The sequence below is a fragment of the Malaya genurostris genome, chromosome 3 (genome assembly GCF_030247185.1).
Source record: "Malaya genurostris strain Urasoe2022 chromosome 3, Malgen_1.1, whole genome shotgun sequence".
Taxonomy (NCBI): domain Eukaryota; kingdom Metazoa; phylum Arthropoda; class Insecta; order Diptera; family Culicidae; genus Malaya; species Malaya genurostris.
In genome coordinates this window covers 296,209,695-297,195,752 of record NC_080572.1, presented here as the reverse complement: position 1 = coordinate 297,195,752, position 986,058 = coordinate 296,209,695, and the positions used below count along the sequence as shown (strand labels likewise).

The 986,058-nt window shown below is 37.5% G+C and overlaps 13 protein-coding genes across 19 annotated transcripts; 7 read left to right on the top strand and 6 right to left on the bottom strand.

Moving 5' to 3' along the window:
- Positions 1-67,052: 67,052 nt before the first annotated feature.
- LOC131436495 (dehydrogenase/reductase SDR family member 4) lies at positions 67,053-68,199 on the top strand. The gene is made up of 3 exons (XM_058605224.1): positions 67,053-67,325; positions 67,386-67,923; positions 67,988-68,199. The coding sequence occupies exons 1-3, from the start codon at positions 67,222-67,224 to the stop codon at positions 68,156-68,158; spliced, it is 813 nt and encodes a 270-aa protein (XP_058461207.1). The 5' UTR covers positions 67,053-67,221; the 3' UTR covers positions 68,159-68,199.
- On the bottom strand, positions 68,182-72,201 carry LOC131436496 (EKC/KEOPS complex subunit bud32). Its single transcript, XM_058605225.1, has 2 exons — positions 72,043-72,201; positions 68,182-68,999 (listed from the first exon to the last, which is right to left on the bottom strand). Exon 2 carries the CDS (start codon positions 68,991-68,993, stop codon positions 68,274-68,276), a length of 720 nt encoding a protein of 239 aa, XP_058461208.1. The 5' UTR covers positions 68,994-68,999; positions 72,043-72,201; the 3' UTR covers positions 68,182-68,273.
- Positions 69,363-71,630, top strand: LOC131436494 (pentatricopeptide repeat-containing protein 1, mitochondrial). Its single transcript, XM_058605223.1, has 2 exons — positions 69,363-70,994; positions 71,056-71,630. The coding sequence occupies exons 1-2, from the start codon at positions 69,475-69,477 to the stop codon at positions 71,525-71,527; spliced, it is 1,992 nt and encodes a 663-aa protein (XP_058461206.1). The 5' UTR covers positions 69,363-69,474; the 3' UTR covers positions 71,528-71,630.
- Positions 72,202-80,234: 8,033 nt separating the features above from the next.
- Positions 80,235-81,229, top strand: LOC131434391 (uncharacterized). Its single transcript, XM_058601058.1, has 2 exons — positions 80,235-81,184; positions 81,226-81,229. The coding sequence occupies exons 1-2, from the start codon at positions 80,235-80,237 to the stop codon at positions 81,227-81,229; spliced, it is 954 nt and encodes a 317-aa protein (XP_058457041.1).
- A 3,141-nt stretch (positions 81,230-84,370) lies between these two features.
- On the bottom strand, positions 84,371-86,811 carry LOC131434390 (uncharacterized). Its single transcript, XM_058601057.1, has 4 exons — positions 86,619-86,811; positions 84,963-85,506; positions 84,804-84,863; positions 84,371-84,731 (listed from the first exon to the last, which is right to left on the bottom strand). The coding sequence occupies exons 1-4, from the start codon at positions 86,809-86,811 to the stop codon at positions 84,371-84,373; spliced, it is 1,158 nt and encodes a 385-aa protein (XP_058457040.1).
- Positions 86,812-87,291: 480 nt separating this feature from the next.
- On the top strand, positions 87,292-90,420 carry LOC131434388 (uncharacterized). Its single transcript, XM_058601056.1, has one exon. The coding sequence runs from the start codon at positions 87,292-87,294 to the stop codon at positions 90,418-90,420; it is 3,129 nt and encodes a 1,042-aa protein (XP_058457039.1).
- Positions 90,421-93,982: 3,562 nt separating this feature from the next.
- Positions 93,983-98,754, top strand: LOC131437491 (tonsoku-like protein). Its single transcript, XM_058606875.1, has 4 exons — positions 93,983-94,153; positions 94,209-97,317; positions 97,399-97,580; positions 97,640-98,754. Exons 1-4 carry the CDS (start codon positions 94,123-94,125, stop codon positions 98,719-98,721), a joined length of 4,404 nt encoding a protein of 1,467 aa, XP_058462858.1. The 5' UTR covers positions 93,983-94,122; the 3' UTR covers positions 98,722-98,754.
- Positions 98,755-104,644: 5,890 nt separating this feature from the next.
- Positions 104,645-152,283, bottom strand: LOC131434723 (glycogen-binding subunit 76A). Of its 5 annotated transcripts, none has more exons than XM_058601772.1 (4): positions 152,060-152,283; positions 150,753-151,005; positions 108,383-108,551; positions 104,645-107,775 (listed from the first exon to the last, which is right to left on the bottom strand). In XM_058601772.1, exons 1-4 carry the CDS (start codon positions 152,115-152,117, stop codon positions 105,967-105,969), a joined length of 2,289 nt encoding a protein of 762 aa, XP_058457755.1. In that variant the 5' UTR covers positions 152,118-152,283; the 3' UTR covers positions 104,645-105,966. The 5 variants fall into 5 exon arrangements, with proteins under 5 accessions (XP_058457755.1, XP_058457756.1, XP_058457758.1 ...); XM_058601773.1 differs by lacking the exon at positions 152,060-152,283 and adding an exon at positions 151,359-152,042; XM_058601775.1 differs by lacking the exon at positions 152,060-152,283 and adding an exon at positions 107,855-107,882 and having other exon boundaries at positions 150,753-150,893.
- A 9,118-nt stretch (positions 152,284-161,401) lies between these two features.
- On the top strand, positions 161,402-167,099 carry LOC131437575 (divergent protein kinase domain 1C). 2 transcript variants are annotated; one of them, XR_009230790.1, is made up of 5 exons: positions 161,402-161,959; positions 162,196-162,342; positions 162,414-163,103; positions 166,322-166,878; positions 166,937-167,099. XR_009230790.1 is itself a non-coding variant. In XM_058607030.1 (4 exons), the coding sequence occupies exons 1-4, from the start codon at positions 161,777-161,779 to the stop codon at positions 166,532-166,534; spliced, it is 1,233 nt and encodes a 410-aa protein (XP_058463013.1). In that variant the 5' UTR covers positions 161,402-161,776; the 3' UTR covers positions 166,535-167,099. The 2 variants fall into 2 exon arrangements, 1 of the variants encoding a protein (XP_058463013.1); XM_058607030.1 differs by having other exon boundaries at positions 166,322-167,099.
- Positions 167,100-167,152: 53 nt separating this feature from the next.
- LOC131436042 (replication factor C subunit 2) lies at positions 167,153-168,466 on the bottom strand. The gene is made up of 3 exons (XM_058604474.1): positions 168,255-168,466; positions 168,048-168,159; positions 167,153-167,986 (listed from the first exon to the last, which is right to left on the bottom strand). Exons 1-3 carry the CDS (start codon positions 168,338-168,340, stop codon positions 167,153-167,155), a joined length of 1,032 nt encoding a protein of 343 aa, XP_058460457.1. The 5' UTR covers positions 168,341-168,466.
- Positions 168,467-172,018: 3,552 nt separating this feature from the next.
- On the top strand, positions 172,019-175,210 carry LOC131438330 (deoxynucleoside triphosphate triphosphohydrolase SAMHD1). Its single transcript, XM_058608250.1, has 9 exons — positions 172,019-172,383; positions 173,140-173,365; positions 173,432-173,519; positions 173,576-173,665; positions 173,724-174,163; positions 174,223-174,273; positions 174,327-174,504; positions 174,574-174,725; positions 174,795-175,210. The coding sequence occupies exons 2-9, from the start codon at positions 173,160-173,162 to the stop codon at positions 174,931-174,933; spliced, it is 1,344 nt and encodes a 447-aa protein (XP_058464233.1). The 5' UTR covers positions 172,019-172,383; positions 173,140-173,159; the 3' UTR covers positions 174,934-175,210.
- Positions 175,211-183,614: 8,404 nt separating this feature from the next.
- On the bottom strand, positions 183,615-570,364 carry LOC131435235 (heparan sulfate 2-O-sulfotransferase pipe). Its single transcript, XM_058602904.1, has 6 exons — positions 569,808-570,364; positions 560,741-560,972; positions 361,553-361,710; positions 218,949-219,040; positions 184,557-185,116; positions 183,615-184,485 (listed from the first exon to the last, which is right to left on the bottom strand). The coding sequence occupies exons 2-6, from the start codon at positions 560,782-560,784 to the stop codon at positions 184,161-184,163; spliced, it is 1,179 nt and encodes a 392-aa protein (XP_058458887.1). The 5' UTR covers positions 560,785-560,972; positions 569,808-570,364; the 3' UTR covers positions 183,615-184,160.
- A 13,237-nt stretch (positions 570,365-583,601) lies between these two features.
- On the bottom strand, positions 583,602-984,623 carry LOC131435237 (uncharacterized). Of its 2 annotated transcripts, none has more exons than XM_058602906.1 (16): positions 983,502-984,623; positions 928,591-928,994; positions 823,629-823,815; positions 816,345-816,481; positions 790,290-790,415; positions 788,287-788,391; positions 730,852-730,937; positions 720,721-720,957; positions 655,313-655,471; positions 618,034-618,206; positions 607,114-607,310; positions 597,681-598,352; positions 597,353-597,610; positions 596,611-597,290; positions 596,282-596,514; positions 583,602-596,201 (listed from the first exon to the last, which is right to left on the bottom strand). In XM_058602906.1, the coding sequence occupies exons 3-16, from the start codon at positions 823,813-823,815 to the stop codon at positions 595,939-595,941; spliced, it is 3,513 nt and encodes a 1,170-aa protein (XP_058458889.1). In that variant the 5' UTR covers positions 928,591-928,994; positions 983,502-984,623; the 3' UTR covers positions 583,602-595,938. The 2 variants fall into 2 exon arrangements, with proteins under 2 accessions (XP_058458889.1, XP_058458890.1); XM_058602907.1 differs by having other exon boundaries at positions 596,282-596,511.
- Positions 984,624-986,058: the final 1,435 nt, after the last annotated feature.

The following is a 986,058-nucleotide window of genomic DNA, read 5'->3' as shown; positions in this document are numbered from 1 at the left end:
TATTAAAATACACCGGCATATTTAGATTTTTTTTTCCGCATTTCGGCTTAACTTTACAGAGATTTCAACAGCTCGGCAATCTTTAAAACAATTGAAATTCTTGGTATTTGCTATCTAACAAGTAATTTGCGTTACCGAGATTTTCGGTTTCGGAAAGACTAGAAATTGTCGAGATGTTTGTCGCTTTTGGAAAAAATAACCTAAATTATTGGTGTTCATGCATTTACACTGTAGAATCATTCATTTTATTCTCATTCGTTCCATTATTTTTACAAATTGTTTCTGTGTTTAAACTTCAAAGTATAAGTTTAAGTATTCGAATTAACGAATACTTCAAGTAACAGCAGTTCAAGTTCACCGCGAAAAATCCAGCATTTCTTCTACATAATTCACATAATAAAGTATACCGTAGTAAGGGTGAAGTCAGAGAGAAAGCGACGCGATGCGAAACTTGACAGATCGCACGGAGTCGCGCGGCAGAGCTCCGTTCACTCAAGTTCAGCAGAAAAATGACAAGTATGTCTGAGTGAACTCGATGGGTTGGGAAACGACTACTGATCGATCGCATCGCCCTCAATCTGACATACTTGTCATTTTTCTGCTGAACTTAAATGGACGGAGCTCTGCCGCGTGACTCCGTGCGATCTGTCAAGTTTCGCATCGCGTCGCGTGTCGCTTTCTCTCTGGCTTCACCCTAAGGGTCTGAAACAGACCTCTTAAGGAACAGCGACTTCAAAAGTGTTTTATTTCAACACTTGTACAAGATACCTACATTTTAAGCCGCTATGACTTGCCATTCAGATAGTAATTGTTGAAGAAAACGTGGCTATAACGAAAGGTAGCAAATCGGTCGTTTTGAAAAAGCATGGTCCCATCCCGACCATTTTTTATTCTGAAGAAGAACAAGAAAATTACCAATTTAAATAAATTCTTCATATTTGAATTGATACACTGTAATTGTATAATAATAAATAAATGGGATGATTTCCGAAGCTTAATGTCTCCATTTTAACGTGAATATGCCTTACTTTACCATGGGGCTTCTTTTCTAGATTCGCCCTCAACTAACTCAAGAACTCATTATTTTGTTTTGTAACTCAATTCAGAATCTGGATTCTAATCCACCTGAATTCTGAACTTAATTATAAACTTAGAGTTTAGTTTCAGAATTAACTTTCAGATTCTAGTTCCAGAATACAGGTTCAAAAGTTACAACTAAGACACTGGAACTGAATCTTAATTTAAGTTCGGAACACTTATTTAGAATTTCAATTTAGCAACAATTCTGGAAAGAAATGCAAGTCATATCAATATTTAAGTTCTAAGTTATGGAACAATGTTTTCGATCTGAACTCCAAACCAGAATTTTTTGCGATCGAGAATGATACCCACGTCTATAATTGACGGAACTCGCTTAGTTGGAACCGACGAGTGAAATCGGTGACTGTGCTCGTGAGAAAGTTATTGCATTACAATTCTTGACGTTCATTGTCATGCCGTTTCTATCACACCAATTTAAAACGTTCTTAATGTAGACTTGTGATGGTGCGATAGAGTTTAAGATCATCATTACTTTAAATGACGACAATTCACTACAAAGATCGTTAACGAACAGAAAGAAGAGGAGTGGGCCGAGATGGCTCTCTTGTGGAACACCCGATGTAACGTTGAAGGACTCAGAGAGAGTTCAGTTCCGACTCGAACGGTATCACTTCGATAAGTGAGATACTACATAAACCAATTAGTTATCCAATCAGGGAATACGCTTCGTCTCAATTTTTCCACTGCGAGCTGATGAGGAACACGATCGAAAGCTTTTGAATGCTAAAAGTAAACCGCATTGATTTGTTGCCGGTTTTTCAAGTTTGTCTAGCAATTTTGAAACATAGCTCATTAAGTTCGGGGCAAATAATCGCTTTCTGACAAACCCGTGCTGATTAGAAGACATTATATGTTTTAATGAGGGGTAAAAAAGATCCAACAGCGTGCGCTCGAATACTTTTGGTAAGCATTTCAGAGTTGATTTTCCAAATTCCGTACGAGTAATTTATCGCATTCATTTTTCGTCGGAAATCGATTATTATATTTTTATTTTATTATTACTAGATTTTCGATTTATAAAGATCGATTCGATTAGTGTCAAAAAAAGTTCCCGGGCCCTGTGGTGGAGGAGGAGCACTATGAGGGAAGCTGAGCTGCAAGCAACCGGGCGGGTCATAGGTGGTGGATAATGCTTAGTCGCGATAGCAACTCGTTGTGACTCGCGACCCGAACCATGTAGCGGGGGCTGACTGCAGGTGTGGGTAGGACGAGGTAGTTGGCCCTACACGTTCTAGGCCTAAAAACCACAAGACCTAAAGCAGTTGGCCCTGACAAGGCGAGTTGGAGCCGCCTTTCAATATGCACCTGGCCCAAATCTCTCTCTTCTCGCGGTCCTTCAGCGTTACTGCAAGGTTGGCGCAGGCCTAGCTAGCCGCCCATAAAAAGAGCTTGCTCAGGAAGTTCAACAAGAAAATTCGGATGGATCTAATCGGCTCAGACCTTTGCGACGAAAACGGACAAGAGATTGGAAACTCGGTACGTGGAACTGTAAGTCTCTCAACTTCATCGGAAGCACGCGTATACTATCCGATATAGTGAAAGACCGCAAGTTCGACATCGTAGCGCTGCAGGAGGTGTGTTGGAAGGGGTCTACGGTGCGGGTCTTTCGCGGGAACCACACCATATACCAGAGCTGCGGCAACACACACGAGCTGGGAACAGCTTTTATGGTGGTGGGGGAGATGCAAAAGCGTGTGATCGGATGGTGGCCGGTCAGCGACAGAATGTGCAGGTTGAGGATCAAGGGCCGGTTCTTCAATATCAGCATAATTAACGTGCATAGTCCCCACCTCGGAAGTAGCGATGACGACAAAGACGAATTCTACGCGCAGCTGGAACGTGAATACGATCGCTGCCCAAGACATGACATCAAGATCGTCATCGGCGATTTCAATGCTCAGGTTGGCCAGGAGGTGGAGTTCAGACCGGTGGTTGGAAGGTTCAGCGCCCACCAGCAAACGAACGAGAACGGCCTAAGACTCATCGACTTTGCCACCTCCAAGAACATGGCCATAAAAAGCACGTTTTTCCAGCATCGCCTCCTGCACCGATATACCTGGAGATCACCCATGCAAACGGAGACACAAATCGATCACGTCCTGATTGATGGACGGCATTTCTCGGACATTATCGACGTACGAACCTATCGGGGCGCTAACATCGACTCGGACCACTACCTTGTGATGGTTAAGCTGCGTCCAAAACTGTCCGTTGTGAATAACGTACGGTACCGGCGCCCGCCGCGGTATAATCTGGACCGACTGAGGGACACCGAGGTCGCGACTGCCTACGCGCGGCATCTCGAAGCAGCGTTACTAGCGGAGGAGGAGCTCAATGATGCTCCCCTGGAGGACTGCTGGACCAGAACTAAAGCAGCCATCAGCAATGCTGCGGAGAGCGTCCTGGGATACGTGCCAAGGAGTCGACGGAACGAATGGTTCGACGGTGAATGCCAGGAGATATTGGACGAGAAGAATACAGCACGCGCAGCGATGTTGCGTCAAGCCACCCGTCAGAACGTGGAATCGTATCGACAGAGACGAAAGCAGCAAACTCGCCTTTTCCGGGACAAAAAGCGCCACCTGGAAGAGTCGGAGAGAGAGGAGATGGAGATGCTGTATCGTTCTCAGGATACACGGGCGTTCTACAGGAAGCTGAATGACTCTCGCAACGGCTTCATGCCGCGAGCCGAAATGTGTAGAGACAAGGAAGGTGGCATCCTGACGGACGAACGTGAGGTGATCGAAAGGTGGAGGCAGCACTACGATGAACATCTGAATAGTGCACAGGCGGACAATCAGGCGTTGGAGGAGGAAGATTATGTCAGTGTTACAGCCGACGGAGATGTACCAGTGCCCACTATGAACGAGGTCAAGGAGGCTATCCAACAGCTCAAGAACAACAAAGCAACTGGTAAGGATGGTCTAGGAGCAGAACTCTTCAAAAGGGGACCGGAGAAACTGACGGAATGCATGCACCGAATAATCGAAGAGATCTGGGACAGAGAACAGCTACCGGAGGAGTGGAAGGAAGGGGTCATCACCCCGATATACAAGAAAGGTGACAAATTGGACTGTGCAAACTACAGGGCAATCACAGTGTCAAATGCCGCCTACAAAGTGTTATCCCAGATCCTGTTCCGGCGCCTATCACCACTGGTAAATGGATTTGTCGGGAGTTATCAGGCCGGGTTCATCAACGGCAGATCAACAAACGACCAAATCTTCACTATACGGCAAATCCTCCAAAAATGCCGTGAGTACCGGGTCCCGACGCATCATCTGTTCATCGACTTCAAAGCCGCATACGACACGGTAGACCGTGTAGAGCTATGGAGAATTATGGACGAGAACGGCTTCCCTAGGAAGCTGACAAGACTGATTAAGGCTACGATGGATGGTGTACAGTGTTGTGTCAAGATTGCGGGCGGTTTCTCGGAACCGTTCGAATCATGTAGGGGATTAAGACAAGGTGATGGGTTGTCCTGCCTGCTGTTCAACATCGCACTTGAAGAAGTTATGCGAAGAGCGCGGTTCAACATGCGGGCACGATTTTCACGAAGTCCGGACAATTCGTGTGCTTCGCTGATGACGTGGATATAATCGGTAGAAACAAGGAGACGGTAGCAGATCTGTATACCCGACTAAAGCGCGAAGCGGCACGAGTAGGACTGAGGATAAATGTGTCTAAGACAAAGTACATGCTGGCTGGCGGAACTGAACGCGATAGGCAACGTCTGGGCAGCAGTATTACGATCGACGGCGACGAGTTCGAGGTGGTTGACGAGTTCATCTATCTTGGCTCACTGGTGACTGCGGACAACGACACCAGCCGGGAGATCAGGAGGCGCATTATATCCGGAAGTCGTGCCTACTATGGACTCCACAAAACATTGAGATCCAGGAAACTTCACCCCCGCACGAAGTGCACCATGTACAAATCACTGATAAGACCGGTGGTTCTCTACGGGCACGAAACGTGGACAATGCTCGAGGGGGACCTGCAAGCACTCGAAGTCTTCGAAAGGAGGGTGCTGAGAACGATCTTCGGTGGTGTGCAGGAGAATGGAGTGTGGAGGAGAAGAATGAACCACGAACTAGCGCAACTCTACGGTGAGCCAAGTATCCGGAAAGTAGCCCAGGCTGGAAGGGTACGGTGGGCGGGGCATGTCGTGAGAATGCCGGACAACAGTCCCACCAAGTTGGTGTTCACCTCTAATCCGGCAGGTACGAGACAAAGAGGAGCGCAGCGTTCACGGTGGCTGGACCAAGTGGAGCGAAACCTGGATAGTATCGGGCGCCGACGTGGTTGGAGGCAAGCAGCCATGGATCGAGTTACATGGAGGAGAATTGTTGATCAGATAAAATCTTGAAGGATGTATTATCAGAAATATATATATCGATTAGTGTAATCGATTACTATTTAGTACTAATCGATTAATTTAACTAACTGATCAAATGATTCTACCCAGAATCATCTGTGTTGCTTAAAGCAAGCAAAAATCTGAGAAAATGTTGTTAAAATATCTTAAAAATCTATCAGTTTCTCAGAATATTCAATAAAATATATGATCAGTGATATAGAATCTGTGCAATCAAACGGATGGAAAAACCTGTGAACATTGGAATAATGGGCAGAATAGACCATAAATCATTATTTGAATTGAAATTCGTTTTTCCTAGAATTATGACAGATAAAATTGCAATTATCATCATAGCACACGAGCGCGATAACTAAACGATAAGCTAAACCTAGGATAGGACCAGGGCTGTTTTATTTCCAAGATAAAATGCATTTTCTCATTTTTGTGGATCCCTGATGTGTATTTGAAAAGTCTGTCGAATGATGATAAATGTTCAATCTAATATCAATTGCACATCATATGAAAGTTATAATCTGTAGAACTTAGGTTCTGAATTTTTCGAAGTGTTTAGCTTCCAAAACAATGCTTTGAGCTTCATATTCACTTCATTAGGAGATTATAACTACTAAAAACATTTAGCTTCTCTCACATGAAAAACAAAACAAACCAACGCCGGAGAGTGAGCGTGAAAAGCTGAGCGGAAGATTTTTTACAGCAAATAAAAGGAACCCTGACAGAATAAACGCAGAGAGAAATTCTCGCTTGTACTCTGACATAGTACTATTGATTTGTTCTAAACATGTTTCTCACTTTTGGTCTGCTAATGTCTGTCGCCTGCTCGGTTCTGCTTCTCGCGTTCACTCTGATGGATGAAATCTACACTCAATACCAGAGCTTAAAATTGTCATGCATTCTCAATGAAAGAAACCATTCCAGCAGTCTTATTTTCAATGTTTTACTGTCTCATTCGTAAATGACCGACACTAGAACAAACGAAGAGAGACGAAGCATTTTCGTTTCTCATCGAAAAAATGAGAGAGTATAAATGTCAACGTCACTTTTTCCTCTGTGGCAAGACGAAACCAAACTAATGTCTTCAGGTAGCAACAGCAGAATTTCAATTCTCATTCTTTCATCGATGTATTGAAAATATGTGACGCTTGGCTATAAAAAGTGACTAAAATATGGCAAATCGAAGTAATTACATCCCATAACTTCTTTGGAAACCAAAACTACTACAAATTCGAGCACCAACAGTTAAAACTTATTGTGAAACCTTTTTCTGTCGTTTTCAATTCTCACAGCTTTGGTTGAATATCGACACTGCATACTATAGTATTTTTACTGAAAGCTGCAAATGACTGAAAGGGCAAATGAAGGAAAAAACACAATTTTGAAACTACTGTCCCGCTTATGTCATTGACTGAACATGGATTTCATTCTCATAGTTTGCAAGCGAAGCTGAGAGTGACAGTGATTTCTCTTTATTTTCGTCTATTTTGAGTCAATGAAAATGAAAATTTTATTAGCTCTGCTCCATATACTTTTAGTAATTACAATGAAAATTGTGGTTTGCTCAGTCAAATGTGAAAAATATACCTGTCCCTTCCGAAATTAGAAACAGATTAGAGACCTGTCAACAGCTGAGTAAAGATACAATGGATTTTTTTTATTCCGATTATAGAAGTATTAACCTTAAGGTCATTCGCCTCTTCGGGCCTATGTGCGGTGTTGGGAATCGAACCCAGGCGGGTTGCGTGAAAGGCATCGACTTACCCATCACACTAAACCCGCCCCCATTATGAAAAAATGTTCCATTCGACGAAGCGTTTAACTCGATATTATCGTGAGGTGGGAAGCGTTACGTTAAGTTAATGATGCTACCAACGCAGCAAGCGAGTATGTTTTGTTAGTCGTTGAGCGTTAGTTGAATGACATACTGCACGAAATAATCGTTCAGTTTGCTGGAATGGTTTATTGTTGTTTTCTTGCCTATAAATACAGTGTGAAAACTAAGTGTTTTCTTCATATAACAAGTTGTAATTCTACGCAAAGTAAAAGTATTGTACAGGGATATAGTGTTTGTTTCAAAAGAATAGGTAGTTCAAAACTTTCCAAATTCTCCAGTAAAACTAGTCCAACGGGGCTCCAACTCCTCATATTGAAAATTGCTCAACAATCGACCTCTGTCTGCCTCGTTTATTGAACGAAAAAAATAGCGCCCAGTTGAAGGCCCTATTCTAAAATCGGCAAATCATATGAGTTATATTGTGGAAATTATTAAATGTTAAAACCGTTATATTTTTAGATTCTTGCGGTAAAAGAGTTACGATGCGTTACTTTTAAGAAGGTTATAAGTGTTATATACGTCGCTCTCTTGTAACAGGTGTAACAAAGTGTTACATGTGTTACTCTTTTTGTAAGTTATAGGCGTTACATGCGTTACTTTAGGCGTTACGAATCGTTACTTTTTAGTCCGTTATAGGCGTTACGAAGTGTTATATGCGTTACTGTTTTGTAAGTTGTAGGCGTTACATGTGTTACTTTTTGCCTTTCTCATATAAAAAGGTTATGCAATCACTGTGAAACCCGACTTTTGAACCGAGGTTCGGAGGGGTGAGTGTCATATACCATTCGACTCAGTTCGTCGAGTACGCAAAATGTCTATGTGTGTATGTGTGTGTAACGTTTTTTTGCACTAACTTTTCTCCAAAATGGCTGAACCGATTTTCACAAACTTAGATTCAAATGAAAGGTCTTATGGTCCCATAAAAAATTCCTGAATATTATTTGGATCCGACTTCCGGTTCGGGATTTATAGGGTGAAATGTGCAAAAAATATGAAAATATGTGTTCTAACTTTTCTCATAGATGGCGCGACCGATTTTCACAAACTTAGTTTCAAATTAAAGGTCCTATGGTCCCATACGTGATTTTTAAATTTCATGCGGATCCGACTTCCGGATCTGGAAATATAGGGTAAAGTGGGTTAAAAATTGTATCACAGAAAATGGGGAAAAACCTTAAAAAAATTTCTAAATCGACCTTGTGAAGAATACCACAGTATTATATATTACAGTATGATTGATATGAGAAAGGCATCATTACACCACTAGGTGGATTAAAACAGGTTTTTTGTAAGTTATCGGTGTTGCAAAGTGTTACATGCGTTACTTTTTTGTAAGTTAAAGGTGTTACAAGTTATAGACGTTACGAAGCGTTACATGCGTTTTTTGTGAGTTGTAGGCGTTACGCGTGTTACTCTTTTGTGAATTACAGGTGTTACGAAATGTTACATGCGTTACATTTTTGCAAGTTAAAGGCGTTACAAATCATTACACGGGTTACTTTTTTGTATGTTTTAGATGTTACAAAACGTTACGTGTGTTACATTTTCAATTGATACAAACGTTACGAGGCGTTACATTCGTTACTCTTTTGTAAGCTTTGTGTGTTAGGAAGCGTTATATGTGTTAATTTTTGTAAGTTATAGGCGTTAGAAAGTGTTACAAGAGTTTGGCATCCAAATTTTAATATATTGAAGAGTCTTTTATTCGCAAAATCTGCTGGAAATGTTAAAATTATGAAATTATTAGAAATGATCCTACAATGACATGAAAAACACAGATCTAAATTAGCACGATGACATATCTTATCGAAACGAAAACTCATATCTTATTTTGAAGGAAAATGAGCATAAATATTACTTAAGTAAATTGATTGTTCTTTTCTATCCATGAAGTAGTTCTTTTCTTGATATGAGAGTATTCAGTAAATTGAAATGTTATTTCACATGATTCAACGATTTCAATATTTTAAATGTTAACCGAGGTTCAGAGGGCCGAGTGTTATATACCATTCGACTCAGTTCTTTGAGTACGCGAAATGTCTGTGTGTTTACGAAACGTTTTTTTTTTTTTGCACTAACTTTTCTCGGAGATAGCAGAGCCGATTTTCACAGACTTATATTCAAATAAAAGGTATTGTGGACCCATACAACATTCCTGAGCATTGTTTGAAGCCGACTTCCGTTCCAGATTTAAGTAGTGAAATGTGCACGAAATTGTAAAAATAAGTTCACCAGCTACTCTCTAAAATTACTGAACCGATCTTCACAACCTTAAATTTAAGTGAAAGGTTTTGCGGTTCCATACAAAATTCCTGAATTAAGCTCATATTTGACTTCCGGCTCCGAAAATATGAGATAAAATATGCAAAAAAATTAAATATGGGTACTAACTTTTCGCTGAGATGACTTAGCTGGTTTTTACAAATTTGGATTCAAATGAAAGGTCTTATAGTCTCGATCCAGCTTAAGGTTTCGGAATTACATGGTGATTTTTTCCAATTTTCCAATTTCCAATTCCAATTTATAATTTGTTTCTTAGTTTTCTCAAAGATGGCGAACCGATTTTTACAAACTTAAGTTTAAATGAAAGGACTTTTGAAACCATAGTGCTGTAAATCTAAGATATCAAAAATAAATTGCTTCAGAAACGTTAAGAAAAGTAAACACGTCATCGGTAATATCGTATCTGTGATCATCGTTTGTACCCGAGATTTAGGAAATTTTGGACTATTTTATTGGTACGCACTCGAAAATATTGTTGAGTTTCTTGAAATCAGCAAGTTTTTTTTTGCAAAAAACTACAATTAATTTACGGCTCACACCGAGTCTAGAGTTAATTTTTGCCTCACCAAAAACAGTAAACAACATTATTTGAGAAAATCGGAAATAAATTCAACTGTTATTATTTGACAGACATTGAAAAAAAGACTTTTGAATTCTTAAAGCATAAACATATTCGAACACGGAATGGTGGTAAAGATGTGCAAATTTTACTTCCTATGATCTGGCTAAAAACGATCGTGAAAGTTGTCGGAAGATGTACCCTTTAAAATTATAATTATAAATTTGCTTTTTCAGTCATTGTGTCAAACGAATAGATGAACAAAGAAAATCAGAAGTAAGAAATGGCTCTGAAATGAATTCCTAGAATTTCAACTCGGCAGGAATAGTAGGCCTTGATATTCGAGTGATCCAACGAGAAGTCACAGAAGGGCAAACGCGTTACCATAACAAGCAGCCTGGAAGAAAACCTTCGAACCCGCCGGCCAGAGAAGCTACCATTCGATAGTTACAACAGTTTTGGGAAACATTAATAATTTTTGGAATGTCTTGAAAATGTTTAGTATTCGGAAAAAATGACAAGACAATAAAAATAGAAAATGTATTTGAATACAAATTTTCGATTAATTTACGACTATCATGTTGAATTTTGGGTACACGAGAATACCCAAAAGAATGTAGTAAGCAAAATATTTCTGATTTAAATAAGGAAATATCGCAAAATTTTGACAACTATTATACAAACTAGATAGTATTTTTTAACCGCCTACCTTTCGTTTAAATCTTTCATATCACGTACAACCAGGAGCCTAAACAATTGGTGCCTTCCCCTGGATCGGTTCTCGTAACAGAAGCACAACACTCGCGAAAAAGGTAAAATGGTCGCGAGTTATGGTGACTCACACCACACGTACAAGCAGAAGATTTTCACAAACAACCAGTAGCAGACAAGCAAAGGGAAATGCGGCATGCGATTCTCGACACAGAACGCGGATTCTCCCCTGTCAAGAACAGAAAGCTGCGCACAAACAGCCTACCAACGAAGCAGAATCCACGGAAGATCTCCTCCCTCTGTGCAATTGGGCGGATTTGGCTCTACATAAGCATTATGAACGAACACGATTTCGGGAAACATTCTCAAACCTTCTTCACCGATTTCAGTAGTACATAAAGTTCCCAAAAGAACCATAAATTCTCTTTATACGGGCACAAATTTTCCAGCTTCCTTCCGAGAACTCTTTCTTTATTGAATAATATTAGTGTATTTTTCTGGGGGGAAAAACTTTACTGACTTCTTCCATTTTATCCCAAATGCCATTATAGTTTCCTTACGGCAATAAAAGATAAATAATGGATGTCCGAATGTCTGGCTTCCAGATGAATACGTTTCCAGCAGTGAAATTCACATTAAATATAGCATTTTTTTTATTAGCGTAGGATGTCCGTCTGGAGGCGTTGTTATCTGTGCATGTTTTTTTTATTCTGTCACTCTCAGCAGCTTTGACGCATGCTCACCTGACAGCGACCTCTCGGAAGGTCACAATGCAGCATCAGACCAGTAGCCATCGTGGCGCCGGAATTATTTTTTGAACTGGCAATTTATTCTTAACCATTGTAACCAAGGAGAAAATGGGTTTGACTGCGATGAAACGGCGACCAAGTGCTGAGTTCAACGGGAACGCGTGGTAGTTTATTAGTGTTGGTATGAAAATATTACATTTTAATTTTCATTCATTGTTATGCTTTAATGTTACTTAGCACTAATAACAGTGCATGTAAAACTAGAATAGTTCACTCATACGAGTCTGTTTTTGAATAAATCTCGAATCGTTCAATCGAAGTATGTTTTGATTGTTAGAGTTTCACAGATCACCGATACAGAAGATTTACAAAGGAGTTTGGTGTTTTTCAAATCCAGTAGTCGATTTTCGGTGATGTATTTTCATTCCTAGGTTATGAAAACAAGGCGGAAGCAGACTGAAAATCTGTTAACACTCTTACCAGCTGCTACTTAATTTTGGATCAAAACCTACCCACGATCAACTAAAGTGCATCTCCCCAATTTTAGGTAACGAGTGATGACTTAAAAATTTAGGTAAATGTAAGTTCACCCAAAATGTTATGCCCTAACAAAGCACGCTCCTTATTTTTTACGATCGAGTCAAAGTTTGAGTATATAACGACCTAATTTTGGTTAACTTATACAGGGTGATTTTTTAAGAGCTTGAGAACTTTTTTAAACAATAAAACGCATAAAATTTGCAAAATCTCATCGGTTCTTTATTTTAAACGTTAGATTGGTACATGACATTTACTTTTTGAAGATAATTTCATTTAAATGTTGACCGCGGCTGCGTCTTAGGTGGTCCATTCGGAAAATCCGCTTTTTTATCGACAAATTTTGTTCAGCGATGAGGCTCATTTCTGGTTGAATGGCTACGTAAATAAGCAAAATTGCCGCATTTGGAGTGAAGAGCAACCAGAAGCCGTTCAAGAACTGCCCATGCATCCCGAAAAATGCACTGTTTGGTGTGGTTTGTACGCTGGTGGAATCATTGGACCGTATTTTTTCAAAGATGCTGTTGGACGCAACGTTACAGTGAATGGCGATCGCTATCGTTCGATGCTAACAAACTTTTTGTTGCCAAAAATGGAAGAACTGAACTTGGTTGACATGTGGTTTCAACAAGATGGCGCTACATGCCACACAGCTCGCGATTCTATGGCCATTTTGAGGGAAAACTTCGGAGAACAATTCATCTCAAGAAATGGACCGGTAAGTTGGCCACCAAGATCATGCGATTTGACGCCTTTAGACTATTTTTTGTGGGGCTACGTCAAGTCTAAAGTCTACAGAAATAAGCCAGTAACTATTCCAGCTTTGGAAGACAACATTTCCGAAGAAATTCGGGCTATTCCGGCCGAAATGCTCGAAAAAGTTGCCCAAAATTGGACTTTCCGAATGGACCACCTAAGACGCAGCCGCGGTCAACATTTAAATGAAATTATCTTCAAAAAGTAAATGTCATGTACCAATCTAACGTTTAAAATAAAGAACCGATGAGATTTTGCAAATTTTATGCGTTTTATTGTTTAAAAAAGTTCTCAAGCTCTTAAAAAATCACCCTATAGAAGAGCTCGACAATAAGTGATTTCTCCTCCAATTTTTTTTTACTATTTCGGGGTAATTCCGGACCCAAGAATTTAAGCTCACTTGCCACTTGAGCCAATTAGTTCTGTTTCCTGATTCCTTTCGTACGGTCATGTAGAGAATTACGCTCTTGATATTGGAAAAAAAATCTACTTATCACTCTGTAATTCCGAAACCGTAAGTCGGATCCGGAGTCTGTATCGTTCTATGGAATCATAAGACCTTAAATATCTATCTACGTTTGTGCAGTCATCTCCGAGGAAATTCTTGGATCAAAAATTTAATTTTCACATTTATTGCATAGCCATTCTAGGGTTACGGCTCCCTATTTCATCTGAGCTTCTATTTTCATCTTATCCCTTGATCTCATAACTTTGAACACGAATCATATCTTTCAACGTACCTAAATTAAACTGTGAAATGCTTTAAAATTTTGTCACATTTTTCCGTTTAAAAACCTGTTAATTCACCTAATGGAGTAATTATGCTTTTCTCATATTAATCATACTATCATAAATTATACTGTGGTAATCTTCAAAATAATTTTCTTCGGTTCTTAAATGAATAACTGGAATCGGTTTGTTTGGCTGTCTTCTGACAATGATTACGATTCGAGTAGTTTTGATGTCGATTTAGATTTTTTTACGTTTTTTGTTTCGCCCCTATAATTGATGGTATAAGCCGGATCCAAATAATATTCAGGAGTTTTGTATGGAACCATTCTGTTTGGAACCTTTCATTGGAATCTAAATTTGTGAGAATCGATCCAGCCATCTCCGAAAAAAACAAAAAAAAACGCAACATGAGCATAACCTTTTTATATGAGAAAGGCAAAAATGAATTCAAATCCTCCAGTGATCGGTTTTTCATTTATAACAAATTCATTTTCCGATTTTGGAAACATTTTCGTCTGCAGTTTTGCAGTTCGTCATGTTTCTATTTACTAGTTGATTGGTTTTGAAAACATGATCATTATTTCACATAATCACACCACTATTCAATGTTGGATGACTTCATAATTAGTAATGTTGACTTTTCACTTGTTTGGTAAACGATTGAAAACTTCTAAAATCAGCCATTAAACAATAAAAATGTTTAAAATTTGATATGAATTTACACTTACATTGCGTCTTGTTTTCATTTGATTTCGTATCGCAAGGCTGCCAACTTTTCTCATAATGTTATGAAAACAAAATTTTTTTCTCTAAATTATCATCAACAAGTTATTTTTTCTTGTATCCGTGACAATAAGTTTTTTATATTATTGATGTTCATAACTCAATAAAACTGTTCCAACTTCAAATATTACTAAAAAGTACGTGTTAAAGTATGTCTAGTAGCACTGGTTTCATTTCAATATATGTCAACATAACGCTGTAAAGGATGTGTGTATTTCATCGGCTGAGCATCTGATGTATTCATGTTTAAAAAAAGGGCCAGTCCAGATTAACAATAGAATTTTAAATGTAAATCGAAAGGAAACGAAAACGACCCAATAATTTTTATAAGTCAAATTGATTCAAAACTGGTCTTTAAAATATCGTGTATTGTCTCACAGTTGGCATTAGGTCCTTTCAAGAAGAGTTTTGACATTTTGAACCAGAGAGTGTAATAGTGCGATACTTTGTTTCGATTTCTATCGCAATTGCTAATCAATAGAATGAATATAGGACCAACGATAGGATGAATTAAAATCCAATGAGATGAAATTAGGAACAGAAGTGTTTAGCTGTTTTGCCTTTCTCTATAGAAAGCTGTTTTGCCTTTCTCTATAGAATTGCTGGAAAACCGACTTTCGAACAGAGCATCGGAGACCCATAATGTTATATACCATTCGTATCAGTTCGACGAGATCGGAAAATGTCTGTGTGTGTGCACTTTTCGAAGCTATTTTAACGCGCTCAATTTTCTCAGAGATGGCTGAACCGATTTTAACAAACTTGGGCTCGTTTGAAAGCTACTATCGGGCCATTGATCAAGTTCGAAGATCAAATGGTTGTGACTTTTGGTTCCAGATATATGATGGCATAAGTGACGTAACCGACAAAACACGTTGATTTTTACCGCTCTTATATATATAAGGGTGCCAAAATTTTGGGATCACCTCTATTTTCGTTAAGCTCTAGTGCTCAAAAGTTCAAGCACCTCTAAAAAAGCCTTCATGCAAAATTTGAGCTAAATCGGACATGCGTAAGGGGTGCTGCCCGGTGGTAAAGGTTTGACAATTTTCGATCTTGAAAAAGCACCATAGGGGGGAGTACATGAAATTTTAAAAATCGAAAATTTTTTTTTCTTAAAACTGCATGAAACATCGAAATTTAGTTTCATCTCGAAAAAAAAATTTTTTTTTGAAAAAATCAGCTTTCTGGGACTTAGAAAAATTTTGATATTTTTTCTAAGTCCCAAAAAGTCGATTTTCTCAAAAAATTTTTTTTTCGAGATGACACTAAATCTCGACGTTTCATGCAATTCTAAGCCTTTTGGCATCAAAATTATGGTGATTTTTCAAGATATATGAAAATTCCACTAAGTGGACTGAGAAGGGTTTTTTTAGATTACTGTTCTCATACAAATAGGCAACGCAAATGTCAAGCACTAATTTGGAAAAATAATGCGGACTGTGTGACATAAACACTGAAGCATGCTTTTGTGAACTACTCGAATCAATCTGAATCAATTGGTGTCAAAATTAGTATCCGAAATTATTTAATAAAAGTATGAAATATATTTTCATGAGAATGTTATGAAAGAAGAGAAAGGCATCATCACACCACTAGGTGGATTAAGAAGGGTTTTTTAAGCTTTTCTTCACTATTATCGATGCGTTCGGAAGCAGAAACTGTGACCTAGTAGTCCCAAAGTTGATTTATATATCCACCAACTAACAAGGTCTGTCAGCTAGATGAATTTACCAGTAAATTTTAGAAAAATGTGCACCTCGTTTCGCCATCGTTTGTGAAAAAATACTCGTGAAATTTAAATTTTTTACTAATCGCACTGTAATACCGGAACCGGAAGTCGAATCGAGATAAAATTAAATAGCGATCTATTGGACCGTAAGACCTTTCATTTGAGATTATAAAAATCGATTCAGACATCTCTGAGAAAATCGAGTGATATTATTTGTCACATACACACAGACATTTGCTCAGTTCGTCGAGCTGAGTCGAATGGTATATGATATTCTATATGAGAAAGGTAAAAAGTTGTTTTCGGAATTCTCAAGTTCCACAATCGACAATCGAATAAGTTTCTTGATATTTTAGATCTCAAAGTTTCAGGCACATTTAGTATCACAATTTAGTATCTAAGACATTTAGTATCACAAAAAATTTTTTCGATATCGGAAATTTCATGCACCCCCTCCTATAGTTTCATAACAGCTATAATCACTACATCTTTTTACAAGTAATGTAATAGTTCGTTTTTGAAGCTTTCACAAAACCTTTTGCATGGTCTAACAACTTAGCAAGAATAACTCACCAGAAATAAAATAACTTCAGCGAGAAACATAAACATTGCTAATTCAATTCTCTCACAAAACTACTTTCGTGCCAATGTGTGTTTCAAAGTATAGCTATGACACGTGTGTTGTGAGCTATAGGTTTTATTACTTTTTAAGTTGAGTGTAATTTGCATGAAGGAAAATTTCTTGTCCGCCATTTAGATGTCCTACCGTTGCATTTATTGACATCAAATGAATTTCAAAATACAAAAAAAACTGAAAATACGATTGACTTTTAAGTTTCACTTTCAAAACGCTTGCACCAGTTTTGACGCAACGTAGCTGATTTATATCAAAATGACGATAAATTCTTAGTTTTATCTATGCATTCACGATAAAAATGAAAGTGCATATTTTTAATTCTGGAAAAAACCGCAAAGTCGTTAATAAAATCTTATATATTCTTACTATGAAATTCAGCCGATCAATTTTAATGTTAATCGTAAAGCAGGTTTCAAAACGTTCTAAAATTCTGAATCATTCCGAAACAGATTGATGGTGGGGGTATACTATTTGAGTGTTATGTGTCATTTACGTGAAGCTATTCGTAAAAAGAGGCCGGAATTATGGGCCGACAACTCTTGGTATTTGCACCACGATAATTCACCGTCGCATATTGCATTGATTCTTTGTGATTTTTTCGCCAAAAATTCAACTTCTGGCTATTCAGAAAACTAAAACGGCCGCTCCCAGGAAACCGTTTTGAGTCAATTGAAGCCATCAAACGTGAATCGCTACTCGAATTGAAGGCTATTTCGGAAATTGACTTTAACAACTCTTTCGAAGATTGGAAAAAAAATGTTGGCACAAGTGTATTGGGGCCGAGGGTGATTACTTTGAGGGGGACGAAACTATGCACAAAGTCTTGCTATTTTTAGCCCACAGCAGTATGATTCGAAATGCCGGGAAACACCAAATGTAGTATCTTTTTCAAAACAAATACGAGGTGATTACCATAAGTACATCTTAAGCCCAGGTGTAATTGTTGAGCACAGAAAAAATGGTGCCTAATTATATATTTCAGTTCGAAAGACCTATGCATATGGATACTATCAGATCAATAATGAAGTAGACAAAAACATTCGCACTGTGGATGGAAAATTCATATAATGTCGACATAAACAGCATCATTATTGTTCTGGTTTTATGACAATTCTGTCTTGAACGTTGTCATTTAGCGTGCAGAAATATTCGCCATGGAAATGATCATTGATGAGAAATGATGTTCGGTTCACAATTCACCATATTCCGGTATGGAACAATAAAATGCAATCCTCCAAGTCATCGGAATGGCAACGAATCCATTCGGACCCAATCTACTCAATTGACATCTAAATTACCTTCTATCCAATCCATTTACGACAAAACACCATCAAAAGTTATGATTGCGATCAGCATAACTTGAAGCCAAGTAAGAATGTTTGCTAAGGAGATCCGCATCGGTCCCGCAGTCTTCTTGGGCGAAATAAAAACGGAACGATACGACGAACACTCTTCTAGAGAGGCAGACAGAATCGGAAGCGGACCATGCGACTGTGTTCCGTGGGTTGTCAGGGGGGGGGGGGGCGAAAAAACGTGGAAAAATCACACAAATAAACGCCAAGAATAAAACTGCTCGCAATAAATGTGGCGCCCGCTTGGCGGGGAAGTTTTTCACGCTGTCGCTTCTTTTTCTCGGAACAGTCAACTCACTTGAAAGGATGCGCTACTCCGTCGGTTTGTCGGCATGAAAGAAAATAACTAGCGCCAGGCAGCCAGGGAATTGCACCACCAATTTTGCCAATTGCGGTCGAGGCTTTGTTATCCCACACGAAATGGGCACTGCCAGTGCCTTCATGCCTTCATGCACTGTGGATCCGTTTGGCTGGCTAGGCTGGTGGGGAAGTAAGTTTTTGGGATCGCAGCTTCTGCGGTGAACCGAGTCGCACGGGACGCCACCATGAATATATCACTCAGCTAACAGCTAACTGTGCATTGCGGGATTATGTTTGGGATAATTTTTCTTCCTGCCATTGGCAACTTTTCTTAGGCTTATTATATCATTCGCGTTGAAGAATACCAAAAGTTGAACTGAATAAGGCAAAACACTCCTAATACCAATCTTAAAAAAAGTTACGCAAAATTGTTGGAACGGAAACTATTTCGTGGCTTTAAAACTTGTTCATACGTTCTGAAAATGAATCATGAAAGTCCATCACATTTCCTCGTTTTTGCACTTCGCAGTTTATTTGATGTCAATAGATACTACGTTATAGGACATCATAATGGCGGTCATGAAATTTTCTTTTACACTCCTAATACCAAGCCTCAAAAAAAGTTGGAACGGTAACTTTGAGCTGTCATAGCTCAGTTGTTACTTAACCAATTTCGATAAATTTTACACCCTCGAATTTTGTGAAGTTTGTAGATTACGAAAAACTAATGAAAATCTGATTTTTCCCGTTCCAAGTTTTGTTTCAAGCTAAAAATATGCCCTATCTGCATTCATGCGGCACCTGCATCGCGAATAGGATATTGAGAACTTCAACTTTACCGAGTCATAACTTTGTTGTTAGTCAACCGATTTTCGAAATTTGCTCACCAGTAGAAAGGTACTACTTCCAGAAATAAAATGTACTGTAGAAAACGAAAAATAGGGTTGTCTACCCAAAGTTATAATGAAAACTGTAGATAGATGACCTCAGAAAAGGTGAGACTTTTCACAATGATCGAAAATATCTCGAAGTTCAAAGCGATGACCTATATATTCTTACACCTCATTGTATTGCTAGTGATACCAGTTACCATTTTCGTCCAACTACCATTTCTATACTATCAAAAAAAACCTTAAAAAATCGATGAATTAAAAAAACCCTTAAAAATCGATGAATGAACAAAATTATATATCAGTTTAAAGAATCTCAAGAAATTTTGATTTTTATTATTGGGAAATATTTGACAAACAAAACTTTTAAATTATATTAGATATAATTTAAAATTCTGGTAAATATATCTAAACTCTAAAAATAATTATATTTTTGTATTGCACAAACGATCTAAATAATTTTTATGCACAACCCAAACGCAATTGATAACTACTAAAATTCTGATTTCTGAACTTTTTTTTCTAAATACGCACACACACAAAACTAGATTTATGTAAGAATTTAACTGACAATAATGCCTTTAAAGAAAATGTTTGAAAGCAATTTTAAGAGCGTTTGCATGGTTTTATTCTAGTACAAATTGTTTCATTTTTAGTCCAGTTGTTAGTCTTGGTAAAGGGTTTTATAGAAGCTTTAAAAACTATGATATTACTTGTCAAAAAAGGCACTTATTATAGTTGTCATAAACCAGGTAGTGATTGAAAAATCAATTACAAAATTCCTATAGATTATAATCAAAACCATAAGGCATTCAAATTGTTACTTGGGATTTGAGCTGTCATAGCTCAGATGATACTTGACCAATTTCGATCAATTTTACACCCTCGAATTTTGCGAAGTATGTTTTTTTTACTATTATTGACAATCGTTTAGGAAAAACCAATGAAAATATGGTTTTCCCGTTCCAAGTTTTTTTTTCAAATCAAAATACAGTTACTCACAAAATTGATCGTACACACGAAAAAATATCACATTTTCACATTTTGCTGTTCAATTAGTAAGTTTAAAGTAACAAAATATATGTGATTTCAATGTTATACATTTCATGAATTGGATTAATATACATTTTATTTAAATATTAAGATTTTTTTCCATTTGGTGGTTCGATTGCAACAAAAACCGCCTTAGTTCTATCTCACAAAATTGATCGTACACTCATTATGAAAATCTGCATTATTAAGTGTAGCTGGTGAATGCGGATTTAGATATCAAATTTAGTACTTAGTGTGGCCTCCCTTAGCGTCGATTACGGCTTACAAACGACGGGGCATTGGGTCCACTAGTTCTTTGCGCAAGATGCTCGGATGTTTTCCCATATTTATTTTATTTTCTGTTTCAGCGTGTTTTTGTTTGATGTGTTAGTATCCTTGAACCGCCGAATAATTTCATCCCATGGGTTTTCGATGGGATTCATGTCTGGTGACTGTGGTGGTGTTTTCAATTGCTTAGGAACGTTATATAACAGCCATTCCCGAACAACCTGTGAGGTGTGTTCTGGATCATCGTCCTGTTGGAAACAATGTCCTGATGATAGTCCTATTTTTTCTGCACTTGGTTTTCGGTTACGTTTTAGGATATCCATATATAGCATTTTGTCCATATTCCGGTCGATAAACTCCGGTGTTCCTGTGCCTGGAAGCTGCCATACAACCCCACAACATAACACAGCCACCACCATGTTTCACTGTTGGTCTCAATTTTTTATGTTTGAGCTCTGTATTCGGCTCTCTCCAAACAATTTTGTCTGCCATCATATCCAAAGCAACTTATTTTTGTGTCATCAGTGAATATTACCTGATTTCAAAACTCCAGCGGTTTGTTTACGTGGGTTTCGGCGAACTCAAGCCGCTACTTCTGATTTACTGCTGATATGAAGGGCTTTTTACGGGCAACATGACCATGCAGATTAGATCTCCGGAGAACGCGACGCACAGCTTCAGTTGAAATAGGTCGGTTGATATCTTGAGACACTTCCGCCGTCAATTTCGGTTCACTTATTTTCGGGTTATTTCGTATTTTGCGAACTATAAACCGTTCGTCAACTTCCGATAGGATCCGTTTTCTTCCCCTTTCTGCCTTCTTCTTCAGAAATCCCTCGTATTTCCAGTTGTCAATGATATTCTGTACGGTGGAATGTGATCGTCCAACGATTTCTCCTATTTCGCGTGAGGATTTTCCTTTACAGCGTAAGGAAATGATCAATTTTCTTATAGAAATGTTTTTTGCTTTCTTTTGCCTTCCATTACAAAAAAATAACGGTTTTCTCTGTATTTCAATTTATAACTCTCAAACCAAAGCTAAAACGAACTATTAATGTTGTTTACATTAACACTGACAGCTTACACATAAAACGAGTTCATAGTAAATTGTGTCGATATTGGTGTACGATCAATTTTGCGAGATTAAAAAAGGCATACATTTCCTTATAAATCGATTATTTCTAACAACAAAATAATTTAAATCCAAGTTTTCGTTCAATTATGTTTCAAAACAATTTTCATTGCAAAATCACTTCAAAATAAATTAAAAACTAGCTAGCAACAGTAAGAAACTGCAATAAAATGTAGCATCATACGTGTGTACGATCAATTTTGTGAGTAACTGTATGCCCTATCTGCATTTATGCGGCACCAGTAGAGCAATTCCAGTAATGACTAGACGAAAAAGTGACAAAATCAGAATCGACCATCTCCGATTTGGATGAAACTTTGCACACGGCTTCAGTATGGCAGACCATGAGTTTTTAACCGATTGAGAGGTCAATTCGACACACGACTGATTTTTAAAAAGGGCGTATGTAATTTTGCATTTCACAAAAATTGCCTTTTTCAAATCGTTGTAACTCGGAAACCGTTAATTGTACAAAAATGGCGTTCAGGAAGAAGTTGTAGGGAATCAATAGGACACTCTAAAAAAAATATACACTAAAAAAAATCGATTTTTTCTCAATAATTTCAAAATGAACCAAAAAATTAAATTAAAAAAAATCAGGGCTTCGATTTTTTTGATAATTTTTATTTTAAAGCTCTTATTAAAACCTACAGATTGATGGCTATCCCATCCGTGTCTTTTGAAAAATGAAGGAGTTACAGCTAAGAAAATTTACAGATACATTCGAAATTTCAAGTTCTCATTGAAAGATAAGAAGATTATTCTACAAGTTAAAGTCAATAAATTTGTTCATGATATCCTTTCTTCTTTAAAAAGTAGCTGTTCTTGAGATACTTGGGTATTGATTTATAAAACCATTTTTTATATTTCCATGAATTGTTTATTTGCTTGCTATATCTACAATTATTACATGTACATGAATAATTCTTAATTACATTTAATCAATTTAAAATTGATGCATTCGGGGGTAATTTAAAGCGAATGGCACGACGTGAAAGCTTGACTAAACTACATGAACACCCAATCACAACTTCAAAACAATTATATGAATGAGCAGAGCAGAGACGGCAAATAACGTAGAGTTGAGAATGCGTCTCAAATATGGAACATCATGCAATCGGTGAAAAATATACATTACAACGCTTTGTAGAATTTTTTGAAATGTGTGTCCCACATTTGGAACTTAATGCAATTAAGGGTTAAAATTTCGGGATCTAAAATTCAAAAAAAAATTTTTCCTTAAATCGAGATCAAAAATTGCCAACTTTTTTTTACTCGATCCTACAACTTAAAAAAAATTGAGATTTCCGAAATCGAAAAAAATATGTTTATGCCAAATGTAATAGAATTTCTATCTCGAAAATAATTAAGGAAAATCGACAATGGAGCTTTGAAATTTTGATATTTCCAAAATGGAAAGTTCTCTTTTTTGGTGCCAATTGTCTTTAGAATTGCCTGAAACGTCGAGAGTGCCATCTCAAATTTTTTTTTCAATCGACTCTGGAACTTTGAAATTAAATTTTTGTATGCCATATGTCTTAGAATTGTAAAAAAAGTTATCTCGATGTTAAAAAGATTTGGCATTTAAAATAAATTTTCGATCTCGGAACTCTCGGAATTCCCAGAGTCGATTTTTTGAAAAATAAATTTTTCGGTATGACACTAGATCTCGAATTGGCATAAAAAAACTCTCCCACCCCTTATGGTGATATTTCAAGTTCGAAAGTTTTCAAACTTTATCCGATTTAGCTCAAATTTTGCACAGGAATTTTCAATGTGGAACACATTTTTGTTTTCTATATAGGGGTGCAAACTAGAAACTCTAGAAAAATACACGTGGAAATGTGGTCAGGTTTTGAACAATTACAGCTCAGTCAATTTTGTATCAATTATTAATATCATGTCACCATTTGATTGGAAATATTTCTACGTATTGATTTGAATGTTCATAGCCATGTATTTTCAATTGTATATCATTTAAATGTTGATTAATAGCTAGCAGTGTCTTATTTTGTCTGCAAAAAATCGCCGGCATTCCGGATTTCCCTGCCATAGTCGACGATTTTGAAGGAGTAAGCGATATATCAAAGGGAAAGCAGCGCTCTGATTGGTCAATCGATGCAAAAGCGAAGCTGTTAGAAGCACGCGAAGCTATAAATATAAGCAAAATTATAGCAAACGTTTCATTTTCGTCATCTAACACTCGATGTGGATGTGGATAGGATCCAAAGGATGCTAAGCGTCTGAAGCCAAGTGATGTACAGGTAAACGACCGTTTGCTGAGTAAAAACCAATATGCTGATTTGCCAGTTGATGTCGAAGAGGAACTGCAGAAGAAGGAAAAAATGCCGCCTTTCTACCTGAAGGGCTTCCCACCAACTCTACGCTCGGATTTCAACACACTGATCAGCAAAGGACTACAGGCAACAATCCGTTTATGTACTGAAGGCTACAAAATAACTGTTCCGGCTTTGAACCAGGAGGAGTGGAATGTTATCTGAAGCAGACAAAAGCGGAATACTTCACACACGATATTGCCGCCAACAAACCTATGAAGGTTGTACTTCGAGGACTACCCGACATGATGGAAGCCGAACTAAAGCAGGCACTGTCGGAGGCTGGACTAAAGCCTATGATGGTATTTAAAATGAAACGACATAATACGGACAAAAAGTTTAGAGATCAACTGTACCTGATTCATCTGGAGAAGGGCTCCATCACCATGAGTCAACTGAAAACGATTAAATCGTTATTTCACATAATCATCGAATGGCAAAAGTATAAACCGGTACATCGGGATGTCACACAGTGCACGAACTGTTTGAACTACGGCCATGGAGCGAGGAATTGCCACATGAAAAGTCGGTGCGGGAAATGTGCCGAACCACACAATACCAACGATTGCCTTCTAGATGACATCGCTGTAAAATGTGTGAACTGTGATGGCGACCATCCATCTACTAGCAAATCGTGTCCCAAACGTGCTGAGTTCACAAAAATTCGACAACAGGCGTCCCGCAAACAATCGACGCGCAAGAATGTTCCACAGAAGGATGAAGTTAATTTCCCACGGCTCCCACCGAAGAGGGATATTCCGAATTTGCCGCCACTTCCTCGCAGCAATCCAAAAGATTCAGCCGCTGGATCACAAAAAGAATCTTCCTCAAAAATCCCTCCTGGATGGGGCAATAATCAACCACAAGCAAAGGATGACTCTGGTGATATATTCTCTGCTGAACAACTGATCGTCATTTTTGAAACAATGACAACAAAACTTCGAAACTGCAGAACGCGGTTAGATCAAATCAACGCCTTAGGCAAATTCATCATCGAATATGCAATATAATGAGTTGGTTGTAGTAAATTGGAATGCTTGCTCACTCAGGAGCAAAACTGCTGAATTGTCCGACTTTCTTCAAGAGAAGAATGCCGATATTGCTATTTTAACTGAAACTCATCTTAAACCTGAAATTTCTATTTTTATTTCCAATTACAGGATTCACAGGCTCGACAGGACAACTACCAGAGGAGGGGGAGTTGCCATTGCCATTAAACGATCCATTCAGCACAGGCTTCTGTCCGCCTTTAAATTGCAACTTATAGAAGCCATCGGAATTGAGATTACAACGACGATGGGACCCATCATCATCATTGCAGCGTACTGCCCCAAACAAACCAATCTTCGAGATGGTACGTGTGCATCATTGAAGCGAGATCTAGCTCAGCTCACTCGACGACAGAACAAATTCATCATTGCTGGGGACCTGAACGCACGGCATGAGCTGTGGGGAAACAGAAGACAGAATCGAAACGGATTCGTACTTGCCGAAGATTACGAAGCTGGACAAAACAACATCCTCGCTCCGGATCAACCAACGCAACTTTCCAGATCGGGAGTTTATTCCATTTTGGATATATTCATCAGCAACATCGCCATAGACAGCTCTCCGGTTGTCTTAAACGAGCTCTCTTCCGACTACTTTCCAGTAATATTGACGTTGGGATCTTCACCAGAAACAGTGCCTATTCAACCTCGGAGGAACTATTATCGCACCGATTGGGTCCAATTTCAACAAATCGCCGACCAACATATTAATATCGATCTGCCACTTGATTCCCCGATGGAAATCGATGCGGCCCTATCTTCCTTCCAGCATTCAATCACAGTCGCTCGTGATAGGACGGTTCCAGTACAACATATGCCGAGTTCCTCTCTTCAAATCGACAGTGTCACCAAGAAACTCATCCGACTTCGAAATATTTACCGGAGGCAGTATCAACGAACTGGCATCCTAGATAGGAAGACTTCTTATAACAACTTAACTAGGATAATCCAAGAAAGGATATCTGAGCTTCGCAACAGGAACTTCCAGGAAAAGTTTCGAGAAATTCTCCCACATTCAAAGCCCTTCTGGTCCTTAACGAAGGTGCTTAAGAAAAAACCGAAGCCTATTCCTCCTCTGCTGCCACCCCAGGACACAGCTGAAGGAATACCTTTAATCACACCAGTAGAGAAGGCAAATGCGCTAGGCCAGCAGTTTGTGTGTTCTCACAATTTAGGACTCAACATTGTTAGTCCACATGAAAGAGCCGTTGCTGATAGCGTAGCTGAGGTTGACCAATCAGACAGCTTGGTTCCTGAGGAAAGTAGAGTCACTGCGAATGAGCTGATGGCTATTGTGAAAAAATCCAAAAATATGAAGGCCCCCGGTTTCGACAACACATTCAACATTGAGCTGAAACATTTGAGTATTCGCTCATTTGTCTTCTTAGCTAAACTTTTTAACAGGTGCTGGGAGCTTGGTTACTTCCCTTCAATGTGGAAGTTAGCTAAAGTTATCCCAGTTTTGAAACCGGGGAAAGATCCTTCCTTTTCCAAGAGCTATCGGCCCATCAGCTTACTCTCTGCCCTATCCAAGCTGTTTGAAAAGTCAATACAAAGGCGAATTCTTGCTTTCGCAGATGAACAGGAAATATTTCTGGAAGAACAGTTTGGGTTCCGGAAAGGAAGATCCACCATCCACCAACTCACAAGGGTTAACAACGCCATCCAGCAAAACAAATCAGTGTCCAAAACGACTGCCATGGCAATATTGGATATTTAAAAGGTATTCGATAATGTGTGGCACGATGGCCTGGTATATAAACTGCATCGGTATAATTTTCCCATGTATCTTATTAAAATTATCAAAAATTATCTTGCAAATAGAGCATTCCAGGTTTCTCTGAATAATGCACTTTCAGAAAGATTTACTATTCCTGCTGGTGTACCCCAAGGAAGTATCCTAGGTCCCATCCTATACAACATTTTTACATCAGACATCCCACCTCTTCCAGGTGGTGGTGTTCTGTCACAATTTGCTAATGATACTGCCATTCTTTACAAAGGTCGTGTCATTAATGCTCTGAAGAAAAAACTACAGACAGGTCTGGACGCTTTAACGGAATATTTTACAAGCTGGAAAATTGTGATCAATGCAGCAAAAACTCAGGTCATCTTGTTTCCACATTCAAGATCTCCAAAACTTGTTCCATCAGACGAATGCCGAATACGATTCGGTGATGAGGTCATTCAATGGTCCGATGAAGTTATCTATCTAGGACTCACCTTTGACAGACATCTGATATTCAGGTCACATGTTGACAAAATCGTTCAAAAATGCAGCATACTCATTAGGTCTCTGTATCCGCTGATTTGTAGAATATCTAAACTGTGCCTGAAGAATCAGATGGCTGTCTATAAACAAATCATCTACCCCGCAATTGAATACGCAGTCCCTATTTGGCGGGGCTATCTTAAAGATGATTCTAAATCTACCCCCTTGGACAAGGACTAGTGAAGTACATGAGATGGCCTCCCTGGATATACTAGAACAAAAATTCGAACAATACTGCACGAAATTTGAAGAGAGGTGCTCAATCTCTGAAATACAAATAATTCAAAATTTGTACGTATTAGGTTAGGTATAGGTATAAGTAGGTAGATATTTTATTAATAATTAAAATAAATATTATGATTAAACATTAGTATGTAAAACAAGAGTAACTAAAACACCTATTATTAATAACGAATCGTATGAACAACAAAGATGAAAGGCCAAAGGGTCAAAACACTTGTACTGTAAAATGTTGATGTAATACACAAAAATAAGATTAATAAACAGATATTTATGCAAAAAAAAATAAAAAAGCTAACGTTTCAGTCCTACACGTAGCTTGCTAGAGGTAGGTTGTTGCTAGACAACAAGACAAAAAGTGCCATAAAACGATTTGAAGCTTTAACTGGTATGCTTTGATCTTGTGTCATGCAAGATCGGATGAAATTCCATGTTATGTCGTTTCGCCTGAGAAAATGACAACTACCCCAGGGTAAATTTTGAGTGCATAAGATTAATTTCTTATTTATATAAGATGAACTCGATTGATGATGAGATAAAGTTTATCGCTTCAACCAAAATCGCAGAAGGATAGTAATGGTAGAGAAACGCTATAAAAATAACAACTTGCATATAAAACTTGAACACAAGCTTGGCGAAGAGAAGCTTAAATATCGATATCCGTATCGCAAGCATGTACAAACATATAATTGCATACATTTGGGCTATTGATGTAATTTCGTCGGCTACAAAACAATTACAAATCACGACTATTAGAGTCTATATTCTGGGTTCGCGTGTTCGGTGTTGGTTCATAATAAAGACTAAGCAGACTCTCGTGCATTTGCGGATTCAAAAGTGTGACGATTAATTGAAAATGTCGATCATTAGAAATTTTGGTTGCCATGTTCCACATCAATGGCTCGAACAACCCCATGGGGCTGATCCTTGTAGTTTTTAGGTGCTTTTTACAGAAAATATTGGCACCTTAACGTACAACGCATGAAACACTACAATAAATAGTCCTGTAGGTTTCTCGAATTGTTGACGTAGGACTACACGTACAACACGTACAACACAAATGGATAGTTTATTTTCGATACACTCCTTATTTTGCTGATATTGCAAATTAATGTGGCAAAATAGATTGAAAACACCTAGATATTTGAGATCGTCCTGCGTTTGATTCGTTCAATGAAATTTCCAGTTTTCAGTCGGCAAATAAAACCTTTGAAATATATATATTCAATATTTTGGTTTTGCGTTTCTGATTTAATATCGTGACTTTGACTGCATCCTTGCCATTTCATGCAATTGACATCTGCCAGTGCTGAAACAAACATTTAACTAATGGATGAATTGATGAAGATTTTTTTCTCTAAATCAAACCGAAGATAGATCCAAAATATCATGCAAACAAATCTAATCGCGAGGTTCTATTCCGCAAATTGCACAACTTCCCTCGCCCATTTCTCATTAGCTCTAGTTTCGTTAACTGCCCTCTGGGGAGTAGTTTCCATTCTGGTTTTCTTTTTGGGCTTTGGACAGTTTAGCAGCTCGTTTCGGAGAGCCACAATCAGTAATTAATATGAAACGACTTAAAATCAAATTACACCACATTAATCTTTATTTTACTATCGCCACTTGAGTGAGTGTCTGCTTCTTTCCCCTTTCTGTGTTTCACATCCGTTGTGTAAAAACCGTAGTTTTCATTCTCTAATACGCCATTCATCCCGTTTGGCGACAGGCAACTTTTGTCATCCTCCAAGAAGGGATGAATTCGGCCCTCCCCGTAAATGTTTCGTGATCCTTGCCTTTGTGTAGCAACCACACTTACGCATCATCAAATAATTGATGAAGTCAACAGCTTCTGTGACGTCGAGTCATCCGAGCCGAAGAGTTTGATCTTGATCCCCCTTCGGCACATCGTTCGAAACTCATCCTTCGTTTGAACCCAGCAATTACTCCTAGTGTATGGTAGTCTACTGTTGCTGTCGACCCCATGTTCGTCGATTAAAGAATTGTTTTGTTTCGTAAAGATATTTCGAGCTGATAACATGCAATATAAATTCATTTTATTACTTGATCTTTTATCTCATCGACAAGATCTTCTTCGATTCGATGCGCTTCTACGTACGGTCCAATTTCTGGCGATTTTAATTTGACTGCCTACACATCTCAATGAAACCTAATGAAGTGGGACGGTTGTCGGGTTGTTGGGGAGGGTGAATAAATTACGATCCTTTTTATTCGAGAGCGCGCTGGCATGGTGACTGAAGATGAATACATCTCTATCTCTTCTCGGATGATGCACTTTATGTATATCTGCTTTAGGAACGGACGCGTTGTTAGGCTCGACTTTGTTTAGCAAGCAGCATCATCCTGCTGATGGGATGATTGTTGTATACATGACGAGCAATATTGACGCGGTTCACTGCCAATGAACAAAGTGATACTGATTGGAGTTGCGCTTGTTTTGACAAACCAAGGATATTTCTCGAGATAGTGGAAAATGTTTGTTTGGAACTTTTAAAAATGGGGTTTATCATCATTACTTTTGAGTACTGATATAATCTGAAAGATTTAGTGGCAGCAAATATCCTTCCTTTCTAAACATGACCACGTCTAGGATGAGTAATGATGTTGAAATATGTCAGCATTAGAGGTTGAACAAACCAGTAGTTTTGTTGGAAAAACTCTGTTAGCACCCTCGCAAAACTGAAAAAAAAACATCCACCCAATACGCTATCTCAAATCGAAATTTATCACCAGCCAAAGATAATTCTCAACGCTCGACTGGCTCTTCGCTTCCAATCCACTCAATCGAGCAAAAACGAATTGCTCCCACCCGAAACGAATTGCTCTCGTACGATACACATATAAAATCTGCAATAAATAAAAACAAATCAATTGCCAACATCTTCCGGAAGTTGGTCTCCCTTTCATCGAAATCTGCCAAATCTCCGATTCGGGCAAAGATATTGTGATTTGCGATGTGCATCGCAGTTGGCCTTTGAAAAAAAAGTGTAATGTAGACAAATGTGTCACGTTTCGGGTCTTCGGGCTCCCTTCGAATGATATGTCAAATCAAGAGTAGTGCTTAGATGGAGAAATAGTGGCTGAAAACATTTGAAATGAGTTGCAAATCTGATGTGGATAAGACAGCGTGCGTCAAACGCCGGACGATGAATCACAGTTAGTGCGAGAAAACCAACCAAATCAATCGGGGAGCGTGATTGCATGTTTAAAATATTTTAATTATATTGAAGTTTTATGTCTGGAAAAGTCAGTTGTATAACTCGTTAATGGTTTTCATGGTTTGCGACCAATTGGCACTATGTTATTTTATATTTTTTTCTGAAAGCTGAGAGACTTTTTGACTTTTTCGAACACAAAACTACAACTTTACAATATTCGCATATTTATTCCTAAAAACTTTATTGACAACATATCCAAAAATTTGCAGATCCGGCCAGTTATATTTTTTAAATGTAGTTTTTGAGGAAAATCGGAAATAATTGATTTTTTTGGTCAACCCTAGCAAGGAAATGGGAACAAAATAAAAAAATACGGATCTAATATTCAAAAATTCTTCCAAATATTACGAAATTCTGAGAGATCGTATATCAGTTTCTCATGGAATTGCTGTATACTGATAAGTCTAACATTTGATTTTCAATACAACTGCTCGAAACGAACAACGAACTGCATTTTTATAGCACAACATATATTTGCCTGAAATTTTCGAACGGCGTTCGAATAGATGTGTTTTGACGACTGTGCTCCAATTCCCGCATAGCGTTTTGGCTACCTGAGCAGCCATGGCCACCAGACGGCTACCAAAATTGATTCAGAGACAGTTGTCAAATCCAATTTGACAAAACAAAGTCGCCTGTATCTAAGTTAGCCGAGCGTTTTCATCCTCTCACCTTCGCTGAAAATGTCAAAGATTTGAATGTGGAAAAATCCTGGTGGATACGGTTGTATCGTTTGAGTTGTATATCTGGCAGCGGTGAGGCAGTCGGTCACCAGAATGTCTGCCAGGCATATTTTTCCAGCTGGCAGCGTTTAGTCAGCCATCTGGCAGCCATGCGTATGCGGGTTTCTATAAAAATAAGTCTACTATTTTTAATGAGAATCATTGGAATGGTGTTTAAAATATGCATGTTGTTAAGGGAGTAGTACCAATTTCGACTAGAAATATTATTTTTCTCTATCTCGTTTTGAAGAAAAAGAAACATTTGAAGAATTTTTGCTGAAGATATAAATAACGTAAAAAAATATTTTTTGAAATATATTCACTTTATTTTGAAAGCAGTTTTTTTGGATATATCTACGTAGAATCTACCTCTATTGACCAATTATCTACTACAAAATTTTAGATAGCATTTTAATTTCCAATACTTTTCACCTGATAAATCATTACAATATGTCACTTAGTCGCTTCTTGCTCTGTATTTTCTTGTTCTGTTGTAAGTTCTAGCATATCAATTGCTTCCAGTGACAATTTCTTTCTAGCATTCAAATTAATTTAGTGTATAACAAGATAATAATGTATATATGAAAGATATTTCTATCCGATTTCCGAGGAGGAGTGAAACCAGCGACTGCCAGTCTTGACGCGCGTAAACACGCATAAACAAGCTCATGTTTGCAAGCGCAACTTAAGCAAAATGGTGCAATTTTTATTTTGTTTACTTTTTAACCTTTTCAAAGTTAGTTTTAATTATTGAAAATCCGAAAAATTAACAAAAGTTAAACACATATTTCAAAAATGGAAAACTGTTTTCTAAGCAAAATATGATTATAAAAGTACAATCCTTTACGAAGAGATTCCATGTTTAAACGAGTAAATAAATTGAGTTATCGCGAAGCAACCAAATTTTTAAGACGAGATTTTGATCGTGCGACGCACACTGCAAAAGTGAGTTACAGAAATAGCAGACGCGTGACGCCCTCCGATTCTTAACCATTCGTGGTTTCAGCGTGGCAATAGTGAAAATGAGTCACACGAATAGTACTCAAGATACTTCACTGGAAAATAAATTGGATTAGGAATATATTTTGCTTATAAGTATTGTAAAAGTTTGCAGCATTGTTGTACTAGGTTTCCTAGGTGAAGAAGGTAAAATAATGTATAACTTTTCTAGAAAATAATTAACCTATGCATTACCTTCTACAAAATTATGGGATTTCATATTTTCTACAATTATTCCAAACAAAGTATGCATCAAAAACAAGTTATGGTTACAAAACTAATTTTAAGGGGGTTGCAAAATTCAATAACTAAAACTAACTTTGAAAAGGCCTAAAAAAGGTTCCATCGAGTTCCACTTAGATTTTGTTTTTCCGCTGCATTAAGCTACACATTTCGCTTCGGTGCAAGGTTTTATCTTAGGTAAAAAAAGGTAAAATGTTGTATAACTTTGTCAGGAAAGAACAAACCTATGAACTAATTTGAACAAAAATATGGGATTTTTTATTTTCTACAATTATTACAAACAAAGTATGCATAACAAAATAACTCTGAACAATTTATGAATAAACAAACTTATTTTAAGGGGGTTGCCATAAAACGATTTGTATATCCGAAACGGTGCGACCTAGACTTTTGGTATATTTGACAAAGGATTTTTTTTCAATAGTTCTAAAACTTTGTAGAAGAAAAAATTGTTCTATCTCTTCAGAAAAAAAATGAATGGTTATGCACAATTAGGGATAGAATCTTATGCGGTATATATTTGTAAATAATTTCTTAACAGCAACTATATGCATTAAAGAAACGGTTTGGCAGCTACTGATTTATGTCCACGTTTTCATTGATTCGAACCACTGTGTGTCGTTGCGGAATTTGGAATAGTATTTGGAATAGTTTATAACATTGGTCAAATGGTCAAATGTTACTTTTACATGCGTAATTTGGACCTTTGTTCAAAAGTCGGTTTCCGTAGTGATCACACAGTTTTTTTTTCAGAAGGACAAAAGTAATCGAAAATAACTAAAAAAGGAATTTCTATACTAATTTAAACAGTAAATGCTGAAGTTTTAATCATTTTTAAATTCCGTTCGGAATATAATTTGAAAACAAATTTATAAAGGGTGATTTTTTAAGAGATATGTTTATAGGATTTGATTTTCAAAAAAAAAACCCAAAAATTGAGAAAATGTACAAAATCTATATTGGAATCGATAGAACGATTAATATAATTTAATTTTTGAAGATAATCCTATGTAAATGTTGGCCTCGGCTCCGCTTTAGATGGCCAATGCTTAAGGTCAAATTTTGGCACACTCTCTCCAACATATCGGCCGGGTTTTCACTAATGATTGCTTCAATATTGGTTTCCAGTGCGTCAATCGTTGCTGGTTTAACTTTGTAGACATAAGCCTTAACAAGGCTCTACAAGAAATAGTCCAAAGGTGTTGAATCACACGATTTACACGGCCAATTGATGGAACCGAAACTTGAGATAAACTGTTCACCGAATGCGGCTCTCAATTTGGTCATTGTTTCGTGTGCCGTGTGGGATGTGGCACCGTCTTGTTGAAACCACATGTTAGGCATATCCAGTTCTTCCATTTTGGACTAAAAAATCTTCGATCATCACACGGTAGCGCTCGCCATTCACAGTAACGTTCCACCCATCGTCGCCTCTGAAGAAGTACGGCCCGATGATGCCACCGGACCATAATCCACACCAAACAGTGACTTTTTGAGATGTATTGGTAGCACTTGCAATGCTTCCGGCTGGTCTTAATTCCAGATGCAGCAATTTGGCTAGTTGACGTATCCATTCAATCAGAAATGAGATTCGTCGCTGAGCACAATTGGATCTTCCTCCTACTTTGCCAGCGCCCATTCACCAAGCGCTGTTCGTTCGTAAGTCGATTTATGATTAAATTATATACCAAACTGAACAAGTTTGGCAATGAAACAAGACACGATTCACGCGTGATCTGTCAAAAACAGTGGCAAAAGATACCAGCAAAAAAATCCCCCGTTATTACATTGAATTGAAACTTATGTCTAAAAATAATAACGCACTAAAATTGCAACTAGAAGGAACAAAACAAGATATTCTATATCCTCAGCTGAATACGAAAAGAGTTATGTTGAGCTCAACGAAAGAAAAGAAAAACAAAACTCATATTGCCTAGTAAATGTGAGTCCCGCTGATTAGCAGCGAACCCAATTGATAGTCACGCACTCTCCATTTCATAGTATCAAAGAAATATAAAATTCAACTTCAATCGCGAATGGACCATTTACATCTGGCAGCTCATAAAACTCCTTCCGCCGTTGTTTGCCACTTTCGAAATAATTACACAACCTCAAAAATCGCCAACTGCACAAATCTGTCCGACCCCCGCGCGGAAACCGTAGATCCGTGTTCACATCCGAGCGAGGCATAATTCGAGTTGATTTTCCAGGCGTCATTAACTCGTAATTTAATGTTTTTATTATTCCCATCCGTATTTCATTACTATACTATTCGGCGTCGTTCCCTGTTTTTATCCGAGGTGCAATAAGTGTTAAATCGCCAAAGCGATAAATGAATACGATAGGGAGGAATTAAATGGCCGATGACAAGATATAGTCTTCGAAAATGAGGATGAGGCCAGATGAAACTCGAAGGCACAATCTTCCCCAAGGGTAGAATCAAGTGGTTTTTTTTTTCATTCCTTGGTATACAGAAAAAAAAGTAGACGGAAAAAGTTGCTAGAACAAAATTCAAAAAGTTTACTTTTGACATAAAGTGCTCTTCCGCCACTATTTTTGCAAGCACTATTATTCCTTTGGAATGATTTTGAAGTGCTTTGTTAAAGGAACGATTTTTTTTTCGCCATCCTCGCCCGAAAGGATATAAATTGTCCCGCTGTCATATTTCATCGAAGCAGTAAAAACATTTATTTACGAAGGAATCGTTTTGCTAAAAGCGAGTCTTTACGCACGATAAATCACTCGGCACTGTTCCTCAACGATTTTATGCAGTGCACCCAACTACATGTCTGTATGTAAGTAAAGAGGCTCGATGAGTTTTTCCCTTGTAGCAGGCCTTGTCACAACTATACGCACCCCTATCGTGTCAGTCGACATGGTTTGAAACATTGTTCTGCCGCGCGCTTCCACTTCGCTTCTACGTTTGCAAAAAGGGTGCTCCGCTCCGAGAAGAAAGTTATGATTTTATTAACGTAATGTATGGCTGAACCGATTTGTTTACATGGTGTGGAAATTCAGTGTTTATTTATCGACTTAAAGAGCTGCAGCCGCCGATGGGTTCATCGGAGTAGTTAAGTGGATTGAACGTTTGCTTATGGTTCGTTATGAGATGCTGAAAATGTTGGCACATGTTAAGGCATCTCTCATTGTCAGGGCCTACTGCTAGGAATTTCAGAATTGTGTTTGTCATTTCCGAATGAGATTCGATGGCCATCTATCGTTTTATCCTTATTTTCGTTGGGTACCTTCCAAACTTCCGGAACTGAAAGCAGTAAGTAATTACGAATCTATCCAGTCTTCTTCAGTGAACTTTGCACTGACTGTTGATGGTATAAACTAGTAAATATGTGCACTGTACCGGAGATATACCGTATACATTGAGATGGTCTCTGGAGCATCTGAATCCTTCGATAGATTGGAAGCTTAATTGGCTTATTATTCTGGTTTGAAAGATGATTTCTTCAGTGATCTCAAAAGCAACATGCTTTCTTTATAGCCTTTATAATGAAATTTACGCCACATGTAATTCAATGATACATTGAAATAGACATCAATTGAATCAAAAATTTGATTGAAAACCATCATCGATGTAAAAGTGTATTGAAAAGTAAATATCTGAGGAGTATTTTTATTTTCAATTTCCTGCTCCAAATATCTGCATAGAAATAAATGTAAATATTTTAATCTGTGTACGTACGTACGTTCCAAGATTCATAGTTCGTGTGCTATGGTATGGTAAAATCTACGTACGAGTACGAGTGTCATATACCATTCGACTCAGCTCAACGAGCTGAGCAAATGTCTGTGTGTGTGTGTGTGTGTGTGTGTGTGTGTGTGTGTGTGTGTGTGTGTGTGTGTGTGTGTGTGTGTGTGTGTGTGTGTGTGTGTGTGTGTGTGTGTGTGACAAATATTGTCACTCACTTTTCTCGGAGATGGCTAAACCGATTTCCTCAAACTTTGATTCAAATGAAAGGTCTTACGGTTCCATACAAAGTTCTTGAATTGCATTTAGATCCTAATACTGGTTCCGGAATTACAGGATAATATGCACCAAAAATGTGAAATTAATATCACTTAATTCCCTCGAAGATGGTTGAACCGAGTTTCACAAACTTTGATTCAAATTAAAGGTCTCATGGTTCCAAACAATGTTCCGGAATTTCATATGCATCCAACTTCCGGTTCCAGAAATGTGAAAACAATGCACCAAAAATGTGAAAATAATGTCACTCACTTTTCTCGGAGATGGAAATTCTTAAGATGCCATAATTTTCATTCGGATCAAACCCCTGGTTCCGAAGATAGGTTGCTCAATATGAAAACGTCAATTTCAGGAATACTTTGTTCATGAGCTACCTCATTATATTGGCTAGTGATTTGCTCTAGTTTGCAGACCATGAGAGTCCGTAACCAAATAAACCATTGATAGTTCCATAAATGATTTGCTGAATTTTATCCAAGTCCGACTACCTTTTTATTTATTTCCAAAATTCAAATCGTCGTAGAAAATCGTATAACAATGTGTAGGTTATATTAAAAACTGGTTGAATGAACCGAATGCCACTTTGCCGAATCCAGCTTTCGGTTCCGGAAGTACCGAGAATAATAATCAAATGGGATAAAATTGAGCTCACTTCACTTTAACACATATGGTTGAATAAATTTTCATTAACTTAAATTCAAATGTAGTGTATCAATGTAGTAGTATTATGCAACAGAAATCTTCGAAATTATTTTCTGAATTTTCTTAAATTGTAGTATTTCTTGGAATTTCTGTTGTAATATACGGGAGAAAATGAAAATGAGAAAGGCATCATTACACTACTAGGTGGATTAAAACAGGTTTTTATTTTTTTTGGAGGCTGCTCAACATGAAAACTACGATTTTTCACAAAAATTCCGCCATTTTGTAGCTGTTGAACCCTTCTTGGGAGGGTTTAACAGCTATAAAATGGCGAATTTTGTTGTAACAAACAACAAAAAGGAAAACGTCGGGGTCTGTTTTTTATATTTCTACAAATTTGTGTGCAAAATTTGAAAAAAATGGTGCAGTAGTTTTTGAATGACGATGGACACGGACTTTCAAAACATGCTTTCCAGAAAAACGCGTTTAAAGTTTTTGTCCGTAAAATCAATGGAAGCAATTTCATCACTCAAGGGTCCAAGATTTTCAAAAAAAAAACATATTTTTTTCTTTTATAATTTATTACAATGAAACATTTCAAGAATGTTTTGTCAAGTTTTGAAGTTAATCGAAGTAGAAATGTTGGGCCTTTGCGCCGATCTCTTGTTTCTTTGCAGAATTAGATAGCCATCGATAAAAGTCCATAACTTCCAGAGTCTCTTTCCAATAGGCTTGAAAATTTCATAGAATATTCTGAAAATGTTAGGCTATAAGAAAATATTACGAAAATATTAAATGAGTGTTAGATCCTACCAGCCCCTTAAACCTCCTTTCATTCAGATATCTTCCATATAGGAAAACGATGAGCAGACATTCACCGCAAAAGTAAAGTCTACGATTAACTTGGGGAACGTGCCATTTGAGCTATTAAATGCTGATTCCTAATTCTTCAGTGTAATCATAACTTTATTCATCAACGTTTCACCAATCATCTCATCTATTAAGAGGGGAGTAAGGGATAATTTGGATCAAAACACACTTTTTTGTAATTTTTACGGAGAAACAGCTTAAGCAAATTTATTGAAACTATTTTAACATAGTAAAGTATCATTTATAGAATATTTATCTAAAATTCCGTACATTAATTTTGGAAAATAAGGTAACAGAGCATTCCCTAAAATCTCTTTTGAGAATCACATTACGCGGTGAACACTATCGCTCGACGTGGAATTATCTGAAATCAAAAATGTTTACTTTAAGTTATTATTTTGATTTTTTGACAGTTCGTGGCTTATTTAAACAAAAAACGCAATCTTACGCTAAATTTTCCGGGGCGGCATTTTATACCAGGAAAGTGTGTTCCAAGTTTAAAAAGAATCGGTTCAGTAGATTTAGCAGGATCGTGTTCACGGATTGGATTCAGAAAAATTGGTTTTCAGAGAAATGCGTATAATTTTTTTTTCTTAAAATTTGATCTAATATATTTAAAACTGTCATCCATCCTGTCATACTGCCTAATGTTTCGTATTGATTATTATTCATGCAAAAAAATGGAATAAAGGGTTCAAAATGAAACCAAGCAATCTTTTTGGTAATAAATTAATAAATTGTTAAACGAAAAATCTATTTTCTGGTGAAGTATCTTTGATAATCATTTTGCAGAGCATGTTGCTACGTTTTGGCGTTCAAGAGTTATTCGAATTTTTCGATTTTTTGAAAGGGAATTTGAATGAGTTAAAAAAATAACACTCTCCTAGATTTCTTTATTGTATGATCTATCAAAAAGCGTATAGGGTTCATTTTTATCGATCTGGAATCTGTTGAATATTTATATTAGAAGGTTGACTGCTTTTTGGTGAAAATCAAAACGTTTCAATCGTAGCTTATATTAAAAAGTTTAGTTACGCAAAATTGTGCGCAATAATTAGCTTGACAACTCTTTAGAAGTCAATTTTGTCGTGAAAACGGCTCACAAAAAGTATGAACAATAAAAAGTGATTTTTTAAGAGGCTCCGAAAAATTGATAAAATAAATGTAACTCCGAACTAGGAATGTGGCTTTTTCTGCAAAAGTTCCTCAAAAGAAAATTTTCTACAACTTTACTTCAGAATGCAATAATTTTGAAATTCAATTAAAAAGGTTAGATTCCAGATTTCAGTCCATACTTGGACTACCCTAATGATCTCTTACAACTTACAACTTTTGTGAAGACATCAGCTACAAAAAAACTTTAATTTAATAGTGAAAATATTTTAGTCACGATAATTTCACGTTTCGAACCGCTGTGCAATGGTCTTCATCAACTAACAGATTGTAAGCATTTTCCGACATAACAGTTCGGCTGAAAAGTTCGTATCGTTTAATAGAAACACACATTTTTTGCCAAAATTCGTTTTTATTATTCAACATAATTGCCATCAGAGGCGATACAGCGATTATAGCGATCTTCCAACGTTTCGATACCATTTTTGTAGTACGATTTGTCCTTTGCCTCAAAATAGGCCTCAGTTTCAGCGATTACCTCTTCATTGCTTTTAAATTTTTTACCAGCGAGCATTCTCTTGAAGTCTGAGAACAGGAAAAAGTCACTGGGGGCCAAATCTGGAGAATACGGTGGATGAGGGAGCAATTCGAAGCCCAATTCGTTCAATTTCAGCAAGGTTTTCATCGACTTGTGACACGGTGCATTGTCTTGATGAAACAAAACTTTTTTCTTCTTCAAATGAGGCCGTTTTTTTTTAAATTTCGTCCTTCAAACGCTCTAATAACGCTATATAATAGTCACTGTTGATGGTTTTTCCCTTTTCAAGGTAGTCGATGAAAATTATACCATGCGAATCCCAAAATACAGACGCCATAACCTTACCGGCCGATTGTTGAGTCTTTCCACGCTTTGGATTCGGTTCATCGCGTGCAGTCCACTCAGCTGACTGTCGATTGGACTCCGGAGTGAAGTGATGGAGCCATGTTTCGTCCATTGTTATATATCGACGAAAAAATCGGTTTTATTTCGATATAACAGCTCCAAACACTGCTCAGAATCATCAATTCGTTGTTGTTTTTGATCGATAGTGAGCTCACGCGGCACCCATTTTGCACAAAGCTTTCTCATATCCAAATATTCGTGAATAATATGTCCAACACGTTCCTTTGATATCTTTAGGGTGTCAGCTATCTCGATCAACTTCACTTTACGGTCATTGAAAATCATTTTGTGGATTTTTTTCACGTTTTCATCGGTAACAGCCTCTTTTGGACGTCCACTGCGTTCATCGTCTTCGGTGCTCATATGACCAGTACGAAATTTTGCAAACCACTTACGAATTGTTCCTTCGCCCGGTGCAGAGTCTGGATAACACTCATCAAGCCATTTTTTGGTATCGGCGGCACTTTTTTTCATCAAAAAGTAGTGTTTCATCAACTCACGAAATTCCTTTTTTTCCATTTTTTTCACAATAACAAAAGTAGCTTCACTCAAAAAGCAATATCTCACAAACTAATAATCAGACAGCTGTCAAATTAATACACGTATCTTTTGAAGGTTGGTACTAACTGAAAATGGTATGGATTTAATTCTAGTGGTGCCCTCTCATAGAAACGATACGAACTTTTCAGCCGATCTGTTATGTTCCAAGTTTAAAAAGGAATCGATTCAGTAGATTTAGCAGGATCGTGTTCACGGATTGGATTCAGAAAAATTGGTTTTCAGAGAGAAGCGTCTATTTTTTTTTCTCATAATGTGATCTAATATATTTAAAACTGTCATCCACTACTGCCTAATGTTTCGCATTGATTATTATTCATGCAAAAAATGGAATGAAGGGTTCAAAATGAATCCAAGCAATCTTTTTGGTAATAAATTAATAAATTGTTAAACGAAAAATCTATTTTCTGGTGAAGTATCTTTGATAATCATTTTGCACAAGGTGGCATGTTGTTACGTTTTGGCGTTTAAGAGTTATTCGAATTTTTCGATTTTTTGAAAGGGAATTTGAATGAGTTAAAAAAATAACACTCTCCTAGATTTCTTTATTGTATGATCTATCAAAAAGCGTATAGGGTTCATTTTTATCGATCTGGAATCTGTTGAATATTGATATTAGAAGGTTGACTGCTTTCTGGTGAAAATCAAAACTTTTCGATCGTAGCTTATATTAAAAAGTTTAGTTACGCAAAATTGTGCGCAATAATTAGCTTGACAACTCTTTAGAAGACAATTTTGTTTTTTAAGAGCCTCCAAAAAATTGATAAAATAAATGTAACTCCGAACTAGGAAAGTGGCTTCTTCAGCAAAAGTTGTTCAAAAGAAAATTTTCTACAACTTTACTTCAGAATGCAATAATTTTTAAATTCAATTAAAAAGGTTAGATTTAAGATTTCAATCCACATTTGAACCACCCTAATGATCTCTCACATCAAAAGATGCGCCAGTTTATGAAAAACAACTTTTGTTTTTCTCACGCGGATTTCACGTTTCGGATCACTGTGCAATGGTCTTCACCAGCTAAAAGATTGGTAGCATCGTCCGACATATTCTTCTTGAACTGTTTTGGCCATCCACGAATATTTTCTGAAAACCAATTTTTTCGATGTCCGTGAACACGTCCGGCAAAATCTACTAAACCAATTCTTTTCAAGCTTGGAACATACTTTCTTGGTATAAAATGCCAAATCCCAACGTTTTTAAAAATTTTCCATTTTCATGTTATGGCAGTTTTTCACCTCAAAATTGACTGAAATGTTCGCGTTTTTCGCTTAAATATGCCACGAACTGTTGAAGAGTCAAAATAATAACTTGAGAACGACGGAGGGTGGAGAAATAACTCGTACTTTAAGTAAATTTAAGAACATTTTTGATAATAAAAATTTCCGAACGATGGCGCTTATCATTCTGAGCAACTTTGCTGAAGATAACACATGGATCAATAAGTCCCGAGACTAACAATGGAAACAAATTTTTTTTTATTCATCAACATAATCTTTAACCTTTTAGGGTGATACAATGGTTCCAACGTTTTTCCAATTTTTCAATACCATGTTTATAAAAAAAATATCTTTCGCTTCAAAATAAGCTTCAGTTTCAGCGATGACCTCCTCATTTGAGTCAAATCTTTGTCCCTGGAGCATTTTTTTAAGATCAGCAAAGAGCCAGTAGTCACTTTGGGCTAAATCTGGCGAGTATGAGGAATGTGGAAGCAGATCAAAGCCCAATTCGTTCAATTTCGCCATTGTTTTCATCGACTTGTGGCAGGGTGCATTTTGTTCCATCGAAAGCAATCACGGCACCCACTTGGAAAAAACCTTTTTCATGCTCAATTTTTCATAAAGGATAGTAAATACACTTCCATATGATATCTGTGCCATCTCAACAATCTCACGGAGCTTCACTTTACGATCTTTCATTACATTTTTTGTCACTTCACTCACATTTTCGGCGTCATTTGTGTCGGTACGACCACGTTTAAACTCGGCCCATTTTACCCATTAAAAAACAATGTTTTATCAAAACACGAAACTCGTTTTTTTCCATTTTTTAAACAAACTACAAAACGAATTTACTCCAACCTCGATAACTCAGCTGTTTCTGGTCGGATCGACTTAAAATTTTGACCCATTTCAAGCAAAGGTTAGTACTCTAGAAAGACGTGGTTACTAGTTTACTACGAGCGCCATCTCTGCTTTAGTCTCGGGACTTATTGATCCATGTGTTACTGTACCTCGAAACCAAGTGTTTAACATGTTATCAAATAGGAGCGTAAAATTGAGCTTTTGAACCACTGTGCAATGAGGAATTATGTCGTTTACAAAATTGTGGAAGAAAAAACCCTGTTTCACCAAGATACAACCTCGATTCACACAGAGCACCATCGTTTTTGTGAGCAAAACAAAAATAAGATTCCTCAACTCCATCCTTGGATCGCCCCCTCCCCTTTATACGTCACTGGATTCACAAGTCGATGGCAACGATGATTAAATTGCACGAGTCGCACTGCGAATTGCTTCCTCGTCCACCGCATATTCCAGACATGGCCCCCAGTGACTATTGGCTATTCGCTAATGTAAAAAAAATATTCGCCGGTAAGGAACTCAACTCAAATGAAGAAGCCTTTTTAGAGACAAATTACAAATCCTTCTACAAGCACGGCATCGAGAAGTTAGAAAAAAGGTAGAATAATTTTTTGCTCATGAAGGAGATTACATTGATGAATAAAATCGATGATGAAAATAGATGCAATCGCTTTGCTATTTTTTCTGCGGTATTGCTTCTTAGAGCCGAAGCAACGATGTTGTATCCGACTTTATCCCAATTCGTTGATCAAAGGTCGAGTAATCGGCAAAATGACATTACGAGTCTACGAATGAATGGTACAATAGCCCTATGATGCTATGATTTCGAATGTTTGCGGCGTAATAACAGAAGTTTCTTTTGACGTTTTTCATTGAAAAACACTGGTGGCGTGGATTGCTCTGATTTTGCACTTTCGGGCAGAAATGGTAATGAAACATCGTCAGAATATTGCATTTCTGCTCGAAAATACAAAATCAGAGCAATCCACGCCACCAGTGTTTTTCAATGAAAAATGACATTACAATCAAGGCAACTTCGATTACATCTGAATCCGTTGATTGTGAACAGAGAAATCAGCAGAATAATGTTGCGACTCGATGACTATAGGCACAATTGTCTTAGATTCAAATTTGAAATTTTTTCTACATAAATTAACTTTGTAATTCGTAAGTAAAGTAAAGACCTTGTTATACACAATTTTCCCACAACGACTCGCCCCATTGTTCAATCCGTACTCCCAAGTTTATGGATTATTGGCACGTGCCGTACCATGTTAAAACGCAGATTTATGGCTTTTCAATTCATGCTCTTGAAAGAATATCCCTTTCGCATAAATAATACGCACAACGATGCACAATTGACTGAGTTGTCAATAAAAATGTTTACCAGCACAGTATCGCACTTTGCCGTTGGGTTCCTTGCTTAGTTTGTGCAAAAAGTCTCGCTCTTTCAACATACCATAAATAATGACAGCATCCGCAATCCAGTCATTGTCATTATTATCCCTTCGGGCCTGAAGGACGTTCGACCGATTCAATCCTGCCCAGCCGGTCGAACGTACTTTTTGCCGGATGTGCGTAAGTGTATTTTTATTTGATAAATTTATTTTTCCATATCGACGGTAATGACACTGCCAGTGGATACATAAAAGAAATCGAGAGCAAATTGGTTCATAAATTTTCATTACAATCACACTAATTGAATAACACTCCTTTTCGGTCGAGCCGGGATTTATGGTTCGGATCTCGTACGCAATGTTTTGGATAATGGATAATCCGTGGCACGCTTTGCAATCCCCGCTGCCTAAATGCCCACTCCTGACTGTAGAATAGTTCATCGTTCATACTTTAAGGATTATGATGGGTTTCTGCAGAAATTTACCAACAAATGCGAAATTATTAATTAAATCAAGGAAATTACGAGTGCAGTTTAGCGATTTTTTTTTCTCTCGGAAGAACGCACATTCAAAAGCAGACTTTTATAGTTTATAGCGCAATTCAATTATTTTGATTAAATTTTTCCACCCGAAAAATCGTACCCCGGGACAGCCACGATAAGTTATTCAATCATGGTTTCGGATCGCAGTGCAGCAACTTGAGTGATCCCTCGCATGGGGAGGGTTCGAAATCTCTCTCTCCTTTCGTTTCAAACGAATGTAGTTTTATTACTAATATGCAGAACAATTTCCATAAAAGAGACACAGTTCGTTGTTCGTTGCTGAGACGATACTCGTCTCACTCCAGGAACGTTTGTGCAATTACATATATATATTTATCCCATTTTTATGGGAGTTTCGTTAATTCGCATAAACAGGTCGTTAAGACGACGGTCTCGGGGATGTTTTGCACAGTGCATTAGCTTGTTGTAACGAACGAACATTTAAATGATGTTGATCAGAATGGGGTTTGAAATTATTCAACGATTTCGAGTTTGACGTTTTCCAAAGTATCTACTGGATTTTCTATCATTTGATTTCCTTCTGGTGTATTGCAAATGGTGACCGATTTATACGCTGTTCCACAAGAAAGGAGTCATGATTACATTATTTTTTTACATGCAACCTGAATTCACCTGAAAAATTGCAGCCGATTTTTAGTAAAAAGTGAATTTCTCCATACTAAATCCCATACAAACTTTGAACCTCGGGCGCAAAACTATAGTTTCTCAGATCGAGCTAAAATTTTGCATGGTGCTTATGGGACTCAAACGGGACGAGAAAATAAGCCTCTTCATCTTTTTCCCATACAACCTTGTCCCACCCTACTACATATGCAGCATCAATCATAGTAACCCATGAGCCAGCAGACAAAATTTGACAGCTCTATCAGTCGAACTCTAATCGTGATAGCAAAAACTGTACAGTAATTCCGTTCAAACGCTCGTTCCGGCATCGGCAACATCTTAGCACTATTAGACAACAATTAGAGCATGGAAGCAAAACCCAGTTCTGGACGGCCTACGACTCTGAGCGATAAGAAGCTCCAAAGGAAACTGAAGAGGAAGACCTAGTTTCCCAAGAAGGTGCTGCAGTGGCTGACAATCAGCGAGAAGGGGATGTCAAACCGCTCTTCTTTCGCTCCGGACTGGCCATGATCGGGAAAATTTATAGTACAAAATGCCTGCCAGAAGTTGCGGCGTTCATCAAGAAATACCATAAGGGCGAAGACGCGATGATGTTCTGGCCGGATCTGGCGTCGGTTCACTACTCGAAGCGATCGTTGGAGGAGATGGAGCAGCTGAATATCGATGTGGTACCCAAGACGGCGAACCCTCCCCCCGCTGCGTCCCATCGAGAATTTCTGGGCCAGCCTGAAGCGTAAGATCTACTCCAAAAATTTTGTCGTTGAAACCGAGGAACAGTTGATAAAAAAATGAGAAAAGAACCCGCAAAATTTATATTACACACATACTTTCTTCCGCCATGGCGAATGTTCCTGTTACCTACCGAAAAGTCGCTCGCAAGAGCGTAGATTTTTTTGTTCAAGTAAGCTTAAATAATTAGCTTCCATGGAAAATTTGTCAAAAGCAATTATCTGACTTAGCGTTTTTTTATAACCATCCGAAAAAAGTCCACTTTTGCCTTTTTCATGCAATCGCTGTGAAAACCGACTTTACAACCAAGACCGAGTGTCATATACCATTCGACTCAGTTCGTCTAGTCACAAAATGTCTATGTATGTATGTTTGTGTATGTATGTATATATGTGTGTATGTGACAAAAAATATCACTCAATTTACTCAGAGATTAATGAACCGATTTTCACAAACATAAATTCAAATGAAACGTCTCATGATCCCATAGATTGATATTGAATTTATCCCGATCCGACTTCCGGTTCTAGAATTACAGGGTGATATGCACAAAAAAAGGATAAAAAATAGTTACACACGTTTCTTCAGAGATCGTTGAACTGATTTTCACAAACTCATTTTCATTCAAATGAAAGGTCTTATGGACTCATCAAATCTTTTTGAATTTCATTTAGAACTGTCTTCCAGTTCCGGAATTACAAGGAAATTTGTGCAAATTTATGGAAAAATGTGCATTCATCTTTCCCGTAAATATCCTAACCGATTTTCACAAACTAGAAAGCAAATGAAAGGTCTTGAAATTCTTTAAAAGGTCATTAAAAACTGATCCAAATCCGACTTCCGGTTCCGGTATTACAGTGCGATTAGTGAAAATTTTCAATTTCATGAGTATTTTTTCACAAGTGATGGTGAAACGTGGTGCATATTTTTTTTAAACTTACTGCTAAATTTATCTAGTTGGCAGATCTTGTTAGTTAGTGACTATATAAAACTACTTTGGGAATACTAGTCCCTGGTTTCCGTTTCCGAAAGCACCGAAAATAGTGAAGAAAATCTCCAAAAACAGAACTCACCTCGAATTTTTAGCAACGGTTAAACCGATTTTCACGAATCAATATTCAAATTGAAGCTCTCGTTGTCTTTAAAAATACTGTTCAATTTCATCCAGATCCGACTGTGGGTTCCGAAGTTATAGGGCGATGAGTGTCAAGACATTTAAATCATCATTCAAAATGACGATGCAAAACTGGTATGCGTCAGTACGTGCGGCTTTACTCCGTTCAATTTCGTATTGCGTTAAATCTATACTTCTTCTCATAAAAAAAATGTAAATTTGTATACCTTTTATTCAATTTGTACCTATTTGTTAGTGTTATTACAAAATCATGATAACGATGCTTTTCTATAAAAGTACACTTATTGCCTTTCTCATATAGAAAGTTTATGCAATCACTTGAAAAATTGACTGGTGAATATTTGCCCAGAGGGCTAAGTGTTTTATATCATTCGACACAGTTCAACGAGCTGAGCAATGTAGATAGCAATGTCTGTGTGTGTCGAATAATGTCACTCATAAAATAAGAAATCTTATAGTCCCATGCTATTGAAATTTATCATGCTTTCTTAGGGTAAAGTGTGTTTAAAATTGCATACCGTCGTTTTGAGCGACAATGCAAAAGAGGATTAAATACTTCTAGATTTGGCTCAAAACTGACTCAATTTGTAGACTTTATTAGTTACTTACTAAAGAAGCCGACTTCGGCTATACTGGTTCCAAGTTCCCGGTTCCAGAAGTACCGGAAATAGTGGTCAAAAAGTTTAAAATAAAACTCACTCAATTTTATTAGAGACGATTTGATCGATTTCTACAAACATGCTAAAATGAAAGTACCTATAGTCTCATAGGTTGCTGTTTAGTTTCATCCTGGTCCGATTTCCGGTTCCGGAACTATAGGGTAAAGTGTGTTTAATCACTTAGTGCGACGATGAAAAATAAAGAAAAATTCTTATTAACTTGACAATACTGTTTACAAATAGAAAATGTTATGTTAGTTCACACCCAAAGAAAGTTTTTTATTTTATTGAAGATTGAAAAAAAATTTCTTTCCAGAATCTTCTAGTGGTTTTTGGGGATATAAGTAATATGAGGGTTCCTTTAATACCTAAATGTGATGTGATGTGATGTGAAGTGAAGCCACCATCAGTTCAAGGACTTGCCAGTGGATGCGGGTAGACTTAAAGTAGCTCCGATATGACTCATCCATTCACCTTCTTACTATAGCTGTTACCGAAAAGCGAACAAAAAGGGTTGGGCGGATAAGTAAGTAGAGTCACTTACTCGTATTCCGCAGGAATAAAAGATGTTCTTCCAACCATAATATCCAGTGCATGAATGAAGCATATCGCTATAAATGCTTGAACCCGCCTGATGGTTTGTTTGAGAAGGGCGCGTCAGACTCATTTCAAACCTTCAAAAGGAAACAAGTTTCCTTCAAGTGACTTGGGCTGGCTATCCACAATCCCTCGTCCAGTCATCAATTCGTCCGATGCCCTGATGCTCCCTCCCCTTTACGTCCCCGTGATAAATGATTTATATTGATAAATACAATGAAACATAGTGTAGTGAAATTAATATAACATAAAATGATATAATAGATTACAAAATAATATAATATAACATAATATAACATAATGTATTATGAAACAATATATAAAACAACAGTTAATGTAGAGTGTCAGTTATGCTCTTCTATCTTCGCAATACTGCAGGAAGTAGAATATTTCTATTCTAATAACAATAATAATATCCACATCTATAAAAATAATATATGTTATTATTATTATTAATGACAAATTAATACTAATAACAATAAATATAATAATGAAAATAATAATAAAAAACAATATAATATAGTACAATGAATTATATAATAAATAATAGAACGAATAAAATGATATGTTGTGATATGCTATGATATTATATTACTTGAATTTATCACCCTCATTCTTGTTTACGTGCGTATCCGCAATACGACGAACGGGTACTTTCGAACGAATACGAATAAGCCATTCTCGTTTTCACTCGAATGAATTCGAACGCGACTCGTTTGCCACAAAATATTCAAATATCAGTAAACTTCTTAAAATAAATGCTAAGCCTTGATGTAATCAGTCCAATTCATGTGATTAACCATATGCGAAACGCTAGAATGTATGCCATTTTAGTTTCAAACGAAGCGTGTGTTCGAACATCATTCGTACGAACGAAATGTCCCATTCCCGTTTACGGACGAATAGACGAAATGCCGTGGTTTCGATTCGTCAGTTTAATGTTGCGAATCAACGATTCGAACACATTGAAAAAAGTTTAACCGATCTCTAACAAAATTATTTTCGAATCTAAAGTTATTTGTAATCAAATTATAAATTTGTGTTTTGCATAAATCATTTAGAAAGCATAGCAGTACAGTGAAATGCTGTTTTTTTTGTGGGGAGCCTTTGAATATATGCGAGGTTCAAAGTTTTTACGCATCATTTTTGCATCTCTTAAGTACTTTATGGAAAATACGCCATGGGTAAACATGCTTTATTTTATATTAAATGCATGATTTTACCAATGAAATGAATATGTAAGCTATCGAAAACATGACATAATTGCAAGAAAAATGCAACATATTTTTCGCAGATACTACTGATCGGACTGCTATTTCAAATGCTTTTTTTACTTTGCACGAAGTTTAATTCGAAAATTTCATTTACCGACTTGAATAAAATTGGTCCTGTGTACGATATTTATTTATTATGTAGCATTCGTCACTTCCTTGATGCTTGGAATCTTCCTTAAAAAACTACCTGCGCTACCGATCCTTCTTTTGCACAGGAATCGCGTACGTACACGTTCGAGTGAAAACAAGAATGGCTTGTTCGCATTCGTTCGAAAGCATGTGTTCGTCGTATGGTCGATACGGACGTAAGCAAACATGATGATACAAAATCAGTGAAAAAACAAGTCAAATAACAAATGATATCAAAGATTTTTATTTACAACTCAAATCTGACCAGAACTGATAGTTTAAAGTTGGATGGGCGTTGTTTTTATGCATGTACGATGTTTAAAAGTGTGATTGATTCGAACGTAAACGGGAATACGAATTTGCTATACTTTCGAACGTATCGCATACGGCCGTAAACAAGAATGAGGGTGTATATGTCATTTCTCATTCTCTCATTCTGCCATCAACGCATTCTATCGACCAATTGTCACCACAGACACACGTGTAGGCATGAAACAGGAACCAGTGAGGACCAAGCTCACCTTGTGACGACCTTGATATTTAGTTAAAAGATTACTTTAAAAATGATAACTTATAAGGAAAACAAATTTATATTTTGCGCAGAGGTACGTAGTACTTACTACTAATAATAAACACTATAATATAATATAATCTATGTATATAAAAATGGATGTAAGTTTGTATGTTTGTAACGCGATAACTTCGGAACTACTGAACGGATTGCCACCAAACTTGGCACAGGTACTTCTTGTATTTCAGAGATGGTTTAGGGAGTATATTTATAGGGGAGGGAGCGTAGCAAGTGTCATTACCAAGGAGGGGTCATGGAAAAATTCATATTACTTGACATGAATCGATACGTTTTGAAGACCATTTTACATACCTTAGATATGACTATATGGGGGGTGGATGTAGCAAGTGCTTTTTAATAGGGGGGTGTAATGTTTAAAACGGCATAATTCCGAAACTACTGAACGGATTGCCACCAAACTTGGCACAGATACTTCTTGATCTTCTGAGATGGTTATAAGCGTATTTCCATGGGGGGGGAGGGAGCGTAGTAAGTGTTCTTAACAGGGGGAGCTCATGAAAAAATTTGTCTAATTTGACAAGAATCGATACTTTTTTAAGACCATAGGAACATTTTGCATATATTAGATAAGATTATATGGGGGGTGGATGTAGCAAGTGCCTTTAAAAAGGGGGTTGTAATGTTTGTAATGGCATTACTCCGGAATTACTGAACGGATTGCTATCAAATTTGGCACATGTACTTCTTGCTCTTCAGAGATGGACATAAGCGTATTTTTATGGGGGGAGGGAGCGTAGCAAGTGTCATAACCAAGGAGGGGTCATGAAAAAATTCATATAACTTGATGAAAACCGATATTTCTTGAAAATCTTAGAAACATTTTGCATACCATAGATATAATTTAATGGGGGATGGATGCAGCAAGTGCCTTTAAAAAGGGGAGTGAAATGTTTGTAATGGCATAACTTCAAAACTAATTAACGGATTGTTATTGAATCTAGTACATGTACTTCTTGCTCTTCAGATATGGTTATAAGAATATTTCCATGGGTGGAGGGAGCGTAGCAAGTGTCCTTAACAAAGGTGGTCATTAAAAATATTATCTAATTTTACGAGAATCGGTACTTTTTGAGTACACTTTTTGAACAACTGAAATATGATTATGAGGATATTCTGTGTGGAGAGGGTGTGCCTCTAAAAAAGGAGTGTAATGTTTGTAACGGCATAACTCTGGAACTATTGCACGGATTGCTATAAAATTGTGTACAGTTATTTCTTGCTCTTCAGAAATAGTCATAAATGTATTTTTATAGGGGAGGAAGCGCAGCAAGTATCATTAACAGGAGGGGCCAAGAAAAAAAATCATAAAATTTTCCATACCTTAGATATGATAGATATGGGGAGTGAATGTAGCAAGTGCATTAAAGAAGGGAGATGTAATGGCATAACTCCGACACTACTGAACGGATTGCTATCACACTTGGCATAGCGGCTTTTTGCTCTTCAGAGATAGTTGTAAGGGTATTTTTATGGGGGAGAGAGCGTCGCAACTATCCTTAACAGGGGTCATGAAAAAAATTTATTTAATTTGACGAGAATCGATACTTTTTGGAGACCATAGATACTTTTTGTGCAACTTAGGGTATTCGTGTGGGTGGATGTAGTACGTCCCTCTAAAAAGGGGATGTAATGTTTGTAACGGCGCAACTCCGGAACTACTGAACGGATTGCTATCAAATTTGGCACAGATATTTCTTGCTCTTCAGAAATGATCATTAGGACATTTTCAGGGGGGAAAGTGTGTAGGAAGTGTCCTTAACATGGGGAGAGAAGGTCAATGACGAAATTTGAATAGAATCGACATTTAGACTAGAAGGAGGGGGTTTTGAAAATAAATTTTAATCTCCCATTTTTTATAAAACAAGAGAGTGGCAAAAATTTCAAGGTCGTATTTTTCTTTGAATAATCTCAAAGGATCTGTTTCCATTTGCCGGGGAATTCAAAGAGCTAAGGGAAAATAATCTTTATCTGTCTATGAACGCGAGTGTATTTAAGTTTCAGCATAACTACGAAACAACTAAACGAATCGCCACCAAGTTTGGCACATATACCAAAGGTGGGAATCGATATTTTTTGAAAAGCACAGATACAACAACATTTGCATTAACTGAATCATTATTCTATAGGTTTTCCTCTCCGATGAACGACCAAAATGGTTAAAACCTTGGTAAAATAATTTATATGAAAACGTCATTCTATAGTACGAATGTAGTTATGATGTTAAACAACCTTTCGTTATAAAATAATCATTATCAGATGAAAAATTTTGAACCATTCATGATGTCATGTGTGTCATGTGTGTAAAATTTTTATAAAGAGGAGGGAGTAGCAAGTGATTATATCCATGGAAGCCAAAGGTATTGTAGATCGATTGTGACGAGGAAGTACGGAAGTACGTTACAAGCACATATAGATACGAAACTCGGAGGTTACTAAGAAGGTATTTATAGAGAGAAAGGTGTTTTAAATGTTCTTAACAAAAGGGTTCAAATATAAAACTGACCCAATTTGTCGAGAATACCATAAAAATTATGATTATTGTGAGATCTGAGACTGGACACTGATCATTCGCAGTCAGAACATGAAGGGAGTATTGTTCGATCGGGTTTCCGTCTAAGTTATGTTTCACTACAGTCGGAGTATTTCACTAAGCAGGACAACTTCGAGAATTTTTTTCGGTCCTGCCTTCACGAAACATTTCCGAGCAACGCCGGGTAATTCAGCTAGTCTATATATATATAAAAATGGATGTAAGTTTGTATGTTTGTAACGCCATAACTTCGGAACTGCTGAACGGATTGCCACCAAACTTGGCACACGTATTATTCACATTTCAGAGATGGTTTAGGGAGCATTTTTATAGAGGATGGAGCGTAGCAAGTGTTTTTAACAGGAGGGGGTCATGAAAAAATTCATATAACTTGACGAGAATCGATACGTTTTGAAGACCATAGAAACATTTTGCATACATTAGATATGACTTTACGGGGGTGGATGTAGCAAGTGGCTTTAAAAAGGGTGGTGTAATGTTTGAAACGGTACAATTCCGAAACTATTGAACGGATTGCCACCAAACTTGGCACAGATACTTCTTGCTCTTCTGAAAAGGTCATAAGGGTATTTTAATGGGGGAGGGATCGTAGTAAGTGTCCTTAACAGGGGGGGTGATGTAAAAATTTGTCTAATTTGACGAGAATCGATACTTTTTTTAGATCATAGAAACAGTTTGCATATATTAGATATGATTATATGGGTGGTGGATGTAGCAAGTACCTTTAAAAAGAAGGGGGTGTAATGTTTGTAATGTAATAACTCTGGAACTAATTAACGGATTGCTATTAAACTTGGTACAGATACTTATTGCTCTTAAGAGATGGTAAAAAGGGTATTTTGTGGGAGAGGGAGCGTAGCAAGTGTCCAAGTTGGGGGGAGGGGGTCATGAAAAATTCAGACTCAGGGCGGATGCAGACTAGGAGAAGGGGATCTTGAAAATCAATTTTCATCTTGAAATTTCTATAAATTAAGTGAGGGGCAAGAATGTCAAGATTGTGCTAGATAGTATTGCTATCGTTAATTTGAATTAAGTAGTACTGCTATTGTTATTTTAATGAATTAATCGATACTTTTTGAAGAGCACAGATACTTCGTACACTACTAAGAGGTGGTCATAAGGGTGGAGGAGAGCTGTAGTAAGTTCACTAATAAAAAGGGAAGTTCAATATAAAATTTATTCTACGAGAAACGATGCATCTTGACAAATACAGATACTACTTTTATGTCAATGTAGATTGAAAGATTATTTTAAGGGAGAGGGAGTGCAGCAAGTGCCCCAAACATGGGAAGTGTAAGGTAAAATTTATTGAGTAGCAACATAAAACTGCTCAGAGTATTACACTAAGTAGAACAACTTCGGGAATTTTGGTCGGCCTTTTCTTCCCGAAACATTTCCGAGCAACGCCGGGTCATTCAGCTAGTACAATATAATATGATATAATGCAATGCAGTATAATACCATACAACATATTATATAATAACATAAAAGAATGTAAGACGATAATATATGAAATAATATGCTATGATACAATATAACAGTTAATGTCGCAGTGTGAGTTACGCTCTTCTAATAGTAATAATAATAAAAATAATAATAATAATACATGATGTAATAAACAACAGAATTATATGTTGTAATACACTATGATAAAACATTGCATTTTAGGATGGGCTTCAACTTATGAGTCAATTCGCACCCTCTCATTCTGCTACTAACGCAGAAGGCGATAGCACCCAGTCGACGCCGTTCCATTGACCAAATGTCATCATAGACGCTCGGGGAGGCATGAGATAGGGACTTGTGAGGACTTGGTTATCTCACCATTTGACGACCAGGGTTCCTTTAATACCTAAATACATCCAAACCTCCGTTTACATAGACTTTTTTTACTTTAGTGTTACGAGGGTCTTTATCCTCTGTGCCTTAGGATGCTCTGGGAAATTTCTTGACAAGAACAATCGTCAAACATTGAATAAATTTGTTTTCAATATCACGAAACATATCCAGGCTCGGCAGAGTGTATGGGTAGCTGGGTAGTTGTACCCACTTGCAATTTTACCCACTCGGAATTCAAAAAAAGGTTTCCAATTTACCGCGAAAAATGTGAGCTGTCGAGCCGCATCGTGCTAATTGTTGAAGGCATATAAGTAAGAAGTGTATCGAAAACTAGTTAGCAACATGGATTATTGAATAAAAGCGAAAAAAAACATATTTTGACATCAGTTTTCGACATATTATAGAAAAATTACATGTTTATGCATTTCACTGATTATATTGAAGAAAATCCTAGTTTCTGTGAAACGCTCGCACTTTGGACTTGACATTCTTAATTAAATTCTGCATAGTTACATTTGTGACTTTCCTGGTGGCAGTTGTCCAGTTTTTTTTTAACTCCTGCATGTTTTGGGACACTGTACCTTCCTTCCGAAAGTGCCGCTTGACAATTGCCCAATGCCTTTCAATTGGCCGAAGATACGGGCAGTTCGGTGGGTTGATGTCCTTTTCTACGAATTGTACATTATTTTTTGACAACCACTGTAGAACGGAGTTGGCGTAGTGGGCTGAAGCCAAATCCGGCCAGAAGAGAGGAGGAGCCTTATGCTTTCTGTACAGTGGCAGCATTCTCTTCTTCAAACATTCTTCCTCGTATACCTTGGCGTTAATTGTGCCCTTCGTGAAGAAAATCGACGACCGCAAACCACAGGTACAAATTGCTTGCCAGAACAACACCCTCTGCCCAAACTTTTCCATCGCCACCGTGGTGTCAGCGTCGTCCAGGTCCTGGTACACCGATTTCGTATAATATTGCGGTCCGGGCAGCGCTCGAGAGTCTTCCTTGGCGTAGGTTTCGTCGTCGATCAGGATGCATCCGTCTTTATTCTGTAGAATCAGGTTATACAGTTTTCGCGCTCTTGTTTTGGCCTGAACTTGCTGTAACAGGGACTTTTTCGGCACCTTCTGTTTTTTGTACGTTTTCAGGGAGTTCCGAACTTTGATCCGTTGAATCATCCCGATGCTGGTGTTGAACTGCTTGGCAAAATCCCGCGTCGACGCCGATGGGTTTTTCCTGAATGTACTAAAACCACTTTTAAGTCCCGGCCGGGCTGGCTGGGACCCGTTTTCCTACTGGATCGGGGCAAATCCTTCATGGGAAGGGTCTTACCGAATTTCTCGATAATATTTTTGTAACTGGTGTGGTGCACTTTCACCCGTTTTGCAATTTCGTTGTACGTGACACCACTTTCTGAGCACCAAGTGTACAGAATTTTCTTTCGCGTTTCCGGATTAACTCGACTCATCATTGAAACGATAAACCGTACCGAATCCAATCGATTGCGCAGCTGTTATTGACATGTAAACAAACATGTCATCGCAAAACACGCTGCAAAAAATTAAGCCATTTTAGAGTAATAACTGTTTGAATGTTGCTAACTACTTATCGATGCACTCCTTAAATCGAGTGTTTTGGAAAAAAGTTATCTTTGTCGTAAAATATCGCTTCGCCGTTCGCATTCGGCATCTTTTTCCAAAATTAATTATTGTTTTGTATTTATTTAGTAGTGATGTCGCTTGCGTCCATTACCAGGTGACTGCTTGTAGAGCATTTTTGTGTTGAAATTGAAAAATTTAGCTATGCATGAGGAAATTAGTACAATCAGGCAAAAAATTCAATTATATCGGTTTTTATATTGGTTTTTAGCCATGAGAATATCGTATGCGAATTATAAGACCGCCTTATGAAGTTACGAAAATTGGAATTTCAATAAAAAGCCTAATGAAATTCATACGAAATTTACAGGAACATTGTGCGAACACCCGCCGGGTCTTAGTGGGCCGAGGGTGTTTCCCGCGGACTCACATCAAAAGAACAATGCGGCCACCATTAAAAAGTTATTACAACTATAATAGTGCGTCCTGTAAGCAACTCTTCTCTAACCACTTGTGCAGTTGTTTATTCGTTTTCATTAGTTTGTTTCGAAGTGCGTGGACTTTCAGCAGAACAACGTCTTGAATTTTCGAACCTATAAGAAGCAGAAACCACCAAAACGTAGTCCGAAACAAGAAGCATCGATCAGGCCGAGGGTTCGAAAGCTGTACAATACGATTCTTGCTGAAAATTTGAACTGCATAATCATCGACGACGAAACCAACGTGAAACTAGATTACAATTCTTTGCTGGGACCACAATATTATACGGTGCGAGAAGGGCAAGTGTTAAACCAGTCCGAGACATCGATTGAAGTCGAAAAATTTGGTGAGAAAGCTATAGTCTGGCAAGCAATTTGTAGCTGCGGTAAGATTTCGAAACCCTTCATCACTGCTTCAATTAACAGCGAAATATAGGAATGTTTACAAAAACGACTTCTACCCATGATTCGAAGCCACAAAGATCCTATTGTCTTCTGGCCAAATCTTGCTTCTTGCCACTACTCGAAATCAACGGTAGAATGGTATACTACCAAAAATGTCACTATCGTCCCAAAAGACATGAATTCACCAAATTGCCCACAAATTCGACCAATTGAGGAATTTTGGGCATTAACGAAGGCACATCTTAGGAAACATGTCTCGGCAGCCGAAACCATTCAACAGTTCGAAAAATATTGAAAAAAAGTGTCAAAACTTGTCGCCAAGAAGTCTGTACGGAATTTAATGAGGAACGTTCGCAAGAAGGTGCGCCAGCTAGTCTACAATGGCTAAGTAGCAAATGTTGAGAATAATATTCTGTTGTTGTAGTCTAATATTATCAGTATATCGAATAAAATTTGAATATCTAACACTTGTGAATTATTTACAGCGAAATTAAAGTGCGTCCATACTTTCTGGGACAGTCTTTAAGTGTATGCAATCCGCCGGAATTATTGTATTAACGAAACGCAATGGTTAAAATTCTTCTACCCTTTCAAAATTTCGTAAAACCGTTCTAGAATTTTGTGCGGTCATACGTAAAAATCATTAAAGATGGGTTTCGTTCAGAACAACTTATTCTTGTCTTCGTAAGATGATGAAGAAATTCTTATACTGCTTACAAAGAAGAAAATTGTTCAAATCTAATCCAATCACAATCTGAAACAAAAGCCGCGTACAAACACTTGTTTATTTTAATCACTTTTATTGTCCGTAAAATTTGAATAGAACTCAAAACTCAATTTGCGCGTTTTTGTTCATTAACCGGAGACTGTTAATCACTGTCCCTTTTGCGGACAGAAATCCATTTCATCACCCGAATAGTGCTCGGGGTGAAAAGTCATTTACATCTGCCACTTTCCAAAGCTCGGATGATCAGCGATATGAATTCATAACCTCACGAGAAGCGAATGTTTCGATCCGTCGCCCTCGTTGCAAAATACTGCAAACAGTTTCGATGACACAACAAGATAAAGGTTCCATAAAAACATTTAAGAATTCGGCATCATTACTCCTTTCCCCCCTCTTCCATCCCCCGGTGGCCGTTCCGCTAGGATTCAAAAGGCGGAAATCAGCCGCAGAAAAACACCACTCGTATCTGTAAATATTTTTATCGTTTTTTGTTTCTCTGAAAACACGATGCCTAACCCGAAAGAGGAACAACCCTCGAAAGAAACAGAAAAAAAACAGCAGCAATTTTCCTATCGCTGTGAAAAATCTTTTCGCCTAATATTTCAGATGTCAGAAGTTCCGGATATGTTCCTCCCATCCATGGTAATGCAATAGTGCCGCCATACAGAAGTCAGCAACAACAACAAAAAAAACAGAATGATGATGCGCGTCACGCCGGGAGATGAATTGATTTGCGGAAATCGGAAGTTTCCTTTTCCCCCGACTGACTTCATGACAGCATCTTCAGGCAGGCGACCACCATCCCATCGGAGTGATGTTTGGGCTCGCTGTGTTTACAGACGGAAGAATGGATTTCTTGAGTTTAGCCTAAATCGGTTGCTGTTTGCAGATATCGGATGTGCCTAAATCATCAATGTTTGCGCGGGGACGTTTATCGTTGGAACACGATTCTTTTCAATTGACCGGGGCCCGTACGATGACGACCGATGTCAAGATTAATGATGGGTTCCGGTAGTGCATTACGTCGGCTTTCAGCGGAACAACTTTTGTCGATTCGTTCTCACAGCAAGTTTGGGATTGAACGGGAACGCCGAGGGCTGGCATCAATCAGTCATAACTGTTCTCAAAAGTTCAAATACCTTACATACTTAAGTATACATATATTCGTCCATGAAATCGATGGATAGAAAATTTTTCTTTAAGGTCTTGATGATAATTGCAAGCAGTTCTAAATAAAACCCGTTTGATCTGTTACTTTTTGAAATCTTCTGAGCGAATTGAGTACGAAATTAAAAATATTCACAACTTTTTAAAACTTCAACACCTTGAAAAAAAAATCATTTCTCTGGCATGAATGCGGAATAAAAAATGTTTTGTTTCATTGAAATTGATGTTTAGAGCCCTTTTCAGTGAAACTACCGCATAATCAAAGAACGATTACATCAAGCGCTTCCAAAAGACAAACGTAGTGAACTTATGGCCCTTATTACCGGTATCACTACACGGTGAAAATTGAGTGAAGTGAATTTAGGTCCTTACTAAGGAAGTCGCTTCAGAGACAAAAGTAATTATTTGGATGAACTTGATGTCATTATGAACATCACGCCACCAAAAAAAAAAAGATGAAAGATGAATTTTTTCCACTACAATGATCATTTCACTATGCGTGATTACCAATAGGTAAAATCAAGTGAAGTGATACGTGAGTGAAGTGAAAGTGGAAGTGGAAGTGAGAACGGTAATAAGGGCCTATATCGCTAAATTAAAACGAAGTTTGTTTGACAGTTTGATCAACATGTGAAAAAGTCACCTGAATCGTAATTTTTTTTAGTACAATTTTACATTTCAAATTAGGTTTTCCAAGCATTGCCACATTATTCAGACCATTGACGTCTTCAAAATTGGTTGATTCGATACGGTTTATCTATCTATCTATCTATCTATCTATATATACAAAAATGCAGAGATCATTCTTTGCAATCGCATCACGTAAGAACGGATGGACGGATTTAGGGTAACGGCTCCCTATTTCATCTGAGCTCCTATTTCCATCTCATCCCTTCACCTCATTACTTTGAACATGAATAATATTTTAAAACCTACCTGAACCAAACTGTGAAATGTTTTAAAATGATTATAAAAGCTATTGTCACACTTTCCTATTGAAAGAAATGGTTTTAAGTTCTTCGGTTATCGTTTTTTTCATTTAAAATAAACTCACTTTTCAATTTAGGACACATTTTCGCCTCAAGATTTACAGTTCGTCATGTTTCTGATTATCTACTAATCGATTCGTCTCAAATCATGATCACTTTTTCGCACAATTACACTACCATTGAATGCAGTATGACTTCATAATTAGTGATGTTCACTTGCTACTTGTTTAATTAACGATTTAATACTTCAAAAACTACCCGACAAACAATAAAAGTCTTTAAAAATATGAGATGAAAGTTTTTCACTTAGTTCACTTGATTGCGCTTCGTTTTCATCTCATTTGGTTTCGCAAAGTTGCCAAGTTATCTCATTATGTTACAAAACAAAAATTGTTTTTCTTCTTCAAAATCTCATCAAAAAGTATGTTTTTTGGTATCCGTGACATTAGTTTAATTATATTATTGATATTAATATTTCAATAAAACTGTTTTGCCTTCGAATATTACCAGGAAGAGCATGTTAAATACTAATGAAATAACCATTGTGGCAAATCTAGTAGCACTGGTTTCATTCCGCTATACGTCAACATAACTCTGTGAAGTGTGTGTGTTTCATCGGCTGTGCTCAGAGATGCCAGATATTTTCATAGAAAATATGTATTACGTTGCATAGAAACTCTATATATGGTCTATCTGTTTTCACTAATAAAATGATGTTAAATCTGTTTTCACTAATAAAATCTGTTAACATCATTTTATTAGTGAAAACAGATAGACCTGATATAGACTTTCTATGGAACGTAATACATATTCTATGAAAATATCTGGCTTCAAATAGTTCAAATTGGTTCCAAATTTTAATATAAATGTTTGTCAGTGTTCATAATCAATTATCTACATAAAAAATTTCCACTTTAACATGTGATTTGTCCGTTGATTAATAAACTTTTAAAGAATCACCGCAATCAAATACTAATAGATACTCAGAGAGAAAAGTCTAATTTTTTTCTTTCTATGAACCTGTACAAATCTGTATTAAATTTAGGAAATCTTTACAAAATCGGTACTTTGATTTAAACCAGTATGCGAACGCAAAAATCTATACAATACATATAAATCTGTATAAATGGAATCTCTGGCTCTACACTTTGTTTTAAGAAGGGCTAATGAATAAATAGTAACAATCACAGTTTTGTTTTTATTTAAAGTTCACCAATTTAACTTTTCAGTAAAATTTTAAATTTAAAGCGAAAGGTAACGGAAACGACTGAAAAATATTCAAACGTTGAAATGATTTCAAGCTGGTTGTAAAAATATCGTATATTGTCTCATAGTTGGCATTAGGCCGTTTTTAAGAAGAATTCTGACATTTTGAACCTGAGAGTGTAATAGTGGAATATTTCGTTTTGATTGCTGTCGCCATTGCTAATTTATAGGATGAATAAAGGATCAACGATAGGATGGATAAAAATCCATTGAGATGAAATTAGGAGCAGAGTAGTGAACATTTCATAAGTGTTTTTTGCTGTTTTATGAACATTATTTTAATTTCCAAGGAATGTGAATCAAATCTCAATGTGGAGCAAGGCGAATGAAGCAGTAATATGAAATAGTTATAGTGATTTTAGTGGCGACGTCCTTACAAATGAGATGAAATAGGGAGCCCTTACCCTACATGATTCTTTTTTTGTTTGAACAGTTTTTACCCCCACCGGGTGTTTGGCGCATAACGAGTTGCATAAGTATTTCGTTAAAAGAATCTTTTGGCGCGCGACGAGTTGTTTTGTGTGAAGTTTTCACATGCATACTTGATTCATGTTATTTGTCTTTTCGAGCCACGTGCTTAATTGGATATCAAAAATATTGCTCGCAAATAACTCAATAACGGAATGCATATGACTGTTCTAGAAAACCGCTGTAGGCAGGAGACAAAGTTCTGATATCGTATACCAGTTGATGGATTGTGTCTAATGGAGTTAGATAAAAAAAATTAGTCATTGTGAGCGCGAGTTTAACAAATTAGAAAATTTTTAAATGAATCAATGAAAAGATTGTTCTGTAGAAGCGCTAATGTCAAACTAATAGATTTTCCTTGCATTCTGCTTTTTAGCGCACACAATAAGTGACAATGAGATATCAATGTTCAATATGATTACCATAATGGATTTATACTGCCATTTTATATTTCATATTCTAATGAAATGTTCTAATTGGTAAGATCAATACCTGAACAATATCCACTTTATTAGAGCCCGCGTGGCACTTTTTGGCAACATGAATATACAGAACAAGATCTGAGAAAACTTTCTCGCTGCTTAAAAACTGTACAAGGAACTGTTTCAAAGTTTATTCTGTTGCGTCGGGCGAACATTCAAGTATGAGTAATCCCTAAAAATGGACTTTCAAAATGCTTTGTATGCTTTGTATGCTTTGTATGTATGTGTTAAGTTTATCAATACAAAATTCTGGTTAGTTATCTATTATCGAAAGCAAGAATCACAGAAGAAGAGAAAGCGTGACACCTTATATCCATTATGTCGAAGCCAATAGAGAAATTCTTTATTTTCAAAGGATGGGATGACAATCTGTGCATTTGTTTAATTTTTTGCTCAACAGAAGTATTCCACATTTTCACATTAATTTTTGGTGAATGTATGTCGAATTCCGTTGGTTGTAGGTTAAGTAATCAGAAGAATAATGGAGATAAACGTTAACAACTTAGTCGTTTACCAATTCTGCTGTCCGAAAACATAAATTCGAACAAATAATTTTTGGGAGAGACGAAGTTCGACGGGTCAGCTAGTTGTAGATAAATTTCCAAGTAACAAACTTGGCGTTTGGGCTGCCAATACAAATATTGGCACTTTTCATCCGTACATAGTGTATCTTCAATTTTTGTTCCAGATTTAAACAATATTCGTTTCACTCGATAAAGTGATTAGCAGTTATTTGAAGTTATTACAAGCTATTTTGACGTCTACAACTTTGATCATTTTTAGTTTTACTCTACAATGCAATAAGAATTCAGAGTGACGAAGAAACCTTCAACTGGAAATTTCAACGCAGAACGCGAATCGTTACATGCGTTACTTTTTAGTAAGTTACAGGTGTTACGGGCGTTATGAAGCGTTACTTTTTTGTAAGTTATAGTTGTTACGAAGCGTTACTTGCGTTACTTTTTCCAACTGATTCGTCGTACTTATGGGTTCAATCGACAATCTTCCAGAACAAAATGATGCTTTACATCTATGTGTTTTACCCGTTTGCACTCCAAATTCTTTACCGTTCCTATAGCCCCATTGTTGTCTTCGTAGATTGTGACTGGTTCGACATTCTTCACATCAAGATCGTTCAATATTCCAGCCAGCCAGATTGCTTCAGCTGCGGCAGCACTCAGAGCCACATACTCTGCTTCGCTTGATGATGTAGTCTGCTTCTTACTGCACCATGATACAGTGCAACCGAATACCTGGTACAAGTAGCCTCTCACCGACTTCCTGTCAACAGTATCCGCAGCCCAATCTGCGTCAACGTACCCGACAAGTGGGCTTGCTTTATTGCTTTTTACAAATTTTTACACCAAGTTCGGGGTACCTTTAAGATAACGGACAATCCGCTTAAAAGCGGTCCAACGGGGTTGGCCAGGTTTCTGCTGAAATCACCCCAATTCCCAACCTGGTAGCAGATATCGGATCGAGTCGACATCATAATGTACATGAGACTTCCCAGAAGCTCACGGTGAGGCACCATACTGTGCTTGCCCTACCTTGATTCCAGTTTCAAGTTTTTCTCCATAGGGGTCCTCGACGAGTTACAGTCTACCAAGCCAAACTTCAACAGGAGCCTCTCAATGTGTGATGCCTGTATAAGCTTTATAATCCCAGCACCTTGATCTTAGCTATTCTTGATGCCCTGAAAATGCTTCATTTCACCGCAATACGTCATCGCAAAAACGTCAGACAACTTTTTTTTTTCAAAACCAGAACTGTTCTACATACAGCACAAGACAAATCGCATCACTTCCATCTTTACTGCACAAAGTGTACAGACAGTAGTGGTGTTTCGATCGCACGAATCACAGTTTCAAAATAACATTGTTGAACTTATCGTTCCAGCAGCGAGGAGACTGCTTTAGCCCGTACAACGATTTCTGTAAGCGACATACCATTCCAGAAGGAGCCTTCACGCTTTCAGGAACATCCATGTAAATTTCCACCCGCAGCTCGCCATGCAGAAACGCCATCTTAACATCCATTTGGTGGAATATACATCGTTGTTGAACTCCAACTGCTAGCACGGTCCAAATGGTAAACAGTCTCGGAACCGGCGCATACGTCTTTTCATAGTAAATATTAGGCTTCTGAAGGTATCATTTCACGACCAGTCTCACTTTGCGCTTGATTTCCAAGCTCATTTTCCTTGATACTGAAAACCCATTTATATTTCAACGGCTTCACTGCTTCAGAGCATAGTACGAATTTCCACACGTTGTTAGCGTTAGCGTTCCTCAACCGCTTTCAACCACGATTAACGATCATTGCGGCTTGCAATATCGTTGAATGTACACGGAGCATCTGTTGAAGTAGAAATGAAACCAGCAGAGGTTGCTCTGAAACCGGTGAAGAAATCTAGGTACTTACCTGGGAGCTTGCGCTCCCGTTCGCTGTGCCTCGTGATTGACTCCGCACAGTCGTCACTTCTGTGATGCGAAGGGAGCGCCCCAGGGTTAGATACACCGACTGGCATTTTACTTTCATTCGAATCATCGATAGATTCATCGTCGGATTCACACTCCGGCAAGCTGTCAGCATCACATTCCGCTTCTGGCAGGCTAGCAGCAACATTCTTTATTTCTTCCCCCTCTTACTGATAACGTAGGGATATGACCAACGGTTTATTTTTCTTAGTATCGCAGTCTTCACGAAAAGGGAAGCACATTTCGTTGAATTTTACATCATGAACACCTTCCTTGATGTCTGATCCCAAAGAGGATATCCGTTCGGTGCGTACTCGATAATTACCCACCTCACGACTCTTGCTGTCCAGTTTGCTTCGCTTTTGATTCGAAATCCATGCAAATGCTTTGCAACCGAATATGCGCAGTTTTCCAAAGTTCGGCTTTACTTTTAACCAGCACTCAGCAGCAGTCACATGTCCTTTCAGCGCACTCGTTGGACTTCGATTCAGCAGGTACGCCCCCATGAGAGCCGCCTCGGACAACATTTGCTACGGCATATGAAAGTCAAGTAGCATCGTTCTTACTTTCTCGATCAACATTCTGTTGAAACGTTCCGCTGCGCCGTTTTGTTGCGGCGAGTAAGCAACCATAGGCTGTTACTGGATTCCTCTACACATGTAGTACATATGTTGCTCGTTCGAACAGTATTCTCGACCCAGATCCACCGTCAGCTTACTGATCTTGCATCCCCAATGGGTCGTCGTCATCGCTTCATACTCCTTAAAGCGTTCGAATACCTAACCTTGCCTGTTGCTTGCGTAATAGGGTCTGATTTGTTACAGATTTTTTCACAAAAGTGTCTTCCAACGCCTTCCACATTGATTGAGCACTTTCTTTGTCCCGGACGATTCCCAGGCACTCGTCGCGAAACAAATCCTACCATCAACGATTTCGCTTTTCGGTCCATCTTCAAGAACTCGTAAGCGCTTCCGAAACTTCAGCAGCTTCCAGAAAGAGCTTGACTCGGAACCGCGTTTTCATAGTTGCTTCCGTTCAGCTGTGGGATTCCAGCACCGTCTTTCGCTGAAGAGCCCATAACCTGATGAAATGACCGGTCGGAATAAAAGATAAGAACTGGTAAGAACAATTGATTTCTAGTGACCGTTTGCTTCGAGCGTCCTAATTGGACTAAGTAAAAATTATCATGTCAGCGATCGCTTTCAAGGGTTGCTTCGCTTACAAAATATTTAAAAGGTCTTGAACATGTGTGACAGAAATGGCATAATCGTTAAAAAATGTAATACAATAACCTTCTCTTGGGCACAGTCAGTTTTATTTGAATACTCCATAATGACAGTTCCAGCCCCTCCCGAAACGAAATCCTGTGCACGGGCCTGCTAGCAATATATGACACGAGTCTACATTATTCATGTGCTACTCGACGATTTTCAATATGAAATGAAACCTTTCTAATATGACATATTTCGCAAAAAAAGCTTTACACGAAATATTTCATCAGAAATTGAAATAATTCCACTGTAAAGCTTTAAAAGTATGTACCACCATAAATCAAATAAACATAGATTTCTCACAGTACGGTGACACTAACAGCACCTCTAGTGACAAACGGGTGTACTTTTTTCCATTAGCTACTGTGGTTGTGTTAAATGCGCAGGCAACTTTTTGCATGCATTTTAGGAGCATTTACGTACCCATTCTCCACCAGACGGTGCTTTTGGTGTCACGGGTTTCTCAACTACATTACTATTACACTGGGAAATCTATGTTTATTTGATTTATGGTACCACCTTATAGCATCAGGCGTTATATCAACGAAATATTCCCCTCATTATTGCGAGCAACAATGTTTAGCTTGTATCAACCGAACTGACTTCATACGCGAAATGTTATTTTTATTTTGCAAATCATCATTCCAAATCTTTCGTATCAGGCTAGTGTTATCAGACGGTAACAAAAAAGCATTATCGCTACTATTTAACTCGAGTTGAAGAATTTATAATGCTAAAAGTGTTCGGAATGATGAGTGGTGCAAGAAACTTATGCAGTAAAGCCGGTTCTCGTCTACAGGGGAAAGTTGCCGTTGTGACAGCTTCCACGGATGGGTAAGTTTCTGCCGTGCAGAGAAAAAATATAAAACCAAAACACTTAATTGTTACCCGCAGTATCGGATATGCTATAGCGGAACGACTGGGCCAGGAAGGAGCGAAGGTTGTTGTTAGCAGCCGTAAGGATGCAAACGTCGCTAAGGCTGTGGATCAGCTGACCAAGGCGGGACTAGATGTGACCGGAATTAAGTGTCATGTCGCAAACAGTACCGATCGGAAGGCACTGTTTGAAAAGGCAATCGAAAAATATGGTGGAATCGATATTCTTGTTTCCAACGCTGCGGTCAATCCAGAGGTTGGCAATGTTTTAGATACTAGCGAGACGGCTTGGGACAAGATTTTCGAAGTGAATGTTAAATGTTCGTATTTGCTGGCGAAAGAAGTTCTTCCCTTTATAAGACAACGCAAAGGCGGAAGCATAATATTTGTGTCGTCTATAGCCGGATTTCAACCGTTCTCTCTGTTGGGAGCCTATTCGGTAAGCAAAACCGCCTTATTTGGGCTGACTAAAGCTGCTAGTCAGGATTTAGCTAGCGAAAATATTCGAGTGAACTGTATTGCACCAGGAATCGTTAAGACGAAGTTTGCTGCTGCTGTGAGTATGATTCGATACTTTTAGCGATTGGCCAATTTAAAACAAGTCCGTTAACAAATTTCAGTTACACGAGTCTGATGCGGCCAAAGAAACAGCATTGGCTCAAATTCCGATGGGACGATTTGGTGACCCCAAAGACATATCTGGAGTTTGTGCTTTTCTGGTATCAGACGATGCCAGTTTCATCACGGGGGAAACGATCGTGGCTTCCGGCGGAATGCCCTCAAGGCTGTAATACCAAAATAAATATATAAAGGGTTGGTTTGATAACATAAACGGTGTCTTGTTTATTGCACAATTAAACATTTAATGTTACGTGTTGAAGTTTATTATACCTTCAAATGTTTACATTAACCGATCATCGTTCTTTTACGGCCTCTCGCACGAACCTCATCAAACTTCGAAATAATTTCCGTTAACTTGTGCGTGTTGTGTTCCTTGTAACTCTGGAGCACTAATTCAAACAGCTCCGGTACTTGGCTATGGGCACTCAAAAGAGCTCTCTCCAGTACATACAAATCCACTCCCATGTCTTCAACGTTGAATGAATGGAACGTCAAACCAAAATCGATCATAACCAGCCGGTAAGGAAGACCAGATTCGCTGGCATCGGAGACCGGATCAAGCAACATATTGGATGTTGTCAGATCTCCATGAATGATGTTATGGCTATGAAGGTTACCTACCGATCGTCCGATCTCTTCAGCCAACTGACATATTTTTGGGTTATTTTTAGTTCCTTCCAAAGCTGCTTCATCGATATATCGTTTCGCGACGGTCGCACGATCCAGATATTCCATATAGATTTTTCGTTCGGACAAATCTACACCTAACAGTTTAGGGGTAATAACATTAGCAGCCTTGCACCTTTCGAATGCTCTCTGTTCCGCTTTGATCCGTTGTCGGGTCAATTGTTTATCCAAGTCCGGGTGACGATATTTTTTCATGAATCGTTCCTTTACCAGACACCGAGTTCCGTTGTAATCAGCAACGTACAGTTTACCTTCTGCTCCCTGTTGCAGTAAGCCTTCTGTAGTAACCGTTCCGGTTTTACTGCCATTTCCTGCCATATTGATCTAAAATAGGATATAAACGTGAAATTATTCGAGTGAAAAATTATCCGAATTCCTTTGCCGGCTTTATGATGATAAATGAAAACACGGAAAAAAATGTGTCAACCATGCGCAGTTAAATGAGAAAACATTTTAAAAATCGGTTCGTTCTCTTGAAGATTCTGATTTAGTTGGTTTAAAACTATAAGCTTCAGCAGATTGTTACCTTCTGAAAGTCAACAAGAGCGAACACAAAGTAAATTTTTGAATGATTCAATTAAATGTCTTAATAATCGCAAGAATACTTTTTACTGTGTAGAGAGAATTATTCTGCTCACATCTCTTCCTAACTTGACATTACCTTTTGTCAAAGATAAAACGTGTGAATGTTTTGAAATAGTGATTTTGTTTACTTATGTTCCTTCTTTTCAGTTACAGCTGAAACTAAAAGAATCGAACCACATTTTGTGAAATTTGTTAAAATCACAGCAAAGCACAAATGAATTCTGCTATAACACACATATTTCGTCGGCAATTATTACTGAGGGCTAAAATCTCTCGTGACCTGACTAGTCTACCGTTCAATCGACAGATTCGTAATGTTTGTCCAACGCAACGATCCCTACATCTACAAGCTGGTCCTGTTTTCAATAAAGCTACTATTCGAGATGAGTTTTCGCAGCTGGAAATCAAACATGACCCCGACACGTTCGGAACATTATCACCATTGGTGCCTGAGCCGGAAAAGTTAGACGAAGGTGATATAAAAGAGGAAAATTTTATCCAAAACTACCCTCCGCGATCGCAGAAGTTGAGTACAAAACAGTACGCGGATTTAATCAAAAATCACTTGAAAAATCAACGAATTAAAGAAGCAATAGATATACTAGAAGTACGAATGAAAGAAGATCGTGTGGCGCCGGTTAACTACCTGTTCAATTTAGTGATTGGCGGATGCGCTCGGGTTGGATACAGCAAGAAAGCATTTCAGTTGTACAACAAAATGAAACAACGTGGATTGAAAGTTACTGGTGGGACCTATACCGCTCTTTTCAATGCCTGCGCCAACAGTCCTTTTCTGGAAGATAGCTTACAAAAAGCTAACAGACTTCGAGAAATTATGATAGAAAAAGGTTATGAACCAAATGAATCAAATTACAATGCAATGATCAAAGCTTACGGTAGGTGTGGCGAGTTGAAAACGGCTTTTCAATTGGTAGATGATATGATTGTGAAAAATTTGAACACCAGTACCGACACTTTCAATTTTCTGCTACAAGCCTGCATAAGCGATGTTGAGTATGGATTCCGACATGCTTTACTAGTGTGGCACAAAATGTATCGCATGAAAGCCTTACCGGATATCTACTCGTTCAATCTACTACTGCGATGTGTACGAGATTGCAATATTGGCGACTTGGAGACAACCGAACAGGTTATAGAACAAATTATCTCTCACAGTGGGATGCCATTGTTACATCAGGATAGTTCGAATCCTACTCTTCTCGGAGATGGAACCGTGCCAAGTTCAATCGAAACTCAGATAGTAAATGTTGTAAAAGAACCAGCTGCCCCAGAAGGAGCACCAAATCTTCTGTCTCGTACACCTCATTTGGGAAGCCTTATCGGCCTTGGTGAAATTAAAAAACCTGAAGATCGCCTCCTAATACTGGGCGGAGCAACGAGTTTTCTAGAAGAAATGGAACAAGCAAAAATACAACCTGACATCAAAACTATGACCGAACTGATGGATGTGATTCCTCCTACGATTGTAGCCGAAAAACAGATTTTATCCACCATTCGAAGGTATGGCATAAAATGTGACATAGACTTTTTCAACATTCTCATTAAAAAACGTTCGATGCGCTTCGATTATGAGTCGGCTCGGGAGGTCTTAACGATGATCAAAACTGCTCGACTAGAACCGGATATCGTCACATATGGAGTGTTGGCCCTCGGTTGCCGGACGCAAGAAGAAGCACGTTCTCTACTAAAAGAAATGGACGACGCCGGTATAAGGTAATCATTTCTCACATCGGTATGCAACACTGTTGAATATTAATGTTCAAACGTTTTTCAGAGTAAACATTCAAATCTTGGGTGCCATGCTACGGCAAGGAACGGCAACACAAAACTTCCGCTACGTGACAGATATTCTCGAAATTGTGAAACAACAACGCATCAAACCGAACGGCAAAATCCTACAGCATTTGGATGATTTCAACCGGAAATGTGAAAAGCAAAACAAACTCTACGATCGGAATCCCCGGAAGGTAGGGCGCCAGGAGTTTAAACTGGAATACAACCGTTACAAAGTGAAGTTGGAGTACTGGATGGATCACATGGGACTGAAGGGGCTAAAGTTGGATGAAGCTCGAGGAATAGTCAGGGAGCACCCGTGGGAACAATTCAAACAGCCACAAGCCGACGGTTATGAGGCGACCAAGAACCCTAAACAAAGGCATAAAAAGAAAAAACAACATTCTATACGAAAGATAAAGGTGGAAGAGTTAGATGAAGGAAGGCAGCCAGAGATAATAAGGATAGAGTAAGAACAAGGACTGATTTTATGAGATCATAGTAACCATAGTTCCAATAAAATATTGCACTTATTTTCTTATTCGTAATAAGTCCTGTTGGTCCGATACATTTTAAAGATGAAAGTCTTTTTTATTTTTATATGTATAATTCGTTTCATCCTGACTCAAAAACATTTACTAGATCAATTCATTTAGATTATTGTTTATCATTCTCATAATTTAGATCTTCGCAATGAGATGTGTCTTTTCACATCGCACCTCGTGTTTCTAGAGATAACCGGTTACTACCAAGAAACCCTCACGGCCGTCCTATGAATCATAGGCTATGAGATAGCTAATGAAGTGCTAGAACTCATGATCAATGTTGAAAAGATGCGATCACGGTGTTGTCACAGATAACAGATATACACACTTGAACAAAAAATTTCAAAATCCTTAGTAAATTTCAGATTAGTTGGTCATTTTTTTGGTTGTCAAATTTATAAAGACGTATTTGGTGCTTCTCAGTTAACGTAAATTATACTAACCGGTTTCTGGCAGGATCGCCAATGTGTAATTTTCAAGTTACTAGTTTTGATCCTTTCCAACACAATCTTGCTGACACGAAACGTTCCTACCTTTATTATGTCCAATGAAATAATAAGGGTTGAACGTCGCAAACGATTCCTGTGATGGAGATGTACTGGTTGCTAATGATCGCGAATTGAAGACACGTGATAACTAACAGTGCTGTCAACTGTTTTTTCGAAAAATCTGTATTTGGCGGAAAAATCTATCTGTACAAAATCTTTCTCGAAAAATCAAACATCGATTTAGGACGGAAACTGATTTTGCGACCAAAAAAAAAAAAAAGGTCGCTCGACCTGGTTTACCCCTATGGAATCCAACACAAAAACTGAAAATCGGTATTGTCGTGTATCGAGTCCAAAAATCGGTATAAAGAAATCGGTATAGTTGGCAGCGCTGATAACTAAGTTGTGGTCTGGAACTACACACACCTCTCACACGATTTCCCTAGGTGTAGAAGCAACGTTGCCAGGTATACCGATTTATCGGTATTTATACACTGAGAAAAGAACCATAGTAACCGCAAACTGTTTTTCATTGTCATTTCTACTATTAGGCTTTCTAACAGCTCACTTACAACCACAAATGCAAACGAGATTAGTTTATTTTCATCAGGAAACGCATGCCTTAAATACGATTCAGTCGATCATTCAACTTCGGTCGACGTAAAGATTAATTTATTAATTTTTTTTAGCCGAATATTGCACACGTACCCGACGTTAATATGTTCCGTGAACTTGACGTAGTGTCCCTCCATATGAATTGCTTACAATTAATGTTGTTGTTCCGTGACCGTTCCATGCCGGTAATAGTCGCCTGATGCTACGTGTGAATCGCTTTTACATATTGTTTTGTTTTCATCAGGAAACGTGTTGGCCACCCATTTTTCAGTAGGGCCGCCGTTCATTTTTCACCGGGCATAGAAACCTAAATACGCTAAAATAGTAGCAAAGAGCATGATATATGACTATTCACCATCTGTATTGTATAAATTACTAGACAACAAAGACTACGACTTGACTAAACTATTTGTATTTATGACTTTTCTGGCATGGTCATACTGACAATGGTAGTCATCTCAAATATAAGAACAAATAGTTAAACTCACAATTTCTAGTAAGGTGAAATTGCTCTTGAGCCTTGATATATGAGAAGCGAAATAGTTATTGCTACCATGTGAATATGTTCACAGTATAATAATGTTACCATAAATAGATACATGGTTTGATAGACGATTATGAAGTTTGAAAACACTATTCATGTAGTCCATATCAACAGAATTTATGTAGTAATCACATTATCGTGTATTTTTTGTTTTTTAACCGACTATGTATTTCATTTGTGCTGACTATACAAATTGTCAATAAGCGAATGTTCTATGTTATTGTCACATAAAGTTACAATATAACAGCAAATTTCGTACGTGGGTAACACATCAGTGATTGATATGAAAAAAATATTTTATATGATGACTTTGTGTAATTTGGTAGGTCTTGCAGGTGAGTAAAGTTTGTAGCCTTAATAGTTTCCGTCATTGAAATTCAATTTTTCAACCATTTTCCCGGCAACGGCTGCGTTTTCCAGTGAAATCAACGTCTCGTATACGATTTATTATTCATTATCGGTCGCTGTAGCAATAACATCCAACATATCGCAGGTGGGTAACGAGGTTTACATCTGGACTTGGCTATTAATTTCTTTCATGCTGCTCATTCCTGCTTCAGGAAAAAATCCACCGGACATCAGAGCCTTTGATCAACTGCTGCTACCAAACAATGCTCCTCAGTGTCCACGTTGCTATTCAACATTTCACTAGGCATGTCATCATTTAATATGATGTGAAAATAAAATAAAATTCCATGAAACTATTTTGTTGTTCTTGTTCTAGAATTCAAATTCATAAAACTTTTTAACATTAGCTCATGTTCTGCTGATCTTCAGCATTGTTGAATCAACCACTGCCTTTAGTTTCGAAATAACTAGAAGTGAAATGTTAAAAATACCATGGCTCTGGTTATAGCGAAAACTACAATGTAAATAAAGATTCGGTCATGGTTAGCCTAACCATCTCAATCGTATTAGTTATTCATACAATATACTGTTCAATATTGCTATTCTAGAGCCGATAACATTTATAGTAAACATGAACTTGACTATTGTTGAAATCATCTGATTTAATAGTCGGCTGAAAACCACTATACTGGCATGGTCAGGTTGACCCTCTATATAGTAACTGTTACCATAATATTTTTCTGAGTGTACAGATATTTGACCTCTATACGCTGCCAAAAAAACCCAACGGTTGACTTAAATTCACCTAACATGAAATAATCGAGCATGTTTTTTATTGTTGGGTTTTCACTCAACAGTGTAGTTTACCTCAATAAGTAGCTGTTGGGTGAAAAAATTTTGTGTGTTGCATCACAGAAACTATCGTTCAGATTTGAAGTGAGTGAAATTATTTTGTAAAATTGCAGGTTTTGAAAGAATAATTAAATAATTGTCATCAATCGTAGTGTGAGTAGCTTTGTATAATATCTTTTTAAAACAATAATTACACCGCAATATCATTTCAGGCGATGGAAAATATTGAGATGCGTTCGATCGCTCAACAGTGCAGTTCCAGCAGCTCAATAGAGCAGCCTTGGCAGTTCAATGATATAGTCTGTAGATTTAATACTGTTGCAGCTCTAATTACAAAGTACAATGAATATGAATTCCCATAAGTGTGCGAACAGATTTAAATTTATTACTCATTCTGAATTTTGTAAATGTAACGGTAACAAACCATCTGAACATAATTACAATGTTGAAATATGTAAAAAGATAAATATTAAATAAATAAAGTAATCATAGTTGACTTCATTTTTTGCGTTTTATTTTTCAAACCACCGAACGAAAACTGAAATCAAATTACCCAAGTTGATTTCTATATCGCTTGCGTAGTTTCTACCTAATCAGTACTATTGATGCTTTCACTCAAAAATAAGTAAAACTTGTTTTACCCAAAATTGGCTACCGATGGAATACCGATAATTCACGGATCGTACAGATAAATACCGATTTTCGTTGATAGCATAGATAGACAGGAGAAAAGGTTGTTACGAGACCTTTTTTTTTGCTCACCAAAATGAGCTTTGGTGACATTTCCGTGAACTTATGTTGACGAAATTCTGATACCGATATGGCACAGATAGATTTTTGCGCCGATTACAGATTCTTGGGAAAATGACCTGGCAACGCTGTGTAGAAGACAACTATATTTCGATCCCATTTGAATAACACGTGAATTCAAACAGAATAGAACAAAAATAAACTAGTCACTTTGACCAACAGCAAAACAAAAACTGTGCGTGAAGTGAATTCAGCACCCAAAAACATGTCGTGATGTGAATGCTGCTCCCAAAATAGTGTGGATCGTGGTGACATCTGTAAATATTCGCCATGCTGCTTGAGCAAATTTTACACACAGTTCATATGCGAGCCTGTATATCTGTTTTCTGTGGTGATATCAATTTGCCGAAATCTGGGCTTACAGCTTTTAGACAATCAAATTTTAGTGATTCATCAAAACAGCCTGTTGCGTCGCACTAGTTTTACTGGCGACACTTTTTACCAACACTGCCTTCTGCAGATAGTTGGTGCTACCGTTCATAGAATTATGTCAGTTTCTCAGGCCCTTCTGGCAACTCAGTTTTTCATTTTATCTTCTCGCTCTGTTCACAATCATCAGACCAGTCAGTCTCAAATAAACCTGCATTAGAATCGGACCGTTTTTTGATCTGTCATAAAGTCCGAAGTGTATCGAACAGCAGAAGTGAAATACACTAGCAATAGTCCGTGAATAAAGTGACTCAAACGTTAAAATAGTGTAGTTTTTATTGGCAAGAGTCCGCCAAGGTTCATCCAGTTGTGAGTTTTATCAGTGCAGCTGTTTGTTTGTGGCTGTTCGTCTTCTGCTCCTTTGGCTGCTTTGGTGACCGCTGTGGCTGTTTGCAGAACCCGTTAGTTGCATTGCTGTTCGCTACCGGTTTACTGCAGTGCGAATGCAAGTAAGGTCGACCGACAAATTGCTGCCGTCGCTTCGCTGAAATATCCTGGTGAGGATTTAATTAAACACAACGTAGGGTCCCGGCTAGCGCCAACATATTTTGGTGCCGACACCGCGGCACCACAATATGTTGGCGCTAGCCGGGACCCTACGTTGTGTTTAATTAAATCCTCACCAGGATATTTCCGCGAAGCGACGGCAGTATTTTGTCGGTCGATCTTACTTGCATTCGCACTGCAGTAAACCGATAGCGAACAGCAATGCAACTAACGGGTTGTTGTGTTTAAATTGTACGGAAATATGAAGTCTGGGACGGCTTCCAACTTAAGCCTGGGACGGCTTCCAACTTAAGCCTGGGACGGCTTTCGTGCAGATTGGGACACTGCGGACACTTCGAATACATTAAGCCATGGTACGGCTTTCGCACGGGTGGGGACACCGCGGAACACTTCGGATGTGATGTAATAAACTGGTACGCGTTTATTCCTGATTAACTGACTAGTATATTAAAATGACTATGACAAACAATTACTATGACTACGACAATCACGACAAATATAAAAACTTAATATACTATCGAAGTACCGTAGTACTGTAGTACCGTAATACCGTAATACCGTAATAGGTATCGTAATACCGTAATAGAACAGTATCGTGCCTGATCTGATCTGCACTGCCCTTATATAGTTTGCGTACATTATTATATGAACAAAGTTTGTCTCTACCGGAAAGCATATTACGTGGAATATGCCGGAAAGCCTATAACGCAGACGAATGTAATCGCAAACTCTCTCAACTACTAATAAAACTGATCGAATAATAACGTTGATCGATTTCTACTTCATGTACAGTGAAGCTCACTTAACTTGTCTTCTGACATATGCAATTGTGCATCAACATACCGCCCGCCTTGAAAGACTGAGCTTTCAACAAACTTTATCTGATGTCAATGAACTGACCTATCTTAGCTTAATACAATTGAGATTCATTACTGCTGTGTAATACTGTATGCGATTTCTGAAATGCCTACTGTTATCACATATCCAAAATTACTGTACGCGTTCTATTTCCCTGACTAGCCTATTTATTACAAATTCTCTGTATTTGCTATTCACAATAATTTTAGTATGCTGCTTGCTGGTACTCTATGATCCTTTGGCGAACCATGGGCGTCGAGGACGGGAGACTTGAATTCGACTCCGTCAACTGCTATGCAGCCGGCGTCGATAAGACAAGACCCGAGCGACTCCGCTGGTTCCACCACTGCGATGAGCCGCAATGATTGCTAAGACCGTAGCAATGTTATTGACTGGGATAAACTTCCTCGAACAGCGTGTTGTTGCATGGAAACGGACTGTTGCTGCAGGACAAGTGAGCTGATGATCTAGTAGACTACAACTGATACAGTGATCCACTTTCTTTGATGAAAATCTGATAGTTGAATTCCTTCTGTTAACCGTCTCCGTAGTTCTGCTTCACCCTTGGTGGTGATGAATTATGATCTGCGGTGATGTTGACTATTACAACGTTGCCTGTATGGGAGGACGGATCAGTTTCTGCTGCTTTCAATTTAGATTGTATACTTAACTTGGAATAGTGCTGGGATGGTAGTTCTGATCACCTCGATCAAAAACTGAACCATCCCTGCTTGCTTTGTTGCTGGAACCTCGAAACCACTTCTGGCATGTGGTTGTCAACGGCTGATTTTGTTTACATTGTACAGCATACTGGTGGAAGAGTGCATCGGAGGCATCAATGACGAAGATTGAGGCTAAACTGCTTCTCTGACGTGATGGTGATTATATGTAGCTGTAATGATCCTCTAACTGGCGGAACTGTTTGGTGCATGAAGTTGATGCTGACGATCGGGAAAGTTGACTATGGATTTCCAATAAAACATTGCTGATGCTTTGACGAGAATAGTGCTTCGACTTTTGCTGAACTGTTTCCTAACATACGATAATTTTTTGTGTACTTTTGTTCCGATGATACGAAAGAAGATGAATTGCTGGTAATGGTTGAGGCCTGGAACAGCTTTCACTCTTAAGCTTGGAACGGCTTGCAAAGCCTGGGACGGCTTGTTAGCGGATAGGAACACCGCCGGAAACTGTTTCTCCGAATTCTAAAGAATGCTTCAACACAATGTCAAACTTTGTTGACTGGCGACTCATCTCCTACTCGAGCTTTTGGAGTTCGTACTTGATCGGATGAGTACACTGATGGTTCAATATAGAACTTGGTTGAATTGTGCTGAATTCAACCCGAAGTGAATGGATGCCGCTGCTTGTTGTAGAAACAAGCCCGAATGACTTACTGGCACGCACCGCAGTTGAGTCGTTTCCATTTCGCAAAATGGATTATAGATTCCAGATGATTGGAACACTTCAGCAGGTCTGAATGAAACAAAGCACGAACGATCCGAAACCGCAGAACCTTTCGACCGACATTTTGCAAAATTATCAGCTTGACAGTTTGTTTTTGCTCTTTACGTGAGGGTATGACGTATGACAAAGACGGCGGAGATGGATTCTGCTCGTATTTCATGATGGGTGAATGAAGGTGCGCACATTTTGATATTCAATAGGTATCACAGTTAGAGTGACATTATTCAACGGAAATCTGTGGGGATTTAACTGTTACAAGTGCATGCAATTTTATTATCCGATGATGAGTTTCAAGACAAAATGGGAACGTTGTCATTACGGGCATTTTGGGCACATGTCACACACATTTTCTAAACAGCATTTTCGTTTTGCGGAATAGTTTTACACTGAAATGAGTACTTTCTGGTTATCGTTTCTATCGACAGGGTTTTCGCCGCACATCAAATAGTGAGCATAATCGAAACAAAGACAACTGCGCGCTGTCACGAATACTTCCAGTTCATTGTGAACAGAATGTAAACGACAATGAAGGTCGTTTTGAAACTTTAACAATGGCGGTTTCGGGCAGGCAATCGTACCCTTCCACGTGGTGATCATAGATTATCGTTTTCTTCTTAGGAATTGCACTTATTTCTTCTCATTATGAACGGTAATGAAAAACCGTATGGCAAATTAAACTTCATTTTCACATTTCCACCGTCGCGTCCGATACATTACATTACACTGGTAACTGATTGTTCGTCTCGCAATGAGAATGCTGGTAACTCTTCGTTCGTCTCGCAAGGAGAATCCTGGTCACGGCACCAAATTTATGATGGCGCTCACCACACGATTATGATGAGGCTCATCTGAACCCTACGTTGTGTTTAAATTGTACGGAAATATGAAGTCTGGGACGGCTTCCAACTTAAGCCTGGGACGGCTTTCGTGCAGATTGGGACACTGCGGACACTTCGAATACATTAAGCCATGGCCAGGCTTTCGCACGGATGGGGACACCGCGGAACACTTCGGATTTTTTGGTGCCGTGACCAGGATTGATTCGGACCGCGTCATTCTGCTGCAGCCATTTTGCAATTCGGAGCCAGGCGTTGGATGGAATTTCGGATCTTTGCTGCTTTATATGTACAAGGCCTAAATGATTGGGCATAAGGTAACGACCTGTCCAGTACATTTCGTGGGTATCGCAGGTGCCTTTTAGATATTTTTTCCTTTGTTGCATGTACGTTACACGTTCCTGTAATTGTTCGTATGAACAATTGTTGCCATTATTCGCGGAGTTTGCATTGTGTTGGCCACCAAGCGCCATTATTCCTTTGTAATTAGGTTACAATCGCTCCATTGTTCACTGTGGCGTCCCTAGCCGTGGTGAATACCATTAGCCGCGCGCCATTTTGTACGCTACTGCTGCTGTGGTTCCGGCCGATTACTGGAAATCTGTTCTGCGGTTCATCGGTTCACTGCACATAACCGGATTTTGTTGCTGAAATTTTTACTGGATTTCGGAAGCCGTCCCGGGCTTTGAAATCTCAAGTTTGTACGGACTGTACTAATTCAAGTTCCTGTTGGCTGAAATATTATACAAGGCACATTTTGCCTTGAAAAAGGTGAGCCTCTTTCCAAGTTTTTACCACCCTCCTGTGGGTCTACTGTGGTCTTTTGTTCTGCAGGTAACTTTGTATAAATTGGACCACGTTTCGCGTTACCAGCATACAAAATGGCAGACGACCAACAAAGGAACCAGTTACTTTCGCGAAGAGATACGCTGCTCACTTCTCTGGGTCGGGCAGAGGTTTTTGCCGAAGAGTACGTTGCTGCGAGGGACGAATCGCAGGTACCTTTGAGGCTGGAGTACATCACCAGCGTTTGGAACAATTTGGAGTCAGTTCAAGCGCAACTGGAGGACAACGAAACAGATCAAGAGGGTAAGGCGGAGCATGCTGCTGTGCGCGCTAATTTTGAGCCACGGCTTTTTCAAATAAAGGCATCTTTACTTTCTATGCTGACTCCTCTTCCTAACGATCGTAGCCCTCAACCCTCGCGTGTTTCCTCCACTCTCTCCGGCATCAAACTGCCAACAATTTCGTTGCCTGAATTCGATGGCGACTACATGCAATGGCTTCCGTTTCACGATACCTTTTTGGCGTTGATTCATTCCAACTCTGATGTTCCGGATATTCAGAAGTTTCACTATTTAAAGGCAGCTGTCAAGGGGGAAGCTGCTCAGTTGATAGAATCGATTGGCATTAGCTCCGCAAATTATTTATTGGCTTGGCAAACGTTGGAAAGCAGGTATTCCAACGATTATTTACTGAAAAAGCGTCACCTACAGGCACTATTCGATGTTCCGAAGATGAAGAACGAGTCCGCTGCGGCACTTCACGGGTTGGTGGACGAATTTGAACGCCATACCAAAACTCTTCGACAACTGGGAGAACCAACCGAGCACTGGAGCACGATTTTGGAGCATCTTCTTTGTACCCGCTTGCACGACGATACAGTGAAGGCATGGGAGGATCATGCGTCGACCGTCAGCAATCCGGATTACAATTGTCTCATCGATTTTCTTCAGCGCAGAACACGAGTTTTGGAATCCATCTCAGTGAATCATCGAACACCCGATACGCAGTCTACTGCCGCTTTATCAGCTCAGCCGTCGAAGAGATCGTTTCATTCCCAGATCCGTCTTTCGTCTTGTGCCTCTACAGCTAATTCAGCAGTGACGGATTCTCTTGAGAAGTGCATCCTATGCAACCAGTATCATTTTTTTTATTTTTATTTTATTTTATTTTTTAGGAGCAAGGGAAAAGCCCGCTGGAGCTGAGATCTTTGTTCTCCTTCTCCAGCAGGCATAAAACCTTCTCATCTTTGTATCAACAGATAACATTTGTCCAACTGATACATAACGAAATCTTAAATTACCCTTATTTAAACTACAAAGCTAGCTAACAACTATTGATATCGTCTAATTATCTAAATAAAACTAGCGGGGAAAAAATCGGAGATAACGGGTTTTAATGGTGTTACGAGATAGATTTAAATCAAATTCATTAGAGCAAGTATTGAATACGCGACACATACTCGAAAACGGTTCATTAAAGCCATAGTTAGTTCTAGCACGAGGAATTCTGAGAAAGGGATTAAACCGCAAATTACGCCGATGAATGTCAAAATTTAGCTGTTGTAGGAGATCTGCACAATCAATTCGAGATTGGATGAGGTCCGCGACGAAAACAGCTTTCAATGTATCACGGCGGACAGATAGCAAATCGAGGTGTATGAGCCTACAACGATCTTCGTAGCTTGGGAGATTCAAGGGATCTCTCCAGGGCAGGCGACGCAAAGCAAAACGAATGAACTTGCGCTGAACAGTTTCAATGCGCAGCTTATCAGTTTGGTAATATGGTGCCCAAACAACAACAGCATACTCCAGTGTAGAACGAACTAGAGCGCAATATAACGATTTCAGGCAGTATATGTTATTGAAATTCTTTGAGATGCGAAAGATGAAACCTAGCATCTTGAATGCCTTAGAGAGGGTATATTCTATGTGACATTTGAAACTAAGTTTTGAATCCAATAACACACCTAGATCCTTAATTGATGTCTCCCGTTTTAGTACAGCTTGCGAAATAGTGTAATCATACGTGATCGTGGTTCGTTTACGAGAGAAAGAGATAACGGAACATTTAGAGGCGTTCAGGACCATTCTGTTGACGTTGCACCAGTTGGAAAATACATCCAGCTGTGACTGCAAGAAATTTGAGTCTTTCAGATCTTTGATGAGATGAAACAGCTTGAAATCGTCGGCGAATGATAGCTTCATACAATGCAATGCGAAATTCAGATCATTTAGATATAGCAGAAATATGAATGGTCCTAGATGGCTTCCCTGAGGAACGCCAGAGCTCACGATGAATGATGTAGTAATGCAGTCACCAATTTTCACGGTCATACTACGACCAGTCAGATATGATGCCATCAAATTGAGAAAAGGGCCGCTAAATCCAAGCCTGTCGAGCTTTGCAATTGCTATTTCATGGTTAATCTTGTCGAATGCAGCAGTGAAATCTGTATAGATGGCATCAACTTGATGTTGCGCTTGCATAGATCGAATGATATATGATGTATATAGAACAAGATTTGTAGACGTAGACCGTTTAGGCATGAAACCGTGTTGAGTATCAGATATGTAACTGGAGCAGTTGTGAGTTATGAAGTCCAGGATTATTATTTCAAATAGTTTTGAAACTGAACATAATGCAGCAATTCCTCGATAGTTTGAAATAAGGGATTTATCCCCTTTCTTATAAACGGGAAAAACGTAAGAGTTTTTCCAAGATTCGGGAAAAGATCCAAGCTGGAGAGATAGGTTGAACAGTTTTGTCAAAGGTACAAGAAGACTTCTGCAGCATTTTTTCAACACTAATGACGGAATACCATCAGGGCCGGAACTTAATGATGATTTCAGTTTCAAAAATGCATTGTTAACGTCAGCAGTCGTAATCGTAGGATGAGGACCAAACGATGAACGGAGTGGAACATTGCTGGTGGCCAAGAGAATATCCTGCGTAGACAAAGTTTCTTTGGAGAAAACACTGCTAAAGTAGCTGCGGAATAGGTCACAAATACCAGAAGGGGTCGAAGCATCCAGTTCACCAAAAACCATATGAGTTGGTAATCCCGATTCATTCCTCTGATCGTTGACATAGTTCCAAAAAAGTTTGGGATTATCTTTAAGATTATTTTGGATGTTGCGTTGGTAGTTATAGTAAAGCGCCTTATTCAGTCGTTTATAACGGTTGTTAACAAACACATAATGTGATCTTAGTTGAAGAGAAGGATGCTTTGTAAGTTTTTTTAAGGTAGACCTTTTTTCACGTTTATAGCGTTTTAGAAGTGAGTTTGACCAGGGAGGATAAATTTGTTGACGACACGTTTTCTTTGGAACGAACTGGTCAATTGCATAAAGCACAATATTCGTCCAAACTGTGGCAGCGATGTTGCAGTCGTTGTCCGATAATAGCGAACACCAATCAAGTGATAACAGAAACCTATTCATCGCCTCGAAGTTACCTTTCTTGTAGTTGTAATAGGTAGATTCTGATGTAGTGTTAAATATTAGTGGCGAAGATTCCATTAAAGAAATATGGAGTGGTGGGTGATGACGACAGAGTTTAACCAGCGGTTCGGGGGCTGCATCAACTAAACAGAAATTCAAAAGCTCCTGACTGGCAAAACATAGATCCAGAAGGCGATGATTGCTGTTGTAATGATCATTCAATTGAACTAGACCAGCAGTGTTATAGTCGTCCAGTAGTCTATGATAAACATTGCTATTCAAGGAGTCAGCATTTGGATACAAATAATTGGAAACGGAGCGAATCCAATTAACACCAGATAAATTGAAGTCGCCTAGAATCATTAACTTATCGTTCAATTCCATTTGGTTAGTAACTAGCAAGAGCGAATTCAAATGTTGCTGAATCAATTCCATATCGTTGATGCGATCAGGCGGTATGTAAATTACACAGATAAAAAGTGTGCAATTTTTTAGTGTAAGAGCAACCCATAACTGTTCAACACTAGTACAGTTCGGAACATGTAGCGAACGAGAATGAAAATTTGAGCGACAGGCCAACAGAACTCCGCCGCCGCTTTTTTTAAAGCTATTTAGTTCGTTCCGATCTTGCCTGTATACCGAATACGCATTTCCAAAAATTTGCTTTGATAGTGTGCTACTGTTCAGCCAGGTTTCGATGAATATGTATATGTCATAGGCACGATCAGCGCAAGCTAAACGGTAATGATCGATACAGCTATTCATTCCTCCGATATTTTGATAGTAGATTCCTAAACAAGTGTTTGGCTTTGTCGAGTTGGATACTGATAAGGCATTGGAGGGTACTGTACCGGTGAGCGAGGGTAGGGACGACGGATCGATTGAGAAATGATTGGGAATGATCGAGGAGATTGTACTTGGGTGTAGTTGTATACATTTTGTTGTCGTGGTGGAGGTCGTGATGCATTCGGTCTGCGTAGGGGTGCTTGCTCTAAAAAAGGAGCAATAGACACACCGGATGGCCAGAAGTCCGGAGAAGTTATTAAATTTTCGAAATCGCTAGGGACCCGCAGCTTAAACGATATGAATGAGAGCGGTCGATCGATACTCTGGCGGACGAGTTTTAAGCATTCGATTAGACTACTGTCACACCTAAGTCTGGTTTGAACATAGTGTATAATATTTTGTACTGTTTCGTTAGGTAAAAATCTTGTTATATAGTACCAGTTGCTGCTATCTTGTACTTGCTGTGCTGGAGGTGCAACTAATAGAGGAGCTTCCTGACTGTTTGTATCGTTGTTTGTAGAATGAGTAGTTAAAATACTATGATAACTAGGCCCTACATAAGGCACATTTGACAGAACTGAAATGCTATTAACTTGCCTGTTTTTGTTAATTCGTTTAGGTAACGGTTGCAGAATGTTGGTTGTTCTAGACTCTGATTGCGGAATGTTTAAAGTATGAGGTGAATTCGATGATGTAGAATGCGAAACTGATACGGCAAGGTCAGTTGCTGTAGGCGGCACAGTGGCTGGTAGTGTGAAATTGGTAGTCGATAATCCATTGCTCAGTACGGGTGTGCAGCTTGCATGAGCGTTGGTAGAGATCACAGTAGCGGTGGTGGCGGTTGGTGGTGGATGTGGAACAGTGCGGTTATGATAACCGGTCGGGAATGTCGGTGGTTGAAAACATGTGTTGATAGAGGTGACGGTTGACGGCGGATGCGTAGTAGTAATGTTGTGGTGGTTTGTGGAGCATATCGGCGGTGGAATGCTTACGTTGTTGGTACAGATAGCAGAAAGTGCCAGTGTTGAAGCTGTAGCATTTTGCAGTAGCGGTGGAGCGGTATCGGCATTGCAAGTATTGGCGGTGGTTATGGGCGACGGTGATTGAGCAGAGGTAGTATTTGTCGGATTTTCGGTTTCGTCTGGAATGAGCGGAACTATAGGATTCGAAGAAGATTGAATACGTACTGGAACGTCAACTCTCGGAATTTTATCAGGTTGCGCTAACGATGGTCTACTAGTGCTGCTGGTCCGCGGCCGTTTGTTGTTGTCCTCGAGTATTGATTCGAAGAGGTTTGTGAGATCGAGATGAAGGTCGTCAAGTTTCTCAAAGAAACGTGTACCATCGTTGACAGAACGTTCGGCTAGATCCCGTGATCCAGAACGGTGGATGCAGCTGGTCCTAGTACAAGTTGTAGAATACATGCGACAGAAAAGTTGCATAGTATCCGTTAAAGAGCCAATCAACTTAAGAGCTGAGGTGGTTCGCTGGAGAATCAATTGCATAGTTGCATCGGTGGACTCGTTGCGATTTGATAATTCGCGGCACTGGAAGCACAGCCAGTATACTCCCGGACACTCGCGAAAAGATTTTACTTGCGAGTTATTCAAATTAGCGCACTTAACGTGGAAATTTTTGGAACAACACCGACAAACTATTTTGGTGCCTCGCGAGCCAGAAGAACCAAAACAAACATCGGCATCGCATTTGCTTCTTGTCATTATGGAGCTACCGGTAATGAAATGACAGATGCGTGAGAGATGGTGAGTACTTTGAGTGCTGGCGTCTAGCAACTGAGTAGCACAAAAGGCAGCTTATTGTCTTCACCAAAAAATATTTTCTACGAATAACGGCGCACTATACGTAAAGTATGACGAAAGCGATATGTCACCGACTTTGGATGCACGTAGAGCACTTAGCGAAATAAATGTCAGAAGGATTGATATGGATTTACACTATTTATAGGCGATTATTTATAGAGCGAAAAATGTATCTTCTATGGACTCGGTGTACACTGAACCAAAAAAAAAATTTGTTGATGCGATGTCCGCGCTTCAACCGACTTTCATTGAGCGAACGCCAGCAGTTAGTTAATTCCAAACGTTTGTGTCGCAATTGTATGAAGTGTGATCATATTGTCCGTCATTGCCAGTCGAGCTTTAATTGTCGAAAGTGTAATCGTCGTCATCACACACTTCTGCACCCTGAGCATCCCAACGGATCAAGCCAAGTCAGTCATGAAAGTGAGCCTACCGTTCCAGCTAGTCCAGTTTTCAATTTTTCGCAGTCTAATGGATCTTCTACAGCTGAATCTTTTAAGCAATCCACTGTTACCGCCACCGAGAGTCCCAGAGTTGAAGTCAGTAGTGCAGTTCATCAACCACGTGAAAGCGTTTTTCTTCTCACAGTGATCGTGAAGGTTATCGACGTCTTTGGTGTAGAGCATCTTGCACGGGCACTTCTTGATAGTGCATCTCAACCGAACCTTATAACCGATCGTATGGCACGAATTTTACGTCTTCAAAGGCAAAAGGTGAATGTAACTGTTCAGGGTGCCGGCAAACTTTCCAAGCCTGTGTGTGAATCCGTCTTCGCTCAAGTTCAGTCTAGAAAAGGAGATTTCTCATGCAATGTAAACTTTCTGGTAATGGATAAAGTTACGGCGAACCTTCCATCACAAAATATTTCGATTGCAGAGTGGTGTATTCCGAAGGATTTGTTTCTCGCAGATCCATCCTTCAATGAAAGTCAACCAATTGACATGGTTTTAGGTGCAAAGCATTTTTATTCGTTCTTCCCGAGTGCTGCTCGTCTGCAGCTAGACAAAAATCTCCCTCTGCTCATTGATAGCGTTTTCGGTTGGATAATAGTCGGATCAGCAAGCCAAGTTTCTCCTACACAAACCCCCGTGTCAACAGCAAACGGCATGGTCATTTCGATGTTATCGTTAGAAGACAGTTTGGAGCGTTTCTGGAAAACTGAAGAGCTGACAACGAAAGACAACTACTCTAGCGAGGAAAGACACTGTGAATCCTGTTACCAGTCAACTGTTTCTCGAAATTCCGAAGGACGCTATATCGTTCGATATCCCAGAAAGCCAGACTTCAACGTGATGCTGGGTGAGTCGAAGAGCTCCGCGCTACGACGGTTCGAATTACTTGAAAGACGTTTGAAACGAAATTCAAATCTCAAAGATGAATACCACCAGTTTATGCGAGAATATCTCTCCCTCGGCCATATGCGATTGGTTGAAGCGGACGACGAAAACAATTCCCAAACTTACTACCTGCCGCACCACCCCGTTTTCAAGGAAGCAAGTACCACAACCAAAATTCGAGTCGTGTTTGACGGATCAGCGAAAACTTCTTCCGGCTTCTCTTTGAACGAAGCTCTCTGTGTCGGTCCCGTGGTGCAGGACGATCTATTGACCATCATTTTGCGCTTCCGAACCTATCCGATTGCGCTCGTCGGTGATATCGCTAAAATGTACCGGCAAGTACTTATTCACCCAGACGATTCTGCTCTTCAACGTATCCTTTGGCGTTTTTCTGATCAAACACCAGTCCAGACATATGAACTACTCACTGTTACGTATGGTCTCGGTCCGTCTTCATACCTAGCAACTCGTACACTTCAGCAACTGACCGAAGACGAAGGGATTTCTTACGCGTTGGCAGGAGCTGCTATTAAAAAATGTTTTTACGTAGACGACTTCATAGGTGGAGCTCAAACCATCGAAGAAACAATCCGTCTACGCACCGAACTGAGCGACTTGTTGCACAAAGGAGGATTTACACTACGAAAATGGACTTCTAATCAGCTCGAAGTTTTGCAAGGTCTTCCCAATGATGAGATTGGTACTCAATCTGCTTTACATTTCAGCCCTAACGAGACAATTAAAGCCCTTGGTATTAGCTGGGAGCCTGAAGCCGATCACCTTCGTTTCGACTCTCAAATTCGATGTAGTAATGAACCGCCAACCAAGCGCACTATTCTTTCGGATATAGCAAAACTATTTGACCCTTTAGGACTAATTGCCCCCGTTGTAGTTCGAGCAAAGATACTGATGCAAGAGTTGTGGCTGCTATCGTGCGGATGGGACGATCCTGTTCCAGAACCTATTAAAACCAAATGGGAGAAGTATTACCACGAATTGGCGAATATCTCCGAGCATCGAGTAGACAGATACGCGTTTCTACCTGACTCTGTTGTACAACTGCACACATTCGCAGATGCATCCATATCTGCATACGGTGCCTGCACATACGTCCGCTGTGAAAGTAAAGGGAAAGTAAAAATACGACTACTGGCTTCGAAGACACGCGTCGCTCCGCTGAAACGAATAAGCATTCCTCGTTTGGAGTTGTGTGCGGCAGTACTAGCAGCCCATCTACATGCTCACATAAAGAAAGCTATCGATGTAAACGTTTCAGAATCATATTTTTGGTCTGACTCATCTGTCACTCTGCACTGGCTACGATCACCACCGAATGTTTGGCCTACCTATGTGGCTAACAGAGTATCTGAAATTCAGCAGTTTACACATGGTTGTCAATGGAAGCATGTTCCCGGATGTGAAAATCCTGCTGACCTGGCTTCACGTGGCATGTCGGTTGACGAGTTTTTGAAAAACGATATTTGGATCAGCGGTCCCAGTTGGTTATCACGTCCACTCCAAGATTGGCCAGAATCAATCCCACCAAGTGTTTCACACGAGGAATTGGAAATCAAAACTACCGTCGCAGTTACTCAAATAACGCCAACAGTACATCCCTGGTTTCTCCGTTGGTCGTCATACGGCCGTCTTCTTCATGTCATTGGGTACTGCATGAGATTCGTTAACAATACCCGAGCTAAAATACGCACGCAGCCGCCCACCTCGCCCGAAGTTATTGTAGGCCGTACACTTACCGTAAATGAGCTTGCCAAGTCCAAAACGTTCCTCATTCGGTTGGCGCAGAATGATGAATTTGTCGCAGAAATCAACCAGTTGGATAAAAATAAATCGGTATCGAAATGTTCCCATATTCGCCAAATGACGCCGTTCTTAGATGCAGAGAGAGTGTTGAGAGTAGGAGGTCGTTTAAACTTCGCACAGCTACCCTATCAAGCAAAGCACCCGGCTTTGATTCCAACAAACCATCCGTTCACACGACTGATAGTTGAGGATTTCCATCGCAAATTACTACACGGCGGCGGACGTCTGCTATTAACAGCAATCCGAGAAGAATTCTGGCCACTCAACGGTCGAAGACTAGTCCGCAACGTAGTCAGAAATTGTTTCCGTTGTACTCGCCTCAATCCGGTACCTGCGCAGCAACAAATAGGCCAACTGCCTGTATCGAGAGTCATTCCCAGTCGTCCCTTCAGTGTTACAGGTGTTGATTATGCCGGTCCACTCTATCTTCGTCCTATTCACAAACGTGCCGCTCCCGCCAAGGCCTACCTGTGCGTATTCGTGTGTTTTTCGACCAAAGCAGTTCACTTAGAGCTAGTGAGCGATTTGTCTACTCAGGCCTTTTTATGTTCATTGCGAAGATTTATCGCGCGACGCGGTCGACCCGCACACATTCATTCCGATAATGGGAAAAATTTTGAAGGGGCTAAAAACGATCTTACCGAACTGTTTACGATGCTTAAAGAAGGTTTTCAGCAGGACGAAATCGCAGCCTTTTGCACAGAAAAGGGCATAACCTGGCATTTAACACCGCCGAAAGCACCGCACTTTGGTGGCCTTTGGGAAGCAGCCGTTAAAGTTGCCAAAAAACATTTGTTCCGTCAACTAGGTTCGAGTCGTTTATCTTTTGAGGAAATGTGCACCATTCTTACTCAAATCGAAGCAATAATGAATTCTCGACCGTTGCTTCCAATGACAGAAGACCCCAATGACTTAGCTGCCCTAACACCTGCGCACTTCCTGATTGGATCATCGATGTATGCCCTGCCCGACCCAGACCTTCAGAACGCTCCTGTCAATAGACTCGACCACTACCAGAAACTGCAACTGCATGTGCAGAAATTTTGGACCCACTGGCGGAAGGAATATCTCCAATAACTGCAGAAAGATACACGAGGATGGATACGAAACAACGAAATTGTTCCCGGTAAAATGGTCATCATCGTAGACGAACTACATCCACCAATCCGTTGGCCACTTGCTCGAATCGAAGCGGTATTACCTGGAAAGGATAAGCTAACACGAGTTGTTTCGCTTCGCACTGTACGAGGTATCATCAATCGGCCCATCAGTAAAATATGCTTGCTGCCCAGTGCATCCGTGGCTCCCGAAGTAGAATCTACTAGCAACAATCTCCAGCCAGTTCAAAGGATTTCGGATACCTCATTAGATTAAGCTGAAAATTTTAATGTGTTAGCCTGTAAGAACTGAAAGTGTATTGTATCATATCTGTAAGTTCAATGTTTGTGAATTATGTGTATATTTAATGTTGAACATAGTCGTTCAAGGCGGCGAGTATGTTGCGTCGCACTAGTTTTACTGGCGACACTTTTTACCAACACTGCCTTCTGCAGATAGTTGGTGCTACCGTTCATAGAATTATGTCAGTTTCTCAGGCCCTTCTGGCAACTCAGTTTTTCATTTTATCTTCTCGCTCTGTTCACAATCATCAGACCAGTCAGTCTCAAATAAACCTGCATTAGAATCGGACCGTTTTTTGATCTGTCATAAAGTCCGAAGTGTATCGAACAGCAGAAGTGAAATACACTAGCAATAGTCCGTGAATAAAGTGACTCAAACGTTAAAATAGTGTAGTTTTTATTGGCAAGAGTCCGCCAAGGTTCATCCAGTTGTGAGTTTTATCAGTGCAGCTGTTTGTTTGTGGCTGTTCGTCTTCTGCTCCTTTGGCTGCTTTGGTGACCGCTGTGGCTGTTTGCAGAACCCGTTAGTTGCATTGCTGTTCGCTACCGGTTTACTGCAGTGCGAATGCAAGTAAGGTCGACCGACAAATTGCTGCCGTCGCTTCGCTGAAATATCCTGGTGAGGATTTAATTAAACACAACGTAGGGTCCCGGCTAGCGCCAACACAGCCCTCTTACTCAATTTCAGAACAGAGCTATGTGAATAAGTGAAGTTTTTGAAAGGAAATTACACACACCTTTGACTTGTTCTCATTAGTGGAATCAGTTGGAGCAAAAAAAAAATAATAAATATTAAATTTGGGGACGAGTATAGCGTCGATGCCTTCCCCGCAGTCTCCACAACTCCGCACATAGGGTCAGAAAGCATTTTCTGACCCGAAGAGGTGAATGACCTTAAGGTTAAAACCTCTATAATTCAAACAAAAAACGTATTAAAACCCAATTTTTCATTGTTTGGCGATTATTCGTGACAAGAAACTCCAAATGAGGGGCGACTATTGGTAACAAGTATGATATATTTCCCTAAATATTCATTGTTTTATTGAACCATTACCATCGTTAACCGTTGTAACCGGAATCTGATTTTCTGAAGTGTAAATAGAGTGCAAATGTTTAAAATAGGACATGAGTTAGAGAAAGGTTATCCTTACATTGCGGGAAATCAAATTGTGTTACTGGTAATGACATCGAAGCGTATCCGTTCTATTGTGTAAATGCTTTACTGTATCTGAATCATAGTCTTCTTCATCTGATATATTGATATTTTTACATTTCCCACTCGTTTCCCAGCCTATCTGTTCAATTACTAAAATAATGTTGAAATCCATTAATCTATAATAACGAGTTTTGAATTGAATTTTCATTTCATATTTCGAACTTGATTTTTATTAATTGCACTCGGCATTAATTTGCATGCATGAACACCGATAAAGCACAGAGAACAGACATCCAAGTAGAGATTTCAATTTGAGTAAGAAATTTTACGGCTGTTTTTTTGGCAATCACCAAGTAGCAATTCTTCTGTGTAAGCGCTTCGAACAGCCCAATAATCCTTTATAGGTTCTTATGTTCCAGCTTTCATACAATGTTTATTCATGCATATAAAATTGTGTACAACGGTGATGTTTAATTTCCTTCCCGAAATAACGAAGATCTCGGTAATTTATAGTCAAACGAAAATACTGTGATTTTTAGTTATTTTAAAATTTGCAGGGGTGATTGCTGAGCACTCGGCTGTTCGAATCGCGGCAAATGTTTGCCGAGGTTAGGAGAAAAACTCTTTAATTATTTTTTATATCCTTCATTTTTTTTGCCTTTCTCATTGTTCAACGTGAATTTAAAAAAATATTTTTCTGATTTGAGGTCTCGAAGGGGTTGAATCGATGCGAATGACAAGACTCGCTATCTTTGCGGCATTTTGTCGCTATCTTGTCGCAACGCAATTTTTGTTGACCGCTAGCACAGATAACAGATATACAGGCTCACATATGAACTGTGTGTAAAATTTGCTCAATCAGCGTGGCGAACACTTGCAGATGTCACCACGATCAACACGAAGTGCCACCACTATTTTGGTGCCGCTTTCACATGAGCCACAATTTTGGGTGTAACATTCACTTCTCGCTAGATTTTTGTTTTGCTGTTGGTTAAAATGAAAAGTTCATTTTTGTTTTATTCCGATCGAATTCTCGTGTGATTCATGCGACATGGAAATAAAATTGTCTTCAACACTTAGGGAAATCGTGTGATAAGTGTTAAAATTGTTATAGTTGGAATTTTTCTACAACATGCAGGAGGATTTTGTTATCGTTCCGGAACGCAGTGAAACGTTTTGATAGATCGCGGCGAACAGTCGAGTAGGTGGCAGTAGTGTTTCCAACGTACAGCAAATTTGAAATTTACACAGGATTTTGAAAAATTTTGTTCGAGCCTGTATATCTGTTATCTGTGTCGCTAGTGAAAATAACAATAGAAAGGTTATGTAATCACTTGAAAAATCTACTAGTGAAAATGTCATATACCATTCGACTCAGTTCGTCGAGCTGAGCAATGTCTCTGTGTTTGTATGTGGCAAACAATCTCACTAGGTTTTCTCGGAGATGTCTGAGCCGATTTTGACAAATTAGGACTCAAATGAAAGGTCTCGTGGTCCCATACGAAATTCCTGAATTTTATCCGGATCCGACTTCCGGTTTTTTTCTTTACCCCAAAATTTACGCTAGGTGTACATACCCACTTTGATTAATTTTACGTTTCGTCTTTGACTCATCAGTGGGTAGCAGTTTATGTTGAACTGCTATCGCGACCTGACGGCTCAACACAAATCGCTAGGCAGGTCACTGTAGCAATTCAACACATATTGCTTCGCACTGTAGTAACTGTAACCATAATATGTTTCTGAGTGTATGCGCTTTCAAGGTCATGATGTGAGATATATGTTTAGGAAATAAGAATATCCAAAACCCTTGTATTCTTGTTACATCGGGTGAAAATCAACTACATCTTAATGGAATATAAAATCACCATCTCATTTTTTGCAGCGTATTCGAAGCAGCTCAAAGAAAAAATGAGCTGATAATTCTTTTCAGTGTGAGGAAGTTTTATAAATCGATGCAACTTTTGAGAGATGCTAGCAGCTATGTTATGTTTTGAAGTTTCATTCCTGCTTCTGTATTTCTAAGGGGCTAATTTCACTTCATTTTCAGAAAGGCGGCATTTCTTGTCATGGTAGAAATTGGTATGCGTGCATGCGTATTTCAGTTTGTTTCGATCATAAACTCTACGGTTTTAGTTTTTATTTCATAATGATTTAACTGCTAAAAATGTCGCAGTTTTCTCGTTAGATTTACATACTGAAGCAAACGACACCTACTAAAACATGAGTTCGGAGCTGGACATGGAAGAGCAGAGTAAATATTTTGAATTTATGTGCACAGTACAGGTTTATTTATGAACTTCTTACAGAGCTCTTGCGTCGGAAGAAAAAATCTTCCGAATGTGGTAATTTGCAGCAGTTGGCGGACTCGTGTCGCAAATTAGGTGAGTTGTATATCGACCGAGGCGAGTATCGAAGAGCATTGAATGAGTTTAAACTTGTGGCTAAGGCATACCACAAACTCAAAATGCCTATGGAAGTGGGCCGCGCGAATCGGCTTATTGGAGAAATGTTCATGCTACTGGACGAATTTGAGAAAGCTTTACAGTACGAAAAGGTGTATCTTGATATTGCTCGTCGGGAAGAGGACAACACCGAACTGCAACGAGCGTATGTTACGATCGGACGAGCCTATCTGTTGAAGGGACAGAGTTGCGAGGATGCCGAAGCGGCCCAGGAACCGTTGGATGAAGCCGAGAAGGCTTTCCAGAGAAGCTTGAAATTGAGTCGAGATTTAAAAGGTGTTGGAAAGCTAGAGCAGTTAGATATGGAAGCTAGATCGTTGCTAAATCTGGGAGTCACTAAAGAACATCAGGGACACTTGGAACAAGCTGTCGAATACATGCAAAAAGCAATCAAAATTGCGAAAAATAACGATCTCCACGAGCTGCTTCACCAGTGCTACATTTCCGCAGGACTTTTGTTCAATGCGAAACAGAAAAACCATTCGAAAGCGTTGAAAGTTCTCAATGAGGCACTGGAAGTAGCCTCCAGGCTACACAACAAAGCATCTAAAATGTGCGAAACATTATTGATTAAAGCACATGTTCTAATTCGGATGGGAGATTTTCAAAGTGCCAAGCAAGCTCTGAAGAAAGCATACAAACTGAAAACACCCGTCGTATCGGATGCAGAGAATATTGAACGGCAATTGAAGGTTCTCGTTGCTATTTGTCGAATCGAAGATCAGTTGATTTCTACCGGGAGCAGTGAGTATGCCAAGAAGAAACGCCTCTACGAGCAGATGGGAGATGGTGCTTGCAAATTGGAGAACTACTCCAAAGCAATAGATTATTATTTAAAAATGTTGGAATGTGCTCAATTAAACGGAGAGGTGGATCGCGAATTGATTCCTATTTACGTCAGTTTGTATCAAACGTATAAGGATAACAATCAATATGAGGATTCATTGATTTATCTGTGGAAGGAGTACAACTTGATATCGAATATTCCGAAAGAAGCTTTCAATACGTTGCTGAATATTGCCGAAGTTTACGAGGCGCAGAACAAGTCTTGTTTTGACATTGAAGCTATTTACCGTCGAGCCAGACAGGAAGCGAAAAAAATGAAATCATTAAAACTGGAAAGCGTTTCGATGAAACGGTGCATTGCACTTCTGAAAAAGCACGGAATGGATTTGATGGCAGAAAATCTCGAGAAAGAAGCCAAAGAAGCTGGCATTGATTTGGCCTTGGAAGAAACTGTGCTGAGTGATGACTCCGATGACGAGGATCAAGATGAGACAGAAACCTCGATTGAGTTCGCAATCAACACACCGGATATTGGAGAGGATGTCAATCTTTCCGAGCTATCAAATTCGGATGGGGAAACTGCAAATAAATCTATAACGCAGTCGGATTCTACAAGGAACACCAGGAAACGTGGCACATCGTTTCAGGTCCGAAGAAACAACAAAGGAGAAACGCAGTTACATCAGGCTTGCATCAGTGGTAACAAAGTACTAGCACAAAAGCTCCTAGATCAAGGTCATCCGGTGAACATTCGAGATCACGCCGGATGGCTGCCGCTTCACGAGGCTTGCATTCACGGTCACAAGGAAATCGTAGAAATGTTGCTCGATCGAGGTGCTCACATTAATGACAAAGGCGGAACCAGCTGCGATGGCATTACTCCGCTTTACGATGCCTGCTCCAATGGAAACTTGGAAGTTGTTCAGCTTCTTCTGGATAGAGGTGCTAATTGCACTCTACGGACCGATTCTGGAGATACCACGGCAAACGTGCTGGAAGTTTGGTTTCAAAGTGTACAGAAGAAACTACAGAATGAGCATATTTTATTTTACAACACAATTAGAGATCGTATACTAATGTGTCTGGAAAACGCCGGTATCAAACCGGATGAACTGGCGAAAGTTCCGGAAGCAATTGAAACACTAGCTGGAGGAACTCGCTCAACTCGCAGGCGAACCAATCGCGTTTGTCGCTCGGATTCCGAATCAGGTAATGAAAAAACACGAACCGTTCGTACTGCTGCTAGTAATCGTAGCTCTGGCTATGGAAGCACCAAAGAAACAGGTCCGACTTCGTCTCGAAAACGTCCAACAAGTCTTCGCTCAGATACGTCCGATCTATCGTCGGATTCGGACGAAGCTAGAAAAGAAGGATCACGAGCTTTATTTCGAGAGAAAAGTTCCACCGGTTCATCGGGAGTTGACGATTATCGCACCGCAATGAAGGTACTTCGAAAGGGCAATACCGTTAGGGCCCAAATAGTATCCCCCCTGAAAGATCCCAATCCTGGTCCGTCAAAAAGATCTGCTTATATGCGCGAGGAGGAAGTCGGTGATGATTGGTTGGAGGACGATCTTTGTCAAAATACCAAGCGACAAAAATTTCTATCCTCTAAAGGCTATCCTGAATCGAATCGAGCAGTAACACGAAACGCGGAGCCAGAGAATATTCTTCCAATTTCCGACCGAACCATTACTTCAACCGGTTTAGAGTATGATTCGGATAGTCCACAACGAACGGATAGGGCATCGTCAGAAGAAAACTCTGCCCCGGATGCGGTCCAAGTGCTAATGAATGCTTCTGGCAAAAGTTTTCAACGAAAGCCGTCGGCACAGCAAACCACGCGCCGACGGCCTTCCAGCACCAGTCAGCGAAATCAAACATCCCTGTTGGAAGTGGGCATCAGTGTATCATCGCGATCGAACAGTCCCACGGCTAGTTTAACCGAGAAGGATCTACTGCCGGTACCGGTCGATCACAAAACACCCACAAAGAATGGAACCGCAACGATCCAGTTCAGCAACAGAACACCAGTCAAAATTTTACCACCCAACATGGTACGTGTCATGGTGGAAGGAGTTTCCATTGATATTAGCTACGACGAAGGAAGAATCATGGAACTGAACGTCGGTTGGTTAATCAACGAAGTTATCAAGCGATACGGAATGTGAGTAAAAGAGCGGATGCTGTAACAAACAAAAGATAAAACTATGTAAATAATATCTTTGTTTATTTTTTTCGCCTACAGCAAACATGGAAAACGACCACTGTTGAAACTTTTACGTTCCGATGGTGGTCTTTGCGTGGATTCCGATCCGCTGACCACGCTGCTTTGCAATACCGAATCTATCATTAATACCTATGTCATCGAGTACGACCAACTGCGGTCAGATCAATTCTATGAAGACTACTGTAAACACCGCGATGTTGGTAAGTATTTCAATTTCAACATGCTTTCCATATTAATCATTCTAGCATTATCATTTTAGAATTTCTTCCCGAATTGATGCAAGTCCTAAGTGGATTGGAAAATACTGGAAACCTTGCCTTACGTCGGGATTTTTTCCGCGGCAAACCTCGCCAATGGGATGTTCTGTTCCGGGCTCTCTCTTGCCATGGTCGCATACGCGAGCTCAATCTTTCCTTCAATCAACTAACGGACGCTGACTTTCAGCCGTTGACCGAGAAGCTATCCTCGCTCAAGTATCTGGAAAAACTGAATCTTTCGATGAACGTGATTAGCCATAAAGGAATCTACAATTTGTCCTCCCTCATAAGTCCGAGTCTTCCGGATGAAGGAATAGCGGCTCTTATGCACCTGACCGAGCTGGATCTCAGTCGGAATCCACTGCTGGACCAAAGTCTGCTGGTACTGACTACGGTCTGCCAGCAGCTGAAACAGCTCATTTTACTCCGTTTGACCTCAACGGCAATCACGAATCTAACGTTCGCCTCGCCCCCGTTGGACATTAGTCGGTTGCAAGTTTTTGATGTTTCAGAGAATAATCTGAACAAAAAATCGATAGACTACATGTTCAGCAAACTGAATACAAGAATTTTAACTGAACTCAATCTTCGATCGCTTGGGAAACTGAGAGACTTCATACCTATTTTTACAAATGCTGTTCAAGCAAACGATTTCGATATGCTGCGTTCGTTGAATTTAAGTAACTGCGGCTTAGTCGATGCTGATCTCGCTGCGATTCTCTTCGCTTTACGAACCAGTGCGGAAAAGCTGAAGCACCTGGATGTTTCGTTTAATGCTAAACTAACGCAAAAAAGTTTGATAGAAATTTTCGAAAATTTTACTTGCTATTCACTAGAATCGGTTCGCTTTCTTCAAAATCCTTTGGTGCTGAAAAATTGGGGAGAACATATGGTTGACGTTATTCATTTCGACCGGGATAAATGCTATCCGAATCGGGTTGAATTGATGGTACCGTTAAAATTGGACGATACGTTAAAGGAAGAACTTCATCGTAGGTTAAGCAGCTTCTGGGAATGTATTTGGCCCGATCGCGCCATGGTGGAGATTGATAAGCACACGGTGACACTGTTGGTGCGACATTAAATGATGATGAAAAAGTTTTCTAATAAAACGTGATAATGCATATTGTATACGTTGTTTTTATTTATTTTTGTTGAGCGAAATCTTTACCCTTTGATTCAGGAATGGTATCGGGTTGGTTGTCATTTTATTACTTTGGAGTTTTAAGTCATGACTTTTCGCTCTCATCCAACTTGAAACGGTTTTTACAAATAGTTTCACAACCATGTAGATTTATAGATGCCGCATCGCGATGCAACGATCAGTTGCGCATATTGTAAGTGCTGATCAAACAATGCAGCGAATATCATCGTAGATCTATGGAGTTAGATAAATTTTTAAAATGTACTGATGAGATATGTAGAAATGACTTTTCCACACCTATTTTACATTTCAACCGAATTTGTATTTCGATCGTGTTCAAGTTTTTATTACAGGAACGTTACTCGATCGAAATGTAGGATGGAAATTTCTACATTCGATCGAAATGTAGACCAAGAATGATAATGATGTTAGTGACGTAACCGACAAACATACTTTTTTTTCTATTCGCTGAATTTTCTCGGAGATGACTAAACCGATTTCAACATTCTCAGACTCGGTTCAACGCTAATGTTATGTCATTGATCATGTTCAAAGATACCACTACCGGTTTCGGAGATATTACCGTAGAATTGACGTAACGTCGCACTTTTTAATTTCCATTTCCATCCGCTTCCATTCGGATATAACTCAACAGATTACAACAACCCTAGACTCGTTTGAAAGCACTGATCTATCGTTGAGCAAATTCATAAAACCAAATAGCGGATATTTTCGGTGCCGGCGATATAATCACCCCTATTCTGTACGTCGATCGATTCGAAATATTCCGATCGAATGTGCAATTTCCATTCTGCATTCCGTTCGAGTTGGGTATGAACTCGAATGTCATTCGTTCGAGTTGTTAAATTTTCGAACATTACTCGATCGACTTGCGTACGTATTAATTCTGTTCGGTTTAGAATCGTTCTAATTTGTTTATACAAGTGTGATGGTTTCGTTTATGGATCAGGGTCATTTCGCCGAAAGCCATTTCGCCGAAAGCCGTTTCGCCGAAAGTCATTTCGCCGAATGTCATTTCGCCGAAAGGGTCATTTCGCCGATTCCTGCAATTGACTTGATATTAGAATTGGAATTGATTTAAAATAAGCACAAATGAATGATAATACATTAACGCCCGTTTTGTTAACCTACAATTGTACTTCATGAAAAAAGATTGATTCTTGTACTCTTGAAAGAAGATTAATTCATGAACCTAAAAACAGAGTTCCCAAGGAAACTTTTTGATTATTAGCCACTAATCATCAACGCAATTGCATAGGTGTACCAAGCAAATGTGGTATTTTTCCGTTTACTAAGTGAAAAAATATCTAATGCGGCTTCGCCACATCGATTTGAGTCGTGTGCTGTCCGATCTCGCTACCGCTCGTTCGGACCTAACTAAAGCAAAGAAACCTAGCTTTGAGTAGACCGGGCAAACGAGGCGGTTACAGGTTTGTATGCAAGAGGCCGCCGCTTCCGACGGCGGGTCGGCGGCCACCTCACCCGGCGTCGCCTCGGCGGCTTTATGCCGCCGAGCCATCTTGGCTTCGGTTATGTGGCTGCGCCACATCGTAATGTATTCGAAATTACCATTTCGGTGAAATCACTCATTCGGCGAAACGACTTTCGGCGAAATGACCTATTCGGCGAAACGACTTTCGGCGAAATGGCATTCGGCGAATCGACTTTCGGCGAAATGGCTTTCGGCGATATGACCCGCTCCCTTCGTTTATTAAGAAATAAATAACTAGCTGACCCGTCGAACTTCATCTCGCCCGAATTTTTTTTGGAATTTATGTTTTTGGACAGTAGAATTGTCAAACGTCTAATGCTGTTATTGTATCTTTCCATTGTTTACTGATTACTTGGCTGCGATGAATTCACAAAAAAATTGTGAATATGTTAAAAGCTTTTGTTACACAAAAATTAAGCGAATGCACCGATCTCCATATCATCTTTTGAGTCAGTGCATCGAATAGCGATTGTTGATCTCTCTCAAACTAATGGTTTCTACATATGGGTTAAAAAGTGAAGCAAAAATAAATAAGATTACTACTTTAAATTGATTCCGCAAATTTACAAAAGCTGCCCTTGCGACTTGTAGTTTGTCATTTCTCGCTAGTCTGATGATATTATTTTGTCGTGTTTGATGAATGTTCGTAGCGTGACAATCACAGGAACAATTTCCGATTAACAATTTAGCGATAAAACTATTTTTTTTACTTTTAATTTATGACTTCTGGTCAGTCAGTAATTATTTAGTGAGGTTCTGACAAATCAGAGACTCGGATGATTCGCATCGCTAAGTTCGACTCCTCTGGTAGAAAGTAAAAGTTTAGATGCGAGTAACCTTCTTCTTACTTAAATGAACCTTGTTACGTCGAATTTTTCCGCACTTTATCTTCAAATCCTCACTCCTCCTTGAGTACTATGGCTCCACATTTTTCATATTTTTTCTTCTCTCACTATCTCTAGTTAGTTTGATATTGTTAAAAAACCGAATGATAAAATGAGTAATACTTGGACATTCGAAAGCTTAAGTTACTATTCTTTTAAATATTGTGTCCATTAACTTTTACATGAACACTGCATTCGTTTAATAGTTTTATCAATAGTCGTCTCATTAGTCAACACCACATAATTTTGTTTAGTACCCCACCTACGATTAACGAATGGTGGTGTTCGGTACTGAAAATTATATCAGAAAGTTTTATATGAAAATAAAGTGCAATTGTTCTGTTATAGAGGAGTGAAGATGAGGAGTGATTGTACCAGTATGCAGCTTATCGTTCGAGTCAATGCATAAAATCTCACGACTAATGGTTTTCAATCCACCAGAATTTACCCGACGCGAACGAACTTCAGCATGCTAAATGCAAGGCAAACCTCTTTGTTTGATCTCATTATTTAAACAGCAGCATCTTATCATTGATTCGTACAAAAATCGTTCTATTTATAAGGTGATTTGTTCAACTCACGCCTACAATGGCCAAAATAAACATCTAATTGATTACATTGCACACAATGCATCTTCTTTTAAACAATATCAGAACTTTTGATCCTGTTTACGGTATAGCTAGAATACTCATATGCGTTCCATCATTAAATCATTTGGCAAGTAATAATGTTGATACCCAATTAAGCACGTGGCTCGGAGTGACGAACCACATGAATTCACACAAAACAACTCGTTGCGCGCCAAAAGATTCAGGATTTTTCCCACTTTTCCGGCAAATTTTTTTGATGTACGAACCCGGCGGGGGTAGAAACTAATCAAACAAAAAAGATTCATGTAAATCCGACCATCCGTTCTTACGTGATGCGATTACAAAGAATGATCTCTGCATTTATATATATATATATATATATATATATATATATATATATATATATATATATATATATATATATATATATATATATATATATATATATATATATATATATATATATATATATATATATATATATATATATATATATATATATATATATATAGATAGATAACAGATCGGCTGAAAAGTTCGTATCGTTTCTATGAGAGGGCGCCACTAGAATTAAATCCATACCATTTTCAGTTAGTACCAACCTTTCAAAGCTGTCTGATTATTAGTTTGTGAGATATTGCATTTTGAGTGAAGCTACTTTTGTTATTGTGAAAAAAAATGGAAAAAAAGGAATTTCGTGTGTTGATGAAACACTACTTTTTGATGAAAAAAGAACCGCCGATACCAAAAAATGGCTTGATGAGTGTTATCCAGACTCTGCACCGGGCGAAGCAACAATTCGTAAGTGGTTTGCAAAATTTCGTACTGGTCATATGAGCACCGAAGACGATGAACGCAGTGGACGTCCAAAAGAGGCTGTTACCGATGAAAACGTGAAAAAATCCACAAAATGATTTTCAATGACCGTAAAGTGAAGTTGATCGAGATAGCTGACACCCTAAAGATATCAAAGGAACGTTTTGGACATATTATTCACGAATATTTGGATATGAGAAAGCTTTGTGCAAAATGGGTGCCGCGTGAGCTCACAATCGATCAAATACAACAACGAATTGATGATTCTGAGCAGTGTTTGGAGCTGTTATATCGAAATAAAACCGATTTTTTTCGTCGATATATAACAATGGACGAAACATGGCTTCACTCCGGAGTCCAATCGACAGTCAGCTGAGTGGACTGCACGCGATGAACCGAACCCAAAGCGTTGAAAGACTCAACAATCGGCCGGTAAGGTTATGGCGTCTGTATTTTGGGATTCGCATGGTATAATTTTCATCGACTACCTTAAAAAGGGAAAAAACATCAACAGTGACTATTATATAGCGTTATTAGAGCGTTTGAAGGACGAAATTTCAAAAAACGGCCTCATTTGAAGTAGAAAAAAGTTTTGTTTCATCAAGACTATGCACCGTGTCACAAGTCGATGAAAACCATGCTGAAATTGAACGAATTGGGCTTCGAATTGCTCCCTCATCCACCGTATTCTCCAGATTTGGCCCTCAGTGACTTTTTCCTGTTCTCAGACCTCAAGAGAATGCTCGCTGGTAAAAAATTTAGAAGCAATGAAGAGGTAATCGCTGAAACTGAGGCCTATTTTGAGGCAAAGGACAAATCGTAATACAAAAATGGTATCGAAAAGTTTGAAGATCGCTATAATCGCTGTATCGCCTCTGATGGCAATTATGTTGAATAATAAAAACGAATTTTTGCAAAAAAATGTGTGTTTCTATTAAACGATACCAACTTTTCAGCCGAACTGTTAATGTTGCAGATTTTTGAACTGCAGCCACGGTACCTCTGAGAAAAATCGTTGTATCTGCATGAGATTGAATTGTTTAACACAAGTGTTCGGATAACACGGGGAATGTATATAAGAAATGTATTATTATGCGCAGTGCTTTTCGGTCCACGATCATTCTATCAAATACAATAAGTTTTCCTTTTTATTGATAAGAGGAAAATTCATGGCTTTGTTGCACTTTTTAAAGTTGGAGTTATTTAATCATGATTGCAAACGGCCGATAAACAGTAGAGACAACGATCGAAAGTAGACGACAAAATTAGGGATGTCGTAATATTGAGTAATCAATTAATTATCCAAATAATCAAGTAACATGTAATCGATTAGTTTGAAACTAATGTTCGATTATTAAATCAATTGAATCATTTGAAAAATTCAATAACAACAATCAATTTATCAAGTAATCGATTTTTAACCCATATAATCGATTAAAACTTAATCGATGAATTTGAAAATTATACTTCATTATTGAATAAATCGAAAAATCCGACATTTCTAGAACAAATAACAAAAACAGAACAGAGCTGCCAATGCTCAATATTTATCTGAATATATGCACGATTTTTCTGATTTCGATAGACACTAACAAACCGGATCTTTTGCCAGATTTTTTATTCCGAGAGGACCATATTTTATTTTCTTAGCACATGGCACCCAGAAAAAAATTAATCCACAATGTAGAATGTACGTATGAATTTTAAGTGTACACGTTCGAGTGAAAACAAGAATGACTTGTCCGCATTCGTTCGAAAGCATGTGTTCGAAGAATAGTCGATACAGACGTAAGCAAGCATGATGATTCAAAATCAGTGAAAAAACAAGTCAAATAACAAATGATATCAAAGATTTTTAATTACAACTCAAATCTGTACCAGAACTGATAGTTTAAAGTTGGATGGGCGATGTTTTTATGCATGCACGATGTTTAAAAGTGTGATTGATTCGAACGTAAACGGGAATACGAATTTGATATACTTTCGAACGTATCGCATACGGCCGTAAACAAGAATGAGGGTGATAGTATCACTTCTAGGAAATGTTGTTGGTTGCCTGCTTTCAACTACATGTTAAACAGTACTTTATTATTTAATCTTTGGATAAACTTTTCATTATACAAGGGTTGATAATCTTAACTAGAATAGTTTCTCTTCGTTTTCATAAGACACCAATTCGGGTTTTGAATGTTTTTGCTTACTTCTGCTAACCCTCTCCTGAATCTTTATCGTTATTTCTGCTTTGCATTTTTTCTCGTTCACTTGTGGATACATTATTCCATCGGTTTCTATTATAGGAATTTCTTCACCAGGAGTGTTCAGCTCAAAACATTCTGTTCCATCACATCCTGCTTGCTCATGTTCCCATTCCTTTGAAATTGCTCTGTGATGTAGCAGGAAACAACGATTACCGACAGCAACGCATATCAATTAGGTAAATATTGATATGGCAACAATGGTCATGAGAATTACTAGGAAGTGTTCGACAACTCTCGGAAAACATCAGATCTCAGCTTTGAAACTATAAATAAATCATCCTAGCTTGCTCATTCTATTCCATGTTATCTAATCAATTCATACATTCTTTGTTGCTTCTCCTTTCCTTGCAATTGGAGTGCGTTTCGGCAAACATTGAGAATCCTATTCAATATAAAAAATATGCTTGCAACAACCATTGCTCATATACCAGTAACATTAGTAGATGTGATTTGCCCACACCCGTAAAACTTCTTGATAGGAGTGAGTTCATTTTACTTTTACTGATACTCGCTTGAACGTTGACATTTTATATATGCGAAAGTGTATGGTTTATTAGAAAACATGCTCGTTTTAGGTTGCAACTTGGTTGACTACTACACTAATTTCGATACATACTCAGTCCTTGACGCAGTCGTTAATTAGAAAAAAAAAAAACCTATTCAGCGTTCATAGACTGCGACTGTAAAGTTCTTCAAAAGGAGAAACGAAAAAAAATACTATTTTTGATTCAAAATAGTTTAAAAAAAAATAATGCTTAATTTTTATTAGTAAAATTACTGTCGTTCACTATAACAATGTTTTAAAACAAAAATAAAAACGAATTTTGGACTAAGAACGAAACGGATTCGGAACATAAAAGAAATAAATATATGATTATTCAACATACAAACATATACTACAAGCTAAATCTTCGTATGACACACTTGTAAACCGCGTCCAGAGTAGTAACATTATGCTGCTCTACACACAGCCTTTTGGCTGCGAATTCTGCTCTCGCAAACGCAACTCTATTCATCAATATAGATCACATAAACTAGCTTTGATCTACTGCTGTTTGCTACAGTTATTGTGTATAAAAAAAATTGTGGGCGGGTAGGGATTTCACCACTAGATTTCACCTAGTTTAGTAGAAATTTTTGCACCAAGTATCTTCCGGGCTGAGTAGCGACTCCAAGTTGGCTGGTTTTACCGCCGCATGGCCGATGTGGTTCGGTTGCGAAATTGGCAAACATTGGAAAACATAGTTTGTGTTGTAATTATTGTCCCAGAACTGCTGGCCTCGACAGTGAAAGCGTAATGCCATTTCGATACGCTGGCCGATCTGAACCGAATGGCCGTAGATGGTGAATGCGAATTTGTCGGAGAATCCGTCGCAAGAGTTCGGAACATAGGATGCCTGCAGATCTGCGAAACTTCGCCAGTTATCGATACTGTAACGTACGTACACTGATTTGTGAAAGTCCAGATTCCGTACACGCACCGTTCCGGTGATAGTCAGTGTGATCGGATCCGTCACGGCAGCATTTTCCAAGTTGACCTGCTTCTCCCGAACCAGATCCATGAAGCAGGGTAGTGCACCTGGTTGCTGGAACAGTGGTACTAATACTCGATCTGCGCGCGGTCCTAGACTGATCTGTTGTTGCGGAGGATCTAGTGTAAACTCGAGGTCTTCGTAGGCGGATTTGGGCACTTTGGGAACTTCATCGACGAACGTTTTAACATCGGCTAAATCCAGCCCTAAGACGTCCGCGAATCGAACAATCTTCTTCCGACCAGGTGTTCCGGGTGGAGTTTTTCCTGTCTTCAAGGAAGAGCACCTTCGAACACGCTGCGGACGACTGAAATCTTCGTCATCGTCATCTCCGGAAGACGCCCCTTCTCTTCTGCTTCCCTTTTCTTCCACTACTTCAGCGACACTACACTCCTTAAGCATCTTTTCAACCTCTTCCATTTCCACTCGAGGGCTCTGCTGCTGCTGCTCCTCCTCCCTTTCCTCCTCTTCAGGTTCAGGTTCTCTTGCATCTCCGTTGACGAGTTTCATCATATCGATGTGGCAAGACTGACTGAGGTCGAATGTGGCAATCTGCGTATCTTTCAGCATTATGGCATTTCCGTTGGCTAATACTTTTCCGTTGTCTTCTGCAGTCTGCAGTTGTGAAGTGTCTTCACCATTTGATAATTCGACTTTCGTGCCAGTACTGCTACTCACAATTGTGACAACCTCGTCACCATCCATGGTCACATCTTGCAATGTGCTGTTTGAATTATTCGAACTTAGCCCGGTGAAGGTAGAATCGTGCGTATCAGTGGATTGTGATGGTGGTAACGATTCCGAGCAGCTATCGCTGTCAGCCGTTACCGGCAGATCTCCACTGAGTAGGTGACCATTTTGAACTTTGCATTTTGCTTTCGATGGATCCGCTGTTTCTGGCACGACTGCGGTTTTTGATGAGGTAGATTTTTTGTTCGGCAAACGAGAAACGGCGGCAATCCTCGGCGAAGACGACGACGTTGTGCATTGGTCAGAGTTAGTACAGTCGTAATATGTAGTACAGCCACTGGACGATTTTGGATCGGAATCGTACAAATCTGGATCGTAGAACTGGCAATCGGTTGACCCTTGACTTGACGAACTATTTTCGAGGCTTGTGGCATGCGTCGTCGTTGAACAGGGCGAAGAGCACACGTAACCAGACTCGGGTGCTATTTCCGCCGGTGTTACCGATGTTGTTTCAATTAGGCGGGTGTATTCACATTCGTCGACCGGTGAGCCGGGACTTTCGATCTCCACTCCAAAATCAAAGAACGAATCGGCCTCGTTCGAAGCCATGCGCAACGGTTGTAGCATAGTTATCGCAGCATCCTCCTGTGACAACCAGGTGTTTCCGCTTTGCTCGGTAGCTGGCAGAACGTCTTCGTCTTCGGCATTTCCCTGTAAAGAATATTTAACCCTAATTAATTGCGATTAAAGGCTGGTGTTGTTCTAATCTACATCGATAGTGTGGGTATACTTTTTGGAACCGTTGGTTAGTGGTACTTCTACCGATGAATGTTTTGATAGCCGATGGTGAGGATGTAGATGATGTGGCACACGGTCAAGTCGTTGTGAGCATTGTGATGGCAATCGTTGGTCGTCGGCGGGGTCATTTGGAACGCCAAGTAGTATTGTGGAGACATGGTGGCAGAACATAGAAAGCAGTGAGAGCATGCGCGCAAAGTTTCGTGTGACAATTTAGTTCGCTCAAAGAGCCAAGGTAATACGGGTTTGTCCAATTCTCACGGATTTTTTTTTTGGTATGGGAGGAGAAACAAAAAATAACAGAACGGGACATCAATTCGCTACGATTAATTTGTGTACAATTTTCTGGCTCGGTTTGAGCTGATTTTCTGTCTGATTTGTCAGATTTGCGACAGGAGGATGTGAGGTTTCAATTTTACATGAGGATGCAGGAAGAAAAAGAAACAACAATTGCGCCAGATTAGTGAATGTGGGATGATGTGATGCGAACAAGCGAGCGCTTCCAGCTGGCAGATCTCACCTGTGCACCGAGTGTTCGTAGGCGGGATTGGAGATTACGGGCAAACTCTTCGGCACGACCACGGCACGACATGCCGATCGGTAGCAGTGATGTGATTCCGCACGGTCTGTCAGGTCCTCCCCCGGATGCTGACGCATCGCCTGGAGTGCTCATGGAAATTAGGCAGTTTCTGAGGAAAATGAGAGAAAAAGCGGGCGATTAGATTCACTCTATTCTGAAAATAAACTAATATATGTGTAGATAACGGTAACTGTTACGGTATAATGAACAAATAAAACAAATCTTTTGCCTGCTTCGTTTAATTCGAAACCTGATTCAACAATAACCATGAGCATTTATTTCAAAAAGTTAACAGTTTAAAAACAGTTGATCGTTGTAATTCAGAAACCATTATTAAGTCTATAACTCATGACTGCATATGCTGCGAATAGATGCATAAAAAAAGACCAAATTCTTGCGATTTGTGACTATTCAAAACGCTGCTCAAGGATATCATAGGAATAATTCGCCAGCAACAATCAATAAGAAAGACAATAAACTTGCAAATGTTAGACAGGAATAGAATATGATAAAACTAAGCACTTGAATTTTAATAGTTCGGTCTACAACTAAATGTAAAATGAACCACATCTTACTAACGGTGAAAACCAAAAAATAAGAAATCAGGTATGGAACCTCGGCCTCAGCAAGGCCAATAGCACCTACCTCTCTCTCTCTACTCGTGAATTAGGACCCAGCAGATTGTACCCTAATGCCATCGGAGTAGCTGTATGTCCGAGAAGTACCCCTAGCATGGCAGCGCTGGCAAATGGACATTAATGCCGACAGTCAAACTAGAAACGTACCATTATCTGTTGCGGGTGCTGCCTCCTGGTGGTCAATCGTTGACTCAAATTCTCGTATGAACGGTCGGTCAAGTAAACCCTATCGTTTTGAGAGTTTACGAATTGCTCAATTGGAAAAATTTTCTCGTCACAAAATACAATGTTCGGAAATTGACCGCTTTCGGCCAAACGAAGCAACTCCTTCGCTCTCTCAAGTCATCAAGTCAAGGCAAAAGGTGGTCATATCGAGCAAAAGTGAATTAATTCTGAATTTTGTATTATTTTTACACATTTTGTACTTTGAGTTAAGTAAAAGTAATTTTCCAAACTGAATTTATGGCCTTTTTAATTGGTTACACTTCGAGTGCCGGACCCTGTATATAAATAAATAAATAAATAAATATTTGTATAAAATTCAATACATAATGTGGTGGTGGTTGTTCCTTTCCTCAGAACTAAACAAGAAAATATAAAAGTAATAATGCAATATTTGTTTGAATACATTAACTCTTTTAAATGGAATTCTTGATTAATAAAAATATGCTTAGTTGATATACTAGCAGGGTGGCAAGTGAATCCCGGTTTTTAGAATAGCCTCAAATCGCGTCTTTTTAGTTTTTTTTTTTTAAATATTCCTTTAATTCAAGCCTTAAACAGATATCCCATGTACAATGAAGAACATTATAATAGACCAGCTAATTGAGGATTGAAGCACTTTGCGGATATCTCGATGCATAAATAGAAAATATTCATTATCACTAGTGCGTATAAGAAAAGCATACAGCCTTTTTCTAGTCATCTAGGGGCTTTGGTTACACGTAACCGATTCCTTCCGAGCGCATAAAGACTGTCCCAGAAAGTATGTACGCAACCAAAAAACCGCTGCCATTTCGCAATGGTTTAGAATCTGTCAATTTTTATGGCTGCGTCCTGTTGTTTACACTCCTCTCTAACCACTTGTGCAGTTGTTTATTCGTTTTCATTAGTTTGTTTCGAAATACGTGGACTTTCAGCAGAACAACGTCGAAAAATTGTGTACAAATGGTGCACAGAACGCGGACTGCTGAGAAAGATAGCAAAAATGGAAGGAGTAAGTGAAAAAGCCGTGCGAAATGGAATCGGGAAGATCGGTGAGGATAACACCTTTGAGGATAAACCGAAAACGGGTCGAAAAAAAGGTCCTGCTAACCCTCAGTTGGATAAACGTATACTGAAGGCGTTCGAGCAAAAGAAGGAAGTTTCAGTTCGGGATGTGACTAAAAAAGTGGGCACCATGGAAAAATTCATATAACTTGACGAGAATCGATACATTTTGAAGACAGGCTACAGAAACATTGTGCATACCATAGATATGACTATATGGGTGGTGGATGTAGCAAGTGCCTTTAAAAAGGAGGGGTGTAATGTTTGTACTGGCGTAACTCCGGAACTACTGAGCGGATTGCTATCAAACATGGCCAGTGCGGTAAAACTTCATTTCAATCGAATATAATTAGATGAAAATGAAATTTTTGGTCGTTGACTGTCAGCATACCCATTCTCATTCATTTTACTTTTGTTGCCGAAGTTCCCAAAATTCATCGTCAATTGAATAACCGCGCTTAATCACTTGAAGTTCTGCTTCCTCAGTTTATAGTGCCAAATAGTCTATCTGTTTCATTGACTTCCTTGTCTTCACTGTGAATAGTGAACAAGTGCGAATGAATAGGCCTAAACATCAACTCGATGAAACAAAATTCTCTCCAACCATAATGATAAATAGAGGGTGGCGGTTCTCATTTGAGTTTTCAATTATCACCAGCAAGTTAAAATTGATAAATTTGACTGTTTGAAATGCATTGAGATGTGTTTCGAAATATTAAAAATAAAAACTGAAAGAGGGAACAATTAATTCACGTTTATTTTGTAATTGATATTTCAGTTATATTGACTGGCTTACCTTTCATCCACTATCTTGAACCAATTCGAATGTTTACATGAACCTCACTTGAAGGTCGCTCTCTCGTTGAATTGTAAGAGATATTTTGTTACTTCAAGAGATCAACTGACGGTGGTTAAACTGAGCATCGTTAAAAAGAGAAACGAATGATGAACGGGATGATACCCCTTCGCTGCGACAGCGAAGATAGTGTGTTAGAATATGAAGTTTACTGTAGCAGAGTGATCGTCAGTGTGTGCACACATTCACAGTTTTACAGCACTGAACATGGCACATGTACTTCTTGCTCATCAGAAAAGGTCATAAGCGTATTTTCATAGGTAAGGGGCGTAGCAAGTGTCAATAACATGGGGGGTCATGAAAAAATTAATATAATGTGATGAGAATCGATACATTTTGAAGACCATAGAAACATTATGCATACCTTAGATATTACTATATGGGGGTGGAAGTAGCAAATATGGGGGAGTTGTAGTGTTTGTAATGGCAAAACTCCGAAGATACTGAACGGATTGCTATCAATCTTGGCACTGATACTTCTTGCTCTTCATAGATTATCATAAGAGTATTTTAATAAATACTTTTTTCACAAGTTAGATATGATTATAAGGGTATTCGTGTGCGGTGGATGTAGCAAGTGCCTCTAAAAAAGGGAGTGTAGTGTTTGTAACGGCATAATTGCGGAACTATTGCTGTCAAAGTTGGTACAGAGACTTCTTGCTCTTCAGAGATGATCACTATGACTTCATTTCACTTCACTTCTTTTCACATGTGGGAGGGGGTGGGCAATGACAAAATTTATCTTATTTAAACAGAAGCGATACTTTTTGAAGACTATACATACTTTTTTGAAAACTTGAATATGGTCTTTAGGGTGAATATAATGAGTGCCTATTAAAAAGGAAGTTTAATGTGAAATTGTTAGAATTTTTCCAAAATACGATACTTCTTGTTAAGTACAAATATTATTATCACTTCCCAAGAGCATTTCTAAGGGGAGAGGGAGGGGATTGTGGATAAAGTAAGTCTAAAGGGGGATGTAGTAAGTGTTTGCTAACAGGGGGAATTCGAGGCGAAATGTTACGAATTTGTGAAAATACACATGTTCCGACAGGCATAAATATTTATTACAACTAATAGATGGTCGTAAGGATATTCATAAGCGTGAAGTAAGTAAGTAAGGGTAACAAGTATCTCTAATAAAGAATCAGGACGGCAAATTGTTTGTATATATCTGCATTGTTCCATAAAACTCAGAAAATTATCACAAACTTGGTTTTGTGATTTAAAGGTGGTACACACTAAGATTCAATTCCGTTGTTCGATAATTTTTCTGATAAAAACTTTCGGTAATCAATAGAAATTACCGATATTTCGGTACATGAACGTCATTTTACAAAAATTATGCAAATTTTTACCGGACGATCAGTTTTACGTAAATTTTCATTTCAGAATTTTTTAACTAGATATGCAATTCATACGGTAAATCTGGATAGTCGCCGAGTACGGTATAAACCATACTATCCGTATGGTAAAATTATCTTCCAATAACCGAACTTCTGTGAAAACTGAATATCGTGAAACTAACTGTCAAACAGTTATTAAAATTTTCATTAAGTGTTTTTTAAATAACCATCAATCTTGAAGAGTTCATCGTATGGATTGAGGTACAGGTGCTAAAGTTTTTAAAACAATAGAACCACTAAGAGCTTTTTGTTTATCTATAGACAGAAAATAATTTTGTATCACTTGTCCACTTGCTGCCTACACAATTCGTTCGAGGGTGATTTCTGGTGGACTCGACGGGTTGTGCAGTGTTTTGGAAGGCGCTCATAATTCCGGTCAGCCGGAACATTTGACTCTTTTTTCGTGGAATAAAACCATAGCTACAACAGATTGGAATTTTCTTCATTCGTTTTTGTGAATGTGTGTTGTTTTTTGAAATCCGGAAATACATAATATAAACCAAAGGGAAACAAACAAACAAAAAATTACCATTTGGTTTACAGTTTACGGTAGATGTTTGACAGTTCAGCAATTACCGAACGATCGGTAATCAATTTAATTACTGAACTGATTACCGAGCGTTCAGCTGTTGAAAATTCGGTAAACAATTACCGAATTCTGCGAAAGCAGTTAGGGTGGAGACTTAGGTTTGGAATCGAGCGAAAACGACATAAGACATTTGGCATAAAAAAAATTCAATTTCGGAAATCTCAAAATTGTTCAAAGTCCCAAGGTCGGTTTTATTTTTTTTAATTACATCAGATCTGGACCTTTCCATCTAAGACATTTGGCATAAAATTTTTTTTTTTCAGTTTTGCGGTTTGCCGAAGTTAAGCGGTTTTCAATGTTGAACATTGATTTTGTTTTATACCTAGTTGGTAGATTTTGGATTAAAACCAATTAAACGCTATTTAGCATGAATTTGATTTGTAGAAGTAAAAAGAGCGCAGCATTTTGTTTGTTGACCACTTCATTATAACAACTTTTTTTTCAATAATCCTTAAAAAGTGACTGAAAGTAGTTTTAGTTCATATAAATCCAATCTAATATTGTTGCACCACGAAGTGTGCAGGTGTCCGGTGGTTAATTGTTAATTAGTATTAGTTATTGATCAAGAACACAAATTAATAAGTAAAATGGTTCAGATTTCATTTGAGTCCACAATACTGTATAACAATGAATGAAAGCTTCTATTTGTAAACGAGTAGCTGTTCGGGGTTTAATACTAATTTTAGCATTAGTCAACACCAACCGCCATGAGCACTGATTATTATAAATATCTTTCCATTAAAACAGATGCATGTGTTCCCATCATAAATATTGACATTTGCTGTTACTCATCTGCTTAATTTCTTTCATTTTTTTGCTACTCATTCGTCTTAAAATACATACATCACTCCCCAACCCAGTGCGAAGTGATCAACAATTGAAACATTAAATGAAATGCAAAACGGCACTTATTTTGTTGCAATAATTGCTTCTCAGAAGTGTGCATTCGGGTGTGTCTTATATTCAAACATTACAATCTTCAGGATTGTTGTTGATGAAGAATATGAAAGGATTTTTACCAATGGAGCACGATGAAATTTCGACATTTGTGTTTTTTGTGCGAATCTATTTAATAGAAGCTCACTGTTTGAATTTACTTTGAAAAAATTATGTAAAATGTTTAGTAATTTTACTGTTTTGCTGGATTTTGCAAAATAGGACTAGACCCATTCTAGTGTCTACCACCTGAAAGCAAGTATGTCTCCAAGTTCACCCACTCATTTCAAAATCCAACAGCATTCAGGAAAAGGTAAGTGACAAAAACATCCCAAAAAACGCACTGTGCAGCAATGTCTGGTAGAATTGAAACTGACAAGAGGTGACTTTCAAAGGTTCAGGATATAAATAAAAAGGTTAACCGACCAGTTTAAATCAGTTTGCATGTGAGTGTGAGTGAGTGAGAAATAATTTATGTCGCGATGAATTATCCACCGTAACTCTTCGGTCTGATTGTGACAATTCCGAATGTGTAAGTAAAAGAATAATATTGTCACAAAATATATGTGAACAAGCTAACAACCGAGAGATAAAAACCGGGTTTCAATAGATATTAGAACAAAAAAAAACCTGTTTTAATCCACCTAGTGGTGTATGGATGCCTTTCTTATATCACTCATAACATCATAATTATTGCTAAGGAATTAGCAAAAACAACTGTTCATAGAATAGAAATAGGAAGGTTTGGTCGGACTCTAAAATCTAAAAAGCTCTACAAATCCTGTTTACCCTGTAGTTCCGGAACCGGAAGTAGTATCCACAACAAATTTAGGAATTCCGTATGAAACTGTAAGACTTTTCCTTTGAACCTATAAGTTTGTGAAAATTGATTTGGTCATCTTGAAGAAAAGTGAGTGAGATCCTTTTTGCAGTTTTTAATCACTATTTCCAATACTTCCGAAACCGGATTCAGACGGCCGGAAGTTGGGTTCGTTTGCCAGTAACAAATATGACCTACAAGTTGGAACATTTATGAACCAAGTTGAACTTAGACTTACTATCTCATACTCTATTTCGATTAAACCAATTAAACAAACCTTAACAAACGAAACGAACTTGCGTTTCTGTTACTTCTGCATATGTAAGTCAAGCTAAACATCATGAATCAGCAGCATAAAACATGTAGTAGGATTATTATTATTATTATTATTATTATTATTATTATTATTATTATTATTATTATTATTATTATTATTATTATTATTATTATTATTATTATATTTATTATTATTATCAGTATCGTGTGCATCTCGTGCACTGCACAACCGGTTGTATTGAAGAAATGAACTGCGTCCCCAACCTTATCCAAATTCAACTATTTTATTGAAATCTTTATTTATTCGATGACAGCAGGTTGGAACGCACCGAAATTGCGCGTATTTACACGCATCTCATATACATTAGACATAAATCTTCCAGTATCTGTTGTCGCTGTGATAGTGTCTTTTCCGTGCACATAAGCTACTGCACAGATTCAAGAAGAGAAAGAATTACTCAGCTCTGCTCTACAATTTGTTTGTTTAATAAAAAAATCCCATCCGAAAGTATATCGCTATCTCATTGTATTGAAAAACACAAGCGAATCTCCATTCCTCAATCTTTATCACTTACAACGAACTGTAACATCTGCTATCATATCACATAATCAGTGAACAACTAGTCAATTTTGACACGAGACGCCACTGATTATTATTATTATTATTGACATCACTACACCACCGGCACGGTATTTCTGCACTACCGGCTGTGCAAATTGCATATTTTTTCAAATAAACTTCAATTCATTGACATTCTTTTTTTTATATCATTTATTTTACCCCGGCTTTACATTCTGTTATTCTTTCGGTCGCACTTATCATAAAATAGCTAAAATTTTTATCAACAGCAGCACCGTCTTTTACTGCACAAATACGGTTTCCCGTATAAACTAACGCTGTATCTGGGACGCTCTCGAGTCTCTTCGAATCTCGGAGAGGGCTCCGGCAAGGTGATGGACTCTCTTGTATCTTGTTCAATATTGCTTTGGAAGGTGTGATTCGAAGAGCGAGGATCGACACGAGTGGCACGATCTTCCGAAAGTCCGTACAACTTTTTGGCTTCGCTGACGATATTGATATTGTGACACGTAACCTTGAGAAGACGACGGAAACCTACATCGGACTGAAAGCTGAAGCTAGGCGTATCGCACTGGCCATAAATGCGTCAAAAACAAAATACATGAGAGAAAGAGGCTCTAGAGAAGAAACACAACGCCTCCCACCACGAATATTGATAGACGGTGACGATATCGAGGGGGTTGACGAGTTCGTGTATTTGGGCTCACTGGTGACCGTCGACAATGACACCAGCAGAGAAATACAGAGACGTATTTTGGCAGGGAATCGTGCATACATTGGGCTCAGGAAAACCCTTCGATCGCCACCGCACGAAATTGACCATCTACAAAACGCTCATTAGACCGGTTGTTCTCTATGGCCCTCAGTGTTTTCGAAAGAAAGGTACTGAGGACCATCTATGGCGGAGTGCAGATGTTAGACGGAACGTGGAGACGGCGTATCACGAATCACGAATTGCAACAGCAGCTAGGAGAACCACCCATCGTACGGCCAGCTAAAATCGGACGTCTACGTTGGGCTGGGCATGTCATAAGAATATCGGACGACAGCCCAGTGAAAATGGTTCTTGAATCTAATCCGACTGGTACAAGAAGAAGAGGAGCGCAGCGAGCAAGGTGGATCGATCAAGTGTAGGGTGATCTCAGAAGCATCCGTGCCTTGAGTGGCTGGCGACGAGCAGCCTTGGACCGAGTTATGTGGAGACGTATGCTTGTCCTGGGGTGTCAGGTCTATAGCTGTAGTAACCGTCTAAGGTAAGGTAAGTAACCGTCTTTTACTGATGTTACACACTAGTAACAGATATTCGTAACCGTTTCGTTTTCTTTATAGCACGAACTAAGCACGCATCGTTCGTTTTGTGTTTTCTTTTTCCATCGTTTCACCACGTACCGGTGTTGTACTGTTGACACTGTAACTGCGGAACCGGAGGTCGGATCCGGATAAAACTTCACAGCAGCTTTAAAGATAATATGAGCTTTAAGAGGAATCGAAGTGAATTCTATTTCCGGAGGTTTTCTTCACCACTTTTGGTGCTTCCGGAATAGGAAAAGGGGGAAATAGCAGTGCCGAATTAAGTTTTTATACCCACAAACTCTGCAAACTAGAAGAATTTATCAGACAGTTTTATGGTATTTGTACCTGTTTTTGAGTATCGTTCGTGAAAAAGTACTTATGAAATTGGGAGTTTTCCACTTATCATACTTTAGTTCCGGAACCGGAGGTCGGATCCGGATAAAATGTTCTAGAAATTTTTAGGAAACTATAAGACCTTTCATTTGAATTTTAGTTTGCGAAAATCGATTTAGCCGTTTCAGAGAAAATTGAGTGCACACTTTTTATCTAATTTTCACATATTACCATGTAACTCCGGAATCGGAAGTGATTGCATAGTCTTTCTATATGGGAATTTCTATATGAGAAAGACAAAAACCTGTTTTAATCATCCTAGTAGTGAGATGGTGCCTTTCGAATGTTATTCTTCCACTCATAAATATTACTATAGCATTTTTCAAAAAAATTTCAAATTAATCTTGAATAAAAATAAAGTTTTGAATAATCATATTTAAAAGAATTTCTCCGATTTGTCCATCGTTCCTCTAAATGATGGTTTAAAATTTTGAACACACTTCACCCTGTACTTCCGGAACCGGGCGTAGCATCCGAATGAAATTCAACGGTAGCATATAGAGCCATGAGACCTTTCATTTGAAACAAAGATTTTAAAATTCAATTCAATTTTCTTGATATTTTTCACCTGCTACCGGGATCTAAGCCTGTTGGTCCAGCAACTGTCATAATTTCAATTTGAGAATAATTTAGAAGAAATTTTCACCTTTCTACTTCGTCGCTCTGAATGACGGAGGTTTTTCACTATTTTTTCCGGTTCTTCCAGAATCGGAAACTTATAACCGATATCTCCTAAATCAATCTTTTTGGTCAATAACTAACAAGACTTACACAACATAAGTTTGATATGGTATACGAGTATGTGAGATCTTTCATTTGAATCTAAGTTTGAGGGGCTGGGGTCCACTAGGAGATTGATAGTACCTATTAGCTCTCTCCGGACAGTACCAGCCTAGATGCCGTGTGGAATCCGGCGGAAAAAAACTGAACCAAGAATAGATCCACTGGGTTCCTGCTTCCATGTCGTAAAAGGCGACAATTGCAGGAGTTTCTTTTTCCTTTCAGTTATCAGATATTTTCAATGTTTTACTTCTGATTACTCTATTTTAATAAATTATCTCTTCATTCAACCTATCAATTTCCGTCTTAATTCGAAAAAAAGTTTGGAGTTTGGAATGTTTTCTTCTTCCATGTTATTGATTGTCTGTCAGGATTATAAATTGAATGATAAATAAATAAATAATCTATAACTATTGCGCAAATCCGTTGATATTACAAAGTTAATAACAGAGATAACATATATCGATATATTGAACACGTAGTAAAAAACACTTGATATTAATATTTCAAAAAATAAATTAATATTTTTCTCGGTAGTCGGCTGCCCAGATCAACCAATATAACGAATTAATAGTTTTAATAAGTAATTAAAATAAAAAAGCGGAAATAATAAATAATAATAAATAATAAATAAAGACGCGCGTGAAATCTGTTGACCTTTATTTGGTGATTTAAAATGATTTTATAACAACTGTTTAGAATATGTCAATGCAATGAATCAACTATTTTGTCTAAATCCTATTCACTCGTTTATTCTGTATCGCGTAGTTTCATTTATAAAATATAGGGAAGTTTTCATTCTTTACGCGATAGTATTGCAAATTTTTCTTCAGTTTCCTCGAATAAGAGCTGTGAATCAAGACATGCCGGGACTTCAATATAGGATATTGTTGAAACGTTCACTCGGGAAGTCAATGAATTTAGTGGTACATCCGGGCATCTTGAACCCGGAACATACTAAGTCGCCCGCGAATAATACCAATACTGAAATTTTTACTAACAAATATCCTTCTCCCGTGATACTTGTGGAGTGCGCAGTAGTATATACGGCCTCTAGTAACAACAAGTGCTGGACTAACATCCCTTCCCATTCCTTAGACGATCTACGTTCGGGCCTGGCCGGCGCCGGTACTGATCAATGAATTCTGGGATTACCAGAAAATGTACATTGAAGGATGATTTACCAGTCCCAGGTCGGATCATCTAAAAACTCCTTGTACAATTTCTGTTAATTCCGATCAGTAACGGAGTAGCAACCAGGGGTGGTCGCTCAAGCTCAAGCTCAAGCTCTTTCATTTGAATCTAAGTTTGTGAAAATTGATTCAGCCATATCCGAGAAAATCAAGTGCTCGTCGGATGTCGGATCCGAATATAAATTGAAAATGTTCCTTGGGACCATAAGAGTTTTCATATGAATCTAAGTTGGTGAAAATTGGTTCAGCCATCTCCGAGAAAATCAAGTGCATATTATTTGCACTTACACACATTTTGCGATTTCGATGAGAGGAGTCAAATGGTACACAAGGACACTCGGCTCTCCGGGTCTTGGTTCGAAAGTAGTTTATCATAGTGATAGCATGAGAAAGGCAAAAAAATATAAGAAAACGTATTAGAACTATAGTTGATTATTATAACAGAATAAATAGTACCACTAGTTGAATAATAGAATTGAGAATTCGTAATTATTAACTGGTATTTTCAGTTGACCGACTGAATGAAAAAAATAAGATAAGTGTTATTTGGTCTAGAAAATCCGTTTGAGTATTTTAGAATGTCAGAACTAGAACAACATCGAGTACACAAACCGGGCAGGCATTTTGCAGTGCAAAAGTCGTACGAAAGCATATTTAGGCTGAGAACCGATATTTTAATGCGAAAATTTAACTTTTAGTTTAGTTAGTTGGCAGTCAAGCAGTTATTTCTTCTTCTTCACTTCTGGGAGGCGTCACCTCACTTGAGATGACACCGATTGATGGCACAGCAACTTAGGCTATATTGCTAGTTAATTTTCGTTTATAGTCCAATGGACTATAACAGAAAACCGGATAATACGGATGAAAATCCCTCCTTTCTTGCAGAATACTCAAATTTTCACCGCACTAACACGATACAACTTGCTTACTCGTTGAGGGTTTCACCGGAAGTCCTTCATCGTTGTAAAAAAAAACTCTGCTTGAAAGCATGGTTATTTATGACAGTTCGAAAGTTATTTTCCGACACTGAAAAATGGCAGGCTAAAAATACTCTGTCATATCTTTAATAAAAATTTCTTCTGTGTAATTCTTTTTACCTTCAGTCAAAGAAAATGCCCCCATAGGAAGTTTCAATACATTGTCAAACGATGTAAGTTTTTCTCGAAGTTCTTCTTACGTTCTCTGTATTGCCATAATAATTCAAGTACTCGACAAAAAATAACCGCTCGACTGTCAAATTTTAGCTAAAAAAACTTAAATAATACGAAAGATGGTTCACGAACTTAGGGCATATTCAGGAGTGTTCTAGTTCTAGATGCATAATTTATGTCAGTTTTAATATTTAAATCTAGAAATTATAACAAAATAAACTGGCAGCCCCAGCAGCGTTTTATCTGTGTTTCAAATATAGAAAAAATAGAACAGCAATGTATACAAGTTTTAAATTTGACAGTAGAACTGGTCGAATAAATAAAACTAAAACGGATTGCTGGGGATACGTTTGTTTCAGTTTCATTTACATTATAGACCACCCATATGAATCTTGCAGCTGCTGAATTTGCTCTTAGAGCACAAACAGGATAGAAATAAATTGGAAGCATGGCTTGCTTGTTTGTTGCGGAAGGTCTATTCCAAGCTGCAACAGTCGACATGACACTTGTTCAGTAAGCACCGGCTAAATTTTTCTTCGGTTTTTGCATTTAAAATCTTGCACAAATAAAATATTTCAGATTATGGTAGTCATGATTTTGATAGACGAGAATAGTCAAATACAATTACTTGGACTGCTTTTTATTCCTTAAACTTAATTAGGTTACTTTTGAAATGCTTCGCTCAACAAGTTGATTTTCGATTGTTATTTTTCAATGTTTTGGGCAATGCATTTGCTCATCCGTGGGTATATTCTACCCACACTAACAGGAGAAATCGCACCACTGTGACCGATTCAATCAATTATGGCCTATTATGAAATGTGTTTTCGGCGCCATCTCCAAAACGTATCTCAATCGAGCCAATCAAATCAATCGCAATGGAGGGCCCGCGGTAAATTGATTCGAGACCAATCACCACCAACATCACTAGCCGCTTCCACTAGCTTAACAGAAGCGGCAATAACTGTTGACTAAATGGAAAGAGTTTCAAAATACGAACAGCCATGCTTCTCCACCAATTTCTACCAACTGCCCGGCTGCACGGGTTTGGTTCTTACCACCCACAAAATAAATTGGGCGGGGTGTGTACGTGCGGCTCGGCGTTCTTAACTGTCAAGGTCAAGTTCAGTAGCCGGACCTACTGCGTCAATTCGGCAGTAGAAAAAAATTGAGCTGGTATGCGTTCGGTGATTCTTTCCGAACATATTATTTAATCAAATCAGTCGGAGTGACGCAGCCGGTTCTGTTAATATACGACCGGCCGGAATTGATTGTTGTTTCAATTTCACGAATCAAATTGCAAAACATTCGATTTTGCAATAATCTGACTCGTTGTCACCTTCATATGACATTCGTTGACTGGAGCCACGCGCTGAAAATGACTTTTTCGTGGTTTGTTTTGCTCGTGTTGAATTGAAATTTCTAGACCGGCGTCGGATGGGTGTTGGTAGACAGCTCGGTAATAAACAAACACAAAAGCAAGGGTCGAATAAAAATGTGTATATTTATCTTGATGCACACATACGTAGAAACTATCGATACCACTCTCAGTTAGATTATTGTTTGATGCTATATCACGCAACGCCAGATGCACATCAATTTATGTTAACTCAGTTACTCTATAAAGAACAACTTTACTTATTTCTTTCGTCCCTTTAGTTAAGACATAGCATGACATGGCGGATTATATTGCACCGTAGTGGTGCGTTAACAGTTCAATATGAACTGCTAATGCAATGATGAATTTCAATTTCACAAAAATATTTCAGACTACAAACAGGATTTTGACCAGAAAACTGAAATTAAAAAAATGTTTCTAAACACCATATTTCGGCATTTACGAACCAGTGTTTTGTATGGAATTGAATGCTGGAATCTATTTCGAAATGATAAAAAATTTAAGAAAGTTTTAAAACTGGATTTACGATCAACATTAAATTTATTCGGATGAATTCTATATTCTATATAACATTTACTTCTTTGAGGCTTTCTCTATTTTGATAACATTTTTGATGTGGAACACATCTTTATTTTCTATATAGGGGTGCAATTTAGAAACTCAAGGAAAAATACAGGTAGAAATGTGGTCCGGTTTTAAACACTTACAGCTCAGTATATTTTGTATCAATTATCAATATTATTTCATTATTTGATTGGAAATATTTCTAAGATTCGATTTGAATGTATCAAGCCACGTACTTTCAATTATATATGATTGAAATTTCGATTAGTAGCGAGCAGTGTCATATTTTGTCTGCCAGAAATCTCCGGCATACCGGATTTCCCTGCCATAGACGACGATTTTGAAAGAGTAAGAGGGATGGGAAAGCATCGCTCTGAATAATCAATCGATGCGAAAGCGAAGCTGTTAAAAGCTCGCGAATCTATAAATAGTAGTAGCAGAAACTTTACGTCTGCTTAGCGGTTCAAATTGAACTTCCGAGTTTAGCACTAAGCAGTTCAATTTGAACTGCTCTGCACTGATGAGTCAAAGACGAAACGTAAAAATAATGAAAACGGTTATGTGCATTAGCACAAAATTTGGCTAACCCCTAAATGACCATACCTGCATCGGCCAGAAATAGTCGAAAACACGTTTTCGTTCGGCACGTCAGAGAAGACATTGCACTTCGTTGCAAAACAAAAAAGTGTTCTGTAAGTAGCAGAAACTTTACGTCTGCTTAGCGGTTCAAATTGAACTTCCGAGTTTAGCACTAAGCAGTTCAATTTGAACTGCTCTGCACTGATGAGTCAAAGACGAAACGTAAAAATAATGAAAACGGTTATGTGCCCTAGCACAAAATTTGGCTAACCCCTAAATGACCATACCTGCATCGGTCAGAAATAGTCGAAAACACGTTTTCGTTCGGCACGTCAGAGAAGACATTGCACTTCGTTGCAAAACAAAAAAGTGTTCTGTAAGTAGCAGAAACTTTACGTCTGCTTAGCGGTTCAAATTGAACTGCCGAGTTTAGCACTAAGCAGTTCAATTTGAACTGCTCTGCGCTGATGAGTCAAAGACGAAACGTAAAAATAATATAAATAGAAGCAAAATTATAGCTAACGTTTCAGTCCTACGCGTAGCTTGCTAGAGGTAGGTTGTTGCTAGACAGCAAGATAGAAAGTGCCATAAAACGATTTGAAGCTTTAATTTGGCTATGCTCTGATCTTGTGTCATGCAAGCTCGGATGAAATTCCATGTTATGTCGTTTCGCCTGAGAAATTGACAACTACCCCAGGGTAAATTTTGAGTGCGTAAGATTAGTATCTAATTTATATAAGATGAACTCGATTGATAATGAGAAAAAGTTTATCGCTTCAACCAAAATCGCAGAATGGTAGAGAAACTTAACGCTATAAAAATCACTGCTTGCATACAAAACTTGAACACAAGCTTGATGAAGAGAAGCGTTAATATCAAAATCCGTATCGCAAGTATATACGATGATATAATTGCATACATTTGGGATATTGGTGTAATTTCGTCGGCTTTAAAACAAACAATGTTCGGTGTGGGTTCCTAATCAAGATAATTTTAGGCAGACTCTCGTGCAATAGCGGATTCAAAAAGGGTTTGATTGATTGAACTGTTTGATTATAGATCATTAGAAATTTTGGTTGCCTTGTTCCACATCAATCGCTCGAACAACCACATGGAGCTGATCCTTGTAGTTTTGAATCCACCTTTCTCATATTACTTATATGAGAACTTTTGTTCTTCAAAGTTGAATAAAATTTGAAAGAACAGAATTTTTTATTTCCGAAAAAAATGAGTGACATTATTCAACACATACACACAGACATTGCGCAACTCGATTAACTGTGTCGAATGGTATAGGAAACTTAACCCTCCGAGCTAATTTTTACTAGTCAATTTTTCAATTGATTGCATAAACTTTTTATATAAGAAAGGCAATAAGTATGCTTTTATAGGATAGAATCGTTATCATGATTTTGTGACAATACTAACAAGTAGGTACGAATTTAATTGACCCTTTTGAGGGTTAGTTCTGACTCCTACTGCGTCCATTAGTTCACCCAATAGCAAAATTTTAATAAAAATGATGTGTTGATAAAAACAAACTCAAAATAGGTTACGAAATGAACAACAAAGTGGATAAAAATTTCAGCTTATTTTATAATTTATAGCAGTTAATCGTTTGGTTCAAATAATGTTTTTAAGTAGATTTAATAATAGATAATGAAATACCTAATATGATATTTAAAAAAAATAAGAGGAATATGTTTTATCAAACTCAAATCGTTGTGACTATATTAGTATTATATTAGGATAAGAATTCTTCATGTTTTCATGATAAGATGGAAAGATGGTGGAAATGGTTGCCAATTACACTACAGTAAAGGCTATCTCTAAACAAAAAATAGCTGTCTTTTTCAGATTCGATTCAATGACTTTTAGAGCGCAACGATTTAATTTCTTATCATTTTCATATACAGATTTTTAATACAAAATTCTTATCTCCCGATACAGATTTTGAGCTTTTTCCATTATTTACATGTAGATTTAAATGTGGCAACTCTGTACGCTATTCGATATTGAACAAAGCACGCTGTGTGCTAGGCGGTGGTGTTATCTTATTCCGTACCAGCACATCAGGAATCAGAACAAATTGGCTCAAATGGCACGTTCCCCTTGATATTTGGAGATTTGTGCCTTGCCATCAATTTGTTTTTAGCATCATTTTCCCGATATATAAGAGGAAAGGATTGAAAGGAAATGGTAAGGGTTGGACTAGGAGGATGGGAAAAATTGACGACACAAAAACACATAAAAGGAGAAGTAAATTCTGAACCTCTACGAGGTCCCGAACAGTCTGCTGTTAATAAAATCTCCAACCCCCGAGAGGATTTAGAGATCTTACAAAAGCGACACCATTCTGCACTCCCGGAAGAATGCAGAACGATTCGCACGAGCAGAAGTAAATTCGGTACCCCCCAAAGGATGCCAAACAATCTGCTAAACCCTATTTAAGGTGAATACAGAAGGGATTCATTCACTTCAGGAAGAACGATGAACCCTTCTGACTATAGCTCCTTACCACATTGGGTGAGAAACGAGAGAATATCCTTCAATTTTAGCTCCGCATACACAGACTCAACCATGTATGGAGAACCAAAAACCCGGATACGTAGCTGCGTCAATGCGGGACAGTTACATATCAGATGATATGAAGTACCATAATCGCATTCACACAAATCACACGAATAGTACTCAGCACGTTGAATAGTAGCCATGTGATAATTGAGTTTGCAATGTCCAGTCAGAGCTCTGACCAGAATACTGCAATGATGCTTGGAGAAATGCAGTAGACACTTTGACATTTTCAGATTTAAATCTGGTAGAAATGCTTTTGTCTGAGCGCAAGTTTGCAAGCTGCGCCAGTAGCTGGCATGTTTGGATGCAGCCCAAGAACGAATCTTGTGCTTTATCCAACTAGTTGAAAGTGGTAAAGCTGGTTCAGGACCAACGAAATCATTCGTTGCACCAGCTCTTGCCAACTCATCAGCCCATTCATTTCCAGTAATACCAGAATGGCCGGGTACCCATAAGAAGTAAACAGCATTTGAAATGCTGAGGTCTTCAATTTGAGTTCGACATGCGATCACTAGATTCGACCGTGAGTCATTCGAACTGAGTGCTTTTAAGGCTGCCTGACTGTCGGAACAAAAATAAATTCGCTTACCACAGATCCTCTGCTGAAGTGCCGATTGTACTCCACACAGAATCGCGTAGATTTCTGCTTGGAACACAGTACAGTATCTACCAAGTGAATGAGACTGCTCCAGCCTCATTTCACGACAGTAGACACCAGCACCAGCACGACCATTCAAAAGAGAACCGTCCGTATAACAAACTATGTGTTCATCAAGTTGTCGTTCCAGACAACCAGACAACCATTCCTCACGAAGAGGATAGCTCACTGCATGTGAGCGTTAGGTCACTAGGAGCGAGTAAATACTCATCCCACATAACCATTTGAGACCACAAGCGAGTGTGGCTGGTAGCATAATCTAATGGGTTACTGTTCCAAAGCCCTGTAACCCTAAGACGGTATGCACAAGATAATGCTTCTTGTTTTAGGAACACATGTAGTGGTTTAATACACAGTAGCGCCTCTAGAGCAGCAGTAGAAGTTGTCGTGAATGCTCCTGTCATCGCCATTAGGACCATCCTTTGGAGATGATTTAGCTTTGACTGAACTGTCGCGACTTCTCCTTTCTGCCACCATACAAGACATCCATATGCTAAAATTGGTCTAACAATAGTTGTGTAGATCCAATGAATATATCTGGGTTTGAGTCCCCATGATTTTCCAAAAGCTCGTCTGCATTGGCCGAAAGCCATGCAAGCTCTTTTAATTCTGAAGTCAATGTGAGCAGACCAATTCAGTTTTGAGTCAAGAATAACCCCGACGTATTTAACTTGTTCGACCACAGTCACCTCTGAACCAAAGAACTGCAACGGACGAGCTCCTGTGATTATCCTACGATGAGTGAAAAGCACCATTGATGTTTTGCCCGGATTTACAGATAATCCAACCTGACAACACCATTGTTCAACAGATCGCAGGGCTTGCTGCATTAAATCAAAGAGAGTGCTAATGCTTATACCGGTCATCAATATATGATAATCGTCGGCAAAATCATAAGTCGGAAATCCAAGGTTATTAAGTTTCCTTAACAAACCATCAGCGACTAGGTTCCATAAAAGTGCGGATAGTACACCACCTTGAGGACACCCACGGACACTCAGCTTTCTAATCTCTGCTTGCCGAAGCGATGAACAAAGAAGTCGATTGCTAAGCATTGCGTGTATCCAATTTGTGATACTTGAAGGTATGCCATGACCACGGGCTGCTTCCAGAATTGAATTGAAAGACACGTTATCAAAGGCACCTTCAATATCTAGGAAAACTCCCAAGCAAGATTGCTTTTGTGAGAAAGCTTTTTCAATGTTGTACACAACATCATGTAACAGGGTTGTAGTGGACTTTCCACGCTGGTAAGCATGTTGCATTCCATGTAGCGGATACACGCCCAAACTAACATTCCTGATATAGTGATCTACTATGCGTTCCACTGTTTTAAGAAGAAATGAGCTTAGACTGATAGGCCTGAAACTCTTCGCTTCCTCATAAGTGTCGCGACCGCCTTTGGGAATAAATTTGACAATTATTTCCTGCCAGGCTCTTGGAATATATCCTGTCGCAAGACTAAAAGTAAGTATTTTCTTCAAAACATGTTTGAAATGTTCATACCCTTTCTGCAGTAACACTGGGAAAACTCCATCCTTTCCAGGAGACTTGTACGGAGCAAAACTCTCAACTGCTCATTTGACCGATTCAATCGTCACAACGCTTCGAGCAAGGGCCCAAGAATCGTAACTACCTGAAAAAGTCTCGGGAAGAGCTGTCGGTGATGGATCCATACATCCTGGAAAGTGAGTGTTAAAAAGATAGTGAAGTACATCACCTTCATCAGACAAGTGTTCACCATCTGAAGTTCTTAAGAAACTGACATTAAAGTCCTTAGACTTCGAAAGTAACTTATTTAATCTGCTAGCCTCGTTGAGACTAGAGACATTTGTGCAGAGGCTTTTCCAACCACTTCGCTCAGACGATCGAAGAGCATTTTTGTAAGCCCTTCGAGCCGACACGAATGCCTCCGACCCATCTCTGCGTCGGTGGTTCCAAGTTCTTTTGCATAGTTTCCTTAGTCTAGCAAGTTCAGCATTCCACCAAGGAGTTCCTCTAGTAGCTCGCACAATCCGAAGTGGACAAGCCTCTTCATATGCTGCAACTATGAGTGAGTTTGTCTCGTCGACAACATTTTCCAAATCAATTGGGGTTTCAATTGTTGGTTGGTACCCGTAAAATCTAGTCGCCAAGCCCTCTTCATCGAGGTCCCAGTTTGTGGATTTGGGATTACGATATGTGATAACGTTTGATCAAATTTAACGTTTGAATGATCAAAGAAGATGTACTTATGATCAGACAACGAAGGTTCGAGCTCATCGGAGACGAGCCAATTCACCAACTCATGCGCAATTCTATCAGAGCAGAGAGTTACGTCCAAAACCTCCTCTCTTCCAGATCTCGCAAAAGTTGGACGGTTTCCTGCATTGACTATGTGCAGGTTTGTACTGCTTACAAATTCCATCATATCAGAGCCTCTCGAATTTATATCTGTGCTGCCCCAAATGATATGGTGAGCATTTATGTCACTGCCGATTACAAGTGGTAAATCACTTTTGCAGCAGTATGATACAACCTTTTTGAAGTCATCGCTTGGCGAAGGTTGGTTATGCGGCAAATATGCCGAACAATAGACATATTTCCTGTCTATGCCATCAACAGTCATACCAACTGTGACAGCACAAATATCCCGAGTTGTGAGCTCCGATATGAGAGAAACATCGAGAGCTCTATTTGCAAGTATGCATGCTCGAGGCATTTTAAGTGGATTAGTCATACCGGTCTTGTTGAAGGCAAGAAAGACTGGGTTTAACAATTTTCCAACGTAGAAGTTTCCCTTTTGGAAATACGGTTCTTGAACCAAAGCTATAGAAGCTTTACCTTCTTGCAGAAGTCTGGATAGATTCATAGTTGCTGTACGTTTATGCTGAAGATTGATTTGTGCCACTCTAACCATTATCAATTAGAGTAACGAACATTCCACCTCCAGCACTTATCGTACAACAACTAGAAGAAACCAAATATATTGGCTTATAATCGCCTATAGCGAACCATGTAAGGATTTTTTTAAATGTTTTAATCATTTAAATCCCACGAGTTGCGAAGAAAGAAGTCGTCCACTGTGCCAGAGCTTCGCTTAACACAGTAAGGGAAAATCCCAAGATATTCCGTTCACGACTGCATTGTTTAACCTCCTGCAGCCATTCAGCCATCGGCACGGAAATACACCTTGACTTAGGAGTTCCTATTTTTGTGGCCTTTTACGACATTGAACAGGAAACCAGTGGATCAATTCTTGGTAAAAAAAAATTCCGCCGGATGCCACACGGCTTACCTGTTTGGTGGATTTATACCACCGGTACAGGTGGACCGTAGCGTTATTCTTAGCCAGTTGGGAAACCGCTACCGTTACTACACGGCTATCTAGGCTGCTCAGAGAGGGAAGTTGACATTGATGGTCAACTTCCATGGATGGCCGAGCAGCCGGCTTACCAGCACATACCGATGCGTACCGGTTTTGCATTGTCATTTTGTATGACGGTTTGAAACTTTTGCCTCTCGTCTATATATAATTGACAAACCGGATGTCGGATCTGGATAAAATTGCACAGCATCTTTGAAGACAGTAAGAGCTTTAATTTGAATCTAGATTTTTGAAAATCGGTTTAACCGTTGTTGAGAAATCGAAGCGAGTTCCGTTTGTGGAGCTGCTTCAGAAAGCGGAAATTGGAGACTAGTTGTCCCAAAGTAGGTTTATATATTCACTAACTAACAGGATCTGCCAAATAGATGAACTTACCAGTAAGTTTTATAAAAATTTGAACCTCGTTTCGCTATCAATTGTGAAAAAATACTCATGAAATTGTATCTGGATCAACTTTTCGGGGACTTTTTAAATAATTTCAAGACCTTTTATTTGCATCTTAGTTTGTGGAGATCGGTTAAGAAATTTCCGATAAAATTGAGTGCACATTTTCTCATGAATTCTAATTCCGGAATCGAAGGTCGGATAAAGATGAAATTTAATAGCAAGCCATGGGACCATACGCTTTTGATCGTTACAACCTCCCATTGTACTTAGCATAACAACATTATTCTTGCTCCATGAAATGGGTAATACGTTTAGTATATTTTTGATCAAATTTCCAGTAGAATGTGATGTTTCATAATACTAAAAATAACTCAAAGTATAAATTATCAGAACATGTTTGTTTCAATGAACATTGAAAGGGAAAATTTCTGCTTCGTGTTTGTCTTTCTCGTACTCGAAGCCTGTACCCGAAAGACTGTACACGGAAAACTGGTACAGCAAGTTCAGGCTAAAACAAGAGCGCGAAAACTGTATAACCGGATTCTACAGAATAAAGACGTCGAGCATCCTGATCGACGACGAAACCTACGCCAAGGAAGACTCTCGAGCGCTGCCCGAACCGCAATATTATACGAAATCGGTGTACCAGGACCTGGACGACGCTGGCACCACGGTGGCGATGGAAAAGTTTGGGCAGAAGGTGTTGGTCTGGCAAGCAATTTGTACCTGTGGTTTGCGGTCGTCGATTTTCTTCACGAAGGTCTCAATAAACGCCAAGGTGTACGAGGAAGAATGTTTGAAGAAGAGAATGCTGCCACTGTACAGAAAGTATAAGGCTCCTCCTCTCTTCTGGCCGGATTTGGCTTTAGCCCACTACGCCAACTCTGTTCTACAGTAGTTGTCAAAAAATAATGTACAATTCGTGGAAAAGGACATCAACTCACCGAACTGCCCGGATCTTCGGCCAATTGAAAGGTATTGGGCAATTGTCAAGCGGCACTTTCGAAAGGAAGATACAGTGTCCCAAAACATGCAGGAGTTCAAAAAAAAAACTTGACAGCTGCATCCAGGAAAGTCACAAAAGTAACTGTGCAGAATTTAATGAAGAATGTCAAGTCCAAAGTGCCAGCGTTTCACAGAAACTAGAATTTTCTTCAATAAAATCAGTGAAATGCATAAAAATGTAATTTTTCTACAATATATTGAAAACTAATAACTACTTTCCGATACACTTCTTAAGTAGTTCTGCTACAAAAATTTTGTTGTTCGCAGATGATGAAAATACAGGCCAGTCCCACATGTGGATCGTAAAACAGTTTGGAAATTAAAATTTATCCATGTCCCGTATGGTAAAATCATTCTAGGAATTCAGACCGCGGCGAACTGACAGTGAATCAAAGGTGTTAAATATTCAACTCAGTGAACGCAAGGAAGATGAGGGAATACTTTAAGCGCAATCCAAAACCTTTGATTCGGAACGAGGTCAAAGATGTCAATTCGTCCGTATGGTCCGGATCTCTGAGAACTGATTACGATTATGATTAATTTCTTCTATTTAAATAGATAAGAAAATGGGCGATGAATAAGAAACTAACTACGTTTTACTCGTATTCACGTTAATCCGGCTATTCTTCTGACATTACTCACTCCCCGGAATACCGCACTATACTTGGAACCGCTATGCAGCTGCAATTGTTTCAGTGTTTAAATGTTTAAGCCGAAATTTAAATTATTCAATACTTTATATTATACAGCAACACAGCGTGATCCTTTTTGAATAATCTAAGAAGCTGATACTAGCGGTTATAATTATTGAATGTTCCCCAATCAAATTGCAAATAGGCCGTTCGAATGAATTTTCGAACTGTTAATAGTTATGGGAAAGGAACCGGCCTAATCAGACTGGCGAAAAGTACTCAAAACCATCGATATCGTATATGACTTCGATACTAATGACATAGTTGTTCGTTTTTGTGTAACAATTTCACTAACCAAAAAGAGCACTCAAAATCATTGAAGCTTGAATCGATACTCGGACCTTTTGTGGTGTCGCAGAAAGTCTCACCGTTTATTCGTGTTTGTTTGGTAATTTTCCCTGGGGAGGACAAAGGAATCCATCCTAGTGTTGATTCTCACGACATGATCAACCCAAACACGCATGATTGGGATGAAACACAAAACGGAACAAATTTATGGCGGTCATTAGAGACAAAGTGCTTATTTAAATATTTTCATGAGGTGATGACGTGATGATGTCGTACATGACGAATCTTGATACACATTCATGAGAACTATTACCTTCAGCTGTTTCAATTTGTTTGAAGTGTCTATTGGTTGGTTTAACACGGAAGACAAATTTCATATTTATAATAATGAAAGTAGTTATGTAATTTTTAATAAGGTTTCTATAACAGCAAATCGATACTCGTAACATTTATTTTGACAGAATAACTTTTGAAGCAGATGTGATAAAAATTACCAGACAGACTTTCGAGCCGATATTTAGATCAATCACCAATCGTGAGATAGAGGAATGAATCTCAGTGAATCTCAGAAAAACAAATCGAAAAAAAAATGTTTGTAATATATGTCGTTGGCGACGCTTTGCGATTTGGGAATCGTACGTTATTCTCTATTCAAATTTTATTCTCAACATTAACGAAACGTTGGCATGTGAATATTGAGTAATTAAATGAATTCCTGTCGTCGGGAAAATGTCTACCGTAAAGAATGCTCTTAAAAAGAGAATCAAAACAAAAATACTCAAAACCATAGCAATAATACTGTTTGGCATCAAACATTCAGTTCAATAAACTGAACTATAATTAAGTTAATCTTGAAACCAGAAAAGTTGTTACCACTCAATTTCTCTTGGTTTCAAAAATAGATCATTCTCTTGGTTTCAAACATAGATGGAGTGATCGTCAGCCCGTGAAATTTTTCGCTGAAAAAAAACACGCCTACTGTGTGCGTCGTAAACCTTTTGCTATAATTGTCCGATGCTAATAATGAATTGATGTTAAGGTAAACAGAACTGATAGGAATTTTAGCGCAATTTAGCGAACCCTTATCACTTCAATAGATAATCTAGTCATAATAACACTGGCTAAACGGCGCCTCGCAATCCACCAAGAATGGGACTGAGATTCTGTGGAATAGTTTCACAAGTTTTGCACTATCAGTGAGGAACGATCATCGAGACCATAGATTTGCCAGTTGGACTGTTTACAAACATACCTTGAGTGTAGTGATTGTTGGCTGTTTATGAAACAAATGTCGGTAGCATTGCACGTTGTAAACAGATGAAAGCAATACGACATTTTTCTAGGAAGTGCATTCCGAGGTAAGAGTTTTGTTTGAGCTTTGAGTTTTCTGAGGAAATTTTAGTTAACTTTGGAAAAAATTAGCAAATTTTTGAACATTTCTATCGGATTTTTCGACAAATTTTCGGACAGGTGAATAATAAAATAATATTATACTGATTAATAAGCTGCGAGCTAGTTCTGAATGCGTATGTAATTTTCAATAAGACGTTTTGTAAATTCCTTGTCTCGACGTTTTGTAAGTCTTGGATGAAGTTCAGCTTATTTGACAAATTTAAAAAAAAATTAAAAAACCTGCTTTAAGGGCTGAGGACAGTACCGTAAAGTGGTAGGTTTTTTGCTATTTTCCCGTTTTAAATAAAATTTTCTTGGAAACGGTGCAGAATATAGAAAAACCCACCTGACAATGTCTTTGAAATTTAGTTGAGAATATTCTGTGAAATTTTCAGAATGATTCATTGAGTTTAGCGGTCGTGTTGTATTTGTTTCTGACTGAAGAACTGCTGAAAACTGGAACGCTCGGAAATGCATACCTCTACTTGTTCATCGAATATCTCGGCTTCGAAGGCTTGTATCATAAATCTACCGTGACAAAGTCTAATTAATTTAGTTTAGATGCGATTAGTACATAAAAACATATATGTTATCGCGATAAAAATAAAGTCTTGTATTTTTCTGTGAAACAAAGTCAGTTTCAATGTATCCGCCATGTTTTTTCGCTTTGGTATCCTGATAGCATTCTGAAAAAGGAGAGAGAAAGAAAATTGTCTCGACAAGGCTGCCAAACACACAGACATTCAATCTTTGTGAAAGTTGAATATTTTTTCATTGTTCATTGGAATCCATGTAATGTCCAACCCATACGATAGATTACTGTGATAAAACTTCTCATCAAAATAATAAAATGTATGCTGGCAACCCGGTACAGTTTGCTCATATACGAGAGAGTACAAGAGAAATACGATGCGCAAAGGGAATTGAGCGAGCTACGTGGTCGATTCAAAACTCAACACGTGACCCTCTGTCCTCAGACCTTAATCCACCTAGTAGTTTTTTCTCTTGTCACTGACACAGTCTTATTAAAACATTATTTGCCTTTTTTATTAAGATAACTTCTAACACTAATTTCGGCTCATTTTTGATACCAATTCATTCAAATTGATTTGGTTAGTTCGGAGAACCATGCTTCAGCGTTTAGTTATGTCACATATTCGGTAACATTTCTCAGACCAAACGTATTAGCAATAATACATTTGAACTTGACGATAGGCCACTGTTTGAAATAAAAACACGGTTGAAAAAATAAGAAATATTTTGTCGATTACGTCACTTGTACGATTATATTTTCGAAACATCGCCAATTTTTTGTTGTGAACGACCCTAAAATTATCGGTATCGGTTAATCTATATACAAGAAAATTGAGAAGTAATGGGTTTTGACGTTTACGTCACTTATGCCATTTTAAAACCGGTAGCATAAGTGACAGTCATTTGAACTTCAAACCTGTTTAATGAGCTAATAGTTAACTCCAAACAAGCCTAACTTTGTTAAAATTGGTTCAGCCGTCGCGAGAACATTGAGCAGAGAGAAAAAGCGCGTTTGATTGGTTACGTCATTTATACCATTATATCGCCAAAGCCAGAAATCACAGCCACCTGATCTTCGAACTTTATTAATGATCCAATAGTAACTTTCAAACGATCCTGGGTTTGTTAAAATCGGTTCAGCCATGCCTGAGAAAATTGAGCGATAATAAAACAACGCATTTTGTCGGTTCTGTTACAGAAGTCACAGCCATTTGAACGTCGAACTCGATCAATGGCCCAAACGAGACTATGTTTATTGAAATCGGTTCAACCATCTTTGAGCAAATTGGTATATAACACTATGGGTATCCGAAGCTCCGTTCGAAACTCGGTTGTTTCGGCAATTCGATTACCTTTCTATAGAGAAAACAAAAAAAAATTAAAACAATTAAAAATACTGTGAAATTAAAAAAAATCATGACCAAGCTTACACGTCAACTTCAACTAATTTTAAAAAAAATCTGGATATACAATTTGATAACATTTTGAAAATGTCTAATGGATTTCTAGGAACGTATAGAATTAAATAACCATATATTACATAAATTTAAAAACAATTTATAACTGATGTTTGGAAAACATTTTGAATAGATTTCTTTTTATGAAATTCGGAGCAAAATTTGAAATGAATTTTTTCACAAATTTCTCTAATCACACGGTCCATCTAGTGACCGTTACCGGCAAGGCATAGAAATACTACATGGATTGAGAAGTCCCGAGCTTAAAAAAGAAAAAAGTCGATTTTTACTTCAATATAGTCTCCATCTAGAGCGATACATTTGACCCATCGGTCCTCCAACGTTTTGATACCCTTTGAAAAAAAAAGATTTGTCAAGATTTGTTCAAAATAGATTTCCGTTTCTGTAATGACCTCAGCATTCGAAGAAAATTTTCTTTCCTTGGAGAAACCTTTTCGGGTTTGGTAATAGATAATAGTCGCTGGGGGCCAGGTTTGGAGAATACGGGGGATGGTGGACCAATCCGTACCGCAATTCATTGAATAAAATGGTGAAAATCGGTTCATCCATCTTTGAGAAAATGAAGTGAGTTTCGTTTTCTGAGTTTTTGACCGCTATTTTCGGTACTTCCGGAACCGTGAACTTGGAGCTGATATAGCGCAAATCAGTTCGTTTGGAGAGGAGCCAATATAACCTGCAAATTAAAACTGTTCGGAGCCAAATTTATATGAGTTTATCACGCTTCACCGTATCCTGGGTTAGCAATTCAATGCATAGGGTACTGGTCTTACAAGCAAGCTGTCGTATGTTCGAGTTCCGACCTGGAAGGATTCTTAGTGTCAGTAGTATCGTAGCACCAGCCAGCACCAGGTTCTGTACGCTATGAATCGGCTGCGAAGTCTGTTGGAACAGAAGGTTGAATTCCACAGAAGAAATGTAATACTAATGCTTTGACATTTTCAGTCTGTATTTCCGGAACCGGAAGTCAGATTCGGAAAAAAATAAATAACAACTTCTGGGATAATGAGATCATTTTTGTTATGCAGAAATTGTTTGGTCTCGACGAACTGAGGCAATTGGTGTAAGACACTCGGCCTTCCGTGCCTTGGTTCAAAAGTCAGTTGTCACAGTGATTGCACCGCTTTTCCTGTATGAGAAAGGCAAAAAACTATAGTAACAGTTAATTTCAAACAAATTTTCGATTTTCAATTTTGCATGCAAAGCTCATTATTTCTCTGTAGTGATGTGATGATAATGCTAAAAATCACACATTTACTTTATTCCATCGAATTTGAGTTTTCAATATCTTTTTTGAAAAATTATCAGAATTGAAAACATGTAAAAAAAACTATGAATATATGCAAAATTTATTGCTTGTTCTAAATAAATTATTATGAACACAAACCTTTTCCAAATAAAATTTGAATAGATTTTTAACGTGTTTCGAAATTTGTTCAAGATGGAATTTGAACAAACGTCGAGTTTTACTATTTTTTTTACAATATCAATTTATCAGCATACTTTGGAAAAAAAAACAAACTTGAGTGAATTTTTGAGTACTTTTTTCTTTCCGGATTTATTTGGATTATAGTGGTTTCAATCTTATGGTGATTCGCCACTCTTGTGAGAGAAATAACTTTCTAGTTTCTATGTGCAGAGAAGGGAATTTCGGAAGGTCTGTCCTGTCCCGTCCCCTATTATTAGAATTTCATCAAGTTTTGCTTTTGAATAATTTTACAAAAAGATACTTAACACAGTATGTATATCGCAGAGTTATGGTAAAAGTTAGGTGCTCATTTATTTTCATTCAATTCACATCATTCAAACAAATTTACTCGATGTGTCTTCCATTGTACTTCAATAACATTCTCTAGACGATGCCAGTTGTTGCACGTTTTTCGAACGGCAACTGGAAAAAATCCGTGTTATCATCTCGATCGGCTATTCCCAGCTTGATTGGAATACATAATTCGAAAAATTCTTGTGATTTTACGCCTTATAAGATGCACATAAATGTAGTGTCATATTCCACACATATTTATATTCAAGAATATGTAAAATTGTGTGATTTGAAAAATGCATGGCTTGTAATCGAATGAAATTAAAAAACAAAAGATTGATGGAAACAGAGCGACTTGAACCGAGAAACATTAGAACACAAAGCAGTCCGGTTAATCGACTGAGCCACAGAAGCACATATCTTCTTAATGAATAATTGATGCATATAAATCCAAACAGCGGCACTTGGTAGCCGAGTGCAAATTACAAAAAAAAATTGGAATATTGCGTCGTTTAACAAATTAAGTAGCTATGAATTATATCGTTTGCCCACTCGCTAATACGTGTTCGAGTTTTTGCGTTTGAACTAGAGCACATGTTCGTTTTTTTTTCTTTTGTTCGAGGAAGCCAACGTCAAAACAGAACAAGATAAAATTTATATTTTGTTGAGTGTTTGCTTATCGTTCCACCAGTTCACCAAGATTAATAAAATCTTATTGGCGTCTTCGTCTCTTTTTTGTCGGACTCGGGTAATTAAAAGATGGTCTATCTATTTTTACTCTAGTCATATGATCATGATCAGCGTCAGTGCGGGTGCATGCGAGCATTTTCAATGCGTCGGTTAACGTTCTGAACCTATTTTAACACGTTTCGATGTTTGTTCCATTGCCGTGGTTATAGATCAAAAATATTATTAAGATACAATTTCAAGTTACCTTATGTTATTCACAGATTTCGTGAGGTGATAATTGGAAAAAAATTAGGAATAGTACAAGTACAATTCCTTTCCATTGAAATGCATAGTCTAGTTCGATTACAATACGCTATAAAAACTCATTCTATTCACAACTAGCTATAGAAAGTGAAAGTTAAATTATTACAAAGAAGAAAGATGGAACAAATATACATTACATTAATACACCATGCATCAAATCTGTCACTGTGGCTGATTGTGGTTCAACCACTACCTAAGTGCAGCGGCGAATTTACATCTATTTTACATACCCAAGATCATTGTCGCGAGGGCGGTTCAACGACTATGACGACGATGGGCGGGTGATCATTCCAATAGAATGGCGATGATACTATTTTTTGCTCTTACCGTAGAAGATTCGCCTTGATGACCGTCGACTAAACGTCAGTTATAAAATTAGAACTTTGAATATCACAAATTGGAAACTACCAAAGGATGAGATAGGTAAACTGGGAAAAGTAGTAGAGTATCCTAAACAGAAACAGTTTCGTCTTGTCTTAGTAGGCGGCGAACAGGTAAAAAGAAAAACCAAAACATACGTTTGCGGTTCGCGCATGTGATCGGTAGCGAAAAAAAAAATAAAGAAAGGGACTCTTCCGTTTAACGACGTCGTTTTAGTTCACTCTGTAACCAAATTATATAAACGACTGACTGCCTTGGGGCTGAACGTGAAGCAGACAACAAATAAATCATCAGATCAGCTTATTTTAGAAGCGACGCGTTGATTGTCCTACAGGTCAAGCGACAATTTGGCACCAGTCCCATTTCAGAGCATACGAAAGGTTCAATTGGCTTCCGCGGGTGTGTGTAGTCAACGAAAGTGAATCGCTTAATTGAGGCTGTGGGCAGCTTGAACAAGGCGCACGCAGAAAACAGAACATACGCGTAATTGAGTTGACTGGACGATATGAAAAGTGCCTTAGCCCTAGAACTCTCTCGGAGGGTAAATTTCTACCCCAGCGCTACATCAAACCACCGTTATTTGGTTACGGTTTACTATAACCATAATCAGCCTTTTCGATAATTCAATCTGATGTTTTGTCATTCATTTACATTGGGGTATTATTTTTATTTCATTTAACCGGCTATGACTATGACCTTCTAAAGTTGGCCTGCGGTAGAAATGTACCACCCACGAGAGCGCTTATGTTAGTGTTTTGTTGCGTAAATTATGGAAACTGGATTATAACTTTTTCTGGAAACAAAATATCTAAACATAGTGAGCGAGAAAAATGTAAAGGATATTGTTAGCAGCATTGCTGAACAATAGCAAAGTCTATCTTGCATAAAGAAGTAACCATTTGATAAAAAATATTATAAAGTAGTGGCATATACGATGAAGAGATGTCAATATTTTGGCTTCACGAATAAAAGAGTCAAAACACATTCGTTACACTGGAATATGTTATAATTTTTATACCATGTGGCAGCCCACCCTCCTGTCTTATGCATAAGTAATATACAATAGCTCAACCTACATATGCCGTTAAAAAATACTTACATTTTTTGCTCAAAACATCAAAACATCGCCGTGTTTGGGGCTCAAAGCGCGAGGGGCTCAACGTAATCGATTTACTTTCAAATGGCTGCACGGAACGACCGAAATTAGCTCTGCGCCTAATTCGCATTACTGTTTTTGAATTAGTTGATTTTAACAACAAAATTTCCAAAATAACTATAAAATTAGTTAAAATTTACAATTTACTGTGCTAAAATAAACTCTTATTTTTAGAGAAAGAGTATAGTTGGCGAATATTCTGGACACAAACCAGTAATATTTCAATCCAACACGAAATTCTCATTGACAACTAATTTCGTTATTAAATCAGAAAATTTGATTCTATTTATCTATCGCCGTCATTACTGAAGGACAGCACAACGAAAACAAAAATGAAATTGGTTTTATTAACAAGTTTATTAGCCAAAAACTGAGAAGTGTCAAAGCAAAACAATCCATTAAAAAGCTAAAAAGGACAGTCTTGTGAAACTGCTTGCAAATTGTTTAGATATTTTTCGCATGTGTTACGATATATCCATATATAAATTCCTAAACCGATATGTAAAAATGACATAAACTGTCAGTGGAAAGTGTATTTATTAAGGATTTGTGCGCATTTGAAGCAATTGTGGGTAATAATGTTTTTACGCGAAACAGTGAAGTGAGTTTCGAATGTTGCACTCTAATTGTACACGTCAAATGATGTTATCTGTATCTTCTAACATTCCGGGCTACACCGTCTGGTGTACTACTTGTATTCGGTTTTTGTTTTCCGAGTGCTCAAAGTTTTCAGTGAGAGAGTCGATTTCGTGAAGTCGAATGAAGAAAACAGCGATTTAGAAGTAAAATTTTCAAAAAGAAGTTTATGTTTCGCTTATGTCTTTTTCTCCAATACAACATCGTATTTATACCTGCCAATATAGAAAAGATTACCGCGACTGAAATTTTTTTCGGTTGTAGTGTGCCATCTAGTGGCTAGTAGTCATTACGGTGTTAACGTTTTTCGGTGACAGAGCGCCATATAGCTGCAAATTGCAGAAACCAATTCAACCATTTATGTTGGTTGAAAACAACGTTTTATTTCTCTAATTCAACTAAAAAATTAGTTGAATGGATATGAAGTGTGCCTTAGCACGTTTAATTGGTGAATTCAACTAAAAAAAATTCCGTGTGGTGGTCACATACCGGTGTCAGATGGCTGGCGGAACGTTACAGTGAATGTCGTCAAACCGGAATTCGTCATTTTTGCTTCCTTAACGACATCAAGTGTGATTTCGTACTACCAATCTAATCTTCCTTCTGTTCTCTGGCTGAAATTTAAACCGCACTGGTCGTTCAAAGTTTAAACATACGAGGAGTTATGTTTAATCGGAATGGCTTCTAGTGATTCCAGTCCAGAGTAGTTCATTTGATAAAACGATTTTTTCCGAATTGGAGAATGTTGCGGGATTAAATATTGTCTCTTGTGATTTTTTTCACAAGTTCTATTGTTCACTTTTTTCCATACTACCAGTCATTTTGAAGTCAGTGTTTTCGTTGAGTACAACGATGCAAAGCTATTCATATTCAATGTACGAATTCAAAATGCGTATTTTGAACAAACAAAATAAAATTGAATAAATTGCAATAAACGACATTGATCTAAAGATGAACAAATGGAGAATAAATTTCCTTTTTCTATTTCATAACCCATAGAATCTGGTATGTTCTGTGAACATAAAATTTAGACAAACCATCCGAGGTTACCTTACTTTAGTTACTCACTTGCATTTCACCAGTAAACTGCACAGGAGAGAGTAGTGAATGTGCATGAATCTCACGATGAACGTGACCTATAAAAAGTACCATTTTACCTCAAACAATACATAGCTATAGTAAGCGGATTTTTCGGTTCTCGAGCTACTTCGTTTCAATTTGATGCCAATACAAAGTGAAGGGCATTTCCAATCCTTATTATTTCAGAATAATAAACAATGTTCTACGATAATTGTGACATGACATGAAAATTGATTAAACCAAAAGTCAGTTTTGATCTTGAGATTGGCATGAATTGCTGACAACAAAGAAGCTGACCATGGAAATCAGTTGAATGTCCTGCAAATAGGTCAAAAGAGTATGCGGAACAAGCGGTGAGAAAGTTCATCTCGCGCTCTTGCAAGTTGCATACTGCAGTGCAACAACATCATGCAAAGGTTATCGTGCTGCTGGTTATCAGATTATATGATTTCAGTTTTTCAATTACTTAGTAAAAAAAAGAAACGTTCAACTGCAGTGTAACATTTCTGGCGTTTCTCATCACAGAAATGCCGCCACACGGCTTAGTGAATGAATAAAAACATTCAAGCAATTTTTAGGACTTTTTATTTGTCTGCAGGTGTGCCAAAATTATGTAATCATGATTGCGTTCCCCGTTCAGTAGTGCAGTGCAAGTTAGAATCCACGGTATCACCAGAGATGCCAGGTAAAAATTTCAAATGTCTGCAGACAGGGTCTGTAAATCTGAAAAAAAATCTGCAGTCAGCAAGTATGGCTTGCTGGCAGCAATTTCTCTATAAAGTATGACATGCAAAACTGACTTGGCGAGCAAAAAAAAAAAAAAAGGTCGCGGAAATTTCAAATTTTTCTGTAAATATAGATGAAAGTCAGCGAGAATTTCAAAAGTCTGTAAAAATCTGCGAGAATTTCAAAAGTCTGCAAAAGTCTGCACAACAAAAAATGTCTGCAGCACTATACCCCAAATCTGCAGATTTACAGACAAATCTGCAGACCTGGCATCTCTGGGTATCACTGACCGTTGAAATCACGATTTTTCTTCCCATCACAAGCAGTCTGTCATGTCACGCTTGGCGACACTTGCCCATCATGTGCTGAGACGCAATTAAAAATAACCTGTTTCTGGGGGAAACGAACTCATACGCTACTGAGATTAACAGGTTGGTCGCAGAGATATTTGTTTTCGAATTTAGGAACAGCCGATTGTCTGATGACATTGTTGTGCATCTACAAATTTTGTTTGCTAAAAATAAGTTGGAAACTAAATTAGCATAGTTAATGTTAATGTTCTAAGGTCATGTTTTCTTGAAAAAGGTTTGTTTTATTTTTTACCTTTTTTAGCAGACGATTCGCTCTGTACACTAACAGCTGATTTGCTGCATCAGAAACCAATATGCAACAATATCTTCAATTTTTCGACTACAATAAGTTTTGGCTTTCCGGAGCGCTCAAAGTCTTCAGCGTCAAATCAATCACTTTAGAAGCATTTGAACCACTCACAATCGATCGAGCAATTCCACAATATATTCCATCGTCCGAATTTTCAAGAGCATATGTTAAGCCGCTGATGCATTTTTCTGCATATCAAAGAATAGTAATTGTCATTCTTGCAAAATATGTCTAGCTATTTTACCTCAATGGAACCTCAATTTACGAGCAGAGTCGGGCGTAAATTGAATAAAACTTCGCGTTATTTCAAATTTTTCGCCCCAAAAAAAATTCCATTGGATTTTAGTGTAAAGAACATAAGACATTTGACTACGTCCATACACAAAAGCATCTAGAACCACCTGAGTATATTCTGAGACTGTGGAAATCCGTAAGAGATATTCCAAGATCCAAGAATTACTCGGAATATTGTCTTTAGGGACTAAACTGTGCCACAGAAAGAACTACAACTAATGACTGTATTTTTTGTTTGCTGTTTATATTTTTAGTACCACACATTGCTTACTTTCTATTTATAGATGATTCAGGTATGTTCTCAGTAGTTCAACAAATTCAGTGAAAACTGGTCTTAAGATCTACACGAGCACTAAGCAGCTCATGAATAAATTTTCAATGCTGTTCGTGGATCTACATATTACTTACTTATCTAATTTGATCTGATCAAGGCATGTTCTCAGTTGTTCAAGAGCTTTAGTGAAAACAGATCTTGAAATCTACTTTTACTTTTCTATTATTATTTGTTTCAGGAATGTTAAGTGTATTAAATGCATGTGGTATCACAAGTACAGACTGTGAACAATAAGTTCGATAATGCACTTTGCTTTGCTGGTAGATTTTAAGGTCTGAACTTCAGGTAGTTTTAGGATGAACAAGCACTTCCAAAGATATTATAACAGTATGTCAATTTCCTGAATATAGTATTACGAGAACATACTGCATTCAAAAGTCATACAATAGTCACCAGTCACGCGTTTACGCACTGATTTCCTTTTTCTAGAGAATTCTTGGATACCCACGACCTTAACCAGGTTCTATTAAACCAAACAATTCCGTAATGTACATTTGATAATATCTATTACACTGAAGCATGGTTTTGTGTAAGTATAAATAAAAATTTCAAGTATTATGCAAAAACTTATCAGGTGTACAACTTTGCCTCCGCCGTTTTTTTTTCCAAAATTAAAAGCTTTATTGCGAAAAAGTGCTTACAGATGTATTATTCAAAGTATTGTACGTCGCTAGCGACAACTTTCTCCCATCTTTCCGGCAATATTCGGATTCCGGCTCGAAAAAAAGGAGTCCTCTTTTGACGCTATCCATGAAGCAATCCATTTTTCCAACTCTTCGAAGGATTGAAAATGTTGATCTGCCAGGTCGTGTGCCAACGAACGAAATAGGTGGAAGGGGCGACATCTGGGGAATATGGCGGGTGGGGCAAGACTTCCCATTTCAGCGTTTCCAGGTACTTTTTGACCACTTTTGCGACGTGAGGCCGAGCATTGTCGTGTTGGAGGATGACTTTGTCATGTCGCTCTTAATATTGTGGCCGCTTTACTTTTAGCGCGCGACTAAGGCGCATCAGTTGCATTCGGTAGCGATCTCCTGTGATGGTTTCACCCGGTTTCAAGAGCTTGTAGTAAATCACACCTAGCTGATCCCACCAAATACAAATCATAACTTTGGCGCCGTGAATATTCGGTTTTGTCTTCGACGAAGTAGCATGCCCGGGCTTTCCCCATGGATTTCTGCGTTTAGGATTATCGTATCGAACCCACTTTTCATCACCGGTTACTATTCGATGTAAAAACCCCTCACGATTTTGTCTTTGAAGCAGTTGCTCACATACAAATAGACGGCGCTCGATGTCCCTCGGTTTCAACTCCTACGGCACCCAGTTTCCTTCTTTCTGAATCATGCCTAGGGCCTTGAGACGTTTTGAAATGGCTTGCTGACTCATTCTCAACGATTTGGCAAGCTCTTCTTGGGTTTGCCACGAATCTTCATCAAGCAATGCTTCTAGTTGTTCATCTTTGAACGTTTTTTCTCTTCCACCACCATGTTTGTCTTCGACATCGAAATCACCATTTTTAAAACGTTGAAACCACTCCCGACACGTTCTTTTACTCAGAGCAGCATTACCGTATGTTTCTGAGAGCATTCCATGCGCTTCGAATTTTTTCGAATTGTAACAGAAATTTTTTTCGAATTGTAACAGAAAAGTAAAACTTCCTCCAAATGGCGAGAATGGGGCACATAAACAGACATTTTCGAGCGTGAATAATACGAAAACAAGAACAACTGTCACTGAAACTGCGTTCACACTCACTTTAAAGGCATTATCAATTATGTATTTTGACCAGCCTCAGCCGGCACAGCCACCTATCGGAAAACGGCGGAAGCAAAGTTGTACACCTGATATTTCAAATAAAACGCGTAAAAGCTCGTGTAAATTAAGGTTTTAGTGTATAACGAAACCTGTCTGGGTTACAATCGTGATTTTTCACCCATGAGAGATTAAGGGTTATGTTAAAAAAATCTTCTGGCATGCTAGCTCTAAGTCGTCAAATGCAGGTAAGTAGTTGCTGAGATAACCGGAAACAATATTTGTCAGAACTCGCTTAGAAATTTCCTGTCAGGCAAGCGATTTATGAATGAAGTAAAAAAAGTCAATTCGATAGCACATCTGGGATCGTCAACATTTAGAAAGTTGAATGCTTTCAGAAGTTTCTGCTACTCTTCGTGAAGCCCTTCGGTGATTGGACACTGTATGGATAGGATATTTGGTATCCGACTTAGTTTGTTTATTTTTTGTATCCAAAAATACCATTTGTACCGAAAAAGATGTAGGAGTTTTGTCTAATCGAGAAATATTGTGCCACAATGAATCTATTTTACTGAAATTCTATTTAGTAGAGTCAAGGCAAAGTTGCGGTCATTATGATTCTTTGATGAAAAGTCTTTATCAGCAGCTATAAATGTCGTCAATGACGGTTCTAGGTAGCGAAAGTTCTTTTATTAGTCTTCAAAAGCAATTAAAAAATTACGACATATTTGTGTAGAATTTTCTTTACGATCTAAGAGCAAAAGGCAGATTTCTCTTTCAATTATTACGGAATAGTTCTGCAGTTTTCGATAATTTTTTCGGTAATAGTTTTAGTTATTAATCTCTTCAAAGAGAGAGAAGAATTTCTAAGATTTCCGCAATAATCGAAAGAGAAATTAAACAAAAAGAATGTGTCTTTTGCACTTAGGTCGTAATGAAATTTTTATACAAATATAAATTCTAAATAAAAGGCTTCAATCTATCTAGCCCAGCAAATCTGTCCCAAAAATGCACATTTACTTGCTTCAAGAGTGGAGGAACTGTTTTAAAACTTTACGAATAAGTTCATCCAATTAGCTGATTGAATATATTTGTAAAATAGTGTCTAATTTTTTAGCTAGGGTTTTTTATTTAATAATCTAATTTTGAAGGCACAGTGCTTAAGCTCTAAGATGCCGATGGCAAGCTACCTAAGGTTAACATACTCATCTCCATCATACATTTTCCACTATAATTTGAATCCATCAGAGTGTGATTCGATATCTCTAGGACACTGAAACAAATAAGATGGAAATATGAACAACACCACTCTTGTATTGCAGGTACGGCAATCCAACAAGTCATCCCAAATGAGTGAAAATATTGCATCAGAGCGTGGCCAGTGTCTCGCCTACTAAGCATCATGCACGCAGTTTCCTTCTTCGCAACTGCTATTTTAATTTTTATTTTTGGCATTTTTGCGAGCGTGATCTGTCAAAATTTTCGATCGCTCGATGGGGCGGGTTTCACAATGAAACGCAAACTATGTCGGTTGAAAATTCCGCTCGAGCTTGTAATAATTAGAGTGCCTATAACCAGAGTGACGACATATCATCCGTAATTTTGGCAACAATTCAAAACATTCCATTAGCTTTAAATTGAATTGACAGGTCGTTTGCTCGTTTGGAACTGGGAGCTGTCATTCCAAACGAACAGCTGTCGCCACTCTGATTATAGTCACTCTAGTAATAATATTGCTGGTTGGATCGCATGCTCGATTTCAGTGGGCGCCATTAATTTTTTTTTGCTAACTTTTTTATACATTGCGCGTGACAATCTGCGACACGCGGTGAACTCAAAGGTCGCTGAATCTATTTGCGTTGATATATTTTTTGTGTTCCTAAGTATTTGAGTAGCCAAATCCGGTTTGCTGTTTTCTAGTTGATTTGATGAAGTTACTTTTTCATTCACTAATTTATTCAAGTCTGATCTCTATGAGTTCTACGCATTCTCGTGCATTATTTGAGTGAGCTAAATTAATGTGCGTTACGATGTATTTAGTTTTTTTTATCATTATCTTTTTGATTGATGGTTTTGGAAGTGATGTACTGGTCACCAAATGATGCATGTTTGAACCCTACCCTGGATTTATTCTTAGAAGTAGACTTGTTAATTTTGTACGATGGAATGCGGGTTCCAGTTTTCTTCAACTTTATTAACGTTCTTCTAAAATAAATATACCTTCGATTCAGGTTTGATAGACTTAAAAGATTAGGCATGCTTTAAAACTTGCTTCATTTAGAATTGGAACAAACTTTTGCTCATATTGTTTCGCCCCTGGTGGACGGATTTGGGAGTTCTTGGCGCCCACGAGTCGGAAATTTTGTCAGCTTCACGTATGATTTTTGACATTCCGCAAATGGACTGTACTTTGTAAACAATCAACATGGAAGCCGATAGAAGGGGTAAAATTGTGCACAGTTATTTGGAAAATCCATTTTGGTCTGCATTTAGGCTAGCTAAACAGCTGAAATTGCCCAGAAATACCGCATGGCGCGTTATCAAACGGTATAAGGAAACATTGACGACGATTCGAAAGCCTTAAGCCAATCGTCGGCGTGGAACTGTCGACCGGAAACTGCGTGGTAAGATTTTAAAGACGATTAAAAGGAATCCTAATCTGTCGGACCGTGATTTGGCCAGAAAATTCGGTGCTGCCCATAGTACCGTGAGGAGAACTCGACTCCGGGAAGGAATCAAGTCGTATCGAGCTAGCAAACAGCCAAATCGGACCATAAAACAGAATAGTTCGACGGGTGTCTTCTGATGGACGATAAAACCTATGTCTAGGCTGACTTCCGGCAAATTTGCCAGAAAATTTATGATTTGGCAGGGCAATTGGAGCTGTGGCAAAAACAACGAAAGTTTTCATTACAAATAAGACAATGACATCGGAACTATACCAAAAAGAGTGTCTCCAAAAATGAATTTTGCCGTTTATTGGATCCCACAACCATCCCGTAATGTTTTTTTTTCCAGATTTGGCAAGCTGTCATTACAGCAAAGTCGTTCAAGAATGGTATGCAGAGAAAGGGGTCCAGTTTGTTCTGAAAAACCTTAACCCACCCAACTGTCCCCAGTTCCGCCATATTGAGAAATACTGTGCAATCATGAAGAGGAAACTCAAGGCAAAGGGAAAGGTTGTCAAAGACATCAATCGGATGACGACCTGGTGTGCGCCGCCTAATGGGCCGTGTTACAGGAAAAATTCGAGAATTCCTTCAAAACCGTGACGAATAATTTAATTCGTATTTTTTCTTAAAAGTAAGAAGAAAACGCTTCATTTGTATAAAAAAAATTTTGAGTTTAATAATAAATAACTGAAATACTTTCAATTCTATCTGAAGCAAGCTTTAAGTGAATAACAAATTTCTCTTCCGCATGTAATTTTCGGAAGAAGCATATTACTAAAACTTTAGCAACAGAGCAATTGAATTTAAAACTTCTGTTAGATGTTTAACTTATAATAGGTATTTAACGGCTGTATGTAAAAGATTAGACCTACGATATATTTCTTAAATTCCCCGACGTTTAAGCCTGAGCAGAAAATGATTAAAATGGTAAAAAAGGAATTCTTGAAAAAAAACCTGCTCATTCTGACAAACTACACTGTTGTTGAGTTCAGAAAATAAGAAAGGCCTCATCTTACAAGGGATCCGATAAAGTTAAGAACCAGTACACCGTTTGTTTCTTGCGAGGGTTCGATTGAGAAGAAAATAGGCTAGAGTGAAATTGCACTTGCTAGTTTATTGCAAAACAACAAAATTCTTTTGTAGTTTCTCACGTTGGACAGACTCACATGTAAAAGTAAGTTGTTGTAAGTTTATGGCATTCAGTTATGCGGGGATATTTTTCAAATGAGACATTTCAATTGAATAACGCAAATTCAAATCCATTCTCACTTCTGTGGCATATCAATACACGATCTTTCCTTCGATATGGTAAGATGCCAAATCCTCCTAAAACAGAACAGAACAATTGAGTTTCTCAAGAAAAGTTAACAACCATTTGACCTGGCACTCCTGCACGTACATTTCTCCCAGTTGGTGATCTTGATTATTTAGATTCTTTAGTAGTTTTCTGAGACTTATTAGGAGACTTAACTCGATACTCGGGGTTGTCCCAATCAAAATACAATGCATCAATAATAAAAAATACAATAAACTATTGACGCTATTGACACTAGGTGCCACACTACGTTTAGCTACACGGATAAAAATTTATTGCTGGTACCATAGTTGAAAATCATGAAATCATGAATAATAAGCATGAAATTATGAAATTATTATTTCTTTTTTTCCCTTTATGGGCTACTCTGGCCGAGGGGGCAATTATGAAATTATGATTTCATAAGCAAAATGATTGATATCATGAACACTAACATATCTTTCATGAAAATTTTCATGATATCAATAATTTTGCTCATGAACTTTCCATAAAAAGTAATGATTAAAAAATCATGGTACCGGCAATAGATTTTTATCCGTGTATACATCCAAGTCTACCTAGTGTCAGATGTGATGGGTCGGAAAGCTAAACGAGAAACTTCCTTCTGTTTACCAATCATTTTTCCCGAATAGTAAACAGCATTATCTCACAAAAATGTCGATTCAATTTTTTTTATCTCTATTGCTCGCTAAGTAATAATTTTTTTTAGTTTATTCTACTGCTGAAAGTCGAATTTTTAATCGCAATTGTGTGATCGTTCTAAAATAAAAAAATCGCTCACGCAATCGCAAGATGTACGTTGTTGCATTTTCGAATAATAATTTATCGATAAAGCTGTATTGCACGGAATATTCTCGATGTCGGCCAGCCAGCTGACTTTGGGTGCTAAATTGCGGTTGTCGACCTTATCAGAAAGTAAACTCAAACAAACAAAAATTGACCAAATCTCGTTGCAATTTCGTGAACTCCTGATACGACTTATTACGCCGCAGGCACAGCAGGTTAGCGGTGCTGATAAGGAAATTTGCTGCACCGAATCGGTAGTGCACATTTTGGTGGAGAAGCAGAGTGAAAATAATTAGCCTGATTGGGTTGTGTATTAAAATAACATTGACGTTCCGGAGGATACAACGTATTATTTGGCGAATATATTAAAACAGATGTAACAAAAATCCTGCGGTTCCAAATTTGAAAATATATATAAATTGGTAACTATTGTCTACAGAATCAAATGCTTCCATATTGAAGCAAATATTTAGTTATATTTAGTTTAGTTCCTTCGTCATATTGACTGTTGCCTGAGTCATCGAAGTTTAAAAACTATCTAGTATCAACGTCCATACTATAAACAATTTACACTACCCGACGACACATTTACTACTCGCACTGAGTTGCGTAGTGAGTCGTGGGAGACAGACAAAGGATCCCTCCCGTAGGCGAGTTCTTACTTACCGTAGCTCAATAAATAGTCCGATAAGAATTGCAGTCACGGTGACGATAATTTTAAACACACAGTCACCGAACAGCTGACCGACGGCGGTAACGACAGACTCGACCGCGTTTTGACCGTGACGGTAGTCCGCAAGTTTGGCGGGGTTTCTTCGATGTTTCGCTTGCTGCTGCTGCTGCAGCAACGGTGCTTTCGCTGGGTTAAATGAATCTTCCGGGAATTCGACGTCTTCGTTGTTGAAGTTAAGTCTTCGCACTTTAATCGAGCGGACGAAATAGCACACCAAGCATCCACATTGTTAGCGGTGACGACAATTTCACACAACGAACATTGAAAGCAGTAATAACAAATGACAAGAGTTTGAAATTAGATAACAGATTCTTTAAATTAGCATCCGTCAGAACTCTTTGGGGATGACTTTCAGCTGGAGACTACCAATGGGAAGATGCATGGCCTCTGGCACGGTGCGAAAGCTACGAAGATCTCATACCTTAGCAAGAAGCAATCAATTTTTAATTTTCTTTACTTGAGCCAATTCGGGTTAAATGCGTTTAAAATTTTGAATTGTGGCGCTGCTTGGTTCTATTTATATTAATGAAATATCTCACTTTTGGCTTGCATATATCTTTGAATGGACTTGCGTCTTCGATTTTTCCGTTTTATATTCGATCGATTTGACTGTGTGTAATTTGTTTGTTGGTTGTTCTTTCCTCACATAGCCGAGAACACAACTTCACTTTATTTGGCTATTCGTTCTCTTACTAGAAAGGTTCCATTCGTTTTATTTTGATGCTTTTTGCTTTATATCAAGTCGTTTTGGTGTGAGACCGAGAGAAACTCTTTCAGTTCATAACTTGTTTTCTGGTTTTAAAAGAACAAATGCAAAAGTCGACCACTTTTGATCAGATTCAGGTTTTTCCATTGCAGCTGTCGGACTGTTTCTTCTGTTTGGTCACAATCAGTAAAACCGTAAAACCGACATTGATAACACCTCTGCACTCGATATACCACTTTCTGTACCGTTCAATTCCTCAAATGGTAAGAAAATTCACTGAACATTCGCAGCAGAAACAAAAACACACACCATCGACCTAAAACCACTCCAGAGTATCACTCGTACGGCCCATTCAAGCGAAAATAGGGCAAGTGATCCTCCAGAACCCGCAGAGAACTACAACTCGGACGCTACCGATCCAGACGTCGTTCAGCAAAGAAATTGACTCTTCTTCTGTAGCAACGCCACTGTCCAAGTGTCAAGAGAAGGACGTAACAAGGTCGTTCCTACGCCTGACGGTGGCTCACTACTCACCAGCATCGTCGCTCTCGCCGGTAAATGACCACCACACTGCACTCACTCGCGCTCTCATTCTCTTGCTGGTGCATTCACCCAATATTCGTTCACAGACCGGCTGGCTGCATAATGCGCATGCGTTTCGGTCATCGCGCTCTATCTCACTCTCTTTCTCGTTGGTCGAAGGATTTGAAAATGCAGTTCATTCTCAGGTGTAACTTGTCGCCGATTTGACCATTTCATTAAACAGTGGTTGAAAACATGCATCAACATTCTCGTGATAGCCCAATATATACAAAATCTCACGCTCTCACTTATTCACGAGTTCATGATGAAGTTGACAGAGTGTTACGAGAAAATGCGAGAATATTCCCCACAGTTCACTGTGCTTTGCTCATACGAACCAAAACATTAAGGATTGAGTATAGTGAGAGAGGTTGAAAGTGACTGACCAATCCAAGGGACAGTGTTGAGAGTAAATAATTGAACAGAGATGTCAAACAATCATTCGACCAAGCTTCCCAATATTTCGCTATAGGGTTTTAAACTTACAAAAGTCTTACCATTTCCTGCTTTCCAACTTACAAAATTTTCTCTACTTTTCGAACCGTTTCGTATTTGTTATCGTTTATTAAATTATTGCAAAATCTAAAGATTTCATTATTTATCAAAAGTTAAGGAAACTTTCATAACATTTTGTTTTGTTCCTAGGTGTCGCTGATGTAATAATTTGGATCGATATGAGGACTGGGTTCGAATGAAATAAGCGATAAGGAATACTACTATTCAAGTACATGGTTACTTGAAGAAAAACATGAAAGTTTTTCCGTGTATTAAGGGACAGGTAGGGTCAAACATTTTTGAAAAATCATTTAATTTTTTTTGTAGTTTTCTTATAACAAAACATTTCAAGAATATTCTGTTAAATTTCTCTGGAAGTTTTGGACCTTTAACTTTGCCTGTCTCATACTGAGAAGAAGTAAGAGCTCGGCGCACAGGCCCAAGATTTCAGCTTCGATTGACTTAAAAATTCGACAAAATATTTTTGAAATGTTTTATTATGATAAAATGCAAAGAAAAAATAAGATTTTTCGAATGGGTAACATCCTACGTGCTCCCCAGAAAAATAAATTGTTTCCTTCGATTTTATCGCCAATAAACATTAAGGGCTGAGGTCAGTGTGTTTTAGGGCGTTTTAGAGGGCTATTTTCACGCTTCAAATCTGATTCTTTCAGAAACGGTGACGAATATAAAAAAAAACCAACTGACAATCTCTTTAAAAAAATTAGTTTAGATTATTCTGTGAAAATTTCAGAATGATTCATTGACATTAGCGGTCGGGAAAGTCTTTTTTCTGAAGGAAAAATTGCATAGCTGAAAACGCCGTCTTTTAACTCGTTCATTGAATATCTTGCCTTCAAAAGTATGGATCAAAAATCTATCTTGACAATGTCTAGATAATTTAATTTAGATGCGATTAGTGCATAAAAACATATATGTTGTGGCGATAAAAATGAAGTGAATGTTATTTTTGTGAAGGTAAGTCGATTTCTATAGACGCAGCATTTTTTCTGCTCTTGTTTCTTAGTAACGTAACGAAACATGGGAGAGAAATAAAATAGGTTCAGAAAGGCTGCCAAACAAGCGGTAGCTTTATTGGATTTTATGTGATGTAGTCAAACTTGTAACCGAAAATATCCAAACTTTCTTGGTCACCCGGCCGCATCAAGAGTCATTTTGCACATTTACGAGAGAGCTTGGAGGGAAATGTAATACGCAAAGCGAGCCACGTGGTTATACGCGACCTACTGGTCTCAGCCCTTAATCGCGTTTCTGTCGTAAGCAGCTTTTGAAAGCTCATATTAAACGTCATTCAAAAACTGCTTCACTTTTTTTTTTTCTAATTTTGGACACACACTTTCTAAATGTAAAATACCAGACCCCAACGTTTTTTTTTGGTCGCTAATCATGAGATCTAAGAAGCGTCCTCCAAAGTACTCCCTCACCTTGACTTCTTTCTCAACATTATTCCACGAAAAAAATACGGAATGTTGTTCGAATGATGCTTTATAAATTGAACAAAAATATGAATATATATTGCTGAACGATAACTCAAAAACAAAATTCGCAAAAAAAGTGTTTTTTTAAAGAATGTAATATTTTTTACGAATCAAATCGATGTGGCGATGCCGGATTAGATATTTTTTCAATTAGTAAACGGAAAATACCACATACATTTGCGGTACACCTAATTGCGTTGATGGTTAGTGGCTAATAGTCAACAAGTTTCCTTGGGAATTCTGTTCTTAGGTTCATGAATCAATCTTTATTCAAGAGTACAAGAATCAATCTTTTTTCAAGAAGTACAATTGTAGGTCAACGAAACGGGCGTTAATGTATTATCATTCATTTGTGCTTATTTTAAATCAATTCCAATTATAATTTTAAGACAATTGCAGGAATAGGCGAAATGACCCTTTCGGTGAAATGGTTCTCGGCGAAATGACATTCGGCGAAGTGACCCTGATCCGTTTTAATGGACTGGCATTTAGAAATTGTTTAATGCATAATCCAGTCAGAGTAACGTGTTTCATACATAAAATGTAGTGTAGTGCTCATATCGCATTTAGGTACCAGAGAATTGTTATTTTAAATATTGATTGAAGTCACATGGCAATTTTCTCTGATTTTCATATAAATCAACAGTATTCTTACCACGAAAAAATGAACATTTATTTCAGGAAAATTGAATAGAAGTTCAATTACCGAAAAACCCACCAGAATTCGATAACATCGTGGGAGGCGGTTTGTAAGGCTGACAACACCAACACAGTTGAAATATTATTTTAAATCAAAATCTTAATTCTTTTTGCTTTGCAGTAAAAAAATTTAATTAAAAAATTTTTTTCCTAGTTTCAAACTACTCACACTTCAAGGACTTTCAGAAACTGTTCACCATTTTCAAAACATAATTTTTCACACCGGAAATTTACGAAGATTGTTTGACGTTTGGTCAGTTCACGTAGACCTTATGTGATGATTCTATTCATTTTAGAGAATGTGCGCATTAAATTTATTTATTTTCGTCTCGTAAAATATTCAATTTGACATTTGAAACCATTCTACATGATTTTTCAAGTAGAAGGAACGTGAATTTTTATTTCAGTGTGGAAATCTACTAAACAAATTTAAAACATGAATAGTATCTATATACATCTTTTGTATCAACAGATTATTTGTATCAACAGATTACTTAAGAGGCTTACAAAATTCGCGCGACACAACCAAACGAACTTCTAAGCAGCTTCTAGAACACATTGTTCAGCTACTATGCACGAGAAGTTGCCAAAAATTCCACGCATACTCTTAAACAGCGAGAAAGTTCACATGGAACTTGTTTTATACTTTCAACTGTAAAAAATCACCTCGTGTTTTCTTAAGCAGCTAGGAAGTTCACGTAGAACTTGCTCTTTACTTTCAAGTTCTCAAAAATGAAGTTAGTACTTTTAAGTATCAGGAAAGTGGTTGTTTATGAAACTTTTTGTTGATTGGGTATGTCATTTAAATTTTTCTTCATTTAAATCAACATTTGACGTTAAATTCATGAAGAGTTTCGACGTTTTAAAAATGAACAAGCTACTAAAACGATTCGATGGTGTTTGCTAAACCTCAAGTTCTTGATAAAAAAAACGTCATTCAAACAGTGAACAGACAGATAAAAGACAATAATTTTTCTCATACTTCATCATTATCCACCAAGAGCAATCCTACTGGAGCTGAAACTTTCAAATTAAAAAGGAAACTGAAAAGAAAAAACCCAAGCTGTTCTTCTCATCAGAGATAAATGTGCTCCACTCGATTCGACTTCGAATATTGATAATTGACTAATTGATATTCAGTAGCAGAACCTTTGTATTCAAGAAAAAGGTATTCCACGTAGTTTAATATCGAGACATTTGGTTGTTCTTAGGACCAACGATTCAATACAAAAAAATTCTATCGTCCCACGGCAAAAGGGCCTAACTGCAAATGAGAGCATCTCTTTGTTTACTTTCTCTTTCGATTATTACAAAGCCTTGAAAATTTTGCGAAAAGTTGAGCATCAAATATAAAATCGATCCGATAATTCGTGAAAGAGAAAGTAAACAAAGAGAAACCGTCTCTTGCAGCTAGGCCCTGTTGTCGTGGGACGATAGAACTAAACGTCTACGATATAACTCTTTAGGGCATATTCAGGAGTGTTCTAATTCTAGATGCATAATTTATGTCAGTATTAAAATTTAAATCTAGAAATTATAACAAAATAAACTGGCAGCCCCAGCAGCGTTTTATCTGTGTTTCAAATATAGAAAAAATAGAACGGCAGTGTATACTAGTTTTGAATTTGACAGTAGAACTGGTCGAATAGATAAAACTAAAACTGATTGCTGGGGATACGTTTGTTTCAGTTTCATTTACATTATAAAACATCCATATGAAGCTTGCAGCTGCTGAATTTGCTCTTAGAATATTTTCTGCCATAGAAATAAGTAAAAATACAATGCGAAAGGAAGCGTATAGCGGCCCTTACACGATCATTAAAAGTGTCATTACTTTTTACTAATGACACTTTTAATGATCGTGTAGGGGCCGCTTATCAGTGTTTTTCTTATTTTCGTCAATCCGGTTTACATACTCTCACTATTTTCATTCTGTTACTCGCTCAAAAACGTAGTATTAAAAATTGAACTAAGTTTATGAACGAAAGTTTTTAACAAAATAATAATTTTTTTTAGATTTGTTCGGTTCAATATACAAATAAAAAAATGTTTTTAATCCAAATTGTTTTAACACTACAGAGATTTAACGTATTTTAATCATTGACGTCAAGAAAAATGTCTTTTTTGTGGTCTTAAAATACGTTTTGATTTTAAAGTGTATTGTTTCAGTGTAGTTTTGTTTCTAATATTCTGCATGGCTTCAATTGAAATTGAATCGCCTTTAATATATTGAATATGTGGAATGAACACTGCTTTCGGCGACTGACGTAGAATTTGTCTAGTATTTCACCTGCTGGCGTAATTCGAGATATGACATAATTTCAATGCATAATTGCGTATCTGTGGTAAGCTCCAGGCGGTTTTTTTCGTTCGGTGCAAATGCACGTGCTTTTCAATTTGCGTTTAGAAGGGACATGCGCGTGCTGAGTATAGGAAATATTTCAAAAACGGAAAGTAGGACATTTTTGGGATACCAAATGACGTCATGAAGCAAAACATCTTACCCTCTATCAACGGATGTGTTGAGTGCCGTTCACTTGTCAGGATTTCGTCATATTGCAAATGGTTGCTTCAGAGCGAACACCAATCAAACTTGTTGCAAGGTTAAAGCCGAGTATAAATAAACGATATAAAAAAACTGGTTGCCGTAATCCTCATTTTCACCATTCTACATATCCTTCTACAGTATATGTTAATAGAATTTGAAATTATTATCGAAAATGTGTTAGTGTCTTCGAAATCAATCGAGACTTTTCGATATCATGGACCTGTTGAAGATTTTAAAGTGATTTATTATTCAATCAAACGCTAGTTCAAACACTCTCGAATTTTTTTATTCTATCAATAATGTTTGTTGTCGCTGCAATTGAAATCTAGAAAATTTAATCAGCGCTGAATTTTTTAAAATTAATATTTAGATTTAGACTGCATAAAAAATTATCTTTTTAATGCGTTTTCATCTAAATTGGATTCCGAAAAGAGAAATGGGATCTAAATGAAAATAATGAATTTTCTAAGGGCAAATAGAGCTATTCATTGGAATCTAATATTGTTTTCGCTTGAGAAAACTAAAACTGACTCAGGGCAGTTTCATCAAACAAACAAACAAATTACACGAAACTGTGTTGGTTTCGAATTTAGCAACGGGGGTTTGAGCAAACCTGAAAAATTAGGTTCGAAACTGACTCGATTTTCAGTTCAACAACGTTAAAACTAGGTTCAAAACTAGCTTCAAACATACGGTTTGACAGCAGTTAGAGTGGAAACTGGGTTAGGTTTGGCATCAAGCGAAAACGACATAAGATGATTAAAATCGGCCCAGCCATCTTCGAGAAAATTGAGTGCAAAAAAATGCTATAAATATGCGCTCAATTTTATGTTTTTCACAAACTTAGATTCACGTTGAACATATTTTTTAGGTTTCATCTGGATTTTACTCCCGGTTCCGGAAATACAGGTAGATATGTGCAAAACATGAGAAAAGCTTTTCGTAGAAATGTTACCACCGATTTTACTCATGCTTTGGATCCCAATTACAATTACGAATAATGCAAAAAATCCAATTTGAAGAGTTTTTTTGTCATACGGTGCCAGGTAAAGTCAAGTGAATTACTTAAAATTGACAAATAGTATAACTGATTAGTTAATGATCAAACAAACTCAATTCAGTTATACCGATTCCCGATTTCCCAATCCGGAAGTACCATAGATATAGATAGATCTAAAGTTCATCCCGATTTGGCAGACATGGTTATCGCTTTAGTCGTCATAAATTAGTTAAAAAAAGATTCAAATAAAAGATCTTGTATTCCCACAGATGGGTATTAATTTAAATCCGGATCAAACACCGGCCCCGATACAATAAGGTTATAAGTGTTAAAATTACAAACCGTCGTTTAAAATGAAGTTACAAAGCATGCAAAAACTCATTGAAACTGCGCTTAAAATTGGGAAAGTTGACGGTCATCGTGTACTTTTAAGTACTAAGAAAGTAAGTTATTTTCAGATACTGTGGAACATTCGGTTGCTTGGGTCGCTAATCAAAACAGTATGTTTCGTTCACTAAAAAGCCTCATCCTCCTTGGAAAGAGCCTTATCCGCCTTTCGAAGAAAGATAAGACTTTCTAGACTTATATGATTTCCAAGAAAGATAAGGAATTCTAGAAACTCTGCTTTCTTTTTATTAACACAAGTCACCAAATGTTGCACAGTATCTAAAAAAAACTTGAAGTAGGTAATGGTAGAGACATAGCCGCGAGATTGACGTAGGACTGCATTCGAGATGTGCTAACCAATTTGATACCGTTTAACCGTTTAAAATTTGGTGGTCTTGAAAAGGATCATTCGGTTTCGGAAGATTGCGTTTGTATTCTAGGATCAAAGCGGCTGCTTAAGACAGTTTTCTAAATAAGTTCTTTACGTTACTATTGGAGTCCTGAAAAGGACCGTTGGTGGCTTCGGAGTCCTGGAAAGGATTATTTTGTTACGTTTGTATTCTAGGAAGAAGAGCACCAGTCAAAATCATTTGTAAGTTTAAACCTTGGCCTAGAAAAATCATTACATAAATATAATCGTAATACAAGTTGTACCATCGCTCATATAGTTCAATATTGCATACATTTCAATATTTGAGTGGAAGAAACTATCAAAGTGCTGTACGGAATTCATTTCCCGCATTCAGTAGAGCCAAATTGTGGAATTCTCTACAATATTAAATCCTGTTCGGAATATTTTACTCTAACGCGATGCAGTCCAAAGCTAGCTTTATTTGCGCTCGTTTAGTGCTAATTTCGACCAGCAAAAAGTGCACCAAGCTAATCAAAATATTCTAGATTTGCACTAAACTGATGATTTTTACTTTTGATTTGCAGAAAAAGTATTCTTAATAGTTCTTTAAATAACATTTAGAGCCATTAGAGCGGCTGATTTGGTAAATTGTTCCCCATCGTTGTCCACTTTTCGTTATATTTTTCTCCAATGCAAACGACCAGCAGCTGGATGACGCAATCGCTCTTGTTTGAAGCGAAACTCGCACTGCGAGCGCCCAACAGCAGATATGCTCACAGAAGAACAAGTTACGGTTTTTCTGCGATTAGCCTTAAGGAAAGAAACCTCATATTAGGCATTAGCTGTCGGTCTTCGTTTCGTTTTCCTTGTTGTTCGTAGTCTTGAGCTCGTTGCTAGTTACTTTAGATGCGCCTTGTTGTACATTGGTTGCAGTTGCTGGTTGGTTGGATGGTAAGTTGTTAACTGCAGCTAATGTACTTTGTTCTATAGGGGATACGTTGGATGGTTTCGTTGAAGGGGATGCTTCACTGTTGTTGGTGACTGTCATAGGTGTTGCTTGGGGTTGGTGTAAAGGAAGCACAGTTGTCCTTTGGTGTAGTTGCCTCCTTGTCCAGTTTATCATATGGCTTACCGTAGTGAACAGCTTTTTGGCAATATCTGATTGTCATATGTAACAAGTGATTTGCACGGGATTCTTGTATCCTGTCCGAATGTCCCATAAGAAGGTATAGGCCTCCTCAAGCGCATGCGTAACAAACGTTTGCCATTTAGAATACCGGGGAAAAAGTTCTTCCACTTTTCTTCTTCGATAGAGAGAATCTCTCCATATTGGGACATAGTTTTGCGAATATAAGAATCGGTGACGCTTGAGGGAAGATCATGCACACGCACTTCTATAGCACTATCATCCATATGTACTGGAATATTGTACTTGATATTTTCATGCTCCACATAGTGCACATTATTATTGTCTTTAGCGAATTGAATTGCATCCAACTCTTTATAAAACTGGATGTAAATAACATTATTTGTCTTATTGCATTGAAGTAAATGCACACGTTTAATGTCAAGATGCATTTGCTCCTTAAGCAAACCTTCAAGTTCTCGTATCGAAGGTCGAATTTTGCACTGCCTGTAGTCAACAATAATTGTATTCTTTCGTGTCGGCGGTAGCTTTTGTTCGTTTGGTTCACTCATTTTTGAGGTCGTTCTATTGTTCACTATACAATACTGTACTTGGTTTCTTCTGTCCCGAACGTAAGCGGTTTTGTTTTATCGACTGACTTGGATGAGATGTTGAACCGAACTGTGAATAGTTAGCTTAGTTAACCGTTCTTACACGAGAATTATTAATGTCATTTTTAATGATCACTAAGTAATAATATTCCAAATTTGTATGGAGCACTTTTATTGATCGTGTAAGTGCCGCTATTAGCTCATTATATTAGAATTTCGTTTCAAATCAAACAGAGATCATTGTTGTTGTTGAAGGAAGAAATTGGTTCAAAACAATAATATTCCAGCTTGAAATTAACATTAATCAAATTTAATAATTTACTGACTGTTTTGTTATTTGAAACACACTCCACAGGTGTTGCATCCATGAAAAAAGTCTTTAAAAAGATATAGTGTTGAGATTCAAATTGAAACGTATAAAGAATTTCAAGAAGTGGGTTCAATAATATTGTCAATTATATAGAAGTTACCTTAAGCGAGAGAGCGATTCTCCCGTTTGCGAACGGTGTGCCCGGAACAGCAGATTCATTCTCTCAGTATATAAAATCCCAACCGAAAGAGCGTGAGAGCCCACCAGTGAGCCCTGTTTTTCAACCCTCGCGAGTGTGTAGTAATCGTTGCGTGAATTTAATGTGTTTATTTACAACATAAAATGATGCCAATGTCGAGAGAAAGAGAGAAGGCGTATATCCTTTTACACAATTATCCACCCACCTGCTTTGGGCTAGACGACTGACTATTTACGGTGTGTGTTTTCTTCACTGTCATTGCGGAAAGGAACAAGTATAAAGGAGTACTGTTTGCTTGAGCTAGAACCGTTTTCCGAAGGCTGCAAAAAGTAATCGAATTCGAATTTCAAACCATACATATGCGGGTTTAAGGTTGAACAACAGGGAACCAATGGTAGTTGAGTGTAGAAAGTGTTAAAAGTGATTTTTCCAATACAAAAGCCATGATTCTGTTGACAAAGAAGGAGTGGAAAAATCTCACTCGAAGGTTACGATTTTCACCGCGAAAGCGCCACTACGTCATTTCTGGGATTGTCGTCCTTGTGGTGATGACACTGGTCTATTGTACCATTACCTCATCTTACTACTGTTTTGATACTGGAATCGAGTGGAAAGTCAATAAATTTGTAAGTATACAAGGCCACCGTCAACACCTAGTTTTTCCAAGGGGCATTGCAAGGAAGTGCAACGCTGCCCTCAACTCCTGCTCCAATGAGCGTTGCCTTCATAATGAACTTATATAGCATCGTATTCATTAGCCGGTATGTTTTGTGAGTGGCTTATGAATAATGAGGGGAATGGGAGAATCAACAATTTGTTGTAACGTTCGTGAACTGTTCTGATTATGACTTATTATTTATAGTGCAAGCGATACAGAACCACCGGTGCTTCTGGCTTTATGTGCCAGGAATTTTGCAGCTGGGATTTTTTCTGCCCGGAACCAAGTCTCGAAATACATCATCCAAATCGTTTTCAAGTTAAGAAACTTGGTGATCCCCTTAACATAATCGTAAGTCTGCTTTGGAAACAAATATTCAGTTGAGTTCGTGATCAATCGACATCTGCTTTTTTATGTTGCAGCAAGCAGTTCCCAACGAAAACTACGAAAAGTTATTCTGGGTTGACAGTCTCTACCAGAAGGAACACTATCCCTCAGAAACCGAGTATGAAAATATCGTGAAGCGTTATGTAACTAACAAGTACAACATGGACATTCCTTTTGACAAGATGCGATCCTTGTTGAGACTCTCGAACAAGCAACATGTATCAATGTTCCATAGCAGCATGCGTGACAGTTGGAATCTGATACAGAACCACGAGTATGCGATGATGAGTATGTTCAACGAGAAAGATCTTTTCCCGTATGTGACGGGAAACTGTGGGGAGATGTTTGCCTTCGAGCATCTAGATCCGGTCGATTTCGACGAGGATCGCTACTATTTGATGAAAAGTATCGACGTGGATCGCTGGCGGTATCATATTAAGGTGGCAGTGCTAATTTTGGACTATATCGAAGAACTGGACCAACAGGAGATTCAAATGTGTCACGTTGATTTAACCAGATTCGGCATCAACAACAATCGCTTAAAGTATGATGATTTACGGTTTCTGTTTACGGATTATACCATCAATCGGAAGGTTTCTAGCGGGAGCTACTGCACGCGGGACGAGCATTGCAATTTTATGGACTGCCGATCGGTTTGCAACGTTGAAAAAAATTGGTGTGAGTCGGGAGTTTTGAATAACAATGTTCAAATTGTTTGTGAAAAGGTATGTATTTTCTTTCTGATGGATCTTATAAGTTTTACTTGATCTTTTGACTGCAACAACCCTTCTTATAGGGGCAGTTGGTCGGAAATTCATCGTCGGCATACAGTTTTTTCGTGGTCCCGACGATCTCGGTTATTCATTTTAGACCGTTTATCGGTTGCACCCGGGAAACGTGATGGTCTTTGCCATAAAGTATGCTGCACATTCTATTGTGTCTTTGGGGCACAACCGGCCTAGACTGAAACTTCCGCATAGCGATATCGATTTTGTTCTGGTACCGTTGAAGCGGTTCCTCAGATCTGGAACTGTTCACTCGTTGAGGGTTTTACCGGAAGTCGACGAATACAAACACATGCAAACAACAATCGGCTAGTTGGTCATGACAAAAAGTCGATTGGAAATGTCAAATAGATTTGTTTCGTTCACTCCTTCTTATCATGCGCTTTTTATTTTCCATTTTTGATTAGAGCGCGTAACAACAATTTTACTAACATTTTTTGATTTGAAACAAAAGAAAAATCACAAATATCCGTTTCTCGAAAAAAAAAGAATGTAAAGTTTTGTGCCAAACATGTTTTTGTAATTTTTTCAAGTGCATGTGGTAATAATGTCGATTGATGTTAATCGTTTATTTGTTTAGTTTTTATTGAGCTATAAATATTCCATAACGAAATAAAAAAAAACTAATAAGATGCTGAAAATAAAAAAATAAATCATCTGATAACTATTTTGATTTATTTTTCACTATTTTAAAATGAAATGCGTACTGCAGAATGTACTGTTTTTTTATGTCGATGTGCTGTATTTTCTCAATTTTTGTACAACATATACTGTTTTTCGTCGAAAAAAATATACGAGCATTAGGTATGGTAATCGCATGAAGAATTGCCAAAATTGATTATTTTTTTACATTCATATGTTAGTATCACCACCAGAGCATAAAATTGTGACGCATTCTCAATGAAAGAACTTAATCCAACATCATTAAACATAACTCATTAAATTGAGTGACACACCACTCAAATTCATAAAAAGTGCACGTGAGCTACCACCTATCTACTCATTATTGAGTTAAGTGAAGAAGGTGTCAAAATATGAGTGAATGTAACTCAAAATTTGAGTTTGTTACACCCAAAATAAAGAAATCTTTCTTCGTAATGTTTATTTTTATGGATGTCTAGTTAAAGTCATTCTTCTTTCTTTTAAAAGGGAAGCGCAAAAAAGTGAATCGTCGGTCAGTTACACCCTAGAACCTTGTTGAAAACCAAAACTATCTTAGATACGAGCACCAACAAATAAAAATCATTGTGAATTGTTCTCTTTCATCATCGATTCTCGAAGCTTCGGTTCAATATCAGATTTCACCAAAAACCGAAAATGTCTGTAAATGAAAGAAAGAACACAATTTTGAAACTACTGCTCTGCTCTAGTCGTTGATTGGACATTGATCCCGTTCTCATAATTTGCAAGCGGAACTGAGAGTGACAATTATTTCTCATCATCTGCGTTTTTTTGAAAATGATGGTTATTAGCTCCTATCACCACTATCTTTTAACTGTCAAATTTATAACTTGCCGTAATTCGTAGCAAAATAACTCATGTTTAAATAAAAAATACCATAAAAACAGCGGTCGGACTTTAAGTAATAAGCTAGTCGATGCCTTTCGCAAATGCTCTTCGCATACGGGTTCGATTCTCAACTCGACACATAGGATTAGCAAAGCGAATAACCACAGAATTCAAACCGCATTTAGGGCTCCTATTTCCATCTCATCCCTTCATCGCATAACTTTGAACAAGAATCATATCGTTTAACCAAACTGTGAAATGTTTCAAAATGTTTGTTTAAGCTATTGTCATACTTTCCCATTGAAAAAAAATGGTTTTAAATTCTTCAGTAATCGTTTTTTTTTTTTATTAAAAATGACCTCTCTTTTCAATTTAGGAAATATTTCCGTCTCAAGTTTTACAGTGCGTCACGTTTCTGAATATTTACTAATCGATTCGTCTCAAATCATGATCACTATTTCACATAATTACACCACTATTGAATGTGGGATGACTTCATGAATAGTAATGTTCACTTGCTCAATTTGAATTAAAGATCGTATTAGTATATTGTGTGAATTTTGCACCTTTTATTGATTCGCTTCCAGAATTGTAAAGGTGCATCTATACTAAAATACGATTCATTGACGACAAACAAATTACCTACAATTAAATAACACGGAACAAATACAGTTTTTCTTGTAGATGTAAATACTCAGTAGAGGTAAATTTTGCAACAGTTTTGTGGAATTTATCCAATGTTTACAACTGTTGAGTATATTTTGCCATCATAGTTTTTATTCGCACCAGAACCTTAATTCTGGGCCAGGACAGAATTCTAGAACTGGATTCAAGAACTACATTCGAAATCTATAGCAGGCTCAGAATTCAGTTGCGAGACTCAGGTTCGGAATCCAGATCAAGAAAGCAGATCATATTTTTTTGTTTTCGATTATAGAGGTTTCAACCTTAAGGTCATTCGCCTCTTCGGGCCAGAAAAATTTTCTCACCCTATGTGCGAGGTTGAGAATCGAACCCAAGCAGGCTGCGTGAAAGGCATCGACTTACCCATCACGCTATACCCGTTCCCGTCATAAATTTAGTTCTAGAATTTTCAGAATCCAGGTTCCGAATTTAGTTCCAGAACTGAATTCTTAACTTGAATTCCGAACCTTAATAAAGGAACTGAATTCGGTTTCAACATCTAGCTCCAGAATCTCTGTGTCGAATTTAGTTCCAGCTTGCTGGCTCTGAATTCTGGTTCAGGAGCCAGTTCTATTAATGAATTCTGAAGTTGAAATCCTATATCAGGGGAACTGAATTCAATTTCAATATCTAATCGAGCATCAGTTCCCTGATGCTGCTGGTTGAAAGCGACAGCTCGTCACGACGTCCAAGAGGTAGGGATGTCGTTATATCGATTGATTAAGCGAGTAATCGATTAATAACCCAGAACAATAACAACAGCAGACAATTCGAAGTTCAAATTTAGTCATTTTTCAGCAATTCCTGCAGAATTTTCCAGTTGTAAAAAGGGCTTTGTTCAATTTAGAGTTAATCAAAAAAACAAAATTTTTCCTAGGATTAGCAATATAATTTTATAAAGAATAACTGTTCTTAATCAATATAATCGCTTCATTTAACACACATTTTCTTTCCTCTCCTCTCAGATTTTCCTTGGTACTCCTCGCTACCCGGGAATCCTGATCACACAGAAAACCCCCGACCGGTTGGAGGCGTTGCTGAAACGGTGCGCCGCACCAACCCACGAACATGATGTTTCCCGCTCGAGACCGTTCGGTGCCTCCGACGAACTGAAGAAACAGTTGTACAATGAGCTGACCAGTATTTACGAGAAGCTTGCCTCGATCAATGTTCCCTAGAAAGCTTTAGCGATAAGGTGCATGGTCGTCAATCGTGTGGATGTCACCGCCTAAGTGTTTATGGTTCATTTTTTCGAACCGGTGTACCCGTCGTCGTCAGTGTAGATGTAATATGTTGAAGGAAGCAAAATTAGTGCTCAACAGTGGTTTCAAAGCTAATAGAAATCCGGCATTTTATTTGGACCATTTTCGAGACTCTAATAGCGTAAATCAGGGACCCTATTCTCTGTCACTTCACCTAGTGAAGTGACTCAGCAGTTCAACCGTTTCACAGTCATTCGTGTGTCCGAATTACTTCGGAAAATAAATTGAGGCGACAGTGAAAATAGGGTTCCATCATTCAGGTTTGTAGAATTTACCAATGCAATCTCTTGAAATGATAAAAGTTCAACATTCTTTTAGACTAGAAACTATTTGAGTGATATTGAATCTAAGTACTACTTGAAGTACGTTAAACAATCATATATTCCTAGTACTAAGTTAGTAACTGCGCACCTGTAACAAGTTTTTGTTTTTTTAAAATAAAATGAATACGCAGCACAAATATTTTCGGATGGATGTAAAATTTGACAAATATAGATAGAGAAATGTTTTTATTTATATAAATGAAAGAAAGGCTCACGCATAATCATACGACACTTCACAGAGTTTTGCCAGCAGTCCGGACATCTGCAGCAGTGAGTTCAATCCATCCACTATTTTCATGTGAGTTTCTCCGATCTCACGAATGAAGCAAAGCTTCAGTTTCTCGTTCATGTTCATCCTTTTGCAAACCCGGAAAACGTTCCCGATAATGTCCTCGGCAGCATAACCCAGACGCCACAGCTTGGCCATGATTTTGTAAGCCTTGTGAATATCTCCTTTGATGCAATGTTCGAGCATATCCTGCACCAGCATCGGATGAGGCTCATCGCAAACTTTGAAAACATTTGATCCGCTAATGTGACCAAACCCGTTTGCAGTGGACTGTAGATTATTCAGGGCCTGTCTCATGTCTCCTTGTGCCGTGAATACTATCGCTTCCAGGCCGTCTTCGTCGTAGCTTAATTCTTCCTTCTGGCAAACCTCGATCAATTTCGCTAGAATCTGAGAATCGGATAGTTTCGAAAAGCGCAACATTGCGCAACGGGACTGAATGGGTTCGATAATTTTCTCGCTCGTATTACAAGCCAGCGCAAAACGTGTAGTGTTGCTGTAGATTTCCATAGTCCTTCGTAGAGCTTGCTGAGCTCCTTCCGTCATACTGTCTGCTTCGTCTAGGATAACAATCTTGTGACGGCCTCGTGGAAGAGTCACCTTCTGCTGGGCGAACATTTTGATTTTGTTACGAACGACATCGATACCTCGCTCGTTTGAGGCATTCAGTTCCAGCACTGCTTCTCGGAAATTTTCCCCCAAAAGTATACGTGCCAAACAAAGGATTGTAGTAGTTTTACCAACACCTGGCGGGCCCTAAAAAACGATCGATTTGTTTTAGCAGACTGTTAAATTTACTGAGACGGAAAATACTCACGGCTATTATAATATTAGGTGCATTTCCTTGAGTAGCGAACACACCCAATCGGCTAACAGTGTCCTCGTTGCCAACAATTTCCTCAAACCGTTGTGGACGATATTTTTCGATCCTAAAAGCGAGTGATTATTTTTATTATGAGAAAACATAGTTGAAAGAAAGATTTGTTGTAAAGCTGAATAATAAAGATGAATTGCAAGTGCATACCATGGTAAGCTTTTCTTTTTATTTGAGCTGCTTTCCTTAGTAGTTCCAGAACCGGAAGCACCTTCGTTCACTTGTGATTCTGGCATTTTCAAAAGTGTTTGACAACAGTATTATAAATTATCACTCCTAACAAAATGCAATCATGTAGCTAGATTATCATCAACAGATTATTGGCTTTTCGCGCCGGTATCGCATAATGTGTCAAAAAACAGTATTCCTCCATACTGGCCTCATCGACCAAAATAATTGGCTGTCACAATCAGCTGACCTGAAATGCACTGAAAAAATTGATGTAGTCTAGCTCAATTGAATTCGAGCGTGCAATGATTAAAGGACCTAAACGCATATAAGAGCCTCATATACTCTCTTTAATAATATTATTTAAGTTACTGCGACAAAACTTTAAGATGCTTATGCTGGGCAAGAACCCAAAGAACAAAGCGAACGATCTGAAGATTTGAACAGGAGAAAAATAAACGAACAAAAAGAACATTCGATATATAGGGGACGGGTATAGCGTGATGAGTAAGCCGATGTCTTTCACGCAGCCCGCCTGGGTTTGATTCCCAACCCCGCACATAGGGTCAGAAAGTTTTTCTGGCCCGAAGAGGCGAATGACATTAATGTTAAAACCTCTATAATTGAAACAAAAAAAAAAAAAAAAACATTCGATATAAACGAAATGTGTTTCCGTGCTATTCAAACTGTCTGAAATATTCCAATAATATTGCGATCTCGAACCAGCGGTCATACACTGTGGGCAAAATGTAGTAAGATTTTTGAATTATATTTCGCGTGTAAACTTCATTCGTCGAAATATTTTTTTTATAGGTTGGTATGACATCCGTGTAAAGTGTCATCTCAAAATATTCATTAATGTTTGGTATACGTCTGTCTTTCTGGAGTATTGAAAGTGCAATCCGATGATTTTTACATTGAGTGAAATTATTCAATACAGAGGTTCCACTAAATTTTGTGAGCGAAATTAAATTTCAGTTATCAAAACATTCAGAGTGTTGCAAAAGGCCTTCGGTGATAATTGTATGTCACGAGCAAGTGTTTTTGATCGGTACAAGTTGTGCAAAGAGGGTCGAGAACGTGTTGATGACGAGCTACGTCCAGGACGGCCGTCAATATCAACTGATGAATAACCTGTCGATAAAATCAAGGAATTGGTGCTCGAGAATTGACGTTAACAGTTAGAGACCTTATTGGGATCATTGCAATATCGAAAGGATAAGTTGGGGCCACAACCAAGAATTTTTGGGCCGACAATTCTTGGTTGTGGCACCACGATAATGCACCGTCACATGCAGCATTGATTCTTCGTGATTTTTTCGACAAATATTCAACCAATATCGTTCCACAACCACCGTATTTGCCTGATTTAGCTCCGTGTGACTTCTGGCGATACTGCAAACTCAAAAAAAAGCTCCGGGGAAACCGTTTTGTGTCAATTGAGAACATCAAACGTGAATCGCTACTCTCTTTGAATGCTGTTCCGGAAATTGACTAACAACTGTTTGGAGGGCCGGGAGGATTTCTTTGAGGAGGACGAAATAGATTTGAAAGAAAAATAAAGATAAAGAATTTTGGAATTACGACTAAAATCTTACTATTTTTTGCCCACAGTAGTTTTCATATTCAATTTAATAATTGGTCAGACCCTAAGGTTTTTGTATTGTGCCTTAAATACAATTACGTGTCATTTTCGGCTGAAAATATATAGTACTACGAAGAGGTGGAAGGTTCTAGTAAATATTAGTGTCAACAATATTGGAATATCGAAAAATTCGAGATTATAATGATTGTTTATTATCACTCTCAAAGTGACGTTCATAAATAATTGTGTTCAATGCCATTATCCGTGTTGCTAGTTGCGATTTTTGACAACTCGACATGATATCGTACATGATATCCCGGATATCATGCCAAAATGTTGATACGCGTTGACATAAAATTGTATGGGATATCAAGTGATATCGCACATGATATCATCGGATATCAAGTAAATCCGTATATCACTTGATATCAACGCTAATGTGAACATACTATTAAAGAGCCAAACGAACATTCAAATTCATATTTTAGAGTATGGGAATAAGAGACTGGCGAATATTTCTTAGGAAGTCTAACGAACCGACTTCCTAAGAAATATTCGCCAGTCTCTTAGTTTGAGAGTCTGTATGTAAGACTATGAAATAGTGCATCTCGATCTCCCATTTTGACAAAAAAATTTATATAGTGACACACAGGGCCGGCTGAAGGTTAAATCTCGGTGCAGGTAAATTTTTTAGTGAATAATCCGCAATCTATACCTAATAGATCGCCGCAAAGTGTCATACATCATATAAAGGACTTAGTATGGTTTGAATCATTAACGTCTACCTTTCACGCGTTACGAGAAATGGAAAAAACGTTTTTCGTTTGCCTTAAGCGATCGACTACTTCGTCTATGGTTTTATGCGGCCCAATTAGTATTGTGATTGAAACAAATTTGGTTTGCATGGTTCTGAATCGCCGACTTCGAAGAATTTTATTTATCATTTATTCTCGTAGAATCAATCGTATTCAATCTAAATTCAACCAGATAGTACATTACTAGGCTAGATTTATACTAATCTGTAGAAATTCTATAGAAAATATGAGATCACATGAGATTGTTTTGAGAATGCCATATCGACGACACGACCAGACACTCCGAAGAAGAATTGGAATAAATAGTGTACTTGAGTGAATCACCCCCAGTTACCATAATGTTGAATAACCCCTTGGTAATAAATAACTAAATGAATAAATAAATAAATAAATAAATAAATAAGTAAATAAATTAATAAATAAACCCCTTGATGATATGATAAAATAATTTCTCGTGCCAAACTGTCCTGGTCCTCAACCGACAAACCTAAATCAAATAATACTTCAAATTTTAATATATATCTAGAAGAATCGAAAAATATTAGTTATTTCAGCAAAAGGCCAGTTGTATCAACTCAGCCGAAATGAACGAAAGCTAAGTAACTTGACAAAAAACATTAATAAGGTGGTCATTGTGGCCGATTCCCGGGTCCCGGGTTGGCGGTTCAATGCATAGGGCGCTGGTCTTACAAAGCAGTTGTCGAATGTTCGAACCCCGACCTGGAAGGATGTGTAGTGTCAGTAGAATCGTAGCACTAGCCATGCAATGGTTCTGTACACTCTGAATCGGCTGCGAAGTCTGTTGAAACAGAAGGTAAAAATCCACTACAGGAATGTAATACCAAAGCAAACATTGTGGCCGATTTCAAAACTTCGCTATCGTTCATCATCTCCCAAATTGATTGATTATCCTGAGTTTTTTTTATAACTTGAACACTAGACATTTTCATAAGATTTCAGTTTTGACATTACAAGTTACTGAGAGGTAGTTAAATTTATGATACAGTTTCAATAGACGAGTGGCAGGTCGTGTCGTCGGCCATATCTTATTCGTATCTTGATTTAAGAGTGATTCTGTCTTGAATTTGTCTAGCTGCTGAATACCGTTGTTGAAAATTTTTCACATTTTCTCTAGGTAGGACTTCATTTATATTATTATTTCGCAATTATTGAAACTCCAGTTAAAAAGTAAACTCCTCCTAAAAGAAAAATGATTGAGTTAAAACGTAGTTTGAGGAAGGAATGCAGATATGTCATTTTGAAAAACAGCTAGTTTTTCTTCGTTATGTTCGACTGTTTGGTCGATGAGGCTTGCACGCACGCACTTCTACCGAATTTAACTCGATTTATGTTGAAGCTTTCGTCTCAGAAAACGTCAGGCAATTTTTCCAATAAGAAAGCAGTAAAGATCGTACATAAAATAATTGGAAGCAGCTATTGGGGCTCATTGTTCGCCCGCGCTGCTCATTATTAAGTTGCAATCGATTGTGTGCGGAAGCGGGCTTCGAGTGATCATGTGCATTTAGTTCCGTTAGTTGTGTGTCATTATTCTTCGATCGCGAGATTGTTTTGATAAAGTACTCTGAGATCGTGTCATAAGATGTTACTTTGTTAGACCGACGTATACAGACGTGCTATCGAGTCAGTTCACGCTCGGCTTAGTCATCAATAGTATCGAATCAACTATTTGATAGTAATAGGAAAGTTTTCAGTAAGTCCCTAGCTTAATGGTTTGTATATTATAGAAATGTTTGAGTGGCGAGCTTGTCTCACTACAATCTAGAGATTACGTTGAGAAATGCGAAGGTCAGCATGTCTGAAGACGCTGGTGACTAGTTTCTGATCCAAATACACATATCTGTGTGGGGGTGGTACTACATCTATTCAATTACATTATAATTTTATTTTGTATAGTTATTCATCCGTTAATACTGTTATTTCTCCTAATCTTATCGTTCATAAGCGATGTTTATTGCTGGTTGTTATGGTGATAAATGTTTCCCAAAAAAAGCTTCGAAGCGTCGCAGGCTCATATGTTGCCACGACAACGTGGTAAATTCATGTGTAGAATGCATCGTCGAAGATAGCACAAAGAAGACAGCGACGCTGATCGAAAGCAGCATAAATTCATGTTGTTACACGATTGAAAATGCATGTTTTGTGAATGCATTCATTGTTGACCGTGCTTCCATAAGTTATGGCTAGATCAGTGTTAGTATGTGTATTGCCTTGTTTTAGCTTAGGCAATAATACATCAATACAAGACAACAAAAAAGAAATTTGATTCTAAGAAAGAATTCTATCTGAGCAACTTTTCCGTTATCCGGACGGAAGAATAATTATGTCTTACACGGTTTGCTTTGATGCGTGTGCTGCCCAAAATTTTGCTTCCACTGATTTGTAACTTATGTAAATGTGCCTTACGAAATCAGAACGACTACTCATTATTGCTCTATTGCCTTTCCAGCGTACTTATCAACAATCATCATGGAAAAAGCTAATCACGTCGCTTGTCAACCTACGGACAGCTGGATCGTATACGATGCAATCCACGGTCGAGTCAGTTATCCTTCGTATGTGCGGCAGGTTGTCGATACCGCTGAGTTCCAGCGACTGCGTGGCCTAAAACAGGTGGGGCCGAGTTCGAGAGTGTTTCCTTGCGCGACCCATACCCGTTTCGAGCACTGTCTTGGGTAAGTCGGCAAGCTGCGTCGTGATTAATTGTCTTTACTAACGTTCGGTAATTTGTTTATGGATAGGGTTTGCTTCCTAGCTAGGAGATTGCTGGAAACGTTAGAAAAAAACTCAGGTGTACTAATTAGTGATATTCATCGGAAGTGTGTTACTGTAAGTTTTCAATTATCTTGCCGTCGGTGGAGCTAAAATAAAAAGTATAATTTTAGTTGGCAGCTTTACTGCACGATGTTGGACATGGGCCTTTTTCGCACATGTGGGAGGATTTCGTACATCTCGGCGAGGATAAAGACTGGACAGTAAGTTGATTGAAATGAAAAAAAAGTAAGAATTCTTAACGAAGCTGTTTACTTTTAGCATGAACAAACATCCTGTGATATGGCCCGCCATTTATTTGCCGCCAATGATATTCAGTTGTCCCAGGAATCTTATGAGCATTTCTATGCAGAACAGTTAATATGTGCGCTTATAACCGGTAATCAGAAAGCACTGAAAACGTTGCTTACTCCGGATACTATGTTTCTATCGGAAATCGTTCATAACAAACAGTACAAAATCGATGTTGATAAGTGGGACTATTTGCTGCGCGATTTGTACTATTTCAACGGCGTCGTTCAGATCGACAAAGCTTTCGTCCAACTGTTTGATTATGCTCGGGTGGTCCATGATAAGACGAATGTGTCGCACATTGCCTATCGGGCTACCGATTACCGATGGATAGTGGAACTGTTTGAGGCTCGAACTAAACTACACATAGAGTGCTATCAGAATTTAACCGTTCTTGGAATAGAGAAGCTGTGAGTAATCGCAATGTAAATTGTTTTCAAAATATTCTATTGTCTCATCTTTTCCGCAGATTGATTGACGCATTTCGACTGGCTGAGGAAAGCGGATTCCGGCTGAAAGGGTAGAGTCCAAGTTGAATTTAATTTAATCACATGCTCAATGTTTTATTTTCAGCGACAAAATTTCTCAAGTTCATCGTTCTCCAGAAATCTTTTTGTATTTGGACGACAGTATTATCAGTCTGATTGAAAACAGTGACAATCCGAAACTCAAAGAAGCTCAGCATCTGTTGGTTCGTTTACGACGACGGCAAGTGTACACTCGCATTCACGTTTCAAATGAAACATGTGATGTATGTACTCTGTAACTTTTCTCTTCTACTCCATGTAATCACCATTCTTGTTTATTTTTCGTTTCGAAGATCGAACATCTCAATGAGCGGTTTGGAGAAGATTTGTTCTTCCAGGTGCACAAACGAATACCGTATGCGAGTGAAATGGCACCACGCGATGTACCGCTCTACGACGAACGTGGCCAATTGATCGATAACCAACCAGTGGTTGCTAGTATTATGTTAGTATCCTGTGGCGTTCCTATTTAGTTGTACTTCTAACGAATCACTCACATTTTATTAAATAACAGGAATAGTCTCAGCAATCACGGTTTCTATGAGCAATACATCGTGTATTGCAAGACAACCTCGAAAGATATTATCAACAGCGCACGGCAGTACCTCCAAAGATTACCGACAGTGTCGATTATTGAACGCGATTGTTCGTGAATGTTTTTAAATGTATTTCTAGGTGTTGTTTTACATTGTGAGCTCAAGTTGTTTTGTTATTTTTTGGAATAAGCTTTGATTAAATATCCAGAATATTTTACTTTATCGTGTTAAAGAGCGGTTCCGTGTGTTCTTCTTTTGTTCTTTGATATTACTTTTGTCGAACAACCAAAGCTAGTTTACATCAGTTTTAAAACGTTTTATTTCGGTTTCATAGTATAAAAGGAGGCAATGAGATAGTAATTAACGCACAGCAATAAATGGATAGTATTGTGTATTTATTTTTCTCCGACATATTCCCGAAACGACCCTTATGAAATAGCTGTTTAGAGCGCAACTTTAGGCATTTCGAGCAAATAGAATAGTTCTATTCTGTATTTTATTCGATTGATGTTTGTTTATGCCAGAACCGGAATGAACGAGCTTGAGTACGACCTACCTAAAATGGTTTAGATAAGACTTACGAAGGCTCAAACTACGGCATGAAACATTTCTACGATTGTGGATGCTAATACTCAGCTATAAAGGGCAGTTCGTCCAAGTTTCGATTCAACCATCAACACCTAAATTGCGAGCTCTGCCTTTGATCTTGATTTAATTGACGCGTTACACTTGCCCACGGTTATGGATGGCGGGACCCAAGGGATTTGGTCTAAGGTTTTCCGAATAATTCATCGATTGCTGTCAAATAAATTACCCTCATTTTTGTTTACGGTATGTATGCGATACGTTCGAAAATAAGTCTTTTCGATTCTTGAAAGAATAACCGGAACCGGTTTGCTTGGCTGTCTAACGAAACTGATTAGGAAAATTTTGTACGTTTTTTTTCATCCCTTCAAGTGATGGTATGGAATTTTTAACACACTTCACCCCATAACTCCGGAACCGGATGAAATTCAGGAATTTCGTATGGTACCAAAAGACTTTTCATTTGAACCTAAGTTTGTAAAAATCGGTCAAACCATCACTGCGAAAAGTGAGTGATAGTTTAGATTTTTTTTATCTTCTTACATCTTTTTCTAAAAAACATCTTTTCTGTGAGTTTCTCATTTATTTCTCTCTTTCAATAAGATGTTTTCACTCAGTCATTGCAAAACAGAGCTTAGTTATGGCGACTTTACGTCAAACCACATTTGCTATTTGATTTTCCGTAACAATCTCCGAGTAAAGTCTAACTTCAAAATTAGAACAAATTGAAATCTGATAATGAAAGTAACATCAGATTGAAATACTAATATGATATCGACTAATCAAATTTTCAATTGATATCACATTATGTTAACATTTTGCCGTTCGCTTAAAAAAAACTTTCAAGGTAGAAGTTTTGTGGAACTCAATAAATTAAAATATTAAATTCGAAAACTTAATGAATCCATTGATATTGGGAAAATTTCAAATGACAACACAAAAATACAAAGTGAGGTTTCAATTAGTGATGGGCAATACGGCTCATTTCAATGAGCGGCTCTGAACCGAACGCTCTTTCGTAAGAGCCGGTTCAATTGAACGGCTCATTGGCTCTTTTTCAATAAACGTCAATGTGGAGAAGCGGTTCGAGAGAGTGAGTGTGAGAGCCACGGAAATGCCTGAGCGGTATGGGCGATCTAAAATTGTGTTTCACAATCAGAGGTGGCCGTGTGCGAGGAAGCGGGATATTGAAATAAATAAGTTGAAATTCCATTTGGAAAAAATCTATTTTTCTTCTCCTATTTCGACAGAATTCTTTGAAAATTCACTACTGAATAAATGTTCCTATGTATTTTTGACAGCTTCATTAGAAAACATAATCGTTTAACCAACAACGCAATCAAATTTGGACGTACACAGGCACACAGATTTTCCAAGCTGAAACACAAATTTTAAAATGGCAACTCTGCTTGAGAGCCGCGGTACAATTTTGAAGAGTCGTGGTTCGTTAACTCATTGCTACGAGTCGGTTCAAATGAACGGCTCGAGAGCACTCGCCAATCACTAGCTTATTTAAGAATTTGACATGAAAAATATATTTGACATCATCGATTTTCTTCTAGATACGTTAAGTATCCGGTCCTGTAACCATTTTTGTATTCAGTTAAAAAAAAATGTTTCGATCTTTGTAACGTCGTGAAGTTCATTCCAAAGTTTTTAGACCATTACTTTCAGTGCATCCAGAAATCGGCGACCTGGATGGCGAAAATAATCTACTCGCCAAACCCGTTCTGAAAATACCCATAACTTTATATCCAACAGTATGGAAAAAATCATTGTTTACGAAGCTCGAACATCGAACATTGAATGTCTCAGATTTAAGAACCTGAAGCCAATTCTCAATAATACTTTAAAGGCTTAGAGGAACCACCAAGAAAATATATGTTTAATTTGTCTATTCCCAAGTAGTCCACAAGCTGTGTCGAAGATACTCTTCAAAACAATTCCCATTCCTAGTTATAAATGCTTACAACTTCATATACTCTAAGGTCTTTTTTTATGCGGTCTTTTTTATGCGATTTTTTTATGCGACTTTTTTATGCGAGTTTTCAAAGTTATGCGTTTTTATGCATTTTGCCTTTCTCATCGACTCAGTTCAACAAGCTGAGCAATCTCTCTCTCTCTCTCTCTCTCTCTCTCTCTCTCTCTCTCTCTCTCTCTCTCTCTCTCTCTCTCTCTCTCTCTCTCTCTCTCTCTCTCTCTCTCTCTCTCTCTCTCTCTCTCTCTCTCTCTCTCTCTCTCTCTCTCTCTCTCTCTCTCTCTCTCTCTCTCTCTCTGTGTGTGTGTGTGTGTGTGTGTATGTGTCAAATAATCTCACTAGGTTTTCTCGGAGATGGCTGAACTGATTTTGACAAACTTAGATTCAAATGAAAGGTCTTACGGTCCCATACGGAATTGTTGAATTTTATAAGGATCCGACTTCCGGATCCGGAGTTATAGGGTTAAGTGTGTTCAATATTGTACACCTTCACTTAAACTGGGGGAACAAAAACCGTAAAAAAATTAAAAACTGGACTCCAAACCAATCTTAGGGTCAATTGAAAGGTCTTATGGTCCTACCAAAAATTACTGCATATTTTCGGATGCAACAAACATTTAAATCGTAATTTAGAGTGCATACTAGTAGAGTTTGTATGTCATGTTAGTTGGTGACCGTAAGTCGGTTCTTTGATTATACCGGTTCTTGGGTTCCGGTGCCGGAAGTGCATATAATAGTGAACCCACTTCGTTTTCTTAGCACTGTTTTGTTCTGTATGTTATACACAAACAATCTCTTGGTTTCTTTCAAAAATCGAAGAGAAAAATTTTGAATAGAATACCACAATATTATATGTACATGAGAAAGGCATCATTACACTACTAGGTGGATTAAAACAGGTTTTTTATGCGGTACGTAAACTCGCATAAAAAAAGACTTCAGTGTACTCACTAATGCTAGATACTATGAGAAGTATTTTATCAATCATCTAATAGATCTTGGAATTTTAATACACTCTTCCAAAGAAATCGTCTAACCAAATCTGCATAATTTTGAGCCACAGGACTAATTCTGCATCAAATGATTGTAAATTATAAGTCTACACAAGAACTAAAAAATTACTGAAGATGTTATGGTTCTATCTGTGGTCAGAAGTGAGATAATCGTTCATAGTTCCAAATAGTCGAAAAAAACAAATGATCTTGGATACCTTTTTGCAGGATTCCTAATTCACGTTCCCTGTATTGTAGGAGACTTCACTGTAAAACGTTCTGTCTTCAGAGCCTCTAAATTCATATTTCAAAGTGATTACATGTGCGATAACTCAATTTAATGTTATAATGTTCGAATGCTACAGTTATGGATATGAGAAGGACAAAGAGAACATTTTCATACTGTGCTCAAATAGCCACATTGCTATTCACGGTGAATGCGGGATGGAAGCGACGCAACGAGTGTGCATTGACAGAAACTACCTGTATACAACTTTGTGAAACAACACTGCTTGTCATATAATCGCACATTCTCCATCAAACATTTTCCATCTCCCACTAGCTAGCTTACAGTCCATACCAATCGCAAAAAGTTCGCATTCCAAATCACCTGAGTTCGAATCCGGATTCTCTCCGCGGTAGTGTGGAGATTGCATAAAATCTTTTTTCTTGCTTGCGAGTAAAATCGCCTAAATATATAGACTGTCCCAGAAACTATGGACCAAAAACCGCTGCCATTTCGCAATGGTTCAGAATCTGTCAATTTTTATGGCTGCGTCATGTTGTTTACACTCTTCTCTAACCACTTGTGCAGTTGTTTATTCGTTTTCATTAGTTTGTTTCGAAATGCCTGGACTTTCAGCAGAACAACGTCGAAAAATTGTGTACAAATGGTGCACAGAACGCAAACTGTCAATGAGAAAGATAGAAAAAATGGAAGGAGTAAGTGAAATAGCCGTGCGAAATGCAATCAGGAAGTTCGGTGAGGATAACACCTTTGAGGATAAACCGAAAACGGGTCGAAAAAAAGGTCCTGCTAACCCTCAGTTGGATAAACGTATACTGAAGGCGTTCGAGCAAAAGAAGGAAGTTTCAGTTCGAGATGTGGCCAAAAAAGTGGGCACTTCGAAGTCAAGTGTTCTTCGTGCTAAAGAACGTTTGAATCTTCGAACCTATAAGAAGCAGAAACAACCAAAACGTAGTCCGAAACAAGCAGCATCGATCAGACCGAGGGTTCGAAAGTTGTACAATACGATTGTTGCTGGAAATTTGAACTGCATAATCATGGACGACGAAACCTACGTGAAACTCGATTACAAATCCTTGCCGGGACCACAATATTATACGGTGCGAGAAGGGCAAGTGTTAAACCAGTCCGAGACATCGATTGAAGTCGAAAATTTTTTTAAGAAAGCTATGGTCTGGCAAGCAATTTGTAGTTGCGGTAAGATTTCGAAACCCTTCATCACCACTTCTTCAATGAACAGCGAAATATACATGAAGGAATGTTTACAAAAACGACTTCTACCCATGATTCGAAGCCACAAGGATCCTGTTGTCTTCTGGCCAGATCTTGCTTCTTACCACCACTCGAAATCAACGGTAGAATGGTATACTACCAAAAATGGCATTTTCGTCCCAATAGACATGAATCCACTAAATTGCCCACAACTTCGATCAATTGAGGAATTTTGGGCATTAACGAAGGCACATCTTAGGAAACATGTCTCGGCAGCCGAAAACATTCAACAGTTTGAAAAAGATTGGAAAAAAGTGTCAAAAATTGTCGCCAAGAAGTCTGTACGGAATTTAATGAAGAACGTTCGCAAGAAGGTGCGCCAGCTAGTCTACAATGGCTATGTAGCAAATGTTGAGAATAATATTCTGTTGTTGTAGTCTAATATTATCAGTATATCGAATAAAATTGTAATATCTAACACTTGTGAATTATTTACAGCGAAATCAAAGTGCGTCCATACTTTCTGGGACAGTCTTTCTGCTATCCCGAACCTGTTTTGGCTGTTCTATTTTTCGCTTATGCTCGTGACGTGTTATTTCGAGAAAATCTATGTACATCATACTAAGTTTTCAATGTGCTTTCACTGAGAGCAAAACTAGTTTTCAGTTTGATGTCACATAGCATTTTTTTGCTTTCGATTTTGATCTTTTAACCGTTAAAATGACCAAAATTTAGTAATCGATATATACGAACAGCACAACATCAAATAAAGTTTTCTTTTTGATCTCACACTCTACTCGAGTAGAGTACTCTTCTGGTAGTGAAAGAGGAGCAAATCCACCGTAAATGACAGATTTTTTTTAAATGTTAATTTTGGTATTTTTTTATTTGGCTCAAATTTTGCATAAGCGTTATTCATGGCAAAACGAAACATCATTAATTTTTTTTGCAGCAGTGCTAATTTTTTTTACAAAGTCTTTATAAATACCTAAAACATTGCAGAAGACACCAAATCAATCGGACCCACCGTTTCTGTAACATGTATTATTGAAAATGTTCAGGGGACTTTTGTTTAGGCCCCTCTCAAAACTAAGGCTAGAGTAAAAATTTGCCAACTTTTTGCAAATTGTTTCTTTTGATCATCAAGAATGCACATGCAAGAAAAAATCGATCTTCGATTTCTTACACACTATGAACATTTCGCAGAATTCGGTAATTTTCTATCGAGTTTTCAACAGCTGAAGTTTCGGTAATCAGATCGGTAATTCAATTGATTACTGACCGTTCAGTAATAAAATTTTTGTTGAATTTTCAAACAACTACTGAACAGTTCCGTAAACCAATTGGTGTCATTCAACAAATGGTTCGGTAGTTATTTTATTTTTGTTTTTATTTTTTTATGAAATTCTATATTCAAAAGGATTTTAGGGTTAAAAAAATCAACACAAATTTAGAACTTACGATTGTGTTTTACGAATTTGAATATTTTTCACAGAAACGAGTAGAGCAAATTAGAACCAGTGGCTATGGTTTTGTTGCCCTACATATCGACGAAAAACAGAAAAAAAAAGTTCATCAGTAGCAGTAGTAGTCCCGGTTGATCGGAATAATGAGCGTCATCCAGAATATCGCACAATCCGTCGAGGCCACCAGATGTTACCCTCGAATGATATGTGTTGGCGGCAAGTGGACATAGCTTTTAAGAGTTCTAATGTATTGAAAATATGTGCACCAGTACTTCAATCCATAAAACGAATCCCTTGATATTTTTTTTATTTGAATAATAAAAATACACCTACTGGATGTCGAGAATCGATGTTGTAGGGGCCGTTTGCTGATTGGCAGGCACACCATCACGCTGCTCGGCTGGAACAGTAGTCGCTGTGATAATCTCACTGCCGTCATCCGTAAGTGGCCGCACTCGATGAGGTTGCTAGCTCGCAACCCTCCGGAGATTATCCTTAGTCAGTCTCACGCGCCATTCTTGGCTAGCCGCATCCGTTGAGGCTGCTTGCTTGCAGTGTCCTCGGCTTGGTCCGATCCGTCCATCTCGAAAGTAGTCGCAAGAATGAGCTGCCGGCGAATCACGCACGAATTTATATGCTCGTGATGCATGTCTGCTTTTTCTTCTTAGAATACGAAACACAGCTTACACTCGAAATTTGAACTAACAAGAATGACGGATGATATCATAATCACAAAGTATACATTTAAAACATTTTTTTTGTATTAATTATTAAAACTCATATATTCTACACTGGAGATTTTAATAACTGTTTGACAGGTAATTTTCACGACAATCAGTATTTACAGAATTTCGGTTACTGGAAGACATTTTTACCATACGAACAGAATGATTTTTACCGTACTCGGCGACTATTCTGATTTACTGTATGAATTGTAATATTAATTACAGAATTCTGAAATGAAAATGCGTGAAAATTTGCATAGATTTTGTAAAATAAAATTCATTTACCAAAATATCGGAAATTTCTAATTTTTACCGTAAGTTTTCGTTAAAAAAATTACCGTTAAACGGAATCAAAATTTAGTGTGTATGGAATCGTATACCTTTTTCCAAAGAATCATCTTTGCTGTGTGTTTCGCATTCATTTGGCTTTTCTAATATATGCAATGACTGCAAACCTGAACTTATTTATTGCGACTTTACGTAAAACCAACTACAAATTAATAATTGGTAATTTGTTTTTTTTTCGTTTTTTTTGTTTCGCTCCTTCAAGTGATGGTGTAAAATTTTTAACACACTTTACCCTATAATTCTGGAACCGGACGTCGGATCTAAATGAAATGCAGGAATTTATTATGCGACCATAAACCTTTCATCCGAAAGTGATTTTTTGAAAATCGGTTCGGTCATCTGCACTCTCATGTTTTTCTTTTTTGCATATTTTACTCCATAATTCCAGAAGTCAGATCTAAACGAAATTCTGGCATGTTGTATGGTACTACGAGACCTTTCATTTGAATCAGGTTTTGTGAAAATCGGTTCAGTCATCTCCGAGAAAAATTAATGCAATATATGAAACCCGGCCCGCTGGTACTCACAGTGATTCCATAAACTTTCTATATGAGACATAAGAGATAGGCCAAACAGGAGTGAAATAAGCGAACCGAGATGGCTATCTTCTGAAATTTCAGGAAAAACGAAGGTCTCCTGCGATAGACTGTCATTGATTTTAACCGTCAGCCGTCGAGATAGAAATTCGTTTGAATTCAACGAAGAAGAAACGTTAGAAATGATTCGGATTAGGAAACATCCAAATGTATTTATTGAATGCTTCCGATTAATTTCCTAAGTTGACAACAGGAACTCGTTCTAAAATGAGATAATTTTCTATTTCTGGTAACGAAGATCGAATACGAGTGACCTTGGTAACGGAATCATCACTGTTTGCTTAGGTTTGTTAATTTCGAAACGTCTTATCGTTCACCATACTAGATTGCGCATTGTTTCTATCGTTCCTGCAGTAAGTGGTATACTGTGTCGACTATCTCGGATGAGGTACGAAAGCGAACTGATTATATTCCATTATACCATTAGCGAGATCTGCTGTGCATGGCTCTGTTCTATTTTTCCTGTGGTATTTCTTCTTAGAATCAAGGCAAAGATACAATTCGTGGATTGAAAGTCGAGTAATCGGCTAAATAATATGGTGACTCTACTAATGAAATGACTATTGGTACCTTATGTATGTACGGTTTGATAGGACGTAAATTTCTCTATTTGAATGAAGAATTAAGTTGCAGACACTTGAACAATTGATTAAAGAACGTCATAATTTAAGCTTTATTTAATACTTTCTACAGTAACTCTACAGGCTAGTAATCTACTAGGATTCTTCTACACTTTGCTTGGCTAATCAACCCAACCTTTTCGTGGGAGTGGTGATCGATCGATTCGGCGGTCATAAAACCATTTTGCCTATGGAAGTATCCGAGATATGAAATGTACACTTTTAATTTCGACATCACCCTTATCACATTCAAAGTTAAACTTTTCCGTTTTGCTTATTTGTTCGTTTGTTTGTTTGTTTGTTTGTATGGTTGCATTTAAAATAAAAAAAAACCCTTTCTACATCTACAATGGTTTTGATAACTTACTTACACTCGAGTATGAACTGAATGCGATATGCGTGCGTGATTTTTTTTATATAAATAAGGATGTGGGTACGCGTTTTTTTTTACTCACGATTCTTAATAAAATCAATGAAGACAGGGAACTGTTAAGGTTGGCCTCCTGTTTGCTCTGTCCCCCACTCGACTGTGGGTGAGTATCTCTTTACAAGGAAGTAGTGTGAGAGATTGTTATTCATTTGTGCGGTAGCTGTGTTGCTAGATATTGTTTATACAGTCGCTGCTTGCAGAACTCGTAAAATTCGATTTCTCGGCTAAAATTCCGTCTGACCAGGTCCTTGATTTCTTCGCTGACCGGAGGTTTAAAATTGTTTTTGTTGATTTTCTGCAGCAAGTTAACCTCGTTGAAGTACAACGAAGTCGCTCCGGCAAAGAATCTGGGAATGTATCGTTCGAGAACGGCCAGCGTAGTGTTCAAATCTTCCAGCACACCAACCACCGAGTATTGGCTCTCGACGGCATGTTTGGCTCGTTCCAATGCGCCGGGGCTGTTGAAGGGTCTGTGGAAAAATGCATAGCGGTTAGAAAAAAAAAAGATGTAACGAGTGTTTAACTGTGATTGTTCCCTTACAGGCATTGTTCATCGTGGCCACAGAAGAATAGTGATTGTCGACGATGATCTCCGATTCCTTCGTGGATGGCACCCTGAGCGTAGGTACATTCGGGATCACCCTGCAGCACGCAGGTTTCGAAATCCTTCTTCAGCCAGCGAGGATCTGGCAGAGGAAGATCGGGAAAGGCTTGTTTTCGTTCGACAAAGTACCAGGGAGCGCGCACGTAGTAATACCAACTGATGATACGCTCGACCGGGTCTCGAACCATGTTCACGTAGATCGGCATCGGAAGACCGTACCGGGTGAAGTTAGTGTAGCACACGTGCTTCACGTAAACCGACGGCATCGGTAGATCGGTAACCATTTCGGCGAGTTCCTGCTGGCGATCGGGGGACAGCCGAATCACTTCCAACCGTTGCACGACGTCCCGATGGAAGGTGAAATCGTTCCGTATCGACAATCGACGCAGCAGCTCCATAAACGTCTGGCTGCCTACCTTCGGGACACGGTTGAAGAAAATGATGGGCACCTGAGATCGGCGGGTGTTGTTCAGGTCGTGGGCACTCAGGGTTTGCATCTGAAGAGAAGAAGTAGAAGAAAAATAAACTTGTAATTCATATCATCCTAAACAATAGATACGTTCAAAGAATATACAAATGAAACAGACGGCGTGTGTTAATAAGATAGATTGCCATTGTTGTAAATCAGCTCGCTTTTGCTTGTCGTCATCTCCGTTATCACAATTGTAATTACCAGAACTGAATTAGCTTGCTGAATGAATGTGTTCACATTACAATGGCATATCTGCTATACTGATTATGTTTAGCAGCGTTGATGAACTATCTATCTCTCGTGCGCGTACAACACGAGTCCCGCGTGACAAAGCATTTAGTGCTGCAAGTGCATAATGATTGCCCTTTTGCGCGGGAAAATGCCTGGTCTTCGTGGATCGGACGTTGCCTTTAATGCTACTCATGAATGTTGAAGTTATGGGGATTGGCAGAGCCGACACGTTGGAATAGTTTTGATATTGTTCCATTTCTGGGTAGTCAGTTTTAATGATGATTTGAAATTTTCAGCGCTCGAAAATCGTAAGTCGAAACCAGATCCAAATTCATTTGTAAGCGATGAAACTGTGATTGTAAGTGAAGTTCCATTTAGGAGTTGGTTTACTTCCATTTACTTACTAAATATTGCGGAAGACTGGCTTTTTTGGTAATGAATCCTGCTAGAGGAGGAATTTATCGACCAGTTTGAATGAATTCCTTACAGCTCATATTGTTATTATAAGCATACACCCATGAATACCAATTAAAAAAAGAGACGGGTGGGTAATGTCAGAGACATAACTGGATGTCGTGAATACGAAAAAACTGGCACGCTCCCATCACTTTTCCGAATATCAGTTAGTTGATTGATTGTATGAATTGTGCAAGCTTTCCCCTTTTTCACTAATAGAGTTTGAAGCGATGCACCTACATTAATGTACAGATTAGTTACATTAAACAGCTACTATTCTACAACTATATATTCCAAACTTGAAACAATTCCTTTTTAATTTGCTAATATAGGAGGCTAGGTACGACAAATTTGTAGTTTATTTTTATTGAAGCTATGATGTTCGAAGATATCTGATTCTTCTCGAAATTTCAGTACGAGACAATTGCAATGGCCTGGTCTGAAATGTATCGGTATGCAAGAGCCATTTTAATAATAATAATGATAGTAATATAATGATAATAATAGTAATAATAATAATAATAATACAGATTAATCTGTACATATATGTATGTCTAAATAAAATACAGATTAACCTGTATATATGGCAACCCCATATCGGCATATTTTCACACGACCCGATACTAGTATAAAGATGTATTCAACATCATCACTTCCGCTTTCGCATTGCCGTTCGTAATTGAATGTGTTAGTGATGGTACAAATCTGCCATTCTACCGGTTTTCGGTGCCATCTACCTGACGGTGTCTCGTACGTTCAGAGTAGCTGCTTTAACTTAAATGACGCTATTTCTCACATCACTTTTCATGTTATACCTGCTACTGGCAGCGGTGTATGGACAGCCTCTTTGCTAGAATTCATTTCCTGTACGCAGAACGGGAAACAGTGAGACGACAGGTCCTCGATGTTGCTCTCGTGTGTCTTGTTTCGGGAACAGATACTCTGCAAATGGTAGGAAAAATGGACCACTCAACTTTTATATGGATGCTCTTGTATATCTTGTATGCAGACATCTCGCGTTCTGATTGGTTTGTGCTGTCAAAGGTTAAATCAAACAGGTTTTCCAATAGTATACTGTTGAAAAACTTCAATGTTGTTGAAATACACGTTCAAGTTGAAAATTTTCGATTCTATTGGTAGTTAGATTATATAAATCCTTCCATAGATCACTGAGCTATGAACTTTCAAAATACGAGAAAGGTAAACGCGCCTTATGAAATATCCTCTTTGATACTCGTTTATACCAAACATTTCAAAAAAGTTTAATTTTGAACTATTTGAGGTTATGTCACACAACTGAAAATTTTATCATAAAATTGTGATCATATTTCCGATGGCATGTAGCAAGAATTATGTTGAAAACTTATCACTCTCTCAGAGGGTAAATTTTGAGAAGGCACCCCATAGTAAAGTAAGTCGTATTCACGACAAAAAAAGACTATGGACATTCAAATCAATATGTGGCAATATTTCTAATTAAATGATGAAATACATGAAATTTCCAAAATTGAATTTTTTTTTATGCCGAAACTTTTAAAACTGCATGAAAAGTCGAGATTTAGTGTCATCTCAAAAAACAATTTTTTTGAAAAAATCAACTTTCTGGAATTTAGAAAAAGTCCCAAAAAGTCGATTTAAAAAAAATTTTTTTTTTCGAGATGACACTAAATCTCGACGTTTCATGCAATTCTAAGCCTTTTGGCATTAAAAATTTTTTTTCGATTTCGAAAATTTCATGTACTGGTGATTTTTCAAGATATATGAAAATTCCACTAAGTGGACTAAGAAGGCTTTCTGCCTTTCTCTTTAGAAAGGTATTAGAATTGCTGGAAAACCCGACTTTCGAACGGAACCTCGGAGACCCATAGTGTTATATACCATTTTTGCCTTTCTCATATAGAAAGGTTATGCAATCACTTGAAAAACCGACTAGTGAAAATGTCATATACCATTCGACTCAGTTCATCGAGCTGAGCAATGTCTGTGTGTGTGTGTGTGTGTGTGTGTGTGTGTGTGTGTGTGTGTGTGTGTGTGTGTGTGTGTGTGTGTGTGTGTGTGTGTGTGTGTGTGTGTGTGTGTGTGTGTGTGTGTGTGTGTGTGTGTGTGTGTGTGTGTGTGTGTGTGTGTGTGTGTGTGTGTGTGTGTGTGTGTGTGTGTATGTGTCAAATAATCTCACTAGGTTTTCTCGGAGATGGCTGAACCGATTTTTGACAAACTAGGATTCAAATGAAAGGTCTCGTGGTCCCATACGGAATTCCTGAATTTCATCAAGATCCGACTTCCGGTTCCGGAATTATAGGGTAACGTGTGTTCAATATTGTACACCGTCACTTAAACCGGCGAAACAAAAAACGTGAAAATTTTTCTAAACTGGTCTCAAAACTACACAAACCGATAGTCATTATCAGTAGGCAACTAAACAAACCGATTCCGGCTATCCTGGTTCCCGGTATCCGGTTCCGGAAGTACCAGAAATAGTGGTCATAAGTACCAAAATGAATCTCACTCACTTTTCTCAGCGATGGTTTGACCGATTTCCACAAACTTAGATTCAAATGAAAGGTCTCCGGGTCCCATACGAAATTCCTGAATTTCATCCGGATCCGACTTCCGAATCCGGAGTTATAGGGTGCGTATTAGAAGAGTTTGTGTGTCATGTTAGTTGGTGGCCGTACGAACCGACTTCGATTATACCGGTTCTCGGGTTCCGGTGCCGGAAGTGCATATAATAGTGAACCCATTTCGTTCTCTTAAGGATGGCTTACTCAATCAAAGCACTGTTTTATTCTGTATGTTATGCATAAACAATCACTTTGTTTCTTTCAAAAATCGAAGAGAAAATTTTTGAATAGAATATCACAATATTATATGTACATGAGAAAGGCATCATTACACCACTAGGTGGATTAAAACAGGTTTTTAGATTAGCATCACTGTTCTCATACAAATAGGCAACGCAAATGTAAGCCCTTGTTTGGAAAAATGAAGCTGACTGTGTGACATAAACACTGAAGCATGCTTTTGTGAACTACTCGAATCAATCTGAATCAATTGGTGTCAAAATTAGTATCCAAATTTATTTAATAAAAGTATGAAACATATTTTCATGAGACTGTTATGAAAGAAGAGAAAGGCATTATCACACCACTAGGTGGATTAAGAAGGGGTTTTCCACTTAATCTTAATATTTGCCTAATACGAAGGCGCTTGGATGAAAGTACCGAATCAATCGAACCAATCGTTTTTGGGAAGGCATTAAAAAGTCCATCTGAATCTAAGTCAGACGACCGCAAGGCATCTCTACCCGCTGTATACATCCACACATGTTTCAGTTTATTCATTGCATCCGATTGACTCAGTGGCATCAGGCAAATAAAAATTTCACACCATCAAAGGCATGAATTACGTGCATAATATTTGTTTTGTTTTGAGCTGGCAGTTGCTGTGACCTTTGGTTTAATGAGTTTGTACCAAATTTAATCCAATACAGAAAAAAACAAATAATATCAAAAGGGAAAGACATAGATAACATTTTGACAAATGAACTCATTTTATTATCCATTCCGTATTGAAAGCGGTACCTTCACTAGTTCGTATTCAATGACATTGTATTGAACAAAAGAATATCGCTATCATTTTCAACCGTATCGCCGTCTTCCGAAACAAGCTGAAGAACTTCTTAGAATGCATTGTTGCAAGCATTGCTCTTTGGGCAAGCGAAATTTTACTAGCGGCTGCCTTCACACGACTGTCAAAAAAAACTGATGCGCTCAATTTTAAATTTTATGTGCTCTTTTCTGCCGACTAGTAGTTGTCTGGTGCACCCGATCCAAAAGGGACAAACAAGAAAGGGGTACGCTCGAACTAGCTGGCGACCTGTCACTGTAAAATGTACAGGAAAATGAATGCAGGACCGCATAAAAATGAAGCAATATTTTTACTATACAAAGAACTTACTGTCGCTCCGTCCATCCAGGTTGGCTTGGAATAGAGAAATAAACCGAGTTCGTACGTCTCGGGCGACGAGTCGTAAACCGCTCGACGAAGGGACTTGAATGTTGCATGTTTGGATTCCGACAGTAATTACACACTTTCAAAGAAATGCTTACGTTCACCGAATGGTAATTGAATATTGTACTCAACGATGAGACGGTGATGCCGGCAGCAATTTTCACGAAAGTGTTTTCTGATTTATTCATTGTGCGTTCTGCTAGATGAAAATCATGCAAAACTGCGTCGTGATCATCAAAAATAGCACGAATAATAATCATTTCTCATTTGAGGTTTTTGAAGAAACCATAGTTCCATAGAATCAACAAATCGGGCGACCTTTTTGGCCTTCAATTGTGCAGTAATAGTCGCTGTTGATGGTTTTCCTTTTTTCGAGAGCTAGTCCACCACAAGTATGGCATGGCTATTCCAAAAATCGTGCATTAAAATATTTCCGTTCCAATGACCCTACTTTAGGCCGACTTCAGTTCATTGCCGGGCATTCATTATGTTCTCTAGTATGTTGAATAGCTACCAATCGACTCCAAACGTACACTGGCCTTCGCATTAGCATAGCCAAACACGTTCACGAAGTGTGCTCGCGTTCGCGGCACCCAGCGGCAGGATAATGTTGTCATCATCTGTCATTGTCCAATCAGCCAATACCATTTCATGTAGTTTTTTGACATTGTCCTGTGCTACGACGTCTTGTCGATGCATACTTCTTAGGTCCATTGTTAGTATAGGCAAACATTTATCCATCTCTTCTTAGTTTTCTTTCGTCATTCCACATCTCAAATAATAGTGTTTTATAAAAGAACGAAAATCGTTTCTTTTCATACCAAACTAAGCAAGTTGTCGTATGTTTGTAGTTACAGAACAACAAAAGAACCACTGTACGCCAAAGCGGTACGATTACAGCAAGAAGTGACGGACGGAATGCAGCAATCAAACGGCACACGGTGCGGATGCAGTTCCGTGAGGAATTTTCATTGTGAATAGCAAGGAATGTTTATTATTTTTCCTTGCCATTCTAACAAGCGACATTGCTAGCAAAAAGCATTAAGTACTCATGCTCGTTATGCAAGTTTTCGTGTGTGAGACGCTACATTGCTGCATTACCCTCTGCAAACTAACTATTGGCTCGCAGAGAAACCGTGATGAAATGCGGGGTGGGGGGGCAAAGTTATAACCGTCAGCAGCGAGAGCATTTGGGTTGGCATTGAACATGAATTTCAAATATAACTAAATTAAAATATAATATGAAGTTAGAACGTGCTTTAATGCTATCTTTCGAAGACATTTTTTATGGGCATGTTAAAGCTCTGTAGCTCTTGTGTTATTGCTACAAGTCTTGTCTTTTAATTTGACAAATTTAATAACAAATTAGCTGAAAAGTCCCGGGCCTAACAAAGAGAGCACGAATTTTTTTGGTTCAAAATTTACTTTATTCATCAACGTAATCTCCATCAAAAGCAACGCAATCATTTCAGCACCGCTCTAACATTTCAATACCACTTTTGTAGAACTATTTATCTTTTGCCTCAAAAGAGGCCCTCAGGTTCAGCGATAACGTGCGAAATTTCTTACCGACGAGCATTTTTGCAAGGTCTGCGAACAGCCAGTAGTCAGTGGGAGCTAAATCTGCCGAATACGGTGAATGTAAAAGCAATTCGAAGTTCAATTCCTGTAGTTTTGCCTTTGTTTTGATTGACTTGTGTCAAGGTGCATTGTCTTGATGAAAGAATTTTTTTCTTTGTCATATGCAGTCGTTTCTTTGAAATTTCAGCCTTCAAACGCTCCGAATACGCTATATAATATTCACTGTTAATGGAATTTCCTTTCTCAAGAGAGTCGATAAATATTTCACCACGCTCATCCCAAAATACCGAGGCCATAACCTTTCCAGCCGTTTGTTGTGCTTTCGGGCGCTTTGAGCGAGGTTTACCAGTTGCTGTTCACTCCGATGACGATCGTTTTGATTCCGGAGTGAAGGGATGGATCCATGTTTCATCCATTGTCACATATCGACGCATAAATTCTGGTCTGTTACGTTTAAACATCGCCGAACGCTGCTCAGAATCATCAACTCGTTCTCGTTTTTGGTCAACAGTGAGCAAACGCGGCACCGGTCGTCAAATGGTGAGATAACTAAGTCCTCACAAGTCCCTATCTCATGCTTCCCCGAGCGTCTATGACAAAGACGATGAACGCAGTGGACGCCCAAAAGAGGCTGTTACCGATGAAAACGTGAAAAAAATCCACAAAATGATTTTAAATGACCGTAAAGTGAAGTTGATCGAGATAGTTGACACCCTAAAGATATCAAAGGAACGTGTTGGACATATTATTCACGAATATTTGGATATGAGAAAGCTTTGTGCAAAATGGGTGCCGCGTGAGCTCACAATCGATCAAAAACAACAACGAATTGATGATTCTGAGCAGTGTTTGGAGCTGTTGAAATGCTCCCTCATCCACCGTATTCTCCAGATTTGGGCCCCAGTGACTTTTTCCTGTTCTCAGACCTCAAGAGAATGCTCGTTGGTAAAAAATTTAGAAGCAATGAAGAGGTAATCGCTGAAACTGAGGCCTATTTTGAGGCAAAGGACAAATCGTACTACAAAAATGGTATCGAAAAGTTGGAAGATCGCTATAATCGCTGTATCGCCTTTGATGGCAATTATGTTGAATAATAAAAACTAATTTTGGCAAAAAAATGTGTGTCTCTATTAAACGATACGATCTTTTCAGCCGAACTGTTAAATAGAGTCAACTTAGCTTAGTCTGCTTAGCTGCTACCGTGCCGATGAGTCGAAGACGAAACACGAAAGAAAATGCAATTGGGAAAATTTTGAGCTCAAGATAGGTTCCCTAATTTTTCAATTTGTGTAACTATAGAAAAATCCACTGTGTACTCCTAAAGACTGTCACAGAAAATATGGACGCAACCAAAAACCGCTGCCATTTCACAATGGTTCAGAATCTGTCAATTTTTATGGCTTCGTCCTGTTGTTTACACTCTTCTCTAACCACTTGTGCAGTTGTTTATTCGTTGTCATTAGTTTGTTCCGAAATGCGTGGACTTTCAGCTGGATGAGCAGGATTTTTGAGGATAAACCGAAAACGGGTCGGAAAAAGGGTCCTGCTAACCCTCAGTTGGATAAACGTATACTGAAGGCGTTCGAACAAAAGAAGGAGGTTTCAGTTCGGGATGTGGCCAAAAAAGTGAGCACTTCGAAGTCAAATGTTCTTCGTGCTAAAGAACGTTTAAATCTTCGAACCTATAAGAAGCAGAAACAATCAAAACGTAGTCCGAAACAAGCAGCATCGATCAGACCGAGGGTTCGAAAGTTGTACAATACGATTCTTGCTGGAAATTTGAACTGCATAATCATGGACGACGAAACCTACGTGAAACTCGTTTACAAATCCTTGCCGGGACCACAATATTATACGGTGCGAGAAGGGCAAGTGTTAAACCAGTCCGAGACATCGATCGAAGTCGAAAAATTTGGTAAGAAAGCTATGGTCTGGCAAGCAATTTGTAACTGCGGTAAGATTTCGAAACCCTTCATCACCACTGCTTCAATGAACAGCGAAATTTACATCAAGGAATGTTTACAAAAACGACTTCTACCCATGATTCGAAGCCACAAGGATCCTGTTGTCTTCTGGCCAGATCTTGCTTCTTGCCACTACTCGAAATCAACGGTAGGATGGTATACTACCATAAATGTCACTTTCGCATCAAAAGACACGAATCCATCAAATTGCTCACGGCTTCGACCAATTGAGGAATTTTGGGCATTAACGAAGCCACATCTTAGGAAACATGTTTCGGCAGCCGAAACCATTCAACAGTTTGAAAAAGATCGGAAAAAGTGTCAAAACTTGTCGCCAAGAAGTCTGTACGGAGTTTAATGAGGAACGCTCACAAGAAGGTGCGCCAGCTGTTCTGTGGTTGTAGTCTAATATTATCAGTATATCAAATAAAATTTGAATATCTAACACTTGTGAATTATTTACAGCGAAATCAAAGTCTGTCCATACTTTATGGTACAGTCTTTACAAAGCTGAGTTTTTTAGATTTACAGATTTTCTGAATTAAAAAAAAAACGGTTAAACTCGGCCACAATTTGATATTTGATGAAACACTGAACAAGGCAATTACCGGTGTTCAAGTGAGTAACATGGTCTAGAACGGGGTTTCCGGTTTGAAAAGATTTTGGATTAATTTTTGACAACTTGCAATGGTCAAATTTTAAATTTTTGTTTTCATATATTACAGATTGTTTGTAATAAGATTTCGTAACAAGATACTTCAGTCTATTAAGCAAATTAACTCTAAGAAATTTATCAAATCCAGTTCCTATGGACGGTGGGTGGCTTTTCCGGTATCCGCCAAACCTCACTCGTTTACGGAACTATTGTAAACGATTGCAAAACATGGAAACGTCCGTCGAGCTCGACTGGCTTCTGGTCCCGTAGCAACCATTATTTACTTGTTTTCAATAGCAGTTTGATTGCAACCCGGAGGCGCATTACGACCGATCCTAAAACTCCACATTCATCCGCCCCGGTTTATTAGCCGGGGTCGGTCGGTCGGTTGGTCGGTGGTTCTGCGAAAAACTGAGCCTCCAGCAAGCAGTAAATTCTCGCTGATGGTCTCCTAATGAAGAAAGTGGAAAACGTGAATCACATCTCGGCACCGGTAGTGTGGCACTGAATCGACGATGATGTACTGCTTGGTTCCGTGACGGTGCTTCCCCCGGTTAGAAGGCTCAAACAAAGTAAAAACTGAAACGAAAAACGGGGAGCCTTGAATATACCTAGGTCTTTGGCGTTTGTAAGTGATTTATGGGTAGGAAACCCAGTCCCTCGTAGACTGAACAGAGTTCGTTATTAAGATTCTATTAATTAAAAACAAGGTTTCTCATAATTTGAATAATCAAAACGAATCAACACACCGCCGTTCACTCTACTGGTGAACAATAGCAGAGATCATGCTCAGTGTTCCAAGGACCAAAGTGCTTTTTTGCTTTTCTACCATCCAGCGACTAGAAAAGAGAGAAAGAGCATCCTGGGTAGTATCGATTTTTCAAATTTGAAAGCAGCATCATTCCCACCACGAGCCAACTACAAATAATTGCTATATGTAATGTATAGCTCAAAACTTCTGAGATTGTTTATCGCGCGATTCCCGTTCCGTTTGCACCGGAAAACCCAAATGGGATTGTTTGTTGTCACAATTGTCGTGCGAGTAGAGAATATAAAAGATTGCAAAGAGCAGTTAGTCTCCTCCTCAGTCCTCATGCCGTCGACAGCCGTCACCGCACCGCACCGCAGCCGCAGCCGCAGCCGCAGCCGACGAAGAGACAACGTTCGCACAACTAAATCATCCTACACAAATGGAACAAAACAAGGACATATGAAAAAGTGCAAAATTTTATGGAACCATTCCCTTCAGTAGCCCCTTTGGGAGTTTTATGGGTGTTGGGTGGTATTTCTTTCTTTTTTTTCTCGAGTTGCACCGAGTCTGGGGTATTTTGCGAGTGTTCCGGTACTTCAACATCCGAATCCGCACCATTGTCCTTTTTGTCGTTTGTTCCGATGGTGGTCGTCTAGAAAGTCGTCAGCCAGGAAGGGTATGGAAGGGGGGTAGGTTTGATACAAACTTGCAAGATGTTCTCTAATTTGCATACGTCTTAGCCCATATCAACATGCGGTGGTAGCTTGGGTGGCACCGGTGCCAGCGGTTTATGCAGTAGAAGCACATCTTCTCAGGACCGGTGACACCACATGAAACTCATAATTTAGCTTCAGGGGACGACCGTATCAAAACGGCTTGCTCCGCAGCGGACAAATTGTTGTTGTTTTTTTTTTCGTTTGTTCATCGCCTGCGTTTGCGTGAGCAAGGCATGCTATGGTAGGATACACTGTGAACGTAGTCCGTAGGAACTTTCAGACGGTGCGTCTTTGATAGAGCACAGGTGGAGCCGAGAGGTGGTTTGCGCGACGGGTAGACGAATTTGTAGTGGATTACTGCGACGTGATAATCGTTAGCGAAATTTTACGTGCTCGTGTTTTTCAGCCCCAGGGACAACAAAAAAGTGAAATCAATTAACGTATTTTCCTGTTGCTAGGACGACGAGGGTTTTGCATACAAGTGAATTCCGTGCGCGGTGATGAGCTACGTACGACTATAAATTAGCTTGGCTGTTGGAGGCGGGAACAGTTTTCGTGACATTTTCTGTACCACTCCAGGTGCGCAACAAATCATTAGTCGGCTAGCACGATTCAAATTTCAATTACATATTTTCATTTATCGAATATAGCAATGAAAATGTCTGGCTGATTTCACTCCAGCTAAAATTCATTGTGAAATTAATCAGCGTTTCAATTACACGATCAACAATGATTTTGAAGCCACGTCCTTTTTGATACCTTTTCATTGTATTTTGACACTCGTTAATAAAATATCGTAGTGGCCAAAATCGATAAACAGAAAATCAAATGTAAAAATGAATTATTACAACAACCGGAATTAGTTTTTTTCCAGACACCATCCAAACGCAAATTCAATTATCATTATTGACATAATACATGCTATTGTCCTGTAGGGGAGAGTCGGCAGCTTTGGGCCAGTGAGGATTGTGAGCAAAAATCTATAACACATGGATCAATAAGTCCCGAGACTAAAGCAGAGATGGCGCTCGTAGTAAACCAGTAACCACGTCTTTCTAGAGTACTAACCTTTGCTTGAAACGGGTCAAAATTTTAAGTCGATCCGACCAGAAACAGCTGAGTTATCAAGGTTGGAGTAAAGTCGTTTTGTAGTTTGTTTAAAAAATGGAAAAAATCGAGTTTCGTATTTTGATAAAAGATGGTTAAAAACACCGTGCAAGCAACGATTTGACGGTGGTTCGCCGAGTTTAAACGTGGTCGTACCGACACAAATGACGCGGAACGCTCGGATAGACCTGTGGAAGCCGTTACACTGGAAAATGTGAGTGAAGTGACAAAAATTATAATCAAAGATCGTAAAGTGAAGCTCCGTGAGATTGCTGAGATGACACAGATATCATATGGAAGTGTATTTACTATCCTTCATGAAAAATTGAGCATGAAAAAGGTTTTTTTTCCAAGTGGGTGCCGCGATTGTTTTCGTTTTGGCCGGATTTGGCGTCGGCTCACTATGCTAAAACCACTCTCAATTGGCTTGCAGTAAAGGGTATAAATTTCGTTGAGAAAAATATCAATCCACCAAACTACCCTCAGCTTCGACCCATCGAACATTACTGGGCAATCGTGAATCGTCTTCAAGTAGATTGGTAAGGCATCTGGGCTCAAGCGTCCAATACTTGTCCGGAACCTGATGAAGAGCGTTCGATCAAAAGTTCGAAAATTCGTGGAGGAATAACTTAAATTTCATCCGGTTTTCATTATGCTCAAGTTTAACATCGTACAATAAAGCATAAATTTTTAGTTTGAATAAAATATCGTTTTGTATCAGAATTTGAAAGAAAAAATTATGGATAGCTTATTTTCGAACAATCCTGGATAGCGATCTTTTTCAGTGTATCTGTTTTCCCTCCCCATTCACCTTATTCGTTAAATTTTGCTCCGTAGTACTATTATTAACTCCCAAACAGTAGAAGATTGCTCATCAATGAAACAATTTAAGTACATTTCGGACGGGAAACATTTATTAAAATTTTAATTTTTTTATGTTCGCTTTGATTGCTATGAAATTAATGAGTTAAGTTGTGTTTTAAAATTGTTGAAATTTTAATTCTGACGACAATCGTTGCTATTTATCGATATGATTTAGAATTCAAAAAGACTCATACTAACGACATTGTGAACTGAGACGTGGTATGACTGTAAGTCCTAATTCATGGATCGTGGAGCGCAAGTAGCATAAAACGCGAGATTTACTGCCCAGAAATGTTAGTTTAATGATCCATTTAGGTGCCGGCATTGAGTTATGAGAGAGCGTTTTTGTGCTGGTTTTTATTTTTGGCTCCCCCCATCTTGTGAGGAAATGAAATCCCTCAGGAATATTATCAACTTATTGTTCAAAGATTTTACTTCAAATCGAACAAATCATCAGAACAGCAGCATTTCGTCGCATTAGTAGTGACTTTATCTGTGAGCCAACGGTGGCGTTGTTCGTCCGAGTTTAATTCATGCATTGTCTAATCTGCTAGGATTACAGCTTGTTCGGCCGATAATAAAATACATGAGTTGTTGCAATTGATTTTCCGGACAGTTGGGTGCCACAAAGTGCAGAAGTATTTTATGGCCCCCGGAGCCTCGGGGGTCGACCGGCCGGACTACTAGTGGCTAGGAAACAGGGCACGTGCCGACCACGAAGCCGTGTTGGAGGTGGCGCACCATAAAGCACTGACCGGACTGGAGGGCAATCTATTTGCGGATATTCTTCGTGTGCTTTGCTTTGGCTATCCAGTAGACTAGCAAACGTTGAACGAAAAGAGAGACAGAGAGACAATCTGGGCAGCAGCTGACTGTGGCGCCTGGAACCTGCTGCCTGATATCGAAATTCGTTTCTGGTGAACAAACAGAGCCTTTCCGTCGATCAATCTATATTATATTTTGTAGTCTTACCACTGATTGATTGGGGTGAAATCGATGAAAGGGTTCAAACCAATCTGGTTAGCAAAGTTTAATGTAAGCAAACTGAGTTCTGATTGTATGGAAAAAAAAAGAAACAGCCTTACTCACAGCAGAAACAATCGACTTTAAATCGTACCGAAGAGTTTTCGCCACCGCAACTAAATCAAAGCGGAAAAGCGCCATTCACTCATAAATCAAAATGTGCTTTTAATATAACGCTCTCTGGTGCAAAAGTTATATCTTTTCTGAGGCACCGCAACATTGGACGGTTTGGTGCGGTTGCAATTCTCTATCCCCAAATGCTATAACTTGCTGTGTGTATCACAATAACCTACCCAGTCGTCATCCTCTGGCCCAACGGCGCTAACCCGCGCCATCCGAAGAAGAAAAAAAAAAATGGGGGAAGCAGATTTCGTTCGGCTCGGATTGGGTTTTGGCTTCGCTTTCCTAAGGATTGCCTTTTTATAGCCATCACATTTTTAATGTTATTTATCTTGTTACGGTTTTGGTCTGACGTAGGATCGGCGTGTGTGCAGATGGGTGACGATTGGTAGCGGAAAACGTGGGCGCCAACCAACCAGCGGCGGTTTGTTTTGGTTTGGTAACTTAGTTATCTTTTTTTTATTGTTTCGATGGGATGTGAATTTTGTCGTGAATACGACTTACTTTACTATGGGGCGCCTTTTCAAAATTAGCCATATGGAAGAATGGGCAGAACTTAATCGTGAATATCTCGACTTGTATTAATGGTAGCAACATAATTCTTTCACCATTTCATCAAAAATATGATCAGGAATTCAGGATAATATTTTGAACAGTGTGCGATAACCACAAACAACTCAAAAATTAAGTTTTCTTAAAATTTGAAAACAACGCGGAAAACACCTTACTTTCGCTTGGGTTTTTCGCGCAAGGACGACGATTTTGAGGTAGTCAGGCACATATCTTCAACTGAATGCGTATAAAAGGGGAACCGTGGTCGAAAATCGATCATTTCTTTTCGTGCGTTCGATGGAAGCAGACGTCGTGGGAGTGGAATCATCAACCAGCAGCGACGGACCAAATTGAGTTCCTCAATTTGGTCCTTGTGAATGCTAGAACCGAATCCCTACAGCATATTGATAATTTCTTTCAATAAATTATGCAAATCCGAAATGAAATAATCGACAATAAAATTCTGTATGCGGCTATTTTTATAGCCGTTAGGACCGCCCATTAGTGAAAAAGCTACAAACGAAATCACATAAAAGGACATCTCTTAACAAAAATTCAATCAGTTTGGATTCAATCGCCACTGCGAGCAGATGTGTTTTGTGTCGTCTGCACGCTTTCGACAAGAGCGATTACGTCACAGCTGCCAGTCATTAGCAGTGGGAAAAAAACAACGGTGGAGAGCATTGCACAATATCAGCCGTTCTAATGGCTCTAAAAGTTTTCTAAAGAACTATTAGGATTTGTTGTTTGCAAATCGTAGGGAAATATCCTCAGTTTACTGCAAATCAAGAATAGTTTGCTTAGATTTGTGCACTTTTCGCTGTGTGAAATTCACAGTAATCGAGATCAAGTGAAGCTTTCTTTGTTTTTGCGAAAAATGTGAAAAAGGGGAATGCGTGCATAATTTATACAATTGATATTCGGAAGTGTTAAGGAACATGTCAGTTGTTTTCGTATTCACGACATCCAGTTATGTCTCTGACATTACCCACCCGCCTTTTTTTTGTTCTCGTTCGAAATTGTTTACGAGCTTATCGTCGGCTGCACTTATGAAAATTGCTCGATTTATTTTGTGTTGAATTACCAAAAAATTTAACCATTCGCAGCACTATCAGCAGTTAATAAACTGGACAATTTGAGAATCTGATAGAATAATCGAAAAATTAACAGTGGAAGCCATGTTGAAGTGCTTTTTTAAAGAATAATACACTTTACCGGCTGTTTGATATCGCAAATAAAACCATATCGTAAAATTATTATTACGTTGATGATGTCGCGATTACCGGAAGAAGAATATCTCGAACAATTGTAGCATTTTTCATGTTTCATTTCTCAAAGCTGGATCAGATGCTAGATTGTAAGAGACTTTCATCCTCACTTTCTGACATACAAAAGAGTCGAACGATTTCCATTGATGCGATTTTTAATCTCGACTCCTCCGGTAAAAGCCAAATGTAAAGTTACAGAGAGTATTCCGTTTTCCTTCGTGGTCTTTGTCACCTTTCACCTTTTCGCCTTTCTCTTATAGATGCACGGAACGACCGAAATTAGCTCGGCGACTAATTCGTATTACTGTTTTTGAATTAGTTGATTTTAACAACAAAATTTCCTAAATAACTATTATATTAGTTAAAACTAAGAACTTGTTTTGCTGATAAAAACTCTTATTTTTAGAGTATGTGTTTAGTTGACGAATATTCTGGACACAAACCAGCAATAATTCAACCCAACACAAAATTCTCATTGACAACTAATTTTGTTATTAAAATCAGAAAATTTGTTTCTATTTATCTATCACCATCATCACTGAAGGACTGCACAAAGAAAAAAGAAATGAAATTGGTTTTATTAACAAATTTTTCAGCCAAAAACTCATGAGAAGTGTCAAAGCAAAACAATCCATTAAAAAGCTAAAAAGGACTTGTTGAAACTGTTTGCAAATTGTTTTGATGTTTTCTGCATGTGTTACTAATTATATAAATAATATATAAATTTCTAAGTCTATAGGTAAAAATGACGTAAACTCTTAGTGGAATAGGCATTTATTCAAAATTTGTGCGCATTTGAAGCAATTGTGCATAATAATGTTTTTACGTGGAACAGTCGAATGACGAAAACAGTGATTTAGAAGAAAAATTTTCAAAAAGAAGTTTACCTGCCAATATAGAAAAGACAACCGGTAGTTTTTACCGTGTTAACGTTTTTTTCCGGTGACAGTGCGCCACATAGCTGCAAATTGCAGAAACCAATTCAACCATTTATGTTGGTTGAAAACAACGTTTTGTTTCTCACAATTCAACCAAAATATTAGTTGAATGGAAATGAAGTGTGCCTTAGCTAAGAAATGACAGCACGTTTAATTGGTGAATTCAACCAAAAAAAATAGCCATTACAACAAATTATTAAGGGAATGAGAATTAAAAAATCTAAATTTGCAAAAGTAAGATATTTTTAGTTGTCTCAAAAAATAACTAACTAAAATCAGGAAATCAACTAATTTTTTCGCCAAAATGCTGATTTCGGTTTTTCCGTGTGGGTTATGCAATCACTCTGAAAATCGATTTTTGAACAGAGGACCGAGAATCATTCGAGTCAGTTTGTCGAGATCATCATGACTTCCGGATCCGGAATCATGGGATGATTAGTGTTAAACTTTTGAACTTAAGAGTTTTTTCCTAAATGACCCAGTAAAGAGCTGCCAATCCCTTAAAAATTGTTTGGAAAATTTCTAAAGTCTAAAGATCTTGTTAGCAGAAAAATCTCCCTTCAGTTATACCAGTTTCCGATTCCGAAAGTGCCGGGTGTAGTGGCCACATATTCCAATTTCGTGAAATGACTGATTTGATTTTTATAAACTTATATCCAATTCGGTGATATACAAAACTAGTGAACTTTATTCGGATCCTACCCCGGTTCTGGAATTACAAGGTGATGAGGACTTAAACTCAAGCGCGGCGATGTGAAAAACGAAAAAAAATCTAACTGTGGTTCAACACTGTTTGTAAATTGAAAAGGTGATGCTACTTTATGTCAAAATGAAATTTCTTATTTTGATTTAATGAGAAGCTTTTTAAAGAATCCGTTAGTAGGGGAGATCGGGGTTAGTTCGGATACGGGGTTAACCCGGACAGCTGAAATATCTTTTATACCAGCAATTATTTTGATTCATGGATTGACTTTGTAAATACTCTTCCATGTGACAGACAGGCGTCAGTATTCATGCCAAAACGTGGATTAGAAGAGTTGGCATCGCTGGAAGTACGATGCGGTGCCTTGAAGCGACGGTTACTGCGATGATACTGGTGTGATCGTTCCTTAGAGATATTCCACTTTTTTATATTTACAGTGTCTTATTATAATCCTCCTTACTAAAAATCGGGCTAGACTAAACTCCGTCGATTATTTGGGGAACGTTCGATCAATGGATCTATTTTTCTTCGGTTGTGCGCAGTTTACACAATGTGAAACTACGTGCTATTCCCAAGCACGTTGTTTCAGAAAAACTATTTTGCAAGCTTAATTTGCTCTGATCAATAACGGAGTAGCAACACACGGTCGGTCTCTTTTACTAAAGCTAAACGTGCTCACGTCAAAACGTGCGCAATTTAAAATGTAAGTTTTTTTTAAATTTTCTGATTTTTGGGTATATTTAAATTCTGTGCATCGTAAGTACTGTCTGATTAGTGGTTTTAGAATTTTATGTTGAATCCAGTGATTATTGAGTGCTTTCAATTACTTGGAAAAAAACTATTATTGCGTCTCGAGAATGAAATGTATGTGCGGGGTGAAATCGGACAAAAAAAGGGTAGGTAATGTCAGAGACAAAACAGGATGACGTGAATAGGTATAAAACTGACATGCTTTTTCCACACTTTCGTGTATCAATAATCGCTCGTACTGGTTGATTGATTATGTGAGTTATGCAAACTTTCAATGCGTCACTTGCATAATTATAACAGTACAATTATAAGGGGGAACACACGAAAGTAAAAAAAAAATAGGGGTTCGTGTAGGGGACAACTGATTAAATCAAAAATGTAATGTTCAAATTCATTCATAAATAGAAAATTCCACAATAAATTTGAGTTTTGAATATGTCATTCATTTCAATAACTTACTTGTCAAATCTGCCTCGAAATACAATTTTTTCCACAAATCGAATTTAGGAATTCTAAAATAAATAATCTATTGATATCCACTCGCTAAGCGTGGACAAAAAGTGTCTATAATTCATTCAAAAATTCGTTAGAAATGGTGAAATATTATTTCCTTATATACTGATATGATATGCACTTCAAAAACTAGATATTTTTAGTAAACGTCTCACAAGCCAGTTGTAATTCCATATAAAAAATATCTTGTTTGAAAATCATTCAGTTCTTTCATGCCATGATTTTGACTCGTAACAAAGTACGAACAATTTTGCAATAAGCGAGAAAACCAATTAAAAGAGCATTGTAATTCTAAATTGAATGCTTAAATTAACTGTCTTAAACAATATGCTCACCTCATATTAGTCAATTAAAAATATTGGTTTATAAGCATACATAGTTAGTACCTGTTTTACTAGTGAACAAAACATGTCGTAAACATAATTAAGCTCCGAAATCCAGTTCCAGAATTCAGTTTCATCATGCAGGAACTAAATTCAGAAACAAAATTCTGAAACTAAATTCTAAAACTGAAAAGAAGTTCAGAATTCAGGTGAACCAGAGTAGATTCGGAGTTCAGATTTAGAATTCATTTACAGAAATCAATCCAATCTTCAATTCTTGAATCCAGATCCAGTATTCAGCTGCTTAATGCGATTTGCGTCCAAACGAAAGCACAAACTGAGCGTTCGAGGTTTTATACCACGCAAAAGGTCTGTTGTCATTTCTGGCGACTGTTCCTCCCGACGTCCGAAGTCCAAATGAGAGTTTTTCACGCTTTATACCTACTTTACTGATGCTGGTGAGAGAGCTTCACCTCGACTTCCAGTTCCGTCTAAAGCGTTAGAAAAAATGAACGATTTTCGATCAAAGTTTACCTTCAATACTCGTCCAGTAGAACTACGGAGCTGATACACCCAAACCTCCTTTTACGAACACTTTTTATACGTTACCTCTTTTTATGCAACTCTTTTTACGAACCAAATCCCAAATAAAGTGAACTTTTTTTACACACCTACTTCGTAAAAGGAGGTTTTGGCATACATCGAAATCGATTTCCGGCTCATTTATATTCCATGGAAACTACTACAATATGGGTATTTTTGGAACGGGTTTGAAGAGTAGATTCCGGAATATGATGTATGAAGTAGAAATGGGCAAAACAGTTCATTTCAAAGAACCGTTCAGTGATGCAGAGTTCTGTTGAAAGAACTAGTTCTCCAGAGCCATTCGTTCGTTCTATTCATAGTTGGTTTGTTTGTTCAAATGTCCCGGGTTGGCGGTTCAATGCATAGGACGCTGGTCTTACAAGCCAGTTGTCGTATGTTCGAACCCCGACCTGGAAGGATTTTTAGTGTCAGTAGGATCCATGCAATGATTCTGCATTGTTTGTTCAAAGACTATACGAGAACTTACTTTTGTAAGCTTAAGCGAGGAAAAAAGGTCCCTCGAAGTAGAACTGAGGTTTCGTAACGAAACTTTCTTAATAGTACCGTTCTTGAAAAAAGGTTGAGCGAGCTCAAAAAACATAAAAAAGATCCCTCGACCTTGAATTGAGGAGCTACCGTTCGCGAACGAATTGCCCATTTCTAGTATGAGGTGATTCTGAAATCCAAGATGGCGACTTCCGGTTTTCTGATTTTCTTTGAAAACTCTAACTGAGATACTTTTGGAGCGGATTTAATGATAATATGCTAGAAAACAATGTTTGAGGTGGTTCCGAAATCGAAGCTGGCGACATCCGGTTTATCGATATGCCTTGAAAACCCTTAAAATAAAGGAATTTCCGGAACATATTGGATACCAATAAACGATGTTTCAGCTTGTTTCAAAATTTCATTTTCTTGCACTTACTATTCACATCCGTTCCGAAAATAGCCATATGATGGACGGTTTCAACATTCATTACACAAAACTTTTTTTACGAAATAAATTCCAAATAATGTTAATTTTTAAGAATCAAATCCCAAATAACGTAAACTTTTTTTTTACGAGCTATCTTCATTTATGAACCTCCGTTTAGATTGTAAATTGAGGTTTCGGTGTATGTGTCTAACTACCTCAAAACCGTCGTCTGGGTGCGAAAAAAGCAAGTAAAAGTGGTGAGTTTTCCTCATTATTTTCAAAAATTTTTTACTTTTGAGTTATTTATGGTTATCTTAAACTGTTGAAAGTTTAATAAAAAATTCCTGATAATACGAGGGTTGTTACCTATGTTTTTAGCCTAATAATGAAAACAGTACTATATTTGATCGAAAATGTTCTTCAGGAGGATTGAATCGATCTTCACGCAGTTTATTCTTCACGGTAGGGAACAAGTAGAAATCGTTAGGTGCCAAGTCAGGCCTATATGGCGGGTGGCCCATGAATTCGACGTTTTGGGTGCTCAAATATTCGGTTGATTGATCGATGTATGAGAGCTTGCATTAAGGCGATGATAAATGATTTTGCGTCTTGCGTTTGTTTTCCTTATCTTACGAAAAAAAAATTAATTTTACAGGTGACAAAATTGTAGAAACGATACAGATCACAACTACTTAATTTTTCAAATGATGCAATATTCCACTCACACAGAATTTTACATACTCCGAGCGTAATTTGCACTCGGCTACCAAGTGCCGCTGTATGGATTTATGTTTATCAATTATTCAATGAACATATATGAGCTCTGTGGTTCAGTCGAGTAATCGATGTGCTTGTGATCTAATGTTTCTCGGTTCAAGTTGCGCTGATGCTTATCGATCGTTTGTTTTTTATATCATTCGAATTCAAGACATGTAATTTTCTAATCACACAATTTTACATGTTCTTGAATATAAATTTGTGTGAAATACGACGCTCCATTTATGTGCATGTTATAAGATGTAAAATCACAAGATTTTTTCAAACTGTGCATACCACTCAGAATTGACGGTCTTACGATCCTCTAAAGCAACGGTATAGATATATACCGTAAAAACAAGCCACCGTTTTCTTTATAGTATTTCGAGCGCGAACAACTTTGAAGCACGACGATAGAATTTTTTCAGCCTTTCTTTGCATCAATCGACCCGTGCCTTTTTGTTTGAGCGATTGTCAAATTATGTGGAATCCAACGTGAACAAATTTTTGACCTGAATACGTCTTACTTTACTTTGGGGCGTCATTTCAAAACTTATGATATGGGTGAGTGATAAGTTTTTGTTTTATTTAACGTTTCGAATCTATTTCATCTCCACGTCATCGCAGATATGATCAGCACTTTGTGATAGAATTTTCAGTAGTATGCGATAACCACAAATAACTCGAAATTAATTTTTTCTAGAATGTTTGATAGGTGAAAAAGCTAGACAAGTTAAGCTGCGTAGTTGACTTTTTCAGTGCAGAATCCAGGTTCCAAGACCAGATTTTCTATTTCTTTTCCAGAAGATAGATTCAAATTTTAGTTCTTCGTCCAGAATCCAAGGCATAAAAATAGAGTTCCAGTTTACCGGAACTAAAACCGAATTTTAGAACTTGAGTCTAGATTTCAAATGCGAAATTCAAAACTGCGATCAAGATCTCGACTTTAGACCTGGACTCTAATGGACTAAATTTCAGAAATCAATTCTGGGCATGGATCTGAATTTTGAAACTGAATTTTGGAACTAAAGTTGAGGTTCAGACCAGGATTCAGTTTAAGAATTTCTGTTCGGAATTAAGAATTCAGCATCAGAATTGCTGATGTTCCACAATTCCAGGTCCAGAATTCAGATTCTTTAACACCAAAGAAACTGAACCACCCATTCTATTCGTATTCACGTGATCCAGTTATGTTGCTGACATTACCCATCCGCCTTTTTTTTCACGAGTCAATGTTCATGCAAAATAACATATTAGCTTTACACCAGGGGTGGAAATAAGCAAATTTTTTGATTCACAGTAAATAAAAATATTCAGTATTATCTTTTCATATCACATATTTGATGTAGATATTATAATGATATTTGAAATAAATCATTTTTGAGAAGATAAACTTTGGTTTCACTTAGAATTTGAAAAGGTCTTCAATTTCATTTCCCACAATTTGTAACATAATCGCAATTTTAGTTTTGTTACTCAATTTTTTAATTCGCGGTATTCGATTTTTTAATTCACAATCGGAAATCTTGATTCACACTTTCATGCGCAAAATGGGCTTATTTCCACCTCTGCTTTACACACTAATGCCCAAGACTGTCTCAATTTCACGGTATGCACATGGCGATCTTCCATTATCAGATTTTTCACAGCATCGATGTTTTCTGACAAAACAACTGATTTTGGACGAACTTCTTTGAATTCATCGGCAAGCGAACTACGACCACGATTGAATTCGTTATATCAACTTTTTACAGTCGCATAGGATGGTGCTATACTGCCAAAAGTCGAACGAAGTTGATTGAAACACTCTTGTCTTTATAATCCACGACGAAAATCTTAATAAACAATTGCACAAAAATGTTCAATGTTGTTGAATTCCATTTTTTTGCTAAGATAATGTTTTCATCCCACTGTAAACAAAACAAATAACGCTCAAGTAACAGAACGTACTGAAGATGATAATGGTTAAAAGGTCAAACTTTATGATGAAAACGTCAAATCCATCGGGCAAAACTTAGTGTTGCTAAGTTTAAATATGTACATAAATCTTTTCGTTGTTGAACTGAAGCGTAATGGAAATTCAACATCGGAATATCATCGGAGACTCTATTCGCTCTTTCGATTACCCTCTTAGCGATATTTCTCGTCATCAAGTTTCGTTGACACAACAAATCACTTGTGAACTTCAAGGTTCAGAGTTTTGTGTATGTTTGGTTCATGAATGGAAATCTCGGAAGTGTTTTTTTTCAGTCACTCCAAACATCTTTTTAACCCGCTTTTTTTCGCTTAAACATTTCAAGCATTTTCACTGCATTTTGTTTCAGCATATATTCTCTAAGCCATCCAATCCACGCTCTGAGAAGCACACCGAACTCTCATTTCTATTGCGTCGAACTGAATCGGTTCTAAGAAGTGTATCGATAAGTAGTTAGCAACATTCAAACAGTTATTACTCTGAAATGGCTTAATTTTTAGTAGTGTTTTTTGTGGTGATATGTTTGTTTACATGTCAATAACAGCTGTGCAATCGATTGGTTTCGGTACGGTTTATCGTTTCAATGATGAGTCGAATTGATCCGGAAACTCGAAAGAAAATTCTGCACTCTTGGTGCTCAGAAAGTGGTGTCACGTACAACGAAATTGCAAAACGGGTGAAAGTGCATCACACCAGTGTCAAAAATATTATCGAGAAGTTCGGTAAGACCCTTTCCATAAAAGATTTGCCCCGATCCGGTAGGAAAACGGGTCCCAGCCAGCCCGGTCGGGACATTAAAGTGGTTGAGTACATCAGGGTAAACTCATCGGCGTCGACGCGGGATTTGGCCAAGCAGTTCAATACCAGCATCGGGATGATTCAACGGATCAAAGCTCGGAACTCCCTGAAAACGTATAAGAAACAGAAGGTGCCGAAAAAGTCCCTGGTACAGCAAGTTCAGGCCAAAACAAGAACGCGAAAACTGTATAACCGGATTCTACAGAATAAAGACGGGTGCATCCTGATCAACGACGAAACCTACGCCAAGGAAAACTCTCGAGCGCTGCCCGGACCGCAATATTATACGAAATCGGTGCGCCAGAATCTGGACGACGCTGACACCACGGTGGCGATGGAAAAGTTTGGGCAGAAGGTGTTGGTCTGGCAAGCAATTTGTACCTGTGGTTTGCGGTCGTCGATTTTCTTCACGAAGGGCATAATTAACGCCAAGATATACGAAGAAGAGAATGCTGCCACTGTACAGAAAGCATAAAGCTCCTCCTCTTTTCTGGTTGGATTTGGCTTCAGCCCACTACGCCAACTCCGCTCTACAGTGGTTGTCAAAAAATAATGTACAATTCGTGGAAAATGACATCAACCCACCGAACTGCCCGGATCTTCGGCCAATTGAAAGGTATTGGGCAATTGTCAAGCGGCACTTTCGGAAGGAAGGTAAGGTGTCCCAAAACATACAGGAGCTCAAAAAAAAACCGGACAGCTGCCACCAGGAAAGTCACAAAAGTAACTGTGCAGAATTTAATGAAGCTATGATTTTCTTCAATATATTCTTTCTTCAATATATTCAGTGAAATGCATAAAAATGTAATTTTTCTACAATATATCGAAAACTGATGTCAAAACATGTTTGTTTTTCGCTTTTTTATTCAATAATCAATGTTGCTAACTACTTTTCGATACACTCCTTATTTCCCAACCAGGAACGTTTCATTCGAACCCTCGCCCAAAAAGGCTCTCTATCCAAGAAAACTTAGTCGAGTTTAGGAAAGTCATACACTTGTTTGTCTTTTTGTACGTTTTCTCCAACATCGCAACGAACCTCTTCGACTCAATAAGAAATTGGCAGAATACGATAAATTCGGTATTGAGCATAAGTTCTTCGCGCACGTGAAACTTATTTCGATAAACAACTGCTCTCTTCAAAGTTTCAAGCACTGAGATTAATGAGCAGCTGCATCTTATTAGCTTTGTATTATACTATCCGCAATGAAAAGTAAATTTGGTTATTTTGAATGCTACTACTAGATTTATTTTGTGGAATTTTGAACAGAGCGATAATGTTTTCTCGCTTGATAATTGAGAAATTAAGCTGGTGTAAATTATTATTGGCAGCACACCGAGAAACCATTGACTCATTTCTTTCAACGTTCATGGTTCTAAAGTATCAGAGGCCGCTCATAAGTTATTCATCGATGCATTTGGTTATATTTAGCATCAATGATTCACAGATAAACAAACAAAATATACAAACTTGAAGACAAATTAAACTTACCCTCCCGCTCATGTTTACTCTAGTTTGTTTCATTGAATAATGAAAACCCTTAGTTAAAAAAAAACAATCCGACCAGGGCCTCCTTTCTTCGAGCAATCCAAAAGCAAATCAAAAAAGGAAAACAGAACGAAGGGACACTTGGCTCAAAAAGATTAAAAACTGCCACATACATACATCATACACTACATGTGTCTTCTGTCAGTGTTGTCCCTTTGCCAGAACCTCAACTCATGTCACCAGTTTGCAGTCTTACTTCGCTGGTAACGCATTTGTCCCATACTTTCAGAGAAAAGTAACCACAAAAACCTCATCTGATAACAACATTGTACAGATGCTCCTCGGCCCTCGGTGCAGCTGCCTGCCAGCTGTGGTCCCCATCGTTTCCATCAGCTGGCAAACAAATCTAGCCAGAGCTTCACAACAACGGCATAGCAAACCGACAGACTGGCCCAACTGGACCACAACGATTGAAGGAACGACCGTCCCCGAAAGTCTCCAGTCGGTGGACGACACGCTTCCAGCTTGAAGGGCTGTACAAACATATTCATTTTGCTTGCATGCTGTGAAAACTCGGGACTGCTCTTTCATGATATTGATTGAACAATCATACGATAAAAACGAGTACAGTGTCCCTCTTAGTAGCTGTCTATACCGAGAGGTGCGGCAGACATTTGTGTTTCAATTTTACACAATTAATGTAAATGATTCTTGGACTAGGCACCGGTACTTCTAAGGGTTAGAATATTCAAGAATAAAAACTAGAATACTGTAACATCTCACACCATTTCTTTGACATGAATGAAAATATGTAGTGACTTTAGTTTAAGCACCTTCAGTCAAATTTGATTTAATAGATAAAGTTTAGAAGGCTTCAGGGAATTGTGATTTGATTATTTGATTTCACTCGTAAGCTCCGTCCCATCGAACTTAACCAGCATTTAGAGGATTTCGTTGTTTTTTGAACTTGCTTTTGTACGGAACTTGAAAGTCAAACTCCGTAGCACCACCCCATCGCGGGTTGGCTTCCGAATTTACAACCTACCCCAGTAAAACAAAAACTTCTGTAAAATCAAATTTAGCAGCAGTGTCATTTCATTTTTCGGAAAATGTACGTGTGATCTCATCCCAAGAAGCTATCGTACTTTCAGCAAACAATAGCAAAACATGGAAATGAAATCAAATGAATATTCAATCCCGTTGTTACTGCTGGCTGGGTTCTGTTCGTTTATCCTTGTCTTCGTCCTACTTGTACTCACTCACTCGTATATGGCTTCGGGGGAGGGTGACAGAGTGTATGCAAGCGTTGAAAGGATTTCTTGATGAGTTCATGAATTTACTGGTTCCGCCGGTTGGCGGCCGCCGGAGTCGTGTTTTGCTTGCGTGAACACACAACAAGAAGAAACTTTTGTCTCCCTCCTCGGTTCGAGCGGAAGTACGAGCGGGAAGAGAAATCTTCTAAACTTCGCTGGATTTCAATCACAATTGCTGATGTTTATTAATTCCAGAGCCTGGCGAAGCTCGAGGCACAGATGAGATATAACCGACGCTTTGTCCCACGGGTTCTGGTTTGGTGTGAGTTTTGGCAAATATTTCCGAAAACGGTACCAGCCAGACCAGATCCGTACCTCCTCTAGTCATCAATCCGCGATTGTGAATTTTGCTCTGCAATTAAACTTTCTCCTCTTGATTAGAACAAGCAGCATCGAAACCGTATCGTAAATCGTGTTGATTAATCTGACAATCAAATATTGTGACATCAGCCACATTATAGTGCCGATTTTTTCTATGTTTGGATTGAATTCAGAGAGAGAGAGAGAGATCTCATAGAAGATCATAAATTTTTATTGTTACTCTATTCAGGGATTTCTTTACATTTTGATCGCTACTCAGAACCTACTGATGTGCGATTCAAACTATTTTCACGCGGAAGTAGAAGAGATGTACTACCAACTATAGTAAAAAATATTGTACAGGTTACTGAGAAGATTCGTTTTGAGGTCGCTCAGACAATAAACTTGCTTAAACTTAATGCAAAAACAGCATTCTCCTAAAATTGCAATTGTCAACGGTTTTATACATACTACAATCTTACATATAAATTATTATAAAAGGTTTTTTGTCACTTCAGGCATCAATACTTCTTAAATTTTTTAGTTCACTTCTTTTACAGCTTAACCTTATTTTATTATAAGGGCACATAACCGATGTCAGTGTTCTTTTCGTTTCGTCTTCGTTCACTTGTTTTTGAATTTTTGCTTTCTCATACAACCCATGGATCAATAAGTCCCGTGACTAACAATGGAAACATCATTTTTTTTGCAATTTTTTTTTATTCATCAACATAATCACCTTTTAGGGTGATACAATGGTTCCAACGTTTTTCCAATTTTTCAATACCATGTTTATAAAAAAATTTATCTTTCGCTTCAAAATAAGCTTCAGTTTCAGCGGTGACCTCCTCATCTTTTTCCCTGGAGCATTTTTCTTTTTCTCTGGAGCATTTTTTTAAGATCGGCAAAGAGCCAGTAGTCACTGGGGGCTAAATCTGGCGAGTATGGGGAGTGGGGAAGCAGATCAAAGCCCAATTCGTTCAATTTCGCCATTGTTTTCATCGACTTGTGGCAGGGTGCATTGTCTTGATGAAAAAGGATTTTTTTTCTCTGCATGTGCGGTCGTTTTTTTGCGATTTACTCCTTCAAACGCACCAGTAAGTCAATATAATAATCACTGTTGATCGATTTACCTTTCTCGAGGTAGTCAATGAAAATCACGCCATGCGTATCAACTGACGCCATGACTTTGCCAGCTGACTGCTGCGTTTTCGGACGCTTCGGACGGCTTTCGCCAGCTGTGCGCCACTCAGATGACTGCCGCTTCGACTCTGGAGTGTAGTGATGTATCCATGTTTCGTCCATGGTCATGTAACAACGCAAGAAATCTTTTTTGTAGCGAGTAAATAGCGATAAACTGCTTTCTGAATCATCGAATCGTTGCTGTTTTTGTTCCATCGAAAGCAATCGCGGCACCCACTTGGAAAAAACCTTTTTCATGCTCAAGTTTTCATGAAGGATAGTAAATACACTTCCATATGACATCTGTGTCATCTCAGCAATCTCACGGAGCTTCACTTTACGATCTTTCATTATAATTTTTGTCTCTTCACTCACATTTTCCGGTGTAACGGCTTCCACAGGTCTACCCGAGCGTTCCGCGTCATTTGTGTCGGTACGACCACGTTTAAACTCGGCGAACCACCGACAAATCGTTGCTTTTGATGGACAAGAGTCCGGATAACATTTTTCAATCCATTGTTTCGCTTGCACGGTGTTTTTACCCATTTAAAAACAATGTTTTATCAAAACACGAATCTCGGGTTTTCCATTTTTAAACAAACTACAAAACGACTTTACTCCAACCTCGATAACTCAGCTGTTTCTGGTCGGATCGACTTAAAATTTTGACCCGTTTTAAGCAAAGGCTAGTACTCTAGAAAGACGTGGTTACTGGTTTACTACGAGCGCCATCTCTGCTTTAGTCTCGGGACTTATTGATCCATGTGTTAGAAAGGCTATACAATCTATGCAAAAACCGACTTTTGAACCGAGGCCCGGAGGGCCGAATGTCATATACCATTCGACTCAGCTCGACGAACTGAGCAAATATCTGTGTGTGTATGTGTGTGTGACAAATATTGTCACTCACTTTTCTCGGAGATGGCAGAACCGATTTTCACAAACTTAGATTCAAATGAAAGGTCTCATGGTCCCATACAAAGCTCCTCAATTTCATTAGCATCCGACTTCCGGCTCCCGAAATACAGGGTCATATGCACCAAAAAGGGGTGATATGCAGCCATCTCGGAGAAAAGTGAGTGACATTTTTTTCACATTTTTAATGCATTATTTCCCTCTTTTTGGTGCATATCACCCTGTATTTCCGGAACCGGAAGTCGGATGCTAATGAAATTCAGGAACTTTAGATTAGCATCACTGTTCTCATACAAATAGGCAACGCAAATGTAAAGCACTAGTTTGGAATAATGATGCTGACTGTGTGACATAAACACTGAAGCATGCTTTTGTGAGCTATTCTAATCAATCTGAATCAATTGATGTCAAAATTAGTGTCCGAAATTATTTAATAAAAGTATGAAATATATTTTCACGAGACTGTTATGAAAGTAGAGAAAGGCATTATCACTAGGTGGATTAAGAAGGGTTTTTTTTGTTGAACTAGGAACGATGATCCGGTATATCCAAAGTAAACGTTTTTGGACATCAACTAACTATACCTGCCTAATCGAAGAATTATACGGTTATTTGAATGTATTTGGATGAAAAATTGCAATTTTTATAGTTATCTGCCTGTAATTCCAGAACCGAAAATCTTATCCGGATGAAATTCGGTAAAGCTGTAAGGCTTTTCATTTGAGTCTAAGCTTGTGAACATTGGATGAGTTGTCTTCGAATAAATCAAGTTGCACTTTTATAATTCATTTTTTCATTTTTTTTCATTCACATTTTGCACATTTGTTTAAAATAATTATATATTTAATCATGTTTATACACGAATTATTTATTTCATAATTTTTATACAGTGAATTTAAGTTTGACTAGGATATGGGAAAGATTCATTCTAATATGTTCGTTTGTTAAGGAATGGTAGGGTTTGGTTGAAAAAAAGGGAAAAATCATTTTACAATAACTTTTAGAAAAACAGCTTCTCTCGGAAAGCCATTTCAATAATCAAATTGAACATAATTATCAATATTTGAACAAAAATATTATAATAGTAATTTTTTCACGGCGATCTTCACATTTTCATACATATTAGGAGAGACCGGGGCTAAGTGGACATTTGAATAGAATGAAAGATTATTTATAGTTGGTTGGTACCGTTGTGTAGCTTCAATTTTTAATGTGTAGTATAGGAAAAATATGCATTAGTTACCGTTAAAATTCGAGATGAAGTGACCAGCGGGGCGAAACCGGACACTTCTTGGAAATTGAAAAACACCCGTTAGACCTAGATTTTTACTCTATTTTTCGTATATACCTACAAAAATCTGCTGATTTCTTGGTAGAGGCGTTGAGGAGCAGTAGAAATAATTGTCTTCAATGGGTTTGTTTTTCTTTCTGGATGCTGAATCAAAAAGAACATTAATAAAGTAATAATGATATTTACTTCATACAATAATAAAGAAAAATCCTCTCTACGTTCGATAACTAATGACTCGGCAATTCATGATTCAATCATAATCGCTTTTGTCGAGCTAACAGCAAAATTGCTACCGACAAGTTCGGCAATAATTGCCAGTTAATAAATTGAGGTTTCAGTTTTTGCAATGACTGAGCGGAAACATATATTGGAGAAGCAAAATGAAAGAAAAACTAACAGAAAAGATGAATTTTTGGAAAAAGACCCAGAGACAGGACTCGAACCCGCGTTCTTATGCATTCCGTGCATACGCGCTACCATTTCGCCACTCTGAATCTTGTTTTAGTCACTCTAAAACGCCTTTGCAAAAACTGAACTTAGTTATGGCGGCTTTACGTCAAACTAAAATTAAAAAATCGTTAAATTGAGGTTTGCCGAGATTCTCAGAAATTATTATTTTGCCGAGACGATAATCGAGCTCTCGGCTGTGCAATTTCTTTTGCCGAGATTCAGAAATTAAATTTAAATGTGTAGTTTCAACCTCTAGCTACCATTTTTACCATTTTGCCAAGCTCGAGAATCTGTTTTAAGTGTGTACACAACGGTATAGATAAATTGAGTAAAAATCTAGGTAGAAGTTTCCGGTTTCGGCTCGTAGTTTCTGAAATTTTTGATTTTTGGTTGGTCACTTCATCGCGAATTTTAAGGCCATCATCCAAGTACCATGCGCGCGGGTGGTTTTAGGAAATTTTCGATGGAAATTTTGAAAAATTTGCCAAAACCAAAAACATACAGACCTTTGAAATACTTTTATCTATCTACAGGGTGAAAATGGCTGGAAAATTCAAAGGATTTTCCGAGTCTTATCAAAAATAGTGTTTTTGTGATCTTTCACAATTATTTGGAAAAATAATGCGATGACATTTTTTTTTTTTCGGATGAACCTTATGAAGGATACAAAGATTACATTCGGACACATTTTTGGAAAACCTTTTCACGCTTTTCATAGAAAATCCACGAATTTCAAAAATTTACACGAAATCGATTATATGAAATTCGTTGATTTTCCATGAAAAGCGTGAAAAGGTTTTCCAAAAATGTGATCCTTGTTGCCAGCATAAGGTTTTTTTGAAAAAAAAAAAAAAATTTCATTCCATCGAATTATTTTTTCAAATAATTTTGAAAAATTACTAAAAAAAGCTCATTTTTCAGTGCTATTTTTGATAAGACTCGGAAAATCTTCCAAATTTTCCAGCCATTTTCACCCTGTAGAGAGATAAAAGTATTTCAATGGTCTTAATGTTTTTGGTTTTGTCAAATTTTTCAAAATTTCCATCGAAAATTTCCTAAAACCACCCGCGCGCATGGTACTTGGACGATGGCCTTAACGGCAACTAATGCACATTTTTCTAAATTGTACATTGAAAATTCAATACGATTCAATACTTCAATAAGGTATACTTCAGATACCTCAAGAGAGTTAAAAAATTGTTATGAAAATTGGTTCAAGTGTATGTAAAAGTGTATTGATCATCTAGGTGAATATTTTGAAAAACAATAAAACAATTTTCGATCAAATACTGTTTTCATTTTTAGGCTCTATACATTAGGCTTCATGTAAACATCATATATTCGTTTTGGTACCGTTGTTGAACGATTGTTCTTGTCTTTGGTTGAAGTTGTCCTTTTAGCAGTGTCAGAGCAGGGTTTAACGTAGTGAACAGGTTGTTTACAAAACTGGAATGTTATTAGATGATTTTCGTAGGTAACCAGCAATTTCCATGGATGCCTTCCGTCCCTGATCACAAATTACGTAAGATGGAGTTGCCTTATGTAGTCGCATACGTAACACACGCTCGTCATTCCGAATACACCCAAACCTCCATTTACGTAATAATCGGGACTTTGGAATTTTCAAAGTGAAAAAAGTTTACGTTATTTGGAATTTTCAACGTAAACAAAGTTTTCATTTTGTATGTATATTATTGGATATGTATAATATAATGGATAAATTTCCAAGATGGCGACTTCCGGTTCATCGATATTCGTGACAAACCATCAGAATATGGGTATTTTCGGAACGGGTTTGATGAGTAGATGTAGGACGACGATGTTTGAAGTCGTTTTGAAATCCAAAATGGCGGATTCCGGTTATTCCTTGAAAAGCCTTACAATTTGTGTCGATATTTCTCTAATTGCTTGAATACTTTCACAAAATGCATATTTTCGGTACGGTAATTCATCAGTAATAGCTTACATTTTTGTAGCAGTAGCCTAATATCGGCCGGAGATCTAAATTATAGCCGGATTAAGTAGAAGAAAGATAAAAATACCAGACAAACCAGTTTCAAATTATCAAGACTGTTGAAACTGCTGAACAAGTACCACAATAAAGTGGAATTCTGGATATAAAAACTGGAAATGATGGCTATGTCATCTTGGAATTCAGAACCACCTTAAACATCGTTTTCCAACATCTACTCATCAAACCCGTTCTGAAAATATCCATATTGTAGTAATTTCCCTCATTTCGAATAGACTATTTTTCACTACATTGTATTGTCTTTGATTTTTCTCGTCTCCACCGTCAGCAATTTTTGACTCTGTAGGATGAGATGCGAACACTTGATGCTTATTGGTGTTTCCCAAATAATTCCAAAACCATTGGAATTAATCTGGTGAATTACCAGTAGATCATGTTGAAAAATGACAACAACCACTACCACTCCAATAACATTTTGTCGTTCGTTGGCGCTCGTCCCTTTAGTTTTCAAAATGCAAATGTTATGTAATAGCTTTTCATTTCTTCATATTGTGAAATACAGGCAGCACTTGCCGCAAATGACTCTTATTTGGCTCAAAACTTAAATTTCTTTCAAAACATATGCGACATCGACGGAAACAGGTGGCGTTATCTTTTGTAAAATGTAGGTGGTCACGTTTACCCTTAGATCCAATATTTCAAACATTCATACCATTTTGTGGAGTAATATTTGAAAAGTTAGTTCTGTATTTTCTCGGAAACTTGTGCGACATGCCCTCTGAATCGATTCAGTCGTTTTAGGATTCTCGGAGCAAGTGTCCAAGAATCATCACCACTATCGGAAGACATTTTACAAGTTGCTGATGGAGGGATATGTTATTCATGAATAAGATTAACAAAAGAGGTCCTATTAGGAAGCCATGTGGAATTGTAGAATTAATTTCCTTCCATTTGAATGTTCGTGTTTAATGTTCATTTGAATGATAGATGCAACCCAAGCCAATCTAGTTACTTGAAAAAAGGGATAATCTGAATTTAATTAGAGGCGCAATACTGAGTACCAAATCTCATCTGTAATGATGCTAAGAAACGAGATCTAACTGCAAGATATACATTCGAAAGCCATTTCGTCCGACTGATTCCGTATCATAAAAAGCAAAACCATCAGCGAGAGGCCACTTCCCACGACTGTGCCAACCTGTTGACAGACAGAACAGATCAAGTGGCAAATAAACACCACGTTGGTGTGCAATAAAGGTGAATAAATTGCACTGCATTTTCCGTTGACGTCTGCATGCGGATCGTTTCGCGGGTTCCCTTCGGTTGGTAGCCGGCACGGGCCGGTACAGTCTCCGGAACATCATCGGTTGATTAGTGCTATCCACTCACCTGTCCGGTACTTTTCAGATAGTTGTACGTGTGATGAAGATTACTTTCACCCGGTCGATGCTGAAGATGATGGTTGGCGCTTCCCGAGGCGGCTGCAACGAAAGAAGACAGCAGAAAAGTCACGTTTTAGTGCAAATGTGCAATCAATTCCGTACTGATTAAATGCTATATGCACCGGGTCGTTAGGACAAATGGGTAATGATTTCGTTACTCTCAATAAAACTGTTAGATTCAATGATGATGGTGCCGGGTGAGATGTTTGCTCAAGTGATATATTATGTTTGACTGCGAAGAACTTTCCGTCCTGCGGGTTGGAGCGATGACTTGCACTTGCTAATCCGATCCGATCCCGCAGATGTAAATGCAAATTGAGTAAACAGATACATTCTAATTCGACGAATAACTTATTCAACTTGAATCCAATCTGTTCGGTAACCCTTCATCGCTTAATAGGTCAACATTTAAACGATTCAGCGAGCGATCGAATCGTTCGAGCGAATCTGCCATACATTCTTTTTCGTGATCAGAAATATTAGATTGGCCAACAGAAAACTAACTAGCGAGAGGATAACCCCTACGGTTAAAAGGCGCCATATTTTCTATGCTCTTAAAATTACTGCCTGGACGGATTCAAATCACCATCGGTTTGGTAATTCATAACAACAAAAAAAAACCCTTCACTGTTACTTACTTTGTAGACTGCAACGATTGCCAACTGCCGTTGTTTCCCTTGGCTTGGCCAGATGCTGCTCTGCCGAAAGTGGTTATAAATTCTAGCTAACTTCAATCTGACCCATGGCAAAATTTGGTTTTTCCTGCGAGTGCTCGATAACGAGCGAAAGTTTCACGTCGATAAGTACGCAAGCAATCAGGAAAATGGAGATTCATTATCTCTCTAATGGTCGTTATGTAAAGCGACAATTTGATAGTGGACTAATGGCAACGATTTGATATTATGAAAATACCGATTTGGTGTCGTTTTGTGGGGCAGTTAGTGATTTTTTGGCTTCTATATGTAAGCAATCTATTCAAAACAACGATTTGAAAAATGACTGAACAAAAAATTAGCTCAAAATCCAGGAAAAATGAACCAACGAGCAGAAATTTATATCTTCACTCATTCAATTTTGAACATAGTAAAAAATAAAACATTATCTTAAGTTCGTCTTGTCTATCAGTTGGCATACGAATAGAAACAACCATTCCGTGCACCTATGAGTCCGAACGCCATACTACCTTTAAAACTTTCGCTCTTGGCAATGACCGTAGCTAAAGATATATTTGCCTGGTATCGGTGATTTTCAAACTCACGGTCTCAAGGAAGAGAGCAGGGCTTGTAACATATTGTGAATCCTCAAACGAACGAAGCAACAAAAAACATCTGCTGTAAACACTTTGCTTGACGCAGCTGAATGAGAGACCTATATTAGAGAGAAACTGGATGCGTGAGAGTATATGCTACTGAGCAGACCAATTCCCCTTGCCAAGTAAATTGTCTGTGCTCTCAGTTTCAGTTAACACATGAACTAAGCAATCCATGACAATGTAATGAAATTAAGGGTTCGTTCTCGTTAGTATTGTACGAGAAAGAAGACCTTGCCTCACGGCGTGCTACAAGACGCGAAGCAAAGTCATATAGGCAATGTTTACAGTTTATTTTTAAAGTGTAGGTTTACAGAAATCATTTTTAACATAATGTTCGCATTTACTTTAAACATTTTATAGCAGAAATTTTGCATTTGAGCCCATTTTCAAAACGATCAATTTGTTTCTTGGCAGTTTACACTGTGTATATATCCTAGAAACACTAAAAGCAATGTTCTTTAAATTAATATTCATCGGAACTAAAAGTTATGAATCTAGTTTCCTCATAGGCATCTTCATCAAATGCTAACCTCATGAAGCATAGGTCTCAGCAAGCGGGCATATTCATGAACTAATGAACGAACGAAGCAGCTCTCCTTGCTTGGGTTGCGCTGTGAATCCTACCTGACATACGAATGTGTGTGAATAGCACAGATGGTGAAACCCTTTTGTTCATATTCGTTGCTTCAATTTGCAAGCCCTGGAAGAGAGGGAAATTGTTGCTCGAAAAACTGATGATCTGGTAAGGAATTTGCAGAAAGTACCTTTTTTCGAGAGTAAACTTTTTTATTATCCTAGACTAATAAATCTGGATCTTCCCGATCTTTCGGTTATTGCAGTGATGTTGAAAGTTCAATTCTCTGAAGCTCTTTCAGTGTTGTTGTACGATAGAAATCGGACTAACCGCTCTAACCGCTGAACTAAAACTGTATGTATTGCGATTTATTATATTATTTATAACAAAACAATGCGATTTTTTTCATACTGTACAGATTTTTCAATATCATTCGACTTATATGTCGCTTAGGAGCGTCATGTTGTCCGATTTTAGAAACCGTTATTTTCACCGGTTCATAGAAATCCGAGAAATTGCATTTTTCGATAGTTGGGAATCTATGTGAACTTGTTCATGATCCAAAAAAAAGACAACAAAGGGCATTCTGGATGTCCAACTTTCGACAACTTTTCAAACATTTGAGGGCGCATTTCAGCAATGACACGTTGAATATTGGTTTTCGAATCTTTGCTGGTTTATCCAGACAAACCAATGATTTTAATGATTGATGTCTCGAAATAATGTTGTCGTAGAAATGATTTTTTCGCAATTAATCGATTGTTTCGTCCGCATTATGACAAGTTGCACCATCCTGTTGAAACCACATTTTATCCACATCCATATCCAAGTGCGTAACTTAGTACTTACGTCGCTTACCCGACAACATTTTCGATACCAAATGCATCAGCAATGACACATTTGAACGTAATCATTGGTAACTTTCTGGAAAAATGTACGAAAAGAAGAAAGACGCGATCTGTCGGTTACGCCACTTATTCGATTATATCACCAGAAGCGATAGCAAATTCATCTTCGAGCTTGCTTCACAATCCATAAGTAACGAATCTAAGCTTGTAGGAATCGGTTGAGCCATTTTCGAGAAAATTAAGCGGAGAGATAATATGTGCGCTTTGTCGTTTACGTCACTAATACGATTATATCTTCGGAACCGGAAGTAATAACGAGCTCATCATCGAACATTGCCTTCAAACGAGCCTAAGGTTGTTAAAACCTGTTAAGCCGACTTCGAGCAAATCGACTGGAGAGGAAAAACGTTTGTTTTGTCTATAACGTCACTTACATCATTACATCTCCGGAACCAGTAGTGGCCAGTTCCTTCGGGACGCCAGAAAAGACATTGCGCTTTGACGCAATATAAAAAAGTGTTTCGTAAATAGCGTTAGCTTTACGTCTATTTAGCGGTTCAGCGGAACTGTCGTAAGATTTTGCACTAAGCAGTTCAATTTGAACTGCTCTGCACTGACGAGTCGAAGACGAAACGTAAAGTATAGTAGTAATAGTAGCCTTCAAACCAGTCTGAGCTCCTAGTCTAACAACGTCGTTGAGAGTGAGTCAGCAAGTTATTTCAATGCGTCTTAAGGCCCTGGGCTAAAAGAAAAACGGCCACAATATCAAGAGCGACATGATAAAGTCAGCCTGCAACACGACAATGCTCGACCTCACATCGCAAAAGTGGTCAAAAAGTACCTGGAAACGCTGAAATGGGAAGTCTTGCCCCACCCGCCGTATTCCCCAGATGTCGCCTCTTCCTACTTCCATCTATTCCGTTCGATGGCAAACGGCCTGGCAGATCAACATTTTCAATCCTTCGAAAGGTTGGAAAAATGGATTGTTTCATGGATAGCGTCAAAAGAGGACTCGTTTTTCCGAGCTGGGATCCGAAAATTTCCGGAAAGATGGGAGAAAGTTGACGGACAATACTTTAAATAATACATCTATAAGCACTTTTTCGCAATAAAGGTTATAATTTTGGAAATATATATATATATATATATATATATATATATATATATATATATATATATATATATATATATATATATATATATATATATATGTATATATATATATATATATATATATATATATATATATATATATATATATATATATATATATATATATATATATATATATATATATATATAAATTATTCTATTTGATAAAAGTTACTTAAATAAGATTTATGTATTTTCCCCCATGTCTTTTTTTACTTCCAAAATGCGTTTCAAGCTTGTAATCGAATTCCGTTCCAATTTTAAATATTTTTTGATTATGGAAGACAGCAATGGGAGATTCAGTTGACAAAATATAACAATCATCATCAGTTTTGCATGAGGCAGTTCAATTTGAACTGCTATGCACTGATGAGTCTAAGACAACAACAACAACACGGTTATGTGCACAAAGTTAAGCAAACCCTTAAATGAATCGTCATCATTTTCTGCTGAAATCTGTGTAGCAGTTGATGCATTTATTGTTGGCGTTTAGATCCGATTTTTTTCTGATTCATTGTGAATTTTCATCCTGGCTAAGGAATCAGCGACTACATTTGCTTTTCCTACTTTATAACATATTTCATAATCATGTTCATCTATATAGGATTTACATATTTTCTATTTTGAATAAAACATTTTTCAAAACAAACAAAACAAACACACATATAGACATTTCCTGGTCTCGTCGAGCTGAGGCGAATGGTTTAAAACCCGAGAAACCCTTTCACCAACTTCGCGTGTAAATGCTATTGGCGTGATATATGAAAAAAAATTATGATCTGACACTTTCAGTACTAGATAGTATCAATAATAATTCATTTGATCTCAACCCCTCTGTTTTGCCACGTGCCGGTTAAAACTTATTCGATTATAATAAGAGTAAAACAATATTGTCTTTCAAACATTGTTTAAATTGATTCGGTCATGTATGAGAAAGTTAGGCGGGTGGAATAAAACGTACAAAAGTGTACTCTCATACACATTTTGCGATCTCATTGAAGCCGAGTCGAATAGTATACAACCCTCGGGCTGAAGGTGGTATTTTGTACCATATTGAACGCTGTCCGGAGTAATATCAATAGTTCATTAGAGAACATTTAAAGATATTAGAACGGCTGATTTTGTATAATGTTACCCATCGTTGTCCACTTTTCGTTTTCTTTTTCTCCAATGCAAACGACCAACAGTTGGATGACGCAATCGCTCGAACTGCCAACAGTGCCGGTTGATTCCAAACTGAATCAATTTCGGTTAAGAGCTTTCTTTTTGCGTGATTTGTACACACTTAAAAAAAATCCCTTTGATTTTACATCTTATTAGATGCACATAAATGGAGCGTCGCAATTCACGCAAATTCACGTGGAAGAACATTTAATATTGTGTCTTAAGCTCCATGACATGAAATTCGTTGAAATAAAAAAAGAATACTGATAGCAACCGCCGCGACTTGAACCGAGAATCATTGGATCGCATGTACGTCTGTTAATCGACTGAGCCACAGAAGCATACATCTGCATGGTTGGTAAAAGGTGCATTTAAATTCATACAGTCGCACCTGCTGGCATAATGCAAGTTACAGTCGAAACCAGTAAAATTCAAGATAATCTAACATTAAGTTAATAGAAATGAAATGTTCCGTCATTTGACGAATTAGGTCTTTGTGAATTACATCGTATGAGGAATTAAGTCACCTGTATTATTCAAATTTTTTTGGCGTGTAGCTATTTTGATTGTTTCATTTCGAATTTGCATAATTCATTTCTGTCTTTCAGAAGGACCAAATTGTGAAATTCTCTACGATATTAGAAACTGTTCGGAACATTTTTTTCGAACGCGGTGCAGTCGTGCGTTCGTTTGGTGTAAATTTCGCACAGCGAAAAGTGCACAAAGCTAATCAAATAATTCTAGATTTGTGCATTAGAAGGTGATATTTATGAAAGACCAATTTGCTCATGTCAAACCATTACACATTTAACGCACATCTCCAGCGTATTGAACTCGCGAAGAGTAGTCTCTGCGCTTGTGGCGACGGTTATCAGGACGTGTGCGGGGTATTGTGACGCCCGGTCTTTATTGAAGGACTCCCTAAGGGTCCGATGAAGACCACCTAAAGTTCCGGTTCGAGATGTGTTGGCTAGTCGGGATATTTCTTGTATACTTCTTATATACCAGTATCTTAATCACATTAATATACAAGTGTAATCTGTTGTGTTTTCCTCAAAAGTTTTTCCTGCTAGGTACTTGAAAAACATCAACTTACAAGTCTAATCTGTTGTTGTGCATTCCCAAGAAAGTTTCCCTTTTCAGGTTCGATTCTAACATCCGCTCGATCCTCCCCGTCCCATGACTGTCCTCCATCTTCATTGGAATTAACTTGATCTTTATGACGTCACTAACCTATTCGCTCCCTTCCTCCCGCCTTTCCACCATCTCTCCATTTACTGCATCATTTACTTCTTTCTGTTTATTTTTCTTTCGTCTACAAAATTACCAATCGTCACTCATCGACGTCGCTCTTGACGATGACCAGGGGTGATTCGGGGATGTTTCCCGCTCAATGGTACAAATTTGTAGACTATTGATTCTACTAATCCACCACAGAACTACAAATAGAACTGTAACTTTATTCGGACATAGAAGAATAAATTCACTGCAAGGAGGAGTCGACTGTACTTTTTATGAAGGTCAACAACTGTTGTAAAAAAAATTACAGCAGATAAATTAGTTTAAAAAACACTTACATTGTTTGGTTTCCCAGACATCACGGGATTTTTGATTCGGATATTTGATTAACAGCCTCAGAATTTTTTTCCTTACAGGAAACATCTTCCGATTTTTTTTTATAGCTGACGAAGCTTATGTCGATGGTTGCCTTAGAGGAGCATCTTCCACAATGTTTTGAAGATCTAGAAAAAGTTGGTTTACTTTTATTATGGCCACATTTTAAGAGAACCCTTCAAATCAGTTTCATAGGGTATCACAAAATGTATTATCTTACGGGTTGATACCACGAGAAGGGACTAAGAAGTGATCAGCGTAGCAGCCGTACATAGTGAAACATGTTCGGAGGACCAGTTCATTTGGGTTGCCTGCTGAATTGTGTTCCTCAAAAGAGAGTGGTCTGGTTGATAAAATGATTTCCTCACATAGGAAGGGCTGCAAGTTAGAGTTCAGCCATTTTTTTTTTTCCAATTTTACCTTTTCTGCTATTTCATTCATCCCTCTTTTCCAGCCTGTGTTCACGTTTGGTACAGAGAAAGCTTATCCCAGCAGGACATTTTCTGAAGTGTAAGGAAGACTGCCAGCTATTGCATCACTGCTTATTACCAAGCTGTTTTTTTAACAGTGAAACATTTACTTCATCCTAGTTAAAACTATTGTTTTTAAAGAGAGCGTACTTCGAAATAATAGAAAAGCTTTCTTAGCAACTTTAGTCTTATTAAATCTACATCCACAATGTTGGAAATCCTACAACAAATCATTTTTCCTTTGAAGGATGTTAGCAAACGGATTCACAAGAAATTATGCTACGTAATCTATCCAAAATGCACAGTAAAACCGATTTGGACTGACTAAAAACGAAAAATATCTAGATGTCATCCCCAGGAATCCAAGGCTAAAAATAGAAAAAAATCACTTCAGTCGAGCGGAAGTCATTTTCCTTCACACTATTCTCTATGCTCTGCGTTTCCGGAATAGGCTAAAACGTCAGCCGCAGGTTGATAAAAGCAGAACACAACGTACTCCAACTGCTGAATACGGCAAGCCAACCTCGGGCGAATGGCATCCGAATGAATTGGCAATTCCTGAGACCGAGAAAATTAGAAACATATTGGCACTGAAAAGGAAAACGAGCTGAAACCAGAAGTGAAAGAGACAGAAATAATTCGCCACACTGAGGAAATCCGGAAGCGGACGGACCAATCTTTCGGAAAAGTCAATCAAACCGAGGAGAAAACTGGATTCGCTCGATTGTGCGAATGTTTGCACTGTGAATATCTCTGATTGGTCGCGTGGTCGAGTGGATAAACTGAAAACTGAGCGAATTTGTCCGGTGTTTTCGTCGGGACTGCGCGAACCTCATCAGACCAAACAAAAGCCGTCGGCGGGCACGAGACGATTGAGTGATTCGATTGAACTACCGCCCGCCAGGTAAGCAGATAAAAAAAAGTCTTTCGTTCGTTCGTCTTTCATCGCCGTGCTCAGACCGTTGCGAACTTGTGACTTCATTAAGGCCCCGCAATGGCAATGAGAAGCAATTAAGGTCGGAAGGACATTTTCCACCGCGTAGAATAATCATCTCTTTTGTGTGAGGGAAGAGATCTTTCGCGAATGTACTACCGAAGAATGGAAAAGCCGTGGTACAATCAGTCGATTAAGATGATACAAAACGATAGCCGCGGAAATTCAAACCGATGATGCTGAATCGGGAAAATAGAAGACAGAGCAGAATCCGGTTTTCTTAGATTTTACGTCATAAAATTTGAATTGAATCGGCTGTTTTAATATTTACGCTACGTTAATTGGATTCATTCCAAATAACTAAACAAAATCCATTCATCCGACAAAACCATTTGCTCGAAGCCTAAAAGGCAGTGACTGCACATAGCATAAAGAGACCATCATAAAATACCATCATCATGGTCATCATCACCTGGACGGGCAAGAAATAAAAAAGCAAACATTACCGCAAAGCTGGGCGTGAGAAATTTCCTCTGACTGTAACCGGTAATCGCATTTTAGTCACTAACGACAACTGTACCGACCGGTCCGTAAACCACAATGTGGTTCTCTTGCGGTACTTTATCCATCAATTATCCGAAAGACATTTGTCTCGAACGTAAGTAGAACGAGTAGAACCTCCTCGCTCCCAGTTGACTTCCACTGCCTTGCCCGCACCGATTATCAACTAACTGTCACTTCAGCAGCACCGTACTGGACTGGAGGACTAGAACAAAAACATATCAAAGTGGGCTGTGGGGAAAAGACTTTGTTAATTACATAAGTTTATGTTAATGTTTCATGTTTTGCCGTCTCGCTGTGAGTCAGTTTGTTTCGCACCGCGGTAGCATTTTAAGTGATGCAAACCGCGGCTTGCGTCACAATTGCTGGCCGTACTCTTTTATACGAGCTTCTCGGGTTCCATTGGTTCGAGCTAGTTCTACGAGTCTCTCCATGCTATCTTGACACTATTTACACCGTTTTGTGTTGACCAAGACCTAGCCTCAGTGGTCTATTTTCAACAGTCGGTTTGATTTATATTGGTTCCAAAAAAAAAAAAAAACAAAAAGTAGTGCTTGCTTGTATGTACTGATGGTCTAACCGCGTTTGCTCCGGGCTCTTGACAGTGTCATTACGAATGCGCCGGACATAACGGAGTACAGTGTTTTTACGACGAACAAAAACCACTGCTTCGCAAATAACTGTTCGAGTCGTTCGGTCTCCAGTTACTATTTTTATCGAATATATTTAAAATGGACGAAAACAATCGTGACTGAAACTATGGTAATAGATTGAGCTAACCCACAGAATTTATTGCCACAAACTTTACAGTTGTAGAAAAGTTTAAATTTTACAATCAGTTTATATTATTCAGAATAGAAACACAATATTATATGCAGTAAAAAACAGATAAATGACAACAACAACAACAACAACAACAACAACAACAACAACAACAACAACAACAACAACAACAACAACAACAACAACAACAACAACAACAACAACAACAACAACAACAACAACAACAACAACAACAACAACAACAACAACAACAACAACAACAACAACAACAACAACAACAACAACAACAACAACAACAACAACAACAACAACAACAACAACAACAACAACAACAACAACAACAACAACAACAACAACAACAACAACAACAACAACAACAACAACAACAACAACAACAACAACAACAACAACAACAACAACAACAACAACAACAACAACAACAACAACAACAACAACAACAACAACAACAACAACAACAACAACAACAACAACAACAACAACAACAACAACAACAACAACAACAACAACAACAACAACAACAACAACAACAACAACAACAACAACAACAACAACAACAACAACAACAACAACAACAACAACAACAACAACAACAACAACAACAACAACAACAACAACAACAACAACAACAACAACAACAACAACAACAACAACAACAACAACAACAACAACAACAACAACAACAACAACAACAACAACAACAACAACAACAACAACAACAACAACAACAACAACAACAACAACAACAACAACAACAACAACAACAACAACAACAACAACAACAACAACAACAACAACAACAACAACAACAACAACAACAACAACAACAACAACAACAACAACAACAACAACAACAACAACAACAACAACAACAACAACAACAACAACAACAACAACAACAACAACAACAACAACAACAACAACAACAACAACAACAACAACAACAACAACAACAACAACAACAACAACAACAACAACAACAACAACAACAACAACAACAACAACAACAACAACAACAACAACAACAACAACAACAACAACAACAACAACAACAACAACAACAACAACAACAACAACAACAACAACAACAACAACAACAACAACAACAACAACAACAACAACAACAACAACAACAACAACAACAACAACAACAACAACAACAACAACAACAACAACAACAACAACAACAACAACAACAACAACAACAACAACAACAACAACAACAACAACAACAACAACAACAACAACAACAACAAAATATAAAATCAAAAAAAAATAAAAACACAAAATATAAAATGTACAAAAAATTTTGAAAAAATGCACTCGATTTTCTAGTCGATGAGGGCTTCTAGTCTCTTAACCTGCTGTTCAATTTCCCCCGGATTCCGCTTCCAATTCCGAAGTTAGGGGGTAAAATATGCAAAATGAATTAGAAAATGCACTCGATTTTCTCAGAGACTGTTCATCCAATTTTCACTAGTTTAGGTTCAAATGAAGGGTCATACAATCCCATATTACCTTTACGGACTTCCGGTTCCGGAATTACGGGTTGATTATTATATTATAATTTTTTCCGTGTTTTTTTACATGACTCGGAAAAATCTACTACAAATTCGAGCACCAACAGGTAAAAGTCATTGTGAAGCCTTTTTCTGTCTTTTTCGATTCTCGAAGCTTCGGTTGAATACCGACACTGTATACTATGGGATTTTCACCTTAAACAGAAAATGACTAAAATTCATCATGCCAGTGTTAAAACCATCTTCAATAAGTTCGGGAACACTATTTTTTTGATGAGCTACCTGGACCAGAAAGTGGTATCTCTAATCATGAAGAACAAATCAATGTCAATACGTGATTTGGCCAAAACAACAGGAATGAGTGTCGGAATGATCCAGTGTATCAAGAGGCGAAATCACCCGAAGACCTACAAGAAGTAGAAAATCTCGAAATAAGGTGTAGAACAGAAGAAGCGAGCAGCCACAAGGGCCCGGAAATTGTATCCGTATCTTTTACAGTGTCCAAATGCATGGGTTTTGATGGACGATGAGACTTATATAAAGGAGGACTCAAAAAACCTTACAGATCCACAATACTTTACTGTCGTCGTTGGGGCGGATGTGAGCGATGCGGACTGGTCGATTCAAGTGGAGAAATTCGGTCGAAAGGTACTGGTATGGCAAGCAATATGTTCCTGTGGTTTGAAGTCAACCATTTTTTTACACTACTGCAACTGTAAATGCAGAAATCTATCGATCTGAGTGTCTCCAGTAGAGATTGCTGCCTTTATATAAGAAGCATAGTACACCTCCACTATTTTGGCAGGATTTAGCGTCGGCTCACTATGCCAAAACCACTCTCAAACGACTTGCGGAAAAGGGTATAAATTTCGTTGAGAAAAATATCAATCCACCAAATTGCCCTCAGCTTCGACCCATCGAACGTTACTGGGCAATCGTGAAGAGAATCTTCAAGAAGACTGGTAAGGCAGCTGGGAACATGCAGGAACTCAAAAAAATTTGGGCTCAAGCGTCCAAAAAATGCGATGCAACACTTGTCCGGAACTTGATGAAGAGCGTTGGATCAAAAGTTCGAAAATTCGTGAAGGAATAACTTAAATTTCATCTGGTTTTCATTATGCTCAAGTTTAACCTCGTACAATAAAGGATCAATTTTTAGTTTGAATAAAGTATCGTTTTTTATCATAATTGGAAATAAACATTTGTGGATAGCTTATTTACGATACACTCCTTACTGTCTAATTGGTGACCAAAGTTCGAATAATATTGTAAAACTATTCGAACCTATAGGTCTGGCTATTTTATGGCCTTAAAAACTGCGACTTCGACAGTCTTCAGATTCCGGAAACAGTTATCCAAAATGAAACTTGCATCGATTTCTCGTGAAATGTTAATGAGAAAGGCACCATTACACTACCAGGTGGATAAAAACAGGTTTGAATGAAGAAATGTCTAAAATATTGAAAACACAGGTATGTTAAACATAACATTGTTATACTCAACGCAGAAGGCTTTATTATTTTCCGCCTCCACTTCGTTTTTGAGAATGAACATGATGTATAATGCGTTATTGAACTTATTCAACTGCAGCTCTTGTACCTTCTTTCGACGCAGGGCATTTTCATTCTTCTGCAAGGCTTTAATTTTACTTACTGACGGTCGAGTACAAACTTTTTCTGAAGTCAATGTCGAAACGATTCTCCTTTCCGATTGAAGTTACTGGTAACAGATTTGTTTTCTGCGTTGAGTTGATTGTTTTGCGGGAAAATTGTTCAGTTGAGATTGGTTTCAGGCACCAGAATGTTTTCTATCAATTTCCATAAAATAACCAACAGATACTCACAAAATCTTTTCACTCAGAACAGAAATACATAAACATTTATTGATTACTGACACTCGCCCTTCCAATTGAAAGAGCTCGTCTGATCACCGCGGACTTTCGTACAGCCGTAAATGAAATTGTTAATTTGGAAACATACACCATCGCCAGATTTTAGCAGCTGATAAACTCGAACCGGTAGCGCCACTGACCCGCGTTGCTCGGTTCCGACAAATTATCGCAATGATTTATGTTTATAAAACATTAACGTCCCTTCCTCTGGCGCGTTCTGTTTGTGTTTTTTATGATACTGACCATCCGACCGACCGACCGTCGGAAAGCATAATCAGATGATTACGATACGAGTTCGTACATGTTGAAAGGCCTATCTGCTGATGGAGCGCCATGAGTGTGAGATGGCTCACTCCAAGCTGTTTCGGTCATTCAAATATGATGGGATTGTTTATACACCAGAAGGAACAGAGAGAGAGAGAGAAGAAAATTCGTCACCGATGCCGTTATCGAGGGTCTCCGGTCAAAGTTGGTGTCGGTCGGAGCACGGGGTGACATTTCTGTCACGCTGCAGCTGTCCATGTCAATAAAAACACCGCAATAATCTACATTTTCCTGTCCCGATAGGTTCGATAACGTGTTATTCTGCTGCTGATCGACCGAAGTGCCGCTTTTGAGCCGACGCTTTCCATGCTGCATCCCAGCTGTCGTGTGCGGTTTGATTTATTTTTTTAGCATGCAGTGGTTTAGCAACGTGATATCCGTTATTGTTCGGTATTAAACTGTCCAGGAGGTTTGTTTATCCAACAGGAGGCTATTTATCGATGCGATGTTAAACCTTGAATCGAACCCTTTTGGAAACCGTGCCAATTCGGGGCTAATTTTTATTTGTTTACACAATTACGTTGCAAAACGTTAGTCAAATCTCATCTATCCGGAAGCGTTGTTATGAACCGCCGTGTTAATCGTGTGAAATTCCATTTCGATAGTTTTGTACAATAAACCAGCGGAACGACGAAGTGGTTCACCAGACCAGCCCAGCTCAGCCCCATGACGATTAGTTCAGCAACACATTCTTCCACGGCATTCGTTGTGTGCATTGATGTGCCTCTAGCGTAGCGATACCCAACCCATCATCCGGTTCCGTCCGGATTCAGGCTACGGCCAGGTACGACCGAACGCAATCCGAAACAAACATCATACGCCGAGTTGATGTACATCAATTTTGATTAAGTGGCCACTTTTTGCAAGCCGCGAGCCTCTTGTTGCGCTCTATTGCGTGTGTTCAAAACGGAGCGCTTTTCTGTCTGAGCATCGGTGTTTGTTTTTATTCACTTTTCGCACCCGTTCCTCTTTCTTTCCTTCTCGTAAAAAACCGCGATGATGCAACTGCTGAAATCAACTGAAGCATTTAAATCCCGATTCGAGCATTCGAGCCAATTAGCTCGTATTTCTCCTGTACGGCATGGATTGATTTAATTATCCATGTTTTTCACAGCACATTCTCGAACGATAATATTTGAACTAAGAATTATACCCAGGCGATGGACCGTTCGTCTTTGCAAAACACTTTGATTTCCCATGCAAATTGAATGTTGGATCCTTTGCAACCCGACCCCAACATTTGTTTGACCCACTCAATTTCACCTGGCGGACATTTTTGTACTCGAAAAGATGGACGATAGTTTCGGTACCGACATGCCGATGAAATCTCGAGATTGATGCAGAAAACCAAACAGCTGCTGATGCTGCTGCTGCTGTTTCTCTGGAGATGAAATGCATCATGAATAAATTAACCCATGTGAGAATAGGGAAAATTTGAGCCAAGAGCTGTGATGCTATGATTGGCAGGCCATCATAGCCAAGCAACTTCAGTTCGGTTCCTAGCCCGGAGATTCCACGCTGATAGGGATCGTGACGTATGTGTGTGTGTGTATGCTAGGTACTCGGGGCAAGTTCACCGGATGATGTTATGTACTGTGGCGAGTGAACTGGAATTAGATTAGCTCCGGATCGTACGACTTGTGCAGCGCTTGATTCTGTCCTCTTTGGATTCGGAACGCTTCCAAAGTATGAATCTTTCAGACACGGACACGACCAGGTATCGGGTATTGTCGTTGTCAGGGAGAACACGTTCTATTGAAATTGGCTGAGGTGTGCAGTTGTTTTGTCGGAAGCATGTGCTTAATGCCGTTCTACTGATGCGGTGTGAGGTTATAGAAGCTTACTTAACGAGGTCATTGCAGAATTTGTCACACTTTCGAGTCTAAATTTTTTTCGAATTTTGATGTCACTTTTTATGTTGCATTTAATAACTACTTTGTCTGTTGAACTTTGTTAATTATTGTGCCTTTGAAATTCCCACATATAGAAGCTTTTTCACTGTCACATTTGCATCCAGATAAAACTTTTCTTTGAAGCCAATATATGAAAATAGATAAGAAATCATTTTGTGGTAAAATTGTGAGAAAAGAAATAATTAAGTAAACTAGAACAACCAGATGTAAAACGTTGACAAAATTTGATAACTAAGGGAAAACCACGGGTGGCTAATTTCAGAGACATGATTGGATGACTTGAATATGAATTAAACTGACATATTTTTCCACACTTCGGAAACATTTAGCGAATTCTATACCGTTTTATTTACAAAAACGCGATTAATCCACCTAGCAGTGAGATGATACCTTTTTTTTATCAATACGCATGTGTTTTTGCATGGATATTCTTAGGTGTTTTAGTTCTCATGACATTATTTTAATTATCGTCGTTTTAAACGGCAAATTGAGATTTTAATCACTCATTACCCTGTGATGCCGAAACTGCAAAACATATCGAATTTCAATCTTAGCGTGCGACAATCGATTGAACATTCCATGAGATGTCGAAGTAAGTTCCACTTTAGAGTTTTTCGTCATTATTTATGGTACTTCCAGAGCCGGTATTCAGGAATTAGCATAGCCCAAAATGATTCGAATGGCCATAAATTATTACGCCAAACAATTTACATGAAATTTATAAACTCATCATCTGTAATTTCAGAATCGGATAAAATTCACCAATTTTGTATGGGACCTTAAGTCCTGTAATATTTGTTTTTGAAGTTCGATTTGAGCTTTGAGAATCGATTCGATACTGGAACCGGAATTCTAAAATCGGTGTAGCCGAAATCAGTTAAATTCACCTGAGCAGTGTGTAGACATCTTTGAGAAATTGTAGTGCGAATTAAAATTTGGGGGTACATTCCGAATCCAAAAACGAATACCGCTCAAACTGAAATAAATTTATTTGGTAATCGACTATCCAAATCTGCAAACCCGTTAAACCTGATTAATTTATGTGAAATGGACATTTTTATACTAATCACCCTGCATTTTCTAAACCAGAAGTCGGATCTGACTAAAAAGTAAGAGGTTTTATAGGATTTTAAGACCTCTCATGTGAATCATAGATGATTCTTAGATTTAATTTGAATCTTAGATTGGTTCGGCCATCTACGAGAAAAATGAATTATTTTAATTATTTTAATTTCGTTTCACATAACCGTGGTTCCGCAATCAGAAGTCGGATCCAAACGTAATTCAGGAATCTTATTTGGGAGTATACTACTTTTCATATGAATCTGAGTTTGTAGGAAACGGTTTAGCCATCTCCGAGAAAATTGAGTGAAATTTTTTGTCACACACGCATTTGCTGATCTCGACGAATGGAGTCGTATGGTATATGGAAGTCATGTTCTTCCAGCATTTATTGCTGTAAGTAGTTTAAATCAATATAATTATGGAATTACTTTCAACTCGAAAATGCTGATATCATCTGGTTTACAAATGCCATATTCGAACGATTATGTTGCCAAAAACGAACCGTGCTAAAATCGGTCCGAGGCAAAATGTCATAAAAAAGGATACTGTACACAGTCTTTTTGGTACTTAGAAACAATTGTATGTAACAGTATAAAAAATCGCGTTTCACGTTGCTCCCAAGCATTGCTTTGTAATATAGCGCTCAAAACTCCTACTGCTGGAATAGGGGGAAAAGTCGCTTACACAAAAATATCGATATCTCCGTTAAAAATGGACGGATTTTAACAATCTATGGCTTGTTGGATAGGTATTACCGAGCGAAATCTAAGTCTGGAAACATATCCTGTTTTCAAGGTCAATTGTGACAGATACTGTCAAAAAACATAAAACTCCGTATAACTCAAAAAGTAAACATCCGATCTCAAAACCATTCAATAGCGTTCTGGGTGACGGGGAGACCTTTCATTTGCGACTAGTTTGATCAAAATCGGTCCAGCCATCTCTGAGATCTCGACCTCTTAGTTGACAACACACACACACACACACACACACACACACACACACACACACACACACACAGAGACATTTGCTCAGTTCGTCGAGCTGAATCGATTGGTATATGACATTCGGCCCTCCGGGTCTCGGAAATTTTTTCGAAAGTTTGAGCGAATTCTATACCTATTTTTTATATATATAAAAAAGGTAAAAAAACCTTTTTTATTCCACCTGGTGGTGTAATGATTGATGCCTTTCTCATATTACTTATATCCTCAAAAACATCACTAGAAACTTGAATAAAATCATAAACTTTCTTCGGTATAAACTACCCTCATCTTTTTAATTTGTAAACAGTTATGTCAAGTTATCAGGTGTACAACTTTGCTTTCGCCGTTTTCCGATAGGTGGCTGTACCGGCTGAGGCTGGTCAAAATACATAGATAATAATGCCTTTAAAGTGAGTGTGTACAGTGCCTAACGAATTGTCATCGCCGTTTCAGTGATAGTTGTTTTTGTTTTCGTATTATTCACGCTCGAAAATGTCTGTTTATGTGCCCAATTCTCGCCATTTGCGGGAAGTTTTACTTTTTTGTTACAATTCGAAAAAAAAAATGCAGCTGAAGCGAATCGAATGCTCTCAGAAACTTTCGGTGATGCTGCTCTGAGTAAAAGAACGTGTCGGGAGTGGTTTCAATATTTTAAAAATGGTGATTTCGATGTCGAAGACAAACATGGTGGTGGAAGAGAAAAAACCTTCAAAGATGAACAACTAGAAGCATTGTTTAATGAAGATTCGTGCCAAACCCAAGAAAAGCTTGCCGAATCGTTGGGAGTGAGTCAGCAAGCCATTTCAAAACGTATCAAGGCCCTGGGTATGATTCAGAAAGAAGGAAACTGGGTGCCGTACGAGTTGAAACCGAGGGACATCAAGCGCCGTCTGTTTGTATGTGAGCAACTACTTCAAAGACAAAATCGTAAGGGGTTTTAACATCGAATCGTAACCGGTGGTTCCATACGATAATCCTAGATGCAAAAAATCATGGGAATAGCCCGGACATGCTACTTTGTCGGAGGCAAAACCGAATATTCACGGCGCTAAGGTGTTGATTTGTATTTTGTCGCGAGCTGAAAAAAAAGCGACATGCCAAAGTCAACCTTCAACACGACAATGCTCGGCCTCACGTCGCAAATATGGTCAAAAAGTACCTGGAAACGCTGATTGGGAAGTCTTGCCCCACCCGCCGTATTCCCCAGATGTCGCCCCTTCTGACTTCCACCTATTCCGTTCGATGGCACACGGCCTGGCAGATCAACATTTTCAATCCTTCGAAGAGTTGGAAAAATGGATTGCTTCAAGGATAGTGTCAAAAGAGGACTCCTTTCTTTGAACCGGGATCCGAAAATTGCCGGAAAGATGGGAGAAAGTTGTCGCTAGCGACTGACAATACTTTGAATAAAACATCTGTAAGCACTTTTCGCAATGAAGCTTTTAACTTTGTAAAAAAAAAACGGCGGAAGCAAAGTTGTACACCTCATAATATAGATTAAAATATGGTAACACTTTACGCTAAAAAATTGAACAATGTACGCTGTGTGTTAGGTGGTGTCTTTTTCTTCTTCCGTACCAGCACGTACCGATGCGTACCGGTTTTGCACCATTTTGTATGACAGTTTTAAGGTTTTGATATTCATTGCCCTATTACTTACGGAACCGGAAGTCGGTTATGGATGAAATTGCACAGTATCTTTAAAGACACTGAGAGCTTTAATTTGAATCATGATTTTTTAAAATCAGTTACAGTTGCTGAGAAATCGAAGTGTGTTCCGTTTTTGGAGTTTTTCTTTACTATTACCGGTACGTTCGGAAGTGGAAACCGGGGACTAGTAGTTCCAAAGTAGATTTATATATCCGCTAAATTAACAAGGTTTGCCAACTACATGATTTTACAAGTAAATTTTATAAAAATCTGCTCCTAGTTTCGCTAACACTTTTGAAAAAATCCTCATGAAATTTAATAATTTTTACTTATCGCGCAGTAATACCGGAACCAAAAGTCGGATCTGGGTCAACTTTTCGGGAGCTTTAAAAAAAATTATGTGCATCTTAGTATGAAAAAATCGGTTAAGAAATTTTCGAGAAATGTGAGTGCGCATTTTCTCATAGATATGCATATATTGCCTTGTAATTCTGGAACCGAAAGTCGGATAATGATAAAATTCGATAGCGAGCTATGGGACCATGAGACCGTTCATTTGAATCTGAGTTTGTGAAAATCGATTCATTTCATCTAGAGGTGTATTGATGCTTTTCTCATATCAATTATACTAATATAATTATATATATATATATATATATATATATATATATATATATATATATATATATATATATATATATATATATATATATATATATATATATATATATATATATATATATATATATATATATACATATATATATATGTATATATATATATATATATATATATATATATATATATATATATATATATATATATATATATATATATATATATATATATATATATATATATATATATATATATATATATATATATATATATATATATATATATATATATAACACGTGGGTAAAAATCTATTGCCGGTACCATGATTTTTGAATCATGATATCATGAACCATGTCTTCTTACGAAATTTCATGTTCAAAATGATTGATATGAAAATTTTCATGAAAAATGTGTTATTGTTCATGATACCAATCGGTTTGATCATGAAATCATGACTTATTTTTCATGATAGACATGATTCATGATTTCATGATTTTTAATTATGGTTCCGGCAATAAATTTTTATCCGAGCAATGTTTTCTTAGATTCTTGAATAATTTTCTTCGTTTCTTGAAAGTATAACCAACATCGGTTTGCTTGGCCGTCTACCGGTAATGACTACCGATTGGAACAGTTTTGAGGCCGATTTAGACATTTTTTAAGTTTTTTCGCCTTTCTAAGTGATGGTATAAAATTCGTAACACACTTTACCCTATTATTACGGAATCGGAAGTCGGATCCAGATGAAATTCAGAAGTTTTGTAAAGGACCGCAAGACCATTCATTGGAATTTAAGTTTGTAAAAATCGCTCACGCTCTGAGAAAACTTAGTAGACATTTTTTCGTTTTTTTGTGCATTTTACCCCATAACTTCGGAAGTGGAAGTCGGATCGAATCTCTGAGAAAAGTTGGTGCAAAAAAAAACGTACATACAGACACAGACATTTTGTGTACTTGACGAACTGAGTCAAGTGGTAGATCGTAAAATCGCCCAAAAAAATTAATATTTTTAAATCGTTTTTGAAAAAAAATTAAGTTCCACTATGAAGAAAATACTATTTCGTTACAATACTAACATAACAGTGACAGACAGATGCTAGTATTTCGAATACTACTTGTACCCATCATCAGTATATCAGTTTAGAAGTCTGTTTACAATAAACTCAAACTTATTGTATAAAAGTCACAAAAAAATATATTTATTTTCCAACGGATTTGGATTCTACTATGTTCTATTGTATTAAGATATATTTTTACTATTTTTGAAAGGTCCAGAATATTGAAACAAAAATCAATTATTTTCACAAATTGTATGGAAAAATATAAAAAATGTTTGTAATTTCTATACAATAAGTTTAAGTTTATTGTATTGTCAACCTATCTGTGAAAGTATCATTCAAATATGTTTATTTTTTAAAGAATTGCATGATTTTATAAAAAAATTGACGATTTCATCTTACTATAATTAGCAGGAAAATTTTGTTTTTATTTTTTTTCAGAAAGTTTTTTTAATGATCAAATAGAACAAATATAAACAGTTTTAGGCGATTCTTTGAATTCTGATCACCCTTTGAGTGATAAGAAGTTTTGTATAAAACCAAGTTTTGTTTGAACAGGAAATTTTGTATGAGACCATTCATTTGAATCTAATTTTGTAAGAATTGATCACACCGTCTCTGAGAAATGTGAGTAAGTAATTTGAAATTGAAATTCGGGATTTTTTTTGGGACCGTAAGACCTTTCATTTGAATTTGATTTCGTTAAAATCGGTTCAGTCATCTTCAGACTTTAATCATGCCCCACCCTCCTTATTCACCAGATATCGCTCCGTGTGATTTTTTCCTGTTCCCGAAGTTGAAGAGACCCATGAAAGGACAGCGTTTTTCATCGATTGAAGAGATAAAGGCAGAATCGCTGAGAGTGCTACAGAGCATTACAAAAAGTGATTATCAGGGGTGTTTCGAAGACTGGAAAAAACGCTGGCATAAGTATATTATATCTAGGGGGGATTACTTTGAATGGGACCATATAGATGTAGACGAATAAATAAATATTTTTTTTAGAAAAATGAGAATTCCGGGTACTTTTTGAACAGACCTCGTATAGGTGATCAGTCGACCACAGCAAGTTTCACACTTAGCATTCACATCTCTCGTAAATGAACCGAATGAACAGTACACAGTTCATGTCGAAGGTTTTTATCTGTTACAAAGAATGACCAATTTTACTAAAGCGGAGAAAATTAATTACAAGAGCATTTTGGTTATAAATTCAATAACTTAATTTACGGACATATACAACATGCACAAATGTGTTTCCCTCATATTAGTCAATTAAAAATACTCATGGTTTATAACCATGCATTGTTGGTGTCTGTTTTACTAGTGAAAAAAAAAAACGCGTCGAACACGGTAAACCAATTGACGTAGAACTAAATGCTTCTGTGGTACTCAGGAAGTTAATAGAAAAAAGTATCTAGAATTGGGTAAAGTTAACAGAAAATAAGAGCAAATCATTTCTTATTAATCACTTCCACAAATATCTGGTTAAAAAGTATCTCAATGATTTACCTAAACTCTGAGTTTGTGCGCTTTTGTTGGTTTCTTAATAGAATGCACCCAAGATCAACTAAAAGTGCATAAACTCAGAATCTAGGTAAATTTTAACTAAGAATCTAGACAATTTTTATCCAGTTATAAATTAAAAAAATAAAAATAAGGCGTAGGCACGGTTGAAGTAGACGGTCGCCGAAAATATGAAATTAAGAATATGGTTTTATCTTTTTCTTGAAGTTTTAACGCGGAAGTTACGCGGTCTCAAATTCTCCACGTTCCAAAGTCGAATATTTGGCATCAAAAAATTTTAGTTTTAAAGTTTTTTATGCGGATTTCCGAAGTTACGCGTCTATTTTTGCGCGGTTTTGTTACGCGGTACGTATCCCCTGCGTAAAAAGAGACCTCAGTGTATAATCGCGATCCGTGAATCGATTTTCATAGTGAATACATAGTTTTTCGACAAGGGATAGGTAAAAAGAGTTCAAAATATAAAGCAAAAAAATGCCAAAAAATAGTCAGAAGGGAGGTATAGTGAAAACAGAGGAGAGAAAAGTTGAAGCAAAATAACGACGAATGAATTCAAAGACTAATGAAATAAAGTGAAGACTAATAAAATAAAGTGAAGACAAAAGAAAATTAAAACTAAGAGTATAAAGACGGTGACTGTGAGTAAAGAGAGTAACCACAGTGAACAGAGTGAACAGAGTGAACAGAGTGAACAGAGTGAACAGAGTGAACAGAGTGAACAGAGTGAACAGAGTGAACAGAGTGAACAGAGTGAACAGAGTGAACAGAGTGAACAGAGTGAACAGAGTGAACAGAGTGAACAGAGTGAACAGAGTGAACAGAGTGAACAGAGTGAACAGAGTGAACAGAGTGAACAGAGTGAACAGAGTGAACAGAGTGAACAGAGTGAACAGAGTGAACAGAGTGAACAGAGTGAACAGAGTGAACAGAGTGAACAGAGTGAACAGAGTGAACAGAGTGAACAGAGTGAACAGAGTGAACAGAGTGAACAGAGTGAACAGAGTGAACAGAGTGAACAGAGTGAACAGAGTGAACAGAGTGAACAGAGTGAACAGAGTGAACAGAGTGAACAGAGTGAACAGAGTGAACAGAGTGAACAGAGTGAACAGAGTGAACAGAGTGAACAGAGTGAACAGAGTGAACAGAGTGAACAGAGTGAACAGAGTGAACAGAGTGAACAGAGTGAACAGAGTGAACAGAGTGAACAGAGTGAACAAAGTGAACAGAGTGAACAGAGTGAACAGAGTGAACAGAGTAAAACGAGTGAACAGAGTAAAACGAGTGAACAGAGTGAACAGAGTAAAACGAGTAAAGAGAGTACATAGTAAATAGAATAACGGAAGCAAATTGCTTTCCAGTAGTTAGGAATTGAAGGATAAGACAACTGTAAACTGAAAAGAAAATTAGGCTTTGACAAAGGAAAGTGTGTGCCTAAAGCATTTTCACGACAACGACAAACCTGAGCGTACTATAAAGTCACGAACGTAGTTCAACAAATATCCATCGTCTGAACAACAAAACCGGCTCGGAAAAGTTCCTCGCATGTTGTTATCCGAGAGCAAACGGCCCCGGTAGCCGTCCTCCCCACGTCGACTGATAAACTCCCGTTTCAGTTTAATTGCATTGGATCGGCTGTCGCATAAAATCAGTATGCGCTGCTTTTACCGCTTCTCATATGTAATTCTATGTAATTCCGGGAAGCTGCTGATGTTGCGGCACCGTAATGTGACGGTACCGGTTCGAAGCAATGTCGTCGTCGTCGTCGTTATAATCGATTGCGTTGAGGTTGTAAATGTGACAGAAACTAGAACTCGGCTGCAACTGTGATATGGCTGTGGTTGCCGCAGTCATGCAACGATCTGCTTGTGCATCCAGTCGAACTGATCCGTCGTTTCCCACCCGGCATCCTCGGAGGAAGAATTTGCTGTGCACAAACAAAAATTATAATGAACTTGACTGATGGAAAGCTGTTGAACTGGTAAACAGAATTAACGAAGCGTGCATAACCGAAAGCAAATGTTGCCAGTATTTGGCGTAAAGGTGAGTGAATGACACGCGGTGGGGACTTGGGGGCCGCACCAAGGGCTGAAAGGTCGTGTCGTGTCGTGTGTATGTTATGCACTATGCGTATGGGATGGTAGCAGAGGTCTTCCACTCGCTATTGAATGAGTGGCAAACGATGAATTGTACTGTTGGTTAGCAGTACACTGACCAGCAGCGGAATTACCTTCCGGAAAGGCTTCATCCGTTCCGCCCGTCGTCCTCTTGGTTGGCTTATTTTGGGGCTGATTGACCGTAGGCCAACTGTTGGAAAGTCGATTGAAATATGCGATCTGGATTGATTGCATTCGGTAGGCATTCAATCAAAGTGTGAATCTTGCGCTTCGTGTTTGGTTGGTCGTCCTTTTTATCGTTTGGTAAAATAATGTGACAGTCTTTAAACTTTTATGCACTGGGTCAAATAATGCAATGGGGATATTTGTATGGCTTCCGATAGTAACAAAAGAAACAGATGATAAAAGTAACACAAAAGCTCAATAACTAGTAAACCGGGTAAAACTGAATGTACATGCCAAAGTATTCCGCTTGTTCAAATATACTGTCATGCATTGTAAGCGTACATCATTGTTCCATGGGAAAATATTGCAACGACAACCCTCCGAAGCATCAAAATCCGTTGACACCAATAACTGCCGCTATTTTGTAGTTCTTCCATTCGATCCCTTTTCCGCCGCCATTGATGCTCGGTTCTCGTTTTCCCCGTGCAGTCAACCGTTTGCTTTCATTGCTGGCTCTTCCAGAACGAAGGTTGCGCTTGGAAATTTTATGAATAATAAAAAAAACAGTCAAATTGCTTCTTTCACTATCGTTTTGAAATGTCTCAACGCTTGTGGAGCCAAGTGCTGGACAAAAATTGGATGCTGTGAGGGTCCATTTTTGAAACAAGTTCTTCCTTCTCGGTTAGCAAGGCGTTTCCCGTTCCACTACTTCTCGGGTCGGGTCCGTATCCGTATCCGTTTTTTTTTCTGAAAAGAATGGCAGAGCAGCAGTAGTCGCAGTCCCGTTTTCGCCGGCGACGACGTTGTACAAACTGTTTTAACAATATGCAATAACGATTTCCTTACGTAAGTTTTCTCCCGACTCCCGACGAGTAGCAGAGTCTTTTCGTTCACATTTTTAAACACGCGCCAGGCAATCGGGGTATCGGCAAATCGGCGAGATGGTGCTGATGGCAAAGCTTTCCACGAGTTCGGTGACGGTGACAGTGTGTTTTTCCCCCGCCAGTACTGACAGTAGGTAGCTGCGAGGGTCAATCAATGTTTCACAAGTTTTCAATTTCAAACTAGATTTATTTTCAATTTCGTTAGCCACACTAATGCTGCCAGCGTGAAGCCCTGCAATAAAACTCTAGTACACACCACGGTGTGCTACGGTTTCTGGTTCAGGAGTTTCCCCATCGTATCGCCGGAAGCCCAGTCGAAGGAGGGGGAGCGCTCGGTGCGAAAATTTGCTACCTCGCTATTTTAAAGTTAGCCAACGGTCGTCGTGTTGACCATCGACTGTTTGCCTGCCACCCACGAACTGCGCGTGATTCGTGGTATCAAAAATTGAAATTCAATCAAGGAGTTGAAAAACATTCGGAGCGTGCTGGAAATGGATTCTTTTGTTTTATTTTTTGGCTCTGTGCTGAACATTGAAGCTATCTCCGTATTTAAGAGAGAACATCAATGAACCAGTCTTGTGGATACTTCATCGGTGGTGTTGCCATCTGTGTTAGCCATGCCCTGCAGTTTTGTAGTACGACCTACGACTCCTGAAGATTTATTCGATTCAATTCGTTATGATGTTAAATATTTTACAATCATACGATTGTCTAGGACAATAACAGATCGGCTGAAAAGTTCGTATCGTTTCTATGAGAGGGCGCCACTAGAATTAAATCCTTACCATTTTCAGTTAGTACCAACCTTCAAAAGATACGTGTATAAATTTGACAGCTGTCTGATTATTAGTTTGTGAGATATGCCATTTTGAGTGAAGCTACTTTTGTTATTGTGAAAAAAATGGAAAAAAGGAATTTCGGGTGTTGATGAAACACTACTTTTTGATGAAAAAAAGTGCCGCCGATACCAAAAAATGGCTTGATGAGTGTTATCCAGACTCTGCACCGGGCGAAGCAACAATTCGTAAGTGGTTTGCAAAATTTCGTACTGGTCATAGGAGCACCGAAGACGATGAACGCAGTGGACGTCCAAAAGAGGCTGTTACCGATGAAAACGTGAAAAAAATCCACAAAATGATTTTCAATGACCGTAAAGTGAAGTTGATCGAGATAGCTGACACCCTAAAGATATCAAAGGAACGTGTTGGACATATTATTCACGAATATTGGGATATGAGAAAGCTTTGTGCAAAATGGGTGCCGCGTGAGCTCACAATCGATCAAAAACAACAACGAATTGATGATTCTGAGCAGTGTTTGGAGCTGTTATATCGAAATAAAACCGATTTTTTCGTCGATATATAACAATGGACGAAACATGGCTCCATCACTTCACTCCGGAGTCCAATCGACAGTCAGCTGAGTGGACTGCACGCGATGAACCGAACCCAAAGCGTGGAAAGACTCAACAATCGGCCGGTGAGGTTATGGCGTCTGTATTTTGGGATTCGCATGGTATAATTTTCATCGACTACCTTGAAAAGGGAAAAACCATAAACAGTGACTATTATATAGCATTATTAGAGCGTTTAAAGGACGAAATTTAAAAAAACGGCCTCGTTTGAAGAAGAAAAAAGTTGCCATTCGGCGAAACGATTTTCGGCGAAATGGCTTTCGGCGAAATGGCTTTCGGCGATATGACCCGCTCCCTAATGGTATAAGTAACGTAAACGTCAAAACTCATTACCACTCAATTTTCTCGGATATGGATTAACCGATTTCAATAATTTTAGGCTCGTTAGGTTAGTCTATTTTGTCGGTCGCATCGATATTCTATGCTTCATGATGTATTTGAAATTTATTCAGCATTACCGTAGTGGTGGAGTAATTGCATCAATGAAAAAACAACTAATAATATTGGCACACAGTCTGTTACATAAGAGCGCGGTCACGATAACTCGCGATCGGTAAAGTTGAATGGTGTCATATTTTTGTTTAACACAGAGGGCAGTAGTGTCCTTGACGAAATGCGAGAATAAATCAGCTGACTATTGTTTACAATTCGATTGCAGCATTTTTCCGAAATGAGTACCGCGTTCACTACGCGCTTCGAAGCAGTTTTTTTGTGCTCGCACCCGAAAGGTCCCAAAATACATGCAAAAGTCCGCGGCGAAATACATGCAAAAGTCGAAATAGTTTGTGAGTACGAGGGTGAATCGTTTTAAAGAGGTGAAAAATGTCGACGACTTTCCAAATCGTGGCTCTGTCGGTGTATTGTCAAAAAAAGATGAAAAAGTGATTTGTGATATGTTTTTTAAGAATCCGACATTAACTTTTCTCTAAGGTGCTTCAAAATTGACCAAAAAAGGTTTAAATATATCATACGGAACTGTTCGCAGACATTTGATCGCAAATAATTTGAAATTTCGAAGTACTTTGCAAAAACCGATGTTGAGTGAAAAATATGTGCGAAAAAGTTTTGAATGGGCAAAGGAGCAAAATGGTGTCGTAACCTTGGATTGGCTCTCTCAGTCGCCCCATGCCAATCCAATTGAGAACGTTTGGGCTCAAATGAAGATGAAGCTTGGGAAAAATAGACCACACAATTTGAAACAGTTTGTTCGCCGAATTCACAAATTTAGAGGTCATTTTCAGAAGAATACGCGCAAAATATCGCACAAAGTGTGCCTCGAAGGTGTCAAGCCATTATTAATGCTGAAGGGGATTGGACTTGCTATCATCGTATTTGCATGCAAGTTTTTGGTCTAATAAAACAATATTCAAAAGTATTTTCATGTTGAGTCTTTTCATTTTCTCACAACACTGATCACGCTCTTATGTAACAGACTGTACATGCTGCGATGAGTAATAATTATAATGACAAGAAAAACATGTTTAATCACAAAGCGTATGCAACTGATTAATATTACCCTATTTAGCTTGAACATCATGCACAGAAGTAACAGGAGCGCAGGATTTTGCTAAGCCAAATCAAACGCACCACTCAAACGCTACGCCAAATGCTCCTGTTATTTCTATACATCCAATTCATGTCAAATAGCGTTTTATTGGGTTTTATCTAAATAGTACATGAACATCATCATCAGCATCAGTTCGCTTTCACATCTCATCCAAGTCAGTCAGTGGTTTCTTCCGTCTCGAACCGCTTACGTTCGAGACGAAAGAAACCAAGTACAGTATTGTGTAGTGAACAATAGAACGACCTCGAAATGAGTGAACCAAACGAACAAAAGCTACCGCCGACACGAAAGAACACAATTGTTGTTGACTTCAGGCAGTGCAAAATTCGACCTTCGATACGAGAACTTGAAGGTTTGCTTAAGGAGCAAATGCATCTTGACATTAAACGTGTGCATTTACTTCAATGCAACAAGACAAATAATGTTGTTTACATCCAGTTTTATAAAGAGTTGGATGCAATTCAATTCACAAAAGACAATAACAATGTGCACTATGTGGAGCACGAGAACATTAAGTACAACATTCCAGTATATATGGAAGATAGTGCTATAGAAGTGCGTGTGCACGATCTTCCCTCAAGCGTCACCGTTTCATATATGCGCAAAACTATGTCCCAATACGGAGAGATTCTCTCTATTGAAAAAGGAAAGTGGAAGAATTTTTTCCCCGGTATTCTAAATGGCGTACGTTTGTTACGCATACACTTGAAGAGGCCTGTACCTTCTTATGTGATTTTCGGTTACAAGAATTCCGTGCAAATCACTTGTTACCTATGACAATCAGATGGCCACATGTCAATATTGCCAAAAAGCTATTCATTACGGTAAGCCAGGTGATAAACTGGTCAAGGAGACAACCACACCAAAAAACAACAGTGCTTCCTTCACACCAACCCCAAGCAACTCCAGTACACCTGTGACAGTCACCAACAACAGTGAAGTGTCAGTGAAGTTCAACGAAACCATCTAACGTAACCCCTATGGAACAAAGTACACCAGCTGCAGTTAACAGCTTACCATCCAACCAACCAGCAACTGCAACCAATGTACAACAAGGCGCATATACAGCAACTAGTAACGAAATCAACAACAATACCACGACAATGGATGACGAGACGAACCACGAACAAACTGCCCCTTAATCCTCGCAGGAGGGAAATGGAAGCTCCTCTCCTCCTAGAAAAAGGGTGACAACGAGATTCAACTCAAAAAAAAATATTTAAAAAATCGGCTCAATCGGCAATTACCCAATTTTTTATTTCACGGTGTTCGGTTTTTTGATGCACATTTCGTGCGCAAAATGGGCTTATTTCCACCTCTGGTTTGAGTAAGAAGGAAATGTGGTTTACGTACAAGATAAAAAGAAGAAGACCCAAATGTGAACCTTGAGGAACACCTGAAGTGACATTTATTGATTTTAAAACGAATTCGACTACCGGTTCCGGAACTAAAGCGCGATAAGTGGAAAGTTTCCAATTTCATCAATATTTTTTCATAAACGATGGTCAAAAACTGGTTCAGATCCCACAAAACTGAATGATAAATTTCAAAACTTGTTAGTTTGTAGGTATATAAATTTAATTCGGCACTACTGGTCTCCCGTTTCCTGTTCCGGAAGCACCGAAAGTAGTGAAAAAAAAATCCTCCAAATGTAGAACTAGCTTCGATTTCTCAGCGATACTTGTACCGATTTTCACTAGTCTTGATTTGAATTAAAGCTCACATTGTCTTAAAAGCTACTGTAAAATTCCATCCGGATCCGACACCCGGTTCCGCAATTACAGGGCGATGAGTGTCAAAACATTCAAACCGTCGTCTGAAAACACGATACAAGACCAGTACGTGCTGGCACGGAAAAAGAAAACACAACACGCCCTTACAAACGATGGACTTTGTTCAATTTCATGCACGCTATAAAGATAACGAAAACCAACACAGAAGCTTGGGTATGAAAATACAACCGAGTCCGCTCGCGATGAATGAACCAGAATCACGGTGCGGCAACGAATGTCTGCTACTTATTTTGGTAAAACTCGGTGCCGTGATTGAGAAAGATCTTAACTATTTTACGATAAATGCGGTCGAAAGAATAAAAGAATATCAAATCGTAATATACCATTCGAATCAGTTCATTGAGTACGCAAAATGTCAAAATGCAACATTTTTGTACACTCACTTTTCTCGGAAAATGGGTTAACCGATTTTCTCATTTTTAGAGTCAAGTAAAAACAAACTTCAGAATTTCAAATTCAACCGACTTCCGATTCTGGAATAACAGGGTGACTAGTGTCCCAAACAAAACTCTATAATTTCATCCGGATACGATCTTTGGTACTAGAATTACAGGGTGAAGAGTGCTAAAAATTTTATATCGTCACTTAAAATTTTTTAAAGGGACTCGAAACTGTTCCAATCGTTTGTCATTGTCAGTAGATGGCCTTTCAAATCAACTCCGGCTATCCTGGCACCGCAAATAGTGTTCAAATTCGCCAAAATGGAACTCAGTCTATTTGCTCAGCGATGGTTTGACCGATTCTCACAAACCTAGGTTCAAATTAAAGGTCTTGTGGGTTTATATAAAATTCCTGAATTTCATCTGCATCCGACTTCCGGCTCCAGAACAACTAGGTTAAGCGTTTAAAATTTTATACCTCCAGCGACAAAGCAAATAGGTTTAAACCTGTTTCTGTTTCACAAAAAATAATTAACAACGTTTTTTTTTGGAATTATCGGTGCTAAATAACGTTTAGGAAACTCTTGCCTACGATTCTAGACCGTTCAGAGCGGTCAATTTTTTACACTTGATTTCAAGAAAATGGTACGTTGAATTGGTTTAGAGAGGGAATATACGCATAGGTTTTATTTTTTAATGAAGAACAATGTGTAGAATGATAATTTTATGGTAATATAAAACTTTATTAATTTTACTACTGTAAAAAGAATTAAGTATTGAAAAAGAATTTAAAACTGAGGGCAATTACGCATTGTCATCTTCAGAGATGGGATTCGAAGCGTACTGAAAAATACTTCGTGGAAGACTGTTTTAGAATTGTTTTTTCGTGGACTTCTTAGTTTTTTTATGTGCTGCGTTGGACATGCTGTTCTTCTTCAATGGCGAATTTGGCATTTCAAGATGAAACTGTTGTTTCTTCTGTTTATTTTTGCATTTGCCTTATGATTAAATGTTCTACGATTTTCATCTTGACGAAGGTTCTTCGCATTTCTTAAGTGACATCTTGGCAGCAGTACATTCCTTTTGTAGAATTTGGCCTTTCTGTTTCAACAGACTTCGCAGCTGATTCTTAGTGTACAGAATCATTGCATGGCTAGTACTATGGATCCTACTGATACTAAGAATCCTTCCAGGTCGGGGCTCGAACATACGACAATTGGCGTGTAAGACCAGCGTCCTATGCATGTCTTAAGTGACATGCAAACACGAATTATCCGTTCAGTCCACACTTGTTGTATGTTTGGGAGAGATCCGGACATGATTCGTTCCGGTGCGCAAAAAGACGACATCTTGAATACCGAGCAATTGAAAAAAATGACAAAACACACAAAATTCGAAATATTTACATACCTACAGTTACTTCAACAAAGTCGAAGAAAATGAAATCTCTGATGCAAAAATAATTTCAACTATACTGACGCTGTCAAACGTCAAACCCTTATAATAATGTTTAGGTTAGGTTACGTTTATGATTACCAACCTGCCCTCCTACAAAATTGTAGAGCTAACATCCAAGCCATCTGTGAGAAACGCAGAAGTGACGACTACATGGATTATAAGAAATGATCCGGAATACACCTCTAATTTAGGTACGCGAAGGTACAAAAATGTCTGTCAGACAGAGGTTTAATATAAGTTTTTTTTTAGATTTACGCGTCTAGTTCTGTAACACTCATACACACACGCAGACGTTTGTTTAATTCAAGACTGTGATTTGAAATCTGTTATTATGTGGTTTGGTTCACACGATTTTTCACGCAGTTCGATTTAGCAAATTCTCAAATACAAAATCAAATTCAAAGTAATGAATTCAAAACTGGGACCCATTAGGGTCCCGTGAAAGTTTGGCAAGATTTGACGAGTTGCCACTACAGTCGGCAAGTCATCCAGTGGTACCGCGATAATAACGTATTGTTGATTTGTATACTAAATTTGGCCGCACTGCGTGTGATAATTATTTCTCACATGAGATTGGTGCTAACGGGCGACGGTGAGATAACAATTATGGCCCTTCTGGCAACTAGGTTTTGTGATCACGATCGATAATATAGCGCTCCCGCTCGCTCCGATCAGTCAGTAGAAATTTAACTAGTGAAGCGAGCAGATCGCACTGTGAACAGTCCCGCAGAAAAGTAATAAAGTGAAGTTTAATTTGTTTCAATGAAGTGTAATTCGTATGTTCTGAAATATATTACTTACCTGTTAAACTTGGAAGAGATTTACTTACCTGTGCTGTAGTGATCCGAAGTACTTACCTGTGTAGAACTGTTGACCTGAAAGGTAAAATTACTTGCCTGTTTGTGCGTGAATCCACTGCTGGTACATAGCGATTTTCTGCTGCTGGCTGCTGCGACACAAGCGATTTTCTGCTGCTGGCTGCTGCTTTTCGGTGCACCTTGAGCATACCTGTGGAACGGCGAATAGGGTAATGTACCTATTGCTGCTTGCGCCGTTCGGAAAAATTCTGGTGGCAAAAGAAGATAATCACAACGTAGGGTAAGCGACATCACGTATATTTCATCTATAAAAAACATAAACTCACCCAACTGCCCGCAATTCCGGTCCATTGAGAGATTTTTTGGGTAATAATTAAGCGAAAGCTTAAGAAAAGTAGAAAAACGGCTCGGGACGCTACCAAAAGATAACTAAAATGTGGAACAAATGTGCCAGGAATCAGGAATCAGAACAAATTGGCTCAAATGGCACGTTCCCCTTTTTCCCAATTTTAATCGCTAAGCAGACGTAAAGGTCATGCTATTTACAAAACATTTTGCCATTACACACGAAGTGTAATGTTCAAACTGACGTCTCCAAGTTTGTGTACAGATTGTGGCAATTTGAAGGGGTAAAAGTTTACGTTTTGTCTTTGAACAAAATGGTTTTTCCCCTTCAAATTACCATGAGTAAGGGTTTTCTAGGAATCTCGATAAACCGGTTGTCGTCATCTTGCATTTCGGAGCATTCGGAGCGTTCTCTTGCATCTAATCATCAAAATAGTTCCAAGAGTATTCAAAATATAAGAGTTTTCAATGAATATCTATAAGCCGGAAGTCGTGATCTTGGATTTCAAAAATACCTCAAACATCGTTTCCCGAAATCTATTCTTCAATCCCGTTTTAAAACAACCCATACTGTAGTGTTTTTCATGTAGAAAATGTAGAAAAACCATACGTAAACGAAGGTTTAGGTATATAGAATTGAAGTGCATATTTCACAAAAGGACAAACCACTCTGCTTGAAAACCTGAAATGTTGTTCACTTCCGTTTATACAACAAAGCATAGAAGATTGAAAACTTACAAAGCGTAATCTGTTCCAAATCGCAACGACAAGCAAAATCATGAGCGCTTAAAATATACCGCAGATAGTAAAACCGTAGAAGATTTTAAGCAACTGCTAGATGTTTTTATACTGCATACGACGAAATTGGATGACCGAATACTTCTGTATGATGAAGAAATTGTAGTTGAAAGTATACTAAAAAATACTTAGTATGGCAAGGCATTTGTATCTGTAGTAGAAAAAATCATACCTGTAAGCAACAAAATATACCTCAAAGAGTGTTCAAAAAAGTGATTATTCTGCTCTTATAACAGCATGGCATCAGCATCTAATGATGGTATTATCTTGGTATGAATACTACATGGAGTGAAAAGTCCCGGACCTCTCACAGAAAAGACGCGAATAGTTTCGAACCGTGTTACAATCCTCTAGATGGGCCAATACCAAATTTTATGACTGCTAGAATAATAGCTGATCGTGTCAGACGAGTTCTAGTTTTTGTCTAGCTATGGAAAAAGACGCACCAGCGCATTTATGCATAAAAGCAATGGTGAAATTGAATCATTTCCGGTACGGATTCGTCCACCATCCCCCGTATTCTCCTGACCTGGCCCTCAGCGACTATTATATATTTGTAAAGGTTTCTCCAGTGAAAGAAATTTTCGTCGAGTTCTGAGGCCATTGCAGAAACGGAAGCCTATTTTGAAATCGGTTTCGTTTTGATGATTGCTTCGAGGAGCTGCACTATAAATGGAACAGAAGGGAAAATTTAACAATAGTATGAAGTACAAAAACACCGTATAAATTAGACACGAGGCAAAACTGATTAATGCCAATACTGATATTCTGTTGAATATCGATACTAACCAATTCAAGATTTTTACTCACAACTGAAAACGAATAAATAAAATTAATAGAAGAACACGATTTTCAAGCTATAATTCCCCTTGTATTGTGGACTAAAGCATGAATCTCGTACTCAAGATTTTAATTCCGAAATGAGCGTAGCATTTTTTCTTCGTCATTTTTACTTGTTTTGAATAGAAGTATGACACCTATTTTTTCCGGTGAAATTTTAAATGTTCAGTTTCTTTTATTCTCAGTGTTATTCATATGCTAAGCCTGAGCATATACCAAATCGGAGACAAGTACTGTTGCTTTCAATTTTAATTTCTTAATTTTTTAATTTCAATACACACAGAACTGTACTCAATACGAAACATACAACGCCGTGTCAAAAAATAATGGTTAGCAAACAATTGCGCATGAGATTGGAATTCCACGTCGCACCGCAAGCGTTGCTGAAATTCTGATTCGGTTTTGACGCGGTGGTTTCAAGCCAAGCACAAAAACACAGCAAAATCCTGGCGAATCATCGACCACAACGAGAATCTATTCATCGGGACCGCCGCACTTTCTCGCTGTTCTTGATAGTGACACTGGATATGTGAGCTGTATATGTTCGCCTGACGGTCACTAGCCGGATCCGGGCTATGGATTCGAATGCATGGATTCGAATCGGAATCATAAAATTTAATTTCAGTTCAGTCGGTCTCCTGCGAGCTTGTGTGTAGTACCAACACGATCCACTTCACATCCCGACGTTCCGGATTTCCATTCGACACACGGACAGAACTTCGAAGACTTGGTCGCGAATCTGCGCTCCTGTGGACTCTAGAATGGCTTTTAATGGCTGCACAATCCTTTTATTGCCAACCCTTCCTGGCGTGCAGGAACACACACATATCACATTGTTTCAAATCGTTCTCTCTAACTCTCCGTTTTGAAAATGGACTTCTGATGTCACAGGGCAGGTAGTAAGAACAAATGTAAATCGTAAATTTTTATTATACTTTACTGGTTTAGTTAAAGAGGATGCAGCTGGATCTAGGGTTGGACAACATTGGTATTTACAGAATAATTTGTTCAAAAACAATCCAAATTCAAACTTGTTGTCAGAAACCACCGAAAGACAATTTGGTGAGTGACAGATAAAAAAAGTTGTGCACTAAAAAATTTTACGCTTAGGTTAAGATGACGGAAACGAAAACCTAATCGGAATCGGAAAAAGTAACATTGATCGAACAATATTGTTCTACGTGACCTTACTCAATGGCAAAACAAAAGTTTAGAACCGAATTCCCGACAGGACCGGTCTACTTGAGAGCCGTATCACACTTTGGGTGTCACAACCGAAGCCGGATCGGTTCGCATGTGGGTTGAAAATAGCATCGGTAAATCTTGACCGGAAACTGGAAACCAATACGGGTCGAATCGGTGCTAAAACTTTTTTTTGTATGTGCGGTGAATTGTGATTGTATTGAAATAGCAGCTTCCAACCGCTTCCTGGTTGAGATAACATGGTAAACCTTTTCCCTTTTCAGATACTGCTTGAAAATGGGAAGATTGGTGGGAAAGTCGTAGCGTTGGAGTGGGACAAATCTTTGAAGTCAATATTCAGGAATTTTATATAAACCCGAAAATGATCCTGTATAGAATCGAAGTCAGTTCTCGACCGTTGAAAATTTAACCATTCCTAAACTTGAATGACAAAGGAATAAAAAGACAGGAAGACAGAAGGACAGAAAGACAGAAAGACAGAAAGACAGAAAGACAGAAAGACAGAAAGACAGAAAGACAGAAAGACAGAAAGACAGAAAGACAGAAAGACAGAAAGACAGAAAGACAGAAAGACAGAAAGACAGAAAGACAGAAAGACAGAAAGACAGAAAGACAGAAAGACAGAAAGACAGAAAGACAGAAAGACAGAAAGACAGAAAGACAGAAAGACAGAAAGACAGAAAGACAGAAAGACAGAAAGACAGAAAGACAGAAAGACAGAAAGACAGAAAGACAGAAAGACAGAAAGACAGAAAGACAGAAAGACAGAAAGACAGAAAGACAGAAAGACAGAAAGACAGAAAGACAGAAAGACAGAAAGACAGAAAGACAGAAAGACAGAAAGACAGAAAGACAGAAAGACAGAAAGACAGAAAGACAGAAAGACAGAAAGACAGAAAGACAGAAAGACAGAAAGACAGAAAGACAGAAAGACAGAAAGACAGAAAGACAGAAAGACAGAAAGACAGAAAGACAGAAAGACAGAAAGACAGAAAGACAGAAAGACAGAAAGACAGAAAGACAGAAAGACAGAAAGACAGAAAGACAGAAAGACAGAAAGACAGAAAGACAGAAAGACAGAAAGACAGAAAGACAGAAAGACAGAAAGACAGAAAGACAGAAAGACAGAAAGACAGAAAGACAGAAAGACAGAAAGACAGAAAGACAGAAAGACAGAAAGACAGAAAGACAGAAAGACAGAAAGACAGAAAGACAGAAAGACAGAAAGACAGAAAGACAGAAAGACAGAAAGACAGAAAGACAGAAAGACAGAAAGACAGAAAGACAGAAAGACAGAAAGACAGAAAGACAGAAAGACAGAAAGACAGAAAGACAGAAAGACAGAAAGACAGAAAGACAGAAAGACAGAAAGACAGAAAGACAGAAAGACAGAAAGACAGAAAGACAGAAAGACAGAAAGACAGAAAGACAGAAAGACAGAAAGACAGAAAGACAGAAAGACAGAAAGACAGAAAGACAGAAAGACAGAAAGACAGAAAGACAGAAAGACAGAAAGACAGAAAGACAGAAAGACAGAAAGACAGAAAGACAGAAAGACAGAAAGACAGAAAGACAGAAAGACAGAAAGACAGAAAGACAGAAAGACAGAAAGACAGAAAGACAGAAAGACAGAAAGACAGAAAGACAGAAAGACAGAAAGACAGAAAGACAGAAAGACAGAAAGACAGAAAGACAGAAAGACAGAAAGACAGAAAGACAGAAAGACAGAAAGACAGAAAGACAGAAAGACAGAAAGACAGAAAGACAGAAAGACAGAAAGACAGAAAGACAGAAAGACAGAAAGACAGAAAGACAGAAAGACAGAAAGACAGAAAGACAGAAAGACAGAAAGACAGAAAAACAGAAAGACAGAAAGACAGAAAGACAGAAAGACAGAAAGACAGAAAGACAGAAAGACAGAAAGACAGAAAGACAGAAAGACAGAAAGGCAGAAAGACAGAAAGACAGAAAGACTTTTCCAGAGCACATAGAAATTTACAGCCGACGAAAACCATTTCCATTATCAATTTGAAAGCTGCAGCAGGAGCAACCGAGTCTACAAAGCTCACATAACTGTAATCACATAAGATTCTACGGATGCCGGATAAACCTCAGACAATCCAAGCTCACGCGGACGAAGGGCCCCGTTCCGCTTTCCGTACGCCTTCAAGCAAGCGGAAGGGCGATGGAAGAATGTGGTGGAAACACTTTCGACCGATTAGGGAATGCTAAATGTGCCCTGATTAGAGGCATTTTCGTACACGATAAATATGCAACCCGAAGCGAAGGGCAAATGCGGCGACTGGAAATGGAAATGGAAATCCGAAAGATTGTGACTTCCGTGAAGCTTTTCTAACTGGTCCGGCAAATCGGATCGACGAACTACTCTTCTCGACTGTGAATAGCAACCGTATAGGATTGAAGGTTCGCATGCTGCAGGTTTACTGCACGAATGCACATTCAACCGGATCGCCCCTTGTCCGTCCAAGTTCAACATGCAGCAATAAATTCGGTACGGTTGCGATAACAAGTTTCGAGACCCCAGAGCTTATTAAACTTTCGATGGCTGCAGTACTGATTGGGCGTGTTTGTTAAAGAGTTAGATTCCGGTTGTGGTCGCTGTATTTGGCATTCAACACAGAGTTTTGGTCGAAAGTTTCCAATCGGGCCCGCCACTTTTGGGCTGGTACCACTTCTAACCGAGCTGTCAGTTGGTGGCGTAGTCACGTGTGTGGACGTGCGGTTGGCCATTCACTGTCTCTGCGGTTTTTTGTCCGATTGCGTGCTTCACGTGCGTTGAATTTGGTGTAAAGTACGGACTTTGAATATAGAGGCTGGTGGCTGAACTGAGTCAAGTGATGAATGACTGCGAGTTGTTATTTTGATTCGTGGAATTTTTGCTCGCATCGAATTAAGGGTTAAATTTTTGTATTCTGATTTTTTCCGATACCTAATCGGTATTGGTATTGAAATTTTCTTAATCTTCTCTACTGAAATACATTTCATGGAAGCCCTCAAATAGTGGATAAAACATTCAAACAGCATCAATCAAGGATAGAGTGAATCTTAACTGTGAACTTCCAAATGTTCAATAAAGCTTTTGCTTGTGGAAGACTTGTTTTTCGTTCCCCAGAAAGAATCCATCTTTGAATGCATTCAAAAATTTTATTCGTTCTATTCAAATATTCGTTTTAGTTTCACGAAAAAGTAACTTTAAAAACCTAAATTTGTTTACAAGAGGGAATATCATTTTTTTCCCTGATAACTTTAGGAACAGCGAAAAACTGCCGGGAAAAAGATAGATGAATGAAATAGTAGCGATAGAACTTTGCGAAAAAATTATACCGAAGAGCGAAACTTCAACCCATACTTATCCTATTTTAGAAAAAAAAATTGTCAAGAGGCAAATTGGTACAATAAAAGTGTCACTCGTGAGTAGTTTCACCTGTTTTAATCCACCTAGTGGTGTAATGATGCCTTTCTCATATCAATCATACTGTCATATATAATACTGTGGTATTCTTAAAAATAATTTTCTTCGATTCTTAAAAGAATAACCGAAATCGTTTATCGGTTTGTTTTACCATCTACTGATAAAAACTCTCAATTGGAGATCATTTGAGGTCGATTTACAAAACTTTTCACGGGTTTTCGCCCTTTTTCAGTGATGGTATAAAATTTTTCACACACTTTACTCTATATTTCCGGATTTGGAACTCGGATCCCGATGAAATTAAGGAATTACGTATGGGACCACAGGACCTTTCATTTGAACCTAAGTTTGTGAAAATCGGTTGCGCCATCTATGAGAAAAGTTAGAACACTTATTTTTTTTTTCTGCACATTTTACCCCATAACTCCCGAACCGGAAGTCGAATTCAAGTAATATTCAGGAATTTTGTATGAGACCTTAAGACCTTTCATTTGAAGTTTGTGAAAATCGGTTCAGCCATCTCTGAGAAAAGTTAGTGCACTTATTTTCATAATTTTTTGCACATTTTACCCCATAATTCCGGAACCGGAAGTCGGATCCAAATAATATCCAGGAATTTTGTAAGACCTTTCATTTGAATTTAAGTTTGTGAAAATCGGTTAAGCCATCTCCGAGAAAAGTTAGTGCAAAAAAACGTTACATACACACATACACATACAGACATTTTGAGTACTCGACGAGCTGAGTCGAATGGTATATGACACTCTGCCCTCCGGGCCTCGGTTCAAAAGTCGGTTTTCACAGTGATTGCATAACCTTTCTATATGAAAAAGGTAAAAAAACAATCACAAAGCATGTTTTGCAACAAATTAAAAAATATTTTTCAATACAGCTTGAATATCACATACTAAAGTAACAGAAGTGCAGGTTATCGCTATGCCAATTGAAACGCGGCGCTGCGCCTGCTGTGTGTTTGAGACATGCAAAATGCTGCGCTCCTGTTACTTTTATAAATCAAATTCATGCTAAATAGCGTTTTATTGGGTTTAATCTCAATAGTGCTGTGAAGCTGGAATTAAAACAGTTTTTCGTCACTATTTGGAATGTGGAATAAAATATAGTTGTTCATATTGATCACCCTAAGTACATTGAAAATATCGCAGTCACTTTTTCTCAGTTGCGATTCAGTAGTGAATTTATTTAGTAGAAATTGTATTTCATTTTTATTGATGAAAATATAATAACTAAATCTTGTCGGCGTCGAACTGAAGCGTAGTGGAAATCAAAATATCATCGGAAACTCTTCTCCCTTTCAATTATTTCTTTGACGATACTGTGGGTGGAAATTCGTCATCAAGTTTCGCTGACACAAAAAAATCACTCGTGAACTTCGAAGCTCAGAGTTTTGTAGATCCTTGTATCGTTATCTTGTACTGCTTTTTTCACAAGTGATAATAAAATAAACTTTTTCTGATCATGATTTTCCCAACACTGATTGTTAGAATTATCATTTAAAGAAACACCAGGTGTCGTTTTAATTAATTGTAGATTTTCCCCAATAGGTGGCATTCTGTGTTTTGTGTTGCTATTAGTTGTCATTTTATTTCGTTGTATTGGAAGTTAAAACCGAGGTGACGTCTTTCGAAAAAAGTTTTGCAATGAGTTGTTATCGTGCGTCAAAGGTATCGGCGCACGAAACAAATTTTGAGCATATATTTTTAAACGATGATAAATGTATTCGTACGTTGTTGAAGCTTGTAACGATCGTGCTCTATCACTTCAAACATGTGAAACGCGGTTTCGAATAGTCGAACAAGAAGATTCCGATTTTCCGATTTCCGAACGGCAGCTTACAGAGATGTTGATCATTCAAAAGTGAAAAAATTCTAATCATCTATAAGCCACGGGAAAGATTCAGGAGTGTGGGTGCCGTATGAATTGACCATGAAACAAATTGAAAACTGAATAGCGGCTTCAACGACACAGAAGAAAATCCTGTTTCCTGTTTTTTTAAATCCTTAACGTCAATAAATCGTAAGTGAATCAAGGTGAAGCATCGACTTCGACAGTACGTACAAATCGACACATTCGTTAGGTCGTGCTGTGTGTGGGATGTACTTTGGTGATTAGAAAAAGGTGATTTTGATCCACGACAATGCAGCATCGCACAAGTTGAAAGGCGATATCCCACCCCAGTGGAAAATGTTGGACCATCCGGCTTACTCACTAAATTTGGTCCCATCCGATTGCCACGTCTTTGCATCGTTGGGCATCTAATTTTCTGGGCAGCGCTTTGGTTCTATAGGAAATTTGCGGAAAATGGCTTATTCAGTGGTTTAACATCAAAGAGAGTCAATTTATCTGACAGAATGGGTACAATGTGTAGAAAGCGATGAGAAACATTTCAAGTAAAATAACTTCAATGATTCCTTGATTTTAAATTTATTATAACATTATTCGCAATTTCCTATTTCATTTGAATGTTTCAACGATTCGAATTCGTTTGTATGACTGTTTGAAATATGTTCTAGTCCCAACCTAGCCATGCAATGGTTCTGTACACTCTGAATCGGCTGCGAAGTCTGTTGGAACAGAAGGTCAAATTCCACTACAGGAATGTAATACCAAGGCTTTTCTTTAGTTGTGAATCAAATGTGTTGAGTTTGCAATGCCGTTATGGTGCTTGTAATTTTCCTACCGAACTTGTACGTGGAACAACTTTTTAGACCCCCCCCCCCAAACCTTTATAAGTGTTAATTTAGAAGCGGTAACACCACGTAATTCCATGAATGCATTGGATACACCATCTGTAGTCCTGCAAAGACAATTATTGTATGATCACAATTTCGTATTGTATGTGTAACAAGTTCGAACAAATCTCTGTCGCAGCACCGATAAAAGTGTCAACTGCTTCGTAGTTAGCAGTGTGAAAAAAGTCTCGTGAATGCAATTTGTCAGACAGATCGAAACACCCGGGAATGGAAAGTTATCCTTCTCGTAACACTTCGCCTGATCCTGTTCGTTCGTTGAATCACATGCTGCGCCTGTCTGTTCGCCATTTTTCGTCGCCCACATCCATCCCAGTATGATACTGGACTGAGGCAGCAATCGATGTATCGGAGCACGAGCCACCACCCCCCTCCAGTCGTGTCGGACAATGGCGGCCCACTTGATTATCCGGTGACAATCGATCAGTAGCAGTCTAACGAAACGCCCAATGACAGACTTCCTATCAATTTTCAATCCCATTTTACCTCATTATTGTCGTTATTGTAAGTAGCACTACGGGATCTCACACAGGTCGTAAATATTCATAGACACGTTCGAGGCGCCCCGGGCTCATCCATGACTGTCGCGGTACATGTTTTTGTTAAACCTGCTTGTAAATATGTTTACCAATCCCGCACAAAGACTGATTATTCCGATGGGTGGTGGGTGTGTTTCCCGTATTCGAAAATAGTGCGAACATTAATTCTTCGAAATCCGGACGATTGTAACTGCTGCTGCTAATCCCTGGAGATGAGCCCTTAACCAGTCAGAGGGCGAAATGTAATCGAAACAAGGTTAAGCCATTCATTTTGGCACCAACGTTACACAACACCAAATGTACTGGCAGATTATTGGTGAATAATTTACGATGAGTTGAATGACATCTGCTTTTAGGACGACAATAAATTTCTAATGTGTGACTTTGCCACGAGCTACCACCGGTCGATATAATTCAATCATCGTCACAGCGTCTCAGATGCTTGTAAATGGGGCACTCGAGGATACAGATGCACTCAAAACGATCAATGGAAACATTAAAAACCACTTGTCATATGAAATTAAAATGTTTTTTCAATAATGGTCACAAAAGTGCCCGAAAGTGTATATTAATATTTGATTACAAGTATTTCGACTGTACCATTTGGAGGGATGGAAAAATTCAATTGAAAGTTAACATCTATGCTTTTTGATTAGCCTATATATGGTATTGTTCGTTTCCAGTGAAATCAGGACTTTGAAACTAAAATCAGTGAAAAGTTATTTTCGTTGTTAAAATTTGTTCAGGACGAAAATCGTTTTCATTTTTATACAGTGTAGGTTCATTAGTTTTCGAAAGAAGATCATATGTACGCACTTCTTAAGCACAATCTTCGACATAATCCATCAATTTCTAACTTGCCAATTCTTCAAAACTAGTAAGCATATGCGTTCAATAGGGAAGTAATATCGGACCCTTACTGTTCTTTCTATCTATCAACGATCATATGCAAGATGAAACTCTCTGGTAGTCCAAGTTTACGGCTTCGCTTACCTGAATGTCAGTTCAAATTCTTTTATAATTTACTGATTCTACAATAATATTTCTCTAAAAACCTGCTCACTTTAGGTCTACAAAATATTAAATCTTTCGATTAATCAGAAAATTTCTTCCAACGCTTCCCAATTAAATATTGACGGCAATGTTATAGAAAGTGTGGCAGTTTTTAAATATTTGGGAATCTTTCTGGATTCTACGTTGTCCTCGGAATACCATGTAATGGGAATATCATGTAAAGAAAATCTCATTACTGCGTGGAGTTTTAAAACGTTAAGATCTTCAAAGTTGAAGAAATCGCAAATGTTACAAATTCGATGCATCAGAATTACATTCAATCTACCCTTTCCATTTCCTTTAGTGCAGCTTTATACAGATCTCTCTCATTAAATTTTGACCATTCAAGGTACTAATCACTAATCTTAATCCAGAGACTGTTCTCGCATTACAAAAACCTAAACTATAAATTGTAAATATTTCTTGCTCAATATATGTGCTTCTTTGAAAGAGTAAATATACAGTAGAAGCAAATGTTTCGTTTTATTCATATTGAAAGAGGTACGTTATTTCATAATGTTGCTTTAAGAATTTAAATATTTTTGCAGCCGTTTTTGAATTTGTTTTGTTGTCTATGACTGAAAATAGCCCCATTACCAGGGGGCTCTAAAACTAGCTTTTTGGTATGGGAGAGAGTGGAGGGTTAGTGAAAAAAAAAAACACTAAATCTTAATTGTACAGTGCATCGTACAGGTGCACTATATACGGTTGATAAGGGTCATTTTTTTTAAATCATATATTGTGATTTTGTATGAAAATTCCGTGTGTTTGTTTTTTTTTAAACCATATTCAAAGCAGATCAAAGCCCAATTCGTTCAATTTCGCCATTGTTTTCATCGACTTGTTTTTGTTCCATCGAAAGCAATCGCGGCACCCACTTGGAAAAAACCTTTTTCAAGTTTTCATGAAGGATAGTAAATACACTTCCATATGATATCTGTGTCATCTCAGCAATCTCACGGAGCTTCACTTTACGATCTTTCATTATAATTTTTGTCACTTCACTCACATTTTCCGGTGTAACGGCTTCCACAGGTCTACCCGAGCGTTCCGCGTCATTTGTGTCGGTACGACCTCGTTTAAACTCGGCGAACCACCGACAAATCGTTGCTTTTGATGGACAAGAGTCCGGATAACATTTTTCAATCCATTGTTTCGCTTGCACGGTGTTCTTATCCATTAAAAAACAATGTTTTATCAAAACACGAAACTCGTTTTTTTCCATTTTTTAAACAAACTACAAAATGACTTTACTTCAACCTCGATAACTCAGCTGTTTCTGGTCGGATCGACTTAAAATTTTGACCCGTTTCAAGCAAAGGTTAGTACTCTAGAAAGACGTAATTACTGGTTTACTACGAGTGCCATCTCTGCTTTAGTCTCGGGACTTATTGATCCATGTGTTAATTAAAAAAAATAAAACATTAAAACATAAGTTACTAAAGCTGAACACTCTTCTCCATCAAAGATGTTTTTTTTGCAAAAATGTCTCTAGGACGTATTCTGATTAAAAAAAAATTCAATATCCAATATGGTCGACAAGCCAAAATTATTTATTAATTTGAATGTTACACTCAACTTAAGATAAAGTAGCGCACTGCGACAGAGGCACTACGGATCACTCTGGGAGCCATTGACATAAAGGATCTCTTCATAGAAATTAATAGAATAAAGCTGAATGACTTTAATGCGTAGAATATCATTCGGTAGCAACAATATAGCCTGAACAACAGCCGTGAACGATAATTTCATATATTTTAGCAAAACATTCAAGTCATTCAGATAGAGATAAAATATACACGATCCGAGATTACATCCCTGTGGAGCTTCAGAGCTGATAGTAAATGGGGATGTTATGCAGTCGCCGATCTCCACCGACATTTAGCAATCTGTTAGGTGAAAGTGAAAAAGTTAGGTAAAAGTAAATGGATAAAATATGTTAAATGTTTAGTCTTTCTCTCTAGAAAGGTAATAAAATTGCTGTAAAACCCAACTTTTGATCGGAGCTCTGAGGACCCCTCGTCTTGTATGCCATTCTATTCAGCTCGACAAGATTGTAAAATGTTTTAGTGGGAGGGAGGGAGGTAGGCTGGTTCAAAACATGTTTATTAATTTCGTATTACAAACTCTTGGCTACAAACTGAGTTTTTAGCCAAGTTATCTCTACCGTTGTGTATACTCAACCTTCAACTACAATTTTTCTTTTGTCTGAAAATGGATAAACTGATTGAATACTACTCTTCGCTTGTGAATATGATGGTATAAGTGGTGTAGTCTTGTACACAACCCTCTATAGTGGATAGAAACTTTTGCTTAGCAGTGTATACCCAGTTCAGGAAAAGAACCATTGAGACCAAGTCTTTTTAGCGTAGTTAAATTTTCAAATTTTTCATTCGACTAGTTCCACATTCCTTTCCTTTGTTACTAGTGGTGGTGCAGACACCGATGATGCAAACGCAGTGGACGTCCAAACGAGGCGGTAATACCCGAAAACAAAAATCCACAAAATCGTTTTGAATTATCAAAAAGTGAAGTTGCGTGAGTTAGCTGACATCGTAAAGATATCAAAAGAACGTGTTGGCTGAGAAAACTTAGTTCAAAATGGATGCCATGTTTGCTCACTGTTGACTAAAAACGAGAACGTGGTGATGATTCTGAGCAGTGCTTGTTTAAACGTAACAAACCGGATTTTTTGGCAACGATATGTGAAAATGGATGAAACTTGGATTCATCACAACAACGATCGTCTGGAATGGTTATGGCCTCGGTATTTGAGATGTACGTGTAATATTAGCGACTATCTTGAGAAAGGAAATACCATTAACAGTGAATATCAATGAAATTGCAAAGAAACGACCGCGTATGGCAAAAAATCGGTTTCATCAAGACAAGGCACCGTGTCACAAGTCAATCAAAACAATGGCAAAACTACATGAATTGAACTTCGAGTGGCTTTCGCACGAATGAAGAGGTTATCGCTGAAACTGAGGCCTATCTTGAGGCAAAATATAAATCGTTTCACAAAAGTGGTATTGAAATGCTAGAGCTGCGCTGGACTGATTGCGTTGCTCTTGATGGAGATTACGTTGATGAATAAAGTTCATTTTGAACCAAAAATTCAATTTACGCGACTTGGTCTCGTTTGGTGCAAAGTTTGCACTGCGAACGGAGCACTAAAATGTTTATTCTCACCTCCGATTTGTATATTTTACCAGAAAAGTAAGTCTAATAGTTCTTTTGTAAACATTTATATCCCTTAGAAGGGTAGATTTGCAGAATTTTCACGATTTTTGTTTACCCTTGTTTGGAACGAAACTCACACTGCGAACGGTACACAAATCAAATCCGTTCCGCAGCAGAACTGCTGATGCTTGATTCTGTATCTGGAGCTGAATTCTGAACCTAAAAATATATTCAGAAAATCAATTCTTGATACTGGAACTGAGATCTGGGTCTGAACCAACTGAAATGATTCACTTGCACTACTTCCTGCTCAATCAAGTGGACAGTCTAGAATGAATGAAATAAATCGAGTTTTAATCTTTTATTCCTACCCAGGTAAGAGAAAAGCGTCATAAGTTTTCTTCCTAGACATTCGTTCATATCAAACATTTTAGAAAATTTCAATTTTGAATCATGTGTGATTATGCCATACGACAGAAAATAAATTGATGATCATATTTCCGATGACATGTAGCAAAAATGATGTTGATACACTAGGTATAGCAAGAGATATTCACGATCAAAAACTCATCACTTTCTCATACGGTAAATTTTGAAAAGACGCCCCACAGTAAGGTAAGTCGTACTCATGACAAAAAAGGCGGGTGGGTTATGTCAGAGACATAACTGGAGGACGTGAATACGAACAAAACAAACATGCCTCTTTCACACCTCCGAATATCAATAATCGTTTACACTAGTCGATCGATTGTGTGAATTATACAACTTTTACTGCTTCGCTTCTAGAATTGTAACGGAGCTTCTACATTGAAGTATGACTGGAACTGAACTTGGAACAAGGGACCAGCTCCGATTTCAGTTGAAAAAATTAAGGTTTAGAATCCAGGTCAAGAATTCAGTTCATTAATTTAGATTTAGAATTTGTCACAATTCAGGAGCTAAATTTAATTCTCGAACTGAATACTGAATTTGGATTCTGAACCTGACTTGAAACACTGAATCCAGTTTCAAAACCTTGTTCCAGAACCCAAGTTCCTAAATTCAATTCCGGCATGCTTAGTTTGAATAAGGGTAATGAACTCAGAAACCGGGATAAGGAATTAAATTCAAGTCATTTCAAAATTCTGGTTCAGATCTAAATTTTTGTTCCAAAATCTAGATATAGAATTCATATCATGAATTCTGTTTCGGAATTCTGAATTTTTGTTCCAGAATGAGAATTCGGGATACGAATTCTGAACGAATTCAGGAATTAGGAACTAGGAACCGAACCTAAGGCCAAGAACTATTTTCAGAGCCTAGGACAGACACAGGATTTAGTGGTTATTATAGTTCTAGAACTACAACTTCGAAACTGAATACAATTCCGGCATCTAGTTCCAGAATACATTTCCAGCATGCAGGCTCTGAATTCTAAACCTGTATTCTGGAACTACGTTATGAAACTGAATTTTGAAAATAAATTCTAAACTTGAAATTAAGTCCCGAATTTAATAGAAAATTCAAGTTCCCGAAATCAGATCCAGTAATGAGAATCCGAATGCAATTATTGACAATCCTCAGAACTGCATCCAGTTCCGTCCAACGCACTAGAAGAAATGAACGATTTAAATCAAAATTTACCTTCTGCACTCGTCCAGTAAAACATCGGGACTTGTATGTACCTTGTTAAGTCGACACCGTCGTCCGAGTGCGAAAAAGGCAAGTAAGCGTGATGAGTTTTCTTAATTGTTTCCAAAGTTTAGTAAAGCTTTGCATTTGAGTTATTTCTGGTTATTGCACACTATTGGAAATTTAATCACCAATTCGGGATCATATTGCCAAAAGCTTGTAGGAAAAATTATGTTGTCGGGTAAAGTACAACAAAAGATATTCACGATTAAGTTCTATTAATTTTTGTACGGAATAAATTTTGAAAAACTAAAGTAAGTCGTATTCGTGACAAAAAAGCAGTGAAATTTTACAAATTTTCTTCCTACGGCATTCAACTGCGACACTCATCGAAAGAAACGAAGGACTAATTTTACTTGATCAATTGAGCAGTTATTCATTACAATTTACTGTTTGTTGATTTTTGTCACTTTCATGGTTGAGAATTTTTGGAAACCGAGACCGAAATTCTTGACTTTAGAAACCAAGTACAAGAGCATACTTCGGGCCAAGAAATGTAGCTATTGGAGACATTTTGTCGAACGTTTGTCAAGAGAAACCTCAATGAGCACTCTTTGGAATACTGCCAGACAAATAAGGAATCGTAACGTAGGAAATGAGAGTGAGGAATACTCGAATCGATGTAAATTTGATTTTGCGAGGAAAGTTTGTCCAGATTCTGTTCCTACGCATAGCATAATTTAGGAGGAATTTTTCATAACACTCATGTCTTGTAACATTAACGCTCCTGGGTTGGACAGAATTAAATTCAACTTGGTGAAGAATCTGCCCGACCTTGCAAAAAGACGTTTGTTGGAAATGTTCAACAAGTTTCTTGAGCAAAATATTGTTCCACCTGACTGGAGGCAAGTGAAAGTTATTGCAATATTGTCCTGCATCAGAAAATTATTCGAAAAAATTATTCTGCGACGTTTCGACACTTGGGTCGAGACGAACGGTCTGTGGTCAGATACTCAGTTTGGCTTCCGTATAAATAAAAGGGCGAATGATTGCCTTGCATTACTTTCGTCTGACATCCAAATTGCCTTCGCTCAAAAACAACGAATGGCATATGTATTTTTAGACATTAAAGGAGCATTTGATTTAGTTTCCATTGATGTTCTTTCAGACCACCTCCACCAACATGGACTTCCAGCGGTTATAAATGATTATTTGCACAACCTTTTGTCAGAAAAGTGCATGTATTTTTCACATGGCGATTTGGCAACAATCAGAATTAGCTACATGGGTCTCCCGCAAGGCTCATGCCCCAGTCCGCTCCTGTATAATTTCTATGTAAACGACATTGACAGCTGTCAAGTAACCCCATGTACACTAAGACAATTGGCAGATGATGGCGTGGTTTCAGTTACTGGCCCCGAAGCTATTGATCTGCAAAAACCATTGCAAGATACCTAAGATAACTTGTCCGTTTGGGCTGTTCATCTGGGTATCGAATTCTCGGCGGAAAAAACAGAGCTGGTCGTCTTTTCAAGAAAGCATGATCCTGCGCATGATGGGAAGAATGATCCAATAGATTTTGACTTTCAAATACCTTGGGTGTGGTTCGATTCCAAATGCACGTGAGGAGGACACAGTAGATATCTGATAAAAAAAATTCCAACAAAGAGTAAATTTTCTTCGAACAATAACAGGATCTTGGTGGGGTGCTCATTCGGAAGATCTAATAAAATTCTATCAGATAACGATACTTTCAGTGATGGAATATGGATGCGTTTGCTTTCGTTCCGGTGCAAACTCTCATATTATCAAATTAGAGCGAATTCAATATCGTTGTTTGCGAATTGCTTTAGGCTGCATGCATTCGACACATACAGTGAGTCTTGAAGTTCGGGCGGGAGTTCTTCCATTGAAATATCGCTTTTGGAAGCTTTCATCGCGACTGCTAATAAGATGTGAGGTACTGAATCCCCTGGTTATCAATAACTTCGAAAGGCTAGTTGAGCTTCAATCTCAAACAAGATTCATGATAGTATATTTTAACCATATGTCACAGGAAATCAACCCTTCAAGATATATTCCTATCCGTGACACCATCCTAAATGTCCCTGACTCAACTCTATTTTTCAACACATCCATGCAGTTTGAATTGCGTGGAATCCCGGAACACCTACGCTCGATGGAAATCCCAAAAATATTTACATGTAAGTTCAGGCATATTGACTCTGAGAAAATATTTTACACGGACGGATCACGAATTGAAGAGGCTACTGGGTTTGGTATATTCAACAATAATGTTTCGGCTTCATTTAAGCTTCAAGAACCTGCATCTGTTTATATAGCAGAGTTAGCAGCAGTTCATTATAGTTTGAGTGTAATCGAAACATTATCTCCAAACCACTATTTTTTCTTCACAGATAGTCTGAGTGCAATCGAAGCCATTCGCTCAAACGCTGCTGGCAAAAATTAATTCAGTTTTTGCAATGACTGAGCGGAAATATATATTGGAGAAGCCAAGTTAAAGAAATACTAACAGAAAAGATGAATTTTTGGAAAAAGATACGCTCAGAGACAGGACTCGAACCTGCGTTCTTATGCATTCCGTGCATTCGCGCTACCATTTCGCCACTCTGATCTTGCTTTAGTCACTCTAAAACTTGAAACAGACATAGTAGCAACGTACATCGAACATGGTCTACATCCCGGCCGTCACCCGACCAATACCTTCCATCCAAACATCTTCTCTGTCCATCAAACACTAGTCCTCTCGCTTTATACCTATTTCTCCGATCAAGCATTGAGTAGGAGAGTGTATTATGCACGGAATGCATAAGAACGCAGGTTCGAGTCCTGTCTCTGAGCGTATCTTTTTCCAAAAATTCATCTTTTCTGTTAGTTTTTCTTTAACTTGGCTTCTCCAGTATATATTTCCGCTCAGTCATTGCAAAAACTGAACTTAGTCATGGCGGCTTTACGTCAAACTAAAATTAATAAATCGTTAAAAATTAATTGTTTTTCTTGGGCAAAATAAACGTCATATTGAATAATAATTATCAAATCACAATAGTTTGGGTCCCGGCTCATTGCTCCATTCCAGGCAATGAAAGAGCCGATATTTTAGCCAAACGTGGTGCTATTGAGGGTGAAATTTATGAGAGACCGATTGCTTTCAACGAATTCTATAGCGAGTCTCGCCAAAGAACACTTGCCAGCTGGCAAGCTTCTTGGGATAAAGATGATCTGGGTCGGTGGATGCACTCAATTATACCTTAAATATCGACAAAGGCATGGTTCAGGGGACTGGATGTGAGTAGGGACTTCATTCGTGTGATGTCCAGACTCATGTCCAATCACTACACGTTAGATGCACATCTTCTTCGAATTGGACTTTCCGAGACTAATCATTGTGCTTGTGGCGAAGGTTGCCGCGATATTGACCATATTGTTTGGACATGCGTGGAGTATCGTGATGTCAGATCTCAACTAATAAATTCCTTGCGTACCCAAGGTAGACTATCCAATGTCCCAGTTCGCGACAGTCTTGTTTGTCGTGACCTTACCATTTCATTAAGTCCATTGGAGTTCCAATTTAAATTTTATTTTATGTTAAATTGTTTTCTCTTCCATGAGTTCAACCAATAACCAGCTATCTTATATTAAATAAAAGTGATGAACTGATACAAACAAACTTGAAATAGTTATAAGATCATGTATAAAATGAATGTATTTTATGTAATGTAATTTATAATAGCAAATCGCTTGATAAAAACAGTGTTTAGATTAACTAATGAATACTAACATACTAATATAATATTCGAAATGTATTAGGTTTAAAGTACTGTGTATTGTGGATGCCACGGCGAAGGAAAACTTATGTATATTATGAAAGAAACGTATTTATGGAAAAAAATAACCGATGTTCAATGCATTTTCAGCTATTTTCATGTGCTGAAATATGTAAATTAGATCATTTTTTTAATGAATTACGTTCTTATAAATTTTGTCAAATGTGGATTTGCTTTCAACGGAACGGAACGAATTCAACGGAATGAGGTCTAATTAGAACCATGGAAATTCTACCCCTAGTGTTTAAATACCACCGTGAAACATAACAAAGCCTCACCAGTGCCAGTGTGAGTTATTAAGCGGATTAAAAAATTGTTCTACAAATTTAGCATCTAAATAATTAAATGTAATCATAATTAAGCTGCAAACGACACGCTATTAAAACAGTTTCCATGGCAGATACCTCGAGCGGAACGGAAGCACTAGAAAAAAGTCATAATCTCGCGATCAGCTCTACAACTTCCTCAGGCGTCGCAGGAAACCGCACTTACTTCGAATTTTACCGGGTCCAAGCTGTTTTATCTACACATTGGTGTCTGTGTGTGTGTGAATGTGTGGCTGACTGCGAGTGATGCATCGAGGTGCGTTTAATCCATTTCACCGGATCCGAGGTGAACCGTAAGTCGAGGCCTACAAAGCACCAGGCGTGTCGAGGTGTTTCCTCAAACTGGCCGACCAACCGTGATTGGAGGCGGCAGGAGAGTGCACCGAAGTGCACCAGTATTTACAAATTAGATGCAACGGTGCAGCGAAACAAAACTGCTATCAGCATCAGGAGCAATATAACTATAACTACGTGCCGGGACTCTAGTAGTCTGTGTGTGTGTACAATTACCCAGGCGGCCTGAAGGCTTGCGGTGGTTCGGCTCGGTTCGGTTGGAATCCAGAGCCAACTCTTGCAAAGTAGGGTAATTGGAAGAAGCGAGCAATCTGCGATCTATGTTTATATGTTTATGATAATGAACAAACGAGCATGCTGGCAAAGCTAATGGCGAGTGGGTGGGATGGTGATCATTTGATACGAATGTGATTTTTGCTCCGCAAATTATGTAACAGCTTAAACGGATTTAAAATCCATTATACTAGAAAGTGCACATGCAGTCACTGTTCCTGTTCGTAAGATTCGTGCTCTGGCAGGCAAACAGTGACCGAACCCCAATCAAACCGCAGACCTACCCTGCTCAAGAAGTTCGGTGAAGCTAAAACGGTGTAATCCTTTTATCTTACTGTCCCTTGAATCGCCGCCTTCCATTCGCTGCTGTTCCGTCGGAGCGGAAAAACGATGCCGGAGATGCTCTATTCATCAGAGAGAACTTCATCGTATTTTTCTGTTTGGGTTCGCTGCAGATTGCAGGTCATCATAAGCAACAACAACATAAACTGTGACAATGGGTCCCCGGCGAAATAGTGAAACAAGAGATCAAGACCACTTTGCCTCCACCGAGCGATCCGAACCGTGAAAGATTGTTTCTACCATTTTACGAGCGCTTTTCTTGTTTTCTACTCATTTCCAGCCAACCAAGCGTGTGACATTCAAACGAGGAGGTGGAAGGGAAGCCTGCTGAACTGAAAGTTCTCCTTCAACCAGACTGTTTACGATGCAGTTGACCTGCTGAACAAAATTAACAATTTTCTACGGATTTGGTGCCTTTGTTTGTCCGCAGCTGCCAGTCGTTTGCTTGCGCTCTCGATTCGCCTGCTTCGGATTTGTCGTTATTGCAGCGAAAGTACTCCGTCGTTTCGGTATAGCGAATGATATCTGCAGCTAATTGAAATCACTTCAGCACGGGTTTATGGTGTCCTTTCGAATGGACTCATTCAGCTGGATCGATAAACCATTAAACTTCTGTTGTGGACTTTTCGTACGTTAAAACTATGTCGTGACGTGATAACGCAGCGCTCGATTCTAGGTTTGGCTTCGTTATGAAAGAAAATTATGCAATAGGCAATTAGAAACAACATCTGAAAATTTGAACTGAATCGATTCATTAGTTTTTGTGATATCGTGCTCCCGCAAAAGATAAACGCGGCCGTATCTTCCACATATAATCTTTACTATTTTGACACTAATGTCACGGGATAGTAACTCTGTCTATTGTTACGATATTGAAGGATTCGGTGAAATGGATCCACATTCACGGCTATATACATTCAATGCTAACCTCTGATCATCATTGGCCGACTGCACTGTCCCGCATTGATGCAACTACGTATGCGGGTTTTTGGTTCTCTATACATAGTTGAGTATGTTTATGAGGAATTAAAATTAAAGGATATTCTCACCCAATGTGGTAAGGAGCTATAGTCAGAGGTTTTCATCGTTCTTCCTGGAGTGAATGAATCCCTTCTGTTTCTATCCTAAAAGATTTTAGAAGATTAGTTGGCATCCCTTATGGGGTACCGAATTTACTTCTGCTAATACAAACTGCGAATCGTTCTGCATTCTTCCGGGAATGCAGAATGGTGTCGCTTTTGTAAAAACTTTAAATCCTCTCGGGGGTTGGAGGTTTTAATAAATATGCATCTTGGCCTCTGAAGATCGTTCAGCATCCTTTCGGAAATGCAGAAGGATTTATTTATTTATCCCATCAGGAAAAAGATGAGAAGCCATGGCAAGGCACAAATATCCAAATAGGGGAACGTGCTACATGATCCAATAAGTTCTGATTCCTGATTGATCATCATTGGCCGTGTAGAAGCAATTTAGATTTATTGTGTACGGTGGTAAAGATTACATTGGAAAGAGAAATTCAGTGATCATACTAGTGTCTCAGTTCCTCATGATAATTCGATGTATTGAAAAAAGGACGTTTAGTACTCCAAGTTTTTCCAAGCTCGAACTTTTCGTTGCTTATTTGTACTGCTTCAGAAAAGATTTGCAGTATACTTCGACTGTACTTTGCATATGGGAAAAAGCAAGAACTGAACATTGGAGTGATTTTCGCCTTTTCCTGTACTTTCGGAAACGAGAACGAAGATCCCCAATACAATGCATTTGATCATCTAATAACCAGACTTGTCCATTTGAAGAATTATACGGCTAGTTGAAAGTATTTGGATCGACTTTTCCGTGTCATGCATGGAAACACGATCTCGAAAAATATTTTTTTTTACTTATCAGTCTGTAATTCCTTAGCCGGGAGTCGTACCCGAATGTTCTAGGCTAAGCTTGTGAAAATTGGTTGAGCGGTGTCTGAATTTTTTTTGGCACATTTTACTCCGTTACTTCTGAAACGGAAGTTCGAAACTAAATTAAATTCACTTGTATAGTTATTGTGCGATTGCAAAGCCTTTCCATATGAGAAAGACAAAAAACGCAATTTCCATATTTTTTATACGTCTTCCTTGAAAAAAGGGGATATTTCGTTGCATTTTCGTTAAGAAGCAATGATAAAATATGATTAAACACATTTTTCCAAAGACAGAGAAATTCTACGGAATGATACAGTTTATGTTTAGAAAATTTGTTTATTGTTCAAACAGAAAAGAAGAAGTACCACTAAGATGAGGCGCTTCATACTACTTTCACCTATTCCATGTGAAATACTTAAATGGAAGATGGAATTCATTGAATCCGATTGCGTTCGAGTTTGATTCCTGCATATGTACGGATGAACAAGAAATCCCATTCCTGTAGAAAAGATTGCTTACTTATGAAAATCATGTGGTTAGAAATTGTGTGTGTACCTTTTGTGTTCGTTTTATGTACTTTTTGTGTCCTTTTTGAGTACTTTTTGGGTACTATTTTATGCTTTTTGTGTCCTTTTTGAGTACTTTTTGTGTGCTTTTTGTGTACTTTTTTTGTACTTTTTTGTACTTTTTGTGTACTTTTTAAGTATTTTTTTGTGCTTTTTGTTTGCTTTTCGTGTGCCTTTTGTGTACTTTTTTTGCGCTTTTTGTGTTATTTTTTGGGTGCATTTTGTGAACTTTTTCGTGCTCTTTTTCTGTACATTTTGTGTACTTCTTGGGTATTTTGTGTACTTTTTTAAGTTTTTTTGTATCTTTTTTGTGTACTTTTTGAGTGCTTTTTGGGTACTTTTTGTGTACTTTTTGTATACTTTTTGTGCACTTTTTGTGCACTTTTTATTTATTTTTTGTGTAAATTTTGTTTACATTTTGTGAACTTTTTGTGTACATTTTGTATACTTTTGTGTAAATTTTGTGTACTTGTTGTTTACATTTTGTGTAGTTTTCGTGCACTTTTTGTGTACTTCTTGGGTATTTTTGTGTAAATTTTGTGTACTTTTTGGATAATTTTTGTGTACTTTTCCAGTTTTTTTCAATATTGTTTTGAACTTTTCGTACCCTTTTTTAGTTTTTTGTACTCTTTTGTACTCCTTTGTACTCCTTTTTTTTTACTTTTTTGCAATTATTTGTAATTTTTTGTACTTCATTTTGTACTTTTTTGCACTTCTTTTTGTACTCGGTTTTGTGCTTTTTTTTTGTACTTGGTTTTGTACTTATTTTTCGTGCTTCTCTTTGTACTTTGTACTTCTATTTGCACTTCTATTTGTACTCCTTTTTGTACTTCTTTTTGGGTTACTTTTTATACTTTTTTGTATTTTATTTTGTGCTCTTCTTTGTACTTATTTTTGTACTTATTTTTGCATTTGCATTTCTTTTGTACTTGGTTTTGTACTTCTTTGGTACTTTTTTTTCGTACTTCTCTTTGTATTTTGTGTTGTACATTTTTGTGTACTTCTTTTTGTGCTTCTTTTTGTACTTCTTTTGATATCTCTTATTGTACTTCTTCCTGTACTTCGTTTTGTATTTCTTAAGGTTTTAAATATGAATTTTATTCTTCACGAGTTCATTTGTGATGTCATCATTCGTTCTCCATTAATGATGTAAAATAATTGCTTATCGAAATCTCTGAAGTACACTGTTCTCGGACAACAAATGTTTTCACTACTGCCATTGAAACTAATCGTAATAAAAATAAATTTCAATAACCATTTTAGTAAATTTGAAACTCAATTGATCAGTTCCAGATTTCCGCTAAACTACTTACGCTTGTTTGTTTTAAACCGATGGATACGATATTCAACTGGAGGTGTCAATTTGCAGATATTAGTTCACCCAAACACTCCGCTGTTCATGTTCCAGATTATCAATTAAACAATAAATTTCTGAATCCAATTTTTGCATCAGCACACGAAGCTCATGCGGCTAATCAATTCTCTTCCAACAACATCTAAACCATTATGTTTTATCGTTCATAAGACTGTGTATCATTGGATCAATATTTACTGTTAATCTGGCGACAGAATTCCAATCGGGTTTATTGGCCAAAACTACCGTCGTCGTTCCGATTACGGGCTTCGAACAGTTTGTGGAAATCATGTTGCCGGCATTGAGAAGCCTTACGGTATATCTAATAATAATCAGCGCCAATAGGCGTCTATATTGAGCACAGTCGAATGCACAAATATAATTTTAGCACAAGCTACGATCGCCGCTCTGGGATTCTGATTATCTGTTGTTACATTATAATTATTTGATCAATCCATTATTTTAGCCGCACACACACCTACACACTCTCGTTCGCCAGAACAGAAACCAGCACCGTATGCCGTACCACCATCACCAATAATGACCTGCACACTTCCGAGTTCCATTCCGAACACTCGGATGGGACCTATTAGCATTAATTCCCTATAAAAATAACAAATTGGTAATGAATAAATCGGAACGGATGAAATTTCTGCCCTCGCCCATAAAACACTTTCCGCTTGGTTAGTGTGTGTGCGTGTGTGCATGTTTTGGGACTCTGGTATGGTTCGATTAGATTCCGAATCCGAATCAAGTCGATCCCATTCCCACCCCCTCCCAGCAGAACTGTTTGTTTTATGTAGAGTACAGTAGCATTGTTTCGGGCAGTAATCCTTAGCCCATTCCATTAAAGTGACGTTGTTTCTTCGTGTTTAGCCATTAGCCGGATCCAGCCGCAAGAATCTCGAAGAAGATAATAAAATTGAATAATTTATTCAACGTGTCGTTCGGGTTTTTGGAGCAATAATTTCGAGCTTACCGGCACATGGATTTACGATTGTTATGTTCGAGACGCTGCATCATGCATATAGCCAAAAGAGCCATTAGCTGAATAATCATAAGTATCAACAATTGTCATCAATAGGATGACTGAATTAAGTTTCCAGTAAATACTCAAACATTGTAGTGCTTTAATACATTAAAACTTTTTAATTCCGAACAAAGCACTTCATTATCATTTTACCTGAAGAGTTTTCTGTTTTAGCACAAAGTATTTCAACGAACTTAAACAGATTCAGCCGGTATGATATATTAAATCATGAATCATGTTTCAGTTCTTGAAAAATGGATTTAAGCCCGCCTTATCCAAACTTCCTCCAGAAGCAGCTCTCTTGAACATTGTACAGACCAGTCAAGGGCCGCTTCTCACGATTTGCATAGATAAATCACACAACATATTTTCGGAAGTTGTACTACTAAAATGTGGTCGGTCTGGAGGGGAAAACAAGAAAATCCCTCCCATTTACTAGCATTATCGACACCCAGTAGGCGACGGTTGTCGGGTAGCAACGACGACAAGCAGAGCAGTGGGAGCGAAAATGAAAATCCCACCATGACAAAAGATTCCAATCGGAGGAGCTTTTCTCGTTTTGCAACACTCCGGATTCCGTTGTTCGGTTGTTTTGGTTGTTTCGGATGGATGCCGGAATGACACAACGAAATGAGTATGTAAACAAGGGAATCTGCGCTGGTGTCCGATAAATGAAAGCTTCGTCGGTTCCACTGACAGTGGATTTGAGCTGACTGATCGTTCTGTCGGTTCACCGGGAAGCAGCAGCAGTGGGAAAATTTCATTTACATTTGACGATAAGACAATGACATCGCGGAAAACAATCTCTTCAATTAAGATCATCGGTTGTGTTTTTGAACCGATTCCGAGAATTCATTTTGAAGCTCAGAAGAGCAAAACAGTTGGGTTGCTAAGCAACGAACTTTTCGGCGATGGGCGTTAATACAAGCAAGTTACCAGAATAGTTCTAGCTAGTATTGCGAATTTCTACAAAAATAGACCGGATGTTTTTGTTAGAAAAAGAATCGAGTGTCGAGTCGATAACAGCCAAGTTATTATTTGAGATATGCGTGCCCGGTGCACGATCTTAAAATATTTTCAATATGCTGGATAATTTAGAATAACATATTCATAGTTTCAAAATATTTTTCGAGCACCAACAGGTAAAAGTCATTGTAAAAACTTGTTCTCTCATTATCGATTCTCAAAGTTTCGGTTGAATACCGACACTGCATACTATGGGATTTTCACTGAAACTCGCAAATGACTGAAAGGGTAAATGAAAAAGAGAACAAAGTTTTGAAACTACTGTTCTGCTTATGTCATTTTTTTCGATGAGCTAATTTTTAAAACATAATATTAGTGAATCGAGCAATAAACAAATTTTAACTTTGTTATTGACTCCTTTGCACTTTCAATCGAGCCCAAGTATGTCGAAATCGGTTGAAATATGTCCGAGAAAGCGGATAATTTTGTCGGTTACATCACTCATGAGCAGGGATGCCAGGTTTACAGATTAATTTGTGTTTCAGAGATTTTCAACTTTCTGCACAGATTTTAAAAATGGCCCAGATTTTAACAGATTTCTGAAAATGATCACAGATTCTGCAATAGATCACAGATTTTGACAGATTTTTGAAAATTGATCACAGTTTCGTAGTAAAAAGTACAGAGCGGTTGGACCCTTTTTGTTTTTTTTTGCTCACCAAAATGATTCTGCTAAACTTTTTTGGTACGGGAAACGTGCACAGATTTTGCACGGCAAGGTTTTTGGCTTGAGCACAGATTTTTGCATAAATGACCTGGCATCCCTGTTCATGAGATTATACAGGGTTGCACAAAAGAATCTGACATATTTTGTTCTCCAGTTGCATTTGAAACAAACAAGGGAGAAAGAAACCGATAGCGGGATCGGAAAGTTGAAGAATGGACGTTTTTTTTCGTTCAGTAGTTTTCTATCACGGAGCACTGGAGTGTCGCTCATCGCGTTTTTTATTCATAACTCGTTTTTGAAGAATCAGTCAGTCGTACGTTACAACTATTCATGAGTATAAAAAACATTTCAAAATTAAAGCCGAAAATACCTGGGCCTTCATGTAATACTCTGAAGCTGTGAGTGAAATTTTTTTGAAAAACAACCAAAATAATACCTCCGGGCCACGTCCGGACTGTCCGAACACCAGAGAATGTTGAAAGAGTTCGATCCTTTTCTGTGAAGAGTCTTGCACATTCGGATAAAAAACATGCGATTGCTCTTCAAATTTCTCGTCGTTCTTTCCATCGAACGTTCGAGGAAGATTCGTCGTTTCATCCACATGCAATACCTCGCGAGAAATGTTGACAGTGTTGGAAATAAACTTCCACAAACGAATCGTGTCCACAAGCACTGATTTTCCTTGGCCGCTTGGCTTATCGAGCTGTGACTCCTATTTATGAAGCTATTTAAAAAAAGTTTTTTTTTAACAAGCCCTTGGGTCTTGGGTGATCGGCGGGACAACATCCACCGTGAAATTGCCGAAATCGCTATGAAAAGAAGTGACCAATAATTTCTTAAAATGGCTCGAAAATTGTATATCAAGTAATGGATATCATTTTTAAAATTTCGTCAAAAAAAAACGGTTCTATGCCTTCATCCTTCTACATTTTATTGCTGATCAGTTTTTTCGTCTAGCACTTTGGAGCTTTTGTCAATTTACATAATAAATGTGCCAGACTCGTTTGCGGAACCCTGTATATCCAGAACTCGAAATGCTCGTCATAATCTATATGAACGAGATTATGCACTACATTGTAGTTCTAAATGAGCCCAAATTCGATCAAATCGGATATCATAACAAATTGGCTCAAATGGCACGGATTTCGCAAGTTACCCGTTTCTCCTGTTTTGTCTTAGAAATGCATGAAACTTCGAGATCGGGTGTTATCCCGAAAAATTTTTTTGATCTCAACTCTTTGACATTTAGAAAGTTTTCGATTTTGTTAAAAAATGTACAGATTGCACCAGATCAGGACGTTTTATGCATTTCTAATATATTTGGCATCAAAAGATTTTTTTTCCTTCAGTTTTAAGGTTTTTTTCGCAGATTTACGAAGTTACGCGGTTTTTTTGCGCGTTTTTTTTACGTGGTACGTATCTCCCGCGTAAAAAATGACCTCGGTGTATTGCTAGGAAATGCGCGCCAAATTTATCCGCTTGAATTGAACGAATCGTCGCACAAAGCATAACAGACAAAACCGACACGTAGAAACCAGGAATATTTTCAGTGATTGAGCGCAGTGGGCTTACCACACGTTTTGTTGGCTTGTGAAAAGAGACTCTTATTGATTTGTAATAGATTTGTGAATATTTCACAGTTCGAATATATCCTTTTTCTATCTTTATTGTTTAGAAAACGAAAATGTTATGTTCTAAATTAACTGTAATACTTGGCTTGTATTCATTTCATTCAGTTGCTGGTCTACGTTGAATTTTTAGTTTTGGTACAATCTGAAGTAATATTTATTCTATGATCTTGCACAACCAAGCATTATTCCTTCTGCAACATAAATGCATTGAGCTAAACAGAGTTGGGCAGTACTAGCATTATAAATTTCAGTCACATTAGAAAATTTCATATAATACCCATTTTATTGTTTTCAACTGGTTATTTCAACAAAGAAACTCAATGACTAAATTCGTGTCACTTTTTATATGTATTTTTTGCTCATGATATACGCTACTGAACCCACTGTGCATTTTTCACTCCACCACCTTACGGAATAGCAGAGCGCAAGCAATATATAAAATAATGAAAAGGTTTTGAAATTCATTTGAACTTTTACAAATTTCGGTTATTTCGGATCAAAATTTACAATTTTGAGTTACCTTTTCAGATTCTGATTCAGATGATTTGCTTCAAACATAATTTTTCAGTTCTGAATCATCTCCGTGGAACGGAACAGTAACCGTTTATACATTCAAAAAACCAATTACGACTCGGCAAAAAAAATTGTAGAATTCTAAAAATACTTAGTTGTTATAAATTTAATTGCGAAAATTTAAGTGTTTTTGGAATTCTTTCTAGTTTTTAAATAATTGATCAAACAAAGACCAAACCATCATATCCAGACTTGTTGCTTCTAGGCTTTCATTGCAATACTTGATATTTTCTGATAATTTATGAAAGGAATGAAGAAATAACAACTATTTAACATCAATATTATATCTCAGTTTGTTATTGATGAAATTTTTCAATTATTATTTCAAGTAGTAAAGTAGTAAAGTAGTAAAGTAGTAAAGTAGTAAAGTAGTAAAGTAGTAAAGTAGTAAAGTAGTAAAGTAGTAAAGTAGTAAAGTAGTAAAGTAGTAAAGTAGTAAAGTAGTAAAGTAGTAAAGTAGTAAAGTAGTAAAGTAGTAAAGTAGTAAAGTAGTAAAGTAGTAAAGTAGTAAAGTAGTAAAGTAGTAAAGTAGTAAAGTAGTAAAGTAGTAAAGTAGTAAAGTAGTAAAGTAGTAAAGTAGTAAAGTAGTAAAGTAGTAAAGTAGTAAAGTAGTAAAGTAGTAAAGTAGTAAAGTAGTAAAGTAGTAAAGTAGTAAAGTAGTAAAGTAGTAAAGTAGTAAAGTAGTAAAGTAGTAAAGTAGTAAAGTAGTAAAGTAGTAAAGTAGTAAAGTAGTAAAGTAGTAAAGTAGTAAAGTAGTAAAGTAGTAAAGTAGTAAAGTAGTAAAGTAGTAAAGTAGTAAAGTAGTAAAGTAGTAAAGTAGTAAAGTAGTAAAGTAGTAAAGTAGTAAAGTAGTAAAGTAGTAAAGTAGTAAAGTAGTAAAGTAGTAAAGTAGTAAAGTAGTAAAGTAGTAAAGTAGTAAAGTAGTAAAGTAGTAAAGTAGTAAAGTAGTAAAGTAGTAAAGTAGTAAAGTAGTAAAGTAGTAAAGTAGTAAAGTAGTAAAGTAGTAAAGTAGTAAAGTAGTAAAGTAGTAAAGTAGTAAAGTAGTATAATAATAAGATTTAAGTGACTGTGACAATAACATTTAAAGTTCATTATTTACTATTCGAAATTGGTACTCACCTATAACAAAAGGAATAAAAGAGAACGAAAAATGATGTTAGTAATTTTATTATACACTGATTGATTATTTATATATACAAAGTAGAGTTTCAAAATGTATGTACGGATATCAATCACGAATGGCTAGAATATAGAATATAAATAATAAGAAAAATCTAGCGGGAAAGTAAAGAAAAAAGATTCTTGAAAATTGTTATGTATGAAATCGAAAATTTTTCACTCAATGCATGCAAGATCTTTCATGATTGTTCGACGCGTTTGAAGAGTAAAATATGAACACTAGATTATTAATAAAATCGTTTGGTGCGCAATGAGCTGCGTAGTATGGAAATTTTACTGAGCCTACTTGATCCATGTGCTCTACTATTCCGAACCACATGCTTAATTGAGTATGGATACCACATGAACAGGATGCATGTTTCCTAAGTCAAGTCAAATTATAGAAAAGTCCGGTACGGACACCGCTAGTAATCTGTACTTTGTTTTAGTTTATTGAATACAACTCAAGCAGTATCTTATTTTAGTTTACTCACATATAGCCAAAAAATTGAATAACCGATGGATTCGTAGACGCAAGATTGCAACTTTGGAGTGCGAAGTGAACCGTATTGACTTCAAGTCAGCTGCATTCGAAATGGAATCACAAACTAATAACCCATCATGCAGCAAACCAGTTGCCTGCTTCTTGCCGTCACCTCAACTACACACTACACTAGTAAATATACTTCCTTCTGAATAATCCTCTATCCGTTCGAATTACAAACAACCAACCACCGCCAGTTAGTTGATGTTTGAGCGAAAACAGCTGCATCGACTATCTCTCCACCGCCGCCGCAGAGGGCGACCAACGGCGTTGAAATGAAAAGCATGCAATTTGTACCATCATTGTTCTTGCTGCGGTTGGCGCAACGACTTGCACTTCGCAGTGAGATGTTTACTAAACTCACCGAACGCATTTCGCATTCTACGAATACTCCGCTGTAACCGAAGGTTTATTATGCAAATCTAACAACTGTTTTCTTGATCCTGCCTCGGCCACATTGCATTCGCCTAATTTACAAGTAGGTAGACACACCGGTGAACGCTCACGTTCTGCACCATGGAACCTGACACGTCGTGTCCCCAAACCAACTCCAGCCCAAACCAACAACGATTTGCTACAACAAGATAACATTTGTGCTAATGGGGTGACCAATCGTTGCTGCCCTTCCGGGATGTCCCGGTCCACGCTAGCCAACGGGATGCAACACGAGGAATTCGCCTGTCGGTTTATTGCGGTTGGATTTTAATTTGTTCCGGATCAGCACGGTCTGGACGTACTACAGACTACGTTAGGAATGTCCTAGTTTGTCGTTTTTGTTGCCTTTTCTAGTCTTTAAATCTACAAAGCGCTTCATGCTATTAACACTTATTCTAGTTGTTCGTTTTTTGATCAGTGCTATTCAGTGGAAAATATGAAGGGTAATATTTTCTCGGAAATCTCTTTAGCCGTTTTTTACAAACTAAGATGCAAATAAAAGTTCTTGAAATTCTTTAAAAAGTTCCCGAAAAATATGGAAAATATGGATGACTTCAAACCACAGGAACATATTGCTTGTCATACCAGTACCTTTCGACCGAATTTCTCCTCTTGAATCGACCTGTACGCATCGCTCACATCCTCCCCAACGACGACAGTAAAGTATTGTGGACCTGGAAGGGTTTTTGAGTCCTCCATTACATAAGTCTCATCGTCCATCAAAACCAATGCATCCGGACCCTGCAAAAGACGCGAATACAATTTCCAGGCCCTTTGTTGCTGCTCGCTTCTTCTGTTCTACACTTTGTTTCGAGATCTTCTGCTTCTTGTAGGTTTTCAGGTGATTTCGCCTCTTGATACGCTGTATCATTCCGACACTCGTTCCTGCTTTTTTGGCCAAATCACATATTGACATTGATTTGTTCTTCATGATTAAAGATACCACTTTCTGGCCCAGTTTCGGGTTGGAAGAACCGGGGTTTCAGCCTCTTCCTGGTAGCTCATCCAAAAAATAGTGTTCCCCAAACTTATTAATGATGGTTTTAACACTGGCATGGTGAATTTCAAACCGCTTTGCAAATGTTCGCATAGTAATACCCTTCTCACTTAGCCATGTGTTCAGAACCTTAATTTTCACTTTCTTTTCAATACGCGACATTTTGAAAACGCAGAATTTCAACCGCACAAACAAGTAAACAAACGAAAGCTGACAGCCAAACGCACAGCATGCTGTGATCTGAGCATAAAGAACCATCACAAATACAACGTACAACACAAATGTATTTGGATAGCTTATTTTCGATACACTCCTTATGTCTAATATACACTAAAAATATATTCCGATTTTTCGCGAATTCGAAAATTAAATTTATTTTAAATTTTATATAAAAAAAAACTTCAAGTTACAAGAAAACTAATGAATGTTTTAGAAATTTGAAAGTTATTTTCCATGCTACGTTCAATGAAAAAGCTCATATGAAGCTACTTTTTAAATACAGTCATTTTAGAGATATATGAAGAACTAAATCGAGAAAATGGATATGAGAATACGTCCTTATAATTAATTATTTTGGGGTCTCCATCGCCAAATTTATTATTTTTGTAATCCTCATGAAATTTTGAATAAATTATTCTTTTGACATAAAATCGAGATATTTGAAAGCAAAATCAAAGGAAAATCGGTTGGTTATATAAATAAACATTTTTCCATAAGCAAAACCAAGGCGGACTGTATTCAAGTTGCAAAGTACAATAATGAAGTTCTCACTTTTCTCAGATATGACAGGACTGATTTTCACAAACTAAGATTCAAATAAAAGATTTTATGGTCCCATAGCCTGCTATTGAATGTCATTTGAATACGACTTCCGGTTCCGGAGTTACATGGTAATATGTAAAAAGTGGAGAAAAAGTTTGCACTCAATTTTCACTGAAATAGCTTGACCAATTTTCTCAAACTAAGATTTAAATGAGAGGTCTTCTAGTCTCCTAAAAGTTTGTATAACATTTTATCTAGATCCGACTTCTGGTTCCGAAACTAAAGCGTGATAAGTGAAAAATTACAAATTTTATTAGTATTTTTTCACAAACGATGGTCAAAAACAGGCACAAATCCCATAAAATTGACTTATCAATTCTTCTAGTTTGCAGTGCTTGTTACATTGTGGGCATAAAAACCTATTTAAGAACTACTTGTCCCCCCTTTTCCTGTCCCGGAAGCACCGAATTTGGTGAAGAAAAACTCCAAAAATAGAACTCACTTCGATTTCTCTGCGATGCTTGAATCGTATTTCACAAATCTTGATTTTAGCTCATATTATTTTGAAAGCTGCTGTGAAATTTTATCCGGATCTTACCTCCGGTTCCGCAGTTACAGGCGATTAGTGCGTTTCAAATCACCATGTAGAATGACAATACGTACAACACCGGTGCGTACTTTGTTCTATTTCATACACGCTATAAAGAAAACGGATGTCTGCTACTAGTGTGTAATATTGGTAAAAGAGGATACAAATTTTATTGATTTTAAGATAAGTGCGACCGAAACAATAAAAGATTGTTAAGTCGGGGTAGAATAAATAAAAGAATGTCAATGTCGTTTCATATTGGTTGCTGGTAAACGAACCAACTTCGGCTATTCCGGTCATTTAAATCCGGTTTCGAAAGAATTTGAAGATTTCTTCAAGATGGCCGAATCGATTTTCACAAACTTATTGGTTAGAAGGAAAAGTCTTACAGTTTCATACGGAATTCCTAAACTTGTTGTGGATACTATTTTCGGTTCCGGAACTACAGGGTAAACAGAATTTGTAGAGTTTGTTAGACTAAGTCCGAACAAATTTTCCTACTTCTATTCAATGAACAGTTACACCACAAGGTGGATAAAACAGGTTTTCTATTCTACAGCACCGTTGTTATATTCCTCTTGTGGCATATAACAAAATGAGATTGCTGTGCAATTATCTTGATCTTGATGGCGATGGCTAACCTAGACTAACTAAAAAAAGGGGTGTATTCTCATGAAATATCCATTTTCTCGATTTAGTTCCTTATATATCTCGAAAATGACTGCATTTAGGAAGCAGCTTCCTATGAGCTTTTGCATTAAACGTAGTTTGGAAAATAATATTTCATTGCTCAGATACATTTATTCCTATGAAAAAATCGTTTATTGAAAATTGGTAAAAAAAAGTTTCCTTGGGAAACTTTTTTATTTATCGGCCCTTCAACTTTCTAAAACATTCATTAGTTTCCTTTTAACTAGACAATTTATGTAATATAAAACTTAAAAAAATCGTGCAGTAAAATAACTAAGAATTTAAAAAAATAAATTTTATTTTTGATTTCACGAAAAATCGAAGGATTTTTTTTCAGTGTATATTTAATTAATTACCTACAACTTCTTCTCAGACATATTTTTTGTAGAAGCTGTAAATTTGTAGTTATAATTGTTTGAAAATAATGTGGGTAGAAACACATACGCCCTTTTCAAAATCTAGTCTTGAGTGAAAAAAAATTCTAGACCAGAGCAATTCCAGAAATGTTTAGCAGATCATCAGACTCGACCATCTCCGATTTGGATGAAACTTTGCACATGGCTTCAGTATGCAAACCATAAGTTTTAAACCGATGGAGAGGTCAATCCGACTAACGACTGATTTTTAAAAAGGGCGTATGTATTTTTGCATATCACGAAAATTATCTTTTTCAAATCGTTGTAACTCGGAAACCGTTCATCGTACAAAAATGGCGTTCAGGAAGAAGTTGTAGGGAATCGATTGGGCACTCTAAAAAAATAATCCGAAAAAGTTAAATAAAAAAAGAGCATGGTTTTATTTTTTTTTTGTTAATATTTATTTTAAAGCTGTTATTGAAACCTACAGATTGATGGCTATCCCATCCGTGCCTTTTGAAAAAATGAAGAAGTTACAGTTAAAACAATTTACAGCTATATTCGAAATTTCAAGTTCTCGTTGAAAGATAATCATTTAAACAGTAGAATATTATTCTAAAGTCAATAGATTTGTTCATAATATCCTTTCTTTCTTCTAAAAGTAGCTGTTCTTGAGATATTTGGATATTTAATTATAACACCATTTTTTATATTTCCATGAATTGTTTATTTGCTTTGTTTATGAATTGTTTATTTGCTTTGCTATGTTTACAATTATTACATGTACATGAATAATTCTGGAAAATATGAAGGGTAATATCTTCTCGGAAATCTCTTTAGCCGTTTTTACAAACTAAGATGCAAATAAAAGTTCTTGAAATTCTTTAAAAAGTTCCCGAAAAGTTGACTCAGATTCGACTTGCGGTTCCGGTATTGAAGCGGTATTTTTTCACAAGTGATGGCGGAATAAGGTGCAAATTTTTATAAAACCTGCTGGTAAATTCATCTTCTTCCTGGAAATTTGAACTGCATAATAATGGACGACGAAACCTACCTGAAACTCGAGTACTAATCCTTGTCGGGACTACAATATTATACGATGCGAGAAGGGCAAGTGTTAAACCAGTCTGAGACATCGATTGAAGTCGAAAAATTTGGTAAGCAAGTTATGGTCTGACAAGCAATTTGTAGCTGCGGTAAGATTTCGAAACCCTTCATCATCACTGCTTCAATGAACAACGAAATATACGTCAAGGAATGTTTACAAAAACGACTTCTATCCATGATTCGAAGCCACAGGGATCCTGTTGTCTTCTGGCCAGATCTTGCTTCTTGCCACTACTCGAAATCAACGGTAGAATGGTATACTACCAAAAATGTCACTTTCGTCCCAAAAGACATGAATCCACCAAATTGCCCACAACTTCGACCAATTGAGGAATTTTTTGAATTAACGAAGGCAGATCTTAGGAAACATGTCTCGGCAGCCGAAACCATTAAACAGTTCGAAAAATAAATGAAAAAAAGTGTCAAAACTTGTCGCCAAGAAGTCTGTACGGAATTTAATGAGGAACGTTCGCAAGAAGGTGCGCCAGCTAGTCTACAATGGCTAAGTAGCAAATGTTGAGAATAATATTCTTTTGTTGTAGTCTAATATTATCAGTATATCGAATAAAATTTGAATATCTTACACTTGTGAATTATTTACAGCGAAATCAAAGTGCGTCCATACTTTCTGGGACAGTCTTTATTACACCTAGTGAAATATCCTTAAGGGGTCACATAAATTGTGTGAACTTTGCGTCTGCTTAGCGGTTCAAATTGAACTGATTAGCAGAAGTCGAAGCGCGTACAATTTAGTTTTGTGTGCGTGTTCATCGGATGAATGTTAAAACATTTTACTAATATATGAATTGCAACAAATTTAGTTCCTTTATAAGCACGCAGAAACATGTAGCATTTATTTTGCTCTAAATGAGATGTTTCCGAAAGAAATGAGCAAACCAGAAAAGAATATGTTTTCCGTTGTCCTACCTCACCATGCAAAAGAATCCCATTTTTCATTCCTGTTATCATCAACCAAAAATCTTGGGCAAAAGAAATTCCCATGTCTTTCCCGTCGACCATTTTTCACTTGGAAGTCCACTATTTTCTGAGCCCAAACCGATTACCCTAAACCAAAAGTCCCATCCCCATCGTCCGGACAACATCTGGTAGCAGGATGGGGTCGATTTGATAAACTCGCTGATCGAGTGTGTTGTTCTATTTTCGTAAATCCAGTTCAACTGGATTAAACAATTTTCAAGAGTGAATGTGAATGAGACTGAACCTTCCTTGGGGAGACCTGGAAGAGCAACGGACGTCGGAAAGCACCCGTCTGAAGGTGAAGCATACTGGTAGTGTGGAACAGCAGCAGTCCTACAAATCTTATTAATTTGCATAAATTTGTCTCTCTGCTGCTGTATTACATATTCATTGCAGTTCCATTTCCGAGCAGTTCATGCTGGCAGGATCTGTTGTTGAGACAAAACACGACTCCCATGCATAATAACCGAGTAGCAGCAGCAGCCGTTGGCCGGCCAAATATTGTTATTTTTTTCAGTAGATTTTATGTTGAACTGTTTTGGCTGTGCCTGTCGGTTGAAGCGCAGAGTTGGTAGGCGCAAATGCTTTGTCAGTACATTTCCGGATTTGCGTTTTCCAAGGGTCGAATATAATGATGATGCGAGGACGGTCGCTGGTACCGGAAGGAAGAGTAGCACATGTGGGGATCAGCTCGACCAATGCAGAACAGCTGTCGGTCGGATAAAGGTGTACCGGGACAAAATGAAAATAAATGATTGCAGTTTTCATTCGGTTTGTAAAGCCATCGTCATTGCCATTTTCCTCTTGCTGCTTCTGTTCCTGGCTGTTGTGTGCCGTGATGGGAGGAGGCTGGTTTGCATTACTTCCGACTCGCATGCTCGAATCTGAGACCTGACCTGCACCAAATAGCGAGCGTTTTATTGATGGAGCGGGATTGTATCGTATTTTCGAACGGATGCAGCTCCCGTTTGGAACTAAATTTCTCTTGCCGTGCAACACACAGGAGGCCAAAGGTCCATTTGGTTGTTAATTGCTGTGGAATAATTGCTCACGAATTACATTGAACTTTACATGATAAATGCCAATAAAGTGCAATCTGCTCTAGAACTGCACTCTAGCCGTCTGAGTCGAACGCAAGATAGGTCAGAGAACCTGTGTTAGGAAACACCGATCAACCTCAGACCGGGACGGACGAGAATCATGCAATTGTTTCTCTACGCATGTTACCTCCGCAAACCGCACTTTGCAAACCGGCCGGCTGAAAGCTTCTCACGGGGAGCTGGCGGTCGCAGAGTAACGTTTACTCTCAGACACCGACAAAAACTTCATGAATAATAGCTTTTTTCCGATCAGACGGTAGAAAAAAGTAGCGTAAATTAATTACAGTTTTTTGGCCTCGTTGTAGATTTCGTAGGTCCACGTGCGGGCAGAGTCGGTTTTTTTATGAGCTCCCGGTGAAATATAGTCTACTCGGGTGGGCCTTTCCGGTTGATCATGGGCTTAATATTTTCTTGTAGTTTTTGCGGCTCGCGCAAATCCACTTTCGGAAGAGATGCCTGTTATGCAAACGGGGAAAATTTCGACATCAAAAATGGTTATGCTATCCTATACGAGAAAAAAAACATCACTATGTAAAGTGAATTGTGATAAGCGCTTGTTGCGCCGCAAGAAGCTGTTCACCGAAGGCGGCTCGCAATTTGGTCTTTGTTTTGCGTGCCGTGTAGGACGTGGCACCGTCTTTTTTGAAACAACATGACAGGCATATCCAATTGTTCCATTGTGGGCAAAAAAAACTCGTTAATCACCACACGGTGGCGCTCGGAAATCACAGTACCGTTCCGCCCATCGTCGCCTTTGAGGAAGTACGGCCCGATGATGCCACCGGCTTATAATCCACAACAAACAGTGAATTTTTTGGGATGCATTGGTAGCTCTTGCAATGCTTCTGGCTGGTCTGGTCTTCACTTCACATGCGGCTATTTAGCTAGTTGACGTATCCATTCAACCAGACATAAGCTTCTTCGGTGAACACAATTTTTCCAATACAAAAATCTAACTTTGACAGTGCTCATTTACGAAATGTTATACGTTGTAAGTCGATTCATAATTAAATTATAGACCAAAATGAACAAGTTTGACAATGACACAAGACACGATTCACGCGTGATCTGTCAAAAACAGTGCTTTAGTTGCAGTCGTTGAATTCTTGCAATCGCAAACGCATTCGATTCGTCTCTACTTCTTTCAGATTTGTAAGAAAAATATAAATATTCTTCATGATTCGTCTTAGGTTTATCAGTGCTTAAAGCAGTTCTAATTGAACTGCCTTCACCGCCTATCAGTTCAATGTAAACCGCTAAGCAGACACAAAGTTTACACTATTTATGTGACAACTATTAGAATATTGCACCGAGGCGAGATACAAGGGAACAGAGAACAGAGAACAGAGAACAGAGAACAGAGAACAGAGAACAGAGAACAGAGAACAGAGAACAGAGAACAGAGAACAGAGAACAGAGAACAGAGAACAGAGAACAGAGAACAGAGAACAGAGAACAGAGAACAGAGAACAGAGAACAGAGAACAGAGAACAGAGAACAGAGAACAGAGAACAGAGAACAGAGAACAGAGAACAGAGAACAGAGAACAGAGAACAGAGAACAGAGAACAGAGAACAGAGAACAGAGAACAGAGAACAGAGAACAGAGAACAGAGAACAGAGAACAGAGAACAGAGAACAGAGAACAGAGAACAGAGAACAGAGAACAGAGAACAGAGAACAGAGAACAGAGAACAGAGAACAGAGAACAGAGAACAGAGAACAGAGAACAGAGAACAGAGAACAGAGAACAGAGAACAGAGAACAGATAACAGAGAACAGAGAACAGAGAACAGAGAACAGAGAACAGAGAACAGAGAACAGAGAACAGAGAACAGAGAACAGAGAACAGAGAACAGAGAACAGAGAACAGAGAACAGAGAACAGAGAACAGAGAACAGAGAACAGAGAACAGAGAACAGAGAACAGAGAACAGAGAACAGAGAACAGAGAACAGAGAACAGAGAACAGAGAACAGAGAACAGAGAACAGAGAACAGAGAACAGAGAACGGAGAACAAAGAACAGAGAACAGAGAACAGAAAACAGAAAAAAACAGGAAAAAACAGGAAAAAATGAAATCATGGCTCGAGTAACGCGTTCCATTGTTCAGCACATGAAAATAGGGAATAAGAAATAGAGAACAGGAAGCAAGATATAGGAAACTTGGATTACGAATAAGTGAAGAATTGTGAATCTTCAATTGAAGAGACCAACAAGTGTTGAACTTTGGAGTTCACTTCTCTTGGTTCGTGGTGCGTAGGAACCGTTTTCTAATATGACGAATTTATTTTGGTCAGTCCCAACCCCGGAGTTTTGCCGGATAGCCATCGTGAAGGTACGTAATTACGTAACTTATACTCGCGACAGGTTTAGTTCAGCCTACGGTAGGGTTATCGTGTGGAAGGTGCTACGAACCATCTAAAGCCTAACTGAGCAGATTTTAGCCACTTTTGATTTGTCCTGTTTTTGTTGTACGCATATTTGTTTATTTCTTCATTTAATTATTTAGGAGCAGGAAAAAGCCCACTGAAGTTTCTGTCAAATTTGCTCTCCAACAGGCATAAAACCTCCTCATCTTTTGCATCAACAGATTACAATCATCTAAATGAATCATTTTTCTTACACTTAATTTAATATTTTTAATACTAATTAGACTAAAATCATGTCAATATTGATTGGACTAAAACTAACTGAATCTAATTAGACAGTTCTAACACGAGGAATTCAAATAAAAAAATAGGTGCGAAGATTACGACGATCAATATCTAATTGTTACAGCTGCTAGAGCTTAGAGAAATCTAACGCAATATTTTGCGTTCTAAATTAAAAATATTTGTTTTCATTTAATTTTTTTACATGTCGGTTGTCGCTATCATTTTACTTACATTGTCATGAAAAATGCAATTATCCAAATTTTTGTAAGATTCGACAATAATGGATTTCTATTATGATAGTTTAACTTTTTTTTTGAATAAATAGGAGTAGAATTTGCTCACACTAAAGAACAATTTTCCAAAGTATTCACGTCATCCAGTTATGTCTATGACATAACCCACCCGTCTTCTTGTATTTCATTCAATTCATGTAGTACCCATTTCCAAGACTTTTTTGTTTTTCCCATAGCTTTGCTGTCATTCGCTTTTGATAAGAAGTATTATTATCTTCATTTAATATTGCTTGCAAACTGGCGTCTTAGAACATTTTTGATGGTTCTCAATGTTCTTCGTTTATCTTATCATGTGGCTTATGATAAAGCATGATCCATATTCCTCAACATTTGTTCAGTGAGACTATGCAGCACTTTTTCGTTAAATTAAAACAAACAAACAAAAAATGCTTTCCGCAAATTGTCACTTTCTGGTAAAAAAATTACATTTTTAATCTGATTAAAGAATATGAAGTTGTTTGTTCAAAATGTAATAAGCTACGGCTTATATTAATTTCAATGAGCGGCTCTGAACTGAACACTCTTTCGTAAGAACCAATGTAGAGAAGCGATTCGAGAGAGTGAGTATGAGAGAAAATGAGAAATACACGAGCGATATGGGGGACCTAACGTTGTGTTTCACATCTAGAGGTGTACGTGTGCGAGAATGATGATTGCAAGTTTGTCTTTCAAAACACTAGGGAAAACAAATATACATTTGTGAAATTATTTTTATACTATTTAAAACATTATTTACTTAAGCGAAAAGCTATTTTTCATGTTAGATAAATCATTTTCTAATTCTGTTATTTTTGCAGCACTCAAGGCTCTGTTTCTAACACCGAAAATTTTCAATTCAGATTTCAACTTGTTAGGAAATGGTATGGTGATCATTTTCAAATAATTAATTCAAATAAAAAATTATGCTGTTGAAAAATTGCTTCCTTTGACATTCAAATTAAGCTCAACTAAACCGAAACAAAATCCAGATCTTGACTTGGTCAACATATCTAATAAAATTTAACATTCCGAATGTAAAAATAAATAGATTTATTTTCAAGCGGTACATTGAAATAAATTAGTTGAAATTCTAATTGGAAGAAATCAATGTTTTCCCCAATTTCAACAGAATATTCTTCGATTTTTCGAATTTCAACAACAAATAAATAAAAATTCACTGGAGCATTAATATTCCCATGTATTTTGACAACAACGCAGTCTACATGTCGAACTGTCGTTAGAAGGCCAATTTTTCAATGCTGAGTGACATTCGAGAGCCTCGGTTCTTTCGAACGGCTCGTGAGAGTTTTCCTTTGACTAGCTCCTTTTACTGGGAACCACGGTTGTCAAATTTGAGCGACTGCACGGTTGAACCACGGTTCGTAGCTTGGCTATCTTTTAATGTTGAGAGTCAAGGCTCTTCTAGAGAGCCGCGTTTCAATTTTGAAGAGCCGTGGTTCATTCGCTCATTGCTTCGAGTCGGTTTAAATGAACAATTTGAATGAAATTTTATGCTTAGAGTGCCGCACGTTGGATTTCAACCTTGAATTATAGAAGAAAAATATCAATCCAGCATTTTGCAGGCAGATGAAACCTTCTTTACCTTTATTTATAAAAACAACTCAATATTCACCGGAATCACGTGTAATGCCTGGTGCGTGCGTGTTTGAAAATAGTACTTGTTTTCGATATTTTCACCTGTGTCCATTGCCATCGAGTAGCAAAACAAATTTTTAATCCTGGGTTGGTCTTACAAGCCAGTTGTCGTATGTTCGAGCCCTGACCTGGAAGGGTTCTTAATGTTAGTAGGATCGTATTACTAGCCATGCACTACGCTATGAATCGGCTGCGAAGTCTGTTGAAACAGACTGTTTTACCGTTTTATTGGTCGGATTATATTGTCAAAACATTTAAAGTGTGGCGTGGATTTCATTCGCTGAATAATCATCTTACACTAGCAAAAGGGTGCGTTTTTCCTCGGAGGGTGCAAATTTCTCACTACACTGAAAATCGAGCTTACCTTTTCTTTGAGAAGGAATCGTTTATTGTCGAGCTCTTCTATGAGCTACCCAAAATTAGGTCGTTATCTACTCCAATAGGTAGCGCACATTGCCTTGACAATCCTACACTTTAATTGATTATTGGGTAGGTTTCGGTAGCGGCTAGTAAGTGTGTAAATCGATTTTTTATTGGATTTACTCAGGTTTCTGTGGCAGTAAATGTAACAGTTCTTGTACTGCTTGACTTTCTGTTAAAACTGTCTTCGTAGACGATTCTAAACTGTACAGGATTATTGCAGGGCTCGGAAATACGATTCTATTGACACTAAGGAATGTATCGGAAATAAGCTATTCACAAATTTTTCTTGCTAATTATGATAAAAAACGATATTTTATTCAAACTAAAAATTGATCCTTTATTGTACGAGGTTAAACTTGAGCATAATGAAAACCAGATGAAATTTAAGTTATTCCTTCACGAATTTTCGAACTTTTGATCGAACGCTCTTCATCAAGTTCCGGACAAGTTTTGCATAGTATTTTTTGGATGCTTGAGCCCAAATTTTTTTGAACTCCTGCATGTTCCCAGCTGCCTTACCAGTCTTCTTGAAGACCCTCTTCACGATTGCCCAGTAACGTTCGATGGGTCGAAGCTGACGGCAATTTGGTGGATTGATATTTTTCCCAACGAAATTTATACCCTTTTCCGCAAGTCAATTGAGAGTGGTTTGGGCATAGTGAGCCGACGCTAAATCCGGCCAAAACAGTGGAGGTGTACTATGCTTCTTATATAAAGGCAGCAATCTCTTCTGGAGACACTCAGATCGATAGCTTTCTGCATTTATAGTTCCGGTAGTGTATAAAATGGTTGACTTAAAACCACAGGAACATATTGCTTACCATACCAGTACCTTTCGACCGAATTTCTCCACTTGAATCGACCTGTCCGAATCGCTCACATCCTCTCCAACGACGACAGTAAAGTATTGTGGACCTGGAAGGGGTTTTGAGTCCTCCTTTTCATAAGTCTCATCGTCCATCAAAACGCATGCATCCGGATACTGCAAAAGACGCGAATACAATTTCCGGGCCCTTGTTGCTGCTCGCTTCTTCTGTTCTACACTTTGTTCCGAGATTTTCTGCTTCTTGTAGGTCTTCAGGTGATTTCGCCTCTTGATACGCTGGATCATTCTGACACTCGTTCTTGCTTTTTTGGCCAAATCACGTATTGACATTGATTAGTTCTTCATGATTAGAGATACCGCTTTCTGATCGAATTCCAGATTGGAAGAACAGGGTTTTCTGCCTCTTCCTGGTAGCTCATCCGAAAAATAGTGTTCCCCAAACTTATTAATGATGGTTTTAACACTTGCATGATTAATTCCAAACCGCTTCGCTAATTTTCGCATAGTAATACTCTTCTCACTTAGCGATGTGTCCAGAACCTTAATTTTCACTTCCTTTTCAATACGCGACATTTTGAAAACGCAGAATTTCAACCGCACAAACAAGTAAACAAACGAAAACTGACAGCCACACGCACAGCATGCTGTGATCTGAGCATAAGAAAACCATCACAAATACATGCGTACAACACAAATGTATGTGGATAGCTTATTTTTGATACACTCCTTAAGAATCTTTTCAAGTCGAGATTTGAACATACGACAACTTTTGCGAGACTCTTGTACTCTGAGCCGCAGACCCTATTGACATAGCCAAGTCTTGGCATTACATTCCTTTTGTGGAATTTGGCCTTTCTATTTGGTATTTAAAGATTTTGCTTAAGAAGTAGGTTCGGATATTGGTTTGTCCGGAGAAAATAAATAATATAAAACATTCGAACATTCTCAGTAGGTGGTTACCAAGATAAAATGACCTCAATGTTTGATATCTGGATGCCAATAAATACCGACGTTGGCCAACTCTGAATGAATTCTCTATTAAAATAACGGAAGGTTTGTTTGTTCGCAATGTCAAACAATGTGTCAATTCCAAGCGTTTTACTTAAAAAAAAACATTATGCAACCTCAATTTATTCTGATCAATAACGAGTAGCAACACAATGGGTGGTCTTTAATGCTAATGCTAATTACCTTCAGGTCGAAATTGTAGGTAGCCCAGTTCACTGTAAACATACAATCACAAGACCAATGAACCAATTCCCAGATGCATTTGCCCTGACAAGTGGGTTACAAATGTAAAATCTTCGCTGCATCGCTTTCACAAATTCCACACTCACTTAAGTTTATACATTCGTACGTTATAATGGTAACTTCATTTACCCAAATTGACCATCGATGATGATGGTGATGAGGATGATGATGAAGCCAATAAAGCCAATGGTTGTATGGAACGCACAAAAGTAGATCTAGCAAACCAAAGAGAAGGGCCAAAGTGCAGAGCTGGAAAATGGAATTATATAAATGAGTAGCGATTTTAGATTGGAATGCACAACGAGAGATGAGCCGTAATAGCAAATAAAAAGCTAAATTGAAATGTTAATGGAATCATTGACTTATATGCCCTTTTCAGTTGCTGCGTGTTATACAACATATGCGAATTTCAGAAACCAAAGACAACTAGATGATTTTGTTTTCAGAGTAGAAGCACCATTAAAATTTTACAGCTGAAGACATTAAAGTAGGCGAATATTCAGCTCTCTGTTTTTCTAGTGGGGCTTGTTGTTCGAAATTAGGTTTTTACCGGCAAAGATCACGTTCCACTCCAACCTTTTTCGTTGATTGTTTATAACACTTTAAGCCCCTTCAATGTGTACCTTTTTGAGCGTCCCTTTTTTCCCGCTACAAGTAATGTAATTGTGATTCTTTCCTCGTAAACAGAACAAAACAGAAGAGCGGAAATGAAAGCAGAAAATTACTGAAATATGACATCGTTGAAAACTTGTCTCTTGGCGGGAGGGTTGGGTTGCAAAACTCAGCAGTCTGTCCGACAGTCGATGACAGTATTCGTAGGGCATGTAGGATTATTAGGTCGGGTGGTGCAGAATAAGTTTTTTATATTTGAGAGTTTGATTTTTTCTCGACAAAAATAAGACATCTCCTTTGATCACACAACAAAATATCTTTTAATTCATTAATTATATCACTCCAATCAGACAAATTTAGTGACGAACCGCACCCAAAGCTTAACGAAAATAATTTGTATATGATTAAATCTACCCACATTCGACATCCTTCTGTGCCATCCTGCACATTTCTCGTCGAAGAGATTCGCAATAAACGATCCCGCAAACCGAAGGATTCCGTTATGGTCGGTGGCAAAGATGAGCCGATTGATGTCCTTTTCGTAAGGTCACCCATCTGTGGCGTACTGATTCGGTAGTAAACGGCAATCGGCTATGGCACGGACGGAAGTCAGCTTTATCGAAATTCTGTGTCAAGTCTAAATAGACTGGACTTGGACTCGCTGGCACACCTGGTCAATCTCCTCAACTGGGAACAGGGAAGCGAGCGTGTGCGGGTTCTGCTATGACCGCAAAAACTCTGATAAAATGTTGCCCTCTGCCGTACCCGGATGGAGGCTGCACATCTGCAAGAGAGTGTTCGGTATTCTGTATTCGGATGGCGTTTTCTCGGATTGAACTTTTACCGTGTGTGTTTGTGTGTGTGTGTGTGGTGTTGTACTGACGGGGGCAAAAAGTGTTAATCGCACAAAAAGCCCACCACGTGGCGTACGTTTGCTGACGCCGGTAGCCGGATCGGGTAGTCTGCCGGTTCCAGTCTCGGAAACACATTCAAACGTTCATTCCTAATCCCTGAGGCAGAAGTTCATAATATGCTCCGACCGCAGATGGGGACCACAACAATCGTAGGTGTATCAACGTTGAGCTACGGCAGAATCCAGCAAATATCTCACATTTATTTAGTTCCTGCTCCGATTCGCATCCGGAGAGTGTGGTTGCGGCCGAGATGGCTCGTGCAGCAATCGGTTTGAGTTGAATTTTGTGAGCTGAATAGTAATAAGATGAGGTTTGGTATGCATGTGGTAAGAATGTAGCCGGGGTACGTCGAGGTGCGGTGCGATGTGCTTTCGGTAGAAAATGGCGTGAAACTCAAACACAAGTGTTCAGCCTAAAATGTTCGAACGATTACCAGTAATCCTGGGCATTGTATTAAAATCGGTGCGCTAGACATATTGCAAATGACAACATAATCGTTAGTTTGTTTTCATGACCAGTTTATAAAAATCAGTTCATTTTTGCGGTTTGCTGGCTCGTTCAGCAGAAACGATGCCAATTTAATTGATTTGTGCTATTAGGACACTCTAGCGATAATTATCATATTAAAACTAACGATAGTTTTTCAACACACCAACCTACTAATTGCGCTGTAGGATTTAGTATATGGCCTTGAATTTTCAAAACGGTTTAAAACCGCTTCTGCTCGAAAAACTCCAGAATGATTCCTATGATACTGTCGAGAGCGTAAAATGTCAGTCTATAGTCGCTTGTCTTCGGCAAGGCTGAACCGATTTTCACAAACGTACGTTAAAATGAAATTATTTGAATTTCTGACGATTCTGGCCTCCGCTTCCGGTATTAGAGAATAATGATAAGAGCTGCAAATCCATGCTTCAATAGAAAAAGATGGCGGGTAAACTAATTTCTAAAAAAATGTTCACTTTTTTCTATAGGTTTTGTAAATTCACATCGGACGGACCGCTTTTCGGAACCGAACATACCGGAAGAAGTGGTCTTTCTTGAAAATATCCCAACCGGCCAACACCGGTAAATTTAAATTCAAATTAAAGGTCCCATAATTCCGCGCAAAATTCATGGATTCAATCTGGACCCGACTTCTGGTTCCGAAATAACAGGATGATGGGAGTTTTTCCATGGAGTTCCTTCTGAAATTTGTATCAACCGCAGCACCGTCTTTTACCAATATCGCACACCAGTAGTAGACATCCATAATCGTTTCGTTTTCTTTATAGCGTGTACGAAATAGAACAAAGCGTTTGTTTTGTATTTTCTTCTTCCACCGTACCACCACATACCGGTGTAGTACATATTGTCATTCTATATAGCGATTTGAAAACTTTGACACTCATCGCCCTGTAACTGCGGAAAAGAAAATCGGATCCGGATGAAATCTCACAGTAGTTCTAAAGATAATATGAGCTTTAATTCGAATCAAGATTTGTTAAAATCGGGTCAAGCATCGCAGAGAAATCGAAGTGAATTATTTTTTTGAGTTTTTCTTCACCACTTTTGGTGCTTCCGGAACAGGAATTTTTTTCGAACTCACGACCCTTAATTTGTACCACTCAAATACTTGCGTTCTCGATAGAGTAGACAAAACACTTCGGCAACAACAAAATTTCAAATAAAGACTGTCCCAGAAAGTATGGACGCAACCAAAAACCGCTGCCATTTCGCCAATTCAGAATCTGTCAAAACGAAAGCCAATTCAGAATCTGTCAAACGAAACCCGAAAACGGGTCGAAAAAAAGGTCCTGCTAACCCTCAGTTGGATAAACGTATACTGAAGGCGTTCGAGCAAAAAAGGAGGTTTCAGTTCGGGATGTGGCCAAAAAAGTGGGCACTTCGAAGTCAAATGTTCTTCGTGCTAAAGAACGTATGAGTCTTCGAACCTATAAGAAGCAGAAACCTATAAGAACCAAAACGTAGTCCGAAACAAGAAGCATCGATCAGGCCGAGGGTTCTAAAGCTGTACAATACGATTATTGCTGGAAATTTGAACTGCATAATCATGGACGACAAAACCTACGTGAAACTCGATTACAAATCCTTGCCGGGACCACAATATTGTACGGTGCGAGAAGGACAAGTGTTAAACCAGTCCGAGAAATCGATTGAAGTCGAAAAATTTGTTAAGAAAACTATGGTCTGGCAAGCAATTTGTAGCTGCGAAGGCACATCTTAGGAAACATGTCTCGGCAGCCGAAACCATTCAACAGTTCGAAAAAGAATGAAAAAAACTTGTAAGAACTTGTCGCCAAGAAGTCTGTACGGAATTTAATGAGGAACGTTCGCAAGAAGGAGCGCCAGCTAGTCTACAATGGCTTAGTAGCAAATGTTGAGAAGAATATTATGTTGTTGTAGTCTAATATTATCAGTATATCGAAAAAAAATTGAATATCTAACACTTGTGAATTATTTATAGCGAAATCGAAGTGCGTCCATACTTTCTGGGACAGTCTTAAACTCGCTATTCAATTTTTTCCAAAGTAAAAAAGTTAGAACATTTTTTCGCGCATTAAACAAAACAGCTACCAAGCACTTATTTCGCTCAAACGTAACAGGAATGTCTATGAAGGGTGAACCAATTTATTAACAAAAATTACTGATTGGATCCACGCACGCGATTTATGGACGAGCCCGAGTTAAATTTTGATCAGAAACTGACCGTGACCGTTAATACTTTTCTTGCAAACCTGAATTTTACAACTCAATCTCCATAAACTATCTGTCAGAACATGACATTTCAGCAGTATTGATAAACTTAGGCTCCTCAAACGGGCCTGGACCTGTGTCGTGTACAAGTAGTTCGCTTCCTTCCGCTACTGTCTAAAACAATTAATGTAACATCTGGCGTACCTCAAGGCTCTCACCTAGGGCCTATTCTTTTCATTTTGCATATGAACGACATTTTCTTCATACTCAACTATATAAAAACGCTTATATATGCTGACGACATAAAACACTTCATGGAATTCAGATATATCAACGACGCAGCAATATTCCAGAACGAAATCAATCAATTCCACATTTGGTTCAGCAAAAGTCTACTAAGCTCAATGTAAAAAAATGTAACTCAATAACTTTAGTAGGAAAAATGAAACTACATAACATAACTTGTAGAAAAATGTAAAATTGTGCGAGATTTAGGCTTAGTCTTAGACTTCAAGCTCACTTTTGTGGAACACTGCAATACCATAGTCAATGAAGCAAATAGTATGCTGGGCTGCATTGAACACTTCAGTCATAACTTCCAGGAGCCATGAACTGTCAAATTATTATACAGTACATCTGTCAGATCTATTTTGGAATATTGCTGCCTAGTATGGAATCCATATAATATAATTCACGAGGAATGCATTGAATCTATCCAAAAACAATTTCTTTTATATGCACTTTGTAAATTAAGCTGAACTGCATTTCCTCTCCCATCATATGAAGCACGCTGCATGCTCATCAATATACAAACACTTAAAGAACGCCGCAACCTGCTTTGTTTTAAACATGAACCTCAAAATTTTATAACTTGAAAATGAATACAATTTCCAATGCGTGAGTTAAGGAGTGGCAGCGAATAGTATCGGAAACGATCATGTTCGTTCGTAAAAATGAGTCAACACCGCAAGGTGAGAATATATTTAGAGTGCAACAATATAAGTAGAGATGGGCAAAACAGTTCATTTCAAAGAACCGTTCAGTGATGCAGAGTTCTATTAAAAGAACTAGTTCTCGAGAGCCGTTCGTTCGTTCTTTTCATAGTTAATTTGCCTGTTGAATGACTAACCGAGATCTCAATTAAAACTGAGGTTTCGTAGATTCAAAAAGGATTGCGCTAGCAAAAAAAAGGTCCTCGGCTTTGACCTGAAGAACTACCGTTCTCAAAAACAGAACTATTGATCATTCACTCTTTCAAAAGAACCAGTTCTTTTGAACCGTTTGCGAACGAATTGCCCATCTCTAAATACAGGGTGATTTTTTAAGAGCTTGAGAACTTTTTTAAACAATAAAACGCATAAAATTTGCAAAATCTCATCGGTTCTTTATTTTAAACGTTAGATTGGTACATGACATTTACTTTTTGAAGATAATTTCATTTAAATGTTGACCGCGGCTGCGTCTTAGGTGGTCCATTCGGAAAGTCCAATTTTGGGCAACTTTTTCGAGCATTTCGGCCGGAATAGCCCGAATTTCTTCGGAAATGTTGTCTTCCAAAGCTGGAATAGTTACTGGCTTATTTCTGTAGACTTTAGACTTGACGTAGCCCCACAAAAATAGTCTAAAGGCGTCAAATCGCATGATCTTGGTGGCCAACTTACCGGTCCATTTCTTGAGATGAATTGTTCTCCGAGTTTTCCCTCAAAATGGCCATAGAATCGCGAGCTGTGTGGCATGTAGCGCCATCTTGTTGAAACCACATGTCAACCAAGTTCAGTTCTTCCATTTTTGGCAACAAAAAGTTTGTTAGCATCGAACGATAGCGATCGCCATGCACTGTAACGTTGCGTCCAACAGCATCTTTGAAAAAATACGGTCCAATGATTCCACCAGCGTACAAACCACACCAAACAGTGCATTTTTCGGGATGCATGGGCAGTTCTTGAACGGCTTCTGGTTGCTCTTCACTCCAAATGCGGCAATTTTGCTTATTTACGTAGCCATTCAACCAGAAATGAGCCTCATCGCTGAACAAAATTTGTCGATAAAAAAGCGGATTTTCTGCCAACTTTTCTAGGGCCCATTCACTGATTTGCAAGCGTTGCTCGTTAGTAAGTCTATTAATGATGAAATGTCAGAGCATACTGAGCAAATAATAATGCATGAAAATCATAACCTCAAAAAATCTGAGCAAATACTAATGCATGAAAATCCTAACCTCAAAAAAATCACCTTTTATAAGAACAGTTTGGATACCACGTGAGGTTGTAAGTTGACGAAGGGAGAAATCAATTATCATTATCAGCCATGCAGAGATTATTGTTTTTGTCTATTCTGCTACCTATCGGGGTCAATACTAGCATCATGTTCTCAGCCAATATGCGATAGTAGCAGTGATATTTGTGATCTCGAACATCTCGAATCAGTGTCGGTGCAAAGTATAGGAAGAGGAAAATAGATTTGTGTTCAGTGTGTATGCTCTGTTGAATTTGTTTCTGTAGATATAGGACTGCAAAGCGAATGCCGTGGTGACTAGGTACAGCGAAGCATGCTTGGTTTCGTCTAGTCATATGGGTTTTTCACCTACAGGGTAGTTTAATTGGTAAAACAATTTCCCCGGTTAGGAGTAAGCTACGGGTTCGAGTCCCGTCTATGCGGTAATGTTTTCGCGGTTTTCCTTATATAATTGCATTCGCATGTCAATTTTAAATCTGTTTTCCCCTTTAGATACTGATCATGTTTAAAACTAGCTCAAGGCGGCTCTACGTCTTACGCTCGTAACAAAGTCTAAAACAGTAATCGTTGAATGAATTTTATATTATATTGTTTTGAGGCATTTATATTGAAATTATGGGCGTATTTGATATAATTGATAGTCGGTTTAGCTTTGTTCTCAGTTCCGTCATTTAGGGTGAATCACTGCCCTTCGAGTGACAAAATTTGAAGATGTTCTTTTGGTTAGTTAAATTTTGTTGTCATCCGTGACAATCCAACATACATTAGTTGTGGTTCCAAAGATTTATCGTAATCAAGTACAATTTCTGAAAATGTTCCTCCTTGCAATTTACGGATCGTGAGTGCACATGCACTGACAATCGGAAATTGAATTTTTGCAATGGATTGGAATACACTGAAAGTCTAGAATTGTGTTTTGCTCCAATGCAAACGACCAGCAGCAGGATGACGCAATCGCTCTTGTTTGAAGCAAAACTGGTTCTACGGCAGGACTGCTCACAGTGCCAATTGGATCCATACTGAACCAATTTTGGCTAAGAACTTTCTTTTTACGTGATTTCGTTTGTAGCTTTTTCACAAATGGGTTGTCCCAAAGCCACAAAAAAAGCGAATTTTGATGTCGATTGTTTCAGTGCGGATTTGCATATTTCAGTGAAAGAAACTATCAAAATGCTGTACGAGATTCATTTCTGGCATTTCAAAGTGCCAAATTGGAATTAGAGCATATGGAAAAGTTTTGGTCATGGTTCGTGAATCAGTGACGGTTGAAATAGCAGATTAAGGAAAAAAAAGAAGTAAATATATCAACGCTGACACAATTGCAGATTTGAGATCCAATACCAGTGGATAGGCATTTCCACAGCTTGTCTTCGATCACTGGCAAATCCTATCCGGATAGCTCACTGAACCAAACCGTACACCGTTGTACAAGATAATTGTTGGCGTAAGAGTCTGAAAGAGTGTCTGTCGGATTTATCACAGCATGTAGAGACATTGTGAATTCATCTTACTCTTAACAACCACGTGAATCAAACTTGAGGATTGCAGCAAATTCAGTACAATTATTATCAAAAAATAATGTATACATGTTTACAACAACAATTTCATAATTAAATTATTTTCATAATGTATAAATAAAATGAACTATCAAAAAATCAGTGATCATTAATCATTGCAGCAACTGAAATGGTTCCAAAATGTATTATTGGGATTTTGCGAGTTTTCAATAAACACTGTTCGGAGCATTTTCCTCGAACGCGAAACAGTAAAATGCTGGCTTTATTCGCACTCCTTTGGTCCAACTTTGCGCACCTCGAAAAGTGCACAAAGCTAATCAAATTATTTCAGATTTGCACTAAACTGATGATTTTTTATAGTTCTTTAAATAACATTTGGATTTAGCATAATGTTCTCCATCATTGTCCACTTTTCGTTGTATTTTGTTGCATTGTAAACGACCTGCAGAAGGATGACGCAATCAATCTGCTGTGAAGAGAAACTGACTCTGCTAACGTCCCGCAATTGATTCAATACTGAACTGAATTATAGATTCTGGAACTGGAACTGAACTCTGGACCTGAACCAACCGGAATGGAGAATTTGATTTACTTCCTGCTCCTGGCTAGAATGAACGAAATATAACATCAACAAGTGTTAACAGTTTATACCTACCCAGTAGGTAACTCTAAAATGGAATGTCGCTTACTACATCAAACTCGTCGGCTCGGGTACGAGAAAAGCAAACACGCATCATGAGTTTTCTGCTTTGATACTCGTTGATACCAAACATTAAGGAAAACTTTATTTCTGAAGTATTTGTGATTATGTTCATATTTCCAATGCTATGTAGCAAAAGTTATGTTGATACGTTAGATAGAACAGAGAGTAAATTTTGAAAAGTCGCCCCATAATAAAGTAAGTCGTATTCACGACAAAATGGAACAGCTTCAGATTGTCGATATCAAATGCAACTTCACGAACGGTCACAGAATTTCCAGTGGAACTGACGTTTGTACAATAACCAGAAATAGTCCCGCATGAAGTTGATTTCTTCAATCATAGAACACATTTCAGAAAGCGTCACCTGATTTATAATGCATTGCTTGTTTGCTGATAACCGATAATGGCAACCAATGTCGATGAATATTTAAAATCCTGTTCCGGTTTCCGTCAAACAAGACGAAACGAAACGAAGGCAAACAATAAATCGATCAAAACATGCTCCAATTGATCCCCCAATAAACGTGACATTCATGCGCCCCTCGCCCCTTGGTTCCATCCATCCATCCATCCAAACCCAGCATCCACACGAGCTCTCCAGCAAACAAACAAGATTAATTGATTTATCCGGTTGATTTGATAGAGGCGCGAAGGAAATTTCGCTTCAAAGCGAGCTGCCGTTTTCCGCCTGTTTGTGTTTGTGCCTTTTCGGTTCGACTAGTGGCGCTTAAAAACCGGTGCTGGAAATTCGGCGATGACGGCGAGAGTGAGGTGACTGCATCGCTTAATGGAAGAAAAGCAACTCGTTTCGATTTGGTGCTGATGTGGCGTACGATTGAAGAGATGGGTCTTTGCCTGTTGTCACCGAACGTGAGGAGGTAAAGCGGCTTGATCCAGATGAGCGAGAGCGCACGTGATTGGTCGTGACTGAGTGAGGTGAGAACATGATAATGAAAGTTGGCAGAGCAGTAGGCGATGAAAGCGAACATAAACAATATTCACCGTGCTCGAATCGGCGGGCCGTCTCTCTGCGTGCCGGTAGCTATCGTAAGTTTCATCGGAATGAAGTGAGTGCGGATTGGCCATACAAGAAGGTGGGCAGTTCGTTTGAGTGTTTTTCTTTTTCGCGCTGGGCTTTTTTCAAAGAAGGTGTATAACGAAAGTGAAAATTAACCATTAGTTTCCGCCGATCGAATAAAACAAGCAGACTGGTTTGAAAATGTGCCATTCGAAGAAGTTTAGCTAAGTCGTAATGAAAAATGACTTTAAATTATATCAATCTCGAAATAAGTTATACGCTTTAAATGAACCAAAAGTAATTTTTTATCATAAAAATATTGATATTTGTACCGTACTAGCTATCAATCCCGACATGAAACAGTTTCCCAGTACTTGTTGGAACCTGTCGAAACCACAAAAGTGCATAACAACGTCAATTTGTGTGGTTTGCCATTTGCAAAAGTACTTCCCAAGCCACAACATTTTAATGGGTTTTTGAAAATGATACGCTTTTTGTCGGACCGGATCCGGAACACTTCCCATTAGTGAGCCTAGTTTAACAACGTACCGTACGTACATTTATCAAAGCAATGATGCGGATGATTATTCTGCCTTTCAAACGGAAGCTCTATTAGGGATTCGGGAACTCGTTTCAAACAGGTGCTGCTGTGTTTTTTTTTATTCGTTTGAACTCTTGCCAACTTCTATGTTCATGGCAGGAATATGGGAAAAGCAGTGGAATGTTATCGAACTAGATTTTTTTTGAGCATCAGACTATGTTGCTGGTACAGATTGGACGAGGTAACACCGCAATATGAAGTTTTCGAAAAAAGATCGATTATTGGAAAAAAAAGGTTTTTTTTTTTCGCTAATGTTCAATTCCGCTATTGCATTCGTCAGTATTTTTCCAATTGGTTTTCCGTGTAGTATAGATGAAAAAAAAACCGTTTTTAATCCTCCTAGCAGTAATGATGTAATGATGCCTTTCTCATATTACTTGTATTTTCAAAAACATCACTAGAAGAATCTATCAAACTTGAATAAAATCAACCTTTTCAATTTATAAACAATTATGCCAAATTAATATAGATTTTTACATGTCGCAACCTTGCACGCTATACAATATTCAACAAAGCACACTGTGTGCTAGGTGGTAGTGTTTTCTTCTTCCTTACCAGCACGTACCGATGTGTACCGATTTTGCATAATTTTGTATGACAGTTTTAAAGTTTTTATACTCATTGCCCTATAATTTCAGAATCAAAAGTCGGATCTGGATGAAAATGCACAGTATCGTTGAAGACACTGAGAGCTTTAATTTGAATCATGATCGGTTTAACCGTTGCTGAGAAATCGAGGTGAGTACCGGTTTTGGAGCTTTCCTTCACTATTACCGGTGCGTTTGGAAGTAGAAACCGGGCACTAGTAGTCCCAAAGTAGATTTATATATCAACCAACTAACAAGGTCTGCCAACTAGATGAATTTACCAGTACATTTTATAAAAATGTGCACCTCGTTTTGCTACCACTAGTGAAAAAAATACACATGAAATTGAACATTTTTACTAATCGCACTGTAACTCTTAGTTTGTAAAAATCGGTTAAGAAATTTCCGAGAAAATTGAATGCGAATTTTCTCATAGATTTGCACACATTGCCTTGTAATTCCGGAACCGGAAGTCGGATCAGAATAAAATTCAATAGCCATCTATGGGACCATAAGACCTTTTGTTTAAATCTAAGTTTCTGAAAATCGGTCACTCTATCTCTGAGAAAAGTAAGTGACAATTTTTTTTTCATTTATTTGGGGCATATCACCCTATAATTTCGGAACCGGAAGTTGGATTGGGATAAAATTCACTAGCGATCTATGGCACCGTAAGATCTTTCATTTGAATCTAAAATCGAGAGCTTAATTGTCTCGAGAACACTATCGTCACTATCATCGGCACCCTGTACACAAACGAACATGTACAGAGATTCTGCTCAATAAGGTTTTTTTTGTAGTGCAGGGTAGTTTAATTGGTAAAACGATTCCCGAAATATAAAAAGTTACGGTTTTGAGTTCCGTCGTTGTGGGATTTTCTCGCAAATTTTCATTTCTGCTATTGCTTTCGTCAGCCTTTTTCAATTGGTTTTCCGTGTAGTAATGTGAGAGGCATAACTGAACGACGAGAATACGAATGAAACGCACATACTTTTTCCACACTTCCGAATGTCGGCAATCGCACTAGTACTGGTTGATTTATTGTGTGAATTTTTTAAACTTTCAATGCTTCTCTTGCACATTTGTAACGGTGCAAATATGTAGCGAAATACACGAGCATAAAAAATTACAGGATTTCGAAGAGGAATTACTTCAAAAATAATATATTCAAATTCTTTCATGTATTTTAAAATCGACAACCAAACGTTGATGGGCATCTAGGATTTCAAAATTCAAGTTATGAATTATTGTGCCGTTAATTTCAATAACTTATTTGTCAAACCTGTCTCAAAAATAAATACTATACAACGATTTAAAAGAATAACCTCAAACCGAAAACCACCATCTTCGATTTTAATAACTTCAAAACTATAAATTATCGATATCCACTGGGCAAGCGTGGACAAAGGTATCTTAAATTCTTAAAATTTCTTAAAAAAATTCATGAAAAATGGTAAAATAATATGCACTTAAAAAACTACATATTTTTTTAGCGAATATCTTACAAGCCAGTTGTAATACCATATAAAAAATATCTTGTTAGAATAATATTCAGTATTTTTCTTCAATAAAATGATGCATAGTTGGAAGCAGCTAAGTGAAGTTTTGTCATCATACAAAGATATTGTTACAGAAGAATAAAAAATTTCGCAATATAAATCAATTATAAAAGGGTTTTTGGTTATAAATCGAATGACTAAATTAACCATCTTAAACAACAGGCAAAAAAGTGTAAAAGTATTCATGGTTTATACACAGAAAAAATTTTTGATTTTTCAGGTGATACAATTCTACAATCAATAAAAAAACGAAACCAAAAGTATTGTGTTGTAAGAATAAAGCAAAACTAGTAAAGGGTGATTTTTTGCTAGTATCTTTTTGGCAACACTGTTCTTGACATTCAATCGTGCAGAATTTCACAGGCTGCGAGTAAAAATTGCATTCGGCTACCAAGTACCGCTGTATGTAATATTCACCCAAATATGTGCTGCTGTGGCTCAGACGACAAACTCCATTTATAAGCATCTTATATGATGTAAAATCACAAGATTTGCACATAGTTAGCGTCAATTTTCCTAACGAACAAAACGTGTCCTAAGCCCACTGCTAATCCAAATAACTACGGGAACGTGCCACTTGAGCCAATGAGTTCTGATTTTTGAGCCCACTGTACTCAATCACTGGAAATATTCCGCATATTTCTATGCGTCGGTTTTACACGGTACGCTTTGTGAGAGGATTCGTTCAATTAATGCGGTTCAAAATTTGAGCGTCTTATTTTGGCACTGAATTTCTCCTTAATGCTTGTTCATACCAAACATTTTCGGAAATTTAGAGTTATTTGTGGTAATTTCATACTATTAAAAATAGTATCATAAATTGCTGACCATATTTTCGATGAAATGGAAAAAAAAATTATGTTGCCGAGTTAAATACACCAAGAGATATTTACGATTAAGGTCTGCCCATTCTTGTTCAGAGTGAATTTTGAAATGGCGCTTCATAGTAAAGTAAAACGTCAAAAATTCACGTCAAAAAATTATTAGTAGTTCTGCTTATTTTTCCGCCTCTTTTTAGGAGCAACACATTTTGAAAATTTTGCTCAGAGATTGAATTTATCAAGATTAATAACACTATTGTTATCGCTGCTACCTGTACTTTTTTTTCCTTGGCCTCTTTATGTATTACTAATTGCGTTGATGTCTATTTTCCGTGAGTGAATTAGTTTTCTTAGCTTTTTGGCTTCCACTACAACTAGTTCTAGTTCTATATGTTATAAACTGTAGTATTCAGAAAAAAGTTATTTGAAATTGGATCAATTTGAAACGAAACCGAAAGTATTGAGTTGTAAGAATAAAGCAAAACTAGTAAAGGGTGATTTATTTTTAGTATCTTTTTTTGGCAACACTATTCTTGATAGGTCACGCGTGAAAAACTTTCTGACCCTATGTGCGGGGTTGGGAATCGAACCCAGGCGGCTATTACCTATCACGCTACACGCTATTGAAAATTGTGTTCAGCGACGAAGCTCATTTCTGGTTGAATGGATACGTGAGAGAGCAAAATTGACGCATCTAGAATGTAGACTAGTTGGTCATGCCTGACATGTGAATTCAACAAGACGGTACCACATTCCACACGGCACGCGAAACAATGACCTAATTGAGATCCGCTTTCGGTGAACAGTTAACTCACGTTTTTGGCCCGTCAATTGGGCGTCCAAATCATGTGATTTAACGCCTTTGGACTATTTCTTGTGGGGCCATGGTAAGTATCATGTCTTCAAGTATAAACCAAAAACGATTGATCCCTTGGAAGCCATGGTTTAATCATTTATTCGTGCAATACCAGCCAATATGTTGGAGAAGGTGTGCCATTGGTCATCTTCAAACATTAAATTATATTGAGCGTTCTATTGAGTCCAATAAAGATGTCATCAATTTTCTCAATTTTTGGGTGTTTTTTTTTTAAATCAAATCCTATGCCTCTTAAAAATCACCGCCTAATTGCAAAGTTTGCGTGAAGAATACAAGCGTGTAATTAAAATCGCCGATGATTGACCTTCATAACATCTGCAGTCTTATACATGTAGTAGAATTGCTACGACATTGTTAGTCAAAGAATAGTTCACAAATTTTTAGTGGTTATGGGAAATGAGGCTTGTTAGCTCCAAAATCTGGATTCCTCTAAATACGTATATCTCTAAAAATACCTTTTTTATTTTTTTACTTTTTTATTTATGACTTCTGGTCAGTCAGTAATTTTTACTTTTTTCGGTTTTTTAACGATATCAAACTAACTGGAGATTATAAGATATTATAAGTTAGTTTGATATCGTTAAAAAACCGAAAAAATCTAAAAATACCTAATCAACGCATACAAAATTTCGAAGTAACCACCAGAAGGACGCGAAGCACCGGTTGTAATTTATGTGCTGGAAGACTTAAGGCAGTTTCCCGGAATGTCTTTCTATACTGCCATGCAACGGAATGATGTAGAGGAGCATTTCAGGATGAATAAAAAGGCCAAGCTTTAAAAAAATATTTAATTTGGCAGGCAATATGCAGCTGTGGTTGAGCAAACCAAAGCAAAGGTAAACAACAGGGTTTGGAATATGCAGTCACCGGTGAATGAATATATAGTTTCCATTGCATTATGAGCAAACAATTCCACCACTCACAAAGAGGATTCCATTTCCAGCCAAAAAGAATCACACAAACAAAACGCTAGTGGAAGCAATTTTATTCTACACGTACACAGACGATGCAGTGTGCTGATATTAGAGTATTCATGAGGCACAAAAGCCGTGAATATAATTTTCTCTCTTTTTTCTTTGTTTCGATTATAGAGGTTTTAACCTTAAGGTCATTCGTCTCTTCGGGTCAGAAAAAATTTTTAACCCTATGTGCGGGGTTGGGAATCGAACCCAGGTGGGCTCAGTGAAAGGCATCGACTTACCCATCACGCTATACCCGTCCTCAATTTTCTCTCTCGTCGTTTGAGCGTCGTTTCTCTCACAAAATAATTCATAGCAAGCAAACTATCTTCACGTGACAGGGGAATTGTGAAGATTACATATCCAATTTTCGCTAGCAGACTGATCACTGGTTCTTAACTGTCGAATGTTTTTGCGAGCTTCGAATTTTATGCCACGAAAACTATCGCATATCACTTATTTAATTCATGTCAAGCTTATAGAGGGTATCAATGTTTAGTTATAGTTTAATATTATAAACAGAAGTAGCAGGAGCGCAGGATTAGCGATACTGCAAACAAACAAGAGCTTCGTTTCCTGGCTGCTCGAGAGAAATTAACTCATGCACTCTTGTTACTTCTGTAAATCGAAGTCCTGCTAAATAGCGTTTAATTTGGTTCAATCGAAATAATGCATAACAGTAAATCAACCAGTAGGATTAAAAATAAGTGTTTTAATCAGTATTCCGCAATGTCGATAAACTTATTTGAAAGCTTACAATATCAATCAAATTTGGAAGAGTTATGGCGAATATTTCCGGTTCGAGAGATGTAATGTTATATGTGACGTTAACGACAAATTCTAGTGTTTTTCATTGCAACAAAATTTCTCGGAGATGAAAGTGTCAATTTCTAAAGACTTAGACTCATTTGAAACCTATTATTACGTTATTTGATTAGCTCACAATACTAATGACCGAGGCTAGAATTTTACAAATGTTTTAATGAGACCACTGAAATGGCAGTAGAAAGGCATTATCGCACTACTAGGTGGATTAGGAAGAGTTTTTCTTTTATAGGAGCCCACTTTTCAATGTATGAATGGCTAGTAGGGAACATAATTTCCTTACTTTGGGACAAAATGTTATCAATATCGAAAATGTTTTAATTTCGAAAATCGATTTTAAATTTTTAAAGTCAATTTTTTTCAGTATAGTACTGGATAAGGATTTGTCAGTATATTTATTGAAATTTCAACTGATTTTGTGAAATTCATTTGTGCAACACCATTTTGACACTTAAAAAAAATAGTTCAAAAAGTTTGGTCTCTTTCAAGCAGCTATATAAATTTTGGAAAACCGAAGTATGCCAAGTGGCTTCTTGTGAGAAAGTCTACATATCCAGACAGTTTTATTTAAATTTTAAATTTTAGCACTCAGGTATCGAAGTCGATGTACGTGGGACGTGCTTGTTGTAGAGTAGCCGTTTTTCAACTACTTATTTTAAATGTTACACCATACTTGACGAAAACAAATTGTAGTCGGTTTTACCCTGAAGATGAAGGTATAACATTCGAAACGTTGGACATTAACGAAAAATAAATGTTTTGATGAGAAACCAATTGACCAAAAAGCCATCTTTTGCTTTGAAACAATATTAATTGGTCGCACCAGCATCAAATAGTTTCGTTTAAATCTGAGAGGGTGCTGCCAACATTTGTTCGAGTTGGTGCGAAATTCGTCTATTTTGAAGATTCATTCCAGACGCGGGAGGAACCTGCTGAAGATGGTAACTACAAACTGTTTCCAAGTAATCTAACCTCCTAATCACTGCTTTTACTAACAAATTCGATTGACGCGGATATTGAAGGAAAGGTGGCCTAAATATGAGACCACGGCAAGAGTTCGTCATTTTTCATCACGACAACACTCGTCCGCATGTTGCGCCTTCAATAGAAAACCATTCGAATCAGAATAAATTGTTTCGAATGACTCTTTTCTCGTGATTTTTCTCAGGATTTGTGCCTTGGCACAAATCTCCAAATATCAAGGCGAACGTGCCATTTGAGCCAATTTGTTCTGATTCCTTGCCGTGAGTTCTTACCATTTTCGTGACCGGGAAAAAGGGAAGAGAGATGCGGTAGAATGGGTGGGGTAGGGTGACAAGATGACACAAAAATTGTACAGTAAACAGTTTAAAATTATCAATAAGTATAAACGACTTGCGAGAGAGCTCAGAGTTAAAAATTCATGTCTTTAATCTTATGTACAACTGTTCATCTATGCAATAGTATTCGAAAACACAACACCTAATTGTGATACTGCAAGATAATAACACATCAGATCATAAGGGAGGGGTCAGAATTCGAAAAATCGCACAGAAAAAATGACATTTTTTTTATTTTAGGTAATTGCAGTATTTGCGATCTGTTCATTCAAATATGTTTAATTGTTAAAGAATGGCATGGCTTTGTTGAAAATGTGACGAAAAATTTCTTTTTGCCTTTCTCATATAGAAAGGCTATGCAATCACTGTGAAAATCGAGGGAGGGCCGAATGTCATATACCATTCGACTCAGCTCAACGAACTGAGCAAATGTCTGTGTTTGTGTATGTGTCCGCGCGCGTGTGTGTGTATGTATGTGTATTCAAATAAAAGGTTTGTTCCCATAGCTTGCTATTTAATTTCATTTGAATGTGACTTCCGGTTCCGGAGTTGTATGCTAATATGTAAAAATTTGAGAAAAAGTTTACACTCAATTATCTCTGGAACAACTCAACCGATTTTTGCAAACTATGATTCAAATGAAAGGTCCTATAATATCCTAAAAATTTGTGGAACATTTTATCAGGATCCGACTTTCGGTTTCAGAACTAAAGAATGATAAGTGGAAAATTACCTTTTTTATTAGTATTTTTCCACGAACAATGGTTAAAAACAGGTACAAATCCCATAAAACTGTCTGATAAATTCTTCTAGTTTGCAGAGCTTGTTAGTTTGTGGGCATGGAAACTTTATTCGGCACTACTGGTCCCCTCTTTTCCTGTTCCGAGAGCTCCGAAAGTGGAGAAGAAAAACTTATAAAACTAAATTCACTTCGATTTCTCTGCGATGCTTGAACCGATTTTCACAAATCTTGATTTGAATTAAAGTTCATACTGTCTTTAAACCTACTGTGGAATTTCATCCGGATCCGACTTCCGGTTCCGCAGTTGCAGGGCGATGAGTGTCAAGTTTTCAAATTGCCATATAGAGTGACAATATGTGCAACACCGAAAGAAGAAGAAAACACAAAACGAACAAGTTGTACACGTTGTGCAGTGATGTCAATAATAATAATATAAATATGGATAATAATAATAATTATAATAATAATAATTTTTTTTTTTTTTTTTTTCCCTTTATGGGCTGCTCTGGCCGAGGGGGGTGGTTACAACGATCCACACTTTCCATACCAGACGAACTAGGCTATGGTGCCCAAATGAACACTAGTAACGAAGGAGGAAATCCTCCAGCATGTAACCCAAGCGACAGATTCCTTTGCGGCTATCAATTTGCAACGAAAGATACGAGTATCTTCTATTGCAAGTTCGCCAGAGAATTTGTCACTTGAGCAGGAAGTGTGTGCTTCACCCTGTAACCAGTCAATCATTGAGTCGTGCGTCTCTGTCGTATTCGTATTTTGTCATCCTACCAGCTGCTTCTGTGTCTTAAATGTCCTCGTCGATGAAACTTTGCAAATTTCGCATTGTATCCGCTTCGGTCTTGTCCCTGCTTTCCTAAATAGTCTTATATGTCTGAAGCGGTACAAACGATTATTACTTTAAAGTTCCTAAACAGATGTAGATATGTTTGATCTACTAACACTATCCATTCTAATCTGCTCTGATTAATTCTATCTTTGTCGAAGTTACGTTACATTTCCTTTTCCCCATTGCATCGCTTTTTTATTATGCCGGAGAAACCTGTTAATATCTCAATGTGATAATTTATCAAGAATAAAGAAATAAATATTTATAATATTACAATAACAACAACAATAATAATAATGATAATAATAAAAGTAATAATAAAAATAGAAATATTGTGACTTACCAAAAGTTAATATGTCATCAAAAGATTTATTACAATAACATACCAATGTTTCGTCGTTTCACTGGGGCTCTTGATTTGTTTTCAATTTCCTTTTGGTATTCCTGTAGCATCCTAGTATATCCATATCGTTTTTGTCTATAATCTTTTATTTTGATATTTTCTCGTGATAAGAATAAAAGAAAATTAGGTGTTAGTAAGCTTGTTAAATTATATAATGTAAGGATGCGCATTTAACACTAGATTGCCCAGGAAAGTCACAATATGTAAACAATGGAAGGACCGCGTGAAATTCTGTGAACTTTTTTAATTCTTTATTTACCGATATATGCACTTAGGAATACTGCACTAGCTTTTATTTATTCTGTCACAGTTTATATTATTGACTTTCTCTCTTTCCATCATTCTGACTGCCTTTGAGCAGTCTAGGTCTAAACTAAGTGTTGGGCCTTCTAGTGTTGAGCACGCATCCAGGAAACAAGAACTACTACATGTATTTCGTGAAGAAATACTAGGTGTGACTGTATGAAATGGTCCACGTGAACCGTTCTCTTCCAGAAACACACATCTCACACTCTTAGTTAGAAGGTGACATCTGTGTCCAAGTTTGAGAAATCTAAGTACATTCAAACCTTTCCCGATATGAGAGTGTATTCACACTTGATTAATCAGTTTCGTCATCATTGCAATTTGTAAACATTACCGATACCGAGCCGGATCGGAAAGGTTTGAAAGTTCTTAAACGGTTCATAGGATATCAATTTACTCCTATTCCTGATAACAATAGTCCTCCTTTTAGAATTAAATTCACCAAGCTCAGGACGAATATGATATATTAATATTCATCCCAACTGGATCAAAATAATTCAAATTGGTGACCAATTCCAGGCATAAGAATGCTCGAAACCACCTAATGACCTATTGTCAATTTCAAGCATTATTAGTCCTGTCCACTCCGTGATCGATTCAGACAACACAATAATTTTCATCTTTTAAATTTATAAGCTAACGATCGATCTCGGTATGGTCAGACTTTGTAAATACGCGAAGTGTAAATTGACTCCCACCCCCATCCACCAAGCGGGGGTACGCACCCTGTAGCTCATCATCCAAAGCCTAGGGATAATAATAATAATAATAATAAAAATAATAATAATAATAATAATAATAATAATAATAATAATAATAATAATAATAATAATAATAATAATAATAATAATAATAATAATAATAATAATAATAATAATAATAATAATAATAATAATAATAATAATAATAATAATAATAATAATAATAATAATAATAATAATAATAATAATAATAATAATAATAATAATAATAATAATAATAATAATAATAATAATAATAATAATAATAATAATAATAATAATAATAATAATAATAATAATAATAATAATAATAATAATAATCATAATAATAATAATAATAATAATAATCCTATTACATGTTCTATGCTGCTGATTCATGCTGTTTAGCTTGACTTACATATGCAGAAGTAACAAAAACGCAGGTTCGTTTCGTTTGTTAGATTTCGTTTAATTGGTTTATTCGAAATAGAGCATGAGATAGTAAGTATAGTTTTAACTACGTTCAAAACTGTTCCAATTTGTAGGTCATATTTGTTGGTAGTAAACGAACTAACTTCGGCTATTCCGTTTATCTGAATCCGGTTTCAGAAGAATTGGAAATAGTGATCAAAAACTGCAAAAAGGATCTCACTTACTTTTCTTGGAGATGGCCAAATCGATTTTCACATACTTATAGGTTCAAAAGAAAAGTCTTACAGTTTCATACGGAATTCCTTAATTTGTTGTGGATACTACTTTCGGTTCCGGAACTACAGGGTAAACAGGTTTTATAGAGTTTGTGAGATTAAATCCGAACAAATTATCCAATTTCTATTCATTATTCTAACAGAAACTTTACGTCTGCTTAGCGGTTCAAATTGAACTGCCGAGTTTAGCACTAAGCAGTTCAATTCGAACTGCTCTGCACTGATGAGTCAAAGACGAAACGTAAAAATAATGAAAACGGTTATGTGCCCTTGCACAAAATTTGGCTAACCCCTAAATGAAATAATAATCGTTTTTCATCACGACAATGATCGTCCACAAGTTGCGACTTCAATCGAAAACTTCTTAGATAATACAGGATAGTTTACCATCTACTGTTATTCGAGTAGTTTTTGACTGAAGCCGCAACTGGTGGACGAGAGTTGTCGTGATGAAAAACGATGATTTTTCACCTCAGCCGCTGTATGTAGAGGCCAGAATTAGGAGCATTTTGCGGTCTAGAATTGTTTCGAAGAATTTAGTTTGATCAATAATTTACCGTTTTACGAACACATTTCAAATTAGAAAATGTTTTCACAACACAATTGTGGAAAACCTTCTCACCTTTCGAACTCTTCCCCCTAAAGTTTACGCAATAGACTTTTTTTCTGTCGCTCAAGCAACGTAATCACGTAATCCGCACCTACTCATAACGATGAGTAAAAATGTCATATAAACAAACAAACAAATATTAACTCACAACACCTGTTAATTGGATCCATTAGCGTACCGCTTAAGTTTCACTTGCTCAACAATTTGTTACCGTGAAGTATAATTTTTTTTTGTTCGAATGCATAAATGCACATCAAGCTGACCACCGGCCGACCGCTGGGAACATAAACACCGCCTCTCCGCTATGAAGAGCAGGCAGGCAGGCAGGCAGGCTGACAGACTACGGGGCGTGGGCACTCACTCAATTTCAGGCTATTAACACGTTCGCCTAATTTTTTGCTGTTGTTGCTTCCACCTTCCACCGGCCGTCGCGGAATTGTTTAATATGTAAAATACCTTTCCGCATCGGTCATTAGAGTGTTTGGCAGCCGTTGCGTTCGAGCGAAGAAAGAATTTGCAAACGGGGCACAGCACCTACAGTCACCTACAGTGATTTATCGTTGAACGGAAATGAAACTGGACGAACATAATCGACTATACCGAGCGTGGCTTGGCTCTCAAGAGTGGCAAAGAAACCGTCAGTAAGGTAGTGAAATCTATGTGGAGTTGACACCGAAATAACACCGAAAATAATGAAACAAATAGTTTTCAATTCATTTTTTTAAATAGCTTACATAGAAGGTTGCTTCTTCGAATATTGATCGATAATTTTCATCTTGACACAGAATAAAATAATAAACCATCCAGAAGACTCTTACCATTTGGCTACACTTTCCCTTGGCACAGCGTTTCCCTCCGAAGCCAAATAGTTGAGCAAAGTTCTATCTCATTTGTCGCTCATTTGAACTTTTAGTCCTTGAAGGTTACATCCACAGCAAACCAACTGCGAGAGCGCTTCCTGGCGACATGCAAAATCTGAACCTTCTTAAAAGATATAAACACACATTCGCACTTAACTCATGGCAAAGCCTCCGGCTGGTTTTTGGTTGGAGCATTTAAATCCAAGCATCCTCCGTCTGCCGTCTGCCGTCGTTCCGGAACCCCGATAGAACCGCGGCCGCGACTTATAGCGGAATATCTGTTACCAGGCATCCGTTTCGTGAAAAATCACGAGAACTAATTCTCATTAGCATTGTAAATTGGGTTAAAACTTGGATCAGGATGTCATCATTTGGTGGAGTCAAGTCGAGTCTGCGATTCCATCGTCACAAGGGTCGAAAGGGTGAAGAGAGTTTTTAACCCGGGTTAGTCTGTTTGCCACGCTGTCGCCGTTGGATGCGAGTTAATCACAGCAACTAAAAATGTATGCCGATTTTTTTAATAGACGTTTTGAAAATATAGTGCACTAAATAAGATTAAATGATAAGATTTGGAAGAAAGCACGTTGCTTCTGTTTAGCTTTATGCATTCAGCACAATCTTTGGACTGAACTAAAACAGTAGTTTGGAACAATTTAATTTATCAACACTGGCGACAGTCGGAAGGCAACCCGACTTGGACGCTATGCTGAATGTAAGCAAATTAAATGTAAAAACACTTAATTTCCTTTCGAAATGAAATTATCTTTTTGCCGGCTATGCATTCGTATTCTAGAACCGTTTTCACCCCCAACGCAGAAGGAGAAGAAGCAAAACAAGACCGTTCTAAATCGAGGAACGTAGGGCGATATGGACATCCAATGAGTAGGAATCAGAATTTACTTTCTACTTTGATTGATTTCTGGTTAGTACTTTTTTCGTTCTGCCAAACGAAAAAAGACGGTTGGGTAATATCAGTGACATAATTCGATGATGTGTTTTTGCTTTTCAACAATTCCAAACATTCGATAATCGCACGTGCTGGTTGATTGATTGTGTTAATGGTGAAAAACTTTCAATACGTCACTTGCAGAATTGTAACGGTACAAATGTAAAGCGAAACCTACAAGAGAGAGAAAAAAAATACTAGGTTGTGTGAGGGACAAGACCTTAAAATGGCATGTTGAAATTCATTCATAAATTTGTTTAAGTTTGAAAAATTTACCACAAATCGTTTGTGGCCATTTAAGACTTCTGACAAGCCTAGGGTTACCATCTCGGATGCATCCCACATCCGGCATCATGATTTGGTTGAAGTGACTATATTTAAATATAAAAAAATCAACATTGCGAGGGAGATGCGCATTGTTTCACCTAATTGAGCATCTCCTCATTGAGGTGAAATCTGCTTATTTGTGAAGATTAATGGCTCTCGAATTGTAAAATCTGATTCCCCATTGAAACGGAAGCTTCACATAATATACCGAGTGTGAGATCTAGTTCAAACATTGACCGTTTACTTCAATTCAGATGCAAAGAGAGGAATAGCAATGATGTGAACAATCTAAGTCATACTTTATTTCAAAAGAACAACTCGAATGCAATGACTCTGTTTCAGTTTGTTTTCTAAAATCAAAATTCCTTGATAACAATTCAATCTTGTTCTAGGGAAAAAACTTACAATATTCAGAATTTGTCCTATTTTAAAGTTTTCCTACATGACAGTTCACAACACAAAATTTGAACAGAGTGCAAAAAAGCTTGGAAAAGTACGGGCCTGTAATGTCAGAGACATAACTGAATGTCGTGAATACGAATAAAACTGTCAATTTTTATTTTTACTTCCGAATATTAGTTGATCGATTGTGTGAATTATGCAAGGTTTTTCCTTTTTCACTACTAGAACTTAAAACGATACACCTAAACTAAAGTACAGATTAGTTACATTAAACATTCTGAAATACAATTAAATATTACGAAATAACCAGTATAGGTTTTTTTATTTAAAAAGATATTTTATTCAAGCCTATTTGCGTACAAGCTTTACGTGGCCGATTGAGCTGAGTTTTTAGATAATTTGTTTTTGTATTGGATCTCAATGTCACCCTTTTTCTAGGGGGAGAAGAGCTTCCATTTCTCTCCTGTGAGGATTGAGGGGCAGTTTGTTCGCGGTTCGTCTCGTCATCCATTGCCGCATCGGTGGTATTGTTGTTGATTTCGTTGCTAGTTGCTGTAGATCCGTCTTGTTGTACATTGTTTGCAGTTGCTGGTTGGTTGGATGGTAAGTTGTTAGTTGCAGCTGGTGTACTTTGTTCTATAGGGGATACGTTGGATGGTTTCGTTGAAGGGGATGCTTCACTGTTGTTGGTGATTGTTACAGGTGTACTGGGGTCGCTTAGGGTTGATGTGACGGAAGCACTGTTGTCCTTTAGTGTAGTTGTCTCCTTGTCCAGTTTATCACATGGCTTACCGTAGTGAACAGCTTTTTGGCAATATTGACATGTGGCCATCTGATTGTCATAGGTAACAAGTGATTTGCACGGTATTCTTGTATCCTGACCGAATGTTACATAAGAAGGTATAGGCCTCCTCAAGCGCATGCGTAACAAACGTACGCCATTTAGAATACCGGGGAAAAAAATCTTCCACTTTTCTTTACCGATAGAGAGAATCTCTCCGTATTGGGACATAGTTGCGCGAATATAAGGATCGGGGACGCATGAGGGTAGATCATACACACGCACTTCTATAGCACTATCTTCCATATATACTGGAATGTTGTACTTGATATTTTCATGCTCCATATAGTGCACATTATTATTGTCTTTAGCGAATTGAATTGCATCCAACTCTTTATAGAACTGGATATAAACAACATTATTGGTCTTATTGCATTGAAGTAAATGCACACGTTTAATGTCAAGATGCATTTGCTACTTATGCAAACCTTCAAGTTCTCGTATCGAAGGTCGAATTTTGCACTGCCTGAAGTCAACAATAATTGTATTCTTTCGTACCGGCGGTAGTTTTTGTTCGTTTGGTTCACTCATTTCGAGGTCGTTCTATTTTTCACTACACAATACTGTACTTGGTTTCTTCTGTCCCGAACGTAAGCGGTTTTGTTTTATCGACTGACTTGGATGAGATGAGAAAGCGAACTGGACCAGTATAGTTCTCTATGATAAAATAATGGTGGTTCCGAAAAAAACCTTTTATGTCGGCGTTCGTGATTGAGAGTGACGAGTTGAATTCGAATCTATTCTGAGTCGGTGCGGTGCTTTTTATATAGCAAATCAACAGAAAGTTCCAGTATAAACTACAACTGGTTGAAAAAGCCGAATACAGTATAGTAAAGGAAAATTTCGCATAATTCTTTGGATATACAATTATGGTTCTAAACAGAAACATGCAGAATTTTGATGTCGATTATGTCATTTCGGATTTGAATATTTTAGGGAAAGAAACTAGGAAGTACGGGATTAGTTTCTGGCAGTCAGAAGGGCCAAAATATGTAATCCTCTAATACTAAACTAATTACTATTACTATTATCATCATTAAACACTTTTTGGATATAAACAGTATTCCGAATTTTGTATTGCGAATTTTGCACCGCGAAAATTCCACAAAGCTAATCAAATTATCCTAGATTTGCCCTACAATGATAGTTTTAATTTCCGATTTTTTTTCTTTCTTTTTGCATACCTCAAAATAATTGAAATAATTTGCAAATAAGCAATTTTTATAGTTCCTTAGATAACATTTGGAGCCATTGGAAGGGCTGATTTTGCTTAATGTTCCCCATTGTTGTCCATTTTTCGTTGTATTTTGCTCCAATGCAAACGACCAGCAGCAGGATGGTGCAGTCGATCTTTTTGGAGAGAAACATGCTCTGCGATCTTTATACCACGCAAAAAGCCTACTTTCATTGCCGACTACTCCTCCTGACGACCGAAGTCCAAATGAGAGCACGACCTGGGCGTTTGAGATTTTGTACCACGCAAAAGTTCTGCTTTCATTACTGGCGACTGCTGATCCCGACGACCGAAGTCCAAATGAAAGTACGACCTGATTTGTTCTTACTGATGTTGGTGGGAGAACCTCACCTCGACATCCAATTCCGTCTGAAGCGCTAGAAGAAATTAACCGATTTTCAATCAAAGTTTACCTTTTATACTCGTCCAGTAGATAATCGGAACTGATAAGTGCTTGACTACCTCATAACCGTCGTGCGGGTCCTCATTATTTCCAAAAGTTTTAGAAAAATTTGGTTTTCAGTTATTTATGGTAATCTCACGCTGTTGAAAATTTAAACACAAATTCCTGATCATATTTCCGATAGCTTGTAGAATATTTTTATTCGCGATAAAGCTTTGCTCATTCTTGTACAGGGTAAATTTTGAAAAGGCGCCCCATAGTAACACATGGATCAATAAGTCCCGAGACTAAAGCAGAAATGGCGCTCGTAGTAAACCAGTAACCAGTCTTTCTAGAGTACTAACCTTTGCTTGAAACGGGTCAAAATTTTAAGTCGATCCGACCAGAAACAGCTGAGTTATCGAGGTTGAAGTAAAGTCGTTTTGTAGTTTGTTTAAAAAATGGAAAAAACCGAGTTTCGTGTTTTGATAAAACATTGTTTTTAAATGGATAAAAACACCGTGCAAGCGAAACAATGGATTGAAAAATGTTATCCGGACTCTTGTCCATCAAAAGCAACGATTTGTCGGTGGTTCGCCGAGTTTAAACGTGGTCGTACCGAAACAAATGACGGGGAACGCTCGGGTAGACCTGTGGAAGCCGTTACACCGGAAAATGTGAGTGAAGTGACAAAAATTATAACGAAAGATCGTAAAGTGAAGCTCCGTGAGATTGCTGAGATGACACAGATATCATATGGAAGTGTATTTACTATCCTTCATGAAAACTTGAGCATGAAAAAGGTTTTTTCCCAGTGGGTGCCGCGATTGCTTTCGATGGAACAAAAACAAGTCGATGAAAACAATGGTGAAATTGAACGAATTGGGCTTTGATCTGCTTTTTCACCCCCCATACTCGTCAGATTTAGCCCCCAGTGACTACTGGCTCTTTGCTGATCTTGAAAAAATGCTCCAGGGAAAAAGATTTGGCTCAAATGAGAAGGTCATCGCTTAAACTGAAGCTTATTTTGAAGCGAAAGATAAATTTTTTTTATAAACATGGTATTGAAAAATTTGAAAAACTTTGGAACCATTGTATCACCCTAAAAGGTGATTATGTTGATGAATAAAAAAAAATTTGTAAAAAAAATGTTGTTTCCATTGTTAGTCTCGGGACTTATTGGTCCATGTGTTAAAGTAAGTCGTATTCACGACAAAAAATTTGCCATGGCTTAAGCTTAAAAATTCAAATGATGGATAGAAAACATTCGACATTATTTATTACTGACTTATGATAATGTAAAAAGAGCTCCGGCGTAACAAAATTTGTGCAATCAATATCTGAGTGTAAAAAATGATGAAGGCTATTCATAAAACAATTCTTAGCTCAAATTATCGTACTGTGAACTAGTTTTTGAAAAAGGTTTGCAAATATGAGTATAAGCTTAGATGCAATTAATGTAGAGGTTCATGATCACTATTCTGAATACCGTATTTGAGTCCAATCGTAGTAAAATTCGAGGTACAGTTCCAGAAAATTTAGAATAAGGAGTCCTGTCTCTGAAATCAATCTGGCGATAGAATCAATTATAAGAGAATTTGGGTTGTAAATTGAATGACTAAATTGACCATCTTAAACAACACGCACAAATGTGTCTTCCTCAAAGCCTTGGTATTACATTCCTGTAGTGGAATTGGACCTTCTATTTCAACAGACTTCGCAGCCGATTCAGAGTGTACAAAACCCTTTGCATGGCTGGTGCTACGATTCTACTGACACTACGAATCCTTCCAGGTCGGGTCGGTCAATTAAAAATACTCACGTGATTGTCTGATCACTGAAAATACTCCGTATTTTTAAGTGTCGATTCTGCACGATGCGCTTTGTGCTATAATTCATTAAATTCATGCGGGTGAAATTTTGTTCGCCTAATTCTGGTACTGAATTCCACCATAATGCTCGTTCATACCAAACATTCTAGAAAACATCAATTTTGAGTTATATGGACTGTATGGAGAAAAATGATATTTCTACGTTAAATACAACAAAAGATATTCTTCGAGTAAGTTATGCCAATTCTTGTAACGAGTGAATTTTAAAAAGGCGCCCAATAGTAAAGTAAGGCGTATTCACGTCAAAAAATCACTATCCTATCTTTATCTCAGTTAGTTGAATCATCATACATACCATCTTCGGAACATGGCAGAGATAATTGTGGATTTGCCGGATACTCGATTTTAGGCCTCAGCAAGTGCGAAGTCTGCCTCGCAGTTGAAGGTTTTTAACTGGGCCTCACGAAGGGCAATCTATATATCGGCATTCTTGTTTCATGTCCAGCCGTCTTGAGTTATTTTTAAATATGATCAGTATCTAATGGGGAAAATTGACATGCGATTGTAATTATGTGATGAAAACCGCTAAAATGTTACCACAGAGACGGGACTCGAACCCGTAGCTAACTTCTAACCGGAGAAATTGTTTCACTAATTAAACTAACCTGCATATTTTTACGTTAGAATAATTTCTGACACGGATTTGGGCTGATTTTTAACGCAAACTCATTCAAATTGTTTCGGTGACGGTGCATATTCGACAATATTCTTGAAATCGAAAGTATCAGCAATAATTCATTTGAACTTGATCATTGGTGACTTAATGAAAAAAGTGCGGATAGAAAAATGCGTTTTGTCGGTCGCGTCACTTATACCATTATGTCTCCGGAACCGGAAGTGACTGCCAATTGATATTCGAAATCAAATCTCAATAATATCTTTAAAACGAGCCTAAGCTTTTTAAAATCGGTTATGCCATATCCGGGAAAATCATGCAGAGAGAAAATCTTCAAAAAGATGTTGTTGTTTCCTCAAAAGAAATTTGAAACATTCGCTTAAAAAGAAATTATGTTCTGAGAGCATACTTTAAAATCATCTTCGAACTGTTCGTTGATCACTAGCGAACAGCCGCCTGCCCAAACTCACATCACCCGATTGGCGATGCCCCACATTTCCCTAGATTTTTCGGCTTGGTTTGGTCTCCAGACCGGAAAAGCAAAAAAAAGGCGATTAATTTTCCTGGCAGCTGATGCACCAGGCAGCTTTTTCTTCGGTAGGTTGGTCGCCTAACTGCAGTTCGGATTCGTCTTTTTTTCCATTTCCTGCTGTTGCTACGGCTGTGACAAGAAAAAAAAACCCCTGAACCAAATGGCTGGTGGTGGTGGTGGTTCTGCTTTTTTCCTTACGTTCACTGCCTGCCATTCGTCTCGGCGTCGAGGTCAGCAGACGGACAGACTCCACGCTCCGGCAAATCCGCCGATTGGGCGTTCGTTTCGTCCCTCGGTTCCCGAAACCATCAGCTTGCGCGCGGTAATGAAGATGGTATTAGCTGTCAGAAAGTAAATAATGATAATGTCAATTCAAGGAGTGCGGTTCTCTTCGGATTTTCTTCGGACAGTCGTGTGGCTTCGATTTGAGACTAATGGCAGGCAAAACTACGCGAAACGCGTCATCAATCATTCATTCGCTGATGGGTCTTTTCGGAGGAATATCGCGCGTAATGGAGGAACTTTTCTGCCGGAAAATTGGTTCAGCAAGAGTCAGTTGTTTTCGAAAGTAACTTGAAACGGAACTTACTTTAAGCGATTTTTTATGGTCGATCGATCATTGCGTTTATCTGGTAAGATGCATGGATTGGCGCGTTGAAATTCTCCAGTGACAACTTGGCAACTGATTTTTTGTTGTTCAAAGTCCCAGATTCGGATGTCACTTTCACTCGAAAGCCTAGGAACGAATTCAGGTTAGTTGTTTCAAACAAAACTGTGTGAAAAAAAATTACATAGTTTTACACTGAGATGTTAAATAAAAGGAAAAATCCCAATGTTTAGATTAACAGTGTAAGCTCCTTACATAAGGAGGTTTTTCGTTCCTCAATTTCGAGCATGGTTAAAAAAAAATTTGGATTGTCTAATTTTGAAGCTTAGTAAAGCTACTCTGTTAATTTCCTGTAAGAATATCGAGTCACTCTAAGGAGTATCGTTTATTGAATAATATTTTTTTTGGATTTGTGTTAAAACATAAAACATTCTTGAACTCAGCTTTCATCACATCACTACCAACGAGCATCAGAAGGAGAGAAAAGATAAATATGCATGAAGCAGCGAAAAATGAAAATTCTGAAGAAAAAGTATCGTCCACAGCAAGGACTCAAACCTTAATTCTTGTCCTTTCTGGGGAGACGCTCCACTAACTACGCTACTCTGGAACATGTGTAGAACACGTTCCAGAACGCAACAGATGAAATAGTGCTGAACTTGTGCGTGATATTGCACACAAGCTGAGTAAGATTGAACTATTGCTCTAGCTGCTGGCTGTACTCTTTTTGAAAATTAACACTCGGGTAACTGTCACTTCGAATCCACTCGTAAGCGTGAGAAGCGGGGCTCAAGATTGATTTATTAGACGTCACTTTTTACATAGCCTCAATTTGTACGCGTCACGACATCGAAAACTGCCCAACTAGAATATGAAATGGATTACCAAAGGGTGATTTTATTGCTGGTACACCCAAACCTCCGTTCACGTAAACTTTTTTTTACGTTACCTCTTTTTACGTTAAAATCGTAATCTTTTTTTACGTTGAAAATTCCAAATAACGATGTTTGAGGTGGTTCTGAATTCCAAGATGGTGACTTCCGGTTTATTGATATTCTTTGAAAACCCTTACAATATGGGTATTTTCGGAGCTGGTTTAGTGCATATTGCGTAGAAAATAATGTCAATTTTACGATTGACCTGGAAAACTCACTACAAATCTAGATATACCGGAAGTTAAGGTCAATATACACCGAAATGGTGTTAAAATCGATTTTTCACAGATGACGAATCTGTCCTAATCTGACCAACTTAGATTAAAATCAAAGATCTTCCTTTATGCACATTTACGTTACAGTTTCTTATTTTTCAAAACACCTCAATAGCAATACGAAGCGGTAATGTAAAATTAAAATCTTATTTATTGAAATATCAATGCATTCCAGTTAAGATTTGCATTAATGATGGTTTTCAATCAAAATTTCGAGTGTCGGTTTTCGTTTTCTTCACCACGTGTATGACATCATCGAACGCAGCATGCTGTGTGCTACGTTCGTAGAGGCGGTGTTGTGTTTTCTTTTTCAGTACCAGCGCATTTACACAGCGATGCAATTTATATGAACGTGTAAAATTTTTGACACTCATAACTATGTAATTTCAAACCCGGAAGTCGGATCAGGATGAAATTCAGGAATTACGTAATGAATCATAAAACCTTTGATTGGAAATTAATTTTGGTTAAGTCATCGCAGAGAAAAATGAGTTCGATTTTTAAGTTTGTGAACAATATTCCCGGTGCTTCCGCCGGGGACAATTACTTCTTTCATTTGAATCTAAGTTTGTTTAAATCGGTTCAGCCTTCTGTTAGAAAAGTTAGTGCACTTATTTTAATATTTTCGTACATTAAAACATCTCCAGATAGTCGCTGGGGGTCAGGTCTGGAGAATACGGACGATGGTGGACGAATCCGTAGCGCAAATCATTCAATTTGTTTTTATGTAGTAATGCGCTGGTGCGTCTTTTTCCATAGCTAAATGGAAACTAGAGCGCATCGTTCTTTTTTGTGATTTGTATACGACGGAGGAAAACTATGTGAATAAAAGGAAACTTTTTTGATCATTATGAAGATTTTACGACGTATTTGCAGAAATTCAACCCATTTGACTTTCTTACTCATTGGAAACTAAATACTATGTCAACTCGCCGCAGAATTTTAGCATTTTTCAACAAGCAATTCCGAAGCTACCGACAACTCGGTACTCGTTTTTCCGGTGCTTCTCGAAAACAACTGACGTTGATTGATGATAGCTATCAAATGGTTTTTGACTGAGAACACTTGAAGCCCATCGAGTTTATGGAAAGTTTTGAAAGCCAAAAATCTCACGCCGGGTCGAGAAAATAATCTTGCATTCTTCTCTTAATGCCACGGATTACTTCCATTATGCATGAGAAACCAGCAAAACGCCAGTATCTCACCGGTAGCCACTTCCCGAGGCAAGAAGCAACGAAAACAAACTTTTCCTGAGCTTTGCCGTTCCGCTGCCCCCGCCTATCCTACGTGTTTTCTGCTAGCTTTTAGTCTATAACAATATCAAAACAAAACGATTCCCGCTGCTGTTTTGTTCCCGATGTTATTGCCAACCTCCCGTCGAGTAATGGAAATTTAATTAAGTATGCAAATTGTTGCCCCGCCAGTTTATTAAATTTGCTAAATAAGCTGCTCGTCTGTCCGCTCCATTACGGTACCGTACACAGGTCACATACAGTAATATCGTAAAGACCACTTCATCGCCAGTGCCGTCCGTCGTACCTGGCTGGGAAACCTGGCAAACAATGCCACTCTGTCGGCAATACCTTGTCGGTTGGTAACACCAAATTACAAGCAGGCAGCTCGAGCCAAAGCCGTAAACCGTTTATCGAGTTGACACTTTCTTGGTGGTGGGGTTCTTTCTTCCCGTATGCCTTGCTGAAGTCAATCTGGATCAAAGAACTGTTCAGTGAACCAACCCGGCAGTGCTGGGTGATATGTTTTATATCTCGTTGTTCTGCGAAGTCGGAGAAAGCCCCCCCCCCCCCCTGGTACGCGCAACCGGCACTCGTCAAGTATAGCGGTGGGGAGGGCGATTTCCACTCCACGTTCTTTTCGCGTTGGACCCCGGCATAAGCGGCTGAGAACCACCTTGCATCGTTTTCCCTGGGATCGGTGCGGTCCTGTCGCATTAACCGGAGTCATTTTTCACCGTGTCAAACGAGCAATTTGCCAAACTCTAAAGCGATTTTATGCTCGTAAGTCACGAGAAAGGCCAGGTGTTGTGAAGTGGCAGATTCACGAGACCGGGTTTTTTCTTCTGTGCAAACAAAAGCCGGCTAAGTTAATCAACGAAAAGCACTTGATAAATTGAAGGGTGCACGCTGGTGCCCAGGCAAGGTCATAATTTATTTTTCGAAACAAGAAAAAAACCAAAGTCATTACTGTTTTGGAGTAATTAGTCATGGGAACTGCAACCTTGGCACTACCTAGATTGCAGTGTCGGTTTGATTTTCAAGGTAGTACTTGAATGCTGTGGATAAATGAGATGATCATTTACTTATTTTTGTTTTAGATTTGAATTTGTTTTTTCCGTCTTTCTGTGAGTGAAGCCTAATTCATTTAATATCTGAGCACACTGCTTTTGTAAACCGTGCTCCTAGCGGTTATTTTTTTTTGTTTCGTAGTTATGCTGAAACTTGCATACACTCGCGTTCGTAGGCAGATAAAGATTATTTTCTCTCAGTTCTTTGAATTCCCCGGCTGAATATAATAAGCTCTTGAAATTATTTAAAAAATTTTACGTTGCATTCAAATTAACAATAGCAACATTATCTAGCATGCCATTAGAATCCTTCCCGAATAAAAAATATTGTAGAAAAACATTACGATTTGCTGTTACAAAACCTGCCACAATTTTTATTTGATCATTGTAAAATATTTTAATGTATTGTTACACACTATTCAATTAATTGTGAATATGCTTTTTACAATAGAATGTATAGGTTGTTAAGTATCGTAACAATTCGAATCATCAAATTTTCTCATACATGTTTTCTTGAAAAACCATCAAATGTACAGTTTGCATATTGTTTTAAAAACACCACGTGTACAATAAGTTCAATTGTAGAACCGTAGAAACCATATATTGAATCGTTGGAAATGAAAAAAAATCTTGTCAAGATACAATAAAATGTATTGTAACCCATATATCGAATTGTGAATCAATTGTTTATGCTGTAAAATCAATGGTTTATTTTTTTACGGGTTGCCCCCGCTTGTTTAACAAAAAAAAAATAGGAGATGAAAATTGATTTTCAAACCCCTCTCCTTCTAGTCTAAATCCTCCGGTTTCCCTCGTTTGTAGACAAATAAGATAAATTTTACAATAAACACCCTTAGTTAGAGGCACTTGCTGCAAACTCATTCTTCTTGATCTGTTCTGCAATATATATCTAAGCTCGTCGAGATATATAAAAAAATACCGTTATGAGCTCTAAATTTCAAAATGTACCTGTTGATTTTCCGAATCAATAATACACTAGCTATTCGTTCGAAGTTTGTGAAATATTTTAAATTTCTGGTTATAAACGAATAATAGGACAATTATAACAGTGCATGTGCCAAATTTGGGGATAATTTATTGACTTGTTATGGAACTTTGCCGAAATATACAAATAATTTGACTTCCAGCTTCTTTATTAGTGACACTTGCTATGTTTTCCCCTTCTTCTCAAAAATGCTCTAAAGATCATCTGAAATTTTTAGGAAAATTCTATCAACTTCACAAAAAACTACCTCATAGCCACCCCCTACTCCACACAAATACCGTTAAGACCGTATTTGAGTTTTTCAAAAAGTAAGTATGCTCTTCAAAAAGTTTCGATTCTCTTCAGATGAAATTCGTAATTGCGCCCCTCCCTCCGTGTACAAGACACTTGCTACACAATCTCCCCTGAAAATGTCTTAATGATCATCTTTGAAGAGCAAGAAGTATCTGTGCCAAGCTTGATAGCAATTCGTTCAATAGTTATAGCGGAGTTATAGTGTTACAAACAGAGATGACAGGTAAAAATTTCAAATATCTTTAGACAGGGTTGCATAAGTCTGTATATCCGAAAAAAAATCTGCAATTAGCAAGTATGTCTTTATTTCTCTATAAAGTATGATACGCTAAACTGACTTAGCGAGCAAAAAAAAGGTCGCGACAATTTCAAAAGTCTGTAAATTTTGACGAAAGTCTGCAAAAGTCTGCACAACAAAAAATGTCTGCAGCACTATGTACGAAATCTGCAGATTACAGACAAATCTGCAGATCTGGCATCTCTGGTTACAAACATACAAACTTACATCCATCTATTTAACACAAGGGCTAAATAGTCCCGGGCCTAACACGTAGATGGCGCTAGTTTCATTGCAGTCACATTTTTGCCTTTTTCATATAGAAAGGTTATGCAACCACTGTGAAAACCGACTTTTGAACCGAGGCCCGGAGGGCCGAGTGTCATATACCATTCGACTCAGTCCGTCGAATACGCAAAATATATGTATGTGTGTATGTGTGTGTATGTATGTATGTAACATTTTTTTGCACTCACTTTTCTCGGAGATGGCTGAACCGATTTTCATGAACTTAGATTGAAATGAAAGATCTTGTAACCCCACATAAAGTTCTTGAATTTTATTCGAATCCGACTTCCGGTTCCTGAATTACAGGGTGATATGCGCAAAAAAAATGAAAATAAGTGCATTTACTTTTCTCAGAGACGGCTGAACCGATTCTTACAAACTTAGATTCAGATGAAAGGTACAATGGTCCTATACAGTTCCTGATTTTTATTTTGATCCGACTTCCGATTCCGAAGTTAGAGGGTGATCAATGGAAAAATTTTTATTTTAACTTACTTTTAACTTCTCTCAGAGTTGGCTTGACCGAATTCAAAAACTTAGATTTAAATAAAAGGTCTCATAGTCTTCTACATAACTGCTAAATTTCAGCAGGATCCGACTTCCGGTTCCGGAACTATATGGTGAAGTGTGTTGAAAATTGTATACCGGCTGTTTGCAGACCTGAAAGAAACGCTCGCTGGTAAGAAATTTCGCACGAATGAAGAGGTTATCGCTAAAAATTAGGCCTATTTTAAGGCAAATGATAAATCGTTCAACAAAAGTGGTATTGAAATGTAAGAGCGGCGCTGGAATAAGAGCGGCACTGGAATCGACCCTTTCGTCGAAATGACTTTTTCGGCGAAATAACCATTTCGGCAAAACGACTTTCGGCGAAATGGCTTTCGACGAAATGACTCGCTCCCGCTTTGGACATTCTTCTCAAACAATACGATGCGTACTTCTCACATAAAGTGAATATACCAAGGTGTAAGGAGCAGTTCAACTTCATCGGGATATTAACACTGCTAATATCCCGATGAATCGGAAAAAGGTGAAAAAAAGGAACAAGTGGATTACCACTGAATAACTACGGTATGTTGACAGCCATGATGATCTGTTCACTCTCGTCTGAGCGTGTTTCGCGAATTATGTTGAATTGTGTTAGGTGGCACTAGTAGTTCAAGTACTAAACAACAAACGGCTAATGCACTGATGATTCAAAGACGAAACGTGGGAAAAGGGTATGTTACAAGTCGCAAAAGCACTGAACTGTGACTTCTAACCGGGTATCATCTTAACTTTCAGATTTCATAGCTCTAATGTGTAATTAATTGTTCGATCTGGTTTCATGCCAATTTCTCGAAAATTCACGGAATAAAATTTTCAACTGCACACGAGCTCCGGTTGTCTGATGAAGCAAAACCATTATCAAATAGAATCTACTCTCAGTTTCTGCTCAGCACAGTTTCGCTTCTATTTCGTGACAGCACTGTCCCGAGGATAACACAAATAACAATGCCCGCTGGTAAAACACGAAACGGTTCTTGCGAAATCAGTCAGCGGCAGCTCATATTCACCACAACCCACCAAATGGGTCACAATCCTTGTATTTATAAATGTAAACCACCAACCACCGTTAGCTGAAACCGCCTCGACCGCTGTTTCCGTTGATCCGTCGGAAAGCCGGAGCGTCGACTTTGACCATCAATCATGCCATCAACGAGCGTGGGGAACCATGTGGAACTCATCCCCGCACAGATGCAGCAAACCGGTGACCCGACGAAACAAAACTGCGCTGCGCTCGGGGGCGGTTGCTGATTGAATCAGGAGAAATCCAATTCCTAGCTGTGTTGCGGTTTTGGGTACATTCTGATTTTTCCTTTTGCCGCACTCTGACTCACTCGCTGATTCGTTCTGTCGCATCTACCTCGGAGCAGCTTCAGCTGGTCGAGGATGGCTTCGTGAGACACAAATATTTCCGTTGCGGCATCAGTTTCGCATGTTGCTCTGGTTCTCAGCCTTGAAAGTACGTGCATTTATGGTCGTGGGATTGTGATGCATAATGCATTTGGTAGGGTGAAGGAACATATTTTTATTAACTTACAATTTTTAAGCGATTTTATTGGGCCGTTCTATCGGTTGCGATGAACACGAATGAAGTACTCACAATTTTTCTAACGGTTGCGAAACAACTCAGTGGAGCGAACATACCTGAAAAAACAAAACGAAAAGAAAAACACTTGTTTAAAGCTGTTAAATTTTATCGGGTTTATGGTTTACAATAAAAGAAATGCGTAAAAAAATTGTATTGTTGATTGTTGGCAATTTTCTGTTGAAATTGGCATCATTCGGGAGCAGTTATCCAAATATTCAGTTTCATCGGAATCAACCGCAGTAGGCAAAGGCAAGAAGATTAAAGACCCGCACATTTCCCAATAATTGCTCGTTTATGATCCCATCAACCATTTGGCAACAGTGGTTGTGGTGGTGGCGATGGTGGTGGCCGTGGCAGTGATGTCAGAAGTGACTTGCCCAATGTTCAGTCTTGTGTAACGTGAATCGGAAAGGAAAAGAAAAATCCAGCACGTAAAAAACGTTCCGACTGTTCATAATGTTCTTAATCCAATTAAAGCGTAAATGACCATTAAGAATGGGTTTTGCGGTGGTTTCCGGGGATGCTGTCGGTTACTTGAAGAAATAGGCAACCAGCTGAGAATGAAAAAGTACGTTTTGTAGCGAAAAGAAAGGAGCTTAATGATGCTTGGCTATGATTTATTAACTCTACAGCAATGTGCCACTGTGGGATACAAAAAAAATCTCGGTGTTCTCGTTCCTGAAAGATCACGAAGGAGATTATCTTGTACCTGGCAATATGTAACGTTGAGGCATTCTTCCGTCCCCGGTTCGGCTTTGGCTCCTGTTACAAAGGTGGACGTACTTCAATTGAAACTACGCAACCCCACTAGCAACGAGGATGCAGGCAGACTATTGAAATTTTATCCGCACCGTCCTCAACAGATTATCCTCTGTTGCGTATTCCGGTGCGGTGGCGGTGTTGACAACGGCCAGCTGCTGAAGGTTCATCAACATGTGGTAATGAATAATGGACAATCTTTGGCGCTTCTGTTCTCATTTTTTATGCTACATCGGAAAAATGAAGCGGTTTGCGAAGTGAAATTCATGAATAATGAACATTTTATCGGTTATGCGATGAAAATAATTCTACTTTGTTCGAGTAGGTAAATTACTTCATTGGGTAAAAGAGGAGGCAAAAGGCAAAAGGCAAAAGGCAAAAGGCAAAAGGCAAAAGGCAAAAGGCAAAAGGCAAAAGGCAAAAGGCAAAAGGCAAAAGGCTAGAAGGCTAGAAGGCTAGAAGGCTAGAAGGCTAGAAGGCTAGAAGGCTAGAAGGCTAGAAGGCTAGAAGGCTAGAAGGCTAGAAGGCTAGAAGGCTAGAAGGCTAGAAGGCTAGAAGGCTAGAAGGCTAGAAGGCTAGAAGGCTAGAAGGCTAGAAGGCTAGAAGGCTAGAAGGCTAGAAGGCTAGAAGGCTAGAAGGCTAGAAGGCTAGAAGGCTAGAAGGCTAGAATCATTGCAGATGTCATTGCAGAAGCTTCCGTTTCTGCAATGACATCAGCATTCGACGAAAATTTCTTTCACAGGAGAAACATTTTTAGATAATAGTCACTGTGGGCCAAGTTTGGAGAATACGGGGGATGGTGGATCAATCCGTACCGCAAATCATTCAATTTTCGGTTTGCTTTTATGCATGAATGCGGTGGTGCGTCCTTTTCATAGCTTGATGAAAACTAGAATTTGTCTGACACGATCAGCTTTTATTTAAACATTGGTTATGAAATTTTGTAATGGGTCTTTGGGCGGCTATACACGGTTCGAAACTGTTCAAGTCTGTTCTATGAGAGGCCTGGGACTTTGCATCCTATGTAGTATGATTCATCATGTGTTTTTTTTGCGTACTCTGTGTTTATTTCGATTTATTGTATAAATTGTTATCGGTTTTATTGACAGAATTCTGTTAAACAACTTGTGTACAACATATCATTTGATAAAATCGTAAATAATTTCTGTTAAATAAATTGATTTTCCCGAATAAATGTTTTTTTGTAATGTTTGACGAATATTTTCATAAGAAAAATTACCAACAAAATCAAATGTGCAATGATTGCATCTGGAATTCTTACAGATACAATAACGACAGGTTTAAATTCTTCTACGAGAACTTTTATCCTCATATGACAATATCTAACATTTTCGTTGAGCAGGTAGTGTTTTCATTTGATAGATTATTTCTCAGTTTTTTTATTCTTACACACCTTAATTTGATTATTTCGTTCGGTTATTTTTTTGACGTACATTTCCGTTTACAATATGAATACGAATTATCACCGTCAAATCATCGTTTTTCGATATGACTCGTCCGGAACAAATCCGTCGTAACAAATCGCTTCTTATTCAAGCTGTATAACATGTTGCGCCGTCCTGTTGAAACCAGTAGCCATTCGAACCATTTTAACGAACAGTGAGCATCACAAAATCATTCAGCTTGGCTTGGTAACGATCGCCATTACCAGTTTTCGTTGCTCCATCATCGTCTTGAAAAAATAGGGATTAATCAGCATATCCGCACAAACACCACACCAAACTATCTTTTTGGTCGTATAGATGCTGTTTTTCTATTCTCAGAAGTTATTTGGTTGCCCGATACTTTCACTTCAAATGGTCCGCCATGTATAACTGGTGATGTTGAAAAACGACAGGCGTTTTGATAAATAATTTTTGAGACAAATCTTCTGATCAATTTAATGTATCACTTGCATGTCTCAGAGTTCAAATTCGGACGACTATTTGAGTATTTATATTTATAAAAACTTCCTTCTCTTTTCCTCAATCGTATATCTATTGATACTCAAAAATTTTTCTGTTTCTGCTCAATAAAATATAGAAAATGAACCATGAACAGTTTCATAGAGAGCCCTCTTTAGACAACTTACAGTATCTTGCTTTTCGGCACCAACGATTTCGAACCGATTCTGAGCCGAACAATTATCTCTGCCTCTGCTCATGGATTCGGGCTTCGGTTGATTATCTTCCTTCATATATAGAATTGAGACACGGCACCTGGTCGGCAAACGTGTTTGACGGTAGTGATGAAAATGTTAATCAAATTGTTAACATAGCCTTCGCTGCTGGGAACGAACGAGAAACAGAGCCGTAGCAATTCAGTTTTTCGTGGGGGGGCAAATTTTTTAGATTAAATTTAACGTATATTAAAAAAAAGCTGCATTACATGCGTATCAAACAATCTAGATAGCAATTTGAGGCACCATATGCCTGCATATTGTACGCGACGAACGTCACTCACTGACAGCGTTTTCAAGTAAACCCTCTAAGATCACTCTGAGAGTGGTTTCGGATTCATTTCTGAGCAGGTTTCAGCAGCCATGAAAATGACAGATCGTTTCATAAAAAACGATGCCATTCTCACAGCTATCGATACAGCAAATGAAATGGATTTGGAAAAGCTGCAGCCTTTGACCGAGTTAGGCATCAAATTGCCAAATGAAATTGAGCTAAAAATTGCCAAAGAATACATTGATAAAATTCGTGCAAAAAATGAGAAATTGAACAATTTGAAGAGGCCGATAGATAAAAAAATTAAGACTGTAATACTGACAGAGCTGTATAAGGTGTGCCAAGGAATGGAAAACGTATACAACCTTTTTGCAACCATTGAAACTTTTCCGTCCGGAACGGCAGTATGCGAATCATCATTTTCGGCATTGACACGGATCATGCGGCCTCAACGTATTAGCATGTCCACTGATAGATTAAACAATTTATCGTTTCTGGCATTCGAGCACAAGCGACTGGATTTTTTAGACGTGGACACAGAAAAATACGTGGTGAGGCGGAAACCGCGTGGTGGGGCAAAGCCCCCCCTTGCCCCCTAGGTTGCTACGGCTCTGACGAGAAAATGACCGAAAAACAAAACCTTGAACCTATGCAGACTCCATACCGACGCGTGTGGGCACTGAAGGATGACGATTACTATCTGGCGCCAGCAGGAGATTCGAGTGAATTTTCAATTTTGCTCTTGGAATATTTACAACAGAAATTTCCATCAGCCCGCGCATAAGAAATGACGTTGACTTCTTCTAATAGTTCGATTGCACCGATCAACCCGTCAGTGGTTTGGGATCACCCTAGACGTAGTGCTGATGAGGTGTCACGATTCGTACGTAGATTTCGTGTGCTCGAATCGTGCTGACAAAATGGAAATGAAACAATTCAATTAGCTAATCGGAGTGATCATATTATTACATTCTACTGCAGCTCTTCAAACAGTCACGACTGCTGCTGCTGCTGCTGAGACAATTGAAGACCTAGCAGAGAAGGCAAGATCAATGAAACGTTTGCCGGCAAAACATGGTGCCTTTTCTTTGAACTATCATTCAAAGAAAGATTTGACTTTCATATTATTCTTGGCTGGAAGATAAGAGTTGGTTGTCGAGAAAATGTCAACTGAGATTGTTGATCTGTGTAAAGACTTTTTTTCCATTGGGAGGTTGTAATCTGGGATAAATTTTACTTTCTAAACAGTAGCAGTACACGTTGTCCGTAACTTATGCATCTGCAATTTTGCATTTTATTGTGAGAATTGAGAGAGTTCGTTTTATGTACTTGTAATCAAAAGTGCGTGTAACAATCGTTTCACCAGTCATACTTGCAGCTTCCATATGTCAGGATGATAATATATGACGATGTCGAGTGCTGTCGACTTGGAGGATTGAGAGGAACGCATTTATGTTTTACAGATAGAAGTGATACGATTTTGTGTTTCGATTTTTTTATATTCATCTAACAACTCAGTAGCACTGCAGGCACGTACCTAGAGGGAATTCCAAGGGGCTCTTACCCCTCCCGAAATCGAACACTTTTACAGATTGTAAAAAAACATACTGTTTACTCATTACATTATATGAAGATTCTGCTGTTGAAAAAGATTTTCGCTGGATGCCGCGGATGGATACTCAGGACTAAAAAGATGAACGCAAGCGCACTTCGGAAGCATATTTGGCTATGATGATGCAAATAGGTTGGTAGGTTGGTAATTGTTGACGAAACCTGGATCTCAATCGGACAGGTTGGACGTCAATTTTCTTGGATTGTCATGGCAAACTTTTCATGTTCTGCCTTGAAAAACGAAAATTAAACTAGTTTAAGTGTGCATTATTAGAGCGATTGAATACCGAATATTTAGAGTTCCAATTACTTCCCTATCCACCTTATTCACTAAATTTAGTATCCTCGAGCTATCACGATCTCTGATTATCCGCTTATTTGTTCCAAAATAATAAGAAATCGAAGTGAGTTCATTTTGATGCTTTCGACCACTACTTCCGGAACCTGAAATCGGGAACCGCCGAAGTAAGTTTGTATAGCTATCAACTAATATGACATATCAGTTCGGGTTTACATCTCATCCAAGTCAGTCGATAAAACAAAACCGCTTACGTTGGGGACAGAAGAAACCAAGTACAGTATTGTGTAGTGAATAATAGACCTCGAAAATGAAACGAACAAAAGTTACCGTCGGTACGAAAGAATACAATTATTGTTGACTTCAGACAGTGCAAAATTCGACCTTCGTTACGAGAACTTGAAGTTTAGCATAAGAAGTAAATGCATCTTGACATTAAACGTTTGCATTTACTTCAATGCAACAAGATCAATAATGTTGTTTATATCCAGTTCTATAAAGAGTTGGATGCAATTCAATTCGCTAAAGACAATAATAATGTGCATTATGTGGAGCATGAAAATATAAAGTACAACATTCCAGTATATATGGAAGATAGTGCTATAGAAGTGCGTGTGCATGATCTTCCCTCAAGCGTCATCGATCCTTATATTCGCAAAACTATGTACCAATACGGAGAGATTCTCTCTATCGAAAAAGAAAAGTGGAAGAATTTTTTCCCCGGTATTCTAAATGGCGTACGTTTGTTACGCATGCGCTTGAGGAGGCCTATACTTTCTTATGTGACATTCGATCAGGATACAAGAATACCGTGCAAATCACTTGTTACCTATGACAATCAGATGGCCACATGTCAATATTGCCAAAAAGCTGTTCACTACGGTAAGCCATGTGATAAACCGGACAAGGAGACAACCACACCAAAGGACAACGGTGCTTCCTTCACATCAATCCCAAGCAACCCCAGTACACCTGTGACAGTCACCAACAACAGGGAAGTGTCCCCTTCAACGAAACCATTCAACGTAACCCCTATAGAACAAAGTACACCAGCTGCAGTTAACAGTTTACCATCCAACCAACCAGCAACTGCAAACAATGTACAACAAGGCGCATCTACAGCAACTAGCAACGAAACCAACAACAATAACACGGCAATGGATGACGAGACGAACTACGAACAAACTGCCCCTCAATCCTTGCAGGAGGAAAATGGAAGCTCCTCTCCCCCTAGAAAAAGGGTGACGAGATCCAATACAAAAAAAATTTATCTAAAAACTCAGCTAAATCGGCCACGTAAAGCTTGTACGCAAATAGGCCTGAATAAAATATCTTTTAAATAAAAAAAAATACTAATATGACATATAAATTAAAGTAAGAAGTTCAGAAGACTTTCTGTTCCTCACGAGTCCAAATAAGGAAGCCACCTTGGACCACTCATTTTCATGCTATTCACGAATGATATTTGTAGTGAATTCTAAAAATATATGGCAAATCCTTGTGGATTGTGGTGGTCTTCAAATGGAGAGGGTTTCAAACTACATTGAAACCGTCGTCTCGGGTACGAGAAAGGCAAACACGCGTTAAGTTTTTCTTCTTTGATACTCGTTGATACCAAACATTTCAGAAAATTTTAGTTTTGAATAGTTTGTGATAATGTAATACTAATGAAAATGTTATCATAAATTGATGATCATATTTCAGATGGCATGTAGCAAAAATGATGTTGATACGTGAGATACAACATGAGATATTCACGATCAAAAACTTATCACTCTCTCAGAGGGTAAATTTTGAAAAGGTAAAGAAAGTCGTATTCACGTTAAAAAATTTACTAGCGTAAATATTCGTGGCTCGCTAATTTCCCGTTTTGAACCACTGTGCATTGTATTTAAATATTCGCGTCCGAGTGGTTTCAAGCAATAACTTCGTGTCCATGTGCAGCAATAATTCGATGTTCGTTAGTAAAGATGGCGTCTCATTCACATCATTCGTTTGTTATTTCCACAAAACATTCAATTCATTCGCAGCTGTCAAGATAAGAACGGCTTTTTTGGATAATTCTATGGTTCATTGGTTTGCATAGCTTCTTTATATATTTTGAGTCTGTAAGGCGGAGCCAATGAGAGCAAAAATTCAACAAGTGGAGTTTTTTTTATTGATTGTTTTGTTGTAAATGCGTTTATTTCGATGTAAGAGAGTATCAAAAGTAGAACCAAAGTGTTGAATTTTTCCAATGTAAAAGACGATCGAGTATTCTTGTTTAATACGAAGCTAATGCTGCCGAATATTGTAGAACATTATGGTAATTTTTTCGGTATTTTTTTATGAAATATATTTGTTTTGTTTACTAACATTGCAAAGTCCGTCTTGAAGTTTCCAAGCAGCGGAACAGGTAATGCACAGTCACAATCTGTTTCTGCCAAAGCTCATTCGAAATTATAACTAATGTTTATCTACAAATGTTCAATCAAAACATAGCATTTCAAATATCACGCTAATGGAAGTCCTCTACCCACAGTCGTTTCACGATTATTGTGAAAACTTAGAGCTTGTGATTATCGGATAAAGCAAACACAGCAAACGATATATCCTGTGTCACCGGTTTCGATTCCGTCGTACGTCATCTGTTTGGAAGCTGGCGACTCCGAACTCCGAACCAACAGTTGATGCAGTGGCACGGTCTGTTTGTTTCCGAGTTCGATTTACTTCCGGTGGAAATCCTTCGAAGGCAGAGGAAAACACATTCCCGTTTCCTGTCGCCAACCGTTCTGCCGGTTCTTCACGGTGCTACAAAGCGCAGATAGAAATTGGAAAAGCGACCTCAGAGAGCGAGGCGACAACCACCACTTCCGTCTGCACTTATGCATGTACCTTTCGATGCTTTTCGGGTTCACTTTGTCCCTGTCTCCGTCCCCGTCCCCGTCCCGGCCGGATTGGACGGAAAATTTCCTGTTCGTTGAAGTTCTCATCGTCATCATCGTTGTCATCGTCGTCGTCGGCGACCCCGCGTTCAATCAATTTGTGCTCATCCCGATTCCAAATCTTTGCCGTCATCATTGAGTGAGCTTCTCTCTCTCTCTCTCCCACGGATATAGCCTAATTTTCGATTCCCATCGGCAGCTTTGGCACCAGAAGCCGCACTCGAGAACACCGCAGAAAGAAATATAAAACCTAATGAAGCAGAATATTACACAATTCCGGCTAGCAGAAAATATGTTCCATAAATATTATTACAAGAGTTCAGGATCTGAGGCGGGTTTGCGGTGGAAAAACGTGCCGCGGCGAAAGGGTGCAATCTTACCGAAAATGGAGGTTTTGTGAGGATGAAGGAAGGATTGATGACCCGGAAGGTTAATAGAAGTGTGAAGAATGTGTGACTTTCTTCCCCAGAAGTGGGGATAAAATAAGAAAACACCATCGTTCCCGAAGTGCCTGACTTATCTTCCGATGCAAGTCAGGTGAGGAAGGCGGCTGCCACGCAACCCTTGTTGAGTGGATCGAACCCGAGAAGCATATTTATTCGGTTCCAGCTCGTTTCTGTTCACACTTTCTTGGACGGATGAAGGGAACCAGCCGACGATGGGTTCGGTGATTTGATGTTAAAAAAGACGGTGAAGTGTCCTCCACGAATCGATTTATTTGCCAACACGCCCATCGAGAGGCTGCTGCCGGAAAATTATGGCGTCTGCAGTGAACGGGAAATTTGAGTTCTGCTGAAGATTGTCTTTTTTTGCACTCGTTCGATAGGCCATTTCGAGTGGATTGGAAATTGAACTAATTTTGCAATATCCAACTGGATTTCGTATTGCTTATTTAGTTGTTTGCTATTTATTTAGTTGCAGAGTTGCATTGGTGTTTCATTCATCTTGAAATGGCATTCGGAACGAAATCCAGGAAATTTTTCTAGTAATGGATGCTTACGAAATTCACTTTATTCTCTTTCAGTAAGTTTTTGAGAAGAATGCAATTAGACAAAATGTCAAAAAAACTTTCAAACCATTCTGTTTTAACGTAGAACTTAGTAAGGGAACTACAGGGTCCGGCACTCGAAGTGTAACCAACTTCAGACCTTCGAGCCTGGCGTCAAGGTAAATGCGACATATTATCGGGAAAGTATTCTGGAGGTTGCTTTGAAGCCGTGGGCAGACAAACATTTCGGTGGCAGACCATGGACGTTTCAGCAGGACTCGGCACCGTCTCACAAAACTCGAGTGAACCAAGAATGGCTGAAAAACAACGTTCCGAACTTCATCACGTCCACAAAATGGCTCTCGAATTCACCAGATGCGAATCCAATGGATTATTCTCTTTGGGCCATTTTGGAGAGCAAAGTCCGAACTGAAAGATACACCAGTCTCGAGGCGCTGAAAAAAGTTATTGTCCGCGAGTGGGCCTAAATACCTGCAAGTCACATTCGGCAACTTGCGATTCGTTTTTTGACCGTCTCAAGGCCATAGTCAAGGCAAAAGGTGGTCATATCGAGCAAAAGTGAATTGATTCTGAATTTTGTATTATTTTTACACATTTTGTACTTTGAATTAAGTAAAAGTAATTTTCCAAACTGAATTTATGGCCTTTTTTAATTGGTTACACTTCGAGTGCCGGACCCTGTAACATCTGTAGCAGAACAGCGTCTGACTCGTTTTGACGCACCCACAGATAGCCTGCCAATCCATGAATTTTATATTGAATTTCTTTACCTACTATTTACTAACCTACTTGGAAATGACTAACCTTGATGTGGCAACGAAAAACTCTCGGTAAAGTTTCCTGGGACACGCTTTGGCCGTCGTGTTTTGTTTGTCGTTTCGACTCGGTACCTTACAAAAAGTAGAGACTGCAACGTTTAATCGTTTTTATATGCTCATTGCTGATCGAATGGTTCGGTCGACGCTTGAACAGATACAACAAATCCATTCCTTTCACTGGGTTAGCAGTCTTTGGTTCTCTACCGTAGCCTCGAAAGATGAATCCCGAAGTGTCTTTCTTCTCTAACACAGACATAGATTTCACAAGTTGACTGAAGATGAGATGAAAAGTGAAATAATAAATTTGATAATAATTAATAAATTTGAATGATTACGAGGGTACGCCAAAAATATATTTTCTTTCATGGATTTTTAAAAATTCAGAAATTCAATAATCCGATTTCGAATTGGCATTGTACCTGAATTTGACTAAGGTCTAGATCTGGTATAATCTTAATTTTTTTTAAAATAGATTGAAAACTTTCTAGGTGCCAAAGAGATGACTTGAAAAAAAAAACGGGATAACACCTGATCTCGACCTTTCATGCTGATCCAAGACAACACAAGAAAAAACCGCGTAACTTGATAAATCCGCGTGGAAAAAACCGCGTAATTTAGGAAATTTGCGTAAAAAATACCTCAGTGTATACATCTCCTTTTTTTTTCCATCGAACAATTCATAAATCGGCAGATCGGTATTAAAGTTTTATTTACGGAGTGAAAAATGGAATACCTTATTTTTACATCATTCAGTTCCAATATTTACCTGAAACATTCTTGAAGATTACAAATCAATTGGAATAACAGTTTTGAGCATTTTAAAGAAATCTATCTATGAATCTATGTGTGTTCAATTAGTCAAATTCAGGTACAATACCAATTCGAAATCGGATTATTGAATTTCTGAATTTTTAAAAATCCATGAAAGAAAATATATTTTTGGCGTACCCTCGTAATCATTCAAATTTATTAATTATTATCAAATTTATTATTTCACTTTTCATCTCATCTTCAGTCAACTTGTGAAATCTATGTCTGTGTTAGAGAAGAAAGACACTTCGGGATTCATCTTTCGAGGCTACGGTAGAAAACCAAAGACTGCTAACCCAGTGAAAGGAATGGATTTGTTGTATCTGTTCAAGCGTCGACCGAACCATTCGATCAGCAATGAGCATATAAAAACGATTAAACGTTGCAGTCTCTACTTTTTGTAAGGTACCGAGTCGAAACGACAAACAAAACACGACGGCCAAAGCGTGTCCCAGGAAACTTTACCGAGAGTTTTTCGTTGCCACATCAAGGTTAGTCATTTCCAAGTAGGTTAGTAAATAGTAGGTAAAGAAATTCAATATAAAATTCATGGATTGGCAGGCTATCTGTGGGTGCGTCAAAACGAGTCAGACGCTGTTTTGCTACAGATGTTACAGGGTCCGGCACTCGAAGTGTAACCAATTAAAAAGGCCATAAATTCAGTTTGGAAAATTACTTTTACTTAATTCAAAGTACAAAATGTGTAAAAATAATACAAAATTCAGAATCAATTCACTTTTGCTCGATATGACCACCTTTTGCCTTGACTATGGCCTTGAGACGGTCAAAAAACGAATCGCAAGTTGCCGAATGTGACTTGCAGGTATTTAGGCCCACTCGCGGACAATAACTTTTTTCAGCGCCTCGAGACTGGTGTATCTTTCAGTTCGGACTTTGCTCTCCAAAATGGCCCAAAGAGAATAATCCATTGGATTCGCATCTGGTGAATTCGAGAGCCATTGTGTGGACGTGATGAAGTTCGGAACGTTGTTTTTCAGCCATTCTTGGTTCACTCGAGCTTTGTGAGACGGTGCCGAGTCCTGCTGAAACGTCCATGGTCTGCCACCGAGATGTTTGTCTGCCCACGGCTTCAAAGCAACCTCCAGAATACTTTCCCGATAATATGTCGCATTTACCTTGACGCCAGGCTCGATGAAAACGATTGGAGAGCGCCCATCTGCGGTTACAGCGGCCCAAACCATTATCTGTTGCGGGTGCTGCCTTCTGGTGGCCAATCGATGACTCAAATTCTCGTATGAACGGTCGGTCAAGTAAACCCTATCGTTTTGAGAGTTTACGAATTGCTCAATTGGAAAAATTTTCTCGTCAGAAAATACAATGTTCGGAAATTGACCGCTTTCGGCCAAACGAAGCAACTCCTTCGCTCTCTCAAGTCAAGATTTTTTTTTCGCGTTCACGTTTGGCAAAATGCTTTCTTGCGCTTGTAAACAATACAACTCCGAACTGTCATTTAGCAAATTTCTAGAGAGTTGATGCCCGTGCGTCAGCTGCGCGAGCGGTCTGAAGTTGGTTACACTTCGAGTGCCGGACCCTGTAAATTGATACATAATAGTTATGAGGTGTGGTGCAAGGGCAAGGTGAGCGAAGTAATAGAGTAAAATGCTCACTGACCAGTTGTAGTTCATTCCCTGAAGATTTCACGAAAACCTTTCACTATTTATTCGGCTATTTTAATCCAAATCGCCTTTGAATAACCGCTCTATGATTGTATCTAGTTAAGCTAAGTAATAATTTGCTGAATTGACAATAGTCTTTCGCGGGCTTCAAATGGTCGCCTTCCGCATTCCGTAGCCTGCAGTCAACCCAATTTAGTTGGCATTCGGCTTCAAAAGAGCAAGATAGTATCAACGAACTGTGGAATGATTGAGCCATCGTTTACCGTGTGCCTTGGAGTAAGTTTGAAACAAACCGCCCAACACACAGAGCTTTTCGCTGGCTTGTTGTCGGAAATTTGCATAAAATAAAATTTAGATACATATCTCCTCTAATCACGTCACGATTTTTTTTCGAGGCAAGAAAAACCACCGTTTGTTTAATGGGCGGAAATTTTTTCGGTTTTATGTTTTTCGTTTCCCAAACTGACAAAGTTGTAAAAAAACAACGCCATTGAGGCGCGGCCACGCAAAACAATCCTTCGCAGAGTCCTGGGGTTTTACGGTACCGTGACGCGTGTGACCGCCCAGTGGGAAATTTGTTTACGGCCTGCGGGTCCGGCTGGGAAATGTCCAGTCCGGTGAGTGCGAATTTCGGTACCCACCGAGAGCGGAAAACTTTTCCGGAACCGAGGGAGGTAATTAATTTTAAGTTGACTTTTTATTTCGCCGGCATGTTCTCGGTTCGACCCGTGGGTGGCTAGCTGTCGAATTTTTAGGAAATGTTTTCTTTTCCTACCCCCATGGCCCGGTCCGAACCACCGACGTCATTCGCGAATAACTCAATCAGTTTTGTACATTTCCATGCCTGCCAGACCTGACGATCGAAATCTGAAACTTTTGAGCAAATAACGAAACTTTTACACGTTTTACTACGCTGCTGGTGTTGGGCTTCTTATGAAAAAAATGGCGAAACTTCCTTCCGATTGGTAACTTTCGAGTTTTATGGACCGGAAATTTCTGCTGGTTTTCGTTGGCTGAAGAAATTCCGAGAAGTCGACCGGGAACTGGCTGACCGAATGCAAGACGAAACACAATGGATGTCGTGCCGATGTGCAGGCATGTACAGATATTTGCCTTAACACGTGCTCGCTACGCTACTGGAAGTATTGCGGACTTCGAGGGTACTTTTGTTTATGGCCGAAACGGTTGAAGCATGCTAAAACAGCGAACGCGACCGAACGTCGGTGTCATAAATTATACCGTTCCGCTGTTTCGTTTGGGGGAATCACCGGCAACCAGCGCCCATCTCGTTGGAGGTTTTTGTTTTTGATCCGGGAACGCGGACAGGTGAAAATATTATCACGCCCAGTTAAAGCAGCCGAAAGACACGGAAACCGACGGGGGTGATGAATATTTGCTTTCGTTCTGCCATGGGGACTGGGAAGGGATGCGATCAAATTTCCATCTCAGGTGGCGTCGCCTACTCGGTTGGTTAATGGTTTTTCTTTCTGTTCGTTTCGGTTGAGGTAGATATTACGTTTTGTACATTAAATTTTTATTGCTTACTTATTGTCGATTGGTAATAATTTAGGTGATAATCGATAATTTGGTTGAGTATGGGAGACATTGCATAAATTTATTGTTTGGTTTATGTAAAATGTTAGTGTTATTACTGAAGATGTGATGAAAAATTAAATTTTCATTTCGAAAGAAATTTCGGAATTCTTGATGAGCAACAGTTTTTAAATTCGGGTTAATCAAAATTTTTAATTTAACGATGACACGATCTGAAGAGAATTAAAATTAAAATTCGAAATTAAAATTACCCTTTTAAGATTCATTGCCTGTTACCATAAATATAGTGACTCTTAGATAACGGTAAAAATAGTCCTTTTGAGCAATTTTCCTGTATACGGATTTGCTACGAACGAAATCATTATTCTTAACAGTTTGAAGGAGGTAGGGAGAAATTTCTAATATGCCGACATATGATATTGACCAACATTGAAATTGTTTCAGTTTCGGACATTCTTCGTCAGGCGAAGATCGATGTATGTATTAAAGAAGATTCTTCAAAAATCTAGAAATCAAATGTGACGGACTAAGGCAGAAAATGTGGAAAAGCTCAATACTAACTAGATAAAATCTGAGAAATACATTCTTGTTTGCAAAAACCGAAATCAGTCTTTAAATAAATTATCTCATTGCATTGCTTATTGCACTGTATCTGGACCACAGCTTAAAAAATTGACACATTTTCGTTGAAGGGATCCAATTCAACAGCCACATACTTTTCGATCCCCGTCCTTGTCCATCATCTTCATTGGAACTAACAAGATATATTTTTTTTGTCACTAACTTTTCCGTTCCCCCTTCCCTGTCTCTTCACCATCTCGATGGCAACTAATTAGATCTCTGTCGTTTTCACACATTTCGTTCCCACCTCACCCGCCGGGCCTTCGTAGCCTGGGGGTGTTTCCCGCGAACCCACACGGACCGAAGGATGCGGCCAGCATAGATATTTACCAACGCCATCTGGAAGACTCATGCAATATTAAATTCATCGACCACTGCCGATCGCTAGCTGAAAGCTGGATTTTCGAGAATCCGAGATGACATAGTCTAATGATACTATTCTAGTTTTAAGTTAGTCGTTAATTAAGATTAGAAAATACCCTTGGCATCTTAGAGCTTAAGCAGTGTGCCTAAAATATATTATATTATTGAATAAAAAAAAGCCACATACTCCTTTTTTTACTGTCTCAATCGTAAATGATCGCATCCATAACTAACGAAGGGAGCCGAAGCATTTTCGTGTCTCACTGCAACAAAAGAGAGTATCAATATCAACGTAACTCGTTCTCCTACGACAAGACGAAGCCAAAATATCGTCTGAAGGGAGAATCAGTCGATTTTCAATTCTCATTTTTTCATCGACATAATGAAAATCCGATAAGTTTGGATATACAATGAGGTCTCTTTTTACGCGGGGGTAACGCGTAAACAACAACCGCGCAAAAAAACTGCGTAACTTCGGAAATCCGTGTAAAAAAACGCGTAACTTCGAAAATTAGCGTTAAAAAAAATCCTGTAACTGCAGAAATCCGCGTGAAAAAAACCGCAAAACTAAAAAAAGAAATTTTTCGATGCCAAATGTCTTAGAAATGCATGAAATGTCCAGATCTAGTGAAATCTCAAAAAATGAAAATTGTATGAAAAATCGACTGCGGGACTTATAGAATTTTGAACCGCGTAACCGCGTAGAAAAAAACCACAAACAAGTTTTTTTTAGATGATGATGATGTCTTAGAAACGCATGAAATGCCCAGATCTAGTGAAATCTCTAAAAAATCGACTTCGGGAGAATTTGAACCCGCGTAACTTCGGGAATTCGAAAAAGAAGAAAAAAATCGCAAAACGGAAAAATAAAATTTCGATGCCAAATGTCTTAGAAGATTACACCAGATCTCGAGGTTTCACGCATTTCTAAGACAAAATATGAAAACCGCGTAACTCTGGAAATTCGCGTAAAAAAAGCCGCGTAAAAAGAAACCGCATTAAAAAATATGCGTAAAAAAGATCCCAGTGTAGTACCTAAAATACGATAAATTGAAGAAAGTACGTCGCAGAACCTCTTTGGAAAAAATAACTACTATAGGTTCTCGAAGATTCGGTTGAATGTCGACTCTGCCCATCCAAAAGTATATCTATATTTAATTCAAAACACAAGCGAATATTAATTCCTCAATATTTAGTTTTCACTTACAACGAACTGTTACATGTGATATAATCAGTGCACAACCCGTAAATTTTGCCACGAGACGCCACTGTCTATGAAGTAAATATTGTTTTAATTAACGTAGTGGTGTAATGCTGCCTTTCTAATACTACTCATATTATCACAAATATTACTATGAGATTCTTCAAAATACCTTTCCTTGATTCTAGAGACAAAAAAATATGTTCGGCAAGCAGCATACAGAACGGATCAGAGTCATTTCGCCGAAAGCCGTTTCACCGAAATATTCCTTTCGGCGAAATGACCCTTTCGGCGAAACGACCTATTCGGCGAAACGACCTATTCGGCGAAATGTCATTCGGCGAAACGACTTTCGGCTTTCGGCGAAATGACCCGCTCCCTAGAAACCTAGAAATTTAAATAATTTAGATATCAGCTACAAAGAGTTTATAGATTATGATTTTAGTCTTCATTGACATTCATTTATCACTCCGTTAATTTCAACATTCCGGTTTGATGTTAATTTTTACCGTTATTTTCGGCACTTTTGGAATCGGAATCCAGCTACTTATACAACGGAAGTGGGATCGTAAGGCCAACCACTATTATAACATACCAATTAGAACGGCTTTGAGCCCAATTTAATTTTTTGGCGTTTCTTACATCGTCACACTTAACGACAATGTGAAATTTAGAAGACTGATCACCCAGTGATTCCAGAACTAAAAGTCGGATCCGGATAAAAGTCAGCAATTTTGTGTCCGACCAGAAGACCACTGAATCTAAATTTGTGGAAATCGGTCAAGCCTTGATATCGAGCCAAACAAGGCCTAGGCTAGGTTCATTTTTGCTGTAGGTAATTTTATTGAGAATCATCCGCAATCTATACTTATTTGGTCGTCCCGCAAAAGGTCATAAATCGTATAAATGATCTTTTATGGTTTCAATGCCTAACGTCTATCTTCCAGGCGAACGTTTACCAAATTTCTTAATTTCAACGCACCTTCGGTCTTCAGGTCGGATTGGTGGTTCAATGCAATTCTTCTAGTTGCTTCTGACGAAAACTGGGATTCGAATATCAACCCATTTTATGATCAAAAGGGTTCAAAGCATGAACAACAAATCTCCCATTGGTCCCTTGAAAGTATTACTCGAGAAATGTTTCTTCTAGGATAATTCAGTATATGTGAGAATATGAGTGTGTGAGAATATGACCGACTTTGCTGAGAAGCGTCAAGTCCAAAAGTGCTCAAGGGAAGATGTAAATACTTAGCCAAAGCATATCAATTTATGATAAAATTTTCAGTAGTAGGAGATAACCACAAATAACTCAAAATTGAAGTTTTCTACAATGTTTGATATGAACAAGCATTGAGGTGAAATTCAATGCCAAAATAATGCCTGAATTGAACGAATCATCGCACAAAGCATATCGTGCAAAACCGACACGTAGAAATCCGGAATATTTTCAGTTACCCTTTCCATGAAGGATTTGCCCCGATCCGGTAGGAAAACGGGTCCCAGCCAGCCCGGCCGGGACATTAAAGTGGTTGAGTACATCAGGAAAAACTCATCGGCGTCGACGCGGGATTTGGCCAAGCAGTTCAACACCAGCATCGGGGTGATTCAACGGATCAAAGTTCGGAACGCCCTGAAAACGTACAAGAAACAGAAGGTGCCGAAAAAGTCCCTGTTACAGCAAGTTCAGGCCAAAACAAGAGCGCAAAAACTGTATAACCGGATTCTACAGAATAAAGACGGATGCATCCTGATCGACGACGAAACCTACGCCAAGGAAGACTCACGAGCGCTGCCCGGACCGCAATATTATACGAAATCGGTGTACCAGGACCTGGACGACGCTGACACCACCGTGGCGATGGAAAAGTTTGGACAGAAGGTGTTGGTCTGGCAAGCAATTTGTAGCTGTGGTTTGCGGTCGTCGATTTTCTTCACGAAGGGCACAATTAACGCCAAGGTGTACGAGGAAGAATGTTTGAAGAAGAGAATGCTGCAACTGTACAGAAAGCATAAGGCTCCTCCTCTCTTCTGGCCGGATTTGGCTTCAGCCCACTACGCCAACTCCGTGCTACAGTGGTTGTCAAAAAATAATGTACAATTCGTGGAAAAGGACATCAACCCACCGAACTGCCCGGATCTTCGGCCAATTGAAAGGTATTGGGCAATTGTCAAGCGTCACTTTCGGAAGGAAGGTACAGAGTACCAAAACATGCAGGAGTTAAAAAAAACTTGACAGCTGCCACCAGGAAAGTCACAAAAGTAACTGTGCAGAATTTAACGAATAATGTCAAGTCCAAAGTGCGAACGTTTCATAGAAACTAGGATTTTCTTCAATATAATCAGCGAAATGCATAAAAATGTAATTTTTCTACAATATATCGAAAACTGATGTCAAAATATGTTTTTTTGCTTTTTTATTCATTAATAAATGTTGCTTACTACTTTTCGATACACTCCTTAGAACTAAACTAAAGCTTAGAATTCACTTCTAGAACCAAACTTGAAACCTTGATATTGAAAATGAGTTCAGTTCAATAATTCTAGAACTAAATTTATGACCAGATTTATTGATCTGAATTCCGAGCCTAAATTTTGCAACTGAATTCTGAGCCTGTCCCCGATTTCGAATGTAGTTCTTGAACTCAATTTCCGAATTCAGTCCAGGCCCAAAATTTTAATTCTGATCTAGATAAATAAATCTCAGTTTTATCCGTATTCACGTCCTCCAGTTTTGTCTGTGACATTACCCACTCGCCTCTTTCTTCAGTCAAAGTATTGAAACAACTTATTGTCCCATACAGGTTCTATATTGAACAATCCATTGGAAATTGGGTCAACATCCCATGTCTCGTCTAACGATTTTAAAGCTTTAGAAAGTATCAGCATTTACTTAGCTGTTATCATGAATTCGTTCCTTGAGAGCTGAAACTTGTTTCTGAGGACCAGTATAGAATCTTAGAATATGGTTTGATTTGTTCAGTGAGTTTATGCTTTATTTTCTTTCAAAGGTCCTCAACTATTCCATAGTAGGATCACAAGAACGTTGATTTAGATATAGATGAAGGAGAATTGAATTTAATTTGAGATTTTGGTACTGATACACTCCTAACTTTAATAATGTAATGATTTAAATAATGTACGGTTGTATCGATATTTCCCAAAGCAATTTCTTGTTTCACATTACTTCTGATATGAGATCTATAACTAGTTGAATTAATCATTGCTTAGTTTGCAATCCTGAAGTCAGTTTGAGTAATGAAATGTGACATTGATCTCCTAGAACTAGATCAATTGTAGAAGGATTTCTCATAGAAGATAAATTAGTTGGGCTGTTTGGAAATAAAACTGGCTAAAACCAGCGGAGAGTTCATCATGAAGATCATCTGATTACTTCACGAGAGATACTTAGCATTTAGAATCCTATTAGGAAAAAATAGATCGATATCTAGTGCCACCCTGATCGTAACAACCAGACTGCTTCCTGAACTGAACACCATCGGATGACCCACCGCAGTACTTGTTTTCGCCAAACAACCAATAAATCGCATGAAAATCATTCAATTTCCTCAACACCTTCAATACAGTAAGCCATCGTTGAATTGAGTCCACCCCCGCTGTAGGTCACTGCCGATGATGTGACCCGGGAAAATTAATTTCATGATATTCTGTCATAAATTTCACCTCCGGTGCTTTTGTAACGTCCTCACACACAGACGGGCAATGCTCTCAACCGAAAATTCACCCGGCCCTGGTCGCCGTCGCCATCGATTCCGGGATTCAGGGGGAAATTTTTCGTCTACACTTCATGCAGCAGATCGGTTTTAACCATCGCGCCGGATCCACAATTGCAAATTTTACGGTCATACGCACCTCTGCCGGTTGACAGACAGACAGAGACCGGGTCGGGTCGCAGTACGGGAATTTAATTATCGATGAAGCTAATGGATTTCGAAAGAGCGGTTATAGTCACTCCCGGGCTCTTTCTCTCTCTCTATCGACGGTCTAAGGCGTATCACCATCATTGCCCTGGCAGTCTATAATAGGCAGAAATTGTATCCTGCTGACTAATGAATAGATTTATCGAGCCCACTGGAAGTCATGCAAGCATTTTTTGATAAATTGGTCGGATAAATCTGCTTACATGGTTTGCAACGCCGAGCACCAGAGCACGGAACGGCATCCGATTTATCACCTTCCCCATTCATACTGTTTTTGTATGAAACTAAGCTAGACTTAAGTCACTTTCGGAGCCGACCATCGCCAATCATCGAAGAACGCTGTCAAAACTGTTTGAACAACGGCAGTGGGGCCTCATCCTTTGCAGCAAAGTGAATCAATAACAAAAATAAATTAAATTACGGTTCAACGGATAGAAGCTCTTCCCATTCACTGGTCTGATCGGTACTCGTTGTTTCCTTCCGCCTTCTAAGCCGGCAAAATAACCGATAAATTTATTGTTGATATCGACTTATAAATTATTGCGTGTACTTATATCAGTCCCGTTAGGCGGCGACTGACTTTACAAAGACCATTGTTCCGCTAGGATGCTGTCGGATCTGTCTCGTTGCCCTCCGTAAAAGTTTCACGTCGTCAGCCTCCGTCCAGGCCGCGCTCACCCTCGCCATCACTCAAGCCCAGCAGTTGGACGAAGAAGCAGGTCAGAACTGAAAGGACTGCTTTCCGATTGCATCTTGTATTGTTTGAGACGGAGTTGCACGATAAGAATTTTCAAACAATTTTCCACTTCCTGATTCAATGTTTTTATAGAAAAAAAATCCTCTGATCGCCGCACCGAGCCGCAATTCATGTTTCCGAAGGATGTCTTTTCCTTACTGCAAGCTTCTCTTCACACACCGATCCGAACGTCGTTTATGATGTCATTTTCCATCTTTTCTGAAGCGTTTCGTCCAATTTTAGTGCAGGTACTATGTTTAGTTACACACACTTACATTGAATGTGCACGTAACTGAACCGAACGGAAGGCCGGCACTCTACCGGACAGAACGTATGGAGCCTACGTCAGGTCAGGTCCAGTTCTCAAGACCCAAACAGAATAAGTGAGAAGCTTTCAAGTTGATAAATTGGAAGTCTTTTCCAGGGCTGGGGTAAGTTTGCTGGCTCATGATGGTGATGAGTGGGTGGCGGAAGTATCCTGCCGGTCGCTCCAGTAAATGCCATGCCATTTTCTTAAGACGATGCCAGCTAGCAGGAATATCATGACGGCCGGAGAAATTGATGTTGCCTCCGAACAACAATACAATTGCCGCATTTGTTAGGACATTGCGATTGTGATAAGCACCGAATGCAGCTGTGTTGACGTCAGTAGGACGATGTGCTGGGAAATATGCTTTCTTTGCCACTCTGCCACGTTATGGTTTCACCGTTCGGAAGCACGACTGTCTTGCATCGTCCCGAGCAATGTTTGATATTCATTTCGAATGTGTTTGCAGACACTTAATGAGTTTCAGTTCATTGCTTAACTTCAAGAATGGCATTTCCATTGTGTCCAAGTGTTTGTTAGTAAGTGACAAAGAACAATACATCACCGGGACTAGCGGCAGAAGGACGTTTCGTTCGCCGCCTTCGAAGTGCTGCTAGTTAGCAGTTAAATTGCTAAATTGTTGCATACAAAATTTCTGCAGAATTTTTTCAGGATTTCAAGATTGTCGACTCAGATTAGTAGACTCAGTGTTTAGCTATAATTCCAGATAGCTTCAATTCATATTCGACATGATTTCCTCTTGATATGTATGTTTTTGTTCAAAAATTGACTAAAAATATCTAGTTGGGTATGCAATTTGCAGCTACGAACAAAAAAAAAACTCAAATTTTCGTTACAAACGAGTCCATGAGCTCGGTTTTCTATGGCTCAAAAATTCACTCTACTATTCATTAAAGGGCACAAAAGTTCTTTGATGTTTCGGTAACTTTTTTCTAGCTGCGAATGCCGTTGGGAGACTCTGCAGAGGTACCACGACAGTAAAATGATTCTCATACAGAATTATCACAACTCACTCTTATTGCGCTCAATTTGTCTCGATTGGATAAAAATTGTTGAGTAGAAGCTGAATTGCGATACTTGGAAGATAGAGAGATAATAGAATAAAATCGCTGAAGTTAGCAAACATAATTTCCAAAAGGTATGATGCGAGATATTTCAAGAAAATTTCAGGGGGATTGGTAAGTAAGCAACCTGGGTTGGATTTTCCTCAACCCTGTACATAGGAACAGAAAGTTTTCTGGTCCAAGAGGTAAATGTCCACATCAGTTCGCTTTCACATCTCATCCAAGTCAGTCGATAAAACAAAACCGCTTACGTTCGGGACAGAAGAAACCAAGTACAGTATTGTGTAGTGAACAATAGAACGACCTCGAAATGAGTGAACCAAACGAACAAAAGCTACCGCCGACACGAAAGAATACAATTGTTGTTGACTTCAGGCAGCGCAAAATTCGACCTTCGATACGAGAACTTGAAGGTTTGCTTAAGGAGCAAATGCATCTTGACATTAAACATGTGCATTTACTTCAATGCAATAAGACAAATAATGTTGTTTACATCTAGTTTTATAAAGAGTTGGATGTAATTCAATTCGCAAAAGACAATAACAATGTGCACTATGTGGAGCACGAGAACATTACGTACAACATTCCAGTTTATATGGAAGATAGTGCTATAGAAGTGCGTGTGCATGATCTTTCCTCAAGAGTCACCGATTCTTATATTCGCAAAACTATGTCCCAATACGGAGAGATTCTCTCTATCAAAAAAGAAAAGTAGAAGAATTTTTCCCCGGTATTCTAAACGGCGTACGTTTGTTACGCATGCGCTTGAAGAGGCCTATACATTCTTATGTGACTTTCGGTCAGGATACAAGATTTCCGTGTAAATCACTTATTACCTATGACAATCAGATGGCCACATGTCAATATTGCCAAAAAGCTGATCACTACGGTAAGCCATGTGATAAACTGGACAAGGAGCAACTCCAGTACACCTGTGACAGCCACCAACAACAATGGGGGATGCTTCATTCAACGAAACCATCATAATCCCCTATAGAGCAAAGAACACCAACTGCAGTTAACAACTTATCCTCCAACCAACCAGCAACTGCAACCAATGTACAACAAGGCGCATCTACAGCAACTCTTAACCAGTCCAAGACTATGATCAACAAGGACAGCGAAAAAAAAACGCAAATCACACACAACACCGACGATGAAGCAATGGATGATGAGATAAGCCGCGGACGAATTGACCCCCGATCCTCGTTGGATGGAAATGGAAACTCATCTCCCCCTAGAAAAAGGGTGACAACGAGATCCAATAGCAAAAAAAAATTTCATGTAACAAAAATGTAAGCCAATCGGCCACGTAAAGCTTTTACGCAAAAAAGCCAGAATATAAATTTTATTACAAAAAAAATAAAATGTCCAAATGATTAAAATCTCAATAATTGAAACAAAAACCGAGGGAAAAAAGGAATATGCGTTGCCTGATAGATTTAAATGGTAGCGAGCACATGTAGATCGAGAAATCTATTTCTACTGATGCACATTTGTCGGACATTAAATAAGAATTTTAATAAATGTTGTTCAGCTTTGTGATTGGTTAAAGGTTACGTAATACACTAAAAATTTTTTTTTTCATGCTGGGGTACCGCACAATGAATCGCACGAAAAGCCGCTTAGCTTCGGAAATCTGCGTAATAAAAACTTACTTACTTTCACTTCAACACTCTCAGCACAGAACAACGATCAATGAAATACTCAATATATTTTTCAAAGGACTAAAAAAACTAAGGACATAAAATTTAATCGAAAAAGCAAATTTAAGAGCACTTGCATAAAAAATAGACCTGTGTGTGTCAATATAATAAATTTACCAGACTCTTTACAGTGCATGACATTACCCCAAAGGTCATTTATTCGGTTAACATCTATAACTCCGTGGAAAAGAATTCCATTTTCAAAAAACGGAACATTATTTTTCTTTTGCTGGAAATTTTACTTAGGCAATACTTAACTGGTATTTTTTCCTGTGAGAAAATTATGTTTTTGATACTATGAAAAAAGTGTCAGTGATTGTGTATCGAACGAAATATTGTGTTCCATCAACAAACACACAGGGAAGCCAACTAGAACCACTGACATTTTTGCTGTACTCCAACTGCATTGATTTTACTCCAAAAGGTAAACAACGTTCACTTACTGATGATTTGAAAATTTACACCGCAATCCGAAAAATAGATTTTATCGTTAAAGACTGTCCCAGAAAGTATGAACGTTACCAAAAACCGCTGCCATTTCGCAATGGTTCAGAATCTATCAATTTTCCTGGCTGCGTCCTGTTGTTTACACTCTTCTCCAACCACTTGTGCAGTTGTTTATTCGTTTTCATTAGTTTGTTTCGAAATACGTGGACTTTCAGCAGAACAACGTCGAAAAATTGTGTACAAATGGTGCAAAGAACGCGGACTGTCACTGATAAAGATAGCAAAAATGGAAGGAGTAAGTGAAAAAGCCGTGCGAAATGCAATCAGAAAGTTCGATGAGGATAACACCTTTGAAGATAAACCGAAAACGTATACTGAAGGCGTTCGAGCAAAAGAAGGAGGTTTCAGTTCGGGATGTGGCCAAAAATGTGGGCACTTCGAAATCAAATGTCCTTCGTGCTAAAGAACGTTTGAATCTTCGAACATATAAGAAGCAGAAACGACTAAAACATAGTCCGAAACAAGAAGCATCGATCAGGCCGAGGGTTCGAAAGCTGTACAGTACGATTCTTGCTGGAAATTTGAACTGCATAATCATGGATGACGAAATCTACGTGAAACTCGATTACAAATCTTTGCCGGGACCACAATATTATACGATGACAGAAAGGCAAGTGTTAAACCAGTCTGAGACATCGTTTGAAGTTGAAAAATTTGGTACGAAAGCTATGGTCTGGAAAGCAATTTGTAGCTGCGGTAAGATTTCGAAACCCTTTATAACCACTGCTTCAATGAACAGCGAAATACACATCAAGGAATGTTTACAAAAACGACTTCTACCCATGATTCGAAGCCACAATGATATTGTTGTCTTCTGGCCAGATCTTGCTTCTTGCCACTACTCGAAATCAGCGGTAGAATTGCATACTACCAAAAATGTCACTTTCGCATCAAAAGACATGAATCCACCAAATTGCCCACAACTTCAACCAATTGAGGAATTTTGGGCATTAACGAAGGCACATCTTGGGAAACATGTCTCGGCAGCCGAAACCTTTCAACAGTTCGAAAAAGATTGGAAAAAGGTGTCAAAACTTGTCGCCAAGAAGTCTGTACGGAATTTAATGAAGAACGTTCGCAGGAATGCTTCCGACAAGAGCGATTACGTCACAGTTGTCAGTCATTTGCATTGGTGAAAAAGCAACGGAGGAGAGCATTACACGAAATCAGCCGTTCTAATGGCTCTAGAAGTTTTCTAAAGAACTATTAGGATTTCTTGCTCGCAAATCTAAGGAAAATATGCTTAATTTAGTGCAAATCTAGAACTGTTTGATTTGATTTTTGCACTTTTCGCTGTGTGAAATTCCCAGTAATCGAGATCAAGTGAAGCCTTCTTTGTTTTTGCGAAAAATGTGAAAAAGGGGAATGCTTGCATAATTCATACAATTGATCAACTAATTGATATTCGGAAGTATTGAGGAACATGTCAGTTGTTTTCGTATTCACGACATCCAGTTATGTCTCTGACATTACCCACCCGCTTTTTTTTATTTATTGTTCTACCTAATGCTAAATCATGATATTATTACTAATTTTCAAATGCTATTCCAAAATTCCAACAAATGAAATTACTGAAATTTGTACTGAATGGGATTGACATACAAAAAGGAACGCGGACGAATTGATTTCACCACCCTTACATTTTTGTTATAAATTTGGGTACTGAACTCAAAGCTCTACATGGAAGAGTGTCTGAAGTAACGTAATCTTCAATTCATCGAAACATACAAATCAACCCACCTTGCTTCGATTTGATAAGCGGAAGCTGAAATTGTCTGTAAAAGCGATTTAGTTGGACAAGATGGAGGAAAATTGCGACGGGTTTAGTAGACTAATAGCCATATTTTTCAGTCAACCTTTCTATATTGGCTGTAGCGATTACCTCATTTAGCTCGACAACGGTGTCCATCTTTTAACGCCCATCGTCTCAGCTTGTGCAAATTAGATAAATGATTATGAATTTGATCGGAGGTGAAAATCGATAATCACCTCATATAAGAGTAGCAAATTTTACAACTTCCTGTAACGGAACCAAACTCCTGTCTGTAGGGAGTCTAGGAAGCACCGTTCGCTCTGGCATATGGATTGAAATGGGGCCATATTTTACCGGGAACGGTCGGAACGGCTAATGCAAGACAGGAAAGGCATATTAATAACTGGTATCATGGCACTTGTGGTCGTTTTAGAGCTTCCAGAACTTTAACGATGAAGGTATGAAACGGATGATAATGATTAAGTTGACAATAATGTCATCCCCGCCAGCGCCCCAAGATGGCTATCACCGAATGACGTGGAACCGGGGGGGGGGGGGGGGGTCGCTGAAACCCAGACAGCGTGACGTTTCACCGCCCCTTGCTCCACGAACTAGGCATCTTGCCGTAGTGACACGATGATACACCCATCAGGGATAGAGATATACACACTATCTCTCTCTCTCTCGCTCTCTTTCTCACTCACTTATTTAGCTATCAAGTTGAAAGCTTCACTGAATTAAAATGTTCGTACGATGCCAGAACTTACCTTGACTAATTGAATTACCACTTAAACCGCTGCCTGACATTAACGACGATGGCTGCAATTTATCTTCCATCTCACGAAGCCGGGACGTCAGGCTCTGGGTGTGCAGAAACAGGAACAGAGTGCACGAGATTGCAATCAGTGCGACGAATTCTGCATATCTGGGGAAAGAGACAGAACGAAGGGGTGGCAGGATTAATAATATTTCCGAGGCAAACTAATTATGACGGGATGGTTCTTGGGAAAAAGAACAGCCGTCGCTTCTTCATCGAAGGAAGTAAAAATTGAATAATATTTTCCCTTAACCGTTCCGGTGCCGATTCGGTGATTCGACGGCTTAAGAAACTAAGGCTATTTGAGGTCAGACCGAAGAGTGTGCAATTGCACGGTAATTAACTCGGTGGGTTGAAAGTCCTGTCCTTTGGTCGTCGTTGCATGACTTTATAATTTGAACTTTCTTTTTCGTTCACCTGATTTCAAAGCTAAAGCCCGAGCAACATTCGAGAATCGATCGCTTATCAAACCGTCCTAATTGGAAGAAAGCAACGCCTTCGCTACCGCATCGCAGTGGCCATTCCGCAACGGCACGGATTAGTCTTTAGATTTTTCACGTTCCACTCCCGATCGGCTTGCGCCCTCGTCATCTCGCTAAGTCGAAAGTCTTGCTTTCAACGAATTAGTTGTGCTACGGTTCGGGCGGTAAAATAAATACTAGCTTTAAGCAGCATGCCTAAACCCAGGTCGCCCAGGGCTCCAATGCGTTTGTCGGTTGGTCGGTCGCACGTTGCATTCTTGTGGCTTCAAGCTCTGACCCAAATTCATCAGAGCTCTGTCGTTAGTCCGGCCGGCTGGAAACAGTGCCTCGGCATGATTTGTGCCTATCCTAAATGAACCAAGCCTCACTGGGCGGTGGCTGCAGTCTCCGTGGAGTGGAGCAACTGCAGTGAAAGTAAGCTTGCAAGCAATGACCGGACGGGAGGGCGTTCGGAACAGTATCAATTACGGTGTTTGGGATCGATTTTCTCGCAGGGCAGAGCGGAGGGTTTCTATTTTTTTGTATTATCTCTGGTTGTTGATTGCCGCAATGCTCGCAGAATGGAAAATGTTTTATTGTATTCTTCATCAGTTGGGTCATCAGAAATGCTTATCTTAATCGTAAAGATTAAGCCTCTTTTCTTCGGTGGACTTCGAGGCACGAAGAGTAGGCATTATTTCAACTCTAATCAAGCAACTTTGTGGTGCATGAATAGAAAGGTAGCAGAATGCGCTTAAATTGCTATAGGTAAGAGCGGTGAAGATTGGTTATCACTAATCTTTTATCTTCTATTATCTATCAAGACTTGGTCGTAGAAGGAGCCGAGGAAATACCTACTCGAAAAGATAGATTAGGATTTCCCTACGTCCACCCATCATCAGTCAGCAAGCTCCGGTTTCACTTTCAATGATTGAAATCTTGTTTTTTTTTTCTTCCCGGCCAGGTCGTTGCGTCCAGTAGTTGGCCAGACAAACCTCTTCAAGTGTGGCTCCGTAAATGATCCGGACCAGTATCGGACTTCGGCAAACGGTATGTGCGAAGTTGTGGCAGCATCGTACTAATTCAATCCGGTTTTGATTGCACTTTGATAGTACTTTCTCTGAAGTGTTCCGAGATGTATCTCCAAGACAAGACTTGCTCTTTGGTTGATGTGATCAGCGAAACGACCAAACGAGAACGCTTCGGTACAGTTGCTCAGCTGAATAGTTGATGTTACATCAGTTGGAGCTGTTTGCACCTCCGATCACTCCGTTGTGGCAGTGGTTTGGCATCAGGTTTCGTTGATCGAAGCAAATGACAGTACAATCTTTACGATAATAGGCATTTACTCTAATGGGTATCGGTTTGGACAGTCATTTACAGAAGTGAATAGTTGCTGACGATGACGGTAATGAACGAATATTTATTTATTCATGCCGCAATTTGCTCTGCAGGTCTATTTATACTTGTATAAATCAGTTTGAATGCCACTTTCAAAGATTTATTGTTTTCTAATAACATAATATTCGAATGTAAACGTGAAATAAAAAATTGAATGGTAAATCTCTTAAGCTAGATTGTTCAATAAACATCACAGAAATATATAATGAAATTTACACGAGATGTAAATCAATAGTAGTATGGAATAGACATGGGTTGAATCGAAATTTTGATTGAAAACCTTCATCGGTGCAAAACTAAATTGGATTGCATTGAATTTTCAATTAATATAACTGTATCTTTCAATTAACGCTTATTTTGCGATTAAGTTATATTAAAACTTACAGAATTGTAAAGTAATTTTATGTTTAATTACCTGCTCCAAATATGTGCATGAAAATATATGTAAATTCACAAAATATTTTTATCTGTGATGTTCAGTTGGTTTTTTATTGATCACTGGTAGTTAGACAGAACGAACTTCACTTCACTAGTTGAATATTATTGTAATACCGTTTTTCATTGAAAAACACTGGTGGCGTGGATTGCTCTGTATTGCACTTTCGAGCTGAAATGCGAAACATTCTGACGGTGTTTCATTGCGATTTCTGCTCGAAAGTGCAAAGCCAGAGCAATCCACGCCACCAGTGTTTTTCAATGAAAAACGCCATAAGTTATCACCATATATTTTCAGGCTTGTACCGATTGTCCGTAGTATGATATATTCGTTAACGTTGATAGGTAAAAGATAAACTCAATTAAGGGGGTAAATCTTCTGGTGCGAGAAAAGATGGCCTTTTCTTTTGAACATGATTTTTTTCAAAGAATTGAAAAGTTTGGAATAGTTTTGCGATCAATTGCAAACATTGTGATAAAGCCAAAATCAAGGAATCGATTATTTCCAAATATTAATTTGATGTTCACAATTACTGAAGCTAATTAATGAAAGAAGGATTTCGCGAAACAAAAAATTCTTTAATTTTTATTAATTCTTTCGTCTAGCAAATTTCGACTACACATGGATAGATTACAATATTGACTTACTACATGGAATGTAAAGTCCCGGGACTCGCACAGAAAAGATGTGAATAGTTTCGAACCGTGTATATTTTTATTGAGAACAAGCCTTTAGAATACCAATTTTCATGACAATCTATCCGCTACTATTTGAATAACAGCTGATCGTATCTGACGAGTTCTAGTTTTCATCAAGCTATGGAAAAAGACAAGTTTCGTGTCCTAATGAATGATTTGCGGATCGGTCCACCATCCCCCGTATTCTCCAGAACTGGTCCCCAGTGACTATTTCCAAACCTGAAAAGTTTCCAGGGAAAGAAATTTTCGTTGAATGCTGAGGTCATTGCGAAACGGAAGCCTATTTTGAGGGCCTTGTTGAATCTTTTTTTTTCTCAAAGGGCATCGAAATGTTGGAGGACCGATAGGTCAAGTGTATTGCTCTAGATGGAGATTATACTAACAAAAAAAAAAGTTTTCATGGTAAAAAATCGACTTTACCTCTGCTAGGTCTGGGATTTCTCATTCCTTGTAGTACATAAAGACTGTCCCAGAAAGTATGGACGCAACCAAAAACCATTTCGCAATTGTTCAGAATCTGTCAATTTTATGGCTGCGTCCTGTTGTTTACACTCTTCTCCAACCACTTGTGCAGTTGTTTATTCGTTTACATTAGTTTGTTTCGAAATGCGTGGACTTTCAGCAGAAAAACGTCGAAAAATTGTGTACAAATGGGCCACAGAACGCGGACTGTCAGTGAGAAAGATAGCAAAAATAGAAGAAGTAAGTAAAAAAGCCGTGCGAAATGCAATCAGTAGGTTCGGTGAGGATAACACATTTGAGGATAAACCGAAAACGGGTCGAAAAAAAGGTCCTGCTAACCCTCAGTTGGATAAACGTATACTGAAGGCGTTCGAGCAAAAGAAAGTGGTTTCAGTTCGGGATGTGGCCAAAAAAGTGGGCACTTCGAAGTCAAATGTTCTTAGTGCTAAAGAACTTTGAATCTTCGAACCTATAAGAAGCAGAAACAACCAAAACATAGTCCGAAACAAGAAGCATCGATCAGGCCGAGGGTTCGAAAGCTGTATAATACGATTCTTGCTGGAAATTTGAACTGCATCATCATGCACGACGAAATCTACGTGAAACTCGATTACAAATCCTTGCTGGGACCACAATATTATACGGTGCGAGAAGGGCAAGTGTTAAACCAGTTCAGTGGTCTGGCAAGCAATTTGTAGCTGCGGTAAAATTTCGAAACCCTTCATCACCACTGCTTCAATGAACAGCGAAATATACATCAAGAAATGTTTACAAAAACGACTTCTACCCATGATTCGAAGCCACAAGGATCCTGTTGTCTTCCGGCTAGATCTTGCTTCTTGCCACTACTCGAAATCAACGGTAGAATGGTATACTACCAAAAATGTCACTTTCGTCCCAAAAATAATGAAGGCACATCTTAGGAAACATGTCTCGGCAGCCGAAACCATTCAATAGTTCGAAAAAGATTGGAAAAAAGTGTCAAAACTTGTCGCCAAGAAGTCTGTACGGAATTTAAATAGGAACGTTCGCAAGAAGGTACGCCAGCTAGTCTACAATGGCTAAGTAGCAAATGTTGAGAATAATATTCTGTTGTTGTAGTCTTATATTATCAGTATATCGAATAAAACTTGAATGTCTAACACTTGTGAATTATTTACAGCGAAATCAAAGTGTGTCCATACTTTCTGGGACAGTCTTTACTATATGGAATGAAAAGTACCGGGCCTATTACAGGAAAGACGTGAATAGTTTCGAACCGTGTATTTTTTTGTTGAGAACAAGCCTCTAGAATACCATTTTTCATGACAATCTATTCATTAGTATTTGAATAACAGCTGACGAGTTAGTTCTAGTTCTCATCGAACTTTGGAAAAAGACAAGTGTCGTGTCCTGATGAATGATTTGCGGATTGGTCCACCATCGCCCGTGCTCTCCAGAACTGGCCCCCAGCGACTATTATCTAGTTCCAAACCTGAAAAGTGTTCTGAAAAAAATTTTCGTCGAATGCTGAGGTCATTGCAGGAACGGACGCCTAGTATTTTTTATTTTACAAAAGGGCATCAAAATGATAGGTCGAGTGTATCGCTCTAAATGGAGATTATACTGAAGAATAAAAAACTTTTCACGATAAAAAATCGACTTTTCCTTTGTTTGGCCCGTGACTTCTCATTCCTTGTAGTACATACTACGCATTATTTCTATGACAGAATGGGGATTTCATTTGATTTTTTGGACCTTGGAAGGTATGTACGATTCTTTGTATAATTTGTTCGATTGTGTCTTTTTAACAAACATATTTTGAAAATCTAATTGCAATAATAATGAATGCGTTGAGAAATATAATATAAATAATTGACACATGAGCTGAAAAGTCCCGTGTCTAACACATAGATGGAACTAGTTTTGTTGTAGTCACCTTTTTTCTAGGTCATACTAACCTTTTAAAGACAGCTGTTAAAATTCGATGATGATATTCTATTCATTAGTTTGTGAGTTAATGTGCTAAGAGTGACGCTACTTTGTTTTTTTTTTTTTTCAGAACAATGGATGAACAACAATTTCGTGTTTTAATTTTACACAGCTTCTTAATGGGAAAAATACCGTTCAAGCAAAGCAATAGCTTGAAAAGTGTTTTGGAGACTCCATTTCACCAGAAACAACAATAAAACGTTGGTTTGCTGACTCCAAACGTGGTCGTAGAAACACCGATGACGCAGAACGCAGTGGACGTCCAAATGACGGTAACACCAGAAAATATAAAAGAAATCTACAAAATCGTTTTGAATGATCGAAAAGTGAAGTTACGTGAGTTAGCTGACATCGTAAAGACATTAAAAGAACGTGTTGACTACACATTGCAAAAGCTTTTGACTATAAGAAATTGACAAAAAACGAGAACGTGTTGATGATTCTGAGCAGTGCTTGGCTATGTTTAAACGTAACAACCCGAAATTTCTGCGTCGATATGTGACAATGGATGAAACATGGATTCATCACTTCACCCGGGAAACAAAACGATCGTCATCTGAGTGGACAGCAAATGGTGAACCTCTAGAGGAAATACCATTAACAGTGAATATTATACAGCATTATTGGAGCGTTTGAAGGCTGAAAATGCAAAGAAACGACCGCATATGGCAAAGAAAAAAGTTTTGTTTCATCAAGACAACGCATCGTGTTACAAATCTATCAAAACAATGGCAAAACTACATGAATTGAACTTCGAATTGCTCCCACATCCACCGTATTCGCCAGATTTGGTTCCCAACAACTACTGGCTGTTCGTAGACTTGAAAAAATGCTAGTCGGTAAGAAATTTCGCATATATGTACTTCATACGATGAAAGAAAAAACACAATTTTGAAACTATTGTCCCGCTTATGTCATTGACTGGACATGGATTTCGTTCTCAGCGTTTGCAAGCGAAGCTGAGAGTGACAGTAATTTCTTGTCATTTTCGTCTATTTTTCAGTCAATGAAAATGACTTTTTTTTAGCTCTGCTCTTTACTCTGTAATGTCGAAACTGCAAAGCTGATCGAATTTGAATCTAAAAGTGGGAACATCGATTAAACATTCCATGATATGTCGAAGTAAGTTCCACTTTAGAGTTTACGGTAATTTAATTTACTTCCAGAGCCGGAATTCAGAAACCAGCATAACCCAAACCGATTCGTATGGCCGTGAATTGACTAGACGAATAAATTGCAACAGTTTTGAGTCCAACTTTGAAGCTTTTCGGGATTGTCATCTTCCATATCGGTTTGAATTTTAAAAATTCATCATCTTGTAATTCCAGAATCGGAAGTCAGAATTGGATAAAATTCATTAATTTTGTATGGGACTATAAGTTTTAATATTCAATTCATGTTTCTAAAATTCGATTTGGCTTTTTTTGTGAAAACGATTGAACTTTGAGATGCTGAAACCGGAATTCGAAAATCGGTGTAGCCGAAGTCAGATAAATTCACATGAGTAGCTGTAAACATCTTTGAGAAATCGTAGTACGAATTAAATTTTTGGGTGTCTTCCGGATCGAAAACTGAATATCACTAAAACTGAAATAAGTTTATTTGATTATCGACTATCCAAATCTGCTAACCCGATAACTCTGATTAATTTATGTGAAATAGACATTTTTATACTAATCACCCTGTATATCCGAAACCGGAAGTTGGATCTGACTGAAGAGCAAGATGTTTCATAGAATATTAAAGCTTTTCATTTAAATCTTAGATGATTCTTAGGTTTCATTTGAATCTTGGATCGGTTCAGCCATCTACGAGAAAAATGAGTTACACAATTTTAATTTCGTTTCTCATATTATCTTGTAGTTCCGGAATCAGAGGTTGGAACCAAACATAATTCAGGAACCTTGTTTGGAAGCATACGACTTTTCATATGGATCTGAGTTTGTAGAAAACGGTTGAGTCATCTCCGAAAAAAATTGAGTGAAATTATTTATTTTGAAATTATTATCACACACGCATTAGCTGATCTCGACGAACTGAGTCGAATGGTATATGGGTGTTATGTTCTTCCAGCATTTATTGCTCTAAGTAGTTTAAAACAATATAATTATGGAATTGCTTTCAACTGGAAAATACTGCCATCATTTTGTTTACCTATGACATATTCGAACGATTATGTTGCCAAAAACGAACCGTGCTAAAATCGGTCCGAGGTAAAATGTCATGAAAAAGGATGCTGCACACAGTCTTTTTGGTACTTAGAAGCAATTGTAGGTAGCAGTATAAAAATCGTGTTTCACGTTGCTCCCTAGCATTTATTTGCCATACAGCGCTCAAAACTTCTACTGCTGGAATAGGAGGAAAAGTCGCTTACACAAAAATATCGATATCTCCGTTAAAAATGGACGGATTTTAACAATCTATGGCTTGTTGGATAGCTATTACCGTGCGGAATCTAAGTCTCAAAACATATTCTGTTTTCAAGGTCAAATGTGACAGATACTGTCAAAATTTTGACATAAAACTTTGAATAACTCAAAAAGTAAATATCCAATCTCAAAACCATTTAATAGCGTTCTGGGTGACGGGAAAACCTTTCATTTGCGACTAGTTTGATCAAAATCGGTCCAGCCATCTCTGAGATCTCGACCTATTTGTTGACAACACACACACACACACACACACACACACACACACACGGACATTTGCTTAGTTCGGCGAGCTGAATCGATTGGCATATGACATTCGGCCCTTCGGGCCTCGGAAAATGTTTGTAAAGTTTGAGCGAATTCTATACCTATTTTTTATATTTATGAAAAAAGGTAAAAAAGGATAGATTGATACGTAAGAAGCAATTAGAAAACTTAATTAAATAATACGCTGATATTGAATTAAAACCAGAGTGAGTATTTTCATTAAATATGAATTTAATGTACACAAAACGATTTTCAAGACTTGAATAGGTTTGCTTTAAAAACATCCACCGTATTCCGTATTGACTTGATAAATCACGTGCCGCCAGCGGAAACGGCTTGTAAAAACGCGCCCACAAAGCTGCACTTCTCTTGTAGAAACACGTACAACCCGAACAATCAAGATGATCTCTGCATAATCTCTCGGTACAGTAAATTATCCCGGCCACATGTACTTGATCTTCAGTACGGTTAAATGTTTGTACTAGTAAGCCGAACGGTGATCGAGATAGATAGATCGTCCGTGGCTAACCACTAGCGACGGTGTTTAACACTCTGCCGCATCCGAAGCACCTGTGCCCAGGTGATCCGCAAACGTTTCAGTGAACTTGTCGGTAAACAATTGCCTGCCACCGGCCACCACCGTCGCGGTCACATTTGATCCGAAGTCACCGTTGCTCGCACCAGACAATGAATGAATGCACTTTTAACAGTAGATTAACACGAGCTGATAATGTTTCACTTGGTTTTGCATTACATGCAAACCCCCGTAGAGGGCCATGGAGCAAATCCCCAAAGGGCCAGGAGGGCCAAAAGGTGCTTAATTGTTTCGACATGCAGCCAACAGTGAATATGAGCATGAACTGTCGGTCGTCTGCAAACCGAAAAGTTCAACTCAGGTGGCATCTGTTTACCAGCATTGTGTTGCTTAGCAGAGAGAGAGAGAGAGAGAAAAAAAAACCTGTCGGTATTTACAACTTAATAAACTGGACCGGCGGATCACACACACAGAAGGTGCAGATGTCGACGTCGATGTTGGCGGTGGGAAAATTGCACATTCAATGGCGATGTTTTTCACGTGGTGCGGTGTTTTAATCAGTGTCAAGCTCGCAACCTGCACGGTTTGGGCCATTGTGTCGCTTTTTTTATGCGATTGTTTAACGAGAAGGTTACCTACACTAGCTAGCTTATCAAGGTTTAGAGTAATGAAATTTAGTCTCCCTCGCTGTCGTAAACATTGACGGTGGCATCTTGACTTGTGCACTGTTTTGCAGCCTCTTGATAGCAGCTTGTTTACGCGAGTCATATTTTTTCTTTTTCCAGTTGAAGACACCTTTGGTGTATGAGGTTAAACTTAACACACACACATAGTTACGGATTAAACCATCCTGAAATTTCGAATTAGTTTCACTTCAGCCGACAAGCGACTGAAGTGTGTTTTGACATCACATCGGAGAGAAAGCATGCGGAACTCGATTCGCGCCAATCCAAAAATAATTTGAAAAATCCCTCACCTCGCATGACGACGGGATATTTTATTTTTTATCCTAAACAAAATCCCCTCGAGCTTATACACGGGATACACGAACGCCTCCGTATCGTTTAATAGCCGCGGAGACATTAGCCGCCATCACGAGTTAGTAACCGGCATCAGCATCCGGGGGTGACAGTTTCTGAATCAGTGAACACACACCGGCGGTGGCTCCACACTCTCGGTAACGTTACTTTCCACTCCGGTTGACAATTATTCACGACTGGTTAAATTTTAAATTTAATTTTCACCTGCATTAGAAGATGAAAACAGCTTCTTGGTGCCAGCCAGCCAGCAGTCATTCGGATGACTCGAAAAACCGCGTGTCGTCCGGATTTCCCCAAGGTGTAGCAGGAATCCGGTGTATGAAACTGCAAAAAAAACATATTTACTCACACATTCACATCACGCGTGGAGAATTATCCTTTTCGCTCTAGGGTTATCAACTGACTGTGCCAAACTGTGGACGGAGACGAATGGGTGGCCCAGCTGTTTCCTGGATCATAACCGTCGGAAAAAGTATTTTTTGATATGTGCAGGGTGGAGTTTTCGGATGACGTTTCCGGGTGTGTGAAATTCCCTCGAGGCGAGGGCTGACTGATGTGCGGTACTTCAGAGGAATACTTCCACACTAACAAGTTGTGTCCTTCCTGATGTCACCTGGTTTCGACCTGAACATAATCTTCTCCCTCAGCGGACTTCCGCCTGTATGTGTGTGTGGGTTTGGTTAGCAGTGGTTTGATCAGCGTCGGACAGAGGACAAAGAACCGTGGATAAAGTTCATTAAAATTATGGCCACTCGTTGCAGGAAGTGTATCACATTTCTCGGACGTGTCGGACAGCTTCGCAAAGGTTCACTTCCTGTGCAACTGATTGCAGTTGTTGATACTCCTGGACTTCGACATCGACGCGCCAGCTCTTGAGTTCGTGAAGTTATGGGTGCTCTTGTCGAAAAGAAGAGAGAGAGTTTGCACGTTCAAGTTGATGGCGGTTTTAGCCAGAAAGGGCAAATGTTTTCGCTCGAGTATTATTACGTTATTTTGTTTTCGTGATTCACGATATGGGCTGGCGTTGCCGGCCAACGCAGAACAGAAAGCTATTGTTTAGTACTCTTTTCAGTGTACTTAGCCTTCTTATTTCGAGATAATACTTATTATTATTATTATGAGTCTAAATATAATTACTTTCACCTACTCCGTGCACAGGAATGTGAATGGGGAAATAATTTTGAAGTGAATGTTTTAATTGTGTTATAGTTTTTATGTTTTTATTTTATGCTACAAGTTTTGAGCTAAATACGCGTCGGGAAATGTTGATTCTTTTATATACTTCAATTGAAATTTATCGTTTGGTTTTGAGACTTTAGAAGCACATTTTTTTCTGATGAACCGCAGATATGCGGAATCAGGAACCGCTTCCAAATGGTGAAGAGATCGTTTAAGACTGAACTATTTAAAAAAATAAACATTGAAGAATAAACGACCTGAATAGGCTTGAGAATAGGCTCAAGTACGTGATTTTTCATCACGACCATGTCTGGACACAGGTCGCGATTACTGTAAAAAATATTCTTCTCTTCTCTATTTAAAGCAGAGGTAATCTAAATAATCCCACTTTGCGCACGAGAATGTGAATCAAGATTTCTGATTATGAATCAAAAAATCGAACACCGTGAATTAAAAAATCGGGGTAACAATCCTGAAATTGAGATTATTTTTTTAAATTGTAGGAATTGTAAATTTCACAGAGTAGCAGACCTTATGCCCTTTTTTTTATAGTGCCGAGACAAATTTGCTCTCATTCTCAGAAGACAACCATGCGCGAACTTTAGCTGCTCTCACAAAAACTCGTTCGCGCATTGTACCGCGGCAGAAATAAGTGTACAATACTTCGTTCGCTCTCGGCGCAGGTACGAGTGCTCCAGTTTAATAACATTTATACAACTTCGTAAGACTATCGAACCCTACATTTTTTGACAGTGTTTTCTGAGACTTGTTTGATTACTTTCCATGGCGTACGGCACAATTATTAATAATTTTGTTTTCAAAAGCGGGAAAAAGTATCTGTAGCTATTCAATCATTCTAAAGCTTTTTAATCTAATTTTCGAAAATCCTTGCTCAACATCACCTTAAGATTTATTTAAAATTGCGTGATCATACATAAAAACTATTCAAATATGATCTAGAATTGAATATAGTAATCTCGTTAGTATTTTCAATTATATAAACTACTTTTCGATATTGTTTGTGCGTAACATTTTTTACTTCATTCTTTTTGAAAACTGCCTGATTTTTTTTTGACAACCGATCATTAGTTGGACAATTTTTATATTGCCCAGAAACGTATTTTTCACTAGGGTTTTCACATAATGTAGCAAAATATCTTCGTAGTGGGAGACGCGATAATCGTTGCTGATCATTAATTTGATCAGTTGACTGCCTGAAAACAACGGGAATAAGTAGTGTATCGAGAATAAGCTATCCACAAATTTTTCTTTCAAATTATGATAAAAAACTATATTTTAACTAAACTTAAAATTGATCCTTTATTGTACGAGGTTAAACTTGAGCATAGTGAAAACCGGATGAACCGGATCAAGTTCCGGACAAGTGTTGCATCGCATTTTTTGGACGCTTGAGCCCAAATTTTTTTGAGCTCCTGCATGTTTTCAGCTGCCTTACCAGTCCTCTTGAAGACCATCATCACGATTGCCCAGTAACGTTCGATGGGTCGAAACTGAGGACAATTTGGTGGATTGATATTTTCCTCAACGAAATTTATACCCTTTTCCGCAAGCCAATTGAGAGTGGTTTTGGCATAGTGAGCCGACGCTCAATCCGACCAAAACAGTGGAGGTGTATTATGCTTCTTATATAAAGGCAGTAGGCTCTTCTGGAGACACTCAGATCGATAGATTTCTGCATTTATATTTCCGCTAGTGTAAAAAATGGTTGACTGCAAACCACAGGAACATATTGCTTGCCATACCAGTACCTTTCGACCGAATTTCTCCACTTGAATCGACCTGTCCGCATCGCTCACATTCTCCCCAACGACGACAGTAAAGTATTGTGGACCTGGAAGGGGTTTTGAGTTCTCCCCTACATAAGTTTCATCGTCCATTGAAACGCATGCATCCGGACACTGCAAAAGACGGGAATACAATTTCCGGGCCCTTGTTGCTGCTCGCTTCTTCTGTTTTACACTTTGTTTCAAGATTTTCTGCTTCTTGTAGGTCTTCAGGTAATTTCGCCTTTTGATATGCTGGATCATTCCGACACGAAAATTGACAGCCAAACGCACAGCATGCTGTGATCTGAGCATAAAAAAACATCACAAATACATGCGTTTAACACAAATGTATGTGGATAGCTTATTTTCGATACACTCCTTAGTAACGTTACAGGAAACAAGCTGAGATTTTTTTTTTTTTCATAAATACGTTTATTTCATAGGCAATATACATAAGTTTTTCTTCGCCGTGGCATCCACAATACATAGTAGTTTAAACCTAATACATTTCGAATATCATATTAGTATGTTGGTACTCATTAGTTAATCTAAACACTGTTTTTATCAAGCGAGTTGCTATTTTAAATTACATTAAATAAAATACATTTATTTTGTACATGATCTTATAACTATTTCAGGATTGTTTGTATCAGTTCACCACTTATATTCAATATCCTATAGTTGGCTATTGGTTGAACTCATGGAAGAGAAAACAGTTTAACATAAAATAAAATTTAAATTGGAACTCCAATGGATTTAATGAAATGATAAAGAAGTTTCATGTATGGAAGGTCACGACAAGCAAGAATGTCGCGAACTGGGACATTGGATAGTCTACCTTGGGTACGCAAGGAATTTATTAGTTGAGATCTGACATCACGAAACTCCACGCATGTCCAAACAACATGGTCAATATCGCGGTAACCTTCGCCGCAAGCACAATGATTAGTCTCGGAAAGTCCAATTCGAAGGAGATGTGCATCTAACGTGTAGTGATTGGACATGAGTCTGGACATCACACGAATGAAATCTCTACTCACATCCAGTCCCCTGAACCATGCCTTTGTCGATATTTTAGGAATAATTGAGTGCATCCACCGACCCAGATCATCTTTATCCCAAGAAGCTTGCCAGCTGGCAAGTGTTCTTTGGCGAGACGCGCTATAGAATTCGTTGAAAGCAATCGGTCTCTCATAAATTTCACCCTCAATAGCACCACGTTTGGCTAAAATATCGGCTCTTTCATTGCCTGGAATGGAGCAATGAGCCGGAACCCAAACTATTGTGATTAGATAATTATTATTCAATATGTCGTTCAGACACTGTTTTATTTTACCCAAGAAAAACGGTTCATTTTTGCCAGCAGCGTTTGAGCGAATGGCTTCAATTGCACTCAGACTATCTGTGAAGAGGAAATAATGGTTTGGAGATAATGTGACGATTACATTCAAGCTATAATGAACTGCTGCTAACTCTGCTATATAAACAGATGCAGGTTCTTGAAGCTTGAATGAGGCCGAAACATTATTGTTGAACATACCAAACCCTGTCGCTTCTTCCATTCGCGATCCGTCCGTGTAAAACATTTTCTCAGAGTTAATATGCCTGAACTTACTTGAAAATATTTTTGGGATTTCCATAGAGCGTAGGTGGTCCGGGATTCCACGCACTTCGCGCTGCATGGATGTGTCGAAAAATAAAGTTGAGTCAGGTACATTTAGGAGGCTGACACGGATAGGAATATATCTTGAAGGGTTGATTTCCTGTGACATATGGTTAAAATATACTGTCATGAATTTTGTTTGAGATCGAAGCTCGACTAGTCGTTCGAAATTATTAATTACCATGGGATTCAGCACATCACATCTTATTAGCAGGCGTGATGAAAGCTCCCAAAATCGATCTTTTAATGGAAGAACTCCCGCCAGAACTTCAAGACTCATTGTATGTGTCGAATGCATGCAGCCTAAAGCAATTCGCAAACAACGGTACTGAATTCGCTCAAGTTTGATAATATGAGAATTTGCAGCGGAACGAAAACAAACGCATCCATATTCCATCACTGAAAGTATCGTTGTCTGATACAATTTTATTAGATCTTGCGGATGAGCACCCCACCAAGACCCTGTTATTGTTCGAAGAAAATTTACTCTTTGTTGGCATTTCGTTATCAGATACCTAATGTGTCCTCCCCACGTGCATTTGGAATCAAACCACACCCCGAGGTATTTGAAAGTCAAAACCTGTTCGATTATTCTTCCCATCATATGAAGCTGAAGTTGCGCGGGATCATGCTTTTTTGAAAAGACGACCAGCTCTGTTTTCTCCGCAGAGAATTCGATACCAAGATGAACAGCCCAAACGGACAATTTATCTAAGGTATCTTGCAATGGTTTTTGCAGATCAATAGCTTTGGATCCAGTAACTGAAACCACGCCATCATCTGCCAATTGTCTTAGTGTACATGGGGTTACTAGACAGCTGTCAATGTCATTCACGTAAAAATTATAGAGGAGCGGACTGAGGCATGAGCCTTGCGGGAGACCCATGTAGCTAATTCTGATTGTTGCCAAATCGCCATGTGAAAAATGCATGCGTTTCTCTGACAAAAGGTTGTGCAAATAATTATTTATAACCGCTGGGAGTCCATGTTGGTGGAGCTTGTCTGAAAGAACATCAATGGAAACTGAATCAAATGCTCCTTTAATGTCTAAAAATACAGATGCCATTTGTTGCTTTTGAGCGAAGGCAATTTGGATGTCAGACGAAAGTAATGCAAGGCAATCATTCGTCCCTTTATTTCTACGGAAGCCAAACTGAGTATCTGACAACAAACCGTTCGTCTCGACCCAAGTGTCGAGACGTCGTAGAATAATTTTTTCGAACAATTTTCTGATGCAGGACAACATCGCAATGGGTCTATATGAGTTGTGATTGGAAGCTGGTTTCCCCGGCTTTTGAATGGCGATAACTTTCACTTGTCTCCAGTCAGGTGGAACAATATTTTGCTCAAGAAACTTGTTGAACAATTCCAACAAACGTCTTTTTGCGAGGTCGGGCAGATTCTTCACCAAGTTGAATTTAATTCTGTCCAATCCAGGAGCGTTATTGTTACAAGACATGAGTGCTATGGAAAATTCCATCATTGAAAAGGGGCTATCAATGGAATCATCATTTGAAGAAGACTCCCTAACAATGCTATGCGTAGGAACGGAATCTGGACAAACTTTCCTCGCAAAATCAAATATCCATCGATTCGAGTACTCCTCACTCTCATTTCCTACGTTACGATTCCTCATTCGTCTGGCCGTATTCCAAAGAGTGCTCATTGAGGTTTCTCTTGACAAACCTTCCACAAAATGTCTCCAATAGCTGCATTTCTTAACCCGAAGTATGTTCTTGTACTTGGTTTCTAAAACCAAGAATTTTTCAAAATTCTGAGGAGTTCCTCCTCCTCGTTTTAAAAACGTCTTGAAAGCATTTTGTTTCGCGTGTTTAGCATCTGAGCACTCTTTGTCCCACCAAGGATTTGGAGGTCTTCTGTTAGACGATGGACCAAGAAATCGTTTGGTTTGGGCTTGTTCTGCGGCCTCCAGAATCGAACAAACGAGGAAGTCATATTCTTCAAGTGGGGGAAGCTCTTCCATTGAAGTTAAGACACTTGAAATATTACTTTGGTATTTAATCCAGTCAATATTTTTTGTCAAATCATATGGAATATTAACTGAATTAGCAATGCCTTTGTTACTGCTAATTGAGATGATGATTGGTAAATGATCGCTACCATGTAAATCAGGAAATACTTTCCAGGTGCAATCTAGTCGAATTGAAGTCGAACAAAGAGATAAATCTAATGCACTTGGACGTGCAGGAGGTCTTGGGATCCGTGTCATGCTACCCATATTTAGTACCGTCATGCTAAAATTGTCGCAAATATTATATATTAGAGATGATCTGCTATCATTGTAAACGGAACCCCACATCATTCCGTGCGAATTGAAATCTCCTAAAATCAAACGTGGAGCAGGAAGGGCTTCGACAATTTCATTAAGCTGTCGTTGTCCAACTTGAGCTCTTGGAGGAATATATACCGAAGCAATGCAAATGTCCTTTCCTTTAATGTTTATTTGACAAGCAACAACTTCTATACTAGAAGTCGAAGGAATGTTTAATCTATAAAAGGAATAACATTTCTTAATTCCTAAAAGCACTCCACCATACGGGGAGTCTCTGTCGAGACGTATAATGTTAAAGTCATTAAAATTTAAGGCTATGTTTGATGTAAGCCATGTTTCGCACAAAGCAAATACATCACATTTTTGACTATGCAACAAAACTTTAAATGAATCAAGTTTTGGCATGATGCTTCGACAATTCCACTGCAGGACAGTGATTGAATCATTTGCGGCGGATGATAAATTATCCATCAAATGATACAAAACCTGTAAGAGCTGGCCATTGAGCTGATAACTGTTTCAAAAAAGTTCTAGCTATTGGAAGGAATGCTGTTATGATGGTCTTTAGAGGTTCAGAAATATTGAATGCAGCGAAAATCCATTCTACAATTTCCGAAAATTTCAGTAATCCTGTTGGTGAATGTGAAATGGAGCCCACTGGATTATTGTCTTTTCTTGAGCTAGTTCCTGGATTGGTTTGTGAATTTGACAAACCAGGAGGCACAGTTTTTGGTTTTAAATTTGGCTTTTTAGCTTTAACACGGGGATCTTTTTTTGAAGGTATAATTTTAGGTGTCTTTTTTGGTATTTTGTGGTTTGTTAATCTCCTCTTAACAGACCCTTGAGGAGTGACAAACGAGGTATCTTCACTATTTCCGTCAGAGTCAGATTCCTCTGGCTCCGCAAGATTTGAAAAACCGTTTTCGGTTTCCAAAGGGGAGACATGTATGACCGTTTTGAGCATTTCTGCATATGTGCGCTTAGACCGTGCTTTTAAAGAAAGCTTCATTTTGTCTTTACGCAGCTTAAATGCAGCGCACACTGAAAGATCATCATGAGGGCTTTCCCCACAATAAACACATTTTTCAACATCTTTATCGCAAAGATTATCCTTATGAGGCCCTTGACATTTGATACATTTGGACTTATTACTACAGTAAGTAGCTGTATGTCCGAATTTTTTACAGTTCGTGCAATTCATAACATGCGGTACGAAAAGCCGAACAGGAAGACGAATTTTATCGATATAGACATGGCTAGGCAATGCAGATCCGGCAAATGTTACGCGAAACGAATCTGAGGGACGATAAGACTTTTTTCCATCGACAATAGATGCTGAGTACAATTGTTTGCACTCGAGTATCTTAACTCCCTCAAGCATGGAGTTTTTAAAACGGCCAACTCCATTTTTAAGTAAATCATCTGCTGTCAGACTTGCTTCAGTCACAACACCGTCAATTTCTACCTCCTTCGATGGAATGTAAACTCGATATTCAATAGCAAATAATTTACAGGTTACAATATCGTTTGCCTGTTTCAAGTCGTTAACTACAACTCGAATTTTATCTCTATTAACCTTACAGATTTCTTTAACTTCAGAGAAATGTGATGTCAAATCCTTTGTAATTTGCATCAAGTTTAAAATCTTTTCTTTTTTTCGAAGATAGACTATCCATGGCCCAGTGGTACCCTGTGGATAATGTTTAGCCCTCGGAGTATTTAAACTTTTACTAGTATCCGGAATCGGATTCGGATGATCTTCCATGAGATCATCCATTACATTAAATTTTTTTTGTAAATTAATAATACCAAAATAAAAACTTATGTTTAGTAAAATTTCAGATATAAGAAATAAAAAATAAATTAAATTAAATCTACCTTGTAGCTGATGTCTCTGTTCCTTTATCGTGAAGAACGACGTGAAGCTCTTCCAACGATTTCCAATTGGCAGTCTTTTGCTGTTTCCAATTGGCAGTCTTCTGTCGTTTACTGCTATCTCAGTTGCTCTGCCGTCGTTGTGAACACCACTGCACTTGCTGTACCTGACCCCAGGTACAGTGCTTTTGCTCTTGGTGGCGATCAAATGCGATGCTTGCAGTGTAGCACCTCGCGATATATGCCGTCTCTTTTGATCCTACGCAGCGTACAAATTCTGGTACCTGGTAGATCAGCACTGGGTTGCTTTAGCACCTCTGTGCCTTTGCACCCCTTCGTCTTCGCACCTTTATGCGATGGCACCTCTGTGACTCGTCACTTCTATGCTCTCGCACCTCTGTGTCTCTACACCTCTGTGCGTATGAACGGGATGGCCTTCGTTGCTAGCTTTCCAGTCGGGAAACGCCCCGAATATTGCGTTTGCTATGGGCAGTTTAACTACCTGAAGCTTAGAATTGTCTCGGTAGCAGCCGTTAACTCACGAGCCAGTACAATCGAAACACAACCTCTTCGCTTGAATGGTTTTTACTGAATGGAAACAAACTGAGATGTTTCCGTTTATTACCTGAAGTCATCAGTCTCATGTTTTCGTGACCGGAACACAGACAAACATTGTGCGTCCCACCAGTACTAGAATTTTTAAAAGCTTATTTTGATCCCTTTATTTTCACCTATGAATCGTAGATAAACGTCTTTAAGATTCCCAAAAATTTCAGATTTCGTATCCTTTTGACCTGGCATCATAACACTTACATCGTAAGGTTCGTAAAATTGTTTGACTTTAATTACTATTTCAGGGAAAAATTGTTTTTCGGTAAAATATAAATATCAATGTTTTTAAATATGAAGACATCAAGAGTTTGATTAAAAAATAAGTTATTACTTTTTATTCCCGGAATCGCAAAAATCCTTTTTTCCCACGAGATTCTCTACTTTCGTAACAAAATATCTTGATTTTGCGTGGAATGCCCCATATACAATGTCATCTGATTCCAGGAAACCAGGAGTCGTCGCTCAACCCTCTCCAAAATTTGTCGTCACTTTCACATGTGTTTTAGAATTGTTTTTTTTTTAACTTTTCTACCGTCTCCTGAATTTCTGTTGACCTTCAGGCGTTTTTAAAATAGAATTACCACGTACATGATGTGAACAAATGAAACTATTCCGATGACAACTGGCTGTTGTGATTGACGACACACTTTGTCATGAGCATTCAAATATATCTCACTTGCTCATTTTGAAGTATCAACTGTTTGTATTTGCAGCTGAAGATGAATATACAAATTAACGTGCACTAGCAAAATATGATGAATAATAATCGTTGTGCTGCATGCAGCCAGGAGCAAGTTTTTAATTCTCAGTTTTTAATTTCAAATCAACTCAGCGACTGTCACTCATTTCAAGTACTATACGAATAACACAGCCTGGCGGTAAATTTCCTCCGTAGCAGTGTCACAAGCCAAGCGTTAGTATGCATTTCAGGAAATACATTGTATAGAAGTTTGCAGTACAAACAGCGGGACATGCAATGCTTCCGGAAAATCCATCCTGCCTTCGGCAAAGGAACGGGGCAAATGCTTATTCAAGAAGTACACACACTCACACTCGGTCTTTCCGGCAAAAGCCAACAACTAAGCAACAAGATAGTTTCGAAACTATCTATCTCGCACTCTGTTTGACTGAAGATGAAAGTTTTACGGGGTTCCGCTATTCACATCCCGGCGGTTTGACATACGTTGACTCCAGAGAGAAGCCTCCCGGTTTTTTTGGTCGGTCTATCCTTCCCGGTGTGTGAGAAATTATCTGCAGGCAGGAGTTAAGGCAACTGTACGAGGTACCACAACGCGTGCTTCGTCATCACCGCATCGCGTCAGCATAAGTGCTGAGCATAATAAGTGGAACAACAACTTCGACCAGAAAACCGGTGGGGGTAGGTCAGTGATACAGACTTACTTGCCGCTGCAGTCAGCAATGCGTCGTCGTGTTGTTTTCGCTGAGTTCCCTGTCACCCAGACAGCGTGTTCGGCCGTGTAATGTTGCTACGAACTCTGGTGAAGTTACCTGCACATTTTATCTGATAGACGAATGATGTCTGGAACTGTTGCAGAGCATTAGCTTTACCACCCACATACTGTTTCGGAAAATCATACGCTCACTAAGAAGTCCTGGTGGTGGAATGAAATGCTCATTTCTTGTAACGGGAAAAATACGAGACACATCAACGGTTACTGCCTTTTAATTTTGCTTCGGGGGTGGAAAAGTGAGAGAAAAAAAACACCCGAGAAAATGAAAACAAGTTGAATGCACCAAACAACAAATCCAACGATCGCTATTCGGGTATTCAGAGCATGTTTCCTCATTACAGTGCCGAAATGGATGCTGAAGAGGAGGAAAAAGCGTAGTCGTGGTTCGGTTTAAGTGGAGAAGCTGTGTAAGATTGCAGCTAATTGACTCGCTCCGGGAGAACGATTGTCAGTTAATTAATTCGCTGAGTGCAGATTTTCATCTGGAGCTGAGCGGGTGTAGCGAAAATTCTAACGGAATGATAAATAGTGCTGCAGCTTTGTAACCAATGCAATTCAGCATCGCGGTTTTCCGGTGTCGATGGCAGCCAAAGAGCAATCGTACAAGGTTTTTTTTTGTTGTAACGAAAAAATTGTTCAAGCATCGGGCATAAGCAAAAGAAGTGTTTCAATTTTCACATGAAAAATCGTTCTCATTTTTCCGGGGGGTAAATTCACATGGCTGATTTAATATTGTCTCATTAGAGGGGTATGAAAAAAAATGTTAACAGTGAAACTGGCTTTTGTAGTTATTTCTACGTGTTTCTTATTTGAGCATTGCATATGCACAATCAAATTTCCAGAAATTGTCGAGTCTTTGTAGAAGAGAAAAAAGCGGATGGGTAATGTCAGAGACATAACTCTATGCCATGAATACGAATAAAATTGGCCGCTTCCTGCACACTTCCGATATTACCAGAAGTGGTACATTGAAGAAAGCTTTAACTACACCATGTCGGATAGTCTTGAAATTATCCATACAATGTCATCTAATTCCTATCATCTAAAGAGTTGTAACCAGGAGTGGTTGCTCAAGATCATCTTCTCCAAAATTTGTGATTACTTTCACATGTATTCTAGAATTGTTTTGCTGTCAATATTACGAAATAATTTGCGTTAAAAAACTTCTTTATACAATATGCTCTAATTCAATGCAAATGTAATGAACAATAAAATATCTGACACCACTTGCACACTATGAAAGTTTCTAATTAGAATCACTGAACTAACACTTAACATCACTTCCGATTTTCATATTTCATTAGACAAGTAATTCAAATTTTCTCCAATACAAACGACCAGCAGTAGGATGACGCAATCGATTTTCTCTGAAGCGATACTGGCTCTGCGAACGTCCCGCAGCAGAACTGCTTCCTGTGCGAATTGATTTAATACCAAAGTTATTTTGGTAAAGAGTTTTTTTTCTTTTTACGTGATTTCGTATGTAGCTTTTTCACAAATGGGCGGTCCCAACGGTTTCGAAAATAGCAACATACAGAATTGGTCGAATATTTCCTTTCGGATTTGAATATTTCAGTGATGGAATCTATCAATATGCTGTACGGGGTTCATTTGGCTTTCAGAAGGGTCAAATTGTAGAATTTTTCTCGATATTAAACACTGTTCGGAGCATTTTTCTCGAACTCGAAGCAGTCAAATGTTGCCTCTATTCAAACTCGTTTAGGGAAAATTTCACACTGCGAAAAGTGCACAGAGCTAATCAATTTATTCTTGATTTTTTTTTCGATCTCTTGATTTGCAAAGAAGCAATGTTTTATAGTTTTTTAGAGAAGTAATTCTAATAGTTATTTGAATAATAATATTCGGAGCCATTAGAATTAGTCTGATTTTGCACAATGTTCCCCATCGTTGTCCACATTTTTGTATCCATGTCTTAGAAAAAAAAATAATTAAAAAAAACCATTTCGGGACTAAGAGAATTTGAGACCGCGTAACTTCGGAATTTCACGGCACCAAAACACCAAATCGAAGAAATTTTGTTGTTGACAAATGTCTTAGTAATGTCTTAGTCAGAGAGTTGACTTAAAAAAAATTCGTTATAACACCAGATCTCGACGTTTCGTGTATTTCTAAGATAAAACAAGAAAACCTGATAACAACCTGAATTTGTGTAAAAAAAAGCCGCGTAACTTCGGAAATCCGGGTAAGAAAACCGCATAGTAAAAAAACCACGCGAATTTCACCACTTTATTTTTTATTAGCTCTTTTGACTGATCTTGCCAGATTGATTTCTGATGGTAATTTCCTGGAGAATTAGTTGACTGCAATAGCAAAACCTGAAAACATTTGCTTCGTTGTACCAAACGGACTAGTTTTCGACTTTCTTTTTCATAAACTGAACGCAATTAAAAAACTGACTAATGCGGCTTCATCGGTTCGTTTATACTCGTGTGCAGTCCGGCATTGCTGTAAATCGTTCATACCTAACTATAGCATAGAAATTTAGTTTTGAGCTGCTCTGACAAACTTGGCGATTACAGGTTTGTAAGCCACAGGTCACGTATTAGCCGTCGGAATAGGTGACCTCTGATGGCTTTCATTAGTAACCCTTTACTACATGGAGTGAAAAGTCCCGGGCCTCTCTCAGAATAGTTGCGAACTGTATATATTTTTGTTGAGAACAGGCATCTAGATGACCCAATAGCAAATTTCATCACAATTTATACACTTGTGTTTGAATAACAGCTGATCGTGTCAGACGAGTTCTAGTTTTCATCAAGCTATGGAAATGACGCACCAGCAACGGTGAAAATTAATGATTGGTCCAGCATCCCCCGTATTCTCCAGACGTGGCCCCCAGCGACTATTATCTATCCTCAGGTTGGGAAATAGAAACGGAAGCCTATTTTAAAGGCTTTTTTTCAAAGGATATCTTTTTTCAAAGGGTATCAAAATTTAGGAAGACCGATGGGTCAAGTGTATCGCTGCAGACGTAGATTAAATTGAAGAGAAAAAAAGCGGGTGGGTAATGTCAGAGACATAACTGGATGTCGTGAATACGAAAACAACTGACATGTTCCTTAACACTTCCGAATATCAATTGTATGAATTATGCTAGCATTCCCCTTTTTCACATTTTTCGCAAAACAAAGAAAGCTTCACTTGATCTCGATTACTGTGAATTTCACACATCGAAAAGTGCAAAAATCTAACCAAACTGTTCTAGATTTGCACCAAACTGAGGATATTTCCTTTCGATTTGCGAACAACAAATCCTAATAGTTCTTTAGAAAACTTTTAGAGCCATTAGAACGGCTGATTTTGTGTAATGCTTTCCACCGTTGTTTTTTTCCCAATGCTAATGACTGGCAGCTGTGACGTAATCGCTCTTGTCGAAAGCGAAACTAGCTGTGCAGACGACACAAAACACATCTGCCTGCAGTGGCGATAGAATCCAAACTGATCCAATTTTTGTTAAGAGCTTTCTTTTTACGTGATTTCGTTTGTAGCTTTTTCACTGATGGGCGGTCCTAACGGCTATAAAAAAAGCCGCATACAGAATTTCAATGTCGATTATTTCATTTCGGATTTGCATTTCATTGAAAGAAACTATCAGGGTGCTGTACGGGATTCATTCCTGCCTTTCAGAAGGACCAAATTGTGGAACTCACTACGATATTAAACACTGTTCGGAACATTTTCCTCCAACGATTTGTTGTACAGCAGCAGATATTTTGATCTCTTCCTCAGAACGCGTTCTGATTGGCTGGTGTTGACATGGGTCAAATGAGACAGGTTTTTCAATAGTGTACTATTGAAATACTTCAATGCTTTTTCTATACACGTTTAAATTGAAAAATGTCGATTCTATTGGTAGTTAGATTATATAAATACTTTCACAGATCACTGAGCTTTGAGCTTTAAAAATACGAGAAAGGCAAACGCGCCTTATGAATTAACCTCAGAATTTTCAGAAAAGTTTTATTTTGAATTATTTGAGACTATGTCACAAAACTGAAAATTTTATCATAAAATTGTGATCATATTTCCGATATCATGTCGCAAGAATTATGTTGATTCATTAGATACAACAATAGATATTCATGATCAAAAACTTATCACTCTCTCAGAGGGTAAATTTTGAAAAGGCACCCCATAGTAAAGTAAGTCGTATTCACGACAAAAAATTTAGTAGAAAGACGAAATTTTTTAACGGTGATTTTTTTGCAAAGTGATTCATACCGGACGCAACAAAAACTTACTTCATCGTTGGGTGTAAACTTTGAGACCTTCTTTCTTTTTCTACTAACGTAATTATGGAATCAAATGATTTGATCATACTGCAAACTGCTTTCGAGGGTCATAGCCATTGAATTAAGCCTAATTAACTCTTTTTTAAGGTGGTGCTTCTTTGTACTTCAACAAACAAATTAGAATCAAATTTGTTATTTTTCGTCACGACAACGCTTGGTCACCTGTTTCGGCTCTGAAAAATTTAAACAGCAATAAATGATAAATAATCAAATAATGTCTTTGATCACATGATTATTTCAATCGATGCATAGCCATTTCATCGGTCAATAACAATCAATTTTTAATTAAGTGGTATGTAAGTATGTTACAGATGGATAATTATATCAAAAACCAATAGTTTCGACTGATGATGAACTTTTTTTTTGCTCGTCAATGTTGGATTGGCTCAGCTACAAATGATTAAAATTAGATCAATTTGCTATGTGCTTATATTTTTAAAGTAATTATAATCAATCATGTGTCTCGCAACAAAACCGTTATGAGCTGCGTTCTGTCAGTAAACGTGAAATTCCACCGAAAAGTTGGTGCTTTCAAATAACTGGCGTACAGCTCCATTCAAAGCTTTTTGCCGTCGGAGGCGTTGTTTATCCAATCCAAGGCAGTTACCGCCAGTTCGCTGTAGTTGGACTACGGTAGGCTGCATTCCAATTAAAGTTTCAAATTGTGTTTCTTAATTTCATTATCTTCAGTTTAGAATAGGAAGCGAAACTTATTTTCCCGCAACCTTTCACTGCCGTTCGGTTCGGGAAGGTGTTTCTGAAGGTGCCATCGGCGCCGGTTGGTTGGTAGGCAACAAGCTAGTAAATTTCCGACACCTCCATCTTTCGGTTCTGGACGGGAAACATCTTGGCACCTTGGTTCGGAGTGTATGTTGGGAGTTAGTGTAGGGAGCAGTCAGCATCAGCAGAAGCCGTGTGATGTCGTGACAGGTGCTGTACGATGCGGTACGAAACGAAGCTTGAAACTGCGATTCAGCTGTTGCCTAACGAAGTGAAATGACAGATTTTAATGAGTTTGGTTTCTGTTTTCCCCTAACCTTCACATGTACAAACAGCGAGTCTCCTGTCTCCTGGAAGGGGTTGCAACTGGTGCACAGACCACCGACAGGTCCGAGCTCCGGCCAGATTGGGAGGTTGCATCGAGAAGCCTGTTTAAGATCCGTTCTCTGCAAGGCATGAAAATGAAACAAACTGACGAACGATGAAATATTGAAACAGATTTTGCAACAAAGTTTCTACTGATTTATGTTTCCATAAAATCGATTAGACGAATGACATCGATAGTGAGAAAAACTTAAGTTTGCCTTTGCATAAAAACAAACGAGTAAAACAATTCCATCTCGAAGCACTCCAGCAGACATAATCCGATTTAAAATTGTTCGCAAATTGTCTGAAAAAGCAATTAAAGTCAATTGGAATGGTGATCGAGATGCAAATAGAGTTGCTTTCGGAATGGAAAAAAAAATCAAAAAAAAACTGCAATTCACCCTTTCTTTCTTTCATTCATTCATCTATCCATTCATGCACAACCACTGCCAAAAGTTTCGCAACTTTGCATCACACCAGGCGCAGGCAGCCAGAGATAATGCAAAAAAAAAACGAAATGGAAAATTCTAAATCCCATCGGTGGCAAAACTTTCCAGTGGTTTTCCACTAGCAAGCAGCAATTACCAGTCGAAGCCGAGAGGAAGCCAAACAGCTGTTTCAGGATGCAATTAGCGTCTAGTTTCCGTGCATCCGAAATCGCAGTCTTGTGGGATCAGTTCTTAATTTTTTCCCACCCCCAGAAACTCGTTTTTATTTGTGTTTACCGGAGGAATTCGCGGAGGCACTTTGCAGAATCGAATTGATATTAATTTTCGCTCTGCTATTTGCCTTAATGCTTCTCCGCAAACTGCCGGTGGCATGGCAAGGGTTTATTGAGATGGCGACTCGTGAAAAGGGGATTTTACTTTTTTTTTCTTTCTCTGTCGTAACAGGATTGTTACGATAGGTGAGTGAGCGGGACAGAAAGTTTCCCTCCTTGTTCCTGGACCTTTCTTGTGTATCACTGTGAAGAAAGGTTTCTGCACTGCGTGACTGACAGTGTTCAATTCTCGACATGCTTCTCCGTGAACCACATTAGATAATGTTACGTGTTTGATTTGTTTCAATATTAGAGTATCTTGTGATTATTCAAGTATGGCACTAAAATTCAATTCTAAATCATTAGATGTACAAATACCTAAGATTTAGCAAAACCGGTCGACTACCACCATTTGTCCTGCTAAAACACCAATCTATCAGTTCCGAAAGTCTCTCGTAACAAGGCATAGTTGAGGACGATTCTTTCTTCGAAGTGCGAATCGGACGAATCACTTCTGCACCTTTTCGAACTGATCGCTGTCAGAATACTGCTTACTAGTGCGATGTAAACTGTCTTGAGGCTATACATGTCGTTGAAGTTTTGAGTGTTTCGTTTGATTAGTCCCAAAATTGCATAAGCCTTCGCAGTAACGAATGAAAACTGCTCGATGAAACGAAGCTTGCAATTGAGAATCATGTTCAAGACTAAGTCGGTGTCGTTCGCACCGCACGCGTATAGCTCTTGGCTCCTGGAATTTTTTTCTGGCTACCTAGAGTTTCATTAATTCAAGGCTTCAGTCCTTGTCAAGGCTACCTGAATCACTAACAGTCTTTTTAAAGACTAACAATTAGTCAGCCTTTCTCAAGGCTATACAAAGAGTGATATTCTAATATAATCAGTCTTTTTCAAGACTAAGAAATTATTCAGTCTTTTTCAAGGCTAGCTATTCAAAGAACTATTCTTCGAACTAATCAGTCTTAATAAAGACTTTTCCAAACTAGGAGTCTAATCGAAGACTAATTTAGCCTAGTTAAATTAATTTCAAATTTCATTCATTTCAAAAATGTCTGCGTCCAACCGGAAAGGCAACAAGCCTAAGGCTAAAATTAATTTAATACGGAATAAATCACAATCCGTTATTCCACATTTTTATAATAACATTCACGATCTTATACAATCTGAATGTAAAAATAAAAGACAACGGACGGATTTCCCTTCCGTTGATTCTATGCCGTCTAACAATATTTACGAGATTCTTCCTGAATACGATTGTAGCGACATAGAAGAAAATTCTTCAAAAATTGCCAAAATGGACGCTTGTCGTTCTGGGAAGAAACATCAATCTATGCCACCAGTGGCGGTGATGATTTCCGACTTCAAAGCATTCCGTAGTGAGCTTTCTACTTTTCTCTCGGAAGTAAAAGTCTCATTTCAAATCGGACGAAGAGGAGAATGTCGAGTCTTGGTTGATGGCAGAGATGTCTATCTCCTCTGTGTGACGAAGAGCAAGCAAAATTTTTCCCCTCGCACTGACAACCAGAGATGGCATTTCACCAGAGTGATAAACGCTAGAGTCAGATTTCTGCCACACCGAGGATGAAAAAAACGAAACACCGCACAAAGAGGAAAGCGCACTTCTTCTCAGTGTCGAATAGACAGCATTTGAGTGTGTGCTTGTGGTTAAAGCAGCTGGCGCGAGTGAAACACATTCTCTTCGCATGAATCGCTCACACGCGCTCTCGTCTAAATACACCCAAATGACCACTGGCGCGTGATTGTGAGCGAACACTTCTGTGAACTTCAATTAATAGAGAGTAGATCTGGCCTTGCTATGAAAAATTTGCAAGGAAAACCGAAAATTTTACGATAAATTGTTTTATTTTGCTGATTTTGCGTGTCCACGCTTCATCTACGAAAACCATACAGCAGAGTGCTCACCGGCGTGTACACCTCTGTGAAAGTATCTGCATCCACCTCAGAGAATTTATTAGCTAATGCTCTAGCACTTTGGTGCGATTCAGTGGAAGAGGTAAAAGGAAATAAACAAACGCACGCATGATGCGTGCACACTTTACACAACAGTGGTGTATAAATGTGAAAGAGAAGAGCTCTCGTTGAAGTTGTCAGTGCGAGGGGAGAAATTTTGCTTGCTCTTCGTCACACAGAGGAGATAGACATCTCTGCTGACAACTTCAACGAGAGCTCTTCCCTTTCACATTTATACACCACTGTTGTGTAAAGTGTGCACGCATCATGCGTGCGTTTGTTTATTTCCTTTTACCTCTTCCACTGAATCGCACCAGAGTGCTAGAGCATTAGCTAATAAATTCTCTGAGGTGGATGCAGATACTTTCACAGAGGTGTACACGCCGGTGAGCACTCTGCTGTATGGTTTTCGTAGATGAAGCGTGGACACGCAAAATCAGCAAAATAAAACAATTTATCGTAAAATTTTCGGTTTTCCTTGCAAATTTTTCATAGCAAGGCCAGATCTACTCTCTATTAATTGAAGTTCACAGAAGTGTTCGCTCACCATCACGCGCCACTGGTCACTTGGGTGTATTTAGACAAGAGCGCGTGAGAGCGATTCATGCGAAGAGAATGTGTTTCACTCGCGCCAGCTGCTTTAACCACAAGCACACACTCAAATGCTGTCTATTCGACACTGAGAAGAAGTGCGCTTTCCTCTTTGTGCGGTGCTTCGTTGTTTGCATCCTCGGTGTGGCAAAAATCTGACTCTAGCGTGTATCACTCTAGTGAAATGCCATCTCTGGTTGATGGATTGCAAGATTACGAACGTCTTATTCGATATTTGTCCGAGAAACTTCATAAATTTTATTCATCTATATATATAAAAATGCAGAGATCATTCTTTGTAATCGCATCACGTAAGAACGGATGGACGGATTTACATGATTCTTTTTTTGTTTGATCAGTTTTTACCCCCACCGGGTTCGTACATAAAAAAATTAGGAAAATTTGCCCGAAAAGTTGGAAAAATCCATAAAATTGTTTTGTATGGACAATGGAATTTTCCGTTGAAAAAGTCGTCAATGATTGCTAGATCTACGATTGATGTTTGGCGCGCAACGAGTTGCATAAGTGTTTGGTCGTCGAAGAAAAGAATACTAGATCGTTAGAAAATCTTTCGGCGCGCAACGCGTTGTTTTCTGTGGAGATTTCAACGGGTATTTGATCGATGTGATTAATCATTTCGAACCACGTGCTTGAAGGTGTATCAACATAATTGAACAAATGACATAATTGCGTAATACTAACCAAATAAATGTTGTATTAAACCCATTGTCGGTAGGAGGAAAAAAAATCTAATATCGTATACCAGTCAACAAATCAGCAAATTGTGAAACGAATTGACGAATGGACTGTACTGTGCAAGGTTTAACGTAAAAATAAAGAATTTATCTTTCACGTGAATTAATTTATTAAGGCGCGTATTATGAGTGCTAATTAGATACTACTGTCAAATACGATTTCTGTAAAAGAATAAGATTTTTTGGTGTTTGTGAAGAACATCAAAACTTGACAGATCAGGAGGAAACTAAAATGCAGAGTCTCATAACCATAAGTGCATATCGTAAATATATTCCTCTTAAACATTGTCTTAATTTTTCCAATGAGAAACTCGGGCTTATATTTTCAATAGCCGGAGGAGCAGGTAGTGAATATCAGTAACAATTTATATTACCCACAAGCTACCAGGTCAATTCGGTCACATGCAATGTGTAAAAAAAAGTTGGATGTTTTAGCGCAATTACTGAACATTCAAAAGAGGACTGTCAGAATTGTTTTTGAGTTTAACTTAAGATTCGTTCTATGACTTAAACTTTTTTTCCATTGCTACGAATCTATCGAGAAGAGTCTGTATACTGATACCTTAAAACCATTATTTATGAGATCTGCTGTTCCTGTTCAATACCACGACGTAAAATACACTGGTGGCGTAATAAGACAGTTTTGGTTGTGTTGGTAATTTTCTCACGAAATTAAGTATGGCGCGCCGGGATTCAAGCATGTAAACATAAACAAACGACCAGTTCAGTTCGGGATTTCACTTCTAAGTTACTCCAGTTGTCGCGCAGCCTGGCGAATCTTTGGCACTAATTGAAAATCTGAACATATTTTCTTCAAGGGCTTGCAAGGTAAAGTCGAAATATAGAAAATTTTACACACATCCGATTCTGTTCATTTCGTTGGAGGAAGGATTTGGCGGATCGCACTGCAGTATCTATTACAGTTATTATGGATAATGGAGTGATTGTGCTGTGGGTGGCATTTCAAATGCAGGTGATGAAAACGATTGAAACATCCCGGAACAAAACACCGATTTCACTGTCAATATTTTCGCAAACAGAACCAACTCTAAATATTTTCATAAAGGCAATTCCCGGAACGTCATTTGTTTATGTTTTTTCTTCTTCACGTCTCTCTGTTATTCCAAAATAAAATGACAACCGCACTAACACATAGAAAAACGTGATCACCAGGGTATTTTACATCGTGGTTCAATACATTGGCACAAATAATAATACGAGTACTGGTACACTGACTGCTTATTTTCGCTTCAATGTAACAGAAGTATTGCACTCTTTGCACATTGATTCCCTGATTTCTCATCGCGATTCGTTGATTGTAGGGTGAGTATTCGGCAAAATGATGTTGTTGCTTGACTAATTGATGCGAATGTCTTACACACTTCGAAAAAACCTTGTGATTTTACATCTTATAAGATGTTCATAAATGGAGCGTCGCATTTCACGTAAATATACGTTCAAGACAGTCACGTACCCAGAGGGGGGCCCGAGGGGCCCTGGCCCCTCCCGAAATCAAAGACATATAATTATTTAGAATGTCCCAGACATGTGCTACAGAAATAACAAGACAGTAAACGTAATGAAATGTAATACAATATCAGTTCCAGTGGAAAAATTTAAAGTGTATGTTAAAAACAGCCGTAAAAGGCACACCGAGAATTAGGTACATAAGCCTTCTTCAGTAATGGGCCCCTCCCGAAATAAAATCTTGGGTACAGGCCTGGTTCAAGAACATGTATATGGAATTCAATGAAATAAAAGAAAAATTACTAACAGTGAGAGCGGCGACTTGATCCGAGAATCATTGGATCGCAAAGTACGTCCATTAATCGACTGAGCCATGGAAGCACGCATCAGCTCTTCTTACACATAAATTCAAGCAGTTGCACTTGCTAGCCGAATAGAAATAACAGTCATTACTAATGGAATTTTCCGTCATTTGACAAATTAAGTCTTAATGAATTACATCATATGTGGGATTGTTCATTGTCAAGTTAATGAACAGTATATTGTATGCCACTGTGATTTGAACCTTTTAACGTCCAGCAGTTTATCATTCTATTGCTATATTTTTAATATAACATTGATCTGACATGCTGCGTAACATCGATTCACTACGACTTTGTTATGGTATTAGACTAGCGGTGAGAGAGAAGAGAAGTAAAAAAAAATTTCCTCCTGGTGATCTAAAATGATTTAACATTCGGGTTGAAAAGTCTCATTGCGTCTGCAAATGCAATGACGACCCAGTCACGAGGGCAGCCATTGAAAATTTGCGAAATCAATTTGAATAAGAGAAACCATTATTCCGATCCTGTAAACTTATGAATGGCTTCGTATTCAACAGAAGAGAAGATAAACAAAGTTACGACCATTTGAAAAGTTCACAGAGAATTCAAGAAAACTATTTTGGTCAAGACGAAGTTCGACGGGTCAGCTAGTATGATATAAAATCAGACAGACCCTTCAAGGCTGTCTTGAAAGGCTTATCAAATGATCAAAGTACTGATGAAACTAAAAATGAACTAAAAGAATTGCTTGGTTTTGCCCCTTCCCAAGTAATACTTATGAAAAAAAGAGCGAATTGTACTCTGGAATTTCCCATAAACTTTACCTAATACACTTCAATTGAAGTGATGTAAACAATTTGAAAACTTTAGAAAAAGTAAAAGGTTTCATTCCCACATTAAAATTTATTGGGAACATTATAAACGGCATAATCGTATTGCAAACTTAACGCAATGTCGTCGTTGCCAAGGCTTCGGCCATGGAACCAAAAATTGTCATATACGATATACGGTGTTTGAATTGTGGTTGCGATTGAAAGACGTTTGTCCAATGCATGAAACCACTGATAAATTTTCATGTTCAAATTGCGATGGAAATCATAAATCCAATTATTTGAAATGTCCTGTCATAGAAAAAATTTTAAACGATCGTTCACTTAGACAAGAAGTCAAATCAACGACCATAAATTTTTTATTTTATTTTTATTTTATTTCTGGAGCAGGGAGAAACCCACTGGAGATAAGTTATTATCAATCTAACAGTAAGTCTCCATCTGGCATAAAACCTCCTCATCCTTTGTACCAACAGATTACAGAATACCCAAATGATACATTTCATATTAAAAACTATTATAACATATCATTAACTATTGTAATTACATAGCTAAGTACTTAGAACAAACGATAAACTTCTAAAGAGATAGTGTTCGGCTAAACAATTTCCTGATAGTATCACGAGTTAGATGAAAGTCGAACTGACTTGAACAGCTATTGAACACTCGGCACATACTGACAAATGACTCGTTGTGGCCATAGTTGGTTCTGGCGGCAGGAATGCGTAGGAAAGGATGAGTTCGAAGACAACGACGACGAATATCAAAATCTAGCAAACGTAACAGCTCCGAGCAATCAATTCGTGACTGGAGAAGATCAGCTATGAAAACTGCCTTGAACACATTTCTGCGAACGGACAGTAGATCGAGATCTATGAGCTTGCAGCGATCTTGGTAACTCGGAAGATTTAGGGGGTCTCTCCATGGTAGTTGGCGAAGCGCAAAACGAATGGAAAGCCCGTTTCTTTACGTTGTTCGTTGACGTAACTCCAGAAGCTTTTCGGGTTCGTTCTAAGACTTCTCTGGATCCGCTGTTGGTAGTTATGGTAGAGAGTCTTATTTAGACGTTTATAACGGTAGTTTAAACGCGAATAGTGCAATCTGATATGTAGCGAAGGATATTTGGACAACTTCTTCAAGGCAGATCGCTTAGCACTTTTATAGTTTTTCAAGGTGGAATTAGACCATGGTGGGTGGATTGCTTTACGAGGTGTCTAAATTTACACAACATACCGGAAAATCAAAAAACCGTTACAAATGCCACGCCTAATTCTTCTAAGGCACTTATTTCTTCGAATTTAAAACAAAAAACAGGTACGCCTTCCAATTCGTCTTCTAAAGAAAACAATTTATTGACAGGTAGATTGACCTCGTCATCATCTTGTTCTAATGGCAGCTACGCTTTGGTGGCAGGTAGACAAATACCTCTTAATTCTTGTAATGTAAATAATTTGTTTTTTTTTTTACTTTTTTTTTACTTTTTTATTTATGACTTCTGGTCAGTCAGTATTTTTTACTTTTTTCGGTTTTTTAACGATATCAAACTAACTAGAGATTATAAGAGGAGAAAGAATATGAAATCATAGAGCCATAGTACTCAAGGAAGAGCAAGGATGTGAAGAATAAAGTGCGGAAAAGTGAGACGTGACAAGGGTCATTTAAGTAAGCAGAAGGCTTCTCGTATCTAAACTTTTACCTTCTACCAGAGGAGTCGAACTTAGGCATCTTAGCGATACGAGTTATCCGAGTCTCTGATATGTCAGAAAGTAAAGGCAAAGGTCGTTTGCCATTTACTGTCCGAACCGGCAAAAGTAAAGTTACGAGAAGTTGTCACATTCTGCCCGCGACGGTTTCTCACACAATGTGTTTCATTGTGTTGATATTTTCTCATACAGTTAGTTATAACACCGGAATGGAAGATTTATCCGAAACTATTGCTTGGGTGCCTGGAGTTGTAGCGTATGGCTATGCGTCCCAGGGTGCAAGCGGCGCACGGACAGCGCTCCATTCATCGCTGCGTGTGATGGAATCCCATCAAATTTTTACTTTTTACTTTTTTATTTATGACTTCTGGTCAGTCAGTATTTTTTACTTTTTTCGGTTTTTTTAACGATATCAAACTAACTAACTGTATGAGAAAATATCAACACAATGAAACACATTGTGTGAGAAACCGTCGCGGGCAGAATGTGACAACTTCTCGTAACTTTACTTTTGCCGGTTCGGACAGTAAATGGCAAACGACCTTTGCCTTTACTTTCTGACATATCAGAGACTCGGATAACTCGTATCGCTAAGATGCCTAAGTTCGACTCCTCTGGTAGAAGGTAAAAGTTTAGATACGAGAAGCCTTCTGCTTACTTAAATGACCCTTGTCACGTCTCACTTTTCCGCACTTTATTCTTCACATCCTTGCTCTTCCTTGAGTACTATGGCTCTATGATTTCATATTCTTTCTCCTCTTATAATCTCTAGTTAGTTTGATATCGTTAAAAAAACAGAAAAAATGTAAATAATCAAAACACAGGAACGCCTTCCAGTTCATCTTCTAACGAACACAGTTTATTGATAGGTAGATCGGGCAAATCATCTTCTTCTAATGGCAGTTACACTAGTGTAACAGGTAAAAATCTACCTACCAATATTCCTACAATGCCATTCGCTTCTTCAAACGAAGTCGCTTTAGGCGATATAACGGAAAGTAAAATGATCTACCTACAAGATCAACTTTTTCAAATGATTATCCGAATGCATTTGACTTCATCACTTTTTGAAGCATTTCAAATCGGATGGCAATTTGCAAATAATATTATAATGAATATAAAATTTAACCGTGCTGTTAAATAATTATTTGAATATTTTAAATTGGAATGCTCGATCTCTAAAATTGAGTGAAGATGAGTTTTATTATTTTTTCAAAGGTCATAAAATTCATATTGCCATTGTGACAGAAACATTTCTTAAACCAAATGTTAAATTGAAAAGCAATCCACATTATGTGGTTTATCGATTTGACCGGTTTACTGGAATGAGTGGTGGGGTTGCCATTTTTGACCAACGGCAAATTAAACATCGAATTTTACTTTCTTTCAATACTAAAGTTATTGAAAGCTTGGGAATCGAAGTTGAAACCATTCATGGAATTTATTTCATCGCTGGAGCGTATTCGCCATTCCAATGCACCGGCGAACAATTAAATTTCTTTAAAGGCGATTTGCAAAAACTCACAAGATATCGATCGAAATTTTTTGTAATAGGGGACTTAAATGCTAAGCATGTCCAGTGGAATTGTAGGCAAAATAACAGTAAAGGTAAAATACTTCATAATCAACTCTCAGCTGGTTACTTCACAATTCTTCATCCCAGTAATCCTACTTGTTTCTCTTCCGTGAAAAACCCGTCTACAATTGATCTGGTTCTAACGGATCAAAGTCACATTTGTAGTGAACCGATTACACATGCTGACTTTGACTCAGATCATCTTCCTGTAACATTCAGACTTTCCAACGAAGCTTTAATTAATCCAATTAGTTCTATATTCAACTATCATAGAGCTAATTGGTTGGATTACAGATCTCACATTGAAAATCATGTGGATCATGAAACTATTTTAGAAAAATCTGCGGATATCGACACAGCAATTGATAATTTGAATCATTACATTATCGAAGCAAGAAATCTTTCAGTTCCCAAAGCTTAAACTAAATTAAATTCTCCTATCATCGATGACAATCTTCAACTGCTCATTCGGTTGAAGAATGTTCGTCGACGACAATATCAACGTTCTCGTGATCCTGCTATGAAAAACATAGTTAAGGATTTACAAAAAGAAATTAAACATAGATTTACTCTTTTGCGAAATGAAAATTTCGCTATCGAAGTTGAACAAATCAAACCATATTCTAAACCTTTCTGGAAACTTTCTAAGGTTCTGAAGAAACCTCAGAAACCAATTCCTGCTCTCAAGGAAGGAAATCAAATACTTCTTACAAATGGCGAAAAAGCTCAGTAACTTGCTCAACAGTGCGAGAGTGTCCACAATTTCAATTTGAACGTTGTGAGTCCTATTGAAAATGAAGTCTCACTGAAATATGAGCATATTTCATCCCAAGTGTTATCACAAGATGACATTATTGAGACGAATTTTGATGAAATTAAGTCAATTATTAGGAAACTTAAAATCATGAAGGCTCCTGGTAATGATGGAATCTTTAATATTCTTATTAAAAATCTTCCCGATGTTGACATTAGCTTTCTTCCTAAAAAAATGGAAAAACGCTAGAGTAATTCCTATCCTCAAACCTGATAAAAACCCAGCAGAAACATCAAGTTATCGACCATTTAGCTTACTTCGAATAATAAGAAGTTTCATGTATTTTTCAATGCGTTCAGCGAGTATTTGCTTGAAATTATGAGAAATAATGGTGACGGAAGGTAGTTATGCATGTAACTCTCACGTGTTATTTTCTTTAGTTAAGCTATAGGAACATTTCCTTCCTTACCCCATTAAAATATAAAATTATCGTATGATTTGCCTAACTCAATAGCCTATAAGGAATGCCTTTGTCATTAGGATGCAATAGGGAAGAAATGTATTTCGTGCAGAATTCAAACTTGCACAACTTCTTTTAACCGTGCAATCGCTCTGCCATTGAGCTACGCGGAACGTGGGGTGACACAACAACTCGGACTGTTGAAAGTTCACTTTATCATAGTCAGACCAATACATAACTAGGTGAATGCAGAACTCTCCAGATACAGAACTAGGAGAATTTGAATTATAGTAATTACAATTGATTTTGAAAATCAGTGGTTTTATTCGAATTTGCTATGTAGTCCTTGTTAAAGATCTCGAATGTGGTGATACATTAAGAAAAGGGATTTTATTATTTATTTAGCACAATCTCCAAATAAACATCGTCAAACAAAACAAAGTCTTCGTTTATTGTGGAATTTGGCCTTTCCCATTCAGCAGACTTCGCAGCCGATTCAGAGCATAACTACGATTACATAGGTAGTGACACAAAGAAAAATAATAATATAACCACTTTCTACTTATTCGAAGATGACAATACATGTCAATTAGAATGGAATATATTGGTAGTAATTCCAGTCCAGTAATTTATTTAACCAGTGTTTTATTCGATAAGAATATTCGACCGCGCTCTATCATGCGTGTCAAGTGAATACTTTTACATAAATTTCATCTCAACGGTGTGAAGAGTATGGTGAACTACTCTCAAGGATACCGAAAATACTTGAATGTTTTCTTGTCTTCAATCGTTCTTCTGAAGGCTACTAAACTCAATCACTGAAAATATTCCTAGTTCCTATGTGTCGGTTTTTCTTGTTATGCTTTGTGCGACGGTTCGGTCAACTCAAGCGGTAACAATTTTACGCGCCTTTTTTGAGACTACACCCAAGCAGATGTGTGTTTCTGTGGTTCAGTCGATTAACAGACGTACTTTGTGATCCTATGATTCTTGGTTCAAGTCGCGAGGTGGTCGCAACCGGTATTCATTTTTTTTTTATTTCATTGAATGTCATGTCATGGAATTCAAGACATAACATAATATGTGATTTTAATAAGATGTGAAATCACAGGGTTTTTTTCGAAATGTGTTGGTTCATCAAATTTAGTAATTATTCGGCAGAACTGGTTGAGTTGAAGGTGTCCAAAATAAGCCAGTTTCTTGCATGGCTTCATTTTTGTTTCATCATTGAGAATACAAAAAAACCTGATCAGATTATTCTTGTTTCGTGAGTGTGTATTTTGTGTATTCATCCTCTGTGTATGTGCAAAACCAGGTGGCAATATTTCGCAGTCAAACACTTGACCCGAACTCTAAGAAGCAACTAGTGTTAAGAGCGTTATTTTTGTTTTGCATACTTCCGAGGCATACACCCAGCGCATCGGTAGTAAATTTCAGCAACGTATACAAATTCAAAACGGCAGCAATTACTCACCCCGCGCCTGTTTTTTTTCGCAATAGTTAAGCCACGTGCGTTGCAAAAAAAAAAACGCGCCGTACAACCTGACTAGCACCGCAGAGATTGTAATCAAAACCTCGGTTGTTGTTTATGGTACAATAATCATAAACTACATTGTTACGAGAACCGACAACCGTACGTTCGGGGATATCAAATTTTCTATCGGCTTGTCACCAAAGCACCGTGTGCGATTTTTCCGTCACATTCCAGCGTTGCCTCATATTAACAGTAACAGCAATAGGGCATAGAAAAAAAAATGATGAAACAATCGAACGAAATGACGGCCAACACAATTTCGATTTTGTTTACAAATTAGCTGGAACATTATTAAATTAAGTTTTACACCGGTTACATTAAAATGATAAAAACAAATGTATGTTTATGCCCGGAAGGGTTGACAACAACGGCGCGAATGAACCGTAATCCGTACACAATGCCCCCTCGGCCAGCCACGGAATCACCTACTCTCCAATCTCCTCTACCTCCGTACGCAATCGTGCATCGACTATTGAGAGTGAAATGCAGTGGGGAAACTGTCAACAAAATCCAAAAATAATTATATCGCACATTGCAATCCTCTGGCTTAATGCCCCCGCACACTACCCCCCTCCCCGACCAACTGTTACGACATGGTGGTCTTCAGTTCCAGCAAACATACAACAAAAAAAAACAACAACAAAACAACGTCGTCCTGGTGCGGGTGCGAACAGTACCGGGCTTGTGTTGGACTGACAAAAATGCAAATATAGCTCAACAACAAACAGTTCCGCGATTACTAATTGTTTTAAGCAGTACAGTTTTGTTTGCTGTCGAAAGGTATCGAAAGGGGACCAACATAAAACCGAAGGCAAAATAAAAACGAAATACACACAAAAAAACTCTTGATACCTACTAAAAAGGGATTTGTCAGTCTGTGTCTATGTCGTGTATGTATGAATATGGGCACCGTTGTGAAGTCGTTTCGTAATGCCACATGCAGTGCGGGACAGGAGCATTCGCCATACATGGTTAATCTAAATGCATAAGCCACGTGGTGTGGGACGCAGAAGCAGCAAAAAAAATCAAACAAACAAGCAAACAGAAACAACAACAAAATGCGCTATCAGGAAAGTGAAATTAAATTTATCGCGTACGACATCGGACGCAAATAAATCTCGTTTGATTTACATAAATGTTGCGCGTTGGGACAAAACGGTGAAAATGGAATGCACGTCAGCATGTTTTTACCGATGGACTTATTCTTGGACTCGGTGGGCACCCATGGGGAACTGTGAGATAATGTGGTGGCGTTTCACAGCGCTGAGAAGCGTGACATTCAAAAACATGTACAGTTTTTAAATAAACGGTTTGATTGAATAGTGTAGGTCATTTAATCGTAAGCCGTTTAGCCGAATCGGTCAAATGAACAATAACTCCGAATATATATCGTATCAAAGTTTATAGGAAGTTTTTACGAGTTTATCTACAATTAGGTTCGAATGATTAAGACACTACTGCTAATCAACGGGAATTTTTTGTTTTAATCAAAATAAGATTTTCGACAAACAAAAATGGGTTTGTTACTCGGAACTTGAATCAATTTTACTGAAATTGTATGATTCAGTAAAATCATAAACTGGTCAGGTCCGGTGAAACATGTAAAGCTCAGGTGGATAATACCGGACGAGAACGGCCGACTATTTCTCAATTCCAATGCAAATTATAAAAACGCAAGGATGATTTTTTTTAAAATATTTTATTTCGATATAACTTTGCGTGAAACGCGTAAATTTGAAGTTTGAAGCGTTTTCGGTATTTTGTTTTAAAACAAAATTGCACATTTTAGGGTTGGGAATATTATATAAAACTACTGTGGCGTTGTTCGACCTGTTGACGTAGGACTACCCAACTAGTTTCAAAACCACTGCCAATATTTGTTTTGATGCTAGCAGTTTTTTGTATTCCGTACAAACTTATCCGTGTCTGCCAATTTTCAAAACTAATAGTACTCCAAGATTGCGTTCATCCCGAGTTTATTCGGAAATATATGCTAATATGCTAATTCAGTCATTATTGTTAGTGATTACTCTTACACTAGAGCTATAAATCATGAGTAATTATGAATGATTAGGATGAGGTTATATGTATATGTATTGACTAACTTGCTAACCATGTATATGCCTGAGTTTGGTAGCGAGCATAGATTCTCTTTCAAAAGAACGATTGTCTTCAAAAGGTTTCAAGTATTTTCGATATCTTTGCCAGTCGTTCACCAGGCCCTTCCCGCCGATGAGATAGAATTTACGTAAAAGTATTCACCATTAACTTTTTTTCGGAAGCGACTTTCGGAATTATATAGCATGATGAGTCTAGAAATGTCTCTTTCAACGATAACGAACCGAAGACCAAACAGGCTCTGGCCTCCGGTCCCAGAAATCATCAATAGTTTAATAATATCTTAGATTACATTATTGGAATACATTCCAATTATAACTAATAGTTCATCATACCATGCAGTTAAAATTATTTAGTGAATCTTTTCTCAAGCACATATTTGGGGCACGAAATTGAATATTGAATATGAAGTTATTTATTATTCAATCGATTTTTAAAGCAAAATCAAGCGTTGATTCATTGTATTCATAATAATTGAAAAACCAATGAATTCCAATAAGTTTTCCATGCTGACTGGCTCAAAGCTGACCCTCAATGTTTATCACATTGTTTGTATCACAGGTTAATGAACGATAATACTTGGTTTGTATTCATTTCATTTAGTAGCTTGTCAATGTTGAAGTTTTAGTTTTGCTATAAAAATTGCTACAATCTAAAATAATACCTGTTATACGATATTACACAGCCAAGCTTTATTGCTTCAGCACCATCAATGCGTTGAGCTCAACAGGGTTGGTCATTTTTAGCATTTTAAATGACAGTTACTTAGAAAGTAAACGATTTCTTACAATACCCATTTTATTGTATTCAACTCGTTTATATTTCAACACAAAACCCAATGCTGCATAAATTCGCGTCATTATTTTATATGTAATTTTTGCTCACGATATAATGCCACCGTGCCCACCGTGCATTTCTCACACCACCTCAATACGAAACAGCAGCGCGCAAGCAATAAAAAAATGCGGAAAAGTTTATGTAAACTTTTTCAATTTTCGGTTGTTTTAGCTTAAATTTTATAATTGCATTTTCAGATTCTTTGTGAAATTCTGCTACAAACACCTCTTTTCAGTTCTAAAATTATCCTCGTGGGACGGAACAGTGACCGTTTATACATTTCAAAAAACAAATAACAGCTCGGCAAAGCAAAATTTCAAAATTCTAAGAATAATTAGTTATGATAAATTTGATTTCGAAAACTTAAGCGTTTTTGGTTTTTCGAAAATTTTTGAATAATTGATCAAAAACGCGATTTTCGCATTCCGCTATATTTCACCTTAAGAGAAAAAGTATGGACATGAAAAAGGTCTTTTCCAAATGGGTGCCGCGTTTGCTCAGAAACGAACAAAAGCTGCAACGCATTAACGATCAACAGAGCTGATAGGCACTGTTTAATCGCATTAAAAAAGATTTCTTGCGTTGGTATGAAACAATGGACGAAACATGGATCCACCATTTTGCTCCGGAGTCATATCAGCATTCAGGCGGAAAAGCAGTCCGAAAGCACAACAAGTAACTGGTAAAAACATGGCGTCAGTGTTTAGATGCTCGAGTTTGAGTTATTGATGCGTTTGAAGTAAACTCAGTATCATATGAAAACGAAAAATATCATCTTAACCAAGACAATGAGACTTGTTCTTGCACCTCAACTTACGTGAACTGCGACTGTGCATCTAATAAGATGTAAAATCTCTGGATTATTTCGAAGAGTGAACGATTGAAAACATGCATCTTTTTTAAAAAATCAGATCTGAGCCGCATCTGTCCTATCGGTCTCTATCTGCAAAACTGATTACAAAAACAAAGGGTTTGCCATACTTAAGAGGTGCTCATAGTTCCTCCTATATTGGAGCAAGTCGAATTTGATTTTGCCACATTTTCTGCTGTTAATTTTAGAGAACATTCTAATTGATACTAATTTTTTTTAATTCGACTGTCTTTTCATAAACAATTTACCAGTATTATATGAATCTTATTGAATCTTTGCTATGGTTGAAGCCGAGGTTTGTTAATTAAACATAATAGTTCTGATTAACGCCGTCACATCACCATTTGTTTTTGTGATGACAAAATACGGACTCGTGTCTTGTATTATTCTATCTAAAGTGTTTTTACCTTTCTCATATAGAGAGGCTATGCTATCACTGCGAATACTGACTTTTGAACCGAGGCCCGAAGAGATGAATGTCGTATACCATTCAAATCAGTTCGTCGAGTACGCAAAATAACGGCGCGTGTGTGTGTCACTTTCTCAGAATTGGCTGCGCTCACAATTTCCTTTTCCAAATGAGAGCGTGCGAATTAGTTTGTAATTATTAACTCCAATGAAATTCAAAAATTAATTTAAATTCTTTTAATGCGGTTTTAAATTGATCTTAACTTACTCACGTTTTTTTTAACTTGAACCGTTTGTAAAATTCCTCACATTATGCATAAATAAGCATTTTTATTTCATCTTTAAATTATTCGACGTACAAAGTAAAATGCGTCTTATGAGTAACAGTAACAGTTAAATAATTTTCTATTCTTATTTTAGCGTTTATGTAGGAGCGTCCCAAGAGTGTAACTGGCTGGTTCCGAAGACTGAATATTTGGATACGATTGGTCATTGAATGCAAACTGGAGTATTTTTCAAGATCTGAAAATGGTAATTATTTATGCAAAACTGATGAAAATTAACTAAATACGCATCGATTGCTTGCCATTTGCAAGGGATCGAAAATCTTTCTGTCAATTTTGAATCCATTTGATGCAAACATTCCATTGAGGCGGGGCTGGTCGATGAAACGGTGACGTCGGAACACGATTTGCGCTCTATACGAAAACGTTGACCGTTGACTAAAGTTATTTGCATGTTTAAGCAAAACACATGGAAACATCTTTTTTTCTGTAAACCGCTGCCAGACAGTGGAGCTTGGAATATGTCAAACACACACACACACACACACACAGATGGCTGAACCGATTTTCTCAAACCGAAATTCTAAAGAAAAATGGGGGCACTCGCCCCGGGCGGAACATTTTTAGGGTGGCGACAAACTAATCCTTGGGACCTTTTTGCTCGCCCAAGTCATCGTTCCGGAGATGGGGCTTGTTTTTGCTCACTACACCAACGATGGGGGCGGCAAATTGCTTATTTTGCCCCGGGTGCCAAATTTCTACGGTACGCCACTGCAATGTCTCATACCATCCATCCGTACATTTTGATGTCTGAATATACACCCACTGCTTTCGAAGTAGTTGCGAATTCTTCTTACTACTATTTCAAAAATGGGAATTTTAATGCTATGAACCGGTCCTTACTGTCGTTGAACTAGGGGAGTTTATTTTCTAGAAGTTATTGTAATTCCGTTGCCATGCTGTGGTCTCATATTTTATCTTATTATATTACGGTACTACGCGCACCGGTCCATGCTTTATGGTCAAACAAATCATTAAAATGCTATAAACGTGCCAGGTGATCGATATTAAAAAAGTTTACGAAACGTCCCAATTTTATATCTGCACCTCAATAACCGTTACAAACAACCAAACAAAATATTATATCATGAATGCCTCACGTTGAAAACAGTTGTAGAAACAACCCTAAAAATTTCTGGAATCACGTAAATGAACAGAGGAAAAAGTCAGGAATGCCAACCCACATGTTTTTTGAATTTAACTGCGATTTATGAATTTTAGTTTGTTCGACGTAAGGCCGCCATAACTAAGTTCAGTTTTTGCAATGACTGAGCGGATACATATATTGGAGAAGCCAAATGAATGAAAAACTTACAGAAAAGATGATTTAGTGAAAAAAGATACACTCAGAGACAGGACTCGAACCTGCGTTCTTATGCATTCCGTGCAAACGCGCTACCATTTAGCCACTCTGAATCTTGTTATAGTCATATGTCATCCATTATATGTTTTCGCTCAGTCATTGCAAAAACTGATGTTTAACTGGTCATAAAATGTTTGTAGAATTTAAAGACTGCTCGACGATACCCTTCGCCGTTAGCTCGGGAGTACCTCAGGGCAGTTTTTTGCGACCATTTATATTTTCTATAACTTAACGATCTCAATTTTTTGCTGAAACAATGTATACTGTCATTTGCTGATGATTTTAAGCTTTAATTTTTACAATCACAGCTTCATTCATTCGCCAATTGGTGTCAAATCAACAGGATGACATTGAACGCCTCAAAATGTTCTGTTATTTTTTTTCTCTCGCAAACACTTATTCATAAGATACGAGTGCAACATTACGGAAAAAGTGCTGAAACGCGAGTCGTTCGTAAAGGACTTAGGTATTATACTTCATGTCAAGTTAAACCTAAAAAACAACATCGATTATGAAATTTTCAATTCTTTCAAGCTTTTAGGATTTATTTTTCGCGTAAAAAAAAACTTTGTCAATGTACACTGCTTTAAGACATTATATTGTGCTATGTCTCAAAAGCAGTTTCCATAGTCGTTTTATTAAATCACATATTGATTGTCCCGAACTATTACAATTAACTTATTTCGACATTCATCGTCATAGTCTACGTTATCATCCCTTTCTGCCTTTCTCATATAGAAAGGCTATGCAATCACTGTGAAAATCGACTTTACAACCGAGGCCCGGAGAGCCGAGTGTCATCTACCATTCGACTCAGTTCGTCGAGATCACAAACCCTTAAATTGATGTAAAATTTTATACCGATACTACTTCCGGTTCCGGAATTGACCAAAAAAGGAACAAAATAGTCATACACGTTTCTCAGAGATGGCCTGACCGATTTTCACAAACTTAGATTAAAATGAAAGGTCTTATGGTCTCATAAAATTTTCCTGAATTGCATTTGGACTCGGTTCCGGAATTGTAAAGAAATATGTGGAAATTTAGTGAAAAGCGCACTCAATTTTCTCGGAAATTTCTAAACCTATTAGTGAAAATTTTCAAATTCTAGAGTATTTTTTTCTCAAGCGAAACGTGGTGCACATTTTCATAAAACTTACTGCTAAATTCATCTAGTTGGCAGATCTTGTTGGTTAGAGAATATATAAAACTACTTTACAATTACTAGTCCTCGGTTTCCATTTTTGAAAGCACCGATAACAGTGAAAAAAAGTTCTAAAAACGGAACTCGCTTCGATTTCTCAGCAACGGTTAAACTGATTTTCACAAATCTTGATTAAAATCAAACTTTATTTGTCCTAAAATATGCTGTGCAATTTCATCCAGATCCGACTTCCGGTTCCGAAATTATAGGGCGATGAGTGTCAAAACATTCAAATCGTCATTCAAAATGACGATGCAAAACTAGTACACGTCGGCACATGCGACTTTGCTCCGTTCGCAGCGTGCTTTGTTCAATTTCGTATAGCGTGCAGGGTTGCACATTTAAATCTATATTTTCAGGGGAAAAATATGTATATTTGTAAAACTTTATATTCAATTTGATAACGATGCTTTCCTATAAAAGTACACTCATTGCCTTTCTCATATAGAAGGTTTATGCAATCACTTGAAAAATTGACTAGTGAAAATTGGCCCGGAGGGCTAAGTGTTTGTTCGACACAGTTTATCGAGCTGAGCAATGGCTGTGTGTGAGTATGTGTCAACTCATAAACTAAAAAATCAATAGTGGTCAAAAACTCTAAAACGAGACTCATTCAATTTTCTCAGAGATGATTTGATCGATTTCCACAAATTTAGGCTTAAATAAAAGTTTCTATGGTCTCATAGGCTGCTGTTTAATTTCATCCGGGACCGACTTCCGGTTCCAGATCTATAGGATAAAGTGTTTTTAATCATTTTGTACGACGACGCAAAATGAAGAAAAATTCTTATTAACTTGACATAACTGTTTACAGATTGAAAAGGTGAGGTTAGTTTATACCCAAAGAAACTTTCTTATTGTATTAAAGATTGAAAAAAAATTCTTGACGGAATCTTCTAGTGATATTTTTGGGAATATAAGTAATATAAGAAACACCACTAGGCGGATTGAAAAAGGGTTTGAGATTACCTTCCGCCAGGAACAAACTAAAGATTTGATGAACCATTTACTAGTATGTGCCGTTTATTCGGTAACTTGTCTAATGTCTTCGATTTCATTTATCTCTGAATGTAATCAAACGGTTGTTCCTTAGTCACTTATCTTGTTAGTTTCAGAATCAATGGTAGTTTGTTTGTTATTTCGTTGTCTTTGTGATGTTTACTTTAGTATTAATTATTTGTGTATCATTTGGATATAAACTACCTGTTGGTACAAAAGATGAGGAGGTTTTATGCCTGCTGGAGGCAGAGACCTAATTAATTCTCAACTCCAGTGGGCAAATAAAAAAAAATAATTAGATCCATTGAAAAATGTTGAATCAGTAATCACGAACCAGTAGGCTCAGATATGGTGTAATTTTATTGACCCTACTTTAACAAGCACCGACAAGTTTGGGTAAAATGCCACGGAAACATTACAACTTCGGAAGAAATCAAACATATGTATACATTCAGCACAAAATGATTTGTTCTTTTTACTGACATTAATACTTCATATGTTGAAAAAACAAAAACAAACAAAATCAATTCTAAGCAATAACTCCAAGTAATTTTTACTTTTTTAGGATGCAAAATTGTTCAATATCGTTCCTACTGTAACACATTTTTTCAAACATAAATAACCATTGTCATAGTTACGACGCATACGCTTGTTGTTACGCTTCAAATGACGATTGAACTGAAACTGACAGTGAACCGAAATCGCAGACCACTCTATCTTGAAATTTCAAATTGTAACAGAATATGCATGCTACCGTATGAACATCAAGCAAATCACACAAACCTTGTAGCAAGTCGTAATTATTTAGACTCGTTTCAAAATTAATCCATGCATAGGATTTACGTTATATGTCGGTGTCAAAGCCAGCGGACGGACGGACGTTTATTCTTATTCGGTCAGCATGACTTCCTTGGAGCGTGGTGAATACACCATACCGATAATTAACACCAATTAAGTGCTGGCTGATGCATTAAAGTGCGTGATGTATCGCCACATCATACCGTCCGCTACCGCCACTGGTCTGTGAATGGGTGTGGCAGTCAGTGGCATGCGAGATAATCATCTCAATTGGCCCGTGTGTTCGTGTGTCAGACCGAGTCCGTCTGGAACTGTCTGATATTGGCCGTGGGGTCGTACAACCGTAAGCAGACATCGACTTGATAAACAGTCGTCATTTTGTTTGGACGATAAGGCGTGAAATGTGAGTGTCAAGTGTCGAGGGGAGTCAGTCCACCGGTTTTTCCGCCAACGTTCGCTATTGTGTCGGGTCCGGGTAGTCAATTATGTTATATGGGTGGGAAAAAGAGCCAGCCAGTCAGCCCGAGATACGCTCGGGCGCTCGGACAAGCGCCACTAAAAACATTTAGTGGTAATGGAGATGATAGGCTGAATAGTGTTGTAACCGTTAATTTTCATTTGATTAGTAATCTGATGCTATTTTTTTTGTAAGGGGTTAAACAGTGTTGCAGTAATTCATTGTACAATTTAATTTGCAGTGATTTTTTTAACGTTTTGTTTTCGACTCGTACGGGCATAGCAGTTCAAAATGATCTAATAGTGTGTCGTTACCAAGTTCCTGAATTAGACGTTCCTGATTTATTGTACGGCAGATATAGAACTAGGATTTTCCAGAGAAATGTCCGTATCTAGTTTGGCATACTGCATATTTTACTTCTTTATATTCATCGAATTCACTAACTGCTTCTCCTAACCTACTACATAAAGATCATAACAGGTCTAGCGGAATGTCAAAAAAAAAAAAAATAATAATAAGCTGAACCATTCCTGGCTCGTTGAACATACAACATGAAAAGACACATCCACCCATAACCCAGAACATGCGTACTTCATTTGCCGCATCGATTAACCAGTTCACAGGGAGAGTAATCCGCTTTCCACATACACAGCGTAATACACTGCAACGGAACTATTCCCGGGATTTTCCGTCACCCAGCCGACGGTCGCCCCACCCTCCCTTGGTCGCGCACTTTCAACCGTGCTCACTTTGTACTCGACTTGACTCACTTTGTAGCCGTTTGTTTTTTTTTTTATTTTTGCTGCACTTCGCACTGTTGTTTCTGGCCTTCATTTCGCTCTCTATCCGCTTATTTATTTTCCACTTTTATTATTTTTTATTTTAGCACCCCCACCGTTTTCCACCTCGTTCCTCGTTCCCATCGTTCGCTCGTAGGCGGCATAACCTCCCGAACCCAGTTAAACCAGCTGTGTGAACATGTGTTTATGAAGCTGTTGCTGGATGCCCGGCTACTGGCAGTGAAGTTGCATGTCGACACCGGATATTCATCGGCACTCGTGTAGTACGCTGCAACAGGACCTTCAAGCAGTTATGTGCGAGTTTGGGAGTGGTGGCCACGTTTCACGCTGCAGACTCAAATTTTCCCACTCACAGTCCAATGAACAATGTCAGCGGTGCAAGCGGTCAAAAGGTGGTATTCCATTCCGAAGGTTTGGATACTGGAATGTCCGGAGAATGGCTTCAGCAGAACTCGCATCGGATGCGATGTAGCACCGAAAGTGCGGTGACACAATGCTCTTTCTCTCTTTGTAAAGGTGGCAAACATGTGGTTATGCTGGAACGCAGAATTTTAATTAGTTTTTTTTTTGCCGTCAGTGCAGAAGAAAAGTGCGAAGTGTGATGTCGTAGTTTCACCCTAGCTGTGGAACTTCATTTTGAAACTATTTCCTTATGAAAGCTGTCTCTCAGTCAACGCAAACCAAAAATGGATTGTGTCAGTCTAGAATATAATACATTTCATCCAGAATATGGTTGTTTATTCTACTCAGCTCGACGAAATCGTAAAAAGTGAACCGGTTTCAACGAGCTTAGTTTCGCTTGAAAGCTGCTACTAACAGTTCGGCTGAAAAGTTCGTATCGTTTAATAGAAATACACATTTTTTGCCAAAATTCGTTTTTATTATTCAACATAATTGCCATCAGAGGCGATACAGCGTTTATAGCGATCTTCCAACTTTTCGATACCATTTTTGTAGTACGATTTGTCCTTTGCCTCAAAATAGGCCTCAGTTTCAGCGATTACCTCTTCATTGCTTCTACATTTTTTACCAGCGAGCATTTTTTTGAGGTCTGAGAACAGGAAAAAGTCACTGGGGGCCAAATCTGGAGAATACGGTGAATAAGGGAGCATTTTGAAGCCCAATTCGTTCAGTTTCAGCATGGTTTTCATCGACTTATGACATTATGATTGTGAGCTCACGCGGCACGCATTTTGCACAAAGCTTTCTCATATCCAAATATTCGTGAATAATATGTCCAACACGTTCCTTTGATATCTTTAGGGTGTCAGCTATCTCGATCAACTTCACTTTACGGTCATTGAAAATCATTTTGTGGATTTTTTTCACGTTTTCATCGGTAACAGCCTCTTTTGGACGTCCACTGCGTTCATCGTCTTCGGTGTTCATATGACCAGTACGAAATTTTGTAAACCACTTACGAATTGTTGCTTCGCCCGGTGCAGAGTCTGGATAACACTCATCAAGCCATTTTTTGGTATCGGCGGCACTTTTTTTCATCAAAAAGTAGTGTTTCATCAACACACGAAATTCCTTTTTTTCCATTTTTTTCACAATTACAAAAGTAGCTTCACTCAAAATGCAATATCTCACAAACTAATAATCAGACAGCTGTCAAATTTATACACGTATCTTTTGAAGGTTGGTACTAACTGAAAATGGTATGGATTTAATTCTAGTGGCGCCCTCTCATAGAAATGATACGAACTTTTCAGCCGATCTGTTATGTTATTGATCAATTTTGAAGATGAATTCGTTATCACTTCCAGTTCCGAAGATGTAATGGTATAAGTAACGTAACCCCTTCTTCTTCCCGCTCAATCTTCTTGGAGAGGGCTAAACCGATTTCTACAAGCTCACATTCGTTTGAAAGTTTGTCTTGTGGCTATGAATCGAGCTCGAAGATGGATTTGCTATCACTTGTTGTTTAACCCTCCGTCAGACTGATGGGTCCAGACAGACCTTTTACGTTTTGCCTTTCTCATATAGAAAAGCTATACAATCACTGCAAAAACCGACTTTTGAACCGAAGCCCGGAGGGTCTTATAGCCCCATACAAAGTTCCTGAATTTCATTTCGATTCGACTTCCGGTTCCGGAGCTACAGGGTGATATGTACAAAAATTGTGAAAAAAATGTCACTCACTTTTCTCCGAGATGGCTGACCCAATTTTCACATACTTAGATTCAAATGAAAAGTCTCATGGTCCCATACAAAGTTCCTGAATTTCATTAGCATCCGACTTCCGGTTCCGGAATTGCAGGGTGATATGCACCAAAAATGGGAAAATAATGCATTAAAAATGTGGAAATAACGTCACTCTCTTTTCTCGGAGATGGCTGAACCGATTTTCTCAAATTCAGATTTAAATGAAAGATCTCACGGTCCTATACGAAGTTCCTGAATATCATTAAGATCCAAATTCTGATTCCGGAAATACAGAGTGATATGCATAAAAAATGTGAAAGTAATACATAAAAAATGTGATAATAATGTCACTCACATTACTCTGGGATGGTTAAACCGATTTTAACAAACTTAGATTCAAATGAAAGGCCTCACGGTCCCATACAAAATTCCGAAATATCATGCGGATCCGACTTCCGGTTCAGTAATTACAGGGTGATATATACCAGAAATGTGAAAATAATGTCATTCGTTTTTCTCGGAGATGGCTTAACCGATTTTCACAATTTTAGATTCATATGAAAGGTCTTATAGTCTCATACTATGTTCCGGTATTTCATTTGTATCCAACTTTCGGTTCCGGAATTACAGGGTGACATGCATAAAAAATGTGAAAATAAAACACCAAAAATGTAAAAATAATGTCACTCGCATTACTCTGAGATGGTTGAACCGATTTTACAAGGTTAGATTCAAATGAAAGGTCTCGTGGTCTCATACCAAGTTCCAGAATTTCATTTTGATCCTACTTCTGGTTCCGGAATTACAGGATGTGCCAAAACTGTGAAAATAATTTCATTCAAATTTCTTAGAGATAGCTTACCCGATTTTCACAAACTGAGGTTGAAGGGCCCTAAGGTCCTATACAAAATTCATGAATTTTTTAGCCTTTTCATAAAGAAAAGCTATATGCAGTTACCATGAAAACCGACCTATGACCCTAGGCCTGTAGGGACAAATGGCATATACCAATCGAATAAATTTGTTGTATGTGTGGGTTACATATATTGTCATTTTTGTTGCTTTAAGATTGCCAACCTAATTTTCATAAACTCAGATTCAAATAAAAGATGTTATGGCCCCATACAAAGTTCAAATTCCTGAATTCGTATGGATTCATATGATTTGCTTATGATGCTGATCAAGACGAATAGTTGACAAGGTCTTATCAATCATAAAAATTTTCTCTTTGTCTTATGAACTTATTCCCGATCAAGCTTTCAATTTCGGAATTATAGCGGATATATGTAAAAGTGATAATATAAAGAGCGTGTTTCTATACAAGACGATGTAAAAATTAACGAAATCTCATGAATGAACCATGTAATTCTTCTTTTGTTCAGGCATTGTATATTGATAGCCGAAATATTTTATTTTGGGAATATGAATAATATGAGAAAGGCATCATTACACCACTAGGTGGATTAAAACAGGTTTTACCATCAATTTTACGTATTTATAATTTATCTATCGACTTGAGGTTTCAGGTAGCTTACTAAAATGTTGTTGGCTATCGATCCATGCAATTTGAGATATGGGCATATGGTCTTCGAAAAGGACGAAAAACGGCTGGTTTGAAACATTACCCTCGGTCTGACTAATGGTATCTGGCTGGACCCCATACATTTTGTATAGAAAGACCTATGATATAATATATGTTTATGATTTCTAACATTTGTTGTGTTTCTCCATTCTAACCTCCATTTAAGTTCACATCGTACATATACAAGTGTTCATTCATAAACATACAAGCGCACGTTTGTCTTTATTCTTGCTTTTGCGTTCTTTCTATTCTATTTTTCGTATTCTTTTCCCATTCACTGCTGAACATAGTGTGTAAACGAACACTAGACCTGAGGAAATGGTACGGAAACACACATAGGGGAAAGTGTTATAAAGCGCCCCTGCTAGCCAACATGCCCCCTTCCTTTCTTAATCATTCAAGACTTTTCTGAACCAAAGTTTTATCACTAACACTATTTTTTCGTAGGATCTTTCTGCTATGAAAGTTTAGTAGTTGTCGTTTGCTGGAAAGTTAGAAAAAAATAAAATTTCATTTGGCAGCTTTTCGATGTAATATTTTGCTTCGACTAAATAAGTGTTTTATCCGCCATTTCTTTGACATACTGATTATCTCAAAACAATCACTTTAGGGACATTTCAAGAAGCATAATGCATCATTGTTGTGAGGTAAAATGTCTTTTGTTGTGTGTCATGCCACTGATTTGTTGTGAGACATATTTTACGGTTGCTGGGGCATTATGTCTGAGGCAAGCGAAAAAACTAAGAATGTGGTCGTTTTGGAAAATGTGTTTATATCAATCAATTCTCATCTTTTCTATTCGAGTAATTGAAAATTATCTTTCTTAGCCGTATTGCAATGAAATATTCACATTCTCGAGGAAAATATATTAATACACTTGGAAATATCTTTATAATTTTTTAAGGGGAGCATATTATAACACCTTACCCTACGTCTGAGTATTTATTTTGCGAGTGCTCTGTAGGTATTGGCTGCTAGATTCATCATATCTGCGTCTCATTTTACGAAAGAAAGTAGAACGCATAGGACACGGGTGCCAGTAAACATATAATTTACCTACTTTTTCATATAAATTAAGGCCATGAGCAATTATTCAACGTTACTTAATAACAGACATCAAACATAGCACCGGTGGTGCTTGTCGTGAACAGCTATCTCTATTTACTAACGGAAGCGGAAGTTTACAAAAAAAACCTTTGCTATAAATATTATTATAAACACTTCTTGAACGCATTTGATATATTAGTAGCCGAAGGGTCTTACTTTCAAAAATTACTAGAATAAAATTTTTAACAGCATTTAATTCTAAAACAAAAAATATTCTAGAGAAATTATTCTGCTAAACGCTGATAAATTAATAAATTAATTCCTAAAATTAGTTTTAGAATCGTAATTATTTGCCTATTTTTCAAATTTAAATCTGTTGATAAGGGAGCTCTAAAATTGCACTTTTTATTGCTTCAAATTGTTCATCTCCAGTTTCCCAATAGCATTCAAAAGTTAAATAGATGTATTTTGTTTGCATAAATACTACAACGTCAAACTCTCAAAAATATTCAGATTATATTTCATGAAAAATCTTATTTTGTAATTTCAATATACGTTTCTATAAAATAATACTTAAAAAACGCTCAAAAACATTATTGGTTTTATTATTCCCATTTTTCCGTATAATAACTTTACTTTTACAAGATTTCAGAAAATCGTATGTCATGACAAGTAAGAAATGTAAGAAACGAAATACACCTGGTTTGTATAGAAATGAACCTGAATACACTTTTAATTTACACCGAAATCCGTAAAAATACATGTGAGTAAATAGGGATCTGGTCAGACCCTTTAGTCAGACCGAAGGTATAAAAGTATCTGTCAGACGGAGGGTTAATAATCGTATAAGTAACTTAACCGACAAATCGCGTTTCTTTCTATCCGCACATTTTTTTCAGAAAGTTAAAATATATTATTGCTGATACTTTTGGTTTCGAATTTGTTTTTGGATATGCGACGGAAGCGCTAAAGTCCACTTTTGTGAACTAACCTAATCAATCTGATTGATTTTTCATCAGCAATTATCAGCCCTAATTTGTGTTTTATTGAAAAAAGTTTTGTTTCTTATTCAAAAAAAGCATGTTATAATGAGAATTTTTGAGTGACAAAAGAAAGACATTATCACTGCCAACGAGAAATAGACCAAGGGAAAAGATATACGATCAAAAAAATGAAAAAAATTAAATTTATATAAAAGAATCATCCAGAACGAGGAATCGAACCCTTCACTTTCCTTTCTTACTCTGATATTTGTTCGAACACATCTAAGAAATTAAACCGTATAAATAGTGCTAAACACGTATATAATACTTTGTATGCCCCGGTTGAAGCTCATCATTTCATCACTGCCTGCTGACTGACATCATTTCACAATTCTTGCTTAGGCTGTTACACCCATTACCAAATTTTTCAATCGCACTAGTTCGGTCGTTCGTCGGGCAGAATGGTTTGCGAGTTTTAATTTGTCTTGTGTCTCGAAGACATCAATTTTGCCTATCTACTCTACGGGTGACTTAATCCCTCATACGATGTAATTCATGAAGACCTAATTTGTCAATTGACGGGATATTACATTTGTAATGACCTTATGTTAGATTAGCATGAATTTTACTGGTTTTGACTGTAACTTGCATTTTGCTAGCAGGTGCGACTGCACCTTTTATCACCCAAGCAGACGTGTGCTTCTGTGGCTTAGTCGGTTAACAGACGTATTTTGTGATCCAATGATTCTCGGTTCAAGTCGCGGCGGTCGTTATCTAATTTTTTTTAATTTCAGTGAATTTCATTACATGGAATTTAAGACACAATATTGAATGTTCTTACACGTGAATGTGCGTCATCTGCGATGCTTCATTTATGTGCATTAAACAAGATTGTAAAATCATAGGGTTTGTTCAAAGTGTGTTCCTTTGACAGATATTCATTCGCAAATTTTCATTTTTTCGCTGTTTCATTCATTTATCTTGTCCTTCGGAATTTTGGAACCGAATTCTGGATCTGAGATCAGGAACTTGATTCTAGACCTGAACTTTGGATCTGAATTTTGAAACTGAACTCTGGAACTTAAATCGAGGTTCGGGCCAGAACTCAGTTCCAAAATTCCTGTCCGGAGCTCTGAATCTGAGGTTCTGGACCTTCAGACCGAGATCCAGAAACAGAAATCAATTCCAAAATTAAGTTGTATTTCCATAATTCAGTTCTAAGCTGTATTCCAGAGTCCAGGTTCAGAATTTTAGACCAGAATGCGAACCTAGAATTTGGGTCGGGAATTCGGTTTTACAATTCTGGAAGTGTAACTGAATTTTGGAACTAGATTCGTAAGATTTTTGAACAAAGTTTCTGAGCTTCGAATTTGAAAACGGAATCCTGGATCGGAATTCTGTAATTAAAAATCAGTTGGGGATCATATTCCACCTGCGGAGCTATGTCAGGATTCATATACAAAATTCAGCGCCAAACGAGAATCATGATTTCGAATACAGCTCCAAAACACAGGTTCAGTGATTAAATTGACAATTCAATCATTCAATTCCGGAATTCAGTAACCGAGCTCAGGTTCAGAATTCAATTTCCAAATCTAGCATCAAAAATGAATTTCAGAAGTCAGCTCTAGCATTCGGCTCAAAAATTCGGTTCCTGAATTCCAGTTCAGAATTCAGATTCTTTAATATTAAAGAAACTGAGCGGTCCATCTGTTTATGTCTCTGACATTACCCACTCGTCTTTTTAATTCGGTTCTGTCGATATCGTAAATCAGTTCAGTACCAGTGCTAGTTGCGTGGAGAATTTCTGTTTAAATATTAACGTCGCCACACCTTCTCACCAATAAGGACGGAACAAACGCCAGTGAAAATAGGAACAAAATGAATTTCTTTACTAAATATTTTGTTATAAAACCACTTACTTCAGAGGATGAAAAATTCGGAAACAATTTTTTTGATCGGCTTTTTGGACCGAAAGGAAAAACAAATTGTAAAATCTATCCGACGCTGAAGAATTTCAAATCCTGTTTAATAAATCATGTTTTGATATATTTGTGTAATTTTAGTGAAAAAATATTCATTCAATTGTGTGTAAAAATGTATTTACACGGTGCTTATATCAAATAGTTTTTTTTGTTGTCATTTGTGGTTTTTGTTCAGATCGGGATAGATCACCTTCAATGTTACAGGTGTTATACCTTAATACGTGACAAAAAAAGAGCAGAAGCTGTCCCGTCGTGCTTTAAAGAGAAAAAATGCTGCAAATTTATAACTCAACCGTCTCAAGACAGTTGGTTGGCGAAACATACGTCAATGCTGACCACCAACAAAAGCCTGTCCAATGGTTTCATCTCGTAAAAGATAAATTCATAGAGAAGAATCGTTTGAAAAATGCATCAAAAGATGAAATTTGCATATAGCTGACATAAGGCAGGCTACCTGCGCTTGTGGTAAATTGTTGTTACAACAATCAATTGTGAAATTTACAAATTAAACTACGTTCGAGACTACATTTAGGCGTTTTTGGTACGCTGCAACGATAACACTTCTTTCGGTAGGATTTAGCTTCATACCACTATAACAAGGGCTTTTTGTAGTGTTGTTAGTTAGGGTGCATTTTGTCTCCCAAAGGTCTAAATCCACCGAATTGGCTTTAACAGTCGATGCCTATCACGCAGCCCGCCTGGGTTCGATTCCCAACCCCGCACATAGGGTCATAGGGTTTTTCTGGCCCGAAGAAGTGAATGACATTAATGTTAAAGCCTCTATAATTGAAACAAAAAAAAATTGGCTTTAACTTTGACAAAGTTAAAGTTTTTTGAACTAGAATGACACGGGAACTTTGCAAGACCACGAAGGAAGTTCTGGTAGAATGCGAAGAAATGTTTATAAAAATGAGAAAATACTATTGAACGCGGAAGCTCTTATGGAGGGCGTGAAGCGAAAATGTCGAGACTTCTACCAAACAAATTTGAACTATTGATCTAATGCATGTATATTGAGGTTATTACATTGTTTTAAGCGTGATTTTATTTTTCGTTCTCATATTAGAGTTCAGAAGATATTATGGTTTTGTTTTATTTCGATTAAAAAGGTTGCAACCTTGAGGTCATTCGACTCTTTGGGTCAGAAAATTTTCCTACCTTATGTGCGGGGCTGGGAATCGAACCCAGGCAGGCTGCGTGAAAGGCATCAACTTACCCATCACGCTATACTCGTCCCCTTCGTTTGAATTTAATTTTTGACAATGACTGTTTTCTACTTTGATGAACTCGATGAAAAACAAGCAGTTAATTTTTTGTTTGTTTGAAGAAAAGCTATTGTTTCCTTACCACATGCTAGAGCAGTCTTTTAATTCGATATCAAGTTTTGCACATAATTCAAATCGATCTGTTTTTAATGTGGATCCTTTTATGGTATATAATCTTCAGAAATTTAGTTCAAATTTTCTCTCAGTATCCAAAGAGTAACAGACTGAAAAAGATAACCCACGAATAAAATGATAAATGAAAAGATTTGAAAAAATCTGACTTACAGGCGGAACTCGAACCCAGGCTGTACGGAAATTGATCAGTTCAACTATGCAGACCGTGATAAAACACTATTGTGTGCTATTCATTCGCAATCGCCAGTTTAATTTGTTGGAGATTTTTAATTGTTTCCCTTAGTGATACTTTAATCACTGCATTTTGTGGTTAATACAATCGCATTTAATTTATCGGAAAACAACTACAAAAAAATATACTAACTAACGATATGGAATTGATAGCCAATGGACAATTAGAAAAGTTCAAACAAACATGGTGCAGTTAATCCGGCAAACAAAAAAATACAATCAATTCTCCATCGAGGGTTCAATTTCCCGGCAAACTCGTAACTCGTTGAGCGTTTGCTAAGCTCTCATGCTGCGCGGTGTCAAATAAATAAATTAGAAATTCAAACCAATCAGTCCCGAACAAAAAAGTCACTCATGTTCATTCGCAATTTTCACGTCAACCCGTAGCCGTAGAAAGCCGCCCACCGCAGATCGAAATAATTACCTTTTACGATTCGATTAACCTGCATCATCATTTTCCAATTCGGGTTCGACACAAATCTCGTTTGCCACTTTGTGTAGCAATCAGCACCGGTCGGTTGGTCTACTCATTTGCAATCACTCGATGCAATTAGGACTTACATTTCGGGCAAAGTATTATCTGGTTCACGGAGCAGTGCACTTTGAGTGTTGGTTTGATACCAAAAAAAAAATTGGAAACATTCCGAGCCGCTAACCGTCAGCTGCTGTGCCAGAGAACACACACAGTCGCACACAAATTTGAATCTATGACCGATAAATTTGACATGTCGAAAACCGAGCACGAATGAATTTCGGAACTGGAGTGCAATTGAAATCGATACACACAGCGTAAAGTTAGTCTTGGTGTGTGGTTTGACCAATTTTGGGTGGTCGCAGTTGCCGTTCTCCGGTACACGAATCGCTGTTTATTGTTAGCTTATATCAACATCGTCTGCCATGTTTAGATAGAATTTGATTGCGAATTGCAGTCATAACTCACTCCATTCTGGGTTTATTGTACTTTGCTGGAATGACAATTTTTATGAGCCCGCAATGTCGTTTGGTTATCAGCAAAAATGAAATATATTATTGAAAAAAACTGTATCTAATATCGAAAAGTGTTTTTACACAAATATTCTACGAAAAATGAAAGAACCTTCTCTGAAGTGGAAAATCAGTTGGCATAGATGATGATGGGTTACGACTGAACAATGTCCAAAAATCCTACAACTCTTTTGATCGGAAAAAACAAAGGTTGAAGTGGTATGACCATTTTTTTGTTATTTATTGAACGGTAGATTTTCAGTCAAATATTACTTCACAAAATATAAATTTTGTATTACACGCCGACGTTTCGATGGAATGTTCCCTACTCTTCAGGGTAAAACGACCATATTTATTTTTACGTCAATGATATTTACAAATACTAGTTGATTCTTGGCGAAAAATAATAATAATAATAGCCGAATTCTTCAATAGTCTTCATATCGTGATTAGTATTGCTTTGAAATAAAGATAAATAAGAAATGATAATGTTTACTTCCGTTCTGTTGAATCGTACTTCTGAAATAATCCAGAAAGACTAGAATGTTTTTTTTTATTTTCTTTTTTATTTTATTTTTATTTCATAATCTTCAGAACAGAGTTCCCAAGAATGCTGGTTGACAGGCAATTGTTTGCAGTATTTCCCGATAACTGAGTGCAAATGAAAATATTCTCGAATGGAGAAATAACCCTTTCGGCGAAATAACCATTTCGACGAAATAATCTCTTCGACGAACCGATTTTCGGCGAAATGGCCTTCGACGAAACGTCTTTCGGCGAAATGACCCGTTCCGGGAACGATATAGAATCAGTTTTGCTTCGAATTGCTCCTAGCGATGAAAAATTGATTTATTTTAAAAAACCTAAGCGCAATAATATCATGGGCTAATCCGGGATAATCACCCACATCGACTTGGGAAGCTGACAATGCTTTGTATTTGGTTGGAGTATAAAGGAGTATCATGAGATTTTAAAACCTGGTGAAACTGTTAATACTAATCTTTACAGGCAACAAATGATAAATTTGAGCTATGAACTAATCGATGAACGACTGGAATAAACCGGAAGACGCGGCAAAGTAATTATGTTAAACGACAATGCACCTTTGTACCAAGCAAATCCGTTCAGAATACAATAAAAGCATATGGTTGGGACACACCGGGACTTAGCCCCTTCCGACTACCATTTATTTCAACCACGAAAAAGTCGTAAAATCGCTCAAAAAACTTATTTTTCTTTCATTAGCTTTACGTTTCGTCTTAGACTCTCTTGTTATACTGTCAGTGTATAACAGTTTATGTTGAACTGTTATGCTATCTGCAGTAAACATAAACCACATAAATCTAAAAAACTAAATAAACTAAATAAACTAAATAAACTAAATAAACTAAATAAACTAAAAAAACTAAAAAAACTAAGAAAAACTAAATAAACTCAATAAAATAAATAAACTAAATAAACCAAATGAATCAAATAAACCAAATAAAACATTAACTTTTCGTTTGAGTGTTTGAACAGAATGATTTTACAAGGATAAATTTTTAAATATTGCCATTTAATTCTGTTATAAGTATATCACGTCACTATACAAATTCACTATGTATCTCACGACACTATAAATCTTGTATAAAAAACGTCACATTACATATGCACATTTCGAATATAATTTATATTCATCTTCAGTGTGATAGTTTTGTTTAGTTATAACAATAACTAAACAAAACTATCACACTGAAGATGAAAATAAATTATATTCGAAATGTGCATATGTGATGTGACGTTTTTTATACAAGATTTATAGTGTCGTGAGATACATAGTGAATTTGTATAGTGACGTGATATACTTATAACAGAATTAAATGGTAATATTTAAAAATTTATCCTTGCAAATAAAACAAATAAAACAAATAAACCAAATAAACCAAATAAACCAAATAAACCAAATAAACCAAATAAACCAAATAAACCAAATAAACCAAATAAACCAAATAAACCAAATAAACCAAATAAACCAAATGAACCAAATAAACCAAATAAACCAAATAAACTAACGGCGAATGACCTAAAATAGATTAAAACCGAAATAAATAAATAAATAAACCAAATAAACCAAATAAACCAAATAAACCAAATAAACCAAATAAACCAAATAAACCAAATAAACCAAATAAACCACATAAACCAAATAAACCAAATAAACCAAATAAACCAAATAAACCAAATAAACCAAATAAACCAAATAAACCAAATAAACCAAATAAACCAAATAAACCAAATAAACCAAATAAACCAAATAAACCAAATAAACCAAATAAACCAAATAAACCAAATAAACCAAATAAACCAAATAAACCAAATAAACCAAATAAACCAAATAAACCAAATAAACCAAATAAACCAAATAAACCAAATAAACCAAATAAACCAAATAAACCAAATAAACCAAATAAACCAAATAAACCAAATAAACCAAATAAACCAAATAAACCAAATAAACCAAATAAACCAAATAAACCAAATAAAACCAAATAAAACCAAATGAAACCAAATAAAAAGAAATAAAACCAAATGAAAAATAACAGGACCAAATAAAATCAAATAAAATCTAATAAAATCAAATAAAATAAAATCAAATAAAATCAAATAAAATCAAATAAAATCAAATAAAATCAAATAAAATCAAATAAAATCAAATAAAATCAAATAAAATCAAATAAAATCAAATAAAATCAAATAAAATCAAATAAAATCGAATAAAACCAAATAAAACCAAATAAAACAAAAAAGAAATAAAGCCAAATAAAACCAACTAAAACCAAATAAAACCATATAAACCAAATAAACTGTCCACTGTTTTACGGTTTATGTTGAACTGCAGGTGCCTTAACAGTTCAACGTAAACTGTTATGCACCTCGAGTCTAAGACGAAACGTAAACGTAATGAAATTGCTTCGGAGCCCTAACACAAAACAAGATTGATCTCTAGATGAGTAGTTTTATGTTATGTTCAAGTATGTATAAGCCATTTCAATTTGGTTATTAAAATGACTTTACAAGAAAAAGCTGTTTTAATCCACCTAGTGGTGTAATGATGCCTTTCTCATGTATAATATTGTGGTATTGTATTCAAAAATGTTTTCTCCGATCACCTGAAAAATATAAATTTAAATGTGGCAACCCTGCACGCTATACGAAATTGAACAAAGCACGCTGCGAACGGAGCAAAGCCGCACGTACCGATGCATACCAGTTTTACATCGTCATTTTCAATTACGATTTGAATGTTTTGACACTTATCACCCTTTAATTTGTACAGTATCTTTTAAGACAATGAGAGCTCTAATTTTTGTAAATCCGGAACCGGAAATCGGATTCAAATGAAATTCAGGAAAATTTTATGAGGCCATAACACCTTTCATTTGAATCTTTGAAGTTTGTGAAAATCGTTCACACCATCTCAGGAAAACGTTTGTGACTATTTTTTCCCCGTTTTTTGGTGCATATCACCCTGTAATTCCGGAACCGGGAGTTGGATCGGGATAAAATTTAATAGGACTATAAGACATTTCATTTAAATCTGAGTTTGTAAACATCAGTTCAGCCATCTCTAAGATAATTGAGTGACATTTTTTGTCACATACATACATAAATACACACACACACACAGACATTTTGTGATTTCGATGAACTGAGTCTAATGGTATATGACACTCGGCTCTCCGGACCTCGGTTGTAAAGTCGGTTTTCACAGCGGTTGCATAGCCTTTCTATATGAGAAAGGAAAAAAGGTATTGCCAAATCTGGATCCCGTAACGGTTACAATCGAAGCATTGACATTAACTAACAAAGCCTATATATTGGAATAGTTTTAAAGAGTTTTTACGTTTTGTGCATCGTCATTTGAAACGAAGTTTTTAATGCTCATCACGCTTAAATACTGAAACCAATAGTCCATACAGAAGAGAATTCACCAGTCAACCATGAAATTATCAAACTTTTTATGTGAATTCAAGTTAACAAAAATCGATTCAGCCCTCTCTGACAAATTGTAATGAGTTCCATTCTAGAGATTTCGGCAATTATTTCCGGTACTTCCGGAACCAGTAACCAGAGAACAAAATATTTTAATTTTAGTTCGAAAATATTTGGATTTTCAAAATATTAAAAATTCTTTAGATATTTCAATCGATAAAACTTTGAATAATATTGTTCCTTTTAGATTAGGAATTTAAATTTAGGCCGATTTAGAATTTTTTCACGCTTCGCGCCTTTAAGTGATGGTACAATTTTTTTAACACACTTTACCTTATAGTTCCGGAACCAGAAGTCAGATTCGGATTCAAATTCGGATTCAAAAATTCCGTACAAGACTACAGGACCTTCTAATAAAACCTATGTTTGTGAAAATCGGTCAAACCGTCGCTGAGAAAAGAAGGTGAGATCCATTTGAGCAAATATTACTACTATTTCCTGTGCCTCCGAAATCGGAAACTGGGAACGAGGATAGCCGAAATTAGTTTGTTTGGCAGTCTACTGATAATGACTATCGAATGGAGGAGTTTTGAGGTCAGTTTAGAACTTTTTTTCGTGTTTTATTTCACCCGTCTAAGTTATGGTATAAAAGTTTTGTACACACTTCACCATATAATTCCGGAACCGGAAGTCGGAGCCAAATGAAATGCAGAGGTTTTGTATGGGACCATAAAACCATTCACTTGAATCTAAGTAAGTTGAAATCAGTCACACCATCTCTGTGAAAAGCAATAAAATAAAATCAAAAGTTTACATTGCGGTCGCAAATTGAGGTTATTTTTTTTCTTTTGAAATAATCAAACACGAGTGGCCTGAGGCAGCAGACTCTCCCTTACTCATTGTTTTTTTTCTATACTTGATCTTTGTATTAATTGAATAACTGAATTTTATTAACACTACTAATTTTTTCAATGCTTTCCCTACAACAAACAGTCTTTTTGTAATTGCAGCGTATTCTGTGATGTAACTTTGAGGATTTATTTATTAATTTACTGTGCATTTTGGATTTTGGTTATGCTTGATGTACATTATGCCTTTTTTCATTACTCTTATTTTCTCATTTCTTAACTATTCATTTGCGAAGTAAAATTTTGGTGCTACATTCTCTTCATTCAAATTTTATTATTTCACTTCAACACACCTCGTAGCCAATTCTTAGCGTACGTTTTCAGTCCGAAAATTTTGAGGACTCGAAAGGTGAATAACAACAAAGTTTCGAACTCTAAAATCGAGACAACAAACAATGGCCTATATATTCTTACCTGTTTCCTGCATCTAATAAGTTCTTTCTATAACATGGAATGAGAAGTCCCGGACCTAATAAAGAAAAAGTCGATTTTTTGTCGTGAAAAAATTGTATACTGCAGTATAATCTACATCTATTTGATGCTCTTTGAAAAAAAAAAAAGATTTGTCAAAACCTCCAGAAGAGGCTTCCGTTTCTGAAATGACCTCAGCACTTGTCGAAAATTTCTTTCCCTGGAGAAACCTTTTCAGGTTTGCAAATAGATAATAGTCGCTGAGGGCCAGGTCTGGAGAATACGGGGGATGGTAAATCAGTCCGTACCGAAAATCATTCAATTTGGTGCGTCTTTTTCCATAGCTTGATGAAAATTAAAATTCATCTAACACGATCAGCTGATATTCAAACACTAGTGGATAGATTCAAAAGTATTCACGTCTTTTCTGTGAAAGGCCCGGGACTTTTCATTCCATGTAGTATGTTCCATTTATGTTTGTATCAAATTTCCTATATATTAAATTTAACCCAGTTTTTTCTTGATAGTATGTAGTTCTTGATCGTGAAAAGTGTCATAACATCTTTATGCCAAATCGAATTCAAGTTGACTCGAAAATATTGTTTGCAATTTTCTTCACCAAACTCGGGTTGATTTACCACAAAGTTCAATCTTTTCTACTATTCAACGAAATGTGCAACGGATGCGAGATTCCGTTCCCCCTTCGAAAACAACTTCAAAGATAGAGCACATCATGTTTGATTTGTAGCATTTTCCGTTCGTTTGGGGGAAGGTCAAACCGTACTCCGAAGTAACATCGCCGGCACTCTGCTCGTTGGTCAAAGTTGGTAGACATAAGGTTGTTATTTGAATGTGTTTCCATTTGCGATGATAGTTGGTGAAGGAAACTTACCGAGATAACATCCAGACGACCGTGGGCGGCTCTAGTCTGCTGTTGTGAGGGGGCGCCAAATGTTAAAATAATAGAGCAGTGTTTTTTTTCATTGTGATTTAAAGTCAGTTTCATAAATTCTCGATGTTTGTTTATTAGTCAACATTTCTACTATAAACTTGCCCCTTAGGCACTCACCTGGAGTCTTCAGTGTAGACGAGAGTCGTTCACGTTGCATGACTTTTCCAGATCAATTTGTGTACTTTCAAACTTTACACTGTGATATGCTGAAAGTCGTTGCCTAAGTGTATATTTGTTAGTTTATCTTTCAAGATGATTACTACACTCGCAGATACCGATCCTTTCGCTGCTCATTTTATTTCATGCTGAAATTTCGAATCGGTGTTCATCTAATATTCTTTTAACAACGATAGAACTTTAGCTTTTACTGTTTAATTGCAAATTTGCTGTGGTTTAAACCCAATTAAACTTTGCCTTTAAAGCATAATAATCTAACACCCTTCTCTGTTTCTAGAATCGAACTACCGCGTCAGCTACTAGGTGGTGTTGTTGTGCAGCTGTTTCATTATCCCTGATTTATGGAGCACGATTTAAACCAACGGCTGTGAAATTTGATGATCTCAATCTAGTTTCAAACAAACTGATTCATTGTTGTTCATGTTTTGGCTGATAGAAACAACGAAAAAAAAGCTTTTGTATCCTAGCATAATCCGCCTTCCTGTGTACTGCTTGCCGAAAAGTGCAGCAGTCCGACTCAGTTTATATGCTAATCAGTTCGGCATGCACCGAAAAATATCTACACAATGTTGGACTGGATCTTTCTCCTTCGTTTTTCGGCATTCGGTACATTGTCTGCGAATACATTGTTGCAATCCATCAGTTGTGGTTCGGTTGGGTTTTATCGATCAAAGCGATGTGGATCAGTGTTTTACAGAATTGGGAAAATGGGAATAAAAAACAAAACCAATGCAAATGCGGTGACTGCAGTAGCGGTTCTTTTCTTTTTTTTTTGCTTGCTGTTTCAACAGATTTTGATCAACTTTATACCATATAGTAATCGCAGTAACTAGTGGAGCGTCTTGATTTTGTAAATTTGAATGTTTTCTACAATTGATGACTAATCTCAATTTTTGTCTACATATTCTTTGTTATCCTGAATCGTTCACCGTTTGTGAACAAAAACGTAAGGATTCATCATACGAAAAAGACAATTACATTCGTCACATCTACAGAAAACGCATAGTTGCACTGCAGCTTACAGTGTCAAATTGCTTGGCTTATGCTATGATCCTGTTGACACAAGCAATCCTAACAGATCGGAAATCAAACGTAGAGCGGATCCACCGAAAATCACGATTTATTTTTTATGATTCGAGAATTGAGAAAAAAATTTTTATACACCTCATCAGTTAACAATTCGAGAATGACCGTGTGGAGAGATCCTTACAAATTCTCAAAAACAATTGATCCAATGAATTTGGTGTCTCCGGCAATGTTTTAGACAACTACTCTCTGTAATAAAAACTGTTGCATTTTTAATTTATCAAAAAAAAAATTAAAATTAAAAATTGTGATTCTCAACATAAGAATGCATCATATTTTTTTACTTTTTCATACAAAAAAGTTATGAAATCATTGTGAAAACAGACTGTAGGAATAAATGTAAAATAATCACACTAACTTTTCTGAGTTGACAATTTTTCACAAACTCAAACAAATAAAATATCATGAAATCCCTGAATTTCCTCAGGATATAACATCTGGTTCCAAAATACAAGTGAAGTGATAAAAATAGTATACTGTCACTTAAAGCGGCGAGCTAAAAAATTGTAAACTGGGCCCATTCGATAGTCATAGTCATTATCACATGGATCAATAAGTTCCGAGACTAACAATGGAAACAACATTTTTTTTGCAAATTTTTTTTTTATTCATCAATATAATCACCTTTTAGGATGATACAATGGTTCCAACGTTTTTCCAATTTTTCAATACCATGTTTATAAAAAAAATTATTTTTCGCTTCAAAATAAGCTTCAGTTTCAGCGATGACCTCCTCATTTAAGCCAAATATTTTTCCCTGGAGCATTTTTTTAAGATCAGCAAAGAGCCAGTAGTCACTTGGGGCTAAATTATTTCATAGGCAATATACATAAGTTTTTCTTCGCCGTGGCATCCACAATACATAGTACTTTAAATCTAATACATTTCGAATATCATATTAGTATGATAGTATTTACTAGTTAACCTAAACACTGTTTTTATCAAGCGATTTTCTATTATAAATTACATTGAATAAAATACATTTATTGTGTACATGATCTTATAACTATTTAGGTTTGTTTGTATCAGTTCAACACTTGTATTCATACAATAAAGCTGGCTATTGGTTGAACTCATAAAAGAGAGAGGGGTCTGACATAAAATAAAATTTAAATTGGAACTCCAATGGACTTAATGAAATGATAAAGAAGTTTCATGAAAGGAAGGTCACGACCTTGGGTACGCAAGGAATTTATTAGTTGAGATCTGACATCACGATACTCCACGCCAGTCCAAACGACATGATCAATATCGCGATAACCTTCGCACCAGCACAATGATTAGTTTCGGAAAGTCCAATTCGAAGGAGATGTGCATCTAACGTGTAGTGATTGGACATGAGTCTGGACATAACACGAATGAAATCCCTGCTCACATCCAGTCCCTTGAACCATGCCTTTGTCGATATTTTAGGAATAATTGAGTGCATCCATCGACCTAAATCATCTTTATCCTGAGAAGCTTGCCAGCTGGCAAGTGTTCTTTGGCGAGAAGCGCTATAGAATTCGTTGAATGCAATCGGTTGCTTATAAATTTCACCCTCAATAGCACCACGCTTGGTTAAAATATCGGCTCTTTCATTGCCTGGAATGAAACAATGAGCCGGGACCCAAGCTATTGTGATTTGTTAATTATTATTCAATATGTCGTTCAAATACTGTTTTATTTTGCCCAAGAATAACGGTTCATTTTCGCCAGCAGCGTTTGAGCTACTGAATTTTACTTATGCCAATGTAATTTCCATTCGTCTAACAAATGCGACTGCATGAATTTATATGCACTACTTACCAACCAAACAGATGTGTGGTTCTGTGGCTCAGTCGATTAACGGACGTACTTTGTGATGCAATGATTCTCGATTCAAGCCGCTACTCTCGCTATCAGTATTTATTTTATTACAATGAATTTCATGTACATTTATGTGTATCTTATAAATGTAAAATTACAAAGTTTTTTCGTATACCGGGGGGTGTTTTAGGGTTTCAAACCCCCTTCGAAACTCAAGAAATCATCATATAAAAATCCTTCTCCTTAAACATTGAATGTTTAAACAATTTTCAACAAACGACTTAATAATCAAAATTTTTCAACTAATTTTATAAACATTTCCATTCGCATGGAAATTGATCAACATGTTCTGAAACACCCCATTTAGGTCTTCTAAAAAATTAGGTTGTTGTCAAAATTGAGAACGCAAATTGTCCGTTTTGGTTGCGAAGAGTGCTTATTTGAATCAAATAAAAAAGTACAATAAAAATCAAATTTTGTTTACGTTTCGTCTTAGACTAATCAGTGCACAGAAGTTCAACTTGACCTGCTTAATGCAGAACTCGGCGATTCTATTTGAACCGCTAAGCAGACGTAAACTTTTCGCTGAATGATCAAAGCTAAATCGGCCAATTAAAGTCGAAAATCCGTTTTCGTTCGGCACGTCAGTAAAGACATTGCACGACGTTGCAGAATAAAAAGTGTTCTGCAAATAGCAGAAACTTTACATCTACTTAGTGGCTCGAATTGAACTACCGAGTTTTGGATTGGGCAGTTCAATTTGAACTGTTCTGCACTGATGAGTTAGTTATGGTTAAGCAGTCGTAGTTCTTTAATTTGCGTACTATGGCTGCTATTGCGTACTATAGCTTCACCTTTTTGTCCAATGTATGTTTCCGTCGTCTTCTCAAGGTTACGTGTCACAATATCAATATCGCCAGCGAAGCCAAAAAGTTGTACGAACTTTTGGAAGATCGTGCCACTCGCGTCGATCCTCGCTCTTCGAATCACACTTTCCAAGGCAATATTGAACAAGATACAAAAGAGTCAAAAAGGGATTGGGCGAACTTGAAAAGCAGAAACACTTATACGCTTTCCGCGAGCAGTTAGTAGGTAAGTAATTATGTTCGATTCGTCTCAAGTTTGGCCAAAACAATGATTTAATAAAATTTAATAATAGGTAATTACAAAATACTGCTTTTCGAAGTTCTCTTGCCAATGAGGTTCTTTTGATGTTACTGCTTTCGATTGTTGCGAAATCTTTTAAATGAAATGAGTTAAGAATTCCTTTATCGTACAACTTATTACCTTATCACGAATATAGCAGTAAATTTCAATAAGACTCAGAATACAGTTAAAACATGAAATTTTGTTTCTGCAGCCAAAATCAACTGACATTGCCTTGTAAAAATCTTTAAGAAAGATACAACCAGTGCCGAAAATTCGTTGAGAGATAAACTACCCAGAAATGCTTTGTGATCAATTTTGTTAACTGCTCAGGTCGATGACATTTATTTGTACTCAAATTTGATTAATGGAGATCCGCTTAATCTTAAGTGGAATGTTTAAACACAATAGAAAAACTAGCTGTGAACTGCCCGACCATCATCATGATTCGAAGAATGTTTCACCGAAGAACGATGAGTTCGACGACAACTAAAACAACTTAAACTTCAAAAGGTTAAATTGCAAAACTCAACTTATTGAGTTAGGAAACCTTCTCTGTCTCTCCCCATCCTGATGACCCCCGAAGGTTCTGATGCAATATTCCTTTCACGATCTGTAAACCATTCAAAGTTCGAGCAAAAACAGTCTCCTTCCACCGAAGGCTGACTCCCCCACATGCACAAACAATAAAGTCACAAAACGATGCTGCTGTCTAGCAAATCAGCAGAAACGGAAAGATTTTCCGCACGGCACCGTCTGATGATGTGTGACTGAATTTCGAATGTACTCCGTGTGCTCCACATTTGAGTAACTGTCGACTTATGTGCGGCAAATTGTAGCGGAAAATGTGGGCCAACGACGAACGACCTCCAAGCGAACCATCACTCTCTGTCTCTCTCTCTATCGCAACCCGGATCCGCGTAGGAATTCCGTGAACGGTAGCATATTCTAATGCACAACCAACCGACCGACAGACCGACCGACCGACCGACAGTCGAAGTGAGCCCCAATTTAGGACAGACTGAAAGCGAAAGGAAAAGGCACAAAACCTTATGCGCGCGATGGCTCAAGACTTCTTCGTTCTTCGCTTAGAATTCCGCTTTGATTTCGCTGTGTCGTGTGTGTTTGAAACGTTTGCATGATTTATATGGTGAATGTTGATTTGGCAAATGCAATGGAATGTTTTTTTTTCAGTTTCCAGCTTTCAGATAATTTGATCAAAGTGAACGTGATGAGCCGCTTCGCTGATGACACAACTCATGAGTAAATAATATTCAGTTCGACATTCCAGAGTAATTGTAGAATTTGATCAGACCGGAATCCATGCCACGCATTCAACGTTGCACTAAGTACAAATTACTTCGGCAAGTTGGTTCACTTCAATCTTCTGATTTCACTTCGCCTAAGCCCATCACATTTTGACACGGCTTTCATCACACACTAATGTACAGGCATCTTACGAACAATGGACGTGGGGAAAATCTTTCCAAGACCTCAGCTTTGCCGAGCTTGATTTCCACGGACGACGACTGCGATGACGATGATGGCGACCATGATTGAGCGCACCGTTTGCGAGCCGGGCAGAGCATTTGTGTACTTATCCAGTTATAAATTACCATCCAATTTGTCAATCGGACTTATTCGCTTAGGCTGTCTTGTGTTCTTCTCTAGGCTTGGTAGGCTCAGTTTGCTCAGTTCTTTCTAAAGAGAATCATGTGAATACTTAAGAAGGTCGTTTGGTTTTGTTTTCCACAGGAAAACATCTCCATTGATGTAGTATTCTATTGTTGATTTTTCCGTTCCGCTGTTCTGTTGACTTGCACAATGAAACAAAAACCGAAATATGCCAGCAATGATACCACTTTCCGAGCCCAGGGCAGGGCTGTAGTTGCACTGCTAGTCACTAGACTAACCAGTTGATGATGCTGAAACTAGCAAATGATTAATTAATTAATTTCGAAAATATGATAAATAATCTATTCCAGAAATTACAAGGATTTATTGATAAGTTCTCTTGAATGTTTAAATCCATTTGATGCAAACATTGCATTGAGGCGGGGTTTCTCGATAATATCGGAAAACGGTTTGTTCTCTTTTAGGAATCGCTTCTTCGGAATTAGATTCAGCTAATACCTACTAAAATACCATCCGGAGGTCCAGTTGATATCCAAAACATTTCCTTTCGAGAATATTAGATATATGAGTAAGGTTTCATTACACCACTAGGTGGATTAAAACAGGTTTTTTTTCTGTGACAACAAGTGAGTGTCATTTTGAACCGATTTCCGTAAGATATCGTTTATTTGAACCCGGTTTTAACTCAATTATGGTCGTTTGCCTGGTGGGGTACGATTATGTAACGTCCCAATAGATAATTTTTAATTTCATCTGTCTGACTTCCGATTTCGGAACTAGAAAGGAAACTGAATAACAAAATCAAAATTTGTGGTTAAATCTATTTTTACAAATTCCAATGAAAAGGTCTCATTGTTTTATAAAAAACTAGTGGTGTAATGATGCTTTTCTTATATCAATCATACTGTCATATGAAATACTGTTGTATTCTTCAAAATTATTTTTCTTCGATTCTTAAGAGAATAACCGAAATAGATTTGTTTGACCGTCTACTGATAAAAACTATCAATTGAAAAAGATTTTAGGTAGATTTAGAAAACTTTACACTTTACCCTATATCTCTGGATCCGGAAGTCGGATCCTGATGAAATTCAGGAATTACGTATGGGACCACAGGAGATGGCTGAACCGATTTTAACAAACTTAGGTTCAAATGAAAGGTCCTGTGGTCCCATACGTTATTCCTGAATTTCATGCGGATCCGACTTCCGGATCCAGAGATATAGGGTAAAGTGGGTTAAAAATTGTATACTATCACGAAAAATGGGGAAGAACCTTAAAAATTTTTCTAAATCGACCTCAAATGCTTTCCAATTGATAGTTTTTATCAGTAGACGGTCAAACAAACTGATTACGGCTATTTTTTTAAGAATCGAAGAAAATTATTTTGAAGAATACCGCAGTATTATATATGATAGTATGATTGATATGAGAAAAGCATCATTGCACCACTAGGTGGATTAAAACAGGTTTTTTTTTAATTTTTTCAAAGAGCATGTGTAAAACACTCGTCTTGGTTGTTTATTTTTTCCACTATATTACTACTGTTTATCACGAAAATGATCAAACAAACAAGTATTTTCCTACTATTTATTATATATACCGATCTATGTTATCTCTGTTATTAACATTCCAATAATAATGGACTCGCGCCAATTGATTTCTATCAGAGCCTAAAATTGTCACGCCTTTTCTATTGAATATTTTCAATATTTTTCTTTCTCATTTGTAAAAGACCGATACCAGAACAAACGAAGAGCTACGAACCTTTTTCGTTTCTCATCGAAAAAATGAGAGAGTATAATTGCCAACGTCACACTTTGCTCTATGACAAGACGAAACCAAACTAACGTCTGCAGGGAGCATTAGCAGAATTTCAATTCTCATTCTTTCATCGATCTATTGAAAATCTGTGAATCTTGGCTATAAAGAGTGACTAAAATATGACAAATCGAAGTAATTACATCTCAGAACCTCTAACTACTACAAATACGAGCAGTAACAGGTAAAAGTCATTATGAAACCATTTTCTGTCATTTTCGATTCTCATAGCTTCGGTTGAATACCGACACTGCATACTATAGGATTTTCACTGAAAACAAATAATGACTAAAAGGCCAAAGGAAATAAAGAACACAATTTTTAAACTACTGTTCCGCTTATGTCATTGACTGGACATGGATTTCGTTCTCATAGTTTGCAAGCGAAACTAAGAGTGACACTAATTTCTCGTCATTTTCGTCAATTTTGAGTCAATGAAAATAACTTTTATTAGCTCTGATTTCTAAAACTCAATTTATAATCTTGAAAGACAAGCAATAACATGGAAGAAGAAAAACATTCCAAAGAAGATTTTCCTGAGAAGCTAGATCGAAATAAATTAGAAACAGTTTTGTCTTAAATTGAGCTAACATTTTTAAATAAAACTTGCTGAACGAAGAGATAATTGAGTAAAAAAGTGTAATCAGATGTGAAACGGTGGAAAAATCTGATAACTGCAGGAAATAGAAGCTCTTGATATTGTCGGATTTTGTGACATGAAAGCATGTTAATCTATTCTTAGTTAAGTTACTTTTTCCCACCGGATTCCACTCGGAATTAGGAATGGTACTCGGAAGGTAAAGTATCGATACCTAGGGTATCGGGATACCGAAATTTTGGGAATCGATACAAGGTATCAAAAGGCAGTAAAGTATCGATACCTGTAAGTATCAATTGATATTTGCGCAGCAATCATTTAAAAATAAAATAAATGAATGAATTCGCTTCTTTTAGTCCACGTCAAAGAATTTCCGCATGCCACTTTGTGTTGGAGCAATGATGATTTCACATTTCACATATTTTCTCAAAAAATGTCATTTTTTTTAACCTTTATGTCGATACACGAATACTACACTAAAAGCCGTACCGTACCGAGGACTGACACCAGGCTCGCGCATGTATTGGTATGACGTGGACTAGCCGTCATTGAAATTCGTTCTCGACAACCTCGCGTCGTCTCACAGGCGCACTGAAAGAGAGTGAAACGATTGAATCCTCAGTGAGTATGGCCTTCTTATGCGTGTTTTCTCTCATTGCACTCTCTTTCAGTGCACCATCTTGGGACGAAGCGAGAATGTCGAGAACGAATTTCAAATGCGGCTAATCCACGACATACCAATACATGCGCGAGCCTGGCGCTTCGTCGAAGTCGAAGAAAAGAAAGGGAGGTGGGTAATGTCAGAAACATAACCAGAAAACATGAATACGAATAAAAAGAATGGTTCAATTTCTTTGATGTTACTGAATCTGATTTCTAGACCCGGAATTCTGGACGTAAATTTTGAAACTCAATTTTGATGCTAGACTCTGGAACTGAATTCTAAAATTGAGTCTAAGAATTGAATTCTGAGTTTAATGAATTTGTTGAAAATTGTTGAACTGATCACAGAAACTGAGATCTGGAACTGAATTCGAAACCAGGATTCTGGTTCGAAACTGAATTCTGAACTGTAGTCCGATCCAGGATTCAATTTTCAAAATCGGATCCAAAATTCAGCTTCGAAAGTGAGTTGTTTAACATAGATCAGGAATATAGTTCAGAAATGTTCAGAATCTAGTCTCTGAATTCAATTACACATCCAGAATTGTGAAAGTGAGTTTTGGATCCTAATTCTAGACCAGCATTCTCCAACTGAAACCTGGTTCTGGAAAGCATTTAGAAAAGAATTCGGGAAATAAAACTGAATTTTAGATCCGAACTTTGATTCTGATTTTCGAGTTGCAGTTCCAGAACTTGAGGTTCAGAACTCAATTTCCGAATTCTGAATTTGAATTATAAGTCTGAGTTCTGGATAGGAGTTTTGCAACTTTATTCTGGTCTGAACCTCAATTTCAAATAAAAAATTCATATTCAAGTCCAAAAATTTCTTTTCCAAATTTTAGCTCCAGAGTCTAGGTCTAGAATCAAGGTCCTGATCTAAGTTCCACATTTCGACTCCAAAACCCAGACTTAGAATTCGCTCTAAGTTCCAGAGTTCTGGATTTCGATTCTGGCCCTGAATTCCGGACGAGGAACTGAATATTAGATCTGGATTCAGAACTGAACTCTATAATTGAAAATGTGGCTTAAAACACATACACAAATTTTATTTGCCATTTCTGGACGATTTGGTATAGAATTGCTCTTTAGGAAGAAAATGCGTGGGCTCGATTGGCGTCACTCAGTTGATACGTGTTCCCCTCCCATGCCATCTCTTTCGCGTACAGACGGTATAAACCATGCAGTTGGTAATAAAATTTACAACACAATTTAAGTCTGCATTGATACATGAGTTCTTGAAAAACGATTGTTGACGAATCGCTTAAAAAAAATGTTGGCAAGGGACGCGGACAAAGTGAGCTCACCACCACCTACACTAACCGAGTTACACCGATGTGAAGAAAATTTCATACAATAATACATTCGCACTATTCATAAACATCCGAATAAATAGCAATAGACTAATAACTAATAACTTGTGTTGTTATTATTTCGAAATTTAGAGATAACGTATTTGATGAATTGAAAGAAAATTTTAATAATTTTTGTCTTTCTCATATAGAAAGGTTATGAAATCACTGTGAAAACCGAATTTCGAACCGAGGTCCGTAGGGCCGAGTTTCATATACCATTCGACTCAGTTCGACGAGTACAGTTCTGATCGGGTAGTATTAAGTCGAGTTGATCTCTTAATCCGTAAAAAAACGAATGGTTTGCCTTTAACCCGGTAACGACCATAATTAGGTTGAAACCAGATATAAATAAACGAATCAAAAAAATTGTTTGCCATACCGAAGACGTATGCAAAGATTCATCAAAACTAAACTAAACTAAACTCACAGCTAGAAAATCCACTTAGGCTATACCAGCTTCAGATGTAGAAGAAACGGTGGTGGAAAGCAACTGGTTGGAACTAATTTCAATTTCTCAGTGGTGGTTAAACGGAGCTTTACACACTTAGATGCAAACGAAAGGCCATAAAATCCCATAGCATGTTATTGATTTATATCTACAGGATGTCCCACGAAAAATATCGAATTTAACAATGCAATAATAAAAAACGAATTGATGGATTTCAATGATTATACATTTATTTAAAAGATGCATTCATGAAATTTAATTATGAAAAATGGTTTCAACAAGACGGCGCTACGTGCCACACAGCCAACGATGCAATAGATGTTCTGCGAATAATCTTTGCAAAACGAATAATCAGCAGAAATGGTGATGTGAATTGACCTCCGAGAAACTGCGATTTGACGCCGCTGGAATATTTTCTTCGGGGAGCGGTTAAAAATAAATGTTACGCCAATCATTCAGAAATAATTGAAGATCTCAAGCAGGAAATTCAAGTTGCTATTGATGACATAAGTCCAGCGACAATTGAAATTGTACTCAAAAAATGGGTTAGTTGCCTACTGCCAAGCCAGCCGTAGGGGTTTGAACGAAAATATTTTTCATAAAAATTTCATGAACCAACCGAAATTACAAGATGAAGAGCAATTAAAATTTCAAACCGCCATTATTATTGACGTGGCAAAAACACGTAACAAATCCTCAATCAAATATTTGGCAGAAATTTCCAAATAGTAGAAACTTAATGTGCACTTAGCGATTCAAATGGAAATTGAAGACGAACTGAATAGAATGGTATACGAAACTCAGTCATTCGAGGTTCTGTTCGAAAGTCGTTTTTCATAGTGATTACATACCGTTTCTTTATGGGAAAGGTAAAATATGGACTACGACAGGATCTGTAAACCAATTGGCCCTCAACCCTTACTTAGTGGTAAATAAAATCTGTCATCCTCAAGTAAAGGTAATGTAGGGATAAAATATTACATTGTGGCTTCTATTTGAATCACTTGTGTCACAATAAGCTGCATTAGCAAGAAGAAAATAGCGAACATTGATTTATAGATTTCCGTTTCGGGTTTTATGAACCGAAAAATTTAATGTAAAGTATTGTTGTGCATGTCGCATGTATTGAAAAATCGTGTGTTTGTAGCCTTTAAGGTTTGTTAGCTACAAAATCTGGACACCTGTAAAAACTTATATCTCTGGAAATACTTCATCAACGCGTTTATATTTTACAGGCTGGTGAACGTATGTCTGTTCATTGTGTAAAATCAATTTTTGGTAATACTACAAGCTTTTAGAGCGACGTTGGCGTCGATGAAAGAGCAAGGACAGAAACTATTGAGTGCGATCACAATGATGAAGCGGCCAGATCTTTCGGTACGACTGTGACTATAAAAAATAAAATTGAGCATGGAAACATCAGAGATTTTTAAATACGTTATTTTAATAAAATAACTTGCAAGACATTTGTTTCGATTTTTTTTATTTTGTTTTGTAATGAAGAATTGTTTATTTTTGAATCTTTCAATTTCCGGGCCCCCTGATAATGTCCGGTTCCGGAGGGACTCATTCCTTTCCCTTCAGTGGCCCTGCTCACCAGTTGTATCGCGAATATTCGACGAAACTTACGTGCTGGAAGGGTTTAAGAAGCTTTCCGAAATGTTTTTTTATATTCTGCCAAGCAACGGAATGGCATAGAGAAGCATTTCAGGACTGAGAAAAAAAAGCCAACTTTACCAAAAAATATTTGGTTTAGCAGGCAATATGCAACTGTAGTCATGCAAGCCAAAGCTTCATTCCAAATTTAATCTGTCCCGCTTTTGTTTATTTGTTTGCTTGCTTTACCTGATAATAATGAATATAAGGTCAGGTTATAAAATCGAGAATTGAGACACTTTCGGAACAAACTTATGTGATGATACACCAAAATAAAATAAATTTTCTAGTAGGGAGAAAGTTCGAACACACTCGGCAATAGCTTCGTTGGTTCCAAACGATGTCCGATGGAATCTTCGTTGAAGCAAACCTGTTGATCGTAGAGTTCGTTGTGAATCGTGGAAGTCGATGAGGGACAGCATCTTTGGAAAGTCTATTTCGCCATTGATAACTTTCGCCACAAAGCGAAGCTTGTTTTGTCGCTTTGCCCTTGGAATCAGTTCGTCGAGATCGCTAACATTTTTGTGCACAAACTTTTTTTGAAAATGACCGAATCGGTTATTACAAATTTAAATCAAATTGAAAGGTAACGAGTTTCCATAAAATGTTATGAATTTATATGTGCAAAAAAATGAAAAAAATGCATTCATGTCAATTTTCATTTACGCCATTCTATCCGTTAGTTTTTTTCCAATCTTTTTTCCGTGAAGTGCTGATAAAAAGTGGCTTTGCTGATTATTCCACCTTATTTTGGTATAAATTTTTGTTGTAATTTTTGCTTAGAGATGGAATCCATTAGGATTAATAACAATATTGGTCTTACTGCTACCTAGAATTTTTTTCTTTATAGATTACTAATTGCATTCATGTCTATTTTTCGTTAGTTATTTAGTTAAGCAGCCTCCCGGAATGTTTTTTTTATACTGCCATGCAGCATAACGGTATATTTCAGGACGAAGAAAAAGGCCAAGTTCTGGTCGATTAAACCAAAGCTTCATCACTACCGGAACGGCAAACAAGATAATATACCGTGAAGAATATCCTAAGAAGCGATTGTAACCATCCCTACGCAGCCATGACGCTCCTTCGTTATTTTATCTGATTTGGCATCTTGTCACTACACCAAAGATGTTTTGGAATGGTATAAAGCGATTGGAGTCCATGTTGTACCGAGTGAGGCGAATTCACCTAACTGCCCGGAGTTGCCAGCTATCGAGCGGTATTGGGCTAAAAACAGCTAAATCAACTGTAGGGAAGTCTGCACAGATCCTAATAACTGGAGTAAACTTTAACTTTATGATGGCTAATAATGCACAGCTAGATGCATAGAAAATGCATCTTATATTAAACTAACAGTAAATTTGCTTTATTCCAAGTTTAATTTGTCTAGATTTTGTCGCGAACAAGCCTTAGGGTGAAGCCAGAGTGGGCGCGACACGCGACGCGATGCGTAACGCGAAAGATTTCCAATGAGAATTAGAACCTAGAGTCAAAGTGTTTTGTACAATAGTAACAAAACAATATACTTCATTTATGTTCATATTTGTTGAAAAGAAAATTCTGATCAAAGTCAAATCATCTTGATTGGATCCACTCTTGTTTAATCCATCTACATGCTGTAGTGTCAACTGCTGAAGCTTTATCCGAAATTGTAGCTTTTTTTTGCAGAATGCAAATCTTTCTCACGGTGCTATGTTTTTTCCAGTAGTGCTAACTTTCAAAACTCTATTTTTAGAAATAGTGCCGATTGGTTATTTTTTTCGGAATTATCGCGTAGATGTTTCTATCTTTTTAGCATTTTCATCTAAAAATATATGAAAAGAAGCATAATTTCCAGTAATTTCTACCTCTTTTCAACACTTGTTTACAAGAATCCAGATCCATAGTTGCGAGATTGTTGATCCCAAAGCGCATTCCGATGAAAATCTGATTCGATTAAAGCTTCGATATCAATCAAATTATCTTCTTCCACCATTACGAAAAACTAAGGAAACCTTTGTTCGCTCGTTAGTCGCATAAAAAACTGAGCACGCACTGCTTTGTTGTTTGTCGCACCGAAAATCGCTTGTCACTACGCAACGCCTCGTGTTTACTCTAGAATACATGCTAATTAACTTTGTTCATCAACGTAATATCCATTTCAATATTATTTTTGTAAAACGGTTTATATTTTGCCTCAAAATTGGCCTCAGTTTCAGCGATAACCTCTTCAGTCGTGCGAAATTTCTTACCGGCGAACATTTTATTCAGGTCTGCGAACAGCCAGGGAGCAAAATCGAAGAAATACAGTGGATGTGGAAGCAATTCGAAGCTCAATTCATGTAGTTTTGCAATTGTTTTGATTGACCTGTTGTGACGGTGCATTGTCTTGATGAAAGAATTTTTTTCTTTGTCATATGCGGTCGTTTCTTTGCAATTTCAGCCTTCAAAAGCTCCGAACACGCTATATAATATTCACTGTTAATGGAATTTCCTTTCTCAAGAGAGTCGATGTATATTACGCCACGCTCATCCCAAAATACCGAGGCCATAACCTTTCCAGCCGTTTGTTGTGCTTTCGGGCGCTTTGGGCGTGGTTTACCAGTTGCTGTCCACTCCGATGACGATCGTTTTGATTCCGGAGTAAAGTGATGGATACATGTTTCATCCATTGTCACATATAGACGCAAAAATTCTGGTCTGTTACGTTTAAACATCACCGAACGCTGCTCAGAATCATCAACTCGTTCTCGTTTTTGGTCAACAGTGAGCAAACGCGGCTCTACGCCCTACGGCCCTACCCACTTTGAACAGAGCCTTCTCATAGTCGAATGCTCTTACAATATAAAGCCAACACGTTCTTTTGATATCTTCACGATGTCTCTTTTTGATCATTCAAAGCGATTTTGTAGATTTTTTTAAAATGTTTTCGGGTGTTTCCGTCTCATTTGGGCGTTCTGCATCATCTGTGGCTCTACGACCACGTTTGAAGTCAACAAACCAACGTTTTATTGTTGTTTCTGATGGAGCGGAGTCACTTTTCAAACCAACACTTCACTTAAACGGTATTTTTTCCCATCAAGAAGCAGTGTAAAATTAAAACACGAAATTGTTTATAATCCATTGTTCTGAATATAACAAAAGTAGCGCATAAAAATAACAATAACTCACGAACAATTGAATAGAATATTATGAAATTTTAACAGCTGTCTTTTAAAGGTTAGTATTAACTGAAAAAGGTGCCTGCAATAAAACTAGCGCCATCTATGTGTTATGCCCGGGACTTTTCAGCCCATGTGTTATTTTATTAATGATTCATTGAAAGATGGTTTTTTGGTTAAGTGTTGCTTTACAAAATATTTATTTTGCGTTATAGGCCGACGTTTTGAAGGAATATTCCTTCATCTTCAGGGCAAAAATGATGTCGTTTTTGCCCTGAAGATGAAGGGACATTCCTTCGAAACGTCGGCTTTTAACGCAAAATAAATATTTTGTAAAGCAAAACTTGATCAAAATGCCATCTTTCAATAAATTACAACAGAGTGGTCGTATCGCCTTCACAATTTTATAACAAAACCCAATAAATCGAAAAGTTTGAAGTCGTTGGACCTAGTTGCATTAGCTAGTGTGTGAACGAAGAATTTTGCAACAGAAAATGTTGCGTGTTGGCCCATGTTTTTTTTTGCAAAAATCCATACTCGAAAATTGGGAATTTTTCGATTTGTTGGCTTCAGCGATATCCTGGTCACCGTAAATGGCAATAAAATCTATAATTTGTCATATATTCTGGTGAAAGAAGGTGGGTGGGTAATGTCAGAGACGTAACTGGATCACGTAAAAACGAATAAAACTGGTAGAGGTTTCAAATGTCAGTTAGTAAATCGATTGTGTGAATTGTGCAAGCATTCCCCTTTTATACTACAAGAATTTGAAACGATGCACTTACGCTAAAGTACAGATTAGTTACATCAAACAGTCTGACACACAATTAAATAGTACGAAGCAATTGGTTTAGTTCTTTATCGTAAAATAATGGTGGTTCTGAAAAAAAGAAACCTTTTACCACATGGACTGAAAAGTCCCGGGCCTAACACATAGATGGTGCTAGTATCGTTGTAGTCATCCTATTCACTCTATTACTCTATTAATTAGTTTGTGAGTTATTGTGTTAAGAGCGACGTTACTTTTGTTATTTTCAGATAAGGCGTCCAAATAAGGCGATAACACAAAAATATCCACAAAATCGTTTTGAATGATCGAAAAGTGAAGTTTCGTGAGTTAGCTGATATCGTAAAAATATCAAAAGAACGTTTTGGCTTCATATTGCATGAGCATTTGACAATGAGAAAATTCTGTTCAAAGTGGGAACCGCGTTTGCTCACTGTTGACCAAAACCGAGAACCTGTTAATTATTCTGAGCAGTGTTTGTTTAAACGTAACAAATCGAAATTTTTACGTCGATATGTGACAATGGATGAATCATGGACTCATCACTTCACTCCGGAATCAGAACGATCGTCATCTGAGTGAACAGCAACTGATGAGCCTCGTACAAAGCACAGCAATCGGCTGAAAAGGTTATGACCTCGGTATTTTGAGGTATGTGTGGTGTAATATTTATTAACTATCTTGAGAAAGGAAATACCATGTACAATGAATACAAGCGATATTGGAGCGTTTGAAGGCCGAAATTGCAAAAAAATGACCGCAAGTGGCACAGAAAAAAATTTGGTTTCATCAAGACAACGCACCATGTCACAAGTCAATCAGAACAATGCAAAATTACATGAATTGAACTTCGAATTGTGGGTATTCGCTCCACTCCGAATTGTGGATATTCGCTCCACCGTATTCGCCAGATTTGGCTCCCAGCGACTACTGGCTGTTCGTAGACCTGTAGAAAGGATCGCCGGTAAGAAATTTCGCACGAATGAAGAGGCATAATAGAAATCGTTCTACAAAAGTTGCACTGCAATGTTAGAGCGGCTTAGGGAAATTTTCGAAATCGAAAATAAATTGTTGATGCCAAAAGTCTTAGAATTGCATGAAACGTCGAGATTTAGTGTCATCTCGAATTTTTTTTTTCAATCGATTTTCTGAGACTTAATATCGAAATTTTTCCAAGTCCTAGAAAGTCGATTTTTTCAAAAAAAAATTTTTTGAGATAACACTAAATCTCGACGTTTCATGCAATTTTAAGATTTTTGGTATCAAAAAAATTTTCGATTTCGGAAATTTCATGTCTCTGTCCTCTGGTGCTTTTTCAATATCGAAAATTTTCAAACTTTAACCGCCGGACAGCACCCCTTACCCATGTCCGATTTAGCTCAAATCTTGCATAAGGACTTTCTTCGAGGTGCTTAAACTTTTGAACAATGGCGCTTTACGAAATTAGAGGTGATCCCAAAATAAGAGTGGTAAAAATCAACGTGTTTTGTCGGTTACGTCATTTATACCATTATATCTCCGGAATCAAAAGTCACAGCCATTTGATCTTTGAACTTGATCAATGGCCCGACAGTAACTTTCAAACGAGCAGTTTGTTAAAATCGGTTCAGCCATTTCTGAGAAAAATGAGCGCGAAAAGTGCACACACACAAACATTTTCCGATCTTGTCGAACTGAGTCGAATGGTATATAACACTATGGGTCTCCGAGGCTCCGTTCAAAAGTCGGTTTTTCCTGCAATTCTAATACCTTTCTATAGTGCGTTATCTTGAGGAAACAAAACTTTTTTTTGACATATGTGGTCGTTTCTTTGCAATTTCAGCAACCAAATGCTATATAATATCTACTGTTAATAATATTTACTTTTTCAAAATAGTCGATAAACATAACACCACATTCCAAAATACCGAGGCCATAACCTTTCCAGCCGATTGCTGTGCTTTCGAGCGCTTTTGACGTGGTTAAGAAGTTGTGAACCAGCAACTTCCGGAGTGAAGTGATGAATCCATGTTTCATCCATTGTCATATATCAACGCAAGAATTCCCGCCTCATTTGGAGGTCAACTGCGTTCTGCATCATCGGTGTCTCTACGACCACATTTGAAGTCAGCATACCAATGTTTTACTGTTTTTTTTGTTTCGATTATAGAGGTTTTAACCTTAAGGTCATTCGCCTCTTTGGGCCAGAAACATTTTCTGACCCTATGTGCGGTGATGGGAATCGAACCCAAGTGGGCTGCGTGAAAGGGCATCGACTTACCCATCACGCTATACCCGTCCCCTGTGTTTTATTGTTGTTTCTGAAAGGATGGAGTATCCATAATACTTTTCAGGCCATTTCTTCACTTGAACGGTAGTTTTTCCTATCAAGAAGCAGTGTAAAATCGAAATTGGTTTTGCTCCATTGTTCTGAAAATAACAAAAGTAGCGTCACTCTTAGCACAATAACTCATAAACTAATAAATAGAATATCATGAAATTTTGAAATGTGTCTTTGAAAGGTTAGTATTAACTGAAAAAAGGAGATGCAATTAAACTAGCGCCATCTATGTGTTAGACCCGGAACTTTTCAGTCCATGGGTTATACGACTACGAATATCATACCAAACGTAAAAACCCCTCTTTTAATAGTAAAAGTAATCTGCGAATTTAGTTTGGCATGAATTTATATATAACATTTGCTCTACGGGAGTATCACAAGGTACATGAACCGACTAACTACAACACTGGTTCCAAGTGCGGTTGAGCGGGATCGTTAAATGAGCTTCCCACCATTTTTGCTAGAGAGTAGTTTTCTAGCTTTCCATCGCCGACAGTAGCCTTGAATAGGAAGAAGAAGTGAGGCAGAAATCACCAACCAAAACCGACATCCTTCTTCACTCCCGAGTGTGTTTGTTCATCCGTTTTTGCACTTGAAGGATAACAAATCATTGTCAGTGCTGGTAAAAAAAATACCTTCCCGGCGCAGTGAACACGAACTTAATTAATTTAATATTAGAACACGGCCGCCTGCTTGAAGCAGCCTAAAATTTAAATGGTTTTTCGAAGTGAGTAAAAAAGCCTTCGAGGCTGAGCAACCAACTTTCTCGGGTTACTTTTTTTTGCTTTTCGAAGATAACAAACAAACCACGTTAGAAGGTTGATGTTTGTCGCTAGCGGGTGTCTGTTTTGGTTGAATCAAAACAGTGTACAGTTTCGATGAAAGCGATGAAATTAAGCTCTCGCAAAGGCACAGGAACGTTTTCCGTAAGCCCACCAGTGATGGGGCCAGCAGGCTCTCAACCACACACGCGAGGTTATAGTCAATAAACAGTCAGACCGCCGGAATCCATTAAACGCATCCACACCGCTGCTCCGTTCATCGATTTTAAACCAACCACGCGGTCGCTGCACGACTGGATAACCCAATTTGCCACCCGGACTGGCCGATAGAGCTGTCCACGTCCACGACCCCACATGAACCATTTAACGCAACAATTTATTTTAGAAGAACGGCAGCAGTTTTTCCCTCGGTCGATCCTCTCTTTACGGCGGCCATTAAATACCGATAGGATTGGCACTTAGGGCCATCTGCTGTCGCTCCAGTCGGTGGTGCTCTATTTAAGGGTAGTGTGTATTATTGTGTTATGTGTATTGAATATGGGCACACACTTGCTAAGGAAGAGGCTTCATCCTCGGAACCGCAGCACGCGGCTTAAAGGGTTGTGAGAAACCGAACTTATATTTTCAAATTTACTACCGAGTGCTTGAAAGAATGACTCAAGATTAATGGATTGCTATTAAAATTGGAATTGCCTCGCGAAGCAATTACACTGGCAAGATGTTCCAGAAACCGAAGCGTTACGATCAGCAATGAATAATGACGCTTTTATATGATATTTATGGTGCTGTTCCGGTTTCACAATATCTAGGTACCGTCGGTCGGTAAGCTGTCATTAAAGCATATCTTGATCAAACTTCATGCGGATTAGTTTACAAGTTCGCTAAATTATGTCGGTTTTCTCCATCAAATGGCAAAACGACGACAAGCAAATTATTACCACTTCACTACTCTTGTGGTATTCATAAACAAGCAAACTTCAAAATGTAGCAAAATCCGGCAAATTTGAAAAAATATTTGTTGAAAGTGCGAAAAATTGTACACAACATATTTTCAAACAGTTGATTCCAATTGAAATTGATAAAGACCAGCATTGTTTGGTTTTTTGATAAGGTATATGAATTTTCAGGAGTCAGCTTGTAAATTGCATTTAAATATTTTTACTAGTCGATTTTTTAGGTGATTTCATAACATTTCTATATGAAAAAGGCGAAACTGTAACGAAAAGAAACGTGAAAGAAAATTCACATTTCGGAGAAATTTGCCATTGAAAAGAATTCGTCGGAAAATAATGAAACTTCCCAAAAAAAGTTTCTCGTTTTGCTTGAAATCTGTAGTTGTGGACGCTTTCATAACTTTAAGCGTCTAGAAACTAAGTGCCAACAGAATTGGTTGCTGTCGTTTCTGAGAAAGTATTATCAGGTGTACAACTTTGCTTCCACCGTTTTCCGATAGGTGGCTGTACCGGCTGAGGCTGGTTAAAATACATAGATGATAATGCCTTTAAAGTGAGTGTGTACAGTGCCTAACGAATTGTCATCGCCGTTTCAGTGACAGTTGTTCTTGTTTTCGTATCATTCACGCTCGAAAATGTCTGTTTATGTGCCCAATGCTCGTCATTTGCGGGATGTTTTACTTTTCTGTTACAATTCGAAAAAAATGCAACTGAAGCGCATCGAATGCTTTCAGAAACCTTCGGTGATGCTGCTCTGAGTGGAAGAGAAAAAACCTTCAAAGATGAATAACAATTTACTACGAGCTCTTAAAACCGGATGAAACCATCACAGGAGATCGCTACCGAATGCAACTGATGCGCCTTAGTCGCGCGCTAAAAGAAAAGCGGCCACAGTATCAAGAGAGACATGGCAAAGTCATCCTCCAACACGACAATGCTCGGCCTCACATCTCAAAAGTGGTCAAAAAGTACCTGGAAACGCTGAAATGGGAAGTCTTGCCCCACCCGCCGTATTCCCCAGATGCCGCCCCTTCTGACTTCCACCTATTCCGTTCGATGGCACACGGCCTGGCAGATCAACATTTTCAATCCTTCGAAGAGTTGGAAAAATGGATTGTTTCATGGATAGCGTCAAAAAAGGACTCGTTTTTCCGAGCTGGGATCCGAAAATTTCCGGAAAGATGGGAGAAAGTTGTCGCTAGCGACGGACAGTACTTTGAATAATACATCTGTAAGCACTTTTTCGCAATAAAGCTTTAATTTTTGGAAAAAAACGGCGAAAGCAAAGTTGTACACCTAATATGTTGAATATGTCTACCGTCTCATTATACCAAAGAGTCCCGTTGAGAAAAAAGGCGGGTGGATAATGTCAGAGACATAACTGGATGTCGTGAATACGAAAACAACTGACATGTTCCTTATCACTTCCGAATATCAATTAGTTGATCAATTTTATGAATTATGCAAGCATTCTGCTTTTTCACATTTTTGGCAAAAACAAAAAAGGCTTCACTTGATCTCGATTACTGTGGATTTCACACAGCGAAAAGTGCACAAATCTAACAGCTCTAGATTTGCACTAAACTGAGGTTTTTTACCTTCGATTTGCGAACAAGAAATCCTAATAGTTCTTTAGAAAACTTGTGTGATGCTCTCCACCGTTGTCCCCTTTTCGTTGTTTTTTAACCAATGTAAACGACTGGCAGCTCCAAGTCGTTCTTGTCGGAAGCGAAACTAGCTTTGCAAACGACACACAATACATCTGATCGCAGTGGCGATAGAATCCAAACTGATCCAATTTTTGTTAAGAGGTTTCTTTTTACGTGATTTCGTTTGTAGCTTTTTCACTGATGGGCGGTCCTACCGGCTATAAAAATAGCTGCATACAGAATTTTAATGTCGATTATTTCATTTCGGATTTGCATTTCATTGAAAGAAACTATCCGTATGCTGTACGGGATTCATTCCTGCCTTTCAGAAGGACCAAATTGTGGAAATCACTACGATATTAAACACTGTTCGGAACATTTTCCTCGAACGATTTGTTGTACAGCAGCAGATATTTTGTTCTCTTCCTCAGAATGCGTTCTGATTGGCTGGTGTTGACATGGGTCAAATGAGACAGGGTTTTCAATAGTGTACTTATGAATTATCCTCTTTGATACTCGTTTATACCCCTATACATTTAAGAAAAGTTTATTTTGAATTAATTGAGATTTTATCATTAAATTGTGATCATATTTCCGATGACATGTAGCAAACATTATGTGATTCGTTAGATACAACAAGAGATATTCACGATCAAAAACTTATCACTCTCTCAGAGGGTAAATTTTGAAAAGGCACCCCATAGTAAAGTAAGTCGTATTCACGACAAAAAAAAACTTGAATAGAACCGAAGGTTACCATTCCTTCGACTTTCAACACAGTCGATAATTATTTCCCCGAGCGAAATTCCGAACAAATCGATTGTCTCTCGTGTGGCGAACGGCGCACAATGTAAATCTGCCACGTACTTGTGTGCCCTTCCCTACAGCGCTGATGTTCTGCACCGAGTGCGGATCGCGGCACCCATACTGAAGTTGTATGTGTTAGTGACGACACATATTCTTATTAAAATTCAATTTTTTTAAATCAAAGTAAAGAATATTAGGAAATCGAATAAACTCTTTGCTTGATTCGACGTGAAGACACTGAAAATGACCAGAAGTTAAATAAATTGACCATAATAGCGGGTTATAACACTCTCATTTATAAAAAAAAATGTCGATAAGTACATTCCTTTCGTTGTGTTGAAACTCCGATGTATTTTCCGCACAATTTTCCGAGATCCGGAGGGCCAAATGTCATATACCAATCGATTCAGCTCGACGAACTGAGCAAATGTCCGTATGTGTGTATGTGTGTGTATGTGTGTTGTCAACTAAGAGGTCGAGATCTCAGAGATGGCTGGACCGATTTTGATCAAACTAGTCGCAAATGAAAGGTCTCCCCGTCACCCAGAACGCTATTGAATGGTTTTGAGATCGGATGTTTACTTTTTGAGTTATACGAAGTTTTATGTCAAAATTTTCAGTTTTTTGACAGTATCTGTCACATTTGACCTTGAAAACAGAATATGTTTTCAGACTTAGATTCCGCACGGTAATAGCTATCCAACAAACCATAGATTGTTAAAATCCGTCCATTTTTAACGGAGATATCGAAACTTTTGTGTAAGCGACTTTTTCCCTATTCCAGCAGTAGAAGTTTTGAGCGCTGTCTGGCAAAGAAATGCTTGGGAGCAACATAAAACACGATTTTTTACTCTGTTACATACATTTGTTTCTAAGTACCCAAAAGACTGTGTACAGCATGAGATTTTGCCTCGGACCGATTTGAGCACGGTTCGTTTTTGGCAACATAATCGTTCGAATATGCCATATGTAAACCAGATGATGGCAGAATATTCGAGTTGAAAGCAATTCCATAATTATATTGATTTAAACTACTAATAGCAAAAAATGCTGGAAGAACATCACAGCCATATACCATTCGAATCAGTTCGTCGAGATCAGCAAATGCGTTTGTGACAAATAATTTCACTCAATTTTTTTCGGAGATGACTCAACCGTTTTCTACAAACTCAGATTCATATGAAAAGTTTCAAGATTCTATAAAACATCTTGTTTTTCAGTCAGATCCAACTTCCGGTTTCGGAGATACAGGGTGATTAGTATTAAAATGTCAATTTCACATAAATTAATCAGGTTTATCGGGTTAGCAGATTTGGATAGTCGATGACCAAACAAACTTGTTTCATTTTTGGTTGTATTCAGTTTTCGTTTCGAAAGGCACCCAAACATTTAATTCGCACTACGATTCCTCAAAGATGTCTACATTGATTTTCAAACATTTTGAAACAAATGTAAACTATACAGCTAACATACTCAAATGAATTTGTCTGACTTCGGCTACACCGAATTTCGAATTCCGGTTCCAGTATCGAATCGTTCCTCAAAGCTCAATCGTTTTCTAAAAAAAAAAACAAATCGAATTTCAGAAACAAAACTTCAAATGAAAATAAATCCAATTTTATCCAATTTTATCCAATTCTGACTTCCGATTCTGGAATTGTAGGATAATGAATTTTTAAAATTCAAAGCGATATAGAAGATGACAATCCCGAAAAGCTTTAAAGTTGGACTCAAAAATATAGCAATTTATGCGTCATATGGCCATACGATTCGGTTTGGGTTATGCTGGTTCCTGAATACCGGCTCTGGAAGTAACTTGAATTACCCTAAACTCTAAAGTGGAAATTACTTCGACATATCATGGAATGTTTAATCGATTGTTACACTTTTAGATTCAAATTCGATCCGATTTGCAGTTTCGACAGTACAGATTAATGAGTGATTAAAATCTCTAAATCGCTTAAAATGACGGCCATTTAAATAATGTCATGAAAACTGAAACACCGAAGAATATTTATGCAAAAAACACATGCTAGGTGGATTAAGCACGTTTTTGAAGCAAAAGCCGCACTGCGAATAGTACACTTAACAAAAGGTTAAAATCGTTTTTTTGCCAAATTTGTGGTCCTAACAGCCAAATGCTAGCTTTATGTGCACTCGTTTGGAGCGAATTTCGCATATTCTCCATAGACTGAAAAAGCAAAGTCTTGGCATTACATTCCTTGCGTGGAATTTGGCCTTTCTGTTTCAACCGACTTCGCAGCCGATTCTTAGTGTACAGAATCATTGCATGGCTAGTACTATGGATCTTACTGACACTAAGAATCCTTCCAGGTCGGGTCTCGAACATACGACAACTGGCTTGTAAGACCAGCGTCCTATGCATTGAACCGCCAACCCGGGTTGACATAGACTGAAGGAACAGTTGAATAATGTCGGGTGTAGTTCCACTGACTTTACGTAGATGGTGGTCTGCTTACTCGATGTATCTCCGTTCATGGATTATCATAGACTAAAGCAGGCAAACGTGCAATAGGGTCTATTTATAGATTCGGTTGATATTTATGTTTTTTAGTTTAGATCTGTTTTTTTTCACTATTTAAACAACGTTTACGTAATAAACGTGATATTAACAGCAATCTTGAACCTTCTTCCATTAATTTCGTGAAAGATTTATAGAAAATACTCACGCGAGGAAACAGTAATTTCGTTACACTTTTGGGTTGTGAAATATTGAAAAGGCACCCAGTACAGGAAAGAAAGACGTAGTCCTACATCAAAACGGTCGATCACAAAAATTGATTGCATCGAACAAAGTCTAAATCCTAGCCAAACCAACTAAAATTAATAAATCGTTGAAAACAATTATGGTTTGATTTTACCGTACCAATCTGCTTCTGGTAAGAAAGAGCAGACTATCAAAACAGCCTTCATTGAAATCTGTCGTTGACGATAACTATCCAGCGACTGGCACAGTAGAAAAGGCAGCAAGTGATCATAAATATACTCTCCTACCCAGTGCTTGAGCGAGAAGACTAGTGTTTGTTGTCTGATGAAGAGGAGAGATGTTTGGATATATGATACCGGTCGTGAGGTGGCTAGGATTTAGATCATTTCTCGATGTACGGCTGGCGGAAACGGTAAACGCGTATTCATTGTTTGCATAAGAACGCGGGTTCGAGTCCTGCCTCTAAGCGTATATTTTCCCAATAAATCATATTTTCTGTGAGTTTATCATTCATTTGGCTTATTGAATATATGTTTCCACCTAATCATTGCAAAACTGAACTTAGGTATGGCGACTTAACGTCAAACCAACTAAAAATTAATAAATCGTTAATAAATTTATATTGAGCACATGAAGCGACCAGCTTCATGGTTTTCCTACGGTTAGGGCGATTCATCGACTGCAAAGCCTAATTCTCTGGGTTTGGTGCGACCACTGTGGTGTGGTGTGGTGTACAACGAGTTCTTACGATCTGGTCAGATGGTAAATAGGGATGACTAACACTTGCAGATTATCAATTTGAATAACGCGTTGCCCAAACACGAATGGAATGTCACAATGACAAGAGAAAATAGTATTAACAGATCGGCTGAAAAGTTCGTATCGTTTCTATGAGAGGGCGCCACTAGAATTAAATCCATACCATTTTCAGTTAGTACCAACCTTCAAAAGATACGTGTATAAATTTGACAGCTGTCTGATTATTAGTTTGTGAGATATGCCATTTTGAGTGAAGCTACTTTTGTTATTGTGAAAAAAATGGAAAAAATGGAATTTCGTGTGTTAATGAAACACTACTTTTTGATGAAAAAAAGTGCCGCCGATACCAAAAAATGGCTTGATGAGTGTTATACAGACTCTGCACCGGGCGAAGCAACAATTCGTAAGTGGTTTGCAAAATTTCGTACTGGTCATATGAGCACCGAAGACGATGAACGCAGTGGACGTCCAAAAGAGGCTGTTACCGATGAAAACGTGAAAAAAATCCACAAAATGATTTTCAATGACCGTAAAGTGAAGTTGATCGAGATAGCTGACACCCTAAAGATATCAAAGGAACGTGTTGGACATATTATTCACGAATATTTGGATATGAGAAAGCTTTGTGCAAAATGGGTGCCGCGTGAGCTCACAATCGATCAAAAACAACAACGAATTGATGATTCTGAGCAGTGTTTGGAGCTGTTATATCGAAATAAAACCGATTTTTTCGGCGATATATAACAATGGACGAAACATGGCTCCATCACTTCACTCCGGAGTCCAATCGACAGTCAGCTGAGTGGACTGCACGCGATGAACCGAACCCAAAGCGTGGAAAGACTCAACAATCGGCCGGTAAGGTTATGGCGTCTGTATTTTGGGATTCGCATGGTATAATTTTCATCGACTACCTTGAAAAGGGAAAAACCATCAACAGTGACTATTATATAGCGTTATTAGAGCGTTTGAAGGACGAAATTTAAAAAAAACGTCCTCATTTGAAGAAGAAAAAAGTTTTGTTTCATCAAGACAATGCACCGTGTCACAAGCCGATGAAAACCATGCTGAAATTGAACGAATTGGGCTTCGAATTGCTCTCTCATCCACCGTATTCTCCAGATTTGGCCCCCAGTGACTTTTTCCTGTTCTCAGACCTCAAGAGAAAGCTAGCTGGTAAAAAATTTAGAAGCAATGAAGAAGTAATTGCTGAAACTGAGGCCTATTTTGAGACAAAGGACAAATCGTACTACAAAAATGGTATCGGAAAGTTGGAAGATCACTATAAACGCTGTATCGCCTTTGATGGCAATTATGTTGAATAATAAAAACGAATTTTGGCAAAAAAATGTGTGTTTCTATTGAACGATACGAACTTTTCAGCCGAACTGTTAAAATACGAAAACGAACAATCATACCACTTTTAAGAGCACATTAAAAGAATTATAATTTTTAATAGTCGCGTCATACTTTCCAGACCTTGTCCCATCCGACTGCTTTTATCCATGCCAAAGATACATTCACTTCGAGGCAAAGCTTCACCAAATTTGAAGAAGTCGAAAAATGGGATGCTACCACGTTTGGCATAAAGTCGTATGGCATAAGTCCGTTTGGCGAACGCCATACGCCATAATGGTTATTCGGCATAATGATCATTTGGTATTATAGTCATTTGGCATAACGGATCACCATGCTGCTTAATCGAATTTGTTCTAATTTTCTTAACTGCGACTTTAAAGGTCAATGCGGCTACGCCTCATCGTTATTAATGACCTGCTGTACGACCTCGCTGCCGCTCGTTCAGACCTAACTGAGGGAAAGCCCATAGCTTTGGGTAATCCGGGTAAACGGCTTCGGCTGAATCGACGAACAGAATATTTTGCTAGCACTAATATCATCGAAATGTTTGGACCGAATATAAAATTCGCACATTTCGTTCCAGTTTGCCTTGCAAAACATCACTCGAACGAAACACAAACCAAATAGCTATTATGCCAAATGATTTTATGCAAAACGGCCCGCCCCGGAAAATGAATAGTATGCCTTAAAAACAAGTTTTTTGAAATAGTATCCATAATTAATCTGAAATAAGGGTGAAATTTGTATAATTCATGAATTTATGAAGCGAAAAATTGATTTTTTCGTCAAAAGATGCAAGCCGCTTGTCAAAGGTCAGGGGTTCACTGAGAGATTGATAGCACCTATTATTTTTCTCCGGACAGGAGCAGCCCGAAGGCCGTGTGTAATTTTGTGGAAAAGATTAGATCCACTGGATTCCTGCTTACATGTCGTAAAAAGCGACAATTGAAGGTGTTTCTTGTTTCCTACTTTTGATTACCATATTCTTTCAATATTTCAAATCTGAAGTCTCTTTCTAATAAACTATCCAAGAGTTTTTAACGATTTGTTTTAGTCTTGTTAAGACGTAGAGCCGTCTTGAGCTAGTTTTCAATTTTTCAACAGTATCTAACGGGAAAAAACAAATTGGAAAAATGACATGCGCATGCAATGGTACCCACGAAAATGTTACCGCAGAGACGGGACTCGAACCCGTAGCTAACTCCTAACAACGGCAAAGCAGAATAGTGAGGATAATGACCTATGATGCGATGTGTGTTTGTTTCCTATCGAGTTTATTTCCATAGAGATATGATTACATGCTGAATGCTGTGGTGGCCAAGTAAAGCAAAGCATGCTTGGTTCTTCTAGTCAATTCGGCTTTCTCTGTATGTGTTTTCATATGCAGCATAGTTTAATTGGCAAAACAATTTCCACAGTTAGGAGCTAGCTACGGGTTCGAGTCCCGTCTCTGCGGTCACATTTCCGTGGTTTTCATTACATATTGGCTTTCGCATGTCCAATCTGTTTTCCCCGTTAGATAATTTTCAAAAAAATTTTATATTTTCACTTTCTTCTCTTGTTATTTCTCGTCTTTTAAGACATTAAATGCATAAATCATATTCACTCGTTTCAGCAGTAGAGTCCGTTTTCAAGGACAGAAGAAACTTTGCTTCTTGTAGTCCTCCCTTGTTCTGCGATAGCACGTTTGTGTAATTTAGGTCCACCATCAAACACATAAACAATCTTCATCTTAATGATTCAAATCAATGCCAATTTCTACCAACCAAGTTTTGATTTGATCGCGTAACTTTTTTGTTTTTTTTTTAGAGAAAGGCACAAATATGTACAGGCGAAGATTACAAATCGGCATCGGATCGAAAGCAGTTCATTGACTATTAGGTTGAGTAATCGGTGAATTTGTTAATACTCACTCCGTTTGTTTTATCTATTCGGAGGCATCCGTAAAAAATTAACATACAAATTATTGGTTTGGCTTGTGCTGCGCGATTACGTTTGTTCAAATTACTGCTTTATATAGAGAGCGTCAACCGCAGTACCGAAAACTTCAACGCTTTGCTATCAAATAAATACCTGGCACTTCCACAATTCAGTTTCACAATAAAATTCAACAAATCATCGCAGATCCATCAGCAGTGAAGCACAAATTCACGGTAGCTTCCCTGATGTCAATTGCAGCCGCTGTGCTTCCTCTATCTGCGGTGTAAATGTAACTCGGCATTCAAATGCACAAATGCAACGAAAACCGAAAATTCCAAAGAAATTCCTAAGGTAAATTATGGCTATAGTGAACAGCAAAATCAGAAGCCGTAAAGCAAAAGGAAAAGTTCTCCGCATTGAAGCGTTCGAGTTGTGGCCTCTTCGCTGCCAGCCTCCTCCACCCCACAATGTCAGATGGAAAAAAAAGAAAAGAACCGAAAATGCGCTAGATTTTCCCAACCCACAAGTCAACCACTCATCCGCAGTGCAAAATGGCGGTGCATTTTCGGGGCTGGTGAAATTACTACGCCATTAGCTGCACCGTCGTTCATTCTGGTTGCATTTCAACAGCAGGTCATTAAAGAGATGAACTTTTCGTTGCATTGGCAATGGCTGCTGGTCCAGCAGTGCTCCACAATAGGCTGTGTGACTGTATCTATGTTTACGATGGTGTAAGTGTGTGTATGTGTGCCTTTTGAATGGGATTGTGTTTGTGTGTAAGTACGCCTGTCCATCAGACCAAGTTGGCCACATTTTCTAGCCACAATTTGGCCGCCGCTGCCGCCGCCGCTGCTACTTCGTTATCGTGTGAATGGGAGGGAACTCATTTTCAACTTTGTAGCCCAAAAAGCCGGTCAGCCAAATTACGGGCAAAGCCGAAAAGTGATGCTGCAAATAGAATTTATTATCGTCCCTTCCATTACGGGATGCTGGAAACTAGAACCAAACTCTAGCGTTTCGGATTTAAATTTGCTGAGCCTGACTGCGATACTCTTGACGATGGGTGACACATGGACCATGTTTCCTAAACAACGAATGTGTGTTGGATTTGTTCCGACATACCGGATGAAGTTTTCTTTCTGCCAATTTCATAGTTACAGTTTTTTTTGGTTGTTGTTGAATTTTATTCCCAAGAAGCTTACTCTAATGTATTATTATTACTCTTTCTCTCTTTACAGGTAAAACAATAACCACAAAGTCTTCCATCGAATACTGAGGCCTTGTGAATATTTATATGAGGTACCTTTGATACTATGGTTCTTTATTTCAAAAAGCTCGATGATCTTCGAGAATGCATTCTCAGAATGTTCAGTAACACGAGACTGGTTTTCTCTACCTTGCTATATGAAATATCCCGAAAAATTAAGGTACTTCGATTTTTCAGCAACGGTTAAATCGATTTTCACAAATCAAAATTCTCATTTTCTTAAAAGATACTGTGCAATTTCATCCAGATCTGACTTCCGCTACCGAAATTATAGGGCGATAAGTGTCAAAATTTTCAAACTGTCATACAAAATTATGCAGAACCGGTACACATCGGCACGCGCTGGTACGGAAGAAAAAAACACCACCACCTAGCATACAACAAATTTGCATAGCATGCAGAAATTAAGAAAAAATACTATATTACAATAAAACATCGTACAATCTAAATCCTTTGAAAAGTGCAACAATTATCTTAAAATTTATGACGAAAAGTATGACTCGTGCCATGGTTTTTTCAAATGCGCTTCAACACAGGAACACAGGAATAGAAAGGTTATGCAATCACTTGAAAAACCGACTAGTGAAAAAGTGATGGAATTCCTGAATTTCATCCGGATCCGACTTCCGGTTCCGGAGTTATAGGGCAAAGTGTGTTCAATATTGTACACCGTCACTTAAACCGGCGAAACAAAAAACGTGAAAAATTTCCTAAACTGGTCTCAAAACTACACAAATCGATAGTCATTATCAGTAGGCAACTAATCAAACTGATTCCGACTATCCTGGTTCTCGGTATCCGATTCCGGAAGTACCGGAAATAGTAGTCATATATACCAAAACGGATCTCACTCACTTTTCTCAGCGATGGTTTGACTGATTTCCACAAACTTAGATTCAAATGAAAGGACTTCCGGTCCCATACCGAATACCTGAATTTTATCCGGATCTGACTTCCGGTTCCGGAATTATAGGGTAAAGTGTATTCAATATTGTACACCATCACTTAAACCGGCAAAACAAAACACGTAAAAAAAATCTAAACTGGTCTCAAAACTACACAAATCGATAGTCATTATCAGTAGGCAACTAATCAAACTGATTCCGACTATCCTGGTTCTCGGTATCCGATTCCGGAAGTACCGGAAATAGTAGTCATATATACCTAAACAGATCTCACTCACTTTTCTCAGCGATGGTTTGACCGATTTGCACAAACTTAGATTCAAATGAAAGGTCTTCCGGTCCCATACGGAATTCCTGAATTTAATCCGGATCAAACTTCCGGTTCCGGAGTTATAGGGTAAAGTTTGTTCAATATTGTACACCGTCACTTAAACCGGCGGAACAAAAAACGTAAAAAATGTTATAAACTGGATTCTAAACCGTTATTCGCAATCTTAGGGTCAATTGAAAGATCTTATGGTCCTTCCAAAAATTACTGCATATTTTCGGATGCAACAAACATTTAAATCGTAATTTAGAGTGCGTTCTAGCAGAGTTTGTATGTCATGTTAGTTGGTGGCCGTACGAACCGACTTTGATTATACCGGTTCTCGGGTTCCTGTGCCGGAAGTGCATATAATAGTGAACCCACTTCGTTTTCTTAAGGATGACCTACGCAATCAAAGCACTGTTTTATTCTGTATGTTATGCACAAACAATCTCTTGGTTTCTTTCAAAAATCGAAGGAAAATTTTTTGAATAGAATACCACAATATCATATACATGAGAAAGGCATCATTACACCACTAGGTGGACTAAAACAGGTTTTTTTTAATTGTGGTACATGAAATAACCGATATCTACTTTTTCTTTCGAAACAAAAGGTCTAGAAATCGAATTATCTGCTAGCAATTTTTCAAATCACTTTAAATGAAAATAAGTTCCACTTAATCTCAGTATATTGATAAAAAACCTTTACTATTTCACTTCGGTACCAAATAAAAAGTGTTCTGCAGAAAGCAGAAACTTTACGTCTGCTTTTTGGTTCAAATTGAACTGCCGAGTTTGAACTGATCTGTACTGATGAGTCAAAAACGAAACGTAAAGAAACGGTTATGTGCCCTAGCACAAACAGGAAAACCCCTAAATGACTGTACTATTTCGCCACTAATGTCACGAGACAGTGACAGACACAGACAACTTTCATTAGTGTATCAGTTCTAAGTCTGCTGGACAGAGTAAAGATTTTTGAATATTGTGGAATCAAATGGAATTTATTTTCTTTCAAAGCGATTTAGTTCATTCAACTAACCCCTCAGATAAAACAAAATATGTTTGCCCCTCTTCCTGTCGTTACTGGTCAAGACTGGAAATCTTTAAACTTTGATTCTTAGCGTACAGAATCACTACCACTAGTTGCAAATGCTTATGGTCCGAAGGTACATTTCCAGTTATCAGGTATTTCTGAATATGTTCACCAGAAATGGCTACGAGTTATTAAGGTGTTACTAGACAATGCAAACGGCAGCTTAGAAAGAATTTTTTGATTGAAAGATAGGCAAGAATCTCTTACGGGAAAATAATGGTCCAAACCCAAATATCTTACATTGCGAACAATCTGGAAAACATACCGCACAAAAGTCATAATTTATTTCACTCACGATTTGCGGTATTTTTAATTTTATCGCTGGTCACGTTTTGTTGTCTTAGGAATGTTAAGGCTTTGCAGTTTTGTGATATGCGTTTCGTTACCTTCAACTTCTCTTGAGCAAATCAAATGTTTAAGTCAGTAGTTACCTGAAACAAAAATAAAACAGAATATTTGACATTAGAACCGAATTTGAAGCAATATAAAAGAATCTAATAGGCATTAATTCTTACATCACCACAGGAAATAAATGGAAGAACCACATTCCGAAATGTGTAACTATTCAAACAATTGTCTGTTCAATAGATTCAAATTGTTTGAAGATTTACTACATATAACCATCGGTTCAAAACATTCCTACCGCTGAGCTCGAGCTGAGTTCAATAGCAAAAAAAAATCCACAACAAAAATCAATTAGAATATATAGCAATTTAATACCTGTCAGAGTGCTGCAATGCAATAAATTTGTTGTGGTGGAGGCCGAAAAAAAAAAGAAATGACTTCCAACCCGGGCTGATAACAAAAAATCCAACCACCAACCATAAATTTTCATTTTCCAGTCCGATAAATTTTGCAGTGCGATACTTGAGCGCTAAAATTTATACCCGTGGCGAAAGGTACAACGAGTTTCAGCGTAGCGACAATCAATAAAATGTGTAACCAATTATCAGTGGCCCAAATGCCGCCGCCGCTGGCATTTTCCACTCGCATCAGTTTTGCTGAGGGGACAGACATATTGTGGCAGGCAAAAAGAGCCGGATCGGTTCCAGCCGCCCCCAAGTGGCCAATAAAGAATTCATAATATTTTGAATCTGCGCACCGATTGAGTAAATACAGCGCGGAGTAGGTCTAAGCCGTACAAGAGTCAAACAGAGTCAAATCAGGCTTCTCGCTGTGCCGATGGAATTTGCTATCAAGCTGCGAATCTACGCCGGCAGAATGGCGGAATGCGTCGGCCACCGTAGTGCTATTAAGTTTCCAATGATTTCTATATGATTTCCCATTTGAAATTGGTATCGATGAAACAACAACCAGAGCACGTCACCTCCTTCTGCGTAACAAAACACGGAGCACTCGGAACCATCAACCAAACTTTGCGCTTACACTTCAGTCGGACGGGGGAGGGCCGGGACATTTCCCGCTTCCACCGGTCGGCATTCACGAGAAGCCACGTTCTAATCACCTTCGGGAATGTGAAACGACTATTTGGATTGGGTTCTGGAAATGCTGCAATTTACGTGACTAAACAAAATATTCCCGTCATGGCTTGCTTTGGTCGTGACAACGGTTACCCGGATGCAGTTTCGTTCCTGTCATAACTCATTGATTGGTTGAGCGAAGCACCTGAAGCTGGAGGGGATATTTCATGAAGCGCGCACATAGTTTAATATATGAAGGTAGGCAACGCAGAGAAAAAAAAATGGCTACCAGGAATAGCTGAACGAGAGGGAGTGCGGCTTTTCATCCTGGTGAACTTTTATCAAACACGAAGTCCACCGTTGATCCTCTCTCTTGTGCCGGGGATCGTGGCTTGTGCTGACGAGAAAAGCTCTGCACGAATGGTGCTTGCAGGTTGTTTTTTTTATTCCTATGCATTTAAAATAAATCACCTGCCTTGCCATGTACATGCAAGCTGGTACATGGGTGATGCACGTTTCACAAGAACTTTCCTTTTTCTTTCTTTTTTGTGGCCTGCATTTTTACCCGATAGTGAATCTATTGGGTGTTCCATCACGTTGTGACATATTCCAAAGTGAGTGGTCAGAATTTCAATAGCCGTGCTAAAATTTGAGAATCAATTTATACAATGACTCATTCGTTGCATTCGGAGAGAGGGATCGAAATTCGTTGTGGTTCCGAGCCGATACCATTGTCTGAACGGCACATTGTGCGAGCTGTGAGACCGGGGGCCCTCGATACGCCACTACCGACCAGCTACTGCTGAAAAGTGGGGTGTTTATCGAGGATTTATTTGTGTTTTATTTATTCCAATAAACACAATTTATCCTATCAATTCAGCATCCCGAGGCGACTGCTGCGCTGATGCACCTGATGGACGGATGCGGTGCGGTTTGCACTGTGTAAGCAGGGAATGTAGCTTCCGGTAGCTATGTTACTACTACTGCTACTGTGCCGGGTTATATCGCTCGTGCCGGTACTTATCCCATAACGTTGTGTCGCTTGTCTGGCAGGATCCTACGGAGCAGCTACGTGAGTATGCATGTATACAAACGACAGTGACAGTGAGGTTTGGAGTACCTGGCACTGGATGGCAAGCGAATGTTCACATTCATGAGAGGAATTTTTCATTTTATATTTATTGCAAATAAATATTAATGAATTACAACTCGGTACTTCGTTTGCAATGCAATGCGTAGTTTTTATTCCCAAACTACTGCGGCAAACTGCTGACCTCGCAGTGGCAGCCAAAGCCATTCGACTGTGTGTTCCGATAGAACAAGCAGAGTGATCGATGGTCTCCGGTATTCCAATTAGCTTATCAAAACATGGGTCCCTTCCGTAGCCGGTTCGTCGTGCTGTGCTACTTTTTGGAAACTTTTTTGAACTATCGTATCGAATACATTTTAGTCTTAGAAACTCCCAAATCAATTCAAAATTTTGTCGGTCAGCGAATGTTCCAAGATGACGTGCATTTACGTTATTTTTTTTTTTTTATTCAATATTATAGTATAATTTTAAGGCACACTGCTTAAGCTCTAAGATGCCAAGGGTATTTACTAATCTTAATTACGACTAACTTAAAACTAGAAAAGTATCATTATGTAATGTAGCGGTAGCGGATTCTCGAGAAGCTATCGGTAGTGGCCGGTGAATTGAATATCGCATGAGGGTCTTCCATATGCCGTTGGCGAAGATCCATGTTGGCCGCATCCTTCGGTCCGCGTGGGTCCGCGGGAAACACCCCCAGGCTACGAAGGCCCGGCGGGTGGCCCGCATGCTGGTTTTCGACTGGGGCGGCCTTCCGTGGACGATGATGGTGATGTTACGGAAGAGAATGAAAAAAAAAGTAAATATTGTGGAAACGGGGTAAAAAGGGGATGTGGGAACAAAATGTTTGAAAACGATAAAGATCTAATTAGTTGCCATCGAGATGGTGAAGAGATAGGGAAGGGGTAACGAAAAAGTTAGTGACAAAAAAAGATCTTGTTAGTTCCAATGAAGATGGTGGACAGGGACGGGGATCGAGAGAATCGGGCGGATGTTAGTGTCGAACCTGTAGGTGGAGTTTATACTTTCTGAGCGAGGGATAACACATTACACTTGTATATCAATGTGTTTAAGGTACTGGTATATGAGAAGCATATATAAACTATCCCGACTCGCCAACACATCCCGAACCGGAACCTCAGGCGGTCTACCTCGGGCCCTAAGGGATTCCAGTAGCTTCGACCTGGCGTCACGATACTCTACGCACGACCACACGACATGCTCGATGTCCTGATAACCGTCGCCACAGGTGCAGAGACCGCTCTCCGCAAGCCCAACACGCCGGAGATGTGCGTTGAAGGTGTAGTGATTTGACATGAGCCGCGACATAACACGAATGAAATCGCGACTCACGTTCATCCCCCTGAACCAAGGTTTCGTCGATACCCTAGGGATAATGGAATGTAGCCATCGTCCCAGTTCGCCATTGCTCCATGAAGTTTGCCAACTTTCGAGAGTTTTCTGACGAGAGATACTGAAAAATTCATTGAAGCAGATTGGTCTTTCATAAATATCACCTTCTAATGCGCCCACCTTAGCCAATGAGTCTGCCTTTTCATTGCCTGGAATGGAACAATGCGAAGGGACCCAGACTAACGATATTAAATAAGACCGTTCAGATAAAGTTCGCAAGTGTTCCCGTATTTTCCCCAGGAAATATGGGGGATACTTTCCTGGCTTCATTTCCCGGAGAGCTTCTATTGAGCTTAGACTGTCCGTGACAATGAAGTAATGGTCTTTGGGCAAGGTTTCAATGATCTCAAGGGTGTACTGAATAGCAGCTAATTCTGCGACGTAAATTGAAGCCGGATCATTGAGTTTGTGAGAAGCGGTGATGTTTTGATTGAAGATGCCGAAGCCTGTGGACCTGTTGATGTTTGAACCGTCAGTGTAAAACACCTTTTCACAGTTGACTGTTCTAAATTTATTATAAAAAATATTTGGGGCCACTTGAGGGCGCACATGATCCGGGATTCCACGAATTTCTTCTCTCATGGATGTGTCGAAAAACACAGTAGAATCAGAAGTATCCAAGAAATGAGCACGATTGGAAACAAACGAAGAAGGATTAATATTCTGAGCCATGTAATCAAAATACAAGGACATAAAACGGGTTTGAGAATTGAGCTCGACAAGCCTTTCGAAATTTTCAACCACCATCGGATTCAGGATGTCGCATCGAATTAGCAATCGATATGAGAGATCCCAGAATCGATTTTTCAACGGTAAGACGCCCGCCAGTACTTCAAGACTCATCGTATGAGTCGACTGCATGCAACCTAAGGCAATACGCAAACAACGATACTGAATTCTTTCCAGCTTGATGAAATGAGTGTTCGCCGCGGATCGGAAGCAAAAGCATCCGTATTCCATCACGGACAATATCGTTGTTTGGTATAACCTGATCAGGTCTCCTGGGTGGGCACCCCACCATGATCCGGTTATTGTACGAAGAAAATTGATTCTCTGTTGGCATTTTTGTTTCAGATACCTAATGTGACATCCCCAGGTGCCTTTGGAGTCGAACCAGACCCCGAGATATTTAAATGTGAAGACCTGAGCTATGGTTTCACCCCCTAGTTGAAGCTGTAATTGTGCTGGTTCTCGCTTCCTTGAAAATACAACCAGCTCAGTTTTCTCCGTAGAGAACTCGATACCCATTTGAAGAGCCCATGTCGACAAGTTGTCGAGGGTATCTTGCAATGGTCCTTGGAGATCGGCAGCTTTGGGTCCTATAATAGACACAACGCTGTCGTCGGCAAGTTGTCTTAGCGTGCAAGATGTGTTGATACATTCATCAATGTTGTTCACGTAAAAGTTGTATAAAAGGGGGCTTAAGCATGAGCCCTGAGGAAGACCCATGTAACTGAATCGTATTGTCGACAAATCACCATGCGCGAAATACATGTATTTCTCGGACAACAGATTATACAAAAAGTTATTCAAAATTGGTGAAAGACCATGCTGATGCAACTTCTCAGATAGGATGTTTATGGAAACTGAATCAAAAGCCCCCTTGATGTCTAGGAAAACTGACGCCATTTGTTCTTTACGAGCAAATGCCATTTGAATTTCGGTTGAGAGCAACGCAAGACAATCGTTCGTTCCTTTACCCCTGCGGAAACCAAATTGTGTATCTGAAAGTAAGCCATTAGTCTCGACCCAATTGTCTAGACGAAACAGAATCATTTTTTCGAACAATTTCCGGATACAGGAAAGCATAGCAATCGGCCGATACGAATTGTGATCGGAGGCAGGTTTCCCTGGTTTTTGAATGGCGATAACTCTTACTTGTCTCCAGTCATGTGGGACAATATTATCCTCAAGAAGCCTATTGAATAAATTCAATAAGCGCCTTTTGGCAGAGTCAGGCAAATTTTTCAACAAGTTGAATTTGATTTTGTCTAACCCCGGAGATTTATTGTTACACGATAAAAGCGCAAGTGAGAACTCGACCATCGAAAAAGGTGTTTCGTTTCTGTTTGATGAAGCGACGCGCATGATTGTCTGTTCCGGAACAGAGTCAGGACATACTTTTTTAGCGAAATCGAATATCCAGCGGTTAGAATATTCCTCGCTTTCGTTTGTGGTGTTTTTGTTGCGCATTCGTCGGGCTGTGTTCCAAAGAGTGCTCATTGATGTTTCTCTCGATAATCCGTCTACGAATCGACGCCAATAACCGCTTTTCTTCGCTTTAATCAAGCTTTTCATTTTAGCGTCTAATGCCGCGTAGTTTCTGAAATTATCAGGTGTTCCGTTTTTCCTAAACTCGACAAATGATGCAGTTCTCTCCGCGTTTAATTCTGAGCACTCTTTGTCCCACCACGGGTTGGGGGGACGGATGTTAGTTTTCGCGCCGGGTACACGTTTCGTCTGAGCTTGAGTCGCGGTGTCGAGAATCAAGCCAGCCAAAAACGTGTACTCTTCCTCCGGAGGAAGTTCTTGTGTTGTTACTAGTTTCTCAGATATCGAGGTCGCATAGCTATTCCAATCAATATTTCTTGTGAGGTCATACGAAACATTGATTGTTTCCGATGGTCTTAATCCGGTGGCGACTGAAATTACGATAGGCAGATGATCGCTACCGTGGGGATCAGGGATTACCTTCCACGTGCAACCCAACCGTAGCGATGTCGAGCAAAGGGATAAGTCTAGCGCACTTGGTCTTGCTGGTGGTGCAGGAATTCGTGTCATTTCTCCCGTATTCAAGATTGTCATATTGAAGTTGTCGCAGATATCATGGATCATAGTTGATCTGTTATCGTCGTGAAGACAGCCCCATCCCGTACCGTGTGAGTTAAAGTCTCCTAAAACCAACGTCGGTGCGGGAAGAAGCTCTATGATATCATTGAGCCGCCGATGCCCAACCGAGGCTCTTGGAGGAATGTAGATGGAAGCAATCCAAAGGTCCTTGCCTTTGATTGTAACATGACATGCGACAACTTCAATACCTGGTATCGAGGGGAGGTTAATGCGATAGAAAGAATAGCACTTTTTGATCCCCAAAAGTACTCCTCCATAGGAATCATCTCGATCCAGACGAATAATGTTAAAATCGTGGAAGTTTAAGGGTATTTCAGAAGTTAGCCAAGTTTCGCACAATGCAAATGCGTCACATTTCAGATTATTTACTAGAAATTTGAAAGGATCTATTTTTGGGATGATACTTCTACAATTCCACTGTATAACAGTGATTGTATCCGTGACCTCGGTGGGTGTCTTAGCCATCGAAGGATACGATCGCTGAAAGAAGGGGCCATTTTGCAGTCAACTGCTTCAAGAATGTTTTAACTGTAGGAATAAAAGCCATTATCAGGCTTTTAAGATGTTCAGAAATATTGAAAGTAGACATGATCCAGTCCACAATATCAGAGAATTTAACAAACCCAGTATTTGGTAAATTTTCTGACTGATCTTTAGGGACTTTCGGGGGTTTTGAAGTCCCAGGAAGTGATGGAAATTCTTGCTCGGAATTTAATTTTCCAAGGCCTGGAGCTTTTTTCTCTGGTTTTTTGCCATCACTACCAGTTGTTGTAATTTTTCGGAACCCATCAGAGGACATCTTCGAACCCTTACTAGGGAGCTTTTGAGAAGATTTATTTCTTCTCTTTCTAATTGATGAGCTATGAGGGACAGCCGAAGATGTACCTTCGAGGGGGTCATCATATTCGCTCTCGTCAGTTGACAAGTAAGCGTAAGGATTTTCGGTAGGTGGCGTAGCACATTTCAACATTTCTGCAAAAGAGCGTTTGGAATGTTGCTTAAGTGAACGCTTCATTTTATCCTTACGCAATTTGTACACGGGACAAGCATTTACGTTATGTTGAACTTATCAGAAATGGGAAGGAATATTGAAACTACGAAGTTGATACGAGTTCATTTGAAGAAATGAAAGATGATTGGTACGACCGTACAAATATTTTGCATTAATTATGGTTTCGGCTTTAGCGGTCTGTTGAATAAGAACGGCTGTTATATACTGCCCGACGTTTCGACCACTGGTTATGGTCTTTTTCAAGGGAAATATCTTATCGTTCGTCGTCTAAAAATCGTATGGGCATACGATAACAGCCGTTCTTATTTAACAGACCGCTATAGCCGAAACCATAATTAATACAAAAGATTTGAAGAAATTGTGGAAGCTGGATCCCGAAAGAAGGAATACAATTTTGCATACAGGCATTGGAAATCTATTGTTCTGGTCTGATTCACAGTTTGTAGAATGGTCAAATATGGCAAAATCCATCGTCCGTCCTTAAATAACTATTGCTCGAAAAATTTACATTAAGCTAACAAAGGTGTTCGTAACCGGCATCTGCACTGTGAGCGAACATTTTTGATCTGGGAAGCGATTTGCAGCTGCTAACAAAAAAAAAACCTCCAGCAAAACATACTCTATCTCATGTTATAGGACTCAATGGTTCTGACAACATTCAGTTTAGTTTTGCTAGCTGCCACTGCAGGTCAGTGGAACCGTCAAAAAAGATAGTTTTTTTTTTGAAAATTTTGTGAACCTACTGAAGTTCTTAAGTAAGCTGAACAAGACTTTTGAACAAGGATCTTGGAAAATTCATTAGATCTTTGCTGCAAAATTTCAGACTTCACAACGATTTTAGCTTTGACATGGAGCTTCTCAGATAACTACAGCAAGAACCAAAAATAATTAAGATTTTAAAGTATGGAAATGCGCCCTACAAATTAAAAATCTTTTTTTAATCTACCTTGTGGTGTGATGATTTCTTTATCATAGTACTTATATTTTCAGAAACATCGCTAGAGAGATTCTGTGAAATTTTTTTTAACTCGAATAAAATCAAAAAGTTTCTCTGGGTATAAACTACCATAACCTTTTCAATTTGTAAGCGGTTATGTCAAGTTAATATAAATTTAAGTCACCATAAACATACAGATCTTAGACATTTTTTTATCTACCTGTATGGCGAAAATGGCTGTAAAATTCGGAGGATTTTTCGAGTGTTCACAAATATTACACACATTCAAACTAAAGCGGATTTTCTTCAGTTCATTGCAAAATTGATTTTATTCAGTGGAAAACTTAGAAAACTTTACAAAACTGACATTATTCCGTTTATGAACTGAATTAGCATCGTTGCGAAATAATTTGTATTTTCTTTAGTACTTCCAAATCGTCAAAATACAACGAAATCGATTATATGAAATTCGTTGATTTTCCAAGAAAATCATGGAAAGCTTTTCCAAAAATGTGTTTGAATGTAATCCTTGCAGCCAGAAAAAGGTTTATTTGAAACAAAGTACGGGTGTGTAATGTCATAGACATAACTGGAAGTCGTGAATACGAATAAAACTGACACGATTTCTTTACACTTTCGAATTCGAACTGAAAAACTTTCCTCCTTTTCACTACTAAAATTTTCAACGATTTTTGACGTCGATTATCTCATTCCGGATTTGCATATTTCATTGAAAGAAACTATCAAGATGCTGTAAAGGATTCATTTCTGCCTTTTAGAAGGACCAAATTATGGAATTCTTTACGATATTTAGCACAGTTCGGAACATTTTTCTCGAACGATTTTCGCACAGCGAAAATTGCACGAAGCAAATGAAATTATTTTGGATTTTCACTAAACTGATGATTTCTACCTACGATTTGCTAAAAAGTAATCTTAATAGTTCTTGAGATAACATTTAGAGTCATTAGAACGGCTGATTTTATATAATGTTGTCCACTTTTCGTTTCCTGTTTTCTTTCTCTCCAATGCAAAGCACCAGCAGCTGATGCAATCGTTTTTGCTTGAATTAAAACTAGCTTTGCGTACAAACCGATACATCAGCTCGCAGTACCAAATGATGCGAAACTGGTTTAATGCGTCTTCTCGCCTTGGCGACCGGAAGGCAAATGAGAACTACGACCTGAGCGTTTGAAGTTTTGAACCACGCAGAAGGTGCGCTCTCCGATGCCGCTGTTTAAATGCGTCTTCTCGCCCCGACGTCTGCTTTCATCCAACGCACAAGAAGAAATGATCGATTTTCGACCACGGTTCCCCTTTCATACGCAGTCAGTTGAAGATATGTGCCTGACTACCTCAAAATCATCGTCCTTGCGCGAAAACCCCAAGCAAAAGTAAAGAGTTTTCCGCGTTGTTTTCAAAGTTTAAGAAAACTTAATTTTTGAGTTGTTTGTGGTTATCTCACACTGTTCAAAATGTTATCCTAAATTCCTGATCATATTTCTGATGAAATAGTGAAAGAATTATGTTGCTGCCATTAATGCAAGTCGAGATATTCACGATTAAGTTCTGCCCATTCTTCCATTTGGCCAATTTCGAAAAGGCGTCCCATAGTAAAGTAAGTCGTATTCACGACAAAAAATTATCATATCATTTCAAAGGTCTGTATGTTTTTGGTTTTGGCAAATTTTTCAAATTTTCCATTGAAAATTTCCTAAAACCACCTGCGCGAATGGAACGATGGCCTTAAATGTGGCAACCCTACACGCGATACTAAATTGAACAAAGCACGCTGTGTGCTAGGCGGTGGGGTTTTCTTCTTCCGTACCAGCACGTAGCGGTTTTGCATCATCATTTTTTATGACGGCTTAAGAGTTTTGATACTCATTGCCCTATTAGTTCGGAGCCGGAAGTTGGATCTGTATGAAAATACAAAAACTTAAGACACTAGAGATTTAATTTGAATCATGATTTGTGAAAACCGGTTTAACCGTTGCTGAGAAATCGAAGTGTGTTCCGTTTTTTTAGAGCTATTCGTCACTATTACCGGTGCGTTCGGAAGCGAAAACCGGGGACTAGTAGTCCCAAAGTAAATTTTTTCGCCCACTAACTAACAAGGTCTACCAACTAGATGAATTCACCAGTAATTTTTATAAAAATTTGCACCACGTATCGCCATCACTTTTGAAAAAATACTCATGAAAATAAAAAATAAAATACGCTGTAATACTGTAACCGAAAGCCGGATCTTGATCAACTTTCCGGGGACCTTTTAAAGAATTTTAAGACCTTTTATTTGCATCTTAGTTTGAAAAATTTTTCGGAGAAAATAGAGTGTGCATTTTCTCATAGATTTGCACATATTGGCTTGTAATCCCGGAGCCGGAAATTTCAATAGTGAGCTTTGAGACCACTAGATTTGAATCCGAGTTTGTGAAAATCGGTTCACATACTCACATACATACATACTTACACACACGTCACACACAGACATTTTGTGATCTCGACGAACTGAGTCGAACTGTATATGACACTCCGTTCAAAAGTCAATTTTCACAGTGATTGTAAGCCTTTCTACATTTTTTTTTTATCGTCATGATCGATGTTTTATTCAAAAACCTATTCTAGATTCGGTTTCGGCTAGATAACAAAGTTATTCTTCGGAGTCTACATCACATATTCGGTAACGTTCCTCAAACTCAATTGATAATAATACATTTGAACTTCCGGTTCCGGAGATACCAATGGTTAAATCTGGTAAAATTGTGTGGATAGAAAATAGTGTTATTTGTCGGTTGAGTTATAAGTGACTACAGAACCGGAAGAATAAGTCATAAGGAGTGTATCGAAAATAAGCTATTCACAATTTTTTCTTTCAAATTATGATAAAAAAAGATATTTTATTTAAACTAAAAATTAATCCTTTATTGTACAAGGTTAAACTTGAGCATAATGAACACCGGATGAAATTTAAGTTATTCCTTCCCGAATTTTCGAACTTCGAACGAACTCCTTTACATAAGTCGTCCATCAAAACGCATGCATCCGGACACTGCAAAAGACGCGAATACAATTTTCGGGCCCTCGTTGCTGCTGAACAATTCCAGAAATGCTTAGCAGATCATCAGACTCGACCATCTCCGATTTGGATGAAACTTTGCACATGGCTTCAGTATGGCAAACCATAAGTTTGGAACTGATGGAGAGGTCAATCCGGCTCACGACTGATTTTTGAAAAGGGCGTATGTATTTCTACATATCACGAAAATTGCCTTTTTCAAATCGTTGTAACTTGGAAATCGTTAATTGTACAAAAATGGCGTTCAGGAAGAAGTTGTAGGGAATCAATAGGGCACTCTAAAAAAATATACACTGAAAAAAATTGATTGATTGGAAATGGTTTCAAATCACTTCAATTCGGAAACTATTCTTGAAAATGGAATAAAAAAATAAATAAACACCAAAGAATGAGTCAACCATGTTTTCAAGAAATAAAAAAATCACCAAAAAATCAAATTAAAGACAAAAGTGTCTTCAGAAAAAAATTCAAATATTGTTTTTAAAATTTGTTATTGAAAGTTATACTTTGACGTTAACGATTCATGTCTTTTGAAAAATTAAATAGATATCTATTTAATTTGAAACAATCTTTAGTTATTTTCAAGAATTGGAAAAAAAGAAGATCCAGAAGTTCTTGATATTTGGTACAATCGTTCTCCGTAAAAAATATAAAAAAGCAAAGTATTGGCATTACATTCCGTCTGTGGAATTTGACCTTTTATTTTAACAGACTTCGCAGTCAATCCATAAAGTAGAGAACCATTGCATGGCATGGCATGGATACTTTTGACACTCAGAATACTTTCAGGCTCAAACATATGACCAACACCAACCCGGGTCATTAAAAAATTATTAGACCCGTATTTTTTTCATTTGACCATTAGGGTGATCATTTTCGTGTTCATGTTGGTTAGAAAAACCGATCCTATTCGATTTTTCGGAAAAGTGGCTTATTCTCAAATTCGTAACTTGGTGACCGATTCGTTCAATTTGTAAACATGTTGTCTAAAAATGCGAATAGTTTCTATATAAAATGCGTAGATCTGATATGGTAGAAGTTTTGTGGTTGCTAATGCTAATGCTAATTTTATAAGTTTTTCGAAAGTCAATCTTGAGTCCGACTGGTCTCTTCATTCGTGAAAAATAAATGGTTTGTCATAATGAAAACGTGAGCAGAGTTTCATTTTAATTGGAATTTGTTAGGTCCAATGACCTGCAACACATTTCTGCATCACATTTCTCTCTCGCCTTTCAAGGAAGAACACTATCGTAGCCATGTAATGCTTGGTGTCATCAACTAGTTATTGGGTTATAGGCTTGAAAGGTTTAGTTTTAATGATTAGTGTTGAGCCTAATTGTATCTGTTGGATAATTTCATTCTGTTGATACAAAAAATGAGGAGGTTTTATGCCTGCTGGAAAGAGATTGCCATATTTAATATCCAACTGGCTTTTCCTTGCTTTCCAAATAAAACGCCGTCGAACTGAAATTCGAGTCAGTTTCAAATTTGATTCTTTTATCAGATTTGCTTGAAGCGTTTACGTGTTCAATATCTAAGAGAAAATTCAGACCTTAAGGAAAAAAAAACAACTTAAGACTGCACATTTTGTCACATACGTATCATACATTACACAATCTTAACCGGAGAGCCTTACGTAACTAAGTTATGAACTTTCTCGAATAGAAAGTAGAAAGAAATAGTGTTATTTCCGTACATCGAAAGCGAATTGAAATTGTGTCAAACTGTCAAATATCAGACTACTAACTCACGGAAACAGAGCATATATGGGATTCATTCGAGATTGTGGAGGCGAATCAAGTATTAAATGAGTGCAAAAGCATTTTAAAGTTTCAAAAAGTCACGAAAGGTGATATTGTTTTTTTTTCTTCAATAGTAGTGAATTCGCATAAATTATGTTCCTACTGAAGATCGAAAGTGTTTTTTAACCTTCTACAAAACTATTTGCGGAAGTGAGATTTTTGTTAGTTTATGTAAGCTTGTCTTCTATTGATCTAAGAATCAAAGAGTCTTCGAGTCCAAGAGTCCAAGAGTCCAAGAGTCCAAGAGCCCAAGAGTCCAAGAGTCCAAGAGTCCAAGAGTCCAAGAGTCCAAGAGTCCAAGAGTCCAAGAGTCCAAGAGTCCAAGAGTCCAAGAGTCCAAGAGTCCAAGAGTCCAAGAGTCCAAGAGTCCAAGAGTCCAAGAGTCCAAGAGTCCAAGAGTCCAAGAGTCCAAGAGTCCAAGAGTCCAAGAGTCCAAGAGTCCAAGAGTCCAAGAGTCCAAGAGTCCAAGAGTCCAAGAGTCCAAGAGTCCAAGAGTCCAAGAGTCCAAGAGTCCAAGAGTCCAAGAGTCCAAGAGTCCAAGAGTCCAAGAGTCCAAGAGTCCAAGAGTCCAAGAGTTCAAGAGTCCAAGAGTCCAAGAGTCCAAGAGTCCAAGAGTCCAAGAGTCCAAGAGTCCAAGAGTCCAAGAGTCCAAGAGTCCAAGAGTCCAAGAGTCCAAGAGTCCAAGAGTCCAAGAGTCCAAGAGTCCAAGAGTCCAAGAGTCCAAGAGTCCAAGAGTCCAAGAGTCCAAGAGTCCAAGAGTCCAAGAGTCCAAGAGTCCAAGAGTCCAAGAGTCCAAGAGTCCAAGAGTCCAAGAGTCCAAGAGTCCAAGAGTCCAAGAGTCCAAGAGTCCAAGAGTCCAAGAGTCCAAGAGTCCAAGAGTCCAAGAGTCCAAGAGTCCAAGAGTCCAAGAGTCCAAGAGTCCAAGAGTCCAAGAGTCCAAGAGTCCAAGAGTCCAAGAGTCCAAGAGTCCAAGAGTCCAAGAGTCCAAGAGTCCAAGAGTCCAAGAGTCCAAGAGTCCAAGAGTCCAAGAGTCCAAGAGTCCAAGAGTCCAAGAGTCCAAGAGTCCAAGAGTCCAAGAGTCCAAGAGTCCAAGAGTCCAAGAGTCCAAGAGTCCAAGAGTCCAAGAGTCCAAGAGTCCAAGAGTCCAAGAGTCCAAGAGTCCAAGAGTCCAAGAGTCCAAGAGTCCAAGAGTCCAAGAGTCCAAGAGTCCAAGAGTCCAAGAGTCCAAGAGTCCAAGAGTCCAAGAGTCCAAGAGTCCAAGAGTCCAAGAGTCCAAGAGTCCAAGAGTCCAAGAGTCCAAGAGTCCAAGAGTCCAAGATTCCAAGAGTCCAAGAGTCCAAGAGTCCAAGAGTCCAAGAGTCCAAGAGTCCAAGAGTCCAAGAGTCCAAGAGTCCAAGAGTCCAAGAGTCCAAGAGTCCAAGAGTCCAAGAGTCCAAGAGTCCAAGAGTCCAAGAGTCCAAGAGTCCAAGAGTCCAAGAGTCCAAGAGTCCAAGAGTCCAAGAGTCCAAGAGTCCAAGAGTCCAAGAGTCCAAGAGTCCAAGAGTCCAAGAGTCCAAGAGTCCAAGAGTCCAAGAGTCCAAGAGTCCAAGAGTCCAAGAGTCCAAGAGTCCAAGAGTCCAAGAGTCCAAGAGTCCAAGAGTCCAAGAGTCCAAGAGTCCAAGAGTCCAAGAGTCCAAGAGTCCAAGAGTCCAAGAGTCCAAGAGTCCAAGAGTCCAAGAGTCCAAGAGTCCAAGAGTCCAAGAGTCCAAGAGTCCAAGAGTCCAAGAGTCCAAGAGTCCAAGAGTCCAAGAGTCCAAGAGTCCAAGAGTCCAAGAGTCCAAGAGTCCAAGAGTCCAAGAGTCCAAGAGTCCAAGAGTCCAAGAGTCCAAGAGTCCAAGAGTCCAAGAGTCCAAGAGTCCAAGAGTCCAAGAGTCCAAGAGTCCAAGAGTCCAAGAGTCCAAGAGTACAACAGTACAAGAATCCAAGAGTCCAAAAGTCCAAGAGTCCAAGAGTCCAAGAGTCCAAGAGTCCAAGAGTCCAAGAGTCCAAGAGTCCAAGAGTCCAAGAGTCCAAGAGTCCAAGAGTCCAAGAGTCCAAGAGTCCAAGAGTCCAAGAGTCCAAGAGTCCAAGAGTCCAAGAGTCCAAGAGTCCAAGAGTCCAAGAGTCCAAGAGTCCAAGAGTCCAAGAGTCCAAGAGTCCAAGAGTCCAAGAGTCCAAGAGTCCAAGAGTCCAAGAGTCCAAGAGTCCAAGAGTCCAAGAGTCCAAGAGTCCAAGAGTCCAAGAGTCCAAGAGTCCAAGAGTCCAAGAGTCCAAGAGTCCAAGAGTTCAAGAGTCCAAGAGTCCAAGAGTCCAAGAGTCCAAGAGTCCAAGAGTCCAAGAGTCCAAGAGTCCAAGAGTCCAAGAGTCCAAGAGTCCAAGAGTCCAAGAGTCCAAGAGTCCAAGAGTCCAAGAGTCCAAGAGTCCAAGAGTCCAAGAGTCCAAGAGTCCAAGAGTCCAAGAGTCCAAGAGTCCAAGAGTCCAAGAGTCCAAGAGTCCAAGAGTCCAAGAGTCCAAGATTCCAAGAGTCCAAGAGTCCAAGAGTACAACAGTACAAGAATCCAAGAGTCCAAAAGTCCAAGAGTCCAAGAGTCCAAGAGTCCAAGAGTCCAAGAGTCCAAGAGTCCAAGAGTCCAAGAGTCCAAGAGTCCAAGAGTCCAAGAGTCCAAGAGTCCAAGAGTCCAAGAGTCCAAGAGTCCAAGAGTCCAAGAGTCCAAGAGTCCAAGAGTCCAAGAGTTCAAGAGTCCAAGAGTCCAAGAGTCCAAGAGTCCAAGATTCCAAGAGTCCAAGAGTCCAAGAGTACAACAGTACAAGAATCCAAGAGTCCAAAAGTCCAAGAGTCCAAGAGTCCAAGAGTCCAAGAGTCCAAGAGTCCAAGTGTCCAAGAGTCCAAGAGTCCAAGAGTCCAAGAGTCCAAGAGTCCAAGAGTCCAAGAGTCCAAGAGTCCAAGAGTCCAAGAGTCCAAGAGTCCAAGAGTCCAAGAGTCCAAGAGTCCAAGAGTCCAAGAGTCCAAGAGTCCAAGAGTCCAAGAGTCCAAGAGTCCAAGAGTCCAAAAGTCCAAGAGTCCAAGAGTCCAAGAGTTCAAGAGACGAAGAATTCAAGAGTCGACTAATCGAAGAGTTCAAGAATCGAAGAGTTCAAAAGTTCTCAGTTCCAACCCCAAATATTATCCAAATTTGAAATCAATGTGTGCAGCAACAAATCCCAATCGGATGTGACGGAATCACGTTCAATCAAATAGCGAGCAGCATTCGACGATAATATTAGAAAATTGCTAGATTCAAGAAAGCAGCGCTGTAGGGAGGGTCATGTGCAGACACGTGTCGGTCTGCCCCCAGTCATGTTCGACAAACAGAAACAACGCCGCGAGTTCAAACAGCTTCCCATCGGCTGCTGCTGGCCGGATCAGAGCAGGTCAATCCAAGAGCAACAATCAGCAATTAATCACCTCGCTAACTATCTCAACACGTCCTGCATTCTAATTTGTCAATTTTGTCTGGTTCAGCACCTTCAGTTGGATTTCGCTTTGTGAGGCTCCGGTCGGGCGTGTTTTACCGTGCGTGTTTCATTGGTCATTGGTCAACGAAGGAATGAATGGAATTGAAATTCCGATTCCGATGCGGGATTCATCACGTGTCACTTCATTTCGTGCAATTATCAGCTCTGGTCAACAACGTTGCATGCTTGGTTGTATGGTAACAGTTGTGGCTACAACGACCAGATTTTGGGAAAAATGTTATCCAGTTATGTTACAATGAAACCGTTTCGTCTACTACTCGTTAATGCACAGCAGTTCAAATTGGGCTGCTGTCGCCACTTGATAGTTCAACTTGAGGCAAAGTTTATTCTAATCTACTGCTAAGTGACAATAGCAGCAGTGAAGTCGATGAACACAATAGAAGCGAACACTGTTGACACAGGCCCGGAACGAGAGATACGCATGAATTAATATGTTCAGCTGCCATAACGATCCAATTTAGCACACAGTCCAACGGCAAACAAATGCCATTTCCGTTGGGTGGCCATCCGTTGGGGGCCATCCTTGACGGATGAGTGAGACATCGAATCAATTTACTAATGAGTGCCAATTAGATTGATCCGCCCGCGGTCGCAAGGTCAGACAACACGACACCTACTCACTTGATTGAATCATCAGCGCCCCCTGCCGAATCGCCACCCAATTAGTACGCTATCGAACAAATCACGCCGCGAAGTTGACAAACATAGGAACATGCTATAAACTACTTTTACGAAAAGGGGAAGAAGTTTTCCGTTCGTTAACACCTTTGCTATCGCCGTTCGGGCCGAGCATATTTCACACGGTGCCGATGGTAAAATTTTCTTTCGTCCTCCCCGGTGACTACGAAGAGAGGAAAACTTTTCCGACCATCTCGACAGCTATCAAGCCTCGCTAGTCCAACTAGGTAATGCCGTAGGATGCCTCAGACGACGTGTGAATTGAGTTTTCAGGTCAAATAAAGGAACCAATATAGAACGAGCAAAAAAAACGAGCTTTGAAAACTTGAAAGTTTCGGATGTTTTTTTTTTGTGTGACAACGACGACCCTGACGGAGCGATGCCTTTTCTGAATCGAATAAATCAACTGCTGAGAGAGAAAAAAAGCAAAGGAAATAAATTGGGAATGCATGTCATTTGATGGATTTTTGATTGCACTTTAAAGTCGTTCGTCATAAAGCTTTGTAACCTGGCCCAGTGTTGAACCGCGTAATTGGATAACATAGCACACTACTAATGAAACTATACAATAAATAATTAGCACTTTTTTGTGATGAGGTTTTTATTGTAATTTGAAACTAAAAGTTACAAAACTGCTGGGGTGTGATTTTATTGAAATAAAAATATCTATAGAATCCAGAATTATGTAGAACGAATACCATCAGTATAAAATATGTATTGTTTTCACTTACATATTAAATTATGTTTAGTTTTTGATAATATTGAACTGGAAAGTTTCAATTTTCGTAATATTTTGAAATTCTAGTTTTACCTATCCATGCTCCGGAACCGGAGGCCGAATCCGGAAAGAAAAATTCAATAGCAGTCACTAACCATAAGATCATCTATAAGCCAACTCCAAGATAATTCAGGGCACTTTTTCACATGCGCTCACACAGAGACACACAGACATTGTATGGCCTTTCTTTTCGAGAACGGTGGAAACTTGTAGTAAGATCGATTTCATGGTAAAGACTGTTCCAGAAAGTATGGACGCAACCAAAAACCGCTGCCATTTCGCAATGGTTCAGAATCTGTCAATTTTTATGGCTACGTCTTATTGTTCACACTCTTCTCTAACCACTTGTGCAGTTGTTTATTCGTTTTCATTAATTTGTTCCGGAATGCGTGGACTTTCAGCAGAACAACGTCGGAAAATAGTGCACAGAACGCAGATTGTCACTGAGAAAGATAGCAAAAATGGAAAGAGTAAGTGAAAAAGCCGTGCGAAATGCAATCAGGAAGTTCGGTGAGGATAAACCGAAAACGGGTCGAAAAAAAGGTCCTACTAACCCTCATCGATATCGATTGAAGTCGAAAAATTTGGTAAGAAAGCTATTGATTGGCAAGCAATTTGTAGCTGCGGTAAGATTTCAAAATCCTTCATCACCACTGCTTCAATGAACAGCGAAATAGACATCAAGAAATGTTTACAAAAACGACTTCTACCCATGATTCGAAGCCACAAGGATCCTGTTGTCTTCTGGCCAGATCTTGCTTCTTGCCACTACTCGAAATCAACGGTAGAATGGTATACTACCAAAATATCACTTTCGTCCCAGAAGACATGAATACACCAAATTGCCCACAACTTCGACCAATTGAGGAATTTTGGGCATTAACGAAGGCACATCTTAGTAAACATGTCTCGGCAGCCGAAACCATTCAACAGTTCGAAAAAAAATACAGAAAGTGTCAAAGCTTGTCGCCAAGAAGTATGTACGGAATTTAATGAGGAACGTTCGCAAGAAGGTGCGCCAGCTAGTCTACAATGGCTAAGTAGCAAATGTTGAGAATAATATTCTGTTGTTGTAGTCTAATATTATCAGTATATCGAATAAAATTTGAATACCTAACACATGTGAATTATTTACAGCGAAATCAAAATGCGCCTATAACTTCTGGGACAGCCTTTATTATTCTACCTCGTCATGAAGCCAGTAACTCACAAGAGTGTGTTATATTAGACACAAACGCTCCCAGTGTTAGTGAGATAATCCAAATTGCTTACCACTGAATTTCGTTATAAATAACGAAGCACATAATCATTCAAGCTTGGAACTAGAAGACGAAATCTAAAAATTTTTGAAAAAAAAACGTTTACATATATTTGGAACGATCCACAGAAGGTGTACTCTCCGACGCTGCTGGTTGAATGCGTTTTCTCACCCCGATGTCTGCTTCCATCCAACGCACAAGAATAAATGATCGATTTTCGACCACGGTTCTCCTTTTACATGCGCTCAGTTGAAGATATGTCCCTGACTACCTCAAAATCATCGTCCTTGCGCGAAAAAGCCAAGCAAAAGCAAAGAGTTTTCCGTGTTGTTTTCAAAGTTTGAGAAAACTTAATTTTTGAGTTGTTTGTAATTATCTAACACTGTTCAAAATATTACCCTAAATTCCTGATCATATTTTTGATGAAATGGCGAAAGAATTATATTGCTGCCGTTAATAGAAGTCGAGATATTCACGATTAAGTTCTGCCCGTATGGCTAATTTTGAAAAGACGCCCCATTATAAAGTAAGTCGTATTCACGACAAAACGAGTTGTTCCCCAGATATGGTTGCTCAAAGCAGGACATGTTTTTCGAACTAGTGTGCACCGACAAACTCCGAGAAGAAGGATAATCGGGAGCGGGTCATTTCGCCGGAAGCCATTCTGCCGAAAGCCATTCCGCCGAAAGTCGTTTCGCCGAAAAGGTTATTTTGCGAATGGGTCATTTTTACGAAAGGGTAATTTTGAATACATAACATAATTTGTTAGAAAACTGTAAATTCTGGCTATTCATAGTGAATATCTATTTGTTTTCATATCTCCTGATTAATTGATTTGTCGCAGCCACATAACCGAAACCAAGATGGCTTGGCGGGACAAAGTCGCCGAGGCGATGTCAGCTGAGTTGGCCGCCGACCCGCCGGAAAGGTACACTAATAAAGTTACCAATTTTTCAAGTCTCTAGAGTAAACATAATCATTTTTATTACTCTTTTTTATCAATTCCAATCACGATATTAAGACTAATAAAGAATTTGGCGAAATGACCCTTACCCGTTCCTGAGATATGGTTGCTCAAACAGGAACATGCTTTTTGAACTGGTGTGCACCGACGAACCCCGAGAAAAAGGAGAAGCTACCTTCGAAGATTTTAGTTGAGCAATTGCGATAACCTGACCGAAATATAAAGAATGACAGAAAAAAAAAACGATTTTCCTTCTCGACAATACATCATCGCACAAACCGAAAAATGTTCGTGACACGCTGAGAGGTTTTCAGTAGGAAGTGCTTGACCATGCGGGTTACTCACCAGACCTGTCTCCACCCGATTACCATCTCTTTGGCTCGTTGGGTCACGTGCTTTTCTGAGCAGCGCTTCGATTCTTAAGGAGTAAGGCCACCATGGAACAGAAATTTTTTGGTGAGTCTACAATTTTCCTAAAACCCTCTAGAATGAGAAATAAATGTCTTGTGGTAGAAACGAATCTCGAATTTTATGCATCTTGAGACAACTTTAAAAGCTTTCTTCTCAAAACACGATCTTAAAAATCGGGCGAACCCATAGCAGCATTAAATCTTGTTAACTTTGTTATAAAAAATACAGTATGAAATTTTCATGTAAAAATTAGTATTTTCAAAATACCCTACGTGGTATACTTGTTTATGATAAATGTTAAAGAAAGCTATGGTTTTTGTTCCAGACTTAAATTTGAAGACACAGCCGGTTCACCCGTTTTGGACTATCCGGAAAACTAGCCGTAGCAACTTGGTCATGAAGAGACTATTTTTTATCGGAATTATGCAACAATAATTTTTTTTGTACGTTGAAGTACACTTGATTAAAAACTGAAAAATAAATTTCGATAGCTTTCACTATATTTTCGGAAAACGTTTCTGAAATTGTCCTATTTTTTGACGCGCATTGTGGCCTTAGTCCTTGAGCAAATTTGATAAGCTCACTCTGCTCAATACCAAAGCTGTCAGTTCTACTGACTAGATATCCACATGTTACCAGAATGATGGGAATAATTTTTCGAAAGCGATAGTATCGGTATTTTTTTCAATATGCTTGAATTCATTGCTTCAAGTTCGAGTACAGAGCAAATTTGTTTTGCATCATGTGCGATCGGACGATATACCATAATCAATTGTTGATACCGAAATAGTCTCTCGGCAGTCGGTTGCTTAGAGTTTAATATAATGAAAAGCTGGAACTACTTCATATCGAGACCAAACTTGCTTATCTGTTTCAACAAACAGACTCCGTAGCCAATTGATCAGTGTACAGGATCATTGCATGGCCAATAAGTATTGTTCAAAGTTGCGATTGGAACATACGACAACTGGTTGGCACGATCAGGTCGATGGTCTTATATTCTGATCGACCCTGACGTTTAATACGCAACTATTTAATTTGTAATATTTTAATTTGCTCTTGATACTGAGAGAGAGACCTCCTTTTCAGTCTTCATCTACAAAAAACCAATGGAATAGTCTGATGAGTCATCGTTCTTCCGTTAAGTAAGTACCTCAACATTGTCTTTTTTCTACGTTGTTCTACCTTTTCTGTCAACTATAACAATGGTGATTACCATGCTGTTAAAATGTACGATTTGAGTTGGAATGATAAACAAAATTTGCATAAAGAAATAACGTTTTTCGATATTAGTTATTATATTATAAACTATTAACGAAAATATTCACCTCACAGTATCCACATCTTCAAAGCATCTCTGATCACCTAAAGTTCAATTTACCATTTTAATTCGACCGTTTTCGTGAATGAAGCTCAAACACCGGAACCAACGCATGAAAATTGGTAGATTTAGATGCATTTTTGCACCGCCGTTTCTCACCACAATCTCGCGTAGCATAGCAAGAAAAAAAATTACCGCGCTCATCGCCATGCCACCCACCACCATCCGCTGCGATTATGAATCGATCGACCCCGAATTTGCCGCTCGATAATTGACGTCGGCGTCAAAAAAGACGTCGTAAATTAAATTAGCCCCGTTCAGCCGCCCTCGCTGCAGCAGGCATAATTTATCATTTTGGAAGCATTGTAACGCATTTATTCTGTTGCCATTTTTTGATTGTTTTTGCTTGCTTCCCGCCGATGGCATTGACGATTCAATTTGATTTCGCTAAAGAGAAGCAGAGAAAAATGAAAACGCCACCAGCAACGGACCAAGGAGACGTTGGCTGTTCGCGTCGGAAAAGAATTTTCGAGCTAAATTATACGATAATTTTTTTTGTCTTATCTACATTGATTTTTATTAAAGTGTTTTATTAGGCTCGCACCAATCCGGATGTTTGCCTAGTCTTAACCATCAGTAAAGGATACTTGGTCCTATAATTGAATTTGTTTTGGGGATCGACCAAGCAGAATGAGGATTAAAAATCGATAGCCTACTTTGCATAAAATAGTCAGTGATTGCTTTGTTATATCATTGAAATTGTTTGGTTTGACAGTTAGCGTCGACTTCGGGTTATGTTGAAATATGTTTTTCGAATTTTTTCCAAAAAAAACAACAAAAATCTTCAGTGCACAGCAAATATTTTTCTTTCTTAGCATTCGGAAGAGCTGAAAACCGGAACCCCGCTCAAGCCAAACAATGAACAATGACTACGTTCGCTTCAGAGCCGAGCCGAGCACAGCACAGAACATGAAGAACACCGGACGGAACAACCCCACAGATCGCATTTTTTTTCATCCGTTGAAAGAAGGGGCTTAGATAGTTTTATGTTTCCGGCATTCGTTGAAACCGAATGTTTCATCAAAGCCCCCGCCTTGACTTTTACTTTTTACGTGCACTCCGGTGCTCTGTACATCACCGAACTGGGGGCCCCCATGGGCACCGAAACGCAATGACTGGAACCGAGTGAGGGGTTCGAGAGTTTTGTCTAGGTACCATAAGTCTCTCGTCCCTCAAAAAGCCCATTTTAAGTAGGCTTTTGTTCTGCTCGGTCAGTTTTCGGTACTCATCTGGTGATTGCACTCCAATCCGACCGGACCATCAGAGATGCGGTAAGAACCGAGGAGCACACTTGGAAAATTTGAATTGACCCTTCGCCACCGTTTGCCGTGTCCTACAGTTACAGGCTCGTCAGGATGACTGCAACAACAATAACAAGAAAGTCGCAATAAGCGATTGATGCAAAAAAATATCAACTCGATTGTTTTGATGCGAAACAGACTTAACCAAATGGCACCCAACGTAGAGCAGAGCATACAAACGGGAAAGGATGGATGATCGCAGATTGCTTGAATGAAGAGCAAGTCAAAATGAACAATATCAAGAGGTCACGAAAGTGCGGAGAAAAAATATTGACTCGATTGTTTATTAGCTGCCGTCGATTTTCGTCTTCGATCAAGTGTTTTTCGATAACCACTTCACCGGTGAAGATTTATTCTTCGTGTATTGTTCGCGAAAATTGAATTGATTATTGTGATGCAACTTGGTAATTACCACTCAAAACTAATAATCGATGGCAGCAGAAACCAAGAGATTTTACCTTTTGTGAATTTCAATAAGTTTAAATTCAAGTTTAAATTGCAAATTCGCGAAAAAATGAATATACTATACTTTTCTGGTGTTTTGTCATACATTGAATCTTCACTTCGAAAACCGACTTATAATGTGCACTAGTACGTACATGCGGTGGTACGAAAAAACGAGTCCGAGTTTTCAACCGTTTTGAAGAAAATAGAATCACGTCACAGGCACGAATGTCTGTTACCGGTGTGTGATTTTCGTTGAATACGGTTCTGAGGTAAAGACAGGATAATGAAAGGTAAAAGTGTCTAACTCCCGTATAGTTGACGAAGGATATTTTCAAAACTGATTGTAAAACTGTTTTAACCTGTAGGGCTGCCTATTTGATGACTCTAAAATGTTCAAGGCAAGTTCGACAGTCTCGCGATTTCGGTTCCGGAAACAGTTATTCACCTTGGATCGATTTCTCGTAAAATGTTAATGAGAGAGACACCATTACACCAGTAGATGGATTTCAAACGGTTTTTTTTCAATATGAGCTACCAGTTATGATTCAACCTTTTAATATATTCAATATTCAACAGATGCCAAATCGATTAAAATGAATCTAATACGGTTTCTGAAAGGTCATAAAATAAGGAAAGTTTGAATAGAAATATTAAAGGGTGTTATTTTTGGACTCATTTAAATTTGTGTTCAAATTGCCTTACAAAAAATCGAAAAACTCCTAAACGTGAAAACGTAGCAACATGCCACTTTTAACAAAATGATGGTTTAAAATAAGCTTTATAAATGATAAACAAGAAAATTACTGGCGAAAATAGGTTCTTCGTTTAGCAGTTTAAATTTATTTATTTCCATAAAGACGGCAAGTCGCTTCTTCGGCGAAATCGCACAAAAAAAATTTTCTACAATTCTGCTGTGAAGTGTAATAAATTTTAAATCCAATTAGGATAGTTAGATTACAGATTTCAATCGAAAAGATGCATCGATTGATTGCAAACATCTTTTATGAAGACACCAACTACAAAATAAAATAAATTTATCATCAGTGCATTGGCAGATTATGTTGGACTGTATTTAGACGGTTTAGGATTCGAATTATTGTAGTTGTTTTGTTTCTGTAACTGTTTTAAAAGATGGTGGTTTGTATGCCGGTATGAGAACGACAAACAAGACTTATTTCAAATGGGCATTTTCCCACCCTATCCGTCCATTTAGATTCGTTTATTCGATAGATTTAAACGGAAATAAATAAATAAATAAATCAATAAATAAATTATTAAATAAACAAATAAATGAATGAAGAAATAAATAAATAAATAAATAAATAAATAAATAAATAAATAAACACATTCCAATCTCCACAAAAAAAGAAAAATAAACGGCCCTTTCCAGGGCATTGAAAATAATGGTTTTCGAAAAACATATTCCACCTAGATTTAAAAATGTTTGAATGGGGCACAAAAACACTGTTGAAATATAGTTTGACAGTGATTTTGAGAATATTAAGTGATTTTTTGCAATAGTTTGTAGTTCTACGTCAACAGTTCGAACAACCCCGTAGCGCTGCTCCGTGTAGTGTTCAAATTTTCTTTCCAATAAATTTATTTTCACTTCATACGTAAAACCAACCCAAAATATGAACTTTTTGTTTTTTGTGTTTTTGTTGTTGTTTTTGTTGTGTTTTTTTTGTGGTTTTTGTGTTTCTTGTGTTTTTTTGTGTTTGTTTTATGTTTTTTGTGTATTATGTGTTTTTGTGTTTTCTGTGTTTTTGTGTTTTTTTGTGTTTCTATTTCTGTTTTTTTGTGTTTTTTGTGTATTTTATGTTTTTATGTGTTTTCTGTGTTTATTTTGTTGTTTTTTTTTGTGTTTTTTTGTTTATTGTGTTTGTTTTGTTTTATGTGTTTTTTAAATGTTTATTGTGTTTTTTGTGTTTTTGTGTGTTTTTGTGTTTTTGTGTTTTTGTGTTTTTGTGTTTTTGTGTTTTTGTGTTTTTGTGTTTTTGTGTTTTTGTGTTTTTGTGTTTTTGTGTTTTTGTGTTTTTGTGTTTTTGTGTTTTTGTGTTTTTGTGTTTTTGTGTTTTTGTGTTTTTGTGTTTTTGTGTTTTTGTGTTTTTGTGTTTTTGTGTTTTTGTGTTTTTGTGTTTTTGTGTTTTTGTGTTTTTGTGTTTTTGTGTTTTTGTGTTTTTGTGTTTTTGTGTTTTTGTGTTTTTGTGTTTTTGTGTTTTTGTGTTTTTGTGTTTTTGTGTTTTTGTGTTTTTGTGTTTTTGTGTTTTAGTGTTTTTGTGTTTTTGTGTTTTTGTGTTTTTGTGTTTTTGTGTTTTTGTGTTTTTGTGTTTTTGTGTTTTTATGTTTTTGTGTTTTTGTGTTTTTGTGTTTTTGTGTTTTTGTGTTTTTGTGTTTTTGTGTTTTTGTGTTTTTGTGTTTTTGTGTTTTTGTGTTTTTGTGTTTTTGTGTTTTTGTGTTTTTGTGTTTTTGTGTTTTTGTGTTTTTGTGTTTTTGTGTTTTTGTGTTTTTGTGTTTTTGTGTTTTTGTGTTTTTGTGTTTTTGTGTTTTTGTGTTTTTGTGTTTTTGTGTTTTTGTGTTTTTGTGTTTTTGTGTTTTTGTGTTTTTGTGTTTTTGTGTTTTTGTGTTTTTGTGTTTTTGTGTTTTTGTGTTTTTGTGTTTTTGTGTTTTTGTGTTTTTGTGTTTTTGTGTTTTTGTGTTTTTGTGTTTTTGTGTTTTTGTGTTTTTGTGTTTTTGTGTTTTTGTGTTTTTGTGTTTTTGTGTTTTTGTGTTTGTGTGTTTTTGTGTTTTTGTGTTTTCGTGTTTTCGTGTTTTAATGGCCCTTATTACCGTTCTCACTTCCACTTCCACTTTCACATTCACTTCACTTACATGTCACTTCACTTGATTTTCCCTATTACCAGTATCACGCAAAGTGAAGTGATCACTGTAGTAGAAAAAAACTTATTTTTTCAACAAAATGTTGGTGACGTGTTGTTCATAATGACATCTAGTGCACCCAAGTAATTACTTTTGTCTCTGAAACGACTTCCGTAATAAAGATTTACATTCACTTCACTCGATTTTCACCGTGTAGTGATACCGGTAATAAGGGCCAGTGTTTTAGTGTTTTAGTGCACATAAAAAAATTATTTTGAAAAAATTGTTCGAAATAATTTTGAAAATTGAGGACGAGTACAACGTGATGGGATAGTCAATGCCTTTCACGCAGCCCGTTTTTTCGGAAATCAATTTTTTTCGTGAATTTTATGCAGTAAGTTTATGTTTATTGTATTATCTGCGATCCGTGACAGTGTCATTCAAATATTATTTTTTAATTCTAATGAAAAAGTGACGAAAAAAATTATTTTACAACAACTTTTTTAAAGAATAATTGTTTTTCAATCTCTTGGAAAGATATTTAAATTTTTTTATTTAACAAAATTTTCTATACGGCGCATTGCCTTAGCTCTGAAATGCTGAGAATTAAAACAGCCATTTTTTGCTGGGTGATTTTACGAATTCTGACACACAGAATTTTTAAACTTAGTGCATCATCCAGTTTGAAGAAGATATATTTATTTGAGAACCCCTAGCTTTGTTCGCCTGTCATCAGGCGCGGCAACTATGGGGGTCAAAGCACTTTTTGCCCCCCAAAAAATTTATTGGAGGGGCCATGCCCCCCTCCCCCCAATATTTTGGCAACTGGAATAAATATTAGAAAATTTGCTAGAAATATCTTATGATATAACCCTTTTTTCTGTTATCTCCGTAGTTCGTTTCCGTAATCTTTCATATTTCTTAACTAAGTTACTAAAATTTTTGAACTAATTTTCTACAATGTGAAATGTGCTATACTTTCCCGCTTTCGAATATTGGTAAAATATTTGTGATTTTTACTTGGTTGCATTGTTCTAACCTCTCCTTTTCCTTTATAAAAATGCTTTATATATAGCAAAGTTCAATGATCTGCAGTAATAATTTTTTGTGCCCCCCCCCCTAATATTTCATGTAACTTGCCGCTCATGCCTGTCATGAACATATCAGAAGTTGTTTTTGGAGAACGTAGTGTGGAAACTTTAAAGCGAGTTATTTCAGAAAATGAAGCTCGTTATTTCGCACTTGGTGTTTATTCTCTTCTTGAGCCTGACAGGCACTATTGAATCAAGCTATGGAAAACTGTGTAAAATGTGATCATCTAAGCTATGAACAACCTACATCACTTCAAAATATGTCGAATATCATCAATGAAGATTTGAAGGCTTCAGCTCTTAAGAAAAATATCCGTTCTATATGAGAGTGGCAATTACTTTGAATAATAAAATGCCGCGTTCCGTTCACAACTTTGCCTACTGAACTAGAGGCATATCTAGTTATCAACACTTTGAATGTAGAGTAAAAAGCATTTACTATACCGAGGATTATAGGGTGATAGAGCTAGTTAAGGAATAACTTTACCTGATCGAATAAAATTTCAAATAGTATACTCTAAATATTTATCTAGCAGATCTCAGATATTTATCTGAGAGTTGGGAATTTGAATAGTTTTAGCTAATCCTACTTCAACTAATCGATTCCCAAGGAAGGGTTTCAAAATAGAAGCAGACTATCAGCACGGTTACCCTCTGATTGTGGTTCACCAGCCCCGTTTCTTGAGGCTAGACCTCATAACAGCAAATGAAACAGAGAGCAGTTGCGAAGAACCGACCGATAACAATTTCCATTGTCTGTGTCGTCTCGTTCCTCAAACATTCGGCAATTGTTTGCCTCGGTTTACTTCAAGTTTTTGCTCAGTAGCTAATATTGCGGCGTTAATTCCTGCCGACGCAGCAGCAGCAGCAACATCAGCAGCCCAGGAGGAGCTGTCCGAAGCAAGTTGATTTAAATTCGCACGGGTCAGTGGGTCCTGTCAGCGTTCGGCAAGGTGCGGTTGGGGTTGAAGTTGGTGAAAGGGTTGGCTTGACTCGAAAGGGAAATGAGCTGACTGGTTGTAACAAAGCTGAGAATTATAAACTCTTATCCCTCTTTCCGTTTGCTGGATGGATAGATGGATGTGGTGGCAATGGCTGTCGGTTGGAGGTATCCAAGTATTCGAACGATGGACACAGAGCAGCTAAGAGTAAGAGCGGCCGGAAGACCAGAAGATGCTGTGGGTTGCACCGTGGTGAGAAACTTTTGCAACATTGAAATGAAGATGAAAGGACGGGCTCTGGAGTCTGACAAGAGTTGCTGCCTTATTGAGGATTAAGAGCAGAAGGAAGCAACATTTTATTGTGAGATAAGTAGAGCCGGCCATCATCAGGTACCGCCAGTCCGGCACGCAGGAAGTTGCATCACTTTTGTTTGCCGTTGTGGTGGCGCGTCTGCCAAACCTGATAAGAGCAAAAGGTGGAAAGTTTTCGACCGGCACTCGGATCCTCTTCCGATTATTAGAGAACGGAAATCTGAAGTGAATAATTAATTTCACCTCATGTGGTTTACGATTCTTCACAGTTGAATGGTATGCTACCAGCCCGGGCAAGCACCGGGTAATTGATACAGATGGGGTTGGTTCGGGAGAAGGAAGAGCTTTTGGGTATAATTTTTCTTGGCTAGATAGCTTATACTGAGAAACAAGATCCATTGGAGATACTGCGTGTTCCATGTATTGATCAGAATAAATTACTTGCTTTTTTTTAATGTGTTTGTGACATAATTAGGTTTAATACTATAAAATTGTATGAATTTGTCTTGAATTTTTGGAGGTTAGGGATCAATTTTTTTTTAATGCTAACTAGAGTCAATTTGAACGGAGATTTTACGGAGAAACAGAACTTTCATTGATATTATTGGTGTTGATTGCAGAGCTGTGGAAGAGGCTTCTACACATTTTAAAATTGAGACGAGCATTTTTCATGTAGAAGAGTGACAGATTTTTTATCCAAAATATCTTGAGTTTTAAAAGGCCAGAGACAGCCCTAAGGGATGCAAAATTTCGGCCAAAAAAAACTACCTTCCATGCCAAGTGATTGAAAGCTGTATCCAGCATTATTCAATTGGTCCTTTTCATCAAAGAAAATTTCGCTCAAATCTATTCAACAGGATAATGGAAGAAATCAAATAATTAGGTTTTTTAAGAACCAAAAATCGATGTTTGATGTAAGTCATACTTTAGTTACGATACTGGAAACGAAAAATGAGAAATCTTGCACAATTCATACAATAAATGAACTAATTGGAATAATTATTGATATTCGGAAGTGTGAGGTAAGCGTGTCATCGCGTCATCCATTTATGCATTGTTTAGTGTCTTTAAATATTTTTTTTTAACTTTTGAAACGTTGGCCGTTAACGTGAAATAAACATTTTAAAAGCAAACTGCCGCAACTAGGTTAAATCCGTGTATAAATAAACGATATAAAAAGAATTCACTATTGATCAAAGCAAGCGAGAAAATAGTAGCAGCTGAAAATTTGAGACTATATAAGAAGAGTTTACCAAAGATAGACGAAGTTATCAATGTTTTCTTCATTTAAATATTGCTAATCTGTTGAATGGTTTGTATTTCAATTTCTGTTGGGAGGAACGAGACAACAACAGAGACTAGAACTCATTTTATAGACGACTTTCACAGGTAGGCAGAATTGTCGTTTTGCTAATAGTAATAATAATAACAATAATAATAATAATAATAATAATAATAATAATAATAATAATAATAATAATAATAATAATAATAATAATAATAATAATAATAATAATAATAATAATAATAATAATAATAATAATAATAATAATAATAATAATAATAATAATAATAATAATAATAATAATAATAATAATAATAATAATAATAATAATAATAATAATAATAATAATAATAATAATGAAAAAACGTGTTATTGTTTTATGTTATTGACAAAGAAAAGTATCGGTTCAGTAGATTTTGCAGAATCGTGTTCACGGACCTCGAAAAATTGGTTTTCAGAAAAAATCGTACTACAAGAAAATGTAAAAAAAAACGATTTTCCCATACATCAAATTGGTCAATGAGTTTGCAGATCAAGGTAGTGTAGGACCAGACGCGTATACGCGTGTCTCGACACTTGAAAAAATAATTATGTTATGAAAACTCTTCTCTAAAAATATAACGAATTTCGTGAAAACTCGAAATCACTCTTTCTGATTTGAATCAAACTTTTTGGTCATTCAGACTTTGTGTCAAAAAGTCACTTTTGATACTTTTTTTTTAAATTGATCCAGACAGTCTTTTGAAAAGGGCTAAACATTTTTAACTATTTTTTTTCAAAGAGCTATTGTCAAAAATGATAAATCCTACAAAAATTGTTACATTAGTGATTTTCACAAAATCAGTCAAATTAAAAAAAAAGAAAAATACTGGAAAAAATTCTTATCGAGCCCTACACTGAAAAAATTGGGATTAAAAATTTATAATCGATCCACAAAACAAAACCATTAAAAACATTATTTTGATAAATTTTTGTCCCAAGATAGGTGATTGAGCTGTTCCAATTATAGATTGCCAGATGGGCACATTCAAGGAAAAAAAAAAGGTTTTCCAACAAAATTTCTTGTCCAAAGTGAATTTTTTAACCAGTGTGTTTTCATTAAAAAATAGCTAAACTGAAAGTCATAACCATCCAAGATTCCAATGAATCTAAATTTTCACCAAATACCCTGTTGCTAGTTGCCCTATATTTGCAAGAAAAAGCTTTGTTAATTACGCTAGTGACGTTAGGGGCCAATTCGGGACTATACGGCGGGTGGCCCATCAATTCGACGTTTTGGGTGCTCAAATATTGGCGGTATACCAATGGTGGTGACGGTCTTACTATTCTCTAAAGCAACGGTAGCGATATTTCCGTTTATACCGAAAAGACAAGCCACCATTTTCTTTGAAGTGCTTCAAACGTGAACAATTTTTGTTGGATTTAGTTTTCCTTGGAACATCCATACAGTAAGTACACGTTTCGTCACCTGTGTAGATGTTGTACACCAAATTTGAAGCACAACGATTGATTTTTTTCAGTATTTTTTCAACCAATCGACACGAGGCTTCTCTTTTTTTCAGCGATTGCCAAATTATGTGGGATTCAACGCGAACAATTTTTTTTTCACGCAAAATAACAATGCCCAAAGCTGCCTCTATTTCACGGTACGTCACATGTTCCATTATCATATTTTGCACAGCATCAATGTTTTCTGCAAAACAACTGATTTTTTGATGACCTTCTTTGAGTTTATCGGTAAGCGGACTACGATCACGATTGAACTCATTATAGCAGTTTTTACAGTCGCATAAGATGGTGCTACACTTCCAAAAGTCGAACTAAGTTGATTGAAGCACTTTTGTCCTAATAATCCACGACGAAAATCGTAATAAATCATAGTAAAACACCCAGCTTACAATATCTGAAAAGTTGGCAGGGAACATAACTTTTAATGTTAGGACTAAATTTCATTCAAAAAAAGAATGACGTTTTTTTCAGTAATTTAACTTCAAATTTTTGAGATCGATTTTTTTTAGTATAAAATTCGATTAGTAATGTTTTCGGTATTTTCATTCAAAAATTAGACTTATTTTGACCACCAGCACCAGCAGGAATTTGTCATTTTTCATTTAAATCCATGCACAAACTGGTAAAAATGCCTAGTCCTTTTCAAAAGATAGTCTAGATCCATTTTGGAAAAATAAAGTGAGCGAAGTGGCTTTTTGTGATAAAATCGATATGCTGCCAACTCCGAATACGATTTTGCGTGAATTTAAAGTCAATTAAAAAGGCGGGTGGGTAATGTCAGAGACATAACTGGATGTCGTGAATACAAAAACAACTGACATGTTCCTTAACACTTCCGAATAGCAATTAGTTGATCAATTGTATGAATTATGCATCCGTTTTTCACATTTTTTCGCAAAAACAAAGAAGGATTCACTTGATCTCGATTACTGTGAATTTCACACAGCAAAAAGTGCACAAATCTTATCAAACTGATCTAGATTTGCACTAAACTGAGGTTTTTTACTCTCGATTTGCGAAGAAGAAATCCTAATAGTTCTTTAGAAAACATTTAGAGCCATTAGAACGGCTGATTTTGTGTAATGCTCTCCACCGTTGCTTTTTCACCAATGCAAATGACGCAGCTGTGACGTAATCGCTCTTGTCGGAAGCGAAACTAGCTTTGCAAACGACACAAAATACATCTGCTCGCAGTGGCGATAGAATCCAAACTTTTCGATTTCGTTTGTAGCTTTTTCACTAATGGGCAGTCCTAACGGCTATAAAAATAGCCGCACACAAAATTTTAATGTCGATTATTTCATTGTGGATTTGCATTTCATTGAAAGAAACTATCAGGATGCTGTACGAGGTTTATTCCTGCCTTTCAGAAGGATCAAATTGTGGAACTCACTACGTTGTTAAACACTGTTTGGAACATTTTTCTCGAACGATTTGTTGTACAGCAGCAGATATTTTGTTCTCATCCTCAGAACGCGTTTTGATTGGCTGGTGTTGACATGGGTCAAATGAGACAGGTTTTTCAATAGTGTACTATTGAAATACTTCAATGCTTTTCATATATACACGTTTAAGTTGAAAAATTTCGACTCTATTGGTAGTTAAATTATATAAATCCTTTCACAGATCACAGCTTTAAATATACGAGAAAGGCAAACGCGCCTTATGAATTATCCTCTTTGATACTCGTTTATACCAAACATTTAAGTAAAGTTTAATTTTGAATTGTTTGAGATTATGTCACACAACTGAAAATTTTATCATAAAATTGTGATCATATTTCCGATGGCATGTAGCAGAAATTATGTTGATTCGTGAGATACAACAAGAGATATTCACGATCAAAAACTTATCACTCTCAGAGGGTAAATTTTGAAAAGGCGCCCCATAGTAAAGTAAGTCTTATTCACAACAAAAAACAGAACTCCACTTTCATTTTTAATGAAACTTTGTCCCTTAGTAGGTTATTATGTTCCCTTCCAATCGCTCATATTTTTTAAGGCGGACGATTTTAGGAAAAAAGTGCTTTTAACTAAAACTTTCTTAATGATACTTTTTGCAAATATCGGGTAACTAGTATTTGGTGAAATCTCTTCACAAGTTCATTAAATTCTTAGATGATAATGACATTCAGTTTAGTTTAGTTTTCGATAAAAAGACACTGTGAAATTATTTTTTATTAAAAAAAAGTTTTTTTGTAGATTGATTTGAAATTTTTTTCTCAATTTTTTCAGTGTAGCATTCGAAATGGAAGTTTTTTAGTATTTCTATTGGAAAATTTTACTTATTTTATGAAAATTATTAGTATAATACTTTTTTTGTAGGCTTTGTAACTTTTCGTCAACTATTTGAATAAAAATGGTTTAAAAAGTTTAGCTTTTTTTTAAATACAGTCCAGATCAATTTTTGAAAAACAAAGTATTCAATGTGACATTGGAAGACAAAGGCTACATGTACAGAAAGTTTCATTCAAATCTGAGAAAGTTTGGCCAACTGCGAATATGATTTAGCGTCAAATTCGTCATATATAAATCAATTATAAAATGAAAAAAAATTGACAAACGGCTTTATAAAAAAAATAAATAAATAAATGAAAAAAAATATGTAATTATATACACATTTGCATGCGTATGAAAATCAATCATAATGTTCTGAAACCCCCTCCGAAAAACATTTTCTGGGCACGCGCCTATCTATCTATTTTCATAAAATCAAACCCAAATTAAAAGGTTCAATAGTCCCATAGAAATATCCAAGTTTGAGTTCCGGCTCTATCAGTACAAGGTGATAAGTTCCAATTTGTAGGTCATGTTCGATTATGGCCGTACGAGCTGTTTTTGGTTATACTGAACCCATTTCATTTCATTAATACCAAACCGCTATTTTAATCGGAGGTGCAGAAAATTGTGAAAAATTCTTTTAGATTGGGCTTAAATTTGGTTCAGTTTTTATTATCTGATGGACTAATGATCCGAATTTCACCACTTTATGATCAAAATTGACCCGGACTGAAATAAAAAAAAACATTTTCAACTCCACCTAGACGTGTAAAGATGCCTTTCTCATATTACTTATATTTTCAAAAACATCACTAGAAGATTCTATCAAGCTTCTATTTTTGAAACTTGCATAAAAGCAAAAACTTTCTTCGGTATAAACTACCATCACCTTTTCAATTTGTAAACAGTTGTGTCAACGATTTGTTTCAGTCTTTGTTAAGACGTAGAGCCGTCTTGAGCTAGTTTTAATATGATCAGTATCTAACGGGGAAACAGATTGGAAAACACAATGATGTAATGAAAACCGCGAAAATGTTACCGAGACGGGACTCGAACCAGTAGCTAACTCCTAACCGGGGAAATTGTTTTACCAATTAAACTACCCTGCATATGAAAACACATGAAGAGCAAGTCCAAATGATTGGACGAAACTAAGCATGCTTCGCTCTACTTAGCCACCACGGTATTCACTTACAGTTGTGTTGTGTCAAGTTAATAAAGATTTAAATGTGGCAACCCTGCACGCTATACAAATTTGAACAAAGCACGCTGTGTGCTAGGCGAGTGCGTTTTCTTCTTCTTCCGCACCAGCACGTACCGATTCGAACCGATTTTGAATGCCAGTTTGAAAGTTTTGATACTCATTTCCCTATAATTTTGGAGCCGTAAGTCGGATCTGGATGAAATTACATTGTATATTTAAAGACAATGAGAGCTTTAATTCGAATCATGATTAGTGAAAATTGGTTTAACCGTTGCTGAGAAATCGAAGTGAGTTCCGTTTTCGGATCTTTTCTTCACTATTACCGGTACGTTCGGAAGCGGAAGCCAGGCACTAGTAGTCTGTCAACTAGATGAATTTACCAGTAAATTTTATAAAAAATGTGCACTTCGCTTCGCCATCGCTTGTGAAAAAATCCTAATGAAATTGAAAATTTAAAAAATATATCTCACTGTACTACCGGAAGACGGATCTTGATCAACTTTTTCATGACTTTTAAAAAAAATTCAAGACCTTTCATTTGCATCTTAGTTTGTAAAAATCAGCTGAGAAATTTCCGAGAGGTCGTCTAATGGTGAGATAACTAAATCCTCACAAGTCCCTATCTTATGCCTCCCCGAGCGTCTATGATGACATTTGGTCAATAGAACGGCGTCGACTGGGTGCTATCGCCTTCTGCGTTAGTATCAGAATGAGAGGGTGCGAAATGGCTTGTAGGTTGAAGCCCATCCTAAAGTGCAATGTTTATCATAGTATATTACAACATATAATTCTGTTGTTTATTACATCATCTATTATTATTATTATTAGAAGAGCGTAACTTACACTGCGACATTAACTGTTATATTGTATCATAGCATATTGTTTCATATATTATCGTCTTACACTATTTCATGTTATGATATACTATGTTGGTATTATACTGCATTGCATTATATCGTATTATATTATATTATAATGTATTATATTATATTATATTTTATTATATTATATTATATTATATAACATTGTATTATATTATATTAAATTAAAATATATTACATTATATTATGTTATATTATATTATTTTGTAATCTATTATATCATTTTATGTTATATTAATTTCGTTACACTATGTTTCATTGTATTTATCAATATAAAACATTTTGCACAGGGCGTAAAAAGGAGGGAGCATCAGGGCATCGGACGAATTGATGACTGGACGAGGCATTGTGGATAGCCAGCCCAAGTCACTTGAAGGAAACTTGTTTCCTTCTGAAGGTTTGAAATGAGTCTGACGCGCCCTTCTCAAACAAACCATCAGACGGATTCAAGCATGTATAGCGATATGCTTCATCCATGCACTGGATATTATGGTTGGAAGAGCATCCTATATTCCCGCGGAATACGAGTAAGTGACTCTACTTACATATCCGCCCAACCCTTTTTGTTCGCTTTTCGCTAACAGCTATAGTAAGAAGGTGAATGGATGAGTCATATCGGGGCTACTGTAAGTCTACCCGCATCCACTGGCAAGTCCTTGAGCTTCACTTCACATCACATCACATCACATCACATCAGCTGAGAAATTTCCGAGAAAATTGAATGCGCATTTTCTCTTAGATTTGCACATATTGCCTTATAATTCCGGAACCGGCAGTCGGACAGGCATTCCAACGGTCAATACAATTTACCATACACTTACCATAGGCCTCGGCCGGGATGGCTTGCATTTCCTTCATCGAATTACTTGGGAATGGATATTTAAGTTTTGGAAATATAAAGAAAAAGTAACATGGGGTCAAATCTGGTGAATACGGTGGCTTAGCGAAGACTTTCGTTACATGTTTGTCCAAAAATTCAGTCACAATCACGCAAAATATTCAATTCTTTCGATACGAGCTTAGTATCGTCGCGTTTCATACCAATAACATAAACAATAATGTGCTAAGTCGAACCATAAGAGATGCCAAGATCCTCTTGGTGATCACAATTTTAAAAATGGTGCTCACTTCGTTTTCTGAAACATGGTTGAATAGATTTTCATTAACTTGAATTCAAGTGTAGTGTTAAAATGTAGTAGTATTATGCAAGAGAAGTCTTCAAAACTTAATTCTAAGCTTTTTAAAATACCACAATATTTAATTAATCTTCCTTCGTAGACTTAGGTCGGTACTGCCTTTCTAAGAAACCACTCCGTTTCCTCCCATTGACTTCTCAACTGACTTTTCAAGTAACATATACCGTTAACCATCATTCCAATTTCTTTTAATTCCCATCAAAGAAAACCTGGTTCCAAACCACGTGGTATCAACTTACGGAATAAAATTTTACCTGAATTGCACATTCCGCAAACCCTTGCCAGATCCGGTGACGACCTCATTAGTAGTGCGAAACCACATTTCCCATAAGGAGATACCACGAGCTAGAGAGAGAGGGAGAGATAGAGAGAGAAACACTGGGAGTAAGTCAATCGTCACGGATAATCGCCTCCAATATGACCCACATTATGCATCAGCACCACACGCCATTACCGCTCTCGATTGCACTATTAAAATCGATACCTAATCATGAACCGGAGCCGGAGCAGCGATCGTAACATTGCATCCACCGAACACACGATAACCATCAACCGCAGAAAAACGGGGACGTGCAGCAAAAACCCGCTTCCCACGTATTGCGATGAGGGCGGAACGCGTGCTGCTCTTCTAATTCACAATCAATAGCACCATCGCATCGCAAACAGGCAGCTCCAGCTTCACTGGAAAACCGAACGGTGTTTGTGGGACTTGAGCACGCAGGTAGACGGAATGTCATTTTCACTCATCTCTAGCCAACCGACAGCAAGAGCAGCAGCAGCAGCATCAGCAACGGTGCCGGCGTAGGGAAAACGATGTCGCAGTTCAAGTTTTTCTACGTGATGTGGCTTCTCCAGCCACAACCATCTAATTTTCGAACCATATGATAACGATATGCTGGGACCATGTCGGGAGAGAAAAAAAAGTGCTGCTTTTGCATTTTATGTATATCCACCAGGTGTCGGCGAAGGTTCAGCCACCGAGTCGACGAGAAATGCGAGGTATTTTATGTAATGTTGACAAAGCAGGATGTGCATGTATCGGGCCCTGGCCGTCTCCCGTCTAGGTGTCATAGGGACTCCATCGTCCCACTGCGGCTCTTTCCTGGCGTGATAAGTCATAGCTCGAATTCATGAATCGAAGGGAACTGTGACAGGACGAAGGTCGTTCAAATGGTGGCTCGTTGGAATACACACATCATCTTGCTAACGTGACCAAAATTCGAACATTCGACCGTTGATAAAAGCGAGTGCAACGGTATCATCTTCGTCAATATTACGGCTGATGAATAAATGCTTTCAGCGGGCATCTCGTCAAGCGGTTCACGGATTCGTGAAACTCGTCCATCAATCACAATAATAAAAAAAAAATATTATGAATCAATGGACAAATATTCCCTTAGAAAAAATTCCTGCATTGCAAAAGTTTTTCACTGCCTTAACACCGTTGAAAATGTGATTAAACAATATCCGTCTTCTCAAAACTCAACATCATCACCATCGGCATCATCCTTTTTGTCGTCGTCAGCAGTCAATCAGTCAGCGTCAGCCGCATTATCCTTTCAAAGTGGTCGCTCGAAACTACAAAACCGCTGCTACTGCTACTGCTGGAACGGCTCCTCTGATCCCGACAATAGTTGTTAGCTGACACGTAAACATGACCGACACCAGCAGGATCCGCCCGATAGCCAATTTCGATTCGGTGCCAAAATCACGTTAGAAGAAGCTCACACAGTTAGCTAGCTAGCGACGCACGGTGAGATGGAGGCGCGTCAAGCTTCGAAGCACATATGGGAAAAGTGGTGGGGCGTCCCGAAAAATTGTCGAAAGCGTAGGATGGGATTTTCTACGCCTCCCATGGCGCTGGTTGACATTTCGGAAGGCGGAAAACTTTCCGCGAACGGAAATCGACTCTATTCGAGCACGGTGAAAAACAACATATGCTAGAATTTGAGTAACTTAGTGATAAACGTGCTGGTGCGGCAAAAAAAAAAAACAATAAAATATTTCGCAAATTTTCTTCGGTGATTCGGCTCACTAGGTTTCTTGTTTAAATTGTATGAGTCAGTATCGACTCTGCTGCGGTGAAGAATGACGACATCGTGACGTTGCGCTACCCTGGATATGGCAGTTATAAAATTTATATTACTTTGCTCTGTTCTATAAACGAAGCGGTACGCAAAATGACAGCTAGTCTCTAGTTATGCTCGTCTGGAAGCAGGAATGCCGTTTGCAAATCATGCTTGCAGGAATTGACTCGATGAAAAATGTTTTCATGCGCTGTAAAAGTTGATGTAGACTTCTCTTAGAAAATACTCACTTATGTTTATTATCTGGTTTGCCATATTATGCTCGACCGAGTATCACTTGAAGTCGAGTCATTTGTAATTTTTTACGTGAATATGTCTTGTTTCGGTTAAAGAATTTTATCTGAACGTACAACAGCATGTTCATTTGTTGGTTCATGGAAGGTATCGATCGATATATTAGTCAACAATACGCCGTATTCTCCAGACTTGGCCCCCAGCGTTTATTATCTATTTCCAAACCTGAAAAGGTTTTCTCTAGGGAAAGAAATTGAAGGCCTTGCAAGGTCTTTTTTGTATTCAAACGGCATCAAAATGTTGGAGGACCGATGGGTAAAGTGTATCGCTCTAGATGGACATTAAACTAGTTTTCATGGTAAAAATGGCGGGTGGGTAATGTCAGAGACATAACTGGATGTCGTGAATACGAAAACAACTGACATGTTCCTTAACACTTCCGAATATCAATTAATTGATCAATTGTATGAATTATGCAAGCATTCCTCTTTTTCACTTTTTTCACAAAAACAAAGAAGGCTTCACTTGATCTCGAATACTGTGTATTTCACACAGCGAAAAGTGCACAAATCTAACCAAACTGTTCTTGATTTGCACTAAACTGAGGATAATTACCTTCGATTTGCAAACAACAAATCCTAATAGTTGTTTAGAAAATTTTTAGAGCCATTAGAACGGCTGATTTTGTGTAATGCTCTCCACCGTTGTTTTTTCACCAATGCTAATGACTGGCAGCTGTGACGTAATCGCTCTTGTTGAAAGCGAAAATAGCTGTGCAGACGACCCAAAACACATCTGCTCGCAGTGGCGATAGAATCCAAACTGATTCAATTTTTGTTAAGAGGTTTCTTTTTATGTGATTTCGTTTGTAGCTTTTTCACCAATGGGCGGTCCTAACGGCTATAAAAATAGCCGCATACAGGATTTTAATGTCGATTATTTCATTTCGGATATGCATTTCATTGAAAGAAACTATCAGGGTGCTGTACGGGATTCATTCCTGCCTTTCAGAAGGACCAAATTGTGGAACTCACTACGATATTAAACACTGTTCGGAACATTTTCCTCGAACGATTTGTTGTACAGCAGCAGATATTTTGTTCTCTTGCTCAGAACGCGTTCTGATTGGCTGGTGTTGACATGGGTCAAATGAGACAGGTTTTTCAATAGTGTACTATTGAAATACTTCAACGCTGTTGCTATACACGTTTAAGTTGAAAAATTTCGATTCTATTGGTAGTTAGATTATATAAATGCTTTCCCAGATCACTGAGCTATGAGCTTTAAAAATACGGGAAAGGCACACGCGCCTTATGAATTATCCTCTTTGATACTCGTTTATACCAAACATTTCAGAAAAGTTTAATTTTAAATTATTTGAGATTATGTGACACAACTGAAAATTTTATCATAAAATTGTTATTTCCGATGGCATGTAGCAAAAATTATGTTGATTCGTTAGATACAACAGTAGATATTCACGATCAAAAACTTATCACTCTCTCAGAGGGTAAATTTTGAAAAGGCACCCCATAGTAAAATAAGTCGTATTCATGACAAAATCGACTTTTCCTTTGTTAGGCCCGGGACTTCTCATTCCATATAGAATATGGCAGCTCACTAGATATACAGAGCACAGGAGTCGGTTTAGATGCATAGTGTTAAATTTTTCAAACGAGCGAGAATTCACAAGCACGATACGATCTCCTGAAAGCATATTCAGCTTGGAGGCTTTGCTGATGACATTAAGATGAGAAACTTTGTAATGATGATGGAAACGGGAGTGGGTCATATCGCCGAAAACCATTTCGCCGAAAGTCGTTTCGCCGAATGCCATTTCGCCGAAAGTCGTTTCGCCGAATAGGTAATTTCGCCGAAAGTCGTTTCGCCGAAAGGGTCATTTCGCCGAAAGGGTCATCTCGCCGTAAGGGTAATTTAGCCGTAAGGGTCATATCTCCTGCATGTTATGTCTCCTGTATAACTGATGTGGCGCAGCCACATAACCGAAGCCAAGATGGCTCGGCTGCACAAAGCCGCCGAGCCGACGCCAGCTGAGTCAGCCGCCGACCCGCCGTCGGAACCGGCGGCCTCTTGCATACAAACCTGTAACCGCCTCGTTTGCCCGGTCTACTCAAAGCTAGGTTTCTTTGCTTTAGTTAGGTCCGAACGAGCGGTAGCGAGCTCGGACAGCACATGAACTAAAACGATGTGGCGTAGCCGCATTAGTATTTTATCATTTTCACTTAACAAACGTAAAATACCACCTACATTTGCCTGGTAGATACACCTATGCAATTGCTTTGATGCTTACTAGCTAATAGTCAACAAGTTTTCTTGGAAACTACTTTCTGAGGTTCATGAATCAATCTTTATTCAAGAGTACAATGGTAAGTTAACAAAACGGGCGTTAATGCTATCATCTTTCGTTTGTCTTTAATTTAAATCAATTTTAATTACGATTTCAAGACGATTTCAGGATTCGGCGAAATGACCCTTTCGGCGAAATGGCTTTCGGTGAAATGGCATTCGGCGAAGTGACCCATTCGGCGAAATAACCCTTTCGGCGAAATGACTTTCGGCGAAACGATTTTCGGCGAAATGGCTTTCGGCGAAATGACCCTGATCCGATGGAAACATACATCGGACTGAAAGTCTCAGATAGGTGGCTTGGTTTGGCCATAAATGCGTCGAAGTCAAAATACGTAAATGTATGAACTCAGCTTATTTGAACGTTCGTGAAACTCCGGGGATTGATGGAAAACAATAGCATGATACTTGGGAATAGTACTCCATGAGCTGCTAGCAATTCAATCTAATTTGGATATGAAACGATAAATATCGTAAAATCCATGTTCATGTAGGTTACTATAGGAAGGCAAGGAATGTTAGTTCAGCTCTTTGGTGAAACTAGTCATCAAGAAAATATCTGCATCGCCACCAGTGTCACAGAAAAGAATTGGTTTTTGGAGGAAATCGATCAAGATTTTCAAATCTGCTTATCTGTCACGTATTTTTTACGTTCCAATCTCTCGGCAGTCTGCTTCCGATAATTTTGAATATCCTTATAACCTCACTGGAATTAGTAGACGACAATTAAGAATATTTGAATTTAATATTTGGTTAAATTATAAACTACTTTTAAGGCTAAATTCTTGTTTCTCGTTGCTAATTAGATCACGATACCCAGCTTGCTAATATATTTGAGCAATATTGCCATTTTAAAATTGAAACTACGATTTTTTTAATTTATTGTATTAATTATTGCTGTTAATCATCTATAGTGACATTATTGTATTTGTTCTACTATACAAACTCAGAGTGAAAAAATATGAAATTTACAAGTGACACAATTTTACATATGACTCAAATCAAAAGAATGCAATTCGTAGAATGACTGAATTTCACGAGAGTGCCAGTTTAAGAACCTCAAAAAAAGTACATATGTAGAATTTAAACTAAATCGGATATGTTTCAGTACTGGCGCCTGGCGGTTAAAGTTTGATCTTAAACAATCCCCGTACATGAAATTTCCGAAATCGAAAAATTTTTGCCTCGGAATTGCATGAAATGTGACTGGACTGGGATTTTGAAAATCTGAGTCCGATTGAGCTCTAAATATTGCATACAGACTTTTTTTGAGGTGCTCGATATGTTGACCACTTCCGCTTTACGAGATTAGAGATGACCCCAAATATTGGTTTCAGCTCTTTAAAAATATGTCAGAATGCATTGAAATTGTACTAGATCAACTGTAAAAATGAGCCATTTTCGACGCTCGAACATATTGGTTTCAGAAAACGTAAATTTACGCGAACTTTCCTAGGAATGTAGTTCAACTATGTTTTCTTTCTAAGGTAGGAAACATAATTATTCTACAATATATCTTGATTTCATAACGTAATTGTCACTATGAAAATATTTTCCTTGTAAGAATCAGATTTTTAACTGGCATTGACTGATCGAGTTGATGCGCGTTCAAAACAAGGCACCCCGCTGCGGCACTTTGTTTCCCTTATCAGCCTTAACATAAAATACAGACTTTTCCCGCAATTGTTTCACTAGTTCTTTATCACCCATATTTTGTTGATTTTTCAGTGAAGTATTTTTAATGATATCAGCTACAATAGTTCTGGCATCATTAATTTGAGAAAAAGAAAGATTACAGTTATTTAGGCCTGTTTCTACTTCTATAATAACTTGTTCGAGGTTTACTTTAGAAGGAATTGCATAATTTAACCCAAGATTGAGAAGTTTTGTTTGTTCGTTGGTAATATTCTGAGATGAACGATTTATTAGGAAATCTTCTGAAAACTGTATTGGAGGTTTTGGGGGGCGGCGTGTGGAATTTTTGAAACGTAAATTTTCGAATTTCTTGTGAAGAAGAATTCGTTCACGCTCAGATGCGCAATGTTCTGCAAATTTAATTTTGTTTAGGAAAATTTCGAAACCTTCCAGATATTAATAAAAAAGTAGATAAAACTCTGAATGCAACCCAAACTTCGATATCAATCTCAGTAGTCTCAAAGTTTCTAACCCCTCTTTATCCAAAATAAAAGGACTACCAAAGGTTCATAAACCTGGTAACGAAATAAGGGAAATCATTTCTCCAGTAGGGGCCCCAACTAAATAAATATCCAAATGGCTAGTAAAAGAATTCCAATCTATGCCAAAAAAATTTTTCAGTAAATCAGTTCCTAACACACAGGTATTCGTTACTCAACTTCAGAATTCAGGCGAAATCGAAGATGACGAAATGATGGTATCTTTCGATGTCACCGCCTTATTCCCAAGTGTCCCAGTAAAGGACTCAATCAATCTGTTGGAAGATTGGTTACTTAAACAAAATAGTAGTAGTTTATGGAAATGCAAAGTACGGTCTTATCTTACTCTAACCCGGCTTTGCATGAATGTAAATTATTTCGAATTCAGAGGGGAATTTTATAAACAATTACAAGGGGCACCAATGGGAAATCCACTCTCCCCGTTTTTATGTGAATTATTTATGGCAAACCTTGAAGAACTTTTAAATAAGCAGAGATTATTACCTAATCGCTGGTGGTGATACGTAGATGATATATTTTGCATCATCAAACGCAACGATTTATCAAACTTCTTAGAAATAATTAATAATTTACATAAAATTAAACCATAAATTCACCTATGAGAAAGAGAAAGACCTTACCTTTCTTGGATATTCTTATTATCCGGGAGGCAAAATTCTTAATTTTCGAAATATATAGGGAGCCAACCAATACGGACCGTGTCATACTAAATACTTCTAATCATTCCCATCAACACAAAATGGCAGCATTCCACCATATGATTCACAGAATGCTATCTTTGCCCCTTAGAAAAGATGCTGCGATAAAAGAGAAAAACTTTATTTTCGAAATTGGAAAGTTCAATGGATATCCAGAGCATACAATTCAAACCATCTTCGATAAAAAATTAAGACTGTTGAAAAAACAATCACTTACAACTTTGACCCCCCCCCTTCTGAAAATTTTAAAAGAATATCGGTGGACTTCAATCGAAATCTTTCACACCCATTAAAATCAAAACTAAAAAAATTTGATTCGTGTTAAGTGTTCAGCAGTATGAACTACCAATTGAAAATTTTACTAGGTTCTTCAAAAGATCATACAGAGAATTTGGAAAAGTTTGGGGTATACAAAATCTCGTGTCCTCATTGCGATAAAATATACATTGGACAAACAAAGCGAACACTAGACATTCGTTTCAAGGAACATATCTCAGAAATAGCGAAAGCATCCAAAGAATTGGAAAAAGGACTACCACATCACTTCAAGTCAAAAGTAGCAGAACATGCCTTTTTTGAAGATCATGAACTCACTACTAATGACATAAAAATCTTAATACAAATTTCCAATCCATGGAAATTAGATTCAGCAGAAAGTTTAGAAATATTCAAAAACAACTCCATCTCTTTATTAAACCGAGACCAAGGGAATAGATCTTCTTGGCTTTTCCAGTTACTATCCAAGATAAAAACAAACATAGAAAATACTTAACTCTTCCAGTTTTCTGTTACCTGTTTTTACCTTTTCAATTTTTTTGGTTCGTTTTGTGGTTTACCTACTTACGTTTCTACCTACTTACGTTTGTATAAAAGGAACTTCACTGCAGCATTCTTTCAATAAACTTATAAAACCGATACACTGAAGAAGGATGCAAATAGCATTCCGAAATACGTATCTGTATTATAACGTTTGATACACTTTCGGAAAAATAGTGACTGTGAAAATAGTGACTTTGTGAGAGTGTAATGACGTGATATAGTGGAATTCAACGGTATAACAACAGTACTATTAGTAAGAATATTCTACTAACAGCTCAAACAGAAATTTAGTGAGGGAAAGTGAATTTCTAGGCCAACCTGGAGCGTAAGATCTACTCCAAGAATTTTGTTGTCAAAACTGAGGAGACATTGATAAATGAAACGAAGAAAGAACTCAAAAACATGCCTCCTTCGCATGTTTTCGTCCGCCATAGGAAATGTGCTGGTTAACTGCCGGAAGGCTGCTTGCAAGGGCGTAGGATTAATTGGAAATAAAGCTTAAATAATTACCTTGCATGGAAATTTATCAAAAGCTGCCTTTGCTTTTTTTATCGCCATCCGAATAAATTCATTGCATGCATTTTAATGCAAACGTTACTCAAAAAAATTCCCTTGAATCAGAAAACTAAGGCTCCTCATCTTTAGTGCTTATTTAGTGGTCGCCAGAGGCATTGGTGCTTCGCAGTTGGAAGAATATCATGACAATCCTAAAAAACCGACGACAAGAATTTCGTGGCCCATTGAATCACCCTAGTCCGCTCCGGAACACTCATGCCGACCAACCAACGCTAAAAGTCCTCGCGAGTTTCGCATCAACATAACCATACAGGCTACTGAAGTGCGCTCGCGTTCGAGTTTTCAGTCCAGAGTTAGCATGCACAACACTCAAAAACAGGATAGCTTATACATCTTGCTTGTTCACCAAATTATTCATTCGCGCTATTGAGCTTGAGTTGGAGCGACCACCCCGTTACTGATCGCGATTAACTGACATTCTACAGGGAATTTCTAGATGATCCGACCTGGGACTGGCAAATTATTCTTCAATGTACATCTTCTGGTAACACCAGAATTCATTGATCAGCCGTCGGGCACCGGCCAGGCCCGAATGTACATCCCCTAAGGATTGGGAAGGGAGGCCGTATATACTACGGAAGAAGGATATTTGTTAGTATAAATTTCATGTAGGAAAGTATTCGCGCGCGATTTAGTATGTTCCGGTTTCAAAATGCTCGGATGTACCACTAAACTCACACTAAATTCCCGAGTGAACGTTTCAACAATATCCAATATTGAAGTCCCGGAAAGTCTTGATTCACAGTTCTTATTCGTGGAAACTGAAGGAATATTTGAAATACTATTGCGTAACGAATAAAAACTTCCTGATTTTTTCTAAACGGAATTATCTGCTACAAAATTAACGAGTGAATAGGATTTATACAAACCAGTTGATTAATTGTAGTGACATATGAATTATATCAAATCATTTTAAATCACTAAACAAAGGTCAACAGATTTCACGCGCGTCTGGATTGTTTATTATTTCCACTTTAATATTTCATTTGTTTTGTGGTAATCTGGGCAGCCGGCTACTGAGAAAAAATATTAATTTATCAAACAAACAAGTATCTATGTTATCTCTGTTATTAACGTTGTAATATTAACGGATTTTCGCAATAGTTGATTTTTATTATTATTCAATTTATAATCGTAGAAGACCAGCAATAACATGGAAGAAAAAAATACCAAAGAAAACATTTCCTAGAATCTAGCCGGAAATTGGTAAGCTGAATGAAGTTGAATGAAGATATAATTTAGTATAATAGAGTGATCAGATGTGAAACGTTGAAAAAATCTGATTTTTGAAGAGCAAAAGGCACTCCTGCTATTGTCGCCTTTTACGACATGGAAGCAGGAACTCAGTGGATTTATTCTTGGTTAATTTTTTTTCCACCGGATTCCACACGGCATCTAGGCTGGTACTGTTCGGAGAAAGATAATAGGTACTACTAGTGGACCCCAGACCCTACTAACCTCAACTCAACATTTGGAATCAATCAGTTTATAATGCAAATGAAAGGTCTTGAAAAAAGTCCCCGGAAAGTTGATTCAGATCCGACTTCCGAACGGTGCAAATTTACGTCTCTATAGATGCAAATCACTTAAATTTAAGCAAGAACAAATAATTCATATAATTAACTTCACCGGCAATTTAGCTGAAGTTGATATCGAAACAGACACAATATTTATTTTTCACATGTTAAACGATGTAATACTATCATCAGAAATTACGGCATGCTTGAATTTACGGCAAGTTTAAATTGTATTTTTTCTAAGAGTGTACAATTTCATCCAGATCCTACTTCCGGTTCCGAAATTATATGGCGATGAGTGTCAAAACTTTCAAACCGTCCTATAAAATGAAGATGCAAAATCGAAACTTGCAGGAACGGAAGAAGAAAACATCACCGCCTTTCGAACGAAGCACGCAACGTGGTTTGTTCAATTTTGTACAGCGTACAGGGTTACCATATTTAAGCGTATATTTTTCAGGAGAAAAATCTGTAAATCTGCATCAGAAGATAAAAATTCTAAATTTAAAATTTATGCATGTAAATGATAAGAAATTAAAGCGCAACGAAAGTAAAAAGTCATTTAATCGAATCTAAAAATGACAGCTACTTTTTGTTTAGTGACTGCGTTTATTGTAATGTAATTGGCTATCATTTCTTTTTACTATCTTAGACGACCAATCTTTCCATCATATAAAGAATTATGCTAAAATAATTGCAAGAAATATAGATAGATCGGATTCAAAACCTTTGTTTTTGCTTTTCTCATGTAGACAACTGTGAAAACAGATTTTCAAACGGAGGCCCAGAGGGCGTATGTGACAAATAATGGCTGAACCGATTTTCACAAACTTAGATTCAAACGAAAGGTCTTATAGTGCCATAGCGTACTACTGAATTTCATCTGTATCCGACTTCTGGTTCCGGAATTACAAGGCAATATGTATAAATCTATGAGAAAATGCGTATTCAATTTTCTCGGAAAATTCTTAACCGATTTTAACAAAACGATATGAAAATAAATGGTCTTGAAATTCTTTTAGATCCGACTTCCAACTTCGAACATTATTCATTAAGAAGAGGTTTTTTTGTATGATGAGAATGGAAATCAAACCGAGGCAGGGTAAATCGATTGTTGTTATTAAAATAGTTTGTTTCGAATAACAGTTTTGTGCTAAGTTTAATTGATTATTTCTCTTCACGTTTCGTTTTCAAATCATCAGTGGATTACAGGCCAAATTTAGCTACCAGTGCAGTATTGCAACTACCTACGAGTCTCTTATCAGGCGTAAAGTTGTAAACAAAAAAAAATATGCTTGATTAATCAATTTTGAGGCCTTCGCCGTGGTACATTATTCTGAAGTTACGGTCGCTTAGCGGGTCAAATTGATCTGTAATACATCACTGGCGGTGCAATTTGAAATTTTTCACACCAATTAGACGAAAAGTAAGAACAGAAAAATCGTGCTGAAAGAATATGCAATCAGTCTGAAAACCGGCTTTTGAACCGCGACCAAAACCTCCAAAATGGAATTTAATTTGCTCAAAGTTGACTGATTTTCATAAACCTAGGATCAAATGAAAGGTCTGATGTTGAGTTTCCTCCGGATTCGGCCTCCGGTTCTGGAACTACAACCGTAAGTGTGTTTAAAATTTCGAACAGTCATTTTTTAATTTTTCTTCTGAATTTGGTTCAAAACTGCTTTAGTTTGTAGGTTAAACTACTCTATGGCCAAACAAACTTTCTTGCAATTTTACAAGATTCTGTGAAAAGTGTTTTGGAGAATACCACAAAAATATTTATGAGAATGTGAGAAATATGAGAACAAAGTATTTTTCTTTAGATGTGCTAAAACAGGTTTTTTTTTATCCATGGCTGTATTTCTCTTTAGTTCGTGACATTACTTGAATCCGTGAATAATGTTCGAAACATCCGGACATTTCGATAGTTAATTGAGAGCTGAAAATTAGCAATTATGTGAGAAAATTACCCTCCATAGAAACAATTATACATCCTAATTATTTATGGAATGCCCCTCGCAACCAGCCCGGAGAATTCCTCTAACTTTGGCAAATTCTAATTACACGCAGTTTTGAACCATTTCGAAAATTGTTTCACATTTTTACGCCATTATAGAGCGCAACTGAATTTTCGTTAAATCGTTCTGGTTTGTAACACAAAATTAAATACCACGCAGTTTCCCAACCCGAGAAGAATGGAATCGTCATTCGAAAAAAAAAAAAGTTTCACATAATTGAGTTGCATTAGGCGAAGCACAAACGCCCCGAGCGATCTAATTTGCCCGACAAATCGTTTCGACATTCGGCATAATGATTAGCCTTTGTCTCGCTGGACAGTGAATTAAATTCTCCCCCGTCATTGGCTGGAAGCTTGAAGATCACCTAAATGCCAATACAAAGTCATAACCTTGACAACCGCGCGACTACCGCTTCTTGCTAATGGAACCTTCGCCGGAGGGGGCAAACATTTTCCGTGTCACCCACAACCCCTCCCTACCAGCCAACGATGGCTAACGAAGAAGGCAGCTCTTCCCCCCTTCCAAAGGGCCATTCCGGAGCACTGTTGGCACTTTCGCAGCCGGGTATCCGCATCATAATTCATTCTACTCTAATAGATCCCATCGCATTCGGTGCACCGCACCGGAACCTCACCGCGGAGAAGAATTCCATTGATGCGCTCGTTTGTGGTTTATCGTGACAGCAAAGATGTTCCATTCACTTCTGGCAGACAGTGAGCTGCTTCGTAGTAAAATTGAAAAATTAGTGCCCTCGAGGGCTGCTTTAGCGGGAGACGGTTTTGATTTTCCGCACCCGTCGCACCCGTTGCGGAAGGGTCGCTTGGCAGGAACCGACAGCAACGATGAAAAGTTTGTTTGGCAGTGATTTAATGAACTGTTTGATTTCGGTAAAATTTGTTGCTTTGTTAAAAAAAAACACAGTTGGGCGAACAATGCGCTGGTTTCGATAGTAGATGATAGATCATGGCAGAGGGAAATGTTTTTACCGTTTGCGTGAAGTTGAACTGCCGAGGGCGTTGGGTGTTTCGTTGAGGTTGGCAGGGTTTTGTTTGAGCCAATCAAGAAAGGAGCCATCAAATCCCTGCCAATCAAGCCAGTTCTATAGAAGAAGGTATTAATTATTTATTCGTTCTTCAATGGAGTGAAATGCGTCAAACTGTCAACTGAGACGCACGTACAAAAATGGAAAACAATCAAAGAGAAGATTTTTTTCTTCGCTTCAACTACGGTTGTTTAGCTTTGTTTAGCGTTGGTCAAAAAAGAAACGAAGTTTTGCATTTGTCTAAAATTTTTGAAATGTTTTGCTACTAACTAAGTTAACAACAACTTTGAATAACGCCATCAAATCAATTACAAATTGCTAAACCTCAGAGTGTTTGTCAAACATGATTTTACGGGAAATTCTGTTGAGTATTTGCTTCAGTGAAGAATTTTTTGTCGTGAACGTGTCGTGAATACGACTTGATTTACTACGGGGCGCCTTTTCAAAATTTACCCTCTAAGAGAGTGATAAGTTTTTGATCGTAAATATCTCTTATTGTATCTAACGTATCAGCACAATTTTTGCAAAATGCCATTGGAAATATGATCATCAATTTATGATAACACTTTTAGTTGTATAAAATAATCACAAATAATTAAAATCTGAAGCTTTCAGAAATGTTCGGTATCAACGCGTATCAAAGAAGAAAACTTATGACGCGTTTCTCGTACCCGAACCGACGGTTTTAATGGAGTTGATGTGAGTTTCGTTTCAAACAAGAGCAATTCCATCGGCATTCAGCTGTTGATTCTTCGCATTGTAACAAAACACACCGAGAAATAAACAACGACCGTGAAAATATTACAAGTCAGCCCTTCTAAGGACGATAAATGTTTACAAAAGAACTATTAAAATTGCTTATCTGTTGGAATATGCAAATTGGAAATGAAAATAACCATTTTAGTGCACCGTCAGAAATGAATTCCGTGTTGCAATCAGTATTGAATCAATCCGCACAGGAAGCAGTTTTGCTGCGGGTCGTTTACTGTGCGAGTTTCGCTTCAAACATGAGCGATTGCGTCATCTAGCTGCTTGGAGCAAAATGTCCTGAAAAGTATAAAATGGCCGAGAAAATTCCACCAATCAGCCCGTTTAAGGGCAATTAATGTTCACTAAAGTATTATTAAAATTACCTATCTGTTGAAATATGTAAATTGGAAGTGAGAATAATATGTTTAGTAAAGGTTTACAATATGATAAACTTAAATTAGAAATTTGTTCGCATACTCTCCTCGCTTTTTGAATTGGGTTTTTTGTGTAATGGTTTGAATGCGTTTGTTAACTTCAGGGTCTGGAATTAAGTTTCAAAACTCAAGACCAGATTTCCAAAACCCAGATCTAAAATTCAATTCCTTATCCAAGCCCAGATTCCTGTTGTAGAGTTCTGGAACTGAAACCAAATTCCAAAACTTGACTCTGAGCCTGGGTTTTGGAACTGAAATTGACATAAGAATCTTTGGAACTTTGGAACTAAATTTCGGATATGAGTTCTGGACTAGAATCTGAAAGTTGAAACCGAATCCTGGTACTGAAATTGTGGTCAGAGTTCAATCCAAAATTGCTATCCGGAATTCGGTTTCAGTTCTGGAACTTAAGACCGAAATACAGGACAAGAGTTTAGATCCGAAATTCAGTAGTATTTCGTGTTCGATTGTAAAATACATAGTAGAATCCAGGAATTTCGAATTTGGTCCCAATACTCAGTTCTGTTCCGCGTTCTAAATTCTAGAACTGAATTCTGAATCCGAATTTGAAAACTGAATCCTGGGCCGTAATTCTGAAGCTAAAATTCAGCTGCATGCCAGAATCCATGTCCATAGTTCACGGCTAGAATTCATGTTACGAATTCAATGTCGAACCAGAATTGCATACGCGGACTAAGTTCCAGAACACTGGTTCAGTAATCGTTTCAACAATCAGTTTTAAAATTCAGTTCTCGAGTTCGGGTTCAAAATTCAGCTCCCGGATCTAGTATCAAAATTAGGTTTCAGAATTCAGTTCTAGCATTCGGCTCCAAAATTCGGTTCCTGAATTCCAGACGCGGAATTCGGGTTCTTTAACATCAAAGAAACTGATTCATCCATTTTATTCGTATTCACGTCATCCGGTTATGTTTGATGACATTACCCATCCACCTTTTTTTGTTTCAAGCTTTTTAGGCAAACTTTTTCTTCTCGGGTAGAAGAATTTTAAGGTAAACCATATCATGATGATCTGATTTAATCTTTATAATTTCATTTTCAATCACTTATCACCTCCTGTTTAGCTTTTGTTTTCTGAGACAGCGCCCTCTCTTGTTGTCGGATTTTACTCTGAATGTCTTTCTTTTCCTCTTCATCTTTTATTCTTTTATTTGGAGCAGGGAAAAGCCCACTGGAGTTAGTTTCTGTCCAACTTGCTCTCCAGTAGGCACAAAACCTCCTCATCTTTTGCATCAACAGATTACAATCATCCGAATTATACGTTTCTTTAAATCTAGTGCCTCTATAGTTCCTATATCTAATGAGACAATAACATGAGGAACGATTTCTTGATAACATTACGTGATAAATAGAATCCGAAAGAATTGAAACATTTGTTAAATATGCGGACTCGTTATTTCCATAGTTCTAGCAATTGCAATATTCGCGACTGAAGTAGGTCTGCCACAAAACTACCGCCTTACAAACAACGCGAAGGACAGATAATACATCGAGACCAATCAGTTTGCAGCGGTCATGATAACTCAGTAAGTTTAAAGGTTATCTTAATGGAAGCCATCGGAAGGCACAAATTCGCGTTAAATCGCTTCAATGCGTTGGATATCGTTTTGGTAAAAAAGTTGACCAGATAACAGTATTCGAGAGTTGAGCGAACTAAAGCGCAATACAGAGCCATAAAGCAATGTACATCAACGAATTCTTTAGTAACGCGGAAAATAAATCCTAACAGTTTCGAGGCTTTGGAGATAGTAAATTTTATGTGTTTTTTTAAAATTTAACTTGGAATCCAGGAGAACATCCAGGTCCCTAACAGACGATGCGCGTTCGAGAACAGTTTGTGAAATATTATAGTCGAAATTGAATACAGACTTTTTGCGACTGAAAGAGATGACGGAGCATTTAGAGGCATTTGAAACCAATTTGTTGATGTTACACCAAATAATTAAATTACACAATTGTTTTTATAGGAATTTGAATATATGAAATATTTTAAAGTCATTGGCGAACGATAGTTTCATGCACTTGATCGAAAATCGAAAAATTTGGATCGTTAAGAGACAATAAAATTACACGGAAAGACCGAAATCAGCATTTTGGCGAAAAAATTAGTTGATTTTCTGATTTTAGTTAGTTATTTTTTGAGACAACTAAAAAAATCTTACTTTTGCTAATTTAGATTTTTTAAATCTAATTCCCTAATTAATAAAAAAATATTTGTTGAAATGGCTATTTTTTTAGTTGAATTCACCAATTCAACGTGCTGTCATTTCTTAGCTAAGGCACGCTTCATATCCATTCAACTAACTTTTTAGTTGAATTAGAGAAATAAAACGTTGTTTTCAACCAACATAAATGGTTGAATTGGTTTGTGCCATTTGCAGCTATATGGCGCTCTGTCACCGAAAAAACGTTAACACCGTAATGACTACTAGCCACTAGATGGCACACGACTACCGAAAAAAATGTCAGTCACGATTATCTTTTCTATATTGACAGGTATAAATACGATGTTGTATTGGAGAAAAAGACATAAACGAAACATTAATTTCTTTTTGAAAATTTTTCTCCTAAATCGCTCTCTCACTGAAAACTTTGAGCACTCGGAAAACAAAAACCGAATACAAGTAGCACACCGGATACAAAAAACATCATTTGACATATACAATTAGAGTGCAATATTCGAAACTCACTTCACTGTTCCCCGTAAAACCATTATTACGCACAATCGCTTTAAATGCGCACAAATTCTGAATAAATACACTTTCCACTGACTGTTCACATCATTTTTACATATCGGTTTAGAAATTTATATATGGATATATCGTAACACATGCGAAAAACATCTAAACAATTTGCAAAGCAGTTTCAACAAGACTGTTCCCTTCAGCTTTTTAATGGATTGTTTTGCTTTGACACTTCTCATGAGTTTTTGGCTAATAAACTTGTTAATAAAACCAATTTCATTTTTGTTTTCTTTGTGCTGTCCTTCAGTAATGGCGGTGATAGATAAATAAAAACAAATTTTCTGATTTTAATAACAAAATTTGCTGTCAATGAGAATTTCGTACTGGATTGAAATATTGCTGGTTTGTGTCCAGAATATTCGCCAACTAATCACATTCTCTAGAAATAAGAGATTTTTTCAGCAAAGTAAATTCTCAATTTTAACTAATTTCATAGTTATTTTGGAAATTTTGTTATTAAAATCAACTAATTCAAAAACAGTAATACGAATTAGGCGCAGAGCTAATTTCGGTCGTTCCGTGTATAAGCGGTCCAAGGTGACTTCCTCGAGGAGAACCCAGAAGTAACAGCAAATGGTGAGGTTGTACGGTCTCCTATTTTCAGTATCATTTCACGACTAGTTAGATATGATCGAAGCCAATTAAAAAAAATTATCCGTTAAATCCCCGTCTACTTAACTTGGAGATCGTTATGTGATGATTGATTTTGTTGAACGCAGCAGAGAGGTCGTTTTTTACACGGTTTTTTTATCCGGTCGGTTTTGTCTTAGAAATGCATGAAACGTCAAGATCTTGTGTTATCTTGAAACTCTGTAAATCTGTGAAAAACTTAGAAAATTTTCGATTCAACTTTTCATGCATTTCTAAGACATTAGGCATAAAAAATTTGATTTCGGAAATCTCCAAATTTTTCGAAGTTCCTAAGTCGGTTTTTACTAAAATAATTTTTTAAAAAGATTACACTAGATCTGGACGTTCCATGCATTTCTAAGACATATGGTATCATAAAAATTCTTCCATTATGAAGTTTTTTTACACGGATTTCCGAAATTACGCTTTGGCATGAATCCATGCTAAGTCTCAGATATGTAGTCAGAGCAACTATGTGTTATAAAATCCAGAACTATAATTTCAAACAACTTCGATACAGCGCACAATGCAGCAATTCTACGGTAGTTGGATACTTCTGTAAACTGGAAACACAGAATTTAGCAGAAACTTTACGTCTGCTTAGCGGTTCAAATTGAACTGCCGAGTTTAGCACTAAGCAGTTCAATTTGAACTGCTCTGCACTGATGAGTCAAAGACGAAATATAATCATAATAACAGAATTTCTTCCATATTTCACGAAAAATTCCAGAACGCAAAGAGGAATTGATAATGTTGGATAGTGGAACCAACAAACTATTAGAACAATTTATTACCACCACGGATGAAATCCCGTCGGGTCCAGCACTAGATAAACGTTTTAACTTTTTCTTCTTTGTTTCTTTTCTTGCCCAACCGGAGATCGGAGAGCTGAAAATCGAATCGTAAATCGTAAATTTTAGTTTTATCAAGATGAAAATTCATCAATTCGGCCAACTCGACCAACCGCTGAAACGTTCGCCCATCTTTAATTTTTTGGGGTTAAAACTGAAGAGAGTGATGAGTTACAGTTTTTTTTAGTTATGCTTAGTTCACCAATTAAAAATATTTACGAATATAACGAAACAGAAATTGATGAAATTAAAACAAATCATTTTCTAAATTCTACAGATTTTAAAAATTTTCTGAAAATGAAAAAAATCATAGGGAACAAAAGAGACAAAAACAAAATTCGAAATCAGCGTCTGACGGCAAAGCAGAAAATGAAAATAATATTGTGGGTAAAAAGTAGTAAGAGTTTCATATTATGTTTCGCGCGGAGGCCTTGTTCGTGGAATTATTATTATTCTACGTTGGTATGACTGTCAGTGACATCTGTGCCAAGTGTCACGTCAAATATTCATTAGTGTTTACAATACGTCTGTCTTTCAGAAGTATTAAAAATTCAATCGACGATTTTTACAATGAGTGAAATTATTCAACAAGGAAGTTCCATTAAATTTATGGTGCCGAAACGTTCAGAATATTGCAAAAGACCTTTGGTGATAATTGTATGTCGCAAACAAGTGCTTTTGATAGGTACAAGTTGTTCAAAGAAGGTCGAGAAAGCGTTGGCAACGAATTACGTCCAGGACGGCCATCAACATCCACTGGTGATGAACACGTCAATAAAAATCCTTCCGTCAATAAAAAGACCTTACTGGGATCGTTGGTAGGGTAAGTAAAAATCATTTTGAAAGATCATTTGGGACTAAGAAAAGTGAAAGCACGATTGGTTCCAAGATCACTCATTGATTTTTCGTGATTTTCAACTAAAAAATTCATTCCGCAACCACCGTATTAGCCTAATTTAGCTCCATGTGACTTCTGACTATTCAGAAAACTCAAACGACAGTTCCGGGGAAACCGTTTTGAGTCAGTTGAAGATCATCAAACGTGAATCGCTACGCTCATTTGAGACCATTGCGAAAATTGATTTTAACAACTGTTTCGAGGATTGGAAAAAAAACATTGGCACAATTACTTTTACAGAGGGACGAAGTAGATTTGAAAGAATAAATGAAGAATTTTGAAATTATGAACAAAGTCTCACTATTGCTTGCCTACAGTAGTAGACTTGCGATACGGTGTGTGTTGTTTTCTGTTGGATGGGTTTCTATAGAGATAGGACTATAATTGAATGCTGTTACGTTCAAGTAAAGCGAAGCATGCTTGGTTCTTCTAGTCAATTAGTCTATCTCTCCATGTGTTTTCATATGCGGGGTAGTTTAATTGGCAAAACAATTTACCCGGTTAGGAGCTATCTACAGGTTCGAGTTCCGTCTCTGTGGTAACATTTTTGCGGTTTTCGTTATATAGTTACATTCGCATGTCACTTTTCAAAACTGTTTTCCTCGTTTGATACTGATACTACGTCTTAAGAAGACTAAAAAACAAATCATAACTGGAATTTTTTTAGAAACGTTCGAAACAATTATGAAAATGGTTCAGTTCACTATCAGATGAATTAAGTAAGTTTTGGTATTTGGTTATTATTAGGAAAAACGGTACATATGAGATATCAAACCTCTAAATGACTACAATCTGTTGGCGGCCAGTATGCAGTCAATTTGATTTGCTCTTTTGGCACGGCACAGGATAGACATGACACTTCGATGCCAATAAGTGATTTCTAAATAGCAAATATTTTACGTCTGCTCAGCGGTTTATATTGAATCGTTAGGTGGCGTTAGCAGTTCAACATAAACTGCTGACGCACTGACGAGCTGAATACGAAACGTAAAAAAATAGTACAAATTAGTTCGATCCGTTTTTAAAAGATGGCACTGGCTGTTATGAATATTGAAACAGTAAAATCTGATGTTGATAGTCTCAAGAGGTTAGTCATCTGTCATTAGTATTCTGTTCATATTGCTTTGAGTTTTTTGAAAAAAAAAACTTATTTTTCATTGTGTTAGTTTTCTGTTTTAATTGGAAGAAAAAGATTTATGACAGAAAAAGACGGGTGGGTAATGTCAGTGACATAACTGGATGTCGTGAATACGAAAACAACTGACATGTTCCTTAACACTTCCGAATATTAATTAGTTGATCAATTGTATGATTTATGCAAGCATTTCCCTTTTTCACATTTTTCGCAAAAAAAAGTAGGCTTCCTTTGATCTCGATTACTGTGAATTTCACACAGCGAAAAGTGCACAAATCTAACCAAACTGTTCTTGATTTGCACTAAACTGAGGATAATTACCTTCGATTTGCGAACAACAGTGTACACGATACACTGAAGAAAGATGTAAATAACATTCCGAAATACGCGTATCTGTATTGTAACGTTTGTTATGCTTCATTAAAGTATAGTGACTTTGTGATAGTGTAATAACGTGACAGTGAAATACTGGAATTAAATGGTACATAAATAGTGCAACTATTGAATATATTCCGCTAACAGCTCCAGGTAAAAATAGTAAAAATAGAAATCCTAATAGTTCTTTAGAAAACTTTTAGAGCCATTAGAACGGCTGATTTTATGTAATGCTCTCCACCGTTGTTTTTTTCACCAATGCTAATGACTGGCAGCTGTGACGTAATCGTTCTTGTCGAAAGCGAAACTAGTTGTGCAGACGACACAAAACACATCTGCTCGCAGTGGCGATAGAATCCAAACTGATTAAATTTTTGTTGAGAGGTTTGTTTTTACCTGATTTCGTTTATAGCTTTTTCACTAATGGGCGGTCCTAACGGCTATAAAAATACCCGCATACAGAATTTTATTGTTGATTATTTCATTTCGGATTTGTATAATTTATTGAAATCAACTATCAATATGCTGTACGGATTCGTTTCTAGCATTCAGAAGGACCAAATTGAGGAACTCGCTACGACATTCACCACTTTTCGGAACATTTTTTTCGAACGATTCGTTGTACAGCAGCAAATATTTTGTTCTCTTCCTCAGAACGCGTTCTGATTGGCTGGTGTTGACATGGGTCAAATGAGACAGGTTTTTCAATAGTGTACCATGAAATACTTCAATGTTTTTTCTATACACGCTTAAGTTGAAAAGTTTCGATTCTATTGGTAGTTAGATTATATAAATTCCTTAACAGATCACTGAGCTATGAGCTTTAAAAATAAGAGAAAGGCAAACGCACCTTATGAATTATCCTCTTTGATACTCGTTTATACCAAAATTTTATCATAAAATTGTGATCATATTCCCGATGGCATGTAGCAAAAATTATCTTGATTCGTGAGATACAACAAGAGATATTCACGATCAAAAACTTATCACTCTCTCAGAGGGTAAATTTTGAAAAGGCACCCCCCGTTACTGAGGATAAAAGATGGATATTCTATGATAACCCCTAGAAGAAAAAATACTACGCTTGTTGCCACCGACCTCAACATCAACACCAAAGCCGAATATTCATGGTTCGAAGGTCACGTTGTGTATCTGGTGGGACCAAAAGGGCAATTGATGCATTTGAGCATTACGTGAAGAACGGTCGGAATACAATCAAAGACATGATAAAGTTTTTTTCCTTCATGACAACGCTTGGCCTCATGTCGCAAAAGTCGTGAAAAAAATTGGAAACACTCAGGTCGGACATTTTGCCGCACCCGCCGTATTCTCCTGACATTGTTCATTCTGATTACTGGTTGATCCGATGAATGTAGCACGATCTGGCAGGTCATCGGTTTACTTCTTTCGCAGAAATCGAAAATTGGTTTCAAACATGGATCACCTCAAAAGACGAGACATATTTTTAAGATGGAATTCGAAAATTGCTTGAGAGGTGGAAAAAAGTAGTAACTAACGATGGACGATACTTGGTTAATTTTTATTTTATAATAAATGGAATCCCAATATTAAATTTTTCAGTCTGTATATGTTTGCCTAGCCCTACGTAGAAAAAAAAAACAATGTGAAGAATATGCAAATTTTGCTAGTTTCACCTACTCGGGGTATTTGTTTAGTCGATGAAACTACTCTGAAAGTGACGAAACGCAGCTCAGAAAGCAATTATAGTTGCTCAAATTGTTTGTTTTGCTAGATAAAACGTTAAGTCGAAAATCGTTTGCCAAACAGTTTCAAACAATGCTGAATCCAAAACGCATAAATCAGTGGTCAAAGTTTCCCTACGCAACATCAACTAAGAAGCCTGTGTGACTTGAATTCAATGCTTCGCACTGTTTGCTGATACATGGATCCCATGCTTGACCAAAAGCTAAGCGTTGTCGGTCCATAAATGAGGATTACAATCAAATCACGCGCATTGTTCTGTGGTCGCATAATTCTGGGTATTATCTTCTGAATTGGTCAAGCTCTTCGTTGTGACCTTGGTGCTTCAGTCGACGGATGCGACGGATCAAAGAGTCATCTTACGAAAATGGAGAGTTGAACACAGCAAACATGTAATAATTTTGTCTGGGATCGATCAGAACGGGACCGCCCCCCTAGCATCAATGCGTTCGAATTGCGATCGTCGTCAGAGCGCGTCACCGTTTTTGGCATCGACTGGCATCAGCCGGAATCTATTAGTACCGTAGTGGGAATCGAAAGTGCCGTTAAGCAGCCTTCATTTTTTCGGCATTTGAGCGTCGGTGGCAAACGCAACAGCATCCGTGGCAGCATCTCGGTCTTACGGTGAACGTTACTTTCTATAGACTTCTGCTTCTCAACGAACGTATAAATTTGCATGTTGAATAACAGCTCATCATCATCATCATCAGCATCATCATCATCGTCGGAGCGGCGGGTTAAAGTGGTGAATGTGGCCGACCGACGATAGAAATGGAAACTGACGTACTTCCATTGGCGGTTGACCTTGGTCTCTTGTGAATTCTCATGCGGTTAACGGCGGATCACTTGAACTGGATCACGATTTGTTCGGCTTAGTGAAGGAACGGGATTGTTTGTAAATGGCTATTGGTCCGGCTCGGTACGCACGTTGTCAATATGGAGGACGTGAAAGTTTCCACTGCGTCGGGGGTTGCCATGCATGAAGTATTTCAATATTTTGCCTTTAGTGAACTGGTATTAGAATGTTTGATCGACGAAAAAAAAGTTTTGTCGAACAAATCATGTTTTGTTAAATCCTTTTTTTACAAAGCATGCCAGCTTTATTCGTATTCGTCTTTTTTTGAAAATAAACTGTAAATTTCCATACTCGATTTTTTTTCAGTGTGGGATTTGATATGACTAATTATCTCAGTTTTCTATTAAGCTTGTAGAATTTGTCACGAAAAACCACTTTGTATATTTTGGATTTTCCAAATTTATCTAGACATTTGAAGACTTATTAATATTTTTTTCGAAAATCACGAATATTACAACAATGTATTGCACTCGTGATGTTCACGAAATAGATAAAAGTTTTAAATAAAAAATTAGAAATAAAATTGGTAACAAAAGTTTGGCCTTCTCAAAAGACAGTCTTGATCTATTCTGGAATCCCTGTCCACCATCTCATTGGAACTAACAAGATCTTTTTTTTGTTACTGTCTTTTTAGTTCCTCTTCCCCCCGTCTCTTCTACATCTCGATGTCAACTAATTAGATCTCTGTCGTTTTTAGTCATTTCGTTCCCATACCACCCCTTTTACGTCACCTTACCACCCCTTGTCCCATACCACCCCCCAACGTCACCTGGAAGACTCACGGGTTATAATCAATCCACCGGCCACTGCCGATCGCCAGTTGAAGGCTGGATCTGTCAAAATCGACCATTGTGACCCCAATACGACATCACCTAATGATACTATTATATTAGTTTTAAATTAGTCGTGAAATAAAACTAGAAACTGCCCTTGGCATCCTATAGCTTGAGTAGTGTGCCTAAAATATTATGTTATTGAATAAACAAAAGTATTCAAAGTAGGTTTCCGTGACAAAGTCTCCATCTTCGGAAAATTTCATTAAAATGTGATTAGTGCCTTTTTGAAAATAAATCAGTTGAAGCTAATTTTGGAGTTTGGCTAAAATCCGTTTATGTGCTATGGGCACATGACCGTTCTCACTATTCTTTGTGTTTCGTCTTCGACTCGTTAGTGCAGAGCAGTTCAAATTGAACAGCCTAGTGCAAACTTGAACAGTTCAATTTGACCCGCTAGAGTTAATGCTATTAACGAAATGCTTTTATAACGCCGAAGCGCAATGTTTTTCCTGATGTCCCAATGAAAATGAATTGGCGACTGAGCTGGATTGATTTTTGTTAAAAGTGTTTCGCAAATAGCGTTAGCTTTACGTCTGCTTAACGGTTCAAATTGAACTGTTTGAGCTTGCACTAAACAATTCAATTTGAAATGCTCTGCACTGACGAGTCGAAGACGAAACGTAAAGAATAGTGAAGTTGAAGTTAATGCAATGTTAGTAATTGCACAATTTCTAGTACTTTTTGAGAAATGTGTCATTTAAAAGCTGGAATTCGATTGAACGGATAAAAAACAGTTTATTTTATCATACTGATTCTTCTTCTAAAAGTCGAATTCTGGAGATATATGGACGTGAATTTCAAAGAACTAAGACTTTCTTCGTTTTAACAAGTCAAACAACTCTATGCAGCATTTTTGTAAGCGTAGTTTTGACATCTCTTGAAATTTTAAGGGTATGCGGAATCAAATTGCTCCACAAGAAATCATTTCCAAACTCTTTTAAATCAAATCGAAGATATTATTTATCTTTTTCCATGTTCGAATTATTCAATTTCAATACCATATCCATATCACAAATTTTCCTCTTAAAACGACTCATACATTTTTATGAAAGAAATCCATTTTTTTCATATCCTCATTCTACTTCCTTAGAATGCTAGTTCATGATTGCCAAGGGCTAAAGTCTTCCGTCACGAAGGTACCACTCTAACACATCTCTCGAGTAATGGCACGAGGCTAAATCAGCTCATTTTAACACATGGGTTGAAAAGTCCCGGGACTAACACACAGATGGCGCTAGTTTTATAGCAGTCACCTTTTTTAAGTTCACTAACCGTAAAAGACAGTTGTTTAAATATTATGATATTCTATTCATTAGTTTGTGAGTTATTATGCTTGGAGTAACGCTACTTTTGTGATTTTCAAAACAATGAATCAAAAACATTATCGTGTTTCAGTTTTACACTGCTTTTTGATGGAAAAAATACCGTTCAAGCAAAGCAATGGATTGAAAAGTGTTAAAGAGAATCCGCTCCTTCAGAAGCAACAATAAAACGTTGGTTTGCTGACTTCAAACGTGGTCGTAGAGACCCCGATGAAGCAGAACGCAGTGGACGTTCAAATGAGGCGGTAACACCAGTGAAGTTGCGTGAGTTGGCTGACATCGTAAAGATATTAAAAGAACGTGTAGGCTTTATATTTCATGAGCATTTGACTATAAGAAAGCTCTGTTTAAAGTGGGTGCCACTTTTGTTCATTGTTGACCAAAAACGAGAACGTTACAAACCGGAATTTTGGCGTCGATATGTGACAATGGATGAAACATGGATGCAACACTTCACTCCAAAACGATTGTTGTCTGAATGAGCAGCAACTGGTGAGCCTCGTTCAAAGTGTCCAAAAGCACAACAATCTGCACGGAACACCTCGCGATCGTGAAACAACGAAAATATTAGTTGTTTTTCTGAATTTGATAGGTTAAAATTTTGTATAACTAATCGATCGTTGTTTTTTTCTAAACTGTCATTTTTGTTTTTCGATCAACAGAAACGATGGTTGAAATAACAAAATTTTTGGTTGAAAAAAAGATGCTGTTAGTTAGTCAAGACACATACCTTTCAATTTCAATAAAGATTTTAGTTACAATAACCGACCTTGTTTTTGATTTAACAGTTATGTGAGTTGAAAAACAAATCGGTTTTAGTTGTTTTAGATATTACGATTAGTTATTTAAACTTAAGCAAAATGATTGATTTTGAATGACAATAAAATATTCCTTATTGATATACGTTTTAATTTTTAAATGAAAATTCGGTATGTTAAGATATATAAAAAATATGTAATATTTAATATAAATAATATATTATATTATGACGGTATAAATAAAAGTTAATGTTGTTATTGCTTTATATTAAATGAATTATTCATTAAACCATTTTTTGTTTTGTTTTTAATATACTGTCTTTTAGTAGTGCTGGTGTCAACGAAACTTTCTAATTGTGACCACTATATTACTTACGAACAAAAAGTCGAACCGAATGCACTGATTTTTATTTTTTGAGCCATGGAAACTTACAGTTTCAACAGATTATATGAATGAATATTAAACATTTTCAATTTAATCACTTTGTTCATATAATTTTTGTACATGACTTGAAGATAACATGATGCTCATTCATTTACATGCATTTCACGATGGAGAATCAAGTTGATTTTAAGACCAAAATTCAAACGCATACAATTCACTGGGTTCTAGTTTTGGTTAAACACGTTTTGTTAATTGCAATATCTCCAACGGCACTACTTTATATCAATCGTTTCTTCTTGTAACACCAGAGCAGATAAGATGTAGATAATTTATCAACACATTAATATTCTGACAACTAGTGTTATGATAAACGTTAATTTACTATCATTCAAAAGTTACTCTTCACAAGTTTTACAAACGTATAAACGAATTTCGTTTGCATGAAAATGTTTAAGAAACGCGTTTGAATTTCAACAAAAGTAATGGTTGATTTTTTAATGCGATTTTTGTTTTGCTTTGTGCTGTTTTTAACATTAGAAAGCATTAAAAACAACATAATTTATAACTACTTGAATATGTGCAAATCCAATAGCAAATTGGTTGAATCAACTAATCGTAATTTTTTGATTGGAGGGGTTTTCGTATGCTGGAAAGATTATGGCCTCGGTATTTTGGGACTTGCGTGGTGTAATATTTATCGACAATCTAGAGAAAGCAAATACCATTAACAGTGAATATTATTTAGCGATATTGGAGCGTTTGAAAGCTGAAATTGCAAAAAAAATGTTTCATTAAGACAACGCACCGTGTCACAAGTCAATCAACACAATGGCAAAACTACATGAATTGAACCTCGAATTGCTCCCAAATCCACCGTATTCGTCAGATTTGGCTCCCAGCGACTACTGACTGTTCGCAGACCTGAAAAAAATGCTCGCCGGTGAGAAATTTCGCACGAATGAAGCTCCATATTCGAAACGATTGCAAAACTACTACCGTCACTCATTTAATGCAAACATTACTCATTGGACCAGTTCCGCCTAAAATTCAAATTGAAACCCTCTAGTCAGGTTTCTACAGTTTTTGTATTTTTTTTTCAAGTAGGTTACTGTTATTCTACGCAATCCAATCGTAGTTCAGCTTGTAGTTTGATAAGGTTAGGAAAATTCAAATCCATGGGATCATAAGTGCCAAGCAGACGATTCTTCGTTCATCTTCAGAGAATTTTCCAATATTTTCCCTCCCCGCGCACTGCATCCGGCTGATTATTAACCTAAACCATGTAATTCCGCACACGCAATTACACAGTCAATAATTCCTGTTGCCATCGCAGCAGCCTTTTGTCCGGCCTCACAGCAATGTGGCGGTGTCCGTATAACCCCGATGGTCTGTCGCGCTATCTTCTGTTGGGATAGTCATGTGACAATTACCGCTCAAACTGCCCGTCGAAAAAGCAATTAGTCTATATCGTGCCATCCAACTGCAAGCACTGCAATAACGGGCGAATAATTTCCCATTTGCTTCAGGGGCCGGCACGGCGTAGGGCTAACCTCGTCCCGGTGATGTTTGCTGCCGAGGTGATCCAGCCCGACGCGAAAGGTGGGCTGCACTATGTAAATTTCCGACCGCTCAAGTGTGAACAATGCAAACATTATGCTAATGGAGATTATGCGCCACAATAGATATTGGTCCGATGAGGCGGGGCGGAAGGGAATCCTGATCGTTAAAGAAAGACCAGGTATATAGTCTGTCTGTTGGGTGCCTTCTAGTTGGTGCTGGTGACGACAAAGACATCCATTCACACACACATACAAACTCGAACACCAAGAGCTAGTAGATTGAATGGTTTTGAAAGGAAAAACCAACTTTGTGTTATTGCGCTTTCTAAAATTATTACTATCAGTTAATCGCTGTCACAGCGACGGGCGAACTGAGACAGGAGACTACAGGGGATGGGGTTGATGTTTTCGTTGAAGAGTAATCGTAATATTAAAATTAAAGACTGATCCGTCTAGATTGCGAAAATAAACCATGACGGATCGTTTAGTGAGCGTTTTATGGCCTGTCGTTTCCAGCTTGATTTTGCCGTGATAGCTCCTTTCTTCGCTGTGTCGGGCTCTCGGGGTAGATTTTCACATTTGCACAAAACTAGATCGTCACCAAGTCCGATAATGTTTGGAGCTGTAATAGCGTATCTTCTGCTTGGCGTACGATTTGGTTTCTTTTAGCAAACGAAAACGAAAGTGATATCTTGGCTTTTGTGATATCGTAACTGGTGTGCAAGTTTTGAAGTATAAGAAAATGTGACCAGAGAAGTCGAGGATGAGGTGGTAGAGCGCATCGACCTAGAAAATATTTGTACCATTCTGTAACTATTTTGACGTTATGTTTCATGTTACGTTATGCAACGTACACTTGTTGAAAAAACAATAAAAATGTCGAAAATCAGTCAAGTGATTTTCAGACAAAAAAATCATCGATCAGAAAACTCACTGGAGAGAAGTTCAGTACTGATTTTTTTTGCGTACGTGATTCTCACTGAAATTGATCTCGCATGACAAAAAATTAGGTGTGAAAAGTTCGCTAGCGGACTTTCTCCTCGATGATATTTAAGACAAAAGTACACACATTGAATATATCTGATGTTGATTTTCGAACAGAAAATTTTTGAGAAATGAATTTTCATAGCTGTTATATCTCAGTCCAAACGAAACAAAGCAAAATAAAACAGCATAATATGCAGCTGATTAAAAAATATTAGCCAATTTAGTTTGAATATTATATGCAGAAGTAACATGAGCGCAGGCTTTCGCTATGCCAATTCAAACGCAGCGCCTGTAGTGTGTTAGAGACATGTACATTCCTGCACTCCTGTTACTTCTACAAATCAAATTCATGTTGAATAGCGTTTTATTGGGTTCGATCTAAATAGTGCAGTGTAATCAACCAGCTGGAAATAAAACAGTATTTCGTTGGTACAATCACTATTTGGAACGATCACCCTACGTGCATCGAAAATATCGCAGTCATTATTTCTCAGTTTTGAATTTATTCAGCAGAGATATTTTTTATTGATGAAAATTTATCAATTAAATCTCACACTAATCACTTCGGTGTCGAACTGAAACGTAGTGGATATTCAGCATCGAAATATCAGTTGATCGACTGTTTAAGGCCGATTTCATTTGAATGAATTTTAATGAAATTTTACGGAACTGGACTGAGCGTTCAACAGAACAGAAGTTGAACTGTCTAGGATTCCTTCGAAATTTACTCAAAAGTAATAGCAATTTTAGATCAAGTCAGAGCCATTTGGGATTTTTGATTTCTTTACCATTTCGATTCGTCTGAAAACGTCCTTTAAACACTCAGTAATGTCATGCTTGTGACAGTCGATCACATGTTAACTCCGCTTTTCAGCATATGTGCCATTTGATGGATAATTCATTGAATTAGATTTTAATTCAGCGATTCCGTTTGAAATCGAGTGTCGATTTAGTTTTATGTTTTTCAATTTGGCTCAAATTTTGAATAAGTATTCTTCATGACCAGAAAGGACAATTTGCATCATCAGTTTGTAATTTTAATTCTAGAGTTACTTTTGAGAAGGGTCTAAGCAAAAATTCCTTGAACATTTATGAAATGCAAAATTTTTAAAACGGTTTGTAAGATTGATTTGGAGTTTTTGTTCATGTTTTAGGTAATTGTACCATTCGACTCAGTTCGTTGAGTACGCAAAATGTCTGTATGTGTGTGTATGTATGTAAGTAACTTCTTTTTGCACTCACTTTTCTCAAAGATGACAAAACCAATTTTTAAATGAAAGGTCTTGTAATCTCATACAAAGTTCCTGAATTTTATCATAATCCTTCCGGTTCAAAAAATGAAATGATTTTTTAAATGACCTAATTTTTGAAAATTATCAAAATATTATTTTTACGTTTCCGACGAGATTTTGAGAGAGAACGCAAATATGTCGTCCGAAATGGTGTTGAACAGCATCGTTCTCGAGATACAGTGAATTTAGATTAAAGATTACTAAAAATCTATAGGTTTTGTTCGTTCTCGAATATTCTTCGAGCCCCGTTAACTTTTAGGAACAACTTTTTTCCTGAAAGAGTAGATAATTTTTTACTTCTATTCTTGTAGAATTCAGTAATATAGTGATTTAATACTGTTTAGGTTGTGTAAAGTTCACATGAAAACACATGAAGAAACAGCCCAATTGACTTGAAGAACCAAGCATGCTTCGCTTTACTTGGCCACCACAGCATTCAATTATAGTCCTTTTTCTATGGAAACACAGTTAACGGGAAACAAACGCACACCGCGTCATAAGTCTATTCTTGCTATTCTGCTTAGCCGCCAGCCACTGATTCATGATTTTGTATTTGTCTATTTTGCTGCCTATGGAGTACATCAGTGTAATCATCTATTTGAATGGTAGACAAGGTGTTTTCTAATGCGATTTGATACCGAAAATCACAAAAAGTTCCTGTTTATTATTCTTCTTATGACTACTCTGCCCTACCGTTTACCTCTGAAAAAATTGCTTATCCCACTTTGAGTCTTTGAGTGACCATATCTCAGGAACTACTCGTCATTTTTATGAGTTATGCGGTTTTCTTTTATACGGTTTTTTATGCGAAGTTTTAGAGTTATGCGGTTTTTTATGTGAATTTTCAGAGTTATGCGGTTTTTTCATACGAAGTTTTAGAGTTATGCGGGTTTTTATGCGCATTTTCAGAGTTATGCGGATTTCTTTTATACGGTTTTTTATGCGAAATTTTAGAGTTATGCAGTTTTTTATGCGAATTTTCAGAGTTATGCGTTTTTTTATGCGAATTTTCAGAGTTATGACGTTTTCTTATGCGAATTTTCAGAGTTATGCGGTTTTATATGCGAATTTTCAGAGTTATGCGGTTTTCTTTTATGTGGTTTTTTTATACGAAGTTTCAGAGTGATGCGGTTTTTACCTTTTTTTATATATATAAAAAATAGGTATAGAATTCGCTCAAACTTTCGAAAAAATTTCCGAGGCCCGGAGGGCCGAATGTCATATACCAATCGATTCAGCTCGACGAACTGAGCAAATGTCTGTGTGTGTGTGTGTATGTGTGTGTGTCTGTATGTGTGTTGTCAACTAAGAGGTCGAGATCTCAGAGATGGCTGGACCGATTTTGATCAAACTAGTCGCAAATGAAAGGTCTCCCCGTCACCCAGAACGCTATTGAATGGTTTTGAGATCGGATGTTTACTTTTTGAGTTATACAAAGTTTTATGTCAAAATTTTCAGTTTTTTGACAGTATCTGTCACATTTGACCTTGGAAACAGAATATGTTTCCAGATTTAGATTTCGCTCGGTAATACCTATCCAACAAGCCATAGATTGTTAAAATCCGTCCATTTTTAACGGAGATATCGATATTTTTGTGTAAGCCTTATTCCAGCAGAAGGAATTTTGAGCGCTGTATGAAAAAGCAATGCTTGGGAGCAACATGAAACACGATTTTTTATACTGTTACATATAATTGTTTCTAAGTACCAAAAAGACTGTGTACAGCATCCTTTTTTATGACAATTTGCCTCGGACCAATTTTAGCACGGTTCATTTTTGGCAACATAATCTTTCGAATATGGCATATGTAAACCAGATGATACCAGCATTATCGACTTGGAAGTAATTCCATAATTATATTGATTTAAACTATTTACAGCAATAAATGCTGGAAGAACATGACTTCCATATACCATACGACTCAATTCGTCGAGATCAGCAAATGCGTGTGTGACAAATAATTTCACTCAATTTTCTCGGAGATGGTTAAACCGTTTTCTACAAACTCAGATTCATATGAAAAGTCGTATACTCCCAAATAAGGTTCCTGAATTACGTTTGGATCCGACTTCTGATTGCGGAACCACAGGATGATATGTGAAACGAAATTAAAATAATGCAATTAATTTTTCTCGTAAATGGCTGAACCGATCTAAGATTCAAATGAAATCTAAGAATCATCTATGATTCAAATGAGAGGTCTTAAAATCCTATAAAACCTCTTACTTTTTAGTCAGATCCGACTTCTGGTTTAGAAAATGCAGGGTGATTAGTATAAAAATGTCCATTTCACATAAATTAATCAGGTTAATCGGGTTTGCAGATTTGGATAGTCGATTACCAAATAAATTTATTTCAGTTTGAGCGGTATTCGTTTTTGGATTCGGCATGTACCCCCAAATTTTAATTCGCACTACAATTTCTCAAAGATGTCTACACACTGCTCAGGTGAATTTAACTGATTTCGGCTACACCGATTTTGGAATTCCGGTTCCAGTATCGAATCGATTCTCAAAGCTCTATCATTTTCTCAAAAAAGACCAAATCGAACTTCAAAAACAAATATTACATGACTTAAGGTTCCATACAAAATTGGTGAATTTTATCCGATTCTGGAATTACAGATGATGAGTTTATAAATTTCATGTAAATTGTTTGGCGTAATAATTTATGGCCATTCGAATCATTTTGGGCTATGCTAATTCCTGAATACCGGCTCTGGAAGTACCATAAATAATGACGAAAAACTCTAAAGTGGAACTTACTTCGACATCTCATGGAATGTTCAATCGATTGTCGCACGCTAAGATTGAAATTCGATATGTTTTGCAGTTTCGGCGTTACAGGGTAATGAGTGATTAAAATCTCAATTTGCCGTTTAAAACGACGATAATTAAAATAATGTCATGGAACAAAAACATCCAAGAATATCCATGCAAAAACACATGCGTATTGATAAAAAAAAGGTATCATCTCACTGCTAGGTGGATTAATCACGTTTTTATGCGAATTTTCAGAGTTATGAGGTTTTCTTTTATACGGTTTTTTATGCGAAGTTTTAGAGTTATGCGGTACGTAAACTCACATAAAAAAGACTTCAGTATATTGGAATATTGTAGTGTAGTATGAAATTCGTACAACGTCATGCATGAAGAGCGCATATAATCAGTCCAGAAACACGCTCTGCTTTGTACGCTCTTCATAGAACTAATTGGACCGCATTTCCACTTCCGCCATATGAAACTCATTGCATGATAAATATAGAAACACTCGATAAACGCTGAGAATTAGCAATGCTTTACTTCATTACCGACATTATTTCGCATATTTTTGGAAAAGTCGTATAGAACAAATTATGCAAAAATGGTCCAATTAACCGAATGATGCGTTGTTACAATGAAAATTGTGATATAATTGAATTCAGTATGCCAAAAAATCATTTAAAAATACAGTTAAACCAAAGAAATAATGTCTTGTTATATAAGTAAACATTGTGAATTATTTTGTGTAGTCTACATATGTTTGACGAATAGATAAATGAATGAATACAATTTGAAGCTCGAAAGAGTTTTTTTTTGTTTCAATTATAGAGGTTTTAACACCTTAAGGTCATTCACCTCTTCGGACCAGAAAATCTTTCTGATCCTATGTGCGGGGTTGGGAATCGAACCCAGGTGGGCTGCGTGATAGGCATCGACTATCCCATCACGCTATACCCGTCCCCCCGTCTCGAAAGAGTTATCAGAAGTTAGTTTCTTATGAGTGAAAAAAAAACAGTCAATTGTAATACTTTTTAACCACGTCCACCACAATATTTACGTTTATGAGCAGGTATCATTACTCCGAGAGGAGGATTAAAAATTTATGTATTTTTTTCAATTGGAAACCGCTGTGTTCCATTGGAGGTATGGAAAACCGTACGCATCGCGTAACCAGAAGTGAATTACAACTCATTTCTCTTTGGCATTTGTCAAAATGTTGCCGCCGGTTAGAGCCGCAGTGAGAGGATACATCACCGAAAGTGGTTTTTGAGTGAGCTGGCAATCTAACACCGGACTGCTGTGGTTTAGCTTTATATCTGCTCGGTGCAGGCTGTAATGGAACTAATCTTCGTTTTCAACTCGCACCACCATCAGCGTCCTTAATGACAGTACCCGCGGCGATGAAATGGATGGAATCTGTGTGGAGTGATGACCAACGACGAGATCCAGATATGTTGTTACGTTAATCTGCTTAGGGTTGGTCGTTTCGTAAGTGTTGGGACAACCGACGGGCATCGCACCGAAAGCTAGCGATTTAACAAAGGATGAGTATTTAGTTTTCTGTTCACTCAAGCAGATAATCGCGAAAGATCTTAGGCGAAAGACTCCGGCCCAGGTGGAAAGGGAACAATGACGGTGCCGGTTGGTTTGTTCAGTGAGTAACTACCAGTAAGAGGCAAAAGTGATGACAATTCACGTATTTGTACAAATAATCACATATTCGGCCGTCACTTCAATTATCGTACAGAGATAATCGAGAAAAACAAGTTGTCGAGCTAATTAGGTCCATTTGTCATGTGGCGTTGCTTTCTCTTTTTTAAATAACAGAAGACTTCCGATGTGAATCATTTATTTATGAGTATTGCACAGGAACAATATTCCCCCCCCTATTTCATTTTACAGTCAAATTAAAAACTTCATTCCGCTCTCGAAATTACCATTCCAAACAATTTTCTTGCATTCACCGAGCTATGATTAATTGACGACCGTTTACCCAGTGCGTTGTGCCAGACGAAGCCACTCGCTCTCCAGAGATCGACCACAAATTGAATCGTTGGTTCCGTCAAAACCGGTGACCGAGAGAAACCCAATTCGAATTCCGACCCAAACTGCGTAGCAATGCAATGATAGCCAATTACGATTATGACTGACTGTGGCTCTTTGCAAAAGTGCTAACTCTTGCCGTTCTGGGCTATCCCGGAGTGCACTTTCCGAAAAGTGCTGAACTTTGTTGCCATTTCTCGTAGCACTGGAACGGATGCTCAGAACCGAACGAAGTGAATGTGGTCGCTGGGTAATGCTGCTACGATTTAGACAAACGAGATTTCGTTTCATGCTACACCGGGCTTCGTAGCCCAATGACGCTCAATTCGGACAATTATTCCTGAGCAGCACCGTGGACTGAGGGAGAATTAATAAGCCTCTTTCCGTTCTTCGGCTGCGGCTGATTCCCCCTCCGGTCTGCGGTTACCATGTTCCGACGTAACGTGCGAAGAAATGCGTGGAATCTCGTGGAAGCCAACCCCGGTCGGTCAAACCGTCGAAAAGTGTCTCGAAGTACGACTGGGTGCTGCGCAGAACGACATCGAAACCCGTTCAAAAATTAATAATTTATGACGATGAATGAAGGTTTCCATTTTCCATTTCCCGTTTCGGAGACAGTTGCGTAGTCCGTGGTGGGTGAAGTTCGAGGGAAGCGGGTGTCGGCAGTCGGGGCTTTTCCGGAGAGTGAATTACACCGGGAATGTGGGCGAAGTTTACTGTTTGGAAGTGAAGCGTTTATTTTCTTCCTCTCCGGTTAGTGCAGTTTGAAGGGAACGAACATTTTCGCAAGCTATGAGTTAGGAATTATGTAATATTGCTTCTAACTTAATTTTATTCGACTTTCGGTGGTGGTGTTCATATTAGTTCTACTATTTAGTAAATCTAGCTAATCTATATAATGATAGCAGTATGTTTGTAGCTGTGTATGCTCCAATGATGCATTACCCAATGATGATAGAAAAAATCGGGGGGAGGTGTTCTCAGGTTTTAACAGAATTTGACGCCGAAATTATTATCACCATCAAATTTAAAGTATTTGAACATGTATGGGTAAAAATTCCTTTAGCAAGTGGAACGCATATTTTTACTTCAGTATATCTTCCCCCTAACAATACCCAAAAAGAAACATATGAAAAGTCTCTGCATGCTCTGCATTGAAGACTTTAATCAATTATAGCATTTTACTTCCTCTCGTTAGGGAGAATGAAACACTTCATTACTTGTTTGATAAAATATCTGGTTTTGGTCTTAATCACATAGTTCATGTGAGAAAATAAGCAAAACTGTTATTTAGATTTTTTGTCGTGAATACGACTTTCATCAAAAATATGATCAGGAATTTAGGATAATATTTTGAACAGTGTGAGATAACCACACACAACTCAAAAATTCGGTTTCTCAAAATTTGAAAACAACGCGGAAAACTCTTTACTTTCGCTTGGGGTTTTCGCGCAAGGACGATGATTTTGAGGTAGTCAGGCACATATCTTCAACTGAACGTTATAAAATGGGAACCCTGGTCGAAAAACGATCATTTCTTCTTGTGCGTTGGATGAAAGCAGACGTCGGGGCGAGAATATCTATTCAAACAGCGGCATCGGAGAGCGCACCTTCTGCGTGGTTAAAAACCTCAAACGCTCAGTTCGTAGTTCTCATTTGCCTTCCGGTCGTCAAGACGACAAGACGTAGTTTCTGGTCGTTTGCATTGGAGAGAAAAAAAACGAAAAACGAAAAGTGGACAACATTATATAAAATCAACATTAGAACGGCTCTAAATGTTATCTAAAGAACTATTAAGATTACTTCTTTGCAAATCGAAGGTAAAAATCATCAGTTCAGTGAAAATCAAAAATAATTTGATTTGATTCATGCATTTTTCGCTGTGCAAAGATCGTTCAAAAAAAAAATGTTGCGAATTGTGCTAAATATCGTAGAGAATTCCACAATTTGGTCCTTCTGAAAGACAGAAATGAATCCTGTACAGCATCTTGATAGTTTCTTTCAATGAAATATGCAAATCCGAAATGAGATAATCGACGTTAAAAATTTCACAATTCACACGTTCGATCAGCTATCAATTCGAATTCGTAAGTGTAAAGAAATCGTGTCAGTTTTATTCGTATTCACGACATCCTGTTATGTCTCTGATATTACACACCCGTACTTTTAATATGATTGATATTCATGACAATTTCTGTGTAATTACCAACTGCATTGTGGAGAAATAAGGCTTCTTATACAGCAATTGAATTCTCAATATTTGTATGGGAAGATTTTCGATTGTCACTCCGAAATTGTGATGTCTCCTCCGAAATTGTGATGCCCTTAAAAAACAGATTTGTCAAGGCCTTCAAATTAGGTTTCCATTTCTCCAATGACCTCAGCATTCGACGAAAATTCCTTCCCCTGGAGAATTCTTTACAGGTTTGGAAATAGACAATAGTCGCTGGGGGCCAGGTCTGGAGAGTACGGGGGACCGCAAATCATTCAACTTGACCGTTGCTTTTATGAATAAATGTGCTGATGCGCATTTTTTATAGCTTGATGACAACTTGAACTCGTCTGACACGATCAGCTTTTAATCAAACAATAGTGGATAGATTGTGTGTTGTTGTATGATACTACATGAAATGAGTAGTCCCGGGCCTAACAAAGAAAAAGTCGATTTTTTTCCGTGAAAACTTTTTTATTCTTCAGTAAATTCTCCATCTAAACCAACATTTTGATGCCCTTTGAAAACAAAAAAGATTTGTCAAGGCCTTCAAAATAGGCTTCCATTTCTGCAATGACCTCAGCATTCGACGAAAATTCTTCTCTCTGGAGAAATCTTCTCAGGTTTGGAAATAGATAATAGTCGCTGGGGGCCAGGTGTAGAGAATACGGGGGATGGTGGACGAATCCGTACCGTAAATCATTCAATTTCACCATCGCTTTTATGCATAAATGCGCTGGTGCGTCTTTTTCCATAGCTTCATGAAAACTAGAACTCGTCTGACACGATCAGCTGTTAATCAAACAATAGTGAATAGATTGTCATGAAATTAGTATTGGGTCATCATCAGAACTATTCACGTCTTTTCTGTGAGAGGCCCGGGACGTTTCATTTCATGTAGTATAATAATTGACGATTTTCCATTGAAAGAAATTAGACGACTTACAAAAAATAAGGTATATACCGCTTTGTAATGTCTTTAACCTACAAAAGAGTAAAGGATTAAAAAAAATAACTCATGCAACGCTTCGTAACGCCTATAACGCACAAAAAAAAACACATGTAATGCTTCATAACTCCTTCAAACTAATAAAAGTAACGTTTCGTAACGCCTATGGTTTACAAAAAGTAAAACATATAACGCTTCGTAACGCCTATAACGTAAAAAAAGTAACGAATGTAACGCTTTGTAACACCGTTAACTTACTAAAAAGTAACGAATGTAATGCTTCGTAACGCCTATAACTTACAAAAAAGTAACACATGGAACGCTTCGTAACGCTTATGACTAACAAAAAAGTAATGCATATAACGCTTTATAACGCCTTTAACTTTCAAAATGTAACGCATGTCACACTTCGTAACGTTTTGACCTTACAAAAATATAACGCATGTAACGCTTCGTAACGCCTATAATGCACAAAAAATTAACACATGTAATGCTTCATAACGCCTTCAAATTAATAAAAGTAACGTTTCGTAACGCCTATGGTTTACAAAAAGTAAAACATGTAACGCTTCGTAACGCCTATAACGTAAAAAAAGTAACGAATGTAATGCTTTGTAACGCCTATAACTTTCTAAAAAGTAACTCATGGAACAATTCGTAACGTTACAAAACAGTAACACATGTAACGCTTCGTAACGCTTATGACTAACAAAAAGTAACGCATGTAACTCTTCGTAACGCCTAGAACTTACAAAAAAGTAACGCATGTAACGCTTTGTAACGCCTTTAACTTACAAAAAGTAACGCTTCGTAACTCCCACAACCCATAATGCCTACAACGTACGCGTACAGCGTAACGCTTCGTAGTGCCTATGACTCACAAAAAATAACGCTTCGCAACGCTTATAATTAAAAATAACTAACTTACAAAAAAATCACGCGTGTAACGCTTCGTAGCGCTTTTAACTGAAAAAAGTAACGCATGTGACACTTCGTAACGCGTTTACAGTAAGAATCTAACCCTTAACTAAACGTAACACTTCCCATCTCTCACGATAATATCGAGTGAAACGCGTCGTCAAATGATACATTTTTCCATATTGGGGACGGGTACAGATAGCGCGATGGGTAAGTCGATGTCTTCCACGCAACCCGCCTGAGTTTGATTCCCAACCCCGCACATTGGGTCAGAAAGTTTTTTTAGCTCGAAGAGGCTAAGGGGCTGTCCATAAAAGACGTCATGGTTTTTTTGACGATTTTTGACTCCCTATCCCCCCTTTGTCACAAATTGTCACAGAAGCAAAGACCCCCCACCACCCCTATGTCACATGTCACGAATTCAAAATAAATAAAATTCATCTCAATACATTTTCAATATGTATGACAAACCATACAAATATGATGGAAAAATCGATTTTTTACATGCTGTCATTAGATTAAAAAATATCCCTGAAACTACAAAATCATCTGAATTATTTTATTAATATCAATTATATAAATTAACAAAAATATTTGGTTGGAGTTGATGAAACATTTAAATCATCTGTTTTATTCCTCCTAGGGGTACACAGATATATTATTGTTTTAGGTAAAAAATAATATTTCCTTAGTGTAGCATATAGGGCTGATAAAATAAAGACCAAAACCTCATCAAAACGAGATCACTGCCGGAGATTCTTTTCATGATCAGTTGATCAGTGAATTTTAAATCACATCGATTAATATCGGTACTGATCTTCCGTCACACAATGGGTAGTGATTTTGAGCTAAAATGATTCTTGATTGATGTAAGTTCAATCATTGGATGATTCGATAAGCTTTGATGTTGGTGGAGGAAAATCACATATGATCAAGATAAGACATGACATGATCTACGTCTGAAATCGTTGATCTCCCGTCCTTTTTCAAATGGAGTACAATTGAATAAACTGCTTCCGAAACAGATAAGAGAAATTCTTATGATATACTATTATCAATGCTAGAAAATCAATTAAAGAAAAAATTGTCAGTGCATAACTTAAGTTAAACCGTTTGAAGGCTTCTTTTTCTTTTTTACTCATATTAAGCAAAATTTATTAATTTCGCTAATTTACTCGCTTCTCCGTGCACTTTTGCTGATCACAACAGAAATGATTTCCTGCATCATTCATTTCCGAATTTACAAGAAGACGCTTTTACATAAACAAATACACGTTTTTCTATAGAATGTAAACGTTTCTTGTGGAGATTTTTTCAGGAAATAGGGCAAAGCAGTAATATAATTTGGTGTTTTAAAAATGCGCTCATTGAAAATATTGGACGTCACATTCCAAAAGGCTCCCCCCTCCCCCCTGTCACAAAAGGTCACGTTTTTTGAAACACCCCCCTTCCCCTTGCGACGTGACGTCTTTTATGGACAGCCCCTAATTACCTTAAGGCCATCGTCCAAGTACCATGCGCGCGGGTGGTTTCTGGAATTTTTGAAAAATTTGTCAAAACCAACAACATACAGACCTTTGTAAAGCTTTTTTTCTATCTATAGGGCACAAATGGCTGAAAAATTCGGAGGATTTTTCGAGTCTTATCAAAAATAGCTCTGAAAACTTAATGTTTTTGTTATCTTTCACAATTATCTGGATAAATAATGCGATTACATAATTCTTTTTCTGATAAACCTTATTATGTCTACAAAGATTACATTCGGACACATTTTTGGAAAACCTTTTCACGCTTTTCATAGAAAATCAACGAATTTCAAAAATTTCAACGAAATCGGTTATATGGAATTCATTGATTTTCCATGATAAGTGTGAAAAGGTTTTTCAAAAATGTGTCTGAATGTGATCCTTGTAGCCAGCATAAGGTTTATTTGAAAAAAAAATTCATTCCATCGAATTATTTTTTCAAATAATTGTGAAAAATCACTAAAGAGCTGTTTTTTTTTCAGAGCTATTTTTGATAAGACTCGGAGAATCCTCTGAATTTTTCAGTCGTTTTTTTCCCTGCTGATAGATAAAAGCTTTTCAATGCTTTGGTTTTGGCAAATTTTTCAAAATTTCCATAGAAAATTTCCTAAAACCACCCGCGCGCATGGTACTTGAACGATGGCCTTAAGGCGAAAACTTCTATATTTGGAACAAAAAAATTCCATAGTACCGTTACTCAGGCGTTGCCCCAGATATTTTATGTATTTTATGTATTTTATGTATTTTATGTATTTTATGTATTTTATGTATTTTATGTATTTTATGTATTTTATGTATTTTATGTATTTTATGTATTTTATGTATTTTATGTATTTTATGTATTTTATGTATTTTATGTATTTTATGTATTTTATGTATTTTATGTATTTTATGTATTTTATGTATTTTATGTATTTTATGTATTTTATGTATTTTATGTATTTTATGTATTTTATGTATTTTATGTATTTTATGTATTTTATGTATTTTATGTATTTTATGTATTTTATGTATTTTATGTATTTTATGTATTTTATGTATTTTATGTATTTTATGTATTTTATGTATTTTGTGTATTTTATGTATTTTATGTATTTTATGTATTTTATGTATTTTATGTATTTTATGTATTTTATGTATTTTATGTATTTTATGTATTTTATGTATTTTATGTATTTTATGTATTTTATGTATTTTATGTATTTTATGTATTTTATGTATTTTATGTATTTTATTATTTTATTATTTTATGTATTTTATGTATTTTATGTATTTTATGTATTTTATGTATTGTATGTATTTTATGTATTTTATGTATTTTATGTATTTTATGTATTTTATGTATTTTATGTATTTTATGTATTTTATGTATTTTATGTATTTTATGTATTTTATGTATTTTATGTATTTTATGTATTTTATGTATTTTATGTATTTTATGTATTTTATGTATTTTATGTATTTTATGTATTTTATGTATTTTATGTATTTTATGTATTTTATGTATTTTATGTATTTTATGTATTTTATGTATTTTATGTATTTTATGTATTTTATGTATTTTATGTATTTTATGTATTTTATGTATTTCATGTATTTTATGTATTTTATGTATTGTATGTATTTTATGTATTTTATGTATTTTATGTATTTTATGTATTTTATGTATTTTATGTATTTTATGTATTTTATGTATTTTATGTATTTTATGTATTTTATGTATTTTATGTATTTTATGTATTTTATGTATTTTATGTATTTTATGTATTTTATGTATTTTATGTATTTTATGTATTTTATGTATTTTATGTATTTTGTGTATTTTATGTATTTTATGTATTTTGTGTATTTTATGTATTTTATGTATTTTATGTATTTTATGTATTTTATGTATTTTATGTATTTTATGTATTTTATGTATTTTATGTATTTTATGTATTTTATGTATTTTATGTATTTTATGTATTTTATGTATTTTATGTATTTTATGTATTTTATGTATTTTATGTATTTTATGTATTTTATGTATTTTATGTATTTTATGTATTTTATGTATTTTATGTATTTCATGTATTTTATGTATTTCATGTATTTCATGTATTTTATGTATTTTATGTATTTTATGTATTTAATGTATTTTATGTATTTTATGTATTTTATGTATTTTATGTATTTTATGTATTTTATGTATTTTATGTATTTTATGTATTTTATGTATTTTATGTATTTTATGTATTCTATGTATTTTATGTATTTTATGTATTTTATGTATTTTATGTATTTTATGTATTTTATGTATTTTATGTATTTCATGTATTGTATGTATTTTATGTATTTTATGTATTTTATGTATTTTATGTATTTTATGTATTTTATGTATTTTATGTATTTTATGTATTTTATGTATTTTATGTATTTTATGTATTTTATGTATTTTATGTATTTTATGTATTTTATGTATTTTATGTATTTTATGTATTTTATGTATTTTATGTATTTTATGTATTTTATGTATTTTATGTATTTTATGTATTTTATGTATTTTATGTATTTTATGTATTTTATGTATTTTATGTATTTTATGTATTTTATGTATTTTATGTATTTTATGTATTTTATGTATTTTATGTATTTTATGTATTTTATGTATTTTATGTATTTTATGTATTTTATGTATTTTATGTATTTTATGTATTTTATGCATTTTATGTATTTTATGTATTTTATGTATTTTATGTATTTTATGTATTTCATGTATTTTATGTATTTTATGTATTTTATGTATTTTATGTATTTTATGTATTTTATGTATTTTATGTATTTTATGTATTTTATGTATTTTATGTATTTTATGTATTTTATGTATTTTATGTATTTTATGTATTTTATGTATTTTATGTATTTTATGTATTTTATGTATTTCATGTATTTTATGTATTTCATGTATTTTATGTATTTTATGTATTTTATGTATTTCATGTATTTTATGTATTTTATGTATTTTATGTATTTTATGTATTTTATGTGTAATTATTATTGTCATTTATTTTTCTCCGTTTTTTTTCCATTTATCATTTATCATTTATGCGGGTTTGACTCTGTTCTGTTTCGGAGGGCCTACCGCTGCGTGCTTTGTCGGTAGTGGAGCTTTGACCATCGCGTAATTCTCCAAACCTCACTCTATCTCAAAGGGGAATCTATAGGATCAACAGCCCCATAATATTGTGTTTCGAACTAGGTTAGAAATGAGAATGCACTGTTTTAATTTTAAGGAGCGCTGTTTTTGTAAGAAAACTACTATATAAATAAATATTATTCTTGTTCAAATTTTAGATGCCCAACAATGATTAGAGTCAATATTCTGTTAATACCTGTACCTGTACGAAACATGAAAATGAGTAACCGTTTTGTAAGTTTTATAAAGAAATATAAAAGATTTTCAAACACGAATTGGCCCTTGAGCTACCTTAAAATTCTATCCAAATTCGATTGCTCATCCCACAGACAACTTTTCTTCCTTTAGATTTGCCTATCCTTCCACAAAACCCCACACAACAACAAGAAACATACACACACTCACGGCCCGTCTGATGGAGAAAGGTTCCGCCTAGCCGGGAAATCCTACCAACAGCGGAAGGTAAACAAAAAAAATCGTTTGAAATCCTTCTGATGTTGCATAACATCAGCGACCTCCATCAACAGCTGATTGCAAAACAACACTTTCATTTACAAGCAGATTCGTTTTTCCAACCGACTTGGCGAATCGGAATCGGATTCGTGTGTGGAAAACAAAAAAACAGCTAAACGGAGCCGGTACCACCCGGGTGCGAAGTCGATCATTAACCCTTTTCGCGTGGGCTTCCAGCCGTCAGTTTTCAGAGCCAGAGTAGCGTGAATGCGGCGGCTATCAGCAAGCCTACGATGAGTGTGTTTGTGCGCGCGCGAAGTGAGGCCGACTTGCGATCCGCGACGGTTCAACCAACTGCAGCCGAATGCGGCGCGCGCTCAGGAAAGTCAAACCAGGAGAAAGAAACGCCGTTGCATTCTGTTTTGTTTGTTGGTAAAGTGCTGTGGTGGCCCATTCCAAACCATCGTACACATCATCGGCAGGCTGACGGGGCTGACGACGGAAGAAAAAACGGGGGAAAAAATACAACCAGCGAACAGCTTTACAACCGTAACAAAGCCAAAATTGAAAACATGAAAAATTATGCTTTCAGGGCAAATATTGGTACGGGTGATTTTTATTTTTCGCTCACCGTACGCATTCTGTTAAGTGATATCCACTGCAATTTCGTGTTGGCTTGGGTGGTGTGAACTGGTTTTACAACCAGTCCGACAATCGATTCCAGTTCACAGCGGCGACGTCGGTCGAGGTCAATCCAATCACTTTCGTTCGGTTGGACAGAAGAAAAGCGTTCTACAGTTGAGAAGGGGTTTGTCATCGGTCGACGTAGTTTCTTTGATTTATCGTCAAGCATGGCCGGTGACAATCGGGTTTCCCTGGTCGACAATTAATCTTTCCAAGGATTGATCACAAAGCACAATTTGAATCTTGAGTTGGCTATAATTGCAAGGCAATGTGTTCAATTGAACTCAAACTCTCGGGAGCAGTCATCAGTTATTTCTTGAATCTTATCAAGAAAGTCCAAATGCATCTGTGCCAGTTTTGTTTAACTTCTGATGCTCTTTCAATCAAAGCAAGGAAACTTTCACATTGAAACGAAGTCAGGTTTGTTGCATGACGCTTACTTCAAAAGGTTGAAGAAGGTTCGAGCGTTACCCGGTTTGATGATGTTCTAAAGCTACCGAATCGAAAATAAATGCATCAGCTTGAATTTTAATTATTATATGTGGTTCATTGTTATAAAGCGCCGAACACTCGAGCGATCTCTTCATGGTTGTTTTTTGTGTTCGAGGAAAAGTGGTTTCAAAAACACACAAAACGTGATCGGCTTGAATAATTCAAGAATTTGGGGCTCCAATATACTTCCCTTTAGAATAAATTGTGTGATAATTAATGCATTTGAAACGGTTAATACTAAGACCGTGTTCACAATGAGGCTCTGTAAAAGCGGCCCTGATGTGAGCTATGGTCACAGCTCTGATAAAACAATATTCCGAATCACTACCAAAAACTCACAGAAACGAAATGGAAATAACACGACGGACCAATAATCGATAATGTTTAATGGAAATTGACTGGAATCTCGGAACTTGGAATGTCAGGATCAAGTTGAAGTTCGTGTCAGTTACTGCATGGAATGAAAAGTTTCATGCTTTCTGTTTCCAACTTTTTGTTAAGAACAAGCCTATAGAATATGGTCCAATACCAATTTTCATGACAATCTATAAACTAGAGTTTGAACAACAGATGATCGTGTCAGACGAGTTCTAGATTTTATCAAGCTTTGGAAAAAGATGCACCAGCGGATTCATGCATAAAAGCAAAAGGAGATATTGAATGATTTACGGTACGGATGGGTCCACCATCCCCCGTATTCTTCAGATCTGGCCCCCAGCGACTATTATCTATTTCCAAACCTGAAAAGGTTTCTCCAAGGAAAGAAACTTTCGTCGAATGTTGAGGCCATTGCAGAATTTGAAGCCTACAAAGGCATTGACAAATCTTTTTTTTTTCAAAGGGCATCCAAATGTTTGAGAATCGATGAATCAAATGTATCGCTCTAGAAAAAATTATACTGAAAAATGAAAAAGTTTCCACGGTAAAAAAATCGACTTTTCCTTTGTTAGGTCCGGGGCTCCCAAATAACCATTATGATTTGGAAAAGTGAAAAATGGCTTCGTACTATCTACAAAATGGTTCCACCGTTTGTTTGTTGATTTCAAAACAGCGTACTATTCAATGAAACGAAACGAAATTAGGTGGAGAATGCTATCACATGGCTTTCTGATAAAACCTAATAGACTGACCGAATTTACATATGTAAAGAACACTTAGTACCTTGTGCGCATGATAACGGTAAATTTCTTTATAGATTGGTTAGGAAAATGTTCGAATTGTATGCTCAGACACTCTCCCCACTCATCTATTTATTGTCCTTCTATCGTTTATATGAATCCTTCAATATGAAAATGCGGACGAATACGCGATGAAACGAGATTATAAATTCGAATGTACCGGATAGTAGACGTGCGGGAAAGGTTGATCAAAAACGGTTTTCAGGAGAGAGTTTAAGATATTTTAATGAAAGTTTAGACGCCTTCAAAAATGAGTGACACGCCACCAAGTTTCATAAAAATGCTCGTAGTCAACATTAAAATTTTCTGCAGTCAATGTCTTTTCATGCAGCCCACCTGGGTTTGATTCGCAACCCCGCACATAGGGTCAGAAAGTTTTTCCAACCCGAAGAGGCGAATGACCTTAAGGTTAAAACTTCTCTAATCGGAACAAAATTAAACCAGTCAAACTAACATGTGAAAAATCACTCAGAAATTAGCCCGATTAAGCATAACCCCTGAACATGTTTATCTGTAAAGAGGTCACGTCATAGAGATCGTGCCAGGATGGACATTACTGCTAAATTCGTTAACAACGTTTTCTTATATGACAAGCAATTTGCAGTTGTGGACAAAAAATGTGAGTGTTCTTTAAAAATGAAACAAAGGTAAGTGTTTGTCTGGTTAGTTATTACTAAAGGGATGTGTTCAAGTGATACCCTGACAACGAGGTAAATTTTATCACACTTTAATGCCCCCAATTAGCATGAACTTGGCATTACGAAGCGTTACATGTGTTATAGGTGTTACATGCGTTACTTTTAAGTAAGATACAGGCGTTATGGTGCGTTACAAAGCGTAACTTTTTTGTAAGTTGAAGGCGTTACGAAGAGTTACTTTTTTGTAAGTTATAAGCGTTACGAAGCGTTACATGCGTTACTTTTTTGTAAGTTATTGGCGTTAAGTTGCGTTACTAAGCGATACTTTTTTGTATGTTAAAGATGTTACGTTGCGTTACATGCGATACTTTTTCTGTAAATCATAGACGTTACGAATCGCTACTTTTTAGCAAGTTATAAGCGTTGCGGAGCATTACAAAGCGCTACTTTTTTGTACTTTTTACGGACGTTATAGGTGTTACGAAGCGTTACATGTGTTACTTTTTTGTGAGCTATAGGCGTTACGAAGCGTTACAAAAACTATAAAAAATTTTCTGCTGTTTGAGACCAGCACGATCAAATTTTGACCGAAGTTCAAACAAATCCCAATTCTAACCTAATTCGAAAATACGAACTCTTCTCAGTTTGGTCGAAATTTGGCAAAAAAATAGCTGTTTTTCATATTATTAAAATGTGTTGTTAAATGTCTACCGTTATCTTAGAAATACTACGGCAGAATGAGAGGAACAAAATGATTTAGAACACCAACTCAACTTAGAATTCGGGAATTCCGTACAAGACCACAGGACCTTTCATCACAACCTAACCAACGCTGAGAAAAGTCAAATCAAAAAATTACGATCACGCGATTTTTGATTTTTGAAGTTGTTGTTTTAACTCATAATTAGTTGATTCAACCAATTTGCTATTTGATTTGAATTTGCTATTCGAAGTAGTTGAAAAATATATTGTTTTTAGTGCTGTCTAATGTCAAAAACAGCACAAAGCAAAACAAAAATCTCAATGGAAAATCAACCATTGCACAGTGGGGAAAAACGATCAAAAACGCGACTTTGCTTAATAATTTCATAAAAACATAAGCAAATATTTTCAAAATGAGTACTTCTTATGCAAATTTTTCTGTAGAATCGATTTATGAGAGTTAGAAGATCCGCAAAATTCACTATCATGCCCGTTTTGCTCCAATTCCTCTTTTTTCTGACTTTACTTTGAAAACTAACTGTGAAACTCAGGAAAAAATTCAATTCAACCAATCGTAAGGTATTCCTGACATGCTCATAAGTTAGATAAATGGATTGTTTTTAATAAGATTGACCGTAAACAACTGTATTCTGTTTTACCCCCAGTCATCTTCTTCCATGAATTTACAGAAAAAAATGTTCTACTGATCGGTGTTTGGACCAATTTTGGTTAAACAAGACAGTTCTATGTTTCGCAAATAACCTCAAATAATAATTCACAGATAGTGTTCATGATCGCATGCTACGTGCTACATCGTTTTACCCCAATTTTCCCACTAATATAATTTTATGTTGAATTCAGATTTAAAATCCCGAAGCAAATCCAATATGACCTACCAATATTGGTTCATATTACGTGCAAAACATTAAACCAAATAAACACAATGGGAATGACAGTACTAGCCTGTTTAACCCGTTTTACCCCAATTTATTTCATAAGTCGTATTTCTGGTTAAACTTTCTTTCGCATACCGAAAGCAGGCTGATTGCGGTTGATGAAAATCAATTGATATTACGAAGAAAGACCTGAAAATAGGATTACAAATTAATTCAGTGACCGCACGAATCTTGGTATACCGTTTTACCCCAATTTTTCATCAACTGCAATCAGCCTGCTTTCGGTATGCGAAAGAAAGTTTAACCAGAAATACGACTTATGAAATAAATTGGGGTAAAACGGTATAGCAAGATTCGTGCGGTCATTGAATTCATTTGTAATCCTATTTTCAGGTCTTTCTTCGTAATATCAATCGATTTTCTTCAACCGCAATCAGCCTGCTTTCGGTATGCAAAAGAAAAGTTTAACCAGAAATACGACTTATGAAATAAATTGGGGTAAAACGGTATAGCAAGATTCGTGCGGTCATTGAATTAATTTGTAATCCTATTTTTAGGGTTTTCTTTGTAAAATCTATCAACTTTCATCAACCGCAATCAGCCTGCTTTCGGTATGCGAGAGAAAGTTTAACCAGAAATACGACTTTTGATATAAATTGGGGTAAAACGGGTTAAACGGACTAGTACTGTTATTCCCATTGTGTTTTATTGGATCATAGATGTTTTGCACGTATTATGAACCAATATTGATAGATCGCATTGGATCTGCTTTTGGATTGTAGATCATAATTCAACTGAATAGTATAACTAGAAAAGAAATGAAGTAAAACGGTGCAACGAGTTTTCTGCTGTCAATAAAACTATATGCAATCGATTTGTTAGACTTTTTTACATCGGAAACTCTCTATTCGCTCTTCTGCAAGTTCTTCGGTTTCATGTTATATAGTTAAGCTTGAATACAATGCAGTATCAAAAGGGAACTTGGGGTAAAATGAACATGATAGCGTTTCGTGCGGTCCTTCTAAATACATGGAATCGATTTTACTGACCATTTTACACCAAAAAAGTGCTTTGTGGTCAGCTGTATCATGCCTCCAAAAAAATCGTCGCGTTTTTGGTCTATTTTTCCCCACTGTGCATTGCTTTAGTGGAAATTCAAACGCGTTTCTTAAACATTTTCATACAAACGAAATTCGCTTATTATACGTTTGTAAAACTCGTGAAGAGTAACTTTTGAATGATAGTAAATTAATGTTTATCATAACACTAGTTGTCAGAATATTAGTGTGATGATAAATTATCTACATCTTTACTGCTCTGGTGTTAGAGATATTGCAATTAACAAAACGTGTTTAGCCAAAACTAGAACCCAGTGAATTGTATGCGTTTGAATTTTGGTCTTAAAATCAACTTGATTCTCCATCGTGAAATGCATGTTAATGAATGAGCATCATGTTATTTTCAAGTCATGTACAAACATTGTATGAACAAAGTGATTAAATTGAAAATGTTTAATATTCATTCATATAATTTGTTGAAACTGTAAGTTGCAATGGCTCAAAAAATAAAAATCAGTGCATTCGGTTCGACTTTTCGTTCGTAAGTAATATAGTGGTCACAATTACAAAGTTTCGTTGATACCAGCACTACTAAAAGACAGTACATTAAAAACAAAAAAAAATGGTTTCATGAATAATTCAATTAATATAAAGCAACAACATCATTAACTTTTATTTATACCGTCATAAAATAATATATTATTTATATTAAATATTACATATTTTTTATATATCTTAACATATCGAATTTTCATTTAAAAAATCAAAACATATATCAATAAGGAATGTTTTATTGGCATTCAAAATCAATAATTTTACTTAAGTTGAAATAATTAATCGCAATATCTAAAACAACTAAAACCGATCTGTTTTTCAACTCACATAACTGTTAAATAAAAAACAAAGTCGGTTGTTGTAACTAAAATCTTTATCGAAATTGAAAAGTTTGTGTCTTGACTAACTGTCAGCATCTTTTTTTTTTCAAACAAAAATTTTGTTATTTCAACCATGGTTTCAGTTGATCGAAAAACAAAAATGACAGTTTAGAAAAAAAAACAACAATCGTTTAGGTGTACCAAATTTCAAACAATCAAATTCAGAAAAACAACTAATATTCTGGTTGTTTCACGATCGCAAGGGGTTCCGTGTAAGTTTGCAAAATTAGTGAACGAATTTTGATTTTTTTTGCATATTTCACCCTGTAACTCCGGAACCGGAAGTCAGGTTCAAACAAAATACAGAAACCTTATCAATTTGTAAACAGTTATATCAGGTTAATATAGATTTTAATGTAGCAACCATGCACGCTATACAAAATTGAACAATGCACGCTGTGTGCTAAGCGATGGCGTTTTCTTATTCTGTACCAGCACGTACCGATGCGTACCGATTTAGAATTTTTTTTTATGACAGTTTGAAAGTTTTGATGCTCGTTGCCCCATAATTTCGGAAGCGAAAGTCGGATCTTGTTGAAATTGCACAGTATCTTTTAAGACACTGAGAGCTTAAATTTGAATCATGATTTATGAATATCGGTTAAACTGTCGCTGAGAAATCGAAGTGAGTTCCGGTTTTAGGGCTTTTCTACACTATTACCCATGTGTTCGGAAACGGAAACCAGGGACTAGTAGTCTCAAAGTAGATTTATGTATCCACTAACTAACCAGGTTTGCCAACTAGATGAATTTACCAATAAATTTTATAACAATTTGCACCTCGTTTCGCCATCACTTTTGAAAAAATTCGCATTAAATTGAAAATATTTCACTTATCACACTGTAATACCGGAGCCAAAAGTAGGATCTGGATTTACTTCTTGGGGACTTTTTAAAGAATTCCAAGATTTTTCAATTACATCTTAGTTTGTAAGAATCGGTTAAGAAATTTCCGAGAAAATTTAGTGCGCATTTTCTCATGGATTTGTACATATTGCCTGGTAATTCCGGAACCGGAAGTCAGATAAAGTAAACATTTAATAGCGAGCTATGAGGCTATAAGGCATTTCGTTTGAATCTAAGTTTGTGAAAATCAGTCACGCCTTCTTTGAGAAAGGTTAGAGATCATTTTTGATTTTTTTGTTCATATTACTCTTTAATTCCGGAACCAGAAGTCGGATCGGGAAAAAATTCAATAGCGATGTATGGGACCGTAAGACCATTTGAATCTGAATTTGTGAAAACACACACACACACACACACATTTGCTCCCCTTTCAAATGTCGGTTTTCAACGTGTTTGTATAGCCTTTCTATATGAGAAAAATTGGAATAAAATAATTGATTTTGATAAAGAAACTTAAGGGGTTACTTCACTGTAGAAAAAAAGAGAGAAGAACGTTTTTGGGGAATTATTTTGGGATCCAAAAAATGGAGTAATCAGAATTTTGTATAAAGAACTTTTTAAAAAACAAAATGGCAGCTAGGCGGCATTTCAGCGAAAGTGCTGAATTTTGACGGTAGGAAACATAAGTCAAGTAAATGACCAAACGATTCAAAAATTTTACTTTTAACGGTTTTATTTTCAATGGGCTGCCATTTTGGTTTTCAATTTTTGAAACTGATCATTTTTTGTACATATGTACATATTTTGTACATATTAAAAAGTGCTTTATACAAAATTCGGATTGCTCCATTTTTTGGATCCCAAAATAATTCCCCAAAAAAGTCCTTCTCTTTTTTTACTACAGTGTTGTAACTCCTTAACGGAAGGAAAACGACTCATAGGATTTAGGAGATTGTTTGTTGAGATAGAATTTTAATTTGAATCAGCTTAAGTTTCGTCCGAAAACCAGCCGGTTTTGACGATGTCAGAATCAGATCTAATAAACGTCATTTTCATTGATTAAAAATAGACGAAATGACAGGAAATTACTGTCACTCTCAGCTTTGTTTGCAATCTATGAGAACGAAATCCATGTCCAGTCAATGACATAAGCGGGACAGTAGTTTCAAAATTGTGTTTTTTCTTTCATTTGCCCTTTCAGTCATTTGCATTTTTCAGTGAAAATCCCATAGTATGCAGTGTCGGTATTCAACCGAAACTTTGAGAATCGAAAATGACAGAAAAAGGTTCCACAATGACTTTTACCTGTTGGTGCTCGAATTTGTAGTAGTTTTGGTTTCTAAAGAGGTTCTGGGATGTAATTACTTCGATTTACCATATTTTAGACACTTTTTATAGCCAAGCGTCACAGATTTTCAATACATCGATGAAAGAATGAGAATTGAAATTCTGCTGATGCTCCCTGAAGACGTTAGTTAGGTTTCGTCTTGTCGTAGAGGAAAGAGTAACTTTGGCAATTATTGTCTCTCAGTTTTTCGATGAGAAACGTAAACAATTCGTCTCTTTTCGTTTGTTCTGGTGTCGGTCATTTACGAATGAGGCAGTAAAACATTGAAAATGAGACTGTGGGAATGGTTTCTTTCATTGAGAATGCGCAATTTTAAGCTCTGGTCAGAATTGATTTCAGGCATGCTTCGGGCTTACTCTAAAACTCAGATGATTTGACAAGAAATTTTTGATTGTTTATTCCAAAGAAAGCATTTTTTTATAAACAAAACAATGGAGTCGAAATAGTATACCTTTGCGGTTACCTCCGTTCCCTGAAATTAGAGGCTTATGCCGAGAACTCATGGCCTCTTTTATTTTCCAAATCTCAGCGAATTAAAAATGCAAGAGATATTTCGTTTTGATATTCAATGATGGTAATTGCCATCTTGCTGATGGTAACGAAGGCCTTATCTGGGTGCGATGGAAGACGATTCATTTTTCCCTTCAAATTTCAGATCATCGTAGTTCTCATGTCGACAAGAATACAAAACGATCGAATTGGGAAAAGCCAACGGAAAAAGTGATGCGAAAAAATGATTGTTTTAGTAAAAATTCAACTTCATAAATTACTACCTAATAAAGCTGATACCCAATATCCGAAATAGCTCATTAGTCAAAAAACATCACAAGCTGCACTTTCTACAAACACGCCGCTCAAAAGTCACCCAACGACTTCGAAATAAAAAAAATTACCGCTGCATAGCTCTGAAATCTCTTCCTTTATGTTTGTTTGAGCCGATATTTCAAACTCTGTTTTTTTTCTTTTGTTTACTGCAGCACGACAGCCAAAAATCGAGAAGGAGAAAGACAAAGTGCTCTGTTCGAAAAAAACAAAAACGGTCAAACTTCGGCTTAGACGGCTCACGATTTTAGGCATTTCACATCCTGCATTGCTATCTTGCTAAACTGACAATACCTTGGTGGGATGAAGTTATGTTTGCCTGGAGCTAATGAATATGTAAGACCAAGTTCAAACAGACTCTGGATGCGAGACTCTGGATGCGAGACGATGCTGCTTCCCCGTAAATAAGTGTGAATGTACGGTGTCTAAATCCGAAAATGAAAACGAAAAACTTACGTTACAGGTCGGACAAAAAGCGTGCTCATCAAGTCGGAACGATTTCTGCTCTGGAAATTACACATTATCAGGAAAGAAAAAAAAACGGTGGAAAAAGTTGTTCAAACATGATCATCGTTGTTCACGACGTAGAACGCGGTTAATATGAGTAAGCATACGAAAATGAGACGCGCTGCGTTGAGCAGAACGCGCTGCAAACTCGATCCCTAATTACCTTCTCTCGTGTTTATCCGTTTATAAATTCTCGATACTTCGAACTCACCTCGCCGTCAGTCGTAGAAGTGGAAACTACGAATCAATCAAGCATTCAATTTTCCCCAATTTATGCAATCAGAACAGACACGACAACCTGCCTCGACTGACTTCGGAGGCATTTGTGTCTTGTGTCCGCAGATCATTCACCCTTCAACTGCTGTTTGCTGTTTAGTTTCGTCGAGCCATTGTCTAACGAACAGGAGGGTGGGGTGGGGTGGTGAGGAACAGCAAAAAGGCGGAAAATCAATGCCAAACTGCGACAGCACAAACCATTCCGAGTAGAATGCCAACCAAGCCTTTTCCAAAACTATTTTCCGGTATCTGGCTTCTCGCTATCATTCTGAATGTCATTCATTTGACAGACGGTTGGATCGCTTCTTCTTCGCACAATGGGGCAGCAGGCCATGAATCGGTTGCCAACAGAGCTTTAATTGATCGATTTGAGCGGCTATTCAGGCGTGGATCAGGCTTTTATAACTGCGGAATGTCCACCCATTCGAGGGGCTAGACATGGCTATTTTGGTTTTTCGATCGAATGGCTTCTTTGCGATTCTGAATCTGCACCCATTTTTCAGCTATACTTTTAAACCATAGATCACGACATCCACTTTCACTGCCCGTCAACGATCGTCAGCGCAGAGCAGGAGACCCCTTGCATTTGGCTGGTTTTCTACCGACCTTAACAGGCGAGAAATGGAAAAAAAAATCACGGTGCTCAATTTATTTACATTCAATTTAAATTTAACAATCTGCTCCATTCCGAGCCCCGTGTTTTTCAGACCTGTCCTCACCTGGCAAATGGTTGTGAAGGCTGTCTGGCTGGAATGAAATTTAAATCAGAGTTTTTCGGTTCCTATCCCCGCCCCAGTTCAGGTTGTAGTTCCCGAAAGTAACCGACCGCCGTTCGCCGCCTGCCGCCGGCGTCGAATTCGATTACAATCTCCTGTTCTAGGCGGAGAAAAACTGAGCGATTGATTGTACCGCGGGAGCTGACCGGAATCGGCTGTGTTACGAATAGCAAAAAAAAAAAAATAAAAATCGAAATTTACTTTTCACTGTCAACAAGCGAACGGGCTTTGTTTAGCTTGATTGAAGTTCGTCGGCTGTTCAGGGTAATGATGGAAAATTTGATTAGTTAATTATTGCTGTTTCTAATAATTTCGAACAAAAAAAAAACATTTTTTACTGCCTGTTGTGAGACTCATCTCGAAAGGTTTTCAAACTGCTCTGGATGAAATGCGAACAATTACTACATAAATTACGGTATCGATAAATAAGCTCATCGAAAATAATGGAAAACAGATACAGAAAGAAACTCTGTATTTAAAAAATATTAGACATGAGCTGATTCATACGTTTCGTTCAATTCGGAACAAATTATAGAAATTAAATTTTAATCTTATTTCTAATGATCATATCCCAAAGGGCCATGGTCATTTCGCCGAGTGCCGATTATTAGAAAAAATCACCTGGCATAAAACCATTTTTTCAAAAGCAATTTCTCAGAAAACGTAATTTTGCCAAAAATCATTTTGTCGAAAACGTTACACAGTTTGGAAAAAAACTATCACGAACGCGACTTTGCTCAGTAATTTTAAAAAAAAACCTAAGCGAATAGTTAGTATGATAGTTAGAAGATCCGCAAAATTCACTGGCATGCCCGTTTGGGCCCAACATCTCTATTTTCTCATTTTAGTTCGAAGACTAACTGTGAATCTCTGAAAAAAAATAATTCGACTTATCGGAAGGTACTTCAAGAGTTCGATAAATGGATTGTTTTCAATAAAAACGACCGCAAATAACTGCATTCTGTTTTTCCCCAAATCATCTTCTTCCACGAATTCACAGAAAAAAAGTTCTACTGATCGGTGTTTGGACCAATCACGGTTAAACAAGACAGTTCCATGTTTTACAGATAACCTCATAAATTGTAAACAAATAGTTTCCATGATCGCATGAATCGGGCTACATCGTTTTACCCCAATTTTCCCACATTCAGATTTACAATCCCAAAGCAGATCCAATATTACCTATCAATAGTGGTCCATATTACGCTTCAGTGATCCAAATACACATAATGGGAATTACAGTACTAGCCCGTTTAACCCTCTTCACCCTTATTTATATTTTATTTCCGGGTGAGCCTTCTTTCGTACTCCAATAAGAGGCTGAGAGCGGTTGATGAAAATTGATTGATATTACGAGGAAACCCCCAAGCAGTAGATAACAAACTGCACGGATCACGTTGTACCGTTTTACCCCAATTTATCCTTTAACTCAGTCTTAAGATTTCGCTCCAGATTTGGAAAGAGGTTCGAATGTAACCAAAAATAAAACAAAACTTAACCGCACTGTCCTTCCCTTTGTATTTAATTTGATCACAGAAGTTTTGTAGGTAATATGAATCAATATTGATAGATTGTATTGGATCTGCTTTTGAATTGTAGATCACATTTCAGCTGAATATTAAATATAACTAGAACAGAAATGGGGTAAAACGGTACAATGAGTTTGCTGCTATCATGAAAACTATATTCGATCGATTTGTTAGACAATTTTACATCAGAAACACTCTATTCGCTCTTCTACAGGTACTTCGGTTTTATGTTATACAGTTAAGCTTTAATATAATACAGTACAATAAGGGAACTTGCGGTGAAATGAACATGGTAGCGTTTCGTGCGTCCCTCTGAATACGTGGAATCGATTTTCCGACCATTTTACACCACAAAATTGCTTTGTGTTCAGCTGTATCATGCCTAAAAAACGTCCCGTTTTCGGTACTTTCTTCCCCACTGCGCGTTATTTCACTAAATGACATTCCTCCGTGATCAGTTTCGTAAATTAGCTCATGTAGTCAAACGTTCTTTCGTCAGAATCCGTTCAGAAGGAAAATTCACCTAGAAGCATTCCATCGAAAAATACATTAAACCGAAGGTGTCAAACAGGCCAAGTTCACTAAGAGCCATTTTATCGAATACGTTATTTCACTAAAAGGTCATTTCATCGAAAACCATTTCGAAAAGCTCATTTTGGCGAAAGTTTTCTCGTCTAAGTAAAGAAGGTTGTTTCACTGGAGGTCATTTTGTCGAAGTTGTTTTGTTGAAAGTGTTGTTTCACTAATGGCCAATTCACCGAAAACTTTTACACCGAAATTTTCATTTAGTTGAAGAGGTCATTTCGCGGGATACCGTTTCGTCAAAAGGGTTTATGAATCGAATGTCATTTCATCGAGATTTCGTAGTTCTTTAAGCGAAGTCGAAGTTCATTATACTGGAAGTCATTTTGTCGAAAAGATGATTCTGCCAAATTAGTAATATGAAGGAAACAGAAATCAATCACAATCTTATAACGAGTTTGATTTCGAGCTATAAGTAACAAGAATTATAGACTTTCAAACTCATTCTTTCCTTCTTATATAAAAAGACTATGCAATCACTGTGAAAACCGACTTTTCATCTAAGACCCGAACGACCGTATGTCATATACCGATTCAACTCGATGAACTGAGCAAATGTTTATGTGTGTGTGACAAATATTGTCACTCAATTTTCTCTGAGATGGACTAAAAAAAGTCTAAGTGATAAAAAAAATTCGAACTGCTTTTGGTTACATTCGATCCGTCATTTATTTAAAGCCGCCAGTTAAATCGTAGGTGCAAATTCTTTAAAATTGTTTCCGTTTGTAGTTCATATTAGCTGACATTTTTCTAACATTATGAGCTATGGCATTGATCGCTTTGTGCCTAAGCAATCCAGTCGGAAATCAACCAAACAGTCAGTGAAACAGGCATTAAAGTATGGTGGATTTTTCCTACGGGGAAAAATACCTCCAGATAAACAAATCATACAAGAGGACAGTGAAGCGCTAATAATTTATGGAATGGACAACGTACACTAAATTCGGATGCTAAAAAAAATCTGGAGCAAAGGAAAACATCTGAGCTACCTTTATCAATGCGTTAAGGAGAACTTACAGGTTCGTGTCCGCAGTAAATTGGTAATTTCTTCTAGCAGAATTCTTGATTTACTATGGGACGCCTTTTCAATATTTAATTTTCTCAAGAATGGGTAGAACTTAATCGTGAATATCTTTTGTTCTACTCAACGCAGCAACATAGTTTTTTCTCCATATCAACGGAAATATGTTCAGCAATTTATGTTAAAATTTCCAGTAGTACTAGATAATTACATATAACTTAGTTAGATAAAGTAAGTTTTCTGAAAAAGTTAGATAAGAACAAAACTCAAACAGAAAAACTCATGACATGTGATTGCTTTTCTCGTCATAATTTTGAGCGTCTGTAAATCTGTGATTTATTGATAGATTTATATAATTCAACAACCAATCTATTGAGAAACATTTAACTCAACGTAAAAAATATTATGCAACTTAACACATGAGTTGAAAAGTCCCGGGTCTAACACAAAGATGGCGTTTTAATTTTACTCTGCTTCTTGATGGGAAAATATACCGTTCAAGCAAAGCAATGACTTGAAAACTGTTATGGAGACTCCGCTCCATCAGAAACAACAATAAAACGTTGGTTTGCTGACTTCAAACGTGGTCGTAGAGACACCGATGATGCAGAACACAGTGGACGGTAACAGAAAACAAACAAAAAATCCACAAAATAAAATAAAAACAAAATTTTTTAGCTGTCATCGTAAAGATATCAAAAGATCGTGTTGGCTTTATATTGCATGAAAATTCGACTATGAGAAAGCTCTGTTCAAAGTGGGTGCCGCATTTGTACACTGCTGACCAAAAACGAGAACGTGTTGATGATTTTGAGCACTGTTAGGCCATATTTAAACGTAACAAACCGGAATTTTTGGGTCGGTATGTGACAATGGATGAAACATGGATTAATCACTTCACTCCGCAATCAAAACGATTGTCATCTAAGTGGACAGTAACATGCCCAAACGTTTTACTGCTTTTGTCCTCTATCGGTTATCAAACAGCCATCACAGCGTACACAGATCTATCAGCAGCTTTCGATAAAATAAGTCACGCTATCGCTATTGCTAAACTATACAACTGTTTTGGATCGAACGTACTTCGCTCGATTAGATCAAACCTAAGCGATCGACGTCTGGGCGTCAGAATCGGTGATTGTGTATCTGATGAATTTTGAGTTTCATCAGAAATCCTAAAAGGCAGTCATCTAAGACCACTGATATTTTTTCTGTACTCTAACGATCCGGAAAACAGACGATACCGTATTCCTGAAACGCCAATCAATCGAATGATTCTCAATCCTCAGAAATGTTGGATCATTGTGTGAATATGAGAAAAATCCTGTTCGGTTAGACTACTGCATTGACGATACTTCGATTGCAAGGATGGCATATGATAAAGATCTTGATGTTTTCCTCGAGGGGAAACAGATATTTAAGCAACTTGTTAGCAACATCTAATTTTTTTTAATATGCTTAGAAATAATCATTTGGACTAAATTATGTTTGTTGATTCATATGTACTAAAATCCAACAGACATGAAAATTCAATCTCGGGAGAGGCTTGAATATACATTGATCGGCCATTTCGAGGCTTTGATGCTCCGTAAATCACCTATCGTCAAAGAGGCCGGCAATAATCACAGAATAGTGTACTTCTTTAGTTCGGTAATTTTCTGACACGATATTTGAAATAGAAAAATTTCGGTGAAACAACTTTTGAACAAAAAGTTTTCAAATTTTCGTACTCGAAAAAAGCAAATTGTTGTTCAAAGTAAACGTTTTCATTGTTATTCTAACGATGATTGTAATGATAATCACATATTTGTTATTTTAGTGAATATGAATTCAAAAAGCTGTAACGGAACCGTATTGGGTAGTGAGAGTGAAAATGCCACATTCTTACTACACTAATAATTCAATCTAACAGATCATCTTTCAACCTCTTGCAACTAATCTTCATTACAGCGGTTTTGCAATATTCTAGGAGCATCTAGATTGTAGCTGACTATGTTTCAACCATGACTATTGCATTGAAATTAATGGTTTGATAGATTTGCATCAAACGAGCGGTATTAAATTATCGTTCAAGTTCAGCTCAATTCATTGATGCAATTTAAAGCTCTCGTGAATTTTCATATCTAGATTCCAATTCAACGCTACTGATACGATCAAACTGCCACAAATTTATTTACTGAATAATCCTCGGTGTTAAATAATTTGATTGATTGATTGAATAATCATACAGAATGAGTATAAATTCCCTCCGTGCTCGGAATAATTATCTAAATCCCTAGAGCAAAATATTTCCACATGATTGATTTTTTTTATAATCATATAATCGCCACCAAAAAAAATCCGTTATTATTTATATCAATCCAACTTGCTGCCTACGCAAACTGACAGCTGCGAATTGCTCTTATAATTTCCAAACCATTGTTCACTTCGCGTTACACTGAGAAGGGATTTGTTTGATATTATTTGATAGTGAAACAATTGAATGGACGTCCAAATTGGCCACGCTTGCATTTAAATAGGTTGTCGCCCTTCCCCTTCCCCGGGCACTGGCACTAGCAGGGTCTCTCAGGGCTCAGGAAAGTAAAAGTTTTCTATTCAAATTTCTTCCTCCCTTTCGGTGTCCGGGTGTTTAAACTATTCAATGCAAAAGTGCTTGTCTGTGAGGGGCAAAACTCCACCAACGGCTGGCCTGTACCGAACCGAAATCGTGAACAGACGCCGGGGCACGCAAATCGACGCAACAAATAAATACTATCTGCCGAAAAGCGTGCAGAAGAAATGGAAATTGAACTGGAAAAGAGCAACACTTCCAACGAACTGCCGACGAAGAAAAACACAAACATGGATGAATGTGGTCCTCTCACCCGCACAGCGCGAACCGTTAATCAACTCCGGGGACGACTCCGCATTTCGAAGTTTGTTTTCGTGTGTACCTTCTCTATAGCTGAAAAAGTTGTCCATGGGGTGTTTTGTTTCCGAAAATTTAATTATATCAGTTTCAGTTTCAACAGCTCAAATGGCACTTTCACCTGCAGACATTGTGATAACAAAACCACACCAAACTCAATTTTCCGGAACAAGAAAGCAAGAAAGAAAAAAAAGCTGCTAGCGACCTTACCTTTTCGGGAACGCCATTCTGCGATATCTGAGCAGGACATCCATCGTCGGTATGGCTGACGGAACGGAACGGGACGGGACGGGACGGGACTTCACACTTCACAAACTTTGCACTAATTTTGCTCGTACACACTGAACTCGATTACCGCACGCATTTGTGGCTTGCAGAAGCTCGTTGAACTGCCACGATGGGTGGCTTCGGTTAGTTAACTCAGTTGGATTAACGTTGATTCCTGGGAAAGATAGGAAAATAAAATTTAGGAATAATTATTTCGATCCAGAAGTTTCTCGTGTTTTTTATGTCATCATGGTTTTTTCAATAATTTTGTTCAAATTGTAAGTGATTTTAAATAACCGGATTTTAATGGAACGGAAATGCTTAGCGTGATGGGTGAGACCATCGCCATTATGCAGCCTATCTGGGTTCAATTCTCAGTTCCTTAGGTAGATTTCGAAAGTTTTTCTAGTCCAAAAGGCGAATGATCGTAAAGCGAAAACCTCCATAATCTAACAGATCGGCTGCAAAGTTCGTATCGTTTCTATGAGAGGGCGCCACTAGAATTAAATCCATACCATTTTCAGTTAGTACCAACCTTCAAAAGATACGTGTATAAATTTGACAGCTGTCTGATTATTAGTTTGTGAGATATTGCATTTTGAGTGAAGCTACTTTTGTTATTGTGAAAAAAAATGCAAAAAAAAAGGAATTTCGTGTGTTGATGAAACACTACTTTTTGATGAAAAAAAGTGCCGCCGATACCAAAAAATGGCTTGATGAGTGTTATCCAGACTCTGCACCGGGCGAAGCAACAATTCGTAAGTGGTTTGCAAAATTTCGTACTGGTCATATGAGCACCGAAGACGATGAACGCAGTGGACGTCCAAAAGAGGATGTTACCGATGAAAACGTGAAAAAAATCCACAGAATGATTTTCAATGACCGTAAAGTGAAGTTGATCGAGATAGCTGACACCGTAAAGATATCAAAGGAACGTGTTGGACATATTATTCACGAATATTTGGATATGAGAAAGCTTTGTGCAAAATGGGTGCCGCGTGAGCTCACAATCGATCAAAAACAACAACGAAAAACCTTGCTGAAATTGAACGAATTGGGCTTCGAATTGCTCCCTCATCCACCGTATTCTCCAGATTTGGCTCCCAGTGACTTTTTCCTGTTCTCAGACCTCAAGAGAATGCTCGCTGGTAAAAAATTTAGAAGCAATGAACTGAGGCCTATTTCGAGGCAAAGGACAAATCGTACTACAAAAATGGTATCGAAAAGTTGGAAGATCGCTATAATCGCCGTATCGCCTCTGATGGCAATTATGTTGAATAATAAAAACGAATTTTGGCAAAAAAATGTGTGTTTCTATTAAACGATACGAACTTTTCAGCCGAACTGTTAATTGAATAAAATTAAATCAAATAGTTCGACAACTACAATACTAATTCATTTTGAACTATGAAACCGAACTTTATTGGATTTTATTGAACATTTTTTGAGTATCAGCTTCAGAGTATCATGTTTTTGAGTCCCGATTTAGAAATATTTTTATTAGCTGTTGAACTGTATCATTAACTATCCATTTGCCCAGTGTACCGATAGAAGACTATTTTGTTCCAAGCAAAAAGTCATACTCTATATCGGAATTTTACGTAATGATTTTCTTTACTTTTGAGATTTTACAGATTTTCATGAATTTTCTACTCAAATTTAAATGAATGAATGAAAATTTTGTAGCTAATAAATTTTTGGTGCGAATTTGTTATACAACAAATCTTGAAAAAAAAGTTGAGCCAATTTCAATGCAAATTTTCAAGATATCCGTATTTATCCGTATTCTCCTTAAAGTTTGCACAATGCTAATTTCCATTAAGAATTTTTCTCTCATGAATTGGGCAGAAAATGAAGCAAATAAAAATATCGTTTAACCAGTGTTTATGTCAATAGGAAAACGGAGGGCTCGATTACTGTCTATAGTTGTAAATGAAATTAATTTCACGGTACCCGGTAAAACTTTTGCTAATGTTCGAAGAGCCGAAGATTACTGAATCTCGGTGAATATCTTTTTCAATTATCGAATGATTATTTATACCCGGCTGGAATGATCGGTTTAGTTTTAGTGCGAATTACCTGTTATAGTTTACCGATACGTTTCCAACGCAATACTGAAATTTTATTCCGACGGACGTTGTAAGTTATCAAATACTACTGGTTATAAAATAAAAAAAAGTACAGGTGTGTAATGTCAGAGACATAACTGGATGTCGTGAATACGAATAAAACTGACTACTCTTACTTTATGCTTCCGAATATAAATTAGTTGATCGATAGTGTGAATTGTGCAAGTTTTGCCCTTTTACACTACTAGAGTTTGAAACGATACACCAAAACTACAGTACAGATTAGTTACATTAAACATTTTGACACACAAATATTAGAAATAACCAGTATAGTTCCTTATGATAAAATAATGGTGGGTCTGAAAAGAACCTTTTATGAAGGCGTTCGTGATGGAGAGTGACGAGTTGAGTTCTAATTCCGATGGATACCACTGACTTCCGTCTTCTATTTCCAGAATGACCTGTTGTCCGTGAATGCGAATGCGGAGTCTCCTGCTTCTTCCGCTTTGTATTTCGCTTGGAGATTCGTCGATCGCACCATAATCAACACGATGACAACGACAGCCAAATTCGAAATGAATGTCTTTTGAGTCGGGGCTATGCATTTTATATAGTAAATCAGCCGAAAGTTCTACTACAAACTACAACTGATTGAAAAATGGGGCGTATACAGTATAGTAAAATTTCGCATAATTCTTTGGGTATAAACTTATGCTTCTAAATGGCACCTTAGAGAATCAACATTATTTCACTTCGGATTTCAATATTTTAGTAAAAGGTACTATCAAAATGCTGTACGGGAATAATTTTTGGCATCCCAGAAAAGAAAAGCCAAATTGTATAATTTTCTAAGATATTAAACACTGATTGGATATAAACGATTTTAGACACTGTTGCAAATAAAGAAATGTGAAAATTGCAAAAAACTGATCAAATTATCTTAGATTTGCACTACACTGATAATTTTAATTTTCGATTTACAAAGAAGCAATCTTTATAGTTGTTTAGGTAACATTTAGAGCCATTAGAAGGGCTGATTTTGCAGAATGTTCCAAATTGTTGTCCATTTTCCGTTGTATTTTGCTCCAATGCAAACGACCACCAACAGGATGATGTAATTGATCTTTTTCGAAGGGAAACTCTGAAGGGAAGGGGCTCTGCGACCTGAGCGTTTGCTCCACCTGACGACCGAAGCCCAAATGAAAGCATTGACGACTGCTGCTCCCAACGATTGAAGTCCAAATAAAAGCACGACCCAAGCGTTTGAGGCTTTATACCACGCAAATAGTCTGCTTTCATTGCCAACTGCTCCATCTGACGATTGAAATCCAAATGAGAGTTGCGACCTGAGCGTTTGAGGTTTTCAACCACGCAGAATGCGCACTCTCCGAAGCTGCTGGTTGATTAAATCATTCATACGACGTCTGCTTCCATCCAACGCACAAGAAGAAATGATCGGTTCCTGTTTTTAACGCACTCAGTGGAATGTATGTGCCTGACTACCTCAAAATCGTCGTCCTTGCGCGAAAAACCCAAGCGAAAGTAAAGAGTTGTTTTCAAATTTTGAGAAAACCTAATTTTTGATTTGTTTGTGGTTGTCTCACACTGTACAAAATATTATCCTAAATTCCTGATCATATTTTTGATGAAATAGTGAAAGAATTATGTTGCTGCCATCAATACAAGTCGAGATATTCACGATCAAGTTCTGCCCATTCTTCCGTATAACTAATTTTGAAAAGGCACCCAATAGTAAAGTAGTCGACAGAAAGTGTAAACCTTGCTACTACATGGAATGAAAAGTCGATTTTTTACTGTGAAAACTTTTTATTCTTCAGTATAATCACCATCTAGAGCGATACACTTGACCCATCGGTCCTCTAATATTTTGATACTTCTTGAAAAACAAGATTTATGAAGGCCTGCAAAATAGGCTTCCCTTGCTGTAGCGACCTCAGCATTCGACGAAAATTTATTTCACTGAAGAAACCTTTTCATGTTTGGGAATAGATAATAGTCACTGGGGGCCAAGTCTGGAGAACACGGTGGATGATGGATCAATCCGTAACCGCAAATCATTCGGTTGCTTTTTTATCAGGACACGTAACTCGTCTTTTTACATAGCTTCAATGAAAACTAGAGCTCGTCTGACACTATCAGCTGTTATTCAAACACTAGTGGATAGATTGTCATGCAATTAGGTATTGAGCCATCTAGTGGCTTGTTCTCAACAAAAATATATACGGTTTGGACTTTTAATTCCATGTAGTTCATGCAAAGAACAGTTTCTGTCGTCCCTCACAATTTAAACAATTATGCGAACAAAGAAATCGAAGATATTCAATTAATCGGTTCTATTTCTGGGCCAATCAGTTAATCCCAAAGAACTTTTTTTTAATTTCAATTATGGAGACTTTAACCTTTCTGGTCATTTGGTGCTCGGGTCAGAAAAATTTTATGGGCGTGGTCAGGAATCGGACCTTCGTACTAATTTCATACGGTTCACCGAAGTCTGGTAGATCTTTGACTTATGATAATTGCTTTTGATTTGTAAAACCACATTACAAGGTTCAGATAATATATAATGTGATGGTTTACAAATGCCCAAAGGTTCTTTATATTATTTTCGGAAACTAATTCTAAATGTTTCTTATTGGGTAAAGTCTTTTAACTTATTTCGAGCAGTATTTATCTAATTATTAATAAAACTGCATAACAAAGCGAGGCTGAACCCTTCGTTTCAACAGACTGCATAGTCAAATTATCAGTAAACAGAACAATCGCAAACAATTTTCACGAAACTGAGTTGGGTTTGCACTTAGCAAAGCAGGTGTGAACGAACACGATTTAAGAATGGGGCTCGAAGCCGACTCGAATTTCAGCTCGGGTTGAAATTAGTATCAAAAATGACATCAAACAAATGGTTTGACAACTATTAGGGTGGGAACTGGGTAAGGTATGACAGCAAGCAAAATTTAAATTAATTTGCAAAATCAGCGCAGATCTATGGCATCAATTTTATAACAAGAAATAATTTAAAAAAGTTCCTTTTTCTTCACATTTCTGCTCAGCAGTGCTTAATGCAGCTCAAATTTAGCTGCTATCTCCACCTAGTAGTTCATTCTAAACATTTTAATTTATGTAACCCTTTAAAAAAATTGCACCAAGATGTAATATCCTTTTTGACGTCTCGGGCGTAAAATACAAATTGTTATATTTTTATACTGAAGCAATTACTGTACAATACAATAATACAATATAATTTGACTGAGCCATTAAACTGAATTATTGAATAGAATTCAAGGATAATTTTTTGAGAATTTAGGACAACTTTGAAGCGTAAAGTTAATCGAACTTCATTTGACAGAGTTTTGGACAAATTTCGACCAGGAAAACAGAATCATGATCGGGACATCATTATTGGCATGTCGCATTAATTTTTTTTTCAATTTCATTTATCGAAATTTAAACCTTGCGGTTATTTGCCTCCAGTAGTAGTAAAAGTACTCGACTTGATATGCGGGATTGGGATTCGAACCAGGTAGGCTGCGTGAAAGGTATAGCTCTTACCTTTCGCGTTATGCTCGTTCCTGCAGGTGCTGCCCATATGGGGTGAATTTTTGATCGACCTAGCAGTTCAAGTAGAATTGCCTTGATGGATTTACAGATTAATTTGTGTAAGTACGAGTCGAAGACAAGAAACTAGAGGAATAGAATCTATAGTTACTAACAATTTTCAAAACAATACGTCTGCTTAGCGGTTCAAATTGAACTGCCGAGTTTTGCATTAAGCAGTTCCATTTGAACTGCTATGCACTGATGAGTCAAAGACGAAACGTAAACATATCAATAATAATCAATTAAATATCGAAGTCTGGACAAACGTTTATTCAGTTTCAAGTATCTTTGGCAACTGTTCTGAGTTTCAGAAAATTAGTACATTACATTACACAAATGCTTAAATTCGAATCCAAATTCCCATCAAACAAAAATTTGAGTTTAATGAATTGAGTTATCATTTTCTCAATTCTTACACAATCTGATCACTAAAGACGTATCTTGCTCCAACTCTAACAAATATTGACAGCACCCTCACAGATTTCAACTAACTTTTCTGTACATGTAGATTTTATCACAAAAAGCCACTTTTTTTAAATTTTATGCTGCGCAAAACTTTTTGTTTAAGTTGGTTGTAGTCTGAATATAACAAATCATACAAAAAATGTGTTACTAATGAGTTTCGAAAAATCAGTCAAATTTTTGAATACTGAAAAAAAATTACAGTCGAGTCCTACCGACAACCGATTTTAAAATTTTTAGGTGGATTTACAAAAAACGCCATTTTTTATTTTGATGAAATTTTGTCCCAAGATAGGTGATCAAAACAAACCCTTCTTAATCCACCTAGTGGTGTGCCTTTCTCTTCTTTCATAACAGTCTCATGAAAATATATTTCATCTTTTTATTACATAATTTCGGATACTAATTTTGACACCAATTGATTCAGATTGATTAGAATAGTTTACAAAAGCATGCGTCAGTGTTTATGTCACACAGTCAGCATCATTTTTTCAAACTAGTGCTTGACATTTGCGTTGCCTATTTGTATGAGAACAGTGATGCTAATCTAAAAAACGAGTGACATTATATTCACATTTCTGGTATATATCACCCTGTAATTACTGAACCGGAAGTCGGATCCGCATGATATTTCGGAACTTTGTATGGGACCATAAGACCTTTCATTTGAATCTAAGTTTGTGAATCGGTTCTGCCATCTCCGAGAAAAGTGAGTGACAATATTTGTCGCACACACACACACACACACACACACACACACACACACACACACACACACACACACACACACACACACACACACACACACACACACAGACATTTGCTCAGTTCGTCGAGCTGAGTCGAATGATATATGACATTCGGCCCTCCGGGCCTCGTTTCAAAAGTCGGTTTTTGCAGTGATTGTATAGCCTTTCTATATGAGAAAGGAAAAACAATTTCTCTAACAAACCCTTTTTCTTGTCCAAACTGAATTTTTTCCAGTGTGTCTTCGTCGAAAACTAAACTAAACTGAAAATCAGAAATTAACTTTTCACTCATTATTCGGTAGTGTTAGTAAAAGGGTTCAAATAATCAGTTTTTTCATTCTAATTGTTTTTACTTTAATTCTAGAAAAGTGGTTTGCTTAACAAAGATTTAGATTTTGTAAAAATACATGAAATTGTGGAGAACTTCAAAGCTCTTCAACAATTTTTGAAAATTTTATGGAAAATTGTCATATTTCGTACTCAATTATTACAGAATGTTGCCAAAAGATTTTTAATTTCAATCAAAACCTCGAAGTATATTAGGATTCTATAAGTGAATATGTATTTGATGTACGTCAGATTTATGAACCTTACGTATTTAAATATTTACTTGCAAACTCTATTTCATCTTCTGAATCATTGAAACACAAGTATGCTTACATTAAACAATCTTCTCGCATCCGATGAAACGAGTTGCGTGGCGTTTTCGATAGTTTCCGTAATTTTGTTACTACGTAGTCAGAAAACTAAAGAAGTCGCATGAATGCATCTTTGTTAGTTGACATTTCCCATGAAATTATTTTATATGATTTCTACAACAAAGTGCAGAGTCCTTGTTACGAGATTTGTGTCCTTCCTCAGTTATTCCACGTGCCTTTGAATACCGTCATTTCTAATCGATATGTAGTCTATAAGAATTTAATAAATTAAAAGATTTTGATACCCTTATGTTGGACTTCTCTTTCAGCATAATTGGAACCACAGAATATCTATCGAAAACATTTCTGATTAATAATGCATCTAGAAACGGCAATGAAAGCCGTTGTATTCTTGCATTCTTAAATTCGATAAGAAATTTGAAAGCTCAACGTTTTACTCTAATAAGATTTTTTTTTAAATATATAAAGTCCACAAATCTCACATACATCAAATATACATTCGCTCATAGAATCCTAGGACACTTCCGGATACAAACCATTTCTTCGGGGATTTAATGTAATATAAAAGTATTTAAAAAAAAGTGGTTTGATCTGCTTCTATTATATATATTTTATATCTATTTATATAAAACTATTTATAACTTTTTCAAAACTTGTTGTAGAGCTTTGCAGTTCTCCAAAATTTTACGCAACACTACCTCTAATTAGCGAAAGTATTTCTTCAGCAAAGTTACCAGAAATATAGAATGAATAAACTTTAAAATGAACAAAAACTCTCTATTTACTTTCAGTAAAAAGTTAATTTTTTATCTATCTTTACAAACGTGCTGAACTATGGTCGGTTATTTCCATAAAATCGCATAAGTCCATACTCTCTACAGCTTTGTCGAAGAAGCCAACAAGGGAAAGTTTACGATAAAGCCGTATAATAATTAAAAGCATGAAATTTCAGTCTTGAATCACTGTGCGTTGGCACAGAAAAAATATCTATCTTGGGACAAAATGTCAAATAAAAAATAGTATTGTTTTGTAAATCGATTCAAAATGTTGAAATCGATTTTTGTTCAGTGAAGTACTGGGCTAAGAATTTTCCAGTATTTAGGGATGTCGGAAATTTCGATTAACGGTATCATTTAAAAATCGAGTATAATTTTGAAATTAATTGATTGAAATTTATTCGATTATCTGGGCTTTTAATCGATTACTCAATTAATCGATCGATATTACGACATCCCTACCAGTATTTATATTCGGGAACTTGACTGTTTTTGTGATAATTCCAAGTTTAACACTTTTGGATTTGAAGTGGCTCAAAATGTCTTAAAAGTTTAACTAAAATCTGAGAGGGTGCTACCAACTAACATACAATAATAATAACACTTAACGCCGAAAAATGTTATCGAATTATTTTAAACTGCGAATCTTTCTACCAGTTATTTTATAAAAAAATTACCTGATTCTGTTCTAAAGTGGCGCTAGATTTACTTTCTAACCGCTCTCCCATTCACTACTGTAACACCAAAGAAAGATCCACGGTCTGAGCAATCACTTCGATTCAATTATCTGCTGTAGCTTTTGAACTTTTTTTTACGAAAATACATCGACCATGTCACTTTTCACAACACAACCACCGTCGATAGGAACCTCACGGTCACGGTCAATACATTTTTTGTTGGCTGCCAGTTTGATGCTCCAGAACTTTCTCGCTTCGAACGAATTTATTTTTTGCTTCACTTAATTCAATCAACTGTGATACTTTTACAGGGATCTTACTCCGAAACGTTTTTTGAATTGCACTTAACACCGAAAACTCGCAACCAGTGGGAGCTTCGTTCGGATCTGGAACCCCGCACCGGTTCTGTTGGTGTAACTGATTTCCGAAAAGGAAAACAACACGAGAATAAACAAACAAACTACGGTCTCTATGACTACGCGAAATCAACCACCGACGCGACCCGGTCCCAAAGAAACGTGAGAGCTCGTATGTCCGCGCGACAAGCTTTCCGAACGCACCGCGGCCAACTAATGCAATTAGCGCTCGCGACTTACCTAAAACTGTTTACGGTAATTTTGTGCTTTTTTTTTTCTTCTTTCTCGATGGTAGCTCGACCAAGCTCAGCTGAACTCAGTCTCAGCTGGTGTGTACTGCTGCTATACTACGGAGAAGTTCGTTTTCGATAGCACAGTGGGTGAGGTTCTGTTGGTTCAGTATTTCAAAAAACCGTTTTCAATCTGCTGACTGTAAATAATGGTGGAATTTTCCGAATGCTATAACAGTTTAAAATTATGACCAAACTAATGCGAGCAGTATTCACAGTTCTGGAATTGTCGATTTATGCATTTTTCTTTGAGCAAATCTTAAGCGGAGTACCGCATATGGCATAAAAAACGGCTTGCGCACGTGAGAGCATAAAAGAGAGGGAGTCGGTGCCGCAGTGCGAGAGTATGCGACTATCGACAATTCACCGAACGCATGGCTTGTTGCGATGGGGGAAACGAGCGGTACTTACCTGTTCTGTGATAACCAAACCAGTCGGTCCCGGTTGGGCTGGCCATGTGCGTCGTACGCGCAGCGGAAAATCGGATGCGCGGTACTCGTTCGGGACACTCGTTCCGATGCCGCGTACCGAGTCTACCGGTCTACCTGGAAGCAATGTGCTACATTCTATCGTGCTCGCAACATCTGAGCTCATTCATCCACCCGCAAGAAGTCTTCGTCGTCGCCGTCTCGCCGTCGCCTCTTGGCTGCTGCTGTTGGCGTGGTGCGCCGCTTCGTTCACGCCTTTCACCAACAGCTGATTCAGAGACCGGTCGAGAGTGAACGTGAAGATGATTTACGACGAGAATCGGAGAACTGGGTCAATAGTTATTTCGGTGATAATGGCACTTAGCCCAGTAACGAATTATTTTATGTGGTTTGTTTTTAGTATACTAATTGCACTACTGCACAGATGTAACAAAAAAATAATCGTTGAGGTCGTGCACGAATAGTTTTTGAAAACTAGATATTTTGCTGACAACTACGAATTCATAAATTTCTTTTTTTGAGTGGTTAGTTAAATGAACTAAATCGTTTTGAAAGTTGAATAGTACACTCAGAACAGAATTTTCAGAACTTTTTTTTAAAGTTGAACAGAACATTCGGATGCAGAAGTAGTTTCCATATAAACAATAATCGATTCAGCCTCATTTGAAACTTTTTATTCAAAAAGTAGAATTCAACCTAATCAGTTATCTTAGACAATCTTACATTGAATCTTATAGTAATAGTAAATTTAAAATCATCAAAGTAAACTTTACGCCTTTTGATAATACTTGGTGCTTTCCAAAAATGTCCATTTTCAAGATTGAGAAAATTCTTTTTCCAAAATTCACTCGGATTTTAACGACCGAAAAGAACCTTCCTAAACTAAGTCTCAAAAATGAAAGTTAACTGTTCTGTCTCCATGACAGTCATCACAGTGATGATCTTCGATTTAAAAGCATTTCGCACTTAGCTTTCTACGTTTTTTTCGGAGGTGAAAGTTTCATGCCAGATCGACCAAATAGGAGAATGTAATGTCTTGGAGAGTAGACTTCTAGATCTGATCCGTTGTATACAGTATGCATCGGGGAAAGTTCTTAAATGTTAATGATGCTAGGCTCAGGATCATAAACTCTACACAGAACTACCAACGAAATATCGTGCTGTGCTTGCTAATGATACCTATTTAGAAAAGGACTCAAGATCGTTACCGGGACAGGACCTGCTCACGTATTGTTTAATGAGATATTTACAGTGGAGCTGATATACAACAAAAAAAAAGATTGATACTCGCTTCAAAGTATCTATCGAAGTGAATCATTCGTGATCAGAAGCACCACAAACGAAGGGATTTACGAAACTTAGTGTTTCCAAAAATGACTTTTGCCGATTAACGAGGAGTAGATATCATTTTTATCTCCTAGCATGGCAGGCCCGTACCCAGGATTTCGTTTCGGGAGGGGTCCTGATAAAAAATAAAACGTTCAAATTATGATTCTTTATGTACCTAATTCTTGGTACGTCTTTTGTACCTCTTGTTTCTTGGAAGCGTGATATACATTAAAAAGAAAATCCAAACTCACATAGAAAATACTTAGCAATTTATGTAAATCCGAAATATTTGACAATGAGGGATTAATGCAAAAAAATCTGTATCAAAACGGAAGAGGTCAATATTTAACATTCTCTTATCATACAGTATCATAGTCCAGATTCGACTTCCGGTTCCGGAGTTACTCAGTAATGAGTATTAAGCCCTTCAATTTCAAGAGGGGGTTTTATAAGTGATGATGACCAAATACCTGGAAACTACTCAGTAAGCTGTTCTAGTTAGAAAACTCCAAAACGAAGCTCACATAGTGTAACGGCTCCCTATTTCATCTGAGCTCCTACTTCCTTCTCATCCCTTCACCTCATTACTTTGAACATGAATAATATCTTACAACGTACCTGAACAAAACTGTAGAATGTTTCAAAATGATTATTCAAGCAATTTTCATACTTTCTCATTAGAAGAAATGGTTTAAATTTTTTCGGTGATCGTTTTTTTTCATTTATAACAAACTCATTTTTCAATTTAAGACACATTCTCGTCAAAAGATTTACAGTTCGTCATGCTTCCGAATATCTACTAATCGATTCGTCTCAAAACATGATCACTATTTCGCACAATTACACTACCATTGAATGCTGGATGACTTCATAATTAGTAATGTTCACTTGCCACTTGTTTAATTAACGATTAAAAACTTCAAAAATTACCCAACAAGGAATAAAAGTCTTCAAGAATATGAGATGAAAGTTTTTCACTTAGTTCACTTGATTGCGCTTTGTTTTCATCTCATTTGGTTTAGCAAAATTGCCAAGTTTTCTCATAATGTTACAAAAAAAATTGTTTTCCTTCTTCAAATTATCATCAACAAGTATTTTTTTGGTATCCATGACATTAGTTTAATTATATTGTTGATATTTATATTTCAATAAAACTGTTCCGACTTCGAATATTACCAGAAAGAGTGTGTTAAATACTAATAACCATTGTGGCAAATCTAGTAGCACTGGTTTCTTTCCGCTATACGTCACCATAACACAGTTAAGTTTGTGTGTGTTTCATCGGCTGTGCACAAAGATGCCAGATATTTTCATAGAAAATATGTATCTGCTCTATCTGTTTTCACTAATAAAATGAATTAGTTCAAATTGGTTTAAAATTTCAATATATATATATGTTTATCAGTGTTAATCATCAAATGTTTGCACAAAAAAATTCCATTTTAACATGTGATTTGTCCATCCATTAATAAACTTTTAATAAGTACTGCAATCAAATAGTAACAGATACTCAGAGAGAAAAGTCTAACATTTTACTTCTCACTTTTTTGAAGCTTTATAAATCTGTATTAAATTTAGAAAATCTGTACAAAATCTACAATCTGATTTAAATCAGTATGCGAACGCCAAAATCTATAAAATACAGATAAATCTGTGTACATCTGTATAAATGGCATCTCTGGTTCTGCGGTTTGTTTTTAGAAGGCTAATGCCTGACTAGTAATAATTCTTTTTTTATTTGTTTTTTTATGTTCTCCAAATTAACTGCACAGTAAAATTTTAACTTTAAAACGAAAGGTAACGAAAACGATCCAACAAATTTTAAACGTCGAAATGATTTCATACTGTTTCTCAAAATATCGTGTGTTGTCTCATAGTTGGCATTAGGCTCTTTTTACGACAAATTCTGACATTATTTTGGTTTTGATTGCTGTCGCCATAGCTAATTTGTGGAATGAATAAAGGACTAACGATAGGATGAATATAAAACCTTTGAGATGAAATTAGGAGTACAGTAGTGAACATATCAGAAGTGTTTTTAGCTGATTTTTTAAATATTATTTTAATTTCCGAGGAATGTGAAGCAATTCATAATGTGGAGCAAGACGAATTAAGCAGAAATATGAAAAAATCATAGTGATTTTAGTGGCTAAATCAGGTTTTAAGGTAACGTCCTTACAAATGAGATGAAATAGGGAGCGCTTCCCCTAAATTTCTCAGAGATGAGTAGGGTGATTTTTGATTGTTGATGCTTCATAAATTTCTATTCGGTTTCATCCGAATTCGTAGAACTGTTAAGCCACTTAACACTCCAACAAAAAACCATTAAGCAGACATAAAGCTTCTGCTAGTTTCAACACATTTTTTTTTAATTCGCACCGAAATGCTATTTCATCAGATTTTCCAGAGAACTTCGAAATTTCAAATTATTTGCGTTTGAGTGGCTATGAACATGTCCATACAATACAATCAATATAATTGCTTGGGTTGTCCAGCCAGCGACTGGCACCAGTAAAGAAGGTGACAAGCAATTGTAAATACACTGTCCTACTCAGTGCTTGAGCGGAAGAAGACTAATGTTTCATGGACAGAGAAGATGTTTGGATGTATGGTATCGGTCGGGTGACGGCCAGAATGCAGACCATGTTATACCGCTGACAGACATGATTTCTGTACAACGTTTTACGCGTACAACGATGAGATGACAGACATGTTTTGCGCACAGAATGAATGTACTGTGAAACGTAACAACTCAAAATTTAGCTTAATTTCCCAGCTCCGATGACCGATAATATAGAAAACAAAAACTTTTGCGGTTTGAAGTATATTACTAGCAACTAATTTATGACAGATATAATCAATGTCTCTCTTAGTTATTAAACTATTTGTGTGTGAGTGTTCATTTGATGACAGTATCACTCATATCAAATTTTATTGTTTTAAGGTACATTTTTGACACGTTTGTTCTGGGATACAGGATTTTTTCCTTCATTGTTTAAATATAATTAGCATTAAGGAAAATTAGATGTTCATAATTTTGATGTTCTACCGTAACATTCACTGATAAAAAAATATATATAAATATAAACTAATTTTTTTTCGTAGATGGCAGAGCCGATCTAAAATTCAAATGAAATTTAAGAACCGATCAAGATTTAAAGGAAAGGTCGTGAAATCCTATAAAACATCTTGCTTTTCAGTCCGATCCAACTTCCGGTTTAGGGGATACAGGGTGATTAGTATAAAAATGTTTATTTCACATAAATTAAACAGGTTTATCAGTTTTGCTGAATTGGATAGTCGATAACTAAATATACTTATGTCAGTTTTAGTGGTATTCAGTTTTCTATTCGGATTTAATTCGCACTACGATTTCTCAACAATCTGCACTGATTTTCAAACATTTTGAAACAAATGTAAACTATACTGCTACTCAGGTAAATTTATCTGACTTCGGCTACACCGATTTTCGAATTCCGGTTATAGTATCGAATCGTTTCTCAAACCTCAATCGTTTTCACAAAAAATCCAAATCGACAAAGACAAAATTTATTAATTTTATCCAATTCCGACATCCGATTCTGTAATTATGGGATGATCAGTTTTTAAAATTCAAACCGATATAGAAGATGACAATCCCGAAAAGCTTTAAAATTGGACTCAAAACTATTGCAATTTATTCGTCATATTAATTTATGGCTATACGAATCCGTTTAGGTTATGCTGGTTCCTGAATACCGGCTCTAGATGTACCGTGAAAAACCATAAACTCTAAAGTGGAAATTACTTCGAAATAGCATGGACTATTTAATCGATTGTCACACTTTTAGATTCAAATTCGATCCAATTTGCAGTTCCGACATTACAGAGTAATGGGTGATTAAAATCTCAAATTGCCGCTTGAAACGACGGTCATTAAAATAATGTCATGAAAACTGAAACACCGAAGAATATTCATGCAAAAAACACATGCGGATTGATAAAAAAGGTATCATCTCACTGCTAGGTGGATTAAGCACGTTTTTTTTTCTTGCCTTTGGAACCGCCCATTCGTGAAAAAGCTTCAAACGAAATCACGTAGAAAGAAAGTCTAAATTGGTTTGGTATGTATTCAATCGATGCTGCGAGCTGTTCGGCTGTGGGACGTTCGCAGAACCAGTTTTCTTTCAAAGAAGATCGATTGTGTGATCCTGCTGTTGGTCGTTTGCATTGGAACAAAATACAACAAAAAGTGAACAACGATGGGGAACATTATGCAAGATCAGCCCTTCTAAAGGCTCCAAATGTTATCTAAAAGGCTATAAAGATTGCTTCTTTGCAAATCGGAGATGAAAATCATCAATTTAGTACATATCTAGAATAATTTGATAAGCTTTGTGCACTTTTCGAAGTGAGAAATTCGCATCGAACGAGTAAAGCTAGCATTCGATTGCTTCGCGTTCGATAAAAATGTTCCGAACAGTTTTTAATATCGTAGAGAAGGAGCTAATATCTGTCAGTACTGATCTAAAGATTTGATAGCTTATGTTACTGAACAGCTGCCAACCAGGCTCTACAAATTACCATGTATTGAGAGTCTAAGAGCCGGTGTGTCAAACCTCAAATTCTCTCGATATTTCATTCGTCAGGACGCTTATTGATTGCAGAAGTAATTGACATTATTGTGTGGGTACAAACGAATTCATAATAATCAATGCATAGCATGCCATGACCAATTGGGTTGGGTATGACTGCAACAGGTCAATCGTATTATAAAAGAACAGCTTCTGACATTTCATCACGAACAACCATACAGGTAAGAAGTGCACCGTTCTGGGTGATTCCGTTTTCGATTAATAGTTATAAAATACACAATGGCGATCCTGCCAGGAGGCGCAATTGAAATAGCAAAGTTATTCAGAACCATCTCGCATGGAAACGGAATCACCCAAAACGAAACAGAATCTATTCAGATATTGGTACTATTTGGCTCGCAGTTTTTCATTTTACATTGATTACGCAATGTTGAAAATGACGGAAATAAGCGGATCACTATGGTCGCGCATCATAAGCGGACCAGGAAGGTCGCGCAATAAAATACATGGATAAAATGATAACAATTTTCATTGAAAAAGGCGGATTCATGAAATCGCGCATCACAGAGCGGATCAGGAAGGTCGCGCAAATACTTAAATGTAAATGAGCGGACCGGAAACGTCGCGCATAAAGAGAGCAGGCAACGTGGCCGTGCAAATAAAAAAAATGAGCGGATTTCAATAATCGCGCATCATAAAGCGGATCATTAGATCGCGCACATTTGCGTTATAAGTAATTTTTAACGATAGAACAATACGGTGATTCTCAAAAATGAATGAAACTTTTTCGTGTTATAACGCCGCGAGATTCTATCGGTAGTCAAAAACAATAAAGTCCATGTGACTATAAACGAAATCGATGGATGTATGGGCATTGTAATCTTTCCAACCAAACAAAGAAAGAAGGAGAGATGATTTTAGTAATACAAGAAGTATGTTAACGTATGTAGTGTCCGTATTTCTTGGAAGATTCGATTTGCGCTCAAAATCTTGTTAATAATGACTATGGAAGTACTAGATGATTTAACGGAACAAGACGAATATTCAACACTAAAATATACTATCTCTCTTGAAAAAAAACGTGTTTCGAATCAATAAGTAGAAAAGACCAGAAGCATATAGTTGCAGCATTTTTCTGCATCGACGATCGACAACGGAGTATTTTGGATTAGATACAGGAGACGGCTATGAGGTAGTAACAGTTAAGGTTTTCCTAGCTACTACAAACGGTATTCATTTCGCATCAAATACTGGATGCTTTTCTGTGATACTTGAAAACGCACTGCTGATTGTTTACTGCATATCTGAAGATCCAGAAAATTTATTGATACAGGAACACAAAAATATACCTTGGACAATTTGTTGAGTGCTATCACTTCATCAAGATCTAGGAGTCTTAACTTATTCGAATGGGTTTCATATACGTTACTTTCATTCCGAAATCATAAAAAAAATCTATCCAATGTGAATCTAAAGTGTTTTATTTGATTGAAGTGATTGGAATTTCATATTTGCATTTTGCAAAAGTCGCAATTTGTATTAGCGATAATTGTCTGATATACGCAGTATCGATTCAGTGTTTGGACAAGGTAAATCAAGAATTGACGAATAGGGCTTTGAGCCAGGCCAAACAGATGACTTGTCATTTAACAAATGAGGTGAATGCAAGAACGAATCAGTATGTAATAATACAGCAAAACAAAAATCCTTATTACATTATCTATTAATCACCACAAATCAAATATCCGATTTATATCGTTTATGATATCTGATTTCATTCAGATGCATCTGAAAATATGTCTCCTCTTTTGAACGATAGGAAAATGAAACCTAAATTTTTGCACTTTTCTTTGAAATAATTAATAACAATAGTAATGGTTCAATATATTTGTTATAAAAGATTAGTTACCTATCATTATAATGTAAATTTCAATCAGTTTCACTCCTCTAATATAAAAAAATCATTTCATAAATCATCAAAAGAACAAAGAGCGAGTTTTGAACATTTTCCCTTGCATTTTGCGATACACAATTTCAGAATCCAAGCCAGAGCTGCCATCTTTATTTGAAAAATCTGTATTTGGCGAAAAAACCAATCTGTACAATGTCTCTCTCGAAAAATCTGTTTAGTGAGGCCTGGTTTCGCTCCACCTGGTTTAACCCTATGGAACCAAAAACACAAAAACAGAAAATCTATATTTATCTGTCAGAAAACTTAATTATCTGTCAGAAAACTTAATTATCTGTATTTGACGGCCCCCTGTCATAACGCCATCTTGATAAGATCTGAATCAGAACTTCAAAATCAGCTTATTGCAAAGTTTTATGGTTCACCTTGTTTATTGCATGAAAATTAGAGATTTTTTGGATCGATTCTCACACAATTGTTTGTCAATTTACCTAAAATATAGCAGATCATCAAGTGGAGGTAATTTTCACAATTTGAAAGTCACGATGAGTATCAAAACATCGCAGTGTTTGGGGCCCGAAACACGAAGGTCTCAACGTAATCGGTGTACTTTCAAATGGCTGGTGCTTACATACCGGTGTCAGATGGCTGGCATTTTAAGATATCATGTCTGTTTTTCTGTGTCGAGTACAAAAATCGGAATAGTTGGCAGCGCTGATCCAAGCAGTTAGCATATATGATATACACGCTCTTTGAACATAAATCATGGTTTGAGTTGCGATTACTCAAATTCATAAATAGGAACAATATGTCAAAATTTGAGTATGGATTTGAATAAAGTAAACTTGTTGCCATGAATTCTCTCGCATTTATTCATACATTAGAGTAAGCGTTGAGTTTTTAAACATTTGAGTGAAAAAAATACTTCTTGCAGTTCAGAGCGTTTTCATTCTCGGAATATTCTGATCGAAATAAAGGATGCGAGAATTTCCATTGCCGTTTCTAGATCCGGTTTTGAAAATCATCGATGAACGAAGAAAAGTTTCTTCATTTTGAGAGTAAGGATCTCAAATTTTGAGTTGAACTTGCTCAAATTTTGAACAAAATATTTTTTTTCTTATTTTGAGTAGAAATTACTCAAGTTTTGACAATTTCGTCCCTTAACTCAAAAATGAGTAGATAGGTGGTAACTCAAGTTTAGAGTACGTGCACTTTTAATGAATTTAAGTGATGTGTCACTCAATTTTTAGTTATGTTCAATGAGGGTGTATGACAGATAGGACCGAGCAATAGTCAACCATGGTATACACAACTCACAACCACGATGGTAAATTAACAGGTGGAAAAACTCTATGTGCGATTACACGATTATTTAATTGTGAAGATATTATTTTTCTAGGCACCCTGATATTTTTTTTCAGAGGAGAAGGTGGATGTGTGGGTACAAACGAATTCATAATAATCAATGCATAGCATGCCATGACCAATTGGGTTGGGTATGACTGCAACAGGTCAATCGTATTATAAAAGAACAGCTTCTGACATTTCATCACGAACAACCATACAGGTAAGAAGTGCACCGTTCTGGGTGATTCCGTTTTCGATTAATAGTTATAAAATACACAATTATCTTCATTTCTCATGTCACTGCTTGATTACAATATGACTAAATAGTAATCGGAAAGCATAAAAATTGAAAAAAACATTCATATTTATTCCAATAAAGTTCAAATCCGATGATTTTTCGCCAAGAATAATGATACTACATCAATTAATGTTTATGTTAGTGCTCTCTTTTACTTTTTCTACTTCAAATTAGGACACATTTTAGTCTCAAGATTAACAGTTCGTCATGTTTCTGAATGTTTACTAATCGATTCGTCTCAAAACATGGTCATTATTTCTCGCAATTAAACTACTATTGAATGCTGGATGACTTCAGTATTAGTAATGTTCACTTGCCAGTTGTTTAATTAACGATTAAAACCTTCAAAAATTACCCGACAAGCAATAAAAGTCTTCAAGAATATGAGATGAAAGTTTTTCACTTAGTTCACTTGATTGCGCTTTGTTTTCATCTCATTTGGTTTCGAAAAATTGCCAAGTTTTCTCATAATGTTCCAAAATAAAAATTCCCTTCCTCAAATTATCATCAACAATTATATTATTGGTATCCGTGACATTAGTTTAATTATATTTCAATAAAACTGTTTCGGCGTCGAATATTACCAGAAAGAGCGTGTTAAATACTAATGAAATAACCATTGTGGATAATCTAGTAGCACTGGTTTGTTTCCGCTATACGTCATCATAACACTGTTAAGTATGTGTGTGTTTCATCGACTGTGCACAGAGATGCCAGATATTTTCATAGAAAATATGTATTTGCTCTATCTGTTTTCACTAATAAAATGATTCAGTTCAAATTGGTTTTAAATTTTAATATAAATGTTTATCAGTGTTCATAATCAAATATTTGCACAAAAGATTTCCATTTTAACATGTGATTTGTCCGTTGATTAATAAACTTTTGAAGAAGTACTGCAATCAAATACTAAACTTTTTACTTCTCACTTGTTATGAACCTTTACAAATCTGTATTAAATTTAGAAAATCTGTAATCTGATTTAAACCAGTATTCGAACGCAAAAATCTAGTTACGCAATACAAGTAGGTTTAGAATTATCCCTACACAAAAATCTCAGAATTGCGGAAGCAAATAATTTCCTCATGGTAATAACCAAATCATATATATAATAGGGCTGAAAAGTCACCACTTGTGGCTGAACACCCAATTTAAATCTTAATAATTTATATTTAACTCATATTCCAATAAATAGTTATTTAAAAAAAAAAAACGCAAAAATCTATACAATACAGTATAAATGGCATCTCTGGTTCTGCATTTTGTTTTTAGAAGGGCTAATGCCTAAATAGTAACAATTCTTCTTTTTTTTTTGTTTTTTTAAGTTCTCCAGTTAGCACCGTAAAATTTTTAATTTAAAACGAAAGGTAACGAAAACTATTCAAAAATTTTAAACCTCGAAATGATGCCAAACTGTTTCTAAAAATGTCGTGTGTTGTCTTATAGTTGGCATTAGGCCCTTTTAAAGGAAAATTCGGACATTTTGAACCTGAGAGTGTTATAGTGCAATATTTTGGTTTTGATTGCTGTCGCCATTGCTAATTTATGGGATGAATAAAGGACCAACGATTGGCATATTGTCGCAAAACTGAAATGTAGAGGCGCTGCTTGTTTAGAGATGATACTTTCAGCAAGAGCTGTCAAATCGGTAGGAAAATTTCTAAATACTCCACCTTTTCAACGATTTCTTATGAAAACGGGCAAATTCATTTGAAAAATCATAGTAGAAGTTGAAGAACAAGTTTTTACTCTGAGGTGGTAATGTTGATCTTAGTTCATTATGCGAAATCTACCGTTTATTCAGAATAGAGCATTAAACTTGGTTTGATACCTTTTTTCAAATGCCTGGAAATTACAAATAAAGTATCCAAAATAAATAGTACTCGATCGCTATACATTCTATTACTCGAGAAATCAACATTACACTGGTTTCTGTTTAAAAAAATGTTGATCTGAGAAATCCTAACCTTACCCAATTTCACACATTTCTGAAGATTTTCCATGTTTAATCGTAGTTTACACTAAAAAAACAAGTAGTAATCACTTCGAAATCGATTTTCGTCTACTCCGAGTGTACTTTTATTGCTGATATCTATTTGTACTATTGAATAAACGATAAAAATGTTGCAAATCACTACTGCCGATATTAAAATTTTCGAAAGAACCCTCCTTTTCTTGGTTCCATTTTTCATTGACAGGTGTCTCTACCGGTAAATCAGCTTTGTGACAATGTGCCAATAGGATCCATATAAAACCTTGGAGATGAAATTAGCATCACAGTAGTGAACCTATCAGAAGTGTTTTAGTTGATTTTTTAATATTATTTTAATTTTCAATGAATGTGCATAAATTCTCAATGTGGAGCAAGGCGAATTAAACAGAAATATGAACAAATCGAAGTGAAATAGAGAGCCCTTACCCTAATTGGTTCGAAGCGAGCATTCAACGGTCTGAATAAAAAATTAAATATAAGATTACCAATAACCAAGGAATATTTGTAGTTTTCAATGAACAATATTTTTAATGAAAAAAATAAACAAGTCATTTTTTCACAATAAAGTCACACTTACTTCTAGATTCGAACAATATTTGAAACATCGTGGCTTCAATCTAGTAATATTGACCAATCATTTATTTCGAATAAGCTGAAAAAAATTATATTTTCAAACATTTCAGTAATGATGAATTAATATCTGAGCAGCCATTCCGGTTATGACAACTTCACACTGGTGCCGAAGTTTTACCGGACTTCAAATTCCAAACAGACCGGCACAGATGCCGTAAAACAACTGATTTTACTCACTTTCCAAACTAGCTGTTCGCTAATCAAACCTGCTTTGAACCAAGCTGACTTAAACTCATTGCTCCGCGATATATTTGAATGAGAAACGCAGAGAACGAAAGAGAGCCACAAAAGCAGAATTAACTCTCTCGGACTTACTGTTTTTTTTTTACAAATTTTGTTTTTATTCCCCATTCGCAGGTGAGTGTCGGAGTTTAGCACGAAAACCCACGTGTTTTAGTCCGACAAGCACACTCTCATGTGGTCGAAAAAATTTGCATCTTCGCCTACTGTTTCGCTCTTCGCTTCTCAGTGACCGAAATGAGTGTAATGTTTGTACTTACCTTCCACGCATGACGATCATCAGACAACCCGTTTCGATTTGAGGTAGGTAACGAAGAAAACTGACCGCCTACTATGATTAGCAGATAATTTTCGCCAGGAAATGTCATCAACTTCAAATGAAATCGCAACGAAACAATTGGTTAGTATTTTATACGAAATCACCTTTTATTTACTCTCGGCACCTGTCAATCTATTACAGTGTGTCAGTGTATGTTTTGTGTAAGTGTTCGTGTGCATGTACGCTAAATTAAATACAGAAAATATAAAATTCAATTTGGTAAACCTATGGAACGAATCAACAGCAGACGGTAGAGTAACTAACTGAACGGTAACTTTTCGAAAGAGTTTCCCGTTTTTTTTCTTTCTTCTTCTTTCCACCCTTGTTTATAGCGTTTCAGTTCGAATAGATGGCAGCAGTTTGTTTTGTGTGTAGTTTCTAGAATTGTAGCACCACCCTCCTGGCGGCAGTGGTTTTCGCTTGTTGCGATGCCTATTTAATAGACTATAATCTTTTGTAGCAGAATCAATGGTTAAACCTTACTCTTTCAGATATAATCAATAGAATAAATTTGTTTTTAGTAACTATTCTTTGAATTGTAGATAACTAATGATTGAGTTTTGTCCTCTAACCACCCGACAACGGAAATCATACGGAGCTCGCGAATATCCTATCATCTTCGGTAATCGGTGTTTACACACTGTATTCAGTTTGTTCGCCTAGTTTGCTATGGTTTGATCATTAATGCTTTGTTTTGTTTTTTTTGTTGTCTTTTCATAATCCTAGTAGTAATTATTTCATTTGTTTCACTTTTTACTTACCATTTCTCTGTATTTGTGCCTGGAAAGTTTCTGTGCAGTATTTTTTATATTTTATTTTCAAGTATTTATTAGTTCAATCATTGCGTTTTATTTTTATTTTATTTTTTTTTCTGGAAAGTAACTCCCATCTATAAAGAGAGAATCCGACGCTTGTTTTGCTGCTTAGTTACCACTTGAGCTCCGAATTCTGCTACTCTGCCCTAATCGTATAATCAAGTCTTCAGTAGTTTTTTTCCGTCACTGTTCTACCACACTCTGCCTGAACCGAATGAAATCCGGCATTTCACTAACATTCCCGGGCAAGGCTCTTTTGGGCCACATTCCACACACTTTAAGTTTGCTACAGAAGTTTGTTTGCAATGTAGGGTATTTGCCTTTTTGGGTAAATGTGCTAATAGAAAAATATTCCTTTTTTTATTCGTACTATGAATTTTTATCGCTATTTTCTTTTTTTTTCATCTCCATTTCGCTACAGCATAGCTGCCGCCCTAGTTTTGGTTTCTATTTCTTTTTTGTTTTATTTTCTGTGTCGTTCGGATAGAACTTTTGTTACAACATTGATCGCCTAGTGCCGGTGTGTGTGTTTGTGTGAATTTTTGTTTGTTCTTCTTTTATAATTTTTTTCTGCTGACGACGTGAAGGCTAGAGAACTGAAGTACGCAAAAGACTTTTCCTTTTTTCTATTTTCACCGTGGACGATATCAGCAGTCCCATTTCATTTGCTAGCTTGCTAAAGTATGTACAATTGTTTTACAACGGACTATTTACACAGTGAGGATTATACGGTGCGGCAAGGGGGCGGTTGGGGGGTTTGCGCAGTGAGGGGATCACCTTTAGGAAATTCTATAAATTAACCTATAGTTTGGATTAATCAGTAACAATTTTGTTTTGGGAAAACAGGTGCAAAACAAAGATTTGATAATTGTTTAGCTAGTTATTTTTCACCAGAAGAGGAATTTAAAAACTCTAATATAGAACTCACTTCGATTTCTCACAGATGACTACAACGATTTTCACAACCCTTGATTGAAATCATAGGTCTTAGAGTCCCATAGCACAGTGGTTTGAATCGACAAAAACGTGAACTAAATTATCTAGCTCCTAAACCGTTGATCCGATATACATAGTACCTTTGGAGATCTCATTCACAAAAATATACCTCGTGATTTGATCACATAAAAAAATGTGCAAAGCCTACTACGAAAAAAGTTCATTTCAACAACCCTTAAGGTCTGAGGACAGAGGGCCACGTGTCGAGTTTAAAATTGACCACGTGGCTTGCTCAATTCCCTTTGCGCATCGTATTTCTCTTGTACTCTCTCGTATATGAGCAAACTGTACCGGGTTGCCAGCATACATTTTATTATTTTGATGAGAAGTTTTATCACAGTAATCTATCGTATGGGTTGGACATTACATGGATTCCAATGAACAATGAAAAAATATTCAACTTTCACAAAGATTGAATGTCTGTGTGTTTGGCAGCCTTGTCGAGACAATTTTATTTCTCTCTCCTTTTTCAGAATGCTATCAGGAAATCAAAGCGAAAAAAAATGGAGGATGAATCGAAACTGACTTCACAGAAAAATACAAGACTTTATTTTTATCACGATAACATATATGTTTTTATGCACTAATCACATCTAAACTAAATTATCTAGACTTTGTCACGGTAGATTTATGATACAAGCCTTCAAAGCCGATATATTCGATGAACAAGTAGAGGTATGCATTTCCGATTGTTCCAATTTTCAGCAGTTCTTCAGTCAGAAAAAAATACAACACGACCGCTAAAATCAATGAATCATTCTGAAAATTTCACAGAATATTCTCAGCTAAATTTCGAAGACATTGTCAGGTGGGTTTTTCTATATTCTGCACCGTTTCCAAGAAAATTTTATTTGAAACGGGAAAATAGCAAAAAAACCTACCACTTTACGGTACTGTCCTCAGCCCTTAAGAGATAGAAAAACGATGTCTTCTACAAAATTTTAGAACTTCTAACGAGAAAAAAATTTGCCGAAGAGGCTATAGGTCTAACGCCAAAAGTTTCGGATATATGAAGCATTTTCGTTTGAAACCACTTAAAATCAATTTTTTGTACATAATTTTTTCACAATTATTTTCAGTATCTACTATGTTCGAGACAATTATAAAAAACGTAAAATTACACATTTTTGTTAAAGACTGTGCACGGTTCGTCAATGGCCTATCTAGGGAAACATCGATTACCACTCTGTGGAATACAGCCCGTCGTATGAGAAATGCAACCAGCCATAACGAATCCGTAGAATATTCAAATGGCTGGATATTCGACTTCGTCAAAAAAGTTTGACCGGATTTGGTTCGGGAATCAAAAACCTATCGCGTCGTGTCCTCTCGATACACTGAACACGATACCCGCTTTACGATGACGGAGTTTTATCTTGCCCTTTTATCGTGCAACAACAATGCTCCAGGGCGTGATAAAATTAAATTCAACTTGCTTAAAAATCGCGATGTCGCGAAAAACGTCTGTTGAACTAGTGCAACAAGTTCGTCGAACAGTTTTACATCTCATCCAAGTCAGTCGATAAAACAAAACCGCTTACGTTGAGGACAGAAGAAACTAAGTACAGTATTGTGTAGTGAACAATAGAACGACCTCGAAATGACTGAACCAAACGAACAATAGCTACCGCCGACACGAAAGAATACAATTGTTGTTGACTTCAGGCAGTGCAAAATTCGACTTTCGATACGAGAACTTGAAGGTTTGCTTAAAGAGCAAATGCAACTTGACATTAAACGTGTGCATTTACTTCAATGCAATAAGACAAATAATGTTATTTACATCCAGTTTTATAAAGAGTTGGATGCAATTCAATCCGCAAAAGACAATAACAATGTGCACTATGTGGAGCACGAGAACATTAAGTACAACATTCCAGTATATATAGAAGATAGTGCTATAGAAGTGCGTGTGCATGATCTTCCCTCAAGCGTCACGGTTTCATATATTAGCAAAACTATGTCCCAATACGGAGAGATTCTCTCTATCGAAAAAGAAAAGTGGAAGAATTTTTTCCTCGGTATTCTAAATGGCGTACGTTTATTACGCATACACTTGAAGAGGCCTATACCTTCTCATGTAATTTTTGGTCAAGATACAAGAATTCCGTGCAAATCACTTGTTACCTATGACAATCAGATGGCCACATGTCAATATTGCCAAAAAGCTGTTCACTACGGTAAGCCATGCGATAAACCGGACAAGAAGACAACTATACCAAAGGACAACGGTGCTTTCTTTACACCAACCTCAAGCAACCCCAGTACACCTGTGACAGTCACCAACAACAGTGAAGCATCCCTTTCAACGAAACCATCCAACGTATCCCCTATAGAACAAAGTACACCAGCTGCACTTAACAACTTACCATCCAACCAACAAGCAATTGCAACCAATGTACAACAAGGCGCATCTACAGAAACTTGCAACGAAAAGAAGACGGAAATCGACAACAATACCATCGATGCGGCAATGGATGACGAGACGAACCACGAACGAAGTGCACCTCAATCCTCGCAGGAGGGAAATGGAAGCTCCTTTCCCCCTAGAAAAAGGGTGACAACGAGATCCAACTCAAAAAAAAATTATTTAAAGAATCAGTCACGTAAAGCTTGTACGCAAAAAAGGCCTGAATAAAAAATATCTTTTAAATAAAAAAAAACAAGTTCGTCGAACAGAACAGACTGGAGACAAGTGAGGGTTATTGAAACCGGGCAAACCAGCCTCCGACCACAACTCGTATCGACCGATTGCAAAACTTTCCTGTATTCGGAAACTGCTGGAAAAAATGATTCTGTTTCGTCTCGATAAATGGATGGAAACAAGTGGCTTGCTTTCAGATACACAATTTGGCTTCCGTAAAGGCAACGGAACGAACGATTGCCTTGCGCTGCTTTCTACAGAAATTCAGATGGCATTCGCTCACAAGATGGCAAACGGCATCAGTATTCTTGGACATAAAGGGGGCTTTTAATTCAGTTTCCAGTTTCAGTCAGTTTCCAGTCGTTCCCCATTTTTAAACAATTTTTTGCACAACTTATTATCGGAAAAGCACATGCTTTTTTACACATGAAGACTTGATTACCTTACCAATTAGTTATATAGGCCTTCCCCAGGGCTCATTCCTCAGCCCCTTTCTTTATAACTTTTACGTCAATGACATAGATATATGTCTTGAAAATTCTTGCACGTTAAGGCAACTTGCAGATGATGGCGTAGTGTTTATTACAGGATCCAAGTCTACCGACCTGCAAGGACCATTACAAACTACCTTAGACACTTTGTCTACATGGGCTCTACAGCTGGGTATCATTCAAATACCTCGGGGTCTGGTTCGATTCCAAAGGTATCTGGGGATGTCCCATCAGGTATTTGAAACGAAAATGCAAAAAAAGAATCAACTTTCTCCGTACAGTGACCGGGACTTGGTGGGGAGCTCACCCAACAGATCTTATATGGCTGTACCAAACAACGGTATTGTCAGTGATAGAGTATGGATATTCAGCCGCGAAAATACACTTTATCAAGTTGGAAAGAGTCCAGTATCGTTATTTGCGTATAGGCTCGGGTTCTATGCAGTCGACTCATACGGGGAGTCTCGAGGTACTGGCGGGAATTCTCCCGTTGAAAACCCGTTTTTGGGATCTCTCATATCGACAACTCATCCGATGTAGCGTCTTAAACCCGTTGGTTATCGATAACTTTGAACGGGTAGTCGAGCTTAATTCCAAGACCCGATTTATGACATTTTACTTTGATTTCATGTCACGTCACATTAATTCTTCTTCCTACAATCCCCACAGTGTTCGTTTCTATGATACTTCTTATTCTATGGTGTTTTCCGACACATCCATGAAAGAAGATACTGATGGAATCCCGGATCCCGTATACCCTCAAGTGATCCCGAATATTGTTAATGACAAATTTAGAGAAGTCGACTGTAATAAAATGTTTTACACTGACGGATCACATCTCGACGGGTTCACTGGCTTCGGTATTTTTAATGAAAATTTCACCGCCTCCTACAAACTCAGTGATCCGGCTTCGGTTTACGTCGCAGAACAAGCTGCAATTCATACCGTTCTCGTTTTTGAACTTAGACGCGGGCTACTCTGACTTCGAGTAAAACGAACACGTGGTAAGCGCCCTAAACAACAACTCATGAAAAAAAGAAAAAATAAACAAACTCGGCTGGATGCGTGGTGCGACCCGAGAAAATTTTCAGAGCGAAACTACGCGATTGGAGTCCGATCTAGAGCGGCCTCAGGTTGCTAAAACAAATATATCAAACGTTATTTGGACGACTCTGGGTCAGCTTTCGGGCTGTTCTGATCAATAAACGAAAACAGTATCAGTATACCCTTGAGATCATTGAAACTTTGCCCACAGACCATTACTTCATTGTATCGGACAGTCTCAGCTCTATTGAGACTCTTCTCTCAGTGAAGCCTGGAAAGTACTCGCTGTATTTCCTGAGGAAAATACGAGAACAACTGAGTGCTTTATCTGAAAAATCATACCGGATTACCTTGGTTTGGGTCCCATCACATTGTTCCGTAAGGGGTAATGAGATGGCGGACTCACTGGCAAAGGTGGGCGCATTACAAGGTGAAACCTACACAGTTCGAAAAAATCTTGTAATTTTACATCTTATAAGTTGCACATAAATGGAGCGCCGTATATCATACAAATTTATATTCAAGAACATGTAAAATTGTGTGATTTGAAAATTATATGTCGATTACTCGACTGAACCACAGGGCTCATATCTGTTCATTGTATAATTGATAAATATAAATTCATACAGCGGCACTTGGTAGTCGAGTGCAAATTACACTCGGAGCATGTAAAATTCTGTGTGAGTGGAATATTGCGTCATTTGAAAAATTAAGCAGTTGTGAATTGTATCGTTTGTAGAATTCTGTCACCTTTAAAATTCATAATTTTTTTCTGTGTATGAAAGACCAATCTGCTTCAATGAATTTTTCAGTCGTTCTCGTCAAGCTGGCAAACCTCCTGGAATGATGGATGTCTAGGACGGTGGTTACATTCCATTATACCGCAGGTATCAACGAAAGCTTGGTTCCGAGCTTCTTTGCTCAAAGCGCATCGCATAGTGCCCTCTCTTTCTCTTTCTTTCTTCTACAGTGGTCCTACCCCAAACGAACTAAACACTGGTCAAGCTGAATTGCTGGAAACCATCCATAAATGACACACCAACATCAAAGTACACCAACAAAGCATCCGAGTCTAGTATAGTCTCTTCCTCGTTACAATCTGGAGAACGTCGTGAACCCGGTAATGCAAAGTGTGTTTGAAAGATGCAAGCTATTAATGAATGATTTGTAATATCAAAATTCGTATAAAATCAATACAGTATAGGTCCCACCCTCCTGACACTCCTTTACTAACTCTAGGCCGCCCCTTAATACGGTCTCCACTCTTTTCCACCTAACAACAAGACAATCGGCCACGATAAGCCAACGCAAATGAGCCCAATAAAAATTTTACTTATAAAAAAATGTGACAACCCTGCACGCTATACAAAATTGAACAAAGCACGCTGTGTGCTAGACGGTAGTGTTTTGACACTCATCGCCCTATAATTTCGGAACCGGAAGTCGGATCTGGATGAAATTGCACAGTATCTTTTAAGACAATGAGAGCTTTAATTTGAATTATGAATTGTAAAATCGGTTTAACCGTTGTTAAGAAATTCACGGTTTTTGGGGCTTTTCTTCACTATTATCGGTTCTTTCGCAAGCGGAAACTGGGGACTAGCAATTCTAAAGTAGATTTATATATCCACTAACTTACAAGGTCTGCCAACTAGATGAAGTTAGTTTTTCCAAAAATTTGCGTCGTTTGTGAAAGAATACTCATGAAAATTTTTACATATCGCGCTGTAATACCTGAACCGGAAGTCGGATCTGGATCAACTTCTACGGGACTTTTTAAATAATTTTAAGACCTTTAATTTGCATCTTAATTTGTGAAAATCGGTTAAGAAATTTCCAAGAAAAGTGAGTGCGCATTTTCTCGTAGATTTGCATATATTATCTTATTATTCCGGAACCGGAAGTCGGATAATGATAAAATTCATTGCAAGTTATGAGACCATAAGACCATTCGATTGAAGCTATGCGGCATTAGATGCTAAAATGAAAAGTTAGATTAAAGCGAAGAAAAGCGGTTATTGGCGTCGATTCGTAGACGGATTATCCAGAGAAACATCAATGAGCACTCCTTGGAACACGGTCCGACGAATCCCAAGTAACAATTCGAATGCCTAATGGTTTTGATTATAATTTATTGGAGTTTTGTAATTGATTTATCAATCACTACCTGTTTTATGACAACTATAATAAGTGTCTCTTTTAACCAGTAATATCATAGTTTTCAAAGCTTCTACAGGGTGATTTTTTAAGAGTTTGAGAACTTTTTTAAACAATAAAACGCATAAAATTTGCAAAATCTCATCTCATCGGCGTTTTATTGTTTAAAAAAGTTCTCAAGCTCTTAAAAAATCACCCTGTATAAAACCCTTTACCTACACTAAAAATAAAATAAAAATAAAACAATTTGCACTAGAATAAAACCATGCAAACACTTTTAATATTGCTTAGGTTAAGTGTAATTTGCATTAAAAGAAATTTCATGGCCGCCATTATGATGCTCTATACCGTAGCATTTATTGACATCAAATAAACTTCGAAATGCAAAAACGAGGAAATATGTTTGACACTCATGATTCATTTACAGATCGTATGCACAAGTTTTATCGCCACAGAGTAGTTTTATACAAATATGACGATGAATCACAAAAAAACAATTTTCATAAATCATGGAAACTTTCGCAAAAACCGCATTTGTTTCAAGGCGATTAGTTATAATTCTTATTTTTATCCTTACATTCACGATAAAAATAAAAGCGCATGAAGTTTTTACGTTCGGAAAAGGTCTCAAACTCGTAATTAAAATATATATACTTACTGATTGCATTCAAAGTAGACATGACACACATAGTCAAGAAAAATATCATCAAAACGACAGTTTATTCATAGCGGAATTCATTCCATCCAAAGAAATTTATTGTTGATCGTAAAGCTGGTTTCAAAATTTTCTTGAATTTGGAGTTTTAAAGCAGGTTTATGCTGATTCTTCATTTTGATTTATAAACCTTATGAAGAATGGTCCACTTTGCAGGAACATGCTCTTATAGAGGTTTTCAGTAGGCTTTCGTGGAGTTTAAAGTTTTATTGCAAGATTTATTATGTAGCATTGAAGACAGCTACAAGTATTTAATAATATTAAAAATGTTACTTGGGATGCGTAACCATAACACCACGAACGAAAATGATGAATATTCCAACCGCTGGATATTCGATTTCGCTAAAAAAGTATGTCCTGACTCTGTTCCGGAACAGACGATCATGCGCGTCGCCTCATCAAACAGAAACGAAACACCTGTTTCGATGGTAGAATTCTCACTTGCGCTCTTGTCGTGTAACAATAAAGCTCCGGGGTTAGACAAAATCAAATGCAACTTGTTGAGAAATTTGCCCGACTCTGCCAAAAGGCGCGTATTGAATTTATTCAATAAGCTTCTTTAGGATAATATTGTCCCACATGACTGGAGACCAGTAAGAGTTATCGCCATTCAAAAACCAGGGAAACCAGCCTCCGATCACAATTCGTATCGGCCGATTGCTATGCTTCCCTGTATCCGAAAATTGTTCGAAAAAATGATTCTGTTTCGTCTGGACAATTGGGTCGAGACTAATGGCTTACTTTCAGATACACAATTTGGCTTCCGCAGAGGCAAAGGAACGAACGATTGTCTTGCGTTGTTCTCAACCGAAATTCAAATGGCATTTACTCGTAAAGAACAAATGGCGTCCGTTTTTCTAGACATCAAGGGGGCTTTTGATTCAGTTTCCATAAACATCCTATCCGAGAAGTTGCATCAGCATGGTCCTTCACCCATTTTGAATAACTTTTTGTATAATCTGTTGTCCGAGAAATACATGTATTTCGCGCATGGTGATTTGTCGACAATACGATTCAGTTACATGGGTCTTCCTCAGGGCTCATGCTTTAGCCGCCTTTTATACCTGAATTATGAATATGTACCGTTACAATTCTGGAAGCGAAGCAGTAAAAGTAACAACACAACTAATACAATTCGGAAGTTCGAATGAAGCGTGTCAGTATTGTTCCTGTTCACGTCTTCCAGTTATGTCTCTAACATTACCCACTCGCTTTTTTCTTGTTTATAAATGCTAGTAGAAATTTTTGAAAATTACAGCAGACATGGACACAATTCATGAGAACGTTATTCGCAAAATGACTAGTTTTCACAAGAATCGTTTGAAAATTTGCTAAACATTCCCAGCATTTCATGTGTAAATTTGTTTAAATATGGCTTAGATCTACAGTGAAAATGAGTCATTTTTGACGCTCGTCTCAAGGCAAAGTCTTGGAATTACATTCCTTCAGTGAAATTTGACTTTTGTTGTCAACATACTTTGCAGCCGATTCAGAGCGGTTCAGAACCATTGCATGGCTGGTGCTACGATTCTACTGCCAGACACTAAGAATTCTTCCTGGTCGGGACTCGAACATACGACAACTGGCTTGTTAGACATGTGCCACAGTGTTGGTGATTGCCGAAAATTTGACAGAAGCTGCTATATTGCTATCTATATTGTATGCAACATTTTCAACCCGGTAGAAGATGCTACAAGAAATCGTGTCTCTCAATGCATGAACCGTGAGAGAATTTTGCTACACTTTTTCGCTCCACTTCATACTCCTAGTATTTCACGCCCTTAAAAAAATGTACAGTTTGATAATGATCGTTGCTGTGTGGAATTTCCCGAGAGAGTATCGTAAGTTGGCAATTATCGCAGAAAATCGAATCGATGATTCGACTTGATGATTCTCATACTAGGTGGCAATATTTCAAAACCCTTGCGAGGAGCAGTCACAGACATTTTCATAGACACAACTTATACAAAGGTTATATGCACATAGTTAGAATAAGCGGCAATAGTAAAATGATTCTATCAACTGCCTGTATACAATCGGATCGCGAAACGAGAAAGAGCGACCGTTTGTTGCTTCAGAGAGGATTCCCACAGCAGCGAGCTAACCTTTGATTCTCAGACAGGTCATCGAGAGAAATTCGCTCTCGCACTGGTGTCGATTCTATGTTAAATGAGCCATGCCGGGTTTTTGTTGTTGCGATGATATCCGTCTCTCTTTGATGGCACTGATTCAATCGTGTGATGAGTTGCAAGTGAGCGTTCTTTGATACGATAAAAGCCATCCTTGATGCGCCCTATGCATTGAACCGGCAATAATGTCGGACTGAAAAGATGTTTTAAATTTATTCTGTGACGCTTTTTTTAAAATAAATGATTCAAAAATAAGTTCATAATGCATTATTCCTATAACGAAAAGAATGAAACAAAAAAAAAAGTAATATTCCCATTAAACACAAAAATTGATAAAACCAGAGAAACGCTAAAAACATGATGATAGCTATTTCTATCCTAAAACCGAACAAAATATTGCTTGTGACTACCGACAGCCGCTCACCAAACCGCCAACCCGCCAATTACATCTACAGGTAACACGAACACAAGAGCTTGGTAACATTCGGAAAACGGAAAACCGAAACAAGTGCTCTTCACTGTTATTTACTAGAATAATCTTACCGTTTATGCATTCCATTCTCTTTTTTTTTTTTGCTTCTTCTTCCTACTCTCCCGGTACGTGTATCAGTAACAGCTTACGATAGAAGTTTAGTGTTTTATCCACTAGTTTAGTTTTGTGTGTCATTGAGTAACGACTTATACTTTTTTTTGTTAAATTTAATTTTTGTTTGAAAAATATTTGGCTAGTTTTCCTCTTCCGTATTTGCGTTAGGATGCGGTTTTTGCTTACCCTCTTAGTTTAGTGACGTTTTGCTACTGCTCAAATTAACTACGGTTTGACTCCAATTCGGCACCATTTCCCGTGCCCACGTTTTTTCTGGTGTTTTTTTTTGTATGGACAAAGCAGGTCCCACCGTGGGCCTTGGGACGATTCGAATCAATTCGTTTGGCCGCTCGGACCAATCAGAAAAAGAGTTATAATAGAAAACTAAGGTCGAATCACAAGATTTTTGTAGAATAAAAATCTTACAAATGTTTTTTTTTAAAAAGATCTCTATAATACTTTTTTTTTGGTTTATCAAGTTCCACTTGTTGAAAGATATCAGATCGCTCTACCGGTGTCATCCAAATGCAGATTACTATGGGCAGTTTGGGATCTGTCTATGACCGCCATTTTATGTTTGTATCTATCAATAACGTTATGCTACTACTCATTTTCATAAATGTCTCTATCGGAGTTACCCACCTGTATCAGGGTGTGTGTGTGTGAGTGTTTATTTTTTTTCTCTTTTGGCGAATAATCGGGTGGGAATCATCAGAATATGAGGATTCCGATTGTGGTGCGTTCAGCAGTACGCCAGGTCGTCCATGTCGACGTAAACAACATGTCACACGGTCGTCTCCCGGTCGACGTGGATGTATTCGACCGGTTGCAGCCCGTGTCAGGAGTCCGGATCGAAGAATAGCGGTTCCTTTTTGTAGTCCTTCTTGGAAAGGGTACCGTTTAGCGAGGTGGACGCCGTTTTCAGTTTCTCGTTGGACTTCTGACGTTTTCTCACCATCGCCAGTACGCAAAAGATGAGACAGGCGGACAGGGCCGCAGCAAGACAGCCGAACGCGGCAAACATTCCACCGGGAAGTTCCATCAATCGGCTGCCACACTCCTGCTCACTCTCGTCGAACCCGGACGGGCAGTTGGGGCGACCTGGACGGGCGAAAGTAACGAAATTCCATTGCTAGTGTGGCAGTTTCATACGAAAAGAAAAACAATGGTTTAAAGCTTACCGTCACACCACAAAACGCTTCCAATGCAGGCATCCAGCTCCGGGCAACGATGCTCGCACTCAGTTTCCCGCGGGTAGAGCCCAAACTCGACCAGGGTGTCATTGGCAGTGAAGTTGGTTTGCAGATCCAGCTGCTGAATTAGTGAGGCCTTGGTGCGTTGAATTTCCAACCAGGAAAACGCAATACTTCCCGGTTCTTTGTGGATCGGTTCCAGCACCATACTGACCGGTCTACTTGGATTGCCGAAAAAAAAATGAAAAAGAAAGAAATACAAAATTTCGCGAATGCCTTTTGTCGATCGTAGTAACCTTCAAAAACAGCACGCTTACCTATCGGAGTTCAAAAACGGTTGGCTACTCATCCAGTCCTCGGAGAATATATGCAACGCAGCCGAACGGCTGGACGGAGGCGACGGGCAAATTACTCGCATAACCTTCAACGGCTTTCCACTGTAGACCATGAGACGATTTCGGGTGTTACACTTGGAGAAGTCATCCTGCGCAGCCGGTTCCAACGAAAGGAAACTACCCCAAGTACGGACGAACAGGCTACGATCCTGTTGCTGGGCTTCGATAAACCAAGGCAACCCATCGCAGCTAGCTTCGTGAGATCGTAACGGATAACTAACTTCATCCTCTCCGCCGGAACCACGCAATTTTAGACGCTTCCGACACTCCGGCACCCGTATGAAGTCGTACGATGCGTGAAAGTACACATCGGCAAAGTCCTCGGAGATGTTCAATCTGGTCACTACAAAGGTCAATTCCAACGTGCGGGAGTTCGACACGAACGTTAAAGGAGAATTGTACGAGCTGGTGGTGTTATCACAGAAACAACCTAGGGGTATTTTAACGTCATGATACGGTACATCGAACAGCCGTAGCTCGCCAGCCCGACCGTCCGGATCGGCTTCCGACGGGACACATTTTGCCCGTCCCGTGTGACCATCGGATTCGGTTACACAGGCGGCCGATTCTCCGAAAGAAACATTAAAGAGCTCGATACGAACCTACAAAACGTCACTTATGAAATACGAACCTAGAAATTACGTCACGTCAAACTTCAACTTACCCTTTCTCCAACGGGAGCTTCGAATCGATACAAACATGAGATGTTTTTTGCTCCACCTCGGCCATGCAAGAACACGTTCCGGGGAGACTGAAAGTCTCCCTTTCTTTTGCGAAAAACTCTGGAGCATAACAGTGGCACCTCCTCACCTTTCTGCCCAAGATAAGGTTCCCCACCCAACTCTGTATCGACAAATTCGTACTTGATGCCAAAGTTCGATGGAAACAGCGAAGTTCCCGTCATCGTATGGAATTCAAGTTTCTATACAAAAAAAAGAAAACACACACACAATCAGGAAAAATGGTCGCACACGTTTTCACTACAAACTCACCAAATCACTTCCCGTGCTTACGTAACTCTCCAGAGGAGTACATGGCCGCATCCGTTCGTTCTTGGTCTCCAGTGAGACATGATCACACAGCTTCGGCGATTCGTTATCGTAGAACTCCGCCACCATCCGTCGATTGCTGCGGGGAGATTTGTCCTTTCGGCTTCCGTGTTCTTTCAGCACATCATTTCGAGACCCTTCCCTGGAACCTTTCCCACTACCCGAAGAATACTTTGAAAACTTGTCCTGAAGTCCCACTCCAAAGACCAGTCCCTTTTCCGCTCCTAGTCCGCTCTGCTGATGCGGTTGCTGCTGCGGTTGGTTGAATATACTGTTAACGGTGGGACCGTAGATGTACTGATCGACCGGATTCCACACGTTGTCGATGTTGATCTTCAAGCTCTTTCCATGCTGACCGACCGTTCCGTAGTAGGTACCGACGGTGCGGTTCATCATCTGCTGATACAACGCCGTAGTGCTTGTCCCGGCAAATACCGATGGCGTAACTCCTCCGGAACTGTACGACGAACCAGCGGATGATGAAGACGAGGCCATCTGCGTGGTCACCGACGAGGTCCCGATGATGGACGACGGTGAAGTCGTTCGCAGTGGCACATACGTACCGATACTGTCCCAGAGCCGGAGTCGGGTTAGCCACGGTAGAGTTGATTCGCCCTGTGTAAGAAAGCGGATGAGGATATGAATTCGTCTATAGAAAGGACAAAGAATTGCTGGAAAGCAGACTTTTGATCAAAATCTCTAAGATTTTTTATGGTACTTAGAATAATTGTTTCAGCCCGTAAACAATCTTAAAATCCTTAAGTTTTAGGCTTGTTTGAAAGTTTTTTTTTGGGTTATTGATTTAGTTCGAAGAACAAATGGCAGACACTTTCCCTTCCGGAGAAGTGTCCTATCCGACATACCGCTCAAGGAGACGACAGAATTGATTTAGACAGTTTTAGGCTTTTTGGATGGATTTTCTACCAAATCGCATTCGGAGTTGGCAGCACGTTCTCATATTTCAACGAAAATTTTTGGACCTGTAAGCTTTGTCACAAATAATTATTTTGCATAAGGAGTGTAACGAAAATTAGCTATCCCCGTACATTTGTGTTGTACGCATGGATTTGTGATGGTTTTTTATGCTCAGATCACAGCATGCTGTGCGTTTGGCTGTCAGCTTTCATTTGTTTACTTGTTTGTGCGGTTGAAATTCTGCGTTTTCAAAATGTCGCGCATTGAAAACGAAGTGAAAATTAAGGTTCTGAATACGGGAGCGGGTCATATCGCCGAAAGCCATTTCGCCGAAAGTCGTTTCGCCGAATGCCATTTCGCAGAAAGTCGTTTCGCCGAAAGGGTCATCTCGCCGAAAGAGTCATTTTACCGAAAGGGTAATTTCGCCGTAAGTGTCATATCTCCTGCATGGTATGTCTCCTGTATAACTGATGTGGCGCAGCCACATAACCGAAGCCAAGATGGCTCGGCGGCACAAAGCCGCCGAGCCGACTCCAGCTGAGTCGGCCGCCGACCCGCCGTCGGAAGCGGCGGCCTCTTGCATACAAACCTGTAACCGCCTTGTTTGCCCGGGCTACTCAAAGCTAGGTTTCTTTGCTTTAGTTAGGTCCGAACGAGTGGTAGCGAGGTCGGACAATACATGAACCAAAACGATGTGGCGTAGCCGCATTAGTATTTTTTCATTTTCACTTAATAAACGGAAAGTACCACCTACATTTGCCTGGTAGATACACCTATGCAATTGCTTTGATGCTTACTAGCTAATAGTCAATAAGTTTTCTTGGGAACTACTTTCTGAGGTTCATGAATCAATCTTTATTCAAGTAGAACAATGGTAGGGCAACAAAACGGGCGTTAACGCTATCATATTTCGTTTGTCTTTAATTTAAATCAATTCTAATTACGATTTCAAGACGATTTCAGGATTCGGCAAAATGACTTTCGGCGAAACGGCTTTCGGCGAAATGACCCTGATCCTTGAATACATGGCTAAGTGAGAAGGGTATTACTATGCGAAAATTGGCGAAGCGGTTTGGAATTCATCATGACAATGTTAAAACCATCATTCGTAAGTTTGGAGAACACTATTCTTTGGATGAGCTACTAGAAAGAGGCAGAAACCCAAAACTGGGCCAGAAAGTGGTATCTCTAATCATGAAGAACAAATCAATGTCAATACGTGATTTGGTAAAAAAAGCAGGAACGAGTGTCGGAATGCTCCAGCGTATCAAAAGGTGAAATTACCTGAAGACCTACAAAAAGCAGAAAATCTCGAAACAAAGTGTAGAACAGAAGAAGCTAGCAGCAACAAGGACCCAGAAATTGTATTCGCGCCTTTTGCAGGGTCCGGATGCATGCGTTTTTATGGACGATGAGACTGATGTAAAGGAGAACTCAAAAACCCTTCAAGGTCCAAAATACTTTACTGTCGTCGTCGTCGATTCAAGTGGAGAAATTCGGTCGAAAGGTACTGGTATGGCAAGTAATATGTTCCTGTGATTTGAAGTCAACCATTTTTACACTACCGGAACTATAAATGCAGAAATCAATCGATCTGTGTGTCTTCCAGAAGAGATTGCTGCCTTTATATAGGAGGCATAGTACACCTCCACTGTTTTGGCCGGATTTAGCGTCGACTCGCTATGCCAAAACCAATTGGCTAGCGGAAAAGGGTATAAATTTCGTTGAGAAAAATATCAATCCACCAAATTGCCCTCAGCTTCGACCCATCGAACGTTACTGGGCAATCGTGAAAAGGGTCTTCAAGAAGACTGGTGGAACATGCAGGAGTTCTACAAAATTTGGGCTCAAGCGTCAAAAAAATGCCTTCGATCGAAAGTTCGAGAACTCGTGAAGGAATAACTTAAATTTCATCCTGTTTTCATTATGCTCAAGTTTAACTTCGTACAATAAAGGATCAATCATTAGTTTGAATAAAATATAGTCTTTTATCAAAATTTGAAAGAAAAATTTGTGGTTAGCCTATTTTCGATACACTCCTTAGAGGCGTACGTGTGCGAGAAAAATGTTAGCAAGTTGATCTGTCAAAATTCAAAGGAAAACAAATTTGTGATTGTAAAATCATTTATAGATTATTTACAACATCATTTGTTTATGCGGAAAGTAATTTTCGTGTGAGAAAATTCATTTTCTACCTCTTTTTTGCCAGCACCCGAGGTTCTGTTTTAATTCTGTCTAAATGATGGAAAAAAAACATCATTTTTGCGGATCAACAAATCAAAGCAGCATAGACAAAGTAGATGTTTTTCTAGACCAAAACGTTTCTGTTCGGTTTTTTAAATTTTTGGTGGTTGTTTAACACTGCTAATACCACGCCTAAAAAAGTTACGCGAAGCACCAAGCCTCAAAAAAAGTTGAAACGGTAACTTTGAGCTATCATAGCTCAGTTTTTACTTGACCAATTTCGATAAATTTTACACCCTCAAACTTTGTGAAGTTTGTAGATTGTTTTAAGTATGTCATTATTGTCGATCGCTTAGGAAAAACTGATGAAAATCTGATTTTTCCTGTTCCATGTTTTTGTTCAAGCTCGAGATATGCCCTATCAGCATTCATGCGGCACCTGCATCGCGAATAGGATATTGAGAACTTCATCTTTACCGTGTCATAACTTTGTTGTTAGTCAACCGATTTTCGAAATTTGTTCATCAGTGGAAAGGTACTACTTCCAGAAATAAAATGCACTGAAAAAAAAAACGGAAAATAGGGTTGTCTACCCAAAGTTATAATGAAAGCTGTGGATAGATGTCGACAGAAAAGGTAAGACTTTCAACAATGATCGTAATTATCTCAAAACTCAAAGCGATGACCTACATATTTTTACACATCATTCTATTGCTAGTGATACCAGCTTCAATTTTCTCCCAACTACCATTCTTGCACTATCTAAAGAAAACCTTAAAAAAATCGATCGAATTTATAAATATGTATGAATTTTTCATTTTTATCACATGTTTGTATATAACTCAAAAATTAAAGCGATGACATGTACATTTTTCTACTCCAAATATTGGAATCATTACCAGAAACAATTTATTGATGAACAAAAATAAATATATTTTCAAAGAATCTCAAGAAATTTGGTACAAAAACAGAGAATTTTTATTATTGGGAAAATTTTGCAAACATAATCAAAACAAAACTTTAAAATTATATGACATATATTTTTTCATTCAGTTGGAAATTTATTATAAACAAAATTTATGAAAAAAACTGAAACTTGGATTTCACTGACAGTCCTAAAAATTCTGGTAAATATACGTAAACTCTGAAAATAATTATATTTTGGTATTGCACAAAAGATCTAAACAATTTTTATGCACAACCCAAACGCATTTGATAACTACTAAAATTCTGACTTTGTTGTAGGTTTGCCGTAGAATCTCAAAAAATAGGTAAAAGATCAGAAATTTTAAAATTTCCGAGTTAAATTGCATTGCACAGTGGTCCGGATCCACAATTTAGGGGGACAAAAACATTTGTGGCTTAACCTTATATTTTAGAGCTATGTTGTCTTCAAAACAAATGATCAGTGAAAGATAAGCCATATTTTGATGTACATGGTATTAGGGTGGCTCTTATTATCAAGGTGATCCAAAACTTATTTTCCGGATGTATTGAGATAGAGGACTGCATTTTTCGGCAAAATTGTAGATAAACTTAGATAGTAGTATCTGCAACGGTTTTAGTGTTACAGCTATTTTTAAAGAGCAACTTAGGGTGTTCCTCAAAAAATCAGATTTATTGCTCTAGTATTTATATTTTTCTCTTTTCGTTTTTTAATCTTTGAACATCTTTTAGAGTTTGTTAAAACTAATTTTTTAATGACTTTCAGGTAGCGTTTTCTGAACCGAAGTTATGAGCAAAACTAGTTAAAAAACAGGTTATTTTTAAACTGCTATATCTAACATTGAGGAAAACGAAAAAAATCCGTTCCGTTCTCCGTTTGACGTTATTTTCGAGCATGTTTATTAAAAAAGGCGGAGGAGATATTTTTTAAAAATTTTTTAAATTATGTTCATACATTTAGTTTTTTCGTTGAAAAATATTCGTATCAGTCATTTATTAGCTATATAAGGTATTTTTGTCTTCTGAAGTGTCAAATTAATTCAAATGCATATTCGGGAAGAAATCGTTCTGCATTCTACGGGGAATGCAGAATGGTGTCGCTTTTGTAAAATCTCTAACGTCTCTCGGTGGTTGGAGGTTTTATCAACCGTGCATTTTGGCACCTGCAGATCGTTCAGCATCCTTTCGGGGATGCAGGACGACTTATTCTCAATTCCCTTCCATGTTCCTTTTATCATTCCCTTCCTATCAGGAAGTTGATGAGAAGCTACGCAAGGCACGAATCTCCAAATAACTAGGGGAACGTGCCACTTGAGCCAATTAGTTCTGATAACATAGGTGTAGGGTTTCATTTAGTAAAAAGCATTCAAACGAAGAGGTTGTTTTTCGGACGAAGACAACTGTAAGCTGCAAATAGATTGGTTGGTTGGTGCTAATCGCAAAGGCTGCTGCAAAGCCAATATTCGGGGCGATTCCAGTTTCATAAGTACCTGAAATAGTGGAACTCACTTCACTGAGAAAGATGGCCTAACCGATTTGAGAACTGTTTCATTTTGTAGGTTACACTAGTTCATGCACTAGCTTTCATGTTTTTCAAAAATCAAACAAAACTGTTTGAAGAATACATTTTTATATGAGAATAAGAGAGATATGAGAAAGGCATCATTACACAACTAGGTGGATAAAAACAAGTTTTACTTAATTTCGTATGATTTTTTGTGCTAAATTCAGAATTCTACTTTTTCTGAATTGTTTAATAATAGAAAATTCAAATAATTTTCGAATTCTATACATTCCGAAATAATTCTAAGTTTGTGATATTTAAATTTTAATATTCTATCGATTATAATTGATGTCGTTTAGGATAGCGGAAAATTTAAGATATATGTTTTTGTTCTTAATTGCTTGTAAAACAAAAATCAAGCAACATTTTTTTTTAAATTGTAGTTGGTTTCTTTGGCCATGGGTTAGTATATGGAATTCATATAAATTTACGTTCTATTTCTTTTTGTACAAAGCCATTGTAATAATTTAAAATTTTCGTGTTGTTACAAAATTTATTTTATTAATAGCAACAAATTCTACGTCTTTTTGAAACAGATGAAATCAAAACGGATTCCAATATTTTCACTTTGATTTGCGGAGACGTTATACGCAATATATATCAGAAATTTTGAAATTTCCGATCTTCTACCGATTTTCTGAGATTTTACGGAAAACCTAAAACAAAAAAACCTAATTTTAGTAGTTAACAATTCCGTTTGGGTTGTGCATAAAAATTGTTTAGGTTTTTTGTCCAATACAAAAACATTATTATTTTTAGAGTTTCGGTATATTTACCAAAATTTTTAAGATTTTCAGTGAAATCCAAGTTTCAGTTTTTTTTTGGAATTTTGTTCATAATAAATTTCCAACTAAAATAATAAAAAATATATGTCATAAAATTTCAAAGTTTTGATTTGTTTTTTTTTGGCAAAATTTTCCCAATAATAGAAATTTTCTGTATTTGTACCAAATTTCTTGAAATTTTTTGAACGGATGTATAATTTTGATCATCAATACATCGTTTCTGGTAATGATTCCAATATTCTGAATCAAAAAAATGTACATGTCATCGCTTCAATTTTTGTGTTATATACATACATGTGAAAAAAAAATGAAAAATTCATATATATTTATAAATTTATCGATTGTTTAATTGTTTCTTTTGATTGTGCAGGAATGGTAGTTTAGCGAAAATTGTAGCTGGTATCACCAGCAATCGAATGATGTATAAAAATATAGGTCATCGCTTTGAATTTCGAGATATTTACGATCATTGTAAAAAGTCTCATCTCTTCTTAGGTTATCTATCTACAGTTTTCATTATAACTTTGGGTAGACAACCCTATTTTTAGTTTCAGTGCATTTTATTTATGGAAGTAGTACCTTTCCAATGGTGAACAAATTTTGAAGATCGGTTGACTAACAACAAAGTTATGACTCGGTAAAGTTGAAGTATCCAATATTTTCTATGCGACGTTTATGCCAAAGGAAAGAAAATTTGAAAGCAGATAGGGCATATTGGGCGCGTGAAAAAAACTTGGAACGGGAAAAATCAAATTTTCATTAGTTTTCCTTTGCCAATCGTCTGCTACAAAGTTTTGGAATCAATCTACGAACTTCACAAAATTCGAGGGTGTAAAATTTATTGAGATTCGTTGAAAAACAGCTGAGCTATGACAGCTCAAAGTTACCGTTCCAACTTTTTTTGAGGCTTGGTATTTGGAGTGTTAACACCCCTAATACCAAGCCTAAAAAAGTTACGCGAAGCACCAAGCCTCAAAAAAAGTTGAAACGGTAACTTAGAGCTTTCATAGCTCAGTTTTTACTTGACCAATCTCGATAAATTTTACACCCTCAAACTTTGTGAAGTTTGTAGATTGTTTTAAGTATGTCACTATTGTCGATCGCTTAGGGAAAACTGATGAAAATCTAACTGTAACTGTACTGTAAGGCATTTATGAGCTACTTATGAAAATAAGGTATTTTTGTCTTCTAGAGTGTTAAAACTAATTCAGGTGCATATTCGGGAAGATGAAGTTCACCCACGTTTGTTGTTACTCTATTTGATAATGTTATTACAGAGATTATCTGACTTTAAAAGCAATCGTTTGAATACCTCCTCCAGATTCACTAACCGATTGAATTTCCCTATACTTGTGTATTGATTAATTTCGACTTTCTTGCACTTCCTCGCCGAACGTCGAGATCATGAATCATCTCGAATTTTTTTTTTTAAATCGACTCTCTGGGACTTTTAATTGTAATATTTCCGAAATCGAGCGTCGAGTTCTGGTGTTATCTCGACGTTTCAGGCAATTCTAAGATATTCGACATAAAAAATAATTTACCGATTTCGGTGAACTCGAAAAAAATTTTTTTTTGTGGCACTAGATCTTATCGTTTCAGCCAATTTTAAGATAGTTGGAATTGAAAAAATTTTGTTCGTAATAAATTCCCAACTGAAATAATAAAAAATTTGTTTTGATTTTGTTTGGCAAAATTTTCCGAATAATAAAAATTCTCTGTATTTGAACCAAATTTCTTGAGATTCTTTGAACGGATATATAATTTTGTTCATCAATACATTGTTTTTGGTAATGATTTCAATACTTTGGAGTAGAAAAATATACATGTCATCCCTTTTATTTTCTGAGTTATATAGAAACATGCGAGAAAAAATGAAAAATTCATATATATTTAAAATAAATTATCGAATTTTAAAGGTTTTCTTTAGATAGTGCAAGAATAATAGTGATGTGAAAATTGTAGCTGGTATCACTAGTAATCGAATGATGTATAAAAATATATAGGTCATCGCTTTGAAATTCGAGATATTTGCGGTCATTGTAAAAAGTCTCACATTTTCTGAGGTCATCTATCTACAGTTTTCATTAAAAGTTTAGGTAGACAACCCTATTTTTCCTTTTTTTTCAGTGCATTTTATTTCTGGAAGTAGTACCTTTCCAATAGTGAACAAATTTCGAAAATCGGTTGACTAACAACAAAGTTATGACTTGGTAAAGATGAAGTTGTCATTATTCTATTCGCGATTCAGGTGCCGCATGAATGCTGATAGGGCATATTTCGAGCTTGAACAAAAACTTGGAAGGGGAAAAATCAGATATTCATTAGTTTTACCTAAGCGATCATCAATAATGACATGCTTAAAATAATCGACAAATTTCGAGGGTGTAAAATTTATCGAAATTGGTCTAGTAACAACTGAGCTATGATAGCTCGAAGTTATCGTTCCAACTTTTTTTGAGGCTTGGTATTAGGAGTGTTAACACCAAATTCAATATACATCCTAAAAACTAGCACAGTCTGAATTGCTGGTAAATGTAGCAAGGAAATTCAAAACAAGCCAGTAACGGCCTACTATGCCATTCTACTCAATTAGGTTACCTTCTGGAACGTGTTTCCACATGATCCCGAGTAGCTTTTTTGATGTAGCAGCTTCACGGTAAAGAGAAGTTCAAGGGTTCGGGTTCTATCTCTGACAATTATTTTTCGCCAATTTATTTTTTTTTTCATTCATTCATTGTGAAGAAGAGTGAAATATTTGAATCATTTGTTCAGTGTCCATTGAAAATCAAGGATAAAATTATTTATCGTTACAGTCGTTACACTCGTGAATAAAAATGCATTTCATTACTCTCAAAATAATGAATTCAGAAAATTGTTTGCAGCATAAAACAGTACTAGTCTTTGGCTTTGCTTCAAGTGAAGTCATTCTACTGTTTGCTGCTTGATAATAATGAAAGATTCCATAATCCATCCAACCTACCTTTCCGATGGTACCATTTTCGGGACTGCCGCTTCCGGTGGTTTGCAGAATCTGCAGATGGTAGTTGGTGAACGAAATCCAAACCAGATCCGTGGGCACACCGTGGAAGTAGTAGGTACAGGTCGTGTTCGGTGGTAGCGTGTGCCGTGGGCTCAGCAGATGTCCCATGCGTCCCCGTCGAGAAAACAGTACTTCGTCTAAAAAAGCAAAAAAAAAAGGAAAAACAGGAAAGTGAAAATTGAAAATTACTACACCTATTACAGTTATTCACATTTCCGCTCTCCGGTTCCCGGCGATGTCGAACGCAGAGCAGACAAGCCCTCGGTCCGAGCGGAAACCGATCAGACGTCAGAGCCGAAAGCGAAACAAACGGGCACATCCCGTCTGCAGGATCCCGTCATCCCGGCAAAAGTGAGAGAATGGGTGAAATTGCAATAATAACAGTAATTTCCTTTCCAGTTATACAGAGGATGAAAGAATGGTGCGAAATATAAATACGAATTGTCGGTGTTTTTCCTTGAGCTTTAGATGTTTTTTTGCTAAGTATAAAAGTGTGATAGATGAACCGAGAGAATTGGTTGTGGCATCAGCACTATCCTGAAATTTTCTTTCAATCGAAAGTCTGATGAAGCTCTCATTTCCAGGTGTCTACTTCATCTATGTTGCATTCTCACAGAATTCCAAATTTATTAAAATTCCACTGTTTCAGAAAATTTCATTGACCAAATGAATGAATTTATTGTTACGAATTTACGCAGCCAAGCTAACAAATAATCAAAAATTTCCTCTAATTCCAACTACGCCTCTAACCGAAATTGAACCCGACAAGTGGCTCCGAACAAGCGTGAAAATTATTCCAAACTCAAACGGCGAACGTTTTCCGCCGTCAGCCGGTCGGCTTAGCTCAAGCGGTCGGCATCCTGCCTGGAGGATGCAGGATTGAAATTTGTTATCCAATTTAAAATTCATAGAAATTTTTCGCCGTATGAACCCATCTCCGGTTACGCTGGCGCTGCACTCTAGGGTGGCCCGAAAAGCGGGATTCCTGTTTCGAGTGAACGGGTTTTTTTCATTCACCTCAGGGTCCGGAACGGAAGCTATGCCGAATTTCCGCTCGATTCGTGAAACTAGGAATTTTGTTGGGTCGGTTGGCCGTTCGTACGTTTATGGGGACGAAAACTGTTTTAAAAATCAATTTTACTAGTTGTTGCCAAAAAAAGTCGATAGTCGAGTGCAAATTGTACTCGGAGCCTGTAAAATTCTGTTCGAGTAGAATATTACGTCATTTGAAAAGTTTTGTAGTTAAGAATTGTATCGTTTGTAGAATTATGTCGCCTATAAAATTCATAATTATTTTCTGTGATGGATTTTCAGTCATAAGAAAACAGACCTCTCTCAAGTAAAGTTTAGCTGTACGATTGCATTTGACAGATGAACCAGATAGGTTGTTTATGTGTTTCTATTTGGACTGTCATGTACTGATCAGTCGAAGACGTTAGTGAATTTATGAAATGAAACCAGCCCCAGCATCTAGTTTTAGAATCCAGATGCAATATTCGAATGTCAAAAATGACTCATTTTTACTATTGATCTAACACATATTTAATACATTCTAGCGAATTTTTAATTGCAGACACATGCATGCTTGAAAAACTCTCTGTGAAAAACATTCTAGTAAAATATTGAGCGAGTTCGAGTGTGTGGAACACCTGTTCGGAAAAACAGATACGCAATCTGTTAGGTCAAAAGCGATTCCTAAACTCATGACATTTTACTAATGATGAAGCGGGTCACTTCGCCGAAAACCATTCCGCCGAAAGTCGTTTCGCCGAACGCCATTTCGCCGAGAGTCGATTCGCCGAATAGGTCATTTCGCCGAAAGGATAATTTCGAATACATTATTTTTATGCCTCCTGTATAACTGATGTGGCGCAGCCACATAACCGAAGCCAAAATATCTCGGCGGCATAAAGCCGCCGAGGCGACGCCGGCTGAGTTGGCCGCCGACTCGCAGTCGGAAACGGTGGCCTCTTGCATACAAACCTGTAATCGCCTCGATTGCCCGGTCTACTCAAAGCTAGGTTTCTTTGCTTTAGTTAGGTCCGAACGAGCAGTAGCGAGGCTAATTATTGGCTAATAGTCAACAAGTTTCCTTGGGAACTCCGCTCTGAAGTTCATGAATCAATCTTTATTCAAGAGTACAAGAATTAATGTTTATTCAAGAAGTACAATTGTAGGTCAACAAAACGGGCGTTAACGTGTTACCATTCATTTGTTTTTATTTTAAATCAATTCCAAATATAAAATTAAGACAATTGCAGGAATCGGCGAAATGACCCTTTCGGCGAAATGGCTTTCGGCGAAATGACTTTCGGCGAAACGGCTTTCGGCGAAATGGCTTTCGGCGAAATGACCCTGATCCCTTTTGGAGTATTATTTGTGTGTCATAATTTTTAATTGATGGAGAAATGTAATGCTTTTTTAATGTCGTTTATTTATATTCGGCTTTAACCAAGTTGCGGTCGTTCGCCGGGTGGAAAATGTGATGCTCTGAACGAGAAAAGCCGCTAACAACAATTTTCTCATCGGCTATTGTTCACTATTCACGCTTTCGTCCATTAGTTTGGTGACACTGTTGTTAGCGCAAACGTCTTCGTGGGATTGTTCTGTCTTATTGCTGTCATTTTTCAGTCGTTGAGCTTGTTGTTAGCTGAAGCATTGAAAAATAAGGTGATAATTTTGTTCATCATAGTGTTTTGTTGTTGCTAATATCTGTTTCAAAAGTTTGAGGTCGGTAAAGAAGTGGCTCGATTTTTCGTGGACATTTTCTCGCAGAGCTTATTGAAAAGAACCGCTTCCTGACAGTAATGATATGTAGCAGGCTGATTGTCGTAGGTGACGAGCGGTTTGCATGGAATCCGTTTGTCCTGACCGAAAGTCAAATGAGAAGGCACAGTCTTATCAAGCATAATAAACGTATGTCGTTCAGGATTCTCGTAAAACATCGATAGATAGAATTTCTCCGAACTGCGACATGGTTATTTCAATAAAATTATCGTCCAACGAAAAGAACCATTTGTTGTTGAATTCAAATACCTAACCATTTGTTGTTGAATATACCTAACCGTGAATAGAAATTGTGTGAGATATCTTACGCCGTAACAAAATTAGAGGGCAGCGTGTTTAACCACGAGAAAGTTCCTTTCAAAGTGAATGTCGCGTTTACTCGCAGTCAATCAAAAACAACAACATTTTGTTGAAGTGTTTAGCCATATCATAAAACAGAGTTTTTGCTTCCATATAAGACAATGTACGAAACACGAATCCATCACTTCACTCCGGAATCAAAACGATCATCAGTCGGTGAGCCACGTGCGAATAAATAGCGACACAGACAACAATAAATAGCGAATACTACGAAGCGATGTAATTGATTGATACAAAAATTAAAACAAAACGTTACTGATTCACCGAGGCGATGCACTAATTCACAAAGTGATTACACTACTTCCCTATCCACCGTATAATCCAGATTTGGCCCCCAGTGAACTGGCTATACGATGATTCCAAAAATGCTCATCGGTAAGAAATTCAACTCCAATAAGAAGCAATTGCCGAATGAGACACAACACCTAGTTTGAGGCAAAAGACAAATCCTTATACAAGAATGACATCCGGAAGTAAGATGATGTATAGATTTTGAAGGATTCATCGATTTCCGACAAAAAATGTGTTTTGCCTTTCTCTATAGAAAGGTATTAGAATTGCTGGAGAAACCGACTTTCGAACGGAGCCTCGGAGACCCATAGTGTTATATACCATTCGACTCAGTTCGACGAGATCGGAAAATGTCTGTGTGTGTGTGTGTGTGCACTCTTAGAAGATATTTATACGCGTTCAATTTTCTCAGAAATGGCTTAACCGATTTTAACAAACTTAGGCTCGTTTGAAAGCTACTGTCGTGCCATTGATCAAGTTCGAAGACCAAATGGTTGTGACTTTTGGTACCAGATATATGATGGTATATGTGACGTAACCGACAAAACACGTTGATTTTTACCGCTCTTATGTATATAAGGTTGCCAAAAATTTAGGATCACCTCTATTTTCGTTAAGCTCTAGTGCTCAAAAGTTCAAGCACCTCTAAAAATGCCTTCATGCAAAATTTGAGCTAAATCGGACATGCGTAAGGAGTGCTGCTCGGTGGTAAAGGTTTGACAATTTTCGATCTTGAATAAGCACCATAAGGGGGAGTACATGAAATTTCCAAAATCGAACTTTTTTTTTGATGCCAAAACTCTTAAAACTGCATAAAACATCGAAATCTGTCTGTCTGTGAATCCGAAAAAATATCTTCGGGCTTTCATTTCCCTATGACGTGCGGCACTCAAAACTAGCCTGGCTAGCAACATAAACAGTGTGGCCAATCGGAAAGTCAGCGAAAAATTTGATTTACAACAGTCTAAAAAAAAGTGTGAAACTAAAAATGCCTGTAGAGATTTATAAGAAAATTTATGCAGATTTGCAGATTTCTCTGCTCAAAACTACTGTTTCGCTCTCAAAATTTGCAAGCAGTGCTGAGAGTGACATTTATTTTTCGTCATTTTCGTCTATTTTGAGTCGATAAAAACATTACTTTTATTAACTCTGGGTGCAATATATTTGTCTTAAATAAGTCATACTTTAGTGGAGGTGAACCTTTCCCAAGTAGCAATCCGCAACTAGTTCTGATGCGACTAAGTCCAAACTATGTTGCAACAAGAGCACGAATATGTTTTTTATGTTATACTGGCTAAAACAAGGTGACAGCAATGTTTCCTCATAACCTAACCAGTTACGAAATAGTTATTTAGGTTTCAAATCACCACATCTTTTTGTCATATTGAATTAATAATAAGTTATAAGCTATCGTAACTTAATCCAAACATATCTTTAATCGCAACTTTATTACTAGCTACTAGTTGAAAATAAGTTTATTAGACTCCAATATTGGCAACCCGTAACTAGTTCTGATACCACTTAGCCCAACTATGTTGCAACAAGAACACGAACATGTTTTTTTATGTTATGGTTAAAACAAGGTGACGGCAGTGTTTCTTTATAACATAAACATTGAACTAGCTATCATTAGTAAGTTATCGTTACTTGATTCTAACATATCTTTAATCACAGTTTTAGTTTTAGCTACAAGTTGAAAAAAGGTTGCGAAACCATTATAAATACGTAAGCGTATATGTAAATCGTTACTATGTGAATTGATGTAGTAATAACTTAGATATTATGAGATTATAACATAAAATTCTTCATTGATTCAGTTAGTTATCGGTAGGTTTTCCCAACGTTATGATAACGAAAATGCAAACAAAACAACCTTTGTTGGCTTGAATATGGCGAATACAATATGGAGTCTCAAGAAGTGTATGAAACGTAAATAAAACCAGGAGATTACTTTTTTCCAAACTACTTTTTGCCGAAAATAGTGAAAGGCAGAATAATCATTTTTGTTCTATGCACTGTCATAAATACGAAGAAAATAATATAGGGATTGAGCATCGATTGTGATAATATTATAACTCTCATGATATATGAATTTAAAATGATAAGAAATCACTCTAATTTGAGCATTCTGAACATAGCGTTATTTTGTTGTTTATTTTTCATATCTTTATAAACAGATTCTGATTGAAGGCGCATGAAAAACAGTTAAGTAAAATTGAATTCCGCTCGACAGTTTTAAAATCGTTGTGAAATTTGTACCTTGTATCAAGTTTGTGATTTAAAGCACTCTCCTGCTTTTTTATTGAAGATAGAAAAGTATTCTGGATTCATTCAATGTTTATAATGTCGATGGTGACTAAGTTTCAACTAGTTTACTTGGAAACAAGTTATTTTCAAGTTATGAAAAGATAAGTTATTCTAGTATGGCATTACAACGTAACGACAACTTATTTTTAGCTGAAATAACAACTAGTAGAAACTGCGCTTTTTGAGTCATGCAAGTGGTTAGATGTTAGTAACAATCACTCAAATATCTGGTTGCAAACTAGTCACAAACAAGCTAGCGTAACAAAAATTGTTACTTGGGTTACGATTACCAAGTAACAAATTTAGTTACAGTGACAAGTCCGCAACAATGTCTCTGACATTACCCAGCACAGCTTTTTTCGTCTATTATTGAGATTAATATTCGATTGGTGGGTAATTTCATTCCAAAGTTGATATTCACATGAGATATAAATACTTTCCATCTAAAAGTACAAAAGTACACACTCAAACAAATAATCACATCATAGTTATGTAAAAATTTATGTGAATATTTTCACCCTACTGTTCACGTGGTTTTTAATGGACTGGCATTCAGCATAATCCAGTAAGAGTAACGTGTTTTAAAGATAAAATGTTGTGTAGGGGTCATATCACATTTACCTTTCAGTTCATATCACATTTTGGTACCAGAGAATTGTTATTCTAAATATTGGTTGAAGTCAGAAGGAGACTTCCTCAGATTTTCATATAAACCAATAGGATTCTTACCATGAAGAACATTTATTTCAGAAAAATAGCATAGAAGTACTGAAAAAAAACACAAACAAACGATAACTTTGCGGGAGTGAGTTTGTAAGGGTGATAAAACCAGCATAGCTGATATATTATTTTTCGCAACTTTTAAAGCTACTGACAATTTAAGAACTCACTGTTCTCAATATTTGAAATCGAATTTTTCACACTGGAAATTCACGTAGATTGTTTGACGTTTGGTCAATTTACGTTAACTTAATGTGAAAATTCTATTCATTTTAGGGGATGTTCGCATAACATTAATTATCGTTGCGTAAAATATTCAACTTTAACGTGATTTTTCAAGTAAATCGAACAAGAATTCTTGTTTAAGTGTAACATTCTGCACGGGTGATTGTGAAGCACAGTGTTGAAAACTAAACTAGTACGAGAAAAATTTTAACTCGTTTTATTCTTTTTTTTGTTTCAAACAAACGTCATCCACCCTACCGCGTCCGTTCAACTGCTCACTGAGTGACCGTGATCGGATGGATTTCTTGGTTGCTTTGATATTTCGTCAGGGTAGAGATTCAACACTTGGGGCTATCTTTCGTTATTTTTTGTTTATTTGTGTGCGTGTGCGTGCCTTTGAACATTTAATTTCGGATATGAACGAACCATCACAGGGAGAATTAGATAGTGTACTAACGCATCAAATTGCACCGGTTTTTTAATATTGATGGGAAACATAACACGGTTGGAATATGTTCGTGTTTTTGTAAATAAGTAATGCTATGGTGGTGCATAAGAGCAACTAGAATATTTGTTGTATCATAACATAAACTGTAGGTTTCTGTGAACGCAAAAAAAATTTGAGCATATAATTGACTCGAACAAATGAGCCCTTTTTTTGAAACTATCTGAAGCAAATTTGTTGTCAAACATAGAACTTGGGTTAAAACTTAGTTGTAATGAGTATTTTTTTAGTTTCCAAAAATTGTCCAGCTTAGGCCCAGTCTCTCATAATCTAATGAAATTATTAATAGTATAAATACTATTAGCTCTTATATCATCACTTTCCGTAATTAGGATCGAAGTTCACAAAAAATACGACGTCTTTTATTTAACAAACACAGGATGGACTCTCCAATTGACTCATTAATTGACAATTTCAGCTGTTTAGGTAGCCTAGATGCAGACCACAATGGATTTTCCAAATAACTGTGCAAAAATTTTTCCCTTCTTTCGGCTTCCATGTTGATTGTTTACAAAGTACAGTCGATTTGCGGAATGTCAAAAATCATACGTGAAGCTGACAAAATTCCCGACACGTGGGCGCCAAGAACTTCCAAATCCGTCCACCAGGAGCGCCACAATATGAGCAAAAGTTTGTTCCAATTCTAAATGAAGCAAGCTTTAACTTGATTCGAAAACATCACTTCGATATTGTACGCCTTAAAATGGATTCAATTGTCGATGGGGTCATGTGCACACTGGACTCTTCATTTACAAGCGATAATTTAGCGGAATTTGGCTGCATATCCAGTGGTTCTTAGTATGCAAAAGTTAAAACCAATTGTAGTCGCAAAATATGTCTGTTTCACATGTTTCATTCCTTGTATTGTTGCCGTAGTATTTACGAAGACTTTCCGAATATTATCGATGCTTTTTACCGAAGGATCAATCAAACTACACTAAAGACTGTCCCAACATTTGCTACTTAGCCATTGTAGACTAGCTGGCGCACCTTCTTGCGAACGTTCCTCATTAAATTCCGTACAGACTTCTTGGCGACAAGTTTTGACTTTTTTTTCAAATCTTTTTCGAACTGTTGAATGGTTTCGGCTGCCGAGACATATTTCTTTAGATGTGCCTTCGTTAATGCCCAAAATTTCTCAATTGGTCGAAGTTGTGGGCAATTTGGTGGATTCATGTCTTTTGGGACGAAAGTGACATTTTTTGTAGTATACCATTCTACCGTTGATTTCGAGTAGTGGCAAGAAGCAAGATCTAGCCAGTAGACAACAGGATCCTTGTGGCTTCGAACCATGGGTAAAAGTCGTTTTTGTAAACATTCCTTGATGTATAATTCGCTGTTCATTGAAGCAGTGGTGGTGAAGGGTTTCGAAATCTTATTGCAGCTACAAATTGCTTGCCAGACCATACCTTTCTTACCAAATTTTTCGACTTCAATCGATGTCTCGGACTGGTTATACGGTTATAATATTGTGGTCCCTGCAAGGATTTGTAATCGAGTTTCACGTAGGTTTCGTCGTCCATGATTATGCAGTTCAAATTTCCACCAAGAATTGTATTGTACAGCTGTCGAACCCTCGGCCTTATCGATGCTTCTTGTTTCGGACTATGTTTTGGTTGTTTCTGCTTCTTATAGGTTCGAAGTTTCAAACGTTCTTTAGCACGAAGAACATTTGACTTCGAAGTGCCCACTTTTTTGGCCACATCCCGAACTGAAACCTCCTTCTTTTGCTCGAACGCCTTCAGTATACGTTTATCCAACTGAGGGTTAGCAGGACCTTTTTTTCGACCCGTTTTCGGTTTATCCTCAAAGGTGTTATCCTCACCGAACTTCCTGATTGCATTTCTCACGGCTTTTTCACTTACTCCTTCCATTTTTTCTATCTCTCTCAGTAACAGTCCGCGTTCTGTGCACCATTTGTACACAATTTTTCGACGTTGTTCTGCTGAAAGTCCACGCATTTCGAAATAAACTAATGAAAACGAATAAACAACTGCACAAGTGGTTAGAGAAGAGTGTAAACAACAGCACGCAGCCAGAAAAATTGACAGATTCTGAACCATCGCGAAACGGCAGCGGTTTTTGGTTGCGTCCATACTTTCTGGGACAGTCTTTATTACTGAGTGTACTGGTTACCGGCTTCTGATTCTACAATTCTCGATCAAACTTTTGTTTTTCTCCAGAAGGGATTGCTGCCTTTACATAAGAAGCGTAGTACACCTCCACTGTTTTGGCCGGATTTAGCGTCGGCGCACTATGCCAAAACCACTCTCAATTAACTTGCGGAAAAGGGTATAAATTTCGTTGAGAAAAATATCAATCCACCAAATTGTCCTCAGCTTCGACCCATCGAACGTAACTGGAGAATCGTGAAGAGGGTTTTCAAGAAGACTGGTAAGGCAGCTGGGAACATGTAGAAGTTCCAAAAAAAATTGGGCTCAAGCGTCCAAAAAATGCGATGCAACACTTGTCCGGAACTTGATAAAGAGCGATCGATCAAAAGTTCGAAAATTCGTGAAGGAATAACTTAAATTTCATCCGGTTTTCATTATGCTCAAGTTTAACCTCGTACAATAGAGGATCAATTTGTGGATAGTACTGAATACTAAGTATGACTGTTGTAGGCAAATATACCCGAGCTTTTTCCAAGTGCTTAGGATTAGCGTATTCGGCGACAACTTTAGCCCTACAGGTCAGAAATCAGTACTTTCTTGCCATGAAGCTCCACACAATGATGCCGAGTATATGGCGTTTCTTTGTGCGATGGATGAAGCAATATAGCGGACTTCTAACAAACACCAAGACAAAGGTTTTACACCAAAAGTAGGTAATTTCAAAGTGGACTATTATTTTAAAATAAAGCATACGTTGTTAATACTCTATTTTGCTGGCTCTATGTGCATGTGGAAAGTGTATATTGTTTGGAAAACATCAATATAAAAAAACCCCACGATTTTGGTACGATTTAGCTTTATACTTTTTCTTAATATCATTCTGATAAGGTATGAGGCTGCACCAAACTACACACAATCAAGATCAAACGGATTAAGATAAAACGAGTATTTAGAATTATCAAGAAGTAAAAGCGACGTCAACATAATATAAGGTCACATTAACCAACGAGAGTTTCTCTTTGTTTACTTTCTCTTTTGTTAATATCTTATTAATTTGTAACGAACATTTGTATAATAACTGAATGATGAAAATAAAATACAAAGCCTCTAATCTAACTAATCGAATGAACAATTTTCAAGTGTTCTTGTTGTTATATGTTATTATGGAAGCAAAGCTCGGATTGAAGCATGAAGTGAACCGATTTCTAACCTGGAGTTTGAAAATAAGTTACAATAAGGAAAGAACATTCATAATATAGTCACATCATATCCGATCAAATCCCACTATTAGAGAAATGATCGAACGATGATTCAACCCCCGGAGCGCAGCATGTACAGGAAAAAAAAATTGAATATTGTCTCCGCCATTCTCCATTTTGTGCAATCAATCCCGCAACGCACAATCTCTAACTGCTCTTTGCCCCCTCGGGAAACACGATTGCGATTGGTTCCGTCGTCTGTGTGTGGGTGTATGTTTGTACGGGGCAACGTACGTATCCATATATATATTGTAGTATGATATTAAGCGAACATGTGTGTGTGTGCACCTACCTGGATTGGATGCATTGATGTGGAACTCGCATTTGCTGCCCTGGGCGAAATCATACGAATCGGAATCGGCAAACAGGATGTCGACATCTAGCTCGAAGCCTCGGTTCGATTGGCCTGACTGCAGCGGTGCCGAAAACGGACTCGAGTGGAACGCAATCAGCATCTCGGGGCCCCTGTGAAATAGACAGAGAGATAGAGTGAGAAAAAAAACGCCGGAAAGGATGAAACATTTGTTGAATTGAAATATCACTGTCTGGGGTTATGTTCCGTGTCAGAAAATTGACAATGTTGTCCTTTGCATGGTGCGTTGGTAGGACACGGATTCGACGGCGGGCGGCGTACGTATTTTAGACTGCTTTTCTGGACTATGTTATGAGCGTTAAAAAATTGATAGATGGTGATCCACTTTTCAAATTACGATGCATTGGAATTTTCCTCTAATTTTTTTTGAATTCGATTTATTCATGGGATTTATGTTTAGACACTGCCGATCGCAGAGGCCTGATGACGATATAAGCAGATTGTTTCGCGAGAGGCTTCTGTTGAAAGCAGAAAAACTAAGTGAGTAAACTTTTCCAATTTTGTTTATAATGAGATAACTTTATCATAATCCGGTTGTATGGATAATCTGCAATACATATTTTTTTCTTCACGCACCGTCTACTATCGTGTGTAGTAAATCAGGTCGTGCTCATTCAACCAGTCACATGCACACGGTTCTTTCCACTGTGCCGAAGAGAATTGGGAGCGTGTCGAAAGTGTCAACTCGACTACTTCCCGTTCCAATCGGCTGCTCCGAACAGTCTCCGCTTCAAACGTCTGGCAAGTTTGAATTGTTATTTTCTGTGCTTCCGTAATTTTCAACTACATTTCGGGCGCTTACCCACACAATGAAGAATCAATTCGGCAAACGTGGAAGTCGTTCCGGATTTGTCACATGGAAACTGGTTGAGCGGAAAGTTGCCCCCTTTAGGGCTGAGGGATGCGATAGAACCAGTTATAGGCAGTCGTTCCAAACGATAGCTTCCGGTGAATTCCGGTGGCATTGTATCCAAAAAATTTAATTTTGGCTCTGTCACATTAAATTTATCACTGTGAATTATTCGAACTGAGTTCCTTAAAAGCTGCCTGACTAGCGGAACAAAAATTAATTCGTTTACTACACATTCTCTGCTTAGAACACAGTACAGTATGCACCAAGTGAATAAGACAACTCTAGTCTCATTTCACGACAGTAGACACCAGCACCAGCACAACCATCCAACAGAGAACCTTCTGTATAATAAACTATATTCAAGTTATTTTTAGGGGTTTGGCTGAAAGCCGATTTTGTGCTAACTATTCTTTACGTTTCGTCTCCAAGTCGTCAATGCAGAGCAGTTCAAATTGAACTGCTCAGTGCGAACTTAAACAGTTCAACTTGAACTGTTAAGCAAACGTAAAGCTAACGCTACTTGCGAAACATTATTTTATATTGCGCCGAAGCGCAATGTCTTTCCCGACGTCCCAAAGATCCCCATCGTCCCGGGTTTTCATCAAAAATATATATTTGTTTTTATGTCACCTGGATATTTGATGTGGCGCAACCACTTAATTGAAGTCACTATCGCTGAGTTGGCCACCGACCCACCCTACTTCTAAATGCAAATATTACATCATTAAAATATTGCAAAGTTAGGCGTCATCGTAAATAAGTATTTTGATAATTCATTTATATATATACGAGGTCTGTTCAAAAAGTTCCCGGAATTTTTTAATTGCGCGCGTCTGGAGAGTCCGGTGGTCAAATTTTTTTTTATTGTGTTGGTACATATGTCCCTAATGTACGGTGAAATTTTCAGCTGTATTAATTGTTTACATTCTGTCTTGTAGCGGCTGGTGTAGACGTGTTTTTTTGAGCTCGGCGATTTTTGTCTTGGTGACGTTGGGTGCTTCCACGTGGACGATTGTGCTTTTGTTTCGACATCATAATCATACACCCATGTTTCATCACCAGTTATGACCCTTTCAAGTAAATTTGGATCGTCGTTGACGTCGTTTAACAGCTCCTGAGCGATGGTAATGCGTTTGTTTTTTTGATCAAAATTCAGCAGTTTTGGAACGAATTTTGCTGCCACTCGTTTCATGCCCAAAACATTTGAAAAAATATGATGGCATGAGCCAACTGATATGCCAACTTCATCAGCAACTTCTCTAATAGTGATTCGGCGATCATCCATAATCATTTTTTCCACTTTTCCCACATTTTCATCGATTATTGACGTGCTGGGTCGACCGGAGCGTTCGTCGTCTTCAACGTCTTCGCGGCCATCTTGGAAACGCTTATACCACTCGTAAACACTTGTTTTTTTCATAGCAGACTCACCGTAGGCTCTCTGTAACATTTCGCACACTTGGTTACACTTTATTTCATTTTTCACGCAAAATTTAATACAAATTCTTGAATTCTTCCATTGTTTAAACTAACAAAAATCGCCGAGCTCAAAAAAACACGTCTACACCAGCCGCTACAAGACAGAATGTGAACAATGAATACAGCTGAAAATTTCACCATACATTAGGGACATATGTACCAACACAATAAAAAAAATTTTGACCACCGGACTCTCCAGACGCGCGCAATTAAAAAATTCCTGGAACTTTTTGAACAGACTTCGTATTATTCGTTTTGAGTTCGGGTACAAAAGAGAGTTCAAATTACGAACATCGCTTATGGGTTTTCATATTATTAGATCGTATTATCCACCGACCTACATATTGTCTACGTGGCAATCTACGTTATTGATCATTTCATGCTTCAACTCAGTAGAGCATGATCTACTACTCCCAAGTATCGTGCATTTGGTTCAACAACAACTTTCAACTGGTTTCTGATCATGGTAAAACTCGGATACCGCAACGAAAAATTTCTTTTTCAGAATCGATGAATGAATCGATTAGATTTTTGGTCATTTTGCAGTTTTAAAAGTGCTGCTCTAACAAGCCATGTTCCATGGATCGGAACAAATCGTAATCGGATGGCGCAATGTCTGGTGAACATGACCGGTTGAACAGCACTTCGTATTTCAGTGTTTCCAATGAAATTTTTAAGATTTGCTTGCTGCACCGTAGGGTTTTGCTGTGCCATAAAGTAAAATTATTTTGTTGGGAATATCTCGATATTACTGCCGCTTTTCCTGTAATGTTCTGTTCAAACGCATCACCAGTTATCGGTTTCACCTGAGCCTTGAGCAGTTCGTAATAATTAACGCTCAGTTGTCGCATTTTTTCGGTGATCACGCAAACCACTTTCTGCTTTAAACTGCTTAAACTAATGAAGTATCTGTACTCTAAAAGTGTTCATAAATAAATAAATAAACAACAGATCCTAGGAACACAATAATGAAATATCATATACAGGTAAATTTAGCTTACCTATGTCAATACCTTCCAGAAAAATATTTACTTTCGTATGTGCCAATATAGACTAACGCCATCATGAACTACTCTAACACCTGTTACCAGCACAAATAAACATTTGTTGACACCAGTCGGTGTTGAACAGTCGTTCGCACCGCACGCGTATAGCTCCTGGCTCCTGGAAATTTTTTCTGACTACCTAGAGTTCCATTGATTCAAGGCTTCAGTCTTTTTCAAGGCTATCTGAATCACTAACAGTCTTTTTAAAGACTAACAATTAGTCAGCCTTTCTCAAGGCTATACAAAGAGTGATATTAGAGTGACTAAGAAATTATTCAGTCTTTATTAAGACTACCACAAAATCAGTCTTTATCAAGACTTTTCCAAACTAGAAGTCTAATCGAAGAATAATTTAGCCTAATTAATTTAATTTAAAGTTTCTTTCATTTCAAAAATGCCTGCGTCCAACCGGAAAGGCAACAAGCCTATGGCTAAAAATAATTCAATACGGAATAAATCACAATCCGTTATTCAACATTTTTCTAATAACATTCACGATCTTATAGAATCTGAATGTAAAAATAAAAGACAACGGACGGATTTCCCTTCCGTTGATTCTATGCCGTCTAACAATATTTACGAGATTCTTCCAGAATCCGATTATAGCGACATAGAAGAAAATTCTTCAAAAATTCCCAAAATGGACGCTTGTCGTTCTGGGAAGAAACATCATTCTATGCCACCAGTGACGGTGATGATTTCCGACTTCAAAGCATTCCGTACTGAGTAAAAGTCTCATTTCAAATCGGACGAAGAGGAGAATGTCGAGTCGTGGTTGATGGATTGAAAGATTACGAACGTCTTATTCGATATTTGTCCGGGAAACATCATAAATTTTATTCATATGATATAAAATCAGACAGACTCAAGGCTGTCTTGAAAGGCTTATCAAATGATCAAAGTACTGATGAAATTAAAAATGAACTAAAAGAATTGCTTGGTTTTGCCCCTTACCAAGTAATACTTATGAAAAAAAGAGCGAATGGTACTTCTAAACCACGCTCTGGAATTTCCCATGAACTTTACCTAATACACTTCAATCGAAGTGATGTAAACAATTTGAAAACTTTAGAAAAAGTACGTTTCATTTCCCACATTAAAACTCATTGGGAACATTATAAACGGCATAATCGTATTGCAAACTTAACGCAATGTCGTCGTTGCCAAGGCTTCGGCCATGGAACCACGGTGTTTGAATTGTGGTAAATCGCATTCGAAAGACGTTTGTCCAATGAATGAAACCACTGATAAATTTTCTTGTTCAAATTGCAATGGAAATCATAAATCCAATTATTTGAAATGTCCTGTCAGGGAAAAAATTTTAAACGCTCGTTCGCTTAGACAACAAGTCAAATGAACGACCTTAAATTTTCAGAACATACGTGAAAATCAAAAAACCGTTACAAATGCCACGCCTAATTCTTCTAAGGCACTTATTTCTTCGAATTTAAAACAAAAAACAGGTACGCCTGCCTATTCGTTTTCTAACGAAAACAATTTATTGACAGGTAGATCGACCCCGTCATCATCTTCTTCTAATGTCACTTATGCCAGTATAACAGGTAGAAATCTACCACTTAATTTTTCTAATGTAAATAATCAAAACACAGAAGGCCTTGCAGTTCATACTCTAACGAAAACAATTGATTAATAGGTAGATCGGCCAAATCATCTTCTTCTTCTTCTGGTCTACCTACAAATATTCCTTCAATGCCATTCGCTTCTTTGAATAAAGTTGATTTAGGCGATATAACTGAAAATAAAATGATCTACCTACAAGATCAACTTTTTCAAATGATCACCCGACTGAATTCGATTTCATCACTTTTTGAAGCATTTCAAATCGGATGGCAATTTGCAAATAATATTATAATGAATTTAAAATTTAACAGTGATGTTAAATAATTATTTGAATATTTTAAATTGGAATGCTCGATCTTTGAAATCGAGTGAAGATGAATTTTATAATTTTCTCAAAGTTCACAAAATCCATATTGCCATTGTGACAGAAACTTTTCTTAAACCAAATGTCAAATTGAAAAGTAATCCACATTATGTGGCTCATCGATTTGACAGGTTTACTGGAATGGGTGGTGGAGTTGCCATTTTTGTCCAACGGCAAATTAAACATCGAATTTTACCTTCTTTCAATACTAAAGTTATTAAAAGCTTGGGATCCGAAGTTGAAACCATTCCTGGAATTTATTTCATCGCTGGAGCATATTTGCCATTCCAATGCACCGGCGAACAATTAAATTTCTTTAAAAGCGATTTGCAAAAACTCACAAGATATCGACCGAAATTTTTCGTAATAGGGGACTTAAATGCTAAGCATGTCCAGTGAAATTGTAGGCAAAATAATAGTAATGATAAAATACTATGGGTGTGGATCATGAAACTATTTTAGAAAATTCTGCGGACATCGACACAGCAATTGACAATTTGAATCATTATATTATCGAAACTAGAAATCTTTCAGTTCCCAAAGCTCAAACTAAATTAAATTCTCCTATCATCGATGACAATCTTCAACTGCTTATTCGGTTGAATAATGTTCGTCTAAGACAATATCTACGTTCTCGCGATCCTGCTATGAAAAACATAGTTAAGGATTTACAAAAAGAAATTAAACATAGATTTACTCTTTTGCGAAATGAAAATTTCGCTAAAGAAGTTGAACAAATTAAACCATATTCTAAACCTTTCTGGAAACTTTCTAAGGTTCTTAAGAATTCCTGCTCTCAAGGAAGGAAATCAAATAGTGTACACAATTTAAATTTGAACGTTGTGAGTCCTATTGAAAATGAAGTCTCACTGAAATATGATCATATTTCAACTCAAGTGTTATCACAAGATGACATTATTGAGACGAATTTTGATGAAATTAAGTCAATTATTAGGAAGCTTAAAAACATGAAGGCTCCTGGTAATGATGGAATTTTTAATATTCTTATTAAAAATCTTCCCGATGTTGCCTTGAGACTCTTGGTTAAAATTTTCAACAAGTGTTTTTCATTAGCTTACTTCCCAAAAAGATGGAAAACCCTAAGTAATTCCTATCCTCAAACCTGATAAAAACCAAGCAGAAACATTAAGTTATCGACCAATTAGCTTACTTACATCTATCAGTAAACTTTTTGAAAAAATTATCTTGTTGAGAATGATGACTCATATAAATGAGAATTCAATTTTTTTACCAGAGCAGTTTGGATTTCGTCATGAACATTCAACTACTCATCAACTTGTCAGAGTAACGAACATGATAAAATCAAATAAATCTTCTGGGTTATCCACTGGAGTTGCTCTTCTAGACATAGAAAAAGCATTCGACAGTGTTTGGCACAAAGGTTTAATAGCAAAAATGTCTGATTTCCAGTTTCCTATTTATTTGATCAAAATGATTCAGGTTAGCTATCAGAATTGTAAATCTGAATTGCTGGGTCTTGCTCCAATCTTGTATAATATTTTCACTTCTGATCTTCCAAATCTACCCGTTGGTTGTCAGAAATCGTTATTCTGTGACGACACAAGTCTGTTAGCCACTGGTAGAAATCTAAGAGTGATCTGCAGTCGCCTACAAAGAAGTTTAAATATTTTCAGTGATTATCTGTCAAAATGGAAAATTAAACCAAATGCAGCAAAAACGCCATTAATTATCTTTCCTCATAAGCCAAGAGCTTCTTTTCTTAAACCAAACAATAATCACATTCTCAAATTGAATGGCTTGGAATTGACATGGTCAGATCAAGCTAAATACTTAGGTTTAACGTATGACAAAAAACTCACTTTCAAGGATCACATTGAAGGAATCCAGGCAAAGTGTAATAAATATATTAAATGTTTATATCCTCTTATAAACAGAAATTCTAAGCTCTGTCTAAAAAACAAATTGTTAATTTATAAACAAATTTTCAGACCAGCCATGCTTTATGCAGTTCCAATTTGGTCAAGTTGTTGTCCCACCTGGAAGAAAACGCTTCAAAGGATTCAGAATAAAATGCTGAAAATGATTTTGATGCGTCCTCCCTGGTTTAGTACAAATGAGTTACACAGACTCACAAATATAGAGCCATTAGATGTAATGTCACATAATATTATAAGCAAATTCCGACAAAAATCGATGCATCTTCAATTGAATCGATTCGCTCTCTGTATTAGTTAGTAAGTTAGTATATAAGTTCCTTTTCCCCATTACACAATACAAGTAGGTTTAGAATTTTCCCTACACAAAAATCTCAGAATTGCGGAAGCAAATGATGTCCTCATGGTATCAACCAAATCATATATATAATAGGGCTGAAAAGTCACAACTAATGGCTGAACACCCAATATAAATCTTAATAATTTAATTTTAACTCATATTCCAATAAACAGTTATTAAAAAAAAATGAAACTACCCTGTATATAAAGAGACATGAAGAGATCGCCAATTGATTAGAAGAACCAAGCATGCTTCGCTGTACTTGGCCACTATGGCATTCACTTTATAGTCCTATATCTGGGACAATTTCATTCAAATAAAAAATGGTGTTGTTTTGTAATTTTACCATAAACTTTTAAGATTGATTGTTTCAGTATAGGGCTCGATAAGTAATTTTTTCGGTAGTTTCATTAGAAAATTTAACTAATTTTGTGAAATGTACTGCACTTTTTCGAACTTTTTTTTTAAGACAGTCTAGATCAATTTTGGAAAACCAAAGTAGGCAAAGTGGTTTTTCGTGACAAAGTCTATATGTGCCAGAAAGTTTCATTTAAATCTGAGATAGTGTTGCCAACTGCGAATAAAATTGGATGCGAAATTCGTCGAATTGTCTGTCGTGGTCATGAAGAAAATTTATTCAAAATTTAAGCGAAATTAAAAATTATATTTTTTTCTTATTGATACTAACTCAATCATCCTTCGGATAGGATACTACGAACTGACTGAAGAAGTCTAAAACACAAACCCCCAATCTCCGCCTTTTCTCTCCACGGAACTCTGCTCGTGTGCAATCGAATGCGGGAATCATTTTTTCCAGCTCAAAACTTGCAACCTGGCTCAAACGATTTGCATCTGATCGACGCACCATCCACCAGGACGTCGTTCGCTCCCACAATGCAATGAAGACGGAACTTTTCCCGGGGAGAATGCTGGCAAGCCAAATTTTCCATTACACTAATTGAAGCGCATTCGACGTCATACAATACGGTTGACTTTTGGCAATTTGAATGTTAAATTAGCTTCTGCTGGTGCGGCTGCCGGCAGAATTTTCTTTGCTTTCCGGCCCGAACCGGCCCCGGTTCTTCCGACAGTTATTAAATTGTAAATGAAGCACTCGAACCATGGAACCGGCCGGTCGGTGCCTGCCCAAGTCAATTACTTTGGCACTCTTTCAAATCGACTGCTGATGCAGCTTCTTTGTGGTCTGTCTGGGCCGAATTGCTCTCTCGTTTGAGTCCAGATATCGACGGGTTCGGGTTTCGTTTGCTTAGGATGATTAGCTTTGGCTGCCGAAGCCTTGTGGATTCTTTGCCAAATTATGCTCATCAATCCTGGTTTCACTCGGATGAAATATTTTTGCATGAATATGGAGCAATGCAATCACACCGACAAATTTAAACCTGTGCCGGTTTCTATGCTACCAGCTTAGTCTAACCGTCTGACACTTGAACAGCATCCAAAAGCAGTGCAGCTTCCTCTTGTTCTTCTTCGGTATTCAAGTTAGCAATATATGAAATCGTTTAACTAAAATCTTTGCGACGACGACGACGACGACGAGTTTTCGCGTAAATCATCGACAAAAGGCACACCAAGCAGGCAAACTAAACGGAGCATGTCGATGTCATCGTCTTCGGTAGTTACCGGTTTGGATTCCACTCCGACCACCAGCATCAAAGCTTATCCCACAACGTTCACACAGATTTGACCTACATCGGAGTCAGCAGTATTCCTCCGGGAGGGAAAAGTTTTCCCCAGCAATGCAAAGAATGGAATACAAATTAAATTAATTATAATTTTCACGCTTCGAACAATAGCGAAGAAATTTAATAAAGCTTTTCGTTACCTCGGTTCTTCTCGTTACCCTCCCCCCACCCCTCTTTTCCAACTGACATGGTTCATTTCCTTCTTTCGGTGTGATGCGGTGCGGTGGCGGTGGCTTAGAGAGTTGCATGCATCGGCTGCCGCCTCTGGTGCACAAGGATATGCCGAATTGGCGAAATGAGCGTAAATCGTTATGGCTGGTTTCGCAAAAGTTAAAACCCATAATTTGCGGTAGGATTTTTTCCCCTGCTCTGTGCTACCCAACTCGTCGTCTTCTTGCCGGCAGAAATAATTCAACCGAAAATTGTAAAGTATTCACAAATGGTGCCGAAAACAACGGCTCGGGGTATTGTTTGCGGAGAAAAAAACTCCCGGAATTTGCTGATTTGTACATTTACAAGTTTTATGGCTTTCGTAACACATTCACTCAACTGGATGGGGTTGGGTTTTTTTTCTTCAGAAACCTCAGATTAAACAAGCCACAGACTTTTGTGTCATAAATATGTTGTTGTCACATTCTTCTTGAAATGCAATTTTTTACTTCTTTTCATGTTTTGTCTAGTTGAATGACATAATGGCAAAATTGTTCGAGCTGGTGCTGAGGTTTGCCTACGACTCGATCGATCCACGTTGATGAGATGCTTAAGTTCGAAAATTCCTCTAATAGAAGGGAAGTAACAAGAAGTTCTCATTCCTTTCGTGACCGTCGTATCGATCGGATGGTAGTTTGCATTAGAGCAGCTGTGCGTTAATCCATTCTAATCCGTTTCAAGGTCATTTAATATCAGATCTTTTGTCGTGAGCTTGTGCGGTAGATCAATACAGTATAAACAATAAATACCGTTAGACAGTGCCGGGTGCTATTGTGTTAAAACAATAAGAACAGTGAACCGACGTTTAGTGTGGTGCCGTGAACCGGTGCTGTGTGCATATTTATTCTCGGAGGTCGTTGTAACTAACGCTTGGCCTCAGCGGCCGAGTTGCTACGGATCATTAGCTAAGTATAATATTTTTTCCCTTCGTGTCCCTTTATCGTCTTATATTTTGACTCCCCCTATAATTTGCGCGGAACCTCAACCGCGCTATGGCAAGTCCATTAAATCCTCCCCTGTCCCCCGAAGATAAAATGGAAACAGATTTTAAATCTGCCCCAAATAGTAAAACTCACCGGGTTAAACAGTATCCCGAAGAGCCTTCACCCTCGGCCGGCCTTTATGTGGTTTATTTTCGGACCAAAGAGAAGAATAAACCGCTTAATATTTTGAAAATATCTAAAGACTTGGAGTCGAAATATGCAACATTGAAATCTATTTCAAAAATTCGTCCCGATAAGCTCAGGGTCTCGTTGACCAGTCTGAAACATGCTAATGAGATCGCTCGAAACGACCACTTTACGCGGGACTACCGCGTCTACATACCAGCTCGCGAAGTCGAGATAGACGGAGTGATCACGGATCCAAGTCTGACATGCGAGGACATTCTCAAACATGGGGTCGGATGTTTTAAAGATCCCTTGCTTAAGAATGTCAAGATACTGGACTGCAAACGTTTGCATTCAGTATCGATCGCCGCGGATGGGACAAAGTCTTATCCCCACTCGGACTCGTATCGGGTGACCTTCTCCGGCTCGGCTTTGCCGAAATTCGTTCTCCTGGCCAGGGTTCGTCTACCTGTACGACTTTTCGTACCACGGGTAATGAATTGCACTAGTTGTCAACAACTAGGACACACAGCTTCCCATTGTGGAAATCGGCCCCGCTGCTCGAAGTGTGGAGAGAGTCATGCGGATGGCGTTTGCGACAGAAACATTGAAAAGTGTCTTTATTGTGGGGCGGCCCCGCATGACCTCACAGCATGTTCTGCGTATAAATTGCGTGGAGATCATTTGAAACGATCTCTCAAGCAACGATCAAACCGCTCGTTCGCAGAAATGCTGAAAATCGCCACACCACCTGAACAGAACCCCTACACCTGTTTGTCTACGGACGATTGCGACTCTGACGATCCTCAAGAAGGTACATCTTCAACTGTCCCTCGTAGTTTTAGGAAGAGGAAAAATATATCATCTCCTAAACTCCCTAGAAAGGGTTCGAAGATATCTCTTGAAGGCCCTCCAAAAGTAACAGCAGAAGGAAGTGTTGGTAAAAAAAACGAAAAGAAGAAGCCAAAAGCTCCTAGTTCCGGAGACTTGAAATCGGAGAAAGAATATCCAACACTTCCGGGGACACCCAAAACCCCGAAAGTCCCCAAGGAACCAGAAAACACATCAAGTGCTGGACTTGTAAAATTCAGTGACATTGTGGACTTTATATTTTCCGTCTTCAACATTTCTGACCCCCTAAAAGGTATTTTGATGACTTTCCTGCCAAAAGTTAAAATGTTTTTGATGCAGCTGACTGCAAAATGGCCCCTCCTCTCAGCAATCGTTTCCTTCGATGGCTAATTTTTCGAACGAGGTCAAGGATTCGATCACTGTTTTACAGTGGAACTGTAGAAGTATCATCCCGAAAATAGATCCTTTTAAATACTTAGTAAATAATCTGAAATGTGACGCATTTGCATTGTGCGAAACTTGGTTAACTTCTGATGTATCACTAAACTTCCACGATTTTAACATTATTCGCCTGGATCGAGATAATCCCTACGGAGGAGTACTTTTGGGGATCAAAAAGTGCTATTCCTTCTTTCGAATTAACCTCCCCTCGATATCAGGTATTGAAGTTGTCGCATGTCATGTCACAATTAAAGGCAAGGACCTTTGTATTGCTTCCATCTATATTCCCCCTAGAGCCTCAGTTGGGTACCACTGGCTCAGCAGTATCATGCAACTTCTTCCCGCACCGACGTTAGTTTTAGGAGACTTTAACTCTCACGGTACGGGATGGGGTTGTCTTCATGATGATAACAGATCAGCTATGATCCATGATATTTGCGACAACTTCAATATGACAATCTTGAATACGGGAGAAATGACACGAATTCCCGCACCACCAGCAAGACCAAGTGCGCTGGACTTATCCCTCTGCTCGACATCGCTACGGTTGGATTGCACGTGGAAGGTAATCCCTGATCCCCACGGTAGCGATCATCTGCCTATCGTAATTTCAATCGCCAGCGGATTAAGACCATCGGAAACAATCAATGTTTTGTATGACCTCACACGAAATATTGATTGGAATAGCTATGCGACCTCGATATCTGAGAAACTTGAAAGAACTCTACAACTTCCTCCGGAGGAAGAGTACACGTTTTTGGCTGGCTTGATTCTCGATACTGCGATTCAAGCTCAGACGAAACGTGTACCCGGCGCGAATACTAACATTCGTCCTCCCAACCCGTGGTGGGACAAAGAGTGCTCATCAATGAATGCGGAAAGATCTTTAGCATTCAAAAAGTTCAGAAAATATGGAACACCTGATAATTATAGAAATTACGCAGCGCTAGATAAGCAAATGAAGAACTTAGTTAAAGCAAAGAAACTAGGTTACTGGCGACGGTTTGTTGACGGATTAACAAAAGAAACATCGATGAGCACTCTTTGGAACACAGCCCGACGAATGCGCAACCAAAACACAACGAACGAAAGCGAGGAATATTTTAACCGCTGGATATTCGATTTCGCTAAAAAAGTATGTCCTGATTCTGTTCCGGAACAGAAGATATCCCGCGCCGCGACTTCGAATACAAACGAAACACCGTTTTCGATGGTAGAGTTCTCACTTGCGCTCTTGTCGTGTAACAATAAGGCCCCGGGGTTAGACAGAATTAAATTCAACTTGTTGAAAAATCTTCCTGACTCTGCCAAAAGGCGCTTGCTGAATTTGTTTAACAAGTTCCTCGAGGGTAATATTGTTCCACACGACTGGAGACAAGTGAGAGTTATCGCCATTCAAAAACCTGGGAAACCAGCCTCCGATCACAATTCGTATCGGCCGATTGCTATGCTTTCCTGTATCCGGAAGTTGTTCGAAAAAATGATTCTCTTCCGTCTAGACAATTGGGTCGAGACTAATGGTTTACTTTCAGATACACAATTCGGCTTCCGCAGGGGTAAAGGAACGAACGATTGTCTTGCGTTGCTCTCAACCGAAATTCAAATGGCATTTGCTCGTAAAGAACAGATGGCATCAGTATTTCTAGACATCAAGGGGGCTTTTGATTCAGTTTCTATAAATATCCTATCTAAGAAGCTGCACCAGCATGGTCTTTCGCCGGTTTTGAACACCTTTTTACATAATCTATTGTCCGAGAAACACATGTATTTTGCACATGGTGATTTGTCGACAATACGATTCAGTTACATGGGTCTTCCTCAGGGCTCATGCTTAAGCCCCCTTTTATACAACTTTTACGTAAACAACATTGATGAATGTATCAACACATCTTGCACGCTAAGACAACTTGCCGACGACAGCGTTGTGTCCATTATAGGACCCAAAGCTACCGATCTCCAAGGACCATTACAAGATACCCTCGACAACTTGTCGACATGGGCTCTTCAAATGGGTATCGAGTTCTCTACGGAGAAAACTGAGCTGGTCGTATTTTCAAGAAAGCGAGAACCAGCACAATTACAGCTTCAACTAGGGGGTGAAACCATAGCTCAGGCCTTCACATTTAAATATCTCGGGGTCTGGTTCGACTCCAAAGGCACCTGGGGATGTCACATTAGATATCTGAAACAAAAATGCCAGCAGAGAATCAATTTTCTTCGCACAATAACCGGAACTTGGTGGGGTGCAAACCCAGGAGACCTGATCAGGCTGTACCAAACAACGATATTGTCCGTAATGGAATATGGATGCTTCTGCTTCCGATCCGCCGCGAACACCCATTTCATTAAACTGGAAAGAATTCAGTATCGTTGTTTGCGTATTGCCTTAGGTTGCATGCAGTCGACTCATACGATGAGTCTCGAAGTGCTCGCGGGCGTCTTACCGTTGAAAAACCGATTCTGGGATCTCTCATATCGATTGCTAATCCGATGCGATATCTTGAATCCGATGGTGATTGAAAACTTCGAAAGGCTTGTCGAACTCAATTCTCAGACCCGTTTTATGTCCTTGTATTTTGATTACATGGCTCAGAATATTAATCCTTCTTCGTTTGTTTCCAACCGTGCTCATTTCTTGGATACTACTAATTCTACTGTGTTTTTCGACACATCCATGAGAGAAGAAATTCGTGGAATCCCGGATCATGTGCGCCCTCAAGTGGCCCCAAATATTTTTTATAATAAATTTAGAACAGTCAACTGTGAAAAGATGTTTTACACTGACGGATCAAACATCAACAGGTCCACAGGCTTCGGAATCTTCAATCAGAACATCACCGCTTCGTACAAACTCAGTGATCCGGCTTCAGTCTACGTCGCAGAATTAGCTGCTATTCAGTACACCCTCGAGATCATTGAAACCTTGCCCAAAGACCATTACTTCATTGTCACGGACAGTCTAAGTTCAATAGAAGCTCTCCGCGCAGTGAAGCCAGGAAAGTATCCCCCATATTTCCTGGGGAAAATACGGGAACATTTGAGAACTTTATCTGAACGGTCTTATTTAATATCGTTAGTCTGGGTCCCTTCGCATTGTTCCATTCCAGGCAATGAAAAGGCAGACTCATTGGCTAAGGTGGGCGCATTAGAAGGTGATATTTATGAAAGACCAATCTGCTTCAATGAATTTTTCAGTATCTCTCGTCAGAAAACTCTCGAAAGTTGGCAAACTTCATGGAGCAATGGCGAACTGGGACGATGGCTGCATTCCATTATCCCTAGGGTATCGACGAAACCTTGGTTCAGGGGGATGAACGTGAGTCGTGACTTCATTCGTGTAATGTCTCGGCTCATGTCAAACCATTACACCTTCAACGCGCATCTCCGGCGTATTGGAATCGTGGAGAGCGGTCTCTGCGCTTGTGGTGACGGTTATCAGGACATCGAGCATGTCGTATGGACGTGTACGGAGTATCGTGACGCCAGGTCTTTATTAAAGGACTCCCTAAGGGCCCGAGGTAGACCACCTGAAGTTCCGGTCCGAGATGTGTTGGCTAGTCGGGATATCTCTTATATGCTTCTTATATACCAGTACCTCAAACACATTAATATCCAAGTGTAATCTGTTATACCTCGCTCAGAAAGTATAATCTCCACCTACAGGTTCGACACTAACATCCGCCCGATTCTCTCGATCACCGTCCCTGTCCACCATCTTCATTGGAACTAACAAGATCTTTTTTTGTCACTAACTTTTCGTTCCCCCCTTCCATGTCTCTTCACCATCTCGATGGCAACTAATTAGATCTCTGTAGTTTTCAGACATTTTGTTTCCATACCCCCTATTTACCTCGGTTTTCACAATATTTACTTTTTTATTTTCTCATCTCTTCGTAACATCACCATCACCGCCTACGGTCCTACGCTCCAGACGATGACCAGCATGCGGGACACCCGCCGGGCCTTCGTAGCCTGGGGGTGTTTCCCGCGGACCCACACGGACCGAAGGATGCGGCCAACATGGACATTTGCAAACGCCATATGGGAGACCCTCATGCAATATCCAATTCACCGGCATTACATAATGATACTATTCTAGTTTTAATATAGTCGTAATTAAGATTAGTAAATACCCTTGGCATCTTAGAGCTTAAGCAGTGTGCCTTAAAATTGTATTATAATATTGAATAAAAAAAAAAAAACAAGAAGTTCTCGGATTTCATAAACGACTCTTCTGATGCCTTACCTTTCGTTTGCCCTCATTTAAGTACAATCACTCTACAATTTTCATATTCAGTGCCTGTCAGTCTTTAGCTAACGAGCGATAGCGATGATGTCTTTTGATGAAGGTTGCAAAAAATATTCTAGCAATTATCCTGCTCATTGAAATACTCTGAAAATTTTTTAGTGAACTTACTACAGCACTCCTCCATGATTACCCTTGTAACTACCTCTGAGTAGTGTAGAAAGTTGGAATTTGCTAAACTTAGTGTCGAATCGTTTAGTTGTTTCGCATCTAAACTAAATTATCTAGACTTTGTCACGGTAGATTTATGATACAAGCCTTCAAAGCCGAGATATTCGATGAACAAGTAGAGGTACCCGAGTAGAGTGTGAGATTATAAAGAAAACTCAATTTGATGTTGTGCTGTTCGTATATATCGATTGCTTAATTTGCTATCGTTTTGGTCGTTTTAACGGTTAAAAGATCAAAATTGAAAGCAAAAAAAAAATGCTGTGTGACATCAAACTGGAAACTAGTTTTGCTCTCAGTGAAAGCACATTGAAAACTTAATATGATGTAAATTTTCTCGAAATGATACGTCACGAACATAAGCTAAAAATAGAACAGCCAAAACAGGTCCGGGATAATATACATTACGATACATTACGGCGATATTACTCGCAAGCAAGAAAAAAAGATTTTATGCAATCTCCACACTACCGCGGAGAGAATCCGGTTTCGAACTTAGGTGATTTCGAATGCGAACTTTTTACGTTTGCTATGGACTGTAAGTGCTAGTTATAAGGAAATGGAAAATGTTCGGTTATATGACAAGCAGTGTTGTTTCACAAAGTTGTATGCAGGTAGTTCCAGTCAATGCACACTCGTTGCGTCGCTTCCATCCCGCAACCACCGTGAATAGCAGTGTGGCTATTTGAGCACAGTATAAAAATGTTCTCTTTGTCCTTCTCATATCCAAAGATGTAGCATTAAAACATTATAACATTAAATTAAGTTATCTACTTGATCTCAAACAACTCGCACATGTAATCGCTTTGAAATACGAATTTAGAGGCTCCGAAGACCGAACGTTTTACATTGAAGTCTCCTACAACACAGGGGACATGAATTAGGAATCCGGCAATAAGGTATCCCAGATCATTTGTTTTTTCGACTAATTGGGACAATAAACGATTATCTCGCTTCTGATCACAGATAGAACCAGAATCTCTTTAGTAAATTTTAAGTTCTTGCGTAGACTTATAATTCACGATCATTTGATGCAGAATTTTTGTGTTTTGTGACTCAAAATTATGAAGACTTAGTTGGACGGTTTCTTTGGAAAAGTGTATTAAAGTTCCAAGATCTATTAGATGATTGATAAAATTCTTCTCATAGTATCTAGCGTTAGTGAGTATATGCAGTTCCAAGCATTTATAACTAGGAATGAGAATTGTTTTGAAGAGTGTCTTCGACACAGTTTGTGGACTACTTAGGAATATACAAATTAAGCATACATTTTCTTGGTGGCTCCTCTTAGCCACTAAAGTATTATTAAGAATTAGCTCTAGGTTCTGAAATCTGAGACATTCAATGTTCGATGTTCGAACTTCGTGAACAATGAATTTTTCCATACTGTTGGATATAAAGTTATGGGTATTTTCAGAACGGGTTTGGCGAACAGATTATTTTCGCCATCCAGGTCCCCGATTTCTGGATGTACTCAAAATAATGGTCCAAGAACTTCGCGACTTCGTATGATTATCGAAACATTTTTTTTAAACTGAACGCCAATATTGTTACAGGATCGAATACCTAACGTATCTAGAAGAAAATCGATGACGTAAAATATATTCATATCAAATTCAGAAATAAGCTACTTCTACGGCAGACGATCAGCGAGATGGGAATGCCAAAGCCACTGTTCAGATTGACCTGCTTCAGACAAACGTGGTACCGATGATCGCCAATTTATCTAATGCCTCCCAGACGTGTGGTTTGATACCAATATTCTCGTGGTTAAAAAGAAGGAGCAATATTTGCGTAAAAGTTGAAAAAATGTTGAAAAAATCGTTTCTTCGTGGTTATGGTTGCGGTCAACATTTTTGTAAAAGGCAACATAGGATTGAAGGAATAATTCTTCCATTGAAACTTAACTTTGTATTTTTGTGTTGCCAAAAATATTGAAATTTGCTCAATGGATTCACTAAGTTGTTGATTTTAATATTTTCATTTTTTGAGTTTCACAAAACTTTTGCCTTTAAACAGCAAAATGATAACATAATGTGATATTAATTGAAAATTTGAAGAGTCGATATCGTATTAGGATTTCAATCTGATGTTGCTACCATAATCAGATTTCAATTTGTTCTTATTTTGATGTTAGACTTTACTCGGGTAGGCATTTCCGAGCGTTCCAATTTTCAGCAGTTCTTCAGTCAGGAAAAAATACAACGAATCATTCTGAAAATTTCACAGGATATTCTTAACTAAATTTCGAAGACATTGTCAGGTGGGTTTTTCTATACCTTGCCCCGTTTCCAAGAAAATTTAATTTGAAACGGGAAAATAGCAAAAAACCTACCACTATCCTCAGCCCAGCCCAAAATTTAGTTGAGAATATTCGATATGTTATCGCGATAAAAATAAAGTCTTGTATTTTTCTATGAAACAAAATCAGTTTCCATGCATCCGCCATTTTTTTAGCTTTGGTTTCCTGATAGCATTCCGAAAAAGGAGAGAGAAATAAAATTGGCTCGACAAGGCTGCCAAACACACAGACATTCAATCTTTGTGAAAGTTGAATATATTTTCATTGTTCATTGAAATCCATGTAATGTCCAACCCATACGATAGATTAATGTTATGAAACTTCTCATCAAAATAATAAAATGTATGCTGGCAACCCGGTACAGTTTGCTCATATACGAGAGAATACAAGAGAAATACGATGCGCAAAGGGAATTGAGCGAGCCACGTGGTCGATTTAGTGATGTCTGATTTTTCGTGTTAATCGATTATTAGGTATTCGATTAATAAAAGAGTGGTCGATTGGAGTAATCGATTACTATTAAGCACTAATCGATTAATGTATTTAATCGATCAAATTATTCTAGGCGGAATCAGATCTGCCAAATGAAAATCTATGTTGAATAAAAAATCTTTACCATTAATGGTAAGTTTGAGAGGTAAAGAGCTTTTACCCCCTAATTTATGCTAGGTGTACGGCTAGTAAGCCGAAACTTGTTTTGTTCGGGACGTCGGTTTTGATATTACACTTAGGTGTAATATCAAAGAAGTGTTTTGCAAATAGCATTAACTTTACGTTTGCCTAGCGGTTTATGTTGAACCGTCAGGTCGGAGGTAGCAGTTCAACATAAACTGCTACGCACTGATGAGTCTAAGACGGAACGTAAAATCAAGTTTACCATTAATGTATCATAAAGCGAGCAAAAATCTGAGAAAATGTGAAACGTTCAGGTCGGGCTCTTATTCGCTTATCGGATGTCGTGTCGGGCTTGTCTTCTCAACCAGCAGCAACAAATTATCAGTAATCGCATACAGCTTCTGAATGCTGAATCTGTATTCGGGAACCGAATTTTGGATTGGGTTATGGTACAAAATTCGAAACTGCATTCAGAACCTTGATTCTAGTCCACTTAATTTCATATTTAAAGTTTTGTTTCAAAATTCAATTTTAGAATTAAGGTCCAGATTACAGTTTTAGAATTAAGGTCCAGATCTGGAACTGAATTCTAATTACAAATTCTGGAACTAATTTCTTGACTAAATTTGGGAACTGAATATATTTCCTTAATATATGTTCGGAATTTAAGTCCAGAATTCCGATTAAAGATCCCACATTCATAATTCAGGTACATGCATTTTCAGAATTCAAAACATGTATGTTGGATCTATATTCCGAACTTGGATTCTGGAACTAGATTTTGTAACTGAATTCAGTTCTTTAATTCAGGTTCCAGAACTTCAGTTCAGTTCAGTTTCAGACCTCTAGAACTAAATTCATGAACTAAATTCTTGATCTGGATTCCGAACCAGAATTTCGCAACTAACTGTTCGGCTGAAAAGTTCGTATCGTTTAATAGAAACACACATTTTTTTGCCAAAATTCGTTTTTATTATTCAACATAATTGCCATCAGAGGCTATACAGCGATTATAGCGATCTTCCAACTTTTCGATACCATTTTTGTAGTACGATTTGTCCTTTGCCTCAAAATAAAAAAAAATTTTTACCAGCGAGCATTCTCTTGAGGTCTGAGAACAGGAAAAAGTCACTGGGGGCCAAATCTGGAGAATACGGTGGATGAGGGAGCAATTCGAAGCCCAATTCGTTCAATTTCAGCATGGTTTTCATCGACTTATGACACGGTGCATTGTCTTGATGAAACAAAACTTTTTTCTTCTTCAAATGAGGCCGTTTTTTTTGAAATTTCGTCCTTCAAACGCTCTAATAACGCTATATAATAGACACTGTTGATGGTTTTTCCCTTTTCAAGGTAGTCGATGAAAATTATACCATGCGAATCCCAAAATACAGACGCCATAACCTTACCGGCCGATCGTTGAGTCTTCCCACGCTTTGGGTTCCGTTCATCGCATGCAGTCCACTCAGCTGACTGTCGATTGGACTCCGGAGTGAAGTGATGGAGCCATGTTTCGTCCATTGTTATAAACTGACGAAAAAAGTCGGTTTTATTTCGATATAACAGCTCCAAACACTGCTCAGAATCATCAATTCGTTTTTGTTTTTGATCGATTGTGAGCTCACGCGGCACCCATTTTTCACAAAGCTTTCTCATATCCAAATATTCGTGAATAATATGTCCAACACGTTCCTTTGATATCTTTAGGGTGTCAGCTATCTCGATCAACTTCACTTTACGGTCATTGAAAATCATTTTGTGGATTTTTTCACGTTTTCATCGGTAACAGCCTCTTTTGGACGTCCACTGCGTTCATCGTCTTCGGTGCTCATATGACCAGTACGAAATTTTGCAAACCACTTACGAATTGTTGTTTCGCCCGGTCTGGATAACACTCATCAAGCCATTTTTTTGTATCGGCGGCACTTTTTTTCATCAAAAAGTAGTGTTTCATCAACACACGAAATTCCTTTTTTCCCCTTTTCTTCACAATAACAAAAGTAGCTTCACTCAAAATGCAATATCTCACAAACTAATAATCAGACAGCTGTCAAATTTATACACGTATCTTTCGAAGGTTGGTACTAACTGAAAATGGTATGTGTTCAATTCTAGTGGCACCCTCTCATAGAAACGTTACGAACTTTTCAGCCGTTCTTTTAAATTCTGAGCCAGTCCCAGATTTTGAGTCTAGTCATAGAGTCCAGTTTAGGGTTCCCACGTATTCGGGCCTCGCCCGGCAGTGTCAGGCTTAAAAGAAGATGTTGGGCTGCAAACTTATGAAAATTCTGCCGGGCCGCAGTAAAACCGACGACTTTTGGAGATTCACTTAATTATCACTCGTTGTGACGTAAAGTATTAAAAAAGAAAATGTTTTCTTCTGAAACTTGCAAGGATCGCAACGCAGATTTTCCAGAAAATAGATCTCTAATCAAATACTTACATCCCTTATAAGGTGCAAATAATACATTGTAATAAATTCTCAAGTACAACTTCAGCATCAGGTATTACATCACAACGATTTTATATTTTCGGCATATCAAGGAAAGTTGACCTAAATTACTGTCGGGTAAGGGATGCTTCCAAGGTGGTGACCCGAGTCCAGTTTTACAATCGTCGATATTCGGAAGTGTGAAAAGGTCATGTCGGTTTTAATCGTATATGATTCCACCCGCTTTTTTTAATATGAAATTCATCTTCTTATTTTTGTGCATCCCTGCGATGTGAATATGAAAAGGCTGACAACACTTTTTTCACACTGCTGTAACACTAAGATGCCGAGGACACGCGCTCACTCTGTCAGCAGCCTGAGACTAAACGTTATTTACAAATTGATACAGATCTCGATTAATTGATTGCTATTGATTGATTAGCTCGATTACGGGCACTGCCGTTAATCGATTACAAATACTCGTTTACTCTAGCTTTTTAATCGATTATTTTGAATAATCGACTAAAAATATACATCACTAGGTCGATTCAAAACCCAACACGCGACCCTCTGTCCTCAGACCGTAATGGTGTTAATATGAAGTGGCAGCACACCTCAATCCTGTTGTTCCTGAATAAAATTTCAGCGCATTTTGACAGTAATAATTATATCTATCGTGAAGATAGGATTCTCATTTCTGGAGTTTTGGGAAAACAATCAATTATAAAAAAAAACGTTAATCACTTTCTAATCTTATAGTTGTTCTGTAATTTGACTTGACGGCATTGAACCCAAATTTATATATCGGAAAATGGAAACCGGTATGCTGTTCATTTGGCGCCCTTGCTTAATTGAACATGTGATTTAAAATAAAGAAACACGTGAATCAAGTAGGCTAAGTGAAATTTTTGCACAAATCAGCTCGTTTGGTGCCAAACAATTTTATTAATAATCTAGTATTCATATTTTGCTCTACAGTCTAGCATGCATTGAGTGGAACATTTCCAATTCCAAACGAACCAATTTTCTAGTTTTTTTAAATGTCATTAAAAAATTCTGCTGTACTTTATACTTAAAAAATGAACTTGAAAATTTGTTGACATTTGGCGGGCAATAAAATAATTATAATTGTATCAATTTATAAAACTTTGAAAAAAACTGTTTCTAGTAAAGAATTATATGATTAATAGTTTTTAGTGATTTTCTAGACGTTGAGAGCTTCTTAAATTTTTGGTGTGAATATACACATTGCTGATTTTTTTGTTCTCTGTTCGCCCGATTGTTTATTCTAAAATCTTTATTTATCGAAGATTTTTGGCAACATTCGAGTCGTAATGAAATCTATCAATTCAATGATGCAACGAATAATTTATATTGTCGTCGCAAAAATGATTACTTACTTACAATAAAAAATTCAAATAATTCCTTTCAATACTTTTCAAACAAACACGAGTGACCCAAGGCTCTCCTATGTATCTAATTTTTCTTTGGTTTCATTCTTCTCTCGAAAAACAATGTTTTGTAAGGGAATGAAAATCGTGTTTTTATTCATACTCAACGAGTAAACAAGCAATAATGAAATATCACGATTCGGAAAAAGAAAATGCGAGACATGTTTACCACAGCAACAAATCAATTTTGTATAATTCAATTTTTTAACGAATCGCATTGTAGGCTCATATTTTTTTTGTTGCATTAGCATGGCATAAACTGTAGGAGAAAATGGATAACATGGACCCCCCCGGGAATGATTGTTGGTTGCTCCATTTGTTCGTTTTCGACGTTTTTGCACCAAACGTAAATACATACAATTATAAGTTAAACATGCCACACTCCTTTCAATCGCATTCAACAAACCACAACACTTCAAAAGCCCCGATAGACCGCCTCCGCAAATCATCCTGGCGGGGGGTGGGGTTGCAAAGCTCGTTGTTCACTTTGTTCTAACATCGTCTATATTTGCGAATTCCCGCTGGGCTCGTGGCTGCACCTTTCGAACATGCGAACATTCTATTGTGTATTTGTGCGGTGGTCCGCAAAGTGACAACAGCTTTTTCCATTGTCAGCGCCGGGGTGAAAATCGTAACACCCGTTCAGTAGCGGTTTGTTTCCGCTTTTCAACGACGGATGTAGTCCGCGTGTGAAATCCATTTTGCCATTGGAAGCCACCGGGTGAGAATTGGCCTAGCAAAAACAGACTACCACCAGCTGATAGGTGCAACTGTCAGTTTGTGGTTCGCGAGCCGAAAATTTAGCACGATTTATCGTAAATTCCGAGGGAGTACTCGAAGTCTGGTCCGAAATGAACAATTATTCAAAAGTTGAAACAAATTCTACAAAATGTTAAAATCAAAATCACTCAACTATAGAAAATCCGGAAATGCACAAAGCTTAGTTCATGAACACTACACGGAAAAAAAAATCGCACATTGTTTCGGCGAACCAAAGTCGCTAGGCCGCAAGTTTTTGTTCACGGGATAACAAAATATGAAAACGGCCTCTGTGTGGCCACTGGCTCTCGGAGCTGATGCGGTTGCTGTTTGTGTGGGACCAGAACTGAAAAAGTGCTGTTACAACCAACCGGTGGTGGTTTTACATGAACAGGATCGGGAACGGTCTGCCATTGTTTCTTCAACGCTCGTTCGTTCCGTGCCGGGTTGTGTGGAAAATAGGCTTAAAAAGCAGAAACTCTATGGAACCCGATCCTGCAAGTGGCAACTCATTTAGGCATAAAATCGTGTTCATGTCGAAACAAAACCGGACTCGTAGAACTAGAATATTATCAACTGCTTTCTGGAAATGTGGCTCCGAGAGGTACGAGAAAAAAAAACTTCGGCCACGTATGCAAAGTTGCAAACAAATGTGTTTCGTTCCGGGCTTCGGAAGCCGTAGAGGGAACTGGTTTGAGCTAAACATTTTTCTTCTTAGAGCATTCTATGAATTCGGAATGGAATGCATTGGTTGACAAGTAGATTGAGGTGCTGGTGGTCGAAAATAACACACAGCACCTCTGAAATGCGGTTAATTTTCGGCAGGAGATTTGTCGATACTGAGTTGCTGATGCTGTCTAATGCCAAAATGGCAATGAATGAGCTAAAATAACGAACAAGTTTATGGTGTTTTGGAAAACTTCCGATGGCTGAGATAAATTGTTCGCCCGCCAATGACTGAAGTGCCGACAAAACACGTGAACAATCTCGAAAACTTGTTCGTACGAATTGCTCGGTTGGTTTTTGCATTCTCTATGAAAGTTCTGAAAATGAAAGTTAATTTATTTGAGAATTCCTAGTTGTGCCATTTGTTGCTGCACCGTATTATTCTTCTGTTTCGGTTTATTTTTCTTAGTTGTATAATAAGTAGATGTCTACTGAAAATATTGTAATTTTTTCCCCCTGGAAAGAATTCATCTTTGCAAAGTTTTTTTTTTGGAAGTGTATTGTTAACATCCTGTGAGTTGCGCAGTGCAAGAACTGTGAAAAATTTTTATTTAATTGCATGAAAACCCGGTACTTTGGAGAAAATGCAACCAATTTCTAACCAATTCAAAATTTGTTTTAATTCACCTAGTGGTGTAATGATGCCTTTTTACCTTTTTTTATATATATAAAAAATAGGTATAGAATTCGCTCAAACTTTAGAAAAATTTTCCGAGGCCGATTTCCGAGGGCCGAATGACATATACCAATCGATTCAGCTCGACGAACTGAGCAAATGTCTGTGTGTGTGTGTGTGTGTGTGTGTGTGTGTGTGTGTGTGTGTGTGTGTGTGTGTGTGTGTGTGTGTGTGTGTGTGTGTGTGTGTGTGTGTGTGTGTGTATGTGTGTGTGTCTGTATGTGTGTTGTCAACTAAGAGGTCGAGATCTCAGAGATGGCTGGACCGATTTTGATCAAACTAGTCGCAAATGAAAGGTCTCCTCGTCACCCAAAACGCTATTGAATGGTTTTGAGATCGGATGTTTACTTTTTGAGTTATACGAAGTTTTATGTCAAAATTTTCAGTTTTTTGACAGTATCTGTCACAATTGACCTTGAAAACAGAATATGTTTTCAGACTTAGATTCCGCACGGTAATAGCTATCCAACAAGTCATAGGTTGTTAAAATCCGCCCATTATTGACGGAGATATCGAATTTTTTGTGTAAGCGACTTTTCCCTCATATTCCAGCAGTAGAAGTTCTGAGCGCTGTATGGCGAAGAAAGGCTTGGGAGCAACGTAAAACACGATGTTTTATACTGTTACATAAAATAGTTTCTAAGTACCAAAAAGACTGTGAACAGCATTATTTTTCATGACATTTTGCCTCGGACCAATTTTTGCACGGTTCGTTTTTGGCAACATAATCGTTCGAATATGACATATTGGAAAGATGGCAGTACTTCCGAATTCTGAACAATTTCATAATTATATTGATTTAAACTGCTTACAGCAATAAATGCTGGAAGAACAAAACACCCATACACCATTTAAATCAGTTCGTCGAGATCAGCAAATGCGTATGTGACAAATAATTTCACTCAATTTTTTACCTTATTTTCGAAGATGACTCAACCGTTTTCTACAAACTCAGATTCATATGAAAATTCGTATGCTCCTAAACAAGGTTCCTGAATTATGTTCGGATCCGACTTCTGGTTCCGGAACTACAGGATGATATGTGAAACGAAATTAAAATTGTGTAACTTATTTTCCTCGTAGATGGCTGAACCGATCTAAGATTCAAATGATATCTAAGAATCATCTAAGATTTGCTGATTTGAATAGTCGACAACCAAATAAACTTATTTCAGTTTTAATGGTATTCAGTTTTCGATTCGGAAGGCACCCAACAATTTAACTCGTACTACGATTTCTCAAAGATGTCTATACTGATTTTTAAACATATTGAAACAAATGTAAACACAACAGGTGAATTTGTCTGACTTCGGCTACACCGATTTTCGAATTCCGGCTCCAGTATCGAATCGTTTCTCAAAGCTCAATCGTTTTCTCAAATAAAGCCAAATCGAATTTCAGAAAAAAATTCAAATTAAAATAAACTTATAGTCCCACACAAAATTAATTAATTTTATTCAATGCTGACTTCCGATTCTGGAATTACAGGAGGATGAATTTTTAAAATTCAAACCGATATAGAAGATGATAATCCCGAAAAGCTTGAAAGTTGTACTCAAAACTATTGCAATTTATTCGTCATATGGCCATACGAATCGGTTTGGTCTATGCTGGTTCCTGAATACCGGCTCTGGAAGTACCTTAAATTACCGTAAATTCTAAAGTGGAACTCACTTCGACATATCATGAAAAGTTTAATCGATTGTAACCTTTTTAGATAGAGTAATGAGTGATTAAAATGTCAAATTGCAGCTCAAAACGACGGTCATTAAAATAATGTCATGAAAACCGAAGAATATTCATGAAAAAAACACATGCGGATTGATAAAAAAAGGTATCATCTCACTGATAGGTGGATTAAGCACGTTTTTATATATAATACTGTGGTATTTTGAGACCAGTTTCGCTGGTGTAAGTGGCGGTGTACAATATTGAACACACTTTACCCTATATCTCCGGAACCGGAAATCGGATCCGAATAAAACTCAGGAATTCCACATGGGAGTACAATAAGGAGTCTATCAAAAATAAGCTATCCACATACATTTGTGTTGTACGCATGTATTCGTGATGGTTTTCTATGCTCAGATCACAGCATGCTGTGAGTTTGGCTTTCAGCTTTCGTTTGTTTACTTGTTTGTGCGGTTGAAATTCTGCGTTTCAAAATGTTGCGTATTGAAAAGGAAGTGAAAAGTAAGGTTCTGGACACATGGCTAAGTGAGAAGGGTATTACTATGCGAAAATTGTCGAAGTGGTTTGGAATTCATCATGCCAGTGTTAAAAACATAATTAATAAGTTTGGGGAACACTATTCTTTGGATGAGATACCAGGAAGAGGCAGAAAATCCGATTCTTCCAACCCGAAACTGGACCAGAAAGTGGTATCTCTAATCGTGAAGAACACATCAATGTCAATACGTGATTTGGTCAAAAAAGCAGGAACGAGTGTCGGAATGATCCAGAATATAAAGAGGTGAAATCACCTGAAGACTTACAAGAAGCAGAAAATCTCGAAACAAAGTGTAGAACAGAAGAAGCGAGCAGCAACAAGGTCCCGGAAATTGTATTCGCGTCTTTTGCAGTGACCGGATGCATGTGCTTTTTGATGGACGATGAGACTTATGTAAAGGAGAACTCAAAAACCCTTCCACGTCCACAATACTTTACTGTCGTCGTTGGGGAGAATGTAAGCGATTCGGACAGCTCGATTCTAGTGGAGAAATTCGGTCGAAAGGTACTGGTATGGCAAGCAATATGTTCCTGTGGTTTGCAGTCAACCATTTTTTACACTACCGGAACTATAAATGCAGAAATCTATCAATCTGAGTGTCTCCAGAAGAGATTGCTGCCTTTATATAAGAAGCATAGTACACCTCCACTGTTTTGGCCGGATTTAGCGTCGACTCACTATGCGAAAACCACTCTCAATTGGCTTGCGGAAATAGGGAATAAATTTCGTTGAGGAAAATATCAATCCACCAAATTGCCCTCAGCTTCGACCCATCGAATGTTACTGGGCAATCGTGAAGAGGGTCTTCAAGAAGACTGGTAAGGCAGTTGGGAACATGTAGGAGTTTAAAAAAATTTGGACTCAAGCGTCCGAAAAATGCGATGCAACACTTGTCCGGAGCTTGATGAAGGGCGTTCGATCAAAAGTTCAAAAATTCGTGAAGGAATAACTAAAATTTCATCCGGTTTTCATTATGATCAAGTTTAACCTCGTACAATTAAGGATCAATTTTTAGTTCGAATAAAATATCGTTTTTGTATCATAGTTTGACAGAAAAAATTGTGGGTAGCTTATTTTCGTAGTTTGAAAGAAAAAATTGTGGGTAGCTTACCTTTAATTTGAATAAGTTTTGCAAAATCGTTTCAGCCATCTCCGAGAAAATCTAGCGAGATTATTTGATACATACACACACAGACATTGCTCAGATCGATGAACTGAGCCGAATGGTATATGACGCTTAGCCCTGCGGGTCAATTTTTACTACTCGGTTTTTCAAGTATGTAATTGCATAACCTTTCTATATGGGAAATGCAAAAAGTGCTAAACAGGTTGAAGACCGAATGAGTTTGAATCACAAGCGCAACGTAGAAATAAAACCGTGTGAAAGACGGATTGAAAGATTGAAACTGATTTCACCACGAATCCCAACATGATCAATACTTGATGTTACCAAAAAAGATAGATGTTTCGCAAACTGACGTCCTGGTTGACGCTCCCAAGGTTTATACTAGGATGCCCTACACGGGAATGTTAACCACTAACGAATGCCAGTACAAGAGATTTACCCTAGAACTGTTCGAACTGTTGACGTAGGACTACACAATGATTGTCAAAATCACCACTAAAATTTAGTGTGAATATTTAGGCAGCTGTTTTATTTGTTCCATATGAACTAATTTGTATATATGCGGCACATGTTTTCGAAAATAATTCCTCGAGCATTTTGGAAGCCCTGAAAAGGACCGTTTTGTTAGGTGATGTTGCTGAAGGGAGGCGCTGATTGTTTAAAACAAGTCGAGCGATAGGTGTTCAAGACCTGACCACTTGATTGTAGAAAACCAGATAAATTCAAAGTAGATGATCGTTATAAAACGAAGAATATATAGAAAAGGTAGACTATTTGCGAAAACCGATTACAAGAATGAATGCATCCAACGTCATTTTTCCGTTTTTAGTGCCATACAATAAATAATATAATATTGTTGAGATTTAGCTTCATGCCGCTATTCTTAAAGCGTGCTAAATCAGTACATTTGGTCCCATGCATCGCAAATCCTAGTGACTAATAGTTCTGATAAAAAGCAGTGGATGCATCAATTTTTAAGCCGCTCGTTGCGTACATTGTTCAACTTTCAAGTAACGAGAAAATTTGCTCGATAATCTTCCTGAACTATTGAGTAGCCAAAAGTTCCACGTGTACTTTTAAGCAAATTAATTGGGAATTCCTCGGATTGAGCCGAAACATGTTCAAATGAAGCATATTGGCCATCCTAAATTCTCTGTCCCATGCCCAGGATTTCACCGCAGATGAAAAATAAAACATATAACTGATGATTCTTTATGTATCTAATTCTAGGTGTAATTTTAATACTTTTTGGGGGTACGGGTATAGCGTGATGGGTAAGTCGATGCCTTTCACGCCGCCCTCTTGGGTTCGATTCCCATCCCCGCACATAGGGTCAGAAAGTTTTTCTGGCCCGAAGAGGCGAATGACATTAATGTTAAAGCCTCTATAATTGAAACAAAAAAAAAAATACTTTTTGATTCTTGGAAGCGGGAGTACAATTTCAAAATTGCAAAACAAATAGAATGAATTTCCGAATTCGCATAGATCGTAGATCTCCAATTTGGTAAATTTTGGATGGGAATACGGAAGATTGAAGCAGGAAGTTCTATGCTTCGAGGGAAGAGATTTTCACATTTCTCTTATCACATTGTCCCATGGTCCGGAGTACACTTCTGTTCTGGCATTACAGAGTGATGAGAGTCAGCATGCTTATGCTTAACAATTGCGATTAGTGAAAATTTTTCAATTTCATGAGTATTTTTTCACAAGCGATGGTGAACCGAGGTGCACATTTTTAGAAAACATACTGCTAAATTGATCAAGTTGACAGATGTTGTCAGTTAATGAATATATAAAACTACTTTGGGACTACTAGTCCCCGGTTTCCACTTCCGAAAGTACCGATAATAGTGAAGGAAATCTCCAAAAAACGGAACTCACTTCTGTTTCTCAGCAACGGTTAAGCCGATTTTCACGAATCATGATTAAAATAAAAGCTCTCATTGTCTTTATGTTATACTGTCCAGTTTCATCATTACCCGACTTCCGGTTCCGAAATTGAAGGGCGATTAATATGAAAACATTCAAATCGTCATTCAAAATGACGATGCAAAACTAGTACGCGTTGGAACGTGCAGCTTTGCTCCATTCGCAGCATGCTTTGTTCAATTTCGTATAGCGTGCAGGGTTGCCACATTAATAATTGTATTTTTCAGGTGAAAAATATGTAAATTTGTAAATAATTTATTCCATTTGTACCTACTTGTAAATATTATCACAAAATCATGATAACGGAAGTTTATAGAATCACTTGAAAAATTGATTAGTGAAAATTACTTCGGAGCGCAAAGTGTTCTATATCATTCGACACAGTTCATCGAGCTGAGCAATGGCTGAGTGTGTTTATGTGTGTATGTGTCAAATAATGTCATTCATAAAATAAAAAAATCTCATAGTCCCATAGGTTGCTATTGAATTTCATTATGCTTTCATAGGGTAAAGGAGGGTTTAAAATTGCAGACAGTCATTTTAAACGAAGGGGTAAATTTCTTAGAGAAGTAGCTCAAAACTGATTTAATTTGTAGGTTATATAAGTTACTTACTAATTGAACCGACCGGTTCCCAGTTCAGGGTTCCAGAAGTACCGGAAATAATGGTCAAAAACTCTAAAATGAGACTCACTCAAGATGATTTGATCGATTTCTACAAACTTAGGCTGCAATGAAAGTTCATATAGTCTCATAGGCTGCTGTTTAATTTCATCCGGGTCCGACTTCCGGTTCCAGACCTATAGGGTAAAGTGTGTTTAATCATTCAGTGCCAAGATGCGAAATAAAGAAAAATTCCTATTAACTTGGCATAACTGTTTAAGAGTCTATTTTTGAAAATATGAGTAATATGAGGAAGCAGCATTAATACAACACTAGGTGGATGAAAACTTGTTTTCATTCGTTGCTTATTCTATTCCGTTGCTCCGGAACCAGATGTTCGATTCAGATAAAATTCAATAGTAGGCTATGGAATTTATAATTTAATTCTACGCTTATGGAAATCAAATAATTGGTCTTTGTAGAAATTAAGTGCATATTTTTTTTGGTATATGAAAATAGTCCATATTGCATTACCTTTCTTTATCAATAAGGCAAAAAACAGGAACTTGTATATCGAGATGTATTTCTTGTGAAAAATTTGAAATATGATTCATGAAACTCCTTAGTTTGTACCACTCTGCGTTTTTTTTTGCCGCGAATGCGACTTACTATGGGGCGCCTTTTCAAAATTCACCGTGTGGAAGAATGGGTAGAAATTAATTGTGAATGTTTCGAATTGCACTAAACGAAACAACATAATTCCCCGTTACACAATACAAGTAGGTTTAGAATTTTCCCTACACAAAAATCTCAGAATTGCGGAAGCAAAAGATGTCCTCATGGTAATAACCAAATCATATATAACACATGGATCAATAAGTCTTGAGACTAACAATGGAAACAACAGTTTTTTTGCAAAAATTTTTTTTATTCATCAACATAATCACCTTTTAGGGTGATACAATGGTTCCAACGATTTTCCAATTTTTAAATACCATGTTTATAAAAAAAATTATCTTTCGCTTCAAAATAAGCTTCAGTTTCAGCGAAGACCTCCTCGTTTGAGCCAAATCTTTTTCCCTGGAGCATTTTTTTAAGATCAGCAAAGAGCCAGTAGTCACTGGGGGCTAAATCCGGTGAGTATGGGGGGTGGGGAAGCAGATCAAAGCCCAATTCGTTCAATTTATGAATCATCGACTCGTTGCTGTTTTTGTTCCATCGAAAGCAATCGCGACACCCACTTGGAAAAAACCTTTTTCATGCTCAATTTTTCATGAAGGATAGTAAATACACTTCCATATGATATCGGTGTCATCTCAGCAATCTCACGGAGCTTCACTTTACGATCTTTCATTATACTTTTTGTCACTTCACTCACATTTTCCGGTGTAACGGCTTCCACAGGTCTACCCGAGCGTTCCGCGTCATTTGTGCCGGTACGACCACGTTTAAACTCGGCGAACCACCGACAAATCGTTGCTTTTGATGGACAAGAGTCCGGATAGCATTTTTCAATCCATTGTTTCGCTTGCACGGTGTTTTTACCCATTAAAAAACAATGTTTTATCAAAACACGAAACTCGGTTTTTTTTCCATTTTTTAAACAAACTACTCCAACCTCGATAACTCAGCTGTTTCTGGTCGAATCGATTCTAGAAAGACGTGGTTACTGGTTTACTATGAGCGTCATCTCTGTTTTAGTCTCGGGACTTATTGATCCATGTGTTATAATAGGGCTGAAGAGTCATCACTTGGGGCTGAACACCAAATATAAATCTTAATAATTTAATTTTAACTCATATTCTAATAAATAGATATTAAAAAAACACATACTTATTTTTTCATGTCATTAGAAATATGATCAGCAATTTAACATAAAAAAATTCAACAGTGTGAGGTAACCATAAATATCTTTAAAAATCCAGTTTCCTCAAACTTTTGGGAACAACGTTGAACAGTCATGACGCTTTCTTACCATTTTCGCACTCGGGCCACGGTTTTGAGTCATTCTCAGTCCATCTAGATGAGTATAGAAGGTATAAAAGGTAAACCATGGACGAAAATCGGTCACCTTTTCTTGTGCGTTAGGAGAGACTGAACAGAATGCAGGTTCAAAAGTTAAAACTAAAACTCGGGAACTGAGTCTTTGTCCTAAGTTCTGCAGCCAGATTTTTGAAACTGATTTCTTAACTAGATGTTGAAACTGACTTTTGTGTCTTAATATAAGTTCGGAAGTCGTATTTATAGTTCTGATTCTCAGGAGCAAAATTCTAGATCTGGATTCTGAATCAACACTTCAGATCTGAACTTCCAACTAGTATTTCTGAACTAGCTTTTAAATAATAATTTAATTCCTGAACTCAGTTTTCTAAATTCATATTCAGAATTCAATTCCGTAATTCAGAAGCTGTATGCCGGAATTAAATTGATTTTGAGTCTGAATTCAATTCCCTAAGCCAGGTTCGCAAATAAAGTTCAGAATTGAAATTCAGAACCTGGATTATGCAAAAGAGTGCCAGATTTTTATAATGAGCTGAATTATTCATTTGGATTCCGATCCTAAGTAACCAGGTTCCCGGGCTCCGTATTTAGTTCTTTCAGTTTCAGTTTCTACATTCAATTCAGGTTCTAATGTAAATAAAAAAAAATCAACTATGGAAAGTTTTCCTCCACTGAATATGCAACTCTACAAAAAAAAAACAGCTATAACGTTGTATGTTGTACTATTCTACTCCCTTTTATTCAACGTTATTTGTGTGGAAGAATACGTTTGTCATCAATAAGTCATACTTAGGTATAGTTGCACCGTTACAATTCTGAAAGCAAAGCATTGAAAGTGGCAAAATTCACAAAATTAATCAACAAGTCAGTTCTATTGGACTTGACGTCCACCAGTATTTTCTCAAACATTATCCACACGCTTTTTAGATTTTAAATAAATAATGTAAATGGTAGATTATCTTCAATTTTTTTTAAATGCAGAGGACAATATGTGATTCTAATAAAATTTGAGCAAAACATCATGCGTCTCCATTAAAGTTCTATCGAAAGGAATCGCACGATTCGTAGTCATTAAATAAGTTATATGAAGTAAAAATTTGTGCTCTCATGTTTTTATGGCGACGTTTGGCTGTTTAAGATCAAATAAACCGTAATGATACGTTATTAAGTGAAACAATCAAATTCAAAATCAACCATGAAAATAGTATTAATCTAATTACTATTGGAAAGCGTAGTGCTCATGCGAACAAGCAGAGTGAATTAAGTAAAGGTCGACGGATCGAAGCTGAGGGCAATTTGATGGATTGATATTTTTTCTCAACGAAATTTATACCCTCTTCCGCAAGCCAATTGAGAGTGGTTTTGGCATAGTGAGCCGACGCTGAATCCGACCAAAACAGTAGGAGTGTGCTAAGCTTCTTATGACACATGGATCAATAAGTCCCGAGACTAAAGCAGAGATGGCGCTCGTAGTAAATCAGTAGCCACGTCTTTCTAGAGTACTAACCTTTGCTTGAAACGGGTCAAAATTTTGAGTCGATCCGACCAGAAACAGCTGAGTTATCAAGGTTGGAGTAAAGTCGTTTTGTAGTTTGTTTAAAAAATGGTAAAAACCGGGTTTCGCGTTATGATAAAACATTGTTTTTTAATTGGTAAAAACACCGTGCAAGCGAAACAAGTGGTCGTACCGACACAAATGACGCGGAACACTAGGGTAGACCTGGAAGCCGTTACACCGGAAAATGTGAGTGAAGTGACAAAAATTATAATGAAGGATCGTAAAGTGAAGCTCCGCGAGATTGCTGAGATGTCACAGATATCAAAAGGAAGTGTATTTACTATCCTCCATGAAAAATTGAGCATGAAAAAGGTTTTTTCCAAGTGGGTGCCGCGATTGCTGCAATGCACCCTGCCACAAGTCGATGAAAACATTGGCAAAATTGAACGAATTGGGCTTTGATCTGCTTCCCCACCCCCCATACTCGCCAGATTTAGCCCCCAGTGACTACAGGCTCTTTACTGATCATAAAAAAATGCTCCAGGAAAAAAGATTTAGCTCAAATGAGAAGGTCATCGCTGAAACTGAAGCTTATTTTGAAGCGAAAGATAATTCTTTTTATAAACATGGTATTGAAAAATTGGAAAAACGTTGGAACCATTGTATCACACTGAAAGTTGATTATGTTGATGAATAAAAAAAAATTTTGCAAAAAAATGTTGTTTCCATTGTTAGTCTCGGGACTTATTGATCCAAGTGTTATAAAAGCAGCAATGGTTTCTGGAGACACTCAGATCGAATGGTTTCTGGAGACACTCAGATCGATGCATTTATAGTTCGGGTAGTGTAAAAAATGGTTGACTTGAAACCACAGGAACATATTGCTTGCCACACCAGTACCTTTCGACCGAATTTCTCCACTTGAATCGACCTGTCCGCATCGCTCAAATCCTCCCCAACGACGACAGTAAAGTATTTTGGACCTGGAAGGGTTTTTGAGTTCTCCTTTACATAAGTCTCATCGTCCATCAAAAAGCACATGCATCCAGACACTGCAAAAGACGCGAATACAATTTCCGGGCCCTTGTTGCTGCTCGCTTCTTCTGTTCTACATTTTGTTTCGAGATTTTCTGCTTCTTGTAGGTCTTCAGGTGATTTCGCCTTTTGAAACGCTGGAGCATTCCGACCCTCGTTCCTGCTTTTTTGACCAAATCACGTATTGACATTGGTTTGTTCTTCATGATTAGGGATACCACTTTCTGGTCCAGTTTCGACTTGGAAGAACCGAGTTTTCTGCCTCTTCCTATTTTCGCATAGTAAAACCCTTCTCACTTAGCCATGTGTCCAGAACCTTAATTTTCACTTCCTTTTCAATACGCGACCGCACAAACAAGTAAACAAACGAAAGCTGACAGCCTAACGCAAAGCATGCTGTGATCTGATAAAAAAAAAACCATCCCAAATACATGCGTACAACACAAATGTATGTGGATAGCTTATTTTCGATACACTCCTAGTCATGTTTTTATGTTAAACGTGCTCCCGTACAAAATACATTTGTTAAAAATCTTTTCTTTTTAATTTGGATATTAGACGAAGATAAAAACCTTCTTCAAATTGGTTCAAAAAGAGTGTTTTTTTTAATCCAAAATTTGTTGAAAAGTGCACCGAAGTATTTCTTTAAGCGGATTAAAAAAAAAGCATCAGCACAGAGGACTTTTGCAGAAAGGTTTGATGGGCAGTTGGGCAGTTCAACACAAAACAGAATAAAAGAACAACTTGTGATAATGATCACATGATACGAGATTTAGTGAAACTATCAAACTCTAAATCAACCATAAAAATTGAATTGAAAAATTACCATTGAAGTGTTCGTGTGATCAAACAGAGTGAATTAAATTATCAGGATAATGAAAGCTCTCTGATTCGGTTAGAAATGGCGATTAAGAGCTGTTATTGCCGTTGTCATTTCAAAATGACGAATGAACAGGGTGGAACAGAAACCAGTTCCCTTAACTTATAGTTGTAAGTTTTGAACCAAGTACCGGCAGCAGCAGCAGAAATGGCAAAGACGACTCGTTATTATCGCTCTCAGCTGGTGTAATCGCAGTGCCATCAGAAGTTTTCAACACCAGCAGTAGCATCAGCAGCAGCGACAGTGATTTATGAAAAGCAATATGAAGCTGAATTGCCGGGTACTGGAACCAGAAAATTAAAGATTGAAGATTGCAGATTGAACATTGAAGATTCAGCAGCCGGTCTCACTTTAGTCATCTAAACAATAGCTTTTCCCGGTGCCCGGTTCTGGTTCTGCCCCGGACCGAAAGAATATCATTGTCAATCTTCACAAAACAAGTGCAATGAACAATATTGTACTTTGGAAAAATGTATCAACTTCGCGGAACAGAAAACGGAACCCTTTTCTCGATCGAAACACAACACACCAAACAAACAAAAAATAGATGACCTTAAATCGAAACTCACCTCGAAACAACCTTCGGCAGCCAGTCGCCACCGCAGTATTTGGCCAGGACCGGGTCGTTTGTGCTGCTGCCATCGTAGAAGATCAAGTGGTCACGTTCTCCGGTGCAATCCGACCACGCCCGGACCGCTCGGGATGTCTTGTTCAGGCTGGCGATGGACCTGCAAAAGGGGGAAGAAAAGCGGAAACACAATAAAAAAGGTGAACATTAACAACCAATTGGCCAAAGAGCGGGTGCTTCTGCTACTGAATGACGCTGGTGCTCCGGAAACTATCTAACCGGACAAGGTGAAAATGAAATTTATGTTCCCGATCGAGCAGTTTTTTTTTTCTCCAATCCGGGTTTTCGCTGCATTATTGGCCACTACGTCTTGCTCAGGAAGTTTTCGGAGCGAATTTTCACAGCGATAAAAAAGAAAACCCGTAAATGTTGGCACTTTTTCGTGTCAGAGAAAGCCGATTTTTTCAGCTTCAGCTTGGTCGGAAAAGGAATTAACATGTTCTCGACGGGCATTTTTTTTTGTTCGTCTTCTTCTGTGGCACGCTGGCAGCCAAAGTTTACCGCTAAACCGCAAAACAGTATCCATCGATGTTTTATGGATGGTGCCCGGTTTGCCCTGAGCCAGGTGGTGGTGGTACAGAAATTGCAATTCGGTAGCAGCAGCTTAGCCGGAATGCACGTGGCAGGAATCGAAAATTGCAAAGCTTGCACGGTGCGTTTGGCATGGACCAACGTTGCCCCACCACCGGAGAGGTTCGACAAACAATTTTGCCTGGGCTTTCCGAATAAAAGTGCATTTTTTTCTGTTGTAAATGTGTGGAGTAGAGTTTTTAGAAATATAAAATAAACTGATGGTCGAAAATTCGAGTGGTGTGTTATTGAGTTGGGTTTTTAGTTCGATTAGAAATATCAGCGCAGAATTTGTGTCGGTTCGATCATCATCAAAAAAAGTTATACTGCTTCTATCGGACATTTCATTCATTTTGGCATTCGTTTTTTAAAACATACTGTTTATCTTAATCGAAATTTATTTAAAGGTCAGTTTCAATCGAGAAAACGGAACTTCAAACTATTCGCATTGTAGAGTCGAGTTGAAAATCGAGACATGGTGTCAACGTCAGTTTTGATCACAAATCAAATAATAAATGAACTTGAAGGATCTAGAATAAAAATTTGTTACAAAAGTCCGATAGAAAATTCTGAATTAAAATGAGAAACCACACACAGTTTTTATATTGGAAGAAAATATTGAACACGGATATTGGAATTTTCCGTTGAAACAATTGCCCATGCTTACTAGATGGGTGTTTGGTGCATAAATGGTTGCATAGGTGTTCGGTTGTCGAAGAAAAGAATACTAGATCGGTGAAAAAATCTTTCGATCCGCAACGAGTTATTTTGTGTGGAGATTTCACATGCATGCTTGATAACGTAAGGGCTGAGGCCAGTAGGTCGCGTAAAACCACGTGGTTCGCTGTGCGTATTACATTTCTCTCCATGCTCTCTCGCATATGTGCAAAATGACTCACGATGTGGTTCGAAGAAAGTTTTGATATTTTCGGTTACAAGTTTGACTACACCACATAAAATCCAATAGAGCAACCGCTTGTTTGGCAGCCTTTTTGAGCCGATTTTGTTTCTCTCTCATGTTTCGTTACGTTACCATGGAACTAGGCAGAAAACAATGGCGTCGCCATAGAAATCGACTAACCTTCACAAAAATAACATTCACTTTATTTTTATCGCGACAACATACATGTTTTTATGCACTAATCGCATCTAAACTAAATTATCTAGACATTGTCAGGATAGATTTTTGATCCATGTTTTTGAGGGCGAAATATTCAATTAACAAGCTAAAAGAAGCCGTTTTCAGCTAAGCAATTCTTCCTTCAGAAAAAAGACTTTCCTGACCGCTAAGGTCAATGAATAATTCTGAAATTTTCACAGAATAATCTAAACTAGTTGTCTAAGAGATTGTCAGTTGTTTTTTTTTGTATTCGTCACCGTTTCTGAGAAAATCAAATTTGAAGTGTGAAAATAGCCCTCTAAAACACTCTGCTTCGGCCCTCAAGATACAGCGATCCCATATTAACCGTTACTGGAAACCTATAACTTTCGGTCGTATTCGAATTTTTTTCTGAAAGTGTGAATAACTTTTGAAATATGATAAATAGACCGTACAGGTATTGAGCAATAATTATGTTTTCGGCTTCAGCGGCCTGGTTAATAAGAACAGCTGTGAATTATACTGCCCGACGTTTCGACCACTGGTTATAGTCTTTTTCAAGGGAAACTTCGAAACGTCGGAGCAGTATAAAACAACCGTTCTTATTTAACAAATCGCTAAAACCGAAGACAATTCATATTTTACTATAGTAGATATTATACTTTCATGCTTGTAGTAATTCTGTAATATAGCAATTTTATATGGTTGGGTAAAACAATACACTTCGAAAGGCACTACCCTGTTTTTGCTGAAATTTTCATTTTCAATCTAAATTTCACATTTATTTATCTAAACTCGGTTCATCAGCAGTTTGTAAATTGTTTGGTTTCGATTCATGATGTTATCAATGTTTTTGAGTGTAGTCATTGTTCATTTTATAGTTGACTCAAATATGACGAATTTTTTTTATTAAAATGTCAAATTGCATATTTTGTTTTTCCAAAATAGGTCAATCTATCTATTAACACTCCGAATACCAAAGGAGTAAAAAAGTGGGAACGCTAATTTTGACTGACTAAGCCATTTTTGGACCGATTTCAAAACTTTTTTTACCATTAGAGAGATAAATTCATTCGAAATAAAATCCATTTGAAACGTTGGAATACCGAATATTCTATTCAAAGTTATTAAAAAAAGTTTCAACTAAAGTCTGTTGAAGTTAGAAGTCCGATTTTTAAAATTTGTTTATCATTAGACAATTACGTCTATCACAATATAAGTGTTTTTTTTCAATAACCTTTCTTTTTAAATGCAAGTTATGATCAAAAACGTAACCAAAAGTCCAAGCATAAATTATCGAAAACTTTGTATTTTCGACATTTCTTCAAATTCGACGCGACGACATATGCATTTTTATATACCAATAGATTGCATTTGACATCAGCTATATGTTTTAGAAGAAATCAATTTCAATTTTATTGAAAATGTCTCAAAAAACTCGATATTTTCTCAGAAATTTTAGAATATTAGAAGTATTCGAAGAACGCTAAATACAGTTAAGCATTTTTGTACACCAATCGAATGAATTTGATACCAGCTAGAATCTACGAGAAAAAATAGTTTCAATTTTTAACAAGAAATTCTATCATATTTACTCAAAATCTCAAGAAATTCTTACAGTTTTTTTGTGACTTAGCTAAGCACGCAGCCAAAAATGTTCGTGTACCAACCGACTAAATTTACTTTCAGCTGAAATTTCTCGAATTTATACTTTATATTTACAAAAAATCTCAAAAAAAAAAATCGATATTTTCACAGAAGTTTTTAAAATTGAAGAAATTGTAGGCACTTACGTGGATTTGACGTAAGTGCACGTCTAAGAAATTTTGCTTACCAACTCAATGAACTTAGCATCGTGTAAAATTTCAGGAATAAAATCTTATATTTACATCAAAATCTCGAAAAATCTACATTTTCGTGGAAGTTTTCGAATATAATATATCGGAAAATGTAAAACAATTATCGTATCCAAGCTGCCGTCGTCGACATTTTTCACCTCATTAAAACGATTCACCCACTTATTAAAAAAAATGTTTCGACTTTTGCATGTATTTCGTATGAATTTTGCAGAGTTTTTTATTGCAATTCCAATTTTCGTGACTTCATTAGGCGGTCTTACGATTCGCATCCGATATTCTTGTGGCTAAAAACCATAGGATATCATTATGAAATTCCAAACTTTTTTGTTGTCTCGGTGTGGTGAAGAAATACGTAGTCCTACGTCCGCAGATACACCCCTACATCTTCAGGGTGTGTTTTCATTGTGTCCTGAAGATGAAGGGATGGCCTCAGCCCTTAATGGCGTATCTTTTTGGCAACACTCTATGTGTGTGTCACCTTGAACGCTATTGAATGGGTTTGAGATGGGATGTTTACTTTTGAGGATTATGTCAAAATTTTCAGTTGTTTGACAATATCTGTCACAATTGTCCTTGAAAACAGAATATGTTTTTTGACTTAGATTCCGCACGGTAAAAGCTATCCAACAAGCCATAGATTGTCAAAATTTTTGTGTAAGCGACTTTTCACTTTATTCCAGTAGTAGAAATTGTACGCGCTTGATGATAAAGCGATGTTTCGAAGCAAAGTGAAGTACGATTTTCAATACTGTTTCGTGCAATTATTTCTTAGCATCTAAAAGACTATACACAGCAGCCTTTTATTATAACGGTTCGATTTTAGCACGGTTCGATTTTGGCAACATAATCATTCGAACACGACATATGTATTGGAAAGATGTCAGTAATTTCAAATTCAAAACAATTTCATATTTATATTGAGTTGTCGTATGTTCGAGCCCCGACCTGGAAGGGTTCTTAGTGTCAGTAGGATCCATAGTACTAGCCATGCAATGATTCTGTACACTAAGAATCGGCTGCGAAGTCTGTTGAAACAGGAAGGCCAAATTCCACAAAAGGAATGTAATGCCAAGACTTTGCTTTGCTATTTATATTGATTTATACTACATTTTCTCGGGGATGGCTTAACTGATTTCTACAAATTTAGACTCATATGAACAGACCTATGCTCCCATATAAGGTTTCTGATTTTCATTTGGATCCGACTTCTGGCTCTGGAACTATAGGATGATATATTTAACGAAATTGAAATAATGTCACTCATTTTGCTAGTAGATGGCTGAACCGATTTCGTCCATCTAACATTCGTCTTTGGATCGCATAAAAACTGCTTGTTTTTGTTACCAGATCCGACTTCCGGTTGAGGAGATACAGGGTGGTTAGTGTGAAAAATTTCACAAAAATTTATCGGGTTTATCGGGTTCACAGATTTTGAGAGTCGACAACCAAATGAACTTATTTCAGTTTTACCGGTATTCGGCTTTCGATCCCAGAAGATACCCATAGATTTTATGGGGAACGCACTACGATTTCTCTAAGATGGCTACACTGATTATCGAAAATTTCGATTCTTATGAAGTGGTTAACAATCCATCAGGCGAATTTAACTGACTTCGGCTAAACTGATTTCCGTTCCCGAAAGTTTTGCGAATAGATAAATTAAAAAAAGGCCAAAACAAGTTTAATAAACAAAAATTCAAATTAAATTAAACCTAGTAAAGGGACTCTTGGAATTCATTGACTTGCTGCAGAATAATACGGAGCGTGACAATATGATCCACACAGGATCTTCCGGCACGGAATCCTGCCTGCTGCCCTCGGTCCGGTTGAGGATAACTTTACACAGAACTTTAAGAACAATACACTGTAACATGATACCTCTCCAATGAGACCATCTTCTTCGGGACCGTCACTAAAACGCCCAGCATCCAGTCGACCGGGAATGTCGTGGTGTCCCGGATATTCCGAAATAGTTGATGCAGCATTTGAGCAAATAGCGTGGGGTCAGCTTTGAGCAACTCCGCTGATCTGCGATCGACCCCAGGAGCCTTGTTGGAATTCATGTTTTGGATGGCGGCTTTGATCTTCGGTAAAGATGGCGCCTCGGAGCTATGCCCGAGATATGCGTCGCACTCTTGGCGGCTCATGACGAGATGTTGCTGGCTGGTTGACCGTCGAAACTTGAAGAAGTTGTGCGAAGTGTTCAAAGCAACGTTTCAACTGGTCAGTAGGATCGGTTAGCAGCTGACCAGCCGCGTCCTTCTCTGGCACCCTTGTATTTCCGCCAGGTATCATTTGTGATCTACACCTTCCTCCGGTCGCTCACCGAGGTTGTTTTCGCAGGTCTTTGTAAAGGCATTCTTGAACGCCGTCCACTGTTCCTCTACGCTGCCACCTTCAAGAATACCCGCAGCTCTGGTCTCCAGTTCTTACACAAATGACCTCTTAACTGCTGGGTCTTCTAATCGGCGTGTGTTGAATCGTTGCCCGAGCCTCTCCTCCTGTCGCATGACCCGCGCATTACGTAGGCGAATTACTTCGATGAGAAGGTGTCGGCACAGCGTTTATTCTGGACTACAAGAAGGCTCCGTCTCTATTCCCGGGTGATGCAGATGTGGTCGATTTGATGTTCACTGTTCAGTATGTCCATCGCGGGAAACCCACCTGACTTTATGCGCTGCGTGATGGGGGAAGAGCGAGCCCCCGATCATCATGTCGTTATTGCCACAAAACTCTGCAAACACACGGAGAACCCGCAGATCACAAAATTACAATATTGCAATTATTGTTTCACGCCCTGGTTGTTTCAACTAAAATGTTGTTGATTTAACTAATATATCTGTTGATTTTGATATAACCATTCAGGTAACCGAAATTGTTGTATTCAAATGCTGTCACTTGGCGGAGAACGAAGACAGAAAAACGCAGAACAAAAAACCTCTTCATTTCACCAGAAGCGTTTCATATTGAAAATCTTCAATGGTAAATGAACGTGATTTATGTTAGTTACGTAGTGGTCGTTTTATGTAAGTGAAAGTATGCAGAAGAATATAACAGTTAATTGTAAAACAAGTTTTCCATGTGTTAAATAGATATTCCTACAGTATAAATGTTTTAATTTCATCTGAGAGTAATGTATTCTAGGACAGTTCATGTCAATGTTATTAAAACCGCTTAACGCTTAAAAATTTGCTGCTAAAGTGAAGTGGTACTATTTGTATTTTGTTGAAAGTGTATCTGTAGCATCAGGTTTACCAGCGAGCCATTCTGCAAGTGAAGGAAAAATTTCCCAATTCCCTGTGACCATTTTTCTGGTGAGTTCCCTTTTGAGAATTGTAATCTTTTGGTTCATTTCTATATCCTTTGTGAGTTTAGTGATAAAGATATAAGCAGTTAATTAGGTATAATTTCGTTGTTCAAGCAGTGAACGATTAGCTGCCCCCCGAAAAGGCTAACAGTAAAAAAGATTTATTGCAGTTGGCGTTTTAAGTTCAAATAACTGAATAATTGGTTGAAACAACTGAGACATTTTTTTGCTTGCATGCATACAAGTAACTTTGCTGGGATTGTGTCTTTGCTCAATTGCACGAGTGACATCTCATTGAAACGTTTCATTGTTCGCTCAGGGTGTTTGGCATTGCTCAACTGAAACATTTCATTACTTGTTGGGTGTCGTTGCTAAGCTGCCAGCACGATAAATCAAAAATGACAGATTAGTTAAAACAACAGTCGATTAGTTGTACCAAAGGCTATAGCAGGATAAGCATGTAAAATCTGCCCCCAAAGGGAATTCATATTGTTATACCACATTCGAAAGGTCATAGACTGTATACAATTTTCTCAAAGTTTCAACCCTTTAACTGCCATATTGACGAAGCTAGGGTGGTTCTATTGATTATTTTATTTGATTTTTGAAGAAACTGCTTCTCCGAAAAATTTGGAAAAAATCAGGCATATTTAAGGCATTATGGGGATGCTTCACAATTTTTTTAAAAATTTTTGAAGATGTATTTCTTTTATTAAAAAATACTAGAAAATTTTGAAACATATTTTTTTCCTCTTCCAATTTTTGCACCACCCTGGATTTTTTAGTGATAAATAAAGAATTGTTGGACATGTTGAAGTGGTATGTTTCCATATTTTTTAAAAATGTGGACGACCAAAAAATTTGATTTTTTTCTAAAAAATTAATAACAGTCGACCATGCGTCCCCATCAAATTCTGAGAGAATGAAACGCATGGTGCTTTTTTCTAGTAGTTTATGCAACTCAAGCGCAGGGCTTAGAAATCAAAGTAACGAAAAGAAGGAAATGAGTATCAACCTTTGCATAATACATACACGATCATACTTCGGGTACAACCTAGAAAGCTACAAAGCGAGAACTTATGCTTATGACAGACATGTGATATAGGTATCACTGTACACCATGAAATCACATGTCTGTCACCCTGAATCACGGTGGTATCACGCGAGCATCATGATACAACGGTGATTTCCGTACTACGGTCATTCATCGTTGTACTGCGCAAAATCACATCACTGTTTACTGCTACCAGCGCCATTGGCGAACGATGGTGAACTCATGAAACAATATTTCCTTCTTCTGAGCATCAAATAATAAACAACCATCGTCATATTTTGAAAAAAATCTCGGTAAAATGCTAACAAGCAGCATAAAACTTATATACTTTGTAGCATATTTTCAAAAAGCAGTCAAACCAAGAAATATTCATTAATTTGGTGAAGTTTTGAAATAAAAATAAGGAAAACAATTTATTCATATTTGTACAAAAAATCAGCACTATTGAGTAATTGTTTTCTATTCAATAACAAGTAAGATTATTGTTGAAATGGATCTAAAAACATAATGATTCATATTTTGAAGCACATGTGGTAATAATAAACGATAAATATCCAATACATGAATAAACCAATTGTGTAATCATCCTGTTTATTGATGACCTATCGAAATTCCATGTATAACATTGGTCCCCTATATTCACTTCTGGAAACTCTAAATCTTCTTATTACTTCGTCTTGTATCATCGGGTTGAATGCCGTTCGATGGAAAGAAAACTTGTTTTTAAATTGTTTAGAAAGAGTCTTATTTTGGGTATGAATAGAGAAAACAGCGAATCATGTCTTTCAGTGTGAGTAAATTGAAGCAGAACACGTACCAAGTTACATATTCAATTTAAGAAATACTTGTAATAGTTTTCAGTGTTACTTAATAAATATAGCATAACAACTTTAAACTTTTCAAAATCTTAATAAAACCATTATCAGATTATATTCCAGTGTACTAGACCGTTTTTCATAAAATTTCTAAAGCACTTTGCTATTATATAATAACATCAAACCTATGTCAAATCTATTTCGGAATGATTTAAAATTCAAGAAGGTTTTAAATTCAGTTTTATGATGAACATAATCCTTTTTATGAAAATTTCGTGATGAATAAACTGTTATGTTGACAGAATATTTCTGAAATATGTGTGTGCCATGCCGTTTCTGATGGTTACATACTAATATTATCTTAGATTTATTTACCATTTTGAGACTCAATCTTAATAGTTTACGCGCTCTTATTTTAATCGTGAATATGCGGGTGAAAAAGGAATTATGACTAAACACCTTGAAATTTATGCGGATTTTGCAAAAGTCGGTAAGATTTACAAACAAAATTTAGTGATTCATCACCATTTTGGTAGAAATCAGCGTCGTTGCAAAAACATAGTGCTCGTGTTCCGAAAATTAGTTCTAAAAGCCTTTCATATTTCCTCCATTCTATATTTATATTTGTTTTTTTTTTATTTTTATCAGTGAATGTTACGGTAGAACATCAAAATTATGAACATCTAATTTTTTCTAATGCTAATTACATTCAAACAACGAAGGAAAAAATCCTGTATCCCAGAACAAACGTGTCAAAAATGTACCTTAAAATCATAAAATTTGATATGAGTGATACTGTCATCCAATGAACACTCACATACAAATACAGGGTGATTTTTTAAGAGCTTGAGAACTTTTTTAAACAATAAAACGCATAAAATTTGCAAAATCTCATCGGTTCTTTATTTTAAACGTTAGATTGGTACATGACATTTACTTTTTGAAGATAATTTCATTTAAATGTTGACCGCGGCTGCGTCTTAGGTGGTCCATTCGGAAAGTCCAATTTTGGGCAACTTTTTCGAGCATTTCGGCCGGAATAGCCCGAATTTCTTCGGAAATGTTGTCTTCCAAAGCTGGAATAGTTACTGGCTTATTTCTGTAGACTTTAGACTTGACGTAGCCCCACAAAAAATAGTCTAAAGGCGTCAAATCGCATGATCTTGGTGGCCAACTTACCGGTCCATTTCTTGAGATGAATTGTTCTCCGAAGTTTTCCCTCAAAATGGCCATAGAATCGCGAGCTGTGTGGCATGTAGCGCCATCTTGTTGAAACCACATGTCAACCAAGTTCAGTTCTTCCATTTTTGGCAACAAAAAGTTTGTTAGCATCGAACGATAGCGATCGCCATTCACTGTAACGTTGCGTCCAACAGCATCTTGGAAAAAATACGGTCCAATGATTCCACCAGCGTACAAACCACACCAAACAGTGCATTTTTCGGGATGCATGGGCAGTTCTTGAACGGCTTCTGGTTGCTCTTCACTCCAAATGCGGCAATTTTGCTTATTTACGTAGCCATTCAACCAGAAATGAGCCTCATCGCTGAACAAAATTTGTCGATAAAAAAGCGGATTTTCCGAATGGACCACCTAAGACGCAGCCGCGGTCAACATTTAAATGAAATTATCTTCAAAAAGTAAATGTCATGTACCAATCTAACGTTTAAAATAAAGAACCGATGAGATTTTGCAAATTTTATGCGTTTTATTGTTTAAAAAAGTTCTCAAGCTCTTAAAAAATCACCCTGTAGTTAAATAGCTAAGACAGATAGACAAGATTATATCTGTCATAAATTAGTTACCTAGTAATAATCTTCAACCCACAAAAATTTTTGGTTTCTACATTATCGATTATCGGAGCTGGGAAATAAAGCTAAATTTTGAGTTTTTTCGTTTCACAGTACATTCATTCTGTGCGCAAAACAAGTCTGTCACCTCATCGTTGTACGCGTACAACGTTGTACAGAAATCATTGTACGGAAATCACATGTCTGTCAGTGGTATTACTGGTATGTGGTTCATATATGAATGGTAGTAATACATGAACGTCGCGAGTATTACACATATGAAATTCGGTTATGGCAGTCAAGAACTAGAGCGAGTGTCAGTTTTTTACGTGTTGCTGATGGATGTAAAGAAAATATAATGAAAGAAAGAATGAAAATTTCATTACAGTGTCAAAAGTTATCATAAAGATATGTTATCGAGGGATGTGTACAGTTTTCTGGAAAAATGTGTGATAAAGATAAAGTTGGAATTTTGTGTTTGAAAACGTCAATCGAATATCTTCATGATGGTTTTCATGGTTTGTAGACTGATAGCGCTATATATTTTTATATTTATTCTAAAATTTGAAACAACAACAGATATAAAAAAATAGTGATGCATTATTTTTCGTTTTTGAGTTATAACCTTTGCATAATTTCAAATCAAGCATTTATCGACCATGTCCATTAAAAACTTGATTCGCTGAATCGATCTCTTTAATTTTTGGGTATATTGTGTAGAAAGCTCCATATTTTCCAGAAAATATCTGAGAATACATAATTAACTCAGTAAGTGATTTTCACTCTCAGAGGAACGCTTCCAGGTTTTTACAGGTTTAATAATTTTGTTCAAATTGCGAACGGGAAGTTCTAATAAGATAATATTATCAATCCGAGAACGAGAGCAACAAGTATCGGAATATCGTAGCTCTGAAATAGAAGCTTTTGAAAAGGATGTTCTGCCAAGTAATTTTGGATTTAAAGCTTTATCACGAGATGACCCAATTGAGACACACAGATCACAAAAAAGCTATTCGGGCCGGTAATAAGTCTCATTTTTAAAAGCTTACAAGTACTATATCGAGTACACTACAAATTCGACTGGATATTTGGGAATCCAGCGCCGTTGCTGTGAATGCGTTATTGGCAATAGAACTGTTGGTTGCTGTTCACACGAGGCCGCCATTGTTCACTACCTTTCCTTATGCTCGGTTTTTATCCAGAATTGTAAGACCGGCGAAAATATTGTCAGAAATGCTTAAATCAGAACAGCTACCAAGTGACGATGATAATTCTATAGAATAAACGAAAAGAATCAGAGAGAAAATGTGTGCATTGAAACAGCAATGTATTTTTATAACATTTTTATCCCATTTCCTATTTAGATTAATAATACAGTCAATAATTATCAGAAATTTTTTCGTGACCTTTCTTACATGAAACTTCTTAATCATTTCATAAAGACAATTGAAGTTTCAATTTAATAATTGACCCTTTTGAGTCTTAGTTCTGACTCCTACTGCGTCCATTAGTTCATCCAAAAGCAAAATTTTATAAAAAATGATGTGCTGATAAAAAAAACTCCATGTGGGTTATGAAATCAACCACAAAATGTATAAAAATTTCAGCTTATTTTTAAATTTATAGCAGTTCATCGTTTGGTTTAAATAATATGATATTTAAAAAATAAGAGGAATATGCTTTATTAAACTCAAATTGATGTGACTATATTAGTATTATATTAGGATAAGAATTCTATGTAAAAGTGATGCTACGGCGAAGAACAACTTATGTAAATTGCCTTGAGAAATAAACGTATTTATGGAAAAACAATTCTAAGAAATCGATTCCAACCTTCATCAGTGGCCACTTTTCTTTGACACCAATATAAGAAAAGAAAAATTTAAATTCACTGCTGTTTCAACTCGCTATGTATTTAGTGAAATGTACAGAGCTGGCAAAAAGAAAACCGCGTTGTACGAGACCCAACAGTGCAAAACGATTTGACCATTTCATGAAACACTATCGAATCATCGAATTATATACAGTCACTCGCTCTAGTTCTTGACTGCCGTAACCGAACTGCATATGTGTGATACTCGCAACGTTCATATATTACTACCATTCATATATAAACCACAAACCAGTAAGTTCTTGCTTTGTAGCTTTCTAGGTTGTACCCGAAGTATGATCGTGTATGTATTATGCAAAGGTTGATACTCATTTCCTTCTTTTCGTTAGTTTGATTTCTAAGCCCTGCACTTGAGTTGCATCATAAACTACTAGAACAAAGCACCATGCGTTTCCCTTTTAAGAGAACTTTATGGGAACGCATGGTCGACTACTACTAGAAACTGCTAAGATAAAGCACCATGCGTTTCCTTCTCTCAGAATTTGATGGAAACGCATGATCGACTGTTATTTATTTTTTAGAAAAAATTAAATATTTTGGTCGTCCACATTTTTAAAAAATATGAAAACATACCATTTTAACACGTCCAACAATTCTTTATTCATCACTAAAAAATCCAGGGTGGTGCAAAAATTGGAAGAGAGAAAAAATATGTTTCAAAATTTTCTAGTATTTTTTAATGAAAGAAATACACATTCAAAAATTTTGAAAAAAATTGTAAAGCATCCCCATAATACCTTAAACATACCTGATTTTTTTCAAATTTTTCGGAGAAGCAGTTTCTTCAAAAATCAAATAAAATAGAAATCAATAGACCTCCGTCAATATGGCAGTTAAAGGGTTGAAACTTTGAGAAAATTGTTTCCAGCCTATGACCTTTCGAATGTGGTATAACAATTTGAATTCCCTTTGGGGGCAGATTTCACATGCTTATCCTGCTATAGCCTTTTAACCAATCAAAATCAGAAAAACAACTAATATTTTAGTTGTTTTGCGATCGTTGGCTTTTCCGTGCAGCTCACCGTTGTCGCTCATATCTCCAAAACCATGGCGCCCCAAGACACGCTCATCGTCTACATTGTCGGAGACGATCTTCGCATTGAATTCGCCGGTGTAGATCTAGATATCACCCTTTGGAATTTCATCCAAGACGGCATCTAGTTCACTGTAAAAATTCTCCTTATCTTGTAGCTCGGCAGCTTCGGTTGGCGAATAACATTGGATTATGGTTAGGTTGCGAACCCGCGTTCTAAATCTGGCAACGATTATCCTCTCATTGATAGGTTCCCACTTGATGAACGCCCGCATTCACTTGGGTGCTAAGTAGGAAACCAACTCCACGGTGACGGGGAGCATTTTCACCTTTTTTTTACCAGAATACAGCAGTACCTGTCCCGACGGTAGCTTGTGTTCTCCAAAGTTAGGCCAACGAACTTCACTTAGTCCCAGGATTTCGAGCTTTACTGGCAAGTTGTGCCAGTTTACCCTGTTGGGCTAGTGTTAGTACATTCCCTGTTTTAATTCTTGTACGTTGTTTTGGGCTAAAAGCCGTTGCCGTTAAATCAGCTCGTAATCTTTCTCTATTGGTTTCTGTAACAAAAATTTTCCCAAAGTTTTCTTAAATTACACAAAGTCTGGACGGTTTATGTGTTTCTAAGATATTTGGCCTAATGCTTAAACTTCTTTAGTTTTACGGTTTTTACACGGAAAGACCGATATCAGCATTTTGGCGAAAAAATTAGTTGATTTTCTGATTTTAGTTAGTTATTTTTTGAGACAACTAAAAAAATCTTACTTTTGCTAATTTAGATTTTTTAATTCTAATTTCCTTGATAATAATAAAATATTTATTGAAATGGCTATTTTTTTAGTTGAATTCACCAATTGTCATTTCTTAGCTAAGGCACACTTCATATCCATTCAACTAATTTTTTAGTTGAATTAGAGAAATAAAACGTTGTTTTCAACCAACATAAATGGTTGAATTGGTTTCTGCAATTTGCAGCTATATGGCGCTCTGTCGCCGAAATAACGCACCGTAATGACTACTAGCCACTAGATGGCACACTACTACCGAAAAAAATGTCAGTCGCGGTTGTGTTTTCTATATTGGCAATCGCTTCAAATGCGCACAAACTCTGAATAAATACACTTTCCACTAACAGTTTACGTCATTTTTACATACCGGTTTAGAAATTTATATATGGATATATCGTAACACATGCGTAAAACATCTAAACAATTTGCAAGCAGTTTCAACAAGACTGTCCCTTTTAGCTTTTTATTGGATTGTTTTGTTTTGACACTTCTCATGAATTTTGTGGCTAATAAACTGGTGATAGATAAATAGAAACAAATTTTCTGATTTTAAAAACAAAATTAGTAGTCAATGAGAATTTCGTGTTGGATTGAGATATTGCTGGTTTGTGTCCAGAATATTCGCCAACTAAACACATTCTATAAAAATAAGAGTTTTTTTCAGCAAATAAATTCTCAATTTTAACTAATTTTATAGTTATTTTGGAAATTTTGTTGTTAAAATCAACTAATTCAAAAACAGTAATACGAATTAGGCGCAGAGCTAATTTCGGTCGTTCCGTGTACACGAATTTTTGAAGTTACGCGGTACGTATTCCCCGCGTAAAAAGAGACCTCAGTGTATCTTCTAAAAATTTTGGAAATCTGATGAAATTTTTTCATTTATTTGAAAACAGCCAAAGATCCATGAAATTCATCATAGTCGGCTTTCCGTACTACACTGTTAATCAATAAAATTATTAAGAGCTTTTTTTAGTGTATTTCTTTGTTAACACATTGCTCGAATCTCATACTGCGAAGAGGCAAGAGATCGGCGCACAGGCTCGAAAATTCTGTTTCGATTGACTTGAAATTTTGACAAAACATTCTAGAAATGTTTTACTTTAATAAAATACAAAGAAAAGACATTACTGTTCGGAAGTGTTAGACCCTTCGCGCGCCCTAGAAAAATTATTTTTTTCCTACGATTTTGTAGACAAGAAACGTTAAATGCGTTTTTGTCAGAAGAACGTACTAAAAGTCTAAGTCCTTCGCCATTCACAGACTAATTCTCCAATTATTTTTGAATTTTTCACTATCTAGAGTTCGTTTATGTACAATCAATGATTTAGATAATACAAAGTAAATTAGAGTTAATAATGTTTTTCTGACTAATTTAGTTGCTATCTTCATCCTAAACCATAAATACAACAATTTCTTATTATGAAAATATCACTCATCGTAATCCACCAGTGCGAAAATTTACCATGTTCACCTTTCCAAACTGACAATAAACCATCGAAATGGTAATGAAATGGAACTTGTGCCGAACAGCCAAAGCACACCTGCAATGAAACTGAGTGGTTCTGTGAACACTAGCAATATTGGCAGAAACCAGGAACAACTTTCTGCTTCACAACAGTAAATTTCTACCCTGCCAAAGCTACTCCACTAATCTCCGCTTTTTGGAACTAAAGAAAATGTTCAGGGGTGTATTCAGATGAGAAATAGGCTAAATTCACCATGTGCAGCATTTTCAAACATTTCCGTGACGCTCACGCCTATCGTTCGGCAGGATTCTAGTAAGTGTCGTTGTGGAGCTGAAAATCAAATGCTGTTTTTCAAGATGTTGAGAACGATTGAGATAAACTAAGCGCAGTCGGATTGTGATCGGGCATACAAATTGGAGATGAAAATAATCTGTTTAGTGCAAAATTTAGAATAATTTGATTAGCTATGTGCACTGTACCCTGCGCAAAATTTGCACCAAACGAGTTCGAATAAAATCAGTATTTGACTGCTTCGCGTTCGAGATAAATGTTCCGAACAGTGTTTAATATCGTAGACAATTCGAAAATTTTGCCTTTTTGAATGACGATTCATTTCTGGCAGCATTTTGATAGCATTCTTTCACTGAAATATACAAATCCGGAATGAAATAGTCTACATCAGAATTCCATATGTTGCTATTTTTGTGTTGGCGTTGGAACCGGCCATTTGTGAAAAAGCTACAAACGAAACCAACCTTTTACTTTTTTTTTCAAACAGTATTCAATCAATTCGCACAGGAAGCAGTTATACTGTGGAACGTTTGCAGAGACAGTTGCGCTTCAAAAAAGAACGATTGCGTCATCCTGCTGCTGGTCGTTTGCATTGAAGGAAAATACATCGGAAAGTGGACAACGATGGGGAACATTATGTAAATTAGCCCTTCTAATGGCTTCAAATGTTATCTTAAAAACTATAAAAATTGTTTCTTTTCAAATTGGAGATAAAAATAATCTGTTTAGTGCAAATTCAGAATAATTAGCGTTGTGCATTTTTCGTAGTGCAAAATTCGCTCTAAACGAGTGCGAATAAAGTCAACGTTTGACTGTTTTGCGTTCGAAAAAAATGCATCGAGCAGTGATTAAACACGTAGATAATTTCAAAATTTTACCTTTTTGAATGCCAGAAATGAGTCTCGTACGGCATTTGGTAGTTCCTTTCACTGAAATATACAAATTAGGAATGAAATAGTCTACATCAGAATTCTGTATGTTGCTATTTTTTGTGTTGGCGTTCGGACCAGCCATTTGTGAAAAAGTTACAAACGAAATCAACAGCTTCAGTATTGAATCAATTCGCACAGAAAGCAGTTCTGCTGCGGGATGTTCCCAGAGATAGTTTCGCTTCGAACAAGAGCTATTGCGTCATCCTACTGCTGGTTGTTTGCATTGGAGGAAAATACATCGGAAAGTGGACAACGATGGGTAACATTATTCAAAATCAGCCCTTCTAATGGCTCCAAATATCATCTAAAGAACTACTAGAATTACTTATATGTTGAAATAAGAAAATCGGAATCACTAAACTAAACACAGTGACGGTTTACAGTCTGATAGATACAAATTTTAGAATTTTTTTTAACGGCTTTCTTTAATTGAATTTTGTGTGATTGGTTTGAATACGTTTTGTTGACTTCAAAGGTGTGGTGTCAGATATTTAATTGTTCATTACATTTGCATTAAATTAATTTCGTATGATATTGAATAAAGAAGTTTTTTAATGTGTATTTCTTCCGTATAGGTACGCAAGGTTTCGTAATATTTAATTGTATATCAGAAGTTTTGATGTGACTATTAGTGAAGAATAGACAAATTTGTACAATTCACATTAATGATTAACTAACTGATATTCGCAAGTGTGAAGAAAGCGTGTCAGTTTTACACGTGTTCACGACATGCAGTTATGTCTCTGACTTTACCCACCCACCTTTTTTTTATTTATATATTTTTTCAATGTTCAATCAAGACGCTACCAGTGTTTTGCAATGAAAAACGGCATAAGTATTGTACATTGTAATTTAATTAGCATGTTTCTGAGATAAACCAGTTTTTTAGCTCAGATATCAAAAGACTATAGCTCCATGTAGGAACACATTCCAGAAGGCAACCCGATTATGTTGCGCGAACATGTGCATCGAACTTTGTTCGCACCGGTCGAAGTTCACATTGTCTGCTGACTGATCTTAAGACCCGAGGACAGTGGGTCACGGGTGTATTTTGAATCGACTCCATCAATTCTCTTTGCGTCTGTGAGTTTAGGAACCATGTTGAGTCGATTTTATTTCTTTCCTCTCCTCTCCTCTCTTCTCCTCTTTCCGAACACTACAAGGAAATCGAAGCGAATAAAATGGCGGCCGCATTAAAACTGACTGTGCTTCACAGAAAAATATAAGACTTTATTTTTATCGCGACAACGTTTATGTTTTTATGTACTAAAGTTCTGTCCAGTTAAAATCCAGAATCACTTATTGGGTTGCAGCAGCACGGAAAGTGACCGCTGCAAGAATTCTTTTACAGTTTTACAGTTTAAGCAAAGTTTCGTCACCAAAACTCGAGCTCAAAAATTATACCAGCAGGTTTTGATGAAATACCAAGGATACCTGGTCATCGACGAAGAAACCTACGTCAAAATGGATTTTGTTCAGCTTGGCAGGAGTAAATGTTCCTGTGATGGTTATGTTTGCTTTTATGGACAAATGTCCAAAAAAAAAACTGATGATTTGGCAAGGGCAATGCAGCTGCGAAGCAAAGATCAAAGTGTTCGTGACGAATAAGATGATGAACTCGAAGCTGTACCAAGAAGAATGCCTCAAAATAACCGTGTACTACCTTCCATTAATGCCCATAAAGGACCCGTGACGTTTTGGGCAGATTTGGCAAGTTGCCACTACAGCCGGGAAGTTATCCAGTGGTACCGCGATAATAACTCAAATGACCAAAATGACTCCAGAGGTGTACAACGTTTGACGAAAGACGAAAATACAAGTTTTCATTAGAAATGTAGATCAAACGATTTGTATTGATATGTTATTCATAGAGTACAGTGAATTACCTTTGTTTCTATGTACTAACCTTATTTGTAAGTCAAGTTGTCACCCCGATACAGATGATTTTATTATTCCGAATTCTAAATGGATATAGCTCTAATCAACTCGGTAAATTTATGATTCAAGATTTGAAAGTCGAGATATTCGATGAACAAGTGAAGCGTATAACTTTTCACCAGTTCTTCAGTCAGCAAAAAAAATACAATATGAGCGGTGAACTTAATCAATCGTTCTGAAAATGTCAGAGAATATTCTCAACTGAATTTCATCATTACATCATCAAGTGGATTTTTAGGTACTCGTCACTGTTTCAAAGGAAATTTATTTTGAAACGGGGAAATATCAGAAAAAAAACTTACGTCTTAAACGTACTGTCCTCAGCGCTTGAATAAAAAATTTCGCTTTGATTTTATTGTGACAATTCTTGCACTTTCGACGAAAATTTTATGGCCCTCTGAACTTAAGAACGTATCGAGTTTTGATTCTCTTGACTGGGCTGGCCTAGCGTTGTCGTGAGGGAAAATTACTATTACTATAAGTGGTATCATATTTCCGGTGTTTTTCTTAAAGGCCCACTTTCACCGAATTAGTTGAGTTTTAGTTAGTTTTAATTTAAACCAGGGGTTCCCGAACAATTTTGGGTCATGAACCCCTTTACTACAATTAACCTTGGGCTCGGACCCCCATTAACAAATCCTTTGAAAATTCACTTTCCTACATTTTTAATATTGATGTAAAATACTTACCAATTTCTGCGGATGGTCAAATAAACACAGCTTTCTTAGCGTAAATATTTCAAATAACAACTTGTATCAAACAATAGGGGGTCGATTTCTGGATCTCGTCAACCCCGTAAGTTAGTTTTCGTTTTTGTCGACCCCTGCAAAAAGGATATCGGCGCCAAGGGGTCTATATCGACCACTTTGGGAACCCCTGATTTAAACCATCAAAAGACTGAACTAATTCGTTTGAATCGGCTATTTAAGGAAAACACCGGAAATATGATACCACATATGTAGAGTAACGTAATTTTCCCTCACGACAACGCTAGGCCAGTCAAGTTAAACACGCAAATAATGCGTTTCTTTCTATGAATATTTCGCTTCGGTGTCGATTTGGTCGTTTTACGGGGGCAGGCGATTGTCTTGTCATCCCAACTATACTGTGGGCCGTTTTAATGAGCTCCAATATAATTAGGCGTAAAGAGTAAGCTCTTCTAGAGCTCGGTACAAATACTCCGGGAACACAGATTTCAGTGCCTCACCTGCAAGCACGCTTGGTCTTTTTGTCAGCGACGTGAAATTAATTACTTTGTTCCTCTGACGAATAAAAATGTATTCCGCTCCGGTAGTGATGAAGCTATACCATGCTAGACGGCTTCTTGTCAATGTTTCACCAACAATTGACATTTATTCAGCTCGAAGTTTGCCTTGATCAAGCGCGAGAAAAAATAGTTCAACAAAATTTTATTAAAAATGCATAAATGTGATGAAATTTGGCACACATCTCAATGCTTTCAATATTTTACAAGACAGGATCTCATCTTTTGTAAACACTTTAAAAGTTTGTTGTCTAACCTGCAATGGAAACGATATTGATAGTTGAGTCACTGATCATATCTACATCCACTTGATCAACTTTATTTCCATGTTATTGTTATTACTGTTTATAAACGTGTTTCAACTACAGTTCTTTAGGTTACAAAGCGAAACTTTTAGTATTGAGTCGATGCTTGAATTGTACAAATACCGAACCATTTCTATTGTACAGATGAATTTCCGTTACTGAGCAATTCCAGAAATGCTTAGCAGATCATCAGACTTGACCTTCTCGGATTTGGATGAAACTTTACACATGGCTTCAGTATGGTAAACCATAAGTTTTGAACCGATGGAGAGGCCCATCCGACTCACGATTGATTTTTAAAAAGGGCGTATGTATTTTTGCATTTCACCAAAATTGCCTTTTTCAAATCGTTGTAACTCGGAAACCGTTCATCGTACAAAAATGGCGTTCAGGAAGAAGTTGTGGGGAATCGATCGGGCACTCTAAAAAAATATACACTGAAAAAAATGTTTGATTTTTTTTCTCAATAATTACAAAATAATCCGAAAAAGTTAAAGTTTTTTAATTAAATTTTTTTGGTTCATTTTGAAATTATTGAGAAAAAAAATCAATTTTTTTCAGTATATATATTTTTTAGAGTGCCCTATTGATTCCCTACAATTTCTTCCTGGACGCCATTTTTGTACACTTAACAGTTTCGGAGTGACAACGATTTGAAAAAGGCAATTTTGGTGAAATGCAAAAATACATACGCCCTTTTTAAAAATCAGTCGTGAGTCGGATTGACCTCTCAATCGGTTCAAAACATATGGTTTGCCATACTGAAGTCCTGTGCAAAGTTTCATCCAAATTGGAGAAGGTCGATTGTAATTTTGTCATTTTTTCGTCTACTCATTCCTGGAATTTCTCTTTTGCTTCTACTTTTCTCTCCTATGTCTTCATTTTTCCTCCCTTCTGACATTCTTTTGACATTTTTTTCTTTATGCTTTGAATTCTTTTACCTATCCCATGTGGAAAAGCTATGTAATGCATCATTTTTTCCTTGAAAAATCAAATTAATTCAAATGAAAGGTCTTACGATACCAAGAAAATCCCGAATATCAATTTCAAATTACTTACTCACATTTCTCAGAGACGGTATGATAAATTTTCACAAAATTGGATTAAAATGAATGGTCTTATACTAAATTTCCTATACAAAACAAAACTTGTTTTTATACAAAACTTCCTATCACTCAAAGGGGGATCAGAATTCGTAGAATCGCCTGAAAAAAATATATTGCTATTTTTTGTTCAAGTGATGATTATTTTGTTCTATTTGATCATTAAAAAACCTGTTTTAATCCACCTAGTGGTGTAATGATGCCTTTCTCATATCAATCAAAATATCATATATAATACTGTGGTATTCTTCAAAATTATTTTGCTTCGATTTTTAAAAGAATAATCGAAATAGATTTGTTTGACCGTCTACTGATAAAAACTATCAATTGGAAAAGATTTGAGGTCCATTTAGAAAACTTTTTACGGTTTTTCGCTCTTTTCAGTGATGGTATAAAATTTTTAACACACTTTACCCTATATTTCCGGATCCGGAAGTCGGATCCTGATGAAATTCAGGAATTACGCATGGGACCACAGGACCTTTCATTTAAATCTAAGTTTGTGAAAATCGGTCGCGCCATCTATGAGAAAAGTTTCATTTTCATTTTTTTGCACATTTTACCCCATAAAGTTAGGGCAAAAACGTTACATACACACATACGCACATACACATACACACAAACACACACACAGACATTTTGCGTACTCGACGAACTGAGTCGAATGGTATATGACACTCGGCCCTCCGGGCCTCGGTTCAAACGTCGGTTTTCACAGTGATTGCATAACCTTTCTATATGAGAAAGACAAAAAAAAATTTCTTCGATTCTTAAAAGAATAACCGAAATCGGTTTGTTTGACCGTCTACTGATAAAAACCATCAAATTGGAGAAGATTTGAGGTCGATTTAGAAATTTTTTTAAGGTTTTCAGTGATGATTAAGATTTTCAGTGATGGTGTACAATTTTTAACACACTTTACCCTATATTTCCGGATCCGGAAGTCGGATCCGCATGAAATTCAGGAATAACGTATGGGACCACAGGACCTTTCATTTGAACCTAAGTTTGTGAAAATCGGTCGCGCCATCTATGAGAAAAGTTAAAACACCTATTTTCTTTTTTTTTGCACATTTTTCCCCATAACTCTCGAACCGGAAGTCGGATCAAAATAATATTCAGGAATTTTGTATGGGACCCCAAGACCTTTCATTTGAATCTAGGTTTGTGAAAATCGGTTCAGCCATCTCTGAGAAAAGTTAGTGCACTTATTTTCACAATTTTTTGCACATTTTACCCCATAATTCCGGAACCGGAAGTCGGATCCAAATAATATTCAGGAATTTTGTATGGGACCACAAGACCTTTCATTTGAATCTAAGTTTGTGAAAATCGCTTCAGCCATCTCCGAGAAAAGTTAGTGCAAAAAAACGTTACATACTCACATACGCACATACACACACACACACATATACACACACACACACACACATACACACACACACAGACATTTTGCGTACTCGACGAACTGAGTCGAATGGTATATGACACTCGGCCTTCCGGGCCTCGGTTCAAAAGTCGGTTTTCACAGTGATTGCATAACCTTTCTATATGAGAAAGGCAAAAAAACTTTCTAAAAAAAGTGAATTCCTGAAAGTTATAGTAAATTGATATTTAGGTAATAGTGAAGAAAAACTCCAAAAACAGAACTGTCGTACAAAATGGTGCAAAACCGGTACGCATCGGTACGTGCTGGTGCGGAAGAAGAAAATGACACCACCTAACGCACAGCGTACATTGTTCAATTTTTTAGCGTAAAGTGTTACCATATTTTAATCTATATTAACTTGACATAACTGTTTACAAATTGAAAAGATGATGGTGGTTTATACCACAGAAAGTTTATGATATTAATCAAGTTTCTAGTGATGTTTTAGAGGATATAGGTAATATGAGAAAGGCATCATTATACCACTGGCTGGAATAAAAACCTGGTTTAATCCACCAAGTGGTGTAATGATGCCTTTCTCATGTATAATATTGTGGTATTCTATTCAAAAAATTTCTCTTCGATTATTGAAAGAAACCAAGAGATTGTTTGTGCATTAACTAGTATAACATACAGAATAAAACAGTGCTTTGATGGCGTAGGTCATCCTTAAAAAAATGAAGTGGGTTCACTATTATGTGCACTTTCGGCAAACTTTTAGTATTGTGTCGATGCTTGAATTGTATAAATACCGAACCATTTCTATTGTACAGTTGAATTTCCGTTACTGATTCAGAGAAATTGCTTTCAATTGCGAGACGACTAATGGAACCAAATTTGTATCGAACCAGAACCTGGCTCATTTTCTTTTGATCGCTGGATTGAACAAGCCAAAGATTCTTCTAATAGCAGGTCAGTTGATAGAGCGACAAAATATTTCACACTCAAACTTTATTCTCATTTTGGAATATTCCCCTTGGATACATCACCGCTAAAACTAACTTCTGCCCGAAGAGCGTTCCCCGGTTAGAGATTCCGACTGCGGAGATCCGCGAAATACAGAAAAAGCAAATAATCTCCCCTTTGGTGCGTCCCGTTTCGGTTGCCCAAACTCTCAAGCAGACTTTCGTCTCATGCCAGCAGCTGGTCGGATCCGGTCGGTACCCGGAAAGTATCGTCCATTATCGCAAAGGGATTACGTATGACCAGTCAAACCACCCACCACCCACCGAAACTACGGCGGATCGCGAACAGGACAAAGTTTCCGGTGTGTTGACAAACCAACTGCTCTATTGCTAAGCATCGGGAAGCTGTGTTTGTGTAGAGTAGAATGGAACAGGAAAAAAAACATAGAAAAAACAGAGAGAAAGTTCACTGTTTGGGTGTGTTTGCAAATTGTTTAAATTTACTTTGCTCGCTGCAAACTGCGAATAGTACAACTTATTCAATTCCCACGGTAAGCGGTCAGGAAGGTGAACTATAAACTTTCATGTGGAATAAATATCCTATTGCTGATTGCATTCGGCGAACGTCGTGTCATTCCGTCGGATAGAGTGATTTCCATATTTTCAATTCGAATTTATGATGAGTGAGGCGTAAGGAAAAAAAGAAGTTTAAGGCTTAAATTAATTACATTCGTTTTGGTTTTTGGGTGTAAAACAAATTGACTAATTCAATCATTTCAATGAAGAACAATCAGTCCATTTTATTGTTTACTTCGAATCCGATTAGATCAAAAAGTGTATCTCTTTCCTCGGATCGGCGACTTAACATAGTCATTGATGAATGGAATCGCGACACTCGTAAGCTCACACATGCACACATACAAACAAAGCCACCGGCTCACTGATAGGCTGTAATATTATTAACTTTGGAGCATCCGTTGCGGATGTCGCTTCAGGTACGAAATAAATTTAATTAAATTTGGACTTTGTAATTTGCTCCTTCAGTTCACACATCCGCTATTCCATTGTGGCACAAGGTTTAGGAGAAGGAGGAGCAAGTAGGTTCCACGTATATCAAACACCCATTCCCAGGTGGCAGGTGGTGGCCCGCTCCGTTCGCACCGGAAGCGTGAATGGAATTATTCGTTCACCTCTTTTCAGAGATCTGTAAGCGGATGGCTACGGCAGCTGGTACCGAGCACAATTTCGGAATAATCTACTACCCTTCCCGCCATGAGATAGCAGTGACGGAATAAAACGGAGACGTACGGTGAATTGAAGAGTTTATTATCGAAATGTTGAACCGGTACCAAGCCGAAAAAACAGTGAGGAGCTCTACCGTCATGAAATCTATATTTGAGTTGATGTTTTATGACTCATAACATTCTTGGAGCGATAACAACATCCAGCTTGGTTCAAATGAGCAAAATTTTGTTTGAGTTCCTGAATTTTAACGTTCTACTATGACAGTCTTTTTCATGCAAGAAAGAATGCGCGAGAATTTCGAAAGAAATGAAATATCCAACAGTTCAATGTTTTAAAATAACTTCGGCTCATTTCATTCATGAAATTTCACAGTATCTTTTAAGACAATGAGAGCTTTAATTATAATCATGATTTGTAAAAATCGGTTAATCCGTTGCTGACAAATCGAAGTGAGTTCTGTTTTTGAATTTTTTTTTTTTACTTCACTATTATCGGTGCTTTTGGGAACGAAAACCGGGTGCTAGTAGTCCCAAATTAGTTTTATATCCTTAACTAACAAGATCTGCCAACTAGACGAATGTATCGCGCTGTAACACCGAAACCGGAAGTCGGATCTGAATCAAATTTACAGGGATTTGAAAAATTTTGAAAAAATGTTAAGGCCTTTTATTTGCGTCTTAGTTAGTGAAATTCGTTTGAGAAATTTCTGAGAAAATAGAGTGCCCATTTTCTCATAGATTTGAACATATTACCTTGTAATTCAGCTGTCTATGGACCATAAGACCTTTCATTTGAATCTGAGTTTGTGAAAATCGTTTGAGCCATCCCATCTCTGAGAAAACTGAGTGACATTATTTGTCATAGCCTTTCAGTACGAGAAAGGAAAAAAACTAGAAAATTATCCAACCAAATCTAATTTAAAAAAGCGTCTATTCAATATTTTTGATTAAACTGTTGGCACCGCCCGAGCAGAGTGTGAGACCAAATAGAAAACTCATTTTGATGTTATGATGTTCGCATTTATCGATTACTCAATTTCCTGTTGTTTTGGTCGTTTTAAGTGGCAAAAAATCAAAATCGAAAGCAAAAAGATATTCCGAGGATAGCAAGCAGAACACTATTTTTGCTAACAGCGAAAGCAAACTGAAATCTAAATAAGATATAGATTGAAGTTATTATCAAGCAACGAAAACAAAACTGGAATGCATAAGTTATTGATTTGCTTTAAAAAGACATTACTGAAAACAAACAAGTCGCGAGCATAAGCTAAAAATTGATTGGGCAAAAGACCCGGGATAGTATACCTTTAGGCGATATTATTTGCAACAATAAAAAAGTGTCAAAAAGCACCAACACCTTCCACAGAGAGAGGCTTGGGTGATTTGGATTCCGAACTCTCTGCGAATAGTATGGACTGTGACGTTATGCTGTGAGTAGATGGAGAAGTTCCGATCATATGACAAGCAGTGTTGATTCGCAAAACTGTATACAGGTAGTTTTAGCTAGTTTTTTTTAGTTGGTGTGGTCATGAAAAAATTCATATAACTTGACGAGAATTGATACGTTTTGAAGACCATAGAAACATTTTGCTGATTAGATATGACGAGGGGTGGATGTAGCAAGTGCCTTTAAAACGGGGGGGTGAAATGTTAGTAACAGCATAACTCCGAAGGTACTGAACGAATTGCCACCAAACTTGACACAGATACTTCTTGCTCCTCAGAGATGGTCCTAAAAGTATTTTAATGGGGGTAGGAGAGAGCGTAGCAAGTGTCCTTAACAGAGGGGTGGGTAACGAAAAATCGATAGTTTTTTAAAACCATAGAAAGCGCAGCAAGTGCCCTTGAAAAAAAGGGGTGTAGTGTTTCTAACGCTATAAATCCGAAACTACTGAACGAATTGCCACCAAATATGTCACAGATACTTCTTGCTTTTCAGAGATGGTCATAAGTGTATTTTTATGGGGAAGGGGGCGAGCGAGGGTTTTTAATAGGAGATCATGGAAAAGATTACCTAATTGGAAGAGTATCGATACTTTTTGAAGACCATTTTGAAGGATGAGTATCGATACTTTTTGAAGACTTTTTGAATTTGTTGGTTTGAAACATGCAAAGGATAAATTGTATATATGATCAAACATAAGTCCAAAACAACTCAATAGATTATTAACTATCTTGGCACAAGTAATTCTTACTGTTCATAGGTTCTTATAAGAGATATTTTGATGATAAAGAGGTAGGAGAGGTGGTGGTTGCGGTAATTATTTGCTAACAGGGGGGGGGGGGGGTGGGTCAGAATGTTTTGAGTTTTCCGAAATCGAAATTTTTTGACAGGCTCAGATATTTATTACAACCAACTAAGAAATGATCGTAAGGATATTTATAGGCGTGAAAAGATAGCAAGTGTCTATTGAAGAAGCTCTCAGCTCAATTTTTTTGTAAATATCGGAATAATTCCATAACAACTTAGTAAATTATCACCAAACTTGGCAGAGGTACGTTATGCAATTCAGAGGTGGTAATAAAATTATTATTTTCTTGTCGAGATCAGATATTCATTGCACAGGTGAACAAAAGGTTGGAGTTTGTAGCAAGTGCCTCTAAAAAGAGGTTTATTGTTAAATTTATCTTATTTTTCGACAAACGAGGGAAGCCGGAGGATATAGACTAGGAGTAAAGAGTCTGGAAAATCTATTTTCATTCCCCCCCCCCCCCCCAGAGAGGCAGAGAGCTGTTGCAAGTTCACTAACAAAAGGGAGTTCAATTTAAAATTCATTCGACGAGAAACGATACTTCTTGATTAATACAGATTAATAACTTCACATCAAAATAGATTAAAGGGAAGGAGTGTAGCAAGTGCCCCAAACATGGGAAGTATAAAGTGAATTGATCGAATTTTACGAAAAAACGGTACTTCTTGACCAGTACTGCATATTTCTAGCGACTAAGTGAGGATCACAAAAATATTCACAAGAGGCAGGGGGAATAAATATTCTTAACCAAGGGAGGTAAAATTGATCTGAATAGACAAAAAAATCATAAAATTAATTTCAGTCGGTGTTGACCAGTCGTTCGCACCGCACGCGTATAGCTCTTGGCTCCTGGAAATTTTTTCTGGCTACCTAGAGTTTCATTGATTCAAGGCTTCAGTCTTTTTCAAGGCTACCTGAATCACTAACAGTCTTCTTAAAGACTAACAATTAGTCAGCCTTCCTCAAGGCTATACAAAGAGTGATATTAGAGTGACTAAGAAATTAATCAGCCTTTTTAAAGGCTAGCTATTCAAAGAACTATTCTTCGAACTAATCAGTCTTTATTAAGACTACCACAAAATCAGTCTTTATCAAGACTTTTCCAAACTAGGAGTCTAATCGAAGACTAATTTAGCCTAGTTAATTTAATTTCAAATTTCATTCATTTCAAAAATGCCTGCGTGCAACCAGAAAGGCAACAAGCCTAAGGCTATAAATAATTCAATACGGAATAAATCACAATCCGTTATTCAACATTTTTCTAATAACATTCATGATCTTATAGAATCTGAATGTAAAAATAAAAGACAACGGACGGATTTCCCTTCCGTTGATCCTATGCCGTCTAACAATATTTACGAGATTCTTCCTGAATCCGATTGTAGCGACATAGAAGAAAATTCTTCAAAAAATCCCAAAATGGACGCTTGTCGTTCTGGGAAGAAACATCAATCTATGCCACCAGTGACGGTGATGATTTCCGACTTCAAAGCATTCCGTACTGAGCTTTCTAATTTTCTCCCGGAAGTAAAAGTCTCATTTCAAATCGGACGAAGAGGAGAATGTCGAATCTTGGTTGATGGATTGGAAGATTACGAACGTATTATCCGATATTTGTACGAGAAACTTCATAAATTTTATTCATGTGATATAAAATCAGACAGACCCTTCAAGGCTGTCTTGAAAGGCTTATCAAATGATCAAAGTACTGATGAAATTATAAATGAACTAAAAGAATTGCTTGGTTTTGCCCAAGTAATACTTATGAAAAAAGAGCGAATGGTACTTTTAAACCACGCTCTGGAATTTCCAATCGAAGTGATGTAAACAATTTGAAAACTTTAGAAAAAGTACGTTTCATTTCCCACATTAAAATTCATTGGGAACATAATAAACGGCATAATCGTATTGCAAACTTAACGTAATATCGTCGTTGCCAAGGCTTCGGCCATGGAACCAAAAATTGTCATATGGATATACGGTGTTTGAATTGTGGTAAATCGCATTCGAAAGACGTTTGTCCAATGAATGAAACCACTGATAAATTTTCATGTTCAAATTGCGATGGAAATCATAAATCCAATTATTTTAAATGTCCTGTCAGGGAAAAAATTTTAAACGCTCGTTCGCTTAGACAACAAGTCAAATCGACGACCTTAAATTTACAGAACATACTTGAAAATCAAAAAACCGTTGCAAATGCCACGCCTAATTCTTCTAAGGCACTTATTTCTTCGAATTTAAAACAAAAAACAGGCACGCCTGCCAATTCGTCTTCTAACGAAAACAATTTATTGACAGGTAAATCGACCTCGTCATCATCTTCTTCTAATGTCAGTTATGATAGTATAACAGGTAGAAATCTACCACTTAACTCTTCTAATGTAAATAATCAAAACACAGGACCGCTTTGCAGTTCATCTTCTAACGAAAACAATTTATCAATAGGTAGATCGGTCAAATCATCTTCTGCTAATGGCAGTCTACCTACAAATATTCCTTCAATGCAATGCGCTTCTTTAAATGAAGTTGATAACTGAAAATAAAATGATCTACCTACAAGATCAACTTTTTCAAATGATCATCCGAATCAACTCGACTTCATCACTTTTCGAAGCATTTCAAATCGGATGGCAATTTGCAAATAATATTATAATGAATTTAAAATTTAACAGTGATGTTAAATAATTATTTGAATTATTTTAAATTGGAATGCTCGATCTTTGAAATCGAGTGAAAAGTAATCACCATTATGTGGTTCATCGATTTGACAGGTTTACTGGAATGGGTGGTGGAATTGCAATTTTTGTCCAACGGCAAATTATACATCGCATTTTACCTTCTTTCAATACTAATGTTATTGCAAGCTTAGGAATCGAAGTTGAAACCATTCATGGAATTTATTTCATCGCTGGAGCATATTTGCCATTCCAATGCAGCGGCGAACAATTGAATTTCTTTAAAGGCGATTTGCAGAAACTCGCAAGATATCGATCGAAATTATAATAAATGCTAAGCATGTCCAGGCAAAATAACAGTAATGGTAAAATACTTCATAATCAACTCTCAGCTGGTTACTTCACAGTTCTTCATCCCAGTAATCCGACTTGTTTCTCTTCCGTGAAAACCCCTCTACAATTGATCTGGCTTTGATTCAGATCATCTTCCTGTAACATTCAGACTTTCCAACGAAGCTTTAATTAATCCAATTAGTTCTATATTCAACTAACATAGAGCTAATTGGTTCGATTACAGATCTCACATTGAAAATCATGTGGATCATGAAGTTCGACTTGATGATTCTCATACTAGGTTGCCATATTTCAAAACCCTAGTGTGTGGAGCATTCACAGACATTTTCATAGACATTTCACCTTATACAAAGGTTATATGCACATAGTTAGCGGCAATAGTAAAATAATTCTATCGCGATTATGCCCGGATAGAATCGGATCGTAAAACGAAAATGAGCGACCGTTTGTTGCTTCAGAGAGAATCTCCACAGCAGCGTGCTAAGTGCTAGTTCGTGATGTTCAGACAGGTCATCGAGAGAAATTCGCTCTCGCACTGGTGTCCATTCTATGTTTAATGAACCATGCCGGTTTTTTGTTGCTGAGATGTTAACCGCCTCTCTTCGATGGCACTGATTGAATTGTGTGAAAAGTTGTTAGAGAGCGTTCTTTGATACGATAAAAGTCAACGACAATAACGACTAGCAAAAGAAAAACTTATTAGTATTTGAGGTCGAAAAACTGGATTGCTAAAAATTGAATTCAATGGAGATTTAAAACCTTGACAACTTCAAAAATCAGGCTCTCTTCTGTTCTAGAAAATGACAATTATTGAACGTTGTCATTAATTAGATTTCGTTGATCAGCATCTTCGTTGCAAATGACTGCAGTTTGTGATTCAAAGCTCCGATCCCCCGATAGTTTCTATACCTCAAAGCTCTTCGGAAAAAGATCCGTTAAGTAACTAATTTTCGAACACAGAAAAAATATCAGCAAAACATATTCGATCCGATCCATAGGAATTGGTTACAAAATTGTGCCGCCACAATTCTTTCATCTTCTAGGCTCATCGGAATCAATTTCCCTAATTGATTCGCTACATACAAAGGGCCTAGTACAGCCCACGGACGGTGGATTTCTCGTCATCTCGAATGCCATAGGAATTTGTGCATGTCGTAAAATTCATTCCTCGCATGTGGGATTTTACGGTCCATGTCACCGCAATCCACGGTTCTTGTTCAAACAACGCAATCAAAACAGAAAATATCTCCCTGCCAACCTTTGATAGGAAATTATTCAGTTGAGCGAAAACAATAGCAAATCCGATTGAATCTCATTCCCCCTCGGCACGATGTACAGTGCGAGGGACAAAAGTTGACATAATTAATAAAAGTATTTTCGTTTCCCCGACTACCCAATGGGGTAGGTAGGTGATTGTGTGCCACAAACCTGATGCTTTAGCTAAACTCACCTCCCCCTCCCCACAGGGGGGGCGACCAACACAGGCGGCGGTCACGACAATGGGCGCACAGGAATTATTCTGCTGCATGTGCATTTAATGGAAAATTTTAATTAGCAAACTTTTGCCTCGATCGGGAATCAGTCATTGTTCAACCTCGCCCTAGTGTTTGACGTTCCGCTACAAAAAAAAACCGTTGCGTTCCTAGTTCAGTTATTGCAGACAGCGAAAGCTTAATTACAGTAGAGCATTTTTTCCCCACAACTTCACCTGAAACTGATTGCAATTATTTTTTTTTCATTCGTTCAGTGATTCTCGTTGGTTAGTAAAAAGATACTTCATAAATCCAGTTTCGATTTCTACGTTTTGAAAATTATCAGTCAGGACATTGTAATATCTAAGTGATTACAAAAAAAAAACGGAACCACATCCCATTCATTAAGAAACGAGCTTCAAATCCATCACCCCCCAACGGTTTTAGCATACAGGGAATTTTCCGAGTGCCCGCGGTAAACGTCCGGCACGTAAACAATTCCACATCCACCCACACTCTGGATTTGATGGAACCCGAATCGACGCGTTCGACACCACACCAAAGTGCTGGTATTTTGTTCGCGTGACTCGAGGCAATCCAGGCTGGCCATCCTCCTTGGCCAAGGCACTGTCGTTTCAGTGCCGAGAACACATTTCATTCTATCATAATTTTGGGTCGGAACCGTTTGTTTGACCGAGGTACTGTGCACCGGTTCGTTGGTATTAAAAACCTCGTTTGTGGTCCGCACCGGATTGAAATAATTTCCGGAAAATGTCCATTATTAATTGTTGTTAACAACAATGCCCCATCCGCCGCGTCCGCGATCGACACGAGCCAAGCAAATCGAGTTGCTCCCACGGGTTGGGAAACGAGTCAGTTTCTCATTATGAAATTTGGTGTAATGTTTTTTTTTCAGATATAATTTTCTTCAAAATTACCGGCCATTTTTTTTCTTTTAACCTTCGGAGTTTAAGACTTCGGTTGTACGAAGCAATAAACTTTGGTAAGCCTCGCAAAAGGGATTCATTCAATTTTGTTTCAAGACAAAAAGTTCAATATCAAGCCATTGGAAAGTGAGCGTTTACGAAATTGAACCAAGCCCGCTGAGTGCAATGTTTGTAAAGGCGTGTTGTGGTTTCTTCTTTCGTGTCAGCACGTACGGTACGGTACGTACCGGCTTTGTATCGTCATTTTATATGGCGGTTCGAAAGCTTTGACATTCATCGTCCTGTAATTGCGGAACATCTGGAAGTCGGATCCGGATGAAATTTCACAATTTCAAAAATTTTCTTTGGTATAAACTACCATCACTTTTTCAATTTGTATGCAGTTATGTCAAGTTAATATAGATTTAAATGTGGCAACCCTGCTCACTATACAAAATTAAACAAAGCACGCTGCGTGCTAGGCGGTGGTGTTTTCTTCTTCCGTACCAGCACATACCTATGCGTACCCTTTTTGCATCTTTTTACACCGAAACCTCCATTTACGAACTAAACGGGGGTTCGTAAAAAGAGGTAGTTCGTAAAAAAAGTTTACGTTATTTGGGATTTGGTTCGTAAAAAAGTTTACGTTATTTTGAATTTACTTCGTAAAAAAAGTTTTGTGTGATTATTGTGGAAACCGCGCATCATATGTTTATTTTCGGAACGGATGTGAAGAGTAAGTGCAAGAAAATGATGTTTGGGTTCGTTTCAAAATCCAAGATGGCGGCTTCCGGTTTATTGAGATTGCCTAAAACCCCTACAATATGGGTATCTTCGGAACGGAATTGATGAGTAGATGTCGGAAAACGATGTTTGAAGTGGTTCTGAAATCCAAAATGGCGACTTCCGGTTTCTTGATATTCCTTGAAAACCCTTGCAATATGGGTATTTTCGGAACGGAATTGATGAGCAGATGTCAGAAAACGATGTTTGAGGTAGTTTTGAAATTCAAGATGGCTACTTCCGGTTTGTTGATATTCCTTGAAAACCCTTACAATATGGGTATTTTTGAAACGGGGTTAATGAGTAAATGTCGGAAAAATATGTTTGAAGTGGTTCTGAAATCCAAGATGGCTACTTCCGGTTTGTCGATATTCCTTGAAAACCCTTACAATATGGATATTTTCGGAACGGGATTGATGAGTAGATATCAGAAAACGATGTTTGAGGTGGTTCTGACATCCAATATGGTGTCATCCGGTTTCTTGATTTTCCTTGAAAACCCTTACATAATGGGTATTTTCAGAACGGGATTGATGAGTAGATGTCCGAAAACAATGTTTGAGGTGGTTCTCAGTTCCAAGATAGTAACTTCCGATTTGTTGATATTCCTTGAAACCCCTTACAATATGGGTACTTTCGGAAAGAGATTTGAATGTAGACGTCGGAAAATTATATTTGAGGTGGTCTTGAAATACAAAACAGTGACTTCCGGTTGATTATTATCTTTTGAAAGTTTTTGCCATTTTCCTTTAACTCTTTATTCCTTTAAAACACTATACCGTTCCGCAAATACCCATATTGTATGGGTTTTCAAGGAATATCAACAAACCGGAAGTCGCCATCTTGAATTTCAAAACTACCTCAAACATTATTTTCTGACATCTACTCATCAATTCCGTTCCGAAAATACCTATATTGTATGGGTTTTCAAGGAATATCAACAAACCGGAAGTCGCCATATTGGATTTTAGAACCACCTCAAACATCATTTTCGGACATCTACTCATCAATTCCGTTTCGAAAATACCCATATTGCAAGGGTTTTCAAGGAACATCGATAAACCGGAAGTCGACATCTTGGATTTCAGAATCACCTCAAACATCATTTTCCGACATCTACTCATTAACCCCGTTCCGGAAATACCTATATTGTAGTAGTTTCCATGGAGTCGGAAATCGCTTTCGATGAATGACAAAACCTCTTTTTACGAAGTAGGTTCGTAAAAAAAGTTTACGTTATTTGGGATTTGGTTCGTAAAAAAAGTTTACGTTATTTGGGATTTGGTTCGTAAAAAAAGTTTACATTATTTGGGATTTGGTTCGTAAAAAGTGGTACATAAAATGAGGTTACGTATAAAAAGTGTTCGCAAACGGAGGTTTGGGTGTATAAGACAGTTTGAAACATTGATTGATACTCATTGCCCTATAATTTTGGAAGTCAGACCTGGATGGAATTGCACAGTATCTCTTAAGACACTGAGAGCTTTAATTTAAATCAAAATTTGTGAAAATCGGTTGAGGCATCGCTGAGAAATCGAAGTGAGTTATACCCACAAACTAATATGCTTTGCATACTGAAAGAATTTATCAGTCAGTTTTTGTGAGATTTTTACTTGTGTTTGCCATCGTTTATGAACAAAACAAAAACATTCGAAATTGAAAATTTCTCCTTATAGTACTCTAGTTCCGAAATCGAAAGTTGGAAATTCGAATGAAATGTTCTAAAAAAAATTTTATTATTTTTAAGATCTTTCTTTTGAATCTCAGTTTGTGAAAATCGGTAAAGACATTTCCCGAGAAAATCGAGTGCATATTTCATACATAATTTTCACATATTACCCTATAACTTCGGAACCGGAAGTCAGATCCAAATGAAATTAGACAGCAGACTGTGAGCCTATTAGACCTTTTATTTGAATTTAAGATCGTGAGCATCGGTTTAACTATCTAAGAAAAAAGTGAGTGCATGGCTGGCATGGTTCTACTAATATCATCGACGTTGAAGAACTGATGTTCTTCACTTTCTATATCGGGATCCAATGGACGACTACACTTTTTGTTAGGAACAGCCAAAACTCGTTGCTCTTTAACCAATTTTTTACCAGTAAGTCCATGTATTTATTACACATTAAACTCTTTCATCCTCATTAAAACAGACCAAGAGTTCGGTAAAATTTAGAGTATCCGTATTTTATCATCTCTTGAGCAATCTGGTTCGGTATATTTCGCCTTCAATTTATCAATGATTTCGTCGAATGTCTGAAATTCTTCAGATTCATTTTGTGGTGGATGGTCGAATAGTTGTTTCCTGATGCCTTCAACGATTTTGGAATACCATACGTTAGATCAATATGTTTGGAGGATACTGAGACGAGTGAAGCCGCTGATGGTATTGCTTCTAAATCATATCTCGTTGTAGCTAGCGGTATTTCTTTTAAATTTCATCTTGCATCTCGTTGTCGCTGGAAGCTAGCTGCGGTGCACATTCAACAGACACAGGTCAATATGAATATTATGGGAGGGAGCCATTTCACCGAAAGTCGTTTCACCGAATGCCATTTCACCGAAAGTCGTTTCACCGAATAGATCATTTCGTTAAAAGAGTAATTTCGAATTTATCATATTCTTATTTTTTTGTGTTATTATGCCTCCCTTATATATATTTCTGATATTACATCCTTCAAGATTTTATCTGATCATTGCCTCCAACCACGTCGGCGCCCGATACTATCCAGGTTTCGCTCCACTTGGTCCAGCCACCGTGAACGCTGCGCTCCTCTTTGTCTCGTACCTGCCGGATTAGAGGTGAACACCAACTTGGTGGGGCTGTTGTCCGGCATTCTCACGACATGCCCCGCCCACCGTACCCTTCCAGCCTGGGCTACTTTCCGGATACTTGGCTCACCGTAGAGTTGCGCTAGTTCGTGGTTCATTCTTCTCCTCCACACTCCATTCTCCTGCACACCACCGAAGATCGTTCTCAGCACCCTCCTTTCGAAGACTTCGAGTGCTTGCAGGTCCCCCTCGAGCATTGTCCACGTTTCGTGCCCGTAGAGAACCACCGGTCTTATCAGTGATTTGTACATGGTGCACTTCGTGCGGGGGTGAAGTTTCCTGGATCTCAATGTTTTGTGGAGTCCATAGTAGGCACGACTTCCGGATATAATGCGCCTCCTGATCTCCCGGCTGGTGTCGTTGTCCGCAGTCACCAGTGAGCCAAGATAGATGAACTCGTCAACCACCTCGAACTCGTCGCCTCCCTTAGGAAACGAAAAAAAAATACCACATACATTTGTCTGGTAGATACATCTATGCAATTGCTTTGATGCTTAGTAGCTAATAGTCTACAAGTTTTCTTGGGAACTCCGTTCTGAGGTTCCTGAATCAATCGTTATTCAAGAGTACAAAAATCTGTCTTTATTCAGGAAGTACAATTGTAGGTCAATAAAACGGGAGTTAACGCTTTCATATTTCATTCGTTTATATTTTAAATCAATTCCAATTACGATATTAAGGCGATTTCAGTATTCGGCGAAATGGTCCATTCGGCGAAATGTCATTCGGCGAAATAACCCTTTCGGCGAAATGGCTTTCGGTGAAACGGCGTATTACGAAAATGTGCTTGTATAGTTATAGGTAATATTTTATATCATTGGTAAACTCTTATAGGTAAAGTATAATTCTTTTAGATTTAGTTCCTATTATATCTCCAAAAATGACTGCATTTAGAAAGTAGCTTCCTGGTAGCTTTTTCATTGAACGTAGCTTGGAGAATCATATTTTATTGCTTAGATACATTTATTCCTATAAAAATTTAGTTTTTTGAAAGTTATTCGAAAGATTTTCCTTGGGAAACTTTTTTATTTATCATCTCTCAAACTTTCTGAAACATTCATTAGTTTCCTTATAATTTGACGTTTTTGGCATTAAAAATGCCTTACTCTTCGTTATACGGGGCCGGGTGTCAATTAAAAGTTTCAAAAATAGCCGCGTAACCTTTTTTTGTCATAATTTTGAACGGCAATAACTCAGTCATTTGTTGATGGATTGATGTAATTTAACAACCAATCGATTCGGAAACTTTTAACTTAAATATATATGGCAACGTCGTTTCAGTATTTCAATAGCATACTATTGAAAAAATGGTTAGTATCAACCTATGTTTTCATCCACCAATCCCAGCTGTACAAAATGACGTCAACGTCTTGTTCGGCATAGGAGGCTTTGCGTCATGCATAAAAAACACCGCTTCGTGATGCGTAGTATGAAGAGAAATCTATAAATATAGGCTGCACAATATTTCTTTGCCTAGTTGATTTTTGACTGTGAATGAAACAAGTAGCTCGTCCACTGAGTTGATGACTGGATTGTATATGCGTTCACTTGCTGGATTGTCGCTTTTGCATTATGTGTTGGTGAAATTTCCTGTTGTCTGTGCAACACCGTGTTCGCTTAAGTACCTTATATATCATCTAGCTATTGAAGAACCGAATGAGCGTGGTTACCGATTCATTTGAAACATCCATGTATTTAGCAAATTTTTGATCGTTTTTGCCATTAAAAATGCCTTACGCTTCGCTTCCCGAGACTGGGTGTCAATTTAAAACATGCAAAACAAATCGCGTAACAATTTTCTGTCATAATTTCGAACGCTTATAACTCAGTCATTTGTTGATGGATTTATATACTTCAACAACCAATCGATTCGGAAACATTTAACTTAGACTTATGAGATAACGTCATTTGAATATTTCAATTGCATACCATTGAAAAATTGGTTTGAATTGAGTATTTTATTTTGGTTATCTGATGATAGTTATCATCAGAATTATCGGCGATAGATTTTTCGGATCTAATTTGCAGCGCTTGTTCCTCGATGATTTGTTTATGGATTTTCCTCATTTAAATGATTCCAAAGCTTCAATATTGTAAGCTTAAAAATATTTTAATTTGTCAACGGATCGGTTTGCATACTTAAATCTCCATTCTCATACGAACAAAACGTGACAATTTGTTGTTCCATCAGGAATTAAACGCTTCAAAAGATTCAAAATTAAATTCTGAAACTAAAAATCTAAAAGCGGCCTCCTCGGTTTAGTAGTATAAATGAGTTCCACAGGCTCACATATACAGTACAATTAGATGCAATATCATATAATATCAAAGATAAACTCAAGGTAAGTTTACCTGCGATTTTACATGTATCGTTCGAATAGGAACCCTCGTAGAATTTGGTTAACCGCCAGTTTCAGTTCAATTATTATTTGCTTCAAAACAATAAGCGTCTGATGGCTACACGCGTTGTAACTATGTGTTCATCAAGTTAAAATATGAACAAAATTTCGGAATTTTGTTGCGTATCCATTCAGTATATTCCAAATATGCTAAAGCGAGAATCAATGTAAGTAACTAAATATTTTATGCGAACTGTAACACATGTTTTCTTCCTCGTATTGTTGCCATATTATTTACCGACACTTTCCGAAGATTATCGACGATTTTGAAGAAGGATTAATAAAATTACACTATTACTGAGTTTACTGGTACAACATTTTTCGTTAAAATAAATAAAATCTTCTCTTGGATCGATTAACTGTTTATAAAATTAATAAGTTTGTACGTTTCTCTAAAATTATTATCATAAAATAAAATAGTTTCATTTGTTCAGATTTAAATCTTTAGGTTGTTTGTATCTAAAATTTAACTTTCAAGTAACATTGAATTCATCATAATCGACTTCTAGTTAAAGAACGTTATTCAAAACTTAACAATGAAAAATTTTGAAGAAAGGGATCAAAATTGAATATAATCAATTATCAAGAAAGAATCTAATTGTCAATTTTATCATTCGCTACCAATCTGAGCGCTTAAACTAGAGCAAGTTTGTAATTAGTCAACTGAATATGTTTTTAGTTTAGTGTATCATCATCATTATCATCTTTATCTTTGTATCAATTATAAAGACCCCGATACGAATTTCGACATTAAGCTTTTCTTGACTTAGCTTGTGTTCAAGTTTTGTATGCAAGCAGATTTTTTTTATAACGTTAAGTTTCTCTACCATTCTGCGATTTCAGTCGAAGCGATAAACTTTTTCTCATTATTAATCGTGTTCATCTTATTAAATATAAAATAGGAATTAATCTTAAGCACACAAAATTGACCTTGGGGTAGTTGCAAATTTCTGAGGCGGAAACGACATAACATAAAATTTCATCCGAACATGCATGACACAAGATCAGAGCGTACCAATCAAAGCTTCAAATCGTTTTATGGCACTTTTTGTCTTGCTGTCTAGCAACAACCTCTAGCATGCTACGCGTAGGACTGACGTTAGCTATAATTTTGCTTTTATTTATTGGTTCGCGTGGTTCCAACAGCTTCGCTTTTGCATCGATTGACTAATCCGAGCGATGCTTTCCCTTTGATATATCGCTTACTCCTTAAAAAGCGTTCTCTATGGCAGGGAAATCCGGTATGCCGGAGATTTTTAGCAGACAAAATAGGACACTGATGGATATTAATTAACATTTCAATGATATTTAACTGAAAATACATGGCTGTGATCATTCATATAAATACGTAGTAATATTTCCAATCAATTGGTGGAATAATATTACTGATTGATACAAAACAGACTGAGCTGTAAGTGTTAAAAAGCTGACCACATTTCTACTTGTATTTACCCTTGAATTTCTAATTTGCACCCCTATATAGAAAACAAAGATGTGTTCCACATCAAAAATATGTGTGAAGTGGAGTGAAAAATACTTCATTTGCTATAACGAACACACATGGAATTGTTCATAGCAGAAAGGCAAAACATCAAAATTTTTAGCTCCTTGCAGTGCTTTCTGTTAAACTCACGGAATTGAAATTAGATTTGGTTGGATAATTTTCTAGTTTTTGCCTTTCTCATACTGAAAGGCTATGACAGATCATGTCACTCAGTTTTCTCAGAGATGGCTGAACCGGTTTTCACAAACTCAAATTTGAATAAAAGGTCTTATGGTCCCATAGATCGCTGTTGAATTTTATCTTTATCCAACTGCCAGTTCCGGAATTACAAGACAATATGTGCAAATCTTTGAAAAAATGAGCTTTCAATTTTCTCGGAAATCCCTTAACCGATTTTCACAAACTAAGATGCAAATGAAAGGTCTTGAAATTCTTCAAAAACTCCTCAAAAATTTGATCTAGATCCGACTTCCGGTTCCGGTGCGATTAGTGAAAATTTACAATTTCATGAGTATTTTTTCACAAGCGATAGCGAAACGAGGTGCACATTTATATAAAACTTACTGCTAAATTCATCTTGTTGGCAGATCTTGTTAGTTAGTGAATATATAAAACTACTTTGGGACTACTAGTCCTCGATTTCCGCTTCCAAAAGTACCGATAATAGTGAAGAAAATATACAAAAACGTAACTCACTTCGATTTCTCAGCAACGGTTAAGCCGATTTTAACGAATTATGATTCAAATTAAAGTTCTCATTGTCTTTAAATATACTGTGCAATTTCATCAAGATCCGACTTCCGGTTCCGAAATTATAGGGCACTGATTGTCGAAACATTCAAATCGACATTCCAAATGACGATGCAAAACTAGTACGCGTCGGTACGTGCGGCTTTGCTCCGCTCGCAGCATGCTTTGTTCAATTTCTCGTTTTAAACTTTTTGACCACTTTTTCCGGTACTTGGGACCAGTATAACCGAAGTCGGTTCGTTTAGTAAGTAACAAATAAAACCTACAAACCTAGGCTTTATTAGTTACTTACTAAACGAACCGACTTCGGTTATACTGGTCCCAAGTAACGGAAATAGTGGTCAAAAGTTCGAAACGAGACTCACTCAATTTTCTCAGAGATGATTCCACAAACTTAGACTCAAATAAAAGTTCCTACAGTCTCATAGGCTGCTGTTTAATTTCATCCGAATCCGACTTACGGTTCCATATCTATGAATCAAATAAATTGATAGCGTAAATTGGAATAACGTACTTTTTAATTGCGATGCCAATCAAGCTGCTGAAAAAATTAGCCACGTCTTTATCTATGCCATCGATCAATTTGTGCCGAAAGTTATAAAGTCTCACACCCTTCAGCCTAAATGGTCATGCGAGATGGAGAAGGGTCATCAAACTGACTCTATCTATACCGATTTATCAGCTGCTTTCGACAAGATCAATCATGATATCTCTATAGCGAAACTCAGCCGCCTTGGATTCCATGGTAGATTTTTAGACTGGATAATGTATTATCTCGTTGACCGCAAAATGTCGGTGAAAATTGACTATTTCCATTACCTCTGGTGTGCCACCTTGGACCTCTCCTATTCCTGCTTTACATCAACGACGTTAATCTCTCCCTGAAGTGCTTGAAGCTCTCGTACGCAGACGACTTCAAACGGTTTTTAAAAATTTCTTCAACAACAACTCTGATATTTTCGGAATTTAGTGTCAGGTCAACAGGATGGTACTAAATGCTTCAAAGTGTTCTATTATATCGTTCAGGCGCAAAAGAAAACCGACAATTTTCACCAATTCGCTTCTTGGGACCGAGTTAAATAGAGTAAGCTGCATTGAAGATCTAGGAGTCCTACTTGATAGAAAATTATCTTTTTGCGATCATATGTCATATATCGTTTCTAAGGCATCAAAACAACTCGAATTCATCTTTCGAATGTTGCCTTACGTCGACTGCTTTGTAGAGACCCCCATAACCTTCCCAGATACGAACTTGGATGTAATCGAATTGGACTTGAGTTCCTTAGTGATCGATGCAATGTTTCGAAAGCAATGTTTGTTTCCTATCTAATTCTGGGAAACATCGAATGCTCCAGCCTTCTTCGGACAACTCGACATAAATATCAGATGTAGAACTCTCCGGAATAACCCTTTTCTTGTCACACAGTTTGCTAGAACGAATTATGCGAAGAACGAACCTGTATCAAGTATGATTCGTATATTTAATCGTTGTTATACTATTTTTGATTTTAATCTGTACTACTCTCAGACGCTCTTTTGTAGTATTATTTAAAAACTTAACCTAAAAATGACCTTACTTAAAATTCGTATGTTTGTATTTAAGTTTGTGAGTGCTAAGTATATTATGTTAGTTTGTAAGTGTACCTTGTATTCAATTATAATAATTAATGCATCATTTGAATGTGATTATCTGTTGGTACAAAAGATGAGGAAGTTTTATGCCTACTGGAGAGAGACTTAATAAGTATCACCTCCAGTGGGGTTTTCCCTGCTCCAAATAAATAAATAAAAAAATAAATAAATTACAAATCTCGTACCACTGAGAAGATAAGATTAATTCCACTAGAACTAATCACTAGGAGCACTGGTCAAAATAAGCAGTATGACAAACTATATTCGAAACCTGTAGAAGCTTTTAAAAACGCAAAAGCATTATTCAATCAAATCGAATAAATTACATTCACACGGTTGATATACCGAATCTAATTTTAGGATAGTGTAAAATGCGGAAAAATAACTCTCAATGACACGATCTGACATCATCTATTCATTCATCAACTAATTTTGAAGTATTCCGAAAACTACATACACAAATAAATGCGATTCGAATTGATTTGAGTACTTTCCTCACAGTAACCCCCCCAATATTTTCATAACTCTCCGGCTGAACGGTTTCCTGCTGAAAATCGAATTGAGCCAACTTTTTCTCATCGGTTGCCTATCTTCTCTGCCCGGATCGTCACGTCAGGGGACACCAACAGCACGAATGAAAAAGTTTTCAATGCTTCCAAGCGACCGGAAAAGTGTTACTCCCTTCGGTTTCGTCGGCTCAGCGGGAACCGGTGGAAGAAAGGTGCCGGGTCGGCTTTGGATAGCCGACGTCGCGCGTTCCCACAGCGGCCTTAGCAGAATGCTGGAAACTTTACGAAAAGATTTTTCCAAATCCTTCGGTTACCGTCTTCAATGGGAAAACATTCTATGGTCACTACTGGTTTCCTACAGTTATGGCTTCCGGCAACCACCGAGCCGTCGATGTTGCTCCGGCTGCTGCAGTGTTGCATGATTTATGAGCGTGTTTGTTTACCATCAAACAAAGTGGCAAAGTGAGCTTACTTCTTACTTTTTTTTTTTCGTTTCGTCCAAATGCATTCAAGAATTTGTTGCAAGATGAAAGCTTTCCACTGCTCGGAGCAATAAAATGAGAAAGTCCAAATTTATGGACTTTGACCATCAGCAATTCCGGGACACAAGGTACTTCACTGACCACGTTGAGTGACGTTGAAATTGATTTCCAGCAGATGGTGATTTTTCTCACTAAGATCAGACTAACACGTTGCAAGTGTTTTCTTAACATTGGAGTTCGGGCTGTATTGATGGCGGTCATTAATCACTTCGATGAGCACAAATGGTTTCTGATTTAAATGTAAATGATCCAACAGTGGCGTTCACGAAATTAAGGTGAACCGGTGAAGCTTTTGGTTTTGATTGCATATTGTTCGCGCTGATAGCGTGGTCGAATGACAAAAAAAACCGGACTGCTTCCGGGAAAGTGTTTTTGCTGCCGGAACGTTAGACTAATAATAAATCACTAAATGATAAAAAACAAACAGAAACTCCCCGAGCAAAATTGTTCACTTTATACGCCACTGTCAAGCCGGGGCTTTGCAGGGAACAGAACAGTGAACAAAAAAAAACAAAATAAATTATTCGCCAACAATTCCATCGCGTCGTCCATTCAGCAAAAATGAACGGCCGCAGCCACGGACTGACACGGAAAAGTCCGAAAAACCGAAGAATGGCAGCAGAAAGAATTGCCGAGCCATTGAATTCACGGGCTGAATAAAACGAACTACGTCCCCACCCAGCATTCCATTTCCGCAATATCCGCAGGACGTGAATCAAACTGTACTCGAAAACGAGTCGTCCGGGAAAGCGGAAAAGTGGAAAAGCGGGGAAAGCGCTACCGAGAAGTAGCGCGCGCACCAGTGAAAACAAAATGAATTGAGCGAAGCAACAACAACAACAAAAATGCCAAACTCGGTTCGATGGACAGAGGAAAAGACAACAGGAACCTTTTGGCAACAACAACGGCGATAACGACGTCGACGGACCGGACGGCGAGAGGAGGCACCAGCTTTTTTCCGCATTTTATGGATAGTGCCAACGAGGCTTTTCCTTTCAGCGTTTGCAGGGTCCAAATGTAAGAATTCCCCGTTTACTGCCACGATCCGATCCCAAGAGCAGGCGAAAAACTCGTTCCGTTGCCCGAAGGTGGTAGCAAAATAAACGGCGCGACAATAAAAATGTCTAATTTATGAACTTCCCTTTCTGGTAGCTTTTCGTTTTTTTTTTCTCGCTCATTGGTTGCTTCCAGGCAGACCAAATTTTGGAATGTGTTTTTTTATTTTTGTTGCACCCTTTCTCACTCTATCGAGTCCAATCGAGGAAAAATGCCGAACTAAAGTGGTAAAGCGAATGCATTCTTTCCGGAAAAGGGGTAATTGTTGTGTGCATTGATCGAGTGCCTTCACTGGACCAAAATAGTGGAATGGCGTGCGCCAAATAAGGAATTTTAGGGTGTAAATGTAGCTGCGGCTAACGAGAATGGGTTCTTCCGAAAATCCAATTTGAGGTCGGTGCGTGGAAAAAAGTATATAGGAATTGTAACCGCATTCGATGTTAGCATTTCGGTACTGACGAATGATGAGAAAAACAGCGATCTGACTAATGGAAATAGGTAACTTTCACCGAGAGTTGGAACCGTGAATGAAAAGTTGGGTTTAATCGCAAAGTGCAGAACAATTTCATTCCTGTCAAATCGGGAGCTCAATTTTCATGATCACTAGTTCCATGCAATCACCAAGTCTTACACACAGAAGGTCGGCAACGGTGAAAAGACGTCATAAGCCCTTCCATATGAATACGACACAGGAATTGCAATTCTAAACTCACGTATCTACATTAAAAATATAGTAAAATTCACTTCCACTTAGCGCAGAACCACAATAATAAATACTTAATTAATAATATTTTTCACTAAAATGAAAACAAAATCAAAGTTTTGACAACTTTTGACGGGAGTGAAAATTTTTCACGTCCGAAGCGCACGCCTACTGAGATCATTTTTCGAGCGTAGAGAGAGGCTCGCAAGTTCTTACACTCTCATTGAACATAACTCAAAATAGAGTCAAATACAAATTATAATACGGTGTTACGGACAATCTGTAACGACGATACCCCTCGGAGCTAATACCAAAATATTTAGCCAACGTGATGACAAATGAACGTCAGTCGATCGGGAAACGAAACGAACAGTACTAGCCATGTTAGATACGTATGTGAATTGAAAGTGAGTTTCATCAAGTAAGAGATTTATTGAATTATCGAAATATTATTAATTTAAGTCTAAAATTCATTTATAAAAATATAGATTAGGCTTTTCTTTGATCAAGAAGATCATTTTGTTACGCGACAGTTATTATAGTAGGAGACTAAAATGTGAGTAAGAAATTTCTTAAGTAGCTGTAAAATTGTTAAGAAAATATAATTTCAGCTTTGAGCTATAACATCTATACAAATAGGGTTTTGCTACAAGAACTCCGAATACCGTCGCTAACAACGGAATACTTCGCCAAATTTTCAAGGACACATTTTGCATCGTGCGGTACACTGTCATGATACACTGTCAGAGTGACAATGTACTTTGACGAGTTTTCTATAAAACTAGCAACACTGAAAGGTAAGAACAAATTCACCATAGTTACTGTTTATTATAGTGAAAAATAAATGAACAAACAGTTTTTATCTGATAATCAAGATCACAAGCGAAATGTAAGTTAAACAATAATCTAGAATGGTTTAGCCACCATGAATATACTACTAGCTGTATTGATATTTATAGATTAGTGGGTGTTTGTGTTCATTTTTCATCTTTTGTGCTAGTGCCAATGATATTTAGACTGATTGTTGCAGTTGAATACAGCAACGATAAACATAAACAAACAAGTTTGTTTTGCACCGTAGCAACTAGCATGAAGCGTTGCCAGGAACGATCTCCTTCCACATACTCAAACTATCGCAATGAAAGGGAGTAATTTGCTAGGCTTACTTGTTCAGGCTGTGAACCAAACATTGGCGGTTTGTTTGTATGGGACTTAGGGGTATTATGATTTGTGACACATCACTCAAATTCATAAAAAGTGCACGTACTCTAAATTTGAGTTACCACCTATCTACTCAGTTTTGAGTTAAGGGACGAAATTGTCAAAACTTGAGTAATTTTTACTCAAAATAGGAAAAAATACTTTGTTAAAAATTTTAGTAAGTTCAACTTCTTTCTTTTGAATGCCCAAATTAGTGATTCAAAACCGTTTCCTTTTGAACGGTTTGGAGTCAAAATTGAATTATTTTGATATCCCTATGTTGGGCTTTTCACTAAGCATAATTGAAACCACAAAACATCGATGATTGACGTTGATTCATGTTTTCAAAACCGGATCTAGAAACGGCAATGGAAAACGACGTATTCTTGCATTCTTTATTTCGATAGGAATATTCCGAGAATGAAAACGCATTGAACTGCAAGAAGTATTTTTTTCACTCAAATGTTTAAAAATTCAACACTTACTCTAATATATGAATAAATGCGAGAGATCTCATGGCAATGAGTTTATTTTACTCAAATCCATATTTAAATTTTGACATATTGTTCCAGTTTATGAATTTGAGTAATGGCAACTCAAACCTTGAGTTATGTTCGAAGAGCGTGTATGGAGAAAAATTAGATATGTGTAGAAGACGTGGTCGGAAGGATATTTCTCGAAAATTTGCTATAGGAAGGTTTAACAAAATGTGAGTGTGTGTAGATTTCTGCACTGATATAACGTTAACCCAGACTAATCAGAAGTCAACAAATCAAAGCAGCGTAGTTAGAGTAGAAGTTTTTCTAGACCCCAACGTTTCTGTTTGATTTATTTTTATTGTTTTTTTAATTTTTGGTTGTTGTTCAAAGTGAAAACTTCGATTTTTCACGAAAAAATCCGTCCTTTTGTAGCTGAAAAACCTCCCCAAAGTAACAAACAATAGAAAGAAAAACGTTGGGGTCTGGTTTTTTATATGTAGAAAGTGTGTGCAAAATTTGGAAAAAGATGGTACAGTAGTTTTTGAATGACGATGGACACGGACTTTCAAAACCTGCTTTCGAGAAAAACACGTTTAAAGTTTTTTGTCTAAAAAATCGAAGGAAACAATTTATTACTCTAGGGAGCCTGTAGGCTCTAACATTCTCAAAAAAATATTTTTTCTTTTGTATTTTGTTATAATGAAACATTTCATTCGAAGCAGAAATCTTGACTCTTTGCGCCAAGCTCTTACTTCGTCGCAGTATGAGATAGACAAAGATAATGGACCCATAACTTGCTGAGTTTTGTTCCGATAGCCTTGAAAACTCCACAAAATATTTTTGGAATGTTTTACTGCAAAAAAAAAGGTTCTGTGCACATCAGCAAATGGATCTTTTGTGGATTTTTATGCGGCGTTCGCCTTGCATGAGAGACAATGATTTTTGTCGGAGTTCTGCTAATTCGTCGGCTTAGAGGTGCTGAACGACCTCGATTACCGTGAGATTCGATGGTTTTGATCAAGGCTGACATTATGCATCCATGTTGAATCCACTTGTCCGTAGAAGCGCTAGAATTTCATCAAAACTGACGTTTCGGACGAAACCAGTGGCCTGTGATATAAAAATGTTGTGACCACTGACATGTAGCATTATATGAATACGACTTATGGGGCGACTTTTCATAATTTATCCCTTACAAGAATGGCTAGAAGTCAATCGTGAATATCTCATGTTAGATTACTCCTTTGCAAATCGAAGGTAGAAATCACCAGTTTAGTGAAAATCTAAAATATTTTAATTTGCTTCGTGCACTTTGCGCTGTGCGAAAATCGTTCGAGAAAAATGTTCCGAACTGTGCTAAATATCGTAGAGAATTCCACAATTTGGTCCTGAAAGGCAGAAACGAATCCTGTACAGCATCTTGATAGTTTCTTTCAATTGAATATGCAAATCCGAAATAAGATAATCGACGTCAAAAATCGTTGAAAATTTTAGTAATGAAAAAAGGGAATGTTTCGCAATTCTCACAATCGATCAACTATCTATTCGAATTCGGAAGTGTAAAGAAATCGTGCCAGTTTTATTCATATTCACGACATCCAGTTTTGTCTCTGACATTACACACCCGTACTTTTTGTTTTGCGTCTATAAAAAGAAGTTGAAAAATTTTCGTGTTGCGATTTTTATAATGGACGAAAATTTAGAACAACGTGCGTGCATTAAATTTTGTGTTGCAAATGGATTTAAGTGTTCCGAAACGTTGAAAATGTTAGAAAAGGCCTTTGGTGAATCGAGTCTAGGAAAAACACGGGCATACGAGTGGTATAAACGCTTCAAAGGTGGTCGTATAAGCTTGGATCAAGATGAGATCCCTGGCCGCCCAACAACATCTGTTACTGAAGAAAACATTGAATCGACGAAGCAAATCGTGTTGCAAAATCGTTCTGTACCGATTAGAGAGATTGCTGTTTTGTTGGGCATCTCTTATGGATCAGCCGAATACATTTGAACTGATGTTTTGGGTTTGAAACACGTCGCTTCTCGGCTGGTGCCAAAAAAAGCTGAATTTCATTCAAAAACAGCGCCGTGTTGATGTGACCAATGCGATATGCGTCAAAATTTGACAGAATGTGTATAAAAGTGTCGCCAACATTGAGAGAATAAAAGTTTACTGATTGGACAAGCGCGGGAATTTTAAAATGAAAATTCCGGTTCTTTTTTAATCATAAGGTCGTCACTGCTATAATTTTAGAAGCAAACAGTAAAAATTGTACAATTCACACAATTAATCAATTAATATGAACGAATATTGATATTTGGAGGTGTGGTAGAAGCATGTTTGATTTGTTTGTATTCACGTCATCCAGCTATGTTTCTGGTATTACCCTCCCGCTTCTTTAAACAATAGATCCAATAGAGGAATACATACTACCAATTGGTCGAGAGCTTATGGGGTTTTCTATCGGGTTTGAAAATAAGTATTGTTTTATGTAAAACTCTTGTTAAAAATTATTACCAAAGTCTTAAGATAATATCAGAAAGATTTTAGATAAAAATACTAAAAATGTCACAGTGGCTTACTATTTTTTCTGGGCAATCATCATAATCAGGCATAGTAATTTAGAACGTTTATCATACTTCTGAGAGACAAAAAAAACAAATTCAAAAATAAATATGAGAGATTTTGCTTGCACTGAATCTCAAGTTTTATTCTAGTTTGTCAGCCGTTTGAAAGGAGTATTTGATTTCCTTCTTTGTGAACTGGAATTGGCTTCTGAGGTGAACTCAGAACGTTTCCAGGTTTAGAATTTGGTCAGATGCTGGTTCAAAACTGTTCCAATGTTTTGGCTATTCCAGTTCAAAAAGTGCGGCACTTGCTTTGGCTTCATCGATCTGGACTCTGTTTCAGTTTGTAGGTTTGGTTATAACACATGGATCATGGAGTCCCGAGACTAACAATGAAAACAACATTTTTTTTGCAAAATTTTTTTTTATCCATCAACTTTTAGGGTGATACAATGGTTCCAACGATTTTCCAATTTTTCAATACCATGTTTATAAAAAAAATTATCTTTCGCCTCAAAATAAGCTTCAGTTTCAGCGATGACCTCCTCATTTGAGCCAAATCTTTTTCCCTGGAGCATTTTTTTAAGATCAGCAGAGAGCCAGTAGTCACTGGGGGCTAAATCTGGCGAGTATGGGGGGTGGGGAAGCAGATCAAAGCCCAATTCGTTCAATTTCGCCATTGTTTTCATCGACTTGTGGTAGGGTGACTCGTTGCTGTTTTTGTTCCATCGAAAGCAATCGCGGCACCCACTTGGAAAAAACCTTTTTCATGCTCAATTTTTCATGAAGGATAGTAAATACACTTTCATATGATATCTGTGTCATCTCAGCAATCTCACGGAGCTTCACTTTACGACCTTTCATTATAATTTTTGTCACTTCACTCACATTTTCCGGTGTAACGGCTTCCACAGGTCTACCCGAGCGTTCCGCGTCATTTGTGTCGGTACGACCACGTTTAAACTCGGCGAACCACCGACAAATCGTTGCTTTTGATGGACAAGAGTCCGGATAACATTTTTCAATCCATTGTTTCGCTTGCACGGTGTTTTTATCCATTTAAAAACAATGTTTTACCAAAACACGAAACTCGGTTTTTTACATTTTTTAAACAAACTACAAAACGACTCTACCCCAACCTCGATAACTCAGCTGTTTCTGGTCGGATCGACTTAAAATTTTGACCCGTTTCAAGCAAAGGTTAGTACTCTGGAAAGACGTGGTTACTGGTTTACTACGAGCGCCATCTCTGCATTAGTCTCGGGACTTATTGATCCATGTGTTACTGTACCTCGAAACCAAGTGTTTAGTTTGTTATCAAATAGGAGCGTAAAATTGAGCTTTTGAACCTCTGTGCAATGAGGAATTATGTCGTTTACAAAATTGTGGAAGAAAAAATCCTGTTTCACCAAGATAATAAATCGATTCACACAGAGCACCATCATCGGTTTGTGAGCACAACAAAAATAAGATTCCTTAACTCCATCCATGGACCGCCCCCTCCCCTTTATACGCCACTGGATTCAAAAGTCGATGGCAACGATGATTAAATTGCACGAGTCGCACTGCAAATTGCTTCCTCGTCCACCGTATAGTCCAGACATGGCCCCCAGTGACTATTAGCTATTCGCTGATCTAAAAAAAATATTCGCCGGTAAGGAACTCAATTCAAATGAAGAAGCCTTCTTAGAGACAAATTACAAATTTTTCTACAAGCATGGCATCGAAAAGTTTGAGAAACGTTAGGATGATTTGTTGCTCATGAAGGAGATTACATTGATGAATATTATCGATGATGAAAATAGATGCAATCGCTTTCCTATTTTTTCTGCGGTATTGCTTCTTAAAGCCGAAGCTAAAATATTGTATCCGACTTGATCCCAATTCGATGATCAAAGGTCGAGTAATCGGCAAAATGAAGATGAATTTTTGGTACAATAGCCCTATGATGCTCTAATTTCGAATGTTTACGGCGTAATAACAGAAGTTTCTTTTGGCGTTTTTCATTGAAAAACACTGGTGGCGTGGATTGCTCTGATTTTGCACTTTGGAGCGGAAATGGCAATGAAACATCGTCAGAATATTGCATTTCTGCTTGAAAGTGCAAAATCAGAGCAATCCACGCCACCAGTGTTTTTCAATGAAAACTGACATTAGAATCAAGGCAACTTCGATTACATCTGAATCCGTTGAATGTAAACTGTCAAAAAATGAATGAATGAGTATATCACTGGTATCCGTAAGGCATCGTAAAACCACTAGTCAGATGAAAACTGTTTTTTTTTTACTTCATAACCACTACAAAGTGAGAAGGGTTCAATTAAATTTGAAGTTTTTCGGCTGTATGAAAACCAAAAGCGGAATGAACCGAGCCCACAGCAGGACACAATTATGAAAATATTCAGCAGCGTTATCAGCCTTTCCAAATTTAGCGAGTCTGTGTGGACATCACAGTGCATGGTGTCACACAGAATCCACACCAAAGAATCAAAAGAACCGGAAAACCATTCAATTTGATAGTACCGGTAGAGTGACAGGATGTATATAATTAACTTAAACAGAGCTTCGGTCTACCGGTGAAGTAGAAAAAGTAGATTTTAAATAGGCTCTACCCAATCCAGCTCGGTTTGTATGTTGGGAAAATTTTTAATTATTTATTAATAACTTCGCCGGATTATAATGAAAATATTTATAAAAGCCAGAAGTAATTACACCCTTCACACATTGAGCATAATAACGCGCGGTACTTGCGTGAATGTCATCCAGATCATCAACAACATCATCATCATCATCATCATCCTCAATTTAAAATGAACAAAACAACTTGAAAAACGCAACCTGCAAAGAGTTTCGCGGAAAACTCTTTCCACGGTGCCAGGTGCTGACTGTTACCGTACTGGTGAGTTTCCGGTGCACCACCGTGGGTCACAACAGGGAGCGGGCACAGGAACCCTTCAAAGTTTATTTATTTAACACGTTCCAACATTGACATTGGGCTTCCACTGTGCAGTGTAAGGCTCGAGCAGTGCGCTCCGGTGAGCAGGCGAAGGTGAAAATATGCCGGTGAAAATTTCAACTATGCAAGTTTTGACTTATTTAGCACGAACCGAAAACCTCTTCCGGAGTTCCTCGCCTGGTCTCCGCTTGCCACGGTCGCTTGCCGCCGTAAGGCAATCCACCTTGACGGTGGACGATTCTGTTTCTGGTCGGTGATTGAAGTTGTAATTTGATGCACGGACGGTGATTAAATGGGAAGGTTGTTGCTCCGACTGTGCCGAGGTGTTTGGGGTGTACTTAAAATGATGACGGAAACGACTCCGACTCCGGGTTTGCTTTGAAGTTCGAACCACCAACAAGTGCTGACTGGCGAACCTGAGCATGCTGCGGCTCACGCGGTTGGCACTTCGGAGCAACTCGATAGGGTAATCAGATTGGAATTTCACCTTTTGGCAGCAGGAGCATGTTCAACTGAGCGCACGAGATGTGGTGAGTTTATTCGATTCAGATCGGAGGAACACCACACGAGATCAAATTTATTCTACGCTTCCGGTTTCCAAATTCATTGCAGCTCGAAACTACACAACAACTGATCGTGTATATTTTGCGTGCTGCGGGTTACGTTGTTATGCGAAATTCCGGTAGAAACAAAATTTTACGACCTACCTTGCATCGCCATTCGAGAACAAAAAGCCCTACCCTGTTGGGTTAGGTTTTTCGTACGCCGCCCACTTCTCGAACTAATCAAATCCAATCCTGGTTTCCGTAGAACTGCACAGAGGGTCTGTTGGGTTTGGCGAAAAATATTGCAATCCATAATGTGCTGTACAGGAAAATCTCCGGAGACGGCCGGTAAAAGAAGGTATATTACAACAGCACAAGTTTTTTTGTTTCCTTCCCAGTCTCAAGCTGCGCTTTCCTGGCCCGAACAGTTTCAGCCAGCGGTTCGGTGGGTAAAAGTTGTACAAAGTAATTGCCTCTCAGGGGGGGAGTGTGGGAGTAACAAAAACCAGCAAACCTGAAGCTACCTGAATGTGCAGCAGCTCTAGGCTAGAACGACTTCCTGCCTTCTTTAAAATATACAGCAAACACGTGGGAAAATCACCGAAGCGCACGTTGAAGCATGAAATTTCTTAAAATATTTATTTAATAATTCAGGCTATATTAAAAGCTTCCCTACACTTACTAGGGCTTTATTAACAGGAACCAGCAGCGAACTGTGCGTGGAGTATTCTATTGAAGTTGTAGCTTAAGATCCAGAGCCCAGCTTCAATAACAAATTCAGGCTGTAAGATTAACATTTCACCTAGCATGAGTGGTTCGGATTTGGCTTATCAGCATGCTGGCGGTGTGGATTTTAAAGTGCAATATGGTTCTTTCATAACGATTAGGAATGTGATTTAAAATTTAAATTCCTTCTAATGAGAATACGATAGATGGGATATAAAAGCTGCTGGAGTTTTTGGGTCAATTGGTTTGAGAGTACAATACAAAAATCACTACGTTTCAGAACTAGAGCAGCCAAAGTCGATTCGTACTAACATGACCAAAACACTGGAACAGTTTTGAACCAGCATCTGACCAAATTCTGAACCCTCCTGGGAACGCTCTGAGGTCTCCTCAGAAACCAATTTCAGTTCACAAAGAAGGAAATTAAATACTCCTCTCAAACGGCTGTCAAACTAGAAAAAATAAGGACTGTATTGAAAGCAAAATCTCTTAGAAGTCCCGGGTCGGCGGTTCAGAGTAAAGCCAGATGTCGTATGTTCAAGCCCTGACTTGAAAATCTGTTGAAACAGAAGTTGTCCACATCAGAATGTAGTATTCTGATTTTATTTTGATTTTTTTTTTGTCTCTCAGAAATATAATAATCGTCCTATATTACTAGGCCAAATTATGATGATTGCCCAGAAAAAATATGAAGCCACTGTGACATTTTTAGTATTTTCATAAAAAATCTTCCCGATGTTACACCAGCAGCTACTGCCGACCACCAATTGGAGACTGGAGCCCTCAGAGTTGCGGTGATCAGCATACAACAATATGAACCAAATACAACAATGTTATAATTCAAGAAATTATCCTAGCCTTCCCCAAGAACAATCTTTGTTACGCTAGCTTATGCGTGGCTAGTTGACAACCAGAAATTTGAGTGATTGTTACGTAACACCTAACCACTTGCGTGACTCAAAAAGGGCAGTTTCTACTAGCTGCTAAGTCGGCTAAGAATAAGTGGTCGTTTGGTTGTAATGCCATAACAATTTTTTTGTTTTCAAGTAAACTAGTTTAAACTTAGTCACCCTTGACATTATATACATACGGAATGCTTTTCAACAATAAAAAGGATGTATAAAACTTTCAATTACAAACTTGATACAAGATACTAATTTCACAACGATTTTGAAATTGTCGAGTGGAATTCAATTTTAATTAACTTTTTTTATGCGCTTTCAATCAAAATCTATTTATTAATAAACATTTAAATAACCCTATGTGCCGAATGTTTAAAATTAATCCAAGTAGAGCGATTTCTCAGTATTTTAAATTCATATATCATGAGAATTATAATATTATCAAAATCGATGTTCAATCCCTCTATTGTTTTCTTCGTATTTATGATAGTGCATAGAACAAAAATGCATATTCTGCCTTACATTATTTTCGACAAAAAGTAGTCTTGAAAAAAGTAATATTCTTCGACTTAGCCGAGAGTCACTACATAATAAAAATTATAAAGACTTCATTCAATACATTTTCTCGATTCAGTAAAAACCATTCAAGCGAAGAGGTTGTGTTTCGATTGTACTGGCTCGTGAGTTAACGGCTGCTACCGAGACAATTCTAAGCTTCAGGTAGTTAAACTGCCCATAGCAAACGCAATATTCGGGGCGTTTCCCGACTGGAAAGCTAGCAACGAAGGCCATCCCGTTCATACGCACAGAGGTGTAGAGACACAGAGGTGCGAGAGCATAGAAGTGACGAGTCACAGAGGTGCCATCGCATAAAGGTGCGAAGACGAAGGGGTGCAAAGGCACAGAGGTGCTAAAGCAACCCAGTGCTGATCTACCAGGTACCAGAATTTGTACGCTGCGTAGGATCAAAAGAGACGGCATATATCGCGAGGTGCTACACTGCAAGCATCGCATTTGATCGCCACCAAGAGCAAAAGCACTGTACCTGGGGTCAGGTACAGCAAGTGCAGTGGTGTTCACAACGACGGCAGAGCAACTGAGATAGCAGTAAACGACAGAAGACTGCCAATTGGAAACAGCAAAAGACTGCCAATTGGAAATCGTTGGAAGAGCTTCACGTCGTTCTTCACGATAAAGGAACAGAGACATCAGCTACAAGGTAGATTTAATTTAATTTAATTTATTTTTTATTTCTTATATCTGAAATTTTACTAAACATAAGTTTTTATTTTGGTATTATTAATTTACAAAAAAAATTTAATGTAATGGATGATCTCATGGAAGATCATCCGAATCCGATTCCGGATACTAGTAAAAGTTTAAATACTCCGAGGGCTAAACATTATCCACAGGGTACCACTGGGCCATGGATAGTCTATCTTCGAAAAAAAGAAAAGATTTTAAACTTGATGCAAATTACAAAGGATTTGACATCACATTTCTCTGAAGTTAAAGAAATCTGTAAGGTTAATAGAGATAAAATTCGAGTTGTAGTTAACGACTTGAAACAGGCAAACGATATTGTAACCTGTAAATTATTTGCTATTGAATATCGAGTTTACATTCCATCGAAGGAGGTAGAAATTGACGGTGTTGTGACTGAAGCAAGTCTGACAGCAGATGATTTACTTAAAAATGGAGTTGGCCGTTTTAAAAACTCCATGCTTGAGGGAGTTAAGATACTCGAGTGCAAACAATTGTACTCAGCATCTATTGTCGATGGAAAAAAGTCTTATCGTCCCTCAGATTCGTTTCGCGTAACATTTGCCGGATCTGCATTGCCTAGCCATGTCTATATCGATAAAATTCGTCTTCCTGTTCGGCTTTTCGTACCGCATGTTATGAATTGCACGAACTGTAAAAAATTCGGACATACAGCTACTTACTGTAGTAATAAGTCCAAATGTATCAAATGTCAAGGGCCTCATAAGGATAATCTTTGCGATAAAGATGTTGAAAAATGTGTTTATTGTGGGGAAAGCCCTCATGATGATCTTTCAGTGTGCGCTGCATTTAAGCTGCGTAAAGACAAAATGAAGCTTTCTTTAAAAGCACGGTCTAAGCGCACATATGCAGAAATGCTCAAAACGGTCATACATGTCTCCCCTTTGGAAACCGAAAACGGTTTTTCAAATCTTGCGGAGCCAGAGGAATCTGACTCTGACGGAAATAGTGAAGATACCTCGTTTGTCACTCCTCAAGGGTCTGTTAAGAGGAGATTAACAAACCACAAAATACCAAAAAAGACACCTAAAATTATACCTTCAAAAAAAGATCCCCGTGTTAAAGCTAAAAAGCCAAATTTAAAACCAAAAACTGTGCCTCCTGGTTTGTCAAATTCACAAACCAATCCAGGAACTAGCTCAAGAAAAGACAATAATCCAGTGGGCTCCATTTCACATTCACCAACAGGATTACTGAAATTTTCGGAAATTGTAGAATGGATTTTCGCTGCATTCAATATTTCTGAACCTTTAAAGACCATCATAACAGCATTCCTTCCAATAGCTAGAACTTTTTTGAAACAGTTATCAGCTCAATGGCCAGCTCTTTCAGGTTTTGTATCATTTGATGGATAATTTATCATCCGCCGCAAATGATTCAATCACTGTCCTGCAGTGGAATTGTCGAAGCATCATGCCAAAACTTGATTCATTTAAAGTTTTGTTGCATAGTCAAAAATGTGATGTATTTGCTTTGTGCGAAACATGGCTTACATCAAACATAGCCTTAAATTTTAATGACTTTAACATTATACGTCTCGACAGAGACTCCCCGTATGGTGGAGTGCTTTTAGGAATTAAGAAATGTTATTCCTTTTATAGATTAAACATTCCTTCGACTTCTAGTATAGAAGTTGTTGCTTGTCAAATAAACATTAAAGGAAAGGACATTTGCATTGCTTCGGTATATATTCCTCCAAGAGCTCAAGTTGGACAACGACAGCTTAATGAAATTGTCGAAGCCCTTCCTGCTCCACGTTTGATTTTAGGAGATTTCAATTCGCACGGAATGATGTGGGGTTCCGTTTACAATGATAGCAGATCATCTCTAATATATAATATTTGCGACAATTTTAGCATGACGGTACTAAATATGGGTAGCATGACACGGATCCCAAGACCTCCTGCACGTCCAAGTGCATTAGATTTATCTCTTTGTTCGACTTCAATTCGACTAGATTGCACCTGGAAAGTATTTCCTGATTTACATGGTAGCGATCATTTACCAATCATCATCTCAATTAGCAGTAACAAAGGCATTGCTAATTCAGTTAATATTCCATATGATTTGACAAAAAATATTGACTGGATTAAATACCAAAGTAATATTTCAAGTGTCTTAACTTCAATGGAAGAGCTTCCCCCACTTGAAGAATATGACTTCCTCGTTTGTTCGATTCTGGAGGCCGCAGAACAAGCCCAAACCAAACGATTTCTTGGTCCATCGTCTAACAGAAGACCTCCAAATCCTTGGTGGGACAAAGAGTGCTCAGATGCTAAACACGCGAAACAAAATGCTTTCAAGACGTTTTTAAAACGAGGAGGAGGAACTCCTCAGAATTTTGAAAAATTCTTGGTTTTAGAAACCAAGTACAAGAACATACTTCGGGTTAAGAAATGCAGCTATTGGAGACATTTTGTGGAAGGTTTGTCAAGAGAAACCTCAATGAGCACTCTTTGGAATACGGCCAGACGAATGAGGAATCGTAACGTAGGAAATGAGAGTGAGGAGTACTCGAATCGATGGATATTTGATTTTGCGAGGAAAGTTTGTCCAGATTCCGTTCCTACGCATAGCATTGTTAGGGAGTCTTCTTCAAATGATGATTCCATTGATAGCCCCTTTTCAATGATGGAATTTTCCATAGCACTCATGTCTTGTAACAATAACGCTCCTGGATTGGACAGAATTAAATTCAACTTGGTGAAGAATCTGCCCGACCTCGCAAAAAGACGTTTGTTGGAATTGTTCAACAAGTTTCTTGAGCAAAATATTGTTCCACCTGACTGGAGACAAGTGAAAGTTATCGCCATTCAAAAGCCGGGGAAACCAGCTTCCAATCACAACTCATATAGACCCATTGCGATGTTGTCCTGCATCAGAAAATTGTTCGAAAAAATTATTCTACGACGTCTCGACACTTGGGTCGAGACGAACGGTTTGTTGTCAGATACTCAGTTTGGCTTCCGTAGAAATAAAGGGACGAATGATTGCCTTGCATTACTTTCGTCTGACATCCAAATTGCCTTCGCTCAAAAGCAACAAATGGCATCTGTATTTTTAGACATTAAAGGAGCATTTGATTCAGTTTCCATTGATGTTCTTTCAGACAAGCTCCACCAACATGGACTCCCAGCGGTTATAAATAATTATTTGCACAACCTTTTGTCAGAGAAACGCATGCATTTTTCACATGGCGATTTGGCAACAATCAGAATTAGCTACATGGGTCTCCCGCAAGGCTCATGCCTCAGTCCGCTCCTCTATAATTTTTACGTGAATGACATTGACAGCTGTCTAGTAACCCCATGTACACTAAGACAATTGGCAGATGATGGCGTGGTTTCAGTTACTGGATCCAAAGCTATTGATCTGCATAAACCATTGCAAGATACCTTAGATAAATTGTCCGTTTGGGCTGTTCATCTTGGTATCGAATTCTCTGCGGAGAAAACAGAGCTGGTCGTCTTTTCAAAAAAGCATGATCCCGCGCAACTTCAGCTTCATATGATGGGAAGAATAATCGAACAGGTTTTGACTTTCAAATACCTCGGGGTGTGGTTTGATTCCAAATGCACGTGGGGAGGACACATTAGGTATCTGATAACGAAATGCCAACAAAGAGTAAATTTTCTTCGAACAATAACAGGGTCTTGGTGGGGTGCTCATCCGCAAGATCTAATAAAATTGTATCAGACAACGATACTTTCAGTGATGGAATATGGATGCGTTTGTTTTCGTTCCGCTGCAAATTCTCATATTATCAAACTTGAGCGAATTCAGTACCGTTGTTTGCGAATTGCTTTAGGCTGCATGCATTCGACACATACAATGAGTCTTGAAGTTCTGGCGGGAGTTCTTCCATTAAAAGATCGATTTTGGGAGCTTTCATCACGCCTGCTAATAAGATGTGATGTGCTGAATCCCATGGTAATTAATAATTTCGAACGACTAGTCGAGCTTCGATCTCAAACAAAATTCATGACAGTATATTTTAACCATATGTCACAGGAAATCAACCCTTCAAGATATATTCCTATCCGTGTCAGCCTCCTAAATGTACCTGACTCAACTTTATTTTTCGACACATCCATGCAGCGCGAAGTGCGTGGAATCCCGGACCACCTACGCTCTATGGAAATCCCAAAAATATTTTCAAGTAAGTTCAGGCATATTAACTCTGAGAAAATGTTTTACACGGACGGATCGCGAATGGAAGAAGCGACAGGGTTTGGTATGTTCAACAATAATGTTTCGGCCTCATTCAAGCTTCAAGAACCTGCATCTGTTTATATAGCAGAGTTAGCAGCAGTTCATTATAGCTTGAATGTAATCGTCACATTATCTCCAAACCATTATTTCCTCTTCACAGATAGTCTGAGTGCAATTGAAGCCATTCGCTCAAACGCTGCTGGCAAAAATGAACCGTTTTTCTTGGGTAAAATAAAACAGTGTCTGAACGACATATTGAATAATAATTATCTAATCACAATAGTTTGGGTTCCGGCTCATTGCTCCATTCCAGGCAATGAAAGAGCCGATATTTTAGCCAAACGTGGTGCTATTGAGGGTGAAATTTATGAGAGACCGATTGCTTTCAACGAATTCTATAGCGCGTCTCGCCAAAGAACACTTGCCAGCTGGCAAGCTTCTTGGGATAAAGATGATCTGGGTCGGTGGATGCACTCAATTATTCCTAAAATATCGACAAAGGCATGGTTCAGGGGACTGGATGTGAGTAGAGATTTCATTCGTGTGATGTCCAGACTCATGTCCAATCACTACACGTTAGATGCACATCTCCTTCGAATTGGACTTTCCGAGACTAATCATTGTGCTTGCGGCGAAGGTTACCGCGATATTGACCATGTTGTTTGGACATGCGTGGAGTTTCGTGATGTCAGATCTCAACTAATAAATTCCTTGCGTACCCAAGGTAGACTATCCAATGTCCCAGTTCGCGACATTCTTGCTTGTCGTGACCTTCCATACATGAAACTTCTTTATCATTTCATTAAATCCATTGGAGTTCCAATTTAAATTTTATTTTATGTTAAACTGTTTTCTCTTCCATGAGTTCAACCAATAGCCAACTATAGGATATTGAATATAAGTGGTGAACTGATACAAACAATCCTGAAATAGTTATAAGATCATGTACAAAATAAATGTATTTTATTTAATGTAATTTAAAATAGCAACTCGCTTGATAAAAACAGTGTTTAGATTAACTAATGAGTACCAACATACTAATATGATATTCGAAATGTATTAGGTTTAAACTACTATGTATTGTGGATGCCACGGCGAAGAAAAACTTATGTATATTGCCTATGAAATAAACGTATTTATGAAAAAAAAAAAATACATTTTCTGTTCTTACAAACTAACGTAAACTGTTCTTACAAACCTACTTCGTAAAAAGAGATTTCGACATACAATGAAAACGATTTCCTGCTCATTTATATTCCATGGAAACTACTACAACATGAAATTCAAGATGGCGACTTCCGGTTTCTTGATACTCCTTGAAAACCCTTACAGTTCCGAACCCAACTTACCACTTTCGGTCTATTGATATTTGTGCTCGTTTTGAAATCCAAGATGGCGACTTTTGGTTTTCTGATAATCTATATTGTATACAACATTTTCAATCCGGTAGAAGATTCTACAAGAACTCGAGTCTCTTAATGCATGAACCGTGAGAGAATTTTGCTACATTTCTTCGCCCCACTCCATACTCACGTATTTCACGCCCTTAAAAAAATTTACAGTCTGATAATGATCGTTGCTGTGTGGAATTTCCCAAGAGAGAATCGCAAGTTTACAATTATCGCAAAAAAACGAATCCATGATTCAACTTGATGATTCTCATACTAGGTTGCAATATTTCAAAACCCTTGTGTGGAGCACTCACAGACATTTTCATAGACACAACTTATACAAAGGTTATGTGCACATTGTTAGAATTAGCGGCAATAGTAAAATGATTCTATCGCAATTATCAACTGTATAGAATCGGATCGCGAAACGAGAATAAACGATCGTTTGTTGCTTCAGAGAGGATCCCCACAGTAGCGTGTTAACTCGTGATGCTCAGAGAGGTCATCGAGAGAAATTCGCTCTCGCACTGGTGTCTATTCTATGTTAAATGAACCATGCCCGGTTTTTGTTGCTGCGATGATATTCGTCTCTCTTTGATGGCACTGATTCAATCGTGTGAAGAGTTGCCAGTGAGCGTTCTTTGATACGATGAAAGCCATCATTGGTTTGAGCTCTTTTCAAAATTTAATGTGGTGACTGCCGGCGTGTGCATGGATTGGAATCCTGGATCCAGGATAAAATCCATTTGGTTGCCGCCGATATTCCTCGCCGAGCTGGTGGAAAAAGATAATTTGATTGATATCGAAGCTCTAATCGAATCAGCTTTTTAACGGAATGCATTTTGGGTTCAACAATCTCGCAACTATGGGTCTGGGTTATTGTAAACAAGTGTTGGAAAGAGGTTTCGGAAACATTAGAAATTACTGGGAATTACAATCAATAAAAGGGCATGAACTGAGTTTTGAGAATATTTCGAGTTATATCGATGAAAGAGGTTTCGGAAACATTAGAAATTACTGGGAATTACAATCAATAAAAGGGCATGAACTGAGTTTTGAGAATATTTCGAGTTATATCGATGAAGAAAGTCTATGCTTTTCTATAAATTTTTAGATGAAAATGCTAAGAAAAAATGGAAACATCCACGCGATACTTTTGGTCGGGAGCTACGAGAGGTACTAAAATTTGGATCCATGCCCGAAGAACATTTTTAATATTAATAAATTCTTGTAGCTGTCTTCAATGCTACTGAATAAATCTTGCATTAACACATTAAACTCCACGAAAGCCTACAGAAAACCTCTATAAGAGCATGTTCCTGCCAAGTGGACCATTCATCATAAGGTTTATAAAGCAAAGTGAAGGATCAGTTTAAACCTGATTTATGAAATTTATTTTTTTGTGATTCATCGTCATTTTTGTATAAAACTATTTCGTGGCGTTAAAACGTTGTCAAAATAAATCATGAAAGTCCATCCTATTTCTTCGTTTTTGCATTTCGAAGTTTATTTGATGTCAAGAAATGCTACGGTAATTTGAACATCATAATGGCGGCCATGAAATTTTCTTTAATGAAAATTACACTTAACCTAAGAAGCAATAAATCAAAAAGCCCACAACAAATGTGTCATAAATGTACTTTAGAACCCTCAAATTTGCTCTGACTAAAACTGTCATCCAATGAACACGCACACACACACACAAAACTAGATTTATGAAAGAATCTTCGGTTATGACTGAGCTGCCGGCATGCGGATGTATAGATACGCCGGACCCGACATAAAATTCATATCTTTGGCAACGATATTCTTTATCGAGTTTTTCGCATCGTAGCGATAGCCCGTACAGAAAGAGCGTAAACGAGATAGCAGGAGCGAAAAGAGCTTCGTGGAGCATGGATTTTGTAAGCGTTCGAACGTGGAATGGAAATCATTCTGACTCTGACTACTATTTCTCATTGAAAATCTTTCGCGTTACGCATCGCGTTACGCATCGCGTCGCGTGTCGCACCTACTCTGGCTTCACCCTAAGGATGCTGTCAGAGTGAGCGCGGAACAAGTTGCGGAGCGAAGCAATCCAATGCGATGTACCGTTATCGCATCGCGTTCACTCTGGCAGGTTTGCTTTGATCAAATGTAACTAGCTCGCAAGCGCGTCTCGACGCCTCGCGTGACGCTTGCGCTCTGACAGCAACCTAAGTCGTATTCACGACAAAACATTTTTCTCCCTGTAGGAATATTTTTCTTGGTACTGCAAGATTTTCCATCTTGTTGGTTTTTCCCGGTGAAATCCAACAATATGAACCAAAAACAACAATGTTATAATTTAAAAAATTACCGTAGGCTTGAGCACTGTTAAGGAATGCCCTCGGAATCTTAGAGCTAAAACAGTGTGCCTTATTAAATATATCGTAAATAAAAAAACTGCTTGCCACACAGAAGATTGGCATTGATGAAGAGACTTCAAGAGCCTGTTTATTTCAATACAATATAGGTAATTTTGCCTTCGAGTCACGCGTCACCATTCAAAAAATACAAAAAAATCACTTCACACATAGCATAGGATCACCAAATAATAAAAATTATAAAGACATTTAATACATTTCCTATACTGCCCACACTTTTGAATTAGCCCAACGGATAAAGTCTATTTTTACCTTAATTTAAGAAATTGCAAAAATCACTTTGAATTTAGTTTAGTAAAAATGAAAAAAATATCAATTCGGGTCTGTCCTATATGGTAAGTGATCGCATATCTTCCCCACACATTAAAAAGTACGTTTTATACCGTTTTCGTTGTTGAACCTAGAGGCGGGCTACTCTGACTCCGAGCAAAACGAACACGTGGTACGCGCCCTAAACAACAACTCATGAAAAAAAGAAAAAAAAAACAAACTCGGCTGGATGCGTGGTGCGACCCGAGAAAATTTTCAGAGCGAAACTAGACGATTGGAGTCAGATCTAGAGCGACCTTAGGTTGCTAAAACAAACATATCAAACGTTGTTTGGGGGACTTTGGGTCAGCTTTCGGGCTGCTCTGATCAATAAACGAAAACGGTAAATTAAGTACTGGCAGTGCATGCAATTTAGATAATGTAAACTGTTTTTGAATCAAATAGCCAGTACGATAATTCATCTTGGATATTTTGCGTTTCGATTCCAGTTCCTCGCCAAAACAGCTTCCTTCAGAATCCAACGTATTGCTCCTATTTATACTCACAAATATGCTGAAATATGTAACCATCTTTTTCTCAACTTTACGTTTTCAATATGGTACTGATTTTCAATATGGTACTGATATGCAAGTATGGGTAGTGTAAAAACAAGTAAAAGTAGTTTTCCAAAATTTTTGACAGTAGCAAAATTTATTCTTGTACGGCGAGCACGCCTACGTGTTTTTTTTTTGTTTGTTCGCAAGAAAACACCTGAAACAGTTGTAACATAAATCGTTTACGTGCTTGATTGAGTGCAGTGAGTAAATCCCAGAAAGGATTCAAGCAAATCTCGAACCCCATGCTAGATTTAGCACCTAGTTGGTCATTCTAGGGCCCACCAGGAGCGTGGTACGGACTATCTGCTATCGCCGACAAAAATCTATTCTCGGTACTCACCTCTTAACCAGCGCTTTGTGTTCGTTTTCCTGGCTGATGGCAACCATCGCATGTTTGCAGGTCGGTACCACCTTCTGCCGGATGGTCCAGTAGCAGGTCACGTTCCGCGGATACATTCCCGGATAGTTTGGACTCTGCAATCGACACTTTTTCCGGTAGCATTCGTCGTACTGCCGGGTACAGTACGTTCCGGGAGTTACTCGTCCCAGTTCCAATAGCTCATTCGGGGCTCCGTACCTAAACGGGAGGGAAATGGAATGAAAAAAAAAAATTACGATCACTTCGTGCAGACTAGACGACGAGAAACCGAAACTGAAGTGCTAGGAAAAAGGATGAAAATTGAAATGGTCTAAGAGATGGGAAAACTTTTCGCCAATCACAATCACTCGATGAAACAAATGTAGCTGTAAGCGATTGGCATTCGACCGGAACTGCCCGGCGACTGTCGTCAATGTCGAAACTTCCCCGAGAAACAATCTCAATTTCAAACAAAACTTCACCTTGTCCTCGTATTATCGGCGTATAAACATAACACATATGGATCCGTGTGTGTGTGACTACCGGGAACCGGATTTCATGGTAAAAGAAAGACACCAATTTCGCCGGGTCTGAGATGGATGAGCACTGAACAAACACCGAAAAAAGGGGTTTTCCTTTATCTACGTGAGCAGATTATTGTAACTCATATTCGGTTTGTTATTAAGCCGAGGAAAATAATCTTCCACCCGCCACGAACGAGAGCGAAACTCACATATGCTGAATGCCTTTTGGGACAACTAAAGCTATCAATAGCTTAGTTTATGGACGGACTCAACCTTTAACTGCTACACGGGCCTATGGCTAACCGAAGGTAGCGGGTTTTATCCAATTTCGTGCTTCGACGGTTACAAATTGAGACGAATAAATGAATCAATGAATAGTGTTCTATGTTAAAACGGAACCAGCACTGATCGGATTGTAGGTTAGAAAAACCGACGAGTTACACAACACGAATATAGAGAAAAAAAAAGCTTCCGCCACCCACCGCCCACCGCACACATACAAGCTTTATGTGCTCAACGTCAAACGACTAACTTCGGTATAGGAAAACGGAGAATCCCCATTTGGTTTAGGTACAAGGGTTTAGAAGACGATGACAACGAAGATTTTCCGAAAGTTAGTAAAACTGTTGTAACTTTCTTCGTTTCGGGGGCAAACCGTTGGATGGAAAACAAGTGTCTTCGGATTAGAACTGGGTCTGTTCCGGGTGCAGTTTAGTATAATTTTATTACGAGTGTTTAATCAAACTGTCACTTGTACTTTCATACCAACATCATTGGTGCAATAAAATAACATTCACACACACGCACAGTACAAGTTTTATTCACGTCCCTAACAAAAGATGTCATAAAGCAGTGCCTTCAATTCTTCTACATGCTATCCGGTGTTACGAGCAAATGACTGCTTATCCAGCATCATTTCCTATCGTATATTAAAACCTACTCTCAAAGCCTGGCGTCAAACGACTTTGGCATTCCACCCTCGGTGACGGCTTCTCGTTCCGAAAGTCTTTCCTTCTGCAAACAAACCTGCATTCACAGGAACACTGAAAGGCATAAAGAAAACACAGCATGACAGGAAATGACGGTAAATATTTTTGGAAGTCAAACAGACAAAACAGAGAGTCAGACAAACGATTGACGAAGATCCCCAAGCATTCAGAACCGTTCTGCAGAGGAGTGATCCCGAACCAAGCAAATATCCACGCGTTTGCCATCGAGCAGCTCTAAGTCTGAGGCGGAAGCAGCCCGGTGCAAAGAAGTGAATCGTCTTGAATGATTGCACTGCGAACTGGGACTCAGCTGGGAGAAAGTTCCCCCGGAATGGTGCAAATAATGGCAGAATCGGAGGAGCAGACGGACAGACACTAGCTACCGAAAGGGGAAACGGAAATACTGCAATCAAAACATGATTTCCCAATTCCACTTTCCACGTTCGCCCAGCAGTGAGTGTACATTCAAAATATTTCGTGAATCAGAAAACACTGTAAGCAAGCAGCATTTCACAATTGTTGATCCGTGCGGATAGCACCGGGCGTTCTCCGGAACCGAATCCGGATGGGGTTGCCGAATCGACAAACAATCTATAAAAGAGAAATCTGTTGAGTCACTATAAACGTGCATGTATGCTCTAAAAATTGGACTCGTTCGAAACAAGAAAAATGAAATGTTTTGTGGAAGGCATTCTTGCATAATAAAAAATTACCTTCATGAATAAACGTTCCACTTTGCTGAGAGAGATGTTCATTTGATATGGATTCAACACGAAATTAGTTTCCGTTTCATCTTCTCACATAGCAAAATGAAAGGAGAGTAGTAGAGAAACTTTTTTTGCTATTTGTTGAATCCATTTTCAGGACTAGGAGAAATTAACTAGTTTGGTCTTGATCTAGTTTGAGTAGTTCTTAAAAGTTGCATGACTGATGCTAGGATCATACTGACACTAAGAATCCTTCCGGGTCGGGACTGAAATATTCGCCAACTGACTTGCAAGACCAGTGTCCTTTGCATTGAATTACCAACCCGGGTTGACAGTTTTACATGCAACCACTTAATTTGGTCGTGCATCACTCGAGATAAGCGCCCTAAAAGCAGCATGACTGTTGAACGAAGCAATAACAAAAATTCTCCATTAAAATTCCACACCATCGTTATCTGTTTGAAACACAGCGCAGTGTCTATCTAGTAAATGAGATTACTCTAATCTCATTTCGCGACAGTAGACACCAGTGCCGGTACGATTCTCTAACAGAGTACTGACCGTGCAAAGCAAAGCCTTGGTATTACATTCCTGCAGTGGAATTTGACGTTCTGTTTCAACAGACGTCGCAGCCGATTCAGAGTGCACAGAACCATTATATGGCTGGTGCTACGATCCTACTGACACTGCGAATCCTTCCAGGTCGGGGCTCGAACATACCGCAACTGGCTTATAAGACCAGTGCCCTATGCATTGAACCGCCAATCCGGGACAAACACAACCGACCGTGCAACAATCTTTATTACGATGATGTGCCATAATTATAAAACCGTTTATTAATCCACCTAGTGGTGGAATGATACCTTTCTAATGAACTTTAATGAAATTAGGACATTTTTTTTTGTTTCTAAATTAACATAACTTTAAAAACAGTCTTGTCAAGTTAATAAGAACGATGCTAAATCGTCGCACAAAATTCCGGTTTGAAATTTTAAACAAACTTTACCCTATAGTTCCAGAATCGGAAGTCGGACCCGAATGAAATTAAACAGCAACCTATGGAACTATAGGAACTTTCATTTGAGCCTAAGTTTGTGGAAATCGTCATCAAAATTATTCATAATTATTTGGGAGTTCAATCAACGTCACTATAATAATATTGAAAGGAAAGAGATTTTTCCCATTTTTTGTTGCGGACTGGTTTGAAACGTGGTTGTTGACTTTTGATAGTGTAGTGGAAGTTACACAAACCGTTCGATATTACATACAACTCACCTTTGAATGTTTAGGTGTCAGTTGTAATATTGAATGCTCCGAAAGTTTGATTTTCCTGAAAATTGAGGGAAGAACATTCTATGCCAATTCATTGATATGCAGAAGCGGTCAATATTCAGTACTGTCAATCCTTTGTCAATACGTCATTTCTATTTGAATGCACACGATTATTTATAGCATTGTCAAAATGCCGAGTGTTGATAATAGTATCGCCCCATGCGAGAGTCGCTAATCATTTTGATTTACAATAATATTGAGTTGTGTAGTCAGATTGCTCAAGTTAGTACATGAGCCAGCACACGAGTTAGCTCACGAGCCAGCACATGAACCAGAATACGATTGGACGGTTCTACGAAGCACACCACTCGATCTAGTAGCAACACCGAACACGAGCGTATGCTTCAGACTTCTATTGTGTGTTTTCTGCTAGTTCGCCCGTTTCGTATTTGAACGGACCACGAGCTCTATCGTAAAAATATTACAGAACACTCGTTTTCAATTGACCTGACATAGTTTGAAATGGTATCACATTTTCCCGATTCAGTAAAAGTTTTATTAATTTTCAATGATCCGATTGAAAATAATGAAGTAATTCAGCAAAGATTACTGAAAATTTCAGCATGAAAATCAGCTGTCAATTGGACAAGTTTTCGGAAATATGAGAAAACGAATTGATTCCTGCACATTTTTTATAAACATATTTTTATAAAATATTTTTTTCTTTCGTGCTTCTAATTTCAGCCATTTTATAAAATGGTAAGTTATTACAAAACTCTCAGGAACCAAAACGCTGACAATGATCGACGAAATTGTGTAAGTCGATGCTACATTTAGTATTATTCATCACTGGACAATATATCGAAACCATCCTCCAGCACTCATTAATAATTTTTCAGTAGAACTGATTTTACACCTTACGACGTTATTGTTTGTATGAATTATTCGTAATTTTTACGGAATGCCGTTACTGAATGATGAACTCTACCGAACTAATCTATATACATAAAAAAATGCAGAGATCATTCTTTGTAATCGCATCACGTAAGAACGGATGGATGGATTTACATGATTCTATTTTTTTTATGAGTTTTTACCTCCATTGGGTTCGTACATCAAAAAAATTAGGAAAACTTGCGAAAAGTTGGAAAAATCCATATTGTTGATTTGTATGGACTATGGAATTTTCCGTTGAATAGGTGTTTGGCACACTAATAGTTGCATAAGTGTTTGGTCGTCGAAGAAAAGAATACTAGATCGTTGAACAAATTTTTTGGCGCGCTACGAGTTGTTTCATGTGGAGATTACACATGCATACTTGATTCATGTTATTTGTCATTTCGAGTCACGTGCTTAATTGGAATCACAATTATTGCTTGCCAAATGACTCAATAACGGAATACATATGACTGTTCTAGAAAACTGCTGTAGGCAGGAGAAATGGAGTTAGATAAATAATATTGGTCATCGGGAGCGCGAGTTTAACCAATCAGAAAATTGTTGATTGAATCGATGAAAAGATTCTTCTGTAGAAGCGCTAATGTCAAACTTATACATTTTTCTTGCTTGCTGATGATTTAGCGCACATAATAAGTGGCCATTAGATATCAATGTTCAATATGATTATCATAATGGATTTATACCACCTTTTTATATTTCATATTCTGAGAAGAATGTTCAAATTGGCATAATCAATATCCAATTAAAATTTAAGCGACGTCTCTCTAAGCAACCAAAAGTTCCACAGTACCTGACAGGCCCGGGTTGGGTCTCAAGAGAGGGATCAAGGGAGGGTTCAAAAGAAGGGGGGCACTTGTTCAAGAGAGGGGGAGATTCAAGTAGGGTTGAATCTACAAGGGTGGGGAAGACGCACAAATTAGAAGGAAAAGTCAAATTATTCGCACTTTTGTATAATATGTACTCTATTGTTCATGGAACCTAATGTTGAAAAATCTTTCATTGGGTGGAGAGGGGGGAGGAGTGTAGTCGTTAAAACTCCTAATCCCCAACCCACCCTGCACACGGGCCTGGTAGCTGAACAATATTCACTTTATTAGAGCCCTAAACTACGCGTGGCACTTTTTGGCAACTTGAATATACAGAACAAGTTCTGAGAAAACTTCCTCGCTGCTTAAAAACTGTACAAGGAACTACTTCAAAGTTTATTCTGTTGCGTCGGGTGAACGTTCAAGTATTCCTTAAAACGGATTATTCAGAATGGTTTGTATGCTTTGTATGTATGTGTTAAGTTCATAAATACAAAATTCTGGTTAGTGAGCTTTTTTATCCATTACCGAAAGCAAGAATCACATCTGGAAGAGAAAGCGTGGCACCTTATATCCATTATGTCGAAGCCATTAGAGAGAGAGAGAGAGATTCTTTATTGACTCAAAAGATGGGATGACAATCTGTGCATTTGCTCAATTTTTTTTAAGAAGTATTCATATTTTCACATTAATTTTTGGTGATATTGCCATTTTCAGCTAAAGCGAATGTGTGTCGAATTCCGTTGATTGTGGGATAAGTAATCAGCAAAATAATAGAGATAAACGTTAACTACTTAGTCGTTTGACAATTCTGTTGTCCGAAAACATAAATCCGAACAAATAATTTTTGGGAGAGACGAAGTTCGACGGGTCAGCTAGTCTATATATATATAAAAATGCAGAGGCCATCCTTTGTAATCGCATCACTTAAGAACGGATGGACGGATTTACATGATTCTTTTTTGTTTGATCAGTTTTCACTCCCACCGGGTTTGTACATCAAAAAAATTAGGAAAATTCTCCGGAAAAGTGGGAAAAATCCATAAAGTTGTTTTGTATGGAAAATGGAATTTTCCGTTGAAAAAATCGTCTACGCTTGCTAGATCATCGATAGGTGTTTGGCGCATAACGAGTTGCATAAGTATTTGGCGGTCGAAGAAAGGAATACTAGATTGTTGAAAGAATCCGGTGGCGCGCAACGAGTTGTTTTGTGTGAAGTTTTCACATGCATATTTGGTTCATGTGATTCGTCATTCCGAGCCACGTACTTAATTGGGTATCAACATTATTGTTTGCCAAATGATTTAATGCTGGAACGCGTATAAGTGTTCTAGCTTTACCGTAAACAGTAATTGTGTGCAATGTAATCAGTTAGATGATTATTGTTGGCCATCTTAGGCGTGAGTTGAACAAATCACATTATAGAACGATTTTTGTACGAATCAATGATAGGACTCTGTTGTTTAAATAATGAGACAAACAAGGAGGTTTGCCTTGCATTTAGCATGCTGAATTTTATGCATTGACTCGAACGATAAGCTGAATATTGGTACAATCACTCCTCATGTTCACTCCGCTATAAAAGAAGAATTGCACATTATTTTCATATAAAACTTTCTGATATAGATTCTCGGTACCGAACTCCACCATTCGTTAATTGTAGGCTGGGTACTAGACATAATGATGTGGTGTCGACTAATGAGACGACTATTGATAAAACTATTAAACGAAAGCAGTGTTCATGTAAAAGTTAATGGACACAATATTTAAAAAAATGGTAACTTAAACTTTCGAATGTCCAAGAATTACTCATTTTATCTTTCGGTTTTTAAACAATATCAAACTAACTAGAGATTGTGAGAGAAGAAAGAATATGAAACTGAACTAAACTTTTACCTTCTACCAGAGGAGTCTAACATAGCGATGCGAAACATCCGAGTCTCTGATATGTCAAAAGTTTACTAAATAATTACTGACTGATCAGAAGTCATAAATTAAAAGTTTAAAATAGTTTAATTCATCGCAGCCAAGTAATCAGTAAAATAATAGAAAGATACATTAAGATATCACATGGATCAATAAGTCCCGAGACTAACAATAGAAACAACATTTTTTTTGCAAAGTTTTTTTATTCATCAACATAATCACCTTTTAGGATGTTACAATGGTTCCAACGTTTTTCCAATTTTTCATTACCATGTTTATAAAAAAATTATCTTTCGCTTCAAAATAAGCTTCAGTTTCAGCGATGACCTCCTCATTTGAGCCAAATCTTTTTTCCTGGAGCGTTTTTTTAAGATCAGGAAATATCCAGTAGTCACTGAGGGCTAAATCTGGCGAGTATGGGGGTGGGGAAGCAGATTTTTTTGCGATTTTCTCCTTCAAACGCACCAGTAAGTCAATATAATAATCAATGTTGATCGATTTACCTTTTTCGAGGTAGTCAATGAAAATCACGCCATGCGTATCCGAAAAAACTGACGCCATGACTTTGCCAGCTGACTGCTGCGTTTTCGGATGCTTCGGACGGCTTTCGCCAGCTGTGCGCCACTCAGATGACTGCCGCTTCGACTCTGGAGTGTAGTGATGTATCCATGTTTCGTCCATGGTCACGTAACGACGCAAGAAATCTTTTTTGTTGCGAGTAAATAGCGATAAACTGCTTTCTGAATCATCGACTCGTTGCTGTTTTTGTTCCATCGAAAGCAATCGCGGCACCCACTTGGAAAAAACCTTTTTCATGCTCAATTTTTCATGAAGGATAGTAAATACACTTCCATATGATATCTGTGTCATCTCAGCAATCTCACGGAGCTTCACTTTACGATCTTTCATTATAATTTTTGTCACTTCACTCACATTTTCCGGTGTAACGGCTGTTTCTGGTCCGGCGTAACAGCTGTTTCTGGTCGGATCGACTTAAAATTTTGACCCGTTTCAAGCAAATGTTAGTACTCTAGAAAGAGTTACTGGTTTACCACGAGCGCCATCTCTGCTTTAGTCTCGGGACTTATTGATCCATGTGTTATATGTATTCATATATGCATAGCAACCAGTTTATCAAAGCAGCTTGAACGATTGAGTTTCAAACAATCCTTTTTAACAATAATTTATTCTCAAATGAATGTTAAACCCAACGTTTTGGATGAAATATCAGTTTTGATCAATGTTTCACCAACGTTTGATGGAAAATTATTTAGATTTATGAATGTAGATTTAAATCCCCTAACAAAACAGTTAGCAATACTGCTTCAATGCATTTGTATTGGATTACACTACACAAAATAAACAAAACTAAATATTTTCTGTAACAAAAGTAGTTTTCAGGGAAAAAAAATAGTTTTACGACAACATTTCATATCCATTACCTTCCGCGTGTTAAATTAAAGGTTCCTATTCCGCGGGTTTACTTATAGAAGGTACGTAACCCGGGTAGAAGTGATTTGCAAACCAATACCAAATTCTGTTATTAAAATCAAACATCTCAATGGTAGAAATTAACATTATTTAGTTTGAAATAAGAGTTAAAATATCAAAAATAATAACAAAGCCTGCATGAGAAAATAGTAACAAAATAAAAAATTCTGTCATTGTAATATCAAACCAAGAACAAAATATTTGTAGAAAATGAATTTTTCAATTATTTTATATTCTAGCATTTAGAATATAGTAATATCTTAAATATTTCTTTTATCTGATTCTGATGCAGTTTATTCAATGGCAGTTTATTTGAAGATAGAACTACTGGATCAATCTACTTAATGAAATTAAAATGGCTCATCAATAACGAAATAAGATATTATAACTAATTTTGATGCTGAACAGATATTGTACAATGTCTTGATCCCTTGATGAAATATCACGAACATATCAAGTATCGCTATGACAACACAGAAACATCAAGCCAAGATATGATGGTAAAATTTGTTATTATTTTGACCTTTGTTTGCTATTTACACCTACCCGGGAAATCTTTATATCGCAATAATTTCTGCAAGAGGAAATCCGTGTAGCAATGTGTTTGTTGCTAATCAAATGTGTTAGTGGAAGTAAGCTGAAACTGAAATAATTTTACACGAGTAGTTTTAAGGAAAACGGAAGAGTTTTAGACTAAGATTTTCGTTTTTCTTGAATTGCAATTTTAAGCAGAATGAACTGATTGGTTTATTTTTCAAGCATATGGAAGATTTATTGATTAAAATCAGGAAAAGAAATGCCGTAATTTGTTTTTACGCACACATTGTTGATATTACTCATACGCTTGCAAAGAGTCTTGCTCCTCAACAGCATAAGACGTTTGACAATCCTACTGTCCGAAAACATAAATTCAAAAAACAAATTTAAGACGAGACGAAGTAGCAAATAAAACTGTTACTGAACTGATTACCGAAGCTTCAGCTGTTTGGAGGTCAGTAATAATTTTACCGACATCCGTAAAAATTAGTTGGTGTGTACTGTATTTTCAGATGAGCAATCCTAATTCGGTGAAATGGATCATTCGAGGGGAACAGTTTTCGGTGAGCTGTCTTTCAACGAAATGCTAAATGGCTTTCGGTAAAACGGTTCTCGACGAAACGATCAGCTCCCGTTTTTCCTAGCCTAGGGATTTACGCGGTTGAAATTTGGGTGTCTTGTAATTGAATAAACTTCGCGGAGAAAACCACTCCGGTGCGGTGGCAAATTATAAGCAACTAGTGCTCAAATAGTTAGGAGAGAATACTATGGGTATGATCTGAACGAAAAAAAAATCGATCACAAAACAATGCAATTCTTCGAGCTGTCATCACGTTGCTTTGTGCTACCCGCAAAAATGGAACTGTTTTGCATTTGATACCGTCGACGTGGCGTAATTTACCTGACAATGGCATCTGATTGACTTATGAATTTGTACCGGATGCGGAACTCGAACGGTGTCCCGGCCTGCATCGGCGCATGAAAAACCTGAAAAGAGGATTAAAAGAACAAACACACACACATGGATGAGATTAGATTAGACGCACATTCAAATTGAGAAGGATAAAAGAAGAAGAAAAAAATTGACCCGGAATCTTTGTGCGCCGGAAGGACGAGTAAATCGAACGCATAACGAGAAAGGCAGCCACGTGTGCAAAGAAATTACCGGCTTCCGTATTCAGAGCAATGAAACAGAGCGGTACTGCACATGGCGGTATGTAAGATCTGTTCCCATTTTGACTGTCGGATGAGAAACTTTTTGCCGTGGAGACATGTGCAATGTTTAAATTAAACAGTGCGGAACGAGGTTTCATGAATGTTCAAACAACCATGCGTCTCCATTAGTGTTACTGTTCTATGGAGGCGCATAGTAATTTGTTTGCTCTGTTCGGAAATTCCACACCGCACTGTTAATACTGGAAGCGAAATTATTCCATCATTTTTTGTCCGTTCGCTCTTTCCGCAAAGCCAGTGTTCAAGCGAAACAAAAAAGATTAAAATTCCTTGAGCCACCCGGTTTCAATTCGAAAATCACCTGCGCGATATCGACGACGGTGGGGAAGGTAAGGCTGCTGTCGTGCCTTACCGGAACGAGACAGAAATGATCCGAAATGAACCGGACAGAGACGGGCTCTGGTTTCACTACTCGTTGAGCCATTCGTCGTCGTCGACAGGAGAGAAGAAAAAAAATGCATATTCATGATGATCAAATGAGAATTTATGGTACGACACACCGTTGCTGTTAGAACGGGCCGGGAAGTTGAGGGAGACAGAGGAGACACACGCGGGTCGAACTCCGACATCGCCCCGAATGATGATGATGCTCCGAGTGTTTACTGCCGGAGAAGCTCCAGACGAAAAGTGGCCCATCGTTGAAGGGTGAGTGAAATTGAAAACTCCGGGCTTCGTGTTATTTTTCAGGCTACGTGTCGTACGTATGTGTGAGGACTGCTACCTGTCGTAAATGGAAAGCATGTAAATTTGGATATGAATTATGCCTCCTCCAGAAAAAAAAAAACGAAAAGGTAAATTCACTGCGACGTGATCTCTTTTTGAAAGCATCAAAAGGATGAATATTCGTGGAAAAAATGGGAATTTGAATATTTCAAATCCAAAAATGGTGAAACTTCCAATCTTCAGTCTCGCTGCAATGCATGACCAAAACGTCGTCGTTTGGTTCTCAGGCTAGCAGCGAACTGTATCAAATTAGAAAATTATTCCTAGTTTATTTTTACTATTGCTGCTACGCGAAGGTCCCTGTTTACCGGAGCCATTTTGCTGACAGCGGCAGCAGCAGCAACGAACCGATAGTTAGTGAGAAATAAACGAATTTCCCAGCAAGCAAATGTTTACATTCGAAATTAATGACGATTCCTGATAGAGTTCAATCGATGAAGCAAATGTTGAACTAATTGAATACCGCGTTCCATCGAACGGGGGAAAATATTTGCTCACAATATTCGGGACACATTCGGCGGACAGCCCTCGGTGGAAAATTTTAGCGTTCATACTCTGAAAGCGTAGCTTTTTGGTTGTTAAGTTAATATTATTTTTTCTTTCGAATATCCTGTTCCTGGAAGTGACACTTTCTAATTATTAAACCAAGCGACAGACATTTGCTTATATGTTTGCTGTCGCTTGATTTTAATTGCAGAGCATGTTCGGAACGGTACCCGTTCCTAGGAGTGCACCTCGAGGAAACACCCCACAATAAAACACTGCACACTGCAGCCGGGTGCAGGTTTCTCATGAATGAAATTGCTTTGCTTTGCTTTGCATGTCAAATCCCTTAACATATTCTGGAGTTGAGTTTGACGGAAGTGAAAAGTTTTACCCGTACCAGAGTAGTTCGTTTGGGTTGTTGAAATGTTTGAAACGAATATGGTTGAGGTGAAGTTGAAAGTCGAACGAAAGCTGATGTATATTTTCGATATAGGGGACAAATAATTTGGAAAATGACAGCTTATAAATCAAGGACACGAGCAATCAGAGTAATTGAAATATGAGAGCAATGAGCGACAAAATTCAAATATTTGCAATTGGCACAGTTAAAATCGAAAGTTTCAATTATATATTTTTGCTGTTCCAAGCAGAACTTTCTTCATCGGAATACTATGAAAAAACTGGCAAGTGATTTATATCATAGCCTTTCCACATGTCAATGTTGGTATTATCATTCACCAAAAATTAAAAATCATCTGTCATCACCGATAATAATCGTCGGTGATTATCGTTTACAAAATCATCAGCGATCATGATAACGATTTTGTGAGATTGATATTGGAGCAGCATTATCGCTGCTGATCAGTGTTGCGTAGCACTTCGGCTGAAAAGTTCGTAAAGCTTGCTTCAAATAGAATTGGAACAAAGACAATTTCCTGTATTTCTGTTATTTATTATTGTATTCAAGATCTTTTTTTATACAAATGTAGCGTTTTCATCATACTTTTACGAAAAAATACGGATAAAATTATTCGTCACGGTTTTGAAGGAATTCTCCAATTTTTCCTGTAACACGGCTCAGTAGGCGGCGCACACCTTCTTCGTCCATCGTTTTAGCTATCTTATTCCACCAGGTCGTCATCTGATTGATGTCTTTGACAACGTTTCCCTTTGCCTTGAGTCTCCTCTTCATGATTGCCCAGTATTTCTCAATAGGGCAAAACTGGGGGCAGTTGGGTGGGTTAAGGTTTTTCGAAACAAACTGGACCCCTTTCTCTGCATACCATTCTTGAACGACTTTGCTGTAATGACAGCTTGCCAAATCTGGCCAAAACATTACAGGATGGTCGTGGGATCGAATGAACGGCAAAATTCGTTTTTGGAGACACTCTTTTTGGTATAGTTCCGATGTCATTGTCTTATTTGTAACGAAAACTTTCGTTTTTTGCGGCAGCTGAAAATGCCCGGCCAAATCATAAATTTTCTTGCAAATTTGTCGGCAAAAAAAAATTTAAATTTGGCTGGAACATCCCCCGAGCCGCTGCCAAGTAAAATTTTTGACCTGGGATTTGACCGAAGTCAGCCTTGACACAGGTTCCATCGTCCATCAGAAGACACCCGTTGAACTTGGTCAGCACCTGGTCATATAGTTTCCGAGCACGAATTTTGACCACACTATTCTGTTTCATGGTCCGATTTGGCTGTTTGCTAGCTCGATACGACTTGATTCCTTCCCGGAGTCGAGTTCTCCTCACGGTACTATGGGCAGCACCGAATTTTCTGGCCAAATCACGGTCCGACAGATTAGGATTCCTCTTAATCGTCTTCAAAATCTTTCCACGCAATTTCCGGTCGTCAGTTCGACTCCGACGATCGGCTTGAGGCTTCCGAATCGTCGTCAATGTTTTCTTATACCGTTTGATAACGCGCCATACGGTATTTCTGGGCAATTTCAGCTGTTTATCTAGCCTAGATGCAGACTACAATGGATTTTCCAAATAACTATGCACAATCTTTTTTCCTTCTTTCTGCTTCCATGCTGATTGTTTACAAAGTACAGTCGATTTTCGGAATGTCAAAAATCATACGTGAAGCTGACAAAATTCCCGACACGTGGGCGCCAAGAGCTTCCAAATCCGTCCACCAGGAGCGCCACAATATGAGCAAAAATTTGTTCCAATTCTAAATGAAGCAAGCTTTATCATTTAATAGAAACACACATTTTTTTGCCAAAATTCGTTTTTATTATTCAACATAATTGCCATCAGAGGCGATACAGCGATTATAGCGATCTTCCAACTTTTCGATACCATTTTTGTAGTACGATTTGTCCTTTGCCTCAAAATAGGCCTCAGTTTCAGCGATTACCTCTTCATTGCTTCTAAATTTTTTACCAGCGAGCATTCTCTTGAGGTCTGAGAACAGGAAAAAGTCACTGGGGGCCAAATCTGGAGAATACGGTGGATGAGGGAGCAATTCGAAGCCCAATTCGTTCAATTTCAGCATGGTTTTCATCACTCATCAAGCCATTTTTTGGTATCTGCGGCACTTTTTTTCATCAAAAAGTAGTGTTTCATCAACACACGAAATTTCTTTTTTTCCATTTTTTCACAATTACAAAAGTAGCTTCACTCAAAATGCAATATCTCCCAAACTAATAATCAGACAGCTGTCAAATTTATACACGTATCTTTCGAAGGTTGGTACTAACTGAAAATGGTATGGAATTAATTCTAGTGGCGCCCTCTCATAGAAACGATACGAGCTTTTCAGCCGATCTGTTAATTATCACCTACACGGAACGACCGAAATTAGCTCAGCGCCTAATTCGTATTTCTATTTTTGAATTAGTTGATTTTAACAACAAAATTTCCAAAATAACTATAAAATTAGTTAAAATTGAGAATTTATTTGCTGAAAAAAAACCCTTTATTTTAGAGAATGTGTTTAGTTGGCGAATATTCTGGACACAAACCAGCAATATCTCAATCTAACACGAAATTCTCATTGACAACTAATTTTGATTTTAAAATCAGAAAATTTGTTTCTATTTATCTATCACCAGTTTATTAGCCACAAAATTCATGAGAAGTGTCAAAACAAAATAATCCAATAAAAAGCTAAAAGGGACAGTCTTGTTGAAACTGCTTGCAAATTGTTTAGATGTTTTACGCATGTGTTACGATATATCCATATATAAATTTCTAAACCGGTATGTAAAAATGACGTAAACTGTTAGTGGAAAGTGTATTTATTCAGAATTTGTGCGCATTTGAAGCGATTGTGCGTAATAATGTTTTTACGCGGAACAGTGAATTGAGTTTCGAATGCTGCACTCTAATTGTACATGTCAAATGATGTTTTTTTGTATCTTCCAACCTTCCGGGTCACGCCGTTAGATGTACTACTTGAATTCGGTTTTTATTTTCCGAGTGCTCAAAGTTTTCAGTGAGAGAGTCGATTTCGCGAAGTCGAATGAAGAAAACAGCGATTTAGAAGAAAAATGTTCAAAAAGAAGTTTATGTTTCGCTTATGTCTTTTTCTCCAATACAACATCGTATTTATAGCTGCCAATATAGAAAAGACAACCGCGACTGAAATTTTTTTCGGTAGTAGTGTGCCATCTAGTGGCTAGTAGTCATTACGGTGCGTTATTTCGGCGACAGAGCGCCATATAGCTGCAAATTGCAGAAACCAATTCAACCATTTATGTTGGTTTAAAACAACGTTTTATTTCTCTAGTTCAACTAAAAAATTAGTTGAATGGATATGAAGTGTGCCTTAGCTAAGAAATGACAATTGGTGAATTCAACTAAAAAACGTGATTAATCCACCTAGCAGTGAGATGATACCTTTTTTTATCAATACGCATGGGTTTTTGCATGGATATTCTTAGGTGTTTTAGTCAGTGTTGGTGATTGCCGAAAATTTCACAGAAGCTGCTATATTGCTATCTATATTGTATACAACATTTTCAATCCGGTAGAAGATGCTACAAGAACTCGAGTCTCTCAATGCATGAACCGCGAGAGAATTTTTCTACATTCCTTCGCTCCACTTCATACTCTGAGTATTTCTCGGCCCTTAAAAAAAATTGCAGTCTGATAATGATCGCCGCTGTGTGGAATTTACCAAGAGAGAATCGCAAGTTGACAATTATCGCAGAAAATCGAATCGATGATTCGACTTGATGATTCTCATACTAGGTTGCAATATTTCATAACCCTTGTGTGGAGCATTCACATACATTTTCATAGACACAACTTATACAAAGATTATATGCACATAGTTAGAATAAGCGGCAATAGTAAAATGATTCTATCGCAATTATCAACTGCCTGTATAGAATCGGATCGCGAAACGAGAATAAGCAACCGTTTGTTGCTTTAGAGAGGATCCCCACAGCAGCGTGCTAACCTTTGATTCTCGGAAATGTCATCGAGAGAAATTCGCTCTCGCACTGGTGTCGATTCTATGTTAAATGAGCCATGCCGGGTTTTTTGTTGTTGCGATGATTTCCAACTCTCTTTGATGGCACTGATTCAATCGGTGAAGAGTTGCCAGCGAACGTTCTTTGATACGATAAAAGCCATCCTTGGTTTTAGTTCTCATGACATTATTTTAATTATCGTCGTTTTAAACGGCAAATTGAGATTTTAATCACTCATTACCCTGTAATGCCGAAACTGCAAAACATATCGAATTTCAATCTCAGCGTGCGACAATCGATTGAACATTCCATGAGATGTCGAAGTAAGTTCCACTTTAGAGTTTTTCGTCATTATTTATGGTACTTCCAGAGCCGGTATTCAGGAATTAGCATAGCCCAAAATGATTCGAATGGCCATAAATTATTACGCCAAACAATTTACATGAAATTTATAAACTCATCATCTGTAATTCCAGAATCGGATAAAATTCACCAATTTTGTATGGGACCTTAAGTCCTGTAATATTTGTTCTTGAAGTTCGATTTGGTCTTTTTTGAGAAAATGATTGAGCTTCGAGAATCGATTCGATACTGGAACTGGAATTCTAAAATCGGTGTAGCCGAAATCAGTTAAATTCACCTGAGCAGTGTGTAGACATCTTTGAGAAATTGAAGCGCGAATTAAAATTTGGGGGTACATTCCGAATCCAAAAACGAATACCGCTCAAACTGAAATAAATTTATTTGGTAATCGACTATCCAAATCTGCAAACCCGATAAACCTGATTAATTTATGTGAAATGTAATTCAAGAACCTTGTTTGGGAGTATACGACTTTTCATATGAATCTGAGTTTGTAGAAAACGGTTTAACCATCTCCGAGCAAACTGAGTGAAATTATTTGTCACACACGCATTTGCTGATCTCGACGAACTGAGTCGTATGGTATATGGAAGTCATGTTCTTCCAGCATTTATTGCTGTAAATAGTTTAAATCAATATAATTATGGAATTACTTCCAACTCGATAATGCTGGTATCATCTGGTTTACATATGCCATATTCGAAAGATTATGTTGCCAAAAATGAACCGTGCTAAAATTGGTCCGAGGCAAATTGTCATAAAAAAGGATGCTGTACACAGTCTTTTTGGTACTTAGAAACAATTATATGTAACAGTATAAAAAATCATGTTTCATGTTGCTCCCAAGCATTGCTTTTTCATACAGCGCTCAAAATTCCTTCTACTGGAATAAGGCTTACACAAAAATATCGATATCTCCGTTAAAAATGGACGGATTTTAACAATCTATGGCTTGTTGGATAGGTATTACGGAGCGAAATCTAAGTCTAAAAACATATTCCGTTTTCAAGGTCGAATGTGACAGATACTGTCAAAAAAAATGTGACAGATACTGTCAAAAAATGAAAATTTTGACATAAAACTTCGTATAACTCAAAAACTAAACATCCGATCTCAAAACCATTCAATAGCGTTTTGGGTGACGGGGAGACCTTTCATTTGCGACTAGTTTGATTAAAATCGGTCCAGCCATCTCTGAGATCTCGACCTCTTAGTTGACAACACACATACAGACACACACACACACACACACACACACACACACACACACACACACACACACACACACACACACACAGACATTTGCTCAGTTCGTCGAGCTGAATCGATTGGTATATGACATTCGGCCCTCCGGGCCTCGGAAAATTTTTCGAAAGTTTGAGCGAATTCTATACCTATTTTTTATATATATAAAAAAAGGCAAACATAGCCATTTCAATAAATATTTTATTATTATCAAGGAAATTAGAATTAAAAAATCTAAATTAGCAAAAGTAAGATTTTTTCAGTTGTCTCAAAAAATAACTAACTAAAATCAGAAAATCAACTAATTTTTTCGCCAAAATGCTGATATCGGTCTTTCCGTGTAGTCAAATTTCGCCGCTATGTATAATAGTAAACAAATTCACACATAACTCTGAATGATCATTCTCACGATTATCAGCCAAGTAGCGATTTTTACTAGCAGACAATGTGCAATGCAAATACAGCGAAAAACAAACTTTCTGAATATTGATTCTAGAGACAAAGGACTTTGGTTTAATCCCACAATTGGTTTACTCTCATGGTCTAATTATATTAAAACCAAATAATCGTTATTTAGTATGAATTTGATTAATATGTGTAACAGAAGTGCAGGATTATGCGCAGCGTTCACAACCAACCCTCTGCTAATAAGCAATGCACTATGGTCCGAAACGGGAAATTAGCGTGACAAAAATATTTTCACAATTAAATATTAGTTTTTTTGTAGTTGGTGTCTTCACAAAAGTTGTTTGTAAACAAATGCCGCTCCTTTTGATGAAGAACTAGGGTGGTCCTCATTTAGATTGAAATCTGATATTTAACTTTCTTAATTGAACTCAAAAATGATTTTATTGTACAAGAAAGTTGTAGGAAATTTTATTTTGAGCTACTTTGTTGAAAAAAGCACCGCTCTAGCTCTTCATTTGATCGAGTTACATCAATTTTCCCCAGTAAAAGTAGGGTGGCTACTAAAAAATCACTTTTTTTGTTCTAACTTTTTCGTGAAACGTTCTACGGAAAAGTTGTCTTCAGAAGAATTGTTGGACTAATTATTGCGCACAATTTTGATCAACCAAGCTTTTTCATATGTGCTACCAGTAAAAAGTTATGATTGTTTATTCATCAAAAACTAGTCAAGCTTCAAATATCAATATTCATTAGATGCCAGATCGATAAAAATGTATCCTATGCGGTTCCTGAAAGGTCATAATATAAGTAAAAATTTAAGTTATTTTACAGGCTATTCGGTACACAAGTGGATAAGAAAGAAGGGCCAGTGTCATAGGCGTCTTGGCACGATGTGGATAAAAATATTTGCATTTCACTAACTTGCACCAGCTTGTTGGAATGGTTGTCGAAATCATGAAAATTTCTGTTCATAGATTCATCATGGGCAACTAGTTCGGAATAATCATATTACACAGTATCTCTAATCCTCAGTTGCTCAAACTCAATTGAAATAATTATTTTGGTAATAAATTGATTAAAATTGTTCTGCAATCTATTTTCGGCTGTAGTTTTTGTGTGTCTCATTTTTCGAAAGGGCAATGTATGGAACACTTGTAGAACTAATTTGATATTATTGTTTTGCTGGAAAAAGTATGTTGATACGTTGAGGCGTTTAAGAGTTATGCAATGTTTTTCAGTTTTTCGAAGGTATTTTTAAAACTAATTTAAATAAGTTAAAAAATAACACCCTTCCAATTTCCTCTTAAATTTTTACTTATATTATAACCTTTTAAGAACCGCATAGGATACATTTTTATCGATCTGGCATCTAATGAATATTGATATTTGAAGCTTGACTAGTTTTCGATGAAAAAACAATCATAACTTTTTACTGGTAGCTCATATGAAAAAGCTTCGTTGAGCAAAATTATGCGCAATGATTGGTTTAACAACTGTTCTGAAGACAACTTTTCCGTAGAACGTTTCAAAAAAAGTGATTTTTCAGGAGCCACCCTACTTTTACTGGGGAAAATTAATGTAACTCGATCAAATGAAGAGCTATAGCGATGCTTTTTCAACAAAGTAGCTCAAAATAAAATTTCCTACAACTTTATTGTACAATAAAATCATTTTTGAGTTCAATTAAGAAAGTTAAATATCAGATTTCAATCTAAATGAGGACCATCCTAGTAACATTTTCCATCAAGAGGAATGCCATTTGATTATAAACAACTTTTGTGAAGACACCAACTACAAAAACTAATATTTAATAGTGAAAATATTTTTGTCACGCTAATTTCCCGTTTCGGACCATAGTGCATTGCTTATTAGCAGAAATCAAATTCATACTAAGTAGCGACTATTAGGTTTTAATATAATTAGACCATGAGAGTAAATCAATTCTGCGATTAAAACAAAGTCTTTTGTCTCTATAATCAATATTCAGAAAGTTTGTTTTTCGCTGTATTTGCATTGCACATTGTCTGCTAGTGAAAATCGCTACTTGGCTGATAATCGTGAGAATGATCATTCAGAATTATGCGTGAATTTATTTATTATTATATTTAACGGCGATATTTGACTACTTGTTAATTACACAACACTGATCAGCAGCGATAATGCTGCTCCAATATCAATTTCACAAAATCACACGATTTTCGTTATCATGATCGATGATGATTCTGTGAACGATAATCACCGACGACTATTATCGGTGATGACAGATGATTTTTGATTTTTTGGAGAATGATAATGAAGCCGCATTACCACATACATTTGCTTGGTAGATACACCTATGCAATTGCTTTTATGTTTAGCGGCTAATAGTCAACAAGTTTCTGCGGGAACTCCGTTCTGAGGTTCACGAATCAATCTTTATTCAAGAGAACAATAATAATCAAAATCAATTTATTCAAAAAGTACAATTTTAGGTCAACAAAATGGGCGTTAACGTATAATCATTTGTGTTTATTTTAAATCAATTCTAATTATAATATTAAGACAATTGCAGGAAACGGCGAAATGACTCTGATCCCTTTAAATCATGCGGTGCCTAGGCGGAGTTATCAGCTATTAAGGAGTGTGTCGAAAAGTAGTTAGCAACATTGATTACAAAACAAAAAAGCAAAAAAAACATATTTTGACATCAGTTTTCGATATATTGAAGAAAATTTCATTTTTATGCATTTCACTGATTATATTGAAGAAAATCCTAGTTTCGGTGAAACGCTCGCACTTTGGACTTGACATAAATTCTGCACAGTTACTTTTGTGACTTTCCTGGTGGCAGCTGTCAAGTTTTTTTTAACTCCTGCATATTTTGGGACACTGTACCTTCCTTCCGAAAGTGCCGCTTGACAATTGCCCAATACCTTCCAATTGGCCGAAAATCCAGGCAGTTCGGTGGGTTGAGGTCCTTTTTCACGAATTGTACATCATTTTTTGACAACCACGGTTGAACGGAGTTGGCGTAGTTGGCTGAAGCCAAATCCGGCCAGAAGAGAGGAGGAGCCTTATGCTTTCTGTAAAGTTGCAGCATTCTCTTCTTCAAACATTTTTCCTCATACATCTTGGCGTTAATTGTGCCCTTCGTGAAGGAAATCGACGATCGCAAACCACAGGTACAAATTGCTTGCCAGACCAACACCTTCTGCCCAAACTTCTCCATCCCGATGCTGTTGTTGAACTGCTTGGCCAAATCCCGCGTCGACGCCGATGGGTTTTTCCTGATGTACTCAACCACTTTTAAGTCCCGGCCGGACTGGCTGGGACCCGTTTTCCTAGCGGATCGGGGCAAATCCTTCATGGAAAGGGTCTTACCGACCTTCTCGGTAATATTTTTGACACTGGTGTGGTGCACTTTTGCAATTTCGTTGTACGTGACACACCGTTCTGAGCACCAAGTGTGCAGAATTTTCTGTCGCGTTTCCGGATCAATTCGACTCATCATTGAAACGACAAACCGTATCCAAACTAATCGATTGCGCAACTGTTATTGACATGTAAACAAACATATCACCGCAAAACACGCTGCAAAAAATTAAACCATTTCAGAGTAATAACTGTTTGAATGTTGCTTACTACTTATCGATACAATCCTTATTATTTGGTTATCTTCTTCAGAACGGAACGAGTGAATCGTTTCTTGTGTCAGTGTGTTATCTCATCCTATTTGTAATCATGAATCGACTTACAACGTCTAGCATTTGGTGAATGGGCGCTTCATCCGCTTCTTTATCGAAAAGTTGTGTTCAGTGACGAAGTTTATTTCAACAAGCAAAATAGCCGCATCTGGTGTGAAGACCAGCCATAAGCATTGCAACAGCATACGTACATATGCAACCAAAAAACTACTTACTTCTTCAAAGGCGCTACTGTTGCTGTTAATGGCGAGCACTACCGTGTGATGATTTCCGATTTTCTGCCCAATATTGAAGAATTGGACATGCCTGACATGTGGCTTCAACAAGACGGTGCAACATCCCACACGGCACGCGAAACCAAATTGGCAGCCGCCTTCGGTAAACAGTTTACCTCACGTTTAGGGTCCGTCGATTGGCCGCCTAGATCGTGTGGTTCAACGTCTTTAGACTTTGCATGAAATCATCAAGTAGTACTGAATAATCTTGACATAAATAAATGCATAAAAGCATATCTACATCAATAAATCAGACATCACTGTAACCAAAACATAACCCAGCAGTTGAAATATTTTCAGCATGGCTAAGGTGACAAAAAGAAATGAATAATGAAGACTACGCCCGTCCCCAACATCTATATTATTAGTAACCAGTTTAGGGTTGGTGTGTGTTGACTCAAGCAACTAAGTTCCGAAAACGTCAAACGAAATGTACAAACTTGAAAAAAAAAAACGTTTCCGAAAGTGATTTATATTTTTTTTTCTAATTGATTCAGTTGACTGCTTTTGCATCCCTGCAACATAAGAAGTGGTCAGCAGTGGAATTCTTTCTTCGCCACTCTTCCTTTCTAGCACGCACGGCACGCACAGAATTTCTTTGAAATTTCTTACAGAGTAGATTTTATCAAAAAGAACCTTAATCCTTTGTTAAGCAGGAGGCTGAAAAAGTGACTTGATTTTTCCAGATATAGGTGGAATTATTCAGCCACTTAAGTGGTACCAGCAGAGCATCTATCAGATGAAGTAAAATATTAAGAAAAAGAGCTCATCATTTCATCCAAATTAAAACGGCGTAAATCTGTTGATTTATTTATAGAAACGAAAATAATTTTTTCCATTTTGATTCCACTATGGTTTTCTTTTTCACCGAAACAATCCCCGGACGGAATTGGTTTCTCACGTCCAGATATTAAGTGAAACGTGCTTCATTTTAAAGAAACTGACAAACTTCCTAACCAGTCTTCGCTAAAACAAATTTGACCTTAGGTCAGCATTGTTTCTAGCTAAGAAATGCTGATGCTGAATTTCTGCCATAAACATTTATCAAACAACTGGGAGCAAGCTTCAGCCCCGAGTGTTTCCGCAGCGATGATGTACGTGTTGTTCGCGGTGATGCAGACAGTCGAAATATGCTGAGTACTAAACATGATGCTACAACGAAAAAAAAAACAACTTTTTCCTCTGCTATCGAGTGTCGGAAGGGTGATGGCAAAGACCGTAACGGGAGGTATGTATAACACATATCCGTTTCAGGTTGGCTCTCGAAGTTCTCTACTTATTCGACGAGGGGAGGGAGAAAACTTCTCGATTGAAAGTGATGAATGTGTATATCGTACAGGATGTGTTACTGGTTGAGCATTCTAGTTAGACAGAGCATGATTTATGGAGCGGAACTTTGCAGTGAAAGCAGTGCTCCAACTGAGTTTGGAATCACTTTACACAGTCACTTGAATGCTTCTTAAGCAGACATGGTTGGTTGTTTATTATCGCTTCCCGCTTCTTGATTGACAGCGGGGCAGATTATTAGCCACTAAAAATGTGAAAATGGTTGTTTTTGTACGGTTCATAATTCATTTGTAATTAGCAACTCATTTATATAGTGGAAATTGTTTTTTTATTCTGTGGGATCCACGATTCTGAGACTTTTTGCATCGAAAACGAAGCATGATCTAGTCTTTTCTAGTACACTACAGAAGCCGGTACCTTCTTATGTAGTCTTTGTTCAGACTACAAAGTGTCCATGTAAAAATTTGGTCATTTTAGAATTTCAAAAAACAATCAAACATCAAATATTGTTGGCACTCTACTTTTACACCGACTTCAATTATTCATTAAACATCACCTTTTCCTTGTTGAAATTCAAATTTAAACACCATTTCTTGTTTGTAGTTTTGCTTTTCTCATATAGAAAGGTTATGCAATCACTGTGAAAACCGACTTTTGAACCGAAGCCCGGAGGGCCGAGTGTCATATACCATTCGACTCAGTTCGTCGAGTACGCAAAATGTCTGTGTGTGTGTGTAACGTTTTTTTGCACTAACTTTTCTCGGAGATGGCTGAACCGATTTTCACAAACTTAGATTCAAATGAAAGGTCTTGAGGTCCCATACAAAATTCCTGAATATTATTTGGATCCGATTTCCGGTTCGAGAGTTATGGGGTAGAACGTGCAAAAAAAAAGAAATATATGTTCTAACTTTTCTCATAGTTGGCGAGACAGATTTTCACAAACTTAGGTTCAAATGAAAGGTCCTGTGGTCCCATACGTAATTCCTGAATTTCATGCGGATCAGACTTCCGGATCCGGAAATATAGGATAAAGTGGGTTAGAAATTGTATACCATCACTGAAAATGGGGAAAAACATTTTTTTTTCTAAATCGACCTAAATGTTTTCCAATTGATAGTTTTTATCAGTAGACGGTCAAACAAACCGATTTCGGATATTCTTTTAAGAATCGAAGAAAATTATTTTAAAGTATATCACAGTATTATATATGATATTATGATTGATATGAGAAAGGCATCATTACACCACTAGGTGGATTAAAACAGGTTTTTTTTTCTTTGTACCAAGAAAGTCAATTTTATATAACGTTCGAATCAGTTCGTTAGTTTAATTAAATTATTAAATTGTTTCTACGTGCATGTGTTTCGATGGGCGGATATATTTGAAAAAAAAAATTGCCCTAAATTTTCTCGGAGATGGCAGAATCTATTTTCGTTTCTTTAGATTCGAATAAAAAGTATTGCCTCACACTATTGTTGGATTTTTATTGTGATCTGAGTTCTGGTCTAGAAATTACAGATTGATGAGTATGGTTGGAAAGAAAAATCTGAAAAAGGCGGGTGGATAATGTCACTGCCATAACTGAAGGACGTAAAGGTACGGGTAAAAGTGACAATTTTCTATCATACTTTCGGTCATAGGCAATCGCTCGTATTAGTTGTGTTAATTTTGTTTTGTTTATTGCGTCGCTAACGGTATCAAGATTTCCTCTTAGATTTGCATACTCAATAAAGCTAAACTTTGGAAATATTTTTATGTTTCTGAAATAAACCGATCAGCGGAACTTATCTGATGTTTACAACTGTTGAGTACTTTTTGGCATCATTTATTATCTCCACCAGACTCAAACTTCTGGACCAAGACTGAACTTCAGAGTTCGGTTTAGTTCTGAATTCAGTTGCAAAATTCAGGTTCGGAATCCAGATCAAGCATTTAGGTCATCAATTTAGTTCTCTAATTATGCAACTGAGCTCATTTCGAGAATTCCGAATATAGTGCTAGAGCTACATTCATTTTTCGACTTTTTTACTCGTCCAGTTGAGCATCGGAACTGACTACCTAAAAACTGTCGTCCGAGTGAGTAAAAGGCAAAAAATCGTGATGATTTTGAGTCATTGTATCCAAAAGTTTGAGAAAACTAACTGTTGAAAATTTTATCAAAAACTGCTGATCATATTTTTGATAGTATGGAGAAAGAACTATGCTGTTGCCTTTAGTACAGCTCGAAAAATGCTCGATTAAGTTCTACCCATTCTTCCACAGGGTACATTTTGAAAAGGCGTCCCATAGTAAAGTAAGCCGTATTTACGTCAATAATACTGTTTAATTATTCAGTAGAAAGTGTTCAAATTAGCTTAAACTGAAAATGTAAAGTAGAGAGAAAGGGTGAAAAAAACTAGTTTTCTTTCCAATCACTCAAGGTTAAAATGAAATATCAATTAGATATCTTATTGTGAAAACATTGGATGAGAAAAATAGAAGGCTTGCTAACTGTTTACGTGTGGAATTTGATTATATAGGTAAGATCACAGTCAGATCTTTTCTACTGCCTTCCGAGTTATGTTTAATCATACCCACAGTAGTTCAGTTGACAGAACGATTTTCCCCGGATTGGAGAAGGTAGAGAGTTAATATCTGCTTTTTTGAAGATTTGTTTCGTCAGGTTTCATATTTCGTTATTTTCATACCACCAGTCATATATTTAGTCTGTCTTTCCGTTGAGTAACGGAGAAAAGTTCTACTTTGGGTATGTTTTTTGTGTGGTATATATGAAAAAAGTGTAGAACTGAAACAGAAGCAATCGACAGTTTCATACAACCAATTAGTTTCCGCAACTAATTCCACATTCAATTTATCAACCGAAAAATAACAGTCAACTGCAAACAGTAATTTAGATCTACAAATTACCTAATTTGCAAATTCTTAGATGCAAATATTGGATAGCTTATAAGATTTATAGGTGAAGGTTTTCATAACCCATTCCAAGGTAACCAGTAAGCACCAATAATGGCATTAAAATAGCTTTTATGAGCACCAAAAATTCTCATAGCTAAAAGCTCAACAGTTGTAAATCAATCAGAACTCAGCTTTCAGAATGCACATAAGCCATATATAAGCCGTATATTTTGTCAAAATCAGCCTTAATGTAACTGAAATGTCAATTAGCGATTTTTTGCTGTCATAATACGGCATTAGCATGAGCTTAGTTACAAAACTTGGTCCGAAATTTTTTTGTTTGGAACGCGTATTTACCGAAATTATTTGCCGTTTTGAACTTTCGGACAAAAGTATTTTCTTGATTCATTCTTGGTTGTGCTTTTACTTCATGACACAAATTTTAGTGTCAAGAATGTGCATGATTGAGCTTATCAATTTGGTACTTGGTTCTTTGTTTGCCAGGAAAAACTCACAAATTATTATGCGCAGTTTGGTAATCAAAACTTTATTAAATCTTTATTTGACAGGATATGAGAAAGGAATCGCTATAACATTTTTTTACATCAATGTTTCATAGGCAAGAATAATGCTTGGGAATGAACTGCTGGCAAGGATGGCTTTTATCGTATCAAAGAACGCTTACTAGCAACTCTTCACACGATTCAATCAGTGCCATCAAAGAGAGACGGATTTCATCGCAGCAACAAAAAACCGGCATGGTTTATTTAACATAGAATGAACATCAGTGCGAGAGCGAATTTCTCTCAATGACCTCTCTGAGCATCTCAAGTTAACATCCTGCTGTGAGAATTCTCTCTGGTGCAACAAACGGTCGTATATTCTCGTTTCGTGATCCGATTCTAATTGGGCAGTTAAAAATTGCGATAGAATCATTTTACTATTGCCGCTTATTCTAACTATGTTTGTATAAGTTGTGTCTATTAAAATGTATGTGAATGCTTCACACAATGGTTTTGAAATATTGAAACATAGTATGAGAATCTCCAAGTCGAATCATCGATTCGATTTTCTGCGATAATTGTAAACTTGCTATTCTCTCTTGGTAAATTCCACACAGCACCGATAATTATCAGACTGTAATTTTTTTAAGGGCTGTGAAATATTCAGATTATGGAGTGGAGTGAAAAAATGTAGAAGAATTCTCTCACGGTTCATGCATTGAGAGACTCGAGTTTTTGTAGCATCTTCTACCGGATTGAAAATGTTGTATACAACATAGAGAAATATCGAGCAGCTTCTGTCAAACTATCGGCAATCACCAACACTGACGGCTGGGTCCGATTTAAAATATAGTTAAATCTCTAGATAAAGTCCTTCGATCGAAATTCCAAATGAGCGCAGTATCTTTTGCTTGTCATTGGGTGAGATACGCGGAATGTGTAAACTTCCGGCATCCCATATTGAGTTTTAGCTTCAACAGTTTGCACGCGATTTTCAAAAGATTTTTGTCTGAATTAAATTGATCGCGTTGCAATTGCAAGACTGAAATTGAATACGCTGTGTCGCTTTCGACCGCAATAAACATCTGTTTGATTGTGATATATCTTTCTCGTAGCAAAGTAGCAAATCGTCAAAATTTTGCTTGTGCATCGTGAAATTCATACTACTCGCCCGCAAACCTATCGAAATTTATGAATGTGGCCAAACTAACGGCTTCTAATTTATTAAAGGTATTCGAAGATCGTTCTTCTACTCCTAGTAAGTCCGCATCGAGAAGGAAATGAAAGCCGGTAGTCGCAAGAACAGACTGTTCAGTCAGTGAGATGCAGTTCAAGGCAAACTGATAAATTGTCTTGAAAAATCGGATCAATAGTGATATTATTGAAACATAATTGTTTTAATTCAATTACTAGCTCTCACTATGCAGCAGAGATGGAAATAAGACCATTTTGCGCACTAAAATGTGAATCAAGATTGCCAACAGCGAATCAAAAAACCGAACACCGTCAATTATAAATTTGGGTAACAAAATTAAATTCGCGCCCCGCAGAAACCCACCTCTGTATAGTTGCGGGCGTTTGCCCGGATTACCCAAAGCTAGGAGTTATCCCTCAGTTAAGTCCGAACGAGCGGCAGCGGGGTCGGACAGCAGGTCATTAACAATGGTGAGGCGTAGCTGCACTACACCTTTCAAAGTTGCAGTAAATTAGAACAATTTCTATTTAGCAACATGTTCATTTGTTATGCCAAGTGACTGTTATTCCAAATGACCATTATGCCAAATAACCATTATGCCAAACGGCGTTATGCCAAACGGTATAATGCCAATTGACCTTATGCCAAACGGGGTAGCCCCAGCAGACCTACTGCATACGCGCTCTTTTTATATTTAAAATCAACGCATTTGCTCTGAAAGTACCGGCTAAGATTTTATCCGGTTATCCCATTCAAAAATTTTTGCCCGTTTCTTGCACTAAAAATGATTTAAAATCCCAATAAAACGCTATTTGATATGAATTTGATTTATAGAAGTAACAGGAGTGCAGCATTGGTGTGTTTGAATTGGCGTAGCAAAATTCCTGTTACTTCTGGATATGACATTCAAGTTAAGTAGGGTAATATTAATCAACTGCATCATAGCACGCTTTGTGATTGGACATACTTTTCTTGTCATTATACTTATTATTCATCGCAGCATGTATGTTAATGTTATTAGCTGTTTTAATTGATGATATTACTCCCCCACGATGGTATTGCTGGATAAATTTCAAAAACATCAGGATGGAATTTCGACCGACGAAATATGCTTACTTAACGAGCCTGAAATTATTGATATCGGATAATCCATATCCGAGAAAAATGAGCGGTAATCAGTTTTGACGTTACATCACCGGAACCGTAAGTGATAATCATTTGAACTTCAAACCTGTTTAAAGAACACAGAGTAGCATTAAAACGAGCCTAACTTTGTTGAAATGTTGATTCCGAGTTAGAATATGATACTGATAACGATGTCGATATTTTTAAGTTCTAAGTAAAATCCAAATTTATCTTACCGAAGTATCAAAAACCATTCGTTTCAATATTCGTTATAATGTCTACAATAAATATGCGATATGAAAAGATAATACTGACTATCAGGCGCGTATTCAGAAAAAAAATTCGGGGGGTTTTCATAGTATTTTTTTATTAATCTATTTATTCAATTATTTAACATTGCTCAAGTTTTTCTAAACATATACCGAATCGATAGAATGTTTTTTTCTTTGAATCTCGTTGAGATTTTATTCATTTTAGTTGGTTTGACGTAAAGACGCTACAACTAAGTTTAGTTTTTGCAATGACTGAGTGGAAACAAATCGGACAACATCCATTAAAACGGGGGTTTTACCCAAGAATCGAAATAATAGCATAGGTTTATAAAATATTTAAGCTGTCCGGTTTTACCACGTGTCCGGTCCAGCCCCTGTATCCCCTAATAATTGCTTGAGTTTCGATTGGGAAAAGAGGGGGGGGGGGGGGTATACGCGCCTACTGACTATCTTTATTTACAGTGAATAAAAATATTTGCTTATTTTCACCCCTGCTTTGTAGAGTAGGTCATATCTTAGTAAAAATTCCTGAAGTGGCATTTTTCGCAGCGTAACCGATTTTGAAGTAAGTATTCTTATTTTATAGCACAAACATATTCGTAAAATATTTCATCGATATTCGCAATTTTTATAATCTTTTTAGTTATATAAACTTTAGGACAACTTTTTATTGTAAAGCGTCCTGACACTAGAGTTTTTATTCAAATTGTACGAAACTTTGCGAGTTGATAAAAAACTGTTTTGTCACAAAATAGAGCAAATTTTTTTTTTATTTTGAATTTTACCCAACTTGTTATTAACATTTTTTAAACAAATTGAATTTAAAACACCTTCTCGGTGCGATATTTGTTGCTTTGTTGTTTCATGAAGTGACAAATTAATAAAATTATACTTGTTTTTATACTGCGAAGCAGCTCCATCGGAAAAATAATACTTTTTTTGATATCATAATTTGGTAATGCAGATTTTAGGTAATCAATTATTTTTTTAATGAACAAATGTACGGAACATGTGTCATGAGAAGATTTCTCTTCACAAAATTTTGATTTTTTACTTGATCGTCTTTGCGATAATAGATAATGAACGGATGCAAAGTTGCCTGGTTATTAGTCCAAAGATGAGACTGGATTGCGTTTTGAACGTAGAAAGAATAATTTTCGGCAAAATCTAAACTGACAACTATTTCAAGAATTCACCAACTGATTTACTTGTTTCGGTTATTTCACATCTGGAAAGATAAGTTTAAGGACGTGAACATTAATAGTACATTACATAACTAGGACGCAAAGTGCGAGATTAATTTCCAAGGTGAAACCGAGAAAATATATCACACTAAAGGAAGTTCATTTTTACGTCCAAAGCACGGACGATATTTGGTGTGTCGGCAGCGAACACTTCGGCATGCAAATTGCAGTTTTCCATCGCGAGGCATAAAATATCATTTAAACCCAAATTTGCAGTGATTAAATTACCTATCTGTGCTATTCCAAAAACTGTATTTTATCATCGAAATACCATTTTCTCGAAATAATTGAGACAACTCTTTTGTGATAACTTCACTTCCAGGACATTTTTCGCATTTAGAGAAAAAGCAGTTCGTATGACGAATATTGCAGACGGATAATTGAATTAAATCATAGTACTTCTTGGTGAAATTAACTCCCTTTTTTTGTAATTCTTGTTTCATTCCGATAATTTTCAATTTGAAATTATCGTGTGTTTTGAAAACACATACGTTGTGCGTTCCCCTCTGCCCTGCTGAAAAGCATTCCTGTGGACGCAGTTTGCGGAATTTTAAAAGAGAAATTTTAGCTTCGGGATAGTCTTTCCTGAATTTTTCATGCATTTTATTTATATTAAATAACAGCAATTTTTTTTTTGCACGTGGATTCGTGTATCGTTTTCAACAACCGAAACTAAATCTGCCATTCCTGGCAAGACGCGACTATTCTCTTCGAATGAATAAAATGCTTTGACATTTTCAACTATCCAATCTGGCATTTTCCTGCCTCGTTTTTTTAATAGGTCATAATCCATGACCGTCATTGGTCCTTAGTTTTTTAGCACGACGTGCCATTCGGCGTGAAACTTGTAATTGTCTTTGCATTTTTTTATGGTCCAGTTTGGCGGAATTTTGATTAGAATTTGCATTTTGTCTAAATTTGTATTTGCGTTCGATAAAACAATTTTGATTCCGTCAATATATTTAGCTTTTGGTACCGTTCTGAGGTTTGTATAATTTCAGGAAAATTTAGTTTATTATCTGAACATAGTTTTGATAAGCGCGATATTTTAATTTTTGGTTCACCAACTTCCGCTAAAAATTATTTTTTTCCATTTTTATACTATTGTCCACTGTTTTACTTTCAAAAGTCATCTTCTTTGGGAAGATTAAAAAGTTCGTCGTCACAAAGCTCTTAGTCTTCATCGACAGGATCAATCTTCTCTTCTTCTTGAGGCGTATCAGGAAAAAAACTGCATTATCACTTCTGTATTCACCCAAACCTCCATTTACGTAACTTATATATGTATATATGTATTAATATACGAACGCATGTGTGCAAATATTTGTATTTCCTAATACATATAAATATTGGTGAAGTAAAAGCGATCATTTATATGTATAAATATATACACATATACGCAAACGAGTGAGTGTGTAAGCATACATACATACATATATAAGGTTCGTAAATGGAGGTTTGGGTGTATATCCCTCCGACAATTATTGCATATATGCAATCTTACAACATGTTTAAATTTGTTGTTCCATTTGCTTGAAACAATAAGAAGAAGGATGTTTCGTATGCATTTGTGATCTATTTTAAGCAGGGGATTACAACACTTGTTAGGACGACCCATCACATCGGTTGAAAAAACGTAAAATAAAATAAATCGATTTCCTAAAAATATTACACGGGTTGTAGGGGGTCAACATGAATTTATATTTCACCTGAGAGTACAGAAAAATCAATGTTTACTGCACTTATTTATAATGCGTGAGGGAAATTCCATGAAAAGTTCTCAGTAATAAAAATTTATGACACTTAGAACAAAGAAACAAACAAAATGTTATTTGTAATGTGCACGCACAACAGATTTTTGTCTAACTGACTAAAAGTTGTCATCAGGGAATTGTGTTGGAATATATACAAGTCAAAATGTGTCGCAGCTCGCTTTGGTCGCACCCTACCGGGCCCTGCCGTTTCGCTCAAGCGGTGCACGTTTTATGCGGCGCTCGCACACAAAATATCAAATATTTTAAAAACTTTCTGGTTGATCAAAAAAAAAAAAATTTTCTGATTATGAAAATTCATAACATATGCAACATTTTCCATGTTGAACGCAACAAATATCGCACCGAGAAGGTGTTTTAACTTCAATTTGTTTAAAAAATCAAATGTTTTTTATCAACTCGCAAAGTTTTATACAATTCGAATAAAAACTCTAGTGTCAGGACGCATTACAATAAAAAGTTGTCTAAAAGTTTATATAACTAAAAAGATTATAAAAATTGCGAATATCTATGAAATATTTTACGAATATGTTTGTGCTATAAAATAAGAATACTTACTTCAAAATCGGTTACGTTGCGAATAATGGGGGGGCCACTTCAGGAATTTTTACTCATCTCCAACATCAGCCAGCCGTCATTTTATTTTCCTACGAAAACCCCTAAAACCACTACTTCGCCTAAAAACATTAATGATACTGTTCCAGTGAAGTGTAATTGTTTCTCCACAAAACTCTCGTTTATTCAGCTGCTATTTCTACCTAAAATTCCATCTTCTACCAACGAAAGCCAACTTAAGTCAAACCTAACTTACTGCCCCATTCCGTCAACTCGGCCCTTAGCTCACCAAAACCGTATACGAACACAAAAATTATTGTTATGGCAATAATCCCCAACGGAATTGGTCCGGCGAAGAAGGCGCGAGAACCAAAGTGGCGAATTCACTACGCCATCTTTTGCGGTGTGATGTACTGCTGCTTTCACCTGAAACGAACGAACGAACGAACGGACGAACAGAAGTTGGTCTTTCGCGTGGAAAGATTTTACCTGGAGGCAGGACGAAGCAATCGTACGGAGTCCCATTTATAGCGGTCACGGTGTATCGAAGGAAAACAACAGAAAACCAAAATTGCACGAGTGCACAGTAGTAATTTAACCGAAGCTCGTTTTCCATGCTATCAGTAGAAGCCGGTAGCTTCTAGTGCTCGTGAGCTCGGTTTTCGCTTGTTGTGGCACTCGGCTCGACCGCAGTTCAGAGTGTATTTTTCGCTTGCGGTCAGCAGCAGCAGCAGCAGCAGCAGAAGCCTTGGGCAAACTGGACAATCATAAAATATGGCTATCCGAGCTACTGAGAACGAGCTGTGTAAACCACCACCAAACTGCAGTCTAGTCTAGTGAAATTTGCAACGGGAGGCCAAAACCTGTTCGACCCAAAACCCCATCGCTGCGAATCTTTCCTTCGATTCAGCATGCAATACGTGCGAGTGAGCGAATGCATTCGTGGCACGTTCGTTCCTGGAATGTTTCCCAGTTTCCCGAGATCCTGTGTGGCTCCCAGCTCGCACCCATTCTCTCAATCATTTATTTATTTATTCCTGAGCGCGGCGGCGTGGCGGCGAGAATGAGCTGAGCTTTTCAGTTTTTTTTTTCGCCATTGCTGTTGTATTTTACGAGACGATCGGATTGTAGGGACTCCAGTACCACAAAACTTGCCGCCGGGTTGAAGTTACCCGTAGAAGCTGGACTGGAGCAGTGGTTCCTCTTTTTTGCCTTTCTCTATAGAAAGGTATTAGAATTGCTGGAAAAACCGACTTTCGAACGGAGCCTCGGAGACCCATAGTGTTATATACCATTCGACTCAGTTCGTCGAGATCGGAAAATGTCTGTGTGTGTGTGTGTGTGTGTATGTGTGTGTGTGTATGTGTGTGTGTGTGTGTATGTGTGTGTGTGTGTATGTGTGTGCACTTTTCGAAGATATTTGAACGCGCTCAATTTTCTCAGAGATGGCTGAACCGATTTGAACAAACTTGGGCTCGTTTGAAAGCTACTGTCGGGCCATTGATCAAGTTCGAAGATCAAATGGCTGTGATTTTTGGTTCAGGAGATATGATTCTATAAGTGACGTAACCGACAAAAAGCGTTGTATTTGAACGCGCTCAATTTTCTCAGAGATGGCTGAACCGATTTGAACAAACTTGGGCTCGTTTGAAAGCTACTGTCGGGCCATTGATCAAGTTCGAAGATCAAATGGCTGAGACTTTTGGTTCCGGAGATATGATGGTATAAGTGACGTAACCGACAAAAATCGTGCTATTTGAACGCGCTCAATTTTCTCAGAGATGGCTGAACCGATTTTAACAAACTTGGGCTCGTTTGAAAGCTACTGTCGGGCTATTGATCAAGTTCGAAGATCAAATGGTTGTGAGTTTTGGTTCCGGAGATATGATCGTATAAGTGACGTAACCGACAAAAAGCGTTGTATTTGAACGCGCTCAATTTTATCAGAGATGGCTGATCCGATTTTAACAAACTTGGGCTCGTTTGAAAGCTACTGTCGGGCCGTTGATCAAGTTCGAAGATCAAATGGTTGTGACTTTTGGTTCCAGATATATGATGGTATAAGTGACGTAACCGACAAAACACGTTGATTTTTACCGCTCTTATATATATAAGGGTGCCAAAATTTTGGGATCAACTCTATTTTCGTAAAGTTCTAGTGCTCAAAAGTTTAAGCACCTCGAAAAAAGTCTTCATGCAAAATTTGACCTAAATCGGACATGCTTAAGGGGTGCTGCCCGGTGGTAAAGGTTTGGCAATTTTCGATCTTGAAAAAGCACCATAGGGGGGAGTACATGAAATTTCCAAAATCGAAAATTTTTTTTGATGCCAAAACTCTTAAAACTGCATAAAACATCGAAATTTAGTGTCATCTCGAAAAAAAATTTTTTTGAAAAAATCAACTTTCTGGGACTTAGAAAAATTTTCATATTTTTTCTAAGTCCCAAAAAGTCGATTTTTTCAAAAAAATTTTTTTTTCGAGATGACACTAAATCTCGACGTTTCATGCAATTCTAAGCCTTTTGGCATCAAAAATTTTTTTTCGATTTCGAAAATTTCATGTACTCCCCCCTATGGTGATTTTTCAAGATATATGAAAATTTCACTAAGTGGACTAAGAAGGCTTTTTGCCTTTCTCTATAGAAAGGTATTAGAATTGCTGGAAAAACCGACTTTCGAACGGAGCCTCGGAGACCCATAGTGTTATATACCATTCGACTCAGTTCGTCGAGATCGGAAAATGTCTGTGTGTGTGTGTGTGTGTGTGTGTGTGTGTATGTGTGTGTGTGTGTATGTGTGTGTGTGTATGTGTGTGCACTTTTCGAAGATATTTGAACGCGCTCAATTTTCTCAGAGATGGCTGAACCGATTTGAACAAACTTGGGCTCGTTTGAAAGCTACTGTCGGGCCATTGATCAAGTTCGAAGATCAAATGGCTGTGATTTTTGGTTCAGGAGATATGATTCTATAAGTGACGTAACCGACAAAAAGCGTTGTATTTGAACGCGCTCAATTTTCTCAGAGATGGCTGAACCGATTTGAACAAACTTGGGCTCGTTTGAAAGCTACTGTCGGGCCATTGATCAAGTTCGAAGATCAAATGGCTGAGACTTTTGGTTCCGGAGATATGATGGTATAAGTGACGTAACCGACAAAAATCGTGCTATTTGAACGCGCTCAATTTTCTCAGAGATGGCTGAACCGATTTTAACAAACTTGGGCTCGTTTGAAAGCTACTGTCGGGCTATTGATCAAGTTCGAAGATCAAATGGTTGTGAGTTTTGGTTCCGGAGATATGATCGTATAAGTGACGTAACCGACAAAAAGCGTTGTATTTGAACGCGCTCAATTTTATCAGAGATGGCTGATCCGATTTTAACAAACTTGGGCTCGTTTGAAAGCTACTGTCGGGCCGTTGATCAAGTTCGAAGATCAAATGGTTGTGACTTTTGGTTCCAGATATATGATGGTATAAGTGACGTAACCGACAAAACACGTTGATTTTTACCGCTCTTATATATATAAGGGTGCCAAAATTTTGGGATCAACTCTATTTTCGTAAAGTTCTAGTGCTCAAAAGTTTAAGCACCTCGAAAAAAGTCTTCATGCAAAATTTGACCTAAATCGGACATGCTTAAGGGGTGCTGCCCGGTGGTAAAGGTTTGGCAATTTTCGATCTTGAAAAAGCACCATAGGGGGGAGTACATGAAATTTCCAAAATCGAAAATTTTTTTTGATGCCAAAACTCTTAAAACTGCATAAAACACCGAAATTTAGTGTCATCTCGAAAAAAAATTTTTTTGAAAAAATCAACTTTCTGGGACTTAGAAAAATTTTCATATTTTTTCTAAGTCCCAAAAAGTCGATTTTTTCAAAAAAAATTTTTTTCGAGATGACACTAAATCTCGACGTTTCATGCAATTCTAAGCCTTTTGGCATCAAAAATTTTTTTTCGATTTCGAAAATTTCATGTACTCCCCCCTATGGTGATTTTTCAAGATATATGAAAATTTCACTAAGTGGACTAAGAAGGCTTTTTTAGATTAGCATCACTGTTCTCATACAAATAGGCAACGCAAATGTCAAGCACTAGTTTGGAAAAATGATGCTGACTGTGTGTCATAAACACTGAAGCATGCTTTTGTGAACTACTCGAATCAATCTGAATCAATTGGTGTCAAAATTAGTATCCAAAATTATTTAATAAAAGTATGAAACATATTTTCATGAGACTGTTATGAAAGAAGAGAAAGGCATTATCACACCACTAGGTGGATTATTTTAGATTAGCATCACTGTTCTCATACAAATAGGCAACGCAAATGTCAAGCACTAGTTTGGAAAAATGATGCTGACTGTGTGTCATAAACACTGAAGCATGCTTTTGTGAACTACTCGAATCAATCTGAATCAATTGGTGTCAAAATTAGTATCCAAAATTATTTAATAAAAGTATGAAACATATTTTCATGAGACTGTTATGAAAGAAGAGAAAGGCATTATCACACCACTAGGTGGATTATTTTAGATTAGCATCACTGTTCTCATACAAATAGGCAACGCAAATGTCAAGCACTAGTTTGGAAAAATAATGCTGACTGTGTGACATAAACACTGAAGCATGCTTTTGTGAACTACTCGAATCAATCTGAATCAATTGGCGTCTAAAATTATTTAATAAATGTATGAAACATATTTTCATGAGACTGTTATGAAAGAAGAGAAAGGCATTATCACACCACTAGGTGGATCAAGAAGGGTTTTTCTGTGTTCATTTGTTTGAAACAGTGATGCAGCAAAAGATAATCCTGTTGCAGCGAAACTGCTTGCTGATGTTTTTCTTTTTCCATACACAGAGCACGGTCCTGTCGCAATGATTGCGATCGGTGTGTGGTTTTTGCCGTACATGCAGTAATCGGTGCTCGGGAATCCGCATCAATAAAATTCAGCGCAGTGTATTTGTGTGCGGTAAGAGAAGTGGCTTAGAACGTACGGTAATCGATACCGTTTTGCATATTTGAGCAGTTTTCACCAAATTTACATGACGGTACTCCGACTGCATTCTATATTGGAAAAATTAGTAATCAGAAAAGGAAAACCTTTCGTAATCTGGTGTATTTCCACTTTGATATTGTCTGGGAAAGATGCAGCTGTGTTCGATTACAGGTTTGTTCAACTAACAAAGTATAAATATACATAAAAGTGTGCAAATGCAATTTCGAATTCTAATACTACAATTTCAAAAGGACTCCAGGGAGTGCCAAAAAACGAACTCGCTAAAAATGCATTTTCTAGTAAATAAATTTTCTAGTAAATTATTTGCACTTTGGTAGAGCTAGCGAACAGTAAAGAGTAGATAAAAAAAATCTAAACAACGAGAAGCCTTAGCAAAATGTACGAAATATGCTACTTGTAACATCACTCTGAGAAAATCACACAACTTGATCCTGAAGGATAATTTGGAACAACATTAGGTCAACAGCAAAAGATAATCGTGGACCTTCCAGTGAAAAGTTCATGTCGTTGAAATACAGTAAGGAGTGTATCGAAAATATGAAATCCACATACACTTGTTTTCAGGGCCGGTGAAATGTGTTATGCCCAGGTGGATAATTTTTCGTACCGGGGGGAACGATATTATTGAAATAATATTTATCCCTTAAAGGAGTAAGGTAAATTTTTAATAATGTTTTGTTTCGACAAAACTTTACGCGTAAATCGCGTAAATTAGAAGTTTGAAGCGTTTTCCGTACTTTGTTTTGAAACAAAATTACGTATTTAAGGGCTAATACGACATAAAACTATTGTGGGGTTGTTCGAACTGTTGACGTAGGACTACCCAGCTAGTTTCAAAATCAGTGCCAGTATTTGTTTTGAATATTTCGGCAGTAGTCTTTGTATTTCGCAAAAAACTTATTTGTGTCTGCGAATTTTCGAAAATTATTCTTTGAGAATTTTCGATCAAAATGTGTCTCACGAGAATCGAACGGCGCACAAAACGTATCTACAAACAACCGCTGATATCTATAACACTATCTATCTATGTTCAAAAAGTCCCGGGACTGAGCCAGAGATGACGTTTGTAATGTCAAACTAACCTAATTTTTCGAAAGTACCAACCTTCAGATGACATGTGTCAAATTTGCTCGTCAAATGCACCTACCGACATATGAGGGACGTTACATATTCATGTTTGAACAATAAAATGGTAATAACGAATATTGTGTGTTGATAAAACATTGCTTTCCAAAATGAGAAAACCGTGCCAGCTCAGAAATGGTCAAAGGAATGTTACCAGGATCCACTAAAAATAAAGATTTGTGGTATTCTGATTTGGAACATGGCGAAATAAAACATGGAAAAAATTTAGCAAGTTTTGAAAATCGTCATAAATGATCGCAAAATCAAAGTTTGTGAGATTAGATGTGCTGAGATGAATAAACTCACGCGAAAATCTGGGTATGACAAAGGTCTTTTCCAAATTGGTACCTCGTTCGCTCACAATCGAATAAAAGCAATGCATAGAGGATCCAGAGAGCTGATCGGCACTGTTTGGTCGCAATGAAAAAGAATCTCGTGCGTTGGTATGAAACAGTGGACGAAACATGGAACCATCATTTTTTGGAGTCATATCAGCATTCAGAAAAAGCCAGCCGAAAATGTATCATGTAGCTAACATAGATCAATCATGATGTCAGTTTTTAGATGTTCGAGGTATAATTAACATCGATTATCTGGAAAAGGAAAGCACCATCAAAATATTTTGAAGCCATGGGCAAATCATTCTATAAGTATGATATCGAAAAAATACAAGATCAATTCAATTGCATTTTGCTCAAAAAAATATGTTTATCTGGACTGTTTTTTATCGATGCGGCAGAATCGAACCCCACAGAGTGTAAGTCGTTTCGATACTGAATCTGAAAATGCAAATTGAATTGAAGTTTTATTCACCAATTACCTAAAATATATTGATTTATCTACTCGAATCGATGCGTAGCAATATTTCCAGGTAAAATATATTGAAAATCAGGTTGAGATGTAGATATTCGAAGCCTGACCACTGTTTGTACGGCTTTATTTCCTGTATTTTGAATTTGCACACCGGTATCGAAAACAAAAGATTCATTTTAGCAAGCAGAAATCTTTTAGTAACTTAACTTTCATATTCTACCAGTGAAAGTTAAGTTACTAAAAGATTTCTGCTTGCTAAAGTGAACCTTGTAACGTCTCACCTTTTCGTTCTGTATCTTGGCATACATAAAATCACTCAACATCTTTTGACGTAGGTCTACACTTTTGTTTTCGATACAAGAGACGAACTTATAGCTATATCGAGATTGATAAAAAATATCCATACAGTGAAGAACTCTTTTTTTCTCTTTTGCCGGTCCGGATAGTAAATAGTTAAAAAGGTACTTTCCGGCATACCAGAGACTCGAGTGATTTGCATTGATGAGCTAGCTAAAACTATCTTTACATCCTTGCTCTACCTTGAGTACAAGCATTCGATAATTTTGATTTTATTTATTCCTAGTTACAATAAAAATATGCTTGACTTTATAAATAATAACAATATTACCATTCTTTTTCGCTAGAAATTTCAGGGAGGTAATTAACCACCATGAAAATTTTCGGCTGGGTAGTACTACCCACCGTATCCACCTCTTTCACCGGCTCTGTTTCTGGGCAATCGTGAAGAGGGTCATCAAGAAGACTGGTAGGGCAGCTGAAAAAAGCAGGAGTTCAAAAAAAGTTGGACTCAAGTGTCCAAAAAATGCGATGCAACACTTGTCCGGAACTTGATGAAGAGCATTCGATCAAAAGTTTCGAAAATTCGTGAAGGAAAAGCTTCAATTTCATCCGGTTTTCATTATGCTCAAGTTTAACCTCGTACAATAAAGGATCAATTTTTAGTTTGAATAAAATATCGTTTTGCCTTTCTCTATTAGAATGTATTAGAATTGCTGAAAAAAAAAACGACTCTCGAACGGAGCATCGGAGACCCATGGTGTTATATACCATTCGACTCAGTTCGACGAGATCGGAAAATGTCTGTGTGTGTGTACTTTTAGAAGATATTTATACGCGCTCAATTTTCTCAGAGATGGTTGAACCGATTTTAACAAACCTCTGCTCGTTTGAAAGCTACTATCAGACCCAGTGCAGTAAAATTTCAATTCATTCTTTTGAAGTTGATTTTACAACACTGCTCAATTCAATCCGGCCACCTTTCACATCACTACTAACGTTCATTGAAAATAAAACGAATTGACAGATCTGATAGAGTCACTCAGCCACTCATTGCATTCTCTCTTCGCTTATTGTCATTGGAGCGGTCATGTCTTCTATTCATCCACAGTTCATTTTTAATTGAAAACCAGTATCTGTCAATTGAATAAGTTCAAATCTCGTTTGACTTCGTTGCAGTCATCACTAAGTATTTTTCTGCGATTGTTAAGTGTAAATTCTCAAAATGGCTGGTGTAAAGCGCAAAAATGAACATACAAGTTTTTCCGAAATAGCCTCTAATTTCGTACGTCGCGAAGGAGACCGAGCGTATTGTCAGATTGAAGACGTTGAAAATAGTTGTACGTATATTCAATCAAAATACGATGCCGGAAATTTTATCCGGCATTTCAGAACGCGTCAAAAGACTTTGGCTGCACAATATGGACTTATGCGTGATGAAGTAAAAATAATTAAAACTCGAAATATCCCTAAAAAAGCGGTGGCTATTGACAAGCAGCTTTTAATTGATTCTGCAGTTAAACTTATTGCTTACCATAATTTGCCACTTTCATGTTTCGATTGGGAGGGATTACGACACATTTTCGATCCTCTAGGCGAGGCTTTAGGGCTCACACTAAATAGACCTAATATTAGATCTTACATAAACGAAGTAGTCAGAAGCATGATTCCAATTATGGCAAATGGGATGAAAACTCGTTTATTGTGTCTAATGATCGACTCGCCAAGTCGAATGAATCACCACGTTCTAGGAGTTGGTGTGCAATATGCAGTAGGTGATAAGGTAGTTTCAAGAACACTAGGTAAGCTAAACAGCGTTTGTATTTTTATTTGATTTCTTATAACTTTTTATACAAGGCATGATTGAGGTAAAGGATAGGCAAACTTACTAAAAGATAAGGTATTAACAATACTGGCTCGATACGACCTTAAACTTGAACAAGTGTTCTCGATAACTGTCGACAATGGGGCTAATATGCTTGCGTGTATACGTAAGCTGAAAGATGAGGTTGAAGTATCATTCTACAATGCAATTGATGAAATCGACATGGTGAATGAAACTGCAAACAACGTGGCTGACAAAATCACAAATGATTTTATCGATCAGGCTCGTGACAACATAAACTTGGTTCGTTGTGCAGTACATACGCTACAACTAGCCATCCTCGACGTTGTTAACAAGAGTAATGAAAAAGTGAAAGAAATTACAGAGATTGCCAAGCGATGTAAAAATATCAAATATAAAACTAGTTTTGAATATCATCATGCGAGATACCCTCCAGTCTGGTGTCAAACCAGGTGGGGAGGCGTATATAAAATGCTTGAATGCTTCATGATTCAAAAAAAAATTTTCTCTCAGCTTGCTCAAGAATTTACTGGGATTGGTAAAATTTACATTTACAATGTATTATATATTTAGAAATTGATTGATTAAAATTTTCAGATCTCTCTGTGCATTGGGAGTTTATCGAAAACTATTTGGAAGCCTTCAAGCCATGCTATATATGCACAAAAAAACTACAACAATCTCATATGTCTTTAAGCGATTTTTATATGGAATGGTTACTAACCATACATCTAATAAAAAAACAAGAAAATAATCCTTTCGCTCGGGAGCTAACTAAGGCATTATCCACCCGTCTTGAGAATCTTCGGACATCCATGGCTTTTAAAATGGCAATTTATCTGGACCCACGATTTAACTATACTAATTCCAACATATTCACCGCCGATGAGAATGAACCCATTCAGGTAAAAAATCTACTATTTTTCTAAATGTATATATTTTTGAAAATCGTAATCCACAGAGATTCATTATACAATCCTGGGAAAGAATAAAAATCATGGATCCTCGCTACTATATGAGTCAATCAACGTGCTCAACAAACACGACTGATAATTTTAATGAGAGCGACAATTTTATCACCGAGATGTTCGGTGGATCACTTAATACAGCTGATGCTTCGAGCTCATTCCAACAGCAACTCAAAGCTCTTCATGCTGAACAGCGACAAAGCACTGTATATGACGTATGGGATCATTGGATGAAGAGAAAGACGAGCCACCCTGAATTGTCAGCTGTAGCTTCAGTGGTTCTAGCTGTTCCAGCTACCCAATCAACAGTAGAAAGATCCTTCAGTGCACTAGCATTGATACTCTCGCCACATCGTTCCACATTAGGCGACGATACTCTTGAACATATTTTACTCGTAAAATTGAATAAGGATGTATACGAGAAAATCATTGCAACGATTTCTAGCTCTAAAACCAAATTCCAAGGAATCAAGACTGATGACTCCCAATGCAACGATGAGCAAGACTGTTTTTTAATTTAATTTTTTATTTACATTAACATAACATACATTTAATTTCATAATAAAAACGCGAACAAATTCCAAACATATTTTTACTTCTTGCTTTTATTTGGACAGAACGATCCTGTTCGCTACAATTAACAGGATCAAGACACTTCTGGGTCCAATATTTTATATGGATCCTTGAAACGTGAAATTAATAATGTTATCTTTCCAAATATTGATTCCACACCGCTGTTCCAAATAATTTCATGATAACACACAAACCTCTGCTTTAACTAATTTGAATTTTTAACGTGGAAATCCTTTGCAATTGCCATTTAGCGAAAATTGTAGCAATGAGGGTGCTTACTACAGTGCATATCGATTAACTCCAACTCTAAACTCCAACTTTCATTTCATTGCAGATCTGAAATATAAACAAAAATTGTTCGTTGCAGTTTTTTCTAGTTATAGTGGAGATTATTTGTCATCCCTATATCACGGTAAAAATGAAAATATTACCTGGAAATCCTCTTAAAACAATCAAATATGCTGAACATTGATGGATAGCTTTAACAAACCGCTTTTACTTTGTTTTGATTACATATTGTATTCCTTTTCTAAATATCAGGGATGCCAAATAAAATGTTTTATATATAACCCATACAACATCCTACGCATACTCTGCTATTGCTCAAAATCGCATAAATATTGCTTTTGCTTACTGGTTTCAAACCAGATAGCATCTTTTTTTCTTTACGATTGTTTGGAATAGGTATATCAATATATACATAAAATAATAGTGGTATCAATGGAATTAGACAATTCTAAATTCTGGGAAATCTGAAAAAATGGCATCTCTTCTTCCGAATGTCTGAATGTATACACGCTTAAAAATAGTTACTCAAAAATGAGTAAGATCTCACTCATCTACAGAAAAAGTGGAACAACTCTAATTTAGAGTAACTCCGAAGTTACTCAAATTTGAGTTCTTCCACTGGGAACGATATTTGGGTAAAATCTACTCATTTACTGAGTAATACTTTATTTGTACATGTGCCAAAAATAGAGTAACTATCACTCAAATTTTGGGTGAAATTTTATTTCCCATATACCAAATTTGCAAAAAAATTGCTCCTTTTCTGAGTGTATTGTATTAAAATATTAAGTAATTGAACTCAATACTATATCAAGTGGTGGTTGCTTGGAGTAGTGTGTCAATCGCAAATTAACATACATGTCAGTTATGCTCAGACACCAATCATACACTTATTCCTCATAAATGACATTTGAGCATATTCGGTTTCATTCTAAAGCACAACACGGAGTTTATCATTCCGGTTTTTGCAGACACAACACCGTTTGTGTTGAGCGACTCACCCTCGAAATACGCGATCTCACTAACAAAATATACAACCTGTTGCTACAAATTACAACTTTTAGACTGATCTTGCGAATAGTAACAAAAAACGAGTTATTGCGTTAAACTCAAATTTAGAGTAGTAGTTACTCAATATCATTGATGATAACTACTCAATTTTTGACGTTTCCATGTATCATTTGAAAATGAGTAACTAGTACTCAAACTTTGAGTAACTTTTTCTAAGCGTGTAGCATAATTAAGAGTGACGATGTAAAACGAACTGGTGATCACATTTGTCTATACGTGAGTGCGGTTGTTCCGTTTCTCGGAAGAACAGAAACCAAGAATAAGAATGAATAAGAAAAACGTGTGCTATGTACCATTCAACTCAGTTCGAGGAGATCGTAAAACGTCGCTCAGTATATATGTGTGTTAACATTTCAAAGACTTTCCTCCCCGTACAATGTTCTCGGAGATGGCTGAACCGGTTTTAACAAGCTTATATTTATTTGAAAGCTCTTGGGATGTAAATCAAAATCGAACATCAATTGCCAGTCACTTCCGGTTCCGGGGATATAATTGTATAACTGACTCGATCCTAATGTTTCTGTATCAGTAAAAAGTTAAATTATATAAATCCGTAAACAATTCACTGATGCTGTTTTTCATTGAAAAACACTGGTGGCGTGGATTGCTCTGGTTTTGCACTTTCGAGCAGAAATAGCAATAAAACACCGTCAAAATGTCTGCTCGAAAGTGCAAAATCAGAGCAATCCACGCCACCAGTGTTTTTCAATGAAAAACGACATGAGTTATAGGTACTTAAAATTATGACAGAAAAAAGCAAACACAAGCGTCATGAATTTTGCTCTTTGGGGCTCGTTTATACCAAAATTTTTTTGGCGAACTAAACTTTGAGTTATTTGTGGTTATTTAATAATCATTGTAATAAATTGCTTATTATATTTCCGATGGCATATAGCAAAAATTATACTATCACGTTGTATACAAAAAGAGATATTCATGATTATTTTTGAAACCATTCTGGTGCAGAGAAAATTTCAAAATGGAAAAATTTGAGTAGGGAAATACCCCGCTCGTAAACAAAAACAACGGTTTGTTCGACCACCAGTTCATTATACATCATGATAAAAAGTGAAGGCTAATTCTTTGTGCTTTGACAGGTGAGTGCTCCTTTCGAAATGTGTGTGTGATTTGAGTGAATATTCGTTTACATTACAAAGCTCTTTCACTAACCACCATACAATGAAAACTGTTAAATGAGTACGAGGTGATATCAATTCGATAGTCCCACGACAAAAGGGCCTAACTGCAAATGAGAGCCTCTCTTTGTTTACTTTCTCTTTTGATTATTACATAGCCATTATTGCAAATTCTCGAATGTTTCCAATATAAATCGAAAGCTTGTAGTTTTACCTTGAAAGTCTTGCGAAGAGTTAAGCGTCAAATATAAAATCTGTTCGGTAAATCGTGAAAGAAAAAGTAAACAAAGAGAAACTGTCATTTGCAGTTAGGCCCTTTTGTCGTGGGACGGTCGAATTGAAGATGAGCTGTGGATTCTCATTTGAAACAGGTAAACAATGTTTTATGACTGAGCTGTGCCGAGCTGAAAATGAAAGGAGGAATTCATCAGAATCATTGATTTTTTTTCGATTGATAACGACATTTCACCGCACTGATTAGACCATTGATCAAGTTTGAAGACCAAATGGCTGTGACTTTTGGTTCCGAAGATACATTGGTATAAGTGACGTAACCGACAAAACACATTGTTTTTTACCGCTCTAATGCATATAAGGGTGCCAATATTTTGGGATCACCTTTAATTTTGTAAAGCGCTAGTAGTCAAAAGTTTAAGCACCTCGAAAAATGTCCTCATGCAAAATTTGAGCTGAATCGGACATGCGTAAGAGGTGCTGCCCGGCGGTTAAGGTTTGAAAATTTTCGAACTTGAAAAAGCACATTAGGGGGGAGTACATGAAATTTCCGAAATGGAAATTTTTTTTTGATGCCGAATCTCTTAAAATTGCATAAAACGTCGAGATTTAGTGTTATCTCAAAAAAATTTTTTTTTTTAAATCGACTTTGTGGGACTTTGATATTTTAAGTCCCAAAAAATCGATTTTTTCCAAAAAAAAATTTTGAGGATGACACTAAATTTCGATATTTCATGCAATTCTAAGACTTCCCAGTGAAATTTGTAGACCCGCATAAGTCCGATCATCGGTCCGATTATCGGACCGATTGAGCACGATATAGGGCCGATCGTAGCGCTTCAATCGGCCCGTCATCGGACAATTCTGCACCATTTGCATCAACCGCGTCGACATAAAAAAAAGCTTTATGTTTACATTATGCATCGCTAGAGAAACAGAGCGAAGGAATATCAAACAAGGCATTTTCGAGCCGACATCTTCCCGATAGGGTGTGAAAGAGTGTTAAACATTCTTTTGTTTCGATCATAGAGGCTTTAACCTTTAGGTCATTCGCCTCTTAGGGCCAGAAAAACTCTGACCCTATGTTCGAGGTTGGAAATCCAACCCCGATATATCTCATCACCTGAGTAATCAGACATCCGCTCTCTGCTTTGGTATATCTTCACTCTTTTGTTCTACCGATACACTATGCAAGCTCGAAACGCAATCAAAAGCTTTCTTGCACGATGCGTCCGATGTTCGGATTTACTGGGTTTTGGCATCAGAAATTTTTTTTTCGAATTCGAAAATTTCATGTACTTCATGTATGGTGATTTTTCAAAATGTATGAAAATTTCACTAAGTGGGCTAAGAAGGATTTTTTTTTAGATTAGCATACAAATAGGCTCATACAAATAGGCAACGCAAATGTCAAGCACTAGTTTGGAAAATTGATGCTGACTGTATGACATAAACACTGAAGCATGCTTTTGTGAGCTACTCGTATCAATCTGAATCAATTGGTGTCAAAATTAGTATCCGAAATTATTTAATAAAAGTATGAAGTATTCTCACAGAAAAGACGTGAATAGTTTCGAACCGTGTAATTTTTTGTTGAGAATAAGCCTCTAGGTGGCCCAATACCAAATTTCATGACATCTATCTATCCACTAGTGTTTGAATAACAGCTGATCGTGTCAGACGATTTCTAGTTTTCATTAAGCTATGGAAAGTTTTTCGTCCTGATCAATGATTTGCGGTACGGATTGGTCCACTATACCCCGTACTCTCCAGACCTGGCCCTCAACGATAATTATCTATTTTCAAACCTGAAAGGGTATCTCTTGGGAAAGAAATTTTCGTCGAACGCTGAGATCATTGCAGAAACGGAAGCCTATTTTGAAGGCCTTGAAAAATCTGTTTTTTTTTCAAAGGGCATCAAATTGTTGGTTGACCGATGAGTCAAGTGTATTGCTCTAGATGGATATTGTACTGAAGAATAAAAAGGTTTTAACGGTGAAAAATAGACTAGATTTTTTTTTCATTCCATGTAGTAGCACTATAGTCGCAGATAAGGTAATATGGTAATGCTATGTACGGAAAAGCATTCCAGGCTAATTTAATGATGCCCAATAAAAATGCAAAATAAAACTTGTTATTGACTGATAAAATTGTAATAATCAAAAGCAAACTCGATTTGAGTGAGTCAAATTTATGCTCTAATTTATTCCATTCGCAATTCCAGTTCCAGAGCTACGATAACATCAAATAGTAAATATTCATTAGATTGATTGACACGATTCCGCAACCGAACTGAATGCTGGTAATTTCAAGTCATTCGATAAATACTGAACATCAATTGATTGAACCTACGGTTGCTTACGAACCCCGGAGTATTCTGAGTCGTTAAATCGAAACCTTGAGTTCTATTATGCCAAACTCATCTCCGATTAAACTGCAATTCCGTAAGCATCCTTTAGCAGCACAAACCCGAGAAACGCCCCTCTCCAGGTTATCGTAAAACCTCTTCCGATTGGTCCTAATAGCCCAGAGTCGATATTTAATTACTTACTTGGATCCTATCTTGCCATCTCGTAAAATATTACTTTATCCGATCGTTGCGGGGGCGCTGCATAATAGTCGAAGAACCGAGAAATATTCTTCCTATTAACCGCTCCACTAAACACGAAGCATGAAGAAGCACTTTGGGGAAGGGTGTTGGTTGGTTGGTTGGTTGGCTCGGAAGATTCCTCTGCTCAGATAACCAGTAATTAGCAATTTGAAGACAAACAACAATTTTGTTTCATCGTTTTTGCAATGGCTGTACTGCAGAACGACACGAACACGAGCCTGAGCTGTTGTTTGCTGATGCTGGCTGCCGCCTCCGCCTGCTGTTTGGACAGATACTTCCCCAGTTATGAACCGGAGGTTCTACTGATTTTATTTGTTCGGAAACTGGAGGCGTCAGAGCGCCGGATTATGCTCCGTCAGTTTGCTAGCACCTTCCAGGGCGATGTTGGAAATTTTACCTCGGTCCACCTTCTTTTTTTTATCATTTCCTGTACATCTCAGAAGCCCTCGGGATGAGAAGCTCAGGGTGCTACCGGTGGTAATAGTTCCTGGGAGAAGCTCCTGATAAATCGCAATGTAATCGAGTAAGCAGCCCCCAACGTTCGGGCGGTAACTTCAGTCAGTCTCAGAGTCACCGCAGAGGTGGGAGACAAGATAAGAGAATTTAATTTCAACCAAAAACGCTTCCAGGCTACTTTCCAGGTATGGTGATTTGCTTGATTGTGTAGATTTTAGAAGATTGCAACAGAGCACTTATGCATTTGAAGATCACTTCTGGAGTTGATCAGATTTTACCGGTGCTCTAGTTTGGCTGGTGGATCTCGATTGTGGAAAATTAATCAAATAGCACGACGCAAGCAACGATAGCCGTATGCCATTGTGAAGAAAACTTTCTCCCTCGGGAAACGATAACGATTATTTGCTACTACAATCCTGGCGTGATAAATTTAAAAATCGCTTCCAAGAATCTTCTGCATCTTCGACTATTCTAGCATGGATGGATCCGGAATGCACCGAAGGAAACTGAACAGACCGAGGCAAGAGCGAGCTTGGCTGGCACCGAGGCATCGTTAGTTCCGTACTAATTACACGATATTTGCATTACACAGGATTAAAACTTAATCATGGCCTTTATTGGTCCCAGGGGAAAACGGAGGCTGACTGGTTGTCCTACCGAGAGCTGGTTTCGCCACGTGTCGTTTAAAATTTTCGATGCTCCACCAAAAAAGGTCTCGATTCTTCTGGCCGTAGAGTACATACAGTCGTTATTGGTTGGTTGGATGGTTGACACCCTTGTTAGAGTAAGAATAACGAACAAGCGGCAAATGATACCATAAAGATTCGTCGGGTTGTGCGCTGATAACACCCCGAGCGAAATGCATTAAATTTTTATAAGGCCAACTCGGAAAATTGGCATTTTGTTTCGCTTGCGAACGACCCGCGTTAGCTAAATGGGGAACTATAATAGTTTGCAGGCGATTTGCATGCTGTTTTTTTGTGAACAAAACTTACAATAGATTAGAACACATTTTCTGTCTAAGCTATTTTTTTTTTTAATTTGGAAACTTACTCACATCGAAAATAATTACACAGACTTTTACAACACAAACCAGCAAGTCAAAATCAAAACATTCCCCACACAAATTTCCGTCTCGCGAAAATTGAGAGAGAGAGAAAACGCGAATATTCCAAACGCTTCTAACTAACTTAATTAAAAGCTGATTTATGAAAATATCATGTTGCCCTTATTGCATTTCGCTGTGTAGATTACATGAGCGTTTTCATTGTTGTTAGAGCATAGAGGTATAATATTTTCCTAAAAACGTGTTTCCCTTCCTTCCGTACCCATTTCTACCATACTGAACGGGGAGCTGATGCCGCGGTTGCATTTGTTTTAATGGTTTTGTTCAAAAAATATCTCGTGTTCTGTTCTTATAAGCTAAAAGTCACTAGAGCTGCCCTGGCTGGCGACGACGACGTACAGACTGCTACCCAAAGAGCCACGATTCACCGAAGGAGGGTTCACGGATAGTATCGCCTAAAACACCGCACAGTGTCATTTTAAGTGATCATTTCATAAAAATATTGTTAAGATAAGAAATTAGTTTTTGGGATCAAACCTTTGTTTTTTTTTGTTTCATCTTTTCAATATTTTTGACTTCATTCCGATTTTGGTCATTCATTGTAAATCTTCTTTGAATATCTGCCTATGTTCGTGAAAGGACATCGGAATCGACATGTTTTCGTGCAATGCAGTTCGAAATATAATAGCAACGCTCATGTATTTTTCAGTAACGTGTTATTTATTCTTTTTTTAAATTTTGAATCTCATATTTGTTTATGTCTACGTCTATTAAAACTCCTAATACCAAGCCTAAAAAAGTTACGCGGAGCACAAAACCTAAAAAACGTGCTAAATCAACCTAGCAGTGAGATGTTACCTTTTTTTAACAATCCGCATGTGTTTTTGCATGAATATTCTTCGGTGTTTCAGTTTTCATTACATTATTCTAATGTCCGTCGTTTTAAGTGGCAATTTGAGATTTTAATCACTCATTATTCTGTAATGTCGAAACTGCAAATCGGATCGAATATGAATCTGAAAGTGTGACAATCGATTAAACATTCCATGATATGTCGAAGTAAGTTCCACTTTAGAGTTTACGGTAATTTAAGGTACTTCCAGAGCCGGTATTCAGGAACCAGCATAACCCAAACCGATTCGTATGGCCATATGACGAATAAATTTCAATAGTTTTGAGTCCAATTTTATAGCTTTTCGGGATTGTCATCTTCTATATCGTTTTGAATTTAAACAATTCAACATCCTGTAATTCCAGAATCAGAAGTCAGAATTGGATAAAATTAATAAATTTGTGGGGGCCTTTAAGTTTATTTTAATTTGAACTTTTGTTTCTGAAATTCGATTTGGCTTTCTTTTAAGGAGTGTATCGAAAATAAGCTATCCACAAATTTTTCTTTCAAAATATGATAAAAAACCCTTCTTAATCCACCTAGTGGTGTGATAATGCCTTTCTCTTCTTTCATAATAGTCTCATGAAAATATGTTTCATACTTTTATTAAATAATTTTGGACACTAATTTTGACAACAATTGATGCAGATTGATTCGAGTAGTTCACAAAAGCATGCTTCAGTGTTCATGTCACACAGTCAGCATCATTTTTCCAAACTAGTGCTTGACATTTGCGTTGCCTATTTGTAATCAGTGATGCTAATCTAAAAAAAAGCCTTCTTAGTCCACTTAGTGGAATTTTCATATATCTTGAAAAATCACCATAGGGGGGAGTACATGAAATTTTCGAAATCCAAAAAAAATCTTGATGCCAAAAGGCTTAGAATTGCATGAAACGTCGAGATCATCTCGAAAAAATTTTTTTTTGAAAAAGTCGACTTTTTGGGACTTGGGAAAGTCGACTTTATATGAAAATTTTTCTAAGTCCCAGAGAGTCGATCTTTTCAAAAAAAAATTTTTTTGAGATGACACTAAATTCCGATGTTTTATGCAGTTTTAAGAGTTTTGGCATCAAAAAAAATTTTCGATTTTGGAAATTTCATGTACTCCCCCCTAATGTGCTTTTTCAAGATCGAAAATTGTCAAACCTTTACCACCGGGCAGCACCCCTTAAGCATGTCCGATTTAGGTCAAAGTTTGCATGAAGGCTTTTTTCAAGGTGCTTAAACTTTTGAGCACTAGAACTTAACGAAAATAAAGGTGATCCCAAAATTTTGGCACCCTTATATATATAAGAGCGGTAAAAATCAACGTGTTTTGTCGGTTACGTCACTTATACAATCATATATCTGGAACCAAAAGTCACAACCATTTGATCTTCGAACTTGATCAATGGCCCGACAGTAGCTTTCAAACGAGCCCAAATTTGTTAAAATCGGTTCAGCCATCTCTGAGAAAATTGAGCGCGTTCAAATACAACGCTTTTTGTCGGTTACGTCACTTATACAATCATATCTCCGGAACCAAAAGTCACAGCCATTTGATCTTCAAACTTGATCAATGGCCCGACAGTAGCTTTCAAACGAGCCCAAGTTTGTTCAAATCGGTTCAGCCATCTCTGAGAAAATTGAGCGCGTTCAAATACAACGCTTTTTGTCGGTTACGTCACTTATACAATCATATCTCCGGAACCAAAAGTCACAGCCATTTGATCTTCGAACTTGAACAATGGCCCGACAGTAGCTTTGAAACGAGTCCGAGTTTGTTCAAATCGGTTCAGCCATCTCTGAGAAAATTGAGCGCGTTCAAATATCTTCGAAAAGTGCACATACATACATACACACCCACACACACACACACACACACACACACACACACACACACACACACACACACACACACACACACACACACACACACACACACACACACACATACACACACACAGACATTTTCCGATCTCGACGAACTGAGTCGAATGGTATATAACACTATGGGTCTCCGAGGCTCCGTTCGAAAGTCGGTTTTTCCAGCAATTCTAATATCTTTCTATAGAGAAAGGCAAAACGATATTTTATTCAAACTAAAAATTGATCCTTTATTGTACCAGGTTAAACTTTAGCATAAAGAAAACCGGATGAAATTTAAATTATTCCTTCACGAGTTTTCGAACTTTTGATCGAACGCTCTTCATCAAGTTCCGGACAAGTGTTGCATCGCATTTTTTGGACGCTTGAGTCCAAATTTTTTTTAACTCCTGCATGTTCCCAGCTGCCTTACCAGTCTTCTTGAAGACCCTCTTCACTATTGCCCAGTAACGTTCGATGGGTTGAAGCTGAGGGCAATTTGGTGGATTGATATTTTTCTCAACGAAATGTATATCCTTTTCCGCAAGCCAATTGAGAGTGGTTTTGGTATAGTGAGCCGACGCCAAATCCAGCCAAAAAAGTGGAGGTGTACTATGCTTCTTATATAAAGGCAGCAATCTCTTCTGGAAACACTCAGATCGATAGATTTTTGCATTTATAGTTCCGGTAGTGTAGAAAATTGTTGACTTCAAACCACAGGAACATATTGCTTGCTATACCAGTACCATTCGACCGAGGTTCTCCACTTGAATCGACCTGTCCGCATAGCTCACATCCTCTCCAACGACAACAGTAAAGTATTGTGGACCTGGAAGGGTTTTTGAGTCCTCTTTTACATAAGTCTCATCGTCCATCAGAACGCATGCATCCGGACACTGCAAAAGAGGCGAATACAATTTCCGGGCACGTGTTGCTGCTTGCTTCTTCTGTTTTACACTTTGTTCTGAGATTTTCTGCTTCTTGTAGGCCTTTAGGTGATTTCGCCTCTTGATACGCTGGACCATTCCGACCCTCGTTCCTGCTGTTTTGGCAAATTCAAATTTGTTCTTCATGATTAGAGATACAACTTTCTGGCCCCGTTTCGGGTTGGAAGACATCACCCTGTAGCTCCAGAGCCAGAGGTCAGAATCAAACATAATTCAGGAATCTTGTTTGGGAGCATACGACTTTTCATATGAATCTGAATTTGTAGAAAACGGTTGAGTCATCTCCGAGAAAATTTAGTGAAATTATTTGTCACACACGCATTTGCTGATCTCGACGAACTGATTCGAATGGTATATGGCTGTTATGTTCTTCCAGCATTTATTGCTGTAAGTAGTTTAAAACAATATAATTATGGAATTTCTTTCAACTCGAAAATTCTCCATCATCTGGTTTACATATGTCATATTCGCACGATTATGTTGCCAAAAACGAACCGTGCTAAAATCGGTCCGAGTCAAAATTTCTTGAAAAACTATGCTGTACACAGTCTGTTTGGTACTTAGGAACAATTGTATGCAACAGTATAAAAAATCGTGTTTCACGTTGCTCCCAAGCATTGCTTTGTCATACAGCCCTCAAAACTCCTACTGCTGGAATTGGGGGAAATGTTTGTAAGTTTGTAAAGTTTGTAAATTATTTTAAGTATATCATTATTGACGATCGTTTAGGAAAAACCAATGAAAATGTCATAACATTGTTGTTAGTCAACCGTTTTTCTAAATTTGAAACTACTTTTAGAAACAAAATACCCGAAAAAAACTATAAATAGGGTCTAACCATGTTTATAATGAAAACTGTAGCGATCCGGGTCATTTCGCTGAAAGGGTCACTTCGCCGAATCCATCAATATTCTTCATATTGTGATTGGTATTGATTTGAAATAAAGACAAATGAAAAGTGATAATGTTTACTCCCGTTTTGTTGAACTACAATCGTACTTCTTTTTTATTTCATTTTTATTTCATAATCCTAATAACGTTTCCGAACGTTGCGACATAGTGCCGCCGAGCCATCTTGGCTTCGGTTCTGTGGCCACATCGATTATCCAGGAGACATAAAAACAAATAGAAAATGTTGATGAATAACCAGAATTAGCACATTTAAGGGTTTTTTGTTTTGTGCAAAAAAGCACATATTTAGTTTCAACTTTCTTTGCGTTTCGCCTTCGGCTCGTCAGTGCTTAAAGCAGTTCAAATTGAACTGCCATCTCGTGCCTAGCAGTTCAACTTAAACCGCTAAGCAGACGCAAAGTCCACACTACTTATGTGACCCTTTAAGGATATAACACTAGGTGCCATATCCTATCTGACGTCTCGGGCGTAAACGAATGACGACTGGCTACTGGTCGCCGCAGAGTTTGAACATTTAGGGGTTTTTTGTTTTGTGCAAAAAAGCACATATTTAGTTTCAACTTTCTTTGCGTTTCGCCTTCGGCTCGTCAGTGCTTAAAGCAGTTCAAATTGAACTGCCATCTCGTGCCTAGCAGTTCAAGTTAAACCGCTAAGCAGACGCAAAGTCCACACTACTTATGTGACCCTTTAAGGATATAACACTAGGTGCCATGTCCTATCTGACGTCTCGGGCGATGGCAGTTCAATTTGAACTGCTTTAAGCACTGACGAGCCGAAGGCGAAACGCAAAGAAAGCAGAATTAGCAGTTTTTTCTAATTCATTATGTGATGTAAACGAAACTACCCATTCGGCGAAATGATCTCTTCGGCCAAACGACATTCGGCGAAATGACCCGGATCCCAACTGTAGATAAATGATCTCAGAAAAGGTGAGACTTTTCACAATGATCGTAAATATCTCGAATTTCAAAGGGATGACCTATATGTATAGTTTTACACATCATTCGATTGCTTCTACAATTTTTGCTCAATGTTTTGAACTATCAAAAGAAAACCTTAAAAATCGGTGAGTTTATAAATATATATAAATATTTCAATTTTTCACATTTTTGCATATAAATCGAAAAATAAAGCGATGACATGTCAATTTTTCGTCCCAAAATAGTGGAATCATTACCAGAAACAATGTATTGATGAAAAAAAATTATATATCCGCTCAAAGGATCTCAAGAAATGTGAAACAAATACAAAGAGTTTGTATTATTGGAAATATTTTGCCAAACCATATCGAGTCTAAACCTTTAAGTTTTATGACATATATTTTTTTTTACATAATTTAGTTAGAAATCGATTTTAGCCACATTTTACAAAAAAAAACTGAGACTTCGGTTTCACTGACAATCTCATCTGACGAATTTTAGTCAATATACCTAAACTCTAATATACCTAATCAAATGTCATCTCGATTTTTTTGAAGTAAATACGTCTTACTTCATTATGTGGTGCTTTCCCAAAATATACACTTTACAAGTATGGGTAGAACTTGATCGTGGAGATATACATATTTCATAATTTTTATGATATAATTGTTAGTAGTATGAGATAACCACAAATAACTTTAAACTCAAGTTTTCTAAAATGTTTGGAATAAAGCAAAGACTTGGTATTACATTCCTGTAGTGGAATTTGACCTTTTGTTTCAACAGACTTCGCAGCCGATTCAGAGTGTACAGAACCATTGCATGGCTAGTTCTAAGATTCTTTTGACACTACGAATCCTTCTAGGTCGGGGCTCGAACATACGACAATTGGTTTGTAAGACCAGCGCCCTATGCATCGAAGTGCCAACCCGGGTACTGTTTGGTATAAACGAGCATAAAAAAAGGGGAAGACAAGTTTTGATAGATTTAAAATTATAGCTAGAACTCGATTCGGAAACTTTCATCTTAAACACATATTACAATGTCTTCACTCTATTAAAAAAAAAATAAAAAGGTCCCAAGATATGTTTCATTATAGGCAATAAAAAACATTTTTAAATCATCGAATTTCCGTATTGACGTCCTCCAGTTATGTCTCTGACATTGCCCACCCGCCTTTTTTTTAACTTCGAAGCACTTCCGCTTTACGAAAGTAAAGATGACCTCAAAATATTGGCACCCTACTGTATGATTATGATGGTAGTAGTAATGAAAACCCACTCGGCTCCATTGCCTGAGAAGAAATGAATGATTGAAGCCGAATTTCACACGAAAAACCGTCAAAAAGTACTTGTATTCACGATCATCACGATCCCTTGAGTGAAAGTCTCAAATGGTGTGACATTTTGAGAAGTGGTGAGATCAAAGTGGCATTATTTAACTTAGACGACAAGCGTCGATTTGTCGGACGGCCACCAGATATTTAATTTTCTACTATAATTCCCCATGACAAATTATTAAACACGGTGGTACCGAAATCTCGGTACAAATATGCACATTTTTCAGTGGAGTTGAGCTCTACACCTGGACAAGGAGCAGTTGTCACCAAAATTGAAGAAAAAATACAAAGTTCCAAAGAAAACTAATAATTTCTAACAGAAAAAAAGTAATAATTTTTGCGTTATAAGATAACATTGGACTTTTTTTGCATCCTGCTACTATTCTTTAAAATACTCAATTTATAAACTTTCTCGCAAGAAAAAAAAATGCAGCTGTAATTTCGAGCAGCACTGTAGATCTGACAATATCGACAGTTCGAACAGCACATGAACGATGAATGCAAAATTCAAACTGAAGACAGAAATGGGTATAGTTGACATGAGTTTCTGTAACCGTTGGCTAGCAAAACCTATTGGAACACTTATGAAGATTCAAACTTTCATAACACTTCAATACCGGAGTCGGAACTCGGATCCGGTTTACATTTAAATTTTAAATCTGATTTGAATCAAATTTTTCTGAAAATTTGTTCGCAATGCAAGCGAGTTTCTTTTTGAAGTTTTTTACCACTGTTTCCGAGATTCTCACCCGAAGCGGGGGTCCGGTGTTAACCTAAGTGAGTTTACTTGATAAAAAAAATAGCAAAATCTTACCCTCACATGAAATGAGATTTATTCTCCCATACGAGAACCTGGTAAAAAATAAAAATCTCTACCCGGTGAAATTTTGTCGGTTACGTCAATAATACCATTACATTTTTGGACAGTGATTAGAATTCAAACTTGATAAACTTTGCCCAAGAGCAGCTTTCAAATGAGCCAAAGTTTGTTAAAATCAGTTCAGCCATCTTCGAGAGAATGGAGCGGTAGGGAATATCATTGAATAGCGCACACACATACATTCACAGAGACATTCTCCGATCTCGTTGAGCAGAATCGAATAGCATATAACAAATCATATAATGTCACATCCTATATTATTTCTATACATCGAGATAGTCAAAAGCACGCTTGAAATTGGAATTTCTACTCAAATCGTCCAGTAATTTTAAAGTTCAAATTCAAATGTTTTCAGTGGAAGATTTTGGAATCTTTCGTCCTAATTTACGAGAAAATCATCTAAGTGAATGTATGGAAGAAATCATAATCCTTTGGGATCGAAATAACTCCCATCTAAGTTTGTTAGAGTCGGTTCGAGAAAAGTAAGTTAAAACAATGGTACTCGATTTTGTAATCTCCACGAACTGCTTCGAATGGTATATGACTCTCCTTGGCTCAAAAGTCGGTTTGAATAGTGATTTTCTAGCCTTAATTTATGATAAAGAGAAAAGGTTGCACTCTAACTTATGATAGCAAAATATTCACTCTTAATTTTTGTAATGATATCCGACAAAATTTGATATGTTTGACCTCGCTCAATCCAACTTCTTTTCGTGTCTTGTCTTCTTTCTTTCTTTTTTTCCTTTCTTCTCTTTCTCCTTTTCTTTACATTATTTTCTATTCTTTTTTTTTTATTCTTATTTTGTTTTTTTCTCTTCTCTTTATTTCTTATTTTTATCTGTCTTAGTTTTTCCCCTTTATATATCTCTTTTTCCATTATTTTGCTTATTTTTGTTTTGAAAGAAACGAACAAATAAACAAATAATGGTATAAGTTAAGTAATCGACGAAACGCGTTGTTTATCACCGCTCAATTTTTTCGGGATAGCTCAGCCGATTTAGATAATTCTAGGCTCGTTTGAAAGTTACTATTGAATTTAGGATGAAGTTCGAAAATATAACAGTATAAGTGACGTGATCGACTAACCGAACATTTTTTTAATCAGCAGAATTTTTTTAGACGAACTTAGGCTACTCAAATTTGGAAGAATTACGGCAAACATTTCCGGTTCGACAGATGTAATCTTATATGTGACGTATCCGACAAATCTCAGTGTTTATTAATGCACTGAAATGTTTCAGAGATGAACAAATTGATTTCGGAAGACTTAGACTTTTTGAAAGGTACTATAAGGTTATAAAATAAGCTCACAATACTAATAGCCGAACCTAATTTTGGGTTAAAATCTACCCAAAATCAACTAAAGTACATCTTCCCAATTCTGGGTAACGAGTGATGGCCTAAAAATTTAGATAAATGTAAGTTTAGTACAAGTGTTATTCCATAACAAAGCACGCTAGCCATTTTTTTACGATCAACTCAAAGTTTGAGTAGATAACGACCTAATTATGGATAGCTTATAAAAGAGCACGAGAATAAGTGATTTCTCCTCTAAAAAGTAGGTAAAATGATTTTCAGTGTACAAATGTTGTAATATTTAATTAGTATTGATATTAAAATTTATGTACACAGGTGGCACCCCGTACTATAAAATACTGACCGTGATTCTTCGACCATACTAAAAATATAAATTTGAAATTCTCGCCGATGATCAAACTTTGCTTGCAAATTTTCTAGTTTCGGTAACTAAGCTACGCTCGAACAACCACAACCGAAAAACACCGCCTACTCGTATCAACTTGGCGTGTATTCAGAATTTTCATTTTTCCATGTTTCGCCTTCAAGCACCATTCTTTAAAGACTGATACCAATGATAGGCAGACTTGTGGAAAACCGAGGGCCAAACAACGTCTTAATAACTATGAATATAAACTAACACCCGACGTTCAGGAATTCCTCACTTCCAGGGACCTCATTCCTTTCAGGTCATTAACGTCAAATTTGCATTAGTGCCCGGAAGGTGAATCGCTAAGCACCACCAGGTGAAGCCCAACTGTAAATATCACGATACTCTGCAGCAGCAGCAGCAGCAGCAAAAACCAACAGCAGCAGACTTCAACTCAGTACAGATAATGAGAGCCAACCAATTTCCTCTAGTTTGCCACTGTTCCGTAAAATTCGTTGGGCAAAACGGTCGGATAGTAAAAGGAAACGAATTTCGTTCTGCCGAATGAAAATGATGGCGTCATTGCATGAAAAATTCAACCCATTCGATAGAACGAATTTGACAGGACGAGTTAGAATCAACGAGAATAAAGTGATGGTTTTTCTCATGCTGAATGCAGTGAACCAGTTTGACTACTTTTTGTGCTTTTCAGTAGAGTTATTGTTTTGATATTTAAGATTTAGTTTGTGATGATAATTTGGGCTGAGTTTGCTGAGAGTTAAATTAGTGGAAGTCAGACGAAACAAAAATCAATTAGATTGAAAAAACCTAGGTGACCTAGAAATTGGACATTCCGGCCAAAGAATGCGATGAGAATTTTTCAAGCACGGAGAGGGAAATATTATGGTAAGGAGATGCTTTTGGTGGTATGAAACCAAAAGATGATGGACCAATATCTTTACGTCGAAATTATGCAAATCGTCACATGCGGTTGAAATGGAATTCAGTGCTGGGTAATCATCCAAAACATATTTTCCGTGCAATAAAAATGGTTTTCAAATAACAATGTTATGTAATGACCAAGTGCGATTTCAACAAGTTTAGGCTTTAAAAAAAATACGGGTTGAAAGCCACTATTGCACTATTGATGATTCGAAGATCAAATGGGTGGTATTTCTGGTTTCGAAGATATAATTGTGTAAGTGACGTAAGCGACAAAACGCGTTAGTTTTTTTGAGGCTCAATTTTCTAGAAGATGACAACAAATTTAGATATACTTAGGGTATGTTCAGGAGTGTTCTAGTTCTAGATGCATAATTTATGTCAGTAACAAAATTTAAATCTGGATTTTATAACAAGAGAAACTGGCAGCCCCAGCAGTGTTTTACTCGTGTTTCAAATATACAAAAAATAGAACGGCATCGTAGACTAGTTTTAAATTTGACAGAAGAACTGGTCAAACAAATAAAACTAGAACGGCTTGCTGGGGACACGTTTGTTCCAGTTTCTGTTCTATTATAGATCTTCCATATAGTACTTTTAACTGCTGAATTTGCTCTAAGTCATATTTAAAAGCTGACTGTGTTAATCAAATTTGGAAGGGTAATGGCGAACAATTCCGGTTAGAGAGATGTAATGTTATATGTGACGTAACCTAAAAATTCCAGTGTTCTTCGATGCAACAAAATTTCTCGGAGATGAAAGCACCGATTTCGAAAAACTTAGACTCGTTTGGTTATTTGATAAGTTCACAATACTGATTTGGCATCGCCACAAGTACGGTTTCAAAGTTTTAACAATTATCATGTTTGTACCGGCTGTCGAATCCAAAAAAACTTTATTACTAGGCAGTAGGATCATAAAATCATTTATTCGAGCCTAAGTTAGTCAAAGTCCGAAAATCGGATCCAAATAAAATTTGAACCTAATCGCTGCCATCGCACAGTGGTCCCAATCATGTCAAAATATGCGTTTTTTTATTTGTGCTTCGGGGGTTGATTTTGGAGCCTTCCGAAGAATTTATGTTTGATATAGTAACAGATCGGCTGAAAAGTTCGTACCAACCTTCAAAAGATACGTGTATAAATTTGACAGCTGTCTGATTATTAGTTTGTGGGATATTGCATTTTGAGTGAAGCTACTTTTGTTATTGTGAAAAAAAATGGAAAAAAAGGAATTTCGTGTGTTGATGATACACTACTTTTTGATGAAAAAAAGTGCCGCCGATACCAAAAAATGGCTTGATGAGTGTTATCCAGACTTTTCACCGTGTAAAGCAACAGTTCGTAAGTGGTTTGCAAAATTTCGTACTGGTCATATGAGCACCGAAGACGATGAACGCAGTGGACGTCCAAAAGAGGCTGTTACCGATGAAAACGTGAAAAAAATCCACAAAATGATTTTCAATGACCGTAAAGTGAAGTTGATCGAGATAGCTGACACCCTAAATATATCAAAGGAACGTATTGGACATATTATTCACGAATATTTGGATATGAGAAAGCTTTGTGCAAAATGTGTGCCGCGTGAGCTCACAATCGATCAAAAACAACAACGAATTGATGATTCTGAGCAGTGTTTGGAGCTGTTATATCGAAAAAAAACCGATTTTTTTCGTCGATATATAACAATGGACGAAACATGGCTCCATCACTTCACTCCGGAGTCCAATCGACAGTCAGCTGAGTGGACTGCACGCGATGAACCGAACCCAAAGCGTGGAAAGACTCAACAATCGGCCGGTAAGGTTATGGGGTCTGTATTTTGGGATTCGCATGGTATAATTTTCATCGACTACCTTGAAAAGGGAAAAAACCATCAACAGTGACTATTATATAGCGTTATTAGAGCGTTTGAAGGACGAAATTTAAAAAAAAAAACGGCCTCATTTGAAGAAGAAAAAAGTTTTGTTTCATCAAGACAATGCACCGTGTCACAAGTCGATGAAAACCATGCTGAAATTGAACGAATTGGGCTTCGAATTGCTTCCTCATCCACCGTATTCTCCAGATTTGGCCCCCAGTGACTTTTTCCAGTTCTCAGACCTCAAGAGAATGCTCGCTGGTAAAAAATTTAGAAGCAATGAAGAGGTAATCGCTGAAACTGAGGCCTATTTTGAGGCAAAGGACAAATCGTACTACAAAAATGGTATCGAAAAGTTGGAAGATCGCTATAATCGCTGTATCGCCTCTGATGGCAATTATGTTGAATAATAAAAACGAATTTTGGCAAAAAAATGTGTGTTTCTATTAAACGATACTTTTTACGAACTTTTCAGCCGAACTGTTATACTTCTTTTAATATAATCTAAGGTGAAATTAATCCACTTACAAGTGAGTTCAAAAAAAATTTTAGCATATAAAACGAGATAGAGTATTTAAGTCTTTAAAAAAGTTGTAGACCATATTTAAACAAGAAAACATGCCGAAGACATGAACACTTTGAAATGCATTGGTGTCGAGATATGATTAATTTTTTATAAGAGACTCCCAAAATCATAACTTTTTTCAATGAATTCTTAGAATTTCCAAATTGAAACCAGAAAATCTCTCGCTTACTTTGATTAATATTGGATTTACGGTGCAAGGTTAACGAATATTGTATGTTAGGGTTCTACATATATATTGGAGAATGTTAGGACATGCTTTTTGCCTTTCTCTATAGAAAGGTATTAGAATTGCTGGAAAAAACCATAGTGTTATATACCATTCGACTCAGTTCGACAAGATCGGAAAATGTCTGTGTGTTTTCTCAGAGATAGCTGAACCGATTTTAACAAACTTGGGCTCGTTTGAAAGCTACTGTCGGGCCATTGATCAAGTTCAAATATCAAATGGCTGTGACTTTTGGTTCCAGATATATGAAGGTATAAGTGACGTAACCGACAAAACACGTTGATTTTTACCGCTCTTATATATAAGGGTGCAAATATTTTGGGATCACTTCTATTTCGTAAAGCGTTATTGCTCAAAAGCTTAAGCACCTCGAAAAATGTCCTCATGCAAAATTTGAGCTAAATCGGAAATGCGTAAGGGGTGCTGCCCGGCGGTTAAGGTTCGAAAATTATTGATCTTGAAAAAGCACCATAGGGGGAAATACATGAAATTTCCAAAATCGAAAATTTTTTTTTTGATGCCGAAACTCTTAAAACTGCATGAAACGTCGAGATTTAATGTCATCTCAAAAAAAAAATTTTTTTTTCAATCAACTTTCTAGGACTTTGTGGACTAAGAAGGGTTTTTTAGATTAGCATCACTCTCCTCATACAAATAGGCAAAGCAAATGTCAAGCACTAGTTTGGAAAAATGAGGTTGACCGTGTGACATAAACTCTGAAGGATGCTTTTGTGAACTAGTCGAATCAATCTGAATCAATTGGTGTCAAAATTAGTATCCGAAATTATTTAATAAAAGTATGAAATATATTTTCATGAGACTGTTATGAAAGAAGAGAAAGGCATTATCACACGACTAGGTGGATTTAGAAGGGTTTTTTGTAGAGCATTAGAATAGTCTTATGTAATTTCGCTTGATGCCAATCCTAACCCAGTTTCCAGGCTTACTGTTATGAATTTTGGATGGCTATTTTCGGTATCTCGGGACCCAAAAAACCAGGACAGGTCTTGCTGATGTCAACATGGGATCAGGGTCATGTCGCCGAAAGCCGTTTCGCCGAAAGTCATTTCGCCGAAAGGGTCATTTCGCCGAATGTTCATCATTAAGAAATCAAAATAAGTTCTATATAGAAGTAAATAAGTTTATTTACACACTTAAACAAAAACCCTGTGATTTTTCATTTTATTAGATGCACATAAATGGAGCGTCGCAGTTCACGCAAATTTACGTGGAAGAACGTTTAATATTGTGCCTAAAACTCCATAACAAGAAATTCATTGAAATAAAAAAAAGAATACTGATAGCAACAGCCGCGACTTGAACCTAGAATCATCGGATCGCAAGTACGTCTGTTAATCGACTGAGCCACAGAAGCATGCATCTGCTTGGCTGGTAAAAGGTGCATTTAAATTCATAAAGGCGCACCTGCTAGTAGAACGCAAGTTACAGTCGAAACCAGTAAAATTCAAACTCATCAGACATTAAGTCATTACAAATAAAATTTTCCGTCATTTGACAAATTAGGTCTTTATGAATTACATCGTATGAGGGATTAAGTCACCTGTAAAATTCAAATTTTTTTGGAGTGTAAAAGTCGGATGCAAATAAAAGTTGAATCTAAGCTTGTGACAATCAATGCAGCCATCGCTGAGAAACCAAAGTGAGGTACATTTTGGAGTTTTTCATGACTATTTCCGGTACCAAAGTGAGTTTATGATGCACTCAACTAACAACAAAACACAAAAACCTCAATTTATGCGAGTTTTTTACGCGTTTTATTTGAAATAACGCAAAAAAAGTATGATGAAGGAAATATTCGCTTATACTTATAGAAAAAAAATCCAACATGCTTCAGTGAATTGAATTTTATGAAATGTACAGTACAGAATTGTCTGATATCATGGAATCTAGTAAAGAGCGGGGGCATCCAAGAATTCTCCATAAAAAAATCGGTGCATAAAGTGTATATTGAAGATCAGGCCTAAAGATCAACCAGCATACGAAGCTGCATTAATGAACTTATTGTCGTCAGCCCGTACTCGTAAGATCCCATTATTGTGCATGATCTACACCGTTCAAAAACTACCTGAAGATCAGTCCTTAAGATCTACCAGAATAACAAAATACACTAACGAACGTAATCTTCACGTTTCATACTCGTGATTCACGGAAGTCCTTGAATGGCTGAGACACAGTGTAATCTCTAAGGACAATATTCCAAGTAATCAATGGATCTTGGAATATCTTTTTCGGAGAATATACACCCAAACCTCCATTCACGCACACTTTTTCTACGTTACCTCTTTTTACGTAACTCTTTTTACGAACCAATTCCCAAATAACGAAATTCAAGATGGCGACTTTCGGTTTCTTGGTGTTCCTTGAAAACCCTTACAATGAGGGTATTTTTGGAAAGAATTGGATTTCAAAGCGACTACAAACATCTTATATTCGATACCCACACAACAAATCTGTTCTGAAAATATCCATATTGTGAGTATTGTCAAGGAATATCAATAGACCGGAAGTTGCCATCTTGATTTTCAGAACCACTCCAAAATTGTTTTCCGACATCTACTCATCAATCCCGTTCAGAAAATACCCGTATTGTTGGGAGTTTCAAGCAATATAAATAAACCGGAAACCGCCATCTTGGATTTAGCCCAAACTTCATTTTCTTGCACTTACTCTTCACATCCGTTTCGAAAATAGCCATATGATGGACGGTTTCCACATGCATTACACACACATGCATTACAACACAACGAAAATCGATTTAAATTTAAAAAATATTTTTATTTCGCGAAAAATTTGAAGCCACTTTCGAAGTACATTTTCTGGTAGTTCATACTTTCTTGGTCTTAACATGTCTCCCCAGGCGTTTTTTAAATTTTTCCATTTTCATATTATGGTAGTTTTTTACCCTTAAAAATTGGCGGAAAATTTAGCGCAAGATCGCTTTCTTTGATTAAACATGCCACGAACTGTTAGAAAACCCAAAATAATAACTTGCGAACGACATATATTTAGGAAGAGTTTTGATTTCAGATAATTCTACGCCGAGTTATCGTGTTCACCGCGCAACGTGATTGTCAAAAGAGGTTTCGGGGAATGCTCTGTTACCGTCTAATTGTTTAATATTAACATCCGGAAATTTGACTAAATATTATTGAATTAATACTTTATAAAGTAGAAAAAAAAGTTAGACTAAATTTGCTTAAACTGTTTCCCGGTGAAAAATTACAAAAAAAGTGTGATTATGTCTGCAGATTTCGATACATCAGCAGTTCATGTTAGTTATATATTTTTTTATCAGTATTCTTCGTAAAATTATCGAAAAACCTCGTTTTATGTCAAGTTTTTGACGTTATTTTCGCTTGAAGCCAAAACTAATCCAATTTCAACCCCAACTGCTATCAAATCCAGTTACATTTCACTGAAATTGGAGTCGCAACCTGATTGGATTGTGCGACAAGCGAAAGCGCCATAGTCCAGAGTCATTCAGGAAGTAAGAATAATTTAAACGGATAAAAGCGTCTCACAAAACACAAAACGGCATGATTTACTATTGCTACGACAGCGCCACGAATCATAACCCAACGTGACAATTGTCGTTGCCAGATAAGATATTCACTGATGCTGCAAAACATCAGCCCAATTCTCCACTTCTCCCCCAGCATCTTCTTCTCTTCATTAAAATTCCGACCTCAAACGAAGGAATGTCTTATTCCGCTTCGTAACTTATACCTAGAACCATCCGCAGATCCGCAGACCAGCAGTCGAGATCGGCAGGCGATTTTCCTGTCACTTTTCCGGCCTTTTCACACAGGTCTGCTATGCTATGGAACCCAAGCAAGCCTAGCTCTGCGATGATGATGATGATGGTGGGGGTGACCCAGTTAAAATCGTCCGTGTCCCCCTTCCGTAACTGTCTGCTCATCTAGTTATTCAGTGCCACCGGTGTAGATTAGCATATAACGGATCGAGCGGTACCTGTCCCACATCGGCCTATCAGCTATTGCAGATCCATTCTCGTTTTGCCATCTAAACAAGTCCTCCCGCCCAACGTGCTAAACAAGCCGGCCCCGGTCGGTCGGGATTGGGAAAATGTGAGTAGAATTACCTTGACAGATGCTGTCACCGTTGCCGTTTCGCTGAAGTAGAGCTGATGGCCGGATGCTTTGCCACACCAGGAACCACCGGTAAAGGGACGACCCAGTTCGCTGAGCTGTTTTTCGGACGAGAGGGGGTAGAGAAAGAGAATCATAACGGAATGATTAGTTGGTATGTTTTGGGTGAGGAGGCTGTTTCTATGTTGGATACATTTTGATGGGGCCAATTCCGGAAGCTAAAAGCTAATAGCCTAGTGATTCGATGGGTTGTAATATGCTACAGACAATGTTCAGTGCGTTGTTATGTGAAGGAAGAACACGGTAACAAGATGTTTTTCGAAACATATTGTTGATAACTGTAATGATTTTGTTGGGCCATTTTATTCCAGTCTACAGTGTCGGTCGGTTCCAGTTTCTGTATGTGAATTTCGCATAGACATGCATGTATCTATTCCGTAAACGCATTAGAAAGACTTCTAACATATTTCGAATCAATTGAATAGAATCAGGACTTCCAGTTGAACATACCTAATTCCATTCGTCAGAGACTACCTTATCAAAGGAACAGGAAAGGCATGAATTATCAATGTCTTGCCTTGTTCTGCTTCCAAGAAATGTGCAACTTGAACGGGGCAGGGTGCGGAATTCATACTGATGAACTTTTACCCATTTTATACTACAACTGATACTGTCAGTTCATGCATGCAGTTGTACAATTGGCTTCCAGGAAAAGTCAATCAATATTACGAAGCTCGATGGCAAGAAGAAGAAGAGAGAGAGAAAAAATAGTCAGCAACTCGTTTCAACAGCCCCCGTTGAAAGTTTTGCTGTTTTCTGTAGAAATAACGGAAGACGATTGCTCCCTAAGAAGAAGAAGAAGGATACGAATAGTGAACTTCAATAACATTTTCCAAACACTTTCCACACCTCGAAGCAAAGTCAGAGTCGGTGCAGGCAGGTCAAACGGAAATGAATTGCTGATGCATTTGTTGGAAGCAAGTTTACCACTGCTATCCACCGACTGTCCCGTCAACCTGAACCTCAACCGGAACAGTAGCCACCTATGGGAACGACCCTACGCTCTCCTACTGCAAACATTGGGACTTTGCTGTCAGTTTGGTTTCCAAACGGCAACCATGGAGAAAGTTGGTGGTGGCGGCTGAGTACGATCTATCTGTCCGGGAGGGGGCGAAACACCTTTTCCCGTTTCATGCTGCACGGTGCGCTGCTTGTAGACGAGGGATATTAAATCAGTTGACAGGTTGAACGAGACACGAGAAGGATATAGGTTACAGGATCCCATTCATTCACGTCAGACTGCTCTAACGAAATTGAAACAGCTGACAGCTTCGATGGAGTTTTTTCGTACGGACAGACCCCTGACTTTCGAACAAAGTAATGCAATTTAACAACCGCTGTTTGCCATTTGAAATTACAACTTGATGTTCTGTTTCATCACAGTTTTGACCGTATTTCTCCCCACCTCCGCCCGTTGTCCTGTTCGGAAAAGTAAATCCACTGACATTTCACCTCGCCTTTTTTTTCTTTCTCCCCAACGAGAACAACCGAAACAGATGCAGTGTCTGACGGAAAATGAATGTATGTTTTCATCGTCGGGCATCTGTACTTTGTGTATTGGTGTTTGCACACCATAAAATAATGTTTTGTTCAGCGACATCGGAATTCGCTATTTTCTCAGGGGTGAAAAACTCTCCGTGTTTGCACTGACAGCTACTGCAGTAAGCAGGAATTTCACACAGTTCTTCCGAGCTACTCATTGCTCTGCGCTGGTAAACATCGGAATCATGCGCTATCTTTATGCTCAAGGGATCCGGTGAAAAAAAACAGGATAGCGCAATTGTTGGTTTTCTGGTTGTACGCGACTATTGGGAGTATGGTACAACATTAAACAAAAAAAATATAACAATCAAAGAATATTGATCAAAGTTTTGCTCGTTCGGGGAAAAAAACGGTACGATTGATGATGTTACTATCAAAATGGCAAACAACTAACCTGCATAAAACCTTCCGGGCAACCGGGCAAATCACCTCCACTGGTTAGACTTGCGTCGCTCGAATCCATGTCCGGATCGATGAGACCTTCATCGAAGCGACCAACGGTGAATTTGTCAAAAATGATCTGAAAAAGACGAAACAAAAATATTTAATATAAAAAGGTGAATACTTTGATTTATAGGGACAGAAACGAGTTCATGGATAAAGTTCTTATGGTTCCATAGCCTGCTATTAAATTTCATTAGGATCCGATTATCAGTTTCAGAGTTATAGAGTGATATGTAAAATTAAGGAAAAAATGGGCATTAAATTTTTTTTTTTCGGAAATGGCCTTAACGTTTTTCACAAACTAAGACTCAAACAAAATTTATTGAAGTTATCTAAAAAATTCTAGAACATTTCATCCGGATCAGACTTCCAGTTTCGGAGCTTAGAGCACGATAAGTGGAAAATCTTCAATTTTAAGGAGTGTATCGAAAATAAGCTATCCACAAATTTTTCTTTCAAATTAAGATAAATAACCTGTTTTAATCCACCCAGTGGTGTAATGATACCTTTCTCATATCAATCATACTATCATATATAATACTGTGGTATTCTTCAAAATAATTTTCTTCGATTTCAAAAAGAATAACCGAAATCGGTTTGTTTGATCGTCTACTGATAAAAACTATCAATTGGAGATTGAAGGTCGATTTAGAAAATTTTTCACTGTTTTTCGCCATTTCAGTAATGGTATAACATTTTTAACACTCTTTACCCTATATTTCCGGATCCAGAAGTCGGATCCGGATGAAATTCAGGAATTACGTATGGGACTACCTTTCATTTAAACCTGAGTTAATGAAAATGGGTCGCGCCATCTATGAGAAAAGTAAGAACACATATTTCCATATTTTTGCACATTTTACCCCATAACTCCGGAACCAGAAGTCGGATCCAAATAGTATTAAGGAGTATGGTATGGGACCACAAGACCTTTTATTTGAATCTACGTTTGTGAAAATCGTTTCAGCCAAAGTTAGTGCAAAAAAACGTTACATACACACATACGCACATACACACACAGACATTTTGCGTATTCGACGAGCTGAGTCGAATGGTATATGACACTCGGCCCTCCGGGCCTCGGTTCAAAAGTCGGTTTTCACAGTGATTGCATAACCTTTCTATATGAGAAAGGCAAAACGATATTTTACTCAAACTAAAAATTGATTCTTCATTGTACGGGGTTAAATTTGAGCACAATGAGAACCGGATGAAATTTAAGTTATTCCTTCACGAAGTTTCGAACTTTTGATCGAACACTCTTCATCAAGTTCCGGATAAGTGTTGCATCCCATTTTTAGGTCACTTAAGCCCAAAATTTTTTGAACTTTGAACTGCATGTTCCCAGCTGTCTTACCAGTTTTCTTGGAGACACTCTTCACGATTGCCCAGTAACGTTCGATGGGTCGAAGCTGAAGGCAATTTGGTGGATTGATATTTTTCTCAACGAAATTTATACCCTTTCCTGCAAGCCAATGGAGAGTGGTTTTGGCATAGTGAGCCGATGCTAAATTCGGCCCAAAACAGTGGAGGTGTATTATGCTACTTATATAAAGGCAGCAATCTCTTCTGGAGATACTCAGATCGATAGATTTCTGCATTTATAGTTCCGGTAGTGTAAAAAATGGTTGACTTCAAACCACAGGAACATATTGCTTGCCATACCAGTACCTTTCGACCGAATTTCTCCACTTGAATCGACCTGTCCGCATCGCTCACATCATTCCCAACGACGACAGTAAAGTATTGTGGACCTGGAAGGGTTTTTGAGTCCTCTTTTACATAAGTCTCATCGTCCATCAAAACGCATGCATCCGGACACTACAAAAGACGCGAATACTATTTCCGGGCACTTGTTGCTGCTCGCTTCTCTGTTCTACACTTTGTTTCGAGATTTTCTGCTTCTTGTAGGTCTTCGGGTGATTTCGCCTCTTGATACTGTGGATCATTCCAACACTCGTTCCTGCTTTTTTGGCCAAACTACGTACTGACATTGATTTGTTCTTCATGATTAGAGATACCACTTTCTGGTCCAGTTTCGGGTTGGAAGAACCGGGTTTTCTGCCTCTTCCTGGTAGCTCATCCAAAGAATAGTGTTCCCCAAAATTATTAATGATGGTTTTAACACTGGCATGATGAATTTCAAACCGCTTCGTCAACTTTCGCATAGTAATACCCTTCTCACTTAGCCACATGTGTCCAGAACCTTAATTTTCACTTCCTTTGCAATACGCGATATTTTGAAAACGCAGAATTTCAACCGCACAAACAAGTAAATAAACAAAAGCTGACAGCCAAACGCACAGCATGCTGTAATCTGAGCATAAAAAACTATAACAAATACATGCGTACAACACAAATGTATGTGGATAGCTTATTTTCGATACATTCCTTATGCGTATTTTTTCACAAACGATGGCGAAAACAGGTATAAATCACATAAAACTGACTGAATTCTTCTAGTTTGCAGAACTTGTTAGTTTGTGAGCATATTAACCTAATTTGGCAGTACTGGTCTCCCATTTCCTGTTCCGGGAGCACCGAAAGAGGTAAAGAACATCTCCACAAGTGGAACTCACTTATAATTTTTAGCGATGCCTGAAACGATTTTTACAAATTTTGTTTCAAATTAAAGCTCATATTGTCTGAAAAGCTATTGTGAAATTTCATCCAAATCCGACTTACGGTTACGCAATAACAGCCGAACGATACAAAACCGGTACGTGCTGGCACGGAAGATGAAAACACAACTCGCCTGTACAAACAATGCACACAGCGTGCACTGTTTGATTTCGCACACGCCATAAAGAAAACGAAAACCAACACCGAAGCTGATTACTCATTTATCTTTCCTCAGATATAGCGTTACCAATTTTCACAAACTTAGGTTCAAATCAAAGGGCTTATGGTTCCATACAAAGCTTTAGAATTTCATCCGGATACAATTTTTGGTTCCGGAATTACAAGGTGAAGAATCTGTTCTTTTATTTCCTCTATATTTCGAGCTTTTAAGAGTAGTCTAATGTGGAAAAAAATATTTTGTTTCTTTGGTATTATCTCTCTTTTTTTTTTCAAAACTTTAGGTAGTGGTGAGCTCAATTCATACGCGGTCTTCATCGTTTATTCTTATGTGGTGAAAGTATTTCGCTAAGATGTTTGTAGTTTTCTTTGGGAGCGGGTCATTTCGCCGAAAGTCGTTTCACCGAATAGGTCATTTAGCCGAAAGGGTCACGTCTCCTGTATAACTGATGTGGCGCAGCCACATAATCGAAGCCCAGATGGTTCGGCGGTACAAAGCCGCCGAGGCGACGCCAGCTGAATCGACCACCGACCCGACGTCGGAAGCGAGGCCTTCGCTGCATACAAACCTGTAACCGCATCGTTTACCCGGTCAACTCAAAGCTAGGTTTCTTTAATCTAGTTAGGTACGAACGAGCGGTTGCGACGTCGGACAGCACATGAACCAAAACGATGTGGCGTAGCTGCATTAGATTTTTTTCACTTAATAAACGGAAAATACCACATACATTTGCCTAGTAGATACATCTATGGAATTACTTTGATTCTTAGTAGCTAATAGTCAACAAGTTTCCTTGGGAACTCCGTTCAGAGGTTCATGAATCAATCTTTATTCAAGAGCACAATAATTAATCTTTATTAAAGAAATACACAAACGGGCGTTAACGTATCATCATTCATTTGTGTTTATTTTAAACCAATTCCAATTATAATATAATAAGACAATTGCAGGACTCGGCGAAATAACTTTCAGTGAAATGACCCTAATCCCTATGAGACTATAAGAACTTATATTTAAACCTGTTTGTGGAAATCGATCAAATCATCACTGAGAAAATAGAGTGAGTCTCGTTTTAAAATTTTTGACCACTATTTCCGGTACTTCTGGAACCGAGAACTTGGAACCAGTAGAGCCGAAGTTGGTTCGTTTTGTAAGTAACTAATATAGTAAGTAACGTTTTGTAAGTAACTAATATAGCCACATGTACCGTCGCGTAATAGTTTTGCATCGTCATTTTGAATGACGATTTGAATGTTTTGAAACTCATTGCCCTAAACTTTCGGAACCGGAAGTCGAATCAGGAAGAAATTGCACAGTATATTTTAAGACAATGAGAGCTTTAATTTGAATCATGATTGGTGAAAATCGACTTAACCGTTGATAAGAAATCGAAGTGAGTTCCATTTTTGGAGATTTTCTTCTCTATTATTCGGAAGCGGAAAGCGGGGACTAGTAGCCCCAAAGTACTTTTTTATATATTCACTAACGAAAACAGATCTACCAACAAGATGAGTTTAACAGTAAGCTTTATAAAATTGTGCACCTTGTTTCGCCATCGCTTGTGAAAAAATACTGAAATTGAAAATTTTCACAAATCGCACTGTAGTACCGGAAGTCGGATCTGGATCAACTTTTCTAGGACTTTTTTAACAATTTTAAGACCTTTTATTTGCTTCTTAGCTTGAAGAAATTGGTTGAGAAATTTCCGAAAAAATTGAGTGCGCGTTTTTTTAAAAATTTGCACATATTTCCTTGCAATTCCAGAAGTCGGACCCAAATGAAATACAATAAAATTGTATGAGGTAATAAGACCTTTTCACAGCGATTGCATAGCCTTTCTATATGAAAAAGACAAAACCGCGAATCAAGTAGGCTCAGTAAAATTTTAACACAAACCAGCTCACCTGGTGCTAAACGGTTTTTCTAATAATCTAGTATTCATTGTTTGGTCTTCAGCGGGCAGCAGCATTGCATAACTCGATACTCGCCAAACAATCATCGAAGATCTAGCATGCATTGAGTGGAAAATTTCCAATTCCATACAAAAAAACCTTTTTTAATCCACCTAGTGGTGTAATGATGCCTTTCTCATATTACTCATTACATCATAAACATAACCGTGAAATTCGCAAAAACAACTGTTTATTGAATAGGAATAGGATAATTTGTTTGGATCTAATCGCACGAACTCTATAAATCCTGTTTAACCTGTAGTTCCGGAACCGAAAGTAGTATCCACAACAAATTAAGGAATTCCGTATGAAACTGTAAGACTTTTCTTTTGAACCTATAAGTTTGTGAAAATCTATTCGGCCATCTCCAAGAAAAGTGAGTGAGATCCTTTTTGCAGTTTCTAATCACTATTTCCAATTCTCTCGAAACCGGATTCAGATGAACGGAATAGCCGAAGTTGGTTCGTTTGCTACCAACAAATATGACCTACAAATTGGAACAGTTTTGAACGTAGTTAAACTTATACTTACTATCTCATGCTCTATTTCGTTTAAACCAATTAAACTAAATCTAACGAAACGAACCTGCGTTTCTGTTACTACTGCGTGCTAAACAGCATGAATCAGCAGCATGAAACATGTAGTAGGATTATTATTATTATTATTGACATCACTACACAACGTGTACGAAATAGAACAAGCACGCCTTGTTCGTTTTGTGTTTTCTTCTTCTTTCGGTGTTGTACATATTGTCACTCTATATGGCGATTTGAAAACTTTGACACTCATCGCCCTGTAACTGCGGAACCGGAAGTCGGATCCAGATGAAATTTCACAGTAGGTTTAAAAACAGTATGAACTTTAATTCAAATCAAGATTTGTGAAAATCGGTTCAAGCATCGCAGAGAAATCGAAGTGAATTTAGTTTTATGAGTTTTTCTTCTCCACTGTCGGTGCTCTCGGAACAGGAAAAGAGGGGACCAGTAGTGCCGAATTAAGTTTTTATGTCCACAAACTAACAAGCTCTGCAAACTAGAAGAATTTATCAGACAGTTTTATGGGATTTGTACCTGTTTTTAACCATCGTTCGTGGAAAAATACTAATAAAATTGGTAATTTTCCACTTATCACGCTTTAGTTCCGGAACCGGAAGTCGGATCCAGATAAAATGTTCCACAAATTTTTAGGATATTATAAGACCTTTCATTTGAATCTAAGTTTGCGAAAATCAGTTGAGTTGTTCCAGAGATAATTGAGTGTAAACTTTTTCTCAAATTTTCACATATTACCATATAACTCCGGAACCGGAAGTCACATTTAAACGAAATTCAATAGCAATCTATGGGACCATAATACCTTTTATTTGAATCTTAGTTTGTGAAAATCGGTTCAGCCATCTCTGACAAAAGTGAGTGCATATTTTTTTCACTTTTTTGGTACATATCATCCTATATCTCCGGAACCGGAAGTCGGATCGGAATGAAATTCAATAGCAGGCTATGGGACTATGAGACCTTTCATTTGAATCTTTGTTTGTGAAAATCGGTTTGGCCATCTCTGAGAAAAGTGAGTGCATATTTTTGTTACATACACACACACATACACACACACACACACGGACGGACACACACACACAGACATTTGCTCAGTTCGTCGAGCTGAGTCGAATGGTATATGACATTCGGCCCTCCGGGCCTCGGTTAAAAAGTCGATTTTCACAGTGATTGCATAGCCTTTCTATATGAGAAAGGCAAAAAACCCTTCCTAATTCACCTAGTGGTGTGATAATGCCTTTCTCTTCTTTCATAACAGTCTCATGAATATATATTTCTTTTATTAATTTTTGTTACTATTTTTATTACTTTTATTATATTTTATTACTATTACTATATTACTATATTTTATTACTTTTATTAAATATGTTCGGAAACTAATTTTGACATCAATTGATTCAGATTGATTCGAGTAGTTCACAAAAGCATGCTTCAGTGTTTATGTCATACAGTCAGCATCATTTTTCCCAACTAGTGCTTGACATTTGCGTTGCCTATTTGTATGAGAACAGTTATGCTAATCTAAAAAACGCCTTCTTAGTCCACTTAGTGGAATTTTCATATATCTTGAAAAATCACCATAGGGGGGAGTACATGAAATTTTCGAAATCGAAAAAAAATTTTTGATGTCAAAAGGCTTAGAATTGCATGAAACGTCGAGATTTAGTGTCATCTCGAAAAACAATTTTTTTTGAAAAAGTCGACTTTTTGGGACTTAGAAAAAATATCAAAGTCCCAGAAAGTAGATTTTTTCAAAATTTTTTTTTTTGAGATGACACTAAATTTTGATGTTTTATGCAGGTTTAGGAGTTTTGGCATCAAACAAAATTTTCGATTTTGGAAATTTCATGTGCTCCCCCCTATGGTGATTTTTCAAGATCGAAAATTGTCAAACCTTTACCACCGGGCAGCACCCCTTACGCATGTCCCATTTAGCTCAAATTTTGCATGAAGGCTTTTTTCGAGGTGCTTAAACTTTTGAGCACTAGAGCTTAACGAAAATAGAGGTGATCCCAAAATTTTGGCACCCTCATATATATAAGAGCGGTAAAAATCAATGTGTTTTGTCGGTTACGTCACTTATAACATCATATATCTGGAACCAAAAGTCACAGCCATTTGATCTTCGAACTTGATCAATGGCCGGACAGTAGCTTTCAAACGAGCCCAAGTTTGTTAAAATCGGTTCAGCCATCTCTGAGAAAATTGAGCGCGTTCAAATACAACGCTTTTTGTCGGTTACGTCACTTATACAATCATATCTCCGGAACCAAAAGTCACAGCCATTTGATCTTCGAACTTGATCAATGGCCCTACAGTAGCTTTTAAACAAGCATAAGTTTGTTAAAATCGGATCAGCCATCTCTGAGAAAATGGAGCGCGTATAAATATCTTCGAAAAATACACACACACAGAGAGAGAGAGAGAGAGAGATTTTTCGATCTCGTCGAACTGAGTCGAATGGTATATAACACTATGGGTCTCCGAGGCTCCGTTCGAATGTCGGTTTTTCTAATACCTTTCTATAGAAAAAGGCAAAAATCTAGATTTCTCCACTTTCCAGAAGTTTATGTGGATAAGGAATGGTTAACGAATCGACTCGTTGTCGCAAATTAGTCTTCAATGAGAGGACACTTTCATTTAAAAGATCTCCGTCGGAATGGCATTCGACAAAAACTCCGAAAATAACCTAGCCAAAAATTCAAAATACAACTGAAATTATCTATTCATCTATTGTTTCATATGACAAATTAGATTCTACCTGTACTACCAATGTTTACAAAATAATGCACGTAAATACGAGAAAAAACGTACTGCCAAACATGACACTGACATTTACTAGCGCTAATTTTCGCTCGTTCGCCCGAACGATCATTCATCGTAGCAATTACTGTCCGTTCCTAATGCTGACTGACGAAATAAACTAAATTGAGTAACATTCTGTTGTTGCCCGAAAACCAAAAAAAAAACACCGGAGGGGGGGTGGAGAAAAATGAAAATAAAGTATACAAAAAATAGAGGCAGCACGTATAAAAAGTGCGCAACGTGCCCTAAAATCTCCAACCGGAATGAGTTCCAGTGCCGTCCGTCATTGTTCAGTCATTTCTTTTCCTTCTGCGCTCGATGAAAGTTCTCGGCCAGTGCTTTTTTTCGGAACGAAAAAGGAGGATGCTAGGATGCTGAATTGACAGGACATTTGTGCGAAAATGCGTCAGTATGAGCGTGACCTCTGGCTTCCCTGGCACACCGCCCCTGCGCTGAGAACATCCAAGTCATTTCCTGCTCTTTGCTGTGGGACGGTTCTGAGAAGCAGTGAACAATTTCGGCGAGATGGACAGTAAATTGAAATGCTCCGATGAATGGACCCCTCCTTCCCTTCAACCAATGCCACGAGAGAAGCAAGAAGAAAAAAAACGGCAACCGGGACGAAAGACGGCGGCCATCAGTGGCATCATCATTCGAAGTATTCGGGCGATGTTGATTTTATTTTTGTAACGCTTTCACATTATCGGGGAAATGGTGGGCAAATTGATTTCCGAGAAAGAGCGGTGCCCTTCGGGCGTTGCAGTGCTGCTCCGATGGGTCTGTCGGGTGTACCGAGGAGAGTAGCGGGGACTTTCTTTTATTGGTGCTTGTTGACGATTTACTGACAATGGAGGATAGACTTTATCTTTATTGGATCTAAACAGTGTTTCGCAGTTTATTGGCTGGAAAGTGGAGGAGAAGCGCTATTAAAAAATAGATCTTATACGGGGTCAGGCTTGCTTCATGACGGGATTATTCGTTACTTCTTATGATTCGAAAGAAAAAAATGTTTATTCAATAGCATGGCAATTCCAATAATTGTTGTACATCACCGGTTTGTTTCGTAAACGCTGCCTAAGCTCGACAAAGACTGTTGTTTGCAACCAGCTTCAGAAGCTTCCCTATTAACTGCAGTGCCGTTCGGAGTGGCAACAGCATCGAAGTTCCGGATGTGCACCAATTGAAAATCCACCCAAGGACCCAATTAGCCAAAACATCTCGAAACCATGCTACGGAGGCGTCAACATTCTCTTCAACGATAGTAACAAGAAAACTTTTGCCATCCTCCTCCGGGCAAGACGATACTTATCTCAATAGGCTAGCATCTATACTTCTAGTTCCTAGCGAAGGCAAGCTAAATAGAACAAAGCCTCTAAGAGAGTTCATCCCTTGACAGTGGAGGTGGGCTGTACACACAAAACAGTTCTATAATAGCTGTCCGTTGGTCGCTCTGCTTGTTTGTTCCCAGCCGGAGTTTCCGTAGATCAGCGAAATGGGATCTTGTTCTTCTTCTTGGAATGGGAATAAAAAAACAGTGCCGACCGACCTTCACGAAACACTCCAAGTATGATGAACTATACCAGGCAGTTCGTAGAGGATCCGGAGAAAAAAATACGTCGACTTTCAAGATATAAGAGTGCCTTTTGTGTAAATAATTAATTTAGCCGTTATGTTACAAGTACTCCCCGCGGTCCGGTCATGAAAGCTGAAGAGTCTTAGGAGCGAGAGAAAAAAATATGTGCTTCCCCTCTATTCGTGACTGAACAGAGAACGCAGTGAATTGTGGCGCCAAGGTTGTCATGTTAGGCACGTTCGCACATCAACAAGGACCAACAGAGGAACGCAAAGTCGAGGAAAACTTGTTCGGCTTGTTGTTCCAAGGCGCGATATGTTTGTTCTATTTTTCATTCGTCGAGGCCCGAATAAATCCTCGTTTCTGATGCCTCCTCAAGTGATGATATATCGCGAGGACGAGCACAGGACGAGTAGCACACACGAAAAAAAAAACAACAACAAACCACAAAGTGATTCGAATTAGACACTATTTGCTTGCTACCGGGTTCTGAGGGTTCATGCGTACGTGTGCTGCCCGATGTGGTCAGCTAGGCCGACATCCTTCCTAATTGGATGTTTACGGTAGTGTTCCTAGGCCCAATAAGCGGTTCTTTCAACAATAAATTAGAAGTTTTTGTACCAACATGGAGAGAGATAACGAGCTGAACAGGTGAATAGATGGCAAAGAGATGTTGTTTTTCTTTTCTTTTTTCATTTGATGACTTCCGTTTTGTTGTAATTTTGGAGACGTTTTTTCGGAGGACGCTTTCATAATCGAAAATGCTCTGATATCATCAGTCAATTCTTTTTTAAAGTTTCACACAAAATGAAGAACGAATACAGTAGAGTGCCAAATCATTTTGTAGAGAAAAAAAATCCAAAAAATCGTTTTGGATAATCGAAAAGTGAAGTTACGTGAGTTAGCTGACATCGTAAAGATATCGCGTTGGCTTTATATTGCATGAGCATTTGACAATGAGAAAACTCTATTCAAAGTGGGTACCGTGTTTGCTCACTATTGACTAAAAACAAGACCGTGTTGTTGATTATGAGCAGTGTTTGTCCATGTTTAAAAGTAACAAACCATAATTTTTGCATTGATATGTGACAATGGATGAAACATGGACTCATCACTTCACTCCGGAATCAAAACGATCGTCATCTGAGTGGAGTGGGCAACTGGTGAACCTCGTCCAACGCGACCGCAAACACAACAATCGGCTGGAAAGGTTACGGCCTCGGTATTTTGGAAGGTGCGTGGTATTATACTTTTCAACTATCTTGAGAAAGTAAATATTATTAACAGTGAAAATTATATTGCGTTATTGGAGCGTTGAAAATTGAAAACGCACCGTGTCACAAGTAAATCAAAATAACGGCAAAAATACATGAATTGAACTTCGAATTGCTTCCAAATCCACCGTATTCGTCAGAATTGGCTCCCAGTGACTACTGGCTATTCGTAGACCTAGAAAAAAATGCTCGCCAGTAAGAAATTGCGCACGAATGAAGAGGTCATAGTCCAGAGTCCAGAGTCCAGAGTTCTACAAAAATGGTACTGGAATGTTAGAGCGGCGCTGTAATGATTGCGTTGCTCTTGATGGAGATTACGTTGATGAATAAAGTTAATTTTGTTGGACCCGAGACTTTTATGAAATTCTGCAGCTAGAAGAAAACCTGCCGCAACTCATGCTGACTCCAGATCGAAAATAAAAACGCGAGCGCACTTCGGAAGTTGATTTGGTTTGGTCTTCAACTTACAAAACTTGTAAACTGGAGGAAATAATATACTATTTTTTGAAAAAATGAGATTATTTTTACAACTTTTTCTATGAAAGCAAAATTTAAAAAAAAGTAGTAAGTTGTTTTAGCCGCTTCCAGACAGTCTGGATCAATTTTGGAAAAAAATAACAAACAAAGTCTACATGTCCAGAGAGTTTCTGGACTCTGAACTCTGTACTCTGTACTCTGGACTCTGGACTCTGGACTCTGGACTCTGGACTCTGGACTCTGGACTCTGGACTCTGGACTCTGGACTCTGGACTCTGGACTCTGGACTCTGGACTCTGGACTCTGGACTCTGGACTCTGGACTCTGGACTCTGGACTCTGGACTCTGGACTCTGGACTCTGGACTCTGGACTCTGGACTCTGGACTCTGGACTCTGGACTCTGGACTGCTTTTTGGGGGAAAAATTCACTCAGAGGCTTGAACATGCGGTCTTCTGCAATCCTTGCATACGCGTTTACCATTTCCGCCACCCTAAGCTTGGCTTCTTCAATATATGTTTTCACTGAGTCACTGAGTTGTCTGATGAACAGAGAAGATGTTTAGACATAAGGTACCGATCATGAGGCGGCTAGGATTTAGATCATTGTTCGATGTACGTTTACGAACTTAGTGCTGTTACAGAACTGTGTCTACCACAGCTCAGGGAGGGGGTGGCAAAAATGGTGAACGCGTATGCATGGATTGAGTAAGAACGCCTGCCTCTGAGCGTATCTTTTTTCAAAAAATCATCTTACACTCGTACAAATCAGTTGTTTGTTTGAATTTTGACACCTTTACCGCTTGGCTTCCAGAACTGTAACGATGCATGTATACTAAAGTAGTATACGGTGAGTACATGAAATTTCCGAAATCGAAATTTTTTTTGATGCCAAAAGTCTTAGAATTGCAAGAAATGTCGATATTTAGTGTCACCTTGAACAAAATTTTTTTGAAAAAAATCGACTTTCTGGGAATTTTCCTCAAGTCCCAGAAAGACGATATTTAAAAAAAAAATCTCGATTTTTCGAGTAATTCTAAGACATTTGGCATCAAAAAATAAATTCTATTTCGGAAATTTCATGTACCTTCTCCCTATGGTGATTTTTCAAGATCGAAAATTTTCAAACCTTAACCGCCGGGTAGCACCCCTTACCCATACCCGGTTCAGCTGGGGACTTTTTTTCGAGGTGCTTAAACTTTTTAAACACTACCGCTTTACGAGAGTAGAGGTGATCTCAGAATATTGGCACTTTTATATATATTCGAACGTTTAAAAACAAAGTGTTTAGTCGATCATGTCCCGATCTCGTCGAACTGAGTCGAATGGTGTATAAAACTGTGGATCTTCGAGGCTTCGTTCGAAAGTCGGGTTTTACAGTAATTCTAATACCTTTCTTTTCGGAAAGGCAAAAAGGTAATACATAATAGAAATACCTTTACGTCTAATTTTTCCGAAAATTTGGTATAATTACATTTTTCGTGATACCGTAATCAAAATAATGGTGACGACCGACGTATAACATGGAAAAAATTAATGAAACCAAATATTTACAATTTGTCCGGCAAAATAATTCTACTCCTGTATTTTCAGGGGTACCTTTTGGGAAGTGTCATAAAATATTTAATAAGTTGTTGTATCTGAAATATAGAGCAATGTATATGTCATAAGTTTTAAAAAAATGAATAAGTTACAATAATTTCTTGGTACCTGTTGAACCGAATCTGTTCGGTTTTGGCTGTTTAAATTTGGAAACTCGAAATTGATCAGAATTGAAAAAGCGCTTTATGAAATTCGGTTAATTTTTCAATATTTGAGTATTAAACTGTTTCAGTGCCGCATTGATTTTCTACAACTGCTTCTTGAACACCATTTTTATGCAAACACTAGTTTTCGAGCTACAATGATGTGAAGAAAGTGCAAGCCCTTTCCAAAAACCAATTTCGAATAGAATTTTCGGTGAATCTTACTTTCGTGATAAATTATTGGTTTGCCATAATAAAAACGTGTGCAAAGCATTATCCAAATCGGAATATTTGCAGTCCAGCAACTCGTTACCAATAACTATTTGAAAAAAAATGGTTAGAAAGTTTGGCCCTTTTCAAAAGACAGTCTCGATAAATTTTGGAAAACCAAAGTAGGCACAGTGGCTTTTCGTGACAAAATCTGTATTTCCAGAAAGATCCTTTCAAATCTGAGAGAGTGTTACCAACTGCTAGTTCGATTTGGCGCGAAATTCGTCAACAAAAGAAATTATGTCCACAAGTATGTAACAAATTCGATTCATCGCACAGTGGTCCGAAACCGAAAAGGACGGTTAAAAATCTGCTCTAACTTTAACTGATTTTTAAGAGCTTACATGTCTTCGAAAAATGTTCACAAGATTATATAACGCTTCTTTTCAAAGCGGCACCTTAATTGTTGTTAAGGGGGTAGTACCGATTTCGAATAAAAAAATTTTTTTTCTGCAAAAAATTGTTTTTTATTTCGTTTTGAGGAAACAAACATTTCCAGTATTTTTGCTGCAAAAAAAACTCCAAAAATGCTTAGCAGATCATCAGACCTGACCTTCTCCGATTTGGATGAAACTATGCACATAGCTTCAGTATGACAAACCATAAGTTTTGAACCGATTCAGAGGTCAATCCGACTCACGGCTGATTTTTAAAAAGGGCGTATGTAGTTTTGAATTTCACAAAAATTGCCTTTTTCAAATCGTTGTAACTCGGAAACCGTTAATTGTACAAAAATGGCGTTCAGGAAGAAGTTGTAGGGAATCGATAGGGCACTCTAAAAACTATATACACTGAAAAAATTTTTGATTTTTTTCTCAATAATTATAAAATAATCCAAAAAAGTTAAATAAAAAATGGCTTTAATTTTTTTTGATAATTTTTATTTTAAAGCTGTTATTAAAACCTACAGATTCATGGTTATCCCATTCCTGCTTTTTGAAAAATGAGGAAGTTACATCTAAAACAATTTACAGATATATTCGAAATTTCAAGTTCTCGTTGAAAGATAATTATTTAAACAGTAGAATTTTATTCTACAGATAAAAGGCAATAAATTTGTTCATGACCTCTTTTCTTCTAAAAGTAGCTGTTCTTGAGATACTTGGATATTTAATTGTAACACCATTTTTTATAATTGCAAAGTGTCATACAAATCGGAGAAGGTCGATTCTGATTTTGCCACTTTTTCGTCTACTCATTCCTGGAATTGCTCAGTTATAAATTATGTGCAGAATGAAGTTCTTGAGATATACAAATTTTACGGATAAGCACCGCGTAAAAAAATTGCGCAAAAAAACCTGTAACTTCCGAAATCCGTGTAAAAAAACCGCAGAACTAAAGAAATTATTTTCTTTGATCCAAATATCTTAGAAATGCTTGAATCGTAAAGTTCAGGTGTAATACAAAAAAAACATGCCAAATGTCTAAGAAAAGCAAGAAAAGTCGAGATCTGGTGTAATCTGAAATATTTTTTTTAATCGAATGTGTCAGATCTCTACGTTTCATGCATTTCCAAGACAGAACAAGAAAAGCTTACTTTATTTTAAAAACAGTTTCTTAGATTCATTAACCTAGAATTTGTCTTTACTACCTGAGTTTCCATGGTTACAATGGCTATAGTGAAACTGCAGTTACACGAATAGTACTCAAGATATTCGTATTCGTATTGGAAAATAAATTGTCACTTTTTGCCAGTAGTACTTTCACTTCTTTTTGCTTGGGCGCAAGGGTAGAAAAAAGGTAAAATGTTTTATAGCTTTGCCAGGAAAGAATAAACCTATGCACTACCTTCAACTAAAACAGGGGATTTTTTTTATTTTCTAGAATTATTTCAAACAAAGTATGCATGAAACATAACTCCGAACACGTAATGAAACTTCTGTCCAGTTAGAATCCGGAATCAGTTTAAGTTTACTTTTATAGAGAAATTTGCCAAAAAAAAACTGATGATTTGGCAAGGTTTATGCAACTGCGGCGCAAAGACATAAGTATTCGTGACGAATAAAACAATGATCCCGAAGCTGCACAGGGAAGAATGTCTTAAAAACTGCGTACTATCTATCATTAAAGCCCATAAAGATCCGGTGAAGTTTTGGTAGATTCGATGAGTTGCCACTACTGCCGGGAAGTCATCTAGTGGTACCGCGATTTTGGGTGAAAATGAAGCGGAAGCTTAAGAACTGTAGAAAAACGGCTTGGGACGTGACTCAAATGACCAAAATGTGGAACAAATGTGCCAAGGAAGTTGACTTCGGAGGTGTGCAGCGTTTCATGGGAAGAATCAAGGGGAAGTTGCGATTTTCATCAGAAACGAAGAAAATTGATTTGTATTAATATTTTTTCTTTACAGTACAGTTAATTACCATTGTTTCGATGTATTAAGTTTATTTGTACATCATTTCGTTACCGAGATACAGATGATTTTATTATTCCGGATTCTGGATGGACATTGTTTGAATAACCAAACTGGTTTTAAGAGGGTTGCCATAAAAAACGCTTAGTATATCCGACAAGGTGCGACTCAGACTTATGGTATTTTCGACAAAGTAAATTATCTGCTGATCGTGTTCTAGTTTTCATCAAGCTATAGAAAAAGACGCACCAGCGCATTCATGCATGAAAGCAACAGTAAAATTGAATGATTTGTGGTACGAATTGTTCAATCCGCCGTATTCTCCAGATCTGGCCCTCAGCGACTATTATCTATTTCCAAACCTGAAAATGCTTCTCTAGGAAAAGAAATTTTCGTCGAATGCTGAGGTAATTACAGAAACGGAAGCCTATTTTGAAGGTCTGCTTGATTACCATTATCATCGAAGAGCCTGACGACTGTTTCGAGTTAGCGGATTCTGTCAGACGGAGAATTGTGGTAAACATACTACACCCAAACCTCCGTTTACGTAAACTTTTTTTACGTTACCTCTTTTTACGTAACTCTTTTTACGACATAAATCCCAAATAACGTAATCTTTTTTTACGCTGCAAATACTTTGTAAAAAGAGGTTTTTGCATACAATGAAAATCGTTTCCGGCTCATTTATATTCCATGGAAATTAGTAGAATATAGGTATTTTCGGAACGGGTTTGATGATAAGATGTCGGAAAACGATGTTTGAGGTGGTTGTGAAATCCAAGATGGCGACTTTCGGTTTATTGATATTTCTTGAAACCCCTTACAATATGGGTATTTTTGGAGCTGGTTTAGTGCATATTACGTAGTGAATAATGTTTGAATATTAGTGGATTGCTGATCGTATCCTATATTGTATTAATATTTTCGAAATGGGAAGAGTCGCTTAAAACAAACTATGTTGTGCCTCTAAAAATCTCGTGATATACTGTGAGTCCAAGTGTTTCACTCTGTACTCCAGTATTTTCACACTTGATGAATAACAAATTTATTGTAATACGTCCAATGTAATGTAAAATTATATTGACTATATTTTGCAAATATTATTTAATTTAAATTTATTGAATAACTAAGGGTTTTCATTGCTTAAGTCATAGTCCTCCATTGATACCTTCCACTATCTATATATGTAAGACATGGTGACTGGTAATAGTTGTTACACCCGAAAAGAGGTTATAGTAAACCTTTTATATAGCCAAAATTTGTACAGGAAGGTAGGTCTGAAAATCATCCTCAATGAGTTTTTGCCAAAATCAATTTGATTATTGTGTTTATCTCTAATACGGTCGTCGACGTTTCAAACATATACCGAACGCTTTTGGATGGAAAACTGTGGTTTTTTATTTTCAAATTTTTATTTTCATTCAAATCTATATTCTTTCAATAAAGAAATGCAAAAATAATGAAATGTACACGACTTAAAAGTGATCAAAATCGAAATAGATGTTGAATATGGTTGACAGTGCCAAACCATATGATGTACTGTTTTCTTAAATCGGTCAGTCTAAACCGGAGCTTGTGTACTTGTGAGATTGTTTTATGCCTCACCGCCTTTATAACAGGAATTCGAGTCAAAATTTTGAAAAAAAAACACTTTTTGTGTACTATTAAATCCGTAATGAATATTGAAACATTTGCAAAAAACCTGCCGGTTGAGTAAAATATGCAGCTAAAAATTAGAAAACATTAGAATTGAAAACAGTTTTGTTAAATGTGTTTTGCCTTTCTCGTATAAAAAGGTTATGCAAGCCGACTTTCTATCCGAGGCCCGCAGGGCCGAGTGTCATATACCATTCGACTGAGTTCGTCGAGTACGCAAAATGTCTGTGTGTGTGTGTGCGCATGTGTATGTAATGTTTTATTACACTAAATTTTATAGGAGATGGCTGCACCGATTTTCACACTCTTAGATTCAAATGAAAGGTCTTGAGGTCTAATACAAAATGTGAAAATAAGTACACCTTATTTCCGGAACTTTTTCCGGAGTTGAATAAACCGATTTTAACACACTTGGATCAGTTAAAAAAAACTCTTCAGGTCTGATACAAATTTCTGAATTTTGTTTGGATCTGACTACTGGTTCCGGAGTTATGAGTTAAATGTCCAAAAAAATATAATTTTTTTTCTAACTTTTCGCAGAGATGGCGCGATTGATTTCCACAAACTGATTCAAATGGTCTAATAGTCCATTACAAGCTTTCTCAACTTCATCTGGATCCGATTCCCGTTCCAAAATATTAGGGTAAAGTGTGTCAAAAAAAATGTGCACACCATTTTTGTTTCAAATGTTTCGCCTATGAAAGTGCGTCGCCATATGCCATTAGTGAGTGTCATTATATTTGAATCTTAAGCGTGGCCATGCTGATATGGACCGATTTGTGCATAAGAATGAATAACAGTTCAGGTATTGAAATCAGTCAACGAAAACGAAAACAACAGTTTTAACAACAGTTCTATTCAAATAAATCATATTTACTACAATACTGAAAATAAAATATTAACATTTCTTTCACCAAAGAATTACCCTTAAAATATTTACATCGAAGCATTTTCATCAATTTATGTATTTGTTTGACAATTCGATTGTAAGTGTCAAGCTAATATTATATTGAATTTGAAATAAAATTCCTGAAGTTTAGTTTAAACAACTTTCTTCCTAATATTGACTCGTAAAATCCATTCCAAAAGTAACAATATTATAAAATATTCGACAGTAAGTCATAATTACTCAAACAACGTTTAATAAGAACTGTTCTTTAAACTCGTTTCGGAAACATTCGTTTTGCTACGGGTTTCGAGAAACACCATCTTGGATTTTAAAATGACTTTAAACATCATTTTCCGACATCTACTCATCATACCCGTTCCAAAAATACCCATATTGTAAGGGTTTTCAAGGAATATCAATAAACCGGAAGTCGCCATCTTGGAATCCAGAACCATCTCAAATATCGTTTTCCGACATGTACTCATCAAACCCGTTTCGAAAATACCCATATTGTAAGAGTTTTCAAGGAATATCAATAAACCGGAAGTCGTTATTTGGAAATTTATACTGCTTAGAACATCCTTTTCCTGTAAATACTCGTAATTTTCGTTCCATAACTATCCAATATATTATACATATCTAATAATACATATACATAGGAAAAACTTTTTTTACGTCGAAAATTCCAAATAACGTAAACTTTTTTTACGTCATAATTCGATTTACGTAGTCCGATTATTACGTAAATGGAGGTTCGGGTGTATACAAGAAAACGTTTCATAGAATCTATATGCTGAAAAAAGTATAACGGAATGCATGAACCAATTTTTGAATCGAACTTAAAAATACGTCATTTTTGACGCTCGTAACAGGAAACATTATCAGTTTTTAACACCGTTAAAGAAATAAATCTGTCAAAGTACTCTAAACCCTAGTTTTAAAAATAGACATTTCGAAACGTTCACGTGAAGGACCAAGCCAAAAAAAAGAGGAAATTTCTGAGGAATTGGATATGAAAAATTCCTACGCTGGTATGATGATACGTCTTCTGACAGGAAAAAGGTTCAGGTGTCTTCCCGTGTTCACCCGTACGACGCTCGTTGTTTTCTCTACGCCTACTTTTCAGGTAGAGTATATATGACATGCCTTCTGCCAACAACTGCATTTTCCTCTCGAAAAACATAAGGAAATTTTATATTATTGAAGAATTTTACTATTTTTTTTTTTATATCATTTATTTTACCCCGGCTTTAACCATGAATTTTACTATTCGTCACTGTTACGTTTTACGTTAAGCGAAAATTAACTGAATTAATCTTCAGCCTCGGCTAAAACGGAAAAGTGCTTCGAATGATAACACGTCCCTGGAATCAAGCCGGCAGCGTATAGTAAGGATATCTTTTCTATTACCAAATCGATTACTTTCTGCTCAAGCCCGTTGATGGGGAGCAGGGCGCTAAAATCATACCAAAAACCTGCACACTTCAGACTTCTGAAAATGCTCAGTTCGGTTTGTCTTTCTGACTAACGCTCGACGGTAGTGCCAATATCGAACCAATTCTATCCGCCCACTCTGAAGAATTTGTCTAGACCTCTTGTGTTTCCTCCCGGCCGCTCGGTTCCGCCTGAGTCAACGTGACATCATAACGCCATACGACAAGCAATACCATCAGTGAATGCGTTTTTGGCACGGATCTCTAGCCTATTTTCATCTCTGACAGTCGCACGATTACACGGCACAGGGAAAATGGTGAAAAGTTATGAGTTTTCAGATACCCAATTCCCTCCCCCGACCCTTTTCCGTTCGTTCAGCGGGGCGGAACGATGGTTTGCGTTCGAGATAGCTTAGAACGGGCTCAGCTTCTTCTGGCCTCATTTCGGATGGGGAGATTTCTTTTGTTTTTCATTCCTATGGTTCTTCTGGTGCTCAGTCGGGGTTACACCCATCCGCCCACGGTACGCTGCAAGTCGGTTTTCGCATCGCTCGTTGCACCACAGTTTTCGAAATATCTCACATATCCGGAACCAAGACGATTGTGGGGCGATCTCCTAGAGTACTCCATAGCGAACTCTCATATTTTATCTCCTTTCTTCTAAGTTCCTTTCCTTCCAAACGACGACGGGCAGAGCAGAAAAAAAAACAAATCCAGCACTTTTCTCACTCGTTGGCGTGGCATTTAATCTGATACTCAGCTATCATCGCAGTGGCGCGCCGCCGACACCATCAGCAATGAAATACTACCGATATAGGCGAAAGAAATACCCCACCGCCCTTACTGCCTTATTCCCTTGCCTGATTGATTAAAAAACTTTTAAATGAATTCGGGGAATAGTGTTGGAAGGCAAGTGATTCCCCATTGGTCACTCAGCGAACGGTCGATTGGTCGGCTGTGGGGGTGGTGGGGAGGATTTGGAGGCATTCCCGGCATCGCAAATTGCGCATTGCGGTTTGTTTTCTTGAGCACATGGGTAAGCTCTTCTGTTCCTCAAGATGTTCTCTCATCAGCAATTCTGGAAGTAGTGCAACTTTCCAAGTAGCGCGTCTGCTTCAACGATAAGACCCTGTTCGGGAAGCGTCTGGCTAAAAACGGGAAAACTTTTGCTAGAGATTGGAGCATTCCGGAACGTTTCTTTTTCGTTAGCCTTAGTTCGCCTACGCTTGCCGTATGCAGCACATTAGTTGGTGAACAGAACAGAGATGAATGCAGGATAGTTTTCTTGCGGAGTTCGTATTTATGTTTTTATTTTTGATTTAGTTCTACTAGCACTATAGTCGCTGATAACAAAACATTTTTTTTTCAACCACTACTTGTGATCAAAGAGAAAGCCACGGGAAAGATTTTTCAACCGAAACTTGGTGGTATGTTTTTTATCCGTTTGTTTGCTACCAGGAATGATAATTGCTTAGGACTTATTTTTTCACATTTAAAGAACGTTGCACTAATGGTTATGTGTCAACCATAGGCCACACATTTCCCACCATCACCGCTTGACCATTTGATTAATGGAAGAGCGGAGATGTTTCGATAAAGCTAAGAGCTTTTTCTATGTTGCGTCTGGATGACGCAGCGCAATCCCTTTCTCAAGAGAATCAATAGTTCGGGCAGATTGGAAGAAGTGACGTTTTCAGGTACAGAAAAATATTGTCAACTACTGCTGTTAAATCCATACATCATATATTTGACTGTAGTTGGGCTCATAACACTTAACTTAACCGCGCGTTTTTTGCTTCTCATTTTTTGAAAATTTTGATATTTATGATTCTAGATGTGATAGAACGCTGAATGGTTCGTCAAAAGGTGAGATAACTTAATGCTCACAAGTTGCTATCTCATGCCTCCCCATGGCATTTGGTCAATAGAACGGCGTCGATTGAGTGCTATCGCCTTCTGCGTCAGTAGCAGAATGAGAGGGTGCGATTGGTTTGTATTGGCTGAAGTATTTTGCTTTGACGTCCTATTGCAGAAGTGTATTAAACCCCTTAATGCGACTATAAACTGTAAACTTATTTTCATAAAAACCGTATCCAGTGTTCCTAGCAATTTATAAATCAACATTTTGCATATCATCCTTATATAATTTGACGCATAAAGTAAAGTACGTCATATAAGCAAGAATAACTTTTTGGGTATAAATAATAATTCTATCCTTATTATTAGTGTTTTATGCCGGAGCCTCTATAAAAAAAATATCCAGAAGTGTACAACACCATATTATGTTCCAAGGGTGTAATTTGCTGGTTCAAAAGACTGAAGGTTTGGAAGGTTTCGATACGGTGAGATATGAAGCATTGAATGCAATCTCGAGTATTGGTAAGATTGGGAAATGTTAATTACTCATACAAAACTGAAGAACATAAACTAAACAAGCGTCGACTGCTTGTCCAGTACTTCTGTAATGCTTGAATCCATTTGATGCAAACATTCCATTTAGGTGGGGCTGATCGATGGAACGATGACCACGGAACACGATTAGCTTTGTATACGAAATGGGTTATTGGAATTTGTTTATGTTAACGTATCCCTGAATCCTGGGCTAAAGTTATTTGCATGTATAAACAAAACACATGGAAACATCTTTTTTCTTTGCTTTAACCTCACTATCCAGTGCTAGTATCTAGAATTCAGTTCAGTATTGAATCAATCCACACAGAAAGCAGCTCTACTGTGGGATGTTCGCAAAGCCGGTTTCGCTTCAAACAAGAGCGATTGCATCATCCTGTAGCTGGTCGTTTACATTGGAGAAAAATACTACGGAAAGTGAACAACGATGGGGAACATTATACAAAATCAGCCCTTCTAATGGCGCTTAATGTTATCAAAACAACTATTAGAATTACTTATCTGTTGAAATATGCAAATCGAAAGTAAAAATAATCAGTTTAGTGTAAAAATAAATAAAAACAAATATTTAGTGATTTTTAGCGTGCCAGTTTCATTCGTATTCACGTCATCCAGTTAAGTGTCTGATATTACCCACCTACCTTTTGGCACAGAAACTGCCTTACTCTTCACTATACGCAGCCGGGTGTCAATTAAAAGTTTTAAAAATAGCCGCGCAAACTTTTTCTGCCATAATTTTGAACGCTTATAACTCAGTTATTTGTTGATGAATAATAAATATTCAACTTCAACATACGAGGCAACGTCGTTTAAGGAGAGAGTAAGGGATAATTTGAATCACTTTTTTGTAAATTTTTTACAGAGAAACAGCTTAAGCAAATTTATCCATTTTTTTACATTATAACAGATCATTTAAAGAATAATTAGGTAAATTTCCGTATATTAATATTGCAGAATAATTCGGTAATGGAGTATTCCACAAAGCCTCTTTTGAGAATCACGTTGCGCGGTGAACACGATAATTCGGCGTAGAATTATCTGAAATGGAATATGTTCGCAAATTTAATTACATTACGAGTTATTCCTCCACCCTCCTTCGTTCTCAAGTTATTGTTTTGATTTTTCAACAGTTCGTGGCATATTTAAGCAAAAAATTTTACACGATTTTACGCTAATTTTTCCACCAATTTTGAGGTGAAAAACTACAATAATATAAAAATGGAAAAGTTTTAAAAATGTAGGAGGGAGACAGTTTTTACTAAGAAAGTGTGTTCCAAGTTTGAAAAGAATCGGTTCAGTAGATTTCGCAGGATCGTGTTCACGGACTTCGAAAAATTAGATTTCAGAAAAACGCGTTCATCATCGTTTCGGAGATATAAGAAGTGTCACTATGGAGCGCATTATTTTGACAGTTTTGTTCCGATTGATTTGAAATTTTGACAAAATATTTATGAAGTGTTAAACTACAAAAAAATGTAAAAATGTTTTCACGAGCCAATCACAGTTTGCCATATTTATGTCATCCTCGACCGTTCTGAACAGAATCTATTGAAATAAGGACCGGCACATATGTAGCTCAGTAAACGCTTGACTATGAGCAAGGCAGGAAGTTTGATTGGGGAGCTAGTGGATGACGGAACTAAAAGTTACATCCATTGGCTCGCTGGAAAGTAACTTTTGAACCGCTAGTGGTTTGTGGATGCCATTTTCCATGGGTTGCCCACCATGTTCGGTTGAGAGTATTGAATACCAATTAGTTGTTGATTATGATTTCCAGGAACTAGCGAATTTGGAACTAACGGAGATAGTTTTTTTCGGACCTAATTTGAAGTGTTTGTATCTCGGTGAGTTGTTGAAGGATTTGTCACATATTACTTTGTTTTTGTTCCTATTATAGAGGCTTCAACTTTAAGGTCATTCGCCTCATCGGGCCAGAAAAACTTTCTAACCCTATGTACGGGGCTGGGAATCGAATCCAGGTGGGCTGCATGGAAGGCATCGACTTACCCAACACGCTACATCCATCGCCACATCTTACTTCATTCGTACGCATTTCACTGAGGTTCTTTTTTACCCAGTTTTTTTTTTAATGCGGTTTCTTTTTACGCTGTTTTTTTACGCGGATTTCCGAAGTTACGCGGTTTATTTACGTGGATTTTCGAAGTTTCGCGGTCTCAAATTTTCTAATTTCCAAAATCTATTTTCACAAAAACGTTTCATACCATTCTAAGATATTTGACATCAAACAATTTTTTTTCTATAGTTTTGAGGTTTTTTAAAGCGGATTGCAGTAGTTACGCGGTTTTTTACAAGGATTTCCGAAGTTACGCGGTGTTTTTTATTGCGCGGCTTTTCATGTGGTACGTTTCCCCGGTGTAAAAAGAGACCTCAGTGTACTTCAATATTGTACGCTTAAAAATGGATTTATTTGTCGACGTGGTCGTGTTCATACTGGTATCTAAATTTACAAACAAAACGGCAGCCTGGAATTCAAATGGATTCAGTATTATAAGTAAAATTCCACAAAAATATCTACAATCGATTGAATCGATTCATTGTATATAAAATTGATTGATCCTACAGGAAATGATTCCTTATTAACAACAACTAAATAATGGAAATAATAGAATTGAAAAGTAATTAACGACTTTTTACAACATGAATATTTCTGGGAAAAGTTTCACGCTCATATATCGAACATTAATATTATTATTATATTAAATCGTTTCATTCGTTTTAGTTTACACCTGAGGATAGTTCGTATTTGAAATTGATTTGTTAAGTAACTTTAAAATCATATACGATGACTTCTTAGAATTGCTTCATTTCTAATGGAATTGTGCGCAAGCGTGTCTTGCATACAACTCTGTAATTTTGTAATGTTGTGGGACAGGAATAGCTAGTTATGCATCAAAATTCGTATCGGCCGTTGGCAATGCTTTTTCGTATTCAGAAATCGTTCGAGATAATAATATTGTTGAGTATAAACAATTGTAAATATTTGTTAGCTGCCGTAAATAGTATGTAACGCTACGAATAGAGCCAATTAAATAATTGATTTAATCACTTGCGTTCTTGTCATGCAACAATATAACCCCGGGGTAAAATAACATTAAATTTAAATTTAGACTCCTCCAAACAAGTATACCAAATTTGTTCCGAAAACACGTTCTGGGATAATCAGTTATTTGAAAAGTGTTCGCAACAATAATACTATTTCGTATCAAAAAATGTGAACAATGCCAGTGGCATCTCATAGCTAATGCAGTGTGCCATAATTGGTATAACCAATTAAACAATTGATTGACTGTGGAATCGAAACCAATATAAAGTAAATTACTCATTCCGAATCTTTGAACACTACAACAAAAAATATAACTCTGAATCATTATGCCACAACTACAGACTGCCTGCTAGGCAATGAACTTTTTCTTGCAAATTTAAATAATGGCTTGTTACGAGCGAACTAAGTTAATTAGGATTCAATTCAACTATCATCAACGACAACCTTTAGCTGCTCATTCAGTTGAAGAATATTCATCGAAGACAATACGACCATTCTCGCGATCCCTCTATGAAATCATACCAATAACAATTGGCTTGTTTCGATGGAGCAAGCAGAGTTCGGGTAAATTTTCGGAAGCTCTTTCTGAGCTTGAACGATAGATTTTTTGCAGGTTTTGCTTCCGGCTTCTGCAGAAATCTTATTTCCTCATGTCTTTCATCAATCTTTTTTCAATCTATTACTTTTTGGAAGCATGTGACAAGTGACACGATCAAGAAAAAATTACTTCACATTTCACAACAAACAATTTACCTGTACAATGTCACCCTGTTCGTTTCCGGATGCTGTGAATGTCAGATGACACAGAAACGGCAGTCGGTTCCACAGCGGCGGCGGCACCGTTAATGAGTACGTTCGTCCAATATCTCCGTAGTATGTTCGGTTGCAAACTGTGAAATATATAACATCAGAGAAGAAAAAAACAACAAAATTCAGTTCATGATGGAAATGTCAGTAGGTGAAGTTGAAAGCGAAAATAAATAAATCAAAGAACAAGTGTATAATGTGCAACTCAATTTCGTTTCAGATCCGGAAAAAGGGTATTTCATTGATGTTGTTTGAGTGTGTCGGAGCATGGCTTGACTTCCGCAAGAGTTCTAAAAAATACGGCGATGTGACGTTATTGAATAAACCAAGATGAAAGTGACTGCTCTTAGATCCATGAGAGGACATTATGAAGTTAAAATTTTGCCGTATCATATTAAACTCATTTCCAAACATGGTTCGTTACATTTTTTTTATCATACACCAACGAATGGCTCAGTGAACATTTCTGCTAAGCAAAATCGCAACGTTATCGAGCAGAGAGACTCGGTTCGCTTCAGCACTTTGGACGCATATTCCGCCGTAAATCTCCGTGATTGAGCGAGTTGCGAATTACTGGTGGCACGCACTTGGTTTATCTTCGCGAACCGAAAAGTCTCTAATTCCGAAGGCACAGCCCCAACCCCTCATTTACAATTTAATTAATTTTTTGACACTGTATAATACTTTAGTCCCTCGTCAACAAGCATCAAGCAAGACAGCAGAGCTTGGTACGGTTAATGTGAATACCCTTTTGACTCGTGTTACTCTCGGCTGTCAACCGGAAAATCCGGAGCTTTCACATAGGCGCAGGCTGGGTGGAAGAGTACGTTTCTAAACAAAATTAAGGAAAAATTATTTCCCCCACGACTGGGGTGGGCGGGGGTAGTAAGGATCAAAATTATTTAGATACCTTGAGCGTCGTGCTCGATAAATCTTCGGTGCAAAACTTGGAAAATCCCCATACAGATACCCGCTGATGAGCCGACAGACATTTTTAATTACACTGACGGATCACCGACGGCGGCCGCAGTAGGCCTGCCATTTTGCAGTCTGTTTGTTTGACTGTTGAACATTAAGATCTTTTAATAATCCTTATGTAGGTAAAGCATGGCATGCTGCGATTGCTCTGCTCATCACGTTTGCCGGTTTGTGATGCCAAACGGGGCAGGAGAGAATTATAATTCTTTTTTAATTGAAGTTCTTAATAATTCATTTGGGTATCCATGGTTGCCAGATAACTTTGTTTGGAGTTCAATATTTCGCTATGTTTGACGGAAACCATTACAACAAAGCATTGTCCAACCGAGTGGGAAGGAAAAAAAGGGAATGTTAAGTTAATTCGATGATATTTCCATGCTCACATATTTTTATGCTCCAGGATCTCGGCGGATCTGTGTCCTGAGATGTACATTGAACGGCGTTTAGTACAGTAGAGAAGACATTTACCAAGAGTAGGTTGTATGAAACTTTTAAATCGGACTCTGTTCAAGAATACGAGATTGTTTTTCAATTGTAAACTATTACCACTTCGATATTGAAGTGGTGTTGAGATCCAATATGGAGCCTTTCGGGTAATTGAAATATCTTTAAGTCCCTCAAAACATGTAGAAGAGACCGGGGCTAATTGGCCGAGTTTCACTTTCGAAATTTCTGTATGCTTTCTGGTTAGACATTTTGATAAACGCTTTTAAACCTTTTGAGCGCATGTGTGATTTTGTCGTGAATACGACTCTCTGAGAGAGTGATAAGTTTTTGATCGTGAATATATCCTGTTGTATCTAATGAATCAACATAATTCTTGCGACATGCCATCAGAAATATGATCACAATTTTATGATAACATTTTCAGTTGTGTGACATAATCTCAAATAATTCAAAATTAAACTTTTCTGAAATGTTTGCTATAAACGAGTATCAAAGAGTATAATTCATAAGGCGCGTTTGCCTTTCTCGTATTTTGAAAGCTCATAGCTCAGTGATCTGTAGAAGGATTTATATAATCTAACTACCAAGAGAATCGAAAATTTTCAACTCGAATGTGTATTGCAACAACATTGACGTTTTTCAATAGTACACTATTGATATACCTGTTTGATTTAACCCATGACAGCACCAATCAGAACGCGAGATGTCTGCATCTATACAAGAGCATCCATATAAAAGTTGAGTGGTTCATTTTTCCTACCATTTGCTAAGCATCTGTTCCCGAAACAAGACACACGAGAGCAACATCGAGGACCTGTCGACTCACTGTTTCCCGTTCTGCGTACAGGAAAGGAATTCTAGCAAAAGGGCTGTCCATGCACCGCTGCCAGTAGCAAGTATAAAATGAAATGTGATGTGAGAAATAGCGTCATTTAAGTTAAAGCAGCTACTCTGAACGCACGAGACACCGTCAGCACGATGGCATCGAAAACCGGTGGAAAGGCAGCCAAAAAGTCCAGCAAGGCCCATTCAAAAGCACTTTTTAGTGCTAAAGATAATCATAAAGAACTAGTTGAATTTTGTCGCTTCCCTGCCATTTTCCGAGCAACTGTTGCCGAAACAAGACACAAACGAGAAGTTTAAAAAATTTGCACCGTCACTAACACATTCAATTACGAACGGCGATGCGAAAGTGGAAGTGATGATGTTGAACACATCTTTATACTAGTATACAAATATGCCGTGCGAAACAGAGTTGCCACAGATCAATATGTATTCTTGTCGTGAATTCTTTAGTATGCGGCAAAAAACAAAAATTAACAAATTGTTAGAACAAAGGTTTCCACTTGATTTGCGCATTCTACTTTCCAGGCGTCGTCCTGAAAAGAACGGGGTTTTTGTTCAACTCCTCGTCGTTACGGATGGCCAGCTGCAGATGGCGAGGGATGATTTTCGTTTTCTTGTTGTCACGGGCAGCGTTACCGGCCAATTCCAACACTTCGGCAGCCAAGTACTCTATCACTGCCGCCAGAAAGGCTGGTGCACTGACACCGACACGCTCGGCGAGGTTTCCCTTCCGGAACAGACGATGGATTCTGCCAACTGGGAACTGCAGACCAGCACGGTTTGAGCGGGACTTTGCCTTGCCATTAAATGTTCCTCCTGTGTGCGTGTTTCTGCGTAAAAATTCCACAAGATGCTGTTAACAGCTAGACAGCCAATTCAGTATTACTGGCTGCTGCTCTACTAACTCTCTCTTTTATATCGTCTCACTGTTTCCCGATCTGCGAACAGGAAAGGTATTTTAACAAAGGAGACGTCCGTACACCGCTGCCAGTAGCAGGTATAAAATGAAATGTGATGTGAGAAATAGCGTCATTTGAGTTAAAGCAGCTACTCTGAACGTACGAGACACCGTCAGCACGATGGCACTGAAACCCGGTAGAAAGGCAGATTTGTACCGTCACTAACACATTCAATTACGAACGGCAATGCGAAAGCGAAAGTTATGATGTTAAGCACATCTTTATACTAGTATGGGGTCGTGTGAAAATATGCCATGCGAAACAGGGTTGCCATATATACAGGTTAATCTGTATTATTACTATCATTATTATTATTAGAATCTCTCTTGCATACCGAAGATCGTAGATACATTTCAGACCAGGCCATTGCAATTGTCTCGTACTGAAATTTCGAGAAGAATCAGATATCTTCGAACTTCATAGCTTCAATAAAAATAAACTACAAATTTGTCGCACCTAGCCTCCTATATTGGCGAATTAAAAAGGAATTGTTTCAAGTTTGAAATATATAGTTGTATAATAGTAGCTGTTTAATGTAACTAATCTGTACTTTAATGTAGGTGCATCGCTTCAAACTCTATTAGTGAAAAAGTGAAAAGCTTGCACAATTCATACAATCAATCAACTAACTGATATTCGGAAAAGTGATGGGAGCGTGCCAGTTTTTGGTATTCACGACATCCAGTTATGTCTCTGACATTACCCACCCGCCTTTTTTTCATTCCTGTATGAAAATCAGGAAAATAGTTATTAACAATCAAATGCGGAGAAAAAATTCGGCCAACCAACCCCGGAGCCGAGGTAGGTTGGCCAAGTTTTAAACAAATATGTGAAACACATCAATTGTATCAATAAAAGTTTTCATCAGTTATAAAAGTCTGTATGCATCATTTTTATTATGTAAGTACGTGGAAAAACTACCCCCTCGGGATTCACGACCTTGACGCTTCTCCGAATCAGAGTTGGGACCTCTCTGTAATTTTCAGGATAGCTCACATCTGCAGCAGATTCTATACTGATGGATCCTGTCAGGAACTTTAAATGCCAAAAGTTTTGATGGCAGTTGATTCATAAAATATTGGAATCATATTTTCTATCGACAATTTCCAACTTTTAATGATGCCAATCTCTTGTTCTTTATTTGTCAATTATTTCAGTTTATTTTCATTATTTATTTCTCATGCATATTTTTCCTTATAATCATCAATATAAAGGATAACATTTCACGAACATCCCAGTTCACTTTACTCTAAGCCAAAATTACAACTCGGCCAACCTGCCCAAATGAAGGTTTTCGAGAACAATCACGATTAACAAAAATAAAAGTAAGCTTATACTGAAAACCAATATGCCATTTTGTAAAGTTTTGAATACTCTTTCCAATGGTATCATGTTTTTGGAAATCAAATATAAATTGACCTACGTATTACATTACAAAAACAGAAATTTACTCACCAGCGCCGAAAAGAGAAAAAACGTGCTGCTGCACAATCGACAACACAGAAACATCTAAATTTAAGTCGGTATGTGGGTGACCTAATGCTCCACCAAAATCATTATAGATGTCGCCACTGCGCACAATAGCCTTTTCAAAAAAGCTGCTCTGCCAAAAGGCCGTAGGGCTCCGGTCTCCTCTATGAGGCATTCCATACAAAATCAGCCACCAAATTTTTTCTCCATCGAACACTTTTTTTCGGTTGAGAACTCAAAAATATTCGATACGTATTTTTTGATTTCACTTTGATACGTGGAATTTTCTAGAATTTTTTTTAAAGTTCCGCGTTCTTGAAAACGAGCCTTTTTTTAACAGCCTATACTAAAAAATCTAATAAAGATACAAACATTCTACCAAAACGGATTTATGTTGTGCACCGTTGAGTTTCGTGTCAAACAAGGGCAATTACATCAGCATTCAGCTGCTGGTATTTTGGACATCGAAAAGTAAACAACGACAGTGAAAATTTTACAAATCAGCTCAGTTAAGAGCTATAAATAGCTGCAAAAAAAAACTATAAGAATTACTAATCTGTAGAAATATGCAATTCGGAAGTAAGAATAAAAATTTTAGTACACTGTTTTTTTTATAATAAAATTTTTATTCTGGCCTTTTTGCGTAAAAGCTTTACGTGGCCGATTGGCTTACATTTTTGTCACTTAAATTTTTTTTTTGCTATTGGATCTCGTTCTCACCCTCTTTCCATCTCCATCCAACGAGGATCGGGGGTCACATCGTCCGCGGCTTATCTCATCATCCATTGCTTCATCGTCGATGTTGTGTGTGATTTCCGTTTTATTTTCGTTTTGTCCAGTTTATCATATGGCTTACCGTAGTGAACAGCTTTTTGGCAATATTGACATGTGGCCATCTGATTGTCAAAGGTAACAAGTGATTTGCACGGGATTCTTATATCCTGACCGAAAGTCACATAAGAAGGTATAAACCTCTTCAAGTGCATGCGTAACAAACGTACGCCATTTAGAATACCGGGGAAAAAGTTCTTTTACTTTTCTTTTTTGATAGAGAGAATCTCTCCGTATTGGGTCATAGTTTTGCGAATATATGAATCGGTGACGCTTGAGGAAGATCATGCACACGCACTTTTATAGCACTATCTTCCACATATACTGGAATGTTGTACTTAATGTTCTCGTGCTCCACATAATGCACATTGTTATTGTATTTTGCGAATTGGATTGCATCCAACTCTTTATTCAAATGTATGTAAACAACATTATTCGTCTTATTACATTGAAGTAAATGCACACGTTTAATGTCAAGATGCATATGCTCCTTAAGCAAACCTTCAAGTTCTCGTATCGAAGGTCAAATTTTGCACTGCCTGACGGTAGCTTTTGCTCGTTTGGTTCACTCATGTCGAGGTCGTTCTATTGTTCACTACACAATACTGAACTTGGTATCTTCTGTCCCGAACGTAAGCGGTTTTGTTATATCGACTGACTTGGATGAGATGTACGAGCGAACTGAGTTTAGTGCACTGTTCGCAGTGCGAACTACGCATCAAACGAGTGCCAATAAAGCCAACATTTGACTGCTTTGCGTTCGAGAAAAATGCATATCGGAACAAATCCACAATTTTTCCCTCCTGAAATGGTTCCCGTGCAGTATTTTTTTTTCACTGAAATATGTAAATCCTACGAAATGAAATAATCAATATTAAAAAATTCAGAATTTTGCTATTTTGCGGTCAACGAAATCTCATAAAACGGTAATCCTTTAACAAAATTACTTCAGTATTGAATCAATCCTTACAGGAAACAGTTCTACTTCGGGAGGTTCGCAGTGCGAGTTTTGCTTCAAACAAGAGCGATTGCGGCATCCAACTGGTGCTTGGAGCAAAATGCACCGAAAAGTGAACATTGATCGTGAACATTCTACAAATCGGCCTTCTTAAAGGCTAGTAATGTTTACAAAACAACTATTGAAATTACTTATCTGTTGAAACATGCCAATTGGATCAGTTATAATCAGTTTAGTGAAGGTTCACAGTCTGATAGATTCTAATTAGTAAATTTTTGCCTCCTTTTCTCGTTATTTTCCAATTAGATTTTTTGTGTTTTTCGTGGAAAAATATTAAGAAATATGTCGGTGAAGAAGTATGTGTTTTAGAAATCATGATTTGCGGTGTCCTTTGTATCGTAGCGTAGAAGTCAACAAATCAAACCAACATAGTTACAGTGGATGGGTTTCGACTTTATCAATTAATAAACAAAATTAACCTGTATTTGTCATTCGCTTGAGTTGATAGCATGCTTTATAAGGGCACAGTTTCAGCGAGCCATTGTTATTCGTATTCACGTCAATCCGGTTGTCTCTGTTATTACCCACCCACCTATTTGAGATTACACCAGAACTCGACGTTTCATGTATTTTTTTTTGTACTTCAAAGACCAATATCGATCTATAAAACGCAGAAAAAAATAGCTTCCAAGCTTTATTCAATCTACCATCATCGCTACCTGTAACGGTTTCTCTACTTACCGGTGCACATTTTGGGTTCGTCACTGCCGTCACCGCAATCATCCCGTCCGTCACAGAATTTATCTAGCGGCACACAGAAAGCTCCTCCTTTGCAGGGATATTCGGAAATTTTGCATCCGTAGCAGACCGCGACCAGTTTAAGAGCGAGTGCAGCCACCAGAGAGTAGTGTATTGCTTTCATATTCATCTGAAATGGAGAGGAAAATAGTTAAAAATCGTCAGTAATTTTAAGGCCTCGGGTGAACGATATATTCTGAATATGCCGAATGTCCAAAAAATAGTGGAAACCAGACGAATTGCAATAAATCAAAGCGTCAATCTGCCAGATGCACTTGAACTTCTCGATTTTCGCCGCGAAGCTTTCTCCGGTTCACAAACAGTCAGGGATGATTGGAGATTCGTGCAATAACCGAACAATGGCCGTCTGCCAATTTGTCTGTCAAGCGCTCCTGACCGCAGCAGGACAAAAAAAAACACATCACACAACAGACATACATACGGTTAACCACTCGACATTGGTTCACCCGGACAATATCACAATCGTGGGGAGTTGGAGGCGAAAAATGCAACAACGGCACTCAACGCAGTGAATTGTATCACTGCAACACCCGCTCCCAAAATGCACCGAGTAAATAGTGGAAACAATTTGTGTACATTAATCAAAATCGGTTGTTTGCTTCCGTCACCGCCGCACTGTGTGTTGTGAATTATTGTTTTCCATTTATGAACTTCAAAGAGAAATCTTGTGTGGTAAAATATGAAGCAAAATGAATATTTATGATTCCAAAATTTTGCCAGCTTTTCCCATTGATTTTTGAATGGGGATCGATTTTTTTTCGGCACTTTTTAAAGTAAATACGGACATAATGGGCGTTTTTTGGATTCATATAAACATTGTTTTTGGCATTAAAAATGCCTTACTCTTCACTATATGGGGTCGGGTGTCAATTAAAAGTTTCAAAAATAGTCGCGTAACCTTTTTGTGTCATAATTTTGAACGTTAATAACTCGGTCATTTGTTGATGGATTGTTATAATTTAACAACCAATCGATTCGGAAACTTTTAACTTAAACATGTATGACGACGTCGTTTCAGTATTTCAATAGCATACTATTGAAAAAATGGTTGGAATCGACCTATGTTTTCATCCACCAATCCCAGTTGTACAAAATGACGTCAACTTCTTGTTCGGCATAGGAGGCTTTGCGTCATGCATAAAAACACCGTATTGTTATGCGTAGTATGAAGAGAAATCTATAAATATAGGCTGTACAATATTTCTTTGCCTAGTTGATGTTTGACTGTGAATGAAACAAGTAGCTTGTCCAGTGAGCTGATGACTGAATTGTATATGCGTTCACTTGCTGGATTGTCGCTTTTGCATTATGCGTTGGTGAAATTTCCTGTTGTCTGCGCAACACCGTGTTCGCTTGAGTATCTTATATATCATCTAAATATTGGAGAACCGAATCAGCGTGTTTACCGATTCTTTCGAAATATCCCATGTATTTATCAAATTTTTGGTCGATTTTACCATTAAAAATGCCTATTATGAGATAACGACATTTGAATATTTCAATTGCATCCCATTGAAAAATTGGTTTGAAATGAGTATTTTATTTTGGTTCTCTGGTAACTATCAGGCTAATTTAGAATTATCGGCGATTGATTTTTCGGATCTAATTTGCAGTGCTTGTTCCTCGATGATTTGTTAATGGATTTTCCTAATTTAAATGATTCCAAAGCTTCAATATTGTAAACTTAAAAATGTTTTAATTTGTCAACTGATCGGTTTGCATACTTAAATCTCAATTCCCATACGAACAAAACGTGACAATGTGACTGAACAAGTTGTTGTCCCACCAGGAATTAAACGCTTCAAAAGATTCAAAATTAAATTCTGAAACTTATCTAAAAGCGGCCTCCTCGGTTTAGTAGTATAATTGAGTTCCACAGGCTCACATATACAGTACAATTAGATGCAATATCGTATAGTTTCAAAGATAAACTCAAGGTAAGTTTACCTGCGATTTTACATGTATCGTTTGATTAGGAACCCTCGTAGAATTTGGTTAACCGCCAGTTTCAGTTTAATTATTATTTGCTTCAAAACAATAAGCGTCTGATGACTACACGCGTTGTAAATAAGACAATGTTCAGTCATGTGTTAATAACATCAAGTTACAATATGAACTAAATTTCGGAATTTTGTTGCGTATCCATTCCGTATATTCCTAATATGCTAAAGCGAAAATCAATGTAAGTAACTAAATATTTTATGCGGATTGTTTCACGTGTTTTCTTCCTCGTATTGTTGCCATATTATTTACCGACACTTTCCGAAGATTATCGACGATTTTGAAAAAGGATTAATAAAATTACACTATTACTGAGTGTAAACTCCAACACAACATTTTTCGTTAAAATATATAAAATCTTCTCTTGGATCGATTAACTGTTTATAAAATTAATAAGTTTGTACGTTTCTCGAAAATTATTATCATAAAATAAAATAGTTTTATTTGTTCAGGTTCAAATCTTTAGGTTGTTTGTATCTAAAATCGAGATTTCGAGTAACTTTGAATTCATCATAATTGACTTCTAGTTAAAGGACGTTATTCAAAAACTTAACAATGTAAAAATTTGTGGAAAAGGATCAAAATTGAATAGAATCAATTATCAAGAAAGAATCTAATTGTCAATTTTATCATTCGCTAACTATCTAAGCGCTTAAACTAGAGCAAGTTTGTAATTAGTCAAATGAATAAGTTTTTAGTTTAGTGTATCATCATCATTATCATCTTTATTTTCGTATTTATTATGGGAACCCTAGAATCATTTCATTTTTAATGTTATTGTGCTCGGTCGTGTCTTGAATACAACCCTCTAATTTTTTTTTGTATTGGATCTCGTTGTCACCCTTTTTCTAGGGGGAGAGGGGCTTCCATTTTCCTCCTGCGAGGATTGAGGGGCAGTTTGTTCGTGGTTCGTCTCGTCATCCCTTGTCATGGTATTGTTGTTGATTTCGTTGCTAGTTGCTGTAGATGCGCCTTGTTGTACATTGTTTGCAGTTGCTGGTTGGTTAGATGGTAAGCTGTTAATTGCAGCTGGTGTACTTTGTTCTATAGGGGTTAATGATGGTTTCGTTGAAGAGGATGCTTCACTGTTGTTGGTGACTGTCACAGGTGTACTGGGGTTGTTTGGGGTTGATGTGAAGGAAGCACTGTTGTCCTTTGGTATAGTTGTCTCCTTGTCCGGTTTATCACATGGCTTATCGTAGTGAACAGCTTTTTGGCAATATTGACATGTGACCATCTGATTGTCATAGGTAACAAGTGATTTGCACGGTATTCTTGTATCCTGACCGAATGTCACATAAGAAGGTATAGGCCTCCTCAAGCGCATGCGTAACGAACGTACGCCATTTAGAATACCAGGGAAAAAATTTTTCGATAGAGAGAATCTCTCCGTATTGGGACATAGTTGCGCGAATACAACAAAGGATCGGGGACGCATAAGGGTAGATCATGCACACGCACTTCTATAGCACTATCTTCCATACATACTGGAATGTTGTACTTGATATTTTCATGCTCCACATAGCGCACATTATTATTGTCTTTAGCGAATTGAATTGCATCCAACTCTTTATAGAACTGAATATAAACAACATTATTGGTCTTATTGCATTGAAGTAAATGCACACGTTTAATGTCAAGATGCATTTGCTCCTTAAGCAAACCTTCAAGTTCTCGTAACGAAGGTCGAATTTTGCACTGTTTGAAGTCAACAACAATTGTATTCTTTCGTGTCGGCGGTAGCTTTTGTTCGTTTGGTTCACTCATTTCGAGGTCGTTCTATTGTTCACTACACAATACTGTACTTGATTTCTTCTGACCCTAACGTAAGCGGTTTTGGTTTATCGACTGACTTGGATGAGATGTGAAAGCGAACTGATCAGGAAATTTTAACAGCTGCTATTTGAAGGTCAATATTAACTGAGGAAAGGTGAATGCTATAAAACTAACGCCATCTATGTATTAGGCCCGGGACTTTTTAGCCCATGTGTTAATAATTGAAACCTTAGACTGAAAGCACTTTATAGGAATGTTGTGTCTTGCCATTTCGGAGCCATCCTTCTTTTGTGGTTTCCAGAACCTTAAACTTTTGAGGGAGCAAATCGAAGGTGCAAGAAACCCGTTACATCGAAATTTGAACTAAGATATAAATTAAATGTAACAGCAATTCCAGAAGCACAAGCTTTCCATTTGATGTTACAACAAATTGCTCAGCGATTTTTGTTGAACTGCATAACAGTTGAATAAAAATTTATATACACTAACGAATAGAAAACGAAACGCAAAGAAAACTCATTTTCCTTAAAATTCTTTTGAATATCCGAAGAAAAAAAAAAGATACCAGTGATATGACGAAAAGTATCTCCCAAAACCAAGACTTGAATCTTATCTATGGAACTACCATTGAGCTACCCTGGAAAAAAGGAGAAAACCACACTTCAGAAGCCATGCGAATGCAACAGAACACCCATACATGTGTACGAGGCTGTGCGCTGTTGCCAAGACTATATTTGTGCGTCGCCTACTTAGTTGCCTCAATTAGCAGCCAACAATAATGAAAAAACGTAGCATGCTTGATTTTCGGTAGTAAATGATAGAAATTTTACTACGCAACATTTTTCAAACATACTACAAACAGTTGAATTCGTATGAATAAAAGTATGATTTACTACATTTTTTCGGTAGGTAGCTCAAAAGGTTTCTACTCGTATGTCTTTGAAGTATAAAAATTAACAAAAAGAAATTTTTTTACTACTACTTACAGCAATGTATTTAAACTCAACTATTTTTATGAATATACACGCGTGGGAAGAGAAAGCATATTGTGTTCGTCGAGAAAACATCCAGATTTCAAGAAATCGAAGGCCAAAAATTTTAAACTAATGAAGTAACTTCAATTGATCATCAGTTAAAAGGAGCAGCGAGAAAAAAAAAGACGACGAGAGGAAGGACAAACACTGACAGAACCCTGTCGATAGTTTCTCAACGCATTAATGATACAAAACAAACGGAAAACGAAGACATTCAATTTTCAATAGGAGACTTTCTTCAACAAGTTAAATTTTTGCAGTAATTAGACATGGTACTGCGAGTTTCACATTGTGCCAAAATATTACAGGCCAAGTTTTTGAAGGTTTTCAAACATAACTTAAAAAAAAACGAACACACATGCATCCAGTTTTTGAACTAGTCCAACTTAACCGAACTCTATATAGCACTCCGTCCTCCAAGTTTCAATATGTTAATTAGCAGATTTTCCAAGTGACTCCATGAACTTTCTCGATGGGAACCCGGGAAAGAAAAAATCGATCAGGCATACGGTTTGTTGCAATCAAAATTATTGCCATTCTGTGTCGGCATCGGCGACTTCAAAGGTCAGTTCATTAATATTTACTTATGAAGGCAATGCTGAAATTCAGTTGAGTTGAAATAATAAACGAGTATATGAATGCAATTATTGATTTTTAATTATCGTTCGATTGTGAAAAAAATATATTACGATGGGAGTTCGCATCATATTTGCCTGTATTACACCGACAACATGAAAACACTTTTGTTGAAGAGTTGGAATGAAAGATTTGGTGTATTGCTAACGAGTTTCTGTTTTTTGTTGTTGATGGACTTAAATTAACTACTAAAGCAGTCGAGTTTTGCTTTTAATACAATTCCAATTCCATTCATATATTTCAACAATATGATACCGATAATTACCGATAGATCATAAGAGACACTTACTTAACAGAAGGCCAACGACTCATCTCATTTAGTCTTACAGTACTACTTTATATAAAAGTTCTAATTCGGATTTAATTCTCCCAGGTTTATTAGAGATGCTCAACATACTTAAATAGTGGTAATCTATTTTTCTATAGCACGTAATTTTGGTATGAGCAACAAGGTATTCGGCTCTGTTTCCGATTGTAATATTATTAACATAACTGTACGACAATTGCAATATGTTTTTTAGCGATTCACGTATTAATAAATTGCTTTTAACGGTTATTTTTTAAAATTTTCAACGATACTTCTGCACTGCCTAACGGGAGTGTTTTGGGAGGTTTGTTTTTTCAATAGGAATTACTCTATTGTCAGAAAGTAGTTTAAAGTGTTCAATTTAAACTGTTTATAGAGCTCTTTGTGAATTTTACGGTGCACATAATCATCCATCCGAGATCAACTAAACGAACGTAATTACCAAACTGCGGTCTACAGTCACCCTTTTGGTTGCCAAGCCATCGACAAGAATGAGAACAGTGCGACGGAATCATCGGTCCGGTGCAGAATATAGAAAAGCCCACCTGACAATGTCTTCGAAATTTAGTTGAGAATATTCTGTGAAATTTTCAGAATGATTCATTGAGTTTAGCGGTCGTGTTGTATTTTTTTCTGACTGAAGAACTGCTGAAAATTGGAACGCTCGGAAATGCATACCTCTACTTGTTCATCGAATATCTCGGCTTTGAAGTCTTGTATCATAAATCTACCGTGATAAAGTCTAGATAATTTAGTTTAGAAGCGATTAGTACATAAAAACATATATGTTATGGCGATAAAAATAAAGTCTTGTATTTTTCTGTGAAAGCATCCGCCATTTTTTTCCGCTTTGGTTTCCTGATAGCATTATGAAAAAGGAGAGAGAAATAAAATTGGCTCGACAAGGCTGCCAAACACACAGACATTCAATCTTTGTGAAACTTGAATATTTTTTCATTGTTCATTTAAATCCATGTAATGTTCAACCCATACGATAGATTAATGTGATAAAACTTCTCATCAAAATAATAAAATGTATGCTGGCAACCCGGCACAGTTTGCTCATATACGAGAGAGTACAAGAGAAATACGATGCGCAAAGGGAATTGAGCGAGCCACGTGGTCGATTTAAAACTCAACACGTGGCCCTCTGTCCTCAGACCCTAATGAAAAATTATGCAGAGTTGATACATTAAGAAATTATGTATAATTGTAATCTGAAAATTTCTATTTAAACAGTTAGGAACGAAGGAAGCAGTGCAAATTCATCCATGTTTACAAATTGCCATTTGCCTTTCAGTCTGAAAGAGATTGTCTAGGAACGGGTTGTGTTGAAACACTCAGCTTATCTTTAAAAGCTAAGAGATATGTAGTCCGTGTCAATACCCGCCTCCTTTCAAAAAGCACTCAAATATCCCTAATAAACTGTTCGATTTCTGTTAGTAAGAGTTCAGTACATTTGAAATTTAACCAGATTGTCTCGATAGGGAAGAATTAGTCTAACAGCAAACTAGTGATGATCCATTTACGAGGAAATGGTCAATTTTTGAAGATGGTATCATCCAACTCAGACAAAACAATGCGCCTCTCCCACCTAATGATTTCTTTTCGGAAATTTGGTCTATAGTTGGTTCCACGAATACCAAAGAATCTTCTAATTTAAATTGATTTTTATGATACCTCCGTTTACGTAATTTTGCGAACCACATCCTAAATAACGTGAACTTTTTTTACGAACCTACTTCATTCAAAAGACATTTTTTCATAACATGAAAACTATTTCCGAGTCATTGCTTTTCCATGGAAATCTCTACAATATGAGTATTTATGGAACGAATTTGAAGAGCAGATTCCGGAAAACAATGTTTGAGTTGTGTTCCAAATCCAAGATGGTGGTTCCGGTTTGTTGATATTCCTTGAAATCCCGGCTCCTACGCTTCAAAGACATTTCGAAAAGTGCAACATTTACTGCACAAAATTATTTTTAACATTGTTTTTTTTACAATTTTGTTTACGAACCAAATCCCAAATATCATAAGTATTTTAATGAAGTAAATACCAATTAACGTACATTTTTTTTAGGAACCCTCGGTTAGTTCATTAATGGAGATTTCGGCGAATACACATCAAATGGCTGGTAGTAAGATTCAATGAAAAACTTATTCTTACACACGAAGTACCGTGTTTTGCACTCTTCCAATCGGTCAATATAAAGGGTGATTTTTTAAGAGCTTGAGAACTTTTTTAAACAATAAAACGCATAAAATTTGCAAAATCTCATCGGTTTTTTATTTTAAACGTTAGATTGGTACATGACATTTACTTTTTGAAGATAATTTCATTTAAATGTTGACCGCGGCTGCGTCTTAGGTGGTCCATTCGGAAAGTCCAATTTTGGGCAACTTTTTCGAGCATTTCGGCCGGAATAGCCCGAATTTCTTCGGAAATGTTGTCTTCCAAAGCTGGAATAGTTACTGGTTTATTTCTGTAGACTTTAGACTTGACGTAGCCCCACAAAAAATAGTCTAAAGGCGTCAAATCGCATGATCTTGGTGGCCAACTTACCGGTCCATTTCTTGAGATGAATTGTTCTCCGAAGTTTTCCCTCAAAATGGCCATAGAATCGCGAGCTGTGTGGCATGTAGCGCCATCTTGTTGAAACCACATGTCTACCAAGTTCAGTTCTTCCATTTTTGGCAACAAAAAGTTTGTTAGCATCGAACGATAGCGATCGCCATTCACTGTAACGTTGCGTCCAACAGCATCTTTGAAAAAATACGGTCCAATGATTCCACCAGCGTACAAACCACACCAAACAGTGCATTTTTCGGGATGCATGGGCAGTTCTTGAACGGCTTCTGGTTGCTCTTCACTCCAAATGCGGCAATTTTGCTTATTTACGTAGCCATTCAACCAGAAATGAGCCTCATCGCTGAACAAAATTTGTCGATAAAAAAGCGGATTTTCCGAATGGACCACCTAAGACGCAGCCGCGGTCAACATTTAAATGAAATTATCTTCAAAAAGTAAATGTCATGTACCAATCTAACGTTTAAAATAAAGAACCGATGAGATTTTGCAAATTTTATGCGTTTTATTGTTTAAAAAAGTTCTCAAGCTCTTAAAAAATCACCCTTTACTATGCCAAGAAAGTTTGACTTAAAAAAGGCGGGTGGGTAATGTCAGCGACATAACTGGATGTCGTGAATACGAAAACAACTGACAAGTTCCTTAACACTTCCGAATATAAATTGTATGAATTATGCAAGCATTCCCCTTTTTCACATATTTCGCAAAAACAAAGAAGGCTTCACTTGATCTCGATTACTGTGAATTTCACACAGCGAAAAGTGCACAAATCTAACCAAATTGTTCTTGATTTGCACTAAACTGATGATAATTACCTTCGATTTGCGAAAAACAAATCCTAATAGTTCTTTAGAATACTTTTAGAGCCATTAGAACGGCTGATATTGTGTAATGCTCTCCACCGTTGTTTTTTTTCCAATGCTAATGACTGGCAGCTGTGACTAGAGATGTCGTAATATCGATCGATTAATCGAGTAATCGATTAATAACCCAGATAATCGAATAATATTTAATCGATTAGCTTAAAACTAATATTCGATTATTGAGCTAATCGAATAATTTAAAAAATCCCATAGTAATAATCGAATGAATAATCGAGTAATCGAATAATAACTCAGATAATCGAATAAATTTCAATCGATTAGTTTCAAAACCATACTCGATTACTAAATAATCGAGTAATTCGAAATTTCCGACACCCATAGCTGTAACGTAATCGCTCTTGTCGAAAGCGAAACTAGCTGTGCAGACGACACAAAACACATCTGCTCGCAGTGGCGACAGAATCCAAACTGATTCAATTTTTGTTAAGAGATTTCCTTTTATGTGATTTCGTTTGTAGCTTTTTCACTAATGGGCGGTCCTAACGGCTATAAAAATAGCCGCATACAGAATTTTAATGTCGTTTATTTCATTTCGGATTTGCATAATTTATTGAAAGAAACTATCAATATGCTGTAGGGATTCGTTTCTAGCATTCAGAAGGACCAAATTGAGGAACTCACTACGATATTCACCACTTTTCGGAACATTTTTCTTGAACGATTTGTTGTACAGCAGCAGATATTTTGTTCTCTTCCTCAGAACGCGTTCTGATTGGCTGGTGTTGACATGGGTCAAATGAGACAGGTTTTTCAATAGTGTACTATTGAAATACTTCAATGCTTTTGCTATACACGTTTAAGTTGAAAAATCTCGATTCTATTGGTAGTTAGATTATATAAATCCTTCCACAGATCACTGAGCTATGAGCTTTCAAAATACGAGAAAGGCAAACGCGCCTTATGAATTATCCTCTTTGATACTCGTTTATACCAAACATTTCCGAAAAGTTGAATTTTGAACTATTTGAGATTATGCCTCACAACTGAAAATTTTATCATAAAATTGTGATCATATTTCCGAAGGCATGTAGCAAAAATTATGTTGATTCGTTAGATACAACAAGAGATATTCACGTTAAAAAACTTATCACTCTCTCACAGGGTAAATTTTGAAAAGGCACCCCATAGTAAAGTAAGTCGTATTCACGACAAAAATCAAGCTCCGGAGTCCCTCAAGGAAGCCATCTGGAGCCGTTCATATTTCTTATAAATCTCAACGATTTAAATTTCTCGTTGAAGTGCATGAAGCTATCTTTTGCCGATGATTTTGAACTATTTCATCTCATCAAGAATCCTAATGACAGCGGTTTTTTGCAGTTTCAATGAAATGTAATCTTTAATTGGTGCAACATTAACAGGATGATGCTTAATGCTTCAAAATATACCATCAACTCATTCTCTCGCAAAAGAACAAAGATCACGTATGATTACACTATTTCGCAAACCGTCATAAAACGGGAGTCATCAATTATGGATTTAGGAGTGTTACTGGATTCTAAACTTAATTTCAAAGGTCATGTAGAATATACAATCTCAAAAGCATCTAAGATGTAGTGTTCAGAGGAAATTCGTTCGTTTCGTTTTGCGCCGACTGCCATGTAGAGATCCATAAAATTTCCCAAGCTTCAAAAATCGATCGATTTTCGATTTGCTGTCTGTTCGCCGGGATACCATCAAAACTGTTTTCGTTGCGGATTTAATCCGAGCCCGGATTGATTGCACAGATTTCCCACAATTGCTGAATTTTGACATCCATAGTCGTAATTTGCGATTCAATCCTTTTCTACGAGTTCCTCGCGCTAGAACTAACTACGGTTTTAATGAAACAGTATCCAGTATGTGCCGCTTATTCAACATTCTTTTTTAATAACGTATTAAATATACATGACTAGCGTCAGCGTTAAAAGTTTAGATTAGGATAATGATAAGGTACGATAAGATGATTGTTATGTATCATTTGAAGGTATGCAATCTGTTGATACCAAAGGTGAGAAGGTTTCATGCCTATTGGCGAAGGAACATGCCAGAATCTGAGCTCCAATGGGCTTTTCTCTTACTCCTAAATAAATAAATCAATAAAACCATACACGTCTCTCAATTGGTGCATGGTTTCACGTGCAGCGTGACATGTGGCACTGTCCGTCCACATGTCGACCTTGAGCTTAAGTTTTTTTTAATGTACAGTAGGGAGGCAAAATATTAGATTTCAGGATCACCTAGTATTTCGTGTTCCATTTAGGTCCCATAAGAACTTTGCCAAATTTTAGCTCGATGAAACTTTTTCGTAGCCGAGGTTTAAAATTTGTATGGAATTTAGTATGGGAAAACTGACTTTTTACAAAAAAAATCGATCAGAGATCATTCTACAAATTCCAAAAATCAGTGCATGTGTTAATTTCATAGGAAATTTAACGAGAAAGAACACCTTCGAGAACCGCGAAACAATTCTTCTTTGGAAAATTTTCACATGGATCTCGAGTTATCTTTGAACGGAACGATTTGATCCTGGTTGACAAGGAGTGTCGAAAACAGTTTCTTTAGTTTTACATCGTATTTGACAGGTCATTGGCTTGTTTGGAACAAACCTGTCATTCCAAACGAACAGCTGTCGTCTTTTTGGTTCAAGGCACTCTAGTTTTACGTACGTTCAAAGCACTGGCTTCCATTGCTCAGGACCACCATTTAGGAACTTTTTGGCAACGTTCTTCGGTGGCTTCTGCACGGAGAACCCTTCGATCATAAAATTGCGATATCGCAGTTTTTGATTTTTGCGATAGTTGATTTAACTAATTTCTTTTTGATTCAACCAATATGGTTTTTGTTTTGCATATATTCAAGTAATTGAAAAATATGTTGTTTTGAATGCTGTCAAATGACGGAGACAGTTGAAAGCAAAACAATAATCGCAATGCAAAATCAACAACTTTTTTAGTTGAAATCGGTTCGCGTCGCTTCAAAATGTCAATGAAAACAACATCGATGGTTAAAGCGTTTGGTGAAATTGTGTTCATTCGATTTGAGAAATTTATGATAACAAGTGTTTATCTAACAGCGGTGTTGTGATAAAGTTAACCTTGTTTAAGATGAAACAAATTAGAAAATGTTAATGAATGATCATCTCGTAATCTTTCAGGTATGCGCAAAAATTTTATGCTTCAAATTCGATCATTGATTTACTTCCAGCAGACTGTTTTACTTCCAGCTGTTTGATACCGATGATGATGTTCATGCATTAGCAATAAAACTCTTTTTGACATGAATTTAATTTATAAAAGTAACAGGAGCGAAGGGTTTCAAACACACAGTGGCGCTGCGATTGAATGGCGCGTTGGAATTGCCGTCGCAAAATTCCAATTCCCAGCGGTGCACCCAAGCTCATATGAATTGACTAAAATTATCAGTGCATAACTTTAGTTCAACCGTTTGAAGGCATCATCTTTCAATACTCATTTTTTTTCACTTTCAATACTCATGTCTAAAACAAATAAAACCGATTTATTTTTCAACTAACAGAATTTTGTTTCAATAACAACACCAGTCCTTTCAACTAAAATATTTGTTGAAATTGAAAGGTATGTGTCCTCACTAATTGACAGCATTTTTTTTTTTTTTTCAAACAGTTATATTAGTTGTTTCAACCATCGTTTCTGCTAATCGAAAAACAAATATGACAGTTTAGTTAAAACAACAATCGATTAGTTGTACCAAATTTTAACCAATCGAATTCAGAAAATCAACCAATATTCTGGTTGAAATGGGATCGCGGGTGGTTCCGTGTGGGAGAGCAGCAAATTCGTGATCAGTTCCTTGTGTGAATGTTCACTAATTTGCAGTATGTCCTGGTGCGGTACCCTTAGTGAACAAAAACAATTACACTGTCAACAGAAACAAGCTATTTTTATACACATTACCCACATGCATAGGGGTCCGAAACGGGAAATTAGTGAGACAAAAATATTTTTGCTATTAAATCTATTTTTTTAGTTGATATCTTCACACAAGTTGTTTGTTATTAACTGGCGCATCATTTGATGTAAAAAGTCATTATTGTGGTGCATCAGGAAACTAACTTTCTTAATTGAACTTCAAAATTTTCGCACTTTACAGCAAAGCTGTAGGAAATATTATTTAAAGTAACTTTGCTGATGAATCCTTCTGCCTAGCTCTGCATTTGATCGAGTTTCATCAATTTTTAGGAAAAAAGTAGGGTGGCTCCCAGTGTTGGTGATTGCCGAAAATTAAACAGAAACTGCTCGATATTTATCTATATTGTATACAACATTTTCCGGTAGAAGATGCTACCAGAACTCGTGTCTCTCATTGCATGAACCGTGAGAGAATTTTTCTACATTTCTTCGCTCCATTTCAGTCCAAATTACAGTCTGATAATGATTGGTGCTGTGTGAAATTTACCAAGAAAGAATCGCAAGTTTACAATTATCGCAGAAAATCGAATCGATGATTCGACTTTATGATTCTCATACTAGGTTACAATATTTCGAAACCTTTCGTGTGGAGCAATCACATACATTTTCATAGACACAACTTATATAAAGGTTATATGCACATAGTTAGAATAAGCGGCAAAAGTAAAATGATTCTATCGCAATTATCTACTGCCCATACAGAATTGGATCACGAAACGAGAATTAGCGACCGTTTGTTGCTTCAGAGAGAATCGCCACAGCAGCGAGCTAACCTTTGATGCTGAGCCAGGTCATCGAGAGAAATTCGCTCTCGCACTGGTGTCTATTCTACGTTAAATGAACCATGCCGGTTTTTTGTTGTTGCGATGATATCCGTCTCTCTTTGATGGCACTGATTGAATCGTGCGAAGAGTTGCTAGTGAGCGTTCTTTGATACGATAAAAGCCATCCTTGATGGCTCCTAAAAAACACGTTTTTGTTCTAATTTATTAGTGAGCAATTTCACGAGAAAACCGTCTTCTGAATAATTGCGAGGCTAATTGTTGCGCACAATTTTGCTCCACTTTTTCAATATTTTACTTTTTATTATTTTTTTTTCAATTTTTTTAATGCTAAAGGTATGATTATTTTTTTATCAAAAACTAATCAACTTACTAATATCAATATTCAACAGATGAGAGTTCGATAAAAAATAATCTTAAACGGTTTCCACTAGGTCATAAAATAGAGTACGTTTGAAGAAAAATCTGAGAGGGAGTTATTTTTTGAACTCATTTCAATTAGTATTCAAATTGCTTAACAAAACCTTGAAAAAATCATATAACTCTTTAACGCCAGAACGTAGCAACATACTACCTTTAGCAAAATGATGTTTTAAATAAGCCCTATAAGTGTCTCATACATCTTTTTTTTTTGAAAAATTATAAACAAGAAAACTACAGCCGGAAATAATGTTTTCGTTTAACAATTTGAACAAATTTGTTCCCTAAAAGATTGATTCGGTTGAATTTAAATGATCGAGAGTATAAGATACTTCGTAGTACCGTTTTTCCGAACTAGTATGCCATGGAATTGACATCAACAAACAACAACAAAAATAAGAGATGTTCAAAACAGTCTACATATTTAGTTTTAAATTTTCTAATATATTCCACCATCATCTCATGTTTCATTATAAGTATTTTCGATGCAAAAATTGGAATAATGAGTTCAAAATCAATCGATTCAGTCTTTTCAGTAATAAATAAATTCAAATTGTTAGGGGGCGGGCACGGGTACGGTCGACGCCGATGGGTTTTTCCTGATGTATCACTTTTAAGTCCTACCGGATCGGGGCAAATCCTTCATGGAAAGGGTCTTACCGAACTTCTCGATGATATTTTTGACACTGATGTGGTCACTTTCACCCGTTTTGCAATTTCGTTGTACGTGACACCACTTTCTGAGCACCAAGAGTGCAGAATTTTCTTTCGAGTTTCCGGATCAATTCGACTCATCATTGAAACGATAAACCGTACCGAAACCAATCGATTGCGCAGCTGTTATTGACATGTAAACAAACATGTCACTGCAAAACACGCTGCAAAAAATTAAGCCATTTCAGAGTAATAGCTGTTTGAATGTTGCTAACTACTTATCGATACACTCCTTAATTGGTCCCTCTTTCAGATTTCATTTTTAATATTTCGAAACACATCTCAATACATTTCAAACAGTCGAAATTATCGATTTTAACTTTCTGGTCATAATTGAAAATTCAATTGCGAACCGCCATCCTCTATTTATCATTATGGTCGAAGAGAGTTTTGGTTATCGAGTTGATGTCCATGCCTATTCATTCTAACTTGCTCACTACCAACAGTGAAGACAATGAAACAGATTGACTACTTGGCACTACAAACTAAGCAAGCAAAACTTCAAGTGACACGTTCAATTGACGATTAGTTCTGCGAGTTTCGGCCACAAAAGTTAAATGAATGAGAAGAAATATGCTGACAGTCAACGGCCAAGAATTTCATTTTCATCTAACAATATTCGATTGAAATGAAGTTTTACCGCACTGACTCTAACTAACCGCTACCCTAATTTGTTTCCAAATGTCTTCGAAAATTCATGAAATATCGAGATCCGGTATTATCCCGACAAAAATTTGTTTGAAAAAATTGACTTTGGGACATCCGAGATTTCCGATATAAAAAAAACATTGTTTGAAGTCTAATCTCTTAGAAATGCATGAAACATCGAGATGAGGTGTAATCTCGATTTTTTTTTGAAAAAGTCGAAAATTTTGTAAGTGTCAAAGAGTTGATTTAAAAAGAGTTTCGGGATAACACCAGATCTCGACGCTTCGTGTATTTCTAAGACAAAACATGAAAATTTAAACATTCGCAAACACGTTACTTCGGAAATCCGTATAAAAAACACATTAAAAACCGCGTCCAAAAGACCTCCCTGTAATATGAATTGAGATTCATCAATTTGATACTATGATTGCTTTCCGAATTGCATTTGAGAAAACTGCTTCCGTTAGTTTCCTAGTAAGTACAAAGAACTAATATGTAGAATGTTCTGTAGAAACATCTTATATGGGCATTGAAATTTCCTTGTGAAGTATAGTAGCAATCTAATATCTTATGCATGGAGAAAAACTATAATAAATAATAACAAGTTCTGGGGGATTCTAACGATTTTTGTTCAGTTTTGCAATGACTGAGCGGAAACATATATTGGAGAAGCCAAATGAATGAAAAACTAACAGAAAAGATGATTTATTGGAAAAAGATACGCTCAGAGACAGGACTCGAACCTGCGTTCTTATGCATTCCGTGCATACGCGCTACCATTTCGTCACTCTGAATCGCGTTTTAGTCACTCTAAAACGCCAGTCAGACACAGTAGCACGTACATCGAACATGGTCTACATCCTGGCCGTCACCCGACCGATACCTTATATCCAAACATCTAAAAATTAATAAATCGATTTTTTGTTGTTGTTGGAATAGTAACAACAATTCTGGTTATTATCAACTGTTTTTTAAGCAACCCGCATTTGTTTGAGATAATCATATTCTAGTTTAAAATAAGAAATAATAGTAATCGAATAACTGCTCCAAAAACTATTCGAAAAAACTACTCGAAAATTACTCTGTAACTGTTCAAAAACTGTTTAGATAACTACTTAAAAATTGCTTCAAAAAATTCCTCAAAATTTACTTTAAAACCGTTTAAATACCTGTTAAAAAATTGCTCTAAAACTACTCTAAAAATGTTTGAATTCAAAAATTTTCTCAAAAGCTGCTCGAAAAAAAGCTGCTCGACAACCAACTCTTGAACAGTTTAAGGGGCGGGTAGGGTCTAACACTTTTGAAAAATCATTTATTATTTTCTTTATATTTTCTTATAGTAAAACATTTTAAGAATTTTCTGTGAAATTTTCAAGCCTATTGGAACGAAACTCTGGAAGTTGTGGAACTTTTATTCATAGCTATCTCATTCTACGAAGAAGCAAGAGCTCGGCGCACAGGCCCAAGATTTCTACTTCGATTGACTACAAAACTTTACAAAACATTTTTGAAATGTTTCATTATAATAAATTATAAAAGAAAAAATATGATTTTTCGAAAATGTTAGACCCTACGGGCTCTCTGGAGTAATTGATTGTTTCCATTGATTTTATAGACAAAAACATTTAAACGCGTTTTCCTCGAAAGCAGGTTTTGAAAGTCCGTGTCCATCGTCATTCAAAAACTACTGCACCATTTTCTTTTTTCAAATTTTGCACACACTTTCTACATATAAAACACCAGACCCCAACGTTTTCCTTTTCGTTTTTTGTTACTTGGGGGGGGGTTTAAGAGCTACAAAATGGCGGTTTTTTTTGTGAAAAATTGTAAGTTTTCACTTTGAACAACCACGAAAAATTAAAAAAATGTCAAACAGAAACGTTGTGGTCTAGGAAAACTTTTATTCTAACTTTGTTGCTTCGATTTGTTCACTTTTGATTAGTCTGCGCTGAGATACAGTGGACTCCGCAAATCATGATTTTTAAGAAGCGTTTTCAAAAATGCCTCTTCAACGACTTATTTCTCACAACTTTTCCACGAAAAAAATACAAAATGTTGTTCGAATGATGCTTTTTATCATGCAAAACATTTGAATTTATTTTGTTGAACGATAATTCTGGAAAAAAATCGTAAAAATGGTGGGTTTTTTCATCGTTTAGACGCCTGACCTGAACAAACAGTAGAAAACAATTATAAGAATAAAAAATGGGGTAGATTTTGTGAGTTTAAATTACTCTCGCTTTAGCTATTTTCGAACCAAAAACGCCAAGTACGCAGCGGCCCTTATCTATCACCTGCAGGGCTATTAAATTGGCGCCATCTTCATAAGAACCGTCCGACTTCCGAGTGTCATCAAATTGATTCAATCAGTCACGACTCAAGCCTGTCCGATAAAACTGCATTTGACGGCAAGCAAGGCCTACTACTCCTTCTACAACACAAAACAATCTTTCATTTTTCGATTAAATCTAACATCAATTCCTTCCCACCCAGTAAAACAAACGGTTAAGTAGTTGGTTTGTTGGCAAACCACTTTCCTGCTGACCTGCAACACTAAGCCGATTAGCAACTTTATGAACAGATTTCAATCAAATCATTACCATTCTGTCCGGTTCTCGTTTTGCCCGGTGCCCAGTTTTGTGAACAAGTCTTCATTAAGCCCGAACACGATTCATCATTTTAAGCCAAACGTAAACTTTTTGTAATGACCGCTGCCACGTTGCTTGCCAGGTGCACAGGTTCGTGTTGGACAGATATTCACTTCAGAGTGTTTGTGTGTGTGTGTGTGTGTGTGTGTGTGTGTGTGTGTGTGTTTGTCATACGTTTCCAGTCTGTTCGGATTCAGAGTGACGCAGAACGACATCATCATCATCATCATCATCCCCGTTGTGTTGTCCTCGAACGTTGAAGACTCGACCCGCTCGTTTACAGATTTTACAGAGTTCAAACAAACGAAACGAACTTTAGATGTGAACCCGCCCTTCCAAGCCGGAAGCTTTCTGATGAAGTGAGTGGATTTGCTAGACCCCACTTTTTTTTCATAAAGCCATGAGGGAGGTCCACATCCGAGAGAACAGTCAACACTTTCCCGAGATAAGGCATGTATGGAATGGCTCATGTCGAGTGTTGAGGTCCTCGCGCGTCCATTGCTGGCACCGATGAAGGCAGCGCAGCGCGGTCAAGTGGAAACTCATCCCCGGCAGGTTCTCGTTCAAATTGATTGTTTGTCCTGCTCTCAAGGCAGACGCTCCGGCTGTCTGTTGCCACACCGAAAACGTAGCAGTAATGCTACTAAAACACTCATACTCTCTGACATGCATACGTAGTTTGAGCCTTTGGAGTATGCCAAGTACCGGTGCCGGTTCCGTGCGGAAAGGGGGAAATACAAACTTCATTATTCATGTTTGATTGCAAATATGGAAATCGGAAAAGTTCCGCTTTCCTTCTGGCGCAGTTACATGAAGTCTACAGTCTCTGTCCTTCTATACATGAAACATCAATTCTCTTCGTCAAGCCGGACAGGAAAAGAGCAGAACAGTTGAATTTAGAGAAAAGGCAAAACTTTTTGACCACAATCGGAGACTGTCACCGGATGAAGGCGACACTTTTGCGGGTGACAAGTGATATTCCTCCGTTGCACGGTATTGTACTTCAGTCGGCAGCGAGAGAAACATTCGAATCACCATCGGCCACAAAGCGTCGGACTGAACAATTTCCACAAGCGATAAAACCGAACCGCAACGAGCGAAAACTTTCGTCCTGAATCGGAGATGTCATTGAGTTGAGTGGACATGGCCATGGCTGCCGGGAACAATTGGATTCACTGTGCATACCAACGACGACGACGACGGCTGGCAGCTGCATGAGTAATAAATGAATGAATATATTCTGAAATAATTAAAACCAGTTTCGACTGTTTTCAGGCGACTCGAGAGAATGCGGGGTTGTTTCGTTTGTATTTGTATTCTAAGTTACATGTTAGATTTGGATCTGTACTCGACATAGTTTCAGATAACCGGATAAACTCAGAGTACAAAAAAGTGAAATATGAATGAAGTTGAAAGCTTACGCGAACTCCATTCGCTTTGGAATGAAATGAATACATTTTGTTTCCAATAGTGAAACTGTTGTTTAAAAACAACTCAAATGACATGAGGTGAAGCAGATAAAACACAAATAAACTTTCGACAGCTTCCTCCAAAACTTCCGATGCACGGTGGGCCGAATTAAGAGCTACGCAGAAAAAAATAAAAATTATACGGGTAATATAATTCTAGAAACGATTCAATTCATAACAACTAAACTTTTCAAATGTCGCAATATTCCATTCATTCATAATTTCACAGGCTCCGAGTGTAATTTCCACTTGGCCTCCAATAATGTATCAATTAGGGGAATATGGGGTAAAACGAACCCTCGAGGCATAGTGCACCTTTTGCTTTTCTCAAAAGTTACCAATTTTTTCACTGAAATTTTAATGAAACTGGAAGTCCGCCATAACAACAGATTACTATAAAACTTTGGTAGCGATGGTTCAATCATATCTGAAAAAATTATAAAAAACCAATTATGTCTCTGTTGTAAGTATTATGTAACCAGTGAACTTATTTGCCAATCATTCGGGTTTCTAAAATTAGTTCTAATACAGACGATGTTGTATTTGCAATTTTATAGGAACATCGTCCAATTTATTGTCTCATATTCTTGGGGGCAAAATGGCCCGAACTGTGTGAGGCAAAATGCTCAAGTAGTCACTTACAAAAATTATCCATAAGTTATCAATTTAATAAATAATAGTGAACAATCTTCCACCTGGTAAATATTTCGTCAACGAAAAGTCTAAATCTTTCCCTAAAGAAGAAGCTTTATGAGGGTGCATTTTGCCCCGTGGTTGTCATGAACTTTAATTCGTTTTTATGATGGATGTTTACCCGTTGTTTAAGATCATCTTGCCTCTTTGTTCAGATAATCACTTCGCGTAATTTAGGATGTATATTTTTCATGTTTTCCACCTTCGGGCGTCGTGCCCCGCATATATTTCAATAGACAATTTTTAAGCGTTTTACTCCATCTACGCTTATTCAGTCGATTAACTGACTTGCTCTGTGATCTAATGTTTCTCGGTTCAAGTCGTGCTGTTGCTATCAACCTTTTGATTTTTCATTCATTTTATTTCATTTTTTTTCGTTTCTACAATTAGTCTTTATGAGGCTTTGTGCGATTATGTGTAGATTCAACGATAGATTATCTCCTATATATATATATATATATATATATATATATATATATATATATATATATATATATATATATATATATATATATATATATATATATATATATATATATATATATATATATATACATACATATATATATATATATATATATATATATATATATATATATATATATATATATATATATATATATATATATATATATATATATATATATATATATATATATAAGAGGACGTAAGTTTGTATGTTTGTAACGCCATAACTTCGGAACTACTGAACGGATCGCCACCAAACTTGGCACAGCTACTTCTTGCATTCCAGAGAGGGTTTAAGAAGTATTTTTATAGGGGAGGGAGCGTAGCAAGTGTCTTAAACAAGGAGGGGTCTTGAAAAAATTCATGTAACTTAACAAGAATCAATACGTTTTAGAGACCATAGACACATTTTGCATACCTTAAATATGACTATACGGGAGGTGCCTTTAAAAAGGGGGGGGGGGGGGGTGTAATGTTTAAAACGGCATAACTCCGAAGCTCCTGAACGGATTGCCACCAAACTTGGCACATATACTTCTTGCTTTTTTGAAAAGGTCATAACGGCATTTTAATAGGGGAGGGAGCGTAGTAAGTGTTATTAGCAGGGGGGGTCATGAAAAAAATTATCTAATTTGACGAGAATCGATACTTTTTTAAGACCATAGAAACATTTTGCATATATTAGATATGATTATAAGGGGGGGGGGGGTGTATGTAGCAAGTGCCTTTAAATAGGGGGGTGTAATGTTTGTAATGGCAAAACTCCGCAATCACTGAACGGATAGCTATCAAACTTGACACATGTACTTCTAGATTTTCAGAGATGGCCATAAGCGCATTTTTATGGGAGAAGGGAGTGTAGCAAGTGTCAATAACATTGGGGAGTCATGAAAAATTCATAGAATTTGACGAGAATCGATACTTTTTAAGACCATAAAGACATTTTGCATACCTTAGATATGACTATATGGAGGGTGAATGTAAGCAGTGCCTTTAGTAAGGGGGGGGGAGGATGGGGGGAGGTGCCATATTTGTAGTGGCATAACTCTGAAACGACTGAACGGATTGCTATCAAACTTGGCACAGATACTTCTTGATGGACATTTTCAGGGTGGAGAGTGTGTAGCAAGTGCCTTCAACATGAAGGGGGCAACAATCATCTTTGTATAAAACTACAAGAATCAGCCCCATGGGGTTGTTCGAGCCGTTGATGTGGAACAAGGTAACCAAAATTTCCAATGATTGACATTTTCAATTAATCGTCACACTTTTGAATCCGCAAATGCACAAGAGTCTGCTTAGATTGATCCTTATTAGGAATCAACACCGAATACGCGAACCCAGAATATAGACTCTATTTATCGTGATTTGTATTTGTTTCGTACCCGACGAAATTACATCAATAGCCCAAATGTATACAAATAAATGTTTGTACATGCTTGAGATCAGAGATGTCTATCTCCTCTGTGTGACGAAGAGCAAGCAAAATTTCTCCCCTCGCACTGACAACTTCAACGAGAGCTCTTCTCTTTCACATTTATACACCACTGTTGTGTAAAGTGTGCACGCATCATGAGTGCGTTTGTTTATTTCCTTTTACCTCTTCCACTGAATCGCACCAAAGTGCTAGAGCATTAGCTAATAAATTCTCCGAGGTGGATGCAGATACTTTCACAGAGGTGTACACGCCGGTGAGCACTCTGCTGTATGGTTTGCGTAGAAGAAGCGTTTACACGCAAAATCAGCAAAATAAAACAATTTATTGTAAAATTTTCGGTTTTCCTTGCAAATTTTTCATAGCAAGGCCAGATCTGCTCTCTATTAATTGAAGTTCACATAAGTGTTCGCTCACCATCACGCGCCAGTGGTCACTTGGGTGTATTTAGACGAGAGCGCGTGTGAGCGATTCATGCGAAGAGAATGTGTTTCACTCGCGCCAGCTGCTTTAACTACAAGCACACACTCAAATGCTGTCTATTCGACACTGAGAAGAAGTGCGCTTTCCTCTTTGTGCGGTGCTTCGTTTTTTTCATCCTCGGTGTGGCAAAAATCTGACTCTAGCGTGTATCACCCTGGTGAAATGTCATCTCTGCTTGAGATACGGATATCGATATTTAAGCTTTTCTTCACCAAGCTTGTGTTCAAGTTTTGTATGCAAGCAGTTATTTTTATAGCGTTTCTCTACCATTACTACCATTTTGCGATTTTGGTTGAAGCGATAAAATATTTCTCATCATTATCAATCGAGTTCATCTTATATAAATTAGAAATTAGTCTTATGCACTTAAAATTTACCCTGGGGTAATTGTCAATCTCTCAGGCGAAACGACATAACATGGGATTTCATCCAATCTTGCATGACACAAGATCAGAGCATACCAATAAAAGCTTCACATCGTTTATGGCACTTTTTATCTTGCTGTGTAGCAACAACCTACCTCTAGCAAGGTACGCATAAGACTGAAACGTTAGCTATAATTTCGCTTCTATTTGTAGATTCGCGTGCTTCCAACAGCTTTGATTTTGCTTCGATTGACCAATCAGAGCGCTGCTTTCCCTTTGATATATCGCTTACTCCTTCAAAACCGTCGACTGTGGCAGGGAAATCCTGTTTGCCGGAGATTTTTTGCAGTCAAAATAGGACACTGCTAGTTATTAATCAACATTTCAATGATATAAAATTAAAAATACATGGCTATGAACATTCAAATCAATACGTAGAAATATTTCCAATCAAATGGTGACATAATATTAATAATTGATACAAAATTGACTGAGCTGTAATTGTTCAAAACCTGACCACATTTCTACGTGTATTTTTCTTGAGTTTCTAGTTTGCACCGCTATATAGAAAACAAAAATGTGTTTCACATTAATATAAAGATAATCGATAATATTACATTCAGTAATAGCCGTTCAACCGAGAAGGTTGTGTATAGAAGCGTACAGTTTAACAACGCTGGTTAGTTTACACGCGTTAAATACGACAACGGTTGAACTACAGGTAGAGACCTGTTGGCAGCAGCCGTTAAAACGTAAAATCGTGCTGCATAAGAGAGCCCTAGTGCTGGGCCAAGCTGGTGAAGGAAACAACAAAAGGCGTTTCCCAAGCTCTACCCAGGCCTCAATATACAGCCACAAGTGCTGAGCAGGAGAGTGCAAAGGCACATCGTAGAAGGAGAGTGCAAAGGCACATAGAAGCAGGAGAGTGCATAGGCACACCGGTGCGAAGGCACTTCGGTGCAGAAGCATATCGGTGCGGAGCACAAGGAAGAAGGAGACAAGACAACTCGGTCTTTCCACTGCCATACAACACGCAGGTATACACCGGTGACCTGCGCTGGTTACAGCTGGCGAAGACAAAAGAGAATCGGAAATCGTGTGGTGCTGGATGTCAGGTAGCAGTAGCATCACATCCAACAATCAGCAGCCAACAAGAACATCTAGAGCAACGAGGATCTACACGGCAGTGCAACGGAGATAGACAACAATTTCAAGGTAGAAGTTTTTTCTTTTCCTTTTGATTGAGTACTGTGTAGTGTTGGTTTCATTTTTTATTTAAAGTTTGATTAAAAATTTTAATGTGATGGATGAATCCATGGACGTAAATCCTAGCATGAATCCGATACCCCCACGAACGAAAAAATATCAGGAGAGCTCTTCTGGGCCTTGGATAGTCTTTTTTAGACGTATATCAAAGCCATTAAACATTTTACAAATTAATAAAGGTTTGACATCACGATACTCTTCAATCAAAGAGATCATAAAAGTAAATAACGATAAAATTCGTGTTGTGGTAAATAATTTGAAACACGCGAATGATATTGTCTCTTCGGAACATTTCAATAAAGAGTATAAAGTTTACATACCCTCCAAAGATGTCGAAATTGACGGTGTTGTTACCGAAGCGAGTCTTTCGGTAGATGATTTACTCAAGCATGGTGTTGGTCGTTTCAAGAACTCTATGCTTGAGGGTGTGAAAATACTGGAGTGCAAACAACTGTACTCAGTAGTTCATGAAGAGGGAAAGAAAGTTTATCGCCCATCAGACTCGTTTCGAGTGACATTTGCCGGGTCTGCGTTGCCGTCCCATGTCTATGTCGATAAAATTCGCCTCCCTGTTCGGCTTTTTGTTCCAAATGTAATGAATTGTACGAACTGCAAAAAATTCGGCCACACAGCTACTTACTGTAGTAATAAACCAAAATGTATTAAGTGTGAAGGGCCTCATAAAGATAATGATTGCAACAAGGATATTGAAAAATGTATTTATTGTGGAGAAAGTCCTCATGAGGATATTTCAGTATGCACTGCATTTAAAGTACACAAAGACAAAATTAAGCTTTCTTTAAAAGCACGGTCTAAGCGCACATATGCAGAAATGCTTAAAACGGTCATTGATGTCCCCCCTTTGGAAACCGAAAACGGGTTTTCAAATCTAGAGGAACCAGAGGACTCTGACTCTGACGAAAATAGTGAAGGTAATTCGTTTATCACTACCCAAGGGTCAGTTAAGAGAAAGAAGTCTTCTTCCAAATTACCAAAAAAGACACCTAAAATTTCATCTTCAAAAAAAGATCCCCGTGTTAAACAAAAAAAGTCAAAACCAAAGACTGTGCCTCCTGGTTTGTCAAATTCACAAACCAATCCAGGATCTAGCACAGAAAAAGGTAATAATCCTGTGGGCTCTATTTCACAGCCACCAACAGGATTACTGAAGTTTTCGGAAATTGTTGAATGGATTTTCTCTGCATTCAATATATCTGAACCCTTAAAGACCCTCATAATGGCATTCCTTCCAATAGCTAGAAATTTTTTGAAGCAGTTATCAGCTCAATGGCCAATTGTCTCAGGTTTTGTATCTTTTGATGGATAATTTATCACCCGCCGCAAATGATACAATCACTGTCCTGCAGTGGAATTGTCGAAGTATCATGCCAAAACTTGATTCATTTAAAATTTTATTGCATAGCCAAAAATGTGATGTATTTGCTTTATGCGAAACATGGCTTACTTCAAACATAGCTTTAAATTTTAATGATTTTAACATTATACGTCTCGATAGAGACTCTCCGTATGGTGGAGTGCTTTTGGGAATTAAGAAATGCTATTCCTTTTATAGATTAAACATCCCTTCAACTTCTAGTATAGAAGTTATTGCTTGCCAAATAAACATTAAAGGCAAAGATATTTGCATAGCTTCGGTTTATATTCCTCCAAAAGCACAAGTTGGACAGCGACAGCTTAATGAAATGGTTGAAGCCCTTCCTGCTCCACGATTGATTCTGGGGGATTTAAATTCGCACGGAATGATGTGGGGTTCCGTTTACAATGATAGCAGATCATCTTTAATACAAAACATTTGTGACAATTTTAGCATGACGGTATTAAATATGGGTAGCATGACACGGATCCCAAGACCTCCTGCACGCCCAAGTGCATTAGATCTATCTCTTTGCTCAACATCAATTCGACTAGATTGCACCTGGAAAATATTGCCTGATTTACACGGTAGCGATAATTTACCAATCATCATCTCAATTAGCAATAGCAATTGCATTGCTACTTCAGCTAGTATTCCATATGATTTGACAAAAAATATCGACTGGGTTAAATACCAAAGTAGTATCTCTAGTATTTTGAATTCAATGGAAGAGCTCCCTCCACTTGAAGAATATGACTTCCTCATTTGTTCGATTCTGGAGGCAGCAGAACAATCCCAAACTAAACGCTTTCCTGGGCCAACGACTAACAGAAGGCCTCCCAACCCCTGGTGGGACAAAGAGTGCTCAGAGGCTAAACTCGCAAAACAAAATGCTTGCAAGACGTTTCTAAAACGGGGAGGAGGAACTCCTCAGAATTTTGAAAAACTTATGGCTTTAGAAACCAAGTACAAGAGCATACTTCGAGCCAAAAAATGTAGCTATTGGAGACATTTTGTCGAAGGTTTGTCAAGAGAAACCTCAATGAGCACTCTTTGGAATACGGCCAGACGAATGAGGAATCGTAACGTGGGCAATGAGAGTGATGAATACTCGAACCGATGGATATTTGACTTTGCTAGGAAAGTTTGCCCAGATTCTGTTCCTACGCAGAGCATTATAAGGGAATCTCCTCCAAATAATGGTTTTATTAATAACCCATTTTCAATGATGGAATTTTCTATAGCACTCTTGTCTTGTAACAATAACGCTCCTGGGTTGGACAGAATTAAATTCAACTTGGTGAAGAATCTGCCCGACCTCGCAAAAAGACGTTTGTTGGAATTGTTCAACAAGTTTCTTGAGCAAAATATTGTTCCACCTGACTGGAGACAAGTGAAAGTTATCGCCATTCAAAAGCCGGGGAAACCAGCTTCCAATCACAACTCATATAGACCCATTGCGATGTTGTCCTGCATCAGAAAATTGTTCGAAAAAATTATTCTACGACGTCTCGACACTTGGGTCGAGACGAACGGTTTGTTGTCAGATACTCAGTTTGGCTTCCGTAGAAATAAAGGGACGAATGATTGCCTTGCATTACTTTCGTCTGACATCCAAATTGCCTTCGCTCAAAAGCAACAAATGGCATCTGTATTTTTAAACATTAAAGGAGCATTTGATTCAGTTTCCATTGATGTTCTTTCAGACAAGCTCCACCAACATGGACTCCCAGCGGTTATAAATAATTATTTGCACAACCTTTTGTCAGAGAAACGCATGTATTTTTCATATGGCGATTTGACAACATTCAGAATTAGCTTCATGGGTCTACCGCAAGGCTCATGCCTCAGTCCGCTCCTTTATAATTTTTACGTGAATGACATTGACAGCTGTCTTGTAACCCCATGTACACTAAGACAATTGGCAGATGATGGCGTGGTTTCAGTTACTGGACCCAAAGCTATTGATCTGCATAAACCATTGCAAGATACCTTAGATAACTTGTCCGTTTGGGCTGTTCATCTTGGTATCGAATTCTCTGCGGAGAAAACAGAGTTAGTCGTCTTTTCAAGAAAGCATGATCCCGCGCAGCTTCAGCTCCATATGATGGGAAGAATGATCCAACAGGTTTTAACTTTTAAATACCTCGGGGTGTGGTTCGATTCCAAATGCACGTGGGGAGGACACATTAGGTATCTGATAACGAAATGCCAACAAAGAGTAAATTTTCTTCGAACAATAACAGGATCTTGGTGGGGTTCTCATCCGCAAGATCTAATAAAATTGTATCAAACAACGATACTTTCAGTGATGGAATATGGATGCGTTTGTTTTCGTTCCGCTGCAAACTCTCATATTATCAAACTTGAGCGAATTCAGTACCGTTGTTTGCGAATTGCCTTAGGCTGCATGCATTCAACACATACAATGAGTCTTGAAGTTCTGGCGGGAGTTCTTCCATTAAAAGATCGATTTTGGGAGCTTTCATCACGCCTGCTAATAAGATGTGAGGTGCTGAATCCCATGGTAATTAATAATTTCGAACGACTAGTCGAGCTTCGATCTCAAACAAAATTCATGACAGTATATTTTAACCATATGTCACAGGAAATCAACCCTTCAAGATATATTCCTATCCATGTCAGCCTCCTAAATGTCCCTGACTCAACTTTATTTTTCGACACATCCATGCAGCGCGAAGTGCGTGGAATCCCGGATCACCTACGCTCGACGGAAATCCCAAAAATATTTTCAAGTAAGTTCAGGCATATTGACTCTGAGAAAATGTTTTACACGGACGGATCGCGAATTGAAGAAGCGACAGGGTTTGGTATGTTCAACAATAATGTTTCGGCCTCATTTAGGCTTCAAGAACCTGCATCTGTTTATATAGCAGAGTTAGCAGCAGTTCATTATAGTTTGAGTGTAATCGTCACATTATCTCCAAACCATTATTTCCTCTTCACAGATAGTCTGAGTGCAATTGAAGCCATTCGCTCAAACATGACTGGCAAGACTGAACCGTTTTTCCTGGGCAAAATAAAACAGTGCCTGAACGACATATTGAACAATAATTATCTAATCACTATAGTCTGGGTCCCGGCTCATTGCTCCATTCCTGGCAATGAAAGAGCCGATATTTTAGCCAAACGTGGTGCTATTGAGGGTGAAATTTATGAGCGACCGATTGCTTTCAACGAATTCTATAGCTCGTCTCGCCAAAGAACACTTGCCAGCTGGCAAGCTTCTTGGGATAAAGATGATTTGGGTCGGTGGATGCACTCAATTATTCTGAAAATATCGACAAAGGCGTGGTTCAGGGGACTGGATGTGAGTAGGGATTTCATTCGTGTGATGTCCAGACTCATGTCCAATCACTACACGTTAGATGCACATCTCCTTCGAATTGGGCTCTCCGAGACTAATCATTGTGCTTGCGGAGAAGGTTATCGGGATATTGATCATGTCGTTTGGACATGCGTGGAGTATCGTGATGTTAGATCTCAACTAATAAATTCTTTGCGTACCCAAGGTAGACTATCCAATATCCCAGTTCGAGACATTCTTGCTTGTCGTGACCTTTCATACATGAAACTTATTTATCATTTCATAAAGAAAATTGGAGTTTCAATTTAATAAAGGCCCCTTTTAAGACTTAGCTCTGATCCCAGCTGCGTCCATGAGTTCATCCAATAGCTAAATTAGAATAAAAATTATGTAATGATACAAACAAACTCGAAACAGTTTATGAAATTATCAACAAAATGTCAAAAAAAACAGCTTATTTTATAATTTATAGAAGGTAATCGTTTGGTTCAAATAATATTTCCGAGTAGATTTCATAATTAATGACGAGTTACCTAAGATGATATTTAAGCTATAAGAGAATATGTTTTAATAAATTTAAAACGTTGTGACTATGTTAGAATTAAATTAGGATAAGAATATTATGTAAAAGTGATGCTACGGCGAAGAAAAACTTATGTAAACTGCCTTAAGAAATAAACGTATTTATGAAAAAAAAAATCGATAATATTTGATGACTTTTCGAAAAACTCAAATATGGTTTAAGGGTATTTGAGGGGAGTTGATATAATGAGTTCTCTAAAAAAAAGGTTTAATGTGTAGTCGATTGAATTTTCGAGAAACGATACAGTACAGTTATTATTTGCACTTCAGATGATCTTAAGAGCATTTTTAAGGAGAGAGGGAGGGTGGTTGTTAACTCCGAAACAACTCAATAGATTACCACACCTCACACCTAACTTGGCTCAAGCTATTATTGCTGCTGATATGTTGCTATAAGGATATTTAAAGTAGGGGGGGGGGGTGTAGTAAACGATTGCCCACAGGGGGAATTTGAGGTAAAATGTTTTGAATTTTCCAACAGACACAGATATTTATAACAACGTAAAGAGGATCGATAAAACAACTCATTTAATTATTCCTAAACTTGGTACAGGTACTTTTTGCAATTCAGAGGTTATAAGGATATTTTTTTTTTATTTTTCTCCACGAGCTTAGATATTCATTGCAAAGGTGATCAAAAGAAGGAAATTTGTAAAAAGTACCTCTAAAAAGGGGTGTTTATTGTAATTGTTTTCTTATTTGTCGACAAGCAAGAGGAGAAGGGGAGCGGCTTGGCAGATTTAGACGGCAAGGAGGGGGTTTTGAACACCGATTTTCATCAGCCATTTTTGTAAAACTAGGGAATTTCAAGGTCGTGCTAGATAGTATTGCTATTGTTAATTTGAATGCAACGCAAAATGTATAAAAGGTGTGACTCGATACTTTATGACGAGCTCAGATACTTTCTACACTACTCAGAGGTGATACTCATGGAGAAGAGTTGTAGTAAGTTCACTGAAAAGGGAAGCTCAGTAAAAAAAATATTTGACGAGAAATGATGCTTCTTGACAAATACAGATACTATTTTTGTATCAAAGGAGATTATTATGTTATTTCAGGATGTAAAAAGTGGCCCAAACATGCGAAATGTAAGGTAAAATTGATCGGATTTCACCAAAAACATAAATCTGACCGGATTTGACGAGAATACTGTCATATTGCTGTGATCTGAGATAGGAAACTGGCCGTGCGCAATCTGAACATGTACGGAGTATTGTTCAATCGGGTTGCCGGATTTAACTACATTCAAAGTATTTCGATAGACAGGACAATTTTTAGAATCGTGTTGCGGCCTTGCCTTCACGAAACATTTCCGAGCAACGCCGGGTAATTCAGCTAGTTGTAAATATAATAATCATGATTTAAAAAAAAAAAAGTACTAAAATAAAAAATAAAACATTTTGAATTTAATCTATATTCATTATTCAATAACATTACATTTTCTTAAAAATAATTTTTCATCCATTTTATGCAGAATAATCGGATAAATGTCTAAATTTACTATTTCTACTAAAATTGGCTATGCAATTACTGTGAAAACCGACTCTTGAATCGAGGCCCGGAAGGCCAAATTTCATATACCATTCGGTTCAGGTACACGAACTGAACAAAAGTCTGTGCGTGTGTAGGTGTGTGTGTGACAATTAATGTCACTCGATTTTCTCAGAAATGGCTGAACCGATTTCCACAAACTCAGATTTAAATGAAAGGTCTTATGATCCCATAGATCGCTATTGAATTTTATCCCGATCCGACTTCCGGTTCCGGAATCACAAGGTAATATGTGCAAACCTATGAGAAAATGCGCATTCAAATTTCTCAGAAGTTTCTCAACCGATTTTTACAAACTAAGATGCAAAACAACGAACAGTTGATCCAAACCCGACTTCCCTCTTCGGTATTACAGTGCAATTAGTGAAAATTTTCATTTCTTGAGTATTTTTCCACAAGCGATGCCGGAACGAGGTGCACATGTTTTTATGATGAGGCCGGCTTTCGCATCCGAAAGCACCGATAATAGTGTAGTGATGGGTCATTTCACCAAATAGGTCATTTCGCCGAAAGGATCATGTCTCCTATATATTATGTCTCCTGTATAACCGATGTGACGCAGCCACATAACCGAAGCCAAGATGGCTCGGCGGTACAAAGCCTTTCTTTCTTTGCTTTAGCTAGGTCCGAACGAGCGGTAGCGAGGTCGGACAGCACATGAACCAAGATGCGTAGATGGCGTAGCCGCACTATATTTGCACTTGATAAACGGAAACGCATTTTCATTTTCACTTAATAAACGGAAAATACCACATACATTTGCCTGGTAGATTCACCTATGCAATCGCTTTGATGCTTAGTAGCTAATAGCAAAGACATCATATTAACAAGATATCCAGCTCTCACATTTCCCGAACAAATCATTGGCAACATCCTTTTTTGCGAGCATGTCGCCCCCAGACGAGCTCGCATCGAATCTTATACATAGAAGTAGGGGAGAAAAATGTCAAATTCGTGCGCGCCAAAATAGCAGGGTTGCGCACCCATACAATTGACATGATATGTTGAATGTGATGCCGTGCGATGGCGTTGCTGAACTGAAGATTGACTTCGCTCCAAGCTGACAGGGTCTGCTAATAGTCAACAAGTTTTCTTGGGAACTCCGTGCTGAGGTTCATGAATCAAACTTTATTCAAGAAGTACAATTGTAGGTCAACAAAACGGGCGTTAACGCTATCATCTTTCATTTGTCTTTATTTTAAACCAATTCTAATTACGATTTTAAGACGATTTCATAATTCGGCGAAATAACCCTTTCGACGAAATGGCTTTCGGCGAAATGGCATTTGGCGAAATGGCATTAAGCGAAGTGGCCCATTCGGCGAAATGGCTTTCGACGAAACGGCATTCGGCGAAACGACTTTCGGCGAAATGAAACTGATCCGTGAAGAAAAGCTCAAAAAATGAAACTCACTTCGATTTCTCAGCAATGGCTAAACCGATTTTTACTATTCATGATTTAAATAAAAGCTGTCAGTGTCTTAAAATTTCATCCAGATCCGACTTCCGGTTCCGAAATTAAACAGCAATGGGTTTAAAAACTTGCAGACTGTCATACAAAATGATGCAAAATCGGTACGTGCTGGCACAGAGGAAGGAAACACCATCGCCTATAAAACAGCGTGCTGGATTGCCACATTTAAATCTAGATTAACTTGACATAACTGTTTACAAATTGAAAAGATGATGGTAGCTTATACCAAAGAAAGTTTCTGATTTTATTCAAGTTTGAAAAAAATATCTTGACAGAATCTATGTTTAAGTAATGTTTTTTTCAAATAGAAGTAATATGAGAAAGGCATCATTATACCACTAGGTGGATAAAAAAAATAGGTTTTTCAACTTAGAATAACTGCAAATGATCGTGGAAATCACGAGATTCAATACAAAAGCAAATCAGTATTAGTTACTATGTAAAATAAAAGTTGTAATCTAAGATTAATTATTCTATCTCCTAAATGCTGATGAGGTTACCATATTGAAAGTTAAAATAAATGTTTTAAATTTGTCCTCGTATTGTTATAACTTCCTTGAACGGTTCGATTTTTCCATTTGAATGATGTAACAAAATGGCCGGTACACGTAAAATTAAATCTTAGTAAAAATAGTGTTTAATGCTTGGTTAAATATCTCAAAATCAACTAAAGACTGTCCCAGAAAGTATGGAAGCAACCAAAAACCGCTGCCATTTCGCAATGGTTCAGAATCTGTCAATTTTTATGGCTGCGTCCTATTGTTTACACTCTTCTCTAACCACTTGTGCAGTTGTTTATTCGTTTTCATTAGTTTGTTTCGAAATGCGTGGACTTTCAGCAGAACAACGTCGAAAAATTGAATACAAATGGTGCACAGAACGCGGACTGTCACTGAGAAAGATATCAAAAATGAAAGGAGTAAGTGAAAAAGCCGTGCGAAATGCAATCAGGAAGTCCGGTGAGGATAACACCTTTGAGGATAAACCGAAAACGGGTCGAAAAAAGGTCCTGCTAACCCTCAGTTGAATAAACGTATACTGAAGGCGTTCGAGCAAAAGAAGGAGGTTTCAGTTCGGGATGTGGCCAAAAACGTGGGCACTTCGAAGTCAAATGTTCTTCGTGCTAAAGAACGTTTGAATCTTCGAGCCTATAAGAAGCAGAAACAACCAAAACGTAGTCAGAAACAAGAAGCATCGATCAGGCCGAGGGTTCGAAAGCTGTACAATACGATTCTTGCTGGAAATTTGAACTGCATAATCATGGACGACGAAACCTACGTGAAACTCGATTACAAATCCTTGCCGGGACCACAATATTATACGGTGCCAGAAGGGTAAGTGTTAAACCAGTCCGAGACATCGATTGAAGTCGTAAATTTTTTTAAGAAAGCTATGGTCTGGCAAGCAATTTGTAGCTGCGGTACGATTTCGAAACCCTTCATCACCACTGCTTCAATGAACAGCGAAATATACATCAAGGAATGTTTATACATACGACTTCTATCAGTGATTCGAAGCCACAAGGATCCTGTTGTCTTCTGGTCAGATCTTTCTTCGTGCTACTACTCGAAATCAACGGTAGAATGGTATACTAACAAAAATGCCACTTTCGTCCCAAAAGGCATGAATCCACCAAATTGCCCACAACTTCGACCAATTGAGGAATTTGGGGCATTAACGATGGCACATCTTAGGAAACATGTCTCGGCAGCCGAAACCATTCAACAGTTCGAAAAAGATTGGAAAAAAGTGTCAAAACTTGTCGCCAAGAAGTCTGTACGGAATTTAATGAGAAACGTTCGCAAGAAGGTGCGCCAGTTAGTCTACAATGGCTAAGTAGCAAATGTTGAGAATAATATTCTGTTGTTGTAGTCTAATATTATCAGTATATCGAATAAAATTTGAATATCTAACACTTGTGAATTATTTACAGCGAAATCAAAGTACGTCCATACTTTCTGGGGCAGTCTTCAATAACAGTGCTCGATTAAATGGCAATCTGGTATTTGATTCAAGGACGGAAAATTTCATTCCACACCCAAGAACTAATGAAGCTAGGACTCAGTTATTCGATTCAGTTAAATTCAAGGGTCCGAATTTTAATTTAAATCTATACCACGACATATTTAATTCAAATACATTTAATTCACTGTAACAAGCATTTGAACCAAATAAATTTTAAATTTGATTAAATAAAATTTTCCAATTTTTTATCAATATCTCAATATATTTAATTCTAATACTGCCACACTAAATTTAATTCAAAATGAGTTCTATTTGATTGAAATTTTAATTTGAAAATAGTTTTATTCGATTCAAGCAAATATTTGAAGTTGACTTAAAGACGCAGTATATTAGAATCTAATGTTTTTCTTTTTTCTGTGTGTACCAATTACTAATGTTGTTTTTGCTTGAGAAAACTGAAAATGACCCAGGGTAGTTTCATCAAGAAAACGCTTTTCACAAAACTGTGTTGGGTTCGCCGATATAAGAATCAGGGTCGAAACTGACTCGATTTTCAGTTCAACGACGTTGAAACTAGGTTTGAAACTGGTTTCAACCAAACGGTTTGACAGCAGTTAGAGTGGAACATAAAAGAATACCATTCTGCTCGAACACAGTTCAAATTGTTCATCGCTTTCAATCGAAAATAATCTAGTAGGCTATCGATAGCGGCTTTGCACAACCAATAAGAAAAAAACAAGCAAAATCAAGACAAACAGACAAGGCGACTGTTGTTCCCGTCAGTCGGCCCTGTCACTCACCAAGAAGAGTGAACGATCGATTCCCCCTCCGAGGGAAGTTTGAAAACTGAAAACAAGAGACGCTTATCATAAGTCCTGCGATCCGTTATTTGATAACACGATTACAGTGTTTCTGTCACAAAAAGCAGCCGGGAGGAGAGACGCGATTTTCCAGTCTGTCATTGTTTGTGACCCAGCACATCACCCAGTTCAGTCCGTTTAGGTCCCGTTTAGTCATTAAATAATGAAGTTAGACCACTTCGGTCGAGCGAGCGTCCTTCGACGCGGATGGAATGGAAATGCCCCGGAAGAAAAACCCTCCCGTCGGTGTTTTCTATGCCTTCCAATCTTTCACCACAGCGAGAAAAAGACCGTTTCCCAAAGCGAACACAGGGTCTAGAGGAAATAATTCTAATGGATTATATTGCTTAGTTCCGGAATGTTGATTGTTCGGAAAATGTATAAACAGTCGAAAGCCAGCGATGCCAAGCTACTGGAAGCTCGCTCCCCATCTTGGCTAGAAGGCCCGAATTACCGGCTGTAAACCTAATTATTGATGAACCTCCATTTACGGTAGCACCCCAGATTATTATTTCACCATTCCACGTGTCAGCATACGATGCTACTGTTTTGGGACAAGATCCTGTTCTATCATCGTAGCAAAAGCAACATACGTCTACTAAACACCCGAAATGGTTTACGTAATAAAATAAACAACCGAGCATCGTAAAATTTCGTTACTCCACAAATTGGCCGGGGCCTGTGTCAATTGTGTCACCTTCTCTGACCGGCTGTGTATTTTTTTTTTCAAGCATCCTTCCTGGGAACCCACGCCAGTAACTACCAACATCGTCCGGGAGAAGAAAAAAAACAGCATTACTGTGTTTCCCCATCCCCCTGGGGGAGGAAGCCATTACAACGGATGACCGGTACCCGCCGGACCCCAGGGAGCGCCAACGAAGCAAATGTTTTTCGCTTATAAATAGAATCATTATTGGATTTATGCGGTTTATTGCGCATAATTTCAGGTACTTCCAGTCCTACAGTCTGCAAATGGATTCCGGTGCGGGACACATTCTTTCCGATCGAGCATCGGATTTATTCCTAATAGCTCTGCTTTGTTGTGTCCGATCCGAATGTAATGCAAATGTTAGCTCGATAACCGATTTTTTTTGGAATGGTAACAGGTTCGAATAATCTTATCTTTATGTGAAACTGAGTTTTTTGTCCTTTGGGGATATTCGAACTTTGGCTCTGTTGAATCGACTTGGTGCAATCGTTTTCTCTTAGAAATTGGTATATAATGGGTGTTATAATCAGTTCATGTTCATAAGACAAAACAAAATATACTTGAAACTGTTGAATTCCGAATGGATACAATCTCCTTTACTTTGGCAATAAGAACTGAAATGTTTGAACATTTAACATAGTTTACAATTGTATAAGCCTACATCGTAAAGTCGGCTCCGATCGGAATCAAAACTCATGCAATTTGGTATTTCTTCAAGTAAGTTTGACGATTTTAATCACTTTGCAGATGTCGTTGATAATTAGAACAAAAGGTAGTGGACCAAAGGAACTTCCTTGAAAGACTCCTGATGGTATGTCAAGCGAAGAAGTTTGCAATTTCATACATAGTACCCTGTATTACCTGATCCGGAAGCGGGATCTGAATAAAATTCTACATTAACTTATGGAAACATAACACATTTCATTTGAATCTGAATTTGTAAAGATTTTTTAGCTGTTTTTGAGAAATTGGTGTGATTTCCGGTTTGGAGCACACGATCTCTTTTTCGGTACTTTTGTTTATCGCGTGTACGAAATCGATCTCCACACACAGCGTGCCTTGTTCGTAGAGGCTTTGTTGTAAAATTTTGGATACATATATCCTTGTGATTCCGGAACCGGAAGTCAGATCCGGATAAAATTCAGGAGTTATGTATGGAATCATAAGACCATAGTATAACAGTAATTGGAACAGTTTTAGATATATGTAAAAGTATTTTTTGTTGTTTTTTTATTGCAATATCGCTCTACACGACAGGAACAGGAAACTGGATCTGGATCAAATTTTGCTTCAACTTATGGAAATATTATGCTTTTCATTTAAATCTGATTTTGTGAAGATCGGTCTTGCCGTTTCTGAGAAATTGTAGTAATTTCCAGTTTGGAATCCACGAGCTTTTTCCCGGTACTTCCGGACTGAGGAACGATGACTCTGTGTACCGAGAATCACTGTCTACTGCCTAATTGACGTATTATAAGGCTATTTGGGTCGAATTTTCCAAGTCATGTATAAAAACACGCCCCCGGAAAAAAATTTTATAATATAATAATCAGTCTGTAATTTCGGAACCGGAAGTCGTTTCTGGAAGAAATTTGTAAAGGTAATATGGGATTGTTTTTTTTTTTTTTTTTTTTTTGTTTCGATTATAGAGACTTTAACATCTTAGGTCATTCGCCTCTTCGGACCAGAAAAACTTTCTGACCCTATGTGCGGGGTTGGGAATCGAACCCAGGCGGGCTGCGTTAAAGGCATCGACTATCCCATCACGCTATACCCGTCCCCAAATATGGGATTGTATGACCTTTCATTTGAACTTAAATGAGTGAAAATTGGATGAGCGGACTCTGAGAAAATCGAGTATACTTTTCAATTCATTTTGCATATTTCACCCCCCAACTTCGGAACTGAAAGTGCAATCCGGGTGAAATTTAATAGCAGGTTATGGGACTAGCAGGCCTTTAACTTGAATCTGAGCTGAAGAAAATCGATTAGACGAGTTATGAGAAAATCGAGCGAATTTTCTTTTTCAATTTTTTGCACATTTAGTACCATTGCACATTGGTCCGAAATGGGAAATTAGCGTGACAAAAATATTTTCATTATTAAATATTAGTGGATGAAAAATAAGGGCCAGTGTCATAGGCGTCTCGGCACGATGTGGATAAAAATATTTGCATTTTACTAACTTGCACCAGCTTGTTGGAATGGTTGTCGAAATTATGAAAATTTTTGTTCATAGATTTATCACCGAATGTACCGAATTACTTGTAAAAACCGGAAAACGACGCACAATGAGTTTTTGTTCGAATAAATACATTCTACTCATTTTAACAAACTAATGATTTTTTGGGTTTCAGGAAGTGCTTTGACTTACAAAAAATCTATTTTCGGCTGTAGTTTTTGTGTGTCTCATTTCTCGGAAGGACAATGTATGGAACATTTGTAGAACTAATTTGATACTATCATTTTGCTGAAAAAAGTATGTTGATACGTTAAGGCGTTTAAGAGTTATGCAATGTTTTTGAGCTTTTTGAAGGTATTTTTAAAACTAACTCAAATAAGTTAAAAAAATAACACCCTTTCAATTTTCTCTTAAATTTTTACTTATATACCTTTCAGGAACCGCATAGGATACATTTTTATCGATCTGGCATCTAATGAATATTGATATTTGAAGCATGACTAGTTTTTGATGAAATCATAACTTTTTACTGGTAGCTCATATGAAAAAGCTTGGCTTGTGCGCAATGATTAGTTCAACAACTCTTTTAAAGACAACTTTACGGTGGAACGTTTCACAAAAAAGTTAGAACAAAAAAAGTGATATTTCAGGAGCCATCTTACTTTTACTCGGGAAAATTGATGTAACTCGATTAAATGAAGAGCTACAGAGGTGCTTTTTTCAGCAAAGTTGCTTGCGATAAAATTTACTATAACTTTATTGTACAACAAAATCATTTTTGAGTACAATTAAGAAAGTTAGATTTAAGATTTCAATCTAAATAAGGACCACCCTAGTAACTTTTTTCATCAAAAGGAGCGCCAACAACTTTTGTGAAGACACCAACTACAAAAAACTAATATTTAATAGTGAAAATATTTTTGTTACGCTGATTTCCCGTTTCGGACCATAGTGCATTGCTCTCGAACCGGAAGTTCAAACCGGGTAAAACTGAACCGAAGACTATGGGACCAACAAAAGCCCTTGGCACCTTAGACCTTAAGCAGTGTGCCTTAAAAATTATATTATTGAATATGGGACCAACAATAGAGTCCTTTCATTTGAATCTAGGTTTATGAAAATCGGTTCAGGCCGAATCCAAAAATATGGAGTGCATTTTTTGTTGTTAAATACACACACCGACATTTTGCGTACTCGACGAACTGAGTCGAATGGTTAGAACACTTGGTTCTCCGGGCCTGAAAACTCAGTTTCCACAATGTACTCTACGAGAAAACTGTTTTTGTTGTTGTTGTTGTTGTTATTATTATTATTATTATTATTATTATTATTATTATTATTATTATTATTATTATTATTATTATTATTATTATTATTATTATTATTTTGATCATTATTTTTATTATTATTATTATTATTATTATTATTATTATTATTATTATTATTATTACTAATATTAGTAACATTTTTAAACCAGTAATTCCGGAACCGTAAGCAGCATCACAATGAAATTCGGGAAGTTGACCATATAATTATTCATTTTACTATAAATTAGTGAACTTTAACCAAGAACTGGTATAGACGAAATCGGTTCGTTTAGCCGTAAACTGACAAGGGCTATCGATTGGTATTGATGATTTGATTTTGAAATAGTTTTCCAAATTTTGCATTGCCGCTCTGTTAACCTGTTTGAAAATTTCAACACTCTTTTTTCTGTTATTCCGGAACCGGAAGATGGAAGAATTGAACATGTTTGATATGTGGTTTCAACAAGACGGTGCCACATCCCACGCGGCACGCGAAACAATCACCAAATTGAGAGCCACCTTCGGTGAACAGTTTAGCTCACGTTTTAAGCCGGTCAATTGGTCGACTAGATCGTGTGATTTAACGCCATTGGACTATTTCTTATGGGGCCAAGTTAAGGCTCATGTCTACAAGGATAAACAAGCAACGATTGACGCACTGGAAGTCAAGATTGAAGTATTTATTCGTGAAATACCGGCCGATATGTTGGAGAGAGTAGGTCAGAATTGGACCCTGCACATGGGCTATCTAAAGCGGAACTGGGGCAAACATTATATTATATTGATCATTCTATCGATTTCAATAAAGATTCCATCAATTTACTTTTTTTTCTAATCAAATCCTATACCTCTTAAAAAATCAACGACGCATCCAAAAACAGCTGCCATTTCGCAATGGTTCAGAATCTGTCAATTTTTATGGCTGCGTCCTGTTGTTTACACTCTTCTCTAACCACTTGTGCAGTTGTTTATTCGTTTTCATTAGTTTGTTTCGAAATGCGTGGACTTTCAGCAGAACAACGTCGAAAATTGTGTACAAGTGGTGCCCAGAACGCGGACTGTCACTGAGAAAGATAGCAAAAATGGAAGGAGTCAGTAAAAAAGCCATGCGAAATGCAGTCAGGAAGTTCTGTGAGGATAACACCTTTGAGGATAAACAGAAAACGGGTCGAAAAAAAGGTCCTGCTAACCCTCAGTTGGATAAACGTATACTGAAGGCGTTCGAGCAAAAGAAGGAGGTTTCAGTTCGGGTTGTGGCCAAAAAAGTGGGCACTTCGAAGTCAAATGTTCTTCGTGCTAAAGAACGTTTGAATCTTCGAACCTATAAGAAGCAGAAACAACCAAAACGTAGTCCGAAACAAGAAGCATCGATCAGTCCTAGGGTTCGAAAGCTGTACAATACGATTCTTGCTGGAAATTTGAACTGCATAATCAGGGACGACGAAACCTACGTGAAACTCGATTACAAATCCTTGCCGGGACCACAATATTATACGGTGCGAGAAGGGCAAGTGTTAAACCAGTCCGAGACATCGATTGAAGTCGAAAAATTTGGTAAGAAAGCTATGGTCTGGCAAGCAATTTGTAGCTGCGGTAAGATTTCGAAACCCTTCATCACCACTGCTTCAATGAACAACGAAATATATATCAAGGAATGTTAACAAAAACGACTTCTACCCATGATTCGAAGCCACAAGGATCCTGTTGTCTTCTGGCCAGATTTTGCTTCTTGTCACTACTCGAAATCAACGGTAGAATGGTATACTACCAAAAATGTCACTTTCGTCCCAAAAGACATGAATCCACCAAATTGCCCACAACTTCGACCAATTGAGGAATTTTGGGTATTAACGAAGGCACATCTTAGGAAACATGTCTCGGCAGCCGAAACCATTCAACAGTTCGAAAAAGATTGGAAAAACGTGTCAAAACTTGTCGCCAAGAAGTCTGTAAGGAATTTAATGAGGAACATTCGCAAGAAGGTGCCCTAGCTAGTCTACAATGGCTAAGTAGCAAATGTTGAGAATAATATTCTGTTGTTGTAGTCTAATATTTTCAGTATATCGAATCGAATATGAATATCTAACACTTGTGAATTATTTACAGCGAAATCAAAGTGCGTCCATACTTTCTGGGGCAGTCTTTAGCACCGATTGCTCACTTCTAGTGAAGTACAAACATTTGGACGCGGAACGGTCAATCAAAATCAAATGTTTTTTCGAAAAAAACTTCAGTGTCGAGAAAGAAACACAACTGAAATTAAACAACTTCACCGTGTTGTCCTACTCCGCTAAATCCATTTCCATTTTCTGCCTACCTCTAGCGTAAAGCTCATAATCACGTCGGATTTATTTATTCAAAAGTGTGCCTAAGCAAGAACACACACACACTTATCCCTTTTTCACATCCAAACTCGCAAAAGCTTTCGAAAACTTTGCTTCGCTTGGTAATGACTTGTGAACAGAATACCTTTGTGAACTTCGAAACGCGGAACCTCTGGCGACCATGTAAAACTAATTTAGCAACTTTTCGAATCTTACCGAACTCGACCGGTTGCGACCGGAAAACGGATTTGGTAGTGGGCCTGACATCATTTTACACCTATCACGAACGTGACACCGTGATCGAGTCGTTCGGTTGCATATGGAGTTCATCGAATTGAGTTCAAGGAAGTGTTTCTGTACTTTAGAAAAACTTCGTTTAATTTCGAAGTCAAGCTCCACATCACAGTGTAAAGTCGGTGGAAAGTTTTCACTGATGTTACGTGTAAATATACCGGAACAGGCAATTATCGAGCTGATCCAGCAGAAATCGTAATAAAATTAAATTATTCCTCACTCCCCCATTCCCATTTCCCATTCGCCGTGGTTGTTTCGGATCAGCTGAGATTGGTATATATGTATATGTTTCTATTTAGTATGCCACAGCCTGGCAACCAGAAAGCGGGACGCGAACCTTTTATCGTTTTCACACGTAATAGCTTCGGTGGTTGCCTTTTCTTCAGGTTTCACGTAGGAGTATCCTTTTTCCGAACGGATGGTTGATATGAATAAAAGCTTATGTAATCCATTGTAATATGATGTTTCTCTTTAATGGCTATTGAGAATGATTATAATTTAGTCGCTTCGGTAGACGATGGAGCAATTTAAACCCGTTTGTGTGATAATATAATTTGTTATCTCTGCAACAACCAAAACACAAAAGTGCTGCATTGTGAACCTTGGACACGACCGGCTATTATTCTATAACCGAAGGACTTTTGGCACCCCGAAATACTCAGTACCGTAATTCCGCATTATTTTCGTACAACAAATTCATCAACCACCGGGAAAACACACTTGGGCCTGTCAGACACAGCCAACGGGTTTCTGAGCAGAACGGTTTGCACCCACCCACACACGGCACTGTCCCAGATGAGGCCCACGGTTGTGTATTGTACATCTACTACTGCTGCCAAGTGGAATTTGCTTTTCACAAGATAATCATGGCCCATAAATTTCACCTCTAACCTCGAAAGCCATTTCAGTTCCGTGTATGTTGGAGCTTGGAGCCAGCCAAATCCGAAAAGAAGCCCGACCAGCGTGACACAATTGGAATTGTCGCCAAGGCTTATTCGCATCGCTCAACCGCTCAGCGACCTCCTGGCTGCTGTTCCTGGTTTTTTCGGGTGTTTCTGTTCCCGGCACGGAAATCGCTCCTATTCGGCCTAACTAGCGTCTTCCTATGCCTTATTTCAATTTTGTACGCCGCAGTACCGTGGGAACGACGGGATTACAAATTCTACACACACATACGTATATACTTACATTTACCCATTCATTCGCGATCATTTGCAGACACACCAACACACGACCACATTGTGCGGTGCAGTGCGGTGGAGGGGAAGGGGAAAAACTGCGGCAAAGTGAGGGATGAAGCACTGTATCACCGCTCGTAAATATCGAGAGACAGACAGAAAAACAGACGAACAGTAGGGGAATAAATTTTGCACGAGATAAAATTTGTGTGCGCTTTCCGGTTTGTTTGAAGCTTTCCATATTTTCCACCCAGCGACACCCATTTCAATGGTTCGGGGCTGAATTTTCTTTATTTATGATGATTACCGGATGGTGGAATGGTTTCGGGGATGGATTCTACTCGTGGTAATCAACGGTAGTTTCACTCGTCAGGTGCTTGATGCTTTGGAATTAGATAATCGTAGGGCTGAAAACCGCAACTTACACGTTTGAGAAACCTCCTTTTGACAGTAACTGTCGCGAAAAGTGCCGGTTGAGTCGAAGTACTATTGAACTAAAAAAGTTGGATTTTTGGAAGCTTAATGTTATCTATAAACTCCGGAGGTTTCGAACAAGTTTTAAGCAGTATTAGAAAGTTTTGTCGTATCGACAGGGATTTAAAACAAAACTTTGCTAACTATCTGTAGTTTTGACTTCAGGCATTAATTATTCAAAATGATGACTGAATAAGAAAAAAGCAAGTGTATACATTAGTGTCGATTACTTCGACGAACTTTTCCTTGTCCTCCGATTAGAGCTAGTAAGTTTAATTTGGCTTTAACTTACAGTATCTGCACCAGACCGTAAGACAGATGAATTCAGTCTTCTCTGAAAACATCGATATAAGTTCCCTTTTGAATTGTTTGGTCGTTAACAAGGAGTGTATCGAAAATAAGCTATCCGCATACATTTGTGTTGTGCGCATGTATTTGTGATGGTTTTTTATGCTCAGATCACAGCATGCTGTGCGTTTGGCTGTCAGTTTTCGTTTGTTCACTTGTTTATGCGGTTGAATTTCTGCGTTTTCAAAATGTCACGTATTGAAAATAAAGTGAACATTAAGTTTGGGGAACACTATTCTTTGGATAAACTACCAGAAAAAGGCAGAAAATCCGGTTATTCTGGACCAGAAAATGGTATCTTTAATCACGAAGAACAAATCAATGTCAATACGTGATTTGGCAAAAAAAGCAGGAATGAGTGTCGGAATGACCCACTGTATCAAGAGGCGAAATCACCTGTAGACCTACAAGAAGCAAAAAATCTCGAAACAAAGTGTACAATAGAAGAAGCTAGCAGCAACAAGGGCCAGGAAGTTGTATTCGCGTCTTTTGCAGTGTTCGGATGCATGGGTTTTGATGGACGATGAGACTTATGTAAAGATGGACTAAAAAACCCACAAAACTTTACTGTCGTCGTTGGGGAGGATGTGAGCGATGCGGACAGGTCGATTCAAGTGGAGAAATTCGGTCACTAGGTACTGGTATGGCAAGCAATATGTTCCTGTGGTTTAAAGTCAACCATTTTTTACACTACCGGAACTATAAATGCAGAAATCTATCGATCTGATTGTCTCCAGAAGAGATTACTGCCTTTATATAAGAAGCATAGTACACCTCCACTGTTTTGGTCGGATTTAGCGTCGGCTCACTATGCCAAAACCACTGTCAATTGGCTTGCGGAAAAGGGTATACATTTCGTTGGGAAAAATATCAATACATCAAATTGCCCTCAGCTTCGACCCATCGAACGTTACTGGGCAATCGTGAAAAGGGTCTTCAAGTAGATTGATAAGGCAGCTGGGAACATGCAGGAGCTAAAAAAAATTGGGCTCAAGCGTCCAAAAAATGCGTTGCAACACTTGTCCGGAACTTGATGAAGAGCGTTCGATCAAAAGTTTGAAAATTCTTGAAGGAATAATTTAAATTTCATCCGGTTTTCATTATGCTCAAGTTTAACCTCGTACAATGAAGGATCAATTTTTAGTTTGAATAAAATATCGTTTTTCAGTATAATTTAAAAGAAAACAAATAAAATACTTATTGCGTTGCTGTCAATTTCCTGACAAACAGTTTCACAGTAAAATCAATTTGAAAAATCAGTTTGCAATGAATGAACTCTAGTTAAAGTTTATAATTGTAGCGCTTTGAATTGACAAACATTTTAGTTGGAATAAATGAACTTAAATTCAGCTATTTCAACTAACGCTTTTAATTGTTATAAACATGCATTTTAGTTTGTTTTAAGAATAAAATGATTTCCTTCGAAATATTTTCCAAGGTAATTTTTGATACTACTATTATTTATATTTACATTCATTTTAAATTCTTAAAAACAAAGCTTTCGATTGATTTATTTAGCCCTTTTGTCGAGACGATTGGATTATTCACATTCCACAATCATGCCCTGGTATCTCAATCAGTATCCAAGGAATTGGGTGCTCCATCGGTCCGGTCAAGATCTCTGAATGAATCTTTTTTTTGTAAAAAAAATGTGTTATGTAATGTTATACAATTTTCAACGATAATATTAATTATCAATACATACGTTGAAATTGTTGAAACCTTCTTTCGAAAAAGAAGAAGCAGATAAAATTTTACTCTTAAAACATCAACTTTTCCCGCGGGAAAGAAAAATGTTCTGCTTTATTCGCGCGGGAAAAAATTGCTCCGATTTATAAGAAATAAAACTAATACGATTCATTTGAACAGCAAGCTTAGTTGTATCATGACCTGAATAAGATCCTAGATAAGTTGAACCAAATAGCAATATTAAATCAATATAGACATTGCCGATATCATAAACTCTACTTTGGTTGACATGTAATAAATAATTAGTTTATTTCCACAATAAAGTAAACCGGAACAAATATTTTTTTCATTTGGCATGACCAAAATTTTCATTCAAATCAAGCAGAGATCATTATAGATATTGAAGGGAGAAATTAGTTTAAAACAATCATAGCCTATCTAGAAATTGTCATGAATCGAATTTAAAAATCTACTAACAGTTTTGTTATTTTAAACATGCTCCATTTCGCTGCGTGAATATTGTGTCCCAAATTCCATGACATGAAATTTACTGAAATAGAATAAATTGAATCCCGACTTGAACCTAGAATCATTGGATCACGAAGTACGCCTGTTAATCGACTGAGCCACAGACTGGTAAAAGCCTTTTATTGCTCTAAATTACGTGTTGAAATTTCATACACACTCACCCCGATAATCCCGAACCGGAAATCGGATCCGGACAAAATTCTAATTCATTTGAGTATAAATTTGTCAAAACCGGTCCAGCCGTTTGCAGTTTGGAGTTCCCCTTTCTTTTTATTCGGTACTTCTGAAACCGCGATCGAAAATCCGGTATATTAAAAATCAACCTTTTTTGGTCATCATCTAGCGAAACCTGTTCAAATGAAGAATGATACGGTTAGGTGAAAATATTTTGCTCGATTGAAATTGAAATTTTTATACTTATCAGGTTGTAATTCTGGAACCGAAAGTTCCTTTAATTGTAGAAGAATGGGTAGAACTTAATCGTAAATATTTCGATTATTGATCTCAAATGCTATCAGAAATACTATGTGAAAATAGATTTTCGGCAGCTTCTCGGCTCCTGTTTTTCACTACCACCCATCATAAGTTTGATGTCCCAGAAGACGTTAGAAAGCAGAAGATGTCAAAGTTGGTGAAAAAATCTATGATTTGGCAATCAATTTGCTAATGCGGAAAGTGTGCTGAAATCTATTCGTGAAAACCGTACACATAAAGGAATGCCTCCCAAAGCATCTATCTTTACTTCTTAAGTTACACAATGGTTCTACGCATTTCTGGCCGGAATGAGACTCGTGCCATCAATCAAAAGATGTTATGAAATGGTACAAGGCTTCGTGTCGAAAGTCTTCAATTGAAGCTACCGAAATATCCTAAAGAAGTTAAATCTCGATGAAAAAATATGTTTTTTCTTTTGACTGTTTGAATGGCAGGAGGAAGACATGATCACATCACGAGGTGGATTGAAAATAAGTTTTTGAAATTCAAGCCTTCTTCGAAATTAGACTCAAAACAATTCCAATTTACGGGTTATGTTAGTTGCTGGCCAAAGAATCGAAATAGACTATAACGGTTCCCGGTTTCCGATTTCGGAAAGGGTACAAACAGTGGTAACAAGCGTCAAAGTAGATATAAAAAAGCTCAGGTTGCTCTCTCATTCGTCTCTCGGACGTTGTGACGAGCAGTCGCCTTCAATCAGCAGCAGTAGGGAACTGTACTGATGATTAAATTCTAGTTCTGAACTAAGTGTTAGATCTAAATACAGAACCTGAATTTTTTAACTGAATTCAGAAGTACAATTCAGTTTCCGAATTCATTTCCAGAATTCAGATCCAGCTTGCTGAAACTAAATTCGGTACATATATTTTCGAGCTACATTGGGAAACTGAGTTTAGTTGATTTATTAAGATTCGAAATTCAGTTCCAAAAGTTTTGATCTGGATTCTAAACCTGAATTTTGCAACTAAATTCCGAGCCTATGCCAGATTTCGAAGTCAGTTGAATTCAGTCCTGGTCCGGAGTTTTGAACTGAGGATCCGATAGAGCCGAAGTGAGTTCATGCGGTCATTACCTAACAAGACGTGTGCCATAGACAGCACACTTCTGAAATTGTTTCTTCTAAGACTGGTCAGTGCAAAGCTGTTCAAATTGAATTTCTTAGAGCAAACGAAACGTACAGAATAAGTAAGTCCACAGGTTATGTGTCCAAAGCCAAACAAAAATCTGCGGTCGGTCAGTAAAGCTGCCTTTTCGTTTCTTTCGGGACATCAGGAAAAACACTGGTGCTTCGGCATTATTTGAAAAATATTTTTGGTCTGTTTGGTGACTCAAAAAGAACTGTTTAATGGTTTTTTTTAATGAAAAAACAGTAGTGTGGATTGCGCCCTGATTTCGCTATTCGAGCAGAGGGGCAAACTTTGAGCCAAACTCCTAAATCACCAAGCATGTAAAGATTGTTTTGTTTTGTTTTTATTTTTTGATCAGGTACAGCTATTAGTGCTGTGGCTGATGACTTTCCTCGCCTCGGGTGCACTTCTTTCTAAACAATTTTTTTTTTTTCAGATATATTTTATTAAGGCACAATCTGTTAAAGTTTATGATGCCAAGGGCTTGTCCCTGTGGGTCCTCAGGAAACACTCTTGAAGATCCGGCGTGTGTCCCTCATCGATGGGAGTGGTTCTTCGTGGCGGTGATGATGGAAACATGGGAATAATTCTCGTGACATGGAAACATTTCAAAGGTTGCCGTATTCTTTTGTGGGTCCGCGGTAAACACCCCCGGGTTACGAGAATCCGGCGGGTGGCCCGCATGTTGACTGGGGCGGCTTTCCGTGTGCGTTTATAATGATGTTGCCGAAGAGAATGAAAAAAAAAAACAAAAACATGGGGAAGTAAATGTTGTGGAAAACGGAGTGGAAAAAAGGGTATGGGAACGAATGACTAAAAACGACAAAGATCTAATTAGTTTACATCGAGATGGTGAAGAGACGGGGGAAGGGATATGCGAAAAAGTTAGTGACAGCAAGAAGATCTTGTTAGTTTCGATAGAGATGGTAGACAGGCAGGGGATCGGGAGAATCGAGCGGATGTTAGTGCCGAACCTGTAGGTGAAGATTATTCTTAACCTCGCCAAGGAAAGGAGAACTTTCTATGCCAGATGCAACGGATCACACTTGTATATTTATGTGTTTAAGGTACTTGTATATGAGCATCATATATGAAATATCCCGATTTGCCAATACATCTCGAACAGGTACATCAGGTGGTCTACCTCGGGCCCTGAGGGAGTCCTTCAATAAAAACCTGGCGTCAGTATACTCCACGCACGTCCACACGATATGCTCGATGTCCTGATAACCGTTACCACAAGCGCAGAGACCGCTCTCTGCGAGCCCAATACGCCGGAGATGCGCGTTGAATGTGTAGTGATTTGACATGAGCCGAGACATCACGCGAATGAAATCGCGACTCACGTTCATCCCCCTGAACCAAGGTTTCGTCGATACCCTAGGGATAATGGAATGCAGCCATCGTCCCAGTTCGCCATTGCTCCATGAAGTTTGCCAACTTTCGAGAGTTTTCTGACGAGAAATACTGAAAAATTCATTGAAGCAGATTGGTCTTTCATAAATATCACCTTCCAATGCGCCCAGTTTAGCCAATGAGTCTGCCTTTTCATTGCCCGGAATGGAACAATGTGAAGGGACCCAGACTAACGATATTGAATAAGACCGTCCAGCTAAAGTTCTCAAGTGTTCCCGTATTTTCCCCAGAAAATATGGGGGATACTTTCCTGGCTTCATTGCCCGGAGAGCTTCTATTGAGCTTAGACTGTCCGTGACTTCTAAACAATTGTCAGTGTACTGGTTTTAATGTTTCTGCAAAAACCGTACGAGAACAAATAATTTTATTTCGTTGGGAACAAACTCTTTAAATGGAAATACAGTAACTTTTTTTCATGTAATTAAAAAAGGTTGAAGCCGAGGTAAAAAGAATGATAGAAAAAAAGCAATGTTTCACTTGTGCACTTTTTCAGAAGTCACAAATATATAATTTCTACAACAATTACGACCGTTTCAAAATATACAGATTTTAATACACTTTCCATATAGAATTCAATCATTTTTATTTCTTTTGCAAAGATTAGAGAACATAAGCCACAGTCATATTAAAAAAATATGTTTTTTTGTGTTTCAGGGATTAATTTTCGAATTTGTTTGGGGACACTTTTCGACACCAATGTTGATTTAATATTGTCAATAAGTTTTCTCAAAACATGAATTCTCTACCTCGTATTGTTTGCAAATTATTTTTCTTGTCTCAATACTTATTATTGGCAAATTTGAACAGGAATTATATTGAAAAAAGCTAACTATACCAAAAAGAAATTCTTCTGAAGATAAAAAAGCTTGAAACTTTTGTGGCACAAACAAAAACTTGTTTCAATCCGCCTAGTGTTGTAATGATCTCCTTCTCAAATCAACCATACTATCTAATGTAATACTATGGTAGGCTTCAAAAAAAAATTCTTCTATTCTTGAAAAAATAACCGAAATCGGTTTCGATACAAAACCGGTACGTGCTGGTACGGAAGAAGAAAACACAACACGCCTTTACGCACGTTACACACAAAAGGGTCGAGTGTCATATACCGGTTAAAATCAAATCGGTGTGTAAGATTACCTGCTCACTATCATCAGATAAAGTGTGACCGATTTTCACAAACTTAGGTCTGATGGTTCCATACTAAACTTTAGAAGTTAATCCGGATACGACTTTCGGTACCGGAGTTACAGTGTAAAGATTGTTAAAGACGAAGCAAAAAACGTAAAAAGAAACTTTAAATTGGGCTCGAAACTATTCCAATCGTTAGTCAGCAGTTAGTAGAGAGCCCATCAAATCAACTCCGGTGATCCTGGTTTCCAATTTTTTATTCTCCAAAATAGAACGCAGTCTATTTTTACCTATTTTTATATATATAATAAAAAATAGGTATAGAATTCGCTCAAACTTTCGAAAATTTTTCCGAGGCCCGGAGGGCCGAATGACATATACCAATCGATTCAGCTCGACGAACTGAGCAAATGTCTGTGTGTGTGTGTGTGTGTGTATGTGTGTGTGTCCGTATGTGTGTTGTCAACTAAGAGGTCGAGATCTCAGAGATGGCTGGACCGATTTTCATCAAACTAGTCGCAAATGAAAGGTCTCCCCGTCACCCAAAACGCTATTGAATGGTTTTGAGATCGGATGTTTACTTTTTGAGTTATACAAAGTTTTATGTCAAAATTTTCAGTTTTTTGACAGTATCTGTCACAATTGACCTTGAAAACAGAATATGTTTTCAGACTTAGATTCCGCACGGTAATACCTATCCAACAAGCCATAGATTGTTAAAATCCGTCCATTTTTAACGGAGATATCGAAATTTTTCTGTAAGCGACTTTTCCCCCTATTCCAGCAGTAGGAGTTTTGAGCGCTGTATGACAAAGAAATGCTTGGGAGCAACGGAAAACACGATTTTTCATACTGTTACATACAATTGTTTCTAAGAACCAAAAGGATTGTGTACAGCATTCTTTTTCATGACATTTAGCCTCGGACCGATTTTGGCACGGCTCGTTTTTGGCAACATAATCGTTCGAATATGACATATATAAACCAGATGATGGCAGAATTTTTTTAAATTATTTTGTTTTAAACTACTTACAGCAATAAATGCTGGAACAACATAACATCCATATACCATTCGAATCAGTTCGTCGAGATCAGCAAATGCGTGTGTGACAAATAACTTCAATTAATTTTCTCGGAAAATTTCTTTTCTACAAATTCAGATTCATACGAAAAGTCGTATGCTCCCAAACAAAGTTCCTGCATTATGTTTGGTTCCGACCTCTGGTTTCGGAACTACAGGATGATATGTGAAACGAAATCAAAATTGTGTAACTCATTTTTCTTGAAGATGGCTGAACCGATCTAAGATGCAAATGAAATCTAAGAATCATCTAAGATTCAAATGAAAAGTTTCAAAGTTCTATAAAACATCTTGCTTTTCAGTCAGATCCAACTTCCGGTTTCGGGGATTGTATAAAAATGTCTATTCCACATAATTTAATCAGGTTTATCGGGTTAGCAGATTTGGATAGTCGATAAAAAAATTAACTTTTTTCAGTTTTAGTGGTATTCAGTTGTCGATCAGAAGGCACCTAAAAATTTAATTCGTGCTATGATCTCTCAAAGATGTCTTAACTGATTTTCAAATGTTTTGAAACAAATGTAAAGTGTACAGCTACTCAGGTGAATTTATCTGACTTCGGCCATACCGCTTTTAGAATTCCGGTTCCAGTATAAAATCGTTTCTCAAAGCTCAATCGTTTTCTCAAAAAAAGCCTAATCAAATTTCAGAAACAAAAATTTTAATTAAAACAAACTTATATACAAAAATTAATTATTTTATCCAATTATGACTTCCGGTTCTCGAATTACATGATGATGAATTTTTAAAATTCAAACCGATATAGAAGATGACAATCCCGAAAAGCTTCAAAGTTGAACTCAAAACTGTTGTAATTTATTCGTCATATGGCCATACGAATCGGTTTGGGTTATGCTGGTTCCTGAATACCGGCTCTGGAAGTACCTCAAATTACCGTAAACTCTAGAGTGGAACTTACATATCATGGCATGTTTAATCGATTATCACACTTCTAGATTCAAATTCGATCCGATTTGCAGTTTCGACATTACAGAGTAATGAGTGATTAAAATCTCAAATTGTCGCTTAAAACGAGGGTCATTAAAATAATGTCATGAAAACTTAAACACCGAAGAATATTCATGCAAAGAACACATGCGGATTGATAAAAATAGGTATCATCTCACTGCTAGGTGGATTAAACACGTTTTTCAGATATGGTTTGACAGACTTTCACATAATTAGGTTCAAGTCTTATGGTTTCATATTTTTTGCATAAATATTTTTATTAACCTATTTTGTTGTATTACATCCACGTTTTACAACACGAGTGTTTCGACCCTTTGGCCTTTCATCTTTGTTATTCATACGATTCATTATTAATAATAGGTGTTTTAGTTACTCTTGTTTTACATACTAATGTTTAATCATAATATTTATTTTAATTATTTATAAAATATCTACCTACTTATAACTATCCCTAAAGTAATACGTACAAATTTTGAATTATTTGTATTACAGAGATTGAGTCCTTGTCCAAGGGGGTAGATTTAGAATCATCTTTAATTTCTTACTTTGAATCCCCTGAAGCCTAAGTTTGTGTGTTCGTGCACAGCCCCGCCAAACAGGGACTGCGTATTCAATTGCGGGGTAGATGATTTGTTTATAGACAGCCATCTGATTCTTCAGGCACAGTTTAGATGTTCTACAAATCAGCGGATACAGAGACCCGATGAGTATGCTGCATTTTGAAACGATTTTGTCAACATGTGACCTGAATATCAGATGTCTGTCAAATGTGAGTCCTAGATAGATAACTTCGTCGGACCATTGGATGACCTCATCACCGAATCGTATTCGGCATTCGTCTGATGGAACAAGTTTTGGAGATCTTGAATGTGGAAACAAGATGACCTGAGTTTTTGCTGCATTGATCACAATTTTCCAGCTTGTAAAATATTCCGTTAAAGCGTCCAGACCTGTCTGTAGTTTTTTCTTCAGAGCATTAATGACACGACCTTTGTAAAGAATGGCAATATCATCAGCAAATTGAGACAAAACACCACCACCCGGAAGAGGTGGGATGTCTGATGTAAAAATGTTGTATAGGATGGGACCTACGATACTTTTAGGGTCCCACAAAAAATTCCTGAATTTTAACTGGATCCGACTATCGGTTCCGGAGCTACTATGATAAGCATTGAAACAGGGGTGGAAATAAGCAAATTTTATATTTATTGTAGATATTATAATGAATTTTGAAATGAATGATTTTCGAGAAGATAAATTTTGGTTCTACTAAGAATTTAAAAAGGCCTTCAGTTTCATTTTCCACAATTTAAAACATAATCACAATTCTAGTTTTGTCACCCAATTTTTTAATTCACGGTGTTCGGTTTTTTGATTCACAATCAGAAATCTTGATTCACATTTTCATGCACAAAATGGGCTTATTTCCACCTATGGTATGACATAGGAAAAGATAAAGTCCTACAACTTTCAGAGTTTTGTTCCGATAGGCTTGAAAATTTGAGAAACATCCTTGAAATAGTTTACTATAAGAAAGTAAGTATAAGCTAAACAAAGTAGTGATGTCAAATCCACAGTGTACAGTTGAGATAATTATATTTATATTCAATTATTAATTTAATTATTTTGGATAAAAAAATATTTGTATCAATCCTAGATGAAACACCACTTTGAGCATAGTTTGGTATTACATTATTACTGAATGAGCTCAAAGAAAATCATTTTATACATCTTCAAGAAACATGACAAGCATGACGCTATATTCCATATATATTTAAATATTTGAAACAAACGAGATCGACTATGTTGAATCCGGATTCAGAAAGCAAACATCATACCTGTCATTAATAATTCATTTGAAATTTTACGTTGGACGCAGACTGACGTTCCCAATCGAAATGTCAACATACATAGTCTTTGTCTGTTCGAATGTCGAAAGCTTTGTAGCATCGGATCGCTGAACCATGCCAGTACACTAGAAATTCAATTTACGGTTCATCTAACAACGAATACAGCACAAATGAGTTGCAACGCACAAGTAAAAGTAGTTGTACGCTTCACTGCGAGAAATCAACAGAAACGAATTTTAGTTGTTCCTCTTTTTTTTTTGGCCCCCAAGCTTTTCACATCTGTATCGTTTCATGTTGGAACAGAAAAGTTGAGTTCTTTTCAACCGACGAAACTTTTCCCGGAATCATAACTTGCTGTGCCCGCCCTTCATAATACGGATTAATCCGACTTACGGCGAAGTTTTCTTTCGGTCTAGTGAACAGTATCGGAAAACACGGCTCGGAACAACGTAGCTAAAAAGCGTAATTTTCCAGCTCTTGTTTGTCGTGGGAAGTGTGCAGCTAAGCGAGAGAAACCAAACGCGTAGAACGGAAAAGTTTCGTCCAAGGTGTTGTGCCTTTCCTTTTACCCGTTCGCCAAGGAGACGTTTTTTCGGTATTGATAAATTTGAAACATAAATAAGGTCTGTTTCATGTCAGGTTCGAACCCCGTCCACGCGGGTTGGGTGAAACGGTAAACCTCACGTGGCGAACCCATTTCTTCCGATAAACATCATTCACTGGTCCTGGTCCTTCATCGACGGAATGTCATTTGGGCCGAAAATAAAGACACAGAAGCAATTACGGTAATCGTTTTACCGATTCCGTTAAATTACTTTCCGCCTAAGTGGAAATTGTAATACGACCGGGATAACCTTCACTGCCACCTCGCATCCATCAAACAACGGGAGGAAATGTCTTCCGGTTTTTTTTTCTTCCACCCACCCCAGGAACCCAGCAAGCAGATCAGAGAAAAGGGTTGTCCCATTTTGAATCAGCTTTGTAAGGAAGGAAATCGTACTGGCATCGACCGATGACTTGATGACCAGTGAAACCAACCGAACCCTTGTCAAAGCCGTCCAACCCAAAGCCACCGTGGAGAAACGAATTGGTTTATCACGAGAAAGTCTTTACGAGTCTATTCATTTGCGACAACGCTCAATAATCGAATAATACTGTAATTAGTATCGAGATGAAGCGATAATGAAATGCGCTATCAAAATAATATTACAATTATTTCCCAAGCAAAGTCTTGGCGTTACATTCCTTTGGTGGAATTTCACCTTTCTGTTTCAACAGACTTCGCAGCCGATTCTTAGTGTACAGAATCATTGCATGGCTAGTACTATGGATCCTACTGACACTAAGAATCCTTCCAGGTCGGGGCTCGAACATACGACAACTGGCTTGTAAGACCAGCATCCTATGCATTGAACCGCCAACCCGGGACGTTATTTACCAGGTAATCAACATTAGCAATCTGAGAGCTTATCGCTAACCTGTTGTAAATCGGTCAGTATTTTGTACTTTAAATGCCTTCTAGCCTCAAGTAAGCATTATTAATGATTAGCTGTCTATTTGAGCAGTCGTTAGACAATATTTAAAAAAGAAGTAAGTAGACACTCAAAGACGTGAACTTGTAAGTACACGTACAAGTACATCGTACATTCAGTTATGAATGTTTGGTTCTTTAAACCACTACTACAAATAACATGCCAAACCATGAATTTTTCTGAGAACTTCGTCAGTATCTTGACCTTGAAATGATTTTCGATCTTGCCACGTTGTAATACTCGAAGACAGACTCGTGCGCAGGAATTATTCAATGTGTGGGAGGGTTCAATTCAACAATTGGTCGTACAGCTTACGCGCTCTTGTTTTCTTTGATGACCTCTATCCTGTTAGTTTCTTCAAAAATTTTTAACGGAAGAATTCGATGTTTGATTCTGTTAGCTGCACCTAGGATGGAAAACTTCGGTGCACAGAAATTCCAAATACCGTTCTGCTTGCAGCCAGATCCTGGTTTCCGATCGAGAGTCAATCGATCCCAAAAGTGTTCCGAATTGCTACTTCCTAATTGCTAGACTAAACTGACAGTCACTATCATCCAAGTATTCAATGAACCTCAATTTGAGAGGAGATTTCACAGGTTATTTGGTTGCACGATATTTGCAAAAAGTATCAGTAATGAACAAAAAAAAATTGTGCAGCATATATTTACAGATTCTTCTTCATACTACGCAGAACGATGCGGTGTTTTTATGCATGACGCAAAGCCTCCTAAAGCGAACAAGAAAATGACATCATTTTGATCAGCTGGGATTGGTGGATGAAAACATCGGTCGATTCGAACCACTTTTTCAATAGTATGCTATTGAAATACTGAAACGACTTTACCATACATGTTTAAGTTAAAATTATCCGAATCGATTGATTGTTAAATTATATCAATCCATCAACAAATGACTAAGTTATTAACGTTTAAAATTATACACCGAAAAAGGTTACGTGGCTATCTTTGAAACTTTTAATTGTCTCCCGGCCTCATATAGCGAAGAGTAAGGCAGTTTTAATGCCAAAAAGTTTTGGCTAAAAACTCTGTTTCCTAAAACTACCTGCCTTACAATACATGACCGGTTGAAAGAACGAAAGAACGAAAGTGAACTTAATAACCTACCTTGGGCTAAAGTTTCGTTGGTTTCGAAAGCGGTACACACTTAAAAAAAACCAGTGATTTTACATCTTATTAGATGCACATGGAGCGTCGCAGTTCACGCAAATCTACGTCGAAGAACATTTAATAATATGTCTAAAACTCCATGACATGAAAGTCATTGCAATAAAAAAAAAGAATACTGATAACAACCACCGCGACTTGAATTGAGAATCATTGGATCTCAAGTAGGTCTGTTGATCGACTGAGCCACAGAAGCATGCATCTACTTGGCTGGTAAAAGGTGCATTTAAATTTATACAGTCGAACCTGCTAGCAGAACGCAAGTTGCACTCGAAACCAGTGAAATTCAAGCTCATCTAACATTAAGTCATTACAAATAAAATTTTCCGTCATTTAACAAATTAGGTCTTATTGAATTACATCGTATGAGGGATTAAGTCACCTGCAAAATTCAAATTTTTTTGGAGTGTACTTTTTGCGTGAATTGACTTGAAATTTTGAAAACCAGTTTTTTTCAGTTTAGGATTCGAATAGATCTTTGCACAAAATCGTGTTCGGAGCATATAGGCTTTATAACAAAAAGCCACTTTGCTCACTTTATTTTTCCAATTTTTTTTGTTTCAATTATAGAGGTTTTCACCTTAATGTCATTCGCCTCTTCGGGTCAGAAAAGCCTTCTGATGCTATGTGCTGTGTTGGGGATCGAACCCAGGTGAGCTGCGTGAAAGGCATCGACTAACTCATCACGCTACACCCGTCCCCTTTTTCAAAATTGATCAGACTATCTTTAGAAAATGACGAGACATTTTCTTCAATTTTTTGCAAATGATTAGAGTAGAAAAATGATACAATTGTTGTGCAGTTGATGTTCTCAAAACAAGTCTCGTTTTCGAAAGAAAATACTGTAAAAATTATTAATCTACTTTTACACTAAAAATAATCGATCTTAAAAATTTGAAGCCAAATTTCAAAAAAGCGTCATTCTTCGTTTGAATGAATTTTGTTCCCAACATCAATAATTATGTTTCCTAGCAATATTCTATGTATTGCAAGATGAGCGTTTTGAAGGGGAAAATATTCTTACAAAAACTTTTTCTTATCCAGCACTGATACTTTCAGCAAATATCGGCCAAATAGCAATAGCGTATTCGGTGAAATTTTCTTACAAATTGAGATTCATTGGAATCTTTGATGATTATGACTTTCAGTTTAGTTTTTTTTTGTAATAGAAAAACACTGGATAAAAAAATTCAGTTTGGACAAGAAATAGTTTTTGTATGAAAGCAGATCTTGCAATCTAACCTCCCTTGGGACCAAATTTTATCAAAATTATTAATGGTTTTGTTTTGTAATTTTTTTTTAAATTTTTAAAATCAATTCATTTTAGTGTAGTACTCGATAAGATTTTTTGCAGTATTTTTGTTGAAAACTTTTGGCTGATTTTATAAAACACTTTTTTGTAGGACTTATCATTTTCGACAATAACTCTTTGAAAAAAAACTGGTTGAAAATGTTTAGCCTTTTTCAGAAGACAGTCTGGATCCATTTTGGAAAAACAAAGTATGCAATGTGACTTTTTGGGACAACGAATCGAGTTGGGCGAAATTCGTCATATTTATAGAAAAACGTTTTCATGCAATAATTATTTTTTGCAAATAGTAACGTTGTTCATTACATCTTTTAATTGACAAATAAAAAAGATGTGACTACTAAACCATGGCTAGCTTTTACTATGTGTATACCTCATTTTTGGGAATCTTCGAAGAATCAATAATCTTCGAGCAAATTCAACAGCTGGAAGTTTTACACGACCAATCTATAATAGAACTAAAACTGAAACAAACGTATCCCCAGACAGCCGTTCTAGTTTTATTTATTCGAACAGTTCTACTATCAAATTTATGTATACGATGCAGTTAATTTTTTTTTCTACATTCAATTCAATTCAACATGAGTAGAATGCTGCTGGAGCAGCTAGTTTCTGACATAAATTATGCATCTAGAACTAGAACACTCCTGAACATGCCCTTGATTAGTTGAAATCGCAGCACACACATTTTGAATTCGCTTGCACTTCGATCAAATTAGCGAGGGAAATCAAAATTAAATCAAGTTCACAAAAAACTAATCTTAAATATTCTGAAAATTTCAATAAATTTTATATTTGCGACAATCGATGGATCGAAAGCAGGCCTCAAAATAGTTGCAATGCATTTTTGAATTGAAGCAGGATGATGCACTCTCTAATGCATTGTTTGATATACCGGTTGAAGGCACGTTCTCTTCACTAAATGGCATGCCACTAATTTGCAATTGACAAAACAGCAAAAAAAATTATTACTGCGAAAGAAGTGCTTAAGGTCTGAGGACAGAGGGTCACGTGTTGAGTTTTAAATCGACCACGTGGCTCACTCAATTCCCTTTGCGCATCGTATTTCTCTTGTACTCTCTCGTATATGAGCAAACTGTACCGGGTTGCCAGCATACATTTTATTATTTTGATGAGAAGTTTTATCACATAAATCTATCGTATGGGTTGGACATTACATGGATTCCAATGAACAATGAAAAAATATTCAACTTTCACAAGGATTGAATGCGAAACAAAAAATGTGTTTATATACAATGAAACGTGTGTGGGTTTGGCAGCCTTGTCGAGCCAATTTTATTTCTCTCTCCTTTTTCAGAATGCTATCAGGAAACCAAAGCGAAAAAATGGCGGATGCATTGAAACTGACTTTGTATCACAGAAAAATACAAGACTTAATGTTTTTCGCGATAACATATATGTTTTTATGTACTAATCGCATCTAAACTAAATTCTCTAGACTTTGTCACGGTAGATTTATGATACAAGCCTTCAAAGTCGAGATATTGGATAAACAAGTAGAGGTTTGCATTTCCGAGCGTTCCAATTTTCAGCAGTTCTTCAGTCAGAAAAAAATACAACACGACCGCTAAACTCAATGAATCATTCTGAAAATTTCACAGAATGTTCTCAACTAAATTTCGAAGACATTGTCAGATGGGTTTTTATATATTCTACACCGTTTCCAAGAAAATTTAATTTGAAACGGGAAAATATCAAAAAAACCTACCACTTTACGGTACTGTCCTCAGCCCTTAATAATTTCGACGGCGAACTGAACCAATTATTTGTCCCCAGGCCTGTACCCAGGATTTTGTTTCGGGAGGGGCCCACAAATAAGAAATAATGCATATAATTGATAATTCTTGGGCCTTTAGTGTTTTACGTACTCACATATCTTGGATAAGAAAATGAGGAATTGAAGCAAGAAGTTTCATGTGTCGAAGGGAAGGGATCAATTTTTTACATTTCTTTTATCATATAGTCCCATAGTTCGGGTTCGACTTCTGGTTCCGGAAAAACGGAGTGATGAGTATTAAAACCTTTATTTTCAAGGGTGTGTTCCTATAAGTCACGATGTAAAAAGGAACAAATATTTTGAAACTATTCAGTAAGCTTTTCTAGTTTGCAAAATTTGTTGATTATCTCTCGAACAGATTTTCGAGCCGATTTTAACAAATTTATATTCAAATAAAGTGCCTTATAACCCCATAGGATCCTATTGGATTTCATCGAGTCAAGTTCCGTGTCTGGATCAGAGAATATATTTAAAAATTCCTCTGGTCTGGACAGTATAAAAATTTAAATTCATCATTTGGAGTAACGATGCAACAACAGAAAAATCTTCTTAGTAACGGTCAAAAACTCCAAAACGAAACTCAAATAAATTTCTCATAGACGAATAGGACGATTTGCAGTAGCGGTCAGAACTCCAAAATGAAGCTCACACTGTTTTTTTGTGTATCTGTGCATTGTCTCAAAAAAACGAATTTCAATCACTCCAATAATGCGCTTTTATACTTGCTGTTGAAGGTATTTTTCTTTTTTCTAAGTAGTCCACCAAAAGTATCATACCGAGACAAACCCAAAGAACCGACTTCATAACCATTCCGCCCAATTAGCATTCCTACGCCACTTCGAAGCACTCGTGCCGATTTAAGTCTGTTGCCTGTCAATCACTCTGTTCTCTGGCGTATAATAATGGATCTAGACTTTGTCAACAGTAACCAACCGATACCATCATCATCAGCATAGGCAAAAATGCTTCCGAAGTGTGCTCGCGGACATCTTTTTCATTCGCAGAATCTTGCTAAAACTCATAGTTTTACAAACCAAATTTTCTTCAAAAAAGGTTTGCTCAGTACTAATCCTCATGGCACTACTTTTTGAGCTTCGAAAAAAATTCGATTGCGAAAAGAGGCGAGTTATTTAAAACTGATTGGTACGATCTTCAAATTAGCAAATCTTGCTAGTTGATGGTCAAAAACACTCATTTCTGTTCCTGTTTCCGGAGATAGTGGTTAAAAATCCCGGTTGGCAGTTCAATGCATAGGACGCTGGTCTTCACAACCCAGTTGTCGTATGTTCGAGCCCCGCCCTGGAAGGATTCTTAGTGTCAGTAGGATCCATAGTACCAGCCATGCAATGATTCTGTACGCTAAAGAGCGGCTGCGAAGTCTGTTGAAACAGAAAGGCCAAATTCCACAAAAGCAATGTAATGCCAAGACTTTGCTTTTTGATTTCGGGAGGGGCCTGAAAGTCCCTTCCGATCGTAGAGAAGTTGATATTTGAAACATTTCCAGGAAACCAACCAATGAACAGGTACTAATTCTACCTAATGACAGCAAATTATTGGCTTTTTAGTCACTCTTAAAACTACTTGAACGCCCTCTTTGACAAAATATGCAGCTAACGTGCATTCAGAGTTTTAAATACTGATTGATTCACAATCGGTAAGCTTGCAGATTTCAGATTTAGAGCTAGAAGAATTCTTAGTACTGATAAAACACTACTTTACTGCAAATATTAATTCTTATTGGTTACCGGGGTTATTATTGTAAGTTCATTTCAGATCAGGATCATTTCGCGGATTCCTGCAATTGTCTTAATATTATAACTGGAATTAATTTAAAATAAACAGCCCGTTTTGTTGACCTACAATTGTACTTCTTGAATAAAGATTGATTCTTGTACTCTTGAATAAAGATGGATTCATGAACCTCAGAACGGAGTTCCCAAGAAAACTTGTTGACTGTTGGCCACTAAGCACTGAAGCAATTGCAATTCTACCAAGCAAATGTATGTGGAATTTTCCGTTTACTAAGTGAAAAAATATCTAATGCGGCTTCGCCATATTGACTTAATTCATGTGCTATGCAAAGAAACCAAGCTTTGAGTAGACCGGTCAAACGAGGCAATTACTGGTTTGTTTGCAAGAAGCCGACACTTCCGAAGGCGGGTCGGCGGCCAACTCAACTGGCGGCGCCTAGGTGACTTTATGCCGCCGAGCCATCTTGGTTTCGGTTATGTGGCTGCGCCACATAAGTTATTCAAGAGGCATAATAACACAAAAAATAATAATATGATGTATTCGAGATTACCTTTTCGGCGAAATGTCCCTTTCGATGAAATGAACCTTTCGATGAAATGAACCTTTCGGCGAAACCGCTCCCGTTTATTTCATCTGGACTTTAACCATATGGTCTGTCGCCGAGAGAAACTTTTACCGGGGTTGTTCCGAAACGGCTGACAAACAAACACTTACACTAAGCATTTTCCTATCATGTCAGTTTTCTAAACATATAAAAATGTCATTGGCATTTTCACTTTTGAGCAGTTGCAATAATAACCTGCATAAAAAGTAGCGCAGTTGAAGGCGATTTGCTCCAACTTGGAAGAAATGTCTTCAGTATAACAAACCAATAATTTAGCAGGAATAGAGACAGACTCGATTCAATTTGATTAATTGAGTTTTGGTTGATATTTTTCGTAAAGAACGTGAAGAACATTGAATTTCTAGTTATGCCAGTCCTACCCTATTCAACCAGTATTTCAAAATATAGAAAATAGAAGGCACTAAATTTATTATTTTTAAAATAATACACTCAACGTTTCATCATCTTTTTGTAATATTCGTCCCCGGTTCGAAGCCCCCCCTCTGACCTTCGCGACAATCTCATGAATAAAAAAAAACATGACATTTTTGGGCCCGCAATGTTCCGGATCCATCTGCTTTTGCATCGAGAAGTGCAAATTTGTCACACCCTCCTGCCGGCGGTCAAGATAATTTTCCACCTCGAATGCCATAAATCAACCCGAAACGATAAATTACTCGTCAAGAATGGGGCTGCAGTCCGACGGTGAACCCTTTGAAACTGGACTGACTGCTCGGGAATCAAGCTGTCCCGAGCCGACAATAGAAATGGTAAAATAAGAAGCAAAAGAGAAAAAAACAGACTCAAGACGTAAGAATCAACTAATAAAATTATGATCTATGACCGAAAAATTATTGAAATTTATTCTCTTCCCGACATGGCAAGCACCCTTCGAGTACGGTCCGGATCTGCCACACCGGGCTGCCTAGCTCTAAACGTACCTCTAAGAAACACGGGTCACAGCAAGAACATGATTTATTCATGAGAGGCCATCTTGTCCAAATGAGACGACATGCAAAGAAAATTCCCATCTGAGCAAAGCTATCCTAAACTCGCCCAGGCTGACATGGCTAACGATCCCGAAATTCCTTTGCCGGCCGGCCGAGAGACCTTTGTTTTCCCGTAGGGAATCTGCTTCCGAGTGGCACATTCGGACTTGTGCTTGTGTGCATTGTATTGTGTCGTTGTATTTTTAGTGTGTATGCAACCTTTCCTTATCGCAGGACCGACATCGTTAATGGGACATAAATTATGATCACAATTAAGCGGACTGTATGCTCTTTTTTTGTCCCATCCTTCTTTCCGAAAATTATGACCAACTAGCAGACGGTACCAGGCGAACAGGTCCAACAAGCAGACCAACGTAAATATCCAACCAAACTCCATTATCTTATTCCACACTCTAATTTATCATCTTTTTTCACTCTGATGGAGCATTTACCCGGTTTGGTGTCCGTTTTTCCTGTAGAAGCGACGACGCCATTCCGACGCTAGTGCTACTATCGGACCGGGGGACTGCACCGAAGGGGAACATTCCAATAACTACTATCAAATAGTGAGATCAACCGAACGAGTCTCGCGGGAATCGAAATATTCGTGCCAGGTCTGACTGTTGTGGTTGTTCTAAGGACCGACCGGAAGGCAGGAAAAACGGATCGGAGAATCCAACTACGTCCGGTACGAAGCTACTACGAAAAGCTAGAAGAAGAAAAAAAGATTATTTTTAATGCCTACCGGAATGGTCGATTGCCATCGAGTCGGTCGGTTGGAATACACCACGAATCCGATACCCTACAGCGCGACTGGACGGCTCAAATCGAGTGTTTATGGCTCAACGTGCGACAGAGCTGGTGGTAGACAGGGAAGGTAGCAGAAAAAGTCATAAAACAAATCGTGAATGTGGGAAGTGGATTTCCTTGGACGCGAGTCCCAGCCCACTGACGCTAGCTCAATGGATTTTCTTGATATGGTGCTTAAAGATTTATTACTGATTCATTATTTTTCAAAAATTCATAATTGGGCCTTAGAAGCTCAATGGCTAATAAAAAGCATTCACAAAACCAACCCCCAAAACTTATTTAAAATTAGATATTACAATATTTTGCGCTAGTTGATTTCTATGGGTTCATACTTATTCGTGCAATTATAAGTACTCTACTACAACGATGACGACATGAACTTTCCAATCTTGTGCATCTTTTTGGACTTCTTAGAACAATCGTCTCCAATTCTCTGGTAATCAGTAGATAGAGTTTATCATACAACCGAGCTGCAGTAATAGCAAGTGAAACATTCTAGACGAACAAGATTTTTTCAGGGTACGATTGTTATTTTACCGATTATTCGACTTTGATTTAACGCAGTCTATTGAAATCCGAAACAATAATTTTGCTTCGGTATTAAGAAACAATACCGCAGAAAAAGTACATAGTTCAACAATTGTGCACTTTTCTCTTGGTCATCCTCTTCAGCTTCCTATTGGAGCTTCGTTTCTCTCAGGGTCGTCGACCGTACGGAATCTTTCTTTTGATACTCTGAGTATTGTTTAATAGTTCCGAGAAGTTGCAGATGCTGGAACGGGGGTTTGAGCAAACCTTATATACAAACCATACCGAAACTGACTCAGATTTCAGTTCAACAACGTTGAAACTAGGTTCGAAACTGGCTTCAAACAAACGGTTTGCCGGCAGTTAGGGTGGAAACTGGGTTCGGTTTCGTACCAAGCGAAAACGGCATCAATTTGTCGAGTAGAATAGATTGGCATACGATATTAGGTCCCCCGAATCTCGTATGTTTTTTCACAAAGTTTGAGCGAATTCTATCCATTATTGTAAATAGTATAAAAAACGTTAGAAGTTTAAAAACGCGAAACCTGTTTTGAAAATATCTTTAGCATAGTACCGTGAGAGCGAGCTCCATTTTTTAAATTTTGACCACTGTTCTCGGTAATTGAGTCCAGAAACTGAGACCAGCAAAACCTGAAAAGGTTCGTTCGCCATGGATTAACATGACGAACAAATTGGAACAATTGGCATTCCGAAGCCGGAATCAGGAAATCAGTGTAGCCGAAGCCAGTTTAGATCAATTAAGAGATCGTAAGCCATTTCTTTTGATTAGATATTTTTGAAAATCAGTGTAGCTATCGATGAGAAATCGTAGTACGTTAAAAATAAAATTTCCGGGATCGAAAACCAAATACCGGTAAAAATATGTAAGTTGATTTGGTCATTGTTGGTTGGACGTCATCGGAAGTCGGGTCTGATTAAAAACCAAGAAATTTTTGTTATATCTTCATTTGAATCTTAGAAAGAGGAAACCGGTAGGAAGAGAGCCATCTACGAGAACAATGACTGTACTTTCGGAATCAGAAGTCGGATTCAAATAAAATTCGGGAACCTTGTATTAGAGCAGGGGTTCCCAAAGTGGTCGATGTAGACCCCTTGGGGTCAATATCCTTTTTGCGGGAGTCGACGTAAACGAAAACTGGCTATGGGGGTCGACGAGGTCTAGAAATCGACCCCCTATTGTTTGATATAAGTTGTTATTTGAAATATTCATGCTAAAAAAGTTGTGTTCATTTGACCATCCGTAGAAATTGGTAAGCATTTTACATCAATATTAAAAAGCAAGAAATTGAATTTTCAAAGGAAGTTGTTAATGGGGATCTGAGGCCTAAGTTAAATTTAGTAAAGGGGTCCATGATCCAAAATAGTTTGGGAACCCCTGTATTAGAGAATAGAATTTCAAATGAATCTAAGTTTGTAGAATTTGGTTGTCACCAGTATTGGGAAAATCATGATTAGAAAAGGTTCATTTCACTATCACTCGTGAAAAAATCAGTTCAAGTGATTTTCTAAAAAAAACTCAGCGACTAAAAAATCACTTCCTATATCTTCTTTCATTCATTCACAAAACTCTGAACCGAATAAACGCTATTTGGCATGAACTTGATTCTTAGAAGAAGCAGGAGCGCAACATTGTCAGCAAATCACTAACTCACAGTGTTTGAATGGAACGTTTGAATTGACATAGCGGTAGTCTGCGGTTCTGTTACTTCTGCGTACGTTATTCAAGCTAAATGGCATGGCATGGCTAATAATTTTTAATCAGCTGCATAGCATGCTTTGTGATTGCTTTTATTAATTTTTTTTTTTTTTTGTTTCAATTATAGAGGCTTTAACATTAATGTCATTCACCTCTTCGGGCCAGAAAAACTTTCTGACCCTATGTGCGGGGTTGGGAATCGAACCCAGGCGGGCTGCGTGAAAGGCATCGACTTACCCATCACGCTATACCCGTTCCCGCGCTTTTATTAATGTTTTTATTATCATTACAACTATTATTAATCAAAGCACTTGCTGCTTTCATCAATAATGTAGTGCCGAACAAATTTCGAATACATCATCACTATTATTTATTACAAATAAAACATTGCACTGTCGTCAGTGACTAATAGCGCGACAAAAAGCCATTTTTATCTTAAACATTCGTTACGTTAAGGGGCGGGTAGGGTCTAACATTTTTGAAAATCTTTTTTTTTTCTTATAGTAAAACATTTCTAAATAGTTTTGTTGATTTTTCATGCCTTTCGGATCAAAACTGAGCAAGTTATGAGCCTCTAACTTTGCTCATCTCATACTGCGAAGAAGTGAGAGCTGGGTGCCCAGGCCCAAGATTTCTATTTTGACGGACTTATAAACTTGACAAAACATTCCTGAAATGTTTCATTATAACAAAATACAAACGAAAAAAGCTTAATCTTTTGAAAATGTTAGACCCTACGGGTTCCCTAGAGTAAAAAATTGTTTCCTTCGATTGTATAGACAAAAAATTTTGAACGCGTTTTTCTCGAAAGCAGGTTTTAAAAGTTCGTGTCCATCGTCATTCAAAAACCATTGTCCCATTTTTTGTTCAAATTGTGCACACACTTTCTAAATGTAAAATACCATACCCCAACGTTTTCCTTTACGTTGTTTGTTACTTTGGGGAGGTTCTTTATTTTTTTAAAATGTTAATTTGTTTTGATTTTTAACAAAAACTAAAAATTGGAAAAAAATTGTTGTCTAGAAAAACATTTGCTGCTTTGATTTGGTGACTTCTGATTAGTCTGCGCTGAGATACAGTGGACACCGCAAATCAAGATTTACAAGAAGCATTCTCAAAAATACCTCCTCATCGACATATTTCTCAATATTTTTCCACGAAAAAATTACAAAATGTTGTTCGAATGATGTTTTGCATTATGCAAAACGTTTGAGTTTATTTGTTGGACAACAGTTCTGAAAAAATAGCAAAAATTATGTTTTTCTCATCATTTAGACCCTACTCGCCCCTTAAGCAATTGTTCAGTACGATGTGAAAAAATGCAGTTTCTACTAGTTTCTATGTCGGTTAAAAATAAGTTGTCGTCACGTTGTAATGCCATTCTGAAATAACTTATTTTCCATAACTTGAATATAACTTATTTTCAAGTAAACTAGTTGAAATTTCGTTGCCATCGAAATTATAAACATTGAATGAATCCAGAATGTTTTCCTATCAACAATAAAAAGACAGTATAGTACTTGAAATTAAAAATTTAATACAAGGTACAAATTTCACAACGATTATAAAACTGTCGAGCGGAATTCAATTTTACTTAACTGTTTTTTTATGCGCCGTCAATCAAAATCTGTTTATTAAGATATAAAAAATAAACAACAAAATAACCCTATGTTCAGAATGCTCAAAATTATTCCAAGCAGCGTGATTTCTCATCATTTTAAATTCATATATCATGAGAATTATAATACTATCACAATCGATGTTTAATCCCTATATTATTTTCTTCGTGTTTATAACAGTACATAGAACAAAAATGACTATTCTGCCTTTCACTATTTTCGGCAGAAAGTAGTTTTGAAAAAAGTAATATCCTGGTTTTATTTACGTTTCATACACTTCTTGAGACTCCATATTGTGTTCGCCATATTCAAGCCAATAAAAGTTTTTTTGGTTACATTTTCGTAATCATAACGTTGCGAAAACCTATCGGTAACTATCTGAATCAATGAAAAAATTATATGTTATAATCTCATAATATCTAAGTTATTACTACATCAATTCACATAGTAACGATTTACATATACGCTTACGTATTTGTAATGGTTTCGCAACCTTTTTTCAACTAGTAGCTAAAACCATAGCTGTGATTAAAGATATGTTAGAATCAAGTAACGATAACTTACAAATGATTGCTATTTCAATGTCTAACAGCATAACATAAAAAACATGTTTGTGCTCTTGTTTCAACATAGTTGGGCTAAGTGGTATCAGGACTAGTTACGGGTTGCTAATATTGAAGTCAAATAAACTTATTTTCAACTAGTAGCTAGAAGCATGGTTGTTATTAAAGATATGTTTGGATTAAGTAACGAAAGCTTATAAATTATAATTGATTCAATATGACAAAAAGATGTGGTGATTTGAAACCTAAATAACTATTTCGTAACTAGTTGTGTTATGAAGAAACATTGATGATGACCTTGTTTTAACCAGCATAACATAAAAAACATATTCGTGCTCTTGTTGCTACATAGTTTGGACTTAATCGCATCAGAACTAGTTGCGGATTGCTACTCGGGAGTCGAGTCGATCATACACACGTCAAAGCATACGAAGTTGTCCAGTTCAATTCAGGTTTGATTTCATCAGAGTTTCAGACAAGGATCTCTGAAGAAGTTTTGAAGGACGTTTTACTCACTAAACTAAATAAACAGTTGTTTGAAAATACTCTTCCCGCAGTCTATGATTGGAAAACTTTCAACAATCAGTGATTTTCTACTACAACATATCCATAACAATTATTACACAACGCACTGCAGTATGGATTTCACTTCATGCACATTCTCCACTCTAGTTGAACTTTGAAGACATGAAATAAACGAAAGAATTTGAATGCAACTGAACACGTACAGTTACTATATATACATATGAATCGTTCTTCCTTCTCTTTTCCCTAAAACTATGCAGAGAAAAATTATTAAACTGAATGTTTTGGATTCTCAATTATGTAACACATGGATCAATAAGTCCCGAGACTAACAATGGAAACAACATATTTTTTGCAAATTTTTTTTTTATTCATCAACATAATCACCTTTTAGGGTGATACAATGGTTCCAACGTTTTTCCAATTTTTCAATTCATCTCAGCAATCTCACGGAGCTTCACTTTACGATCTTTCATTATAATTTTTGTCACTTCACTCACATTTTCCGGTGTAACGGCTTCCACAGGTCTACCCGAGCGTTCCGCGTCATTTGTGTCGGTACGACCACGTGTATACTCGGCGAACCACCGACAAATCGTTGCTTTTGATGGACAAGAGTCCGGATAACATTTTTCAATCCATTGGTTCGCTTGCACGGTGTTTTTACCCATTAAAAAACAATGTTTTATCAAAACACGAAACTCGGTTTTTTCCATTTTTTAAACAAACTACAAAACGACTTTACTCCAACCTCGATAACTCAGCTGTTTCTGGTCGGATCGACTTAAAATTTTGACCCGTTTCAAGCAAAGGTTAGTAATCTAGAAAGACGTGGTTACTGGTTTACTACGAGCGCCATCTCTGCTTTAGTCTCGGGACTTATTGATCCATGTGTTATTTATTTTACATCACCTAAATTGCACTGAAAGAAATGCATCAATAATGCACTATTCGATTTCTATTGAGACAGAAGTGTTTTGCTTTGATCACATTTATTTTTTATCTAGAACTACCTACTACGATTAAAAATGTCGTCGCAACACGATCTCGTAAGGAGAGGTGGGATTCTTATTCCACAAAAGCTATAAAACTGTCAGTTACTAATTGTTGTAATAAAGCCTACTTTGATTTTCCGACAGCATCTAACGTACAAGATAGTGCAAGTCTGATGTCGATTTTATTCTGTTAATAAATATTCAGTATTGTTAAAAATCAAAGAATTTGAGTTTATGCATCATGTACGCTGGTATATGAATCGGTTTGGTTCAATTTCTTCATAGAGATTGATTCATTGGATTGCGAATGTATTTTTATTTTCCTTCTCTGAACTAAGTTAAACCAAGAAATCGTTGATTTTAACAAATTTTCCTTGCAATTGACGATCACGACGGAAATTTTAGAAATTGATCGTCTTTCTAAGATTTCAATCATGTTGATTCGTCTCAAAGTGAGCATCAGACTGAACTGACGGAATATATCTCTCAGTGAAACTCGTACATTATTGCTTTATGAAACAAATTTGAACAATTTAAAAAAAATGCATATTTTTTAATATATTTGAGTGATATGAAAATTCGGTTTTTAGTGATTGTAGTAAAAGACAGATACAATATTTTTAGTTAAAAATTATACCTATGGGTTATCAATTTGAATTCGAAGATGATGCAGAATTTCCAATAGAAGAATGAACACATCACAGAAGAACAATTATGTTGCCAAAAAGGAACCGTGCTAAAAACAAATCAAGCCAAAACACTATGCTGAAGAGTACTGTATTCAATATTTGAATCACTAAGAAACAATTAAACAAACGTGTAACGATTTGATTCTGATGGTTCAGAGTGATATCAAACAAGAAAGGTAAGGTACAACATATTGCCTGTAGTGATTGTGATAAATTCATGGGAGAAGAGTTACTCTATCTGACACTCCTTTTGTCCATAATCATTAATATTATTTTTTGTGAGTCCTTTTCTAGTACCAGTTAATATCATTCAATTTATTTTCCAGTTTGCCCAACTTTTTTTTTGGTTCTATTGTAACTCACCTTCCTCTCACCACCCAAAAGCTGAACCGAGGTACGTTACAATGGACCTTCATATGTCAACAAATCTTCATTAAATTTTATTTTATTTACATTCGTTTTTTTTTTCAAGACGCCAAAGAAAGCCTTCAAGGGTCATGTGCAAATGCCTAGCCCTCCCAGAAACACGCGGAAAATGATGTCAACTACTTTTTGCTCGCCCAATTTCACCCACTTTACCGCCGACCTCGGGGATCATTTTTCAAGGCACACACACACACACATACGGATCGTCACATCACGAGTGTATAGTTTTGTTTCGGATCAGGAAAAATTCAATTTGTCAGAAACAAGGGTTCTATTTTTCTTCTTTCCCCATCGGGACCGGACGGTCGCAGCTGGTCGTTACCGAAGGTGTGACGATTTTCACGTGCTGTTCAGGTTCACCCTCGTCCGCCGATCGGAAGGAAGAGGTACTAGCAGTGAAAATGTTTTCACTGGCCGTTTCCCACCTACGATGTAGAATTGGATGGTGTTTATTATGCGGACCACGGGCTTTCACTGGGAGCCGACAACTGCGATTGTGTAACTGCTGGAAAGTGTCTTTTACAATCGGAAACTGGTCGTTCGGATGTTGGTTCGTTTTTTTTTGTTTTTCGATAGGGTGTGAAACTTTTATTGTTGGTTGCATTAAAAATCGTACCGGACTTTGGCCATTGGCAAAGACAAATGAGAATGAAGCTTCGTTGAAATTTGAATAATTATTTCCCATTATTTCACCAATTTGCCTAAGCGAGACTCAGAACGAAAACGAGTCTTCGATTTGATGAATAAGTCACGGATTCGTTACTCCATAATTCATCGTGTTTCGCAAAAAAACGCAGTACCTACCGGTACCTCGTGGAGTCCAGTGAAAAGTTATTTTGCCAAAGGCACAAACTGAATGTTTCATTCGTCTTCGAGGCACGAATTTCCGTCCCGGTTCCCCAAACTAATGAAAATCGTTGAACCGAAAAAACACGAGCCAAGCACAATCGGCCAGCCAAAACCACTCAAGGTAACATAGCCGACAAAGTTTATAATTAATTTTTTATGTAAATTGTATTTCATAGTATGCTGAATAATCATCCATCATTCAGGGCTCGGGAACGGAACGAACTCCCAGGAGATGAATCCCGTCGTAATAACCGTGTTTAGGCAGCCGAGGAGGGCCGAAATCGAGAAACGAACCGAACCGAATTCTAGTCGAGGTTGGCCCGGGCATTATGTCGGAACAAGCAAAGTTTTGTCTCCGTAATTAAATTAAATGATGACGGCAAACTTCAGGGAGCTACGGGGACACGAGGAATCTTTCGGAATAGTAAAACGATTTTCTGCCACATAGCGTTGAATAACAAACCGCTTTCAGCTGCTCAATCCGGCAAGGACGATTGAAAGCGAAAGTTTCTACTCCGAACACAAACACACAGGAATACAATGATAACCGGAGCATCGAGGCTACAAACCTATCCCAATGCACAGCAGATAAAACATCCTACAACAACGGTACGGACTGGGGTTTCCCGAAAACTTTGCTTTGGTTCATTATGAGTTGGAAGAAGAAATCTCACCGAGTAGAGTAAAGGGGTTTGTTGTTGTTATTTAATTTAGATAATTGGTTGTGTAAGGGTTTGCTAATCTTCGAAGAAGACGAACGCAGGTGAGTTTTAATTTATTCATTGATTTTTAAATAATCTGTTTGAATATCGGCCGGGTTGTTTGTGTCTCGCTACGTAAAAGGAGGTGGAACTCCTTCACAGAAGAAATAAAGTACCTGGTTCAGAGAATAAGATTCCATGATATACATCAACATCCCATCGCTGTGCAACCAGTTAATCACATAGTGAGTAGCTCAGAACTAGTGTTTTTTGTCTTCCATGAAGTGTGAACAAAAATGCAATCTTCAAATCTGAACCATGTACCCCACCATTAGCATAAGCCTTGCCAGTAATCGCGGGCACCTGGCGAACATACACGAGACAGTATCAATTATGCTAATTTAAAAGCTTCCTGAATACGCTACCATTAGTCGGTGTAGTTGTGTTCGTGCTGTGAGCGTGCGCATCGTTCGGAAAACCTCTCTTACTAAATTATTCAACAGGAGATTGATGGCAGTAGCTACTGTGGGTAAGGTAGTTTTATAGATGTAAGCCTGAAACCGTGGGCATCTTCTGTATAAGGGTAGAGAACACTTGAAGGTCAAGCAAAAATTCTTGCTTGTTCTGCAATCATACGAAGTTTCTCTAGTAGTTTTTTTTGTAATGCCTAGGAAAAAAATTTGCATCGAAATACAAGAAGAAATACAATACACTTGCTATATTTGTTACAGTACCAAACAATACAACTACTTTGGTAGAATTTAGCATCATGCCACTATTCGAATAGCATACTAAAATTAAGTCTAGTTAAATGCAAGAACTTGAATCCATCGATCTACCCTACGTCTACGTCCACATCGAAACCAATTGGGAGGGGTACTTGGAAAGACCAAGAGAAAAGTAAACGATCCAAATGGAATTGCTCAGGAAGTGGCAAAGAATTGAGAAAAACGTACCGGATACTACTGTATGAGCACTAATGGATGTCGTGAGGCGAAAGTGTCGAGATTTTTACCAAATAACCTCCAATAATTGATCCAATGTATGTGAATTGAGTTGCAGTTACAGTAGATACAACACATATTTAATGCAGTCTGACATAAGGAGTGTATCGAAAATAAGCTATCCATACATTTTTCTTTCAAATTATGATAAAAAACGATATTTTTTTCAAGCTAAAAATTTATTCTTTATTGTACGAGGTTGGACTTGAGCATGATGAAAACCAGATGAAATTTAAGTTATTTCTTCACGAATTTTCGATAGAACGCTCTTCTTCAAGGACGCTTAAGCGCAAATTTTCTTGAACTCCTGCATGTTCCCAGCTGCCTTACACGTCTACTTGAAGACCCTCTCTACGGTTGCCCAGTAACGTTCTATGAGTCGAAGCTGAGGGCAATTTGGTGGATTGATATTTTTCTCAACGAAATGTATACCCTTTTCCGAAAACCAATTGAGACTGGTTTTGGCATAGTGAGCCGACGCTAAATCCGGCCAAAACAGTGGAGGTGTGCTATGCTTCGTATATATAGGCAGCAATCTCTTCTGGAGACACTCAGATTGATAGATTCTTTTATTTATAGTTCCCGTAGTGTAAAAAATGGTTGACTTCAAACCACAGGAACATATTGCTTGCCATATCAGAACCTGTCGACCGAATTTCTCCATTTAAATCGACCTGTCCGCATCGCTCACATCCTCCCCAACGACGACAGTAAAGTATTGTGGACCTGGAAGGGTTTTTGAGTCTTCCTTTACATAAGTTTCACCGTCCATTGAAACGCATGCATCCGGACACTGCAAAAGACGCGAATACAATTCCCGGGCCCTAGTTGCTGCTCGCTTCTTCTGTTCTACACTTTGTTTCGAGATTTTCTGTTTCTTTTAGGTTTTCAGGTGATTTCGCCTCTTGATATGCTGGATCATTCCGACACCCGTTCCTACTTTTTTGGCCAAATCACGTATTAACATTGATTTGTTTTTCATGATTACAGATACCACATTCTGGTCCAGTTTCGGGTTGGAAGAACCGGGTTTTCTGCCTCTTCCTGGTAGCTCATCCAAAGAATAGTGTTCCCCAAACTAATTAATAATGGTTTTAACACTGGCATGATGAATTCCAAACAACTTCGCCAATTTTCGCCTAGCCATGTGTCCAGAACGTTGATTTTCACTTCCTTTTCAGCACGCAACATTTTGAAAACGCAGAATTTCAACCGCACAAACAAGTAAACAAACGAAACCTGACAGCCAAACGCACAGCATGCTGTGATCTTAGCATAAAAAACCATCACAAATACATACGTACAACACATATGTATGTGGATAGGTTGTTTTCGATACAGTCCTTATTTCGGTTTGTTTGAAAAGTGATAGATTTTAAACATATTTTGCATCCTTCTTGTAAAAATTAGCCTTAAAGTTTTTTTTACGAATTACACTATAATGAATTGTTTGATATGTGGATGTAGTCTTCCCAAATAAATGTTCAAACTCAAATACATACCCTTGTACATGAATGCGTGCACATGTTCGGTGGTACATGTGCAATATCCACCGATGAGTTTTCAAGTGAAAACATGAAAAATATCACATTAAAATCCATATTTACTCGACTTGCTCCCGTTTGAATGCAATGTAATGATCACTAAAACTAATGATTCGAATAATAATAAATCGTACAAAATTAATTCTCTGCAGGCTTCATGATTGATTGGATGTTGTACCTCAATTATCAAACTTTGGATCGTTCTTATATTCTTGTTTAATTATTTATTTATTTATCAGGTGTACAACTTTTCTTCCACCGTTTTTTCCAAAATTGAAAGCTTTATTGCGAAAAAGTGCTTACAGATGTATTATTCAAAATATTGTCCGTCGCTAGCGACAACTTTCCTCCATCTTTTCGGAAATTTCCGGATCCCGGCTCGAATGTTGATCTGCCAGGCCGTGTGCCATTGAAAGGAATTGGTGGAAGTCAGAAAGGGCGACATTTGGGGTATACGGCGGGTGGGGCAAGAGTTCCCATTTCAGCGTTTCCAGGTACTTTTTGACCACTTTTGCGACGTGAGGCCGAGCATTGTCGTGTTGGAGGATGACTTTGTCATGTCGCTCTTGATATTGTGGCCGCTTTTCTTTTGGCGCGCGACTAAAGCGCATCAGTTGCGTTCGGAAGCGATCTGCTGTGATGGTTTCACCCGGTTTTAAGAGCTCGTAGTAAATCACACCGAGCTGATCCCACCAAATACAAATCATAACCTTGGGACTGTGAATATTCGGTTTTGCCTTCGACGAAGTAGCATGCCCGGGCTTTCCCATGATTTTCTGCGTTCAGGATTATCGTATCGAACCCACTTTTCATCACCGGTTACAATTCGATGTAAAAATCCCTTACGATTTTGTATTTGAAGCAGTTGCTCAAATACAAATAAACGGCGCTCGATGTCCCTCGGTTTTAACTCGTACGGCACCAAGTTTCCTTCTTTCTGAATCAGGCCCAGGGCCTTGAGACGTTTTGAAATGGCTTGCTGACTCACTCCCAACGATCCGGCAAGCTCTTCTTGGGTTTGGCATGAATCTTCATCAAGCAATGTTTCTAGTTATTCATCTTTGAAGGTTTTTTCTTCTTCCACCACCATGTTTGTCTTCGACATCGAAATCACCATTTTTAAAACGTTGAAACCACTACCGGTACATTCTTTTACTCAGAGCAACATCACCATAAGTTTCTGAGAACATTCGATGCGCTTCAGCTGCATTTTTTTTTCAAATTGTAACAGAAAAAGTAAAACTTCCCGCAAATGGCGAGAATTGGGCACAAAAACAGACATTTTCGAGCGTGAATAATACGAAAACAAGAACAACTGTCATTGAAACGGCGATGACAATTTGTTAGGCACTGTACACACTCACTTTAAAGGCATTATCATCTATGTATTTTGACCAGCCTCAGTTGGTACAGCCACCTATCGGAAAACGGCGGAAGCAAAGTTGTTGACCCTTGAGCAGATGATGGAAACATACATCAGACTGAAAGCTGAAGCTAGGCATATCAGACTGCCATAAATGCGTCAAAAACAAAATGCAAAAAGAAAAAGAAATCCGCAAAAAAGCTCATTATTCTGAATAAGAGCCAGGTTAAGGTTGAATCAGAAATTCCAGGAAAAGGAATGTAGCACCAGGACTTTGCTTTGCCTTTTTTCTCATTTAAATATTTAAAGAAATGAAATTAAACCGTGTTCGTACCAGTCAGGTTCACTCTTAATCAGAGATGCCAGATATTTTCATAGAAAATCTGTATCGATTCGTATAAAATATCTGTATTTATCTGTATTCGCTAATGAAATGAAATTTCTACAATACAATTATGTTAAAAGGTGTTGTTCCAATAGATTATGGTTATAGAGTGGTAGATTAAATTTCATATCTTATATTATATTCATCGACGAAATTTTAGAGTTTTTTTTCCTATCAACAACAATTGAACTATGGTGCCATATACTTGTCTAATTTGAAAATGTTCACTTCATAAGTTGAGATGGATTTCCAAAACCCAATATGCAACGTCGAGTCAGGTAATACAACTGTCAGTCTGGCAATAATGTTTCATGATGCCAAGACTTGTAAGTCTAACTTGTAAGTTCAATTTAGTTACAAATTTTAATATAAATGGATTTCAGTGTTCTTCATTGAATATCTGCTCAAAAAATATATATTTTAAAAAGTGATTTGTACGTTGATTCCTAAACGTTTATCTCGTCATTGCAATCAAATACTAATAGATAGCTCAAATACTAATAGATAGTTTAATTTTTCCTTAATACTTTTGGTGAAATCTGGCACATAACCGATTTTGATATGTTTACGTTTCGTCTTCGTCGTCAGGTTTCATTAAAGTCACATTGGCAATGGAGAACGAAAATAATATTGAAGGCGTTGGTGCCTATCGATTTCCGATGTTGGATGAAAGAAAAATATAAACCAAAATTTCATGTCAGTTAATGAACTGGAACCATTTTGTTGTCAAACAAGTTAGCAGATGTTACACATACGATATTGAAAGGAAATGCCGCAACCTACATTAATAGAATAAGAGCCAATACAATAAATGATGTGTTCCAAAACTTGAAATATCAATTTACAGTAAAAGTTACCGTAGACGAGATTCTTATCAGGATCGAAACTCTCGAACAACAATATGGAGAACCTTTTGAAGAGTACACTGAAAGAGCGCTTCGAATAATGGAATGTATTAACACTCAGCAAGAGAATCAAGGCACGGAGGAAGTACAAAAATCCTTCACATAAAAACCATTAACGATTCATTTTATAGCAGAATTATCGAATAAAAACTTTAAACAAATAGCAAAAACCCACAGGCAGCTTAAGTTTCAAGAATTAATAAGATTCCTAAAACAGGAAGCGAAAATCAGCTATATATGACCAAATATTGAAAATCGGCTGCTATCCTACCATGCAAATAATAACCCAAAACTCTGTCCAAACAATAAGTATAAATGTTATCCAGAGGGATAAATTGAAAATTTCCATAAATACAACCAAAACTTACACAACAAAATTTATCGTAACGACAGATGCTTAATCGAAGATAGAAATTTTGATAATAATTCAAAACAACTATGGGTAAACTGCATGACATACAGTAATAGAAACATATTGCGAAGATATGATCATAATATCAGGACCAGAAATGTGCCTGATCAAAAGAGATATGGAGCATCTCAAAGTCCGACCGCAAATAATTTCAAGGAAAAACGTCCAGAAGGGATATGGGTCAAACTACATAAGGCAAAATACTACGATCCAAAGGCAAAATACCAGACCAAATAATGAAATAAAATATTTTGGGGTAACAGATACTGTTAGAAAAACACTAGGTACCGTAGAACTAAATTTCATCATCGCAGGAAGATTTTTCCGAACAAAGTTCGACGTAGTGGAAAAGCGACAGCGTTTTCAACTCCAGAAGGCCGCTAGAGTTCACATGAATGCCTATGGGTTTACGAAATAGTCCATCCACTTTTCAGTGATTGATGACGGTACTGTATGAAATAAAAGACGTGAAAGCTGTAGTCTACTTAGACGACATAATTGTTTATTATTCAACAATTGAAGAACATAACGATAACTTGTGCAAAATTTTAATGGCATTGCGCCGACATAATTTAAAAATGCCAAATTTTGAAAACGCAAATAAAATACTCAGGTCATGCAATCGACAAGGAAGGCATCCGGCCTATGGAAGGAAACATTAAGACATTTAAAGAAATGACAGCACCCAGGACGGTTAAAAGAGTCCGCTTATATTTAGGAACAGCAAATTTCTACGGAAAATTCATACCTCAACCATTGAACGCTCTCTTGCGAAAGAATGTTAAGTTTGTTTGGACAGAAGAATGTCAAAAAGCCTTCGAAGAATTGCGAATTTTTTAAACATCGTATTCTCTGTTGGTTAGACCGAATTATAAAGATATTTTTGTTATCACAACAGATGCCACGAGTACGCTATTGGAGAGGTACTCTCAAATGAGAAACCCATTGATAAACCTATAGCTTATGCAAGCCGAGACTTAGCAGGTGCCGAAAGAAAATACCATACGATAGAAAAAGAGTAATTAGCGATCGTATGGGTCGTGAATCGTTTTAAACAGCGGCAAGCGGAGAGCAATGAACTGTCGAAGCGGAAGACGCGGAAAATAAAACAATTCCCTTGAAACAAACCATAGATAAATCAGGCCGGTTTACGTTATTCAAAAATTAACAGAAGACAGAGTGGAATCCGCACATGAAAGGGTTCGAAAACATAGATTTTGGATGGGACGAAAAAAACGATTTAGGAACACTTTCTTATTAGAATGAATAGGAAATAAGCATGAATAATAATGACATCGATTTGATCTGCTGAAATTTTCAAAACATAAAACTAACCAAAGCAATTTTGATGGTACTTTCGTAATAGTAAACAGTAGATCAGCATTTAAAGAACTAGCCGAACTGGTAGACCCTACTACACGGTTCAAAAGACTACTTGAATGGAAGAATATTCGCAATTCCAGAACATCAAATATGGGGACTAGTTCTAAACGGATCAAATAAATCACTAACCGATACAAAAGTTCTATTAGACGGGTTAGGAGATGGTTTCAGTAATTATCCCGAAGACATGAGGGGCGAAAAACATTCAGATAATTTCCTACCGAAATATGCAGAAAATTTCCGAATCAAATGTATTGAGGTTTATTGCAGAGTAATTTGATAAAATTTTCACTACTCCCGGAATCAGATTAAGGTAATAAGTATGATCTCGTCATGCAGGATGATCCGGCGCGACATTTGACGGCACAAACGTTCGTAGAACATTCAATTTGTAAATTTGGAACGCCCTCAGAACTCGTAACCGACAATGGTACCAATTTCGTAAGCTCATTGATGAAAAATGTATGCAAAATTTTGAAAATAAAGAAAATAGCAATCAGCACATATCATCCAAAGAGCAAACCTCGTCGAAATATCCAAAAGAGAGTTGAAAACCTACCTACGACAATACGTTGGTAACGAGCCGAAAACTTGGGACCAACCTTACAGCTTCAACTGTCAGTCTGGCAATAATGTTTCATGATGCCAAGACTTGTCTAACTTGTAAGTTCAATTTAGTTACAAATTTTAATATAAATGGATTTCAGTGTTCTTCATTAAATATCTGCTCAAAAAATATATATTTTAAAAAGTGATTTGTACGTTGATTCCTAAACGTTTATCTCGTCATTGCAATCAAATACTAATAGATAGCTCAAATACTAATAGATAGTTTAATTTTTTCCTTAATACTTTTGGTGAAATCTGTATAAATCTGTATTAAATTTAAGAAATCTGTAAGAAATTTGTACTCTGTATTAAATCTGTATCCGCATGTAAAAATCTGTATAATACAGATAAATCTGTATAAATGGTATCTCTGCTCTTAATAGTCAATAGCAAAAATACAGACATTGCCTAGGCAAGAGTCAAGAGCTAAGTGTCAAATACTGTTCAAACCGTGCTACCCGACTGACTATTTGATGAAATACAGACAGCAAAAACTTAGTGGCTTGCAAATTTGTTAAATAACCCAATTATTTTAGGTGTGTTGATTTGAATCATTAAATTTTCCTCCAGCGATATAATAGCTTGGAATTCAGGAAAATAATTAAAATTCTGTCAAGTGACGTCAATTTGACAGCTAGGAAACCAGTCGAAAAAGGGCTTCCAGAAGCAAAACCTACATTGTGGTGGATTCTTCACTTCCCAGAACATGGCGATCGCGTTTAAATTACATATCACATGTTCGTGAAACCGAATTTGAGCGCGAAAATCGCATATCACTATCCACGCAAAAATCTGCATTCAATGTGGCTTGCAACCGGGCCACAGAAAACATTTCGCTGCAGACTCAGACTGGCAACCAATTATTTACGATGTGACTTGGTCAAATGTGAACCGGATGGACTTGGTTTGGTTTTCTTTACGGCATGTGGCATCACAATGATCGGCTCACAAACCGACGAAGCCCTAATTCCCACAATCAATTCTTTCTTTCCTCCCCAGGACCCCGATTCGGGATGCCGACCCCCGGGGTAACGAGGGTAACCATTTTCAACCATGCTTTATGACCGAAAGAGTCCACCAGATTTGATGCTCGGAATGATTCAAGCTCCTAATAGACTGGGATCCGAGCCAAAAACGAGGAATTTTAACCTGCTGCGGTTGCTGCTGCTGATGCTGCTGTTGGCAAACGGATGAACACTGGTGGGGACATTCTTTGCATATTCAAAATGCAGGATCACAGTCGGAGCAGAACATGTGCCCCAAATTTCGTACCAAAAACTGAGCCGGATGGATGAAGAGTTGCTTGCAATTTATGGCTGCCATTTCCGGAACCTGTAGCCTCTCGAGGTCACGGAGATTGCAGCATCATGTTGGCAAAATGAAAACCCATTGGGCAGCCGCCAAAAAGAATGTGTGTGTATATTGAAATTAAAACAATTCACTTATAACTTCTAATTTTTGCTGCACGGTCTCTCGGTCTCGGCTTGATCCAAATCTTCACAAACTTTTTACCACCACAATTTCGAACGCTCTGGGATATACGCTTTACATAAAGTTTTCCCATCGGTCAACTGAATAAGGAAAAGGTCATTAGGATGAAAATTAAACTAGATTCTCTAAGAGATCAGAGGATTCTGTAGCTTCATCAAAAGAGGCATGAGCCCTTTTTTTATTTGGATCAATACTTTGAAATAATAAGGAAAACATCTACTGTTGTGTACAGCGCCGTTTGATATCGAAAAGAGAGCTATTTGAAGTGGGTGATTTACCAAACGAGGTAAATCCACTTGACATCAATACGCAAGCCATTACCGTAAGTGGTGCTTCCATCATCGCAATAAATAGAGTGAAGTGCGTCGCAGACGGATAAATACAGAACACAGTAGAATTAAAACCATTTCATTTCTTATTGTTAGCTAATGCCAAGACATTAGTTCCACACTTACACTGACACTGCAGGACACGAAATGTTTAGCCTATACGCTCATCCGACAGACCCCAGTGAGACGGATTCGGACCACGATTTTAACGCCCATGTTTCCGTCGTAAAATAATGGAACTAGCAACACGGCACGGCAATCACCCGGGCATAATCACGTTCACATGAGCAGCATCTCGAATGGGACATACGAGAAGAAGCATCGGCAGCAGCCTGCATTATACATACGAAGTGCAGAATACCACAAGCACAGAACATAGCACGGATGACGCGTCAGCAAAAGGCCACCGAGTTAAAAATGCACAAGAAGGCGACAGTCCGTTCTCGTGCTCCGGTCCAGAAACCAACCCAGAACCTGCCGTTTTTTTATCTGCATCACATAAATTTTCCACCCTGTTTCCTAGGATGGTATTTTTATTCCTTTTCCATGTTCACTTATTTGCACTGCAAGCCGGCCAGAGAGAGCTTACTTAATGGGGAACCACATTTACTTGTTCGGTCACACATCGAGGCGAATCGAATAATTTAGCAGAGCGGCATGTTCGTATCCAATTTTTTGTTGGCCAGTTCGACTAAATTTAGCACTGCTTTGGCGGTGAACAAATTTCCAAAAGTGTTCACAAACGGTTCCGAATGGAAAGACCTTTGACTTCTCGTTCTTGTTACCTTGATCCGGGGAATTTTTCGGGTCACTTCCTGCCAATCAATCATCGTGCTGGGACAAAATCAACTGAAAACAAGTCGAGGTTTTTCATAATGGGTTGAATTTCACACCCTAGCCATCAATCGGATGTCACGAACAACCAACTTTTTTTTTTCGATCCATCTAAACTGATGTGAGGTGACACGTCATCGATCAGAAGTGAAAATAGTTAACTTTAATACCCGGTTCATGGCGAGCAATTGCGTCATGCCAACGAAAATACTTGAAAACTTCATCTTTTAAATACTTTAGCATGTGATTATGTATTTCCATTTGTAATAAGCAAACTCACGTTATTTTCATGCCATATACTAGGGAGAAAATTGCATTACGAATTTTCTGACGAACGGGTATCAACAATCTACTGACTCCTGTGTTTAAATCATAAAGAAGAAAGGCCTTTTTTTGTTGTAGCTTATTGAAGGTGGTTTTTTAGACAAATGTTGCTTCACTTTTAGAAAGAATATCCCTTCATCTTCAGGACACAATGAAAACACACCCTGAAGATGTAAGGGTGTAATTTCGAAACGTCGGTCCTTAACGCAAACTACACATTTTCTAAAGCAACACTTGACCAAAAAGCCATCGTACACTGCATATTTGTATACTTGGAAATATTAAACACTCCACTGAATGTGAATAGAAGATTAAAAATTTGACGTAGAACCACATTTTTCTTCACTACACTCAAACAAAAAAACATATGGAATTTCATAATGATATCGATTGGTTTTTAGCCACAAGAACATCAGATGCGAATCATAAGACCGCCTTATGAAGTCACGTAAATGGGAATTGCAACAAAAAAAAACCTGTTTTAATCCACCTAGTGGTGTAATGATGCCTTTCTCATATTACTAATATTTTTAGAAATATCACCAGAAGATTTTGTGAAGAAATTTTTATTTTTTTTTCAATCTTGAATAAAATAAGAAACTTTCTTTGGGTATAAACTAACATAACCCTTTTAAATTGTAAATAGTTGTGTCAAGTTGATAAGAATTTTTCTGTATTTTGCATCGCCGCACTAAATGATTAAACACACTTTACCCTATAGTTCTGGAACCGGAAATCGAGCCCGGATGAAATAAAACAGCAACCTATAAGACTGTAGGAAGTTTTATTTGAGCCTATTTGTGGAAATCGATCAAATCATCTCTGTGAAAATTGAATGAGTCTCGTTTTGAACTTTTTGACTACTACTTCTGGTATTCCGTCTTACAGGAGCAACAATACTAAAATCCTATCAGAATACTCAGAATATCGGAAATATCTTTTCCAATTCCTGATAGAATCAAATAACATAATTCAAAATAGTGCAAAGAATAGCTACCACTATTCGAAAATAGTAAAGTAGAAAAAAAGAAGATTTTGCGTTGGGCTGCTTGTACGACAAGTACCCTAGGAATTGAACAGCCAACCCGGGACTCGATGCTTAAACATAATTTCCCACACTTGTGTACAACTTCTGTACAAAATTTTCAAGTTGCTAAAAAAACCTGGGTATAAGATCGTGTACAAGCTGAAAATGAAATTGTACTCGTAAAATCGTACATAAGTTCAATTGAAAAATTGTACACAAGTTCAAGTGTGATTGGTATAAGAAACGCTTCACTTCGCACTAGGTGGATTAGATCAGATTTTTCATATTTTATATTAGCTCCGTGTATTTATATACCTTTAGAAAATATCCCCATTAGCACCCATTTCATCTTATTTAGCTTACGAGCTACTTCGACTATCTCTTGTACTTCACTGCAGCTGCTTGCGTTTATTCGAGTTCATGCGAAAAATTGCCTCCTAGCGTAAAACTCGAAGAGCGACTGAATTTGACAAACAGCTGCTCATTGACTGTATAATGCTTGACATGATCGTTTTTATTCTCAGTGAAGACAGAAAAATTCGAATAGGATCTGTGAATCAATCCATGAGATTGACGTTTTGTGGTATGATGACGACATCAAATTGAATATAAAGGCTACGTTCTAACATTTGATTAAGATTTTGTGCATGATAAGTTTCTTTAAGCTAAATATAATAAGCTATATTTAAAAAATATATTTTGCCTTTTTATTACCGATTCTTTATTTTTAGTTTGTTTGGCGTAAAGCCGCCATAACAAAGTTCAGTTTTGCAATGACTGAGTGGAAACATATATTGGAGAAGCCAAATGAATGAAAACCTAACAGAAAAGATGATTTATTAGAAAAAGATACGCTCAGAGACAGGACTCGAACCTGCGTTCTTATGCATTCCGTGCATACTAGCTACCATTTCGCCACTCTGAACCTTGTTACGAAACACTCTAAAACGCAGTCAGACATAGTAGAACGTACATCGAACATGGTCTACATCCTGGGCGTCACCCGACCGATACCATACATCCAAACATCTTCTCTGTCCATCAAACGCTAGTCTTCTCGCTATATACCTATTTTCCGCTCAAGCATGTAGACCATGTTCGATGTACGTTCTACCATATCTGACTGCGTTTTAGAGTGTCTCGTAACAAGGTTCAGAGTGGCGAAATGGTAGCGTGTATGCACGGAATGCATAAGAACGCAGGTTCGAGTCCTGTCTCTGAGCGTATCTTTTTCTAATAAATCATCTTTTCTGTTAGGTTTTCATTCATTTGGCTTCTCCAATATATGTTTCCACTCAGTCATTGCAAAACTGAACTTAGTTATGGCGGTTTTAAGTCAAACAAATTAGAATCAATAAATCGTTAATAAAAAGGCAAAATATATTTTTTAAATATAGCTTATTATAAAGGGTGATTTTTTAAGAGCTTGAGAACTTTTTTAAACAATAAAACACATAAAATTTGCAAAATCTCATCGGTTCTTTATTTTAAACGTTAGATTGGTACATGACATTTACTTTTTGAAGATAATTTCATCTGCCACAACGTCGAATTTTCAGTGAATGGGCCCTAGAAAAGTTGGCAGAAAATCCGCTTTTTTATCGACAAATTTTGTTCAGCGATGAGGCTCATTTCTGGTTGAATGGCTACGTAAATAAGCAAAATTGCCGCATTTGGAGTGAAGAGCAACCAGAAGCCGTTCAAGAACTGCCCATGCATCCCGAAAAATGCACTGTTTGGTGTGGTTTGTACGCTGGTGGAATCATTGGACCGTATTTTTTCAAAGATGCTGTTGGACGCAACGTTACAGTGAATGGCGATCGCTATCGTTCGATGCTAACAAACTTTTTGTTGCCAAAAATGGAAGAACTGAACTTGGTTGACATGTGGTTTCAACAAGATGGCGCTACATGCCACACAGCTCGCGATTCTATGGCCATTTTGAGGGAAAACTTCGGAGAACAATTCATCTCAAGAAATGGACCGGTAAGTTGGCCACCAAGATCATGCGATTTGACGCCTTTAGACTATTTTTTGTGGGGCTACGTCAAGTCTAAAGTCTACAGAAATAAGCCAGTAACTATTCCAGCTTTGGAAGACAACATTTCCGAAGAAATTCGGGCTATTCCGGCCGAAATGCTCGAAAAAGTTGCCCAAAATTGGACTTTCCGAATGGACCACCTAAGACGCAGCCGCGGTCAACATTTAAATGAAATTATCTTCAAAAAGTAAATGTCATGTACCAATCTAACGTTTAAAATAAAGAACCGATGAGATTTTGCAAATTTTATGCGTTTTATTGTTTAAAAAAGTTCTCAAGCTCTTAAAAAATCACCCTGTATTAAACTTAACGAAACTTATCATGCACAAAATCTTAATCAAATGTTAGAACGTAGTGTCTATATTCAAATTGATGTCGTCATCACACCACAAAACATCAATCCCATGGATCCAATATATGTTTCCACTCAGTCATTGCAAAACTGAACTTTATATTAAGTTATTTTCTGATACTAATTTCGAGCTTTCAGATTGATTCGAGTAGCTCACAAAAGTATGCTTCAGCGTTTATATCACATATTTGGCAACATGTCTCAAACCAAGCGTATCAGCAATAATACATTTGACGTAATCATAGGTCACTATCCAAAATAATTATGCGAATAGAAAAAAAAATATGACTATTACGTAACTTGTACGATTATATCTCCGAAACTTAACGTGTCAGCCATATGATCTTGGAAATTGACCCACAGCCAAATTTTTGGCTCGAACGAGCATAAAATTATTGATATCAATTAATCCATATCCGAGAAAATTGAGTGGTAATGAGTTTTGACGTTTACGTCACTTATACCATTATATTACCGGAACCGTAAGTGACAACGATTTGAACTTCAAACCAGCTTGATGAACACACAGTAGCGTGAAAACGAGATTATTTTGTTAGTATCAGCTTAGCCACCATCGAGAAAATTGAGCGGTAGAAAATAAATTGCGTTTTGTCGGTTACGTCACCAGAAGTAACCGGGATTTGATCTTCGAAATCAATCAATAACTTAATAGTAACTTCCAAAGGAATTTAAGTTTGTTGAAATCGGTTCTGCCATCTCTGAGAAAATAGAACGGAAAAAAACAACTCGTTTTGTCTGTTACGTCACTTATACCATCATTTCTCCGGAACTAGAAGTCCAGCCATTTGATATTCGAACTTGATCAATGACCGAAAATTGAGGGGTTAAAAAATTCATTGAAAGATGAAAGGTAACACACACACACACACAAACATTCAGACATTTTCCAATCCCGTCGAAATGAGTCAAATGGTATATAACACTGCGAGTTTCCGAGACTCCGTTAAAAAGTCGGTTTTCCAGCAATTCTATTACCTTTCTGTAGAGAAAGGCAAAAAAATGACTTTTTATCGTTTTGTTCAGAAATATCTGCTCCAATTCCTGATAAAATGAAGTAGCATACGTACGATTTGTATAATTCAAACTAGTCCAACGAATGGATACCACAATTTGGAAAAATAAGAAGACGACATACAAATAAATAAAATTAAAATGGAAACTTCCCAATCGCTCTGTGCAGATAAAATGAACACTTTTCATTTACAGAGTTACTCCGGAAAGGAGGTTCCGTCACGTCTCCAAAGCAGCTCAATGACGCAGCAGTTCAATAGATTGAATAAGTTTGGTAAGCTTGAATCTTATCTTTAGAGGAAACTTTCTATTTGTACAAAAAAGCTCTGTTTTACTTTTACAATATTTTTTCGGCAACCGACAGAAAGTTTAGGAGGAATAAATTGATTTCACTACCATGCAGTTTCGTATAACAGGTAGTTCCCAAAAAGCTGACGAAAAAAATTGATACAGAACGGTTGTCTTTGTTGGATATGTTAGTAAAATGTTTTCCTACGATTTTGTAACCGATGTGAAATCATTCACATCACTATTTGTGAAACCAACTATGAAAGCTTGAAAAACCTTGAAAGATTATGATCCAAATCAGTGCTTCTAACCAACTGTGCATTTTGTTCATTTGAGCAGTTTCATGCCCGATTTTCACTTAACAAACATTACGGCTATGAAACGTATCGAACAAGAAACTTGTTGCACATCACATGTTGTTACTCTGGTTCTTGATTAACCCCTTTATGCACAAAAAACACTCACTTCTATACTTGTAATCAATTTTTTGTAATCTAATACGAAAGAAGGGAATGATAATGTACGTTTTTCCAACTATTTCGAAATCACGTCAGGTAGGGTTATTGTACCAATAGTCATTCCAATAGTAGAGTCGCCATGTTATTTTGCAGAATACTCGACCTTCATTTATCGAATTTTATTCAAACAAAACAAAATGTTTTTGCTTCGACTAGGAAAAACAGAAAAAATAGTTCGACAATTGTTCAATACTACTGTTAAAATCAAAAAGAATTCGAAGCACCTATTTTCATCTCACCAATCGAACAGAGACTAAACACGAACAATTTCGCTCTCATCTCATCACGTGACCACGTCTGACCTGGACATGAAATAATTATCCTCGTGGAAAGATTCACACCTGCCACCTGGTTTGATATGCCGCTGGTTACCCCATTAGTATTCGCCTTCATTAATCATTTTACCTTCAATTTTTCGCTACGTCATGCCACCGGGCCACCAATGAAACAACCTTATCAAAAACGGACCTGAAAACAGATTGATCGACGAATCGGTTCGGTCTCCTTTAGCTGATGGCTCACAACACTCCACGTTCCGAAAGCAAAACAACAAAAAAATCAAAAATCGATAGCTTAGGTTATATTAGCTTTCGGAAATCAAAATCTCTGATCTCTTCATCCCTGAGGGAAAATGATAACTGATGGTAAAATGTAACTAAGCCTACAGAAATGTGAAGCAGAAAACCATCTATCATTCATTTCATCGCACCGGATGATCCTGATTACAGAGACAGAATCATTTAGTTGTGTTTCTGGCCTCCTGGTAGTTTGGTTTCTGAGTAGGATTTCCGCACATCTGATGCGTATCATTCTAATTAAGACTAGCAAATACAGCTCATGAGTAATTGAATTGACTATTCACCATCGAGCAGGATCAAACGAAAATGAGCCCTTTGAGTAGTACTGTTGCACATCTCTTGACCGTAGTCTACTCGTGTCTGTTATAAGATTAGATCAAATTTACTGGCAGCTGACAATGACAGCGTACGAATGAAATTCTAATTCATGATAACATTGAAATAGTTTATGCCTAAAGCAGTTTCGTTCTTCCTAATGGTAAGCTACGGGTAACAGTTTCCCATCGGACATGCAAGCTGGTAGATTAGAACTTGATTTTCGATACATAAATTCGAGCCAAATTAGAGAAAAGAAAATACTTCTCTGTTTTCCGATCCGTGTAACGCTTTAGTAAATAGCAATCTACTAATCGATGCATCTTAACTCGACCGACCCTTGTTACGACGCCATTTTGTAGATATGTGCTTCTGTGGTTCAGTCGATTAACTAACGTGTATTGTGATCAAATGTTTCTCGGTTCATGTCGCGCTGTTGCTTTCGGTTTCGATTTCAAGCAAAGTAATTTTCCAATCACACAATTTTACATGCTCTTGAATAAAAATTTGTGTGAAATACGACGCACCATATATGAGCATTTTTTAAGATGTAAAATCACAAGATTCTTTCGAGCTGTGCCTGTTTACTACCGTGTTTTTCGACAACTACTTCTGATGGCTTTGGAACTGGATGCCAAATACATAAACGACATAAACGGAGTGAGTTTGATTGGCTATAGACTAACAAGACCAAATTACTGACAAGTTATAAAGAATTATCTCCTCTTTATATCGAAAAGATTACATTGATTACCATGTTTCCATTTTTCAACACATATCACATGGCTACTCCGGAAACGGCAATCGTATTTGAATGAAATTTAATATAGAAAAAATAGGGACCATGAGCCATTTTTACATATAACGGGGACACTCTACGAAAGGGTTAGAAAAATGGTTTATTTTCTTCATTTCATTGTACAGAAACCAAAGTATACAGGAAAATTACATTTACAGTTTCTGTAGATGTACATTTGAGGAAACAGTTTTAATAAATACAAAAAAAGTTCGTAGAACTCTGATACATCCAAGTGAAACATGAGATTAATCAGAAGACTTGTTTCAAGTGCGTGATCCTCAGATACTAAAAGAATGTTAAATATTTAGCAACTTTTAAAAATACAAACTAGAAAATATGATATTTTTTCTGTTTTATTTAAAAAATTATTAAAAGAAAACCTTCAATGCATTTTAGAGGTTCACACACTTATTTTTATTATACGAACGGGCGATTTCGAAATAAAGCACCTCCAAGCTTTGACACTTCAAAAATGTGGTACGGTGAGCGTAAATTCAAACCGAAATGTATCTTTGCAATAAATAGAAAATCAATTTTTCATCGAGTGTTCCCATCGAATGATGTTTATGGCAGAGGTGGAAGTAAGCCCATTTTGCGCACGGAAACGTGAATCAAGATTTCCGATTGTGAATCAAAAAACTGAACAGTGTGAATTAAGAAAACTAAAACTTTATGATCGATTATTTTTTAAATTTTGAGATTTGTATGTTACACAGAGTGACAGCAGACCTTATGGATACGCGCTCTTTTTATTGCGCTAAGGCCAATTTGTTCTCATTTTCAAAAGAGAACCATACGCATGCGAAGCATTTTTGCTGCTCTCACAGAATCTCATTCTCGCATTTATGTACCGAATTAAATTAAATAGAGTAATCACGTTAGTAATTTTAATTATAATAAACTACTTTTCAAACCTAATAATATCGATATTTGGAGTAATTTTTTACACTTTAATAAATTTTGATTCCAAAAAATACTTTAATAGACATGTGTTATCGAACTTAATTCGTCAAGAGAAAATATCTGATTTCAATACAATTAGATTAAACTAAAAGGTTCGTAATCAATATCCTGTAATCAAAAATCTTTTAAATCTAAAACAACTTGTTGGTTAAATGCTGGGCTCCAAGCGCATACGCTTAATTAATTCAGCGAACGGCTTAGAATCTGTTAGATAGAATACATAACATTCAATATGTGGAATGAATCCCGCAGACGAGGGAAACTCGTAGAAAGTTTCCATGCAAAAATCAACACATTTACTTTGAAAGTACCGGCTAAGATTTTATCTGGTTATCCCATTCAAAGTTTTGTGGCCGGTTCGTGCCCTAAAAATGTCATTTAAACATATTCTGCTCTGGAAAGTTCAAGTCTGATTTCGGTACACAAAATTAACCTCTCTGGATCAGAAAAATTAAAAAAAAGGAATAAAATTGGAATATATATATGAACACAAAAATGTTATAAATCTTCTAAGCTGATCTCACACATACATTTCAAGTTACCTTCTATGTCGAATATATAAAAAAAAATCAGGAATATATTCAAAATTTTTATGCTCATAGATAGAACGTTTTGCTGAGCATCTGCGAATAGTTTAGGTATCATTTTTTCATATTTATGCATTTATTTAGAAACCGATACCCATACGTTAAAGATCCTGCAGTTGAATTCTTCAACTTTACATGCAGTGAAACTGTTCACTTAGAAGATTTTCTTGAATCAGGACTGGAAAAATCAAGATAAAGAAGATGATTGCTTGTGATCCTTCCCATTAAAGATCAATACTGATCTAATCTTTTTAAGATCAGTTGATCAGTGATCTTCGAATCACATCGAACAAAAAACAAAACCGATCTTCTGTCGGTAGTAATTTTAAGCTACTATTATCACTGATTCCTGCAAGATCAAATCACTGGATGATTCGATCAGTTTTGAGCATTGTGGAAGAAAATCACATATGAGCAAGATCAGATATGAGTGGGGATTGATTTACGTCTAAAATCGTTGATCCCGATGAGGGGTTTGAAAATGAGTGACAACAGCAATCCTTTGTTTAGTTCGCAATAATGGAGAATGGTGAAGGTTTAATGAAAATAATCAGTTTGAATCGTAATCAAAAAAGGAATGCCTTGGTATTACTTTCCTGTAGTGGAATTTGACCTTCTGTTTCAACAGACTTCGCAGCCAATTCAGAGTGTACAGAACCATTGCATGGCTGGTGCTACGATTCTACTGATACTACGAATCCTTCCAGGTCGGGGCTCGAACATACGACAACTGGTTTGTAAGACCAGTGCCCTATGCAATTAATCGTCAACCCGGGAATCGTAATCACATTGATAATATTAATTTGACAGTTTTCACAGCGCAATGTAAAATTAGTAAAAAGAAATATATCACATCAAATAGCGAGTATAGCGACGAAAGACTTTGTTTTACTTCCAGCTGGTTGATGCTGGTTATGATGTTCGTGCACTATTTAGATTAAAACAAAGAAAACGCTATTTGACATGAATTTGATTTATAGAAGTAACAGGAGCGCAGCATTTGAATCATGCGTTTGAATTGGTGCAGCTAAATCCTGAACTCCTGTTACTTCTGTGTATGGTATTCAAGCTAAATAGGGTAATATTATTCAGCTGCGTAGTACGCACTGTGATTGGGCATGTTTTTCTTATCATTATGATTATTTTTCATCGCAACATATATGTTAATATTATTAGCTGTTTTCATCGACAATACTACTCCACCACGACTAAATAAATTTCAAATACATCACGAAGCATGGAATTTCGATGCAACCGACGAAATAAACTCACTTAACGAACCTAAAATTATTGATATCGGATAATCCATATGCGAGAAAATTAAGCGATAATTGGTTTGAACGTTTACGACTTATACCATTATATTACCGGAACCGTAAGTGCCATTTGAACTTCAAACCTGTTCAATGAACACAGAGCTGCATTGAAACGAACCTAACTTCGTTAAAGTGTTGATTCCGAATCAGGCAGTGATACTGATAACGATGAAGACTTTTTTAAACTCTAAGTAAAACCAAAATATATGTTATTAAAAATCATTCGTTTCAAAATTCATTATAATACTAGCTGACCCGTCGAACTTCGTCTCACCCAAAAATTATTTGTTCGAATTTATGTTTTCGGACAGTAGAATTGTCAAACGACTAAGCAGTTAACGTTTCTCTTAATTATTTTTCTGATTACTTAACCTACAATCAACAGAATTCGACACACATTCGCTTTAGCTCAAAACGAAATATCACCAAAAATTTATGTGAAAATGTAAAATAATCCTGTTAAGCAAATTTGAGCAAATGCACAGATTGTCATCTCATCCTTTGAGTCAATGCACTGAACAGAGATCCCTTTCTAATGGCTTCGACATAAAGGATAAAAAAGTTCACTAATCAGAATTTCGAATTGATAAACTAAACACAATAATGAAGAGTTTCGCTTCTAGAGTTGTTCATTCGGTAGAGTAGGATATATTTACAATTTGTATTTGACCCAAGTAACCAAATGCTCGTAAAAAAAGATTTAGCTTAAGGGACGGGTAGGGTCTAACATTTTTGGAAAATTATTTATTATTTACTTTGTATTTTCTCATACTAAAACATTTCAAGAATATTCTATGAAATTTTCAAGCCTATCGGAACAAAACTCAGCAAGTTATGGACCTTCATCCTTGCTTATTTCATATTGCGAAGTATTGAGAGTTCGGCGCACAGGTCCATGATTTCTGCTTCGATTGACCTAAAAACTTTACAAAACATTCTTGAAATGTTTCATTATAACAAATTATAAAAGAAAAATCATGATTTTTGAAAAATGTTAGTCTCTGCGGGATCCCTAGAGTAATAAATTGTTTCCTGCGATTTTATAGACATAAAACTTTAAACGCGTTTTTCTCGAAAGCAGGTTTTGAAAATTCGTGTCCATCGTCATTCAAAAACTACTGAACCATTTTTTTTTTCAAATTTTACACATACTTTATACATATAAAAAACCAGACCCCAACGTTTTCCTTTTCGATTTTTGTTATTTTGGGGAGGTTTTACAGCTGCAAAATTGCGGATTTTTTCGTTAAAAATCGTTCTTTTCGCTTATTTCTCAATAGTTTTCCACGAAAAAATTACAAAATGTTGTATGAATGATATTTTTTATCATGCAAAACATTTGAATTTATTTTGTTGCAAAATAATTCTAAAAAAAAATTCTCAAAAATAATGATTTGTTGCATCATTTAGATCCTACTCCTCCTTAAGCAGCATACAAAGCATTCTGAATAATCCGTTTTTAAGGAATACTTGAATGTTCACCCGACGAAACAGAAAAAACTTTGAAGCAGTTCTTTGTACAGATTTTATGCAGCGAGAAAGTTTTCTCAGAACTTGTTTTGTATGTGCAAGTTGCCATAAAGTGCTACGCGTACTTTAGAGCTCTAATAAAGTGGATACTTTTCAGGTACTTCAAAATTTTTGGTTGCTTAGACTACGCTAAAATTTTAATTTGATATTATACCAAAATTTGAACATTCTTCACAGAACTGTGCGCTTAGTCTAATCTAAATTATTAAAAAGAAAAACGCAAGGAAAATTTCTTAGTGTGACCTTAGCGCTTCTACAGCACAATCTTTTTATTGATTCATTCAAACATTTTCTGATATATTAAAATTGCGCCCGCGATGACCAATGAACTGGTAAATGACATCAGACCATTTTCTCCTGCAAACAGCGGTCTTCTAGAACAGTCATATGCATTCCGTCATTGAGTCATTTGGCAAGTAATAATTTAGATACCTAAGTAAGTACGTGGCTCGAAATGAAGAACCACATGAATCAAGTTTTCACACGCACACAACTCGTTGCGCGCCAAAAGATTCTTTCAACGATCTAGTATTCCTTTCTTCGACGGCCAAACACTTATGCAACTCGTTATGCGCCAAACACCTATCAATGATCTAGCAATCTCTGGCGACTATTTCATCGGAAAATTACATTGCCCATACAAAACAATTGTATGAATTTATCCCACTTTTCCGGCAAATTTTCCTATTTTTTTTATGTACGAACCCGGTGGGGGTAAAAACTGATCAAACAAAAAAAATCATCTCAATCCGTACATCCGTTCTTACGTGATGCGATTACAAAGAATGATCTCATTTTTTAGCATTTATATATATATATATATATATATATATATATATATATATATATATATATATATATATATATATATATATATATATATATATATATATATATATATATATATATATATATATATATATATATATATATATATATATATATATATATATATATATATATATATATATATATATATATATATATATATATATATAGATGTACAATAAATATGTGATATGAAAAGATAATACTGACTATTTCTATTTACTGTGAATAAAAAAAATGTTTATTTCCACCCCTGGTTATATAGATCATATTGATGCATGTTTCCTGTCCTGGTTTTTCGACTATTACTTCTGATGACATTATTTGTCACATAAATTTTCAAATACACACATATTTTCTGATCTAGACGAATTGACGGGTTTCGATTCACAATCCTGTTTTCGAATATTGCCCAAGATGAGAAGTGCAAAATGCAAGACTATGAGACATTCAAACTTTTCAATTGAGTCTAAATTTGTGAAATTCTAGTCTGCCGTCTCTGAAAAAATTTTTAGTTTATTTCTAGAGTTTTATCATTTTTTTTCAGTATCGCTCTAAATGCAGTTCATACAAACTTAACATTATATTTTCGGAGCCGGAAGTCGAATCCGGACGAAATTCTACAATTAAATATGAGAACATAATATGTTACCTTTCAATTAAATGAAAGTTTGTGAAAATCACAACGATCACTTTCCTCGGTACTTCCGGGACAGGAAACGAAGATCCAGTACAGCCAAAATCATGGTATTTGGCCGTCAACTAACCAAACCAGCTAAATTGATAAATTTTATTAGTTGACATTTCATGTACAAAAACTCACTCTTGCAAATAAAATTTTCATACTTATCAGCCTGTAATTCCGGAACCGGGAATCGTATCCGGTTGAAATTTGATAGGCTTCATTTGAACCTATATTTGTGAAAATTGGTTCAGCGGTCTTTGAGCAAATCGAGTGCACTTTTTTTCTTTTTTGATACACTGTACCCCGTTACTTCGGAACCTGAAGTCGGATCAGGTTTATATTTAATAGCATGCTTTGGGACTATATGGCCTATCATTTGAATCTGAGTTGAGGAGAGTCGGTAGTTCGGTAATGCGGTCTCTGAGAAAATCGAGTGCACTTTTTTTTACTTTTTTTGCAAATTTTACCCTGTTACACAGATATTTTGCGTACTCGATGAACTGAGACGAATGGTATATGAAACTCGGCCTCCGGGCCTCAGTCGGGTTTCACAATGAACGCATAGCCTTTTTATATAGGAAAGATAAAAATTACATTATGGTTTTTCAAAGTAATCTTAGCAAAGCAAAGTCTAGGCATTACATTCCTTTTGTACACACTAAGAAAAATTTACATCTTTATAGATGCACATAAATGGAGCGTCGCGATTGACTTACATTCACAATTCAAAGCATGTAAAGATTAGTCATATCAGTAACTTCACAGTTAATGTAGCTGAAGCTTACATCGATACAGACGCAAAGTTTATTTTTATATGTTAGGCAGAGATGCCAGGTCTGCAGATTTGTCTGTAAATCTGCAGATTTGTCTGTGAATCTGCAGATTTGTCTGTAAATCTGCAGATTTGGGGTATAGTGCTGCAGACATTTTTTGTTGTGCAGATTTTTGAAATTCTCGCAGACTTTCGTCTATATTTACAAGACTTTTGAAATTTCCGCGACCTTTTTTTTTTTTTTGCTCGCCAAGTTTTGCGTGTCATAATTTATATAGAAATTGCTGCCAGCAAGACATACTTGCTGACTGCCGATTTTTTTTTCAGATTTACAGACCCTGCCTGCAGATATTTGAAATTTTTACCTGGCATCCCTGATGTTAGGAGATGTAATATTGTGTCATCGCCGAAGAAATTACGGCATGCTTGAATTTACGTCAAGCGCAAATTTTATTTTTTCTAAGAGTGTACATTTTTAAAATTTCTGTTTCGAAGGACTTTCACAGTCGATTAATAGCGTACAGAACCTTTGCATGCACTCCAAAAAAATTTGAATTTTACAGGTGACTTAATCCCTCATTTGATGTAATTCATAAAGACCTAATTTGTCAAATGACGGAAAATTTTATTTGTAATGACTTAATGTTAGATGAGCTTGAATTTTACTGGTTTCGACTGTAACTTGCGTTCTTCTAGCAGATGCGACTGTATGAATTTAAATGCACCTTTTACCAACCAAACGCACCTTTTACCAACCAAGTTCTGTGGCTCAGTCGACTAACAGACGTACTTGCGTTCCAATGATTCTCGGTTCAAGTCGCGTCGGTTGCTATCAGTATTCTTTTTTTTTTATTTCAATGAATTTCATGTCATGGAGTTTTAGACACAATATTAAATGTTCTTCGACATAAATTTGCGTGAGCTGCGACGCTCCATTTATGTGCATTTAAAAAGATGTAAAATCACAGGGTTGTTTTAAGTGTGTGGTTATTACTACGATCCTACTGATAGACAGAAATTTTTGAAACTCGAACCTAACCCGTATCCGATCGAGAGTAACAGACTTCTATCCGATAGGTGTCCTAATGAATAAACTAAACTAAACTAAAAATTATTCAGCTTAGGCTAAATGATCATGGAACACAACACGAAAAAGGTCAAGTAGCTAACGATAAAACAAATTGGACGACAAATTAAAATAAAAAAAAAACTCAGCAAAATAGTTGAATTGGAGAATGTAGCTGCGAATGTAGCTTGAGCATATGTCCTTCTTTATTCCAAGGGTTTCTATGCTTAAGAGACGGCAACGATCCTCATATGACGGTAGCTGTATGGGTTCGTTCCACGGTAAAAGTCTCAATGCGTATCTCACAAATTTGCGTTGCACTGCTTCAATCCTCAATATCCAATTTAAATGATATGGACACCAAACAATCGCGTTCGATTCTAGCACTGACCGTACCAGCGAGCAGTATAATGATCGTATGCACAATAGATCACGAAACTCGGAGGAAATTTTAAATATGAATCCCAATTGCCGGTTTTCTTTGCAAATAATATTTTCGTAGCAAAGTTTGAGGGTTATTTCGCGATCAAGAATCACACCGAGATCTTTCACATGTTCTCTTCGCGTTAGCGTGTGTCCCGCGATTTTGTAATCGAATACTATTGGTGCATATTTTCGATGAAAAGAAATAACACTGCATTTTTCGATACTCAGTTTAAAAAATTTCTTGGTACATCATATTTCAAATGCATCAAGCATTTTTTTGCAACTCCAGGCAATTTAAGAGACTTTAAATAATTTTGAAAAGTTTTGTGTCGTCAGCATAGAATAAACGGCATACCAGGGATTAAACGAGGTTGATACATCATTAATGAAGATAGAGAACAGTAACGGACCAAGGATACTACCTTGAGGCCCTCCCGAAAGATTCGTGAAGGTCTCCGATGTCGAAGATCCAATTTTAATCCGAACAAAGCGATTCGTCAAATAAGACTTAAATCATGCAACTCCTCGTGTATAGATTATAATTACCTCTATTTTTTAGGAGAATTCCGTGACCAACCCGGTCAAATGCCGCTTTAAGGTCAATATAAACCGCATCAATCTGCAGGCCTCGGTCCATGTTCCGTATACAGTTCGAAGTGAACTGCAAGAGATTTGTCGACACGGAACGATTAGGGAAAAATCCGTGCTGCTGGGTGTCAATATAATTACTGCAGCAGACGAACAAGATGTCGTTGACAATGATCTCAAACAATTTTGAGCATTCGCACAAGCAAGTAATTCCTCGGTAATTAGCAATATTGCACTTGTCGCCTTTTTTTGGGAACCGGAAACATAAAAAACGACTTCCAACACGTAGGAAACTCACTTTGTTGAATCGAAAGATTGAATAGCATTGCTAACGGGTAACTCAAGACGGATAAACAGCGCTTAAGCACAGACGAAGGAATTCCATCAGGACCAGCAGCAAATGATAGCTTTAGTTTGTTCATATCCTGCGTTATGTAAGGCAACTCGAAACTAAATTCGTCTCGCGGTAATCCAGCTGTTGCTTCATCAATCTGCGTTGTTGTGGCGCATCGTTCATGAGATGCATGCTTGAAATGGTGAGCAAACAGATAGCACTTTTCGATTTCATTGTTGGCTGTCTCATTTTCCAAGAATTAAAACGACAAAAACAGTTTGGGTTCACGACGAAGGCTTTGCTCGATCCGTTCAACGTACTGAGAATAAAGGAATTGTAGTGACGATATCTATTGCTTCTAATGTTGAACTGGTGTTTGAAATACGGAGACCGACAGTTGCAGTATTTCTGAAGAGCTGCTGAACGAGCGCGTTTCAATGCTCGTAAACGAAGATTTGACCAGGGAGGGTTTTGCGAAGGTCGTCTGGCAGGAACAGTACGGGAAACAGCATGATCTATTACTGTACAGAAATATTCAACAGCTTCATTAACGTTTGTAGAGGAATCGATAGCATTCCAGTTAGTCTAAGAAAGTAGCTCGTTCAGTGCATTGTAATCAGCTCGACGAAAATCGGGATCATGTGAAATGGTAGGCTCTTCATAAACTACTGGAGTTGGCAATCTGAATATGATTTTAATTGCCGGGTCAGCATCGAGATTCGTTAGAGGTTCAATTGGCAAGGAGATAGTAGTTAACGATGTGGCAGCTTCGTTTGCAAAAACGAGATCCAGTAAGCGGTCATTTCTGTTGAGTACATTGTTAACCTGACTGAAACCGTGAAAATGCAAACCATCAAAAAGACATGTTTTGAGATTGATTATAGTCGCCGAAAAGAAGCGAAGGTGTATGAGGGCATGCAGAAATCTTTGGGGGTTTAAACAGCAGATGGCTCATTCATTCGATGTTGGTCTAATCGAAAGTTGACGATGTATTTAGTTTTCTCAAAAAAATCAAGCGATTACTTGCTTCGAAATGTTTTGGCATGACAAGAAAATTTTATCAAGATATCTTCGTGAATAGAACAAGTAGACTCGAATGACAAAGTATTCGTGTACCATTTAAAACACTCCACTGTATGACATTTGTTACTGATGTATTGAAATAGTTGTTCCTAGAGGGAGATTTTTTAAGAGATATGGGATTTGATTTTAAAACCTACACAAAATTTGAGAAAATTGATGAAATCTGATTCATTGAATTCGATATAATTTAAGGTTTGAAAATGATTTCATGCAAATTTTGGCCACGGCTCCGCTTTAGATGGCCCATGCTTGAGGTTCAATTTTGGCACACTATCTCCAACTTATCGGCCGCCCAAACAGTGACTTTTTGGGATGCATTGGTAGATCTTGCAATACTTCTGGCTAGTCTTTACTCCAGATGCAGCAATTTTGCTTGTTGACGTATCCATTTAACCAGAAATGAGCTTGGTCGCTGAACACAATTATCCGATAAAAAAGTGGATCTTGCTCCAACTTTGCGAGCGGCCGTTCATAATTAAATTATATACCAAACATCGGTTCATAATTAAATTGTAGATCAAACTGAACAATTTTGACAATGACACAAGACACGATTCACGCGAGATCTGTCAAAAACAGTGTTGCCAACAAGATACCAGCAAAATAATCACCCTTTATATCTCAAAACTAATCGAGCAATACTCGAATTACGATAATTCATTGTAAAAATCAACCTTATGGATGAATATCGACTCTCTCAAAGGCTAGCTGATCTAAATTGAGGAATTTCGCAAAATAAAGCGCTTATTACATCAAACATATCCGGTTTTTCTTCCTTCCCAGCTGGTGAGCCGTTTTATACGTTTCAAAACAGACGAAAATAACGAAGAATAAATACTATTCCAAGCTCCGCTCGCAAGTTATGAAAACTGAATCCATATGTTCAATCGACAATAGATGCTTCAAAGTCGTGCTTTTCCAATCGTATATTGTGCAGAGAACCTTTAATACCGAAAATGAACGAAAAAAAGCCAGTTTCAGCATTGTAACGTGGATTTATCGCCTTTTTACAGCTCTTAATGGAGGAATTTGGTAGAATTTCGTAATACATGAACTATAGAACTAAAGCAAAATTTTAATCTGATTTTGCAACATTCAAGTGTGAATTTGAAGAGAGTGTTCAGCAAAGAACGTATAAATTGTTGTTTTGAAAATAGATTATAAATCGGATGTTTCCATTTAGTAGAACAACAGACCGTAAAATCAAACATCAAATACATAAAATTCGAGGCAGCTTCAAGTGGAATCACAGAGACAAGTTTTGGAAATTCAAGTTCACTGTATTGCTACAATTGACCTGCGAAATTTAGTTGTTTACCATTAGATAAAAAGATTTAATAATTTTTTTTAGTTGGTTTGACGTAAAGCCGCCATAACTAAGTTCAGTTTTGCAATGACTGAGTGGAAACATACATTGGAGAAGCCAAATGAATGAAAAACTAACAGAAAAGATGATTTAATGGAAAAAGATACGCTCAGAGACAGGACGCGTTATTATGCATTCCGTGCATACGCGCTACCATTTAGCCACTCTGAATCTTGTTTTAGTCACTCTAAAACGCCAGTCAGACACAGTAGAAGTGCAACAAGCTTTAAAAATATTTTCAGTAGCAACATTATGGCTTATCGAACATTATGGAAAGTTCAGTGAGAACAAAATGCTCGATTCAACATATGCACAAAAAACGATGTGAAACATGACTCATTCAAGCTTTTGGATCTCCAAATCTTCAAATAATCAGAAGAATGTTCCGCTTGAGTCAATTCGTTCTGAAGGTGGCTGATTCATGTCGGGTTCTCGGCCTAAGAAATGTTGTAGAATTCTATTGCTTCTGGGTCTGGGAATCCAAAAGCGAAATCGTTTCCCTCAGTTCGAACTAATAATTCTGGCGATTCGTAATCACTGCAGCGATTCAATTAAAAACGACTCAAAAACTCTCTAGTATAAATGCTGCTGAGTGCCACTATTTACCCTTCCTGTTAGCCTCTTTTGATTCTTTTCAAAAACAAACGAAAGTGAACCTCTCGAGTAAACATTTTTCAACACACTCTGCGACGTCATTTCCTATGATGCCTTGTAAAAATCCAAGGGCAAAGAAGGCAATCAGAGATCGTTTCGCTCGAGACCGCTTTCATTCCATTATCCCAGATAGCGAAATTTTCAGATTCTTCAAAATTCCAGTAGCAAAGTGCATTCAGCATAAAAAAAATGGGAACCATTCACAGCAACCATCATGTAAAAATCTCTCAATCGGATTTGATCAAACTCAATCAATTATGTAATCAACTTAGATTTTTTTTTCGCTCGCGATTCCCGATATCATATCACGAACCATCATCAGAAAGAAAAGCTCTCCGGAAACGGGAAGCAATGAAGCAACGTTGCCAACATTGTCAGACAGAGCCGTTTCATGCTTTGATGCCTAGCTGCTTCCAGCGGGATTGGAAGCAGCCCTTCGGCAGAACATTGAACGAAAATGTAAAAAGTTCTTTGAAATTCACCAGAGACTCCACAGTGGGACACAGATTTTCTCAACTATAGTAAAACCGTTCCGAACAAGCGTATTCCATCAGACCGATAGCTTCATCCCCCTAATCAGATATATGTATGCTGAAACCGATGCTTTCAAAGGAAGGAGTTGACGCGGTGAGAATGCAAAAAAAAATACGGACGAATCTCATTGGGAACGGATTCTTTTCCGAGCCGTTCGCATAACTTTATTACACCCGGTTCTTTGCACTTTGCTGGAAAAAGTGGGTCCTCATCGGAGGAAACAACAGACCGACCGAGATAGAGCTAGAGAGAGAGATAGAGAGTTCCAATCCTCTTACACCGAAGTTGTGATTCATTTTCGCTCGTTTAATAGAGCCCGTATAATCGCTATCTGTTCGTCTCCATATTTATCCTGATGCTTATTCATGGGTTCCAATGTTTTACCCGCCGTTCGGCAGCGATAAAGCTGATCTACAAAGACGCAATCACCACCGGATCAGGCCGACCCATCTGTGTTTCCCCGCCCACCAGGACATCGTCGTTTCTGAATACGAGAATCGTTTAGGGGTCTTTTGCTGGCACACACTTCCGACGGGGAAATAACACCTGATGGAGGTTCCATATACTGACGAAGGGATGTTAAGTGTTTTCCACTTGTGGACTGATTTTCACCCTATTGTTTCCGGATCCTCGAAGGATCGATGGGCTTTGTGTGCTACGAATAGAGGTGTGCCTGCTCAAGTGGCGAAAAACTAATATTCCACCCATTCATTGGTTAACCCTTTCATGCTCAGTTATGAGCTTTTTTGCTTCAAATAAACAAAATCGATAAATAAATCGATTGTTTACAAATGTTACAACCAAATTGTTGGACAGTCTGTACTATTTTCAACTCGGGAAGTAAATGGTAATAATACACAAAATTTTCTCAAAGGACATGAAATGGTTGAGGCATGGGCTAGATTTTGTTCCGAGATTCAACGATAGAACACAATCGATTTATTATTCATGGAGACAGCCGAAAGGACGAAAATGAACAACATTTAAACAGGCACAATGGGGAAAAGGATTAAACCTGCTTTGTGAACACGATCACGTTCCCTGGAACCGTCGGCCTACTAAACATGGTAGGATGGCGAAATTTATTTTTTTGTATGGAACACGAAACTTAAGCTTCAAGCAAACTTTTGTCTCAATTCACCATCCATCACATACGGGAGCACACACAAACTCGTAGAATGCAGTGGCAGACTGTGCTTTTCCGTCCCATTAAGTAAAACGCGCCACCATCAAGTGCAGAAAGCTTACCTTTTGTATCGTTTCACTTTGATAATCCTCTACTTAAATCATAATAAATCCACTTAAACGATTACCATCCTCTGCTCGTTTCTCCACTCAACGTGGCACTGAACTGTCAAGACAGACCAAACAACGTGACTCTCTCGTTTCTGTCGCCGGTTCTAGGCGGAGCCGCCCTCACTTTGCACCATTAGCGAAAAGATTGGCACACAAAAGCACGCGCACTTTTCCATAGCCTACTGCTTCCTTTTTATTTTTATTTTTTCTATTCAACTGAAGGGGAGAGAGCTTCAGTCTCCCGTCGTTCGAATTCTCTTTCTTCCGAGTTACCTCGTCAATCACTGGAGACAGATTGAATCTTTACTGTTTTCGTGCAGTGCACACGGTGCGATTCATCACGGAGCAATAATTGTCTGGAAATGAAGAAAAGTAGAAGGTGATTAGGAATAAATTATTTCTGCTCAGAAAAACAGATGTTGAAGGGGTTAAACTAACGATAAATCATATGGCAAAAACATCTGGCATATTTCGGTAAATTTATTGTTTTTGGTTTTACGTTTCGTCTTCAACGCATCAGCGACGACACGACCAGACACTCCGAAGAAAAATCGGAATAAAAAGTGTTCGTGAGCGATTTACCACCAGTTACCATAAATATAGCGACCCCTTGAAAATGACAAAAACTAACTATTCGAGCAACACTGTTTAAGTTGCTATGAGCTAGTTACCAAGGAGCACCCGAATAAATAAACAAATAGTTTGAAACAGTTGTGGAAAAATTCCACATTTCATGATTATTCAAAATCATTTACAAAAAACTGCAAACAATAATAATTCATTCGAGGGCTGAATTGTATATAAAGTTTGTCAAACGCCGATGCTTGGTGAGTGGTTATCTTCGTATAAATGGATTTCTAAGCGTTTTGTGTTTTTTAGTTCGATCTCAAAAAAAGAAATCATGATGGATCGGTTAGTATCATTACTAGTGAAGTTCTCTGGAGCGAGTTGTCAAAAAGTCTACATTCAATCGGCTGACACCTAGCGAAGTCCGGACAATTCGTTGCGTTTTACAGGTCATTCAGATCCTCAACGCAAAAATGTTCTAGTACAAATACATTTTTATTAAATCTTAAGGCTGGACTTCAAAATAGACGACATAAAAAGTTGAATGTTTTAACGAGGAATGTAAGTATTTCTGGGAACGTTATGAAAGTGATAAATGCTTAGTTAGATAAATATATATTCCCTCTGAAGATAACATACGATAAGTTTTTTATTGCCTTAAACAACCGAAATCAATTTTTTGGTGGTAAATAATTTGCGTTGCCGGTACGGTACGCCACTACGAATTACATATTCGTTATGAGATAAGTACTCCAGAAGTGTCGCGCCATTGACTTCAAAGCGGCATACGACACAATCGCTATGGCAGAATTTATTCTGAAAGAATAAATTGAATACCTACCAGCGGGCCAACTACACTCAACGGTTCCGTTTTAAGTGAGAATCTCTTGTTTATGTTTACATTCCATATGTGGTTTCCAAGGATACTGGTAACTGTTTTTCAAAATCAATAATTTACCAACTTGTGTTGCGAGTTTCAACATTTTTTCAAGCGATTCCGTTTTGACATTACCAGTTACTGAGGGGTAGTTAGATTTGCGATACAGTTTTGATAGTCGAGTGGCAGGTCGTGTCGTCGGCATCAGTGCATAGCAGCTCGTGTTGTACTGCCACGGCACTCAGTTGTTAAACAAAAACCGCTACAAATATATGTAAAATTATCTCTACCTGAGACAATTAAGTTGTGTCGAACCCTAGTGTCTTCACTAATGAAGTTCCGAACTGCCTTGCATTGATGAGCCGAAGACAAAACGTTGGAACAAAAAACTTGAGGGCTGTATGCAAGACACGACCGATCACGATTACATTAAAAATGAAATAATTATTAGGTACCCATAATAATGGATTCACTAAAAGTCACAAATTACAAACTACTTTTAGTGTTTACATTTTTGGCGAATGAGCAAAATGACAATTAGATTCTTTCAGAACAATTGATTCTACTCTATTTTGATGCCTTCAACAAATTTTTAGATTTGAAAATTTTTGGAAAGTATCCTTTAAATGAAAGTCAATTTTGATGATTTCAAAGTTACTTAAAAGATCAATTTTGGATACATACCTCAACATATAAATCTGGACAAATGAAACGAATTTATATCATAATAATTGTCAATTCAGAGAACGTACAATCTCAATTATTTCATAAACAGCAATTAGAGAAGATTTTAAATATTTTGATCGAAAAATGTGAATGTGAAAAATTTGAATAACCGTCAACCAATAAACTCAGTAATAGTGTAATTTTAATGATCCTTCGTTAAAAAGCGTCGATAATCTTCGGAAAGTGTCTGAAAATAGAATGGCAGCAATACAAGGAAGAAAATATGTGACATATTTTGTTACTTTAATTGATTTTCACTTTTGCATATTAAGGAACCACTGCATACGCAACCAAATTCCTTAATTTTGTTCATATTGTAACTTGATTTTATTAATACATGAACGAATTTGTCATTGTTACAACGCATGTAGTGATAAGACACTTGTTGTTTTGGTGTAAATGATAATTTAACTGAAACTGGCGGTAACCCGAGTTTAGTAAGGATTTAAATGATACATGTAAAATCGCAGATCAGCTTGTCTTAAGTTTATCTCTAATAATGTACTTTGTTGCATCTGATAATTCTATATATGTGAGTCTGTGCAACTTATTTGCACTAAGTTCTGAATCTTTTATTCCTGGTGGGACAACAGCTTGTTCAAATCGATACTGCATAACGATTTACATTGCATTATTTGTGCTACACTTAGTCTGGATCCCTTCTATAAGATTCTTGGAAGCAAGATTATACCAAAATATTATGCTTTATACGACTAAATCAATTTCTAACTATTCGGTTTACACGATTATTGTTTGGTTTAATAATAGGGTCTGAGGGATTATGCTGAGAGATAGTTATTTGTATTTAGACACATTTAATGAAAAAGAATTATCTATGATTATCATCATAACACAACTTTATACTGAATATATTTGCGCGCCACAGTGTAGTGTTCGTATGTAAATGGAGATTTCAGTATGCAAACTACCCGTTGACAAATTAAAACATTTTTAATCTTTTTCGAATCAAGTTAAATGAGGAAAATTTATCAATAAATCACAGAGAAACAAGCGCTTCAAATTAGGTTCGAAAAATCTATCGCCGATAATTCTAAGTTGGCCTGCTAGTTACCGGAGAATCAAGATTAGCCATGGGTAAACTAAAACAGAAATGTATTCCGGCATATATTTATAGATTCCCTTTTGTGCTATAGTTCATACTGCGCAAATCGGACGAGAGCTTGACATCATTCACGACTGCAACTGTCATTGGCTCGTGAAAACAGGTCAACTTAATCCAACTTTTTCAATGGTATGCAATTGAAATACTTAAATGACGTTACCGCAAAGGTTTAAGTTAAATGTTTTCGAATCGATTGGTAGTTAAATTATATAAATTCATCAACAAATAACTGAGTTCTAATCGTTCAAAATTATGACAGGAAAAGGTTGCGCGATTATTTTTGCATTTTTTTTTTAAATTGACACCCAAGCCTCGTACAGTGAAGATTTAGCTAAAGCGACAATCCAACGAGCGAGCGCATATACAATCTAGTCATCACCTCACTGAACGAGCTACTTGTTCTGAAATCAAGAAATGATTTGCAGCATATATTTATAGATTCCTCTTCGAAATACGCAGAATGATGCGTTGTTTTTATGCATGCCCAAAACCTCCTATGCCGAACAAGAAAATGACGTCAATTTGGTCAGCTGGGATTGGTGGATGAAAACATAGGTCAATTCTAACCATGTTTTCAATAGTATACTATTGAAATACTGATACGACGTCATCATACATGTTTAAGTTAAAAGTTTCCGAATCGATTGGTTGTTAAATTATAACAATCCATCAACAAATGACTGAGTTATTAACGTTCAAAATTATGACGCAAAAAGGTTACGCCGCTATTTTTGAAACTTTTAACTGACCCCGGCCCCGTTTAGTGAAGAGTAAGGCATTTTTAATGCCAAAAAACCTGAACAGTCATGTGCGCTTGGTATGAACCCTTAGATAACTATTTATTGTTAAACTGTCTTAGAAAAGAATGAGAAGTTTTTTTTGGATTCCACGATGGAAAAACTATTTTTTTATGATACTAAAGTAACAGTGAACGACCCGATGCCGGTATTTCGTATTTCATCAGTGTCTTTATAAGTCTGGTTATTGTTGTTATGGAGCAATGAGTCAAAATTGTTTGTGAATATTGTGCATGGTCGGTCTGTAAATATTATAGAAATTGTGCAAAAATTCTCTGTCGAAGACTTAAGGTGAAATATAGCAAAATGCGCGCCTTGCGTTTTTGGTCCATTATTCAAAAACTAGACTGATTTTCGAAAAACCAAAAGCACTTAAGTTTTCACAATTAAATTAATCACAACTAAGTATTCTTAGAATGTTGGTTTTTGAAATGTATAAACAGTTACTGTTCCGTTCCACGGTGATGATTTTAGAACTGAAAAATTGTGTTGGTTGCAAAATTATAACAGACTGTTGAAGTATTAAAATTTTTACAATGAGTCAAATTATTAAACAAAGAAGTTCCATTCATTTCTGTGTGCGGAATCAAATTTCTGGTGTCGAAACGTTCAGAATGTTGCAAAAGGCCTTCGGTGATAATTATATGTTGGGAGAAAGTGTTTTTGATTGGTACCAGAGCTAAGAAAAGTCATTTTCATTGACTCAAAATAGACGAAAATGAAGAGAAATTAATGTCACTCTCAGCTTCGCTTGCAAACTATGAGACCGAAATCCATGTCCAGTCAACGACATAAGCGGATCAGTTCTTTCTTTCATTTGCCCTTTCAGTCATTTGTTGTTTTCAGTGAAAATCCCATAGTATGCACAGTGGCGTACAGAGGAAATCTGGCGCCCGGGGCAAAATAAAAGTTTTGCCGCCCCCATCGTTGGATTAGTGAGCAAAAAACAAAAATCCGGAAAACCGCAAAGATCTTCGGTACCCCTAGGTACGCTACTGAGTATGCAATGTCGGTATTCAACCGAAGCTATGAGAATCGAAATTGACATGAAAAAAATTCACAATTACTTTTACCCGTTGGTGCTCGAGTTTGTAGTAGTTTTGGTTTCCAAAGAGGTACTGGGATGTAATTACTTCGATTTGTCATATTTTAGTCTTTCTTTATAGCCAAGCGTCACAGATTTTCAATACATCGATAAAAGAATGAGAACTGAAATTCTGCTGATGCTCCCTGCAAACGTTATAAAGCAAAGAGTGACGTTGGCAATTATTCTCTCTCATTTTTTCAATGAGAAACAAAAATGCTTCGTCTCTCTTTGTTTATTCTGGTGTCAGTCATTTACGAATGAGACAGAAAAATATTGAAAATGAGGTTGTTGGAATGGTTTCTTTCATTGAGAATGCGTTACAATTTTAAGCTCTGATTGGTAAAAGTTGTTCAAAGAGGGTCGAGAATGAGTTGACGACGATCCACGTCCAAATCAAGGTAATGTTTTTTTTTATTATAGAGGTGTAACGCCCTCTGAATTCCTTCCGACCAGACAAACTGTCAACGAGGAATACTATTTGGGTGGTATGCGTAATTTACGCGAAGCTATCCGTAAAAAGAGGCCGGAATTATGGGCCGACAATTCTTGGTTTTTTCACCACGATATTGCCTCGTCGCATACTGCATTGATTCTTCGTGATTTGTTCGCCGAAAATTCCACCAATATCATTCCGCAACCACCGTATTCGCCTAATTTAGCTCCGTGTGACTTCTGGATATTTAGCAACTACCGCTCCGGGGAAACCGTTTTGAGTCAATTGAAAGTATCAAATGTGAATCGCTACGCGCATTGAAGGCTATTCCGGAAATTGACTTTAGCAATTGTTTCGAGGATTGAAAAAACGTTAGCACAAGTGTATTGGGGTCGGGGGGATTACTTTGAGGATGAGGAAATAGATTTGGAAGAATATATTATAGTAGTGTTATATTCTCGTTGATTGATAGTCCAATACTCAGCAAAATAACAGGGTGACTACTAATGAGATGACTGTTGGTACAATACCTCTTTTAGAGCTTTCTAAAAATGCAGCTTCAAAAATTTATATTCCAACAATTGTTACATTAAATTTTATCTGAGAATGTTCAACGGTTTTTGATAACGTTCGGATGGGCTGTGACAAACATTTCCGGTTCAGAAGACGAAATCTTCTAGGAGATGTAGCATATAAATCGCACTTCTTCTATTCGCATTTTTTCCTCATAGAAGGTTTAATGATCAAATTTGAATATATTATTGGATCCGCGAATGTTAACGAATAAGCGACGGAAGCATTGAAGTACGCTTTTGTAAATTACTCGAATTAGTTCCTTGATTTTTTTCGAATAAAACTCTACTCGAATCGCAGGAGGAAGTCATTATCACACTATTTTAATTTCGGTTTACGGGTTCGCCATGAAAAGTGCATACCACAAGACTCCAGACGCGTATACAAGGGGTTGTTTTGGGGGTTCAAACACCTCACGAAAAATAATACCTGTCTCTACCTGACTTGAATGAAACTTTCTGAACATGTAGACTTTGTGTCAACATGTCACTTTGCATACTTTGGTTCCCCAAAATTGATTGATTCTGTCTTTTGAAAAGGGCTAAACATTTTTAATCATTTTTTTCAAAAAGTTATCGTCAAAAATGGTAAATCTTACAAAAAAGATTTATATCAGTGATTTTTTAAAAATTCAGACAATTTTTTCAGTAAAAATACTAAAACAAATCCTTATTGAGTCCTACACTGAACAAAATTGACTTTAAAATTTAAAATCGATTTACCTAACAAAATCATTATTGGTTTTGATAAAATTCTGTCCCAAGGTAGATAATTCCCTACCAACCGATCGTGCATTACATGATTTGCACGTTCAACGAAAACAATGTTTTTAAAACAAAAACTATTTCCTGTCCGAAATGAGTTCTTTGTCCAGTGTCTTTTTATTGAAAACTAAACTAATCAGAAAGTCATAATCATCCAAGATTTCAATAAATCCCTATTTTTGAGAAAATTTCACCGAACACCCTGATATTTGCTGAAAATATCAGTGCTGGATAAGAAAAAGTTTTTGTTCGAAAAACTGTTTTTCGCTTCAAAACGCCTATTTTACATTATATGGAAAAAATAATGGACAAAATTTCATTCAAATAAAAACGGTGGTTTTTTGTACTTTGACTTCAAATTTTTAAGATCGATTTTTTTTCAGTGTGAAAATCGATTAGTAATTTTTTTCTGTTTTTTTTTTTGTTCGAAAATTTATTTATTTTGAAAACATCACCAGCACATGATAATGACTTGCAGTTTAGTTCAGTTTTCGTGGATATGATTTACCGCGAAATTCGTCATATTAAAGTTAATTATAAAATGAAAAACCCTCAAATATGTGTATAACTTATGACCAAAAAAGAACCGGAATTTTCATTTCCGCACTTGTTCAATCGGTAAACTTTTATTCTCTCAACGTTGGCAACACTTTTATACACATTCTGTCAAATTTTGACGCATATCGTACGATTAGTTTTTGTTTGGCGTCTATACAAAGAAGTTGAAAAATTTTCGTGTGGCGATTTTTATAATGGATGAAAATTTAGAACAATTTAGATATTTTTAGTTTCCCTTGAAAAGGGCCATCAAAAAACGGCCGAATCGTCAGGAAATTTCATAAAAAAATCGTTTGCCTAGTTTCAATTGACTGGGAAAGCCGCACTTCTTCCGATAAAACTGTTTATAACATTTTTAAATCTTTCGATACACGATTACCAACGACCAGGTAGGTTGGTAGCGGAATAAAAATAGAACAGAAGGATGCAAAAATGGAAAAAATATTACAGAAGAGACCCGATCTTTCGGTAGAAAAATAAAGATGTCTCCAAATTTCATGCATACTTCCAACCACCGGTACGAAGTCATTCAAGGTAAAAACTGTATCGAACCATAATTATAAATATAAAGTGACGGCTAAAACCCGGGCTCACAAGTAGTAACGCGAATATACGAGAAAGTCGTCCTACGTGATAATAGACGATGAAACTTATGTGCTGGAGGACTTCAAGCAGCTTCTCGGAATGTCTTTTTACATTTCCAAGCGACGAAACGACGTAGAGGAGCATTTCAGGACGAAGAAAAAGGTCCAGTTTTCCAAAAAAAATATTTGGTTTGGCAGGCAATATGCAGCTGTGGTCATGCAAGGCAAAGCTTCATTACTACCGAAACGGCAAACAAGGAAGTAAATCGCGGAGAATGCCTAAAAAGGGCGATTGTTACCATTCCATGACACTCCATCGCTATTCTGGCCTGTATTGACATCTTGTCACTTGTCTTCACATACCACAATGGCTGTAGTAAATCGGTTAACCCGAAAGATCGTAGTTTCTTCGTGCAGTTTAATTAAGTAACTAAAATTAATTTTAAGATGACTGATAATGGACAATTAAACGAGAAAAAAATGCATCTTGGATTGAACTAACAGAAACTTTTTTCGTTGTTTTAAATTTAATCTGTTCTGATTTTGTCGCGAACAAGCTTTAATATTACATTATAATTGAAATTGTTGTTTTTTTTCTCGAAACTACTACGAATCAATAAATTGTCTTTGATGCGTTAAAATAAAATTTGTGTAAAATCCCTGAAGAATCACTGAGTTTTTTTCCTCTCAATTTTGTATTTAATCCTTAGTCGCCCAATTTGAAGTAACACATGGGCAGAAAAGTCCCGGTCCTAACGCATAGATGGCACTAGTTTTATTGCAGTCACCTTTTTCAGTTAATACTAACCTTTAAAAGACATCGTTTTGAATTACCAAAAAGTGTTGGATTTATATTGCATGAGCATTTGAATACGAGAAAGCTCTGTTCAAAATGGGAGCTGCGTTTGCTCACTGTTCACCAAAAAACGAGAACGTGTTGATGATTCTGAGCAGTGTTTGGCCATGCTTAAACGTAACAAACCGGAATTTTTGCGTCGATATGTGACAATGGATGAAACATGGATTCACCACTTCACTCTGGAATTAAAACGATCATTATCTGAGTGGACAGCAACTGGTGAACCTAGTTCAAAGCACCCAAAAGCACAACAATCGGCTGGAAAGGTTACGGCTTCGGAATTTGGGATGTGCGTGGTGTAATATTTATCGACTATCTTGAGAAAGGAACTACCATTAAGGCCATCGCCCAAGTACAATACGCGCGGATGGTTTTAGGAAATTTTCGATGGAAAGTTTGGAACCAAAACCAAACAAAAAACATGCAGACTTTTGGAAAACTTTTATCTATCTGCAGGGCAAAAATGGCAGAAAAATTCGAAGAATTTTCCAATTATTACACACATTCAAACTGCAGCGGATTTTCTTTAGTTCATAGCAAAATCGATCTTATTCTATGGAAAACTTAGAAAACTGTAGAAAACTAACATTATTTCGTTTATAAATTGAATTAGCATTGTTGCGGAATAATTTGTATATCATTTAGTACTTCCAAATCGTCAAAATACAACGGAATCGGTTATATGAAATACGTTGATTTTCCATGAAACGCATGGAAAGCTTATCCAAAAATGTGTCTGAATGTAATCCTTGCAGCTAGAAAAAAGTTTATTCGAAAAAAATATCATATTCTCGCATTATATTTCCAAAAAATTGTAAAAGATCAGACTCATTTTTCAGAGCTATGCTTGATAACACTGGAAAAATTCTCCGAATTTTTCAGCCATTTTTACCCTGCTGATAGATAAAAGTTCTTTAAAGGTGTGTATGATTTTGGTTTTGGCAAATTTTTCAAAATTTCCATCGAAAACTTTCTAAAATCACCCGCGCGAATTGTACTTGGACGACAGTCTTAATAGTGAATATTATATAGCGTCATAGGAGCGTTTGAAGACTGAAATTGCAATGAAACGACCGCAAAGAAAAAAAATGTTTTTTTCGTCAAGACAACGCACCGTGTCAATAAAAAACGTGATTAATCCACCTAGCAGTGAGATGATACCTTTTTTTATCAATCCGCATGTGTTTTTTGCATGGATATTCTTCGGTGTTTTTGTTCTCATGCCATTATTTTAATTATCGTCATTTTTAACGGCAAATTGAGATTTTAATCACTCATTACCCTGTAAGGTCGAAACTGCAAATCGTATCGAATTTCAATCTTAACGTGTGACAATCGATTGAACATTCCATGAGATGTCGAAGTAAGTTCCACTTTAGAGTTTTTCGTCATTATTTATGGTACTTCCAAAGCCGGTATTCAGGAACTAGCATAACCCAAAACGATTCGAATGGCCATAAATTAATACGCTAAACAATTTACATCTTCTATATCGGTATGCATTTTAAAAACTCATCATCTGTAACTCCAGAACCGGATAAAATTCACCAATTTTGGATGGGACCATAAGTCCTTTAATTTGAATTTCTGTTTTTGAAGTTCTATTTGACCTTTTTGAAAAAATGATTAAGCTTTGAGAAACGAATTGAACTTCTAAAATCGGTGTAGCCGAAATCAGTTAAATTCACCTGAGTATCGCTTAAACTGAAATAAATTTATTTCGTAATCGACTATCCAAATCAGCAAACCCGATCAACCTGATTAATTTATGTGAAATGAACATTTTTATACTAATCACCCTGTATCTCTTGAACCAGAAATCGGATCTGACTAAATTTTATAGGATTTTAAGACCTCTCATTTGAATCATAGATGATTCTTAGATTTCATTTGAATTTTAGATCGGTTCAGTCATCTACGAGAAAAATGAATTGCATTATTTTAATTTCGTTTCATATATCATCCTGTGGTTCCGCAATCAGAAGTCAGATCCAAACGTAATTCAGGAACCTTGTTTGGGAGTATACTACTTTTCATATGAATCTGAGTTTGTAGCCATCTCCGAGAAAATTGAGTGAAAATATTTGTCACACACGCATTTGCTGATCTCGACGAGCTGAGTCGTATGGTATATGGAAGTTATGTTCTTCCAGCTTTTATTGCTGTAAGTAGTTTAAATCAATATAATTATGGAATTGCTATCAACTCGAAAATGCTGATATCATATGGTTTACATATGCCATATTCGAACGATTATGTTGCCAAAAACGAACCGTGCTAAAATCGGTCCAAGGCAAATTGTCATGAAAAAGGATGCTGAACACAGTCTTTTTGTTACTTAGAAACAATTGTATGTCACAGTATAAAAAATCGTGCTTTCCGTTGCTCCCAAGCATTTCTTTGCCAGACAGCGCTCAAGACTTCTACTGCTGGAATAAGGGGAAAAGTCGTTTACACAAAAATTTCGATATCTCCGTTAAAAATGGATGGATTTTAACAATCTATGGCTTGTTGAACAGGTATTACTGTGCGGAATCTAAGTCTGAAAATATATTCTGTTTTCAAGGTCAATTGTGACAGATACTGTCAAAAAACATAAAACTTCGTATAACTCAAAAAGTAAACATCCGATCTCAAAACCATTCAATAGCGTTTTGGGTGACGGGGAGACCTTTCATTTGCGACTAGTTTGATCAAAATCGGTCCAGCCATCTCTGAGATCTCGACCTCTTAGTTGACAACACACATACAGACACACACACATACACACACACACAGACATTTGCTCAGTTCGTCGAGCTGAATCGATTGGTATATGTCATTCGGCCCTTCGGGCCTCGGAAAAATTTTCTAAAGTTTGAGCGAATTCTATACCTATTTTTTATATATATGAAAAAAGGGAAAAAATGGCAAAACTACATCAATTGAACTTCGAATTGCTCTCACATCCACCGTATTCGCCAGATTTGACTCCCAGCGACTACTGGCTGTTCGCCGGTAAGAAATTTCGCAGGAATGAAAAGGTTATTACTGGAGCTGAGACCCATTTTAAGGTAAACGACAAATCTACATTCTGCAAATGTGGTATTGAAATGTTGAAGCGGCGCTGGAATTATTTCGTTGCTTTTGATGGAGATAAAGTTGATGAATGAAGTTAATTTTGAACCAAACAATTTCGTTCTCTTTGTTAGATCCGGGACTTTTCAGCCGATGTGTTATTATCTGCTCCCTGTCACGCGATTCTTCAACATTTTGGTAGCAGGAATATTTAAATCAAATTAAACAAATGATTGCACCATTTCTTGAATTTACTACAGTCACATAAATGGAATCCGTAGATTCGAAAACCTTTACTTTCGATCCTTGCTCCATCATGCTATCAGTTTAATTTGTTTTAATTGTGGTATATTGTTCTTGGAAGTCCATTTTCGATCCAATATGCATTAACTTGCAGGTTCCAGCATCGGTTAAACCAATTACAGTAAATCTCAAAAACCATCAACGGAACAGGGAATGGCCGGTCCGGTCCGGAGTTGTATCACCATAGCAAACAATAACAACTTTTTCCCCGGATTCCCGTTCCGACAGCCGACAGCACAATACCAATTCCGAACTAATAACCATAGCAATGAAACCGATACCGATTCAGTCTCGAATATGGTGATTGTAACTGACCTTTTGCTCTTTAATGTACTACTGTTCAGCATTTTCTCTTTATGCAGTTGTTGTTGAAAAACGCAATCTTTCGGCGAACTGAGGGTACGAGCTGACTTCAATGTCAGATGCTCGTAACATTTAACGATTCCAGTAACTAATCCAAACGATTCACTTCAAAATTTTAAAGGAACGTTTTACAGTTACATAAATCTATGGAGTTGAAGAAACGAACTGAAGATTGAATCACGTAGTTGGTAATCGAATCATTTCAAGTTGCCTTTAAACTAATCTATCAGGTGTAAAGTTATGTTCGACCTTGAAAACGGAAATCGTTGGCTTGAAAAAGACTCACGCTGACTACAAATGAGGTTGTTATTTTCACACTTCGGATCGTGAAAGTGTTTCAGTGGGGGTAAGTTATTTTTCACCTAATGCAAAAGGACGTATTCAATGAGGTACATTAATATGAACTGATTTAATTACGCCATGTTTGCCATAGTAATTTACCGCAAGCGAAATCCTTTTCAAGTATATAAATTGCCGAATCCGTCACATCGCACGTCAGGACATTCTATGATCGATTACGCAAACATAATGGTAGAAAACGATTTAGTGTTCGGATAATAGTTCATCATGAGTACCTTGTTTATTCTCCCCGTCCCCCACGGCAGAACGAACAGAGAGCGTATCATCGTACGCCAATCTCCTTGGGGACATTTTCCCTTTTCAACTGCGCTCTGATTTATGACTTAATCAATTTTCCCAAGCACGCATGAACCCTTTCCACCCCCTCACACAGAACTGGGGCTCTGAGAATGAGATGTGGTAGAAGACGCACGGATGCTTAGTGAAGTGTGAGCAAGCTTATGATTATCTCTATTACCCGCGTTGTGGCACGAATCTGGTCGTTTGAGTTTGACCTCTCCCGTTAGCACGTCTCTAACTTCCAGCACAACGGAACATATGGAGGATGCGAACATGCGAGGGCGGAGTATGTAAATGTTAATTAAGAATGTCGCTTCAAAGCAGCTTTGATTTATGCGGTTACGGCAATAATTTGACACCGCATAGCAGCATTTTTGGACCATGTAGTCATTATATATCTGGTGTTGCATTTTTTTGTTTTTAAAATAGCTTAACACCTAGAAAACAAGATATACTGAATCCCACGGTTGGTCGTTTTCTAACAATATTAAACTTACAATCCAAATGAAGATCATTTTTATTATTTGGTTCTGTAAACTTGCTTCGTTCAAAACTGGTCACAAGTCAAACGAATGGAATAGGAATGTAGTTTTCAAAAAAAATTGAACTATTCATTTTAGTTTTAGTATTTTTAGTTCTTTTCAATAGGCCAAATTGCACGATTTACACAGCACAACAAAAACTAAAAAAAGGGGACGGGTATAGCGTGATTGGTAAACCGATGCCTTTCACGCAGCCCACCTGGGTTCGGATCCCAACCCTGCGCATATTTTTTCTGGCGAATAACTTTCAGGTTAAAACCTCTGTAATCGAAACAAAAATAAACTAATCACATCAGAAAAGTCTATATAATCGCTTCTGAAATATTTTGTAGAACATGTCCATGCCTGGTCTTTAGCCAAATGTTTTCATGCAAAAAACGATCGATACTACTACAATGCGTCTTCTTCTGTTCATGTACTAGTATTCGATTTTGGAACGTCAGTTTCAGGAAATATCGAAATCATTTGTCCTTTATACAATACTGTACCCTTCATCGAGCTAGCCAACAAATCATTCTAAGAAAAGTTCATCGATCTTAAATCCTGATGATGATAATTTTTTTTATGATGAAATTCCAACAAATTCACAGACGAAATTTTCTTCCCGCCCCGATAACCAATAAGCCTGTACAGGGCCTGCCAGCTAACTTTTTTTTTTGAACTAGCGGTTATTTCGACATTGATAACCTTAATGTCACCTCTGATTTGACAGAAACTTAGTTTTATCCTTCCGCTGAACAAAAAAAAAAAAACGCTTGAGGAACGCGTGAAAATAGTGCAGTTTTACTTTGAAACTGGACCAGCTTGAAGAAGACGCTGATTTTTGCCAAAAAAAAACATCTTCTCGGATAAGGCACATTTTCATCTCTGCAGGTATGTTAATAAGCAAAATTGTCGCATCTGGGGGACGCAAAACCCGCACGTTATCATGGAGAAGCCGATGCATCCCCAGAGAGTGACGGTTTGGTGCGGATTTTGGTATGGCGGCATCATTGGGCCATTTTTTCTCGAAAATGAGGCAGCAGCAGCCGCCGCCACGGTTAATGGCGAGCGCTACCGCGCCATGCTTAGCGATTGGTTCTTCCCGTTACTTGAAGAGGAAGACTTGGACACCATTTGGTTCCAACAAAACGGGGCTATGATCGATCTACTACGCACAGTCTTTGAAGATCGAATTATCAGTCGAAATTCGGATGTCGTTTGGCCGCCTCGGAGCTGTGATTTGACGCCGTTAGACTATTATCTTTGGGGGGCTGTCAAAGATAAATGTTATGTGGACAAGCCAAAGACTATTCAAGCCTTGAAGGACAACATCCGTGCAGCCATAGCAGAAATAAAGCTGCATACAATCGAAAATGTACTAAAAAACTGGACCGACCGTATGGCATACTGCAAGGCCAGCCGAGGCAGCCATTTGAATGAAATTATATTCCACAATTAACCGGAAGGATTGTACTTTAATATGAAAAAAAAATCACTTTGAAATCGGATGAACCGTTTGTGTTTTATTGCTCATAAAGGGCTATTTTAATGCCATTATTAGTGCTTACTGGTTACCTGGGCGGTCAAGTAAAAATTCTCAATCCGTTTATATTTATTTTCGTCGATAAATTTGGCGAAAATTTCCTGATTTGGTAAGGTATCTGTAGATTGTGTTACAAACCAGACCATATTTCAATAAGAATAAGTCTAAATATCAATACACTGCAGCCTTTTGTCGTGAATACGACTTACTTTACTATGGGGCGCCTTTTCAAAATTTACCCTCTGAGAGAGTGATAAGTTTTTGATCGTGAATATCTCTTGTTGTATCTAACGAATCACATAATGTTTGCTAAATGTCATCGGGAATATGATCACAATTTAATGATAAAATTTTCACTTGTGTGACACAATCTCAAATAATTCAAAATTAAACTTTTCTGAAATGTTTGGTATAAACGAGTATCGAAGAGGATAATTCATAAGGTACGTTTGCCTTTCTCGTATTTTTAAAGCGCATAACTCAGTGATCTGTGAAAGGATTTATATAATCTAACTACCAATAGAATCGAAATTTTTCAACTTAAACGTGTATAGCAACAGCATTGAAGTATTTCAAAAGTACACTATTGAAAAACCTGTTTTAATTAACCCATGTCAACACCAGCCAATCAGAACGCGTTCTGAGGAAGAGAACAAAATATCTGCTGCTGTACAACAAATCGTTCGAGAAAAATGTTCCGAACAGTGCTTAATATCGTAGTGTCTTCCATAATTTGGTCCTTCTGAAAGGCAAGAATGAATCCCGTACAGCATCCTGATAATTTCTTTCCATGAAATTCAAATCCAAAATGAAATAATTGACATTAAAATTCCATATGCTGCTATTTTTAAAGTCGTTAGGACCGCCCATTAGTGAAAAAGCTACAAACGAAATCACGTAAAAAGAAACCTCTTAACAAAAATTGGATCAGTTTTGATTCTATCGCCACTGCGAGTAGATGTATTGTGTGTCGTTTGCAAAGCTAGTTTCGCTTCAGATAAGAGCGATTACGTCACAGCTGCTAGTCGTTTGCATTCGTGAAGAAACAACGACAAGAGGACAACGGTGGGGAACATCACACAAAATCAGCCACTCTAATAGCTCTACAAGTCTATTAGGATTTCTTATTCACAAATCGAAGGTAAATATCCTCAGTTTAGTGCAAATCTAGAACAGTTTGATTAGATTTGTGCACTTTTCACTGTGTGAAATTTAGAGTAATCGTAAATAATTCTTTGTTTTTGCGAAAAATGTGAAAAAGGAGAATGCTTGCATAACTCATACAATTGATCAACTAATCGATTTATTCGGAAGTGTTAAGGAACATGTCAGTTGTTTTCGTATTCACGACATCCAGTTATGTCTCTGACATTATCCACCCGCCTTTTTTACGCGTTTTTTATGCGATTTTTCTACGTGGTTTTTTCTTACGCGGGTTTCCGAAGTTATGCGGTTTTTTCTACACGAATTTTCAAAGTTAACCGTTTTTTTTTGTTTTGTCTTAGAAATGCATAAAACGTTGAGATCAGATGTAATTCCGAATTTGTTTAAAGTCATTCTAATACCAAGAAAATTTTCAATTTTTTTCAAAAACAAAACAAAAGTTCAGATTGCATTAAATCTTGACCATTCGTGCATTTCCAAGACATTTTATATAAAAAAAGTTTTCAATTTCGGATATCTCAAACATTTTTCAAGTCTCTGAGTCAATTTTTTTTCGAAAAAAACATAAGATTTCATCAGATCTGGACGTTTTATGTATTAAGGCATTTGATTAAAAAAAATGTCATATAAAAAATTGACTCTTAAAAACTTTTCAGTTTTGCGGTGCTTTCCCGAAGTTACGCGTTCTCAAATTCTCTAAGCCCCAAAAGTCGTCTTTTTTCCAAATTTTTTTCTAAGAATACGTTTCATGCATTTCTCTCTCTCAACGTTTCATACATTTCTAACACATTTGGAATAAAAAAATTTTTATTTCGGAAATCTCAAAATTATTCCGTCTTCGATTAAACAAAAAAAAATTTTTTTTGTTGTTGAGACTACACCACGTTTTATGCATTTCTACGATATTTGGCATCAAAAATAAATTTCTTTAGTTTTGCGGTTATTTAACACGGATTTCCGGAGTTACGAAATGTCATTGAATGAAACATCGATTTCCAAGCTCTTATTTTATGTGTATAAAACATCAACCAACGGATGGACGGATGGACGGATGGACGGATGGACGGATGGACGGATGGACGGATGGACGGATGGACGGATGGACGGATGGACGGATGGACGGATGGACGGATGGACGGATGGACGGATGGACTGAAAGTTTTTATGAGAGTGTAAAGTGACGTTCCAAGCCATCAAGAATTACCGATGTATTCCGATAAATGTACTGTTTGGTGCGGTCTACGGGCTTGTTGAAATCCTTATTTCTTTAAAAATAAATTGCCAAGAATGCAAATCGTTACAGAACCATGATCAAAGAATTTTCGTTACCAAATCTTCAAGATATGGATGTGGACGACATGTGGTTTCAACAGGATGGTGCCACTTGTCATACTGCGGTCGAAGCGAGCGACTTATTGAAAGAACATTTCAACAACAACATTATTTCGAGAACTGGACCGGTGAATTGACCTCCGCTGACCAATTTTATACTACTAATCTGGTGAAGAACACATCTAAAAAAATATTTGGGAAATATAAACGCATCCATCATAATCTAAAGACCTCGCCAGATCCCGTTCGACTATCACCTTTTTGCTTCTAGGAGATACTACTTACAGAGCAGCAAAGAAATCGAGAAATGGTTTGTCGAATGACTTGTTTCGAAGGAACAATTTTTTTTCGGTTCGGTATTTATATTTAAAAATATGAACGAAATGAGTAGAATTCAAAGGTGGATACTATAAATACAAAAAATAAAGATTCCTCTCTTAGAAATAACTTTCTCTATATCTAGAAGAACACGACAAATTTCAACTGACTCTCTGATATACCACAGATCAGTTTTAACTTTGAAAATGTCGCTTGCAACTTTGACAACGCTAAGTTTTGGTATTATGTTAGTGTTGTTTGATTTAACCATTTCATATCAACATATTTCACAGCCGATACTTAGCATAAATAATTTTATATAACTAAACCTACTATTCTAAATACATAAGGAATCCTTTCAGATCGGAGCTACGAACGAACACATTTCCAGGTTAGCTCAATGACAGAACAGTTCAACCATTGGAAAAACGCATACTTTACCCCACATTTCAGTTCCGCCACTTCATTATTCTAATGCGTTGAATCTAACTGTCTTTGCGTATTACCAACAAGTTATAATAGGTATATAACAACATTAAAATATATTGATAGGAATAAAAAAAACCTAACAGACATACTTTCGACCATGCGCTCCCATCGTGGGCAATAAAATGTAGTCGCATGGCCAACTATCTGCTAAATTAGATATAATTATATAGCAACCATTCCACCAATTGCCGTCACAATTTTGTACCCGTGCATCTCCAAATCAAATGAATTTCATTTTCAATGACCAGCGCAGTTAACCTCAAACGGATGAACACGATATGACAATACAGTAGTACAGTCACGTTCTTTTTTGGTACAAAATGAATATGTTTACGACAAAATGAATATGTTTGGTTGGAAGGTTGGTAATCTTGTTAAAATTGTTCAAATGATATGTTCTTCATGTTAATTGCTGTCATGCTGTATGAAAACGTGCAAAAATGTTTGCACGTAATTTTGATTTAAAAGAGATAGAAAAATATCAGGTTTCAAATTTTTCCACATACCACACACACACGCAAAGTACAAGCTATCAAATGCCATCAAAGAAACTTTTTTCGGAATGCCCCATCCATGTTGAGAAAATGTTATTTGAAAAAGGCATTTATATATTTGTTAAAATTTTTCATAACTATCGAACCAGACTGTATAAAAAAACTTCTTTCCCTAAAAGTTGTTTCTTCTTAGCCTCTTGACCAGTGCTATAAAACTTCATTAATTTCAATTGAAAACGAATGTGTGCACACACTGACGATCACTGTACTGCAGTAAACTTAGCATTCTAACACACACAACCTTCGCTGTCGCACCGAATCGACATCTTCCCGTCCTTCATTCGTTTCCCTTTCTACCGAAGCTCAGTTTAACCATCGTCATTTTATCTCTTGAAGTAACAAAATATCTCTTACAATTCAATAAGAGTGAGGTTCATGTAAACATTCGAATTTGTTCAAGATAATGGATGATAGGTAAACCAGTTATGATAACTGAAATATCGATCACAAAATAAAAATAAATTAATTTTTATTATTTTTACGTTTCCTTTGACTCATCAGTGCAGAGCAGTTCAAATTAAACTACTTAGTGCTAAACTCAACAGTTCAATTTGAATCGCTAAGCAGACGTAAAGTTTCTGCTATTTCCAGAACCTTTTTTGTTTTGCAACGGAGTGCAATATCTTTTCTGGCGTGCCGAACGAAAACGTGTTTTCGACTATTTCTGGCCGATGCAAGTTTGGTCATTTAGGGGTTAGCCAAATTTTATGCTAGGGCACATAACCGTTTTTATTATTTTTACGTTTCGTCTTTGACTCATCAGTGCAGAGCAGTTCAGCAGCATAAATTAATTGTTCCCTCTTTCGGTTTTCATTTTTAATAGTTCGAAACATATCTCAATACATCTCAAACAGTCGAAACTATCGATTTTAACTTTCTGCTGGGACGGGTATAGCGTGATGGGATAGTCGATGCCTTTAACGCAGCCCGCCTGGGTTCGATTCCCAACCCCGCACATAGGGTCAGAAAGTTTTTCTGGTCCGAAGAGGCGAATGACCTAAGATGTTAAAGTCTCTATAATCGAAACAAAAAAAAAAAAAACTTTCTGATGAATATTGAAAACTCAAATGAGAACCGCCACCCTCTATTTATCATTATGGTCGGAGAGGATTCGTACTAGCTCACTACCCACAGTGAAGACAAAGAGACGATGACACAGATGGACTACTTGGTATTATAAACTGAGCAAGCAAAACTTCAAGTGACTAGATACGGTTATTCAATGGAGAATGAATTCTGGGAGCTTCGGTAACAAAAGTAAAATAAATGAACAAGGGATAATATTCGATTGAAATGATGTTTTACCGCACTGCTCTTGAATTTGTTAGACCATAACTTTATTGAGAAAATTTAAATAAAAAAGTTTTGAAGAAAAACTGTTATTTTACGAAGCATTCTAACACAGGACATCTAAACCGTTCGAATATAAAAACGATTCGAGATACAGATCTAATATCTTCAACAAATTTCCCTAAAACTGATTATTGCAAATTATTGTGAAAGAATGAATTGTTCAAGGATTGCAAGGAGTATTATTTGGTACCAAATACTCCCCTGTAACGAAATCTTGCAAAGTTACAAGAATTATCTGTGTTCGTCATGGAATTCAGATCAATTAGACCCTCGACCCCATTCTCTCCTTGTTAGGTACACTTGCTACACATTTCCCCTGAAAATACTCCTTGAACCTCCTCTGAGACGAGAGTGTTAGTACAGATAAGTCAAGAAGTCTCAATTCTCGTCAAATTCGATCAGTTTCACCTGAAATACTCCTGCGTCCCTACTTGTTACTTCTTCCACCCACATGTGAATATTTTTATGATTACTTTCCCAGTTTAATATAAATATCTAGCCAAGTTTGGTTGGAATCATGCGTACGTTTATTTGTGTGGCCCAGGAGACACAATACACACAAATGTATCACATTACCAATACACATGGGTATGTGTGATGGGTTCATTTTCATATATAGCAAACGTTGAATTCTAAATGATGGGAATCAAAGTGTAATATTTTTTGTAGCGGTTTCTGGTGACGTTACGGGATTTTGAAGAAAAATTTGAAGAAAAAGTGAAAATATTTATTTCTTTTTTAAATTTAAATTTAATTTGAAGTTGAGATTTGTATAAGAAAAATACAAAGCGCCAATTCGTGTTAAATTCACGCAACCAAACGACGAAACGCACCATAACAACCATTCACTAAATGACTGATTGATCGCAAACTAAGGTAAACAAACCAAACTGTACTATACTTTTTTGGAAGGATGCAATTCAGCCGACTACTGAACGGCCCAACTGTTGCATCTGTGTCTTCTCCATCAGCCAAGAGGCTCCAAATGTTCACATTTCACCAAACTGTTTCACTTACACACTTCACTGTTTTTCTACGTAACGGCGCCTGCAAGGTAGGCCACGGTACAACCGATTTGCACCACAGACGAGATGAACATTTTCTCTTTTCCAGTGGCACGCAGTTCGTTCTCTACGGAAAACCAACAGGCGATAGGTAATCAAGCGCTAGTGTTTTTTTTTCTGAATCTGACAATTCATTTGTTACCATTAGTGAGATTGCCTTCGACAGAATTGAAATGCAGCATTTTTATTGTTGTTTTTGTTCGCGTTATTTCACTGAATCACTGAATCAGTTTGTGTGCATTGTGCTGTATGCCAAGTGAATCGAAGCTCTGACATTGATCAAAATTGAGTCGCTTAACTAAAAAATGTCTTGTACACAAAATAAGGTCTGATTTGCATTATCAGCTAAGATACAAATTCTCTGGTTCGCAGCCAGATTAAACAAACCGAAAATTAAGAAAATTTTATCATGTGTATGAGTAATTTACCCTGACTAAACAAATTGTGATTACGTTTGGTTGGCAGTTCCACATCCCCTTCCCCACTGCTCAAATTGAATCAGAAACCCAAACAGTGCAATTAACGAAAGCAAAAGGCACCTTCTCATTTTTCTGCTCAAAACTCCGCGTCGCCTAACGATAAAAATAATAATCATATGTGCTAACATTCGCTCCGTACGTTCTACGGCAAAAGAGTTAACGATACGAGAATGTGCGCTTCCGAGTCTGACATTTGCCGGCTGCTATTGGAGTAACCACCCACCCACCACTGGGGAGGAATACCACCCCCCCTCGTAATGCTAGAGTAGACAGGCGACGCGGATCCCACCCACCCATCACCAAACCAAATATTCAGTCCTCGGAACGAGTTCCAACAACTGACATACCGAACAGTCGTTTGGGGAATGACTCCATTCATTATTATCAACACATGGAGCAGAAAATGAGAATGCAGACCGCTCTGTACCGAACAAAAAAAAAACACTACACAACACAACGCGCTCAATGAAAGGCACAGTTAATCCTTTTTGCACACCGTTTCGTACTGTTCTAACGAGTTACCGTTCCGCGTTTACTACCTCCGAAAATAAAACTGGCAACCGTGATTGCGGTTTTTGGCGAGAAACGAAATAAGAAATGAATCTTCATATATTCGAAAGAATAATTCTTCATGAAAAATATTCTGTTTATAAAGTATTGATATTTATGCGACATCACAGCATACCATGAAAGCTATTTTTGCGAAAAAAAAACTGGCATCGGAGGAACTCGAACCGGCAACCTTAATCATTTCGTGGATATGCTCTTCGAACTAGGCTGCTTTGGGAACAAGTTCCAAAGCATTCACCGGTTCAAGTCCTCATATCACAAATATCAATCTGACTATTTCAACTATATGTTGTCGTATTCCACTTATTCTGTTCCTCGTTGAACATGGTTTGAAGGTTTTTGATTTTGTCCTACACAGAAAGAAAAAATGAAACTTACACGACATGTAAACTACACTTTTAGAAAAAATGAAATTTACGCTTGACGTAAATTCAAGTATGCCGTAATTTCTTCGGTGATGACACAATATTACATCTACTAACATGTAAACATAAATGTTGCGTCTGTATCGATGTGAGTTTCAGCTAATACAACTGTGAAGTTAATGATATGACTTATCTTTAAATGCTTTGTATTGTGAAGGTAAGTAAATCGCGACGCTCCTTTTATGTACATCTATAAAGATGTAACTTTTTTAAAGTGTGTAATAGTACTATTAAACAGACATCAGCTGAAACGAAAATCTGATTTAAAACCATGATTGATGTAAAATTACATTGTAATGCATTTACTTTTTCATTGAACAAGGCTGTATATTTACAAATCGCTTAGTTTTGTAATGTAACTTTCCATTCAATTACCTGCTCCAAATATGTGCATGAAAATAAATGTAAATTCATAAAATATTTTTATCTGTGTATGTTGAGGGAACGTGAGAGAGTATCGTCTCCACGATAAGGAAAAGGTTGCAGGGTCGAGTTTCTTCACAGTTCTATTAATCTGTTTTCCTTCTCGGTGTGTTTGACGATGGTTGAGCTCAACCACAGCTTTCAGTAACTTGATACAAAATTTCAATTATTCGTATAAAATAAAAGCTTTTTAAAAATTGTGAAAAACAAACAATATCAAAAAAGTATGGACCCAAACCAACCTTACCGAAAAATATCGTTTTAGTTCTATACTTTAATTCCCTCTGACTCGGAGTTCAATTCCAGAGCTTAAAATTGTCACGCTTTCTCAATGGAAAAATTCAATCCAATTGCCTCATATTCGTTTTTTACCGTCTCATTCGTAAATAAACGCATGCAAAACAAACGAAGAGAAATGAAGTATTTTCGTCTCTCATCGAAACAAAAGAGAGTATAATTGCCAACGTCACTCGTTTCTCTATGGCAAAACGAAACCAAACCAAACGTCTGCAGGAAGAATCGATAGAATTTTAAATCTCATTCTTCCAACGATATATTGAAAATCTGTGACATTTTGGTTATTTGGGCATTCTCGCTTCTCAAAGCTTTGGTTGAATATCGAGAATGCACAGTATACGATTTTCACTGAAAACCGAAAATAACTGAAAGGGAAGAGGAAAGAAAGAACACAATTTTGAATTTCAGTGACTGGACTTGGATGTCGTTCTCACAATTTTAAAGCGGAGCTGAGAGTGAGAGTGTTATTTCTCCTCATTTTCGTCTATTTTGAGTCAATGAAAATGGCTTTTATTTGCTCTGCTTCTAACCAATCACAAATTGGATTCAGCTTGTGGCGCTTTTAAAAAATTATTGGTCTTTAAGTGGTCTCATTCAGGCTACTTGATTCCTAGATTCGGTTTTGGAAAGTATTTCAAATAAACAAATTTGTTTTGAACTTCTTCAATTCATACGAGAAAAAATTTCACAGTTATCAAAAATAAATACATAATTTGCAATGTTTGCCTAAGGAGTGTATCGAAAATAAGCTATCCACATACATCGCACGGCATCACATTCAACATATTATGTCAATTGTATGGGTGCGCAGCCCTGCTATTTTGGTGCGCACGAATTTGACATTTCTTTCCCCTACTTCTATGTATGAGATTCGATGCGGGCTCACCTGAGGGCGACATGCTCGCAAAAAAGGATGTTGCCAATGATTTGCTCGAGAAATGTGAGAGCTGGATATCTTGTTAATATGATGTCTTTGGTTTTACGCATGTATTTGTGATGGTTTTTTATGCTCAGATCACAGCATGCTGTGCGTTTGGCTGTCAGCTTTCGTTTGTTTACTTGTTTGTGTGGTTGAACTTCTGCGTTTTCAAAATGTCGAAGTGAAAATTAAGGTTCTGGACACATGGCTTCATGGTGAGAAGGGTATTACTATACGAAAATTGGCGAAGCGGTTTGGAATTCATCATGCCGCTGTTAAAACCATAAATTATAAGTTTGGGGAACACTGATGAGTCGAAAACGAAATGTAAAGAAAACGAATATATTTTTAAATATGTGGCAATACAATAAAAAATGTACAGTTTCACGAAATAACCTATGAACCGTTTTGTTATACTTTGTTGAATTTTGCTTTCGCCTGGTTTCGGGCCCTCAGAAAATGTACTAGTTCAAAAGCAAATCGGTTATTACTTCAACTTGAACACACAATCATGTACATTATTCAGACTCTATAAAAATTGCGAAAATTTAAACGATGATTTCACTTTTACATTACAACAAAATCATTATTGGAAAATCTAATCCCCCAGATTATGGATTCTCATTCTCAATATAAAACTATTGATCTGCTCGCAATATCATAGCAAAAAATAAACCAAAACAGAGAACATACTATATTTTTCTTTTGACACGATAACGCTAACGGATTCCTTTTTCAAACATTTTCCATCCAGTATTCCATTCTCTGCTGGCACAGGAAGTCTAAATTGATCAAAGTGCTATATTAACGACCAGCGATTACCAAAAGATTACCAAAGTGGTCAGTACCGCCCACCAGTTGACACTAGTTTATCTTAACCGGGCGATAACATTCGAATGGATAACTAATGGGCGGTTGTGACATGATCAGTGGGCGGTTATTTTTATTTTGCCTCCGTCGTATAGAAAGTCAACGGAAGCAGTGCGGAAACTGACCTTTGTCAGTCAGAATGTCATTCGATTCAATTCGTCAATATCGCAAAATGTTTGTCGCTTACAGAATTTTAAAACAATTAGCATCACTTCTGCAATCGTACATATATTAAAGAAAAGGATATTTTAGTAAATGTACTGAAATGAAGTGTTTGTTGCTCTGAGATGCATAAAATCTTTGAAAAACACGCTGTGGTGAATTCTAAAAAGACAGACATTTAAAAAAAACTGTTTCCTAAATGAACACATACATGAACGAAATAAATCAAGCTACCCCAAAATAATCAGATAAGTAGAAAATAGTTTTTCTAAGGAGTGTACCGAAAATAAGCTATTCACATACAATTGTGTTCTTCGCATGTATTTGTGATGGTTTTTATACTCAGATCACAGCATGCTGTGCGTTTGGCTGTCAGCTTTCGTTTGTTTACTTGTTTGAGCAGTTGAAATCCTGCGTTTTCAAAATGTCGCGTATTGAAAAGGAAGTGAAAATTAAGCTTCTGAACACATGGCTAAGTGAGAAGGGTATTACTATGCGAAAATTGGCGAAGCGGTTTGGAATTCATCATGCCAGTGTTAAAATCATCATTGATAAGTTTGGGGAACACCATTCTTTGGATGAGCTACCAGAAAGAGGCAGAAAACCCGGTTCTTTCAACCCGAAACTGAACCAGAAAGTGGTATCTCTAATCATGAAGAACAAATCAATGTCAATACGTGATTTGACCAAAAAAAGCAGGAACGAGTGTCGGAATGATCCAGCGTATCAAGAGGCGAAATTACCGAAAGACCTACAAGAAGCAGAAAATCTCGAAACAAAGTGTAGAACAGAAGAAGCGAGCAGGAACTAGGGCCCGGAAATTGTATTCGCGTCTTTTACAGTGTCCGGATGCATGCGTTTCAATGGACGGTGAAACTTATGTACTTGTCCGTACACGGGGCTAATTCGGACAGCTTAAATATCTTCTAATCCAGCGTCAGTTAGCTGGATAACGCAGAATCAATTCAGTTTGGCGTCAATCGTGTTCGTGTCAAAAGGTGTACGTTTTTACTAGATTTTTTTTTTTTTGAAACTATCTAACTTTTTGGGTATTTTTGATTTCTGATTGATGTGATTATTGAATGCTTTCGTTTACATCGAAAATAAAATTATACTTACTTCTCGAAAATGCATTGTCTATGCAGGGCTAAATCTTGCAAAAAAGTGTAGTTCAACCGGACACATAATTTTCGAATTGAAATTCTTAACGGATCACTTATTAAAACTAGGTGTACTATAAATTCAATCTAACAGTTCAATTTATGTAGTGAAACCAGTGTTGGTGATTTCCGAAAATTTGACAGAAGCTGCTATATTGCTATCTATATTGTATACAACATTTTCAATTCGGTAGAAGATGCTACAAGAACTCGAGTCTCTCAATGCATGAACCGTGAGAGAATTTTGCTTCATTTCTTCGCTCCACTTCATACTGTAAGTATTTCACGCCCTTAAAAAAAAATTTACAGTCTGATAATGATCGTTGCTGTGTGGAATTTCCCAAGAAAGAATCGAAAGTTGACAATTATCGCAGAAAATCGAATCGATGATTTAACTTGATGAATCTCGTACTAGGTTGCAATATTTCAAAACCCTTGTGTGGAGCATTCACAGACATTTTCATAGACACAACTTATGCAAAGGTTATATGCACATAGTTAGAATAAACGGCAATAGTAAAATGATTCGGATCGCGAAACGTGAATTAGCGACCGTTTGTTGCTTCAGAGAGGATCCCCACAGCAGCGTGCTAACCTTTGATTCTCCGAAATGTCATCGAGAGAAATTCGCTCTCGCACTATGCAATTGCTTTGATGCTTAGTAGCCAATAGCCAACAAGTTTTCTTGGGAACTCCGTTCTGAGGTTCATGAATCAATCTTTTTTTAAGAAGTACAATTGTAGGTGAACAAAACGGACGTTAACGCTATCATCTTTCATTTGTCTTTATTTAAAATCAATTCCAATTGCAATTTTCTAGACGATTTTAGAATTCGGCGAAAAGACCCTTTCGCCGAAATGGCTATCGACGAAGTGGCTTTAGGCGAAACGATCCTGATCCAATTGTCCCTTGAATAAAAAGTAAACAGAACATTTAATTCAAAAGGAAGAATTCGAATACCTTTTTTCATATGATCAACCCTATGCCAACTCAAAAAAAAAACGTTGGCAGCAGTTTCTCCAGATTCCAACTACACTTTTTGTGAGTCCATCTGGCAGATACAAAAAACCAAATGCTTCGATGACTAGTAGTTTATAGAATTATCTATTCCTGGAAATTCTATCCATATTCTCTCTCTGAATTGAACACGGGATGAAGAATTTATCCGTTATTTCAAATAGAGAATTTTTCACATATATGGTTTTAGGTTATTCATACAAACATGAACACTATCACCGTTCATTCTTCTATGTTTTAAAACAATCTTCGATTATGTGCCCTAAACACAAAGATAATCCTTAAATAACCATACCTGAATCGGTCAGTATTTGCTGATTTCGATGTTTTCGATTCGGCACGTCAGTAAAGACATGGTACTTCGGTGCCTAATAAAAAAGTGTTTATCAAATAGCACTAACTTTACGACTGCTTAGCGGTTCAAATTGAACTGTTTAAATTTGCACTAAGCAGTTAAATTTGAACTGCTCTGCATCAACGAGTCTAAGACGAAAGTGAAGAAATCCCAATACGTTATAAATGCAATCATGGGATTCGGTGAAATGGCCTTTTGGTGAAATGGCATTCGGCGAAATGTCCCTAAGCCAAACACTAAATGGATATAACCAGAAAAAGATGAATCATACAAAAATAATATCTGACAGGTGATTTTTACAAAATTAAACAAATTTTTTAAGCAAAAATGTTGAAACAATCTTAATTGAGATCTACACAGAAAAGATCGATTTTAAAAATTAAAAGTCGCTTTTCTCTTAGTTTTTCTAGAATGAAACCAAAATTTAGTTAAAAAGTACTTTATTTGTTTATTTGTTAAAATAATTCATCTGACAAATAATAGTCTAAATGAAGGGAAAAAGGTACAAACGATCAATTTATAAAAAAGAAACACTTGATAACTTTTGTGCAAACTTATGCGGATACATGCTGTTATAGGTTCATGTTGTCCGAATGTAGTACGATGGAACTTGGGTAGAGGTCGCTGAGAAGCACGGAAGTCGAAAAGAGATAAGATCTTGGGAGAGTCAATATCGCCGTTGACTACTTTAGCCACAAGTAACGCTTGCTGTATCTTTCTACATCGCTCTAGTGTTTCCAGTCCAATCAGGCGACAACGGTCATTATACGGTGGGAGATCCAATGGGTTCCGCCAGGGAAGGTCCCGCAAAGCAAATCGAATAAATCTCTTTTGTACACGTTCTATCCGTAAATTCCAAACCAGTTGGTAAGGACTCCAAATCAAACACGCATTTTCAACTAGTGGACGCACCAATAAGCAATACAACGCTTTCAAACAATATGGATCCTTGATGTCCCGACTATTTTTTGCAATAAATCCGAGTTGCCGCGTTGCTTTGGAAATTAAAGTTGATCGGTGTAGATTAAAGGTGAGTTTTAGCATCCAACAAAACGTCGAGATCATTGAAAAATTCTACTCTAAAGCTTGCTTCATTTAGAATTGGAACAAACTTTTGCTCATATTGTGGCGCTCCTGGTGGACGGATTTGGAAGCTCTTGGCGCCCACGTGTCGGGAATTTTGTCAGCTTCACGTATGATTTTTGACATTCCGAAAATCGACTGTACTTTGTAAACAATCAACAAGGAAGCCGAAAGAAGGAAAAAAAATTGTGCACAGTTATTTGGAAAATCCATTGTGGTCTGCATCTAGGCTAGCTAAACAGCTGAAATTGCCCAGAAATATCGTATGGCGCGTTATCAAACGGTATAAGAAAACATTGACGACGATTCGGAAGCCTCAAGCCGATCGTCGGAGTCGAACTGACGACCGGAAATTGCGTGGTAAGATTTTGAAGACGATTAAGAGGAATCCTAATCTGTCGGACCGTGATTTGGTCAGAAAATTCGGTGCTGCCCAGAGTACCGTGAGGAGAACTCGACTCCGGGAAGGAATCAAGTCGTATCGAGCTAGCAAACAGCCAAATCGACCCATGAAACAAAACAGTGTGGTCAAAATTCGTGCTCGGAAACTATATGACCAGGTGCTGACCAAGTTCAACGGGTGTCTCCTGATGGACGATGAAACCCGTGTCAAGGCTGACTTCGGTCGAATCCCAGGTCAAAAATTTTACTTGGCAACGGCTAGGGGGGATGTTCCAGCCAAATTTAAATTTGTTTTTGCCGACAAATTTGCAAGAAAATTTATGATTTGGCCGGGCATTTGCAGCTGCGGCAAAAAAACGAAAGTTTTCGTTACAAATAAGACAATGACATCGGAACTACAGGGTTCGGCACTCGAAGTGTAACCAATTAAAAAGACCATAAATTCAGTTTGGAAAATTACTTTTACTTAATTCAAAGTACAAAATGTGTAAAAATAATACAAAATTCAGAATCAATTCACTCTTGCTCGATATGACCACCTTTTGCCTTGACTTGATGACTTGAGAGAGCGAAGGAGTTGCTTCGTTTGGCCGAAAGCGGTCAATTTCCGAACATTGTATTTTCTGACGAGAAAATTTTTCCAATTGAGCAATTCGTAAACTCTCAAAACGATAGGGTTTACTTGACCGACCGTTCATACGAGAATTTGAGTCATCGATTGGCCACCAGGAGGCAGCACCCGCAACAGATAATGGTTTGGGCCGCTGTAACCGCAGATGGGCGCTCTCCAATCGTTTTCATCGAGTCTGGCGTCAAGGTAAATGCGACATATTATCGGGAAAGTATTCTGGAGGTTGCTTTGAAGCCGTGGGCAGACAAACATTTCGGTGGCAGACCATGGACGTTTCAGCAGGACTCGGCACCGTCTCACAAAGCTCGAGTGAACCAAGAATGGCTGAAAAACAACGTTCCGAACTTCATCACGTCCACACAATGGCTCTCGAATTCACCAGATGCGAATCCAATGGATTTTTCTCTTTGGGCCATTTTGGAGAGCAAAGTCCGAACTAAAAGATACACCAGTCTCGAGGAGCTGAAAAAAGTTATTGTCCGCGAGTGGGCCTAAATACCTGCAAGTCACATTCGGCCAAACGAAGCAACTCCTTCGCTCTCTCAAGTCATCAAGTCAAAGCAAAAGGTGGTCATATCGAGCAAAAGTGAATTGATTCTGAATTTTGTATTATTTTTACACATTTTGTACTTTGAATTAAGTAAAAGTAATTTTCCAAACTGAATTTATGGCCTTTTTAATTGGTTACACTTCGAGTGCCGGATCCTGTATACCAAAAAGAGTGTCTCATAAAACGAATTTTGCCGTTCATTCGATCCCACGACCATCCTGTAATGTTTTGGCCAGATTTGGCAAGCTGTCATTACAGCAAAGCCGATTAAGAATGGTATGCAGAGAAAGTGGTCCAGTTTGTTCCGAAAAACCTTAACCCACTCAACTGCCCCAGTTCCGCCCTATTGAGAAATACTGGGCAATCATGAAGAGGAGACTCAAGGCAAAGGGAAAGGTTGTCAAAGACATCAATCAGATGACGACCTGGTGGAATAAGATAGCTGAAACGATGGACGAAGAAGGTGTGCGCCGCCTACTGAGCCGTGTTACAGGAAAAATTCGAGAATTCCTTCAAAACCGTGACGAATAATTTTATCCGTATTTTTTCCTAAAAGTATGAAGAAAACGCTACATTTGTATAAAAAAAGATCTTGAACTCAATAATAAATAACTGAAATACAGGCAATTGTCTTTGTTCCAATTCTATTTCATGCAAGCTTTATCAAGCGTTTGTCCATCAATTTGATAGTCAAATACTATTGGATTTATTTTACGATGAAAAGTTATAACTTGACATTTCACGGTACTGATTAAAAAAAAGTTTCGTCGACATCAGTCTACGAAAATATCTAGGAGCTCCTGAAGATGGACACAATCTGCCAGGTACAGCTTCAAGTCATCAGCGAAAACCAATCTGCATCCGACGCCAAGTAGTAAAGCAGCATCGTCGAAGAACAGCACAAACAGTAGTGGACCAAGGTTACTGCCCTGAGGAACACCCGATTTATTCGTGAACGGAGAAGAAGTACAAGAGCCAAGCTGCACACGTAGTACTCTGTCGCATAGATAAGAGCTCAACCATTTTACAAACGTTCTCAAAGCGCCTAATCGAGACAGTTTTGCTATTAGTATTCCATGATCTATTCGATCAAATGCTTTGAGAATTCAAATTCCGACTTCGAAAGCTTTTCTAAATTTGTTCTCGAAAAAAATAAATTTGACCAAAAGATTGCTGCTCACTCTCCTTTACTACATGGAATCAAAAGTCCCGGGCCTAACAAAGAAAAAGTCGATTTTTTACCGTGAAACTTTTTTAATTCTTCACTATAAGCTCCAGCGATACACTTGATCCATCGGTCCTCCAACATTTTGATATCTTTGAAAAATAAAAGATTTGTCAAGGCCTTCATAATAGGTTTCCGTTTCTGCAATGACCTCTTAGCATTCGACGTAAATTTCTTTCTCTGGAGAAACCTTTTAAGGTTTGTAAATTGATAATAATCGCTGGGGACCAGATCTGGAGAATACGGTGAAAGGTGGACCAATCCGTACCGCAAGTCATTCAATTTTCTTTTCAACACACAAAACTCGTCTTTTTCCATAGCTTGGTGAAAAGTAGAATCAGCTGTTGTTCAAATACTATTGAATAGATTGTTATGAAAATTGCAATTGGACCATCTAGAGGCTTGTTCTCAACAAAAGTCTACACGGTTCGAAATTATTCACGTCTTTTTTGTGAGAGGCCCGGGACTTTTCATTCCATTTAGTGAAGCTCGATTTAAGCACATCAATTGTATTTTTAGAGGACACCAATTTAACCGATTTTGTTATATGCTGAGTGGGACCGAATTTACTGCGAGTAACTAGCAGATCGAATTAATAGAAAATGAGATTTTTCTCTGCCCGTAATGGCAGAAGATAGAAGTAAACTGCAGGAAACACCTGTAAGAGTGTACGTAACAGACTTTTAATAATTTCGATAAACTGATTCAAATGGAAAGTAAAATTCGATCCTTATGTAAGAAACCAATTTCATAACAGATCGTTATTTTAACGATGGATGTTTAAAAAAAAAAACACGTTGAACACTGGAGCTGCTCTTTTTGTCGCAACAGATAAGAAACAGTCCCAACCGTTCTCATCTCGTAATTACATTTTTCCCATGCTTAAAACCCATTTGAAAGAAAACGTCAATATCATTACATTTGCAGACAACCGGGAAAAGATTCTTTTGATTACTCGAAACCTGATAACATTTTGCCTGCGCCAAGGGTAAATTGATTCAAATTCGCTCATTCATTAATAATTCCACATAAAGTATCTGCAAATAACGCTCAGTTTGCATAAAGAATCCATTTTCCGGATAAATATTTTCAATTGATACACACGACATACCTTCATGAAGCCAGGCAGCGCAGTCAATACGACACGGAAAAAGGAAGGCTTTTCCGCAATCAGTATTTTTGGGGTTTTGTGAGATTCCACTGGGTAGGAAAACGGAAAATCCGTACCAGAATGACGCATTTTTTCCTTCCTTCGGTTTTTTTTTTTGTTCGAAAAAAATGTTTTTTTTTCCTCGAGAGACGAGCGATAACCAAACACCTTTATCCCATTTATTCCAGTTTACCGAGAGTATCGTTATGCTCTTCCTGCCACCTGAGTGAATATAACTCCCCCGAGGATAGGGAAAGATACATGCGAGGTGGCTCATCGTATGAAATAAAATAAAAATACTTTTCTTACGCTTAATTTCCTCTACATCGAAACCCTCACTCTTTCTCTCTTTTTATCTTTGTCATAAGAAATTGAAGGAATAAAAATACAACTTCTTTAAGCTCATCTCGCATTCTTCCCGTCGTCGATTTCATTGGGGACTGTTTCAGCTGGTGAGCATCGGTGACATCGGGAAAAGGATCTTTCTGCTTTTACTCCACCGGAAGATGACGAATCGGAGAATGTAAATCTGTGGTGAGCGGAAGTACAGCAAAATTTTGATTTTATCGAAGCCAGATTTCTGCACCTCGTGGGCTTCGAAAACATTCGATTGAATTAGTAATCCTCTGGAGACAAGAATTTTTTTAACAGTTGGAACTTTCCAATTTAAGGGATTTTAGGCAAATTTGTTTGAACAAATCGAACAGAGGATAAAAATTACGCTCTCACTGTACGATAATATAAAGCCGAGATTGAGGCAGGAGGTACGTGTGCTGCTAGAAAAACTTGATCCGATATGCAAAGAAATGATCCAATTTAATTCGCCCGCTGAAGCGAAACTGAAGCTGAAGGGACCTTTTTTCTCGGGATGTGAGATAAACTTTTCTTTTCGCTCCCACGTCGATTCCGGGCGGGCGGGGATGATTATGGGGCTGACCTTTTGTCAAATCGAATTCCTTCGTTGAAATGATATATTTTTGTGTAAGGATTGTGACACGTGATCGAATATGCTTTCCCTTTTCATGATTAGTATTCGGTTGAAGTGTGGTCAACAGGGTCCGGATCCGTGTTTCGCTAATATTTTTTCACTTACAAAAGCTAAACCCAACAGCCAGTAGATATTTTAAGTCTGTTCGACACAGTAGCAGTTCTGTTGAAATTAAGTTTGCTTCAAAGTGAGTACTAAGGCGTTTATAAATAAAGTCATCCGCCGTAATGCACTTTAATCTCGTCAATAGCTCTGTTTGAAGAAAGATATTCAATTTAATGGTGAAAACGTACAACTCTTTCAATAAAAAAATTTAACAAAAATCACACTCTGCTCTTGGTAATGAGACGAACTAAAACTGTAAAATTGAAACAAAAATTTCGCAACAAAATCGGTAAGAAACCTATACAAATTCCGTAAATATTCTTTTGCCACAACCACGGACCGAAATTGCTCGGCACCTTGAAAACAAAGCTGGAACTGAGTTTGGCTAATTGCTACAGTGTCCAATCCACACTAGATCGCCTGTTAAATTTAGCTGCAGCTCGGAATTAATGTGATATTTTCACACACATTCTGTTCTGTGTGAGATGAATGAAACTTAGGTAAGTAATTGATTGAAATTAAAAAAATTCTTTTCTAATCCTCCTAGTGGCGTAATGACGCCTTTCTGATATTAGTACTTATATTTTTAAAAACATCACTAGAAGAATTTTTTTTTAAACTTGAATAAAATCAAAAACTACCATCACCTTTTCAATTTTTAAACAGTTATGTCAAGTTAATATAGATTTAAATGAGACAACCCTGCACGCTATACAAAATTGAACAAAGCGCGCTGTGTGCTAAGCGGTAGCGTTTTCTTCTTCCATACCAGCACGTACCGATGCATAGCGATTGTGCATCATTTTGTATGACAGTTTGAAAGTTTTGATACTCATTGCTCTATAATTTGGAAACCGAATGTCGGATCTGTATGAAAATTCACAGTATATTTTAAGACAATGAGAGCATTAGGAATCATGAGTTGTGAAAATAGGATTGGACGTTGCTGAGAAATCGGAATGAGTTTCGGTTTTAGAGCTTTTCTTCACTATTACCGATGCGTTTGGACGCGGAAACCGGTCATTAGTAATCCCAAAGTAGATTTATATATCCACTAACTAACAAGGTCTACCAACTAGATGATTTTACCAGTAAATTTAATAAAAAATGGCACACGGTTTCGCCACCACTTTTGAAAAAATCCTTATGAAATTGAAAATTTTTAACTTATTGCGCTGTAATACCGGAACCAAAAGTCAGATCTGGATCATCTTTTCGAGGACATTTTCAAGAATTTCAAAACCTCTCATTTTCATCTTAGATTGTGTGTCTCTTCGTTTCTCGAAACCACTTGTCAACCTACACACTTAAAAATAACTGTGTAATTTTACATCTTATTAGAGGTACATAAATGGGAAAAATTTACTTAGAAGAACATTCAATATTGGGTCTTAAATTTCATGACATGTAATTTGTTGAAATAAAAAAAATGAATATTGATATCGACCGCTGCAACTCGAACCGAGAATCATGGGATCACAAAGTACGACTGTTCAATCGTCTGTGCCACAGAAGCACTCAAAGCGCATCTTTATTTATTAAGATTGACTTGGATTTTGAACTGATGCATTTATAGAAATAACTGAAGCTACCCTCGTAACGGTTTTTCGAAATTTTTATTTGTTTTAATTTATCGAAAAAAAAACTAAAATTCATATTTTTAAGAAAAAGTACTGCCATTTCTTCATTTTTTTGCTAATGTCATTAAAATCCTATGTCGGTTCCTTGACAACATTAACAGAAATATGATTTTCTCCACGTTTTGTATTTCAGATAACTGATTCGTGCGAATTCTTGACCAAAATTATAGTAGTTCATTTTGAAAGGGTCATTTTTAATGCCCTTAATGATTACAAGACGCTATTACACTATTGGAAACGTTTACTATTATAATAACAGCTCCAACACAGTTCGAAAAAATCGTGTGATTTTACATCTTACAAGATGCACATAAATGAAGTGTCGTGTTTCGCACAAATTTATACTCAAAAACATGTAAAATTGAATGTTTTGAAAAATATATTGCAACTCGGATAAATAAAAATCGAAAGATCAATAGCAACAGCGCGACTTGAACTGAGAAACATTAGATCACAAAGCACGTTTAGTTAATTGACTGAGCCACGAAAGCACATATTTGCCTAATGATAATAATTAAATGATTGATACATATGAATCCATACAACAGCAAATGGTAGCTGAGTGCAAATTACACTCGAAGTCTGTGAAATTCTGTACGAATGAAACATTGCGTTGTTTGACAAGCTGAGTAGCTATGAATTGTATCGTTTGTAGAGTAACGTCATAATTTTTTTCTGTGTACCTTTAAAATTAACGTTTAATTTATTCTTATATTATGTTCACACCTGCAGAAAATAAAATGTTTTAACGTTAATAATATAAAGTTAAAACCGAACTGTTCACGAATGGATTACGTTATACGCATGACATATTGTTTGTTATTGAGTTTGTTTAGAAACAAACTGCAAAAATGTCTACCACGCAAAAATTAAGCACTCTTCAAAAGAGAGTTTCGGTTGATCTTTACTTTTTTGGTTCCGAAAATTTCGTAGTATAGTTTGTAATGCTTCGGAATAGGAAAATGTACAGAGAAAAAATTAACGATTGCCTTTCCGGCTTCAAGAAACGTGGTTTTCCACAATGCCTCGATTGGTTTTAAGTTAATCGCTTATTTCTGTGTATAAAAAAAGTCTTTTTTTTCGTCATATGTTGGTTTTACCTTTTTTTATATATATAAAAAATAGGTATAGAATTCGCTCAAACTTTCGAAAAATTTTCTGAGGCCCGGAGGGCCGAATGTCATATACCAATCGATTCAGCTCAACGAACTGAGCAAATGTCTGTGTGTGTGTGTGTATGTGTGTGTGTCTGTATGTGTGTTTTCAACTAAGAGGTCGAGATCTCAGAGATGGCTGGACCGATTTTGATCAAACTAGTCGCAAATGAAAGGTCTCCCCGTCACCCAGAACGCTATTGAATGGTTTTGAGATCGGATGTTTACTTTTTGAGTTATACGAAGTTTTATGTCAAAATTTTCAGTTTTTTGACAGTATCTGTCACATTTGACCTTGAAAACAGAATATGTTTCCAGACTTAGATTTCGCTCGGTAATACCTATCCAACAAGCCATAGATTGTTAAATCCGTCCATTTTTAACGGAGATATCGATATTTTTGTGTAAGCTATATTCCAGTAGAAGGAATTTTGAGCGCTGTATGAAAAAGCAATGCTTGGGAGCAACATGAAACACGATTTTTTATACTGTTACATATAATTGTTTCTAAGTACCAAAAAGACTGTGTACAGCATCCTTTTTTATGACAATTTGCCTCGGACCATTTTTAGCACGGTTCATTTTTGGCAACATAATCTTTCGAATATGGCATATGTAAACCAGATGATACCAACATTATCGAGTTGGAAGTAATTCCATAATTATATTGATTTGAACTATTTACAGTAATAAATGCTGGAAGAACATGACTTCCATATACCATACGACTCAGTTCGTCGAGATCAGCAAATGTGTGTGTGACAAATAATTTCACTCAATTTTCTCGGAGATGGTTAAACCGTTTCCTATAAACTCAGATTCATATGAAAAGTCGTATACTCCCAAACAAGGTTCCTGAATTACGTTTGGATCCGACTTCTGATTGCGGAACCACAGGATGATATGTGAAACGAAATTAAAATAATGCAATTAATTTTTCTCGTAGATGGCTGAACCGATCTAAGATTCAAATGAAATCTAAGAATCATCTATGATTCAAATGAGAGGTCTTAAAATCCTATAAAACCTCTTACTTTTTAGTCAGATCCGACTTCTGGTTTAGAAAATGCAGGGTGATTAGTATAAAAATGTCCATTTCACATAAATTAATCAGGTTTATCGGGTTTGCAGATTTGGATAGTCGATTACCAAATAAATTTATTTCAGTTTGAGCGGTATTCGTTTTTGGATTCGGAATGTACCCCCAAATTTTAATTCGCACTACAATTTCTCACTCCTCAGGTGAATTTAACTGATATCGGCTACACCGATTTTAGAATTCCGGTTCCAGTATCGAATCGATTATCAAAGCTCAATCATTTTCTCAAAAAAGACCAAATCGAACTTCAAAAACAAATATTACAGGACTTAAGGTCCCATACAAAATCGGTGAATTTTATCCGATTCTGGAATTACAGATGATGAGTTTATAAAATTCATGTAAATTGTTTGGCGTAATAATTTATGGCCATTCGAATCATTTTGGGCTATGCTAATTCCTGAATACCGGCTCTGGAAGTACCATAAATAATGACGAAAAACTCTAAAGTGGAACTTACTTCGACATCTCATGGAATGTTCAATCGATTGTCGCACGCTAATATTGAAATTCGATATGTTTTGCAGTTTCAGCATTACAGGGTAATGAGTGATTAAAATCTCAATTTGCCGTTTAAAACGACGATAATTAAAACAATGTCATGAGAACTAAAACACCTAAGAATATCCATGCAAAAACACATGCGTATTGATAAAAAAAGGTATCATCTCACTGCTAGGTGGATTAATCACGTTTTTAATATTCAATTCACGTTAATTGTCAACGTTTCGAAGATTTATTGCTTCAAAACGTTGGGCATTTATGAGAAATAAATATTTTTGAGCAGCATATGACCAAAAAAGTAATCTCTTAATACAAAAAACAAAAATGGTTGCACCAGTTTCCAGTTTTGTTTAATTGTGATTACATAGCTACTTTGATGGAAAACTGCTGTTGTTGAACAGCTTGTCAATTGACATAGTCGAAAAGTAACGGGAAACGCTAGCAGAGTTGTACTTTACTGACAATTATATCATGTTATTTAGGGAAAACATGTTTTATACTATGTTCACACTGGCCGAAAATAACATGTTTTAACGATAGTAATTTCGACTTGCTACTCCAGGCGAGTATTTTGTTTGTTCTAATCCTGCTGTTCCTGATACTCAAATGCATTTTAGCCATCCACCCTGCTCTACTTCATCGTCTGAGTGCATCAGCATCTATTACCAAAATGTGCGTGGATTACGGACAAAAATAGATGGATTCTTTTTGTCTGTAATGGAAGCAGTACATGACGTCATCGTTCTGACAGAGACCTGGCTCGACGATCAAATTTTCTCCACTCAACTTTTCGGACATCAGTATACCGTTTTTCGTACCGATCGGTCCCCGGCTAACAGTCATAAAACTCGCGGAGGTGGTGTCTTGATAGCTGTGTCTAAAAAATTGAATTGTTACATCGATCCCTCACCGATCTCTGACACCATTGAACAGCTTTGGATTGTCGTCAAGCTGCCACAAGTTGCTGTCAGTATTGGTGTGATTTACCTGCCACCAGATCGGAAAAATGATTTTATGAGCATATGTGCACATGTAGACTCATTGTGCTCGATTTCATCACGTTTCGATCCTCACACTCCTGCACTTCTTTTTGGCGACTACAACCAATCCGGTATTCAGTGGCATTTCTCAGAGAAAGGCTTACCGTACATTGATCTATTGCATTCGCATATGTCAACCGCCAGCAGCGCTCTTTTTGACGGGTTTAATCTAAACGGGTTCAACCAAATCAACGATCTGCTGAATCGAAATGCTCGCCTGTTGGATCTTGTTCTCGCCAATGATATTGCTACACCAATCACCACCGTTTCATCGCCGATTGAACCTCTTACGGACCTCGACGCTGACCATCCCGCCATTGAAGTTTCTCTCAGAATACTGACACCAGTCGTCTTTGAAGAGTCTGCTGTACTGCATTACCCAGATTTTCGACGAGCAGATTACAACGTTTTGAACGATTTACTCTCTCACACAAATTGGCGCGCTCTTGATGCAATTTCCGATGTTAACGATGCTGTAGAGTATTTCAGCGAAGCAGTTGAGTTCGCTATTTCCTGTGCTGTTCCCCCTAAACGACCTACACAGAAGCCACCTTGGTCTAATAGTCGGTTACGTGCATTCAAGCGTGCTCGATCTGCTGCTCTTCGAAAATACTGCAACTCCCGTTCTGCTTACTTTAAACGCCAGCTAAATTTTCACAGTAATAGATACCGCCACTACAATCGCTTTCTCTATACTCGATATGTAAGACGAACCGAGGAGAACCTTCGCCGAAATTCAAAACGTTTTTGGTCGTTTGTTAACTCGAAACGAAACGAAACCGGCTTACCGCGCTCTATGTTCTTAGAACAGGAAACAGCCAGCAATGATAATGAGAAATGCATTTTGTTTGCGCAACACTTCAAACATGTTTTCCACGATCATTGCGCCACATCGAGACAGATAGAAGAATCCACAGTTGGTATGCCACGTGACGTGTTTAATTTCGACATACCTCACATCACAGATGACATGGTTACAGCTGCCTTACTTCGACTAAAGTTATCGTTTGCTGTCGGTCCGGATGGAATCCCATCTTGTGTGCTAAAACGTTGTTCTGAAGCCCTAATCCGTCCGTTAGCAATACTATTTAATCTCTCGGTTCAACGAAGTGAGTTTCCCTTGCGTTGGAAGTCATCCCATATGTTTCCGGTCCACAAAAAAGACGACAAGCGTAATGTTGCTAACTATCGAGGAATAACGTCATTGTGTGCTTGCTCCAAGCTGTTTGAAATCATCGTGAACGACATTTTGTTTTCGTGTTGCAAAAATTATATAGATTCTCAACAACATGGCTTCTTTCCAAAACGGTCGGTTTCGACAAATCTCATGCAGTTCACTTCAAACTGTTTACGGAATTTGGACTGCGGGTTGCAGATTGATGCGGCTTACATCGATCTTAAGGCGGCATTCGATCGGGTAGATCATGGAATCCTTCTAAAAAAATTGGAGTTACTTGGCGTTTCTACTCGTGCAGTTTGTTGGTTCAGATCCTATTTATCGCAACGCTGTGTGCGAGTTTTAATTGGCTCGGCTATGTCGGATGAGTTTTCGAACCTTTCTGGAGTTCCACAAGGTAGCATACTCGGCCCGCTGCTGTTCTCGATCTACATAAACGATGTGTCTCTGCTTTTGCCACTGGATTGTCGATTATTTTACGCAGACGATACAAAAATTTTTCAAATCATCAAGTGCCTTTCGGACTGCATCGAATTACAAAAAATGCTGAATGTATTCCAAAATTGGTGCTCTAGAAACCTTTTGGACTTAAGCGTCGAAAAATGCAGGATTATTTCCTTCCACCGTAAAAAAGCTCCAGTTGCTTTCGATTACAAAATCTCAGGATGCTCCCTCGCCCGAACAGAGCACATTAAAGATCTTGGCGTGATTCTGGATCGTGAAGTTACTTTCAAGTTACACTATGACAACATCATTCGTAAAGCAAACCGACAACTGGGCTTCATCTTTAAGATTTCGTCCGAGTTCCGTGATCCGTTATGTTTGAGATCCCTATATTGCTCGCTGGTTCGGTCATTGCTCGAATCTAATGCGATTGTATGGTGCCCGTTCCACTCTAATTGGATTACCAGGATTGAGGCAATTCAACGAAAATTCGTGAGATACGCATTGCGGTTTTTACCTTGGTCTGATCCAACGCAGCTACCGTCATACGAGGACCGTTGCCGTTTACTAAATCTTGAACCTTTGGAATTGAGAAGAGCATATGCTCAAGCATCATTTGCTGCGAAACTGCTTTTGGGTAGTGTAGACTGCCCTGCTTTACTCGAGCGACTAAATTTGTATACTCCTGAGAGGCCTCTTCGACAACGACCTTTTCTGCTATTGGAAACTCGTAACACACTATATGGTCGAAATGAACCATTCAGATCCGTTTGCCTACGATTCAATGAATTTGCCGAATATTTTAATTTCAACGTGTCGTCTAATGTTTTTTATCTTAGATTACTTGACCGTTTTCGTGTTGTCTACCGTAATAATGTACTTTAAGTTTTACTTTTACATTAAAATTTTTTATTCATTAAGACATACATTGTCAGATGAACTATAAAATAAACAAATAAACAAATAAACAAATAAACAAATAAAGTTAAAACCGCACTGTTCACAGTAATAAAAATGGTTGTACCTATCTGCGTTGCCAGGTCATTTTTCCAAAAATATGTATTCGGCGCAAAAATCTATCTGTATCATATGGGTATCAATATCTCTTCTACATAAGGAGTAGAAAAGGTGAGCGAAAAAAAGCTCCCACGACAAGCTTTTCTCATGTCTATTCAAGCTAAAAACCAAAATCGGTACTTATCTGTGTGATCCGTGAATTATCGGTATTTTGGGAGAACATATCTGTATTGTGGTATAAAGGTCAAAAATCTGTATAAATACCGAGAAATCGGTATACCTGGCAACGTTGGTACCAATTTTCAGTTTTGTTCTGTTATGATTACATGGCTACTTTGATGGAAAACTGCTGTTGTTGAACAGCTTGTCAATTGACATAGTCGAAAAGTGAAGGAAAATGGTAGCAGGGTTGTGCTTTAGTGACAATTATATCGTGTTATTTCGGGAAAACATGTTTTAATGTGACATTTCTGAATATGAAATAACGCAAAAGTAAAACATGTTATTTCGCTTAAAACATGAAATCAGAGTTGAAACATGCTTTAACTCATAGTGTGAACATAGTATTATAATATTTTCATACCTGCAGAAAATAACATGTTTTAACGATAGTAATATAAAGTTAGAACCGCACTGTTCATACTAAGAAAAATGGTTGTATAAATATGTAGTCGGCGCACCTCGCAACGTTGGTACCAGTTTTCAGTTTTGTTTTATTATGATTACATGGCTACTTTGATGGAAAACTGCTGTTGTTGAATTGAATCAATTGACAAAATTGACATAGTCGAAAAGTGAAGGAAAATGCTAGCAGGGTTGTGCTTTACTGACAATTATATCATGTTATTTCGGGAAAACATGTTTTAATGTGACGTTTCTGAATATGAAATAACGCAAAAGTAAAACATGTTATTTCGCTTAAAACATGAATTCGAAGTTATAACATGTTTTAACTCATAGTGTGAACATAGTATTAATCTTCCATGCAGATTTGGTTACTATTTATGATATTTTAACTCAAACAAAATAATGTTAACTTTCACCATAGAGTTTATTGGTATTAATAATAAAGTTTGCTATTAGTTTTCAAATTACTTCTACCCGGGTTGTATCAATGATTAACAACAAAATCTTTAGCAAAAGTCATGCACGAAACGTTTTGACATCTAACTCAGACAATGCCTACTAGATCCGGTTAGATCACAAAGCACCCATGTAATTCGAAGTCAGCAGTGAAACTCCACTAGCCAGCTTTCCGAAAATACTCACATACATGCATAACTCAGATATAATGAAAGTTTAAATACTTTCAAATTAAAATGAAAGTTTACGGTATTCAAAATTCATAAGACGAGAAAAGCAAATTAATAAAATAAACTTGAAATGTATCTAGTTTCAAGTAACCGGTTTCTGCTAAGCACACTTGACCTTTTATGGCTTTTCATTTTTTTGCATTCCGTCTTAGACTCATTGAAGTGCATAACAGTACATGTTGATCCACAACGCCATTTAACTTTGAAAACATTATCAGCTTAACATCGAACAAAATCAGCTAAATCGCTTGCAAAGAAGTCAGACTCTAATGGCTGGAGTAAACTCAAAAGTAGTTTCTTCGTGCAGCCTATTTAAGTAACTATAATAAGTTTTAGGATGACTAATAATTCACAATGAAACGAATAAAAATGCCGACAAGCCTTAATTTTGTTGTAGAGCAATTCTAACAATTGGCAACATGAAAGGTAGCAAAATCAGTATTAACTAGCTCCGATTTGGATGAAACATTGTACACGGCTTCAATTTGCCAAACAACTACCTTAGTTTGAATGATGGACCAATTCTTCTGTGAAATTTTATTGATAATCAGAATCCTTCCCGACCGGGGCTCGAACATACGACAACCACCAACCTGGAACGCTACTATACTACACTACACTAATAAATTATATCGATACGCAAACCTAGATCGTTCAGAAAATAAAACTTTCACTTTCGGCAGTCCGTTGCCTCGTGTTTTGCAATCATCATCTGTTCTATGCGGACAATTTTGCCTGGTATCATATATTATATTTTATGGGCGATCGGAGTCGGAATCATCTTCAGCGAGGCAAACAACGCTTTTAACCTCTTAATCATTCTTTCGAAACGAGAGGAAAACTCAATTATTTTCCGACTACCATTCAATAAATCTAGCTAATAAACTTAAAAATAATGCAATTAATATACACCGCACGGAGAATATCCTTACAACGCTACCATAGCTGGTATATTTGAATTAACATAACAGAAAACGTGTTTTGCATAATAGAAAGGCGAGAATGTTTTTTTTTGTGTGATGTAAGATCGACAACTAACTCGAATTTAATTTAGTCGCCGACTACTTTCTGTAAGAACGTTTACTGAATAAAAGTTTTCAAAAGTCCTGTGAAGGAGAGTTGAAATAAAATAAATTCTTTTTGAGTGCGTTATGAATACTGACTTTGCAAAGTAGGTCCCATTTTTATGGTCACAATTTTCTTCAAGTCACGATTGAAAATTAATTCTACCCACTTTTCCAGGGCCCACCTACCGTGGCAATAATAATAATTAATTAACCGTTTATCACTTGACACGAAACTCCATTTTCCGGAACTAAGCACGTCTCGGCATAATTCACTCGGTTGCAGTCGTAGCGTGTAGACAAGGTAGGTAGCTTGCTGAATCAGCGTACATATTGATCTCACTGACAGGAGGGATGAAAATAAAAAAAAAACTCGGACTTGGCACGTACACTGTGTTCCTTTATGTTTCCGCTTTTCGCTTCCCAACCAAATCCTAAATCTGCGTTATGACAGCATTACAGCATAATAATCCTCGGACCGCTTTGAAGAATATTGAAAAATGTTTCCGGAACCTACTTTTACGAGCAAACACATAACGGGTATGTGAACTAGCGGGAACCTACACCGATTCCAAACAGGCGATTATGTATTCAAAGCCACAGGAAGTAGAAATCTGACAGCACAAACATTTTGTACATCCCGCACAGAACGATTCGTTCGTTTTTTTTTTTGCTAATCCACATTCACTCCCGGCACAAAACTGACGTCGCTTTCGGTGCTTCAACCCTTTTTTCCCACACTAGCATGAAACTGTTTTTCTTTTCGACTAATCTTCTCTTCGATATGATCTCTTCTCACTTTTCTACAGAAGCCATCAATCGATCCCTTATTCGTCGATGCGAAAAGCAGCGGCAAATCAGCAGCAGTGTTCCATTTTTCTCCATCAGCCAATAGACGGGATCATCACTACATCGAACCAAACCTGATATAGAGCAATATAGTAGGTATATTCCTTCACGGGGTTCATGGCCTACATTCAGTTAGCTGTGTACATACACAGCATATACATGCTGGTGGAGACGAATGACCGCCGGACCGAACGAACCAACGAACGAACGAACGGAACAAACGAGCGCGCGAACGAGCAAACCACTGAGCAAAACCGTCCCGCGACGTCGGAGTCTGCCGCACTACAGACCTGGACCGTTCAGGATCAGGCTGCTGAGAGCAATCAAATCGAAGCTTCAGAGTATTATTATCCCAGGTTCGTACGGCGAATTCTTTTTTTTTCGCTTATTTTGTTGGCATTTTTGGTCTGGTGTCAGTCAGTCTGCAGAGAGAAAATCGACCGATCCGGTCTCGGAGTAGCACCAGCAGCTCTAGGATAAACCATATTATCGTATCCTGTGGAAAGAAGTGTTTGGATGCTGCGAACGGTGATGATGATGATGATGATGATGATTGTTGGTTTGCTACGGGTGGATAACGGTGCTGTGAGAGAAACTGCTTTCTCGGTGAGCTGCGAGCTCCTTTGGATATTTTGTGTGAGAAGCTTGCGAATCTGGAGTAATCTTCTCGTTATAGGAACTGGGAGATTGAGCGTGTTTGTTCGATGGTAAAGAATGCAGTCAAATGTTGACCTTTTGAGACAGTGACGAAACATAGAAGGTGCTTAGTTTTCAGTGGATGATTATCACATCCATGAGTATATCGAGAGCAAATAATTGGATCAAAGAGTAATATTTTTAATTGATCGATGAATCTTAACAGTTTGATATTGTTTACTGATTAGTCGATTAGTATATCGCACGATAAAGTAACATAGAATAAAAACTTGTAGTAGGTAATGTTAGAGATGTAACCGCGAGATTGATGTAGGACTGTCGACAAGAGCCAGATCACTTTTAAAATGCACAAATCATTATCTCATTATTTTTGTGAAATGCTTTATATTCTAAAAAAAACCGAAGGTTACAATTCCTCCAACTTTCAACACAGTGGACAATTATTTCCACGAGCAATATTTCGAACAAATCGTTTGCCGCTCGTTTGGCAAACGGCGCACAAAATAAATCTGCCACATGTTTGCGTGCCTTTCCCTACAGCGCCAATGTGCCGCACCGAGTCCTGACGACACTTATTCTGATTGAAAATCGGTGTTATGAAATCAAATTAATGAATATGGAAATACAATTAACTCCTTGCTTGACTCGTTGTGGAGACACTAAAAATGGTTAGGAAGTAAATGATTTGACCGTAATTGCGGATTATAACACGGTCATTAAAGGCCCTTAGAACTGTTGATTTGTATATGTAAGGAATGTATCGAAAAGTAGTTAGCAACATTGATTATTGAATAAAAAAGCGAAAAAAAACATATTTTGACATCAGTTTTCGATATATTGTAGAAAAATTACATTTTTACGCATTTCACTAATTATACTGAAGAAAATCCTAGTTTCTGTGAAACGATCGCACTTTGGACTTGACATTCTTCATTATATTCTGCACAGTTACTTTTGTGACTTTCCTGGTGGCTGTCCAGTTTTATTTTGAACTCCTGCATGTTTTGGGACACTGTACCTTCCTTCCGAAAGTGCCGCTTGACAATTGTCCAATACCTTAGAATTGGCTGAAGATCAAGGCAGTTCGGTGGGTTGATGTCCTTTTCCACGAATTGTACATTATTTTTTGATAACCACTGTAGAACGGAGTTGGCGTAGTGGGCTGAAGCCAAATCCGGCCAGAAGAGAGGAGAAGCCTTATGCTTTCTGTACAGTGGCAGCATTCTCTTCTTCAAACATTCTTCCTCGTACACCTTGGCGTTAATTGTGCCCTTCGTAAAAAAAATCGACGACCGCAAACCACAGGTACAAATTGCTTGCCAGACCAACACCTTTTGCCCAAACTTTTCCATCGCCACCGTGGTGTCAGCGTCGTCCAGGTCCTGGTACACCGATTTCGTATAATATTGCGGTCCGGGCAGCGCTCGAGACTCTTCCTTGGCGTAGGTTTCGTCGTCGATCAGGATGCATCCGTCTTTATTCTGTAGAATCCGGTTATACAGTTTTCGCGCTCTTGTTTTGGCCTGAACTTGCTGTACCAGGGACTTTTTCGGCACCTTCTATTTCTTGTACGTTTTCAGGGAGTTCCGAACTTGAATCATTCCGATGCTGGTGTTGAACTGCTTGGCCAAATCCCGCGTCGACGCCGATGGGTTTTTCCTGATGTACTCCGAATGATGAATTTTCCGCACTTGTTTGAAGTGAAAGCCGCACTAAAAACGAAGCGAACGGTGAACATAATAGATCAAAAGTTTAAAAAAAAAAACGATTCTAACGGCTACAAAAATACCAACGTATGAAACTTTAGGGTTTACTACTTCATTTCGGATTATAATTTTTCATTTTTCGGACCGATCAAATGTGTTTTTTCTGTTACTCGCACGCAAACGACCAGCAGTTGAATGATGTAATATTGGGATTCATTTCAGGCCTTCAGAATGTGGTATGTTGGCTTCTTTTGCATTCATTTGGTGCGAATTTCGCACAGCGAAAAGTGCACAACCTCTCAAATTATTGTAGATTTGCACTAAACTGATGATTTTTACCTCCGATTTACAAAGAAGTGATTTCAATAGTTCTTAAGATAACATTTAGAGTCATAGGAATGGTTGATTTTTGTATAATGTTCCCCATTGTTGTCCACTTTTTGTATCATTTTTCTCCAATGCAAACGATCAGCAGCTGGATGACGCAATCGTTCTTGTTTGAAGCGAAACTCACATTGCGACAGCAGATATGCTCACAGAAGAACTAGTTGTTGTTTTTCTGCGTTTAAGCTTTATGGTTCGAAGTCTCATATTCGCCACTGACTGAAGCACCAGTTGAATAATGCTGGCTGTGGTGTCTCCGTTCGTAGATTATCATAGATGGTAAAATCATTTAGCTAGTGAACAGGCAACACTGTCGCACTGACGCGAAAAGGAAATTCAGCAACGAAATATCATCGGAGACTTTTCTCCCATTCGATTATCTCTTTAGTGATATTTCTGGGGGTGAAAAATCGCCTTAAAATTTCGCTGACACAAAAAATCATTTGTGAACTTCAAGGTTCTGAATTTTGTGGATGCTTGTTTCATGAATGAAAATCTCGGAAGTGATTTTTTCAGTTACTGAGTCTTTTAAGAAAATCTCTTGAACTGTTTTTTTCACGAGTGATAATAAACTTTTTCTGATCATGATTTTCCCAACACTGTTCACAGCACATTCCAGTATTACTTTTTGTCGTCTCAGTTGTAAGCGGTTTTCATATCACCTGAGTCGGACGAGAGAAGAATACGAACTAAAATTACACATAGTGTTTTTAGGCTACGTATTTGAATATTTTACAAAATATTACGTTTAATGTCCAACTGCCCGAAGCCTAGTTGTAGCAATTAAAATGTACACACTCAGATACGAACAGGTAAATTTAAGTCTCGGTAGATACATACAGATAGATGTCACAATTCACTTGAATTTACATCCCGAAGCATGTAAAAATCAACCTTGTCATTGCCTTCACAGCTGTTTTTTTCAATTTGACATCGTCTCTGATGCAAAATATAACTCTATTAGTTAATGACATCCCCTAAGAAAATACGTTTGGCTTCACGATATGTGTAATATTCATTTTTGCCTTTCTCATATAGAAAGGTTATGTAATCACTGTGAAAACCGTCGTTTGAACCAAGGCCCGGAGGGCCGAGTTTCATATACCATTCGACTCAATTCGTCGAGTACGCAAAATGTCTGTATGTGTGTGTGTATGTAACGTTTTTTGCACTAACTTTTCTCGGAGATGGCTGAACCAATTTTCACAAACATAGATTCAAATGAAAGGTCTTGTGGTCCCATACAAAATTCCTGAATATTGTTTGAATCCGACTTCCGGAGTTATGGGGTAAAATATGCAAAAAACCTGATTTAATCCACCTAGTGGTGTAATGATGCCTTTCTCAAGTACATATAATATTGTGGTATTCTATTCAAAATACCATTTTGGTATATATGACCACTATTTCCGGTACTTCCGGAACCGGATACCGGGAACCAGGATAGCCGGAATCGGTTTGTTTAGTTGCCTACTGATAATGACTATCGATTGGTGTAGTTTTGAGACCAGTTTAGAGAAATTTTCACGTTTTTTGCTTCGCCGGTTTAAGTGACGGTGTACAATATTGAACACACTTTACCCTATAATTCCGGAACCGGAAGTCGGATCCGGATGAAATTCAGGAATTTCGTATTGGACCGGGAGACCTTTCATTTGAATTCTAGTTTGTCAAAATCGGTTCAGCCATCTCCGAGAAAACCTAGTGAGATTATTTGACACATACACACACACACACACACAGACATTGCTCAGCTCGATGATCTGAGTCGAATGGCATATGACACTTGGCCCTCCGGGCCAATTTTCACTAGTCGGTTTTTCAAGTGATTGCATAACCTTTCTATATGAGAAAGGCAAAAAATTAAAATATGTTTTCTAGCTTTTCTAATAGATGGCGATTTTCATAAATTTAGGTTCAAATGAAAAATCCTGTGGTCTCATACGTGATTCCTGAATTTCATCTGGATCGGACTTCCGGATCAGGAAATATAAGGTAATGTGTGTTAAAAATTGTATATCATCACTGAAAATAGCGAAAAACCGTAAAAAGTTTTCGAAATCGACCTCAAATCATCTCCAATTAATAGTTTTTATCAGTAGACGGTCAAACAAACCGATTTCGGTTATTCTTTTTAGGAATCGAAGAAAATTATTGTGAAGGATAACATATTCTACCAAACAAATAACCCTGAACAAATGGAAGTACAAAAATGTTGTTTATTTTCTGTAGATTTACATACTCAGTGGAGATAAACTTCGCAAAGTATTTTGGAAATATACTATTAATTCTGAAAAGAACTAATTTGTGAAATTCAACCGATGTTTACAACTGTTGAGTACTTTTGGTCACTATTTATTGTTCTACAGTCAAAACTTGAATTCTGCACATTCAGGAATTGGAATTGATTTCCAGAACTAATTTCGAGACAGGCTTAGAATTCAGTTGCAAAATTTAGTTTCAGAATTCCGGAACTAAACTCATTTTTAGAATGCAGTTCAAGAACAAAATTCTGAAGCTCAGTTCTGCACTTCCAGTTCTAGTTCCAGAAGCCATTTAATACCAGCATGCAGCAGGTATGAATTCTGTGCTTGAATTCTCGAAATTCAGGAACTAAATGGCGCACTAAAGTTTGCTTCATTTAGAATTGGAACCAACTTTTGCTCATATTGTGGTGCTCCTGGTGGACGGATTTGGAAGTTGTTGGCGCCCACGTGTCGGGAATTTTGTCAGCTTCACTTATGATTTTTGACATTCCCCAAATCGACTGTACTTTGTAAACAATCAACATGGAAACCGAAAGAAGGGAAAAAATTGTGCACAGTTATTTGGAAAATCCATTGTGGTCTGCATCTAGGCTAGTTAAACCGTTGAAATTGCCCAGAAATACAGTATGGCGCATTATCAAACGGTATAAGGAAACATTGACAACGATTCGGAAGCCTCAAGCCAATCATCGGAGTGGAACTGTCGACCGGAAACTGTGTGGTAAGATTTTGAAGACGATTAAGAGGAATCCTGATCTGTCGGACCGTGATTTGGTCAGAAAATTCTGTGCTGCCCATAGTACCATGAGGAGAACTCGGTCAAAATTCGTGCTCGGAAACTATATGACCAGGTGCTGACCAATTTCGACGGGTGTCTTCTGATGGACGATGAAACCTATGTCAAGGCTGACTTCGGTCAAATCCCAGGTCAAAAATTTTACTTGGCAACGGCTCGGGGGAATGTTCCAGCCAAATTCTAATTTGTTTTTGCCGACAAATTTGCAAGAAAATTTATGATTTGGCAGGGCATTTGCAGCTATGGCAAAAAACGAAAGTTTTCGTTACAAATAAGACAATGACATCGGAACTATACCAGAAAGAGTGTCTCCAAAAATGAATTTTGTCGTTCATTCGATCCCACGACCATCCCGTAATGTTTTGGCCAGATTTGGCAAGCTGTCATTACAGCAAAGTCGTTCAAGAATGGTATGCAGAGAAAGGGGTCCAGTTTGTTCCGAAAAACCTTAACCCACCCAACTGCCCCCAGTTCCGCCCTATTGAGAAATACTGGACAATCATGAAGAGGATACTCAAGGCAAAAGGAAAGGTTGTCAAAGTCATCAATCAGAAGACGACCTGGTGGAATAAGATAGCTGAAACGATGGACGAAGAAGGTGTGCGCCGCCTAATGAGCAGGGCTTGCAAATTGAAGCAACGAATATGAACATAAGGGTTTCACCATCTGTGCTATTCACACACATTCGTATGTCTGGTAGAATTCACAGCGCAACCCAAGCAAGGAGAGCTGCTTCGTTCGTTCATTAGTTCATGAATATGCCCGCTTGCTGAGACCTATGCTTCATGAGGTTATCATTTGATGAATGGTTCTCATATTGTAGATGCCTATGAGGACACTAGATTCATAACTTTTAGTTCCGATGAATATTAATTTGAAGAACATTGCTTTGAGTGTTTCTAGGATATATACACAGTGTAAACTGCCAAGAAATAAATTGATCGTTTTGAAAATGGGCTCAAATGCAAAATTTCTGCTTTAAAATGTTTAAAGTATGTTTGAAATGTGATCAAATTTGGTCTTGGAATGCGAATACTATGTTAAAAATGATTTCTGTAAACCTACACTTTAAAAATAAACCGTAAACATTGCCTATATGACTTTGCTTCGCGTCTTGTAGCACGCCGTGAAGCAAGGTCTTCTTTCTCGTACAATACTAACGAGAGCGAACCCTTCATTTCATTACATTGTCATGGATTGCTTAGTTCATGTGTTAACTGAGACTGAGAGCACAGACAATTTACTTGGCAAGGGGAATTGGTCTGGTCAGTAGCATATACTCTCACGTGTTCACAGCAGATGTTTTTTGTTGCTTCGTTCGTTTGAGGATTCACAATACAAGCCCTGCTAATGAACCGTGTTATAGGAAAAATTCGAGAATTCCTTCGAAACCGTAACGAATAATTTTATCCGTATTTTTTTCTTAAAAGTATGAAGAAAACGCTACATTTGTATAAAAAAAAGATTTTGAATTCAATAATAAATAACTGAAATATAGGCAATTGTCTTTGTTCCAATTCTATCTGAAGCAAGCTTTAAACTCAGACATTCTGGTTCTGAAGTCAGTTGCAAAATTTATTATCTAAACATTAGTTCCAGAATCCAGATCTAAAACTCATGTCCATATTTTTTTTTGTTGCTAGATTCCGATGCTGAAATCCTAAACCAGAGTTCTAAATTCGAGATCCGATCACAAATCAAGAAATTAAAATCAGTTCTAAAATTTAGTCAAGAAACCAATTAAATAATTTAGTTCCAGAACCCAGAATTAGAATTCAGTTCCAGAGTCTAAGTTTTATATGTTGAATCTGTAATCTGTAATCTAGGTTCTGTAACTGAATTCTGAAACTAAATCCTATACCCAAAACTAAGTCCAGAATTCAGGCGAGCAAAGGTAAGAGAATTTTGGTTATTAATTAAATAAGTGAACTGACCGTCTCAAACAACATGCACATATGTGTCTCCGTCCTATCGATCAATTAATAAGTATCGGTTCTGCGCGATACGCTTTGTGCGATGATGATTCGATCAATTCATGCAGTTCAAATTTGGTGCACCATATTTTGGCACTGAATTTTAGCTTAATGCTCGTTCATACCAAACATTTTCAAAAAAATTGTGGTTATCTCATATTACTAAAAAAAATTATCTTAAATTTCTAAATATATTTCCGATCTTATGGAGAAAAAATTATGTTACTGACTTAAATACAACAAGAGATTATTATTTCAGCTCCATTGGGCTTTTTCCTGCTCCAAATAAATAAATAAAGAGATATTCACGATTAAGTTCTACCCATTCTTGTACAGATTTAATTTTGAAAAGGCGCCCCATAGTAAAGTAAGACGTATTCGCGTCAAAAGGATTTCTAATTTGCTCCATTTCTGATTGGTTATTTCCGACAAATATCCACTAGGAGAATCCGATCAATATCGCAATCAGATACCAATTTTAAAAGCGAACACCAGACTAGACAAGCTGTCGCTTAATCAATTGGGACCTAATTAAATATGCATAACGGATAATTGCAAAAAAAAATCACTTTGATACTTTGTCCGTGCTTTTGTCGAAGTTCTATCGTCAGATGTGGTGAAACAATATACCATAACTAAGATAAACTTTAAATAAATAATTATTACGAATTTGGAATTCATAATCACTTAACGTTCGAAATTAACGTCTCCATTCCATCGAGAATGATTCTCTAATGTTGAGAACGGCTATATGACCTTCCAATGTGTTGGACAGCTTCAGCTGTGACATCTTCACTCTCAACACTCGAAGAAACACAAGATGTCAACATATGAGCGAGCAAACAATGCTTGTTTACATTCCCACTTTGTCCGTATCACTGTATCGGTGTACGGGAAATGAGAGCCGCTGGGAAAACGCGAAAACCCTTATTTTGAAGTAAGCTTCGCAGCTTTTCTCATCATCAGGAACAAACCAAAAGAGAGAATGAGAGACATCGTGGCGCTGTCGTCCACATTCACCGCATCCACCAACTGACGTATGCAGAGTACGAAGGCATTATTTTATGACCTTCAACGGTAGCAATTTCGTGTAACCTTAAAACACACATACACAAATATAGACAACCAGCTTGCGCTAGTGTACAAACGGAGCAGTGAAGGAATTTCACGTGTGTCCTAGTGGGTGGTTGGGTGGTTGGACAGGCAGTCAGGACGAGAGTTCTATTCGAAGCGAATTGCGAAACCACGATACAAAGAGTGTTATAGTACATGCTGAAATAAAAACACGGCTCTATGCCATTCCACCTCGATTCTCACCGTGTTTCTGCTTTGGATTCTATTGTGACAGCTGCTCGTTCCGAAGCCTCCGGACTTTATTTCAGTCAGATCCACAGAACTGCAATTTGTGCACAAGCATTGATTTTTTTTTCTCCTGGCACATGAGGCAATGCTTTTGACGCTGGCACGCTATTGTTATTTACAAACTTCACATTTCACTGTCATCGTGTTTCGATTTTTACGTGCTGCTCACCTCGGTGCTCTTGTTTTGCATTTGCTCTCACATAGTTCTACACTTTTTATCACCTTACTATAATGTATTCGTAGCAGCCCCTTGACCAAGGATCTAGGTTAGTGGTGTATCATTACTGCTTACAGGAATGAAATAATTTTCCAATTGAAGGCTTTTAACAACCACTTCGAGATGGCGATCAAGATGCAGTTTCCGTCGCTCAAGCAAGTCGCTCGGTCACGTAATCCTATGCTTACAATTTTCTGCATTTGCTGTTAGTAATCCTTTGCTCTGGTCAAGACCTGCTCTGAGGTCATCACGTCGCATCGATTGGATGCGGTAGAACTTTCAAGGCCGTCGTCGTACAGCAATCGATCACAGATCGACATTCCAAACAGAACGACAAAACAATAGGAGACTTCAACTGAACAACAAAACACTCAATCGAAGGTCTAAAATTTCAATCACCAAATTAATAATTAATGTTTTTCTTCTCCATTTTCACTCGCGAACTTCTCTGCGACCGTCCGTTCCGAGGCGAGTCCTCTCACAGTCAGTCTTCTGCCCGTCGACTACACGCTGGAGGATGGCAGTCTGTGTCCCGATGATGACACTGCTGCTGTCGGTAATGATACCGATGGTGCTGATTATGATGACGAAGGAAACTGAGATGCTGTGAGCAAATCTCTCCACGAAAACCTCTAATCACTCGTCGTACCGATTCTCGCGCGCACACACACACACATACACAATCAAACGAACGACCGATAAGCGGAAACGTCAGTTGAACAGAACGCTTTTGCTCTACCAAAATAGCATCTGCTCCGACTAGGATCTCTCGAAGTATCAACTATTCTTTGCTCTCAAATTTGTTCAAAGTTCAACCGTTCGAACAACCCGGCGGAAATTGCGACCGTTCGCGACGAAGTCCTTGCTCGTACTGCTAGCATACAATCGATGGGATCCTGCCCAAAGGCTTAAGGCTTTTCTTTGCTGTTTTGTAGTTATCATTCCGTTTCTCATGGGTCCTGGATAAATCTCTCGGTCGGGAAACTCAAATCCATTCGGGGGAGCACCAAAGCTTCGAGCGTCGAGCTTTCCGTTGGGTTTCTACAGAGCCGACGCTTTCCGTTAGGTCGTTAGTTCTCCACGAAATCGACAAAACGAAAGTCCGCAACCGGATTGAGAGCAGGGAGAGCAGAAACCAGCTGGTCTGGCTCGAGTGCTTGTCTGAGTACGTGTAGCAGCTCATTTAGGCGTGGGAAAACTGGTGCGTTACGAGAGCTTCCGTAAGTGGAAAATACTTTCGATGGGAAGATGAAGTGGAACGGATTACGAAAATTGTGTCCATTCATAGTTCTCGGCTGTTACACACACACACACGGGAGAGCATCGGTGCGGTTTATTGCAATGCATAAACATATTTCAATCGCTGTCACCTTTGAGCATCGTTCGAACTCGTAATGAATCTAGTTCAAACAAATATTTTCTGAATGAAATCTTTTAATCATTGACAGACATATAAAATTAATTCGAACGTTATCCTCGGGTGTTGAGTAAAGATCTAGAAATTAACTTAATTTCGTCGGAATATCATTGCTTTGCGATAGAAACCTTCCAGAACAGTCACTAGGAAAAGGATAACAGATCACACACGTCACAATCATGTGCTATTTTCTTCAACCTAAAAGGTGTTTTTTAGAGCAGATTTGAAATTTAAATAAAACTCATGTCAAATTAAGAAATGGCTCAAAAATTTAACCAATAACTCACGTATCTCAATAAAAAACAATCGAGTCCTTTGCTCGAAATAATATTCTCGTTTAAATGTTCCTTTAATAGTCGGCCGCAGTATGACAAGTGGCACCATCCTGTTGAAACCACATTTCGTCCACAACTATATCTTGAAGATTTGGCAACAAAAGTCCATTTGTCATGGTTCTGTTTCGATTTCCAATCACGGTAACGCGTCATCCTTACTTCGAATGTTCAAAAGTTCCAGTGAAAACTATCGTAGGTTGAATGCGGGGTTATACAAAGCCTACGTTATGCGGGTTCAAACCGATCTTCGCCGGAATCCCAAAAATGTTTGGAATTTTTTTGAATTCCAAACGTAAATCTTCATCAGTTCCTTCATCTGTTTGCTACGATGGTGTAGTATCCAAATCAACATTGTTTGCAAAGTTATTTGCTTCGGTATTTGCTGGAAGTACTGCCAATGACATCGAAGCCAAGATTGCAGCGTTGGATGTTCCCAAGAACAAATTGATGCCGTATACATTGATCAGAAAGCGGCGTTCGACCGAATTGATCACCGAATTCTTATATGCAAGTTATCACGTCTGGGCGCAACACAAAAGTTCA

Excerpts from the sequence above, each read along its gene's own strand:
- LOC131436495 (XM_058605224.1), top strand. The coding sequence starts at position 67,222 with ATGCTAAAAGTGTTCGGAATGATGAGTGGTGCAAGAAACTTATGCAGT. Across the intron at positions 67,326-67,385 it reads GTGACAGCTTCCACGGATGG|TATCGGATATGCTATAGCGG; the intron begins GTAAGTTTCTGC and ends TGTTACCCGCAG. Across the intron at positions 67,924-67,987 it reads AGACGAAGTTTGCTGCTGCT|TTACACGAGTCTGATGCGGC; the intron begins GTGAGTATGATT and ends AACAAATTTCAG.
- LOC131436496 (XM_058605225.1), bottom strand. The coding sequence starts at position 68,993 with ATGGCAGGAAATGGCAGTAAAACCGGAACGGTTACTACAGAAGGCTTA.
- LOC131436494 (XM_058605223.1), top strand. The coding sequence starts at position 69,475 with ATGAATTCTGCTATAACACACATATTTCGTCGGCAATTATTACTGAGG. Across the intron at positions 70,995-71,055 it reads ATGGACGACGCCGGTATAAG|AGTAAACATTCAAATCTTGG; the intron begins GTAATCATTTCT and ends AACGTTTTTCAG.
- LOC131434391 (XM_058601058.1), top strand. The coding sequence starts at position 80,235 with ATGGCAGACGACCAACAAAGGAACCAGTTACTTTCGCGAAGAGATACG.
- LOC131434390 (XM_058601057.1), bottom strand. The coding sequence starts at position 86,811 with ATGCTCTACACCAAAGACGTCGATAACCTTCACGATCACTGTGAGAAG. Across the intron at positions 85,507-86,618 it reads AAACTGGACTAGCTGGAACG|ACGAAACCGAAAATCCGACA; the intron begins GTAGGCTCACTT and ends CGCTCATTCCAG. Across the intron at positions 84,864-84,962 it reads AAACGAATTAACAAAAACAG|TCAGGAAGCTCCTCTATTAG; the intron begins GCAAGTTAATAG and ends CGATACAAACAG.
- LOC131434388 (XM_058601056.1), top strand. The coding sequence starts at position 87,292 with ATGGTCATTTCGATGTTATCGTTAGAAGACAGTTTGGAGCGTTTCTGG.
- LOC131437491 (XM_058606875.1), top strand. The coding sequence starts at position 94,123 with ATGAGTTCGGAGCTGGACATGGAAGAGCAGA. Across the intron at positions 94,154-94,208 it reads GCTGGACATGGAAGAGCAGA|AGCTCTTGCGTCGGAAGAAA; the intron begins GTAAATATTTTG and ends AACTTCTTACAG. Across the intron at positions 97,318-97,398 it reads GTTATCAAGCGATACGGAAT|CAAACATGGAAAACGACCAC; the intron begins GTGAGTAAAAGA and ends TTTCGCCTACAG.
- LOC131434723 (XM_058601772.1), bottom strand. The coding sequence starts at position 152,117 with ATGAGAGCGCGAGTGAGTGCAGTGTGGTGGTCATTTACCGGCGAGAGC. Across the intron at positions 151,006-152,059 it reads CGGCGAGAGCGACGATGCTG|TGCGAAGACTTAACTTCAAC; the intron begins GTGAGTAGTGAG and ends GCTCGATTAAAG. Across the intron at positions 108,552-150,752 it reads GGACTATTTATTGAGCTACG|AAACTGCCTAATTTCCATGA; the intron begins GTAAGTAAGAAC and ends CATTTTCCTCAG.
- LOC131437575 (XM_058607030.1), top strand. The coding sequence starts at position 161,777 with ATGATTCTGTTGACAAAGAAGGAGTGGAAAAATCTCACTCGAAGGTTA. Across the intron at positions 162,343-162,413 it reads GTGATCCCCTTAACATAATC|CAAGCAGTTCCCAACGAAAA; the intron begins GTAAGTCTGCTT and ends TTTATGTTGCAG. Across the intron at positions 163,104-166,321 it reads TTCAAATTGTTTGTGAAAAG|ATTTTCCTTGGTACTCCTCG; the intron begins GTATGTATTTTC and ends CTCTCCTCTCAG.
- LOC131436042 (XM_058604474.1), bottom strand. The coding sequence starts at position 168,340 with ATGCCAGAATCACAAGTGAACGAAGGTGCTTCCGGTTCTGGAACTACT. Across the intron at positions 168,160-168,254 it reads AAAAAGAAAAGCTTACCATG|GATCGAAAAATATCGTCCAC; the intron begins GTATGCACTTGC and ends ACTCGCTTTTAG. Across the intron at positions 167,987-168,047 it reads CACCTAATATTATAATAGCC|GGCCCGCCAGGTGTTGGTAA; the intron begins GTGAGTATTTTC and ends ATCGTTTTTTAG.
- LOC131438330 (XM_058608250.1), top strand. The coding sequence starts at position 173,160 with ATGGAAAAAGCTAATCACGTCGCTTGTCAACCTACGGACAGCTGGATC. Across the intron at positions 173,520-173,575 it reads TTCATCGGAAGTGTGTTACT|TTGGCAGCTTTACTGCACGA; the intron begins GTAAGTTTTCAA and ends GTATAATTTTAG. Across the intron at positions 174,274-174,326 it reads AGCGGATTCCGGCTGAAAGG|CGACAAAATTTCTCAAGTTC; the intron begins GTAGAGTCCAAG and ends TTTTATTTTCAG.
- LOC131435235 (XM_058602904.1), bottom strand. The coding sequence starts at position 560,784 with ATGGATGTCCTGCTCAGATATCGCAGAATGGCGTTCCCGAAAAG. Across the intron at positions 219,041-361,552 it reads TGGTAATTCAATTAGTCAAG|CCGCCTCGGGAAGCGCCAAC; the intron begins GTAAGTTCTGGC and ends CTTTCGTTGCAG. Across the intron at positions 184,486-184,556 it reads GGCCACGATGAACAATGCCT|ACCCTTCAACAGCCCCGGCG; the intron begins GTAAGGGAACAA and ends ATTTTTCCACAG.
- LOC131435237 (XM_058602906.1), bottom strand. The coding sequence starts at position 823,815 with ATGAATATGAAAGCAATACACTACTCTCTGGTGGCTGCACTCGCTCTT. Across the intron at positions 598,353-607,113 it reads AAAATGGTACCATCGGAAAG|GGCGAATCAACTCTACCGTG; the intron begins GTAGGTTGGATG and ends TTTCTTACACAG. Across the intron at positions 597,291-597,352 it reads AAGCTCCCGTTGGAGAAAGG|GTTCGTATCGAGCTCTTTAA; the intron begins GTAAGTTGAAGT and ends GACGTTTTGTAG.